The sequence below is a fragment of the Pongo pygmaeus genome, chromosome X, assembly GCF_028885625.2.
Source record: "Pongo pygmaeus isolate AG05252 chromosome X, NHGRI_mPonPyg2-v2.0_pri, whole genome shotgun sequence".
Taxonomy (NCBI): domain Eukaryota; kingdom Metazoa; phylum Chordata; class Mammalia; order Primates; family Hominidae; genus Pongo; species Pongo pygmaeus.
In genome coordinates this window covers 62,274,391-63,427,823 of record NC_072396.2, presented here as the reverse complement: position 1 = coordinate 63,427,823, position 1,153,433 = coordinate 62,274,391, and positions in this window count along the sequence as shown.

Below are 1,153,433 nucleotides of genomic sequence, written 5' to 3'. Positions count from 1 at the left end.
TGTAAGACTTAATACCTTCACATAATATCCAGACACAAGCATTCTCTGAAAGTTCTTTATGATGTGTGCTTTCAACTCACAGTGTTCAACCTTTCTTTTGAAAGAGCAGTTTTGAAACACTCCTTTTAAAGTTTCTGCAAGTGGATATTTGGAGCCCTTTCAGGCCTTCGTTGGAAACCTGAATATCTTCACATAAAAACTGGACAGAAGCATTCTCAGAAACGGCTTTGTGTTGTGTGCACTCAACACACAGAGTTGAACCCTGCTTTTGATAGAGCACTTTAGAAACACTCTCTTGGCAGAATTTACAAGTGTTCATTTGGAGCGCTTTGAAGCTTATGATGGAAAAGGAAACAACTTCACATAAAAACTAAACACAAGCATTCTAAGAAACAGTTTTCTGATGTGTGCATTCAACTAACCGAGTGGAACCTTCCGTTGGATAGAGCAGCTTTATAACACTGTATTTGCAGAAACTGCAAGAGGATATTTGGAGCTCTTTGAAGCGTTCGTTGGAAAAGGGACTCTCTTCACAAAAACGAGACAGAAGTGTTCTCTGAAACTGCTTTGTGTTGTATGCATTCAACTCACACAGGTGAAACTTTCTTTGGATAGAGCAGTTTGAAACACTCTTTTTGTAGAATCTGCAAGTGTTCATTCGGTGCTCTTTGAGGCCTCTGGTGGAATAGGAAATATCTTCACATAAAACCTAGACAGAAGCATTCCTTGAAACTTCTTTATGATGTGTGCATTCAACTCACAGAGTTAAAACTTCCTTTTCATGGAGCAGTTTGGAAAGGGTCTTTTTGCAGCATCTAAAAATGGATATTTGCAGCTCTTTCAGGCCTTCGTTGGAAACGGGAATTTCTTCACATAAAAAGTAAACAGAAGCGTTCTGTGAAACTGCTTTGTGTAGTAAGAATCCAACTCACAGAGTTGAACACTTCTTTAGAAAGAGAAGTTTTGAAACACTCTTTTTTTGGAATCTGCAATTGTTCATTAGGAGCGCTTTGAGGCCTATTGTGTAAGACTTAATACCTTCACATAATATCCAGACACAAGCATTCTCTGAAATTTCTTTAGGATGTGTGCTTTCAACTCACAGTGTTCAACCTTTCTTTTGAAAGAGCAGTTTTGAAACACTCTTTTTAAAGTTTCTGCAACTGGATATTTGGAGCTCTTTCAGGCCTTCGTTGGAAACGTGAATATCTTCACATAAAAACTGGACAGAAGCATTCTCAGAAACGGCTTTGTGTTGTGTGCACTCAACACACAGATTTGAACCATGCTTTTGATAGAGCACTTTAGAAACACTCTCTTGGCAGAATTTACAAGTGTTCATTTGGAGCGCTTTGAAGCTTACGATGGAAAAGGAAACAACTTCACATAAAAACTAAACAGAAGCATTCTAAGAAACAGTTTTCTGATGTGTGCATTCAACTAACAGAGTGGAACCTTCCGTTGGATAGAGCAGCTTTATAACAGTGTATTTGCAGAAACTGCAAGAGGATATTTGGAGCTCTTTGAAACGTTCGTTGGAAACGGGACTATCTTCACAAAAACGAGACAGAAGTGTTCTCTGAAACTGCTTTGTGTTGTATGCATTCAACTCACACAGGTGAACCTTTCTTTGGATAGAGCAGTTTGAAACACTCTTTTTGTAGAAACAGCAAGTGTTCATTCGGTGCTCTTTGAGGCCTCTGGTGGAATAGGAAATATCTTCACATAAAACCTAGACAGAAGCATTCTTTGAAACTTCTTTATGATGTGTGCATTCAACTCACAGAGCTGAACCTTCCTTTTCATGGAGCAGTTTGGAAAGGGTCTTTCTGCAGCATCTGCAAGTGGATATTTGGAGCTCTTTCAGGCCTTCGTTAGAAACGGGAATATCTTCCCATAAAAACTAGACAGAAGCATTCTCACAAACTGCTTAGTGATGTGTGTGTTCAACTCACAGAGTTGAACCTTTCCTTTGCTAGAGCAGTTTTGAAACACTCTTTTTGTAGAATCTGCAAGTGTTCATTTGGAGCGCTTTGAGGCCTATGGTGGAAAAGGAAATATCTTCACATAGAAACCAGACAGAAGCATTCTCAGGAACCTCTTTATGATCTGTGCATTCAACTCAGAGGGATGAGCTTTCCTTTTGATAGAGCAGTTTTGAAACTCTGTTTTTGCAGAATCTGCAAGTGGATAGTTGGAGCCCTTTCAGGCCTTCGTTGGAAACGGGAATATCTTCACATCAAAACTAAACAGAAGCGTTCTGTTAAACTGCTTTGTGTAGTAAGAATCCAACTCACAGAGTTGAACACTTCTTTAGAAAGAGAAGTTTTGAAACACTCTTTTTTTGGAATCTGCAATTGTTCATTAGGAGCGCTTTGAGGCCTATCGTGTAAGACTAAATACCTTCACATAATATCCAGACACAAGCATTTTCTGAAAGTTCTTTATGATGTGTGCTTTCAACTCACAGTGTTCAACCTTTCTTTTGAAAGAGCAGTTTTGAAACACTCTTTTTAAAGTTTCTGCAAGTGGATATTTGGAGCTCTTTCACGAATTCGTTGGAAACGTGAATATCTTCACATAAAAACTGGACAGAAGCATTCTCAGAAACGGCTTTGTGTTGTGTGCACTCAACACACAGAGTTGAACCCTGCTTTTGATAGAGCACTTTAGAAACACTCTCTTGGCAGAATTTACAAGTGTTCATTTGGAGCGCTTTGAAGCTTACGATGGAAAAGGAAACAACTTCACATAAAAACTAAACAGAAGCATTCTAAGAAACAGTTTTCTGATGTGTGCATTCAACTAACAGAGTGGAACCTTCCGTTGGATAGAGCAGCTTTATAACAGTGTATTTGCAGAAACTGCAAGAGGATATTTGGAGCTCTTTTAAGCGTTCGTTGGAAACGGGACTATCTCCACAAAAACGAGACAGAAGTGTTCTCTGAAACTGCTGTGTGTTGTATGCATTCAACTCACACAGGTGAACCTTTCTTTTGATAGAGCAGTTTGAAACACTCTTTTTGTAGAATCTGCAAGAGTTCATTCGGTGCTCTTTGAGGCCTCTGGTGGAATAGGAAATATCTTCACATAAAACCTAGACAGAAGCATTCTTTGAAACTTCTTTATGATGTGTGCATTCAACTCACAGAGTTGAACCTTCCTTTTGATGGAACAGTTTGGAAATAGTCTTTCTGCAGCATCTGCAAGTGGATATTTGGAGATATTTCAGGCCTTCGTTAGAAACGGGAATATCTTCCCATAAAAACTGGACAGAAGCATTCTCACAAACTGCTTTGTGATGTGTGTGTTCAACTCACAGAGTTGAACCTTTCCTTTGCTAGAGCAGTTTTGAAACACTCTTTTTGTAGAATCTGCAAGTGTTCATTTGGAGCGCTTTGAGGCCTATGGTGGAAAAGGAAATATCTTCACATAGAAACCAGACAGAAGCATTCTCAGAAACCTCTTTATGATGTGTGCATTCAACTCAGAGAGATAAGCCTTCCTTTTGATAGAGCAGTTTTCAAACTCTGTTTTTGCAGAATCTGCAAGTGGATAGTTGGAGCCCTTTCACGCCTTCGTTGGAAACGGGAATATCTTCACATAAAAACTAAACAGAAGCGTTCTGTGAAACTGCTTTGTGCAGTAAGAATCCAACTCACAGAGATGAACGCTTCTTTAGAAAGAGCAGTTTTGAAACACTCTTTTTGTGGAATCTGCAATTGTTCATTAGGAGCGCTTTGAGGCCTATGGTGTAAGACTTAACACCTTCACATAACATCCAGACACAAGCATTCTCTGAAAGTTCTTTAGGATGTGTGCTTTCAACTCACAGTGTTCAACCTTTCTTTTGAAAGAGCAGTTTTGAAACACTCTTTTTAAAGTTTCTGCAAGTGGATATTTGGAGCTCTTTCAGGCCTTCGTTGGAAACGTGAATATCTTCACATAAAAACTGGACCGAAGCATTCTCAGAAACGGCTTTGTGTTGTGTGCACTCAACACACAGAGTTGAACCCTGCTTTTGATAGAGCACTTTAGAAACACTCTCTTGGCAGAATTTACAAGTGTTCATTTGGAGCCCTTTGAAACTTACGATGGAAAAGGAAACAACTTCACATAAAAGCTAAACAGAAGCATTCTAAGAAACAGTTTTCTGATGAGTGCATTCAACTAACGGAGTGGAACCTTCCGTTGGATAGAGCAGCTTTATAACAGTGTATTTACAGAAACTGCAAGAGGATATTTGGAGCTCTTTGAAGCGTTCGTTGGAAACGGGTCTACCTTCACAAAAACGAGACTGAAGTGTTCTCTGAAACTGCTTTGTGTTGTATGCATTCAACTCACGCAGGTGAACCTTTCTTTTGATAGAGCAGTTTGAAACACTCTTTTTGTAGAATCTGCAAGAGTTCATTCGGTGCTCTTTGAGGCCTCTAGTGGAATAGGAAATATCTTCACATAAAACCTAGACAGAAGCATTCTTTGAAACTTCTTTATGATGTGTGCATTCAACTCACAGAGTTGAACCTTCCTTTTCATAGAACAGTTTGGAAAGAGTGTTTCTGCAGCATCTGCAAGTGGATATTTGGAGATATTTCAGGCCTTCGTTAGAAACGGGAATATCTTCCCATAAAAACTGGACAGAAGCATTCTCCCAAACTGCTTTGTGATGTGTGTGTTCAACTCACAGAGTTGAACCTTTCCTTTGCTAGAGCAGTTTTGAAACACTCTTTTTGTAGAATCTGCAAGTGTTCATTTGGAGCGCTTTGAGGCCTACGGTGGAAAAGGAAATATCTTCACATAGAAACCAGACAGAAGCATTCTCAGAAACCTCTTTATGATGTGTGCATTCAACTCAGAGAGATAAGCCTTTCTTTTGATAGAGCAGTTTTGAAACTCTGTTTTTGCAGAATCTGCAAGTGGATAGTTGGAGCCCTTTCAGGCCTTCGTTGGAAACGGGAATTTCTTCACATAAAAACTAAACAGAAGCGTTCTGTGAAACTGCTTTGTGTAGTAAGAATCCAACTCACAGAGTTGAACACTTCTTTAGAAAGAGAAGTTTTGAAACACTCTTTTTTTGGAATCTGCAATTGTTCATTAGGAGCGCTTTGATTCCTATGGTGTAAGACTTAATAACTTCACATAATATCCAGACACAAGCATTCTCTGAAAGTTCTTTATGATGTGTGCTTTCAACTCACAGTGTTCAACCTTTCTTTTGAAAGAGCAGTTTTGAAACACTCTTTTTAAAGTTTCTGCAAGTGGATATTTGGAGCTCTTTCAGGAATTCGTTGGAAACGTGAATATCTTCACATAAAAACTGGACAGAAGCATTCTCAGAAACGGCTTTGTGTTGTGTGCACTCAACACACAGAGTTGAACCCTGCTTTTGATAGAGCACTTTAGAAACACTCTCTTGGCAGAATTTACAAGTGTTCATTTGGAGCCCTTTGAAGCTTACGATGGAAAAGGAAACAACTTCACATAAAAGCTAAACAGAAGCATTCTAAGAAACAGTTTTCTGATGTGTGCATTCAACTAACAGAGTGGAACCTTCCGTTGGATAGAGCGGCTTTATAACAGTGTATTTGCAGAAACTGCAAGAGGATATTTGGAGCCCTTTGAAGCGTTCGTTGGAAACGGGACTATCTTCACAAAAACGAGACAGAAGTGTTCTCTGAAACTGCTTTGTGTTGTATGCATTCAACTCACACAGCTGAACCTTTCTTTTGATAGAGCAGTTTGAAACACTCTTTTTGTAGAATCTGCAAGTGTTCATTCGGTGCTCTTTGAGGCCTCTGGTGGAATAGGAAATATCTTCACATAAAACCTACACAGAAGCATTCTTTGAAACTTCTTTATGATGTGTGCATTCAGCTCACAGAGTTGAACCTTCCTTTTCATGGTGTAGATTTTAAAGTCTTTTTGCAGCATCTACAAATGGATATTTGGAGCTCTTTCAGGCCTTCGTTAGAAACGGGAATATCTTCCCATAAAAACTGGACAGAAGCTTTCTCAAAAACTGCTTTGTGATGTGTGTGTTCAACTCACACAGTTGAACCTTTCCTTTGCTAGAGCAGTTTTGAAACACTCTTTTTGTAGAATCTGCAAGTGTTCATTGGGAGCGCTTTGAGGCCTACGGTGGAAAAGGAAATATCTTCACATAGAAACCAGACAGAAGCATTCTCAGAAACCTCTTTATGATGTGTGCATTCAACTCAGAGAAATAAGCCTTCCTTTTGATAGAGCAGTTTTTAAACTCTCTTTTTGGAGAATCTGCAAGTGGCTAGTTGGAGACCCTTCAGGCCTTCGTTGGAAACGGGAATATCTTCACATCAAAACGATACAGAAGCGTTCTGTGAAACTGCTTTGTGTAGTATGAATCCAACTCACAGAGTTGAACACTTCTTTTGAAAGTGCAGCTTTGAAACACTCTTTTTGTAGAATCTGCAATTGTTCATTAGGAGCGCTTTGAGGCCTACGGTGGAAGACTAAATACCTTCACATAATATCCAGACACAAGCATTCTCTGAAAGTCCTTTATGATGTGTGCTTTCAACTCACAGTGTTCAACCTTTCTTTTTAAAGAGCAGTTTTGAAACACTCTTTTTGTAGAATCTGCAATTGTTCATTTGGAGCGCTTTGAGGCCTAGGCTGCAAAAGGAAATATCATTGCATAAAAGCTGGACGGAAGCATTCTCAGAAACTGCTTTGGGATAAGTGCATTCAACTCGCAGAGTTTAACCTTCCTTTTGAAAGACCAGTTTTGAAACACAATTTTTGTAGACTCAGCAAGTGTATATTTGGAGCTCTTTGAGGCTTATGCTGGAAAAGGAAATATCTTCATATACAAACTAGACAGAAGCATTTCAGAAACTGCTATGTCATGTGGGATTGAGCTCACAGATTTGAACATTCCTTTTCATGGAGCAGTTCTGCAATACTCTTTTTGTGGAAACTGCTAGTGGATATTTGATGCGATTGCGGCATCTAGTGGAAAAGGAACTACATGCAGATGAATACTAGATAGAAGCGCTCTCAGAAATTTCTTTCTGCTGAGTGCATTCAACTCACAGACTTGAAGCTTCCTTTTCAAAGCGCAGTTTTGAAACACTCTTTTTGTTGAATCTGCAAGTGGATATTTGGAGCGTCATCAGGCCTATGCTGGGAAATGATATGTCTTCACGTAAGAAGTAGACAGAGCATTCTCAGAAACTTCTTCGCGATGCACGCATTCAACTCACAGAGTTGAACCTTCCTTTTGAGAGAGCAGTTTGGAAACACTCTTTTTGTAGAATCTGCAAGTGGATATATTTAGCGCTTTGAGGCCTATGCTGGAAAAGGAAATACCTTCACATAAAGACTGGACAGAAGCATTCTCAGAAACTTCTTTGTAACGTCTGCATTCAACTCACAGAGTTGAACCTTTCTTTCGATAGAGAAGTTTTGAAACACTCTTTTAGGAGAATCTTCAAGTTGATGGATGGAGTGCTTTGAGGCCTATGCTGGACAAGGAAATATCTTCACCTACAAACTAGACAAAAGCATTCTCAGAAAGTTCCCTGTGCTTTGTGCATTCAACTCACAGAATTCAACCTGCCTTTTGATAGAGCAGTTTTGAAACACTCTTTTTGTAGAATCTGCAAGTGGATATTTGGAGGGCTTCGTCGCCTATGCTGGGAAATGAATTACCTTCACCTAAAAATTAGACTGAAGCATTCTCAGAAACTTCTTCACGATATGTGCTTTCAACTCACAGAGTCGAAGAGTTCTTTTCATAGAGCCGTTTTGAAACACACTTTTAGTAGAATCTGCAAGTGGATGGATGGAGTGCTTTGAGACCTATGCTGGAAAAGGAAATATCTTCACGTAGAAACTAGACAAAACCATTCTCAGAAAGCTCCCTGTGCTTTGTGCATTCAACACACAGAGTTGAACCTTCCTTTTGAGAGAGCAGTTTGGAAACACTCTTTTTGTAGGATCTGCAAGTCGATATTTGGAGGGTTTTGAGGCCTATGCTGCAAAAGGAAATATTGCATAAAAGCTGGACGGAAACATTTTCAGAAACTGCTTTATGATAAGTGCATTCAACTCACAGAGTTGAACCTTCCTTTTGACAGACCAGTTTTGAAACACAGTTTTTGTAGGCTCAGCAAGTGGATATTTGGAGCTCTTTGAGGCTTATGCTGGAAAAGGAAATATCTTCATATACAAACTAGACAGAAGCATTTCAGAAACTGCTATGTCATGTGGGGATTGAACACACAAAGTTGAACATTCCTTCTCATGGAGCAGTTCTGCAACACTCTTTTTGTGGAAACTGCAATTGGATATTTGGTGCGATTGCGGCATCTAGTGGAAAAGGAACTACATGCAGATGAATACTAGATAGAAGCGCTCTCAGAAACTTCTTTCTGCTGAGTGCATTCAACTCACAGACTTGAACCTTCCTTTTGAAAGCGCAGTTTTGAAACACTCTTTTTGTTGAATCTGCAAGTGGATATTTGGAGCGTCTTGAGGCCTATGCTGGGAAATGAAATGTCTTCACCTAAGAAGTAGACAGAAGAATTCTCAGAAACTTCTTCGCGATGCACGCATTCAACTCACAGAGTTGAACCTTCCTTTTGAGAGAGCAGTTTGGAAACACTCTTTTTGTAGAATCTGCAAGTGGATATATTTAGCGCTTTGAGGCCTATGCTGGGAAAGGAAATACCTTCTCATAAAAACTGGACAGAAGAATTCTCAGAAACTTCTTGTAACGTCTGTATTCAACTCACAGAGTTGAACCTTCCTTTCGATAGAGAAGTTTCGAAACACTCTTTTAGAAGAATCATCAAGTGGATGGATGGAGTGCTTTGAGGCCTATGCTGGACAAGGAAATATCTTCACCTACAAATTAGACAAAAGCATTCTCAGAAAGTTCCCTGTGCTTTGTGCATTCAACTCACAGAGTTCAACCTGCCTTTTGATAGAGCAGTTTTGAAACACTCTTTTTGTAGAATCTGCAAGTGGATATTTGGAGCGCTTTGTTGCCTATGCTGGGAAATGAATTACCTTCACCTAAAAACTAGACTGAAGCATTCTCAGAAACTTCTTCACGATATGTGCATTCAACTCACAGAGTCGAACAGTTCTTTTCATAGAGCACTTTTGAAACACACTTTTAGTAGAATCTTCAAGTGGATGGATGGAGTGCTTTGAGGCCTATGCTGGAAAAGGAAATATCTTCACGTAGAAACTAGACAAAACCATTCTCAGAAAGTTCCCTGTGCTTTGTGCATTCAACACACAGACATCAACCTGCCTTTCGATAGAGCAGTTTTGAAACACTCTTTTTGAAGAATCTGCAAGTGGATATTTGGAACGCTTTGAGGCCAATGCTGCAAAAGGAAATATCATTGCATAAAAGCTGGACGGAAGCATTCTTAGAAACTGCTTTGTGATAAGTGCATTCAACTCACAGAGTTTAACCTTCCTTTTGAGAGACCAGTTTTGAAACACAGTTTTTGTAGTCTCAGCAAGTAGATATTTGGAGCTCTTTGAGGCTTATGCTGGAAAAGGAAATATCTTCATATACAAACTAGACAGAAGCATTTCAGAAAGTGCTATGTCATGTGGGGATTGAACTCACAGAGTTGAACATTCCTTTTCATGGAGGAGTTCTGCAACACTCTTTTTGTGGAAACTGCAAGTGGATATTTCGTGCGATTGCGACATCCAGTGGAAAAGGAACTACATGCAGATGAAAACTTGATAGAAGCGCTCTCAGAAACTTCTTTCTACTGAGTGCATTCAACTCACAGTCTTGAACCTTCCTTTTCAAAGCGCAGTTTTGAAACACTCTTTTTGTTGAATCTGCAAGTGGATATTTGGAGAGCCTTGAGGCCTACGCTGGGAAATGAAATATCTTCACCTAAAAACTACACAGAAGCATTCTCAGAAACTTCTTCGCGATGCACTCATTCAACTCACAGAGTTGAACCTTCCTTTTGAGAGAGCAGTTTGGAAACACTCTTTTTCTAGAATCTGCAAGTGGATATATGGAGCACTTTGAGGCCTATGCTGGAAAAGGAAATACCTTCACATAAAGACTGGACAGAAGCATTCTCAGAAACTTCTTTGTAACGTCTGCATTCAACTCACAGAGTTGAACCTTTCTTTCGAAAGAGAAGTTTTGAAACACTCTTTTAGGAGAATCTTCAAGTGGATGGATGGAGTGCTTTGAGGCCTATGCTAGACAAGGAAATATCTTCACCTACAAACTAGACAAAAGCATTCTCAGAAAGTTCCCTGTGCTTTGTGAATTCAACACACAGAGATCAACCTACCTTTCGATAGAGCAGTTTTCAAACACTCTTTTTGAAGAATCTGCAAGTGGATATTTGGAGCGCTTTGAGGCCTATGCTGCAAAGGGGAATATCATTGCATAAAAGCTGGACGGAAGCATTCTCAGAAACTGCTTTGTGATAAGTGCATTCAACTCACAGAGTTGAACCTTCCTTTTGAGAGACCAGTTTTGAAACACAGTTTTTGTAGACTCAGCAAGTGGATATTTGGAGCTCTTTGAGGCTTATGCTGGAAAAGGGAATATCTTCATATACAAACTAGACAGAAGCATTTCAGAAACTGCTATGTCATGCGGGATTGGACTCACAGAGTTGAACATTCCTTTTCATGGAGCAGTTCTGCAATACTCTTTTTGTGGAAACTGCAAGTGGATATTTGGTGCGATTGCGGCATCTAGTGGAAAAGGAACTACATGCAGATGAATACTAGATAGAAGCGCTCTCAGAAACTTCTTTCTGCTGAGTGCATTCAACTGACAGACTTGAACCTTCCTTTTCAAAGCTCAGTTTTGAAACACTCTTTTTGTTGAATCTGCAAGTGGATATTTGGAGCGTCTTGAGGCCTATGCTGGGAAATGAAATGTCTTCACCTAAAAACTAGACAGAAGCATTCTCAGAAACTTCTTCGCGATCCACGCATTCAACTCACAGAGTTGAACCTTCCTTTTGAGAGAGCAGTTTGGAAACACTCTTTTTGTAGAATATGCAAGCGGATATATGGAGCGCTTTGAGGCCTATGCTGGAAAAGGAAATACCTTCACATAAAGACTGGACAGAAGCATTCTCAGAAACTTCTTTGTAATGTCTGCATTCAACTCACAGAGTAGAGCCTTTCTTTCGATAGAGAAGTTTTGAAACACTCTTTTAGGAGAATCTTCAAGTAGATGGTTGGAGTGCTTTGAGGCCTATGCTGGACAAGGAAATATCTTCACCTACAAACTAGACAAAAGCATTCTCAGAAAGTTCCCTGTGCTTTGTGCATTCAACTCACAGAGTTCAACCTGCCTTTTGATAGAGCAGTTTTGAATCACTCTTTTTGTAGAATCTGCAAGTGGATATTTGGAGCGCTTTGACGCCTATGCTGGGAAATGATTTACCTTCACCTAAAAACTAGACTGAAGCATTCTCAGAAACTTCTTCACGATATGTGCATTCAAATCACGGAGTCGAACAGTTCTTTTCATAGCGCAGTTTTGAAACACACTTTTAGTAGAATCTTCAAGTGGATGGATGGAGTGCTTTGAGGCCTATGCTGGAAAAGGAAATATCTTCACGTAGAAACTAGACAAAACCATTGTCAGAAAGATCCCTGTGCTTTGTGCATTCAACACACAGAGTTGAACCTTCCTTTTGAGAGAGCAGTTTGGAAACACTCTTTTGTAGGATCTGCAAGTGGATATTGGAGCGCTTTGAGGCCTATGCTGCAAAAGGAAATATCATTGCATAAAAGCTGGACGGAAGCATTCTCAGAAACTGCTTTGTGATAAGTGCATTCAACTCACAGAGTTGAACTTTCCTTTTGAGAGACCAGTTTTGAAACACAGTTTTTGTAGACTCAGCAAGTGGATATTTGGAGCTCTTTGAGGCTTATGCTGGAAAAGGAAAAATCTTCATATACAAACTAGACAGAAGCATTTCAGAAACTGCTATGTCCTGCGGGGATTGAACTCACAGAGTTGAACATTCCTTTTCATGGAGCAGTTCTGCAATACTCTTTTTGTGGAAACTGTAAGTGGATATTTGGTGCGATTGCGGCATCTAGTGGAAAAGGAACTACATGCAGATGAAAACTAGATAGACGCGCTCTCAGAAACTTCTTTCTACTGAGTGAATTCAACTCACAGACTTGAACCTTTCTTTTCAAGGCGCAGTTTTGAAACACTCTTTTTGTTGAATCTGCAAGTGGATATTTGGAGCGCATTGATGCCTACGCTGGGAAATGAAATATCTTCACCTAAAAACCAGACAGAAGCATTCTCAGAAACTTCTTCGCGATGCACGCATTCAACTCACAGAGTTGAACCTTCCTTTTGAGAGAGCAGTTTGGAAACACTCTTTTTGTAGAATCTGCAAGTGGATATATGGAGCGCTTTGAGGCCTATGTTGGGACAGGAAATACCCTCTCATAAAAACTGGACAGAAGCACTCTCAGAAACTTCTTTGTAACGTCTGCATTCAACTCAAAGAGTTGAACGTTTCTTTCGATAGAGAAGTTTTGAAACACACTTTTAGTAGAATCTTCAAGTGGATGAATAGAGTGCTTAGAGGCCTATGCTGGAAAAGGAAATATCTTCACGTAGAAACTAGACAAAACCATTCTCAGAAAGTTCCCTGTGCTTTGTGCAATCAACACACAGAGATCAACCTGCCTTTCGATAGAGCAGTTTTGAAACACTCTTTTTGAAGAATCTGCAAGTGGATATTTGGAGGGCTTTGAGGCCTATGCTGCAAAAGGAAATATCATTTCATAAAAGCTGTACGGAAGCATTCTCAGAAACTGCTTTGTGATAAGTGCATTCAACTCACAGAGTTGAACCTTCCTTTTGAGAGACCAGTTTTGAAACACAGTTTTTGTAGACTCAGCAAGTGGATATTTGGAGCTCTTTGAGGCTTATGCTGGAAAAGGAAATATCTTCATATACAAACTAGACAGAAGCATTTCAGAAACTGCTACGTCATGTGGGGATTGAACTCACAGAGTTGAACATCCCTTTTCATGGAGCAGTTCTGCAACACTCTTTTGTGGAAACTGCAATTGGATATTTGGTGCGATTGCGGCATCTAGTGGAAAAGGAACTACATGCAGATGAAAACCAGATAGAAGCGCTCTCAGAAACTTCTTTCTACTGAGTGCATTCAACTCACACACTTGAACCTTCCTTTTCAAAGCGCAGTTTTGAAACACTCTTTTTGTTGAATCTGCAAGTGGATATTTGGAGCGCCTTGAGGCCTACGCTGGGAAATGAAATATCTTCACCTAAAAACTAGACAGAAGCATTCTCAGAAACTTCTTCGCGATGCAAGCATTCAACTCACAGAGTTGAACCTTCCTTTTGAGAAAGCAGTTTGGAAAGACTCTTTTTGTAGAGTCTGCACGTGGATATATGGAGCGCTTTGAGGCCTATGCTGGAAAAGGGAATACCTACACATAAAGACTGGACAGAAGCATTCTCAGAAATTTCTTTGTAACGTCTGCATTCAACTCACAGAGTTGAACCTTTCTTTCGATAGAGAAGTTTTGAAACACTCTTTTAGGAGAATCTTCAAGTGGATGGATGGAGTGCTTTGAGGCCTATGCTGGACAAGGAAATATCTTCACCTACAAACTAGACAAAAGCATTCTCAGAAAGTTCCCCGTGCTTTGTGCATTCAACACTCAGAGATCAACCTGCCTTTCGATAGAGCAGTTTTGAAACACTCTTTTTGTAGAATCTGCAAGTGGATATTTGGGGCGCTTTGACGCCTATGCTGGGAAATGAATTACCTTCACCAAAAAACTAGACTGAAGCAATCTCAGAAACATCTTCACGATATGTGCATTCAACTCACAGAGTCGAACAGTTCTTTTCATAGAGCAGTTTTGAAACACACTTTTAGTAGAATCTTCAAGTGGATGGATGGAGTGCTTTGAGGCCTATGCTGGAAAAGGAAATATCTTCACGTAGAAACTAAACCAGACAAAACCATTCTCAGAAAGATCCCTGTGTTTTGTGCATTCAACAAACAGAGTTGAACATTCCTTTTGATAGAGCAGTTTTGAAACACTCTTTTTGAAGAATCTGCAAGTGGATATTTGGAGCGCTTTGAGGCCTATGCTGCAAAAGGAAATATCATTGCATAAAAGGGGGACGGAAGCATTCTCAGAAACTGCTTTGTGATAAGTGCATTCAACTCACAGAGTTGAACCTTCCTTTTGAGAGACCAGTTTTGAAACACAGTTTTTGTAGTCTCAGTAAGTGGATATTTGGAGCCCTTTCAGGCCTTCGTTGGAAACGGGAATATCTTCCCATAAAAATTAAACAGAAGCGTTCTGTGAAACTGCTTTGTGTAGTACGAATCCAACTCACAGAGTTCAACACTTCTTTTGAAAGAGCAGTTTTGAAACACTCTTTTTGTAGAATCTGCAAGTGTTCATTTGGAGCGTTTTGAGGCCTACGGTGGAAAAGGAAATATCTTCACTCATAAACCAGGCAGAAGCATTCTCAGAAACCCCTTTATGATGTGTGCATTCAACTCGGAGAGATAAGCCTTCCTTTTGATAGAGCAGTTTTGAAATTCTGTTTTTGCAGAATCTGCAAGTGGATATTTGGAGCCCTTTCAGGCCTTCGTTGGAAACGGGAATATCTTCCCATAATAACTAAACAGAAGCGTTCCGTGAAACTGCTTTGTGTAGTATGAATCCATCTCACAGAGTTGAACACTTCTTTTGAAAGAGCAGTTGTGAAACACTCTTTTTGTAGAATCTGCAAGTGTTCATTTGGAGCGCTTTGAGGCCTATGGTGGAAAAGGAAATATCTTCACATATAAACCAGGCAGAAGCATTCTCAGAAACCTCTTTATGATGTGTGCATTCAACTCAGAGAGATAAGCCTTCCTTTTGATAGAGCAGTTTCGAAACTGTGTTTTTGCAGAATCTGTAACTGGATATTTGGAGCCCTTTCAGGCCTTCGTTGGAAACGGGAATATCTTCCCATAAAAACTAAACAGAAGCGTTCTGTGAAACTGCTTTGTGTAGTATGAATCCAACTCACAGAGTTGAACACTTCTTTTGAAAGAGCAGTTTTGAAACACTCTTTTTGTAGAATTTGTAAGTGTTCATTTGGAGCGCTTTGAGGCCTATGGTGAAAAAGGAAACATCATCACTCATAAACCAGGCAGAAGCATACTCAGAAACCTCTTTATGATGTGTGCATTCAACTCGGAGGGATAAGCCTTCCTTTTGATAGAGCAGTTTTGAAACTCTGTTTTTGCAGAATCTGCAAGTGGATATTTGGAGCCCTTTCAGGCCTTCGTTGGAAACGGGAATATCTTCCCATAAAAACTAAACAGAAGCGTTCTGTGAAACTGCTTTGTGTAGTATGAATCCAACTTACAGAGTTGAACACTTCTTTAGAAAGAGAAGTTTTGAAACACTCTTTTTTTGGAATCTGCAATTGTTCATTAGGAGCGCTTTGAGGCCTATGGTGTAAGACTTAATACCTTCACATAATATCCAGACACAAGCATTCTCTGAAAGTTCTTTATGATGTGTGCTTTCAACTCACAGTGTTCAACCTTTCTTTTGAAAGAGCAGTTTTGAAACACTCTTTTTAAAGTCTCTGCAAGTGGATATTTGGAGCTCTTTCAGGCCTTCGTTGAAAACGTGAATATCTTCACATAAAAACTGGACCGCAGCATTCTCAGAAACGGCTTTGTTTTGTGTGCACTCAACACACAGAGTTGAACCCTGCTTTTGATAGAGCACTTTAGAAACACTCTCTTGGCAGTATTTACAAGTGTTCATTTGGAGCGCTTTGAAGCTTACGATGGAATAGGAAACAACTTCACATAAAAACTACACAGAAGCATTCTAAGAAACAGTTTTCTGATGTGTGCATTCAACTAACAGAGTGGAACCTTCCGTTGGATAGAGCAGCTTTATAACAGTGTATTTGCAGAAACTGCAAGAGGATATTTGGAGCTCTTTGAAGGGTTCGTTTGAAACGGGACTCTCTTCACAAAAACGAGACAGAAGTGTTCTCTGAAATTGCTTTGTGTTGTATGCATTCAACTCACACAGGTGAACCTTTCTTTGGATAGAGCAGTTTGAAACACTCTTTTTGTAGAATCTGCAAGTGTTCATTCGGTGCTCTTTGAGGCCTCTGGTGGAATAGGAAATATCTTCACATAAAACCTAGACAGAAGCATTCTTTGAAACTTCTTAATGATGTGTGCATTCAACTCACAGAGCTGAACTTTCCTTTTCATGGAGCAGTTTGGAAAGAGTCTTTTTGCAGCATCTGCAAGTGGATATTTGGAGCTCTTTCAGGCCTTCGTTAGAAACGGGAATATCTTCCCATAAAAACTGGACAGAAGCATTCTCACAAACTGCTTTGGGATGTGTGTGTTCAACTCACAGAGTTGAACCTTTCCTTTGCTAGAGCAGTTTTGAAACACTCTTTTTGTAGAATCTGCAAGTGTCCATTTGGAGCGCTTTGAGGCCTATGGTGGAAAAGGAAATATCTTCACATAGAAACCAGACAGAAGCATTCTCAGAAACCTCTTTATGATGTGTGCATTCAACTAAGAGAGATAAGGCTTCCTTTTGATAGAGCAGTTTTGAAACTCTGTTTTTGCAGAATCTGCAAGTGGATATTTGGAGCCCTTTCAGGCCTTCGTTGGAAACGGGAATACCTTCACATAAAAACTAAACAGAAGCGTTCTGTGAAACTGCTTTGTGTAGTAAGAATCCAACTCACAGAGTTGAACACTTCTTTAGAAAGAGCAGTTTTGAAACACTCTTTTTGTGGAATCTGCAATTGTTCATTTGGAGCGCTTTGAGGCCTATGGTGTAAGACTTAATACCTTCACATAACATCCAGACACAAGCATTCTCTGAAAGTTCTTTATGATGTGTGCTTTCAACTCACAGTGTTCAACCTTTCTTTTGAAAGAGCGGTTTTGAAACACTCTTTTTAAAGTTTCTGCAAGTGGATATTTGGAGCTCTTTCAGGCCTTCGTTGGAAACGTGAATATCTTCACATAAAAACTGGACCGAAGCATTCTCAGAAACGGCTTTGTGTTGTGTGCACTCAACACACAGAGTTGAACCCTGCTTTTGATAGAGCACTTTAGAAACACTCTCTTGGCAGAATTTACAAGTGTTCATTTGGAGCGCTTTGAAGCTTACGATGGAAAAGGAAACAACTTCACATAAAAACTAAACAGAAGCATTCTAAGAAACAGTTTTCCGATGTGTGCATTCAACTAACAGAGTGGAACCTTCCGTTGGATAGAGCAGCTTTATAACAGTGTATTGGCAGAAACTGCAAGAGGATATTTGGAGCTCTTTGAAGCGTTCGTTGGAAACGGGATTCTCTTCACAAAAACGAGACAGAAGTGTTCTCTGAAACTGCTTTGTGTTGTATGCATTCAACTCACACAGGTGAACCTTTCTTTTGATAGAGCAGTTTGAAACACTTTTTGTAGAATCTGCAAGAGTTCATTCGGTGCTCTTTGAGGCCTCTGGTGGAATAGGAAATATCTTCACATAAAACCTAGACAGAAGCATTCTTTGAAACTTCTTTATGATGTGTGCATTCAACTCACAGAGTTGAACCTTCCTTTTCATGGAGCAGTTTGGAAAGAGTATTTCTGCAGCATCTGCAAGTGGATATTTGGAGCTCTTTCAGGCCTTCGTTAGAAACGGGAATATCTTCCCATAAAAACTGGACAGAAGCATTCTCACAAACTGCTTTGTGATGTGTGTGTTCAACTCACAGAGTTGAACCTTTCCTTTGCTAGAGCAGTTTTGAAACACTCTTTTTGTAGAATCTGCAAGTGTTCATTTGGAGCGCTTTGAGGCCTATGGTGGAAAAGGAAATATCTTCACATAGAAGCCAGACAGAAGCATTCTCCGAAACCTCTTTATGATGTGTGCATTCAACTCCGAGAGATAAGCCTTCCTTTTGATAGAGCAGTTTTGAAACTCTGTTTTTGCAGAATCTGCAAGTGGATATTTGGAGCCCTTTCAGGCCTTCGTTGGAAACGGGAATATCTTCACATAAAAACTAAACAGAAGCGTTCTGTGAAACTGATTTGTGTAGTAAGAATCCAACTCACAGAGTTGAACACTTCTTTAGAAAGAGCAGTTTTGAAACACTCTTTTTGTGGAATCTGCAATTGTTCATTAGGAGCGCTTTGAGGCCTATGGTGTAAGACTTAATACCTTCACATAACATCCAGACACAAGCATTCTCTGAAAGTTCTTTATGATGTGTGCTTTCAACTCACAGTGTTCAACCTTTCTTTTGAAAGAGCAGTTTTGAAACACTCTTTTTAAAGTCTCTGCAAGTGGATATTTGGAGCTCTTTCAGGCCTTCGTTGGAAACGTGAATATCTTCACATAAAAACTGGACCGAAGCATTCTCAGAAACGGCTTTGTGTTGTGTGCACTCAACACACAGAGTTGAACCCTGCTTTTGATAGAGCACTTTAGAAACACTCTCTTGGCAGTATTTACAAGTGTTCATTTGGAGCGCTTTGAAGCTTACGATGGAATAGGAAACAACTTCACATAAAAACTAAACAGAAGCATTCTAAGAAACAGTTTTCTGATGTGTGCATTCAACTAACAGAGTGGAACCTTCCGTTGGATAGAGCAGCTTTATAACAGTGTATTTGCAGAAACTGCAAGAGGATATTTGGAGCTCTTTGAAGGGTTCGTTGGAAACGGGACTCTCTTCAGAAAAACGAGACAGAAGTGTTCTCTGAAATTGCTTTGTGTTGTATGCATTCAACTCACACAGGTGAACCTTTCTTTGGATAGAGCAGTTTGAAACACTCTTTTTGTAGAATCTGCAAGTGTTCATTCGGTGCTCTTTGAGGCCTCTGGTGGAATAGGAAATATCTTCACATAAAACCTAGACAGAAGCATTCTTTGAAACTTCTTAATGATGTGTGCATTCAACTCACAGAGCTGAACTTTCCTTTTCATGGAGCAGTTTGGAAAGAGTCTTTTTGCAGCATCTGCAAGTGGATATTTGGAGCTCTTTCAGGCCTTCGTTAGAAACGGGAATATCTTCCCATAAAAAGTGGACAGAAGCATTCTCACAAAGTGCTTTGGGATGTGTGTGTTCAACTCACAGAGTTGAACCTTTCCTTTGCTAGAGCAGTTTTGAAACACTCGTTTTGTAGAATCTGCAAGTGTTCATTAGGAGCGCTTTGAGGCCTTTGGTGGAAAAGGAAATATCTTCACATAGAAACCAGACAGAAGCATTCTCAGAAACCTCTTTATGATGTGTGCATTCACCTCAGAGAGATAAGCCTTCCTTTTGATAGAGAAGTTTTGAAACTCTCTTTTTGTAGAATCTGCAAGTGGATATTTGGAGCCCTTTCTGGCCTTCGTTGGAAACGGGAATATCTTCACATAAAAACTAAACAGAAACGTTCTGTGAAACTGCTTTGTGTAGTAAGAATCCAACTCACAGAGTTGAACACTTCTTTAGAAAGAGCAGTTTTGAAACACTCTTTTTGTGGAATCTGCAATTGTTCATTAGCAGCGCTTTGAGGCCTATGGTGTAACACTCCATACCTTCACATAATATCCAGACACAAGCATTCTCTGAAAGTTCTTTATGATGTGTGCTTTCAACTCACAGTGTTCAACCTTTCTTTTGAAAGAGCAGTTTTGAAACACTCTTTTTAAAGTTTCTGCAAGTGGATATTTGGAGCTCTTTCAGGCCTTCGTTGGAAACGTGAATATCTTCACATAAAAACTGGACAGAAGCATTCTCAGTAACGGCTTTGTGTTGTGTGCACTCAACACACAGAGTTGAACCCTGCTTTTGATAGAGCACCTTAGAAACACTCTCTTGTCAGAATTTACAAGTGTTCTTTTGGAGCGCTTTGAAGCTTACGATGGAAAAGGAAACAACTTCACATAAAAACTAAACAAAAGCATTCTAAGAAACAGTTTTCTGATGTGTGCATTGAACTAACAGAGTGGAACTTTCCGTTGGATAGAGCAGCTTTATAACTGAGTATTTGCAGAAACTGCAAGAGGATATTTGGAGCTCTTTGAAGCGTTCGTTGGAAACGGGACTATCGTCACAAAAACGAGACAGAAGTGTTCTCTGAAACTGCTTTGTGTTGTATGCATTCAACTCACACAGGTGAACCTTTCTTTTGATAGAGCAGTTTGAAACACTTTTTGTAGAATCTGCAAGAGTTCATTCGGTGCTCTTTGAGGCCTCTGGTGGAATAGGAAATATCTTCACATAAAACCTAGACAGAAGCATTCTTTGAAACTTCTTTATGATGTGTGCATTCAACTCACAGAGTTGAACCTTCCTTTTCATGGAGCAGTTTGGAAAGAGTCTTTGTGCAGCATCTGCAAGTGGATATTTGGAGCTCTTTCAGGCCTTCGTTAGAAACGGGAATATCTTCCCATAAAAACTGGACAGAAGTATTCTCACAAACTGCTTTGGGATGTGTGTGTTCAATTCACAGAGTTGAACCTTTCCTTAGCTAGAGCAGTTTTGAAACACTCTTTTTGTAGAATCTGCAAGTGTTCATTTGCAGCGCTTTGAGGCCTATGGTGGAAAAGGAAATATCTTCACATAGAAACCAGACAGAAGCATTCTCAGAAACCTCTTTATGATGTGTGCATTCAACTCAGAGAGATAAGCCTTCCTTTTGATAGAGCAGTTTTGAAACTCTGTTTTTGCAGTATCTGCAAGTGGATATTTGGAGCCCTTTCAGGCCTTCGTTGGAAACGGGAATATCTTCACATAAAAACTAAACAGAAGCGTTCTGTGAAACTGCTTTGTGTAGCAAGAATCCAACTCACAGAGTTGAACACTTCTTTAGAAAGAGCAGTTTTGAAACACTCTTTTTGTGGAATCTGCAATTGTTCATTTGGAGCGCTTTGAGGCCTATGGTGTAAGACTTCATACCTACACATAACATCCAGACACAAGCATTCTGGGAAAGTTCTTTATGATGTGTGCTTTCAACTCACAGTGTTCAATCTTTCTTTTGAAAGAGCAGTTTTGAAACACTCTTTTTAAAGTTTCTGCAAGTGGATATTTGGAGCTCTTTCAGGCGTTCGTTGGAAACGTGAATATCTTCACATAAAAACTGGACCGAAGCATTCTCAGAAAAGGCTTTGTGTTGTGTGCACTCAACACACAGGGTTGAACCCTGCTTTTGATAGAGCACTTTAGAAACACTCTATTGGCAGAATTTACAAGTGTTCATTTGGAGCCCTTTGAAGCTTACGATGGAAAAGGAAACAACTTCACATAAAAACTAAACAGAAGCATTCTAAGAAACAGTTTTTTGATGTGTGCATTCAACTAACAGAGTGGAACCTTCCGTTGGATAGAGCAGCTTTATAACAGTGTATTTGCAGAAACTGCAAGAGGATATTTGGAGCTCTTTGAAGCGTTCGTTGGAAACGGGACTCTCTTCACAAAAACGAGACAGAAGTGTTCTCTGAAACTGCTTTGTGTTGTATGCATTCAACTCACACAGGTGAACCTTTCTTTGGATAGAGCAGTTTGAAACACTTTTTGTAGAATCTGCAAGAGTTCATTCGGTGCTCTTTGAGGCCTCTGGTGGAATAGGAAATATCTTCACATAAAACCTAGACAGAAGCATTCTTTGAAACTTCTTTATGATGTGTGCATTCAACTCACAGAGTTGAACCTTCCTTTTCATGGAGCAGTTTGGAAAGAGTATTTCTGCAGCATCTGCAAGTGGATATTTGGAGCTCTTTCAGGCCTTCGTTAGAAACGGGAATATCTTCCCATAAAAACTGGACAGAAGCATTCTCACAAAGTGCTTTGTGATGTGTGTGTTCAACTCACAGAGTTGAACCTTTCCTTTGCTAGAGCAGTTTTGAAACACTCTTTTTGTAGAATCTGCAAGTGTTCATTTGGAGCGCTTTGAGGCCTATGGTGGAAAAGGAAATATCTTCACATAGAAGCCAGACAGAAGCATTCTCAGAAACCTCTTTATGATGTGTGCATTCAACTCAGAGAGATAAGCCTTCCTTTTGATAGGGCAGTTTTGTAACTCTGTTTTTGCAGAATCTGCAAGTGGATATTTGGAGCCCTTTCAGGCCTTCGTTGGAAACGGGAATATCTTCACATAAAAACTAAACAGAAGCGTTCTGTGAAACTGCTTTGTGTAGTAAGAATCCAACTCACAGAGTTGAACACTTCTTTAGAAAGAGCAGTTTTGAAACACTCTTTTTGTGGAATCTGCAATTGTTCATTTGGAGCGCTTTGAGGCCTATGGTGTAAGACTTAATACCTTCACATAACATCCAGACACAAGCATTCTCTGAAAGTTCTTTATGATGTGTGCTTTAAACTCACAGTGTTCAACCTTTCTTTTAAAAGAGCAGTTTTGAAACACACTTTTTAAAGTCTCTGCAAGTGGATATTTGGAGCTCTTTCAGACCTTCGTTGGAAACTTGAATGTCTTCACATAAAAACTGGACCGAAGCATTCTCAGAAACGGCTTTGTGTTGTGTGCACTCAACACACAGAGTTGAACCCTGCTTTTGATAGAGCACTTTAGAAACACTCTCTTGGCAGAATTTACAAGTGTTCATTTGGAGCGCTTTGAAGCTTACGATGGAAAAGGAAACAACTTCACATAAAAACTAAACAGAAGCATTCTAAGAAACAGTTTTCTGATGTGTGCATTCAACTAACAGAGTGGAACCTTCCGTAGGATAGAGCAGCTTTATAACAGTGTATTTGCAGAAACTGCAAGAGGATATTTGGAGCTCTTTGAAGCGTTCGTTGGAAACGGGACTCTCTTCACAAAAACGAGACAGAAGTGTTCTCTGAAACTGCTTTGTGTTGTATGCATTCAACACACACAGGTGAACCTTTCTTTGGATAGAGCAGTTTGAAACACTCTTTTTGTAGAATCTGCAAGTGTTCATTCGGTGCTCTTTGAGGCCTCTGGTGGAATAGGAAATATCTTCACATAAAACCTAGACAGAAGCATTCTTTGAAACTTCTTTATGATGTGTGCATTCAACTCACAGAGCTGAACTTTCCTTTTCATGGAGCAGTTTGGAAAGAGTCTTTTTGCAGCATCTGCAAGTGGATATTTGGAGCTCTTTCAGGCCTTCGTTAGAAACGGGAATATCTTCCCATAAAAACTGGACAGAAGCATTCTCACAAACTGCTTTGGGATGTGTGTGTTCAACTCACAGAGTTGAACCTTTCCTTTGCTAGAGCAGTTTTGAAACACTCTTTTTGTAGAATCTGCAAGTGTTCATTTGGAGCGCTTTGAGGCCTATGGTGGAAAAGGAAATATCTTCACATAGAAACCAGACAGAAGCATTCTCAGAAACCTCTTTATGATGTGTGCATTCACCTCAGAGAGATAAGCCTTCCTTTTGATAGAGAAGTTTTGAAACTCTCTTTTTGTAGAATCTGCAAGTGGATATTTGGAGCCCTTTCTGGCCTTCGTTGGAAACGGGAATATCTTCACATAAAAACTAAACAGAAACGTTCTGTGAAACTGCTTTGTGTAGTAAGAATCCAACTCACAGAGTTGAACACTTCTTTAGAAAGAGCAGTTTTGAAACACTCTTTTTGTGGAATCTGCAATTGTTCATTTGGAGCGCTTTGAGGCCTACGGTGTAAGACTTCATACCTTCACATAACATCCAGACACAAGCATTCTGGGAAAGTTCTTTATGATGTGTGCTTTCAACTCGCAGTGTTCAATCTTTCTTTTGAAAGAGCAGTTTTGAAACACTCTTTTTAAAGTTTCTGCAAGTGGATATTTGGAGCTCTTTCAGGCCTTCTTTGGAAACGTGAATATCTTCACATAAAAACTGGACCGAAGCATTCTCAGAAACGGCTTTGTGTTGTGTGCACTCAACACACAGAGTTGAACCCTGCTTTTGATAGAGCACTTTAGAAACACTCTCTTGGCAGAATTTACAAGTGTTCATTTGGAGCGCTTTGAAGCTTACGATGGAAAAGGAAACAACTTCACATAAAAACTAAACAGAAGCATTCTAAGAAACAGTTTTCTGATGTGTGCATTCAACTAACAGAGTGGAACCTTCCGTTGGATAGAGCAGCTTTATAACAGTGTATTTGCAGAAACTTCAAGAGGATATTTGGAGCTCTTTGAAGCGTTCGTTGGAAACGGGACTCTCTTCACAAAAACGAGACAGAAGTGTTCTCTGAAACTGCTTTGTGTTGTATGCATTCAACTCACACAGGTGAACCTTTCTTTGGATAGAGCAGTTTGAAACACTCTTTTTCTAGAATCTGCAAGTGTTCATTCTGTGCACTTTGAGGCCTCTGGTGGAATAGGAAATATCTTCACATAAAACCTAGACAGAAGCATTCTTTGGAACTTGTTTATGATGTGTGCATTCAACTCACAGAGCTGAACTTTCCTTTTCATGGAGCAGTTTGGAAAGAGTCTTTTTGCAGCATCTGCAAGTGGGTATTTGGAGCTCTTAAAAGCCTTCGTTAGAAACGGGAATATCTTCCCATAAAAACTGGACAGAAGCATTCTCACAAACTGCTTTGGATGTGTGTGTTCAACTCACAGAGTTGAACCTTTCCTGTGCTAGAGCAGTTTTGAAACACTCTTTTTCTAGAATCTGCAAGTGTTCATTTGGAGGGCTTTGAGGCCTATGGTGGAAAAGGAAATATCTTCACATAGAAACCAGACAGAAGCATTCTCAGAAACCTCTTTATGATGTGTGCATTCAACTCAGAGAGATAAGCCTTCCTTTTGATAGAGCAGTTTTGAAACTCTGTTTTTGCAGAATCTGCAAGTGGATATTTGGAGCCCTTTCAGGCCTTCGTTGGAAACGGGAATATCTTCACATAAAAACTAAACAGAAGCGTTCTGTGAAACTGCTTCGTGTAGTAAGAATCCAACTCACAGAGTTGAACACTTCTTTAGAAAGAGCAGTTTTGAAACACTCTTTTAGTGGAATCTGCAATTGTTCATTTGGAGCGCTTTGAGGCCTATGGTGTAAGACTTAATACCGTCACATAACATCCAGACACAAGCATTCTCTGAAAGTTCTTTATGATGTGTGCTTTCAACTCACAGTGTTCAACCTTTCTTTTGAAAGAGCAGTTTTGAAACACTCTTTTTAAAGTTTCTGCAAGTGGATATTTGGAGCTCTTTCAGGCCTTCGTTGGAAACGTGAATATCTTCACATGAAAACTGGACCGAAGCATTCTCAGAAACGGCTTTGTGTTGTGTGCACTCAACACACAGAGTTGAACACTGCTTTTGATAGAGCACTTTAGAAACACTCTCTTGGCAGAATTTACAAGTGTTCATTTGGAGCGCTTTGAAGCTTACGATGGAAAAGGAAACAACTTCACATAAAAACTAAACAGAAGCATTCTAAGAAACAGTTTTCTGATGTGTGCATTCAACTAACAGAGTGGAACATTCCGTTGGATAGAGCAGCTTTATAACAGTGTATTTGCAGAAACTGCAAGAGGATATTTGGAGCTCTTTGAAGCGTTCATTGGAAACGGGACTATCTTCACAAAAACGAGACAGAAGTGTTCTCTGAAACTGCTTTGTGTTGTATGAATTCAACTCACACAGGTGAACCTTTCTTTGGATAGAGCAGTTTGAAACACTCTTTTTGTAGAATCTGCAAGTGTTCATTCAGTGCTATTTGAGGCCTCTGGTGGAATAGGAAATATCTTCACATAAAACCTAGACAGAAGCATTCTTTGAAACTTCTTTATGATGTGTGCATTCAACTCACAGAGCTGAACTTTCCTTTTCATGGTGGAGTTTGGAAAGAGTCTTTTTGCAGCATCTGCAAGTGGATATTTGGAGCTCTTTCTGGCCTTCGTTAGAAACGGGAATATCTTCCCATAAAAACTGGACAGAAGCATTCTCACAAACTGCTTTGGGATTTGTGTGTTCAACTCACAGAGTTGAACCTTTCCTTTGCTAGAGCAGTTTTGAAACACTCTTTTTGTAGAATCTGCAAGTGTTCATTTGGAGCGCTTTGAGGCCTATGGTGGAAAAGGAAATATCTTCACATAGAAACCAGACAGAAGCATTCTCAGAAACCTCTTTATGATGTGTGCATTCAACTCAGAGAGATAAGCCTTCCTTTTGATAGAGCAGTTTTGAAACTCTGTTTTTGCAGAATCTGCAAGTGGATAGTTGGAGCCCTTTCAGGCCTTCGTTGGAAACGGGAATATCTTCACATAAAAACTAAACAGAAGCGTTCTGTGAAACTGCTTTGTGTAGGAAGAATCCAACTCACAGAGTTGAACGCTTCTTTAGAAAGAGCAGTTTTGAAACACTCTTTTTGTGGAATCTGCAATTGTTCATTAGGAGTGCTTTGAGGCCTATGGTGTAAGACTTAATACCTTCACATAATATCCAGACACAAGCATTCTCTGAAAGTTCTTTAGGATGTGTGCTTTCAACTCACAGTGTTCAACCTTTCTTTTGAAAGAGCAGTTTTGAAACACTCTTTTTAAAGTTTCTGCAAGTGGATATTTGGAGCTCTTTCAGGCCTTCGTTGGAAACGTGAATATCTTCACATAAAAACTAGATAGAAGCATTCTCAGAAACGGCTTTGTGTTGTGTGCACTCAACACACAGAGTTGAACCCTGCTTTTGATAGAGCACTTTAGAAACACTCTCTTGGCAGAATTTACAAGTGTTCATTTGGAGCGCTTTGAAGCTTACGATGGAATAGGAAACAACTTCACATAAAAACTAAACAGAAGCATTCTAAGAAACAGTTTTCTGATGTGTGCATTCAACTAACAGAGAGGAACCTTCCGTTGGATAGAGCAGCTTTATAACAGTGTATTTGCAGAAACTGCAAGAGGATATTTGGAGCTCTTTGAAGCGTTCGTTGGAAACGAGACTATCTCCACAAAAACGAGACAGAAGTGTTCTCTGAAACTGCTTTGTGTTGTATGCATTCAACTCACACAGGTGAACCTTTCTTTTGATGGAGCAGTTTGAAACACTCTTTTTGTAGAATCTGCAAGAGTTCATTCGGTGCTCTTTGAGGCCTCTGGTGGAATAGGAAATATCTTCACATAAAACCTAGACAGAAGCATTCTTTTAAACTTCTTTATGATGTGTGCATTCAACTCACAGAGTTGAACCTTCCTCTTCATGGAACAGTTTGGAAAGAGTCTTTCTGCAGCATCTGCAAGTGGATATTTGGAGACATTTCAGGCCTTCGTTAGAAACGGGAATATCTTCCCATAAAAACTGGACAGAAGCATTCTCACAAACTGCTTTGTGATGTGTGTGTTCAACTCACAGAGTTGAACCTTTCCTTTGCTAGAGCAGTTTTGAAACACTCTTTTTGTAGAATCTGCAAGTGTTCATTTGGAGCGCTTTGAGGCCTATGGTGGAAAAGGAAATATCTTCACATAGAAACCAGACAGAAGCATTCTCAGAAACCTCTTTATGATGTGTGCATTCAACTCAGAGAGATAAGCCTTCCTTTTGATAGAGCAGTTTTGAAACTCTGTTTTTGCAGAATCTGCAAGTGAATAGTTGGAGCCCTTTCAGGCCTTCGTTGGAAACTGGAATATCTTCACATAACAACTAAACAGAAGCGTTGTGTGAAACTGCTTTGTGTAGTAATAATCCAACTCACAGAGTTGAACGCTTCTTTAGAAAGAGCAGTTTTGAAACACTCTTTTTGTGGAATCTGCAATTGTTCATTTGGAGCGCTTTTAGGCCTATGGTGTAAGACTTAATACCTTCACATAATATCCAGACACAAGCATTCTCTGAACGTTCTTTAGGATGTGTGCTTTCAACTCACAGTGTTCAACCTTTCTTTTGAAAGAGCAGTTTTGAAACACTCTTTTTAAAGTTTCTGCAAGTGGATATTTGGAGCTCTTTCAAGCCTTCGTTGGAAACGTGAATATCTTCACATAAAAACTGGACAGAAGCATTCTCAGAAACGGCTTTGTGTTGTGTGCACTCAACACACAGAGTTGAACCCTGCTTTTGATAGAGCACTTTAGAAACACTCTCTTGGCAGAATTTACAAGTGTTCATTTGGAGCGCTTTAAAGCTTACGATGGAAAAGGAAACAACTTCACATGAAAACTAAACAGAGGCATTCTAAGAAACAGTTTTCTGATGTGTGCATTCAACTAACAGAGTGGAACCTTCCGTTGGATAGAGCAGCTTTATAACAGTGTATTTGCAGAAACTGCAAGAGGATATTTGGAGATCTTTGAAGCGTTCGTTGGAAACGGGACTATCTCCACAAGAACGAGACAGAAGTGTTCTCTGAAACTGCTTTGTGTTGTATGCATTCAACTCACACAGGTGAACCTTTCTTTTGATAGAGCAGTTTGAAACACTCTTTTTGTAGAATCTGCAAGAGTTCATTCGGTGCTCTTTGAGGCCTCTGGTGGAATAGGAAATATCTTCACATAAAACCTAGACAGAAGCATTCTTTGAAACTTCTTTATGATGTGTGCATTCAACTCACAGAGTTGAACCTTCCTTTTCATGGAAGAGTTTGGAAAGAGTCTTTCTGCAGCATCTGCAATTGGATATTTGGAGCTCTTTCAGGCTTTCGTTAGAAACGGGAATATCTTCCCATAAAAACTGGACAGAAGCATTCTCATAAACTGCTTAGTGATGTGTGTGTTCAACTCACAGGGCTGAGCCTTTCCTTTGCTAGAGCAGTTTTGAAACACTCTTTTTGTAGAATCTGCAAGTGTTCATTTGGAGCGCTTTGAGGCCTATGGTGGAAAAGGAAATATCTTCACATAGAAACCAGACAGAAGCATTCTCAGAAACCTCTTTATGATGTGTGCATTCAACTCAGAGAGATGAGCTTTCCTTTTGATAGAGCAGTTTTGAAACTCTGTTTTTGCAGAATCTGCAAGTGGATAGTTGGAGCCCTTTCAGGCCTTCGTTGGAAACGGGAATATCTTCACATAAAAACTAAACAGAAGCGTTCTGTGAAACTACTTTGTGTAGTAAGAATCCAACTCACAGAGTTGAACACTTCTTTAGAAAGAGAAGTTTTGAAACACTCTTTTTTTGGAATCTGCAATTGTTCATTAGGAGCGCTTTGAGGCCTATGGTGTAAGACTTAATACCTTCACATAATATCCAAACACAAGCATTCTCTGAAAGTTCTTTATGATGTGTGCTTTCAACTCACAGTCTTCAAACTTTCTTTTGAAAGAGCAGTTTTGAAACACTCTTTTTGTAGAATCTGCAAGTGTTCATCTGGAGCGCTTTGATGCCTATGGTAGAAAAGGAAATATCTTCACATAGAAACCAGACAGAAGCATTCTCAGAAACCTCTTTATGATGTGTGCATTCAACTCAGAGAGATAAGCCTTCCTTTTGATAGAGTAGTTTTGAAACTCTGTTTTTGCAGAATCTGCAAGTGGATATTTGGAGCCCTTTCAGGCCTTCGTTGGAAACGGGAATATCTTCCCATAAAAACTAAACAGAAGCGTTCTTTGAAACTGCGTTGTGTAGTAAGAATCCAACTCACAGAGGTGAACACTTCTTTAGAAAGAGCAGTTTGGAAACACTCTTTTTGTAGAATCTGCAATAGTTCATTAGGAGCGCTTTGAGGCCTATGGTGTAAGACTTAATACCTTCATATAATATCCAGACACAAGCATTCTCTGAAAGTTCTTTATGATGTGTGCTTTCAACTCACAGTGTTCAACCTTTCTTTTGAAAGAGCAGTTTTGAAACACTCTTTTTAAAGTTTCTGCAAGTGGATATTTGGAGCCCTTTCAGGCCTTCGTTGGAAACCTGAATATCTTCACATAAAAACTGGACAGAAGCATTCTCAGAAACGGCTTTGTGGTGTGTGCACTCAACACACAGAGTTGAACCCTGCTTTTGATAGAGCACTTTAGAAACACTCTCTTGGCAGAATTTACAAGTGTTCATTTGGAGCGCTTTGAAGCTTACGATGGAAAAGGAAACAACTTCACATAAAAACTAAACACAAGCATTCTAAGAAACAGTTTTCTGATGTGTGCATTCAACTAACCGAGTGGAACCTTCCGTTGGATAGAGCAGCTTTATAACACTGTATTTGCAGAAACTGCAAGAGGATATTTGGAGCTCTTTGAAGCGTTCGTTGGAAAAGGGACTCTCTTCACAAAAACGAGACAGAAGTGTTCTCTGAAACAGCTTTGTGTTGTATGCATTCAACCCACACAGGTGAACCTTTCTTTGGATAGAGCAGTTTGAAACAGTCTTTTTGTAGAATCTGCAAGTGTTCATTCGGTGCTCTTTGTGGCCTCTGGTGGAATAGGAAATATCTTCACATAAAACCTAGACAGAAGCATTCCTTGAAACTTCTTTTTGATGTGTGCATTCAGCTCACAGAGTTAAACCTTCCTTTTCATGGAGCAGTTTGGAAAGGGTCTTTTTGTAGCATCTGAAAATGGATATTTGCAGCTCTTTCAGGCCTTCGTTGGAAACGGGAATTTCTTCACATAAAAACTAAACAGAAGCGTTCTGTGAAACTGCTTTGTGTAGTAAGAATCCAACTCACAGAGTTGAACACTTCTTTAGAACGAGAAGTTTTGAAACACTCTTTTTTTGGAATCTGCAATTTTTCATTAGGAGCGCTTTGAGGCCTATGGTGTAAGACTTAATACCTTCACATAATATCCAGACACAAGCATTCAACTCAAAGTGTTCAACCTTTCTTTTGAAAGAGCAGTTTTGAAACACTCTTTTTAAAGTTTCTGCAAGTGGATATTTGGAGCTCTTTCAGGCCTTGGTTGGAAACGTGAATATCTTCACATAAAAAGTGGACAGAAGCATTCTCAGAAACGGCTTTGTGTTGTGTGCACTCAACACACAGAGTTGAACCCTGCTTTTGATAGAGCACTTTAGAAACACTCTCTTGGCAGAATTTACAAGTGTTCATTTGGAGCGCTTTGAAGCTTACGATGGAAAAGGAAACAACTTCACATAAAAACTAAACAGAAGCATTCTAAGAAACAGTTTTCTGATGTGTGCATTCAACTAACAGAGTGGAACCTTCCGTTGGATAGGGCAGCTTTATAACAGTGTATTTGCAGAAACTGGAAGAGGATATTTGGAGCTCTTTGAAACGTTCGTTGGAAACGGGACTATCTTCACAAAAACGAGACAGAAGTGTTCTCTGAAACTGCTTTGTGTGGTATGCATTCAACTCACACAGGTGAACCTTTCTTTGGATAGAGCAGTTTGAAACACTCTTTTTGTAGAAACAGCAAGTGTTCTTTCGGTGCTCTTTGAGGCCTCTGGTGGAATAGGAAATATCTTCACATAAAACCTAGACAGAAGCATTCTTTGAAACTTCTTTATGATGTGTGCATTCAACTCACAGAGCTGAACCTTCCTTTTCATGGAGCAGTTTGGAAAGAGTCTTTCTGCAGCATCTGCAAGTGGATATTTGGAGCTCTTTCAGGCCTTCGTTAGAAACTGGAATATATTCCCATAAAAACTGGACAGAAGCATTCTCACAAACTGCTTAGTGATGTGTGTGTTCAACTCACAGAGCTGCACCTTTCCTTTGCTAGACCAGTTTTGAAACACTCTTTTTGTAGAATCTGCAAGTGTTCATTTGGAGCGCTTTGAGGCCTATGGTGGAAAAGGAAATATCTTCACATAGAAACCAGACAGAAGCATTCTCAGAAACCTCTTTATGATGTGTGTATTCAACTCAGAGAGATAAGCCTTCCTTTTGATAGAGCAGTTTTGAAACTCTGTTTTTCCCGCATCTGCAAGTGGATATTTGCAGCCCTTTCATTCCTTCTTTGAAAACGGGAATATCTTCACATAAAAACTAAACAGAAGCGTTCTGTGAAACTGCTTTGTGTAGTAAGAATCCAACTCACAGAGTTGAACACTTCTTTTGAAAGAGCAGTTTTGAAACACTCTTTTTTTTTAGAATCTGCAATTGTTCATTAGGAGCGCTTAGAGGCCAATGGTGGAAGACTTAATACCTTCACATAATATCCAGACACAAGCATTCTCTGAAAGTTCTTTATGATGTGTGCTTTCAACTCACAGTGTTCAACCTTTCTTTTGAAAGAGCAGTTTTGAAACACTCTTTTTAAAGTTTCTGCAAGTGGATATTTGGAGCTCTTTCAGGCCTTCGTTGGAAACGTGAATATCTTCACAAGAAAACTGGACAGAAGCATTCTCAGAAACGGCTTTGTGTTGTGTGCACTCAACACACAGAGTTGAACCCTGCTTTTGATAGAGCACTTTAGAAACACTCTCTTGGCAGAATTTACAAGTGTTCATTTGGAGCGCTTTGAAGCTTACGATGGAAAATTAAACAACTTCACATAAAAACTAAACAGAAGCATTCTAAGAAACAGTTTTCTGATGTGTGCATTCAACTAACGGAGAGGAACCCTCCGTTGGATAGAGCAGCTTTATAACAGTGTATTTGCAGAAACTGCAAGAGGATATTTGGAGCTCTTTGAAGCGTTCGTTGGAAACGGGACTCTCTTCACAAAAACGAGACAGAAGTGTTCTCTGAAACTGCTTTGTGTTGTATGCATTCAACTCACACGGGTGAACCTTTCTTTGGATAGAGCAGTTTGAAACACTCTTTTTGTAGAATCTGCAAGTGTTCATTCAGTGCTCTTTGAGGCCTCTGATGGAATAGGAAATATCTTCACATAAAACCTAGACAGAAGCATTCTTTGAAACTTCTTTATGATGTGTGCATTCAACTCACAGAGTTGAACCTTCCTTTTCATGGAGCAGTTTGGAAACAGTCTTTTTGCAGCATCTGCAAGTGGATATTTGGAGCTCTTTCAGGCCTTCGTTAGAAACGGGAATATCTTCCCATAAAAACGGGACAGAAGCATTCTCACAAACTGCTTTGTGATGTGTGTGTTCAACTCACAGAGTTGAACCTTTCGTTTGCTAGAGCAGTTTTGAAACACTCTTTTTGTAGAATCTGCAAGTGTTCATCTGGAGCGCTTTAATGCCTATGGTGGAAAAGGAAATATCTTCACATAGAAACCAGACAGAAGCATTCTCAGAAACCTCTTTATGATGTGTGCATTCAACTCAGAGAGATAAGCCTTCCTTTTGATAGAGCAGTTTTGAAACTCTGTTTTTGCAGAATCTGCAAGTGGATATTTGGAGAACTTTCAGGCCTTCGTTGGAAACGGGAATATCTTCACATAAAAACTAAACAGAAGCGTTCTGTGAAACTGCTTTTTGTAGTATGTATCCAACTCACAGAGGTGAACACTTCTTTAGAAAGAGCAGTTTTGAAACACTCTTTTTGTAGAATCTGCAATTGTTCATTAGGAGCGCTTTGAGGCCTATGGTGTAAGACTAAATACCTTCACATAATATCCAGACACAAGCATTCTCTGAACGTTCTTTATGATGTGTGCTTTCAACTCACAGTGTTCAACATTTCTTTGGAAAGAGCAGTTTTGAAACACTCTTTTTAAAGTTTCTGCAAGTGGATATTTGGAGCTCTTTCAGGCCTTCGTTGGAAACGTGAATATCTTCACATAAAAACTGGACAGAAGCATTCTCAGAAACGGCTTTGTGTTGTGTGCACTCAACACACAGGGTTGAACCCTGCTTTTGATAGAGCACTTTAGAAACACTATCTTGGCAGAATTTACAAGTGTTCATTTGGAGGGCTTTGAAGCTTATGATGGAAAAGGAAACAACTTCACATAAAAACTAAACACAAGCATTCTAAGAAACAGTTTTCTGATGTGTGCATTCAACTAACCGAGTGGAACCTTCCGTTGGATAGAGCAGCTTTATAACACTGTATTTGCAGAAACTGCAAGAGGATATTTGGAGCTCTTTGAAGCGTTCGTTGGAAAAGGGACTCTCTTCACGAAAACGAGACAGAAGTGTTCTCTGAAACTGCTTTGTGTTGTATGCATTCAACTCACACAGGTGAACCTTTCTTTTGATAGAGCAGTTTGAAACAGTCTTTTTGTAGAATCTGCAAGTGTTCCTTCGGTGCTCTTTGAGGCCTCTGGTGGAATAGGAAATATCTTCACATAAAACCTAGACAGAAGCATTCTTTGAAACTTCTTTATGATGTGTGCATTCAACTCACAGAATTAAACCTTCCTTTTCATGGAGCAGTTTGGAAAGGGTCTTTTTGCAGCATCTGAAAATGGATATTTGCAGCTCTTTCAGGCCTTCGTTAGAAACGGGAATATCCTCCCATAAAAACTGGAGAGAAGCATTCTCACAAACTGCTTTGTGATGTGTGTGTTCAACTCACAGAGTTGAACCTTTCCTTTGCTAGAGCAGTTTGGAAACACTCTTTTTGTAGAATCTGCAAGTGTTCATCTGGAGCGCTTTGATGCCTATGGTAGAAAAGGAAATATCTTCACATAGAAACCAGACAGAAGCATTCTCAGAAACCTCTTTATGATGTGTGCATTCAACTCAGAGAGATAAGCCTTCCTTTTGATAGAGCAGTTTTGAAACTCTGTTTTTGCAGAATCTGCAAGTGGATATTTGGAGCCCTTTCAGGCCTTCGTTGGAAACGGGAATATCTTCCCATAAAAACTAAACAGAAGCGTTCTGTGAAACTGCGTTGTGTAGTAAGAATCCATCTCACAGAGGTGAACACTTCTTTAGAAAGAGCAGTTTTGAAACACTCTTTTTGTAGAATCTGCAATAGTTCATTAGGAGCGCTTTGAGGCCTATGGTGTAAGACTTAATACCTTCACATAATATCCAGACACAAGCATTCTCTGAAAGTTCTTTATGATGTGTGCTTTCAACTCACAGTGTTCAACCTTTCTTTTGAAAGAGCAGTTTTGAAACACTCCTTTTAAAGTTTCTGCAAGTGGATATTTGGAGCCCTTTCAGGCCTTCGTTGGAAACCTGAATATCTTCACATAAAAACTGGACAGAAGCATTCTCAGAAACGGCTTTGTGTTGTGTGCACTCAACACACAGAGTTGAACCCTGCTTTTGATAGAGCACTTTAGAAACACTCTCTTGGCAGAATTTACAAGTGTTCATTTGGAGCGCTTTGAAGCTTATGATGGAAAAGGAAACAACTTCACATAAAAACTAAACACAAGCATTCTAAGAAACAGTTTTCTGATGTGTGCATTCAACTAACCGAGTGGAACCTTCCGTTGGATAGAGCAGCTTTATAACACTGTATTTGCAGAAACTGCAAGAGGATATTTGGAGCTCTTTGAAGCGTTCGTTGGAAAAGGGACTCTCTTCACAAAAACGAGACAGAAGTGTTCTCTGAAACTGCTTTGTGTTGTATGCATTCAACTCACACAGGTGAAACTTTCTTTGGATAGAGCAGTTTGAAACACTCTTTTTGTAGAATCTGCAAGTGTTCATTCGGTGCTCTTTGAGGCCTCTGGTGGAATAGGAAATATCTTCACATAAAACCTAGACAGAAGCATTCCTTGAAACTTCTTTATGATGTGTGCATTCAACTCACAGAGTTAAAACTTCCTTTTCATGGAGCAGTTTGGAAAGGGTCTTTTTGCAGCATCTAAAAATGGATATTTGCAGCTCTTTCAGGCCTTCGTTGGAAACGGGAATTTCTTCACATAAAAAGTAAACAGAAGCGTTCTGTGAAACTGCTTTGTGTAGTAAGAATCCAACTCACAGAGTTGAACACTTCTTTAGAAAGAGAAGTTTTGAAACACTCTTTTTTTGGAATCTGCAATTGTTCATTAGGAGCGCTTTGAGGCCTATTGTGTAAGACTTAATACCTTCACATAATATCCAGACACAAGCATTCTCTGAAATTTCTTTAGGATGTGTGCTTTCAACTCACAGTGTTCAACCTTTCTTTTGAAAGAGCAGTTTTGAAACACTCTTTTTAAAGTTTCTGCAACTGGATATTTGGAGCTCTTTCAGGCCTTCGTTGGAAACGTGAATATCTTCACATAAAAACTGGACAGAAGCATTCTCAGAAACGGCTTTGTGTTGTGTGCACTCAACACACAGATTTGAACCATGCTTTTGATAGAGCACTTTAGAAACACTCTCTTGGCAGAATTTACAAGTGTTCATTTGGAGCGCTTTGAAGCTTACGATGGAAAAGGAAACAACTTCACATAAAAACTAAACAGAAGCATTCTAAGAAACAGTTTTCTGATGTGTGCATTCAACTAACAGAGTGGAACCTTCCGTTGGATAGAGCAGCTTTATAACAGTGTATTTGCAGAAACTGCAAGAGGATATTTGGAGCTCTTTGAAACGTTCGTTGGAAACGGGACTATCTTCACAAAAACGAGACAGAAGTGTTCTCTGAAACTGCTTTGTGTTGTATGCATTCAACTCACACAGGTGAACCTTTCTTTGGATAGAGCAGTTTGAAACACTCTTTTTGTAGAAACAGCAAGTGTTCATTCGGTGCTCTTTGAGGCCTCTGGTGGAATAGGAAATATCTTCACATAAAACCTAGACAGAAGCATTCTTTGAAACTTCTTTATGATGTGTGCATTCAACTCACAGAGCTGAACCTTCCTTTTCATGGAGCAGTTTGGAAAGGGTCTTTCTGCAGCATCTGCAAGTGGATATTTGGAGCTCTTTCAGGCCTTCGTTAGAAACGGGAATATCTTCCCATAAAAACTAGACAGAAGCATTCTCACAAACTGCTTAGTGATGTGTGTGTTCAACTCACAGAGTTGAACCTTTCCTTTGCTAGAGCAGTTTTGAAACACTCTTTTTGTAGAATCTGCAAGTGTTCATTTGGAGCGCTTTGAGGCCTATGGTGGAAAAGGAAATATCTTCACATAGAAACCAGACAGAAGCATTCTCAGGAACCTCTTTATGATCTGTGCATTCAACTCAGAGGGATGAGCTTTCCTTTTGATAGAGCAGTTTTGAAACTCTGTTTTTGCAGAATCTGCAAGTGGATAGTTGGAGCCCTTTCAGGCCTTCGTTGGAAACGGGAATATCTTCACATCAAAACTAAACAGAAGCGTTCTGTTAAACTGCTTTGTGTAGTAAGAATCCAACTCACAGAGTTGAACACTTCTTTAGAAAGAGAAGTTTTGAAACACTCTTTTTTTGGAATCTGCAATTGTTCATTAGGAGCGCTTTGAGGCCTATGGTGTAAGACTAAATACCTTCACATAATATCCAGACACAAGCATTTTCTGAAAGTTCTTTATGATGTGTGCTTTCAACTCACAGTGTTCAACCTTTCTTTTGAAAGAGCAGTTTTGAAACACTCTTTTTAAAGTTTCTGCAAGTGGATATTTGGAGCTCTTTCACGAATTCGTTGGAAACGTGAATATCTTCACATAAAAACTGGACAGAAGCATTCTCAGAAACGGCTTTGTGTTGTGTGCACTCAACACACAGAGTTGAACCCTGCTTTTGATAGAGCACTTTAGAAACACTCTCTTGGCAGAATTTACAAGTGTTCATTTGGAGCGCTTTGAAGCTTACGATGGAAAAGGAAACAACTTCACATAAAAACTAAACAGAAGCATTCTAAGAAACAGTTTTCTGATGTGTGCATTCAACTAACAGAGTGGAACCTTCCGTTGGATAGAGCAGCTTTATAACAGTGTATTTGCAGAAACTGCAAGAGGATATTTGGAGCTCTTTTAAGCGTTCGTTGGAAACGGGACTATCTCCACAAAAACGAGACAGAAGTGTTCTCTGAAACTGCTGTGTGTTGTATGCATTCAACTCACACAGGTGAACCTTTCTTTTGATAGAGCAGTTTGAAACACTCTTTTTGTAGAATCTGCAAGAGTTCATTCGGTGCTCTTTGAGGCCTCTGGTGGAATAGGAAATATCTTCACATAAAACCTAGACAGAAGCATTCTTTGAAACTTCTTTATGATGTGTGCATTCAACTCACAGAGTTGAACCTTCCTTTTGATGGAACAGTTTGGAAATAGTCTTTCTGCAGCATCTGCAAGTGGATATTTGGAGATATTTCAGGCCTTCGTTAGAAACGGGAATATCTTCCCATAAAAACTGGACAGAAGCATTCTCACAAACTGCTTTGTGATGTGTGTGTTCAACTCACAGAGTTGAACCTTTCCTTTGCTAGAGCAGTTTTGAAACACTCTTTTTGTAGAATCTGCAAGTGTTCATTTGGAGCGCTTTGAGGCCTATGGTGGAAAAGGAAATATCTTCACATAGAAACCAGACAGAAGCATTCTCAGAAACCTCTTTATGATGTGTGCATTCAACTCAGAGAGATAAGCCTTCCTTTTGATAGAGCAGTTTTCAAACTCTGTTTTTGCAGAATCTGCAAGTGGATAGTTGGAGCCCTTTCACGCCTTCGTTGGAAACGGGAATATCTTCACATAAAAACTAAACAGAAGCGTTCTGTGAAACTGCTTTGTGCAGTAAGAATCCAACTCACAGAGATGAACGCTTCTTTAGAAAGAGCAGTTTTGAAACACTCTTTTTGTGGAATCTGCAATTGTTCATTAGGAGCGCTTTGAGGCCTATGGTGTAAGACTTAACACCTTCACATAACATCCAGACACAAGCATTCTCTGAAAGTTCTTTAGGATGTGTGCTTTCAACTCACAGTGTTCAACCTTTCTTTTGAAAGAGCAGTTTTGAAACACTCTTTTTAAAGTTTCTGCAAGTGGATATTTGGAGCTCTTTCAGGCCTTCGTTGGAAACGTGAATATCTTCACATAAAAACTGGACCGAAGCATTCTCAGAAACGGCTTTGTGTTGTGTGCACTCAACACACAGAGTTGAACCCTGCTTTTGATAGAGCACTTTAGAAACACTCTCTTGGCAGAATTTACAAGTGTTCATTTGGAGCCCTTTGAAACTTACGATGGAAAAGGAAACAACTTCACATAAAAGCTAAACAGAAGCATTCTAAGAAACAGTTTTCTGATGAGTGCATTCAACTAACGGAGTGGAACCTTCCGTTGGATAGAGCAGCTTTATAACAGTGTATTTACAGAAACTGCAAGAGGATATTTGGAGCTCTTTGAAGCGTTCGTTGGAAACGGGTCTACCTTCACAAAAACGAGACTGAAGTGTTCTCTGAAACTGCTTTGTGTTGTATGCATTCAACTCACGCAGGTGAACCTTTCTTTTGATAGAGCAGTTTGAAACACTCTTTTTGTAGAATCTGCAAGAGTTCATTCGGTGCTCTTTGAGGCCTCTAGTGGAATAGGAAATATCTTCACATAAAACCTAGACAGAAGCATTCTTTGAAACTTCTTTATGATGTGTGCATTCAACTCACAGAGTTGAACCTTCCTTTTCATAGAACAGTTTGGAAAGAGTGTTTCTGCAGCATCTGCAAGTGGATATTTGGAGATATTTCAGGCCTTCGTTAGAAACGGGAATATCTTCCCATAAAAACTGGACAGAAGCATTCTCCCAAACTGCTTTGTGATGTGTGTGTTCAACTCACAGAGTTGAACCTTTCCTTTGCTAGAGCAGTTTTGAAACACTCTTTTTGTAGAATCTGCAAGTGTTCATTTGGAGCGCTTTGAGGCCTACGGTGGAAAAGGAAATATCTTCACATAGAAACCAGACAGAAGCATTCTCAGAAACCTCTTTATGATGTGTGCATTCAACTCAGAGAGATAAGCCTTTCTTTTGATAGAGCAGTTTTGAAACTCTGTTTTTGCAGAATCTGCAAGTGGATAGTTGGAGCCCTTTCAGGCCTTCGTTGGAAACGGGAATTTCTTCACATAAAAACTAAACAGAAGCGTTCTGTGAAACTGCTTTGTGTAGTAAGAATCCAACTCACAGAGTTGAACACTTCTTTAGAAAGAGAAGTTTTGAAACACTCTTTTTTTGGAATCTGCAATTGTTCATTAGGAGCGCTTTGATTCCTATGGTGTAAGACTTAATAACTTCACATAATATCCAGACACAAGCATTCTCTGAAAGTTCTTTATGATGTGTGCTTTCAACTCACAGTGTTCAACCTTTCTTTTGAAAGAGCAGTTTTGAAACACTCTTTTTAAAGTTTCTGCAAGTGGATATTTGGAGCTCTTTCAGGAATTCGTTGGAAACGTGAATATCTTCACATAAAAACTGGACAGAAGCATTCTCAGAAACGGCTTTGTGTTGTGTGCACTCAACACACAGAGTTGAACCCTGCTTTTGATAGAGCACTTTAGAAACACTCTCTTGGCAGAATTTACAAGTGTTCATTTGGAGCCCTTTGAAGCTTACGATGGAAAAGGAAACAACTTCACATAAAAGCTAAACAGAAGCATTCTAAGAAACAGTTTTCTGATGTGTGCATTCAACTAACAGAGTGGAACCTTCCGTTGGATAGAGCGGCTTTATAACAGTGTATTTGCAGAAACTGCAAGAGGATATTTGGAGCCCTTTGAAGCGTTCGTTGGAAACGGGACTATCTTCACAAAAACGAGACAGAAGTGTTCTCTGAAACTGCTTTGTGTTGTATGCATTCAACTCACACAGCTGAACCTTTCTTTTGATAGAGCAGTTTGAAACACTCTTTTTGTAGAATCTGCAAGTGTTCATTCGGTGCTCTTTGAGGCCTCTGGTGGAATAGGAAATATCTTCACATAAAACCTACACAGAAGCATTCTTTGAAACTTCTTTATGATGTGTGCATTCAGCTCACAGAGTTGAACCTTCCTTTTCATGGTGTAGATTTTAAAGTCTTTTTGCAGCATCTACAAGTGGATATTTGGAGCTCTTTCAGGCCTTCGTTAGAAACGGGAATATCTTCCCATAAAAACTGGACAGAAGCTTTCTCAAAAACTGCTTTGTGATGTGTGTGTTCAACTCACACAGTTGAACCTTTCCTTTGCTAGAGCAGTTTTGAAACACTCTTTTTGTAGAATCTGCAAGTGTTCATTGGGAGCGCTTTGAGGCCTACGGTGGAAAAGGAAATATCTTCACATAGAAACCAGACAGAAGCATTCTCAGAAACCTCTTTATGATGTGTGCATTCAACTCAGAGAAATAAGCCTTCCTTTTGATAGAGCAGTTTTTAAACTCTCTTTTTGGAGAATCTGCAAGTGGCTAGTTGGAGACCCTTCAGGCCTTCGTTGGAAACGGGAATATCTTCACATCAAAACGATACAGAAGCGTTCTGTGAAACTGCTTTGTGTAGTATGAATCCAACTCACAGAGTTGAACACTTCTTTTGAAAGTGCAGCTTTGAAACACTCTTTTTGTAGAATCTGCAATTGTTCATTAGGAGCGCTTTGAGGCCTACGGTGGAAGACTAAATACCTTCACATAATATCCAGACACAAGCATTCTCTGAAAGTCCTTTATGATGTGTGCTTTCAACTCACAGTGTTCAACCTTTCTTTTTAAAGAGCAGTTTTGAAACACTCTTTTTGTAGAATCTGCAATTGTTCATTTGGAGCGCTTTGAGGCCTAGGCTGCAAAAGGAAATATCATTGCATAAAAGCTGGACGGAAGCATTCTCAGAAACTGCTTTGGGATAAGTGCATTCAACTCGCAGAGTTTAACCTTCCTTTTGAAAGACCAGTTTTGAAACACAATTTTTGTAGACTCAGCAAGTGTATATTTGGAGCTCTTTGAGGCTTATGCTGGAAAAGGAAATATCTTCATATACAAACTAGACAGAAGCATTTCAGAAACTGCTATGTCATGTGGGATTGAGCTCACAGATTTGAACATTCCTTTTCATGGAGCAGTTCTGCAATACTCTTTTTGTGGAAACTGCTAGTGGATATTTGATGCGATTGCGGCATCTAGTGGAAAAGGAACTACATGCAGATGAATACTAGATAGAAGCGCTCTCAGAAATTTCTTTCTGCTGAGTGCATTCAACTCACAGACTTGAAGCTTCCTTTTCAAAGCGCAGTTTTGAAACACTCTTTTTGTTGAATCTGCAAGTGGATATTTGGAGCGTCATCAGGCCTATGCTGGGAAATGATATGTCTTCACGTAAGAAGTAGACAGAGCATTCTCAGAAACTTCTTCGCGATGCACGCATTCAACTCACAGAGTTGAACCTTCCTTTTGAGAGAGCAGTTTGGAAACACTCTTTTTGTAGAATCTGCAAGTGGATATATTTAGCGCTTTGAGGCCTATGCTGGAAAAGGAAATACCTTCACATAAAGACTGGACAGAAGCATTCTCAGAAACTTCTTTGTAACGTCTGCATTCAACTCACAGAGTTGAACCTTTCTTTCGATAGAGAAGTTTTGAAACACTCTTTTAGGAGAATCTTCAAGTTGATGGATGGAGTGCTTTGAGGCCTATGCTGGACAAGGAAATATCTTCACCTACAAACTAGACAAAAGCATTCTCAGAAAGTTCCCTGTGCTTTGTGCATTCAACTCACAGAATTCAACCTGCCTTTTGATAGAGCAGTTTTGAAACACTCTTTTTGTAGAATCTGCAAGTGGATATTTGGAGGGCTTCGTCGCCTATGCTGGGAAATGAATTACCTTCACCTAAAAATTAGACTGAAGCATTCTCAGAAACTTCTTCACGATATGTGCTTTCAACTCACAGAGTCGAAGAGTTCTTTTCATAGAGCCGTTTTGAAACACACTTTTAGTAGAATCTGCAAGTGGATGGATGGAGTGCTTTGAGACCTATGCTGGAAAAGGAAATATCTTCACGTAGAAACTAGACAAAACCATTCTCAGAAAGCTCCCTGTGCTTTGTGCATTCAACACACAGAGTTGAACCTTCCTTTTGAGAGAGCAGTTTGGAAACACTCTTTTTGTAGGATCTGCAAGTCGATATTTGGAGGGTTTTGAGGCCTATGCTGCAAAAGGAAATATTGCATAAAAGCTGGACGGAAACATTTTCAGAAACTGCTTTATGATAAGTGCATTCAACTCACAGAGTTGAACCTTCCTTTTGACAGACCAGTTTTGAAACACAGTTTTTGTAGGCTCAGCAAGTGGATATTTGGAGCTCTTTGAGGCTTATGCTGGAAAAGGAAATATCTTCATATACAAACTAGACAGAAGCATTTCAGAAACTGCTATGTCATGTGGGGATTGAACACACAAAGTTGAACATTCCTTCTCATGGAGCAGTTCTGCAACACTCTTTTTGTGGAAACTGCAATTGGATATTTGGTGCGATTGCGGCATCTAGTGGAAAAGGAACTACATGCAGATGAATACTAGATAGAAGCGCTCTCAGAAACTTCTTTCTGCTGAGTGCATTCAACTCACAGACTTGAACCTTCCTTTTGAAAGCGCAGTTTTGAAACACTCTTTTTGTTGAATCTGCAAGTGGATATTTGGAGCGTCTTGAGGCCTATGCTGGGAAATGAAATGTCTTCACCTAAGAAGTAGACAGAAGAATTCTCAGAAACTTCTTCGCGATGCACGCATTCAACTCACAGAGTTGAACCTTCCTTTTGAGAGAGCAGTTTGGAAACACTCTTTTTGTAGAATCTGCAAGTGGATATATTTAGCGCTTTGAGGCCTATGCTGGGAAAGGAAATACCTTCTCATAAAAACTGGACAGAAGAATTCTCAGAAACTTCTTGTAACGTCTGTATTCAACTCACAGAGTTGAACCTTCCTTTCGATAGAGAAGTTTCGAAACACTCTTTTAGAAGAATCATCAAGTGGATGGATGGAGTGCTTTGAGGCCTATGCTGGACAAGGAAATATCTTCACCTACAAATTAGACAAAAGCATTCTCAGAAAGTTCCCTGTGCTTTGTGCATTCAACTCACAGAGTTCAACCTGCCTTTTGATAGAGCAGTTTTGAAACACTCTTTTTGTAGAATCTGCAAGTGGATATTTGGAGCGCTTTGTTGCCTATGCTGGGAAATGAATTACCTTCACCTAAAAACTAGACTGAAGCATTCTCAGAAACTTCTTCACGATATGTGCATTCAACTCACAGAGTCGAACAGTTCTTTTCATAGAGCACTTTTGAAACACACTTTTAGTAGAATCTTCAAGTGGATGGATGGAGTGCTTTGAGGCCTATGCTGGAAAAGGAAATATCTTCACGTAGAAACTAGACAAAACCATTCTCAGAAAGTTCCCTGTGCTTTGTGCATTCAACACACAGACATCAACCTGCCTTTCGATAGAGCAGTTTTGAAACACTCTTTTTGAAGAATCTGCAAGTGGATATTTGGAACGCTTTGAGGCCAATGCTGCAAAAGGAAATATCATTGCATAAAAGCTGGACGGAAGCATTCTTAGAAACTGCTTTGTGATAAGTGCATTCAACTCACAGAGTTTAACCTTCCTTTTGAGAGACCAGTTTTGAAACACAGTTTTTGTAGTCTCAGCAAGTAGATATTTGGAGCTCTTTGAGGCTTATGCTGGAAAAGGAAATATCTTCATATACAAACTAGACAGAAGCATTTCAGAAAGTGCTATGTCATGTGGGGATTGAACTCACAGAGTTGAACATTCCTTTTCATGGAGGAGTTCTGCAACACTCTTTTTGTGGAAACTGCAAGTGGATATTTCGTGCGATTGCGACATCCAGTGGAAAAGGAACTACATGCAGATGAAAACTTGATAGAAGCGCTCTCAGAAACTTCTTTCTACTGAGTGCATTCAACTCACAGTCTTGAACCTTCCTTTTCAAAGCGCAGTTTTGAAACACTCTTTTTGTTGAATCTGCAAGTGGATATTTGGAGAGCCTTGAGGCCTACGCTGGGAAATGAAATATCTTCACCTAAAAACTACACAGAAGCATTCTCAGAAACTTCTTCGCGATGCACTCATTCAACTCACAGAGTTGAACCTTCCTTTTGAGAGAGCAGTTTGGAAACACTCTTTTTCTAGAATCTGCAAGTGGATATATGGAGCACTTTGAGGCCTATGCTGGAAAAGGAAATACCTTCACATAAAGACTGGACAGAAGCATTCTCAGAAACTTCTTTGTAACGTCTGCATTCAACTCACAGAGTTGAACCTTTCTTTCGAAAGAGAAGTTTTGAAACACTCTTTTAGGAGAATCTTCAAGTGGATGGATGGAGTGCTTTGAGGCCTATGCTAGACAAGGAAATATCTTCACCTACAAACTAGACAAAAGCATTCTCAGAAAGTTCCCTGTGCTTTGTGAATTCAACACACAGAGATCAACCTACCTTTCGATAGAGCAGTTTTCAAACACTCTTTTTGAAGAATCTGCAAGTGGATATTTGGAGCGCTTTGAGGCCTATGCTGCAAAGGGGAATATCATTGCATAAAAGCTGGACGGAAGCATTCTCAGAAACTGCTTTGTGATAAGTGCATTCAACTCACAGAGTTGAACCTTCCTTTTGAGAGACCAGTTTTGAAACACAGTTTTTGTAGACTCAGCAAGTGGATATTTGGAGCTCTTTGAGGCTTATGCTGGAAAAGGGAATATCTTCATATACAAACTAGACAGAAGCATTTCAGAAACTGCTATGTCATGCGGGATTGGACTCACAGAGTTGAACATTCCTTTTCATGGAGCAGTTCTGCAATACTCTTTTTGTGGAAACTGCAAGTGGATATTTGGTGCGATTGCGGCATCTAGTGGAAAAGGAACTACATGCAGATGAATACTAGATAGAAGCGCTCTCAGAAACTTCTTTCTGCTGAGTGCATTCAACTGACAGACTTGAACCTTCCTTTTCAAAGCTCAGTTTTGAAACACTCTTTTTGTTGAATCTGCAAGTGGATATTTGGAGCGTCTTGAGGCCTATGCTGGGAAATGAAATGTCTTCACCTAAAAACTAGACAGAAGCATTCTCAGAAACTTCTTCGCGATCCACGCATTCAACTCACAGAGTTGAACCTTCCTTTTGAGAGAGCAGTTTGGAAACACTCTTTTTGTAGAATATGCAAGCGGATATATGGAGCGCTTTGAGGCCTATGCTGGAAAAGGAAATACCTTCACATAAAGACTGGACAGAAGCATTCTCAGAAACTTCTTTGTAATGTCTGCATTCAACTCACAGAGTAGAGCCTTTCTTTCGATAGAGAAGTTTTGAAACACTCTTTTAGGAGAATCTTCAAGTAGATGGTTGGAGTGCTTTGAGGCCTATGCTGGACAAGGAAATATCTTCACCTACAAACTAGACAAAAGCATTCTCAGAAAGTTCCCTGTGCTTTGTGCATTCAACTCACAGAGTTCAACCTGCCTTTTGATAGAGCAGTTTTGAATCACTCTTTTTGTAGAATCTGCAAGTGGATATTTGGAGCGCTTTGACGCCTATGCTGGGAAATGATTTACCTTCACCTAAAAACTAGACTGAAGCATTCTCAGAAACTTCTTCACGATATGTGCATTCAAATCACGGAGTCGAACAGTTCTTTTCATAGCGCAGTTTTGAAACACACTTTTAGTAGAATCTTCAAGTGGATGGATGGAGTGCTTTGAGGCCTATGCTGGAAAAGGAAATATCTTCACGTAGAAACTAGACAAAACCATTGTCAGAAAGATCCCTGTGCTTTGTGCATTCAACACACAGAGTTGAACCTTCCTTTTGAGAGAGCAGTTTGGAAACACTCTTTTGTAGGATCTGCAAGTGGATATTGGAGCGCTTTGAGGCCTATGCTGCAAAAGGAAATATCATTGCATAAAAGCTGGACGGAAGCATTCTCAGAAACTGCTTTGTGATAAGTGCATTCAACTCACAGAGTTGAACTTTCCTTTTGAGAGACCAGTTTTGAAACACAGTTTTTGTAGACTCAGCAAGTGGATATTTGGAGCTCTTTGAGGCTTATGCTGGAAAAGGAAAAATCTTCATATACAAACTAGACAGAAGCATTTCAGAAACTGCTATGTCCTGCGGGGATTGAACTCACAGAGTTGAACATTCCTTTTCATGGAGCAGTTCTGCAATACTCTTTTTGTGGAAACTGTAAGTGGATATTTGGTGCGATTGCGGCATCTAGTGGAAAAGGAACTACATGCAGATGAAAACTAGATAGACGCGCTCTCAGAAACTTCTTTCTACTGAGTGAATTCAACTCACAGACTTGAACCTTTCTTTTCAAGGCGCAGTTTTGAAACACTCTTTTTGTTGAATCTGCAAGTGGATATTTGGAGCGCATTGATGCCTACGCTGGGAAATGAAATATCTTCACCTAAAAACCAGACAGAAGCATTCTCAGAAACTTCTTCGCGATGCACGCATTCAACTCACAGAGTTGAACCTTCCTTTTGAGAGAGCAGTTTGGAAACACTCTTTTTGTAGAATCTGCAAGTGGATATATGGAGCGCTTTGAGGCCTATGTTGGGACAGGAAATACCCTCTCATAAAAACTGGACAGAAGCACTCTCAGAAACTTCTTTGTAACGTCTGCATTCAACTCAAAGAGTTGAACGTTTCTTTCGATAGAGAAGTTTTGAAACACACTTTTAGTAGAATCTTCAAGTGGATGAATAGAGTGCTTAGAGGCCTATGCTGGAAAAGGAAATATCTTCACGTAGAAACTAGACAAAACCATTCTCAGAAAGTTCCCTGTGCTTTGTGCAATCAACACACAGAGATCAACCTGCCTTTCGATAGAGCAGTTTTGAAACACTCTTTTTGAAGAATCTGCAAGTGGATATTTGGAGGGCTTTGAGGCCTATGCTGCAAAAGGAAATATCATTTCATAAAAGCTGTACGGAAGCATTCTCAGAAACTGCTTTGTGATAAGTGCATTCAACTCACAGAGTTGAACCTTCCTTTTGAGAGACCAGTTTTGAAACACAGTTTTTGTAGACTCAGCAAGTGGATATTTGGAGCTCTTTGAGGCTTATGCTGGAAAAGGAAATATCTTCATATACAAACTAGACAGAAGCATTTCAGAAACTGCTACGTCATGTGGGGATTGAACTCACAGAGTTGAACATCCCTTTTCATGGAGCAGTTCTGCAACACTCTTTTGTGGAAACTGCAATTGGATATTTGGTGCGATTGCGGCATCTAGTGGAAAAGGAACTACATGCAGATGAAAACCAGATAGAAGCGCTCTCAGAAACTTCTTTCTACTGAGTGCATTCAACTCACACACTTGAACCTTCCTTTTCAAAGCGCAGTTTTGAAACACTCTTTTTGTTGAATCTGCAAGTGGATATTTGGAGCGCCTTGAGGCCTACGCTGGGAAATGAAATATCTTCACCTAAAAACTAGACAGAAGCATTCTCAGAAACTTCTTCGCGATGCAAGCATTCAACTCACAGAGTTGAACCTTCCTTTTGAGAAAGCAGTTTGGAAAGACTCTTTTTGTAGAGTCTGCACGTGGATATATGGAGCGCTTTGAGGCCTATGCTGGAAAAGGGAATACCTACACATAAAGACTGGACAGAAGCATTCTCAGAAATTTCTTTGTAACGTCTGCATTCAACTCACAGAGTTGAACCTTTCTTTCGATAGAGAAGTTTTGAAACACTCTTTTAGGAGAATCTTCAAGTGGATGGATGGAGTGCTTTGAGGCCTATGCTGGACAAGGAAATATCTTCACCTACAAACTAGACAAAAGCATTCTCAGAAAGTTCCCCGTGCTTTGTGCATTCAACACTCAGAGATCAACCTGCCTTTCGATAGAGCAGTTTTGAAACACTCTTTTTGTAGAATCTGCAAGTGGATATTTGGGGCGCTTTGACGCCTATGCTGGGAAATGAATTACCTTCACCAAAAAACTAGACTGAAGCAATCTCAGAAACATCTTCACGATATGTGCATTCAACTCACAGAGTCGAACAGTTCTTTTCATAGAGCAGTTTTGAAACACACTTTTAGTAGAATCTTCAAGTGGATGGATGGAGTGCTTTGAGGCCTATGCTGGAAAAGGAAATATCTTCACGTAGAAACTAAACCAGACAAAACCATTCTCAGAAAGATCCCTGTGTTTTGTGCATTCAACAAACAGAGTTGAACATTCCTTTTGATAGAGCAGTTTTGAAACACTCTTTTTGAAGAATCTGCAAGTGGATATTTGGAGCGCTTTGAGGCCTATGCTGCAAAAGGAAATATCATTGCATAAAAGGGGGACGGAAGCATTCTCAGAAACTGCTTTGTGATAAGTGCATTCAACTCACAGAGTTGAACCTTCCTTTTGAGAGACCAGTTTTGAAACACAGTTTTTGTAGTCTCAGTAAGTGGATATTTGGAGCCCTTTCAGGCCTTCGTTGGAAACGGGAATATCTTCCCATAAAAATTAAACAGAAGCGTTCTGTGAAACTGCTTTGTGTAGTACGAATCCAACTCACAGAGTTCAACACTTCTTTTGAAAGAGCAGTTTTGAAACACTCTTTTTGTAGAATCTGCAAGTGTTCATTTGGAGCGTTTTGAGGCCTACGGTGGAAAAGGAAATATCTTCACTCATAAACCAGGCAGAAGCATTCTCAGAAACCCCTTTATGATGTGTGCATTCAACTCGGAGAGATAAGCCTTCCTTTTGATAGAGCAGTTTTGAAATTCTGTTTTTGCAGAATCTGCAAGTGGATATTTGGAGCCCTTTCAGGCCTTCGTTGGAAACGGGAATATCTTCCCATAATAACTAAACAGAAGCGTTCCGTGAAACTGCTTTGTGTAGTATGAATCCATCTCACAGAGTTGAACACTTCTTTTGAAAGAGCAGTTGTGAAACACTCTTTTTGTAGAATCTGCAAGTGTTCATTTGGAGCGCTTTGAGGCCTATGGTGGAAAAGGAAATATCTTCACATATAAACCAGGCAGAAGCATTCTCAGAAACCTCTTTATGATGTGTGCATTCAACTCAGAGAGATAAGCCTTCCTTTTGATAGAGCAGTTTCGAAACTGTGTTTTTGCAGAATCTGTAACTGGATATTTGGAGCCCTTTCAGGCCTTCGTTGGAAACGGGAATATCTTCCCATAAAAACTAAACAGAAGCGTTCTGTGAAACTGCTTTGTGTAGTATGAATCCAACTCACAGAGTTGAACACTTCTTTTGAAAGAGCAGTTTTGAAACACTCTTTTTGTAGAATTTGTAAGTGTTCATTTGGAGCGCTTTGAGGCCTATGGTGAAAAAGGAAACATCATCACTCATAAACCAGGCAGAAGCATACTCAGAAACCTCTTTATGATGTGTGCATTCAACTCGGAGGGATAAGCCTTCCTTTTGATAGAGCAGTTTCGAAACTGTGTTTTTGCAGAATCTGTAACTGGATATTTGGAGCCCTTTCAGGCCTTCGTTGGAAACGGGAATATCTTCCCATAAAAACTAAACAGAAGCGTTCTGTGAAACTGCTTTGTGTAGTATGAATCCAACTCACAGAGTTGAACACTTCTTTTGAAAGAGCAGTTTTGAAACACTCTTTTTGTAGAATTTGTAAGTGTTCATTTGGAGCGCTTTGAGGCCTATGGTGAAAAAGGAAACATCATCACTCATAAACCAGGCAGAAGCATACTCAGAAACCTCTTTATGATGTGTGCATTCAACTCGGAGGGATAAGCCTTCCTTTTGATAGAGCAGTTTTGAAACTCTGTTTTTGCAGAATCTGCAAGTGGATATTTGGAGCCCTTTCAGGCCTTCGTTGGAAACGGGAATATCTTCCCATAAAAACTAAACAGAAGCGTTCTGTGAAACTGCTTTGTGTAGTATGAATCCAACTTACAGAGTTGAACACTTCTTTTGAAAGAGCAGTTTTGAAACACTCTTTTTGTAGAATCTGCAAGTGTTCATTTGGAGCGCTTTGAGGCCTATGGTGGAAAAGGAAATATCTTCACATAAAACCTAGACAGAAGCATTCTTTGAAACTTCTTTATGATGTGTGCATTCAACTCACAGAGTTGATCCTTCCTTTTCATGGAGCAGTTTGGAAAGAGTCCTTTTGCAGCATCTGCAAGTGTATATTTGGAGCTCTTTCAGGCCTTTGTTAGAAACGGGAATATCTTCCCATAAAAACTGGACAGAAGCATTCTCACAAACTGCTTTGTGATGTGTGTGTTTAACTCACAGATTTGAACCTTTCCTTTGCTAGAGTAGTTATGAAACACTCTTTTTGTAGAATCTGCAAGTGTTCATTTGGAGCGCTTTGAGGCCTATGGTGGAAAAGGAAATATCTTCACATATAAATCAGGCAGAAGCATTCTCAGAAACCTCTTTATGATGTGTGCATTCAACTCAGAGAGATAAGCCTTCCTTTTGATAGAGCAGTTTCGAAACTCTGTTTTTGCAGAATATGTAAGTGGATATTTGGAGCCCTTTCAGGCCTTCGTTGGAAACGGGAATATCTTCCCATAAAAACTAAACAGAAGCGTTCTGTGAAACTGCTTTGTGTAGTACGAATCCAACTCACAGAGTTGAACACTTCTTTTGAAAGAGCAGTTTTGAAACACTCTTTTTGTAGAATCTGCAAGTGTTCATTTGGAGCGCTTTGAGGCCTATGGTGGAAAAGGAAATATCTTCACTCATAAACCAGGCAGAAGCATTCTCAGAAACCTCTTTATGATGTGTGCATTCAACTCGGAGAGATAAGCCTTCCTTTTGATAGAGCAGTTTTGAAATTCTGTTTTTGCAGAATCTGCAAGTGGATATTTGGAGCCCTTTCAGGCCTTCTTTGGAAACGGGATTATCTTCCCATAATAACTAAACAGAAGCGTTCCGTGAAACTGCTCTGCGTAGTAAGAATCCATCTCACAGAGTTGAACACTTCTTTTGAAAGAGCAGTTGTGAAACACTCTTTTCGTAGAAGCTGCAAGTTTTCATTTGGAGCGCTTTGAGGCCTATGGTGGAAAAGGGAATATCTTCACATATAAACCAGGCAGAAGCATTCTCAGAAACCTCCTTCTGATGTGTGCATTCAACTCAGAGAGATAAGCCTTCCTTTTGATAGAGCAGTTTCTAAACTCTGTTTTTGCAGAATCTGTAAGTGGATATTTGGAGACCTTTCAGGCCTTCGTTGGAAACGGGAATATCTTCCCATAAAAACTAAACAGAAGCGTTCTGTGAAACTGCTTTGTGTAGTATGAATCCAACTCACAGAGTTGAACACTTCTTTTGAAAGAGCAGTTATGAAACACTCTTTTTGTAGAATCTGCAAGTGTTCATTTGGAGCGCTTTGAGGCCTATGGTGGAAAAGGAAATATCTTCACATAAAACCTAGACAGAAGCGTTCTTTGAAACTTCTTTATGATGTGTGCATTCAACTCACAGAGCTGAACCTTCCTTTTCATGGAGCAGTTTGGAAAGAGTCTTTTTGCAGCATCTGCAAGTGGATATTTGGAGCTCTTTCAGGCCTTTGTTAGAAACGGGAATATCTTCCCATAAAAACTGGACAGAAGCATTCTCACAAACTGCTTTGTGATGTGTGTGTTTAACTCACAGATTTGAACCTTTCCTTTGCTAGAGCAGTTATGAAACACTCTTTTTGTAGAATCTGCAAGTGTTCATTTGGAGCGCTTTGAGGCCTATGGTGGAAAAGGAAATATCTTCACATATAAACCAGGCAGAAGCATTCTCAGAAACCTCTTTATGATGTGTGCATTCAACTCAGAGAGATAAGCCTTCCTTTTGATAGAGCAGTTTCGAAACTCTGTTTTTGCAGAATATGTAAGTGGATATTTGGAGCCCTTTCAGGCCTTCGTTGGAAACGGGAATATCTTCCCATAAAAACTAAACAGAAGCGTTCTGTGAAACTGCTTTGTGTAGTACGAATCCAACTCACAGAGTTGAACACTTCTTTTGAAAGAGCAGTTTTGAAACACTCTTTTTGTAGAATCTGCAAGTGTTCATTTGGAGCGCTTTGAGGCCTATGGTGGAAAAGGAAATATCTTCACTCATAAACCAGGCAAAAGCATTCTCAGAAACCTCTTTATGATGTGTGCATTCAACTCGGAGAGATAAGCCTTCCTTTTGATAGAGCAGTTTTGAAATTCTGTTTTTGCAGAATCTGCAAGTGGATATTTGGAGCAATTTCAGGCCTTCTTTGGAAACGGGATTATCTTCCCATAATAACTAAACAGAAGCGTTCCGTGAAACTGCTCTGTGTAGTAAGAATCCATCTCACAGAGTTGAACACTTCTTTTGAAAGAGCAGTTGTGAAACACTCTTTTTGTAGAAGCTGCAAGTTTTCATTTGGAGCGCTTTGAGGCCTATGGTGGAAAAGGGAATATCTTCACATATAAACCAGGCAGAAGCATTCTCAGAATCCTCCTTCTGATGTGTGCATTCAACTCAGAGAGATAAGCCTTCCTTTTGATAGAGCAGTTTCGAAACTCTGTTTTTGCAGAATCTGTAAGTGGATATTTGGAGCCCTTTCAGGCCTTCGTTGGAAACGTTAATATCTTCCCATAAAAACTAAACAGAAGCGTTCTGTGAAACTGCTTTGTGTAGTATGAATCCAACTCACAGAGTTGAACACTTCTTTTGAAAGAGCAGTTTTGAAACACTCTTTTTGTAGAATTTCTAAGTGTTCATTTGGAGCGCTTTGAGGCCTATGGTGGAAAAGGAAATATCTTCACTCATAAACCAGGCAGAAGGATACTCAGGAACCTCTTTATGATGTGTGCATTCAACTCGGAGAGATAAGCCTTCCTTTTGATGGAGCAGTTTTGAAACTCTGTTTTTGCAGAATCTGCAAGTGGATATTTGGAGCCCTTTCAGGCCTTCGTTGGAAACGGGAATATCTTCCCATAAAAACTAAACAGAAGCGTTCTGTGAAACTGCTTTGTGTAGTATGAATCCAACTCACAGAGTTGAACACTTCTTTTGAAAGAGCAGTTATGAAACACTCTTTTTGTAGAATCTGCAAGTGTTCATTTGGAGCGCTTTGAGGCCTATGATGGAAAAGGAAATATCTTCACATAAAACCTAGACAGAAGCGTTCTTTGAAACTTCTTTATGATGTGTGCATTCAACTCACAGAGCTGAACCTTCCTTTTCATGGAGCAGTTTGGAAAGAGTCTTTTTGCAGCATCTGCAAGTGGATATTTGGAGCTCTTTCAGGCCTTTGTTAGAAACGGGAATATCTTCCCATAAAAACTGGACAGAAGCATTCTCACAAACTGCTTTGTGAAGTGTGTGTTTAACTCACAGAGTTGAACCTTTCCTTTGCTAGAGCAGTTATGAAACACTCTTTTTGTAGAATCTGCAAGTGTTCATTTGGAGCGCTTTAAGGCCTATGGTGGAAAAGGAAATATCTTCACATATAAACCAGGCAGAAGCATTCTCAGAAACCTCTTTATGATGTGTGCATTCAACTCAGAGAGATAAGCCTTCCTTTTGATAGAGCAGTTTCGAAACTCTGTTTTTGCAGAATATGTAAGTGTATATTTGGAGCCCTTTCAGGCCTTCGTTGGAAACGGGAATATCTTCCCATAAAAACTAAACAGAAGCGTTCTGTGAAACTGCTTTGTGTAGTACGAATCCAACTCACAGAGTTGAACACTTCTTTTGAAAGAGCAGTTTTGAAACACTCTTTTTGTAGAATCTGCAAGTGTTCATTTGGAGCGCTTTGAGGCCTATGGTGGAAAAGGAAATATCTTCACATAAAACCTACACAGAAGCATTCTTTGAAACTTCTTTATGATGTGTGCATTCAACTCACAGAGTTGAACCTTCCTTTTCATGGAGCAGTTTGGAAAGAGTCTTTTTGCAGCATCTGCAAGTGGATATTTGGAGCTCTTTCAGGCCTTTGTTAGAAACGGGAATCTCTTCCCATAAAAACTGGACAGAAGCATTCTCACAAAATGCTTTGTGATGTGTGTGTTTAACTCACAGAGTTGAACCTTTCCTTTGCTAGAGCAGTTATGAAACACTCTTTTTGTAGAATCTGCAAGTGTTCATTTGGAGCGCTTTGAGGCCTATGGTGGAAAAGGAAATATCTTCACATATAAACCAGGCAGAAGCATTCTCAGAAACTGCTTTGTGATAAGTGCATTCAAATCACAGAGTTGAACCTTCCTTTTGAGAGACCAGTTTTGAAACACAGTTTTTGTAGACTCAGCAAGTGGATATTTGGAGCTCTTTGAGGCTTATGATGGAAAAGGAAATATCTTCATATACAAACTAGACAGAAGCATTTCAGAAACGGCTATGTCATGTGGGGATTCAACTCACAGAGTTGAACATTCTTTTTCATGGAGCAGTTCTGCAACACTCTTTTTGTGGAAACTGCAATTGGATATTTGGTGCGATTACGGCATCTAGTGGAAAAGGAACTACATTCAGATGAAAACTAGATAGAAGCGCTCTCAGAAACTTCTTTCTACTGAGTGCATTCAACTCACAGACTTGAACCTTCCTTTTCAAAGCGCAGTTTTGAAACACTCTTTTTGTTGAATCTGCAAGTGGATATTTGGAGCGTCTTTAGGCCTATGCTGGGAAATGAAATGTCTTCACCTAAGAAGGAGACAGAAGAATTCTCAGAAACTTCTTCGCGATGCACGCATTCAACTCACAGAGTTGAACCTTCCTTTTGAGAGAGCAGTTTGGAAACACTCTTTTTGTAGAATCTGCAAGTGGATATATGGAGCCCTTTGAGGCCTAGGCTGGAAAAGGAAATACCTTCACTTAAAGACTGGACAGAAGCATTCTCAGAAACTTCTTTGTAACCTCTGCATTCAACTCACAGAGCTGAACCTTTCTTTCGATAGAGAAGTTTTGAAACACTCTTATAGGAGAATCTTCAAGTGGATGGATGGAGTGCTTTGAGGCCTATGCTGGACAAGGAAATATCTTCACCTAGAAACTAGACAAAAGCATTCTCAGAAAGTTCCCTGTGCTTTGTGCATTCAACTCACAGAGTTCAACTTGCCTTTTGATAGAGCAGTTTTGAAACACTCTTTTTGTAGAATCTGCAAGTGGATATTTGGGGCGCTTTGACGCCTATGCTGGGAAATGAATTACCTTCACCAAAAAACTAGACTGAAGCATTCTCAGAAACTTCTTCACGATATGTGCATTCAACTCACAGAGTCTAACAGTTCTTTTCATAGAGCAGTTCCGAAACATACTTTTGGTAGAATCTTCAAGTGGATGGATGGAGTGCTTTGAGGCCTATGCTGGAAAAGGAAATATCTTCAAGTAGAAACTAGACAAAACCATTCTCGGAAAGATCCCTGTGCTTTATGCATTCAACACACAGAGTTGAACCTTCCTTTTGAGAGAGCAGTTTGGAAACACTCTTTTTGCAGAATATGCAAGTCGATATTTTGAGCGCTTTGAGGCCTATGCTGCAAAAGGAAATATCATTGCATAAAAGCTGGACGGAAGCATTCTCAGAAACTGCTTTGTGTTAAGTGCATTCAACTCACAGACTTGAACCTTCCTTTTGAGAGACCAGTTTTGAAACACAGTTTTTGTAGACTCAGCAAGTGGATATTTGGAGCTCTTTGAGGCTTATGCTGGAAAAGGAAATATCTTCATATACAAACTAGACAGAAGCATTTCAGAAACTGCTATGTCATGTGGGGATTGAACTCACAGAGTTGAACATTCCTTTTCATGGAGCAGTTCTGCAACACTCTTTTTGTGGAAACTGCAAGTGGATATTTGGTGCGATTGCGGCATCTAGTGGAAAAGGATCTACATGCAGATGAAAACTTGATAGAAGCGCTCTCAGAAACTTCTTTCTGCTGAGTGCATTCAACTGACAGACTTGAACCTTCCTATTCAAAGCGCAGTTTTGAAACACTCTTTTTGTTGTATCTGCAAGTGGATCTTTGGAGCGCCTTGAGGCCTATGCTGGGAAATGAAATATCTTCACCTAAAAACTAGACAGAAGCATTCTCAGAAACTTCTTCGCGATGCACGCATTCAACTCACAGAGTTGAACCTTCCTCTTGAGAGAGCAGTTTGGAAACACTCTTTTTGTAGAGTCTGCAAGTGGATATATGGAGCGCTTTGAGGCCTATGCTGGAAAAGGAAATACCTTCACATAAAGACTGGACAGAAGCATTCTCAGAAACTTCTTTGTAACGTCTGCGTTCAACTCACAGAGTTGAACCTTTCTTTCGATAGAGAAGTTTTGAAACACTCTTTTAGGAGAATCTTCAAGTGGATGGATGGAGTGCTTTGAGGCCTATGCTGGACAAGGAAATATCTTCACCTACAAACTAGACAAAAGCATTCTCGGAAAGTTCCCTGTGCTTTGTGCATTCAACTCACAGAGTTCAACCTGCCTTTTGATAGAGCAGTTTTGAAACACTCTTTTTGTAGAATCTGCAAGTGGATATTTGGAGCGCTTTGTCGCCTATGCTGGGAAATGAATTACCTTCACCAAAAAACTAGACTGAAGCATTCTCAGAAACTTCTTCACGATATGTGCATTCAACTCACAGAGTCGAACAGTTCTTTTCATAGAGCAGTTTTGAAACACACTTTTAGTAGAATCTTCAAGTGGATGGATGGAGTGCTTTGAGGCCTATGCTGGAAAAGGAAATATCTTCACGTAGAAACTAGACAAAACCATTCTCAGAAAGATCCCTGTGCTTTGTGCATTCAACACACAGAGTTGAACCTTCCTTTTGAGAGAGCAGTTTGGAAACACTCTTTTTGTAGAATCTGCAAGTCGATATTTGGAGCGCTTTGAGGCCTATGCTGCAAAAGGAAATATCATTGCATAAAAGCTGGACGGAAGCATTCTCAGAAACTGCTTTGTGATAAGTGCATTCAACTCACAGAGTTGAACCTTCCTTTTGAGCGACCAGTTTTGAAACCAAGTTTTTGTAGACTCAGCAAGTGGATATTTGCAGCTCTTTGAGGCTTATGCTGGAAAAGGAAAAATCTTCATATACAAACTAGACAGAAGCATTTCAGAAACTGCTATGTCATGTGGGGATTGAACTCACAGAGTTGAATATTCCTTTTCATGGAGCAGTTCTGCGACACTCTTTTTGTGGAAACTGCAAGTGGATATTTGGTGCGATTGCGGCATCTAGTGGAAAAGGAACTACATGCAGATGAAAACTAGATAGAAGCGCTCTCAGAAACTTCTTTCTGCTGAGTGCATTCAACTCACAGACTTGAACCTTCCTTTTCAAAGCGCAGTTTTGAAACACTCTTTTTGTTGAATCTGCAAGTGGATATTTGGAGCGTCTTGAGGCCTATGCTGGGAAATGAAATGTCTTCACCTAAGAAGTAGACAGAAGAATTCTCAGAAACTTCTTCGCGATGCACGCATTCAACTCACAGAGTTGAACCTTCCTTTTGAGAGAGCAGTTTGGAAACACTCTTTTTGTAGAGTCTGCAAGTGGATATATGGAGCGCTTTGAGGCCTATGCTGGAAAAGGAAATACCTTCACATAAAGACTGGACAGAAGCATTCTCAGAAACTTCCTTGTAACGTCTGCATTCAACTCACAGAGTTGAACCTTTCTTTCGATAGAGAAGTTTTGAAACACTCTTTTAGGAGAATCTTCAACTGGATGGATGGAGTGCTTTGAGGCCTATGCTGGACAAGGAAATATCTTCACCTAGAAACTAGACAAAAGCATTCTCAGAAAGTTCCCTGTGCTTTGTGCATTCAACTCACAGAGTTCAACCTGCCTTTTGATAGAGCAGTTTTGAAACACTCTTTTTGTAGAATCTGCAAGTGGATATTTGGGGCGCTTTGACGCCTATGCTGGGAAATGAATTACCTTCACCAAAAAACTAGACTGAAGCATTCTCAGAAACTTCTTCACGATATGTGCATTCAACTCACAGATTCGAACAGTTCTTTTCATAGAGCAGATTCGAAACACACTTTTAGAAGAATCTTCAAGTGGATGGATGGAGTGCTTTGAGGCCTATGCTGGAAAAGGAAATATCTTCACGTAGAAACTAGACAAAACCATTGTCAGAAAGATCCCTGTGCTTTGTGCATTCAACACACAGAGTTGAACCTTCCTTTTGAGAGAGCAGTTTGGAAACACTCTTTTTGAAGAATCTGCAAGTGGATATTTGGAGCGCTTTGAGGCCTATGCTGCAAAAGGAAATATCATTGCATAAAAGCTTGACGGAAGCATTCTCAGAAACAGCTTTGTGATAAGTGCATTCAACTCACAGAGTTGAACCTTCCTTTTGAGAGACCAGTTTTGAAACACAGTTTTTGTAGTCTCAGTAAGTGGATATTTGGAGCTCTTTGAGGCTTATGCTGGAAAAGGAAATATCTTCATATACAAACTAGACAGAAGCATTTCAGAAACTGCTATGTCATGTGGGGATTGAACTCACAGAGTTGAACATTCCTTTTCATGGAGCAGTTCGGCAACACTCTTTTTGTGGAAACTGCAAGTGGATATTTGGTGCGATTGCGGCATCTAGTGGAAAAGGAACTACATGCAGATGAAAACTAGATAGAAGCGCTCTCAGAAACTTCTTTCTGCTGAGTGCATTCAACTCACAGACTTGAACCTTCCTTTTCAAAGCGCAGTTTTGAAACACTCTTTTTGTTGTATCTGCAAGTGGATATTTGGAGCGCCTTGAGGCCTATGCTGGGAAATGAAATATCTTCACCTAAAAACTAGACAGAAGCATTCTCAGAAACTTCTTCGCGATGCACGCATTCAACTCACAGAGTTGAACCTTCCTTTTGAGAGAGCAGTTTGGAAACACTCTTTTTGTAGGGTCTGCAAGTGGATATATGGAGCGCTTTGAGGCCTATGCTGGAAAAGGAAATACCTTCACATAAAGACTGGACAGAAGCATTCTCAGAAACTTGTTTGTAACGTCTGCATTCAACTCACAGAGTTGAACCTTTCTTTCGATAGAGAAGTTTTGAAACACTCGTTTAGGAGAATCTTCAAGTGGATGGATGGAGTGCTTTGAGGCCTATGCTGGACAAGGAAATATCTTCACCTACAAACTAGACAAAAGCATTCTCAGAAAGTTCCCTGTGCTTTGTGCATTCAACTCACAGAGTTCAACCTGCCTTTTGATAGAGCAGTTTTGAAACACTCTTTTTGTAGAATCTGCAAGTGGATATTTGGAGCGCTTTGTCGCCTATGCTGGGAAATGAATTACCTTCACCAAAAAACTAGACTGAAGCATTCTCAGAAACTTCTTCACGATATGTGCATTCAACTCACAGAGTCCAACAGTTCTTTTCATAGAGCAGTTTCGAAACACACTTTTAGTAGAATCTTCAAGTGGATGGATGTAGTGCTTTGAGGCCTATGCTGGAAAAGGAAATATCTTCACGTAGAAACTAAACTAGACAAAATCATTCTCAGAAAGATCCCTGTGCTTTGTGCATTCAACACACAGAGTTGAACCTTCCTTTTGATAGAGCAGTTTTGAAACACTCTTTTTGAAGAATCTGCAAGTGGATATTTGGAGCGCTTTGAGGCCTATGCTGCAAAAGGAAATATCATTGCAAAAAAGCTGGACGGAAGCATTCTCAGAAACTGCTTTGTGATAAGTGCATTCAACTCACAGAGTTGAACCTTCCTTTGAGAGACCAGTTTTGAAACACAGTTTTTGTAGTCTCAGTAAGTGGATATTTGGAGCTCTTTGAGGCTTATGCTGGAAAAGGAAATATCTTCATATACAAACTAGACAGAAGCATTTCAGAAACTGCTATGTCATGTAGGATTGAACTCACAGAGTTGAACATTCCTTTTCATGGAGCAGTTCTGCAGTACTCTTTTTGTGGAAACTGCAAGTGGATATTTGGTGAGATTGCGGCATCTAGTGGAAAAGGAACTACATGCAGATGAAAACTAGATAGAAGCGCTCTCAGAAACTTCTTTCTGCTGAGTGCATTCAACTCACAGACTTGAACCTTCCTTTTCAAAGCGCAGTTTTGAAACACTCTTTTTGTTGAATCTGCAAGTGGATATTTGGAGCGTCTTGAGGCCTATGCTGGGAAATGAAATGTCTTCACCTAAAAACTAGACAGAAGCATTCTCAGAAACTTCTTCGCGATGCACGCATTCAACCCACAGAGTTGAACCTTCCTTTTGAGAGAGCAGTTTGGAAACACTCTTTTTGTAGAATCTGCAAATGGATATATGGAGCGCTTTGAGGCCTATGTTGGAAAAGGAAATACCTTCACATAAAGACTGGACAGAAGCATTCTCAGAAACTTCTTTGTAATGTCTGCATTCAACTCACAGAGTTGAACCTTTCTTTCGATAGTGAAGTTTTGAATCACTCTTTTAGGAGAATCTTCAAGTGGATGGATGAAGTGCTTTGAGGCCTATGCTGCACAAGGAAATATCTTCACCTAGAAACTAGACAAAAGCATTCTCAGAAAGTTCCCTGTGCTATGTGCATTCAACTCACAGAGTTCAACCTGCCTTTTGATAGAGCAGTTTTGAAACACTCTTTTTTTAGAATCTGCAAGTGGATATTTGGGGCGCTTTGACGCCTATGCTGGGAAATGAATTACCTTCACCAAAAAACTAGACTGAAGCATTCTCAGAAACTTCTTCACGATATGTGCATTCAACTCACAGAGTCGAACAGTTCTTTTCATAGAGCAGTTTCGAAACACACTTTTAGTAGAATCTTCAAGTGGATGGATGGAGTGCTTTGAGGCCTATGCTGGAAAAGGAAATATCTTCACGTAGAAACTAGACAAAACCATTCTCAGAAAGATCCCTGTGCTTTGTGCTTTCAACACACAGAGTTGAACCTTCCTTTTGAGAGAGCAGTTTGGAAACACTCTTTTTGAAGAATCTGCAAGTGGATATTTGGAGCGCTTTGAGGCCTATGCTGCAAAAGGAAATATCATTGCATAAAAGCTGGACGGAAGCATTCTCAGAAACTGCTTTGTGATAAGTGCATTCAACTCACAGAGTTGAACCTTCCTTTGGATAGACCAGTTTTGAAACACAGTTTTTGTAGTCTCAGTAAGTGGATATTTGGAGCTCTTTGAGGCTTATGCTGGAAAAGGAAATATCTTCATATACAAACTAGACAGAAGCATTTCAGAAACTGCTATGTCATGTGGGATTGAACTCACAGAGTTGAACATTCCTTTTCATGGAGCAGTTCTGCAGTACTCTTTATGTGGAAACTGCAAGTGGATATTTGGTGCGATTGCGGCATCTAGTGGAAAAGGAACTACATGCAGATGAAAACTAGATAGAAGCGCTCTCAGAAACTTCTTTCTGCTGAGTGCATTCAACTCACAGACTTGAACCTTCCTTTTCAAAGCGCAGTTTTGAAACACTCTTTTTGTTGTATCTGCAAGTGGATATTTGGAGCGCCTTGAGGCCTATGCTCGGAAGTGAAATATCTTCACCTAAAAACTCGACAGAAGCATTCTCAGAAACTTCTTCGCGATGCACGCATTCAACTCACAGAGTTGAACCTTCCTTTTGAGAGAGCAGTTTGGAAACACTCTTTTTGTAGAGTCTGCAACTGGATATATGGAGCGCTTTGAGTCCTATGCTGGAAAAGGAAATACCTTCACATAAAGACTGGACAGAAGCATTCTCAGAAACTTCTTTGTAACGTCTGCATTCAACTCACAGAGTTGAACCTTTCTTTCGATAGAGAAGTTTTGAAACACTCGTTTTGGAGAATCTTCATGTGGATGGATGGAGTGCTTTGAGGCCTATGCTGGACAAGGAAATACCTTCACCTACAAACTAGACAAAAGCATTCTCAGAAAGTTCCCTGTGCTTTGTGCATTCAACTCACAGAGTTCAACCTGCCTTTTGATAGAGCAGTTTTGAAACACTCTTTTTGTAGAATCTGCAAGTGGATATTTGGAGCGCTTTGTCGCCTATGCTGGGAAATGAATTACCTTCACCTAAAAACTAGACTGAAGCATTCTCAGAAACTTCTTCACGATATGTGCATTCAACTCACAGAGTCGAACAGTTCTTTTCATAGAGCAGTTTTGAAACACACTTTTAGCAGAATCTTCAAGTGGATGGATGGAGTGCTTTGAGGCCTATGCTGGAAAAGGAAATATCTTCACGTAGAAACTAGACAAAACCATTCTCAGAAAGATCCCTGTGCTTTGTGCATTCAACACACAGAGTTGAACCTTCCTTTTGAGAGAGCAGTTTGGAAACACTCTTTTTGTAGAATCTGCAAGTCGATATTTGGAGCGCTTTGAGGCCTATGTTGCAAAAGGAAATATCATTGCATAAAAGCTGGAAGGAAGCATTCTCAGAAACTGCTTTGTGATAAGTGCATTCAACTCACAGAGTTGAACCTTCCTTTTGAGAGACCAGTTTTGAAACACAGTTTTTGTAGACTCAGCAAGTGGATATTAGGAGCTCTTTGAGGCTTATGCTGGAAAAGGAAAAATCTTCATATACAAACTAGACAGAAGCATTTCAGAAACTGCTATGTCATGTGGGATTGAACTCACAGAGTTGAACATTCCTTTTCATGGAGCAGTTCTGCAGTACTCTTTTTGTGGAAACTGCAAGTGGATATTTGGTGCGATTGCGGCATCTAGTGGAAAAGGAACTACATGCAGATGAAAACTAGATAGAAGCGCTCTCAGAAACTTCTTTCTGCTGAGTGCATTCAACTCACAGACTTGAACCTTCCTTTTCAAAGCGCAGTTTTGAAACACTCTTTTTGTTGAATCTGCAAGTGGATATTTGGAGCGTCTTGAGGCCTATGCTGGGAAATGAAATGTCTTCACCTAAGAAGTACACAGAAGAATTCTCAGAAACTTCTTCGCGATGCACGCATTCCACTCACAGAGTTGAACCTTCCTTTTGAGAGAGCAGTTTGGAAACACTCTTTTTGTAGAGTCTGCAAGTGGATATATGGAGCGCTTTGAGGCCTATGCTGGAAAAGGAAATACCTTCACTTAAAGACTGGACAGAAGCATTCTCAGAAACTTCTTTGTAACGTCTGCATTCAACTCACAGAGTTGAACCTTTCTTTCGATAGAGAAGTTTTGAAACACTCTTTTAGGAGAATCTTCAAGTGGATGGATGGAGTGCTTTGAGGCCTATGCTGGACAAGGAAATACCTTCACCTAGAAACTAGACAAAAGCATTCTCAGAAAGTTCCCTGTGCTTTGTACATTCAACTCACAGAGTTCAACCTGCCTTTTGATAGAGCAGTTTTGAAACACTCTTTTTGTAGAATCTGCAAGTGGATATTTGGGGCGCTTTGACGCCTATGCTGGGAAATGAATTACCTTCACCAAAAAACTAGACTGAAGCATTCTCAGAAACTTCTTCACCATATGTGCATTCAACTCACAGAGTCGAACAGTTCTTTTCATAGAGCAGTTTCGAAACACACTTTTAGTAGAATCTTCAAGTGGATGGATGGAGTGCTTTGAGGCCTATGCTGGAAAAGGAAATATCTTCACGTAGAAACTAGACAAAACCATTCTCAGAAAGATCCCTGTGCTTTGTGCATTCAAAACACAGAGTTGAACCTTCCTTTTGAGAGAGCAGTTTGGAAACACTCTTTTTGAAGAATCTGCAAGTGGATATTTGGAGCGCTTTGAGGCCTATGCTGCAAAAGGAAATATCATTGCATAAAAGCTGGAAGGAAGCATTCTCAGAAACTGCTTTGTGATAAGTGCATTCAACTCACAGAGTTGAACCTTCCTTTTGAGAGACCAGTTTTGAAACACAGTTTTTGTAGACTCAGCAAGTGAATATTAGGAGCTCTTTGAGGCTTATGCTGGAAAAGGAAAAATCTTCATATACAAACTAGACAGAAGCATTTCAGAAACTGCTATGTCATGTGGGATTGAACTCACAGAGTTGAACATTCCTTTTCATGGAGCAGTTCTGCAGTACTCTTTTTGTGGAAACTGCAAGTGGATATTTGGTGCGATTGCGGCATCTAGTGGAAAAGGAACTACATGCAGATGAAAACTAGATAGAAGCGCTCTCAGAAACTTCTTTCTGCTGAGTGCATTCAACTCACAGACTTGAACCTTCCTTTTCAAAGCGCAGTTTTGAAACACTCTTTTTGTTGAATCTGCAAGTGGATATTTGGAGCGTCTTGAGGCCTATGCTGGGAAATGAAATGTCTTCACCTAAGAAGTACACAGAAGAATTCTCAGAAACTTCTTCGCGATGCACGCATTCAACTCACAGAGTTGAACCTTCCTTTTGAGAGAGCAGTTTGGAAACACTCTTTTTGTAGAGTCTGCAACTGGATATATGGAGCGCTTTGAGGCCTATGCTGGAAAAGGAAATACCTTCACATAAAGACTGGACAGAAGCATTCTCAGAAACTTCTTTGTAACGTCTGCATGCAACTCACAGAGTTGAACCTTTCTTTCGATAGAGGAGTTTTGAAACACTCTTTTAGGAGTATCTTCAAGTAGATGGATGGAGTGCTTTGAGGCCTATGCTGGACAAGGAAATATCTTCACCTAGAAACTAGACAAAAGCATTCTCAGAAAGTTCCCTGTGCTTTGTGCATTCAACTCACAGAGTTCAACCTGCCTTTTGACAGAGCAGTTTTGAAACACTCTTTTTGTAGAATCTGCAAGTGGATATTTGGAGCGCTTTGACGCCTATGCTGGGAAAAGAATTACCTTCACCTAAAAACTAGACTGAAGCATTCTCAGAAACTTCTTCACGATATGTGCATACAACTCACAGAGTCGAACAGTTCTTTTCATAGAGCAGTTTTGAAACACTCTTTTAGGAGGCTCTTCAAGTGGATGGATTGAGCGCTTTGAGGCCTATGCTGGAAAAGGAAATAGCTTCACGTAGAAACTAGACGAAACCATTCTCAGAAAGATCCCTGTGCTTTGTGCATTCAACACACAGAGTTGAACCTTCCTTTTGAGAGAGCAGTTTGGAAACACTCTTTTTGTAGAATCTGCAAGTGGATATTTGGAGCGCTTTGAGGCCTATGCTGCAAAAGGAAATATCATTGCATAAAAGCTGGACGGAAGCATTCTCAGAAACTGCTTTGTGATAAGTGCATTCAACTCACAGAGTTGAACCTTCCTTTTGAGAAACCAGTTTTGAAACACAGTTTTTGTAGACTCAGCAAGTGGATATTTGGAGTTCTTTGATGCTTATGCTGGAAAAGGAAAAATCTTCATATACAAACTAGACAGAAGCATTTCAGAAACTGCTATGTCATGTGGGATTGAACTCACAGAGTTGAACATTCCTTTTCATGGAGCAGTTCTACAGTACTCTTTATGTGGAAACTGCAAGTGGATATTTGGTGCGATTGCGGCATCTAGTGGAAAAGGAACTACATGCAGATGAAAACTAGATAGAAGCGCTCTCAGAAACTTCTTTCTGCTGAGTGCATTCAACTCACAGACTTGAACCTTCCTTTTCAAAGCGCAGTTTTGAAACACTCTTTTTGTTGTATCTGCAAGTGGATATTTGGAGCGCCTTGAGGCCTATGCTCGGAAGTGAAATATCTTCACCTAAAAACTCGACAGAAGCATTCTCAGAAACTTCTTCGCGATGCACGCATTCAACTCACAGAGTTGAACCTTCCTTTTGAGAGAGCAGTTTGGAAACACTCTTTTTGTAGAGTCTGCAACTGGATATATGGAGCGCTTTGAGGCCTATGCTGGAAAAGGAAATACCTTCACATAAAGACTGGACAGAAGCATTCTCAGAAACTTCTTTGTAACGTCTGCATTCAACTCACAGAGTTGAACCTTTCTTTCGATAGAGAAGTTTTGAAACACTCTTTTAGGAGAATCTTCAAGTGGATGGATGGAGTGCTTTGAGGCCTATGCTGGACAAGGAAATACCTTCACCTAGAAACTAGACAAAAGCATTCTCAGAAAGTTCCCTGTGCTTTGTACATTCAACTCACAGAGTTCAACCTGCCTTTTGATAGAGCAGTTTTGAAACACTCTTTTTGTAGAATCTGCAAGTGGATATTTGGGGCGCTTTGACGCCTATGCTGGGAAATGAATTACCTTCACCAAAAAACTAGACTGAAGCATTCTCAGAAACTTCTTCACGATATGTGCATTCAACTCACAGAGTCGAACAGTTCTTTTCATAGAGCAGTTTCGAAACACACTTTTAGTAGAATCTTCAAGTGGATGGATGGAGTGCTTTGAGGCCTATGCTGGAAAAGGAAATATCTTCACGTAGAAACTAGACAAAACCATTCTCAGAAAGATCCCTGTGCTTTGTGCATTCAAAACACAGAGTTGAACCTTCCTTTTGAGAGAGCAGTTTGGAAACACTCTTTTTGAAGAATCTGCAAGTGGATATTTGGAGCGCTTTGAGGCCTATGCTGCAAAAGGAAATATCATTGCATAAAAGCTGGACGGAAGCATTCTCAGAAACTGCTTTGTGATAAGTGCATTCAACTCACAGGGTTGAACCTTCCTTTGGAGAGACCAGTTTTGAAACACAGTTTTTGTAGTCTCAGTAAGTGGATATTTGGAGCTCGTTGAGGCTTATGCTGGAAAAGGAAATATCTTCATATACAAACTAGACAGAAGCATTTCAGAAACTGCTATGTCATGTGGGATTGAACTCACAGAGTTGAACATTCCTTTTCATGGAGCAGTTCTGCAGTACTCTTTATGTGGAAACTGCAAGTGGATATTTGGTGCGATTGCGGCATCTAGTGGAAAAGGAACTACATGCAGATGAAAACTAGATAGAAGCGCTCTCAGAAACTTCTTTCTGCTGAGTGCATTCAACTCACAGACTTGAACCTTCCTTTTCAAAGCGCAGTTTTGAAACACTCTTTTTGTTGTATCTGCAAGTGGATATTTGGAGCGCCTTGAGGCCTATGCTCGGAAGTGAAATATCTTCACCTAAAAACTCGACAGAAGCATTCTCAGAAACTTCTTCGCGATGCACGCATTCAACTCACAGAGTTGAACCTTCCTTTTGAGAGAGCAGTTTGGAAACACTCTTTTTGTAGAGTCTGCAACTGGATATATGGAGCGCTTTGAGTCCTATGCTGGAAAAGGAAATACCTTCACATAAAGACTGGACAGAAGCATTCTCAGAAACTTCTTTGTAACGTCTGCATTCAACTCACAGAGTTGAACCTTTCTTTCGATAGAGAAGTTTTGAAACACTCGTTTTGGAGAATCTTCATGTGGATGGATGGAGTGCTTTGAGGCCTATGCTGGACAAGGAAATACCTTCACCTACAAACTAGACAAAAGCATTCTCAGAAAGTTCCCTGTGCTTTGTGCATTCAACTCACAGAGTTCAACCTGCCTTTTGATAGAGCAGTTTTGAAACACTCTTTTTGTAGAATCTGCAAGTGGATATTTGGAGCGCTTTGTCGCCTATGCTGGGAAATGAATTACCTTCACCTAAAAACTAGACTGAAGCATTCTCAGAAACTTCTTCACGATATGTGCATTCAACTCACAGAGTCGAACAGTTCTTTTCATAGAGCAGTTTTGAAACACACTTTTAGCAGAATCTTCAAGTGGATGGATGGAGTGCTTTGAGGCCTATGCTGGAAAAGGAAATATCTTCACGTAGAAACTAGACAAAACCATTCTCAGAAAGATCCCTGTGCTTTGTGCATTCAACACACAGAGTTGAACCTTCCTTTTGAGAGAGCAGTTTGGAAACACTCTTTTTGTAGAATCTGCAAGTCGATATTTGGAGCGCTTTGAGGCCTATGCTGCAAAAGGAAATATCATTGCATAAAAGCTGGAAGGAAGCATTCTCAGAAACTGCTTTGTGATAAGTGCATTCAACTCACAGAGTTGAACCTTCCTTTTGAGAGACCAGTTTTGAAACACAGTTTTTGTAGACGCAGCAAGTGGATATTAGGAGCTCTTTGAGGCTTATGCTGGAAAAGGAAAAATCTTCATATACAAACTAGACAGAAGCATTTCAGAAACTGCTATGTCATGTGGGATTGAACTCACAGAGTTGAACATTCCTTTTCATGGAGCAGTTCTGCAGTACTCTTTTTGTGGAAACTGCAAGTGGATATTTGGTGCGATTGCGGCATCTAGTGGAAAAGGAACTACATGCAGATGAAAACTAGATAGAAGCGCTCTCAGAAACTTCTTTCTGCTGAGTGCATTCAACTCACAGACTTGAACCTTCCTTTTCAAAGCGCAGTTTTGAAGCACTCTTTTTGTTGAATCTGCAAGTGGATATTTGGAGCGTCTTGAGGCCTATGCTGGGAAATGAAATGTCTTCACCTAAGAAGTACACAGAAGAATTCTCAGAAACTTCTTCGCGATGCACGCATTCAACTCACAGAGTTGAACCTTCCTTTTGAGAGAGCAGTTTGGAAACACTCTTTTTGTAGAGTCTGCAACTGGATATATGGAGCGCTTTGAGGCCTATGCTGGAAAAGGAAATACCTTCACATAAAGACTGGACAGAAGCATTCTCAGAAACTTCTTTGTAACGTCTGCATGCAACTCACAGAGTTGAACCTTTCTTTCGATAGAGGAGTTTTGAAACACTCTTTTAGGAGAATCTTCAAGTGGATGGATGGAGTGCTTTGAGGCCTATGCTGGACAAGGAAATATCTTCACCTAGAAACTAGACAAAAGCATTCTCAGAAAGTTCCCTGTGCTTTGTGCATTCAACTCACAGAGTTCAACCTGCCTTTTGACAGAGCAGTTTTGAAACACTCTTTTTGTAGAATCTGCAAGTGGATATTTGGAGCGCTTTGACGCCTATGCTGGGAAAAGAATTACCTTCACCTAAAAACTAGACTGAAGCATTCTCAGAAACTTCTTCACGATATGTGCATACAACTCACAGAGTCGAACAGTTCTTTTCATAGAGCAGTTTTGAAACACTCTTTTAGGAGGCTCTTCAAGTGGATGGATTGAGCGCTTTGAGGCCTATGCTGGAAAAGGAAATAGCTTCACGTAGAAACTAGACGAAACCATTCTCAGAAAGATCCCTGTGCTTTGTGCATTCAACACACAGAGTTGAACCTTCCTTTTGAGAGAGCAGTTTGGAAACACTCTTTTTGTAGAATCTGCAAGTCGATATTTGGAGCGCTTTGAGGCCTATGCTGCAAAAGGAAATATCATTGCATAAAAGCTGGACGGAAGCATTCTCAGAAACTGCTTTGTGATAAGTGCATTCAACTCACAGAGTTGAACCTTCCTTTTGAGAGACCAGTTTTGAAACACAGTTTTTGTAGACTCAGCAAGTGGATATTTGGAGTTCTTTGATGCTTATGCTGGAAAAGGAAAAATCTTCATATACAAACTAGACAGAAGCATTTCAGAAACTGCTATGTCATGTGGGGATTGAACTCACAGAGTTGAACATTCCTTTTCATGGAGCAGTTCTGCAACACTCCTTTGTGGAAACTGCAAGTGGATATTTGGTGCGATTGCGGCATCTAGTGGAAAAGGAACTACATGCAGATGAAAACTAGATAGAAGCGCTCTCAGAAACTTCTTTCTGCTGAGTGCATTCAACTCACAGACTTGAACCTTCCTTTTCAAAGCGCAGTTTTGAAACACTCTTTTTGTTGAATCTGCAAGTGGATATTTGGAGCGTCTTGAGGCCTATGCTGGGAAATGAAATGTCTTCCCCTAAGAAGTAGACAGAAGAATTCTCAGAAACTTCTTCGCGATGCACGCATTCAACTCACAGAGTTGAACCTTCCTTTTGAGAGAGCAGTTTGGAAACACTCTTTTTGTAGAGTCTGCAAGTGGATATATGGAGCGCTTTGAGGCCTATGCTGGAAAAGGAAATACCTTCACTTAAAGACTGGACAGAAGCATTCTCAGAAACTTCTTTGTAACGTCTGCATTCAACTCACAGAGTTGAACCTTTCTTTCGATAGAGAAGTTTTGAAACACTCGTTTTGGAGAATCTTCATGTGGATGGATGGAGTGCTTTGAGGCCTATGCTGGACAAGGAAATACCTTCACCTACAAACTAGACAAAAGCATTCTCAGAAAGTTCCCTGTGCTTTGTGCATTCAACTCACAGAGTTCAACCTGCCTTTTGATAGAGCAGTTTTGAAACACTCTTTTTGTAGAATCTGCAAGTGGATATTTGGAGCGCTTTGTCGCCTATGCTGGGAAATGAATTACCTTCACCTAAAAACTAGACTGAAGCATTCTCAGAAACTTCTTCACGATATGTGCATTCAACTCACAGAGTCGAACAGTTCTTTTCATAGAGCAGTTTTGAAACACACTTTTAGCAGAATCTTCAAGTGGATGGATGGAGTGCTTTGAGGCCTATGCTGGAAAAGGAAATATCTTCACGTAGAAACTAGACAAAACCATTCTCAGAAAGATCCCTGTGCTTTGTGCATTCAACACACAGAGTTGAACCTTCCTTTTGAGAGAGCAGTTTGGAAACACTCTTTTTGTAGAATCTGCAAGTCGATATTTGGAGCGCTTTGAGGCCTATGCTGCAAAAGGAAATATCATTGCATAAAAGCTGGAAGGAAGCATTCTCAGAAACTGCTTTGTGATAAGTGCATTCAACTCACAGAGTTGAACCTTCCTTTTGAGAGACCAGTTTTGAAACACAGTTTTTGTAGACGCAGCAAGTGGATATTAGGAGCTCTTTGAGGCTTATGCTGGAAAAGGAAAAATCTTCATATACAAACTAGACAGAAGCATTTCAGAAACTGCTATGTCATGTGGGATTGAACTCACAGAGTTGAACATTCCTTTTCATGGAGCAGTTCTGCAGTACTCTTTTTGTGGAAACTGCAAGTGGATATTTGGTGCGATTGCGGCATCTAGTGGAAAAGGAACTACATGCAGATGAAAACTAGATAGAAGCGCTCTCAGAAACTTCTTTCTGCTGAGTGCATTCAACTCACAGACTTGAACCTTCCTTTTCAAAGCGCAGTTTTGAAACACTCTTTTTGTTGAATCTGCAAGTGGATATTTGGAGCGTCTTGAGGCCTATGCTGGGAAATGAAATGTCTTCACCTAAGAAGTACACAGAAGAATTCTCAGAAACTTCTTCGCGATGCACGCATTCAACTCACAGAGTTGAACCTTCCTTTTGAGAGAGCAGTTTGGAAACACTCTTTTTGTAGAGTCTGCAACTGGATATATGGAGCGCTTTGAGGCCTATGCTGGAAAAGGAAATACCTTCACATAAAGACTGGACAGAAGCATTCTCAGAAACTTCTTTGTAACGTCTGCATGCAACTCACAGAGTTGAACCTTTCTTTCGATAGAGGAGTTTTGAAACACTCTTTTAGGAGAATCTTCAAGTGGATGGATGGAGTGCTTTGAGGCCTATGCTGGACAAGGAAATATCTTCACCTAGAAACTAGACAAAAGCATTCTCAGAAAGTTCCCTGTGCTTTGTGCATTCAACTCACAGAGTTCAACCTGCCTTTTGACAGAGCAGTTTTGAAACACTCTTTTTGTAGAATCTGCAAGTGGATATTTGGAGCGCTTTGACGCCTATGCTGGGAAAAGAATTACCTTCACCTAAAAACTAGACTGAAGCATTCTCAGAAACTTCTTCACGATATGTGCATACAACTCACAGAGTCGAACAGTTCTTTTCATAGAGCAGTTTTGAAACACTCTTTTAGGAGGCTCTTCAAGTGGATGGATTGAGCGCTTTGAGGCCTATGCTGGAAAAGGAAATAGCTTCACGTAGAAACTAGACGAAACCATTCTCAGAAAGATCCCTGTGCTTTGTGCATTCAACACACAGAGTTGAACCTTCCTTTTGAGAGAGCAGTTTGGAAACACTCTTTTTGTAGAATCTGCAAGTCGATATTTGGAGCGCTTTGAGGCCTATGCTGCAAAAGGAAATATCATTGCATAAAAGCTGGACGGAAGCATTCTCAGAAACTGCTTTGTGATAAGTGCATTCAACTCACAGAGTTGAACCTTCCTTTTGAGAGACCAGTTTTGAAACACAGTTTTTGTAGACTCAGCAAGTGGATATTTGGAGTTCTTTGATGCTTATGCTGGAAAAGGAAAAATCTTCATATACAAACTAGACAGAAGCATTTCAGAAACTGCTATGTCATGTGGGGATTGAACTCACAGAGTTGAACATTCCTTTTCATGGAGCAGTTCTGCAACACTCCTTTGTGGAAACTGCAAGTGGATATTTGGTGCGATTGCGGCATCTAGTGGAAAAGGAACTACATGCAGATGAAAACTAGATAGAAGCGCTCTCAGAAACTTCTTTCTGCTGAGTGCATTCAACTCACAGACTTGAACCTTCCTTTTCAAATCGCAGTTTTGAAACACTCTTTTTGTTGAATCTGCAAGTGGATATTTGGAGCGACTTGAGGCCTATGCTGGGAAATGAAATGTCTTCCCCTAAGAAGTAGACAGAAGAATTCTCAGAAACTTCTTCGCGATGCACGCATTCAACTCACAGAGTTGAACCTTCCTTTTGAGAGAGCAGTTTGGAAACACTCTTTTTGTAGAGTCTGCAAGTGGATATATGGAGCGCTTTGAGGCCTATGCTGGAAAAGGAAATACCTTCACTTAAAGACTGGACAGAAGCATTCTCAGAAACTTCTTTGTAACGTCTGCATTCAACTCACAGAGTTGAACCTTTCTTTCGATAGAGAAGTTTTGAAACACTCTTTTAGGAGAATCTTCAAGTGGATGGATGGAGTGCTTTGAGGCCTATGCTGGACAAGGAAATATCTTCACCTAGAAACTAGACAAAAGCATTCTCAGAAAGTTCCCTGTGCTTTGTGCATTCAACTCACAGAGTTCAACCTGCCTTTTGATAGAGCAGTTTTGAAACACTCTTTTTGTAGAATCTGCAAGTGGATATTTGGGGCGCTTTGACGCCTATGCTGGGAAATGAATTACCTTCACCAAAAAACTAGACTGAAGCATTCTCAGAAACTTCTTCACGATATGTGCATTCAACTCACAGAGTCGAACAGTTCTTTTCATAGAGCAGTTTCGAAACACACTTTTAGTAGAATCTTCAAGTGGATGGATGGAGTGCTTTGAGGCCTATGCTGGAAAAGGAAATATCTTCACGTAGAAACTAGACAAAACCATTCTCAGAAAGATCCCTGTGCTTTGTGCATTCAAAACACAGAGTTGAACCTTCCTTTTGAGAGAGCAGTTTGGAAACACTCTTTTTGAAGAATCTGCAAGTGGATATTTGGAGCGCTTTGAGGCCTATGCTGCAAAAGGAAATATCATTGCATAAAAGCTGGACGGAAGCATTCTCAGAAACTGCTTTGTGATAAGTGCATTCAACTCACAGAGTTGAACCTTCCTTTGGAGAGACCAGTTTTGAAACACAGTTTTTGTAGTCTCAGTAAGTGGATATTTGGAGCTCTTTGAGGCTTATGCTGGAAAAGGAAATATCTTCATATACAAACTAGACAGAAGCATTTCAGAAACTGCTATGTCATGTGGGATTGAACTCACAGAGTTGAACATTCCTTTTCATGGAGCAGTTCTGCAGTACTCTTTATGTGGAAACTGCAAGTGGATATTTGGTGCGATTGCGGCATCTAGTGGAAAAGGAACTACATGCAGATGAAAACTAGATAGAAGCGCTCTCAGAAACTTCTTTCTGCTGAGTGCATTCAACTCACAGACTTGAACCTTCCTTTTCAAAGCGCAGTTTTGAAACACTCTTTTTGTTGTATCTGCAAGTGGATATTTGGAGCGCCTTGAGGCCTATGCTCGGAAGTGAAATATCTTCACCTAAAAACTCGACAGAAGCATTCTCAGAAACTTCTTCGCGATGCACGCATTCAACTCACAGAGTTGAACCTTCCTTTTGAGAGAGCAGTTTGGAAACACTCTTTTTGTAGAGTCTGCAACTGGATATATGGAGCGCTTTGAGTCCTATGCTGTAAAAGGAAATACCTTCACATAAAGACTGGACAGAAGCATTCTCAGAAACTTCTTTGTAACGTCTGCATTCAACTCACAGAGTTGAACCTTTCTTTCGATAGAGAAGTTTTGAAACACTCGTTTTGGAGAATCTTCATGTGGATGGATGGAGTGCTTTGAGGCCTATGCTGGACAAGGAAATACCTTCACCTACAAACTAGACAAAAGCATTCTCAGAAAGTTCCCTGTGCTTTGTGCATTCAACTCACAGAGTTCAACCTGCCTTTTGATAGAGCAGTTTTGAAACACTCTTTTTGTAGAATCTGCAAGTGGATATTTGGAGCGCTTTGTCGCCTATGCTGGGAAATGAATTACCTTCACCTAAAAACTAGACTGAAGCATTCTCAGAAACTTCTTCACGATATGTGCATTCAACTCACAGAGTCGAACAGTTCTTTTCATAGAGCAGTTTTGAAACACACTTTTAGCAGAATCTTCAAGTGGATGGATGGAGTGCTTTGAGGCCTATGCTGGAAAAGGAAATATCTTCACGTAGAAACTAGACAAAACCATTCTCAGAAAGATCCCTGTGCTTTGTGCATTCAACACACAGAGTTGAACCTTCCTTTTGAGAGAGCAGTTTGGAAAAACTCTTTTTGTAGAATCTGCAAGTCGATATTTGGAGCGCTTTGAGGCCTATGCTGCAAAAGGAAATATCATTGCATAAAAGCTGGAAGGAAGCATTCTCAGAAACTGCTTTGTGATAAGTGCATTCAACTCACAGAGTTGAACCTTCCTTTTGAGAGACCAGTTTTGAAACACAGTTTTTGTAGACGCAGCAAGTGGATATTAGGAGCTCTTTGAGGCTTATGCTGGAAAAGGAAAAATCTTCATATACAAACTAGACAGAAGCATTTCAGAAACTGCTATGTCATGTGGGATTGAACTCACAGAGTTGAACATTCCTTTTCATGGAGCAGTTCTGCAGTACTCTTTTTGTGGAAACTGCAAGTGGATATTTGGTGCGATTGCGGCATCTAGTGGAAAAGGAACTACATGCAGATGAAAACTAGATAGAAGCGCTCTCAGAAACTTCTTTCTGCTGAGTGCATTCAACTCACAGACTTGAACCTTCCTTTTCAAAGCGCAGTTTTGAAACACTCTTTTTGTTGAATCTGCAAGTGGATATTTGGAGCGTCTTGAGGCCTATGCTGGGAAATGAAATGTCTTCACCTAAGAAGTACACAGAAGAATTCTCAGAAACTTCTTCGCGATGCACGCATTCAACTCACAGAGTTGAACCTTCCTTTTGAGAGAGCAGTTTGGAAACACTCTTTTTGTAGAGTCTGCAACTGGATATATGGAGCGCTTTGAGGCCTATGCTGGAAAAGGAAATACCTTCACATAAAGACTGGACAGAAGCATTCTCAGAAACTTCTTTGTAACGTCTGCATGCAACTCACAGAGTTGAACCTTTCTTTCGATAGAGGAGTTTTGAAACACTCTTTTAGGAGAATCTTCAAGTGGATGGATGGAGTGCTTTGAGGCCTATGCTGGACAAGGAAATATCTTCACCTAGAAACTAGACAAAAGCATTCTCAGAAAGTTCCCTGTGCTTTGTGCATTCAACTCACAGAGTTCAACCTGCCTTTTGACAGAGCAGTTTTGAAACACTCTTTTTGTAGAATCTGCAAGTGGATATTTGGAGCGCTTTGACGCCTATGCTGGGAAAAGAATTACCTTCACCTAAAAACTAGACTGAAGCATTCTCAGAAACTTCTTCACGATATGTGCATACAACTCACAGAGTCGAACAGTTCTTTTCATAGAGCAGTTTTGAAACACTCTTTTAGGAGGCTCTTCAAGTGGATGGATTGAGCGCTTTGAGGCCTATGCTGGAAAAGGAAATAGCTTCACGTAGAAACTAGACGAAACCATTCTCAGAAAGATCCCTGTGCTTTGTGCATTCAACACACAGAGTTGAACCTTCCTTTTGAGAGAGCAGTTTGGAAACACTCTTTTTGTAGAATCTGCAAGTCGATATTTGGAGCGCTTTGAGGCCTATGCTGCAAAAGGAAATATCATTGCATAAAAGCTGGACGGAAGCATTCTCAGAAACTGCTTTGTGATAAGTGCATTCAACTCACAGAGTTGAACCTTCCTTTTGAGAGACCAGTTTTGAAACACAGTTTTTGTAGACTCAGCAAGTGGATATTTGGAGTTCTTTGATGCTTATGCTGGAAAAGGAAAAATCTTCATATACAAACTAGACAGAAGCATTTCAGAAACTGCTATGTCATGTGGGGATTGAACTCACAGAGTTGAACATTCCTTTTCATGGAGCAGTTCTGCAACACTCCTTTGTGGAAACTGCAAGTGGATATTTGGTGCGATTGCGACATCTAGTGGAAAAGGAACTACATGCAGATGAAAACTAGATAGAAGCGCTCTCAGAAACTTCTTTCTGCTGAGTGCATTCAACTCACAGACTTGAACCTTCCTTTTCAAAGCGCAGTTTTGAAACACTCTTTTTGTTGAATCTGCAAGTGGATATTTGGAGCGTCTTGAGGCCTATGCTGGGAAATGAAATGTCTTCCCCTAAGAAGTAGACAGAAGAATTCTCAGAAACTTCTTCGCGATGCACGCATTCAACTCACAGAGTTGAACCTTCCTTTTGAGAGAGCAGTTTGGAAACACTCTTTTTGTAGAGTCTGCAAGTGGATATATGGAGCGCTTTGAGGCCTATGCTGGAAAAGGAAATACCTTCACTTAAAGACTGGACAGAAGCATTCTCAGAAACTTCTTTGTAACGTCTGCATTCAACTCACAGAGTTGAACCTTTCTTTCGATAGAGAAGTTTTGAAACACTCTTTTAGGAGAATCTTCAAGTGGATGGATGGAGTGCTTTGAGGCCTATGCTGGACAAGGAAATATCTTCACCTAGAAACTAGACAAAAGCATTCTCAGAAAGTTCCCTGTGCTTTGTGCATTCAACTCACAGAGTTCAACCTGCCTTTTGATAGAGCAGTTTTGAAACACACTTTTGGTAGAATCTGCAAGTGGATATTTGGGGCGCTTTGACGCCTATGCTGGGAAATGAATTACCTTCACCAAAAAACTAGACTGAAGCATTCTCAGAAACTTCTTCACGATATGTGCATTCAACTCACAGAGTCGAACAGTTCTTTTCATAGAGCAGTTTCGAAACACACTTTTAGTAGAATCTTCAAGTGGATGGATGGAGTGCTTTGAGGCCTATGCTGGAAAAGGAAATATCTTCACGTAGAAACTAGACAAAACCATTCTCAGAAAGATCCCTGTGCTTTGTGCATTCAAAACACAGAGTTGAACCTTCCTTTTGAGAGAGCAGTTTGGAAACACTCTTTTTGAAGAATCTGCAAGTGGATATTTGGAGCGCTTTGAGGCCTATGCTACAAAAGGAAATATCATTGCATAAAAGCTGGACGGAAGCATTCTCAGAAACTGCTTTGTGATAAGTGCATTCAACTCACAGAGTTGAACCTTCCTTTGGAGAGACCAGTTTTGAAACACAGTTTTTGTAGTCTCAGGTAGTGGATATTTGGAGCTCTTTGAGGCTTATGCTGGAAAAGGAAATATCTTCATATACAAACTAGACAGAAGCATTTCAGAAACTGCTATGTCATGTGGGATTGAACTCACAGAGTTGAACATTCCTTTTCATGGAGCAGTTCTGCAGTACTCTTTATGTGGAAACTGCAAGTGGATATTTGGTGCGATTGCGGCATCTAGTGGAAAAGGAACTACATGCAGATGAAAACTAGATAGAAGCGCTCTCAGAAACTTCTTTCTGCTGAGTGCATTCAACTCACAGACTTGAACCTTCCTTTTCAAAGCGCAGTTTTGAAACACTCTTTTTGTTGTATCAGCAAGTGGATATTTGGAGCGCCTTGAGGCCTATGCTCGGAAGTGAAATATCTTCACCTAAAAACTCGACAGAAGCATTCTCAGAAACTTCTTCGCGATGCACGCATTCAACTCACAGAGTTGAACCTTCCTTTTGAGAGAGCAGTTTGGAAACACTCTTTTTGTAGAGTCTGCAACTGGATATATGGAGCGCTTTGAGTCCTATGCTGGAAAAGGAAATACCTTCACATAAAGACTGGACAGAAGCATTCTCAGAAACTTCTTTGTAACGTCTGCATTCAACTCACAGAGTTGAACCTTTCTTTCGATAGAGAAGTTTTGAAACACTCGTTTTGGAGAATCTTCATGTGGATGGATGGAGTGCTTTGAGGCCTATGCTGGACAAGGAAATACCTTCACCTACAAACTAGACAAAAGCATTCTCAGAAAGTTCCCTGTGCTTTGTGCATTCAACTCACAGAGTTCAACCTGCCTTTTGATAGAGCAGTTTTGAAACACTCTTTTTGTAGAATCTGCAAGTGGATATTTGGAGCGCTTTGTCGCCTATGCTGGGAAATGAATTACCTTCACCTAAAAACTAGACTGAAGCATTCTCAGAAACTTCTTCACGATATGTGCATTCAACTCACAGAGTCGAACAGTTCTTTTCATAGAGCAGTTTTGAAACACACTTTTAGCAGAATCTTCAAGTGGATGGATGGAGTGCTTTGAGGCCTATGCTGGAAAAGGAAATATCTTCACGTAGAAACTAGACAAAACCATTCTCAGAAAGATCCCTGTGCTTTGTGCATTCAACACACAGAGTTGAACCTTCCTTTTGAGAGAGCAGTTTGGAAAAACTCTTTTTGTAGAATCTGCAAGTCGATATTTGGAGCGCTTTGAGGCCTATGCTGCAAAAGGAAATATCATTGCATAAAAGCTAGAAGGAAGCATTCTCAGAAACTGCTTTGTGATAAGTGCATTCAACTCACAGAGTTGAACCTTCCTTTTGAGAGACCAGTTTTGAGACACAGTTTTTGTAGACTCAGCAAGTGGATATTAGGAGCTCTTTGAGGCTTATGCTGGAAAAGGAAATATCTTCATATACAAACTAGACAGAAGCATTTCAGAAACTGCTATGTCATGTGGGATTGAACTCACAGAGTTGAACATTCCTTTTCATGGAGTAGTTCTGCAGTACTCTTTTTGTGGAAACTCCAAGTGGATATTTGGTGCGATTGCGGCATCTAGTGGAAATGGAACTACATGCAGATGAAAACTAGATAGAAGCGCTCTCAGAAACTTCTTTCTGCTGAGTGCATTCAACTCACAGACTTGAACCTTCCTTTTCAAAGCGCAGTTTTGAAACACTCTGTTTGTTGAATCTGCAAGTGGATATTTGGAGCGTCTTGAGGCCTATGCTGGGAAATGAAATGTCTTCACCTAAGAAGTAGACAGAAGAATTCTCAGAAACTTCTTCGCGATGCACGCATTCAACTCACAGAGTTGAACCTTCCTTTTGAGAGAGCAGTTTGGAAACACTCTTTTTGTAGAGTCTGCAAGTGGATATATGGAGCGCTTTGAGGCCTATGCTGGAAAAGGAAATACCTTCACATAAAGACTGGACAGAAGCATTCTCAGAAACTTCTTTGTAACGTCTGCATGCAACTCACAGAGTTGAACCTTTCTTTCGATAGAGGAGTTTTGAAACACTCTTTTAGGAGAATCTTCAAGTGGATGGATGGAGTGCTTTGAGGCCTATGCTGGACAAGGAAATATCTTCACCTAGAAACTAGACAAAAGCATTCTCAGAAAGTTCCCTGTGCTTTGTGCATTCAACTCACAGAGTTCAACCTGCCTTTTGACAGAGCAGTTTTGAAACACTCTTTTTGTAGAATCTGCAAGTGGATATTTGGAGCGCTTTGACGCCTATGCTGGGAAAAGAATTACCTTCACCTAAAAACTAGACTGAAGCATTCTCAGAAACTTCTTCACGATATGTGCATACAACTCACAGAGTCGAACAGTTCTTTTCATAGAGCAGTTTTGAAACACTCTTTTAGGAGGCTCTTCAAGTGGATGGATTGAGCGCTTTGAGGCCTATGCTGGAAAAGGAAATAGCTTCACGTAGGAACTAGACGAAACCATTCTCAGAAAGATCCCTGTGCTTTGTGCATTCAACACACAGAGTTGAACCTTCCTTTTGAGAGAGCAGTTTGGAAACACTCTTTTTGTAGAATCTGCAAGTCGATATTTGGAGCGCTTTGAGGCCTATTCTGCAAAAGGAAATATCATTGCATAAAAGCTGGACCGAAGCATTCTCAGAAACTGCTTTGTGATAAGTGCATTCAACTCACAGATTTGAACCTTCCTTTTGAGAGACCAGTTTTGAAACACAGTTTTTGTAGACTCAGCAAGTGGATATTTGGAGTTCTTTGATGCTTATGCTGGAAAAGGAAAAATCTTCATATACAAACTAGACAGAAGCATTTCAGAAACTGCTATGTCATGTGGGGATTGAACTCACAGAGTTGAACATTCCTTTTCATGGAGCAGTTCTGCAACACTCCTTTGTGGAAACTGCAAGTGGATATTTGGTGCGATTGCGGCATCTAGTGGAAAAGGAACTACATGCAGATGAAAACTAGATAGAAGCGCTCTCAGAAACTTCTTTCTGCTGAGTGCATTCAACTCACAGACTTGAACCTTCCTTTTCAAAGCGCAGTTTTGAAACACTCTTTTTGTTGAATCTGCAAGTGGATATTTGGAGCGTCTTGAGGCCTATGCTGGGAAATGAAATGTCTTCCCCTAAGAAGTAGACAGAAGAATTCTCAGAAACTTCTTCGCGATGCACGCATTCAACTCACAGAGTTGAACCTTCCTTTTGAGAGAGCAGTTTGGAAACACTCTTTTTGTAGAGTCTGCAAGTGGATATATGGAGCGCTTTGAGGCCTATGCTGGAAAAGGAAATACCTTCACTTAAAGACTGGACAGAAGCATTCTCAGAAACTTCTTTGTAACGTCTGCATTCAACTCACAGAGTTGAACCTTTCTTTCGATAGAGAAGTTTTGAAACACTCTTTTAGGAGAATCTTCAAGTGGATGGATGGAGTGCTTTGAGGCCTATGCTGGACAAGGAAATATCTTCACCTAGAAACTAGACAAAAGCATTCTCAGAAAGTTCCCTGTGCTTTGTGCATTCAACTCACAGAGTTCAACCTGCCTTTTGATAGAGCAGTTTTGAAACACTCTTTTTGTAGAATCTGCAAGTGGATATTTGGGGCGCTTTGACGCCTATGCTGGGAAATGAATTACCTTCACCAAAAAACTAGACTGAAGCATTCTCAGAAACTTCTTCACGATATGTGCATTCAACTCACAGAGTCGAACAGTTCTTTTCATAGAGCAGTTTCGAAACACACTTTTAGTAGAATCTTCAAGTGGATGGATGGAGTGCTTTGAGGCCTATGCTGGAAAAGGAAATATCTTCACGTAGAAACTAGACAAAACCATTCTCAGAAAGATCCCTGTGCTTTGTGCATTCAACACACAGAGTTGAACCTTCCTTTTGAGAGAGCAGTTTGGAAACACTCTTTTTGTAGAATCTGCAAGTCGATATTTGGAGAGCTTTGAGGCCTATGCTGCAAAAGGAAATATCATTGCATAAAAGCTGGAAGGAAGCATTCTCAGAAACTGCTTTGTGATAAGTGCATTCAACTCACAGAGTTGAACCTTCCTTTTGAGAGACCAGTTTTGAAACACAGTTTTTGTAGACTCAGCAAGTGGATATTAGGAGCTCTTTGAGGCTTATGCTGGAAAAGGAAATATCTTCATATACAAACTAGACAGAATCATTTCAGAAACTGCTATGTCATGTGGGATTGAACTCACAGAGTTGAACATTCCTTTTCATGGAGCAGTTCTGCAGTACTCTTTTTGTGGAAACTGCAAGTGGATATTTGGTGCGATTGCGGCATCTAGTGGAAAAGGAACTACATGCAGGTGAAAACTAGATAGAAGCGCTCTCAGAAACTTCTTTCTGCTGAGTGCATTCAACTCACAGACTTGAACCTTCCTTTTCAAAGCGCAGTTTTGAAACACTCTTTTTGTTGAATCTGCAAGTGGATATTTGGAGCGTCTTGAGGCCTATGCTGGGAAATGAAATGTCTTCCCCTAAGAAGTAGACAGAAGAATTCTCAGAAACTTCTTCGCGATGCACGCATTCAACTCACAGAGTTGAACCTTCCTTTTGAGAGAGCAGTTTGGAAACACTCTTTTTGTAGAGTCTGCAAGTGGATATATGGAGCGCTTTGAGGCCTATGCTGGAAAAGGAAATACCTTCACTTAAAGACTGGACAGAAGCATTCTCAGAAACTTCTTTGTAACGTCTGCATTCAACTCACAGAGTTGAACCTTTCTTTCGATAGAGGAGTTTTGAAACACTCTTTTAGGAGAATCTTCAAGTGGATGGATGGAGTGCTTTGAGGCCTATGCTGGACAAGGAAATATCTTCACCTAGAAACTAGACAAAAGCATTCTCAGAAAGTTCCCTGTGCTTTGTGCATTCAACTCACAGAGTTCAACCTGCCTTTTGATAGATCAGTTTTGAAACACTCTTTTTGTAGAATCTGCAAGTGGATATTTGGGGCGCTTTAACGCCTATGCTGGGAAATGAATTACCTTCACCAAAAAACTAGACTGAAGCATTCTCAGAAACTTCTTCACGATATGTGCATTCAACTCACAGAGTCGAACAGTTCTTTTCATAGAGCAGTTTCGAAACACACTTTTAGTAGAATCTTCAAGTGGATGGATGGAGTGCTTTGAGGCCTATGCTGGAAAAGGAAATATCTTCACGTAGAAACTAGACAAAACCATTCTCAGAAAGATCCCTGTGCTTTGTGCATTCAAAACACAGAGTTGAACCTTCCTTTTGAGAGAGCAGTTTGGAAACACTCTTTTTGAAGAATCTGCAAGTGGATATTTGGAGCGCTTTGAGGCCTATGCTGCAAAAGGAAATATCATTGCATAAAAGCTGGACGGAAGCATTCTCAGAAACTGCTTTGTGATAAGTGCATTCAACTCACAGAGTTGAACCTTCCTTTGGAGAGACCAGTTTTGAAACACAGTTTTTGTAGTCTCAGTAAGTGGATATTTGGAGCTCCTTGAGGCTTATGCTGGAAAAGGAAATATCTTCATATACAAACTAGACAGAAGCATTTCAGAAACTGCTATGTCATGTGGGATTGAACTCACAGAGTTGAACATTCCTTTTCATGGAGCAGTTCTGCAGTACTCTTTTTGTGGAAACTGCAAGTGGATATTTGGTGCGATTGCGGCATCTAGTGGAAAAGGAACTACATGCAGGTGAAAACTAGATAGAAGCGCTCTCAGAAACTTCTTTCTGCTGAGTGCATTCAACTCACAGACTTGAACCTTCCTTTTCAAAGCGCAGTTTTGAAACACTCTTTTTGTTGAATCTGCAAGTGGATATTTGGAGCGTCTTGAGGCCTATGCTGGGAAATGAAATGTCTTCCCCTAAGAAGTAGACAGAAGAATTCTCAGAAACTTCTTCGCGATGCACGCATTCAACTCACAGAGTTGAACCTTCCTTTTGAGAGAGCAGTTTGGAAACACTCTTTTTGTAGAGTCTGCAAGTGGATATATGGAGCGCTTTGAGGCCTATGCTGGAAAAGGAAATACCTTCACTTAAAGACTGGACAGAAGCATTCTCAGAAACTTCTTTGTAACGTCTGCATTCAACTCACAGAGTTGAACCTTTCTTTCGATAGAGGAGTTTTGAAACACTCTTTTAGGAGAATCTTCAAGTGGATGGATGGAGTGCTTTGAGGCCTATGCTGGACAAGGAAATATCTTCACCTAGAAACTAGACAAAAGCATTCTCAGAAAGTTCCCTGTGCTTTGTGCATTCAACTCACAGAGTTCAACCTGCCTTTTGATAGATCAGTTTTGAAACACTCTTTTTGTAGAATCTGCAAGTGGATATTTGGGGCGCTTTAACGCCTATGCTGGGAAATGAATTACCTTCACCAAAAAACTAGACTGAAGCATTCTCAGAAACTTCTTCACGATATGTGCATTCAACTCACAGAGTCGAACAGTTCTTTTCATAGAGCAGTTTCGAAACACACTTTTAGTAGAATCTTCAAGTGGATGGATGGAGTACTTTGAGGCCTATGCTGGAAAAGGAAATATCTTCACGTAGAAACTAGACAAAACCATTCTCAGAAAGATCCCTGTGCTTTGTGCATTCAAAACACAGAGTTGAACCTTCCTTTTGAGAGAGCAGTTTGGAAACACTCTGTTTGAAGAATCTGCAAGTGGATATTTGGAGCGCTTTGAGGCCTATGCTGCAAAAGGAAATATCATTGCATAAAAGCTGGACGGAAGCATTCTCAGAAACTGCTTTGTGATAAGTGCATTCAACTCACAGAGTTGAACCTTCCTTTGGAGAGACCAGTTTTGAAACACAGTTTTTGTAGTCTCAGTAAGTGGATATTTGGAGCTCGTTGAGGCTTATGCTGGAAAAGGAAATATCTTCATATACAAACTAGACAGAAGCATTTCAGAAACTGCTATGTCATGTGGGATTGAACTCACAGAGTTGAACATTCCTTTTCATGGAGCAGTTCTGCAGTACTCTTTATGTGGAAACTGCAAGTGGATATTTGGTGCGATTGCGGCATCTAGTGGAAAAGGAACTACATGCAGATGAAAACTAGATAGAAGCGCTCTCAGAAACTTCTCTCTGCTGAGTGCATTCAACTCACAGACTTGAACCTTCCTTTTCAAAGCGCAGTTTTGAAACACTCTTTTTGTTGTATCTGCAAGTGGATATTTGGAGCGCCTTGAGGCCTATGCTCGGAAGTGAAATATCCTCACCTAAAAATTCGACAGAAGCATTCTCAGAAACTTCTTCGCGATGCACGCTTTCAACTCACAGAGTTGAACCTTCCTTTTGAGAGAGCAGTTTGGAAACACTCTTTTTGTAGGGTCTGCAACTGGATATATGGAGCGCTTTGAGTCCTATGCTGGAAAAGGAAATACCTTCACATAAAGACTGGACAGAAGCATTCTCAGAAACTTCTTTGTAACGTCTGCATTCAACTCACAGAGTTGAACCTTTCTTTCGATAGAGAAGTTTTGAAACACTCGTTTTGGAGAATCTTCATGTGGATGGATGGAGTGCTTTGAGGCCTATGCTGGACAAGGAAATACCTTCACCTACAAACTAGACAAAAGCATTCTCAGAAAGTTCCTTGTGCTTTGTGCATTCAACTCACAGAGTTCAACCTGCCTTTTGATAGAGCAGTTTTGAAACACTCTTTTTGTAGAATCTGCAAGTGGATATTTGGAGCGCTTTGTCGCCTATGCTGGGAAATGAATTACCTTCACCTAAAAACTAGACTGAAGCATTCTCAGAAACTTCTTCACGATATGTGCATTCAACTCACAGAGTCGAACAGTTCTTTTCATAGAGCAGTTTTGAAACACACTTTTAGCAGAATCTTCAAGTGGATGGATGGAGTGCTTTGAGGCCTATGCTGGAAAAGGAAATATCTTCACGTAGAAACTAGACAAAACCATTCTCAGAAAGATCCCTGTGCTTTGTGCATTCAACACACAGAGTTGAACCTTCCTTTTGAGAGAGCAGTTTGGAAACACTCTTTTTGTAGAATCTGCAAGTCGATATTTGGAGCGCTTTGAGGCCTATGCTGCAAAAGGAAATATCATTGCATAAAAGCTGGAAGGAAGCATTCTCAGAAACTGCTTTGTGATAAGTGTATTCAACTCACAGAGTTGAACCTTCCTTTTGAGAGACCAGTTTTGAAACACAGTTTTTGTAGACGCAGCAAGTGGATATTAGGAGCTCTTTGAGGCTTATGCTGGAAAAGGAAAAATCTTCATATACAAACTAGACAGAAGCATTTCAGAAACTGCTATGTCATGTGGGATTGAACTCACAGAGTTGAACATTCCTTTTCATGGAGCAGTTCTGCAGTACTCTTTTTGTGGAAACTGCAAGTGGATATTTGGTGCGATTGCGGCATCTAGTGGAAAAGGAACTACATGCAGATGAAAACTAGATAGAAGCGCTCTCAGAAACTTCTTTCTGCTGAGTGCATTCAACTCACAGACTTGAACCTTCCTTTTCAAAGCGCAGTTTTGAAACACTCTTTTTGTTGAATCTGCAAGTGGATATTTGGAGCGTCTTGAGGCCTATGCTGGGAAATGAAATGTCTTCACCTAAGAAGTACACAGAAGAATTCTCAGAAACTTCTTCGCGATGCACGCATTCAACTCACAGAGTTGAACCTTCCTTTTGAGAGAGCAGTTTGGAAACACTCTTTTTGTAGAGTCTGCAACTGGATATATGGAGCGCTTTGAGGCCTATGCTGGAAAAGGAAATACCTTCACATAAAGACTGGACAGAAGCATTCTCAGAAACTTCTTTGTAACGTCTGCATGCAACTCACAGAGTTGAACCTTTCTTTCGATAGAGGAGTTTTGAAACACTCTTTTAGGAGAATCTTCAAGTGGATGGATGGAGTGCTTTGAGGCCTATGCTGGACAAGGAAATATCTTCACCTAGAAACTAGACAAAAGCATTCTCAGAAAGTTCCCTGTGCTTTGTGCATTCAACTCACAGAGTTCAACCTGCCTTTTGACAGAGCAGTTTTGAAACACTCTTTTTGTAGAATCTGCAAGTGGATATTTGGAGCGCTTTGACGCCTATGCTGGGAAAAGAATTACCTTCACCTAAAAACTAGACTGAAGCATTCTCAGAAACTTCTTCACGATATGTACATACAACTCACAGAGTCGAACAGTTCTTTTCATAGAGCAGTTTTGAAACACTCTTTTAGGAGGCTCTTCAAGTGGATGGATTGAGCGCTTTGAGGCCTATGCTGGAAAAGGAAATAGCTTCACGTAGAAACTAGACGAAACCATTCTCAGAAAGATCCCTGTGCTTTGTGCATTCAACACACAGAGTTGAACCTTCCTTTTGAGAGAGCAGTTTGGAAACACTCTTTTTGTAGAATCTGCAAGTCGATATTTGGAGCGCTTTGATGCCTATGCTGCAAAAGGAAATATCATTGCATAAAAGCTGGACGGAAGCATTCTCAGAAACTGCTTTGAGATAAGTGCATTCAACTCACAGAGTTGAACCTTCCTTTTGAGAGACCAGTTTTGAAACACAGTTTTTGTAGACTCAGCAAGTGGATATTTGGAGTTCTTTGATGCTTATGCTGGAAAAGGAAAAATCTTCATATACAAACTAGACAGAAGCATTTCAGAAACTGCTATGTCATGTGGGGATTGAACTCACAGAGTTGAACATTCCTTTTCATGGAGCAGTTCTGCAACACTCCTTTGTGGAAACTGCAAGTGGATATTTGGTGCGATTGCGGCATCTAGTGGAAAAGGAACTACATGCAGATGAAAACTAGATAGAAGCGCTCTCAGAAACTTCTTTCTGCTGAGTGCATTCAACTCACAGACTTGAACCTTCCTTTTCAAAGCGCAGTTTTGAAACACTCTTTTTGTTGAATCTGCAAGTGGATATTTGGAGCGTCTTGAGGCCTATGCTGGGAAATGAAATGTCTTCCCCTAAGAAGTAGACAGAAGAATTCTCAGAAACTTCTTCGCGATGCACGCATTCAACTCACAGAGTTGAACCTTCCTTTTGAGAGAGCAGTTTGGAAACACTCTTTTTGTAGAGTCTGCAAGTGGATATATGGAGCGCTTTGAGGCCTATGCTGGAAAAGGAAATACCTTCACTTAAAGACTGGACAGAAGCATTCTCAGAAACTTCTTTGTAACGTCTGCATTCAACTCACAGAGTTGAACCTTTCTTTCGATAGAGAAGTTTTGAAACACTCTTTTAGGAGAATCTTCAAGTGGATGGATGGAGTGCTTTGAGGCCTATGCTGGACAAGGAAATATCTTCACCTAGAAACTAGACAAAAGCATTCTCAGAAAGTTCCCTGTGCTTTGTGCATTCAACTCACAGAGTTCAACCTGCCTTTTGATAGAGCAGTTTTGAAACACTCTTTTTGTAGAATCTGCAAGTGGATATTTGGGGCGCTTTGACGCCTATGCTGGGAAATGAATTACCTTCACCAAAAAACTAGACTGAAGCATTCTCAGAAACTTCTTCACGATATGTGCATTCAACTCACAGAGTCGAACAGTTCTTTTCATAGAGCAGTTTCGAAACACACTTTTAGTAGAATCTTCAAGTGGATGGATGGAGTGCTTTGAGGCCTATGCTGGAAAAGGAAATATCTTCACGTAGAAACTAGACAAAACCATTCTCAGAAAGATCCCTGTGCTTTGTGCATTCAAAACACAGAGTTGAACCTTCCTTTTGAGAGAGCAGTTTGGAAACACTCTTTTTGAAGAATCTGCAAGTGGATATTTGGAGCGCTTTGAGGCCTATGCTACAAAAGGAAATATCATTGCATAAAAGCTGGACGGAAGCATTCTCAGAAACTGCTTTGTGATAAGTGCATTCAACTCACAGAGTTGAACCTTCCTTTGGAGAGACCAGTTTTGAAACACAGTTTTTGTAGTCTCAGTAAGTGGATATTTGGAGCTCTTTGAGGCTTATGCTGGAAAAGGAAATATCTTCATATACAAACTAGACAGAAGCATTTCAGAAACTGCTATGTCATGTGGGATTGAACTCACAGAGTTGAACATTCCTTTTCATGGAGCAGTTCTGCAGTACTCTTTATGTGGAAACTGCAAGTGGATATTTGGTGCGATTGCGGCATCTAGTGGAAAAGGAACTACATGCAGATGAAAACTAGATAGAAGCGCTCTCAGAAACTTCTTTCTGCTGAGTGCATTCAACTCACAGACTTGAACCTTCCTTTTCAAAGCGCAGTTTTGAAACACTCTTTTTGTTGTATCAGCAAGTGGATATTTGGAGCGCCTTGAGGCCTATGCTCGGAAGTGAAATATCTTCACCTAAAAACTCGACAGAAGCATTCTCAGAAACTTCTTCGCGATGCACGCATTCAACTCACAGAGTTGAACCTTCCTTTTGAGAGAGCAGTTTGGAAACACTCTTTTTGTAGAGTCTGCAACTGGATATATGGAGCGCTTTGAGTCCTATGCTGGAAAAGGAAATACCTTCACATAAAGACTGGACAGAAGCATTCTCAGAAACTTCTTTGTAACGTCTGCATTCAACTCACAGAGTTGAACCTTTCTTTCGATAGAGAAGTTTTGAAACACTCGTTTTGGAGAATCTTCATGTGGATGGATGGAGTGCTTTGAGGCCTATGCTGGACAAGGAAATACCTTCACCTACAAACTAGACAAAAGCATTCTCAGAAAGTTCCCTGTGCTTTGTGCATTCAACTCACAGAGTTCAACCTGCCTTTTGATAGAGCAGTTTTGAAACACTCTTTTTGTAGAATCTGCAAGTGGATATTTGGAGCGCTTTGTCGCCTATGCTGGGAAATGAATTACCTTCACCTAAAAACTAGACTGAAGCATTCTCAGAAACTTCTTCACGATATGTGCATTCAACTCACAGAGTCGAACAGTTCTTTTCATAGAGCAGTTTTGAAACACACTTTTAGCAGAATCTTCAAGTGGATGGATGGAGTGCTTTGAGGCCTATGCTGGAAAAGGAAATATCTTCACGTAGAAACTAGACAAAACCATTCTCAGAAAGATCCCTGTGCTTTGTGCATTCAACACACAGAGTTGAACCTTCCTTTTGAGAGAGCAGTTTGGAAACACTCTTTTTGTAGAATCTGCAAGTCGATATTTGGAGCGCTTTGAGGCCTATGCTGCAAAAGGAAATATCATTGCATAAAAGCTGGAAGGAAGCATTCTCAGAAACTGCTTTGTGATAAGTGCATTCAACTCACAGAGTTGAACCTTCCTTTTGAGAGACCAGTTTTGAAACACAGTTTTTGTAGACTCAGCAAGTGGATATTAGGAGCTCTTTGAGGCTTATGCTGGAAAAGGAAATATCTTCATATACAAACTAGACAGAAGCATTTCAGAAACTGCTATGTCATGTGGGATTGAACTCACAGAGTTGAACATTCCTTTTCATGGAGTAGTTCTGCAGTACTCTTTTTGTGGAAACTGCAAGTGGATATTTGGTGCGATTGCGGCATCTAGTGGAAAAGGAACTACATGCAGATGAAAACTAGATAGAAGCGCTCTCAGAAACTTCTTTCTGCTGAGTGCATTCAACTCACAGACTTGAACCTTCCTTTTCAAAGCGCAGTTTTGAAACACTCTGTTTGTTGAATCTGCAAGTGGATATTTGGAGCGTCTTGAGGCCTATGCTGGGAAATGAAATGTCTTCACCTAAGAAGTAGACAGAAGAATTCTCAGAAACTTCTTCGCGATGCACGCATTCAACTCACAGAGTTGAACCTTCCTTTTGAGAGAGCAGTTTGGAAACACTCTTTTTGTAGAGTCTGCAAGTGGATATATGGAGCGCTTTGAGGCCTATGCTGGAAAAGGAAATACCTTCACATAAAGACTGGACAGAAGCATTCTCAGAAACTTCTTTGTAACGTCTGCATGCAACTCACAGAGTTGAACCTTTCTTTCGATAGAGGAGTTTTGAAACACTCTTTTAGGAGAATCTTCAAGTGGATGGATGGAGTGCTTTGAGGCCTATGCTGGACAAGGAAATATCTTCACCTAGAAACTAGACAAAAGCATTCTCAGAAAGTTCCCTGTGCTTTGTGCATTCAACTCACAGAGTTCAACCTGCCTTTTGACAGAGCAGTTTTAAAACACTCTTTTTGTAGAATCTGCAAGTGGATATTTGGAGCGCTTTGACGCCTATGCTGGGAAAAGAATTACCTTCACCTAAAAACTAGACTGAAGCATTCTCAGAAACTTCTTCACGATATGTGCATACAACTCACAGAGTCGAACAGTTCTTTTCATAGAGCAGTTTTGAAACACTCTTTTAGGAGGCTCTTCAAGTGGATGGATTGAGCGCTTTGAGGCCTATGCTGGAAAAGGAAATAGCTTCACGTAGAAACTAGACGAAACCATTCTCAGAAAGATCCCTGTGCTTTGTGCATTCAACACACAGAGTTGAACCTTCCTTTTGAGAGAGCAGTTTGGAAACACTCTTTTTGTAGAATCTGCAAGTCGATATTTGGAGCGCTTTGAGGCCTATTCTGCAAAAGGAAATATCATTGCATAAAAGCTGGACCGAAGCATTCTCAGAAACTGCTTTGTGATAAGTGCATTCAACTCACAGATTTGAACCTTCCTTTTGAGAGACCAGTTTTGAAACACAGTTTTTGTAGACTCAGCAAGTGGATATTTGGAGTTCTTTGATGCTTATGCTGGAAAAGGAAAAATCTTCATATACAAACTAGACAGAAGCATTTCAGAAACTGCTATGTCATGTGGGGATTGAACTCACAGAGTTGAACATTCCTTTTCATGGAGCAGTTCTGCAACACTCCTTTGTGGAAACTGCAAGTGGATATTTGGTGCGATTGCGGCATCTAGTGGAAAAGGAACTACATGCAGATGAAAACTAGATAGAAGCGCTCTCAGAAACTTCTTTCTGCTGAGTGCATTCAACTCACAGACTTGAACCTTCCTTTTCAAAGCGCAGTTTTGAAACACTCTTTTTGTTGAATCTGCAAGTGGATATTTGGAGCGTCTTGAGGCCTATGCTGGGAAATGAAATGTCTTCCCCTAAGAAGTAGACAGAAGAATTCTCAGAAACTTCTTCGCGATGCACGCATTCAACTCACAGAGTTGAACCTTCCTTTTGAGAGAGCAGTTTGGAAACACTCTTTTTGTAGAGTCTGCAAGTGGATATATGGAGCGCTTTGAGGCCTATGCTGGAAAAGGAAATACCTTCACTTAAAGACTGGACAGAAGCATTCTCAGAAACTTCTTTGTAACGTCTGCATTCAACTCACAGAGTTGAACCTTTCTTTCGATAGAGAAGTTTTGAAACACTCTTTTAGGAGAATCTTCAAGTGGATGGATGGAGTGCTTTGAGGCCTATGCTGGACAAGGAAATATCTTCACCTAGAAACTAGACAAAAGCATTCTCAGAAAGTTCCCTGTGCTTTGTGCATTCAACTCACAGAGTTCAACCTGCCTTTTGATAGAGCAGTTTTGAAACACTCTTTTTGTAGAATCTGCAAGTGGATATTTGGGGCGCTTTGACGCCTATGCTGGGAAATGAATTACCTTCACCAAAAAACTAGACTGAAGCATTCTCAGAAACTTCTTCACGATATGTGCATTCAACTCACAGAGTCGAACAGTTCTTTTCATAGAGCAGTTTCGAAACACACTTTTAGTAGAATCTTCAAGTGGATGGATGGAGTGCTTTGAGGCCTATGCTGGAAAAGGAAATATCTTCACGTAGAAACTAGACAAAACCATTCTCAGAAAGATCCCTGTGCTTTGTGCATTCAACACACAGAGTTGAACCTTCCTTTTGAGAGAGCAGTTTGGAAACACTCTTTTTGTAGAATCTGCAAGTCGATATTTGGAGAGCTTTGAGGCCTATGCTGCAAAAGGAAATATCATTGCATAAAAGCTGGAAGGAAGCATTCTCAGAAACTGCTTTGTGATAAGTGCATTCAACTCACAGAGTTGAACCTTCCTTTTGAGAGACCAGTTTTGAAACACAGTTTTTGTAGACTCAGCAAGTGGATATTAGGAGCTCTTTGAGGCTTATGCTGGAAAAGGAAATATCTTCATATACAAACTAGACAGAATCATTTCAGAAACTGCTATGTCATGTGGGATTGAACTCACAGAGTTGAACATTCCTTTTCATGGAGCAGTTCTGCAGTACTCTTTTTGTGGAAACTGCAAGTGGATATTTGGTGCGATTGCGGCATCTAGTGGAAAAGGAACTACATGCAGGTGAAAACTAGATAGAAGCGCTCTCAGAAACTTCTTTCTGCTGAGTGCATTCAACTCACAGACTTGAACCTTCCTTTTCAAAGCGCAGTTTTGAAACACTCTTTTTGTTGAATCTGCAAGTGGATATTTGGAGCGTCTTGAGGCCTATGCTGGGAAATGAAATGTCTTCCCCTAAGAAGTAGACAGAAGAATTCTCAGAAACTTCTTCGCGATGCACGCATTCAACTCACAGAGTTGAACCTTCCTTTTGAGAGAGCAGTTTGGAAACACTCTTTTTGTAGAGTCTGCAAGTGGATATATGGAGCGCTTTGAGGCCTATGCTGGAAAAGGAAATACCTTCACTTAAAGACTGGACAGAAGCATTCTCAGAAACTTCTTTGTAACGTCTGCATTCAACTCACAGAGTTGAACCTTTCTTTCGATAGAGGAGTTTTGAAACACTCTTTTAGGAGAATCTTCAAGTGGATGGATGGAGTGCTTTGAGGCCTATGCTGGACAAGGAAATATCTTCACCTAGAAACTAGACAAAAGCATTCTCAGAAAGTTCCCTGTGCTTTGTGCATTCAACTCACAGAGTTCAACCTGCCTTTTGATAGATCAGTTTTGAAACACTCTTTTTGTAGAATCTGCAAGTGGATATTTGGGGCGCTTTAACGCCTATGCTGGGAAATGAATTACCTTCACCAAAAAACTAGACTGAAGCATTCTCAGAAACTTCTTCACGATATGTGCATTCAACTCACAGAGTCGAACAGTTCTTTTCATAGAGCAGTTTCGAAACACACTTTTAGTAGAATCTTCAAGTGGATGGATGGAGTGCTTTGAGGCCTATGCTGGAAAAGGAAATATCTTCACGTAGAAACTAGACAAAACCATTCTCAGAAAGATCCCTGTGCTTTGTGCATTCAAAACACAGAGTTGAACCTTCCTTTTGAGAGAGCAGTTTGGAAACACTCTTTTTGAAGAATCTGCAAGTGGATATTTGGAGCGCTTTGAGGCCTATGCTGCAAAAGGAAATATCATTGCATAAAAGCTGGACGGAAGCATTCTCAGAAACTGCTTTGTGATAAGTGCATTCAACTCACAGAGTTGAACCTTCCTTTGGAGAGACCAGTTTTGAAACAGTTTTTGTAGTCTCAGTAAGTGGATATTTGGAGCTCCTTGAGGCTTATGCTGGAAAAGGAAATATCTTCATATACAAACTAGACAGAAGCATTTCAGAAACTGCTATGTCATGTGGGATTGAACTCACAGAGTTGAACATTCCTTTTCATGGAGCAGTTCTGCAGTACTCTTTATGTGGAAACTGCAAGTGGATATTTGGTGCGATTGCGGCATCTAGTGGAAAAGGAACTACATGCAGATGAAAACTAGATAGAAGCGCTCTCAGAAACTTCTTTCTGCTGAGTGCATTCAACTCACAGACTTGAACCTTCCTTTTCAAAGCACAGTTTTGAAACACTCTTTTTGTTGTATCTGCAAGTGGATATTTGGAGCGCCTTGAGGCCTATGCTCGGAAGTGAAATATCTTCACCTAAAAACTCGACAGAAGCATTCTCAGAAACTTCTTCGCGATGCACGCATTCAACTCACAGAGTTGAACCTTCCTTTTGAGAGAGCAGTTTGGAAACACTCTTTTTGTAGGGTCTGCAACTGGATATATGGAGCGCTTTGAGTCCTATGCTGGAAAAGGAAATACCTTCAGATAAAGACTGGACAGAAGCATTCTCAGAAACTTCTTTGTAACGTCTGCATTCAACTCACAGAGTTGAACCTTTCTTTCGATAGAGAAGTTTTGAAACACTCGTTTTGGAGAATCTTCATGTGGATGGATGGAGTGCTTTGAGGCCTATGCTGGACAAGGAAATACCTTCACCTACAAACTAGACAAAAGCATTCTCAGAAAGTTCCTTGTGCTTTGTGCATTCAACTCACAGAGTTCAACCTGCCTTTTGATAGAGCAGTTTTGAAACACTCTTTTTGTAGAATCTGCAAGTGGATATTTGGAGCGCTTTGTCGCCTATGCTGGGAAATGAATTACCTTCACCAAAAAACTAGACTGAAGCATTCTCAGAAACTTCTTCACGATATGTGCATTCAACTCACAGAGTCGAACAGTTCTTTTCATAGAGCAGTTTTGAAACACTCTTTTAGCAGAATCTTCAAGTGGATGGATGGAGTGCTTTGAGGCCTATGCTGGAAAAGGAAATATCTTCACGTAGAAACTAGACAAAACCATTCTCAGAAAGATCCCTGTGCTTTGTGCATTCAACACACAGAGTTGAACCTTCCTTTTGAGAGAGCAGTTTGGAAACACTCTTTTTGTAGAATCTGCAAGTCGATATTTGGAGCGCTTTGAGGCCTATGCTGCAAAAGGAAATATCATTGCATAAAAGCTGGAAGGAAGCATTCTCAGAAACTGCTTTGTGATAAGTGCATTCAACTCACAGAGTTGAACCTTCCTTTTGAGAGACCAGTTTTGAAACACAGTTTTTGTAGACTCAGCAAGTGGATATTAGGAGCTCTTTGAGGCTTATGCTGGAAAAGGAAAAATCTTCATATACAAACTAGACAGAAGCATTTCAGAAACTGCTATGTCATGTGGGATTGAACTCACAGAGTTGAACATTCCTTTTCATGGAGCAGTTCTGCAGTACTCTTTTTGTGGAAACTGCAAGTGGATATTTGGTGCGATTGCGGCATCTAGTGGAAAAGGAACTACATGCAGATGAAAACTAGATAGAAGCGCTCTCAGAAACTTCTTTCTGCTGAGTGCATTCAACTCACAGACTTGAACCTTCCTTTTCAAAGCGCAGTTTTGAAACACTCTGTTTGTTGAATCTGCAAGTGGATATTTGGAGCGTCTTGAGGCCTATGCTGGGAAATGAAATGTCTTCACCTAAGAAGTAGACAGAAGAATTCTCAGAAACTTCTTCGCGATGCACGCATTCAACTCACAGAGTTGAACCTTCCTTTTGAGAGAGCAGTTTGGAAACACTCTTTTTGTAGAGTCTGCAAGTGGATATATGGAGCGCTTTGAGGCCTATGCTGGAAAAGGAAATACCTTCACATAAAGACTGGACAGAAGCATTCTCAGAAACTTCTTTGTAACGTCTGCATGCAACTCACAGAGTTGAACCTTTCTTTCGATAGAGGAGTTTTGAAACACTCTTTTAGGAGAATCTTCAAGTGGATGGATGGAGTGCTTTGAGGCCTATGCTGGACAAGGAAATATCTTCACCTAGAAACTAGACAAAAGCATTCTCAGAAAGTTCCCTGTGCTTTGTGCATTCAACTCACAGAGTTCAACCTGCCTTTTGACAGAGCAGTTTTGAAACACTCTTTTTGTAGAATCTGCAAGTGGATATTTGGAGCGCTTTGTCGCCTATGCTGGGAAAAGAATTACCTTCACCTAAAAACTAGACTGAAGCATTCTCAGAAACTTCTTCACGATATGTGCATACAACTCACAGAGTCGAACAGTTCTTTTCATAGAGCAGTTTTGAAACACTCTTTTAGGAGGCTCTTCAAGTGGATGGATTGAGCGCTTTGAGGCCTATGCTGGAAAAGGAAATAGCTTCACGTAGAAACTAGACGAAACCATTCTCAGAAAGATCCCTGTGCTTTGTGCATTCAACACACAGAGTTGAACCTTCCTTTTGAGAGAGCAGTTTGGAAACACTCTTTTTGTAGAATCTGCAAGTCGATATTTGGAGCGCTTTGAGGCCTATTCTGCAAAAGGAAATATCATTGCATAAAAGCTGGACGGAAGCATTCTCAGAAACTGCTTTGTGATAAGTGCATTCAACTCACAGATTTGAACCTTCCTTTTGAGAGACCAGTTTTGAAACACAGTTTTTGTAGACTCAGCAAGTGGATATTAGGAGCTCTTTGAGGCTTATGCTGGAAAAGGAAATATCTTCATATACAAACTAGACAGAATCATTTCAGAAACTGCTATGTCATGTGGGATTGAACTCACAGAGTTGAACATTCCTTTTCATGGAGCAGTTCTGCAGTACTCTTTTTGTGGAAACTGCAAGTGGATATTTGGTGCGATTGCGGCATCTAGTGGAAAAGGAACTACATGCAGGTGAAAACTAGATAGAAGCGCTCTCAGAAACTTCTTTCTGCTGAGTGCATTCAACTCACAGACTTGAACCTTCCTTTTCAAAGCGCAGTTTTGAAACACTCTTTTTGTTGAATCTGCAAGTGGATATTTGGAGCGTCTTGAGGCCTATGCTGGGAAATGAAATGTCTTCCCCTAAGAAGTAGACAGAAGAATTCTCAGAAACTTCTTCGCGATGCATGCATTCAACTCACAGAGTTGAACCTTCCTTTTGAGAGAGCAGTTTGGAAACACTCTTTTTGTAGAGTCTGCAAGTGGATATATGGAGCGCTTTGAGGCCTATGCTGGAAAAGGAAATACCTTCACTTAAAGACTGGACAGAAGCATTCTCAGAAACTTCTTTGTAACGTCTGCATTCAGCTCACAGAGTTGAACCTTTCTTTCGATAGAGGAGTTTTGAAACACTCTTTTAGGAGAATCTTCAAGTGGATGGATGGAGTGCTTTGAGGCCTATGCTGGACAAGGAAATATCTTCACCTAGAAACTAGACAAAAGCATTCTCAGAAAGTTCCCTGTGCTTTGTGCATTCAACTCACAGAGTTCAACCTGCCTTTTGATAGATCAGTTTTGAAACACTCTTTTTGTAGAATCTGCAAGTGGATATTTGGGGCGCTTTGACGCCTATGCTGGGAAATGAATTACCTTCACCAAAAAACTAGACTGAAGCATTCTCAGAAACTTCTTCACGATATGTGCATTCAACTCACAGAGTCGAACAGTTCTTTTCATAGAGCAGTTTCGAAACACACTTTTAGTAGAATCTTCAAGTGGATGGATGGAGTGCTTTGAGGCCTATGCTGGAAAAGGAAATATCTTCACGTAGAAACTAGACAAAACCATTCTCAGAAAGATCCCTGTGCTTTGTGCATTCAAAACACAGAGTTGAACCTTCCTTTTGAGAGAGCAGTTTGGAAACACTCTTTTTGAAGAATCTGCAAGTGGATATTTGGAGCGCTTTGAGGCCTATGCTGCAAAAGGAAATATCATTGCATAAAAGCTGGACGGAAGCATTCTCAGAAACTGCTTTGTGATAAGTGCATTCAACTCACAGAGTTGAACCTTCCTTTGGAGAGACCAGTTTTGAAACACAGTTTTTGTAGTCTCAGTAAGTGGATATTTGGAGCTCCTTGAGGCTTATGCTGGAAAAGGAAATATCTTCATATACAAACTAGACAGAAGCATTTCAGAAACTGCTATGTCATGTGGGATTGAACTCACAGAGTTGAACATTCCTTTTCATGGAGCAGTTCTGCAGTACTCTTTATGTGGAAACTGCAAGTGGATATTTGGTGCGATTGCGGCATCTAGTGGAAAAGGAACTACATGCAGATGAAAACTAGATAGAAGCGCTCTCAGAAACTTCTTTCTGCTGAGTGCATTCAACTCACAGACTTGAACCTTCCTTTTCAAAGCGCAGTTTTGAAACACTCTTTTTGTTGTATCTGCAAGTGGATATTTGGAGCGCCTTGAGGCCTATGCTCGGAAGTGAAATATCTTCACCTAAAAACTCGACAGAAGCATTCTCAGAAACTTCTTCGCGATGCACGCATTCAACTCACAGAGTTGAACCTTCCTTTTGAGAGAGCAGTTTGGAAACACTCTTTTTGTAGGGTCTGCAACTGGATATATGGAGCGCTTTGAGTCCTATGCTGGAAAAGGAAATACCTTCACATAAAGACTGGACAGAAGCATTCTCAGAAACTTCTTTGTAACGTCTGCATTCAACTCACAGAGTTGAACCTTTCTTTCGATAGAGAAGTTTTGAAACACTCGTTTTGGAGAATCTTCATGTGGATGGATGGAGTGCTTTGAGGCCTATGCTGGACAAGGAAATACCTTCACCTACAAACTAGACAAAAGCATTCTCAGAAAGTTCCTTGTGCTTTGTGCATTCAACTCACAGAGTTCAACCTGCCTTTTGATAGAGCAGTTTTGAAACACTCTTTTTGTAGAATCTGCAAGTGGATATTTGGAGCGCTTTGTCGCCTATGCTGGGAAATGAATTACCTTCACCTAAAAACTAGACTGAAGCATTCTCAGAAACTTCTTCACGATATGTGCATTCAACTCACAGAGTCGAACAGTTCTTTTCATAGAGCAGTTTTGAAACACACTTTTAGCAGAATCTTCAAGTGGATGGATGGAGTGCTTTGAGGCCTATGCTGGAAAAGGAAATATCTTCACGTATGAACTAGACAAAACCATTCTCAGAAAGATCCCTGTGCTTTGTGCATTCAACACACAGAGTTGAACCTTCCTTTTGAGAGAGCAGTTTGGAAACACTCATTTTGTAGAATCTGCAAGTCGATATTTGGAGAGCTTTGAGGCCTATGCTGCAAAAGGAAATATCATTGCATAAAAGCTGGAAGGAAGCATTCTCAGAAACTGCTTTGTGATAAGTGCATTCAACTCACAGAGTTGAACCTTCCTTTTGAGAGACCAGTTTTGAAACACAGTTTTTGTAGACTCAGCAAGTGGATATTAGGAGCTCTTTGAGGCTTATGCTGGAAAAGGAAAAATCTTCATATACAAACTAGACAGAAGCATTTCAGAAACTGCTATGTCATGTGGGATTGAACTCACAGAGTTGAACATTCCTTTTCATGGAGCTGTTCTGCAGTACTCTTTTTGTGGAAACTGCAAGTGGATATTTGGTGCGATTGCGGCATCTAGTGGAAAAGGAACTACATGCAGATGAAAACTAGATAGAAGCGCTCTCAGAAACTTCTTTCTGCTGAATGCATTCAACTCACAGACTTGAACCTTCCTTTTCAAAGCGCAGTTTTGAAACACTCTTTTTGTTGAATCTGCAAGTGGATATTTGGAGCGTCTTGAGGCCTATGCTGGGAAATGAAATATCTTCACCTAAGAAGTAGACAGAAGAATTCTCAGAAACTTCTTCGCGATGCACGCATTCAACTCACAGAGTTGAACCTTCCTTTTGAGAGAGCAGTTTGGAAACACTCTTTTTGTAGAGTCTGCAAGTGGATATATGGAGCGCTTTGAGGCCTATGCTGGAAAAGGAAATACCTTCACATAAAGACTGGACAGAAGCATTCTCAGAAACTTCTTTGTAACGTCTGCATTCAACTCACAGAGTTGAACCTTCCTTTTGAGAGAGCAGTTTGGAAACACTCTTTTTGTAGAGTCTGCAACTGGATATATGGAGCGCTGTGAGGCCTATGCTGGAAAAGGAAATACCTTCACATAAAGACTGGACAGAAGCATTCTCAGAAACTTCTTTGTAACGTCTGCATGCAACTCACAGAGTTGAACCTTTCTTTCGATAGAGGAGTTTTGAAACACTCTTTTAGGAGAATCTTCAAGTGGATGGATGGAGTGCTTTGAGGCCTATGCTGGACAAGAAAATATCTTCACCTAGAAACTAGACAAAAGCATTCTCAGAAAGTTTCCTGTGCTTTGTGCATTCAACTCACAGAGTTCAACCTGCCTTTTGACAGAGCAGTTTTGAAACACTCTTTTTGTAGAATCTGCAAGTGGATATTTGGAGCGCTTTGACGCCTATGCTGGGAAAAGAATTACCTTCACCTAAAAACTAGACTGAAGCATTCTCAGAAACTTCTTCATGATATGTGCATACAACTCACAGAGTCGAACAGTTCTTTTCATAGAGCAGTTTTGAAACACTCTTTTAGGAGGCTCTTCAAGTGGATGGATTGAGCGCTTTGAGGCCTATGCTGGAAAAGGAAATAGCTTCACGTAGAAACTAGACGAAACCATTCTCAGAAAGATCCCTGTGCTTTGTGCATTCAACACACAGAGTTGAACCTTCCTTTTGAGAGAGCAGTTTGGAAACACTCTTTTTGTAGAATCTGCAAGTCGATATTTGGAGCGATTTGAGGCCTATGCTGCAAAAGGAAATATCATTGCATAAAAGCTGGACGGAAGCATTCTCAGAAACTGCTTTGTGATAAGTGCATTCAACTCACAGAGTTGAACCTTCCTTTTGAGAGACCAGTTTTGAAACACAGTTTTTGTAGACTCAGCAAGTGGATATTTGGAGTTCTTTGATGCTTATGCTGGAAAAGAAAAAATCTTCATATACAAACTAGACAGAAGCATTTCAGAAACTGCTATGTCATGTGGGGATTGAACTCACAGAGTTGAACATTCCTTTTCATGGAGCAGTTCTGCAACATTCCTTTGTGGAAACTGCAAGTGGATATTTGGTGCGATTGCGGCATCTAGTGGAAAAGGAACTACATGCAGATGAAAACTAGATAGAAGCGCTCTCAGAAACTTCTTTCTGCTGAGTGCATTCAACTCACAGACTTGAACCTTCCTTTTCAAAGCGCAGTTTTCAAACACTCTTTTTGTTGTATCAGCAAGTGGATATTTGGAGCGCCTTGAGGCCTATGCTCGGAAGTGAAATATCTTCAAGTAAAAACTCGACAGAAGCATTCTCAGAAACTTCTTCGCGATGCACGCATTCAACTCACAGACTTGAACCTTCCTTTTGAGAGAGCAGTTTGGAAACACTCTTTTTGTAGAGTCTGCAACTGGATATATGGAGCGCTTTGAGTCCTATGCTGGAAAAGGAAATACCTTCACATAAAGACTGGACAGAAGCATTCTCAGAAACTTCTTTGTAACGTCTGCATTCAACTCACAGAGTTGAACCTTTCTTTCGATAGAGAAGTTTTGAAACACTCGTTTTGGAGAATCTTCATGTGGATGGATGGAGTGCTTTGAGGCCTATGCTGGACAAGGAAATACCTTCACCTACAAACTAGACAAAAGCATTCTCAGAAAGTTCCCTGTGCTTTGTGCATTCAACTCACAGAGTTCAACCTGCCTTTTGATAGAGCAGTTTTGAAACACTCTTTTTGTAGAATCTGCAAGTGGATATTTGGGGCGCTTTGACGCCTATGCTGGGAAGTGAATTACCTTCACCAAAAAACTAGACTGAAGCATTCTCAGAAACTTCTTCACGATATGTGCATTCAACTCACAGAGTCGAACAGTTCTTTTCATAGAGCAGTTTCGAAACACACTTTTAGTAGAATCTTCAATTGGATGGATGGAGTGCTTTGAGGCCTATGCTGGAAAAGGAAATATCTTCACGTAGAAACTAGACAAAACCATTCTCAGAAAGATCCCTGTGCTTTGTGCATTCAACACACAGAGTTGAACCTTCCTTTTAAGAGGGCAGTTTGGAAACACTCTTTTTGAAGAATCTGCAAGTGGATATTTGGAGCGCTTTGAGGCCTATGCTGCAAAAGGAAATATCATTGCATAAAAGCTGGACGGAAGCATTCTCAGAAACTGCTTTGTGATAAGTGCATTCAACTCACAGAGTTGAACCTTCCTTTGGAGAGACCAGTTTTGAAACACAGTTTTTGTAGTCTCAGTAAGTGGATATTTGGAGCTCGTTGAGGCTTATGCTGGAAAAGGAAATATCTTCATATACAAACTAGACAGAAGCATTTCAGAAACTGCTATGTCATGTGGGATTGAACTCACAGAGTTGAACATTCCTTTTCATGGAGCAGTTCTGCAGTACTCTTTATGTGGAAACTGCAAGTGGATATTTGGTGCGATTGCGGCATCTAGTGGAAAAGGAACTACATGCAGATGAAAACTAGATAGAAGCGCTCTCAGAAACTTCTTTCTGCTAAGTGCATTCAACTCACAGACTTGAACCTTCCTTTTCAAAGCGCAGTTTTGAAACACTCTTTTTGTTGTATCTGCAAGTGGATATTTGGAGCGCCTTGAGGCCTATGCTCGGAAGTGAAATATCTTCAACTAAAAACTCGACAGAAGCATTCTCAGAAACTTCTTCGCGATGCACGCATTCAACTCACAGAGTTGAACCTTCCTTTTGAGAGAGCAGTTTGGAAACACTCTTTTTGTAGGGTCTGCAACTGGATATATGGAGCGCTTTGAGTCCTATGCTGGAAAAGGAAATACCTTCACATAAAGACTGGACAGAAGCATTCTCAGAAACTTCTTTGTAACGTCTGCATTCAACTCACAGAGTTGAACCTTTCTTTCGATAGAGAAGTTTTGAAACACTCTTTTAGGAGAATCTTCAAGTGGATGGATGGAGTGCTTTGAGGCCTATGCTGGACAAGGAAATATCTTCACCTAGAAACTAGACAAAAGCATTCTAAGAAAGTTCCCTGTGCTTTGTGCATTCAACTCACAGAGTTCAACCTGCCTTTTGATAGAGCAGTTTTGAAACACTCTTTTTGTAGAATCTGCAAGTGGATATTTGGGGCGCTTTGACGCCTATGCTGGGAAATGAATTACCTTCACCAAAAAACTAGACTGAAGCATTCTCAGAAACTTCTTCACGATATGTGCATTCAACTCACAGAGTCGAACAGTTCTTTTCATAGAGCAGTTTCGAAACACACTTTTAGTAGAATCTTCAAGTGGATGGATGGAGTGCTTTGAGGCCTATGCTGGAAAAGGAAATATCTTCACGTAGAAACTAGACAAAACCATTCTCAGAAAGATCCCTGTGCTTTGTGCATTCAACACACAGAGTTGAACCTTCCTTTTGAGAGAGCAGTTTGGAAACACTCTTTTTGTAGAATCTGCAAGTAGATATTTGGAGAGCTTTGAGGCCTATGCTGCAAAAGGAAATATCATTGCATAAAAGGGGGAAGGAAGCATTCTCAGAAACTGCTTTGTGATAAGTGCATTCAACTCACAGAGTTGAACCTTCCTTTTGAGAGACCAGTTTTGAAACACAGTTTTTGTAGACTCAGCAAGTGGATATTAGGAGCTCTTTGAGGCTTATGCTGGAAAAGGAAATATCTTCATATACAAACTAGACAGAATCATTTCAGAAACTGCTATGTCATGTGGGATTGAACTCACAGAGTTGAACATTCCTTTTCATGGAGCAGTTCTGCAGTACTCTTTTTGTGGAAACTGCAAGTGGATATTTGGTGCGATTGCGGCATCTAGTGGAAAAGGAACTACATGCAGGTGAAAACTAGATAGAAGCGCTCTCAGAAACTTCCTTCTGCTGAGTGCATTCAACTCACAGACTTGAACCTTCCTTTTCAAAGCGCAGTTTTGAAACACTCTTTTTGTTGAATCTGCAAGTGGATATTTGGAGCGTCTTGAGGCCTATGCTGGGAAATGAAATGTCTTCCCCTAAGAAGTAGACAGAAGAATTCTCAGAAACTTCTTCGCGATGCACGCATTCAACTCACAGAGTTGAACCTTCCTTTTGAGAGAGCAGTTTGGAAACACTCTTTTTGTAGAGTCTGCAAGTGGATATATGGAGCGCTTTGAGGCCTATGCTGGAAAAGGAAATACCTTCACTTAAAGACTGGACAGAAGCATTCTCAGAAACTTCTTTGTAACGTCTGCATTCAACTCACAGAGTTGAACCTTTCTTTCGATAGAGGAGTTTTGAAACACTCTTTTAGGAGAATCTTCAAGTGGATGGATGGAGTGCTTTGAGGCCTATGCTGGACAAGGAAATATCTTCACCTAGAAACTAGACAAAAGCATTCTCAGAAAGTTCCCTGTGCTTTGTGCATTCAACTCACAGAGTTCAACCTGCCTTTTGATAGATCAGTTTTGAAACACTCTTTTTGTAGAATCTGCAAGTGGATATTTGGGGCGCTTTAACGCCTATGCTGGGAAATGAATTACCTTCACCAAAAAACTAGACTGAAGCATTCTCAGAAACTTCTTCACGATATGTGCATTCAACTCACAGAGTCGAACAGTTCTTTTCATAGAGCAGTTTCGAAACACACTTTTAGTAGAATCTTCAAGTGGATGGATGGAGTGCTTTGAGGCCTATGCTGGAAAAGGAAATATCTTCACGTAGAAACTAGACAAAACCATTCTCAGAAAGATCCCTGTGCTTTGTGCATTCAAAACACAGAGTTGAACCTTCCTTTTGAGAGAGCAGTTTGGAAACACTCTTTTTGTAGAATCTGCAAGTCGATATTTGGAGAGCTTTGAGGCCTATGCTGCAAAAGGAAATATCATTGCATAAAAGCTGGAAGGAAGCATTCTCAGAAACTGCTTTGTGATAAGTGCATTCAACTCACAGAGTTGAACCTTCCTTTTGAGAGACCAGTTTTGAAACACAGTTTTTGTAGACTCAGCAAGTGGATATTAGGAGCTCTTTGAGGCTTATGCTGGAAAAGGAAATATCTTCATATACAAACTAGACAGAATCATTTCAGAAACTGCTATGTCATGTGGGATTGAACTCACAGAGTTGAACATTCCTTTTCATGGAGCAGTTCTGCAGTACTCTTTTTGTGGAAACTGCCAGTGGATATTTGGTGCGATTGCGGCATCTAGTGGAAAAGGAACTACATGCAGGTGAAAACTAGATAGAAGCGCTCTCAGAAACTTCTTTCTGCTGAGTGCATTCAACTCACAGACTTGAACCTTCCTTTTCAAAGCGCAGTTTTGAAACACTCTTTTTGTTGAATCTGCAAGTGGATATTTGGAGCGTCTTGAGGCCTATGCTGGGAAATGAAATGTCTTCCCCTAAGAAGTAGACAGAAGAATTCTCAGAAACTTCTTCGCGATGCACGCATTCAACTCACAGAGTTGAACCTTCCTTTTGAGAGAGCAGTTTGGAAACACTCTTTTTGTAGAGTCTGCAAGTGGATATATGGAGCGCTTTGAGGCCTATGCTGGAAAAGGAAATACCTTCACATAAAGACTGGACAGAAGCATTCTCAGAAACTTCTTTGTAACGTCTGCATGCAACTCACAGAGTTGAACCTTTCTTTCGATAGAGGAGTTTTGAAACACTCTTTTAGGAGAATCTTCAAGTGGATGGATGGAGTGCTTTGAGGCCTATGCTGGACAAGGAAATATCTTCACCTAGAAACTAGACAAAAGCATTCTCAGAAAGTTCCCTGTGCTTTGTGCATTCAACTCACAGAGTTCAACCTGCCTTTTGACAGAGCAGTTTTGAAACACTCTTTTTGTAGAATCTGCAAGTGGATATTTGGAGCGCTTTGTCGCCTATGCTGGGAAAAGAATTACCTTCACCTAAAAACTAGACTGAAGCATTCTCAGAAACTTCTTCACGATATGTGCATACAACTCACAGAGTCGAACAGTTCTTTTCATAGAGCAGTTTTGAAACACTCTTTTAGGAGGCTCTTCAAGTGGATGGATTGAGCGCTTTGAGGCCTATGCTGGAAAAGGAAATAGCTTCACGTAGAAACTAGACGAAACCATTCTCAGAAAGATCCCTGTGCTTTGTGCATTCAACACACAGAGTTGAACCTTCCTTTTGAGAGAGCAGTTTGGAAACACTCTTTTTGTAGAATCTGCAAGTCGATATTTGGAGCGCTTTGAGGCCTATTCTGCAAAAGGAAATATCATTGCATAAAAGCTGGACCGAAGCATTCTCAGAAACTGCTTTGTGATAAGTGCATTCAACTCACAGAGTTGAACCTTCCTTTGGAGAGACCAGTTTTGAAACACAGTTTTTGTAGTCTCAGTAAGTGGATATTTGGAGCTCCTTGAGGCTTATGCTGGAAAAGGAAATATCTTCATATACAAACTAGACAGAAGCATTTCAGAAACTGCTATGTCATGTGGGATTGAACTCACAGAGTTGAACATTCCTTTTCATGGAGCAGTTCTGCAGTACTCTTTATGTGGAAACTGCAAGTGGATATTTGGTGCGATTGCGGCATCTAGTGGAAAAGGAACTACATGCAGATGAAAACTAGATAGAAGCGCTCTCAGAAACTTCTTTCTGCTGAGTGCATTCAACTCACAGACTTGAACCTTCCTTTTCAAAGCGCAGTTTTGAAACACTCTTTTTGTTGCATCTGCAAGTGGATATTTGGAGCGCCTTGAGGCCTATGCTCGGAAGTGAAATATCTTCACCTAAAAACTCGACAGAAGCATTCTCAGAAACTTCTTCGCGATGCACGCATTCAACTCACAGAGTTGAACCTTCCTTTTGAGAGAGCAGTTTGGAAACACTCTTTTTGTAGGGTCTGCAACTGGATATATGGAGCGCTTTGAGTCCTATGCTGGAAAAGGAAATACCTTCACATAAAGACTGGACAGAAGCATTCTCAGAAACTTCTTTGTAACGTCTGCATTCAACTCACAGAGTTGAACCCTTCTTTCGATAGAGAAGTTTTGAAACACTCGTTTTGGAGAATCTTCATGTGGATGGATGGAGTGCTTTGAGGCCTATGCTGGACAAGGAAATACCTTCACCTACAAACTAGACAAAAGCATTCTCAGAAAGTTCCTTGTGCTTTGTGCATTCAACTCACAGAGTTCAACCTGCCTTTTGATAGAGCAGTTTTGAAACACTCTTTTTGTAGAATCTGCAAGTGGATATTTGGAGCGCTTTGTCGCCTATGCTGGGAAATGAATTACCTTCACCTAAAAACTAGACTGAAGCATTCTCAGAAACTTCTTCACGATATGTGCATTCAACTCACAGAGTCGAACAGTTCTTTTCATAGAGCAGTTTTGAAACACACTTTTAGCAGAATCTTCAAGTGGATGGATGGAGTGCTTTGAGGCCTATGCTGGAAAAGGAAATATCTTCACGTAGAAACTAGACAAAACCATTCTCAGAAAGATCCCTGTGCTTTGTGCATTCAACACACAGAGTTGAACCTTCCTTTTGAGAGAGCAGTTTGGAAACACTCTTTTTGTAGAATCTGCAAGTCGATATTTGGAGCGCTTTGAGGCCTATGCTGCAAAAGGAAATATCATTGCACAAAAGCTGGAAGGAAGCATTCTCAGAAACTGCTTTGTGATAAGTGCATTCAACTCACAGAGTTGAACCTTCCTTTTGAGAGACCAGTTTTGAAACACAGTTTTTGTAGACTCAGCAAGTGGATATTAGGAGCTCTTTGAGGCTTATGCTGGAAAAGGAAAAATCTTCATATACAAACTAGACAGAAGCATTTCAGAAACTGCTATGTCATGTGGGATTGAACTCACAGAGTTGAACATTCCTTTTCATGGAGCAGTTCTGCAGTACTCTTTTTGTGGAAACTGCAAGTGGATATTTGGTGCGATTGCGGCATCTAGTGGAAAAGGAACTACATGCAGATGAAAACTAGATAGAAGCGCTCTCAGAAACTTCTTTCTGCTGAGTGCATTCAACTCACAGACTTGAACCTTCCTTTTCAAAGCGCAGTTTTGAAACACTCTTTTTGTTGAATCTGCAAGTGGATATTTGGAGCGTCTTGAGGCCTATGCTGGGAAATGAAATGTCTTCACCTAAGAAGTACACAGAAGAATTCTCAGAAACTTCTTCGCGATGCACGCATTCAACTCACAGAGTTGAACCTTCCTTTTGAGAGAGCAGTTTGGAAACACTCTTTTTGTAGAGTCTGCAACTGGATATATGGAGCGCTTTGAGGCCTATGCTGGAAAAGGAAATACCTTCACATAAAGACTGGACAGAAGCATTCTCAGAAACTTCTTTGTAACGTCTGCATGCAACTCACAGAGTTGAACCTTTCTTTCGATAGAGGAGTTTTGAAACACTCTTTTAGGAGAATCTTCAAGTGGATGGATGGAGTGCTTTGAGGCCTATGCTGGACAAGGAAATATCTTCACCTAGAAATTAGACAAAAGCATTCTCAGAAAGTTCCCTGTGCTTTGTGCATTCAACTCACAGAGTTCAACCTGCCTTTTGACAGAGCAGTTTTGAAACACTCTTTTTGTAGAATCTGCAAGTGGATATTTGGAGCGCTTTGACGCCTATGCTGGGAAAAGAATTACCTTTACCTAAAAACTAGACTGAAGCATTCTCAGAAACTTCTTCACGATATGTGCATACAACTCACAGAGTCGAACAGTTCTTTTCATAGAGCAGTTTTGAAACACTCTTTTAGGAGGCTCTTCAAGTGGATGGATTGAGCGCTTTGAGGCCTATGCTGGAAAAGGAAATAGCTTCACGTAGAAACTAGACGAAACCATTCTCAGAAAGATCCCTGTGCTTTGTGCATTCAACACACAGAGTTGAACCTTCCTTTTGAGAGAGCAGTTTGGAAACACTCTTTTTGTAGAATCTGCAAGTCGATATTTGGAGCGCTTTGAGGCCTATGCTGCAAAAGGAAATATCATTGCATAAAAGCTGGACGGAAGCATTCTCAGAAACTGCTTTGTGATAAGTGCATTCAACTCACAGAGTTGAACCTTCCTTTTGAGAGACCAGTTTTGAAACACAGTTTTTGTAGACTCAGCAAGTGGATATTTGGAGTTCTTTGATGCTTATGCTGGAAAAGGAAAAATCTTCATATACAAACTAGACAGAAGCATTTCAGAAACTGCTATGTCATGTGGGGATTGAACTCACAGAGTTGAACATTCCTTTTCATGGAGCAGTTCTGCAACACTCCTTTGTGGAAACTGCAAGTGGATATTTGGTGCGATTGCGGCATCTAGTGGAAAAGGAACTACATGCAGATGAAAACTAGATAGAAGCGCTCTCAGAAACTTCTTTCTGCTGAGTGCATTCAACTCACAGACTTGAACCTTCCTTTTCAAAGCGCAGTTTTGAAACACTCTTTTCGTTGAATCTGCAAGTGGATATTTGGAGCGTCTTGAGGCCTATGCTGGGAAATGAAATGTCTTCCCCTAAGAAGTAGACAGAAGAATTCTCAGAAACTTCTTCGCGATGCACGCATTCAACTCACAGAGTTGAACCTTCCTTTTGAGAGAGCAGTTTGGAAACACTCTTTTTGTAGAGTCTGCAAGTGGATATATGGAGCGCTTTGAGGCCTATGCTGGAAAAGGAAATACCTTCACTTAAAGACTGGACAGAAGCATTCTCAGAAACTTCTTTGTAACGTCTGCATTCAACTCACAGAGTTGAACCTTTCTTTCGATAGAGAAGTTTTGAAACACTCTTTTAGGAGAATCTTCAAGTGGATGGATGGAGTGCTTTGAGGCCTATGCTGGACAAGGAAATATCTTCACCTAGAAACTAGACAAAAGCATTCTCAGAAAGTTCCCTGTGCTTTGTGCATTCAACTCACAGAGTTCAACCTGCCTTTTGATAGAGCAGTTTTGAAACACTCTTTTTGTAGAATCTGCAAGTGGATATTTGGGGCGCTTTGACGCCTATGCTGGGAAATGAATTACCTTCACCAAAAAACTAGACTGAAGCATTCTCAGAAACTTCTTCACGATATGTGCATTCAACTCACAGAGGCGAACAGTTCTTTTCATAGAGCAGTTTCGAAACACACTTTTAGTAGAATCTTCAAGTGGATGGATGGAGTGCTTTGAGGCCTATGCTGGAAAAGGAAATATCTTCACGTAGAAACTAGACAAAACCATTCTCAGAAAGATCCCTGTGCTTTGTGCATTCAAAACACAGAGTTGAACCTTCCTTTTGAGAGAGCAGTTTGGAAACACTCTTTTTGAAGAATCTGCAAGTGGATATTTGGAGCGCTTTGAGGCCTATGCTGCAAAAGGAAATATCATTGCATAAAAGCTGGACGGAAGCATTCTCAGAAACTGCTTTGTGATAAGTGCATTCAACTCACAGAGTTGAACCTTCCTTTGGAGAGACCAGTTTTGAAACACAGTTTTTGTAGTCTCAGTAAGTGGATATTTGGAGCTCTTTGAGGCTTATGCTGGAAAAGGAAATATCTTCATATACAAACTAGACAGAAGCATTTCAGAAACTGCTATGTCATGTGGGATTGAACTCACAGAGTTGAACATTCCTTTTCATGGAGCAGTTCTGCAGTACTCTTTATGTGGAAACTGCAAGTGGATATTTGGTGCGATTGCGGCATCTAGTGGAAAAGGAACTACATGCAGATGAAAACTAGATAGAAGCGCTCTCAGAAACTTCTTTCTGCTGAGTGCATTCAACTCACAGACTTGAACCTTCCTTTTCAAAGCGCAGTTTTGAAACACTCTTTTTGTTGTATCTGCAAGTGGATATTTGGATCGCCTTGAGGCCTATGCTCGGAAGTGAAATATCTTCACCTAAAAACTCGACAGAAGCATTCTCAGAAACTTCTTCGCGATGCACGCATTCAACTCACAGAGTTGAACCTTCCTTTTGAGAGAGCAGTTTGGAAACACTCTTTTTGTAGGGTCTGCAACTGGATATATGGAGCGCTTTGAGTCCTATGCTGGAAAAGGAAATACCTTCACATAAAGACTGGACAGAAGCATTCTCAGAAACTTCTTTGTAACGTCTGCATTCAACTCACGGAGTTGAACCTTTCTTTCGATAGAGAAGTTTGAAACACTCGTTTTGGAGAATCTTCATGTGGATGGATGGAGTGCTTTGAGGCCTATGCTGGACAAGGAAATACCTTCACCTACAAACTAGACAAAAGCATTCTCAGAAAGTTCCCTGTGCTTTGTGCATTCAACTCACAGAGTTCAACCTGCCTTTTGATAGAGCAGTTTTGAAACACTCTTTTTGTAGAATCTGCAAGTGGATATTTGGAGCGCTTTGTCGCCTATGCTGGGAAATGAATTACCTTCACCTAAAAACTAGACTGAAGCATTCTCAGAAACTTCTTCACGATATGTGCATTCAACTCACAGAGTCGAACATTTCTTTTCATAGAGCAGTTTTGAAACACACTTTTAGCAGAATCTTCAAGTGGATGGATGGAGTGCTTTGAGGCCTATGCTGGAAAAGGAAATATCTTCACGTAGAAACTAGACAAAACCATTCTCAGAAAGATCCCTGTGCTTTGTGCATTCAACACACAGAGTTGAACCTTCCTTTTGAGAGAGCAGTTTGGAAACACTCTTTTTGTAGAATCTGCAAGTCGATATTTGGAGCGCTTTGAGGCCTATGCTGCAAAAGGAAATATCATTGCATAAAAGCTGGAAGGAAGCATTCTCAGAAACTGCTTTGTGATAAGTGCATTCAACTCACAGAGTTGAACCTTCCTTTAGAGAGACCAGTTTTGAAACACAGTTTTTGTAGACTCAGCAAGTGGATATTAGGAGCTCTTTGAGGCTTATGCTGGAAAAGGAAAAATCTTCATATACAAACTAGACAGAAGCATTTCAGAAACTGCTATGTCATGTGGGATTGAACTCACAGAGTTGAACATTCCTTTTCATGGAGCAGTTCTGCAGTACTCTTTTTGTGGAAACTGCAAGTGGATATTTTGTGCGATTGCGGCATCTAGTGGAAAAGGAACTACATGCAGATGAAAACTAGTTAGAAGCGCTCTCAGAAACTTCTTTCTGCTGAGTGCATTCAACTCACAGACTTGAACCTTCCTTTTCAAAGCGCAGTTTTGAAACACTCTTTTTGTTGTATCTGCAAGTGGATATTTGGAGCGTCTTGAGGCCTATGCTGGGAAATGAAATGTCTTCACCTAAGAAGTAGACAGAAGAATTCTCAGAAACTTCTTCGCGATGCACGCATTCAACTCACAGAGTTGAACCTTCCTTTTGAGAGAGCAGTTTGGAAACACTCTTTTTGTAGAGTCTGCAAGTGGATATATGGAGCGCTTTGAGGCCTATGCTGGAAAAGGAAATACCTTCACATAAAGACTGGACAGAAGCATTCTCAGAAACTTCTTTGTAACGTCTGCATGCAACTCACAGAGTTGAACCTTTCTTTCGATAGAGGAGTTTTGAAACACTCTTTTAGGAGAATCTTCAAGTGGATGGATGGAGTGCTTTGAGGCCTATGCTGGACAAGGAAATATCTTCACCTAGAAACTAGACAAAAGCATTCTCAGAAAGTTCCCTGTGCTTTGTGCATTCAACTCACAGAGTTCAACCTGCCTTTTGACAGAGTAGTTTTGAAACACTCTTTTTGTAGAATCTGCAAGTGGATATTTGGAGCGCTTTGAAGCCTATGCTGGGAAAAGAATTACCTTCACCTAAAAACTAGACTGAAGCATTCTCAGAAACTTCTTCACGATATGTGCATACAACTCACAGAGTCGAACAGTTCTTTTCATAGAGCAGTTTTGAAACACTCTTTTAGGAGGCTCTTCAAGTGGATGGATTGAGCGCTTTGAGGCCTATGCTGGAAAAGGAAATAGCTTCACGTAGAAACTAGACGAAACCATTCTCAGAAAGATCCCTGTGCTTTGTGCATTCAACACACAGAGTTGAACCTTCCTTTTGAGAGAGCAGTTTGGAAACACTCTTTTTGTAGAATCTGCAAGTCGATATTTGGAGCGCTTTGAGGCCTATGCTGCAAAAGGAAATAACATTGCATAAAAGCTGGACGGAAGCATTCTCAGAAACTGCTTTGTGATAAGTGCATTCAACTCACAGAGTTGAACCTTCCTTTTGAGAGACCAGTTTTGAAACACAGTTTTTGTAGACTCAGCAAGTGGATATTTGGAGTTCTTTGATGCTTATGCTGGAAAAGGAAAAATCTTCATATACAAACTAGACAGAAGCATTTCAGAAACTGCTATGTCATGTGCGGATTGAACTCACAGAGTTGAACATTCCTTTTCATTGAGCAGTTCTGCAACACTCCTTTGTGGAAACTGCAAGTGGATATTTGGTGCGATTGCGGCATCTAGTGGAAAAGGAACTACATGCAGATGAAAACTAGATAGAAGCGCTCTCAGAAACTTCTTTCTGCTGAGTGCATTCAACTCACAGACTTGAACCTTCCTTTTCAAAGCGCAGTTTTGAAACACTCTTTTTGTTGTATCTGCAAGTGGATATTTGGAGCGCCTTGAGGCGTATGCTCGGAAATGAAATATCTTCACCTAAAAACTCGACAGAAGCATTCTCAGAAACTTCTTGGCGATGCACTCATTCAACTCACAGAGTTGAACCTTCCTTTTGAGAGAGCAGTTTGGAAACACTCTTTTTGTAGAGTCTGCAAGTGGATATATGGAGCGCTTTGAGGCCTAAGCTGGAAAAGGAAATATATTCACCTAGAAACTAGACAAAAGCATTCTCAGAAAGTTCCCTGTGCTTTGTGCATTCAACTCACAGAGTTCAACCTGCCTTTTGATAGAGCAGTTTGAAACACTCTTTTTGTAGAATCTGCAAGTCGATATTTGGGGCGCTTTGACGCCTATGCTGGGAAATGAACTACCTTCACCAAAAAACTAGACTGAAGCATTCTCAGAAACTTCTTCACGATATGTGCATTCAACTCACAGAGTCGAACAGTTCTTTTCATAGAGCAGTTTGGAAACACACTTTTAGCAGAATCTTCAAGTGGATGGATGGAGTGCTTTGAGGCCTATGCTGGAAAAGGAAATATCTTCACGTAGAAACTAGACAAAACCATTCTCAGAAAGATCCCTGTGCTTTGTGCATTCAACACACAGAGTTGAACCTTCCTTTTGAGAGAGCAGTTTGGAAACACTCTTTTTGTAGAATCTGCAAGTGGATATTTGGAGCGCTTTGACGCCTATGCTGCAAAAGGAAATATCATTGCATAAAAGCTGGAAGGAAGCATTCTCAGAAACTGCTTTGTGATAAGTGCATTCAACTCACAGAGTTGAACCTTCCTTTTGAGAGACCAGTTTTGAAACACAGTTTTTGTAGACTCAGCAAGTAGATATTAGGAGCGCTTTGAGGCTTATGCTGGAAAAGGAAATATCTTCATATGCAAACTAGACAGAAGCATTTCAGAAACTGCTATGTCATGTGGGATTGAACTCACAGAGTTGAACATTCCTTTTCATGGAGCAGTTCTGCAGTACTCTTTTTGTGGAAACTGCAAGTGGATATTTGGTGCGATTGCGGCATCTAGTGGAAAAGGAACTACATGCAGATGAAAACTAGATAGAAGCGCTCTCAGAAACTTCTTTCTGCTGAGTGCATTCATCTCACAGACTTGAACCTTCCTTTTCAAAGCGCAGTTTTGAAACACTCTTTTTGTTGAATCTGCAAGTGGATATTTGGAGCGTCTTGAGGCCTATGCTGGGAAATGAAATGTCTTCACCTAAGAAGTAGACAGAAGAATTCTCAGAAACTTCTTCGCGATGCACGCATTCTACTCACAGAGTTGAACCTTCCTTTGAGAGAGCAGTTTGGAAACACTCTTTTTGTAGAGTCTGCAAGTGGATATATGGAGCGCTTTGAGGCCTATGCTGGAAAAGGAAATACCTTCACATAAAGACTGGACAGAAGCATTCTCAGAAACTTCTTTGTAACTTCTGCATGCAACTCACAGAGTTGAACCTTTCTTTCGATAGAGGAGTTTTGAAACACTCTTTTAGGAGAATCTTCAAGTGGATGGATGGAGTGCTTTGAGGCCTAAGCTGGACAAGGAAATATCTTCACCTAGAAACTAGACAAAAGCATTCTCAGAAAGTTCCCTGTGCTTTGTGCATTCAACTCACAGAGTTCAACCTGCCTTTTGATAGATCAGTTTTGAAACACTCTTTTTGTAGAATCTGCAAGTGGATATTTGGGGCGCTTTGACGCCTATGCTGGGAAATGAATTACCTTCACCAAAAAACTAGACTGAAGCATTCTCAGAAACTTCTTCACGATATGTGCATTCAACTCACAGAGTCGAACAGTTCTTTTCATAGAGCAGTTTCGAAACACACCCTTAGTAGAATCTTCAAGTGGATGGATGGAGTGCTTTGAGGCCTATGATGGAAAAGGAAATATCTTCCCGTAGAAACTAGACAAAACCATTCTCAGAAAGTTCCCTGTGCTTTGTGCATTCAACACACAGAGTTGAACCTTCCTTTTGAGAGAGCAGTTTGGAAACACTCTTTTTGAAGAATCTGCAAGTGGATATTTGGAGCGCTTTGAGGTCTATGCTGCAAAAGGAAATATCATTGCATAAAAGCTGGACGGAAGCATTCTCAGAAACTGCTTTGTGATAAGTGCATTGAACTCACAGAGTTGAACCTTCCTTTTGAGAGACCAGTTTTGAAACACAGTTTTTGTAGTCTCAGTAAGTGGATATTTGGAGCTCTTTGAGGCTTATGCTGGAAAAGGAAATATCTTCATATACAAACTAGACAGAAGCATTTCAGAAACTGCTATGTCATGTGGGATTGAACTCACAGAGTTGAACATTCCTTTTCATGGAGCAGTTCTGCAGTACTCTTTTTGTGGAAACTGCAAGTGGATATTTGGTGCGATTGCGGCATCTAGTGGAAAAGGAACTACATGCAGATGAAAACTAGATAGAAGCGCTCTCAGAAACTTCTTTCTGCTGAGTGCATTCAACTCACAGACTTGAACATTCCTTTTCAAAGCGCAGTTTTGAAACACTCTTTTTGTTGAATCTGCAAGTGGATATTTGGAGGGTCTTGAGGCCTATGCTGGGAAATGAAATGTCTTCACCTAAAAACTAGACAGAAGCATTCTCAGAAACTTCTTCGCGATGCACGCATTCAACTCACAGAGTTGAACCTTCCTTTTGAGAGAGCAGTTTGGAAACACTCTTTTTGTAGAATCTGCAAATGGATATATGGAGAGCTTTGAGGCCTATGTTGGAAAAGGAAATACCTTCACATAAAGACTGGACAGAAGCATTCTCAGAAACTTCTTTGTAATGTCTGCATTCAACTCACAGAGTTGAACCTTTCTTTCGATAGAGAAGTTTTGAATCACTCTTTTAGGAGAATCTTCAAGTGGATGGATGAAGTGCTTTGAGGCCTATGCTGGACAAGGAAATATCTTCACCTAGAAACTAGACAAAAGCATTCTCAGAAAGTTCCCTGTGCTTTGTGCATTCAACTCACAGAGTTCAACCTGCCTTTTGACAGAGCAGTGTTGAAACACTCTTTTTGTAGAATCTGCAAGTGGATATTTGGAGCGCTTTGACGCCTATGCTGGGAAAAGAATTACCTTCACCTAAAAACTAGACTGAAGCATTCTCAGAAACTTCTTCACGATATGTGCATACAACTCACAGAGTCGAACAGTTCTTTTCATAGAGCAGTTTTGAAACACTCTTTTAGGAGGCTCTTCAAGTGGATGGATTGAGCGCTTTGAGGCCTATGCTGGAAAAGGAAATAGCTTCACGTAGAAACTAGACGAAACCATTCTCAGAAAGATCCCTGTGCTTTGTGCATTCAACACACAGAGTTGAACCTTCCTTTTGAGAGAGCAGTTTGGAAACTCTCTTTTTGTAGAATCTGCAAGTCGATATTTGGAGCGCTTTGAGGCCTATGCTGCAAAAGGGAATATCATTGCATAAAAGCTGGACGGAAGCATTCTCAGAAACTGCTTTGTGATAAGTGCATTCAACTCACAGAGTTGAACCTTCCTTTTGAGAGACCAGTTTTGAAACACAGTTTTTGTAGACTCAGCAAGTGGATATTTGGAGTTCTTTGATGCTTATGCTGGAAAAGGAAAAATCTTCATATACAAACTAGACAGCAGCATTTCAGAAACTGCTATGTCATGTGGGGATTGAACTCACAGAGTTGAACATTCCTTTTCATGGAGCAGTTCTGCAACACTCTTTTGTGGAAACTGCAAGTGGATATTTGGTGCGATTGCGGCATCTAGTGGAAAAGGAACTACATGCAGATGAAAACTAGATAGAAGCGCTCTCAGAAACTTCTTTCTGCTGAGTGCATTCAACTCACAGACTTGAACCTTCCTTTTCAAAGCGCAGTTTTGAGACACTCTTTTTGTTGAATCTGCAAGTGGATATTTGGAGCGTCTTGAGGCCTATGCTGGGAAATGAAATGTCTTCACCTAAGAAGTAGACAGAAGAATTCTCAGAAACTTCTTCGCGATGCACGCATTCAACTCACAGAGTTGAACCTTCTTTTTGAGAGAGCAGTTTGGAAACACTCTTTTTGTAGAGTCTGCAAGTGGATATATGGAGCGCTTTGAGGCCTATGCTGGAAAAGGAAATATCTTCACCTAGAAACTAGACAAAAGCATTCTCAGAAAGTTCCCTGTGCTTTGTGCATTCAACTCACAGAGTTCAACCTGCCTTTTAATAGAGCAGTTTTGAAACACTCTTTTTGTAGAATCTGCAAGTGGATATTTGGGGCGCTTTGACGCCTAGGCTGGGAAATGAACTACCTTCACCAAAAAACTAGACTGAAGCATTCTCACAAACTTCTTCACGATATGTGCATTCAACTCACAGAGTCGAACAGTTCTTTTCATAGAGGAGTTTCGAAACACAGTTTTAGTAGAATCTTCAAGTGGATGGATGGAGTGCTTTGAGGCCTATGCTGGAAAAGGAAATATCTTCACGTAGAAACTAGACAAAACCATTCTCAGAAAGATCCCTGTGCTTTGTGCATTCAACACACAGAGTTGAACCTTCCTTTTGAGAGAGCAGTTTGGAAACACTCTTTTTGTAGAATCTGCAAGTCGATATTTGGAGCGCTTTGAGGCCTATGCTGCAAAAGGAAATATCATTGCATAAAAGCTGGAAGGAAGCATTCTCAGAAACTGCTTTGTGATAAGTGCATTCAACTCACAGAGTTGAACCTTCCTTTTGAGAGACCAGTTTTGAAACACAGTTTTTGTAGACTCAGCAAGTGGATATTAAGAGCTCTTTGAGGCTTATGCTGGAAAAGGAAAAATCTTCATATACAAACTAGACAGAAGCATTTCAGAAACTGCTATGTCATGTGGGATTGAACTCACAGAGTTGAACATTCCTTTTCATGGAGCAGTTCTGCAGTACTCTTTTTGTGGAAACTGCCAGTGGATATTTGGTGCGATTGCGGCATCTAGTGGAAAAGGAACTACATGCAGATGAAAACTAGATAGAAGCGCTCTCAGAAACTTCTTTCTGCTGAGTGCATTCAACTCACAGACTTGAACCTTCCTTTTCAAAGCGCAGTTTTGAAACACTCTTTTTGTTGAATCTGCAAGTGGATATTTGGAGCGTCTTGAGGCCTATGCTGGGAAATGAAATGTCTTCACCTAAGAAGTAGACAGAAGAATTCTCAGAAACTTCTTCGCGATGAACGCATTCAACTCACAGAGTTGAACCTTCCTTTTGAGAGAGCAGTTTGGAAACACTCTTTTTGTAGAGTCTGCAAGTGGATATATGGAGCGCTTTGAGGCCTATGCTGGAAAAGGAAATACCTTCACATAAAGACTGGACAGAAGCATTCTCAGAACTTCTTTGTAACGTCTGCATGCAACACACAGATTTGAACCTTTCTTTCGATAGAGGACTTTTGAAACACTCTTTTAGGAGAATCTTCAAGTGGATGGATAGAGTGCTTTGAGGCCTATGCTGGAAAAGGAAATATCTTCACGTAGAAACTAGACAAAACCATTCTCAGAAAGATCCCTGTGCTTTGTGCATTCAACACACAGAGTTGAACCTTCCTTTTGAGAGAGCAGTTTTGAAACACTCTTTTTGAAGTATCTGCAAGTGGATATTTGGAGCGCTTTGAAGCCTATGCTGCAAAAGGAAATATCATTGCATAAAAGCTGGACGGAAGCATTCTCAGAAACTGCTTTGTGATAAGTGCATTCAACTCACAGAGTTGAACTTTCCTTTTGAGAGACCAGTTTTGAAACACAGTTTTTGTAGTCTCAGTATGTGGATATTAGGAGCTCGTTGAGGCTTATGCTGGAAAAGGAAAAATCTTCATATACAAACTAGACAGAAGCATTTCAGAAACTGCTATGTCATGTGGGGATTGAACTCACAGAGTTGAACATTCCTTTTCATGGAGCAGTTCTGCAACACTCTTTTTGCGGAAACTGCAAGTGGATATTTGGTGCGATTGCGGCATCTAGTGGAAAAGGAACTACATGCAGATGAAACCTAGATAGAAGCGCTCTCAGAAACTTCTTTCTGCTGAGTGCATTCAACTCACAGACTTGAACCTTCCTTTTCAAAGCGCAGCTTTGAAACACTCTTTTTGTTGAATCTGCAAGTGGATATTTGGAGCGTCTTGAGGCCTTTGCTGGGAAATGAAATGTCTTCACCTAAGAAGTAGACAGAAGAATTCTCAGAAACTTCTTCGCGATGCACGCATTCAACTCACAGAGTTGAACCGTCCTTTTGAGAGAGCAGTTTGGAAACACTCTTTTTGTAGAGTCTGCAAGTGGATATATGGAGCGCTTTGAGGCCTATGCTGGAAAAGGAAATACCTTCACTTAAAGACTGGACAGAAGCATTCTCAGAAACTTCTTTGTAACGTCTGCATTCAACTCACAGAGTTGAACCTTTCTTTCGATAGAGAAGTTTTGAAACACTCTTTTAGGAGAATCTTCAAGTGGATGGATGGAGTGCTTTGAGGCCTATGCTGGACGAGGAAATATCTTCACCTAGAAACTAGACAAAAGCATTCTCAGAAAGTTCCCTGTGCTTTGTGCATTCAACTCACAGAGTTCACCCTGCCTTTTGATAGAGCACTTTTGAAACACTCTTTTTGTAGAATCTGCAAGTGGATATTTGGGGCGCTTTGACGCCTATGCTGGGAAATGAATTACCTTCACCAAAAAACTAGACTGAAGCATTCTCAGAAACTTCTTCACGATATGTGCATTCAACTCACAGAGTCGAACAGTTCTTTTCATAGAGCAGTTTCGAAACACACTTTTAGTAGAATCTTCAAGTGGATGGATGGAGTGCTTTGAGGCCTATGCTGGAAAAGGAAATATCTTCACGTAGAAACTAGACAAAACCATTCTCAGAAAGATCCCTGTGCTTTGTGCATTCAACACACAGAGTTGAACTTTCCTTTTGAGAGAGCAGTTTGGAAACACTCTTTTTGAAGAATCTGCAAGTGGATATTTGGAGCGCTTTGAGGCCTATGCTGCAAAAGGAAATATCATTGCATAAAAGCTGGAAGGAAGCATTCTCAGAAACTGCTTTGTGATAAGTGCATTGAACTCACAGAGTTGAACCTTCCTTTTGAGAGACCAGTTTTGAAACACAGTTTTTGTAGTCTCAGTAAGTGGATATTTGGAGCTCTTTGAGGCTTATGCTGGAAAAGGAAATATCTTCATATACAAACTAGACAGAAGCATTTCAGAAACTGCTATGTCATGTGGGATTGAACTCACAGAGTTGAACATTCCTTTTCATGGAGCAGTTCTGCAGTACTCTTTATGTGGAAACTGCAAGTGGATATTTGGTGCGATTGCGGCATCTAGTGGAAAAGGAACTACATGCAGATGAAAACTAGATAGAAGCGCTCTCAGAAACTTCTTTCTGCTGAGTGCATTCAACTCACAGACTTGAACATTCCTTTTCAAAGCGCAGTTTTGAAACACTCTTTTTGTTGTATCTGCAAGTGGATATTTGGAGCGCCTTGAGGCCTATGCTGGGAAATGAAATATCTTCACCTAAAAACTAGACAGAAGCATTCTCAGAAACTTCTTCGCGATGCACGCATTCAACTCACAGAGTTGAACCTTCCTTTTGAGAGAGCAGTTTGGAAACACTCTTTTTGTAGAGTCTGCAAGTGGATATATGGAGCGCTTTGAGGCCTATGCTGGAAAAGGAAATACCTTCACATAAAGACTGGACAGAAGCATTCTCAGAAACTTCTTTGTAACGTCTGCATTCAACTCACAGAGTTGAACCTTTCTTTCCATAGAGAAGTTTTGAAACACTCCTTTAGGAGAATCTTCATGTGGATGGATGAAGTGCTTTGAGGCCTATGCTGGACAAGGAAATATCTTCACCTACAAACTAGACAAAAGCATTCTCAGAAAGTTCCCTGTGCTTTGTGCATTCAACTCACAGAGTTCAACCTGCCTTTTGATATAGCAGTTTTGAAACACACTTTTTGTAGGATCTGCAAGTGGATATTTGGAGCGCTTTGTCGCCTATGCTGGGAAATGAATTACCTTCACCTAAAAACTAGACTGAAGCATTCTCAGAAACTTCTTCACGATATGTGCATTCAACTCACAGAGTCGAACAGTTCTTTTCATAGAGCAGTTTTGAAACACACTTTTAGTAGAATCTTCAAGTGGATGGATGGAGTGCTTTGAGGCCTATGCTGGAAAAGGAAATATCTTCACGTAGAAACTAGACAAAACCATTCTCAGAAAGATCCCTGTGCTTTGTGCATTCAACACACAGAGTTGAACCTTCCTTTTGAGAGAGCAGTTTGGAAACACTCTTTTTGTAGAATCTGCCAGTCGATATTTGGAGCGCTTTGAGGCCTATGCTGCAAAAGGAAATATCATTGCATAAAAGCTGGAAGGAAGCATTCTCAGAAACTGCTTTGTGATAAGTGCATTCAACTCACAGAGTTGAACCTTCCTTTTGAGAGACCAGTTTTGAAACACAGTTTTTGTAGACTCTGCAAGTGGATATTAGGAGCTCTTTGAGGCTTATGCTGGAAAAGGAAAAATCTTCATATACAAACTAGACAGAAGCATTTGAGAAACTGCTATGTCATGTGGGGATTGAACTCACAGAGTTGAACATTCCTTTTCATGGAGCACTTCTGCAACACTCCTTTGTGGAAACTGCAAGTGGATATTTGGTGCGATTGCGGCATCTAGTGGAAAAGGAACTACATGCAGATGAAAACTAGATAGAAGCGCTCTCAGAAACTTCTTTCTGCTGAGTGCATTCAACTCACAGACTTGAACCTTCCTTTTCAAAGCGCAGTTTTGAAACACTCTTTTTGTTGAATCTGCAAGTGGATATTTGGAGCGTCTTGAGGCCTATGCTGGGAAATGAAATGTCTTCACCTAAGAAGTAGACAGAAGAATTCTCAGAAACTTCTTCGCGATGCACGCATTCAACTCACAGAGTTGAACCTTCCTTTTGAGAGAGCAGTTTGGAAACACTCTTTTTGTAGAGTCTGCAAGTGGATATATGGAACGCTTTGAGGCCTATGCTGGAAAAGGAAATACCTTCACTTAAAGACTGGACAGAAGCATTCTCAGAAACTTCTTTGTAACGTCTGCATGCAACTCACAGAGTTGAACCTTTCTTTCGATAGAGAAGTTTTGAAACACTCTTTTAGGAGAATCTTCAAGTGGATGGATGGAGTGCTTTGAGGCCTATGCTGGACAAGGAAATATCTTCACCTAGAAACTAGACAAAAGCATTCTCAGAAAGTTCCCTGTGCTTTGTGCATTCAACTCACAGAGTTCAACCTGCCTTTTGATAGAGCAGTTTTGAAACACTCTTTTTGTAGAATCTGCAAGTGGATATTTGGGGCGCTTTGACGCCTATGCTGGGAAATGAATTACCTTCACCAAAAAACTAGACTGAAGCATTCTCAGAAACTTCTTCACGATATGTGCATTCAACTCACAGAGTCGAACAGTTCTTTTCATAGAGCAGTTTCGAAACACACTTTTAGTAGAATCTTCAATTGGATGGATGGAGTGCTTTGAGGCCTATGCTGGAAAAGGAAATATCTTCACGTAGAAACTAGACAAAACCATTCTCAGAAAGATCCCTGTGCTTTGTGCATTCAACACACAGAATTGAACCTTCCTTTTGAGAGGGCAGTTTGGAAACACTCTTTTTGAAGAATCTGCAAGTGGATATTTGGAGCGCTTTGAGGCCTATGCTGCAAAAGGAAATATCATTGCATAAAAGCTGGACGGAAGCATTCTCAGAAACTGCTTTGTGAGAAGTGCATTCAACTCACAGAGTTGAACCTTCCTTTGGAGAGACCAGTTTTGAAACACAGTTTTTGTAGTCTCAGTAAGTGGATATTTGGAGCTCGTTGAGGCTTATGCTGGAAAAGGAAATATCTTCATATACAAACTAGACAGAAGCATTTCAGAAACTGCTATGTCATGTGGGATTGAACTCACAGAGTTGAACATTCCTTTTCATGGAGCAGTTCTGCAGTACTCTTTATGTGGAAACTGCAAGTGGATATTTGGTGCGATTGCGGCATCTAGTGGAAAAGGAACTACATGCAGATGAAAACTAGATAGAAGCGCTCTCAGAAACTTCTTTCTGCTGAGTGCATTCAACTCACAGACTTGAACCTTCCTTTTCAAAGCGCAGTTTTGAAACACTCTTTTTGTTGTATCTGCAAGTGGATATTTGGAGCGCCTTGAGGCCTATGCTCGGAAGTGAAATATCTTCACCTAAAAACTCGACAGAAGCATTCTCAGAAACTTCTTCGCGATGCACGCATTCAACTCACAGAGTTGAACCTTCCTTTTGAGAGAGCAGTTTGGAAACACTCTTTTTGTAGGGTCTGCAACTGGATATATGGAGCGCTTTGAGTCCTATGCTGGAAAAGGAAATACCTTCACATAAAGACTGGACAGAAGCATTCTCAGAAACTTCTTTGTAACGTCTGCATTCAACTCACAGAGTTGAACCTTTCTTTCGATAGAGAAGTTTTGAAACACTCTTTTAGGAGAATCTTCAAGTGGATGGATGGAGTGCTTTGAGGCCTATGCTGGACAAGGAAATATCTTCACCTAGAAACTAGACAAAAGCATTCTCAGAAAGTTCCCTGTGCTTTGTGCATTCAACTCACAGAGTTCAACCTGCCTTTTGATAGAGCAGTTTTGAAACACTCTTTTTGTAGAATCTGCAAGTGGATATTTGGGGCGCTTTGACGCCTATGCTGGGAAATGAATTACCTTCACCAAAAAACTAGACTGAAGCATTCTCAGAAACTTCTTCACGATATGTGCATTCAACTCACAGAGTCGAACAGTTCTTTTCATAGAGCAGTTTCGAAACACACTTTTAGTAGAATCTTCAAGTGGATGGATGGAGTGCTTTGAGGCCTATGCTGGAAAAGGAAATAACTTCACGTAGAAATTAGACAAAACCATTCTCAGAAAGATCCCTGTGCTTTGTGCATTCAACACACAGAGTTGAACCTTCCTTTTGAGAGAGCAGTTTGGAAACACTCTTTTTGTAGAATCTGCAAGTGGATATTAGGAGCTCTTTGAGGCTTATGCTGGAAAAGGAAATATCTTCATATACAAACTAGACAGAATCATTTCAAAAACTGCTATGTCATGTGGGATCGAACTCACAGAGTTGAACATTCCTTTTCATGGAGCAGTTCTGCAGTACTCTTTTTGTGGAAACTGCAAGTGGATATTTGGTGCGATTGCGGCATCTAGTGGAAAAGGAACTACATGCAGGTGAAAACTAGATAGAAGCGCTCTCAGAAACTTCTTTCTGCTGAGTGCATTCAACTCACAGACTTGAACCTTCCTTTTCAAAGCGCAGTTTTGAAACACTCTTTTTGTTGAATCTGCAAGTGGATATTTGGAGCGTCTTGAGGCCTATGCTGGGAAATGAAATGTCTTCCCCTAAGAAGTAGACAGAAGAATTCTCAGAAACTTCTTCGCGATGCACGCATTCAACTCACAGAGTTGAACCTTCCTTTTGAGAGAGCAGTTTGGAAACACTCTTTTTGTAGAGTCTGCAAGTGGATATATGGAGCGCTTTGAGGCCTATGCTGGAAAAGGAAATACCTTCACATAAAGACTGGACAGAAGCATTCTCAGTTGAATGTGCATTCAACTCACAGAGTCGAACAGTTCTTTTCATAGAGCAGTTTCGAAACACACTTTTAGTAGAATCTTCGAGTGGATGGATGGAGTGCTTTGAGGCCTATGCTGGAAAAGGAAATATCTTCACGTAGAAACTAGACAAAACCATTCTCAGAAAGATCCCTGTGCTTTGTGCATTCAAAACACAGAGTTGAACCTTCCTTTTGAGAGAGCAGTTTGGAAACACTCTTTTTGAAGAATGTGCAAGTGGATATTTGGAGCGCTTTGAGGCCTATGCTGCAAAAGGAAATATCATTGCATAAAAGCTGGACGGAAGCATTCTCAGAAACTGCTTTGTGAGAAGTGCATTCAACTCACAGAGTTGAACCTTCCTTTGGAGAGACCAGTTTTGAAACACAGTTTTTGTAGTCTCAGTAAGTGGATATTTGGAGCTCGTTGAGGCTTATGCTGGAAAAGGAAATATCTTCATATACAAACTAGACAGAAGCATTTCAGAAACTGCTATGTCATGTGGGATTGAACTCACAGAGTTGAACATTCCTTTTCATGGAGCAGTTCTGCAGTACTCTTTATGTGGAAACTGCAAGTGGATATTTGGTGCGATTGCGGCATCTAGTGGAAAAGGAACTACATGCAGATGAAAACTAGATAGAAGCGCTCTCAGAAACTTCTTTCTGCTGAGTGCATTCAACTCACAGACTTGAACCTTCCTTTTCAAAGCGCAGTTTTGAAACACTCTTTTTGTTGTATCTGCAAGTGGATATTTGGAGCGCCTTGAGGCCTATGCTCGGAAGTGAAATATCTTCACCTAAAAACTCGACAGAAGCATTCTCAGAAACTTCTTCGCGATGCACGCATTCAACTCACAGAGTTGAACCTTCCTTTTGAGAGAGCAGTTTGGAAACACTCTTTTTGTAGGGTCTGCAAGTGGATATATGGAGCGCTTTGAGGCCTATGCTGGAAAAGGAAATACCTTCACATAAAGACTGGACAGAAGCATTCTCAGAAACTTCTTTGTAAAGTCTGCATGCAACTCACAGAGTTGAACCTTTCTTTCGATAGAGGAGTTTTGAAACACTCTTTTAGGAGAATCTTCAAGTGGATGGATGGAGTGCTTTGAGGCCTATGCTGGACAAGGAAATATCTTCACCTAGAAACTAGACAAAAGCATTCTCAGAAAGTTCCCTGTGCTTTGTGCATTCAACTCACAGAGTTCAACCTGCCTTTTGACAGAGCAGTTTTGAAACACTCTTTTTGTAGAATCTGCAAGTGGATATTTGGAGCGCTTTGACGCCTATGCTGGGAAAAGAATTACCTTCACCTAAAAACTAGACTGAAGCATTCTCAGAAACTTCTTCACGATATGTGCATACAACTCACAGAGTCGAACAGTTCTTTTCATAGAGCAGTTTTGAAACACTCTTTTAGGAGGCTCTTCAAGTGGATGGATTGAGCGCTTTGAGGCCTATGCTGGAAAAGGAAATAGCTTCACGTAGAAACTAGACAAAACCATTCTCAGAAAGATCCCTGTGCTTTGTGCATTCAACACACAGAGTTGAACCTTCCTTTTGAGAGAGCAGTTTGGAAACACTCTTTTTGTAGAATCTGCAAGTCGATATTTGGAGCGCTTTGAGGCCTATGCTGCAAAAGGAAATATCATTGCATAAAAGCTGGAAGGAAGCATTCTCAGAAACTGCTTTGTGATAAGTGCATTCAACTCACAGAGTTGAACCTTCCTTTTGAGAGACCAGTTTTGAAACACAGTTTTTGTAGACTCAGCAAGTGGATATTAGGAGCTCTTTGAGGCTTATGCTGGAAAAGGAAAAATCTTCATATACAAACTAGACAGAAGCATTTCAGAAACTGCTATGTCATGTGGGATTGAACTCACAGAGTTGAACATTCCTTTTCATGGAGCAGTTCTGCAGTACTCTTTTTGTGGAAACTGCAAGTGGATATTTGGTGCGATTGCGGCATCTAGTGGAAAAGGAACTACATGCAGATGAAAACTAGATAGAAGCGCTCTCAGAAACTTCTTTCTGCTGAGTGCATTCAACTCACAGACTTGAACCTTCCTTTTCAAAGCGCAGTTTTGAAACACTCTTTTTGTTGAATCTGCAAGTGGATATTTGGAGCGTCTTGAGGCCTATGCTGGGAAATGAAATGTCTTCCCCTAAGAAGTACACAGAAGAATTCTCAGAAACTTCTTCGCGATGCACGCATTCAACTCACAGAGTTGAACCTTCCTTTTGAGAGAGCAGTTTGGAAACACTCTTTTTGTAGAGTCTGCAAGTGGATATATGGAGCGCTTTGAGGCCTATGCTGGAAAAGGAAATACCTTCACTTAAAGACTGGACAGAAGCATTCTCAGAAACTTCTTTGTAACGTCTGCATTCAACTCACAGAGTTGAACCTTTCTTTCGATAGAGAAGTTTTGAAACACTCTTTTAGGAGAATCTTCAAGTGGATGGATGGAGTGCTTTGAGGCCTATGCTGGACAAGGAAATATCTTCACCTAGAAACTAGACAAAAGCATTCTCAGAAAGTTCCCTGTGCTTTGTGCATTCAACTCACAGAGTTCAACCTGCCTTTTGATAGAGCAGTTTTGAAACACTCTTTTTGTAGAATCTGCAAGTGGATATTTGGGGCGCTTTGACGCCTATGCTGGGAAATGAATTACCTTCACCAAAAAACTAGACTGAAGCATTCTCAGAAACTTCTTCACGATATGTGCATTCAACTCACAGAGTCGAACAGTTCTTTTCATAGAGCAGTTTCGAAACACACTTTTAGTAGAATCTTCAAGTGGATGGATGGAGTGCTTTGAGGCCTATGCTGGAAAAGGAAATATCTTCACGTAGAAACTAGACAAAACCATTCTCAGAAAGATCCCTGTGCTTTGTGCATTCAAAACACAGAGTTGAACCTTCCTTTTGAGAGAGCAGTTTGGAAACACTCTTTTTGAAGAATCTGCAAGTGGATATTTGGAGCGCTTTGAGGCCTGTGCTGCAAAAGGAAATATCATTGCATAAAAGCTGGACGGAAGCATTCTCAGAAACTGCTTTGTGATAAGTGCATTCAACTCACAGAGTTGAACCTTCCTTTGGAGAGACCAGTTTTGAAACACAGTTTTTGTAGTCTCAGTAAGTGGATATTTGGAGCTCTTTGAGGCTTATGCTGGAAAAGGAAATATCTTCATATACAAACTAGACAGAAGCATTTCAGAAACTGCTATGTCATGTGGGATTGAACTCACAGAGTTGAACATTCCTTTTCATGGAGCAGTTCTGCAGTACTCTTTATGTGGAAACTGCAAGTGGATATTTGGTGCGATTGCGGCATCTAGTGGAAAAGGAACTACATGCAGATGAAAACTAGATAGAAGCGCTCTCAGAAACTTCTTTCTGCTGAGTGCATTCAACTCACAGACTTGAACCTTCCTTTTCAAAGCGCAGTTTTGAAACACTCTTTTTGTTGTATCTGCAAGTGGATATTTGGAGCGTCTTGAGGCCTATGCTCGGAAGTGAAATATCTTCACCTAAAAACTCGACAGAAGAATTCTCAGAAACTTCTTCGCGATGCACGCATTCAACTCACAGAGTTGAACCTTCCTTTTGAGAGAGCAGTTTGGAAACACTCTTTTTGTAGAGTCTGCAAGTGGATATATGGAGCGATTTGAGGCCTATGCTGGAAAAGGAAATACCTTCACATAAAGACTGGACAGAAGCATTCTCAGAAACTTCTTTGTAACGTCTGCATGCAACTCACAGAGTTGAACCTTTCTTTCGATAGAGGAGTTTTGAAACACTCTTTTAGGAGAATCTTCAAGTGGATGGATGGAGTGCTTTGAGGCCTATGCTGGACAAGAAAATATCTTCACCTAGAAACTAGACAAAACCATTCTCAGAAAGTTTCCTGTGCTTTGTGCATTCAACTCACAGAGTTCAACCTGCCTTTTGACAGAGCAGTTTTGAAACACTCTTTTTGTAGAATCTGCAAGTGGATATTTGGAGCGCTTTGACGCCTATGCTGGGAAAAGAATTACCTTCACCTAAAAACTAGACTGAAGCATTCTCAGAAACTTCTTCATGATATGTGCATACAACTCACAGAGTCGAACAGTTCTTTTCATAGAGCAGTTTTGAAACACTCTTTTAGGAGGCTCTTCAAGTGGATGGATTGAGCGCTTTGAGGCCTATGCTGGAAAAGGAAATAGCTTCACGTAGAAACTAGACGAAACCATTCTCAGAAAGATCCCTGTGCTTTGTGCATTCAACACACAGAGTTGAACCTTCCTTTTGAGAGAGCAGTTTGGAAACACTCTTTTTGTAGAATCTGCAAGTCGATATTTGGAGCGCTTTGAGGCCTATTCTGCAAAAGGAAATATCATTGCATAAAAGCTGGACGGAAGCATTCTCAGAAACTGCTTTGTGATAAGTGCATTCAACTCACAGAGTTGAACCTTCCTTTTGAGAGACCAGTTTTGAAACACAGTTTTTGTAGACTCAGCAAGTGGATATTTGGAGTTCTTTGATGCTTATGCTGGAAAAGGAAAAATCTTCATATACAAACTAGACAGAAGCATTTCAGAAACTGCTATGTCATGTGGGGATTGAACTCACAGAGTTGAACATTCCTTTTCATGGAGCAGTTCTGCAACACTCCTTTGTGGAAACTGCAAGTGGATATTTGGTGCGATTGCGGCATCTAGTGGAAAAGGAACTACATGCAGATGAAAACTAGATAGAAGCGCTCTCAGAAACTTCTTTCTGCTGAGTGCATTCAACTCACAGACTTGAACCTTCCTTTTCAAAGCGCAGTTTTGAAACACTCTTTTTGTTGAATCTGCAAGTGGATATTTGGAGCGTCCTGAGGCCTATGCTGGGAAATGAAATGTCTTCCCCTAAGAAGTAGACAGAAGAATTCTCAGAAACTTCTTCACGATGCACGCATTCAACTCACAGAGTTGAACCTTCCTTTTGAGAGAGCAGTTTGGAAACACTCTTTTTGTAGAGTCTGCAAGTGGATATATGGAGCGCTTTGAGGCCTATGCTGGAAAAGGAAATACCTTCACTTAAAGACTGGACAGAAGCATTCTCAGAAACTTCTTTGTAACGTCTGCATTCAACTCACAGAGTTGAACCTTTCTTTCGATAGAGAAGTTTTGAAACACTCTTTTAGGAGAATCTTCAAGTGGATGGATGGAGTGCTTTGAGGCCTATGCTGGACAAGGAAATATCTTCACCTAGAAACTAGACAAAAGCATTCTCAGAAAGTTCCCTGTGCTTTGTGCATTCAACTCACAGAGTTCAACCTGCCTTTTGATAGAGCAGTTTTGAAACACTCTTTTTGTAGAATCTGCAAGTGGATATTTGGGGCGCTTTGACGCCTATGCTGGGAAATGAATTACCTTCACCAAAAAACTAGACTGAAGCATTCTCAGAAACTTCTTCACGATATGTGCATTCAACTCACAGAGTCGAACAGTTCTTTTCATAGAGCAGTTTCGAAACACACTTTTAGTAGAATCTTCAAGTGGATGGATGGAGTGCTTTGAGGCCTATGCTGGAAAAGGAAATATCTTCACGTAGAAACTAGACAAAACCATTCTCAGAAAGATCCCTGTGCTTTGTGCATTCAAAACACAGAGTTGAACCTTCCTTTTGAGAGAGCAGTTTGGAAACACTCTTTTTGAAGAATCTGCAAGTGGATATTTGGAGCGCTTTGAGGCCTATGCTGCAAAAGGAAATATCATTGCATAAAAGCTGGACGGAAGCATTCTCAGAAACTGCTTTGTGATAAGTGCATTCAACTCACAGAGTTGAACCTTCCTTTGGAGAGACCAGTTTTGAAACACAGTTTTTGTAGTCTCAGTAAGTGGATATTTGGAGCTCTTTGAGGCTTATGCTGGAAAAGGAAATATCTTCATATACAAACTAGACAGAAGCATTTCAGAAACTGCTATGTCATGTGGGATTGAACTCACAGAGTTGAACATTCCTTTTCATGGAGCAGTTCTGCAGTACTCTTTATGTGGAAACTGCAAGTGGATATTTGGTGCGATTGCGGCATCTAGTGGAAAAGGAACTACATGCAGATGAAAACTAGATAGAAGCGCTCTCAGAAACTTCTTTCTGCTGAGTGCATTCAACTCACAGACTTGAACCTTCCTTTTCAAAGCGCAGTTTTGAAACACTCTTTTTGTTGTATCTGCAAGTGGATATTTGGAGCGCCTTGAGGCCTATGCTCGGAAATGAAATATCTTCACCTAAAAACTCGACAGAAGCATTCTCAGAAACTTCTTCGCGATGCACGCATTCAACTCACAGACTTGAACCTTCCTTTTGAGAGAGCAGTTTGGAAACACTCTTTTTGTAGGGTCTGCAACTGGATATATGGAGCGCTTTGAGTCCTATGCTGGAAAAGGAAATACCTTCACATAAAGACCGGACAGAAGCATTCTCAGAAACTTCTTTGTAACGTCTGCATTCAACTCACAGAGTTGAACCTTTCTTTCGATAGAGAAGTTTTGAAACACTCGTTTTGGAGAATCTTCATGTGGATGGATGGAGTGCTTTGAGGCCTATGCTGGACAAGGAAATACCTTCACCTACAAACTAGACAAAAGCATTCTCAGAAAGTTCCCTGTGCTTTGTGCATTCAACTCACAGAGTTCAACCTGCCTTTTGATAGAGCAGTTTTGAAACACTCTTTTTGTAGAATCTGCAAGTGGATATTTGGAGCGCTTTGTCGCCTATGCTGGGAAATGAATTACCTTCACCTAAAAACTAGACTGAAGCATTCTCAGAAACTTCTTCACGATATGTGCATTCAACTCACAGAGTCGAACAGTTCTTTTCATAGAGCAGTTTTGAAACACACTTTTAGCAGAATCTTCAAGTGGATGGATGGAGTGCTTTGAGGCCTATGCTGGAAAAGGAAATATCTTCACGTAGAAACTAGACAAAACCATTCTCAGAAAGATCCCTGTGCTTTGTGCATTCAACACACAGAGTTGAAGCTCCCTTTTGAGAGAGCAGTTTGGAAACACTCTTTTTGTAGAATCTGCAAGTCGATATTTGGAGCGCTTTGAGGCCTATGCTGCAAAAGGAAATATCATTGCATAAAAGCTGGAAGGAAGCATTCTCAGAAACTGCTTTGTGATAAGTGCATTCAACTCACAGAGTTGAACCTTCCTTTTGAGAGACCAGTTTTGAAACACAGTTTTTGTAGACTCAGCAAGTGGATATTAGGAGCTCTTTGAGGCTTATGCTGGAAAAGGAAAAATCTTCATATACAAACTAGACAGAAGCATTTCAGAAACTGCTATGTCATGTGGGATTGAACTCACAGAGTTGAACATTCCTTTTCATGGAGCAGTTCTGCAGTACTCTTTTTGTGGAAACTGCAAGTGGATATTTGGTGCGATTGCGGCATCTAGTGGAAAAGGAACTACATGCAGATGAAAACTAGATAGAAGCGCTCTCAGAAACTTCTTTCTGCTGAGTGCATTCAACTCACAGACTTGAACCTTCCTTTTCAAAGCGCAGTTTTGAAACACTCTTTTTGTTGAATCTGCAAGTGGATATTTGGAGCGTCTTGAGGCCTATGCTGGGAAATGAAATGTCTTCCCCTAAGAAGTAGACAGAAGAATTCTCAGAAACTTCTTCGCGATGCACGCATTCAACTCACAGAGTTGAACCTTCCTTTTGAGAGAGCAGTTTGGAAACACTCTTTTTGTAGAGTCTGCAAGTGGATATATGGAGCGCTTTGAGGCCTATGCTGGAAAAGGAAATACCTTCACTTAAAGACTGGACAGAAGCATTCTCAGAAACTTCTTTGTAACGTCTGCATTCAACTCACAGAGTTGAACCTTTCTTTCGATAGAGAAGTTTTGAAACACTCTTTTAGGAGAATCTTCAAGTGGATGGATGGAGTGCTTTGAGGCCTATGCTGGACAAGGAAATATCTTCACCTAGAAACTAGACAAAAGCATTCTCAGAAAGTTCCCTGTGCTTTGTGCATTCAACTCACAGAGTTCAACCTGCCTTTTGATAGAGCAGTTTTGAAACACTCTTTTTGTAGAATCTGCAAGTGGATATTTGGGGCGCTTTGACGCCTATGCTGGGAAATGAATTACCTTCACCAAAAAACTAGACTGAAGCATTCTCAGAAACTTCTTCACGATATGTGCATTCAACTCACAGAGTCGAACAGTTCTTTTCATAGAGCAGTTTCGAAACACACTTTTAGTAGAATCTTCAAGTGGATGGATGGAGTGCTTTGAGGCCTATGCTGGAAAAGGAAATATCTTCACGTAGAAACTAGACAAAACCATTCTCAGAAAGATCCCTGTGCTTTGTGCATTCAAAACACAGAGTTGAACCTTCCTTTTGAGAGAGCAGTTTGGAAACACTCTTTTTGAAGAATCTGCAAGTGGATATTTGGAGCGCTTTGAGGCCTATGCTGCAAAAGGAAATATCATTGCATAAAAGCTGGACGGAAGCATTCTCAGAAACTGCTTTGTGATAAGTGCATTCAACTCACAGAGTTGAACCTTCCTTTGGAGAGACCAGTTTTGAAACACAGTTTTTGTAGTCTCAGTAAGTGGATATTTGGAGCTCTTTGAGGCTTATGCTGGAAAAGGAAATATCTTCATATACAAACTAGACAGAAGCATTTCAGAAACTGCTATGTCATGTGGGATTGAACTCACAGAGTTGAACATTCCTTTTCATGGAGCAGTTCTGCAGTACTCTTTATGTGGAAACTGCAAGTGGATATTTGGTGCGATTGCGGCATCTAGTGGAAAAGGAACTACATGCAGATGAAAACTAGATAGAAGCGCTCTCAGAAACTTCTTTCTGCTGAGTGCATTCAACTCACAGACTTGAACCTTCCTTTTCAAAGCGCAGTTTTGAAACACTCTTTTTGTTGTATCTGCAAGTGGATATTTGGAGCGCCTTGAGGCCTATGCTCGGAAATGAAATATCTTCACCTAAAAACTCGACAGAAGCATTCTCAGAAACTTCTTCGCGATGCACTCATTCAACTCACAGACTTGAACCTTCCTTTTGAGAGAGCAGTTTGGAAACACTCTTTTTGCAGAGTCTGCAACTGGATATATGGAGCGCTTTGAGGCCTATGCTGGAAAAGGAAATACCTTCACATAAAGACTGGACAGAAGCATTCTCAGAAACTTCTTTGTAACGTCTGCATTCAACTCACAGAGTTGAACCTTTCTTTCGATAGAGAAGTTTTGAAACACTCGTTTTGGAGAATCTTCATGTGGATGGATGGAGTGCTTTGAGGCCTATGCTGGACAAGGAAATACCTTCACCTACAAACTAGACAAAAGCATTCTCAGAAAGTTCCCTGTGCTTTGTGCATTCAACTCACAGAGTTCAACCTGCCTTTTGATAGAGCAGTTTTGAAACACTCTTTTTGTAGAATCTGCAAGTGGATATTTGGAGCGCTTTGTCGCCTATGCTGGGAAATGAATAACCTTCACCTAAAACCTAGACTGAAGCATTCTCAGAAACTTCTTCACGATATGTGCATTCAACTCACAGAGTCGAACAGTTCTTTTCATAGAGCAGTTTTGAAACACACTTTTAGCAGAATCTTCAAGTGGATGGATGGAGTGCTTTGAGGCCTATGCTGGAAAAGGAAATATCTTCACGTAGAAACTAGACAAAACCATTCTCAGAAAGATCCCTGTGCTTTGTGCATTCAACACACAGAGTTGAACCTTCCTTTTGAGAGAGCAGTTTGGAAACATTCTTTTTGTAGAATCTGCAAGTCGATATTTGGAGAGCTTTGAGGCCTATGCTGCAAAAGGAAATATCATTGCATAAAAGCTGGAAGGAAGCATTCTCAGAAACTGCTTTGTGATAAGTGCATTCAACTCACAGAGTTGAACCTTCCTTTTGAGAGACCAGTTTTGAAACACAGTTTTTGTAGACTCAGCAAGTGGATATTAGGAGCTCTTTGAGGCTTATGCTGGAAAAGGAAATATCTTCATATACAAACTAGACAGAATCATTTCAGAAACTGCTATGTCATGTGGGATTGAACTCACAGAGTTGAACATTCCTTTTCATGGAGCAGTTCTGCAGTACTCTTTTTGTGGAAACTGCAAGTGGATATTTGGTGCGATTGCGGCATCTAGTGGAAAAGGAACTACATGCAGATGAAAACTAGATAGAAGCGCTCTCAGAAACTTCTTTCTGCTGAGTGCATTCAACTCACAGACTTGAACCTTCCTTTTCAAAGCGCAGTTTTGAAACACTCTTTTTGTTGAATCTGCAAGTGGATATTTGGAGCGTCTTGAGGCCTATGCTGGGAAATGAAATGTCTTCCCCTAAGAAGTAGACAGAAGAATTCTCAGAAACTTCTTCGCGATGCACGCATTCAACTCACAGAGTTGAACCTTCCTTTTGAGAGAGCAGTTTGGAAACACTCTTTTTGTAGAGTCTGCAAGTGGATATATGGAGCGCTTTGAGGCCTATGCTGGAAAAGGAAATACCTTCACTTAAAGACTGGACAGAAGCATTCTCAGAAACTTCTTTGTAACGTCTGCATGCAACTCACAGAGTTGAACCTTTCTTTCGATAGAGGAGTTTTGAAACACTCTTTTAGGAGAATCTTCAAGTGGATGGATGGAGTGCTTTGAGGCCTATGCTGGACAAGGAAATATCTTCACCTAGAAACTAGACAAAAGCATTCTCAGAAAGTTCCCTGTGCTTTGTGCATTCAACTCACAGAGTTCAACCTGCCTTTTGATAGATCAGTTTTGAAACACTCTTTTTGTAGAATCTGCAAGTGGATATTTGGGGCGCTTTAACGCCGATGCTGGGAAATGAATTACCTTCACCAAAAAACTAGACTGAAGCATTTTCAGAAACTTCTTCACGATATGTGCATTCAACTCACAGAGTCGAACAGTTCTTTTCATAGAGCAGTTTCGAAACACACTTTTAGTAGAATCTTCAAGTGGATGGATTGAGTGCTTTGAGGCCTATGCTGGAAAAGGAAATATCCTCACGTAGAAACTAGACAAAACCATTCTCAGAAAGATCCCTGTGCTTTGTGCATTCAAAACACAGAGTTGAACCTTCCTTTTGAGAGAGCAGTTTGGAAACACTCTTTTTGAAGAATCTGCAAGTGGATATTTGGAGCGCTTTGAGGCCTATGCTGCAAAAGGAAATATCATTGCATAAAAGCTGGACGGAAGCATTCTCAGAAACTGCTTTGTGATAAGTGCATTCAACTCACAGGGTTGAACCTTCCTTTGGAGAGACCAGTTTTGAAACACAGTTTTTGTAGTCTCAGTAAGTGGATATTTGGAGCTCTTTGAGGCTTATGCTGGAAAAGGAAATATCTTCATATAAAAACTAGACAGAAGCATTTCAGAAACTGCTATGTCATGTGGGATTGAACTCACAGAGTTGAACATTCCTTTTCATGGAGCAGTTCTGCAGTACTCTTTATGTGGAAACTGCAAGTGGATATTTGGTGCGATTGCGGCATCTAGTGGAAAAGGAACTACATGCAGATGAAAACTAGATAGAAGCGCTCTCAGAAACTTCTTTCTGCTGAGTGCATTCAACTCACAGACTTGAACCTTCCATTTCAAAGCGCAGTTTTGAAACACTCTTTTTGTTGTATCTGCAAGTGGATATTTGGATCGCCTTGAGGCCTATGCTCGGAAGTGAAATATCTTCACCTAAAAACTCGACAGAAGCATTCTCAGAAACTTCTTCGCGATGCACGCATTCAACTCACAGAGTTGAACCTTCCTTTTGAGAGAGCAGTTTGGAAACACTCTTTTTGTAGGGTCTGCAACTGGATATATGGAGCGCTTTGAGTCCTATGCTGGAAAAGGAAATACCTTCACATAAAGACTGGACAGAAGCATTCTCAGAAACTTCTTTGTAACGTCTGCATTCAACTCACGGAGTTGAACCTTTCTTTCGATAGAGAAGTTTGAAACACTCGTTTTGGAGAATCTTCATGTGGATGGATGGAGTGCTTTGAGGCCTATGCTGGACAAGGAAATACCTTCACCTACAAACTAGACAAAAGCATTCTCAGAAAGTTCCCTGTGCTTTGTGCATTCAACTCACAGAGTTCAACCTGCCTTTTGATAGAGCAGTTTTGAAACACTCTTTTTGTAGAATCTGCAAGTGGATATTTGGAGCGCTTTGTCGCCTATGCTGGGAAATGAATTACCTTCACCTAAAAACTAGACTGAAGCATTCTCAGAAACTTCTTCACGATATGTGCATTCAACTCACAGAGTCGAACAGTTCTTTTCATAGAGCAGTTTTGAAACACACTTTTAGCAGAATCTTCAAGTGGATGGATGGAGTGCTTTGAGGCCTATGCTGGAAAAGGAAATATCTTCACGTAGAAACTAGACAAAACCATTCTCAGAAAGATCCCTGTGCTTTGTGCATTCAACACACAGAGTTGAACCTTCCTTTTGAGAGAGCAGTTTGGAAACACTCTTTTTGTAGAATCTGCAAGTCGATATTTGGAGCGCTTTGAGGCCTATGCTGCAAAAGGAAATATCATTGCATAAAAGCTGGAAGGAAGCATTCTCAGAAACTGCTTTGTGATAAGTGCATTCAACTCACAGAGTTGAACCTTCCTTTAGAGAGACCAGTTTTGAAACACAGTTTTTGTAGACTCAGCAAGTGGATATTAGGAGCTCTTTGAGGCTTATGCTGGAAAAGGAAAAATCTTCATATACAAACTAGACAGAAGCATTTCAGAAACTGCTATGTCATGTGGGATTGAACTCACAGAGTTGAACATTCCTTTTCATGGAGCAGTTCTGCAGTACTCTTTTTGTGGAAACTGCAAGTGGATATTTTGTGCGATTGCGGCATCTAGTGGAAAAGGAACTACATGCAGATGAAAACTAGTTAGAAGCGCTCTCAGAAACTTCTTTCTGCTGAGTGCATTCAACTCACAGACTTGAACCTTCCTTTTCAAAGCGCAGTTTTGAAACACTCTTTTTGTTGTATCTGCAAGTGGATATTTGGAGCGTCTTGAGGCCTATGCTGGGAAATGAAATGTCTTCACCTAAGAAGTAGACAGAAGAATTCTCAGAAACTTCTTCGCGATGCACGCATTCAACTCACAGAGTTGAACCTTCCTTTTGAGAGAGCAGTTTGGAAACACTCTTTTTGTAGAGTCTGCAAGTGGATATATGGAGCGCTTTGAGGCCTATGCTGGAAAAGGAAATACCTTCACATAAAGACTGGACAGAAGCATTCTCAGAAACTTCTTTGTAACGTCTGCATGCAACTCACAGAGTTGAACCTTTCTTTCGATAGAGGAGTTTTGAAACACTCTTTTAGGAGAATCTTCAAGTGGATGGATGGAGTGCTTTGAGGCCTATGCTGGACAAGGAAATATCTTCACCTAGAAACTAGACAAAAGCATTCTCAGAAAGTTCCCTGTGCTTTGTGCATTCAACTCACAGAGTTCAACCTGCCTTTTGACAGAGCAGTTTTGAAACACTCTTTTTGTAGAATCTGCAAGTGGATATTTGGAGCGCTTTGACGCCTATGCTGGGAAAAGAATTACCTTTACCTAAAAACTAGACTGAAGCATTCTCAGAAACTTCTTCACGATATGTGCATACAACTCACAGAGTCGAACAGTTCTTTTCATAGAGCAGTTTTGAAACACTCTTTTAGGAGGCTCTTCAAGTGGATGGATTGAGCGCTTTGAGGCCTATGCTGGAAAAGGAAATAGCTTCACGTAGAAACTAGACGAAACCATTCTCAGAAAGATCCCTGTGCTTTGTGCATTCAACACACAGAGTTGAACCTTCCTTTTGAGAGAGCAGTTTGGAAACACTCTTTTTGTAGAATCTGCAAGTCGATATTTGGAGCGCTTTGAGGCCTATGCTGCAAAAGGAAATATCATTGCATAAAAGCTGGACGGAAGCATTCTCAGAAACTGCTTTGTGATAAGTGCATTCAACTCACAGAGTTGAACCTTCCTTTTGAGAGACCAGTTTTGAAACACAGTTTTTGTAGACTCAGCAAGTGGATATTTGGAGTTCTTTGATGCTTATGCTGGAAAAGGAAAAATCTTCATATACAAACTAGACAGAAGCATTTCAGAAACTGCTATGTCATGTGGGGATTGAACTCACAGAGTTGAACATTCCTTTTCATGGAGCAGTTCTGCAACACTCCTTTGTGGAAACTGCAAGTGGATATTTGGTGCGATTGCGGCATCTAGTGGAAAAGGAACTACATGCAGATGAAAACTAGATAGAAGCGCTCTCAGAAACTTCTTTCTGCTGAGTGCATTCAACTCACAGACTTGAACCTTCCTTTTCAAAGCGCAGTTTTGAAACACTCTTTTTGTTGAATCTGCAAGTGGATATTTGGAGCGTCTTGAGGCCTATGCTGGGAAATGAAATGTCTTCCCCTAAGAAGTAGACAGAAGAATTCTCAGAAACTTCTTCGCGATGCACGCATTCAACTCACAGAGTTGAACCTTCCTTTTGAGAGAGCAGTTTGGAAACACTCTTTTTGTAGAGTCTGCAAGTGGATATATGGAGCGCTTTGAGGCCTATGCTGGAAAAGGAAATACCTTCACTTAAAGACTGGACAGAAGCATTCTCAGAAACTTCTTTGTAACGTCTGCATTCAACTCACAGAGTTGAACCTTTCTTTCGATAGAGAAGTTTTGAAACACTCTTTTAGGAGAATCTTCAAGTGGATGGATGGAGTGCTTTGAGGCCTCTGCTGGACAAGGAAATATCTTCACCTAGAAACTAGACAAAAGCATTCTCAGAAAGTTCCCTGTGCTTTGTGCATTCAACTCACAGAGTTCAACCTGCCTTTTGATAGAGCAGTTTTGAAACACTCTTTTTGTAGAATCTGCAAGTGGATATTTGGGGCGCTTTGACGCCTATGCTGGGAAATGAATTACCTTCACCAAAAAACTAGACTGAAGCATTCTCAGAAACTTCTTCACGATATGTGCATTCAACTCACAGAGTCGAACAGTTCTTTTCATAGAGCAGTTTCGAAACACACTTTTAGTAGAATCTTCAAGTGGATGGATGGAGTGCTTTGAGGCCTATGCTGGAAAAGGAAATATCTTCACGTAGAAACTAGACAAAACCATTCTCAGAAAGATCCCTGTGCTTTGTGCATTCAAAACACAGAGTTGAACCTTCCTTTTGAGAGAGCAGTTTGGAAACACTCTTTTTGAAGAATCTGCAAGTGGATATTTGGAGCGCTTTGAGGCCTATGCTGCAAAAGGAAATATCATTGCATAAAAGCTGGACGGAAGCATTCTCAGAAACTGCTTTGTGATAAGTGCATTCAACTCACAGAGTTGAACCTTCCTTTGGAGAGACCAGTTTTGAAACACAGTTTTTGTAGTCTCAGTAAGTGGATATTTGGAGCTCTTTGAGGCTTATGCTGGAAAAGGAAATATCTTCATATACAAACTAGACAGAAGCATTTCAGAAACTGCTATGTCATGTGGGATTGAACTCACAGAGTTGAACATTCCTTTTCATGGAGCAGTTCTGCAGTACTCTTTATGTGGAAACTGCAAGTGGATATTTGGTGCGATTGCGGCATCTAGTGGAAAAGGAACTACATGTAGATGAAAACTAGATAGAAGCGCTCTCAGAAACTTCTTTCTGCTGAGTGCATTCAACTCACAGACTTGAACCTTCCTTTTCAAAGCGCAGTTTTGAAACACTCTTTTTGTTGAATCTGCAAGTGGATATTTGGAGCGTCTTGAGGCCTATGCTCGGAAGTGAAATATCTTCACCTAAAAACTCGACAGAAGAATTCTCAGAAACTTCTTCGCGATGCACGCATTCAACTCACAGAGTTGAACCTTCCTTTTGAGAGAGCAGTTTGGAAACACTCTTTTTGTAGAGTCTGCAAGTGGATATATGGAGCGCTTTGAGGCCTATGCTGGAAAAGGAAATACCTTCACATAAAGACTGGACAGAAGCATTCTCAGAAACTTCTTTGTAACGTCTGCATGCAACTCACAGAGTTGAACCTTTCTTTCGATAGAGGAGTTTTGAAACACTCTTTTAGGAGAATCTTCAAGTGGATGGATGGAGTGCTTTGAGGCCTATGCTGGACAAGAAAATATCTTCACCTAGAAACTAGACAAAAGCATTCTCAGAAAGTTTCCTGTGCTTTGTGCATTCAACTCACAGAGTTCAACCTGCCTTTTGACAGAGCAGTTTTGAAACACTCTTTTTGTAGAATCTGCAAGTGGATATTTGGAGCGCTTTGACGCCTATGCTGGGAAAAGAATTACCTTCACCTAAAAACTAGACTGAAGCATTCTCAGAAACTTCTTCATGATATGTGCATACAACTCACAGAGTCGAACAGTTCTTTTCATAGAGCAGTTTTGAAACACTCTTTTAGGAGGCTCTTCAAGTGGATGGATTGAGCGCTTTGAGGCCTATGCTGGAAAAGGAAATAGCTTCACGTAGAAACTAGACGAAACCATTCTCAGAAAGATCCCTGTGCTTTGTGCATTCAACACACAGAGTTGAACCTTCCTTTTGAGAGAGCAGTTTGGAAACACTCTTTTTGTAGAATCTGCAAGTCGATATTTGGAGCGCTTTGAGGCCTATTCTGCAAAAGGAAATATCATTGCATAAAAGCTGGACGGAAGCATTCTCAGAAACTGCTTTGTGATAAGTGCATTCAACTCACAGAGTTGAACCTTCCTTTTGAGAGACCAGTTTTGAAACACAGTTTTTGTAGACTCAGCAAGTGGATATTTGGAGTTCTTTGATGCTTATGCTGGAAAAGGAAAAATCTTCATATACAAACTAGACAGAAGCATTTCAGAAACTGCTATGTCATGTGGGGATTGAACTCACAGAGTTGAACATTCCTTTTCATGGAGCAGTTCTGCAACACTCCTTTGTGGAAACTGCAAGTGGATATTTGGTGCGATTGCGGCATCTAGTGGAAAAGGAACTACATGCAGATGAAAACTAGATAGAAGCGCTCTCAGAAACTTCTTTCTGCTGAGTGCATTCAACTCACAGACTTGAACCTTCCTTTTCAAAGCGCAGTTTTGAAACACTCTTTTTGTTGTATCAGCAAGTGGATATTTGGAGCGCCTTGAGGCCTATGCTCGGAAGTGAAATATCTTCAAGTAAAAACTCGACAGAAGCATTCTCAGAAACTTCTTCGCGATGCACGCATTCAACTCACAGACTTGAACCTTCCTTTTGAGAGAGCAGTTTGGAAACACTCTTTTTGTAGAGTCTGCAACTGGATATATGGAGCGCTTTGAGTCCTATGCTGGAAAAGGAAATACCTTCACATAAAGACTGGACAGAAGCATTCTCAGAAACTTCTTTGTAACGTCTGCATTCAACTCACAGAGTTGAACCTTTCTTTCGATAGAGAAGTTTTGAAACACTCGTTTTGGAGAATCTTCATGTGGATGGATGGAGTGCTTTGAGGCCTATGCTGGACAAGGAAATACCTTCACCTACAAACTAGACAAAAGCATTCTCAGAAAGTTCCCTGTGCTTTGTGCATTCAACTCACAGAGTTCAACCTGCCTTTTGATAGAGCAGTTTTGAAACACTCTTTTTGTAGAATCTGCAAGTGGATATTTGGAGCGCTTTGTCGCCTATGCTGGGAAATGAATTACCTTCACCTAAAAACTAGACTGAAGCATTCTCAGAAACTTCTTCACGATATGTGCATTCAACTCACAGAGTCGAACAGTTCTTTTCATAGAGCAGTTTTGAAACACACTTTTGGCAGAATCTTCAAGTGGATGGATGGAGTGCTTTGAGGCCTATGCTGGAAAAGGAAATATCTTCACGTAGAAACTAGACAAAACCATTCTCAGAAAGATCCCTGTGCTTTGTGCATTCAACACACAGAGTTGAACCTTCCTTTTGAGAGAGCAGTTTGGAAACACTCTTTTTGTAGAATCTGCAAGTCGATATTTGGAGCGCTTTGAGGCCTATGCTGCAAAAGGAAATATCATTGCATAAAAGCTGGAAGGAAGCATTCTCAGAAACTGCTTTGTGATAAGTGCATTCAACTCACAGAGTTGAACCTTCCTTTTGAGAGACCAGTTTTGAAACACAGTTTTTGTAGACTCAGCAAGTGGATATTAGGAGCTCTTTGAGGCTTATGCTGGAAAAGGAAAAATCTTCATATACAAACTAGACAGAAGCATTTCAGAAACTGCTATGTCATGTGGGATTGAACTCACAGAGTTGAACATTCCTTTTCATGGAGCAGTTCTGCAGTACTCTTTTTGTGGAAACTGCAAGTGGATATTTTGTGCGATTGCGGCATCTAGTGGAAAAGGAACTACATGCAGATGAAAACTAGATAGAAGCGCTCTCAGAAACTTCTTTCTGCTGAGTGCATTCAACTCACAGACTTGAACCTTCCTTTTCAAAGCGCAGTTTTGAAACACTCTTTTTGTTGAATCTGCAAGTGGATATTTGGAGCGTCTTGAGGCCTATGCTGGGAAATGAAATGTCTTCCCCTAAGAAGTAGACAGAAGAATTCTCAGAAACTTCTTCGCGATGCACGCATTCAACTCACAGAGTTGAACCTTCCTTTTGAGAGAGCAGTTTGGAAACACTCTTTTTGTAGAGTCTGCAAGTGGATATATGGAGCGCTTTGAGGCCTATGCTGGAAAAGGAAATACCTTCACTTAAAGACTGGACAGAAGCATTCTCAGAAACTTCTTTGTAACGTCTGCATGCAACTCACAGAGTTGAACCTTTCTTTCGATAGAGGAGTTTTGAAACACTCTTTTAGGAGAATCTTCAAGTGGATGGATGGAGTGCTTTGAGGCCTATGCTGGACAAGGAAATATCTTCACCTAGAAACTAGACAAAAGCATTCTCAGAAAGTTCCCTGTGCTTTGTGCATTCAACTCACAGAGTTCAACCTGCCTTTTGATAGATCAGTTTTGAAACACTCTTTTTGTAGAATCTGCAAGTGGATATTTGGGGCGCTTTAACGCCTATGCTGGGAAATGAATTACCTTCACCAAAAAACTAGACTGAAGCATTCTCAGAAACTTCTTCACGATATGTGCATTCAACTCACAGAGTCGAACAGTTCTTTTCATAGAGCAGTTTCGAAACACACTTTTAGTAGAATCTTCAAGTGGATGGATGGAGTGCTTTGAGGCCTATGCTGGAAAAGGAAATATCTTCACGTAGAAACTAGACAAAACCATTCTCAGAAAGATCCCTGTGCTTTGTGCATTCAAAACACAGAGTTGAACCTTCCTTTTGAGAGAGCAGTTTGGAAACACTCTTTTTGAAGAATCTGCAAGTGGATATTTGGAGCGCTTTGAGGCCTATGCTGCAAAAGGAAATATCATTGCATAAAAGCTGGACGGAAGCATTCTCAGAAACTGCTTTGTGATAAGTGCATTCAACTCACAGGGTTGAACCTTCCTTTGGAGAGACCAGTTTTGAAACACAGTTTTTGTAGTCTCAGTAAGTGGATATTTGGAGCTCTTTGAGGCTTATGCTGGAAAAGGAAATATCTTCATATAAAAACTAGACAGAAGCATTTCAGAAACTGCTATGTCATGTGGGATTGAACTCACAGAGTTGAACATTCCTTTTCATGGAGCAGTTCTGCAGTACTCTTTATGTGGAAACTGCAAGTGGATATTTGGTGCGATTGCGGCATCTAGTGGAAAAGGAACTACATGCAGATGAAAACTAGATAGAAGCGCTCTCAGAAACTTCTTTCTGCTGAGTGCATTCAACTCACAGACTTGAACCTTCCATTTCAAAGCGCAGTTTTGAAACACTCTTTTTGTTGTATCTGCAAGTGGATATTTGGATCGCCTTGAGGCCTATGCTCGGAAGTGAAATATCTTCAACTAAAAACTCGACAGAAGCATTCTCAGAAACTTCTTCGCGATGCACGCATTCAACTCACAGAGTTGAACCTTCCTTTTGAGAGAGCAGTTTGGAAACACTCTTTTTGTAGGGTCTGCAACTGGATATATGGAGCGCTTTGAGTCCTATGCTGGAAAAGGAAATACCTTCACATAAAGACTGGACAGAAGCATTCTCAGAAACTTCTTTGTAACGTCTGCATTCAACTCACGGAGTTGAACCTTTCTTTCGATAGAGGAGTTTTGAAACACTCTTTTAGGAGAATCTTCAAGTGGATGGATGGAGTGCTTTGAGGCCTATGCTGGACAAGGAAATATCTTCACCTAGAAACTAGACAAAAGCATTCTCAGAAAGTTCCCTGTGCTTTGTGCATTCAACTCACAGAGTTCAACCTGCCTTTTGACAGAGCAGTTTTGAAACACTCTTTTTGTAGAATCTGCAAGTGGATATTTGGAGCGCTTTGAAGCCTATGCTGGGAAAAGAATTACCTTCACCTAAAAACTAGACTGAAGCATTCTCAGAAACTTCTTCACGATATGTGCATACAACTCACAGAGTCGAACAGTTCTTTTCATAGAGCAGTTTTGAAACACTCTTTTAGGAGGCTCTTCAAGTGGATGGATTGAGCGCTTTGAGGCCTATGCTGGAAAAGGAAATAGCTTCACGTAGAAACTAGACGAAACCATTCTCAGAAAGATCCCTGTGCTTTGTGCATTCAACACACAGAGTTGAACCTTCCTTTTGAGAGAGCAGTTTGGAAACACTCTTTTTGTAGAATCTGCAAGTCGATATTTGGAGCGCTTTGTGGCCTATGCTGCAAAAGGAAATATCATTGCATAAAAGCTGGACGGAAGCATTCTCAGAAACTGCTTTGTGATAAGTGCATTCAACTCACAGAGTTGAACCTTCCTTTTGAGAGACCAGTTTTGAAACACAGTTTTTGTAGACTCAGCAAGTGGATATTTGGAGTTCTTTGATGCTTATGCTGGAAAAGGAAAAATCTTCATATACAAACTAGACAGAAGCATTTCAGAAACTGCTATGTCATGTGGGGATTGAACTCACAGAGTTGAACATTCCTTTTCATGGAGCAGTTCTGCAACACTCCTTTGTGGAAACTGCAAGTGGATATTTGGTGCGATTGCGGCATCTAGTGGAAAAGGAACTACATGCAGATGAAAACTAGATAGAAGCGCTCTCAGAAACTTCTTTCTGCTGAGTGCATTCAACTCACAGACTTGAACCTTCCTTTTCAAAGCGCAGTTTTGAAACACTCTTTTTGTTGTATCTGCAAGTGGATATTTGGAGCGCCTTGAGGCCTATGCTCGGAAATGAAATATCTTCACCTAAAAACTCGACAGAAGCATTCTCAGAAACTTCTTGGCGATGCACTCATTCAACTCACAGAGTTGAACCTTCCTTTTGAGAGAGCAGTTTGGAAACACTCTTTTTGTAGAGTCTGCAAGTGGATATATGGAGCGCTTTGAGGCCTAAGCTGGAAAAGGAAATATATTCACCTAGAAACTAGACAAAAGCATTCTCAGAAAGTTCCCTGTGCTTTGTGCATTCAACTCACAGAGTTCAACCTGCCTTTTGATAGAGCAGTTTTGAAACACTCTTTTTGTAGAATCTGCAAGTCGATATTTGGGGCGCTTTGACGCCTATGCTGGGAAATGAACTACCTTCACCAAAAAACTAGACTGAATCATTCTCAGAAACTTCTTCACGATATGTGCATTCAACTCACAGAGTCGAACAGTTCTTTTCATAGAGCAGTTTGGAAACACACTTTTAGCAAAATCTTCAAGTGGATGGATGGAGTGCTTTGAGGCCTATGCTGGAAAAGGAAATATCTTCACGTAGAAACTAGACAAAACCATTCTCAGAAAGATCCCTGTGCTTTGTGCATTCAACACACAGAGTTGAACCTTCCTTTTGAGAGAGCAGTTTGGAAACACTCTTTTTGTAGGATCTGCAAGTGGATATTGGGAGCGCTTTGACGCCTATGCTGCAAAAGGAAATATCATTGCATAAAAGCTGGAAGGAAGCTTTCTCAGAAACTGCTTTGTGATAAGTGCATTCAACTCACAGAGTTGAACCTTCCTTTTGAGAGACCAGTTTTGAAACACAGTTTTTGTAGACTCAGCAAGTAGATATTAGGAGCGCTTTGAGGCTTATGCTGGAAAAGGAAATATCTTCATATGCAAACTAGACAGAAGCATTTCAGAAACTGCTATGTCATGTGGGATTGAACTCACAGAGTTGAACATTCCTTTTCATGGAGCAGTTCTGCAGTACTCTTTTTGTGGAAACTGCAAGTGGATATTTGGTGCGATTGCGGCATCTAGTGGAAAAGGAACTACATCCAGATGAAAACTAGATAGAAGCGCTCTCAGAAACTTCTTTCTGCTGAGTGCATTCATCTCACAGACTTGAACCTTCCTTTTCAAAGCGCAGTTTTGAAACACTCTTTTTGTTGAATCTGCAAGTGGATATTTGGAGCGTCTTGAGGCCTATGCTGGGAAATGAAATGTCTTCACCTAAGAAGTAGACAGAAGAATTCTCAGAAACTTCTTCGCGATGCACGCATTCAACTCACAGAGTTGAACCTTCCTTTGAGAGAGCAGTTTGGAAACACTCTTTTTGTAGAGTCTGCAAGTGGATATATGGAGCGCTTTGAGGCCTATGCTGGAAAAGGAAATACCTTCACATAAAGACTGGACAGAAGCATTCTCAGAAACTTCTTTGTAACTTCTGCATGCAACTCACAGAGTTGAACCTTTCTTTCGATAGAGGAGTTTTGAAACACTCTTTTAGGAGAATCTTCAAGTGGACGGATGGAGTGCTTTGAGGCCTATGCTGGACAAGGAAATATCTTCACATATAAACCAGGCAGAAGCATTCTCAGAAACCCCTTTATGATGTGTGCATTCAACTCAGAGAGATAATCCTTCCTTTTGATAGACCATTTTCGAAACTCTGTTTTTCCAGAATCTGTAAGTGGATATTTGGAGCCCTTTCAGGCCTTCGTTGGAAACGGGAATATCTTCCCATAAAAACTAAACAGTAGCGTTCTGTGAAACTGCTTTGTGTAGCATGAATCCAACTCACAGAGTTGAACACTTCTTTTGAAAGAGCAGTTTTGAAACACTCTTTTTGTAGAATCCGCAAGTGTTCATTTGGAGCGCTTTGAGGCCTATGGTGGAAAAGGAAATATCTTCACTCATAAACCAGGCAGAAGCATTATCAGAAACCTCTTTATGATGTTTGCATTCAACTCGGAGAGATAAGCCTTCCTTTTGATAGAGCAGTTTTGAAACTCTGTTTTTGCAGAATCTGCAAGTGGATATTTGGAGCACCTTCAGGCCTTCGTTGGAAACGGGAATATCTGCCCATAAAAACTAAACAGAAGCGTTCTGTGAAACTGCTTTGTGTAGTATGAATCCAACTCACAGAGTTGAACACTTCTTTTGAAAGAGCAGTTTTGAAACACTCTTTTTGTAGAATCTGCAAGTGTTCATTTGGAGCGCTTTGAGGCCTATGGTGGAAAAGGAAATATCTTCACATAAAACCTAGACAGAAGCATTCTTTGAAACTTCGTTATGATGTATGCATTCAACTCACAGAGTTGAACCTTCCTTTTCATGGAGCAGTTTGGAAAGAGTCCTTTTGCAGCATCTGCAAGTGGATATTTGGAGCTCTTTCAGGCCTTTGTTAGAAACGGGAATATCTTCCAATAAAAACTGGACAGAAGCATTCTCACAAACTGCTTTGTGATGTGTGTGTTTAAATCAGAGAGTTGAACCTTTCCTTTGCTAGAGCAGTTATGAAACACTCTTTTTGTAGAATCTGCAAGTGTTCATTTGGAGCGATTTGAGGCCTATGGTGGAAAAGAAAATATCTTCACATAAAACCTAGACAGAAGCATTCTTTGAAACTTCTTTATGATGTGTGCATTCAACTCACAGATTGGAACCTTCCTTTTCATGGAGCAGTTTGGAAAGAGTCTTTTTGCAGCATCTGCAAGTGGATATTTGGAGCTCTTTCAGGCCTTTGTTAGAAACGGGAATATCTTCCCATAAAAACTGGACAGAAGCATTCTCACAAACTGCTTTGTGATGTGTGTGTTCAACTCACAGAGTTGAACCTTTCCTTTGCTAGAGCAGTTATGAAACACTCTTTTTGTAGAATCTGCAAGTGTTCATTTAGAGCACTTTGAGGCCTATGGTGGAAAAGGAAATATCTTCACATATAAACCAGGCAGAAGCATTCTCAGAAACCTCTTTATGATGTGTGCATTCAACTCAGAGAGATAAGCCTTCCTTTTGATAGAGCAGTTTCGAAACTCTGTTTTTGCAGAATCTGTAAGTGGATATTTGGAGCCCTTTCAGGCCTTCGTTGGAAACGGGAATATCTTCCCATAAAAACTAAACAGAAGCGTTCTGTGAAACTGCTTTGTAGTATGAATCCAACTCACAGAGTTGAACACTTCTTTTGAAAGAGCAGTTTTGAAACATTCTTTTTGTAGAATCTGCAAGTGTTCATTTGGAGTGCTTTGAGGCCTATGGTGGAAAAGGAAATATCTTCACTCATAAAACAGGCAGAAGCATTCTCAGAAACCTCTTTATGATGTGTGCATTCAACTCGGAGAGTTAAACCTTCCTTTTGATAGAGCAGTTTAGAAACTCTGTTTTTGCAGAATCTGCAAGTGGATATTTGGAGCCATTTCAGGAATTCGTTGGAAACGGGAATATCTTCTCATAAAAACTAAACAGAAGCGTTCTGTGAAACTGCTTTGTGTAGTATGAATCCAACTCACAGAGTTGAACACTTCTTTTGAAAGAGCAGTTATGAAACACTCTTTTTGTAGAATCTGCAAGTGTTCATTTCGAGCGCTTTGAGGCCTACGGTGGAAAAGGAAATATCTTCACATAAAACCTAGACAGAAGCATTCTTTGAAACTTCTTTATGATATGTGCATTCAACTCACAGAGTTGAACCTTCCTTTTCATGGAGCAGTTTGGAAAGAGTCCTTTTGCAGCATCCGCAAGTGGATATTTGGAGCTCTTTCAGGCCTTTGTTAGAAACGGGAATATCTTCCCATAAAAACTGGACAGAAGCATTCTCACAAACTGCTTTGTGATGTGTGTGTTGAACTCACAGAGTTGAACCTTTCCTTTGCTAGAGCAGTTATGAAACACTCTTTTTGTAGAATCTGCAAGTGTTCATTTGGAGCGCTTTGAGGCCTATGGTGGAAAAGGAAATATCTTCACATATAAACCAGGCAGAAGCATTCTCAGAAACCTCTTTATGATGTGTGCATTCAACTAAGAGAGATAAGCCTTCCTTTTGATACAGCAGTTTCGAAACTCTGTTTTTGCAGAATCTGTAAGTGGATATTTGGAACCCTTTCAGGCCTTCGTTGGAAACGGGAATATCTTCCAAAAAAAACTAAACAGAAGTGTTCTGTGAAACTGCTTTGTGTAGTATGAATCCAACTCACACAGTTGAACACTTCTTTTGAAACAGCAATTTTGAAACACTCTTTTTGTAGAATCTACAAGTGTTCATTTGGAGCGCTTTGAGGCCTATGGTGGAAAAGGAAATATCTTCACTCATAAACCAGGCAGAAGCATTCTCTGAAACCTCTTTATGATGTGTGCATTCAACCCGGAGAGATAAGCCTTCCTTTTGATAGAGCAGTTTTGAACCTCTGTTTTTGCAGAATCTGCAAGTGGATATTTGGAGCCCTTTCAGGCCTTCGTTGGAAACGGGAATATCGTCCCATAAAAACTAAACAGAAGCGTTCTGTGAAACTGCTTTGTGTAGTATGAATCCAACTCACAGAATTGAACACTTCTTTTGAAAGAGCAGTTATGAAACACTCTTTTTGTAGAATCTGCAAGTGTTCATTTGGAGCGCTTTGAGCCCTATTGTGGAAAAGGAAATATCTTCACATAAAACCAGACAGAAGCATTGTTTGAAACTTCTTTATGATGTGTGCATTCAACTCACAGAGTTGAACATTCCTTTTCATGGAGCAGTTTGGAAAGAGTCTTTCTGCAGCATCTGCAAGTGGATATTTGGAGCTCTTTCAGGCCTTTGTTAGAAACGGGAATATCTTCCCATAAAAACTGGACAGAAGCATTCTCACAAACTGCTTTGTGATGTGTGTGTTTAACTCACAGAGTTGAACCTTTCCTTTGCTAGAGCAGTTATGAAACACACTTTTTGTAGAATCTGCAAGTGTTCATTTGGAGCGCTTTGAGGCCTATGGTGGAAAAGGAAATATCTTCACTCATAAACCAGGCAGAAGCATTCTCAGAAACCTTTTTATGATGTGTGCATTCAACTCAGAGAGATAAGCCTTCCTTTTGAGAGAGCAGTTTCGAAACTCTGTTTTTGCAGAATCTGCAAGTGGATATTTGGAGCCCTTTCAGGCCTTCGTTGGAAACGGGAATATCTTCCCATAAAAACTAAACAGAAGCGTTCTGTGAAACTGCTTTGTGTAGTATGAATCCAACTCACAGAGTTGAACACTTCTTTTGAAAGAGCAGTTTTGAAACACTCTTTTTGTAGAATCTGCAAATGTTCATTTGGAGCGCTTTGAGGCCTATGGTGGAAAAGGAAATATCTTCACATAAAACCTAGACAGAAGCATTCTTAGAAACTTCTTTATGATGTGTGCATTCAACTCACAGAGTTGAACCTTCCTTTTCATGGAGCAGTTTGGAAAGAGTCTTTTTGCAGCATCTGCAAGTGGATATTTGGAACTCTTTCAGGCCTTTGTTAGAAACGGGAATATCTTCCCATAAAAACTGGACAGAAGCATTCTCACAAACTGCTTTGTGATGTGTGTGTTCAACTCACAGAGTTGAACCTTTCCTTTGCTAGAGCAGTTATGAAACACTCTTTTTGTAGAATCTCCAAGTGTTCATTTGGAGCGCTTTGAGGCCTATGGTGGAAAAGGAAATATCTTCACTCATAAACCAGGCAGAAGCATTCTCAGAAACCTCTTTATGATGTGTACATTCAACTCGGAGAGATAAGCCTTCCTTTTGATAGAGCAGTTTTGAAACTCTGTTTTTGCAGAATCTGCAAGTGGATATTTGGAGCCCTTTCAGGCCTTCGTTGGAAACGGGAATATCTTCCCATAAAAACTAAACAGAAGCGTTCTGTGAAACTGCTTTGTGTAGTATGAATCCAACTCACAGAGTTGAACACTTCTTTTGAAAGAGCAGTTTTGAAACACTCTATTTGTAGAATCTGCAAGTGTTCATTTGGAGCGCTTGGAGGCCTATGTTGGGAAAGGAAATATCTTCACATAAAACCTAGACAGAAGCATTCTTTGAAACTTCTTTATGATATGTGCATTCAACTCACAGAGTTGAACCTTCCTTTTCATGGAGCAGTTTGGAAAGAGTCTTTTTGCAGCATCTGCAAGTGGATATTTGGAGCTCTTTCAGGCCTTTGTTAGAAACGGGAATATCTTCCCATAAAAACTGGACAGAAGCATTCTCACAAACTGCTTTGTGATGTGTGTGTTGAACTCACCGAGTTGAACCTTTCCTTTGCTAGAGCAGTTATGAAACACTCTTTTTGTAGAATCTACAAGTGTTCATTTGGAGTGCTTTGAGGCCTATGGTGGAAAAGGAAATATCTTCACATATAAACCAGGCAGAAGCATTCTCATAAACCTCTTTATGATGTGTGCATTCAACTCAGAGAGATAAGCCTTCCTTTTTATAGAGCAGTTTTGAAACTCTGTTTTTGCAGAATCTCTAAGTGGATATTTGGAGCCCTTTCAGGCCTTCGTTGGAAACGGGAAGGTCTTCCCATAAAAACTAAACAGAAGCGTTCTGTGAAACGGCTTTGTGTAGTATGAATCCAACTCACAGAGTTGAACACTTCTTTTGAAAGAGCAGTTTTGAAACACTCTTTTTGTAGAATCTGCAAGTGTTCATTTGGAGCGCTTTGAGGCCTATTTCGGAAAAGGAAATTTCTTCACTCATAAACCAGGCAGAAGCATTCTCAGAAACCTCTTTATGATGTGTGCATTCAACTCAGAGAGATAAGCCTTCCTTTTGATAGAGCATTTTTGAAACTCTGTTTTTGCAGAATCTGCAAGTGGATATTTGGAGCCCTTTCAGGCCTTCGTTGGAAACGGGATTATCTTCCCATAAAAACTAAACAGAAGCGTTCTGTGAAACTGCTTTGTGTAGTATGAATCCAACTCACAGAGTTGAACACTTCTTTTGAAAGAGCAGTTTTGAAACACTATTTTTGTAGAATCTGCAAGTGTTCATTTGGAGCGCTTTGAGGCCTATGTTGGAAAAGGAAATATCTTCACATAAAACCTAGACAGAAGCATTCTTTGAAACTTCTTTATGATGTGTGCATTCAACTCACAGAGGTGAACATTCCTTTTCATGGAGCAGTTTGGAAAGAGTCTTTTTGCAGCATCTGCAATTGGATATTTGGAACTCTTTCAGGCCTTTGTTAGAAACGGGAATATCTTCCCATAAAAACTGGACAGAAGCATTCTCACAAACTGCTTTGTGATGTGTGTGTTGAACTCAGAGAGTTGAACCTTTCCTTTGCTAGAGCAGTTATGAAACACTCTTTTTGTAGAATCTGCAAGTGTTCATTTGGAGCGCTTTGAGGCCTATGGTGGAAAAGGAAATATCTTCACATATAAACCAGGCAGAAGCATTCTCAGAAACTTCTTTATGATGTGTGCATTCAACTAGGAGAGATAAGCTTTCCTTTTGATAGAGCAGTTTTGAAACTCTGTTTTTGCACAATCTGCAAGTGGATATTTGGAGCCCTTTCAGGCCTTCGTTGGAAACGGGAAGGTCTTCCCATAAAAACTAAACAGAAGCGTTCTGTGAAACGGCTTTGTGTAGTATGAATCCAACTCACAGAGTTGAACACTTCTTTTGAAAGAGCAGTTTTGAAACACTCTTTTTGCAGAATCTGCAAGTGTTCATTTGGAGCGCTTTGAGGCCTATGGTGGAAAAGGAAATATCTTCAGTCATAAACCAGGCAGAAGCATTCTCAGAAACCTCTTTATGATGTGTGCATTCAACTCGGAGAGATAAGCCTTCCTTTTGATAGAGCAGTTTTGAAACTCTGTTTTTGCAGAATCTGCAAGTGGATATTTGGAGCCCTTTCAGGCCTTCGTTGGAAACGGGAATATCTTCCCATAAAAACTAAACAGAAGCGTTCTGTGAAACTGCTTTGTGTAGTATGAATCCAACTCACAGAGTTGAACACTTCTTTTGAAAGAGCAGTTTTGAAACACTCTTTTTGTAGAATCTGCAAGTGTTCATTTGGAGCGCTTTGTGGCCTATGGTGGAAAAGGAAATATCTTCACATAAAACCTAGACAGAAGCATTCTTTGAAGCTTCTTTATGATGTGTGCATTCAACTCACAGAGTTGAACCTTCCTTTTCATGGAGCAGTTTGGAAAGAGTCTTTTTGCAGCATCTGCAAGTGGATATTTGGAGCTCTTTCAGGCCTTTGTTAGAAACGGGAATATCTTCCCATAAAAACTGGACAGAAGCATTCTCACAAACTGCTTTGTGATGTGTGTGTTGAACTCACAGAGTTGAACCTTTCCTTTGCTAGAGCAGTTATGAAAAACTCTTTTTGTAGAATCTGCAAGTGTTCATTTGGAGCGCTTTGAGGCCTATGGTGGAAAAGGAAATATCTTCACATATAAACCAGGCAGAAGCATTCTCAGAAACCTCTTTATGATGTGTGCATTCAACTCGGAGAGATAAGCCTTCCTTTTGATAGAGCAGTTTTGAAACTCTGTTTTTGCAGGATCTGCAAGTGGATATTTGGAGCCCTTTCAGGCCTTCGTTGGAAACGGGAATATCTTCCCATAAAAACTAAACAGAAGCGTTCTGTGAAACTGCTTTGTGTAGTATGAATCCAACTCACAGAGTTGAACACTTCTTTTGAAAGAGCAGTTTTGAAACACTCTTTTTGTAGAATCTGCAAGTGTTCATTTGGAGCGCTTTGAGGCCTATGGTGGAAAAGGAAATATCTTCACATAAAACCTAGACAGAAGCATTCTTCGAAACTTCTTTATGATGTGTGCATTCAACTCACAGAGTTGAACCTTCCTTTTCATGGAGCAGTTTGGAAAGAGTCTTTTTGCAGCATCTGCAAGTGGATATTTGGAGCTCTTTCAGGCCTTTGTTAGAAACGGGAATATCTTCCCATAAAAACTGGACAGAAGCATTCTCACAAACTGCTTTGTGATGTGTGTGTTGAACTCACAGAGTTGAACCTTTCCTTTGCTAGAGCAGTTATGAAACACTCTTTTTGTAGAATCTGCAAGGGTTCATTTGGAGTGCTTTGTGGCCTACGGGGGAAAAGGAAATATCTTCACTCATAAACCAGGCAGAAGCATTCTCAGAAACCTCTTTGTGATGTGTGCATTCAACTCAGAGAGATAAGCCTTCCTTTTTATAGACCAGTTTTGAAACTCTGTTTTTGCAGAATCTGTAAGTGGATATTTGGAGCCCTTTCAGGCCTTGGTTGGAAACGGGAATATCTTCCCATAAAAACTAAACAGAAGCGTTCTGTGAAACTGCTTTGTGTAGTATGAATCCAACTCACAGAGTTGAACACTTCTTTTGAAAGAGCAGTTTTGAAACACTCTTTTTGTAGAATCTGCAAGTGTTCATTTGGAGCGCTTTGAGGCCTATGGTGGAAAAGGAAATATCTTCACTCATAAACCAGGCAGAGGCATTCTGAGAAACCTCTTTATGATGTGTGCATTCAACTCGGAGAGATAAGCCTTCCTTTTGATAGAGCAGTTTTGAAACTCTGTTTTTGCAGAATCTGCAAGTGGATATTTGGAGCCCTTTCAGGCCTTCATTGGAAACGGGAATATCTTCCCATAAAAACTAAACAGAAGCGTTCTGTGAAACTGCTTTGTGTAGTATGAATCCAACTCACAGAGTTGAACACTTCTTTTGAAAGAGCAGTTTTGAAACACTCTTTTTGTAGAATCTGCAAGTGTTCATTTGGAGCGCTTTGTGGCCTACGGTGGAAAAGGAAATATCTTCACATAAAACGTAGACAGAAGCATTCTTTGAAACTTCTTTATGATTTGTGCATTCAACTCACAGAGTTGAAACTTCCTTTTCATGGAGCAGTTTGGAAAGTGTCTTTTTGCAGCATCTGCAAGTGGATATTTGGAGCTCTTTCAGGCCTTTGTTAGAAACGGGAATATCTTCCAATAAAAACTGGACAGAAGCATTCTCACAAACTGCTTTGTGATGTGTGTGTTGAACTCACAGAGTTGAACCTTTCCTTTGCTAGAGCAGTTATGAAACACTCTTTTTGTAGAATCTACAAGTGTTCATTTGGAGCGCTTTGAGGCCTATGGTGGAAAAGGAAATATCTTCACATATAAACCAGGCAGAAGCATTCTCAGAAACCTCTTTATGATGTGTGCATTCAACTCAGAGAGATAAGCCTTCCTTTTTATAGAGCAGTTTTGAAACTCTGTTTTTGCAGAATCTGCAAGTGGATATTTGGAGCCCTTTCAGGCCTTCGTTGGAAACGGGAATATCTTCACATAAAAACTAAACAGAAGCGTTCTGTGAAACTGCTTTGTGTAGTAAGAATCCAACTCACAGAGTTGAACACTTCTTTAGAAAGAGCAGTTTTGAAACACTCTTTTTGTGGAATCTGCAATTGTTCATTAGGAGCGCTTTGAGGCCTATGGTGTAAGACTTAATACCTTCACATAACATCCAGACACAAGCATTCTCTGAAATTTCTTTATGATGTGTGCTTTCAACTCACAGTGTTCAACCTTTCTTTTGAAAGAGCAGTTTTGAAACACTCTTTTTAAAGTCTCTGCAAATGGATATTTGGAGCTCTTTCAGGCCTTTGTTGGAAACGTGAATATCTTCACATAAAAACTGGACCGCAGCATTCTCAGAAACGGCTTTGTGTTGTGTGCACTCAACACACAGAGTTGAACCCTGCTTTTGATAGAGCACTTTAGAAACACTCTCTTGGCAGAATTTACAAGTGTTAATTTGGAGCGCTTTGAAGCTTACGATGGAAAAGGAAACAACTTCACATAAAAACTAAACAGAAGCATTCTAAGAAACAGTTTTCTGATGTGTGCATTCAACTAACAGAGTGGAACCTTCCTTTGGATAGAGCAGCTTTATAACTGTGTATTTGCAGAAACTGCAAGAGGATATTTGGAGCTCTTTGAAGCGTTCGTTGGAAACGGGACTCTCTTCACAAAAACGAGACAGAAGTGTTCTCTGAAACTGCTTTGTGTTGTATGCATTCAACTCACACAGGTGAACCTTTCTTTGGATAGAGCAGTTTGAAACACTCTTTTTGTAGAATCTGCAAGTGTTCATTCGGTGCTCTTTGAGGCCTCTGGTGGAATAGGAAATATCTTCACATAAAACCTAGACAGAAGCATTCTTTGAAACTTCTTTATGATGTGTGCATTCAACTCACAGAGCTGAACTTTCCTTTTCATGGAGCAGTTTGGAAAGAGTCTTTTTGTAGCACCTGCAAGTGGATATTTGGAGCTCTTTCAGGCCTTCGTTAGAAACGGGAATATCTTCCCATAAAAACTGGACAGAAGCATTCTCACAAACTGCTTTGGGATGTGTGTGTTCAACTCACAGAGTTGAACCTTTCCTGTGCTAGAGCAGTTTTGAAACACTCTTTTTGTAGAATCTGCAAGTGTTCATTTGGAGCGCTTTGAGGCCTATGGTGGAAAAGGAAATATCTTCACGTAGAAACCAGACAGAAGCATTCTCAGAAACCTCTTTATGATGTGTGCATTCAACTCAGAGAGATAAGCCTTCCTTTTGATAGAGCAGTTTTGAAACTCTGTTTTTGCAGAATCTGCAAGTGGATATTTGGAGCCCTTTCAGGCCTTCGTTGGAAACGGGAATATCTTCACATAAAAACTAAACAGAAGCTTTCTGTGAAACTGCTTTGTGTAGTAAGAATCCAACTCACAGAGTTGAACACTTCTTTAGAAAGAGCAGTTTTGAAACACTCTTTTTGTGGAATCTGCAATTGTTCATTTGGAGCGCTTTGAGGCCTATGGTGTAAGACTTAATACCTTCACATAACATCCAGACACAAGCATTCTCTGAAAGTTCTTTATGATGTGCGCTTTCAAATCACAGTGTTCAACATTTCTTTTGAATGAGCGGTTTTGAAACACTCTTTTTAAAGTTTCTGCAAGTGGATATTTGGAGCTCTTTCAGGCCTTCGTTGGAAACGTGAATATCTTCACATAAAAACTGGACCGAAGCATTCTCAGAAACGGCTTTGTGTTGTGTGCACTCAACACACAGAGTTGAACCCTGCTTTTGATAGAGCACTTTAGAAACACTCTCTTGGCAGAATTTACAAGTGTTCATTTGGAGCGCTTTGAAGCTTACGATGGAAAAGGAAACAACTTCACATAAAAACTAAACAGAAGCATTCTAAGAAACAGTTTTCTTATGTGTGCATTCAACCAACAGAGTGGAGCCTTCCGTTGGATAGAGCAGCTTTATAACAGTGTATTTGCAGAAACTGCAAGAGGATATTTGGAGCTCTTTGAAGCGTTCGTTGGAAACGGGACTCTCTTCACAAAAACGAGACAGAAGTGTTCTCTGAAACTGCTTTGTGTTGTATGCATTCAACTCACACAGGTGAACCTTTCTTTGGATAGAGCAGTTTGAAACACTCTTTTTCTAGAATCTGCAAGTGTTCATTCGGTGCTCTTTGAGGCCTCTGGTGGAATAGGAAATATCTTCACATAAAACCTAGACAGAAGCATTCTTTGAAATTTCTTTATGATGTGTGCATTCAACTCACAGAGCTGAACTTTCCTTTTCATGGAGCAGTTTGGAAAGAGTCTTTTTGCAGCACCTGCAAGTGGATATTTGGAGCTCTTTCAGGCCTTTGTTTGAAACGGGAATATCTTCCCATAAAAACTGGACAGAAGCATTCTCACAAACTGCTTTGTGATGTGTGTGTTCAACTTACAGAGTTGAACCTTTCCTGTGCTAGAGCAGTTTTGAAACACTCTTTTTGTAGAATCTGCAAGTGTTCATTTGGAGCGCTTTGAGGCCTATGGTGGAAAAGGAAATATCTTCACATAGAAACCAGACAGAAGCATTCTCAGAAACCTCTTTATGATGTGTGCATTCAAATCAGAGAGATAAGCCTTCCTTTTGATAGAGCAGTTTTGAAACTCTGTTTTTGCAGAATCTGCAAGTGGATATTTGGAGCCCTTTCAGGCCTTCGTTGGAAACGGGAATATCTTCACATAAAAACTAAACAGAAGCGTTCTGTGAAACTGCTTTGTGTAGTAAGAATCCAACTCACAGAGTTGAACACTTCTTTAGAAAGAGCAGTTTTGAAACACTCTTTTTGTGGAATCTGCAATTGTTCATTTGGAGCGCTTTGAGGCCTATGGTGTAAGACTTAATACCTTCACATAACATCCAGACACAAGCATTCTCTGAAAGTTCTTTATGATGTGTGCTTTCAACTCACAGTGTTCAACCTTTCTTTTGAAAGAGCAGTTTTGAAACACTCTTTTTAAAGTTTCTGCAAGTGGATATTTGGAGCTCTTTCAGGCCTTCGTTGGAAACGTGAATATCTTCACATAAAAACTGGACCGAAGCATTCTCAGAAACGGCTTTGTGTTGTGTGCACTCAACACACAGAGTTGAACAATGCTTTTCTTAGAGCACTTTAGAAACACTCTCTTGGCAGAATTTACAAGTGTTCATTTGGAGCGCTTTGAAGCTTACCATGGAAAAGGAAACAACTTCACATAATAACTAAACAGAAGCATTCTAAGAAACAGTTTTCTGATGTGTGCATTCAACTAACAGAGTGGAACCTTCTGTTGGATAGAGCAGCTTTATAACAGTGTATTTGCAGAAACTGCAAGAGGATATTTGGAGCTCTTTGAAGCGTTCATTGGAAACGGGACTATTTTCACAAAAACGAGACAGAAGTGTTCTCTGAAACTGCTTTGTGTTGTATGCATTCAACTCACACAGGTGAACCTTTCTTTGGATAGAGCAGTTTGAAACACTCTTTTTCTAGAATCTGCAAGTGTTCATTCGGTGCTCTTTGAGGCCTCTGGTGGAATAGGAAATATCTTCACATAAAACCTAGACAGAAGCATTCTTTGAAACTTGTTTATGATGTGTGCATTCAACTCACAGAGCTGAACTTTCCTTTTCATGGAGCAGTTTGGAAAGAGTCTTTTTGCAGCACCTGCAAGTGGATATTTGGAGCTCTTTCAGGCCTTCGTTAGAAACGGGAATATCTTCCCATAAAAACTGGACAGAAGCATTCTCACAAACTGCTTTGTGATGTGTGTGTTCAACTCACAGAGTTGAACCTTTCCTGTGCTAGAGCAGTTTTGAAACACTCTTTTTGTAGAATCTGCAAGTGTTCATTTGGAGCGCTTGGAGGCCTATGGTGGAAAAGGAAATATCTTCACATAGAAACCAGACAGAAGCATTCTCAGAAACCTCTTTATGATGTGTGCATTCAACTCAGAGAGATAAGCCTTCCTTTTGATAGAGCAGTTTTGAAACTGTTTTTGCAGAATCTGCAAGTGGATATTTGGAGCCCTTTCAGGCCTTCGTTGGAAACGGGAATATCTTCACATAAAAACTAAACAGAAGCGTTCTGTGAAACTGCTTTGTGTAGTAAGAATCCAACTCACAGAGTTGAACACTTCTTTAGAAAGAGCAGTTTTGAAACACTCTTTTTGTGGAATCTGCAATTGTTCATTTGGAGCGCTTTGAGGCCTATGGTGTAAGACTTAATACCTTCACATAACATCCAGACACAAGCATTCTCTGAAAGTTCTTTATGATGTGTGCTTTCAACTCACAGTGATCAACCTTTCTTTTGAAAGAGCAGTTTTGAAACACTCTTTTTAAAGTTTCTGCAAGTGGATATTTGGAGCTCTTTCAGGCCTTCGTTGGAAACGTGAATATCTTCACATAAAAACTGGACCGAAGCATTCTCAGAAACGGCTTTGTGTTGTGTGCACTCAACACACAGAGTTGAACAATGCTTTTGTTAGAGCACTTTAGAAACACTCTCTTGGCAGAATTTACAAGTGTTCATTTGGAGCGCTTTGAAGCTTACGATGGAAAAGGAAACAACTTCACATAATAACTAAACAGAAGCATTCTAAGAAACAGTTTTCTGATGTGTGCATTCAACTAACAGAGTGGAACCTTCCGTTGGATAGAGCAGCTTTATAACAGTGTATTTGCAGAAACTGCAAGAGGATATTTGGAGCTCTTTGAAGCGTTCATTGGAAACGGGACTCTCTTCACAAAAACGAGACAGAAGTGTTCTCTGAAACTGCTTTGTGTTGTATGCATTCAACTCACACAGGTGAACCTTTCTTTGGATAGAGCAGTTTGAAACACTCTTTTTCTAGAATCTGCAAGTGTTCATTCGGTGCTCTTTGAGGCCTCCGGTGGAATAGGAAATATCTTCACATAAAACCTAGACAGAAGCATTCTTTGAAACTTCTTTATGATGTGTGCATTCAACTCACAGAGCTGAACTTTCCTTTTCATGGAGCAGTTTGGAAAGAGTCTTTTTGTAGCACCTGCAAGTGGATATTTGGAGCTCTTTCAGGCCTTCGTTAGAAACGGGAATATCTTCCCATAAAAACTGGACAGAAGCATTCTCACAAACTGCTTTGTGATGTGTGTGTTCAACTCACAGAGTTGAACCTTTCCTGTGCTAGAGCAGTTTTGAAACACTCTTTTTGTAGAATCTGCAAGTGTTCATTTGGAGCGCTTTGAGGCCTATGGTGGAAAAGGAAATATCTTCACATAGAAACCAGACAGAAGCATTCTCAGAAACCTCTTTATGATGTGTGCATTCAACTCAGAGAGATAAGCCTTCCTTTTCATAGAGCAGTTTTGAAACTCTGTTTTTGCAGAATCTGCAAGTGGATATTTGGAGCCCTTTCAGGCCTTCGTTGGAAACGGGAATATCTTCACATAAAAACTAAACAGAAGCGTTCTGTGAAACTGCTTTGTGTAGTAAGAATCCAACTCACAGAGTTGAACACTTCTTTAGAAAGAGCAGTTTTGAAACACTCTTTTTGTGGAATCTGCAATTGTTCATTTGGAGCGCTTTGAGGCCTATGGTGTAAGACTTAATACCTTCACATAACATCCAGACACAAGCATTCTCTGAAAGTTCTTTATGATGTGTGTTTTCAACTCACAGTGTTCAACATTTCTTTTGAATGAGCGGTTTTGAAACACTCTTTTTAAAGTTTCTACAAGTGGATATTTGGAGCTCTTTCAGGCCTTCGTTGGAAACGTGAATATCTTCACATAAAAACTGGACCGAAGCATTCTCCGAAACGGCTTTGTGTTGTCTGCACTCAACACACAGAGTTGAACCCTGCTTTTGATAGAGCACTTTAGAAACACTCTCTTGGCAGAATTTACAAGTGTTCATTTGGAGCGCTTTGAAGCTTACGATGGAAAAGGAAACAACTTCACATAAAAACTAAACAGAAGCATTCTAAGAAACAGTTTTCTTATGTGTGCATTCAACCAACAGAGTGGAACCTTCCGTTGGATAGAGCAGCTTTATAACAGTGTATTTGCAGAAACTGCAAGAGGATATTTGGAGCTCTTTGAAGCGTTCGTTGGAAACGGGACTCTCTTCACAAAAACGAGACAGAAGTGTTCTCTGAAACTGCTTTGTGTTGTATGCATTCAACTCACACAGGTGAACCTTTCTTTGGATAGAGCAGTTTGAAACACTCTTTTTGTAGAATCTGCAAGTGTTCATTCGGTGCTCTTTGAGGCCTCTGGTGGAATAGGAAATATCTTCACATAAAACCTAGACAGAAGCATTCTTTGAAACTTGTTTATGATGTGTGCATTCAACTCAGAGAGCTGAACTTTCCTTTTCATGGAGCAGTTTGGAAAGAGTCTTTTTGCAGCACCTGCAAGTGGATATTTGGAGCTCTTTCAGGCCTTCGTTAGAAACGGGAATATCTTCCCATAAAAACTGGACAGAAGCATTCTGACAAACTGCTTTGTGATGTGTGTGTTCATCTCACAGAGTTGAACCTTTCCTGTGCTAGAGCAGTTTTGAAACACTCTTTTTGTAGAATCTGCAAGTGTTCATTTGGAGCGCTTAGAGGCCTATGGTGGAAAAGGAAATATCTTCACATAGAAACCAGACAGAAGCATTCTCAGAAACCTCTTTATGATGTGTGCATTCAACTCCGAGAGATAAGCCTTCCTTTTGATAGAGCAGTTTTGAAACTCTGTTTTTGCAGAATCTGCAAGTGGATATTTGGAGCCCTTTCAGGCCTTCGTTGGAAACGGGAATATCTTCACATAAAAACTAAACAGAAGCGTTCTGTGAAACTGCTTTGTGTAGTAAGAATCCAACTCACAGAGTTGAACACTTCTTTAGAAAGAGCAGTTTTGAAACACTCTTTTTGTGGAATCTGAAATTGTTCATTTGGAGCGCTTTGAGGCCTATGGTGTAAGACTTAATACCTTCACATAACATCCAGACACAAGCATTCTCTGAAAGTTCTTTATGATGTGTGCTTTCAACTCACAGTGTTCAACCTTTCTTTTGAAAGAGCAGTTTTGAAACACTCTTTTTAAAGTTTCTGCAAGTGGATATTTGGAGCTCTTTCAGGCCTTCGTTGGAAACGTGAATATCTTCACATAAAAACTGGACCGAAGCATTCTCAGAAACGGCTTTGTGTTGTGTGCACTCAACACACAGAGTTGAACAATGCTTTTCTTAGAGCACTTTAGAAACACTCTCTTGGCAGAATTTACAAGTGTTCATTTGGAGCGCTTTGAAGCTTACCATGGAAAAGGAAACAACTTCACATAATAACTAAACAGAAGCATTCTAAGAAACAGTTTTCTGATGTGTGCATTCAACTAACAGAGTGGAACCTTCTGTTGGATAGAGCAGCTTTATAACAGTGTATTTGCAGAAACTGCAAGAGGATATTTGGAGCTCTTTGAAGCGTTCATTGGAAACGGGACTATTTTCACAAAAACGAGACAGAAGTGTTCTCTGAAACTGCTTTGTGTTGTATGCATTCAACTCACACAGGTGAACCTTTCTTTGGATAGAGCAGTTTGAAACACTCTTTTTCTAGAATCTGCAAGTGTTCATTCGGTGCTCTTTGAGGCCTCTGGTGGAATAGGAAATATCTTCACATAAAACCTAGACAGAAGCATTCTTTGAAACTTCTTTATGATGTGTGCATTCAACTCACAGAGCTGAACTTTCCTTTTCATGGAGCAGTTTGGAAAGAGTCTTTTTGCAGCACCTGCAAGTGGATATTTGGAGCTCTTTCAGGCCTTCGTTAGAAACGGGAATATCTTCCCATAAAAACTGGACAGAAGCATTCTCACAAACTGCTTTGTGATGTGTGTGTTCAACTCACAGAGTTGAACCTTTCCTGTGCTAGAGCAGTTTTGAAACACTCTTTTTGTAGAATCTGCAAGTGTTCATTTGGAGCGCTTGGAGGCCTATGGTGGAAAAGGAAATATCTTCACATAGAAACCAGACAGAAGCATTCTCAGAAACCTCTTTATGATGTGTGCATTCAACTCAGAGAGATAAGCCTTCCTTTTGATAGAGCAGTTTTGAAACTCTGTTTTTGCAGAATCTGCAAGTGGATATTTGGAGCCCTTTCAGGCCTTCGTTGGAAACGGGAATATCTTCACATAAAAACTAAACAGAAGCGTTCTGTGAAACTGCTTTGTGTAGTAAGAATCCAACTCACAGAGTTGAACACTTCTTTAGAAAGAGCAGTTTTGAAACACTCTTTTTGTGGAATCTGCAATTGTTCATTTGGAGCGCTTTGAGGCCTATGGTGTAAGACTTCATACCTTCACATAACATCCAGACACAAGCATTCTCTGAAAGTTCTTTATGATGTGTGCTTTCAACTCACAGTGATCAACCTTTCTTTTGAAAGAGCAGTTTTGAAACACTCTTTTTAAAGTTTCTGCAAGTGGATATTTGGAGCTCTTTCAGGCCTTCGTTGGAAACGTGAATATCTTCACATAAAAACTGGACCGAAGCATTCTCAGAAACGGCTTTGTGTTGTGTGCACTCAACACACAGAGTTGAACAATGCTTTTGTTAGAGCACTTTAGAAACACTCTCTTGGCAGAATTTACAAGTGTTCATTTGGAGCGCTTTGAAGCTTACGATGGAAAAGGAAACAACTTCACATAATAACTAAACAGAAGCATTCTAAGAAACAGTTTTCTGATGTGTGCATTCAACTAACAGAGTGGAACCTTCCGTTGGATAGAGCAGCTTTATAACAGTGTATTTGCAGAAACTGCAAGAGGATATTTGGAGCTCTTTGAAGCGTTCATTGGAAACGGGACTCTCTTCACAAAAACGAGACAGAAGTGTTCTCTGAAACTGCTTTGTGTTGTATGCATTCAACTCACACAGGTGAACCTTTCTTTGGATAGAGCAGTTTGAAACACTCTTTTTCTAGAATCTGCAAGTGTTCATTCAGTGCTCTTTGAGGCCTCCGGTGGAATAGGAAATATCTTCACATAAAACCTAGACAGAAGCATTCTTTGAAACTTCTTTATGATGTGTGCATTCAACTCACAGAGCTGAACTTTCCTTTTCATGGAGCAGTTTGGAAAGAGTCTTTTTGTAGCACCTGCAAGTGGATATTTGGAGCTCTTTCAGGCCTTCGTTAGAAACGGGAATATCTTCCCATAAAAACTGGACAGAAGCATTCTCACAAACTGCTTTGTGATGTGTGTGTTCAACTCACAGAGTTGAACCTTTCCTGTGCTAGAGCAGTTTTGAAACACTCTTTTTGTAGAATCTGCAAGTGTTCATTTGGAGCGCTTTGAGGCCTATGGTGGAAAAGGAAATATCTTCACATAGAAACCAGACAGAAGCATTCTCAGAAACCTCTTTATGATGTGTGCATTCAACTCAGAGAGATAAGCCTTCCTTTTGATAGAGCAGTTTTGAAACTCTGTTTTTGCAGAATCTGCAAGTGGATATTTGGAGCCCTTTCAGGCCTTCGTTGGAAACGGGAATATCTTCACATAAAAACTAAACAGAAGCGTTCTGTGAAACTGCTTTGTGTAGTAAGAATCCAACTCACAGAGTTGAACACTTCTTTAGAAAGAGCAGTTTTGAAACACTCTTTTTGTGGAATCTGCAATTGTTCATTTGGAGCGCTTTGAGGCCTATGGTGTAAGACTTAATACCTTCACATAACATCCAGACACAAGCATTCTCTGAAAGTTCTTTATGATGTGCGCTTTCAACTCACAGTGTTCAACATTTCTTTTGAATGAGCGGTTTTGAAACACTCTTTTTAAAGTTTCTGCAAGTGGATATTTGGAGCTCTTTCAGGCCTTCGTTGGAAACGTGAATATCTTCACATAAAAACTGGACCGAAGCATTCTCAGAAACGGCTTTGTGTTGTGTGCACTCAACACACAGAGTTGAACCCTGCTTTTGATAGAGCACTTTAGAAACACTCTCTTGGCAGAATTTACAAGTGTTCATTTGGAGCGCTTTGAAGCTTACGATGGAAAAGGAAACAACTTCACATAAAAACTAAACAGAAGCATTCTAAGAAACAGTTTTCTTATGTGTGCATTCAACCAACAGAGTGGAACCTTCCGTTGGATAGAGCAGCTTTATAACAGTGTATTTGCAGAAACTGCAAGAGGATATTTGGAGCTCTTTGAAGCGTTCGTTGGAAACGGGACTCTCTTCACAAAAACGAGACAGAAGTGTTCTCTGAAACTGCTTTGTGTTGTATGCATTCAACTCACACAGGTGAACCTTTCTTTGGATAGAGCAGTTTGAAACACTCTTTTTCTAGAATCTGCAAGTGTTCATTCGGTGCTCTTTGAGGCCTCTGGTGGAATAGGAAATATCTTCACATAAAACCTAGACAGAAGCATTCTTTGAAATTTCTTTATGATGTGTGCATTCAACTCACAGAGCTGAACTTTCCTTTTCATGGAGCAGTTTGGAAAGAGTCTTTTTGCAGCACCTGCAAGTGGATATTTGGAGCTCTTTCAGGCCTTCGTTTGAAACGGGAATATCTTCCCATAAAAACTGGACAGAAGCATTCTCACAAACTGCTTTGTGATGTGTGTGTTCAACTTACAGAGTTGAACCTTTCCTGTGCTAGAGCAGTTTTGAAACACTCTTTTTGTAGAATCTGCAAGTGTTCATTTGGAGCGCTTTGAGGCCTATGGTGGAAAAGGAAATATCTTCACATAGAAACCAGACTGAAGCATTCTCAGAAACCTCTTTATGATGTGTGCATTCAACTCTGAGAGATAAGCCTTCCTTTTGATAGAGCAGTTTTGAAACTCTGTTTTTGCAGAATCTGCAAGTGGATATTTGGAGCCCTTTCAGGCCTTCGTTGGAAACGGGAATATCTTCACATAAAAACTAAACAGAAGCGTTCTGTGAAACTGCTTTGTGTAGTAAGAATCCAACTCACAGAGTTGAACACTTCTTTAGAAAGAGCAGTTTTGAAACACTCTTTTTGTGGAATCTGCAATTGTTCATTTGGAGCGCTTTGAGGCCTATGGTGTAAGACTTAATACCTTCTCATAACATCCAGACACAAGCATTCTCTGAAAGTTCTTTATGATGTGTGCTTTCAACTCACAGTGTTCAACCTTTCTTTTCAAAGAGCAGTTTTGAAACACTCTTTTTAAAGTTTCTGCAAGTGGATATATGGAGCTCTTTCAGGCCTTCGTTGGAAACGTGAATATCTTCACATAAAAACTGGACCGAAGCATTCTCAGAAACGGCTTTGTGTTGTGTGCACTCAACACACAGAGTTGAACAATGCTTTTCTTAGAGCACTTTAGAAACACTCTCTTGGCAGAATTTACAAGTGTTCATTTGGAGCGCTTTGAAGCTTACCATGGAAAAGGAAACAACTTCACATAATAACTAAACAGAAGCATTCTAAGAAACAGTTTTCTTATGTGTGCATTCAACTAACAGAGTGGAACCTTCCGTTGGATAGAGCAGCTTTATAACAGTGTATTTGCAGAAACTGCAAGAGGATATTTGGAGCTCTTTGAAGCGTTCATTGGAAACGGGACTATTTTCACAAAAACGAGACAGAAGTGTTCTCTGAAACTGCTTTGTGTTGTATGCATTCAACTCACACAGGTGAACCTTTCTTTGGATAGAGCAGTTTGAAACACTCTTTTTCTAGAATCTGCAAGTGTTCATTCGGTGCTCTTTGAGGCCTCTGGTGGAATAGGAAATATCTTCACATAAAACCTAGACAGAAGCATTCTTTGAAACTTGTTTATGATGTGTGCATTCAACTCACAGAGCTGAACTTTCCTTTTCATGGAGCAGTTTGGAAAGAGTCTTTTTGCAGCACCTGCAAGTGGATATTTGGAGCTCTTTCAGGCCTTCGTTAGAAACGGGAATATCTTCCCATAAAAACTGGACAGAAGCATTCTCACAAACTGCTTTGTGATGTGTGTGTTCAACTCACAGAGTTGAACCTTTCCAGTGCTAGAGCAGTTTTGAAACACTCTTTTTGTAGAATCTGCAAGTGTTCATTTGGAGCGCTTTGAGGCCTATGGTGGAAAAGGAAATATCTTCACATAGAAACCAGACAGAAGCATTCTCTGAAACCTCTTTATGATGTGTGCATTCAACTCAGAGAGATAAGCCTTCCTTTTGATAGAGCAGTTTTGAAACTCTGTTTTTGCAGAATCTGCAAGTGGATATTTGGAGCCCTTTCAGGCCTTCGTTGGAAACGGGAATATCTTCACATAAAAACTAAACAGAAGCGTTCTGTGAAACTGCTTTGCGTAGTAAGAATCCAACTCACAGAGTTGAACACTTCTTTAGAAAGAGCAGTTTTGAAACACTCTTTTTGTGGAATCTGCAATTGTTCATTTGGAGCGCTTTGAGGCCTATGGTGTAAGACTTAATACCTTCACATAACATCCAGACACAAGCATTCTCTGAAAGTTCTTTATGATGTGCGCTTTCAACTCACAGTGTTCAACATTTCTTTTGAATGAGCGGTTTTGAAACACTCTTTTTAAAGTTTCTACAAGTGGATATTTGGAGCTCTTTCAGGCCTTCGTTGGAAACGTGAATATCTTCACATAAAAACTGGACCGAAGCATTCTCCGAAACGGCTTTGTGTTGTCTGCACTCAACACACAGAGTTGAACCCTGCTTTTGATAGAGCACTTTAGAAACACTCTCTTGGCAGAATTTACAAGTGTTCATTTGGAGCGCTTTGAAGCTTACGATGGAAAAGGAAACAACTTCACATAAAAACTAAACAGAAGCATTCTAAGAAACAGTTTTCTTATGTGTGCATTCAACCAACAGAGTGGAACCTTCCGTTGGATAGAGCAGCTTTATAACAGTGTATTTGCAGAAACTGCAAGAGGATATTTGGAGCTCTTTGAAGCGTTCGTTGGAAACGGGACTCTCTTCACAAAAACGAGACAGAAGTGTTCTCTGAAACTGCTTTGTGTTGTATGCATTCAACTCACACAGGTGAACCTTTCTTTGGATAGAGCAGTTTGAAACACTCTTTTTGTAGAATCTGCAAGTGTTCATTCGGTGCTCTTTGAGGCCTCTGGTGGAATAGGAAATATCTTCACATAAAACCTAGACAGAAGCATTCTTTGAAACTTGTTTATGATGTGTGCATTCAACTCAGAGAGCTGAACTTTCCTTTTCATGGAGCAGTTTGGAAAGAGTCTTTTTGCAGCACCTGCAAGTGGATATTTGGAGCTCTTTCAGGCCTTCGTTAGAAACGGGAATATCTTCCCATAAAAACTGGACAGAAGCATTCTCACAAACTGCTTTGTGATGTGTGTGTTCATCTCACAGAGTTGAACCTTTCCTGTGCTAGAGCAGTTTTGAAACACTCTTTTTGTAGAATCTGCAAGTGTTCATTTGGAGCGCTTAGAGGCCTATGGTGGAAAAGGAAATATCTTCACATAGAAACCAGACAGAAGCATTCTCAGAAACCTCTTTATGATGTGTGCATTCAACTCCGAGAGATAAGCCTTCCTTTTGATAGAGCAGTTTTGAAACTCTGTTTTTGCAGAATCTGCAAGTGGATATTTGGAGCCCTTTCAGGCCTTCGTTGGAAACGGGAATATCTTCACATAAAAACTAAACAGAAGCGTTCTGTGAAACTGCTTTGTGTAGTAAGAATCCAACTCACAGAGTTGAACACTTCTTTAGAAAGAGCAGTTTTGAAACACTCTTTTTGTGGAATCTGAAATTGTTCATTTGGAGCGCTTTGAGGCCTATGGTGTAAGACTTAATACCTTCACATAACATCCAGACACAAGCATTCTCTGAAAGTTCTTTATGATGTGTGCTTTCAACTCACAGTGTTCAACCTTTCTTTTGAAAGAGCAGTTTTGAAACACTCTTTTTAAAGTTTCTGCAAGTGGATATTTGGAGCTCTTTCAGGCCTTCGTTGGAAACGTGAATATCTTCACATAAAAACTGGACCGAAGCATTCTCAGAAACGGCTTTGTGTTGTGTGCACTCAACACACAGAGTTGAACAATGCTTTTCTTAGAGCACTTTAGAAACACTCTCTTGGCAGAATTTACAAGTGTTCATTTGGAGCGCTTTGAAGCTTACGATGGAAAAGGAAACAACTTCACATAATAACTAAACAGAAGCATTCTAAGAAACAGTTTTCTGATGTGTGCATTCAACTAACAGAGTGGAACCTTCCGTTGGATAGAGCAGCTTTATAACAGTGTATTTGCAGAAACTGCAAGAGGATATTTGGAGCTCTTTGAAGCGTTCATTGGAAACGGGACTCTCTTCACAAAAACGAGACAGAAGTGTTCTCTGAAACTGCTTTGTGTTGTATGCATTCAACTCACACAGGTGAACCTTTCTTTGGATAGAGCAGTTTGAAACACTCTTTTTCTAGAATCTGCAAGTGTTCATTCTGTGCTCTTTGAGGCCTCCGGTGGAATAGGAAATATCTTCACATAAAACCTAGACAGAAGCATTCTTTGAAACTTCTTTATGATGTGTGCATTCAACTCACAGAGCTGAACTTTCCTTTTCATGGAGCAGTTTGGAAAGAGTCTTTTTGTAGCACCTGCAAGTGGATATTTGGAGCTCTTTCAGGCCTTCGTTAGAAACGGGAATATCTTCCCATAAAAACTGGACAGAAGCATTCTCACAAACTGCTTTGGGATGTGTGTGTTCAACTCACAGAGTTGAACCTTTCCTGTGCTAGAGCAGTTTTGAAACACTCTTTTTGTAGAATCTGCAAGTGTTCATTTGGAGCGCTTTGAGGCCTATGGTGGAAAAGGAAATATCTTCACGTAGAAACCAGACAGAAGCATTCTCAGAAACCTCTTTATGATGTGTGCATTCAACTCAGAGAGATAAGCCTTCCTTTTGATAGAGCAGTTTTGAAACTCTGTTTTTGCAGAATCTGCAAGTGGATATTTGGAGCCCTTTCAGGCCTTCGTTGGAAACGGGAATATCTTCACATAAAAACTAAACAGAAGCTTTCTGTGAAACTGCTTTGTGTAGTAAGAATCCAACTCACAGAGTTGAACACTTCTTTAGAAAGAGCAGTTTTGAAACACTCTTTTTGTGGAATCTGCAATTGTTCATTTGGAGCGCTTTGAGGCCTATGGTGTAAGACTTAATACCTTCACATAACATCCAGACACAAGCATTCTCTGAAAGTTCTTTATGATGTGCGCTTTCAAATCACAGTGTTCAACATTTCTTTTGAATGAGCGGTTTTGAAACACTCTTTTTAAAGTTTCTGCAAGTGGATATTTGGAGCTCTTTCAGGCCTTCGTTGGAAACGTGAATATCTTCACATAAAAACTGGACCGAAGCATTCTCAGAAACGGCTTTGTGTTGTGTGCACTCAACACACAGAGTTGAACCCTGCTTTTGATAGAGCACTTTAGAAACACTCTCTTGGCAGAATTTACAAGTGTTCATTTGGAGCGCTTTGAAGCTTACGATGGAAAAGGAAACAACTTCACATAAAAACTAAACAGAAGCATTCTAAGAAACAGTTTTCTGATGTGTGCATTCAACTAACAGAGCGGAACCTTCCGTTGGATAGAGCAGCTTTATAACAGTGTATTTGCAGAAACTGCAAGAGGATATTTGGAGCTCTTTGAAGCGTTCGTTGGAAACGGGACTCTCTTCACAAAAACGAGACAGAAGTGTTCTCTGAAACTGCTTTGTGTTGTATGCATTCAACTCACACAGGTGGACCTTTCTTTGGATAGAGCAGTTTGAAACACTCTTTTTCTAGAATCTGCAAGTGTTCATTCGGTGCTCTTTGAGGCCTCTGGTGGAATAGGAAATATCTTCACATAAAACCTAGACAGAAGCATTCTTTGAAACTTGTTTATGATGTGTGCATTCAACTCACAGAGCTGAACTTTCCTTTTCATGGAGCAGTTTGGAAAGAGTCTTTTTGCAGCACCTGCAAGTGGATATTTGGAGCTCTTTCAGGCCTTCGTTAGAAACGGGAATATCTTCCCATAAAAACTGGACAGAAGCATTCTCACAAACTGCTTTGTGATGTGTGTGTTCATCTCACAGAGTTGAACCTTTCCTGTGCTAGAGCAGTTTTGAAACACTCTTTTTGTAGAATCTGCAAGTGTTCATTTGGAGCGCTTTGAGGCCTATGGTGGAAAAGGAAATATCTTCACATAGAAACCAGACAGAAGCATTCTCAGAAACCTCTTTATGATGTGTGCATTCAACTCAGAGAGATAAGCCTTCCTTTTGATAGAGCAGTTTTGAAACTCTGTTTTTGCAGAATCTGCAAGTGGATATTTGGAGCCCTTTCAGGCCTTCGTTGGAAACGGGAATATCTTCACATAAAAACTAAACAGAAGCGTTCTGTGAAACTGCTTTGTGTAGTAAGAATCCAACTCACAGAGTTGAACACTTCTTTAGAAAGAGCAGTTTTGAAACACTCTTTTTGTGGAATCTGCAATTGTTCATTTGGAGCGCTTTGAGGCCTATGGTGTAAGACTTAATACCTTCACATAACATCCAGACACAAGCATTCTCTGAAAGTTCTTTATGATGTGTGCTTTCAACTCACAGTGTTCAACCTTTCTTTTGAAAGAGCAGTTTTGAAACACTCTTTTTAAAGTTTCTGCAAGTGGATATTTGGAGCTCTTTCAGGCCTTCGTTGGAAACGTGAATATCTTCACATAAAAACTGGACCGAAGCATTCTCAGAAACGGCTTTGTGTTGTGTGCACTCAACACACAGAGTTGAACAATGCTTTTCTTAGAGCACTTTAGAAACACTCTCTTGGCAGAATTTACAAGTGTTCATTTGGAGCGCTTTGAAGCTTACCATGGAAAAGGAAACAACTTCACATAATAACTAAACAGAAGCATTCTAAGAAACAGTTTTCTGATGTGTGCATTCAACTAACAGAGTGGAACCTTCTGTTGGATAGAGCAGCTTTATAACAGTGTATTTGCAGAAACTGCAAGAGGATATTTGGAGCTCTTTGAAGCGTTCATTGGAAACGGGACTATTTTCACAAAAACGAGACAGAAGTGTTCTCTGAAACTGCTTTGTGTTGTATGCATTCAACTCACACAGGTGAACCTTTCTTTGGATAGAGCAGTTTGAAACACTCTTTTTCTAGAATCTGCAAGTGTTCATTCGGTGCTCTTTGAGGCCTCTGGTGGAATAGGAAATATCTTCACATAAAACCTAGACAGAAGCATTCTTTGAAACTTGTTTATGATGTGTGCATTCAACTCACAGAGCTGAACTTTCCTTTTCATGGAGCAGTTTGGAAAGAGTCTTTTTGCAGCACCTGCAAGTGGATATTTGGAGCTCTTTCAGGCCTTCGTTAGAAACGGGAATATCTTCCCATAAAAACTGGACAGAAGCATTCTCACAAACTGCTTTGTGATGTGTGTGTTCAACTCACAGAGTTGAACCTTTCCTGTGCTAGAGCAGTTTTGAAACACTCTTTTTGTAGAATCTGCAAGTGTTCATTTGGAGCGCTTGGAGGCCTATGGTGGAAAAGGAAATATCTTCACATAGAAACCAGACAGAAGCATTCTCAGAAACCTCTTTATGATGTGTGCATTCAACTCAGAGAGATAAGCCTTCCTTTTGATAGAGCAGTTTTGAAACTCTGTTTTTGCAGAATCTGCAAGTGGATATTTGGAGCCCTTTCAGGCCTTCGTTGGAAACGGGAATATCTTCACATAAAAACTAAACAGAAGCGTTCTGTGAAACTGCTTTGTGTAGTAAGAATCCAACTCACAGAGTTGAACACTTCTTTAGAAAGAGCAGTTTTGAAACACTCTTTTTGTGGAATCTGCAATTGTTCATTTGGAGCGCTTTGAGGCCTATGGTGTAAGACTTAATACCTTCATATAACATCCAGACACAAGCATTCTCTGAAAGTTCTTTATGATGTGTGCTTTCAACTCACAGTGATCAACCTTTCTTTTGAAAGAGCAGTTTTGAAACACTCTTTTTAAAGTTTCTGCAAGTGGATATTTGGAGCTCTTTCAGGCCTTCGTTGGAAACGTGAATATCTTCACATAAAAACTGGACCGAAGCATTCTCAGAAACGGCTTTGTGTTGTGTGCACTCAACACACAGAGTTGAACAATGCTTTTGTTAGAGCACTTTAGAAACACTCTCTTGGCAGAATTTACAAGTGTTCATTTGGAGCGCTTTGAAGCTTACGATGGAAAAGGAAACAACTTCACATAATAACTAAACAGAAGCATTCTAAGAAACAGTTTTCTGATGTGTGCATTCAACTAACAGAGTGGAACCTTCCGTTGGATAGAGCAGCTTTATAACAGTGTATTTGCAGAAACTGCAAGAGGATATTTGGAGCTCTTTGAAGCGTTCATTGGAAACGGGACTCTCTTCACAAAAACGAGACAGAAGTGTTCTCTGAAACTGCTTTGTGTTGTATGCATTCAACTCACACAGGTGAACCTTTCTTTGGATAGAGCAGTTTGAAACACTCTTTTTCTAGAATCTGCAAGTGTTCATTCTGTGCTCTTTGAGGCCTCCGGTGGAATAGGAAATATCTTCACATAAAACCTAGACAGAAGCATTCTTTGAAACTTCTTTATGATGTGTGCATTCAACTCACAGAGCTGAACTTTCCTTTTCATGGAGCAGTTTGGAAAGAGTCTTTTTGTAGCACCTGCAAGTGGATATTTGGAGCTCTTTCAGGCCTTCGTTAGAAACGGGAATATCTTCCCATAAAAACTGGACAGAAGCATTCTCACAAACTGCTTTGGGATGTGTGTGTTCAACTCACAGAGTTGAACCTTTCCTGTGCTAGAGCAGTTTTGAAACACTCTTTTTGTAGAATCTGCAAGTGTTCATTTGGAGCGCTTTGAGGCCTATGGTGGAAAAGGAAATATCTTCACGTAGAAACCAGACAGAAGCATTCTCAGAAACCTCTTTATGATGTGTGCATTCAACTCAGAGAGATAAGCCTTCCTTTTGATAGAGCAGTTTTGAAACTCTGTTTTTGCAGAATCTGCAAGTGGATATTTGGAGCCCTTTCAGGCCTTCGTTGGAAACGGGAATATCTTCACATAAAAACTAAACAGAAGCTTTCTGTGAAACTGCTTTGTGTAGTAAGAATCCAACTCACAGAGTTGAACACTTCTTTAGAAAGAGCAGTTTTGAAACACTCTTTTTGTGGAATCTGCAATTGTTCATTTGGAGCGCTTTGAGGCCTATGGTGTAAGACTTAATACCTTCACATAACATCCAGACACAAGCATTCTCTGAAAGTTCTTTATGATGTGCGCTTTCAAATCACAGTGTTCAACATTTCTTTTGAATGAGCGGTTTTGAAACACTCTTTTTAAAGTTTCTGCAAGTGGATATTTGGAGCTCTTTCAGGCCTTCGTTGGAAACGTGAATATCTTCACATAAAAACTGGACCGAAGCATTCTCAGAAACGGCTTTGTGTTGTGTGCACTCAACACACAGAGTTGAACCCTGCTTTTGATAGAGCACTTTAGAAACACTCTCTTGGCAGAATTTACAAGTGTTCATTTGGAGCGCTTTGAAGCTTACGATGGAAAAGGAAACAACTTCACATAAAAACTAAACAGAAGCATTCTAAGAAACAGTTTTCTGATGTGTGCATTCAACTAACAGAGCGGAACCTTCCGTTGGATAGAGCAGCTTTATAACAGTGTATTTGCAGAAACTGCAAGAGGATATTTGGAGCTCTTTGAAGCGTTCGTTGGAAACGGGACTCTCTTCACAAAAACGAGACAGAAGTGTTCTCTGAAACTGCTTTGTGTTGTATGCATTCAACTCACACAGGTGGACCTTTCTTTGGATAGAGCAGTTTGAAACACTCTTTTTCTAGAATCTGCAAGTGTTCATTCGGTGCTCTTTGAGGCCTCTGGTGGAATAGGAAATATCTTCACATAAAACCTAGACAGAAGCATTCTTTGAAACTTGTTTATGATGTGTGCATTCAACTCACAGAGCTGAACTTTCCTTTTCATGGAGCAGTTTGGAAAGAGTCTTTTTGCAGCACCTGCAAGTGGATATTTGGAGCTCTTTCAGGCCTTCGTTAGAAACGGGAATATCTTCCCATAAAAACTGGACAGAAGCATTCTCACAAACTGCTTTGTGATGTGTGTGTTCAACTCACAGAGTTGAACCTTTCCTGTGCTAGAGCAGTTTTGAAACACTCTTTTTGTAGAATCTGCAAGTGTTCATTTGGAGCGCTTGGAGGCCTATGGTGGAAAAGGAAATATCTTCACATAGAAACCAGACAGAAGCATTCTCAGAAACCTCTTTATGATGTGTGCATTCAACTCAGAGAGATAAGCCTTCCTTTTGATAGAGCAGTTTTGAAACTCTGTTTTTGCAGAATCTGCAAGTGGATATTTGGAGCCCTTTCAGGCCTTCGTTGGAAACGGGAATATCTTCACATAAAAACTAAACAGAAGCGTTCTGTGAAACTGCTTTGTGTAGTAAGAATCCAACTCACAGAGTTGAACACTTCTTTAGAAAGAGCAGTTTTGAAACACTCTTTTTGTGGAATCTGCAATTGTTCATTTGGAGCGCTTTGAGGCCTATGGTGTAAGACTTAATACCTTCTCATAACATCCAGACACAAGCATTCTCTGAAAGTTCTTTATGATGTGTGCTTTCAACTCACAGTGTTCAACCTTTCTTTTCAAAGAGCAGTTTTGAAACACTCTTTTTAAAGTTTCTGCAAGTGGATATTTGGAGCTCTTTCAGGCCTTCGTTGGAAACGTGAATATCTTCACATAAAAACTGGACCGAAGCATTCTCAGAAACGGCTTTGTGTTGTGTGCACTCAACACACAGAGTTGAACAATGCTTTTGTTAGAGCACTTTAGAAACACTCTCTTGGCAGAATTTACAAGTGTTCATTTGGAGCGCTTTGAAGCTTACGATGGAAAAGGAAACAACTTCACATAATAACTAAACAGAAGCATTCTAAGAAACAGTTTTCTGATGTGTGCATTCAACTAACAGAGTGGAACCTTCCGTTGGATAGAGCAGCTTTATAACAGTGTATTTGCAGAAACTGCAAGAGGATATTTGGAGCTCTTTGAAGCGTTCATTGGAAACGGGACTATTTTCACAAAAACGAGACAGAAGTGTTCTCTGAAACTGCTTTGTGTTGTATGCATTCAACTCACACAGGTGAACCTTTCTTTGGATAGAGCAGTTTGAAACACTCTTTTTCTAGAATCTGCAAGTGTTCATTCGGTGCTCTTTGAGGCCTCTGGTGGAATAGGAAATATCTTCACATAAAACCTAGACAGAAGCATTCTTTGAAACTTGTTTATGATGTGTGCATTCAACTCACAGAGCTGAACTTTCCTTTTCATGGAGCAGTTTGGAAAGAGTCTTTTTGCAGCACCTGCAAGTGGATATTTGGAGCTCTTTCAGGCCTTCGTTAGAAACGGGAATATCTTCCCATAAAAACTGGACAGAAGCATTCTCACAAACTGCTTTGTGATGTGTGTGTTCAACTCACAGAGTTGAACCTTTCCTGTGCTAGAGCAGTTTTGAAACACTCTTTTTGTAGAATCTGCAAGTGTTCATTTGGAGCGCTTGGAGGCCTATGGTGGAAAAGGAAATATCTTCACATAGAAACCAGACAGAAGCATTCTCAGAAACCTCTTTATGATGTGTGCATTCAACTCAGAGAGATAAGCCTTCCTTTTGATAGAGCAGTTTTGAAACTCTGTTTTTGCAGAATCTGCAAGTGGATATTTGGAGCCCTTTCAGGCCTTCGTTGGAAACGGGAATATCTTCACATAAAAACTAAACAGAAGCGTTCTGTGAAACTGCTTTGTGTAGTAAGAATCCAACTCACAGAGTTGAACACTTCTTTAGAAAGAGCAGTTTTGAAACACTCTTTTTGTGGAATCTGCAATTGTTCATTTGGAGCGCTTTGAGGCCTATGGTGTAAGACTTAATACCTTCACATAACATCCAGACACAAGCATTCTCTGAAAGTTCTTTATGATGTGTGCTTTCAACTCACAGTGTTCAACCTTTCTTTTGAAAGAGCGGTTTTGAAACACTCTTTTTAAAATTTCTGCAAGTGGATATTTGGAGCTCTTTCAGGCCTTCGTTGGAAACGTGAATATCTTCACATAAAAACTGGACCGAAGCATTCTCAGAAACGGCTTTGTGTTGTGTGCACTCAACACACAGAGTTGAACCATGCTTTTGATAGAGCACTTTAGAAACACTCTCTTGGCAGAATTTACAAGTGTTCATTTGGAGCGCTTTGAAGCTTACGATGGAAAAGGAAACAACTTCACATAAAAACTAAACAGAAGCATTCTAAGAAACAGTTTTCCGATGTGTGCATTCAACTAACAGAGTGGAACCTTCCGTTGGATAGAGCAGCTTTATAACAGTGTATTGGCAGAAACTGCAAGAGGATATTTGGAGCTCTTTGAAGCGTTCGTTGGAAACGGGACTCTCTTCACAAAAACGAGACAGAAGTGTTCTCTGAAACTGCTTTGTGTTGTATGCATTCAACTCACACAGGTGAACCTTTCTTTTGATAGAGCAGTTTGAAACACTTTTTGTAGAATCTGCAAGAGTTCATTCGGTGCTCTTTGAGGCCTCTGGTGGAATAGGAAATATCTTCACATAAAACCTAGACAGAAGCATTCTTTGAAACTTCTTTATGATGTGTGCATTCAACTCACAGAGTTGAACCTTCCTTTTCATGGAGCAGCTTGGAAAGAGTATTTCTGCAGCATCTGCAAGTGGATATTTGGAGCTCTTTCAGGCCTTCGTTTGAAACGGGAATATCTTCCCATAAAAACTGGACAGAAGCATTCTCACAAACTGCTTTGTGATGTGTGTGTTCAACTCACAGAGTTGAACCTTTCCTTTGCTAGAGCAGTTTTGAAACACTCTTTTTGTAGAATCTGCAAGTGTTCATTTGGAGCGCTTTGAGGCCTATGGTGGAAAAGGAAATATCTTCACATAGAAGCCAGACAGAAGCATTCTCAGAAACCTCTTTATGATGTGTGCATTCAACTCAGAGAGATAAGCCTTCCTTTTGATAGAGCAGTTTTGAAACTCTGTTTTTGCAGAATCTGCAAGTGGATATTTGGAGCCCTTTCAGGCCTTCGTTGGAAACGGGAATATCTTCACATAAAAACTAAACAGAAGCGTTCTGTGAAACTGCTTTGTGTAGTAAGAATCCAACTCACAGAGTTGAACACTTCTTTAGAAAGAGCAGTTTTGAAACACTCTTTTTGTGGAATCTGCAATTGTTCATTAGGAGCGCTTTGAGGCCTATGGTGTAAGACTTAATACCTTCACATAACATCCAGACACAAGCATTCTCTGAAAGTTCTTTATGATGTGTGCTTTCAACTCACAGTGTTCAACCTTTCTTTTGAAAGAGCAGTTTTGAAACACTCTTTTTAAAGTCTCTGCAAGTGGATATTTGGAGCTCTTTCAGGCCTTCGTTGGAAACGTGAATATCTTCACATAAAAACTGGACCGAAGCATTCTCAGAAACGGCTTTGTGTTGTGTGCACTCAACACACAGAGTTGAACCCTGCTTTTGATAGAGCACTTTAGAAACACTCTCTTGGCAGTATTTACAAGTGTTCATTTGGAGCGCTTTGAAGCTTACGATGGAATAGGAAACAACTTCACATAATAACTAAACAGAAGCATTCTAAGAAACAGTTTTCTGATGTGTGCATTCAACTAACAGAGTGGAACCTTCCGTTGGATAGAGCAGCTTTATAACAGTATATTGGCAGAAACTGCAAGAGGATATTTGGAGCTCTTTGAAGCGTTCGTTGGAAACGGGACTCTCTTCACAAAAACGAGACAGAAGTGTTCTCTGAAACTGCTTTGTGTTGTATGCATTCAACTCACACAGGTGAACCTTTCTTTGGATAGAGCAGTTTGAAACACTCTTTTTCTAGAATCTGCAAGTGTTCATTCGGTGCTCTTTGAGGCCTCTGGTGGAATAGGAAATATCTTCACATAAAACCTAGACAGAAGCATTCTTTGAAACTTGTTTATGATGTGTGCATTCAACTCACAGAGCTGAACTTTCCTTTTCATGGAGCAGTTTGGAAAGAGTCTTTTTGCAGCACCTGCAAGTGGATATTTGGAGCTCTTTCAGGCCTTCGTTAGAAACGGGAATATCTTCCCATAAAAACTGGACAGAAGCATTCTCACAAACTGCTTTGTGATGTGTGTGTTCAACTCACAGAGTTGAACCTTTCCTGTGCTAGAGCAGTTTTGAAACACTCTTTTTGTAGAATCTGCAAGTGTTCATTTGGAGCGCTTTGAGGCCTATGGTGGAAAAGGAAATATCTTCACATAGAAACCAGACAGAAGCATTCTCAGAAACCTCTTTATGATGTGTGCATTCAACTCCGAGAGATAAGCCTTCCTTTTGATAGAGCAGTTTTGAAACTCTGTTTTTGCAGAATCTGCAAGTGGATATTTGGAGCCCTTTCAGGCCTTCGTTGGAAACGGGAATATCTTCACATAAAAACTAAACAGAAGCGTTCTGTGAAACTGCTTTGTGTAGTAAGAATCCAACTCACAGAGTTGAACACTTCTTTAGAAAGAGCAGTTTTGAAACACTCTTTTTGTGGAATCTGCAATTGTTCATTTGGAGCTCTTTGAGGCCTATGGTGTAAGACTTAATACCTTCACATAACATCCAGACACAAGCATTCTCTGAAAGTTCTTTATGATGTGTGCTTTCAACTCACAGTGTTCAACCTTTCTTTTCAAAGAGCAGTTTTGCAACACTCTTTTTAAAGTTTCTGCAAGTGGATATTTGGAGCTCTTTCAGGCCTTCGTTGGAAACGTGAATATCTTCACATAAAAACTGGACCGAAGCATTCTCAGAAACGGCTTTGTGTTGTGTGCACTCAACACACAGAGTTGAACAATGCTTTTCTTAGAGCACTTTAGAAACACTCTCTTGGCAGAATTTACAAGTGTTCATTTGGAGCGCTTTGAAGCTTACCATGGAAAAGGAAACAACTTCACATAATAACTAAACAGAAGCATTCTAAGAAACAGTTTTCTGATGTGTGCATTTAACTAACAGAGTGGAACCTTCCGTTGGATAGAGCAGCTTTATAACAGTGTATTTGCAGAAACTGCAAGAGGATATTTGGAGCTCTTTGAAGCGTTCATTGGAAACGGGACTATTTTCACAAAAACGAGACAGAAGTGTTCTCTGAAACTGCTTTGTGTTGTATGCATTCAGCTCACACAGGTGAACCTTTCTTTGGATAGAGCAGCTTGAAACACTCTTTTTCTAGAATCTGCAAGTGTTCATTCGGTGCTCTTTGAGGCCTCTGGTGGAATAGGAAATATCTTCACATAAAACCTAGACAGAAGCATTCTTTGAAACTTGTTTATGATGTGTGCATTCAACTCACAGAGCTGAACATTCCTTTTCATGGAGCAGTTTGGAAAGAGTCTTTTTGCAGCACCTGCAAGTGGATATTTGGAGCTCTTTCAGGCCTTCGTTAGAAACGGGAATATCTTCCCATAAAAACTGGACAGAAGCATTCTCACAAACTGCTTTGTGATGTGTGTGTTCAACTCACAGAGTTGAACCTTTCCTGTGCTAGAGCAGTTTTGAAACACTCTTTTTGTAGAATCTGCAAGTGTTCATTTGGAGCGCTTGGAGGCCTATGGTGGAAAAGGAAATATCTTCACATAGAAACCAGACAGAAGCATTCTCAGAAACCTCTTTATGATGTGTGCATTCAACTCAGAGAGATAAGCCTTCCTTTTGATAGAGCAGTTTTGAAACTCTGTTTTTGCAGAATCTGCAAGTGGATATTTGGAGCCCTTTCAGGCCTTCGTTGGAAACGGGAATATCTTCACATAAAAACTAAACAGAAGCGTTCTGTGAAACTGCTTTGTGTAGTAAGAATCCAACTCACAGAGTTGAACACTTCTTTAGAAAGAGCAGTTTTGAAACACTCTTTTTGTGGAATCTGCAATTGTTCATTTGGAGCGCTTTGAGGCCTATGGTTTAAGACTTAATACCTTCACATAACATCCAGAAACAAGCATTCTCTGAAAGTTCTTTAAGATGTGTGCTTTCAACTCACAATGCTCAACCTTTCTTTTGAAAGAGCAGTTTTGAAACACTCTTTTTAAAGTTTCTGCAAGTGGATATTTGGAGCTCTTTCAGGCCTTCGTTGGAAACGTGAATATCTTCACATAAAAACTGGACCGAAGCATTCTCAGAAACGGCTTTGTGTTGTGTGCACTCAACACACAGAGTTGAACAGTGCTTTTGTTAGAGCACTTTAGAAACACTCTCTTGGCAGAATTTACAAGTGTTCATTTGGAGCGCTTTGAAGCTTACGATGGAAAAGGAAACAACTTCACATAATAACTAAACAGAAGCATTCTAAGAAACAGTTTTCTGATGTGTGCATTCAACTAACAGAGTGGAACCTTCCGTTGGATAGAGCAGCTTTATAACAGTGTATTTGCAGAAACTGCAAGAGGATATTTGGAGCTCTTTGAAGCGTTCATTGGAAACGGGACTATTTTCACAAAAACGAGACAGAAGTGTTCTCTGAAACTGCTTTGTGTTGTATGCATTCAACTCACACAGGTGAACCTTTCTTTGGATAGAGCAGTTTGAAACACTCTTTTTCTAGAATCTGCAAGTGTTCATTCGGTGCTCTTTGAGGCCTCCGGTGGAATAGGAAATATCTTCACATAAAACCTAGACAGAAGCATTCTTTGAAACTTCTTTATGATGTGTGCATTCAACTCACAGAGCTGAACTTTCCTTTTCATGGAGCAGTTTGGAAAGAGTCTTTTTGTAGCACCTGCAAGTGGATATTTGGAGCTCTTTCAGGCCTTCGTTAGAAACGGGAATATCTTCCCATAAAAACTGGACAGAAGCATTCTCACAAACTGCTTTGTGATGTGTGTGTTCAACTCACAGAGTTGAACCTTTCCTGTGCTAGAGCAGTTTTGAAACACTCTTTTTGTAGAATCTGCAAGTGTCCATTTGGAGCGCTTTGAGGCCTATGGTGGAAAAGGAAATATCTTCACATAGAAACCAGACAGAAGCATTCTCAGAAACCTCTTTATGATGTGTGCATTCAACTCAGAGAGATAAGCCTTCCTTTTGATAGAGCAGTTTTGAAACTCTGTTTTTGCAGAATCTGCATGTGGATATTTGGAGCCCTTTCAGGCCTTCGTTGGAAACGGGAATATCTTCACATAAAAACTAAACAGAAGCGTTCTGTGAAACTGCTTTGTGTAGTAAGAATCCAACTCACAGAGTTGAACACTTCTTTAGAAAGAGCAGTTTTGAAACACTCTTTTTGTGGAATCTGCAATTGTTCATTTGGAGCGCTTTGAGGCCTATGGTGTAAGACTTAATACCTTCACATAACATCCAGACACAAGCATTCTCTGAAAGTTCTTTATGATGTGCGCTTTCAACTCACAGTGTTCAACATTTCTTTTGAATGAGCGGTTTTGAAACACTCTTTTTAAAGTTTCTACAAGTGGATATTTGGAGCTCTTTCAGGCCTTCGTTGGAAACGTGAATATCTTCACATAAAAACTGGACCGAAGCATTCTCAGAAACGGCTTTGTGTTGTCTGCACTCAACACACAGAGTTGAACCCTGCTTTTGATAGAGCACTTTAGAAACACTCTCTTGGCAGAATTTACAAGTGTTCATTTGGAGCGCTTTGAAGCTTACGATGGAAAAGGAAACAACTTCACATAAAAACTAAACAGAAGCATTCTAAGAAACAGTTTTCTTATGTGTGCATTCAACCAACAGAGTGGAACCTTCCGTTGGATAGAGCAGCTTTATAACAGTGTATTTGCAGAAACTGCAAGAGGATATTTGGAGCTCTTTGAAGCGTTCGTTGGAAACGGGACTCTCTTCACAAAAACGAGACAGAAGTGTTCTCTGAAACTGCTTTGTGTTGTATGCATTCAACTCACACAGGTGAACCTTTCTTTGGATAGAGCAGTTTGAAACACTCTTTTTGTAGAATCTGCAAGTGTTCATTCGGTGCTCTTTGAGGCCTCTGGTGGAATAGGAAATATCTTCACATAAAACCTAGACAGAAGCATTCTTTGAAACTTGTTTATGATGTGTGCATTCAACTCAGAGAGCTGAACTTTCCTTTTCATGGAGCAGTTTGGAAAGAGTCTTTTTGCAGCACCTGCAAGTGGATATTTGGAGCTCTTTCAGGCCTTCGTTAGAAACGGGAATATCTTCCCATAAAAACTGGACAGAAGCATTCTGACAAACTGCTTTGTGATGTGTGTGTTCATCTCACAGAGTTGAACCTTTCCTGTGCTAGAGCAGTTTTGAAACACTCTTTTTGTAGAATCTGCAAGTGTTCATTTGGAGCGCTTAGAGGCCTATGGTGGAAAAGGAAATATCTTCACATAGAAACCAGACAGAAGCATTCTCAGAAACCTCTTTATGATGTGTGCATTCAACTCCGAGAGATAAGCCTTCCTTTGGATAGAGCAGTTTTGAAACTCTGTTTTTGCAGAATCTGCAAGTGGATATTTGGAGCCCTTTCAGGCCTTCGTTGGAAACGGGAATATCTTCACATAAAAACTAAACAGAAGCGTTCTGTGAAACTGCTTTGTGTAGTAAGAATCCAACTCACAGAGTTGAACACTTCTTTAGAAAGAGCAGTTTTGAAACACTCTTTTTGTGGAATCTGCAATTGTTCATTAGGAGCGCTTTGAGGCCTATGGTGTAAGACTTAATACCTTCTCATAACATCCAGACACAAGCATTCTCTGAAAGTTCTTTATGATGTGTGCTTTCAACTCACAGTGTTCAACCTTTCTTTTCAAAGAGCAGTTTTGAAACACTCTTTTTAAAGTTTCTGCAAGTGGATATTTGGAGCTCTTTCAGGCCTTCGTTGGAAACGTGAATATCTTCACATAAAAACTGGACCGAAGCATTCTCAGAAACGGCTTTGTGTTGTGTGCACTCAACACACAGAGTTGAACAATGCTTTTGTTAGAGCACTTTAGAAACACTCTCTTGGCAGAATTTACAAGTGTTCATTTGGAGCGCTTTGAAGCTTACGATGGAAAAGGAAACAACTTCACATAATAACTAAACAGAAGCATTCTAAGAAACAGTTTTCTGATGTGTGCATTCAACTAACAGAGTGGAACCTTCCGTTGGATAGAGCAGCTTTATAACAGTGTATTTGCAGAAACTGCAAGAGGATATTTGGAGCTCTTTGAAGCGTTCATTGGAAACGGGACTATTTTCACAAAAACGAGACAGAAGTGTTCTCTGAAACTGCTTTGTGTTGTATGCATTCAACTCACACAGGTGAACCTTTCTTTGGATAGAGCAGTTTGAAACACTCTTTTTCTAGAATCTGCAAGTGTTCATTCGGTGCTCTTTGAGGCCTCTGGTGGAATAGGAAATATCTTCACATAAAACCTAGACAGAAGCATTCTTTGAAACTTGTTTATGATGTGTGCATTCAACTCACAGAGCTGAACTTTCCTTTTCATGGAGCAGTTTGGAAAGAGTCTTTTTGCAGCACCTGCAAGTGGATATTTGGAGCTCTTTCAGGCCTTCGTTAGAAACGGGAATATCTTCCCATAAAAACTGGACAGAAGCATTCTCACAAACTGCTTTGTGATGTGTGTGTTCAACTCACAGAGTTGAACCTTTCCTGTGCTAGAGCAGTTTTGAAACACTCTTTTTGTAGAATCTGCAAGTGTTCATTTGGAGCGCTTGGAGGCCTATGGTGGAAAAGGAAATATCTTCACATAGAAACCAGACAGAAGCATTCTCAGAAACCTCTTTATGATGTGTGCATTCAACTCAGAGAGATAAGCCTTCCTTTTGATAGAGCAGTTTTGAAACTCTGTTTTTGCAGAATCTGCAAGTGGATATTTGGAGCCCTTTCAGGCCTTCGTTGGAAACGGGAATATCTTCACATAAAAACTAAACAGAAGCGTTCTGTGAAACTGCTTTGTGTAGTAAGAATCCAACTCACAGAGTTGAACACTTCTTTAGAAAGAGCAGTTTTGAAACACTCTTTTTGTGGAATCTGCAATTGTTCATTTGGAGCGCTTTGAGGCCTATGGTGTAAGACTTAATACCTTCACATAACATCCAGACACAAGCATTCTCTGAAAGTTCTTTATGATGTGTGCTTTCAACTCACAGTGTTCAACCTTTCTTTTGAAAGAGCGGTTTTGAAACACTCTTTTTAAAATTTCTGCAAGTGGATATTTGGAGCTCTTTCAGGCCTTCGTTGGAAACGTGAATATCTTCACATAAAAACTGGACCGAAGCATTCTCAGAAACGGCTTTGTGTTGTGTGCACTCAACACACAGAGTTGAACAGTGCTTTTGTTAGAGCACTTTAGAAACACTCTCTTGGCAGAATTTACAAGTGTTCATTTGGAGCGCTTTGAAGCTTACGATGGAAAAGGAAACAACTTCACATAATAACTAAACAGAAGCATTCTAAGAAACAGTTTTCTGATGTGTGCATTCAACTAACAGAGTGGAACCTTCCGTTGGATAGAGCAGCTTTATAACAGTGTATTTGCAGAAACTGCAAGAGGATATTTGGAGCTCTTTGAAGCGTTCATTGGAAACGGGACTATTTTCACAAAAACGAGACAGAAGTGTTCTCTGAAACTGCTTTGTGTTGTATGCATTCAACTCACACAGGTGAACCTTTCTTTGGATAGAGCAGTTTGAAACACTCTTTTTCTAGAATCTGCAAGTGTTCATTCGGTGCTCTTTGAGGCCTCCGGTGGAATAGGAAATATCTTCACATAAAACCTAGACAGAAGCATTCTTTGAAACTTCTTTATGATGTGTGCATTCAACTCACAGAGCTGAACTTTCCTTTTCATGGAGCAGTTTGGAAAGAGTCTTTTTGTAGCACCTGCAAGTGGATATTTGGAGCTCTTTCAGGCCTTCGTTAGAAACGGGAATATCTTCCCATAAAAACTGGACAGAAGCATTCTCACAAACTGCTTTGTGATGTGTGTGTTCAACTCACAGAGTTGAACCTTTCCTGTGCTAGAGCAGTTTTGAAACACTCTTTTTGTAGAATCTGCAAGTGTCCATTTGGAGCGCTTTGAGGCCTATGGTGGAAAAGGAAATATCTTCACATAGAAACCAGACAGAAGCATTCTCAGAAACCTCTTTATGATGTGTGCATTCAACTCAGAGAGATAAGCCTTCCTTTTGATAGAGCAGTTTTGAAACTCTGTTTTTGCAGAATCTGCATGTGGATATTTGGAGCCCTTTCAGGCCTTCGTTGGAAACGGGAATATCTTCACATAAAAACTAAACAGAAGCGTTCTGTGAAACTGCTTTGTGTAGTAAGAATCCAACTCACAGAGTTGAACACTTCTTTAGAAAGAGCAGTTTTGAAACACTCTTTTTGTGGAATCTGCAATTGTTCATTTGGAGCGCTTTGAGGCCTATGGTGTAAGACTTAATACCTTCACATAACATCCAGACACAAGCATTCTCTGAAAGTTCTTTATGATGTGCGCTTTCAACTCACAGTGTTCAACATTTCTTTTGAATGAGCGGTTTTGAAACACTCTTTTTAAAGTTTCTACAAGTGGATATTTGGAGCTCTTTCAGGCCTTCGTTGGAAACGTGAATATCTTCACATAAAAACTGGACCGAAGCATTCTCAGAAACGGCTTTGTGTTGTCTGCACTCAACACACAGAGTTGAACCCTGCTTTTGATAGAGCACTTTAGAAACACTCTCTTGGCAGAATTTACAAGTGTTCATTTGGAGCGCTTTGAAGCTTACGATGGAAAAGGAAACAACTTCACATAAAAACTAAACAGAAGCATTCTAAGAAACAGTTTTCTTATGTGTGCATTCAACCAACAGAGTGGAACCTTCCGTTGGATAGAGCAGCTTTATAACAGTGTATTTGCAGAAACTGCAAGAGGATATTTGGAGCTCTTTGAAGCGTTCGTTGGAAACGGGACTCTCTTCACAAAAACGAGACAGAAGTGTTCTCTGAAACTGCTTTGTGTTGTATGCATTCAACTCACACAGGTGAACCTTTCTTTGGATAGAGCAGTTTGAAACACTCTTTTTGTAGAATCTGCAAGTGTTCATTCGGTGCTCTTTGAGGCCTCTGGTGGAATAGGAAATATCTTCACATAAAACCTAGACAGAAGCATTCTTTGAAACTTGTTTATGATGTGTGCATTCAACTCAGAGAGCTGAACTTTCCTTTTCATGGAGCAGTTTGGAAAGAGTCTTTTTGCAACACCTGCAAGTGGATATTTGGAGCTCTTTCAGGCCTTCGTTAGAAACGGGAATATCTTCCCATAAAAACTGGACAGAAGCATTCTGACAAACTGCTTTGTGATGTGTGTGTTCATCTCACAGAGTTGAACCTTTCCTGTGCTAGAGCAGTTTTGAAACACTCTTTTTGTAGAATCTGCAAGTGTTCATTTGGAGCGCTTAGAGGCCTATGGTGGAAAAGGAAATATCTTCACATAGAAACCAGACAGAAGCATTCTCAGAAACCTCTTTATGATGTGTGCATTCAACTCCGAGAGATAAGCCTTCCTTTGGATAGAGCAGTTTTGAAACTCTGTTTTTGCAGAATCTGCAAGTGGATATTTGGAGCCCTTTCAGGCCTTCGTTGGAAACGGGAATATCTTCACATAAAAACTAAACAGAAGCGTTCTGTGAAACTGCTTTGTGTAGTAAGAATCCAACTCACAGAGTTGAACACTTCTTTAGAAAGAGCAGTTTTGAAACACTCTTTTTGTGGAATCTGCAATTGTTCATTTGGAGCGCTTTGAGGCCTATGGTGTAAGACTTAATACCTTCTCATAACATCCAGACACAAGCATTCTCTGAAAGTTCTTTATGATGTGTGCTTTCAACTCACAGTGTTCAACCTTTCTTTTCAAAGAGCAGTTTTGAAACACTCTTTTTAAAGTTTCTGCAAGTGGATATTTGGAGCTCTTTCAGGCCTTCGTTGGAAACGTGAATATCTTCACATAAAAACTGGACCGAAGCATTCTCAGAAACGGCTTTGTGTTGTGTGCACTCAACACACAGAGTTGAACAATGCTTTTGTTAGAGCACTTTAGAAACACTCTCTTGGCAGAATTTACAAGTGTTCATTTGGAGCGCTTTGAAGCTTACGATGGAAAAGGAAACAACTTCACATAATAACTAAACAGAAGCATTCTAAGAAACAGTTTTCTGATGTGTGCATTCAACTAACAGAGTGGAACCTTCCGTTGGATAGAGCAGCTTTATAACAGTGTATTTGCAGAAACTGCAAGAGGATATTTGGAGCTCTTTGAAGCGTTCATTGGAAACGGGACTATTTTCACAAAAACGAGACAGAAGTGTTCTCTGAAACTGCTTTGTGTTGTATGCATTCAACTCACACAGGTGAACCTTTCTTTGGATAGAGCAGTTTGAAACACTCTTTTTCTAGAATCTGCAAGTGTTCATTCGGTGCTCTTTGAGGCCTCTGGTGGAATAGGAAATATCTTCACATAAAACCTAGACAGAAGCATTCTTTGAAACTTGTTTATGATGTGTGCATTCAACTCACAGAGCTGAACTTTCCTTTTCATGGAGCAGTTTGGAAAGAGTCTTTTTGCAGCACCTGCAAGTGGATATTTGGAGCTCTTTCAGGCCTTCGTTAGAAACGGGAATATCTTCCCATAAAAACTGGACAGAAGCATTCTCACAAACTGCTTTGTGATGTGTGTGTTCAACTCACAGAGTTGAACCTTTCCTGTGCTAGAGCAGTTTTGAAACACTCTTTTTGTAGAATCTGCAAGTGTTCATTTGGAGCGCTTGGAGGCCTATGGTGGAAAAGGAAATATCTTCACATAGAAACCAGACAGAAGCATTCTCAGAAACCTCTTTATGATGTGTGCATTCAACTCAGAGAGATAAGCCTTCCTTTTGATAGAGCAGTTTTGAAACTCTGTTTTTGCAGAATCTGCAAGTGGATATTTGGAGCCCTTTCAGGCCTTCGTTGGAAACGGGAATATCTTCACATAAAAACTAAACAGAAGCGTTCTGTGAAACTGCTTTGTGTAGTAAGAATCCAACTCACAGAGTTGAACACTTCTTTAGAAAGAGCAGTTTTGAAACACTCTTTTTGTGGAATCTGCAATTGTTCATTTGGAGCGCTTTGAGGCCTATGGTGTAAGACTTAATACCTTCACATAACATCCAGACACAAGCATTCTCTGAAAGTTCTTTATGATGTGTGCTTTCAACTCACAGTGTTCAACCTTTCTTTTGAAAGAGCGGTTTTGAAACACTCTTTTTAAAATTTCTGCAAGTGGATATTTGGAGCTCTTTCAGGCCTTCGTTGGAAACGTGAATATCTTCACATAAAAACTGGACCGAAGCATTCTCAGAAACGGCTTTGTGTTGTGTGCACTCAACACACAGAGTTGAACCATGCTTTTGATAGAGCACTTTAGAAACACTCTCTTGGCAGAATTTACAAGTGTTCATTTGGAGCGCTTTGAAGCTTACGATGGAAAAGGAAACAACTTCACATAAAAACTAAACAGAAGCATTCTAAGAAACAGTTTTCCGATGTGTGCATTCAACTAACAGAGTGGAACCTTCCGTTGGATAGAGCAGCTTTATAACAGTGTATTGGCAGAAACTGCAAGAGGATATTTGGAGCTCTTTGAAGCGTTCGTTGGAAACGGGACTCTCTTCACAAAAACGAGACAGAAGTGTTCTCTGAAACTGCTTTGTGTTGTATGCATTCAACTCACACAGGTGAACCTTTCTTTTGATAGAGCAGTTTGAAACACTTTTTGTAGAATCTGCAAGAGTTCATTCGGTGCTCTTTGAGGCCTCTGGTGGAATAGGAAATATCTTCACATAAAACCTAGACAGAAGCATTCTTTGAAACTTCTTTATGATGTGTGCATTCAACTCACAGAGTTGAACCTTCCTTTTCATGGAGCAGCTTGGAAAGAGTATTTCTGCAGCATCTGCAAGTGGATATTTGGAGCTCTTTCAGGCCTTCGTTAGAAACGGGAATATCTTCCCATAAAAACTGGACAGAAGCATTCTCACAAACTGCTTTGTGATGTGTGTGTTCAACTCACAGAGTTGAACCTTTCCTTTGCTAGAGCAGTTTTGAAACACTCTTTTTGTAGAATCTGCAAGTGTTCATTTGGAGCGCTTTGAGGCCTATGGTGGAAAAGGAAATATCTTCACATAGAAGCCAGACAGAAGCATTCTCAGAAACCTCTTTATGATGTGTGCATTCAACTCAGAGAGATAAGCCTTCCTTTTGATAGAGCAGTTTTGAAACTCTGTTTTTGCAGAATCTGCAAGTGGATATTTGGAGCCCTTTCAGGCCTTCGTTGGAAACGGGAATATCTTCACATAAAAACTAAACAGAAGCGTTCTGTGAAACTGCTTTGTGTAGTAAGAATCCAACTCACAGAGTTGAACACTTCTTTAGAAAGAGCAGTTTTGAAACACTCTTTTTGTGGAATCTGCAATTGTTCATTAGGAGCGCTTTGAGGCCTATGGTGTAAGACTTAATACCTTCACATAACATCCAGACACAAGCATTCTCTGAAAGTTCTTTATGATGTGTGCTTTCAACTCACAGTGTTCAACCTTTCTTTTGAAAGAGCAGTTTTGAAACACTCTTTTTAAAGTCTCTGCAAGTGGATATTTGGAGCTCTTTCAGGCCTTCGTTGGAAACGTGAATATCTTCACATAAAAACTGGACCGAAGCATTCTCAGAAACGGCTTTGTGTTGTGTGCACTCAACACACAGAGTTGAACAATGCTTTTCTTAGAGCACTTTAGAAACACTCTCTTGGCAGAATTTACAAGTGTTCATTTGGAGCGCTTTGAAGCTTACCATGGAAAAGGAAACAACTTCACATAATAACTAAACAGAAGCATTCTAAGAAACAGTTTTCTGATGTGTGCATTTAACTAACAGAGTGGAACCTTCCGTTGGATAGAGCAGCTTTATAACAGTGTATTTGCAGAAACTGCAAGAGGATATTTGGAGCTCTTTGAAGCGTTCATTGGAAACGGGACTATTTTCACAAAAACGAGACAGAAGTGTTCTCTGAAACTGCTTTGTGTTGTATGCATTCAGCTCACACAGGTGAACCTTTCTTTGGATAGAGCAGCTTGAAACACTCTTTTTCTAGAATCTGCAAGTGTTCATTCGGTGCTCTTTGAGGCCTCTGGTGGAATAGGAAATATCTTCACATAAAACCTAGACAGAAGCATTCTTTGAAACTTGTTTATGATGTGTGCATTCAACTCACAGAGCTGAACATTCCTTTTCATGGAGCAGTTTGGAAAGAGTCTTTTTGCAGCACCTGCAAGTGGATATTTGGAGCTCTTTCAGGCCTTCGTTAGAAACGGGAATATCTTCCCATAAAAACTGGACAGAAGCATTCTCACAAACTGCTTTGTGATGTGTGTGTTCAACTCACAGAGTTGAACCTTTCCTGTGCTAGAGCAGTTTTGAAACACTCTTTTTGTAGAATCTGCAAGTGTTCATTTGGAGCGCTTGGAGGCCTATGGTGGAAAAGGAAATATCTTCACATAGAAACCAGACAGAAGCATTCTCAGAAACCTCTTTATGATGTGTGCATTCAACTCAGAGAGATAAGCCTTCCTTTTGATAGAGCAGTTTTGAAACTCTGTTTTTGCAGAATCTGCAAGTGGATATTTGGAGCCCTTTCAGGCCTTCGTTGGAAACGGGAATATCTTCACATAAAAACTAAACAGAAGCGTTCTGTGAAACTGCTTTGTGTAGTAAGAATCCAACTCACAGAGTTGAACACTTCTTTAGAAAGAGCAGTTTTGAAACACTCTTTTTGTGGAATCTGCAATTGTTCATTTGGAGCGCTTTGAGGCCTATGGTTTAAGACTTAATACCTTCACATAACATCCAGAAACAAGCATTCTCTGAAAGTTCTTTAAGATGTGTGCTTTCAACTCACAATGCTCAACCTTTCTTTTGAAAGAGCAGTTTTGAAACACTCTTTTTAAAGTTTCTGCAAGTGGATATTTGGAGCTCTTTCAGGCCTTCGTTGGAAACGTGAATATCTTCACATAAAAACTGGACCGAAGCATTCTCAGAAACGGCTTTGTGTTGTGTGCACTCAACACACAGAGTTGAACAGTGCTTTTGTTAGAGCACTTTAGAAACACTCTCTTGGCAGAATTTACAAGTGTTCATTTGGAGCGCTTTGAAGCTTACGATGGAAAAGGAAACAACTTCACATAATAACTAAACAGAAGCATTCTAAGAAACAGTTTTCTGATGTGTGCATTCAACTAACAGAGTGGAACCTTCCGTTGGATACAGCAGCTTTATAACAGTGTATTTGCAGAAACTGCAAGAGGATATTTGGAGCTCTTTGAAGCGTTCATTGGAAACGGGACTATTTTCACAAAAACGAGACAGAAGTGTTCTCTGAAACTGCTTTGTGTTGTATGCATTCAACTCACACAGGTGAACCTTTCTTTGGATAGAGCAGTTTGAAACACTCTTTTTCTAGAATCTGCAAGTGTTCATTCGGTGCTCTTTGAGGCCTCTGGTGGAATAGGAAATATCTTCACATAAAACCTAGACAGAAGCATTCTTTGAAACTTCTTTATGATGTGTGCATTCAACTCACAGAGCTGAACTTTCCTTTTCATGGAGCAGTTTGGAAAGAGTCTTTTTGCAGCATCTGCAAGTGGATATTTCGAGCTCTTTCAGGCCTTCATTAGAAACGGGAATATCTTCCCATAAAAACTGGACAGAAGCATTCTCACAAACTGCTTTGTGATGTGTGTGTTCAACTCACAGAGTTGAACCTTTCCTGTGCTAGAGCAGTTTTGAAACACTCTTTTTGTAGAATCTGCAAGTGTTCATTTGGAGCGCTTTGAGGCCTATGGTGGAAAAGGAAATATCTTCACATAGAAACCAGACAGAAGCATTCTCAGAAACCTCTTTATGATGTGTGCATTCAACTCCGAGAGATAAGCCTTCCTTTTGATAGAGCAGTTTTGAAACTCTGTTTTTGCAGAATCTGCAAGTGGATATTTGGAGCCCTTTCAGGCCTTCGTTGGAAACGGGAATATCTTCACATAAAAACTAAACAGAAGCGTTCTGTGAAACTGCTTTGTGTAGTAAGAATCCAACTCACAGAGTTGAACACTTCTTTAGAAAGAGCAGTTTTGAAACACTCTTTTTGTGGAATCTGCAATTGTTCATTTGGAGCGCTTTGAGGCCTATGGTGTAAGACTTAATACCTTCACATAACATCCAGACACAAGCATTCTCTGAAAGTTCTTTATGATGTGTGCTTTCAACTCACAGTGATCAACCTTTCTTTTGAAAGAGCAGTTTTGAAACACTCTTTTTAAAGTTTCTGCAAGTGGATATTTGGAGCTCTTTCAGGCCTTCGTTGGAAACGTGAATATCTTCACATAAAAACTGGACCGAAGCATTCTCAGAAACGGCTTTGTGTTGTGTGCACTCAACACACAGAGTTGAACAATGCTTTTGTTAGAGCACTTTAGAAACACTCTCTTGGCAGAATTTACAAGTGTTCATTTGGAGCGCTTTGAAGCTTACGATGGAAAAGGAAACAACTTCACATAATAACTAAACAGAAGCATTCTAAGAAACAGTTTTCTGATGTGTGCATTCAACTAACAGAGTGGAACCTTCCGTTGGATAGAGCAGCTTTATAACAGTGTATTTGCAGAAACTGCAAGAGGATATTTGGAGCTCTTTGAAGCGTTCATTGGAAACGGGACTCTCTTCACAAAAACGAGACAGAAGTGTTCTCTGAAACTGCTTTGTGTTGTATGCATTCAACTCACACAGGTGAACCTTTCTTTGGATAGAGCAGTTTGAAACACTCTTTTTCTAGAATCTGCAAGTGTTCATTCGGTGCTCTTTGAGGCCTCCGGTGGAATAGGAAATATCTTCACATAAAACCTAGACAGAAGCATTCTTTGAAACTACTTTATGATGTGTGCATTCAACTCACAGAGCTGAACTTTCCTTTTCATGGAGCAGTTTGGAAAGAGTCTTTTTGTAGCACCTGCAAGTGGATATTTGGAGCTCTTTCAGGCCTTCGTTAGAAACGGGAATATCTTCCCATAAAAACTGGACAGAAGCATTCTCACAAACTGCTTTGTGATGTGTGTGTTCAACTCACAGAGTTGAACCTTTCCTGTGCTAGAGCAGTTTTGAAACACTCTTTTTGTAGAATCTGCAAGTGTTCATTTGGAGCGCTTTGAGGCCTATGGTGGAAAAGGAAATATCTTCACATAGAAACCAGACAGAAGCATTCTCAGAAACCTCTTTATGATGTGTGCATTCAACTCAGAGAGATAAGCCTTCCTTTTGATAGAGCAGTTTTGAAACTCTGTTTTTGCAGAATCTGCAAGTGGATATTTGGAGCCCTTTCAGGCCTTCGTTGGAAACGGGAATATCTTCACATAAAAACTAAACAGAAGCGTTCTGTGAAACTGCTTTGTGTAGTAAGAATCCAACTCACAGAGTTGAACACTTCTTTAGAAAGAGCAGTTTTGAAACACTCTTTTTGTGGAATCTGCAATTGTTCATTTGGAGCGCTTTGAGGCCTATGGTGTAAGACTTAATACCTTCACATAACATCCAGACACAAGCATTCTCTGAAAGTTCTTTATGATGTGCGCTTTCAACTCACAGTGTTCAACATTTCTTTTGAATGAGCGGTTTTGAAACACTCTTTTTAAAGTTTCTGCAAGTGGATATTTGGAGCTCTTTCAGGCCTTCGTTGGAAACGCGAATATCTTCACATAAAAACTGGACAGAAGCATTCTCAGAAACGGCTTTGTGTTGTCTGCACTCAACACACAGAGTTGAACCCTGCTTTTGATAGAGCACTTTAGAAACACTCTCTTAGCAGAATTTACAAGTGTTCATTTGGAGCGCTTTGAAGCTTACGATGGAAAAGGAAACAACTTCACATAAAAACTAAACAGAAGCATTCTAAGAAACAGTTTTCTTATGTGTGCATTCAACCAACAGAGTGGAACCTTCCGTTGGATAGAGCAGCTTTATAACAGTGTATTTGCAGAAACTGCAAGAGGATATTTGGAGCTCTTTGAAGCGTTCGTTGGAAACGGGACTCTCTTCACAAAAACGAGACAGAAGTGTTCTCTGAAACTGCTTTGTGTTGTATGCATTCAACTCACACAGGTGAACCTTTCTTTGGATAGAGCAGTTTGAAACACTCTTTTTCTAGAATCTGCAAGTGTTCATTCGGTGCTCTTTGAGGCCTCTGGTGGAATAGGAAATATCTTCACATAAAACCTAGACAGAAGCATTCTTTGAAATTTCTTTATGATGTGTGCATTCAACTCACAGAGCTGAACTTTCCTTTTCATGGAGCAGTTTGGAAAGAGTCTTTTTGCAGCACCTGCAAGTGGATATTTGGAGCTCTTTCAGGCCTTCGTTTGAAACGGGAATATCTTCCCATAAAAACTGGACAGAAGCATTCTCACAAACTGCTTTGTGATGTGTGTGTTCAACTTACAGAGTTGAACCTTTCCTGTGCTAGAGCAGTTTTGAAACACTCTTTTTGTAGAATCTGCAAGTGTTCATTTGGAGCGCTTGGAGGCCTATGGTGGAAAAGGAAATATCTTCACATAGAAACCAGACAGAAGCATTCTCAGAAACCTCTTTATGATGTGTGCATTCAACTCCGAGAGATAAGCCTTCCTTTTGATAGAGCAGTTTTGAAACTCTGTTTTTGCAGAATCTGCAAGTGGATATTTGGAGCCCTTTCAGGCCTTCGTTGGAAACGGGAATATCTTCACATAAAAACTAAACAGAAGCGTTCTGTGAAACTGCTTTGTGTAGTAAGAATCCAACTCACAGAGTTGAACACTTCTTTAGAAAGAGCAGTTTTGAAACACTCTTTTTGTGGAATCTGCAATTGTTCATTTGGAGCGCTTTGAGGCCTATGGTGTAAGACTTAATACCTTCACATAACATCCAGACACAAGCATTCTCCGAAAGTTCTTTATGATGTGTGCTTTCAACTCACAGTGTTCAACCTTTCTTTTGAAAGAGCGGTTTTGAAACACTCTTTTTAAAATTTCTGCAAGTGGATATTTGGAGCTCTTTCAGGCCTTCGTTGGAAACGTGAATATCTTCACATAAAAACTGGACCGAAGCATTCTCAGAAACGGCTTTGTGTTGTGTGCACTCAACACACAGAGTTGAACCCTGCTTTTGATAGAGCACTTTAGAAACACTCTCTTGGCAGAATTTACAAGTGTTCATTTGGAGCGCTTTGAAGCTTACGATGGAAAAGGAAACAACTTCACATAAAAACTAAACAGAAGCATTCTAAGAAACAGTTTTCCGATGTGTGCATTCAACTAACAGAGTGGAACCTTCCGTTGGATAGAGCAGCTTTATAACAGTGTATTGGCAGAAACTGCAAGAGGATATTTGGAGCTCTTTGAAGCGTTCGTTGGAAACGGGACTCTCTTCACAAAAACGAGACAGAAGTGTTCTCTGAAACTGCTTTGTGTTGTATGCATTCAACTCACACAGGTGAACCTTTCTTTTGGTAGAGCAGTTTGAAACACTTTTTGTAGAATCTGCAAGAGTTCATTCGGTGCTCTTTGAGGCCTCTGGTGGAATAGGAAATATCTTCACATAAAACCTAGACAGAAGCATTCTTTGAAACTTCTTTATGATGTGTGCATTCAACTCACAGAGTTGAACCTTCCTTTTCATGGAGCAGCTTGGAAAGAGTATTTCTGCAGCATCTGGAAGTGGATATTTGGAGCTCTTTCAGGCCTTCGTTAGAAACGGGAATATCTTCCCATAAAAACTGGACAGAAGCATTCTCACAAAGTGCTTTGTGATGTGTGTGTTCAACTCACAGAGTTGAACCTTTCCTTTGCTAGAGCAGTTTTGAAACACTCTTTTTGTAGAATCTGCAAGTGTTCATTTGGAGCGCTTTGAGGCCTATGGTGGAAAAGGAAATATCTTCACATAGAAGCCAGACAGAAGCATTCTCAGAAACCTCTTTATGATGTGTGCATTCAACTCAGAGAGATAAGCCTTCCTTTTGATAGAGCAGTTTTGAAACTCTGTTTTTGCAGAATCTGCAAGTGGATATTTGGAGCCCTTTCAGGCCTTCGTTGGAAACGGGAATATCTTCACATAAAAACTAAACAGAAGCGTTCTGTGAAACTGCTTTGTGTAGTAAGAATCCAACTCACAGAGTTGAACACTTCTTTAGAAAGAGCAGTTTTGAAACACTCTTTTTGTGGAATCTGCAATTGTTCATTAGGAGCGCTTTGAGGCCTATGGTGTAAGACTTAATACCTTCACATAACATCCAGACACAAGCATTCTCTGAAAGTTCTTTATGATGTGTGCTTTCAACTCACAGTGTTCAACCTTTCTTTTGAAAGAGCAGTTTTGCAACACTCTTTTTAAAGTTTCTGCAAGTGGATATTTGGAGCTCTTTCAGGCCTTCGTTGGAAACGTGAATATCTTCACATAAAAACTGGACCGAAGCATTCTCAGAAACGGCTTTGTGTTGTGTGCACTCAACACACAGAGTTGAACAATGCTTTTGTTAGAGCACTTTAGAAACACTCTCTTGGCAGAATTTACAAGTGTTCATTTGGAGCGCTTTGAAGCTTACCATGGAAAAGGAAACAACTTCACATAATAACTAAACAGAAGCATTCTAAGAAACAGTTTTCTGATGTGTGCATTTAACTAACAGAGTGGAACCTTCCGTTGGATAGAGCAGCTTTATAACAGTGTATTTGCAGAAACTGCAAGAGGATATTTGGAGCTCTTTGAAGCGTTCATTGGAAACGGGACTATTTTCACAAAAACGAGACAGAAGTGTTCTCTGAAACTGCTTTGTGTTGTATGCATTCAACTCACACAGGTGAACCTTTCTTTGGATAGAGCAGCTTGAAACACTCTTTTTCTATAATCTGCAAGTGTTCATTCGGTGCTCTTTGAGGCCTCCGGTGGAATAGGAAATATCTTCACATAAAACCTAGACAGAAGCATTCTTTGAAACTTGTTTATGATGTGTGCATTCAACTCACAGAGCTGAACATTCCTTTTCATGGAGCAGTTTGGAAAGAGTCTTTTTGCAGCACCTGCAAGTGGATATTTGGAGCTCTTTCAGGCCTTCGTTAGAAACGGGAATATCTTCCCATAAAAACTGGACAGAAGCATTCTCACAAACTGCTTTGTGATGTGTGTGTTCAACTCACAGAGTTGAACCTTTCCTGTGCTAGAGCAGTTTTGAAACACTCTTTTTGTAGAATCTGCAAGTGTTCATTTGGAGCGCTTGGAGGCCTATGGTGGAAAAGGAAATATCTTCACATAGAAACCAGACAGAAGCATTCTCAGAAACCTCTTTATGATGTGCGCATTCAACTCAGAGAGATAAGCCTTCCTTTTGATAGAGCAGTTTTGAAACTCTGTTTTTGCAGAATCTGCAAGTGGATATTTGGAGCCCTTTCAGGCCTTCGTTGGAAACGGGAATATCTTCACATAAAAACTAAACAGAAGCGTTCTGTGAAACTGCTTTGTGTAGTAAGAATCCAACTCACAGAGTTGAACACTTCTTTAGAAAGAGCAGTTTTGAAACACTCTTTTTGTGGAATCTGCAATTGTTCATTTGGAGCGCTTTGAGGCCTATGGTGTAAGACTTAATACCTTCACATAACATCCAGAAACAAGCATTCTCTGAAAGTTCTTTAAGATGTGTGCTTTCAACTCACAATGCTCAACCTTTCTTTTGAAAGAGCAGTTTTGAAACACTCTTTTTAAAGTTTCTGCAAGTGGATATTTGGAGCTCTTTCAGGCCTTCGTTGGAAACGTGAATATCTTCACATAAAAACTGGACCGAAGCATTCTCAGAAACGGCTTTGTGTTGTGTGCACTCAACACACAGAGTTGAACAGTGCTTTTGTTAGAGCACTTTAGAAACACTCTCTTGGCAGAATTTACAAGTGTTCATTTGGAGCGCTTTGAAGCTTACGATGGAAAAGGAAACAACTTCACATAATAACTAAACAGAAGCATTCTAAGAAACAGTTTTCTGATGTGTGCATTCAACTAACAGAGTGGAACCTTCCGTTGGATAGAGCAGCTTTATAACAGTGTATTTGCAGAAACTGCAAGAGGATATTTGGAGCTCTTTGAAGCGTTCATTGGAAACGGGACTATTTTCACAAAAACGAGACAGAAGTGTTCTCTGAAACTGCTTTGTGTTGTATGCATTCAACTCACACAGGTGAACCTTTCTTTGGATAGAGCAGTTTGAAACACTCTTTTTCTAGAATCTGCAAGTGTTCATTCGGCGCTCTTTGAGGCCTCTGGTGGAATAGGAAATATCTTCACATAAAACCTAGACAGAAGCATTCTTTGAAACTTCTTTATGATGTGTGCATTCAACTCACAGAGCTGAACTTTCCTTTTCATGGAGCAGTTTGGAAAGAGTCTTTTTGCAGCACCTGCAAGTGGATATTTCGAGCTCTTTCAGGCCTTCATTAGAAACGGGAATATCTTCCCATAAAAACTGGACAGAAGCATTCTCACAAACTGCTTTGTGATGTGTGTGTTCAACTCACAGAGTTGAACCTTTCCTGTGCTAGAGCAGTTTTGAAACACTCTTTTTGTAGAATCTGCAAGTGTTCATTTGGAGCGCTTTGAGGCCTATGGTGGAAAAGGAAATATCTTCACATAGAAACCAGACAGAAGCATTCTCAGAAACCTCTTTATGATGTGTGCATTCAACTCCGAGAGATAAGCCTTCCTTTTGATAGAGCAGTTTTGAAACTCTGTTTTTGCAGAATCTGCAAGTGGATATTTGGAGCCCTTTCAGGCCTTCGTTGGAAACGGGAATATCTTCACATAAAAACTAAACAGAAGCGTTCTGTGAAACTGCTTTGTGTAGTAAGAATCCAACTCACAGAGTTGAACACTTCTTTAGAAAGAGCAGTTTTGAAACACTCTTTTTGTGGAATCTGCAATTGTTCATTTGGAGCGCTTTGAGGCCTATGGTGTAAGACTTAATACCTTCACATAACATCCAGACACAAGCATTCTCTGAAAGTTCTTTATGATGTGTGCTTTCAACTCACAGTGATCAACCTTTCTTTTGAAAGAGCAGTTTTGAAACACTCTTTTTAAAGTTTCTGCAAGTGGATATTTGGAGCTCTTTCAGGCCTTCGTTGGAAACGTGAATATCTTCACATAAAAACTGGACCGAAGCATTCTCAGAAACGGCTTTGTGTTGTCTGCACTCAACACACAGAGTTGAACAATGCTTTTGTTAGAGCACTTTAGAAACACTCTCTTGGCAGAATTTACAAGTGTTCATTTGGAGCGCTTTGAAGCTTACGATGGAAAAGGAAACAACTTCACATAATAACTAAACAGAAGCATTCTAAGAAACAGTTTTCTGATGTGTGCATTCAACTAACAGAGTGGAACCTTCCGTTGGATAGAGCAGCTTTATAACAGTGTATTTGCAGAAACTGCAAGAGGATATTTGGAGCTCTTTGAAGCGTTCATTGGAAACGGGACTCTCTTCACAAAAACGAGACAGAAGTGTTCTCTGAAACTGCTTTGTGTTGTATGCATTCAACTCACACAGGTGAACCTTTCTTTGGATAGAGCAGTTTGAAACACTCTTTTTCTAGAATCTGCAAGTGTTCATTCGGTGCTTTTTGAGGCCTCCGGTGGAATAGGAAATATCTTCACATAAAACCTAGACAGAAGCATTCTTTGAAACTTCTTTATGATGTGTGCATTCAACTCACAGAGCTGAACTTTCCTTTTCATGGAGCAGTTTGGAAAGAGTCTTTTTGTAGCACCTGCAAGTGGATATTTGGAGCTCTTTCAGGCCTTCGTTAGAAACGGGAATATCTTCCCATAAAAACTGGACAGAAGCATTCTCACAAACTGCTTTGTGATGTGTGTGTTCAACTCACAGAGTTGAACCTTTCCTGTGCTAGAGCAGTTTTGAAACACTCTTTTTGTAGAATCTGCAAGTGTTCATTTGGAGCGCTTTGAGGCCTATGGTGGAAAAGGAAATATCTTCACATAGAAACCAGACAGAAGCATTCTCAGAAACCTCTTTATGATGTGTGCATTCAACTCCGAGAGATAAGCCTTCCTTTTGATAGAGCAGTTTTGAAACTCTGTTTTTGCAGAATCTGCAAGTGGATATTTGGAGCCCTTTCAGGCCTTCGTTGGAAACGGGAATATCTTCACATAAAAACTAAACAGAAGCGTTCTGTGAAACTGCTTTGTGTAGTAAGAATCCAACTCACAGAGTTGAACACTTCTTTAGAAAGAGCAGTTTTGAAACACTCTTGTTGTGGAATCTGCAATTGTTCATTTGGAGCGCTTTGAGGCCTATGGTGTAAGACTTAATACCTTCACATAACATCCAGACACAAGCATTCTCTGAAAGTTCTTTATGATGTGCGCTTTCAACTCACAGTGTTCAACATTTCTTTTGAATGAGCGGTTTTGAAACACTCTTTTTAAAGTTTCTGCAAGTGGATATTTGGAGCTCTTTCAGGCCTTCGTTGGAAACGTGAATATCTTCACATAGAAACTGGACCGAAGCATTCTCAGAAACGGCTTTGTGTTGTGTGCACTCAACACACAGAGTTGAACCCTGCTTTTGATAGAGCACTTTAGAAACACTCTCTTGGCAGAATTTACAAGTGTTCATTTGGAGCGCTTTGAAGCTTACGATGGAAAAGGAAACAACTTCACATAAAAACTAAACAGAAGCATTCTAAGAAACAGTTTTCTTATGTGTGCATTCAACCAACAGAGTGGAACCTTCCGTTGGATAGAGCAGCTTTATAACAGTGTATTTGCAGAAACTGCAAGAGGATATTTGGAGCTCTTTGAAGCGTTCGTTGGAAACGGGACTCTCTTCACAAAAACGAGACAGAAGTGTTCTCTGAAACTGCTTTGTGTTGTATGCATTCAACTCACACAGGTGAACCTTTCTTTGGATAGAGCAGTTTGAAACACTTTTTGTAGAATCTGCAAGAGTTCATTCGGTGCTCTTTGAGGCCTCTGGTGGAATAGGAAATATCTTCACATAAAACCTAGACAGAAGCATTCTTTGAAACTTCTTTATGATGTGTGCATTCAACTCACAGAGTTGAACCTTCCTTTTCATGGAGCAGTTTGGAAAGAGTATTTCTGCAGCATCTGCAAGTGGATATTTGGAGCTCTTTCAGGCCTTCGTTAGAAACGGGAATATCTTCCCATAAAAACTGGACAGAAGCATTCTCACAAAGTGCTTTGTGATGTGTGTGTTCAACTCACAGAGTTGAACCTTTCCTTTGCTAGAGCAGTTTTGAAACACTCTTTTTGTAGAATCTGCAAGTGTTCATTTGGAGCGCTTTGAGGCCTATGGTGGAAAAGGAAATATCTTCACATAGAAGCCAGACAGAAGCATTCTCCGAAACCTCTTTATGATGTGTGCATTCAACTCCGAGAGATAAGCCTTCCTTTTGATAGAGCAGTTTTGAAACTCTGTTTTTGCAGAATCTGTAAGTGGATATTTGGAGCCCTTTCAGGCCTTCGTTGGAAACGGGAATATCTTCACATAAAAACTAAACAGAAGCGTTCTGTGAAACTGCTTTGTGTAGTAAGAATCCAACTCACAGAGTTGAACACTTCTTTAGAAAGAGCAGTTTTGAAACACTCTTTTTGTGGAATCTGCAATTGTTCATTAGGAGCGCTTTGAGGCCTATGGTGTAAGACTTAATACCTTCACATAACATCCAGACACAAGCATTCTCTGAAAGTTCTTTATGATGTGTGCTTTCAACTCACAGTGTTCAACCTTTCTTTTGAAAGAGCAGTTTTGAAACACTCTTTTTAAAGTCTCTGCAAGTGGATATTTGGAGCTCTTTCAGGCCTTCGTTGGAAACGTGAATATCTTCACATAAAAACTGGACCGAAGCATTCTCAGAAACGGCTTTGTGTTGTGTGCACTCAACACACAGAGTTGAACCCTGCTTTTGATAGAGCACTTTAGAAACACTCTCTTGGCAGTATTTACAAGTGTTCATTTGGAGCGCTTTGAAGCTTACGATGGAATAGGAAACAACTTCACATAAAAACTAAACAGAAGCATTCTAAGAAACAGTTTTCTGATGTGTGCATTCAACTAACAGAGTGGAACCTTCCGTTGGATAGAGCAGCTTTATAACAGTGTATTTGCAGAAACTGCAAGAGGATATTTGGAGGTCTTTGAAGGGTTCGTTGGAAACGGGACTCTCTTCACAAAAACGAGACAGAAGTGTTCTCTGAAATTGCTTTGTGTTGTATGCATTCAGCTCACACAGGTGAACCTTTCTTTGGATAGAGCAGTTTGAAACACTCTTTTCGTAGAATCTGCAAGTGTTCATTCTGTGCTCTTTGAGGCCTCTGGTGGAATAGGAAATATCTTCACATAAAACCTAGACAGAAGCATTCTTTGAAACTTCTTAATGATGTGTGCATTCAACTCACAGAGCTGAACTTTCCTTTTCATGGAGCAGTTTTGAAACACTCTTTTTGTAGAATCTGCAATTGTTCATTTGGAGCGCTTTGAGGCCTATGGTGTAAGACTTAATACCTTCACGTAATATCCAGACACAAGCATTCTCTGAAAGTTCTTTATGATGTGTGCTTTCAACTCACAGTGTTCAACCTTTCTTTTGAATGAGCGGTTTTGAAACACTCTTTTTAAAGTCTCTGCAAGTGGATATTTGGAGCTCTTTCAGGCCTTCGTTGGAAACGTGAATATCTTCACATAAAAACTGGACCGCAGCATTCTCAGAAACGGCTTTGTGTTCTGTGGACTCAACACACAGAGTTGAACACTGCTTTTGATAGAGCACTTTAGAAACACTCTCTTGGCAGTATTTACAAGTGTTCATTTGGAGCGCTTTGAAGCTTACGATGGAAAAGGAAACAACTTCACATAAAAACTAAACAGAAGCATTCTAAGAGACAGTTTTCTGATGTGTGCATTCAACTAACAGAGTGGAACCTTCCGTTGGATAGAGCAGCTTTATAACAGTGTATTTGCAGAAACTGCAAGAGGATATTTGGAGCTCTTTGACGGGTTCGTTGGAAACGGGACTCTCTTCACAAAAACGAGACAGAAGTGTTCTCTGAAATTGCTTTGTGTTGTATGCATTCAACTCACACAGGTGAACCTTTCTTTGGATAGAGCAGTTTGAAACACTCTTTTTGTAGAATCTGCAAGTGTTCATTCGGTGCTCTTTGAGGCCTCTGGTGGAAGAGGAAATATCTTCACATAAAACCTAGACAGAAGCATTCTTTGAAACTTCTTTATGATGTGTGCATTCAACTCACAGAGCTGAACTTTCCTTTTCATGGAGCAGTTTGGAAAGAGTCTTTTTGCAGCATCTGCAAGTGGATATTTGGAGCTCTTTCAGGCCTTCGTTAGAAACGGGAATATCTTCCCATAAAAACTGGACAGAAGCATTCTCACAAACTGCTTTGGGATGTGTGTGTTCAACTCACAGAGTTGAACCTTTCCTTTGCTAGAGCAGTTTTGAAACACTCTTTTTGTAGAATCTGCAAGTGTTCATTTGGAGCGCTTTGAGGCCTATGGTGGAAAAGGAAATATCTTCACATAGAAACCAGACAGAAGCATTCTCAGAAACCTCTTTATGATGTGTGCATTCAACTCAGAGAGATAAGGCTTCCTTTTGATAGAGCAGTTTTGAAACTCTGTTTTTGCAGAATCTGCAAGTGGATATTTGGAGACCTTTCAGGCCTTCGTTGGAAACGGGAATATCTTCACATAAAAACTAAACAGAAGCGTTCTGTGAAACTGCTTTGTGTAGTAAGAATCCAACTCACAGAGTTGAACACTTCTTTAGAAAGAGCAGTTTTGAACCACTCTTTTTGTGGAATCTTCAATTGTTCATTTGGAGCGCTTTGAGGCCTATGGTGTAAGACTTAATACCTTCACATAATATCCAGACACAAGCATTCTCTGAAAGTTCTTTATGATGTGTGCTTTCAACTCACAGTGTTCAACCTTTCTTTTGAAAGAGCAGTTTTGAAACACTCTTTTTAAAGTTTCTGCAAGTGGATATTTGGAGCTCTTTCAGGCCTTCGTTGGAAACGTGAATATCTTCACATAAAAACTGGACAGAAGCATTCTCAGAAACGGCTTTGTGTTGTGTGCACTCAACACACAGAGTTGAACCCTGCTTTTGATAGAGCACTTTAGAAACACTCTCTTGGCAGAATTTTCAAGTGTTCATTTGGAGCGCTTTGAAGCTTACGATGGAAAAGGAAACAACTTCACATAAAAACTAAACAGAAGCATTCTAAGAAACAGTTTTCTGATGTGTGCATTCAACTAACAGAGTGGAACCTTCCGTTGGATAGAGCAGCTTTATAACAGAGTATTTGCAGAAACTGCAAGAGGATATTTGGAGCTCTTTGAAGCGTTCGTTGGAAACGGGACTCTCTTCACAAAAACGAGACAGAAGTGTTCTCTAAAACTGCTTTGTGTTGTATGCATTCAACTCACACAGGTGAACCTTTCTTTGGATAGAGCAGTTTGAAACACTCTTTTTGTAGAATCTGCAAGTGTTCGTTCGGTGCTCTTTGAGGCCTCTGGTGGAATAGGAAATATCTTCACATAAAACCTAGACAGAAGCATTCTTTGAAACTTCTTTATGATGTGTGCATTCAACTCACAGAGTTGAACCTTCCTTTTCATGGAGCAGTTTGGAAAGAGTATTTTTGCAGCATCTGCAAGTGGATATTTGGAGCTCTTTCAGGCCTTCGTTAGAAACGGGAATATCTTCCCATAAAAACTGGACAGAAGCATTCTCACAAACTGCTTTGGGATGTGTGTGTTCAACTCACAGAGTTGAACCTTTCCTTTGCTAGAGCAGTTTTGAAACACTCTTTTTGTAGAATCTGCAAGTGTTCATTAGGAGCGCTTTGAGGCCTTTGGTGGAAAAGGAAATATCTTCACATAGAAACCAGACAGAAGCATTCTCAGAAACCTCTTTATGATGTGTGCATTCACCTCAGAGAGATAAGCCTTCCTTTTGATAGAGAAGTTTTGAAACTCTCTTTTTGTAGAATCTGCAAGTGGATATTTGGAGCCCTTTCTGGCCTTCGTTGGAAACGGGAATATCTTCACATAAAAACTAAACAGAAACGTTCTGTGAAACTGCTTTGTGTAGTAAGAATCCAACTCACAGAGTTGAACACTTCTTTAGAAAGAGCAGTTTTGAAACACTCTTTTTGTGGAATCTGCAATTGTTCATTAGGAGCGCTTTGAGGCCTATGGTGTAACACTCCATACCTTCACATAACATCCAGACACAAGCATTCTCTGAAAGTTCTTTATGATGTGTGCTTTCAACTCACAGTGTTCAACCTTTCTTTTGAAAGAGCAGTTTTGAAACACTCTTTTTAAAGTTTCTGCAAGTGGATATTTGGAGCTCTTTCAGGCCTTCGTTGGAAACGTGAATATCTTCACATAAAAACTGGACAGAAGCATTCTCAGAAACGGCTTTGTGTTGTGTGCACTCAACACACAGAGTTGAACCCTGCTTTTGATAGAGCACCTTAGAAACACTCTCTTGTCAGAATTTACAAGTGTTCATTTGGAGCGCTTTGAAGCTTACGATGGAAAAGGAAACAACTTCACATAAAAACTAAACAGAAGCATTCTAAGAAACAGTTTTCTGATGTGTGCATTGAACTAACAGAGTGGAACTTTCCGTTGGATAGAGCAGCTTTATAACTGAGTATTTGCAGAAACTGCAAGAGGATATTTGGAGCTCTTTGAAGCGTTCGTTGGAAACAGGACTATCGTCACAAAAACGAGACAGAAGTGTTCTCTGAAACTGCTTTGTGTTGTATGCATTCAACTCACACAGATGAACCTTTCTTTTGATAGAGCAGTTTGAAACACTTTTTGTAGAATCTGCAAGAGTTCATTCGGTGCTCTTTGAGGCCTCTGGTGGAATAGGAAATATCTTCACATAAAACCTAGACAGAAGCATTCTTTGAAACTTCTTTATGATGTGTGCATTCAACTCACAGAGTTGAACCTTCCTTTTCATGGAGCAGTTTGGAAAGAGTCTTTGTGCAGCATCTGCAAGTGGATATTTGGAGCTCTTTCAGGCCTTCGTTAGAAACGGGAATATCTTCCCATAAAAACTGGACAGAAGCATTCTCACAAACTGCTTTGCGATGTGTGTGTTCAACTCAGAGAGTTGAACCTTTCCTTAGCTAGAGCAGTTTTGAAACACTCTTTTTGTAGAATCTGCAAGTGTTCATTTGCAGCGCTTTGAGGCCTATGGTGGAAAAGGAAATATCTTCACATAGAAACCAGACAGAAGCATTCTCAGAAACCTCTTTATGATGTGTGCATTCAACTCAGAGAGATAAGCCTTCCTTTTGATAGAGCAGTTTTGAAACTCTGTTTTTGCAGTATCTGCAAGTGGATATTTGGAGCCCTTTCAGGCCTTCGTTGGAAACGGGAATATCTTCACATAAAAACTAAACAGAAGCGTTCTGTGAAACTGCTTTGTGTAGTAAGAATCCAACTCACAGAGTTGAACACTTCTTTAGAAAGAGCAGTTTTGAAACACTCTTTTTGTGGAATCTGCAATTGTTCATTTGGAGCGCTTTGAGGCCTACGGTGTAAGACTTCATACCTTCACATAACATCCAGACACAAGCATTCTGGGAAAGTTCTTTATGATGTGTGCTTTCAACTCGCAGTGTTCAATCTTTCTTTTGAAAGAGCAGTTTTGAAACACTCTTTTTAAAGTTTCTGCAAGTGGATATTTGGAGCTCTTTCAGGCCTTCGTTGGAAACGTGAATATCTTCACATAAAAACTGGACCGAAGCATTCTCAGAAACGGCTTTGTGTTGTGTGCACTCAACACACAGAGTTGAACCCTGCTTTTGATAGAGCACTTTAGAAACACTCTCTTGGCAGAATTTACAAGTGTTCATTTGGAGCGCTTTGAAGCTTACGATGGAAAAGGAAACAACTTCACATAAAAACTAAACAGAAGCATTCTAAGAAACAGTTTTCTGATGTGTGCATTCAACTAACAGAGTGGAACCTTCCGTTGGATAGAGCAGCTTTATAACAGTGTATTTGCAGAAACTGCAAGAGGATATTTGGAGCTCTTTGAAGCGTTCGTTGGAAACGGGACTCTCTTCACAAAAACGAGACAGAAGTGTTCTCTGAAACTGCTTTGTGTTGTATGCATTCAACTCACACAGGTGAACCTTTCTTTGGATAGAGCAGTTTGAAACACTCTTTTTCTAGAATCTGCAAGTGTTCATTCTGTGCACTTTGAGGCCTCTGGTGGAATAGGAAATATCTTCACATAAAACCTAGACAGAAGCATTCTTTGGAACTTCTTTATGATGTGTGCATTCAACTCACAGAGCTGAACTTTCCTTTTCATGGAGCAGTTTGGAAAGAGTCTTTTTGCAGCATCTGCAAGTGGATATTTGGAGCTCTTAAAAGCCTTCGTTAGAAACGGGAATATCTTCCCATAAAAACTGGACAGAAGCATTCTCACAAACTGCTTTGGATGTGTGTGTTCAACTCACAGAGTTGAACCTTTCCTGTGCTAGAGCAGTTCTGAAACACTCTTTTTGTAGAATCTGCAAGTGTTCATTTGGAGGGCTTTGAGGCCTATGGTGGAAAAGGAAATATCTTCACATAGAAACCAGACAGAAGCATTCTCAGAAACCTCTTTATGATGTGTGCATTCAACTCAGAGAGATAAGCCTTCCTTTTGATAGAGCAGTTTTGAAACTCTGTTTCTGCAGAATCTGCAAGTGGATATTTGGAGCCCTTTCAGGCCTTCGTTGGAAACGGGAATATCTTCACATAAAAACTAAACAGAAGCGTTCTGTGAAACTGCTTCGTGTAGTAAGAATCCAACTCACAGAGTTGAACACTTCTTTAGAAAGAGCAGTTTTGAAACACTCTTTTAGTGGAATCTGCAATTGTTCATTTGGAGCGCTTTGAGGCCTATGGTGTAAGACTTAATACCGTCACATAACATCCAGACACAAGCATTCTCTGAAAGTTCTTTATGATGTGTGCTTTCAACTCACAGTGTTCAACCTTTCTTTTGAAAGAGCAGTTTTGAAACACTCTTTTTAAAGTTTCTGCAAGTGGATATTTGGAGCTCTTTCAGGCCTTCGTTGGAAACGTGAATATCTTCACATGAAAACTGGACCGAAGCATTCTCAGAAACGGCTTTGTGTTGTGTGCACTCAACACACAGAGTTGAACACTGCTTTTGATAGAGCACTTTAGAAACACTCTCTTGGCAGAATTTACAAGTGTTCATTTGGAGCGCTTTGAAGCTTACGATGGAAAAGGAAACAACTTCACATAAAAACTAAACAGAAGCATTCTAAGAAACAGTTTTCTGATGTGTGCATTCAACTAACAGAGTGGAACATTCCGTTGGATAGAGCAGCTTTATAACAGTGTATTTGCAGAAACTGCAAGAGGATATTTGGAGCTCTTTGAAGCGTTCATTGGAAACGGGACTATCTTCACAAAAACGAGACAGAAGTGTTCTCTGAAACTGCTTTGTGTTGTATGAATTCAACTCACACAGGTGAACCTTTCTTTGGATAGAGCAGTTTGAAACACTCTTTTTGTAGAATCTGCAAGTGTTCATTCAGTGCTATTTGAGGCCTCTGGTGGAATAGGAAATATCTTCACATAAAACCTAGACAGAAGCATTCTTTGAAACTTCTTTATGATGTGTGCATTCAACTCACAGAGCTGAACTTTCCTTTTCATGGTGGAGTTTGGAAAGAGTCTTTTTGCAGCATCTGCAAGTGGATATTTGGAGCTCTTTCAGGCCTTCGTTAGAAACGGGAATATCTTCCCATAAAAACTGGACAGAAGCATTCTCACAAACTGCTTTGGGATTTGTGTGTTCAACTCACAGAGTTGAACCTTTCCTTTGCTAGAGCAGTTTTGAAACACTCTTTTTGTAGAATCTGCAAGTGTTCATTTGGAGCGCTTTGAGGCCTATGGTGGAAAAGGAAATATCTTCACATAGAAACCAGACAGAAGCATTCTCAGAAACCTCTTTATGATATGTGCATTCAACTCAGAGAGATAAGCCTTCCTTTTGATAGAGCAGTTTTGAAACTCTCTTTTTGCAGAATCTGCAAGTGGATATTTGGAGCCCTTTCAGGCCTTCGTTGGAAACGGGAATATCTTCACATAAAAACTAAACAGAAGCGTTCTGTGAAACTGCTTTGTGTAGTAAGAATCTAACTCACAGAGTTGAACACTTCTTTAGAAAGAGCAGTTTTGAAACACTCTTTTTGTGGAATCTGCAATTGTTCATTTGGAGCGCTTTGAGGCCTATGGTGTAAGACTTAATACCTTCACATAACATCCAGACACAAGCATTCTCTGAAAGTTCTTTATGATGTGTGCTTTCAACTCACAGTGTTCAACCTTTCTTTAGAAAGAGCAGTTTTGAAACACTCTTTTTAAAGTCTCTGCAAGTGGATATTTGGAGCTCTTTCAGGCCTTCGTTGGAAACGTGAATATCTTCACATAAAAACTGGACCGCAGCATTCTCAGAAACGGCTTAGTGATGTGTGTGTTCAACTCACAGGGTTGAGCCTTTCCGTTACTAGAGCAGTTTTGAAACCCTCTTTTTATAGAATCTGCAAGTGTTCATTTGGAGCGCTTTGAGGCCTATGGTGGAAAAGGAAATATCTTCACATAGAAACCAGACAGAAGCATTCTCAGAAACCTCTTTATGATGTGTGCATTCAACTCAGAGAGATAAGCCTTCCTTTTGATAGAGCAGTTTTCAAACTCTGTTTTTGCAGAATCTGCAAGTGGATAGTTGGAGCCCTTTCAGGCCTTCGTTGGAAACGGGAATATCTTCACATAAAAACTAAACAGAAGCGTTCTGTGAAACTGCTTTGTGTAGGAAGAATCCAACTCACAGAGTTCAACGCTTCTTTAGAAAGAGCAGTTTTGAAACACTCTTTTTGTGGAATCTGCAATTGTTCATTAGGAGCGCTTTGAGGCCTATGGTGTAAGACTTAATACCTTCACATAATATCCAGACACAAGCATTCTCTGAAAGTTCTTTAGGATGTGTGCTTTCAACTCACAGTGTTCAACCTTTCTTTTGAAAGAGCAGTTTTGAAACACTCTTTTTAAAGTTTCTGCAAGTGGATATTTGGAGCTCTTTCAGGCCTTCGTTGGAAACGTGAATATCTTCACATAAAAACTAGACAGAAGCATTCTCAGAAACGGCTTTGTGTTGTGTGCACTCAACACACAGAGTTGAACCCTGCTTTTTATAGAGCACTTTAGAAACACTCTCTTGGCAGAATTTACAAGTGTTCATTTGGAGCGCTTTGAAGCTTACGATGGAATAGGAAACAACTTCACATAAAAACTAAACAGAAGCATTCTAAGAAACAGTTTTCTGATGTGTGCATTCAACTAACAGAGAGGAACCTTCCGTTGGATAGAGCAGCTTTATAACAGTGTATTTGCAGAAACTGCAAGAGGATATTTGGAGCTCTTTGAAGCGTTCGTTGGAAACGAGACTATCTCCACAAAAACGAGACAGAAGTGTTCTCTGAAACTGCTTTGTGTTGTATGCATTCAACTCACACAGGTGAACCTTTCTCTTGATGGAGCAGTTTGAAACACTCTTTTTGTAGAATCTGCAAGAGTTCATTCGGTGCTCTTTGAGGCCTCTGGTGGAATAGGAAATATCTTCACATAAAACCTAGACAGAAGCATTCTTTGAAACTTCTTTATGATGTGTGCATTCAACTCACAGAGTTGAACCTTCCTCTTCATGGAACAGTTTGGAAAGAGTCTTTCTGCAGCATCTGCAAGTGGATATTTGGAGACATTTCAGGCCTTCGTTAGAAACGGGAATATCTTCCCATAAAAACTGGACAGAAGCATTCTCACAAACTGCTTTGTGATGTGTGTGTTCAACTCACAGATTTGAACCTTTCCTTTGCTAGAGCAGTTTTGAAACACTCTTTTTGTAGAATCTGCAAGTGTTCATTTGGAGCGCTTTGAGGCCTATGGTGGAAAAGGAAATATCTTCACATAGAAACCAGACAGAAGCATTCTCAGAAACCTCTTTATGATGTGTGCATTCAACTCAGAGAGATAAGCCTTCCTTTTGATAGAGCAGTTTTGAATCTCTGTTTTTGCAGAATCTGCAAGTGCATAGTTGGAGCCCTTTGAGGCCTTCGTTGGAAACGGGAATATCTTCACATAAAAACTAAACACAAGCGTTCTGTGAAACTGCTTTGTGTAGTAAGAATCCAACTCACAGAGTTGAACGCTTCTTTAGAAAGAGCAGTTTTGAAACACTCTTTTTGTGGAATCTGCAATTGTTCATTAGGTGCGCTTTGAGGCCTATGGTGTAAGACTTAATACCTTCACATAATATCCAGACACAAGCATTCTCTGAAAGTTCTTTAGGATGTGTGCTTTCAACTCACAGTGTTCAACCTTTCTTTTGAAAGAGCAGTTTTGAAACACTCTTTTTAAAGTTTCTGCAAGTGGATATTTGGAGCTCTTTCAGGCCTTCGTTGGAAACGTGTATATCTTCACATAAAAGCTAGACAGAAGCATTCTCAGAAACGGCTTTGTGTTGTGTGCACTCAACACACAGAGTTGAACCCTGCTTTTGATAGAGCACTTTAGAAACACTCTCTTGGCAGAATTTACAAGTGTTCATTTGGAGCGCTTTGAAGCTTACGATGGAATAGGAAACAACTTCACATAAAAACTAAACAGAAGCATTCTAAGAAACAGTTTTCTGATGTGTGCATTCAACTAACAGAGAGGAACCTTCCGTTGGATAGAGCAGCTTTATAACAGTGTATTTGCAGAAACTGCAAGAGGATATTTGGAGCTCTTTGAAGCGTTCGTTGGAAACGGGACTATCTCCACAAAAACGAGACAGAAGTGTTCTGTGAAACAGCTTTGTGTTGTATGCATTCAACTCACACAGGTGAACCTTTCTTTTGATAGAGCAGTTTGAAACACTCTTTTTGTGGAATCTGCAAGAGTTCATTCGGTGCTCTTTGAGGCCTCTGGTGGAATAGGAAATATCTTCATATAAAACCTAGACAGAAGCATTCTTTGAAACTTCTTTATGATGTGTGCATTCAACTCACAGAGTTGAACCTTCCTTTTCATGGAACAGTTTGGAAAGAGTCTTTCTGCAGCATCTGCAAGTGGATATTTGGTGCTCTTTCAGGCCTTCCTTAGAAACGGGAATATCTTCCCATAAAAACTGGACAGAAGCATTCTCACAAACTGCTTTGTGATGTGTGTGTTCAACTCACAGAGTTGAACCTTTCCTTTGCTAGAGCAGTTTTGAAACACTCTTTTTGTAGAATCTGCAAGTGTTCATTTGGAGCGCTTTGAGGCCTATGGTGGAAAAGGAAATATCTTCACATAGAAACCAGACAGAAGCATTCTCAGAAACCTCTTTATGATGTGTGCATTCAACTCAGAGAGATAAGCCTTCCTTTTGATAGAGCAGTTTTGAAACTCTGTTTTTGCAGAATCTGCAAGTGAATAGTTGGAGCCCTTTCAGGCCTTCGTTGGAAACTGGAATATCTTCACATAACAACTAAACAGAAGCGTTGTGTGAAACTGCTTTGTGTAGTAATAATCCAACTCACAGAGTTGAACGCTTCTTTAGAAAGAGCAGTTTTGAAACACTCTTTTTGTGGAATCTGCAATTGTTCATTTGGAGCGCTTTTAGGCCTATGGTGTAATACTTAATACCTTCACATAATATCCAGACACAAGCATTCTCTGAACGTTCTTTAGGATGTGTGCTTTCAACTCACAGTGTTCAACCTTTCTTTTGAAAGAGCAGTTTTGAAACACTCTTTTTAAAGTTTCTGCAAGTGGATATTTGGAGCTCTTTCAAGCCTTCGTTGGAAACGTGAATATCTTCACATAAAAACTGGACAGAAGCATTCTCAGAAACGGCTTTGTGTTGTGTGCACTCAACACACAGAGTTGAACCCTGCTTTTGATAGAGCACTTTAGAAACACTCTCTTGGCAGAATTTACAAGTGTTCATTTGGAGCGCTTTAAAGCTTACGATGGAAAAGGAAACAACTTCACATGAAAACTAAACAGAGGCATTCTAAGAAACAGTTTTCTTATGTGTGCATTCAACTAACAGAGTGGAACCTTCCGTTGGATAGAGCAGCTTTATAACAGTGTATTTGCAGAAACTGCAAGAGGATATTTGGAGAACTTTGAAGCGTTCGTTGGAAACGGGACTATCTCCACAAAAACGAGACAGAAGTGTTCTCTGAAACTGCTTTGTGTTGTATGCATTCAACTCACACAGGTGAAACTTTCTTTTGATAGAGCAGTTTGAAACACTCTTTTTGTAGAATCTGCAAGAGTTCATTCGGTGCTCTTTGAGGCCTCTGGTGGAATAGGAAATATCTTCACATAAAACCTAGACAGAAGCATTCTTTGAAACTTCTTTATGATGTGTGCATTCAACTCACAGAGTTGAACCTTCCTTTTCATGGAAGAGTTTGGAAAGAGTCTTTCTGCAGCATCTGCAATTGGATATTTGGAGCTCTTTCAGGCTTTCGTTAGAAACGGGAATATCTTCCCATAAAAACTGGACAGAAGCATTCTCACAAACTGCTTAGTGATGTGTGTGTTCAACTCACAGGGCTGAGCCTTTCCTTTGCTAGAGCAGTTTTGAAACACTCTTTTTGTAGAATCTGCAAGTGTTCATTTGGAGCGCTTTGAGGCCTATGGTGGAAAAGGAAATATCTTCACATAGAAACCAGACAGAAGCATTCTCAGAAACCTCTTTATGATGTGTGCATTCAACTCAGAGAGATGAGCTTTCCTTTTGATAGAGCAGTTTTTAAACTCTGTTTTTGCAGAATCTGCAAGTGGATAGTTGGAGCCCTTTCAGGCCTTCGTTGGAAACGGGAATATCTTCACATAAAAACTAAACAGAAGCGTTCTGTGAAACTACTTTGTGTAGTAAGAATCCAACTCACAGAGTTGAACACTTCTTTAGAAAGAGAAGTTTTGAAACACTCTTTTTTTGGAATCTGCAATTATTCATTAGGAGCGCTTTGAGGCCTATGGTGTAAGACTTAATACCTTCACATAATATCCAGACACAAGCATTCTCTGAAATTTCTTTAGGATGTGTGCTTTCAACTCACAGTGTTCAACCTTTCTTTTGAAAGAGCAGTTTTGAAACACTCTTTTTAAAGTTTCTGCAAGTGGATATTTGGAGCTCTTTCAGGCCTTCGTTGGAAACGTGAATATCTTCACATAAAAACTGGACAGAAGCATTCTCAGAAACGGCTTTGTGTTGTGTGCACTCAACACACAGATTTGAACCATGCTTTTGAGAGAGCACTTTAGAAACACTCTCTTGGCAGAATTTACAAGTGTTCATTTGGAGCGCTTTGAAGCTTACGATGGAAAAGGAAACAACTTCACATAAAAACTAAACACAAGCATTCTAAGAAACAGTTTTCTGATGTGTGCATTCAACTAACAGAGTGGAACCTTCCGTTGGATAGAGCAGCTTTATAACAGTGTATTTGCAGAAACTGCAAGAGGATATTTGGAGCTCTTTGAAACGTTCGTTGGAAACGGGACTATCTTCACAAAAACGAGACAGAAGTGTTCTCTGAAACTGCTTTGTGTTGTATGCATTCAACACACACAGGTGAACCTTTCTTTGGATAGAGCAGTTTGAAACACTCTTTTTGTAGAAACAGCAAGTGTTCATTCGGTGCTCTTTGAGGCCTCTGGTGGAATAGGAAATATCTTCACATAAAACCTAGACAGAAGCATTCTTTGAAACTTCTTTATGATGTGTGCATTCAACTCACAGAGCTGAACCTTCCTTTTCATGGAGCAGTTTGGAAAGGGTCTTTCTGCAGCATCTGCAAGTGGATATTTGGAGCTCTTTCAGGCCTTCGTTAGAAACGGGAATATCTTCCAATAAAAACTAGACAGAAGCATTCTCACAAACTGCTTAGTGATGTGTGTGTTCAACTCATAGAGTTGAACCTTTCCTTTGCTAGAGCAGTTTTGAAACACTCTTTTTGTAGAATCTGCAAGTGTTCATTTGGAGCGCTTTGAGGCCTATGGTGGAAAAGGAAATATCTTCACATAGAAACCAGACAGAAGCATTCTCAGGAACCTCTTTATGATCTGTGCATTCAACTCAGAGGGATGAGCTTTCCTTTTGATAGAGCAGTTTTGAAACTCTGTTTTTGCAGAATCTGCAAGTGGATAGTTGGAGCCCTTTCAGGCCTTCGTTGGAAACGGGAATATCTTCACATCAAAACTAAACAGAAGCGTTCTGTTAAACTGCTTTGTGTAGTAAGAATCCAACTCACAGAGTTGAACACTTCTTTAGAAAGAGAAGTTTTGAAACACTCTTTTTTTGGAATCTGCAATTGTTCATTAGGAGCGCTTTGAGGCCTATGGTGTAAGACTAAATACCTTCACATAATATCCAGACACAAGCATTCTCTGAAAGTTCTTTATGATGTGTGCTTTCAACTCACAGTGTTCAACCTTTCTTTTGAAAGAGCAGTTTTGAAACACTCTTTTTAAAGTTTCTGCAAGTGGATATTTGGAGCTCTTTCACGAATTCGTTGGAAACGTGAATATCTTCACATAAAAACTGGACAGAAGCATTCTCAGAAACGGCTTTGTGTTGTGTGCACTCAACACACAGAGTTGAACCCTGCTTTTGATAGAGCACTTTAGAAACACTCTCTTGGCAGAATTTACAAGTGTTCATTTGGAGCGCTTTGAAGCTTACGATGGAAAAGGAAACAACTTCACATAAAAACTAAACAGAAGCATTCTAAGAAACAGTTTTCTGATGTGTGCATTCAACTAACAGAGTGGAACCTTCCGTTGGATAGAGCAGCTTTATAACAGTGTATTTGCAGAAACTGCAAGAGGATATTTGGAGCTCTTTTAAGCGTTCGTTGGAAACGGGACTATCTCCACAAAAACGAGACAGAAGTGTTCTCTGAAACTGCTGTGTGTTGTATGCATTCAACTCACACAGGTGAACCTTTCTTTTGATAGAGCAGTTTGAAACACTCTTTTTGTAGAATCTGCAAGAGTTCATTCGGTGCTCTTTGAGGCCTCTGGTGGAATAGGAAATATCTTCACATAAAACCTAGACAGAAGCATTCTTTGAAACTTCTTTATGATGTGTGCATTCAACTCACAGAGTTGAACCTTCCTTTTGATGGAACAGTTTGGAAATAGTCTTTCTGCAGCATCTGCAAGTGGATATTTGGAGATATTTCAGGCCTTCGTTAGAAACGGGAATATCTTCCCATAAAAACTGGACAGAAGCATTCTCACAAACTGCTTTGTGATGTGTGTGTTCAACTCACAGAGTTGAACCTTTCCTTTGCTAGAGCAGTTTTGAAACACTCTTTTTGTAGAATCTGCAAGTGTTCATTTGGAGCGCTTTGAGGCCTATGGTGGAAAAGGAAATATCTTCACATAGAAACCAGACAGAAGCATTCTCAGAAACCTCTTTATGATGTGTGCATTCAACTCAGAGAGATAAGCCTTCCTTTTGATAGAGCAGTTTTCAAACTCTGTTTTTGCAGAATCTGCAAGTGGATAGTTGGAGCCCTTTCACGCCTTCGTTGGAAACGGGAATATCTTCACATAAAAACTAAACAGAAGCGTTCTGTGAAACTGCTTTGTGCAGTAAGAATCCAACTCACAGAGATGAACGCTTCTTTAGAAAGAGCAGTTTTGAAACACTCTTTTTGTGGAATCTGCAATTGTTCATTTGGAGCGCTTTGAGGCCTATGGTGTAAGACTTAACACCTTCACATAACATCCAGACGCAAGCATTCTCTGAAAGTTCTTTAGGATGTGTGCTTTCAACTCACAGTGTTCAACCTTTCTTTTGAAAGAGCAGTTTTGAAACACTCTTTTTAAAGTTTCTGCAAGTGGATATTTGGAGCTCTTTCAGGCCTTCGTTGGAAACGTGAATATCTTCACATAAAAACTGGACAGAAGCATTCTCAGAAACGGCTTTGTGTTGTGTGCACTCAACACACAGAGTTGAACCCTGCTTTTGATAGAGCACTTTAGAAACACTCTCTTGGCAGAATTTACAAGTGTTCATTTGGAGCCCTTTGAAACTTACGATGGAAAAGGAAACAACTTCACATAAAAGCTAAACAGAAGCATTCTAAGAAACAGTTTTCTGATGAGTGCATTCAACTAACAGAGTGGAACCTTCCGTTGGATAGAGCAGCTTTATAACAGTGTATTTACAGAAACTGCAAGAGGATATTTGGAGCTCTTTGAAGCGTTCGTTGGAAACGGGTCTACCTTCACAAAAACGAGACTGAAGTGTTCTCTGAAACTGCTTTGTGTTGTATGCATTCAACTCACGCAGGTGAACCTTTCTTTTGATAGAGCAGTTTGAAACACTCTTTTTGTAGAATCTGCAAGAGTTCATTCGGTGCTCTTTGAGGCCTCTAGTGGAATAGGAAATATCTTCACATAAAACCTAGACAGAAGCATTCTTTGAAACTTCTTTATGATGTGTGCATTCAACTCACAGAGTTGAACCTTCCTTTTCATAGAACAGTTTGGAAAGAGTGTTTCTGCAGCATCTGCAAGTGGATATTTGGAGATATTTCAGGCCTTCGTTAGAAACGGGAATATCTTCCCATAAAAACTGGACAGAAGCATTCTCCCAAACTGCTTTGTGATGTGTGTGTTCAACTCACAGAGTTGAACCTTTCCTTTGCTAGAGCAGTTTTGAAACACTCTTTTTGTAGAATCTGCAAGTGTTCATTTGGAGCGCTTTGAGGCCTATGGTGGAAAAGGAAATATCTTCACATAGAAACCAGACAGAAGCATTCTCAGAAACCTCTTTATGATGTGTGCATTCAACTCAGAGAGATAAGCCTTCCTTTTGATAGAGCAGTTTTGAAACTCTGTTTTTGCAGAATCTGCAAGTGTATAGTTGGAGCCCTTTCAGGCCTTCGTTGGAAACGGGAATATCTTCCCATAAAAACTAAACAGAAGCGTTCTGTGAAACTGCTTTGTGTAGTAAGAATCCAACTCACAGAGTTGAGCACTTCTTTAGAAAGAGAAGTTTTGAAACACTCTTTTTTTGGAATCTGCAATTGTTCATTAGGAGCGCTTTGATTCCTATGGTGTAAGACTTAATAACTTCACATAATATCCAGACACAAGCATTCTCTGAAAGTTCTTTATGATGTGTGCTTTCAACTCACAGTGTTCAACCTTTCTTTTGAAAGAGCAGTTTTGAAACACTCTTTTTAAAGTTTCTGCAAGTGGATATTTGGAGCTCTTTCAGGAATTCGTTGGAAACGTGAATATCTTCACATAAAAACTGGACAGAAGCATTCTCAGAAACGGCTTTGTGTTGTGTGCACTCAACACACAGAGTTGAACCCTGCTTTTGATAGAGCACTTTAGAAACACTCTCTTGGCAGAATTTACAAGTGTTCATTTGGAGCGCTTTGAAGCTTACGATGGAAAAGGAAACAACTTCACATAAAAGCTAAACAGAAGCATTCTAAGAAACAGTTTTCTGATGTGTGCATTCAACTAACAGAGTGGAACCTTCCGTTGGATAGAGCAGCTTTATAACAGTGTATTTGCAGAAACTGCAAGAGGATATTTGGAGCCCTTTGAAGCGTTCGTTGGAAACGGGACTATCTTCACAAAAACGAGACAGAAGTGTTCTCTGAAACTGCTTTGTGTTGTATGCATTCAACTCACACAGGTGAACCTTTCTTTTGATAGAGCAGTTTGAAACACTCTTTTTGTAGAATCTGCAAGTGTTCATTCGGTGCTCTTTGAGGCCTCTGGTGGAATAAGAAATATCTTCACATAAAACCTAGACAGAAGCATTCTTTGAAACTTCTTTATGATGTGTGCATTCAACTCACAGAGTTGAACCTTCCTTTTCATGGTGTAGATTTTAAAGTCTTTTTGCAGCATCTACAAGTGGATATTTGGAGCTCTTTCAGGCCTTCGTTAGAAACGGGAATATCTTCCCATAAAAACTGGACAGAAGCTTTCTCAAAAACTGCTTTGTGATGTGTGTGTTCAACTCACACAGTTGAACCTTTCCTTTGCTAGAGCAGTTTTGAAACACTCTTTTTATAGAATCTGCAAGTGTTCATTGGGAGCGCATTGAGGCCTACGGTGGAAAAGGAAATATCTTCACATAGAAACCAGACAGAAGCATTCTCAGAAACCTCTTTATGATGTGTGCATTCAACTCAGAGAAATAAGCCTTCCTTTTGATAGAGCAGTTTTTAAACTCTCTTTTTGGAGAATCTGCAAGTGGCTAGTTGGAGACCCTTCAGGCCTTCGTTGGAAACGGGAATATCTTCACATCAAAACGATACAGAAGCGTTCTGTGAAACTGCTTTGTGTAGTATGAATCCAACTCACAGAGTTGAACACTTCTTTTGAAAGTGCAGCTTTGAAACACTCTTTTTGTAGAATCTGCAATTGTTCATTAGGAGCGCTTTGAGGCCTACGGTGGAAGACTAAATACCTTCACATAATATCCAGACACAAGCATTCTCTGAAAGTCCTTTATGATGTGTGCTTTCAACTCACAGTGTTCAACCTTTCTTTTTAAAGAGCAGTTTTGAAACACTCTTTTTGTAGAATCTGCAATTGTTCATTTGGAGCGCTTTGAGGCCTAGGCTGCAAAAGGAAATATCATTGCATAAAAGCTGGACGGAAGCATTCTCAGAAACTGCTTTGGGATAAGTGCATTCAACTCGCAGAGTTTAACCTTCCTTTTGAAACACCAGTTTTGAAACACAATTTTTGTAGACTCAGCAAGTGTATATTTGGAGCTCTTTGAGGCTTATGCTGGAAAAGGAAATATCTTCATATACAAACTAGACAGAAGCATTTCAGAAACTGCTATGTCATGTGGGATTGAGCTCACAGATTTGAACATTCCTTTTCATGGAGCAGTTCTGCAATACTCTTTTTGTGGAAACTGCTAGTGGATATTTGATGCGATTGCGGCATCTAGTGGAAAAGGAACTACATGCAGATGAATACTAGATAGAAGCGCTCTCAGAAACTTCTTTCTGCTGAGTGCATTCAACTCACAGACTTGAAGCTTCCTTTTCAAAGCGCAGTTTTGAAACACTCTTTTTGTTGAATCTGCAAGTGGATATTTGGAGCGTCATCAGGCCTATGCTGGGAAATGATATGTCTTCACGTAAGAAGTAGACAGAGCATTCTCAGAAACTTCTTCGCGATGCACGCATTCAACTCACAGAGTTGAACCTTCCTTTTGAGAGAGCAGTTTGGAAACACTCTTTTTGTAGAATCTGCAAGTGGATATATTTAGCGCTTTGAGGCCTATGCTGGAAAAGGAAATACCTTCACATAAAGACTGGACAGAAGCATTCTCAGAAACTTCTTTTTAACGTCTGCATTCAACTCACAGAGTTGAACCTTTCTTTCGATAGAGAAGTTTTGAAACACTCTTTTAGGAGAATCTTCAAGTTGATGGTTGGAGTGCTTTGAGGCCTATGCTGGACAAGGAAATATCTTCACCTAGAAACTAGACAAAAGCATTCTCAGAAAGTTCCCTGTGCTTTGTGCAATCAACTCACAGAATTCAACCTGCCTTTTGATAGAGCAGTTTTGAAACACTCTTTTTGTAGAATCTGCAAGTGGATATTTGGAGGGCTTCGTCGCCTATGCTGGGAAATGAATTACCTTCACCTAAAAATTAGACTGAAGCATTCTCAGAAACTTCTTCAAGATATGTGCTTTCAACTCACAGAGTCGAAGAGTTCTTTTCATAGAGCCGTTTTGAAACACACTTTTAGTAGAATCTGCAAGTGGATGGATGGAGTGCTTTGAGACCTATGCTGGAAAAGGAAATATCTTCACGTAGAAACTAGACAAAACCATTCTCAGAAAGATCCCTGTGCTTTGTGCATTCAACACACAGAGTTGAACCTTCCTTTTGAGAGAGCAGTTTGGAAACACTCTTTTTGTAGGATCTGCAAGTCGATATTTGGAGGGTTTTGAGGCCTATGCTGCAAAAGGAAATATTGCATAAAAGCTGGACGGAAGCATTTTCAGAAACTGCTTTGTGATAAGTGCATTCAACTCACAGAGTTGAACCTTCCTTTTGACAGACCAGTTTTGAAACACAGTTTTTGTAGGCTCAGCAAGTGGATATTTGGAGCTCTTTGAGGCTTATGCTGGAAAAGGAAATATCTTCATATACAAACTAGACAGAAGCATTTCAGAAACTGCTATGTCATGTGGGGATTGAACACACAAAGTTGAACATTCCTTCTCATGGAGCAGTTCTGCAACACTCTTTTTGTGGAAACTGCAATTGGATATTTGGTGCGATTGCGGCATCTAGTGGAAAAGGAACTACATGCAGATGAATACTAGATAGAAGCGCTCTCAGAAACTTCTTTCTGCTGAGTGCATTCAACTCACAGACTTGAACCTTCCTTTTGAAAGCGCAGTTTTGAAACACTCTTTTTGTTGAATCTGCAAGTGGATATTTGGAGCGTCTTGAGGCCTATGCTGGGAAATGAAATGTCTTCACCTAAGAAGTAGACAGAAGAATTCTCAGAAACTTCTTCGCGATGCACGCATTCAACTCACAGAGTTGAACCTTCCTTTTGAGAGAGCAGTTTGGAAACACTCTTTTTGTAGAGTCTGCAAGTGGATATATGGAGCGCTTTGAGGCCTATGCTGGGAAAGGAAATACCTTCTCATAAAAACTGGACAGAAGAATTCTCAGAAACTTCTTGTAACGTCTGTATTCAACTCACAGAGTTGAACCTTCCTTTCGATAGAGAAGTTTCGAAACACTCTTTTAGAAGAATCATCAAGTGGATGGATGGAGTGCTTTGAGGCCTATGCTGGACAAGGAAATATCTTCACCTACAAATTAGACAAAAGCATTCTCAGAAAGTTCCCTGTGCTTTGTGCATTCAACTCACAGAGTTCAACCTGCCTTTTGATAGAGCAGTTTTGAAACACTCTTTTTGTAGAATCTGCAAGTGGATATTTGGAGCGCTTTGTTGCCTATGCTGGGAAATGAATTACCTTCACCTAAAAACTAGACTGAAGCATTCTCAGAAACTTCTTCACGATATGTGCATTCAACTCACAGAGTCGAACAGTTCTTTTCATAGAGCACTTTTGAAACACACTTTTAGTAGAATCTTCAAGTGGATGGATGGAGTGCTTTGAGGCCTATGCTGGAAAAGGAAATATCTTCACGTAGAAACTAGACAAAACCATTCTCAGAAAGTTCCCTGTGCTTTGTGCATTCAACACACAGACATCAACCTGCCTTTCGATAGAGCAGTTTTGAAACACTCTTTTTGAAAAATCTGCAAGTGGATATTTGGAACGCTTTGAGGCCAATGCTGCAAAAGGAAATATCATTGCATAAAAGCTGGACGGAAGCATTCTTAGAAACTGCTTTGTGATAAGTGCATTCAACTCACAGAGTTTAACCTTCCTTTTGAGAGACCAGTTTTGAAACACCGTTTTTGTAGTCTCAGCAAGTAGATATTTGGAGCTCTTTGAGGCTTATGCTGGAAAAGGAAATATCTTCATATACAAACTAGACAGAAGCATTTCAGAAACTGCTATGTCATGTGGGGATTGAACTCACAGAGTTGAACATTCCTTTTCATGGAGGAGTTCTGCAACACTCTTTTTGTGGAAACTGCAAGTGGATATTTCGTGCGATTGCGACATCCAGTGGAAAAGGAACTACATGCAGATGAAAACTTGATAGAAGCGCTCTCAGAAACGTCTTTCTACTGAGTGCATTCAACTCACAGTCTTGAACCTTCCTTTTCAAAGCGCAGTTTTGAAACACTCTTTTTGTTGAATCTGCAAGTGGACATTTGGAGAGCCTTGAGGCCTACGCTGGGAAATGAAATATCTTCACCTAAAAACTACACAGAAGCATTCTCAGAAACTTCTTCGAGATGCACTCATTCAACTCACAGAGTTGAACCTTCCTTTTGAGAGAGCAGTTTGGAAACACTCTTTTTCTAGAATCTGCAAGTGGATATATGGAGCACTTTGAGGCCTATGCTGGAAAAGGAAATACCTTCACATAAAGACTGGACAGAAGCATTCTCAGAAACTTCTTTGTAACGTCTGCATTCAACTCACAGAGTTGAACCTTTCTTTCGAAAGAGAAGTTTTGAAACACTCTTTTAGGAGAATCTTCAAGTGGATGGATGGAGTGCTTTGAGGCCTATGCTAGACAAGGAAATATCTTCACCTACAAACTAGACAAAAGCATTCTCAGAAAGTTCCCTGTGCTTTGTGAATTCAACACACAGAGATCAACCTACCTTTCGATAGAGCAGTTTTCAAACACTCTTTTTGAAGAATCTGCAAGTGGATATTTGGAGCGCTTTGAGGCCTATGCTGCAAAGGGGAATATCATTGCATAAAAGCTGGACGGAAGCATTCTCAGAAACTGCTTTGTGATAAGTGCATTCAACTCACAGAGTTGAACCTTCCTTTTGAGAGACCAGTTTTGAAACACAGTTTTTGTAGACTCAGCAAGTGGATATTTGGAGCTCTTTGAGGCTTATGCTGGAAAAGGGAATATCTTCATATACAAACTAGACAGAAGCATTTCAGAAACTGCTATGTCATGCGGGATTGGACTCACAGAGTTGAACATTCCTTTTCATGGAGCAGTTCTGCAATACTCTTTTTGTGGAAACTGCAAGTGGATATTTGGTGCGATTGCGGCATCTAGTGGAAAAGGAACTACATGCAGATGAATACTAGATAGAAGCGCTCTCAGAAACTTCTTTCTGCTGAGTGCATTCAACTGACAGACTTGAACCTTCCTTTTCAAAGCGCAGTTTTGAAACACTCTTTTTGTTGAATCTGCAAGTGGATATTTGGAGCGTCTTGAGGCCTATGCTGGGAAATGAAATGTCTTCACCTAAAAACTAGACAGAAGCATTCTCAGAAACTTCTTCGCGATCCACGCATTCAACTCACAGAGTTGAACCTTCCTTTTGAGAGAGCAGTTTGGAAACACTCTTTTTGTAGAATATGCAAGCGGATATATGGAGCGCTTTGAGGCCTATGCTGGAAAAGGAAATACCTTCACATAAAGACTGGACAGAAGCATTCTCAGAAACTTCTTTGTAATGTCTGCATTCAACTCACAGAGTAGAGCCTTTCTTTCGATAGAGAAGTTTTGAAACACTCTTTTAGGAGAATCTTCAAGTAGATGGTTGGAGTGCTTTGAGGCCTATGCTGGACAAGGAAATATCTTCACCTACAAACTAGACAAAAGCATTCTCAGAAAGTTCCCTGTGCTTTGTGCATTCAACTCACAGAGTTCAACCTGCCTTTTGATAGAGCAGTTTTGAATCACTCTTTTTGTAGAATCTGCAAGTTGATATTTGGAGCGCTTTGACGCCTATGCTGGGAAATGATTTACCTTCACCTAAAAACTAGACTGAAGCATTCTCAGAAACTTCTTCACGATATGTGCATTCAAATCACGGAGTCGAACAGTTCTTTTCATAGAGCAGTTTTGAAACACACTTTTAGTAGAATCTTCAAGTGGATGGATGGAGTGCTTTGAGGCCTATGCTGGAAAAGGAAATATCTTCACGTAGAAACTAGACAAAACCATTGTCAGAAAGATCCCTGTGCTTTGTGCATTCAACACACAGAGTTGAACCTTCCTTTTGAGAGAGCAGTTTGGAAACACTCTTTTGTAGGATCTGCAAGTGGATATTTGGAGCGCTTTGAGGCCTATGCTGCAAAAGGAAATATCATTGCATAAAAGCTGGACGGAAGCATTCTCAGAAACTGCTTTGTGATAAGTGCATTCAACTCACAGAGTTGAACTTTCCTTTTGAGAGACCAGTTTTGAAACACAGTTTTTGTAGACTCAGCAAGTGGATATTTGGAGCTCTTTGAGGCTTATGCTGGAAAAGGAAAAATCTTCATATACAAACTAGACAGAAGCATTTCAGAAACTGCTATGTCATGCGGGGATTGAACTCACAGAGTTGAACATTCCTTTTCATGGAGCAGTTCTGCAATACTCTTTTTGTGGAAACTGTAAGTGGATATTTGGTGCGATTGCGGCATCTAGTGGAAAAGGAACTACATGCAGATGAAAACTAGATAGACGCGCTCTCAGAAACTTCTTTCTACTGAGTGAATTCAACTCACAGACTTGAACCTTTCTTTTCAAGGCGCAGTTTTGAAACACTCTTTTTTGTTGAATCTGCAAGTGGATATTTGGAGCGCATTGATGCCTACGCTGGGAAATGAAATATCTTCACCTAAAAACCAGACAGAAGCATTCTCAGAAACTTCTTCGCGATGCACGCATTCAACTCACAGAGTTGAACCTTCCTTTTGAGAGAGCAGTTTGGAAACACTCTTTTTGTAGAGTCTGCAAGTGGATATATGGAGCGCTTTGAGGCCTATGTTGGGAAAGGAAATACCCTCTCATAAAAACTGGACAGAAGCATTCTCAGAAACTTCTTTGTAACGTCTGCATTCAACTCAAAGAGTTGAACGTTTCTTTCGATAGAGAAGTTTTGAAACACACTTTTAGTAGAATCTTCAAGTGGATGGATAGAGTGCTTAGAGGCCTATGCTGGAAAAGGAAATATCTTCACGTAGAAACTAGACAAAACCATTCTCAGAAAGTTCCCTGTGCTTTGTGCAATCAACACACAGAGATCAACCTGCCTTTCGATAGAGCAGTTTTGAAACACTCTTTTTGAAGAATCTGCAAGTGGATATTTGGAGGGCTTTGAGGCCTATGCTGCAAAAGGAAATATCATTTCATAAAAGCTGTACGGAAGCATTCTCAGAAACTGCTTTGTGATAAGTGCATTCAACTCACAGAGTTGAACCTTCCTTTTGAGAGACCAGTTTTGAAACACAGTTTTTGTAGACTCAGCAAGTGGATATTTGGAGCTCTATGAGGCTTATGCTGGAAAAGGAAATATCTTCATATACAAACTAGACAGAAGCATTTCAGAAACTGCTACGTCATGTGGGGATTGAACTCACAGAGTTGAACATCCCTTTTCATGGAGCAGTTCTGCAACACTCTTTTGTGGAAACTGCAATTGGATATTTGGTGCGATTGCGGCATCTAGTGGAAAAGGAACTACATGCAGATGAAAACCAGATAGAAGCGCTCTCAGAAACTTCTTTCTACTGAGTGCATTCAACTCACACACTTGAACCTTCCTTTTCAAAGCGCAGTTTTGAAACACTCTTTTTGTTGAATCTGCAAGTGGATATTTGGAGCGCCTTGAGGCCTACGCTGGGAAATGAAATATCTTCACCTAAAAACTAGACAGAAGCTTTCTCAGAAACTTCTTCGCGATGCAAGCATTCAACTCACAGAGTTGAACCTTCCTTTTGAGAGAGCAGTTTGGAAAGACTCTTTTTGTAGAGTCTGCACGTGGATATATGGAGCGCTTTGAGGCCTATGCTGGAAAAGGGAATACCTACACATAAAGACTGGACAGAAGCATTCTCAGAAATTTCTTTGTAACGTCTGCATTCAACTCACAGAGTTGAACCTTTCTTTCGATAGAGAAGTTTTGAAACACTCTTTTAGGAGAATCTTCAAGTGGATGGATGGAGTGCTTTGAGGCCTATGCTGGACAAGGAAATATCTTCACCTACAAACTAGACAAAAGCATTCTCAGAAAGTTCCCCGTGCTTTGTGCATTCAACACTCAGAGATCAACCTGCCTTTCGATAGAGCAGTTTTGAAACACTCTTTTTGTAGAATCTGCAAGTGGATATTTGGGGCGCTTTGACGCCTATGCTGGGAAATGAATTACCTTCACCAAAAAACTAGACTGAAGCAATCTCAGAAACATCTTCACGATATGTGCATTCAACTCACAGAGTCGAACAGTTCTTTTCATAGAGCAGTTTTGAAACACACTTTTAGTAGAATCTTCAAGTGGATGGATGGAGTGCTTTGAGGCCTATGCTGGAAAAGGAAATATCTTCACGTAGAAACTAGACAAAACCATTGTCAGAAAGATCCCTGTGCTTTGTGCATTCAACACACAGAGTTGAACCTTCCTTTTGAGAGAGCAGTTTGGAAACACTCTTTTGTAGGATCTGCAAGTGGATATTTGGAGCGCTTTGAGGCCTATGCTGCAAAAGGAAATATCATTGCATAAAAGCTGGACGGAAGCATTCTCAGAAACTGCTTTGTGATAAGTGCATTCAACTCACAGAGTTGAACTTTCCTTTTGAGAGACCAGTTTTGAAACACAGTTTTTGTAGACTCAGCAAGTGGATATTTGGAGCTCTTTGAGGCTTATGCTGGAAAAGGAAAAATCTTCATATACAAACTAGACAGAAGCATTTCAGAAACTGCTATGTCATGCGGGGATTGAACTCACAGAGTTGAACATTCCTTTTCATGGAGCAGTTCTGCAATACTCTTTTTGTGGAAACTGTAAGTGGATATTTGGTGCGATTGCGGCATCTAGTGGAAAAGGAACTACATGCAGATGAAAACTAGATAGACGCGCTCTCAGAAACTTCTTTCTACTGAGTGAATTCAACTCACAGACTTGAACCTTTCTTTTCAAGGCGCAGTTTTGAAACACTCTTTTTTGTTGAATCTGCAAGTGGATATTTGGAGCGCATTGATGCCTACGCTGGGAAATGAAATATCTTCACCTAAAAACCAGACAGAAGCATTCTCAGAAACTTCTTCGCGATGCACGCATTCAACTCACAGAGTTGAACCTTCCTTTTGAGAGAGCAGTTTGGAAACACTCTTTTTGTAGAGTCTGCAAGTGGATATATGGAGCGCTTTGAGGCCTATGTTGGGAAAGGAAATACCCTCTCATAAAAACTGGACAGAAGCATTCTCAGAAACTTCTTTGTAACGTCTGCATTCAACTCAAAGAGTTGAACGTTTCTTTCGATAGAGAAGTTTTGAAACACACTTTTAGTAGAATCTTCAAGTGGATGGATAGAGTGCTTAGAGGCCTATGCTGGAAAAGGAAATATCTTCACGTAGAAACTAGACAAAACCATTCTCAGAAAGTTCCCTGTGCTTTGTGCAATCAACACACAGAGATCAACCTGCCTTTCGATAGAGCAGTTTTGAAACACTCTTTTTGAAGAATCTGCAAGTGGATATTTGGAGGGCTTTGAGGCCTATGCTGCAAAAGGAAATATCATTTCATAAAAGCTGTACGGAAGCATTCTCAGAAACTGCTTTGTGATAAGTGCATTCAACTCACAGAGTTGAACCTTCCTTTTGAGAGACCAGTTTTGAAACACAGTTTTTGTAGACTCAGCAAGTGGATATTTGGAGCTCTATGAGGCTTATGCTGGAAAAGGAAATATCTTCATATACAAACTAGACAGAAGCATTTCAGAAACTGCTACGTCATGTGGGGATTGAACTCACAGAGTTGAACATCCCTTTTCATGGAGCAGTTCTGCAACACTCTTTTGTGGAAACTGCAATTGGATATTTGGTGCGATTGCGGCATCTAGTGGAAAAGGAACTACATGCAGATGAAAACCAGATAGAAGCGCTCTCAGAAACTTCTTTCTACTGAGTGCATTCAACTCACACACTTGAACCTTCCTTTTCAAAGCGCAGTTTTGAAACACTCTTTTTGTTGAATCTGCAAGTGGATATTTGGAGCGCCTTGAGGCCTACGCTGGGAAATGAAATATCTTCACCTAAAAACTAGACAGAAGCTTTCTCAGAAACTTCTTCGCGATGCAAGCATTCAACTCACAGAGTTGAACCTTCCTTTTGAGAGAGCAGTTTGGAAAGACTCTTTTTGTAGAGTCTGCACGTGGATATATGGAGCGCTTTGAGGCCTATGCTGGAAAAGGGAATACCTACACATAAAGACTGGACAGAAGCATTCTCAGAAATTTCTTTGTAACGTCTGCATTCAACTCACAGAGTTGAACCTTTCTTTCGATAGAGAAGTTTTGAAACACTCTTTTAGGAGAATCTTCAAGTGGATGGATGGAGTGCTTTGAGGCCTATGCTGGACAAGGAAATATCTTCACCTACAAACTAGACAAAAGCATTCTCAGAAAGTTCCCCGTGCTTTGTGCATTCAACACTCAGAGATCAACCTGCCTTTCGATAGAGCAGTTTTGAAACACTCTTTTTGTAGAATCTGCAAGTGGATATTTGGGGCGCTTTGACGCCTATGCTGGGAAATGAATTACCTTCACCAAAAAACTAGACTGAAGCAATCTCAGAAACATCTTCACGATATGTGCATTCAACTCACAGAGTCGAACAGTTCTTTTCATAGAGCAGTTTTGAAACACACTTTTAGTAGAATCTTCAAGTGGATGGATGGAGTGCTTTGAGGCCTATGCTGGAAAAGGAAATATCTTCACGTAGAAACTAAACCAGACAAAACCATTCTCAGAAAGATCCCTGTGTTTTGTGCATTCAACAAACAGAGTTGAACATTCCTTTTGATAGAGCAGTTTTGAAACACTCTTTTTGAAGAATCTGCAAGTGGATATTTGGAGCGCTTTGAGGCCTATGCTGCAAAAGGAAATATCATTGCATAAAAGGGGGACGGAAACATTCTCAGAAACTGCTTTGTGATAAGTGCATTCAACTCACAGAGTTGAACCTTCCTTTTGAGAGACCAGTTTTGAAACACAGTTTTTGTAGTCTCAGTAAGTGGATATTTGGAGCCCTTTCAGGCCTTCGTTGGAAACGGGAATATCTTCCCATAAAAACTTGACAGAAGCATTCTCACAAACTGCTTTGTGATGTGTGTGTTAAAATCACAGAGTTGAACTTTTCCTTTGCTAGAGCAGTTATGAAACACTCTTTTTGTAGAATCTGCAAGTGTTCATTTGGAGCGCTTTGAGGCCTATGGTGGAAAAGGAAATATCTTCACTCATAAACTAGGCAGAAGCATTCTCAGAAACCTCTTTATGATGTGTGCATTCAACTCGGAGAGATAAGCCTTCCTTTTGATAGAGCAGTTTTGAAACTCTGTTTTTGCACAATCTGCAAGTGGATATTTGGAGCCCTTTCAGGCCTTCTTTGGAAACGGGATTATCTTCCCATAATAACTAAACAGAAGCGTTCCGTGAAACTGCTCTGTGTAGTAAGAATCCATCTCACAGAGTTGAACACTTCTTTTGAAAGAGCAGTTGTGAAACACTCTTTTTGTAGAAGCTGCAAGTTTTCATTTGGAGCGCTTTGAGGCCTATGGTGGAAAAGGGAATATCTTCACATATAAACCAGGCAGAAGCATTCTCAGAAACCTCCTTCTGATGTGTGCATTCAACTCAGAGAGATAAGCCTTCCTTTTGATAGAGCAGTTTCGAAACTCTGTTTTTGCAGAATCTGTAAGTGGTTATTTGGAGCCCTTTCAGGCCTTCGTTGGAAACGGGAATATCTTCCCATAAAAACTAAACAGAAGCGTTCTGTGAAACTGCTTTTTGTAGTATGAATCCAACTCACAGAGTTGAACACTTCTTTTGAAAGAGCAGTTTTGAAACACTCTTTTTGTAGAATTTCTAAGTGTTCATTTGGAGCGCTTTGAGGCCTATGGTGGAAAAGGAAATATCTTCACTCATAAACCAGGCAGAAGCATACTCAGGAACCTCTTTATGATGTGTGCATTCAACTCGGAGAGATAAGCCTTCCTTTTGATGGAGCAGTTTTGAAACTCTGTTTTTGCAGAATCTGCAAGTGGATATTTGGAGCCCTTTCAGGCCTTCGTTGGAAACGGGAATATCTTCCCATAAAAACTAAACAGAAGCGTTCTGTGAAACTGCTTTGTGTAGTATGAATCCAACTCACAGAGTTGAACACTTCTTTTGAAAGAGCAGTTATGAAACACTCTTTTTGTAGAATCTGCAAGTGTTCATTTGGAGCGCTTTGAGGCCTATGGTGGAAAAGGAAATATCTTCACATAAAACCTAGACAGAAGCGTTCTTTGAAACTTCTTTATGATGTGTGTATTCAACTCACAGAGCTGAACCTTTCTTTTCATGGAGCAATTTGGAAAGAGTCTTTTTGCAGCATCTGCAAGTGGATATTTGGAGCTCTTTCAGGCCTTTGTTAGAAACGGGAATATCTTCCCATAAAAACTTGACAGAAGCATTCTCACAAACTGCTTTGTGAAGTGTGTGTTTAAATCACAGAGTTGAACCTTTCCTTTGCTAGAGCAGTTATGAAACACTCTTTTTGTAGAATCTGCAAGTGTTCATTTGGAGCGCTTTGAGGCCTAGGGTGGAAAAGGAAATATCTTCACTCATAAACCAGGCAGAAGCATTCTCAGAAACCTCTTTATGATGTGTGCATTCAACTCGGAGAGATAAGCCTTCCTTTTGATAGAGCAGTTTTGAAACTCTGTTTTTGCAGAATCTGCAAGTGGATATTTGGAGCCCTTTCAGGCCTTCGTTGGAAACGGGAATATCTTCCCATAAAAACTAAACAGAAGCGTTCTGTGAAACTGCTTTGTGTAGTATGAAACCAACTCACAGAGTTGAACACTTCTTTTGAAAGAGCAGTTATGAAACACTCTTTTTGTAGAATCTGCAAGTGTTCATTTGGAGCGCTTTGAGGCCTATGGTGGAAAAGGAAATATCTTCACATAAAACCTAGACAGAAGCATTCTTTGAAACTTCTTTATGATGTGTGCATTCAACTCACAGAGTTGATCTTCCTTTTCATGGAGCAGTTTGGAAAGAGTCCTTTTGCAGCATCTGCAAGTGTATATTTGGAGCTCTTTCAGGCCTTTGTTAGAAACGGGAATATCTTCCCATAAAAACTGGACAGAAGCATTCTCACAAACTGCTTTGTGATGTGTGTGTTTAACTCACAGATTTGAACCTTTCCTTTGCTAGAGCAGTTATGAAACACTCTTTTTGTAGAATCTGCAAGTGTTCATTTGGAGCGCTTTGAGGCCTATGGTGGAAAAGGAAATATCTTCACATATAAACCAGGCAGAAGCATTCTCAGAAACCTCTTTATGATGTGTGCATTCGACTCAGAGAGATAAGCCTTCCTTTTGATAGAGCAGTTTCGAAACTCTGTTTTTGCAGAATATGTAAGTGGATATTTGGAGCCCTTTCAGGCCTTCGTTGGAAACGGGAATATCTTCCCATAAAAACTAAACAGAAGCGTTCTGTGAAACTGCTTTGTGTAGTACGAATCCAACTCACAGAGTTGAACACTTCTTTTGAAAGAGCAGTTTTGAAACACTCTTTTTGTAGAATCTGCAAGTGTTCATTTGGAGCGCTTTGAGGCCTATGGTGGAAAAGGAAATATCTTCACTCATAAACCAGGCGGAAGCATTCTCAGAAACCTCTTTATGATGTGTGCATTCAACTCGGAGAGATAAGCCTTCCTTTTGATAGAGCAGTTTTGAAATTCTGTTTTTGCAGAATCTGCAAGTGGATATTTGGAGCCCTTTCAGGCCTTCTTTGGAAACGGGATTATCTTCCCATAATAACTAAACAGAAGCGTTCCGTGAAACTGCTCTGTGTAGTAAGAATCCATCTCACAGAGTTGAACACTTCTTTTGAAAGAGCAGTTGTGAAACACTCTTTTTGTAGAAGCTGCAAGTTTTCATTTGGAGCGCTTTGAGGCCTATGGTGGAAAAGGGAATATCTTCACATATAAACCAGGCAGAAGCATTCTCAGAAACCTCCTTCTGATGTGTGCATTCAACTCAGAGAGATAAGCCTTCCTTTTGATAGAGCAGTTTCGAAACTCTGTTTCTGCAGAATCTGTAAGTGGATATTTGGAGCCCTTTCAGGCCTTCGTTGGAAACGGGAATATCTTCCCATAAAAACTAAACAGAAGCGTTCTGTGAAACTGCTTTGTGTAGTATGAATCCAACTCACAGAGTTGAACACTTCTTTTGAAAGAGCAGTTTTGAAACACTCTTTGTGTAGAATTTGTAAGTGTTCATTTGGAGCGCTTTGAGGCCTATGGTGGAAAAGGAAATATCTTCACTCATAAACCAGGCAGAAGCATACTCAGGAACCTCCTTATGATGTGTGCATTCAACTCGGAGAGATAAGCCTTCCTTTTGATGGAGCAGTTTTGAAACTCTGTTTTTGCAGAATCTGCAAGTGGATATTTGGAGCCCTTTCAGGCCTTCGTTGGAAACGGGAATATCTTCCCATAAAAACTAAACAGAAGCGTTCTGTGAAACTGCTTTGTGTAGTATGAATCCAACTCACAGAGTTGAACACTTCTTTTGAAAGAGCAGTTATGAAACACTCTTTTTGTAGAATCTGCAAGTGTTCATTTGGAGCGCTTTGAGGCCTATGGTGGAAAAGGAAATATCTTCACATAAAACCTAGACAGAAGCGTTCTTTGAAACTTCTTTATGATGTGTGCATTCAACTCACAGAGCTGAACCTTCCTTTTCATGGAGCAGTTTGGAAAGAGTCTTTTTGCAGCATCTGCAAGTGGATATTTGGAGCTCTTTCAGGCCTTTGTTAGAAACGGGAATATCTTCCCATAAAAACTTGACAGAAGCATTCTCACAAACTGCTTTGTGAAGTGTGTGTTTAAATCACAGAGTTGAACCTTTCCTTTGCTAGAGCAGTTATGAAACACTCTTTTTGTAGAATCTGCAAGTGTTCATTTGGAGCGCTTTGAGGCCTAGGGTGGAAAAGGAAATATCTTCACTCATAAACCAGGCAGAAGCATTCTCAGAAACCTCTTTATGATGTGTGCATTCAACTCGGAGAGATAAGCCTTCCTTTTGATAGAGCAGTTTTGAAACTCTGTTTTTGCAGAATCTGCAAGTGGATATTTGGAGCCCTTTCAGGCCTTCGTTGGAAACGGGAATATCTTCCCATAAAAACTAAACAGAAGCGTTCTGTGAAACTGCTTTGTGTAGTATGAAACCAACTCACAGAGTTGAACACTTCTTTTGAAAGAGCAGTTATGAAACACTCTTTTTGTAGAATCTGCAAGTGTTCATTTGGAGCGCTTTGAGGCCTATTGTGGAAAAGGAAATATCTTCACATATAAACCAGGCAGAAGCATTCTCAGAAACCTCTTTATGATGTGTGCATTCAATTCAGAGAGATAAGCCTTCCTTTTGATAGAGCAGTTTCGAAACTCTGTTTTTGCAGAATATGTAAGTGGATATTTGGAGCCCTTTCAGGCCTTTGTTGGAAACGGGAATATCTTCCCATAAAAACTAAACAGAAGCGTTCTGTGAAACTGCTTTGTGTAGTACGAATCCAACTCACAAAGTTGAACACTTCTCTTGAAAGAGCAGTTTTGAAACACTCTTTTTGTAGAATCTGCAAGTGTTCATTTGGAGCGCTTTGAGGCCTATGGTGGAAAAGGAAATATCTTCACTCATAAACCAGGCAAAAGCATTCTCAGAAACCTCTTTATGATGTGTGCATTCAACTCGGAGAGATAAGCCTTCCTTTTGATAGAGCAGTTTTGAAATTCTGTTTTTGCAGAATCTGCAAGTGGATATTTGGAGCCCTTTCAGGCCTTCTTTGGAAACGGGATTATCTTCCCATATTAACTAAACAGAAGCGTTCCGTGAAACTGCTCTGTGTAGTAAGAATCCATCTCACAGAGTTGAACACTTCTTTTGAAAGAGCAGTTGTGAAACACTCTTTTTGTAGAAGCTGCAAGTTTTCATTTGGAGCGCTTTGAGGCCTATGGTGGAAAAGGGAATATCTTCACATATAAACCAGGCAGAAGCATTCTCAGAATCCTCCTTCTGATGTGTGCATTCAACTCAGAGAGATAAGCCTTCCTTTTGATAGAGCAGTTTCGAAACTCTGTTTTTGCAGAATCTGTAAGTGGATATTTGGAGCCCTTTCAGGCCTTCGTTGGAAACGGGAATATCTTCCCATAAAAACTAAACAGAAGCGTTCTGTGAAACTGCTTTGTGTAGTATGAATCCAACTCACAGAGTTGAACACTTCTTTTGAAAGAGCAGTTTTGAAACACTCTTTTTGTAGAATTTCTAAGTGTTCATTTGGAGCGCTTTGAGGCCTATGGTGGAAAAGGAAATATCTTCACTCATAAACCAGGCAGAAGCATACTCAGGAACCTCTTTATGATGTGTGCATTCAACTCGGAGAGATAAGCCTTCCTTTTGATGGAGCAGTTTTGAAACTCTGTTTTTGCAGAATCTGCAAGTGGATATTTGGAGCCCTTTCAGGCCTTCGTTGGAAACGGGAATATCTTCCCATAAAAACTAAACAGAAGCGTTCTGTGAAACTGCTTTGTGTAGTATGAATCCAACTCACAGAGTTGAACACTTCTTTTGAAAGAGCAGTTATGAAACACTCTTTTTGTAGAATCTGCAAGTGTTCATTTGGAGCGCTTTGAGGCCTATGATGGAAAAGGAAATATCTTCACATAAAACCTAGACAGAAGCGTTCTCTGAAACTTCTTTATGATGTGTGCATTCAACTCACAGAGTGGAACCTTCCTTTTCATGGAGCAGTTTGGAAAGAGTCTTTTTGCAGCATCTGCAAGTGGATATTTGGAGCTCTTTCAGGCCTTTGTTAGAAACGGGAATATCTTCCCATAAAAACTGGACAGAAGCATTCTCACAAACTGCTTTGTGAAGTGTGTGTTTAACTCACAGAGTTGAACCTTTCCTTTGCTAGAGCAGTTATGAAACACTCTTTTTGTAGAATCTGCAAGTGTTCATTTGGAGCGCTTTAAGGCCTATGGTGGAAAAGGAAATATCTTCACATATAAACCAGGCAGAAGCATTCTCAGAAACCTCTTTATGATGTGTGCATTCAACTCAGAGAGATAAGCCTTCCTTTTGATAGAGCAGTTTCGAAACTCTGTTTTTGCAGAATATGTAAGTGGATATTTGGAGCCCTTTCAGGCCTTCGTTGGAAACGGGAATATCTTCCCATAAAAACTAAACAGAAGCGTTCTGTGAAACTGCTTTGTGTAGTACGAATCCAACTCACAGAGTTGAACACTTCTTTTGAAAGAGCAGTTTTGAAACACTCTTTTTGTAGAATCTGCAAGTGTTCATTTGGAGCGCTTTGAGGCCTATGGTGGAAAAGGAAATATCTTCACTCATAAACCAGGCAGAAGCATTCTCAGAAACCTCTTTATGATGTGTGCATTCAACTCGGAGAGATAAGCCTTCCTTTTGATAGAGCAGTTTTGAAATTCTGTTTTTGCAGAATCTGCAAGTGGATATTTGGAGCCCTTTCAGGCCTTCTTTGGAAACGGGATTATCTTCCCATAATAACTAAACAGAAGCGTTCCGTGAAACTGCTCTGTGTAGTAAGAATCCATCTCACAGAGCTGAACACTTCTTTTGAAAGAGCAGTTGTGAAACACTCTTTTTGTAGAAGCTGCAAGTTTTCATTTGGAGCGCTTTGAGGACTATGGTGGAAAAGGGAATATCTTCACATATAAACCAGGCAGAAGCATTCTCAGAATCCTCCTTCTGATGTGTGCATTCAACTCAGAGAGATAAGCCTTCCTTTTGATAGAGCAGTTTCGAAACTCTGTTTTTGCAGAATCTGTAAGTGGATATTTGGAGCCCTTTCAGGCCTTCGTTGGAAACGGGAATATCTTCCCATAAAAACTAAACAGAAGCGTTCTGTGAAACTGCTTTGTGTAGTATGAATCCAACTCACAGAGTTGAACACTTCTTTTGAAAGAGCACTTTTGAAACACTCTTTTTGTAGAATTTCTAAGTGTTCATTTGGAGCGCTTTGAGGCCTATGGTGGAAAAGGAAATATCTTCACTCATAAACCAGGCAGAAGCATACTCAGGAACCTCTTTATGATGTGTGCATTCAACTCGGAGAGATAAGCCTTCCTTTTGATGGAGCAGTTTTGAAACTCTGTTTTTGCAGAATCTGCAAGTGGATATTTGGAGCCCTTTCAGGCCTTCGTTGGAAACGGGAATATCTTCCCATAAAAACTAAACAGAAGCGTTCTGTGAAACTGCTTTGTGTAGTATGAATCCAACACACAGAGTTGAACACTTCTTTTGAAAGAGCAGTTATGAAACACTCTTTTTGTAGAATCTGCAAGTGTTCATTTGGAGCGCTTTGAGGCCTATGGTGGAAAAGGAAATATCTTCACATAAAACATAGACAGAAGCATTCTTTGAAACGTCTTTATGATGTGTGCATTCAACTCACAGAGTTGAACCTTCCTTTTCATGGAGCAGTTTGGAAAGAGTCTTTCTGCAGCATCTGCAAGTGGATATTTGGAACTCTTTCAGGCCTTTGTTAGAAACGGGAATATCTTCCCATAAATACTGGAGAGAAGCATTCTCACAAACTGCTTTCTGATGTGTGTGTTTAACTCACAGAGTTGAACCTTTCCTTTGCTAGAGCAGTTATGAAACACTCTTTTTGTAGAATCTGAAAGTGTTTATTTGGAGCGCTTAGAGGCCTATGGTGGAAAAGGGAATATCTTCACATATAAACCAGGCAGAAGCATTCTCAGAAACCTGTTTATGATGTGCGCATTCAACTCAGAGAGATAAGCCTTCCTTTTGATAGAGCAGTTTCGAAACTCTGTTTTTGCAGAATCTGTAAGTGGATATTTGGAGCCCTTTCAGGCCTTCGTTGGAAACGGGAATATCTTCCCATAAAAACTAAACAGCAGCGTTCTGTGAAACTGCTTTGCGTAGTATGAATCCAACTCACAGAGTTGAATACCACTTTTGAAAGAGCAGGTTTGAAACACTCATTTTGTAAAATCTGCAATTGTTCATTTGGAGCGCTTTGAGGCCTAGGGTGGAAAAGGAAATATCTTCACTCATAAACCAGGCAGAAGCATTCTCAGAAACCTCTTTATGATGTGTGCATTCAACTCGGAGAGATAAGCCTTCCTTTTGATAGAGCAGTTTTGAAACTCTGTTTTTGCAGAATCTACAAGTGGATATTTGGAGCCCTTTCAGGCCTTCGTTGGAAACGGGAATATCTTCCCATAAAAACTAAACAGAAGCGTTCTGTGAAACTGCTTTGTGTAGTATGAATCCAACTCACAGAGTTGAACACTTCTTTTGAAAGAGCAGTTTTGAAACACTCTTTTTGTAGAATCTGCAAGTGTTCATTTGGAGCGCTTTGAGGCCTATGGTGGAAAAGGAAATATCTTCACATAAAACCTACACAGAAGCATTCTTTGAAACTTCTTTATGATGTGTGCATTCAACTCACAGAGTTGAACCTTCCTTTTCATGGAGCAGTTTGGAAAGAGTCTTTTTGCAGCATCTGCAAGTGGATATTTGGAGCTCTTTCAGGCCTTTGTTAGAAACGGGAATCTCTTCCCATAAAAACTGGACAGAAGCATTCTCACAAACTGCTTTGTGATGTGTGTGTTTAACTCACAGAGTTGAACCTTTCCTTTGCTAGAGCAGTTATGAAACACTCTTTTTGTAGAATCTGCAAGTGTTCATTTGGAGCGCTTTGAGGCCTATGGTGGAAAAGGAAATATCTTCACATATAAACCAGGCAGAAGCATTCTCAGAAACTGCTTTGTGATAAGTGCATTCAAATCACAGAGTTGAACCTTCCTTTTGAGAGACCAGTTTTGAAACACAGTTTTTGTAGACTCAGCAAGTGGATATTTGGAGCTCTTTGAGGCTTATGATGGAAAAGGAAATATCTTCATATACAAACTAGACAGAAGCATTTCAGAAACGGCTATGTCATGTGGGGATTCAACTCACAGAGTTGAACATTCTTTTTCATGGAGCAGTTCTGCAACACTCTTTTTGTGGAAACTGCAATTGGATATTTGGTGCGATTACGGCATCTAGTGGAAAAGGAACTACATTCAGATGAAAACTAGATAGAAGCGCTCTCAGAAACTTCTTTCTACTGAGTGCATTCAACTCACTGACTTGAACCTTCCTTTTCAAAGCGCAGTTTTGAAACACTCTTTTTGTTGAATCTGCAAGTGGATATTTGGAGCGCCTTGAGGCCTACGCTGGGAAATGAAATATCTTCACCTAAAAACTAGACAGAAGCATTCTCAGAAACTTCTTCGAGATGCACGCATTCAACTCACAGAGTTGAACCTTCCTTTTGAGAGAGCAGTTTGGAAACACTCTTTTTGTAGATTCTGCAAGTGGATATATGGAAAGCTTTGAGGCCTATGCTGGAAAAGGAAATACCTACACATAAAGACTGGACAGAAGCATTCTGAGAAACTTCTTTGTAACGTCTGCATTCAACTCACAGAGTTGAACCTTTCTTTCGATAGAGAAGTTTTGAAACACTCTTTTAGGAGAGTCTTCAAGTGGATGGATGGAGTGCTTTGAGGAATATGCTGGACAAGGAAATATCTTCACCTAGAAACTAGACAAAAGCATTCTCATAAAGTTCCCCTTGCTTTGTGCATTCAACACACAGAGATCAACCTGCCTTTCGATAGAGCAGTTTTGAAACACTCTTTTTGTAGAATCTGCAAGTGGATATTTGGAGCGCTTTGACTCCTATGCTGGGAAATGAATTAATTTCACCAAAAAACTAGACTGAAGCATTCTCAGAAACTTCTTCACGATATGTGCGTTCAACTCACACAGTCGAACAGTTCTTTTCATAGAGCAGTTTTGAAACACACTTTTAGTAGAATCTTCAAGTGGATGGATGGAGTGCTTTGAGGCCTATGCTGGAAAAGGAAATATCTTCACCTAGAAACTAGACAAAACCATTCTCAGAAAGATCCCTGTGCTTTGTGCATTCAACACACAGAGTTGAACCTTCCTTTTGAGAGAGCAGTTTGGAAACACTCTTTTTGTAGAATCTGCAAGTCGATATTTGGAGCGCTTTGAGGCCTATGCTGCAAAAGGAAATATCATTGCATAAAAGCTGGACGGAAGCATTCTCAGAAACTGCTTTGTGATAAGTGCATTCAACTCACAGAGTTGAACCTTCCTTTTTAGAGACCAGTTTTGAAACACAGTTTTTGTAGACTCAGCAAGTGGATATTTGGAGCTCTTTGAGGCTTATGGTGGAAAAGGAAATATCTTCATATACAAACTAGACAGAAGCATTTCAGAAACTGCTATGTCATGTGGGGATTGAACTCACAGAGTTGAACATTCCTTTTCATGGAGCAGTTCTGCAACACTCTTTTTGTGGAAACTGCAAGTGGATATTTGGTGCGATTGCGGCATCTAGTGGAAAAGGAACTACATGCAGATGAAAACTAGATAGAACTGCTCTCAGAAACTTCTTTCTGCTGAGTGCATTCAACTCACAGACTTGAACCTTCCTTTTCAAAGCGCAGTTTTGAAACACTCTTTTTGTTGTATCTGCAGGTGGATATTTGGAGCGCCTTGAGGCCTATGCTGGGAAATGAAATATCTTCACCTAAAAACTAGACAGAAGCATTCTCAGAAACTTCTTCGCGATGCACGCATTCAACTCACAGAGTTGAACCTTCCTTTTGAGAGAGCAGTTTGGAAACACTCTTTTTGTAGAGTCTGCAAGTGGATATATGGAGCGCTTTGAGGCCTATGCTGGAAAAGGAAATACCTTCACATAAAGACTGGACAGAAGCATTCTCAGAAACTTCTTTGTAACGTCTGCATTCAACTCACAGAGTTGAACCTTTCTTTCGATAGAGAAGTTTTGAAACACTCTTTTAGGAGAATCTTCAAGTGGATGGATGGAGTGCTTTGAGGCCTATGCTGGACAAGGAAATATCTTCACCTAGAAACTAGACAAAAGCATTCTCAGAAAGTTCCCTGTGCTTTGTGCATTCAACTCACAGAGTTCAACCTGCCTTTTGATAGAGCAGTTTTGAAACACTCTTTTTGTAGAATCTGCAAGTGGATATTTGGGGCGCTTTGACGCCTATGCTGGGAAATTAATTACCTTCACCAAAAAACTAGACTGAAGCATTCTCAGAAACTTCTTCACGATATGTGCATACAACTCACAGAGTCGAACAGTTCTTTTCATAGAGCAGTTTTGAAAGACTCTTTTAGGAGACTCTTCAAGTGGAAGGATTGAGCGCTTTGACGCCTATGCTGGAAAAGGAAATATCTTCACGTAGAAACTAGACAAAACCATTCTCAGAAAGTTCCCTGTGCTTTGTGCATTCAACACACAGAGATCAACCTTCCTTTCGATAGAGCAGTTTTGAAACACACTTTTTGAAGAATCTGCAAGTGGATATTTGGAGCGCTTTGAGGCCTATGCTGCAAAAGGAAATATCATTGCATAAAAGCTGGACGGAAGCATTCTCAGAAACTGCTTTGTGATAAGTGCATTCAACTCACAGAGTTGAACCTTCCTTTGGAGAGACCAGTTTTGAAACACAGTTTTTGTAGACTCAGCAAGTGGATATTTGGAGCTCTTTGAGGCTTATGCTGGAAAAGGAAATATCTTCATATACAAACTAGACAGAAGCATTTCAGAAACTGCTATGTCATGTGGGGATTGAACTCACAGAGTTGAACATTCCTTTTCATGGAGTAGTTCTGCAACACTCTTTTTGTGGAAACTGCAAGTGGATATTTGGTGCGATTGCGGCATCTAGTGGAAAAGGAACTACATGCAGATGAAAACTTGATAGAAGCGCTCTCAGAAACTTCTTTCTGCTGAGTGCATTCAACTCACAGACTTGAACCTTTCTTTTCAAAGCGCAGTTTTGAAACACTCTTGTTGTTGAATCTGCAAGTGGATATTTGGAGCGCCTTGAGGCCTATGCTGGGAAATGAAATGTCTTCACCTAAGAAGGAGACAGAAGCATTCTCAGAAACTTCTTCGCGATGCACGCATTCAACTCACAGAGTTGAACCTTCCTTTTGAGAGAGCAGTTTGGAAACACTCTTTTTGTAGAGTCTGCAAGTGGATATATGGAGCGCTTTGAGGCCTATGCTGGAAAAGGAAATACCTTCACATAAAGACTGGACAGAAGCATTCTCAGAAACTTCTTTGTAACGTCTGCATTCAACTCACAGAGTTGAACCTTTCTTTCGATAGAGAAGTTTTGAAACACTCTTTTAGGAGAATCTTCAAGTGGATGGATGGAGTGCTTTGAGGCCTATGCTGGACAAGGAAATATCTTCACCTAGAAACTAGACAAAAGAATTCTCAGAAAGTTCCCTGTGCTTTGTGCATTCAACTCACAGAGTTCAACCTGCCTTTTGATAGAGCAGTTTTGAAACACTCTTTTTGTAGAATCTGCAAGTGGATATTTGGGGCGCTTTGACGCCTATGCTGGGAAATGAATTACCTTCACCAAAAAACTAGACTGAAGCATTCTCAGAAACTTCTTCACGATATGTGCATACAACTCACAGAGTCGAACAGTTCTTTTCATAGAGCAGTTTTGAAAGACTCTTTTAGGAGACTCTTCAAGTGGAAGGATTGAGCGCTTTGACGCCTATGCTGGAAAAGGAAATATCTTCACGTAGAAACTAGACAAAACCATTCTCAGAAAGTTCCCTGTGCTTTGTGCATTCAACACACAGAGATCAACCTTCCTTTCGATAGAGCAGTTTTGAAACACTCTTTTTGCAGAATCTGCAAGTCGATATTTTGAGCGCTTTGAGGCCTATGCTGCAAAAGGAAATATCATTGCATAAAAGCTGGACGGAAGCATTCTCAGAAACTGCTTTGTGATAAGTGCATTGAACTCACAGAGTTGAACCTTCCTTTTGAGCGACCAGTTTTGAAACCCAGTTTTTGTAGACTCAGCAAGTGGATATTTGCAGCTCTTTGAGGCTTATGCTGGAAAAGGAAAAATCTTCATATACAAACTAGACAGAAGCATTTCAGAAACTGCTATGTCATGTGGGGATTGAACTCACAGAGTTGAATATTCCTTTTCATGGAGCAGTTCTGCGACACTCTTTTTGTGGAAACTGCAAGTGGATATTTGGTGCGATTGCGGCATCTAGTGGAAAAGGAACTACATGCAGATGAAAACTAGATAGAAGCGCTCTCAGAAACTTCTTTCTGCTGAGTGCATTCAACTCACAGACTTGAACCTTCCTTTTCAAAGCGCAGTTTTGAAACACTCTTTTTGTTGAATCTGCAAGTGGATATTTGGAGCGTCTTGAGGCCTATGCTGGGAAATGAAATGTCTTCACCTAAGAAGTAGACAGAAGAATTCTCAGAAACTTCTTCGCGATGCACGCATTCAACTCACAGAGTTGAACCTTCCTTTTGAGAGAGCAGTTTGGAAACACTCTTTTTGTAGAGTCTGCAAGTGGATATATGGAGCGCTTTGAGGCCTATGCTGGAAAAGGAAATACCTTCACATAAAGACTGGACAGAAGCATTCTCAGAAACTTCCTTGTAACGTCTGCATTCAACTCACAGAGTTGAACCTTTCTTTCGATAGAGAAGTTTTGAAACACTCTTTTAGGAGAATCTTCAAGTGGATGGATGGAGTGCTTTGAGGCCTATGCTGGACAAGGAAATATCTTCACCTAGAAACTAGACAAAAGCATTCTCAGAAAGTTCCCTGTGCTTTGTGCATTCAACTCACAGAGTTCAACCTGCCTTTTGATAGAGCAGTTTTGAAACACTCTTTTTGTAGAATCTGCAAGTGGATATTTGGGGCGCTTTGACGCCTATGCTGGGAAATGAATTACCTTCACCAAAAAACTAGACTGAAGCATTCTCAGAAACTTCTTCACGATATGTGCATTCAACTCACAGATTCGAACAGTTCTTTTCATAGAGCAGATTCGAAACACACTTTTAGAAGAATCTTCAAGTGGATGGATGGAGTGCTTTGAGGCCTATGCTGGAAAAGGAAATATCTTCACGTAGAAACTAGACAAAACCATTGTCAGAAAGATCCCTGTGCTTTGTGCATTCAACACACAGAGTTGAACCTTCCTTTTGAGAGAGCAGTTTGGAAACACTCTTTTTGAAGAATCTGCAAGTGGATATTTGGAGCGCTTTGAGGCCTATGCTGCAAAAGGAAATATCATTGCATAAAAGCTGGACGGAAGCATTCTCAGAAACAGCTTTGTGATAAGTGCATTCAACTCACAGAGTTGAACCTTCCTTTTGAGAGACCAGTTTTGAAACACAGTTTTTGTAGTCTCAGTAAGTGGATATTTGGAGCTCTTTGAGGCTTATGCTGGAAAAGGAAATATCTTCATATACAAACTAGACAGAAGCATTTCAGAAACTGCTATGTCATGTGGGGATTGAACTCACAGAGTTGAACATTCCTTTTCATGGAGGAGTTCGGCAACACTCTTTTTGTGGAAACTGCAAGTGGATATTTGGTGCGATTGCGGCATCTAGTGGAAAAGGAACTACATGCAGATGAAAACTAGATAGAAGCGCTCTCAGAAACTTCTTTCTGCTGAGTGCATTCAACTCACAGACTTGAACCTTCCTTTTCAAAGCGCAGTTTTGAAACACTCTTTTTGTTGTATCTGCAAGTGGATATTTGGAGCGCCTTGAGGCCTATGCTGGGAAATGAAATATCTTCACTTAAAAACTAGACAGAAGCATTCTCAGAAACTTCTTCGCGATGCACGCATTCAACTCACAGAGTTGAACCTTCCTTTTGAGAGAGCAGTTTGGAAACACTCTTTTTGTAGGGTCTGCAAGTGGAAATATGGAGCGCTGTGAGGCCTATGCTGGAAAAGGAAATACCTTCACATAAAGACTGGACAGAAGCATTCTCAGAAACTTGTTTGTAACGTCTGCATTCAACTCACAGAGTTGAACCTTTCTTTCGATAGAGAAGTTTTGAAACACTCGTTTAGGAGAATCTTCAAGTGGATGGATGGAGTGCTTTGAGGCCTATGCTGGACAAGGAAATATCTTCACCTACAAACTAGACAAAAGCATTCTCAGAAAGTTCCCTGTGCTTTGTGCATTCAACTCACAGAGTTCAACCTGCCTTTTGATAGAGCAGTTTTGAAACACTCTTTTTGTAGAATCTGCAAGTGGATATTTGGAGCGCTTTGTCGCCTATGCTGGGAAATGAATTACCTTCACCAAAAAACTAGACTGAAGCATTCTCAGAAACTTCTTCACGATATGTGCATTCAACTCACAGAGTCCAACAGTTCTTTTCATAGAGCAGTTTCGAAACACACTTTTAGTAGAATCTTCAAGTGGATGGATGTAGTGCTTTGAGGCCTATGCTGGAAAAGGAAATATCTTCACGTAGAAACTAAACTAGACAAAATCATTCTCAGAAAGATCCCTGTGCTTTGTGCATTCAACACACAGAGTTGAACCTTCCTTTTGATAGAGCAGTTTTGAAACACTCTTTTTGAAGAATCTGCAAGTGGATATTTGGAGCGCTTTGAGGCCTATGCTGCAAAAGGAAATATCATTGCAAAAAAGCTGGACGGAAGCATTCTCAGAAACTGCTTTGTGATAAGTGCATTCAACTCACAGAGTTGAACCTTCCTTTTGAGAGACCAGTTTTGAAACACAGTTTTTGTAGTCTCAGTAAGTGGATATTTGGAGCTCTTTGAGGCTTATGCTGGAAAAGGAAATATCTTCATATACAAACTAGACAGAAGCATTTCAGAAACTGCTATGTCATGTAGGATTGAACTCACAGAGTTGAACATTCCTTTTCATGGAGCAGTTCTGCAGTACTCTTTTTGTGGAAACTGCAAGTGGATATTTGGTGAGATTGCGGCATCTAGTGGAAAAGGAACTACATGCAGATGAAAACTAGATAGAAGCGCTCTCAGAAACTTCTTTCTGCTGAGTGCATTCAACTCACAGACTTGAACCTTCCTTTTCAAAGCGCAGTTTTGAAACACTCTTTTTGTTGAATCTGCAAGTGGATATTTGGAGCGTCTTGAGGCCTATGCTGGGAAATGAAATGTCTTCACCTAAAAACTAGACAGAAGCATTCTCAGAAACTTCTTCGCGATGCACGCATTCAACCCACAGAGTTGAACCTTCCTTTTGAGAGAGCAGTTTGGAAACACTCTTTTTGTAGAATCTGCAAATGGATATATGGAGCGCTTTGAGGCCTATGTTGGAAAAGGAAATACCTTCACATAAAGACGGGACAGAAGCATTCTCAGAAACTTCTTTGTAATGTCTGCATTCAACTCACAGAGTTGAACCTTTCTTTCGATAGAGAAGTTTTGAATCACTCTTTTAGGAGAATCTTCAAGTGGATGGATGAAGTGCTTTGAGGCCTATGCTGCACAAGGAAATATCTTCACCTAGAAACTAGACAAAAGCATTCTCAGAAAGTTCCCTGTGCTATGTGCATTCAACTCACAGAGTTCAACCTGCCTTTTGATAGAGCAGTTTTGAAACACTCTTTTTTTAGAATCTGCAAGTGGATATTTGGGGCGCTTTGACGCCTATGCTGGGAAATGAATTACCTTCACCAAAAAACTAGACTGAAGCATTCTCAGAAACTTCTTCACCATATGTGCATTCAACTCACAGAGTCGAACAGTTCTTTTCATAGAGCAGTTTCGAAACACACTTTTAGTAGAATCTTCAAGTGGATGGATGGAGTGCTTTGAGGCCTATGCTGGAAAAGGAAATATCTTCACGTAGAAACTAGACAAAACCATTCTCAGAAAGATCCCTGTGCTTTGTGCATTCAACACACAGAGTTGAACCTTCCTTTTGAGAGAGCAGTTTGGAAACACTCTTTTTGTAGAATCTGCAAGTCGATATTTGGAGCGCTTTGAGGCCTATGGTGCAAAAGGAAATATCATTGCATAAAAGCTGGACGGAAGCATTCTCAGAAACTGCTTTGTGATAAGTGCATTGAACTCACAGAGTTGAACCTTCCTTTTGAGCGACCAGTTTTGAAACCCAGTTTTTGTAGACTCAGCAAGTGGATATTTGCAGCTCTTTGAGGCTTATGCTGGAAAAGGAAAAATCTTCATATACAAACTAGACAGAAGCATTTCAGAAACTGCTATGTCATGTGGGGATTGAACTCACAGAGTTGAATATTCCTTTTCATGGAGCAGTTCTGCGACACTCTTTTTGTGGAAACTGCAAGTGGATATTTGGTGCGATTGCGGCATCTAGTGGAAAAGGAACTACATGCAGATGAAAACTAGATAGAAGCGCTCTCAGAAACTTCTTTCTGCTGAGTGCATTCAACTCACAGACTTGAACCTTCCTTTTCAAAGCGCAGTTTTGAAACACTCTTTTTGTTGAATCTGCAAGTGGATATTTGGAGCGTCTTGAGGCCTATGCTGGGAAATGAAATGTCTTCACCTAAGAAGTAGACAGAAGAATTCTCAGAAACTTCTTCGCGATGCACGCATTCAACTCACAGAGTTGAACCTTCCTTTTGAGAGAGCAGTTTGGAAACACTCTTTTTGTAGAGTCTGCAAGTGGATATATGGAGCGCTTTGAGGCCTATGCTGGAAAAGGAAATACCTTCACATAAAGACTGGACAGAAGCATTCTCAGAAACTTCCTTGTAACGTCTGCATTCAACTCACAGAGTTGAACCTTTCTTTCGATAGAGAAGTTTTGAAACACTCTTTTAGGAGAATCTTCAAGTGGATGGATGGAGTGCTTTGAGGCCTATGCTGGACAAGGAAATATCTTCACCTAGAAACTAGACAAAAGCATTCTCAGAAAGTTCCCTGTGCTTTGTGCATTCAACTCACAGAGTTCAACCTGCCTTTTGATAGAGCAGTTTTGAAACACTCTTTTTGTAGAATCTGCAAGTGGATATTTGGGGCGCTTTGACGCCTATGCTGGGAAATGAATTACCTTCACCAAAAAACTAGACTGAAGCATTCTCAGAAACTTCTTCACGATATGTGCATTCAACTCACAGATTCGAACAGTTCTTTTCATAGAGCAGATTCGAAACACACTTTTAGAAGAATCTTCAAGTGGATGGATGGAGTGCTTTGAGGCCTATGCTGGAAAAGGAAATATCTTCACGTAGAAACTAGACAAAACCATTGTCAGAAAGATCCCTGTGCTTTGTGCATTCAACACACAGAGTTGAACCTTCCTTTTGAGAGAGCAGTTTGGAAACACTCTTTTTGAAGAATCTGCAAGTGGATATTTGGAGCGCTTTGAGGCCTATGCTGCAAAAGGAAATATCATTGCATAAAAGCTGGACGGAAGCATTCTCAGAAACAGCTTTGTGATAAGTGCATTCAACTCACAGAGTTGAACCTTCCTTTTGAGAGACCAGTTTTGAAACACAGTTTTTGTAGTCTCAGTAAGTGGATATTTGGAGCTCTTTGAGGCTTATGCTGGAAAAGGAAATATCTTCATATACAAACTAGACAGAAGCATTTCAGAAACTGCTATGTCATGTGGGGATTGAACTCACAGAGTTGAACATTCCTTTTCATGGAGGAGTTCGGCAACACTCTTTTTGTGGAAACTGCAAGTGGATATTTGGTGCGATTGCGGCATCTAGTGGAAAAGGAACTACATGCAGATGAAAACTAGATAGAAGCGCTCTCAGAAACTTCTTTCTGCTGAGTGCATTCAACTCACAGACTTGAACCTTCCTTTTCAAAGCGCAGTTTTGAAACACTCTTTTTGTTGTATCTGCAAGTGGATATTTGGAGCGCCTTGAGGCCTATGCTGGGAAATGAAATATCTTCACCTAAAAACTAGACAGAAGCATTCTCAGAAACTTCTTCGCGATGCACGCATTCAACTCACAGAGTTGAACCTTCCTTTTGAGAGAGCAGTTTGGAAACACTCTTTTTGTAGGGTCTGCAAGTGGAAATATGGAGCGCTGTGAGGCCTATGCTGGAAAAGGAAATACCTTCACATAAAGACTGGACAGAAGCATTCTCAGAAACTTGTTTGTAACGTCTGCATTCAACTCACAGAGTTGAACCTTTCTTTCGATAGAGAAGTTTTGAAACACTCGTTTAGGAGAATCTTCAAGTGGATGGATGGAGTGCTTTGAGGCCTATGCTGGACAAGGAAATATCTTCACCTACAAACTAGACAAAAGCATTCTCAGAAAGTTCCCTGTGCTTTGTGCATTCAACTCACAGAGTTCAACCTGCCTTTTGATAGAGCAGTTTTGAAACACTCTTTTTGTAGAATCTGCAAGTGGATATTTGGAGCGCTTTGTCGCCTATGCTGGGAAATGAATTACCTTCACCAAAAAACTAGACTGAAGCATTCTCAGAAACTTCTTCACGATATGTGCATTCAACTCACAGAGTCCAACAGTTCTTTTCATAGAGCAGTTTCGAAACACACTTTTAGTAGAATCTTCAAGTGGATGGATGTAGTGCTTTGAGGCCTATGCTGGAAAAGGAAATATCTTCACGTAGAAACTAAACTAGACAAAATCATTCTCAGAAAGATCCCTGTGCTTTGTGCATTCAACACACAGAGTTGAACCTTCCTTTTGATAGAGCAGTTTTGAAACACTCTTTTTGAAGAATCTGCAAGTGGATATTTGGAGCGCTTTGAGGCCTATGCTGCAAAAGGAAATATCATTGCAAAAAAGCTGGACGGAAGCATTCTCAGAAACTGCTTTGTGATAAGTGCATTCAACTCACAGAGTTGAACCTTCCTTTTGAGAGACCAGTTTTGAAACACAGTTTTTGTAGTCTCAGTAAGTGGATATTTGGAGCTCTTTGAGGCTTATGCTGGAAAAGGAAATATCTTCATATACAAACTAGACAGAAGCATTTCAGAAACTGCTATGTCATGTAGGATTGAACTCACAGAGTTGAACATTCCTTTTCATGGAGCAGTTCTGCAGTACTCTTTTTGTGGAAACTGCAAGTGGATATTTGGTGAGATTGCGGCATCTAGTGGAAAAGGAACTACATGCAGATGAAAACTAGATAGAAGCGCTCTCAGAAACTTCTTTCTGCTGAGTGCATTCAACTCACAGACTTGAACCTTCCTTTTCAAAGCGCAGTTTTGAAACACTCTTTTTGTTGAATCTGCAAGTGGATATTTGGAGCGTCTTGAGGCCTATGCTGGGAAATGAAATGTCTTCACCTAAAAACTAGACAGAAGCATTCTCAGAAACTTCTTCGCGATGCACGCATTCAACCCACAGAGTTGAACCTTCCTTTTGAGAGAGCAGTTTGGAAACACTCTTTTTGTAGAATCTGCAAATGGATATATGGAGCGCTTTGAGGCCTATGTTGGAAAAGGAAATACCTTCACATAAAGACGGGACAGAAGCATTCTCAGAAACTTCTTTGTAATGTCTGCATTCAACTCACAGAGTTGAACCTTTCTTTCGATAGAGAAGTTTTGAATCACTCTTTTAGGAGAATCTTCAAGTGGATGGATGAAGTGCTTTGAGGCCTATGCTGCACAAGGAAATATCTTCACCTAGAAACTAGACAAAAGCATTCTCAGAAAGTTCCCTGTGCTATGTGCATTCAACTCACAGAGTTCAACCTGCCTTTTGATAGAGCAGTTTTGAAACACTCTTTTTTTAGAATCTGCAAGTGGATATTTGGGGCGCTTTGACGCCTATGCTGGGAAATGAATTACCTTCACCAAAAAACTAGACTGAAGCATTCTCAGAAACTTCTTCACCATATGTGCATTCAACTCACAGAGTCGAACAGTTCTTTTCATAGAGCAGTTTCGAAACACACTTTTAGTAGAATCTTCAAGTGGATGGATGGAGTGCTTTGAGGCCTATGCTGGAAAAGGAAATATCTTCACGTAGAAACTAGACAAAACCATTCTCAGAAAGATCCCTGTGCTTTGTGCTTTCAACACACAGAGTTGAACCTTCCTTTTGAGAGAGCAGTTTGGAAACACTCTTTTTGAAGAATCTGCAAGTGGATATTTGGAGCGCTTTGAGGCCTATGCTGCAAAAGGAAATATCATTGCATAAAAGCTGGACGGAAGCATTCTCAGAAACTGCTTTGTGATAAGTGCATTCAACTCACAGAGTTGAACCTTCCTTTGGAGAGACCAGTTTTGAAACACAGTTTTTGTAGTCTCAGTAAGTGGATATTTGGAGCTCTTTGAGGCTTATGCTGGAAAAGGAAATATCTTCATATACAAACTAGACAGAAGCATTTCAGAAACTGCTATGTCATGTGGGATTGAACTCACAGAGTTGAACATTCCTTTTCATGGAGCAGTTCTGCAGTACTCTTTATGTGGAAACTGCAAGTGGATATTTGGTGCGATTGCGGCATCTAGTGGAAAAGGAACTACATGCAGATGAAAACTAGATAGAAGCGCTCTCAGAAACTTCTTTCTGCTGAGTGCATTCAACTCACAGACTTGAACCTTCCTTTTCAAAGCGCAGTTTTGAAACACTCTTTTTGTTGTATCTGCAAGTGGATATTTGGAGCGCCTTGAGGCCTATGCTCGGAAGTGAAATATCTTCACCTAAAAACTCGACAGAAGCATTCTCAGAAACTTCTTCGCGATGCACGCATTCAACTCACAGAGTTGAACCTTCCTTTTGAGAGAGCAGTTTGGAAACACTCTTTTTGTAGAGTCTGCAACTGGATATATGGAGCGCTTTGAGTCCTATGCTGGAAAAGGAAATACCTTCACATAAGGACTGGACAGAAGCATTCTCAGAAACTTCTTTGTAACGTCTGCATTCAACTCACAGAGTTGAACCTTTCTTTCGATAGAGAAGTTTTGAAACACTCGTTTTGGAGAATCTTCATGTGGATGGATGGAGTGCTTTGAGGCCTATGCTGGACAAGGAAATACCTTCACCTACAAACTAGACAAAAGCATTCTCAGAAAGTTCCCTGTGCTTTGTGCATTCAACTCACAGAGTTCAACCTGCCTTTTGATAGAGCAGTTTTGAAACACTCTTTTTGTAGAATCTGCAAGTGGATATTTGGAGCGCTTTGTCGCCTATGCTGGGAAATGAATTACCTTCACCTAAAAACTAGACTGAAGCATTCTCAGAAACTTCTTCACGATATGTGCATTCAACTCACAGAGTCGAACAGTTCTTTTCATAGAGCAGTTTTGAAACACACTTTTAGCAGAATCTTCAAGTGGATGGATGGAGTGCTTTGAGGCCTATGCTGGAAAAGGAAATATCTTCACGTAGAAACTAGACAAAACCATTCTCAGAAAGATCCCTGTGCTTTGTGCATTCAACACACAGAGTTGAAGCTCCCTTTTGAGAGAGCAGTTTGGAAACACTCTTTTTGTAGAATCTGCAAGTCGATATTTGGAGCGCTTTGAGGCCTATGCTGCAAAAGGAAATATCATTGCATAAAAGCTGGAAGGAAGCATTCTCAGAAACTGCTTTGTGATAAGTGCATTCAACTCACAGAGTTGAACCTTCCTTTTGAGAGACCAGTTTTGAAACACAGTTTTTGTAGACTCAGCAAGTGGATATTAGGAGCTCTTTGAGGCTTATGCTGGAAAAGGAAAAATCTTCATATACAAACTAGACAGAAGCATTTCAGAAACTGCTATGTCATGTGGGATTGAACTCACAGAGTTGAACATTCCTTTTCATGGAGCAGTTCTGCAGTACTCTTTTTGTGGAAACTGCAAGTGGATATTTGGTGCGATTGCGGCATCTAGTGGAAAAGGAACTACATGCAGATGAAAACTAGATAGAAGCGCTCTCAGAAACTTCTTTCTGCTGAGTGCATTCAACTCACAGACTTGAACCTTCCTTTTCAAAGCGCAGTTTTGAAACACTCTTTTTGTTGAATCTGCAAGTGGATATTTGGAGCGTCTTGAGGCCTATGCTGGGAAATGAAATGTCTTCACCTAAGAAGTACACAGAAGAATTCTCAGAAACTTCTTCGCGATGCACGCATTCAACTCACAGAGTTGAACCTTCCTTTTGAGAGAGCAGTTTGGAAACACTCTTTTTGTAGAGTCTGCAACTGGATATATGGAGCGCTTTGAGGCCTATGCTGGAAAAGGAAATACCTTCACATAAAGACTGGACAGAAGCATTCTCAGAAACTTCTTTGTAACGTCTGCATGCAACTCACAGAGTTGAACCTTTCTTTCGATAGAGGAGTTTTGAAACACTCTTTTAGGAGAATCTTCAAGTGGATGGATGGAGTGCTTTGAGGCCTATGCTGGACAAGGAAATACCTTCACCTAGAAACTAGACAAAAGCATTCTCAGAAAGTTCCCTGTGCTTTGTGCATTCAACTCACAGAGTTCAACCTGCCTTTTGACAGAGCAGTTTTGAAACACTCTTTTTGTAGAATCTGCAAGTGGATATTTGGAGCGCTTTGACGCCTATGCTGGGAAAAGAATTACCTTCACCAAAAAACTAGACTGAAGCATTCTCAGAAACTTCTTCACGATATGTGCATTCAACTCACAGAGTCGAACAGTTCTTTTCATAGAGCAGTTTCGAAACACACTTTTAGTAGAATCTTCAAGTGGATGGATGGAGTGCTTTGAGGCCTATGCTGGAAAAGGAAATATCTTCACGTAGAAACTAGACGAAACCATTCTCAGAAAGATCCCTGTGCTTTGTGCATTCAACACACAGAGTTGAACCTTCCTTTTGAGAGAGCAGTTTGGAAACACTCTTTTTGAAGAATCTGCAAGTGGATATTTGGAGCGCTTTGAGGCCTATGCTGCAAAAGGAAATATCATTGCATAAAAGCTGGACGGAAGCATTCTCAGAAACTGCTTTGTGATAAGTGCATTCAACTCACAGAGTTGAACCTTCCTTTGGAGAGACCAGTTTTGAAACACAGTTTTTGTAGTCTCAGTAAGTGGATATTTGGAGCTCTTTGAGGCTTATGCTGGAAAAGGAAATATCTTCATATACAAACTAGACAGAAGCATTTCAGAAACTGCTATGTCATGTGGGATTGAACTCACAGATTTGAACATTCCTTTTCATGGAGCAGTTCTGCAGTACTCTTTATGTGGAAACTGCAAGTGGATATTTGGTGCGATTGCGGCATCTAGTGGAAAAGGAACTACATGCAGATGAAAACTAGATAGAAGCGCTCTCAGAAACTTCTTTCTGCTGAGTGCATTCAACTCACAGACTTGAACCTTCCTTTTCAAAGCGCAGTTTTGAAACACTCTTTTTGTTGTATCTGCAAGTGGATATTTGGAGCGCCTTGAGGCCTATGCTCGGAAGTGAAATATCTTCACCTAAAAACTCGACAGAAGCATTCTCAGAAACTTCTTCGCGATGCACGCATTCAACTCACAGAGTTGAACCTTCCTTTTGAGAGAGCAGTTTGGAAACACTCTTTTTGTAGAGTCTGCAACTGGATATATGGAGCGCTTTGAGTCCTATGCTGGAAAAGGAAATACCTTCACATAAAGACTGGACAGAAGCATTCTCAGAAACTTCTTTGTAACGTCTGCATTCAACTCACAGAGTTGAACCTTTCTTTCGATAGAGAAGTTTTGAAACACTCGTTTTGGAGAATTTCATGTGGATGGATGGAGTGCTTTGAGGCCTATGATGGACAAGGAAATACCTTCACCTACAAACTAGACAAAAGCATTCTCAGAAAGTTCCCTGTGCTTTGTGCATTCAACTCACAGAGTTCAACCTGCCTTTTGATAGAGCAGTTTTGAAACACTCTTTTTGTAGAATCTGCAAGTGGATATTTGGAGCGCTTTGTCGCCTATGCTGGGAAATGAATTACCTTCACCTAAAAACTAGACTGAAGCATTCTCAGAAACTTCTTCACGATATGTGCATTCAACTCACAGAGTCGAACAGTTCTTTTCATAGAGCAGTTTTGAAACACACTTTTAGCAGAATCTTCAAGTGGATGGATGGAGTGCTTTGAGGCCTATGCTGGAAAAGGAAATATCTTCACGTAGAAACTAGACAAAACCATTCTCAGAAAGATCCCTGTGCTTTGTGCATTCAACACACAGAGTTGAACCTTCCTTTTGAGAGAGCAGTTTGGAAACACTCTTTTTGTAGAATCTGCAAGTCGATATTTGGAGCGCTTTGAGGCCTATGCTGCAAAAGGAAATATCATTGCATAAAAGCTGGAAGGAAGCATTCTCAGAAACTGCTTTGTGATAAGTGCATTCAACTCACAGAGTTGAACCTTCCTTTTGAGAGACCGGTTTTGAAACACAGTTTTTGTAGACTCAGCAAGTGGATATTAGGAGCTCTTTGAGGCTTATGCTGGAAAAGGAAAAATCTTCATATACAAACTAGACAGAAGCATTTCAGAAACTGCTATGTCATGTGGGATTGAACTCACAGAGTTGAACATTCCTTTTCATGGAGCAGTTCTGCAGTACTCTTTTTGTGGAAACTGCAAGTGGATATTTGGTGCGATTGCGGCATCTAGTGGAATAGGAACTACATGCAGATGAAAACTAGATAGAAGCGCTCTCAGAAACTTCTTTCTGCTGAGTGCATTCAACTCACAGACTTGAACCTTCGTTTTCAAAGCGCAGTTTTGAAACACACTTTTTGTTGAATCTGCAAGTGGATATTTGGAGCGTCTTGAGGCCTATGCTGGGAAATGAAATGTCTTCACCTAAGAAGTAGACAGAAGAATTCTCAGAAACTTCTTCGCGATGCACGCATTCAACTCACACAGTTGAACCTTCCTTTTGAGAGAGCAGATTGGAAACACTCTTTTTGTAGAGTCTGCAACTGGATATATGGAGCGCTTTGAGGCCTATGCTGGAAAAGGAAATACCTTCACATAAAGACTGGACAGAAGCATTCTCAGAAACTTCTTTGTAACGTCTGCATTCAACTCACAGAGTTGAACCTTTCTTTCGATAGAGAAGTTTTGAAACACTCTTTTAGGAGAATCTTCAAGTGGATGGATGGAGTGCTTTGAGGCCTATGCTGGACAAGGAAATACCTTCACCTAGAAACTAGACAAAAGCATTCTCAGAAAGTTCCCTGTGCTTTGTACATTCAATTCACAGAGTTCAACCTGCCTTTTGATAGAGCAGTTTTGAAACACTCTTTTTGTAGAATCTGCAAGTGGATATTTGGGGCGCTTTGACGCCTATGCTGGGAAATGAATTACCTTCACCAAAAAACTAGACTGAAGCATTCTCAGAAACTTCTTCACGATATGTGCATTCAACTCACAGAGTCGAACAGTTCTTTTCATAGAGCAGTTTCGAAACACACTTTTAGTAGAATCTTCAAGTGGATGGATGGAGTGCTTTGAGGCCTATGCTGGAAAAGGAAATATCTTCACGTAGAAACTAGACAAAACCATTCTCAGAAAGATCCCTGTGCTTTGTGCATTCAAAACACAGAGTTGAACCTTCCTTTTGAGAGAGCAGTTTGGAAACACTCTTTTTGAAGAATCTGCAAGTGGATATTTGGAGCGCTTTGAGGCCTATGCTGCAAAAGGAAATATCATTGCATAAAAGCTGGACGGAAGCATTCTCAGAAACTGCTTTGTGATAAGTGCATTCAACTCACAGAGTTGAACCTTCCTTTGGAGAGACCAGTTTTGAAACACAGTTTTTGTAGTCTCAGTAAGTGGATATTTGGAGCTCTTTGAGGCTTATGCTGGAAAAGGAAATATCTTCATATACAAACTAGACAGAAGCATTTCAGAAACTGCTATGTCATGTGGGATTGAACTCACAGAGTTGAACATTCCTTTTCATGGAGCAGTTCTGCAGTACTCTTTATGTGGAAACTGCAAGTGGATATTTGGTGCGATTGCGGCATCTAGTGGAAAAGGAACTACATGCAGATGAAAACTAGATAGAAGCGCTCTCAGAAACTTCTTTCTGCTGAGTGCATTCAACTCACAGACTTGAACCTTCCTTTTCAAAGCGCAGTTTTGAAACACTCTTTTTGTTGTATCTGCAAGTGGATATTTGGAGCGCCTTGAGGCCTATGCTCGGAAGTGAAATATCTTCACCTAAAAACTCGACAGAAGCATTCTCAGAAACTTCTTCGCGATGCACGCATTCAACTCACAGAGTTGAACCTTCCTTTTGAGAGAGCAGTTTGGAAACACTCTTTTTGTAGAGTCTGCAACTGGATATATGGAGCGCTTTGAGTCCTATGCTGGAAAAGGAAATACCTTCACATAAAGACTGGACAGAAGCATTCTCAGAAACTTCTTTGTAACGTCTGCATTCAACTCACAGAGTTGAACCTTTCTTTCGATAGAGAAGTTTTGAAACACTCGTTTTGGAGAATCTTCATGTGGATGGATGGAGTGCTTTGAGGCCTATGCTGGACAAGGAAATACCTTCACCTACAAACTAGACAAAAGCATTCTCAGAAAGTTCCCTGTGCTTTGTGCATTCAACTCACAGAGTTCAACCTGCCTTTTGATAGAGCAGTTTTGAAACACTCTTTTTGTAGAATCTGCAAGTGGATATTTGGAGCGCTTTGTCGCCTATGCTGGGAAATGAATTACCTTCACCTAAAAACTAGACTGAAGCATTCTCAGAAACTTCTTCACGATATGTGCATTCAACTCACAGAGTCGAACAGTTCTTTTCATAGAGCAGTTTTGAAACACACTTTTAGCAGAATCTTCAAGTGGATGGATGGAGTGCTTTGAGGCCTATGCTGGAAAAGGAAATATCTTCACGTAGAAACTAGACAAAACCATTCTCAGAAAGATCCCTGTGCTTTGTGCATTCAACACACAGAGTTGAACCTTCCTTTTGAGAGAGCAGTTTGGAAACACTCTTTTTGTAGAATCTGCAAGTCGATATTTGGAGCGCTTTGAGGCCTATGCTGCAAAAGGAAATATCATTGCATAAAAGCTGGAAGGAAGCATTCTCAGAAACTGCTTTGTGATAAGTGCATTCAACTCACAGAGTTGAACCTTCCTTTTGAGAGACCAGTTTTGAAACACAGTTTTTGTAGACTCAGCAAGTGGATATTAGGAGCTCTTTGAGGCTTATGCTGGAAAAGGAAAAATCTTCATATACAAACTAGACAGAAGCATTTCAGAAACTGCTATGTCATGTGGGATTGAACTCACAGAGTTGAACATTCCTTTTCATGGAGCAGTTCTGCAGTACTCTTTTTGTGGAAACTGCAAGTGGATATTTGGTGCGATTGCGGCATCTAGTGGAAAAGGAACTACATGCAGATGAAAACTAGATAGAAGCGCTCTCAGAAACTTCTTTCTGCTGAGTGCATTCAACTCACAGACTTGAACCTTCCTTTTCAAAGCGCAGTTTTGAAACACTCTTTTTGTTGAATCTGCAAGTGGATATTTGGAGCGTCTTGAGGCCTATGCTGGGAAATGAAATGTCTTCCCCTAAGAAGTAGACAGAAGAATTCTCAGAAACTTCTTCGCGATGCACGCATTCAACTCACAGAGTTGAACCTTCCTTTTGAGAGAGCAGTTTGGAAACACTCTTTTTGTAGAGTCTGCAAGTGGATATATGGAGCGCTTTGAGGCCTATGCTGGAAAAGGAAATACCTTCACATAAAGACTGGACAGAAGCATTCTCAGAAACTTCTTTGTAACGTCTGCATTCAACTCACAGAGTTGAACCTTCCTTTTGAGAGAGCAGTTTGGAAACACTCTTTTTGTAGAGTCTGCAACTGGATATATGGAGCGCTTTGAGGCCTATGCTGGAAAAGGAAATACCTTCACATAAAGACTGGACAGAAGCATTCTCAGAAACTTCTTTGTAACGTCTGCATGCAACTCACAGAGTTGAACCTTTCTTTCGATAGAGGAGTTTTGAAACACTCTTTTAGGAGAATCTTCAAGTGGATGGATGGAGTGCTTTGAGGCCTATGCTGGACAAGGAAATATCTTCACCTAGAAATTAGACAAAAGCATTCTCAGAAAGTTCCCTGTGCTTTGTGCATTCAACTCACAGAGTTCAACCTGCCTTTTGACAGAGCAGTTTTGAAACACTCTTTTTGTAGAATCTGCAAGTGGATATTTGGAGCGCTTTGACGCCTATGCTGGGAAAAGAATTACCTTTACCTAAAAACTAGACTGAAGCATTCTCAGAAACTTCTTCACGATATGTGCATACAACTCACAGAGTCGAACAGTTCTTTTCATAGAGCAGTTTTGAAACACTCTTTTAGGAGGCTCTTCAAGTGGATGGATTGAGCGCTTTGAGGCCTATGCTGGAAAAGGAAATAGCTTCACGTAGAAACTAGACGAAACCATTCTCAGAAAGATCCCTGTGCTTTGTGCATTCAACACACAGAGTTGAACCTTCCTTTTGAGAGAGCAGTTTGGAAACACTCTTTTTGTAGAATCTGCAAGTCGATATTTGGAGCGCTTTGAGGCCTATGCTGCAAAAGGAAATATCATTGCATAAAAGCTGGACGGAAGCATTCTCAGAAACTGCTTTGTGATAAGTGCATTCAACTCACAGAGTTGAACCTTCCTTTTGAGAGACCAGTTTTGAAACACAGTTTTTGTAGACTCAGCAAGTGGATATTTGGAGTTCTTTGATGCTTATGCTGGAAAAGGAAAAATCTTCATATACAAACTAGACAGAAGCATTTCAGAAACTGCTATGTCATGTGGGGATTGAACTCACAGAGTTGAACATTCCTTTTCATGGAGCAGTTCTGCAACACTCCTTTGTGGAAACTGCAAGTGGATATTTGGTGCGATTGCGGCATCTAGTGGAAAAGGAACTACATGCAGATGAAAACTAGATAGAAGCGCTCTCAGAAACTTCTTTCTGCTGAGTGCATTCAACTCACAGACTTGAACCTTCCTTTTCAAAGCGCAGTTTTGAAACACTCTTTTTGTTGAATCTGCAAGTGGATATTTGGAGCGTCTTGAGGCCTATGCTGGGAAATGAAATGTCTTCCCCTAAGAAGTAGACAGAAGAATTCTCAGAAACTTCTTCGCGATGCACGCATTCAACTCACAGAGTTGAACCTTCCTTTTGAGAGAGCAGTTTGGAAACACTCTTTTTGTAGAGTCTGCAAGTGGATATATGGAACGCTTTGAGGCCTATGCTGGAAAAGGAAATACCTTCACTTAAAGACTGGACAGAAGCATTCTCAGAAACTTCTTTGTAACGTCTGCATGCAACTCACAGAGTTGAACCTTTCTTTCGATAGAGAAGTTTTGAAACACTCTTTTAGGAGAATCTTCAAGTGGATGGATGGAGTGCTTTGAGGCCTATGCTGGACAAGGAAATATCTTCACCTAGAAACTAGACAAAAGCATTCTCAGAAAGTTCCCTGTGCTTTGTGCATTCAACTCACAGAGTTCAACCTGCCTTTTGATAGAGCAGTTTTGAAACACTCTTTTTGTAGAATCTGCAAGTGGATATTTGGGGCGCTTTGACGCCTATGCTGGGAAATGAATTACCTTCACCAAAAAACTAGACTGAAGCATTCTCAGAAACTTCTTCACGATATGTGCATTCAACTCACAGAGTCGAACAGTTCTTTTCATAGAGCAGTTTTGAAACACACTTTTAGCAGAATCTTCAAGTGGATGGATGGAGTGCTTTGAGGCCTATGCTGGAAAATGAAATATCTTCACGTAGAAACTAGACAAAACCATTCTCAGAAAGATCCCTGTGCTTTGTGCATTCAACACACAGAGTTGAACCTTCCTTTTGAGAGAGCAGTTTGGAAACACTCTTTTTGTAGAATCTGCAAGTCGATATTTGGAGCGCTTTGAGGCCTATGCTGCAAAAGGAAATATCATTGCATAAAAGCTGGAAGGAAGCATTCTCAGAAACTGCTTTGTGATAAGTGCATTCAACTCACAGAGTTGAACCTTCCTTTTGAGAGACCAGTTTTGAAACACAGTTTTTGTAGACTCAGCAAGTGGATATTAGGAGCTCTTTGAGGCTTATGCTGGAAAAGGAAAAATCTTCATATACAAACTAGACAGAAGCATTTCAGAAACTGCTATGTCATGTGGGATTGAACTCACAGAGTTGAACATTCCTTTTCATGGAGCAGTTCTGCAGTACTCTTTTTGTGGAAACTGCAAGTGGATATTTGGTGCGATTGCGGCATCTAGTGGAAAAGGAACTACATGCAGATGAAAACTAGATAGAAGCGCTCTCAGAAACTTCTTTCTGCTGAGTGCATTCAACTCACAGACTTGAACCTTCCTTTTCAAAGCGCAGTTTTGAAACACTCTGTTTGTTGAATCTGCAAGTGGATATTTGGAGCGTCTTGAGGCCTATGCTGGGAAATGAAATGTCTTCACCTAAGAAGTAGACAGAAGAATTCTCAGAAACTTCTTCGCGATGCACGCATTCAACTCACAGAGTTGAACCTTCCTTTTGAGAGAGCAGTTTGGAAACACTCTTTTTGTAGAGTCTGCAAGTGGATATATGGAGCGCTTTGAGGCCTATGCTGGAAAAGGAAGTACCTTCACATAAAGACTGGACAGAAGCATTCTCAGAAACTTCTTTGTAACGTCTGCATGCAACTCACAGAGTTGAACCTTTCTTTCGATAGAGGAGTTTTGAAACACTCTTTTAGGAGAATCTTCAAGTGGATGGATGGAGTGCTTTGAGGCCTATGCTGGACAAGGAAATATCTTCACCTAGAAACTAGACAAAAGCATTCTCAGAAAGTTCCCTGTGCTTTGTGCATTCAACTCACAGAGTTCAACCTGCCTTTTGACAGAGCAGTTTTGAAACACTCTTTTTGTAGAATCTGCAAGTGGATATTTGGAGCGCTTTGTCGCCTATGCTGGGAAAAGAATTACCTTCACCTAAAAACTAGACTGAAGCATTCTCAGAAACTTCTTCACGATATGTGCATACAACTCACAGAGTCGAACAGTTCTTTTCATAGAGCAGTTTTGAAACACTCTTTTAGGAGGCTCTTCAAGTGGATGGATTGAGCGCTTTGAGGCCTATGCTGGAAAAGGAAATAGCTTCACGTAGAAACTAGACGAAACCATTCTCAGAAAGATCCCTGTGCTTTGTGCATTCAACACACAGAGTTGAACCTTCCTTTTGAGAGAGCAGTTTGGAAACACTCTTTTTGTAGAATCTGCAAGTCGATATTTGGAGCGCTTTGAGGCCTATTCTGCAAAAGGAAATATCATTGCATAAAAGCTGGACGGAAGCATTCTCAGAAACTGCTTTGTGATAAGTGCATTCAACTCACAGATTTGAACCTTCCTTTTGAGAGACCAGTTTTGAAACACAGTTTTTGTAGACTCAGCAAGTGGATATTTGGAGTTCTTTGATGCTTATGCTGGAAAAGGAAAAATCTTCATATACAAACTAGACAGAAGCATTTCAGAAACTGCTATGTCATGTGGGGATTGAACTCACAGAGTTGAACATTCCTTTTCATGGAGCAGTTCTGCAACACTCCTTTGTGGAAACTGCAAGTGGATATTTGGTGCGATTGCGGCATCTAGTGGAAAAGGAACTACATGCAGATGAAAACTAGATAGCAGCGCTCTCAGAAACTTCTTTCTGCTGAGTGCATTCAACTCACAGACTTGAACCTTCCTTTTCAAAGCGCAGTTTTGAAACACTCTTTTTGTTGTATCTGCAAGTGGATATTTGGAGCGCCTTGAGGCCTATGCTCGGAAATGAAATATCTTCACCTAAAAACTCGACAGAAGCATTCTCAGAAACTTCTTGGCGATGCACTCATTCAACTCACAGAGTTGAACCTTCCTTTTGAGAGAGCAGTTTGGAAACACTCTTTTTGTAGAGTCTGCAAGTGGATATATGGAGCGCTTTGAGGCCTAAGCTGGAAAAGGAAATATATTCACCTAGAAACTAGACAAAAGCATTCTCAGAAAGTTCCCTGTGCTTTGTGCATTCAACTCACAGAGTTCAACCTGCCTTTTGATAGAGCAGTTTTGAAACACTCTTTTTGTAGAATCTGCAAGTCGATATTTGGGGCGCTTTGACGCCTATGCTGGGAAATGAACTACCTTCACCAAAAAACTAGACTGAAGCATTCTCAGAAACTTCTTCACGATATGTGCATTCAACTCACAGAGTCGAACAGTTCTTTTCATAGAGCAGTTTGGAAACACACTTTTAGCAGAATCTTCAAGTGGATGGATGGAGTGCTTTGAGGCCTATGCTGGAAAAGGAAATATCTTCACGTAGAAACTAGACAAAACCATTCTCAGAAAGATCCCTGTGCTTTGTGCATTCAACACACAGAGTTGAACCTTCCTATTGAGAGAGCAGTTTGGAAACACTCTTTTTGTAGAATCTGCAAGTGGATATTTGGAGCGCTTTGACGCCTATGCTGCAAAAGGAAATATCATTGCATAAAAGCTGGAAGGAAGCATTCTCAGAAACTGCTTTGTGATAAGTGCATTCAACTCACAGAGTTGAACCTTCCTTTTGAGAGACCAGTTTTGAAACACAGTTTTTGTAGACTCAGCAAGTAGATATTAGGAGCGCTTTGAGGCTTATGCTGGAAAAGGAAATATCTTCATATGCAAACTAGACAGAAGCATTTCAGAAACTGCTATGTCATGTGGGATTGAACTCACAGAGTTGAACATTCCTTTTCATGGAGCAGTTCTGCAGTACTCTTTTTGTGGAAACTGCAAGTGGATATTTGGTGCGATTGCGGCATCTAGTGGAAAAGGAACTACATGCAGATGAAAACTAGATAGAAGCGCTCTCAGAAACTTCTTTCTGCTGAGTGCATTCATCTCACAGACTTGAACCTTCCTTTTCAAAGCGCAGTTTTGAAACACTCTTTTTGTTGAATCTGCAAGTGGATATTTGGAGCGTCTTGAGGCCTATGCTGGGAAATGAAATGTCTTCACCTAAGAAGTAGACAGAAGAATTCTCAGAAACTTCTTCGCGATGCACGCATTCAACTCACAGAGTTGAACCTTCCTTTGAGAGAGCAGTTTGGAAACACTCTTTTTGTAGAGTCTGCAAGTGGATATATGGAGCGCTTTGAGGCCTATGCTGGAAAAGGAAATACCTTCACATAAAGACTGGACAGAAGCATTCTCAGAAACTTCTTTGTAACTTCTGCATGCAACTCACAGAGTTGAACCTTTCTTTCGATAGAGGAGTTTTGAAACACTCTTTTAGGAGAATCTTCAAGTGGATGGATGGAGTGCTTTGAGGCCTATGCTGGACAAGGAAATATCTTCACCTAGAAACTAGACAAAAGCATTCTCAGAAAGTTCCCTGTGCTTTGTGCATTCAACTCACAGAGTTCAACCTGCCTTTTGATAGATCAGTTTTGAAACACTCTTTTTGTAGAATCTGCAAGTGGATATTTGGGGCGCTTTGACGCCTATGCTGGGAAATGAATTACCTTCACCAAAAAACTAGACTGAAGCATTCTCAGAAACTTCTTCACGATATGTGCATTCAACTCACAGAGTCGAACAGTTCTTTTCATAGAGCAGTTTCGAAACACACCCTTAGTAGAATCTTCAAGTGGATGGATGGAGTGCTTTGAGGCCTATGCTGGAAAAGGAAATATCTTCCCGTAGAAACTAGACAAAACCATTCTCAGAAAGTTCCCTGTGCTTTGTGCATTCAACACACAGAGTTGAACCTTCCTTTTGAGAGAGCAGTTTGGAAACACTCTTTTTGAAGAATCTGCAAGTGGATATTTGGAGCGCTTTGAGGTCTATGCTGCAAAAGGAAATATCATTGCATAAAAGCTGGACGGAAGCATTCTCAGAAACTGCTTTGTGATAAGTGCATTCAACTCACAGAGTTGAACCTTCCTTTTGAGAGACCAGTTTTGAAACACAGTTTTTGTAGTCTCAGTAAGTGGATATTTGGAGCTCTTTGAGGCTTATGCTGGAAAAGGAAATATCTTCATATACAAACTAGACAGAAGCATTTCAGAAACTGCTATGTCATGTGGGATTGAACTCACAGAGTTGAACATTCCTTTTCATGGAGCAGTTCTGCAGTACTCTTTTTGTGGAAACTGCAAGTGGATATTTGGTGCGATTGCGGCATCTAGTGGAAAAGGAACTACATGCAGATGAAAACTAGATAGAAGCGCTCTCAGAAACTTCTTTCTGCTGAGTGCATTCAACTCACAGACTTGAACATTCCTTTTCAAAGCGCAGTTTTGAAACACTCTTTTTGTTGAATCTGCAAGTGGATATTTGGAGGGTCTTGAGGCCTATGCTGGGAAATGAAATGTCTTCACCTAAAAACTAGACAGAAGCATTCTCAGAAACTTCTTCGCGATGCACGCATTCAACTCACAGAGTTGAACCTTCCTTTTGAGAGAGCAGTTTGGAAACACTCTTTTTGTAGAATCTGCAAATGGATATATGGAGCGCTTTGAGGCCTATGTTGGAAAAGGAAATACCTTCACATAAAGACTGGACAGAAGCATTCTCAGAAACTTCTTTGTAATGTCTGCATTCAACTCACAGAGTTGAACCTTTCTTTCGATAGAGAAGTTTTGAATCACTCTTTTAGGAGAATCTTCAAGTGGATGGATGAAGTGCTTTGAGGCCTATGCTGGACAAGGAAATATCTTCACCTAGAAACTAGACAAAAGCATTCTCAGAAAGTTCCCTGTGCTTTGTGCATTCAACTCACAGAGTTCAACCTGCCTTTTGACAGAGCAGTGTTGAAACACTCTTTTTGTAGAATCTGCAAGTGGATATTTGGAGCGCTTTGACGCCTATGCTGGGAAAAGAATTACCTTCACCTAAAAACTAGACTGAAGCATTCTCAGAAACTTCTTCACGATATGTGCATACAACTCACAGAGTCGAACAGTTCTTTTCATAGAGCAGTTTTGAAACACTCTTTTAGGAGGCTCTTCAAGTGGATGGATTGAGCGCTTTGAGGCCTATGCTGGAAAAGGAAATACCTTCACGTAGAAACTAGACGAAACCATTCTCAGAAAGATCCCTGTGCTTTGTGCATTCAACACACAGAGTTGAACCTTCCTTTTGAGAGAGCAGTTTGGAAACTCTCTTTTTGTAGAATCTGCAAGTCGATATTTGGAGCGTTTTGAGGCCTATGCTGCAAAAGGAAATATCATTGCATAAAAGCTGGACGGAAGCATTCTCAGAAACTGCTTTGTGATAAGTGCATTCAACTCACAGAGTTGAACCTTCCTTTTGAGAGACCAGTTTTGAAACACAGTTTTTGTAGACTCAGCAAGTGGATATTTGGAGTTCTTTGATGCTTATGCTGGAAAAGGAAAAATCTTCATATACAAACTAGACAGCAGCATTTCAGAAACTGCTATGTCATGTGGGGATTGAACTCACAGAGTTGAACATTCCTTTTCATGGAGCAGTTCTGCAACACTCTTTTGTGGATACTGCAAGTGGATATTTGGTGCGATTGCGGCATCTAGTGGAAAAGGAACTACATGCAGATGAAAACTAGATAGAAGCGCTCTCAGAAACTTCTTTCTGCTGAGTGCATTCAACTCACAGACTTGAACCTTCCTTTTCAAAGCGCAGTTTTGAGACACTCTTTTTGTTGAATCTGCAAGTGGATATTTGGAGCGTCTTGAGGCCTATGCTGGGAAATGAAATGTCTTCACCTAAGAAGTAGACAGAAGAATTCTCAGAAACTTCTTCGCGATGCACGCATTCAACTCACAGAGTTGAACCTTCTTTTTGAGAGAGCAGTTTGGAAACACTCTTTTTGTAGAGTCTGCAAGTGGATATATGGAGCGCTTTGAGGCCTATGCTGGAAAAGGAAATATCTTCACCTAGAAACTAGACAAAAGCATTCTCAGAAAGTTCCCTGTGCTTTGTGCATTCAACTCACAGAGTTCAACCTGCCTTTTGATAGAGCAGTTTTGAAACACTCTTTTTGTAGAATCTGCAAGTGGATATTTGGGGCGCTTTGACGCCTATGCTGGGAAATGAACTACCTTCACCAAAAAACTAGACTGAAGCATTCTCACAAACTTCTTCACGATATGTGCATTCAACTCACAGAGTCGAACAGTTCTTTTCATAGAGGAGTTTCGAAACACAGTTTTAGTAGAATCTTCAAGTGGATGGATGGAGTGCTTTGAGGCCTATGCTGGAAAAGGAAATATCTTCACGTAGAAACTAGACAAAACCATTCTCAGAAAGATCCCTGTGCTTTGTGCATTCAGCACACAGAGTTGAACCTTCCTTTTGAGAGAGCAGTTTGGAAACACTCTTTTTGTAGAATCTGCAAGTCGATATTTGGAGCGCTTTGAGGCCTATGCTGCAAAAGGAAATATCATTGCATAAAAGCTGGAAGGAAGCTTTCTCAGAAACTGCTTTGTGATAAGTGCATTCAACTCACAGAGTTGAACCTTCCTTTTGAGAGACCAGTTGTGAAACACAGTTTTTGTAGACTCAGCAAGTGGATATTAGGAGCTCTTTGAGGCTTATGCTGGAAAAGGAAAAATCTTCATATACAAACTAGACAGAAGCATTTCAGAAACTGCTATGTCATGTGGGATTGAACTCACAGAGTTGAACATTCCTTTTCATGGAGCAGTTCTGCAGTACTCTTTTTGTGGAAACTGCCAGTGGATATTTGGTGCGATTGCGGCATCTAGTGGAAAAGGAACTACATGCAGATGAAAACTAGATAGAAGCGCTCTCAGAAACTTCTTTCTGCTGAGTGCATTCAACTCACAGACTTGAACCTTCCTTTTCAAAGCGCAGTTTTGAAACACTCTTTTTGTTGAATCTGCAAGTGGATATTTGGAGCGTCTTGAGGCCTATGCTGGGAAATGTAATGTCTTCACCTAAGAAGTAGACAGAAGAATTCTCAGAAACTTCTTCGCGATGAACGCATTCAACTCACAGAGTTGAACCTTCCTTTTGAGAGAGCAGTTTGGAAACACTCTTTTTGTAGAGTCTGCAAGTGGATATATGGAGCGCTTTGAGGCCTATGCTGGAAAAGGAAATACCTTCACATAAAGACTGGACAGAAGCATTCTCAGAACTTCTTTGTAACGTCTGCATGCAACACACAGATTTGAACCTTTCTTTCGATAGAGGACTTTTGAAACACTCTTTTAGGAGAATCTTCAAGTGGATGGATAGAGTGCTTTGAGGCCTATGCTGGAAAAGGAAATATCTTCACGTAGAAACTAGACAAAACCATTCTCAGAAAGATCCCTGTGCTTTGTGCATTCAACACACAGAGTTGAACCTTCCTTTTGAGAGAGCAGTTTTGAAACACTCTTTTTGAAGTATCTGCAAGTGGATATTTGGAGCGCTTTGAAGCCTATGCTGCAAAAGGAAATATCATTGCATAAAAGCTGGACGGAAGCATTCTCAGAAACTGCTTTGTGATAAGTGCATTCAACTCACAGAGTTGAACTTTCCTTTTGAGAGACCAGTTTTGAAACACAGTTTTTGTAGTCTCAGTATGTGGATATTAGGAGCTCCTTGAGGCTTATGCTGGAAAAGGAAAAATCTTCATATACAAACTAGACAGAAGCATTTCAGAAACTGCTATGTCATGTGGGGATTGAACTCACAGAGTTGAACATTCCTTTTCATGGAGCAGTTCTGCAACACTCTTTTTGCGGAAACTGCAAGTGGATATTTGGTGCGATTGCGGCATCTAGTGGAAAAGGAACTACATGCAGATGAAACCTAGATAGAAGCGCTCTCAGAAACTTCTTTCTGCTGAGTGCATTCAACTCACAGACTTGAACCTTCCTTTTCAAAGCGCAGTTTTGAAACACTCTTTTTGTTGAATCTGCAAGTGGATATTTGGAGCGTCTTGAGGCCTATGCTGGGAAATGAAATGTCTTCACCTAAGAAGTAGACAGAAGAATTCTCAGAAACTTCTTCGCGATGCACGCATTCAACTCACAGAGTTGAACCGTCCTTTTGAGAGAGCAGTTTGGAAACACTCTTTTTGTAGAGTCTGCAACTGGATATATGGAGCGCTTTGAGGCCTATGCTGGAAAAGGAAATACCTTCACTTAAAGACTGGACAGAAGCATTCTCAGAAACTTCTTTGTAACGTCTGCATTCAACTCACAGAGTTGAACCTTTCTTTCGATAGAGAAGTTTTGAAACACTCTTTTAGGAGAATCTTCAAGTGGATGGATGGAGTGCTTTGAGGCCTATGCTGGACGAGGAAATATCTTCACCTAGAAACTAGACAAAAGCATTCTCAGAAAGTTCCCTGTGCTTTGTGCATTCAACTCACAGAGTTCAACCTGCCTTTTGATAGAGCACTTTTGAAACACTCTTTTTGTAGAATCTGCAAGTGGATATTTGGGGCGCTTTGACGCCTATGCTGGGAAATGAATTACCTTCACCAAAAAACTAGACTGAAGCATTCTCAGAAACTTCTTCACGATATGTGCATTCAACTCACAGAGTCGAACAGTTCTTTTCATAGAGCAGTTTTGAAACACACTTTTAGTAGAATCTTCAAGTGGATGGATGGAGTGCTTTGAGGCCTATGCTGGAAAAGGAAATATCTTCACGTAGAAACTAGACAAAACCATTCTCAGAAAGATCCCTGTGCTTTGTGCATTCAACACACAGAGTTGAACTTTCCTTTTGAGAGAGCAGTTTGGAAACACTCTTTTTGAAGAATCTGCAAGTGGATATTTGGAGCGCTTTGAGGCCTATGCTGCAAAAGGAAATATCATTGCATAAAAGCTGGACGGAAGCATTCTCAGAAACTGCTTTGTGATAAGTGCATTGAACTCACAGAGTTGAACCTTCCTTTTGAGAGACCAGTTTTGAAACACAGTTTTTGTAGTCTCAGTAAGTGGATATTTGGAGCTCTTTGAGGCTTATGCTGGAAAAGGAAATATCTTCATATACAAACTAGACAGAAGCATTTCAGAAACTGCTATGTCATGTGGGATTGAACTCACAGAGTTGAACATTCCTTTTCATGGAGCAGTTCTGCAGTACTCTTTATGTGGAAACTGCAAGTGGATATTTGGTGCGATTGCGGCATCTAGTGGAAAAGGAACTACTTGCAGATGAAAACTAGATAGAAGCGCTCTCAGAAACTTCTTTCTGCTGAGTGCATTCAACTCACAGACTTGAACATTCCTTTTCAAAGCGCAGTTTTGAAACACTCTTTTTGTTGTATCTGCAAGTGGATATTTGGAGCGCCTTGAGGCCTATGCTGGGAAATGAAATATCTTCACCTAAAAACTAGACAGAAGCATTCTCAGAAACTTCTTCGCGATGCACGCATTCAACTCACAGAGTTGAACCTTCCTTTTGAGAGAGCAGTTTGGAAACACTCTTTTTGTAGGGTCTGCAAGTGGATATATGGAGCGCTTTGAGGCCTATGCTGGAAAAGGAAATACCTTCACATAAAGACTGGACAGAAGCATTCTCAGAAACTTCTTTGTAACGTCTGCATTCAACTCACAGAGTTGAACCTTTCTTTCCATAGAGAAGTTTTGAAACACTCCTTTAGGAGAATCTTCATGTGGATGGATGAAGTGCTTTGAGGCCTATGCTGGACAAGGAAATATCTTCACCTACAAACTAGACAAAAGCATTCTCAGAAAGTTCCCTGTGCTTTGTGCATTCAACTCACAGAGTTCAACCTGCCTTTTGATATAGCAGTTTTGAAACACACTTTTTGTAGGATCTGCAAGTGGATATTTGGAGCGCTTTGTCGCCTATGCTGGGAAATGAATTACCTTCACCTAAAAACTAGACTGAAGCATTCTCAGAAACTTCTTCACGATATGTGCATTCAACTCACAGAGTCGAACAGTTCTTTTCATAGAGCAGTTTTGAAACACACTTTTAGTAGAATCTTCAAGTGGATGGATGGAGTGCTTTGAGGCCTATGCTGGAAAAGGAAATATCTTCACGTAGAAACTAGACAAAACCATTCTCAGAAAGATCCCTGTGCTTTGTGCATTCAACACACAGAGTTGAACCTTCCTTTTGAGAGAGCAGTTTGGAAACACTCTTTTTGTAGAATCTGCCAGTCGATATTTGGAGCGCTTTGAGGCCTATGCTGCAAAAGGAAATATCATTGCATAAAAGCTGGAAGGAAGCATTCTCAGAAACTGCTTTGTGATAAGTGCATTCAACTCACAGAGTTGAACCTTCCTTTTGAGAGACCAGTTTTGAAACACAGTTTTTGTAGACTCTGCAAGTGGATATTAGGAGCTCTTTGAGGCTTATGCTGGAAAAGGAAAAATCTTCATATACAAACTAGACAGAAGCATTTGAGAAACTGCTATGTCATGTGGGGATTGAACTCACAGAGTTGAACATTCCTTTTCATGGAGCAGTTCTGCAACACTCTTTTGTGGAAACTGCAAGTGGATATTTGGTGCGATTGCGGCATCTAGTGGAAAAGGAACTACATGCAGATGAAAACTAGATAGAAGCGCTCTCAGAAACTTCTTTCTGCTGAGTGCATTCAACTCACAGACTTGAACATTCCTTTTCAAAGCGCAGTTTTGAAACACTCTTTTTGTTGAATCTGCAAGTGGATATTTGGAGGGTCTTGAGGCCTATGCTGGGAAATGAAATGTCTTCACCTAAGAAGTAGACAGAAGAATTCTCAGAAACTTCTTCGCGATGCACGCATTCAACTCACAGAGTTGAACCTTCCTTTTGAGAGAGCAGTTTGGAAACACTCTTTTTGTAGAGTCTGCAAGTGGATATATGGAACGCTTTGAGGCCTATGCTGGAAAAGGAAATACCTTCACTTAAAGACTGGACAGAAGCATTCTCAGAAACTTCTTTGTAACGTCTGCATGCAACTCACAGAGTTGAACCTTTCTTTCGATAGAGAAGTTTTGAAACACTCTTTTAGGAGAATCTTCAAGTGGATGGATGGAGTGCTTTGAGGCCTATGCTGGACAAGGAAATATCTTCACCTAGAAACTAGACAAAAGCATTCTCAGAAAGTTCCCTGTGCTTTGTGCATTCAACTCACAGAGTTTAACCTGCCTTTTGATAGAGCAGTTTTGAAACACTCTTTTTGTAGAATCTGCAAGTGGATATTTGGGGCGCTTTGACGCCTATGCTGGGAAATGAATTACCTTCACCAAAAAACTAGACTGAAGCATTCTCAGAAACTTCTTCACGATATGTGCATTCAACTCACAGAGTCGAACAGTTCTTTTCATAGAGCAGTTTCGAAACACACTTTTAGTAGAATCTTCAATTGGATGGATGGAGTGCTTTGAGGCCTATGCTGGAAAAGGAAATATCTTCACGTAGAAACTAGACAAAACCATTCTCAGAAAGATCCCTGTGCTTTGTGCATTCAACACACAGAGTTGAACCTTCCTTTTGAGAGGGCAGTTTGGAAACACTCTTTTTGAAGAATGTGCAAGTGGATATTTGGAGCGCTTTGAGGCCTATGCTGCAAAAGGAAATATCATTGCATAAAAGCTGGACGGAAGCATTCTCAGAAACTGCTTTGTGAGAAGTGCATTCAACTCACAGAGTTGAACCTTCCTTTGGAGAGACCAGTTTTGAAACACAGTTTTTGTAGTCTCAGTAAGTGGATATTTGGAGCTCGTTGAGGCTTATTCTGGAAAAGGAAATATCTTCATATACAAACTAGACAGAAGCATTTCAGAAACTGCTATGTCATGTGGGATTGAACTCACAGAGTTGAACATTCCTTTTCATGGAGCAGTTCTGCAGTACTCTTTTTGTGGAAACTGCAAGTGGATATTTGGTGCGATTGCGGCATCTAGTGGAAAAGGAACTACATGCAGGTGAAAACTAGATAGAAGCGCTCTCAGAAACTTCTTTTTGCTGAGTGCATTCAACTCACAGACTTGAACCTTCCTTTTCAAAGCGCAGTTTTGAAACACTCTTTTTGTTGTATCTGCAAGTGGATATTTGGAGCGCCTTGAGGCCTATGCTCGGAAGTGAAATATCTTCACCTAAAAACTCGACAGAAGCATTCTCAGAAACTTCTTCGCGATGCACGCATTCAACTCACAGAGTTGAACCTTCCTTTTGAGAGAGCAGTTTGGAAACACTCTTTTTGTAGGGTCTGCAACTGGATATATGGAGCGCTTTGAGTCCTATGCTGGAAAAGGAAATACCTTCACATAAAGACTGGACAGAAGCATTCTCAGAAACTTCTTTGTAACGTCTGCATTCAACTCACAGAGTTGAACCTTTCTTTCGATAGAGAAGTTTTGAAACACTCTTTTAGGAGAATCTTCAAGTGGATGGATGGAGTGCTTTGAGGCCTATACTGGACAAGGAAATATCTTCACCTAGAAACTAGACAAAAGCATTCTCAGAAAGTTCCCTGTGCTTTGTGCATTCAACTCACAGAGTTCAACCTGCCTTTTGATAGAGCAGTTTTGAAACACTCTTTTTGTAGAATCTGCAAGTGGATATTTGGGGCGCTTTGACGCCTATGCTGGGAAATGAATTACCTTCACCAAAAAACTAGACTGAAGCATTCTCAGAAACTTCTTCACGATATGTGCATTCAACTCACAGAGTCGAACAGTTCTTTTCATAGAGCAGTTTCGAAACACACTTTTAGTAGAATCTTCAAGTGGATGGATGGAGTGCTTTGAGGCCTATGCTGGAAAAGGAAATATCTTCACGTAGAAACTAGACAAAACCATTCTCAGAAAGATCCCTGTGCTTTGTGCATTCAACACACAGAGTTGAACCTTCCTTTTGAGAGAGCAGTTTGGAAACACTCTTTTTGTAGAATCTGCAAGTCGATATTTGGAGAGCTTTGAGGCCTATGCTGCAAAAGGAAATATCATTGCATAAAAGCTGGAAGGAAGCATTCTCAGAAACTGCTTTGTGATAAGTGCATTCAACTCACAGAGTTGAACCTTCCTTTTGAGAGACCAGTTTTGAAACACAGTTTTTGTAGACTCAGCAAGTGGATATTAGGAGCTCTTTGAGGCTTATGCTGGAAAAGGAAATATCTTCACATACAAACTAGACAGAATCATTTCAGAAACTGCTATGTCATGTGGGATTGAACTCACAGAGTTGAACATTCCTTTTCATGGAGCAGTTCTGCAGTACTCTTTTTGTGGAAACTGCAAGTGGATATTTGGTGCGATTGCGGCATCTAGTGGAAAAGGAACTACATGCAGGTGAAAACTAGATAGAAGCGCTCTCAGAAACTTCTTTCTGCTGAGTGCATTCAACTCACAGACTTGAACCTTCCTTTTCAAAGCGCAGTTTTGAAACACTCTTTTTGTTGAATCTGCAAGTGGATATTTGGAGCGTCTTGAGGCCTATGCTGGGAAATGAAATGTCTTCCCCTAAGAAGTAGACAGAAGAATTCTCAGAAACTTCTTCGCGATGCACGCATTCAACTCACAGAGTTGAACCTTCCTTTTGAGAGAGCAGTTTGGAAACACTCTTTTTGTAGAGTCTGCAAGTGGATATATGGAGCGCTTTGAGGCCTATGCTGGAAAAGGAAATACCTTCACTTAAAGACTGGACAGAAGCATTCTCAGAAACTTCTTTGTAACGTCTGCATTCAACTCACAGAGTTGAACCTTTCTTTCGATAGAGGAGTTTTGAAACACTCTTTTAGGAGAATCTTCAAGTGGATGGATGGAGTGCTTTGAGGCCTATGCTGGACAAGGAAATATCTTCACCTAGAAACTAGACAAAAGCATTCTCAGAAAGTTCCCTGTGCTTTGTGCATTCAACTCACAGAGTTCAACCTGCCTTTTGATAGATCAGTTTTGAAACACTCTTTTTGTAGAATCTGCAAGTGGATATTTGGGGCGCTTTAACGCCTATGCTGGGAAATGAATTACCTTCACCAAAAAACTAGACTGAAGCATTCTCAGAAACTTCTTCACGATATGTGCATTCAACTCACAGAGTCGAACAGTTCTTTTCATAGAGCAGTTTCGAAACACACTTTTAGTAGAATCTTCAAGTGGATGGATAGAGTGCTTTGAGGCCTATGCTGGAAAAGGAAATATCTTCACGTAGAAACTAGACAAAACCATTCTCAGAAAGATCCCTGTGCTTTGTGCATTCAAAACACAGAGTTGAACCTTCCTTTTGAGAGAGCAGTTTGGAAACACTCTTTTTGAAGAATCTGCAAGTGGATATTTGGAGCGCTTTGAGGCCTATGCTGCAAAAGGAAATATCATTGCATAAAAGCTGGACGGAAGCATTCTCAGAAACTGCTTTGTGATAAGTGCATTCAACTCACAGAGTTGAACCTTCCTTTGGAGAGACCAGTTTTGAAACACAGTTTTTGTAGTCTCAGTAAGTGGATATTTGGAGCTCCTTGAGGCTTATGCTGGAAAAGGAAATATCTTCATATACAAACTAGACAGAAGCATTTCAGAAACTGCTATGTCATGTGGGATTGAACTCACAGAGTTGAACATTCCTTTTCATGGAGCAGTTCTGCAGTACTCTTTATGTGGAAACTGCAAGTGGATATTTGGTGCGATTGCGGCATCTAGTGGAAAAGGAACTACGTGCAGATGAAAACTAGATAGAAGCGCTCTCAGAAACTTCTTTCTGCTGAGTGCATTGAACTCACAGACTTGAACCTTCCTTTTCAAAGCGCAGTTTTGAAACACTCTTTTTGTTGTATCTGCAAGTGGATATTTGGAGCGCCTTGAGGCCTATGCTCGGAAGTGAAATATCTTCACCTAAAAACTCGACAGAAGCATTCTCAGAAACTTCTTCGCGATGCACGCTTTCAACTCACAGAGTTGAACCTTCCTTTTGAGAGAGCAGTTTGGAAACACTCTTTTTGTAGGGTCTGCAACTGGATATATGGAGCGCTTTGAGTCCTATGCTGGAAAAGGAAATACCTTCACATAAAGACTGGACAGAAGCATTCTCAGAAACTTCTTTGTAACGTCTGCATTCAACTCACAGAGTTGAACCTTTCTTTCGATAGAGAAGTTTTGAAACACTCGTTTTGGAGAATCTTCATGTGGATGGATGGAGTGCTTTGAGGCCTATGCTGGACAAGGAAATACCTTCACCTACAAACTAGACAAAAGCATTCTCAGAAAGTTCCTTGTGCTTTGTGCATTCAACTCACAGAGTTCAACCTGCCTTTTGATAGAGCAGTTTTGAAACACTCTTTTTGTAGAATCTGCAAGTGGATATTTGGAGCGCTTTGTCGCCTATGCTGGGAAATGAATTACCTTCACCTAAAAACTAGACTGAAGCATTCTCAGAAACTTCTTCACGATATGTGCATTCAACTCACAGAGTCGAACAGTTCTTTTCATAGAGCAGTTTTGAAACACACTTTTAGCAGAATCTTCAAGTGGATGGATGGAGTGCTTTGAGGCCTATGCTGGAAAAGGAAATATCTTCACGTAGAAACTAGACAAAACCATTCTGAGAAAGATCCCTGTGCTTTGTGCATTCAACACACAGAGTTGAACCTTCCTTTTGAGAGAGCAGTTTGGAAACACTCTTTTTGTAGAATCTGCAAGTCGATATTTGGAGCGCTTTGAGGCCTATGCTGCAAAAGGAAATATCATTGCATAAAAGCTGGAAGGAAGCATTCTCAGAAACTGCTTTGTGATAAGTGCATTCAACTCACAGAGTTGAACCTTCCTTTTGAGAGACCAGTGTTGAAACACAGTTTTTGTAGACTCAGCAAGTGGATATTAGGAGCTCTTTGAGGCTTATGCTGGAAAAGGAAATATCTTCATATACAAACTAGACAGAAGCATTTCAGAAACTGCTATGTCATGTGGGATTGAACTCACAGAGTTGAACATTCCTTTTCATGGAGCAGTTCTGCAGTACTCTTTTTGTGGAAACTGCAAGTGGGTATTTGGTGCGATTGCGGCATCTAGTGGAAAAGGAACTACATGCAGATGAAAACTAGATAGAAGCGCTCTCAGAAACTTCTTTCTGCTGAGTGCATTCAACTCACAGACTTGAACCTTCCTTTTCAAAGCGCAGTTTTGAAACACTCTTTTCGTTGAATCTGCAAGTGGATATTTGGAGCGTCTTGAGGCCTATGCTGGGAAATGAAATGTCTTCACCTAAGAAGTAGACAGAAGAATTCTCAGAAACTTCTTCGCGATGCACGCATTCAACTCACAGAGTTGAACCTTCCTTTTGAGAGAGCAGTTTGGAAACACTCTTTTTGTAGAGTCTGCAAGTGGATATATGGAGCGCTTTGAGGCCTATGCTGGAAAAGGAAATACCTTCACATAAAGACTGGACAGAAGCATTCTCAGAAACTTCTTTGTAACGTCTGCATGCAACTCACAGAGTTGAACCTTTCTTTCGATAGAGGAGTTTTGAAACACTCTTTTAGGAGAATCTTCAAGTGGATGGATGGAGTGCTTTGAGGCCTATGCTGGACAAGGAAATATCTTCACCTAGAAACTAGACAAAAGCATTCTCAGAAAGTTCCCTGTGCTTTGTGCATTCAACTCACAGAGTTCAACCTGCCTTTTGACAGAGCAGTTTTGAAACACTCTTTTTGTAGAATCTGCAAGTGGATATTTGGAGCGCTTTGTCGCCTATGCTGGGAAAAGAATTACCTTCACCTAAAAACTAGACTGAAGCATTCTCAGAAACTTCTTCACGATATGTGCATACAACTCACAGAGTCGAACAGTTCTTTTCATAGAGCAGTTTTGAAACACTCTTTTAGGAGGCTCTTCAAGTGGATGGATTGAGCGCTTTGAGGCCTATGCTGGAAAAGGAAATAGCTTCACGTAGAAACTAGACGAAACCATTCTCAGAAAGATCCCTGTGCTTTGTGCATTCAACACACAGAGTTGAACCTTCCTTTTGAGAGAGCAGTTTGGAAACACTCTTTTTGTAGAATCTGCAAGTCGATATTTGGAGCGCTTTGAGGCCTATTCTGCAAAAGGAAATATCATTGCATAAAAGCTGGACGGAAGCATTCTCAGAAACTGCTTTGTGATAAGTGCATTCAACTCACAGATTTGAACCTTCCTTTTGAGAGACCAGTTTTGAAACACAGTTTTTGTAGACTCAGCAAGTGGATATTTGGAGTTCTTTGATGCTTATGCTGGAAAAGGAAAAATCTTCATATACAAACTAGACAGAAGCATTTCAGAAACTGCTATGTCATGTGGGGATTGAACTCACAGTGTTGGACATTCCTTTTCATGGAGCAGTTCTGCAACACTCCTTTGTGGAAACTGCAAGTGGATATTTGGTGCGATTGCGGCATCTAGTGGAAAAGGAACTACATGCAGATGAAAACTAGATAGAAGCGCTCTCAGAAACTTCTTTCTGCTGAGTGCATTCAACTCACAGACTTGAACCTTCCTTTTCAAAGCGCAGTTTTGAAACACTCTTTTTGTTGAATCTGCAAGTGGATATTTGGAGCGTCTTGAGGCCTATGCTGGGAAATGAAATGTCTTCCCCTAAGAAGTAGACAGAAGAATTCTCAGAAACTTCTTCGCGATGCACGCATTCAACTCACAGAGTTGAACCTTCCTTTTGAGAGAGCAGTTTGGAAACACTCTTTTTGTAGAGTCTGCAACTGGATATATGGAGCGCTTTGAGGCCTATGCTGGAAAAGGAAATACCTTCACTTAAAGACTGGACAGAAGCATTCTCAGAAACTTCTTTGTAACGTCTGCATTCAACTCACAGAGTTGAACCTTTCTTTCGATAGAGAAGTTTTGAAACACTCTTTTAGGAGAATCTTCAAGTGGATGGATGGAGTGCTTTGAGGCCTATGCTGGACAAGGAAATATCTTCACCTAGAAACTAGACAAAAGCATTCTCAGAAAGTTCCCTGTGCTTTGTGCATTCAACTCACAGAGTTCAACCTGCCTTTTGATAGAGCAGTTTTGAAACACTCTTTTTGTAGAATCTGCAAGTGAATATTTGGGGCGCTTTGACGCCTATGCTGGGAAATGAATTACCTTCACCAAAAAACTAGACTGAAGCATTCTCAGAAACTTCTTCACGATATGTGCATTCAACTCACAGAGTCGAACAGTTCTTTTCATAGAGCAGTTTCGAAACACACTTTTAGTAGAATCTTCAAGTGGATGGATGGAGTGCTTTGAGGCCTATGCTGGAAAAGGAAATATCTTCACGTAGAAACTAGACAAAACCATTCTCAGAAAGATCCCTGTGCTTTGTGCATTCAACACACAGAGTTGAACCTTCCTTTTGAGAGAGCAGTTTGGAAACACTCTTTTTGTAGAATCTGCAAGTCGATATTTGGAGCGCTTTGAGGCCTATGCTGCAAAAGGAAATATCATTGCATAAAAGCTGGAAGGAAGCATTCTCAGAAACTGCTTTGTGATAAGTGCATTCAACTCACAGAGTTGAACCTTCCTTTTGAGAGACCAGTTTTGAAACACAGTTTTTGTAGACTCAGCAAGTGGATATTAGGAGCTCTTTGAGGCTTATGCTGGAAAAGGAAATATCTTCATATACAAACTAGACAGAATCATTTCAGAAACTGCTATGTCATGTGGGATTGAACTCACAGAGTTGAACATTCCTTTTCATGGAGCAGTTCTGCAGTACTCTTTTTGTGGAAACTGCAAGTGGATATTTGGTGCGATTGCGGCATCTAGTGGAAAAGGAACTACATGCAGGTGAAAACTAGATAGAAGCGCTCTCAGAAACTTCTTTCTGCTGAGTGCATTCAACTCACAGACTTGAACCTTCCTTTTCAAAGCGCAGTTTTGAAACACTCTTTTTGTTGAATCTGCAAGTGGATATTTGGAGCGTCTTGAGGCCTATGCTGGGAAATGAAATGTCTTCCCCTAAGAAGTAGACAGAAGAATTCTCAGAAACTTCTTCGCGATGCACGCATTCAACTCACAGAGTTGAACCTTCCTTTTGAGAGAGCAGTTTGGAAACACTCTTTTTGTAGAGTCTGCAAGTGGATATATGGAGCGCTTTGAGGCCTATGCTGGAAAAGGAAATACCTTCACTTAAAGACTGGACAGAAGCATTCTCAGAAACTTCTTTGTAACGTCTGCATTCAACTCACAGAGTTGAACCTTTCTTTCGATAGAGGAGTTTTGAAACACTCTTTTAGGAGAATCTTCAAGTGGATGGATGGAGTGCTTTGAGGCCTATGCTGGACAAGGAAATATCTTCACCTAGAAACTAGACAAAAGCATTCTCAGAAAGTTCCCTGTGCTTTGTGCATTCAACTCACAGAGTTCAACCTGCCTTTTGATAGATCAGTTTTGAAACACTCTTTTTGTAGGATCTGCAAGTGGATATTTGGGGCGCTTTAACGCCTATGCTGGGAAATGAATTACCTTCACCAAAAAACTAGACTGAAGCATTCTCAGAAACTTCTTCACGATATGTGCATTCAACTCACAGAGTCGAACAGTTCTTTTCATAGAGCAGTTTCGAAACACACTTTTAGTAGAATCTTCAAGTGGATGGATGGAGTGCTTTGAGGCCTATGCTGGAAAAGGAAATATCTTCACGTAGAAACTAGACAAAACCATTCTCAGAAAGATCCCTGTGCTTTGTGCATTCAAAACACATAGTTGAACCTTCCTTTTGAGAGAGCAGTTTGGAAACACTCTTTTTGAAGAATCTGCAAGTGGATATTTGGAGCGCTTTGAGGCCTATGCTGCAAAAGGAAATATCATTGCATAAAAGCTGGACGGAAGCATTCTCAGAAACTGCTTTGTGATAAGTGCATTCAACTCACAGAGTTGAACCTTCCTTTGGAGAGACCAGTTTTGAAACACAGTTTTTGTAGTCTCAGTAAGTGGATATTTGGAGCTCCTTGAGGCTTATGCTGGAAAAGGAAATATCTTCATATACAAACTAGACAGAAGCATTTCAGAAACTGCTATGTCATGTGGGATTGAACTCACAGAGTTGAACATTCCTTTTCATGGAGCAGTTCTGCAGTACTCTTTATGTGGAAACTGCAAGTGGATATTTGGTGCGATTGCGGCATCTAGTGGAAAAGGAACTACATGCAGATGAAAACTAGATAGAAGCGCTCTCAGAAACTTCTTTCTGCTGAGTGCATTCAACTCACAGACTTGAAACTTCCTTTTCAAAGCGCAGTTTTGAAACACTCTTTTTGTTGTATCTGCAAGTGGATATTTGGAGCGCCTTGAGGCCTATGCTCGGAAGTGAAATATCTTCACCTAAAAACTCGACAGAAGTATTCTCAGAAACTTCTTCGCGATGCACGCATTCAACTCACAGAGTTGAACCTTCCTTTTGAGAGAGCAGTTTGGAAACACTCTTTTTGTAGGGTCTGCAACTGGATATATGGAGCGCTTTGAGTCCTATGCTGGAAAAGGAAATACCTTCACATAAAGACTGGACAGAAGCATTCTCAGAAACTTCTTTGTAACGTCTGCATTCAACTCACAGAGTTGAACCTTTCTTTCGATAGAGAAGTTTTGAAACACTCTTTTAGGAGAATCTTCAAGTGGATGGATGGAGTGCTTTGAGGCCTATGCTGGACAAGGAAATATCTTCACCTAGAAACTAGACAAAAGCATTCTCAGAAAGTTCCCTGTGCTTTGTGCATTCAACTCACAGAGTTCAACCTGCCTTTTGATAGAGCAGTTTTGAAACACTCTTTTTGTAGAATCTGCAAGTGGATATTTGGGGCGCTTTGACGCCTATGCTGGGAAATGAATTACCTTCACCAAAAAACTAGACTGAAGCATTCTCAGAAACTTCTTCACGATATGTGCATTCAACTCACAGAGTCGAACAGTTCTTTTCATAGAGCAGTTTCGAAACACACTTTTAGTAGAATCTTCAAGTGGATGGATGGAGTGCTTTGAGGCCTATGCTGGAAAAGGAAATATCTTCACGTAGAAACTAGACAAAACCATTCTCAGAAAGATCCCTGTGCTTTGTGCATTCAACACACAGAGTTGAACCTTCCTTTTGAGAGAGCAGTTTGGAAACACTCTTTTTGTAGAATCTGCAAGTCGATATTTGGAGAGCTTTGAGGCCTATGCTGCAAAAGGAAATATCATTGCATAAAAGCTGGAAGGAAGCATTCTCAGAAACTGCTTTGTGATAAGTGCATTCAACTCACAGAGTTGAACCTTCCTTTTGAGAGACCAGTTTTGAAACACAGTTTTTGTAGACTCAGCAAGTGGATATTAGGAGCTCTTTGAGGCTTATGCTGGAAAAGGAAATATCTTCATATACAAACTAGACAGAATCATTTCAGAAACTGCTATGTCATGTGGGATTGAACTCACAGAGTTGAACATTCCTTTTCATGGAGCAGTTCTGCAGTACTCTTTTTGTGGAAACTGCAAGTGGATATTTGGTGCGATTGCGGCATCTAGTGGAAAAGGAACTACATGCAGGTGAAAACTAGATAGAAGCGCTCTCAGAAACTTCTTTCTGCTGAGTGCATTCAACTCACAGACTTGAACCTTCCTTTTCAAAGCGCAGTTTTGAAACACTCTTTTTGTTGAATCTGCAAGTGGATATTTGGAGCGTCTTGAGGCCTATGCTGGGAAATGAAATGTCTTCCCCTAAGAAGTAGACAGAAGAATTCTCAGAAACTTCTTCGCGATGCACGCATTCAACTCACAGAGTTGAACCTTCCTTTTGAGAGAGCAGTTTGGAAACACTCTTTTTGTAGAGTCTGCAAGTGGATATATGGAGCGCTTTGAGGCCTATGCTGGAAAAGGAAATACCTTCACTTAAAGACTGGACAGAAGCATTCTCAGAAACTTCTTTGTAACGTCTGCATTCAGCTCACAGAGTTGAACCTTTCTTTCGATAGAGGAGTTTTGAAACACTCTTTTAGGAGAATCTTCAAGTGGATGGATGGAGTGCTTTGAGGCCTATGCTGGACAAGGAAATATCTTCAACTAGAAACTAGACAAAAGCATTCTCAGAAAGTTCCCTGTGCTTTGTGCATTCAACTCACAGAGTTCAACCTGCCTTTTGATAGATCAGTTTTGAAACACTCTTTTTGTAGAATCTGCAAGTGGATATTTGGGGCGCTTTAACGCCTATGCTGGGAAATGAATTACCTTCACCAAAAAACTAGACTGAAGCATTCTCAGAAACTTCTTCACGATATGTGCATTCAACTCACAGAGTCGAACAGTTCTTTTCATAGAGCAGTTTCGAAACACACTTTTAGTAGAATCTTCAAGTGGATGGATGGAGTGCTTTGAGGCCTATGCTGGAAAAGGAAATATCTTCACGTAGAAACTAGACAAAACCATTCTCAGAAAGATCCCTGTGCTTTGTGCATTCAAAACACAGAGTTGAACCTTCCTTTTGAGAGAGCAGTTTGGAAACACTCTTTTTGAAGAATCTGCAAGTCGATATTTGGAGCGCTTTGAGGCCTATGCTGCAAAAGGAAATATCATTGCATAAAAGCTGGACGGAAGCATTCTCAGAAACTGCTTTGTGATAAGTGCATTCAACTCACAGAGTTGAACCTTCCTTTGGAGAGACCAGTTTTGAAACACAGTTTTTGTAGTCTCAGTAAGTGGATATTTGGAGCTCCTTGAGGCTTATGCTGGAAAAGGAAATATCTTCATATACAAACTAGACAGAAGCATTTCAGAAACTGCTATGTCATGTGGGATTGAACTCACAGAGTTGAACATTCCTTTTCATGGAGCAGTTCTGCAGTACTCTTTATGTGGAAACTGCAAGTGGATATTTGGTGCGATTGCGGCATCTAGTGGAAAAGGAACTACATGCAGATGAAAACTAGATAGAAGCGCTCTCAGAAACTTCTTTCTGCTGAGTGCATTCAACTCACAGACTTGAACCTTCCTTTTCAAAGCGCAGTTTTGAAACACTCTTTTTGTTGTATCTGCAAGTGGATATTTGGAGCGCCTTGAGGCCTATGCTCGGAAGTGAAATATCTTCACCTAAAAACTCGACAGAAGCATTCTCAGAAACTTCTTCGCGATGCACGCATTCAACTCACAGAGTTGAACCTTCCTTTTGAGAGAGCAGTTTGGAAACACTCTTTTTGTAGGGTCTGCAACTGGATATATGGAGCGCTTTGAGTCCTATGCTGGAAAAGGAAATACCTTCACATAAAGACTGGACAGAAGCATTCTCAGAAACTTCTTTGTAACGTCTGCATTCAACTCACAGAGTTGAACCTTTCTTTCGATAGAGAAGTTTTGAAACACTCGTTTTGGAGAATCTTCATGTGGATGGATGGAGTGCTTTGAGGCCTATGCTGGACAAGGAAATACCTTCACCTACAAACTAGACAAAAGCATTCTCAGAAAGTTCCCTGTGCTTTGTGCATTCAACTCACAGAGTTCAACCTGCCTTTTGATAGAGCAGTTTTGAAACACTCTTTTTGTAGAATCTGCAAGTGGATATTTGGAGCGCTTTGTCGCCTATGCTGGGAAATGAATTACCTTCACCTAAAAACTAGACTGAAGCATTCTCAGAAACTTCTTCACGATATGTGCATTCAACTCACAGAGTCGAACAGTTCTTTTCATAGAGCAGTTTTGAAACACACTTTTAGCAGAATCTTTAAGTGGATGGATGGAGTGCTTTGAGGCCTATGCTGGAAAATGAAATATCTTCACGTAGAAACTAGACAAAACCATTCTCAGAAAGATCCCTGTGCTTTGTGCATTCAACACACAGAGTTGAACCTTCCTTTTGAGAGAGCAGTTTGGAAACACTCTTTTTGTAGAATCTGCAAGTCGATATTTGGAGCGCTTTGAGGCCTATGCTGCAAAAGGAAATATCATTGCATAAAAGCTGGAAGGAAGCATTCTCAGAAACTGCTTTGTGATAAGTGCATTCAACTCACAGAGTTGAACCTTCCTTTTGAGAGACCAGTTTTGAAACACAGTTTTTGTAGACTCAGCAAGTGGATATTAGGAGCTCTTTGAGGCTTATGCTGGAAAAGGAAAAATCTTCATATACAAACTAGACAGAAGCATTTCAGAAACTGCTATGTCATGTGGGATTGAACTCACAGAGTTGAACATTCCTTTTCATGGAGCTGTTCTGCAGTACTCTTTTTGTGGAAACTGCAAGTGGATATTTGGTGCGATTGCGGCATCTAGTGGAAAAGGAACTACATGCAGATGAAAACTAGATAGAAGCGCTCTCAGAAACTTCTTTCTGCTGAATGCATTCAACTCACAGACTTGAACCTTCCTTTTCAAAGCGCAGTTTTGAAACACTCTTTTTGTTGAATCTGCAAGTGGATATTTGGAGCGTCTTCAGGCCTATGCTGGGAAATGAAATGTCTTCACCTAAGAAGTAGACAGAAGAATTCTCAGAAACTTCTTCGCGATGCACGCATTCAACTCACAGAGTTGAACCTTCCTTTTGAGAGAGCAGTTTGGAAACACTCTTTTTGTAGAGTCTGCAAGTGGATATATGGAGCGCTTTGAGGCCTATGCTGGAAAAGGAAATACCTTCACATAAAGACTGGACAGAAGCATTCTCAGAAACTTCTTTGTAAAGTCTGCATGCAACTCACAGAGTTGAACCTTTCTTTCGATAGAGGAGTTTTGAAACACTCTTTTAGGAGAATCTTCAAGTGGATGGATGGAGTGCTTTGAGGCCTATGCTGGACAAGGAAATATCTTCACCTAGAAACTAGACAAAAGCATTCTCAGAAAGTTCCCTGTGCTTTGTGCATTCAACTCACAGAGTTCAACCTGCCTTTTGACAGAGCAGTTTTGAAACACTCTTTTTGTAGAATCTGCAAGTGGATATTTGGAGCGCTTTGACGCCTATGCTGGGAAAAGAATTACCTTCACCTAAAAACTAGACTGAAGCATTCTCAGAAACTTCTTCACGATATGTGCATACAACTCACAGAGTCGAACAGTTCTTTTCATAGAGCAGTTTTGAAACACTCTTTTAGGAGGCTCTTCAAGTGGATGGATTGAGCGCTTTGAGGCCTATGCTGGAAAAGGAAATAGCTTCACGTAGAAACTAGACAAAACCATTCTCAGAAAGATCCCTGTGCTTTGTGCATTCAACACACAGAGTTGAACCTTCCTTTTGAGAGAGCAGTTTGGAAACACTCTTTTTGTAGAATCTGCAAGTCGATATTTGGAGCGCTTTGAGGCCTATGCTGCAAAAGGAAATATCATTGCATAAAAGCTGGAAGGAAGCATTCTCAGAAACTGCTTTGTGATAAGTGCATTCAACTCACAGAGTTGAACCTTCCTTTTGAGAGACCAGTTTTGAAACACAGTTTTTGTAGACTCAGCAAGTGGATATTAGGAGCTCTTTGAGGCTTATGCTGGAAAAGGAAAAATCTTCATATACAAACTAGACAGAAGCATTTCAGAAACTGCTATGTCATGTGGGATTGAACTCACAGAGTTGAACATTCCTTTTCATGGAGCAGTTGTGCAGTACTCTTTTTGTGGAAACTGCAAGTGGATATTTGGTGCGATTGCGGCATCTAGTGGAAAAGGAACTACATGCAGATGAAAACTAGATAGAAGCGCTCTCAGAAACTTCTTTCTGCTGAGTGCATTCAACTCACAGACTTGAACCTTCCTTTTCAAAGCGCAGTTTTGAAACACTCTTTTTGTTGAATCTGCAAGTGGATATTTGGAGCGTCTTGAGGCCTATGCTGGGAAATGAAATGTCTTCACCTAAGAAGTACACAGAAGAATTCTCAGAAACTTCTTCGCGATGCACGCATTCAACTCACAGAGTTGAACCTTCCTTTTGAGAGAGCAGTTTGGAAACACTCTTTTTGTAGAGTCTGCAAGTGGATATATGGAGCGCTTTGAGGCCTATGCTGGAAAAGGAAATACCTTCACTTAAAGACTGGACAGAAGCATTCTCAGAAACTTCTTTGTAACGTCTGCATTCAACTCACAGAGTTGAACCTTTCTTTCGATAGAGAAGTTTTGAAACACTCTTTTAGGAGAATCTTCAAGTGGATGGATGGAGTGCTTTGAGGCCTATGCTGGACAAGGAAATATCTTCACCTAGAAACTAGACAAAAGCATTCTCAGAAAGTTCCCTGTGCTTTGTACATTCAACTCACAGAGTTCAACCTGCCTTTTGATAGAGCAGTTTTGAAACACTCTTTTTGTAGAATCTGCAAGTGGATATTTGGGGCGCTTTGACGCCTATGCTGGGAAATGAATTACCTTCACCAAAAAACTAGACTGAAGCATTCTCAGAAACTTCTTCACGATATGTGCATTCAACTCACAGAGTCGAACAGTTCTTTTCATAGAGCAGTTTCGAAACACACTTTTAGTAGAATCTTCAAGTGGATGGATGGAGTGCTTTGAGGCCTATGCTGGAAAAGGAAATATCTTCACGTAGAAACTAGACAAAACCATTCTCAGAAAGATCCCTGTGCTTTGTGCATTCAAAACACAGAGTTGAACCTTCCTTTTGAGAGAGCGGTTTGGAAACACTCTTTTTGAAGAATCTGCAAGTGGATATTTGGAGCGCTTTGAGGCCTATGCTGCAAAAGGAAATATCATTGCATAAAAGCTGGACGGAAGCATTCTCAGAAACTGCTTTGTGATAAGTGCATTCAACTCACAGAGTTGAACCTTCCTTTGGAGAGACCAGTTTTGAAACACAGTTTTTGTAGTCTCAGTAAGTGGATATTTGGAGCTCTTTGAGGCTTATGCTGGAAAAGGAAATATCTTCATATACAAACTAGACAGAAGCATTTCAGAAACTGCTATGTCATGTGGGATTGAACTCACAGAGTTGAACATTCCTTTTCATGGAGCAGTTCTGCAGTACTCTTTATGTGGAAACTGCAAGTGGATATTTGGTGCGATTGCGGCATCTAGTGGAAAAGGAACTACATGCAGATGAAAACTAGATAGAAGCGCTCTCAGAAACTTCTTTCTGCTGAGTGCATTCAACTCACAGACTTGAACCTTCCTTTTCAAAGCGCAGTTTTGAAACACTCTTTTTGTTGTATCTGCAAGTGGATATTTGGAGCGCCTTGAGGCCTGTGCTCAGAAGTGAAATATCTTCACCTAAAAACTCGACAGAAGCATTCTCAGAAACTTCTTCGCGATGCACGCATTCAACTCACAGACTTGAACCTTCCTTTTGAGAGAGCAGTTTGGAAACACTCTTTTTGTAGAGTCTGCAACTGGATATATGGAGCGCTTTGAGTCCTATGCTGGAAAAGGAAATACCTTCACATAAAGACTGGACAGAAGCATTCTCAGAAACTTCTTTGTAACGTCTGCATTCAACTCACAGAGTTGAACCTTTCTTTCGATAGAGAAGTTTTGAAACACTCGTTTTGGAGAATCTTCATGTGGATGGATGGAGTGCTTTGAGGCCTATGCTGGACAAGGAAATACCTTCACCTACAAACTAGACAAAAGCATTCTCAGAAAGTTCCCTGTGCTTTGTGCATTCAACTCACAGAGTTCAACCTGCCTTTTGATAGAGCAGTTTTGAAACACTCTTTTTGTAGAATCTGCAAGTGGATATTTGGAGCGCTTTGTCGCCTATGCTGGGAAATGAATTACCTTCACCTAAAAACTAGACTGAAGCATTCTCAGAAACTTCTTCACGATATGTGCATTCAACTCACAGAGTCGAACAGTTCTTTTCATAGAGCAGTTTTGAAACACACTTTTAGCAGAATCTTCAAGTGGATGGATGGAGTGCTTTGAGGCCTATGCTGGAAAAGGAAATATCTTCACGTAGAAACTAGACAAAACCATTCTCAGAAAGATCCCTGTGCTTTGTGCATTCAACACACAGAGTTGAACCTTCCTTTTGAGAGAGCAGTTTGGAAACACTCTTTTTGTAGAATCTGCAAGTCGATATTTGGAGCGCTTTGAGGCCTATGCTGCAAAAGGAAATATCATTGCATAAAAGCTGGAAGGAAGCATTCTCAGAAACTGCTTTGTGATAAGTGCATTCAACTCACAGAGTTGAACCTTCCTTTTGAGAGACCAGTTTTGAAACACAGTTTTTGTAGACTCAGCAAGTGGATATTAGGAGCTCTTTGAGGCTTATGCTGGAAAAGGAAATATCTTCATATACAAACTAGACAGAATCATTTCAGAAACTGCTATGTCATGTGGGATTGAACTCACAGAGTTGAACATTCCTTTTCATGGAGCAGTTCTGCAGTACTCTTTTTGTGGAAACTGCAAGTGGATATTTGGTGCGATTGCGGCATCTAGTGGAAAAGGAACTACATGCAGGTGAAAACTAGATAGAAGCGCTCTCAGAAACTTCTTTCTGCTGAGTGCATTCAACTCACAGACTTGAACCTTCCTTTTCAAAGCGCAGTTTTGAAACACTCTTTTTGTTGAATCTGCAAGTGGATATTTGGAGCGTCTTGAGGCCTATGCTGGGAAGTGAAATGTCTTCCCCTAAGAAGTAGACAGAAGAATTCTCAGAAACTTCTTCGCGATGCACGCATTCAACTCACAGAGTTGAACCTTCCTTTTGAGAGAGCAGTTTGGAAACACTCTTTTTGTAGAGTCTGCAAGTGGATATATGGAGCGCTTTGAGGCCTATGCTCGAAAAGGAAATACCTTCACTTAAAGACTGGACAGAAGCATTCTCAGAAACTTCTTTGTAACGTCTGCATTCAACTCACAGAGTTGAACCTTTCTTTCGATAGAGGAGTTTTGAAACACTCTTTTAGGAGAATCTTCAAGTGGATGGATGGAGTGCTTTGAGGCCTATGCTGGACAAGGAAATATCTTCACCTAGAAACTAGACAAAAGCATTCTCAGAAAGTTCCCTGTGCTTTGTGCATTCAACTCACAGAGTTCAACCTGCCTTTTGATAGATCAGTTTTGAAACACTCTTTTTGTAGGATCTGCAAGTGGATATTTGGGGCGCTTTAACGCCTATGCTGGGAAATGAATTACCTTCACCAAAAAACTAGACTGAAGCATTCTCAGAAACTTCTTCACGATATGTGCATTCAACTCACAGAGTCGAACAGTTCTTTTCATAGAGCAGTTTCGAAACACACTTTTAGTAGAATCTTCAAGTGGATGGATGGAGTGCTTTGAGGCCTATGCTGGAAAAGGAAATATCTTCACGTAGAAACTAGACAAAACCATTCTCAGAAAGATCCCTGTGCTTTGTGCATTCAAAACACAGAGTTGAACCTTCCTTTTGAGAGAGCAGTTTGGAAACACTCTTTTTGAAGAATCTGCAAGTGGATATTTGGAGCGCTTTGAGGCCTATGCTGCAAAAGGAAATATCATTGCATAAAAGCTGGACGGAAGCATTCTCAGAAACTGCTTTGTGATAAGTGCATTCAACTCACAGAGTTGAACCTTCCTTTGGAGAGACCAGTTTTGAAACACAGTTTTTGTAGTCTCAGTAAGTGGATATTTGGAGCTCCTTGAGGCTTATGCTGGAAAAGGAAATATCTTCATATACAAACTAGACAGAAGCATTTCAGAAACTGCTATGTCATGTGGGATTGAACTCACAGAGTTGAACATTCCTTTTCATGGAGCAGTTCTGCAGTACTCTTTATGTGGAAACTGCAAGTGGATATTTGGTGCGATTGCGGCATCTAGTGGAAAAGGAACTACATGCAGATGAAAACTAGATAGAAGCGCTCTCAGAAACTTCTTTCTGCTGAGTGCATTCAACTCACAGACTTGAAACTTCCTTTTCAAAGCGCAGTTTTGAAACACTCTTTTTGTTGTATCTGCAAGTGGATATTTGGAGCGCCTTGAGGCCTATGCTCGGAAGTGAAATATCTTCACCTAAAAACTCGACAGAAGTATTCTCAGAAACTTCTTCGCGATGCACGCATTCAACTCACAGAGTTGAACCTTCCTTTTGAGAGAGCAGTTTGGAAACACTCTTTTTGTAGGGTCTGCAACTGGATATATGGAGCGCTTTGAGTCCTATGCTGGAAAAGGAAATACCTTCACATAAAGACTGGACAGAAGCATTCTCAGAAACTTCTTTGTAACGTCTGCATTCAACTCACAGAGTTGAACCTTTCTTTCGATAGAGAAGTTTTGAAACACTCTTTTAGGAGAATCTTCAAGTGGATGGATGGAGTGCTTTGAGGCCTATGCTGGACAAGGAAATATCTTCACCTAGAAACTAGACAAAAGCATTCTCAGAAAGTTCCCTGTGCTTTGTGCATTCAACTCACAGAGTTCAACCTGCCTTTTGATAGAGCAGTTTTGAAACACTCTTTTTGTAGAATCTGCAAGTGGATATTTGGGGCGCTTTGACGCCTATGCTGGGAAATGAATTACCTTCACCAAAAAACTAGACTGAAGCATTCTCAGAAACTTCTTCACGATATGTGCATTCAACTCACAGAGTCGAACAGTTCTTTTCATAGAGCAGTTTCGAAACACACTTTTAGTAGAATCTTCAAGTGGATGGATGGAGTGCTTTGAGGCCTATGCTGGAAAAGGAAATATCTTCACGTAGAAACTAGACAAAACCATTCTCAGAAAGATCCCTGTGCTTTGTGCATTCAACACACAGAGTTGAACCTTCCTTTTGAGAGAGCAGTTTGGAAACACTCTTTTTGTAGAATCTGCAAGTCGATATTTGGAGAGCTTTGAGGCCTATGCTGCAAAAGGAAATATCATTGCATAAAAGCTGGAAGGAAGCATTCTCAGAAACTGCTTTGTGATAAGTGCATTCAACTCACAGAGTTGAACCTTCCTTTTGAGAGACCAGTTTTGAAACACAGTTTTTGTAGACTCAGCAAGTGGATATTAGGAGCTCTTTGAGGCTTATGCTGGAAAAGGAAATATCTTCATATACAAACTAGACAGAATCATTTCAGAAACTGCTATGTCATGTGGGATTGAACTCACAGAGTTGAACATTCCTTTTCATGGAGCAGTTCTGCAGTACTCTTTTTGTGGAAACTGCAAGTGGATATTTGGTGCGATTGCGGCATCTAGTGGAAAAGGAACTACATGCAGGTGAAAACTAGATAGAAGCGCTCTCAGAAACTTCTTTCTGCTGAGTGCATTCAACTCACAGACTTGAACCTTCCTTTTCAAAGCGCAGTTTTGAAACACTCTTTTTGTTGAATCTGCAAGTGGATATTTGGAGCGTCTTGAGGCCTATGCTGGGAAATGAAATGTCTTCCCCTAAGAAGTAGACAGAAGAATTCTCAGAAACTTCTTCGCGATGCACGCATTCAACTCACAGAGTTGAACCTTCCTTTTGAGAGAGCAGTTTGGAAACACTCTTTTTGTAGAGTCTGCAAGTGGATATATGGAGCGCTTTGAGGCCTATGCTGGAAAAGGAAATACCTTCACTTAAAGACTGGACAGAAGCATTCTCAGAAACTTCTTTGTAACGTCTGCATTCAGCTCACAGAGTTGAACCTTTCTTTCGATAGAGGAGTTTTGAAACACTCTTTTAGGAGAATCTTCAAGTGGATGGATGGAGTGCTTTGAGGCCTATGCTGGACAAGGAAATATCTTCACCTAGAAACTAGACAAAAGCATTCTCAGAAAGTTCCCTGTGCTTTGTGCATTCAACTCACAGAGTTCAACCTGCCTTTTGATAGATCAGTTTTGAAACACTCTTTTTGTAGAATCTGCAAGTGGATATTTGGGGCGCTTTAACGCCTATGCTGGGAAATGAATTACCTTCACCAAAAAACTAGACTGAAGCATTCTCAGAAACTTCTTCACGATATGTGCATTCAACTCACAGAGTCGAACAGTTCTTTTCATAGAGCAGTTTCGAAACACACTTTTAGTAGAATCTTCAAGTGGATGGATGGAGTGCTTTGAGGCCTATGCTGGAAAAGGAAATATCTTCACGTAGAAACTAGACAAAACCATTCTCAGAAAGATCCCTGTGCTTTGTGCATTCAAAACACAGAGTTGAACCTTCCTTTTGAGAGAGCAGTTTGGAAACACTCTTTTTGAAGAATCTGCAAGTGGATATTTGGAGCGCTTTGAGGCCTATGCTGCAAAAGGAAATATCATTGCATAAAAGCTGGACGGAAGCATTCTCAGAAACTGCTTTGTGATAAGTGCATTCAACTCACAGAGTTGAACCTTCCTTTGGAGAGACCAGTTTTGAAACACAGTTTTTGTAGTCTCAGTAAGTGGATATTTGGAGCTCCTTGAGGCTTATGCTGGAAAAGGAAATATCTTCATATACAAACTAGACAGAAGCATTTCAGAAACTGCTATGTCATGTGGGATTGAACTCACAGAGTTGAACATTCCTTTTCATGGAGCAGTTCTGCAGTACTCTTTATGTGGAAACTGCAAGTGGATATTTGGTGCGATTGCGGCATCTAGTGGAAAAGGAACTACATGCAGATGAAAACTAGATAGAAGCGCTCTCAGAAACTTCTTTCTGCTGAGTGCATTCAACTCACAGACTTGAACCTTCCTTTTCAAAGCGCAGTTTTGAAACACTCTTTTTGTTGTATCTGCAAGTGGATATTTGGAGCGCCTTGAGGCCTATGCTCGGAAGTGAAATATCTTCACCTAAAAACTCGACAGAAGCATTCTCAGAAACTTCTTCGCGATGCACGCATTCAACTCACAGAGTTGAACCTTCCTTTTGAGAGAGCAGTTTGGAAACACTCTTTTTGTAGGGTCTGCAACTGGATATATGGAGCGCTTTGAGTCCTATGCTGGAAAAGGAAATACCTTCACATAAAGACTGGACAGAAGCATTCTCAGAAACTTCTTTGTAACGTCTGCATTCAACTCACAGAGTTGAACCTTTCTTTCGATAGAGAAGTTTTGAAACACTCGTTTTGGAGAATCTTCATGTGGATGGATGGAGTGCTTTGAGGCCTATGCTGGACAAGGAAATACCTTCACCTACAAACTAGACAAAAGCATTCTCAGAAAGTTCCCTGTGCTTTGTGCATTCAACTCACAGAGTTCAACCTGCCTTTTGATAGAGCAGTTTTGAAACACTCTTTTTGTAGAATCTGCAAGTGGATATTTGGAGCGCTTTGTCGCCTATGCTGGGAAATGAATTACCTTCACCTAAAAACTAGACTGAAGCATTCTCAGAAACTTCTTCACGATATGTGCATTCAACTCACAGAGTCGAACAGTTCTTTTCATAGAGCAGTTTTGAAACACACTTTTAGCAGAATCTTCAAGTGGATGGATGGAGTGCTTTGAGGCCTATGCTGGAAAAGGAAATATCTTCACGTAGAAACTAGACAAAACCATTCTCAGAAAGATCCCTGTGCTTTGTGCATTCAACACACAGAGTTGAACCTTCCTTTTGAGAGAGCAGTTTGGAAACACTCTTTTTGTAGAATCTGCAAGTCGATATTTGGAGCGCTTTGAGGCCTATGCTGCAAAAGGAAATATCATTGCATAAAAGCTGGAAGGAAGCATTCTCAGAAACTGCTTTGTGATAAGTGCATTCAACTCACAGAGTTGAACCTTCCTTTTGAGAGACCAGTTTTGAAACACAGTTTTTGTAGACTCAGCAAGTGGATATTAGGAGCTCTTTGAGGCTTATGCTGGAAAAGGAAATATCTTCATATACAAACTAGACAGAATCATTTCAGAAACTGCTATGTCATGTGGGATTGAACTCACAGAGTTGAACATTCCTTTTCATGGAGCAGTTCTGCAGTACTCTTTTTGTGGAAACTGCAAGTGGATATTTGGTGCGATTGCGGCATCTAGTGGAAAAGGAACTACATGCAGGTGAAAACTAGATAGAAGCGCTCTCAGAAACTTCTTTCTGCTGAGTGCATTCAACTCACAGACTTGAACCTTCCTTTTCAAAGCGCAGTTTTGAAACACTCTTTTTGTTGAATCTGCAAGTGGATATTTGGAGCGTCTTGAGGCCTATGCTGGGAAATGAAATGTCTTCCCCTAAGAAGTAGACAGAAGAATTCTCAGAAACTTCTTCGCGATGCACGCATTCAACTCACAGAGTTGAACCTTCCTTTTGAGAGAGCAGTTTGGAAACACTCTTTTTGTAGAGTCTGCAAGTGGATATATGGAGCGCTTTGAGGCCTATGCTGGAAAAGGAAATACCTTCACTTAAAGACTGGACAGAAGCATTCTCAGAAACTTCTTTGTAACGTCTGCATTCAACTCACAGAGTTGAACCTTTCTTTCGATAGAGGAGTTTTGAAACACTCTTTTAGGAGAATCTTCAAGTGGATGGATGGAGTGCTTTGAGGCCTATGCTGGACAAGGAAATATCTTCACCTAGAAACTAGACAAAAGCATTCTCAGAAAGTTCCCTGTGCTTTGTGCATTCAACTCACAGAGTTCAACCTGCCTTTTGATAGATCAGTTTTGAAACACTCTTTTTGTAGGATCTGCAAGTGGATATTTGGGGCGCTTTAACGCCTATGCTGGGAAATGAATTACCTTCACCAAAAAACTAGACTGAAGCATTCTCAGAAACTTCTTCACGATATGTGCATTCAACTCACAGAGTCGAACAGTTCTTTTCATAGAGCAGTTTCGAAACACACTTTTAGTAGAATCTTCAAGTGGATGGATGGAGTGCTTTGAGGCCTATGCTGGAAAAGGAAATATCTTCACGTAGAAACTAGACAAAACCATTCTCAGAAAGATCCCTGTGCTTTGTGCATTCAAAACACATAGTTGAACCTTCCTTTTGAGAGAGCAGTTTGGAAACACTCTTTTTGAAGAATCTGCAAGTGGATATTTGGAGCGCTTTGAGGCCTATGCTGCAAAAGGAAATATCATTGCATAAAAGCTGGACGGAAGCATTCTCAGAAACTGCTTTGTGATAAGTGCATTCAACTCACAGAGTTGAACCTTCCTTTGGAGAGACCAGTTTTGAAACACAGTTTTTGTAGTCTCAGTAAGTGGATATTTGGAGCTCCTTGAGGCTTATGCTGGAAAAGGAAATATCTTCATATACAAACTAGACAGAAGCATTTCAGAAACTGCTATGTCATGTGGGATTGAACTCACAGAGTTGAACATTCCTTTTCATGGAGCAGTTCTGCAGTACTCTTTATGTGGAAACTGCAAGTGGATATTTGGTGCGATTGCGGCATCTAGTGGAAAAGGAACTACATGCAGATGAAAACTAGATAGAAGCGCTCTCAGAAACTTCTTTCTGCTGAGTGCATTCAACTCACAGACTTGAAACTTCCTTTTCAAAGCGCAGTTTTGAAACACTCTTTTTGTTGTATCTGCAAGTGGATATTTGGAGCGCCTTGAGGCCTATGCTCGGAAGTGAAATATCTTCACCTAAAAACTCGACAGAAGTATTCTCAGAAACTTCTTCGCGATGCACGCATTCAACTCACAGAGTTGAACCTTCCTTTTGAGAGAGCAGTTTGGAAACACTCTTTTTGTAGGGTCTGCAACTGGATATATGGAGCGCTTTGAGTCCTATGCTGGAAAAGGAAATACCTTCACATAAAGACTGGACAGAAGCATTCTCAGAAACTTCTTTGTAACGTCTGCATTCAACTCACAGAGTTGAACCTTTCTTTCGATAGAGAAGTTTTGAAACACTCTTTTAGGAGAATCTTCAAGTGGATGGATGGAGTGCTTTGAGGCCTATGCTGGACAAGGAAATATCTTCACCTAGAAACTAGACAAAAGCATTCTCAGAAAGTTCCCTGTGCTTTGTGCATTCAACTCACAGAGTTCAACCTGCCTTTTGATAGAGCAGTTTTGAAACACTCTTTTTGTAGAATCTGCAAGTGGATATTTGGGGCGCTTTGACGCCTATGCTGGGAAATGAATTACCTTCACCAAAAAACTAGACTGAAGCATTCTCAGAAACTTCTTCACGATATGTGCATTCAACTCACAGAGTCGAACAGTTCTTTTCATAGAGCAGTTTCGAAACACACTTTTAGTAGAATCTTCAAGTGGATGGATGGAGTGCTTTGAGGCCTATGCTGGAAAAGGAAATATCTTCACGTAGAAACTAGACAAAACCATTCTCAGAAAGATCCCTGTGCTTTGTGCATTCAACACACAGAGTTGAACCTTCCTTTTGAGAGAGCAGTTTGGAAACACTCTTTTTGTAGAATCTGCAAGTCGATATTTGGAGAGCTTTGAGGCCTATGCTGCAAAAGGAAATATCATTGCATAAAAGCTGGAAGGAAGCATTCTCAGAAACTGCTTTGTGATAAGTGCATTCAACTCACAGAGTTGAAACTTCCTTTTGAGAGACCAGTTTTGAAACACAGTTTTTGTAGACTCAGCAAGTGGATATTAGGAGCTCTTTGAGGCTTATGCTGGAAAAGGAAATATCTTCATATACAAACTAGACAGAATCATTTCAGAAACTGCTATGTCATGTGGGATTGAACTCACAGAGTTGAACATTCCTTTTCATGGAGCAGTTCTGCAGTACTCTTTTTGTGGAAACTGCAAGTGGATATTTGGTGCGATTGCGGCATCTAGTGGAAAAGGAACTACATGCAGGTGAAAACTAGATAGAAGCGCTCTCAGAAACTTCTTTCTGCTGAGTGCATTCAACTCACAGACTTGAACCTTCCTTTTCAAAGCGCAGTTTTGAAACACTCTTTTTGTTGAATCTGCAAGTGGATATTTGGAGCGTCTTGAGGCCTATGCTGGGAAATGAAATGTCTTCCCCTAAGAAGTAGACAGAAGAATTCTCAGAAACTTCTTCGCGATGCACGCATTCAACTCACAGAGTTGAACCTTCCTTTTGAGAGAGCAGTTTGGAAACACTCTTTTTGTAGGGTCTGCAACTGGATATATGGAGCGCTTTGAGTCCTATGCTGGAAAAGGAAATACCTTCACTTAAAGACTGGACAGAAGCATTCTCAGAAACTTCTTTGTAACGTCTGCATTCAACTCACAGAGTTGAACCTTTCTTTCGATAGAGAAGTTTTGAAACACTCGTTTTGGAGAATCTTCATGTGGATGGATGGAGTGCTTTGAGGCCTATGCTGGACAAGGAAATACCTTCACCTACAAACTAGACAAAAGCATTCTCAGAAAGTTCCCTGTGCTTTGTGCATTCAACTCACAGAGTTCAACCTGCCTTTTGATAGAGCAGTTTTGAAACACTCTTTTTGTAGAATCTGCAAGTGGATATTTGGAGCGCTTTGTCGCCTATGCTGGGAAATGAATTACCTTCACCTAAAAACTAGACTGAAGCATTCTCAGAAACTTCTTCACGATATGTGCATTCAACTCACAGAGTCGAACAGTTCTTTTCATAGAGCAGTTTTGAAACACACTTTTAGCAGAATCTTTAAGTGGATGGATGGAGTGCTTTGAGGCCTATGCTGGAAAATGAAATATCTTCACGTAGAAACTAGACAAAACCATTCTCAGAAAGATCCCTGTGCTTTGTGCATTCAACACACAGAGTTGAACCTTCCTTTTGAGAGAGCAGTTTGGAAACACTCTTTTTGTAGAATCTGCAAGTCGATATTTGGAGCGCTTTGAGGCCTATGCTGCAAAAGGAAATATCATTGCATAAAAGCTGGAAGGAAGCATTCTCAGAAACTGCTTTGTGATAAGTGCATTCAACTCACAGAGTTGAACCTTCCTTTTGAGAGACCAGTTTTGAAACACAGTTTTTGTAGACTCAGCAAGTGGATATTAGGAGCTCTTTGAGGCTTATGCTGGAAAAGGAAAAATCTTCATATACAAACTAGACAGAAGCATTTCAGAAACTGCTATGTCATGTGGGATTGAACTCACAGAGTTGAACATTCCTTTTCATGGAGCAGTTCTGCAGTACTCTTTTTGTGGAAACTGCAAGTGGATATTTGGTGCGATTGCGGCATCTAGTGGAAAAGGAACTACATGCAGATGAAAACTAGATAGAAGCGCTCTCAGAAACTTCTTTCTGCTGAGTGCATTCAACTCACAGACTTGAACCTTCCTTTTCAAAGCGCAGTTTTGAAACACTCTGTTTGTTGAATCTGCAAGTGGATATTTGGAGCGTCTTGAGGCCTATGCTGGGAAATGAAATGTCTTCACCTAAGAAGTAGACAGAAGAATTCTCAGAAACTTCTTCGCGATGCACGCATTCAACTCACAGAGTTGAACCTTCCTTTTGAGAGAGCAGTTTGGAAACACTCTTTTTGTAGAGTCTGCAAGTGGATATATGGAGCGCTTTGAGGCCTATGCTGGAAAAGGAAGTACCTTCACATAAAGACTGGACAGAAGCATTCTCAGAAACTTCTTTGTAACGTCTGCATGCAACTCACAGAGTTGAACCTTTCTTTCGATAGAGGAGTTTTGATACACTCTTTTAGGAGAATCTTCAAGTGGATGGATGGAGTGCTTTGAGGCCTATGCTGGACAAGGAAATATCTTCACCTAGAAACTAGACAAAAGCATTCTCAGAAAGTTCCCTGTGCTTTGTGCATTCAACTCACAGAGTTCAACCTGCCTTTTGACAGAGCAGTTTTGAAACACTCTTTTTGTAGAATCTGCAAGTGGATATTTGGAGCGCTTTGTCGCCTATGCTGGGAAAAGAATTACCTTCACCTAAAAACTAGACTGAAGCATTCTCAGAAACTTCTTCACGATATGTGCATACAACTCACAGAGTCGAACAGTTCTTTTCATAGAGCAGTTTTGAAACACTCTTTTAGGAGGCTCTTCAAGTGGATGGATTGAGCGCTTTGAGGCCTATGCTGGAAAAGGAAATAGCTTCACGTAGAAACTAGACGAAACCATTCTCAGAAATATCCCTGTGCTTTGTGCATTCAACACACAGAGTTGAACCTTCCTTTTGAGAGAGCAGTTTGGAAACACTCTTTTTGTAGAATCTGCAAGTCGATATTTGGAGCGCTTTGAGGCCTATTCTGCAAAAGGAAATATCATTGCATAAAAGCTGGACGGAAGCATTCTCAGAAACTGCTTTGTGATAAGTGCATTCAACTCACAGATTTGAACCTTCCTTTTGAGAGACCAGTTTTGAAACACAGTTTTTGTAGACTCAGCAAGTGGATATTTGGAGTTCTTTGATGCTTATGCTGGAAAAGGAAAAATCTTCATATACAAACTAGACAGAAGCATTTCAGAAACTGCTATGTCATGTGGGGATTGAACTCACAGAGTTGAACATTCCTTTTCATGGAGCAGTTCTGCAACACTCCTTTGTGGAAACTGCAAGTGGATATTTGGTGCGATTGCGGCATCTAGTGGAAAAGGAACTACATGCAGATGAAAACTAGATAGAAGCGCTCTCAGAAACTTCTTTCTGCTGAGTGCATTCAACTCACAGACTTGAACCTTCCTTTTCAAAGCGCAGTTTTGAAACACTCTTTTTGTTGTATCTGCAAGTGGATATTTGGAGCGCCTTGAGGCCTATGCTCGGAAATGAAATATCTTCACCTAAAAACTCGACAGAAGCATTCTCAGAAACTTCTTGGCGATGCACTCATTCAACTCACAGAGTTGAACCTTCCTTTTGAGAGAGCAGTTTGGAAACACTCTTTTTGTAGAGTCTGCAAGTGGATATATGGAGCGCTTTGAGGCCTAAGCTGGAAAAGGAAATATATTCACCTAGAAACTAGACAAAAGCATTCTCAGAAAGTTCCCTGTGCTTTGTGCATTCAACTCACAGAGTTCAACCTGCCTTTTGATAGAGCAGTTTTGAAACACTCTTTTTGTAGAATCTGCAAGTCGATATTTGGGGCGCTTTGACGCCTATGCTGGGAAATGAACTACCTTCACCAAAAAACTAGACTGAAGCATTCTCAGAAACTTCTTCACGATATGTGCATTCAACTCACAGAGTCGAACAGTTCTTTTCATAGAGCAGTTTGGAAACACACTTTTAGCAGAATCTTCAAGTGGATGGATGGAGTGCTTTGAGGCCTATGCTGGAAAAGGAAATATCTTCACGTAGAAACTAGACAAAACCATTCTCAGAAAGATCCCTGTGCTTTGTGCATTCAACACACAGAGTTGAACCTTCCTATTGAGAGAGCAGTTTGGAAACACTCTTTTTGTAGAATCTGCAAGTGGATATTTGGAGTGCTTTGACGCCTATGCTGCAAAAGGAAATATCATTGCATAAAAGCTGGAAGGAAGCATTCTCAGAAACTGCTTTGTGATAAGTGCATTCAACTCACAGAGTTGAACCTTCCTTTTGAGAGACCAGTTTTGAAACACAGTTTTTGTAGACTCAGCAAGTAGATATTAGGAGCGCTTTGAGGCTTATGCTGGAAAAGGAAATATCTTCATATGCAAACTAGACAGAAGCATTTCAGAAACTGCTATGTCATGTGGGATTGAACTCACAGAGTTGAACATTCCTTTTCATGGAGCAGTTCTGCAGTACTCTTTTTGTGGAAACTGCAAGTGGATATTTGGTGCGATTGCGGCATCTAGTGGAAAAGGAACTACATGCAGATGAAAACTAGATAGAAGCGCTCTCAGAAACTTCTTTCTGCTGAGTGCATTCATCTCACAGACTTGAACCTTCCTTTTCAAAGCGCAGTTTTGAAACACTCTTTTTGTTGAATCTGCAAGTGGATATTTGGAGCGTCTTGAGGCCTATGCTGGGAAATGAAATGTCTTCACCTAAGAAGTAGACAGAAGAATTCTCAGAAACTTCTTCGCGATGCACGCATTCAACTCACAGAGTTGAACCTTCCTTTGAGAGAGCAGTTTGGAAACACTCTTTTTGTAGAGTCTGCAAGTGGATATATGGAGCGCTTTGAGGCCTATGCTGGAAAAGGAAATACCTTCACATAAAGACTGGACAGAAGCATTCTCAGAAACTTCTTTGTAACTTCTGCATGCAACTCACAGAGTTGAACCTTTCTTTCGATAGAGGAGTTTTGAAACACTCTTTTAGGAGAATCTTCAAGTGGATGGATGGAGTGCTTTGAGGCCTATGCTGGACAAGGAAATATCTTCACCTAGAAACTAGACAAAAGCATTCTCAGAAAGTTCCCTGTGCTTTGTGCATTCAACTCACAGAGTTCAACCTGCCTTTTGATAGATCAGTTTTGAAACACTCTTTTTGTAGAATCTGCAAGTGGATATTTGGGGCGCTTTGACGCCTATGCTGGGAAATGAATTACCTTCACCAAAAAACTAGACTGAAGCATTCTCAGAAACTTCTTCACGATATGTGCATTCAACTCACAGAGTCGAACAGTTCTTTTCATAGAGCAGTTTCGAAACACACCCTTAGTAGAATCTTCAAGTGGATGGATGGAGTGCTTTGAGGCCTATGCTGGAAAAGGAAATATCTTCCCGTAGAAACTAGACAAAACCATTCTCAGAAAGTTCCCTGTGCTTTGTGCATTCAACACACAGAGTTGAACCTTCCTTTTGAGAGAGCAGTTTGGAAACACTCTTTTTGAAGAATCTGCAAGTGGATATTTGGAGCGCTTTGAGGTCTATGCTGCAAAAGGAAATATCATTGCATAAAAGCTGGACGGAAGCATTCTCAGAAACTGCTTTGTGATAAGTGCATTCAACTCACAGAGTTGAACCTTCCTTTTGAGAGACCAGTTTTGAAACACAGTTTTTGTAGTCTCAGTAAGTGGATATTTGGAGCTCTTTGAGGCTTATGCTGGAAAAGGAAATATCTTCATATACAAACTAGACAGAAGCATTTCAGAAACTGCTATGTCATGTGGGATTGAACTCACAGAGTTGAACATTCCTTTTCATGGAGCAGTTCTGCAGTACTCTTTTTGTGGAAACTGCAAGTGGATATTTGGTGCGATTGCGGCATCTAGTGGAAAAGGAACTACATGCAGATGAAAACTAGATAGAAGCGCTCTCAGAAACTTCTTTCTGCTGAGTGCATTCAACTCACAGACTTGAACATTCCTTTTCAAAGCGCAGTTTTGAAACACTCTTTTTGTTGAATCTGCAAGTGGATATTTGGAGGGTCTTGAGGCCTATGCTGGGAAATGAAATGTCTTCACCTAAAAACTAGACAGAAGCATTCTCAGAAACTTCTTCGCGATGCACGCATTCAACTCACAGAGTTGAACCTTCCTTTTGAGAGAGCAGTTTGGAAACACTCTTTTTGTAGAATCTGCAAATGGATATATGGAGCGCTTTGAGGCCTATGTTGGAAAAGGAAATACCTTCACATAAAGACTGGACAGAAGCATTCTCAGAAACTTCTTTGTAATGTCTGCATTCAACTCACAGAGTTGAACCTTTCTTTCGATAGAGAAGTTTTGAATCACTCTTTTAGGAGAATCTTCAAGTGGATGGATGAAGTGCTTTGAGGCCTATGCTGGACAAGGAAATATCTTCACCTAGAAACTAGACAAAAGCATTCTCAGAAAGTTCCCTGTGCTTTGTGCATTCAACTCACAGAGTTCAACCTGCCTTTTGACAGAGCAGTGTTGAAACACTCTTTTTGTAGAATCTGCAAGTGGATATTTGGAGCGCTTTGACGCCTATGCTGGGAAAAGAATTACCTTCACCTAAAAACTAGACTGAAGCATTCTCAGAAACTTCTTCACGATATGTGCATACAACTCACAGAGTCGAACAGTTCTTTTCATAGAGCAGTTTTGAAACACTCTTTTAGGAGGCTCTTCAAGTGGATGGATTGAGCGCTTTGAGGCCTATGCTGGAAAAGGAAATAGCTTCACGTAGAAACTAGACGAAACCATTCTCAGAAAGATCCCTGTGCTTTGTGCATTCAACACACAGAGTTGAACCTTCCTTTTGAGAGAGCAGTTTGGAAACTCTCTTTTTGTAGAATCTGCAAGTCGATATTTGGAGCGCTTTGAGGCCTATGCTGCAAAAGGAAATATCATTGCATAAAAGCTGGACGGAAGCATTCTCAGAAACTGCTTTGTGATAAGTGCATTCAACTCACAGAGTTGAACCTTCCTTTTGAGAGACCAGTTTTGAAACACAGTTTTTGTAGACTCAGCAAGTGGATATTTGGAGTTCTTTGATGCTTATGCTGGAAAAGGAAAAATCTTCATATACAAACTAGACAGCAGCATTTCAGAAACTGCTATGTCATGTGGGGATTGAACTCACAGAGTTGAACATTCCTTTTCATGGAGCAGTTCTGCAACACTCTTTTGTGGATACTGCAAGTGGATATTTGGTGCGATTGCGGCATCTAGTGGAAAAGGAACTACATGCAGATGAAAACTAGATAGAAGCGCTCTCAGAAACTTCTTTCTGCTGAGTGCATTCAACTCACAGACTTGAACCTTCCTTTTCAAAGCGCAGTTTTGAGACACTCTTTTTGTTGAATCTGCAAGTGGATATTTGGAGCGTCTTGAGGCCTATGCTGGGAAATGAAATGTCTTCACCTAAGAAGTAGACAGAAGAATTCTCAGAAACTTCTTCGCGATGCACGCATTCAACTCACAGAGTTGAACCTTCTTTTTGAGAGAGCAGTTTGGAAACACTCTTTTTGTAGAGTCTGCAAGTGGATATATGGAGCGCTTTGAGGCCTATGCTGGAAAAGGAAATATCTTCACCTAGAAACTAGACAAAAGCATTCTCAGAAAGTTCCCTGTGCTTTGTGCATTCAACTCACAGAGTTCAACCTGCCTTTTGATAGAGCAGTTTTGAAACACTCTTTTTGTAGAATCTGCAAGTGGATATTTGGGGCGCTTTGACGCCTATGCTGGGAAATGAACTACCTTCACCAAAAAACTAGACTGAAGCATTCTCACAAACTTCTTCACGATATGTGCATTCAACTCACAGAGTCGAACAGTTCTTTTCATAGAGGAGTTTCGAAACACAGTTTTAGTAGAATCTTCAAGTGGATGGATGGAGTGCTTTGAGGCCTATGCTGGAAAAGGAAATATCTTCACGTAGAAACTAGACAAAACCATTCTCAGAAAGATCCCTGTGCTTTGTGCATTCAGCACACAGAGTTGAACCTTCCTTTTGAGAGAGCAGTTTGGAAACACTCTTTTTGTAGAATCTGCAAGTCGATATTTGGAGCGCTTTGAGGCCTATGCTGCAAAAGGAAATATCATTGCATAAAAGCTGGAAGGAAGCATTCTCAGAAACTGCTTTGTGATAAGTGCATTCAACTCACAGAGTTGAACCTTCCTTTTGAGAGACCAGTTTTGAAACACAGTTTTTGTAGACTCAGCAAGTGGATATTAGGAGCTCTTTGAGGCTTATGCTGGAAAAGGAAAAATCTTCATATACAAACTAGACAGAAGCATTTCAGAAACTGCTATGTCATGTGGGATTGAACTCACAGAGTTGAACATTCCTTTTCATGGAGCAGTTCTGCAGTACTCTTTTTGTGGAAACTGCAAGTGGATATTTGGTGCGATTGCGGCATCTAGTGGAAAAGGAACTACATGCAGATGAAAACTAGATAGAAGCGCTCTCAGAAACTTCTTTCTGCTGAGTGCATTCAACTCACAGACTTGAACCTTCCTTTTCAAAGCGCAGTTTTGAAACACTCTTTTTGTTGAATCTGCAAGTGGATATTTGGAGCGTCTTGAGGCCTATGCTGGGAAATGAAATGTCTTCACCTAAGAAGTAGACAGAAGAATTCTCAGAAACTTCTTCGCGATGAACGCATTCAACTCACAGAGTTGAACCTTCCTTTTGAGAGAGCAGTTTGGAAACACTCTTTTTGTAGAGTCTGCAAGTGGATATATGGAGCGCTTTGAGGCCTATGCTGGAAAAGGAAATACCTTCACATAAAGACTGGACAGAAGCATTCTCAGAACTTCTTTGTAACGTCTGCATGCAACACACAGATTTGAACCTTTCTTTCGATAGAGGACTTTTGAAACACTCTTTTAGGAGAATCTTCAAGTGGATGGATAGAGTGCTTTGAGGCCTATGCTGGAAAAGGAAATATCTTCACGTAGAAACTAGACAAAACCATTCTCAGAAAGATCCCTGTGCTTTGTGCATTCAACACACAGAGTTGAACCTTCCTTTTGAGAGAGCAGTTTTGTAACACTCTTTTTGAAGTATCTGCAAGTGGATATTTGGAGCGCTTTGAAGCCTATGCTGCAAAAGGAAATATCATTGCATAAAAGCTGGACGGAAGCATTCTCAGAAACTGCTTTGTGAGAAGTGCATTCAACTCACAGAGTTGAACTTTCCTTTTGAGAGACCAGTTTTGAAACACAGTTTTTGCAGTCTCAGTATGTGGATATTAGGAGCTCGTTGAGGCTTATGCTGGAAAAGGAAAAATCTTCATATACAAACTAGACAGAAGCATTTCAGAAACTGCTATGTCATGTGGGGATTGAACTCACAGAGTTGAACATTCCTTTTCATGGAGCAGTTCTGCAACACTCTTTTTGCGGAAACTGCAAGTGGATATTTGGTGCGATTGCGGCATCTAGTGGAAAAGGAACTACATGCAGATGAAAACTAGATAGAAGCGCTCTCAGAAACTTCTTTCTGCTGAGTGCATTCAACTCACAGACTTGAACCTTCCTTTTCAAAGCGCAGTTTTGAAACACTCTTTTTGTTGAATCTGCAAGTGGATATTTGGAGCGTCTTGAGGCCTATGCTGGGAAATGAAATGTCTTCACCTAAGAAGTAGACAGAAGAATTCTCAGAAACTTCTTCGCGATGCACGCATTCAACTCACAGAGTTGAACCGTCCTTTTGAGAGAGCAGTTTGGAAACACTCTTTTTGTAGAGTCTGCAAGTGGATATATGGAGCGCTTTGAGGCCTATGCTGGAAAAGGAAATACCTTCACTTAAAGACTGGACAGAAGCATTCTCAGAAACTTCTTTGTAACGTCTGCATTCAACTCACAGAGTTGAACCTTTCTTTCGATAGAGAAGTTTTGAAACACTCTTTTAGGAGAATCTTCAAGTGGATGGATGGAGTGCTTTGAGGCCTATGCTGGACGAGGAAATATCTTCACCTAGAAACTAGACAAAAGCATTCTCAGAAAGTTCCCTGTGCTTTGTGCATTCAACTCACAGATTTCAACCTGCCTTTTGATAGAGCACTTTTGAAACACTCTTTTTGTAGAATCTGCAAGTGGATATTTGGGGCGCTTTGAGGCCTATGCTGGGAAATGAATTACCTTCACCAAAAAACTAGACTGAAGCATTCTCAGAAACTTCTTCACGATATGTGCATTCAACTCACAGAGTCGAACAGTTCTTTTCATAGAGCAGTTTTGAAACACACTTTTAGTAGAATCTTCAAGTGGATGGATGGAGTGCTTTGAGGCCTATGCTGGAAAAGGAAATATCTTCACGTAGAAACTAGACAAAACCATTCTCAGAAAGATCCCTGTGCTTTGTGCATTCAACACACAGAGTTGAACTTTCCTTTTGAGAGAGCAGTTTGGAAACACTCTTTTTGAAGAATCTGCAAGTGGATATTTGGAGCGCTTTGAGGCCTATGCTGCAAAAGGAAATATCATTGCATAAAAGCTGGACGGAAGCATTCTCAGAAACTGCTTTGTGATAAGTGCATTGAACTCACAGAGTTGAACCTTCCTTTTGAGAGACCAGTTTTGAAACACAGTTTTTGTAGTCTCAGTAAGTGGATATTTGGAGCTCTTTGAGGCTTATGCTGGAAAAGGAAATATCTTCATATACAAACTAGACAGAAGCATTTCAGAAACTGCTATGTCATGTGGGATTGAACTCACAGAGTTGAACATTCCTTTTCATGGAGCAGTTCTGCAGTACTCTTTATGTGGAAACTGCAAGTGGATATTTGGTGCGATTGCGGCATCTAGTGGAAAAGGAACTACATGCAGATGAAAACTAGATAGAAGCGCTCTCAGAAACTTCTTTCTGCTGAGTGCATTCAACTCACAGACTTGAACATTCCTTTTCAAAGCGCAGTTTTGAAACACTCTTTTTGTTGTATCTGCAAGTGGATATTTGGAGCGCCTTGAGGCCTATGCTGGGAAATGAAATATCTTCACCTAAAAACTAGACAGAAGCATTCTCAGAAACTTCTTCGCGATGCACGCATTCAACTCACAGAGTTGAACCTTCCTTTTGAGAGAGCAGTTTGGAAACACTCTTTTTGTAGAGTCTGCAAGTGGATATATGGAGCGCTTTGAGGCCTATGCTGGAAAAGGAAATACCTTCACATAAAGACTGGACAGAAGCATTCTCAGAAACTTCTTTGTAACGTCTGCATTCAACTCACAGAGTTGAACCTTTCTTTCCATAGAGAAGTTTTGAAACACTCCTTTAGGAGAATCTTCATGTGGATGGATGAAGTGCTTTGAGGCCTATGCGGGACAAGGAAATATCTTCACCTACAAACTAGACAAAAGCATTCTCAGAAAGTTCCCTGTGCTTTGTGCATTCAACTCACAGAGTTCAACCTGCCTTTTGATATAGCAGTTTTGAAACACACTTTTTGTAGGATCTGCAAGTGGATATTTGGAGCGCTTTGTCGCCTATGCTGGGAAATGAATTACCTTCACCTAAAAACTAGACTGAAGCATTCTCAGAAACTTCTTCACGATATGTGCATTCAACTCACAGAGTCGAACAGTTCTTTTCATAGAGCAGTTTTGAAACACACTTTTAGTAGAATCTTCAAGTGGATGGATGGAGTGCTTTGAGGCCTATGCTGGAAAAGGAAATATCTTCACGTAGAAACTAGACAAAACCATTCTCAGAAAGATCCCTGTGCTTTGTGCATTCAACACACAGAGTTGAACCTTCCTTTTGAGAGAGCAGTTTGGAAACACTCTTTTTGTAGAATCTGCCAGTCGATATTTGGAGCGCTTTGAGGCCTATGCTGCAAAAGGAAATATCATTGCATAAAAGCTGGAAGGAAGCATTCTCAGAAACTGCTTTGTGATAAGTGCATTCAACTCACAGAGTTGAACCTTCCTTTTGAGAGACCAGTTTTGAAACACAGTTTTTGTAGACTCTGCAAGTGGATATTAGGAGCTCTTTGAGGCTTATGCTGGAAAAGGAAAAATCTTCATATACAAACTAGACAGAAGCATTTGAGAAACTGCTATGTCATGTGGGGATTGAACTCACAGAGTTGAACATTCCTTTTCATGGAGCAGTTCTGCAACACTCTTTTGTGGAAACTGCAAGTGGATATTTGGTGCGATTGCGGCATCTAGTGGAAAAGGAACTACATGCAGATGAAAACTAGATAGAAGCGCTCTCAGAAACTTCTTTCTGCTGAGTGCATTCAACTCACAGACTTGAACCTTCCTTTTCAAAGCGCAGTTTTGAAACACTCTTTTTGTTGAATCTGCAAGTGGATATTTGGAGGGTCTTGAGGCCTATGCTGGGAAATGAAATGTCTTCACCTAAGAAGTAGACAGAAGAATTCTCAGAAACTTCTTCGCGATGCACGCATTCAACTCACAGAGTTGAACCTTCCTTTTGAGAGAGCAGTTTGGAAACACTCTTTTTGTAGAGTCTGCAAGTGGATATATGGAACGCTTTGAGGCCTATGCTGGAAAAGGAAATACCTTCACTTAAAGACTGGACAGAAGCATTCTCAGAAACTTCTTTGTAACGTCTGCATGCAACTCACAGAGTTGAACCTTTCTTTCGATAGAGAAGTTTTGAAACACTCTTTTAGGAGAATCTTCAAGTGGATGGATGGAGTGCTTTGAGGCCTATGCTGGACAAGGAAATATCTTCACCTAGAAACTAGACAAAAGCATTCTCAGAAAGTTCCCTGTGCTTTGTGCATTCAACTCACAGAGTTTAACCTGCCTTTTGATAGAGCAGTTTTGAAACACTCTTTTTGTAGAATCTGCAAGTGGATATTTGGGGCGCTTTGACGCCTATGCTGGGAAATGAATTACCTTCACCAAAAAACTAGACTGAAGCATTCTCAGAAACTTCTTCACGATATGTGCATTCAACTCACAGAGTCGAACAGTTCTTTTCATAGAGCAGTTTCGAAACACACTTTTAGTAGAATCTTCAATTGGATGGATGGAGTGCTTTGAGGCCTATGCTGGAAAAGGAAATATCTTCACGTAGAAACAAGACAAAACCATTCTCAGAAAGATCCCTGTGCTTTGTGCATTCAACACACAGAGTTGAACCTTCCTTTTGAGAGGGCAGTTTGGAAACACTCTTTTTGAAGAATGTGCAAGTGGATATTTGGAGCGCTTTGAGGCCTATGCTGCAAAAGGAAATATCATTGCATAAAAGCTGGACGGAAGCATTCTCAGAAACTGCTTTGTGAGAAGTGCATTCAACTCACAGAGTTGAACCTTCCTTTGGAGAGACCAGTTTTGAAACACAGTTTTTGTAGTCTCAGTAAGTGGATATTTGGAGCTCGTTGAGGCTTATTCTGGAAAAGGAAATATCTTCATATACAAACTAGACAGAAGCATTTCAGAAACTGCTATGTCATGTGGGATTGAACTCACAGAGTTGAACATTCCTTTTCATGGAGCAGTTCTGCAGTACTCTTTTTGTGGAAACTGCAAGTGGATATTTGGTGCGATTGCGGCATCTAGTGGAAAAGGAACTACATGCAGGTGAAAACTAGATAGAAGCGCTCTCAGAAACTTCTTTCTGCTGAGTGCATTCAACTCACAGACTTGAACCTTCCTTTTCAAAGCGCAGTTTTGAAACACTCTTTTTGTTGAATCTGCAAGTGGATATTTGGAGCGTCTTGAGGCCTATGCTGGGAAATGAAATGTCTTCCCCTAAGAAGTAGACAGAAGAATTCTCAGAAACTTCTTCGCGATGCACGCATTCAACTCACAGAGTTGAACCTTCCTTTTGAGAGAGCAGTTTGGAAACACTCTTTTTGTAGAGTCTGCAAGTGGATATATGGAGCGCTTTGAGGCCTATGCTGGAAAAGGAAATACCTTCACTTAAAGACTGGACAGAAGCATTCTCAGAAACTTCTTTGTAACGTCTGCATTCAACTCACAGAGTTGAACCTTTCTTTCGATAGAGGAGTTTTGAAACACTCTTTTAGGAGAATCTTCAAGTGGATGGATGGAGTGCTTTGAGGCCTATGCTGGACAAGGAAATATCTTCACCTAGAAACTAGACAAAAGCATTCTCAGAAAGTTCCCTGTGCTTTGTGCATTCAACTCACAGAGTTCAACCTGCCTTTTGATAGATCAGTTTTGAAACACTCTTTTTGTAGAATCTGCAAGTGGATATTTGGGGCGCTTTAACGCCTATGCTGGGAAATGAATTACCTTCACCAAAAAACTAGACTGAAGCATTCTCAGAAACTTCTTCACGATATGTGCATTCAACTCACAGAGTCGAACAGTTCTTTTCATAGAGCAGTTTCGAAACACACTTTTAGTAGAATCTTCAAGTGGATGGATGGAGTGCTTTGAGGCCTATGCTGGAAAAGGAAATATCTTCACGTAGAAACTAGACAAAACCATTCTCAGAAAGATCCCTGTGCTTTGTGCATTCAAAACACAGAGTTGAACCTTCCTTTTGAGAGAGCAGTTTGGAAACACTCTTTTTGAAGAATCTGCAAGTGGATATTTGGAGCGCTTTGAGGCCTATGCTGCAAAAGGAAATATCATTGCATAAAAGCTGGACGGAAGCATTCTCAGAAACTGCTTTGTGATAAGTGCATTCAACTCACGGAGTTGAACCTTCCTTTGGAGAGACCAGTTTTGAAACACAGTTTTTGTAGTCTCAGTAAGTGGATATTTGGAGCTCCTTGAGGCTTATGCTGGAAAAGGAAATATCTTCATATACAAACTAGACAGAAGCATTTCAGAAACTGCTATGTCATGTGGGATTGAACTCACAGAGTTGAACATTCCTTTTCATGGAGCAGTTCTGCAGTACTCTTTATGTGGAAACTGCAAGTGGATATTTGGTGCGATTGCGGCATCTAGTGGAAAAGGAACTACATGCAGATGAAAACTAGATAGAAGCGCTCTCAGAAACTTCTTTTTGCTGAGTGCATTCAACTCACAGACTTGAACCTTCCTTTTCAAAGCGCAGTTTTGAAACACTCTTTTTGTTGTATCTGCAAGTGGATATTTGGAGCGCCTTGAGGCCTATGCTCGGAAGTGAAATATCTTCACCTAAAAACTCGACAGAAGCATTCTCAGAAACTTCTTCGCGATGCACGCATTCAACTCACAGAGTTGAACCTTCCTTTTGAGAGAGCAGTTTGGAAACACTCTTTTTGTAGGGTCTGCAACTGGATATATGGAGCGCTTTGAGTCCTATGCTGGAAAAGGAAATACCTTCACATAAAGACTGGACAGAAGCATTCTCAGAAACTTCTTTGTAACGTCTGCATTCAACTCACAGAGTTGAACCTTTCTTTCGATAGAGAAGTTTTGAAACACTCTTTTAGGAGAATCTTCAAGTGGATGGATGGAGTGCTTTGAGGCCTATACTGGACAAGGAAATATCTTCACCTAGAAACTAGACAAAAGCATTCTCAGAAAGTTCCCTGTGCTTTGTGCATTCAACTCACAGAGTTCAACCTGCCTTTTGATAGAGCAGTTTTGAAACACTCTTTTTGTAGAATCTGCAAGTGGATATTTGGGGCGCTTTGACGCCTATGCTGGGAAATGAATTACCTTCACCAAAAAACTAGACTGAAGCATTCTCAGAAACTTCTTCACGATATGTGCATTCAACTCACAGAGTCGAACAGTTCTTTTCATAGAGCAGTTTCGAAACACACTTTTAGTAGAATCTTCAAGTGGATGGATGGAGTGCTTTGAGGCCTATGCTGGAAAAGGAAATATCTTCACGTAGAAACTAGACAAAACCATTCTCAGAAAGATCCCTGTGCTTTGTGCATTCAACACACAGAGTTGAACCTTCCTTTTGAGAGAGCAGTTTGGAAACACTCTTTTTGTAGAATCTGCAAGTCGATATTTGGAGAGCTTTGAGGCCTATGCTGCAAAAGGAAATATCATTGCATAAAAGCTGGAAGGAAGCATTCTCAGAAACTGCTTTGTGATAAGTGCATTCAACTCACAGAGTTGAACCTTCCTTTTGAGAGACCAGTTTTGAAACACAGTTTTTGTAGACTCAGCAAGTGGATATTAGGAGCTCTTTGAGGCTTATGCTGGAAAAGGAAATATCTTCATATACAAACTAGACAGAATCATTTCAGAAACTGCTATGTCATGTGGGATTGAACTCACAGAGTTGAACATTCCTTTTCATGGAGCAGTTCTGCAGTACTCTTTTTGTGGAAACTGCAAGTGGATATTTGGTGCGATTGCGGCATCTAGTGGAAAAGGAACTACATGCAGGTGAAAACTAGATAGAAGCGCTCTCAGAAACTTCTTTCTGCTGAGTGCATTCAACTCACAGACTTGAACCTTCCTTTTCAAAGCGCAGTTTTGAAACACTCTTTTTGTTGAATCTGCAAGTGGATATTTGGAGCGTCTTGAGGCCTATGCTGGGAAATGAAATGTCTTCCCCTAAGAAGTAGACAGAAGAATTCTCAGAAACTTCTTCGCGATGCACGCATTCAACTCACAGAGTTGAACCTTCCTTTTGAGAGAGCAGTTTGGAAACACTCTTTTTGTAGAGTCTGCAAGTGGATACATGGAGCGCTTTGAGGCCTATGCTGGAAAAGGAAATACCTTCACTTAAAGACTGGACAGAAGCATTCTCAGAAACTTCTTTGTAACGTCTGCATTCAGCTCACAGAGTTGAACCTTTCTTTCGATAGAGGAGTTTTGAAACACTCTTTTAGGAGAATCTTCAAGTGGATGGATGGAGTGCTTTGAGGCCTATGCTGGACAAGGAAATATCTTCACCTAGAAACTAGACAAAAGCATTCTCAGAAAGTTCCCTGTGCTTTGTGCATTCAACTCACAGAGTTCAACCTGCCTTTTGATAGATCAGTTTTGAAACACTCTTTTTGTAGAATCTGCAAGTGGATATTTGGGGCGCTTTAACGCCTATGCTGGGAAATGAATTACCTTCACCAAAAAACTAGACTGAAGCATTCTCAGAAACTTCTTCACGATATGTGCATTCAACTCACAGAGTCGAACAGTTCTTTTCATAGAGCAGTTTCGAAACACACTTTTAGTAGAATCTTCAAGTGGATGGATGGAGTGCTTTGAGGCCTATGCTGGAAAAGGAAATATCTTCACGTAGAAACTAGACAAAACCATTCTCAGAAAGATCCCTGTGCTTTGTGCATTCAAAACACAGAGTTGAACCTTCCTTTTGAGAGAGCAGTTTGGAAACACTCTTTTTGAAGAATCTGCAAGTGGATATTTGGAGCGCTTTGAGGCCTATGCTGCAAAAGGAAATATCATTGCATAAAAGCTGGACGGAAGCATTCTCAGAAACTGCTTTGTGATAAGTGCATTCAACTCACAGAGTTGAACCTTCCTTTGGAGAGACCAGTTTTGAAACACAGTTTTTGTAGTCTCAGTAAGTGGATATTTGGAGCTCCTTGAGGCTTATGCTGGAAAAGGAAATATCTTCATATACAAACTAGACAGAAGCATTTCAGAAACTGCTATGTCATGTGGGATTGAACTCACAGAGTTGAACATTCCTTTTCATGGAGCAGTTCTGCAGTACTCTTTATGTGGAAACTGCAAGTGGATATTTGGTGCGATTGCGGCATCTAGTGGAAAAGGAACTACATGCAGATGAAAACTAGATAGAAGCGCTCTCAGAAACTTCTTTCTGCTGAGTGCATTCAACTCACAGACTTGAACCTTCCTTTTCAAAGCGCAGTTTTGAAACACTCTTTTTGTTGTATCTGCAAGTGGATATTTGGAGCGCCTTGAGGCCTATGCTCGGAAGTGAAATATCTTCACCTAAAAACTCGACAGAAGCATTCTCAGAAACTTCTTCGCGATGCACGCATTCAACTCACAGAGTTGAACCTTCCTTTTGAGAGAGCAGTTTGGAAACACTCTTTTTGTAGGGTCTGCAACTGGATATATGGAGCGCTTTGAGTCCTATGCTGGAAAAGGAAATACCTTCACATAAAGACTGGACAGAAGCATTCTCAGAAACTTCTTTGTAACGTCTGCATTCAACTCACAGAGTTGAACCTTTCTTTCGATAGAGAAGTTTTGAAACACTCGTTTTGGAGAATCTTCATGTGGATGGATGGAGTGCTTTGAGGCCTATGCTGGACAAGGAAATACCTTCACCTACAAACTAGACAAAAGCATTCTCAGAAAGTTCCTTGTGCTTTGTGCATTCAACTCACAGAGTTCAACCTGCCTTTTGATAGAGCAGTTTTGAAACACTCTTTTTGTAGAATCTGCAAGTGGATATTTGGAGCGCTTTGTCGCCTATGCTGGGAAATGAATTACCTTCACCTAAAAACTAGACTGAAGCATTCTCAGAAACTTCTTCACGATATGTGCATTCAACTCACAGAGTCGAACAGTTCTTTTCATAGAGCAGTTTTGAAACACACTTTTAGCAGAATCTTCAAGTGGATGGATGGAGTGCTTTGAGGCCTATGCTGGAAAAGGAAATATCTTCACGTAGAAACTAGACAAAACCATTCTCAGAAAGATCCCTGTGCTTTGTGCATTCAACACACAGAGTTGAACCTTCCTTTTGAGAGAGCAGTTTGGAAACACTCTTTTTGTAGAATCTGCAAGTCGATATTTGGAGCGCTTTGAGGCCTATGCTGCAAAAGGAAATATCATTGCATAAAAGCTGGAAGGAAGCATTCTCAGAAACTGCTTTGTGATAAGTGCATTCAACTCACAGAGTTGAACCTTCCTTTTGAGAGACCAGTTTTGAAACACAGTTTTTGTAGACTCAGCAAGTGGATATTAGGAGCTCTTTGAGGCTTATGCTGGAAAAGGAAAAATCTTCATATACAAACTAGACAGAAGCATTTCAGAAACTGCTATGTCATGTGGGATTGAACTCACAGAGTTGAACATTCCTTTTCATGGAGCTGTTCTGCAGTACTCTTTTTGTGGAAACTGCAAGTGGATATTTGGTGCGATTGCGGCATCTAGTGGAAAAGGAACTACATGCAGATGAAAACTAGATAGAAGCGCTCTCAGAAACTTCTTTCTGCTGAATGCATTCAACTCACAGACTTGAACCTTCCTTTTCAAAGCGCAGTTTTGAAACACTCTTTTTGTTGAATCTGCAAGTGGATATTTGGAGCGTCTTGAGGCCTATGCTGGGAAATGAAATGTCTTCACCTAAGAAGTAGACAGAAGAATTCTCAGAAACTTCTTCGCGATGCACGCATTCAACTCACAGAGTTGAACCTTCCTTTTGAGAGAGCAGTTTGGAAACACTCTTTTTGTAGAGTCTGCAAGTGGATATATGGAGCGCTTTGAGGCCTATGCTGGAAAAGGAAATACCTTCACATAAAGACTGGACAGAAGCATTCTCAGAAACTTCTTTGTAAAGTCTGCATGCAACTCACAGAGTTGAACCTTTCTTTCGATAGAGGAGTTTTGAAACACTCTTTTAGGAGAATCTTCAAGTGGATGGATGGAGTGCTTTGAGGCCTATGCTGGACAAGGAAATATCTTCACCTAGAAACTAGACAAAAGCATTCTCAGAAAGTTCCCTGTGCTTTGTGCATTCAACTCACAGAGTTCAACCTGCCTTTTGACAGAGCAGTTTTGAAACACTCTTTTTGTAGAATCTGCAAGTGGATATTTGGAGCGCTTTGACGCCTATGCTGGGAAAAGAATTACCTTCACCTAAAAACTAGACTGAAGCATTCTCAGAAACTTCTTCACGATATGTGCATACAACTCACAGAGTCGAACAGTTCTTTTCATAGAGCAGTTTTGAAACACTCTTTTAGGAGGCTCTTCAAGTGGATGGATTGAGCGCTTTGAGGCCTATGCTGGAAAAGGAAATAGCTTCACGTAGAAACTAGACAAAACCATTCTCAGAAAGATCCCTGTGCTTTGTGCATTCAACACACAGAGTTGAACCTTCCTTTTGAGAGAGCAGTTTGGAAACACTCTTTTTGTAGAATCTGCAAGTCGATATTTGGAGCGCTTTGAGGCCTATGCTGCAAAAGGAAATATCATTGCATAAAAGCTGGAAGGAAGCATTCTCAGAAACTGCTTTGTGATAAGTGCATTCAACTCACAGAGTTGAACCTTCCTTTTGAGAGACCAGTTTTGAAACACAGTTTTTGTAGACTCAGCAAGTGGATATTAGGAGCTCTTTGAGGCTTATGTTGGAAAAGGAAAAATCTTCATATACAAACTAGACAGAAGCATTTCAGAAACTGCTATGTCATGTGGGATTGAACTCACAGAGTTGAACATTCCTTTTCATGGAGCAGTTGTGCAGTACTCTTTTTGTGGAAACTGCAAGTGGATATTTGGTGCGATTGCGGCATCTAGTGGAAAAGGAACTACATGCAGATGAAAACTAGATAGAAGCGCTCTCAGAAACTTCTTTCTGCTGAGTGCATTCAACTCACAGACTTGAACCTTCCTTTTCAAAGCGCAGTTTTGAAACACTCTTTTTGTTGAATCTGCAAGTGGATATTTGGAGCGTCTTGAGGCCTATGCTGGGAAATGAAATGTCTTCACCTAAGAAGTACACAGAAGAATTCTCAGAAACTTCTTCGCGATGCACGCATTCAACTCACAGAGTTGAACCTTCCTTTTGAGAGAGCAGTTTGGAAACACTCTTTTTGTAGAGTCTGCAAGTGGATATATGGAGCGCTTTGAGGCCTATGCTGGAAAAGGAAATACCTTCACTTAAAGACTGGACAGAAGCATTCTCAGAAACTTCTTTGTAACGTCTGCATTCAACTCACAGAGTTGAACCTTTCTTTCGATAGAGAAGTTTTGAAACACTCTTTTAGGAGAATCTTCATGTGGATGGATGGAGTGCTTTGAGGCCTATGCTGGACAAGGAAATATCTTCACCTAGAAACTAGACAAAAGCATTCTCAGAAAGTTCCCTGTGCTTTGTACATTCAACTCACAGAGTTCAACCTGCCTTTTGATAGAGCAGTTTTGAAACACTCTTTTTGTAGAATCTGCAAGTGGATATTTGGGGCGCTTTGACGCCTATGCTGGGAAATGAATTACCTTCACCAAAAAACTAGACTGAAGCATTCTCAGAAACTTCTTCACGATATGTGCATTCAACTCACAGAGTCGAACAGTTCTTTTCATAGAGCAGTTTCGAAACACACTTTTAGTAGAATCTTCAAGTGGATGGATGGAGTGCTTTGAGGCCTATGCTGGAAAAGGAAATATCTTCACGTAGAAACTAGACAAAACCATTCTCAGAAAGATCCCTGTGCTTTGTGCATTCAAAACACAGAGTTGAACCTTCCTTTTGAGAGAGCAGTTTGGAAACACTCTTTTTGAAGAATCTGCAAGTGGATATTTGGAGCGCTTTGAGGCCTATGCTGCAAAAGGAAATATCATTGCATAAAAGCTGGACGGAAGCATTCTCAGAAACTGCTTTGTGATAAGTGCATTCAACTCACAGAGTTGAACCTTCCTTTGGAGAGACCAGTTTTGAAACACAGTTTTTGTAGTCTCAGTAAGTGGATATTTGGAGCTCCTTGAGGCTTATGCTGGAAAAGGAAATATCTTCATATACAAACTAGACAGAAGCATTTCAGAAACTGCTATGTCATGTGGGATTGAACTCACAGAGTTGAACATTCCTTTTCATGGAGCAGTTCTGCAGTACTCTTTATGTGGAAACTGCAAGTGGATATTTGGTGCGATTGCGGCATCTAGTGGAAAAGGAACTACATGCAGATGAAAACTAGATAGAAGCGCTCTCAGAAACTTCTTTCTGCTGAGTGCATTCAACTCACAGACTTGAACCTTCCTTTTCAAAGCGCAGTTTTGAAACACTCTTTTTGTTGTATCTGCAAGTGGATATTTGGAGCGCCTTGAGGCCTATGCTCGGAAGTGAAATATCTTCACCTAAAAACTCGACAGAAGCATTCTCAGAAACTTCTTCGCGATGCACGCATTCAACTCACAGAGTTGAACCTTCCTTTTGAGAGAGCAGTTTGGAAACACTCTTTTTGTAGGGTCTGCAACTGGATATATGGAGCGCTTTGAGTCCTATGCTGGAAAAGGAAATACCTTCACATAAAGACTGGACAGAAGCATTCTCAGAAACTTCTTTGTAACGTCTGCATTCAACTCACAGAGTTGAACCTTTCTTTCGATAGAGAAGTTTTGAAACACTCGTTTTGGAGAATCTTCATGTGGATGGATGGAGTGCTTTGAGGCCTATGCTGGACAAGGAAATACCTTCACCTACAAACTAGACAAAAGCATTCTCAGAAAGTTCCTTGTGCTTTGTGCATTCAACTCACAGAGTTCAACCTGCCTTTTGATAGAGCAGTTTTGAAACACTCTTTTTGTAGAATCTGCAAGTGGATATTTGGAGCGCTTTGTCGCCTATGCTGGGAAATGAATTACCTTCACCTAAAAACTAGACTGAAGCATTCTCAGAAACTTCTTCACGATATGTGCATTCAACTCACAGAGTCGAACAGTTCTTTTCATAGAGCAGTTTTGAAACACACTTTTAGCAGAATCTTCAAGTGGATGGATGGAGTGCTTTGAGGCCTATGCTGGAAAAGGAAATATCTTCACGTAGAAACTAGACAAAACCATTCTCAGAAAGATCCCTGTGCTTTGTGCATTCAACACACAGAGTTGAACCTTCCTTTTGAGAGAGCAGTTTGGAAACACTCTTTTTGTAGAATCTGCAAGTCGATATTTGGAGCGCTTTGAGGCCTATGCTGCAAAAGGAAATATCATTGCATAAAAGCTGGAAGGAAGCATTCTCAGAAACTGCTTTGTGATAAGTGCATTCAACTCACAGAGTTGAACCTTCCTTTTGAGAGACCAGTTTTGAAACACAGTTTTTGTAGACTCAGCAAGTGGATATTAGGAGCTCTTTGAGGCTTATGCTGGAAAAGGAAAAATCTTCATATACAAACTAGACAGAAGCATTTCAGAAACTGCTATGTCATGTGGGATTGAACTCACAGAGTTGAACATTCCTTTTCATGGAGCTGTTCTGCAGTACTCTTTTTGTGGAAACTGCAAGTGGATATTTGGTGCGATTGCGGCATCTAGTGGAAAAGGAACTACATGCAGATGAAAACTAGATAGAAGCGCTCTCAGAAACTTCTTTCTGCTGAATGCATTCAACTCACAGACTTGAACCTTCCTTTTCAAAGCGCAGTTTTGAAACACTCTTTTTGTTGAATCTGCAAGTGGATATTTGGAGCGTCTTGAGGCCTATGCTGGGAAATGAAATGTCTTCACCTAAGAAGTAGACAGAAGAATTCTCAGAAACTTCTTCGCGATGCACGCATTCAACTCACAGAGTTGAACCTTCCTTTTGAGAGAGCAGTTTGGAAACACTCTTTTTGTAGAGTCTGCAAGTGGATATATGGAGCGCTTTGAGGCCTATGCTGGAAAAGGAAATACCTTCACATAAAGACTGGACAGAAGCATTCTCAGAAACTTCTTTGTAAAGTCTGCATGCAACTCACAGAGTTGAACCTTTCTTTCGATAGAGGAGTTTTGAAACACTCTTTTAGGAGAATCTTCAAGTGGATGGATGGAGTGCTTTGAGGCCTATGCTGGACAAGGAAATATCTTCACCTAGAAACTAGACAAAAGCATTCTCAGAAAGTTCCCTGTGCTTTGTGCATTCAACTCACAGAGTTCAACCTGCCTTTTGACAGAGCAGTTTTGAAACACTCTTTTTGTAGAATCTGCAAGTGGATATTTGGAGCGCTTTGACGCCTATGCTGGGAAAAGAATTACCTTCACCTAAAAACTAGACTGAAGCATTCTCAGAAACTTCTTCACGATATGTGCATACAACTCACAGAGTCGAACAGTTCTTTTCATAGAGCAGTTTTGAAACACTCTTTTAGGAGGCTCTTCAAGTGGATGGATTGAGCGCTTTGAGGCCTATGCTGGAAAAGGAAATAGCTTCACGTAGAAACTAGACAAAACCATTCTCAGAAAGATCCCTGTGCTTTGTGCATTCAACACACAGAGTTGAACCTTCCTTTTGAGAGAGCAGTTTGGAAACACTCTTTTTGTAGAATCTGCAAGTCGATATTTGGAGCGCTTTGAGGCCTATGCTGCAAAAGGAAATATCATTGCATAAAAGCTGGAAGGAAGCATTCTCAGAAACTGCTTTGTGATAAGTGCATTCAACTCACAGAGTTGAACCTTCCTTTTGAGAGACCAGTTTTGAAACACAGTTTTTGTAGACTCAGCAAGTGGATATTAGGAGCTCTTTGAGGCTTATGTTGGAAAAGGAAAAATCTTCATATACAAACTAGACAGAAGCATTTCAGAAACTGCTATGTCATGTGGGATTGAACTCACAGAGTTGAACATTCCTTTTCATGGAGCAGTTGTGCAGTACTCTTTTTGTGGAAACTGCAAGTGGATATTTGGTGCGATTGCGGCATCTAGTGGAAAAGGAACTACATGCAGATGAAAACTAGATAGAAGCGCTCTCAGAAACTTCTTTCTGCTGAGTGCATTCAACTCACAGACTTGAACCTTCCTTTTCAAAGCGCAGTTTTGAAACACTCTTTTTGTTGAATCTGCAAGTGGATATTTGGAGCGTCTTGAGGCCTATGCTGGGAAATGAAATGTCTTCACCTAAGAAGTACACAGAAGAATTCTCAGAAACTTCTTCGCGATGCACGCATTCAACTCACAGAGTTGAACCTTCCTTTTGAGAGAGCAGTTTGGAAACACTCTTTTTGTAGAGTCTGCAAGTGGATATATGGAGCGCTTTGAGGCCTATGCTGGAAAAGGAAATACCTTCACTTAAAGACTGGACAGAAGCATTCTCAGAAACTTCTTTGTAACGTCTGCATTCAACTCACAGAGTTGAACCTTTCTTTCGATAGAGAAGTTTTGAAACACTCTTTTAGGAGAATCTTCATGTGGATGGATGGAGTGCTTTGAGGCCTATGCTGGACAAGGAAATATCTTCACCTAGAAACTAGACAAAAGCATTCTCAGAAAGTTCCCTGTGCTTTGTACATTCAACTCACAGAGTTCAACCTGCCTTTTGATAGAGCAGTTTTGAAACACTCTTTTTGTAGAATCTGCAAGTGGATATTTGGGGCGCTTTGACGCCTATGCTGGGAAATGAATTACCTTCACCAAAAAACTAGACTGAAGCATTCTCAGAAACTTCTTCACGATATGTGCATTCAACTCACAGAGTCGAACAGTTCTTTTCATAGAGCAGTTTCGAAACACACTTTTAGTAGAATCTTCAAGTGGATGGATGGAGTGCTTTGAGGCCTATGCTGGAAAAGGAAATATCTTCACGTAGAAACTAGACAAAACCATTCTCAGAAAGATCCCTGTGCTTTGTGCATTCAAAACACAGAGTTGAACCTTCCTTTTGAGAGAGCAGTTTGGAAACACTCTTTTTGAAGAATCTGCAAGTGGATATTTGGAGCGCTTTGAGGCCTATGCTGCAAAAGGAAATATCATTGCATAAAAGCTGGACGGAAGCATTCTCAGAAACTGCTTTGTGATAAGTGCATTCAACTCACAGAGTTGAACCTTCCTTTGGAGAGACCAGTTTTGAAACACAGTTTTTGTAGTCTCAGTAAGTGGATATTTGGAGCTCTTTGAGGCTTATGCTGGAAAAGGAAATATCTTCATATACAAACTAGACAGAAGCATTTCAGAAACTGCTATGTCATGTGGGATTGAACTCACAGAGTTGAACATTCCTTTTCATGGAGCAGTTCTGCAGTACTCTTTATGTGGAAACTGCAAGTGGATATTTGGTGCGATTGCGGCATCTAGTGGAAAAGGAACTACATGCAGATGAAAACTAGATAGAAGCGCTCTCAGAAACTTCTTTCTGCTGAGTGCATTCAACTCACAGACTTGAACCTTCCTTTTCAAAGCGCAGTTTTGAAACACTCTTTTTGTTGTATCTGCAAGTGGATATTTGGAGCGCCTTGAGGCCTGTGCTCGGAAGTGAAATATCTTCACCTAAAAACTCGACAGAAGCATTCTCAGAAACTTCTTCGCGATGCACGCATTCAACTCACAGACTTGAACCTTCCTTTTGAGAGAGCAGTTTGGAAACACTCTTTTTGTAGAGTCTCCAACTGGATATATGGAGCGCTTTGAGTCCTATGCTGGAAAAGGAAATACCTTCACATAAAGACTGGACAGAAGCATTCTCAGAAACTTCTTTGTAACGTCTGCATTCAACTCACAGAGTTGAACCTTTCTTTCGATAGAGAAGTTTTGAAACACTCGTTTTGGAGAATCTTCATGTAGATGGATGGAGTGCTTTGAGGCCTATGCTGGACAAGGAAATACCTTCACCTACAAACTAGACAAAAGCATTCTCAGAAAGTTCCCTGTGCTTTGTGCATTCAACTCACAGAGTTCAACCTGCCTTTTGATAGAGCAGTTTTGAAACACTCTTTTTGTAGAATCTGCAAGTGGATATTTGGAGCGCTTTGTCGCCTATGCTGGGAAATGAATTACCTTCACCTAAAAACTAGACTGAAGCATTCTCAGAAACTTCTTCACGATATGTGCATTCAACTCACAGAGTCGAACAGTTCTTTTCATAGAGCAGTTTTGAAACACACTTTTAGCAGAATCTTCAAGTGGATGGATGGAGTGCTTTGAGGCCTATGCTGGAAAAGGAAATATCTTCACGTAGAAACTAGACAAAACCATTCTCAGAAAGATCCCGGTGCTTTGTGCATTCAACACACAGAGTTGAACCTTCCTTTTGAGAGAGCAGTTTGGAAACACTCTTTTTGTAGAATCTGCAAGTCGATATTTGGAGCGCTTTGAGGCCTATGCTGCAAAAGGAAATATCATTGCATAAAAGCTGGAAGGAAGCATTCTCAGAAACTGCTTTGTGATAAGTGCATTCAACTCACAGAGTTGAACCTTCCTTTTGAGAGACCAGTTTTGAAACACAGTTTTTGTAGACTCTGCAAGTGGATATTAGGAGCTCTTTGAGGCTTATGCTGGAAAAGGAAAAATCTTCATATACAAACTAGACAGAAGCATTTCAGAAACTGCTATGTCATGTGGGATTGAACTCACAGAGTTGAACATTCCTTTTCATGGAGCAGTTCTGCAGTACTCTTTTTGTGGAAACTGCAAGTGGATATTTGGTGCGATTGCGGCATCTAGTGGAAAAGGAACTACATGCAGATGAAAACTAGATAGAAGCGCTCTCAGAAACTTCTTTCTGCTGAGTGCATTCAACTCACAGACTTGAACCTTCCTTTTCAAAGCGCAGTTTTGAAACACTCTTTTTGTTGAATCTGCAAGTGGATATTTGGAGCGTCTTGAGGCCTATGCTGGGAAATGAAATGTCTTCACCTAAGAAGTACACAGAAGAATTCTCAGAAACTTCTTCGCGATGCACGCATTCAACTCACAGAGTTGAACCTTCCTTTTGAGAGAGCAGTTTGGAAACACTCTTTTTGTAGAGTCTGCAACTGGATATATGGAGCGCTTTGAGGCCTATGCTGGAAAAGGAAATACCTTCACATAAAGACTGGACAGAAGCATTCTCAGAAACTTCTTTGTAACGTCTGCATGCAACTCACAGAGTTGAACCTTTCTTTCGATAGAGGAGTTTTGAAACACTCTTTTAGGAGAATCTTCAAGTGGATGGATGGAGTGCTTTGAGGCCTATGCTGGACAAGGAAATATCTTCACCTAGAAATTAGACAAAAGCATTCTCAGAAAGTTCCCTGTGCTTTGTGCATTCAACTCACAGAGTTCAACCTGCCTTTTGACAGAGCAGTTTTGAAACACTCTTTTTGTAGAATCTGCAAGTGGATATTTGGAGCGCTTTGACGCCTATGCTGGGAAAAGAATTACCTTTACATAAAAACTAGACTGAAGCATTCTCAGAAACTTCTTCACGATATGTGCATACAACTCACAGAGTCGAACAGTTCTTTTCATAGAGCAGTTTTGAAACACTCTTTTAGGAGGCTCTTCAAGTGGATGGATTGAGCGCTTTGAGGCCTATGCTGGAAAAGGAAATAGCTTCACGTAGAAACTAGACGAAACCATTCTCAGAAAGATCCCTGTGCTTTGTGCATTCAACACACAGAGTTGAACCTTCCTTTTGAGAGAGCAGTTTGGAAACACTCTTTTTGTAGAATCTGCAAGTCGATATTTGGAGCGCTTTGAGGCCTATGCTGCAAAAGGAAATATCATTGCATAAAAGCTGGACGGAAGCATTCTCAGAAACTGCTTTGTGATAAGTGCATTCAACTCACAGAGTTGAACCTTCCTTTTGAGAGACCAGTTTTGAAACACAGTTTTTGTAGACTCAGCAAGTGGATATTTGGAGTTCTTTGATGCTTATGCTGGAAAAGGAAAAATCTTCATATACAAACTAGACAGAAGCATTTCAGAAACTGCTATGTCATGTGGGGATTGAACTCACAGAGTTGAACATTCCTTTTCATGGAGCAGTTCTGCAACACTCCTTTGTGGAAACTGCAAGTGGATATTTGGTGCGATTGCGGCATCTAGTGGAAAAGGAACTACATGCAGATGAAAACTAGATAGAAGCGCTCTCAGAAACTTCTTTCTGCTGAGTGCATTCAACTCACAGACTTGAACCTTCCTTTTCAAAGCGCAGTTTTGAAACACTCTTTTTGTTGAATCTGCAAGTGGATATTTGGAGCGTCTTGAGGCCTATGCTGGGAAATGAAATGTCTTCCCCTAAGAAGTAGACAGAAGAATTCTCAGAAACTTCTTCGCGATGCACGCATTCAACTCACAGAGTTGAACCTTCCTTTTGAGAGAGCAGTTTGGAAACACTCTTTTTGTAGAGTCTGCAAGTGGATATATGGAGCGCTTTGAGGCCTATGCTGGAAAAGGAAATACCTTCACTTGAAGACTGGACAGAAGCATTCTCAGAAACTTCTTTGTAACGTCTGCATTCAACTCACAGAGTTGAACCTTTCTTTCGATAGAGAAGTTTTGAAACACTCTTTTAGGAGAATCTTCAAGTGGATGGATGGAGTGCTTTGAGGCCTATGCTGGACAAGGAAATATCTTCACCTAGAAACTAGACAAAAGCATTCTCAGAAAGTTCCCTGTGCTTTGTGCATTCAACTCACAGAGTTCAACCTGCCTTTTGATAGAGCAGTTTTGAAACACTCTTTTTGTAGAATCTGCAAGTGGATATTTGGGGCGCTTTGACGCCTATGCTGGGAAATGAATTACCTTCACCAAAAAACTAGACTGAAGCATTCTCAGAAACTTCTTCACGATATGTGCATTCAACTCACAGAGTCGAACAGTTCTTTTCAGAGAGCAGTTTCGAAACACACTTTTAGTAGAATCTTCAAGTGGATGGATGGAGTGCTTTGAGGCCTATGCTGGAAAAGGAAATATCTTCACGTAGAAACTAGACAAAACCATTCTCAGAAAGATCCCTGTGCTTTGTGCATTCAAAACACAGAGTTGAACCTTCCTTTTGAGAGAGCAGTTTGGAAACACTCTTTTTGAAGAATCTGCAAGTGGATATTTGGAGCGCTTTGAGGCCTATGCTGCAAAAGGAAATATCATTGCATAAAAGCTGGACGGAAGCATTCTCAGAAACTGCTTTGTGATAAGTGCATTCAACTCACAGAGTTGAACCTTCCTTTGGAGAGACCAGTTTTGAAACACAGTTTTTGTAGTCTCAGTAAGTGGATATTTGGAGCTCTTTGAGGCTTATGCTGGAAAAGGAAATATCTTCATATACAAACTAGACAGAAGCATTTCAGAAACTGCTATGTCATGTGGGATTGAACTCACAGAGTTGAACATTCCTTTTCATGGAGCAGTTCTGCAGTACTCTTTATGTGGAAACTGCAAGTGGATATTTGGTGCGATTGCGGCATCTAGTGGAAAAGGAACTACATGCAGATGAAAACTAGATAGAAGCGCTCTCAGAAACTTCTTTCTGCTGAGTGCATTCAACTCACAGACTTGAACCTTCCTTTTCAAAGCGCAGTTTTGAAACACTCTTTTTGTTGTATCTGCAAGTGGATATTTGGAGCGTCTTGAGGCCTATGCTCGGAAGTGAAATATCTTCACCTAAAAACTCGACAGAAGAATTCTCAGAAACTTCTTCGCGATGCACGCATTCAACTCACAGAGTTGAACCTTCCTTTTGAGAGAGCAGTTTGGAAACACTCTTTTTGTAGAGTCTGCAAGTGGATATATGGAGCGCTTTGAGGCCTATGCTGGAAAAGGAAATACCTTCACATAAAGACTGGACAGAAGCATTCTCAGAAACTTCTTTGTAACGTCTGCATGCAACTCACAGAGTTGAACCTTTCTTTCGATAGAGGAGTTTTGAAACACTCTTTTAGGAGAATCTTCAAGTGGATGGATGGAGTGCTTTGAGGCCTATGCTGGACAAGAAAATATCTTCACCTAGAAACTAGACAAAAGCATTCTCAGAAAGTTTCCTGTGCTTTGTGCATTCAACTCACAGAGTTCAACCTGCCTTTTGACAGAGCAGTTTTGAAACACTCTTTTTGTAGAATCTGCAAGTGGATATTTGGAGCGCTTTGACGCCTATGCTGGGAAAAGAATTACCTTCACCTAAAAACTAGACTGAAGCATTCTCAGAAACTTCTTCATGATATGTGCATACAACTCACAGAGTCGAACAGTTCTTTTCATAGAGCAGTTTTGAAACACTCTTTTAGGAGGCTCTTCAAGTGGATGGATTGAGCGCTTTGAGGCCTATGCTGGAAAAGGAAATAGCTTCACGTAGAAACTAGACGAAACCATTCTCAGAAAGATCCCTGTGCTTTGTGCATTCAACACACAGAGTTGAACCTTCCTTTTGAGAGAGCAGTTTGGAAACACTCTTTTTGTAGAATCTGCAAGTCGATATTTGGAGCGCTTTGAGGCCTATTCTGCAAAAGGAAATATCATTGCATAAAAGCTGGACGGAAGCATTCTCAGAAACTGCTTTGTGATAAGTGCATTCAACTCACAGAGTTGAACCTTCCTTTTGAGAGACCAGTTTTGAAACACAGTTTTTGTAGACTCAGCAAGTGGATATTTGGAGTTCTTTGATGCTTATGCTGGAAAAGGAAAAATCTTCATATACAAACTAGACAGAAGCATTTCAGAAACTGCTATGTCATGTGGGGATTGAACTCACAGAGTTGAACATTCCTTTTCATGGAGCAGTTCTGCAACACTCCTTTATGGAAACTGCAAGTGGATATTTGGTGCGATTGCGGCATCTAGTGGAAAAGGAACTACATGCAGATGAAAACTAGATAGAAGCGCTCTCAGAAACTTCTTTCTGCTGAGTGCATTCAACTCACAGACTTGAACCTTCCTTTTCAAAGCGCAGTTTTGAAACACTCTTTTTGTTGTATCAGCAACTGGATATTTGGAGCGCCTTGAGGCCTATGCTCGGAAGTGAAATATCTTCAAGTAAAAACTCGACAGAAGCATTCTCAGAAACTTCTTCGCGATGCACGCATTCAACTCACAGACTTGAACCTTCCTTTTGAGAGAGCAGTTTGGAAACACTCTTTTTGTAGAGTCTGCAACTGGATATATGGAGCGCTTTGAGTCCTATGCTGGAAAAGGAAATACCTTCACATAAAGACTGGACAGAAGCATTCTCAGAAACTTCTTTGTAACGTCTGCATTCAACTCACAGAGTTGAACCTTTCTTTCGATAGAGAAGTTTTGAAACACTCGTTTTGGAGAATCTTCATGTGGATGGATGGAGTGCTTTGAGGCCTATGCTGGACAAGGAAATACCTTCACCTACAAACTAGACAAAAGCATTCTCAGAAAGTTCCCTGTGCTTTGTGCATTCAACTCACAGAGTTCAACCTGCCTTTTGATAGAGCAGTTTTGAAACACTCTTTTTGTAGAATCTGCAAGTGGATATTTGGAGCGCTTTGTCGCCTATGCTGGGAAATGAATTACCTTCACCTAAAAACTAGACTGAAGCATTCTCAGAAACTTCTTCACGATATGTGCATTCAACTCACAGAGTCGAACAGTTCTTTTCATAGAGCAGTTTTGAAACACACTTTTGGCAGAATCTTCAAGTGGATGGATGGAGTGCTTTGAGGCCTATGCTGGAAAAGGAAATATCTTCACGTAGAAACTAGACAAAACCATTCTCAGAAAGATCCCTGTGCTTTGTGCATTCAACACACAGAGTTGAACCTTCCTTTTGAGAGAGCAGTTTGGAAACACTCTTTTTGTAGAATCTGCAAGTCGATATTTGGAGCGCTTTGAGGCCTATGCTGCAAAAGGAAATATCATTGCATAAAAGCTGGAAGGAAGCATTCTCAGAAACTGCTTTGTTATAAGTGCATTCAACTCACAGAGTTGAACCTTCCTTTTGAGAGACCAGTTTTGAAACACAGTTTTTGTAGACTCAGCAAGTGGATATTAGGAGCTCTTTGAGGCTTATGCTGGAAAAGGAAAAATCTTCATATACAAACTAGACAGAAGCATTTCAGAAACTGCTATGTCATGTGGGATTGAACTCACAGAGTTGAACATTCCTTTTCATGGAGCAGTTCTGCAGTACTCTTTTTGTGGAAACTGCAAGTGGATATTTGGTGCGATTGCGGCATCTACTGGAAAAGGAACTACATGCAGATGAAAACTAGATAGAAGCGCTCTCAGAAACTTCTTTCTGCTGAGTGCATTCAACTCACAGACTTGAACCTTCCTTTTCAAAGCGCAGTTTTGAAACACTCTTTTTGTTGAATCTGCAAGTGGATATTTGGAGCGTCTTGAGGCCTATGCTGGGAAATGAAATGTCTTCCCCTAAGAAGTAGACAGAAGAATTCTCAGAAACTTCTTCGCGATGCACGCATTCAACTCACAGAGTTGAACCTTCCTTTTGAGAGAGCAGTTTGGAAACACTCTTTTTGTAGAGTCTGCAAGTGGATATATGGAGCGCTTTGAGGCCTATGCTGGAAAAGGAAATACCTTCACTTAAAGACTGGACAGAAGCATTCTCAGAAACTTCTTTGTAACGTCTGCATTCAACTCACAGAGTTGAACCTTTCTTTCGATAGAGAAGTTTTGAAACACTCTTTTAGGAGAATCTTCAAGTGGATGGATGGAGTGCTTTGAGGCCTATGCTGGACAAGGAAATATCTTCACCTAGAAACTAGACAAAAGCATGCTCAGAAAGTTCCCTGTGCTTTGTGCATTCAACTCACAGAGTTCAACCTGCCTTTTGATAGAGCAGTTTTGAAACACTCTTTTTGTAGAATCTGCAAGTGGATATTTGGGGCGCTTTGACGCCTATGCTGGGAAATGAATTACCTTCACCAAAAAACTAGACTGAAGCATTCTCAGAAACTTCTTCACGATATGTGCATTCAACTCACAGAGTCGAACAGTTCTTTTCATAGAGCAGTTTCGAAACACACTTTTAGTAGAATCTTCAAGTGGATGGATGGAGTGCTTTGAGGCCTATGCTGGAAAAGGAAATATCTTCACGTAGAAACTAGACAAAACCATTCTCAGAAAGATCCCTGTGCTTTGTGCATTCAAAACACAGAGTTGAACCTTCCTTTTGAGAGAGCAGTTTGGAAACACTCTTTTTGAAGAATCTGCAAGTGGATATTTGGAGCGCTTTGAGGCCTATGCTGCAAAAGGAAATATCATTGCATATAAGCTGGACGGAAGCATTCTCAGAAACTGCTTTGTGATAAGTGCATTCAACTCACAGAGTTGAACCTTCCTTTGGAGAGACCAGTTTTGAAACACAGTTTTTGTAGTCTCAGTAAGTGGATATTTGGAGCTCCTTGAGGCTTATGCTGGAAAAGGAAATATCTTCATATACAAACTAGACAGAAGCATTTCAGAAACTGCTATGTCATGTGGGATTGAACTCACAGAGTTGAACATTCCTTTTCATGGAGCAGTTCTGCAGTACTCTTTATGTGGAAACTGCAAGTGGATATTTGGTGCGATTGCGGCATCTAGTGGAAAAGGAACTACATGCAGATGAAAACTAGATAGAAGCGCTCTCAGAAACTTCTTTCTGCTGAGTGCATTCAACTCACAGACTTGAACCTTCCTTTTCAAAGCGCAGTTTTGAAACACTCTTTTTGTTGTATCTGCAAGTGGATATTTGGAGCGCCTTGAGGCCTATGCTCGGAAGTGAAATATCTTCACCTAAAAACTCGACAGAAGCATTCTCAGAAACTTCTTCGCGATGCACGCATTCAACTCACAGAGTTGAACCTTCCTTTTGAGAGAGCAGTTTGGAAACACTCTTTTTGTAGGGTCTGCAACTGGATATATGGAGCGCTTTGAGTCCTATGCTGGAAAAGGAAATACCTTCACATAAAGACTGGACAGAAGCATTCTCAGAAACTTCTTTGTAACGTCTGCATTCAACTCACAGAGTTGAACCTTTCTTTCGATAGAGAAGTTTTGAAACACTCGTTTTGGAGAATCTTCATGTGGATGGATGGAGTGCTTTGAGGCCTATGCTGGACAAGGAAATACCTTCACCTACAAACTAGACAAAAGCATTCTCAGAAAGTTCCCTGTGCTTTGTGCATTCAACTCACAGAGTTCAACCTGCCTTTTGATAGAGCAGTTTTGAAACACTCTTTTTGTAGAATCTGCAAGTGGATATTTGGAGCGCTTTGTCGCCTATGCTGGGAAATGAATTACCTTCACCTAAAAACTAGACTGAAGCATTCTCAGAAACTTCTTCACGATATGTGCATTCAACTCACAGAGTCGAACAGTTCTTTTCATAGAGCAGTTTTGAAACACACTTTTAGCAGAATCTTCAAGTGGATGGATGGAGTGCTTTGAGGCCTATGCTGGAAAATGAAATATCTTCACGTAGAAACTAGACAAAACCATTCTCAGAAAGATCCCTGTGCTTTGTGCATTCAACACACAGAGTTGAACCTTCCTTTTGAGAGAGCAGTTTGGAAACACTCTTTTTGTAGAATCTGCAAGTCGATATTTGGAGCGCTTTGAGGCCTATGCTGCAAAAGGAAATATCATTGCATAAAAGCTGGAAGGAAGCATTCTCAGAAACTGCTTTGTGATAAGTGCATTCAACTCACAGAGTTGAACCTTCCTTTTGAGAGACCAGTTTTGAAACACAGTTTTTGTAGACTCAGCAAGTGGATATTAGGAGCTCTTTGAGGCTTATGCTGGAAAAGGAAAAATCTTCATATACAAACTAGACAGAAGCATTTCAGAAACTGCTATGTCATGTGGGATTGAACTCACAGAGTTGAACATTCCTTTTCATGGAGCAGTTCTGCAGTACTCTTTTTGTGGAAACTGCAAGTGGATATTTGGTGCGATTGCGGCATCTAGTGGAAAAGGAACTACATGCAGATGAAAACTAGATAGAAGCGCTCTCAGAAACTTCTTTCTGCTGAGTGCATTCAACTCACAGACTTGAACCTTCCTTTTCAAAGCGCAGTTTTGAAACACTCTGTTTGTTGAATCTGCAAGTGGATATTTGGAGCGTCTTGAGGCCTGTGCTGGGAAATGAAATGTCTTCACCTAAGAAGTAGACAGAAGAATTCTCAGAAACTTCTTCGCGATGCACGCATTCAACTCACAGAGTTGAACCTTCCTTTTGAGAGAGCAGTTTGGAAACACTCTTTTTGTAGAGTCTGCAAGTGGATATATGGAGCGCTTTGAGGCCTATGCTGGAAAAGGAAATACCTTCACATAAAGACTGGACAGAAGCATTCTCAGAAACTTCTTTGTAACGTCTGCATGCAACTCACAGAGTTGAACCTTTCTTTCGATAGAGGAGTTTTGAAACACTCTTTTAGGAGAATCTTCAAGTGGATGGATGGAGTGCTTTGAGGCCTATGCTGGACAAGGAAATATCTTCACCTAGAAACTAGACAAAAGCATTCTCAGAAAGTTCCCTGTGCTTTGTGCATTCAACTCACAGAGTTCAACCTGCCTTTTGACAGAGCAGTTTTGAAACACTCTTTTTGTAGAATCTGCAAGTGGATATTTGGAGCGCTTTGTCGCCTATGCTGGGAAAAGAATTACCTTCACCTAAAAACTAGACTGAAGCATTCTCAGAAACTTCTTCATGATATGTGCATACAACTCACAGAGTCGAACAGTTCTTTTCATAGAGCAGTTTTGAAACACTCTTTTAGGAGGCTCTTCAAGTGGATGGATTGAGCGCTTTGAGGCCTATGCTGGAAAAGGAAATAGCTTCACGTAGAAACTAGACGAAACCATTCTCAGAAAGATCCCTGTGCTTTGTGCATTCAACACACAGAGTTGAACCTTCCTTTTGAGAGAGCAGTTTGGAAACACTCTTTTTGTAGAATCTGCAAGTCGATATTTGGAGCGCTTTGAGGCCTATTCTGCAAAAGGAAATATCATTGCATAAAAGCTGGACGGAAGCATTCTCAGAAACTGCTTTGTGATAAGTGCATTCAACTCACAGATTTGAACCTTCCTTTTGAGAGACCAGTTTTGAAACACAGTTTTTGTAGACTCAGCAAGTGGATATTTGGAGTTCTTTGATGCTTATGCTGGAAAAGGAAAAATCTTCATATACAAACTAGACAGAAGCATTTCAGAAACTGCTATGTCATGTGGGGATTGAACTCACAGAGTTGAACATTCCTTTTCATGGAGCAGTTCTGCAACACTCCTTTGTGGAAACTGCAAGTGGATATTTGGTGCGATTGCGGCATCTAGTGGAAAAGGAACTACATGCAGATGAAAACTAGATAGAAGCGCTCTCAGAAACTTCTTTCTGCTGAGTGCATTCAACTCACAGACTTGAACCTTCCTTTTCAAAGCGCAGTTTTGAAACACTCTTTTTGTTGTATCAGCAAGTGGATATTTGGAGCGCCTTGAGGCCTATGCTCGGAAGTGAAATATCTTCAAGTAAAAACTCGACAGAAGCATTCTCAGAAACTTCTTCGCGATGCACGCATTCAACTCACAGACTTGAACCTTCCTTTTGAGAGAGCAGTTTGGAAACACTCTTTTTGTAGAGTCTGCAACTGGATATATGGAGCGCTTTGAGTCCTATGCTGGAAAAGGAAATACCTTCACAAAAAGACTGGACAGAAGCATTCTCAGAAACTTCTTTGTAACGTCTGCATTCAACTCACAGAGTTGAACCTTTCTTTCGATAGAGAAGTTTTGAAACACTCGTTTTGGAGAATCTTCATGTGGATGGATGGAGTGCTTTGAGGCCTATGCTGGACAAGGAAATACCTTCACCTACAAACTAGACAAAAGCATTCTCAGAAAGTTCCCTGTGCTTTGTGCATTCAACTCACAGAGTTCAACCTGCCTTTTGATAGAGCAGTTTTGAAACACTCTTTTTGTAGAATCTGCAAGTGGATATTTGGAGCGCTTTGTCGCCTATGCTGGGAAATGAATTACCTTCACCTAAAAACTAGACTGAAGCATTCTCAGAAACTTCTTCACGATATGTGCATTCAACTCACAGAGTCGAACAGTTCTTTTCATAGAGCAGTTTTGAAACACACTTTTGGCAGAATCTTCAAGTGGATGGATGGAGTGCTTTGAGGCCTATGCTGGAAAAGGAAATATCTTCACGTAGAAACTAGACAAAACCATTCTCAGAAAGATCCCTGTGCTTTGTGCATTCAACACACAGAGTTGAACCTTCCTTTTGAGAGAGCAGTTTGGAAACACTCTTTTTGTAGAATCTGCAAGTCGATATTTGGAGCGCTTTGAGGCCTATGCTGCAAAAGGAAATATCATTGCATAAAAGCTGGAAGGAAGCATTCTCTGAAACTGCTTTGTGATAAGTGCATTCAACTCACAGAGTTGAACCTTCCTTTTGAGAGACCAGTTTTGAAACACAGTTTTTGTAGACTCAGCAAGTGGATATTAGGAGCTCTTTGAGGCTTATGCTGGAAAAGGAAAAATCTTCATATACAAACTAGACAGAAGCATTTCAGAAACTGCTATGTCATGTGGGATTGAACTCACAGAGTTGAACATTCCTTTTCATGGAGCAGTTCTGCAGTACTCTTTTTGTGGAAACTGCAAGTGGATATTTGGTGCGATTGCGGCATCTAGTGGAAAAGGAACTACATGCAGATGAAAACTAGATAGAAGCGCTCTCAGAAACTTCTTTCTGCTGAGTGCATTCAACTCACAGACTTGAACCTTCCTTTTCAAAGCGCAGTTTTGAAACACTCTTTTTGTTGAATCTGCAAGTGGATATTTGGAGCGTCTTGAGGCCTATGCTGGGAAATGAAATGTCTTCCCCTAAGAAGTAGACAGAAGAATTCTCAGAAACTTCTTCGCGATGCACGCATTCAACTCACAGAGTTGAACCTTCCTTTTGAGAGAGCAGTTTGGAAACACTCTTTTTGTAGAGTCTGCAAGTGGATATATGGAGCGCTTTGAGGCCTATGCTGGAAAAGGAAATACCTTCACTTAAAGACTGGACAGAAGCATTCTCAGAAACTTCTTTGTAACGTCTGCATTCAACTCACAGAGTTGAACCTTTCTTTCGATAGAGAAGTTTTGAAACACTCTTTTAGGAGAATCTTCAAGTGGATGGATGGAGTGCTTTGAGGCCTATGCTGGACAAGGAAATATCTTCACCTAGAAACTAGACAAAAGCATTCTCAGAAAGTTCCCTGTGCTTTGTGCATTCAACTCACAGAGTTCAACCTGCCTTTTGATAGATCAGTTTTGAAACACTCTTTTTGTAGAATCTGCAAGTGGATATTTGGAGCGCTTTGTCGCCTATGCTGGGAAATGAATTACCTTCACCTAAAAACTAGACTGAAGCATTCTCAGAAACTTCTTCACGATATGTGCATTCAACTCACAGAGTTGAACAGTTCTTTTCATAGAGCAGTTTTGAAACACACTTTTAGCAGAATCTTCAAGTGGATGGATGGAGTGCTTTGAGGCCTATGCTGGAAAATGAAATATCTTCACGTAGAAACTAGACAAAACCATTCTCAGAAAGATCCCTGTGCTTTGTGCATTCAACACACAGAGTTGAACCTTCCTTTTGAGAGAGCAGTTTGGAAACACTCTTTTTGTAGAATCTGCAAGTCGATATTTGGAGCGCTTTGAGGCCTATGCTGCAAAAGGAAATATCATTGCATAAAAGCTGGAAGGAAGCATTCTCAGAAACTGCTTTGTGATAAGTGCATTCAACTCACAGAGTTGAACCTTCCTTTTGAGAGACCAGTTTTGAAACACAGTTTTTGTAGACTCAGCAAGTGGATATTAGGAGCTCTTTGAGGCTTATGCTGGAAAAGGAAAAATCTTCATATACAAACTAGACAGAAGCATTTCAGAAACTGCTATGTCATGTGGGGATTGAACTCACAGAGTTGAACATTCCTTTTCATGGAGCAGTTCTGCAACACTCCTTTGTGGAAACTGCAAGTGGATATTTGGTGCGATTGCGGCATCTAGTGGAAAAGGAACTACATGCAGATGAAAACTAGATAGAAGCGCTCTCAGAAACTTCTTTCTGCTGAGTGCATTCAACTCACAGACTTGAACCTTCCTTTTCAAAGCGCAGTTTTGAAACACTCTTTTTGTTGAATCTGCAAGTGGATATTTGGAGCGTCTTGAGGCCTATGCTGGGAAATGAAATGTCTTCCCCTAAGAAGTAGACAGAAGAATTCTCAGAAACTTCTTCACGATGCACGCATTCAACTCACAGAGTTGAACCTTCCTTTTGAGAGAGCAGTTTGGAAACACTCTTTTTGTAGAGTCTGCAAGTGGATATATGGAGCGCTTTGAGGCCTATGCTGGAAAAGGAAATACCTTCACTTAAAGACTGGACAGAAGCATTCTCAGAAACTTCTTTGTAACGTCTGCATTCAACTCACAGAGTTGAACCTTTCTTTCGATAGAGAAGTTTTGAAACACTCTTTTAGGAGAATCTTCAAGTGGATGGATGGAGTGCTTTGAGGCCTATGCTGGACAAGGAAATATCTTCACCTAGAAACTAGACAAAAGCATTCTCAGAAAGTTCCCTGTGCTTTGTGCATTCAACTCACAGAGTTCAACCTGCCTTTTGATAGAGCAGTTTTGAAACACTCTTTTTGTAGAATCTGCAAGTGGATATTTGGGGCGCTTTGACGCCTATGCTGGGAAATGAATTACCTTCACCAAAAAACTAGACTGAAGCATTCTCAGAAACTTCTTCACGATATGTGCATTCAACTCACAGAGTCGAACAGTTCTTTTCATAGAGCAGTTTCGAAACACACTTTTAGTAGAATCTTCAAGTGGATGGATGGAGTGCTTTGAGGCCTATGCTGGAAAAGGAAATATCTTCACGTAGAAACTAGACAAAACCATTCTCAGAAAGATCCCTGTGCTTTGTGCATTCAAAACACAGAGTTGAACCTTCCTTTTGAGAGAGCAGTTTGGAAACACTCTTTTTGAAGAATCTGCAAGTGGATATTTGGAGCGCTTTGAGGCCTATGCTGCAAAAGGAAATATCATTGCATAAAAGCTGGACGGAAGCATTCTCAGAAACTGCTTTGTGATAAGTGCATTCAACTCACAGAGTTGAACCTTCCTTTGGAGAGACCAGTTTTGAAACACAGTTTTTGTAGTCTCAGTAAGTGGATATTTGGAGCTCTTTGAGGCTTATGCTGGAAAAGGAAATATCTTCATATACAAACTAGACAGAAGCATTTCAGAAACTGCTGTCATGTGGGATTGAACTCACAGAGTTGAACATTCCTTTTCATGGAGCAGTTCTGCAGTACTCTTTATGTGGAAACTGCAAGTGGATATTTGGTGCGATTGCGGCATCTAGTGGAAAAGGAACTACATGCAGATGAAAACTAGATAGAAGCGCTCTCAGAAACTTCTTTCTGCTGAGTGCATTCAACTCACAGACTTGAACCTTCCTTTTCAAAGCGCAGTTTTGAAACACTCTTTTTGTTGTATCTGCAAGTGGATATTTGGAGCGCCTTGAGGCCTATGCTCGGAAATGAAATATCTTCACCTAAAAACTCGACAGAAGCATTCTCAGAAACTTCTTCGCGATGCACTCATTCAACTCACAGACTTGAACCTTCCTTTTGAGAGAGCAGTTTGGAAACACTCTTTTTGCAGAGTCTGCAACTGGATATATGGAGCGCTTTGAGGCCTATGCTGGAAAATGAAATACCTTCACATAAAGACTGGACAGAAGCATTCTCAGAAACTTCTTTGTAACGTCTGCATTCAACTCACAGAGTTGAACCTTTCTTTCGATAGAGAAGTTTTGAAACACTCGTTTTGGAGAATCTTCATGTGGATGGATGGAGTGCTTTGAGGCCTATGCTGGACAAGGAAATACCTTCACCTACAAACTAGACAAAAGCATTCTCAGAAAGTTCCCTGTGCTTTGTGCATTCAACTCACAGAGTTCAACCTGCCTTTTGATAGAGCAGTTTTGAAACACTCTTTTTGTAGAATCTGCAAGTGGATATTTGGATCGCTTTCTCGCCTATGCTGGGAAATGAATAACCTTCACCTAAAACCTAGACTGAAGCATTCTCAGAAAATTCTTCACGATATGTGCATTCAACTCACAGAGTCGAACAGTTCTTTTCATAGAGCAGTTTTGAAACACACTTTTAGCAGAATCTTCAAGTGGATGGATGGAGTGCTTTGAGGCCTATGCTGGAAAAGGAAATATCTTCACGTAGAAACTAGACAAAACCATTCTCAGAAAGATCCCTGTGCTTTGTGCATTCAACACACAGAGTTGAACCTTCCTTTTGAGAGAGCAGTTTGGAAACACTCTTTTTGTAGAATCTGCAAGTCGATATTTGGAGAGCTTTGAGGCCTATGCTGCAAAAGGAAATATCATTGCATAAAAGCTGGAAGGAAGCATTCTCAGAAACTGCTTTGTGATAAGTGCATTCAACTCACAGAGTTGAACCTTCCTTTTGAGAGACCAGTTTTGAAACACAGTTTTTGTAGACTCAGCAAGTGGATATTAGGAGCTCTTTGAGGCTTATGCTGGAAAAGGAAATATCTTCATATACAAACTAGACAGAATCATTTCAGAAACTGCTATGTCATGTGGGATTGAACTCACAGAGTTGAACATTCCTTTTCATGGAGCAGTTCTGCAGTACTCTTTTTGTGGAAACTGCAAGTGGATATTTGGTGCGATTGCGGCATCTAGTGGAAAAGGAACTACATGCAGATGAAAACTAGATAGAAGCGCTCTCAGAAACTTCTTTCTGCTGAGTGCATTCAACTCACAGACTTGAACCTTCCTTTTCAAAGCGCAGTTTTGAAACACTCTTTTTGTTGAATCTGCAAGTGGATATTTGGAGCGTCTTGAGGCCTATGCTGGGAAATGAAATGTCTTCCCCTAAGAAGTAGACAGAAGAATTCTCAGAAACTTCTTCGCGATGCACGCATTCAACTCACAGAGTTGAACCTTCCTTTTGAGAGAGCAGTTTGGAAACACTCTTTTTGTAGAGTCTGCAAGTGGATATATGGAGCGCTTTGAGGCCTATGCTGGAAAAGGAAATACCTTCACTTAAAGACTGGACAGAAGCATTCTCAGAAACTTCTTTGTAACGTCTGCATGCAACTCACAGAGTTGAACCTTTCTTTCGATAGAGGAGTTTTGAAACACTCTTTTAGGAGAATCTTCAAGTGGATGGATGGAGTGCTTTGAGGCCTATGCTGGACAAGGAAATATCTTCACCTAGAAACTAGACAAAAGCATTCTCAGAAAGTTCCCTGTGCTTTGTGCATTCAACTCACAGAGTTCAACCTGCCTTTTGATAGATCAGTTTTGAAACACTCTTTTTGTAGAATCTGCAAGTGGATATTTGGGGCGCTTTAACGCCTATGCTGGGAAATGAATTACCTTCACCAAAAAACTAGACTGAAGCATTCTCAGAAACTTCTTCACGATATGTGCATTCAACTCACAGAGTCGAACAGTTCTTTTCATAGAGCAGTTTCGAAACACACTTTTAGTAGAATCTTCAAGTGGATGGATGGAGTGCTTTGAGGCCTATGCTGGAAAAGGAAATATCTTCACGTAGAAACTAGACAAAACCATTCTCAGAAAGATCCCTGTGCTTTGTGCATTCAAAACACAGAGTTGAACCTTCCTTTTGAGAGAGCAGTTTGGAAACACTCTTTTTGAAGAATCTGCAAGTGGATATTTGGAGCGCTTTGAGGCCTATGCTGCAAAAGGAAATATCATTGCATAAAAGCTGGACGGAAGCATTCTCAGAAACTGCTTTGTGATAAGTGCATTCAACTCACAGGGTTGAACCTTCCTTTGGAGAGACCAGTTTTGAAACACAGTTTTTGTAGTCTCAGTAAGTGGATATTTGGAGCTCTTTGAGGCTTATGCTGGAAAAGGAAATATCTTCATATAAAAACTAGACAGAAGCATTTCAGAAACTGCTATGTCATGTGGGATTGAACTCACAGAGTTGAACATTCCTTTTCATGGAGCAGTTCTGCAGTACTCTTTATGTGGAAACTGCAAGTGGATATTTGGTGCGATTGCGGCATCTAGTGGAAAAGGAACTACATGCAGATGAAAACTAGATAGAAGCGCTCTCAGAAACTTCTTTCTGCTGAGTGCATTCAACTCACAGACTTGAACCTTCCATTTCAAAGCGCAGTTTTGAAACACTCTTTTTGTTGTATCTGCAAGTGGATATTTGGATCGCCTTGAGGCCTATGCTCGGAAGTGAAATATCTTCACCTAAAAACTCGACAGAAGCATTCTCAGAAACTTCTTCGCGATGCACGCATTCAACTCACAGAGTTGAACCTTCCTTTTGAGAGAGCAGTTTGGAAACACTCTTTTTGTAGGGTCTGCAACTGGATATATGGAGCGCTTTGAGTCCTATGCTGGAAAAGGAAATACCTTCACATAAAGACTGGACAGAAGCATTCTCAGAAACTTCTTTGTAACGTCTGCATTCAACTCACGGAGTTGAACCTTTCTTTCGATAGAGAAGTTTGAAACACTCGTTTTGGAGAATCTTCATGTGGATGGATGGAGTGCTTTGAGGCCTATGCTGGACAAGGAAATACCTTCACCTACAAACTAGACAAAAGCATTCTCAGAAAGTTCCCTGTGCTTTGTGCATTCAACTCACAGAGTTCAACCTGCCTTTTGATAGAGCAGTTTTGAAACACTCTTTTTGTAGAATCTGCAAGTGGATATTTGGAGCGCTTTGTCGCCTATGCTGGGAAATGAATTACCTTCACCTAAAAACTAGACTGAAGCATTCTCAGAAACTTCTTCACGATATGTGCATTCAACTCACAGAGTCGAACAGTTCTTTTCATAGAGCAGTTTTGAAACACACTTTTAGCAGAATCTTCAAGTGGATGGATGGAGTGCTTTGAGGCCTATGCTGGAAAAGGAAATATCTTCCCGTAGAAACTAGACAAAACCATTCTCAGAAAGTTCCCTGTGCTTTGTGCATTCAACACACAGAGTTGAACCTTCCTTTTGAGAGAGCAGTTTGGAAACACTCTTTTTGAAGAATCTGCAAGTGGATATTTGGAGCGCTTTGAGGTCTATGCTGCAAAAGGAAATATCATTGCATAAAAGCTGGACGGAAGCATTCTCAGAAACTGCTTTGTGATAAGTGCATTCAACTCACAGAGTTGAACCTTCCTTTTGAGAGACCAGTTTTGAAACACAGTTTTTGTAGTCTCAGTAAGTGGATATTTGGAGCTCTTTGAGGCTTATGCTGGAAAAGGAAATATCTTCATATACAAACTAGACAGAAGCATTTCAGAAACTGCTATGTCATGTGGGATTGAACTCACAGAGTTGAACATTCCTTTTCATGGAGCAGTTCTGCAGTACTCTTTTTGTGGAAACTGCAAGTGGATATTTGGTGCGATTGCGGCATCTAGTGGAAAAGGAACTACATGCAGATGAAAACTAGATAGAAGCGCTCTCAGAAACTTCTTTCTGCTGAGTGCATTCAACTCACAGACTTGAACATTCCTTTTCAAAGCGCAGTTTTGAAACACTCTTTTTGTTGAATCTGCAAGTGGATATTTGGAGGGTCTTGAGGCCTATGCTGGGAAATGAAATGTCTTCACCTAAAAACTAGACAGAAGCATTCTCAGAAACTTCTTCGCGATGCACGCATTCAACTCACAGAGTTGAACCTTCCTTTTGAGAGAGCAGTTTGGAAACACCCTTTTTGTAGAATCTGCAAATGGATATATGGAGCGCTTTGAGGCCTATGTTGGAAAAGGAAATACCTTCACATAAAGACTGGACAGAAGCATTCTCAGAAACTTCTTTGTAATGTCTGCATTCAACTCACAGAGTTGAACCTTTCTTTCGATAGAGAAGTTTTGAATCACTCTTTTAGGAGAATCTTCAAGTGGATGGATGAAGTGCTTTGAGGCCTATGCTGGACAAGGAAATATCTTCACCTAGAAACTAGACAAAAGCATTCTCAGAAAGTTCCCTGTGCTTTGTGAATTCAACTCACAGAGTTCAACCTGCCTTTTGACAGAGCAGTGTTGAAACACTCTTTTTGTAGAATCTGCAAGTGGATATTTGGAGCGCTTTGACGCCTATGCTGGGAAAAGAATTACCTTCACCTAAAAACTAGACTGAAGCATTCTCAGAAACTTCTTCACGATATGTGCATACAACTCACAGAGTCGAACATTTCTTTTCATAGAGCAGTTTTGAAACACTCTTTTAGGAGGCTCTTCAAGTGGATGGATTGAGCGCTTTGAGGCCTATGCTGGAAAAGGAAATAGCTTCACGTAGAAACTAGACGAAACCATTCTCAGAAAGATCCCTGTGCTTTGTGCATTCAACACACAGAGTTGAACCTTCCTTTTGAGAGAGCAGTTTGGAAACTCTCTTTTTGTAGAATCTGCAAGTCGATATTTGGAGCGCTTTGAGGCCTATGCTGCAAAAGGAAATATCATTGCATAAAAGCTGGACGGAAGCATTCTCAGAAACTGCTTTGTGATAAGTGCATTCAACTCACAGAGTTGAACCTTCCTTTTGAGAGACCAGTTTTGAAACACAGTTTTTGTAGACTCAGCAAGTGGATATTTGGAGTTCTTTGATGCTTATGCTGGAAAAGGAAAAATCTTCATATACAAACTAGACAGCAGCATTTCAGAAACTGCTATGTCATGTGGGGATTGAACTCACAGAGTTGAACATTCCTTTTCATGGAGCAGTTCTGCAACACTCTTTTGTGGAAACTGCAAGTGGATATTTGGTGCGATTGCGGCATCTAGTGGAAAAGGAACTACATGCAGATGAAAACTAGATAGAAGCGCTCTCAGAAACTTCTTTCTGCTGAGTGCATTCAACTCACAGACTTGAACCTTCCTTTTCAAAGCGCAGTTTTGAAACACTCTTTTTGTTGAATCTGCAAGTGGATATTTGGAGCGTCTTGAGGCCTATGCTGGGAAATGAAATGTCTTCACCTAAGAAGTAGACAGAAGAATTCTCAGAAACTTCTTCGCGATGCACGCATTCAACTCACAGAGTTGAACCTTCTTTTTGAGAGAGCAGTTTGGAAACACTCTTTTTGTAGAGTCTGCAAGTGGATATATGGAGCGCTTTGAGGCCTATGCTGGAAAAGGAAATATCTTCACCTAGAAACTAGACAAAAGCATTCTCAGAATGTTCCCTGTGCTTTGTGCATTCAACTCACAGAGTTCAACCTGACTTTTGATAGAGCAGTTTGAAACACTCTTTTTGTAGAATCTGCAAGTGGATATTTGGGGCGCTTTGACGCCTATGCTGGGAAATGAACTACCTTCACCAAAAAACTAGACTGAAGCATTCTCAGAAACTTCTTCACGATATGTGCATTCAACTCACAGAGTCGAACAGTTCTTTTCATAGAGCAGTTTCGAAACACACTTTTAGTAGAATCTTCAAGTGGATGGATGGAGTGCTTTGAGGCCTATGCTGGAAAAGGAAATATCTTCACGTAGAAACTAGACAAAACCATTCTCAGAAAGATCCCTGTGCTTTGTGCATTCAACACACAGAGTTGAACTTTCCTTTTGAGAGAGCAGTTTGGAAACACTCTTTTTGAAGAATCTGCAAGTGGATATTTGGAGCGCTTTGAGGCCTATGCTGCAAAAGGAAATATCATTGCATAAAAGCTGGACGGAAGCATTCTCAGAAACTGCTTTGTGATAAGTGCATTGAACTCACAGAGTTGAACCTTCCTTTTGAGAGACCAGTTTTGAAACACAGTTTTTGTAGTCTCAGTAAGTGGATATTTGGAGCTCTTTGAGGCTTATGCTGGAAAAGGAAATATCTTCATATACAAACTAGACAGAAGCATTTCAGAAACTGCTATGTCATGTGGGATTGAACTCACAGAGTTGAACATTCCTTTTCATGGAGCAGTTCTGCAGTACTCTTTATGTGGAAACTGCAAGTGGATATTTAGTGCGATTGCGGCATCTAGTGGAAAAGGAACTACATGCAGATGAAAACTAGATAGAAGCGCTCTCAGAAACTTCTTTCTGCTGAGTGCATTCAACTCACAGACTTGAACATTCCTTTTCAAAGCGCAGTTTTGAAACACTCTTTTTGTTGTATCTGCAAGTGGATATTTGGAGCGCCTTGAGGCCTATGCTGGGAAATGAAATATCTTCACCTAAAAACTAGACAGAAGCATTCTCAGAAACTTCTTCGCGATGCACGCATTCAACTCACAGAGTTGAACCTTCCTTTTGAGAGAGCAGTTTGGAAACACTCTTTTTGTAGAGTCTGCAAGTGGATATATGGAGCGCTTTGAGGCCTATGCTGGAAAAGGAAATACCTTCACATAAAGACTGGACAGAAGCATTCTCAGAAACTTCTTTGTAACGTCTGCATTCAACTCACAGAGTTGAACCTTTCTTTCCATAGAGAAGTTTTGAAACACTCTTTTAGGAGAATCTTCATGTGGATGGATGAAGTGCTTTGAGGCCTATGCTGGACAAGGAAATATCTTCACCTACAAACTAGACAAAATCATTCTCAGAAAGTTCCCTGTGCTTTGTGCATTCAACTCACAGAGTTCAACCTGCCTTTTGATATAGCAGTTTTGAAACACACTTTTTGTAGGATCTGCAAGTGGATATTTGGAGCGCTTTGTCGCCTATGCTGGGAAATGAATTACCTTCACCTAAAAACTAGACTGAAGCATTCTCAGAAACTTCTTCACGATATGTGCATTCAACTCACAGAGTCGAACAGTTCTTTTCATAGAGCAGTTTCGAAACACACTTTTAGTAGAATCTTCAAGTGGATGGATGGAGTGCTTTGAGGCCTATGCTGGAAAAGGAAATATCTTCACGTAGAAACTAGACAAAACCATTCTCAGAAAGATCCCTGTGCTTTGTGCATTCAACACACAGAGTTGAACCTTCCTTTTGAGAGAGCAGTTTGGAAACACTCTTTTTGTAGAATCTGCCAGTCGATATTTGGAGCGCTTTGAGGCCTATGCTGCAAAAGGAAATATCATTGCATAAAAGCTGGAAGGAAGCATTCTCAGAAACTGCTTTGTGATAAGTGCATTCAACTCACAGAGTTGAACCTTCCTTTTGAGAGACCAGTTTTGAAACACAGTTTTTGTAGACTCTGCAAGTGGATATTAGGAGCTCTTTGAGGCTTATGCTGGAAAAGGAAAAATCTTCATATACAAACTAGACAGAAGCATTTGAGAAACTGCTATGTCATGTGGGGATTGAACTCACAGAGTTGAACATTCCTTTTCATGGAGCAGTTCTGCAACACTCTTTTGTGGAAACTGCAAGTGGATATTTGGTGCGATTGCGGCATCTAGTGGAAAAGGAACTACATGCAGATGAAAACTAGATAGAAGCGCTCTCAGAAACTTCTTTCTGCTGAGTGCATTCAACTCACAGACTTGAACCTTCCTTTTCAAAGCGCAGTTTTGAAACACTCTTTTTGTTGAATCTGCAAGTGGATATTTGGAGCGTCTTGAGGCCTATGCTGGGAAATGAAATGTCTTCACCTAAGAAGTAGACAGAAGAATTCTCAGAAACTTCTTCGCGATGCACGCATTCAACTCACAGAGTTGAACCTTCCTTTTGAGAGAGCAGTTTGGAAACACTCTTTTTGTAGAGTCTGCAAGTGGATATATGGAACGCTTTGAGGCCTATGCTGGAAAAGGAAATACCTTCACTTAAAGACTGGACAGAAGCATTCTCAGAAACTTCTTTGTAACGTCTGCATGCAACTCACAGAGTTGAACCTTTCTTTCGATAGAGAAGTTTTGAAACACTCTTTTAGGAGAATCTTCAAGTGGATGGATGGAGTGCTTTGAGGCCTATGCTGGACAAGGAAATATCTTCACCTAGAAACTAGACAAAAGCATTCTCAGAAAGTTCCCTGTGCTTTGTGCATTCAACTCACAGAGTTCAACCTGCCTTTTGATAGAGCAGTTTTGAAACACTCTTTTTGTAGAATCTGCAAGTGGATATTTGGGGCGCTTTGACGCCTATGCTGGGAAATGAATTACCTTCACCAAAAAACTAGACTGAAGCATTCTCAGAAACTTCTTCACGATATGTGCATTCAACTCACAGAGTCGAACAGTTCTTTTCATAGAGCAGTTTCGAAACACACTTTTAGTAGAATCTTCAATTGGATGGATGGAGTGCTTTGAGGCCTATGCTGGAAAAGGAAATATCTTCACGTAGAAACTAGACAAAACCATTCTCAGAAAGATCCCTGTGCTTTGTGCATTCAACACACAGAGTTGAACCTTCCTTTTGAGAGGGCAGTTTGGAAACACTCTTTTTGAAGAATGTGCAAGTGGATATTTGGAGCGCTTTGAGGCCTATGCTGCAAAAGGAAATATCATTGCATAAAAGCTGGACGGAAGCATTCTCAGAAACTGCTTTGTGATAAGTGCATTCAACTCACAGAGTTGAACCTTCCTTTGGAGAGACCAGTTTTGAAACACAGTTTTTGTAGTCTCAGTAAGTGGATATTTGGAGCTCGTTGAGGCTTATGCTGGAAAAGGAAATATCTTCATATACAAACTAGACAGAAGCATTTCAGAAACTGCTATGTCATGTGGGATTGAACTCACAGAGTTGAACATTCCTTTTCATGGAGCAGTTCTGCAGTACTCTTTATGTGGAAACTGCAAGTGGATATTTGGTGCGATTGCGGCATCTAGTGGAAAAGGAACTACATGCAGATGAAAAGTAGATAGAAGCGCTCTCAGAAACTTCTTTCTGCTGAGTGCATTCAACTCACAGACTTGAACATTCCTTTTCAAAGCGCAGTTGTTCTGAAACACTCTTTTTGTTGTATCTGCAAGTGGATATTTGGAGCGCCTTGAGGCCTATGCTGGGAAATGAAATATCTTCACCTAAAAACTCGACAGAAGCATTCTCAGAAACTTCTTCGCGATGCACGCATTCAACTCACAGAGTTGAACCTTCCTTTTGAGAGAGCAGTTTGGAAACACTCTTTTTGTAGAGTCTGCAACTGGATATATGGAGCGCTTTGAGGCCTATGCTGGAAAAGGAAATACCTTCACATAAAGACTGGACAGAAGCATTCTCAGAAACTTCTTTGTAATGTCTGCATTCTACTCACAGAGCTGAACCTTTCTTTCGATAGAGAAGTTTTGAAACACTCGTTTTGGAGAATCTTCATGTGGATGGATGGAGTGCTTTGAGGCCTATGCTGGACAAGGAAATACCTTCACCTACAAACTAGACAAAAGCATTCTCAGAAAGTTCCCTGTGCTTTGTGCATTCAACTCACAGAGTTCAACCTGCCTTTTGATAGAGCAGTTTTGAGACACTCTTTTTGTAGAATCTGCAAGTGGATATTTGGAGCGCTTTGTCGCCTATGCTGGGAAATGAATTACCTTCACCTAAAAACTAGACTGAAGCATTCTCAGAAACTTCTTCACGATATGTGCATTCAACTCACAGAGTCGAACAGTTCTTTTCATAGAGCAGTTTTGAAACACACTTTTAGCAGAATCTTCAAGTGGATGGATGGAGTGCTTTGAGGCCTATGCTGGAAAAGGAAATATCTTCACGTAGAAACTAGAAAAAACCATTCTCAGAAAGATCCCTGTGCTTTGTGCATTCAACGCACAGAGTTGAACCTTCCTTTTGAGAGAGCAGTTTGGAAACACTCTTTTTGTAGAATCTGCAAGTCGATATTTGGAGCGCTTTGAGGCCTATGCTGCAAAAGGAAATATCATTGCATAAAAGCTGGAAGGAAGCATTCTCAGAAACAGCTTTGTGATAAGTGCATTCAACTCACAGAGTTGAACCTTCCTTTTGAGAGACCAGTTTTGAAACACAGTTTTTGTAGTCTCAGTATGTGGATATTAGGAGCTCGTTGAGGCTTATGCTGGAAAAGGAAAAATCTTCATATACAAACTAGACAGAAGCATTTCAGAAACTGCTATGTCATGTGGGGATTGAACTCACAGAGTTGAACATTCCTTTTCATGGAGCAGTTCTGCAACACTCTTTTTGTGGAAACTGCAAGTGGATATTTGGTGCGATTTCGGCATCTAGTGGAAAAGGAACTACATGCAGATGAAAACTAGATAGAAGCGCTCTCAGAAACTTCTTTCTGCTGAGTGCATTCAACTCACAGACTTGAACCTTCCTTTTCAAAGCGCAGTTTTGAAACACTCTTTTTGTTGAATCTGCAAGTGGATATTTGGAGCGTCTTGAGGCCTATGCTGGGAAATGAAATGTCTTCACCTAAGAAGTAGACAGAAGAATTCTCAGAAACTTCTTCGCGATGCACGCATTCAACTCACAGAGTTGAACCTTCCTTTTGAGAGAGCAGTTTGGAAACACTCTTTTTGTAGAGTCTGCAAGTGGATATATGGAGCGCTTTGAGGCCTATGCTGGAAAAGGAAATACCTTCACTTAAAGACTGGACAGAAGTATTCTCAGAAACTTCTTTGTAACGTCTGCATTCAACTCACAGAGTTGAACCTTTCTTTCGATAGAGAAGTTTTGAAACACTCTTTTAGGAGAATCTTCAAGTGGATGGATGGAGTGCTTTGAGGCCTATGATGGACAAGGAAATATCTTCACCTAGAAACTAGACAAAAGCATTCTCAGAAAGTTCCCTGTGCTTTGTGCATTCAACTCACAGAGTTCAACCTGCCTTTTGATAGAGCAGTTTTGAAACACTCTTTTTGTAGAATCTGCAAGTGGATATTTGGGGCGCTTTGACGCCTATGCTGGGAAATGAATTACCTTCACCAAAAAACTAGACTGAAGCATTCTCAGAAACTTCTTCACGATATGTGCATTCAACTCACAGAGTCGAACAGTTCTTTTCATAGAGCAGTTTCGAAACACACTTTTAGTAGAATCTTCAAGTGGATGGATGGAGTGCTTTGAGGTCTATGCTGGAAAAGGAAATATCTTCACGTAGAAACTAGACAAAACCATTCTCAGAAAGATCCCTGTGCTTTGTGCATTCAACACACAGAGTTGAACCTTCCTTTTGAGAGAGCAGTTTGGAAACACTCTTTTTGAAGAATCTGCAAGTGGATATTTGGAGCGCTTTGAGGCCTATGCTGCAAAAGGAAATATCATTGCATAAAAGCTGGACGGAAGCATTCTCAGAAACTGCTTTGTGATAAGTGCATTCAACTCACAGAGTTGAACCTTCCTTTTGAGAGACCAGTTTTGAAACACAGTTTTTGTAGTCTCAGTAAGTGGATATTTGGAGCTCTTTGAGGCTTATGCTGGAAAAGGAAATATCTTCATATACAAACTAGACAGAAGCATTTCAGAAACTGCTGTCATGTGGGATTGAACTCACAGAGTTGAACATTCCTTTTCATGGAGCAGTTCTGCAGTACTCTTTTTGTGGAAACTGCAAGTGGATATTTGGTGGGATTGCGGCATCTAGAGGAAAAGGAACTACATGCAGATGAAAACTAGATAGAAGCGCTCTCAGAAACTTCTTTCTGCTGAGTGCATTCAACTCACAGACTTGAACCTTCCTTTTCAAAGCGCAGTTTTGAAACACTCTTTTTGTTGAATCTGCAAGTGGATATTTGGAGCGTCTTGAGGCCTATGCTGGGAAATGAAATGTCTTCCCCTAAGAAGTAGACAGAAGAATTCTCAGAAACTTCTTCGCGATGAACGCATTCAACTCACAGAGTTGAACCTTCCTTTTGAGAGAGCAGTTTGGAAACACTCTTTTTGTAGAGTCTGCAACTGGATATATGGAGCGCTTTGAGGCCTATGCTGGAAAAGGAAATACCTTCACATAAAGACTGGACAGAAGCATTCTCAGAAACTTCTTTGTAATGTCTGCATTCTACTCACAGAGCTGAACCTTTCTTTCGATAGAGAAGTTTTGAAACACTCGTTTTGGAGAATCTTCATGTGGATGGATGGAGTGCTTTGAGGCCTATGCTGGACAAGGAAATACCTTCACCTACAAACTAGACAAAAGCATTCTCAGAAAGTTCCCTGTGCTTTGTGCATTCAACTCACAGAGTTCAACCTGCCTTTTGATAGAGCAGTTTTGAGACACTCTTTTTGTAGAATCTGCAAGTGGATATTTGGAGCGCTTTGTCGCCTATGCTGGGAAATGAATTACCTTCACCTAAAAACTAGACTGAAGCATTCTCAGAAACTTCTTCACGATATGTGCATTCAACTCACAGAGTCGAACAGTTCTTTTCATAGAGCAGTTTTGAAACACACTTTTAGCAGAATCTTCAAGTGGATGGATGGAGTGCTTTGAGGCCTATGCTGGAAAAGGAAATATCTTCACGTAGAAACTAGACAAAACCATTCTCAGAAAGATCCCTGTGCTTTGTGCATTCAACGCACAGAGTTGAACCTTCCTTTTGAGAGAGCAGTTTGGAAACACTCTTTTTGTAGAATCTGCAAGTCGATATTTGGAGCGCTTTGAGGCCTATGCTGCAAAAGGAAATATCATTGCATAAAAGCTGGAAGGAAGCATTCTCAGAAACTGCTTTGTGATAAGTGCATTCAACTCACAGAGTTGAACCTTCCTTTTGAGAGACCAGTGTTGAAACACAGTTTTTGTAGACTCAGCAAGTGGATATTTGGAGCTCTTTGAGGCTTATGCTGGAAAAGGGAAAATCTTCATATACAAACTAGACAGAAGCATTTCAGAAACTGCTATGTCATGTGGGGATTGAACTCACAGAGTTGAACATTCCTTTTCATGGAGCAGTTCTGCAGTACTCTTTTTGTGGAAACTGCAAGTGGATATTTGGTGCGATTGCGGCATCTAGTGGAAAAGGAACTACATGCAGATGAAAACTAGATAGAAGCGCTCTCAGAAACTTCTTTCTGCTGAGTGCATTCAACTCACAGACTTGAACCTTCCTTTTCAAAGCGCAGTTTTGAAACACTCTTTTCGTTGAATCTGCAAGTGGATATTTGGAGCGTCTTGAGGCCTATGCTGGGAAATGAAATGTCTTCACCTAAGAAGTAGACAGAAGAATTCTCAGAAACTTCTTCGCGATGCACGCATTCAACTCACAGAGTTGAACCTTCCTTTTGAGAGAGCAGTTTGGAAACACTCTTTTTGTAGAGTCTGCAAGTGGATATATGGAGCGCTTTGAGGCCTATGCTGGAAAAGGAAATACCTTCACATAAAGACTGGACAGAAGCATTCTCAGAAACTTCTTTGTAACGTCTGCATGCAACTCACAGAGTTGAACCTTTCTTTCGATAGAGGAGTTTTGAAACACTCTTTTAGGAGAATCTTCAAGTGGATGGATGGAGTGCTTTGAGGCCTATGCTGGACAAGGAAATATCTTCACCTAGAAACTAGACAAAAGCATTCTCAGAAAGTTCCCTGTGCTATGTGCATTCAACTCACAGAGTTCAACCTGCCTTTTGATAGATCAGTTTTGAAACACTCTTTTTGTAGAATCTGCAAGTGGATATTTGGGGCGCTTTGACGCCTATGCTGGGAAATGAATTACCTTCACCAAAAAACTAGACTGAAGCATTCTCAGAAACTTCTTCACGATATGTGCATTCAACTCACAGAGTCGAACAGTTCTTTTCATACAGCGTTTTTGAAACACACTTTTAGTAGAATCTTCAAGTGGATGGATGGAGTGCTTTGAGGCCTATGCTGGAAAGGGAAATATCTTCACGTAGAAACTAGACAAAACCATTCTCAGAAAGATCCCTGTGCTTTGTGCATTCAACACACAGAGTTGAACCTTCCTTTTGAGAGAGCAGTTTTGAAACACTCTTTTTGGAGTATCTGCAAGTGGATATTTGGAGCGCTTTGAAGCCTATGCTGCAAAAGGAAATATCATTGCATAAAAGCTGGACGGAAGCATTCTCAGAAACAGCTTTGTGATAAGTGCATTCAACTCACAGAGTTGAACCTTCCTTTTGAGAGACCAGTTTTGAAACACAGTTTTTGTAGTCTCAGTATGTGGATATTAGGAGCTCGTTGAGGCTTATGCTGGAAAAGGAAAAATCTTCATATACAAACTAGACAGAAGCATTTCAGAAACTGCTATGTCATGTGGGGATTGAACTCACAGAGTTGAACATTCCTTTTCATGGAGCAGTTCTGCAACACTCTTTTTGTGGAAACTGCAAGTGGATATTTGGTGCGATTGCGGCATCTAGTGGAAAAGGAACTACATGCAGATGAAAACTAGATAGAAGCGCTCTCAGAAACTTCTTTCTGCTGAGTGCATTCAACTCACAGACTTGAACCTTCCTTTTCAAAGCGCAGTTTTGAAACACTCTTTTTGTTGAATCTGCAAGTGGATATTTGGAGCGTCTTGAGGCCTATGCTGGGAAATGAAATGTCTTCCCCTAAGAAGTAGACAGAAGAATTCTCAGAAACTTCTTCGCGATGCACGCATTCAACTCACAGAGTTGAACCTTCCTTTTGAGAGAGCAGTTTGGAAACACTGTTTTTGTAGAGTCTGCAAGTGGATATATAGAGCGCTTTGAGGCCTATGCTGGAAAAGGAAATACCTTCACTTAAAGACTGGACAGAAGTATTCTCAGAAACTTCTTTGTAACGTCTGCATTCAACTCACAGAGTTGAACCTTTCTTTCGATAGAGAAGTTTTGAAACACTCTTTTAGGAGAATCTTCAAGTGGATGGATGGAGTGCTTTGAGGCCTATGCTGGACAAGGAAATATCTTCACCTAGAAACTAGACAAAAGCATTCTCAGAAAGTTCCCTGTGCTTTGTGCATTCAACTCACAGAGTTCAACCTGCCTTTTGATAGAGCAGTTTTGAAACACTCTTTTTGTAGAATCTGCAAGTGGATATTTGGGGCGCTTTGACGCCTATGCTGGGAAATGAATTACCTTCACCAAAAAACTAGACTGAAGCATTCTCAGAAACTTCTTCACGATATGTGCATTCAACTCACAGAGTCGAACAGTTCTTTTCATAGAGCAGTTTCGAAACACACTTTTAGTAGAATCTTCAAGTGGATGGATGGAGTGCTTTGAGGCCTATGCTGGAAAAGGAAATATCTTCACGTAGAAACTAGACAAAACCATTCTCAGAAAGATCCCTGTGCTTTGTGCATTCAACACACAGAGTTGAACCTTCCTTTTGAGAGAGCAGTTTGGAAACACTCTTTTTGAAGAATCTGCAAGTGGATATTTGGAGCGCTTTGAGGCCTATGCTGCAAAAGGAAATATCATTGCATAAAAGCTGGACGGAAGCATTCTCAGAAACTGCTTTGTGATAAGTGCATTCAACTCACAGAGTTGAACCTTCCTTTTGAGAGACCAGTTTTGAAACACAGTTTTTGTAGTCTCAGTAAGTGGATATTTGGAGCTCTTTGAGGCTTATGCTGGAAAAGGAAATATCTTCATATACAAACTAGACAGAAGCATTTCAGAAACTGCTGTCATGTGGGATTGAACTCACAGAGTTGAACATTCCTTTTCATGGAGCAGTTCTGCAGTACTCTTTTTGTGGAAACTGCAAGTGGATATTTGGTGCGATTGCGGCATCTAGAGGAAAAGGAACTACATGCAGATGAAAACTAGATAGAAGCGCTCTCAGAAACTTCTTTCTGCTGAGTGCATTCAACTCACAGACTTGAACCTTCCTTTTCAAAGCGCAGTTTTGAAACACTCTTTTTGTTGAATCTGCAAGTGGATATTTGGAGCGTCTTGAGGCCTATGCTGGGAAATGAAATGTCTTCACCTAAGAAGTAGACAGAAGAATTCTCAGAAACTTCTTCGCGATGAACGCATTCAACTCACAGAGTTGAACCTTCCTTTTGAGAGAGCAGTTTGGAAACACTCTTTTTGTAGAGTCTGCAAGTGGATATATGGAGCGCTTTGAGGCCTATGCTGGAAAAGGAAATACCTTCACATAAAGACTGGACAGAAGCATTCTCAGAAACTTCTTTGTAACGTCTGCATTCAACTCACAGAGTTGAACCTTTCTTTCCATAGAGAAGTTTTGAAACACTCTTTTAGGAGAATCTTCATGTGGATGGATGAAGTGCTTTGAGGCCTATGCTGGACAAGGAAATATCTTCACCTACAAACTAGACAAAAGCATTCTCAGAAAGTTCCCTGTGCTTTGTGCATTCAACTCACAGAGTTCAACCTGCCTTTTGATATAGCAGTTTTGAAACACACTTTTTGTAGGATCTGCAAGTGGATATTTGGAGCGCTTTGTCGCCTATGCTGGGAAATGAATTACCTTCACCTAAAAACTAGACTGAAGCATTCTCAGAAACTTCTTCACGATATGTGCATTCAACTCACAGAGTCGAACAGTTCTTTTCATAGAGCAGCTTTGAAACACACTTTTAGTAGAATCTTCAAGTGGATGGATGGAGTGCTTTGAGGCCTATGCTGGAAAAGGAAATATCTTCACGTAGAAACTAGACAAAACCATTCTCAGAAAGATCCCTGTGCTTTGTGCATTCAACACACAGAGTTGAACCTTCCTTTTGAGAGAGCAGTTTGGAAACACTCTTTTTGTAGAATCTGCCAGTCGATATTTGGAGCGCTTTGAGGCCTATGCTGCAAAAGGAAATATCATTGCATAAAAGCTGGAAGGAAGCATTCTCAGAAACTGCTTTGTGATAAGTGCATTCAACTCACAGAGTTGAACCTTCCTTTTGAGAGACCAGTTTTGAAACACAGTTTTTGTAGACTCTGCAAGTGGATATTAGGAGCTCTTTGAGGCTTATGCTGGAAAAGGAAAAATCTTCATATACAAACTAGACAGAAGCATTTCAGAAACTGCTATGTCATGTGGGGATTGAACTCACAGAGTTGAACATTCCTTTTCATGGAGCAGTTCTGCAACACTCTTTTGTGGAAACTGCAAGTGGATATTTGGTGCGATTGCGGCATCTAGTGGAAAAGGAACTACATGCAGATGAAAACTAGATAGAAGCGCTCTCAGAAACTTCTTTCTGCTGAGTGCATTCAACTCACAGACTTGAACCTTCCTTTTCAAAGCGCAGTTTTGAAACACTCTTTTTGTTGAATCTGCAAGTGGATATTTGGAGCGTCTTGAGGCCTATGCTGGGAAATGAAATGTCTTCACCTAAGAAGTAGACAGAAGAATTCTCAGAAACTTCTTCGCGATGCACGCATTCAACTCACAGAGTTGAACCTTCCTTTTGAGAGAGCAGTTTGGAAACACTCTTTTTGTAGAGTCTGCAAGTGGATATATGGAACGCTTTGAGGCCTATGCTGGAAAAGGAAATACCTTCACTTAAAGACTGGACAGAAGCATTCTCAGAAACTTCTTTGTAACGTCTGCATGCAACTCACAGAGTTGAACCTTTCTTTCGATAGAGAAGTTTTGAAACACTCTTTTAGGAGAATCTTCAAGTGGATGGATGGAGTGCTTTGAGGCCTATGCTGGACAAGGAAATATCTTCACCTAGAAACTAGACAAAAGCATTCTCAGAAAGTTCCCTGTGCTTTGTGCATTCAACTCACAGAGTTCAACCTGCCTTTTGATAGAGCAGTTTTGAAACACTCTTTTTGTAGAATCTGCAAGTGGATATTTGGGGCGCTTTGACGCCTATGCTGGGAAATGAATTACCTTCACCAAAAAACTAGACTGAAGCATTCTCAGAAACTTCTTCACGATATGTGCATTCAACTCACAGAGTCGAACAGTTCTTTTCATAGAGCAGTTTCGAAACACACTTTTAGTAGAATCTTCAATTGGATGGATGGAGTGCTTTGAGGCCTATGCTGGAAAAGGAAATATCTTCACGTAGAAACTAGACAAAACCATTCTCAGAAAGATCCCTGTGCTTTGTGCATTCAACACACAGAGTTGAACCTTCCTTTTGAGAGGGCAGTTTGGAAACACTCTTTTTGAAGAATGTGCAAGTGGATATTTGGAGCGCTTTGAGGCCTATGCTGCAAAAGGAAATATCATTGCATAAAAGCTGGACGGAAGCATTCTCAGAAACTGCTTTGTGATAAGTGCATTCAGCTCACAGAGTTGAACCTTCCTTTGGAGAGACCAGTTTTGAAACACAGTTTTTGTAGTCTCAGTAAGTGGATATTTGGAGCTCGTTGAGGCTTATGCTGGAAAAGGAAATATCTTCATATACAAACTAGACAGAAGCGTTTCAGAAACTGCTATGTCATGTGGGATTGAACTCACAGAGTTGAACATTCCTTTTCATGGAGCAGTTCTGCAGTACTCTTTATGTGGAAACTGCAAGTGGATATTTGGTGCGATTGCGGCATCTAGTGGAAAAGGAACTACATGCAGATGAAAAGTAGATAGAAGCGCTCTCAGAAACTTCTTTCTGCTGAGTGCATTCAACTCACAGACTTGAACATTCCTTTTCAAAGCGCAGTTGTTCTGAAACACTCTTTTTGTTGTATCTGCAAGTGGATATTTGGAGCGCCTTGAGGCCTATGCTGGGAAATGAAATATCTTCACCTAAAAACTCGACAGAAGCATTCTCAGAAACTTCTTCGCGATGCACGCATTCAACTCACAGAGTTGAACCTTCCTTTTGAGAGAGCAGTTTGGAAACACTCTTTTTGTAGAGTCTGCAACTGGATATATGGAGCGCTTTGAGGCCTATGCTGGAAAAGGAAATACCTTCACATAAAGACTGGACAGAAGCATTCTCAGAAACTTCTTTGTAATGTCTGCATTCTACTCACAGAGCTGAACCTTTCTTTCGATAGAGAAGTTTTGAAACACTCGTTTTGGAGAATCTTCATGTGGATGGATGGAGTGCTTTGAGGCCTATGCTGGACAAGGAAATACCTTCACCTACAAACTAGACAAAAGCATTCTCAGAAAGTTCCCTGTGCTTTGTGCATTCAACTCACAGAGTTCAACCTGCCTTTTGATAGAGCAGTTTTGAGACACTCTTTTTGTAGAATCTGCAAGTGGATATTTGGAGCGCTTTGTCGCCTATGCTGGGAAATGAATTACCTTCACCTAAAAACTAGACTGAAGCATTCTCAGAAACTTCTTCACGATATGTGCATTCAACTCACAGAGTCGAACAGTTCTTTTCATAGAGCAGTTTTGAAACACACTTTTAGCAGAATCTTCAAGTGGATGGATGGAGTGCTTTGAGGCCTATGCTGGAAAAGGAAATATCTTCACGTAGAAACTAGAAAAAACCATTCTCAGAAAGATCCCTGTGCTTTGTGCATTCAACGCACAGAGTTGAACCTTCCTTTTGAGAGAGCAGTTTGGAAACACTCTTTTTGTAGAATCTGCAAGTCGATATTTGGAGCGCTTTGAGGCCTATGCTGCAAAAGGAAATATCATTGCATAAAAGCTGGAAGGAAGCATTCTCAGAAACTGCTTTCCGATAAGTGCATTCAACTCACAGAGTTGAACCTTCCTTTTGAGAGACCAGTTTTGAAACACAGTTTTTGTAGACTCAGCAAGTGGATATTAGGAGCTCTTTGAGGCTTATGCTGGAAAAGGAAATATCTTCATATACAAACTAGACAGAAGCATTTCAGAAACTGCTATGTCATGTGGGATTGAACTCACAGAGTTGAACATTCCTTTTCATGGAGCAGTTCTGCAGTACTCTTTTTGTGGAAACTGCAAGTGGATATTTGGTGCGATTGCGGCATCTAGTGGAAAAGGAACTACATGCAGATGAAAACTAGATAGAAGCGCTCTCAGAAACTTCTTTCTGCTGAGTGCATTCAACTCACAGACTTGAACCTTCCTTTTCAAAGCGCAGTTTTGAAACACTCTGTTTGTTGAATCTGCAAGTGGATATTTGGAGCGTCTTGAGGCCTATGCTGGGAAATGAAATGTCTTCACCTAAGAAGTAGACAGAAGAATTCTCAGAAACTTCTTCGCGATGCACGCATTCAACTCACAGAGTTGAACCTTCCTTTTGAGAGAGCAGTTTGGAAACACTCTTTTTGTAGAGTCTGCAAGTGGATATATGGAGCGCTTTGAGGCCTATGCTGGAAAAGGAAATACCTTCACATAAAGACTGGACAGAAGCATTCTCAGAAACTTCTTTGTAACGTCTGCATTCAACTCACAGAGTTGAACCTTTCTTTCGATAGAGGACTTTTGAAACACTCTTTTAGGAGAATCTTCAAGTGGATGGATGGAGTGCTTTGAGGCCTATGCTGGACAAGGAAATATCTTCACCTAGAAACTAGACAAAAGCATTCTCAGAAAGTTCCCTGTGCTTTGTGCATTCAACTCACAGAGTTCAACCTGCCTTTTGATAGAGCAGTTTTGAAACACTCTTTTTGTAGAATCTGCAAGTGGATATTTGGGGCGCTTTGACGCCTATGCTGGGAAATGAATTACCTTCACCAAAAAACTAGACTGAAGCATTCTCAGAAACTTCTTCACGATATGTGCATTCAACTCACAGAGTCGAACAGTTCTTTTCATAGAGCAGTTTTGAAACACTCTTTTAGGAGGCTCTTCAAGTGGATGGATTGAGCGCTTTGAGGCCTATGCTGGAAAAGGAAATATCTTCACGTAGAAACTAGAGAACACCATTCTCAGAAAGTTCCCTGTGCTTTGTGCATTCAACACACAGAGATCAACCTGCCTTTCGATAGAGCAGTTTTGAAACACTCTTTTTGAAGAATCTGCAAGTGGATATTTTGAGCGCTTTGGGGCCTGTGCTGCAAAAGGAAATATCATTGCATAGAAGCTGGACGGAAGCATTCTCAGAAACTGCTTTGTGATGAGTGCATTCAACCCACAGAGTTGAACCTTCCTTTGGAGAGACCAGTTTTGAAACACAGTTTTCGTAGACTCAGCAAGTGGATATGTGGAGCTCTTTGAGGCTTATGCTGGAAAAGGAAATATCTTCATATACAAACTAGACAGAAGCATTTCAGAAACTGCTATGTCATGTGGGGATTGAACTCACAGAATTGAACATTCCTTTTCATGGAGCAGTTCTGCAACACTCTTTTTGTGGAAACTGCAAGTGGGTATTTGGTGCGATTGCGGCATCTAGTGGAAAAGGAACTACATGCAGATGAAAACTTGATAGAAGCGCTCTCAGAAACTTCTTTCTGCTGAGTGCATTCAACTCACAGACTTGAACCTTCCTTTTCAAAGCGCAATTTTGAAACACTCTTTTTGTTGTATCTGCAAGTGGATATTTGGAGCGCCTTGAGGCCTATGCTGGGAAATGAAATATATTCACCTAAAAACTAGACAGAAGCTTTCTCAGAAACTTCTTCGCGATGCACGCATTCAACTCACAGAGTTGAACCTTCCTTTTGAGAGAACAGTTTGGAAACACTCTTTTTGTAAAGTCTGCAAGTGGATATATGGAGCGCTTTGAGGCCTATGCTGGAAAAGGAAATACCTTCACATAAAGACTGGACAGAAGCATTCTCAGAAACTTCTTTGTAACGTCTGCATTCAACTCACAGAGTTGAAACTTTCTTTCGATAGAGAAGTTTTGAAACACTCTTTTAGGAGAATCTTCAAGTGGATGGATGGAGTGCTTTGAGGCCTATGCTGGACAAGGAAATATCTTCACATATAAACCAGGCAGAAGCATTCTCAGAAACCCCTTTATGATGTGTGCATTCAACTCAGAGAGATAATCCTTCCTTTTGATAGAGCATTTTCGAAACTCTGTTTTTGCAGAATCTGTAAGTGGATATTTGGAGCCCTTTCAGGCCTTCGTTGGAAACGGGAATATCTTCCCATAAAAACTAAACAGTAGCGTTCTGTGAAACTGCTTTGTGTAGCATGAATCCAACTCACAGAGTTGAACACTTCTTTTGAAAGAGCAGTTATGAAACACTCTTTTTGTAGAATCCGCAAGTGTTCATTTGGAGCGCTTTGAGGCCTATGGTGGAAAAGGAAATATCTTCACTCATAAACCAGGCAGAAGCATTATCAGAAACCTCTTTATGATGTTTGCATTCAACTCGGAGAGATAAGCCTTCCTTTTGATAGAGCAGTTTTGAAACTCTGTTTTTGCAGAATCTGCAAGTGGATATTTGGAGCACCTTCAGGCCTTCGTTGGAAACGGGAATATCTTCCCATAAAAACTAAACAGAAGCGTTCTGTGAAACTGCTTTGTGTAGTATGAATCCAAATCACAGAGTTGAACACTTCTTTTGAAAGAGCAGTTTTGAAACACTCTTTTTGTAGAATCTGCAAGTGTTCATTTGGAGCGCTTTGAGGCCTATGGTGGAAAAGGAAATATCTTCACATAAAACCTAGACAGAAGCATTCTTTGAAACTTCGTTATGATGTATGCATTCAACTCACAGAGTTGAACCTTCCTTTTCATGGAGCAGTTTGGAAAGAGTCCTTTTGCAGCATCTGCAAGTGGATATTTGGAGCTCTTTCAGGCCCTTGTTAGAAACGGGAATATCTTCCAATAAAAACTGGACAGAAGCATTCTCACAAACTGCTTTGTGATGTGTGTGTTTAAATCAGAGAGTTGAACCTTTCCTTTGCTAGAGCAGTTATGAAACACTCTTTTTGTAGAATCTGCAAGTGTTCATTTGGAGCGATTTGAGGCCTATGGTGGAAAAGGAAATATCTTCACATAAAACCTAGACAGAAGCATTCTTTGAAACTTCTTTATGATGTGTGCATTCAACTCACAGATTGGAACCTTCCTTTTCATGGAGCAGTTTGGAAAGAGTCTTTTTGCAGCATCTGCAAGTGGATATTTGGAGCTCTTTCAGGCCTTTGTTAGAAACGGGAATATCTTCCCATAAAAACTGGAGAGAAGCATTCTCACAAACTGCTTTGTGATGTGTGTGTTCAACTCACAGATTTGAACCTTTCCTTTGCTAGAGCAGTTATGAAACACTCTTTTTGTAGAATCTGCAAGTGTTCATTTAGAGCACTTTGAGGCCTATGGTGGAAAAGGAAATATCTTCACATATAAACCAGGCAGAAGCATTCTCAGAAACCTCTTTATGATGTGTGCATTCAACTCAGAGAGATAAGCCTTCCTTTTGATAGAGCAGTTTCGAAACTCTGTTTTTGCAGAATCTGTAAGTGGATATTTTCAGCCCTTTCAGGCCTTCGTTGGAAACGGGAATATCTTCCCATAAAAACTAAACAGAAGCGTTCTGTGAAACTGCTTTGTAGTATGAATCCAACTCACAGAGTTGAACACTTCTTTTGAAAGAGCAGTTTTGAAACATTCTTTTTGTAGAATCTGCAAGTGTTCATTTGGAGTGCTTTGAGGCCTATGGTGGAAAAGGAAATATCTTCACTCATAAAACAGGCAGAAGCATTCTCAGAAACCTCTTTATGATGTGTGCATTCAACTCGGAGAGTTAAACCTTCCTTTTGATAGAGCAGTTTTGAAACTCTGTTTTTGCAGAATCTGCAAGTGGATATTTGGAGCCATTTCAGGAATTCGTTGGAAACGGGAATATCTTCTCATAAAAACTAAACAGAAGCGTTCTGTGAAACTGCTTTGTGTAGTATGAATCCAACTCACAGAGTTGAACACTTCTTTTGAAAGAGCAGTTATGAAACACTCTTTTTGTAGAATCTGCAAGTGTTCATTTCGAGCGCTTTGAGGCCTACGGTGGAAAAGGAAATATCTTCACATAAAACCTAGACAGAAGCATTCTTTGAAACTTCTTTATGATATGTGCATTCAACTCACAGAGTTGAACCTTCCTTTTCATGGAGCAGTTTGGAAAGAGTCCTTTTGCAGCATCCGCAAGTGGATATTTGGAGCTCTTTCAGGCCTTTGTTAGAAACGGGAATATCTTCCCATAAAAACTGGACAGAAGCATTCTCACAAACTGCTTTGTGATGTGTGTGTTGAACTCACAGAGTTGAACCTTTCCTTTGCTAGAGCAGTTATGAAACACTCTTTTTGTAGAATCTGCAAGTGTTCATTTGGAGCGCTTTGAGGCCTATGGTGGAAAAGGAAATATCTTCACATATAAACCAGGCAGAAGCATTCTCAGAAACCTCTTTATGATGTGTGCATTCAACTAAGAGAGATAAGCCTTCCTTTTGATACAGCAGTTTCGAAACTCTGTTTTTGCAGAATCTGTAAGTGGATATTTGGAACCCTTTCAGGCCTTCGTTGGAAACGGGAATATCTTCCAAAAAAAACTAAACAGAAGTGTTCTGTGAAACTGCTTTGTGTAGTATGAATCCAACTCACACAGTTGAACACTTCTTTTGAAAGAGCAATTTTGAAACACTCTTTTTGTAGAATCTCCAAGTGTTCATTTGGAGCGCTTTGAGGCCTATGTTGGAAAAGGAAATATCTTCACTCATAAACCAGGCAGAAGCATTCTCTGAAACCTCTTTATGATGTGTGCATTCAACCCGGAGAGATAAGCCTTCCTTTTGATAGAGCAGTTTTGAACCTCTGTTTTTGCAGAATCTGCAAGTGGATATTTGGAGCCCTTTCAGGCCTTCGTTGGAAACGGGAATATCTTCCCATAAAAACTAAACAGAAGCGTTCTGTGAAACTGCTTTGTGTAGTATGAATCCAACTCACAGAATTGAACACTTCTTTTGAAAGAGCAGTTATGAAACACTCTTTTTGTAGAATCTGCAAGTGTTCATTTGGAGCGCTTTGAGGCCTATTGTGGAAAAGGAAATATCTTCACATAAAACCAGACAGAAGCATTGTTTGAAACTTCTTTATGATGTGTGCATTCAACTCACAGAGTTGAACATTCCTTTTCATGGAGCAGTTTGGAAAGAGTCTTTCTGCAGCATCTGCAAGTGGATATTTGGAGCTCTTTCAGGCCTTTGTTAGAAACGGGAATATCTTCCCATAAAAACTGGACAGAAGCATTCTCACAAACTGCTTTGTGATGTGTGTGTTTAACTCACAGAGTTGAACCTTTCCTTTGCTAGAGCAGTTATGAAACACACTTTTTGTAGAATCTGCAAGTGTTCACTTGGAGCGCTTTGAGGCCTATGGTGGAAAAGGAAATATCTTCACTCATAAACCAGGCAGAAGCATTCTCAGAAACCTTTTTATGATGTGTGCATTCAACTCAGAGAGATAAGCCTTCCTTTTGAGAGAGCAGTTTCGAAACTCTGTTTTTGCAGAATCTGCAAGTGGATATTTGGAGCCCTTTCAGGCCTTCGTTGGAAACGGGAATATCTTCCCATAAAAACTAAACAGAAGCGTTCTGTGAAACTGCTTTGTGTAGTATGAATCCAACTCACAGAGTTGAACACTTCTTTTGAAAGAGCAGTTTTGAAACACTCTTTTTGTAGAATCTGCAAATGTTCATTTGGAGCGCTTTGAGGCCTATGGTGGAAAAGGAAATATCTTCACATAAAACCTAGACAGAAGCATTCTTTGAAACTTCTTTATGATGTGTGCATTCAACTCACAGAGTTGAACCTTCCTTTTCATGGAGCAGTTTGGAAAGAGTCTTTTTGCAGCATCTGCAAGTGGATATTTGGAACTCTTTCAGGCCTTTGTTAGAAACGGGAATATCTTCCCATAAAAACTGGACAGAAGCATTCTCACAAACTGCTTTGTGATGTGTGTGTTGAACTCACAGAGTTGAACCTTTCCTTTGCTAGAGCAGTTATGAAACACTCTTTTTGTAGAATCTCCAAGTGTTCATTTGGAGCGCTTTGAGGCCTATGGTGGAAAAGGAAATATCTTCACTCATAAACCAGGCAGAAGCATTCTCAGAAACCTCTTTATGATGTGTACATTCAACTCGGAGAGATAAGCCTTCCTTTTGATAGAGCAGTTTTGAAACTCTGTTTTTGCAGAATCTGCAAGTGGATATTTGGAGCCCTTTCAGGCCTTCGTTGGAAACGGGAATATCTTCCCATAAAAACTAAACAGAAGCGTTCTGTGAAACTGCTTTGTGTAGTATGAATCCAACTCACAGAGTTGAACACTTCTTTTGAAAGAGCAGTTTTGAAACACTCTTTTTGTAGAATCTGCAAGTGTTCATTTGGAGCGCTTGGAGGCCTATGTTGGGAAAGGAAATATCTTCACATAAAACCTAGACAGAAGCATTCTTTGAAACTTCTTTATGATATGTGCATTCAACTCACAGAGTTGAACCTTCCTTTTCATGGAGCAGTTTGGAAAGAGTCTTTTTGCAGCATCTGCAAGTGGATATTTGGAGCTCTTTCAGGCCTTTGTTAGAAACGGGAATATCTTCCCATAAAAACTGGACAGAAGCATTCTCACAAACTGCTTTGTGATGTGTGTGTTGAACTCACCGAGTTGAACCTTTCCTTTGCTAGAGCAGTTATGAAACACTCTTTTTGTAGAATCTGCAAGTGTTCATTTGGAGCGCTTTGAGGCCTATGGTGGAAAAGGAAATATCTTCACATATAAACCAGGCAGAAGCATTCTCAGAAACTTCTTTATGATGTGTGCATTCAACTAGGAGAGATAAGCTTTCCTTTTGATAGAGCAGTTTTGAAACTCTGTTTTTGCAGAATCTGCAAGTGGATATTTGGAGCCCTTTCAGGCCTTCGTTGGAAACGGGAAGGCCTTCCCATAAAAACTAAACAGAAGCGTTCTGTGAAACGGCTTTGTGTAGTATGAATCCAACTCACAGAGTTGAACACATCTTTTGAAAGAGCAGTTTTGAAACACTCTTTTTGCAGAATCTGCAAGTGTTCATTTGGAGCGCTTTGAGGCCTATGGTGGAAAAGGAAATATCTTCAGTCATAAACCAGGCAGAAGCATTCTCAGAAACCTCTTTATGATGTGTGCATTCAACTCGGAGAGATAAGCCTTCCTTTTGATAGAGCAGTTTTGAAACTCTGTTTTTGCAGAATCTGCAAGTGGATATTTGGAGCCCTTTCAGGCCTTCGTTGGAAACGGGAATATCTTCCCATAAAAACTAAACAGAAGCGTTCTGTGAAACTGCTTTGTGTAGTATGAATCCAACTCACAGAGTTGAACACTTCTTTTGAAAGAGCAGTTTTGAAACACTCTTTTTGTAGAATCTGCAAGTGTTCATTTGGAGCGCTTTGTGGCCTATGGTGGAAAAGGAAATATCTTCACATAAAACCTAGACAGAAGCATTCTTTGAAGCTTCTTTATGATGTGTGCATTCAACTCACAGAGTTGAACCTTCCTTTTCATGGAGCAGTTTGGAAAGAGTCTTTTTGCAGCATCTGCAAGTGGATATTTGGAGCTCTTTCAGGCCTTTGTTAGAAACGGGAATATCTTCCCATAAAAACTGGACAGAAGCATTCTCACAAACTGCTTTGTGATGTGTGTGTTGAACTCACAGAGTTGAACCTTTCCTTTGCTAGAGCAGTTATGAAACACTCTTTTTGTAGAATCTGCAAGTGTTCATTTGGAGCGCTTTGAGGCCTATGGTGGAAAAGGAAATATCTTCACATATAAACCAGGCAGAAGCATTCTCAGAAACCTCTTTATGATGTGTGCATTCAACTCGGAGAGATAAGCCTTCCTTTTGATAGAGCAGTTTTGAAACTCTGTTTTTGCAGGATCTGCAAGTGGATATTTGGAGCCCTTTCAGGCCTTCGTTGGAAACGGGAATATCTTCCCATAAAAACTAAACAGAAGCGTTCTGTGAAACTGCTTTGTGTAGTATGAATCCAACTCACAGAGTTGAACACTTCTTTTGAAAGAGCAGTTTTGAAACACTCTTTTTGTAGAATCTGCAAGTGTTCATTTGGAGCGCTTTGAGGCCTATGGTGGAAAAGGAAATATCTTCACATAAAACCTAGACAGAAGCATTCTTCGAAACTTCTTTATGATGTGTGCATTCAACTCACAGAGTTGAACCTTCCTTTTCATGGAGCAGTTTGGAAAGAGTCTTTTTGCAGCATCTGCAAGTGGATATTTGGAGCTCTTTCAGGCCTTTGTTAGAAACGGGAATATCTTCCCATAAAAACTGGACAGAAGCATTCTCACAAACTGCTTTGTGATGTGTGTGTTGAACTCACAGAGTTGAACCTTTCCTTTGCTAGAGCAGTTATGAAACACTCTTTTTGTAGAATCTGCAAGGGTTCATTTGGAGTGCTTTGTGGCCTACGGGGGAAAAGGAAATATCTTCACTCATAAACCAGGCAGAAGCATTCTCAGAAACCTCTTTGTGATGTGTGCATTCAACTCAGAGAGATAAGCCTTCCTTTTGATAGAGCAGTTTCGAAACTCTGTTTTTGCAGAATCTGTAAGTGGATATTTGGAGCCCTTTCAGGCCTTCGTTGGAAACGGGAATGTCTTCCCATAAAAACTAAACAGAAGCGCTCTGTGAAACGGCTTTGTGTAGTATGAATCCAACTCACAGAGTTGAACACTTCTTTTGAAAGAGAAGTTTTGAAACACTCTTTTTGTAGAATCTGCAAGTGTTCATTTGGAGCACTTTGAGGCCTATGGTGGAAAAGGAAATATCTTCACTCATAAACCAGGCAGAAGCATTCTCAGAAACCTCTTTATGATGCGTGCATTCAACACGGAGAGATAAGCCTTCCTTTTTATAGAGCAGTTTTGAAATTCTGTTTTTGCAGAATCTGCAAGTGGATATTTGGAGCCCTTTCAGGCCTTCGTTGGAAACGGGAATATCTTCCCATAAAAACTAAACAGAAGCGTTCTGTGAAACTGCTTTGTGTAGTATGAATCCAACTCACAGAGTTGAACACTTCTTTTGAAAGAGCAGTTTTGAAACACTCTTTTTGTAGAATCTGCAAGTGTTCATTTGGAGCGCTTTGTGGCCTATGGTGGAAAAGGAAATATCTTCACATAAAACCTAGACAGAAGCATTCTTTGAAACTTCTTTATGATGTGTGCATTCAACTCACAGAGTTGAACCTTCCTTTTCATGGAGCAGTTTGGAAAGTGTCTTTTTGCAGCATCTGCAAGTGGATATTTGGAGCTCTTTCAGGCCTTTGTTAGAAACGGAAATATCTTCCCATAAAAACTGGACAGAAGCATTCTGACAAACTGCTTTGTGATGTGTGTGTTGAACTCACAGAGTTGAACCTTTCCTTTGCTAGAGCAGTTATGAAACACTCTTTTTGTAGAATCTGCAAGTGTTCATTTGGAGCGATTTGAGGCCTGTGGTGGAAAAGGAAATATCTTCACATATAAACCAGGCAGAAGCATTCTCAGAAACCCCTTTATGATGTGTGCATTCAACTCAGAGAGATAAGCCTTCCTTTTGATAGAGCAGTTTCGAAACTCTGTTTTTGCAGAATCTGTAAGTGGATATTTGGAGCCCCTTCAGGCCTTCGTTGGAAACGGGAATATCTTCCCATAAAAACTAAACAGAAGCGTTCTGTGAAACTGCTTTGTGTAGTATGAATCTAACTCACAGAGTTGAACACTTCTTTTGAAAGAGCAGTTTTGAAACACTCTTTTTGTAGAATCTGCAAGTGTTCATTTGGAGCGCTTTGAGGCCTATGGTGGAAAAGGAAATATCTTCACTCATAAACCAGGCAGAAGCATTCTCAGAAACCTCTTTATGATGTGTGCATTCAACTCGGAGAGATAAGCCTTCTTTTTGATAGAGCAGTTTTGAAACTCTGTTTTTGCAGAATCTGCAAGTGGATATTTGGAGCCCTTTCAGGCCTTCGTTGGAAACGGGAATATCTTCCCATAAAAACTAAACAGAAGCGTTCTGTGAAACTGCTTTGTGTAGTATGAATCCAACTCACAGAGTTGAACACTTCTTTTGAAAGAGCAGTTTTGAAACACTCTTTTTGTAGAATCTGCAAGTGTTCATTTGGAGCGCTTGGAGGCCTATGTTGGGAAAGGAAATATCTTCACATAAAACCTAGACAGAAGCATTCTTTGAAACTTCTTTATGATATGTGCATTCAACTCACAGAGTTGAACTTCCTTTTCATGGAGCAGTTTGGAAAGAGTCTTTTTGCAGCATCTGCAAGTGGATATTTGGAGATCTTCCAGGCCTTTGTTAGAAACGGGAATATCTTCCCATAAAAACTGGACAGAAGCATTCTCACAAACTGCTTTGTGATGTGTGTGTTGAACTCACCGAGTTGAACCTTTCCTTTGCTAGAGCAGTTATGAAACACTCTTTTTGTAGAATCTACAAGTGTTCATTTGGAGCGCTTTGAGGCCTATGGTGGAAAAGGAAATATCTTCACATATAAACCAGGCAGAAGCATTCTCAGAAACCTCTTTATGATGTGTGCATTCAACTCAGAGAGATAAGCCTTCCTTTTTATAGAGCAGTTTTGAAACTCTGTTTTTGCAGAATCTGTAAGTGGATATTTGGAGCCCTTTCAGGCCTTCGTTTGAAACGGGAAGGTCTTCCCATAAAAACTAAACAGAAGCGTTCTGTGAAACGGCTTTGTGTAGTATGAATCCAACTCACAGAGTTGAACACTTCTTTTGAAAGAGCAGTTTTGAAACACTCTTTTTGTAGAATCTGCAAGTGTTCATTTGGAGCGCTTTGATGCCTATTTTGGAAAAGGAAATATCTTCACTCATAAACCAGGCAGAAGCATTCTCAGAAACCTCTTTATGATGTGTGCATTCAACTCGGAGAGATAAGCCTTCCTTTTGATAGAGCAGTTTTGAAACTCTGTTTTTGCAGAATCTGCAAGTGGATATTTGGAGCCCTTTCAGGCCTATGGTGGAAAAGGAAATATCTTCACTCATAAACCAGGCAGAAGCATTCTCAGAAACCTCTTTATGATGCGTGCATTCAACACGGAGAGATAAGCCTTCCTTTTTATAGAGCAGTTTTGAAATTCTGTTTTTGCAGAATCTGCAAGTGGATATTTGGAGCCCTTTCAGGCCTTCGTTGGAAACGGGAATATCTTCCCATAAAAACTAAACAGAAGCGTTCTGTGAAACTGCTTTGTGTAGTATGAATCCAACTCACAGAGTTGAACACTTCTTTTGAAAGAGCAGTTTTGAAACACTCTTTTTGTAGAATCTGCAAGTGTTCATTTGGAGCGCTTTGTGGCCTATGGTGGAAAAGGAAATATCTTCACATAAAACCTAGACAGAAGCATTCTTTGAAACTTCTTTATGATGTGTGCATTCAACTCACAGAGTTGAACCTTCCTTTTCATGGAGCAGTTTGGAAAGTGTCTTTTTGCAGCATCTGCAAGTGGATATTTGGAGCTCTTTCAGGCCTTTGTTAGAAACGGAAATATCTTCCCATAAAAACTGGACAGAAGCATTCTGACAAACTGCTTTGTGATGTGTGTGTTGAACTCACAGAGTTGAACCTTTCCTTTGCTAGAGCAGTTATGAAACACTCTTTTTGTAGAATCTGCAAGTGTTCATTTGGAGCGATTTGAGGCCTGTGGTGGAAAAGGAAATATCTTCACATATAAACCAGGCAGAAGCATTCTCAGAAACCCCTTTATGATGTGTGCATTCAACTCAGAGAGATAAGCCTTCCTTTTGATAGAGCAGTTTCGAAACTCTGTTTTTGCAGAATCTGTAAGTGGATATTTGGAGCCCCTTCAGGCCTTCGTTGGAAACGGGAATATCTTCCCATAAAAACTAAACAGAAGCGTTCTGTGAAACTGCTTTGTGTAGTATGAATCTAACTCACAGAGTTGAACACTTCTTTTGAAAGAGCAGTTTTGAAACACTCTTTTTGTAGAATCTGCAAGTGTTCATTTGGAGCGCTTTGAGGCCTATGGTGGAAAAGGAAATATCTTCACTCATAAACCAGGCAGAAGCATTCTCAGAAACCTCTTTATGATGTGTGCATTCAACTCGGAGAGATAAGCCTTCTTTTTGATAGAGCAGTTTTGAAACTCTGTTTTTGCAGAATCTGCAAGTGGATATTTGGAGCCCTTTCAGGCCTTCGTTGGAAACGGGAATATCTTCCCATAAAAACTAAACAGAAGCGTTCTGTGAAACTGCTTTGTGTAGTATGAATCCAACTCACAGAGTTGAACACTTCTTTTGAAAGAGCAGTTTTGAAACACTCTTTTTGTAGAATCTGCAAGTGTTCATTTGGAGCGCTTGGAGGCCTATGTTGGGAAAGGAAATATCTTCACATAAAACCTAGACAGAAGCATTCTTTGAAACTTCTTTATGATATGTGCATTCAACTCACAGAGTTGAACTTCCTTTTCATGGAGCAGTTTGGAAAGAGTCTTTTTGCAGCATCTGCAAGTGGATATTTGGAGATCTTCCAGGCCTTTGTTAGAAACGGGAATATCTTCCCATAAAAACTGGACAGAAGCATTCTCACAAACTGCTTTGTGATGTGTGTGTTGAACTCACCGAGTTGAACCTTTCCTTTGCTAGAGCAGTTATGAAACACTCTTTTTGTAGAATCTACAAGTGTTCATTTGGAGCGCTTTGAGGCCTATGGTGGAAAAGGAAATATCTTCACATATAAACCAGGCAGAAGCATTCTCAGAAACCTCTTTATGATGTGTGCATTCAACTCAGAGAGATAAGCCTTCCTTTTTATAGAGCAGTTTTGAAACTCTGTTTTTGCAGAATCTGTAAGTGGATATTTGGAGCCCTTTCAGGCCTTCGTTTGAAACGGGAAGGTCTTCCCATAAAAACTAAACAGAAGCGTTCTGTGAAACGGCTTTGTGTAGTATGAATCCAACTCACAGAGTTGAACACTTCTTTTGAAAGAGCAGTTTTGAAACACTCTTTTTGTAGAATCTGCAAGTGTTCATTTGGAGCGCTTTGATGCCTATTTTGGAAAAGGAAATATCTTCACTCATAAACCAGGCAGAAGCATTCTCAGAAACCTCTTTATGATGTGTGCATTCAACTCGGAGAGATAAGCCTTCCTTTTGATAGAGCAGTTTTGAAACTCTGTTTTTGCAGAATCTGCAAGTGGATATTTGGAGCCCTTTCAGGCCTTCGTTGGAAACGGGAATATCTTCCCATAAAAACTAAACAGAAGCGTTCTGTGAAACTGCTTTGTGTAGTATGAATCCAACTCACAGAGTTGAACACTTCTTTTGAAAGAGCAGTTTTGAAACACTCTTTTTGTAGAATCTGCAAGTGTTCATTTGGAGCGCTTTGTGGCCTATGGTGGAAAAGGAAATATCTTCACATAAAACCTAGACAGAAGCATTCTTTGAAACTTCTTTATGATGTGTGCATTCAACTCACAGAGTTGAACTTTCCTTTTCATGGAGCAGTTTGGAAAGAGTCTTTTTGCAGCATCTGCAAGTGGATATTTGGAGCTCTTTCAGGCATTTGTTAGAAACGGGAATATCTTCCCATAAAAACTGGACAGAAGCATTCTCACAAACTGCTTTGTGATGTGTTTGTTGAACTCACCGAGTTGAACTTTTCCTTTGCTAGAGCAGTTATGAAACACTCTTTTTGTAGAATCTGCAAGTATTCATTTGGAGCGCTTTGAGGCCTATGGTGGAAAAGGAAATATCTTCACATATAAACCAGGCAGAAGCATTCTCAGAAACTCCTTTATGATGTGTGCATTCAACTCAGAGAGATAAGCCTTCCTTTTGATAGAGCAGTTTCGAAACTCTGTTTTTGCAGAATCTGTAAGTGGATATTTGGAGCCCTTTCAGGCCTTCGTTGGAAACGGGAATATCTTCCCATAAAAACTAAACAGAAGCGTTCTGTGAAACTGCTTTGTGTAGTATGAATCCAACTCACAGAGTTGAACACTTCTTTTGAAAGAGCAGTTTTGAAACACTCTTTTTGTAGAATCTGCAAGTGTTCATTTGGAGCGCTTTGAGGCCTATGGTGGAAAAGGAAATATCTTCACTCATAAACCAGGCAGAGGCATTCTCAGAAACCTCTTTATGATGTGTGCATTCAACTCGGAGAGATAAGCCTTCCTTTTGATAGAGCAGTTTTGAAACTCTGTTTTTGCAGAATCTGCAAGTGGATATTTGGAGCCCTTTCAGGCCTTCATTGGAAACGGGAATATCTTCCCATAAAAACTAAACAGAAGCGTTCTGTGAAACTGCTTTGTGTAGTATGAATCCAACTCACAGAGTTGAACACTTCTTTTGAAAGAGCGGTTTTGAAACACTCTTTTTGTAGAATCTGCAAGTGTTCATTTGGAGCGCTTTGTGGCCTATGGTGGAAAAGGAAATATCTTCACATAAAACGTAGACAGAAGCATTCTTTGAAACTTCTTTATGATTTGTGCATTCACCTCACAGAGTTGAAACTTCCTTTTCATGGAGCAGTTTGGAAAGAGTCTTTTTGCAGCATCTGCAAGTGGATATTTGGAGCTCTTTCAGGCCTTTGTTAGAAACGGGAATATCTTCCCATAAAAACTGGACAGAAGCATTCTCACAAACTGCTTTGTGATGCGTGTGTTGAACTCACAGAGTTGAACGTTTCCTTTGCTAGAGCAGTTATGAAACACTCTTTTTGTAGAATCTACAAGTGTTCATTTAGAGCGCTTTGAGGCCTATGGTGGAAAAGGAAATATCTTCACATATAAACCAGGCAGAAGCATTCTCAGAAACCTCTTTATGATGTGTGCATTCAACTCCGAGAGATAAGCCTTCCTTTTTATAGAGCAGTTCTGAAACTCTGGTTTTGCAGAATCTGTAAGTGGATATTTGGAGCCCTTTCAGGCCTTCGTTGGAAACGGGAAGGTCTTCCCATAAAACTAAACAGAAGCGTTCTGTGAAACGGCTTTGTGTAGTATGAATCCAACTCACAGAGTTGAACACTTCTTTTGAAAGAGCAGTTTTGAAACACTCTTTTTGTAGAATCTGCAAGTGTTCATTTGGAGCGCTTTGAGGCCTATGGTGGAAAAGGAAATATCTTCACTCATAAACCAGGCAGAAGCATTCTCAGAAACCTCTTTGTGATGTGTGCATTCAACTCGGAGAGATAAGCCTTCCTTTTGATAGAGCAGTTTTGAAACTCTGTTTTTGCAGAATCTGCAAGTGGATATTTGGAGCCCTTTCAGGCCTTCGTTGGAAACGGGAATATCTTCCCATAAAAACTAAACAGAAGCGTTCTGTGAAACTGCTTTGTGTAGTATGAATCCAACTCACAGAGTTGAACACTTCTTTTGAAAGAGCAGTTTTGAAACACCCTTTTTGTAGAGTCTGCAAGTGTTCATTTGGAGCGCTTTGTGGCCTATGGTGGAAAAGGAAATATCTTCACATAAAACCTAGACAGAAGCATTCTTTGAAACTTCTTTATGATGTGTGCATTCAACTCACAGAGTTGAACTTTCCTTTTCATGGAGCAGTTTGGAAAGAGTCTTTTTGCAGCATCTGCAAGTGGATATTTGGAGCTCTTTCAGGCCTTTGTTAGAAACGGGAATATCTTCCCATAAAAACTGGACAGAAGCATTCTCACAAACTGCTTTGTGATGTGTTTGTTGAACTCACCGAGTTGAACTTTTCCTTTGCTAGAGCAGTTATGAAACACTCTTTTTGTAGAATCTGCAAGTGTTCATTTGGAGCGCTTTGAGGCCTATGGTGGAAAAGGAAATATCTTCACATATAAACCAGGCAGAAGCATTCTCAGAAACTCCTTTATGATGTGTGCATTCAACTCAGAGAGATAAGCCTTCCTTTTGATAGAGCAGTTTCGAAACTCTGTTTTTGCAGAATCTGTAAGTGGATATTTGGAGCCCTTTCAGGCCTTCGTTGGAAACGGGAATATCTTCCCATAAAAACTAAACAGAAGCGTTCTGTGAAACTGCTTTGTGTAGTATGAATCCAACTCACAGAGTTGAACACTTCTTTTGAAAGAGCAGTTTTGAAACACTCTTTTTGTAGAATCTGCAAGTGTTCATTTGGAGCGCTTTGAGGCCTATGGTGGAAAAGGAAATATCTTCACTCATAAACCAGGCAGAGGCATTCTCAGAAACCTCTTTATGATGTGTGCATTCAACTCGGAGAGATAAGCCTTCCTTTTGATAGAGCAGTTTTGAAACTCTGTTTTTGCAGAATCTGCAAGTGGATATTTGGAGCCCTTTCAGGCCTTCATTGGAAACGGGAATATCTTCCCATAAAAACTAAACAGAAGCGTTCTGTGAAACTGCTTTGTGTAGTATGAATCCAACTCACAGAGTTGAACACTTCTTTTGAAAGAGCGGTTTTGAAACACTCTTTTTGTAGAATCTGCAAGTGTTCATTTGGAGCGCTTTGTGGCCTATGGTGGAAAAGGAAATATCTTCACATAAAACGTAGACAGAAGCATTCTTTGAAACTTCTTTATGATTTGTGCATTCAACTCACAGAGTTGAAACTTCCTTTTCATGGAGCAGTTTGGAAAGAGTCTTTTTGCAGCATCTGCAAGTGGATATTTGGAGCTCTTTCAGGCCTTTGTTAGAAACGGGAATATCTTCCCATAAAAACTGGACAGAAGCATTCTCACAAACTGCTTTGTGATGCGTGTGTTGAACTCACAGAGTTGAACGTTTCCTTTGCTAGAGCAGTTATGAAACACTCTTTTTGTATAATCTACAAGTGTTCATTTGGAGCGCTTTGAGGCCTATGGTGGAAAAGGAAATATCTTCACATATAAACCAGGCAGAAGCATTCTCAGAAAGCTCTTTATGATGTGTGCATTCAACTCAGAGAGATAAGCCTTCCTTTTTACAGAGCAGTTCTGAAACTCTGTTTTTGCAGAATCTGTAAGTGGATATTTGGAGCCCTTTCAGGCCTTCGTTGGAAACGGGAAGGTCTTCCCATAAAAACTAAACAGAAGCGTTCTTTGAAACTGCTTTGTGTAGTATGAATCCAACTCACAGAGTTGAACACTTCTTTTGAAAGAGCAGTTTTGAAACACTCTTTTTGTAGAATCTGCAAGTGTTCATTTGGAGCGCTTTGAGGCCTATGGTGGAAAAGGAAATATCTTCACTCATAAACCAGGCAGAAGCATTCTCAGAAACCTCTTTATGATGTGTGCATTCAACTCGGAGAGATAAGCCTTCCTTTTGATAGAGCAGTTTTGAAACTCTGTTTTTGCAGAATCTGCAAGTGGATATTTGGAGCCCTTTCAGGCCTTCGTTGGAAACGGGAATATCTTCCCATAAAAACTAAACAGAAGCGTTCTGTGAAACTGTTTTGTGTAGTATGAATCCAACTCACAGAGGTGAACACTTCTTTTGAAAGAGCAGTTTTGAAACACTCTTTTTGTAGAATCTGCAAGTGTTCATTTGGAGCGCTTTGAGGCCTATGGTGGAAAAGGAAATATCTTCACATAAAACGTAGACAGAAGCATTCTTTGAAACTTCTTTATGATTTGTGCATTCAACTCACAGAGTTGAACCTTCCTTTTCATGGAGCAGTTTGGAAAGAGTCTTTTTGCAGCATCTGCAAGTGGATATTTGGAGCTCTTTCAGGCCTTTGTTAGAAACGGGAATATCTTCCCATAAAAACTGGACAGAAGCATTCTCACAAACTGCTTTGTGATGTGTGTGTTGAACTCACAGAGTTGAACCTTTCCTTTGCTAGAGCAGTTATGAAACACTCTTTTTGCAGAATCTACAAGTGTTCATTTGGAGCGCTTTGAGGCCTATGGTGGAAAAGGAAATATCTTCACATATAAACCAGGCAGAAGCATTCTCAGAAACCTCTTTATGATGTGTGCATTCAACTCGGAGAGATAAGCCTTCCTTTTGATAGAGCAGTTTCGAAACTCTGTTTTTGCAGAATCTGTAAGTGGATATTTGGAGCCCTTTCAGGCCTTCGTTGGAAACGGGAATATCTTCCCATAAAAACTAAACAGAAGCGTTCTGTGAAACTGCTTTGTGTAGTATGAATCCAACTCACAGAGTTGAACACTTCTTTTGAAAGAGCAGTTTTGAAACACTCTTTTTGTAGAATCTGCAAGTGTTCATTTGGAGCGCTTTGAGGCCTATGGTGGAAAAGGAAATATCTTCACTCATAAACCAGGCAGAGGCATTCTCAGAAACCTCTTTATGATGTGTGCATTCAACTCGGAGAGATAAGCCTTCCTTTTGATAGAGCAGTTTTGAAACTCTGTTTTTGCAGAATCTGCAAGTGGATATTTGGAGCCCTTTCAGGCCTTCATTGGAAACGGGAATATCTTCCCATAAAAACTAAACAGAAGCGTTCTGTGAAACTGCTTTGTGTAGTATGAATCCAACTCACAGAGTTGAACACTTCTTTTGAAAGAGCGGTTTTGAAACACTCTTTTTGTAGAATCTGCAAGTGTTCATTTGGAGCGCTTTGTGACCTATGGTGGAAAAGGAAATATCTTCACATAAAACGTAGACAGAAGCATTCTTTGAAACTTCTTTATGATTTGTGCATTCAACTCACAGAGTTGAAACTTCCTTTTCATGGAGCAGTTTGGAAAGAGTCTTTTTGCAGCATCTGCAAGTGGATATTTGGAGCTCTTTCAGGCCTTTGTTAGAAACGGGAATATCTTCCCATAAAAACTGGACAGAAGCATTCTCACAAACTGCTTTGTGATGCGTGTGTTGAACTCACAGAGTTGAACGTTTCCTTTGCTAGAGCAGTTATGAAACACTCTTTTTGTATAATCTACAAGTGTTCATTTGGAGCGCTTTGAGGCCTATGGTGGAAAAGGAAATATCTTCACATATAAACCAGGCAGAAGCATTCTCAGAAAGCTCTTCATGATGTGTGCATTCAACTCAGAGAGATAAGCCTTCCTTTTTATAGAGCAGTTTCGAAACTCTGTTTTTGCAGAATCTGTAAGTGGATATTTGGAGCCCTTTCAGGCCTTCGTTGGAAACGGGAATGTCTTCCCATAAAAACTAAACAGAAGCGTTCTGTGAAACGGCTTTGTGTAGTATGAATCCCACTCACAGAGTTGAACACTTCTTTTGAAAGAGCAGTTTTGAAACACTCTTTTTGTAGAATCTGCAAGTGTTCATTTGGAGCGCTTTGAGGCCTATGGTGGAAAAGGAAATATCTTCACTCATAAACCAGGCAGAAGCATTCTCAGAAACCTCTTTATGATGTGTGCATTTAACTCGGAGAGATAAGCCTTCCTTTTGATAGAACAGTTTTGAAACTCTGTTTTTGCAGAATCTGCAAGTGGATATTTGTAGCCCTTTCAGGCCTTCGTTGGAAACGGGTATATCTTCCCATAAAAACTAAACAGAAGCGTTCTGTGAAACTGCTTTGTGTAGTATGAATCCAACTCACAGAGTTGAACACTTCTTTTGAAAGAGCAGTTTTGAAACACTCTTTTTGTAGAATCTGCAAGTGTTCATTTGGAGCGCTTTGAGGCCTATGTTGGAAAAGGAAATATCTTCACATAAAACCTAGACAGAAGCATTCTTTGAAACTTCTTTATGATGTGTGCATTCAACTCACAGAGTTGAACCTTCCTTTTCATGGAGCAGTTTGGAAAGAGTCTTTTTGCAGCATCTGCAAGTGGATATTTGGAGCTCTTTCAGGCCTTTGTTAGAAACGGGAATATCTTCCCATAAAAACTGGACAGAAGCATTCTCACAAACTGCTTTGTGATGTGTGTGTTGAACTCACAGAGTTGAACCTTTCCTTTGCTAGAGCAGTTATGAAACACTCTTTTTGTAGAATCTACAAGTGTTCATTTGGAGCGCTTTGAGGCCTATGGTGGAAACGGAAATATCTTCACATATAAACCAGGCAGAAGCATTCTCAGAAACCTCTTTATGATGTTTGAATTCAACTCAGATAGATAAGCCTTCCTTTTTATAGAGCAGTTTTGAAACTCTGTTTTTGCAGAATCTGTAAGTGGATATTTTCAGCCCTTTCAGGCCTTCGTTGGAAACGGTAATATCTTCCCATAAAAACTAAACAGAAGCGTTCTGTGAAACGGCTTTGTGTAGTATGAATCCAACTCACAGAGTTGAACACTTCTTTTGAAAGAGCAGTTTTGAAACACTCTTTTTGTAGAATCTGCAAGTGTTCATTTGGAGCGCTTTGAGGCCTATGGTGGAAAAGGAAATATCTTCACTCATAAACCAGGCAGAAGCATTCTCAGAAACCTCTTTATGATGTGTGCATTCAACTCGGAGAGATAAGCCTTCCTTTTGATAGAGCAGTTTTGAAACTCTGTTTTTGCAGAATCTGCAAGTGGATATTTGGAGCCCTTTCAGGCCTTCGTTGGAAACGGGAATATCTTCCCATAAAAACTAAACAGAAGCGTTCTGTGAAACTGCTTTGTGTAGTATGAATCCAACTCACAGAGTTGAACACGTCTTTTGAAAGAGCAGTTTTGAAACACTCTTTTTGTAGAATCTGCAAGTGTTCATTTGGAGCGCTTTGTGGCCTATGGTGGAAAAGGAAATATCTTCTCATAAAACCTAGACAGAAGCATTCTTTGAAACTTCTTTATGATGTGTGCATTCAACTCACAGAGTTGAACCTTCCTTTTCATGGAGCAGTTTGAAAGAGTCTTTTTGCAGCATCTGCAAGTGGATATTTGGAGCTCTTTCAGGCCTTTGTTAGAAACGGGAATATCTTCCCATAAAAACTGGACAGAAGCATTCTCACAAACTGCTTTGTGATGTGTGTGTTGAACTCAGAGAGTTGAACCTTTCCTTTGCTAGAGCAGTTATGAAACACTCTTTTTGTAGAATCTGCAAGTGTTCATTTGGAGCGCTTTGAGGCCTATGGTGGAAAAGGAAATATCTTCACATATAAACCAGGCAGAAGCATTCTCAGAAACCTCTTTATGATGTGTGCATTCAACTCGGAGAGATAAGCCTTCCTTTTGATAGAGCAGTTTCGAAACTCTGTTTTTGCAGAATCTGCAAGTGGATATTTGGAGCCCTTTCATGCCTTCGTTGGAAACGGGAATATCTTCCCATAAAAACTAAACAGAAGCGTTCTGTGAAACTGCTTTGTGTAGTATGAATCCAACTCACAGAGTTGAACACTTCTTTTGAAAGAGCAGTTTTGAAACACTCTTATTGTAGAATCTGCAAGTGTTCATTTGGAGCGCTTTGTGGCCTATGGTGGAAAAGGAAATACCTTCTCATAAAACCTACACAGAAGCATTCTTTGAAACTTCTTTATGATGTGTGCATTCAACTCACAGAGTTGAACCTTCCTTTTCATGGAGCAGTTTGGAAAGAGTCTTTTTGCAGCATCTGCAAGTGGATATTTGGAGCTCTTTCAGGCCTTTGTTAGAAACGGGAATATCTTCCCATAAAAACTGGACAGAAGCATTCTCACAAACTGCTTTGTGATGTGTGTGTTGAACTCATAGAGTTGAACCTTTCCTTTGCTAGAGCAGTTATGAAACACTCTTTTTGTAGAATCTGCAAGTGTTCATTTGGAGCGCTTTGAGGCCTATGGTGGAAAAGGAAATATCTTCACATATAAACCAGGCAGAAGCATTCTCAGAAACCTCTTTATGATGTGTGCATTCAACTAGGAGAGATAAGCTTTCCTTTTGATAGAGCAGTTTTGAAACTCTGTTTTTGCAGAATCTGCAAGTGGATATTTGGAGCCCTTTCAGGCCTTCGTTGGAAACGGGAATATCTTCCCATAAAAACTAAACAGAAGCGTTCTGTGAAACTGCTTTGTGTAGTATGAATCCAACTCACAGAGTTGAACACTTCTTTTGAAAGAGCAGTTTTGAAACACTCTTTTTGTAGAATCTGCAAGTGTTCATTTGGAGCGCTTTGTGACCTATGGTGGAAAAGGAAATATCTTCACATAAAACCTAGACAGAAGCATTCTTTGAAACTTCCTTATGATGTGTGCATTCAACTCACAGAGTTGAACCTTCCTTTTCATGGAGCAGTTTGGAAAGAGTCTTTTTGCAGCATCTGCAAGTGGATATTTGGGGCTCTTTCAGGCCTTTGTTAGAAACGGGAATATCTTCCCATTAAAACTGGACAGAAGCATTCTCACAAACTGCTTTGTGATGTGTGTGTTGAACTCACAGAGTTGAACCTTTCCTTTGCTAGAGCAGTTATGAAACACTCTTTTTGTAGAATCTACAAGTGTTCATTTGGAGCGCTTTGAGGCCTATGGTGGAAAAGGAAATATCTTCACATATAAACCAGGCAGAAGCATTCTCAGAAACCTCTTTATGATGTGTGCATTCAACTCAGAGAGATAAGCCTTCCTTTTTATAGAGCAGTTTTGAAACTCTGTTTTGCAGAATCTGTAAGTGGATATTTGGAGCCCTTTCAGGCCTTCGTTGGAAACGGGAATGTCTTCCCATAAAAACTAAACAGAAGCGTTCTGTGAAACGGCTTTGTGTAGTATGAATCAAACTCACAGAGTTGAACACTTCTTTTGAAAGAGCAGTTTTGAAACACTCTTTTTGTAGAATCTGCAAGTGTTCATTTGGAGCGCTTTGAGGCCTATGGTGGCAAAGGAAATATCTTCACTCATAAACCAGGCAGAAGCATTCTCAGAAACCTCTTTATGATGTGTGCATTTAACTCGGAGAGATAAGCCTTCCTTTTGATAGAGCAATTTTGAAACTCTGTTTTTGCAGAATCTGCAAGTGGATATTTGTAGCCCTTTCAGGCCTTCGTTGGAAACGGGAATATCTTCCCATAAAAACTAAACAGAAGCGTTCTGTGAAACTGCTTTGTGTAGTATGAATCCAACTCACAGAGTTGAACACTTCTTTTGAAAGAGCAGTTTTGAAACACTCTTTTTGTAGAATCTGCAAGTGTTCATTTGGAGCGCTTTGAGGCCTATGGTGGAAAAGGAAATATCTTCACTCATAAACCAGGCAGAAGCATTCTCAGAAACCTCTTTATGATGTGTGCATTCAACTCGGAGAGATAAGCCTTCCTTTTGATAGAGCAGTTTTGAAACTCTGTTTTTGCAGAATCTGCAAGTGGATATTTGGAGCCCTTTCAGGCCTTCGTTGGAAACGGGAATATCTTCCCATAAAAACTAAACAGAAGCGTTCTGTGAAACTGCTTTGTGTAGTATGAATCCAACTCACAGAGTTGAAGACTTCTTTTGAAAGAGCAGTTTTGAAACACTCTTTTGGTAGAATCTGCAAGTGTTTATTTGGAGCGCTTTGAGGCCTATGGTGGAAAAGGAAATATCTTCACATAAAACCTAGACAGAAGCATTCTTTGAAACTTCTTTATGATGTGTGCATTCAACTCACAGAGTTGAACCTTCCTTTTCATGGAGCAGTTTGGAAAGAGTCTTTTTGCAGCATCTGCAAGTGGATATTTGGAGCTCTTTCAGGCCATTGTTAGAAACGGGAATATCTTCCCATAAAAACTGGACAGAAGCATTCTCACAAACTGCTTTGTGATGTGTGTATTGAACTCACAGAGTTGAACCTTTCCTTTGCTAGAGCAGTTATGAAACACTCTTTTTGTAGAATCTGCAAGTGTTCATTTGGAGCGCTTTGAGGCCTATGGTGGAAAAGGAAATATCTTCACTCATAAACCAGGCAGAGGCATTCTCAGAAACCTCTTTATGATGTGTGCATTCAACTCGGAGAGATAAGCCTTCCTTTTGATAGAGCAGTTTTGAAACTCTGTTTTTGCAGAATCTGCAAGTGGATATTTGGAGCCCTTTCAGGCCTTCATTGGAAACGGGAATATCTTCCCATAAAAACTAAACAGAAGCGTTCTGTGAAACTGCTTTGTGTAGTATGAATCCAACTCACAGAGTTGAACACTTCTTTTGAAAGAGCAGTTTTGAAACACTCTTTTTGTAGAATCTACAAGTGTTCATTTGGAGGGCTTTGTGGCCTATGGTGGAAAAGGAAATATCTTCACATAAAACGTAGACAGAAGCATTCTTTGAAACTTCTTTATGATTTGTGAATTCAACTCACAGAGTTGAACCTTCCTTTTCATGGAGCAGTTTGGAAAGAGTCTTTTTGCAGCATCTGCAAGTGGATATTTGGAGCTCTTTCAGGCCTTTCTTAGAAACGGGAATATCTTCCCATAAAAACTGGACAGAAGCATTCTCACAAACTGCTTAGTGATGTGTGTGTTGAACTCACAGAGTTGAACCTTTCCTTTGCTAGAGCAGTTATGAAACACTCTTTTTGTAGAATCTACAAGTGTTCATTTGGAGCGCTTTGAGGCCTATGGTGGAAAAGGAAATATCTTCACATATAAACCAGGCAGAAGCATTCTCAGAAACCTCTTTATGATGTGTGCATTCAACTCAGAGAGATAAGCCTTCCTTTTTATAGAGCAGTTTTGAAACTCTGTTTTTGCAGAATCTGTAAGTGGATATTTGGAGCCCTTTCAGGCCTTCGTTGGAAACGGGAAGGTCTTCCCATAAAAACTAAACAGAAGCGTTCTGTGAAACTGCTTTGTGTAGTATGAATCCAACTCACAGAGTTGAACACTTCTTTTGAAAGAGCAGTTTTGAAACACTCTTTTTGTAGAATCTGCAAGTGTTCATTTGGAGCGCTTTGTGACTTATGGTGGAAAAGGAAATATCTTCACATAAAACCTAGACAGAAGCATTCTTTGAAACTTCTTTATGATGTGTGCAGTCAACTCACAGAGTTGAACCTTCCTTTTCATGGAGCAGTTTGGAAAGAGTCTTTTTGCAGCATCTGCAAGTGGATATTTGGAGCTCTTTCAGGCCTTTGTTAGAAACGGGAATATCTTCCCATAAAAACTGGACAGAAGCATTCTCACAAACTGCTTTGTGATGTGTGTGTTGAACTCACAGAGTTGAACCTTTCCTTTGCTAGAGCAGTTATGAAACACTATTTTTGTAGAATCTACAAGTGTTCATTTGGAGCGCTTTGACGCCTATGGTGGAAAAGGAAATATCTTCACATATAAACCAGGCAGAAGCATTCTCAGAAACCTCTTTATGTTGTGTGCATTCAACTCAGAGAGATAAGCCTTCCTTTTTATAGAGCAGTTTTGAAACTCTGTTTTTGCAGAATCTGTAAGTGGATATTTGGAGCCCTTTCAGGCCTTCGTTGGAAACGGGAATGTCTTCCCATAAAAACTAAACAGAAGCGTTCTGTGAAACGGCTTTGTGTAGTATGAATCCCACTCACAGAGTTGAACACTTCTTTTGAAAGAGCAGTTTTGAAACACTCTTTTTGTAGAATCTGCAAGTGTTCATTTGGAGCGCTTTGAGGCCTATGGTGGAAAAGGTAATATCTTCACTCATAAACCAGGCAGAAGCATTCTCAGAAACCTCTTTATGATGTGTGCATTTAACTCGGAGAGATAAGCCTTCCTTTTGATAGAACAGTTTTGAAACTCTGTTTTTGCAGAATCTGCAAGTGGATATTTGTAGCCCTTTCAGGCCTTCGTTGGAAACGGGTATATCTTCCCATAAAAACTAAACAGAAGCGTTCTGTGAAACTGCTTTGTGTAGTATGAATCCAACTCACAGAGTTGAACACTTCTTTTGAAAGAGCAGTTTTGAAACACTCTTTTTGTAGAATCTGCAAGTGTTCATTTGGAGCGCTTTGAGGCCTATGTTGGAAAAGGAAATATCTTCACATAAAACCTAGACAGAAGCATTCTTTGAAACTTCTTTATGATGTGTGCATTCAACTCACAGAGTTGAACCTTCCTTTTCATGGAGCAGTTTGGAAAGAGTCTTTTTGCAGCATCTGCAAGTGGATATTTGGAGCTCTTTCAGGCCTTTGTTAGAAACGGGAATATCTTCCCATAAAAACTGGACAGAAGCATTCTCACAAACTGCTTTGTGATGTGTGTGTTGAACTCACAGAGTTGAACCTTTCCTTTGCTAGAGCAGTTATGAAACACTCTTTTTGTAGAATCTACAAGTGTTCATTTGGAGCGCTTTGAGGCCTATGGTGGAAACGGAAATATCTTCACATATAAACCAGGCAGAAGAATTCTCAGAAACCTCTTTATGATGTGTGAATTCAACTCAGATAGATAAGCCTTCCTTTTTATAGAGCAGTTTTGAAACTCTGTTTTTGCAGAATCTGTAAGTGGATATTTTCAGCCCTTTCAGGCCTTCGTTGGAAACGGTAATATCTTCCCATAAAAACTAAACAGAAGCGTTCTGTGAAACGGCTTTGTGTAGTATGAATCCAACTCACAGAGTTGAACACTTCTTTTGAAAGAGCAGTTTTGAAACACTCTTTTTGTAGAATCTGCAAGTGTTCATTTGCAGCGCTTTGAGGCCTATGGTGGAAAAGGAAATATCTTCACTCATAAACCAGGCAGAAGCATTCTCAGAAACCTCTTTATGATGTGTGCATTCAACTCGGAGAGATAAGCCTTCCTTTTGATAGAGCAGTTTTGAAACTCTGTTTTTGCAGAATCTGCAAGTGGATATTTGGAGCCCTTTCAGGCCTTCGTTGGAAACGGGAATATCTTCCCATAAAAACTAAACAGAAGCATTCTGTGAAACTGCTTTGTGTAGTATGAATCCAACTCACAGAGTTGAACACGTCTTTTGAAAGAGCAGTTTTGAAACACTCTTTTTGTAGAATCTGCAAGTGTTCATTTGGAGCGCTTTGTGGCCTATGGTGGAAAAGGAAATATCTTCTCATAAAACCTAGACAGAAGCATTCTTTGAAACTTCTTTATGATGTGTGCATTCAACTCACAGAGTTGAACCTTCCTTTTCATGGAGCAGTTTGGAAAGAGTCTTTTTGCAGCATCTGCAAGTGGATATTTGGAGCTCTTTCAGGCCTTTGTTAGAAACGGGAATATCTTCCCATAAAAACCGGACAGAAGCATTTTCACAAACTGCTTTGTGATGTGTGTGTTGAACTCAGAGAGTTGAACCTTTCCTTTGCTAGAGCAGTTATGAAACACTCTTTTTGTAGAATCTGCAAGTGTTCATTTGGAGCGCTTTGAGGCCTATGGTGGAAAAGGAAATATCTTCACATATAAACCAGGCAGAAGCATTCTCAGAAACCTCTTTATGATGTGTGCATTCAACTCGGAGAGATAAGCCTTCCTTTTGATAGAGCAGTTTCGAAACTCTGTTTTTGCAGAATCTGCAAGTGGATATTTGGAGCCCTTTCAGGCCTTCGTTGGAAACGGGAATATCTTCCCATAAAAACTAAACAGAAGCGTTCTGTGAAACTGCTTTGTGTAGTATGAATCCAACTCACAGAGTTGAACACTTCTTTTGAAAGAGCAGTTTTGAAACACTCTTATTGTAGAATCTGCAAGTGTTCATTTGGAGCGCTTTGTGGCCTATGGTGGAAAAGGAAATATCTTCTCATAAAACCTAGACAGAAGCATTCTTTGAAACTTCTTTATGATGTGTGCATTCAACTCACAGAGTTGAACCTTCCTTTTCATGGAGCAGTTTGGAAAGAGTCTTTTTGCAGCATCTGCAAGTGGATATTTGGAGCTCTTTCAGGCCTTTGTTAGAAACGGGAATATCTTCCCATAAAAACTGGACAGAAGCATTCTCACAAACTGCTTTGTGATGTGTGTGTTGAACTCACAGAGTTGAACCTTTCCTTTGCTAGAGCAGTTATGAAACACTCTTTTTGTAGAATCTGCAAGTGTTCATTTGGAGCGCTTTGAGGCCTATGGTGGAAAAGGAAATATCTTCACATATAAACCAGGCAGAAGCATTCTCAGAAACCTCTTTATGATGTGTGCATTCAACTAGGAGAGATAAGCTTTCCTTTTGATAGAGCAGTTTTGAAACTCTGTTTTTGCAGAATCTGCAAGTGGATATTTGGAGCCCTTTCAGGCCTTCGTTGGAAACGGGAATATCTTCCCATAAAAACTAAACAGAAGCGTTCTGTGAAACTGCTTTGTGTAGTATGAATCCAACTCACAGAGTTGAACACTTCTTTTGAAAGAGCAGTTTTGAAACACTCTTTTTGTAGAATCTGCAAGTGTTCATTTGGAGCGCTTTGTGACCTATGGTGGAAAAGGAAATATCTTCACATAAAACCTAGACAGAAGCATTCTTTGAAACTTCCTTATGATGTGTGCATTCAACTCACAGAGTTGAACCTTCCTTTTCATGGAGCAGTTTGGAAAGAGTCTTTTTGCAGCATCTGCAAGTGGATATTTGGGGCTCTTTCAGGCCTTTGTTAGAAACGGGAATATCTTCCCATTAAAACTGGACAGAAGCATTCTCACAAACTGCTTTGTGATGTGTGTGTTGAACTCACAGAGTTGAACCTTTCCTTTGCTAGAGCAGTTATGAAACACTCTTTTTGTAGAATCTACAAGTGTTCATTTGGAGCGCTTTGAGGCCTATGGTGGAAAAGGAAATATCTTCACATATAAACCAGGCAGAAGCATTCTCAGAAACCTCTTTATGATGTGTGCATTCAACTCAGAGAGATAAGCCTTCCTTTTTATAGAGCAGTTTTGAAACTCTGTTTTGCAGAATCTGTAAGTGGATATTTGGAGCCCTTTCAGGCCTTCGTTGGAAACGGGAATGTCTTCCCATAAAAACTAAACAGAAGCGTTCTGTGAAACGGCTTTGTGTAGTATGAATCAAACTCACAGAGTTGAACACTTCTTTTGAAAGAGCAGTTTTGAAACACTCTTTTTGTAGAATCTGCAAGTGTTCATTTGGAGCGCTTTGAGGCCTATGGTGGCAAAGGAAATATCTTCACTCATAAACCAGGCAGAAGCATTCTCAGAAACCTCTTTATGATGTGTGCATTTAACTCGGAGAGATAAGCCTTCCTTTTGATAGAGCAGTTTTGAAACTCTGTTTTTGCAGAATCTGCAAGTGGATATTTGTAGCCCTTTCAGGCCTTCGTTGGAAACGGGAATATCTTCCCATAAAAACTAAACAGAAGCGTTCTGTGAAACTGCTTTGTGTAGTATGAATCCAACTCACAGAGTTGAACACTTCTTTTGAAAGAGCAGTTTTGAAACACTCTTTTTGTAGAATCTGCAAGTGTTCATTTGGAGCGCTTTGAGGCCTATGGTGGAAAAGGAAATATCTTCACTCATAAACCAGGCAGAAGCATTCTCAGAAACCTCTTTATGATGTGTGCATTCAACTCGGAGAGATAAGCCTTCCTTTTGATAGAGCAGTTTTGAAACTCTGTTTTTGCAGAATCTGCAAGTGGATATTTGGAGCCCTTTCAGGCCTTCGTTGGAAACGGGAATATCTTCCCATAAAAACTAAACAGAAGCGTTCTGTGAAACTGCTTTGTGTAGTATGAATCCAACTCACAGAGTTGAAGACTTCTTTTGAAAGAGCAGTTTTGAAACACTCTTTTGGTAGAATCTGCAAGTGTTCATTTGGAGCGCTTTGAGGCCTATGGTGGAAAAGGAAATATCTTCACATAAAACCTAGACAGAAGCATTCTTTGAAACTTCTTTATGATGTGTGCATTCAACTCACAGAGTTGAACCTTCCTTTTCATGGAGCAGTTTGGAAAGAGTCTTTTTGCAGCATCTGCAAGTGGATATTTGGAGCTCTTTCAGGCCATTGTTAGAAACGGGAATATCTTCCCATAAAAACTGGACAGAAGCATTCTCACAAACTGCTTTGTGATGTGTGTATTGAACTCACAGAGTTGAACCTTTCCTTTGCTAGGGCAGTTATGAAACACTCTTTTTGTAGAATCTGCAAGTGTTCATTTGGAGCGCTTTGAGGCCTATGGTGGAAAAGGAAATATCTTCACTCATAAACCAGGCAGAGGCATTCTCAGAAACCTCTTTATGATGTGTGCATTCAACTCGGAGAGATAAGCCTTCCTTTTGATAGAGCAGTTTTGAAACTCTGTTTTTGCAGAATCTGCAAGTGGATATTTGGAGCCCTTTCAGGCCTTCATTGGAAACGGGAATATCTTCCCATAAAAACTAAACAGAAGCGTTCTGTGAAACTGCTTTGTGTAGTATGAATCCAACTCACAGAGTTGAACACTTCTTTTGAAAGAGCAGTTTTGAAACACTCTTTTTGTAGAATCTGCAAGTGTTCATTTGGAGGGCTTTGTGGCCTATGGTGGAAAAGGAAATATCTTCACATAAAACGTAGACAGAAGCATTCTTTGAAACTTCTTTATGATTTGTGAATTCAACTCACAGAGTTGAACCTTCCTTTTCATGGAGCAGTTTGGAAAGAGTCTTTTTGCAGCATCTGCAAGTGGATATTTGGAGCTCTTTCAGGCCTTTGTTAGAAACGGGAATATCTTCCCATAAAAACTGGACAGAAGCATTCTCACAAACTGCTTAGTGATGTGTGTGTTGAACTCACAGAGTTGAACCTTTCCTTTGCTAGAGCAGTTATGAAACACTCTTTTTGTAGAATCTACAAGTGTTCATTTGGAGCGCTTTGAGGCCTATGGTGGAAAAGGAAATATCTTCACATATAAACCAGGCAGAAGCATTCTCAGAAACCTCTTTATGATGTGTGCATTCAACTAGGAGAGATAAGCTTTCCTTTTGATAGAGCAGTTTTGAAACTCTGTTTTTGCAGAATCTGCAAGTGGATATTTGGAGCCCTTTCAGGCCTTCGTTGGAAACGGGAATATCTTCCCATAAAAACTAAACAGAAGCGTTCTGTGAAACTGCTTTGTGTAGTATGAATCCAACTCACAGAGTTGAACACTTCTTTTGAAAGAGCAGTTTTGAAACACTCTTTTTGTAGAATCTGCAAGTGTTCATTTGGAGCGCTTTGTGACCTATGGTGGAAAAGGAAATATCTTCACATAAAACCTAGACAGAAGCATTCTTTGAAACTTCCTTATGATGTGTGCATTCAACTCACAGAGTTGAACCTTCCTTTTCATGGAGCAGTTTGGAAAGAGTCTTTTTGCAGCATCTGCAAGTGGATATTTGGGGCTCTTTCAGGCCTTTGTTAGAAACGGGAATATCTTCCCATTAAAACTGGACAGAAGCATTCTCACAAACTGCTTTGTGATGTGTGTGTTGAACTCACAGAGTTGAACCTTTCCTTTGCTAGAGCAGTTATGAAACACTCTTTTTGTAGAATCTACAAGTGTTCATTTGGAGCGCTTTGAGGCCTATGGTGGAAAAGGAAATATCTTCACATATAAACCAGGCAGAAGCATTCTCAGAAACCTCTTTATGATGTGTGCATTCAACTCAGAGAGATAAGCCTTCCTTTTTATAGAGCAGTTTTGAAACTCTGTTTTGCAGAATCTGTAAGTGGATATTTGGAGCCCTTTCAGGCCTTCGTTGGAAACGGGAATGTCTTCCCATAAAAACTAAACAGAAGCGTTCTGTGAAACGGCTTTGTGTAGTATGAATCAAACTCACAGAGTTGAACACTTCTTTTGAAAGAGCAGTTTTGAAACACTCTTTTTGTAGAATCTGCAAGTGTTCATTTGGAGCGCTTTGAGGCCTATGGTGGCAAAGGAAATATCTTCACTCATAAACCAGGCAGAAGCATTCTCAGAAACCTCTTTATGATGTGTGCATTTAACTCGGAGAGATAAGCCTTCCTTTTGATAGAGCAGTTTTGAAACTCTGTTTTTGCAGAATCTGCAAGTGGATATTTGTAGCCCTTTCAGGCCTTCGTTGGAAACGGGAATATCTTCCCATAAAAACTAAACAGAAGCGTTCTGTGAAACTGCTTTGTGTAGTATGAATCCAACTCACAGAGTTGAACACTTCTTTTGAAAGAGCAGTTTTGAAACACTCTTTTTGTAGAATCTGCAAGTGTTCATTTGGAGCGCTTTGAGGCCTATGGTGGAAAAGGAAATATCTTCACTCATAAACCAGGCAGAAGCATTCTCAGAAACCTCTTTATGATGTGTGCATTCAACTCGGAGAGATAAGCCTTCCTTTTGATAGAGCAGTTTTGAAACTCTGTTTTTGCAGAATCTGCAAGTGGATATTTGGAGCCCTTTCAGGCCTTCGTTGGAAACGGGAATATCTTCCCATAAAAACTAAACAGAAGCGTTCTGTGAAACTGCTTTGTGTAGTATGAATCCAACTCACAGAGTTGAAGACTTCTTTTGAAAGAGCAGTTTTGAAACACTCTTTTGGTAGAATCTGCAAGTGTTCATTTGGAGCGCTTTGAGGCCTATGGTGGAAAAGGAAATATCTTCACATAAAACCTAGACAGAAGCATTCTTTGAAACTTCTTTATGATGTGTGCATTCAACTCACAGAGTTGAACCTTCCTTTTCATGGAGCAGTTTGGAAAGAGTCTTTTTGCAGCATCTGCAAGTGGATATTTGGAGCTCTTTCAGGCCATTGTTAGAAACGGGAATATCTTCCCATAAAAACTGGACAGAAGCATTCTCACAAACTGCTTTGTGATGTGTGTATTGAACTCACAGAGTTGAACCTTTCCTTTGCTAGGGCAGTTATGAAACACTCTTTTTGTAGAATCTGCAAGTGTTCATTTGGAGCGCTTTGAGGCCTATGGTGGAAAAGGAAATATCTTCACTCATAAACCAGGCAGAGGCATTCTCAGAAACCTCTTTATGATGTGTGCATTCAACTCGGAGAGATAAGCCTTCCTTTTGATAGAGCAGTTTTGAAACTCTGTTTTTGCAGAATCTGCAAGTGGATATTTGGAGCCCTTTCAGGCCTTCATTGGAAACGGGAATATCTTCCCATAAAAATTAACAGAAGCGTTCTGTGAAACTGCTTTGTGTAGTATGAATCCAACTCACAGAGTTGAACACTTCTTTTGAAAGAGCAGTTTTGAAACACTCTTTTTGTAGAATCTGCAAGTGTTCATTTGGAGGGCTTTGTGGCCTATGGTGGAAAAGGAAATATCTTCACATAAAACGTAGACAGAAGCATTCTTTGAAACTTCTTTATGATTTGTGAATTCAACTCACAGAGTTGAACCTTCCTTTTCATGGAGCAGTTTGGAAAGAGTCTTTTTGCAGCATCTGCAAGTGGATATTTGGAGCTCTTTCAGGCCTTTGTTAGAAACGGGAATATCTTCCCATAAAAACTGGACAGAAGCATTCTCACAAACTGCTTAGTGATGTGTGTGTTGAACTCACAGAGTTGAACCTTTCCTTTGCTAGAGCAGTTATGAAACACTCTTTTTGTAGAATCTACAAGTGTTCATTTGGAGCGCTTTGAGGCCTATGGTGGAAAAGGAAATATCTTCACATATAAACCAGGCAGAAGCATTCTCAGAAACCTCTTTATGATGTGTGCATTCAACTAGGAGAGATAAGCTTTCCTTTTGATAGAGCAGTTTTGAAACTCTGTTTTTGCAGAATCTGCAAGTGGATATTTGGAGCCCTTTCAGGCCTTCGTTGGAAACGGGAATATCTTCCCATAAAAACTAAACAGAAGCGTTCTGTGAAACTGCTTTGTGTAGTATGAATCCAACTCACAGAGTTGAACACTTCTTTTGAAAGAGCAGTTTTGAAACACTCTTTTTGTAGAATCTGCAAGTGTTCATTTGGAGCGCTTTGTGACCTATGGTGGAAAAGGAAATATCTTCACATAAAACCTAGACAGAAGCATTCTTTGAAACTTCCTTATGATGTGTGCATTCAACTCACAGAGTTGAACCTTCCTTTTCATGGAGCAGTTTGGAAAGAGTCTTTTTGCAGCATCTGCAAGTGGATATTTGGGGCTCTTTCAGGCCTTTGTTAGAAACGGGAATATCTTCCCATTAAAACTGGACAGAAGCATTCTCACAAACTGCTTTGTGATGTGTGTGTTGAACTCACAGAGTTGAACCTTTCCTTTGCTAGAGCAGTTATGAAACACTCTTTTTGTAGAATCTACAAGTGTTCATTTGGAGCGCTTTGAGGCCTATGGTGGAAAAGGAAATATCTTCACATATAAACCAGGCAGAAGCATTCTCAGAAACCTCTTTATGATGTGTGCATTCAACTCAGAGAGATAAGCCTTCCTTTTTATAGAGCAGTTTTGAAACTCTGTTTTGCAGAATCTGTAAGTGGATATTTGGAGCCCTTTCAGGCCTTCGTTGGAAACGGGAATGTCTTCCCATAAAAACTAAACAGAAGCGTTCTGTGAAACGGCTTTGTGTAGTATGAATCAAACTCACAGAGTTGAACACTTCTTTTGAAAGAGCAGTTTTGAAACACTCTTTTTGTAGAATCTGCAAGTGTTCATTTGGAGCGCTTTGAGGCCTATGGTGGCAAAGGAAATATCTTCACTCATAAACCAGGCAGAAGCATTCTCAGAAACCTCTTTATGATGTGTGCATTTAACTCGGAGAGATAAGCCTTCCTTTTGATAGAGCAGTTTTGAAACTCTGTTTTTGCAGAATCTGCAAGTGGATATTTGTAGCCCTTTCAGGCCTTCGTTGGAAACGGGAATATCTTCCCATAAAAACTAAACAGAAGCGTTCTGTGAAACTGCTTTGTGTAGTATGAATCCAACTCACAGAGTTGAACACTTCTTTTGAAAGAGCAGTTTTGAAACACTCTTTTTGTAGAATCTGCAAGTGTTCATTTGGAGCGCTTTGAGGCCTATGGTGGAAAAGGAAATATCTTCACTCATAAACCAGGCAGAAGCATTCTCAGAAACCTCTTTATGATGTGTGCATTCAACTCGGAGAGATAAGCCTTCCTTTTGATAGAGCAGTTTTGAAACTCTGTTTTTGCAGAATCTGCAAGTGGATATTTGGAGCCCTTTCAGGCCTTCGTTGGAAACGGGAATATCTTCCCATAAAAACTAAACAGAAGCGTTCTGTGAAACTGCTTTGTGTAGTATGAATCCAACTCACAGAGTTGAAGACTTCTTTTGAAAGAGCAGTTTTGAAACACTCTTTTGGTAGAATCTGCAAGTGTTCATTTGGAGCGCTTTGAGGCCTATGGTGGAAAAGGAAATATCTTCACATAAAACCTAGACAGAAGCATTCTTTGAAACTTCTTTATGATGTGTGCATTCAACTCACAGAGTTGAACCTTCCTTTTCATGGAGCAGTTTGGAAAGAGTCTTTTTGCAGCATCTGCAAGTGGATATTTGGAGCTCTTTCAGGCCATTGTTAGAAACGGGAATATCTTCCCATAAAAACTGGACAGAAGCATTCTCACAAACTGCTTTGTGATGTGTGTATTGAACTCACAGAGTTGAACCTTTCCTTTGCTAGGGCAGTTATGAAACACTCTTTTTGTAGAATCTGCAAGTGTTCATTTGGAGCGCTTTGAGGCCTATGGTGGAAAAGGAAATATCTTCACTCATAAACCAGGCAGAGGCATTCTCAGAAACCTCTTTATGATGTGTGCATTCAACTCGGAGAGATAAGCCTTCCTTTTGATAGAGCAGTTTTGAAACTCTGTTTTTGCAGAATCTGCAAGTGGATATTTGGAGCCCTTTCAGGCCTTCATTGGAAACGGGAATATCTTCCCATAAAAACTAAACAGAAGCGTTCTGTGAAACTGCTTTGTGTAGTATGAATCCAACTCACAGAGTTGAACACTTCTTTTGAAAGAGCAGTTTTGAAACACTCTTTTTGTAGAATCTGCAAGTGTTCATTTGGAGGGCTTTGTGGCCTATGGTGGAAAAGGAAATATCTTCACATAAAACGTAGACAGAAGCATTCTTTGAAACTTCTTTATGATTTGTGAATTCAACTCACAGAGTTGAACCTTCCTTTTCATGGAGCAGTTTGGAAAGAGTCTTTTTGCAGCATCTGCAAGTGGATATTTGGAGCTCTTTCAGGCCTTTGTTAGAAACGGGAATATCTTCCCATAAAAACTGGACAGAAGCATTCTCACAAACTGCTTAGTGATGTGTGTGTTGAACTCACAGAGTTGAACCTTTCCTTTGCTAGAGCAGTTATGAAACACTCTTTTTGTAGAATCTACAAGTGTTCATTTGGAGCGCTTTGAGGCCTATGGTGGAAAAGGAAATATCTTCACATATAAACCAGGCAGAAGCATTCTCAGAAACCTCTTTATGATGTGTGCATTCAACTCAGAGAGATAAGCCTTCCTTTTTATAGAGCAGTTTTGAAACTCTGTTTTTGCAGAATCTGTAAGTGGATATTTGGAGCCCTTTCAGGCCTTCGTTGGAAACGGGAAGGTCTTCCCATAAAAACTAAACAGAAGCGTTCTGTGAAACTGCTTTGTGTAGTATGAATCCAACTCACAGAGTTGAACACTTCTTTTGAAAGAGCAGTTTTGAAACACTCTTTTTGTAGAATCTGCAAGTGTTCATTTGGAGCGCTTTGTGACTTATGGTGGAAAAGGAAATATCTTCACATAAAACCTAGACAGAAGCATTCTTTGAAACTTCTTTATGATGTGTGCAGTCAACTCACAGAGTTGAACCTTCCTTTTCATGGAGCAGTTTGGAAAGAGTCTTTTTGCAGCATCTGCAAGTGGATATTTGGAGCTCTTTCAGGCCTTTGTTAGAAACGGGAATATCTTCCCATAAAAACTGGACAGAAGCATTCTCACAAACTGCTTTGTGATGTGTGTGTTGAACTCACAGAGTTGAACCTTTCCTTTGCTAGAGCAGTTATGAAACACTATTTTTGTAGAATCTACAAGTGTTCATTTGGAGCGCTTTGACGCCTATGGTGGAAAAGGAAATATCTTCACATATAAACCAGGCAGAAGCATTCTCAGAAACCTCTTTATGTTGTGTGCATTCAACTCAGAGAGATAAGCCTTCCTTTTTATAGAGCAGTTTTCAAACTCTGTTTTTTCAGAATCTGTAAGTGGATATTTGGAGCCCTTTCAGGCCTTCGTTGGAAACGGGAATGTCTTCCCATAAAAACTAAACAGAAGCGTTCTGTGAAACGGCTTTGTGTAGTATGAATCCCACTCACAGAGTTGAACACTTCTTTTGAAAGAGCAGTTTTGAAACACTCTTTTTGTAGAATCTGCAAGTGTTCATTTGGAGCGCTTTGAGGCCTATGGTGGAAAAGGAAATATCTTCACTCATAAACCAGGCAGAAGCATTCTCAGAAACCTCTTTATGATGTGTGCATTTAACTCGGAGAGATAAGCCTTCCTTTTGATAGAACAGTTTTGAAACTCTGTTTTTGCAGAATCTGCAAGTGGATATTTGTAGCCCTTTCGGGCCTTCGTTGGAAACGGGTATATCTTCCCATAAAAACTAAACAGAAGCGTTCTGTGAAACTGCTTTGTGTAGTATGAATCCAACTCACAGAGTTGAACACTTCTTTTGAAAGAGCAGTTTTGAAACACTCTTTTTGTAGAATCTGCAAGTGTTCATTTGGAGCGCTTTGAGGCCTATGTTGGAAAAGGAAATATCTTCACATAAAACCTAGACAGAAGCATTCTTTGAAACTTCTTTATGATGTGTGCATTCAACTCACAGAGTTGAACCTTCCTTTTCATGGAGCAGTTTGGAAAGAGTCTTTTTGCAGCATCTGCAAGTGGATATTTGGAGCTCTTTCAGGCCTTTGTTAGAAACGGGAATATCTTCCCATAAAAACTGGACAGAAGCATTCTCACAAACTGCTTTGTGATGTGTGTGTTGAACTCACAGAGTTGAACCTTTCCTTTGCTAGAGCAGTTATGAAACACTCTTTTTGTAGAATCTACAAGTGTTCATTTGGAGCGCTTTGAGGCCTATGGTGGAAACGGAAATATCTTCACATATAAACCAGGCAGAAGCATTCTCAGAAACCTCTTTATGATGTGTGAATTCAACTCAGATAGATAAGCCTTCCTTTTTATAGAGCAGTTTTGAAACTCTGTTTTTGCAGAATCTGTAAGTGGATATTTTCAGCCCTTTCAGGCCTTCGTTGGAAACGGTAATATCTTCCCATAAAAACTAAACAGAAGCGTTCTGTGAAACGGCTTTGTGTAGTATGAATCCAACTCACAGAGTTGAACACTTCTTTTGAAAGAGCAGTTTTGAAACACTCTTTTTGTAGAATCTGCAAGTGTTCATTTGGAGCGCTTTGAGGCCTATGGTGGAAAAGGAAATATCTTCACTCATAAACCAGGCAGAAGCATTCTCAGAAACCTCTTTATGATGTGTGCGTTCCACTCGGAGAGATAAGCCTTCCTTTTGATAGAGCAGTTTTGAAACTCTGTTTTTGCAGAATCTGCAAGTGGATATTTGGAGCCCTTTCAGGCCTTCGTTGGAAACGGGAATATCTTCCCATAAAAACTAAACAGAAGCGTTCTGTGAAACTGCTTTGTGTAGTATGAATCCAACTCACAGAGTTGAACACGTCTTTTGAAAGAGCAGTTTTGAAACACTCTTTTTGTAGAATCTGCAAGTGTTCATTTGGAGCGCTTTGAGGCCTATGTTGGAAAAGGAAATATCTACACATAAAACCTAGACAGAAGCATTCTTTGAAACTTCTTTATGATGTGTGCATTCAACTCACAGAGTTGAACCTTCCTTTTCATGGAGCAGTTTGGAAAGAGTCTTTTTGCAGCATCTGCAAGTGGATATTTGGAGCTCTTTCAGGCCTTTGTTAGAAACGGGAATATCTTCCCATAAAAACTGGACAGAAGCATTCTCACAAACTGCTTTGTGATGTGTGTGTTGAACTCACAGAGTTGAACCTTTCCTTTGCTAGAGCAGTTATGAAACACTCTTTTTGTAGAATCTACAAGTGTTCATTTGGAGCGCTTTGAGGCCTATGGTGGAAACGGAAATATCTTCACATATAAACCAGGCAGAAGCATTCTCAGAAACCTCTTTATGATGTGTGAATTCAACTCAGATAGATAAGCCTTCCTTTTTATAGAGCAGTTTTGAAACTCTGTTTTTGCAGAATCTGTAAGTGGATATTTTCAGCCCTTTCAGGCCTTCGTTGGAAACGGTAATATCTTCCCATAAAAACTAAACAGAAGCGTTCTGTGAAACGGCTTTGTGTAGTATGAATCCAACTCACAGAGTTGAACACTTCTTTTGAAAGAGCAGTTTTGAAACACTCTTTTTGTAGAATCTGCAAGTGTTCATTTGGAGCGCTTTGAGGCCTATGGTGGAAAAGGAAATATCTTCACTCATAAACCAGGCAGAAGCATTCTCAGAAACCTCTTTATGATGTGTGCATTCAACTCGGAGAGATAAGCCTTCCTTTTGATAGAGCAGTTTTGAAACTCTGTTTTTGCAGAATCTGCAAGTGGATATTTGGAGCCCTTTCAGGCCTTCGTTGGAAACGGGAATATCTTCCCATAAAAACTAAACAGAAGCGTTCTGTGAAACTGCTTTGTGTAGTATGAATCCAACTCACAGAGTTGAACACGTCTTTTGAAAGAGCAGTTTTGAAACACTCTTTTTGTAGAATCTGCAAGTGTTCATTTGGAGCGCTTTGTGGCCTATGGTGGAAAAGGAAATATCTTCTCATAAAACCTAGACAGAAGCATTCTTTGAAACTTCTTTATGATGTGTGCATTCAACTCACAGAGTTGAACCTTCCTTTTCATGGAGCAGTTTGGAAAGAGTCTTTTTGCAGCATCTGCAAGTGGATATTTGGAGCTCTTTCAGGCCTTTGTTAGAAACGGGAATATCTTCCCATAGAAACTGGACAGAAGCATTCTCACAAACTGCTTTGTGATGTGTGTGTTGAACTCAGAGAGTTGAACCTTTCCTTTGCTAGAGCAGTTATGAAACACTCTTTTTGTAGAATCTGCAAGTGTTCCTTTGGAGCGCTTTGAGGCCTATGGTGGAAAAGGAAATATCTTCACATATAAACCAGGCAGAAGCATTCTCAGAAACCTCTTTATGATGTGTGCATTCAACTCGGAGAGATAAGCCTTCCTTTTGATAGAGCAGTTTTGAAACTCTGTTTTTGCAGAATCTGCAAGTGGATATTTGGAGCCCTTTCAGGCCTTCGTTGGAAACGGGAATATCTTCCCATAAAAACTAAACAGAAGCGTTCTGTGAAACTGCTTTGTGTAGTATGAATCCAACTCACAGAGTTGAACACTTCTTTTGAAAGAGCAGTTTTGAAACACTCTTTTTGTAGAATCTGCAAGTGTTCATTTGGAGCGCTTTGTGGCCTATGGAGGAAAAGGAAATATCTTCACATAAAACCTAGACAGAAGCATTCTTTGAAACTTCTTTATGATGTGTGCATTCAACTCACAGAGTTGAACCTTCCTTTTCATGGAGCAGTTTGGAAAGAGTCTTTTTGCAGCATCTGCAAGTGGATATTTGGAGCTCTTTCAGACCTTTGTTAGAAACGGGAATATCTTCCCATAAAAACTGGACAGAAGCATTCTCACAAACTGCTTTGTGATGTGTGTGTTGAACTCAGAGAGTTGAACCTTTCCTTTGCTAGAGCAGTTATGAAACACTCTTTTTGTAGAATCTGCAAGTGTTCATTTGGAGCGCTTTGAGGCCTATGGTGGAAAAGGAAATATCTTCACATATAAACCAGGCAGAAGCATTCTCAGAAACCTCTTTATGATGTGTGCATTCAACTCGGAGTGATAAGCCTTCCTTTTGATAGAGCAGTTTTGAAACTCTGTTTTTGCAGAATCTGCAAGTGGATATTTGGAGCCCTTTCAGGCCTTCGTTGGAAACGGGAATATCTTCCCATAAAAACTAAACAGAAGCGTTCTGTGAAACTGCTTTGTGTAGTATGAATCCAACTCACAGAGTTGAACACTTCTTTTGAAAGAGCAGTTTAGAAACACTCTTTTTGTAGAATCTGCAAGTGTTCATTTGGAGCACTTTGTGGCCTATGGTGGAAAAGGAAATATCTTCACATAAAACCTAGACAGAAGCATTCTTTGAAACTTCTTTATGATGTGTGCATTCAACTCACAGAGTTGAACCTTCCTTTTCATGGAGCAGTTTGGAAAGAGTCTTTTTGCAGCATCTGCAAGTGGATATTTGGAGCTCTTTCAGGCCTTTGTTAGAAACGGGAATATCTTCCCATAAAAACTGGACAGAAGCATTCTCACAAACTGCTTTGTGATGTGTGTGTTGAACTCAGAGAGTTGAACCTTTCCTTTGCTAGAGCAGTTATGAAACACTCTTTTTGTAGAATCTGCAAGTGTTCATTTGGAGCGCTTTGAGGCCTATGGTGGAAAAGGAAATATCTTCACATATAAACCAGGCAGAAGCATTCTCAGAAACCCCTTTATGATGTGTGCACTCAACTCAGAGAGATAAGCCTTCCTTTTGATAGAGCAGTTTCGAAACTCTGTTTTTGCAGAATCTGTAAGTGGATATTTGGAGCCCTTTCAGGCCTTCGTTGGAAACGGGAATGTCTTCCCATAAAAACTAAACAGAAGCGTTCTGTGAAACTGCTTTGTGTAGTATGAATCCAACTCACAGAGTTGAACACTTCTTTTGAAAGAGCAGTTTTGAAACACTCTTTTTGTAGAATCTGCAAGTGTTCATTTGGAGCGCTTTGAGGCCTATGTTGGAAAAGGAAGTATCTTCACATAAAACCTAGACAGAAGCATTCTTTGAAACTTCTTTATGATGTGTGCATTCAACTCACAGAGTTGAACCTTCCTTTTCATGGAGCAGTTTGGAAAGAGTCTTTTCGCAGCATCTGCAAGTGGATATTTGGAGCTCTTTCAGGCCTTTGTTAGAAACGGGAATATCTTCCCATAAAAACTGGACAGAAGCATTCTCACAAACTGCTTTGTGATGTGTGTGTTGAACTCACAGAGTTGAACCTTTCCTTTGCTAGAGCAGTGATGAAACACTCTTTTTGTAGAATCTGCAAGTGTTCATTTGGAGCACTTTGAGGCCTATGGTGGAAAAGGAAATATCTTCACTCATAAACCAGGCAGAAGCATTCTCAGAAACCTCTTTATGATGTGTGCATTTAACTCGGAGAGATAAGCCTTCCTTTTGATAGAGCAGTTTTGAAACTCTGTTTTTGCAGAATCTGCAAGTGGATATTTGGAGCCCTTTCAGGCCTTCGTTGGAAACGGGAATATCTTCCCATAAAAACTAAACAGAAGCGTTCTGTGAAACTGCTTTGTGTAGTATGAATCCAACTCACAGAGTTGAACACTTCTTTTGAAAGAGCAGTTTTGAAACACTCTTTTTGTAGAATCTGCAAGTGTTCATTTGGAGGGCTTTGAGGCCTATGTTGGAAAAGGAAATATCTTCACATAAAACCTAGACAGAAGCATTCTTTGAAACTTCTTTATGATGTGTGCATTCAACTCACAGAGTTGAACCTTCCTTTTCATGGAGCAGTTTGGAAAGAGACTTTTCGCAGCATCTGCAAGTGGATATTTGGAGCTCTTTCAGGCCTTTGTTAGAAACGGGAATATCTTCCCATAAAAACTGGACAGAAGCATTCTCACAAACTGCTTTGTGATGTGTGTGTTGAACTCACAGAGTTGAACCTTTCCTTTGCTGGAGCAGTTATGAAACACTCTTTTTGTAGAATCTGCAAGTGTTCATTTGGAGCGCTTTCAGGCCTATGGTGGAAAAGGAAATATCTTCACATATAAACCAGGCAGAAGCATTCTCAGAAACCTCTTTATGATGTGTGCATTCAACTAGGAGAGATAAGCTTTCCTTTTGATAGAGCAGTTTTGAAACTCTGTTTTTGCAGAATCTGCAAGTGGATATTTGGAGCCCTTTCAGGCCTTCGTTGGAAACGGGAATATCTTCCCATAAAAACTAAACAGAAGCGTTCTGTGAAACTGCTTTGTGTAGTATGAATCCAACTCACAGAGTTGAACACTTCTTTTGAAAGAGCAGTTTTGAAACACTCTTTTTGTAGAATCTGCAAGTGTTCATTTGGAGCGCTTTGAGGCCTATGTTGGAAAAGGAAATATCTTCACATAAAACCTAGACAGAAGCATTCTTTGAAACTTCTTTATGATGTGTGCAGTCAACTCACAGAGTTGAACCTTCCTTTTCATGGAGCAGTTTGGAAAGAGTCTTTTTGCAGCATCTGCAAGTGGATATTTGGAGCTCTTTCAGGCCTTTGTTAGAAACGGGGATATCTTCCCATAAAAACTGGACAGAAGCATTCTCACAAACTGCTTTGTGATGTGTGTGTTGAACTCACAGAGTTGAACCTTTCCTTTGCTAGAGCAGTTATGAAACACTCTTTTTGTAGAATCTGCAAGTGTTCATTTGGAGCGCTTTGAGGCCTATGGTGGAAAAGGAAATATCTTCACATATAAACCAGGCAGAAGCATTCTCAGAAACCTCTTTATGATGTGTGCATTCAACTAGGAGAGATAAGCTTTCCTTTTGATAGAGCAGTTTTGAAACTCTGTTTTTGCAGAATCTGCAAGTGGATATTTGGAGCCCTTTCAGGCCTTCGTTGGAAACGGGAATATCTTCCCATAAAAACTAAACAGAAGCGTTCTGTGAAACTGCTTTGTGTAGTATGAATCCAACTCACAGAGTTGAACACTTCTTTTGAAAGAGCAGTTTTGAAACACTCTTTTTGTAGAATCTGCAAGTGTTCATTTGGAGCGCTTTGTGGCCTATGGAGGAAAAGGAAATATCTTCACATAAAACCTAGACAGAAGCATTCTTTGAAACTTCTTTATGATGTGTGCATTCAACTCACAGAGTTGAACCTTCCTTTTCATGGAGCAGTTTGGAAAGAGTCTTTTTGCAGCATCTGCAAGTGGATATTTGGAGCTCTTTAAGGCCTTTGTTAGAAACGGGAATATCTTCCCATAAAAACTGGACAGAAGCATTCTCACAAACTGCTTTGTGATGTGTGTGTTGACCTCAGAGAGTTGAACCTTTCCTTTGCTAGAGCAGTTATGAAACACTCTTTTTGTAGAATCTGCAAGTGTTCATTTGGAGCGCTTTGAGGCCTATGGTGGAAAAGGAAATATGTTCACATATAAACCAGGCAGAAGCATTCTCAGAAACCTCTTTATGATGTGTGCATTCAACTCGGAGAGATAAGCCTTCCTTTTGATAGAGCAGTTTTGAAACTCTGTTTTTGCAGAATCTGCAAGTGGATATTTGGAGCCCTTTCAGGCCTTCGTTGGAAACGGGAATATCTTCCCATAAAAACTAAACAGAAGCGTTCTGTGAAACTGCTTTGTGTAGTATGAATCCAACTCACAGAGTTGAACACTTCTTTTGAAAGAGCAGTTTTGAAACACTCTTTTTGTAGAATCTGCAAGTGTTCATTTGGAGCGCTTTGTGGCCTATGGTGGAAAAGGAAATATCTTCACATAAAACCTAGACAGAAGCATTCTTTGAAACTTCTTTATGATGTGTGCATTGAACTCACAGAGTTGAACCTTCCTTTTCATGGAGCAGTTTGGAAAGAGTCTTTTTGCAGCATCTGCAAGTGGATATTTGGAGCTCTTTCAGGCCTTTGTTAGAAACGGGAATATCTTCCCATAAAAACTGGACAGAAGCATTCTCACAAACTGCTTTGTGATGTGTGTGTTGAACTCACAGAGTTGAACCTTTCCTTCGCTGGAGCAGTTATGAAACACTCTTTTTGTAGAATCTGCAAGTGTTCATTTGGAGCGCTTTGAGGCCTATGGTGGAAAAGGAAATATGTTCACATATAAACCAGGCAGAAGCATTCTCAGAAACCTCTTTATGATGTGTGCATTCAACTCGGAGAGATAAGCCTTCCTTTTGATAGAGCAGTTTTGAAACTCTGTTTTTGCAGAATCTGCAAGTGGATATTTGGAGCCCTTTCAGGCCTTCGTTGGAAACGGGAATATCTTCCCATAAAAACTAAACAGAAGCGTTCTGTGAAACTGCTTTGTGTAGTATGAATCCAACTCACAGAGTTGAACACTTCTTTTGAAAGAGCAGTTTTGAAACACTCTTTTTGTAGAATCTGCAAGTGTTCATTTGGAGCGCTTTGTGGCCTATGGTGGAAAAGGAAATATCTTCACATAAAACCTAGACAGAAACATTCTTTGAAACTTCTTTATGATGTGTGCATTCAACTCACAGAGTTGAACCTTCCTTTTCATGGAGCAGTTTGGAAAGAGTCTTTTTGCAGCATCTGCAAGTGGATATTTGGAGCTCTTTCAGGCCTTTGTTAGAAACGGGAATATCTTCCCATAAAAACTGGACAGAAGCATTCTCACAAACTGCTTTGTGATGTGTGTGTTGAACTCAGAGAGTTGAACCTTTCCTTTGCTAGAGCAGTTAGGAAACACACTTTTTGTAGAATCTGCAAGTGTTCATTTGGAGCGCTTTGAGGCCTATGGTGGAAAAGGAAATATCTTCACATATAAACCAGGTAGAAGCATTCTCAGAAATTATGATGTGTGCATTCAACTCAGAGAGATAAGCCTTCCTTTTGATAGAGCAGTTTCGAAACTCTGTTTTTGCAGAATCTGTGAGTGGATATTTGGAGCCCTTTCAGGCCTTCGTTGGAAACGGGAATATCTTCCCATAAAAACTAAACAGAAGCGTTCTGTGAAACTGCTTTGTGTAGTATGAATCCAACTCACAGAGTTGAAGACTTCTTTTGAAAGAGCAGTTTTGAAACACTCTTTTGGTAGAATCTGCAAGTGTTCATTTGGAGCGCTTTGAGGCCTATGGTGGAAAAGGAAATATCTTCACATAAAACCTAGACAGAAGCATTCTTTGAAACTTCTTTATGATGTGTGCATTCAACTCACAGAGTTGAACCTTCCTTTTCATGGAGCAGTTTGGAAAGAGTCTTTTTGCAGCATCTGCAAGTGGATATTTGGAGCTCTTTCAGGCCATTGTTAGAAACGGGAATATCTTCCCATAAAAACTGGACAGAAGCATTCTCACAAACTGCTTTGTGATGTGTGTATTGAACTCACAGAGTTGAACCTTTCCTTTGCTAGGGCAGTTATGAAACACTCTTTTTGTAGAATCTGCAAGTGTTCATTTGGAGCGCTTTGAGGCCTATGGTGGAAAAGGAAATATCTTCACTCATAAACCAGGCAGAGGCATTCTCAGAAACCTCTTTATGATGTGTGCATTCAACTCGGAGAGATAAGCCTTCCTTTTGATAGAGCAGTTTTGAAACTCTGTTTTTGCAGAATCTGCAAGTGGATATTTGGAGCCCTTTCAGGCCTTCATTGGAAACGGGAATATCTTCCCATAAAAACTAAACAGAAGCGTTCTGTGAAACTGCTTTGTGTAGTATGAATCCAACTCACAGAGTTGAACACTTCTTTTGAAAGAGCAGTTTTGAAACACTCTTTTTGTAGAATCTGCAAGTGTTCATTTGGAGGGCTTTGTGGCCTATGGTGGAAAAGGAAATATCTTCACATAAAACGTAGACAGAAGCATTCTTTGAAACTTCTTTATGATTTGTGAATTCAACTCACAGAGTTGAACCTTCCTTTTCATGGAGCAGTTTGGAAAGAGTCTTTTTGCAGCATCTGCAAGTGGATATTTGGAGCTCTTTCAGGCCTTTGTTAGAAACGGGAATATCTTCCCATAAAAACTGGACAGAAGCATTCTCACAAACTGCTTAGTGATGTGTGTGTTGAACTCACAGAGTTGAACCTTTCCTTTGCTAGAGCAGTTATGAAACACTCTTTTTGTAGAATCTACAAGTGTTCATTTGGAGCGCTTTGAGGCCTATGGTGGAAAAGGAAATATCTTCACATATAAACCAGGCAGAAGCATTCTCAGAAACCTCTTTATGATGTGTGCATTCAACTCAGAGAGATAAGCCTTCCTTTTTATAGAGCAGTTTTGAAACTCTGTTTTTGCAGAATCTGTAAGTGGATATTTGGAGCCCTTTCAGGCCTTCGTTGGAAACGGGAAGGTCTTCCCATAAAAACTAAACAGAAGCGTTCTGTGAAACTGCTTTGTGTAGTATGAATCCAACTCACAGAGTTGAACACTTCTTTTGAAAGAGCAGTTTTGAAACACTCTTTTTGTAGAATCTGCAAGTGTTCATTTGGAGCGCTTTGTGACTTATGGTGGAAAAGGAAATATCTTCACATAAAACCTAGACAGAAGCATTCTTTGAAACTTCTTTATGATGTGTGCAGTCAACTCACAGAGTTGAACCTTCCTTTTCATGGAGCAGTTTGGAAAGAGTCTTTTTGCAGCATCTGCAAGTGGATATTTGGAGCTCTTTCAGGCCTTTGTTAGAAACGGGAATATCTTCCCATAAAAACTGGACAGAAGCATTCTCACAAACTGCTTTGTGATGTGTGTGTTGAACTCACAGAGTTGAACCTTTCCTTTGCTAGAGCAGTTATGAAACACTATTTTTGTAGAATCTACAAGTGTTCATTTGGAGCGCTTTGACGCCTATGGTGGAAAAGGAAATATCTTCACATATAAACCAGGCAGAAGCATTCTCAGAAACCTCTTTATGTTGTGTGCATTCAACTCAGAGAGATAAGCCTTCCTTTTTATAGAGCAGTTTTCAAACTCTGTTTTTTCAGAATCTGTAAGTGGATATTTGGAGCCCTTTCAGGCCTTCGTTGGAAACGGGAATGTCTTCCCATAAAAACTAAACAGAAGCGTTCTGTGAAACGGCTTTGTGTAGTATGAATCCCACTCACAGAGTTGAACACTTCTTTTGAAAGAGCAGTTTTGAAACACTCTTTTTGTAGAATCTGCAAGTGTTCATTTGGAGCGCTTTGAGGCCTATGGTGGAAAAGGAAATATCTTCACTCATAAACCAGGCAGAAGCATTCTCAGAAACCTCTTTATGATGTGTGCATTTAACTCGGAGAGATAAGCCTTCCTTTTGATAGAACAGTTTTGAAACTCTGTTTTTGCAGAATCTGCAAGTGGATATTTGTAGCCCTTTCGGGCCTTCGTTGGAAACGGGTATATCTTCCCATAAAAACTAAACAGAAGCGTTCTGTGAAACTGCTTTGTGTAGTATGAATCCAACTCACAGAGTTGAACACTTCTTTTGAAAGAGCAGTTTTGAAACACTCTTTTTGTAGAATCTGCAAGTGTTCATTTGGAGCGCTTTGAGGCCTATGTTGGAAAAGGAAATATCTTCACATAAAACCTAGACAGAAGCATTCTTTGAAACTTCTTTATGATGTGTGCATTCAACTCACAGAGTTGAACCTTCCTTTTCATGGAGCAGTTTGGAAAGAGTCTTTTTGCAGCATCTGCAAGTGGATATTTGGAGCTCTTTCAGGCCTTTGTTAGAAACGGGAATATCTTCCCATAAAAACTGGACAGAAGCATTCTCACAAACTGCTTTGTGATGTGTGTGTTGAACTCACAGAGTTGAACCTTTCCTTTGCTAGAGCAGTTATGAAACACTCTTTTTGTAGAATCTACAAGTGTTCATTTGGAGCGCTTTGAGGCCTATGGTGGAAACGGAAATATCTTCACATATAAACCAGGCAGAAGCATTCTCAGAAACCTCTTTATGATGTGTGAATTCAACTCAGATAGATAAGCCTTCCTTTTTATAGAGCAGTTTTGAAACTCTGTTTTTGCAGAATCTGTAAGTGGATATTTTCAGCCCTTTCAGGCCTTCGTTGGAAACGGTAATATCTTCCCATAAAAACTAAACAGAAGCGTTCTGTGAAACGGCTTTGTGTAGTATGAATCCAACTCACAGAGTTGAACACTTCTTTTGAAAGAGCAGTTTTGAAACACTCTTTTTGTAGAATCTGCAAGTGTTCATTTGGAGCGCTTTGAGGCCTATGGTGGAAAAGGAAATATCTTCACTCATAAACCAGGCAGAAGCATTCTCAGAAACCTCTTTATGATGTGTGCGTTCCACTCGGAGAGATAAGCCTTCCTTTTGATAGAGCAGTTTTGAAACTCTGTTTTTGCAGAATCTGCAAGTGGATATTTGGAGCCCTTTCAGGCCTTCGTTGGAAACGGGAATATCTTCCCATAAAAACTAAACAGAAGCGTTCTGTGAAACTGCTTTGTGTAGTATGAATCCAACTCACAGAGTTGAACACGTCTTTTGAAAGAGCAGTTTTGAAACACTCTTTTTGTAGAATCTGCAAGTGTTCATTTGGAGCGCTTTGAGGCCTATGTTGGAAAAGGAAATATCTACACATAAAACCTAGACAGAAGCATTCTTTGAAACTTCTTTATGATGTGTGCATTCAACTCACAGAGTTGAACCTTCCTTTTCATGGAGCAGTTTGGAAAGAGTCTTTTTGCAGCATCTGCAAGTGGATATTTGGAGCTCTTTCAGGCCTTTGTTAGAAACGGGAATATCTTCCCATAAAAACTGGACAGAAGCATTCTCACAAACTGCTTTGTGATGTGTGTGTTGAACTCACAGAGTTGAACCTTTCCTTTGCTAGAGCAGTTATGAAACACTCTTTTTGTAGAATCTACAAGTGTTCATTTGGAGCGCTTTGAGGCCTATGGTGGAAACGGAAATATCTTCACATATAAACCAGGCAGAAGCATTCTCAGAAACCTCTTTATGATGTGTGAATTCAACTCAGATAGATAAGACTTCCTTTTTATAGAGCAGTTTTGAAACTCTGTTTTTGCAGAATCTGTAAGTGGATATTTTCAGCCCTTTCAGGCCTTCGTTGGAAACGGTAATATCTTCCCATAAAAACTAAACAGAAGCGTTCTGTGAAACGGCTTTGTGTAGTATGAATCCAACTCACAGAGTTGAACACTTCTTTTGAAAGAGCAGTTTTGAAACACTCTTTTTGTAGAATCTGCAAGTGTTCATTTGGAGCGCTTTGAGGCCTATGGTGGAAAAGGAAATATCTTCACTCATAAACCAGGCAGAAGCATTCTCAGAAACCTCTTTATGATGTGTGCATTCAACTCGGAGAGATAAGCCTTCCTTTTGATAGAGCAGTTTTGAAACTCTGTTTTTGCAGAATCTGCAAGTGGATATTTGGAGCCCTTTCAGGCCTTCGTTGGAAACGGGAATATCTTCCCATAAAAACTAAACAGAAGCGTTCTGTGAAACTGCTTTGTGTAGTATGAATCCAACTCACAGAGTTGAACACGTCTTTTGAAAGAGCAGTTTTGAAACACTCTTTTTGTAGAATCTGCAAGTGTTCATTTGGAGCGCTTTGTGGCCTATGGTGGAAAAGGAAATATCTTCTCATAAAACCTAGACAGAAGCATTCTTTGAAACTTCTTTATGATGTGTGCATTCAACTCACAGAGTTGAACCTTCCTTTTCATGGAGCAGTTTGGAAAGAGTCTTTTTGCAGCATCTGCAAGTGGATATTTGGAGCTCTTTCAGGCCTTTGTTAGAAACGGGAATATCTTCCCATAGAAACTGGACAGAAGCATTCTCACAAACTGCTTTGTGATGTGTGTGTTGAACTCAGAGAGTTGAACCTTTCCTTTGCTAGAGCAGTTATGAAACACTCTTTTTGTAGAATCTGCAAGTGTTCCTTTGGAGCGCTTTGAGGCCTATGGTGGAAAAGGAAATATCTTCACATATAAACCAGGCAGAAGCATTCTCAGAAACCTCTTTATGATGTGTGCATTCAACTCGGAGAGATAAGCCTTCCTTTTGATAGAGCAGTTTTGAAACTCTGTTTTTGCAGAATCTGCAAGTGGATATTTGGAGCCCTTTCAGGCCTTCGTTGGAAACGGGAATATCTTCCCATAAAAACTAAACAGAAGCGTTCTGTGAAACTGCTTTGTGTAGTATGAATCCAACTCACAGAGTTGAACACTTCTTTTGAAAGAGCAGTTTTGAAACACTCTTTTTGTAGAATCTGCAAGTGTTCATTTGGAGCGCTTTGTGGCCTATGGAGGAAAAGGAAATATCTTCACATAAAACCTAGACAGAAGCATTCTTTGAAACTTCTTTATGATGTGTGCATTCAACTCACAGAGTTGAACCTTCCTTTTCATGGAGCAGTTTGGAAAGAGTCTTTTTGCAGCATCTGCAAGTGGATATTTGGAGCTCTTTCAGACCTTTGTTAGAAACGGGAATATCTTCCCATAAAAACTGGACAGAAGCATTCTCACAAACTGCTTTGTGATGTGTGTGTTGAACTCAGAGAGTTGAACCTTTCCTTTGCTAGAGCAGTTATGAAACACTCTTTTTGTAGAATCTGCAAGTGTTCATTTGGAGCGCTTTGAGGCCTATGGTGGAAAAGGAAATATCTTCACATATAAACCAGGCAGAAGCATTCTCAGAAACCCCTTTATGATGTGTGCACTCAACTCAGAGAGATAAGCCTTCCTTTTGATAGAGCAGTTTCGAAACTCTGTTTTTGCAGAATCTGTAAGTGGATATTTGGAGCCCTTTCAGGCCTTCGTTGGAAACGGGAATGTCTTCCCATAAAAACTAAACAGAAGCGTTCTGTGAAACTGCTTTGTGTAGTATGAATCCAACTCACAGAGTTGAACACTTCTTTTGAAAGAGCAGTTTTGAAACACTCTTTTTGTAGAATCTGCAAGTGTTCATTTGGAGCGCTTTGAGGCCTATGTTGGAAAAGGAAGTATCTTCACATAAAACCTAGACAGAAGCATTCTTTGAAACTTCTTTATGATGTGTGCATTCAACTCACAGAGTTGAACCTTCCTTTTCATGGAGCAGTTTGGAAAGAGTCTTTTCGCAGCATCTGCAAGTGGATATTTGGAGCTCTTTCAGGCCTTTGTTAGAAACGGGAATATCTTCCCATAAAAACTGGACAGAAGCATTCTCACAAACTGCTTTGTGATGTGTGTGTTGAACTCACAGAGTTGAACCTTTCCTTTGCTAGAGCAGTGATGAAACACTCTTTTTGTAGAATCTGCAAGTGTTCATTTGGAGCACTTTGAGGCCTATGGTGGAAAAGGAAATATCTTCACTCATAAACCAGGCAGAAGCATTCTCAGAAACCTCTTTATGATGTGTGCATTTAACTCGGAGAGATAAGCCTTCCTTTTGATAGAGCAGTTTTGAAACTCTGTTTTTGCAGAATCTGCAAGTGGATATTTGGAGCCCTTTCAGGCCTTCGTTGGAAACGGGAATATCTTCCCATAAAAACTAAACAGAAGCGTTCTGTGAAACTGCTTTGTGTAGTATGAATCCAACTCACAGAGTTGAACACTTCTTTTGAAAGAGCAGTTTTGAAACACTCTTTTTGTAGAATCTGCAAGTGTTCATTTGGAGGGCTTTGAGGCCTATGTTGGAAAAGGAAATATCTTCACATAAAACCTAGACAGAAGCATTCTTTGAAACTTCTTTATGATGTGTGCATTCAACTCACAGAGTTGAACCTTCCTTTTCATGGAGCAGTTTGGAAAGAGACTTTTCGCAGCATCTGCAAGTGGATATTTGGAGCTCTTTCAGGCCTTTGTTAGAAACGGGAATATCTTCCCATAAAAACTGGACAGAAGCATTCTCACAAACTGCTTTGTGATGTGTGTGTTGAACTCACAGAGTTGAACCTTTCCTTTGCTGGAGCAGTTATGAAACACTCTTTTTGTAGAATCTGCAAGTGTTCATTTGGAGCGCTTTCAGGCCTATGGTGGAAAAGGAAATATCTTCACATATAAACCAGGCAGAAGCATTCTCAGAAACCTCTTTATGATGTGTGCATTCAACTAGGAGAGATAAGCTTTCCTTTTGATAGAGCAGTTTTGAAACTCTGTTTTTGCAGAATCTGCAAGTGGATATTTGGAGCCCTTTCAGGCCTTCGTTGGAAACGGGAATATCTTCCCATAAAAACTAAACAGAAGCGTTCTGTGAAACTGCTTTGTGTAGTATGAATCCAACTCACAGAGTTGAACACTTCTTTTGAAAGAGCAGTTTTGAAACACTCTTTTTGTAGAATCTGCAAGTGTTCATTTGGAGCGCTTTGAGGCCTATGTTGGAAAAGGAAATATCTTCACATAAAACCTAGACAGAAGCATTCTTTGAAACTTCTTTATGATGTGTGCAGTCAACTCACAGAGTTGAACCTTCCTTTTCATGGAGCAGTTTGGAAAGAGTCTTTTTGCAGCATCTGCAAGTGGATATTTGGAGCTCTTTCAGGCCTTTGTTAGAAACGGGGATATCTTCCCATAAAAACTGGACAGAAGCATTCTCACAAACTGCTTTGTGATGTGTGTGTTGAACTCACAGAGTTGAACCTTTCCTTTGCTAGAGCAGTTATGAAACACTCTTTTTGTAGAATCTGCAAGTGTTCATTTGGAGCGCTTTGAGGCCTATGGTGGAAAAGGAAATATCTTCACATATAAACCAGGCAGAAGCATTCTCAGAAACCTCTTTATGATGTGTGCATTCAACTAGGAGAGATAAGCTTTCCTTTTGATAGAGCAGTTTTGAAACTCTGTTTTTGCAGAATCTGCAAGTGGATATTTGGAGCCCTTTCAGGCCTTCGTTGGAAACGGGAATATCTTCCCATAAAAACTAAACAGAAGCGTTCTGTGAAACTGCTTTGTGTAGTATGAATCCAACTCACAGAGTTGAACACTTCTTTTGAAAGAGCAGTTTTGAAACACTCTTTTTGTAGAATCTGCAAGTGTTCATTTGGAGCGCTTTGTGGCCTATGGAGGAAAAGGAAATATCTTCACATAAAACCTAGACAGAAGCATTCTTTGAAACTTCTTTATGATGTGTGCATTCAACTCACAGAGTTGAACCTTCCTTTTCATGGAGCAGTTTGGAAAGAGTCTTTTTGCAGCATCTGCAAGTGGATATTTGGAGCTCTTTAAGGCCTTTGTTAGAAACGGGAATATCTTCCCATAAAAACTGGACAGAAGCATTCTCACAAACTGCTTTGTGATGTGTGTGTTGACCTCAGAGAGTTGAACCTTTCCTTTGCTAGAGCAGTTATGAAACACTCTTTTTGTAGAATCTGCAAGTGTTCATTTGGAGCGCTTTGAGGCCTATGGTGGAAAAGGAAATATGTTCACATATAAACCAGGCAGAAGCATTCTCAGAAACCTCTTTATGATGTGTGCATTCAACTCGGAGAGATAAGCCTTCCTTTTGATAGAGCAGTTTTGAAACTCTGTTTTTGCAGAATCTGCAAGTGGATATTTGGAGCCCTTTCAGGCCTTCGTTGGAAACGGGAATATCTTCCCATAAAAACTAAACAGAAGCGTTCTGTGAAACTGCTTTGTGTAGTATGAATCCAACTCACAGAGTTGAACACTTCTTTTGAAAGAGCAGTTTTGAAACACTCTTTTTGTAGAATCTGCAAGTGTTCATTTGGAGCGCTTTGTGGCCTATGGTGGAAAAGGAAATATCTTCACATAAAACCTAGACAGAAGCATTCTTTGAAACTTCTTTATGATGTGTGCATTGAACTCACAGAGTTGAACCTTCCTTTTCATGGAGCAGTTTGGAAAGAGTCTTTTCGCAGCATCTGCAAGTGGATATTTGGAGCTCTTTCAGGCCTTTGTTAGAAACGGGAATATCTTCCCATAAAAACTGGACAGAAGCATTCTCACAAACTGCTTTGTGATGTGTGTGTTGAACTCACAGAGTTGAACCTTTCCTTCGCTGGAGCAGTTATGAAACACTCTTTTTGTAGAATCTGCAAGTGTTCATTTGGAGCGCTTTGAGGCCTATGGTGGAAAAGGAAATATGTTCACATATAAACCAGGCAGAAGCATTCTCAGAAACCTCTTTATGATGTGTGCATTCAACTCGGAGAGATAAGCCTTCCTTTTGATAGAGCAGTTTTGAAACTCTGTTTTTGCAGAATCTGCAAGTGGATATTTGGAGCCCTTTCAGGCCTTCGTTGGAAACGGGAATATCTTCCCATAAAAACTAAACAGAAGCGTTCTGTGAAACTGCTTTGTGTAGTATGAATCCAACTCACAGAGTTGAACACTTCTTTTGAAAGAGCAGTTTTGAAACACTCTTTTTGTAGAATCTGCAAGTGTTCATTTGGAGCGCTTTGTGGCCTATGGTGGAAAAGGAAATATCTTCACATAAAACCTAGACAGAAACATTCTTTGAAACTTCTTTATGATGTGTGCATTCAACTCACAGAGTTGAACCTTCCTTTTCATGGAGCAGTTTGGAAAGAGTCTTTTTGCAGCATCTGCAAGTGGATATTTGGAGCTCTTTCAGGCCTTTGTTAGAAACGGGAATATCTTCCCATAAAAACTGGACAGAAGCATTCTCACAAACTGCTTTGTGATGTGTGTGTTGAACTCAGAGAGTTGAACCTTTCCTTTGCTAGAGCAGTTAGGAAACACACTTTTTGTAGAATCTGCAAGTGTTCATTTGGAGCGCTTTGAGGCCTATGGTGGAAAAGGAAATATCTTCACATATAAACCAGGTAGAAGCATTCTCAGAAATTATGATGTGTGCATTCAACTCAGAGAGATAAGCCTTCCTTTTGATAGAGCAGTTTCGAAACTCTGTTTTTGCAGAATCTGTGAGTGGATATTTGGAGCCCTTTCAGGCCTTCGTTGGAAACGGGAATATCTTCCCATAAAAACTAAACAGAAGCGTTCTGTGAAACTGCTTTGTGTAGTATGAATCCAACTCACAGAGTTGAACACTTCTTTTGAAAGAGCAGTTTTGAAACACTCTTTTTGTAGAATCTGCAAGTGTTCATTTGGAGCGCTTTGAGGCCTATGTTGGAAAAGGAAATATCTTCACATAAAACCTAGACAGAAGCATTCTTTGAAACTTCTTTATGATGTGTGCATTCAACTCACAGAGTTGAACCTTCCTTTTCATGGAGCAGTTTGGAAAGAGTCTTTTTGCAGCATCTGCAAGTGGATATTTGGAGCTCTTTCAGGCCTTTGTTAGAAACGGGAATATCTTCCCATAAAAACTGGACAGAAGCATTCTCACAAACTGCTTTGTGATGTGTGTGTTGAACTCACAGAGTTGAACCTTTCCTTTGCTAGAGCAGTTATGAAACACTCTTTTTGTAGAATCTGCAAGTGTTCATTTGGAGCGCTTTGAGGCCTATGGTGGAAAAGGAAATATCTTCACATATAAACCAGGCAGAAGCATTCTCAGAAACCTCTTTATGATGTGTGCATTCAACTAGGAGAGATAAGCCTTCCTTTTTATAGAGCAGTTTTGAAACTCTGTTTTTGCAGAATCTGTAAGGGGATATTTGGAGCCCTTTCAGGCCTTCGTTGGAAACGGGAAGGTCTTCCCATAAAAACTAAACAGAAGCGTTCTGTGAAACGGCTTTGTGTAGTATGAATCAAACTCACAGAGTTGAACACTTCTTTTGAAAGAGCAGTTTTGAAACACTCTTTTTGTAGAATCTGCAAGTGTTCATTTGGAGCGCTTTGAGGCCTATGGTGGAAAAGGAAATATCTTCCCTCATAAACCAGGCAGAAGCATTCTCAGAAACCTCTTTATGATGTGTGCATTCAACTCGGAGAGATAAGCCTTCCTTTTGATAGAGCAGTTTTGAAACTCTGTTTTTGCAGAATCTGCAAGTGGATATTTGTAGCCCTTTCAGGCCTTCGTTGGAAACGGGAATATCTTCCCATAAAAACTAAACAGAAGCGTTCTGTGAAACTGCTTTGTGTAGTATGAATCCAACTCACAGAGTTGAACACTTCTTTTGAAAGAGCAGTTTTGAAACACTCTTTTTGTAGAATCTGCAAGTGTTCATTTGGAGCGCTTTGTGGCCTATGGTGGAAAAGGAAATATCTTCACATAAAACCTAGACAGAAGCATTCTTTGAAACTTCTTTATGATGTGTGCATTCAACTCACAGAGTTGAACCTTCCTTTTCATGGAGCAGTTTGGAAAGAGTCTTTTTGCAGCATCTGCAAGTGGATATTTGGAGCTCTTTCAGGCCTTTCTTAGAAACGGGAATATCTTCCCATAAAAACTGGACAGAAGCATTCTCACAAACTGCTTTGTGATGTGTGTGTTGAACTCACAGAGTTGAACCTTTCCTTTGCTAGAGCAGTTATGAAACACTCTTTTTGTAGAATCTGCAAGTGTTCATTTGGAGCGCTTTGAGGCCTATGGTGGAAAAGGAAATATCTTCACATATAAACCAGGCAGAAGCATTCTCAGAAACCTCTTTATGATGTGTGCATTCAACTCAGAGAGATAAGCCTTCCTTTTTATAGAGCAGTTTTGAAACTCTGTTTTTGCAGAATCTGTAAGTGGATATTTGGAGCCCTTTCAGGCCTTCGTTGGAAACGGGAATGTCTTCCCATAAAAACTAAACAGAAGCGTTCTGTGAAACGGCTTTGTGTAGTATGAATCAAACTCACAGAGTTGAACACTTCTTTTGAAAGAGCAGTTTTGAAACACTCTTTTTGTAGAATCTGCAAGTGTTCATTTGGAGCGCTTTGAGGCCTATGGTGGCAAAGGAAATATCTTCACTCATAAACCAGGCAGAAGCATTCTCAGAAACCTCTTTATGATGTGTGCATTCAACTCGGAGAGATAAGCCTTCCTTTTGATAGAGCAGTTTTGAAACTCTGTTTTTGCAGAATCTGCAAGTGGATATTTGGAGCCCTTTCAGGCCTTCGTTGGAAACGGGAATATCTTCCCATAAAAACTAAACAGAAGCGTTCTGTGAAACTGCTTTGTGTAGTATGAATCCAACTCACAGAGTTGAACACTTCTTTTGAAAGAGCAGTTTTGAAACACTCTTTTTGTAGAATCTGCAAGTGTTCATTTGGAGCGCTTTGAGGCCTATGTTGGAAAAGGAAATATCTTCACATAAAACCTAGACAGAAGCATTCTTTGAAACTTCTTTATGATGTGTGCATTCAACGCACAGAGTTGAACCTTCCTTTTCATGGAGCAGTTTGGAAAGAGTCTTTTTGCAGCATCTGCAAGTGGATATTTGGAGCTCTTTCAGGCCTTTGTTAGAAACGGGAATATCTTCCCATAAAAACTGGACAGAAGCATTCTCACAAACTGCTTTGTGATGTGTGTGTTGAGCTCAGAGAGTTGAACCTTTCCTTTGCTAGAGCAGTTATGAAACACTCTTTTTGTAGAATCTGCAAGTGTTCCTTTGGAGCGCTTTGAGGCCTATGGTGGAAAAGGAAATATCTTCACATATAAACCAGGCAGAAGCATTCTCAGAAACCTCTTTATGATGTGTGCATTCAACTCGGAGAGATAAGCCTTCCTTTTGATAGAGCAGTTTTGAAACTCTGTTTTTGCAGAATCTGCAAGTGGATATTTGGAGCCCTTTCAGGCCTTCGTTGGAAACGGGAATATCTTCCCATAAAAACTAAACAGAAGCGTTCTGTGAAACTGCTTTGTGTAGTATGAATCCAACTCACAGAGTTGAACACTTCTTTTGAAAGAGCAGTTTTGAAACACTCTTTTTGTAGAATCTGCAAGTGTTCATTTGGAGCGCTTTGTGGCCTATGGTGGAAAAGGAAATATCTTCTCATAAAACCTAGACAGAAGCATTCTTTGAAACTTCTTTATGATGTGTGCATTCAACTCACAGAGTTGAACCTTCCTTTTCATGGAGCAGTTTGGAAAGAGTCTTTTTGCAGCATCTGCAAGTGGATATTTGGAGCTATTTCAGGCCTTTGTTAGAAACGGGAATATCTTCCCATAAAAACTGGACAGAAGCATTCTCACAAACTGCTTTGTGATGTGTGTGTTGAACTCACAGAGTTGAACCTTTCCTTTGCTAGAGCAGTGATGAAACACTCTTTTTGTAGAATCTGCAAGTGTTCATTTGGAGCGCTTTGAGGCCTATGGTGGAAAAGGAAATATCTTCACATATAAACCAGGCAGAAGCATTCTCAGAAACCTCTTTATGATGTGTGCATTCAACTAGGAGAGATAAGCTTTCCTTTTGATAGAGCAATTTTGAAACTCTGTTTTTGCAGAATCTGCAAGTGGATATTTGGAGCCCTTTCAGGCCTTCGTTGGAAACGGGAATATCTTCCCATAAAAACTAAACAGAAGCGTTCTGTGAAACTGCTTTGTGTAGTATGAATCCAACTCATAGAGTTGAACACTTCTTTTGAAAGAGCAGTTTTGAAACACTCTTTTTGTAGAATCTGCAAGTGTTCATTTGGAGCGCTTTGTGACCTATGGTGGAAAAGGAAATATCTTCACATAAAACCTAGACAGAAGCATTCTTTGAAACTTCCTTATGATGTGTGCATTCAACTCACAGAGTTGAACCTTCCTTTTCATGGAGCAGTTTGGAAAGAGTCTTTTTGCAGCATCTGCAAGTGGATATTTGGAGCTCTTTCAGGCCTTTGTTAGAAACGGGAATATCTTCCCATAAAAACTGGACAGAAGCATTCTCACAAACTGCTTTGTGATGTGTGTGTTGAACTCACAGAGTTGAACCTTTCCTTTGCTAGAGCAGTTATGAAACACTCTTTTTGTAGAATCTACAAGTGTTCATTTGGAGCGCTTTGAGGCCTATGGTGGAAACGGAAATATCTTCACATATAAACCAGGCAGAAGCATTCTCAGAAACCTCTTTATGATGTGTGCATTCAACTCAGAGAGATAAGCCTTCCTTTTTATAGAGCAGTTTTGAAACTCTGTTTTTGCAGAATCTGTAAGTGGATATTTGGAGCCCTTTCAGGCCTTCGTTGGAAACGGGAATGTCTTCCCATAAAAACTAAACAGAAGCGTTCTGTGAAACGGCTTTGTGTAGTATGAATCAAACTCACAGAGTTGAACACTTCTTTTGAAAGAGCAGTTTTGAAACACTCTTTTTGTAGAATCTGCAAGTGTTCATTTGGAGCGCTTTGAGGCCTATGGTGGCAAAGGAAATATCTTCACTCATAAACCAGGCAGAAGCATTCTCAGAAACCTCTTTATGATGTGTGCATTTAACTCGGAGAGATAAGCCTTCCTTTTGATAGAGCAGTTTTGAAACTCTGTTTTTGCAGAATCTGCAAGTGGATATTTGTAGCCCTTTCAGAACTTGGTTGGAAACCGGAATATCTTCCCATAAAAACTAAACAGAAGCGTTCTGTGAAACTGCTTTGTGTAGTATGAATCCAACTCACAGAGTTGAACACTTCTTTTGAAAGAGCAGTTTTGAAACACTCTTTTTGTAGAATCTGCAAGTGTTCATTTGGAGCGCTTTGAGGCCTATGTTGGAAAAGGAAATATCTTCACATAAAACCTAGACAGAAGCATTCTTTGAAACTTCTTTATGATGTGTGCATTCAACTCACAGAGTTGAACCTTCCTTTTCATGGAGCAGTTTGGAAAGAGTCTTTTCGCAGCATCTGCAAGTGGATATTTGGAGCTCTTTCAGGCCTTTGTTAGAAACGGGAATATCTTCCCATAAAAACTGGACAGAAGCATTCTCACAAACTGCTTTGTGATGTGTGTGTTGAACTCACAGAGTTGAACCTTTCCTTTGCTAGAGGAGTTATGAAACACTCTTTTTGTAGAATCTGCAAGTGTTCATTTGGAGCGCTTTGAGGCCTATGGTGGAAAAGGAAATATCTTCACATATAAACCAGGCAGAAGCATTCTCAGAAACCACTTTATGATGTGTGCATTCAACTAGGAGAGATAAGCTTTCCTTTTGATAGAGCAGTTTTGAAACTCTGTTTTTGCAGAATCTGCAAGTGGATATTTGGAGCCCTTTCAGGCCTTCGTTGGAAACGGGAATATCTTCCCATAAAAACTAAACAGAAGCGTTCTGTGAAACTGCTTTGTGTAGTATGAATCCAACTCACAGAGTTGAACACTTCTTTTGAAAGAGCAGTTTTGAAACACTCTTTTTGTAGAATCTGCAAGTGTTCATTTGGAGCGCTTTGAGGCCTATGTTGGAAAAGGAAATATCTTCACATAAAACCTAGACAGAAGCATTCTTTGAAACTTCTTTATGATATGTGCATTCAACTCACAGAGTTGAACCTTCCTTTTCATGGAGCAGTTTGGAAAGCGTCTTTTTGCAGCATCTGCAAGTGGATATTTGGAGCTCTTTCAGGCCTTTGTTAGAAACGGGAATATCTTCCCATAAAAACTGGACAGAAGCATTCTCACAAACTGCTTTGTGATGTGTGTGTTGAACTGAAAGAGTTGAACCTTTCCTTTGCTAGAGCAGTTATGAAACACTCTTTTTGTAGAATCTACAAGTGTTCATTTGGAGCGCTTTGAGGCCTATGGTGGAAACGGAAATATCTTCACATATAAACCAGGCAGAAGCATTCTCAGAAACCTCTTTATGATTTGTGAATTCAACTCAGATAGATAAGCCTTCCTTTTTATAGAGCAGTTTTGAAACTCTGTTTTTGCAGAATCTGTAAGTGGATATTTTCAGCCCTTTCAGGCCTTCGTTGGAAACGGTAATATCTTCCCATAAAAACTAAACAGAAGCGTTCTGTGAAACGGCTTTGTGTAGTATGAATCCAACTCACAGAGTTGAACACTTCTTTTGAAAGAGCAGTTTTGAAACACTCTTTTTGTAGAATCTGCAAGTGTTCATTTGGAGCGCTTTGAGGCCTATGGTGGAAAAGGAAATATCTTCACTCATAAACCAGGCAGAAGCATTCTCAGAAACCTCTTTATGATGTGTGCATTCAACACGGAGAGATAAGCCTTCCTTTTGATAGAGCAGTTTTGAAACTCTGTTTTTGCAGAATCTGCAAGTGGATATTTGGAGCCCTTTCAGGCCTTCGTTGGAAACGGGAATATCTTCCCATAAAAACTAAACAGAAGCGTTCTGTGAAACTGCTTTGTGTAGTATGAATCCAACTCACAGAGTTGAACACGTCTTTTGAAAGAGCAGTTTTGAAACACTCTTTTTGTAGAATCTGCAAGTGTTCATTTGGAGCGCTTTGTGGCCTATGTTGGAAAAGGAAATATCTTCTCATAAAACCTAGACAGAAGCATTCTTTGAAACTTCTTTATGATGTGTGCATTCAACTCACAGAGTTGAACCTTCCTTTTCATGGAGCAGTTTGGAAAGAGTCTTTTTGCAGCATCTGCAAGTGGATATTTGGAGCTCTTTCAGGCCTTTGTTAGAAACGGGAATATCTTCCCATAAAAACTGGACAGAAGCATTCTCACAAACTGCTTTGTGATGTGTGTGTTGAACTCAGAGAGTTGAACCTTTCCTTTGCTAGAGCAGTTATGAAACACTCTTTTTGTAGAATCTGCAAGTGTTCCTTTGGAGCGCTTTGAGGCCTATGGTGGAAAAGGAAATATCTTCACATATAAACCAGGCAGAAGCATTCTCAGAAACCTCTTTATGATGTGTGCATTCAACTCGGAGAGATAAGCCTTCCTTTTGATAGAGCAGTTTTGAAACTCTGTTTTTGCAGAATCTGCAAGTGGATATTTGGAGCCCTTTCAGGCCTTCGTTGGAAACGGGAATATCTTCCCATAAAAACTAAACAGAAGCGTTCTGTGAAACTGCTTTGTGTAGTATGAATCCAACTCACAGAGTTGAACACTTCTTTTGAAAGAGCAGTTTTGAAACACTCTTTTTGTAGAATCTGCAAGTGTTCATTTGGAGCGCTTTGTGGCCTATGGAGGAAAAGGAAATATCTTCACATAAAACCTAGACAGAAGCATTCTTTGAAACTTCTTTATGATGTGTGCATTCAACTCACAGAGTTGAACCTTCCTTTTCATGGAGCAGTTTGGAAAGAGTCTTTTTGCAGCATCTGCAAGTGGATATTTGGAGCTCTTTCAGGCCTTTGTTAGAAACGGGAATATCTTCCCATAAAAACTGGACAGAAGCATTCTCACAAACTGCTTTGTGATGTGTGTGTTGAACTCAGAGAGTGGAACCTTTCCTTTGCTAGAGCAGTTATGAAACACTCTTTTTGTAGAATCTGCAAGTGTTCATTTGGAGCGCTTTGAGGCCTATGGTGGAAAAGGAAATATCTTCACATATAAACCAGGCAGAAGCATTCTCAGAAACCTCTTTATGATGTGTGCATTCAACTCGGAGTGATAAGCATTCCTTTTGATAGAGCAGTTTTGAAACTCTGTTTTTGCAGAATCTGCAAGTGGATATTTGGAGCCCTTTCAGGCCTTCGTTGGAAACGGGAATATCTTCCCATAAAAACTAAACAGAAGCGTTCTGTGAAACTGCTTTGTGTAGTATGAATCCAACTCACAGAGTTGAACACTTCTTTTGAAAGAGCAGTTTAGAAACACTCTTTTTGTAGAATCTGCAAGTGTTTATTTGGAGCGCTTTGTGGCCTATGGTGGAAAAGGAAATATCTTCACATAAAACCTAGACAGAAGCATTCTTTGAAACTTCTTTATGATGTGTGCATTCAACTCACAGAGTTGAACTTTCCTTTTCATGGAGCAGTTTGGAAAGAGTCTTTTTGCAGCATCTGCAAGTGGATATTTGGAGCTCTTTCAGGCCTTTGTTAGAAACGGGAATATCTTCCCATAAAAACTGGACAGAAGCATTCTCACAAACTGCTTTGTGATGTGTGTGTTGAACTCAGAGAGTTGAACCTTTCCTTTGCTAGAGCAGTTATGAAACACTCTTTTTGTAGAATCTGCAAGTGTTCATTTGGAGCGCTTTGAGGCCTATGGTGGAAAAGGAAATATCTTCACATATAAACCAGGCAGAAGCATTCTCAGAAACCCCTTTATGATGTGTGCACTCAACTCAGAGAGATAAGCCTTCCTTTTGATAGAGCAGTTTCGAAACTCTGTTTTTGCAGAATCTGTAAGTGGATATTTGGAGCCCTTTCAGGCCTTCGTTGGAAACGGGAATGTCTTCCCATAAAAACTAAACAGAAGCGTTCTGTGAAACTGCTTTGTGTAGTATGAATCCAACTCACAGAGTTGAACACTTCTTTTGAAAGAGCAGTTTTGAAACACTCTTTTTGTAGAATCTGCAAGTGTTCATTTGGAGCGCTTTGAGGCCTATGTTGGAAAAGGAAATATCTTCACATAAAACCTAGACAGAAGCATTCTTTGAAACTTCTTTATGATGTGTGCATTCAACTCACAGAGTTGAACCTTCCTTTTCATGGAGCAGTTTGGAAAGAGTCTTTTTGCAGCATCTGCAAGTGGATATTTGGAGCTCTTTCAGGCCTTTGTTAGAAACGGGAATATCTTCCCATAAAAACTGGACAGAAGCATTCTCACAAACTGCTTTGTGATGTGTGTGTTGAACTCACAGAGTTGAACCTTTCCTTTGCTAGAGCAGTGATGAAACACTCTTTTTGTAGAATCTGCAAGTGTTCATTTGGAGCGCTTTGAGGCCTATGGTGGAAAAGGAAATATCTTCACTCATAAACCAGGCAGAAGCATTCTCAGAAACCTCTTTATGATGTGTGCATTTAACTCGCAGAGATAAGCCTTCCTTTTGATAGAGCAGTTTTGAAACTCTGTTTTTGCAGAATCTGCAAGTGGATATTTGTAGCCCTTTCAGGCCTTCGTTGGAAACGGGAATATCTTCCCATAAAAACTAAACAGAAGCGTTCTGTGAAACTGCTTTGTGTAGTATGAATCCAACTCACAGAGTTGAACACTTCTTTTGAAAGAGCAGTTTTGAAACACTCTTTTTGTAGAATCTGCAAGTGTTCATTTGGAGCGCTTTGAGGCCTATGTTGGAAAAGGAAATATCTTCACATAAAACCTAGACAGAAGCATTCTTTGAAACTTCTTTATGATGTGTGCATTCAACTCACAGAGTTGAACCTTCCTTTTCATGGAGCAGTTTGGAAAGAGTCTTTTCGCAGCATCTGCAAGTGGATATTTGGAGCTCTTTCAGGCCTTTGTTAGAAACGGGAATATCTTCCCATAAAAACTGGACAGAAGCCTTCTCACAAACTGCTTTGTGATGTGTGTGTTGAACTCACAGAGTTGAACCTTTCCTTTGCTGGATCAGTTATGAAACACTCTTTTTGTAGAATCTGCAAGTGTTCATTTGGAGCGCTTTCAGGCCTATGGTGGAAAAGGAAATATCTTCACATATAAACCAGGCAGAAGCATTCTCAGAAACCTCTTTATGATGTGTGCATTCAACTAGGAGAGATAAGCCTTCCTTTTTATAGAGCAGTTTTGAAACTCTGTTTTTGCAGAATCTGTAAGGGGATATTTGGAGCCCTTTCAGGCCTTCGTTGGAAACGGGAAGGTCTTCCCATAAAAACTAAACAGAAGCGTTCTGTGAAACGGCTTTGTGTAGTATGAATCAAACTCACAGAGTTGAACACTTCTTTTGAAAGAGCAGTTTTGAAACACTCTTTTTGTAGAATCTGCAAGTGTTCATTTGGAGCGCTTTGAGGCCTATGGTGGAAAAGGAAATATCTTCACTCATAAACCAGGCAGAAGCATTCTCAGAAACCTCTTTATGATGTGTGCATTCAACTCGGAGAGATAAGCCTTCCTTTTGATAGAGCAGTTTTGAAACTCTGTTTTTGCAGAATCTGCAAGTGGATATTTGTAGCCCTTTCAGGCCTTCGTTGGAAACGGGAATATCTTCCCATAAAAACTAAACAGAAGCGTTCTGTGAAACTGCTTTGTGTAGTATGAATCCAACTCACAGAGTTGAACACTTCTTTTGAAAGAGCAGTTTTGAAACACTCTTTTTGTAGAATCTGCAAGTGTTCATTTGGAGCGCTTTGTGGCCTATGGTGGAAAAGGAAATATCTTCACATAAAACCTAGACAGAAGCATTCTTTGAAACTTCTTTATGATGTGTGCATTCAACTCACAGAGTTGAACCTTCCTTTTCATGGAGCAGTTTGGAAAGAGTCTTTTTGCAGCATCTGCAAGTGGATATTTGGAGCTCTTTCAGGCCTTTCTTAGAAACGGGAATATCTTCCCATAAAAACTGGACAGAAGCATTCTCACAAACTGCTTTGTGATGTGTGTGTTGAACTCACAGAGTTGAACCTTTCCTTTGCTAGAGCAGTTATGAAACACTCTTTTTGTAGAATCTGCAAGTGTTCATTTGGAGCGCTTTGAGGCCTATGGTGGAAAAGGAAATATCTTCACATATAAACCAGGCAGAAGCATTCTCAGAAACCTCTTTATGATGTGTGCATTCAACTCAGAGAGATAAGCCTTCCTTTTTATAGAGCAGTTTTGAAACTCTGTTTTTGCAGAATCTGTAAGTGGATATTTGGAGCCCTTTCAGGCCTTCGTTGGAAACGGGAATGTCTTCCCATAAAAACTAAACAGAAGCGTTCTGTGAAACGGCTTTGTGTAGTATGAATCAAACTCACAGAGTTGAACACTTCTTTTGAAAGAGCAGTTTTGAAACACTCTTTTTGTAGAATCTGCAAGTGTTCATTTGGAGCGCTTTGAGGCCTATGGTGGCAAAGGAAATATCTTCACTCATAAACCAGGCAGAAGCATTCTCAGAAACCTCTTTATGATGTGTGCATTTAACTCGGAGAGATAAGCCTTCCTTTTGATAGAGCAGTTTTGAAACTCTGTTTTTGCAGAATCTGCAAGTGGATATTTGGAGCCCTTTCAGGCCTTCGTTGGAAACGGGAATATCTTCCCATAAAAACTAAACAGAAGCGTTCTGTGAAACTGCTTTGTGTAGTATGAATCCAACTCATAGAGTTGAACACTTCTTTTGAAAGAGCAGTTTTGAAACACTCTTTTTGTAGAATCTGCAAGTGTTCATTTGGAGCGCTTTGTGACCTATGGTGGAAAAGGAAATATCTTCACATAAAACCTAGACAGAAGCATTCTTTGAAACTTCCTTATGATGTGTGCATTCAACTCACAGAGTTGAACCTTCCTTTTCATGGAGCAGTTTGGAAAGAGTCTTTTTGCAGCATCTGCAAGTGGATATTTGGAGCTCTTTCAGGCCTTTGTTAGAAACGGGAATATCTTCCCATAAAAACTGGACAGAAGCATTCTCACAAACTGCTTTGTGATGTGTGTGTTGAACTCACAGAGTTGAACCTTTCCTTTGCTAGAGCAGTTATGAAACACTCTTTTTGTAGAATCTACAAGTGTTCATTTGGAGCGCTTTGAGGCCTATGGTGGAAACGGAAATATCTTCACATATAAACCAGGCAGAAGCATTCTCAGAAACCTCTTTATGATGTGTGCATTCAACTCAGAGAGATAAGCCTTCCTTTTTATAGAGCAGTTTTGAAACTCTGTTTTTGCAGAATCTGTAAGTGGATATTTGGAGCCCTTTCAGGCCTTCGTTGGAAACGGGAATGTCTTCCCATAAAAACTAAACAGAAGCGTTCTGTGAAACGGCTTTGTGTAGTATGAATCAAACTCACAGAGTTGAACACTTCTTTTGAAAGAGCAGTTTTGAAACACTCTTTTTGTAGAATCTGCAAGTGTTCATTTGGAGCGCTTTGAGGCCTATGGTGGCAAAGGAAATATCTTCACTCATAAACCAGGCAGAAGCATTCTCAGAAACCTCTTTATGATGTGTGCATTTAACTCGGAGAGATAAGCCTTCCTTTTGATAGAGCAGTTTTGAAACTCTGTTTTTGCAGAATCTGCAAGTGGATATTTGTAGCCCTTTCAGAACTTCGTTGGAAACGGGAATATCTTCCCATAAAAACTAAACAGAAGCGTTCTGTGAAACTGCTTTGTGTAGTATGAATCCAACTCACAGAGTTGAACACTTCTTTTGAAAGAGCAGTTTTGAAACACTCTTTTTGTAGAATCTGCAAGTGTTCATTTGGAGCGCTTTGAGGCCTATGTTGGAAAAGGAAATATCTTCACATAAAACCTAGACAGAAGCATTCTTTGAAACTTCTTTATGATGTGTGCATTCAACTCACAGAGTTGAACCTTCCTTTTCATGGAGCAGTTTGGAAAGAGTCTTTTCGCAGCATCTGCAAGTGGATATTTGGAGCTCTTTCAGGCCTTTGTTAGAAACGGGAATATCTTCCCATAAAAACTGGACAGAAGCATTCTCACAAACTGCTTTGTGATGTGTGTGTTGAACTCACAGAGTTGAACCTTTCCTTTGCTAGAGGAGTTATGAAACACTCTTTTTGTAGAATCTGCAAGTGTTCATTTGGAGCGCTTTGAGGCCTATGGTGGAAAAGGAAATATCTTCACATATAAACCAGGCAGAAGCATTCTCAGAAACCTCTTTATGATGTGTGCATTCAACTAGGAGAGATAAGCTTTCCTTTTGATAGAGCAGTTTTGAAACTCTGTTTTTGCAGAATCTGCAAGTGGATATTTGGAGCCCTTTCAGGCCTTCGTTGGAAACGGGAATATCTTCCCATAAAAACTAAACAGAAGCGTTCTGTGAAACTGCTTTGTGTAGTATGAATCCAACTCACAGAGTTGAACACTTCTTTTGAAAGAGCAGTTTTGAAACACTCTTTTTGTAGAATCTGCAAGTGTTCATTTGGAGCGCTTTGAGGCCTATGTTGGAAAAGGAAATATCTTCACATAAAACCTAGACAGAAGCATTCTTTGAAACTTCTTTATGATATGTGCATTCAACTCACAGAGTTGAACCTTCCTTTTCATGGAGCAGTTTGGAAAGCGTCTTTTTGCAGCATCTGCAAGTGGATATTTGGAGCTCTTTCAGGCCTTTGTTAGAAACGGGAATATCTTCCCATAAAAACTGGACAGAAGCATTCTCACAAACTGCTTTGTGATGTGTGTGTTGAACTGAAAGAGTTGAACCTTTCCTTTGCTAGAGCAGTTATGAAACACTCTTTTTGTAGAATCTACAAGTGTTCATTTGGAGCGCTTTGAGGCCTATGGTGGAAACGGAAATATCTTCACATATAAACCAGGCAGAAGCATTCTCAGAAACCTCTTTATGATGTGTGAATTCAACTCAGATAGATAAGCCTTCCTTTTTATAGAGCAGTTTTGAAACTCTGTTTTTGCAGAATCTGTAAGTGGATATTTTCAGCCCTTTCAGGCCTTCGTTGGAAACGGTAATATCTTCCCATAAAAACTAAACAGAAGCGTTCTGTGAAACGGCTTTGTGTAGTATGAATCCAACTCACAGAGTTGAACACTTCTTTTGAAAGAGCAGTTTTGAAACACTCTTTTTGTAGAATCTGCAAGTGTTCATTTGGAGCGCTTTGAGGCCTATGGTGGAAAAGGAAATATCTTCACTCATAAACCAGGCAGAAGCATTCTCAGAAACCTCTTTATGATGTGTGCATTCAACTCGGAGAGATAAGCCTTCCTTTTGATAGAGCAGTTTTGAAACTCTGTTTTTGCAGAATCTGCAAGTGGATATTTGGAGCCCTTTCAGGCCTTCGTTGGAAACGGGAATATCTTCCCATAAAAACTAAACAGAAGCGTTCTGTGAAACTGCTTTGTGTAGTATGAATCCAACTCACAGAGTTGAACACGTCTTTTGAAAGAGCAGTTTTGAAACACTCTTTTTGTAGAATCTGCAAGTGTTCATTTGGAGCGCTTTGTGGCCTATGTTGGAAAAGGAAATATCTTCTCATAAAACCTAGACAGAAGCATTCTTTGAAACTTCTTTATGATGTGTGCATTCAACTCACAGAGTTGAACCTTCCTTTTCATGGAGCAGTTTGGAAAGAGTCTTTTTGCAGCATCTGCAAGTGGATATTTGGAGCTCTTTCAGGCCTTTGTTAGAAACGGGAATATCTTCCCATAAAAACTGGACAGAAGCATTCTCACAAACTGCTTTGTGATGTGTGTGTTGAACTCAGAGAGTTGAACCTTTCCTTTGCTAGAGCAGTTATGAAACACTCTTTTTGTAGAATCTGCAAGTGTTCCTTTGGAGCGCTTTGAGGCCTATGGTGGAAAAGGAAATATCTTCACATATAAACCAGGCAGAAGCATTCTCAGAAACCTCTTTATGATGTGTGCATTCAACTCGGAGAGATAAGCCTTCCTTTTGATAGAGCAGTTTTGAAACTCTGTTTTTGCAGAATCTGCAAGTGGATATTTGGAGCCCTTTCAGGCCTTCGTTGGAAACGGGAATATCTTCCCATAAAAACTAAACAGAAGCGTTCTGTGAAACTGCTTTGTGTAGTATGAATCCAACTCACAGAGTTGAACACTTCTTTTGAAAGAGCAGTTTTGAAACACTCTTTTTGTAGAATCTGCAAGTGTTCATTTGGAGCGCTTTGTGGCCTATGGAGGAAAAGGAAATATCTTCACATAAAACCTAGACAGAAGCATTCTTTGAAACTTCTTTATGATGTGTGCATTCAACTCACAGAGTTGAACCTTCCTTTTCATGGAGCAGTTTGGAAAGAGTCTTTTTGCAGCATCTGCAAGTGGATATTTGGAGCTCTTTCAGGCCTTTGTTAGAAACGGGAATATCTTCCCATAAAAACTGGACAGAAGCATTCTCACAAACTGCTTTGTGATGTGTGTGTTGAACTCAGAGAGTGGAACCTTTCCTTTGCTAGAGCAGTTATGAAACACTCTTTTTGTAGAATCTGCAAGTGTTCATTTGGAGCGCTTTGAGGCCTATGGTGGAAAAGGAAATATCTTCACATATAAACCAGGCAGAAGCATTCTCAGAAACCTCTTTATGATGTGTGCATTCAACTCGGAGTGATAAGCATTCCTTTTGATAGAGCAGTTTTGAAACTCTGTTTTTGCAGAATCTGCAAGTGGATATTTGGAGCCCTTTCAGGCCTTCGTTGGAAACGGGAATATCTTCCCATAAAAACTAAACAGAAGCGTTCTGTGAAACTGCTTTGTGTAGTATGAATCCAACTCACAGAGTTGAACACTTCTTTTGAAAGAGCAGTTTAGAAACACTCTTTTTGTAGAATCTGCAAGTGTTTATTTGGAGCGCTTTGTGGCCTATGGTGGAAAAGGAAATATCTTCACATAAAACCTAGACAGAAGCATTCTTTGAAACTTCTTTATGATGTGTGCATTCAACTCACAGAGTTGAACCTTCCTTTTCATGGAGCAGTTTGGAAAGAGTCTTTTTGCAGCATCTGCAAGTGGATATTTGGAGCTCTTTCAGGCCTTTGTTAGAAACGGGAATATCTTCCCATAAAAACTGGACAGAAGCATTCTCACAAACTGCTTTGTGATGTGTGTGTTGAACTCAGAGAGTTGAACCTTTCCTTTGCTAGAGCAGTTATGAAACACTCTTTTTGTAGAATCTGCAAGTGTTCATTTGGAGCGCTTTGAGGCCTATGGTGGAAAAGGAAATATCTTCACATATAAACCAGGCAGAAGCATTCTCAGAAACCCCTTTATGATGTGTGCACTCAACTCAGAGAGATAAGCCTTCCTTTTGATAGAGCAGTTTCGAAACTCTGTTTTTGCAGAATCTGTAATTGGATATTTGGAGCCCTTTCAGGCCTTCGTTGGAAACGGGAATGTCTTCACATAAAAACTAAACAGAAGCGTTCTGTGAAACTGCTTTGTGTAGTATGAATCCAACTCACAGAGTTGAACACTTCTTTTGAAAGAGCAGTTTTGAAACACTCTTTTTGTAGAATGTGCAAGTGTTCATTTGGAGCGCTTTGAGGCCTATGTTGGAAAAGGAAATATCTTCACATAAAACCTAGACAGAAGCATTCTTTGAAACTTCTTTATGATGTGTGCATTCAACTCACAGAGTTGAACCTTCCTTTTCATGGAGCAGTTTGGAAAGAGTCTTTTTGCAGCATCTGCAAGTGGATATTTGGAGCTCTTTCAGGCCTTTGTTAGAAACGGGAATATCTTCCCATAAAAACTGGACAGAAGCATTCTCACAAACTGCTTTGTGATGTGTGTGTTGAACTCACAGAGTTGAACCTTTCCTTTGCTAGAGCAGTGATGAAACACTCTTTTTGTAGAATCTGCAAGTGTTCATTTGGAGCGCTTTGAGGCCTATGGTGGAAAAGGAAATATCTTCACTCATAAACCAGGCAGAAGCATTCTCAGAAACCTCTTTATGATGTGTGCATTTAACTCGGAGAGATAAGCCTTCCTTTTGATAGAGCAGTTTTGAAACTCTGTTTTTGCAGAATCTGCAAGTGGATATTTGTAGCCCTTTCAGGCCTTCGTTGGAAACGGGAATATCTTCCCATAAAAACTAAACAGAAGCGTTCTGTGAAACTGCTTTGTGTAGTATGAATCCAACTCACAGAGTTGAACACTTCTTTTGAAAGAGCAGTTTTGAAACACTCTTTTTGTAGAATCTGCAAGTGTTCATTTGGAGCGCTTTGAGGCCTATGTTGGAAAAGGAAATATCTTCACATAAAACCTAGACAGAAGCATTCTTTGAAACTTCTTTATGATGTGTGCATTCAACTCACAGAGTTGAACCTTCCTTTTCATGGAGCAGTTTGGAAAGAGTCTTTTCGCAGCATCTGCAAGTGGATATTTGGAGCTCTTTCAGGCCTTTGTTAGAAACGGGAATATCTTCCCATAAAAACTGGACAGAAGCATTCTCACAAACTGCTTTGTGATGTGTGTGTTGAACTCACAGAGTTGAACCTTTCCTTTGCTGGATCAGTTATGAAACACTCTTTTTGTAGAATCTGCAAGTGTTCATTTGGAGCGCTTTCAGGCCTATGGTGGAAAAGGAAATATCTTCACATATAAACCAGGCAGAAGCATTCTCAGAAACCTCTTTATGATGTGTGCATTCAACTAGGAGAGATAAGCTTTCCTTTTGATAGAGCAGTTTTGAAACTCTGTTTTTGCAGAATCTGCAAGTGGATATTTGGAGCCCTTTCAGGCCTTCGTTGGAAACGGGAATATCTTCCCATAAAAACTAAACAGAAGCGTTCTGTGAAACTGCTTTGTGTAGTATGAATCCAACTCACAGAGTTGAACACTTCTTTTGAAAGAGCAGTTTTGAAACACTCTTTTTGTAGAATCTGCAAGTGTTCATTTGGAGCGCTTTGAGGCCTATGTTGGAAAAGGAAATATCTTCACATAAAACCTAGACAGAAGCATTCTTTGAAACTTCTTTATGATGTGTGCAGTCAACTCACAGAGTTGAACCTTCCTTTTCATGGAGCAGTTTGGAAAGAGTCTTTTTGCAGCATCTGCAAGTGGATATTTGGAGCTCTTTCAGGCCTTTGTTAGAAACGGGAATATCTTCCCATAAAAACTGGACAGAAGCATTCTCACAAACTGCTTTGTGATGTGTGTGTTGAACTCACAGAGTTGAACCTTTCCTTTGCTAGAGCAGTTATGAAACACTCTTTTTGTAGAATCTGCAAGTGTTCATTTGGAGCGCTTTGAGGCCTATGGTGGAAAAGGAAATATCTTCACATATAAACCAGGCAGAAGCATTCTCAGAAACCTCTTTATGATGTGTGCATTCAACTAGGAGAGATAAGCTTTCCTTTTGATAGAGCAGTTTTGAAACTCTGTTTTTGCAGAATCTGCAAGTGGATATTTGGAGCCCTTTCAGGCCTTCGTTGGAAACGGGAATATCTTCCCATAAAAACTAAACAGAAGCATTCTGTGAAACTGCTTTGTGTAGTATGAATCCAACTCACAGAGTTGAACACTTCTTTTGAAAGAGCAGTTTTGAAACACTCTTTTTGTAGAATCTGCAAGTGTTCATTTGGAGCGCTTTGTGGCCTATGGAGGAAAAGGAAATATCTTCACATAAAACCTAGACAGAAGCATTCTTTGAAACTTCTTTATGATGTGTGCATTCAACTCACAGAGTTGAACCTTCCTTTTCATGGAGCAGTTTGGAAAGAGTCTTTTTGCAGCATCTGCAAGTGGTTATTTGGAGCTCTTTCAGGCCTTTGTTAGAAACGGGAATATCTTCCCATAAAAACTGGACAGAAGCATTCTCACAAACTGCTTTGTGATGTGTGTGTTGAACTCCGAGAGTTGAACCTTTCCTTTGCTAGAGCAGTTATGAAACACTCTTTTTGTAGAATCTGCAAGTGTTCATTTGGAGCGCTTTGAGGCCTATGGTGGAAAAGGAAATATCTTCACATATAAACCAGGCAGAAGCATTCTCAGAAACCTCTTTATGATGTGTGCATTCAACTCGGAGAGATAAGCCTTCCTTTTGATAGAGCAGTTTTGAAACTCTGTTTTTGCAGAATCTGCAAGTGGATATTTGGAGCCCTTTCAGGCCTTCGTTGGAAACGGGAATATCTTCCCATAAAAACTAAACAGAAGCGTTCTGTGAAACTGCTTTGTGTAGTATGAATCCAACTCACAGAGTTGAACACTTCTTTTGAAAGAGCAGTTTTGAAACACTCTTTTTGTAGAATCTGCAAGTGTTCATTTGGAGCGCTTTGTGGCCTATGGAGGAAAAGGAAATATCTTCACATAAAACCTAGACAGAAGCATTCTTTGAAACTTCTTTATGATGTGTGCATTCAACTCACAGAGTTGAACCTTCCTTTTCATGGAGCAGTTTGGAAAGAGTCTTTTTGCAGCATCTGCAAGTGGATATTTGGAGCTCTTTCAGGCCTTTGTTAGAAACGGGAATATCTTCCCATAAAAACTGGACAGAAGCATTCTCACAAACTGCTTTGTGATGTGTGTGTTGAACTCAGAGAGTTGAACCTTTCCTTTGCTAGAGCAGTTATGAAACACTCTTTTTGTAGAATCTGCAAGTGTTCATTTGGAGCGCTTTGAGGCCTATGGTGGAAAAGGAAATATCTTCACATATAAACCAGGCAGAAGCATTCTCAGAAACCTCTTTATGATGTGTGCATTCAACTCGGAGTGATAAGCATTCCTTTTGATAGAGCAGTTTTGAAACTCTGTTTTTGCAGAATCTGCAAGTGGATATTTGGAGCCCTTTCAGGCCTTCGTTGGAAACGGGAATATCTTCCCATAAAAACTAAACAGAAGCGTTCTGTGAAACTGCTTTGTGTAGTATGAATCCAACTCACAGAGTTGAACACTTCTTTTGAAAGAGCAGTTTAGAAACACTCTTTTTGTAGAATCTGCAAGTGTTCATTTGGAGCGCTTTGTGGCCTATGGTGGAAAAGGAAATATCTTCACATAAAACCTAGACAGAAGCATTCTTTGAAACTTCTTTATGATGTGTGCATTCAACTCACAGAGTTGAACCTTCCTTTTCATGGAGCAGTTTGGAAAGAGTCTTTTTGCAGCATCTGCAAGTGGATATTTGGAGCTCTTTCAGGCCTTTGTTAGAAACGGGAATATCTTCCCATAAAAACTGGACAGAAGCATTCTCACAAACTGCTTTGTGATGTGTGTGTTGAACTCACAGAGTTGAACCTTTCCTTTGCTAGAGCAGTGATGAAACACTCTTTTTGTAGAATCTGCAAGTGTTCATTTGGAGCGCTTTGAGGCCTATGGTGGAAAAGGAAATATCTTCACTCATAAACCAGGCAGAAGCATTCTCAGAAACCTCTTTATGATGTGTGCATTTAACTCGGAGAGATAAGCCTTCCTTTTGATAGAGCAGTTTTGAAACTCTGTTTTTGCAGAATCTGCAAGTGGATATTTGTAGCCCTTTCAGGCCTTCGTTGGAAACGGGAATATCTTCCCATAAAAACTAAACAGAAGCGTTCTGTGAAACTGCTTTGTGTAGTATGAATCCAACTCACAGAGTTGAACACTTCTTTTGAAAGAGCAGTTTTGAAACACTCTTTTTGTAGAATCTGCAAGTGTTCATTTGGAGCGCTTTGAGGCCTATGTTGGAAAAGGAAATATCTTCACATAAAACCTAGACAGAAGCATTCTTTGAAACTTCTTTATGATGTGTGCATTCAACTCACAGAGTTGAACCTTCCTTTTCATGGAGCAGTTTGGAAAGAGTCTTTTCGCAGCATCTGCAAGTGGATATTTGGAGCTCTTTCAGGCCTTTGTTAGAAACGGGAATATCTTCCCATAAAAACTGGACAGAAGCATTCTCACAAACTGCTTTGTGATGTGTGTGTTGAACTCACAGAGTTGAACCTTTCCTTTGCTGGATCAGTTATGAAACACTCTTTTTGTAGAATCTGCAAGTGTTCATTTGGAGCGCTTTCAGGCCTATGGTGGAAAAGGAAATATCTTCACATATAAACCAGGCAGAAGCATTCTCAGAAACCTCTTTATGATGTGTGCATTCAACTAGGAGAGATAAGTTTTCCTTTTGATAGAGCAGTTTTGAAACTCTGTTTTTGCAGAATCTGCAAGTGGATATTTGGAGCCCCTTCAGGCCTTCGTTGGAAACGGGAATATCTTCCCATAAAAACTAAACAGAAGCGTTCTGTGAAACTGCTTTGTGTAGTATGAATCCAACTCACAGAGTTGAACACTTCTTTTGAAAGAGCAGTTTTGAAACACTCTTTTTGTAGAATCTGCAAGTGTTCATTTGGAGCGCTTTGAGGCCTATGTTGGAAAAGGAAATATCTTCACATAAAACCTAGACAGAAGCATTCTTTGAAACTTCTTTATGATGTGTGCAGTCAACTCACAGAGTTGAACCTTCCTTTTCATGGAGCAGTTTGGAAAGAGTCTTTTTGCAGCATCTGCAAGTGGATATTTGGAGCTCTTTCAGGCCTTTGTTAGAAACGGGAATATCTTCCCATAAAAACTGGACAGAAGCATTCTCACAAACTGCTTTGTGATGTGTGTGTTGAACTCACAGAGTTGAACCTTTCCTTTGCTAGAGCAGTTATGAAACACTCTTTTTGTAGAATCTGCAAGTGTTCATTTGGAGCGCTTTCAGGCCTATGGTGGAAAAGGAAATATCTTCACATATAAACCAGGCAGAAGCATTCTCAGAAACCTCTTTATGATGTGTGCATTCAACTAGGAGAGATAAGCTTTCCTTTCGATAGAGCAGTTTTGAAACTCTGTTTTTGCAGAATCTGCAAGTGGATATTTGGAGCCCTTTCAGGCCTTCGTTGGAAACGGGAATATCTTCCCATAAAAACTAAACAGAAGCGTTCTGTGAAACTTCTTTGTGTAGTATGAATCCAACTCACAGAGTTGAACACTTCTTTTGAAAGAGCAGTTTTGAAACACTCTTGTTGTAGAATCTGCAAGTGTTCATTTGGAGCGCTTTGAGGCCTATGTTGGAAAAGGAAATATCTTCACATAAAACCTAGACAGAAGCATTCTTTGAAACTTCTTTATGATGTGTGCATTCAACTCACTGGGTTGAACCTTCCTTTTCATGGAGCAGTTTGGAAAGAGTCTTTTTGCAGCATCTGCAAGTGGATATTTGGAGCTCTATCAGGCCTTTGTTAGAAACGGGAATATCTTCCCATAAAAACTGGACAGAAGCATTCTCACAAACTGCTTTGTGATGTGTGTGTTGAACTCACAGAGTTGAACCTTTCCTTTGCTAGAGCAGTTATGAAACACTCTTTTTGTAGAATCTGCGAGTGTTCATTTGGAGCGCTTTGTGGCCTATGGTGGAAAAGGAAATATCTTCACATATAAACCAGGCAGAAGCATTCTCAGAAACCTCTTTATGATGTGTGCATTCAACTAGGAGAGATAAGCCTTCCTTTTTATAGAGCAGTTTTGAAACTCTGTTTTTGCAGAATCTGTAAGGGGATATTTGGAGCCCTTTCAGGCCTTCGTTGGAAACGGGAAGGTCTTCCCATAAAAACTAAACAGAAGCGTTCTGTGAAACGGCTTTGTGTAGTATGAATCAAACTCACAGAGTTGAACACTTCTTTTGAAAGAGCAGTTTTGAAACACTCTTTTTGTAGAATCTGCAAGTGTTCATTTGGAGCGCTTTGAGGCCTATGGTGGAAAAGGAAATATCTTCACTCATAAACCAGGCAGAAGCATTCTCAGAAACCTCTTTATGATGTGTGCATTCATCTCGGAGAGATAAGCCTTCCTTTTGATAGAGCAGTTTTGAAACTCTGTTTTTGCAGAATCTGCAAGTGGATATTTGTAGCCCTTTCAGGCCTTCGTTGGAAACGGGAATATCTTCCCATAAAAACTAAACAGAAGCGTTCTGTGAAACTGCTTTGTGTAGTATGAATCCAACTCACAGAGTTGAACACTTCTTTTGAAAGAGCAGTTTTGAAACACTCTTTTTGTAGAATCTGCAAGTGTTCATTTGGAGCGCTTTGTGGCCTATGGTGGAAAAGGAAATATCTTCACATAAAACCTAGACAGAAGCATTCTTTGAAACTTCTTTATGATGTGTGCATTCAACTCACAGAGTTGAACCTTCCTTTTCATGGAGCAGTTTGGAAAGAGTCTTTTTGCAGCATCTGCAAGTGGATATTTGGAGCTCTTTCAGGCCTTTGTTAGAAACGGGAATATCTTCCCATAAAAACTGGACAGAAGCATTCTCACAAACTGCTTTGTGATGTGTGTGTTGAACTCACAGAGTTGAACCTTTCCTTTGCTAGAGCAGTTATGAAACACTCCTTTTGTAGAATCTGCAAGTGTTCATTTGGAGCGCTTTGAGGCCTATGGTGGAAAAGGAAATATCTTCACATATAAACCAGGCAGAAGCATTCTCAGAAACCTCTTTATGATGTGTGCATTCAACACGGAGAGATAAGCCTTCCTTTTGATAGAGCAGTTTTGAAACTCTGTTTTTGCAGAATCTGCAAGTGGATATTTGGAGCCCTTTCAGGCCTTCGTTGGAAACGGGAATATCTTCCCATAAAAACTAAACAGAAGCGTTCTGTGAAACTGCTTTGTGTAGTATGAATCCAACCCACAGAGTTGAACACTTCTTTTGAAAGAGCAGTTTTGAAACCCTCTTTTTGTAGAATCTCCAAGTGTTCATTTGGAGCGCTTTCAGGCCTATGTTGGAAAAGGAAATATCTTCACATAAAACCTAGACAGAAGCATTCTTTGAAACTTCTTTATGATGTGTGCATTCAACTCACAGAGTTGAACCTTCCTTTTCATGGAGCAGTTTGGAAAGAGTCTTTTCGCAGCATCTGCAAGTGGATATTTGGAGCTCTTTCAGGCCTTTGTTAGAAACGGGAATATCTTCCCATAAAAACTGGACAGAAGCATTCTCACAAACTGCTTTGTGATGTGTGTGTTGAACTCACAGAGTTGAACCTTTCCTTTGCTAGAGCAGTTATGAAACACTCTTTTTGTAGAATCTGCAAGTGTTCATTTGGAGCGCTTTCAGGCCTATGGTGGAAAAGGAAATATCTTCACATATAAACCAGGCAGAAGCATTCTCAGAAACCCCTTTATGATGTGTGCATTCAACTAGGAGAGATAAGCTTTCCTTTTGATAGAGCAGTTTTGAAACTCTGTTTTTGCAGAATCTGCAAGTGGATATTTGGAGCCCTTTCAGGCCTTCGTTGGAAACGGGAATATCTTCCCATAAAAACTAAACAGAAGCGTTCTGTGAAACTGCTTTGTGTAGTATGAATCCAACTCACAGAGTTGAACACTTCTTTTGAAAGAGCAGTTTTGAAACACTCTTTTTGTAGAATCTGCAAGTGTTCATTTGGAGCGCTTTGAGGCCTATTTTGGAAAAGGAAATATCTTCACATAAAACCTAGACAGAAGCATTCTTCGAAACTTCTTTATGATGTGTGCATTCAACTCACAGAGTTGAACCTTCCTTTTCATGGAGCAGTTTGGAAAGAGTCTTTTTGCAGCATCTGCAAGTGGATATTTGGAGCTCTTTCAGGCCTTTGTTAGAAACGGGAATATCTTCCCATAAAAACTGGACAGAAGCATTCTCACAAACTGCTTTGTGATGTGTGTGTTGAACTCACAGAGTTGAACCTTTCCTTTGCTAGAGCAGTTATGAAACACTCTTTTTGTAGAATCTGCAAGTGTTCATTTGGAGCGCTTTGAGGCCTATGGTGGAAAAGGAAATATCTTCACATATAAACCAGGCAGAAGCATTCTCAGAAACCTCTTTATGATGTGTGCATTCAACTAGGAGAGATAAGCTTTCCTTTTGATAGAGCAGTTTTGAAACTCTGTTTTTGCAGAATCTGCAAGTGGATATTTGGAGCCCTTTCAGGCCTTCGTTGGAAACGGGAATATCTTCCCATAAAAACTAAACAGAAGCGTTCTGTGAAACTGCTTTGTGTAGTGTGAATCCAACTCACAGAGTTGAACTCTTCTTTTGAAAGAGCAGTTTTGAAACACTCTTTTTGTAGAATCTGCAAGTGTTCATTTGGAGCGCTTTGTGGCCTATGGAGGAAAAGGAAATATCTTCACATAAAACCTAGACAGAAGCATTCTTTGAAACTTCTTTATGATGTGTGCATTCAACTCACAGAGTTGAACCTTCCTTTTCATGGAGCAGTTTGGAAAGAGTCTTTTTGCAGCATCTGCAAGTGGATATTTGGAGCTCTTTCAGGCCTTTGTTAGAAACGGGAATATCTTCCCATAAAAACTGGACAGAAGCATTCTCACAAACTGCTTTGTGATGTGTGTGTTGAACTCAGAGAGTTGAACCTTTCCTTTGCTAGAGCAGTGATGAAACACTCTTTTTGTAGAATCTGCAAGTGTTCATTTGGAGCGCTTTGAGGCCTATGGTGGAAAAGGAAATATCTTCACATATAAACCAGGCAGAAGCATTCTCAGAAACCCCCTTATGATGTGTGCATTCAACTCAGAGAGATAAGCCTTCCTTTTGATAGAGCAGTTTCGAAACTCTGTTTTTGCAGAATCTGTGAGTGGATATTTGGAGCCCTTTCAGGCCTTCGTTGGAAACGGGAATATCTTCCCATAAAAACTAAACAGAAGCGTTCTGTGAAACTGCTTTGTGTAGTATGAATCCAACTCACAGAGTTGAACACTTCTTTTGAAAGAGCAGTTTTGAAACACTCTTTTTGTAGAATCTGCAAGTGTTCATTTGGAGCGCTTTGAGGCCTATGTTGGAAAAGGAAATATCTTCACATAAAACCTAGACAGAAGCATTCTTTGAAACTTCTTTATGATGTGTGGATTCAACTCACAGAGTTGAACCTTCCTTTTCATGGAGCAGTTTGGAAAGAGTCTTTTTGCAGCATCTGCAAGTGGATATTTGGAGCTCTTTCAGGCCTTTGTTAGAAACGGGAATATCTTCCCATAAAAACTGGACAGAAGCATTCTCACAAACTGCTTTGTGATGTGTGTGTTGAACTCACAGAGTTGAACCTTTCCTTTGCTAGAGCAGTTATGAAACACTCTTTTTGTAGAATCTGCAAGTGTTCATTTGGAGCGCTTTGAGGCCTATGGTGGAAAAGGGAATATCTTCACATATAAACCAGGCAGAAGCATTCTCAGAAATCTCTTTATGATGTGTGCATTCAACTAGGAGAGATAAGCCTTCCTTTTTATAGAGCAGTTTTGAAACTCTGTTTTTGCAGAATCTGTAAGGGGATATTTGGAGCCCTTTCAGGCCTTCGTTGGAAACGGGAAGGTCTTCCCATTAAAAACTAAACAGAAGCGTTCTGTGAAACGGCTTTGTGTAGTATGAATCCAACTCACAGAGTTGAACACTTCTTTTGAAAGAGCAGTTTTGAAACACTCTTTTTGTAGAATCTGCAAGTGTTCATTTGGAGCGCTTTGAGGCCTATGGTGGAAAAGGAAATATCTTCACTCATAAACCAGGCAGAAGCATTCTCAGAAACCTCTTTATGATGTGTGCATTCAACTCGGAGAGATAAGCCTTCCTTTTCATAGAGCAGTTTTGAAATTCTCTTTTTGCAGAATCTGCAAGTAGATATTTGTAGCCCTTTCAGGCCTTCTTTGGAAACGGGAATATCTTCCCATAAAAACTAAACAGAAGCGTTCTGTGAAACTGCTTTGTATAGTATGAATCCAACTCACAGAGTTGAACACTTCTTTTGAAAGAGCAGTTTTGAAACACTCTTTTTGTAGAATCTGCAAGTGTTCATTTGGAGCGCTTTGTGGCCTATGGTGGAAAAGGAAATATCTTCACATAAAACCTAGACAGAAGCATTCTTTGAAACTTCTTTATGATGTGTGCATTCAACTCACAGAGTTGAACCTTCCTTTTCATGGAGCAGTTTGGAAAGAGTCTTTTTGCAGCATCTGCAAGTGGATATTTGGAGCTCTTTCAGGCCTTTTTTAGAAACGGCAATATCTTCCCATAAAAACTGGACAGAAGCATTCTCACAAACTGCTTTGTGATGTGTGTGTTGAACTCAGAGAGTTGAACCTTTCCTTTGCTAGAGCAGTTATGAAACACTCTTTTTGTAGAATCTGCAAGTGTTCATTTGGAGCGCTTTGAGGCCTATGGTGGAAAAGGAAATATCTTCACATATAAACCAGGCAGAAGCATTCTCAGAAACCTCTTTATGATGTGTGCATTCAACTCGGAGAGATAAGCCTTCCTTTTGATAGAGCAGTTTTGAAACTCTGTTTCTGCAGAATCTGCAAGTGGATATTTGGAGCCCTTTCAGGCCTTCGTTGGAAACGGGAATATCTTCCCATAAAAACTAAACAGAAGCGTTCTGTGAAACTGCTTTGTGTAGTATGAATCCAACTCACAGAGTTGAACACTTCTTTTGAAAGAGCAGTTTTGAAACACTCTTTTTGTAGAATCTGCAAGTGTTCATTTGGAGCGCTTTGTGGCCTATGGTGGAAAAGGAAATATCTTCACATAAAACCTAGACAGAAGCATTCTTTGAAACTTCTTTATGATGTGTGCATTCAACTCACAGAGTTGAACCTTCCTTTTCATGGAGCAGTTTGGAAAGAGTCTTTTTGCAGCATCTGCAAGTGGATATTTGGAGCTCCTTCAGGCCTTTGTTAGAAACGGGAATATCTTCCCATAAAAACTGGACAGAAGCATTCTCACAAACTGCTTTGTGATGTGTGTGTTGAACTCAGAGAGTTGAACCTTTCCTTTGCTAGAGCAGTTATGAAACACTCTTTTTGTAGAATCTGCAAGTGTTCATTTGGAGCGCTTTGAGGCCTATGGTGGAAAAGGAAATATCTTCACATATAAACCAGGCAGAAGCATTCTCAGAAACCCCTTTATGATGTGTGCATTCAACTCAGAGGTATAAGCCTTCCTTTTGATAGAGCAGTTTCGAAACTCTGTTTTTGCAGAATCTGTAAGTGGATATTTGGAGCCCTTTCAGGCCTTCGTTGGAAACGGGAATATCTTCCCATAAAAACTAAACAGAAGCGTTCTGTGAAACTGCTTTGTGTAGTATGAATCCAACTCACAGAGTTGAACACTTCTTTTGAAAGAGCAGTTTTGAAACACTCTTTTTGTAGAATCTGCAAGTGTTCATTTGGAGCGCTTTGTGGCCTATGTTGGAAAAGGAAATATCTTCACATAAAACCTAGACAGAAGCATTCTTTGAAACTTCTTTATGATGTGTGCATTCAACTCACAGAGTTGAACCTTCCTTTTCATGGAGCAGTTTGGAAAGAGTCTTTTTGCAGCATCTGCAAGTGGATATTTGGAGCTCTTTCAGGCCTTTGTTAGAAACGGGAATATCTTCCCATAAAAACTGGACAGAAGCATTCTCACAAACTGCTTTGTGATGTGTGTGTTGAACTCACCGAGTTGAACCTTTCCTTTGCTAGAGCAGTTATGAAACACTCTTTTTGTAGAATCTGCAAGTGTTCATTTGGAGCGCTTTGAGGCCTATGGTGGAAAAGGAAATATCTTCACATATAAACCAGGCAGAAGCATTCTCAGAAACCCCTTTATGATGTGTGCATTCAACTCAGAGGGATAAGCCTTCCTTTTGATAGAGCAGTTTCGAAACTCTGTTTTTGCAGAATCTACAAGTGGATATTTGGAGCCCTTTCAGGCCTTCGTTGGAAACGGGAATATCTTCCCATAAAAACTAAACAGAAGCGTTCTGTGAAACTGCTTTGTGTAGTATGAATCCAACTCACAGAGTTGAACACTTCTTTTGAAAGAGCAGTTTTGAAACACTCTTTTTGTAGAATCTCCAAGTGTTCATTTGGAGCGCTTTGAGGCCTATGTTGGAAAAGGAAATATCTTCACATAAAACCTAGACAGAAGCATTCTTTGAAACTTCTTTATGATGTGTGCATTCAACTCACAGAGTTGAACCTTCCTTTTCATGGAGCAGTTTGGAAAGAGTCTTTTTGCAGCATCTGCAAGTGGATATTTGGAGCTCTTTCAGGCCTTTGTTAGAAACGGGAATATCTTCCCATAAAAACTGGACAGAAGCATTCTCACAAACTGCTTTGTGATGTGTGTGTTGAACTCACAGAGTTGAACCTTTCCTTTGCTAGAGCAGTTATGAAACACTCCTTTTGTAGAATCTGCAAGTGTTCCTTTGGAGCGCTTTGAGGCCTATGGTGGAAAAGGAAATATCTTCACATATAAACCAGGCAGAAGCATTCTCAGAAACCTCTTTATGATGTGTGCATTCAACACGGAGAGATAAGCCTTCCTTTTGATAGAGCAGTTTTGAAACTCTGTTTTTGCAGAATCTGCAAGTGGATATTTGGAGCCCTTTCAGGCCTTCGTTGGAAACGGGAATATCTTCCCATAAAAACTAAACAGAAGCGTTCTGTGAAACTGCTTTGTGTAGTATGAATCCAACTCACAGAGTTGAACACTTCTCTTGAAAGAGCAGTTTTGAAACACTCTTTTTGTAGAATCTCCAAGTGTTCATTTGGAGCGCTTTGAGGCCTATGTTTGAAAAGGAAATATCTTCACATAAAACCTAGACAGAAGCATTCTTTGAAACTTCTTTATGATGTGTACATTCAACTCACAGAGTTGAAACTTCCTTTTCATGGAGCAGTTTGGAAAGAGTCTTTTCGAAGCATCTGCAAGTGGATATTTGGAGCTCTTTCAGGCCTTTGTTAGAAACGGGAATATCTTCCCATAAAAACTGGACAGAAGCATTCTCACAAACTGCTTTGTGATGTGTGTGTTGAACTCACAGAGTTGAACCTTTCCTTTGCTGGAGCAGTTATGAAACACTCTTTTTGTAGAATCTGCAAGTGTTCATTTGGAGCGCTTTCAGGCCTATGGTGGAAAAGGAAATATCTTCACATATAAACCAGGCAGAAGCATTCTCAGAAACCCCTTTATGATGTGTGCATTCAACTAGGAGAGATAAGCTTTCCTTTTGATAGAGCAGTTTTGAAACTCTGTTTTTGCAGAATCTGCAAGTGGATATTTGGAGCCCTTTCAGGCCTTCGTTGGAAACGGGAATATCTTCCCATAAAAACTAAACAGAAGCGTTCTGTGAAACTGCTTTGTGTAGTATGAATCCAACTCACAGAGTTGAACACTTCTTTTGAAAGAGCAGTTTTGAAACACTCTTTTTGTAGAATCTGCAAGTGTTCATTTGGAGCGCTTTGTGGCCTATGGAGGAAAAGGAAATATCTTCACATAAAACCTAGACAGAAGCATTCTTTGAAACTTCTTTATGATGTGTGCATTCAACTCACAGAGTTGAACCTTCCTTTTCATGGAGCAGTTTGGAAAGAGTCTTTTTGCAGCATCTGCAAGTGGATATTTGGAGCTCTTTCAGGCCTTTTTTAGAAACGGCAATATCTTCCCATAAAAACTGGACAGAAGCATTCTCACAAACTGCTTTGTGATGTGTGTGTTGAACTCAGAGAGTTGAACCTTTCCTTTGCTAGAGCAGTTATGAAACACTCTTTTTGTAGAATCTGCAAGTGTTCATTTGGAGCGCTTTGAGGCCTATGGTGGAAAAGGAAATATCTTCACATATAAACCAGGCAGAAGCATTCTCAGAAACCTCTTTATGATGTGTGCATTCAACTCGGAGAGATAAGCCTTCCTTTTGATAGAGCAGTTTTGAAACTCTGTTTCTGCAGAATCTGCAAGTGGATATTTGGAGCCCTTTCAGGCCTTCGTTGGAAACGGGAATATCTTCCCATAAAAACTAAACAGAAGCGTTCTGTGAAACTGCTTTGTGTAGTATGAATCCAACTCACAGAGTTGAACACTTCTTTTGAAAGAGCAGTTTTGAAACACTCTTTTTGTAGAATCTGCAAGTGTTCATTTGGAGCGCTTTGTGGCCTATGGTGGAAAAGGAAATATCTTCACATAAAACCTAGACAGAAGCATTCTTTGAAACTTCTTTATGATGTGTGCATTCAACTCACAGAGTTGAACCTTCCTTTTCATGGAGCAGTTTGGAAAGAGTCTTTTTGCAGCATCTGCAAGTGGATATTTGGAGCTCCTTCAGGCCTTTGTTAGAAACGGGAATATCTTCCCATAAAAACTGGACAGAAGCATTCTCACAAACTGCTTTGTGATGTGTGTGTTGAACTCAGAGAGTTGAACCTTTCCTTTGCTAGAGCAGTTATGAAACACTCTTTTTGTAGAATCTGCAAGTGTTCATTTGGAGCGCTTTGAGGCCTATGGTGGAAAAGGAAATATCTTCACATATAAACCAGGCAGAAGCATTCTCAGAAACCCCTTTATGATGTGTGCATTCAACTCAGAGGTATAAGCCTTCCTTTTGATAGAGCAGTTTCGAAACTCTGTTTTTGCAGAATCTGTAAGTGGATATTTGGAGCCCTTTCAGGCCTTCGTTGGAAACGGGAATATCTTCCCATAAAAACTAAACAGAAGCGTTCTGTGAAACTGCTTTGTGTAGTATGAATCCAACTCACAGAGTTGAACACTTCTTTTGAAAGAGCAGTTTTGAAACACTCTTTTTGTAGAATCTGCAAGTGTTCATTTGGAGCGCTTTGTGGCCTATGTTGGAAAAGGAAATATCTTCACATAAAACCTAGACAGAAGCATTCTTTGAAACTTCTTTATGATGTGTGCATTCAACTCACAGAGTTGAACCTTCCTTTTCATGGAGCAGTTTGGAAAGAGTCTTTTTGCAGCATCTGCAAGTGGATATTTGGAGCTCTTTCTGGCCTTTGTTAGAAACGGGAATATCTTCCCATAAAAACTGGACAGAAGCATTCTCACAAACTGCTTTGTGATGTGTGTGTTGAACTCACCGAGTTGAACCTTTCCTTTGCTAGAGCAGTTATGAAACACTCTTTTTGTAGAATCTGCAAGTGTTCATTTGGAGCGCTTTGAGGCCTATGGTGGAAAAGGAAATATCTTCACATATAAACCAGGCAGAAGCATTCTCAGAAACCCCTTTATGATGTGTGCATTCAACTCAGAGGGATAAGCCTTCCTTTTGATAGAGCAGTTTCGAAACTCTGTTTTTGCAGAATCTACAAGTGGATATTTGGAGCCCTTTCAGGCCTTCGTTGGAAACGGGAATATCTTCCCATAAAAACTAAACAGAAGCGTTCTGTGAAACTGCTTTGTGTAGTATGAATCCAACTCACAGAGTTGAACACTTCTTTTGAAAGAGCAGTTTTGAAACACTCTTTTTGTAGAATCTCCAAGTGTTCATTTGGAGCGCTTTGAGGCCTATGTTGGAAAAGGAAATATCTTCACATAAAACCTAGACAGAAGCATTCTTTGAAACTTCTTTATGATGTGTGCATTCAACTCACAGAGTTGAACCTTCCTTTTCATGGAGCAGTTTGGAAAGAGTCTTTTTGCAGCATCTGCAAGTGGATATTTGGAGCTCTTTCAGGCCTTTGTTAGAAACGGGAATATCTTCCCATAAAAACTGGACAGAAGCATTCTCACAAACTGCTTTGTGATGTGTGTGTTGAACTCAGAGAGTTGAACCTTTCCTTTGCTAGAGCAGTGATGAAACACTCTTTTTGTAGAATCTGCAAGTGTTCATTTGGAGCGCTTTGAGGCCTATGGTGGAAAAGGAAATATCTTCACATATAAACCAGGCAGAAGCATTCTCAGAAACCTCTTTATGATGTGTGCATTCAACTCGGAGAGATAAGCCTTCCTTTTGATAGAGCAGTTTTGAAACTCCGTTTTTGCAGAATCTGCAAGTGGATATTTGGATCCCTTTCAGGCCTTCGTTGGAAACGGGAATATCTTCCCATAAAAACTAAACAGAAGCGTTCTATGAAACGGCTTTGTGTAGTATGAATCCAACTCACAGAGTTGAACACTTCTTTTGAAAGAGCAGTTTTGAAACACTCTTTTTGTAGAATCTGCAAGTGTTCATTTGGAGCGCTTTGTGGCCTATGGAGGAAAAGGAAATATCTTCACATAAAACCTAGACAGAAGCATTCTATGAAACTTCTTTATGATGTGTGCATTCAACTCACAGAGTTGAACCTTCCTTTTCATGGAGCAGTTTGGAAAGAGTCTTTTTGCAGCATCTGCAAGTGGATATTTCGAGCTCTTTCAGGCCTTTGTTAGAAACGGGAATATCTTCCCATAAAAACTGGACAGAAGCATTCTCACAAACTGCTTTGCGATGTGTTTGTTCAACTCACCGAGTTGAACCTTTCCTTTGCTAGAGCAGTTATGAAACACTCTTTTTGTAGAATCTGCAAGTGTTCATTTGGAGCGCTTTGAGGCCTATGGTGGAAAAGGAAATATCTTCACATATAAACCAGGCAGAAGCATTCTCAGAAACCCCTTTATGATGTGTGCACTCAACTCAGAGAGATAAGCCTTCCTTTTGATAGAGCAGTTTCGAAACTCTGTTTTTGCAGAATCTGTAAGTGGATATTTGGAGCCCTTTCAGGCCTTCGTTGGAAACGGGAATGTCTTCCCATAAAAACTAAACAGAAGCGTTCTGTGAAACTGCTTTGTGTAGTATGAATCCAACTCACAGAGTTGAACACTTCTTTTGAAAGAGCAGTTTTGAAACACTCTTTTTGTAGAATCTGCAAGTGTTCATTTGGAGCGCTTTGAGGCCTATGTTGGAAAAGGAAATATCTTCACATAAAACCTAGACAGAAGCATTCTTTGAAACTTCTTTATGATGTGTGCATTCAACTCACAGAGTTGAACCTTCCTTTTCATGGAGCAGTTTGGAAAGAGTCTTTTTGCAGCATCTGCAAGTGGATATTTGGAGCTCTTTCAGGCCTTTGTTAGAAACGGGAATATCTTCCCATAAAAACTGGACAGAAGCATTCTCACAAACTGCTTTGTGATGTGTGTGTTGAACTCACAGAGTTGAACCTTTCCTTTGCTAGAGCAGTTATGAAACACTCTTTTTGTAGAATCTGCAAGTGTTCATTTGGAGCGCTTTGAGGCCTATGGTGGAAAAGGAAATATCTTCACATATAAACCAGGCAGAAGCAATCTCAGAAACCTCTTTATGATGTGTGCATTCAACTAGGAGAGATAAGCTTTCCTTTTGATAGAGCAGTTTTGAAACTCTGTTTTTGCAGAATCTGCAAGTGGATATTTGGAGCCCTTTCAGGCCTTCGTTGGAAACGGGAATATCTTCCCATAAAAACTAAACAGAAGCGTTCTGTGAAACTGCTTTGTGTAGTATGAATCCAACTCACAGAGTTGAACACTTCTTTTGAAAGAGCAGTTTTGAAACACTCTTTTTGTAGAATCTGCAAGTGTTCATTTGGAGCGCTTTGTGACCTATGGTGGAAAAGGAAATATCTTCACATAAAACCTAGACAGAAGCATTCTTTGAAACTTCTTTATGATGTGTGCATTCAACTCACAGAGTTGAACCTTCCTTTTCATGGAGCAGTTTGGAAAGAGTCTTTTTGCAGCATCTGCAAGTGGATATTTGGAGCTCTTTCAGGCCTTTGTTAGAAACGGGAATATCTTCCCATAAAAACTGGACAGAAGCATTCTCACAAACTGCTTTGTGATGTGTCTGTTGAACTCACAGAGTTGAACCTTTCCTTTGCTAGAGCAGTTATGAAACACTCCTTTTGTAGAATCTGCAAGTGTTCCTTTGGAGCGCTTTGAGGCCTATGGTGGAAAAGGAAATATCTTCACATATAAACGAGGCAGAAGCATTCTCAGAAACCTCTTTATGATGTGTGCATTCAACACGGAGAGATAAGCCTTCCTTTTGATAGAGCAGTTTTGAAACTCTGTTTTTGCAGAATCTGCAAGTGGATATTTGGAGCCCTTTCAGGCCTTCGTTGGAAACGGGAATATCTTCCCATAAAAACTAAACAGAAGCGTTCTGTGAAACTGCTTTGTGTAGTATGAATCCAACTCACAGAGTTGAACACTTCTTTTGAAAGAGCAGTTTTGAAACACTCTTTTTGTAGAATCTGCAAGTGTTCATTTGGAGCGCTTTGTGGCCTATGGTGGAAAAGGAAATATCTTCACATAAAACCTAGACAGAAGCATTCTTTGAAACTTCTTTATGATGTGTGCATTCAACTCACAGAGTTGAACCTTCCTTTTCATGGAGCAGTGTGGAAAGAGTCTTTTTGCAGCATCTGCAAGTGGATATTTGGAGCTCTTTCAGGCCTTTGTTAGAAACGGGAATATCTTCCCATAAAAACTGGACAGAAGCATTCTCAAAAACTGCTTTGTGATGTGTGTGTTGAACTCACCGAGTTGAACCTTTCCTTTGCTAGAGCAGTTATGAAACACTCTTTTTGTAGAATCTGCAAGTGTTCATTTGGAGCGCTTTGAGGCCTATGGTGGAAAAGGAAATATCTTCACATATAAACCAGGCAGAAGCATTCTCAGAAACCCCTTTATGATGTGTGCATTCAACTCAGAGAGATAAGCCTTCCTTTTGATAGAGCAGTTTCGAAACTCTGTGTTTGCAGAATCTGTAAGTGGATATTTGGAGCCCTTTCCGGCCTTCGTTGGAAACGGGAATATCTTCCCATAAAAACTAAACAGAAGCGTTCTGTGAAACTGCTTTGTGTAGTATGAATCCAACTCACAGAGTTGAACACTTCTTTTGAAAGAGCAGTTTTGAAACACTCTTTTTGTAGAATCTGCAAGTGTTCATTTGGAGCGCTTTGTGGCCTATGGTGGAAAAGGAAATATCTTCACATAAAACCTAGACAGAAGCATTCTTTGAAACTTATTTATGATGTGTGCATTCAACTCACAGAGTTGAACCTTCCTTTTCATGGAGCAGTTTGGAAAGAGTCTTTTTGCAGCATCTGCAAGTGGATATTTGGAGCTCTTCCAGGCCTTTGTTAGAAACGGGAATGTCTTCCCATAAAAACTGGACAGAAGCATTCTCACAAACTGCTTTGTGATGTGTGTGTTGAACTCACCGAGTTGAACCTTTCCTTTGCTAGAGCAGTTATGAAACACTCTTTTTGTAGAATCTGCAAGTGTTCCTTTGGAGCGCTTTGAGGCCTATGGTGGAAAAGGAGATATCTTCACATATAAACCAGGCAGAAGCATTCTCAGAAACCCCTTTATGATGTGTGCATTCAACTCAGAGGGATAAGCCTTCCTTTTGATAGAGCAGTTTCGAAACTCTGTTTTTGCAGAATCTCCAAGTGGATATTTGGAGCCCTTTCAGGCCTTCGTTGGAAACGGGAATATCTTCCCATAAAAACTAAACAGAAGCGTTCTGTGAAACTGCTTTGTGTAGTATGAATCCAACTCACAGAGTTGAACACTTCTTTTGAAAGAGCAGTTTTGAAACACTCTTTTTGTAGAATCTGCAAGTGTTCATTTGGAGCGCTTTGAGGCCTATGTTGGAAAAGGAAATATCTTCACATAAAACCTAGACAGAAGCATTCTTTGAAACTTCTTTATGATGTGTGCATTCAACTCACAGAGTTGAACCTTCCTTTTCATGGAGCAGTTTGGAAAGAGTCTTTTTGCAGCATCTGCAAGTGGATATTTGGAGCTCTTTCAGGCCTTTGTTAGAAACGGGAATATCTTCCCATAAAAACTGGACAGAAGCATTCTCACAAACTGCTTTGTGATGTGTGTGTTGAACTCAGAGAGTTGAACCTTTCCTTTGCTAGAGCAGTTATGAAACACTCTTTTTGTAGAATCTGCAAGTGTTCATTTGGAGCGCTTTGAGGCCTATGGTGGAAAAGGAAATATCTTCACATATAAACCAGGCAGAAGCATTCTCAGAAACCCCTTTATGATGTGTGCATTCAACTCAGAGAGATAAGCCTTCCTTTTGATAGAGCAGTTTCGAAACTCTGTTTTTGCAGAATCTGTAAGTGGATATTTGGAGCCCTTTCAGGCCTTCATTGGAAACGGGAATATCTTCCCATAAAAACTAAACAGAAGCGTTCTGTGAAACTGCTTTGTGTAGTATGAATCCAACTCACAGAGTTGAACACTTCTTTTGAAAGAGCAGTTTTGAAACACTCTTTTTGTAGAATCTGCAAGTGTTCATTTGGAGCGCTTTGTGGCCTATGTTGGAAAAGGAAATATCTTCACATAAAACCTAGACAGAAGCATTCTTTGAAACTTCTTTATGATGTATGCATTCAACTCACAGAGTTGAACCTTCCTTTTCATGGAGCAGTTTGGAAAGAGTCTTTTTGCAGCATCTGCAAGTGGATATTTGGAGCTCTTTCAGGCCTTTGTTAGAAACGGGAATATCTTCCCATAAAAACTGGACAGAAGCATTCTCACAAACTGCTTTGTGATGTGTGTGTTGAACTCACCGAGTTGAACCTTTCCTTTGCTAGAGCAGTTATGAAACACTCTTTTTGTAGAATCTGCAAGTGTTCATTTGGAGCGCTTTGAGGCCTATGGTGGAAAAGGAAATATCTTCACATATAAACCAGGCAAAACCCCTTTATGATGTGTGCATTCAACTCAGAGGGATAAGCCTTCCTTTTGATAGAGCAGTATCGAAACTCTGTTTTTGCAGAATCTACAAGTGGATATTTGGAGCCCTTTCAGGCCTTCGTTGGAAACGGGAATATCTGCCCATAAAAACTAAACAGAAGCGTTTTGTGAAACTGCTTTGTGTAGTATGAATCCAACTCACAGAGTTGAACACTTCTTTTGAAAGAGCAGTTTTGAAACACTCTTTTTGTAGAATCTGCAAGTGTTCATTTGGAGCGCTTTGAGGCCTATGTTGGAAAAGGAAATATCTTCACATAAAACCTAGACAGAAGCATTCTTTGAAACTTCTTTATGATGTGTGCATTCAACTCACAGAGTTGAACCTTCCTTTTCATGGAGCAGTTTGGAAAGAGTCTTTTTGCAGCATCTGCAAGTGGATATTTGGAGCTCTTTCAGGCCTTTGTTAGAAACGGGAATATCTTCCCATAAAAACTGGACAGAAGCATTCTCACAAACTGCTTTGTGATGTGTGTGTTGAACTCAGAGAGTTGAACCTTTCCTTTGCTAGAGCAGTTATGAAACACTCTTTTTGTAGAATCTGCAAGTGTTCATTTGGAGCGCTTTGAGGCCTATGGTGGAAAAGTAAATATCTTCACTCATAAACCAGGCAGAAGCATTCTCAGAAACCTCTTTATGATGTGTGCATTTAACTCGGAGAGATAAGCCTTCCTTTTGATAGAGCAGTTTTGAAACACTGTTTTTGCAGAATCTGCAAGTGGGTATTTGGAGCCCTTTCAGGCCTTCGTTGGAAACGGGAATATCTTCCCATAAAAACTAAACAGAAGCGTTCTGTGAAACTGCTTTGTGTAGTATGAATCCAACTCACAGAGTTGAACACTTCTTTTGAAAGAGCAGTTTTGAAACACTCTTTTTGTAGAATCTGCAAGTGTTCATTTGGAGCGCTTTGTGGCCTATGGTGGAAAAGGAAATATCTTCACATAAAACCTAGACAGAAGCATTCTTTGAAACTTCTTTATGATGTGTGCATTCAACTCACAGAGTTGAACCTTCCTTTTCATGGAGCAGTTTGGAAAGAGTCTTTTTGCAGCATCTGCAAGTGGATATTTGGAGCTCTTTCAGGCCTTTGTTAGAAACGGGAATATCTTCCCATAAAAACTGGACAGAAGCATTCTCACAAACTGCTTTGTGATGTGTGTGTTGAACTCACAGAGTTGAACCTTTCCTTTGCTAGAGCAGTTATGAAACACTCTTTTTGTAGAATCTGCAAGTGTTCATTTGGAGCGCTTTGAGGCCTCTGGTGGAAAAGGAAATATCTTCACATATAAACCAGGCAGAAGCATTCTCAGAAAACCCTTTATGATGTGTGAATTCAACTCAGAGAGATAAGCCTTCCTTTTGATAGAGCAGTTTCGAAACTCTGTTTTTGCAGAATCTGTAAGTGGATATTTGGAGCCCTTTCAGGCCTTCGTTGGAAACGGGAATATCTTCCCATAAAAACTAAACAGAAGCGTTCTGTGAAACTGCTTTGTGTAGTATGAATCCAACTCACAGAGTTGAACACTTCTTTTGAAAGAGCAGTTTTGAAACACTCTTTTTGTAGAATCTCCAAGTGTTCAATTGGAGCGCTTTGAGGCCTATGTTGGAAAAGGAAATATCTTCACATAAAACCTAGACAGAAGCATTCTTTGAAACTTCTTTATGATGTGTGCATTTAACTCACAGAGTTGAACCTTCCTTTTCATGGAACAGTTTGGAAAGAGTCTTTTCGCAGCATCTGCAAGTGGATATTTGGAGCTCTTTCAGGCCTTTGTTAGAAACGGGAATATCTTCCCATAAAAACTGGACAGAAGCATTCTCACAAACTGCTTTGTGATGTGTGTGTTGAACTCACAGAGTTGAACCTTTCCTTTGCTAGAGCAGTTATGAAACACTCTTTTTGTAGAATCTGCAAGTGTTCATTTGGAGCGCTTTCAGGCCTATGGTGGAAAAGTAAATATCTTCACATATAAACCAGGCAGAAGCATTCTCAGAAACCTCTTTATGATGTGTACATTCAACTAGGAGAGATAAGCATTCCTTTTGATAGAGCAGTTTTGAAACTCTGTTTTTGCAGAATCTGCAAGTGGATATTTGGAGCCCTTTCAGGCCTTCGTTGGAAACGGGAATATCTTCCCATAAAAACTAAACAGAAGCGTTCTGTGAAACTGCTTTGTGTAGTATGAATCCAACTCACAGAGTTGAACACTTCTTTTGAAAGAGCAGTTTTGAAACACTCTTTTTGTAGAATCTACAAGTGTTCATTTGGAGCGCTTTGAGGCCTTTGGTGGAAAAGGAAATATCTTCACTCATAAACCAGGCAGAAGCATTCTCAGAAACCTCTTTATGATGTGTGCATTTAACTCGGAGAGATAAGCCTTCCTTTTGATAGAGCAGTTTTGAAACTCTGTTTTTGCAGAATCTGCAAGTGGGTATTTGGAGCCCTTTCAGGCCTTCGTTGGAAACGGGAATATCTTCCCATAAAAACTAAACAGAAGCGTTCTGTGAAACTGCTTTGTGTAGTATGAATCCAACTCACAGAGTTGAACACTTCTTTTGAAAGAGCAGTTTTGAAACACTCTTTTTGTAGAATCTGCAAGTGTTCATTTGGAGCGCTTTGTGGCCTATGGTGGAAAAGGAAATATCTTCACATAAAACCTAGACAGAAGCATTCTTTGAAACTTCTTTATGATGTGTGCATTCAACTCACAGAGTTGAACCTTCCTTTTCATGGAGCAGTTTGGAAAGAGTCTTTTTGCAGCATCTGCAAGTGGATATTTGGAGCTCTTTCAGGCCTTTGTTAGAAACGGGAATATCTTCCCATAAAAACTGGACAGAAGCATTCTCACAAACTGCTTTGTGATGTGTGTGTTGAACTCACAGAGTTGAACCTTTCCTTTGCTAGAGCAGTTATGAAACACTCTCTTTGTAGAATCTGCAAGTGTTCATTTGGAGCGCTTTCAGGCCTATGGTGGAAAAGGAAATATCTTCACATATAAACCAGGCAGAAGCATTCTCAGAAACCTCTTTATGATGTGTGCACTCAACTCAGAGAGATAAGCATTCCTTTTGATAGAGCAGTTTCGAAACTCTGTTTTTGCAGAATCTGTAAGTGGATATTTGGAGCCCTTTCAGGCCTTCGTTGGAAATGGGAATATCTTCCCATAAAAACTAAACAGAAGCGTTCTGTGAAACTGCTTTGTGTAGTATGAATCCAACTCACAGAGTTGAACACTTCTTTTGAAAGAGCAGTTTTGAAACACTCTTTTTGTAGAATCTGCAAGTGTTCATTTGGAGCGCTTTGTGGCCTATGGTGGAAAAGGAAATATCTTCACATAAAACCTAGACAGAAGCATTCTTTGAAACTTCTTTATGATGTGTGCATTCAACTCACAGAGTTGAACCTTCCTTTTCATGGAGCAGTTTGGAAAGAGTCTTTTTGCAGCATCTGCAAGTGGATATTTGGAGCTCTTTCAGGCCTTCGTTAGAAACGGGAATATCTTCCCATAAAAACTGGACAGAAGCATTCTCACAAACTGCTTTGTGATGTGTGTGTTGAACTCACAGAGTTGAACCTTTCCTTTGCTAGAGCAGTTATGAAACACTCTTTTTGTAGAATCTGCAAGTGTTCATTTGGAGCGCTTTGACGCCTATGGTGGAAAAGGAAATATCTTCACATATAAACCAGGCAGAAGCATTCTCAGGAACCCCTTTATGATGTGTGCATTCAACTCAGAGAGATAAGCCTTCCTTTTGATAGAGCAGTTTCGAAACTCTGTTTTTGCAGAATCTGTAAGTGGATATTTGGAGCCCTTTCAGGCCTTCGTTGGAAACGGGAATATCTTCCCATAAAAACTAAACAGAAGCGTTCTGTGAAACTGCTTTGTGTAGTATGAATCCAACTCACAGAGTTGAACACTTCTTTTGAAAGAGCAGTTTTGAAACACTCTTTTTGTAGAATCTCCAAGTGTTCATTTGGAGCGCTTTGAGGCCTATGTTGGAAAAGGAAATATCTTCACATAAAACCTAGACAGAAGCATTCTTTGAAACTTCTTTATGATGTGTGCAGTCAACTCACAGAGTTGAACCTTCCTTTTCATGGAACAGTTTGGAAAGAGTCTTTTCGCAGCATCTGCAAGTGGATATTTGGAGCTCTTTCAGGCCTTTGTTAGAAACGGGAATATCTTCCCATAAAAACTGGACAGAAGCATTCTCACAAACTGCTTTGTGATGTGTGTGTTGAACTCACAGAGTTGAACCTTTCCTTTGCTAGAGCAGTTATGAAACACTCTTTTTGTAGAATCTGCAAGTGTTCATTTGGAGCGCTTTCAGGCCTATGGAGGAAAAGGAAATATCTTCACATATAAACCAGGCAGGAGCATTCTCAGAAACCTCTTTATGATGTGTGCATTCAACTAGGAGAGATAAGCTTTCCTTTTGATAGAGCAGTTTTGAAACTCTGTTTTTGCAGAATCTGCAAGTGGATATTTGGAGCCCTTTCAGGCCTTCGTTGGAAACGGGAATATCTTCCCATAAAAACTAAACAGAAGCGTTCTGTGAAACTGCTTTGTGTAGTATGAATCCAACTCACAGAGTTGAACACTTCTTTTGAAAGAGCAGTTTTGAAACACTCTTTTTGTAGAATCTGCAAGTGTTCATTTGGAGCGCTTTGAGGCCTATGTTGGAAAAGGAAATATCTTCACATAAAACCTAGACAGAAGCATTCATTGAAACTTCTTTATGATGTGTGCATTCAACTCACAGAGTTGAACCTTCCTTTTCATGGAGCAGTTTGGAAAGAGTCTTTTTGCAGCATCTGCAAGTGGATATTTGGAGCTCTTTCAGGCCTTTGTTAGAAACGGGAATATCTTCCCATAAAAACTGGACAGAAGCATTCTCACAAACTGCTTTGTGATGTGTGTGTTGAACCCAGAGAGTTGAACCTTTCCTTTGCTAGAGCAGTTATGAAACACTCTTTTTGTAGAATCTGCAAGTGTTCATTTGGAGCGCTTTGAGGCCTATGGTGGAAAAGGAAATATCTTCACATATAAACCAGGCAGAAGCATTCTCAGAAACCTCTTTATGATGTGTGCATTCAACTCGGAGAGATAAGCCTTCCTTTTGATAGAGCAGTTTTGAAACTCTGTTTTTGCAGAATCTGCAAGTGGATATTTGGAGCCCTTTCAGGCCTTCGTTGGAAACGGGAATATCTTCCCATAAAAACTAAACAGAAGCGTTCTGTGAAACTGCTTTGTGTAGTATGAATCCAACTCACAGAGTTGAACACTTCTTTTGAAAGAGCAGTTTTGAAACACTCTTTTTGTAGAATCTGCAAGTGTTCATTTGGAGCGCTTTGTGGCCTATGGTGGAAAAGGAAATATCTTCACATAAAACCTAGACAGAAGCATTCTTTGAAACTTCTTTATGATGTGTGCATTCAACTCACAGAGTTGAACCTTCCTTTTCATGGAGCCGTTTGAAAAGAGTCTTTTTGCAGCATCTGCAAGTGGATATTTGGAGCTCTTTCAGGCCTTTGTTAGAAACGGGAATATCTTCCCATAAAAACTGGACAGAAGCATTCTCACCAACTGCTTTGTGATGTGTGTGTTGAACTCACTGAGTTGAACCTTTCCTTTGCTAGAGCAGTTATGAAACACTCCTTTTGTAGAATCTGCAAGTGTTCATTTGGAGCGCTTTGAGGCCTATGGTGGAAAAGGAAATATCTTCACATATAAACCAGGCAGAAGCATTCTCAGAAACCTCTTTATGATGTGTGCATTCAACACGGAGAGATAAGCCTTCCTTTTGATAGAGCAGTTTTGAAACTCTGTTTTTGCAGAATCTGCAAGTGGATATTTGGAGCCCTTTCAGGCCTTCGTTGGAAACGGGAATATCTTCCCATAAAAACTAAACAGAAGCGTTCTGTGAAACTGCTTTGTGTACTATGAATCCAACTCACAGAGTTGAACACTTCTTTTGAAAGAGCAGTTTTGAAACACTCTTTTTGTAGAATCTGCAAGTGTTCATTTGGAGCGCTTTGTGGCCTATGTTGGAAAAGGAAATATCTTCACATAAAACCTAGACAGAAGCATTCTTTGAAACTTCTTTATGATGTGTGCATTCAACTCACAGAGTTGAACCTTCCTTTTCATGGAGCAGTTTGGAAAGAGTCTTTTTGCAGCATCTGCAAGTGGATATTTGGAGCTCTTTCAGGCCTTTGTTAGAAACGGGAATATCTTCCCATAAAAACTGGACAGAAGCATTCTCACAAACTGCTTTGTGATGTGTGTGTTGAACTCAGAGAGTTGAACCTTTCCTTTGCTAGAGCAGTTATGAAACACTCTTTTTGTAGAATCTGCAAGTGTTCATTTGGAGCGCTTTGAGGCCTATGGTGGAAAAGGAAATATCTTCACATATAAACCAGGCAGAAGCATTCTCAGAAACCCCTTTATGATGTGTGCATTCAACTCAGAGGGATAAGCCTTCCTTTTGATAGAGCAGTTTCGAAACTCTGTTTTTGCAGAATCTACAAGTGGATATTTGGAGCCCTTTCAGGCCTTCGTTGGAAACGGGAATATCTTCCCATAAAAACTAAACAGAAGCGTTCTGTGAAACTGCTTTGTGTAGTATGAATCCAACTCACAGAGTTGAACACTTCTTTTGAAAGAGCAGTTTTGAAACACTCTTTTTGTAGAATCTGCAAGTGTTCATTTGGAGCGCTTTGAGGCCTATGTTGGAAAAGGAAATATCTTCACGTAAAACCTAGACAGAAGCATTCTTTGAAACTTCTTTATGATGTGTGCATTCAACTCACAGAGTTGAACCTTCCTTTTCATGGAGCAGTTTGGAAAGAGTCTTTTTGCAGCATCTGCAAGTGGATATTTGGAGCTCTTTCAGGCCTTTGTTAGAAACGGGAATATCTTCCCATAAAAACTGGACAGAAGCATTCTCACAAACTGCTTTGTGATGTGTGTGTTGAACTCAGAGAGTTGAACCTTTCCTTTGCTACATCAGTTATGAAACACTCTTTTTGTAGAATCTGCAAGTGTTCATTTGGAGCGCTTTGAGGCCTATGGTGGAAAAGGAAATATCTTCACATATAAACCAGGCAGAAGCATTCTCAGAAACCTCTTTATGATGTGTGAATTCAACTCAGATAGATAAGCCTTCCTTTTGATAGAGCAGTTTTGAAACTCTGTTTTTGCAGAATCTGTAAGTGGATATTTGCAGCCCTTTCAGGCCTTCGTTGGAAACGGGAATATCTTCCCATAAAAACTAAACAGAAGCTTTCTGTGAAACGGCTTTGTGTAGTATGAAACCAACTCACAGAGTTCAACACTTCTTTTGAAAGAGCAGTTTTGAAACACTCTTTTTGTAGAATCAGCAAGTCTTCATTTGGCGCGCTTTGAGGCCTATGGTGGAAAAGGTAATATCTTCACTAATAAACCAGGCAGAAGCATTCTCAGAAACCTCTTTATGATGTGTGCATTTAACTCGGAGAGATAAGCCTTCCTTTTGATAGAGCAGTTTTGAAACTCTGTTTTTGCAGAATCTGCAAGTGGATATTTGGAGACCTTTCAGGCCTTCGTTGGAAACGGGAATATCTTCCCATAAAAACTAAACAGAAGCGTTCTGTGAAACTGCTTTGTGTAGTATGAATCCAACTCACACAGTTGAACACGTCTTTTTAAAGAGCAGTTTTGAAACACTCTTTTTGTAGAATCTGCAAGTGTTCATTTGGAGCGCTTTGTGGCCTATGGTGGAAAAGGAAATATCTTCTCATAAAACCTAGACAGAAGCTTTCTTTGAAACTTCTTTATGATGTGTGCATTCAACTCACAGAGTTGAACCTTCCTTTTCATGGAGCAGTTTGGAAAGAGTCTTTTTGCAGCATCTGCAAGTGGATATTTGGAGCTCTTTCAGGCCTTTGTTAGAAACGGGAATATCTTCCCATAAAAACTGGACAGAAGCATTCTCACAAACTGCTTTGTGATGTGTGTGTTGAACTCAGAGAGTTGAACCTTTCCTTTGCTAGATCAGTTATGAAACACTCTTTTTGTAGAATCTGCAAGTGTTCATTTGGAGCGCTTTGAGGCCTATGGTGGAAAAGGAAATATCTTCACATATAAACCAAGCAGAAGCATTCTCAGAAACCTCTTTATGATGTGTGAATTCAACTCAGATAGATAAGCCTTCCTTTTGATAGAGCAGTTTTGAAACTCTGTTTTTGCAGAATCTGTAAGTGGATATTTGTAGCCCTTTCAGGCCTTCGTTGGAAACGGGAGTAGCTTCCCATAAAAACTAAACAGAAGCTTTCTGTGAAACGACTTTGTGTAGTATGAAACCAACTCACAGAGTTGAACACTTCTTTTGAAAGAGCAGTTTTGAAACACTCTTTTTGTAGAATCTGCAAGTCTTCAATTGGAGCGCTTTGAGGCCTATGGTGGAAAAGGTAATATCTTCACTCATAAACCAGGCAGAAGCATTCTCAGAAACCTCTTTATGATGTGTGCATTCAACTCGGAGAGATAAGCCTTCCTTTTGATAGAGCAGTTTTGAAACTCTGTTTTTGCAGAATCTGCAAGTGGATATTTGGAGCCCTTTCAGGCCTTCGTTGGAAACGGGAATATCTTCCCATAAAAACTAAACAGAAGCGTTCTGTGAAACTGCTTTGTGTAGTATGAATCCAACTCACAGAGTTGAACACGTCTTTTTAAAGAGCAGTTTTGAAACACTCTTTTTGTAGAATCTGCAAGTGTTCATTTGGAGCGCTTTGTGGCCTATGGTGGAAAAGGAAATATCTTCTCATAAAACCTAGACAGAAGCATTCTTTGAAACTTCTTTATGATGTGTGCATTCAACTCACAGAGTTGAACCTTCCTTTTCATGGAGCAGTTTGGAAAGAGTCTTTTTGCAGCATCTGCAAGTGGATATTTGGAGCTCTTTCAGGCCTTTGTTAGAAACGGGAATATCTTCCCATAAAAACTGGACAGAAGCATTCTCACAAACTGCTTTGTGATGTGTGTGTTGAACTCACAGAGTTGAACCTTTCCTTTGCTAGAGCAGTTACGAAACACTCTTTTTGTAGAATCTGCAAGTGTTCCTTTGGAGCGCTTTGAGGCCTATGGTGGAAAAGCAAATATCTTCACATATAAACCAGGCAGAAGCATTCTCAGAAACCTCTTTATGATGTGTGCATTCAACTAGGAGAGATAAGCTTTCCTTTTGATAGAGCAGTTTTGAAACTCTGTTTTTGCAGAATCTGCAAGTGGATATTTGGAGCCCTTTCAGGCCTTCGTTGGAAACGGGAATATCTTCCCATAAAAACTAAACAGAAGCGTTCTGTGAAACTGCTTTGTGTAGTATGAATCCAACTCACAGAGTTGAACACTTCTTTTGAAAGAGCAGTTTTGAAACACTCTTTTTGTAGAATCTGCAAGTGTTCATTTGGAGCGCTTTGTGACCTATGGTGGAAAAGGAAATATCTTCACATAAAACCTAGACAGAAGCATTCTTTGAAACTTCTTTATGATGTGTGCATTCAACTCACAGAGTTGAACCTTCCTTTTCATGGAGCAGTTTGGAAAGAGTCTTTTTGCAGCATCTGCAAGTGGATATTTGGAGCTCTTTCAGGCCTTTGTTAGAAACGGGAATATCTTCCCATAAAAACTGGACAGAAGCATTCTCACAAACTGCTTTGTGATGTGTCTGTTGAACTCACAGAGTTGAACCTTTCCTTTGCTAGAGCAGTTATGAAACACTCCTTTTGTAGAATCTGCAAGTGTTCCTTTGGAGCGCTTTGAGGCCTATGGTGGAAAAGGAAATATCTTCACATATAAACGAGGCAGAAGCATTCTCAGAAACCTCTTTATGATGTGTGCATTCAACACGGAGAGATAAGCCTTCCTTTTGATAGAGCAGTTTTGACACTCTGTTTTTGCAGAATCTGCAAGTGGATATTTGGAGCCCTTTCAGGCCTTCGTTGGAAACGGGAATATCTTCCCATAAAAACTAAACAGAAGCGTTCTGTGAAACTGCTTTGTGTAGTATGAATCCAACTCACAGAATTGAACACTTCTTTTGAAAGAGCAGTTTTGAAACACTCTTTTTGTAGAATCTGCAAGTGTTCATTTGGAGCGCTTTGTGGCCTATGGTGGAAAAGGAAATATCTTCACATAAAACCTAGACAGAAGCATTCTTTGAAACTTCTTTATGATGTGTGCATTCAACTCACAGAGTTGAACCTTCCTTTTCATGGAGCAGTGTGGAAAGAGTCTTTTTGCAGCATCTGCAAGTGGATATTTGGAGCTCTTTCAGTCCTTTGTTAGAAACGGGAATATCTTCCCATAAAAACTGGACAGAAGCATTCTCAAAAACTGCTTTGTGATGTGTGTGTTGAACTCACCGAGTTGAACCTTTCCTTTGCTAGAGCAGTTATGAAACACTCTTTTTGTAGAATCTGCAAGTGTTCATTTGGAGCGCTTTGAGGCCTATGGTGGAAAAGGAAATATCTTCACATATAAACCAGGCAGAAGCATTCTCAGAAACCCCTTTATGATGTGTGCATTCAACTCAGAGAGATAAGCCTTCCTTTTGATAGAGCAGTTTCGAAACTCTGTGTTTGCAGAATCTGTAAGTGGATATTTGGAGCCCTTTCCGGCCTTCGTTGGAAACGGGAATATCTTCCCATAAAAACTAAACAGAAGCGTTCTGTGAAACTGCTTTGTGTAGTATGAATCCAACTCACAGAGTTGAACACTTCTTTTGAAAGAGCAGTTTTGAAACACTCTTTTTGTAGAATCTGCAAGTGTTCATTTGGAGCGCTTTGTGGCCTATGGTGGAAAAGGAAATATCTTCACATAAAACCTAGACAGAAGCATTCTTTGAAACTTATTTATGATGTGTGCATTCAACTCACAGAGTTGAACCTTCCTTTTCATGGAGCAGTTTGGAAAGAGTCTTTTTGCAGCATCTGCAAGTGGATATTTGGAGCTCTTCCAGGCCTTTGTTAGAAACGGGAATATCTTCCCATAAAAACTGGACAGAAGCATTCTCACAAACTGCTTTGTGATGTGTGTGTTGAACTCAGAGAGTTGAACCTTTCCTTTGCTAGAGCAGTTATGAAACACTCTTTTTGTAGAATCTGCAAGTGTTCATTTGGAGCGCTTTGAGGCCTATGGTGGAAAAGTAAATATCTTCACTCATAAACCAGGCAGAAGCATTCTCAGAAACCACTTTATGATGTGTGCATTTAACTCGGAGAGATAAGCCTTCCTTTTGATAGAGCAGTTTTGAAACTCTGTTTTTGCAGAATCTGCAAGTGGGTATTTGGAGCCCTTTCAGGCCTTCGTTGGAAACGGGAATATCTTCCCATAAAAACTAAACAGAAGCGTTCTGTGAAACTGCTTTGTGTAGTATGAATCCAACTCACAGAGTTGAACACTTCTTTTGAAAGAGCAGTTTTGAAACACTCTTTTTGTAGAATCTGCAAGTGTTCATTTGGAGCGCTTTGTGGCCTATGGTGGAAAAGGAAATATCTTCACATAAAACCTAGACAGAAGCATTCTTTGAAACTTCTTTATGATGTGTGCATTCAACTCACAGAGTTGAACCTTCCTTTTCATGGAGCAGTTTGGAAAGAGTCTTTTTGCAGCATCTGCAAGTGGATATTTGGAGCTCTTTCAGGCCTTTGTTAGAAACGGGAATATCTTCCCATAAAAACTGGACAGAAGCATTCTCACAAACTGCTTTGTGATGTGTGTGTTGAACTCACAGAGTTGAACCTTTCCTTTGCTAGAGCAGTTATGAAACACTCTTTTTGTAGAATCTGCAAGTGTTCATTTGGAGCGCTTTGTGGCCTACGGTGGAAAAGGAAATATCTTCACATATAAACCAGGCAGAAGCATTCTCAGAAACCCCTTTATGATGTGTGCATTCAACTCAGAGAGATAAGCCTTCCTTTTGATAGAGCAGTTTCGAAACTCTGTTTTTGCAGAATCTGTAAGTGGATATTTGGAGCCCTTTCAGGCCTTCATTGGAAACGGGAATATCTTCCCATAAAAACTAAACAGAAGCGTTCTGTGAAACTGCTTTGTGTAGTATGAATCCAACTCACAGAGTTGAACACTTCTTTTGAAAGAGCAGTTTTGAAACACTCTTTTTGTAGAATCTGCAAGTGTTCATTTGGAGCGCTTTGTGGCCTATGTTGGAAAAGGAAATATCTTCACATAAAACCTAGACAGAAGCATTCTTTGAAACTTCTTTATGATGTATGCATTCAACTCACAGAGTTGAACCTTCCTTTTCATGGAGCAGTTTGGAAAGAGTCTTTTTGCAGCATCTGCAAGTGGATATTTGGAGCTCTTTCAGGCCTTTGTTAGAAACGGGAATATCTTCCCATAAAAACTGGACAGAAGCATTCTCACAAACTGCTTTGTGATGTGTGTGTTGAACTCACCGAGTTGAACCTTTCCTTTGCTAGAGCAGTTATGAAACACTCTTTTTGTAGAATCTGCAAGTGTTCATTTGGAGCGCTTTGAGGCCTATGGTGGAAAAGGAAATATCTTCACATATAAACCAGGCAAAACCCCTTTATGATGTGTGCATTCAACTCAGAGGGATAAGCCTTCCTTTTGATAGAGCAGTTTCGAAACTCTGTTTTTGCAGAATCTACAAGTGGATATTTGGAGCCCTTTCAGGCCTTCGTTGGAAACGGGAATATCTTCCCATAAAAACTAAACAGAAGCGTTTTGTGAAACTGCTTTGTGTAGTATGAATCCAACTCACAGAGTTGAACACTTCTTTTGAAAGAGCAGTTTTGAAACACTCTTTTTGTAGAATCTGCAAGTGTTCATTTGGAGCGCTTTGAGGCCTATGTTGGAAAAGGAAATATCTTCACATAAAACCTAGACAGAAGCATTCTTTGAAACTTCTTTATGATGTGTGCATTCAACTCACAGAGTTGAACCTTCCTTTTCATGGAGCAGTTTGGAAAGAGTCTTTTTGCAGCATCTGCAAGTGGATATTTGGAGCTCTTTCAGGCCTTTGTTAGAAACGGGAATATCTTCCCATAAAAACTGGACAGAAGCATTCTCAAAAACTGCTTTGTGATGTGTGTGTTGAACTCAGAGAGTTGAACCTTTCCTTTGCTAGAGCAGTTATGAAACACTCTTTTTGTAGAATCTGCAAGTGTTCATTTGGAGCGCTTTGAGGCCTATGGTGGAAAAGTAAATATCTTCACTCATAAACCAGGCAGAAGCATTCTCAGAAACCTCTTTATGATGTGTGCATTTAACTCGGAGAGATAAGCCTTCCTTTTGATAGAGCAGTTTTGAAACTCTGTTTTTGCAGAATCTGCAAGTGGGTATTTGGAGCCCTTTCAGGCCTTCGTTGGAAACGGGAATATCTTCCCATAAAAACTAAACAGAAGCGTTCTGTGAAACTGCTTTGTGTAGTATGAATCCAACTCACAGAGTTGAACACTTCTTTTGAAAGAGCAGTTTTGAAACACTCTTTTTGTAGAATCTGCAAGTGTTCATTTGGAGCGCTTTGTGGCCTATGGTGGAAAAGGAAATATCTTCACATAAAACCTAGACAGAAGCATTCTTTGAAACTTCTTTATGATGTGTGCATTCAACTCACAGAGTTGAACCTTCCTTTTCATGGAGCAGTTTGGAAAGAGTCTTTTTGCAGCATCTGCAAGTGGATATTTGGAGCTCTTTCAGGCCTTTGTTAGAAACGGGAATATCTTCCCATAAAAACTGGACAGAAGCATTCTCACAAACTGCTTTGTGATGTGTGTGTTGAACTCACAGAGTTGAACCTTTCCTTTGCTAGAGCAGTTATGAAACACTCTTTTTGTAGAATCTGCAAGTGTTCATTTGGAGCGCTTTGAGGCCTCTGGTGGAAAAGGAAATATCTTCACATATAAACCAGGCAGAAGCATTCTCAGAAAACCCTTTATGATGTGTGAATTCAACTCAGAGAGATAAGCCTTCCTTTTGATAGAGCAGTTTCGAAACTCTGTTTTTGCAGAATCTGTAAGTGGATATTTGGAGCCCTTTCAGGCCTTCGTTGGAAACGGGAATATCTTCCCATAAAAACTAAACAGAAGCGTTCTGTGAAACTGCTTTGTGTAGTATGAATCCAACTCACAGAGTTGAACACTTCTTTTGAAAGAGAAGTTTTGAAACACTCTTTTTGTAGAATCTCCAAGTGTTCAATTGGAGCGCTTTGAGGCCTATGTTGGAAAAGGAAATATCTTCACATAAAACCTAGACAGAAGCATTCTTTGAAACTTCTTTATGATGTGTGCATTTAACTCACAGAGTTGAACCTTCCTTTTCATGGAACAGTTTGGAAAGAGTCTTTTCGCAGCATCTGCAAGTGGATATTTGGAGCTCTTTCAGGCCTTTGTTAGAAACGGGAATATCTTCCCATAAAAACTGGACAGAAGCATTCTCACAAACTGCTTTGTGATGAGTGTGTTGAACTCACAGAGTTGAACCTTTCCTTTGCTAGAGCAGTTATGAAACACTCTTTTTGTAGAATCTGCAAGTGTTCATTTGGAGCGCTTTCAGGCCTATGGTGGAAAAGTAAATATCTTCACATATAAACCAGGCAGAAGCATTCTCAGAAACCTCTTTATGATGTGTACATTCAACTAGGAGAGATAAGCTTTCCTTTTGATAGAGCAGTTTTGAAACTCTGTTTTTGCAGAATCTGCAAGTGGATATTTGGAGCCCTTTCAGGCCTTCGTTGGAAACGGGAATATCTTCCCATAAAAACTAAACAGAAGCGTTCTGTGAAACTGCTTTGTGTAGTATGAATCCAACTCACAGAGTTGAACACTTCTTTTGAAAGAGCAGTTTTGAAACACTCTTTTTGTAGAATCTGCAAGTGTTCATTTGGAGCGCTTTGAGGCCTTTGGTGGAAAAGGAAATATCTTCACTCATAAACCAGGCAGAAGCATTCTCAGAAACCTCTTTATGATGTGTGCATTTAACTCGGAGAGATAAGCCTTCCTTTTGATAGAGCAGTTTTGAAACTCTGTTTTTGCAGAATCTGCAAGTGGGTATTTGGAGCCCTTTCAGGCCTTCGTTGGAAACGGGATTATCTTCCCATAAAAACTAAACAGAAGCGTTCTGTGAAACTGCTTTGTGTAGTATGAATCCAACTCACAGAGTTGAACACTTCTTTTGAAAGAGCAGTTTTGAAACACTCTTTTTGTAGAATCTGCAAGTGTTCATTTGGAGCGCTTTGTGGCCTATGGTGGAAAAGGAAATATCTTCACATAAAACCTAGACAGAAGCATTCTTTGAAACTTCTTTATGATGTGTGCATTCAACTCACAGAGTTGAACCTTCCTTTTCATGGAGCAGTTTGGAAAGAGTCTTTTTGCAGCATCTGCAAGTGGATATTTGGAGCTCTTTCAGGCCTTTGTTAGAAACGGGAATATCTTCCCATAAAAACTGGACAGAAGCATTCTCACAAACTGCTTTGTGATGTGTGTGTTGAACTCACAGAGTTGAACCTTTCCTTTGCTAGAGCAGTTATGAAACACTCTCTTTGTAGAATCTGCAAGTGTTCATTTGGAGCGCTTTCAGGCCTATGGTGGAAAAGGAAATATCTTCACATATAAACCAGGCAGAAGCATTCTCAGAAACCTCTTTATGATGTGTGCACTCAACTCAGAGAGATAAGCCTTCCTTTTGATAGAGCAGTTTCGAAACTCTGTTTTTGCAGAATCTGTAAGTGGATATTTGGAGCCCTTTCAGGCCTTCGTTGGAAACGGGAATGTCTTCCCATAAAAACTAAACAGAAGCGTTCTGTGAAACTGCTTTGTGTAGTATGAATCCAACTCACAGGGTTGAACACTTCTTTTGAAAGAGCAGTTTTGAAACACTCTTTTTGTAGAATCTGCAAGTGTTCATTTGGAGCGCTTTGTGACCTATGGTGGAAAAGGAAATATCTTCACATAAAACCTAGACAGAAGCATTCTTTGAAACTTCTTTATGATGTGTGCATTCAACTCACAGAGTTGAACCTTCCTTTTCATGGAGCAGTTTGGAAAGAGTCTTTTTGCAGCATCTGCAAGTGGATATTTGGAGCTCTTTCAGGCCTTTGTTAGAAACGGGAATATCTTCCCATAAAAACTGGACAGAAGCATTCTCACAAACTGCTTTGTGATGTGTGTGTTGAACTCACAGAGTTGAACCTTTCCTTTGCTAGAGCAGTTATGAAACACTCTTTTTGTAGAATCTGCAAGTGTTCATTTGGAGCGCTTTGAGGCCTATGGTGGAAAAGGAAATATCTTCACATATAAACCAGGCAGAAGCATTCTCAGAAACCTCTTTATGATGTGTGCACTCAACTCAGAGAGATAAGCCTTCCTTTTGATAGAGCAGTTTCGAAACTCTGTTTTTGCAGAATCTGTAAGTGGATATTTGGAGCCCTTTCAGGCCTTCGTTGGAAACGGGAATGTCTTCCCATAAAAACTAAACAGAAGCGTTCTGTGAAACTGCTTTGTGTAGTATGAATCCAACTCACAGGGTTGAACACTTCTTTTGAAAGAGCAGTTTTGAAACACTCTTTTTGTAGAATCTGCAAGTGTTCATTTGGAGCGCTTTGTGACCTATGGTGGAAAAGGAAATATCTTCACATAAAACCTAGACAGAAGCATTCTTTGAAACTTCTTTATGATGTGTGCATTCAACTCACAGAGTTGAACCTTCCTTTTCATGGAGCAGTTTGGAAAGAGTCTTTTTGCAGCATCTGCAAGTGGATATTTGGAGCTCTTTCAGGCCTTTGTTAGAAACGGGAATATCTTCCCATAAAAACTGGACAGAAGCATTCTCACAAACTGCTTTGTGATGTGTGTGTTGAACTCACAGAGTTGAACCTTTCCTATGCTAGAGCGGTTATGAAACACTCTTTTTGTAGAATCTACAAGTGTTCATTTGGAGCGCTTTGACGCCTATGGTGGAAAAGGAAATATCTTCACATATAAACCAGGCAGAAGCATTCTCAGAAACATCTTTATGATGTGTGCATTCAACTCAGAGAGATAAGCCTTCCTTTTGATAGAGCAGTTTTGAAACTCTGTTTTTGCAGAATCTGTAAGTGGATATTTGGAGCCCTTTCAGGCCTTCGTTGGAAACGGGAATGTCTTCCCATAAAAACTAAACAGAAGCGTTCTGTGAAACGGCTTTGTGTAGTATGAATCCAACTCACAGAGTTGAACACTTCTTTTGAAAGAGCAGTTTTGAAACACTCTTTTTGTAGAATCTGCAAGTGTTCATTTGGAGCGCTTTGAGGCCTATGGTGGAAAAGGAAATATCTTCGCTCATAAACCAGGCAGAAGCATTCTCAGAAACCTCTTTATGATGTGTGCATTTAACTCGGAGAGATAAGCCTTCCTTTTGATAGAGCAGTTTTGAAACTCTGTTTTTGCAGAATCTGCAAGTGGATATTTGTAGCCCTTTCAGGCCTTCGTTGGAAACGGGAATATCTTCCCATAAAAACTAAACAGAAGCGTTCTGTGAAACTGCTTTGTGTAGTATGAATCCAACTCACAGAGTTGAACACTTCTTTTGAAAGAGCAGTTTTGAAACACTCTTTTTGTAGAATCTGCAAGTGTTCATTTGGAGCGCTTTGTGGCCTATGTTGGAAAAGGAAATATCTTCACATAAAACCTAGACAGAAGCATTCTTTGAAACTTCTTTATGATGTGTGCATTCAACTCACAGAGTTGAACCTTCCTTTTCATGGAGCAGTTTGGAAAGAGTCTTTTTGCAGCATCTGCAAGTGGATATTTGGAGCTCTTTCAGGCCTTTGTTAGAAACGGGAATATCTTCCCATAAAAACTGGACAGAAGCATTCTCACAAACTGCTTTGTGATGTGTGTGTTGAACTCAGAGAGTTGAACCTTTCCTTTGCTAGAGCAGTTATGAAACACTCTTTTTGTAGAATCTGCAAGTGTTCATTTGGAGCGCTTTGAGGCCTATGGTGGAAAAGGAAATATCTTCACATATAAACCAGGCAGAAGCATTCTCAGAAACCCCTTTATGATGTGTGCATTCAACTCAGAGGGATAAGCCTTCCTTTTGATAGAGCAGTTTCGAAACTCTGTTTTTGCAGAATCTACAAGTGGATATTTGGAGCCCTTTCAGGCCTTCGTTGGAAACGGGAATATCTTCCCATAAAAACTAAACAGAAGCGTTCTGTGAAACTGCTTTGTGTAGTATGAATCCAACTCACAGAGTTGAACACTTCTTTTGAAAGAGCAGTTTTGAAACACTCTTTTTGTAGAATCTGCAAGTGTTCATTTGGAGCGCTTTGAGGCCTATGTTGGAAAAGGAAATATCTTCACGTAAAACCTAGACAGAAGCATTCTTTGAAACTTCTTTATGATGTGTGCATTCAACTCACAGAGTTGAACCTTCCTTTTCATGGAGCAGTTTGGAAAGAGTCTTTTTGCAGCATCTGCAAGTGGATATTTGGAGCTCTTTCAGGCCTTTGTTAGAAACGGGAATATCTTCCCATAAAAACTGGACAGAAGCATTCTCACAAACTGCTTTGTGATGTGTGTGTTGAACTCAGAGAGTTGAACCTTTCCTTTGCTACATCAGTTATGAAACACTCTTTTTGTAGAATCTGCAAGTGTTCATTTGGAGCGCTTTGAGGCCTATGGTGGAAAAGGAAATATCTTCACATATAAACCAGGCAGAAGCATTCTCAGAAACCTCTTTATGATGTGTGAATTCAACTCAGATAGATAAGCCTTCCTTTTGATAGAGCAGTTTTGAAACTCTGTTTTTGCAGAATCTGTAAGTGGATATTTGCAGCCCTTTCAGGCCTTCGTTGGAAACGGGAATATCTTCCCATAAAAACTAAACAGAAGCTTTCTGTGAAACGGCTTTGTGTAGTATGAAACCAACTCACAGAGTTCAACACTTCTTTTGAAAGAGCAGTTTTGAAACACTCTTTTTGTAGAATCAGCAAGTCTTCATTTGGCGCGCTTTGAGGCCTATGGTGGAAAAGGTAATATCTTCACTAATAAACCAGGCAGAAGCATTCTCAGAAACCTCTTTATGATGTGTGCATTTAACTCGGAGAGATAAGCCTTCCTTTTGATAGAGCAGTTTTGAAACTCTGTTTTTGCAGAATCTGCAAGTGGATATTTGGAGACCTTTCAGGCCTTCGTTGGAAACGGGAATATCTTCCCATAAAAACTAAACAGAAGCGTTCTGTGAAACTGCTTTGTGTAGTATGAATCCAACTCACACAGTTGAACACGTCTTTTTAAAGAGCAGTTTTGAAACACTCTTTTTGTAGAATCTGCAAGTGTTCATTTGGAGCGCTTTGTGGCCTATGGTGGAAAAGGAAATATCTTCTCATAAAACCTAGACAGAAGCATTCTTTGAAACTTCTTTATGATGTGTGCATTCAACTCACAGAGTTGAACCTTCCTTTTCATGGAGCAGTTTGGAAAGAGTCTTTTTGCAGCATCTGCAAGTGGATATTTGGAGCTCTTTCAGGCCTTTGTTAGAAACGGGAATATCTTCCCATAAAAACTGGACAGAAGCATTCTCACAAACTGCTTTGTGATGTGTGTGTTGAACTCAGAGAGTTGAACCTTTCCTTTGCTAGATCAGTTATGAAACACTCTTTTTGTAGAATCTGCAAGTGTTCATTTGGAGCGCTTTGAGGCCTATGGTGGAAAAGGAAATATCTTCACATATAAACCAGGCAGAAGCATTCTCAGAAACCTCTTTATGATGTGTGAATTCAACTCAGATAGATAAGCCTTCCTTTTGATAGAGCAGTTTTGAAACTCTGTTTTTGCAGAATCTGTAAGTGGATATTTGTAGCCCTTTCAGGCCTTCGTTGGAAACGGGAGTAGCTTCCCATAAAAACTAAACAGAAGCTTTCTGTGAAACGACTTTGTGTAGTATGAAACCAACTCACAGAGTTGAACACTTCTTTTGAAAGAGCAGTTTTGAAACACTCTTTTTGTAGAATCTGCAAGTCTTCAATTGGAGCGCTTTGAGGCCTATGGTGGAAAAGGTAATATCTTCACTCATAAACCAGGCAGAAGCATTCTCAGAAACCTCTTTATGATGTGTGCATTCAACTCGGAGAGATAAGCCTTCCTTTTGATAGAGCAGTTTTGAAACTCTGTTTTTGCAGAATCTGCAAGTGGATATTTGGAGCCCTTTCAGGCCTTCGTTGGAAACGGGAATATCTTCCCATAAAAACTAAACAGAAGCGTTCTGTGAAACTGCTTTGTGTAGTATGAATCCAACTCACAGAGTTGAACACGTCTTTTTAAAGAGCAGTTTTGAAACACTCTTTTTGTAGAATCTGCAAGTGTTCATTTGGAGCGCTTTGTGGCCTATGGTGGAAAAGGAAATATCTTCTCATAAAACCTAGACAGAAGCATTCTTTGAAACTTCTTTATGATGTGTGCATTCAACTCACAGAGTTGAACCTTCCTTTTCATGGAGCAGTTTGGAAAGAGTCTTTTTGCAGCATCTGCAAGTGGATATTTGGAGCTCTTTCAGGCCTTTGTTAGAAACGGGAATATCTTCCCATAAAAACTGGACAGAAGCATTCTCACAAACTGCTTTGTGATGTGTGTGTTGAACTCACAGAGTTGAACCTTTCCTTTGCTAGAGCAGTTACGAAACACTCTTTTTGTAGAATCTGCAAGTGTTCCTTTGGAGCGCTTTGAGGCCTATGGTGGAAAAGCAAATATCTTCACATATAAACCAGGCAGAAGCATTCTCAGAAACCTCTTTATGATGTGTGCATTCAACTAGGAGAGATAAGCTTTCCTTTTGATAGAGCAGTTTTGAAACTCTGTTTTTGCAGAATCTGCAAGTGGATATTTGGAGCCCTTTCAGGCCTTCGTTGGAAACGGGAATATCTTCCCATAAAAACTAAACAGAAGCGTTCTGTGAAACTGCTTTGTGTAGTATGAATCCAACTCACAGAGTTGAACACTTCTTTTGAAAGAGCAGTTTTGAAACACTCTTTTTGTAGAATCTGCAAGTGTTCATTTGGAGCGCTTTGTGACCTATGGTGGAAAAGGAAATATCTTCACATAAAACCTAGACAGAAGCATTCTTTGAAACTTCTTTATGATGTGTGCATTCAACTCACAGAGTTGAACCTTCCTTTTCATGGAGCAGTTTGGAAAGAGTCTTTTTGCAGCATCTGCAAGTGGATATTTGGAGCTCTTTCAGGCCTTTGTTAGAAACGGGAATATCTTCCCATAAAAACTGGACAGAAGCATTCTCACAAACTGCTTTGTGATGTGTCTGTTGAACTCACAGAGTTGAACCTTTCCTTTGCTAGAGCAGTTATGAAACACTCCTTTTGTAGAATCTGCAAGTGTTCCTTTGGAGCGCTTTGAGGCCTATGGTGGAAAAGGAAATATCTTCACATATAAACGAGGCAGAAGCATTCTCAGAAACCTCTTTATGATGTGTGCATTCAACACGGAGAGATAAGCCTTCCTTTTGATAGAGCAGTTTTGACACTCTGTTTTTGCAGAATCTGCAAGTGGATATTTGGAGCCCTTTCAGGCCTTCGTTGGAAACGGGAATATCTTCCCATAAAAACTAAACAGAAGCGTTCTGTGAAACTGCTTTGTGTAGTATGAATCCAACTCACAGAATTGAACACTTCTTTTGAAAGAGCAGTTTTGAAACACTCTTTTTGTAGAATCTGCAAGTGTTCATTTGGAGCGCTTTGTGGCCTATGGTGGAAAAGGAAATATCTTCACATAAAACCTAGACAGAAGCATTCTTTGAAACTTCTTTATGATGTGTGCATTCAACTCACAGAGTTGAACCTTCCTTTTCATGGAGCAGTGTGGAAAGAGTCTTTTTGCAGCATCTGCAAGTGGATATTTGGAGCTCTTTCAGTCCTTTGTTAGAAACGGGAATATCTTCCCATAAAAACTGGACAGAAGCATTCTCAAAAACTGCTTTGTGATGTGTGTGTTGAACTCACCGAGTTGAACCTTTCCTTTGCTAGAGCAGTTATGAAACACTCTTTTTGTAGAATCTGCAAGTGTTCATTTGGAGCGCTTTGAGGCCTATGGTGGAAAAGGAAATATCTTCACATATAAACCAGGCAGAAGCATTCTCAGAAACCCCTTTATGATGTGTGCATTCAACTCAGAGAGATAAGCCTTCCTTTTGATAGAGCAGTTTCGAAACTCTGTGTTTGCAGAATCTGTAAGTGGATATTTGGAGCCCTTTCCGGCCTTCGTTGGAAACGGGAATATCTTCCCATAAAAACTAAACAGAAGCGTTCTGTGAAACTGCTTTGTGTAGTATGAATCCAACTCACAGAGTTGAACACTTCTTTTGAAAGAGCAGTTTTGAAACACTCTTTTTGTAGAATCTGCAAGTGTTCATTTGGAGCGCTTTGTGGCCTATGGTGGAAAAGGAAATATCTTCACATAAAACCTAGACAGAAGCATTCTTTGAAACTTATTTATGATGTGTGCATTCAACTCACAGAGTTGAACCTTCCTTTTCATGGAGCAGTTTGGAAAGAGTCTTTTTGCAGCATCTGCAAGTGGATATTTGGAGCTCTTCCAGGCCTTTGTTAGAAACGGGAATATCTTCCCATAAAAACTGGACAGAAGCATTCTCACAAACTGCTTTGTGATGTGTGTGTTGAACTCAGAGAGTTGAACCTTTCCTTTGCTAGAGCAGTTATGAAACACTCTTTTTGTAGAATCTGCAAGTGTTCATTTGGAGCGCTTTGAGGCCTATGGTGGAAAAGTAAATATCTTCACTCATAAACCAGGCAGAAGCATTCTCAGAAACCACTTTATGATGTGTGCATTTAACTCGGAGAGATAAGCCTTCCTTTTGATAGAGCAGTTTTGAAACTCTGTTTTTGCAGAATCTGCAAGTGGGTATTTGGAGCCCTTTCAGGCCTTCGTTGGAAACGGGAATATCTTCCCATAAAAACTAAACAGAAGCGTTCTGTGAAACTGCTTTGTGTAGTATGAATCCAACTCACAGAGTTGAACACTTCTTTTGAAAGAGCAGTTTTGAAACACTCTTTTTGTAGAATCTGCAAGTGTTCATTTGGAGCGCTTTGTGGCCTATGGTGGAAAAGGAAATATCTTCACATAAAACCTAGACAGAAGCATTCTTTGAAACTTCTTTATGATGTGTGCATTCAACTCACAGAGTTGAACCTTCCTTTTCATGGAGCAGTTTGGAAAGAGTCTTTTTGCAGCATCTGCAAGTGGATATTTGGAGCTCTTTCAGGCCTTTGTTAGAAACGGGAATATCTTCCCATAAAAACTGGACAGAAGCATTCTCACAAACTGCTTTGTGATGTGTGTGTTGAACTCACAGAGTTGAACCTTTCCTTTGCTAGAGCAGTTATGAAACACTCTTTTTGTAGAATCTGCAAGTGTTCATTTGGAGCGCTTTGAGGCCTACGGTGGAAAAGGAAATATCTTCACATATAAACCAGGCAGAAGCATTCTCAGAAACCCCTTTATGATGTGTGCATTCAACTCAGAGAGATAAGCCTTCCTTTTGATAGAGCAGTTTCGAAACTCTGTTTTTGCAGAATCTGTAAGTGGATATTTGGAGCCCTTTCAGGCCTTCATTGGAAACGGGAATATCTTCCCATAAAAACTAAACAGAAGCGTTCTGTGAAACTGCTTTGTGTAGTATGAATCCAACTCACAGAGTTGAACACTTCTTTTGAAAGAGCAGTTTTGAAACACTCTTTTTGTAGAATCTGCAAGTGTTCATTTGGAGCGCTTTGTGGCCTATGTTGGAAAAGGAAATATCTTCACATAAAACCTAGACAGAAGCATTCTTTGAAACTTCTTTATGATGTATGCATTCAACTCACAGAGTTGAACCTTCCTTTTCATGGAGCAGTTTGGAAAGAGTCTTTTTGCAGCATCTGCAAGTGGATATTTGGAGCTCTTTCAGGCCTTTGTTAGAAACGGGAATATCTTCCCATAAAAACTGGACAGAAGCATTCTCACAAACTGCTTTGTGATGTGTGTGTTGAACTCACCGAGTTGAACCTTTCCTTTGCTAGAGCAGTTATGAAACACTCTTTTTGTAGAATCTGCAAGTGTTCATTTGGAGCGCTTTGAGGCCTATGGTGGAAAAGGAAATATCTTCACATATAAACCAGGCAAAACCCCTTTATGATGTGTGCATTCAACTCAGAGGGATAAGCCTTCCTTTTGATAGAGCAGTTTCGAAACTCTGTTTTTGCAGAATCTACAAGTGGATATTTGGAGCCCTTTCAGGCCTTCGTTGGAAACGGGAATATCTTCCCATAAAAACTAAACAGAAGCGTTTTGTGAAACTGCTTTGTGTAGTATGAATCCAACTCACAGAGTTGAACACTTCTTTTGAAAGAGCAGTTTTGAAACACTCTTTTTGTAGAATCTGCAAGTGTTCATTTGGAGCGCTTTGAGGCCTATGTTGGAAAAGGAAATATCTTCACATAAAACCTAGACAGAAGCATTCTTTGAAACTTCTTTATGATGTGTGCATTCAACTCACAGAGTTGAACCTTCCTTTTCATGGAGCAGTTTGGAAAGAGTCTTTTTGCAGCATCTGCAAGTGGATATTTGGAGCTCTTTCAGGCCTTTGTTAGAAACGGGAATATCTTCCCATAAAAACTGGACAGAAGCATTCTCAAAAACTGCTTTGTGATGTGTGTGTTGAACTCAGAGAGTTGAACCTTTCCTTTGCTAGAGCAGTTATGAAACACTCTTTTTGTAGAATCTGCAAGTGTTCATTTGGAGCGCTTTGAGGCCTATGGTGGAAAAGTAAATATCTTCACTCATAAACCAGGCAGAAGCATTCTCAGAAACCTCTTTATGATGTGTGCATTTAACTCGGAGAGATAAGCCTTCCTTTTGATAGAGCAGTTTTGAAACTCTGTTTTTGCAGAATCTGCAAGTGGGTATTTGGAGCCCTTTCAGGCCTTCGTTGGAAACGGGAATATCTTCCCATAAAAACTAAACAGAAGCGTTCTGTGAAACTGCTTTGTGTAGTATGAATCCAACTCACAGAGTTGAACACTTCTTTTGAAAGAGCAGTTTTGAAACACTCTTTTTGTAGAATCTGCAAGTGTTCATTTGGAGCGCTTTGTGGCCTATGGTGGAAAAGGAAATATCTTCACATAAAACCTAGACAGAAGCATTCTTTGAAACTTCTTTATGATGTGTGCATTCAACTCACAGAGTTGAACCTTCCTTTTCATGGAGCAGTTTGGAAAGAGTCTTTTTGCAGCATCTGCAAGTGGATATTTGGAGCTCTTTCAGGCCTTTGTTAGAAACGGGAATATCTTCCCATAAAAACTGGACAGAAGCATTCTCACAAACTGCTTTGTGATGTGTGTGTTGAACTCACAGAGTTGAACCTTTCCTTTGCTAGAGCAGTTATGAAACACTCTTTTTGTAGAATCTGCAAGTGTTCATTTGGAGCGCTTTGAGGCCTCTGGTGGAAAAGGAAATATCTTCACATATAAACCAGGCAGAAGCATTCTCAGAAAACCCTTTATGATGTGTGAATTCAACTCAGAGAGATAAGCCTTCCTTTTGATAGAGCAGTTTCGAAACTCTGTTTTTGCAGAATCTGTAAGTGGATATTTGGAGCCCTTTCAGGCCTTCGTTGGAAACGGGAATATCTTCCCATAAAAACTAAACAGAAGCGTTCTGTGAAACTGCTTTGTGTAGTATGAATCCAACTCACAGAGTTGAACACTTCTTTTGAAAGAGCAGTTTTGAAACACTCTTTTTGTAGAATCTCCAAGTGTTCAATTGGAGCGCTTTGAGGCCTATGTTGGAAAAGGAAATATCTTCACATAAAACCTAGACAGAAGCATTCTTTGAAACTTCTTTATGATGTGTGCATTTAACTCACAGAGTTGAACCTTCCTTTTCATGGAACAGTTTGGAAAGAGTCTTTTCGCAGCATCTGCAAGTGGATATTTGGAGCTCTTTCAGGCCTTTGTTAGAAACGGGAATATCTTCCCATAAAAACTGGACAGAAGCATTCTCACAAACTGCTTTGTGATGAGTGTGTTGAACTCACAGAGTTGAACCTTTCCTTTGCTAGAGCAGTTATGAAACACTCTTTTTGTAGAATCTGCAAGTGTTCATTTGGAGCGCTTTCAGGCCTATGGTGGAAAAGTAAATATCTTCACATATAAACCAGGCAGAAGCATTCTCAGAAACCTCTTTATGATGTGTACATTCAACTAGGAGAGATAAGCTTTCCTTTTGATAGAGCAGTTTTGAAACTCTGTTTTTGCAGAATCTGCAAGTGGATATTTGGAGCCCTTTCAGGCCTTCGTTGGAAACGGGAATATCTTCCCATAAAAACTAAACAGAAGCGTTCTGTGAAACTGCTTTGTGTAGTATGAATCCAACTCACAGAGTTGAACACTTCTTTTGAAAGAGCAGTTTTGAAACACTCTTTTTGTAGAATCTGCAAGTGTTCATTTGGAGCGCTTTGAGGCCTTTGGTGGAAAAGGAAATATCTTCACTCATAAACCAGGCAGAAGCATTCTCAGAAACCTCTTTATGATGTGTGCATTTAACTCGGAGAGATAAGCCTTCCTTTTGATAGAGCAGTTTTGAAACTCTGTTTTTGCAGAATCTGCAAGTGGGTATTTGGAGCCCTTTCAGGCCTTCGTTGGAAACGGGATTATCTTCCCATAAAAACTAAACAGAAGCGTTCTGTGAAACTGCTTTGTGTAGTATGAATCCAACTCACAGAGTTGAACACTTCTTTTGAAAGAGCAGTTTTGAAACACTCTTTTTGTAGAATCTGCAAGTGTTCATTTGGAGCGCTTTGTGGCCTATGGTGGAAAAGGAAATATCTTCACATAAAACCTAGACAGAAGCATTCTTTGAAACTTCTTTATGATGTGTGCATTCAACTCACAGAGTTGAACCTTCCTTTTCATGGAGCAGTTTGGAAAGAGTCTTTTTGCAGCATCTGCAAGTGGATATTTGGAGCTCTTTCAGGCCTTTGTTAGAAACGGGAATATCTTCCCATAAAAACTGGACAGAAGCATTCTCACAAACTGCTTTGTGATGTGTGTGTTGAACTCACAGAGTTGAACCTTTCCTTTGCTAGAGCAGTTATGAAACACTCTCTTTGTAGAATCTGCAAGTGTTCATTTGGAGCGCTTTCAGGCCTATGGTGGAAAAGGAAATATCTTCACATATAAACCAGGCAGAAGCATTCTCAGAAACCTCTTTATGATGTGTGCACTCAACTCAGAGAGATAAGCCTTCCTTTTGATAGAGCAGTTTCGAAACTCTGTTTTTGCAGAATCTGTAAGTGGATATTTGGAGCCCTTTCAGGCCTTCGTTGGAAACGGGAATGTCTTCCCATAAAAACTAAACAGAAGCGTTCTGTGAAACTGCTTTGTGTAGTATGAATCCAACTCACAGGGTTGAACACTTCTTTTGAAAGAGCAGTTTTGAAACACTCTTTTTGTAGAATCTGCAAGTGTTCATTTGGAGCGCTTTGTGACCTATGGTGGAAAAGGAAATATCTTCACATAAAACCTAGACAGAAGCATTCTTTGAAACTTCTTTATGATGTGTGCATTCAACTCACAGAGTTGAACCTTCCTTTTCATGGAGCAGTTTGGAAAGAGTCTTTTTGCAGCATCTGCAAGTGGATATTTGGAGCTCTTTCAGGCCTTTGTTAGAAACGGGAATATCTTCCCATAAAAACTGGACAGAAGCATTCTCACAAACTGCTTTGTGATGTGTGTGTTGAACTCACAGAGTTGAACCTTTCCTTTGCTAGAGCAGTTATGAAACACTCTTTTTGTAGAATCTGCAAGTGTTCATTTGGAGCGCTTTGAGGCCTATGGTGGAAAAGGAAATATCTTCACATATAAACCAGGCAGAAGCATTCTCAGAAACCTCTTTATGATGTGTGCACTCAACTCAGAGAGATAAGCCTTCCTTTTGATAGAGCAGTTTCGAAACTCTGTTTTTGCAGAATCTGTAAGTGGATATTTGGAGCCCTTTCAGGCCTTCGTTGGAAACGGGAATGTCTTCCCATAAAAACTAAACAGAAGCGTTCTGTGAAACTGCTTTGTGTAGTATGAATCCAACTCACAGGGTTGAACACTTCTTTTGAAAGAGCAGTTTTGAAACACTCTTTTTGTAGAATCTGCAAGTGTTCATTTGGAGCGCTTTGTGACCTATGGTGGAAAAGGAAATATCTTCACATAAAACCTAGACAGAAGCATTCTTTGAAACTTCTTTATGATGTGTGCATTCAACTCACAGAGTTGAACCTTCCTTTTCATGGAGCAGTTTGGAAAGAGTCTTTTTGCAGCATCTGCAAGTGGATATTTGGAGCTCTTTCAGGCCTTTGTTAGAAACGGGAATATCTTCCCATAAAAACTGGACAGAAGCATTCTCACAAACTGCTTTGTGATGTGTGTGTTGAACTCACAGAGTTGAACCTTTCCTATGCTAGAGCGGTTATGAAACACTCTTTTTGTAGAATCTACAAGTGTTCATTTGGAGCGCTTTGACGCCTATGGTGGAAAAGGAAATATCTTCACATATAAACCAGGCAGAAGCATTCTCAGAAACATCTTTATGATGTGTGCATTCAACTCAGAGAGATAAGCCTTCCTTTTGATAGAGCAGTTTTGAAACTCTGTTTTTGCAGAATCTGTAAGTGGATATTTGGAGCCCTTTCAGGCCTTCGTTGGAAACGGGAATGTCTTCCCATAAAAACTAAACAGAAGCGTTCTGTGAAACGGCTTTGTGTAGTATGAATCCAACTCACAGAGTTGAACACTTCTTTTGAAAGAGCAGTTTTGAAACACTCTTTTTGTAGAATCTGCAAGTGTTCATTTGGAGCGCTTTGAGGCCTATGGTGGAAAAGGAAATATCTTCGCTCATAAACCAGGCAGAAGCATTCTCAGAAACCTCTTTATGATGTGTGCATTTAACTCGGAGAGATAAGCCTTCCTTTTGATAGAGCAGTTTTGAAACTCTGTTTTTGCAGAATCTGCAAGTGGATATTTGTAGCCCTTTCAGGCCTTCGTTGGAAACGGGAATATCTTCCCATAAAAACTAAACAGAAGCGTTCTGTGAAACTGCTTTGTGTAGTATGAATCCAACTCACAGAGTTGAACACTTCTTTTGAAAGAGCAGTTTTGAAACACTCTTTTTGTAGAATCTGCAAGTGTTCATTTGGAGCGCTTTGAGGCCTTTGTTGGAAAAGGAAATATCTTCACATAAAACCTAGACAGAAGCATTCTTTGAAACTTCTTTATGATGTGTGCATTCAACTCACAGAGTTGAACCTTCCTTTTCATGGAGCAGTTTGGAAAGAGTCTTTTCGCAGCATCTGCAAGTGGATATTTGGAGCTCTTTCAGGCCTTTGTTAGAAACGGGAATATCTTCCCATAAAAACTGGACAGAAGCATTCTCACAAACTGCTTTGTGATGTGTGTGTTGAACTCACAGAGTTGAACCTTTCCTTTGCTGGAGCAGTTATGAAACACTCTTTTTGTAGAATCTGCATGTGTTCATTTGGAGCGCTTTCAGGCCTATGGTGGAAAAGGAAATATCTTCACATATAAACCAGGCAGAAGCATTCTCAGAAACCTCTTTATGATGTGTGCATTCAACTAGGAGAGATAAGCTTTCCTTTTGATAGAGCAGTTTTGAAACTCTGTTTTTGCAGAATCTGCAAGTGGATATTTGGAGCCCTTTCAGGCCTTCGTTGGAAACGGGAATATCTTCCCATAAAAACTAAACAGAAGCGTTCTGTGAAACTGCTTTGTGTAGTATGAATCCAACTCACAGAGTTGAACACTTCTTTTGAAAGAGCAGTTTTGAAACACTCTTTTTGTAGAATCTGCAAGTGTTCATTTGGAGTGCTTTGAGGCCTATGTTGGAAAAGGAAATATCTTCACATAAAACCTAGACAGAAGCATTCTTTGAAACTTCTTTATGATGTGTGCAGTCAACTCACAGAGTTGAACCTTCCTTTTCATGGAGCAGTTTGGAAAGAGTCTTTTTGCAGCATCTGCAAGTGGATATTTGGAGCTCTTTCAGGCCTTTGTTAGAAACGGGAATATCTTCCCATAAAAACTGGACAGAAGCATTCTCACAAACTGCTTTGTGATGTGTGTGTTGAACTCACAGAGTTGAACCTTTCCTTTGCTAGAGCAGTTATGAAACACTCTTTTTGTAGAATCTGCAAGTGTTCATTTGGAGCGCTTTCAGGCCTATGGTGGAAAAGGAAATATCTTCACATATAAACCAGGCAGAAGCATTCTCAGAAACCTCTTTATGATGTGTGCACTCAACTCAGAGAGATAAGCCTTCCTTTTGATAGAGCAGTTTCGAAACTCTGTTTTTGCAGAATCTGTAAGTGGATATTTGGAGCCCTTTCTGGCCTTCGTTGGAAACGGGAATGTCTTCCCATAAAAACTAAACAGAAGCGTTCTGTGAAACTGCTTTGTGTAGTATGAATCCAACTCACAGGGTTGAACACTTCTTTTGAAAGAGCAGTTTTGAAACACTCTTTTTGTAGAATCTGCAAGTGTTCATTTGGAGCGCTTTGTGACCTATGGTGGAAAAGGAAATATCTTCACATAAAACCTAGACAGAAGCATTCTTTGAAACTTCTTTATGATGTGTGCATTCAACTCACAGAGTTGAACCTTCCTTTTCATGGAGCAGTTTGGAAAGAGTCTTTTTGCAGCATCTGCAAGTGGATATTTGGAGCTCTTTCAGGCCTTTGTTAGAAACGGGAATATCTTCCCATAAAAACTGGACAGAAGCATTCTCACAAACTGCTTTGTGATGTGTGTGTTGAACTCACAGAGTTGAACCTTTCCTATGCTAGAGCGGTTATGAAACACTCTTTTTGTAGAATCTACAAGTGTTCATTTGGAGCGCTTTGACGCCTATGGTGGAAAAGGAAATATCTTCACATATAAACCAGGCAGAAGCATTCTCAGAAACATCTTTATGATGTGTGCATTCAACTCAGAGAGATAAGCCTTCCTTTTGATAGAGCAGTTTTGAAACTCTGTTTTTGCAGAATCTGTAAGTGGATATTTGGAGCCCTTTCAGGCCTTCGTTGGAAACGGGAATGTCTTCCCATAAAAACTAAACAGAAGCGTTCTGTGAAACGGCTTTGTGTAGTATGAATCCAACTCACAGAGTTGAACACTTCTTTTGAAAGAGCAGTTTTGAAACACTCTTTTTGTAGAATCTGCAAGTGTTCATTTGGAGTGCTTTGAGGCCTATGGTGGAAAAGGAAATATCTTCACTCATAAACCAGGCAGAAGCATTCTCAGAAACCTCTTTATGATGTGTGCATTTAACTCGGAGAGATAAGCCTTCCTTTTGATAGAGCAGTTTTGAAACTCTGTTTTTGCAGAATCTGCAAGTGGATATTTGTAGCCCTTTCAGGCCTTCGTTGGAAACGGGAATATCTTCCCATAAAAACTAAACAGAAGCGTTCTGTGAAACTGCTTTGTGTAGTATGAATCCAACTCACAGAGTTGAACACTTCTTTTGAAAGAGCAGTTTTGAAACACTCTTTTTGTAGAATCTGCAAGTGTTCATTTGGAGCGCTTTGAGGCCTATGTTGGAAAAGGAAATATCTTCACATAAAACCTAGACAGAAGCATTCTTTGAAACTTCTTTATGATGTGTGCATTCAACTCACAGAGTTGAACCTTCCTTTTCATGGAGCAGTTTGGAAAGAGTCTTTTCGCAGCATCTGCAAGTGGATATTTGGAGCTCTTTCAGGCCTTTGTTAGAAACGGGAATATCTTCCCATAAAAACTGGACAGAAGCATTCTCACAAACTGCTTTGTGATGTGTGTGTTGAACTCACAGAGTTGAACCTTTCCTTTGCTGGAGCAGTTATTAAACACTCTTTTTGTAGAATCTGCAAGTGTTCATTTGGAGCGCTTTCAGGCCTATGGTGGAAAAGGAAATATCTTCACATATAAACCAGGCAGAAACATTCTCAGAAACCTCTTTATGATGTGTGCATTCAACTAGGAGAGATAAGCTTTCCTTTTGATAGAGCAGTTTTGAAACTCTGTTTTTGCAGAATCTGCAAGTGGATATTTGGAGCCCTTTCAGGCCTTCGTTGGAAACGGGAATATCTTCCCATAAAAACTAAACAGAAGCGTTCTGTGAAACTGCTTTGTGTAGTATGAATCCAACTCACAGAGTTGAACACTTCTTTTGAAAGAGCAGTTTTGAAACACTCTTTTTGTAGAATCTGCAAGTGTTCATTTGGAGCGCTTTGAGGCCTATGTTGGAAAAGGAAATATCTTCACATAAAACCTAGAGAGAAGCATTCTTTGAAACTTCTTTATGATGTGTGCAGTCAACTCACAGAGTTGAACCTTCCTTTTCATGGAGCAGTTTGGAAAGAGTCTTTTTGCAGCATCTGCAAGTGGATATTTGGAGCTCTTTCAGGCCTTTGTTAGAAATGGGAATATCTTCCCATAAAAACTGGACAGAAGCATTCTCACAAACTGCTTTGTGATGTGTGTGTTGAACTCACAGAGTTGAACCTTTCCTTTGCTAGAGCAGTTATGAAACACTCTTTTTGTAGAATCTGCAAGTGTTCATTTGGAGCACTTTGAGGCCTATGGTGGAAAAGGAAATATCTTCACATATAAACCAGGCAGAAGCATTCTCAGAAACCTCTTTATGATGTGTGCATTCAACTAGGAGAGATAAGCTTTCCTTTTGATAGAGCAGTTTTGAAACTCTGTTTTTGCAGAATCTGCAAGTGGATATTTGGAGCCCTTTCAGGCCTTCGTTGGAAACGGGAATATCTTCCCATAAAAACTAAACGGAAGCGTTCTGTGAAACTGCTTTGTGTAGTATGAATCCAACTCACAGAGTTGAACACTTCTTTTGAAAGAGCAGTTTTGAAACACTCTTTTTGTAGAATCTGCAAGTGTTCATTTGGAGCGCTTTGTGGCCTATGGAGGAAAAGGAAATATCTTCACATAAAACCTAGACAGAAGCATTCTTTGAAACTTCTTTATGATGTGTGCATTCAACTCACAGAGTTGAACCTTCCTTTTCATGGAGCAGTTTGGAAAGAGTCTTTTTGCAGCATCTGCAAGTGGATATTTGGAGCTCTTTCAGGCCTTTGTTAGAAACGGGAATATCTTCCCATAAAAACTGGACAGAAGCATTCTCACAAACTGCTTTGTGATGTGTGTGTTGAACTCAGAGAGTTGAACCTTTCCTTTGCTAGAGCAGTGATGAAACACTCTTTTTGTAGAATCTGCAAGTGTTCATTTGGAGCGCTTTGAGGCCTATGGTGGAAAAGGAAATATCTTCACATATAAACCAGGCAGAAGCATTCTCAGAAACCTCTTTATGATGTGTGCATTCAACTCGGAGAGATAAGCCTTCCTTTTGATAGAGCAGTTTTGAAACTCTGTTTTTGCAGAATCTGCAAGTGGATATTTGGAGCCCTTTCAGGCCTTCGTTGGAAACGGGAATATCTTCCCATAAAAACTAAACAGAAGCGTTCTGTGAAACTGCTTTGTGTAGTATGAATCCAACTCACAGAGTTGAACACTTCTTTTGAAAGAGCAGTTTTGAAACACTCTTTTTGTAGAATCTGCAAGTGTTCATTTGGAGCGCTTTGTGACTTATGGTGGAAAAGGAAATATCTTCACATAAAACCTAGACAGAAGCATTCTTTGAAACTTCTTTATGATGTGTGCAGTCAACTCACAGAGTTGAACCTTCCTTTTCATGGAGCAGTTTGGAAAGAGTCTTTTCGCAGCATCTGCAAGTGGATATTTGGAGCTCTTTCAGGCCTTTGTTAGAAACGGGAATATCTTCCCATAAAAACTGGACAGAAGCATTCTCACAAACTGCTTTGTGATGTGTGTGTTGAACTCACAGAGTTGAACCTTTCCTTTGCTAGAGCAGTTATGAAACTCTCTTTTTGTAGAATCTACAAGTGTTCATTTGGAGCGCTTTGACGCCTATGGTGGAAAAGGAAATATCTTCACATATAAACCAGGCAGAAGCATTCTCAGAAACCTCTTTATGATGTGTGCATTCAACTCAGAGAGATAAGCCTTCCTTTTGATAGAGCAGTTTTGAAACTCTGTTTTTGCAGAATCTGTAAGTGGATATTTGGAGCCCTTTCAGGCCTTCGTTGGAAACGGGAATGTCTTCCCATAAAAACTAAACAGAAGCGTTCTGTGAAACGGCTTTGTGTAGTATGAATCCAACTCACAGAGTTGAACAATTCTTTTGAAAGAGCAGTTTTGAAACACTCTTTTTGTAGAATCTGCAAGTGTTCATTTGGAGCGCTTTGAGGCCTATGGTGGAAAAGGAAATATCTTCACTCATAAACCAGGCAGAAGCATTCTCAGAAACCTCTTTATGATGTGTGCATTTAACTCGGACAGATAAGCCTTCCTTTTGATAGAGCAGTTTTGAAACTCTGTTTTTGCAGAATCTGCAAGTGGATATTTGTAGCCCTTTCAGGCCTTCGTTGGAAACCGGAATATCTTCCCATAAAAACTAAACAGAAGCGTTCTGTGAAACTGCTTTGTGTAGCATGAATCCAACTCACAGAGTTGAACACTTCTTTTGAAAGAGCAGTTTTGAAACACTCTTTTTGTAGAATCTGCAAGTGTTCATTTGGAGCGCTTTGAGGCCTATGTTGGAAAAGGAAATATCTTCACATAAAACCTAGACAGAAGCATTCTTTGAAACTTCTTTATGATGTGTGCATTCAACTCACAGAGTTGAACCTTCCTTTTCATGGAGCAGTTTGGAAAGAGTCTTTTCGCAGCATCTGCAAGTGGATATTTGGAGCTCTTTCAGGCCTTTCTTAGAAACGGGAATATCTTCCCATAAAAACTGGACAGAAGCATTCTCACCAACTGCTTTGTGATGTGTGTGTTGAACTCACAGAGTTGAACCTTTCCTTTGCTGGAGCAGTTATGAAACACTCTTTTTGTAGAATCTGCAAGTGTTCATTTGGAGCGCTTTCAGGCCTATGGTGGAAAAGGAAATATCTTCACATATAAACCAGGCAGAAGCATTCTCAGAAACCTCTTTATGATGTGTGCATTCAACTAGGAGTGATAAGCTTTCCTTTTGATAGAGCAGTTTTGAAACTCTGTTTTTGCAGAATCTGCAAGTGGATATTTGGAGCCCTTTCAGGCCTTCGTTGGAAACGGGAATATCTTCCCATAAAAACTAAACAGAAGCGTTCTGTGAAACTGCTTTGTGTAGTATGAATCCAACTCACAGAGTTGAACACTTCTTTTGAAAGAGCAGTTTTGAAACACTCTTTTTGTAGAATCTGCAAGTGTTCATTTGGAGTGCTTTGAGGCCTATGTTGGAAAAGGAAATATCTTCACATAAAACCTAGACAGAAGCATTCTTTGAAACTTCTTTATGATGTGTGCAGTCAACTCACAGAGTTGAACCTTCCTTTTCATGGAGCAGTTTGGAAAGAGTCTTTTTGCAGCATCTGCAAGTGGATATTTGGAGCTCTTTCAGGCCTTTGTTAGAAACGGGAATATCTTCCCATAAAAACTGGACAGAGGCATTCTCACAAACTGCTTTGTGATGTGTGTGTTGAACTCACAGAGTTGAACCTTTCCTTTGCTAGAGCAGTTATGAAACACTCTTTTTGTAGAATCTGCAAGTGTTCATTTGGAGCGCTTTGAGGCCTATGGTGGAAAAGGAAATATCTTCACATATAAACCAGGCAGAAGCATTCTCAGAAACCTCTTTATGATGTGTGCACTCAACTCAGAGAGATAAGCCTTCCTTTTGATAGAGCAGTTTTGAAACTCTGTTTTTGCAGAATCTGTAAGTGGATATTTGGAGCCCTTTCAGGCCTTCGTTGGAAACGGGAATGTCTTCCCATAAAAACTAAACAGAAGCGTTCTGTGAAACTGCTTTGTGTAGTATGAATCCAACTCACAGGGTTGAACACTTCTTTTGAAAGAGCAGTTTTGAAACACTCTTTTTGTAGAATCTGCAAGTGTTCATTTGGAGCGCTTTGTGACCTATGGTGGAAAAGGAAATATCTTCACATAAAACCTAGACAGAAGCATTCTTTGAAACTTCTTTATGATGTGTGCATTCAACTCACAGAGTTGAACCTTCCTTTTCATGGAGCAGTTTGGAAAGAGTCTTTTTGCAGCATCTGCAAGTGGATATTTGGAGCTCTTTCAGGCCTTTGTTAGAAACGGGAATATCTTCCCATAAAAACTGGACAGAAGCATTCTCACAAACTGCTTTGTGATGTGTGTGTTGAACTCACAGAGTTGAACCTTTCCTATGCTAGAGCGGTTATGAAACACTCTTTTTGTAGAATCTACAAGTGTTCATTTGGAGCGCTTTGACGCCTATGGTGGAAAAGGAAATATCTTCACATATAAACCAGGCAGAAGCATTCTCAGAAACCTCTTTATGATGTGTGCATTCAACTCAGAGAGATAAGCCTTCCTTTTGATAGAGCAGTTTTGAAACTCTGTTTTTGCAGAATCTGTAAGTGGATATTTGGAGCCCTTTCAGGCCTTCGTTGGAAACGGGAATGTCTTCCCATAAAAACTAAACAGAAGCGTTCTGTGAAACGGCTTTGTGTAGTATGAATCCAACTCACAGAGTTGAACACTTCTTTTGAAAGAGCAGTTTTGAAACACTCTTTTTGTAGAATCTGCAAGTGTTCATTTGGAGCGCTTTGAGGCCTATGGTGGAAAAGGAAATATCTTCACTCATAAACCAGGCAGAAGCATTCTCAGAAACCTCTTTATGATGTGTGCATTTAACTCGGAGAGATAAGCCTTCCTTTTGATAGAGCAGTTTTGAAACTCTGTTTTTGCAGAATCTGCAAGTGGATATTTGTAGCCCTTTCAGGCCTTCGTTGGAAACGGGAATATCTTCCCATAAAAACTAAACAGAAGCGTTCTGTGAAACTGCTTTGTGTAGTATGAATCCAACTCACAGAGTTGAACACTTCTTTTGAAAGAGCAGTTTTGAAACACTCTTTTTGTAGAATCTGCAAGTGTTCATTTGGAGCGCTTTGAGGCCTATGTTGGAAAAGGAAATATCTTCACATAAAACCTAGACAGAAGCATTCTTTGAAACTTCTTTATGATGTGTGCATTCAACTCACAGAGTTGAACCTTCCTTTTCATGGAGCAGTTTGGAAAGAGTCTTTTCGCAGCATCTGCAAGTGGATATTTGGAGCTCTTTCAGGCCTTTGTTAGAAACGGGAATATCTTCCCATAAAAACTGGACAGAAGCATTCTCACAAACTGCTTTGTGATGTGTGTGTTGAACTCACAGAGTTGAACCTTTCCTTTGCTGGAGCAGTGATGAAACACTCTTTTTGTAGAATCTGCAAGTGTTCATTTGGAGCGCTTTGAGGCCTATGGTGGAAAAGGAAATATCTTCACATATAAACCAGGCAGAAGCATTCTCAGAAACCTCTTTATGATGTGTGCATTCAACTAGGAGAGATAAGCTTTCCTTTTGATAGAGCAGTTTTGAAACTCTGTTTTTGCAGAATCTGCAAGTGGATATTTGGAGCCCTTTCAGGCCTTCGTTGGAAACGGGAATATCTTCCCATAAAAACTAAACAGAAGCGTTCTGTGAAACTGCTTTGTGTAGTATGAATCCAACTCACAGAGTTGAACACTTCTTTTGAAAGAGCAGTTTGAAACACTCTTTTTGTAGAATCTGCAAGTGTTCATTTGGAGCGCTTTGAGGCCTATGTTGGAAAAGGAAATATCTTCACATAAAACCTAGAGAGAAGCATTCTTTGAAACTTCTTTATGATGTGTGCAGTCAACTCACAGAGTTGAACCTTCCTTTTCATGGAGCAGTTTGGAAAGAGTCTTTTTGCAGCATCTGCAAGTGGATATTTGGAGCTCTTTCAGGCCTTTGTTAGAAATGGGAATATCTTCCCATAAAAACTGGACAGAAGCATTCTCACAAACTGCTTTGTGATGTGTGTGTAGAACTCACAGAGTTGAACCTTTCCTTTGCTAGAGCAGTTATGAAACACTCTTTTTGTAGAATCTGCAAGTGTTCATTTGGAGCACTTTGAGGCCTATGGTGGAAAAGGAAATATCTTCACATATAAACCAGGCAGAAGCATTCTCAGAAACCTCTTTATGATGTGTGCATTCAACTAGGAGAGATAAGCTTTCCTTTTGATAGAGCAGTTTTGAAACTCTGTTTTTGCAGAATCTGCAAGTGGATATTTGGAGCCCTTTCAGGCCTTCGTTGGAAACGGGAATATCTTCCCATAAAAACTAAACAGAAGCGTTCTGTGAAACTGCTTTGTGTAGTATGAATCCAAATCACAGAGTTGAACACTTCTTTTGAAAGAGCAGTTTTGAAACACTCTTTTTGTAGAATCTGCAAGTGTTCATTTGGAGCGCTTTGTGGCCTATGGAGGAAAAGGAAATATCTTCACATAAAACCTAGACAGAAGCATTCTTTGAAACTTCTTTATGATGTGTGCATTCAACTCACAGAGTTGAACCTTCCTTTTCATGGAGCAGTTTGGAAAGAGTCTTTTTGCAGCATCTGCAAGTGGATATTTGGAGCTCTTTCAGGCCTTTGTTAGAAACGGGAATATCTTCCCATAAAAACTGGACAGAAGCATTCTCACAAACTGCTTTGTGATGTGTGTGTTGAACTCAGAGAGTTGAACCTTTCCTTTGCTAGAGCAGTTATGAAACACTCTTTTTGTAGAATCTGCAAGTGTTCATTTGGAGCGCTTTGAGGCCTATGGTGGAAAAGGAAATATCTTCACATATAAACCAGGCAGAAGCATTCTCAGAAACCTCTTTATGATGTGTGCATTCAACTCGGAGAGATAAGCCTTCCTTTTGATAGAGCAGTTTTGAAACTCTGTTTTTGCAGAATCTGCAAGTGGATATTTGGAGCCCTTTCAGGCCTTCGTCGGAAACGGGAATATCTTCCCATAAAAACTAAACAGAAGCGTTCTGTGAAACTGCTTTGTGTAGTATGAATCCAACTCACAGAGTTGAACACTTCTTTTGAAAGAGCAGTTTTGAAACACTCTTTTTGTAGAATCTGCAAGTGTTCATTTGGAGCGCTTTGTGGCCTATGGTGGAAAAGGAAATATCTTCACATAAAACCTAGACAGAAACATTCTTTGAAACTTCTTTATGATGTGTGCATTCAACTCACGGAGTTGAACCTTCCTTTTCATGGAGCAGTTTGGAAAGAGTCTTTTTGCAGCATCTGCAAGTGGATATTTGGAGCTCTTTCAGGCCTTTGTTAGAAACGGGAATATCTTCCCATAAAAACTGGACAGAAGCATTCTCACAAACTGCTTTGTGATGTGTGTGTTGAACTCAGAGAGTTGAACCTTTCCTTTGCTAGAGCAGTTATGAAACACTCTTTTTGTAGAATCTGCAAGTGTTCATTTGGAGCGCTTTGAGGCCTATGGTGGAAAAGGGAATATCTTCACATATAAACCAGGCAGAAGCATTCTCAGAAACCTCTTTATGATGTGTGCATTCAACTAGGAGAGATAAGCCTTCCTTTTTATAGAGCAGTTTTGAAACTCTGTTTTTGCAGAATCTGTAAGGGGATATTTGGAGCCCTTTCAGGCCTTCGTTGGAAACGGGAAGGTCTTCCCATAAAAACTAAACAGAAGCGTTCTGTGAAACGGCTTTGTGTAGTATGAATCCAACTCACAGAGTTGAACACTTCTTTTGAAAGAGCAGTTTTGAAACACTCTTTTTGTAGAATCTGCAAGTGTTCATTTGGAGCGCTTTGAGGCCTATGGTGGAAAAGGAAATATCTTCACTCATAAACCAGGCAGAAGCATTCTCAGAAACCTCTTTATGATGTGTGCATTCAACTCGGAGAGATAAGCCTTCCTTTTGATAGAGCAGTTTTGAAACTCTGTTTTTGCAGAATCTGCAAGTGGATATTTGGAGCCCTTTCAGGCCTTCGTTGGAAACGGGAATATCTTCCCATAAAAACTAAACAGAAGCGTTCTGTGAAACTGCTTTGTGTAGTATGAATCCAACTCACAGAGTTGAACACTTCTTTTGAAAGAGCAGTTTTGAAACACTCTTTTTGTAGAATCTGCAAGTGTTCATTTGGAGCGCTTTGTGGCCTATGGTGGAAAAGGAAATATCTTCACATAAAACCTAGACAGAAGCATTCTTTGAAACTTCTTTATGATGTGTGCATTCAACTCACAGAGTTGAACCTTCCTTTTCATGGAGCAGTTTGGAAAGAGTCTTTTCGCAGCATCTGCAAGTGGATATTTGGAGCTCTTTCAGGCCTTTGTTAGAAACGGGAATATCTTCCCATAAAAACTGGACAGAAGCATTCTCACCAACTGCTTTGTGATGTGTGTGTTGAACTCACTGAGTTGAACCTTTCCTTTGCTAGAGCAGTTATGAAACACTCCTTTTGTAGAATCTGCAAGTGTTCATTTGGAGCGCTTTGAGGCCTATGGTGGAAAAGGAAATATCTTCACATATAAACCAGGCAGAAGCATTCTCAGAAACCTCTTTATGATGTGTGCATTCAACACGGAGAGATAAGCCTTCCTTTTGATAGAGCAGTTTTGAAACTCTGTTTTTGCAGAATCTGCAAGTGGATATTTGGAGCCCTTTCAGGCCTTCGTTGGAAACGGGAATATCTTCCCATAAAAACTAAACAGAAGCGTTCTGTGAAACTGCTTTGTGTAGTATGAATCCAACTCACAGAGTTGAACACTTCTTTTGAAAGAGCAGTTTTGAAACACTCTTTTTGTAGAATCTGCAAGTGTTCATTTGGAGCGCTTTGTGGCCTATGGTGGAAAAGGAAATATCTTCACATAAAACCTAGACAGAAGCATTCTTTGAAACTTCTTTATGATGTGTGCATTCAACTCACAGAGTTGAACCTTCCTTTTCATGGAGCAGTTTGGAAAGAGTCTTTTTGCAGCATCTGCAAGTGGATATTTGGAGCTCTTTCAGGCCTTTGTTAGAAACGGGAATATCTTCCCATAAAAACTGGACAGAAGCATTCTCAAAAACTGCTTTGTGATGTGTGTGTTGAACTCACCGAGTTGAACCTTTCCTTTGCTAGAGCAGTTATGAAACACTCTTTTTGTAGAATCTGCAAGTGTTCCTTTGGAGGGCTTTGAGGCCTATGGTGGAAAAGGAAATATCTTCACATATAAACCAGGCAGAAGCATTCTCAGAAACCTCTTTATGATGTGTGCATTCAACACGGAGAGATAAGCCTTCCTTTTGATAGAGCAGTTTTGAAACTCTGTTTTTGCAGAATCTGCAAGTGGATATTTGGAGCCCTTTCAGGCCTTCGTTGGAAACGGGAATATCTTCCCATAAAAACTAAACAGAAGCGTTCTGTGAAACTGCTTTGTGTAGTATGAATCCAACTCACAGAGTTGAACACTTCTTTTGAAAGAGCAGTTTTGAAACACTCTTTTTGTAGAATCTCCAAGTGTTCATTTGGAGCGCTTTGAGGCCTATGTTGGAAAAGGAAATATCTTCACATAAAACCTAGACAGAAGCATTCTTTGAAACTTCTTTATGATGTGTGCAGTCAACTCACAGAGTTGAACCTTCCTTTTCATGGAGCAGTTTGGAAAGAGTCTTTTTGCAGCATCTGCAAGTGGATATTTGGAGCTCTTTCAGGCCTTTGTTAGAAACGGGAATATCTTCCCATAAAAACTGGACAGAAGCATTCTCACAAACTGCTTTGTGATGTGTGTGTTGAACTCACAGAGTTGAACCTTTCCTTTGCTAGAGCAGTTATGAAACACTCTTTTTGTAGAATCTGCAAGTGTTCATTTGGAGCGCTTTGAGGCCTATGGTGGAAAAGGAAATATCTTCACATATAAACCAGGCAGAAGCATTCTCAGAAACCTCTTTATGATGTGTGCATTCAACTAGGAGAGATAAGCTTTCCTTTTGATAGAGCAGTTTTGAAACTCTGTTTCTGCAGAATCTGCAAGTGGATATTTGGAGCCTTTTCAGGCCTTGGTTGGAAACGGGAGTATCTTCCCATAAAAACTAAACAGAAGCGTTCTGTGAAACTGCTTTGTGTAGTATGAATCCAACTCACAGAGTTGAACACTTCTTTTGAAAGAGCAGTTTTGAAACACTCTTTTTGTAGAATCTGCAAGTGTTCATTTGGAGCGCTTTGTGGCCTATGGAGGAAAAGGAAATATCTTCACATAAAACCTAGACAGAAGCATTCTTTGAAACTTCTTTATGATGTGTGCATTCAACTCACAGAGTTGAACCTTCCTTTTCATGGAGCAGTTTGGAAAGAGTCTTTTTGCAGCATCTGCAAGTGGATATTTGGAGCTCTTTCAGGCCTTTGTTAGAAACGGGAATATCTTCCCATAAAAACTGGACAGAAGCATTCTCACAAACTGCTTTGTGATGTGTGTGTTGAACTCAGAGAGTTGAACCTTTCCTTTGCTAGAGCAGTGATGAAACACTCTTTTTGTAGAATCTGCAAGTGTTCATTTGGAGCGCTTTGAGGCCTATGGTGGAAAAGGAAATATCTTCACATATAAACCAGGCAGAAGCATTCTCAGAAACCTCTTTATGATGTGTGCATTCAACTCGGAGAGATAAGCCTTCCTTTTGATAGAGCAGTTTTGAAACTCTGTTTTTGCAGAATCTGCGAGTGGATATTTGGAGCCCTTTCAGGCCTTCGTTGGAAACGGGAATATCTTCCCATAAAAACTAAACAGAAGCGTTCTGTGAAACTGCTTTGTGTAGTATGAATCCAACTCACAGAGTTGAACACTTCTTTTGAAAGAGCAGTTTTGAAACACTCTTTTTGTAGAATCTGCAAGTGTTCATTTGGAGCGCTTTGTGGCCTATGGTGGAAAAGGAAATATCTTCACATAAAACCTAGACAGAAACATTCTTTGAAACTTCTTTATGATGTGTGCATTCAACTCACAGAGTTGAACCTTCCTTTTCATGGAGCAGTTTGGAAAGAGTCTTTTTGCAGCATCTGCAAGTGGATATTTGGAGCTCTTTCAGGCCTTTGTTAGAAACGGGAATATCTTCCCATAAAAACTGGACAGAAGCATTCTCACAAACTGCTTTGTGATGTGTGTGTTGAACTCAGAGAGTTGAACCTTTCCTTTGCTAGAGCAGTTATGAAACACTCTTTTTGTAGAATCTGCAAGTGTTCATTTGGAGCGCTTTGAGGCCTATGGTGGAAAAGGAAATATCTTCACATATAAACCAGGCAGAAGCATTCTCAGAAACCCCCTTATGATGTGTGCATTCAACTCAGAGAGATAAGCCTTCCTTTTGATAGAGCAGTTTCGAAACTCTGTTTTTGCAGAATCTGTGAGTGGATATTTGGAGCCCTTTCAGGCCTTCGTTGGAAACGGGAATATCTTCCCATAAAAACTAAACAGAAGCGTTCTGTGAAACTGCTTTGTGTAGTATGAATCAAACTCACAGAGTTGAACACTTCTTTTGAAAGAGCAGTTTTGAAACACTCTTTTTGTAGAATCTGCAAGTGTTCATTTGGAGCGCTTTGAGGCCTATGTTGGAAAAGGAAATATCTTCACATAAAACCTAGACAGAAGCATTCTTTGAAACTTCTTTATGATGTGTGCATTCAACTCACAGAGTTGAACCTTCCTTTTCATGGAGCAGTTTGGAAAGAGTCTTTTTGCAGCATCTGCAAGTGGATATTTGGAGCTCTTTCAGGCCTTTGTTAGAAACGGGAATATCTTCCCATAAAAACTGGACAGAAGCATTCTCACAAACTGCTTTGTGATGTGTGTGTTGAACTCACAGAGTTGAACCTTTCCTTTGCTAGAGCAGTTATGAAACACTCTTTTTGTAGAATCTGCAAGTGTTCATTTGGAGTGCTTTGAGGCCTATGGTGGAAAAGGAAATATCTTCACTCATAAACCAGGCAGAAGCATTCTCAGAAACCTCTTTATGATGTGTGCATTCAACTCGGAGAGATAAGCCTTCCTTTTGATAGAGCAGTTTTGAAACTCTGTTTTTGCAGAATCTGCAAGTGGATATTTGGAGCCCTTTCAGGCCTTCGTTGGAAACGGGAATATCTTCCCATAAAAACTAAACAGAAGCGTTCTGTGAAACTGCTTTGTGTAGTATGAATCCAACTCACAGAGTTGAACACTTCTTTTGAAAGAGCAGTTTTGAAACACTCTTTTTGTAGAATCTGCAAGTGTTCATTTGGAGCGCTTTGTGGCCTATGGTGGAAAAGGAAATATCTTCACATAAAACCTAGACAGAAGCATTCTTTGAAACTTCTTTATGATGTGTGCATTCAACTCACAGAGTTGAACCTTCCTTTTCATGGAGCCGTTTGGAAAGAGTCTTTTTGCAGCATCTGCAAGTGGATATTTGGAGCTCTTTCAGGCCTTTTTTAGAAACGGGAATATCTTCCCATAAAAACTGGACAGAAGCATTCTCACCAACTGCTCTGTGATGTGTGTGTTGAACTCACTGAGTTGAACCTTTCCTTTGCTAGAGCAGTTATGAAACACTCCTTTTGTAGAATCTGCAAGTGTTCATTTGGAGCGCTTTGAGGCCTATGGTGGAAAAGGAAATATCTTCACATATAAACCAGGCAGAAGCATTCTCAGAAACCTCTTTATGATGTGTGCATTCAACACGGAGAGATAAGCCTTCCTTTTGATAGAGCAGTTTTGAAACTCTGTTTTTGCAGAATCTGCAAGTGGATATTTGGAGCCCTTTCAGGCCTTCGTTGGAAACGGGAATATCTTCCCATAAAAACTAAACAGAAGCGTTCTGTGAAACTGCTTTGTGTACTATGAATCCAACTCACAGAGTTGAACACTTCTTTTGAAAGAGCAGTTTTGAAACACTCTTTTTGTAGAATCTGCAAGTGTTCATTTGGAGCGCTTTGTGGCCTATGTTGGAAAAGGAAATATCTTCACATAAAACCTAGACAGAAGCATTCTTTGAAACTTCTTTATGATGTGTGCATTCAACTCACAGAGTTGAACCTTCCTTTTCATGGAGCAGTTTGGAAAGAGTCTTTTTGCAGCATCTGCAAGTGGATATTTGGAGCTCTTTCAGGCCTTTGTTAGAAACGGGAATATCTTCCCATAAAAACTGGACAGAAGCATTCTCAAAAACTGCTTTGTGATGTGTGTGTTGAACTCACCGAGTTGAACCTTTCCTTTGCTAGAGCAGTTATGAAACACTCTTTTTGTAGAATCTGCAAGTGTTCATTTGGAGCGCTTTGAGGCCTATGGTGGAAAAGGAAATATCTTCACATATAAACCAGGCAGAAGCATTCTCAGAAACCCCTTTATGATGTGTGCATTCACCTCAGAGAGATAAGCCTTCCTTTTGATAGAGCAGTTTCGAAACTCTGTTTTTGCAGAATCTGTAAGTGGATATTTGGAGCCCTTTCAGGCCTTCGTTGGAAACGGGAATATCTTCCCATAAAAATTAAACAGAAGCGTTCTGTGAAACTGCTTTGTGTAGTATGAATCCAACTCACAGAGTTGAACACTTCTTTTGAAAGAGCAGTTTTGAAACACTCTTTTTGTAGAATCTGCAAGTGTTCATTTGGAGCGCTTTGTGGCCTATGGAGGAAAAGGAAATATCTTCACATAAAACCTAGACAGAAGCATTCTTTGAAACTTCTTTATGATGTGTGCATTCAACTCACAGAGTTGAACCTTCCTTTTCATGGAGCAGTTTGGAAAGAGTCTTTTCGCAGCATCTGCAAGTGGATATTTGGAGCTCTTTCAGGCCTTTCTTAGAAACGGGAATATCTTCCCATAAAAACTGGACAGAAGCATTCTCACCAACTGCTTTGTGATGTGTGTGTTGAACTCACAGAGTTGAACCTTTCCTTTGCTGGAGCAGTTATGAAACACTCTTTTTGTAGAATCTGCAAGTGTTCATTTGGAGCGCTTTCAGGCCTATGGTGGAAAAGGAAATATCTTCACATATAAACCAGGCAGAAGCATTCTCAGAAACCTCTTTATGATGTGTGCATTCAACTAGGAGTGATAAGCTTTCCTTTTGATAGAGCAGTTTTGAAACTCTGTTTTTGCAGAATCTGCAAGTGGATATTTGGAGCCCTTTCAGGCCTTCGTTGGAAACGGGAATATCTTCCCATAAAAACTAAACAGAAGCGTTCTGTGAAACTGCTTTGTGTAGTATGAATCCAAATTACAGAGTTGAACACTTCTTTTGAAAGAGCAGTTTTGAAACACTCTTTTTGTAGAATCTGCAAGTGTTCATTTGGAGCGCTTTGTGGCCTATGGAGGAAAAGGAAATATCTTCACATAAAACCTAGACAGAAGCATTCTTTGAAACTTCTTTATGATGTGTGCATTCAACTCACAGAGTTGAACCTTCCTTTTCATGGAGCAGTTTGGAAAGAGTCTTTTTGCAGCATCTGCAAGTGGATATTTGGAGCTCTTTCAGGCCTTTGTTAGAAACGGGAATATCTTCCCATAAAAACTGGACAGAAGCATTCTCACAAACTGCTTTGTGATGTGTGTGTTGAACTCAGAGAGTTGAACCTTTCCTTTGCTAGAGCAGTTATGAAACACTCTTTTTGTAGAATCTGCAAGTGTTCATTTGGAGCGCTTTGAGGCCTATGGTGGAAAAGGAAATATCTTCACATATAAACCAGGCAGAAGCATTCTCAGAAACCTCTTTATGATGTGTGCATTCAACTCGGAGAGATAAGCCTTCCTTTTGATAGAGCAGTTTTGAAACTCTGTTTTTGCAGAATCTGCAAGTGGATATTTGGAGCCCTTTCAGGCCTTCGTCGGAAACGGGAATATCTTCCCATAAAAACTAAACAGAAGCGTTCTGTGAAACTGCTTTGTGTAGTATGAATCCAACTCACAGAGTTGAACACTTCTTTTGAAAGAGCAGTTTTGAAACACTCTTTTTGTAGAATCTGCAAGTGTTCATTTGGAGCGCTTTGTGGCCTATGGTGGAAAAGGAAATATCTTCACATAAAACCTAGACAGAAACATTCTTTGAAACTTCTTTATGATGTGTGCATTCAACTCACGGAGTTGAACCTTCCTTTTCATGGAGCAGTTTGGAAAGAGTCTTTTTGCAGCATCTGCAAGTGGATATTTGGAGCTCTTTCAGGCCTTTGTTAGAAACGGGAATATCTTCCCATAAAAACTGGACAGAAGCATTCTCACAAACTGCTTTGTGATGTGTGTGTTGAACTCAGAGAGTTGAACCTTTCCTTTGCTAGAGCAGTTATGAAACACTCTTTTTGTAGAATCTGCAAGTGTTCATTTGGAGCGCTTTGAGGCCTATGGTGGAAAAGGGAATATCTTCACATATAAACCAGGCAGAAGCATTCTCAGAAACCTCTTTATGATGTGTGCATTCAACTAGGAGAGATAAGCCTTCCTTTTTATAGAGCAGTTTTGAAACTCTGTTTTTGCAGAATCTGTAAGGGGATATTTGGAGCCCTTTCAGGCCTTCGTTGGAAACGGGAAGGTCTTCCCATAAAAACTAAACAGAAGCGTTCTGTGAAACGGCTTTGTGTAGTATGAATCCAACTCACAGAGTTGAACACTTCTTTTGAAAGAGCAGTTTTGAAACACTCTTTTTGTAGAATCTGCAAGTGTTCATTTGGAGCGCTTTGAGGCCTATGGTGGAAAAGGAAATATCTTCACTCATAAACCAGGCAGAAGCATTCTCAGAAACCTCTTTATGATGTGTGCATTCAACTCGGAGAGATAAGCCTTCCTTTTGATAGAGCAGTTTTGAAACTCTGTTTTTGCAGAATCTGCAAGTGGATATTTGGAGCCCTTTCAGGCCTTCGTTGGAAACGGGAATATCTTCCCATAAAAACTAAACAGAAGCGTTCTGTGAAACTGCTTTGTGTAGTATGAATCCAACTCACAGAGTTGAACACTTCTTTTGAAAGAGCAGTTTTGAAACACTCTTTTTGTAGAATCTGCAAGTGTTCATTTGGAGCGCTTTGTGGCCTATGGTGGAAAAGGAAATATCTTCACATAAAACCTAGACAGAAGCATTCTTTGAAACTTCTTTATGATGTGTGCATTCAACTCACAGAGTTGAACCTTCCTTTTCATGGAGCAGTTTGGAAAGAGTCTTTTCGCAGCATCTGCAAGTGGATATTTGGAGCTCTTTCAGGCCTTTGTTAGAAACGGGAATATCTTCCCATAAAAACTGGACAGAAGCATTCTCACCAACTGCTTTGTGATGTGTGTGTTGAACTCACTGAGTTGAACCTTTCCTTTGCTAGAGCAGTTATGAAACACTCCTTTTGTAGAATCTGCAAGTGTTCATTTGGAGCGCTTTGAGGCCTATGGTGGAAAAGGAAATATCTTCACATATAAACCAGGCAGAAGCATTCTCAGAAACCTCTTTATGATGTGTGCATTCAACACGGAGAGATAAGCCTTCCTTTTGATAGAGCAGTTTTGAAACTCTGTTTTTGCAGAATCTGCAAGTGGATATTTGGAGCCCTTTCAGGCCTTCGTTGGAAACGGGAATATCTTCCCATAAAAACTAAACAGAAGCGTTCTGTGAAACTGCTTTGTGTAGTATGAATCCAACTCACAGAGTTGAACACTTCTTTTGAAAGAGCAGTTTTGAAACACTCTTTTTGTAGAATCTGCAAGTGTTCATTTGGAGCGCTTTGTGGCCTATGGTGGAAAAGGAAATATCTTCACATAAAACCTAGACAGAAGCATTCTTTGAAACTTCTTTATGATGTGTGCATTCAACTCACAGAGTTGAACCTTCCTTTTCATGGAGCAGTTTGGAAAGAGTCTTTTTGCAGCATCTGCAAGTGGATATTTGGAGCTCTTTCAGGCCTTTGTTAGAAACGGGAATATCTTCCCATAAAAACTGGACAGAAGCATTCTCAAAAACTGCTTTGTGATGTGTGTGTTGAACTCACCGAGTTGAACCTTTCCTTTGCTAGAGCAGTTATGAAACACTCTTTTTGTAGAATCTGCAAGTGTTCCTTTGGAGGGCTTTGAGGCCTATGGTGGAAAAGGAAATATCTTCACATATAAACCAGGCAGAAGCATTCTCAGAAACCTCTTTATGATGTGTGCATTCAACACGGAGAGATAAGCCTTCCTTTTGATAGAGCAGTTTTGAAACTCTGTTTTTGCAGAATCTGCAAGTGGATATTTGGAGCCCTTTCAGGCCTTCGTTGGAAACGGGAATATCTTCCCATAAAAACTAAACAGAAGCGTTCTGTGAAACTGCTTTGTGTAGTATGAATCCAACTCACAGAGTTGAACACTTCTTTTGAAAGAGCAGTTTTGAAACACTCTTTTTGTAGAATCTCCAAGTGTTCATTTGGAGCGCTTTGAGGCCTATGTTGGAAAAGGAAATATCTTCACATAAAACCTAGACAGAAGCATTCTTTGAAACTTCTTTATGATGTGTGCAGTCAACTCACAGAGTTGAACCTTCCTTTTCATGGAGCAGTTTGGAAAGAGTCTTTTTGCAGCATCTGCAAGTGGATATTTGGAGCTCTTTCAGGCCTTTGTTAGAAACGGGAATATCTTCCCATAAAAACTGGACAGAAGCATTCTCACAAACTGCTTTGTGATGTGTGTGTTGAACTCACAGAGTTGAACCTTTCCTTTGCTAGAGCAGTTATGAAACACTCTTTTTGTAGAATCTGCAAGTGTTCATTTGGAGCGCTTTGAGGCCTATGGTGGAAAAGGAAATATCTTCACATATAAACCAGGCAGAAGCATTCTCAGAAACCTCTTTATGATGTGTGCATTCAACTAGGAGAGATAAGCTTTCCTTTTGATAGAGCAGTTTTGAAACTCTGTTTCTGCAGAATCTGCAAGTGGATATTTGGAGCCTTTTCAGGCCTTGGTTGGAAACGGGAGTATCTTCCCATAAAAACTAAACAGAAGCGTTCTGTGAAACTGCTTTGTGTAGTATGAATCCAACTCACAGAGTTGAACACTTCTTTTGAAAGAGCAGTTTTGAAACACTCTTTTTGTAGAATCTGCAAGTGTTCATTTGGAGCGCTTTGTGGCCTATGGAGGAAAAGGAAATATCTTCACATAAAACCTAGACAGAAGCATTCTTTGAAACTTCTTTATGATGTGTGCATTCAACTCACAGAGTTGAACCTTCCTTTTCATGGAGCAGTTTGGAAAGAGTCTTTTTGCAGCATCTGCAAGTGGATATTTGGAGCTCTTTCAGGCCTTTGTTAGAAACGGGAATATCTTCCCATAAAAACTGGACAGAAGCATTCTCACAAACTGCTTTGTGATGTGTGTGTTGAACTCAGAGAGTTGAACCTTTCCTTTGCTAGAGCAGTGATGAAACACTCTTTTTGTAGAATCTGCAAGTGTTCATTTGGAGCGCTTTGAGGCCTATGGTGGAAAAGGAAATATCTTCACATATAAACCAGGCAGAAGCATTCTCAGAAACCTCTTTATGATGTGTGCATTCAACTCGGAGAGATAAGCCTTCCTTTTGATAGAGCAGTTTTGAAACTCTGTTTTTGCAGAATCTGCGAGTGGATATTTGGAGCCCTTTCAGGCCTTCGTTGGAAACGGGAATATCTTCCCATAAAAACTAAACAGAAGCGTTCTGTGAAACTGCTTTGTGTAGTATGAATCCAACTCACAGAGTTGAACACTTCTTTTGAAAGAGCAGTTTTGAAACACTCTTTTTGTAGAATCTGCAAGTGTTCATTTGGAGCGCTTTGTGGCCTATGGTGGAAAAGGAAATATCTTCACATAAAACCTAGACAGAAACATTCTTTGAAACTTCTTTATGATGTGTGCATTCAACTCACAGAGTTGAACCTTCCTTTTCATGGAGCAGTTTGGAAAGAGTCTTTTTGCAGCATCTGCAAGTGGATATTTGGAGCTCTTTCAGGCCTTTGTTAGAAACGGGAATATCTTCCCATAAAAACTGGACAGAAGCATTCTCACAAACTGCTTTGTGATGTGTGTGTTGAACTCAGAGAGTTGAACCTTTCCTTTGCTAGAGCAGTTATGAAACACTCTTTTTGTAGAATCTGCAAGTGTTCATTTGGAGCGCTTTGAGGCCTATGGTGGAAAAGGAAATATCTTCACATATAAACCAGGCAGAAGCATTCTCAGAAACCCCCTTATGATGTGTGCATTCAACTCAGAGAGATAAGCCTTCCTTTTGATAGAGCAGTTTCGAAACTCTGTTTTTGCAGAATCTGTGAGTGGATATTTGGAGCCCTTTCAGGCCTTCGTTGGAAACGGGAATATCTTCCCATAAAAACTAAACAGAAGCGTTCTGTGAAACTGCTTTGTGTAGTATGAATCAAACTCACAGAGTTGAACACTTCTTTTGAAAGAGCAGTTTTGAAACACTCTTTTTGTAGAATCTGCAAGTGTTCATTTGGAGCGCTTTGAGGCCTATGTTGGAAAAGGAAATATCTTCACATAAAACCTAGACAGAAGCATTCTTTGAAACTTCTTTATGATGTGTGCATTCAACTCACAGAGTTGAACCTTCCTTTTCATGGAGCAGTTTGGAAAGAGTCTTTTTGCAGCATCTGCAAGTGGATATTTGGAGCTCTTTCAGGCCTTTGTTAGAAACGGGAATATCTTCCCATAAAAACTGGACAGAAGCATTCTCACAAACTGCTTTGTGATGTGTGTGTTGAACTCACAGAGTTGAACCTTTCCTTTGCTAGAGCAGTTATGAAACACTCTTTTTGTAGAATCTGCAAGTGTTCATTTGGAGTGCTTTGAGGCCTATGGTGGAAAAGGAAATATCTTCACTCATAAACCAGGCAGAAGCATTCTCAGAAACCTCTTTATGATGTGTGCATTCAACTCGGAGAGATAAGCCTTCCTTTTGATAGAGCAGTTTTGAAACTCTGTTTTTGCAGAATCTGCAAGTGGATATTTGGAGCCCTTTCAGGCCTTCGTTGGAAACGGGAATATCTTCCCATAAAAACTAAACAGAAGCGTTCTGTGAAACTGCTTTGTGTAGTATGAATCCAACTCACAGAGTTGAACACTTCTTTTGAAAGAGCAGTTTTGAAACACTCTTTTTGTAGAATCTGCAAGTGTTCATTTGGAGCGCTTTGTGGCCTATGGTGGAAAAGGAAATATCTTCACATAAAACCTAGACAGAAGCATTCTTTGAAACTTCTTTATGATGTGTGCATTCAACTCACAGAGTTGAACCTTCCTTTTCATGGAGCCGTTTGGAAAGAGTCTTTTTGCAGCATCTGCAAGTGGATATTTGGAGCTCTTTCAGGCCTTTTTTAGAAACGGGAATATCTTCCCATAAAAACTGGACAGAAGCATTCTCACCAACTGCTCTGTGATGTGTGTGTTGAACTCACTGAGTTGAACCTTTCCTTTGCTAGAGCAGTTATGAAACACTCCTTTTGTAGAATCTGCAAGTGTTCATTTGGAGCGCTTTGAGGCCTATGGTGGAAAAGGAAATATCTTCACATATAAACCAGGCAGAAGCATTCTCAGAAACCTCTTTATGATGTGTGCATTCAACACGGAGAGATAAGCCTTCCTTTTGATAGAGCAGTTTTGAAACTCTGTTTTTGCAGAATCTGCAAGTGGATATTTGGAGCCCTTTCAGGCCTTCGTTGGAAACGGGAATATCTTCCCATAAAAACTAAACAGAAGCGTTCTGTGAAACTGCTTTGTGTAGTATGAATCCAACTCACAGAGTTGAACACTTCTTTTGAAAGAGCAGTTTTGAAACACTCTTTTTGTAGAATCTGCAAGTGTTCATTTGGAGCGCTTTGTGGCCTATGTTGGAAAAGGAAATATCTTCACATAAAACCTAGACAGAAGCATTCTTTGAAACTTCTTTATGATGTGTGCATTCAACTCACAGAGTTGAACCTTCCTTTTCATGGAGCAGTTTGGAAAGAGTCTTTTTGCAGCATCTGCAAGTGGATATTTGGAGCTCTTTCAGGCCTTTGTTAGAAACGGGAATATCTTCCCATAAAAACTGGACAGAAGCATTCTCAAAAACTGCTTTGTGATGTGTGTGTTGAACTCACCGAGTTGAACCTTTCCTTTGCTAGAGCAGTTATGAAACACTCTTTTTGTAGAATCTGCAAGTGTTCATTTGGAGCGCTTTGAGGCCTATGGTGGAAAAGGAAATATCTTCACATATAAACCAGGCAGAAGCATTCTCAGAAACCCCTTTATGATGTGTGCATTCACCTCAGAGAGATAAGCCTTCCTTTTGATAGAGCAGTTTCGAAACTCTGTTTTTGCAGAATCTGTAAGTGGATATTTGGAGCCCTTTCAGGCCTTCGTTGGAAACGGGAATATCTTCCCATAAAAATTAAACAGAAGCGTTCTGTGAAACTGCTTTGTGTAGTATGAATCCAACTCACAGAGTTGAACACTTCTTTTGAAAGAGCAGTTTTGAAACACTCTTTTTGTAGAATCTGCAAGTGTTCATTTGGAGCGCTTTGTGGCCTAAGGAGGAAAAGGAAATATCTTCACATAAAACCTAGACAGAAGCATTCTTTGAAACTTCTTTATGATGTGTGCATTCAACTCACAGAGTTGAACCTTCCTTTTCATGGAGCAGTTTGGAAAGAGTCTTTTCGCAGCATCTGCAAGTGGATATTTGGAGCTCTTTCAGGCCTTTCTTAGAAACGGGAATATCTTCCCATAAAAACTGGACAGAAGCATTCTCACCAACTGCTTTGTGATGTGTGTGTTGAACTCACAGAGTTGAACCTTTCCTTTGCTGGAGCAGTTATGAAACACTCTTTTTGTAGAATCTGCAAGTGTTCATTTGGAGCGCTTTCAGGCCTATGGTGGAAAAGGAAATATCTTCACATATAAACCAGGCAGAAGCATTCTCAGAAACCTCTTTATGATGTGTGCATTCAACTAGGAGTGATAAGCTTTCCTTTTGATAGAGCAGTTTTGAAACTCTGTTTTTGCAGAATCTGCAAGTGGATATTTGGAGCCCTTTCAGGCCTTCGTTGGAAACGGGAATATCTTCCCATAAAAACTAAACAGAAGCGTTCTGTGAAACTGCTTTGTGTAGTATGAATCCAACTCACAGAGTTGAACACTTCTTTTGAAAGAGCAGTTTTGAAACACTCTTTTTGTAGAATCTGCAAGTGTTCATTTGGAGTGCTTTGAGGCCTATGTTGGAAAAGGAAATATCTTCACATAAAACCTAGACAGAAGCATTCTTTGAAACTTCTTTATGATGTGTGCAGTCAACTCACAGAGTTGAACCTTCCTTTTCATGGAGCAGTTTGGAAAGAGTCTTTTTGCAGCATCTGCAAGTGGATATTTGGAGCTCTTTCAGGCCTTTGTTAGAAACGGGAATATCTTCCCATAAAAACTCGACAGAGGCATTCTCACAAACTGCTTTGTGATGTGTGTGTTGAACTCACAGAGTTGAACCTTTCCTTTGCTAGAGCAGTTATGAAACACTCTTTTTGTAGAATCTGCAAGTGTTCATTTGGAGCGCTTTGAGGCCTATGGTGGAAAAGGAAATATCTTCACATATAAACCAGGCAGAAGCATTCTCAGAAACCTCTTTATGATGTGTGCACTCAACTCAGAGAGATAAGCCTTCCTTTTGATAGAGCAGTTTCGAAACTCTGTTTTTGCAGAATCTGTAAGTGGATATTTGGAGCCCTTTCAGGCCTTCGTTGGAAACGGGAATGTCTTCCCATAAAAACTAAACAGAAGCGTTCTGTGAAACTGCTTTGTGTAGTATGAATCCAACTCACAGGGTTGAACACTTCTTTTGAAAGAGCAGTTTTGAAACACTCTTTTTGTAGAATCTGCAAGTGTTCATTTGGAGCGCTTTGTGACCTATGGTGGAAAAGGAAATATCTTCACATAAAACCTAGACAGAAGCATTCTTTGAAACTTCTTTATGATGTGTGCATTCAACTCACAGAGTTGAACCTTCCTTTTCATGGAGCAGTTTGGAAAGAGTCTTTTTGCAGCATCTGCAAGTGGATATTTGGAGCTCTTTCAGGCCTTTGTTAGAAACGGGAATATCTTCCCATAAAAACTGGACAGAAGCATTCTCACAAACTGCTTTGTGATGTGTGTGTTGAACTCACAGAGTTGAACCTTTCCTATGCTAGAGCGGTTATGAAACACTCTTTTTGTAGAATCTACAAGTGTTCATTTGGAGCGCTTTGACGCCTATGGTGGAAAAGGAAATATCTTCACATATAAACCAGGCAGAAGCATTCTCAGAAACCTCTTTATGATGTGTGCATTCAACTCAGAGAGATAAGCCTTCCTTTTGATAGAGCAGTTTTGAAACTCTGTTTTTGCAGAATCTGTAAGTGGATATTTGGAGCCCTTTCAGGCCTTCGTTGGAAACGGGAATGTCTTCCCATAAAAACTAAACAGAAGCGTTCTGTGAAACGGCTTTGTGTAGTATGAATCCAACTCACAGAGTTGAACACTTCTTTTGAAAGAGCAGTTTTGAAACACTCTTTTTGTAGAATCTGCAAGTGTTCATTTGGAGCGCTTTGAGGCCTATGGTGGAAAAGGAAATATCTTCACTCATAAACCAGGCAGAAGCATTCTCAGAAACCTCTTTATGATGTGTGCATTTAACTCGGAGAGATAAGCCTTCCTTTTGATAGAGCAGTTTTGAAACTCTGTTTTTGCAGAATCTGCAAGTGGATATTTGTAGCCCTTTCAGGCCTTCGTTGGAAACGGGAATATCTTCCCATAAAAACTAAACAGAAGCGTTCTGTGAAACTGCTTTGTGTAGTATGAATCCAACTCACAGAGTTGAACACTTCTTTTGAAAGAGCAGTTTTGAAACACTCTTTTTGTAGAATCTGCAAGTGTTCATTTGGAGCGCTTTGAGGCCTATGTTGGAAAAGGAAATATCTTCACATAAAACCTAGACAGAAGCATTCTTTGAAACTTCTTTATGATGTGTGCATTCAACTCACAGAGTTGAACCTTCCTTTTCATGGAGCAGTTTGGAAAGAGTCTTTTCGCAGCATCTGCAAGTGGATATTTGGAGCTCTTTCAGGCCTTTGTTAGAAACGGGAATATCTTCCCATAAAAACTGGACAGAAGCATTCTCACAAACTGCTTTGTGATGTGTGTGTTGAACTCACAGAGTTGAACCTTTCCTTTGCTGGAGCAGTTATTAAACACTCTTTTTGTAGAATCTGCAAGTGTTCATTTGGAGCGCTTTCAGGCCTATGGTGGAAAAGGAAATATCTTCACATATAAACCAGGCAGAAGCATTCTCAGAAACCTCTTTATGATGTGTGCATTCAACTAGGAGAGATAAGCTTTCCTTTTGATAGAGCAGTTTTGAAACTCTGTTTTTGCAGAATCTGCAAGTGGATATTTGGAGCCCTTTCAGGCCTTCGTTGGAAACGGGAATATCTTCCCATAAAAACTAAACAGAAGCGTTCTGTGAAACTGCTTTGTGTAGTATGAATCCAACTCACAGAGTTGAACACTTCTTTTGAAAGAGCAGTTTGAAACACTCTTTTTGTAGAATCTGCAAGTGTTCATTTGGAGCGCTTTGAGGCCTATGTTGGAAAAGGAAATATCTTCACATAAAACCTAGAGAGAAGCATTCTTTGAAACTTCTTTATGATGTGTGCAGTCAACTCACAGAGTTGAACCTTCCTTTTCATGGAGCAGTTTGGAAAGAGTCTTTTTGCAGCATCTGCAAGTGGATATTTGGAGCTCTTTCAGGCCTTTGTTAGAAATGGGAATATCTTCCCATAAAAACTGGACAGAAGCATTCTCACAAACTGCTTTGTGATGTGTGTGTTGAACTCACAGAGTTGAACCTTTCCTTTGCTAGAGCAGTTATGAAACACTCTCTTTGTAGAATCTGCAAGTGTTCATTTGGAGCGCTTTGAGGCCTATGGTGGAAAAGGAAATATCTTCACATATAAACCAGGCAGAAGCATTCTCAGAAACCTCTTTATGATGTGTGCACTCAACTCAGAGAGATAAGCCTTCCTTTTGATAGAGCAGTTTCGAAACTCTGTTTTTGCAGAATCTGTAAGTGGATATTTGGAGCCCTTTAAGGCCTTCGTTGGAAACGGGAATGTCTTCCCATAAAAACTAAACAGAAGCGTTCTGTGAAACTGCTTTGTGTAGTATGAATCCAACTCACAGGGTTGAACACTTCTTTTGAAAGAGCAGTTTGGAAACACTCTTTTTGTAGAATCTGCAAGTGTTCATTTGGAGCGCTTTGTGACCTATGGTGGAAAAGGAAATATCTTCACATAAAACCTAGACAGAAGCATTCTTTGAAACTTCTTTATGATGTGTGCATTCAACTCACAGAGTTGAACCTTCCTTTTCATGGAGCAGTTTGGAAAGAGTCTTTTTGCAGCATCTGCAAGTGGATATTTGGAGCTCTTTCAGGCCTTTGTTAGAAACGGGAATATCTTCCCATAAAAACTGGACAGAAGCATTCTCACAAACTGCTTTGTGATGTGTGTGTTGAACTCACAGAGTTGAACCTTTCCTTTGCTAGAGCAGTTATGAAACACTCTTTTTGTAGAATCTACAAGTGTTCATTTGGAGCGCTTTGACGCCTATGGTGGAAAAGGAAATATCTTCACATATAAACCAGGCAGAAGCATTCTCAGAAACCTCTTTATGATGTGTGCATTCAACTCAGAGAGATAAGCCTTCCTTTTGATAGAGCAGTTTTGAAACTCTGTTTTTGCAGAATCTGTAAGTGGATATTTGGAGCCCTTTCAGGCCTTCGTTGGAAACGGGAATGTCTTCCCATAAAAACTAAACAGAAGCGTTCTGTGAAACGGCTTTGTGTAGTATGAATCCAACTCACAGAGTTGAACACTTCTTTTGAAAGAGCAGTTTTGAAACACTCTTTTTGTAGAATCTGCAAGTGTTCATTTGGAGCGCTTTGAGGCCTATGGTGGAAAAGGAAATATCTTCACTCATAAACCAGGCAGAAGCATTCTCGGAAACCTCTTTATGATGTGTGCATTTAACTCGGAGAGATAAGCCTTCCTTTTGATAGAGCAGTTTTGAAACTCTGTTTTTGCAGAATCTGCAAGTGGATATTTGTAACCATTTCAGGCCTTCGTTGGAAACGGGAATATCTTCCCATAAAAATTAAACAGAAGCGTTCTGTAAAACTGCTTTGTGTAGTATGAATCCAACTCACAGAGTTGAACACTTCTTTTGAAAGAGCAGTTTTGAAACACTCTTTTTGTAGAATCTCCAAGTGTTCATTTGGAGCGCTTTGAGGCCTATGTTGGAAAAGGAAATATCTTCACATAAAACCTAGACAGAAGCATTCTTTGAAACTTCTTTATGATGTGTGCATTCAACTCACAGAGTTGAACCTTCCTTTTCATGGAGCAGTTTGGAAAGAGTCTTTTCGCAGCATCTGCAAGTGGATATTTGGAGCTCTTTCAGGCCTTTGTTAGAAACGGGAATATCTTCCCATAAAAACTGGACAGAAGCATTCTCACAAACTGCTTTGTGATGTGTGTGTTGAACTCACAGAGTTGAACCTTTCCTTTGCTGCAGCAGTTATGAAACACTCTTTTTGTAGAATCTGCAAGTGTTCATTTGGAGCGCTTTCAGGCCTATGGTGGAAAAGGAAATATCTTCACATATAAACCAGGCAGAAGCATTCTCAGAAACCTCTTTATGATGTGTGCATTCAACTAGGAGAGATAAGCTTTCCTTTTGATAGAGCAGTTTTGAAACTCTGTTTTTGCAGAATCTGCAAGTGGATATTTGGAGCCCTTTCAGGCCTTCGTTGGAAACGGGAATATCTTCCCATAAAAACTAAACAGAAGCGTTCTGTGAAACTGCTTTGTGTAGTATGAATCCAACTCACAGAGTTGAACACTTCTTTTGAAAGAGCAGTTTAGAAACACTCTTTTTGTAGAATCTGCAAGTGTTCATTTGGAGCGCTTTGAGGCCTATGTTGGAAAAGGAAATATCTTCACATAAAACCTAGACAGAAGCATTCTTTGAAACTTCTTTATGATGTGTGCATTCAACTCAGAGAGTTGAACCTTCCTTTTCATGGAGCAGTTTGGAAAGAGTCTTTTTGCAGCATCTGCAAGTGGATATTTGGAGCTCTTTCAGGCCTTTGTTAGAAACGGGAATATCTTCCCATAAAAACTGGACAGAAGCATTCTCACAAACTGCTTTGTGATGTGTGTGTTGAACTCACAGAGTTGAACCTTTCCTTTGCTAGAGCAGTTATGAAACACTCTTTTTGTAGAATCTGCAAGTGTTCATTTGGAGCGCTTTGAGGCCTATGGTGGAAAAGGAAATATCTTCACATATAAACCAGGCAGAAGCATTCTCAGAAACCTCTTTATGATGTGTGCACTCAACTCAGAGAGATAAGCCTTCCTTTTGATAGAGCAGTTTCGAAACTCTGTTTTTGCAGAATCTGTAAGTGGATATTTGGAGCCCTTTCAGGCCTTCGTTGGAAACGGGAATGTCTTCCCATAAAAACTAAACAGAAGCGTTCTGTGAAACTGCTTTGTGTAGTATGAATCCAACTCACAGGGTTGAACACTTCTTTTGAAAGAGCAGTTTTGAAACACTCTTTTTGTAGAATCTGCAAGTGTTCATTTGGAGCGCTTTGTGACCTATGGTGGAAAAGGAAATATCTTCACATAAAACCTAGACAGAAGCATTCTTTGAAACTTCTTTATGATGTGTGCATTCAACTCACAGAGTTGAACCTTCCTTTTCATGGAGCAGTTTGGAAAGAGTCTTTTTGCAGCATCTGCAAGTGGATATTTGGAGCTCTTTCAGGCCTTTGTTAGAAACGGGAATATCTTCCCATAAAAACTGGACAGAAGCATTCTCACAAACTGCTTTGTGATGTGTGTGTTGAACTCACAGAGTTGAACCTTTCCTATGCTAGAGCGGTTATGAAACACTCTTTTTGTAGAATCTACAAGTGTTCATTTGGAGCGCTTTGACGCCTATGGTGGAAAAGGAAATATCTTCACATATAAACCAGGCAGAAGCATTCTTTGAAACTTCTTTATGATGTGTGCATTCAACTCACAGAGTTGAACCTTCCTTTTCATGGAGCAGTTTGGAAAGAGTCTTTTTGCAGCATCTGCAAGTGGATATTTGGAGCTCTTTCTGGCCTTTGTTAGAAACGGGAATATCTTCCCATAAAAACTGGACAGAAGCATTCTCAAAAACTGCTTTGTGATGTGTGTGTTGAACTCACCGAGTTGAACCTTTCCTTTGCTAGAGCAGTTATGAAACACTCTTTTTGTAGAATCTGCAAGTGTTCCTTTGGAGGGCTTTGAGGCCTATGGTGGAAAAGGAAATATCTTCACATATAAACCAGGCAGAAGCATTCTCAGAAACCTCTTTATGATGTGTGCATTCAACACGGAGAGATAAGCCTTCCTTTTGATAGAGCAGTTTTGAAACTCTGTTTTTGCAGAATCTGCAAGTGGATATTTGGAGCCCTTTCAGGCCTTCGTTGGAAACGGGAATATCTTCCCATAAAAACTAAACAGAAGCGTTCTGTGAAACTGCTTTGTGTAGTATGAATCCAACTCACAGAGTTGAACACTTCTTTTGAAAGAGCAGTTTTGAAACACTCTTTTTGTAGAATCTCCAAGTGTTCATTTGGAGCGCTTTGAGGCCTATGTTGGAAAAGGAAATATCTTCACATAAAACCTAGACAGAAGCATTCTTTGAAACTTCTTTATGATGTGTGCAGTCAACTCACAGAGTTGAACCTTCCTTTTCATGGAGCAGTTTGGAAAGAGTCTTTTTGCAGCATCTGCAAGTGGATATTTGGAGCTCTTTCAGGCCTTTGTTAGAAACGGGAATATCTTCCCATAAAAACTGGACAGAAGCATTCTCACAAACTGCTTTGTGATGTGTGTGTTGAACTCACAGAGTTGAACCTTTCCTTTGCTAGAGCAGTTATGAAACACTCTTTTTGTAGAATCTGCAAGTGTTCATTTGGAGCGCTTTGAGGCCTATGGTGGAAAAGGAAATATCTTCACATATAAACCAGGCAGAAGCATTCTCAGAAACCTCTTTATGATGTGTGCATTCAACTAGGAGAGATAAGCTTTCCTTTTGATAGAGCAGTTTTGAAACTCTGTTTCTGCAGAATCTGCAAGTGGATATTTGGAGCCTTTTCAGGCCTTGGTTGGAAACGGGAGTATCTTCCCATAAAAACTAAACAGAAGCGTTCTGTGAAACTGCTTTGTGTAGTATGAATCCAACTCACAGAGTTGAACACTTCTTTTGAAAGAGCAGTTTTGAAACACTCTTTTTGTAGAATCTGCAAGTGTTCATTTGGAGCGCTTTGTGGCCTATGGAGGAAAAGGAAATATCTTCACATAAAACCTAGACAGAAGCATTCTTTGAAACTTCTTTATGATGTGTGCATTCAACTCACAGAGTTGAACCTTCCTTTTCATGGAGCAGTTTGGAAAGAGTCTTTTTGCAGCATCTGCAAGTGGATATTTGGAGCTCTTTCAGGCCTTTGTTAGAAACGGGAATATGTTCCCATAAAAACTGGACAGAAGCATTCTCACAAACTGCTTTGTGATGTGTGTGTTGAACTCAGAGAGTTGAACCTTTCCTTTGCTAGAGCAGTGATGAAACACTCTTTTTGTAGAATCTGCAAGTGTTCATTTGGAGCGCTTTGAGGCCTATGGTGGAAAAGGAAATATCTTCACATATAAACCAGGCAGAAGCATTCTCAGAAACCCCCTTATGATGTGTGCATTCAACTCAGAGAGATAAGCCTTCCTTTTGATAGAGCAGTTTCGAAACTCTGTTTTTGCAGAATCTGTGAGTGGATATTTGGAGCCCTTTCAGGCCTTCGTTGGAAACGGGAATATCTTCCCATAAAAACTAAACAGAAGCGTTCTGTGAAACTGCTTTGTGTAGTATGAATCAAACTCACAGAGTTGAACACTTCTTTTGAAAGAGCAGTTTTGAAACACTCTTTTTGTAGAATCTGCAAGTGTTCATTTGGAGCGCTTTGAGGCCTATGTTGGAAAAGGAAATATCTTCACATAAAACCTAGACAGAAGCATTCTTTGAAACTTCTTTATGATGTGTGCATTCAACTCACAGAGTTGAACCTTCCTTTTCATGGAGCAGTTTGGAAAGAGTCTTTTTGCAGCATCTGCAAGTGGATATTTGGAGCTCTTTCAGGCCTTTGTTAGAAACGGGAATATCTTCCCATAAAAACTGGACAGAAGCATTCTCACAAACTGCTTTGTGATGTGTGTGTTGAACTCACAGAGTTGAACCTTTCCTTTGCTAGAGCAGTTATGAAACACTCTTTTTGTAGAATCTGCAAGTGTTCATTTGGAGTGCTTTGAGGCCTATGGTGGAAAAGGAAATATCTTCACTCATAAACCAGGCAGAAGCATTCTCAGAAACCTCTTTATGATGTGTGCATTCAACTCGGAGAGATAAGCCTTCCTTTTGATAGAGCAGTTTTGAAACTCTGTTTTTGCAGAATCTACAAGTGGATATTTGGAGCCCTTTCAGGCCTTCGTTGGAAACGGGAATATCTTCCCATAAAAACTAAACAGAAGCGTTCTGTGAAACTGCTTTGTGTAGTATGAATCCAACTCACAGAGTTGAACACTTCTTTTGAAAGAGCAGTTTTGAAACACTCTTTTTGTAGAATCTGCAAGTGTTCATTTGGAGCGCTTTGTGGCCTATGGTGGAAAAGGAAATATCTTCACATAAAACCTAGACAGAAGCATTCTTTGAAACTTCTTTATGATGTGTGCATTCAACTCACAGAGTTGAACCTTCCTTTTCATGGAGCCGTTTGGAAAGAGTCTTTTTGCAGCATCTGCAGGTGGATATTTGGAGCTCTTTCAGGCCTTTGTTAGAAACGGGAATATCTTCCCATAAAAACTGGACAGAAGCATTCTCACCAACTGCTTTGTGATGTGTGTGTTGAACTCACTGAGTTGAACCTTTCCTTTGCTAGAGCAGTTATGAAACACTCCTTTTGTAGAATCTGCAAGTGTTCATTTGGAGCGCTTTCAGGCCTATGGTGGAAAAGGAAATATCTTCACATATAAACCAGGCAGAAGCATTCTCAGAAACCTCTTTATGATGTGTGCATTCAACACGGAGAGATAAGCCTTCCTTTTGATAGAGCAGTTTTGAAACTCTGTTTTTGCAGAATCTGCAAGTGGATATTTGGAGCCCTTTCAGGCCTTCGTTGGAAACGGGAATATCTTCCCATAAAAACTAAACAGAAGCGTTCTGTGAAACTGCTTTGTGTACTATGAATCCAACTCACAGAGTTGAACACTTCTTTTGAAAGAGCAGTTTTGAAACACTCTTTTTGTAGAATCTGCAAGTGTTCATTTGGAGCGCTTTGTGGCCTATGTTGGAAAAGGAAATATCTTCACATAAAACCTAGACAGAAGCATTCTTTGAAACTTCTTTATGATGTGTGCATTCAACTCACAGAGTTGAACCTTCCTTTTCATGGAGCAGTTTGGAAAGAGTCTTTTTGCAGCATCTGCAAGTGGATATTTGGAGCTCTTTCAGGCCTTTGTTAGAAACGGGAATATCTTCCCATAAAAACTGGACAGAAGCATTCTCAAAAACTGCTTTGTGATGTGTGTGTTGAACTCACCGAGTTGAACCTTTCCTTTGCTAGAGCAGTTATGAAACACTCTTTTTGTAGAATCTGCAAGTGTTCATTTGGAGCGCTTTGAGGCCTATGGTGGAAAAGGAAATATCTTCACATATAAACCAGGCAGAAGCATTCTCAGAAACCCCTTTATGATGTGTGCATTCACCTCAGAGAGATAAGCCTTCCTTTTGATACAGCAGTTTCGAAACTCTGTTTTTGCAGAATCTGCAAGTGGATATTTGGAGCCCTTTCAGGCCTTCGTTGGAAACGGGAATATCTTCCCATAAAAATTAAACAGAAGCGTTCTGTGAAACTGCTTTGTGTAGTATGAATCCAACTCACAGAGTTGAACACTTCTTTTGAAAGAGCAGTTTTGAAACACTCTTTTTGTAGAATCTGCAAGTGTTCATTTGGAGCGCTTTGTGGCCTATGGAGGAAAAGGAAATATCTTCACATAAAACCTAGACAGAAGCATTCTTTGAAACTTCTTTATGATGTGTGCATTCAACTCACAGAGTTGAACCTTCCTTTTCATGGAGCAGTTTGGAAAGAGTCTTTTCGCAGCATCTGCAAGTGGATATTTGGAGCTCTTTCAGGCCTTTCTTAGAAACGGGAATATCTTCCCATAAAAACTGGACAGAAGCATTCTCACCAACTGCTTTGTGATGTGTGTGTTGAACTCACAGAGTTGAACCTTTCCTTTGCTGGAGCAGTTATGAAACACTCTTTTTGTAGAATCTGCAAGTGTTCATTTGGAGCGCTTTCAGGCCTATGGTGGAAAAGGAAATATCTTCACATATAAACCAGGCAGAAGCATTCTCAGAAACCTCTTTATGATGTGTGCATTCAACTAGGAGTGATAAGCTTTCCTTTTGATAGAGCAGTTTTGAAACTCTGTTTTTGCAGAATCTGCAAGTGGATATTTGGAGCCCTTTCAGGCCTTCGTTGGAAACGGGAATATCTTCCCATAAAAACTAAACAGAAGCGTTCTGTGAAACTGCTTTGTGTAGTATGAATCCAACTCACAGAGTTGAACACTTCTTTTGAAAGAGCAGTTTTGAAACACTCTTTTTGTAGAATCTGCAAGTGTTCATTTGGAGTGCTTTGAGGCCTATGTTGGAAAAGGAAATATCTTCACATAAAACCTAGACAGAAGCATTCTTTGAAACTTCTTTATGATGTGTGCAGTCAACTCACAGAGTTGAACCTTCCTTTTCATGGAGCAGTTTGGAAAGAGTCTTTTTGCAGCATCTGCAAGTGGATATTTGGAGCTCTTTCAGGCCTTTGTTAGAAACGGGAATATCTTCCCATAAAAACTCGACAGAGGCATTCTCACAAACTGCTTTGTGATGTGTGTGTTGAACTCACAGAGTTGAACCTTTCCTTTGCTAGAGCAGTTATGAAACACTCTTTTTGTAGAATCTGCAAGTGTTCATTTGGAGCGCTTTGAGGCCTATGGTGGAAAAGGAAATATCTTCACATATAAACCAGGCAGAAGCATTCTCAGAAACCTCTTTATGATGTGTGCACTCAACTCAGAGAGATAAGCCTTCCTTTTGATAGAGCAGTTTCGAAACTCTGTTTTTGCAGAATCTGTAAGTGGATATTTGGAGCCCTTTCAGGCCTTCGTTGGAAACGGGAATGTCTTCCCATAAAAACTAAACAGAAGCGTTCTGTGAAACTGCTTTGTGTAGTATGAATCCAACTCACAGGGTTGAACACTTCTTTTGAAAGAGCAGTTTTGAAACACTCTTTTTGTAGAATCTGCAAGTGTTCATTTGGAGCGCTTTGTGACCTATGGTGGAAAAGGAAATATCTTCACATAAAACCTAGACAGAAGCATTCTTTGAAACTTCTTTATGATGTGTGCATTCAACTCACAGAGTTGAACCTTCCTTTTCATGGAGCAGTTTGGAAAGAGTCTTTTTGCAGCATCTGCAAGTGGATATTTGGAGCTCTTTCAGGCCTTTGTTAGAAACGGGAATATCTTCCCATAAAAACTGGACAGAAGCATTCTCACAAACTGCTTTGTGATGTGTGTGTTGAACTCACAGAGTTGAACCTTTCCTATGCTAGAGCGGTTATGAAACACTCTTTTTGTAGAATCTACAAGTGTTCATTTGGAGCGCTTTGACGCCTATGGTGGAAAAGGAAATATCTTCACATATAAACCAGGCAGAAGCATTCTCAGAAACATCTTTATGATGTGTGCATTCAACTCAGAGAGATAAGCCTTCCTTTTGATAGAGCAGTTTTGAAACTCTGTTTTTGCAGAATCTGTAAGTGGATATTTGGAGCCCTTTCAGGCCTTCGTTGGAAACGGGAATGTCTTCCCATAAAAACTAAACAGAAGCGTTCTGTGAAACGGCTTTGTGCAGTATGAATCCAACTCACAGAGTTGAACACTTCTTTTGAAAGAGCAGTTTTGAAACACTCTTTTTGTAGAATCTGCAAGTGTTCATTTGGAGCGCTTTGAGGCCTATGGTGGAAAAGGAAATATCTTCACTCATAAACCAGGCAGAAGCATTCTCAGAAACCTCTTTATGATGTGTGCATTTAACTCGGAGAGATAAGCCTTCCTTTTGATAGAGCAGTTTTGAAACTCTGTTTTTGCAGAATCTGCAAGTGGATATTTGTAGCCCTTTCAGGCCTTCGTTGGAAACGGGAATATCTTCCCATAAAAACTAAACAGAAGCGTTCTGTGAAACTGCTTTGTGTAGTATGAATCCAACTCACAGAGTTGAACACTTCTTTTGAAAGAGCAGTTTTGAAACACTCTTTTTGTAGAATCTGCAAGTGTTCATTTGGAGCGCTTTGAGGCCTTTGTTGGAAAAGGAAATATCTTCACATAAAACCTAGACAGAAGCATTCTTTGAAACTTCTTTATGATGTGTGCATTCAACTCACAGAGTTGAACCTTCCTTTTCATGGAGCAGTTTGGAAAGAGTCTTTTCGCAGCATCTGCAAGTGGATATTGGGAGCTCTTTCAGGCCTTTGTTAGAAACGGGAATATCTTCCCATAAAAACTGGACAGAAGCATTCTCACAAACTGCTTTGTGATGTGTGTGTTGAACTCACAGAGTTGAACCTTTCCTTTGCTGGAGCAGTTATGAAACACTCTTTTTGTAGAATCTGCAAGTGTTCATTTGGAGCGCTTTCAGGCCTATGGTGGAAAAGGAAATATCTTCACATATAAACCAGGCAGAAGCATTCTCAGAAACCTCTTTATGATGTGTGCACTCAACTCAGAGAGATAAGCCTTCCTTTTGATAGAGCAGTTTCGAAACTCTGTTTTTGCAGAATCTGTAAGTGGATATTTGGAGCCCTTTCAGGCCTTCGTTGGAAACGGGAATGTCTTCCCATAAAAACTAAACAGAAGCGTTCTGTGAAACTGCTTTGTGTAGTATGAATCCAACTCACAGGGTTGAACACTTCTTTTGAAAGAGCAGTTTTGAAACACTCTTTTTGTAGAATCTGCAAGTGTTCATTTGGAGCGCTTTGAGGCCTATGGTGGAAAAGGAAATATCTTCACTCATAAACCAGGCAGAAGCATTCTCAGAAACATCTTTATGATGTGTGCATTCAACTCGGAGAGATAAGCCTTCCTTTTGATAGAGCAGTTTTGAAACTCTGTTTTTGCAGAATCTGCAAGTGGATATTTGGAGCCCTTTCAGGCCTTCGTTGGAAACGGGAATATCTTCCCATAAAAACTAAACAGAAGCGTTCTGTGAAACTGCTTTGTGTAGTATGAATCCAACTCACAGAGTTGAACACTTCTTTTGAAAGAGCAGTTTTGAAACACTCTTTTTGTAGAATCTGCAAGTGTTCATTTGGAGCGCTTTGTGGCCTATGGTGGAAAAGGAAATATCTTCACATAAAACCTAGACAGAAGCATTCTTTGAAACTTCTTTATGATGTGTGCATTCAACTCACAGAGTTGAACCTTCCTTTTCATGGAGCAGTTTGGAAAGAGTCTTTTCGCAGCATCTGCAAGTGGATATTTGGAGCTCTTTCAGGCCTTTGTTAGAAACGGGAATATCTTCCCATAAAAACTGGACAGAAGCATTCTCACAAACTGCTTTGTGATGTGTGTGTTGAACTCACTGAGTTGAACCTTTCCTTTGCTAGAGCAGTTATGAAACACTCCTTTTGTAGAATCTGCAAGTGTTCATTTGGAGCGCTTTGAGGCCTATGGTGGAAAAGGAAATATCTTCACATATAAACCAGGCAGAAGCATTCTCAGAAACCTCTTTATGATGTGTGCATTCAACACGGAGAGATAAGCCTTCCTTTTGATAGAGCAGTTTTGAAACTCTGTTTTTGCAGAATCTGCAAGTGGATATTTGGAGCCCTTTCAGGCCTTCGTTGGAAACGGGAATATCTTCCCATAAAAACTAAACAGAAGCGTTCTGTGAAACTGCTTTGTGTAGTATGAATCCAACTCACAGAGTTGAACACTTCTTTTGAAAGAGCAGTTTTGAAACACTCTTTTTGTAGAATCTGCAAGTGTTCATTTGGAGCGCTTTGTGGCCTATGGTGGAAAAGGAAATATCTTCACATAAAACCTAGACAGAAGCATTCTTTGAAACTTCTTTATGATGTGTGCATTCAACTCACAGAGTTGAACCTTCCTTTTCATGGAGCAGTTTGGAAAGAGTCTTTTTGCAGCATCTGCAAGTGGATATTTGGAGCTCTTTCAGGCCTTTGTTAGAAACGGGAATATCTTCCCATAAAAACTGGACAGAAGCATTCTCAAAAACTGCTTTGTGATGTGTGTGTTGAACTCACCGAGTTGAACCTTTCCTTTGCTAGAGCAGTTATGAAACACTCTTTTTGTAGAATCTGCAAGTGTTCCTTTGGAGGGCTTTGAGGCCTATGGTGGAAAAGGAAATATCTTCACATATAAACCAGGCAGAAGCATTCTCAGAAACCTCTTTATGATGTGTGCATTCAACACGGAGAGATAAGCCTTCCTTTTGATAGAGCAGTTTTGAAACTCTGTTTTTGCAGAATCTGCAAGTGGATATTTGGAGCCCTTTCAGGCCTTCGTTGGAAACGGGAATATCTTCCCATAAAAACTAAACAGAAGCGTTCTGTGAAACTGCTTTGTGTAGTATGAATCCAACTCACAGAGTTGAACACTTCTTTTGAAAGAGCAGTTTTGAAACACTCTTTTTGTAGAATCTCCAAGTGTTCATTTGGAGCGCTTTGAGGCCTATGTTGGAAAAGGAAATATCTTCACATAAAACCTAGACAGAAGCATTCTTTGAAACTTCTTTATGATGTGTGCAGTCAACTCACAGAGTTGAACCTTCCTTTTCATGGAGCAGTTTGGAAAGAGTCTTTTTGCAGCATCTGCAAGTGGATATTTGGAGCTCTTTCAGGCCTTTGTTAGAAACGGGAATATCTTCCCATAAAAACTGGACAGAAGCATTCTCACAAACTGCTTTGTGATGTGTGTGTTGAACTCACAGAGTTGAACCTTTCCTTTGCTAGAGCAGTTATGAAACACTCTTTTTGTAGAATCTGCAAGTGTTCATTTGGAGCGCTTTGAGGCCTATGGTGGAAAAGGAAATATCTTCACATATAAACCAGGCAGAAGCATTCTCAGAAACCTCTTTATGATGTGTGCATTCAACTAGGAGAGATAAGCTTTCCTTTTGATAGAGCAGTTTTGAAACTCTGTTTCTGCAGAATCTGCAAGTGGATATTTGGAGCCTTTTCAGGCCTTGGTTGGAAACGGGAGTATCTTCCCATAAAAACTAAACAGAAGCGTTCTGTGAAACTGCTTTGTGTAGTATGAATCCAACTCACAGAGTTGAACACTTCTTTTGAAAGAGCAGTTTTGAAACACTCTTTTTGTAGAATCTGCAAGTGTTCATTTGGAGCGCTTTGTGGCCTATGGAGGAAAAGGAAATATCTTCACATAAAACCTAGACAGAAGCATTCTTTGAAACTTCTTTATGATGTGTGCATTCAACTCACAGAGTTGAACCTTCCTTTTCATGGAGCAGTTTGGAAAGAGTCTTTTTGCAGCATCTGCAAGTGGATATTTGGAGCTCTTTCAGGCCTTTGTTAGAAACGGGAATATGTTCCCATAAAAACTGGACAGAAGCATTCTCACAAACTGCTTTGTGATGTGTGTGTTGAACTCAGAGAGTTGAACCTTTCCTTTGCTAGAGCAGTGATGAAACACTCTTTTTGTAGAATCTGCAAGTGTTCATTTGGAGCGCTTTGAGGCCTATGGTGGAAAAGGAAATATCTTCACATATAAACCAGGCAGAAGCATTCTCAGAAACCCCCTTATGATGTGTGCATTCAACTCAGAGAGATAAGCCTTCCTTTTGATAGAGCAGTTTCGAAACTCTGTTTTTGCAGAATCTGTGAGTGGATATTTGGAGCCCTTTCAGGCCTTCGTTGGAAACGGGAATATCTTCCCATAAAAACTAAACAGAAGCGTTCTGTGAAACTGCTTTGTGTAGTATGAATCAAACTCACAGAGTTGAACACTTCTTTTGAAAGAGCAGTTTTGAAACACTCTTTTTGTAGAATCTGCAAGTGTTCATTTGGAGCGCTTTGAGGCCTATGTTGGAAAAGGAAATATCTTCACATAAAACCTAGACAGAAGCATTCTTTGAAACTTCTTTATGATGTGTGCATTCAACTCACAGAGTTGAACCTTCCTTTTCATGGAGCAGTTTGGAAAGAGTCTTTTTGCAGCATCTGCAAGTGGATATTTGGAGCTCTTTCAGGCCTTTGTTAGAAACGGGAATATCTTCCCATAAAAACTGGACAGAAGCATTCTCACAAACTGCTTTGTGATGTGTGTGTTGAACTCACAGAGTTGAACCTTTCCTTTGCTAGAGCAGTTATGAAACACTCTTTTTGTAGAATCTGCAAGTGTTCATTTGGAGTGCTTTGAGGCCTATGGTGGAAAAGGAAATATCTTCACTCATAAACCAGGCAGAAGCATTCTCAGAAACCTCTTTATGATGTGTGCATTCAACTCGGAGAGATAAGCCTTCCTTTTGATAGAGCAGTTTTGAAACTCTGTTTTTGCAGAATCTACAAGTGGATATTTGGAGCCCTTTCAGGCCTTCGTTGGAAACGGGAATATCTTCCCATAAAAACTAAACAGAAGCGTTCTGTGAAACTGCTTTGTGTAGTATGAATCCAACTCACAGAGTTGAACACTTCTTTTGAAAGAGCAGTTTTGAAACACTCTTTTTGTAGAATCTGCAAGTGTTCATTTGGAGCGCTTTGTGGCCTATGGTGGAAAAGGAAATATCTTCACATAAAACCTAGACAGAAGCATTCTTTGAAACTTCTTTATGATGTGTGCATTCAACTCACAGAGTTGAACCTTCCTTTTCATGGAGCCGTTTGGAAAGAGTCTTTTTGCAGCATCTGCAAGTGGATATTTGGAGCTCTTTCAGGCCTTTGTTAGAAACGGGAATATCTTCCCATAAAAACTGGACAGAAGCATTCTCACCAACTGCTTTGTGATGTGTGTGTTGAACTCACTGAGTTGAACCTTTCCTTTGCTAGAGCAGTTATGAAACACTCCTTTTGTAGAATCTGCAAGTGTTCATTTGGAGCGCTTTGAGGCCTATGGTGGAAAAGGAAATATCTTCACATATAAACCAGGCAGAAGCATTCTCAGAAACCTCTTTATGATGTGTGCATTCAACACGGAGAGATAAGCCTTCCTTTTGATAGAGCAGTTTTGAAACTCTGTTTTTGCAGAATCTGCAAGTGGATATTTGGAGCCCTTTCAGGCCTTCGTTGGAAACGGGAATATCTTCCCATAAAAACTAAACAGAAGCGTTCTGTGAAACTGCTTTGTGTACTATGAATCCAACTCACAGAGTTGAACACTTCTTTTGAAAGAGCAGTTTTGAAACACTCTTTTTGTAGAATCTGCAAGTGTTCATTTGGAGCGCTTTGTGGCCTATGTTGGAAAAGGAAATATCTTCACATAAAACCTAGACAGAAGCATTCTTTGAAACTTCTTTATGATGTGTGCATTCAACTCACAGAGTTGAACCTTCCTTTTCATGGAGCAGTTTGGAAAGAGTCTTTTTGCAGCATCTGCAAGTGGATATTTGGAGCTCTTTCAGGCCTTTGTTAGAAACGGGAATATCTTCCCATAAAAACTGGACAGAAGCATTCTCAAAAACTGCTTTGTGATGTGTGTGTTGAACTCACCGAGTTGAACCTTTCCTTTGCTAGAGCAGTTATGAAACACTCTTTTTGTAGAATCTGCAAGTGTTCATTTGGAGCGCTTTGAGGCCTATGGTGGAAAAGGAAATATCTTCACATATAAACCAGGCAGAAGCATTCTCAGAAACCCCTTTATGATGTGTGCATTCACCTCAGAGAGATAAGCCTTCCTTTTGATAGAGCAGTTTCGAAACTCTGTTTTTGCAGAATCTGCAAGTGGATATTTGGAGCCCTTTCAGGCCTTCGTTGGAAACGGGAATATCTTCCCATAAAAATTAAACAGAAGCGTTCTGTGAAACTGCTTTGTGTAGTATGAATCCAACTCACAGAGTTGAACACTTCTTTTGAAAGAGCAGTTTTGAAACACTCTTTTTGTAGAATCTGCAAGTGTTCATTTGGAGCGCTTTGTGGCCTATGGAGGAAAAGGAAATATCTTCACATAAAACCTAGACAGAAGCATTCTTTGAAACTTCTTTATGATGTGTGCATTCAACTCACAGAGTTGAACCTTCCTTTTCATGGAGCAGTTTGGAAAGAGTCTTTTCGCAGCATCTGCAAGTGGATATTTGGAGCTCTTTCAGGCCTTTCTTAGAAACGGGAATATCTTCCCATAAAAACTGGACAGAAGCATTCTCACCAACTGCTTTGTGATGTGTGTGTTGAACTCACAGAGTTGAACCTTTCCTTTGCTGGAGCAGTTATGAAACACTCTTTTTGTAGAATCTGCAAGTGTTCATTTGGAGCGCTTTCAGGCCTATGGTGGAAAAGGAAATATCTTCACATATAAACCAGGCAGAAGCATTCTCAGAAACCTCTTTATGATGTGTGCATTCAACTAGGAGTGATAAGCTTTCCTTTTGATAGAGCAGTTTTGAAACTCTGTTTTTGCAGAATCTGCAAGTGGATATTTGGAGCCCTTTCAGGCCTTCGTTGGAAACGGGAATATCTTCCCATAAAAACTAAACAGAAGCGTTCTGTGAAACTGCTTTGTGTAGTATGAATCCAACTCACAGAGTTGAACACTTCTTTTGAAAGAGCAGTTTTGAAACACTCTTTTTGTAGAATCTGCAAGTGTTCATTTGGAGTGCTTTGAGGCCTATGTTGGAAAAGGAAATATCTTCACATAAAACCTAGACAGAAGCATTCTTTGAAACTTCTTTATGATGTGTGCAGTCAACTCACAGAGTTGAACCTTCCTTTTCATGGAGCAGTTTGGAAAGAGTCTTTTTGCAGCATCTGCAAGTGGATATTTGGAGCTCTTTCAGGCCTTTGTTAGAAACGGGAATATCTTCCCATAAAAACTCGACAGAGGCATTCTCACAAACTGCTTTGTGATGTGTGTGTTGAACTCACAGAGTTGAACCTTTCCTTTGCTAGAGCAGTTATGAAACACTCTTTTTGTAGAATCTGCAAGTGTTCATTTGGAGCGCTTTGAGGCCTATGGTGGAAAAGGAAATATCTTCACATATAAACCAGGCAGAAGCATTCTCAGAAACCTCTTTATGATGTGTGCACTCAACTCAGAGAGATAAGCCTTCCTTTTGATAGAGCAGTTTCGAAACTCTGTTTTTGCAGAATCTGTAAGTGGATATTTGGAGCCCTTTCAGGCCTTCGTTGGAAACGGGAATGTCTTCCCATAAAAACTAAACAGAAGCGTTCTGTGAAACTGCTTTGTGTAGTATGAATCCAACTCACAGGGTTGAACACTTCTTTTGAAAGAGCAGTTTTGAAACACTCTTTTTGTAGAATCTGCAAGTGTTCATTTGGAGCGCTTTGTGACCTATGGTGGAAAAGGAAATATCTTCACATAAAACCTAGACAGAAGCATTCTTTGAAACTTCTTTATGATGTGTGCATTCAACTCACAGAGTTGAACCTTCCTTTTCATGGAGCAGTTTGGAAAGAGTCTTTTTGCAGCATCTGCAAGTGGATATTTGGAGCTCTTTCAGGCCTTTGTTAGAAACGGGAATATCTTCCCATAAAAACTGGACAGAAGCATTCTCACAAACTGCTTTGTGATGTGTGTGTTGAACTCACAGAGTTGAACCTTTCCTATGCTAGAGCGGTTATGAAACACTCTTTTTGTAGAATCTACAAGTGTTCATTTGGAGCGCTTTGACGACTATGGTGGAAAAGGAAATATCTTCACATATAAACCAGGCAGAAGCATTCTCAGAAACCACTTTATGATGTGTGCATTCAACTCAGAGAGATAAGCCTTCCTTTTGATAGAGCAGTTTTGAAACTCTGTTTTTGCAGAATCTGTAAGTGGATATTTGGAGCCCTTTCAGGCCTTCGTTGGAAACGGGAATGTCTTCCCATAAAAACTAAACAGAAGCGTTCTGTGAAACGGCTTTGTGTAGTATGAATCCAACTCACAGAGTTGAACACTTCTTTTGAAAGAGCAGTTTTGAAACACTCTTTTTGTAGAATCTGCAAGTGTTCATTTGGAGCGCTTTGAGGCCTATGGTGGAAAAGGAAATATCTTCACTCATAAACCAGGCAGAAGCATTCTCAGAAACCTCTTTATGATGTGTGCATTTAACTCGGAGAGATAAGCCTTCCTTTTGATAGAGCAGTTTTGAAACTCTGTTTTTGCAGAATCTGCAAGTGGATATTTGTAGCCCTTTCAGGCCTTCGTTGGAAACGGGAATATCTTCCCATAAAAACTAAACAGAAGCGTTCTGTGAAACTGCTTTGTGTAGTATGAATCCAACTCACAGAGTTGAACACTTCTTTTGAAAGAGCAGTTTTGAAACACTCTTTTTGTAGAATCTGCAAGTGTTAATTTGGAGCGCTTTGAGGCCTATGTTGGAAAAGGAAATATCTTCACATAAAACCTAGACAGAAGCATTCTTTGAAACTTCTTTATGATGTGTGCATTCAACTCACAGAGTTGAACCTTCCTTTTCATGGAGCAGTTTGGAAAGAGTCTTTTCGCAGCATCTGCAAGTGGATATTTGGAGCTCTTTCAGGCCTTTGTTAGAAACGGGAATATCTTCCCATAAAAACTGGACAGAAGCATTCTCACAAACTGCTTTGTGATGTGTGTGTTGAACTCACAGAGTTGAACCTTTCCTTTGCTGGAGCAGTTATTAAACACTCTTTTTGTAGAATCTGCAAGTGTTCATTTGGAGCGCTTTCAGGCCTATGGTGGAAAAGGAAATATCTTCACATATAAACCAGGCAGAAGCATTCTCAGAAACCTCTTTATGATGTGTGCATTCAACTAGGAGAGATAAGCTTTCCTTTTGATAGAGCAGTTTTGAAACTCTGTTTTTGCAGAATCTGCAAGTGGATATTTGGAGCCCTTTCAGGCCTTCGTTGGAAACGGGAATATCTTCCCATAAAAACTAAACAGAAGCCTTCTGTGAAACTGCTTTGTGTAGTATGAATCCAACTCACAGAGTTGAACACTTCTTTTGAAAGAGCAGTTTGAAACACTCTTTTTGTAGAATCTGCAAGTGTTCATTTGGAGCGCTTTGAGGCCTATGTTGGAAAAGGAAATATCTTCACATAAAACCTAGAGAGAAGCATTCTTTGAAACTTCTTTATGATGTGTGCAGTCAACTCACAGAGTTGAACCTTCCTTTTCATGGAGCAGTTTGGAAAGAGTCTTTTTGCAGCATCTGCAAGTGGATATTTGGAGCTCTTTCAGGCCTTTGTTAGAAATGGGAATATCTTCCCATAAAAACTGGACAGAAGCATTCTCACAAACTGCTTTGTGATGTGTGTGTTGAACTCACAGAGTTGAACCTTTCCTTTGCTAGAGCAGTTATGAAACACTCTTTTTGTAGAATCTGCAAGTGTTCATTTGGAGCACTTTGAGGCCTATGGTGGAAAAGGAAATATCTTCACATATAAACCAGGCAGAAGCATTCTCAGAAACCTCTTTATGATGTGTGCATTCAACTAGGAGAGATAAGCTTTCCTTTTGATAGAGCAGTTTTGAAACTCTGTTTTTGCAGAATCTGCAAGTGGATATTTGGAGCCCTTTCAGGCCTTCGTTGGAAACGGGAATATCTTCCCATAAAAACTAAACAGAAGCGTTCTGTGAAACTGCTTTGTGTAGTATGAATCCAACTCACAGAGTTGAACACTTCTTTTGAAAGAGCAGTTTTGAAACACTCTTTTTGTAGAATCTGCAAGTGTTCATTTGGAGCGCTTTGTGGCCTATGGAGGAAAAGGAAATATCTTCACATAAAACCTAGACAGAAGCATTCTTTGAAACTTCTTTATGATGTGTGCATTCAACTCACAGAGTTGAACCTTCCTTTTCATGGAGCAGTTTGGAAAGAGTCTTTTTGCAGCATCTGCAAGTGGATATTTGGAGCTCTTTCAGGCCTTTGTTAGAAACGGGAATATCTTCCCATAAAAACTGGACAGAAGCATTCTCACAAACTGCTTTGTGATGTGTGTGTTGAACTCAGAGAGTTGAACCTTTCCTTTGCTAGAGCAGTTATGAAACACTCTTTTTGTAGAATCTGCAAGTGTTCATTTGGAGCGCTTTGAGGCCTATGGTGGAAAAGGAAATATCTTCACATATAAACCAGGCAGAAGCATTCTCAGAAACCTCTTTATGATGTGTGCATTCAACTCGGAGAGATAAGCCTTCCTTTTGATAGAGCAGTTTTGAAACTCTGTTTTTGCAGAATCTGCAAGTGGATATTTGGAGCCCTTTCAGGCCTTCGTCGGAAACGGGAATATCTTCCCATAAAAACTAAACAGAAGCGTTCTGTGAAACTGCTTTGTGTAGTATGAATCCAACTCACAGAGTTGAACACTTCTTTTGAAAGAGCAGTATTGAAACACTCTTTTTGTAGAATCTGCAAGTGTTCATTTGGAGCGCTTTGTGGCCTATGGTGGAAAAGGAAATATCTTCACATAAAACCTAGACAGAAACATTCTTTGAAACTTCTTTATGATGTGTGCATTCAACTCACGGAGTTGAACCTTCCTTTTCATGGAGCAGTTTGGAAAGAGTCTTTTTGCAGCATCTGCAAGTGGATATTTGGAGCTCTTTCAGGCCTTTGTTAGAAACGGGAATATCTTCCCATAAAAACTGGACAGAAGCATTCTCACAAACTGCTTTGTGATGTGTGTGTTGAACTCAGAGAGTTGAACCTTTCCTTTGCTAGAGCAGTTATGAAACACTCTTTTTGTAGAATCTGCAAGTGTTCATTTGGAGCGCTTTGAGGCCTATGGTGGAAAAGGGAATATCTTCACATATAAACCAGGCAGAAGCATTCTCAGAAACCTCTTTATGATGTGTGCATTCAACTAGGAGAGATAAGCCTTCCTTTTTATAGAGCAGTTTTGAAACTCTGTTTTTGCAGAATCTGTAAGGGGATATTTGGAGCCCTTTCAGGCCTTCGTTGGAAACGGGAAGGTCTTCCCATAAAAACTAAACAGAAGCGTTCTGTGAAACGGCTTTGTGTAGTATGAATCCAACTCACAGAGTTGAACACTTCTTTTGAAAGAGCAGTTTTGAAACACTCTTTTTGTAGAATCTGCAAGTGTTCATTTGGAGCGCTTTGAGGCCTATGGTGGAAAAGGAAATATCTTCACTCATAAACCAGGCAGAAGCATTCTCAGAAACCTCTTTATGATGTGTGCATTCAACTCGGAGAGATAAGCCTTCCTTTTGATAGAGCAGTTTTGAAACTCTGTTTTTGCAGAATCTGCAAGTGGATATTTGTAGCCCTTTCAGGCCTTCGTTGGAAACGGGAATATCTTCCCATAAAAACTAAACAGAAGCGTTCTGTGAAACTGCTTTGTGTAGTATGAATCCAACTCACAGAGTTGAACACTTCTTTTGAAAGAGCAGTTTTGAAACACTCTTTTTGTAGAATCTGCAAGTGTTCATTTGGAGCGCTTTGTGGCCTATGGTGGAAAAGGAAATATCTTCACATAAAACCTAGACAGAAGCATTCTTTGAAACTTCTTTATGATGTGTGCATTCAACTCACAGAGTTGAACCTTCCTTTTCATGGAGCAGTTTGGAAAGAGTCTTTTCGCAGCATCTGCAAGTGGATATTTGGAGCTCTTTCAGGCCTTTGTTAGAAACGGGAATATCTTCCCATAAAAACTGGACAGAAGCATTCTCACAAACTGCTTTGTGATGTGTGTGTTGAACTCACTGAGTTGAACCTTTCCTTTGCTAGAGCAGTTATGAAACACTCCTTTTGTAGAATCTGCAAGTGTTCATTTGGAGCGCTTTGAGGCCTATGGTGGAAAAGGAAATATCTTCACATATAAACCAGGCAGAAGCATTCTCAGAAACCTCTTTATGATGTGTGCATTCAACACGGAGAGATAAGCCTTCCTTTTGATAGAGCAGTTTTGAAACTCTGTTTTTGCAGAATCTGCAAGTGGATATTTGGAGCCCTTTCAGGCCTTCGTTGGAAACGGGAATATCTTCCCATAAAAACTAAACAGAAGCGTTCTGTGAAACTGCTTTGTGTAGTATGAATCCAACTCACAGAGGTGAACACTTCTTTTGAAAGAGCAGTTTTGAAACACTCTTTTTGTAGAATCTGCAAGTGTTCATTTGGAGCGCTTTGTGGCCTATGGTGGAAAAGGAAATATCTTCACATAAAACCTAGACAGAAGCATTCTTTGAAACTTCTTTATGATGTGTGCATTCAACTCACAGAGTTGAACCTTCCTTTTCATGGAGCAGTTTGGAAAGAGTCTTTTTGCAGCATCTGCAAGTGGATATTTGGAGCTCTTTCAGGCCTTTGTTAGAAACGGGAATATCTTCCCATAAAAACTGGACAGAAGCATTCTCAAAAACTGCTTTGTGATGTGTGTGTTGAACTCAGAGAGTTGAACCTTTCCTTTGCTAGAGCAGTGATGAAACACTCTTTTTGTAGAATCTGCAAGTGTTCATTTGGAGCGCTTTGAGGCCTATGGTGGAAAAGGAAATATCTTCACATATAAACCAGGCAGAAGCATTCTCAGAAACCTCTTTATGATGTGTGCATTCAACTCGGAGAGATAAGCCTTCCTTTTGATAGAGCAGTTTTGAAACTCTGTTTTTGCAGAATCTGCGAGTGGATATTTGGAGCCCTTTCAGGCCTTCGTTGGAAACGGGAATATCTTCCCATAAAAACTAAACAGAAGCGTTCTGTGAAACTGCTTTGTGTAGTATGAATCCAACTCACAGAGTTGAACACTTCTTTTGAAAGAGCAGTTTTGAAACACTCTTTTTGTAGAATCTGCAAGTGTTCATTTGGAGCGCTTTGTGGCCTATGGTGGAAAAGGAAATATCTTCACATAAAACCTAGACAGAAACATTCTTTGAAACTTCTTTATGATGTGTGCATTCAACTCACAGAGTTGAACCTTCCTTTTCATGGAGCAGTTTGGAAAGAGTCTTTTTGCAGCATCTGCAAGTGGATATTTGGAGCTCTTTCAGGCCTTTGTTAGAAACGGGAATATCTTCCCATAAAAACTGGACAGAAGCATTCTCACAAACTGCTTTGTGATGTGTGTGTTGAACTCAGAGAGTTGAACCTTTCCTTTGCTAGAGCAGTTATGAAACACTCTTTTTGTAGAATCTGCAAGTGTTCATTTGGAGCGCTTTGAGGCCTATGGTGGAAAAGGAAATATCTTCACATATAAACCAGGCAGAAGCATTCTCAGAAACCCCCTTATGATGTGTGCATTCAGCTCAGAGAGATAAGCCTTCCTTTTGATAGAGCAGTTTCGAAACTCTGTTTTTGCAGAATCTGTGAGTGGATATTTGGAGCCCTTTCAGGCCTTCGTTGGAAACGGGAATATCTTCCCATAAAAACTAAACAGAAGCGTTCTGTGAAACTGCTTTGTGTAGTATGAATCAAACTCACAGAGTTGAACACTTCTTTTGAAAGAGCAGTTTTGAAACACTCTTTTTGTAGAATCTGCAAGTGTTCATTTGGAGCGCTTTGAGGCCTATGTTGGAAAAGGAAATATCTTCACATAAAACCTAGACAGAAGCATTCTTTGAAACTTCTTTATGATGTGTGCATTCAACTCACAGAGTTGAACCTTCCTTTTCATGGAGCAGTTTGGAAAGAGTCTTTTTGCAGCATCTGCAAGTGGATATTTGGAGCTCTTTCAGGCCTTTGTTAGAAACGGGAATATCTTCCCATAAAAACTGGACAGAAGCATTCTCACAAACTGCTTTGTGATGTGTGTGTTGAACTCACAGAATTGAACCTTTCCTTTGCTAGAGCAGTTATGAAACACTCTTTTTGTAGAATCTGCAAGTGTTCATTTGGAGTGCTTTGAGGCCTATGGTGGAAAAGGAAATATCTTCACTCATAAACCAGGCAGAAGCATTCTCAGAAACCTCTTTATGATGTGTGCATTCAACTCGGAGAGATAAGCCTTCCTTTTGATAGAGCAGTTTTGAAACTCTGTTTTTGCAGAATCTGCAAGTGGATATTTGTAGCCCTTTCAGGCCTTCGTTGGAAACGGGAATATCTTCCCATAAAAACTAAACAGAAGCGTTCTGTGAAACTGCTTTGTGTAGTATGAATCCAACTCACAGAGTTGAACACTTCTTTTGAAAGAGCAGTTTTGAAACACTCTTTTTGTAGAATCTGCAAGTGTTCATTTGGAGCGCTTTGTGGCCTATGGTGGAAAAGGAAATATCTTCACATAAAACCTAGACAGAAGCATTCTTTGAAACTTCTTTATGATGTGTGCATTCAACTCACAGAGTTGAACCTTCCTTTTCATGGAGCCGTTTGGAAAGAGTCTTTTTGCAGCATCTGCAAGTGGATATTTGGAGCTCTTTCAGGCCTTTGTTAGAAACGGGAATATCTTCCCATAAAAACTGGACAGAAGCATTCTCACCAACTGCTTTGTGATGTGTGTGTTGAACTCACTGAGTTGAACCTTTCCTTTGCTAGAGCAGTTATGAAACACTCCTTTTGTAGAATCTGCAAGTGTTCATTTGGAGCGCTTTGAGGCCTATGGTGGAAAAGGAAATATCTTCACATATAAACCAGGCAGAAGCATTCTCAGAAACCTCTTTATGATGTGTGCATTCAACACGGAGAGATAAGCCTTCCTTTTGATAGAGCAGTTTTGAAACTCTGTTTTTGCAGAATCTGCAAGTGGATATTTGGAGCCCTTTCAGGCCTTCGTTGGAAACGGGAATATCTTCCCATAAAAACTAAACAGAAGCGTTCTGTGAAACTGCTTTGTGTACTATGAATCCAACTCACAGAGTTGAACACTTCTTTTGAAAGAGCAGTTTTGAAACACTCTTTTTGTAGAATCTGCAAGTGTTCATTTGGAGCGCTTTGTGGCCTATGTTGGAAAAGGAAATATCTTCACATAAAACCTAGACAGAAGCATTCTTTGAAACTTCTTTATGATGTGTGCATTCAACTCACAGAGTTGAACCTTCCTTTTCATGGAGCAGTTTGGAAAGAGTCTTTTTGCAGCATCTGCAAGTGGATATTTGGAGCTCTTTCAGGCCTTTGTTAGAAACGGGAATATCTTCCCATAAAAACTGGACAGAAGCATTCTCAAAAACTGCTTTGTGATGTGTGTGTTGAACTCACCGAGTTGAACCTTTCCTTTGCTAGAGCAGTTATGAAACACTCTTTTTGTAGAATCTGCAAGTGTTCATTTGGAGCGCTTTGAGGCCTATGGTGGAAAAGGAAATATCTTCACATATAAACCAGGCAGAAGCATTCTCAGAAACCCCTTTATGATGTGTGCATTCACCTCAGAGAGATAAGCCTTCCTTTTGATAGAGCAGTTTCGAAACTCTGTTTTTGCAGAATCTGTAAGTGGATATTTGGAGCCCTTTCAGGCCTTCGTTGGAAACGGGAATATCTTCCCATAAAAATTAAACAGAAGCGTTCTGTGAAACTGCTTTGTGTAGTATGAATCCAACTCACAGAGTTGAACACTTCTTTTGAAAGAGCAGTTTTGAAACACTCTTTTTGTAGAATCTGCAAGTGTTCATTTGGAGCGCTTTGTGGCCTATGCAGGAAAAGGAAATATCTTCACATAAAACCTAGACAGAAGCATTCTTTGAAACTTCTTTATGATGTGTGCATTCAACTCACAGAGTTGAACCTTCCTTTTCATGGAGCAGTTTGGAAAGTGTGTTTTTGCAGCATCTGCAAGTGGATATTTGGAGCTCTTTCAGGCCTTTGTTAGAAACGGGAATATCTTCCCATAAAAACTGGACAGAAGCATTCTCACAAACTGCTTTGTGATGTGTGTGTTGAACTCAGAGAGTTGAACCTTTCCTTTGCTAGAGCAGTGATGAAACACTCTTTTTGTAGAATCTGCAAGTGTTCATTTGGAGCGCTTTGAGGCCTATGGTGGAAAAGGAAATATCTTCACATATAAACCAGGCAGAAGCATTCTCAGAAACCTCTTTATGATGTGTGCATTCAACTCGGAGAGATAAGCCTTCCTTTTGATAGAGCAGTTTTGAAACTCTGTTTTTGCAGAATCTGCAAGTGGATATTTGGAGCCCTTTCAGGCCTTCGTTGGAAACGGGAATATCTTCCCATAAAAACTAAACAGAAGCGTTCTGTGAAACTGCTTTGTGTAGTATGAATCCAACTCACAGAGTTGAACACTTCTTTTGAAAGAGCAGTTTTGAAACACTCTTTTTGTAGAATCTGCAAGTGTTCATTTGGAGCGCTTTGAGGCCTATGGTGGAAAAGGAAATATCTTCACTCATAAACCAGGCAGAAGCATTCTCAGAAACCTCTTTATGATGTGTGCATTCAACTCGGAGAGATAAGCCTTCCTTTTGATAGAGCAGTTTTGAAACTCTGTTTTTGCAGAATCTGCAAGTGGATATTTGTAGCCCTTTCAGGCCTTCGTTGGAAACGGGAATATCTTCCCATAAAAACTAAACAGAAGCGTTCTGTGAAACTGCTTTGTGTAGTATGAATCCAACTCACAGAGTTGAACACTTCTTTTGAAAGAGCAGTTTTGAAACACTCTTTTTGTAGAATCTGCAAGTGTTCATTTGGAGCGCTTTGTGGCCTATGGTGGAAAAGGAAATATCTTCACATAAAACCTAGACAGAAGCATTCTTTGAAACTTCTTTATGATGTGTGCATTCAACTCACAGAGTTGAACCTTCCTTTTCATGGAGCAGTTTGGAAAGAGTCTTTTCGCAGCATCTGCAAGTGGATATTTGGAGCTCTTTCAGGCCTTTGTTAGAAACGGGAATATCTTCCCATAAAAACTGGACAGAAGCATTCTCACAAACTGCTTTGTGATGTGTGTGTTGAACTCACTGAGTTGAACCTTTCCTTTGCTAGAGCAGTTATGAAACACTCCTTTTGTAGAATCTGCAAGTGTTCATTTGGAGCGCTTTGAGGCCTATGGTGGAAAAGGAAATATCTTCACATATAAACCAGGCAGAAGCATTCTCAGAAACCTCTTTATGATGTGTGCATTCAACACGGAGAGATAAGCCTTCCTTTTGATAGAGCAGTTTTGAAACTCTGTTTTTGCAGAATCTGCAAGTGGATATTTGGAGCCCTTTCAGGCCTTCGTTGGAAACGGGAATATCTTCCCATAAAAACTAAACAGAAGCGTTCTGTGAAACTGCTTTGTGTAGTATGAATCCAACTCACAGAGGTGAACACTTCTTTTGAAAGAGCAGTTTTGAAACACTCTTTTTGTAGAATCTGCAAGTGTTCATTTGGAGCGCTTTGTGGCCTATGGTGGAAAAGGAAATATCTTCACATAAAACCTAGACAGAAGCATTCTTTGAAACTTCTTTATGATGTGTGCATTCAACTCACAGAGTTGAACCTTCCTTTTCATGGAGCAGTTTGGAAAGAGTCTTTTTGCAGCATCTGCAAGTGGATATTTGGAGCTCTTTCAGGCCTTTGTTAGAAACGGGAATATCTTCCCATAAAAACTGGACAGAAGCATTCTCAAAAACTGCTTTGTGATGTGTGTGTTGAACTCAGAGAGTTGAACCTTTCCTTTGCTAGAGCAGTGATGAAACACTCTTTTTGTAGAATCTGCAAGTGTTCATTTGGAGCGCTTTGAGGCCTATGGTGGAAAAGGAAATATCTTCACATATAAACCAGGCAGAAGCATTCTCAGAAACCTCTTTATGATGTGTGCATTCAACTCGGAGAGATAAGCCTTCCTTTTGATAGAGCAGTTTTGAAACTCTGTTTTTGCAGAATCTGCGAGTGGATATTTGGAGCCCTTTCAGGCCTTCGTTGGAAACGGGAATATCTTCCCATAAAAACTAAACAGAAGCGTTCTGTGAAACTGCTTTGTGTAGTATGAATCCAACTCACAGAGTTGAACACTTCTTTTGAAAGAGCAGTTTTGAAACACTCTTTTTGTAGAATCTGCAAGTGTTCATTTGGAGCGCTTTGTGGCCTATGGTGGAAAAGGAAATATCTTCACATAAAACCTAGACAGAAACATTCTTTGAAACTTCTTTATGATGTGTGCATTCAACTCACAGAGTTGAACCTTCCTTTTCATGGAGCAGTTTGGAAAGAGTCTTTTTGCAGCATCTGCAAGTGGATATTTGGAGCTCTTTCAGGCCTTTGTTAGAAACGGGAATATCTTCCCATAAAAACTGGACAGAAGCATTCTCACAAACTGCTTTGTGATGTGTGTGTTGAACTCAGAGAGTTGAACCTTTCCTTTGCTAGAGCAGTTATGAAACACTCTTTTTGTAGAATCTGCAAGTGTTCATTTGGAGCGCTTTGAGGCCTATGGTGGAAAAGGAAATATCTTCACATATAAACAAGGCAGAAGCATTCTCAGAAACCCCCTTATGATGTGTGCATTCAGCTCAGAGAGATAAGCCTTCCTTTTGATAGAGCAGTTTCGAAACTCTGTTTTTGCAGAATCTGTGAGTGGATATTTGGAGCCCTTTCAGGCCTTCGTTGGAAACGGGAATATCTTCCCATAAAAACTAAACAGAAGCGTTCTGTGAAACTGCTTTGTGTAGTATGAATCAAACTCACAGAGTTGAACACTTCTTTTGAAAGAGCAGTTTTGAAACACTCTTTTTGTAGAATCTGCAAGTGTTCATTTGGAGCGCTTTGAGGCCTATGTTGGAAAAGGAAATATCTTCACATAAAACCTAGACAGAAGCATTCTTTGAAACTTCTTTATGATGTGTGCATTCAACTCACAGAGTTGAACCTTCCTTTTCATGGAGCAGTTTGGAAAGAGTCTTTTTGCAGCATCTGCAAGTGGATATTTGGAGCTCTTTCAGGCCTTTGTTAGAAACGGGAATATCTTCCCATAAAAACTGGACAGAAGCATTCTCACAAACTGCTTTGTGATGTGTGTGTTGAACTCACAGAATTGAACCTTTCCTTTGCTAGAGCAGTTATGAAACACTCTTTTTGTAGAATCTGCAAGTGTTCATTTGGAGTGCTTTGAGGCCTATGGTGGAAAAGGAAATATCTTCACTCATAAACCAGGCAGAAGCATTCTCAGAAACCTCTTTATGATGTGTGCATTCAACTCGGAGAGATAAGCCTTCCTTTTGATAGAGCAGTTTTGAAACTCTGTTTTTGCAGAATCTGCAAGTGGATATTTGTAGCCCTTTCAGGCCTTCGTTGGAAACGGGAATATCTTCCCATAAAAACTAAACAGAAGCGTTCTGTGAAACTGCTTTGTGTAGTATGAATCCAACTCACAGAGTTGAACACTTCTTTTGAAAGAGCAGTTTTGAAACACTCTTTTTGTAGAATCTGCAAGTGTTCATTTGGAGCGCTTTGTGGCCTATGGTGGAAAAGGAAATATCTTCACATAAAACCTAGACAGAAGCATTCTTTGAAACTTCTTTATGATGTGTGCATTCAACTCACAGAGTTGAACCTTCCTTTTCATGGAGCCGTTTGGAAAGAGTCTTTTTGCAGCATCTGCAAGTGGATATTTGGAGCTCTTTCAGGCCTTTGTTAGAAACGGGAATATCTTCCCATAAAAACTGGACAGAAGCATTCTCACCAACTGCTTTGTGATGTGTGTGTTGAACTCACTGAGTTGAACCTTTCCTTTGCTAGAGCAGTTATGAAACACTCCTTTTGTAGAATCTGCAAGTGTTCATTTGGAGCGCTTTGAGGCCTATGGTGGAAAAGGAAATATCTTCACATATAAACCAGGCAGAAGCATTCTCAGAAACCTCTCTATGATGTGTGCATTCAACACGGAGAGATAAGCCTTCCTTTTGATAGAGCAGTTTTGAAACTCTGTTTTTGCAGAATCTGCAAGTGGATATTTGGAGCCCTTTCAGGCCTTCGTTGGAAACGGGAATATCTTCCCATAAAAATTAAACAGAAGCGTTCTGTGAAACTGCTTTGTGTAGTATGAATCCAACTCACAGAGTTGAACACTTGTTTTGAAAGAGCAGTTTTGAAACACTCTTTTTGTAGAATCTGCAAGTGTTCATTTGGAGCGCTTTGTGGCCTATGCAGGAAAAGGAAATATCTTCACATAAAACCTAGACAGAAGCATTCTTTGAAACTTCTTTATGATGTGTGCATTCAACTCACAGAGTTGAACCTTCCTTTTCATGGAGCAGTTTGGAAAGAGTGTTTTTGCAGCATCTGCAAGTGGATATTTGGAGCTCTTTCAGGCCTTTGTTAGAAACGGGAATATCTTCCCATAAAAACTGGACAGAAGCATTCTCACAAACTGCTTTGTGATGTGTGTGTTGAACTCAGAGAGTTGAACCTTTCCTTTGCTAGAGCAGTGATGAAACACTCTTTTTGTAGAATCTGCAAGTGTTCATTTGGAGCGCTTTGAGGCCTATGGTGGAAAAGGAAATATCTTCACATATAAACCAGGCAGAAGCATTCTCAGAAACCTCTTTATGATGTGTGCATTCAACTCGGAGAGATAAGCCTTCCTTTTGATAGAGCAGTTTTGAAACTCTGTTTTTGCAGAATCTGCAAGTGGATATTTGGAGCCCTTTCAGGCCTTCGTTGGAAACGGGAATATCTTCCCATAAAAACTAAACAGAAGCGTTCTGTGAAACTGCTTTGTGTAGTATGAATCCAACTCACAGAGTTGAACACTTCTTTTGAAAGAGCAGTTTTGAAACACTCTTTTTGTAGAATCTGCAAGTGTTCATTTGGAGCGCTTTGTGGCCTATGGTGGAAAAGGAAATATCTTCACATAAAACCTAGACAGAAACATTCTTTGAAACTTCTTTATGATGTGTGCATTCAACTCACAGAGTTGAACCTTCCTTTTCATGGAGCAGTTTGGAAAGAGTCTTTTTGCAGCATCTGCAAGTGGATATTTGGAGCTCTTTCAGGCCTTTGTTAGAAACGGGAATATCTTCCCATAAAAACTGGACAGAAGCATTCTCACAAACTGCTTTGTGATGTGTGTGTTGAACTCAGAGAGTTGAACCTTTCCTTTGCTAGAGCAGTTATGAAACACTCTTTTTGTAGAATCTGCAACTGTTCATTTGGAGCGCTTTGAGGCCTATGGTGGAAAAGGAAATATCTTCACATATAAACCAGGCAGAAGCATTCTCAGAAACCCCCTTATGATGTGTGCATTCAACTCAGAGAGATAAGCCTTCCTTTTGATAGAGCAGTTTCGAAACTCTGTTTTTGCAGAATCTGTGAGTGGATATTTGGAGCCCTTTCAGGCCTTCGTTGGAAACGGGAATATCTTCCCATAAAAACTAAACAGAAGCGTTCTGTGAAACTGCTTTGTGTAGTATGAATCCAACTCACAGAGTTGAACACTTCTTTTGAAAGAGCAGTTTTGAAACACTCTTTTTGTAGAATCTGCAAGTGTTCATTTGGAGCGCTTTGAGGCCTATGTTGGAAAAGGAAATATCTTCACATAAAACCTAGACAGAAGCATTCTTTGAAACTTCTTTATGATGTGTGTATTCAACTCACAGAGTTGAACCTTCCTTTTCATGGAGCAGTTTGGAAAGAGTCTTTTTGCAGCATCTGCAAGTGGATATTTGGAGCTCTTTCAGGCGTTTGTTAGAAACGGGAATATCTTCCCATAAAAACTGGACAGAAGCATTCTCACAAACTGCTTTGTGATGTGTGTGTTGAACTCACAGAGTTGAACCTTTCCTTTGCTAGAGCAGTTATGAAACACTCTTTTTGTAGAATCTGCAAGTGTTCATTTGGAGTGCTTTGAGGCCTATGGTGGAAAAGGAAATATCTTCACTCATAAACCAGGCAGAAGCATTCTCAGAAACCTCTTTATGATGTGTGCATTCAACTCGGAGAGATAAGCCTTCCTTTTGATAGAGCAGTTTTGAAACTCTGTTTTTGCAGAATCTGCAAGTGGATATTTGTAGCCCTTTCAGGCCTTCGTTGGAAACGGGAATATCTTCCCATAAAAACTAAACAGAAGCGTTCTGTGAAACTGCTTTGTGTAGTATGAATCCAACTCACAGAGTTGAACACTTCTTTTGAAAGAGCAGTTTTGAAACACTCTTTTTGTAGAATCTGCAAGTGTTCATTTGGAGCGCTTTGTGGCCTATGGTGGAAAAGGAAATATCTTCACATAAAACCTAGACAGAAGCATTCTTTGAAACTTCTTTATGATGTGTGCATTCAACTCACAGAGTTGAACCTTCCTTTTCATGGAGCAGTTTGGAAAGAGTCTTTTTGCAGCATCTGCAAGTGGATATTTGGAGCTCTTTCAGGCCTTTGTTAGAAACGGGAATATCTTCCCATAAAAACTGGACAGAAGCATTCTGACCAACTGCTTTGTGATGTGTGTGTTGAACTCACTGAGTTGAACCTTTCCTTTGCTAGAGCAGTTATGAAACACTCCTTTTGTAGAATCTGCAAGTGTTCATTTGGAGCGCTTTGAGGCCTATGGTGGAAAAGGAAATATCTTCACATATAAACCAGGCAGAAGCATTCTCAGAAACCCCTTTATGATGAGTGCATTCAACACGGAGAGATAAGCCTTCCTTTTGATAGAGCAGTTTTGAAACTCTGTTTTTGCAGAATCTGCAAGTGGATATTTGGAGCCCTTTCAGGCCTTCGTTGGAAACGGGAATATCTTCCCATAAAAACTAAACAGAAGCGTTCTGTGAAACTGCTTTGTGTAGTATGAATCCAACTCACAGAGTTGAACACTTCTTTTGAAAGAGCAGTTTTGAAACACTCTTTTTGTAGAATCTGCAAGTGTTCATTTGGAGCGCTTTGTGGCCTATGTTGGAAAAGGAAATATCTTCACATAAAACCTAGACAGAAGCATTCTTTGAAACTTCTTTATGATGTGTGCATTCAACTCACAGAGTTGAACCTTCCTTTTCATGGAGCAGTTTGGAAAGAGTCTTTTTGTAGCATCTGCAAGTGGATATTTGGAGCTCTTTCAGGCCTTTGTTAGAAACGGGAATATCTTCCCATAAAAACTGGACAGAAGCATTCTCAAAAACTGCTTTGTGATGTGTGTGTTGAACTCACCGAGTTGAACCTTTCCTTTGCTAGAGCAGTTATGAAACACTCTTTTTGTAGAATCTGCAAGTGTTCATTTGGAGCGCTTTGAGGCCTATGGTGGAAAAGGAAATATCTTCACATATAAACCAGGCAGAAGCATTCTCAGAAACCCCTTTATGATGTGTGCATTCAACTCAGAGAGATAAGCCTTCCTTTTGATAGAGCAGTTTCGAAAATGTGTTTTGGAGAATCTGTAAGTGGATATTTGGAGCCCTTTCAGGCCTTCGTTGGAAACGGGAATATCTTCCCATAAAAATTAAACAGAAGCGTTCTGTGAAACTGCTTTGTGTAGTATGAATCCAACTCACAGAGTTGAACACTTCTTTTGAAAGAGCAGTTTTGAAACACTCGTTTTGTAGAATCTCCAAGTGTTCATTTGGAGCGCTTTGAGGCCTATGTTGGAAAAGGAAATATCTTCACATAAAACCTAGACAGAAGCATTCTTTGAAACTTCTTTATGATGTGTGCATTCAACTCACAGAGTTGAACCTTCCTTTTCATGGAGCAGTTTGGAAAGAGTCTTTTCGCAGCATCTGCAAGTGGATATTTGGAGCTCTTTCAGGCCTTTGTTAGAAACGGGAATATCTTCCCATAAAAACTGGACAGAAGCATTCTCACAAACTGCTTTGTGATGTGTGTGTTGAACTCAGAGAGTTGAACCTTTCCTTTGCTAGAGCAGTGATGAAACACTCTTTTTGTAGAATCTGCAAGTGTTCATTTGGAGCGCTTTGAGGCCTATGGTGGAAAAGGAAATATCTTCACATATAAACCAGGCAGAAGCATTCTCAGAAACCTCTTTATGATGTGTGCATTCAACTCGGAGAGATAAGCCTTCCTTTTGATAGAGCAGTTTTGAAACTCTGTTTTTGCAGAATCTGCGAGTGGATATTTGGAGCCCTTTCAGGCCTTCGTTGGAAACGGGAATATCTTCCCATAAAAACTAAACAGAAGCGTTCTGTGAAACTGCTTTGTGTAGTATGAATCCAACTCACAGAGTTGAACACTTCTTTTGAAAGAGCAGTTTTGAAACACTCTTTTTGTAGAATCTGCAAGTGTTCATTTGGAGCGCTTTGTGGCCTATGGTGGAAAAGGAAATATCTTCACATAAAACCTAGACAGAAACATTCTTTGAAACTTCTTTATGATGTGTGCATTCAACTCACAGAGTTGAACCTTCCTTTTCATGGAGCAGTTTGGAAAGAGTCTTTTTGCAGCATCTGCAAGTGGATATTTGGAGCTCTTTCAGGCCTTTGTTAGAAACGGGAATATCTTCCCATAAAAACTGGACAGAAGCATTCTCACAAACTGCTTTGTGATGTGTGTGTTGAACTCAGAGAGTTGAACCTTTCCTTTGCTAGAGCAGTTATGAAACACTCTTTTTGTAGAATCTGCAAGTGTTCATTTGGAGCGCTTTGAGGCCTATGGTGGAAAAGGAAATATCTTCACATATAAACCAGGCAGAAGCATTCTCAGAAACCCCCTTATGATGTGTGCATTCAACTCAGAGAGATAAGCCTTCCTTTTGATAGAGCAGTTTCGAAACTCTGTTTTTGCAGAATCTGTGAGTGGATATTTGGAGCCCTTTCAGGCCTTCGTTGGAAACGGGAATATCTTCCCATAAAAACTAAACAGAAGCGTTCTGTGAAACTGCTTTGTGTAGTATGAATCAAACTCACAGAGTTGAACACTTCTTTTGAAAGAGCAGTTTTGAAACACTCTTTTTGTAGAATCTGCAAGTGTTCATTTGGAGCGCTTTGAGGCCTATGTTGGAAAAGGAAATATCTTCACATAAAACCTAGACAGAAGCATTCTTTGAAACTTCTTTATGATGTGTGCATTCAACTCACAGAGTTGAACCTTCCTTTTCATGGAGCAGTTTGGAAAGAGTCTTTTTGCAGCATCTGCAAGTGGATATTTGGAGCTCTTTCAGGCCTTTGTTAGAAACGGGAATATCTTCCCATAAAAACTGGACAGAAGCATTCTCACAAACTGCTTTGTGATGTGTGTGTTGAACTCACAGAGTTGAACCTTTCCTTTGCTAGAGCAGTTATGAAACACTCTTTTTGTAGAATCTGCAAGTGTTCATTTGGAGTGCTTTGAGGCCTATGGTGGAAAAGGAAATATCTTCACTCATAAACCAGGCAGAAGCATTCTCAGAAACCTCTTTATGATGTGTGCATTCAACTCGGAGAGATAAGCCTTCCTTTTGATAGAGCAGTTTTGAAACTCTGTTTTTGCAGAATCTGCAAGTGGATATTTGTAGCCCTTTCAGGCCTTCGTTGGAAACGGGAATATCTTCCCATAAAAACTAAACAGAAGCGTTCTGTGAAACTGCTTTGTGTAGTATGAATCCAACTCACAGAGTTGAACACTTCTTTTGAAAGAGCAGTTTTGAAACACTCTTTTTGTAGAATCTGCAAGTGTTCATTTGGAGCGCTTTGTGGCCTATGGTGGAAAAGGAAATATCTTCACATAAAACCTAGACAGAAGCATTCTTTGAAACTTCTTTATGATGTGTGCATTCAACTCACAGAGTTGAACCTTCCTTTTCATGGAGCCGTTTGGAAAGAGTCTTTTTGCAGCATCTGCAAGTGGATATTTGGAGCTCTTTCAGGCCTTTGTTAGAAACGGGAATATCTTCCCATAAAAACTGGACAGAAGCATTCTCACCAACTGCTTTGTGATGTGTGTGTTGAACTCACTGAGTTGAACCTTTCCTTTGCTAGAGCAGTTATGAAACACTCCTTTTGTAGAATCTGCAAGTGTTCATTTGGAGCGCTTTGAGGCCTATGGTGGAAAAGGAAATATCTTCACATATAAACCAGGCAGAAGCATTCTCAGAAACCTCTTTATGATGTGTGCATTCAACACGGAGAGATAAGCCTTCCTTTTGATAGAGCAGTTTTGAAACTCTGTTTTTGCAGAATCTGCAAGTGGATATTTGGAGCCCTTTCAGGCCTTCGTTGGAAACGGGAATATCTTCCCATAAAAACTAAACAGAAGCGTTCTGTGAAACTGCTTTGTGTACTATGAATCCAACTCACAGAGTTGAACACTTCTTTTGAAAGAGCAGTTTTGAAACACTCTTTTTGTAGAATCTGCAAGTGTTCATTTGGAGCGCTTTGTGGCCTATGTTGGAAAAGGAAATATCTTCACATAAAACCTAGACAGAAGCATTCTTTGAAACTTCTTTATGATGTGTGCATTCAACTCACAGAGTTGAACCTTCCTTTTCATGGAGCAGTTTGGAAAGAGTCTTTTTGCAGCATCTGCAAGTGGATATTTGGAGCTCTTTCAGGCCTTTGTTAGAAACGGGAATATCTTCCCATAAAAACTGGACAGAAGCATTCTCAAAAACTGCTTTGTGATGTGTGTGTTGAACTCACCGAGTTGAACCTTTCCTTTGCTAGAGCAGTTATGAAACACTCTTTTTGTAGAATCTGCAAGTGTTCATTTGGAGCGCTTTGAGGCCTATGGTGGAAAAGGAAATATCTTCACATATAAACCAGGCAGAAGCATTCTCAGAAACCCCTTTATGATGTGTGCATTCACCTCAGAGAGATAAGCCTTCCTTTTGATAGAGCAGTTTCGAAACTCTGTTTTTGCAGAATCTGTAAGTGGATATTTGGAGCCCTTTCAGGCCTTCGTTGGAAACGGGAATATCTTCCCATAAAAATTAAACAGAAGCGTTCTGTGAAACTGCTTTGTGTAGTATGAATCCAACTCACAGAGTTGAACACTTCTTTTGAAAGAGCAGTTTTGAAACACTCTTTTTGTAGAATCTGCAAGTGTTCATTTGGAGCGCTTTGTGGCCTATGGAGGAAAAGGAAATATCTTCACATAAAACCTAGACAGAAGCATTCTTTGAAACTTCTTTATGATGTGTGCATTCAACTCACAGAGTTGAACCTTCCTTTTCATGGAGCAGTTTGGAAAGAGTCTTTTCGCAGCATCTGCAAGTGGATATTTGGAGCTCTTTCAGGCCTTTCTTAGAAACGGGAATATCTTCCCATAAAAACTGGACAGAAGCATTCTCACCAACTGCTTTGTGATGTGTGTGTTGAACTCACAGAGTTGAACCTTTCCTTTGCTGGAGCAGTTATGAAACACTCTTTTTGTAGAATCTGCAAGTGTTCATTTGGAGCGCTTTCAGGCCTATGGTGGAAAAGGAAATATCTTCACATATAAACCAGGCAGAAGCATTCTCAGAAACCTCTTTATGATGTGTGCATTCAACTAGGAGTGATAAGCTTTCCTTTTGATAGAGCAGTTTTGAAACTCTGTTTTTGCAGAATCTGCAAGTGGATATTTGGAGCCCTTTCAGGCCTTCGTTGGAAACGGGAATATCTTCCCATAAAAACTAAACAGAAGCGTTCTGTGAAACTGCTTTGTGTAGTATGAATCCAACTCACAGAGTTGAACACTTCTTTTGAAAGAGCAGTTTTGAAACACTCTTTTTGTAGAATCTGCAAGTGTTCATTTGGAGTGCTTTGAGGCCTATGTTGGAAAAGGAAATATCTTCACATAAAACCTAGACAGAAGCATTCTTTGAAACTTCTTTATGATGTGTGCAGTCAACTCACAGAGTTGAACCTTCCTTTTCATGGAGCAGTTTGGAAAGAGCCTTTTTGCAGCATCTGCAAGTGGATATTTGGAGCTCTTTCAGGCCTTTGTTAGAAACGGGAATATCTTCCCATAAAAACTCGACAGAGGCATTCTCACAAACTGCTTTGTGATGTGTGTGTTGAACTCACAGAGTTGAACCTTTCCTTTGCTAGAGCAGTTATGAAACACTCTTTTTGTAGAATCTGCAAGTGTTCATTTGGAGCGCTTTGAGGCCTATGGTGGAAAAGGAAATATCTTCACATATAAACCAGGCAGAAGCATTCTCAGAAACCTCTTTATGATGTGTGCACTCAACTCAGAGAGATAAGCCTTCCTTTTGATAGAGCAGTTTCGAAACTCTGTTTTTGCAGAATCTGTAAGTGGATATTTGGAGCCCTTTCAGGCCTTCGTTGGAAACGGGAATGTCTTCCCATAAAAACTAAACAGAAGCGTTCTGTGAAACTGCTTTGTGTAGTATGAATCCAACTCACAGGGTTGAACACTTCTTTTGAAAGAGCAGTTTTGAAACACTCTTTTTGTAGAATCTGCAAGTGTTCATTTGGAGCGCTTTGAGGCCTATGGTGGAAAAGGAAATATCTTCACTCATAAACCAGGCAGAAGCATTCTCAGAAACCTCTTTATGATGTGTGCATTTAACTCGGAGAGATAAGCCTTCCTTTTGATAGAGCAGTTTTGAAACTCTGTTTTTGCAGAATCTGCAAGTGGATATTTGTAGCCCTTTCAGGCCTTCGTTGGAAACGGGAATATCTTCCCATAAAAACTAAACAGAAGCGTTCTGTGAAACTGCTTTGTGTAGTATGAATCCAACTCACAGAGTTGAACACTTCTTTTGAAAGAGCAGTTTTGAAACACTCTTTTTGTAGAATCTGCAAGTGTTCATTTGGAGCGCTTTGAGGCCTATGTTGGAAAAGGAAATATCTTCACATAAAACCTAGACAGAAGCATTCTTTGAAACTTCTTTATGATGTGTGCATTCAACTCACAGAGTTGAACCTTCCTTTTCATGGAGCAGTTTGGAAAGAGTCTTTTCGCAGCATCTGCAAGTGGATATTTGGAGCTCTTTCAGGCCTTTGTTAGAAACGGGAATATCTTCCCATAAAAACTGGACAGAAGCATTCTCACAAACTGCTTTGTGATGTGTGTGTTGAACTCACAGAGTTGAACCTTTCCTTTGCTGGAGCAGTTATTAAACACTCTTTTTGTAGAATCTGCAAGTGTTCATTTGGAGCGCTTTCAGGCCTATGGTGGAAAAGGAAATATCTTCACATATAAACCAGGCAGAAGCATTCTCAGAAACCTCTTTATGATGTGTGCATTCAACTAGGAGAGATAAGCTTTCCTTTTGATAGAGCAGTTTTGAAACTCTGTTTTTGCAGAATCTGCAAGTGGATATTTGGAGCCCTTTCAGGCCTTCGTTGGAAACGGGAATATCTTCCCATAAAAACTAAACAGAAACGTTCTGTGAAACTGCTTTGTGTAGTATGAATCCAACTCACAGAGTTGAACACTTCTTTTGAAAGAGCAGTTTGAAACACTCTTTTTGTAGAATCTGCAAGTGTTCATTTGGAGCGCTTTGAGGCCTATGTTGGAAAAGGAAATATCTTCACATAAAACCTAGAGAGAAGCATTCTTTGAAACTTCTTTATGATGTGTGCAGTCAACTCACAGAGTTGAACCTTCCTTTTCATGGAGCAGTTTGGAAAGAGTCTTTTTGCAGCATCTGCAAGTGGATATTTGGAGCTCTTTCAGGCCGTTGTTAGAAATGGGAATATCTTCCCATAAAAACTGGACAGAAGCATTCTCACAAACTGCTTTGTGATGTGTGTGTTGAACTCACAGAGTTGAACCTTTCCTTTGCTAGAGCAGTTATGAAACACTCTTTTTGTAGAATCTGCAAGTGTTCATTTGGAGCACTTTGAGGCCTATGGTGGAAAAGGAACTATCTTCACATATAAACCAGGCAGAAGCATTCTCAGAAACCTCTTTATGATGTGTGCATTCAACTAGGAGAGATAAGCTTTCCTTTTGATAGAGCAGTTTTGAAACTCTGTTTTTGCAGAATCTGCAAGTGGATATTTGGAGCCCTTTCAGGCCTTCGTTGGAAACGGGAATATCTTCCCATAAAAACTAAACAGAAGCGTTCTGTGAAACTGCTTTGTGTAGTATGAATCCAACTCACAGAGTTGAACACTTCTTTTGAAAGAGCAGTTTTGAAACACTCTTTTTGTAGAATCTGCAAGTGTTCATTTGGAGCGCTTTGTGGCCTATGGAGGAAAAGGAAATATCTTCACATAAAACCTAGACAGAAGCATTCTTTGAAACTTCTTTATGATGTGTGCATTCAACTCACAGAGTTGAACCTTCCTTTTCATGGAGCAGTTTGGAAAGAGTCTTTTTGCAGCATCTGCAAGTGGATATTTGGAGCTCTTTCAGGCCTTTGTTAGAAACGGGAATATCTTCCCATAAAAACTGGACAGAAGCATTCTCACAAACTGCTTTGTGATGTGTGTGTTGAACTCAGAGAGTTGAACCTTTCCTTTGCTAGAGCAGTTATGAAACACTCTTTTTGTAGAATCTGCAAGTGTTCATTTGGAGCGCTTTGAGGCCTATGGTGGAAAAGGAAATATCTTCACATATAAACCAGGCAGAAGCATTCTCAGAAACCTCTTTATGATGTGTGCATTCAACTCGGAGAGATAAGCCTTCCTTTTGATAGAGCAGTTTTGAAACTCTGTTTTTGCAGAATCTGCAAGTGGATATTTGGAGCCCTTTCAGGCCTTCGTCGGAAACGGGAATATCTTCCCATAAAAACTAAACAGAAGCGTTCTGTGAAACTGCTTTGTGTAGTATGAATCCAACTCACAGAGTTGAACACTTCTTTTGAAAGAGCAGTTTTGAAACACTCTTTTTGTAGAATCTGCAAGTGTTCATTTGGAGCGCTTTGTGGCCTATGGTGGAAAAGGAAATATCTTCACATAAAACCTAGACAGAAACATTCTTTGAAACTTCTTCATGATGTGTGCATTCAACTCACGGAGTTGAACCTTCCTTTTCATGGAGCAGTTTGGAAAGAGTCTTTTTGCAGCATCTGCAAGTGGATATTTGGAGCTCTTTCAGGCCTTTGTTAGAAACGGGAATATCTTCCCATAAAAACTGGACAGAAGCATTCTCACAAACTGCTTTGTGATGTGTGTGTTGAACTCAGAGAGTTGAACCTTTCCTTTGCTAGAGCAGTTATGAAACACTCTTTTTGTAGAATCTGCAAGTGTTCATTTGGAGCGCTTTGAGGCCTATGGTGGAAAAGGGAATATCTTCACATATAAACCAGGCAGAAGCATTCTCAGAAACCTCTTTATGATGTGTGCATTCAACTAGGAGAGATAAGCCTTCCTTTTTATAGAGCAGTTTTGAAACTCTGTTTTTGCAGAATCTGTAAGGGGATATTTGGAGCCCTTTCAGGCCTTCGTTGGAAACGGGAAGGTCTTCCCATAAAAACTAAACAGAAGCGTTCTGTGAAACGGCTTTGTGTAGTATGAATCCAACTCACAGAGTTGAACACTTCTTTTGAAAGAGCAGTTTTGAAACACTCTTTTTGTAGAATCTGCAAGTGTTCATTTGGAGCGCTTTGAGGCCTATGGTGGAAAAGGAAATATCTTCACTCATAAACCAGGCAGAAGCATTCTCAGAAACCTCTTTATGATGTGTGCATTCAACTCGGAGAGATAAGCCTTCCTTTTGATAGAGCAGTTTTGAAACTCTGTTTTTGCAGAATCTGCAAGTGGATATTTGTAGCCCTTTCAGGCCTTCGTTGGAAACGGGAATATCTTCCCATAAAAACTAAACAGAAGCGTTCTGTGAAACTGCTTTGTGTAGTATGAATCCAACTCACAGAGTTGAACACTTCTTTTGAAAGAGCAGTTTTGAAACACTCTTTTTGTAGAATCTGCAAGTGTTCATTTGGAGCGCTTTGTGGCCTATGGTGGAAAAGGAAATATCTTCACATAAAACCTAGACAGAAGCATTCTTTGAAACTTCTTTATGATGTGTGCATTCAACTCACAGAGTTGAACCTTCCTTTTCATGGAGCAGTTTGGAAAGAGTCTTTTCGCAGCATCTGCAAGTGGATATTTGGAGCTCTTTCAGGCCTTTGTTAGAAACGGGAATATCTTCCCATAAAAACTGGACAGAAGCATTCTCACAAACTGCTTTGTGATGTGTGTGTTGAACTCACTGAGTTGAACCTTTCCTTTGCTAGAGCAGTTATGAAACACTCCTTTTGTAGAATCTGCAAGTGTTCATTTGGAGCGCTTTGAGGCCTATGGTGGAAAAGGAAATATCTTCACATATAAACCAGGCAGAAGCATTCTCAGAAACCTCTTTATGATGTGTGCATTCAACACGGAGAGATAAGCCTTCCTTTTGATAGAGCAGTTTTGAAACTCTGTTTTTGCAGAATCTGCAAGTGGATATTTGGAGCCCTTTCAGGCCTTCGTTGGAAACGGGAATATCTTCCCATAAAAACTAAACAGAAGCGTTCTGTGAAACTGCTTTGTGTAGTATGAATCCAACTCACAGAGTTGAACACTTCTTTTGAAAGAGCAGTTTTGAAACACTCTTTTTGTAGAATCTGCAAGTGTTCATTTGGAGCGCTTTGTGGCCTATGGTGGAAAAGGAAATATCTTCACATAAAACCTAGACAGAAGCATTCTTTGAAACTTCTTTATGATGTGTGCATTCAACTCACAGAGTTGAACCTTCCTTTTCATGGAGCAGTTTGGAAAGAGTCTTTTTGCAGCATCTGCAAGTGGATATTTGGAGCTCTTTCAGGCCTTTGTTAGAAACGGGAATATCTTCCCATAAAAACTGGACAGAAGCATTCTCAAAAACTGCTTTGTGATGTGTGTGTTGAACTCAGAGAGTTGAACCTTTCCTTTGCTAGAGCAGTGATGAAACACTCTTTTTGTAGAATCTGCAAGTGTTCATTTGGAGCGCTTTGAGGCCTATGGTGGAAAAGGAAATATCTTCACATATAAACCAGGCAGAAGCATTCTCAGAAACCTCTTTATGATGTGTGCATTCAACTCGGAGAGATAAGCCTTCCTTTTGATAGAGCAGTTTTGAAACTCTGTTTTTGCAGAATCTGCGAGTGGATATTTGGAGCCCTTTCAGGCCTTCGTTGGAAACGGGAATATCTTCCCATAAAAACTAAACAGAAGCGTTCTGTGAAACTGCTTTGTGTAGTATGAATCCAACTCACAGAGTTGAACACTTCTTTTGAAAGAGCAGTTTTGAAACACTCTTTTTGTAGAATCTGCAAGTGTTCATTTGGAGCGCTTTGTGGCCTATGGTGGAAAAGGAAATATCTTCACATAAAACCTAGACAGAAACATTCTTTGAAACTTCTTTATGATGTGTGCATTCAACTCACAGAGTTGAACCTTCCTTTTCATGGAGCAGTTTGGAAAGAGTCTTTTTGCAGCATCTGCAAGTGGATATTTGGAGCTCTTTCAGGCCTTTGTTAGAAACGGGAATATCTTCCCATAAAAACTGGACAGAAGCATTCTCACAAACTGCTTTGTGATGTGTGTGTTGAACTCAGAGAGTTGAACCTTTCCTTTGCTAGAGCAGTTATGAAACACTCTTTTTGTAGAATCTGCAACTGTTCATTTGGAGCGCTTTGAGGCCTATGGTGGAAAAGGAAATATCTTCACATATAAACCAGGCAGAAGCATTCTCAGAAACCCCCTTATGATGTGTGCATTCAACTCAGAGAGATAAGCCTTCCTTTTGATAGAGCAGTTTCGAAACTCTGTTTTTGCAGAATCTGTGACTGGATATTTGGAGCCCTTTCAGGCCTTCGTTGGAAACGGGAATATCTTCCCATAAAAACTAAACAGAAGCGTTCTGTGAAACTGCTTTGTGTAGTATGAATCCAACTCACAGAGTTGAACACTTCTTTTGAAAGAGCAGTTTTGAAACACTCTTTTTGTAGAATCTGCAAGTGTTCATTTGGAGCGCTTTGAGGCCTATGTTGGAAAAGGAAATATCTTCACATAAAACCTAGACAGAAGCATTCTTTGAAACTTCTTTATGATGTGTGCATTCAACTCACAGAGTTGAACCTTCCTTTTCATGGAGCAGTTTGGAAAGAGTCTTTTTGCAGCATCTGCAAGTGGATATTTGGAGCTCTTTCAGGCCTTTGTTAGAAACGGGAATATCTTCCCATAAAAACTGGACAGAAGCATTCTCACAAACTGCTTTGCGATGTGTGTGTTGAACTCACAGAGTTGAACCTTTCCTTTGCTAGAGCAGTTATGAAACACTCTTTTTGTAGAATCTGCAAGTGTTCATTTGGAGTGCTTTGAGGCCTATGGTGGAAAAGGAAATATCTTCACTCATAAACCAGGCAGAAGCATTCTCAGAAACCTCTTTATGATGTGTGCATTCAACTCGGAGAGATAAGCCTTCCTTTTGATAGAGCAGTTTTGAAACTCTGTTTTTGCAGAATCTGCAAGTGGATATTTGTAGCCCTTTCAGGCCTTCGTTGGAAACGGGAATATCTTCCCATAAAAACTAAACAGAAGCGTTCTGTGAAACTGCTTTGTGTAGTATGAATCCAACTCACAGAGTTGAACACTTCTTTTGAAAGAGCAGTTTTGAAACACTCTTTTTGTAGAATCTGCAAGTGTTCATTTGGAGCGCTTTGTGGCCTATGGTGGAAAAGGAAATATCTTCACATAAAACCTAGACAGAAGCATTCTTTGAAACTTCTTTATGATGTGTGCATTCAACTCACAGAGTTGAACTTTCCTTTTCATGGAGCCGTTTGGAAAGAGTCTTTTTGCAGCATCTGCAAGTGGATATTTGGAGCTCTTTCAGGCCTTTGTTAGAAACGGGAATATCTTCCCATAAAAACTGGACAGAAGCATTCTCACCAACTGCTTTGTGATGTGTGTGTTGAACTCACTGAGTTGAACCTTTCCTTTGCTAGAGCAGTTATGAAACACTCCTTTTGTAGAATCTGCAAGTGTTCATTTGGAGCGCTTTGAGGCCTATGGTGGAAAAGGAAATATCTTCACATATAAACCAGGCAGAAGCATTCTCAGAAACCTCTTTATGATGTGTGCATTCAACACGGAGAGATAAGCCTTCCTTTTGATAGAGCAGTTTTGAAACTCTGTTTTTGCAGAATCTGCAAGTGGATATTTGGAGCCCTTTCAGGCCTTCGTTGGAAACGGGAATATCTTCCCATAAAAACTAAACAGAAGCGTTCTGTGAAACTGCTTTGTGTAGTATGAATCCAACTCACAGAGTTGAACACTTCTTTTGAAAGAGCAGTTTTGAAACACTCTTTTTGTAGAATCTGCAAGTGTTCATTTGGAGCGCTTTGTGGCCTATGTTGGAAAAGGAAATATCTTCACATAAAACCTAGACAGAAGCATTCTTTGAAACTTCTTTATGATGTGTGCATTCAAATCACAGAGTTGAACCTTCCTTTTCATGGAGCAGTTTGGAAAGAGTCTTTTTGCAGCATCTGCAAGTGGATATTTGGAGCTCTTTCAGGCCTTTGTTAGAAACGGGAATATCTTCCCATAAAAACTGGACAGAAGCATTCTCAAAAACTGCTTTGTGATGTGTGTGTTGAACTCACCGAGTTGAACCTTTCCTTTGCTAGAGCAGTTATGAAACACTCTTTTTGTAGAATCTGCAAGTGTTCATTTGGAGTGCTTTGAGGCCTATGGTGGAAAAGGAAATATCTTCACTCATAAACCAGGCAGAAGCATTCTCAGAAACCTCTTTATGATGTGTGCATTCAACTCGGAGAGATAAGCCTTCCTTTTGATAGAGCAGTTTTGAAACTCTGTTTTTGCAGAATCTGCAAGTGGATATTTGTAGCCCTTTCAGGCCTTCGTTGGAAACGGGAATATCTTCCCATAAAAACTAAACAGAAGCGTTCTGTGAAACTGCTTTGTGTAGTATGAATCCAACTCACAGAGTTGAACACTTCTTTTGAAAGAGCAGTTTTGAAACACTCTTTTTGTAGAATCTGCAAGTGTTCATTTGGAGCGCTTTGTGGCCTATGGTGGAAAAGGAAATATCTTCACATAAAACCTAGACAGAAGCATTCTTTGAAACTTCTTTATGATGTGTGCATTCAACTCACAGAGTTGAACCTTCCTTTTCATGGAGCCGTTTGGAAAGAGTCTTTTTGCAGCATCTGCAAGTGGATATTTGGAGCTCTTTCAGGCCTTTGTTAGAAACGGGAATATCTTCCCATAAAAACTGGACAGAAGCATTCTCACCAACTGCTTTGTGATGTGTGTGTTGAACTCACTGAGTTGAACCTTTCCTTTGCTAGAGCAGTTATGAAACACTCCTTTTGTAGAATCTGCAAGTGTTCATTTGGAGCGCTTTGAGGCCTATGGTGGAAAAGGAAATATCTTCACATATAAACCAGGCAGAAGCATTCTCAGAAACCTCTTTATGATGTGTGCATTCAACACGGAGAGATAAGCCTTCCTTTTGATAGAGCAGTTTTGAAACTCTGTTTTTGCAGAATCTGCAAGTGGATATTTGGAGCCCTTTCAGGCCTTCGTTGGAAACGGGAATATCTTCCCATAAAAACTAAACAGAAGCGTTCTGTGAAACTGCTTTGTGTACTATGAATCCAACTCACAGAGTTGAACACTTCTTTTGAAAGAGCAGTTTTGAAACACTCTTTTTGTAGAATCTGCAAGTGTTCATTTGGAGCGCTTTGTGGCCTATGTTGGAAAAGGAAATATCTTCACATAAAACCTAGACAGAAGCATTCTTTGAAACTTCTTTATGATGTGTGCATTCAACTCACAGAGTTGAACCTTCCTTTTCATGGAGCAGTTTGGAAAGAGTCTTTTTGCAGCATCTGCAAGTGGATATTTGGAGCTCTTTCAGGCCTTTGTTAGAAACGGGAATATCTTCCCATAAAAACTGGACAGAAGCATTCTCAAAAACTGCTTTGTGATGTGTGTGTTGAACTCACCGAGTTGAACCTTTCCTTTGCTAGAGCAGTTATGAAACACTCTTTTTGTAGAATCTGCAAGTGTTCATTTGGAGCGCTTTGAGGCCTATGGTGGAAAAGGAAATATCTTCACATATAAACCAGGCAGAAGCATTCTCAGAAACCCCTTTATGATGTGTGCATTCACCTCAGAGAGATAAGCCTTCCTTTTGATAGAGCAGTTTCGAAACTCTGTTTTTGCAGAATCTGTAAGTGGATATTTGGAGCCCTTTCAGGCCTTCGTTGGAAACGGGAATATCTTCCCATAAAAATTAAACAGAAGCGTTCTGTGAAACTGCTTTGTGTAGTATGAATCCAACTCACAGAGTTGAACACTTCTTTTGAAAGAGCAGTTTTGAAACACTCTTTTTGTAGAATCTGCAAGTGTTCATTTGGAGCGCTTTGTGGCCTATGGAGGAAAAGGAAATATCTTCACATAAAACCTAGACAGAAGCATTCTTTGAAACTTCTTTATGATGTGTGCATTCAACTCACAGAGTTGAACCTTCCTTTTCATGGAGCAGTTTGGAAAGAGTGTTTTTGCAGCATCTGCAAGTGGATATTTGGAGCTCTTTCAGGCCTTTGTTAGAAACGGGAATATCTTCCCATAAAAACTGGACAGAAGCATTCTCACAAACTGCTTTGTGATGTGTGTGTTGAACTCAGAGAGTTGAACCTTTCCTTTGCTAGAGCAGTGATGAAACACTCTTTTTGTAGAATCTGCAAGTGTTCATTTGGAGCGCTTTGAGGCCTATGGTGGAAAAGGAAATATCTTCACATATAAACCAGGCAGAAGCATTCTCAGAAACCTCTTTATGATGTGTGCATTCAACTCGGAGAGATAAGCCTTCCTTTTGATAGAGCAGTTTTGAAACTCTGTTTTTGCAGAATCTGCGAGTGGATATTTGGAGCCCTTTCAGGCCTTCGTTGGAAACGGGAATATCTTCCCATAAAAACTAAACAGAAGCGTTCTGTGAAACTGCTTTGTGTAGTATGAATCCAACTCACAGAGTTGAACACTTCTTTTGAAAGAGCAGTTTTGAAACACTCTTTTTGTAGAATCTGCAAGTGTTCATTTGGAGCGCTTTGTGGCCTATGGTGGAAAAGGAAATATCTTCACATAAAACCTAGACAGAAACATTCTTTGAAACTTCTTTATGATGTGTGCATTCAACTCACAGAGTTGAACCTTCCTTTTCATGGAGCAGTTTGGAAAGAGTCTTTTTGCAGCATCTGCAAGTGGATATTTGGAGCTCTTTCAGGCCTTTGTTAGAAACGGGAATATCTTCCCATAAAAACTGGACAGAAGCATTCTCACAAACTGCTTTGTGATGTGTGTGTTGAACTCAGAGAGTTGAACCTTTCCTTTGCTAGAGCAGTTATGAAACACTCTTTTTGTAGAATCTGCAAGTGTTCATTTGGAGCGCTTTGAGGCCTATGGTGGAAAAGGAAATATCTTCACATATAAACCAGGCAGAAGCATTCTCAGAAACCCCCTTATGATGTGTGCATTCAACTCAGAGAGATAAGCCTTCCTTTTGATAGAGCAGTTTCGAAACTCTGTTTTTGCAGAATCTGTGAGTGGATATTTGGAGCCCTTTCAGGCCTTCGTTGGAAACGGGAATATCTTCCCATAAAAACTAAACAGAAGCGTTCTGTGAAACTGCTTTGTGTAGTATGAATCCAACTCACAGAGTTGAACACTTCTTTTGAAAGAGCAGTTTTGAAACACTCTTTTTGTAGAATCTGCAAGTGTTCATTTGGAGCGCTTTGAGGCCTATGTTGGAAAAGGAAATATCTTCACATAAAACCTAGACAGAAGCATTCTTTGAAACTTCTTTATGATGTGTGCATTCAACTCACAGAGTTGAACCTTCCTTTTCATGGAGCAGTTTGGAAAGAGTCTTTTTGCAGCATCTGCAAGTGGATATTTGGAGCTCTTTCAGGCCTTTGTTAGAAACGGGAATATCTTCCCATAAAAACTGGACAGAAGCATTCTCACAAACTGCTTTGTGATGTGTGTGTTGAACTCACAGAGTTGAACCTTTCCTTTGCTAGAGCAGTTATGAAACACTCTTTTTGTAGAATCTGCAAGTGTTCATTTGGAGTGCTTTGAGGCCTATGGTGGAAAAGGAAATATCTTCACTCATAAACCAGGCAGAAGCATTCTCAGAAACCTCTTTATGATGTGTGCATTCAACTCGGAGAGATAAGCCTTCCTTTTGATAGAGCAGTTTTGAAACTCTGTTTTTGCAGAATCTGCAAGTGGATATTTGTAGCCCTTTCAGGCCTTCGTTGGAAACGGGAATATCTTCCCATAAAAACTAAACAGAAGCGTTCTGTGAAACTGCTTTGTGTAGTATGAATCCAACTCACAGAGTTGAACACTTCTTTTGAAAGAGCAGTTTTGAAACACTCTTTTTGTAGAATCTGCAAGTGTTCATTTGGAGCGCTTTGTGGCCTATGGTGGAAAAGGAAATATCTTCACATAAAACCTAGACAGAAGCATTCTTTGAAACTTCTTTATGATGTGTGCATTCAACTCACAGAGTTGAACCTTCCTTTTCATGGAGCCGTTTGGAAAGAGTCTTTTTGCAGCATCTGCAAGTGGATATTTGGAGCTCTTTCAGGCCTTTGTTAGAAACGGGAATATCTTCCCATAAAAACTGGACAGAAGCATTCTCACCAACTGCTTTGTGATGTGTGTGTTGAACTCACTGAGTTGAACCTTTCCTTTGCTAGAGCAGTTATGAAACACTCCTTTTGTAGAATCTGCAAGTGTTCATTTGGAGCGCTTTGAGGCCTATGGTGGAAAAGGAAATATCTTCACATATAAACCAGGCAGAAGCATTCTCAGAAACCCCTTTATGATGTGTGCATTCAACACGGAGAGATAAGCCTTCCTTTTGATAGAGCAGTTTTGAAACTCTGTTTTTGCAGAATCTGCAAGTGGATATTTGGAGCCCTTTCAGGCCTTCGTTGGAAACGGGAATATCTTCCCATAAAAACTAAACAGAAGCGTTCTGTGAAACTGCTTTGTGTACTATGAATCCAACTCACAGAGTTGAACACTTCTTTTGAAAGAGCAGTTTTGAAACACTCTTTTTGTAGAATCTGCAAGTGTTCATTTGGAGCGCTTTGTGGCCTATGTTGGAAAAGGAAATATCTTCACATAAAACCTAGACAGAAGCATTCTTTGAAACTTCTTTATGATGTGTGCATTCAACTCACAGAGTTGAACCTTCCTTTTCATGGAGCAGTTTGGAAAGAGTCTTTTTGTAGCATCTGCAAGTGGATATTTGGAGCTCTTTCAGGCCTTTGTTAGAAACGGGAATATCTTCCCATAAAAACTGGACAGAAGCATTCTCAAAAACTGCTTTGTGATGTGTGTGTTGAACTCACCGAGTTGAACCTTTCCTTTGCTAGAGCAGTTATGAAACACTCTTTTTGTAGAATCTGCAAGTGTTCATTTGGAGCGCTTTGAGGCCTATGGTGGAAAAGGAAATATCTTCACATATAAACCAGGCAGAAGCATTCTCAGAAACCCCTTTATGATGTGTGCATTCAACTCAGAGAGATAAGCCTTCCTTTTGATAGAGCAGTTTCGAAACTGTGTTTTTGCAGAATCTGTAAGTGGATATTTGGAGCCCTTTCAGGCCTTCGTTGGAAACGGGAATATCTTCCCATAAAAATTAAACAGAAGCGTTCTGTGAAACTGCTTTGTGTAGTATGAATCCAACTCACAGAGTTGAACACTTCTTTTGAAAGAGCAGTTTTGAAACACTCGTTTTGTAGAATCTCCAAGTGTTCATTTGGAGCGCTTTGAGGCCTATGTTGGAAAAGGAAATATCTTCACATAAAACCTAGACAGAAGCATTCTTTGAAACTTCTTTATGATGTGTGCATTCAACTCACAGAGTTGAACCTTCCTTTTCATGGAGCAGTTTGGAAAGAGTCTTTTCGCAGCATCTGCAAGTGGATATTTGGAGCTCTTTCAGGCCTTTGTTAGAAACGGGAATATCTTCCCATAAAAACTGGACAGAAGCATTCTCACAAACTGTTTTGTGATGTGTGTGTTGAACTCAGAGAGTTGAACCTTTCCTTTGCTAGAGTAGTTATGAAACACTCTTTTTGTAGAATCTGCAAGTGTTCATTTGGAGCGCTTTGAGGCCTATGGTGGAAAAGGAAATATCTTCACATATAAACCAGGCAGAAGCATTCTCAGAAACCTCTTTATGATGTGTGCATTCAACTAGGAGAGATAAGCTTTCCTTTTGATAGGGCAGTTTTGAAACTCTGTTTTTGCAGAATCTGCAAGTGGATATTTTGAGCCCTTTCAGGCCTTCGTTGGAAACGGGAATATCTTCCCATAAAAACAAAACAGAAGCGTTCTGTGAAACTGCTTTGTGTAGTATGAATCCAACTCACAGAGTTGAACACTTCTTTTGAAAGAGCAGTTTTGAAACACTCTTTTTGTAGAATCTGCAAGTGTTCATTTGGAGCGCTTTGAGGCCTATGGTGGAAAAGGAAATATCTTCACTCATAAACCAGGCAGAAGCATTCTCAGAAACCTCTTTATGATGTGTGCATTTAACTCGGAGAGATAAGCCTTCCTTTTGATAGAGCAGTTTTGAAACTCTGTTTTTGCAGAATCTGCAAGTGGGTATTTGGAGCCCTTTCAGGCCTTCGTTGGAAACGGGAATATCTTCCCATAAAAACTAAACAGAAGCGTTCTGTGAAACTGCTTTGTGTAGTATGAATCCAACTCACAGAGTTGAACACTTCTTTTGAAAGAGCAGTTTTGAAACACTCTTTTTGTAGAATCTGCAAGTGTTCATTTGGAGCGCTTTGTGGCCTATGGTGGAAAAGGAAATATCTTCACATAAAACCTAGACAGAAGCATTCTTTGAAACTTCTTTATGATGTGTGCATTCAACTCACAGAGTTGAACCTTCCTTTTCATGGAGCAGTTTGGAAAGAGTCTTTTTGCAGCATCTGCAAGTGGATATTTGGAGCTCTTTCAGGCCTTTGTTAGAAACGGGAATATCTTCCCATAAAAACTGGACAGAAGCATTCTCACAAACTGCTTTGTGATGTGTGTGTTGAACTCACAGAGTTGAACCTTTCCTTTGCTAGAGCAGTTATGAAACACTCTTTTTGTAGAATCTGCAAGTGTTCATTTGGAGCGCTTTGAGGCCTATGGTGGAAAAGGAAATATCTTCACATATAAACCAGGCAGAAGCATTCTCAGAAACCCCTTTATGATGTGTGCATTCAACTCAGAGAGATAAGCCTTCCTTTTGATAGAGCAGTTTCGAAACTCTGTTTTTGCAGAATCTGTAAGTGGATATTTGGAGCCCTTTCAGGCCTTCGTTGGAAACGGGAATATCTTCCCATAAAAACTAAACAGAAGCGTTCTGTGAAACTGCTTTGTGTAGTATGAATCCAACTCACAGAGTTGAACACTTCTTTTGAAAGAGCAGTTTTGAAACACTCTTTTTATAGAATCTCCAAGTGTTCATTTGGAGCGCTTTGAGGCCTATGTTGGAAAAGGAAATATCTTCACATAAAACCTAGACAGAAGCATTCTTTGAAACTTCTTTATGATGTGTGCATTCAACTCACAGAGTTGAACCTTCCTTTTCATGGAGCAGTTTGGAAAGAGTCTTTTCGCAGCATCTGCAAGTGGATATTTGGAGCTCTTTCAGGCCTTTGTTAGAAACGGGAATATCTTCCCATAAAAACTGGACAGAAGCATTCTCACAAACTGCTTTGTGATGTGTGTGTTGAACTCACAGAGTTGAACCTTTCCTTTGCTAGAGCAGTTATGAAACACTCTTTTTGTAGAATCTACAAGTGTTCATTTGGAGCGCTTTGACGCCTATGGTGGAAAAGGAAATATCTTCACATATAAACCAGGCAGAAGCATTCTCAGAAACCTCTTTATGATGTGTGCATTCAACTCAGAGAGATAAGCCTTCCTTTTTATAGAGCAGTTTTGAAACTCTGTTTTTGCAGAATCTGTAAGTGGATATTTGGAGCCCTTTCAGGCCTTCGTTGGAAACGGGACGGTGTTCCCATAAAAACTAAACAGAAGCGTTCTGTGAAACGGCTTTGTGTAGTATGAATCAAACTCACAGAGTTGAACACTTCTTTTGAAAGAGCAGTTTTGACACACTCTTTTTGTAGAATCTGCAAGTGTTCATTTGGAGCGCTTTGAGGCCTATGGTGGAAAAGGAAATATCTTCACTCATAAACCAGGCAGAAGCATTCTCAGAAACCCCTTTATGATGTGTGCATTCAACTCAGAGAGATAAGCCTTCCTTTTGATAGAGCAGTTTCGAAACTCTGTTTTTGCAGAATCTGTAAGTGGATATTTGGAGCCCTTTCAGGCCTTCGTTGGAAACGGGAATATCTTCCCATAAAAACTAAACAGAAGCGTTCTGTGAAACTGCTTTGTGTAGTATGAATCCAACTCACAGAGTTGAACACTTCTTTTGAAAGAGCAGTTTTGAAACACTCTTTTTGTAGAATCTGCAAGTGTTCATTTGGAGCGCTTTGAGGCCTATGTTGGAAAAGTAAATATCTTCACATAAAACCTAGACAGAAGCATTCTTTGAAACTTCTTTATGATGTGTGCATTCAACTCACAGAGTTGAACCTTCCTTTTCATGGAGCAGTTTGGAAAGAGTCTTTTTGCAGCATCTGCAAGTGGATATTTGGAGCTCTTTCAGGCCTTTGTTAGAAATGGGAATATCTTCCCATAAAAACTGGACAGAAGCATTCTCACAAACTGCTTTGTGATGTGTGTGTTGAACTCACAGAGTTGAACCTTTCCTTTGCTAGAGCAGTTATGAAACACTCTTTTTGTAGAATCTACAAGTGTTCATTTGGAGCGCTTTGACGCCTATGGTGGAAAAGGAAATATCTTCACATATAAACCAGGCAGAAGCATTCTCAGAAACCTCTTTATGATGTGTGCATTCAACTCAGAGAGATAAGCCTTCCTTTTTATAGAGCAGTTTTGAAACTCTGTTTTTGCAGAATCTGTAAGTGGATATTTGGAGCCCTTTCAGGCCTTCGTTGGAAACGGGAATGTCTTCCCATAAAAACTAAACAGAAGCGTTCTGTGAAACGGCTTTGTGTAGTATGAATCAAACTCACAGAGTTGAACACTTCTTTTGAAAGAGCAGTTTTGAAACACCCTTTTTGTAGAATCTGCAAGTGTTCATTTGGAGCGCTTTGAGGCCTATGGTGGAAAAGGAAATATCTTCACTCATAAACCAGGCAGAAGCATTCTCAGAAACCTCTTTATGATGTGTGCATTTAACTCGGAGAGATAAGCCTTCCTTTTGATAGAGCAGTTTTGAAACTCTGTTTTTGCAGAATCTGCAAGTGGATATTTGGAGCCCTTTCAGGCCTTCGTTGGAAACGGGAATATCTTCCCATAAAAACTAAACAGAAGCGTTCTGTGAAACTGCTTTGTGTAGTATGAATCCAACTCACAGAGTTGAACACTTCTTTTGAAAGAGCAGTTTTGAAACACTCGTTTTGTAGAATCTCCAAGTGTTCATTTGGAGCGCTTTGAGGCCTATGTTGGAAAAGGAAATATCTTCACATAAAACCTAGACAGAAGCATTCTTTGAAACTTCTTTATGATGTGTGCATTCAACTCACAGAGTTGAACCTTCCTTTTCATGGAGCAGTTTGGAAAGAGTCTTTTCGCAGCATCTGCAAGTGGATATTTGGAGCTCTTTCAGGCCTTTGTTAGAAACGGGAATATCTTCCCATAAAAACTGGACAGAAGCATTCTCACAAACTGCTTTGTGATGTGTGTGTTGAACTCACAGATTTGAACCTTTCCTTTGCTGGAGCAGTTATGAAACACTCTTTTTGTAGAATCTGCAAGTGTTCATTTGGAGCGCTTTCAGGCCTATGGTGGAAAAGGAAATAACTTCACATATAAACCAGGGAGAAGCATTCTCAGAAACCTCTTTATGATGTGTGCATTCAACTAGGAGAGATAAGCTTTCCTTTTGATAGAGCAGTTTTGAAACTCTGTTTTTGCAGAATCTGCAAGTGGATATTTGGAGCCCTTTCAGGCCTTCGTTGGAAACGGGAATATCTTCCCATAAAAACTAAACAGAAGCGTTCTGTGAAACTGCTTTGTGTAGTATGAATCCAACTCACAGAGTTGAACACTTCTTTTGAAAGGGCAGTTTTGAAACACTCTTTTTGTAGAATCTGCAAGTGTTCATTTGGAGCGCTTTGAGGCCTATGTTGGAAAAGGAAATATCTTCACATAAAACCTAGACAGAAGCATTCTTTGAAACTTCTTTATGATGTGTGCAGTCAACTCACAGAGTTGAACCTTGCTTTTCATGGAGCAGTTGGGAAAGAGTCTTTTTGCAGCATCTGCAAGTGGATATTTGGAGCTCTTTCAGGCCTTTGTTAGAAACGGGAATATCTTCCCATAAAAACTGGACAGAAGCATTCTCACAAACTGCTTTGTGATGTGTGTGTTGTACTCAGAGAGTTGAACCTTTCCTTTGCTAGAGCAGTTATGAAACACTCTTTTTGTAGAATCTGCAAGTGTTCATTTGGAGCGCTTTGAGGCCTATGGTGGAAAAGGAAATATCTTCACATATAAACCAGGCAGAAGCATTCTCAGAAACCCCTTTATGATGTGTGCACTCAACTCAGAGAGATAAGCCTTCCTTTTGATAGAGCAGTTTCGAAACTCTGTTTTTGCAGAATCTGTAAGTGGATATTTGGAGCCCTTTCAGGCCTTCGTTGGAAACGGGAATGTCTTCCCATAAAAACTAAACAGAAGCGTTCTGTGAAACTACTTTGTGTAGTATGAATCCAACTCACAGAGTTGAACACTTCTTTTGAAAGAGCAGTTTTGAAACACTCTTTTTGTAGAATCTCCAAGTGTTCATTTGGAGCGCTTTGAGGCCTATGTTGGAAAAGGAAATATCTTCACATAAAACCTAGACAGAAGCATTCTTTGAAACTTCTTTATGATGTGTGCATTCAACTCACACAGTTGAACCTTCCTTTTCATGGAGCAGTTTGGAAAGAGTCTTTTTGCAGCATCTGCAAGTGGATATTTGGAGCTCTTTCAGGCCTTTGTTAGAAACGGGAATATCTTCCCATAAAAACTGGACAGAAGCATTCTCACAATCTGCTTTGTGATGTGTGTGTTGAACTCACAGAGTTGAACCTTTCCTCTGCTAGAGCAGTTATGAAACACTCTTTTTGTAGAATCTGCAAGTGTTCATTTGGAGCGCTTTGAGGCCTATGGTGGAAAAGGAAATATCTTCACATATAAACCAGGCAGAAGCATTCTCAGAAACCTCTTTATGATGTGTGCATTCAACTAGGAGAGATAAGCTTTCCTTTTGATAGAGCAGTTTTGAAACTCTGTTTTTGCAGAATCTGCAAGTGGATATTTGGAGCCCTTTCAGGCCTTCGTTGGAAACGGGAATATCTTCCCATAAAAACTAAACAGAAGCGTTCTGTGAAACTGCTTTGTGTAGTATGAATCCAATTCACAGAGTTGAACACTTCTTTTGAAAGAGCAGTTTTGAAACACTCTTTTTGTAGAATCTGCAAGTGTTCATTTGGAGCGCTTTGTGATCTATGGTGGAAAAGGAAATATCTTCACATAAAACCTAGACAGAAGCATTCTTTGAAACTTCTTTATGATGTGTGCATTCAACTCACAGAGTTGAACCTTCCTTTTCATGGAGCAGTTTGGAAAGAGTCTTTTTGCAGCATCTGCAAGTGGATATTTGGAGCTCTTTCAGGCCTTTGTTAGAAACGGGAATATCTTCCCATAAAAACTGGACAGAAGCATTCTCACAAACTGCTTTGTGATGTGTCTGTTGAACTAACAGAGTTGAACCCACAGAGTTGAACCTTTCCTTTGCTAGAGCAGTTATGAAACACTCCTTTTGTAGAATCTGCAAGTGTTCCTTTGGAGCGCTTTGGGGCCTATGGTGGAAAAGGAAATATCTTCACATATAAACCAGGCAGAAGCATTCTCAGAAACCTCTTTATGATGTGTGCATTCAACACGGAGAGATAAGCCTTCCTTTTGATAGAGCAGTTTTGAAACTCTGTTTTTGCAGAATCTGCAAGTGGATATTTGGAGCCCTTTCAGGCCTTCGTTGGAAACGGGAATATCTTCCCATAAAAACTAAACAGAAGCGTTCTGTGAAACTGCTTTGTGTAGTATGAATCCAACTCACAGAGTTGAACACTTCTTTTGAAAGAGCAGTTTTGAAACACTCTTTTTGTAGAATCTGCAAGTGTTCATTTGGAGCGCTTTGTGGCCTATGGTGGAAAAGGAAATATCTTCACATAAAACCTAGACAGAAGCATTCTTTGAAACTTCTTTATGATGTGTGCATTCAACTCACAGAGTTGAACCTTCCTTTTCATGGAGCAGTTTGGAAAGAGTCTTTTTGCAGCATCTGCAAGTGGATATTTGGAGCTCTTCCAGGCCTTTGTTAGAAACGGGAATATCTTCCCATAAAAACTGGACAGAAGCATTCTCACAAACTGCTTTGTGATGGGTGTGTTCAACTCACCGAGTTGAACCTTTCCTTTGCTAGAGCAGTTATGAAACACTCTTTTTGTAGAATCTGCAAGTGTTCATTTGGAGCGGTTTGAGGCCTATGGTGGAAAAGGAAATATCTTCACATATAAACCAGGCAGAAGCATTCTCAGAAACCTCTTTATGATGTGTGCATTCAACACGGAGAGATAAGCCTTCCTTTTGATAGAGCAGTTTCGAAACTCTGTTTTTGCAGATTCTACAAGTGGATATTTGGAGCCCTTTCAGGCCTTCGTTGGAAACGGGAATATCTTCCCATAAAAACTAAACAGAAGCGTTCTGTGAAACTGCTTTGTGTAGTATGAATCCAACTCACAGAGTTGAACACTTCTTTTGAAAGAGCAGTTTTGAAACACTCTTTTTGTAGAATCTGCAAGTGTTCATTTGGAGCGCTTTGTTGCCTATGGTGGAAAAGGAAATATCTTCACATAAAACCTAGACAGAAGCATTCTTTGAAACTTCTTTATGATGTGTGCATTCAACTCACAGAGTTGAACCTTCCTTTTCATGGAGCAGTTTGGAAAGAGTCTTTTTGCAGCATCTGCAAGTGGATATTTGGAGCTCTTTCAGGCCTTTGTTAGAAACGGGAATATCTTCCCATAAAAACTGGACAGAAGCATTCTCACAAACTGCTTTGTGATGTGTGTGTTGAACTCACCGAGTTGAACCTTTCCTTTGCTAGAGCGGTTATGAAACACTCTTTTTGTAGAATCTGCAAGTGTTCATTTGGAGCGCTTTGAGGCCTATGGTGGAAAAGGAAATATCTTCACATATAAACCAGGCAGAAGCATTCTCAGAAACCTCTTTATGATGTGTGCATTCAACACGGAGAGATAAGCCTTCCTTTTGATAGAGCAGTTTTGAAACTCTGTTTTTGCAGAATCTGCAAGTGGATATTTGGAGCCCTTTCAGGCCTTCGTTGGAAACGGGAATATCTTCCCATAAAAACTAAACAGAAGCGTTCTGTGAAACTGCTTTGTGTAGTATGAATCCAACTCACAGAGTTGAACACTTCTTTTGAAAGAGCAGTTTTGAAACACTCTTTTTGTAGAATCTCCAAGTGTTCATTTGGAGCGCTTTGAGGCCTATGTTGGAAAAGGAAATATCTTCACATAAAACCTAGACAGAAGCATTCTTTGAAACTTCTTTATGATGTGTGCAGTCAACTCACAGAGTTGAACCTTCCTTTTCATGGAGCAGTTTGGAAAGAGTCTTTTTGCAGCATCTGCAAGTGGATATTTGGAGCTCTTTCAGGCCTTTGTTAGAAACGGGAATATCTTCCCATAAAAACTGGACAGAAGCATTCTCACAAACTGCTTTGTGATGTGTGTGTTGAACTCACAGAGTTGAACCTTTCCTTTGCTAGAGCAGTTATGAAACACTCTTTTTGTAGAATCTGCAAGTGTTCATTTGGAGCGCTTTGAGGCCTATGGTGGAAAAGGAAATATCTTCACATATAAACCAGGCAGAAGCATTCTCAGAAACCTCTTTATGATGTGTGCATTCAACTAGGAGAGATAAGCTTTCCTTTTGATAGAGCAGTTTTGAAACTCTGTTTCTGCAGAATCTGCAAGTGGATATTTGGAGCCTTTTCAGGCCTTGGTTGGAAACGGGAGTATCTTCCCATAAAAACTAAACAGAAGCGTTCTGTGAAACTGCTTTGTGTAGTATGAATCCAACTCACAGAGTTGAACACTTCTTTTGAAAGAGCAGTTTTGAAACACTCTTTTTGTAGAATCTGCAAGTGTTCATTTGGAGCGCTTTGTGGCCTATGGAGGAAAAGGAAATATCTTCACATAAAACCTAGACAGAAGCATTCTTTGAAACTTCTTTATGATGTGTGCATTCAACTCACAGAGTTGAACCTTCCTTTTCATGGAGCAGTTTGGAAAGAGTCTTTTTGCAGCATCTGCAAGTGGATATTTGGAGCTCTTTCAGGCCTTTGTTAGAAACGGGAATATCTTCCCATAAAAACTGGACAGAAGCATTCTCAAAAACTGCTTTGTGATGTGTGTGTTGAACTCAGAGAGTTGAACCTTTCCTTTGCTAGAGCAGTGATGAAACACTCTTTTTGTAGAATCTGCAAGTGTTCATTTGGAGCGCTTTGAGGCCTATGGTGGAAAAGGAAATATCTTCACATATAAACCAGGCAGAAGCATTCTCAGAAACCTCTTTATGATGTGTGCATTCAACTCGGAGAGATAAGCCTTCCTTTTGATAGAGCAGTTTTGAAACTCTGTTTTTGCAGAATCTGCAAGTGGATATTTGGAGCCCTTTCAGGCCTTCGTTGGAAACGGGAATATCTTCCCATAAAAACTAAACAGAAGCGTTCTGTGAAACTGCTTTGTGTACTATGAATCCAACTCACAGAGTTGAACACTTCTTTTGAAAGAGCAGTTTTGAAACACTCTTTTTGTAGAATCTGCAAGTGTTCATTTGGAGCGCTTTGTGGCCTATGTTGGAAAAGGAAATATCTTCACATAAAACCTAGACAGAAGCATTCTTTGAAACTTCTTTATGATGTGTGCATTCAACTCACAGAGTTGAACCTTCCTTTTCATGGAGCAGTTTGGAAAGAGTCTTTTTGCAGCATCTGCAAGTGGATATTTGGAGCTCTTTCAGGCCTTTGTTAGAAACGGGAATATCTTCCCATAAAAACTGGACAGAAGCATTCTCAAAAACTGCTTTGTGATGTGTGTGTTGAACTCACCGAGTTGAACCTTTCCTTTGCTAGAGCAGTTATGAAACACTCTTTTTGTAGAATCTGCAAGTGTTCATTTGGAGCGCTTTGAGGCCTATGGTGGAAAAGGAAATATCTTCACATATAAACCAGGCAGAAGCATTCTCAGAAACCGCTTTATGATGTGTGCATTCACCTCAGAGAGATAAGCCTTCCTTTTGATAGAGCAGTTTCGAAACTCTGTTTTTGCAGAATCTGTAAGTGGATATTTGGAGCCCTTTCAGGCCTTCGTTGGAAACGGGAATATCTTCCCATAAAAATTAAACAGAAGCGTTCTGTGAAACTGCTTTGTGTAGTATGAATCCAACTCACAGAGTTGAACACTTCTTTTGAAAGAGCAGTTTTGAAACACTCTTTTTGTAGAATCTGCAAGTGTTCATTTGGAGCGCTTTTTGGCCTATGGAGGAAAAGGAAATATCTTCACATAAAACCTAGACAGAAGCATTCTTTGAAACTTCTTTATGATGTGTGCATTCAACTCACAGAGTTGAACCTTCCTTTTCATGGAGCAGTTTGGAAAGAGTCTTTTCGCAGCATCTGCAAGTGGATATTTGGAGCTCTTTCAGGCCTTTGTTAGAAACGGGAATATCTTCCCATAAAAACTGGACAGAAGCATTCTCACCAACTGCTTTGTGATGTGTGTGTTGAACTCACAGAGTTGAACCTTTCCTTTGCTGGAGCAGTTATGAAACACTCTTTTTGTAGAATCTGCAAGTGTTCATTTGGAGCGCTTTCAGGCCTATGGTGGAAAAGGAAATATCTTCACATATAAACCAGGCAGAAGCATTCTCAGAAACCTCTTTATGATGTGTGCATTCAACTAGGAGTGATAAGCTTTCCTTTTGATAGAGCAGTTTTGAAACTCTGTTTTTGCAGAATCTGCAAGTGGATATTTGGAGCCCTTTCAGGCCTTCGTTGGAAACGGGAATATCTTCCCATAAAAACTAAACAGAAGCGTTCTGTGAAACTGCTTTGTGTAGTATGAATCCAACTCACAGAGTTGAACACTTCTTTTGAAAGAGCAGTTTTGAAACACTCTTTTTGTAGAATCTGCAAGTGTTCATTTGGAGTGCTTTGAGGCCTATGTTGGAAAAGGAAATATCTTCACATAAAACCTAGACAGAAGCATTCTTTGAAACTTCTTTATGATGTGTGCAGTCAACTCACAGAGTTGAACCTTCCTTTTCATGGAGCAGTTTGGAAAGAGTCTTTTTGCAGCATCTGCAAGTGGATATTTGGAGCTCTTTCAGGCCTTTGTTAGAAACGGGAATATCTTCCCATAAAAACTGGACAGAAGCATTCTCACAAACTGCTTTGTGATGTGTGTGTTGAACTCACAGAGTTGAACCTTTCCTTTGCTAGAGCAGTTATGAAACACTCTTTTTGTAGAATCTGCAAGTGTTCATTTGGAGCGCTTTGAGGCCTATGGTGGAAAAGGAAATATCTTCACATATAAACCAGGCAGAAGCATTCTCAGAAACCTCTTTATGATGTGTGCACTCAACTCAGAGAGATAAGCCTTCCTTTTGATAGAGCAGTTTCGAAACTCTGTTTTTGCAGAATCTGTAAGTGGATATTTGGAGCCCTTTCAGGCCTTCGTTGGAAACGGGAATGTCTTCCCATAAAAACTAAACAGAAGCGTTCTGTGAAACTGCTTTGTGTAGTATGAATCCAACTCACAGGGTTGAACACTTCTTTTGAAAGAGCAGTTTTGAAACACTCTTTTTGTAGAATCTGCAAGTGTTCATTTGGAGCGCTTTGTGACCTATGGTGGAAAAGGAAATATCTTCACATAAAACCTAGACAGAAGCATTCTTTGAAACTTCTTTATGATGTGTGCATTCAACTCACAGAGTTGAACCTTCCTTTTCATGGAGCAGTTTGGAAAGAGTCTTTTTGCAGCATCTGCAAGTGGATATTTGGAGCTCTTTCAGGCCTTTGTTAGAAACGGGAATATCTTCCCATAAAAACTGGACAGAAGCATTCTCACAAACTGCTTTGTGATGTGTGTGTTGAACTCACAGAGTTGAACCTTTCCTATGCTAGAGCGGTTATGAAACACTCTTTTTGTAGAATCTACAAGTGTTCATTTGGAGCGCCTTGACGCCTATGGTGGAAAAGGAAATATCTTCACATATAAACCAGGCAGAAGCATTCTCAGAAACCTCTTTATGATGTGTGCATTCAACTCAGAGAGATAAGCCTTCCTTTTGATAGAGCAGTTTTGAAACTCTGTTTTTGCAGAATCTGTAAGTGGATATTTGGAGCCCTTTCAGGCCTTCGTTGGAAACGGGAATGTCTTCCCATAAAAACTAAACAGAAGCGTTCTGTGAAACGGCTTTGTGTAGTATGAATCCAACTCACAGAGTTGAACACTTCTTTTGAAAGAGCAGTTTTGAAACACTCTTTTTGTAGAATCTGCAAGTGTTCATTTGGAGCGCTTTGAGGCCTATGGTGGAAAAGGAAATATCTTCACTCATAAACCAGGCAGAAGCATTCTCAGAAACCTCTTTATGATGTGTGCATTTAACTCGGAGAGATAAGCCTTCCTTTTGATAGAGCAGTTTTGAAACTCTGTTTTTGCAGAATCTGCAAGTGGATATTTGTAGCCCTTTCAGGCCTTCGTTGGAAACGGGAATATCTTCCCATAAAAACTAAACAGAAGCGTTCTGTGAAACTGCTTTGTGTAGTATGAATCCAACTCACAGAGTTGAACACTTCTTTTGAAAGAGCAGTTTTGAAACACTCTTTTTGTAGAATCTGCAAGTGTTCATTTGGAGCGCTTTGAGGCCTATGTTGGAAAAGGAAATATCTTCACATAAAACCTAGACAGAAGCATTCTTTGAAACTTCTTTATGATGTGTGCATTCAACTCACAGAGTTGAACCTTCCTTTTCATGGAGCAGTTTGGAAAGAGTCTTTTCGCAGCATCTGCAAGTGGATATTTGGAGCTCTTTCAGGCCTTTGTTAGAAACGGGAATATCTTCCCATAAAAACTGGACAGAAGCATTCTCACAAACTGCTTTGTGATGTGTGTGTTGAACTCAGAGAGTTGAACCTTTCCTTTGCTGGAGCAGTTATGAAACACTCTTTTTGTAGAATCTGCAAGTGTTCATTTGGAGCGCTTTGAGGCCTATGGTGGAAAAGGAAATATCTTCACATATAAACCAGGCAGAAGCATTCTCAGAAACCTCTTTATGATGTGTGCATTCAACTCGGAGAGATAAGCCTTCCTTTTGATAGAGCAGTTTTGAAACTCTGTTTTTGCAGAATCTGCAAGTGGATATTTGGAGCCCTTTCAGGCCTTCGTCGGAAACGGGAATATCTTCCCATAAAAACTAAACAGAAGCGTTCTGTGAAACTGCTTTGTGTAGTATGAATCCAACTCACAGAGTTGAACACTTCTTTTGAAAGAGCAGTTTTGAAACACTCTTTTTGTAGAATCTGCAAGTGTTCATTTGGAGCGCTTTGTGGCCTATGGTGGAAAAGGAAATATCTTCACATAAAACCTAGACAGAAACATTCTTTGAAACTTCTTTATGATGTGTGCATTCAACTCACGGAGTTGAACCTTCCTTTTCATGGAGCAGTTTGGAAAGAGTCTTTTTGCAGCATCTGCAAGTGGATATTTGGAGCTCTTTCAGGCCTTTGTTAGAAACGGGAATATCTTCCCATAAAAACTGGACAGAAGCATTCTCACAAACTGCTTTGTGATGTGTGTGTTGAACTCAGAGAGTTGAACCTTTCCTTTGCTAGAGCAGTTATGAAACACTCTTTTTGTAGAATCTGCAAGTGTTCATTTGGAGCGCTTTGAGGCCTACGGTGGAAAAGGGAATATCTTCACATATAAACCAGGCAGAAGCATTCTCAGAAACCTCTTTATGATGTGTGCATTCAACTCAGAGAGATAAGCCTTCCTTTTTATAGAGCAGTTTTGAAACTCTGTTTTTGCAGAATCTGTAAGGGGATATTTGGAGCCCTTTCAGGCCTTCGTTGGAAACGGGAAGGTCTTCCCATAAAAACTAAACAGAAGCGTTCTGTGAAACGGCTTTGTGTAGTATGAATCCAACTCACAGAGTTGAACACTTCTTTTGAAAGAGCAGTTTTGAAACACTCTTTTTGTAGAATCTGCAAGTGTTCATTTGGAGCGCTTTGAGGCCTATGGTGGAAAAGGAAATATCTTCACTCATAAACCAGGCAGAAGCATTCTCAGAAACCTCTTTATGATGTGTGCATTCAACTCGGAGAGATAAGCCTTCCTTTTGATAGAGCAGTTTTGAAACTCTGTTTTTGCAGAATCTGCAAGTGGATATTTGTAGCCCTTTCAGGCCTTCGTTGGAAACGGGAATATCTTCCCATAAAAACTAAACAGAAGCGTTCTGTGAAACTGCTTTGTGTAGTATGAATCCAACTCACAGAGTTGAACACTTCTTTTGAAAGAGCAGTTTTGAAACACTCTTTTTGTAGAATCTGCAAGTGTTCATTTGGAGCGCTTTGTGGCCTATGGTGGAAAAGGAAATATCTTCACATAAAACCTAGACAGAAGCATTCTTTGAAACTTCTTTATGATGTGTGCATTCAACTCACAGAGTTGAACCTTCCTTTTCATGGAGCAGTTTGGAAAGAGTCTTTTCGCAGCATCTGCAAGTGGATATTTGGAGCTCTTTCAGGCCTTTGTTAGAAACGGGAATATCTTCCCATAAAAACTGGACAGAAGCATTCTCACAAACTGCTTTGTGATGTGTGTGTTGAACTCACTGAGTTGAACCTTTCCTTTGCTAGAGCAGTTATGAAACACTCCTTTTGTAGAATCTGCAAGTGTTCATTTGGAGCGCTTTGAGGCCTATGGTGGAAAAGGAAATATCTTCACATATAAACCAGGCAGAAGCATTCTCAGAAACCTCTTTATGATGTGTGCATTCAACACGGAGAGATAAGCCTTCCTTTTGATAGAGCAGTTTTGAAACTCTGTTTTTGCAGAATCTGCAAGTGGATATTTGGAGCCCTTTCAGGCCTTCGTTGGAAACGGGAATATCTTCCCATAAAAACTAAACAGAAGCGTTCTGTGAAACTGCTTTGTGTAGTATGAATCCAACTCACAGAGTTGAACACTTCTTTTGAAAGAGCAGTTTTGAAACACTCTTTTTGTAGAATCTGCAAGTGTTCATTTGGAGCGCTTTGTGGCCTATGGTGGAAAAGGAAATATCTTCACATAAAACCTAGACAGAAGCATTCTTTGAAACTTCTTTATGATGTGTGCATTCAACTCACAGAGTTGAACCTTCCTTTTCATGGAGCAGTTTGGAAAGAGTCTTTTTGCAGCATCTGCAAGTGGATATTTGGAGCTCTTTCAGGCCTTTGTTAGAAACGGGAATATCTTCCCATAAAAACTGGACAGAAGCATTCTCAAAAACTGCTTTGTGATGTGTGTGTTGAACTCACCGAGTTGAACCTTTCCTTTGCTAGAGCAGTTATGAAACACTCTTTTTGTAGAATCTGCAAGTGTTCCTTTGGAGGGCTTTGAGGCCTATGGTGGAAAAGGAAATATCTTCACATATAAACCAGGCAGAAGCATTCTCAGAAACCTCTTTATGATGTGTGCATTCAACACGGAGAGATAAGCCTTCCTTTTGATAGAGCAGTTTTGAAACTCTGTTTTTGCAGAATCTGCAAGTGGATATTTGGAGCCCTTTCAGGCCTTCGTTGGAAACGGGAATATCTTCCCATAAAAACTAAACAGAAGCGTTCTGTGAAACTGCTTTGTGTAGTATGAATCCAACTCACAGAGTTGAACACTTCTTTTGAAAGAGCAGTTTTGAAACACTCTTTTTGTAGAATCTCCAAGTGTTCATTTGGAGCGCTTTGAGGCCTATGTTGGAAAAGGAAATATCTTCACATAAAACCTAGACAGAAGCATTCTTTGAAACTTCTTTATGATGTGTGCAGTCAACTCACAGAGTTGAACCTTCCTTTTCATGGAGCAGTTTGGAAAGAGTCTTTTTGCAGCATCTGCAAGTGGATATTTGGAGCTCTTTCAGGCCTTTGTTAGAAACGGGAATATCTTCCCATAAAAACTGGACAGAAGCATTCTCACAAACTGCTTTGTGATGTGTGTGTTGAACTCACAGAGTTGAACCTTTCCTTTGCTAGAGCAGTTATGAAACACTCTTTTTGTAGAATCTGCAAGTGTTCATTTGGAGCGCTTTGAGGCCTATGGTGGAAAAGGAAATATCTTCACATATAAACCAGGCAGAAGCATTCTCAGAAACCTCTTTATGATGTGTGCATTCAACTAGGAGAGATAAGCTTTCCTTTTGATAGAGCAGTTTTGAAACTCTGTTTCTGCAGAATCTGCAAGTGGATATTTGGAGCCTTTTCAGGCCTTGGTTGGAAACGGGAGTATCTTCCCATAAAAACTAAACAGAAGCGTTCTGTGAAACTGCTTTGTGTAGTATGAATCCAACTCACAGAGTTGAACACTTCTTTTGAAAGAGCAGTTTTGAAACACTCTTTTTGTAGAATCTGCAAGTGTTCATTTGGAGCGCTTTGTGGCCTATGGAGGAAAAGGAAATATCTTCACATAAAACCTAGACAGAAGCATTCTTTGAAACTTCTTTATGATGTGTGCATTCAACTCACAGAGTTGAACCTTCCTTTTCATGGAGCAGTTTGGAAAGAGTCTTTTTGCAGCATCTGCAAGTGGATATTTGGAGCTCTTTCAGGCCTTTGTTAGAAACGGGAATATCTTCCCATAAAAACTGGACAGAAGCATTCTCACAAACTGCTTTGTGATGTGTGTGTTGAACTCAGAGAGTTGAACCTTTCCTTTGCTAGAGCAGTGATGAAACACTCTTTTTGTAGAATCTGCAAGTGTTCATTTGGAGCGCTTTGAGGCCTATGGTGGAAAAGGAACTATCTTCACATATAAACCAGGCAGAAGCATTCTCAGAAACCTCTTTATGATGTGTGCATTCAACTCGGAGAGATAAGCCTTCCTTTTGATAGAGCAGTTTTGAAACTCTGTTTTTGCAGAATCTGCGAGTGGATATTTGGAGCCCTTTCAGGCCTTCGTTGGAAACGGGAATATCTTCCCATAAAAACTAAACAGAAGCGTTCTGTGAAACTGCTTTGTGTAGTATGAATCCAACTCACAGAGTTGAACACTTCTTTTGAAAGAGCAGTTTTGAAACACTCTTTTTGTAGAATCTGCAAGTGTTCATTTGGAGCGCTTTGTGGCCTATGGTGGAAAAGGAAATATCTTCACATAAAACATAGACAGAAACATTCTTTGAAACTTCTTTATGATGTGTGCATTCAACTCACAGAGTTGAACCTTCCTTTTCATGGAGCAGTTTGGAAAGAGTCTTTTTGCAGCATCTGCAAGTGGATATTTGGAGCTCTTTCAGGCCTTTGTTAGAAACGGGAATATCTTCCCATAAAAACTGGACAGAAGCATTCTCACAAACTGCTTTGTGATGTGTGTGTTGAACTCAGAGAGTTGAACCTTTCCTTTGCTAGAGCAGTTATGAAACACTCTTTTTGTAGAATCTGCAAGTGTTCATTTGGAGCGCTTTGAGGCCTATGGTGGAAAAGGGAATATCTTCACATATAAACCAGGCAGAAGCATTCTCAGAAACCTCTTTATGATGTGTGCATTCAACTAGGAGAGATAAGCCTTCCTTTTTATAGAGCAGTTTTGAAACTCTGTTTTTGCAGAATCTGTAAGGGGATATTTGGAGCCCTTTCAGGCCTTCGTTGGAAACGGGAAGGTCTTCCCATAAAAACTAAACAGAAGCGTTCTGTGAAACGGCTTTGTGTAGTATGAATCCAACTCACAGAGTTGAACACTTCTTTTGAAAGAGCAGTTTTGAAACACTCTTTTTGTAGAATCTGCAAGTGTTCATTTGGAGCGCTTTGAGGCCTATGGTGGAAAAGGAAATATCTTCACTCATAAACCAGGCAGAAGCATTCTCAGAAACCTCTTTATGATGTGTGCATTCAACTCGGAGAGATAAGCCTTCCTTTTGATAGAGCAGTTTTGAAACTCTGTTTTTGCAGAATCTGCAAGTGGATATTTGTAGCCCTTTCAGGCCTTCGTTGGAAACGGGAATATCTTCCCATAAAAACTAAACAGAAGCGTTCTGTGAAACTGCTTTGTGTAGTATGAATCCAACTCACAGAGTTGAACACTTCTTTTGAAAGAGCAGTTTTGAAACACTCTTTTTGTAGAATCTGCAAGTGTTCATTTGGAGCGCTTTGTGGCCTATGGTGGAAAAGGAAATATCTTCACATAAAACCTAGACAGAAGCATTCTTTGAAACTTCTTTATGATGTGTGCATTCAACTCACAGAGTTGAACCTTCCTTTTCATGGAGCAGTTTGGAAAGAGTCTTTTCGCAGCATCTGCAAGTGGATATTTGGAGCTCTTTCAGGCCTTTGTTAGAAACGGGAATATCTTCCCATAAAAACTGGACAGAAGCATTCTCACAAACTGCTTTGTGATGTGTGTGTTGAACTCACTGAGTTGAACCTTTCCTTTGCTAGAGCAGTTATGAAACACTCCTTTTGTAGAATCTGCAAGTGTTCATTTGGAGCGCTTTGAGGCCTATGGTGGAAAAGGAAATATCTTCACATATAAACCAGGCAGAAGCATTCTCAGAAACCTCTTTATGATGTGTGCATTCAACACGGAGAGATAAGCCTTCCTTTTGATAGAGCAGTTTTGAAACTCTGTTTTTGCAGAATCTGCAAGTGGATATTTGGAGCCCTTTCAGGCCTTCGTTGGAAACGGGAATATCTTCCCATAAAAACTAAACAGAAGCGTTCTGTGAAACTGCTTTGTGTAGTATGAATCCAACTCACAGAGTTGAACACTTCTTTTGAAAGAGCAGTTTTGAAACACTCTTTTTGTAGAATCTGCAAGTGTTCATTTGGAGCGCTTTGTGGCCTATGGTGGAAAAGGAAATATCTTCACATAAAACCTAGACAGAAGCATTCTTTGAAACTTCTTTATGATGTGTGCATTCAACTCACAGAGTTGAACCTTCCTTTTCATGGAGCAGTTTGGAAAGAGTCTTTTTGCAGCATCTGCAAGTGGATATTTGGAGCTCTTTCAGGCCTTTGTTAGAAACGGGAATATCTTCCCATAAAAACTGGACAGAAGCATTCTCAAAAACTGCTTTGTGATGTGTGTGTTGAACTCACCGAGTTGAACCTTTCCTTTGCTAGAGCAGTTATGAAACACTCTTTTTGTAGAATCTGCAAGTGTTCCTTTGGAGGGCTTTGAGGCCTATGGTGGAAAAGGAAATATCTTCACATATAAACCAGGCAGAAGCATTCTCAGAAACCTCTTTATGATGTGTGCATTCAACACGGAGAGATAAGCCTTCCTTTTGATAGAGCAGTTTTGAAACTCTGTTTTTGCAGAATCTGCAAGTGGATATTTGGAGCCCTTTCAGGCCTTCGTTGGAAACGGGAATATCTTCCCATAAAAACTAAACAGAAGCGTTCTGTGAAACTGCTTTGTGTAGTATGAATCCAACTCACAGAGTTGAACACTTCTTTTGAAAGAGCAGTTTTGAAACACTCTTTTTGTAGAATCTGCAAGTGTTCATTTGGAGCGCTTTGAGGCCTATGTTGGAAAAGGAAATATCTTCACATAAAACCTAGACAGAAGCATTCTTTGAAACTTCTTTATGATGTGTGCAGTCAACTCACAGAGTTGAACCTTCCTTTTCATGGAGCAGTTTGGAAAGAGTCTTTTTGCAGCATCTGCAAGTGGATATTTGGAGCTCTTTCAGGCCTTTGTTAGAAACGGGAATATCTTCCCATAAAAACTGGACAGAAGCATTCTCACAAACTGCTTTGTGATGTGTGTGTTGAACTCACAGAGTTGAACCTTTCCTTTGCTAGAGCAGTTATGAAACACTCTTTTTGTAGAATCTACAAGTGTTCATTTGGAGCGCTTTGACGCCTATGGTGGAAAAGGAAATATCTTCACATATAAACCAGGCAGAAGCATTCTCAGAAACCTCTTTATGATGTGTGCATTCAACTCAGAGAGATAAGCCTTCCTTTTTATAGAGCAGTTTTGAAACTCTGTTTTTGCAGAATCTGTAAGTGGATATTTGGAGCCCTTTCAGGCCTTCGTTGGAAACGGGAAGGTCTTCCCATAAAAACTAAACAGAAGCGTTCTGTGAAACGGCTTTGTGTAGTATGAATCAAACTCACAGAGTTGAACACTTCTTTTGAAAGAGCAGTTTTGAAACACTCTTTTTGTAGAATCTGCAAGTGTTCATTTGGAGCGCTTTGAGGCCTATGGTGGAAAAGGAAATATCTTCACTCATAAACCAGGCAGAAGCATTCTCAGAAACCCCTTTATGATGTGTGCATTCAACTCAGAGAGATAAGCCTTCCTTTTGATAGAGCAGTTTCGAAACTCTGTTTTTGCAGAATCTGTAAGTGGATATTTGGAGCCCTTTCAGGCCTTCGTTGGAAACGGGAATATCTTCCCATAAAAACTAAACAGAAGCGTTCTGTGAAACTGCTTTGTGTAGTATGAATCCAACTCACAGAGTTGAACACTTCTTTTGAAAGAGCAGTTTTGAAACACTCTTTTTGTAGAATCTGCAAGTGTTCATTTGGAGCGCTTTGAGGCCTATGTTGGAAAAGTAAATATCTTCACATAAAACCTAGACAGAAGCATTCTTTGAAACTTCTTTATGATGTGTGCAGTCAACTCACAGAGTTGAACCTTCCTTTTCATGGAGCAGTTTGGAAAGAGTCTTTTTGCAGCATCTGCAAGTGGATATTTGGAGCTCTTTCAGGCCTTTGTTAGAAATGGGAATATCTTCCCATAAAAACTGGACAGAAGCATTCTCACAAACTGCTTTGTGATGTGTGTGTTGAACTCACAGAGTTGAACCTTTCCTTTGCTGGAGCAGTTATGAAACACTCTTTTTGTAGAATCTGCAAGTGTTCATTTGGAGCGCTTTCAGGCCTATGGTGGAAAAGGAAATATCTTCACATATAAACCAGGGAGAAGCATTCTCAGAAACCTCTTTATGATGTGTGCATTCAACTAGGAGAGATAAGCTTTCCTTTTGATAGAGCAGTTTTGAAACTCTGTTTTTGCAGAATCTGCAAGTGGATATTTGGAGCCCTTTCAGGCCTTCGTTGGAAACGGGAATATCTTCCCATAAAAACTAAACAGAAGCGTTCTGTGAAACTGCTTTGTGTAGTATGAATCCAACTCACAGAGTTGAACACTTCTTTTGAAAGGGCAGTTTTGAAACACTCTTTTTGTAGAATCTGCAAGTGTTCATTTGGAGCGCTTTGAGGCCTATGTTGGAAAAGGAAATATCTTCACATAAAACCTAGACAGAAGCATTCTTTGAAACTTCTTTATGATGTGTGCAGTCAACTCACAGAGTTGAACCTTGCTTTTCATGGAGCAGTTGGGAAAGAGTCTTTTTGCAGCATCTGCAAGTGGATATTTGGAGCTCTTTCAGGCCTTTGTTAGAAACGGGAATATCTTCCCATAAAAACTGGACAGAAGCATTCTCACAAACTGCTTTGTGATGTGTGTGTTGAACTCAGAGAGTTGAACCTTTCCTTTGCTAGAGCAGTTATGAAACACTCTTTTTGTAGAATCTGCAAGTGTTCATTTGGAGCGCTTTGAGGCCTATGGTGGAAAAGGAAATATCTTCACATATAAACCAGGCAGAAGCATTCTCAGAAACCCCTTTATGATGTGTGCACTCAACTCAGAGAGATAAGCCTTCCTTTTGATAGAGCAGTTTCGAAACTCTGTTTTTGCAGAATCTGTAAGTGGATATTTGGAGCCCTTTCAGGCCTTCGTTGGAAACGGGAATGTCTTCCCATAAAAACTAAACAGAAGCGTTCTGTGAAACTACTTTGTGTAGTATGAATCCCACTCACAGAGTTGAACACTTCTTTTGAAAGAGCAGTTTTGAAACACTCTTTTTGTAGAATCTGCAAGTGTTCATTTGGAGCGCTTTGAGGCCTATGTTGGAAAAGGAAATATCTTCACATAAAACCTAGACAGAAGCATTCTTTGAAACTTCTTTATGATGTGTGCATTCAACTCACACAGTTGAACCTTCCTTTTCATGGAGCAGTTTGGAAAGAGTCTTTTTGCAGCATCTGCAAGTGGATATTTGGAGCTCTTTCAGGCCTTTGTTAGAAACGGGAATATCTTCCCATAAAAACTGGACAGAAGCATTCTCACAATCTGCTTTGTGATGTGTGTGTTGAACTCACAGAGTTGAACCTTTCCTTTGCTAGAGCAGTTATGAAACACTCTTTTTGTAGAATCTGCAAGTGTTCATTTGGAGCGCTTTGAGGCCTATGGTGGAAAGGAAATATCTTCACATATAAACCAGGCAGAAGCATTCTCAGAAACCTCTTTATGATGTGTGCATTCAACTAGGAGAGATAAGCTTTCCTTTTGATAGAGCAGTTTTGAAACTCTGTTTTTGCAGAATCTGCAAGTGGATATTTGGAGCCCTTTCAGGCCTTCGTTGGAAACGGGAATATCTTCCCATAAAAACTAAACAGAAGCGTTCTGTGAAACTGCTTTGTGTAGTATGAATCCAACTCACAGAGTTGAACACTTCTTTTGAAAGAGCAGTTTTGAAACACTCTTTTTGTAGAATCTGCAAGTGTTCATTTGGAGCGCTTTGTGATCTATGTTGGAAAAGGAAATATCTTCACATAAAACCTAGACAGAAGCATTCTTTGAAACTTCTTTATGATGTGTGCATTCAACTCACAGAGTTGAACCTTCCTTTTCATGGAGCAGTTTGGAAAGAGTCTTTTTGCAGCATCTGCAAGTGGATATTTGGAGCTCTTTCAGGCCTTTGTTAGAAACGGGAATATCTTCCCATAAAAACTGGACAGAAGCATTCTCACAAACTGCTTTGTGATGTGTGTGTTGAACTCAGAGAGTTGAACCTTTCCTTTGCTAGAGCAGTTATGAAACACTCTTTTTGTAGAATCTGCAAGTGTTCATTTGGAGCGCTTTGAGGCCTATGGTGGAAAAGGAAATATCTTCACTCATAAACCAGGCAGAAGCATTCTCAGAAACCTCTTTATGATGTGTGCATTTAACTCGGAGAGATAAGCCTTCCTTTTGATAGAGCAGTTTTGAAACTCTGTTTTTGCAGAATCTGCAAGTGGATATTTGGAGCCCTTTCAGGCCTTCGTTGGAAACGGGAATATCTTCCCATAAAAACTAAACAGAAGCGTTCTGTGAAACTGCTTTGTGTAGTATGAATCCAACTCACAGAGTTTAACACTTCTTTTGAAAGAGCAGTTTTGAAACACTCTTTTTGTAGAATCTGCAAGTGTTCATTTGGAGCGCTTTGTGGCCTATGGTGGAAAAGGAAATATCTTCACATAAAACCTAGACAGAAGCATTCTTTGAAATTTCTTTATGATGTGTGCATTCAACTCACAGAGTTGAACCTTCCTTTTCATGGAGCAGTTTGGAAAGAGTCTTTTTGCAGCATCTGCAAGTGGATATTTGGAGCTCTTTCAGGCCTTTGTTAGAAACGGGAATATCTTCCCATAAAAACTGGACAGAAGCATTCTCACAAACTGCTTTGTGATGTGTGTGTTGAACTCAGAGAGTTGAACCTTTCCTTTGCTAGAGCAGTTATGAAACACTCTTTTTGTAGAATCTGCAAGTGTTCATTTGGAGCGCTTTGAGGCCTATGGTGGAAAAGGAAATATCTTCACATATAAACCAGGCAGAAGCATTCTCAGAAACCCCTTTATGATGTGCGCATTCAACTCAGAGAGATAAGCCTTCCTTTTGATAGAGCAGTTTCGAAACTCTGTTTTTGCAGAATCTGTAAGTGGATATTTGGAGCCCTTTCAGGCCTTCGTTGGAAACGGGAATATCTTCCCATAAAAACTAAACAGAAGCTTTCTGTGAAACTGCTTTGTGTAGTATGAATCCAACTCACAGAGTTGAACACTTCTTTTGAAAGAGCAGTTTTGAAACACTCTTTTTGTAGAATCTCCAAGTGTTCATTTGGAGCTCTTTGAGGCCTATGCTGGAAAAGGAAATATCTTCACATAAAACCTAGAGAGAAGCATTCTTTGAAACTTCTTTATGATGTGTGCATTCAACTCACAGAGTTGAACCTTCCTTTTCATGGAGCAGTTTGGAAAGAGTCTTTTCGCAGCATCTGCAAGTGGATATTTGGAGCTCTTTCAGGCCTTTGTTAGAAACGGGAATATCTTCCCATAAAAACTGGACAGAAGCATTCTCACAAACTGCTTTGTGATGTGTGTGTTGAACTCACAGAGTTGAACCTTTCCTTTGCTAGAGCCGTTATGAAACACTCTTTTTGTGGAATCTGCAAGTGTTCATTTGGAGCGCTTTCAGGCCTATGGTGGAAAAGGAAATATCTTCACATATAAACCAGGCAGAAGCATTCTCAGAAACCTCTTTATGATGTGTGCATTCAACTAGGAGAGATAAGCCTTCCTTTTGATAGAGCAGTTTTGAAACTCTGTTTTTGCAGAATCTGCAAGTGGATATTTGGAGCCCTTTCAGGCCTTCGTTGGAAACGGGAATATCTTCCCATAAAAACTAAACAGAAGCGTTCTGTGAAACTGCTTTGTGTAGTATGAATCCAACTCACAGAGTTGAACACTTCTTTTGAAAGAGCAGTTTTGAAACACTCTTTTTGTAGAATCTGCAAGTGTTCATTTGGAGCGCTTTGTGACTTATGGTGGAAAAGGAAATATCTTCACATAAAACCTAGACAGAAGCATTCTTTGAAACTTCTTTATGATGTGTGCAGTCAACTCACAGAGTTGAACCTTCCTTTTCATGGAGCAGTTTGGAAAGAGTCTTTTTGCAGCATCTGCAAGTGGATATTTGGAGCTCTTTCAGGCCTTTGTTAGAAACGGGAATATCTTCCCATAAAAACTGGACAGAAGCATTCTCACAAACTGCTTTGTGATGTGTGTGTTGAACTCAGAGAGTTGAACCTTTCCTTTGCTAGAGCAGTTATGAAACACTCTTTTTGTAGAATCTGCAAGTGTTCATTTGGAGCGCTTTGAGGCCTATGGTGGAAAAGGGAATATCTTCACATATAAACCAGGCAGAAGCATTCTCAGAAACCTCTTTATGATGTGTGCATTCAACTAGGAGAGATAAGCCTTCCTTTTTATAGAGCAGTTTTGAAACTCTGTTTTTGCAGAATCTGTAAGGGGATATTTGGAGCCCTTTCAGGCCTTCGTTGGAAACGGGAAGGTCTTCCCATAAAAACTAAACAGAAGCGTTCTGTGAAACGGCTTTGTGTAGTATGAATCCAACTCACAGAGTTGAACACTTCTTTTGAAAGAGCAGTTTTGAAACACTCTTTTTGTAGAATCTGCAAGTGTTCATTTGGAGCGCTTTGAGGCCTATGGTGGAAAAGGAAATATCTTCACTCATAAACCAGGCAGAAGCATTCTCAGAAACCTCTTTATGATGTGTGCATTCAACTCGGAGAGATAAGCCTTCCTTTTGATAGAACAGTTTTGAAACTCTGTTTTTGCAGAATCTGCAAGTGGATATTTGTAGCCCTTTCAGGCCTTCGTTGGAAACGGGAATATCTTCCCATAAAAACTAAACAGAAGCGTTCTGTGAAACTGCTTTGTGTAGTATGAATCCAACTCACAGAGTTGAACACTTCTTTTGAAAGAGCAGTTTTGAAACACTCTTTTTGTAGAATCTGCAAGTGTTCATTTGGAGCGCTTTGTGGCCTATGGTGGAAAAGGAAATATCTTCACATAAAACCTAGACAGAAACATTCTTTGAAACTTCTTTATGATGTGTGCATTCAACTCACAGAGTTGAACCTTCCTTTTCATGGAGCAGTTTGGAAAGAGTCTTTTTGCAGCATCTGCAAGTGGATATTTGGAGCTCTTTCAGGCCTTTGTTAGAAACGGGAATATCTTCCCATAAAAACTGGACAGAAGCATTCTCACAAACTGCTTTGTGATGTGTGTGTTGAACTCAGAGAGTTGAACCTTTCCTTTGCTAGAGCAGTTATGAAACACTCTTTTTGTAGAATCTGCAAGTGTTCATTTGGAGCGCTTTGAGGCCTATGGTGGAAAAGGAAATATCTTCACATATAAACCAGGCAGAAGCATTCTCAGAAACCCCCTTATGATGTGTGCATTCAACTCAGAGAGATAAGCCTTCCTTTTGATAGAGCAGTTTCGAAACTCTGTTTTTGCAGAATCTGTGAGTGGATATTTGGAGCCCTTTCAGGCCTTCGTTGGAAACGGGAATATCTTCCCATAAAAACTAAACAGAAGCGTTCTGTGAAACTGCTTTGTGTAGTATGAATCAAACTCACAGAGTTGAACACTTCTTTTGAAAGAGCAGTTTTGAAACACTCTTTTTGTAGAATCTGCAAGTGTTCATTTGGAGCGCTTTGAGGCCTATGTTGGAAAAGGAAATATCTTCACATAAAACCTAGACAGAAGCATTCTTTGAAACTTCTTTATGATGTGTGCATTCAACTCACAGAGTTGAACCTTCCTTTTCATGGAGCAGTTTGGAAAGAGTCTTTTTGCAGCATCTGCAAGTGGATATTTGGAGCTCTTTCAGGCCTTTGTTAGAAACGGGAATATCTTCCCATAAAAACTGGACAGAAGCATTCTCACAAACTGCTTTGTGATGTGTGTGTTGAACTCACAGAGTTGAACCTTTCCTTTGCTAGAGCAGTTATGAAACACTCTTTTTGTAGAATCTGCAAGTGTTCATTTGGAGTGCTTTGAGGCCTATGGTGGAAAAGGAAATATCTTCACTCATAAACCAGGCAGAAGCATTCTCAGAAACCTCTTTATGATGTGTGCATTCAACTCGGAGAGATAAGCCTTCCTTTTGATAGAGCAGTTTTGAAACTCTGTTTTTGCAGAATCTGCAAGTGGATATTTGTAGCCCTTTCAGGCCTTCGTTGGAAACGGGAATATCTTCCCATAAAAACTAAACAGAAGCGTTCTGTGAAACTGCTTTGTGTAGTATGAATCCAACTCACAGAGTTGAACACTTCTTTTGAAAGAGCAGTTTTGAAACACTCTTTTTGTAGAATCTGCAAGTGTTCATTTGGAGCGCTTTGTGGCCTATGTTGGAAAAGGAAATATCTTCACATAAAACCTAGACAGAAGCATTCTTTGAAACTTCTTTATGATGTGTGCATTCAACTCACAGAGTTGAACCTTCCTTTTCATGGAGCCGTTTGGAAAGAGTCTTTTTGCAGCATCTGCAAGTGGATATTTGGAGCTCTTTCAGGCCTTTGTTAGAAACGGGAATATCTTCCCATAAAAACTGGACAGAAGCATTCTCACCAACTGCTTTGTGATGTGTGTGTTGAACTCACTGAGTTGAACCTTTCCTTTGCTAGAGCAGTTATGAAACACTCCTTTTGTAGAATCTGCAAGTGTTCATTTGGAGCGCTTTGAGGCCTATGGTGGAAAAGGAAATATCTTCACATATAAACCAGGCAGAAGCATTCTCAGAAACCTCTTTATGATGTGTGCATTCAACACGGAGAGATAAGCCTTCCTTTTGATAGAGCAGTTTTGAAACTCTGTTTTTGCAGAATCTGCAAGTGGATATTTGGAGCCCTTTCAGGCCTTCGTTGGAAACGGGAATATCTTCCCATAAAAAGTAAACAGAAGCGTTCTGTGAAACTGCTTTGTGTAGTATGAATCCAACTCACAGAGTTGAACACTTCTTTTGAAAGAGCAGTTTTGAAACACTCTTTTTGTAGAATCTGCAAGTGTTCATTTGGAGCGCTTTGTGGCCTATGTTGGAAAAGGAAATATCTTCACATAAAACCTAGACAGAAGCATTCTTTGAAACTTCTTTATGATGTGTGCATTCAACTCACAGAGTTGAACCTTCCTTTTCATGGAGCAGTTTGGAAAGAGTCTTTTTGCAGCATCTGCAAGTGGATATTTGGAGCTCTTTCAGGCCTTTGTTAGAAACGGGAATATCTTCCCATAAAAACTGGATAGAAGCATTCTCAAAAACTGCTTTGTGATGTGTGTGTTGAACTCACCGAGTTGAACCTTTCCTTTGCTAGAGCAGTTATGAAACACTCTTTTTGTAGAATCTGCAAGTGTTCATTTGGAGCGCTTTGAGGCCTATGGTGGAAAAGGAAATATCTTCACATATAAACCAGGCAGAAGCATTCTCAGAAACCCCTTTATGATGTGTGCATTCACCTCAGAGAGATAAGCCTTCCTTTTGATAGAGCAGTTTCGAAACTCTGTTTTTGCAGAATCTGTAAGTGGATATTTGGAGCCCTTTCAGGCCTTCGTTGGAAACGGGAATATCTTCCCATAAAAATTAAACAGAAGCGTTCTGTGAAACTGCTTTGTGTAGTATGAATCCAACTCACAGAGTTGAACACTTCTTTTGAAAGAGCAGTTTTGAAACACTCTTTTTGTAGAATCTGCAAGTGTTCATTTGGAGCGCTTTGTGGCCTATGGAGGAAAAGGAAATATCTTCACATAAAACCTAGACAGAAGCATTCTTTGAAACTTCTTTATGATGTGTGCATTCAACTCACAGAGTTGAACCTTCCTTTTCATGGAGCAGTTTGGAAAGAGTCTTTTTGCAGCATCTGCAAGTGGATATTTGGAGCTCTTTCAGGCCTTTGTTAGAAACGGGAATATCTTCCCATAAAAACTGGACAGAAGCATTCTCACAAACTGCTTTGTGATGTGTGTGTTGAACTCAGAGAGTTGAACCTTTCCTTTGCTAGAGCAGTGATGAAACACTCTTTTTGTAGAATCTGCAAGTGTTCATTTGGAGCGCTTTGAGGCCTATGGTGGAAAAGGAAATATCTTCACATATAAACCAGGCAGAAGCATTCTCAGAAACCTCTTTATGATGTGTGCATTCAACTCGGAGAGATAAGCCTTCCTTTTGATAGAGCAGTTTTGAAACTCTGTTTTTGCAGAATCTGCAAGTGGATATTTGGAGCCCTTTCAGGCCTTCGTTGGAAACGGGAATATCTTCCCATAAAAACTAAACAGAAGCGTTCTGTGAAACTGCTTTGTGTAGTATGAATCCAACTCACAGAGTTGAACACTTCTTTTGAAAGAGCAGTTTTGAAACACTCTTTTTGTAGAATCTGCAAGTGTTCATTTGGAGCGCTTTGTGGCCTATGGTGGAAAAGGAAATATCTTCACATAAAACCTAGACAGAAACATTCTTTGAAACTTCTTTATGATGTGTGCATTCAACTCACAGAGTTGAACCTTCCTTTTCATGGAGCAGTTTGGAAAGAGTCTTTTTGCAGCATCTGCAAGTGGATATTTGGAGCTCTTTCAGGCCTTTGTTAGAAACGGGAATATCTTCCCATAAAAACTGGACAGAAGCATTCTCACAAACTGCTTTGTGATGTGTGTGTTGAACTCAGAGAGTTGAACCTTTCCTTTGCTAGAGCAGTTATGAAACACTCTTTTTGTAGAATCTGCAACTGTTCATTTGGAGCGCTTTGAGGCCTATGGTGGAAAAGGAAATATCTTCACATATAAACCAGGCAGAAGCATTCTCAGAAACCCCCTTATGATGTGTGCATTCAACTCAGAGAGATAAGCCTTCCTTTTGATAGAGCAGTTTCGAAACTCTGTTTTTGCAGAATCTGTGAGTGGATATTTGGAGCCCTTTCAGGCCTTCGTTGGAAACGGGAATATCTTCCCATAAAAACTAAACAGAAGCGTTCTGTGAAACTGCTTTGTGTAGTATGAATCCAACTCACAGAGTTGAACACTTCTTTTGAAAGAGCAGTTTTGAAACACTCTTTTTGTAGAATCTGCAAGTGTTCATTTGGAGCGCTTTGAGGCCTATGTTGGAAAAGGAAATATCTTCACATAAAACCTAGACAGAAGCATTCTTTGAAACTTCTTTATGATGTGTGTATTCAACTCACAGAGTTGAACCTTCCTTTTCATGGAGCAGTTTGGAAAGAGTCTTTTTGCAGCATCTGCAAGTGGATATTTGGAGCTCTTTCAGGCGTTTGTTAGAAACGGGAATATCTTCCCATAAAAACTGGACAGAAGCATTCTCACAAACTGCTTTGTGATGTGTGTGTTGAACTCACAGAGTTGAACCTTTCCTTTGCTAGAGCAGTTATGAAACACTCTTTTTGTAGAATCTGCAAGTGTTCATTTGGAGTGCTTTGAGGCCTATGGTGGAAAAGGAAATATCTTCACTCATAAACCAGGCAGAAGCATTCTCAGAAACCTCTTTATGATGTGTGCATTCAACTCGGAGAGATAAGCCTTCCTTTTGATAGAGCAGTTTTGAAACTCTGTTTTTGCAGAATCTGCAAGTGGATATTTGTAGCCCTTTCAGGCCTTCGTTGGAAACGGGAATATCTTCCCATAAAAACTAAACAGAAGCGTTCTGTGAAACTGCTTTGTGTAGTATGAATCCAACTCACAGAGTTGAACACTTCTTTTGAAAGAGCAGTTTTGAAACACTCTTTTTGTAGAATCTGCAAGTGTTCATTTGGAGCGCTTTGTGGCCTATGGTGGAAAAGGAAATATCTTCACATAAAACCTAGACAGAAGCATTCTTTGAAACTTCTTTATGATGTGTGCATTCAACTCACAGAGTTGAACCTTCCTTTTCATGGAGCAGTTTGGAAAGAGTCTTTTTGCAGCATCTGCAAGTGGATATTTGGAGCTCTTTCAGGCCTTTGTTAGAAACGGGAATATCTTCCCATAAAAACTGGACAGAAGCATTCTGACCAACTGCTTTGTGATGTGTGTGTTGAACTCACTGAGTTGAACCTTTCCTTTGCTAGAGCAGTTATGAAACACTCCTTTTGTAGAATCTGCAAGTGTTCATTTGGAGCGCTTTGAGGCCTATGGTGGAAAAGGAAATATCTTCACATATAAACCAGGCAGAAGCATTCTCAGAAACCCCTTTATGATGAGTGCATTCAACACGGAGAGATAAGCCTTCGTTTTGATAGAGCAGTTTCGAAACTCTGTTTTTGCAGAATCTGTGAGTGGATATTTGGAGCCCTTTCAGGCCTTCGTTGGAAACGGGAATATCTTCCCATAAAAACTAAACAGAAGCGTTCTGTGAAACTGCTTTGTGTAGTATGAATCCAACTCACAGAGTTGAACACTTCTTTTGAAAGAGCAGTTTTGAAACACTCTTTTTGTAGAATCTGCAAGTGTTCATTTGGAGCGCTTTGAGGCCTATGTTGGAAAAGGAAATATCTTCACATAAAACCTAGACAGAAGCATTCTTTGAAACTTCTTTATGATGTGTGTATTCAACTCACAGAGTTGAACCTTCCTTTTCATGGAGCAGTTTGGAAAGAGTCTTTTTGCAGCATCTGCAAGTGGATATTTGGAGCTCTTTCAGGCGTTTGTTAGAAACGGGAATATCTTCCCATAAAAACTGGACAGAAGCATTCTCACAAACTGCTTTGTGATGTGTGTGTTGAACTCACAGAGTTGAACCTTTCCTTTGCTAGAGCAGTTATGAAACACTCTTTTTGTAGAATCTGCAAGTGTTCATTTGGAGTGCTTTGAGGCCTATGGTGGAAAAGGAAATATCTTCACTCATAAACCAGGCAGAAGCATTCTCAGAAACCTCTTTATGATGTGTGCATTCAACTCGGAGAGATAAGCCTTCCTTTTGATAGAGCAGTTTTGAAACTCTGTTTTTGCAGAATCTGCAAGTGGATATTTGTAGCCCTTTCAGGCCTTCGTTGGAAACGGGAATATCTTCCCATAAAAACTAAACAGAAGCGTTCTGTGAAACTGCTTTGTGTAGTATGAATCCAACTCACAGAGTTGAACACTTCTTTTGAAAGAGCAGTTTTGAAACACTCTTTTTGTAGAATCTGCAAGTGTTCATTTGGAGCGCTTTGTGGCCTATGGTGGAAAAGGAAATATCTTCACATAAAACCTAGACAGAAGCATTCTTTGAAACTTCTTTATGATGTGTGCATTCAACTCACAGAGTTGAACCTTCCTTTTCATGGAGCAGTTTGGAAAGAGTCTTTTTGCAGCATCTGCAAGTGGATATTTGGAGCTCTTTCAGGCCTTTGTTAGAAACGGGAATATCTTCCCATAAAAACTGGACAGAAGCATTCTGACCAACTGCTTTGTGATGTGTGTGTTGAACTCACTGAGTTGAACCTTTCCTTTGCTAGAGCAGTTATGAAACACTCCTTTTGTAGAATCTGCAAGTGTTCATTTGGAGCGCTTTGAGGCCTATGGTGGAAAAGGAAATATCTTCACATATAAACCAGGCAGAAGCATTCTCAGAAACCCCTTTATGATGAGTGCATTCAACACGGAGAGATAAGCCTTCGTTTTGATAGAGCAGTTTTGAAACTCTGTTTTTGCAGAATCTGCAAGTGGATATTTGGAGCCCTTTCAGGCCTTCGTTGGAAACGGGAATATCTTCCCATAAAAACTAAACAGAAGCGTTCTGTGAAACTGCTTTGTGTAGTATGAATCCAACTCACAGAGTTGAACACTTCTTTTGAAAGAGCAGTTTTGAAACACTCTTTTTGTAGAATCTGCAAGTGTTCATTTGGAGCGCTTTGTGGCCTATGTTGGAAAAGGAAATATCTTCACATAAAACCTAGACAGAAGCATTCTTTGAAACTACTTTATGATGTGTGCATTCAACTCACAGAGTTGAACCTTCCTTTTCATGGAGCAGTTTGGAAAGAGTCTTTTTGTAGCATCTGCAAGTGGATATTTGGAGCTCTTTCAGGCCTTTGTTAGAAACGGGAATATCTTCCCATAAAAACTGGACAGAAGCATTCTCAAAAACTGCTTTGTGATGTGTGTGTTGAACTCACCGAGTTGAACCTTTCCTTTGCTAGAGCAGTTATGAAACACTCTTTTTGTAGAATCTGCAAGTGTTCATTTGGAGCGCTTTGAGGCCTATGGTGGAAAAGGAAATATCTTCACATATAAACCAGGCAGAAGCATTCTCAGAAACCCCTTTATGATGTGTGCATTCAACTCAGAGAGATAAGCCTTCCTTTTGATAGAGCAGTTTCGAAACTCTGTTTTTGCAGAATCTGTAAGTGGATATTTGGAGCCCTTTCAGGCCTTCGTTGGAAACGGGAATATCTTCCCATAAAAATTAAACAGAAGCGTTCTGTGAAACTGCTTTGTGTAGTATGAATCCAACTCACAGAGTTGAACACTTCTTTTGAAAGAGCAGTTTTGAAACACTCGTTTTGTAGAATCTCCAAGTGTTCATTTGGAGCGCTTTGAGGCCTATGTTGGAAAAGGAAATATCTTCACATAAAACCTAGACAGAAGCATTCTTTGAAACTTCTTTATGATGTGTGCATTCAACTCACAGAGTTGAACCTTCCTTTTCATGGAGCAGTTTGGAAAGAGTCTTTTCGCAGCATCTGCAAGTGGATATTTGGAGCTCTTTCAGGCCTTTGTTAGAAACGGGAATATCTTCCCATAAAAACTGGACAGAAGCATTCTCACAAACTGTTTTGTGATGTGTGTGTTGAACTCAGAGAGTTGAACCTTTCCTTTGCTAGAGTAGTTATGAAACACTCTTTTTGTAGAATCTGCAAGTGTTCATTTGGAGCGCTTTGAGGCCTATGGTGGAAAAGGAAATATCTTCACATATAAACCAGGCAGAAGCATTCTCAGAAACCTCTTTATGATGTGTGCATTCAACTAGGAGAGATAAGCTTTCCTTTTGATAGGGCAGTTTTGAAACTCTGTTTTTGCAGAATCTGCAAGTGGATATTTTGAGCCCTTTCAGGCCTTCGTTGGAAACGGGAATATCTTCCCATAAAAACTAAACAGAAGCGTTCTGTGAAACTGCTTTGTGTAGTATGAATCCAACTCACAGAGTTGAACACTTCTTTTGAAAGAGCAGTTTTGAAACACTCTTTTTGTAGAATCTGCAAGTGTTCATTTGGAGCGCTTTGAGGCCTATGGTGGAAAAGGAAATATCTTCACTCATAAACCAGGCAGAAGCATTCTCAGAAACCTCTTTATGATGTGTGCATTTAACTCGGAGAGATAAGCCTTCCTTTTGATAGAGCAGTTTTGAAACTCTGTTTTTGCAGAATCTGCAAGTGGGTATTTGGAGCCCTTTCAGGCCTTCGTTGGAAACGGGAATATCTTCCCATAAAAACTAAACAGAAGCGTTCTGTGAAACTGCTTTGTGTAGTATGAATCCAACTCACAGAGTTGAACACTTCTTTTGAAAGAGCGGTTTTGAAACACTCTTTTTGTAGAATCTGCAAGTGTTCATTTGGAGTGCTTTGTGGCCTATGGTGGAAAAGGAAATATCTTCACATAAAACCTAGACAGAAGCATTCTTTGAAACTTCTTTATGATGTGTGCATTCAACTCACAGAGTTGAACCTTCCTTTTCATGGAGCAGTTTGGAAAGAGTCTTTTTGCAGCATCTGCAAGTGGATATTTGGAGCTCTTTCAGGCCTTTGTTAGAAACGGGAATATCTTCCCATAAAAACTGGACAGAAGCATTCTCACAAACTGCTTTGTGATGTGTGTGTTGAACTCACAGAGTTGAACCTTTCCTTTGCTAGAGCAGTTGTGAAACACTCTTTTTGTAGAATCTGCAAGTGTTCATTTGGAGCGCTTTGAGGCCTATGGTGGAAAAGGAAATATCTTCACATATAAACCAGGCAGAAGCATTCTCAGAAACCCCTTTATGATGTGTGCATTCAACTCAGAGAGATAAGCCTTCCTTTTGATAGAGCAGTTTCGAAACTCTGTTTTTGCAGAATCTGTAAGTGGATATTTGGAGCCCTTTCAGGCCTTCGTTGGAAACGGGAATATCTTCCCATAAAAACTAAACAGAAGCGTTCTGTGAAACTGCTTTGTGTAGTATGAATCCAACTCACAGAGTTGAACACTTCTTTTGAAAGAGCAGTTTTGAAACACTCTTTTTGTAGAATCTCCAAGTGTTCATTTGGAGCGCTTTGAGGCCTATGTTGGAAAAGGAAATATCTTCACATAAAACCTAGACAGAAGCATTCTTTGAAACTTCTTTATGATGTGTGCATTCAACTCACAGAGTTGAACCTTCCTTTTCATGGAGCAGTTTGGAAAGAGTCTTTTCGCAGCATCTGCAAGTGGATATTTGGAGCTCTTTCAGGCCTTTGTTAGAAACGGGAATATCTTCCCATAAAAACTGGACAGAAGCATTCTCACAAACTGCTTTGTGATGTGTGTGTTGAACTCACAGAGTTGAACCTTTCCTTTGCTAGAGCAGTTATGAAACACTCTTTTTGTAGAATCTACAAGTGTTCATTTGGAGCGCTTTGACGCCTATGGTGGAAAAGGAAATATCTTCACATATAAACCAGGCAGAAGCATTCTCAGAAACCTCTTTATGATGTGTGCATTCAACTCAGAGAGATAAGCCTTCCTTTTTATAGAGCAGTTTTGAAACTCTGTTTTTGCAGAATCTGTAAGTGGATATTTGGAGCCCTTTCAGGCCTTCGTTGGAAACGGGAAGGTCTTCCCATAAAAACTAAACAGAAGCGTTCTGTGAAACGGCTTTGTGTAGTATGAATCAAACTCACAGAGTTGAACACTTCTTTTGAAAGAGCAGTTTTGAAACACTCTTTTTGTAGAATCTCCAAGTGTTCATTTGGAGCGCTTTGAGGCCTATGGTGGAAAAGGAAATATCTTCACTCATAAACCAGGCAGAAGCATTCTCAGAAACCCCTTTATGATGTGTGCATTCAACTCAGAGAGATAAGCCTTCCTTTTGATAGAGCAGTTTCGAAACTCTGTTTTTGCAGAATCTGTAAGTGGATATTTGGAGCCCTTTCAGGCCTTCGTTGGAAACGGGAATATCTTCCCATAAAAACTAAACAGAAGCGTTCTGTGAAACTGCTTTGTGTAGTATGAATCCAACTCACAGAGTTGAACACTTCTTTTGAAAGAGCAGCTTTGAAACACTCTTTTTGTAGAATCTGCAAGTGTTCATTTGGAGCGCTTTGAGGCCTATGTTGGAAAAGTAAATATCTTCACATAAAACCTAGACAGAAGCATTCTTTGAAACTTCTTTATGATGTGTGCATTCAACTCACAGAGTTGAACCTTCCTTTTCATGGAGCAGTTTGGAAAGAGTCTTTTTGCAGCATCTGCAAGTGGATATTTGGAGCTCTTTCAGGCCTTTGTTAGAAATGGGAATATCTTCCCATAAATACTGGACAGAAGCATTCTCACAAACTGCTTTGTGATGTGTGTGTTGAACTCACAGAGTTGAACCTTTCCTTTGCTGGAGCAGTTATGAAACACTCTTTTTGTAGAATCTGCAAGTGTTCATTTGGAGCGCTTTCAGGCCTATGGTGGAAAAGGAAATATCTTCACATATAAACCAGGGAGAAGCATTCTCAGAAACCTCTTTATGATGTGTGCATTCAACTAGGAGAGATAAGCTTTCCTTTTGATAGAGCAGTTTTGAAACTCTGTTTTTGCAGAATCTGCAAGTGGATATTTGGAGCCCTTTCAGGCCTTCGTTGGAAACGGGAATATCTTCCCATAAAAACTAAACAGAAGCGTTCTGTGAAACTGCTTTGTGTAGTATGAATCCAACTCACAGAGTTGAACACTTCTTTTGAAAGGGCAGTTTTGAAACACTCTTTTTGTAGAATCTGCAAGTGTTCATTTGGAGCGCTTTGAGGCCTATGTTGGAAAAGGAAATATCTTCACATAAAACCTAGACAGAAGCATTCTTTGAAACTTCTTTATGATGTGTGCAGTCAACTCACAGAGTTGAACCTTGCTTTTCATGGAGCAGTTGGGAAAGAGTCTTTTTGCAGCATCTGCAAGTGGATATTTGGAGCTCTTTCAGGCCTTTGTTAGAAACGGGAATATCTTCCCATAAAAACTGGACAGAAGCATTCTCACAAACTGCTTTGTGATGTGTGTGTTGAACTCAGAGAGTTGAACCTTTCCTTTGCTAGAGCAGTTATGAAACACTCTTTTTGTAGAATCTGCAAGTGTTCATTTGGAGCGCTTTGAGGCCTATGGTGGAAAAGGAAATATCTTCACATATAAACCAGGCAGAAGCATTCTCAGAAACCCCTTTATGATGTGTGCACTCAACTCAGAGAGATAAGCCTTCCTTTTGATAGAGCAGTTTCGAAACTCTGTTTTTGCAGAATCTGTAAGTGGATATTTGGAGCCATTTCAGGCCTTCGTTGGAAACGGGAATGTCTTCCCATAAAAACTAAACAGAAGCGTTCTGTGAAACTACTTTGTGTAGTATGAATCCAACTCACAGAGTTGAACACTTCTTTTGAAAGAGCAGTTTTGAAACACTCTTTTTGTAGAATCTGCAAGTGTTCATTTGGAGCGCTTTGAGGCCTATGTTGGAAAAGGAAATATCTTCACATAAAACCTAGACAGAAGCATTCTTTGAAACTTCTTTATGATGTGTGCATTCAACTCACACAGTTGAACCTTCCTTTTCATGGAGCAGTTTGGAAAGAGTCTTTTTGCAGCATCTGCAAGTGGATATTTGGAGCTCTTTCAGGCCTTCGTTAGAAACGGGAATATCTTCCCATAAAAACTGGACAGAAGCATTCTCACAATCTGCTTTGTGATGTGTGTGTTGAACTCACAGAGTTGAACCTTTCCTTTGCTAGAGCAGTTATGAAACACTCTTTTTGTAGAATCTGCAAGTGTTCATTTGGAGCGCTTTGAGGCCTATGGTGGAAAAGGAAATATCTTCACATATAAACCAGGCAGAAGCATTCTCAGAAACCTCTTTATGATGTGTGCATTCAACTAGGAGAGATAAGCTTTCCTTTTGATAGAGCAGTTTTGAAACTCTGTTTTTGCAGAATCTGCAAGTGGATATTTGGAGCCCTTTCAGGCCTTCGTTGGAAACGGGAATATCTTCCCATAAAAACTAAACAGAAGCGTTCTGTGAAACTGCTTTGTGTAGTATGAATCCAACTCACAGAGTTGAACACTTCTTTTGAAAGAGCAGTTTTGAAACACTCTTTTTGTAGAATCTGCAAGTGTTCATTTGGAGCGCTTTGTGATCTATGGTGGAAAAGGAAATATCTTCACATAAAACCTAGACAGAAGCATTCTTTGAAACTTCTTTATGATGTGTGCATTCAACTCACAGAGTTGAACCTTCCTTTTCATGGAGCAGTTTGGAAAGAGTCTTTTTGCAGCATCTGCAAGTGGATATTTGGAGCTCTTTCAGGCCTTTGTTAGAAACGGGAATATCTTCCCATAAAAACTGGACAGAAGCATTCTCACAAACTGCTTTGTGATGTGTCTGTTGAACTAACAGAGTTGAACCCACAGAGTTGAACCTTTCCTTTGCTAGAGCAGTTATGAAACACTCCTTTTGTAGAATCTGCAAGTGTTCCTTTGGAGCGCTTTGGGGCCTATGGTGGAAAAGGAAATATCTTCACATATAAACCAGGCAGAAGCATTCTCAGAAACCTCTTTATGATGTGTGCATTCAACACGGAGAGATAAGCCTTCCTTTTGATAGAGCAGTTTTGAAACTCTGTTTTTGCAGAATCTGCAAGTGGATATTTGGAGCCCTTTCAGGCCTTCGTTGGAAACGGGAATATCTTCCCATAAAAACTAAACAGAAGCGTTCTGTGAAACTGCTTTGTGTAGTATGAATCCAACTCACAGAGTTGAACACTTCTTTTGAAAGAGCAGTTTTGAAACACTCTTTTTGTAGAATCTGCAAGTGTTCATTTGGAGCGCTTTGTGGCCTATGGTGGAAAAGGAAATATCTTCACATAAAACCTAGACAGAAGCATTCTTTGAAACTTCTTTATGATGTGTGCATTCAACTCACAGAGTTGAACCTTCCTTTTCATGGAGCAGTTTGGAAAGAGTCTTTTTGCAGCATCTGCAAGTGGATATTTGGAGCTCTTCCAGGCCTTTGTTAGAAACGGGAATATCTTCCCATAAAAACTGGACAGAAGCATTCTCACAAACTGCTTTGTGATGGGTGTGTTCAACTCACCGAGTTGAACCTTTCCTTTGCTAGAGCAGTTATGAAACACTCTTTTTGTAGAATCTGCAAGTGTTCATTTGGAGCGGTTTGAGGCCTATGGTGGAAAAGGAAATATCTTCACATATAAACCAGGCAGAAGCATTCTCAGAAACCCCTTTATGATGTGTGCATTCAACTCAGAGGGATAAGCCTTCCTTTTGATAGAGCAGTTTCGAAACTCTGTTTTTGCTGATTCTACAAGTGGATATTTGGAGCCCTTTCAGGCCTTCGTTGGAAACGGGAATATCTTCCCATAAAAACTAAACAGAAGCGTTCTGTGAAACTGCTTTGCGTAGTATGAATCCAACTCACAGAGTTGAACACTTCTTTTGAAAGAGCAGTTTTGAAACACTCTTTTTGTAGAATCTGCAAGTGTTCATTTGGAGCGCTTTGAGGCCTATGTTGGAAAAGGAAATATCTTCACATAAAACCTAGACAGAAGCATTCTTTGAAACTTCTTTATGATGTGTGCATTCAACTCACAGAGTTGAACCTTCCTTTTCATGGAGCAGTTTGGAAAGAGTCTTTTTGCAGCATCTGCAAGTGGATATTTGGAGCTCTTTCAGGCCTTTGTTAGAAACGGGAATATCTTCCCATAAAAACTGGACAGAAGCATTCTCACAAACTGCTTTGTGATGTGTGTGTTGAACTCAGAGAGTTGAACCTTTCCTTTGCTAGAGCAGTTATGAAACACTCTTTTTGTAGAATCTGCAAGTGTTCATTTGGAGCGCTTTGAGGCCTATGGTGGAAAAGGAAATATCTTCACTCATAAACCAGGCAGAAGCATTCTCAGAAACCTCTTTATGATGTGTGCATTTAACTCGGAGAGATAAGCCTTCCTTTTGATAGAGCAGTTTTGAAACTCTGTTTTTGCAGAATCTGCAAGTGGATATTTGGAGCCCTTTCAGGCCTTCGTTGGAAACGGGAATATCTTCCCATAAAAACTAAACAGAAGCGTTCTGTGAAACTGCTTTGTGTAGTATGAATCCAACTCACAGAGTTTAACACTTCTTTTGAAAGAGCAGTTTTGAAACACTCTTTTTGTAGAATCTGCAAGTGTTCATTTGGAGCGCTTTGTGGCCTATGGTGGAAAAGGAAATATCTTCACATAAAACCTAGACAGAAGCATTCTTTGAAATTTCTTTATGATGTGTGCATTCAACTCACAGAGTTGAACCTTCCTTTTCATGGAGCAGTTTGGAAAGAGTCTTTTTGCAGCATCTGCAAGTGGATATTTGGAGCTCTTTCAGGCCTTTGTTAGAAACGGGAATATCTTCCCATAAAAACTGGACAGAAGCATTCTCACAAACTGCTTTGTGATGTGTGTGTTGAACTCAGAGAGTTGAACCTTTCCTTTGCTAGAGCAGTTATGAAACACTCTTTTTGTAGAATCTGCAAGTGTTCATTTGGAGCGCTTTGAGGCCTATGGTGGAAAAGGAAATATCTTCACATATAAACCAGGCAGAAGCATTCTCAGAAACCCCTTTATGATGTGCGAATTCAACTCAGAGAGATAAGCCTTCCTTTTGATAGAGCAGTTTCGAAACTCTGTTTTTGCAGAATCTGTAAGTGGATATTTGGAGCCCTTTCAGGCCTTCGTTGGAAACGGGAATATCTTCCCATAAAAACTAAACAGAAGCTTTCTGTGAAACGGCTTTGTGTAGTATGAATCCAACTCACAGAGTTGAACACTTCTTTTGAAAGAGCAGTTTTGAAACACTCTTTTTGTAGAATCTGCAAGTGTTCATTTGGAGCTCTTTGAGGCCTATGCTGGAAAAGGAAATATCTTCACTCATAAACCAGGCAGAAGCATTCTCAGAAACCTCTTTATGATGTGTGCATTTAACTCGGAGAGATAAGCCTTCCTTTTGATAGAGCAGTTTTGAAACTCTGTTTTTGCAGAATCTGCAAGTGGATATTTGGAGCCCTTTCAGGCCTTCGTTGGAAACGGGAATATCTTCCCATAAAAACTAAACAGAAGCGTTCTGTGAAACTGCTTTGTGTAGTATGAATCCAACTCACAGAGTTGAACACTTCTTTTGAAAGAGCAGTTTTGAAACACTCTTTTTGTAGAATCTGCAAGTGTTCATTTGGAGCGCTTTGTGGCCTATGGTGGAAAAGGAAATATCTTCACATAAAACCTAGACAGAAGCATTCTTTGAAACTTCTTTATGATGTGTGCATTCAACTCACAGAGTTGAACCTTCCTTTTCATGGAGCAGTTTGGAAAGAGTCTTTTTGCAGCATCTGCAAGTGGATATTTGGAGCTCTTTCAGGCGTTTGTTAGAAACGGGAATGTCTTCCCATAAAAACTGGACAGAAGCATTCTCAAATCCTGCTTCGTGATGTGTGTGTTGAACTCACCGAGTTGAACCTTTCCTTTGCTAGAGCAGTTATGAAACACTCTTTTTGTAGAATCTGCAAGTGTTCATTTGGAGCGCTTTGAGGCCTATGGTGGAAAAGGAAATATCTTCACATATAAACCAGGCAGAAGCATTCTCAGAAACCCCTTTATGATGTGTGCATTCAACTCAGAGAGATAAGCCTTCCTTTTGATAGAGCAGTTTCGAAACTCTGTTTTTGCAGAATCTGTAAGTGGATATTTGGAGCCCTTTCAGGCCTTCGTTGGAAACGGGAATATCTTCCCATAAAAACTAAACAGAAGCGTTCTGTGAAACTGCTTTGTGTAGTATGAATCCAACTCACAGAGTTGAACACTTCTTTTGAAAGAGCAGTTTTGAAACACTCTTTTTGTAGAATCTGCAAGTGTTCATTTGGAGCGCTTTGTGGCCTATGGTGGAAAAGGAAATATCTTCACATAAAACCTAGACAGAAGCATTCTTTGAAACTTCTTTATGATGTGTGCATTCAACTCACAGAGTTGAACCTTCCTTTTCATGGAGCAGTTTGGAAAGAGTCTTTTTGCAGCATCTGCAAGTGGATATTTGGAGCTCTTCCAGGCCTTTGTTAGAAACGGGAATATCTTCCCATAAAAACTGGACAGAAGCATTCTCACAAACTGCTTTGTGATGTGTGTGTTGAACTCAACGAGTTGAACCTTTCCTTTGCTAGAGCAGTTATGAAACACTCTTTTTGTAGAATCTGCAAGTGTTCATTTGGAGCGCTTTGAGGCCTATGGTGGAAAAGGAAATATCTTCACATATAAACCAGGCAGAAGCATTCTCAGAAACCCCTTTATGATGTGTGCATTCAACTCAGAGGGATAAGCCTTCCTTTTGATAGAGCAGTTTCGAAACTCTGTTTTTGCAGAATCTACAAGTGGATATTTGGAGCCCTTTCAGGCCTTCGTTGGAAACGGGAATATCTTCCCATAAAAACTAAACAGAAGCGTTCTGTGAAACTGCTTTGCATAGTATGAATCCAACTCACAGAGTTGAACACTTCTTTTGAAAGAGCAGTTTTGAAACACTCTTTTTGTAGAATCTGCAAGTGTTCATTTGGAGCGCTTTGAGGCCTATGTTGGAAAAGGAAATATCTTCACATAAAACCTAGACAGAAGCATTCTTTGAAACTTCTTTATGATGTGTGCATTCAACTCACAGAGTTGAACCTTCCTTTTCATGGAGCAGTTTGGAAAGAGTCTTTTTGCAGCATCTGCAAGTGGATATTTGGAGCTCTTTCAGGCCTTTGTTAGAAACGGGAATATCTTCCCATAAAAACTGGACAGAAGCATTCTCACAAACTGCTTTGTGATGTGTGTGTTGAACTCAGAGAGTTGAACCTTTCCTTTGCTAGAGCAGTTATGAAACACTCTTTTTGTAGAATCTGCAAGTGTTCATTTGGAGCGCTTTGAGGCCTATGGTGGAAAAGGAAATATCTTCACTCAGAAACCAGGCAGAAGCATTCTCAGAAACCTCTTTATGATGTGTGCATTTAACTCGGAGAGATAAGCCTTCCTTTTGATAGAGCAGTTTTGAAACTCTGTTTTTGCAGAATCTGTAAGTAGATATTTGGAGCCCTTTCAGGCCTTCGTTGGAAACGGGAATATCTTCCCATAAAAACTAAACAGAAGCGTTCTGTGAAACTGCTTTGTGTAGTATGAATCCAACTCACAGAGTTGAACACTTCTTTTGAAAGAGCAGTTTTGAAACACTCTTTTTGTAGAATCTGCAAGTGTTCATTTGGAGCGCTTTGAGGCCTATGTTGGAAAAGGAAATATCTTCACATAAAACCTAGACAGAAGCATTCTTTGAAACTTCTTTATGATGTGTGCATTCAACTCACAGAGTTGAACCTTCCTTTTCATGGAGCAGTTTGGAAAGAGTCTTTTCGCAGCATCTGCAAGTGGATATTTGGAGCTCTTTCAGGCCTTTGTTAGAAACGGGAATATCTTCCCATAAAAACTGGACAGAAGCATTCTCACAAACTGCTTTGTGATGTGTGTGTTGAACTCACAGAGTTGAACCTTTCCTTTGCTGGAGCAGTTATGAAACACTCTTTTTGTAGAATCTGCAAGTGTTCATTTGGAGCGCTTTCAGGCCTATGGTGGAAAAGGAAATATCTTCACATATAAACCAGGGAGAAGCATTCTCAGAAACCTCTTTATGATGTGTGCATTCAACTAGGAGAGATAAGCCTTCCTTTTGATAGAGCAGTTTTGAAACTCTGTTTTTGCAGAATCTGCAAGTGGATATTTGGAGCCCTTTCAGGCCTTCGTTGGAAACGGGAATATCTTCCCATAAAAACTAAACAGAAGCGTTCTGTGAAACTGCTTTGTGTAGTATGAATCCAACTCACAGAGTTGAACACTTCTTTTGAAAGAGCAGTTTTGAAACACTCTTTTTGTAGAATCTGCAAGTGTTCATTTGGAGCGCTTTGAGGCCTATGTTGGAAAAGGAAATATCTTCACATAAAACCTAGACAGAAGCATTCTTTGAAACTTCTTTATGATGTGTGCATTCAACTCACAGAGTTGAACCTTGCTTTTCATGGAGCAGTTTGGAAAGAGTCTTTTCGCAGCGTCTGCAAGTGGATATTTGGAGCTCTTTCAGGCCTTTGTTAGAAACGGGAATATCTTCCCATAAAAACTGGACAGAAGCATTCTCACAAACTGCTTTGTGATGTGTGTGTTGAACTCAGAGAGTTGAACCTTTCCTTTGCTAGAGCAGTTATGAAACACTCTTTTTGTAGAATCTGCAAGTGTTCATTTGGAGCGCTTTGAGGCCTATGGTGGAAAAGGAAATATCTTCACATATAAACCAGGCAGAAGCATTCTCAGAAACCCCTTTATGATGTGTGCACTCAACTCAGAGAGATAAGCCTTCCTTTTGATAGAGCAGTTTCGAAACACTGTTTTTGCAGAATCTGTAAGTGAATATTTAGAGCCCTTTCAGGCCTTCGTTGGAAACGGGAATGTCTTCCCATAAAAACTAAACAGAAGCGTTCTGTGAAACTATTTTGTGTAGTATGAATCCAACTCACAGAGTTGAACACTTCTTTTGAAAGAGCAGTTTTGAAACACTCTTTTTGTAGAATCTGCAAGTGTTCATTTGGAGCGCTTTGAGGCCTATGGTGGAAAAGGAAATATCTTCACTCATAAACCAGGCAGAAGCATTCTCAGAAACCTCTTTATGATGTGTGCATTTAACTCGGAGAGATAAGCCTTCCTTTTGATAGAGCAGTTTTGAAACTCTGTTTTTGCAGAATCTGCAAGTGGGTATTTGGAGCTCTTTCAGGCCTTCGTTGGAAACGGGAATATCTTCCCATAAAAACTAAACAGAAGCGTTCTGTGAAACTGCTTTGTGTAGTATGAATCCAACTCACAGAGTTGAACACTTCTTTTGAAAGAGCAGTTTTGAAACACTCTTTTTGTAGAATCTGCAAGTGTTCATTTGGAGCGCTTTGTGGCCTATGGTGGAAAAGGAAATATCTTCACATAAAACCTAGACAGAAGCATTCTTTGAAACTTCTTTATGATGTGTGCATTCAACTCACAGAGTTGAACCTTCCTTTTCATGGAGCAGTTTGGAAAGAGTCTTTTTGCAGCATCTGCAAGTGGATATTTGGAGCTCTTTCAGGCCTTTGTTAGAAACGGGAATATCTTCCCATAAAAACTGGACAGAAGCATTCTCACAAACTGCTTTGTGATGTGTGTGTTGAACTCACAGAGTTGAACCTTTCCTTTGCTAGAGCAGTTATGAAACACTCTTTTTGTAGAATCTGCAAGTGTTCATTTGGAGCGCTTTGACGCCTATGGTGGAAAAGGAAATATCTTCACATATAAACCAGGCAGAAGCATTCTCAGAAACCTCTTTATGATGTGTGCATTCAACTCAGAGAGATAAGCCTTCCTTTTTATAGAGCAGTTTTGAAACTCTGTTTTTGCAGAATCTGTAAGTGGATATTTGGAGCCCTTTCAGGCCTTCGTTGGAAACGGGAATGTCTTCCCATAAAAACTAAATAGAAGCGTTCTGTGAAACGGCTTTGTGTAGTATGAATCAAACTCACAGAGTTGAACACTTCTTTTGAAAGAGCAGTTTTGAAACACTCTTTTTGTAGAATCTGCAAGTGTTCACTTGGAGCGCTTTGAGGCCTATGGTGGAAAAGGAAATATCTTCACTCATAAACCAGGCAGAAGCATTCTCAGAAACCTCTTTATGATGTGTGCATTTAACTCGGAGAGATAAGCCTTCCTTTTGATAGAGCAGTTTTGAAACTCTGTTTTTGCAGAATCTGCAAGTGGATATTTGGAGCCCTTTCAGGCCTTCGTTGGAAACGGGAATATCTTCCCATAAAAACTAAACAGAAGCGTTCTGTGAAACTGCTTTGTGTAGTATGAATCCAACTCACAGAGTTGAACACTTCTTTTGAAAGAGCAGTTTTGAAACACTCTTTTTGTAGAATCTGCAAGTGTTCATTTGGAGCGCTTTGTGGCCTATGGTGGAAAAGGAAATATCTTCACATAAAACCTAGACAGAAGCATTCTTTGAAACTTCTTTATGATGTGTGCATTCAACTCACAGAGTTGAACCTTCCTTTTCATGGAGCAGTTTGGAAAGAGTCTTTTTGCAGCATCTGCAAGTGGATATTTGGAGCTCTTTCAGGCCTTTGTTAGAAACGGGAATATCTTCCCATAAAAACTGGACAGAAGCATTCTCAAAAACTGCTTTGTGATGTGTGTGTTGAACTCACCGAGTTGAACCTTTCCTTTGCTAGAGCAGTTATGAAACACTCTTTTTGTAGAATCTGCAAGTGTTCATTTGGAGCGCTTTGAGGCCTATGGTGGAAAAGGAAATATCTTCACATATAAACCAGGCAGAAGCATTCTCAGAAACCCCTTTATGATGTGTGCATTCAACTCAGAGAGATAAGCCTTCCTTTTGATAGAGCAGTTTCGAAACTCTGTTTTTGCAGAATCTGTAAGTGGATATTTGGAGCCCTTTCAGGCCTTCGTTGGAAACGGGAATATCTTCCCATAAAAACTAAACAGAAGCGTTCTGTGAAACTGCTTTGTGTAGTATGAATCCAACTCACAGAGTTGAACACTTCTTTTGAAAGAGCAGTTTTGAAACACTCTTTTTGTAGAATCTGCAAGTGTTCATTTGGAGCGCTTTGTGGCCTATGGTGGAAAAGGAAATATCTTCACATAAAACCTAGACAGAAGCATTCTTTGAAACTTCTTTATGATGTGTGCATTCAACTCACAGAGTTGAACCTTCCTTTTCATGGAGCAGTTTGGAAAGAGTCTTTTTGCAGCATCTGCAAGTGGATATTTGGAGCTCTTCCAGGCCTTTGTTAGAAACGGGAATATCTTCCCATAAAAACTGGACAGAAGCATTCTCACAAACTGCTTTGTGATGTGTGTGTTGAACTCACCGAGTTGAACCTTTCCTTTGCTAGAGCAGTTATGAAACACTCTTTTTGTAGAATCTGCAAGTGTTCATTTGGAGCGCTTTGAGGCCTATGGTGGAAAAGGAAATATCTTCACATATAAACCAGGCAGAAGCATTCTCAGAAACCCCTTTATGATGTGTGCATTCAACTCAGAGGGATAAGCCTTCCTTTTGATAGAGCAGTTTCGAAACTCTGTTTTTGCAGAATCTACAAGTGGATATTTGGAGCCCTTTCAGGCCTTCGTTGGAAACGGGAATATCTTCCCATAAAAACTAAACAGAAGCGTTCTGTGAAACTGCTCTGTGTAGTATGAATCCAACTCACAGAGTTGAACACTTCTTTTGAAAGAGCAGTTTTGAAACACTCTTTTTGTAGAATCTGCAAGTGTTCATTTGGAGCGCTTTGTGGCCTATGGTGGAAAAGGAAATATCTTCACATAAAACCTAGACAGAAGCATTCTTTGAAACTTCTTTATGATGTGTGCATTCAACTCACAGAGTTGAATCTTCCTTTTCATGGAGCAGTTTGGAAAGAGTCTTTTTGCAGCAGCTGCAAGTGGATATTTGGAGCTCTTTCAGGCCTTTGTTAGAAACGGGAATATCTTCCCATAAAAACTGGACAGAAGCATTCTCACAAACTGCTTTGTGATGTGTGTGTTGAACTCACAGAGTTGAACCTTTCCTTCGCTAGAGCAGTTATGAAACACTCTTTTTGTAGAATCTGCAAGTGTTCATTTGGAGCGCTTTGAGGCCTATGGTGGAAAAGGAAATATCTTCACATATAAACCAGGCAGAAGCATTCTCAGAAAACCCTTTATGATGTGTGCATTCAACTCAGAGAGATAAGCCTTCCTTTTGATAGAGCAGTTTCGAAACTCTGTTTTTGCAGAATCTGTAAGTGGATATTTGGAGCCCTTTCAGGCCTTCGTTGGAAACGGGAATATCTTCCCATAAAAACTAAACAGAAGCGTTCTGTGAAACTGCTTTGTGTAGTATGAATCCAACTCACAGAGTTGAACACTTCTTTTGAAAGAGCAGTTTTGAAACACTCTTTTTGTAGAATCTCCAAGTGTTCATTTGGAGCGCTTTGAGGCCTATGTTGGAAAAGGAAATATCTTCACATAAAACCTAGACAGAAGCATTCTTTGAAACTTCTTTATGATGTGTGCATTCAACTCACAGAGTTGAACCTTCCTTTTCATGGAGCAGTTTGGAAAGAGTCTTTTTGCAGCATCTGCAAGTGGATATTTGGAGCTCTTTCAGGCCTTTGTTAGAAACGGGAATATCTTCCCATAAAAACTGGACAGAAGCATTCTCACAAACTGCTTTGTGATGTGTGTGTTGAACTCACAGAGTTGAACCTTTCCTTTGCTAGAGCAGTTATGAAACACTCTTTTTGTAGAATCTGCAAGTGTTCATTTGGAGCGCTTTCAGGCCTATGGTGGAAAAGGAAATATCTTCACATATAAACCAGGCAGAAGCATTCTCAGAAACCTCTTTATGATGTGTACATTCAACTAGGAGAGATAAGCTTTCCTTTTGATAGAGCAGTTTTGAAACTCTGTTTTTGCAGAATCTGCAAGTGGATATTTGGAGCCCTTACAGGCCTTCGTTGGAAACGGGAATATCTTCCCATAAAAACTAAACAGAAGCGTTCTGTGAAACTGCTTTGTGTAGTATGAATCCAACTCACAGAGTTGAACACTTCTTTTGAAAGAGCAGTTTTGAAACACTCTTTTTGTAGAATCTGCAAGTGTTCATTTGGAGCGCTTTGAGGCCTATGGTGGAAAAGGAGATATCTTCACTCATAAACCAGGCAGAAGCATTCTCAGAAACCTCTTTATGATGTGTGCATTCAACTCGGAGAGATAAGCCTTCCTTTTGATAGAGCAGTTTTGAAACTCTGTTTTTGCAGAATCTGCAAGTGGATATTTGGAGCCCTTTCAGGCCTTCGTTGGAAACGGGAATATCTTCCCATAAAAACTAAACAGAAGCGTTCTGTGAAACTGCTTTGTGTAGTATGAATCCAACTCACAGAGTTGAACACTTCTTTTGAAAGAGCAGTTTTGAAACACTCTTTTTGTAGAATCTGCAAGTGTTCATTTGGAGCGCTTTGTGACTTATGGTGGAAAAGGAAATATCTTCACATAAAACCTAGACAGAAGCATTCTTTGAAACTTCTTTATGATGTGTGCAGTCAACTCACAGAGTTGAACCTTCCTTTTCATGGAGCAGTTTGGAAAGAGTCTTTTTGCAGCATCTGCAAGTGGATATTTGGAGCTCTTTCAGGCCTTTGTTAGAAACGGGAATATCTTCCCATAAAAACTGGACAGAAGCATTCTCACAAACTGCTTTGTGATGTGTGTGTTGAACTCACAGAGTTGAACCTTTCCTTTGCTAGAGCAGTTATGAAACACTCTTTTTGTAGAATCTACAAGTGTTCATTTGGAGCGCTTTGACGCCTATGGTGGAAAAGGAAATATCTTCACATATAAACCAGGCAGAAGCATTCTCAGAAACCTCTTTATGATGTGTGCATTCAACTAAGAGAGATAAGCCTTCCTTTTTATAGAGCAGTTTTGAAACTCTGTTTTTGCAGAATCTGCAAGTGGATATTTGGAGCCCTTTCAGGGCTTCGTTGGAAACGGGAAGGTCTTCCCATAAAAACTAAACAGAAGCGTTCTGTGAAACGGCTTTGTGTAGTATGAATCAAACTCACAGAGTTGAACACTTCTTTTGAAAGAGCAGTTTTGAAACACTCTTTTTGTAGAATCTGCAAGTGTTCATTTGGAGCGCTTTGAGGCCTATGGTGGAAAAGGAAATATCTTCACTCATAAACCAGGCAGAAGCATTCTCAGAAACCTCTTTATGATGTGTGCATTCAACTCGGAGAGATAAGCCTTCCTTTTGATAGAGCAGTTTCGAAACTCTGTTTTTGCAGAATCTGTAAGTGGATACTTGGAGCCCTTTCAGGCCTTCGTTGGAAACGGGAATGTCTTCCCGTAAAAACTAAACAGAAGAGTTCTGTGAAACTGCTTTGTGTAGTATGAATCCAACTCACAGAGTTGAACACTTCTTTTGAAAGAGCAGCTTTGAAACACTCTTTTTGTAGATTCTGCAAGTGTTCATTTGGAGCGCTTTGTGACCTATGGTGGAAAAGGAAATATCTTCACATAAAACCTAGACAGAAGCATTCTTTGAAACTTCTTTATGATGTGTGCATTCAACTCACAGAGTTGAACATTTCTTTTGAAAGAGCAGTTTTGAAACACTCTTTTTGTAGAATCTGCAAGTGTTCATTTGGAGCGCTTTCAGGCCTATGGTGGAAAAGGAAATATCTTCACTCATAAACCAGGCAGAAGCATTCTCAGAAACCTCTTTATGATGTGTGCATTTAACTCGGAGAGATAAGCCTTCTTTTTGATAGAGCAGTTTTGAAACTCTGTTTTTGCAGAATCTGCAAGTGGATATTTGTAGCCCTTTCAGGCCTTCGTTGGAAACGGGAATATCTTCCCATAAAAACTAAACAGAAGCGTTCTGTGAAACTGCTTTGTGTAGTATGAATCCAACTCACAGAGTTGAACACTTCTTTTGAAAGAGAAGTTTTGAAACACTCTTTTTGTAGAATCTGCAAGTGTTCATTTGGAGCGCTTTGTGGCCTATGGTGGAAAAGGAAATATCTTCACATAAAACCTAGACAGAAGCATTCTTTGAAACTTCTTTATGATGTGTGCATTCAACTCACAGAGTTGAACCTTCCTTTTCATGGAGCAGTTTGGAAAGAGTCTTTTCGCAGCATCTGCAAGTGGATATTTGGAGCTCTTTCAGGCCTTTCTTAGAAACGGGAATATCTTCACATAAAAACTGGACAGAAGCATTCTCACAAACTGCTTTGTGATGTGTGTGTTGAACTCACAGAGTTGAACCTTTCCTTTGCTAGAGCAGTTATGAAACACTCTTTTTGTAGAATCTGCAAGTGTTCATTTGGAGCGCTTTCAGGCCTATGGTGGAAAAGGAAATATCTTCACATATAAACCAGGCAGAAGCATTCTCAGAAACCTCTTTATGATGTGTGCATTCAACTAGGAGAGATAAGCTTTCCTTTTGATAGAGCAGTTTTGAAACTCTGTTTTTGCAGAATCTGCAAGTGGATATTTGTAGCCCTTTCAGGCCTTCGTTGGAAACGGGAATATCTTCCCATAAAAACTAAACAGAAGCGTTCTGTGAAACTGCTTTGTGTCGTATGAATCCAACTCACAGAGTTGAACACTTCTTTTGAAAGAGCAGTTTTGAAACACTCTTTTTGTAGAATCTGCAAGTGTTCATTTGGAGCGCTTTGTGGCCTATGGTGGAAAAGGAAATATCTTCACATAAAACCTAGACAGAAGCATTCTTTGAAACTTCTTTATGATGTGTGCATTCAACTCACAGAGTTGAACCTTCCTTTTCATGGAGCAGTTTGGAAAGAGTCTTTTCGCAGCATCTGCAAGTGGATATTTGGAGCTCTTTTAGGCCTTTGTTAGAAACGGGAATATCTTCCCATAAAAACTGGACAGAAGCATTCTCACAAACTGCTTTGTGATGTGTGTGTTGAACTCACAGAGTTGAACCTTTCCTTTGCTAGAGCAGTTATGAAACACTCTTTTTGTAGAATCTGCAAGTGTTCATTTGGAGCGCTTTGAGGCCTATGGTGGAAAAGGAAATATCTTCACATATAAACCAGGCAGAAGCATTCTCAGAAACCTCTTTATGATGTGTGCATTCAACTAGGAGAGATAAGCTTTCCTTTTGATAGAGCAGTTTTGAAACTCTGTTTTTGCAGAATCTGCAAGTGGATATTTGGAGCCCTTTCAGGCCTTCGTTGGAAACGGGAATATCTTCCCATAAAAACTAAACAGAAGCGTTCTGTGAAACTGCTTTGTGTAGTATGAATCCAACTCACAGAGTTGAACACTTCTTTTGAAAGAGCAGTTTTGAAACACTCTTTTTGTAGAATCTGCAAGTGTTCATTTGGAGCGCTTTGTGACCTATAGTGGAAAAGGAAATATCTTCACATAAAACCTAGACAGAAGCATTCTTTGAAACTTCTTTATGATGTGTGCATTCAACTCACAGAGTTGAACATTTCTTTTGAAAGACCAGTTTTGAAACACTCTTTTTGTAGAATCTGCAAGTGTTCATTTGGAGCGCTTTGAGGCCTATGGTGGAAAAGGAAATATCTTCACTCATAAACCAGGCAGAAGCATTCTCAGAAACCTCTTTATGATGTGTGCATTTAACTCGGAGAGATAAGCCTTCCTTTTGATAGAGCAGTTTTGAAACTCTGTTTTTGCAGAATCTGCAAGTGGATATTTGTAGCCCTTTCAGGCCTTCGTTGGAAACGGGAATATCTTCCCATAAAAACTAAACAGAAGCGTTCTGTGAAACTGCTTTGTGTAGTATGAATCCAACTCACAGAGTTGAACACTTCTTTTGAAAGAGCAGTTTTGAAACACTCTTTTTGTAGAATCTGCAAATGTTCATTTGGAGCGCTTTGTGGACTATGGTGGAAAAGGAAATATCTTCACATAAAACCTAGACAGAAGCATTCTTTGAAACTTCTTTATGATGTGTGCATTCAATTCACAGAGTTGAACCTTCCTTTTCATGGAGCAGTTTGGAAAGAGTCTTTTTGCAGCATCTGCAAGTGGATATTTGGAGCTCTTTCAGGCCTTTCTTAGAAACGGGAATATCTTCCCATAAAAACTGGACAGAAGCATTCTCACAAACTGCTTTTTGATGTGTGTGTTGAACTCACAGAGTTGAACCTTTCCTTTGCTAGAGCAGTTATGAAACACTCTTTTTGTAGAATCTGCAAGTGTTCATTTGGAGCGCTTTCAGGCCTATGGTGGAAAAGGAAATATCTTCACATATAAACCAGGCAGAAGCATTCTCAGAAACCTCTTTATGATGTGTGCATTCAACTAGGAGAGATAAGCTTTCCTTTTGATAGAGCAGTTTTGAAACTCTGTTTTTGCAGAATCTGCAAGTGGATATTTGGAGCCCTTTCAGGCCTTCGTTGGAAACGGGAATATCTTCCCATAAAAACTAAACAGAAGCGTTCTGTGAAACTGCTTTGTGTAGTATGAATCCAACTCACAGAGTTGAACACTTCTTTTGAAAGAGCAGTTTTGAAACACTCTTTTTGTAGAATCTGCAAGTGTTCATTTGGAGCGCTTTGTGACCTATAGTGGAAAAGGAAATATCTTCACATAAAACCTAGACAGAAGCATTCTTTGAAACTTCTTTATGATGTGTGCATTCAACTCACAGAGTTGAACACTTCTTTTGAAAGAGCAGTTTTGAAACACTCTTTTTGTAGAATCTGCAAGTGTTCATTTGGAGCGCTTTGAGGCCTATGGTGGAAAAGGAAATATCTTCACTCATAAACCAGGCAGAAGCATTCTCAGAAACCTCTTTATGATGTGTGCATTTAACTCGGAGAGATAAGCCTTCGTTTTGATAGAGCAGTTTTGAAACTCTGTTTTTGCAGAATCTGCAAGTGGATATTTGTAGCCCTTTCAGGCCTTCGTTGGAAACGGGAATATCTTCCCATAAAAACTAAACAGAAGCGTTCTGTGAAACTGCTTTGTGTAGTATGAATCCAACTCACAGAGTTGAACACTTCTTTTGAAAGAGCAGTTTTGAAACACTCTTTTTGTAGAATCTGCAAGTGTTCATTTGGAGCGCTTTGTGGCCTATGGTGGAAAAGGAAATATCTTCACATAAAACCTAGACAGAAGCATTCTTTGAAACTTCTTTATGATGTGTGCATTCAATTCACAGAGTTGAACCTTCCTTTTCATGGAGCAGTTTGGAAAGAGTCTTTTTGCAGCATCTGCAAGTGGATATTTGGAGCTCTTTCAGGCCTTTGTGAGAAACGGGAATATCTTCCCATAAAAACTGGACAGAAGCATTCTCACAAACTGCTTTGTGATGTGTGTGTTGAACTCACCGAGTTGAACCTTTCCTTTGCTAGAGCAGTTATGAAACACTCTTTTTGTAGAATCTGCAAGTGTTCATTTGGAGCGCTTTCAGGCCTATGGTGGAAAAGGAAATATCTTCACATATAAACCAGGCAGAAGCATTCTCAGAAACCTCTTTATGATGTGTACATTCAACTAGGAGAGATAAGCTTTCCTTTTGATAGAGAAGTTTTGAAACTCTTTTTTTGCAGAATCTGCAAGTGGATATTTGGAGCCCTTTCAGGCCTTCGTTGGAAACGGGAATATCATCCCATAAAAACTAAACAGAAGCGTTCTGTGAAACTGCTTTGTGTAGTATGAATCCAACTCACAGAGTTGAACACTTCTTTTGAAAGAGCAGTTTTGAAACACTCTTTTTGTAGAATCTGCAAGTGTTCATTTGGAGCGCTTTGTGACTTATGGTGGAAAAGGAAATATCTTCACATAAAACCTAGACAGAAGCATTCTTTGAAACTTCTTTATGATGTGTGCAGTCAACTCACAGAGTTGAACCTTCCTTTTCATGGAGCAGTTTGGAAAGAGTCTTTTTGCAGCATCTGCAAGTGGATATTTGGAGCTCTTTCAGGCCTTTCTTAGAAACGGGAATATCTTCCCATAAAAACTGGACAGAAGCATTCTCACAAACTGCTTTGTGATGTGTGTGTTGAACTCACAGAGTTGAACCTTTCCATTGCTAGAGCAGTTATGAAACACTCTTTTTGTAGAATCTGCAAGTGTTCATTTGGAGCGCTTTGAGGCCTATGGTGGAAAAGGAAATATCTTCACATATAAACCAGGCAGAAGCATTCTCAGAAACCCCTTTATGATGTGTGCACTCAACTCAGAGAGATAAGCCTTCCTTTTGATAGAGCAGTTTCGAAACTCTGTTTTTGCAGAATCTGTAAGTGGATATTTGGAGCCCTTTCAGGCCTTCGTTGGAAACGGGAATGTCTTCCCATAAAAACTAAACAGAAGCGTTCTGTGAAACTGCTTTGTGTAGTATGAATCCAACTCACAGAGTTGAACACTTCTTTTGAAAGAGCAGTTTTGAAACACTCTTTTTGTAGAATCTGCAAGTGTTCATTTGGAGCGCTTTGAGGCCTATGTTGGAAAAGGAAATATCTTCACATAAAACCTAGACAGAAGCATTCTTTGAAACTTCTTTATGATGTGTGCATTCAACTCACAGAGTTGAACCTTCCTTTTCATGGAGCAGTTTGGAAAGAGTCTTTTTGCAGCATCTGCAAGTGGATATTTGGAGCTCTTTCAGGCCTTTGTTAGAAACGGGAATATCTTCCCATAAAAACTGGACAGAAGCATTCTCACAAACTGCTTTGTGATGTGTGTGTTGAACTCACAGAGTTGAACCTTTCCTTTGCTAGAGCAGTGATGAAACACTCTTTTTGTAGAATCTGCAAGTGTTCATTTGGAGCGCTTTGAGGCCTATGGTGGAAAAGGAAATATCTTCACTCATAAACCAGGCAGAAGCATTCTCAGAAACCTCTTTATGATGTGTGCATTTAACTCGGAGAGATAAGCCTTCCTTTTGATAGAGCAGTTTTGAAACTCTGTTTTTGCAGAATCTGCAAGTGGATATTTGTAGCCCTTACAGGCCTTCGTTGGAAACGGGAATATCTTCCCATAAAAACTAAACAGAAGCGTTCTGTGAAACTGCTTTGTGTAGTATGAATCCAACTCACAGAGTTGAACACTTCTTTTGAAAGAGCAGTTTTGAAACACTCTTTTTGTAGAATCTGCAAGTGTTCATTTGGAGCGCTTTGAGGCCTATGTTGGAAAAGGAAATATCTTCACATAAAACCTAGACAGAAGCATTCTTTGAAACTTCTTTATGATGTGTGCATTCAACTCACAGAGTTGAACCTTCCTTTTCATGGAGCAGTTTGGAAAGAGTCTTTTCGCAGCATCTGCAAGTGGATATTTGGAGCTCTTTCAGGCCTTTGTTAGAAACTGGAATATCTTCCCATAAAAACTGGACAGAAGCATTCTCACAAACTGCTTTGTGATGTGTGTGTTGAACTCACAGAGTTGAACCTTTCCTTTGCTGGATCAGTTATGAAACACTCTTTTTGTAGAATCTGCAAGTGTTCATTTGGAGCGCTTTCAGGCCTATGGTGGAAAAGGAAATATCTTCACATATAAACCAGGCAGAAGCATTCTCAGAAACCTCTTTATGATGTGTGCATTCAACTAGGAGAGATAAGCTTTCCTTTTGATAGAGCAGTTTTGAAACTCTGTTTTTGCAGAATCTGCAAGTGGATATTTGGAGCCCTTTCAGGCCTTCGTTGGAAACGGGAATATCTTCCCATAAAAACTAAACAGAAGCGTTCTGTGAAACTCCTTTGTGTAGTATGAATCCAACTCACAGAGTTGAACACTTCTTTTGAAAGAGCAGTTTTGAAACACTCTTTTTGTAGAATCTGCAAGTGTTCATTTGGAGCGCTTTGAGGCCTATGTTGGAAAAGGAAATATCTTCACATAAAACCTAGACAGAAGCATTCTTTGAAACTTCTTTATGATGTGTGCAGTCAACTCACAGAGTTGAACCTTCCTTTTCATGGAGCAGTTTGGAAAGAGTCTTTTTGCAGCATCTGCAAGTGGATATTTGGAGCTCTTTCAGGCCTTTGTTAGAAACGGGAATATCTTCCCATAAAAACTGGACAGAAGCATTCTCACAAACTGCTTTGTGATGTGTGTGTTGAACTCACAGAGTTGAACCTTTCCTTTGCTAGAGCAGTTATGAAACACTCCTTTTGTAGAATCTGCAAGTGTTCATTTGGAGCGCTTTGAGGCCTATGGTGGAAAAGGAAATATCTTCACATATAAACCAGGCAGAAGCATTCTCAGAAACCTCTTTATGATGTGTGCATTCAACACGGAGAGATAAGCCTTCCTTTTGATAGAGCAGTTTTGAAACTCTGTTTTTGCAGAATCTGCAAGTGGATATTTGGAGCCCTTTCAGGCCTTCGTTGGAAACGGGAATATCTTCCCATAAAAACTAAACAGAAGCGTTCTGTGAAACTGCTTTGTGTAGTATGAATCCAACCCACAGAGTTGAACACTTCTTTTGAAAGAGCAGTTTTGAAACACTCTTTTTGTAGAATCTCCAAGTGTTCATTTGGAGCGCTTTCAGGCCTATGTTGGAAAAGGAAATATCTTCACATAAAACCTAGACAGAAGCATTCTTTGAAACTTCTTTATGATGTGTGCATTCAACTCACAGAGTTGAACCTTCCTTTTCATGGAGCAGTTTGGAAAGAGTCTTTTTGCAGCATCTGCAAGTGGATATTTGGAGCTCTTTCAGGCCTTTGTTAGAAACGGGAATATCTTCCCATAAAAACTGGACAGAAGCATTCTCACAAACTGCTTTGTGATGTGTGTGTTGAACTCACAGAGTTGAACCTTTCCTTTGCTAGAGCAGTTATGAAACACTCTTTTTGTAGAATCTGCAAGTGTTCATTTGGAGCGCTTTCAGGCCTATGGTGGAAAAGGAAATATCTTCACATATAAACCAGGCAGAAGCATTCTCAGAAACCCCTTTATGATGTGTGCATTCAACTAGGAGAGATAAGCTTTCCTTTTGATAGAGCAGTTTTGAAACTCTGTTTTTGCAGAATCTGCAAGTGGATATTTGGAGCCCTTTCAGGCCTTCGTTGGAAACGGGAATATCTTCCCATAAAAACTAAACAGAAGCGTTCTGTGAAACTGCTTTGTGTAGTATGAATCCAACTCACAGAGTTGAACACTTCTTTTGAAAGAGCAGTTTTGAAACACTCTTTTTGTAGAATCTGCAAGTGTTCATTTGGAGCGCTTTGAGGCCTATTTTGGAAAAGGAAATATCTTCACATAAAACCTAGACAGAAGCATTCTTTGAAACTTCTTTATGATGTGTGCATTCAACTCACAGAGTTGAACCTTCCTTTTCATGGAGCAGTTTGGAAAGAGTCTTTTTGCAGCATCTGCAAGTGGATATTTGGAGCTCTTTCAGGCCTTTGTTAGAAACGGGAATATCTTCCCATAAAAATTGGACAGAAGCATTCTCACAAACTGCTTTGTGATGTGTGTGTTGAACTCACAGAGTTGAACCTTTCCTTTGCTAGAGCAGTTATGAAACACTCTTTTTGTAGAATCTGCAAGTGTTCATTTGGAGCGCTTTGAGGCCTATGGTGGAAAAGGAAATATCTTCACATATAAACCAGGCAGAAGCATTCTCAGAAACCTCTTTATGATGTGTGCATTCAACTAGGAGAGATAAGCTTTCCTTTTGATAGAGCAGTTTTGAAACTCTGTTTTTGCAGAATCTGCAAGTGGATATTTGGAGCCCTTTCAGGCCTTCGTTGGAAACGGGAATATCTTCCCATAAAAACTAAACAGAAGCGTTCTGTGAAACTGCTTTGTGTAGTGTGAATCCAACTCACAGAGTTGAACTCTTCTTTTGAAAGAGCAGTTTTGAAACACTCTTTTTGTAGAATCTGCAAGTGTTCATTTGGAGCGCTTTCAGGCCTATGTTGGAAAAGGAAATATCTTCACATAAAACCTAGACAGAAGCATTCTTTGAAACTTCTTTATGATGTGTGCATTCAACTCACAGAGTTGAACCTTCCTTTTCATGGAGCAGTTTGGAAAGAGTCTTTTCGCAGCATCTGCAAGTGGATATTTGGAGCTCTTTCAGGCCTTTGTTAGAAACGGGAATATCTTCCCATAAAAACTGGACAGAAGCATTCTCACAAACTGCTTTGTGATGTGTGTGTTGAACTCACAGAGTTGAACCTTTCCTTTGCTAGAGCAGTGATGAAACACTCTTTTTGTAGAATCTGCAAGTGTTCATTTGGAGCGCTTTGAGGCCTATGGTGGAAAAGGAAATATCTTCACTCATAAACCAGGCAGAAGCATTCTCAGAAACCTCTTTATGATGTGTGCATTTAACTCGGAGAGATAAGCCTTCCTTTTGATAGAGCAGTTTTGAAACTCTGTTTTTGCAGAATCTGCAAGTGGATATTTGTAGCCCTTTCAGGCCTTCGTTGGAAACGGGAATATCTTCCCATAAAAACTAAACAGAAGCGTTCTGTGAAACTGCTTTGTGTAGTATGAATCCAACTCACAGAGTTGAACACTTCTTTTGAAAGAGCAGTTTTGAAACACTCTTTTTGTAGAATCTGCAAGTGTTCATTTGGAGCGCTTTGAGGCCTATGTTGGAAAAGGAAATATCTTCACATAAAACCTAGACAGAAGCATTCTTTGAAACTTCTTTATGATGTGTGCATTCAACTCACAGAGTTGAACCTTCCTTTTCATGAAGCAGTTTGGAAAGAGTCTTTTCGCAGCATCTGCAAGTGGATATTTGGAGCTCTTTCAGGCCTTTGTTAGAAACGGGAATATCTTCCCATAAAAACTGGACAGAAGCATTCTCACAAACTGCTTTGTGATGTGTGTGTTGAACTCACAGAGTTGAACCTTTCCTTTGCTGGATCAGTTATGAAACACTCTTTTTGTAGAATCTGCAAGTGTTCATTTGGAGCGCTTTCAGGCCTATGGTGGAAAAGGAAATATCTTCACATATAAACCAGGCAGAAGCATTCTCAGAAACCTCTTTATGATGTGTGCATTCAACTAGGAGAGATAAGCTTTCCTTTTGATAGAGCAGTTTTGAAACTCTGTTTTTGCAGAATCTGCAAGTGGATATTTGGAGCCCCTTCAGGCCTTCGTTGGAAACGGGAATATCTTCCCATAAAAACTAAACAGAAGCGTTCTGTGAAACTTCTTTGTGTAGTATGAATCCAACTCACAGAGTTGAACACTTCTTTTGAAAGAGCAGTTTTGAAACACTCTTTTTGTAGAATCTGCAAGTGTTCATTTGGAGCGCTTTGAGGCCTATGTTGGAAAAGGAAATATCTTCACATAAAACCTAGACAGAAGCATTCTTTGAAACTTCTTTATGATGTGTGCATTCAACTCACTGGGTTGAACCTTCCTTTTCATGGAGCAGTTTGGAAAGAGTCTTTTTGCAGCATCTGCAAGTGGATATTTGGAGCTCTATCAGGCCTTTGTTAGAAACGGGAATATCTTCCCATAAAAACTGGACAGAAGCATTCTCACAAACTGCTTTGTGATGTGTGTGTTGAACTCACAGAGTTGAACCTTTCCTTTGCTAGAGCAGTTATGAAACACTCTTTTTGTAGAATCTGCGAGTGTTCATTTGGAGCGCTTTGTGGCCTATGGTGGAAAAGGAAATATCTTCACATATAAACCAGGCAGAAGCATTCTCAGAAACCTCTTTATGATGTGTGCATTCAACTAGGAGAGATAAGCCTTCCTTTTTATAGAGCAGTTTTGAAACTCTGTTTTTGCAGAATCTGTAAGGGGATATTTGGAGCCCTTTCAGGCCTTCGTTGGAAACGGGAATATCTTCCCATAAAAACTAAACAGAAGCGTTCTGTGAAACGGCTTTGTGTAGTATGAATCAAACTCACAGAGTTGAACACTTCTTTTGAAAGAGCAGTTTTGAAACACTCTTTTTGTAGAATCTGCAAGTGTTCATTTGGAGCGCTTTGAGGCCTATGGTGGAAAAGGAAATATCTTCACTCATAAACCAGGCAGAAGCATTCTCAGAAACCTCTTTATGATGTGTGCATTCAACTCGGAGAGATAAGCCTTCCTTTTGATAGAGCAGTTTTGAAACTCTGTTTTTGCAGAATCTGCAAGTGGATATTTGTAGCCCTTTCAGGCCTTCGTTGTAAACGGGAATATCTTCCCATAAAAACTAAACAGAAGCGTTCTGTGAAACTGCTTTGTGTAGTATGAATCCAACTCACAGAGTTGAACACTTCTTTTGAAAGAGCAGTTTTGAAACACTCTTTTTGTAGAATCTGCAAGTGTTCATTTGGAGCGCTTTGTGGCCTATGGTGGAAAAGGAAATATCTTCACATAAAACCTAGACAGAAGCATTCTTTGAAACTTCTTTATGATGTGTGCATTCAACTCACAGAGTTGAACCTTCCTTTTCATGGAGCAGTTTGGAAAGAGTCTTTTTGCAGCATCTGCAAGTGGATATTTGGAGCTCTTTCAGGCCTTTGTTAGAAACGGGAATATCTTCCCATAAAAACTGGACAGAAGCATTCTCACAAACTGCTTTGTGATGTGTGTGTTGAACTCACAGAGTTGAACCTTTCCTTTGCTAGAGCAGTCATGAAACACTCCTTTTGTAGAATCTGCAAGTGTTCATTTGGAGCGCTTTGAGGCCTATGGTGGAAAAGGAAATATCTTCACATATAAACCAGGCAGAAGCATTCTCAGAAACCTCTTTATGATGTGTGCATTCAACACGGAGAGATAAGCCTTCCTTTTGATAGAGCAGTTTTGAAACTCTGTTTTTGCAGAATCTGCAAGTGGATATTTGGAGCCCTTTCAGGCCTTCGTTGGAAACGGGAATATCTTCCCATAAAAACTAAACAGAAGCGTTCTGTGAAACTGCTTTGTGTAGTATGAATCCAACCCACAGAGTTGAACACTTCTTTTGAAAGAGCAGTTTTGAAACACTCTTTTTGTAGAATCTCCAAGTGTTCATTTGGAGCGCTTTCAGGCCTATGTTGGAAAAGGAAATATCTTCACATAAAACCTAGACAGAAGCATTCTTTGAAACTTCTTTATGATGTGTGCATTCAACTCACAGAGTTGAACCTTCCTTTTCATGGAGCAGTTTGGAAAGAGTCTTTTTGCAGCATCTGCAAGTGGATATTTGGAGCTCTTTCAGGCCTTTGTTAGAAACGGGAATATCTTCCCATAAAAACTGGACAGAAGCATTCTCACAAACTGCTTTGTGATGTGTGTGTTGAACTCACAGAGTTGAACCTTTCCTTTGCTAGAGCAGTTATGAAACACTCTTTTTGTAGAATCTGCAAGTGTTCATTTGGAGCGCTTTCAGGCCTATGGTGGAAAAGGAAATATCTTCACATATAAACCAGGCAGAAGCATTCTCAGAAACCCCTTTATGATGTGTGCATTCAACTAGGAGAGATAAGCTTTCCTTTTGATAGAGCAGTTTTGAAACTCTGTTTTTGCAGAATCTGCAAGTGGATATTTGGAGCCCTTTCAGGCCTTCGTTGGAAACGGGAATATCTTCCCATAAAAACTAAACAGAAGCGTTCTGTGAAACTGCTTTGTGTAGTATGAATCCAACTCACAGAGTTGAACACTTCTTTTGAAAGAGCAGTTTTGAAACACTCTTTTTGTAGAATCTGCAAGTGTTCATTTGGAGCGCTTTGAGGCCTATGTTGGAAAAGGAAATATCTTCACATAAAACCTAGACAGAAGCATTCTTTGAAACTTCTTTATGATGTGTGCATTCAACTCACAGAGTTGAACCTTCCTTTTCATGGAGCAGTTTGGAAAGAGTCTTTTTGCAGCATCTGCAAGTGGATATTTGGAGCTCTTTCAGGCCTTTGTTAGAAACGGGAATATCTTCCCATAAAAACTGGACAGAAGCATTCTCACAAACTGCTTTGTGATGTGTGTGTTGAACTCACAGAGTTGAACCTTTCCTTTGCTAGAGCAGTGATGAAACACTCTTTTTGTAGAATCTGCAAGTGTTCATTTGGAGCGCTTTGAGGCCTATGGTGGAAAAGGAAATATCTTCACTCATAAACCAGGCAGAAGCATTCTCAGAAACCTCTTTATGATGTGTGCATTTAACTCGGAGAGATAAGCCTTCCTTTTGATAGAGCAGTTTTGAAACTCTGTTTTTGCAGAATCTGCAAGTGGATATTTGTAGCCCTTACAGGCCTTCGTTGGAAACGGGAATATCTTCCCATAAAAACTAAACAGAAGCGTTCTGTGAAACTGCTTTGTGTAGTATGAATCCAACTCACAGAGTTGAACACTTCTTTTGAAAGAGCAGTTTTGAAACACTCTTTTTGTAGAATCTGCAAGTGTTCATTTGGAGCGCTTTGAGGCCTATGTTGGAAAAGGAAATATCTTCACATAAAACCTAGACAGAAGCATTCTTTGAAACTTCTTTATGATGTGTGCATTCAACTCACAGAGTTGAACCTTCCTTTTCATGGAGCAGTTTGGAAAGAGTCTTTTCGCAGCATCTGCAAGTGGATATTTGGAGCTCTTTCAGGCCTTTGTTAGAAACTGGAATATCTTCCCATAAAAACTGGACAGAAGCATTCTCACAAACTGCTTTGTGATGTGTGTGTTGAACTCACAGAGTTGAACCTTTCCTTTGCTGGATCAGTTATGAAACACTCTTTTTGTAGAATCTGCAAGTGTTCATTTGGAGCGCTTTCAGGCCTATGGTGGAAAAGGAAATATCTTCACATATAAACCAGGCAGAAGCATTCTCAGAAACCTCTTTATGATGTGTGCATTCAACTAGGAGAGATAAGCTTTCCTTTTGATAGAGCAGTTTTGAAACTCTGTTTTTGCAGAATCTGCAAGTGGATATTTGGAGCCCTTTCAGGCCTTCGTTGGAAACGGGAATATCTTCCCATAAAAACTAAACAGAAGCGTTCTGTGAAACTCCTTTGTGTAGTATGAATCCAACTCACAGAGTTGAACACTTCTTTTGAAAGAGCAGTTTTGAAACACTCTTTTTGTAGAATCTGCAAGTGTTCATTTGGAGCGCTTTGAGGCCTATGTTGGAAAAGGAAATATCTTCACATAAAACCTAGACAGAAGCATTCTTTGAAACTTCTTTATGATGTGTGCAGTCAACTCACAGAGTTGAACCTTCCTTTTCATGGAGCAGTTTGGAAAGAGTCTTTTTGCAGCATCTGCAAGTGGATATTTGGAGCTCTTTCAGGCCTTTGTTAGAAACGGGAATATCTTCCCATAAAAACTGGACAGAAGCATTCTCACAAACTGCTTTGTGATGTGTGTGTTGAACTCACAGAGTTGAACCTTTCCTTTGCTAGAGCAGTTATGAAACACTCCTTTTGTAGAATCTGCAAGTGTTCATTTGGAGCGCTTTGAGGCCTATGGTGGAAAAGGAAATATCTTCACATATAAACCAGGCAGAAGCATTCTCAGAAACCTCTTTATGATGTGTGCATTCAACACGGAGAGATAAGCCTTCCTTTTGATAGAGCAGTTTTGAAACTCTGTTTTTGCAGAATCTGCAAGTGGATATTTGGAGCCCTTTCAGGCCTTCGTTGGAAACGGGAATATCTTCCCATAAAAACTAAACAGAAGCGTTCTGTGAAACTGCTTTGTGTAGTATGAATCCAACCCACAGAGTTGAACACTTCTTTTGAAAGAGCAGTTTTGAAACACTCTTTTTGTAGAATCTCCAAGTGTTCATTTGGAGCGCTTTCAGGCCTATGTTGGAAAAGGAAATATCTTCACATAAAACCTAGACAGAAGCATTCTTTGAAACTTCTTTATGATGTGTGCATTCAACTCACAGAGTTGAACCTTCCTTTTCATGGAGCAGTTTGGAAAGAGTCTTTTTGCAGCATCTGCAAGTGGATATTTGGAGCTCTTTCAGGCCTTTGTTAGAAACGGGAATATCTTCCCATAAAAACTGGACAGAAGCATTCTCACAAACTGCTTTGTGATGTGTGTGTTGAACTCACAGAGTTGAACCTTTCCTTTGCTAGAGCAGTTATGAAACACTCTTTTTGTAGAATCTGCAAGTGTTCATTTGGAGCGCTTTCAGGCCTATGGTGGAAAAGGAAATATCTTCACATATAAACCAGGCAGAAGCATTCTCAGAAACCCCTTTATGATGTGTGCATTCAACTAGGAGAGATAAGCTTTCCTTTTGATAGAGCAGTTTTGAAACTCTGTTTTTGCAGAATCTGCAAGTGGATATTTGGAGCCCTTTCAGGCCTTCGTTGGAAACGGGAATATCTTCCCATAAAAACTAAACAGAAGCGTTCTGTGAAACTGCTTTGTGTAGTATGAATCCAACTCACAGAGTTGAACACTTCTTTTGAAAGAGCAGTTTTGAAACACTCCTTTTGTAGAATCTGCAAGTGTTCATTTGGAGCGCTTTGAGGCCTATTTTGGAAAAGGAAATATCTTCACATAAAACCTAGACAGAAGCATTCTTTGAAACTTCTTTATGATGTGTGCATTCAACTCACAGAGTTGAACCTTCCTTTTCATGGAGCAGTTTGGAAAGAGTCTTTTTGCAGCATCTGCAAGTGGATATTTGGAGCTCTTTCAGGCCTTTGTTAGAAACGGGAATATCTTCCCATAAAAATTGGACAGAAGCATTCTCACAAACTGCTTTGTGATGTGTGTGTTGAACTCACAGAGTTGAACCTTTCCTTTGCTAGAGCAGTTATGAAACACTCTTTTTGTAGAATCTGCAAGTGTTCATTTGGAGCGCTTTGAGGCCTATGGTGGAAAAGGAAATATCTTCACATATAAACCAGGCAGAAGCATTCTCAGAAACCTCTTTATGATGTGTGCATTCAACTAGGAGAGATAAGCTTTCCTTTTGATAGAGCAGTTTTGAAACTCTGTTTTTGCAGAATCTGCAAGTGGATATTTGGAGCCCTTTCAGGCCTTCGTTGGAAACGGGAATATCTTCCCATAAAAACTAAACAGAAGCGTTCTGTGAAACTGCTTTGTGTAGTGTGAATCCAACTCACAGAGTTGAACTCTTCTTTTGAAAGAGCAGTTTTGAAACACTCTTTTTGTAGAATCTGCAAGTGTTCATTTGGAGCGCTTTCAGGCCTATGTTGGAAAAGGAAATATCTTCACATAAAACCTAGACAGAAGCATTCTTTGAAACTTCTTTATGATGTGTGCATTCAACTCACAGAGTTGAACCTTCCTTTTCATGGAGCAGTTTGGAAAGAGTCTTTTCGCAGCATCTGCAAGTGGATATTTGGAGCTCTTTCAGGCCTTTGTTAGAAACGGGAATATCTTCCCATAAAAACTGGACAGAAGCATTCTCACAAACTGCTTTGTGATGTGTGTGTTGAACTCACAGAGTTGAACCTTTCCTTTGCTAGAGCAGTGATGAAACACTCTTTTTGTAGAATCTGCAAGTGTTCATTTGGAGCGCTTTGAGGCCTATGGTGGAAAAGGAAATATCTTCACTCATAAACCAGGCAGAAGCATTCTCAGAAACCTCTTTATGATGTGTGCATTTAACTCGGAGAGATAAGCCTTCCTTTTGATAGAGCAGTTTTGAAACTCTGTTTTTGCAGAATCTGCAAGTGGATATTTGTAGCCCTTTCAGGCCTTCGTTGGAAACGGGAATATCTTCCCATAAAAACTAAACAGAAGCGTTCTGTGAAACTGCTTTGTGTAGTATGAATCCAACTCACAGAGTTGAACACTTCTTTTGAAAGAGCAGTTTTGAAACACTCTTTTTGTAGAATCTGCAAGTGTTCATTTGGAGCGCTTTGAGGCCTATGTTGGAAAAGGAAATATCTTCACATAAAACCTAGACAGAAGCATTCTTTGAAACTTCTTTATGATGTGTGCATTCAACTCACAGAGTTGAACCTTCCTTTTCATGAAGCAGTTTGGAAAGAGTCTTTTCGCAGCATCTGCAAGTGGATATTTGGAGCTCTTTCAGGCCTTTGTTAGAAACGGGAATATCTTCCCATAAAAACTGGACAGAAGCATTCTCACAAACTGCTTTGTGATGTGTGTGTTGAACTCACAGAGTTGAACCTTTCCTTTGCTGGATCAGTTATGAAACACTCTTTTTGTAGAATCTGCAAGTGTTCATTTGGAGCGCTTTCAGGCCTATGGTGGAAAAGGAAATATCTTCACATATAAACCAGGCAGAAGCATTCTCAGAAACCTCTTTATGATGTGTGCATTCAACTAGGAGAGATAAGCTTTCCTTTTGATAGAGCAGTTTTGAAACTCTGTTTTTGCAGAATCTGCAAGTGGATATTTGGAGCCCCTTCAGGCCTTCGTTGGAAACGGGAATATCTTCCCATAAAAACTAAACAGAAGCGTTCTGTGAAACTTCTTTGTGTAGTATGAATCCAACTCACAGAGTTGAACACTTCTTTTGAAAGAGCAGTTTTGAAACACTCTTTTTGTAGAATCTGCAAGTGTTCATTTGGAGCGCTTTGAGGCCTATGTTGGAAAAGGAAATATCTTCACATAAAACCTAGACAGAAGCATTCTTTGAAACTTCTTTATGATGTGTGCATTCAACTCACTGGGTTGAACCTTCCTTTTCATGGAGCAGTTTGGAAAGAGTCTTTTTGCAGCATCTGCAAGTGGATATTTGGAGCTCTATCAGGCCTTTGTTAGAAACGGGAATATCTTCCCATAAAAACTGGACAGAAGCATTCTCACAAACTGCTTTGTGATGTGTGTGTTGAACTCACAGAGTTGAACCTTTCCTTTGCTAGAGCAGTTATGAAACACTCTTTTTGTAGAATCTGCGAGTGTTCATTTGGAGCGCTTTGTGGCCTATGGTGGAAAAGGAAATATCTTCACATATAAACCAGGCAGAAGCATTCTCAGAAACCTCTTTATGATGTGTGCATTCAACTAGGAGAGATAAGCCTTCCTTTTTATAGAGCAGTTTTGAAACTCTGTTTTTGCAGAATCTGTAAGGGGATATTTGGAGCCCTTTCAGGCCTTCGTTGGAAACGGGAATATCTTCCCATAAAAACTAAACAGAAGCGTTCTGTGAAACGGCTTTGTGTAGTATGAATCAAACTCACAGAGTTGAACACTTCTTTTGAAAGAGCAGTTTTGAAACACTCTTTTTGTAGAATCTGCAAGTGTTCATTTGGAGCGCTTTGAGGCCTATGGTGGAAAAGGAAATATCTTCACTCATAAACCAGGCAGAAGCATTCTCAGAAACCTCTTTATGATGTGTGCATTCAACTCGGAGAGATAAGCCTTCCTTTTGATAGAGCAGTTTTGAAACTCTGTTTTTGCAGAATCTGCAAGTGGATATTTGTAGCCCTTTCAGGCCTTCGTTGGAAACGGGAATATCTTCCCATAAAAACTAAACAGAAGCGTTCTGTGAAACTGCTTTGTGTAGTATGAATCCAACTCACAGAGTTGAACACTTCTTTTGAAAGAGCAGTTTTGAAACACTCTTTTTGTAGAATCTGCAAGTGTTCATTTGGAGCGCTTTGTGGCCTATGGTGGAAAAGGAAATATCTTCACATAAAACCTAGACAGAAGCATTCTTTGAAACTTCTTTATGATGTGTGCATTCAACTCACAGAGTTGAACCTTCCTTTTCATGGAGCAGTTTGGAAAGAGTCTTTTTGCAGCATCTGCAAGTGGATATTTGGAGCTCTTTCAGGCCTTTGTTAGAAACGGGAATATCTTCCCATAAAAACTGGACAGAAGCATTCTCACAAACTGCTTTGTGATGTGTGTGTTGAACTCACAGAGTTGAACCTTTCCTTTGCTAGAGCAGTCATGAAACACTCCTTTTGTAGAATCTGCAAGTGTTCATTTGGAGCGCTTTGAGGCCTATGGTGGAAAAGGAAATATCTTCACATATAAACCAGGCAGAAGCATTCTCAGAAACCTCTTTATGATGTGTGCATTCAACACGGAGAGATAAGCCTTCCTTTTGATAGAGCAGTTTTGAAACTCTGTTTTTGCAGAATCTGCAAGTGGATATTTGGAGCCCTTTCAGGCCTTCGTTGGAAACGGGAATATCTTCCCATAAAAACTAAACAGAAGCGTTCTGTGAAACTGCTTTGTGTAGTATGAATCCAACCCACAGAGTTGAACACTTCTTTTGAAAGAGCAGTTTTGAAACACTCTTTTTGTAGAATCTCCAAGTGTTCATTTGGAGCGCTTTCAGGCCTATGTTGGAAAAGGAAATATCTTCACATAAAACCTAGACAGAAGCATTCTTTGAAACTTCTTTATGATGTGTGCATTCAACTCACAGAGTTGAACCTTCCTTTTCATGGAGCAGTTTGGAAAGAGTCTTTTTGCAGCATCTGCAAGTGGATATTTGGAGCTCTTTCAGGCCTTTGTTAGAAACGGGAATATCTTCCCATAAAAACTGGACAGAAGCATTCTCACAAACTGCTTTGTGATGTGTGTGTTGAACTCACAGAGTTGAACCTTTCCTTTGCTAGAGCAGTTATGAAACACTCTTTTTGTAGAATCTGCAAGTGTTCATTTGGAGCGCTTTCAGGCCTATGGTGGAAAAGGAAATATCTTCACATATAAACCAGGCAGAAGCATTCTCAGAAACCCCTTTATGATGTGTGCATTCAACTAGGAGAGATAAGCTTTCCTTTTGATAGAGCAGTTTTGAAACTCTGTTTTTGCAGAATCTGCAAGTGGATATTTGGAGCCCTTTCAGGCCTTCGTTGGAAACGGGAATATCTTCCCATAAAAACTAAACAGAAGCGTTCTGTGAAACTGCTTTGTGTAGTATGAATCCAACTCACAGAGTTGAACACTTCTTTTGAAAGAGCAGTTTTGAAACACTCTTTTTGTAGAATCTGCAAGTGTTCATTTGGAGCGCTTTGAGGCCTATTTTGGAAAAGGAAATATCTTCACATAAAACCTAGACAGAAGCATTCTTTGAAACTTCTTTATGATGTGTGCATTCAACTCACAGAGTTGAACCTTCCTTTTCATGGAGCAGTTTGGAAAGAGTCTTTTTGCAGCATCTGCAAGTGGATATTTGGAGCTCTTTCAGGCCTTTGTTAGAAACGGGAATATCTTCCCATAAAAATTGGACAGACGCATTCTCACAAACTGCTTTGTGATGTGTGTGTTGAACTCACAGAGTTGAACCTTTCCTTTGCTAGAGCAGTTATGAAACACTCTTTTTGTAGAATCTGCAAGTGTTCATTTGGAGCGCTTTGAGGCCTATGGTGGAAAAGGAAATATCTTCACATATAAACCAGGCAGAAGCATTCTCAGAAACCTCTTTATGATGTGTGCATTCAACTAGGAGAGATAAGCTTTCCTTTTGATAGAGCAGTTTTGAAACTCTGTTTTTGCAGAATCTGCAAGTGGATATTTGGAGCCCTTTCAGGCCTTCGTTGGAAACGGGAATATCTTCCCATAAAAACTAAACAGAAGCGTTCTGTGAAACTGCTTTGTGTAGTGTGAATCCAACTCACAGAGTTGAACTCTTCTTTTGAAAGAGCAGTTTTGAAACACTCTTTTTGTAGAATCTGCAAGTGTTCATTTGGAGCGCTTTCAGGCCTATGTTGGAAAAGGAAATATCTTCACATAAAACCTAGACAGAAGCATTCTTTGAAACTTCTTTATGATGTGTGCATTCAACTCACAGAGTTGAACCTTCCTTTTCATGGAGCAGTTTGGAAAGAGTCTTTTCGCAGCATCTGCAAGTGGATATTTGGAGCTCTTTCAGGCCTTTGTTAGAAACGGGAATATCTTCCCATAAAAACTGGACAGAAGCATTCTCACAAACTGCTTTGTGATGTGTGTGTTGAACTCACAGAGTTGAACCTTTCCTTTGCTAGAGCAGTGATGAAACACTCTTTTTGTAGAATCTGCAAGTGTTCATTTGGAGCGCTTTCAGGCCTATGGTGGAAAAGGAAATATCTTCACATATAAACCAGGCAGAAGCATTCTCAGAAACCCCTTTATGATGTGTGCATTCAACTAGGAGAGATAAGCTTTCCTTTTGATAGAGCCGTTTTGAAACTCTGTTTTTGCAGAATCTGCAAGTGGATATTTGGAGCCCTTTCAGGCCTTCGTTGGAAACGGGAATATCTTCCCATAAAAACTAAACAGAAGCGTTCTGTGAAACTGCTTTGTGTAGTATGAATCCAACTCACAGAGTTGAACACTTCTTTTGAAAGAGCAGTTTTGAAACACTCTTTTTGTAGAATCTGCAAGTGTTCATTTGGAGCGCTTTGAGGCCTATGGTGGAAAAGGAAATATCTTCACTCATAAACCAGGCAGAAGCATTCTCAGAAACCTCTTTATGATGTGTGCATTTAACTCGGAGAGATAAGCCTTCTTTTTGATAGAGCAGTTTTGAAACTCTGTTTTTGCAGAATCTGCAAGTGGATATTTGTAGCCCTTTCAGGCCTTCGTTGGAAACGGGAATATCTTCCCATAAAAACTAAACAGAAGCGTTCTGTGAAACTGCTTTGTGTAGTATGAATCCAACTCACAGAGTTGAACACTTCTTTTGAAAGAGAAGTTTTGAAACACTCTTTTTGTAGAATCTGCAAGTGTTCATTTGGAGCGCTTTGTGGCCTATGGTGGAAAAGGAAATATCTTCACATAAAACCTAGACAGAAGCATTCTTTGAAACTTCTTTATGATGTGTGCATTCAACTCACAGAGTTGAACCTTCCTTTTCATGGAGCAGTTTGGAAAGAGTCTTTTCGCAGCATCTGCAAGTGGATATTTGGAGCTCTTTCAGGCCTTTCTTAGAAACGGGAATATCTTCCCATAAAAACTGGACAGAAGCATTCTCACAAACTGCTTTTTGATGTGTGTGTTGAACTCACAGAGTTGAACCTTTCCTTTGCTAGAGCAGTTATGAAACACTCTTTTTGTAGAATCTGCAAGTGTTCATTTGGAGCGCTTTCAGGCCTATGGTGGAAAAGGAAATATCTTCACATATAAACCAGGCAGAAGCATTCTCAGAAACCTCTTTATGATGTGTGCATTCAACTAGGAGAGATAAGCTTTCCTTTTGATAGAGCAGTTTTGAAACTCTGTTTTTGCAGAATCTGCAAGTGGATATTTGGAGCCCTTTCAGGCCTTCGTTGGAAACGGGAATATCTTCCCATAAAAACTAAACAGAAGCGTTCTGTGAAACTGCTTTGTGTAGTATGAATCCAACTCACAGAGTTGAACACTTCTTTTGAAAGAGCAGTTTTGAAACACTCTTTTTGTAGAATCTGCAAGTGTTCATTTGGAGCGCTTTGTGACCTATAGTGGAAAAGGAAATATCTTCACATAAAACCTAGACAGAAGCATTCTTTGAAACTTCTTTATGATGTGTGCATTCAACTCACAGAGTTGAACACTTCTTTTGAAAGAGCAGTTTTGAAACACTCTTTTTGTAGAATCTGCAAGTGTTCATTTGGAGCGCTTTGAGGCCTATGGTGGAAAAGGAAATATCTTCACTCATAAACCAGGCAGAAGCATTCTCAGAAACCTCTTTATGATGTGTGCATTTAACTCGGAGAGATAAGCCTTCGTTTTGATAGAGCAGTTTTGAAACTCTGTTTTTGCAGAATCTGCAAGTGGATATTTGTAGCCCTTTCAGGCCTTCGTTGGAAACGGGAATATCTTCCCATAAAAACTAAACAGAAGCGTTCTGTGAAACTGCTTTGTGTAGTATGAATCCAACTCACAGAGTTGAACACTTCTTTTGAAAGAGCAGTTTTGAAACACTCTTTTTGTAGAATCTGCAAGTGTTCATTTGGAGCGCTTTGTGGCCTATGGTGGAAAAGGAAATATCTTCACATAAAACCTAGACAGAAGCATTCTTTGAAACTTCTTTATGATGTGTGCATTCAATTCACAGAGTTGAACCTTCCTTTTCATGGAGCAGTTTGGAAAGAGTCTTTTTGCAGCATCTGCAAGTGGATATTTGGAGCTCTTTCAGGCCTTTGTGAGAAACGGGAATATCTTCCCATAAAAACTGGACAGAAGCATTCTCACAAACTGCTTTGTGATGTGTGTGTTGAACTCACAGAGTTGAACCTTTCCTTTGCTAGAGCAGTTATGAAACACTCTTTTTGTAGAATCTGCAAGTGTTCATTTGGAGCGCTTTCAGGCCTATGGTGGAAAAGGAAATATCTTCACATATAAACCAGGCAGAAGCATTCTCAGAAACCTCTTTATGATGTGTACATTCAACTAGGAGAGATAAGCTTTCCTTTTGATAGAGAAGTTTTGAAACTCTTTTTTTGCAGAATCTGCAAGTGGATATTTGGAGCCCTTTCAGGCCTTCGTTGGAAACGGGAATATCATCCCATAAAAACTAAACAGAAGCGTTCTGTGAAACTGCTTTGTGTAGTATGAATCCAACTCACAGAGTTGAACACTTCTTTTGAAAGAGCAGTTTTGAAACACTCTTTTTGTAGAATCTGCAAGTGTTCATTTGGAGCGCTTTGTGACTTATGGTGGAAAAGGAAATATCTTCACATAAAACCTAGACAGAAGCATTCTTTGAAACTTCTTTATGATGTGTGCAGTCAACTCACAGAGTTGAACCTTCCTTTTCATGGAGCAGTTTGGAAAGAGTCTTTTTGCAGCATCTGCAAGTGGATATTTGGAGCTCTTTCAGGCCTTTCTTAGAAACGGGAATATCTTCCCATAAAAACTGGACAGAAGCATTCTCACAAACTGCTTTGTGATGTGTGTGTTGAACTCACAGAGTTGAACCTTTCCTTTGCTAGAGCAGTTATGAAACACTCTTTTTGTAGAATCTGCAAGTGTTCATTTGGAGCGCTTTGAGGCCTATGGTGGAAAAGGAAATATCTTCACATATAAACCAGGCAGAAGCATTCTCAGAAACCCCTTTATGATGTGTGCACTCAACTCAGAGAGATAAGCCTTCCTTTTGATAGAGCAGTTTCGAAACTCTGTTTTTGCAGAATCTGTAAGTGGATATTTGGAGCCCTTTCAGGCCTTCGTTGGAAACGGGAATGTCTTCCCATAAAAACTAAACAGAAGCGTTCTGTGAAACTGCTTTGTGTAGTATGAATCCAACTCACAGAGTTGAACACTTCTTTTGAAAGAGCAGTTTTGAAACACTCTTTTTGTAGAATCTGCAAGTGTTCATTTGGAGCGCTTTGAGGCCTATGTTGGAAAAGGAAATATCTTCACATAAAACCTAGACAGAAGCATTCTTTGAAACTTCTTTATGATGTGTGCATTCAACTCACAGAGTTGAACCTTCCTTTTCATGGAGCAGTTTGGAAAGAGTCTTTTTGCAGCATCTGCAAGTGGATATTTGGAGCTCTTTCAGGCCTTTGTTAGAAACGGGAATATCTTCCCATAAAAACTGGACAGAAGCATTCTCACAAACTGCTTTGTGATGTGTGTGTTGAACTCACAGAGTTGAACCTTTCCTTTGCTAGAGCAGTGATGAAACACTCTTTTTGTAGAATCTGCAAGTGTTCATTTGGAGCGCTTTGAGGCCTATGGTGGAAAAGGAAATATCTTCACTCATAAACCAGGCAGAAGCATTCTCAGAAACCTCTTTATGATGTGTGCATTTAACTCGGAGAGATAAGCCTTCCTTTTGATAGAGCAGTTTTGAAACTCTGTTTTTGCAGAATCTGCAAGTGGATATTTGTAGCCCTTACAGGCCTTCGTTGGAAACGGGAATATCTTCCCATAAAAACTAAACAGAAGCGTTCTGTGAAACTGCTTTGTGTAGTATGAATCCAACTCACAGAGTTGAACACTTCTTTTGAAAGAGCAGTTTTGAAACACTCTTTTTGTAGAATCTGCAAGTGTTCATTTGGAGCGCTTTGAGGCCTATGTTGGAAAAGGAAATATCTTCACATAAAACCTAGACAGAAGCATTCTTTGAAACTTCTTTATGATGTGTGCATTCAACTCACAGAGTTGAACCTTCCTTTTCATGGAGCAGTTTGGAAAGAGTCTTTTCGCAGCATCTGCAAGTGGATATTTGGAGCTCTTTCAGGCCTTTGTTAGAAACGGGAATATCTTCCCATAAAAACTGGACAGAAGCATTCTCACAAACTGCTTTGTGATGTGTGTGTTGAACTCACAGAGTTGAACCTTTCCTTTGCTGGATCAGTTATGAAACACTCTTTTTGTAGAATCTGCAAGTGTTCATTTGGAGCGCTTTCAGGCCTATGGTGGAAAAGGAAATATCTTCACATATAAACCAGGCAGAAGCATTCTCAGAAACCTCTTTATGATGTGTGCATTCAACTAGGAGAGATAAGCTTTCCTTTTGATAGAGCAGTTTTGAAACTCTGTTTTTGCAGAATCTGCAAGTGGATATTTGGAGCCCTTTCAGGCCTTCGTTGGAAACGGGAATATCTTCCCATAAAAACTAAACAGAAGCGTTCTGTGAAACTGCTTTGTGTAGTATGAATCCAACTCACAGAGTTGAACACTTCTTTTGAAAGAGCAGTTTTGAAACACTCTTTTTGTAGAATCTGCAAGTGTTCATTTGGAGCGCTTTGAGGCCTATGTTGGAAAAGGAAATATCTTCACATAAAACCTAGACAGAAGCATTCTTTGAAACTTCTTTATGATGTGTGCAGTCAACTCACAGAGTTGAACCTTCCTTTTCATGGAGCAGTTTGGAAAGAGTCTTTTTGCAGCATCTGCAAGTGGATATTTGGAGCTCTTTCAGGCCTTTGTTAGAAACGGGAATATCTTCCCATAAAAACTGGACAGAAGCATTCTCACAAACTGCTTTGTGATGTGTGTGTTGAACTCACAGAGTTGAACCTTTCCTTTGCTAGAGCAGTTATGAAACACTCCTTTTGTAGAATCTGCAAGTGTTCATTTGGAGCGCTTTGAGGCCTATGGTGGAAAAGGAAATATCTTCACATATAAACCAGGCAGAAGCATTCTCAGAAACCTCTTTATGATGTGTGCATTCAACACGGAGAGATAAGCCTTCCTTTTGATAGAGCAGTTTTGAAACTCTGTTTTTGCAGAATCTGCAAGTGGATATTTGGAGCCCTTTCAGGCCTTCGTTGGAAACGGGAATATCTTCCCATAAAAACTAAACAGAAGCGTTCTGTGAAACTGCTTTGTGTAGTATGAATCCAACCCACAGAGTTGAACACTTCTTTTGAAAGAGCAGTTTTGAAACACTCTTTTTGTAGAATCTCCAAGTGTTCATTTGGAGCGCTTTCAGGCCTATGTTGGAAAAGGAAATATCTTCACATAAAACCTAGACAGAAGCATTCTTTGAAACTTCTTTATGATGTGTGCATTCAACTCACAGAGTTGAACCTTCCTTTTCATGGAGCAGTTTGGAAAGAGTCTTTTTGCAGCATCTGCAAGTGGATATTTGGAGCTCTTTCAGGCCTTTGTTAGAAACGGAAATATCTTCCCATAAAAACTGGACAGAAGCATTCTCACAAACTGCTTTGTGATGTGTGTGTTGAACTCACAGAGTTGAACCTTTCCTTTGCTAGAGCAGTTATGAAACACTCTTTTTGTAGAATCTGCAAGTGTTCATTTGGAGCGCTTTCAGGCCTATGGTGGAAAAGGAAATATCTTCACATATAAACCAGGCCGAAGCATTCTCAGAAACCCCTTTATGATGTGTGCATTCAACTAGGAGAGATAAGCTTTCCTTTTGATAGAGCAGTTTTGAAACTCTGTTTTTGCAGAATCTGCAAGTGGATATTTGGAGCCCTTTCAGGCCTTCGTTGGAAACGGGAATATCTTCCCATAAAAACTAAACAGAAGCGTTCTGTGAAACTGCTTTGTGTAGTATGAATCCAACTCACAGAGTTGAACACTTCTTTTGAAAGAGCAGTTTTGAAACACTCTTTTTGTAGAATCTGCAAGTGTTCATTTGGAGCGCTTTGAGGCCTATTTTGGAAAAGGAAATATCTTCACATAAAACCTAGACAGAAGCATTCTTTGAAACTTCTTTATGATGTGTGCATTCAACTCACAGAGTTGAACCTTCCTTTTCATGGAGCAGTTTGGAAAGAGTCTTTTTGCAGCATCTGCAAGTGGATATTTGGAGCTCTTTCAGGCCTTTGTTAGAAACGGGAATATCTTCCCATAAAAATTGGACAGAAGCATTCTCACAAACTGCTTTGTGATGTGTGTGTTGAACTCACAGAGTTGAACCTTTCCTTTGCTAGAGCAGTTATGAAACACTCTTTTTGTAGAATCTGCAAGTGTTCATTTGGAGCGCTTTGAGGCCTATGGTGGAAAAGGAAATATCTTCACATATAAACCAGGCAGAAGCATTCTCAGAAACCTCTTTATGATGTGTGCATTCAACTAGGAGAGATAAGCTTTCCTTTTGATAGAGCAGTTTTGAAACTCTGTTTTTGCAGAATCTGCAAGTGGATATTTGGAGCCCTTTCAGGCCTTCGTTGGAAACGGGAATATCTTCCCATAAAAACTAAACAGAAGCGTTCTGTGAAACTGCTTTGTGTAGTGTGAATCCAACTCACAGAGTTGAACTCTTCTTTTGAAAGAGCAGTTTTGAAACACTCTTTTTGTAGAATCTGCAAGTGTTCATTTGGAGCGCTTTCAGGCCTATGTTGGAAAAGGAAATATCTTCACATAAAACCTAGACAGAAGCATTCTTTGAAACTTCTTTATGATGTGTGCATTCAACTCACAGAGTTGAACCTTCCTTTTCATGGAGCAGTTTGGAAAGAGTCTTTTCGCAGCATCTGCAAGTGGATATTTGGAGCTCTTTCAGGCCTTTGTTAGAAACGGGAATATCTTCCCATAAAAACTGGACAGAAGCATTCTCACAAACTGCTTTGTGATGTGTGTGTTGAACTCACAGAGTTGAACCTTTCCTTTGCTAGAGCAGTGATGAAACACTCTTTTTGTAGAATCTGCAAGTGTTCATTTGGAGCGCTTTGAGGCCTATGGTGGAAAAGGAAATATCTTCACTCATAAACCAGGCAGAAGCATTCTCAGAAACCTCTTTATGATGTGTGCATTTAACTCGGAGAGATAAGCCTTCCTTTTGATAGAGCAGTTTTGAAACTCTGTTTTTGCAGAATCTGCAAGTGGATATTTGTAGCCCTTTCAGGCCTTCGTTGGAAACGGGAATATCTTCCCATAAAAACTAAACAGAAGCGTTCTGTGAAACTGCTTTGTGTAGTATGAATCCAACTCACAGAGTTGAACACTTCTTTTGAAAGAGCAGTTTTGAAACACTCTTTTTGTAGAATCTGCAAGTGTTCATTTGGAGCGCTTTGAGGCCTATGTTGGAAAAGGAAATATCTTCACATAAAACCTAGACAGAAGCATTCTTTGAAACTTCTTTATGATGTGTGCATTCAACTCACAGAGTTGAACCTTCCTTTTCATGAAGCAGTTTGGAAAGAGTCTTTTCGCAGCATCTGCAAGTGGATATTTGGAGCTCTTTCAGGCCTTTGTTAGAAACGGGAATATCTTCCCATAAAAACTGGACAGAAGCATTCTCACAAACTGCTTTGTGATGTGTGTGTTGAACTCACAGAGTTGAACCTTTCCTTTGCTGGATCAGTTATGAAACACTCTTTTTGTAGAATCTGCAAGTGTTCATTTGGAGCGCTTTCAGGCCTATGGTGGAAAAGGAAATATCTTCACATATAAACCAGGCAGAAGCATTCTCAGAAACCTCTTTATGATGTGTGCATTCAACTAGGAGAGATAAGCTTTCCTTTTGATAGAGCAGTTTTGAAACTCTGTTTTTGCAGAATCTGCAAGTGGATATTTGGAGCCCCTTCAGGCCTTCGTTGGAAACGGGAATATCTTCCCATAAAAACTAAACAGAAGCGTTCTGTGAAACTTCTTTGTGTAGTATGAATCCAACTCACAGAGTTGAACACTTCTTTTGAAAGAGCAGTTTTGAAACACTCTTTTTGTAGAATCTGCAAGTGTTCATTTGGAGCGCTTTGAGGCCTATGTTGGAAAAGGAAATATCTTCACATAAAACCTAGACAGAAGCATTCTTTGAAACTTCTTTATGATGTGTGCATTCAACTCACTGGGTTGAACCTTCCTTTTCATGGAGCAGTTTGGAAAGAGTCTTTTTGCAGCATCTGCAAGTGGATATTTGGAGCTCTATCAGGCCTTTGTTAGAAACGGGAATATCTTCCCATAAAAACTGGACAGAAGCATTCTCACAAACTGCTTTGTGATGTGTGTGTTGAACTCACAGAGTTGAACCTTTCCTTTGCTAGAGCAGTTATGAAACACTCTTTTTGTAGAATCTGCGAGTGTTCATTTGGAGCGCTTTGTGGCCTATGGTGGAAAAGGAAATATCTTCACATATAAACCAGGCAGAAGCATTCTCAGAAACCTCTTTATGATGTGTGCATTCAACTAGGAGAGATAAGCCTTCCTTTTTATAGAGCAGTTTTGAAACTCTGTTTTTGCAGAATCTGTAAGGGGATATTTGGAGCCCTTTCAGGCCTTCGTTGGAAACGGGAATATCTTCCCATAAAAACTAAACAGAAGCGTTCTGTGAAACGGCTTTGTGTAGTATGAATCAAACTCACAGAGTTGAACACTTCTTTTGAAAGAGCAGTTTTGAAACACTCTTTTTGTAGAATCTGCAAGTGTTCATTTGGAGCGCTTTGAGGCCTATGGTGGAAAAGGAAATATCTTCACTCATAAACCAGGCAGAAGCATTCTCAGAAACCTCTTTATGATGTGTGCATTCAACTCGGAGAGATAAGCCTTCCTTTTGATAGAGCAGTTTTGAAACTCTGTTTTTGCAGAATCTGCAAGTGGATATTTGTAGCCCTTTCAGGCCTTCGTTGGAAACGGGAATATCTTCCCATAAAAACTAAACAGAAGCGTTCTGTGAAACTGCTTTGTGTAGTATGAATCCAACTCACAGAGTTGAACACTTCTTTTGAAAGAGCAGTTTTGAAACACTCTTTTTGTAGAATCTGCAAGTGTTCATTTGGAGCGCTTTGTGGCCTATGGTGGAAAAGGAAATATCTTCACATAAAACCTAGACAGAAGCATTCTTTGAAACTTCTTTATGATGTGTGCATTCAACTCACAGAGTTGAACCTTCCTTTTCATGGAGCAGTTTGGAAAGAGTCTTTTTGCAGCATCTGCAAGTGGATATTTGGAGCTCTTTCAGGCCTTTGTTAGAAACGGGAATATCTTCCCATAAAAACTGGACAGAAGCATTCTCACAAACTGCTTTGTGATGTGTGTGTTGAACTCACAGAGTTGAACCTTTCCTTTGCTAGAGCAGTCATGAAACACTCCTTTTGTAGAATCTGCAAGTGTTCATTTGGAGCGCTTTGAGGCCTATGGTGGAAAAGGAAATATCTTCACATATAAACCAGGCAGAAGCATTCTCAGAAACCTCTTTATGATGTGTGCATTCAACACGGAGAGATAAGCCTTCCTTTTGATAGAGCAGTTTTGAAACTCTGTTTTTGCAGAATCTGCAAGTGGATATTTGGAGCCCTTTCAGGCCTTCGTTGGAAACGGGAATATCTTCCCATAAAAACTAAACAGAAGCGTTCTGTGAAACTGCTTTGTGTAGTATGAATCCAACCCACAGAGTTGAACACTTCTTTTGAAAGAGCAGTTTTGAAACACTCTTTTTGTAGAATCTCCAAGTGTTCATTTGGAGCGCTTTCAGGCCTATGTTGGAAAAGGAAATATCTTCACATAAAACCTAGACAGAAGCATTCTTTGAAACTTCTTTATGATGTGTGCATTCAACTCACAGAGTTGAACCTTCCTTTTCATGGAGCAGTTTGGAAAGAGTCTTTTTGCAGCATCTGCAAGTGGATATTTGGAGCTCTTTCAGGCCTTTGTTAGAAACGGGAATATCTTCCCATAAAAACTGGACAGAAGCATTCTCACAAACTGCTTTGTGATGTGTGTGTTGAACTCACAGAGTTGAACCTTTCCTTTGCTAGAGCAGTTATGAAACACTCTTTTTGTAGAATCTGCAAGTGTTCATTTGGAGCGCTTTGAGGCCTATGGTGGAAAAGGAAATATCTTCACATATAAACCAGGCAGAAGCATTCTCAGAAACCCCTTTATGATGTGTGCATTCAACTAGGAGAGATAAGCTTTCCTTTTGATAGAGCAGTTTTGAAACTCTGTTTTTGCAGAATCTGCAAGTGGATATTTGGAGCCCTTTCAGGCCTTCGTTGGAAACGGGAATATCTTCCCATAAAAACTAAACAGAAGCGTTCTGTGAAACTGCTTTGTGTAGTATGAATCCAACTCACAGAGTTGAACACTTCTTTTGAAAGAGCAGTTTTGAAACACTCTTTTTGTAGAATCTGCAAGTGTTCATTTGGAGCGCTTTGAGGCCTATTTTGGAAAAGGAAATATCTTCACATAAAACCTAGACAGAAGCATTCTTTGAAACTTCTTTATGATGTGTGCATTCAACTCACAGAGTTGAACCTTCCTTTTCATGGAGCAGTTTGGAAAGAGTCTTTTTGCAGCATCTGCAAGTGGATATTTGGAGCTCTTTCAGGCCTTTGTTAGAAACGGGAATATCTTCCCATAAAAATTGGACAGACGCATTCTCACAAACTGCTTTGTGATGTGTGTGTTGAACTCACAGAGTTGAACCTTTCCTTTGCTAGAGCAGTTATGAAACACTCTTTTTGTAGAATCTGCAAGTGTTCATTTGGAGCGCTTTGAGGCCTATGGTGGAAAAGGAAATATCTTCACATATAAACCAGGCAGAAGCATTCTCAGAAACCTCTTTATGATGTGTGCATTCAACTAGGAGAGATAAGCTTTCCTTTTGATAGAGCAGTTTTGAAACTCTGTTTTTGCAGAATCTGCAAGTGGATATTTGGAGCCCTTTCAGGCCTTCGTTGGAAACGGGAATATCTTCCCATAAAAACTAAACAGAAGCGTTCTGTGAAACTGCTTTGTGTAGTGTGAATCCAACTCACAGAGTTGAACTCTTCTTTTGAAAGAGCAGTTTTGAAACACTCTTTTTGTAGAATCTGCAAGTGTTCATTTGGAGCGCTTTCAGGCCTATGTTGGAAAAGGAAATATCTTCACATAAAACCTAGACAGAAGCATTCTTTGAAACTTCTTTATGATGTGTGCATTCAACTCACAGAGTTGAACCTTCCTTTTCATGGAGCAGTTTGGAAAGAGTCTTTTCGCAGCATCTGCAAGTGGATATTTGGAGCTCTTTCAGGCCTTTGTTAGAAACGGGAATATCTTCCCATAAAAACTGGACAGAAGCATTCTCACAAACTGCTTTGTGATGTGTGTGTTGAACTCACAGAGTTGAACCTTTCCTTTGCTAGAGCAGTGATGAAACACTCTTTTTGTAGAATCTGCAAGTGTTCATTTGGAGCGCTTTCAGGCCTATGGTGGAAAAGGAAATATCTTCACATATAAACCAGGCAGAAGCATTCTCAGAAACCCCTTTATGATGTGTGCATTCAACTAGGAGAGATAAGCTTTCCTTTTGATAGAGCCGTTTTGAAACTCTGTTTTTGCAGAATCTGCAAGTGGATATTTGGAGCCCTTTCAGGCCTTCGTTGGAAACGGGAATATCTTCCCATAAAAACTAAACAGAAGCGTTCTGTGAAACTGCTTTGTGTAGTATGAATCCAACTCACAGAGTTGAACACTTCTTTTGAAAGAGCAGTTTTGAAACACTCTTTTTGTAGAATCTGCAAGTGTTCATTTGGAGCGCTTTGAGGCCTATTTTGGAAAAGGAAATATCTTCACATCAAACCTAGACAGAAGCATTCTTTGAAACTTCTTTATGATGTGTGCATTCAACTCACAGAGTTGAACCTTCCTTTTCATGGAGCAGTTTGGAAAGAGTCTTTTTGCAGCATCTGCAAGTGGATATTTGGAGCTCTTTCAGGCCTTTGTTAGAAACGGGAATATCTTCCCATAAAAACTGGACAGAAGCATTCTCACAAACTGCTTTGTGATGTGTGTGTTGAACTCACAGAGTTGAACCTTTCCTTTGCTAGAGCAGTTATGAAACACTCTTTTTGTAGAATCTGCAAGTGTTCATTTGGAGCGCTTTGAGGCCTATGGTGGAAAAGGAAATATCTTCACATATAAACCAGGCAGAAGCATTCTCAGAAACCCCTTTATGATGTGTGCATTCAACTAGGAGAGATAAGCTTTCCTTTTGATAGAGCAGTTTTGAAACTCTGTTTTTGCAGAATCTGCAAGTGGATATTTGGAGCCCTTTCAGGCCTTCGTTGGAAACGGGAATATCTTCCCATAAAAACTAAACAGAAGCGTTCTGTGAAACTGCTTTGTGTAGTATGAATCCAACTCACAGAGTTGAACACTTCTTTTGAAAGAGCAGTTTTGAAACACTCTTTTTGTAGAATCTGCAAGTGTTCATTTGGAGCGCTTTGAGGCCTATTTTGGAAAAGGAAATATCTTCACATAAAACCTAGACAGAAGCATTCTTTGAAACTTCTTTATGATGTGTGCATTCAACTCACAGAGTTGAACCTTCCTTTTCATGGAGCAGTTTGGAAAGAGTCTTTTTGCAGCATCTGCAAGTGGATATTTGGAGCTCTTTCAGGCCTTTGTTAGAAACGGGAATATCTTCCCATAAAAACTGGACAGAAGCATTCTCACAAACTGCTTTGTGATGTGTGTGTTGAACTCAGAGAGTTGAACCTTTCCTTTGCTAGAGCAGTGATGAAACACTCTTTTTGTAGAATCTCCAAGTGTTCATTTGGAGCGTTTGAGGCCTATGGTGGAAAAGGAAATATCTTCACATATAAACCAGGCAGAAGCATTCTCAGAAACCCCCTTATGATGTGTGCATTCAACTCAGAGAGATAAGCCTTCCTTTTGATAGAGCAGTTTCGAAACTCTGTTTTTGCAGAATCTGTGAGTGGATATTTGGAGCCCTTTCAGGCCTTCGTTGGAAACGGGAATATCTTCCCATAAAAACTAAACAGAAGCGTTCTGTGAAACTGCTTTGTGTAGTATGAATCCAACTCACAGAGTTGAACACTTCTTTTGAAAGAGCAGTTTTGAAACACTCTTTTTGTAGAATCTGCAAGTGTTCATTTGGAGCGCTTTGTGGCCTATGTTGGAAAAGGAAATATCTTCACATAAAACCTAGACAGAAGCATTCTTTGAAACTTCTTTATGATGTGTGGATTCAACTCACAGAGTTGAACCTTCCTTTTCATGGAGCAGTTTGGAAAGAGTCTTTTTGCAGCATCTGCAAGTGGATATTTGGAGCTCTTTCAGGCCTTTGTTAGAAACGGGAATATCTTCCCATAAAAACTGGACAGAAGCATTCTCACAAACTGCTTTGTGATGTGTGTGTTGAACTCACAGAGTTGAACCTTTCCTTTGCTAGAGCAGTTATGAAACACTCTTTTTGTAGAATCTGCAAGTGTTCATTTGGAGCGCTTTGAGGCCTATGGTGGAAAAGGGAATATCTTCACATATAAACCAGGCAGAAGCATTCTCAGAAACCTCTTTATGATGTGTGCATTCAACTAGGAGAGATAAGCCTTCCTTTTTATAGAGCAGTTTTGAAACTCTGTTTTTGCAGAATCTGTAAGGGGATATTTGGAGCCCTTTCAGGCCTTCGTTGGAAACGGGAAGGTCTTCCCATTAAAAACTAAACAGAAGCGTTCTGTGAAACGGCTTTGTGTAGTATGAATCCAACTCACAGAGTTGAACACTTCTTTTGAAAGAGCAGTTTTGAAACACTCTTTTTGTAGAATCTGCAAGTGTTCATTTGGAGCGCTTTGAGGCCTATGGTGGAAAAGGAAATATCTTCACTCATAAACCAGGCAGAAGCATTCTCAGAAACCTCTTTATGATGTGTGCATTTAACTCGGAGAGATAAGCCTTCCTTTTGATAGAGCAGTTTTGAAACTCTGTTTTTGCAGAATCTGCAAGTGGATATTTGTAGCCCTTTCAGGCCTTCGTTGGAAACGGGAATATCTTCCCATAAAAACTAAACAGAAGCGTTCTGTGAAACTGCTTTGTGTAGTATGAATCCAACTCACAGAGTTGAACACTTCTTTTGAAAGAGCAGTTTTGAAACACTCTTTTTGTAGAATCTGCAAGTGTTCATTTGGAGCGCTTTGTGGCCTATGGTGGAAAAGGAAATATCTTCACATAAAACCTAGACAGAAGCATTCTTTGAAACTTCTTTATGATGTGTGCATTCAACTCACAGAGTTGAACCTTCCTTTTCATGGAGCAGTTTGGAAAGAGTCTTTTTGCAGCATCTGCAAGTGGATATTTGGAGCTCTTTCAGGCCTTTGTTAGAAACGGGAATATCTTCCCATAAAAACTGGACAGAAGCATTCTCACAAACTGCTTTGTGATGTGTGTGTTGAACTCACAGAGTTGAACCTTTCCTTTGCTAGAGCAGTTATGAAACACTCTTTTTGTAGAATCTGCAAGTGTTCATTTTGAGTGCTTTGAGGCCTATGGTGGAAAAGGAAATATCTTCACATATAAACCAGGCAGAAGCATTCTCAGAAACCCCTTTATGATGTGTGCACTCAACTGAGAGAGATAAGCATTCCTTTTGATAGAGCAGTTTCGAAACTCTGTTTTTGCAGAATCTGTAAGTGGATATTTGGAGCCCTTTCAGGCCTTCGTTGGAAATGGGAATATCTTCCCATAAAAACTAAACAGAAGCGTTCTGTGAAACTGCTTTGTGTAGTATGAATCCAACTCACAGAGTTGAACACTTCTTTTGAAAGAGCAGTTTTGAAACACTCTTTTTGTAGAATCTCCAAGTGTTCATTTGGAGCGCTTTGAGGCCTATGTTGGAAAAGGAAATATCTTCACATAAAACCTAGACAGAAGCATTCTTTGAAACTTCTTTATGATGTGTGCATTCAACTCACAGAGTTGAACCTTCCTTTTCATGGAGCAGTTTGGAAAGAGTCTTTTCGCAGCATCTGCAAGTGGATATTTGGAGCTCTTTCAGGCCTTTGTTAGAAACGGGAATATCTTCCCATAAAAACTGGACAGAAGCATTCTCACAAACTGCTTTGTGATGTGTGTGTTGAACTCACAGAGTTGAACCTTTCCTTTGCTAGAGCAGTTATGAAACACTCTTTTTGTAGAATCTGCAAGTGTTCATTTGGAGCGCTTTCAGGCCTATGGTGGAAAAGGAAATATCTTCACATATAAACCAGGCAGAAGCATTCTCAGAAACCTCTTTATGATGTGTGCATTCAACTAGGAGAGATAAGCTTTCCTTTTGATAGAGCAGTTTTGAAACTCTGTTTTTGCAGAATCTGCAAGTGGATATTTGGAGCCCTTTCAGGCCTTCGTTGGAAACGGGAATATCTTCCCATAAAAACTAAACAGAAGCGTTCTGTGAAACTGCTTTGTGTAGTATGAATCCAACTCACAGAGTTGAACACTTCTTTTGAAAGAGCAGTTTTGAAACACTCTTTTTGTAGAATCTGCAAGTGTTCATTTGGAGCGCTTTGTGACTTATGGTGGAAAAGGAAATATCTTCACATAAAACCTAGACAGAAGCATTCTTTGAAACTTCTTTATGATGTGTGCAGTCAACTCACAGAGTTGAACCTTCCTTTTCATGGAGCAGTTTGGAAAGAGTCTTTTTGCAGCATCTGCAAGTGGATATTTGGAGCTCTTTCAGGCCTCTGTTAGAAACGGGAATATCTTCCCATAAAAACTGGACAGAAGCATTCTCACAAACTGCTTTGTGATGTGTGTGTTGAACTCACAGAGTTGAACCTTTCCTTTGCTAGAGCAGTTATGAAACACTCTTTTTGTAGAATCTACAACTGTTCATTTGGAGCGCTTTGACGCCTATGGTGGAAAAGGAAATATCTTCACATATAAACCAGGCAGAAGCATTCTCAGAAACCTCTTTATGATGTGTGCATTCAACTCAGAGAGATAAGCCTTCCTTTTTATAGAGCAGTTTTGAAACTCTGTTTTTGCAGAATCTGTAAGTGGATATTTGGAGCCCTATCAGGCCTTCGTTGGAAACGGGAATGTCTTCCCATAAAAACTAAACAGAAGCGTTCTGTGAAACGGCTTTGTGTAGTATGAATCCAACTCACAGAGTTGAACACTTCTTTTGAAAGAGCAGTTTTGAAACACTCTTTTTGTAGAATCTGCAAGTGTTCATTTGGAGCGCTTTGAGGCCTATGGTGGAAAAGGAAATAACTTCACTCATAAACCAGGCAGAAGCATTCTCAGAAACCTCTTTATGATGTGTGCATTTTACTCGGAGAGATAAGCCTTCCTTTTGATAGAGCAGTTTTGAAACTCTGTTTTTGCAGAATCTGCATGTGGATATTTGTAGCCCTTTCAGGCCTTCGTTGGAAACGGGAATATCTTCCCATAAAAACTAAACAGAAGCGTTCTGTGAAACTGCTTTGTGTAGTATGAATCCAACTCACAGAGTTGAACACTTCTTTTGAAAGAGCAGTTTTGAAACACTCTTTTTGTAGAATCTGCAAGTGTTCATTTGGAGCGCTTTGTGGCCTATGGTGGAAAAGGAAATATCTTCACATAAAACCTAGACAGAAGCATTCTTTGAAACTTCTTTATGATGTGTGCATTCAACTCACAGAGTTGAACCTTCCTTTTCATGGAGCAGTTTGGAAAGAGTCTTTTTGCAGCATCTGCAAGTGGATATTTGGAGCTCTTTCAGGCCTTCGTTAGAAACGGGAATATCTTCCCATAAAAACTGGACAGAAGCATTCTCACAAACTGCTTTGTGATGTGTGTGTTGAACTCACAGAGTTGAACCTTTCCTTTGCTAGAGCAGTTATGAAACACTCTTTTTGTAGAATCTGCAAGTGTTCATTTGGAGCGCTTTCAGGCCTATGGAGGAAAAGGAAATATCTTCACATATAAACCAGGCAGAAGCATTCTCAGAAACCTCTTTATGATGTGTGCATTCAACTAGGAGAGATAAGCTTTCCTTTTGATAGAGCAGTTTTGAAACTCTGTTTTTGCAGAATCTGCAAGTGGATATTTGGAGCCCTTTCAGGCCTTCGTTGGAAACGGGAATATCTTCCCATAAAAACTAAACAGAAGCGTTCTGTGAAACTGCTTTGTGTAGTATGAATCCAACTCACAGAGTTGAACACTTCTTTTGAAAGAGCAGTTTTGAAACACTCTTTTTGTAGAATCTGCAAGTGTTCATTTGGAGCGCTTTGAGGCCTATGTTGGAAAAGGAAATATCTTCACATAAAACCTAGACAGAAGCATTCATTGAAACTTCTTTATGATGTGTGCATTCAACTCACAGAGTTGAACCTTCCTTTTCATGGAGCAGTTTGGAAAGAGTCTTTTTGCAGCATCTGCAAGTGGATATTTGGAGCTCTTTCAGGCCTTTGTTAGAAACGGGAATATCTTCCCATAAAAACTGGACAGAAGCATTCTCACAAACTGCTTTGTGATTTGTGTGTTGAACCCAGAGAGTTGAACCTTTCCTTTGCTAGAGCAGTTATGAAACACTCTTTTTGTAGAATCTGCAAGTGTTCATTTGGAGCGCTTTGAGGCCTATGGTGGAAAAGGAAATATCTTCACATATAAACCAGGCAGAAGCATTCTCAGAAACCTCTTTATGATGTGTGCATTCAACACGGAGAGATAAGCCTTCCTTTTGATAGAGCAGTTTTGAAACTCTGTTTTTGCAGAATCTGCAAGTGGATATTTGGAGCCCTTTCAGGCCTTCGTTGGAAACGGGAATATCTTCCCATAAAAACTAAACAGAAGCGTTCTGTGAAACTGCTTTGTGTAGTATGAATCCAACTCACAGAGTTGAACACTTCTTTTGAAAGAGCAGTTTTGAAACACTCTTTTTGTAGAATCTGCAAGTGTTCATTTGGAGCGCTTTGTGGCCTATGGTGGAAAAGGAAATATCTTCACATAAAACCTAGACAGAAGCATTCTTTGAAACTTCTTTATGATGTGTGCATTCAACTCACAGAGTTGAACCTTCCTTTTCATGGAGCAGTTTGGAAAGTCTTTTTGCAGCATCTGCAAGTGGATATTTGGAGCTCTTTCAGGCCTTTGTTAGAAACGGGAATATCTTCCCATAAAAACTGGACAGAAGCATTCTCACAAACTGCTTTGTGATGTGTGTGTTGAACTCAGAGAGTTGAACCTTTCCTTTGCTAGATCAGTTATGAAACACTCTTTTTGTAGAATCTGCAAGTGTTCATTTGGAGCGCTTTGAGGCCTATGGTGGAAAAGGAAATATCTTCACATATAAACCAGGCAGAAGCATTCTCAGAAACCTCTTTATGATGTGTGAATTCAACTCAGATAGATAAGCCTTCCTTTTGATAGAGCAGTTTTGAAACTCTGTTTTTGCAGAATCTGTAAGTGGATATTTGTAGCCCTTTCAGGCCTTCGTTGGAAACGGGAATAGCTTCCCATAAAAACTAAACAGAAGCTTTCTGTGAAACGGCTTTGTGTAGTATGAAACCAACTCACAGAGTTGAACACTTCTTTTGAAAGAGCAGTTTTGAAACACTCTTTTTGTAGAATCTGCAAGTCTTCAATTGGAGCGCTTTGAGGCCTATGGTGGAAAAGGTAATATCTTCACTCATAAACCAGGCAGAAGCATTCTCAGAAACCTCTTTATGATGTGTGCATTCAACTCGGAGAGATAAGCCTTCCTTTTGATAGAGCAGTTTTGAAACTCTGTTTCTGCCGAATCTGCAAGTGGATATTTGGAGCCCTTTCAGGCCTTCGTTGGAAACGGGAATATCTTCCCATAAAAACTAAACAGAAGCGTTCTGTGAAACTGCTTTGTGTAGTATGAATCCAACTCACAGAGTTGAACACGTCTTTTTAAAGAGCAGTTTTGAAACACTCTTTTTGTAGAATCTGCAAGTGTTCATTTGGAGCGCTTTGTGGCCTATGGTGGAAAAGGAAATATCTTCTCATAAAACCTAGACAGAAGCATTCTTTGAAACTTCTTTATGATGTGTGCATTCAACTCACAGAGTTGAACCTTCCTTTTCATGGAGCAGTTTGGAAAGAGTCTTTTTGCAGCATCTGCAAGTGGATATTTGGAGCTCTTTCAGGCCTTTGTTAGAAACGGGAATATCTTCCCATAAAAACTGGACAGAAGCATTCTCACAAACTGCTTTGTGATGTGTGTGTTGAACTCACAGAGTTGAACCTTTCCTTTGCTAGAGCAGTTACGAAACACTCTTTTTGTAGAATCTGCAAGTGTTCCTTTGGAGCGCTTTGAGGCCTATGGTGGAAAAGGAAATATCTTCACATATAAACCAGGCAGAAGCATTCTCAGAAACCTCTCTATGATGTGTGCATTCAACTCAGAGGGATAAGCCTTCCTTTTGATAGAGCAGTTTCGAAACTCTGTTTTTGCAGAATCTACAAGTGGATATTTGGAGCCCTTTCAGGCCTTCGTTGGAAACGGGAATATCTTCCCATAAAAACTAAACAGAAGCGTTCTGTGAAACTGCTTTGCGTAGTATGAATCCAACTCACAGAGTTGAACACTTCTTTTGAAAGAGCAGTTTTGAAACACTCTTTTTGTAGAATCTGCAAGTGTTCATTTGGAGCGCTTTGAGGCCTATGTTGGAAAAGGAAATATCTTCACATAAAACCTAGACAGAAGCATTCTTTGAAACTTCTTTATGATGTGTGCATTCAACTCACAGAGTTGAACCTTCCTTTTCATGGAGCAGTTTGGAAAGAGTCTTTTTGCAGCATCTGCAAGTGGATATTTGGAGCTCTTTCAGGCCTTTGTTAGAAACGGGAATATCTTCCCATAAAAACTGGACAGAAGCATTCTCACAAACTGCTTTGTGATGTGTGTGTTGAACTCAGAGAGTTGAACCTTTCCTTTGCTAGAGCAGTTATGAAACACTCTTTTTGTAGAATCTGCAAGTGTTCATTTGGAGCGCTTTGAGGCCTATGGTGGAAAAGGAAATATCTTCACTCATAAACCAGGCAGAAGCATTCTCAGAAACCTCTTTATGATGTGTGCATTTAACTCGGAGAGATAAGCCTTCCTTTTGATAGAGCAGTTTTGAAACTCTGTTTTTGCAGAATCTGCAAGTGGGTATTTGGAGCCCTTTCAGGCCTTCGTTGGAAACGGGAATATCTTCCCATAAAAACTAAACAGAAGCGTTCTGTGAAACTGCTTTGTGTAGTATGAATCCAACTCACAGAGTTGAACACTTCTTTTGAAAGAGCAGTTTTGAAACACTCTTTTTGTAGAATCTGCAAGTGTTCATTTGGAGCGCTTTGTGACTTATGGTGGAAAAGGAAATATCTTCACATAAAACCTAGACAGAAGCATTCTTTGAAACTTCTTTATGATGTGTGCAGTCAACTCACAGAGTTGAACCTTCCTTTTCATGGAGCAGTTTGGAAAGAGTCTTTTTGCAGCATCTGCAAGTGGATATTTGGAGCTCTTTCAGGCCTTTGTTAGAAACGGGAATATCTTCCCATAAAAACTGGACAGAAGCATTCTCACAAACTGCTTTGTGATGTGTGTGTTGAACTCACAGAGTTGAACCTTTCCTTTGCTAGAGCAGTTATGAAACACTCTTTTTGTAGAATCTACAAGTGTTCATTTGGAGCGCTTTGACGCCTATGGTGGAAAAGGAAATATCTTCACATATAAACCAGGCAGAAGCATTCTCAGAAACCTGTTTATGATGTGTGCATTCAACTCAGAGAGATAAGCCTTCCTTTTGATAGAGCAGTTTTGAAACTCTGTTTTTGCAGAATCTGTAAGTGGATATTTGGAGCCCTTTCAGGCCTTCGTTGGAAACGGGAATGTCTTCCCATAAAAACTAAACAGAAGCGTTCTGTGAAACGGCTTTGTGTAGTATGAATCAAACTCACAGAGTTGAACACTTCTTTTGAAAGAGCAGATTTGAAACACTCTTTTTGTAGAATCTGCAAGTGTTCATTTGGAGCGCTTTGAGGCCTATGGTGGAAAAGGAAATATCTTCACTCATAAACCAGGCAGAAGCGTTCTCAGAAACCTCTTTATGATGTGTGCATTTAACTGGGAGAGATAAGCCATCCTTTTTATAGAGCAGTTTTGAAACTCTGTTTTTGCAGAATCTGCAAGTGGATATTTGGAGCCCTTTCAGGCCTTCGTTGGAAACGGGAATATCTTCCCATAAAAACTAAACAGAAGCGTTCTGTGAAACTGCTTTGTGTAGTATGAATCCAACTCACAGAGTTGAACACTTCTTTTGAAAGAGCAGTTTTGAAACACTCTTTTTGTAGAATCTGCAAGTGTTCATTTGGAGCGCTTTGTGGCCTATGGTGGAAAAGGAAATATCTTCACATAAAACCTAGACAGAAGCATTCTTTGAAACTTCTTTATGATGTGTGCATTCAACTCACAGAGTTGAATCTTCCTTTTCATGGAGCAGTTTGGAAAGAGTCTTTTTGCAGCAGCTGCAAGTGGATATTTGGAGCTCTTTCAGGCCTTTGTTAGAAACGGGAATATCTTCCCATAAAAACTGGACAGAAGCATTCTCACAAACTGCTTTGTGATGTGTGTGTTGAACTCACAGAGTTGAACCTTTCCTTCGCTAGAGCAGTTATGAAACACTCTTTTTGTAGAATCTGCAAGTGTTCATTTGGAGCGCTTTGAGGCCTATGGTGGAAAAGGAAATATCTTCACATATAAACCAGGCAGAAGCATTCTCAGAAAACCCTTTATGATGTGTGCATTCAACTCAGAGAGATAAGCCTTCCTTTTGATAGAGCAGTTTCGAAACTCTGTTTTTGCAGAATCTGTAAGTGGATATTTGGAGCCCTTTCAGGCCTTCGTTGGAAACGGGAATATCTTCCCATAAAAACTAAACAGAAGCGTTCTGTGAAACTGCTTTGTGTAGTATGAATCCAACTCACAGAGTTGAACACTTCTTTTGAAAGAGCAGTTTTGAAACACTCTTTTTGTAGAATCTCCAAGTGTTCATTTGGAGCGCTTTGAGGCCTATGTTGGAAAAGGAAATATCTTCACATAAAACCTAGACAGAAGCATTCTTTGAAACTTCTTTATGATGTGTGCATTCAACTCACAGAGTTGAACCTTCCTTTTCATGGAGCAGTTTGGAAAGAGTCTTTTTGCAGCATCTGCAAGTGGATATTTGGAGCTCTTTCAGGCCTTTGTTAGAAACGGGAATATCTTCCCATAAAAACTGGACAGAAGCATTCTCACAAACTGCTTTGTGATGTGTGTGTTGAACTCACAGAGTTGAACCTTTCCTTTGCTAGAGCAGTTATGAAACACTCTTTTTGTAGAATCTGCAAGTGTTCATTTGGAGCGCTTTCAGGCCTATGGTGGAAAAGGAAATATCTTCACATATAAACCAGGCAGAAGCATTCTCAGAAACCTCTTTATGATGTGTGCACTCAACTCAGAGAGATAAGCCTTCCTTTTGATAGAGCAGTTTCGAAACTCTGTTTTTGCAGAATCTGTAAGTGGATACTTGGAGCCCTTTCAGGCCTTCGTTGGAAACGGGAATATCTTCCCATAAAAACTAAACAGAAGCGTTCTGTGAAACTGCTTTGTGTAGTATGAATCCAACTCACAGAGTTGAACACTTCTTTTGAAAGAGCAGTTTTGAAACACTCTTTTTGTAGAATCTGCAAGTGTTAATTTGGAGCGCTTTGTGACCTATAGTGGAAAAGGAAATATCTTCACATAAAACCTAGACAGAAGCATTCTTTGAAACTCCTTTATGATGTGTGCATTCAACTCACAGAGTTGAACATTTCTTTTGAAAGACCAGTTTTGAAACACTCTTTTTGTAGAATCTGCAAGTGTTCATTTGGAGCGCTTTGAGGCCTATGGTGGAAAAGGAAATATCTTCACATATAAACCAGGCAGAAGCATTCTCAGAAACCCCTTTATGATGTGTGCATTCAACTCAGAGAGATAAGCCTTCCTTTTGATAGAGCAGTTTCGAAACTCTGTTTTTGCAGAATCTGTAAGTGGATATTTGGAGCCCTTTCTGGCCTTCGTTGGAAACGGGAATATCTTCCCATTAAAACTAAACAGAAGCGTTCTGTGAAACTGCTTTGTGTAGTATGAATCCAACTCACAGAGTTGAACACTTCTTTTGAAAGAGCAGTTTTGAAACACTCTTTTTGTAGAATCTGCAAGTGTTCATTTGGAGCGCTTTGTGGCCTATGGTGGAAAAGGAAATATCTTCACATAAAACCTAGACAGAAGCATTCTTTGAAACTTCTTTATGATGTGTGCATTCAACTCACAGAGTTGAATCTTCCTTTTCATGGAGCAGTTTGGAAAGAGTCTTTTTGCAGCATCTGCAAGTGGATATTTGGAGCTCTTTCAGACCTTTGTTAGAAACGGGAATATCTTCCCATAAAAACTGGACAGAAGCATTCTCACAAACTGCTTTGTGATGTGTGTGTTGAACTCACAGGTTTGAACCTTTCCTTTGCTAGAGCAGTTATGAAACACTCTTTTTGTAGAATCTGCAAGTGTTCATTTGGAGCGCTTTGAGGCCTATGGTGGCAAAGGAAATATCTTCACATATAAACAAGGCAGAAGCATTCTCAGAAACCTCTTTATGATGTGTGCACTCAACTCAGAGAGATAAGCCTTCCTTTTGATAGAGCAGTTTCGAAACTCTGTTTTTGCAGAATCTGTAAGTGGATACTTGGAGCCCTTTCAGGCCTTCGTTGGAAACGGGAATGTCTTCCCATAAAAACTAAACAGAAGCGTTCTGTGAAACTGCTTTGTGTAGTATGAATCCAACTCACAGAGTTGAACACTTCTTTTGAAAGAGCAGTTTTGAAACACTCTTTTTGTAGAATCTGCAAGTGTTCATTTGGAGCGCTTTGTGACCTATGGTGGAAAAGGAAATATCTTCACATAAAACCTAGACAGAAGCATTCTTTGAAACTTCTTTATGATGTGTGCATTCAACTCACAGAGTTGAATCTTCCTTTTCATGGAGCAGTTTGGAAAGAGTCTTTTTGCAGCAGCTGCAAGTGGATATTTGGAGCTCTTTCAGGCCTTTGTTAGAAACGGGAATATCTTCCCATAAAAACTGGACAGAAGCATTCTCACAAACTGCTTTGTGATGTGTGTGTTGAACTCACAGAGTTGAACCTTTCCTTCGCTAGAGCAGTTATGAAACACTCTTTTTGTAGAATCTGCAAGTGTTCATTTGGAGCGCTTTGAGGCCTATGGTGGAAAAGGAAATATCTTCACATATAAACCAGGCAGAAGCATTCTCAGAAAACCCTTTATGATGTGTGCATTCAACTCAGAGAGATAAGCCTTCCTTTTGATAGAGCAGTTTCGAAACTCTGTTTTTGCAGAATCTGTAAGTGGATATTTGGAGCCCTTTCAGGCCTTCGTTGGAAACGGGAATATCTTCCCATAAAAACTAAACAGAAGCGTTCTGTGAAACTGCTTTGTGTAGTATGAATCCAACTCACAGAGTTGAACACTTCTTTTGAAAGAGCAGTTTTGAAACACTCTTTTTGTAGAATCTCCAAGTGTTCATTTGGAGCGCTTTGAGGCCTATGTTGGAAAAGGAAATATCTTCACATAAAACCTAGACAGAAGCATTCTTTGAAACTTCTTTATGATGTGTGCATTCAACTCACAGAGTTGAACCTTCCTTTTCATGGAGCAGTTTGGAAAGAGTCTTTTTGCAGCATCTGCAAGTGGATATTTGGAGCTCTTTCAGGCCTTTGTTAGAAACGGGAATATCTTCCCATAAAAACTGGACAGAAGCATTCTCACAAACTGCTTTGTGATGTGTGTGTTGAACTCACAGAGTTGAACCTTTCCTTTGCTAGAGCAGTTATGAAACACTCTTTTTGTAGAATCTGCAAGTGTTCATTTGGAGCGCTTTCAGGCCTATGGTGGAAAAGGAAATATCTTCACATATAAACCAGGCAGAAGCATTCTCAGAAACCTCTTTATGATGTGTACATTCAACTAGGAGAGATAAGCTTTCCTTTTGATAGAGCAGTTTTGAAACTCTGTTTTTGCAGAATCTGCAAGTGGATATTTGGAGCCCTTTCAGGCCTTCGTTGGAAACGGGAATATCTTCCCATAAAAACTAAACAGAAGCGTTCTGTGAAACTGCTTTGTGTAGTATGAATCCAACTCACAGAGTTGAACACTTCTTTTGAAAGAGCAGTTTTGAAACACTCTTTTTGTAGAATCTGCAAGTGTTCATTTGGAGCGCTTTGAGGCCTATGGTGGAAAAGGAAATATCTTCACTCATAAACCAGGCAGAAGCATTCTCAGAAACCTCTTTATGATGTGTGCATTTAACTCGGAGAGATAAGCCTTCTTTTTGATAGAGCAGTTTTGAAACTCTGTTTTTGCAGAATCTGCAAGTGGATATTTGTAGCCCTTTCAGGCCTTCGTTGGAAACGGGAATATCTTCCCATAAAAACTAAACAGAAGCGTTCTGTGAAACTGCTTTGTGTAGTATGAATCCAACTCACAGAGTTGAACACTTCTTTTGAAAGAGAAGTTTTGAAACACTCTTTTTGTAGAATCTGCAAGTGTTCATTTGGAGCGCTTTGTGGCCTATGGTGGAAAAGGAAATATCTTCACATAAAACCTAGACAGAAGCATTCTTTGAAACTTCTTTATGATGTGTGCATTCAACTCACAGAGTTGAACCTTCCTTTTCATGGAGCAGTTTGGAAAGAGTCTTTTCGCAGCATCTGCAAGTGGATATTTGGAGCTCTTTCAGGCCTTTCTTAGAAACGGGAATATCTTCCCATAAAAACTGGACAGAAGCATTCTCACAAACTGCTTTGTGATGTGTGTGTTGAACTCACAGAGTTGAACCTTTCCTTTGCTAGAGCAGTTATGAAACACTCTTTTTGTAGAATCTGCAAGTGTTCATTTGGAGCGCTTTCAGGCCTATGGTGGAAAAGGAAATATCTTCACATATAAACCAGGCAGAAGCATTCTCAGAAACCTCTTTATGATGTGTGCATTCAACTAGGAGAGATAAGCTTTCCTTTTGATAGAGCAGTTTTGAAACTCTGTTTTTGCAGAATCTGCAAGTGGATATTTGGAGCCCTTTCAGGCCTTCGTTGGAAACGGGAATATCTTCCCATAAAAACTAAACAGAAGCGTTCTGTGAAACTGCTTTGTGTAGTATGAATCCAACTCACAGAGTTGAACACTTCTTTTGAAAGAGCAGTTTTGAAACACTCTTTTTGTAGAATCTGCAAGTGTTAATTTGGAGCGCTTTGTGACCTATAGTGGAAAAGGAAATATCTTCACATAAAACCTAGACAGAAGCATTCTTTGAAACTTCTTTATGATGTGTGCATTCAACTCACAGAGTAGAACACTTCTTTTGAAAGACCAGTTTTGAAACACTCTTTTTGTAGAATCTGCAAGTGTTCATTTGGAGCGCTTTGAGGCCTATGGTGGAAAAGGAAATATCTTCACTCATAAACCAGGCAGAAGCATTCTCAGAAACCTCTTTATGATGTGTGCATTTAACTCGGAGAGATAAGCCTTCGTTTTGATAGAGCAGTTTTGAAACTCTGTTTTTGCAGAATCTGCAAGTGGATATTTGTAGCCCTTTCAGGCCTTCGTTGGAAACGGGAATATCTTCCCATAAAAACTAAACAGAAGCGTTCTGTGAAACTGCTTTGTGTAGTATGAATCCAACTCACAGAGTTGAACACTTCTTTTGAAAGAGCAGTTTTGAAACACTCTTTTTGTAGAATCTGCAAATGTTCATTTGGAGCGCTTTGTGGCCTATGGTGGAAAAGGAAATATCTTCACATAAAACCTAGACAGAAGCATTCTTTGAAACTTCTTTATGATGTGTGCATTCAATTCACAGAGTTGAACCTTCCTTTTCATGGAGCAGTTTGGAAAGAGTCTTTTTGCAGCATCTGCAAGTGGATATTTGGAGCTCTTTCAGGCCTTTGTTAGAAACGGGAATATCTTCCCATAAAAACTGGACAGAAGCATTCTCACAAACTGCTTTGTGATGTGTGTGTTGAACTCACAGAGTTGAACCTTTCCTTTGCTAGAGCAGTTATGAAACACTCTTTTTGTAGAATCTGCAAGTGTTCATTTGGAGCGCTTTGAGGCCTATGGTGGAAAAGGAAATATCTTCACATATAAACCAGGCAGAAGCATTCTCAGAAACCCCTTTATGATGTGTGCATTCAACTCAGAGAGATAAGCCTTCCTTTTGATAGAGCAGTTTCGAAACTCTGTTTTTGCAGAATCTGTAAGTGGATATTTGGAGCCCTTTCTGGCCTTCGTTGGAAACGGGAATATCTTCCCATAAAAACTAAACAGAAGCGTTCTGTGAAACTGCTTTGTGTAGTATGAATCCAACTCACAGAGTTGAACACTTCTTTTGAAAGAGCAGTTTTGAAACACTCTTTTTGTAGAATCTGCAAGTGTTCATTTGGAGCGCTTTGTGGCCTATGGTGGAAAAGGAAATATCTTCACATAAAACCTAGACAGAAGCATTCTTTGAAACTTCTTTATGATGTGTGCATTCAACTCACAGAGTTGAATCTTCCTTTTCATGGAGCAGTTTGGAAAGAGTCTTTTTGCAGCATCTGCAAGTGGATATTTGGAGCTCTTTCAGGCCTTTGTTAGAAACGGGAATATCTTCCCATAAAAACTGGACAGAAGCATTCTCACAAACTGCTTTGTGATGTGTGTGTTGAACTCACAGAGTTGAACCTTTCCTTTGCTAGAGCAGTTATGAAACACTCTTTTTGTAGAATCTGCAAGTGTTCATTTGGAGCGCTTTGAGGCCTATGGTGGCAAAGGAAATATCTTCACATATAAACAAGGCAGAAGCATTCTCAGAAACCTCTTTATGATGTGTGCACTCAACTCAGAGAGATAAGCCTTCCTTTTGATAGAGCAGTTTCGAAACTCTGTTTTTGCAGAATCTGTAAGTGGATACTTGGAGCCCTTTCAGGCCTTCGTTGGAAACGGGAATATCTTCCCATAAAAACTAAACAGAAGCGTTCTGTGAAACTGCTTTGTGTAGTATGAATCCAACTCACAGAGTTGAACACTTCTTTTGAAAGAGCAGTTTTGAAACACTCTTTTTGTAGAATCTGCAAGTGTTCATTTGGAGCGCTTTGTGACCTATGGTGGAAAAGGAAATATCTTCACATAAAACCTAGACAGAAGCATTCTTTGAAACTTCTTTATGATGTGTGCATTCAACTCACAGAGTTGAACACTTCTTTTGAAAGAGCAGTTTTGAAACACTCTTTTTGTAGAATCTGCAAGTGTTCATTTGGAGCGCTTTGAGGCCTATGGTGGAAAAGGAAATATCTTCACTCATAAACCAGGCAGAAGCATTCTCAGAAACCTCTTTGTGATGTGTGCATTTAACTCGGAGAGATAAGCCTTCTTTTTGATAGAGCAGTTTTGAAACTCTGTTTTTGCAGAATCTGCAAGTGGATATTTGTAGCCCTTTCAGGCCTTCGTTGGAAACGGGAATATCTTCCCATAAAAACTAAACAGAAGCGTTCTGTGAAACTGCTTTGTGTAGTATGAATCCAACTCACAGAGTTGAACACTTCTTTTGAAAGAGCAGTTTTGAAACACTCTTTTTGTAGAATCTGCAAGTGTTCATTTGGAGCGCTTTGTGGCCTATGGTGGAAAAGGAAATATCTTCACATAAAACCTAGACAGAAGCATTCTTTGAAACTTCTTTATGATGTGTGCATTCAACTCACAGAGGTGAACCTTCCTTTTCATGGAGCAGTTTGGAAAGAGTCTTTTCGCAGCATCTGCAAGTGGATATTTGGAGCTCTTTCAGGCCTTTGTTAGAAACGGGAATATCTTCCCATAAAAACTGGACAGAAGCATTCTCACAAACTGCTTTGTGATGTGTGTGTTGAACTCACAGAGTTGAACCTTTCCTTTGCTAGAGCAGTTATGAAACACTCTTTTTGTAGAATCTGCAAGTGTTCATTTGGAGCGCTTTGAGGCCTATGGTGGAAAAGGAAATATCTTCACATATAAACCAGGCAGAAGCATTCTCAGAAACCTCTTTATGATGTGTGCATTCAACTAGGAGAGATAAGCTTTCCTTTTGATAGAGCAGTTTTGAAACTCTGTTTTTGCAGAATCTGCAAGTGGATATTTGGAGCCCTTTCAGGCCTTCGTTGGAAACGGGAATATCTTCCCATAAAAACTAAACAGAAGCGTTCTGTGAAACTGCTTTGTGTAGTATGAATCCAACTCACAGAGTTGAACACTTCTTTTGAAAGAGCAGTTTTGAAACACTCTTTTTGTAGAATCTGCAAGTGTTAATTTGGAGCGCTTTGTGACCTATAGTGGAAAAGGAAATATCTTCACATAAAACCTAGACAGAAGCATTCTTTGAAACTTCTTTATGATGTGTGCATTCAACTCACAGAGTTGAACATTTCTTTTGAAAGACCAGTTTTGAAACACTCTTTTTGTAGAATCTGCAAGTGTTCATTTGGAGCGCTTTGAGGCCTATGGTGGAAAAGGAAATATCTTCACTCATAAACCAGGCAGAAGCATTCTCAGAAACCTCTTTATGATGTGTGCATTTAACTCGGAGAGATAAGCCTTCCTTTTGATAGAGCAGTTTTGAAACTCTGTTTTTGCAGAATCTGCAAGTGGATATTTGTAGCCCTTTCAGGCCTTCGTTGGAAACGGGAATATCTTCCCATAAAAACTAAACAGAAGCGTTCTGTGAAACTGCTTTGTGTAGTATGAATCCAACTCACAGAGTTGAACACTTCTTTTGAAAGAGCAGTTTTGAAACACTCTTTTTGTAGAATCTGCAAATGTTCATTTGGAGCGCTTTGTGGACTATGGTGGAAAAGGAAATATCTTCACATAAAACCTAGACAGAAGCATTCTTTGAAACTTCTTTATGATGTGTGCATTCAATTCACAGAGTTGAACCTTCCTTTTCATGGAGCAGTTTGGAAAGAGTCTTTTTGCAGCATCTGCAAGTGGATATTTGGAGCTCTTTCAGGCCTTTGTTAGAAACGGGAATATCTTCCCATAAAAACTGGACAGAAGCATTCTCACAAACTGCTTTGTGATGTGTGTGTTGAACTCACAGAGTTGAACCTTTCCTTTGCTAGAGCAGTTATGAAACACTCTTTTTGTAGAATCTGCAAGTGTTCATTTGGAGCGCTTTGAGGCCTATGGTGGAAAAGGAAATATCTTCACATATAAACCAGGCAGAAGCATTCTCAGAAACCCCTTTATGATGTGTGCATTCAACTCAGAGAGATAAGCCTTCCTTTTGATAGAGCAGTTTCGAAACTCTGTTTTTGCAGAATCTGTAAGTGGATATTTGGAGCCCTTTCTGGCCTTCGTTGGAAACGGGAATATCTTCCCATTAAAACTAAACAGAAGCGTTCTGTGAAACTGCTTTGTGTAGTATGAATCCAACTCACAGAGTTGAACACTTCTTTTGAAAGAGCAGTTTTGAAACACTCTTTTTGTAGAATCTGCAAGTGTTCATTTGGAGCGCTTTGTGGCCTATGGTGGAAAAGGAAATATCTTCACATAAAACCTAGACAGAAGCATTCTTTGAAACTTCTTTATGATGTGTGCATTCAACTCACAGAGTTGAACATTCCTTTTCATGGAGCAGTTTGGAAAGAGTCTTTTTGCAGCATCTGCAAGTGGATATTTGGAGCTCTTTCAGACCTTTGTTAGAAACGGGAATATCTTCCCATAAAAACTGGACAGAAGCATTCTCACAAACTGCTTTGTGATGTGTGTGTTGAACTCACAGGGTTGAACCTTTCCTTTGCTAGAGCAGTTATGAAACACTCTTTTTGTAGAATCTGCAAGTGTTCATTTGGAGCGCTTTGAGGCCTATGGTGGCAAAGGAAATATCTTCACATATAAACAAGGCAGAAGCATTCTCAGAAACCTCTTTATGATGTGTGCACTCAACTCAGAGAGATAAGCCTTCCTTTTGATAGAGCAGTTTCGAAACTCTGTTTTTGCAGAATCTGTAAGTGGATACTTGGAGCCCTTTCAGGCCTTCGTTGGAAACGGGAATGTCTTCCCATAAAAACTAAACAGAAGCGTTCTGTGAAACTGCTTTGTGTAGTATGAATCCAACTCACAGAGTTGAACACTTCTTTTGAAAGAGCAGTTTTGAAACACTCTTTTTGTAGAATCTGCAAGTGTTCATTTGGAGCGCTTTGTGACCTATGGTGGAAAAGGAAATATCTTCACATAAAACCTAGACAGAAGCATTCTTTGAAACTTCTTTATGATGTGTGCATTCAACTCAGAGAGTTGAACACTTCTTTTGAAAGAGCAGTTTTGAAACACTCTTTTTGTAGAATCTGCAAGTGTTCATTTGGAGCGCTTTGAGGCCTATGGTGGAAAAGGAAATATCTTCACTCATAAACCAGGCAGAAGCATTCTCAGAAACCTCTTTATGATGTGTGCATTTAACTCGGAGAGATAAGCCTTCTTTTTGATAGAGCAGTTTTGAAACTCTGTTTTTGCAGAATCTGCAAGTGGATATTTGTAGCCCTTTCAGGCCTTCGTTGGAAACGGGAATATCTTCCCATAAAAACTAAACAGAAGCGTTCTGTGAAACTGCTTTGTGTAGTATGAATCCAACTCACAGAGTTGAACACTTCTTTTGAAAGAGAAGTTTTGAAACACTCTTTTTGTAGAATCTGCAAATGTTCATTTGGAGCGCTTTGTGGCCTATGGTGGAAAAGGAAATATCTTCACATAAAACCTAGACAGAAGCATTCTTTGAAACTTCTTTATGATGTGTGCATTCAATTCACAGAGTTGAACCTTCCTTTTCATGGAGCAGTTTGGAAAGAGTCTTTTTGCAGCATCTGCAAGTGGATATTTGGAGCTCTTTCAGGCCTTTGTTAGAAACGGGAATATCTTCCCATAAAAACTGGACAGAAGCATTCTCACAAACTGCTTTGTGATGTGTGTGTTGAACTCACAGAGTTGAACCTTTCCTTTGCTAGAGCAGTTATGAAACACTCTTTTTGTAGAATCTGCAAGTGTTCATTTGGAGCGCTTTCAGGCCTATGGTGGAAAAGGAAATATCTTCACATATAAACCAGGCAGAAGCATTCTCAGAAACCTCTTTATGATGTGTGCATTCAACTAGGAGAGATAAGCTTTCCTTTTGATAGAGCAGTTTTGAAACTCTGTTTTTGCAGAATCTGCAAGTGGATATTTGGAGCCCTTTCAGGCCTTCGTTGGAAACGGGAATATCTTCCCATAAAAACTAAACAGAAGCGTTCTGTGAAACTGCTTTGTGTAGTATGAATCCAACTCACAGAGTTGAACACTTCTTTTGAAAGAGCAGTTTTGAAACACTCTTTTTGTAGAATCTGCAAGTGTTCATTTGGAGCGCTTTGTGACCTATAGTGGAAAAGGAAATATCTTCACATAAAACCTAGACAGAAGCATTCTTTGAAACTTCTTTATGATGTGTGCATTCAACTCACAGAGTTGAACACTTCTTTTGAAAGAGCAGTTTTGAAACACTCTTTTTGTAGAATCTGCAAGTGTTCATTTGGAGCGCTTTGAGGCCTATGGTGGAAAAGGAAATATCTTCACTCATAAACCAGGCAGAAGCATTCTCAGAAACCTCTTTATGATGTGTGCATTTAACTCGGAGAGATAAGCCTTCGTTTTGATAGAGCAGTTTTGAAACTCTGTTTTTGCAGAATCTGCAAGTGGATATTTCTAGCCCTTTCAGGCCTTCGTTGGAAACGGGAATATCTTCCCATAAAAACTAAACAGAAGCGTTCTGTGAAACTGCTTTGTGTAGTATGAATCCAACTCACAGAGTTGAACACTTCTTTTGAAAGAGCAGTTTTGAAACACTCTTTTTGTAGAATCTGCAAGTGTTCATTTGGAGCGCTTTGAGGCCTATGTTGGAAAAGGAAATATCTTCACATAAAACCTAGACAGAAGCATTCTTTGAAACTTCTTTATGATGTGTGCAGTCAACTCACAGAGTTGAACCTTCCTTTTCATGGAGCAGTTTGGAAAGAGTCTTTTTGCAGCATCTGCAAGTGGATATTTGGAGCTCTTTCAGGCCTTTGTTAGAAACGGGAATATCTTCCCATAAAAACTGGACAGAAGCATTCTCACAAACTGCTTTGTGATGTGTGTGTTGAACTCAGAGAGTTGAACCTTTCCTTTGCTAGAGCAGTTATGAAACACTCTTTTTGTAGAATCTGCAAGTGTTCATTTGGAGCGCTTTGAGGCCTATGGTGGAAAAGGAAATATCTTCACATATAAACCAGGCAGAAGCATTCTCAGAAACCTCTTTATGATGTGTGCATTCAACTCGGAGAGATAAGCCTTCCTTTTGATAGAGCAGTTTTGAAACTCTGTTTTTGCAGAATCTGCAAGTGGATATTTGGAGCCCTTTCAGGCCTTCGTTGGAAACGGGAATATCTTCCCATAAAAACTAAACAGAAGCGTTCTGTGAAACTGCTTTGTGTAGTATGAATCCAACTCACAGAGTTGAACACTTCTTTTGAAAGAGCAGTTTTGAAACACTCTTTTTGTAGAATCTGCAAGTGTTCATTTGGAGCGCTTTGTGGCCTATGGAGGAAAAGGAAATATCTTCACATAAAACCTAGACAGAAGCATTCTTTGAAACTTCTTTATGATGTGTGCATTCAACTCACAGAGTTGAACCTTCCTTTTCATGGAGCAGTTTGGAAAGAGTCTTTTTGCAGCATCTGCAAGTGGATATTTGGAGCTCTTTCAGGCCTTTGTTAGAAACGGGAATATCTTCCCATAAAAACTGGACAGAAGCATTCTCACAAACTGCTTTGTGATGTGTGTGTTGAACTCAGAGAGTTGAACCTTTCCTTTGCTAGAGCAGTTATGAAACACTCTTTTTGTAGAATCTGCAAGTGTTCATTTGGAGCGCTTTGAGGCCTATGGTGGAAAAGGAAATATCTTCACATATAAACCAGGCAGAAGCATTCTCAGAAACCTCTTTATGATGTGTGCATTCAACTCGGAGTGATAAGCATTCCTTTTGATAGAGCAGTTTTGAAACTCTGTTTTTGCAGAATCTGCAAGTGGATATTTGGAGCCCTTTCAGGCCTTCGTTGGAAACGGGAATATCTTCCCATAAAAACTAAACAGAAGCGTTCTGTGAAACTGCTTTGTGTAGTATGAATCCAACTCACAGAGTTGAACACTTCTTTTGAAAGAGCAGTTTAGAAACACTCTTTTTGTAGAATCTGCAAGTGTTCATTTGGAGCGCTTTGTGGCCTATGGTGGAAAAGGAAATATCTTCACATAAAACCTAGACAGAAGCATTCTTTGAAACTTCTTTATGATGTGTGCATTCAACTCACAGAGTTGAACCTTCCTTTTCATGGAGCAGTTTGGAAAGAGTCTTTTTGCAGCATCTGCAAGTGGATATTTGGAGCTCTTTCAGGCCTTTGTTAGAAACGGGAATATCTTCCCATAAAAACTGGACAGAAGCATTCTCACAAACTGCTTTGTGATGTGTGTGTTCAACTCAGAGAGTTGAACCTTTCCTTTGCTAGAGCAGTTATGAAACACTCTTTTTGTAGAATCTGCAAGTGTTCATTTGGAGCGCTTTGAGGCCTATGGTGGAAAAGGAAATATCTTCACATATAAACCAGGCAGAAGCATTCTCAGAAACCCCTTTATGATGTGTGCACTCAACTCAGAGAGATAAGCCTTCCTTTTGATAGAGCAGTTTCGAAACTCTGTTTTTGCAGAATCTGTAAGTGGATATTTGGAGCCCTTTCAGGCCTTCGTTGGAAACGGGAATGTCTTCCCATAAAAACTAAACAGAAGCGTTCTGTGAAACTGCTTTGTGTAGTATGAATCCAACTCACAGAGTTGAACACTTCTTTTGAAAGAGCAGTTTTGAAACACTCTTTTTGTAGAATCTGCAAGTGTTCATTTGGAGCGCTTTGAGGCCTATGTTGGAAAAGGAAATATCTTCACATAAAACCTAGACAGAAGCATTCTTTGAAACTTCTTTATGATGTGTGCATTCAACTCACAGAGTTGAACCTTCCTTTTCATGGAGCAGTTTGGAAAGAGTCTTTTTGCAGCATCTGCAAGTGGATATTTGGAGCTCTTTCAGGCCTTTGTTAGAAACGGGAATATCTTCCCATAAAAACTGGACAGAAGCATTCTCACAAACTGCTTTGTGATGTGTGTGTTGAACTCACAGAGTTGAACCTTTCCTTTGCTAGAGCAGTGATGAAACACTCTTTTTGTAGAATCTGCAAGTGTTCATTTGGAGCGCTTTGAGGCCTATGGTGGAAAAGGAAATATCTTCACTCATAAACCAGGCAGAAGCATTCTCAGAAACCTCTTTATGATGTGTGCATTTAACTCGGAGAGATAAGCCTTCCTTTTGATAGAGCAGTTTTGAAACTCTGTTTTTGCAGAATCTGCAAGTGGATATTTGTAGCCCTTTCAGGCCTTCGTTGGAAACGGGAATATCTTCCCATAAAAACTAAACAGAAGCGTTCTGTGAAACTGCTTTGTGTAGTATGAATCCAACTCACAGAGTTGAACACTTCTTTTGAAAGAGCAGTTTTGAAACACTCTTTTTGTAGAATCTGCAAGTGTTCATTTGGAGCGCTTTGAGGCCTATGTTGGAAAAGGAAATATCTTCACATAAAACCTAGACAGAAGCATTCTTTGAAACTTCTTTATGATGTGTGCATTCAACTCACAGAGTTGAACCTTCCTTTTCATGGAGCAGTTTGGAAAGAGTCTTTTCGCAGCATCTGCAAGTGGATATTTGGAGCTCTTTCAGGCCTTTGTTAGAAACGGGAATATCTTCCCATAAAAACTGGACAGAAGCATTCTCACAAACTGCTTTGTGATGTGTGTGTTGAACTCACAGAGTTGAACCTTTCCTTTGCTAGAGCAGTTATGAAACACTCTTTTTGTAGAATCTGCAAGTGTTCATTTGGAGCGCTTTGAGGCCTATGGTGGAAAAGGAAATATCTTCACATATAAACCAGGCAGAAGCATTCTCAGAAACCTCTTTATGATGTGTGCATTCAACTAGGAGAGATAAGCTTTCCTTTTGATAGAGCAGTTTTGAAACTCTGTTTTTGCAGAATCTGCAAGTGGATATTTGGAGCCCTTTCAGGCCTTCGTTGGAAACGGGAATATCTTCCCAAAAAAACTAAACAGAAGCGTTCTGTGAAACTGCTTTGTGTAGTATGAATCCAACTCACAGAGTTGAACACTTCTTTTGAAAGAGCAGTTTTGAAACACTCTTTTTGTAGAATCTGCAAGTGTTCATTTGGAGCGCTTTGTGACCTATAGTGGAAAAGGAAATATCTTCACATAAAACCTAGACAGAAGAATTCTTTGAAACTTCTTTATGATGTGTGCATTCAACTCACAGAGTTGAACATTTCTTTTGAAAGACCAGTTTTGAAACACTCTTTTTGTAGAATCTGCAAGTGTTCATTTGGAGCGCTTTGAGGCCTATGGTGGAAAAGGAAATATCTTCACTCATAAACCAGGCAGAAGCATTCTCAGAAACCTCTTTATGATGTGTGCACTCAACTCAGAGAGATAAGCCTTCCTTTTGATAGAGCAGTTTCGAAACTCTGTTTTTGCAGAATCTGTAAGTGGATACTTGGAGCCCTTTCAGGCCTTCGTTGGAAACGGGAATGTCTTCCCATAAAAACTAAACAGAAGCGTTCTGTGAAACTGCTTTGTGTAGTATGAATCCAACTCACAGAGTTGAACACTTCTTTTGAAAGAGCAGTTTTGAAACACTCTTTTTGTAGAATCTGCAAGTGTTCATTTGGAGCGCTTTGTGACCTATGGTGGAAAAGGAATTATCTTCACATAAAACCTAGACAGAAGCATTCTTTGAAACTTCTTTATGATGTGTGCATTCAACTCAGAGAGTTGAACACTTCTTTTGAAAGAGCAGTTTTGAAACACTCTTTTTGTAGAATCTGCAAGTGTTCATTTGGAGCGCTTTGAGGCCTATGGTGGAAAAGGAAATATCTTCACTCATAAACCAGGCAGAAGCATTCTCAGAAACCTCTTTATGATGTGTGCATTTAACTCGGAGAGATAAGCCTTCTTTTTGATAGAGCAGTTTTGAAACTCTGTTTTTGCAGAATCTGCAAGTGGATATTTGTAGCCCTTTCAGGCCTTCGTTGGAAACGGGAATATCTTCCCATAAAAACTAAACAGAAGCGTTCTGTGAAACTGCTTTGTGTAGTATGAATCCAACTCACAGAGTTGAACACTTCTTTTGAAAGAGAAGTTTTGAAACACTCTTTTTGTAGAATCTGCAAGTGTTCATTTGGAGCGCTTTGTGGCCTATGGTGGAAAAGGAAATATCTTCACATAAAACCTAGACAGAAGCATTCTTTGAAACTTCTTTATGATGTATGCATTCAACTCACAGAGTTGAACCTTCCTTTTCATGGAGCAGTTTGGAAAGAGTCTTTTCGCAGCATCTGCAAGTGGATATTTGGAGCTCTTTCAGGCCTTTCTTAGAAACGGGAATATCTTCCCATAAAAACTGGACAGAAGCATTCTCACAAACTGCTTTGTGATGTGTGTGTTGAACTCACAGAGTTGAACCTTTCCTTTGCTAGAGCAGTTATGAAACACTCTTTTTGTAGAATCTGCAAGTGTTCATTTGGAGCGCTTTCAGGCCTATGGTGGAAAAGGAAATATCTTCACATATAAACCAGGCAGAAGCATTCTCAGAAACCTCTTTATGATGTGTGCATTCAACTAGGAGAGATAAGCTTTCCTTTTGATAGAGCAGTTTTGAAACTCTGTTTTTGCAGAATCTGCAAGTGGATATTTGGAGCCCTTTCAGGCCTTCGTTGGAAACGGGAATATCTTCCCATAAAAACTAAACAGAAGCGTTCTGTGAAACTGCTTTGTGTAGTATGAATCCAACTCACAGAGTTGAACACTTCTTTTGAAAGAGCAGTTTTGAAACACTCTTTTTGTAGAATCTGCAAGTGTTCATTTGGAGCGCTTTGTGACCTATAGTGGAAAAGGAAATATCTTCACATAAAACCTAGACAGAAGCATTCTTTGAAACTTCTTTATGATGTGTGCATTCAACTCACAGAGTTGAACACTTCTTTTGAAAGAGCAGTTTTGAAACACTCTTTTTGTAGAATCTGCAAGTGTTCATTTGGAGCGCTTTGAGGCCTATGGTGGAAAAGGAAATATCTTCACTCATAAACCAGGCAGAAGCATTCTCAGAAACCTCTTTATGATGTGTGCATTTAACTCGGACAGATAAGCCTTCGTTTTGATAGAGCAGTTTTGAAACTCTGTTTTTGCAGAATCTGCAAGTGGATATTTCTAGCCCTTTCAGGCCTTCGTTGGAAACGGGAATATCTTCCCATAAAAACTAAACAGAAGCGTTCTGTGAAACTGCTTTGTGTAGTATGAATCCAACTCACAGAGTTGAACACTTCTTTTGAAAGAGCAGTTTTGAAACACTCTTTTTGTAGAATCTGCAAGTGTTCATTTGGAGCACTTTGAGGCCTATGTTGGAAAAGGAAATATCTTCACATAAAACCTAGACAGAAGCATTCTTTGAAACTTCTTTATGATGTGTGCAGTCAACTCACAGAGTTGAACCTTCCTTTTCATGGAGCAGTTTGGAAAGAGTCTTTTTGCAGCATCTGCAAGTGGATATTTGGAGCTCTTTCAGGCCTTTGTTAGAAACGGGAATATCTTCCCATAAAAACTGGACAGAAGCATTCTCACAAACTGCTTTGTGATGTGTGTGTTGAACTCAGAGAGTTGAACCTTTCCTTTGCTAGAGCAGTTATGAAACACTCTTTTTGTAGAATCTGCAAGTGTTCATTTGGAGCGCTTTGAGGCCTATGGTGGAAAAGGAAATATCTTCACATATAAACCAGGCAGAAGCATTCTCAGAAACCTCTTTATGATGTGTGCATTCAACTCGGAGAGATAAGCCTTCCTTTTGATAGAGCAGTTTTGAAACTCTGTTTTTGCAGAATCTGCAAGTGGATATTTGGAGCCCTTTCAGGCCTTCGTTGGAAACGGGAATATCTTCCCATAAAAACTAAACAGAAGCGTTCTGTGAAACTGCTTTGTGTAGTATGAATCCAACTCACAGAGTTGAACACTTCTTTTGAAAGAGCAGTTTTGAAACACTCTTTTTGTAGAATCTGCAAGTGTTCATTTGGAGCGCTTTGTGGCCTATGGAGGAAAAGGAAATATCTTCACATAAAACCTAGACAGAAGCATTCTTTGAAACTTCTTTATGATGTGTGCATTCAACTCACAGAGTTGAACCTTCCTTTTCATGGAGCAGTTTGGAAAGAGTCTTTTTGCAGCATCTGCAAGTGGATATTTGGAGCTCTTTCAGGCCTTTGTTAGAAACGGGAATATCTTCCCATAAAAACTGGACAGAAGCATTCTCACAAACTGCTTTGTGATGTGTGTGTTGAACTCAGAGAGTTGAACCTTTCCTTTGCTAGAGCAGTTATGAAACACTCTTTTTGTAGAATCTGCAAGTGTTCATTTGGAGCGCTTTGAGGCCTATGGTGGAAAAGGAAATATCTTCACATATAAACCAGGCAGAAGCATTCTCAGAAACCTCTTTATGATGTGTGCATTCAACTCGGAGTGATAAGCATTCCTTTTGATAGAGCAGTTTTGAAACTCTGTTTTTGCAGAATCTGCAAGTGGATATTTGGAGCCCTTTCAGGCCTTCGTTGGAAACGGGAATATCTTCCCATAAAAACTAAACAGAAGCGTTCTGTGAAACTGCTTTGTGTAGTATGAATCCAACTCACAGAGTTGAACACTTCTTTTGAAAGAGCAGTTTAGAAACACTCTTTTTGTAGAATCTGCAAGTGTTCATTTGGAGCGCTTTGTGGCCTATGGTGGAAAAGGAAATATCTTCACATAAAACCTAGACAGAAGCATTCTTTGAAACTTCTTTATGATGTGTGCATTCAACTCACAGAGTTGAACCTTCCTTTTCATGGAGCAGTTTGGAAAGAGTCTTTTTGCAGCATCTGCAAGTGGATATTTGGAGCTCTTTCAGGCCTTTGTTAGAAACGGGAATATCTTCCCATAAAAACTGGACAGAAGCATTCTCACAAACTGCTTTGTGATGTGTGTGTTCAACTCAGAGAGTTGAACCTTTCCTTTGCTAGAGCAGTTATGAAACACTCTTTTTGTAGAATCTGCAAGTGTTCATTTGGAGCGCTTTGAGGCCTATGGTGGAAAAGGAAATATCTTCACATATAAACCAGGCAGAAGCATTCTCAGAAACCCCTTTATGATGTGTGCACTCAACTCAGAGAGATAAGCCTTCCTTTTGATAGAGCAGTTTCGAAACTCTGTTTTTGCAGAATCTGTAAGTGGATATTTGGAGCCCTTACAGGCCTTCGTTGGAAACGGGAATGTCTTCCCATAAAAACTAAACAGAAGCGTTCTGTGAAACTGCTTTGTGTAGTATGAATCCAACTCACAGAGTTGAACACTTCTTTTGAAAGAGCAGTTTTGAAACACTCTTTTTGTAGAATCTGCAAGTGTTCATTTGGAGCGCTTTGAGGCCTATGTTGGAAAAGGAAATATCTTCACATAAAACCTAGACAGAAGCATTCTTTGAAACTTCTTTATGATGTGTGCATTCAACTCACAGAGTTGAACCTTCCTTTTCATGGAGCAGTTTGGAAAGAGTCTTTTTGCAGCATCTGCAAGTGGATATTTGGAGCTCTTTCAGGCCTTTGTTAGAAACGGGAATATCTTCCCATAAAAACTGGACAGAAGCATTCTCACAAACTGCTTTGTGATGTGTGTGTTGAACTCACAGAGTTGAACCTTTCCTTTGCTAGAGCAGTGATGAAACACTCTTTTTGTAGAATCTGCAAGTGTTCATTTGGAGCGCTTTGAGGCCTATGGTGGAAAAGGAAATATCTTCACTCATAAACCAGGCAGAAGCATTCTCAGAAACCTCTTTATGATGTGTGCATTTAACTCGGAGAGATAAGCCTTCCTTTTGATAGAGCAGTTTTGAAACTCTGTTTTTGCAGAATCTGCAAGTGGATATTTGTAGCCCTTTCAGGCCTTCGTTGGAAACGGGAATATCTTCCCATAAAAACTAAACAGAAGCGTTCTGTGAAACTGCTTTGTGTAGTATGAATCCAACTCACAGAGTTGAACACTTCTTTTGAAAGAGCAGTTTTGAAACACTCTTTTTGTAGAATCTGCAAGTGTTCATTTGGAGCGCTTTGAGGCCGATGTTGGAAAAGGAAATATCTTCACATAAAACCTAGACAGAAGCATTCTTTGAAACTTCTTTATGATGTGTGCATTCAACTCACAGAGTTGAACCTTCCTTTTCATGAAGCAGTTTGGAAAGAGTCTTTTCGCAGCATCTGCAAGTGGATATTTGGAGCTCTTTCAGGCCTTTGTTAGAAACGGGAATATCTTCCCATAAAAACTGGACAGAAGCATTCTCACAAACTGCTTTGTGATGTGTGTGTTGAACTCACAGAGTTGAACCTTTCCTTTGCTGGATCAGTTATGAAACACTCTTTTTGTAGAATCTGCAAGTGTTCATTTGGAGCGCTTTCAGGCCTATGGTGGAAAAGGAAATATCTTCACATATAAACCAGGCAGAAGCATTCTCAGAAACCTCTTTATGATGTGTGCATTCAACTAGGAGAGATAAGCCTTCCTTTTTATAGAGCAGTTTTGAAACTCTGTTTTTGCAGAATCTGTAAGGGGATATTTGGAGCCCTTTCAGGCCTTCGTTGGAAACGGGAAGGTCTTCCCATAAAAACTAAACAGAAGCGTTCTGTGAAACGGCTTTGTGTAGTATGAATCAAACTCACAGAGTTGAACACTTCTTTTGAAAGAGCAGTTTTGAAACACTCTTTTTGTAGAATCTGCAAGTGTTCATTTGGAGCGCTTTGAGGCCTATGGTGGAAAAGGAAATATCTTCACTCATAAACCAGGCAGAAGCATTCTCAGAAACCTCTTTATGATGTGTGCATTCAACTCGGAGAGATAAGCCTTCCTTTTGATAGAGCAGTTTTGAAACTCTGTTTTTGCAGAATCTGCAAGTGGATATTTGTAGCCCTTTCAGGCCTTCGTTGGAAACGGGAATATCTTCCCATAAAAACTAAACAGAAGCGTTCTGTGAAACTGCTTTGTGTAGTATGAATCCAACTCACAGAGTTGAACACTTCTTTTGAAAGAGCAGTTTTGAAACACTCTTTTTGTAGAATCTGCAAGTGTTCATTTGGAGCGCTTTGTGGCCTATGGTGGAAAAGGAAATATCTTCACATAAAACCTAGACAGAAGCATTCTTTGAAACTTCTTTATGATGTGTGCATTCAACTCACAGAGTTGAACCTTCCTTTTCATGGAGCAGTTTGGAAAGAGTCTTTTTGCAGCATCTGCAAGTGGATATTTGGAGCTCTTTCAGGCCTTTGTTAGAAACGGGAATATCTTCCCATAAAAACTGGACAGAAGCATTCTCACAAACTGCTTTGTGATGTGTGTGTTGAACTCACAGAGTTGAACCTTTCCTTTGCTAGAGCAGTTATGAAACACTCCTTTTGTAGAATCTGCAAGTGTTCATTTGGAGCGCTTTGAGGCCTATGGTGGAAAAGGAAATATCTTCACATATAAACCAGGCAGAAGCATTCTCAGAAACCTCTTTATGATGTGTGCATTCAACACGGAGAGATAAGCCTTCCTTTTGATAGAGCAGTTTTGAAACTCTGTTTTTGCAGAATCTGCAAGTGGATATTTGGAGCCCTTTCAGGCCTTCGTTGGAAACGGGAATATCTTCCCATAAAAACTAAACAGAAGCGTTCTGTGAAACTGCTTTGTGTAGTATGAATCCAACCCACAGAGTTGAACACTTCTTTTGAAAGAGCAGTTTTGAAACACTCTTTTTGTAGAATCTCCAAGTGTTCATTTGGAGCGCTTTCAGGCCTATGTTGGAAAAGGAAATATCTTCACATAAAACCTAGACAGAAGCATTCTTTGAAACTTCTTTATGATGTGTGCATTCAACTCACAGAGTTGAACCTTCCTTTTCATGGAGCAGTTTGGAAAGAGTCTTTTTGCAGCATCTGCAAGTGGATATTTGGAGCTCTTTCAGGCCTTTGTTAGAAACGGGAATATCTTCCCATAAAAACTGGACAGAAGCATTCTCACAAACTGCTTTGTGATGTGTGTGTTGAACTCACAGAGTTGAACCTTTCCTTTGCTAGAGCAGTTATGAAACACTCTTTTTGTAGAATCTGCAAGTGTTCATTTGGAGCGCTTTCAGGCCTATGGTGGAAAAGGAAATATCTTCACATATAAACCAGGCAGAAGCATTCTCAGAAACCCCTTTATGATGTGTGCATTCAACTAGGAGAGATAAGCTTTCCTTTTGATAGAGCAGTTTTGAAACTCTGTTTTTGCAGAATCTGCAAGTGGATATTTGGAGCCCTTTCAGGCCTTCGTTGGAAACGGGAATATCTTCCCATAAAAACTAAACAGAAGCGTTCTGTGAAACTGCTTTGTGTAGTATGAATCCAACTCACAGAGTTGAACACTTCTTTTGAAAGAGCAGTTTTGAAACACTCTTTTTGTAGAATCTGCAAGTGTTCATTTGGAGCGCTTTGAGGCCTATTTTGGAAAAGGAAATATCTTCACATAAAACCTAGACAGAAGCATTCTTTGAAACTTCTTTATGATGTGTGCATTCAACTCACAGAGTTGAACCTTCCTTTTCATGGAGCAGTTTGGAAAGAGTCTTTTTGCAGCATCTGCAAGTGGATATTTGGAGCTCTTTCAGGCCTTTGTTAGAAACGGGAATATCTTCCCATAAAAATTGGACAGAAGCATTCTCACAAACTGCTTTGTGATGTGTGTGTTGAACTCACAGAGTTGAACCTTTCCTTTGCTAGAGCAGTTATGAAACACTCTTTTTGTAGAATCTGCAAGTGTTCATTTGGAGCGCTTTGAGGCCTATGGTGGAAAAGGAAATATCTTCACATATAAACCAGGCAGAAGCATTCTCAGAAACCTCTTTATGATGTGTGCATTCAACTAGGAGAGATAAGCTTTCCTTTTGATAGAGCAGTTTTGAAACTCTGTTTTTGCAGAATCTGCAAGTGGATATTTGGAGCCCTTTCAGGCCTTCGTTGGAAACGGGAATATCTTCCCATAAAAACTAAACAGAAGCGTTCTGTGAAACTGCTTTGTGTAGTGTGAATCCAACTCACAGAGTTGAACTCTTCTTTTGAAAGAGCAGTTTTGAAACACTCTTTTTGTAGAATCTGCAAGTGTTCATTTGGAGCGCTTTCAGGCCTATGTTGGAAAAGGAAATATCTTCACATAAAACCTAGACAGAAGCATTCTTTGAAACTTCTTTATGATGTGTGCATTCAACTCACAGAGTTGAACCTTCCTTTTCATGGAGCAGTTTGGAAAGAGTCTTTTCGCAGCATCTGCAAGTGGATATTTGGAGCTCTTTCAGGCCTTTGTTAGAAACGGGAATATCTTCCCATAAAAACTGGACAGAAGCATTCTCACAAACTGCTTTGTGATGTGTGTGTTGAACTCACAGAGTTGAACCTTTCCTTTGCTAGAGCAGTTATGAAACACTCTTTTTGTAGAATCTGCAAGTGTTCATTTGGAGCGCTTTCAGGCCTATGGTGGAAAAGGAAATATCTTCACATATAAACCAGGCAGAAGCATTCTCAGAAACCCCTTTATGATGTGTGCATTCAACTAGGAGAGATAAGCTTTCCTTTTGATAGAGCCGTTTTGAAACTCTGTTTTTGCAGAATCTGCAAGTGGATATTTGGAGCCCTTTCAGGCCTTCGTTGGAAACGGGAATATCTTCCCATAAAAACTAAACAGAAGCGTTCTGTGAAACTGCTTTGTGTAGTATGAATCCAACTCACAGAGTTGAACACTTCTTTTGAAAGAGCAGTTTTGAAACACTCTTTTTGTAGAATCTGCAAGTGTTCATTTGGAGCGCTTTGAGGCCTATTTTGGAAAAGGAAATATCTTCACATAAAACCTAGACAGAAGCATTCTTTGAAACTTCTTTATGATGTGTGCATTCAACTCACAGAGTTGAACCTTCCTTTTCATGGAGCAGTTTGGAAAGAGTCTTTTTGCAGCATCTGCAAGTGGATATTTGGAGCTCTTTCAGGCCTTTGTTAGAAACGGGAATATCTTCCCATAAAAACTGGACAGAAGCATTCTCACAAACTGCTTTGTGATGTGTGTGTTGAACTCACAGAGTTGAACCTTTCCTTTGCTAGAGCAGTTATGAAACACTCTTTTTGTAGAATCTGCAAGTGTTCATTTGGAGCGCTTTGAGGCCTATGGTGGAAAAGGAAATATCTTCACATATAAACCAGGCAGAAGCATTCTCAGAAACCTCTTTATGATGTGTGCATTCAACTAGGAGAGATAAGCTTTCCTTTTGATAGAGCAGTTTTGAAACTCTGTTTTTGCAGAATCTGCAAGTGGATATTTGGAGCCCTTTCAGGCCTTCGTTGGAAACGGGAATATCTTCCCATAAAAACTAAACAGAAGCGTTCTGTGAAACTGCTTTGTGTAGTGTGAATCCAACTCACAGAGTTGAACTCTTCTTTTGAAAGAGCAGTTTTGAAACACTCTTTTTGTAGAATCTGCAAGTGTTCATTTGGAGCGCTTTGTGGCCTATGGAGGAAAAGGAAATATCTTCACATAAAACCTAGACAGAAGCATTCTTTGAAACTTCTTTATGATGTGTGCATTCAACTCACAGAGTTGAACCTTCCTTTTCATGGAGCAGTTTGGAAAGAGTCTTTTTGCAGCATCTGCAAGTGGATATTTGGAGCTCTTTCAGGCCTTTGTTAGAAACGGGAATATCTTCCCATAAAAACTGGACAGAAGCATTCTCACAAACTGCTTTGTGATGTGTGTGTTGAACTCAGAGAGTTGAACCTTTCCTTTGCTAGAGCAGTGATGAAACACTCTTTTTGTAGAATCTCCAAGTGTTCATTTGGAGCGCTTTGAGGCCTATGGTGGAAAAGGAAATATCTTCACATATAAACCAGGCAGAAGCATTCTCAGAAACCCCCTTATGATGTGTGCATTCAACTCAGAGAGATAAGCCTTCCTTTTGATAGAGCAGTTTCGAAACTCTGTTTTTGCAGAATCTGTGAGTGGATATTTGGAGCCCTTTCAGGCCTTCGTTGGAAACGGGAATATCTTCCCATAAAAACTAAACAGAAGCGTTCTGTGAAACTGCTTTGTGTAGTATGAATCCAACTCACAGAGTTGAACACTTCTTTTGAAAGAGCAGTTTTGAAACACTCTTTTTGTAGAATCTGCAAGTGTTCATTTGGAGCGCTTTGAGGCCTATGTTGGAAAAGGAAATATCTTCACATAAAACCTAGACAGAAGCATTCTTTGAAACTTCTTTATGATGTGTGGATTCAACTCACAGAGTTGAACCTTCCTTTTCATGGAGCAGTTTGGAAAGAGTCTTTTTGCAGCATCTGCAAGTGGATATTTGGAGCTCTTTCAGGCCTTTGTTAGAAACGGGAATATCTTCCCATAAAAACTGGACAGAAGCATTCTCACAAACTGCTTTGTGATGTGTGTGTTGAACTCACAGAGTTGAACCTTTCCTTTGCTAGAGCAGTTATGAAACACTCTTTTTGTAGAATCTGCAAGTGTTCATTTGGAGCGCTTTGAGGCCTATGGTGGAAAAGGGAATATCTTCACATATAAACCAGGCAGAAGCATTCTCAGAAACCTCTTTATGATGTGTGCATTCAACTAGGAGAGATAAGCCTTCCTTTTTATAGAGCAGTTTTGAAACTCTGTTTTTGCAGAATCTGTAAGGGGATATTTGGAGCCCTTTCAGGCCTTCGTTGGAAACGGGAAGGTCTTCCCATTAAAAACTAAACAGAAGCGTTCTGTGAAACGGCTTTGTGTAGTATGAATCCAACTCACAGAGTTGAACACTTCTTTTGAAAGAGCAGTTTTGAAACACTCTTTTTGTAGAATCTGCAAGTGTTCATTTGGAGCGCTTTGAGGCCTATGGTGGAAAAGGAAATATCTTCACTCATAAACCAGGCAGAAGCATTCTCAGAAACCTCTTTATGATGTGTGCATTCAACTCGGAGAGGTAAGCCTTCCTTTTCATAGAGCAGTTTTGAAATTCTGTTTTTGCAGAATCTGCAAGTAGATATTTGTAGCCCTTTCAGGCCTTCTTTGGAAACGGGAATATCTTCCCATAAAAACTAAACAGAAGCGTTCTGTGAAACTGCTTTGTATAGTATGAATCCAACTCACAGAGTTGAACACTTCTTTTGAAAGAGCAGTTTTGAAACACTCTTTTTGTAGAATCTGCAAGTGTTCATTTGGAGCGCTTTGTGGCCTATGGTGGAAAAGGAAATATCTTCACATAAAACCTAGACAGAAGCATTCTTTGAAACTTCTTTATGATGTGTGCATTCAACTCACAGAGTTGAACATTCCTTTTCAAGGAGCAGTTTGGAAAGAGTCTTTTTGCAGCATCTGCAAGTGGATATTTGGAGCTCTTTCAGGCCTTTGTTAGAAACGGGAATATCTTCCCATAAAAACTGGACAGAAGCATTCTCACAAACTGCTTTGTGATGTGTGTGTTGAACTCACAGAGTTGAACCTTTCCTTTGCTAGAGCAGTTATGAAACACTCTTTTTGTAGAATCTGCAAGTGTTCATTTGGAGTGCTTTGAGGCCTATGGTGGAAAAGGAAATATCTTCACATATAAACCAGGCAGAAGCATTCTCAGAAACCCCTTTATGATGTGTGCACTCAACTCAGAGAGATAAGCATTCCTTTTGATAGAGCAGTTTCGAAACTCTGTTTTTGCAGAATCTGTAAGTGGATATTTGGAGCCCTTTCAGGCCTTCGTTGGAAATGGGAATATCTTCCCATAAAAACTAAACAGAAGCGTTCTGTGAAACTGCTTTGTGTAGTATGAATCCAACTCACAGAGTTGAACACTTCTTTTGAAAGAGCAGTTTTGAAACACTCTTTTTGTAGAATCTCCAAGTGTTCATTTGGAGCGCTTTGAGGCCTATGTTGGAAAAGGAAATATCTTCACATAAAACCTAGACAGAAGCATTCTTTGAAACTTCTTTATGATGTGTGCATTCAACTCACAGAGTTGAACCTTCCTTTTCATGGAGCAGTTTGGAAAGAGTCTTTTCGCAGCATCTGCAAGTGGATATTTGGAGCTCTTTCAGGCCTTTGTTAGAAACGGGAATATCTTCCCATAAAAACTGGACAGAAGCATTCTCACAAACTGCTTTGTGATGTGTGTGTTGAACTCACAGAGTTGAACCTTTCCTTTGCTAGAGCAGTTATGAAACACTCTTTTTGTAGAATCTGCAAGTGTTCATTTGGAGCGCTTTCAGGCCTATGGTGGAAAAGGAAATATCTTCACATATAAACCAGGCAGAAGCATTCTCAGAAACCTCTTTATGATGTGTGCATTCAACTAGGAGAGATAAGCTTTCCTTTTGATAGAGCAGTTTTGAAACTCTGTTTTTGCAGAATCTGCAAGTGGATATTTGGAGCCCTTTCAGGCCTTCGTTGGAAACGGGAATATCTTCCCATAAAAACTAAACAGAAGCGTTCTGTGAAACTGCTTTGTGTAGTATGAATCCAACTCACAGAGTTGAACACTTCTTTTGAAAGAGCAGTTTTGAAACACTCTTTTTGTAGAATCTGCAAGTGTTCATTTGGAGCGCTTTGTGACTTATGGTGGAAAAGGAAATATCTTCACATAAAACCTAGACAGAAGCATTCTTTGAAACTTCTTTATGATGTGTGCAGTCAACTCACAGAGTTGAACCTTCCTTTTCATGGAGCAGTTTGGAAAGAGTCTTTTTGCAGCATCTGCAAGTGGATATTTGGAGCTCTTTCAGGCCTTTGTTAGAAACGGGAATATCTTCCCATAAAAACTGGACAGAAGCATTCTCACAAACTGCTTTGTGATGTGTGTGTTGAACTCACAGAGTTGAACCTTTCCTTTGCTAGAGCAGTTATGAAACACTCTTTTTGTAGAATCTACAACTGTTCATTTGGAGCGCTTTGACGCCTATGGTGGAAAAGGAAATATCTTCACATATAAACCAGGCAGAAGCATTCTCAGAAACCTCTTTATGATGTGTGCATTCAACTCAGAGAGATAAGCCTTCCTTTTTATAGAGCAGTTTTGAAACTCTGTTTTTGCAGAATCTGTAAGTGGATATTTGGAGCCCTTTCAGGCCTTCGTTGGAAACGGGAATGTCTTCCCATAAAAACTAAACAGAAGCGTTCTGTGAAACGGCTTTGTGTAGTATGAATCCAACTCACAGAGTTGAACACTTCTTTTGAAAGAGCAGTTTTGAAACACTCTTTTTGTAGAATCTGCAAGTGTTCATTTGGAGCGCTTTGAGGCCTATGTTGGAAAAGGAAATATCTTCACATAAAACCTAGACAGAAGCATTCATTGAAACTTCTTTATGATGTGTGCATTCAACTCACAGAGTTGAACCTTCCTTTTCATGGAGCAGTTTGGAAAGAGTCTTTTTGCAGCATCTGCAAGTGGATATTTGGAGCTCTTTCAGGCCTTTGTTAGAAACGGGAATATCTTCCCATAAAAACTGGACAGAAGCATTCTCACAAACTGCTTTGTGATGTGTGTGTTGAACCCAGAGAGTTGAACCTTTCCTTTGCTAGAGCAGTTATGAAACACTCTTTTTGTAGAATCTGCAAGTGTTCATTTGGAGCGCTTTGAGGCCTATGGTGGAAAAGGAAATATCTTCACATATAAACCAGGCAGAAGCATTCTCAGAAACCTCTTTATGATGTGTGCATTCAACACGGAGAGATAAGCCTTCCTTTTGATAGAGCAGTTTTGAAACTCTGTTTTTGCAGAATCTGCAAGTGGATATTTGGAGCCCTTTCAGGCCTTCGTTGGAAACGGGAATATCTTCCCATAAAAACTAAACAGAAGCGTTCTGTGAAACTGCTTTGTGTAGTATGAATCCAACTCACAGAGTTGAACACTTCTTTTGAAAGAGCAGTTTTGAAACACTCTTTTTGTAGAATCTGCAAGTGTTCATTTGGAGCGCTTTGTGGCCTATGGTGGAAAAGGAAATATCTTCACATAAAACCTAGACAGAAGCATTCTTTGAAACTTCTTTATGATGTGTGCATTCAACTCACAGAGTTGAACCTTCCTTTTCATGGAGCAGTTTGGAAAGTCTTTTTGCAGCATCTGCAAGTGGATATTTGGAGCTCTTTCAGGCCTTTGTTAGAAACGGGAATATCTTCCCATAAAAACTGGACAGAAGCATTCTCACAAACTGCTTTGTGATGTGTGTGTTGAACTCAGAGAGTTGAACCTTTCCTTTGCTAGATCAGTTATGAAACACTCTTTTTGTAGAATCTGCAAGTGTTCATTTGGAGCGCTTTGAGGCCTATGGTGGAAAAGGAAATATCTTCACATATAAACCAGGCAGAAGCATTCTCAGAAACCTCTTTATGATGTGTGAATTCAACTCAGATAGATAAGCCTTCCTTTTGATAGAGCAGTTTTGAAACTCTGTTTTTGCAGAATCTGTAAGTGGATATTTGTAGCCCTTTCAGGCCTTCGTTGGAAACGGGAATAGCTTCCCATAAAAACTAAACAGAAGCTTTCTGTGAAACGGCTTTGTGTAGTATGAAACCAACTCACAGAGTTGAACACTTCTTTTGAAAGAGCAGTTTTGAAACACTCTTTTTGTAGAATCTGCAAGTCTTCAATTGGAGCGCTTTGAGGCCTATGGTGGAAAAGGTAATATCTTCACTCATAAACCAGGCAGAAGCATTCTCAGAAACCTCTTTATGATGTGTGCATTCAACTCGGAGAGATAAGCCTTCCTTTTGATAGAGCAGTTTTGAAACTCTGTTTCTGCCGAATCTGCAAGTGGATATTTGGAGCCCTTTCAGGCCTTCGTTGGAAACGGGAATATCTTCCCATAAAAACTAAACAGAAGCGTTCTGTGAAACTGCTTTGTGTAGTATGAATCCAACTCACAGAGTTGAACACGTCTTTTTAAAGAGCAGTTTTGAAACACTCTTTTTGTAGAATCTGCAAGTGTTCATTTGGAGCGCTTTGTGGCCTATGGTGGAAAAGGAAATATCTTCTCATAAAACCTAGACAGAAGCATTCTTTGAAACTTCTTTATGATGTGTGCATTCAACTCACAGAGTTGAACCTTCCTTTTCATGGAGCAGTTTGGAAAGAGTCTTTTTGCAGCATCTGCAAGTGGATATTTGGAGCTCTTTCAGGCCTTTGTTAGAAACGGGAATATCTTCCCATAAAAACTGGACAGAAGCATTCTCACAAACTGCTTTGTGATGTGTGTGTTGAACTCACAGAGTTGAACCTTTCCTTTGCTAGAGCAGTTACGAAAAACTCTTTTTGTAGAATCTGCAAGTGTTCCTTTGGAGCGCTTTGAGGCCTATGGTGGAAAAGGAAATATCTTCACATATAAACCAGGCAGAAGCATTCTCAGAAACCTCTCTATGATGTGTGCATTCAACTCGGAGAGATAAGCCTTCCTTTTGATAGAGCAGTTTTGAAACTCTGTTTTTGCAGAATCTGCAAGTGGATATTTGGAGCCCTTTCAGGCCTTCGTTGGAAACGGGAATATCTTCCCATAAAAACTAAACAGAAGCGTTCTGTGAAACTGCTTTGTGTAGTATGAATCCAACTCACAGAGTTGAACACTTCTTTTGAAAGAGCAGTTTTGAAACACTCTTTTTGTAGAATCTGCAAGTGTTCATTTGGAGCGCTTTGTGGCCTATGGTGGAAAAGGAAATATCTTCACATAAAACCTAGACAGAAGCATTCTTTGAAACTTCTTTATGATGTGTGCATTCAACTCACAGAGTTGAACCTTCCTTTTCATGGAGCAGTTTGGAAAGAGTCTTTTTGCAGCATCTGCAAGTGGATATTTGGAGCTCTTCCAGGCCTTTGTTAGAAATGGGAATATCTTCCCATAAAAACTGGACAGAAGCATTCTCACAAACTGCTTTGTGATGTGTGTGTTGAACTCACCGAGTTGAACCTTTCCTTTGCTAGAGCAGTTATGAAACACTCTTTTTGTAGAATCTGCAAGTGTTCATTTGGAGCGCTTTGAGGCCTATGGTGGAAAAGGAAATATCTTCACATATAAACCAGGCAGAAGCATTCTCAGAAACCCCTTTATGATGTGTGCATTCAACTCAGAGGGATAAGCCTTCCTTTTGATAGAGCAGTTTCGAAACTCTGTTTTTGCAGAATCTACAAGTGGATATTTGGAGCCCTTTCAGGCCTTCGTTGGAAACGGGAATATCTTCCCATAAAAACTAAACAGAAGCGTTCTGTGAAACTGCTTTGCGTAGTATGAATCCAACTCACAGAGTTGAACACTTCTTTTGAAAGAGCAGTTTTGAAACACTCTTTTTGTAGAATCTGCAAGTGTTCATTTGGAGCGCTTTTAGGCCTATGTTGGAAAAGGAAATATCTTCACATAAAACCTAGACAGAAGCATTCTTTGAAACTTCTTTATGATGTGTGCATTCAACTCACAGAGTTGAACCTTCCTTTTCATGGAGCAGTTTGGAAAGAGTCTTTTTGCAGCATCTGCAAGTGGATATTTGGAGCTCTTTCAGGCCTTTGTTAGAAACGGGAATATCTTCCCATAAAAACTGGACAGAAGCATTCTCACAAACTGCTTTGTGATGTGTGTGTTGAACTCAGAGAGTTGAACCTTTCCTTTGCTAGAGCAGTTATGAAACACTCTTTTTGTAGAATCTGCAAGTGTTCATTTGGAGCGCTTTGAGGCCTATGGTGGAAAAGGAAATATCTTCACTCATAAACCAGGCAGAAGCATTCTCAGAAACCTCTTTATGATGTGTGCATTTAACTCGGAGAGATAAGCCTTCCTTTTGATAGAGCAGTTTTGAAACTCTGTTTTTGCAGAATCTGCAAGTGGGTATTTGGAGCCCTTTCAGGCCTTCGTTGGAAACGGGAATATCTTCCCATAAAAACTAAACAGAAGCGTTCTGTGAAACTGCTTTGTGTAGTATGAATCCAACTCACAGAGTTGAACACTTCTTTTGAAAGAGCAGTTTTGAAACACTCTTTTTGTAGAATCTGCAAGTGTTCATTTGGAGCGCTTTGTGACTTATGGTGGAAAAGGAAATATCTTCACATAAAACCTAGACAGAAGCATTCTTTGAAACTTCTTTATGATGTGTGCAGTCAACTCACAGAGTTGAACCTTCCTTTTCATGGAGCAGTTTGGAAAGAGTCTTTTTGCAGCATCTGCAAGTGGATATTTGGAGCTCTTTCAGGCCTTTGTTAGAAACGGGAATATCTTCCCATAAAAACTGGACAGAAGCATTCTCACAAACTGCTTTGTGATGTGTGTGTTGAACTCACAGAGTTGAACCTTTCCTTTGCTAGAGCAGTTATGAAACACTCTTTTTGTAGAATCTACAAGTGTTCATTTGGAGCGCTTTGACGCCTATGGTGGAAAAGGAAATATCTTCACATATAAACCAGGCAGAAGCATTCTCAGAAACCTGTTTATGATGTGTGCATTCAACTCAGAGAGATAAGCCTTCCTTTTGATAGAGCAGTTTTGAAACTCTGTTTTTGCAGAATCTGTAAGTGGATATTTGGAGCCCTTTCAGGCCTTCGTTGGAAACGGGAATGTCTTCCCATAAAAACTAAACAGAAGCGTTCTGTGAAACGGCTTTGTGTAGTATGAATCAAACTCACAGAGTTGAACACTTCTTTTGAAAGAGCAGATTTGAAACACTCTTTTTGTAGAATCTGCAAGTGTTCATTTGGAGCGCTTTGAGGCCTATGGTGGAAAAGGAAATATCTTCACTCATAAACCAGGCAGAAGCGTTCTCAGAAACCTCTTTATGATGTGTGCATTTAACTGGGAGAGATAAGCCATCCTTTTTATAGAGCAGTTTTGAAACTCTGTTTTTGCAGAATCTGCAAGTGGATATTTGGAGCCCTTTCAGGCCTTCGTTGGAAACGGGAATATCTTCCCATAAAAACTAAACAGAAGCGTTCTGTGAAACTGCTTTGTGTAGTATGAATCCAACTCACAGAGTTGAACACTTCTTTTGAAAGAGCAGTTTTGAAACACTCTTTTTGTAGAATCTGCAAGTGTTCATTTGGAGCGCTTTGTGGCCTATGGTGGAAAAGGAAATATCTTCACATAAAACCTAGACAGAAGCATTCTTTGAAACTTCTTTATGATGTGTGCATTCAACTCACAGAGTTGAATCTTCCTTTTCATGGAGCAGTTTGGAAAGAGTCTTTTTGCAGCAGCTGCAAGTGGATATTTGGAGCTCTTTCAGGCCTTTGTTAGAAACGGGAATATCTTCCCATAAAAACTGGACAGAAGCATTCTCACAAACTGCTTTGTGATGTGTGTGTTGAACTCACAGAGTTGAACCTTTCCTTCGCTAGAGCAGTTATGAAACACTCTTTTTGTAGAATCTGCAAGTGTTCATTTGGAGCGCTTTGAGGCCTATGGTGGAAAAGGAAATATCTTCACATATAAACCAGGCAGAAGCATTCTCAGAAAACCCTTTATGATGTGTGCATTCAACTCAGAGAGATAAGCCTTCCTTTTGATAGAGCAGTTTCGAAACTCTGTTTTTGCAGAATCTGTAAGTGGATATTTGGAGCCCTTTCAGGCCTTCGTTGGAAACGGGAATATCTTCCCATAAAAACTAAACAGAAGCGTTCTGTGAAACTGCTTTGTGTAGTATGAATCCAACTCACAGAGTTGAACACTTCTTTTGAAAGAGCAGTTTTGAAACACTCTTTTTGTAGAATCTCCAAGTGTTCATTTGGAGCGCTTTGAGGCCTATGTTGGAAAAGGAAATATCTTCACATAAAACCTAGACAGAAGCATTCTTTGAAACTTCTTTATGATGTGTGCATTCAACTCACAGAGTTGAAACTTCCTTTTCATGGAGCAGTTTGGAAAGAGTCTTTTTGCAGCATCTGCAAGTGGATATTTGGAGCTCTTTCAGGCCTTTGTTAGAAACGGGAATATCTTCCCATAAAAACTGGACAGAAGCATTCTCACAAACTGCTTTGTGATGTGTGTGTTGAACTCACAGAGTTGAACCTTTCCTTTGCTAGAGCAGTTATGAAACACTCTTTTTGTAGAATCTGCAAGTGTTCATTTGGAGCGCTTTCAGGCCTATGGTGGAAAAGGAAATATCTTCACATATAAACCAGGCAGAAGCATTCTCAGAAACCTCTTTATGATGTGTACATTCAACTAGGAGAGATAAGCTTTCCTTTTGATAGAGCAGTTTTGAAACTCTGTTTTTGCAGAATCTGCAAGTGGATATTTGGAGCCCTTTCAGGCCTTCGTTGGAAATGGGAATATCTTCCCATAAAAACTAAACAGAAGCGTTCTGTGAAACTGCTTTGTGTAGTATGAATCCAACTCACAGAGTTGAACACTTCTTTTGAAAGAGCAGTTTTGAAACACTCTTTTTGTAGAATCTGCAAGTGTTCATTTGGAGCGCTTTGAGGCCTATGGTGGAAAAGGAAATATCTTCACTCATAAACCAGGCAGAAGCATTCTCAGAAACCTCTTTATGATGTGTGCATTTAACTCGGAGAGATAAGCCTTCTTTTTGATAGAGCAGTTTTGAAACTCTGTTTTTGCAGAATCTGCAAGTGGATATTTGTAGCCCTTTCAGGCCTTCGTTGGAAACGGGAATATCTTCCCATAAAAACTAAACAGAAGCGTTCTGTGAAACTGCTTTGTGTAGTATGAATCCAACTCACAGAGTTGAACACTTCTTTTGAAAGAGAAGTTTTGAAACACTCTTTTTGTAGAATCTGCAAGTGTTCATTTGGAGCGCTTTGTGGCCTATGGTGGAAAAGGAAATATCTTCACATAAAACCTAGACAGAAGCATTCTTTGAAACTTCTTTATGATGTGTGCATTCAACTCACAGAGTTGAACCTTCCTTTTCATGGAGCAGTTTGGAAAGAGTCTTTTCGCAGCATCTGCAAGTGGATATTTGGAGCTCTTTCAGGCCTTTCTTAGAAACGGGAATATCTTCCCATAAAAACTGGACAGAAGCATTCTCACAAACTGCTTTGTGATGTGTGTGTTGAACTCACAGAGTTGAACCTTTCCTTTGCTAGAGCAGTTATGAAACAGTCTTTTTGTAGAATCTGCAAGTGTTCATTTGGAGCGCTTTCAGGCCTATGGTGGAAAAGGAAATATCTTCACATATAAACCAGGCAGAAGCATTCTCAGAAACCTCTTTATGATGTGTGCATTCAACTAGGAGAGATAAGCTTTCCTTTTGATAGAGCAGTTTTGAAACTCTGTTTTTGCAGAATCTGCAAGTGGATATTTGGAGCCCTTTCAGGCCTTCGTTGGAAACGGGAATATCTTCCCATAAAAACTAAACAGAAGCGTTCTGTGAAACTGCTTTGTGTAGTATGAATCCAACTCACAGAGTTGAACACTTCTTTTGAAAGAGCAGTTTTGAAACACTCTTTTTGTAGAATCTGCAAGTGTTAATTTGGAGCGCTTTGTGACCTATAGTGGAAAAGGAAATATCTTCACATAAAACCTAGACAGAAGCATTCTTTGAAACTTCTTTATGATGTGTGCATTCAACTCACAGAGTTGAACATTTCTTTTGAAAGACCAGTTTTGAAACACTCTTTTTGTAGAATCTGCAAGTGTTCATTTGGAGCGCTTTGAGGCCTATGGTGGAAAAGGAAATATCTTCACTCATAAACCAGGCAGAAGCATTCTCAGAAACCTCTTTATGATGTGTGCATTTAACTCGGAGAGATAAGCCTTCCTTTTGATAGAGCAGTTTTGAAACTCTGTTTTTGCAGAATCTGCAAGTGGATATTTGTAGCCCTTTCAGGCCTTCGTTGGAAACGGGAATATCTTCCCATAAAAACTAAACAGAAGCGTTCTGTGAAACTGCTTTGTGTAGTATGAATCCAACTCACAGAGTTGAACACTTCTTTTGAAAGAGCAGTTTTGAAACACTCTTTTTGTAGAATCTGCAAATGTTCATTTGGAGCGCTTTGTGGACTATGGTGGAAAAGGAAATATCTTCACATAAAACCTAGACAGAAGCATTCTTTGAAACTTCTTTATGATGTGTGCATTCAATTCACAGAGTTGAACCTTCCTTTTCATGGAGCAGTTTGGAAAGAGTCTTTTTGCAGCATCTGCAAGTGGATATTTGGAGCTCTTTCAGGCCTTTGTTAGAAACGGGAATATCTTCCCATAAAAACTGGACAGAAGCATTCTCACAAACTGCTTTGTGATGTGTGTGTTGAACTCACAGAGTTGAACCTTTCCTTTGCTAGAGCAGTTATGAAACACTCTTTTTGTAGAATCTGCAAGTGTTCATTTGGAGCGCTTTGAGGCCTATGGTGGAAAAGGAAATATCTTCACATATAAACCAGGCAGAAGCATTCTCAGAAACCCCTTTATGATGTGTGCATTCAACTCAGAGAGATAAGCCTTCCTTTTGATAGAGCAGTTTCGAAACTCTGTTTTTGCAGAATCTGTAAGTGGATATTTGGAGCCCTTTCTGGCCTTCGTTGGAAACGGGAATATCTTCCCATTAAAACTAAACAGAAGCGTTCTGTGAAACTGCTTTGTGTAGTATGAATCCAACTCACAGAGTTGAACACTTCTTTTGAAAGAGCAGTTTTGAAACACTCTTTTTGTAGAATCTGCAAGTGTTCATTTGGAGCGCTTTGTGGCCTATGGTGGAAAAGGAAATATCTTCACATAAAACCTAGACAGAAGCATTCTTTGAAACTTCTTTATGATGTGTGCATTCAACTCACAGAGTTGAATCTTCCTTTTCATGGAGCAGTTTGGAAAGAGTCTTTTTGCAGCATCTGCAAGTGGATATTTGGAGCTCTTTCAGACCTTTGTTAGAAACGGGAATATCTTCCCATAAAAACTGGACAGAAGCATTCTCACAAACTGCTTTGTGATGTGTGTGTTGAACTCACAGGGTTGAACCTTTCCTTTGCTAGAGCAGTTGTGAAACACTCTTTTTGTAGAATCTGCAAGTGTTCATTTGGAGCGCTTTGAGGCCTATGGTGGCAAAGGAAATATCTTCACATATAAACAAGGCAGAAGCATTCTCAGAAACCTCTTTATGATGTGTGCACTCAACTCAGAGAGATAAGCCTTCCTTTTGATAGAGCAGTCTCGAAACTCTGTTTTTGCAGAATCTGTAAGTGGATACTTGGAGCCCTTTCAGGCCTTCGTTGGAAACGGGAATGTCTTCCCATAAAAACTAAACAGAAGCGTTCTGTGAAACTGCTTTGTGTAGTATGAATCCAACTCACAGAGTTGAACACTTCTTTTGAAAGAGCAGTTTTGAAACACTCTTTTTGTAGAATCTGCAAGTGTTCATTTGGAGCGCTTTGTGACCTATGGTGGAAAAGGAAATATCTTCACATAAAACCTAGACAGAAGCATTCTTTGAAACTTCTTTATGATGTGTGCATTCAACTCAGAGAGTTGAACACTTCTTTTGAAAGAGCAGTTTTGAAACACTCTTTTTGTAGAATCTGCAAGTGTTCATTTGGAGCGCTTTGAGGCCTATGGTGGAAAAGGAAATATCTTCACTCATAAACCAGGCAGAAGCATTCTCAGAAACCTCTTTATGATGTGTGCATTTAACTCGGAGAGATAAGCCTTCTTTTTGATAGAGCAGTTTTGAAACTCTGTTTTTGCAGAATCTGCAAGTGGATATTTGTAGCCCTTTCAGGCCTTCGTTGGAAACGGGAATATCTTCCCATAAAAACTAAACAGAAGCGTTCTGTGAAACTGCTTTGTGTAGTATGAATCCAACTCACAGAGTTGAACACTTCTTTTGAAAGAGAAGTTTTGAAACACTCTTTTTGTAGAATCTGCAAGTGTTCATTTGGAGCGCTTTGTGGCCTAGGGTGGAAAAGGAAATATCTTCACATAAAACCTAGACAGAAGCATTCTTTGAAACTTCTTTATGATGTGTGCATTCAACTCACAGAGTTGAACCTTCCTTTTCATGGAGCAGTTTGGAAAGAGTCTTTTCGCAGCATCTGCAAGTGGATATTTGGAGCTCTTTCAGGCCTTTGTTAGAAACGGGAATATCTTCCCATAAAAACTGGACAGAAGCATTCTCACAAACTGCTTTGTGATGTGTGTGTTGAACTCACAGAGTTGAACCTTTCCTTTGCTAGAGCAGTTATGAAACACTCTTTTTGTAGAATCTGCAAGTGTTCATTTGGAGCGCTTTCAGGCCTATGGTGGAAAAGGAAATATCTTCACATATAAACCAGGCAGAAGCATTCTCAGAAACCTCTTTATGATGTGTGCATTCAACTAGGAGAGATAAGCTTTCCTTTTGATAGAGCAGTTTTGAAACTCTGTTTTTGCAGAATCTGCAAGTGGATATTTGTAGCCCTTTCAGGCCTTCGTTGGAAACGGGAATATCTTCCCATAAAAACTAAACAGAAGCGTTCTGTGAAACTGCTTTGTGTAGTATGAATCCAACTCACAGAGTTGAACACTTCTTTTGAAAGAGCAGTTTTGAAACACTCTTTTTGTAGAATCTGCAAGTGTTCATTTGGAGCGCTTTGTGGCCTATGGTGGAAAAGGAAATATCTTCACATAAAACCTAGACAGAAGCATTCTTTGAAACTTCTTTATGATGTGTGCATTCAATTCACAGAGTTGAACCTTCCTTTTCATGGAGCAGTTTGGAAAGAGTCTTTTTGCAGCATCTGCAAGTGGATATTTGGAGCTCTTTCAGGCCTTTGTTAGAAACGGGAATATCTTCCCATAAAAACTGGACAGAAGCATTCTCACAAACTGCTTTGTGATGTGTGTGTTGAACTCACAGAGTTGAACCTTTCCTTTGCTAGAGCAGTGATGAAACACTCTTTTTGTAGAATCTGCAAGTGTTCATTTGGAGCGCTTTGAGGCCTATGGTGGAAAAGGAAATATCTTCACATATAAACCAGGCAGAAGCATTCTCAGAAACCTCTTTATGATGTGTACATTCAACTAGGAGAGATAAGCTTTCCTTTTCATAGAGAAGTTTTGAAACTCTTTTTTTGCAGAATCTGCAAGTGGATATTTGGAGCCCTTTCAGGCCTTCGTTGGAAACGGGAATATCATCCCATAAAAACTAAACAGAAGCGTTCTGTGAAACTGCTTTGTGTAGTATGAATCCAACTCACAGAGTTGAACACTTCTTTTGAAAGAGCAGTTTTGAAACACTCTTTTTGTAGAATCTGCAAGTGTTCATTTGGAGCGCTTTGTGACTTATGGTGGAAAAGGAAATATCTTCACATAAAACCTAGACAGAAGCATTCTTTGAAACTTCTTTATGATGTGTGCAGTCAACTCACAGAGTTGAACCTTCCTTTTCATGGAGCAGTTTGGAAAGAGTCTTTTTGCAGCATCTGCAAGTGGATATTTGGAGCTCTTTCAGGCCTTTCTTAGAAACGGGAATATCTTCCCATAAAAACTGGACAGAAGCATTCTCACAAACTGCTTTGTGATGTGTGTGTTGAACTCACAGAGTTGAACCTTTCCTTTGCTAGAGCAGTTATGAAACACTCTTTTTGTAGAATCTGCAAGTGTTCATTTGGAGCGCTTTGAGGCCTATGGTGGAAAAGGAAATATCTTCACATATAAACCAGGCAGAAGCATTCTCAGAAACCCCTTTATGATGTGTGCACTCAACTCAGAGAGATAAGCCTTCCTTTTGATAGAGCAGTTTCGAAACTCTGTTTTTGCAGAATCTGTAAGTGGATATTTGGAGCCCTTTCAGGCCTTCGTTGGAAACGGGAATGTCTTCCCATAAAAACTAAACAGAAGCGTTCTGTGAAACTGCTTTGTGTAGTATGAATCCAACTCACAGAGTTGAACACTTCTTTTGAAAGAGCAGTTTTGAAACACTCTTTTTGTAGAATCTGCAAGTGTTCATTTGGAGCGCTTTGAGGCCTATGTTGGAAAAGGGAATATCTTCACATAAAACCTAGACAGAAGCATTCTTTGAAACTTCTTTATGATGTGTGCATTCAACTCACAGAGTTGAACCTTCCTTTTCATGGAGCAGTTTGGAAAGAGTCTTTTTGCAGCATCTGCAAGTGGATATTTGGAGCTCTTTCAGGCCTTTGTTAGAAACGGGAATATCTTCCCATAAAAACTGGACAGAAGCATTCTCACAAACTGCTTTGTGATGTGTGTGTTGAACTCACAGAGTTGAACCTTTCCTTTGCTAGAGCAGTGATGAAACACTCTTTTTGTAGAATCTGCAAGTGTTCATTTGGAGCGCTTTGAGGCCTATGGTGGAAAAGGAAATATCTTCACTCATAAACCAGGCAGAAGCATTCTCAGAAACCTCTTTATGATGTGTGCATTTAACTCGGAGAGATAAGCCTTCCTTTTGATAGAGCAGTTTTGAAACTCTGTTTTTGCAGAATCTGCAAGTGGATATTTGTAGCCCTTTCAGGCCTTCGTTGGAAACGGGAATATCTTCCCATAAAAACTAAACAGAAGCGTTCTGTGAAACTGCTTTGTGTAGTATGAATCCAACTCACAGAGTTGAACACTTCTTTTGAAAGAGCAGTTTTGAAACACTCTTTTTGTAGAATCTGCAAGTGTTCATTTGGAGCGCTTTGAGGCCTATGTTGGAAAAGGAAATATCTTCACATAAAACCTAGACAGAAGCATTCTTTGAAACTTCTTTATGATGTGTGCATTCAACTCACAGAGTTGAACCTTCCTTTTCATGGAGCAGTTTGGAAAGAGTCTTTTCGCAGCATCTGCAAGTGGATATTTGGAGCTCTTTCAGGCCTTTGTTAGAAACGGGAATATCTTCCCATAAAAACTGGACAGAAGCATTCTCACAAACTGCTTTGTGATGTGTGTGTTGAACTCACAGAGTTGAACCTTTCCTTTGCTAGAGCAGTTATGAAACACTCTTTTTGTAGAATCTGCAAGTGTTCATTTGGAGCGCTTTGAGGCCTATGGTGGAAAAGGAAATATCTTCACATATAAACCAGGCAGAAGCATTCTCAGAAACCTCTTTATGATGTGTGCATTCAACTAGGAGAGATAAGCTTTCCTTTTGATAGAGCAGTTTTGAAACTCTGTTTTTGCAGAATCTGCAAGTGGATATTTGGAGCCCTTTCAGGCCTTCGTTGGAAACGGGAATATCTTCCCAAAAAAACTAAACAGAAGCGTTCTGTGAAACTGCTTTGTGTAGTATGAATCCAACTCACAGAGTTGAACACTTCTTTTGAAAGAGCAGTTTTGAAACACTCTTTTTGTAGAATCTGCAAGTGTTCATTTGGAGCGCTTTGTGACCTATAGTGGAAAAGGAAATATCTTCACATAAAACCTAGACAGAAGAATTCTTTGAAACTTCTTTATGATGTGTGCATTCAACTCACAGAGTTGAACATTTCTTTTGAAAGACCAGTTTTGAAACACTCTTTTTGTAGAATCTGCAAGTGTTCATTTGGAGCGCTTTGAGGCCTATGGTGGAAAAGGAAATATCTTCACTCATAAACCAGGCAGAAGCATTCTCAGAAACCTCTTTATGATATGTGCATTTAACTCGGAGAGATAAGCCTTCCTTTTGATAGAGCAGTTTTGAAACTCTGTTTTTGCAGAATCTGCAAGTGGATATTTGTAGCCCTTTCAGGCCTTCGTTGGAAACGGGAATATCTTCCCATAAAAACTAAACAGAAGCGTTCTGTGAAACTGCTTTGTGTAGTATGAATCCAACTCACAGAGTTGAACACTTCTTTTGAAAGAGCAGTTTTGAAACACACTTTTTGTAGAATCTGCAAATGTTCATTTGGAGCGCTTTGTGGACTATGGTGGAAAAGGAAATATCTTCACATAAAACCTAGACAGAAGCATTCTTTGAAACTTCTTTATGATGTGTGCATTCAATTCACAGAGTTGAACCTTCCTTTTCATGGAGCAGTTTGGAAAGAGTCTTTTTGCAGCATCTGCAAGTGGATATTTGGAGCTCTTTCAGGCCTTTGTTAGAAACGGGAATATCTTCCCATAAAAACTGGACAGAAGCATTCTCACAAACTGCTTTGTGATGTGTGTGTTGAACTCACAGAGTTGAACCTTTCCTTTGCTAGAGCAGTTATGAAACACTCTTTTTGTAGAATCTGCAAGTGTTCATTTGGAGCGCTTTGAGGCCTATGGTGGAAAAGGAAATATCTTCACATATAAACCAGGCAGAAGCATTCTCAGAAACCCCTTTATGATGTGTGCATTCAACTCAGAGAGATAAGCCTTCCTTTTGATAGAGCAGTTTTGAAACTCTGTTTTTGCAGAATCTGTAAGTGGATATTTGGAGCCCTTTCTGGCCTTCGTTGGAAACGGGAATATCTTCCCATTAAAACTAAACAGAAGCGTTCTGTGAAACTGCTTTGTGTAGTATGAATCCAACTCACAGAGTTGAACACTTCTTTTGAAAGAGCAGTTTTGAAACACTCTTTTTGTAGAATCTGCAAGTGTTCATTTGGAGCGCTTTGTGGCCTATGGTGGAAAAGGAAATATCTTCACATAAAAAGTAGACAGAAGCATTCTTTGAAACTTCTTTATGATGTGTGCATTCAACTCACAGAGTTGAATCTTCCTTTTCATGGAGCAGTTTGGAAAGAGTCTTTTTGCAGCATCTGCAAGTGGATATTTGGAGCTCTTTCAGACCTTTGTTAGAAACGGGAATATCTTCCCATAAAAACTGGACAGAAGCATTCCCACAAACTGCTTTGTGATGTGTGTGTTGAACTCACAGGGTTGAACCTTTCCTTTGCTAGAGCAGTTATGAAACACTCTTTTTGTAGAATCTGCAAGTGTTCATTTGGAGCGCTTTGAGGCCTATGGTGGCAAAGGAAATATCTTCACATATAAACAAGGCAGAAGCATTCTCAGAAACCTCTTTATGATGTGTGCACTCAACTCAGAGAGATAAGCCTTCCTTTTGACAGAGCAGTTTCGAAACTCTGTTTTTGCAGAATCTGTAAGTGGATACTTGGAGCCCTTTCAGGCCTTCGTTGGAAACGGGAATGTCTTCCCATAAAAACTAAACAGAAGCGTTCTGTGAAACTGCTTTGTGTAGTATGAATCCAACTCACAGAGTTGAACACTTCTTTTGAAAGAGCAGTTTTGAAACACTCTTTTTGTAGAATCTGCAAGTGTTCATTTGGAGCGCTTTGTGACCTATGGTGGAAAAGGAATTATCTTCACATAAAACCTAGACAGAAGCATTCTTTGAAACTTCTTTATGATGTGTGCATTCAACTCAGAGAGTTGAACACTTCTTTTGAAAGAGCAGTTTTGAAACACTCTTTTTGTAGAATCTGCAAGTGTTCATTTGGAGCGCTTTGAGGCCTATGGTGGAAAAGGAAATATCTTCACTCATAAACCAGGCAGAAGCATTCTCAGAAACCTCTTTATGATGTGTGCATTTAACTCGGAGAGATAAGCCTTCTTTTTGATAGAGCAGTTTTGAAACTCTGTTTTTGCAGAATCTGCAAGTGGATATTTGTAGCCCTTTCAGGCCTTCGTTGGAAACGGGAATATCTTCCCATAAAAACTAAACAGAAGCGTTCTGTGAAACTGCTTTGTGTAGTATGAATCCAACTCACAGAGTTGAACACTTCTTTTGAAAGAGAAGTTTTGAAACACTCTTTTTGTAGAATCTGCAAGTGTTCATTTGGAGCGCTTTGTGGCCTATGGTGGAAAAGGAAATATCTTCACATAAAACCTAGACAGAAGCATTTTTGAAACTTCTTTATGATGTATGCATTCAACTCACAGAGTTGAACCTTCCTTTTCATGGAGCAGTTTGGAAAGAGTCTTTTCGCAGCATCTGCAAGTGGATATTTGGAGCTCTTTCAGGCCTTTCTTAGAAACGGGAATATCTTCCCATAAAAACTGGACAGAAGCATTCTCACAAACTGCTTTGTGATGTGTGTGTTGAACTCACAGAGTTGAACCTTTCCTTTGCTAGAGCAGTTATGAAACACTCTTTTTGTAGAATCTGCAAGTGTTCATTTGGAGCGCTTTCAGGCCTATGGTGGAAAAGGAAATATCTTCACATATAAACCAGGCAGAAGCATTCTCAGAAACCTCTTTATGATGTGTGCATTCAACTAGGAGAGATAAGCTTTCCTTTTGATAGAGCAGTTTTGAAACTCTGTTTTTGCAGAATCTGCAAGTGGATATTTGGAGCCCTTTCAGGCCTTCGTTGGAAACGGGAATATCTTCCCATAAAAACTAAACAGAAGCGTTCTGTGAAACTGCTTTGTGTAGTATGAATCCAACTCACAGAGTTGAACACTTCTTTTGAAAGAGCAGTTTTGAAACACTCTTTTTGTAGAATCTGCAAGTGTTCATTTGGAGCGCTTTGTGACCTATAGTGGAAAAGGAAATATCTTCACATAAAACCTAGACAGAAGCATTCTTTGAAACTTCTTTATGATGTGTGCATTCAACTCACAGAGTTGAACACTTCTTTTGAAAGAGCAGTTTTGAAACACTCTTTTTGTAGAATCTGCAAGTGTTCATTTGGAGCGCTTTGAGGCCTATGGTGGAAAAGGAAATATCTTCACTCATAAACCAGGCAGAAGCATTCTCAGAAACCTCTTTATGATGTGTGCATTTAACTCGGAGAGATAAGCCTTCGTTTTGATAGAGCAGTTTTGAAACTCTGTTTTTGTAGAATCTGCAAGTGGATATTTCTAGCCCTTTCAGGCCTTCGTTGGAAACGGGAATATCTTCCCATAAAAACTAAACAGAAGCGTTCTGTGAAACTGCTTTGTGTAGTATAAATCCAACTCACAGAGTTGAACACTTCTTTTGAAAGAGCAGTTTTGAAACACTCTTTTTGTAGAATCTGCAAGTGTTCATTTGGAGCGCTTTGAGGCCTATGTTGGAAAAGGAAATATCTTCACATAAAACCTAGACAGAAGCATTCTTTGAAACTTCTTTATGATGTGTGCAGTCAACTCACAGAGTTGAACCTTCCTTTTCATGGAGCAGTTTGGAAAGAGTCTTTTTGCAGCATCTGCAAGTGGATATTTGGAGCTCTTTCAGGCCTTTGTTAGAAACGGGAATATCTTCCCATAAAAACTGGACAGAAGCATTCTCACAAACTGCTTTGTGATGTGTGTGTTGAACTCAGAGAGTTGAACCTTTCCTTTGCTAGAGCAGTTATGAAACACTCTTTTTGTAGAATCTGCAAGTGTTCATTTGGAGCGCTTTGAGGCCTATGGTGGAAAAGGAAATATCTTCACATATAAACCAGGCAGAAGCATTCTCAGAAACCTCTTTATGATGTGTGCATTCAACTCGGAGAGATAAGCCTTCCTTTTGATAGAGCAGTTTTGAAACTCTGTTTTTGCAGAATCTGCAAGTGGATATTTGGAGCCCTTTCAGGCCTTCGTTGGAAACGGGAATATCTTCCCATAAAAACTAAACAGAAGCGTTCTGTGAAACTGCTTTGTGTAGTATGAATCCAACTCACAGAGTTGAACACTTCTTTTGAAAGAGCAGTTTTGAAACACTCTTTTTGTAGAATCTGCAAGTGTTCATTTGGAGCGCTTTGTGGCCTATGGAGGAAAAGGAAATATCTTCACATAAAACCTAGACAGAAGCATTCTTTGAAACTTCTTTATGATGTGTGCATTCAACTCACAGAGTTGAACCTTCCTTTTCATGGAGCAGTTTGGAAAGAGTCTTTTTGCAGCATCTGCAAGTGGATATTTGGAGCTCTTTCAGGCCTTTGTTAGAAACGGGAATATCTTCCCATAAAAACTGGACAGAAGCATTCTCACAAACTGCTTTGTGATGTGTGTGTTGAACTCAGAGAGTTGAACCTTTCCTTTGCTAGAGCAGTTATGAAACACTCTTTTTGTAGAATCTGCAAGTGTTCATTTGGAGCGCTTTGAGGCCTATGGTGGAAAAGGAAATATCTTCACATATAAACCAGGCAGAAGCATTCTCAGAAACCTCTTTATGATGTGTGCATTCAACTCGGAGTGATAAGCATTCCTTTTGATAGAGCAGTTTTGAAACTCTGTTTTTGCAGAATCTGCAAGTGGATATTTGGAGCCCTTTCAGGCCTTCGTTGGAAACGGGAATATCTTCCCATAAAAACTAAACAGAAGCGTTCTGTGAAACTGCTTTGTGTAGTATGAATCCAACTCACAGAGTTGAACACTTCTTTTGAAAGAGCAGTTTAGAAACACTCTTTTTGTAGAATCTGCAAGTGTTCATTTGGAGCGCTTTGTGGCCTATGGTGGAAAAGGAAATATCTTCACATAAAACCTAGACAGAAGCATTCTTTGAAACTTCTTTATGATGTGTGCATTCAACTCACAGAGTTGAACCTTCCTTTTCATGGAGCAGTTTGGAAAGAGTCTTTTTGCAGCATCTGCAAGTGGATATTTGGAGCTCTTTCAGGCCTTTGTTAGAAACGGGAATATCTTCCCATAAAAACTGGACAGAAGCATTCTCACAAACTGCTTTGTGATGTGTGTGTTCAACTCAGAGAGTTGAACCTTTCCTTTGCTAGAGCAGTTATGAAACACTCTTTTTGTAGAATCTGCAAGTGTTCATTTGGAGCGCTTTGAGGCCTATGGTGGAAAAGGAAATATCTTCACATATAAACCAGGCAGAAGCATTCTCAGAAACCCCTTTATGATGTGTGCACTCAACTCAGAGAGATAAGCCTTCCTTTTGATAGAGCAGTTTCGAAACTCTGTTTTTGCAGAATCTGTAAGTGGATATTTGGAGCCCTTTCAGGCCTTCGTTGGAAACGGGAATGTCTTCCCATAAAAACTAAACAGAAGCGTTCTGTGAAACTGCTTTGTGTAGTATGAATCCAACTCACAGAGTTGAACACTTCTTTTGAAAGAGCAGTTTTGAAACACTCTTTTTGTAGAATCTGCAAGTGTTCATTTGGAGCGCTTTGAGGCCTATGTTGGAAAAGGAAATATCTTCACATAAAACCTAGACAGAAGCATTCTTTGAAACTTCTTTATGATGTGTGCATTCAACTCACAGAGTTGAACCTTCCTTTTCATGGAGCAGTTTGGAAAGAGTCTTTTCGCAGCATCTGCAAGTGGATATTTGGAGCTCTTTCAGGCCTTTGTTAGAAACGGGAATATCTTCCCATAAAAACTGGACAGAAGCATTCTCACAAACTGCTTTGTGATGTGTGTGTTGAACTCACAGAGTTGAACCTTTCCTTTGCTAGAGCAGTGATGAAACACTCTTTTTGTAGAATCTGCAAGTGTTCATTTGGAGCGCTTTGAGGCCTATGGTGGAAAAGGAAATATCTTCACTCATAAACCAGGCAGAAGCATTCTCAGAAACCTCTTTATGATGTGTGCATTCAACTCGGAGAGATAAGCCTTCCTTTTGATAGAGCAGTTTTGAAACTCTGTTTTTGCAGAATCTGCAAGTGGATATTTGTAGCCCTTTCAGGCCTTCGTTGGAAACGGGAATATCTTCCCATAAAAACTAAACAGAAGCGTTCTGTGAAACTGCTTTGTGTAGTATGAATCCAACTCACAGAGTTGAACACTTCTTTTGAAAGAGCAGTTTTGAAACACTCTTTTTGTAGAATCTGCAAGTGTTCATTTGGAGCGCTTTGTGGCCTATGGTGGAAAAGGAAATATCTTCACATAAAACCTAGACAGAAGCATTCTTTGAAACTTCTTTATGATGTGTGCATTCAACTCACAGAGTTGAACCTTCCTTTTCATGGAGCAGTTTGGAAAGAGTCTTTTTGCAGCATCTGCAAGTGGATATTTGGAGCTCTTTCAGGCCTTTGTTAGAAACGGGAATATCTTCCCATAAAAACTGGACAGAAGCATTCTCACAAACTGCTTTGTGATGTGTGTGTTGAACTCACAGAGTTGAACCTTTCCTTTGCTAGAGCAGTTATGAAACACTCCTTTTGTAGAATCTGCAAGTGTTCATTTGGAGCGCTTTGAGGCCTATGGTGGAAAAGGAAATATCTTCACATATAAACCAGGCAGAAGCATTCTCAGAAACCTCTTTATGATGTGTGCATTCAACACGGAGAGATAAGCCTTCCTTTTGATAGAGCAGTTTTGAAACTCTGTTTTTGCAGAATCTGCAAGTGGATATTTGGAGCCCTTTCAGGCCTTCGTTGGAAACGGGAATATCTTCCCATAAAAACTAAACAGAAGCGTTCTGTGAAACTGCTTTGTGTAGTATGAATCCAACCCACAGAGTTGAACACTTCTTTTGAAAGAGCAGTTTTGAAACACTCTTTTTGTAGAATCTCCAAGTGTTCATTTGGAGCGCTTTCAGGCCTATGTTGGAAAAGGAAATATCTTCACATAAAACCTAGACAGAAGCATTCTTTGAAACTTCTTTATGATGTGTGCATTCAACTCACAGAGTTGAACCTTCCTTTTCATGGAGCAGTTTGGAAAGAGTCTTTTTGCAGCATCTGCAAGTGGATATTTGGAGCTCTTTCAGGCCTTTGTTAGAAACGGGAATATCTTCCCATAAAAACTGGACAGAAGCATTCTCACAAACTGCTTTGTGATGTGTGTGTTGAACTCACAGAGTTGAACCTTTCCTTTGCTAGAGCAGTTATGAAACACTCTTTTTGTAGAATCTGCAAGTGTTCATTTGGAGCGCTTTCAGGCCTATGGTGGAAAAGGAAATATCTTCACATATAAACCAGGCAGAAGCATTCTCAGAAACCCCTTTATGATGTGTGCATTCAACTAGGAGAGATAAGCTTTCCTTTTGATAGAGCAGTTTTGAAACTCTGTTTTTGCAGAATCTGCAAGTGGATATTTGGAGCCCTTTCAGGCCTTCGTTGGAAACGGGAATATCTTCCCATAAAAACTAAACAGAAGCGTTCTGTGAAACTGCTTTGTGTAGTATGAATCCAACTCACAGAGTTGAACACTTCTTTTGAAAGAGCAGTTTTGAAACACTCTTTTTGTAGAATCTGCAAGTGTTCATTTGGAGCGCTTTGAGGCCTATTTTGGAAAAGGAAATATCTTCACATAAAACCTAGACAGAAGCATTCTTTGAAACTTCTTTATGATGTGTGCATTCAACTCACAGAGTTGAACCTTCCTTTTCATGGAGCAGTTTGGAAAGAGTCTTTTTGCAGCATCTGCAAGTGGATATTTGGAGCTCTTTCAGGCCTTTGTTAGAAACGGGAATATCTTCCCATAAAAATTGGACAGAAGCATTCTCACAAACTGCTTTGTGATGTGTGTGTTGAACTCACAGAGTTGAACCTTTCCTTTGCTAGAGCAGTTATGAAACACTCTTTTTGTAGAATCTGCAAGTGTTCATTTGGAGCGCTTTGAGGCCTATGGTGGAAAAGGAAATATCTTCACATATAAACCAGGCAGAAGCATTCTCAGAAACCTCTTTATGATGTGTGCATTCAACTAGGAGAGATAAGCTTTCCTTTTGATAGAGCAGTTTTGAAACTCTGTTTTTGCAGAATCTGCAAGTGGATATTTGGAGCCCTTTCAGGCCTTCGTTGGAAACGGGAATATCTTCCCATAAAAACTAAACAGAAGCGTTCTGTGAAACTGCTTTGTGTAGTATGAATCCAACTCACAGAGTTGAACACTTCTTTTGAAAGAGCAGTTTTGAAACACTCTTTTTGTAGAATCTGCAAGTGTTCATTTGGAGCGCTTTGAGGCCTATTTTGGAAAAGGAAATATCTTCACATAAAACCTAGACAGAAGCATTCTTTGAAACTTCTTTATGATGTGTGCATTCAACTCACAGAGTTGAACCTTCCTTTTCATGGAGCAGTTTGGAAAGAGTCTTTTTGCAGCATCTGCAAGTGGATATTTGGAGCTCTTTCAGGCCTTTGTTAGAAACGGGAATATCTTCCCATAAAAACTGGACAGAAGCATTCTCACAAACTGCTTTGTGATGTGTGTGTTGAACTCACAGAGTTGAACCTTTCCTTTGCTAGAGCAGTTATGAAACACTCTTTTTGTAGAATCTGCAAGTGTTCATTTGGAGCGCTTTGAGGCCTATGGTGGAAAAGGAAATATCTTCACATATAAACCAGGCAGAAGCATTCTCAGAAACCTCTTTATGATGTGTGCATTCAACTAGGAGAGATAAGCTTTCCTTTTGATAGAGCAGTTTTGAAACTCTGTTTTTGCAGAATCTGCAAGTGGATATTTGGAGCCCTTTCAGGCCTTCGTTGGAAACGGGAATATCTTCCCATAAAAACTAAACAGAAGCGTTCTGTGAAACTGCTTTGTGTAGTGTGAATCCAACTCACAGAGTTGAACTCTTCTTTTGAAAGAGCAGTTTTGAAACACTCTTTTTGTAGAATCTGCAAGTGTTCATTTGGAGCGCTTTGTGGCCTATGGAGGAAAAGGAAATATCTTCACATAAAACCTAGACAGAAGCATTCTTTGAAACTTCTTTATGATGTGTGCATTCAACTCACAGAGTTGAACCTTCCTTTTCATGGAGCAGTTTGGAAAGAGTCTTTTTGCAGCATCTGCAAGTGGATATTTGGAGCTCTTTCAGGCCTTTGTTAGAAACGGGAATATCTTCCCATAAAAACTGGACAGAAGCATTCTCACAAACTGCTTTGTGATGTGTGTGTTGAACTCAGAGAGTTGAACCTTTCCTTTGCTAGAGCAGTGATGAAACACTCTTTTTGTAGAATCTCCAAGTGTTCATTTGGAGCGCTTTGAGGCCTATGGTGGAAAAGGAAATATCTTCACATATAAACCAGGCAGAAGCATTCTCAGAAACCCCCTTATGATGTGTGCATTCAACTCAGAGAGATAAGCCTTCCTTTTGATAGAGCAGTTTCGAAACTCTGTTTTTGCAGAATCTGTGAGTGGATATTTGGAGCCCTTTCAGGCCTTCGTTGGAAACGGGAATATCTTCCCATAAAAACTAAACAGAAGCGTTCTGTGAAACTGCTTTGTGTAGTATGAATCCAACTCACAGAGTTGAACACTTCTTTTGAAAGAGCAGTTTTGAAACACTCTTTTTGTAGAATCTGCAAGTGTTCATTTGGAGCGCTTTGAGGCCTATGTTGGAAAAGGAAATATCTTCACATAAAACCTAGACAGAAGCATTCTTTGAAACTTCTTTATGATGTGTGGATTCAACTCACAGAGTTGAACCTTCCTTTTCATGGAGCAGTTTGGAAAGAGTCTTTTTGCAGCATCTGCAAGTGGATATTTGGAGCTCTTTCAGGCCTTTGTTAGAAACGGGAATATCTTCCCATAAAAACTGGACAGAAGCATTCTCACAAACTGCTTTGTGATGTGTGTGTTGAACTCACAGAGTTGAACCTTTCCTTTGCTAGAGCAGTTATGAAACACTCTTTTTGTAGAATCTGCAAGTGTTCATTTGGAGCGCTTTGAGGCCTATGGTGGAAAAGGGAATATCTTCACATATAAACCAGGCAGAAGCATTCTCAGAAACCTCTTTATGATGTGTGCATTCAACTAGGAGAGATAAGCCTTCCTTTTTATAGAGCAGTTTTGAAACTCTGTTTTTGCAGAATCTGTAAGGGGATATTTGGAGCCCTTTCAGGCCTTCGTTGGAAACGGGAAGGTCTTCCCATTAAAAACTAAACAGAAGCGTTCTGTGAAACGGCTTTGTGTAGTATGAATCCAACTCACAGAGTTGAACACTTCTTTTGAAAGAGCAGTTTTGAAACACTCTTTTTGTAGAATCTGCAAGTGTTCATTTGGAGTGCTTTGAGGCCTATGGTGGAAAAGGAAATATCTTCACATATAAACCAGGCAGAAGCATTCTCAGAAACCCCTTTATGATGTGTGCACTCAACTCAGAGAGATAAGCATTCCTTTTGATAGAGCAGTTTCGAAACTCTGTTTTTGCAGAATCTGTAAGTGGATATTTGGAGCCCTTTCAGGCCTTCGTTGGAAATGGGAATATCTTCCCATAAAAACTAAACAGAAGCGTTCTGTGAAACTGCTTTGTGTAGTATGAATCCAACTCACAGAGTTGAACACTTCTTTTGAAAGAGCAGTTTTGAAACACTCTTTTTGTAGAATCTCCAAGTGTTCATTTGGAGCGCTTTGAGGCCTATGTTGGAAAAGGAAATATCTTCACATAAAACCTAGACAGAAGCATTCTTTGAAACTTCTTTATGATGTGTGCATTCAACTCACAGAGTTGAACCTTCCTTTTCATGGAGCAGTTTGGAAAGAGTCTTTTCGCAGCATCTGCAAGTGGATATTTGGAGCTCTTTCAGGCCTTTGTTAGAAACGGGAATATCTTCCCATAAAAACTGGACAGAAGCATTCTCACAAACTGCTTTGTGATGTGTGTGTTGAACTCACAGAGTTGAACCTTTCCTTTGCTAGAGCAGTTATGAAACACTCTTTTTGTAGAATCTGCAAGTGTTCATTTGGAGCGCTTTCAGGCCTATGGTGGAAAGGGAAATATCTTCACATATAAACCAGGCAGAAGCATTCTCAGAAACCTCTTTATGATGTGTGCATTCAACTAGGAGAGATAAGCTTTCCTTTTGATAGAGCAGTTTTGAAACTCTGTTTTTGCAGAATCTGCAAGTGGATATTTGGAGCCCTTTCAGGCCTTCGTTGGAAACGGGAATATCTTCCCATAAAAACTAAACAGAAGCGTTCTGTGAAACTGCTTTGTGTAGTATGAATCCAACTCACAGAGTTGAACACTTCTTTTGAAAGAGCAGTTTTGAAACACTCTTTTTGTAGAATCTGCAAGTGTTCATTTGGAGCGCTTTGTGACTTATGGTGGAAAAGGAAATATCTTCACATAAAACCTAGACAGAAGCATTCTTTGAAACTTCTTTATGATGTGTGCAGTCAACTCACAGAGTTGAACCTTCCTTTTCATGGAGCAGTTTGGAAAGAGTCTTTTTGCAGCATCTGCAAGTGGATATTTGGAGCTCTTTCAGGCCTTTGTTAGAAACGGGAATATCTTCCCATAAAAACTGGACAGAAGCATTCTCACAAACTGCTTTGTGATGTGTGTGTTGAACTCACAGAGTTGAACCTTTCCTTTGCTAGAGCAGTTATGAAACACTCTTTTTGTAGAATCTACAACTGTTCATTTGGAGCGCTTTGACGCCTATGGTGGAAAAGGAAATATCTTCACATATAAACCAGGCAGAAGCATTCTCAGAAACCTCTTTATGATGTGTGCATTCAACTCAGAGAGATAAGCCTTCCTTTTTATAGAGCAGTTTTGAAACTCTGTTTTTGCAGAATCTGTAAGTGGATATTTGGAGCCCTTTCAGGCCTTCGTTGGAAACGGGAATGTCTTCCCATAAAAACTAAACAGAAGCGTTCTGTGAAACGGCTTTGTGTAGTATGAATCCAACTCACAGAGTTGAACACTTCTTTTGAAAGAGCAGTTTTGAAACACTCTTTTTGTAGAATCTGCAAGTGTTCATTTGGAGCGCTTTGAGGCCTATGGTGGAAAAGGAAATAACTTCACTCATAAACCAGGCAGAAGCATTCTCAGAAACCTCTTTATGATGTGTGCATTTTACTCGGAGAGATAAGCCTTCCTTTTGATAGAGCAGTTTTGAAACTCTGTTTTTGCAGAATCTGCATGTGGATATTTGTAGCTCTTTCAGGCCTTCGTTAGAAACGGGAATATCTTCCCATAAAAACTGGACAGAAGCATTCTCACAAACTGCTTTGTGATGTGTGTGTTGAACTCACAGAGTTGAACCTTTCCTTTGCTAGAGCAGTTATGAAACACTCTTTTTGTAGAATCTGCAAGTGTTCATTTGGAGCGCTTTCAGGCCTATGGAGGAAAAGGAAATATCTTCACATATAAACCAGGCAGAAGCATTCTCAGAAACCTCTTTATGATGTGTGCATTCAACTAGGAGAGATAAGCTTTCCTTTTGATAGAGCAGTTTTGAAACTCTGTTTTTGCAGAATCTGCAAGTGGATATTTGGAGCCCTTTCAGGCCTTCGTTGGAAACGGGAATATCTTCCCATAAAAACTAAACAGAAGCGTTCTGTGAAACTGCTTTGTGTAGTATGAATCCAACTCACAGAGTTGAACACTTCTTTTGAAAGAGCAGTTTTGAAACACTCTTTTTGTAGAATCTGCAAGTGTTCATTTGGAGCGCTTTGAGGCCTATGTTGGAAAAGGAAATATCTTCACATAAAACCTAGACAGAAGCATTCATTGAAACTTCTTTATGATGTGTGCATTCAACTCACAGAGTTGAACCTTCCTTTTCATGGAGCAGTTTGGAAAGAGTCTTTTTGCAGCATCTGCAAGTGGATATTTGGAGCTCTTTCAGGCCTTTGTTAGAAACGGGAATATCTTCCCATAAAAACTGGACAGAAGCATTCTCACAAACTGCTTTGTGATGTGTGTGTTGAACCCAGAGAGTTGAACCTTTCCTTTGCTAGAGCAGTTATGAAACACTCTTTTTGTAGAATCTGCAAGTGTTCATTTGGAGCGCTTTGAGGCCTATGGTGGAAAAGGAAATATCTTCACATATAAACCAGGCAGAAGCATTCTCAGAAACCTCTTTATGATGTGTGCATTCAACACGGAGAGATAAGCCTTCCTTTTGATAGAGCAGTTTTGAAACTCTGTTTTTGCAGAATCTGCAAGTGGATATTTGGAGCCCTTTCAGGCCTTCGTTGGAAACGGGAATATCTTCCCATAAAAACTAAACAGAAGCGTTCTGTGAAACTGCTTTGTGTAGTATGAAACCAACTCACAGAGTTGAACACTTCTTTTGAAAGAGCAGTTTTGAAACACTCTTTTTGTAGAATCTGCAAGTCTTCAATTGGAGCGCTTTGAGGCCTATGGTGGAAAAGGTAATATCTTCACTCATAAACCAGGCAGAAGCATTCTCAGAAACCTCTTTATGATGTGTGCATTCAACTCGGAGAGATAAGCCTTCCTTTTGATAGAGCAGTTTTGAAACTCTGTTTCTGCCGAATCTGCAAGTGGATATTTGGAGCCCTTTCAGGCCTTCGTTGGAAACGGGAATATCTTCCCATAAAAACTAAACAGAAGCGTTCTGTGAAACTGCTTTGTGTAGTATGAATCCAACTCACAGAGTTGAACACGTCTTTTTAAAGAGCAGTTTTGAAACACTCTTTTTGTAGAATCTGCAAGTGTTCATTTGGAGCGCTTTGTGGCCTATGGTGGAAAAGGAAATATCTTCTCATAAAACCTAGACAGAAGCATTCTTTGAAACTTCTTTATGATGTGTGCATTCAACTCACAGAGTTGAACCTTCCTTTTCATGGAGCAGTTTGGAAAGAGTCTTTTTGCAGCATCTGCAAGTGGATATTTGGAGCTCTTTCAGGCCTTTGTTAGAAACGGGAATATCTTCCCATAAAAACTGGACAGAAGCATTCTCACAAACTGCTTTGTGATGTGTGTGTTGAACTCACAGAGTTGAACCTTTCCTTTGCTAGAGGAGTTACGAAACACTCTTTTTGTAGAATCTGCAAGTGTTCCTTTGGAGCGCTTTGAGGCCTATGGTGGAAAAGGAAATATCTTCACATATAAACCAGGCAGAAGCATTCTCAGAAACCTCTCTATGATGTGTGCATTCAACTCGGAGAGATAAGCCTTCCTTTTGATAGAGCAGTTTTGAAACTCTGTTTTTGCAGAATCTGCAAGTGGATATTTGGAGCCCTTTCAGGCCTTCGTTGGAAACGGGAATATCTTCCCATAAAAACTAAACAGAAGCGTTCTATGAAACGGCTTTGTGTAGTATGAATCCAACTCACAGAGTTGAACACTTCTTTTGAAAGAGCAGTTTTGAAACACTCTTTTTGTAGAATCTGCAAGTGTTCATTTGGAGCGCTTTGTGGCCTATGGAGGAAAAGGAAATATCTTCACATAAAACCTAGACAGAAGCATTCTATGAAACTTCTTTATGATGTGTGCATTCAACTCACAGAGTTGAACCTTCCTTTTCATGGAGCAGTTTGGAAAGAGTCTTTTTGCAGCATCTGCAAGTGGATATTTCGAGCTCTTTCAGGCCTTTGTTAGAAACGGGAATATCTTCCCATAAAAACTGGACAGAAGCATTCTCACAAACTGCTTTGTGATGTGTTTGTTCAACTCACCGAGTTGAACCTTTCCTTTGCTAGAGCAGTTATGAAACACTCTTTTTGTAGAATCTGCAAGTGTTCATTTGGAGCGCTTTGAGGCCTATGGTGGAAAAGGAAATATCTTCACATATAAACCAGGCAGAAGCATTCTCAGAAACCACTTTATGATGTGTGCACTCAACTCAGAGAGATAAGCCTTCCTTTTGATAGAGCAGTTTCGAAACTCTGTTTTTGCAGAATCTGTAAGTGGATATTTGGAGCCCTTTCAGGCCTTCGTTGGAAACGGGAATGTCTTCCCATAAAAACTAAACAGAAGCGTTCTGTGAAACTGCTTTGTGTAGTATGAATCCAACTCACAGAGTTGAACACTTCTTTTGAAAGAGCAGTTTTGAAACACTCTTTTTGTAGAATCTGCAAGTGTTCATTTGGAGCGCTTTGAGGCCTATGTTGGAAAAGGAAATATCTTCACATAAAACCTAGACAGAAGCATTCTTTGAAACTTCTTTATGATGTGTGCATTCAACTCACAGAGTTGAACCTTCCTTTTCATGGAGCAATTTGGAAAGAGTCTTTTTGCAGCATCTGCAAGTGGATATTTGGAGCTCTTTCAGGCCTTTGTTAGAAACGGGAATATCTTCCCATAAAAACTGGACAGAAGCATTCTCACAAACTGCTTTGTGATGTGTGTGTTGAACTCACAGAGTTGAACCTTTCCTTTGCTAGAGCAGTTATGAAACACTCTTTTTGTAGAATCTGCAAGTGTTCATTTGGAGCGCTTTGAGGCCTATGGTGGAAAAGGAAATATCTTCACATATAAACCAGGCAGAAGCATTCTCAGAAACCTCTTTATGATGTGTGCATTCAACTAGGAGAGATAAGCTTTCCTTTTGATAGAGCAGTTTTGAAACTCTGTTTTTGCAGAATCTGCAAGTGGATATTTGGAGCCCTTTCAGGCCTTCGTTGGAAACGGGAATATCTTCCCATAAAAACTAAACAGAAGCGTTCTGTGAAACTGCTTTGTGTAGTATGAATCCAACTCACAGAGTTGAACACTTCTTTTGAAAGAGCAGTTTTGAAACACTCTTTTTGTAGAATCTGCAAGTGTTCATTTGGAGCGCTTTGTGACCTATGGTGGAAAAGGAAATATCTTCACATAAAACCTAGACAGAAGCATTCTTTGAAACTTCTTTATGATGTGTGCATTCAACTCACAGAGTTGAACCTTCCTTTTCATGGAGCAGTTTGGAAAGAGTCTTTTTGCAGCATCTGCAAGTGGATAATTGGAGCTCTTTCAGGCCTTTGTTAGAAACGGGAATATCTTCCCATAAAAACTGGACAGAAGCATTCTCACAAACTGCTTTGTGATGTGTCTGTTGAACTCACAGAGTTGAACCTTTCCTTTGCTAGAGCAGTTATGAAACACTCCTTTTGTAGAATCTGCAAGTGTTCCTTTGGAGCGCTTTGAGGCCTATGGTGGAAAAGGAAATATCTTCACATATAAACGAGGCAGAAGCATTCTCAGAAACCTCTTTATGATGTGTGCATTCAACACGGAGAGATAAGCCTTCCTTTTGATAGAGCAGTTTTGAAACTCTGTTTTTGCAGAATCTGCAAGTGGATATTTGGAGCCCTTTCAGGCCTTCGTTGGAAACGGGAACATCTTCCCATAAAAACTAAACAGAAGCGTTCTGTGAAACTGCTTTGTGTAGTATGAATCCAACTCACAGAGTTGAACACTTCTTTTGAAAGAGCAGTTTTGAAACACTCTTTTTGTAGAATCTGCAAGTGTTCATTTGGAGCGCTTTGTGGCCTATGGTGGAAAAGGAAATATCTTCACATAAAACCTAGACAGAAGCATTCTTTGAAACTTCTTTATGATGTGTGCATTCAACTCACAGAGTTGAACCTTCCTTTTCATGGAGCAGTGTGGAAAGAGTCTTTTTGCAGCATCTGCAAGTGGATATTTGGAGCTCTTTCAGGCCTTTGTTAGAAACGGGAATATCTTCCCATAAAAACTGGACAGAAGCATTCTCAAAAACTGCTTTGTGATGAGTGTGTTGAACTCACCGAGTTGAACCTTTCCTTTGCTAGAGCAGTTATGAAACACTCTTTTTGTAGAATCTGCAAGTGTTCATTTGGAGCGCTTTGAGGCCTATGGTGGAAAAGGAAATATCTTCACATATAAACCAGGCAGAAGCATTCTCAGAAACCCCTTTATGATGTGTGCATTCAACTCAGAGAGATAAGCCTTCCTTTTGATAGAGCAGTTTCGAAACTCTGTGTTTGCAGAATCTGTAAGTGGATATTTGGAGCCCTTTCCGGCCTTCGTTGGAAACGGGAATATCTTCCCATAAAAACTAAACAGAAGCGTTCTGTGAAACTGCTTTGTGTAGTATGAATCCAACTCACAGAGTTGAACACTTCTTTTGAAAGAGCAGTTTTGAAACACTCTTTTTGTAGAATCTGCAAGTGTTCATTTGGAGCGCTTTGTGGCCTATGGTGGAAAAGGAAATATCTTCACATAAAACCTAGACAGAAGCATTCTTTGAAACTTATTTATGATGTGTGCATTCAACTCACAGAGTTGAACCATCCTTTTCATGGAGCAGTTTGGAAAGAGTCTTTTTGCAGCATCTGCAAGTGGATATTTGGAGCTCTTCCAGGCCTTTGTTAGAAACGGGAATATCTTCCCATAAAAACTGGACAGAAGCATTCTCACAAACTGCTTTGTGATGTGTGTGTTGAACTCACCGAGTTGAACCTTTCCTTTGCTAGAGCAGTTATGAAACACTCTTTTTGTAGAATCTGCAAGTTTTCCTTTGGAGCGCTTTGAGGCCTATGGTGGAAAAGGAGATATCTTCACATATAAACCAGGCAGAAGTATTCTCAGAAACCCCTTTATGATGTGTGCATTCAACTCAGAGGGATAAGCCTTCCTTTTGATAGAGCAGTTTCGAAACTCTGTTTTTGCAGAATCTCCAAGTGGATATTTGGAGCCCTTTCAGGCCTTCGTTGGAAACGGGAATATCTTCCCATAAAAACTAAACAGAAGCGTTCTGTGAAACTGCTTTGTGTAGTATGAATCCAACTCACAGAGTTGAACACTTCTTTTGAAAGAGCAGTTTTGAAACACTCTTTTTGTAGAATCTCCAAGTGTTCATTTGGAGCGCTTTGAGGCCTATGTTGGAAAAGGAAATATCTTCACATAAAACCTAGACAGAAGCATTCTTTGAAACTTCTTTATGATGTGTGCATTCAACTCACAGAGTTGAACCTTCCTTTTCATGGAGCAGTTTGGAAAGAGTCTTTTTGCAGCATCTGCAAGTGGATATTTGGAGCTCTTTCAGGCCTTTGTTAGAAACGGGAATATCTTCCCATAAAAACTGGACAGAAGCATTCTCACAAACTGCTTTGTGATGTGTGTGTTGAACTCACAGAGTTGAACCTTTCCTTTGCTAGAGCAGTTATGAAACACTCTTTTTGTAGAATCTGCAAGTGTTCCTTTGGAGCGCTTTGAGGCCTATGGTGGAAAAGAAAATATCTTCACATATAAACCAGGCAGAAGCATTCTCAGAAACCTCTTTATGATGTGTGCATTCAACTAGAAGAGATAAGCCTTCCTTTTGATAGAGCAGTTTTGAAACTCTGTTTTTGCAGAATCTGCAAGTGGATATTTGGAGCCCTTTCAGGCCTTCGTTGGAAACGGGAATATCTTCCCATAAAAACTAAACAGAAGCGTTCTGTGAAACTGCTTTGTGTAGTATGAATCCAACTCACAGAGTTGAACACTTCTTTTGAAAGAGCAGTTTTGAAACACTCTTTTTGTAGAATCTGCAAGTGTTCATTTGGAGCGCTTTGTGGCCTATGGTGGAAAAGGAAATATCTTCACATAAAACCTAGACAGAAGCATTCTTTGAAACTTCTTTATGATGTGTGCATTCAACTCACAGAGTTGAACCTTCCTTTTCATGGAGCAGTGTGGAAAGAGTCTTTTTGCAGCATCTGCAAGTGGATATTTGGAGCTCTTTCAGGCCTTTGTTAGAAACGGGAATATCTTCCCATAAAAACTGGACAGAAGCATTCTCAAAAACTGCTTTGTGATGTGTGTGTTGAACTCACCGAGTTGAACCTTTCCTTTGCTAGAGCAGTTATGAAACACTCTTTTTGTAGAATCTGCAAGTGTTCCTTTGGAGCGCTTTGAGGCCTATGGTGGAAAAGGAGATATCTTCACATATAAACCAGGCAGAAGTATTCTCAGAAACCCCTTTATGATGTGTGCATTCAACTCAGAGGGATAAGCCTTCCTTTTGATAGAGCAGTTTCGAAACTCTGTTTTTGCAGAATCTCCAAGTGGATATTTGGAGCCCTTTCAGGCCTTCGTTGGAAACGGGAATATCTTCCCATAAAAACTAAACAGAAGCGTTCTGTGAAACTGCTTTGTGTAGTATGAATCCAACTCACAGAGTTGAACACTTCTTTTGAAAGAGCAGTTTTGAAACACTCTTTTTGTAGAATCTGCAAGTGTTCATTTGGAGCGCTTTGAGGCCTATGTTGGAAAAGGAAATATCTTCACATAAAACCTAGACAGAAGCATTCTTTGAAACTTCTTTATGATGTGTGCATTCAACTCACAGAGTTGAACCTTCCTTTTCATGGAGCAGTTTGGAAAGAGTCTTTTTGCAGCATCTGCAAGTGGATATTTGGAGCTCTTCCAGGCCTTTGTTAGAAACGGGAATATCTTCCCATAAAAACTGGACAGAAGCATTCTCACAAACTGCTTTGTGATGTGTGTGTTGAACTCACCGAGTTGAACCTTTCCTTTGCTAGAGCAGTTATGAAACACTCTTTTTGTAGAATCTGCAAGTGTTCCTTTGGAGCGCTTTGAGGCCTATGGTGGAAAAGGAGATATCTTCACATATAAACCAGGCAGAAGTATTCTCAGAAACCCCTTTATGATGTGTGCATTCAACTCAGAGGGATAAGCCTTCCTTTTGATAGAGCAGTTTCGAAACTCTGTTTTTGCAGAATCTCCAAGTGGATATTTGGAGCCCTTTCAGGCCTTCGTTGGAAACGGGAATATCTTCCCATAAAAACTAAACAGAAGCGTTCTGTGAAACTGCTTTGTGTAGTATGAATCCAACTCACAGAGTTGAACACTTCTTTTGAAAGAGCAGTTTTGAAACACTCTTTTTGTAGAATCTGCAAGTGTTCATTTGGAGCGCTTTGAGGCCTATGTTGGAAAAGGAAATATCTTCACATAAAACCTAGACAGAAGCATTCTTTGAAACTTCTTTATGATGTGTGCATTCAACTCACAGAGTTGAACCTTCCTTTTCATGGAGCAGTTTGGAAAGAGTCTTTTTGCAGCATCTGCAAGTGGATATTTGGAGCTCTTTCAGGCCTTTGTTAGAAACGGGAATATCTTCCCATAAAAACTGGACAGAAGCATTCTCACAAACTGCTTTGTGATGTGTGTGTTGAACTCACAGAGTTGAACCTTTCCTTTGCTAGAGCAGTTATGAAACACTCTTTTTGTAGAATCTGCAAGTGTTCCTTTGGAGCGCTTTGAGGCCTATGGTGGAAAAGAAAATATCTTCACATATAAACCAGGCAGAAGCATTCTCAGAAACCTCTTTATGATGTGTGCATTCAACTAGGAGAGATAAGCATTCCTTTTGATAGAGCAGTTTTGAAACTCTGTTTTTGCAGAATCTGCAAGTGGATATTTGGAGCCCTTTCAGGCCTTCGTTGGAAACGGGAATATCTTCCCATAAAAACTAAACAGAAGCGTTCTGTGAAACTGCTTTGTGTAGTATGAATCCAACTCACAGAGTTGAACACTTCTTTTGAAAGAGCAGTTTTGAAACACTCTTTTTGTAGAATCTGCAAGTGTTCATTTGGAGCGCTTTGTGACCTATGGTGGAAAAGGAAATATCTTCACATAAAACCTAGACAGAAGCATTCTTTGAAACTTCTTTATGATGTGTGCATTCAACTCACAGAGTTGAACCTTCCTTTTCATGGAGCAGTTTGGAAAGAGTCTTTTTGCAGCATCTGCAAGTGGATATTTGGAGCTCTTTCAGGCCTTTGTTAGAAACGGGAATATCTTCCCATAAAAACTGGACAGAAGCATTCTCACAAACTGCTTTGTGATGTGTCTGTTGAACTCACAGAGTTGAACCTTTCCTTTGCTAGAGCAGTTATGAAACACTCCTTTTGTAGAATCTGCAAGTGTTCCTTTGGAGCGCTTTGAGGCCTATGGTGGAAAAGGAAATATCTTCACATATAAACGAGGCAGAAGCATTCTCAGAAACCTCTTTATGATGTGTGCATTCAACACGGAGAGATAAGCCTTCCTTTTGATAGAGCAGTTTTGAAACTCTGTTTTTGCAGAATCTGCAAGTGGATATTTGGAGCCCTTTCAGGCCTTCGTTGGAAACGGGAATATCTTCCCATAAAAACTAAACAGAAGCGTTCTGTGAAACTGCTTTGTGTAGTATGAATCCAACTCACAGAGTTGAACACTTCTTTTGAAAGAGCAGTTTTGAAACACTCTTTTTGTAGAATCTGCAAGTGTTCATTTGGAGCGCTTTGTGGCCTATGGTGGAAAAGGAAATATCTTCACATAAAACCTAGACAGAAGCATTCTTTGAAACTTCTTTATGATGTGTGCATTCAACTCACAGAGTTGAACCTTCCTTTTCATGGAGCAGTGTGGAAAGAGTCTTTTTGCAGCATCTGCAAGTGGATATTTGGAGCTCTTTCAGGCCTTTGTTAGAAACGGGAATATCTTCCCATAAAAACTGGACAGAAGCATTCTCAAAAACTGCCTTGTGATGTGTGTTTTGAACTCACCGAGTTGAACCTTTCCTTTGCTAGAGCAGTTATGAAACACTCTTTTTGTAGAATCTGCAAGTGTTCATTTGGAGCGCTTTGAGGCCTATGGTGGAAAAGGAAATATCTTCACATATAAACCAGGCAGAAGCATTCTCAGAAACCCCTTTATGATGTGTGCATTCAACTCAGAGAGATAAGCCTTCCTTTTGATAGAGCAGTTTCGAAACTCTGTGTTTGCAGAATCTGTAAGTGGATATTTGGAGCCCTTTCCGGCCTTCGTTGGAAACGGGAATATCTTCCAATAAAAACTAAACAGAAGCGTTCTGTGAAACTGCTTTGTGTAGTATGAATCCAACTCACAGAGTTGAACACTTCTTTTGAAAGAGCAGTTTTGAAACACTCTTTTTGTAGAATCTGCAAGTGTTCATTTGGAGCGCTTTGTGGCCTATGGTGGAAAAGGAAATATCTTCACATAAAACCTAGACAGAAGCATTCTTTGAAACTTATTTATGATGTGTGCATTCAACTCACAGAGTTGAACCTTCCTTTTCATGGAGCAGTTTGGAAAGAGTCTTTTTGCAGCATCTGCAAGTGGATATTTGGAGCTCTTCCAGGCCTTTGTTAGAAACGGGAATATCTTCCCATAAAAACTGGACAGAAGCATTCTCACAAACTGCTTTGTGATGTGTGTGTTGAACTCACCGAGTTGAACCTTTCCTTTGCTAGAGCAGTTATGAAACACTCTTTTTGTAGAATCTGCAAGTGTTCCTTTGGAGCGCTTTGAGGCCTATGGTGGAAAAGGAGATATCTTCACATATAAACCAGGCAGAAGCATTCTCAGAAACCCCTTTATGATGTGTGCATTCAACTCAGAGGGATAAGCCTTCCTTTTGATAGAGCAGTTTCGAAACTCTGTTTTTGCAGAATCTCCAAGTGGATATTTGGAGCCCTTTCAGGCCTTCGTTGGAAACGGGAATATCTTCCCATAAAAACTAAACAGAAGCGTTCTGTGAAACTGCTTTGTGTAGTATGAATCCAACTCACAGAGTTGAACACTTCTTTTGAAAGAGCAGTTTTGAAACACTCTTTTTGTAGAATCTGCAAGTGTTCATTTGGAGCGCTTTGAGGCCTATGTTGGAAAAGGAAATATCTTCACATAAAACCTAGACAGAAGCATTCTTTGAAACTTCTTTATGATGTGTGCATTCAACTCACAGAGTTGAACCTTCCTTTTCATGGAGCAGTTTGGAAAGAGTCTTTTTGCAGCATCTGCAAGTGGATATTTGGAGCTCTTTCAGGCCTTTGTTAGAAACGGGAATATCTTCCCATAAAAACTGGACAGAAGCATTCTCACAAACTGCTTTGTGATGTGTGTGTTGAACTCAGAGAGTTGAACCTTTCCTTTGCTAGAGCAGTTATGAAACACTCTTTTTGTAGAATCTGCAAGTGTTCATTTGGAGCGCTTTGAGGCCTATGGTGGAAAAGTAAATATCTTCACTCATAAACCAGGCAGAAGCATTCTCAGAAACCACTTTATGATGTGTACATTTAACTCGGAGAGATAAGCCTTCCTTTTGATAGAGCAGTTTTGAAACTCTGTTTTTGCAGAATCTGCAAGTGGGTATTTGGAGCCCTTTCAGGCCTTCGTTGGAAACGGGAATATCTTCCCATAAAAACTAAACAGAAGCGTTCTGTGAAACTGCTTTGTGTAGTATGAATCCAACTCACAGAGTTGAACACTTCTTTTGAAAGAGCAGTTTTGAAACACTCTTTTTGTAGAATCTGCAAGTGTTCATTTGGAGCGCTTTGTGGCCTATGGTGGAAAAGGAAATATCTTCACATAAAACCTAGACAGAAGCATTCTTTGAAACTTCTTTATGATGTGTGCATTCAACTCACAGAGTTGAACCTTCCTTTTCATGGAGCAGTTTGGAAAGAGTCTTTTTGCAGCATCTGCAAGTGGATATTTGGAGCTCTTTCAGGCCTTTGTTAGAAACGGGAATATCTTCCCATAAAAACTGGACAGAAGCATTCTCACAAACTGCTTTGTGATGTGTGTGTTGAACTCACAGAGTTGAACCTTTCCTTTGCTAGAGCAGTTATGAAACACTCTTTTTGTAGAATCTGCAAGTGTTCATTTGGAGCGCTTTGAGGCCTATGGTGGAAAAGGAAATATCTTCACATATAAACCAGGCAGAAGCATTCTCAGAAACCCCTTTATGATGTGTGCATTCAACTCAGAGAGATAAGCCTTCCTTTTGATAGAGCAGTTTCGAAACTCTGTTTTTGCAGAATCTGTAAGTGGATATTTGGAGCCCTTTCAGGCCTTCATTGGAAACGGGAATATCTTCCCATAAAAACTAAACAGAAGCGTTCTGTGAAACTGCTTTGTGTAGTATGAATCCAACTCACAGAGTTGAACACTTCTTTTGAAAGAGCAGTTTTGAAACACTCTTTTTGTAGAATCTGCAAGTGTTCATTTGGAGCGCTTTGTGGCCTATGTTGGAAAAGGAAATATCTTCACATAAAACCTAGACAGAAGCATTCTTTGAAACTTCTTTATGATGTATGCATTCAACTCACAGAGTTGAACCTTCCTTTTCATGGAGCAGTTTGGAAAGAGTCTTTTTGCAGCATCTGCAAGTGGATATTTGGAGCTCTTTCAGGCCTTTGTTAGAAACGGGAATATCTTCCCATAAAAACTGGACAGAAGCATTCTCACAAACTGCTTTGTGATGTGTGTGTTGAACTCACCGAGTTGAACCTTTCCTTTGCTAGAGCAGTTATGAAACACTCTTTTTGTAGAATCTGCAAGTGTTCATTTGGAGCGCTTTGAGGCCTATGGTGGAAAAGGAAATATCTTCACATATAAACCAGGCAAAACCCCTTTATGATGTGTGCATTCAACTCAGAGGGATAAGCCTTCCTTTTGATAGAGCAGTTTCGAAACTCTGTTTTTGCAGAATCTACAAGTGGATATTTGGAGCCCTTTCAGGCCTTCGTTGGAAACGGGAATATCTTCCCATAAAAACTAAACAGAAGCGTTTTGTGAAACTGCTTTGTGTAGTATGAATCCAACTCACAGAGTTGAACACTTCTTTTGAAAGAGCAGTTTTGAAACACTCTTTTTGTAGAATCTGCAAGTGTTCATTTGGAGCGCTTTGAGGCCTATGTTGGAAAAGGAAATATCTTCACATAAAACCTAGACAGAAGCATTCTTTGAAACTTCTTTATGATGTGTGCATTCAACTCACAGAGTTGAACCTTCCTTTTCATGGAGCAGTTTGGAAAGAGTCTTTTTGCAGCATCTGCAAGTGGATATTTGGAGCTCTTTCAGGCCTTTGTTAGAAACGGGAATATCTTCCCATAAAAACTGGACAGAAGCATTCTCACAAACTGCTTTGTGATGTGTGTGTTGAACTCAGAGAGTTGAACCTTTCCTTTGCTAGAGCAGTTATGAAACACTCTTTTTGTAGAATCTGCAAGTGTTCATTTGGAGCGCTTTGAGGCCTATGGTGGAAAAGTAAATATCTTCACTCATAAACCAGGCAGAAGCATTCTCAGAAACCACTTTATGATGTGTACATTTAACTCGGAGAGATAAGCCTTCCTTTTGATAGAGCAGTTTTGAAACTCTGTTTTTGCAGAATCTGCAAGTGGGTATTTGGAGCCCTTTCAGGCCTTCGTTGGAAACGGGAATATCTTCCCATAAAAACTAAACAGAAGCGTTCTGTGAAACTGCTTTGTGTAGTATGAATCCAACTCACAGAGTTGAACACTTCTTTTGAAAGAGCAGTTTTGAAACACTCTTTTTGTAGAATCTGCAAGTGTTCATTTGGAGCGCTTTGTGGCCTATGGTGGAAAAGGAAATATCTTCACATAAAACCTAGACAGAAGCATTCTTTGAAACTTCTTTATGATGTGTGCATTCAACTCACAGAGTTGAACCTTCCTTTTCATGGAGCAGTTTGGAAAGAGTCTTTTTGCAGCATCTGCAAGTGGATATTTGGAGCTCTTTCAGGCCTTTGTTAGAAACGGGAATATCTTCCCATAAAAACTGGACAGAAGCATTCTCACAAACTGCTTTGTGATGTGTGTGTTGAACTCACAGAGTTGAACCTTTCCTTTGCTAGAGCAGTTATGAAACACTCTTTTTGTAGAATCTGCAAGTGTTCATTTGGAGCGCTTTGAGGCCTATGGTGGAAAAGGAAATATCTTCACATATAAACCAGGCAGAAGCATTCTCAGAAACCCCTTTATGATGTGTGCATTCAACTCAGAGAGATAAGCCTTCCTTTTGATAGAGCAGTTTCGAAACTCTGTTTTTGCAGAATCTGTAAGTGGATATTTGGAGCCCTTTCAGGCCTTCATTGGAAACGGGAATATCTTCCCATAAAAACTAAACAGAAGCGTTCTGTGAAACTGCTTTGTGTAGTATGAATCCAACTCACAGAGTTGAACACTTCTTTTGAAAGAGCAGTTTTGAAACACTCTTTTTGTAGAATCTGCAAGTGTTCATTTGGAGCGCTTTGTGGCCTATGTTGGAAAAGGAAATATCTTCACATAAAACCTAGACAGAAGCATTCTTTGAAACTTCTTTATGATGTATGCATTCAACTCACAGAGTTGAACCTTCCTTTTCATGGAGCAGTTTGGAAAGAGTCTTTTTGCAGCATCTGCAAGTGGATATTTGGAGCTCTTTCAGGCCTTTGTTAGAAACGGGAATATCTTCCCATAAAAACTGGACAGAAGCATTCTCACAAACTGCTTTGTGATGTGTGTGTTGAACTCACCGAGTTGAACCTTTCCTTTGCTAGAGCAGTTATGAAACACTCTTTTTGTAGAATCTGCAAGTGTTCATTTGGAGCGCTTTGAGGCCTATGGTGGAAAAGGAAATATCTTCACATATAAACCAGGCAAAACCCCTTTATGATGTGTGCATTCAACTCAGAGGGATAAGCCTTCCTTTTGATAGAGCAGTTTCGAAACTCTGTTTTTGCAGAATCTACAAGTGGATATTTGGAGCCCTTTCAGGCCTTCGTTGGAAACGGGAATATCTTCCCATAAAAACTAAACAGAAGCGTTTTGTGAAACTGCTTTGTGTAGTATGAATCCAACTCACAGAGTTGAACACTTCTTTTGAAAGAGCAGTTTTGAAACACTCTTTTTGTAGAATCTGCAAGTGTTCATTTGGAGCGCTTTGAGGCCTATGTTGGAAAAGGAAATATCTTCACATAAAACCTAGACAGAAGCATTCTTTGAAACTTCTTTATGATGTGTGCATTCAACTCACAGAGTTGAACCTTCCTTTTCATGGAGCAGTTTGGAAAGAGTCTTTTTGCAGCATCTGCAAGTGGATATTTGGAGCTCTTTCAGGCCTTTGTTAGAAACGGGAATATCTTCCCATAAAAACTGGACAGAAGCATTCTCACAAACTGCTTTGTGATGTGTGTGTTGAACTCAGAGAGTTGAACCTTTCCTTTGCTAGAGCAGTTATGAAACACTCTTTTTGTAGAATCTGCAAGTGTTCATTTGGAGCGCTTTGAGGCCTATGGTGGAAAAGTAAATATCTTCACTCATAAACCAGGCAGAAGCATTCTCAGAAACCTCTTTATGATGTGTGCATTTAACTCGGAGAGATAAGCCTTCCTTTTGATAGAGCAGTTTTGAAACTCTGTTTTTGCAGAATCTGCAAGTGGGTATTTGGAGCCCTTTCAGGCCTTCGTTGGAAACGGGAATATCTTCCCATAAAAACTAAACAGAAGCGTTCTGTGAAACTGCTTTGTGTAGTATGAATCCAACTCACAGGGTTGAACACTTCTTTTGAAAGAGCAGTTTTGAAACACTCTTTTTGTAGAATCTGCAAGTGTTCATTTGGAGCGCTTTGAGGCCTATGGTGGAAAAGGAAATATCTTCACTCATAAACCAGGCAGAAGCATTCTCGGAAACCTCTTTATGATGTGTGCATTTAACTCGGAGAGATAAGCCTTCCTTTTGATAGAGCAGTTTTGAAACTCTGTTTTTGCAGAATCTGCAAGTGGATATTTGTAACCATTTCAGGCCTTCGTTGGAAACGGGAATATCTTCCCATAAAAATTAAACAGAAGCGTTCTATAAAACTGCTTTGTGTAGTATGAATCCAACTCACAGAGTTGAACACTTCTTTTGAAAGAGCAGTTTTGAAACACTCTTTTTGTAGAATCTGCAAGTGTTCATTTGGAGCGCTTTGAGGCCTATGTTGGAAAAGGAAATATCTTCACATAAAACCTAGACAGAAGCATTCTTTGAAACTTCTTTATGATGTGTGCATTCAACTCACAGAGTTGAACCTTCCTTTTCATGGAGCAGTTTGGAAAGAGTCTTTTTGCAGCATCTGCAAGTGGATATTTGGAGCTCTTTCAGGCCTTTGTTAGAAACGGGAATATCTTCCCATAAAAACTGGACAGAAGCATTCTCACAAACTGCTTTGTGATGTGTGTGTTGAACTCACAGAGTTGAACCTTTCCTTTGCTAGAGCAGTTATGAAACACTCTTTTTGTAGAATCTGCAAGTGTTCATTTGGAGTGCTTTGAGGCCTATGGTGGAAAAGGAAATATCTTCACATATAAACCAGGCAGAAGCATTCTCAGAAACCCCTTTATGATGTGTGCACTCAACTCAGAGAGATAAGCATTCCTTTTGATAGAGCAGTTTCGAAACTCTGTTTTTGCAGAATCTGTAAGTGGATATTTGGAGCCCTTTCAGGCCTTCGTTGGAAATGGGAATATCTTCCCATAAAAACTAAACAGAAGCGTTCTGTGAAACTGCTTTGTGTAGTATGAATCCAACTCACAGAGTTGAACACTTCTTTTGAAAGAGCAGTTTTGAAACACTCTTTTTGTAGAATCTCCAAGTGTTCATTTGGAGCGCTTTGAGGCCTATGTTGGAAAAGGAAATATCTTCACATAAAACCTAGACAGAAGCATTCTTTGAAACTTCTTTATGATGTGTGCATTCAACTCACAGAGTTGAACCTTCCTTTTCATGGAGCAGTTTGGAAAGAGTCTTTTCGCAGCATCTGCAAGTGGATATTTGGAGCTCTTTCAGGCCTTTGTTAGAAACGGGAATATCTTCCCATAAAAACTGGACAGAAGCATTCTCACAAACTGCTTTGTGATGTGTGTGTTGAACTCACAGAGTTGAACCTTTCCTTTGCTAGAGCAGTTATGAAACACTCTTTTTGTAGAATCTGCAAGTGTTCATTTGGAGCGCTTTCAGGCCTATGGTGGAAAAGGAAATATCTTCACATATAAACCAGGCAGAAGCATTCTCAGAAACCTCTTTATGATGTGTGCATTCAACTAGGAGAGATAAGCTTTCCTTTTGATAGAGCAGTTTTGAAACTCTGTTTTTGCAGAATCTGCAAGTGGATATTTGGAGCCCTTTCAGGCCTTCGTTGGAAACGGGAATATCTTCCCATAAAAACTAAACAGAAGCGTTCTGTGAAACTGCTTTGTGTAGTATGAATCCAACTCACAGAGTTGAACACTTCTTTTGAAAGAGCAGTTTTGAAACACTCTTTTTGTAGAATCTGCAAGTGTTCATTTGGAGCGCTTTGTGACTTATGGTGGAAAAGGAAATATCTTCACATAAAACCTAGACAGAAGCATTCTTTGAAACTTCTTTATGATGTGTGCAGTCAACTCACAGAGTTGAACCTTCCTTTTCATGGAGCAGTTTGGAAAGAGTCTTTTTGCAGCATCTGCAAGTGGATATTTGGAGCTCTTTCAGGCCTTTGTTAGAAACGGGAATATCTTCCAATAAAAACTGGACAGAAGCATTCTCACAAACTGCTTTGTGATGTGTGTGTTGAACTCACAGAGTTGAACCTTTCCTTTGCTAGAGCAGTTATGAAACACTCTTTTTGTAGAATCTACAACTGTTCATTTGGAGCGCTTTGACGCCTATGGTGGAGAAGGAAATATCTTCACATATAAACCAGGCAGAAGCATTCTCAGAAACCTCTTTATGATGTGTGCATTCAACTCAGAGAGATAAGCCTTCCTTTTTATAGAGCAGTTTTGAAACTCTGTTTTTGCAGAATCTGTAAGTGGATATTTGGAGCCCTTTCAGGCCTTCGTTGGAAACGGGAATGTCTTCCCATAAAAACTAAACAGAAGCGTTCTGTGAAACGGCTTTGTGTAGTATGAATCCAACTCACAGAGTTGAACACTTCTTTTGAAAGAGCAGTTTTGAAACACTCTTTTTGTAGAATCTGCAAGTGTTCATTTGGAGCGCTTTGAGGCCTATGGTGGAAAAGGAAATAACTTCACTCATAAACCAGGCAGAAGCATTCTCAGAAACCTCTTTATGATGTGTGCATTTTACTCGGAGAGATAAGCCTTCCTTTTGATAGAGCAGTTTTGAAACTCTGTTTTTGCAGAATCTGCATGTGGATATTTGTAGCCCTTTCAGGCCTTCGTTGGAAACGGGAATATCTTCCCATAAAAACTAAACAGAAGCGTTCTGTGAAACTGCTTTGTGTAGTATGAATCCAACTCACAGAGTTGAACACTTCTTTTGAAAGAGCAGTTTTGAAACACTCTTTTTGTAGAATCTGCAAGTGTTCATTTGGAGCGCTTTGTGGCCTATGGTGGAAAAGGAAATATCTTCACATAAAACCTAGACAGAAGCATTCTTTGAAACTTCTTTATGATGTGTGCATTCAACTCACAGAGTTGTACCTTCCTTTTCATGGAGCAGTTTGGAAAGAGTCTTTTTGCAGCATCTGCAAGTGGATATTTGGAGCTCTTTCAGGCCTTCGTTAGAAACGGGAATATCTTCCCATAAAAACTGGACAGAAGCATTCTCACAAACTGCTTTGTGATGTGTGTGTTGAACTCACAGAGTTGAACCTTTCCTTTGCTAGAGCAGTTATGAAACACTCTTTTTGTAGAATCTGCAAGTGTTCATTTGGAGCGCTTTCAGGCCTATGGAGGAAAAGGAAATATCTTCACATATAAACCAGGCAGAAGCATTCTCAGAAACCTCTTTATGATGTGTGCATTCAACTAGGAGAGATAAGCTTTCCTTTTGATAGAGCAGTTTTGAAACTCTGTTTTTGCAGAATCTGCAAGTGGATATTTGGAGCCCTTTCAGGCCTTCGTTGGAAACGGGAATATCTTCCCATAAAAACTAAACAGAAGCGTTCTGTGAAACTGCTTTGTGTAGTATGAATCCAACTCACAGAGTTGAACACTTCTTTTGAAAGAGCAGTTTTGAAACACTCTTTTTGTAGAATCTGCAAGTGTTCATTTGGAGCGCTTTGAGGCCTATGTTGGAAAAGGAAATATCTTCACATAAAACCTAGACAGAAGCATTCATTGAAACTTCTTTATGATGTGTGCATTCAACTCACAGAGTTGAACCTTCCTTTTCATGGAGCAGTTTGGAAAGAGTCTTTTTGCAGCATCTGCAAGTGGATATTTGGAGCTCTTTCAGGCCTTTGTTAGAAACGGGAATATCTTCCCATAAAAACTGGACAGAAGCATTCTCACAAACTGCTTTGTGATGTGTGTGTTGAACCCAGAGAGTTGAACCTTTCCTTTGCTAGAGCAGTTATGAAACACTCTTTTTGTAGAATCTGCAAGTGTTCATTTGGAGCGCTTTGAGGCCTATGGTGGAAAAGGAAATATCTTCACATATAAACCAGGCAGAAGCATTCTCAGAAACCTCTTTATGATGTGTGCATTCAACACGGAGAGATAAGCCTTCCTTTTGATAGAGCAGTTTTGAAACTCTGTTTTTGCAGAATCTGCAAGTGGATATTTGGAGCCCTTTCAGGCCTTCGTTGGAAACGGGAATATCTTCCCATAAAGACTAAACAGAAGCGTTCTGTGAAACTGCTTTGTGTAGTATGAATCCAACTCACAGAGTTGAACACTTCTTTTGAAAGAGCAGTTTTGAAACACTCTTTTTGTAGAATCTGCAAGTGTTCATTTGGAGCGCTTTGTGGCCTATGGTGGAAAAGGAAATATCTTCACATAAAACCTAGACAGAAGCATTCTTTGAAACTTCTTTATGATGTGTGCATTCAACTCACAGAGTTGAACCTTCCTTTTCATGGAGCAGTTTGGAAAGTCTTTTTGCAGCATCTGCAAGTGGATATTTGGAGCTCTTTCAGGCCTTTGTTAGAAACGGGAATATCTTCCCATAAAAACTGGACAGAAGCATTCTCACAAACTGCTTTGTGATGTGTGTGTTGAACTCAGAGAGTTGAACCTTTCCTTTGCTAGAGCAGTTATGAAACACTCTTTTTGTAGAATCTGCAAGTGTTCATTTGGAGCGCTTTGAGGCCTATGGTGGAAAAGGAAATATCTTCACATATAAACCAGGCAGAAGCATTCTCAGAAACCCCTTTATGATGTGTGCATTCAACTCAGAGGGATAAGCCTTCCTTTTGATAGAGCAGTTTCGAAACTCTGTTTTTGCAGAATCTACAAGTGGATATTTGGAGCCCTTTCAGGCCTTCGTTGGAAACGGGAATATCTTCCCATAAAAACTAAACAGAAGCGTTCTGTGAAACTGCTTTGTGTAGTATGAATCCAACTCACAGAGTTGAACACTTCTTTTGAAAGAGCAGTTTTGAAACACTCTTTTTGTAGAATCTGCAAGTGTTCATTTGGAGCGCTTTGAGGCCTATGTTGGAAAAGGAAATATCTTCACGTAAAACCTAGACAGAAGCATTCTTTGAAACTTCTTTATGATGTGTGCATTCAACTCACAGAGTTGAACCTTCCTTTTCATGGAGCAGTTTGGAAAGAGTCTTTTTGCAGCATCTGCAAGTGGATATTTGGAGCTCTTTCAGGCCTTTGTTAGAAACGGGAATATCTTCCCATAAAAACTGGACAGAAGCATTCTCACAAACTGCTTTGTGATGTGTGTGTTGAACTCAGAGAGTTGAACCTTTCCTTTGCTAGATCAGTTATGAAACACTCTTTTTGTAGAATCTGCAAGTGTTCATTTGGAGCGCTTTGAGGCCTATGGTGGAAAAGGAAATATCTTCACATATAAACCAGGCAGAAGCATTCTCAGAAACCTCTTTATGATGTGTGAATTCAACTCAGATAGATAAGCCTTCCTTTTGATAGAGCAGTTTTGAAACTCTGTTTTTGCAGAATCTGTAAGTGGATATTTGTAGCCCTTTCAGGCCTTCGTTGGAAACGGGAATAGCTTCCCATAAAAACTAAACAGAAGCTTTCTGTGAAACGGCTTTGTGTAGTATGAAACCAACTCACAGAGTTGAACACTTCTTTTGAAAGAGCAGTTTTGAAACACTCTTTTTGTAGAATCTGCAAGTCTTCAATTGGAGCGCTTTGAGGCCTATGGTGGAAAAGGTAATATCTTCACTCATAAACCAGGCAGAAGCATTCTCAGAAACCTCTTTATGATGTGTGCATTCACCTCGGAGAGATAAGCCTTCCTTTTGATAGAGCAGTTTTGAAACTCTGTTTCTGCCGAATCTGCAAGTGGATATTTGGAGCCCTTTCAGGCCTTCGTTGGAAACGGGAATATCTTCCCATAAAAACTAAACAGAAGCGTTCTGTGAAACTGCTTTGTGTAGTATGAATCCAACTCACAGAGTTGAACACGTCTTTTTAAAGAGCAGTTTTGAAACACTCTTTTTGTAGAATCTGCAAGTGTTCATTTGGAGCGCTTTGTGGCCTATGGTGGAAAAGGAAATATCTTCTCATAAAACCTAGACAGAAGCATTCTTTGAAACTTCTTTATGATGTGTGCATTCAACTCACAGAGTTGAACCTTCCTTTTCATGGAGCAGTTTGGAAAGAGTCTTTTTGCAGCATCTGCAAGTGGATATTTGGAGCTCTTTCAGGCCTTTGTTAGAAACGGGAATATCTTCCCATAAAAACTGGACAGAAGCATTCTCACAAACTGCTTTGTGATGTGTGTGTTGAACTCACAGAGTTGAACCTTTCCTTTGCTAGAGCAGTTACGAAACACTCTTTTTGTAGAATCTGCAAGTGTTCCTTTGGAGCGCTTTGAGGCCTATGGTGGAAAAGGAAATATCTTCACATATAAACCAGGCAGAAGCATTCTCAGAAACCTCTCTATGATGTGTGCATTCAACTCGGAGAGATAAGCCTTCCTTTTGATAGAGCAGTTTTGAAACTCTGTTTTTGCAGAATCTGCAAGTGGATATTTGGAGCCCTTTCAGGCCTTCGTTGGAAACGGGAATATCTTCCCATAAAAACTAAACAGAAGCGTTCTATGAAACGGCTTTGTGTAGTATGAATCCAACTCACAGAGTTGAACACTTCTTTTGAAAGAGCAGTTTTGAAACACTCTTTTTGTAGAATCTGCAAGTGTTCATTTGGAGCGCTTTGTGGCCTATGGAGGAAAAGGAAATATCTTCACATAAAACCTAGACAGAAGCATTCTATGAAACTTCTTTATGATGTGTGCATTCAACTCACAGAGTTGAACCTTCCTTTTCATGGAGCAGTTTGGAAAGAGTCTTTTTGCAGCATCTGCAAGTGGATATTTCGAGCTCTTTCAGGCCTTTGTTAGAAACGGGAATATCTTCCCATAAAAACTGGACAGAAGCATTCTCACAAACTGCTTTGTGATGTGTTTGTTCAACTCACCGAGTTGAACCTTTCCTTTGCTAGAGCAGTTATGAAACACTCTTTTTGTAGAATCTGCAAGTGTTCATTTGGAGCGCTTTGAGGCCTATGGTGGAAAAGGAAATATCTTCACATATAAACCAGGCAGAAGCATTCTCAGAAACCACTTTATGATGTGTGCACTCAACTCAGAGGGATAAGCCTTCCTTTTGATAGAGCAGTTTCGAAACTCTGTTTTTGCAGAATCTGTAAGTGGATATTTGGAGCCCTTTCAGGCCTTCGTTGGAAACGGGAATGTCTTCCCATAAAAACTAAACAGAAGCGTTCTGTGAAACTGCTTTGTGTAGTATGAATCCAACTCACAGAGTTGAACACTTCTTTTGAAAGAGCAGTTTTGAAACACTCTTTTTGTAGAATCTGCAAGTGTTCATTTGGAGCGCTTTGAGGCCTATGTTGGAAAAGGAAATATCTTCACATAAAACCTAGACAGAAGCATTCTTTGAAACTTCTTTATGATGTGTGCATTCAACTCACAGAGTTGAACCTTCCTTTTCATGGAGCAATTTGGAAAGAGTCTTTTTGCAGCATCTGCAAGTGGATATTTGGAGCTCTTTCAGGCCTTTGTTAGAAACGGGAATATCTTCCCATAAAAACTGGACAGAAGCATTCTCACAAACTGCTTTGTGATGTGTGTGTTGAACTCACAGAGTTGAACCTTTCCTTTGCTAGAGCAGTTATGAAACACTCTTTTTGTAGAATCTGCAAGTGTTCATTTGGAGCGCTTTGAGGCCTATGGTGGAAAAGGAAATATCTTCACATATAAACCAGGCAGAAGCATTCTCAGAAACCTCTTTATGATGTGTGCATTCAACTAGGAGAGATAAGCTTTCCTTTTGATAGAGCAGTTTTGAAACTCTGTTTTTGCAGAATCTGCAAGTGGATATTTGGAGCCCTTTCAGGCCTTCGTTGGAAACGGGAATATCTTCCCATAAAAACTAAACAGAAGCGTTCTGTGAAACTGCTTTGTGTAGTATGAATCCAACTCACAGAGTTGAACACTTCTTTTGAAAGAGCAGTTTTGAAACACTCTTTTTGTAGAATCTGCAAGTGTTCATTTGGAGCGCTTTGTGACCTATGGTGGAAAAGGAAATATCTTCACATAAAACCTAGACAGAAGCATTCTTTGAAACTTCTTTATGATGTGTGCATTCAACTCACAGAGTTGAACCTTCCTTTTCATGGAGCAGTTTGGAAAGAGTCTTTTTGCAGCATCTGCAAGTGGATATTTGGAGCTCTTTCAGGCCTTTGTTAGAAACGGGAATATCTTCCCATAAAAACTGGACAGAAGCATTCTCACAAACTGCTTTGTGATGTGTCTGTTGAACTCACAGAGTTGAACCTTTCCTTTGCTAGAGCAGTTATGAAACACTCCTTTTGTAGAATCTGCAAGTGTTCCTTTGGAGCGCTTTGAGGCCTATGGTGGAAAAGGAAATATCTTCACATATAAACGAGGCAGAAGCATTCTCAGAAACCTCTTTATGATGTGTGCATTCAACACGGAGAGATAAGCCTTCCTTTTGATAGAGCAGTTTTGAAACTCTGTTTTTGCAGAATCTGCAAGTGGATATTTGGAGCCCTTTCAGGCCTTCGTTGGAAACGGGAACATCTTCCCATAAAAACTAAACAGAAGCGTTCTGTGAAACTGCTTTGTGTAGTATGAATCCAACTCACAGAGTTGAACACTTCTTTTGAAAGAGCAGTTTTGAAACACTCTTTTTGTAGAATCTGCAAGTGTTCATTTGGAGCGCTTTGTGGCCTATGGTGGAAAAGGAAATATCTTCACATAAAACCTAGACAGAAGCATTCTTTGAAACTTCTTTATGATGTGTGCATTCAACTCACAGAGTTGAACCTTCCTTTTCATGGAGCAGTGTGGAAAGAGTCTTTTTGCAGCATCTGCAAGTGGATATTTGGAGCTCTTTCAGGCCTTTGTTAGAAACGGGAATATCTTCCCATAAAAACTGGACAGAAGCATTCTCAAAAACTGCTTTGTGATGTGTGTGTTGAACTCACCGAGTTGAACCTTTCCTTTGCTAGAGCAGTTATGAAACACTCTTTTTGTAGAATCTGCAAGTGTTCATTTGGAGCGCTTTGAGGCCTATGGTGGAAAAGGAAATATCTTCACATATAAACCAGGCAGAAGCATTCTCAGAAACCCCTTTATGATGTGTGCATTCAACTCAGAGAGATAAGCCTTCCTTTTGATAGAGCAGTTTCGAAACTCTGTGTTTGCAGAATCTGTAAGTGGATATTTGGAGCCCTTTCCGGCCTTCGTTGGAAACGGGAATATCTTCCCATAAAAACTAAACAGAAGCGTTCTGTGAAACTGCTTTGTGTAGTATGAATCCAACTCACAGAGTTGAACACTTCTTTTGAAAGAGCAGTTTTGAAACACTCTTTTTGTAGAATCTGCAAGTGTTCATTTGGAGCGCTTTGTGGCCTATGGTGGAAAAGGAAATATCTTCACATAAAACCTAGACAGAAGCATTCTTTGAAACTTATTTATGATGTGTGCATTCAACTCACAGAGTTGAACCTTCCTTTTCATGGAGCAGTTTGGAAAGAGTCTTTTTGCAGCATCTGCAAGTGGATATTTGGAGCTCTTCCAGGCCTTTGTTAGAAACGGGAATATCTTCCCATAAAAACTGGACAGAAGCATTCTCACAAACTGCTTTGTGATGTGTGTGTTGAACTCACCGAGTTGAACCTTTCCTTTGCTAGAGCAGTTATGAAACACTCTTTTTGTAGAATCTGCAAGTGTTCCTTTGGAGCGCTTTGAGGCCTATGGTGGAAAAGGAGATATCTTCACATATAAACCAGGCAGAAGTATTCTCAGAAACCCCTTTATGATGTGTGCATTCAACTCAGAGGGATAAGCCTTCCTTTTGATAGAGCAGTTTCGAAACTCTGTTTTTGCAGAATCTCCAAGTGGATATTTGGAGCCCTTTCAGGCCTTCGTTGGAAACGGGAATATCTTCCCATAAAAACTAAACAGAAGCGTTCTGTGAAACTGCTTTGTGTAGTATGAATCCAACTCACAGAGTTGAACACTTCTTTTGAAAGAGCAGTTTTGAAACACTCTTTTTGTAGAATCTGCAAGTGTTCATTTGGAGCGCTTTGAGGCCTATGTTGGAAAAGGAAATATCTTCACATAAAACCTAGACAGAAGCATTCTTTGAAACTTCTTTATGATGTGTGCATTCAACTCACAGAGTTGAACCTTCCTTTTCATGGAGCAGTTTGGAAAGAGTCTTTTTGCAGCATCTGCAAGTGGATATTTGGAGCTCTTTCAGGCCTTTGTTAGAAACGGGAATATCTTCCCATAAAAACTGGACAGAAGCATTCTCACAAACTGCTTTGTGATGTGTGTGTTGAACTCACAGAGTTGAACCTTTCCTTTGCTAGAGCAGTTATGAAACACTCTTTTTGTAGAATCTGCAAGTGTTCCTTTGGAGCGCTTTGAGGCCTATGGTGGAAAAGAAAATATCTTCACATATAAACCAGGCAGAAGCATTCTCAGAAACCTCTTTATGATGTGTGCATTCAACTAGGAGAGATAAGCTTTCCTTTTGATAGAGCAGTTTTGAAACTCTGTTTTTGCAGAATCTGCAAGTGGATATTTGGAGCCCTTTCAGGCCTTCGTTGGAAACGGGAATATCTTCCCATAAAAACTAAACAGAAGCGTTCTGTGAAACTGCTTTGTGTAGTATGAATCCAACTCACAGAGTTGAACACTTCTTTTGAAAGAGCAGTTTTGAAACACTCTTTTTGTAGAATCTGCAAGTGTTCATTTGGAGCGCTTTGTGACCTATGGTGGAAAAGGAAATATCTTCACATAAAACCTAGACAGAAGCATTCTTTGAAACTTCTTTATGATGTGTGCATTCAACTCACAGAGTTGAACCTTCCTTTTCATGGAGCAGTTTGGAAAGAGTCTTTTTGCAGCATCTGCAAGTGGATATTTGGAGCTCTTTCAGGCCTTTGTTAGAAACGGGAATATCTTCCCATAAAAACTGGACAGAAGCATTCTCACAAACTGCTTTGTGATGTGTCTGTTGAACTCACAGAGTTGAACCTTTCCTTTGCTAGAGCAGTTATGAAACACTCCTTTTGTAGAATCTGCAAGTGTTCCTTTGGAGCGCTTTGAGGCCTATGGTGGAAAAGGAAATATCTTCACATATAAACGAGGCAGAAGCATTCTCAGAAACCTCTTTATGATGTGTGCATTCAACACGGAGAGATAAGCCTTCCTTTTGATAGAGCAGTTTTGAAACTCTGTTTTTGCAGAATCTGCAAGTGGATATTTGGAGCCCTTTCAGGCCTTCGTTGGAAACGGGAATATCTTCCCATAAAAACTAAACAGAAGCGTTCTGTGAAACTGCTTTGTGTAGTATGAATCCAACTCACAGAGTTGAACACTTCTTTTGAAAGAGCAGTTTTGAAACACTCTTTTTGTAGAATCTGCAAGTGTTCATTTGGAGCGCTTTGTGGCCTATGGTGGAAAAGGAAATATCTTCACATAAAACCTAGACAGAAGCATTCTTTGAAACTTCTTTATGATGTGTGCATTCAACTCACAGAGTTGAACCTTCCTTTTCATGGAGCAGTGTGGAAAGAGTCTTTTTGCAGCATCTGCAAGTGGATATTTGGAGCTCTTTCAGGCCTTTGTTAGAAACGGGAATATCTTCCCATAAAAACTGGACAGAAGCATTCTCAAAAACTGCTTTGTGATGTGTGTGTTGAACTCACCGAGTTGAACCTTTCCCTTGCTAGAGCAGTTATGAAACACTCTTTTTGTAGAATCTGCAAGTGTTCATTTGGAGCGCTTTGAGGCCTATGGTGGAAAAGGAAATATCTTCACATATAAACCAGGCAGAAGCATTCTCAGAAACCCCTTTATGATGTGTGCATTCAACTCAGAGAGATAAGCCTTCCTTTTGATAGAGCAGTTTCGAAACTCTGTGTTTGCAGAATCTGTAAGTGGATATTTGGAGCCCTTTCCGGCCTTCGTTGGAAACGGGAATATCTTCCCATAAAAACTAAACAGAAGCGTTCTGTGAAACTGCTTTGTGTAGTATGAATCCAACTCACAGAGTTGAACACTTCTTTTGAAAGAGCAGTTTTGAAACACTCTTTTTGTAGAATCTGCAAGTGTTCATTTGGAGCGCTTTGTGGCCTATGGTGGAAAAGGAAATATCTTCACATAAAACCTAGACAGAAGCATTCTTTGAAACTTATTTATGATGTGTGCATTCAACTCACAGAGTTGAACCTTCCTTTTCATGGAGCAGTTTGGAAAGAGTCTTTTTGCAGCATCTGCAAGTGGATATTTGGAGCTCTTCCAGGCCTTTGTTAGAAACGGGAATATCTTCCCATAAAAACTGGACAGAAGCATTCTCACAAACTGCTTTGTGATGTGTGTGTTGAACTCACCGAGTTGAACCTTTCCTTTGCTAGAGCAGTTATGAAACACTCTTTTTGTAGAATCTGCAAGTGTTCCTTTGGAGCGCTTTGAGGCCTATGGTGGAAAAGGAGATATCTTCACATATAAACCAGGCAGAAGCATTCTCAGAAACCCCTTTATGATGTGTGCATTCAACTCAGAGGGATAAGCCTTCCTTTTGATAGAGCAGTTTCGAAACTCTGTTTTTGCAGAATCTCCAAGTGGATATTTGGAGCCCTTTCAGGCCTTCGTTGGAAACGGGAATATCTTCCCATAAAAACTAAACAGAAGCGTTCTGTGAAACTGCTTTGTGTAGTATGAATCCAACTCACAGAGTTGAACACTTCTTTTGAAAGAGCAGTTTTGAAACACTCTTTTTGTAGAATCTGCAAGTGTTCATTTGGAGCGCTTTGAGGCCTATGTTGGAAAAGGAAATATCTTCACATAAAACCTAGACAGAAGCATTCTTTGAAACTTCTTTATGATGTGTGCATTCAACTCACAGAGTTGAACCTTCCTTTTCATGGAGCAGTTTGGAAAGAGTCTTTTTGCAGCATCTGCAAGTGGATATTTGGAGCTCTTTCAGGCCTTTGTTAGAAACGGGAATATCTTCCCATAAAAACTGGACAGAAGCATTCTCACAAACTGCTTTGTGATGTGTGTGTTGAACTCACAGAGTTGAACCTTTCCTTTGCTAGAGCAGTTATGAAACACTCTTTTTGTAGAATCTGCAAGTGTTCCTTTGGAGCGCTTTGAGGCCTATGGTGGAAAAGAAAATATCTTCACATATAAACCAGGCAGAAGCATTCTCAGAAACCTCTTTATGATGTGTGCATTCAACTAGGAGAGATAAGCTTTCCTTTTGATAGAGCAGTTTTGAAACTCTGTTTTTGCAGAATCTGCAAGTGGATATTTGGAGCCCTTTCAGGCCTTCGTTGGAAACGGGAATATCTTCCCATAAAAACTAAACAGAAGCGTTCTGTGAAACTGCTTTGTGTAGTATGAATCCAACTCACAGAGTTGAACACTTCTTTTGAAAGAGCAGTTTTGAAACACTCTTTTTGTAGAATCTGCAAGTGTTCATTTGGAGCGCTTTGTGACCTATGGTGGAAAAGGAAATATCTTCACATAAAACCTAGACAGAAGCATTCTTTGAAACTTCTTTATGATGTGTGCATTCAACTCACAGAGTTGAACCTTCCTTTTCATGGAGCAGTTTGGAAAGAGTCTTTTTGCAGCATCTGCAAGTGGATATTTGGAGCTCTTTCAGGCCTTTGTTAGAAACGGGAATATCTTCCCATAAAAACTGGACAGAAGCATTCTCACAAACTGCTTTGTGATGTGTCTGTTGAACTCACAGAGTTGAACCTTTCCTTTGCTAGAGCAGTTATGAAACACTCCTTTTGTAGAATCTGCAAGTGTTCCTTTGGAGCGCTTTGAGGCCTATGGTGGAAAAGGAAATATCTTCACATATAAACGAGGCAGAAGCATTCTCAGAAACCTCTTTATGATGTGTGCATTCAACACGGAGAGATAAGCCTTCCTTTTGATAGAGCAGTTTTGAAACTCTGTTTTTGCAGAATCTGCAAGTGGATATTTGGAGCCCTTTCAGGCCTTCGTTGGAAACGGGAATATCTTCCCATAAAAACTAAACAGAAGCGTTCTGTGAAACTGCTTTGTGTAGTATGAATCCAACTCACAGAGTTGAACACTTCTTTTGAAAGAGCAGTTTTGAAACACTCTTTTTGTAGAATCTGCAAGTGTTCATTTGGAGCGCTTTGTGGCCTATGGTGGAAAAGGAAATATCTTCACATAAAACCTAGACAGAAGCATTCTTTGAAACTTCTTTATGATGTGTGCATTCAACTCACAGAGTTGAACCTTCCTTTTCATGGAGCAGTGTGGAAAGAGTCTTTTTGCAGCATCTGCAAGTGGATATTTGGAGCTCTTTCAGGCCTTTGTTAGAAACGGGAATATCTTCCCATAAAAACTGGACAGAAGCATTCTCAAAAACTGCTTTGTGATGTGTGTGTTGAACTCACCGAGTTGAACCTTTCCCTTGCTAGAGCAGTTATGAAACACTCTTTTTGTAGAATCTGCAAGTGTTCATTTGGAGCGCTTTGAGGCCTATGGTGGAAAAGGAAATATCTTCACATATAAACCAGGCAGAAGCATTCTCAGAAACCCCTTTATGATGTGTGCATTCAACTCAGAGAGATAAGCCTTCCTTTTGATAGAGCAGTTTCGAAACTCTGTGTTTGCAGAATCTGTAAGTGGATATTTGGAGCCCTTTCCGGCCTTCGTTGGAAACGGGAATATCTTCCCATAAAAACTAAACAGAAGCGTTCTGTGAAACTGCTTTGTGTAGTATGAATCCAACTCACAGAGTTGAACACTTCTTTTGAAAGAGCAGTTTTGAAACACTCTTTTTGTAGAATCTGCAAGTGTTCATTTGGAGCGCTTTGTGGCCTATGGTGGAAAAGGAAATATCTTCACATAAAACCTAGACAGAAGCATTCTTTGAAACTTATTTATGATGTGTGCATTCAACTCACAGAGTTGAACCTTCCTTTTCATGGAGCAGTTTGGAAAGAGTCTTTTTGCAGCATCTGCAAGTGGATATTTGGAGCTCTTCCAGGCCTTTGTTAGAAACGGGAATATCTTCCCATAAAAACTGGACAGAAGCATTCTCACAAACTGCTTTGTGATGTGTGTGTTGAACTCACCGAGTTGAACCTTTCCTTTGCTAGAGCAGTTATGAAACACTCTTTTTGTAGAATCTGCAAGTGTTCCTTTGGAGCGCTTTGAGGCCTATGGTGGAAAAGGAGATATCTTCACATATAAACCAGGCAGAAGCATTCTCAGAAACCCCTTTATGATGTGTGCATTCAACTCAGAGGGATAAGCCTTCCTTTTGATAGAGCAGTTTCGAAACTCTGTTTTTGCAGAATCTCCAAGTGGATATTTGGAGCCCTTTCAGGCCTTCGTTGGAAACGGGAATATCTTCCCATAAAAACTAAACAGAAGCGTTCTGTGAAACTGCTTTGTGTAGTATGAATCCAACTCACAGAGTTGAACACTTCTTTTGAAAGAGCAGTTTTGAAACACTCTTTTTGTAGAATCTGCAAGTGTTCATTTGGAGCGCTTTGAGGCCTATGTTGGAAAAGGAAATATCTTCACATAAAACCTAGACAGAAGCATTCTTTGAAACTTCTTTATGATGTGTGCATTCAACTCACAGAGTTGAACCTTCCTTTTCATGGAGCAGTTTGGAAAGAGTCTTTTTGCAGCATCTGCAAGTGGATATTTGGAGCTCTTTCAGGCCTTTGTTAGAAACGGGAATATCTTCCCATAAAAACTGGACAGAAGCATTCTCACAAACTGCTTTGTGATGTGTGTGTTGAACTCAGAGAGTTGAACCTTTCCTTTGCTAGAGCAGTTATGAAACACTCTTTTTGTAGAATCTGCAAGTGTTCATTTGGAGCGCTTTGAGGCCTATGGTGGAAAAGTAAATATCTTCACTCATAAACCAGGCAGAAGCATTCTCAGAAACCACTTTATGATGTGTGCATTTAACTCGGAGAGATAAGCCTTCCTTTTGATAGAGCAGTTTTGAAACTCTGTTTTTGCAGAATCTGCAAGTGGGTATTTGGAGCCCTTTCAGGCCTTCGTTGGAAACGGGAATATCTTCCCATAAAAACTAAACAGAAGCGTTCTGTGAAACTGCTTTGTGTAGCATGAATCCAACTCACAGAGTTGAACACTTCTTTTGAAAGAGCAGTTTTGAAACACTCTTTTTGTAGAATCTGCAAGTGTTCATTTGGAGCGCTTTGTGGCCTATGGTGGAAAAGGAAATATCTTCACATAAAACCTAGACAGAAGCATTCTTTGAAACTTCTTTATGATGTGTGCATTCAACTCACAGAGTTGAACCTTCCTTTTCATGGAGCAGTTTGGAAAGAGTCTTTTTGCAGCATCTGCAAGTGGATATTTGGAGCTCTTTCAGGCCTTTGTTAGAAACGGGAATATCTTCCCATAAAAACTGGACAGAAGCATTCTCACAAACTGCTTTGTGATGTGTGTGTTGAACTCACAGAGTTGAACCTTTCCTTTGCTAGAGCAGTTATGAAACACTCTTTTTGTAGAATCTGCAAGTGTTCATTTGGAGCGCTTTGAGGCCTATGGTGGAAAAGGAAATATCTTCACATATAAACCAGGCAGAAGCATTCTCAGAAACCCCTTTATGATGTGTGCATTCAACTCAGAGAGATAAGCCTTCCTTTTGATAGAGCAGTTTCGAAACTCTGTTTTTGCAGAATCTGTAAGTGGATATTTGGAGCCCTTTCAGGCCTTCATTGGAAACGGGAATATCTTCCCATAAAAACTAAACAGAAGCGTTCTGTGAAACTGCTTTGTGTAGTATGAATCCAACTCACAGAGTTGAACACTTCTTTTGAAAGAGCAGTTTTGAAACACTCTTTTTGTAGAATCTGCAAGTGTTCATTTGGAGCGCTTTGTGGCCTATGTTGGAAAAGGAAATATCTTCACATAAAACCTAGACAGAAGCATTCTTTGAAACTTCTTTATGATGTATGCATTCAACTCACAGAGTTGAACCTTCCTTTTCATGGAGCAGTTTGGAAAGAGTCTTTTTGCAGCATCTGCAAGTGGATATTTGGAGCTCTTTCAGGCCTTTGTTAGAAACGGGAATATCTTCCCATAAAAACTGGACAGAAGCATTCTCACAAACTGCTTTGTGATGTGTGTGTTGAACTCACCGAGTTGAACCTTTCCTTTGCTAGAGCAGTTATGAAACACTCTTTTTGTAGAATCTGCAAGTGTTCATTTGGAGCGCTTTGAGGCCTATGGTGGAAAAGGAAATATCTTCACATATAAACCAGGCAAAACCCCTTTATGATGTGTGCATTCAACTCAGAGGGATAAGCCTTCCTTTTGATAGAGCAGTTTCGAAACTCTGTTTTTGCAGAATCTACAAGTGGATATTTGGAGCCCTTTCAGGCCTTCGTTGGAAACGGGAATATCTTCCCATAAAAACTAAACAGAAGCGTTTTGTGAAACTGCTTTGTGTAGTATGAATCCAACTCACAGAGTTGAACACTTCTTTTGAAAGAGCAGTTTTGAAACACTCTTTTTGTAGAATCTGCAAGTGTTCATTTGGAGCGCTTTGAGGCCTATGTTGGAAAAGGAAATATCTTCACATAAAACCTAGACAGAAGCATTCTTTGAAACTTCTTTATGATGTGTGCATTCAACTCACAGAGTTGAACCTTCCTTTTCATGGAGCAGTTTGGAAAGAGTCTTTTTGCAGCATCTGCAAGTGGATATTTGGAGCTCTTTCAGGCCTTTGTTAGAAACGGGAATATCTTCCCATAAAAACTGGACAGAAGCATTCTCACAAACTGCTTTGTGATGTGTGTGTTGAACTCAGAGAGTTGAACCTTTCCTTTGCTAGAGCAGTTATGAAACACTCTTTTTGTAGAATCTGCAAGTGTTCATTTGGAGCGCTTTGAGGCCTATGGTGGAAAAGTAAATATCTTCACTCATAAACCAGGCAGAAGCATTCTCAGAAACCTCTTTATGATGTGTGCATTTAACTCGGAGAGATAAGCCTTCCTTTTGATAGAGCAGTTTTGAAACTCTGTTTTTGCAGAATCTGCAAGTGGGTATTTGGAGCCCTTTCAGGCCTTCGTTGGAAACGGGAATATCTTCCCATAAAAACTAAACAGAAGCGTTCTGTGAAACTGCTTTGTGTAGTATGAATCCAACTCACAGAGTTGAACACTTCTTTTGAAAGAGCAGTTTTGAAACACTCTTTTTGTAGAATCTGCAAGTGTTCATTTGGAGCGCTTTGTGGCCTATGGTGGAAAAGGAAATATCTTCACATAAAACCTAGACAGAAGCATTCTTTGAAACTTCTTTATGATGTGTGCATTCAACTCACAGAGTTGAACCTTCCTTTTCATGGAGCAGTTTGGAAAGAGTCTTTTTGCAGCATCTGCAAGTGGATATTTGGAGCTCTTTCAGGCCTTTGTTAGAAACGGGAATATCTTCCCATAAAAACTGGACAGAAGCATTCTCACAAACTGCTTTGTGATGTGTGTGTTGAACTCACAGAGTTGAACCTTTCCTTTGCTAGAGCAGTTATGAAACACTCTTTTTGTAGAATCTGCAAGTGTTCATTTGGAGCGCTTTGAGGCCTCTGGTGGAAAAGGAAATATCTTCACATATAAACCAGGCAGAAGCATTCTCAGAAAACCCTTTATGATGTGTGAATTCAACTCAGAGAGATAAGCCTTCCTTTTGATAGAGCAGTTTCGAAACTCTGTTTTTGCAGAATCTGTAAGTGGATATTTGGAGCCCTTTCAGGCCTTCGTTGGAAACGGGAATATCTTCCCATAAAAACTAAACAGAAGCGTTCTGTGAAACTGCTTTGTGTAGTATGAATCCAACTCACAGAGTTGAACACTTCTTTTGAAAGAGCAGTTTTGAAACACTCTTTTTGTAGAATCTCCAAGTGTTCAATTGGAGCGCTTTGAGGCCTATGTTGGAAAAGGAAATATCTTCACATAAAACCTAGACAGAAGCATTCTTTGAAACTTCTTTATGATGTGTGCATTTAACTCACAGATTTGAACCTTCCTTTTCATGGAACAGTTTGGAAAGAGTCTTTTCGCAGCATCTGCAAGTGGATATTTGGAGCTCTTTCAGGCCTTTGTTAGAAACGGGAATATCTTCCCATAAAAACTGGACAGAAGCATTCTCACAAACTGCTTTGTGATGTGTGTGTTGAACTCACAGAGTTGAACCTTTCCTTTGCTAGAGCAGTTATGAAACACTCTTTTTGTGGAATCTGCAAGTGTTCATTTGGAGCGCTTTCAGGCCTATGGTGGAAAAGTAAATATCTTCACATATAAACCAGGCAGAAGCATTCTCAGAAACCTCTTTATGATGTGTACATTCAACTAGGAGAGATAAGCTTTCCTTTTGATAGAGCAGTTTTGAAACTCTGTTTTTGCAGAATCTGCAAGTGGATATTTGGAGCCCTTTCAGGCCTTCGTTGGAAACGGGAATATCTTCCCATAAAAACTAAACAGAAGCGTTCTGTGAAACTGCTTTGTGTAGTATGAATCCAACTCACAGAGTTGAACACTTCTTTTGAAAGAGCAGTTTTGAAACACTCTTTTTGTAGAATCTGCAAGTGTTCATTTGGAGCGCTTTGAGGCCTTTGGTGGAAAAGGAAATATCTTCACTCATAAACCAGGCAGAAGCATTCTCAGAAACCTCTTTATGATGTGTGCATTTAACTCGGAGAGATAAGCCTTCCTTTTGATAGAGCAGTTTTGAAACTCTGTTTTTGCAGAATCTGCAAGTGGGTATTTGGAGCCCTTTCAGGCCTTCGTTGGAAACGGGAATATCTTCCCATAAAAACTAAACAGAAGCGTTCTGTGAAACTGCTTTGTGTAGTATGAATCCAACTCACAGAGTTGAACACTTCTTTTGAAAGAGCAGTTTTGAAACACTCTTTTTGTAGAATCTGCAAGTGTTCATTTGGAGCGCTTTGTGGCCTATGGTGGAAAAGGAAATATCTTCACATAAAACCTAGACAGAAGCATTCTTTGAAACTTCTTTATGATGTGTGCATTCAACTCACAGAGTTGAACCTTCCTTTTCATGGAGCAGTTTGGAAAGAGTCTTTTTGCAGCATCTGCAAGTGGATATTTGGAGCTCTTTCAGGCCTTTGTTAGAAACGGGAATATCTTCCCATAAAAACTGGACAGAAGCATTCTCACAAACTGCTTTGTGATGTGTGTGTTGAACTCACAGAGTTGAACCTTTCCTTTGCTAGAGCAGTTATGAAACACTCTTTTTGTAGAATCTGCAAGTGTTCATTTGGAGCGCTTTCAGGCCTATGGTGGAAAAGGAAATATCTTCACATATAAACCAGGCAGAAGCATTCTCAGAAACCTCTTTATGATGTGTGCACTCAACTCAGAGAGATAAGCCTTCCTTTTGATAGAGCAGTTTCGAAACTCTGTTTTTGCAGAATCTGTAAGTGGATATTTGGAGCCCTTTCAGGCCTTCGTTGGAAACGGGAATGTCTTCCCATAAAAACTAAACAGAAGCGTTCTGTGAAACTGCTTTGTGTAGTATGAATCCAACTCACAGGGTTGAACACTTCTTTTGAAAGAGCAGTTTTGAAACACTCTTTTTGTAGAATCTGCAAGTGTTCATTTGGAGCGCTTTGTGACCTATGGTGGAAAAGGAAATATCTTCACATAAAACCTAGACAGAAGCATTCTTTGAAACTTCTTTATGATGTGTGCATTCAACTCACAGAGTTGAACCTTCCTTTTCATGGAGCAGTTTGGAAAGAGTCTTTTTGCAGCATCTGCAAGTGGATATTTGGAGCTCTTTCAGGCCTTTGTTAGAAACGGGAATATCTTCCCATAAAAACTGGACAGAAGCATTCTCACAAACTGCTTTGTGATGTGTGTGTTGAACTCACAGAGTTGAACCTTTCCTTTGCTAGAGCAGTTATGAAACACTCTTTTTGTAGAATCTACAAGTGTTCATTTGGAGCGCTTTGACGCCTATGGTGGAAAAGGAAATATCTTCACATATAAACCAGGCAGAAGCATTCTCAGAAACCTCTTTATGATGTGTGCATTCAACTCAGAGAGATAAGCCTTCCTTTTGATAGAGCAGTTTTGAAACTCTGTTTTTGCAGAATCTGTAAGTGGATATTTGGAGCCCTTTCAGGCCTTCGTTGGAAACGGGAATGTCTTCCCATAAAAACTAAACAGAAGCGTTCTGTGAAACGGCTTTGTGTAGTATGAATCCAACTCACAGAGTTGAACACTTCTTTTGAAAGAGCAGTTTTGAAACACTCTTTTTGTAGAATCTGCAAGTGTTCATTTGGAGCGCTTTGAGGCCTATGGTGGAAAAGGAAATATCTTCACTCATAAACCAGGCAGAAGCATTCTCGGAAACCTCTTTATGATGTGTGCATTTAACTCGGAGAGATAAGCCTTCCTTTTGATAGAGCAGTTTTGAAACTCTGTTTTTGCAGAATCTGCAAGTGGATATTTGTAACCCTTTCAGGCCTTCGTTGGAAACGGGAATATCTTCCCATAAAAATTAAACAGAAGCGTTCTATAAAACTGCTTTGTGTAGTATGAATCCAACTCACAGAGTTGAACACTTCTTTTGAAAGAGCAGTTTTGAAACACTCTTTTTGTAGAATCTGCAAGTGTTCATTTGGAGCGCTTTGAGGCCTATGTTGGAAAAGGAAATATCTTCACATAAAACCTAGACAGAAGCATTCTTTGAAACTTCTTTATGATGTGTGCATTCAACTCACAGAGTTGAACCTTCCTTTTCATGGAGCAGTTTGGAAAGAGTCTTTTCGCAGCATCTGCAAGTGGATATTTGGAGCTCTTTCAGGCCTTTGTTAGAAACGGGAATATCTTCCCATAAAAACTGGACAGAAGCATTCTCACAAACTGCTTTGTGATGTGTGTGTTGAACTCACAGAGTTGAACCTTTCCTTTGCTGGAGCAGTTATGAAACACTCTTTTTGTAGAATCTGCAAGTGTTCATTTGGAGCGCTTTCAGGCCTATGGTGGAAAAGGAAATATCTTCACATATAAACCAGGCAGAAGCATTCTCAGAAACCTCTTTATGATGTGTGCATTCAACTAGGAGAGATAAGCTTTCCTTTTGATAGAGCAGTTTTGAAACTCTGTTTTTGCAGAATCTGCAAGTGGATATTTGGAGCCCTTTCAGGCCTTCGTTGGAAACGGGAATATCTTCCCATAAAAACTAAACAGAAGCGTTCTGTGAAACTGCTTTGTGTAGTATGAATCCAACTCACAGAGTTGAACACTTCTTTTGAAAGAGCAGTTTAGAAACACTCTTTTTGTAGAATCTGCAAGTGTTCATTTGGAGCGCTTTGAGGCCTATGTTGGAAAAGGAAATATCTTCACATAAAACCTAGACAGAAGCATTCTTTGAAACTTCTTTATGATGTGTGCATTCAACTCACAGAGTTGAACCTTCCTTTTCATGGAGCAGTTTGGAAAGAGTCTTTTTGCAGCATCTGCAAGTGGATATTTGGAGCTCTTTCAGGCCTTTGTTAGAAACGGGAATATCTTCCCATAAAAACTGGAGAGAAGCATTCTCACAAATTGCTTTGTGATGTGTGTGTTGAACTCACAGAGTTGAACCTTTCCTTTGCTAGAGCAGTTATGAAACACTCTTTTTGTAGAATCTGCAAGTGTTCATTTGGAGCGCTTTGAGGCCTATGGTGGAAAAGGAAATATCTTCACATATAAACCAGGCAGAAGCATTCTCAGAAACCTCTTTATGATGTGTGCACTCAACTCAGAGAGATAAGCCTTCCTTTTGATAGAGCAGTTTCGAAACTCTGTTTTTGCAGAATCTGTAAGTGGATATTTGGAGCCCTATCAGGCCTTCGTTGGAAACGGGAATGTCTTCCCATAAAAACTAAACAGAAGCGTTCTGTGAAACTGCTTTGTGTAGTATGAATCCAACTCACAGGGTTGAACACTTCTTTTGAAAGAGCAGTTTTGAAACACTCTTTTTGTAGAATCTGCAAGTGTTCATTTGGAGCGCTTTGTGACCTATGGTGGAAAAGGAAATATCTTCACATAAAACCTAGACAGAAGCATTCTTTGAAACTTCTTTATGATGTGTGCATTCAACTCACAGAGTTGAACCTTCCTTTTCATGGAGCAGTTTGGAAAGAGTCTTTTTGCAGCATCTGCAAGTGGATATTTGGAGCTCTTTCAGGCCTTTGTTAGAAACGGGAATATCTTCCCATAAAAACTGGACAGAAGCATTCTCACAAACTGCTTTGTGATGTGTGTGTTGAACTCACAGAGTTGAACCTTTCCTTTGCTGGAGCAGTTATGAAACACTCTTTTTGTAGAATCTGCAAGTGTTCATTTGGAGCGCTTTCAGGCCTATGGTGGAAAAGGAAATATCTTCACATATAAACCAGGCAGAAGCATTCTCAGAAACCTCTTTATGATGTGTGCATTCAACTAGGAGAGATAAGCTTTCCTTTTGATAGAGCAGTTTTGAAACTCTGTTTTTGCAGAATCTGCAAGTGGATATTTGGAGCCCTTTCAGGCCTTCGTTGGAAACGGGAATATCTTCCCATAAAAACTAAACAGAAGCGTTCTGTGAAACTGCTTTGTGTAGTATGAATCCAACTCACAGAGTTGAACACTTCTTTTGAAAGAGCAGTTTTGAAACACTCTTTTTGTAGAATCTGCAAGTGTTCATTTGGAGCGCTTTGAGGCCTATGTTGGAAAAGGAAATATCTTCACATAAAACCTAGACAGAAGCATTCTTTGAAACTTCTTTATGATGTGTGCATTCAACTCACAGAGTTGAACCTTCCTTTTCATGGAGCAGTTTGGAAAGAGTCTTTTTGCAGCATCTGCAAGTGGATATTTGGAGCTCTTTCAGGCCTTTGTTAGAAACGGGAATATCTTCCCATAAAAACTGGACAGAAGCATTCTCACAAACTGCTTTGTGATGTGTGTGTTGAACTCACAGAGTTGAACCTTTCCTTTGCTAGAGCAGTTATGAAACACTCTTTTTGTAGAATCTACAAGTGTTCATTTGGAGCGCTTTGACGCCTATGGTGGAAAAGGAAATATCTTCACATATAAACCAGGCAGAAGCATTCTCAGAAACCTCTTTATGATGTGTGCATTCAACTCAGAGAGATAAGCCTTCCTTTTTATAGAGCAGTTTTGAAACTCTGTTTTTGCAGAATCTGTAAGTAGATATTTGGAGCCCTTTCAGGCCTTCGTTGGAAACGGGAATGTCTTCCCATAAAAACTAAACAGAAGCGTTCTGTGAAACGGCTTTGTGTAGTATGAATCAAACTCACAGAGTTGAACACTTCTTTTGAAAGAGCAGTTTTGAAACACTCTTTTTGTAGAATCTGCAAGTGTTCATTTGGAGCGCTTTGAGGCCTATTGTGGAAAAGGAAATATCTTCACTCATAAACCAGGCAGAAGCATTCTCAGAAACCTCTTTATGATGTGTGCATTTAACTCGGAGAGATAAGCCTTCCTTTTGATAGAGCAGTTTTGAAACTCTGTTTTTGCAGAATCTGCAAGTGGATATTTGTAGCCCTTTCAGGCCTTCGTTGGAAACGGGAATATCTTCCCATAAAAACTAAACAGAAGCGTTCTGTGAAACTGCTTTGTGTAGTATGAATCCAACTCACAGAGTTGAACACTTCTTTTGAAAGAGCAGTTTTGAAACACTCTTTTTGTAGAATCTGCAAGTGTTCATTTGGAGCGCTTTGTGACTTATGGTGGAAAAGGAAATATCTTCACATAAAACCTAGACAGAAGCATTCTTTGAAACTTCTTTATGATGTGTGCAGTCAACTCACAGAGTTGAACCTTCCTTTTCATGGAGCAGTTTGGAAAGAGTCTTTTTGCAGCATCTGCAAGTGGATATTTGGAGCTCTTTCAGGCCTTTGTTAGAAACGGGAATATCTTCCCATAAAAACTGGACAGAAGCATTCTCACAAACTGCTTTGTGATCTGTGTGTTGAACTCAGAGAGTTGAACCTTTCCTTTGCTAGAGCGGTTATGAAACACTCTTTTTGTAGAATCTACAAGTGTTCATTTGGAGCGCTTTGACGCCTATGGTGGAAAAGGAAATATCTTCACATATAAACCAGGCAGAAGCATTCTCAGAAACCTCTTTATGATGTGTGCATTCAACTCACAAAGATAAGCCTTCCTTTTGATAGAGCAGTTTTGAAACTCTGTTTTTGCAGAATCTGTAAGTGGATATTTGGAGCCCTTTCAGGCCTTCGTTGGAAACGGGAATGTCTTCCCATAAAAACTAAACAGAAGCGTTCTGTGAAACGGCTTTGTGTAGTATGAATCCAACTCACAGAGTTGAACAATTCTTTTGAAAGAGCAGTTTTGAAACACTCTTTTTGTAGAATCTGCAAGTGTTCATTTGGAGCGCTTTGAGGCCTATGGTGGAAAAGGAAATATCTTCACTCATAAACCAGGCAGAAGCATTCTCAGAAACCTCTTTATGATGTGTGCATTTAACTCGGAGAGATAAGCCTTCCTTTTGATAGAGCAGTTTTGAAACTCTGTTTTTGCAGAATCTGCAAGTGGATATTTGTAGCCCTTTCAGGCCTTCGTTGGAAACCGGACTATCTTCCCATAAAAACTAAACAGAAGCGTTCTGTGAAACTGCTTTGTGTAGTATGAATCCAACTCACAGAGTTGAACACTTCTTTTGAAAGAGCAGTTTTGAAACACTCTTTTTGTAGAATCTGCAAGTGTTCATTTGGAGCGCTTTGAGGCCTATGTTGGAAAAGGAAATATCTTCACATAAAACCTAGACAGAAGCATTCTTTGAAACTTCTTTATGATGTGTGCATTCAACTCACAGAGTTGAACCTTCCTTTTCATGGAGCAGTTTGGAAAGAGTCTTTTTGCAGCATCTGCAAGTGGATATTTGGAGCTCTTTCAGGCCTTTGTTAGAAACGGGAATATCTTCCCATAAAAACTGGACAGAAGCATTCTCACAAACTGCTTTGTGATGTGTGTGTTGAACTCAGAGAGTTGAACCTTTCCTTTGCTAGAGCAGTTATGAAACACTCTTTTTGTAGAATCTGCAAGTGTTCATTTGGAGCGCTTTGAGGCCTATGGTGGAAAAGGAAATATCTTCACATATAAACCAGGCAGAAGCATTCTCAGAAACCTCTTTATGATGTGTGCATTCAACTCGGAGTGATAAGCATTCCTTTTGATAGAGCAGTTTTGAAACTCTGTTTTTGCAGAATCTGCAAGTGGATATTTGGAGCCCTTTCAGGCCTTCGTTGGAAACGGGAATATCTTCCCATAAAAACTAAACAGAAGCGTTCTGTGAAACTGCTTTGTGTAGTATGAATCCAACTCACAGAGTTGAACACTTCTTTTGAAAGAGCAGTTTAGAAACACTCTTTTTGTAGAATCTGCAAGTGTTCATTTGGAGCGCTTTGTGGCCTATGGTGGAAAAGGAAATATCTTCACATAAAACCTAGACAGAAGCATTCTTTGAAACTTCTTTATGATGTGTGCATTCAACTCACAGAGTTGAACCTTCCTTTTCATGGAGCAGTTTGGAAAGAGTCTTTTTGCAGCATCTGCAAGTGGATATTTGGAGCTCTTTCAGGCCTTTGTTAGAAACGGGAATATCTTCCCATAAAAACTGGACAGAAGCATTCTCACAAACTGCTTTGTGATGTGTGTGTTCAACTCAGAGAGTTGAACCTTTCCTTTGCTAGAGCAGTTATGAAACACTCTTTTTGTAGAATCTGCAAGTGTTCATTTGGAGCGCTTTGAGGCCTATGGTGGAAAAGGAAATATCTTCACATATAAACCAGGCAGAAGCATTCTCAGAAACCCCTTTATGATGTGTGCACTCAACTCAGAGAGATAAGCCTTCCTTTTGATAGAGCAGTTTCGAAACTCTGTTTTTGCAGAATCTGTAAGTGGATATTTGGAGCCCTTACAGGCCTTCGTTGGAAACGGGAATGTCTTCCCATAAAAACTAAACAGAAGCGTTCTGTGAAACTGCTTTGTGTAGTATGAATCCAACTCACAGAGTTGAACACTTCTTTTGAAAGAGCAGTTTTGAAACACTCTTTTTGTAGAATCTGCAAGTGTTCATTTGGAGCGCTTTGAGGCCTATGTTGGAAAAGGAAATATCTTCACATAAAACCTAGACAGAAGCATTCTTTGAAACTTCTTTATGATGTGTGCATTCAACTCACAGAGTTGAACCTTCCTTTTCATGGAGCAGTTTGGAAAGAGTCTTTTTGCAGCATCTGCAAGTGGATATTTGGAGCTCTTTCAGGCCTTTGTTAGAAACGGGAATATCTTCCCATAAAAACTGGACAGAAGCATTCTCACAAACTGCTTTGTGATGTGTGTGTTGAACTCACAGAGTTGAACCTTTCCTTTGCTAGAGCAGTGATGAAACACTCTTTTTGTAGAATCTGCAAGTGTTCATTTGGAGCGCTTTGAGGCCTATGGTGGAAAAGGAAATATCTTCACTCATAAACCAGGCAGAAGCATTCTCAGAAACCTCTTTATGATGTGTGCATTTAACTCGGAGAGATAAGCCTTCCTTTTGATAGAGCAGTTTTGAAACTCTGTTTTTGCAGAATCTGCAAGTGGATATTTGTAGCCCTTTCAGGCCTTCGTTGGAAACGGGAATATCTTCCCATAAAAACTAAACAGAAGCGTTCTGTGAAACTGCTTTGTGTAGTATGAATCCAACTCACAGAGTTGAACACTTCTTTTGAAAGAGCAGTTTTGAAACACTCTTTTTGTAGAATCTGCAAGTGTTCATTTGGAGCGCTTTGAGGCCTATGTTGGAAAAGGAAATATCTTCACATAAAACCTAGACAGAAGCATTCTTTGAAACTTCTTTATGATGTGTGCATTCAACTCACAGAGTTGAACCTTCCTTTTCATGAAGCAGTTTGGAAAGAGTCTTTTCGCAGCATCTGCAAGTGGATATTTGGAGCTCTTTCAGGCCTTTGTTAGAAACGGGAATATCTTCCCATAAAAACTGGACAGAAGCATTCTCACAAACTGCTTTGTGATGTGTGTGTTGAACTCACAGAGTTGAACCTTTCCTTTGCTGGATCAGTTATGAAACACTCTTTTTGTAGAATCTGCAAGTGTTCATTTGGAGCGCTTTCAGGCCTATGGTGGAAAAGGAAATATCTTCACATATAAACCAGGCAGAAGCATTCTCAGAAACCTCTTTATGATGTGTGCATTCAACTAGGAGAGATAAGCTTTCCTTTTGATAGAGCAGTTTTGAAACTCTGTTTTTGCAGAATCTGCAAGTGGATATTTGGAGCCCCTTCAGGCCTTCGTTGGAAACGGGAATATCTTCCCATAAAAACTAAACAGAAGCGTTCTGTGAAACTTCTTTGTGTAGTATGAATCCAACTCACAGAGTTGAACACTTCTTTTGAAAGAGCAGTTTTGAAACACTCTTTTTGTAGAATCTGCAAGTGTTCATTTGGAGCGCTTTGAGGCCTATGGTGGAAAAGGAAATATCTTCACTCATAAACCAGGCAGAAGCATTCTCAGAAACCTCTTTATGATGTGTGCATTCAACTCGGAGAGATAAGCCTTCCTTTTGATAGAGCAGTTTTGAAACTCTGTTTTTGCAGAATCTGCAAGTGGATATTTGTAGCCCTTTCAGGCCTTCGTTGGAAACGGGAATATCTTCCCATAAAAACTAAACAGAAGCGTTCTGTGAAACTGCTTTGTGTAGTATGAATCCAACTCACAGAGTTGAACACTTCTTTTGAAAGAGCAGTTTTGAAACACTCTTTTTGTAGAATCTGCAAGTGTTCATTTGGAGCGCTTTGTGGCCTATGGTGGAAAAGGAAATATCTTCACATAAAACCTAGACAGAAGCATTCTTTGAAACTTCTTTATGATGTGTGCATTCAACTCACAGAGTTGAACCTTCCTTTTCATGGAGCAGTTTGGAAAGAGTCTTTTTGCAGCATCTGCAAGTGGATATTTGGAGCTCTTTCAGGCCTTTGTTAGAAACGGGAATATCTTCCCATAAAAACTGGACAGAAGCATTCTCACAAACTGCTTTGTGATGTGTGTGTTGAACTCACAGAGTTGAACCTTTCCTTTGCTAGAGCAGTTATGAAACACTCCTTTTGTAGAATCTGCAAGTGTTCATTTGGAGCGCTTTGAGGCCTATGGTGGAAAAGGAAATATCTTCACATATAAACCAGGCAGAAGCATTCTCAGAAACCTCTTTATGATGTGTGCATTCAACACGGAGAGATAAGCCTTCCTTTTGATAGAGCAGTTTTGAAACTCTGTTTTTGCAGAATCTGCAAGTGGATATTTGGAGCCCTTTCAGGCCTTCGTTGGAAACGGGAATATCTTCCCATAAAAACTAAACAGAAGCGTTCTGTGAAACTGCTTTGTGTAGTATGAATCCAACCCACAGAGTTGAACACTTCTTTTGAAAGAGCAGTTTTGAAACACTCTTTTTGTAGAATCTCCAAGTGTTCATTTGGAGCGCTTTCAGGCCTATGTTGGAAAAGGAAATATCTTCACATAAAACCTAGACAGAAGCATTCTTTGAAACTTCTTTATGATGTGTGCATTCAACTCACAGAGTTGAACCTTCCTTTTCATGGAGCAGTTTGGAAAGAGTCTTTTTGCAGCATCTGCAAGTGGATATTTGGAGCTCTTTCAGGCCTTTGTTAGAAACGGGAATATCTTCCCATAAAAACTGGACAGAAGCATTCTCACAAACTGCTTTGTGATGTGTGTGTTGAACTCACAGAGTTGAACCTTTCCTTTGCTAGAGCAGTTATGAAACACTCTTTTTGTAGAATCTGCAAGTGTTCATTTGGAGCGCTTTCAGGCCTATGGTGGAAAAGGAAATATCTTCACATATAAACCAGGCAGAAGCATTCTCAGAAACCCCTTTATGATGTGTGCATTCAACTAGGAGAGATAAGCTTTCCTTTTGATAGAGCAGTTTTGAAACTCTGTTTTTGCAGAATCTGCAAGTGGATATTTGGAGCCCTTTCAGGCCTTCGTTGGAAACGGGAATATCTTCCCATAAAAACTAAACAGAAGCGTTCTGTGAAACTGCTTTGTGTAGTATGAATCCAACTCACAGAGTTGAACACTTCTTTTGAAAGAGCAGTTTTGAAACACTCTTTTTGTAGAATCTGCAAGTGTTCATTTGGAGCGCTTTGAGGCCTATTTTGGAAAAGGAAATATCTTCACATAAAACCTAGACAGAAGCATTCTTTGAAACTTCTTTATGATGTGTGCATTCAACTCACAGAGTTGAACCTTCCTTTTCATGGAGCAGTTTGGAAAGAGTCTTTTTGCAGCATCTGCAAGTGGATATTTGGAGCTCTTTCAGGCCTTTGTTAGAAACGGGAATATCTTCCCATAAAAATTGGACAGAAGCATTCTCACAAACTGCTTTGTGATGTGTGTGTTGAACTCACAGAGTTGAACCTTTCCTTTGCTAGAGCAGTTATGAAACACTCTTTTTGTAGAATCTGCAAGTGTTCATTTGGAGCGCTTTGAGGCCTATGGTGGAAAAGGAAATATCTTCACATATAAACCAGGCAGAAGCATTCTCAGAAACCTCTTTATGATGTGTGCATTCAACTAGGAGAGATAAGCTTTCCTTTTGATAGAGCAGTTTTGAAACTCTGTTTTTGCAGAATCTGCAAGTGGATATTTGGAGCCCTTTCAGGCCTTCGTTGGAAACGGGAATATCTTCCCATAAAAACTAAACAGAAGCGTTCTGTGAAACTGCTTTGTGTAGTGTGAATCCAACTCACAGAGTTGAACTCTTCTTTTGAAAGAGCAGTTTTGAAACACTCTTTTTGTAGAATCTGCAAGTGTTCATTTGGAGCGCTTTCAGGCCTATGTTGGAAAAGGAAATATCTTCACATAAAACCTAGACAGAAGCATTCTTTGAAACTTCTTTATGATGTGTGCATTCAACTCACAGAGTTGAACCTTCCTTTTCATGGAGCAGTTTGGAAAGAGTCTTTTCGCAGCATCTGCAAGTGGATATTTGGAGCTCTTTCAGGCCTTTGTTAGAAACGGGAATATCTTCCCATAAAAACTGGACAGAAGCATTCTCACAAACTGCTTTGTGATGTGTGTGTTGAACTCACAGAGTTGAACCTTTCCTTTGCTAGAGCAGTTATGAAACACTCTTTTTGTAGAATCTGCAAGTGTTCATTTGGAGCGCTTTCAGGCCTATGGTGGAAAAGGAAATATCTTCACATATAAACCAGGCAGAAGCATTCTCAGAAACCCCTTTATGATGTGTGCATTCAACTAGGAGAGATAAGCTTTCCTTTTGATAGAGCCGTTTTGAAACTCTGTTTTTGCAGAATCTGCAAGTGGATATTTGGAGCCCTTTCAGGCCTTCGTTGGAAACGGGAATATCTTCCCATAAAAACTAAACAGAAGCGTTCTGTGAAACTGCTTTGTGTAGTATGAATCCAACTCACAGAGTTGAACACTTCTTTTGAAAGAGCAGTTTTGAAACACTCTTTTTGTAGAATCTGCAAGTGTTCATTTGGAGCGCTTTGAGGCCTATTTTGGAAAAGGAAATATCTTCACATAAAACCTAGACAGAAGCATTCTTTGAAACTTCTTTATGATGTGTGCATTCAACTCACAGAGTTGAACCTTCCTTTTCATGGAGCAGTTTGGAAAGAGTCTTTTTGCAGCATCTGCAAGTGGATATTTGGAGCTCTTTCAGGCCTTTGTTAGAAACGGGAATATCTTCCCATAAAAACTGGACAGAAGCATTCTCACAAACTGCTTTGTGATGTGTGTGTTGAACTCACAGAGTTGAACCTTTCCTTTGCTAGAGCAGTTATGAAACACTCTTTTTGTAGAATCTGCAAGTGTTCATTTGGAGCGCTTTGAGGCCTATGGTGGAAAAGGAAATATCTTCACATATAAACCAGGCAGAAGCATTCTCAGAAACCTCTTTATGATGTGTGCATTCAACTAGGAGAGATAAGCTTTCCTTTTGATAGAGCAGTTTTGAAACTCTGTTTTTGCAGAATCTGCAAGTGGATATTTGGAGCCCTTTCAGGCCTTCGTTGGAAACGGGAATATCTTCCCATAAAAACTAAACAGAAGCGTTCTGTGAAACTGCTTTGTGTAGTGTGAATCCAACTCACAGAGTTGAACTCTTCTTTTGAAAGAGCAGTTTTGAAACACTCTTTTTGTAGAATCTGCAAGTGTTCATTTGGAGCGCTTTGTGGCCTATGGAGGAAAAGGAAATATCTTCACATAAAACCTAGACAGAAGCATTCTTTGAAACTTCTTTATGATGTGTGCATTCAACTCACAGAGTTGAACCTTCCTTTTCATGGAGCAGTTTGGAAAGAGTCTTTTTGCAGCATCTGCAAGTGGATATTTGGAGCTCTTTCAGGCCTTTGTTAGAAACGGGAATATCTTCCCATAAAAACTGGACAGAAGCATTCTCACAAACTGCTTTGTGATGTGTGTGTTGAACTCAGAGAGTTGAACCTTTCCTTTGCTAGAGCAGTGATGAAACACTCTTTTTGTAGAATCTCCAAGTGTTCATTTGGAGCGCTTTGAGGCCTATGGTGGAAAAGGAAATATCTTCACATATAAACCAGGCAGAAGCATTCTCAGAAACCCCCTTATGATGTGTGCATTCAACTCAGAGAGATAAGCCTTCCTTTTGATAGAGCAGTTTCGAAACTCTGTTTTTGCAGAATCTGTGAGTGGATATTTGGAGCCCTTTCAGGCCTTCGTTGGAAACGGGAATATCTTCCCATAAAAACTAAACAGAAGCGTTCTGTGAAACTGCTTTGTGTAGTATGAATCCAACTCACAGAGTTGAACACTTCTTTTGAAAGAGCAGTTTTGAAACACTCTTTTTGTAGAATCTGCAAGTGTTCATTTGGAGCGCTTTGAGGCCTATGTTGGAAAAGGAAATATCTTCACATAAAACCTAGACAGAAGCATTCTTTGAAACTTCTTTATGATGTGTGGATTCAACTCACAGAGTTGAACCTTCCTTTTCATGGAGCAGTTTGGAAAGAGTCTTTTTGCAGCATCTGCAAGTGGATATTTGGAGCTCTTTCAGGCCTTTGTTAGAAACGGGAATATCTTCCCATAAAAACTGGACAGAAGCATTCTCACAAACTGCTTTGTGATGTGTGTGTTGAACTCACAGAGTTGAACCTTTCCTTTGCTAGAGCAGTTATGAAACACTCTTTTTGTAGAATCTGCAAGTGTTCATTTGGAGCGCTTTGAGGCCTATGGTGGAAAAGGGAATATCTTCACATATAAACCAGGCAGAAGCATTCTCAGAAACCTCTTTATGATGTGTGCATTCAACTAGGAGAGATAAGCCTTCCTTTTTATAGAGCAGTTTTGAAACTCTGTTTTTGCAGAATCTGTAAGGGGATATTTGGAGCCCTTTCAGGCCTTCGTTGGAAACGGGAAGGTCTTCCCATTAAAAACTAAACAGAAGCGTTCTGTGAAACGGCTTTGTGTAGTATGAATCCAACTCACAGAGTTGAACACTTCTTTTGAAAGAGCAGTTTTGAAACACTCTTTTTGTAGAATCTGCAAGTGTTCATTTGGAGCGCTTTGAGGCCTATGGTGGAAAAGGAAATATCTTCACTCATAAACCAGGCAGAAGCATTCTCAGAAACCTCTTTATGATGTGTGCATTCAACTCGGAGAGGTAAGCCTTCCTTTTCATAGAGCAGTTTTGAAATTCTGTTTTTGCAGAATCTGCAAGTAGATATTTGTAGCCCTTTCAGGCCTTCTTTGGAAACGGGAATATCTTCCCATAAAAACTAAACAGAAGCGTTCTGTGAAACTGCTTTGTATAGTATGAATCCAACTCACAGAGTTGAACACTTCTTTTGAAAGAGCAGTTTTGAAACACTCTTTTTGTAGAATCTGCAAGTGTTCATTTGGAGCGCTTTGTGGCCTATGGTGGAAAAGGAAATATCTTCACATAAAACCTAGACAGAAGCATTCTTTGAAACTTCTTTATGATGTGTGCATTCAACTCACAGAGTTGAACATTCCTTTTCAAGGAGCAGTTTGGAAAGAGTCTTTTTGCAGCATCTGCAAGTGGATATTTGGAGCTCTTTCAGGCCTTTGTTAGAAACGGGAATATCTTCCCATAAAAACTGGACAGAAGCATTCTCACAAACTGCTTTGTGATGTGTGTGTTGAACTCACAGAGTTGAACCTTTCCTTTGCTAGAGCAGTTATGAAACACTCTTTTTGTAGAATCTGCAAGTGTTCATTTGGAGTGCTTTGAGGCCTATGGTGGAAAAGGAAATATCTTCACATATAAACCAGGCAGAAGCATTCTCAGAAACCCCTTTATGATGTGTGCACTCAACTCAGAGAGATAAGCATTCCTTTTGATAGAGCAGTTTCGAAACTCTGTTTTTGCAGAATCTGTAAGTGGATATTTGGAGCCCTTTCAGGCCTTCGTTGGAAATGGGAATATCTTCCCATAAAAACTAAACAGAAGCGTTCTGTGAAACTGCTTTGTGTAGTATGAATCCAACTCACAGAGTTGAACACTTCTTTTGAAAGAGCAGTTTTGAAACACTCTTTTTGTAGAATCTCCAAGTGTTCATTTGGAGCGCTTTGAGGCCTATGTTGGAAAAGGAAATATCTTCACATAAAACCTAGACAGAAGCATTCTTTGAAACTTCTTTATGATGTGTGCATTCAACTCACAGAGTTGAACCTTCCTTTTCATGGAGCAGTTTGGAAAGAGTCTTTTCGCAGCATCTGCAAGTGGATATTTGGAGCTCTTTCAGGCCTTTGTTAGAAACGGGAATATCTTCCCATAAAAACTGGACAGAAGCATTCTCACAAACTGCTTTGTGATGTGTGTGTTGAACTCACAGAGTTGAACCTTTCCTTTGCTAGAGCAGTTATGAAACACTCTTTTTGTAGAATCTGCAAGTGTTCATTTGGAGCGCTTTCAGGCCTATGGTGGAAAAGGAAATATCTTCACATATAAACCAGGCAGAAGCATTCTCAGAAACCTCTTTATGATGTGTGCATTCAACTAGGAGAGATAAGCTTTCCTTTTGATAGAGCAGTTTTGAAACTCTGTTTTTGCAGAATCTGCAAGTGGATATTTGGAGCCCTTTCAGGCCTTCGTTGGAAACGGGAATATCTTCCCATAAAAACTAAACAGAAGCGTTCTGTGAAACTGCTTTGTGTAGTATGAATCCAACTCACAGAGTTGAACACTTCTTTTGAAAGAGCAGTTTTGAAACACTCTTTTTGTAGAATCTGCAAGTGTTCATTTGGAGCGCTTTGTGACTTATGGTGGAAAAGGAAATATCTTCACATAAAACCTAGACAGAAGCATTCTTTGAAACTTCTTTATGATGTGTGCAGTCAACTCACAGAGTTGAACCTTCCTTTTCATGGAGCAGTTTGGAAAGAGTCTTTTTGCAGCATCTGCAAGTGGATATTTGGAGCTCTTTCAGGCCTTTGTTAGAAACGGGAATATCTTCCCATAAAAACTGGACAGAAGCATTCTCACAAACTGCTTTGTGATGTGTGTGTTGAACTCACAGAGTTGAACCTTTCCTTTGCTAGAGCAGTTATGAAACACTCTTTTTGTAGAATCTACAACTGTTCATTTGGAGCGCTTTGACGCCTATGGTGGAAAAGGAAATATCTTCACATATAAACCAGGCAGAAGCATTCTCAGAAACCTCTTTATGATGTGTGCATTCAACTCAGAGAGATAAGCCTTCCTTTTTATAGAGCAGTTTTGAAACTCTGTTTTTGCAGAATCTGTAAGTGGATATTTGGAGCCCTTTCAGGCCTTCGTTGGAAACGGGAATGTCTTCCCATAAAAACTAAACAGAAGCGTTCTGTGAAACGGCTTTGTGTAGTATGAATCCAACTCACAGAGTTGAACACTTCTTTTGAAAGAGCAGTTTTGAAACACTCTTTTTGTAGAATCTGCAAGTGTTCATTTGGAGCGCTTTGAGGCCTATGTTGGAAAAGGAAATATCTTCACATAAAACCTAGACAGAAGCATTCATTGAAACTTCTTTATGATGTGTGCATTCAACTCACAGAGTTGAACCTTCCTTTTCATGGAGCAGTTTGGAAAGAGTCTTTTTGCAGCATCTGCAAGTGGATATTTGGAGCTCTTTCAGGCCTTTGTTAGAAACGGGAATATCTTCCCATAAAAACTGGACAGAAGCATTCTCACAAACTGCTTTGTGATGTGTGTGTTGAACCCAGAGAGTTGAACCTTTCCTTTGCTAGAGCAGTTATGAAACACTCTTTTTGTAGAATCTGCAAGTGTTCATTTGGAGCGCTTTGAGGCCTATGGTGGAAAAGGAAATATCTTCACATATAAACCAGGCAGAAGCATTCTCAGAAACCTCTTTATGATGTGTGCATTCAACACGGAGAGATAAGCCTTCCTTTTGATAGAGCAGTTTTGAAACTCTGTTTTTGCAGAATCTGCAAGTGGATATTTGGAGCCCTTTCAGGCCTTCGTTGGAAACGGGAATATCTTCCCATAAAAACTAAACAGAAGCGTTCTGTGAAACTGCTTTGTGTAGTATGAATCCAACTCACAGAGTTGAACACTTCTTTTGAAAGAGCAGTTTTGAAACACTCTTTTTGTAGAATCTGCAAGTGTTCATTTGGAGCGCTTTGTGGCCTATGGTGGAAAAGGAAATATCTTCACATAAAACCTAGACAGAAGCATTCTTTGAAACTTCTTTATGATGTGTGCATTCAACTCACAGAGTTGAACCTTCCTTTTCATGGAGCAGTTTGGAAAGTCTTTTTGCAGCATCTGCAAGTGGATATTTGGAGCTCTTTCAGGCCTTTGTTAGAAACGGGAATATCTTCCCATAAAAACTGGACAGAAGCATTCTCACAAACTGCTTTGTGATGTGTGTGTTGAACTCAGAGAGTTGAACCTTTCCTTTGCTAGATCAGTTATGAAACACTCTTTTTGTAGAATCTGCAAGTGTTCATTTGGAGCGCTTTGAGGCCTATGGTGGAAAAGGAAATATCTTCACATATAAACCAGGCAGAAGCATTCTCAGAAACCTCTTTATGATGTGTGAATTCAACTCAGATAGATAAGCCTTCCTTTTGATAGAGCAGTTTTGAAACTCTGTTTTTGCAGAATCTGTAAGTGGATATTTGTAGCCCTTTCAGGCCTTCGTTGGAAACGGGAATAGCTTCCCATAAAAACTAAACAGAAGCTTTCTGTGAAACGGCTTTGTGTAGTATGAAACCAACTCACAGAGTTGAACACTTCTTTTGAAAGAGCAGTTTTGAAACACTCTTTTTGTAGAATCTGCAAGTCTTCAATTGGAGCGCTTTGAGGCCTATGGTGGAAAAGGTAATATCTTCACTCATAAACCAGGCAGAAGCATTCTCAGAAACCTCTTTATGATGTGTGCATTCAACTCGGAGAGATAAGCCTTCCTTTTGATAGAGCAGTTTTGAAACTCTGTTTCTGCCGAATCTGCAAGTGGATATTTGGAGCCCTTTCAGGCCTTCGTTGGAAACGGGAATATCTTCCCATAAAAACTAAACAGAAGCGTTCTGTGAAACTGCTTTGTGTAGTATGAATCCAACTCACAGAGTTGAACACGTCTTTTTAAAGAGCAGTTTTGAAACACTCTTTTTGTAGAATCTGCAAGTGTTCATTTGGAGCGCTTTGTGGCCTATGGTGGAAAAGGAAATATCTTCTCATAAAACCTAGACAGAAGCATTCTTTGAAACTTCTTTATGATGTGTGCATTCAACTCACAGAGTTGAACCTTCCTTTTCATGGAGCAGTTTGGAAAGAGTCTTTTTGCAGCATCTGCAAGTGGATATTTGGAGCTCTTTCAGGCCTTTGTTAGAAACGGGAATATCTTCCCATAAAAACTGGACAGAAGCATTCTCACAAACTGCTTTGTGATGTGTGTGTTGAACTCACAGAGTTGAACCTTTCCTTTGCTAGAGCAGTTACGAAAAACTCTTTTTGTAGAATCTGCAAGTGTTCCTTTGGAGCGCTTTGAGGCCTATGGTGGAAAAGGAAATATCTTCACATATAAACCAGGCAGAAGCATTCTCAGAAACCTCTCTATGATGTGTGCATTCAACTCGGAGAGATAAGCCTTCCTTTTGATAGAGCAGTTTTGAAACTCTGTTTTTGCAGAATCTGCAAGTGGATATTTGGAGCCCTTTCAGGCCTTCGTTGGAAACGGGAATATCTTCCCATAAAAACTAAACAGAAGCGTTCTGTGAAACTGCTTTGTGTAGTATGAATCCAACTCACAGAGTTGAACACTTCTTTTGAAAGAGCAGTTTTGAAACACTCTTTTTGTAGAATCTGCAAGTGTTCATTTGGAGCGCTTTGTGGCCTATGGTGGAAAAGGAAATATCTTCACATAAAACCTAGACAGAAGCATTCTTTGAAACTTCTTTATGATGTGTGCATTCAACTCACAGAGTTGAACCTTCCTTTTCATGGAGCAGTTTGGAAAGAGTCTTTTTGCAGCATCTGCAAGTGGATATTTGGAGCTCTTCCAGGCCTTTGTTAGAAATGGGAATATCTTCCCATAAAAACTGGACAGAAGCATTCTCACAAACTGCTTTGTGATGTGTGTGTTGAACTCACCGAGTTGAACCTTTCCTTTGCTAGAGCAGTTATGAAACACTCTTTTTGTAGAATCTGCAAGTGTTCATTTGGAGCGCTTTGAGGCCTATGGTGGAAAAGGAAATATCTTCACATATAAACCAGGCAGAAGCATTCTCAGAAACCCCTTTATGATGTGTGCATTCAACTCAGAGGGATAAGCCTTCCTTTTGATAGAGCAGTTTCGAAACTCTGTTTTTGCAGAATCTACAAGTGGATATTTGGAGCCCTTTCAGGCCTTCGTTGGAAACGGGAATATCTTCCCATAAAAACTAAACAGAAGCGTTCTGTGAAACTGCTTTGCGTAGTATGAATCCAACTCACAGAGTTGAACACTTCTTTTGAAAGAGCAGTTTTGAAACACTCTTTTTGTAGAATCTGCAAGTGTTCATTTGGAGCGCTTTTAGGCCTATGTTGGAAAAGGAAATATCTTCACATAAAACCTAGACAGAAGCATTCTTTGAAACTTCTTTATGATGTGTGCATTCAACTCACAGAGTTGAACCTTCCTTTTCATGGAGCAGTTTGGAAAGAGTCTTTTTGCAGCATCTGCAAGTGGATATTTGGAGCTCTTTCAGGCCTTTGTTAGAAACGGGAATATCTTCCCATAAAAACTGGACAGAAGCATTCTCACAAACTGCTTTGTGATGTGTGTGTTGAACTCAGAGAGTTGAACCTTTCCTTTGCTAGAGCAGTTATGAAACACTCTTTTTGTAGAATCTGCAAGTGTTCATTTGGAGCGCTTTGAGGCCTATGGTGGAAAAGGAAATATCTTCACTCATAAACCAGGCAGAAGCATTCTCAGAAACCTCTTTATGATGTGTGCATTTAACTCGGAGAGATAAGCCTTCCTTTTGATAGAGCAGTTTTGAAACTCTGTTTTTGCAGAATCTGCAAGTGGGTATTTGGAGCCCTTTCAGGCCTTCGTTGGAAACGGGAATATCTTCCCATAAAAACTAAACAGAAGCGTTCTGTGAAACTGCTTTGTGTAGTATGAATCCAACTCACAGAGTTGAACACTTCTTTTGAAAGAGCAGTTTTGAAACACTCTTTTTGTAGAATCTGCAAGTGTTCATTTGGAGCGCTTTGTGACTTATGGTGGAAAAGGAAATATCTTCACATAAAACCTAGACAGAAGCATTCTTTGAAACTTCTTTATGATGTGTGCAGTCAACTCACAGAGTTGAACCTTCCTTTTCATGGAGCAGTTTGGAAAGAGTCTTTTTGCAGCATCTGCAAGTGGATATTTGGAGCTCTTTCAGGCCTTTGTTAGAAACGGGAATATCTTCCCATAAAAACTGGACAGAAGCATTCTCACAAACTGCTTTGTGATGTGTGTGTTGAACTCACAGAGTTGAACCTTTCCTTTGCTAGAGCAGTTATGAAACACTCTTTTTGTAGAATCTACAAGTGTTCATTTGGAGCGCTTTGACGCCTATGGTGGAAAAGGAAATATCTTCACATATAAACCAGGCAGAAGCATTCTCAGAAACCTGTTTATGATGTGTGCATTCAACTCAGAGAGATAAGCCTTCCTTTTGATAGAGCAGTTTTGAAACTCTGTTTTTGCAGAATCTGTAAGTGGATATTTGGAGCCCTTTCAGGCCTTCGTTGGAAACGGGAATGTCTTCCCATAAAAACTAAACAGAAGCGTTCTGTGAAACGGCTTTGTGTAGTATGAATCAAACTCACAGAGTTGAACACTTCTTTTGAAAGAGCAGATTTGAAACACTCTTTTTGTAGAATCTGCAAGTGTTCATTTGGAGCGCTTTGAGGCCTATGGTGGAAAAGGAAATATCTTCACTCATAAACCAGGCAGAAGCGTTCTCAGAAACCTCTTTATGATGTGTGCATTTAACTGGGAGAGATAAGCCATCCTTTTTATAGAGCAGTTTTGAAACTCTGTTTTTGCAGAATCTGCAAGTGGATATTTGGAGCCCTTTCAGGCCTTCGTTGGAAACGGGAATATCTTCCCATAAAAACTAAACAGAAGCGTTCTGTGAAACTGCTTTGTGTAGTATGAATCCAACTCACAGAGTTGAACACTTCTTTTGAAAGAGCAGTTTTGAAACACTCTTTTTGTAGAATCTGCAAGTGTTCATTTGGAGCGCTTTGTGGCCTATGGTGGAAAAGGAAATATCTTCACATAAAACCTAGACAGAAGCATTCTTTGAAACTTCTTTATGATGTGTGCATTCAACTCACAGAGTTGAATCTTCCTTTTCATGGAGCAGTTTGGAAAGAGTCTTTTTGCAGCAGCTGCAAGTGGATATTTGGAGCTCTTTCAGGCCTTTGTTAGAAACGGGAATATCTTCCCATAAAAACTGGACAGAAGCATTCTCACAAACTGCTTTGTGATGTGTGTGTTGAACTCACAGAGTTGAACCTTTCCTTCGCTAGAGCAGTTATGAAACACTCTTTTTGTAGAATCTGCAAGTGTTCATTTGGAGCGCTTTGAGGCCTATGGTGGAAAAGGAAATATCTTCACATATAAACCAGGCAGAAGCATTCTCAGAAAACCCTTTATGATGTGTGCATTCAACTCAGAGAGATAAGCCTTCCTTTTGATAGAGCAGTTTCGAAACTCTGTTTTTGCAGAATCTGTAAGTGGATATTTGGAGCCCTTTCAGGCCTTCGTTGGAAACGGGAATATCTTCCCATAAAAACTAAACAGAAGCGTTCTGTGAAACTGCTTTGTGTAGTATGAATCCAACTCACAGAGTTGAACACTTCTTTTGAAAGAGCAGTTTTGAAACACTCTTTTTGTAGAATCTCCAAGTGTTCATTTGGAGCGCTTTGAGGCCTATGTTGGAAAAGGAAATATCTTCACATAAAACCTAGACAGAAGCATTCTTTGAAACTTCTTTATGATGTGTGCATTCAACTCACAGAGTTGAACCTTCCTTTTCATGGAGCAGTTTGGAAAGAGTCTTTTTGCAGCATCTGCAAGTGGATATTTGGAGCTCTTTCAGGCCTTTGTTAGAAACGGGAATATCTTCCCATAAAAACTGGACAGAAGCATTCTCACAAACTGCTTTGTGATGTGTGTGTTGAACTCACAGAGTTGAACCTTTCCTTTGCTAGAGCAGTTATGAAACACTCTTTTTGTAGAATCTGCAAGTGTTCATTTGGAGCGCTTTCAGGCCTATGGTGGAAAAGGAAATATCTTCACATATAAACCAGGCAGAAGCATTCTCAGAAACCTCTTTATGATGTGTACATTCAACTAGGAGAGATAAGCTTTCCTTTTGATAGAGCAGTTTTGAAACTCTGTTTTTGCAGAATCTGCAAGTGGATATTTGGAGCCCTTTCAGGCCTTCGTTGGAAATGGGAATATCTTCCCATAAAAACTAAACAGAAGCGTTCTGTGAAACTGCTTTGTGTAGTATGAATCCAACTCACAGAGTTGAACACTTCTTTTGAAAGAGCAGTTTTGAAACACTCTTTTTGTAGAATCTGCAAGTGTTCATTTGGAGCGCTTTGAGGCCTATGGTGGAAAAGGAAATATCTTCACTCATAAACCAGGCAGAAGCATTCTCAGAAACCTCTTTATGATGTGTGCATTTAACTCGGAGAGATAAGCCTTCTTTTTGATAGAGCAGTTTTGAAACTCTGTTTTTGCAGAATCTGCAAGTGGATATTTGTAGCCCTTTCAGGCCTTCGTTGGAAACGGGAATATCTTCCCATAAAAACTAAACAGAAGCGTTCTGTGAAACTGCTATGTGTAGTATGAATCCAACTCACAGAGTTGAACACTTCTTTTGAAAGAGAAGTTTTGAAACACTCTTTTTGTAGAATCTGCAAGTGTTCATTTGGAGCGCTTTGTGGCCTATGGTGGAAAAGGAAATATCTTCACATAAAACCTAGACAGAAGCATTCTTTGAAACTTCTTTATGATGTGTGCATTCAACTCACAGAGTTGAACCTTCCTTTTCATGGAGCAGTTTGGAAAGAGTCTTTTCGCAGCATCTGCAAGTGGATATTTGGAGCTTTTTCAGGCCTTTCTTAGAAACGGGAATATCTTCCCATAAAAACTGGACAGAAGCATTCTCACAAACTGCTTTGTGATGTGTGTGTTGAACTCACAGAGTTGAACCTTTCCTTTGCTAGAGCAGTTATGAAACAGTCTTTTTGTAGAATCTGCAAGTGTTCATTTGGAGCGCTTTCAGGCCTATGGTGGAAAAGGAAATATCTTCACATATAAACCAGGCAGAAGCATTCTCAGAAACCTCTTTATGATGTGTGCATTCAACTAGGAGAGATAAGCTTTCCTTTTGATAGAGCAGTTTTGAAACTCTGTTTTTGCAGAATCTGCAAGTGGATATTTGGAGCCCTTTCAGGCCTTCGTTGGAAACGGGAATATCTTCCCATAAAAACTAAACAGAAGCGTTCTGTGAAACTGCTTTGTGTAGTATGAATCCAACTCACAGAGTTGAACACTTCTTTTGAAAGAGCAGTTTTGAAACACTCTTTTTGTAGAATCTGCAAGTGTTAATTTGGAGCGCTTTGTGACCTATAGTGGAAAAGGAAATATCTTCACATAAAACCTAGACAGAAGCATTCTTTGAAACTTCTTTATGATGTGTGCATTCAACTCACAGAGTTGAACATTTCTTTTGAAAGACCAGTTTTGAAACACTCTTTTTGTAGAATCTGCAAGTGTTCATTTGGAGCGCTTTGAGGCCTATGGTGGAAAAGGAAATATCTTCACTCATAAACCAGGCAGAAGCATTCTCAGAAACCTCTTTATGATGTGTGCATTTAACTCGGAGAGATAAGCCTTCCTTTTGATAGAGCAGTTTTGAAACTCTGTTTTTGCAGAATCTGCAAGTGGATATTTGTAGCCCTTTCAGGCCTTCGTTGGAAACGGGAATATCTTCCCATAAAAACTAAACAGAAGCGTTCTGTGAAACTGCTTTGTGTAGTATGAATCCAACTCACAGAGTTGAACACTTCTTTTGAAAGAGCAGTTTTGAAACACTCTTTTTGTAGAATCTGCAAATGTTCATTTGGAGCGCTTTGTGGACTATGGTGGAAAAGGAAATATCTTCACATAAAACCTAGACAGAAGCATTCTTTGAAACTTCTTTATGATGTGTGCATTCAATTCACAGAGTTGAACCTTCCTTTTCATGGAGCAGTTTGGAAAGAGTCTTTTTGCAGCATCTGCAAGTGGATATTTGGAGCTCTTTCAGGCCTTTGTTAGAAACGGGAATATCTTCCCATAAAAACTGGACAGAAGCATTCTCACAAACTGCTTTGTGATGTGTGTGTTGAACTCACAGAGTTGAACCTTTCCTTTGCTAGAGCAGTTATGAAACACTCTTTTTGTAGAATCTGCAAGTGTTCATTTGGAGCGCTTTGAGGCCTATGGTGGAAAAGGAAATATCTTCACATATAAACCAGGCAGAAGCATTCTCAGAAACCCCTTTATGATGTGTGCATTCAACTCAGAGAGATAAGCCTTCCTTTTGATAGAGCAGTTTCGAAACTCTGTTTTTGCAGAATCTGTAAGTGGATATTTGGAGCCCTTTCTGGCCTTCGTTGGAAACGGGAATATCTTCCCATTAAAACTAAACAGAAGCGTTCTGTGAAACTGCTTTGTGTAGTATGAATCCAACTCACAGAGTTGAACACTTCTTTTGAAAGAGCAGTTTTGAAACACTCTTTTTGTAGAATCTGCAAGTGTTCATTTGGAGCGCTTTGTGGCCTATGGTGGAAAAGGAAATATCTTCACATAAAACCTAGACAGAAGCATTCTTTGAAACTTCTTTATGATGTGTGCATTCAACTCACAGAGTTGAATCTTCCTTTTCATGGAGCAGTTTGGAAAGAGTCTTTTTGCAGCATCTGCAAGTGGATATTTGGAGCTCTTTCAGACCTTTGTTAGAAACGGGAATATCTTCCCATAAAAACTGGACAGAAGCATTCTCACAAACTGCTTTGTGATGTGTGTGTTGAACTCACAGGGTTGAACCTTTCCTTTGCTAGAGCAGTTGTGAAACACTCTTTTTGTAGAATCTGCAAGTGTTCATTTGGAGCGCTTTGAGGCCTATGGTGGCAAAGGAAATATCTTCACATATAAACAAGGCAGAAGCATTCTCAGAAACCTCTTTATGATGTGTGCACTCAACTCAGAGAGATAAGCCTTCCTTTTGATAGAGCAGTCTCGAAACTCTGTTTTTGCAGAATCTGTAAGTGGATACTTGGAGCCCTTTCAGGCCTTCGTTGGAAACGGGAATGTCTTCCCATAAAAACTAAACAGAAGCGTTCTGTGAAACTGCTTTGTGTAGTATGAATCCAACTCACAGAGTTGAACACTTCTTTTGAAAGAGCAGTTTTGAAACACTCTTTTTGTAGAATCTGCAAGTGTTCATTTGGAGCGCTTTGTGACCTATGGTGGAAAAGGAAATATCTTCACATAAAACCTAGACAGAAGCATTCTTTGAAACTTCTTTATGATGTGTGCATTCAACTCAGAGAGTTGAACACTTCTTTTGAAAGAGCAGTTTTGAAACACTCTTTTTGTAGAATCTGCAAGTGTTCATTTGGAGCGCTTTGAGGCCTATGGTGGAAAAGGAAATATCTTCACTCATAAACCAGGCAGAAGCATTCTCAGAAACCTCTTTATGATGTGTGCATTTAACTCGGAGAGATAAGCCTTCTTTTTGATAGAGCAGTTTTGAAACTCTGTTTTTGCAGAATCTGCAAGTGGATATTTGTAGCCCTTTCAGGCCTTCGTTGGAAACGGGAATATCTTCCCATAAAAACTAAACAGAAGCGTTCTGTGAAACTGCTTTGTGTAGTATGAATCCAACTCACAGAGTTGAACACTTCTTTTGAAAGAGAAGTTTTGAAACACTCTTTTTGTAGAATCTGCAAGTGTTCATTTGGAGCGCTTTGTGGCCTAGGGTGGAAAAGGAAATATCTTCACATAAAACCTAGACAGAAGCATTCTTTGAAACTTCTTTATGATGTGTGCATTCAACTCACAGAGTTGAACCTTCCTTTTCATGGAGCAGTTTGGAAAGAGTCTTTTCGCAGCATCTGCAAGTGGATATTTGGAGCTCTTTCAGGCCTTTGTTAGAAACGGGAATATCTTCCCATAAAAACTGGACAGAAGCATTCTCACAAACTGCTTTGTGATGTGTGTGTTGAACTCACAGAGTTGAACCTTTCCTTTGCTAGAGCAGTTATGAAACACTCTTTTTGTAGAATCTGCAAGTGTTCATTTGGAGCGCTTTCAGGCCTATGGTGGAAAAGGAAATATCTTCACATATAAACCAGGCAGAAGCATTCTCAGAAACCTCTTTATGATGTGTGCATTCAACTAGGAGAGATAAGCTTTCCTTTTGATAGAGCAGTTTTGAAACTCTGTTTTTGCAGAATCTGCAAGTGGATATTTGTAGCCCTTTCAGGCCTTCGTTGGAAACGGGAATATCTTCCCATAAAAACTAAACAGAAGCGTTCTGTGAAACTGCTTTGTGTAGTATGAATCCAACTCACAGAGTTGAACACTTCTTTTGAAAGAGCAGTTTTGAAACACTCTTTTTGTAGAATCTGCAAGTGTTCATTTGGAGCGCTTTGTGGCCTATGGTGGAAAAGGAAATATCTTCACATAAAACCTAGACAGAAGCATTCTTTGAAACTTCTTTATGATGTGTGCATTCAATTCACAGAGTTGAACCTTCCTTTTCATGGAGCAGTTTGGAAAGAGTCTTTTTGCAGCATCTGCAAGTGGATATTTGGAGCTCTTTCAGGCCTTTGTTAGAAACGGGAATATCTTCCCATAAAAACTGGACAGAAGCATTCTCACAAACTGCTTTGTGATGTGTGTGTTGAACTCACAGAGTTGAACCTTTCCTTTGCTAGAGCAGTGATGAAACACTCTTTTTGTAGAATCTGCAAGTGTTCATTTGGAGCGCTTTGAGGCCTATGGTGGAAAAGGAAATATCTTCACATATAAACCAGGCAGAAGCATTCTCAGAAACCTCTTTATGATGTGTACATTCAACTAGGAGAGATAAGCTTTCCTTTTGATAGAGAAGTTTTGAAACTCTTTTTTTGCAGAATCTGCAAGTGGATATTTGGAGCCCTTTCAGGCCTTCGTTGGAAACGGGAATATCATCCCATAAAAACTAAACAGAAGCGTTCTGTGAAACTGCTTTGTGTAGTATGAATCCAACTCACAGAGTTGAACACTTCTTTTGAAAGAGCAGTTTTGAAACACTCTTTTTGTAGAATCTGCAAGTGTTCATTTGGAGCGCTTTGTGACTTATGGTGGAAAAGGAAATATCTTCACATAAAACCTAGACAGAAGCATTCTTTGAAACTTCTTTATGATGTGTGCAGTCAACTCACAGAGTTGAACCTTCCTTTTCATGGAGCAGTTTGGAAAGAGTCTTTTTGCAGCATCTGCAAGTGGATATTTGGAGCTCTTTCAGGCCTTTCTTAGAAACGGGAATATCTTCCCATAAAAACTGGACAGAAGCATTCTCACAAACTGCTTTGTGATGTGTGTGTTGAACTCACAGAGTTGAACCTTTCCTTTGCTAGAGCAGTTATGAAACACTCTTTTTGTAGAATCTGCAAGTGTTCATTTGGAGCGCTTTGAGGCCTATGGTGGAAAAGGAAATATCTTCACATATAAACCAGGCAGAAGCATTCTCAGAAACCCCTTTATGATGTGTGCACTCAACTCAGAGAGATAAGCCTTCCTTTTGATAGAGCAGTTTCGAAACTCTGTTTTTGCAGAATCTGTAAGTGGATATTTGGAGCCCTTTCAGGCCTTCGTTGGAAACGGGAATGTCTTCCCATAAAAACTAAACAGAAGCGTTCTGTGAAACTGCTTTGTGTAGTATGAATCCAACTCACAGAGTTGAACACTTCTTTTGAAAGAGCAGTTTTGAAACACTCTTTTTGTAGAATCTGCAAGTGTTCATTTGGAGCGCTTTGAGGCCTATGTTGGAAAAGGGAATATCTTCACATAAAACCTAGACAGAAGCATTCTTTGAAACTTCTTTATGATGTGTGCATTCAACTCACAGAGTTGAACCTTCCTTTTCATGGAGCAGTTTGGAAAGAGTCTTTTTGCAGCATCTGCAAGTGGATATTTGGAGCTCTTTCAGGCCTTTGTTAGAAACGGGAATATCTTCCCATAAAAACTGGACAGAAGCATTCTCACAAACTGCTTTGTGATGTGTGTGTTGAACTCACAGAGTTGAACCTTTCCTTTGCTAGAGCAGTGATGAAACACTCTTTTTGTAGAATCTGCAAGTGTTCATTTGGAGCGCTTTGAGGCCTATGGTGGAAAAGGAAATATCTTCACTCATAAACCAGGCAGAAGCATTCTCAGAAACCTCTTTATGATGTGTGCATTTAACTCGGAGAGATAAGCCTTCCTTTTGATAGAGCAGTTTTGAAACTCTGTTTTTGCAGAATCTGCAAGTGGATATTTGTAGCCCTTTCAGGCCTTCGTTGGAAACGGGAATATCTTCCCATAAAAACTAAACAGAAGCGTTCTGTGAAACTGCTTTGTGTAGTATGAATCCAACTCACAGAGTTGAACACTTCTTTTGAAAGAGCAGTTTTGAAACACTCTTTTTGTAGAATCTGCAAGTGTTCATTTGGAGCGCTTTGAGGCCTATGTTGGAAAAGGAAATATCTTCACATAAAACCTAGACAGAAGCATTCTTTGAAACTTCTTTATGATGTGTGCATTCAACTCACAGAGTTGAACCTTCCTTTTCATGGAGCAGTTTGGAAAGAGTCTTTTCGCAGCATCTGCAAGTGGATATTTGGAGCTCTTTCAGGCCTTTGTTAGAAACGGGAATATCTTCCCATAAAAACTGGACAGAAGCATTCTCACAAACTGCTTTGTGATGTGTGTGTTGAACTCACAGAGTTGAACCTTTCCTTTGCTAGAGCAGTTATGAAACACTCTTTTTGTAGAATCTGCAAGTGTTCATTTGGAGCGCTTTGAGGCCTATGGTGGAAAAGGAAATATCTTCACATATAAACCAGGCAGAAGCATTCTCAGAAACCTCTTTATGATGTGTGCATTCAACTAGGAGAGATAAGCTTTCCTTTTGATAGAGCAGTTTTGAAACTCTGTTTTTGCAGAATCTGCAAGTGGATATTTGGAGCCCTTTCAGGCCTTCGTTGGAAACGGGAATATCTTCCCAAAAAAACTAAACAGAAGCGTTCTGTGAAACTGCTTTGTGTAGTATGAATCCAACTCACAGAGTTGAACACTTCTTTTGAAAGAGCAGTTTTGAAACACTCTTTTTGTAGAATCTGCAAGTGTTCATTTGGAGCGCTTTGTGACCTATAGTGGAAAAGGAAATATCTTCACATAAAACCTAGACAGAAGAATTCTTTGAAACTTCTTTATGATGTGTGCATTCAACTCACAGAGTTGAACATTTCTTTTGAAAGACCAGTTTTGAAACACTCTTTTTGTAGAATCTGCAAGTGTTCATTTGGAGCGCTTTGAGGCCTATGGTGGAAAAGGAAATATCTTCACTCATAAACCAGGCAGAAGCATTCTCAGAAACCTCTTTATGATATGTGCATTTAACTCGGAGAGATAAGCCTTCCTTTTGATAGAGCAGTTTTGAAACTCTGTTTTTGCAGAATCTGCAAGTGGATATTTGTAGCCCTTTCAGGCCTTCGTTGGAAACGGGAATATCTTCCCATAAAAACTAAACAGAAGCGTTCTGTGAAACTGCTTTGTGTAGTATGAATCCAACTCACAGAGTTGAACACTTCTTTTGAAAGAGCAGTTTTGAAACACACTTTTTGTAGAATCTGCAAATGTTCATTTGGAGCGCTTTGTGGACTATGGTGGAAAAGGAAATATCTTCACATAAAACCTAGACAGAAGCATTCTTTGAAACTTCTTTATGATGTGTGCATTCAATTCACAGAGTTGAACCTTCCTTTTCATGGAGCAGTTTGGAAAGAGTCTTTTTGCAGCATCTGCAAGTGGATATTTGGAGCTCTTTCAGGCCTTTGTTAGAAACGGGAATATCTTCCCATAAAAACTGGACAGAAGCATTCTCACAAACTGCTTTGTGATGTGTGTGTTGAACTCACAGAGTTGAACCTTTCCTTTGCTAGAGCAGTTATGAAACACTCTTTTTGTAGAATCTGCAAGTGTTCATTTGGAGCGCTTTGAGGCCTATGGTGGAAAAGGAAATATCTTCACATATAAACCAGGCAGAAGCATTCTCAGAAACCCCTTTATGATGTGTGCATTCAACTCAGAGAGATAAGCCTTCCTTTTGATAGAGCAGTTTTGAAACTCTGTTTTTGCAGAATCTGTAAGTGGATATTTGGAGCCCTTTCTGGCCTTCGTTGGAAACGGGAATATCTTCCCATTAAAACTAAACAGAAGCGTTCTGTGAAACTGCTTTGTGTAGTATGAATCCAACTCACAGAGTTGAACACTTCTTTTGAAAGAGCAGTTTTGAAACACTCTTTTTGTAGAATCTGCAAGTGTTCATTTGGAGCGCTTTGTGGCCTATGGTGGAAAAGGAAATATCTTCACATAAAAAGTAGACAGAAGCATTCTTTGAAACTTCTTTATGATGTGTGCATTCAACTCACAGAGTTGAATCTTCCTTTTCATGGAGCAGTTTGGAAAGAGTCTTTTTGCAGCATCTGCAAGTGGATATTTGGAGCTCTTTCAGACCTTTGTTAGAAACGGGAATATCTTCCCATAAAAACTGGACAGAAGCATTCCCACAAACTGCTTTGTGATGTGTGTGTTGAACTCACAGGGTTGAACCTTTCCTTTGCTAGAGCAGTTATGAAACACTCTTTTTGTAGAATCTGCAAGTGTTCATTTGGAGCGCTTTGAGGCCTATGGTGGCAAAGGAAATATCTTCACATATAAACAAGGCAGAAGCATTCTCAGAAACCTCTTTATGATGTGTGCACTCAACTCAGAGAGATAAGCCTTCCTTTTGACAGAGCAGTTTCGAAACTCTGTTTTTGCAGAATCTGTAAGTGGATACTTGGAGCCCTTTCAGGCCTTCGTTGGAAACGGGAATGTCTTCCCATAAAAACTAAACAGAAGCGTTCTGTGAAACTGCTTTGTGTAGTATGAATCCAACTCACAGAGTTGAACACTTCTTTTGAAAGAGCAGTTTTGAAACACTCTTTTTGTAGAATCTGCAAGTGTTCATTTGGAGCGCTTTGTGACCTATGGTGGAAAAGGAATTATCTTCACATAAAACCTAGACAGAAGCATTCTTTGAAACTTCTTTATGATGTGTGCATTCAACTCAGAGAGTTGAACACTTCTTTTGAAAGAGCAGTTTTGAAACACTCTTTTTGTAGAATCTGCAAGTGTTCATTTGGAGCGCTTTGAGGCCTATGGTGGAAAAGGAAATATCTTCACTCATAAACCAGGCAGAAGCATTCTCAGAAACCTCTTTATGATGTGTGCATTTAACTCGGAGAGATAAGCCTTCTTTTTGATAGAGCAGTTTTGAAACTCTGTTTTTGCAGAATCTGCAAGTGGATATTTGTAGCCCTTTCAGGCCTTCGTTGGAAACGGGAATATCTTCCCATAAAAACTAAACAGAAGCGTTCTGTGAAACTGCTTTGTGTAGTATGAATCCAACTCACAGAGTTGAACACTTCTTTTGAAAGAGAAGTTTTGAAACACTCTTTTTGTAGAATCTGCAAGTGTTCATTTGGAGCGCTTTGTGGCCTATGGTGGAAAAGGAAATATCTTCACATAAAACCTAGACAGAAGCATTTTTGAAACTTCTTTATGATGTATGCATTCAACTCACAGAGTTGAACCTTCCTTTTCATGGAGCAGTTTGGAAAGAGTCTTTTCGCAGCATCTGCAAGTGGATATTTGGAGCTCTTTCAGGCCTTTCTTAGAAACGGGAATATCTTCCCATAAAAACTGGACAGAAGCATTCTCACAAACTGCTTTGTGATGTGTGTGTTGAACTCACAGAGTTGAACCTTTCCTTTGCTAGAGCAGTTATGAAACACTCTTTTTGTAGAATCTGCAAGTGTTCATTTGGAGCGCTTTCAGGCCTATGGTGGAAAAGGAAATATCTTCACATATAAACCAGGCAGAAGCATTCTCAGAAACCTCTTTATGATGTGTGCATTCAACTAGGAGAGATAAGCTTTCCTTTTGATAGAGCAGTTTTGAAACTCTGTTTTTGCAGAATCTGCAAGTGGATATTTGGAGCCCTTTCAGGCCTTCGTTGGAAACGGGAATATCTTCCCATAAAAACTAAACAGAAGCGTTCTGTGAAACTGCTTTGTGTAGTATGAATCCAACTCACAGAGTTGAACACTTCTTTTGAAAGAGCAGTTTTGAAACACTCTTTTTGTAGAATCTGCAAGTGTTCATTTGGAGCGCTTTGTGACCTATAGTGGAAAAGGAAATATCTTCACATAAAACCTAGACAGAAGCATTCTTTGAAACTTCTTTATGATGTGTGCATTCAACTCACAGAGTTGAACACTTCTTTTGAAAGAGCAGTTTTGAAACACTCTTTTTGTAGAATCTGCAAGTGTTCATTTGGAGCGCTTTGAGGCCTATGGTGGAAAAGGAAATATCTTCACTCATAAACCAGGCAGAAGCATTCTCAGAAACCTCTTTATGATGTGTGCATTTAACTCGGAGAGATAAGCCTTCGTTTTGATAGAGCAGTTTTGAAACTCTGTTTTTGTAGAATCTGCAAGTGGATATTTCTAGCCCTTTCAGGCCTTCGTTGGAAACGGGAATATCTTCCCATAAAAACTAAACAGAAGCGTTCTGTGAAACTGCTTTGTGTAGTATGAATCCAACTCACAGAGTTGAACACTTCTTTTGAAAGAGCAGTTTTGAAACACTCTTTTTGTAGAATCTGCAAGTGTTCATTTGGAGCGCTTTGAGGCCTATGTTGGAAAAGGAAATATCTTCACATAAAACCTAGACAGAAGCATTCTTTGAAACTTCTTTATGATGTGTGCAGTCAACTCACAGAGTTGAACCTTCCTTTTCATGGAGCAGTTTGGAAAGAGTCTTTTTGCAGCATCTGCAAGTGGATATTTGGAGCTCTTTCAGGCCTTTGTTAGAAACGGGAATATCTTCCCATAAAAACTGGACAGAAGCATTCTCACAAACTGCTTTGTGATGTGTGTGTTGAACTCAGAGAGTTGAACCTTTCCTTTGCTAGAGCAGTTATGAAACACTCTTTTTGTAGAATCTGCAAGTGTTCATTTGGAGCGCTTTGAGGCCTATGGTGGAAAAGGAAATATCTTCACATATAAACCAGGCAGAAGCATTCTCAGAAACCTCTTTATGATGTGTGCATTCAACTCGGAGAGATAAGCCTTCCTTTTGATAGAGCAGTTTTGAAACTCTGTTTTTGCAGAATCTGCAAGTGGATATTTGGAGCCCTTTCAGGCCTTCGTTGGAAACGGGAATATCTTCCCATAAAAACTAAACAGAAGCGTTCTGTGAAACTGCTTTGTGTAGTATGAATCCAACTCACAGAGTTGAACACTTCTTTTGAAAGAGCAGTTTTGAAACACTCTTTTTGTAGAATCTGCAAGTGTTCATTTGGAGCGCTTTGTGGCCTATGGAGGAAAAGGAAATATCTTCACATAAAACCTAGACAGAAGCATTCTTTGAAACTTCTTTATGATGTGTGCATTCAACTCACAGAGTTGAACCTTCCTTTTCATGGAGCAGTTTGGAAAGAGTCTTTTTGCAGCATCTGCAAGTGGATATTTGGAGCTCTTTCAGGCCTTTGTTAGAAACGGGAATATCTTCCCATAAAAACTGGACAGAAGCATTCTCACAAACTGCTTTGTGATGTGTGTGTTGAACTCAGAGAGTTGAACCTTTCCTTTGCTAGAGCAGTTATGAAACACTCTTTTTGTAGAATCTGCAAGTGTTCATTTGGAGCGCTTTGAGGCCTATGGTGGAAAAGGAAATATCTTCACATATAAACCAGGCAGAAGCATTCTCAGAAACCTCTTTATGATGTGTGCATTCAACTCGGAGTGATAAGCATTCCTTTTGATAGAGCAGTTTTGAAACTCTGTTTTTGCAGAATCTGCAAGTGGATATTTGGAGCCCTTTCAGGCCTTCGTTGGAAACGGGAATATCTTCCCATAAAAACTAAACAGAAGCGTTCTGTGAAACTGCTTTGTGTAGTATGAATCCAACTCACAGAGTTGAACACTTCTTTTGAAAGAGCAGTTTAGAAACACTCTTTTTGTAGAATCTGCAAGTGTTCATTTGGAGCGCTTTGTGGCCTATGGTGGAAAAGGAAATATCTTCACATAAAACCTAGACAGAAGCATTCTTTGAAACTTCTTTATGATGTGTGCATTCAACTCACAGAGTTGAACCTTCCTTTTCATGGAGCAGTTTGGAAAGAGTCTTTTTGCAGCATCTGCAAGTGGATATTTGGAGCTCTTTCAGGCCTTTGTTAGAAACGGGAATATCTTCCCATAAAAACTGGACAGAAGCATTCTCACAAACTGCTTTGTGATGTGTGTGTTCAACTCAGAGAGTTGAACCTTTCCTTTGCTAGAGCAGTTATGAAACACTCTTTTTGTAGAATCTGCAAGTGTTCATTTGGAGCGCTTTGAGGCCTATGGTGGAAAAGGAAATATCTTCACATATAAACCAGGCAGAAGCATTCTCAGAAACCCCTTTATGATGTGTGCACTCAACTCAGAGAGATAAGCCTTCCTTTTGATAGAGCAGTTTCGAAACTCTGTTTTTGCAGAATCTGTAAGTGGATATTTGGAGCCCTTTCAGGCCTTCGTTGGAAACGGGAATGTCTTCCCATAAAAACTAAACAGAAGCGTTCTGTGAAACTGCTTTGTGTAGTATGAATCCAACTCACAGAGTTGAACACTTCTTTTGAAAGAGCAGTTTTGAAACACTCTTTTTGTAGAATCTGCAAGTGTTCATTTGGAGCGCTTTGAGGCCTATGTTGGAAAAGGAAATATCTTCACATAAAACCTAGACAGAAGCATTCTTTGAAACTTCTTTATGATGTGTGCATTCAACTCACAGAGTTGAACCTTCCTTTTCATGGAGCAGTTTGGAAAGAGTCTTTTCGCAGCATCTGCAAGTGGATATTTGGAGCTCTTTCAGGCCTTTGTTAGAAACGGGAATATCTTCCCATAAAAACTGGACAGAAGCATTCTCACAAACTGCTTTGTGATGTGTGTGTTGAACTCACAGAGTTGAACCTTTCCTTTGCTAGAGCAGTGATGAAACACTCTTTTTGTAGAATCTGCAAGTGTTCATTTGGAGCGCTTTGAGGCCTATGGTGGAAAAGGAAATATCTTCACTCATAAACCAGGCAGAAGCATTCTCAGAAACCTCTTTATGATGTGTGCATTCAACTCGGAGAGATAAGCCTTCCTTTTGATAGAGCAGTTTTGAAACTCTGTTTTTGCAGAATCTGCAAGTGGATATTTGTAGCCCTTTCAGGCCTTCGTTGGAAACGGGAATATCTTCCCATAAAAACTAAACAGAAGCGTTCTGTGAAACTGCTTTGTGTAGTATGAATCCAACTCACAGAGTTGAACACTTCTTTTGAAAGAGCAGTTTTGAAACACTCTTTTTGTAGAATCTGCAAGTGTTCATTTGGAGCGCTTTGTGGCCTATGGTGGAAAAGGAAATATCTTCACATAAAACCTAGACAGAAGCATTCTTTGAAACTTCTTTATGATGTGTGCATTCAACTCACAGAGTTGAACCTTCCTTTTCATGGAGCAGTTTGGAAAGAGTCTTTTTGCAGCATCTGCAAGTGGATATTTGGAGCTCTTTCAGGCCTTTGTTAGAAACGGGAATATCTTCCCATAAAAACTGGACAGAAGCATTCTCACAAACTGCTTTGTGATGTGTGTGTTGAACTCACAGAGTTGAACCTTTCCTTTGCTAGAGCAGTTATGAAACACTCCTTTTGTAGAATCTGCAAGTGTTCATTTGGAGCGCTTTGAGGCCTATGGTGGAAAAGGAAATATCTTCACATATAAACCAGGCAGAAGCATTCTCAGAAACCTCTTTATGATGTGTGCATTCAACACGGAGAGATAAGCCTTCCTTTTGATAGAGCAGTTTTGAAACTCTGTTTTTGCAGAATCTGCAAGTGGATATTTGGAGCCCTTTCAGGCCTTCGTTGGAAACGGGAATATCTTCCCATAAAAACTAAACAGAAGCGTTCTGTGAAACTGCTTTGTGTAGTATGAATCCAACCCACAGAGTTGAACACTTCTTTTGAAAGAGCAGTTTTGAAACACTCTTTTTGTAGAATCTCCAAGTGTTCATTTGGAGCGCTTTCAGGCCTATGTTGGAAAAGGAAATATCTTCACATAAAACCTAGACAGAAGCATTCTTTGAAACTTCTTTATGATGTGTGCATTCAACTCACAGAGTTGAACCTTCCTTTTCATGGAGCAGTTTGGAAAGAGTCTTTTTGCAGCATCTGCAAGTGGATATTTGGAGCTCTTTCAGGCCTTTGTTAGAAACGGGAATATCTTCCCATAAAAACTGGACAGAAGCATTCTCACAAACTGCTTTGTGATGTGTGTGTTGAACTCACAGAGTTGAACCTTTCCTTTGCTAGAGCAGTTATGAAACACTCTTTTTGTAGAATCTGCAAGTGTTCATTTGGAGCGCTTTCAGGCCTATGGTGGAAAAGGAAATATCTTCACATATAAACCAGGCAGAAGCATTCTCAGAAACCCCTTTATGATGTGTGCATTCAACTAGGAGAGATAAGCTTTCCTTTTGATAGAGCAGTTTTGAAACTCTGTTTTTGCAGAATCTGCAAGTGGATATTTGGAGCCCTTTCAGGCCTTCGTTGGAAACGGGAATATCTTCCCATAAAAACTAAACAGAAGCGTTCTGTGAAACTGCTTTGTGTAGTATGAATCCAACTCACAGAGTTGAACACTTCTTTTGAAAGAGCAGTTTTGAAACACTCTTTTTGTAGAATCTGCAAGTGTTCATTTGGAGCGCTTTGAGGCCTATTTTGGAAAAGGAAATATCTTCACATAAAACCTAGACAGAAGCATTCTTTGAAACTTCTTTATGATGTGTGCATTCAACTCACAGAGTTGAACCTTCCTTTTCATGGAGCAGTTTGGAAAGAGTCTTTTTGCAGCATCTGCAAGTGGATATTTGGAGCTCTTTCAGGCCTTTGTTAGAAACGGGAATATCTTCCCATAAAAATTGGACAGAAGCATTCTCACAAACTGCTTTGTGATGTGTGTGTTGAACTCACAGAGTTGAACCTTTCCTTTGCTAGAGCAGTTATGAAACACTCTTTTTGTAGAATCTGCAAGTGTTCATTTGGAGCGCTTTGAGGCCTATGGTGGAAAAGGAAATATCTTCACATATAAACCAGGCAGAAGCATTCTCAGAAACCTCTTTATGATGTGTGCATTCAACTAGGAGAGATAAGCTTTCCTTTTGATAGAGCAGTTTTGAAACTCTGTTTTTGCAGAATCTGCAAGTGGATATTTGGAGCCCTTTCAGGCCTTCGTTGGAAACGGGAATATCTTCCCATAAAAACTAAACAGAAGCGTTCTGTGAAACTGCTTTGTGTAGTATGAATCCAACTCACAGAGTTGAACACTTCTTTTGAAAGAGCAGTTTTGAAACACTCTTTTTGTAGAATCTGCAAGTGTTCATTTGGAGCGCTTTGAGGCCTATTTTGGAAAAGGAAATATCTTCACATAAAACCTAGACAGAAGCATTCTTTGAAACTTCTTTATGATGTGTGCATTCAACTCACAGAGTTGAACCTTCCTTTTCATGGAGCAGTTTGGAAAGAGTCTTTTTGCAGCATCTGCAAGTGGATATTTGGAGCTCTTTCAGGCCTTTGTTAGAAACGGGAATATCTTCCCATAAAAACTGGACAGAAGCATTCTCACAAACTGCTTTGTGATGTGTGTGTTGAACTCACAGAGTTGAACCTTTCCTTTGCTAGAGCAGTTATGAAACACTCTTTTTGTAGAATCTGCAAGTGTTCATTTGGAGCGCTTTGAGGCCTATGGTGGAAAAGGAAATATCTTCACATATAAACCAGGCAGAAGCATTCTCAGAAACCTCTTTATGATGTGTGCATTCAACTAGGAGAGATAAGCTTTCCTTTTGATAGAGCAGTTTTGAAACTCTGTTTTTGCAGAATCTGCAAGTGGATATTTGGAGCCCTTTCAGGCCTTCGTTGGAAACGGGAATATCTTCCCATAAAAACTAAACAGAAGCGTTCTGTGAAACTGCTTTGTGTAGTGTGAATCCAACTCACAGAGTTGAACTCTTCTTTTGAAAGAGCAGTTTTGAAACACTCTTTTTGTAGAATCTGCAAGTGTTCATTTGGAGCGCTTTGTGGCCTATGGAGGAAAAGGAAATATCTTCACATAAAACCTAGACAGAAGCATTCTTTGAAACTTCTTTATGATGTGTGCATTCAACTCACAGAGTTGAACCTTCCTTTTCATGGAGCAGTTTGGAAAGAGTCTTTTTGCAGCATCTGCAAGTGGATATTTGGAGCTCTTTCAGGCCTTTGTTAGAAACGGGAATATCTTCCCATAAAAACTGGACAGAAGCATTCTCACAAACTGCTTTGTGATGTGTGTGTTGAACTCAGAGAGTTGAACCTTTCCTTTGCTAGAGCAGTGATGAAACACTCTTTTTGTAGAATCTCCAAGTGTTCATTTGGAGCGCTTTGAGGCCTATGGTGGAAAAGGAAATATCTTCACATATAAACCAGGCAGAAGCATTCTCAGAAACCCCCTTATGATGTGTGCATTCAACTCAGAGAGATAAGCCTTCCTTTTGATAGAGCAGTTTCGAAACTCTGTTTTTGCAGAATCTGTGAGTGGATATTTGGAGCCCTTTCAGGCCTTCGTTGGAAACGGGAATATCTTCCCATAAAAACTAAACAGAAGCGTTCTGTGAAACTGCTTTGTGTAGTATGAATCCAACTCACAGAGTTGAACACTTCTTTTGAAAGAGCAGTTTTGAAACACTCTTTTTGTAGAATCTGCAAGTGTTCATTTGGAGCGCTTTGAGGCCTATGTTGGAAAAGGAAATATCTTCACATAAAACCTAGACAGAAGCATTCTTTGAAACTTCTTTATGATGTGTGGATTCAACTCACAGAGTTGAACCTTCCTTTTCATGGAGCAGTTTGGAAAGAGTCTTTTTGCAGCATCTGCAAGTGGATATTTGGAGCTCTTTCAGGCCTTTGTTAGAAACGGGAATATCTTCCCATAAAAACTGGACAGAAGCATTCTCACAAACTGCTTTGTGATGTGTGTGTTGAACTCACAGAGTTGAACCTTTCCTTTGCTAGAGCAGTTATGAAACACTCTTTTTGTAGAATCTGCAAGTGTTCATTTGGAGCGCTTTGAGGCCTATGGTGGAAAAGGGAATATCTTCACATATAAACCAGGCAGAAGCATTCTCAGAAACCTCTTTATGATGTGTGCATTCAACTAGGAGAGATAAGCCTTCCTTTTTATAGAGCAGTTTTGAAACTCTGTTTTTGCAGAATCTGTAAGGGGATATTTGGAGCCCTTTCAGGCCTTCGTTGGAAACGGGAAGGTCTTCCCATTAAAAACTAAACAGAAGCGTTCTGTGAAACGGCTTTGTGTAGTATGAATCCAACTCACAGAGTTGAACACTTCTTTTGAAAGAGCAGTTTTGAAACACTCTTTTTGTAGAATCTGCAAGTGTTCATTTGGAGTGCTTTGAGGCCTATGGTGGAAAAGGAAATATCTTCACATATAAACCAGGCAGAAGCATTCTCAGAAACCCCTTTATGATGTGTGCACTCAACTCAGAGAGATAAGCATTCCTTTTGATAGAGCAGTTTCGAAACTCTGTTTTTGCAGAATCTGTAAGTGGATATTTGGAGCCCTTTCAGGCCTTCGTTGGAAATGGGAATATCTTCCCATAAAAACTAAACAGAAGCGTTCTGTGAAACTGCTTTGTGTAGTATGAATCCAACTCACAGAGTTGAACACTTCTTTTGAAAGAGCAGTTTTGAAACACTCTTTTTGTAGAATCTCCAAGTGTTCATTTGGAGCGCTTTGAGGCCTATGTTGGAAAAGGAAATATCTTCACATAAAACCTAGACAGAAGCATTCTTTGAAACTTCTTTATGATGTGTGCATTCAACTCACAGAGTTGAACCTTCCTTTTCATGGAGCAGTTTGGAAAGAGTCTTTTCGCAGCATCTGCAAGTGGATATTTGGAGCTCTTTCAGGCCTTTGTTAGAAACGGGAATATCTTCCCATAAAAACTGGACAGAAGCATTCTCACAAACTGCTTTGTGATGTGTGTGTTGAACTCACAGAGTTGAACCTTTCCTTTGCTAGAGCAGTTATGAAACACTCTTTTTGTAGAATCTGCAAGTGTTCATTTGGAGCGCTTTCAGGCCTATGGTGGAAAGGGAAATATCTTCACATATAAACCAGGCAGAAGCATTCTCAGAAACCTCTTTATGATGTGTGCATTCAACTAGGAGAGATAAGCTTTCCTTTTGATAGAGCAGTTTTGAAACTCTGTTTTTGCAGAATCTGCAAGTGGATATTTGGAGCCCTTTCAGGCCTTCGTTGGAAACGGGAATATCTTCCCATAAAAACTAAACAGAAGCGTTCTGTGAAACTGCTTTGTGTAGTATGAATCCAACTCACAGAGTTGAACACTTCTTTTGAAAGAGCAGTTTTGAAACACTCTTTTTGTAGAATCTGCAAGTGTTCATTTGGAGCGCTTTGTGACTTATGGTGGAAAAGGAAATATCTTCACATAAAACCTAGACAGAAGCATTCTTTGAAACTTCTTTATGATGTGTGCAGTCAACTCACAGAGTTGAACCTTCCTTTTCATGGAGCAGTTTGGAAAGAGTCTTTTTGCAGCATCTGCAAGTGGATATTTGGAGCTCTTTCAGGCCTTTGTTAGAAACGGGAATATCTTCCCATAAAAACTGGACAGAAGCATTCTCACAAACTGCTTTGTGATGTGTGTGTTGAACTCACAGAGTTGAACCTTTCCTTTGCTAGAGCAGTTATGAAACACTCTTTTTGTAGAATCTACAACTGTTCATTTGGAGCGCTTTGACGCCTATGGTGGAAAAGGAAATATCTTCACATATAAACCAGGCAGAAGCATTCTCAGAAACCTCTTTATGATGTGTGCATTCAACTCAGAGAGATAAGCCTTCCTTTTTATAGAGCAGTTTTGAAACTCTGTTTTTGCAGAATCTGTAAGTGGATATTTGGAGCCCTTTCAGGCCTTCGTTGGAAACGGGAATGTCTTCCCATAAAAACTAAACAGAAGCGTTCTGTGAAACGGCTTTGTGTAGTATGAATCCAACTCACAGAGTTGAACACTTCTTTTGAAAGAGCAGTTTTGAAACACTCTTTTTGTAGAATCTGCAAGTGTTCATTTGGAGCGCTTTGAGGCCTATGGTGGAAAAGGAAATAACTTCACTCATAAACCAGGCAGAAGCATTCTCAGAAACCTCTTTATGATGTGTGCATTTTACTCGGAGAGATAAGCCTTCCTTTTGATAGAGCAGTTTTGAAACTCTGTTTTTGCAGAATCTGCATGTGGATATTTGTAGCTCTTTCAGGCCTTCGTTAGAAACGGGAATATCTTCCCATAAAAACTGGACAGAAGCATTCTCACAAACTGCTTTGTGATGTGTGTGTTGAACTCACAGAGTTGAACCTTTCCTTTGCTAGAGCAGTTATGAAACACTCTTTTTGTAGAATCTGCAAGTGTTCATTTGGAGCGCTTTCAGGCCTATGGAGGAAAAGGAAATATCTTCACATATAAACCAGGCAGAAGCATTCTCAGAAACCTCTTTATGATGTGTGCATTCAACTAGGAGAGATAAGCTTTCCTTTTGATAGAGCAGTTTTGAAACTCTGTTTTTGCAGAATCTGCAAGTGGATATTTGGAGCCCTTTCAGGCCTTCGTTGGAAACGGGAATATCTTCCCATAAAAACTAAACAGAAGCGTTCTGTGAAACTGCTTTGTGTAGTATGAATCCAACTCACAGAGTTGAACACTTCTTTTGAAAGAGCAGTTTTGAAACACTCTTTTTGTAGAATCTGCAAGTGTTCATTTGGAGCGCTTTGAGGCCTATGTTGGAAAAGGAAATATCTTCACATAAAACCTAGACAGAAGCATTCATTGAAACTTCTTTATGATGTGTGCATTCAACTCACAGAGTTGAACCTTCCTTTTCATGGAGCAGTTTGGAAAGAGTCTTTTTGCAGCATCTGCAAGTGGATATTTGGAGCTCTTTCAGGCCTTTGTTAGAAACGGGAATATCTTCCCATAAAAACTGGACAGAAGCATTCTCACAAACTGCTTTGTGATGTGTGTGTTGAACCCAGAGAGTTGAACCTTTCCTTTGCTAGAGCAGTTATGAAACACTCTTTTTGTAGAATCTGCAAGTGTTCATTTGGAGCGCTTTGAGGCCTATGGTGGAAAAGGAAATATCTTCACATATAAACCAGGCAGAAGCATTCTCAGAAACCTCTTTATGATGTGTGCATTCAACACGGAGAGATAAGCCTTCCTTTTGATAGAGCAGTTTTGAAACTCTGTTTTTGCAGAATCTGCAAGTGGATATTTGGAGCCCTTTCAGGCCTTCGTTGGAAACGGGAATATCTTCCCATAAAAACTAAACAGAAGCGTTCTGTGAAACTGCTTTGTGTAGTATGAAACCAACTCACAGAGTTGAACACTTCTTTTGAAAGAGCAGTTTTGAAACACTCTTTTTGTAGAATCTGCAAGTCTTCAATTGGAGCGCTTTGAGGCCTATGGTGGAAAAGGTAATATCTTCACTCATAAACCAGGCAGAAGCATTCTCAGAAACCTCTTTATGATGTGTGCATTCAACTCGGAGAGATAAGCCTTCCTTTTGATAGAGCAGTTTTGAAACTCTGTTTCTGCCGAATCTGCAAGTGGATATTTGGAGCCCTTTCAGGCCTTCGTTGGAAACGGGAATATCTTCCCATAAAAACTAAACAGAAGCGTTCTGTGAAACTGCTTTGTGTAGTATGAATCCAACTCACAGAGTTGAACACGTCTTTTTAAAGAGCAGTTTTGAAACACTCTTTTTGTAGAATCTGCAAGTGTTCATTTGGAGCGCTTTGTGGCCTATGGTGGAAAAGGAAATATCTTCTCATAAAACCTAGACAGAAGCATTCTTTGAAACTTCTTTATGATGTGTGCATTCAACTCACAGAGTTGAACCTTCCTTTTCATGGAGCAGTTTGGAAAGAGTCTTTTTGCAGCATCTGCAAGTGGATATTTGGAGCTCTTTCAGGCCTTTGTTAGAAACGGGAATATCTTCCCATAAAAACTGGACAGAAGCATTCTCACAAACTGCTTTGTGATGTGTGTGTTGAACTCACAGAGTTGAACCTTTCCTTTGCTAGAGGAGTTACGAAACACTCTTTTTGTAGAATCTGCAAGTGTTCCTTTGGAGCGCTTTGAGGCCTATGGTGGAAAAGGAAATATCTTCACATATAAACCAGGCAGAAGCATTCTCAGAAACCTCTCTATGATGTGTGCATTCAACTCGGAGAGATAAGCCTTCCTTTTGATAGAGCAGTTTTGAAACTCTGTTTTTGCAGAATCTGCAAGTGGATATTTGGAGCCCTTTCAGGCCTTCGTTGGAAACGGGAATATCTTCCCATAAAAACTAAACAGAAGCGTTCTATGAAACGGCTTTGTGTAGTATGAATCCAACTCACAGAGTTGAACACTTCTTTTGAAAGAGCAGTTTTGAAACACTCTTTTTGTAGAATCTGCAAGTGTTCATTTGGAGCGCTTTGTGGCCTATGGAGGAAAAGGAAATATCTTCACATAAAACCTAGACAGAAGCATTCTATGAAACTTCTTTATGATGTGTGCATTCAACTCACAGAGTTGAACCTTCCTTTTCATGGAGCAGTTTGGAAAGAGTCTTTTTGCAGCATCTGCAAGTGGATATTTCGAGCTCTTTCAGGCCTTTGTTAGAAACGGGAATATCTTCCCATAAAAACTGGACAGAAGCATTCTCACAAACTGCTTTGTGATGTGTTTGTTCAACTCACCGAGTTGAACCTTTCCTTTGCTAGAGCAGTTATGAAACACTCTTTTTGTAGAATCTGCAAGTGTTCATTTGGAGCGCTTTGAGGCCTATGGTGGAAAAGGAAATATCTTCACATATAAACCAGGCAGAAGCATTCTCAGAAACCACTTTATGATGTGTGCACTCAACTCAGAGAGATAAGCCTTCCTTTTGATAGAGCAGTTTCGAAACTCTGTTTTTGCAGAATCTGTAAGTGGATATTTGGAGCCCTTTCAGGCCTTCGTTGGAAACGGGAATGTCTTCCCATAAAAACTAAACAGAAGCGTTCTGTGAAACTGCTTTGTGTAGTATGAATCCAACTCACAGAGTTGAACACTTCTTTTGAAAGAGCAGTTTTGAAACACTCTTTTTGTAGAATCTGCAAGTGTTCATTTGGAGCGCTTTGAGGCCTATGTTGGAAAAGGAAATATCTTCACATAAAACCTAGACAGAAGCATTCTTTGAAACTTCTTTATGATGTGTGCATTCAACTCACAGAGTTGAACCTTCCTTTTCATGGAGCAATTTGGAAAGAGTCTTTTTGCAGCATCTGCAAGTGGATATTTGGAGCTCTTTCAGGCCTTTGTTAGAAACGGGAATATCTTCCCATAAAAACTGGACAGAAGCATTCTCACAAACTGCTTTGTGATGTGTGTGTTGAACTCACAGAGTTGAACCTTTCCTTTGCTAGAGCAGTTATGAAACACTCTTTTTGTAGAATCTGCAAGTGTTCATTTGGAGCGCTTTGAGGCCTATGGTGGAAAAGGAAATATCTTCACATATAAACCAGGCAGAAGCATTCTCAGAAACCTCTTTATGATGTGTGCATTCAACTAGGAGAGATAAGCTTTCCTTTTGATAGAGCAGTTTTGAAACTCTGTTTTTGCAGAATCTGCAAGTGGATATTTGGAGCCCTTTCAGGCCTTCGTTGGAAACGGGAATATCTTCCCATAAAAACTAAACAGAAGCGTTCTGTGAAACTGCTTTGTGTAGTATGAATCCAACTCACAGAGTTGAACACTTCTTTTGAAAGAGCAGTTTTGAAACACTCTTTTTGTAGAATCTGCAAGTGTTCATTTGGAGCGCTTTGTGACCTATGGTGGAAAAGGAAATATCTTCACATAAAACCTAGACAGAAGCATTCTTTGAAACTTCTTTATGATGTGTGCATTCAACTCACAGAGTTGAACCTTCCTTTTCATGGAGCAGTTTGGAAAGAGTCTTTTTGCAGCATCTGCAAGTGGATAATTGGAGCTCTTTCAGGCCTTTGTTAGAAACGGGAATATCTTCCCATAAAAACTGGACAGAAGCATTCTCACAAACTGCTTTGTGATGTGTCTGTTGAACTCACAGAGTTGAACCTTTCCTTTGCTAGAGCAGTTATGAAACACTCCTTTTGTAGAATCTGCAAGTGTTCCTTTGGAGCGCTTTGAGGCCTATGGTGGAAAAGGAAATATCTTCACATATAAACGAGGCAGAAGCATTCTCAGAAACCTCTTTATGATGTGTGCATTCAACACGGAGAGATAAGCCTTCCTTTTGATAGAGCAGTTTTGAAACTCTGTTTTTGCAGAATCTGCAAGTGGATATTTGGAGCCCTTTCAGGCCTTCGTTGGAAACGGGAACATCTTCCCATAAAAACTAAACAGAAGCGTTCTGTGAAACTGCTTTGTGTAGTATGAATCCAACTCACAGAGTTGAACACTTCTTTTGAAAGAGCAGTTTTGAAACACTCTTTTTGTAGAATCTGCAAGTGTTCATTTGGAGCGCTTTGTGGCCTATGGTGGAAAAGGAAATATCTTCACATAAAACCTAGACAGAAGCATTCTTTGAAACTTCTTTATGATGTGTGCATTCAACTCACAGAGTTGAACCTTCCTTTTCATGGAGCAGTGTGGAAAGAGTCTTTTTGCAGCATCTGCAAGTGGATATTTGGAGCTCTTTCAGGCCTTTGTTAGAAACGGGAATATCTTCCCATAAAAACTGGACAGAAGCATTCTCAAAAACTGCTTTGTGATGAGTGTGTTGAACTCACCGAGTTGAACCTTTCCTTTGCTAGAGCAGTTATGAAACACTCTTTTTGTAGAATCTGCAAGTGTTCATTTGGAGCGCTTTGAGGCCTATGGTGGAAAAGGAAATATCTTCACATATAAACCAGGCAGAAGCATTCTCAGAAACCCCTTTATGATGTGTGCATTCAACTCAGAGAGATAAGCCTTCCTTTTGATAGAGCAGTTTCGAAACTCTGTGTTTGCAGAATCTGTAAGTGGATATTTGGAGCCCTTTCCGGCCTTCGTTGGAAACGGGAATATCTTCCCATAAAAACTAAACAGAAGCGTTCTGTGAAACTGCTTTGTGTAGTATGAATCCAACTCACAGAGTTGAACACTTCTTTTGAAAGAGCAGTTTTGAAACACTCTTTTTGTAGAATCTGCAAGTGTTCATTTGGAGCTCTTTGTGGCCTATGGTGGAAAAGGAAATATCTTCACATAAAACCTAGACAGAAGCATTCTTTGAAACTTATTTATGATGTGTGCATTCAACTCACAGAGTTGAACCATCCTTTTCATGGAGCAGTTTGGAAAGAGTCTTTTTGCAGCATCTGCAAGTGGATATTTGGAGCTCTTCCAGGCCTTTGTTAGAAACGGGAATATCTTCCCATAAAAACTGGACAGAAGCATTCTCACAAACTGCTTTGTGATGTGTGTGTTGAACTCACCGAGTTGAACCTTTCCTTTGCTAGAGCAGTTATGAAACACTCTTTTTGTAGAATCTGCAAGTTTTCCTTTGGAGCGCTTTGAGGCCTATGGTGGAAAAGGAGATATCTTCACATATAAACCAGGCAGAAGTATTCTCAGAAACCCCTTTATGATGTGTGCATTCAACTCAGAGGGATAAGCCTTCCTTTTGATAGAGCAGTTTCGAAACTCTGTTTTTGCAGAATCTCCAAGTGGATATTTGGAGCCCTTTCAGGCCTTCGTTGGAAACGGGAATATCTTCCCATAAAAACTAAACAGAAGCGTTCTGTGAAACTGCTTTGTGTAGTATGAATCCAACTCACAGAGTTGAACACTTCTTTTGAAAGAGCAGTTTTGAAACACTCTTTTTGTAGAATCTCCAAGTGTTCATTTGGAGCGCTTTGAGGCCTATGTTGGAAAAGGAAATATCTTCACATAAAACCTAGACAGAAGCATTCTTTGAAACTTCTTTATGATGTGTGCATTCAACTCACAGAGTTGAACCTTCCTTTTCATGGAGCAGTTTGGAAAGAGTCTTTTTGCAGCATCTGCAAGTGGATATTTGGAGCTCTTTCAGGCCTTTGTTAGAAACGGGAATATCTTCCCATAAAAACTGGACAGAAGCATTCTCACAAACTGCTTTGTGATGTGTGTGTTGAACTCACAGAGTTGAACCTTTCCTTTGCTAGAGCAGTTATGAAACACTCTTTTTGTAGAATCTGCAAGTGTTCCTTTGGAGCGCTTTGAGGCCTATGGTGGAAAAGAAAATATCTTCACATATAAACCAGGCAGAAGCATTCTCAGAAACCTCTTTATGATGTGTGCATTCAACTAGGAGAGATAAGCCTTCCTTTTGATAGAGCAGTTTTGAAACTCTGTTTTTGCAGAATCTGCAAGTGGATATTTGGAGCCCTTTCAGGCCTTCGTTGGAAACGGGAATATCTTCCCATAAAAACTAAACAGAAGCGTTCTGTGAAACTGCTTTGTGTAGTATGAATCCAACTCACAGAGTTGAACACTTCTTTTGAAAGAGCAGTTTTGAAACACTCTTTTTGTAGAATCTGCAAGTGTTCATTTGGAGCGCTTTGTGGCCTATGGTGGAAAAGGAAATATCTTCACATAAAACCTAGACAGAAGCATTCTTTGAAACTTCTTTATGATGTGTGCATTCAACTCACAGAGTTGAACCTTCCTTTTCATGGAGCAGTGTGGAAAGAGTCTTTTTGCAGCATCTGCAAGTGGATATTTGGAGCTCTTTCAGGCCTTTGTTAGAAACGGGAATATCTTCCCATAAAAACTGGACAGAAGCATTCTCAAAAACTGCTTTGTGATGTGTGTGTTGAACTCACCGAGTTGAACCTTTCCTTTGCTAGAGCAGTTATGAAACACTCTTTTTGTAGAATCTGCAAGTGTTCCTTTGGAGCGCTTTGAGGCCTATGGTGGAAAAGGAGATATCTTCACATATAAACCAGGCAGAAGTATTCTCAGAAACCCCTTTATGATGTGTGCATTCAACTCAGAGGGATAAGCCTTCCTTTTGATAGAGCAGTTTCGAAACTCTGTTTTTGCAGAATCTCCAAGTGGATATTTGGAGCCCTTTCAGGCCTTCGTTGGAAACGGGAATATCTTCCCATAAAAACTAAACAGAAGCGTTCTGTGAAACTGCTTTGTGTAGTATGAATCCAACTCACAGAGTTGAACACTTCTTTTGAAAGAGCAGTTTTGAAACACTCTTTTTGTAGAATCTGCAAGTGTTCATTTGGAGCGCTTTGAGGCCTATGTTGGAAAAGGAAATATCTTCACATAAAACCTAGACAGAAGCATTCTTTGAAACTTCTTTATGATGTGTGCATTCAACTCACAGAGTTGAACCTTCCTTTTCATGGAGCAGTTTGGAAAGAGTCTTTTTGCAGCATCTGCAAGTGGATATTTGGAGCTCTTTCAGGCCTTTGTTAGAAACGGGAATATCTTCCCATAAAAACTGGACAGAAGCATTCTCACAAACTGCTTTGTGATGTGTGTGTTGAACTCACAGAGTTGAACCTTTCCTTTGCTAGAGCAGTTATGAAACACTCTTTTTGTAGAATCTGCAAGTGTTCCTTTGGAGCGCTTTGAGGCCTATGGTGGAAAAGAAAATATCTTCACATATAAACCAGGCAGAAGCATTCTCAGAAACCTCTTTATGATGTGTGCATTCAACTAGGAGAGATAAGCATTCCTTTTGATAGAGCAGTTTTGAAACTCTGTTTTTGCAGAATCTGCAAGTGGATATTTGGAGCCCTTTCAGGCCTTCGTTGGAAACGGGAATATCTTCCCATAAAAACTAAACAGAAGCGTTCTGTGAAACTGCTTTGTGTAGTATGAATCCAACTCACAGAGTTGAACACTTCTTTTGAAAGAGCAGTTTTGAAACACTCTTTTTGTAGAATCTGCAAGTGTTCATTTGGAGCGCTTTGTGACCTATGGTGGAAAAGGAAATATCTTCACATAAAACCTAGACAGAAGCATTCTTTGAAACTTCTTTATGATGTGTGCATTCAACTCACAGAGTTGAACCTTCCTTTTCATGGAGCAGTTTGGAAAGAGTCTTTTTGCAGCATCTGCAAGTGGATATTTGGAGCTCTTTCAGGCCTTTGTTAGAAACGGGAATATCTTCCCATAAAAACTGGACAGAAGCATTCTCACAAACTGCTTTGTGATGTGTCTGTTGAACTCACAGAGTTGAACCTTTCCTTTGCTAGAGCAGTTATGAAACACTCCTTTTGTAGAATCTGCAAGTGTTCCTTTGGAGCGCTTTGAGGCCTATGGTGGAAAAGGAAATATCTTCACATATAAACGAGGCAGAAGCATTCTCAGAAACCTCTTTATGATGTGTGCATTCAACACGGAGAGATAAGCCTTCCTTTTGATAGAGCAGTTTTGAAACTCTGTTTTTGCAGAATCTGCAAGTGGATATTTGGAGCCCTTTCAGGCCTTCGTTGGAAACGGGAATATCTTCCCATAAAAACTAAACAGAAGCGTTCTGTGAAACTGCTTTGTGTAGTATGAATCCAACTCACAGAGTTGAACACTTCTTTTGAAAGAGCAGTTTTGAAACACTCTTTTTGTAGAATCTGCAAGTGTTCATTTGGAGCGCTTTGTGGCCTATGGTGGAAAAGGAAATATCTTCACATAAAACCTAGACAGAAGCATTCTTTGAAACTTCTTTATGATGTGTGCATTCAACTCACAGAGTTGAACCTTCCTTTTCATGGAGCAGTGTGGAAAGAGTCTTTTTGCAGCATCTGCAAGTGGATATTTGGAGCTCTTTCAGGCCTTTGTTAGAAACGGGAATATCTTCCCATAAAAACTGGACAGAAGCATTCTCAAAAACTGCCTTGTGATGTGTGTTTTGAACTCACCGAGTTGAACCTTTCCTTTGCTAGAGCAGTTATGAAACACTCTTTTTGTAGAATCTGCAAGTGTTCATTTGGAGCGCTTTGAGGCCTATGGTGGAAAAGGAAATATCTTCACATATAAACCAGGCAGAAGCATTCTCAGAAACCCCTTTATGATGTGTGCATTCAACTCAGAGAGATAAGCCTTCCTTTTGATAGAGCAGTTTCGAAACTCTGTGTTTGCAGAATCTGTAAGTGGATATTTGGAGCCCTTTCCGGCCTTCGTTGGAAACGGGAATATCTTCCAATAAAAACTAAACAGAAGCGTTCTGTGAAACTGCTTTGTGTAGTATGAATCCAACTCACAGAGTTGAACACTTCTTTTGAAAGAGCAGTTTTGAAACACTCTTTTTGTAGAATCTGCAAGTGTTCATTTGGAGCGCTTTGTGGCCTATGGTGGAAAAGGAAATATCTTCACATAAAACCTAGACAGAAGCATTCTTTGAAACTTATTTATGATGTGTGCATTCAACTCACAGAGTTGAACCTTCCTTTTCATGGAGCAGTTTGGAAAGAGTCTTTTTGCAGCATCTGCAAGTGGATATTTGGAGCTCTTCCAGGCCTTTGTTAGAAACGGGAATATCTTCCCATAAAAACTGGACAGAAGCATTCTCACAAACTGCTTTGTGATGTGTGTGTTGAACTCACCGAGTTGAACCTTTCCTTTGCTAGAGCAGTTATGAAACACTCTTTTTGTAGAATCTGCAAGTGTTCCTTTGGAGCGCTTTGAGGCCTATGGTGGAAAAGGAGATATCTTCACATATAAACCAGGCAGAAGCATTCTCAGAAACCCCTTTATGATGTGTGCATTCAACTCAGAGGGATAAGCCTTCCTTTTGATAGAGCAGTTTCGAAACTCTGTTTTTGCAGAATCTCCAAGTGGATATTTGGAGCCCTTTCAGGCCTTCGTTGGAAACGGGAATATCTTCCCATAAAAACTAAACAGAAGCGTTCTGTGAAACTGCTTTGTGTAGTATGAATCCAACTCACAGAGTTGAACACTTCTTTTGAAAGAGCAGTTTTGAAACACTCTTTTTGTAGAATCTGCAAGTGTTCATTTGGAGCGCTTTGAGGCCTATGTTGGAAAAGGAAATATCTTCACATAAAACCTAGACAGAAGCATTCTTTGAAACTTCTTTATGATGTGTGCATTCAACTCACAGAGTTGAACCTTCCTTTTCATGGAGCAGTTTGGAAAGAGTCTTTTTGCAGCATCTGCAAGTGGATATTTGGAGCTCTTTCAGGCCTTTGTTAGAAACGGGAATATCTTCCCATAAAAACTGGACAGAAGCATTCTCACAAACTGCTTTGTGATGTGTGTGTTGAACTCAGAGAGTTGAACCTTTCCTTTGCTAGAGCAGTTATGAAACACTCTTTTTGTAGAATCTGCAAGTGTTCATTTGGAGCGCTTTGAGGCCTATGGTGGAAAAGTAAATATCTTCACTCATAAACCAGGCAGAAGCATTCTCAGAAACCACTTTATGATGTGTACATTTAACTCGGAGAGATAAGCCTTCCTTTTGATAGAGCAGTTTTGAAACTCTGTTTTTGCAGAATCTGCAAGTGGGTATTTGGAGCCCTTTCAGGCCTTCGTTGGAAACGGGAATATCTTCCCATAAAAACTAAACAGAAGCGTTCTGTGAAACTGCTTTGTGTAGTATGAATCCAACTCACAGAGTTGAACACTTCTTTTGAAAGAGCAGTTTTGAAACACTCTTTTTGTAGAATCTGCAAGTGTTCATTTGGAGCGCTTTGTGGCCTATGGTGGAAAAGGAAATATCTTCACATAAAACCTAGACAGAAGCATTCTTTGAAACTTCTTTATGATGTGTGCATTCAACTCACAGAGTTGAACCTTCCTTTTCATGGAGCAGTTTGGAAAGAGTCTTTTTGCAGCATCTGCAAGTGGATATTTGGAGCTCTTTCAGGCCTTTGTTAGAAACGGGAATATCTTCCCATAAAAACTGGACAGAAGCATTCTCACAAACTGCTTTGTGATGTGTGTGTTGAACTCACAGAGTTGAACCTTTCCTTTGCTAGAGCAGTTATGAAACACTCTTTTTGTAGAATCTGCAAGTGTTCATTTGGAGCGCTTTGAGGCCTATGGTGGAAAAGGAAATATCTTCACATATAAACCAGGCAGAAGCATTCTCAGAAACCCCTTTATGATGTGTGCATTCAACTCAGAGAGATAAGCCTTCCTTTTGATAGAGCAGTTTCGAAACTCTGTTTTTGCAGAATCTGTAAGTGGATATTTGGAGCCCTTTCAGGCCTTCATTGGAAACGGGAATATCTTCCCATAAAAACTAAACAGAAGCGTTCTGTGAAACTGCTTTGTGTAGTATGAATCCAACTCACAGAGTTGAACACTTCTTTTGAAAGAGCAGTTTTGAAACACTCTTTTTGTAGAATCTGCAAGTGTTCATTTGGAGCGCTTTGTGGCCTATGTTGGAAAAGGAAATATCTTCACATAAAACCTAGACAGAAGCATTCTTTGAAACTTCTTTATGATGTATGCATTCAACTCACAGAGTTGAACCTTCCTTTTCATGGAGCAGTTTGGAAAGAGTCTTTTTGCAGCATCTGCAAGTGGATATTTGGAGCTCTTTCAGGCCTTTGTTAGAAACGGGAATATCTTCCCATAAAAACTGGACAGAAGCATTCTCACAAACTGCTTTGTGATGTGTGTGTTGAACTCACCGAGTTGAACCTTTCCTTTGCTAGAGCAGTTATGAAACACTCTTTTTGTAGAATCTGCAAGTGTTCATTTGGAGCGCTTTGAGGCCTATGGTGGAAAAGGAAATATCTTCACATATAAACCAGGCAAAACCCCTTTATGATGTGTGCATTCAACTCAGAGGGATAAGCCTTCCTTTTGATAGAGCAGTTTCGAAACTCTGTTTTTGCAGAATCTACAAGTGGATATTTGGAGCCCTTTCAGGCCTTCGTTGGAAACGGGAATATCTTCCCATAAAAACTAAACAGAAGCGTTTTGTGAAACTGCTTTGTGTAGTATGAATCCAACTCACAGAGTTGAACACTTCTTTTGAAAGAGCAGTTTTGAAACACTCTTTTTGTAGAATCTGCAAGTGTTCATTTGGAGCGCTTTGAGGCCTATGTTGGAAAAGGAAATATCTTCACATAAAACCTAGACAGAAGCATTCTTTGAAACTTCTTTATGATGTGTGCATTCAACTCACAGAGTTGAACCTTCCTTTTCATGGAGCAGTTTGGAAAGAGTCTTTTTGCAGCATCTGCAAGTGGATATTTGGAGCTCTTTCAGGCCTTTGTTAGAAACGGGAATATCTTCCCATAAAAACTGGACAGAAGCATTCTCACAAACTGCTTTGTGATGTGTGTGTTGAACTCAGAGAGTTGAACCTTTCCTTTGCTAGAGCAGTTATGAAACACTCTTTTTGTAGAATCTGCAAGTGTTCATTTGGAGCGCTTTGAGGCCTATGGTGGAAAAGTAAATATCTTCACTCATAAACCAGGCAGAAGCATTCTCAGAAACCTCTTTATGATGTGTGCATTTAACTCGGAGAGATAAGCCTTCCTTTTGATAGAGCAGTTTTGAAACTCTGTTTTTGCAGAATCTGCAAGTGGGTATTTGGAGCCCTTTCAGGCCTTCGTTGGAAACGGGAATATCTTCCCATAAAAACTAAACAGAAGCGTTCTGTGAAACTGCTTTGTGTAGTATGAATCCAACTCACAGAGTTGAACACTTCTTTTGAAAGAGCAGTTTTGAAACACTCTTTTTGTAGAATCTGCAAGTGTTCATTTGGAGCGCTTTGTGGCCTATGGTGGAAAAGGAAATATCTTCACATAAAACCTAGACAGAAGCATTCTTTGAAACTTCTTTATGATGTGTGCATTCAACTCACAGAGTTGAACCTTCCTTTTCATGGAGCAGTTTGGAAAGAGTCTTTTTGCAGCATCTGCAAGTGGATATTTGGAGCTCTTTCAGGCCTTTGTTAGAAACGGGAATATCTTCCCATAAAAACTGGACAGAAGCATTCTCACAAACTGCTTTGTGATGTGTGTGTTGAACTCACAGAGTTGAACCTTTCCTTTGCTAGAGCAGTTATGAAACACTCTTTTTGTAGAATCTGCAAGTGTTCATTTGGAGCGCTTTGAGGCCTCTGGTGGAAAAGGAAATATCTTCACATATAAACCAGGCAGAAGCATTCTCAGAAAACCCTTTATGATGTGTGAATTCAACTCAGAGAGATAAGCCTTCCTTTTGATAGAGCAGTTTCGAAACTCTGTTTTTGCAGAATCTGTAAGTGGATATTTGGAGCCCTTTCAGGCCTTCGTTGGAAACGGGAATATCTTCCCATAAAAACTAAACAGAAGCGTTCTGTGAAACTGCTTTGTGTAGTATGAATCCAACTCACAGAGTTGAACACTTCTTTTGAAAGAGCAGTTTTGAAACACTCTTTTTGTAGAATCTCCAAGTGTTCAATTGGAGCGCTTTGAGGCCTATGTTGGAAAAGGAAATATCTTCACATAAAACCTAGACAGAAGCATTCTTTGAAACTTCTTTATGATGTGTGCATTTAACTCACAGATTTGAACCTTCCTTTTCATGGAACAGTTTGGAAAGAGTCTTTTCGCAGCATCTGCAAGTGGATATTTGGAGCTCTTTCAGGCCTTTGTTAGAAACGGGAATATCTTCCCATAAAAACTGGACAGAAGCATTCTCACAAACTGCTTTGTGATGTGTGTGTTGAACTCACAGAGTTGAACCTTTCCTTTGCTAGAGCAGTTATGAAACACTCTTTTTGTGGAATCTGCAAGTGTTCATTTGGAGCGCTTTCAGGCCTATGGTGGAAAAGTAAATATCTTCACATATAAACCAGGCAGAAGCATTCTCAGAAACCTCTTTATGATGTGTACATTCAACTAGGAGAGATAAGCTTTCCTTTTGATAGAGCAGTTTTGAAACTCTGTTTTTGCAGAATCTGCAAGTGGATATTTGGAGCCCTTTCAGGCCTTCGTTGGAAACGGGAATATCTTCCCATAAAAACTAAACAGAAGCGTTCTGTGAAACTGCTTTGTGTAGTATGAATCCAACTCACAGAGTTGAACACTTCTTTTGAAAGAGCAGTTTTGAAACACTCTTTTTGTAGAATCTGCAAGTGTTCATTTGGAGCGCTTTGAGGCCTTTGGTGGAAAAGGAAATATCTTCACTCATAAACCAGGCAGAAGCATTCTCAGAAACCTCTTTATGATGTGTGCATTTAACTCGGAGAGATAAGCCTTCCTTTTGATAGAGCAGTTTTGAAACTCTGTTTTTGCAGAATCTGCAAGTGGGTATTTGGAGCCCTTTCAGGCCTTCGTTGGAAACGGGAATATCTTCCCATAAAAACTAAACAGAAGCGTTCTGTGAAACTGCTTTGTGTAGTATGAATCCAACTCACAGAGTTGAACACTTCTTTTGAAAGAGCAGTTTTGAAACACTCTTTTTGTAGAATCTGCAAGTGTTCATTTGGAGCGCTTTGTGGCCTATGGTGGAAAAGGAAATATCTTCACATAAAACCTAGACAGAAGCATTCTTTGAAACTTCTTTATGATGTGTGCATTCAACTCACAGAGTTGAACCTTCCTTTTCATGGAGCAGTTTGGAAAGAGTCTTTTTGCAGCATCTGCAAGTGGATATTTGGAGCTCTTTCAGGCCTTTGTTAGAAACGGGAATATCTTCCCATAAAAACTGGACAGAAGCATTCTCACAAACTGCTTTGTGATGTGTGTGTTGAACTCACAGAGTTGAACCTTTCCTTCGCTAGAGCAGTTATGAAACACTCTTTTTGTAGAATCTGCAAGTGTTCATTTGGAGCGCTTTCAGGCCTATGGTGGAAAAGGAAATATCTTCACATATAAACCAGGCAGAAGCATTCTCAGAAACCTCTTTATGATGTGTGCACTCAACTCAGAGAGATAAGCCTTCCTTTTGATAGAGCAGTTTCGAAACTCTGTTTTTGCAGAATCTGTAAGTGGATATTTGGAGCCCTTTCAGGCCTTCGTTGGAAACGGGAATGTCTTCCCATAAAAACTAAACAGAAGCGTTCTGTGAAACTGCTTTGTGTAGTATGAATCCAACTCACAGGGTTGAACACTTCTTTTGAAAGAGCAGTTTTGAAACACTCTTTTTGTAGAATCTGCAAGTGTTCATTTGGAGCGCTTTGAGGCCTATGGTGGAAAAGGAAATATCTTCACTCATAAACCAGGCAGAAGCATTCTCGGAAACCTCTTTATGATGTGTGCATTTAACTCGGAGAGATAAGCCTTCCTTTTGATAGAGCAGTTTTGAAACTCTGTTTTTGCAGAATCTGCAAGTGGATATTTGTAACCATTTCAGGCCTTCGTTGGAAACGGGAATATCTTCCCATAAAAATTAAACAGAAGCGTTCTATAAAACTGCTTTGTGTAGTATGAATCCAACTCACAGAGTTGAACACTTCTTTTGAAAGAGCAGTTTTGAAACACTCTTTTTGTAGAATCTGCAAGTGTTCATTTGGAGCGCTTTGAGGCCTATGTTGGAAAAGGAAATATCTTCACATAAAACCTAGACAGAAGCATTCTTTGAAACTTCTTTATGATGTGTGCATTCAACTCACAGAGTTGAACCTTCCTTTTCATGGAGCAGTTTGGAAAGAGTCTTTTTGCAGCATCTGCAAGTGGATATTTGGAGCTCTTTCAGGCCTTTGTTAGAAACGGGAATATCTTCCCATAAAAACTGGACAGAAGCATTCTCACAAACTGCTTTGTGATGTGTGTGTTGAACTCACAGAGTTGAACCTTTCCTTTGCTAGAGCAGTTATGAAACACTCTTTTTGTAGAATCTGCAAGTGTTCATTTGGAGTGCTTTGAGGCCTATGGTGGAAAAGGAAATATCTTCACATATAAACCAGGCAGAAGCATTCTCAGAAACCCCTTTATGATGTGTGCACTCAACTCAGAGAGATAAGCATTCCTTTTGATAGAGCAGTTTCGAAACTCTGTTTTTGCAGAATCTGTAAGTGGATATTTGGAGCCCTTTCAGGCCTTCGTTGGAAATGGGAATATCTTCCCATAAAAACTAAACAGAAGCGTTCTGTGAAACTGCTTTGTGTAGTATGAATCCAACTCACAGAGTTGAACACTTCTTTTGAAAGAGCAGTTTTGAAACACTCTTTTTGTAGAATCTCCAAGTGTTCATTTGGAGCGCTTTGAGGCCTATGTTGGAAAAGGAAATATCTTCACATAAAACCTAGACAGAAGCATTCTTTGAAACTTCTTTATGATGTGTGCATTCAACTCACAGAGTTGAACCTTCCTTTTCATGGAGCAGTTTGGAAAGAGTCTTTTCGCAGCATCTGCAAGTGGATATTTGGAGCTCTTTCAGGCCTTTGTTAGAAACGGGAATATCTTCCCATAAAAACTGGACAGAAGCATTCTCACAAACTGCTTTGTGATGTGTGTGTTGAACTCACAGAGTTGAACCTTTCCTTTGCTAGAGCAGTTATGAAACACTCTTTTTGTAGAATCTGCAAGTGTTCATTTGGAGCGCTTTCAGGCCTATGGTGGAAAAGGAAATATCTTCACATATAAACCAGGCAGAAGCATTCTCAGAAACCTCTTTATGATGTGTGCATTCAACTAGGAGAGATAAGCTTTCCTTTTGATAGAGCAGTTTTGAAACTCTGTTTTTGCAGAATCTGCAAGTGGATATTTGGAGCCCTTTCAGGCCTTCGTTGGAAACGGGAATATCTTCCCATAAAAACTAAACAGAAGCGTTCTGTGAAACTGCTTTGTGTAGTATGAATCCAACTCACAGAGTTGAACACTTCTTTTGAAAGAGCAGTTTTGAAACACTCTTTTTGTAGAATCTGCAAGTGTTCATTTGGAGCGCTTTGTGACTTATGGTGGAAAAGGAAATATCTTCACATAAAACCTAGACAGAAGCATTCTTTGAAACTTCTTTATGATGTGTGCAGTCAACTCACAGAGTTGAACCTTCCTTTTCATGGAGCAGTTTGGAAAGAGTCTTTTTGCAGCATCTGCAAGTGGATATTTGGAGCTCTTTCAGGCCTTTGTTAGAAACGGGAATATCTTCCCATAAAAACTGGACAGAAGCATTCTCACAAACTGCTTTGTGATGTGTGTGTTGAACTCACAGAGTTGAACCTTTCCTTTGCTAGAGCAGTTATGAAACACTCTTTTTGTAGAATCTACAACTGTTCATTTGGAGCGCTTTGACGCCTATGGTGGAAAAGGAAATATCTTCACATATAAACCAGGCAGAAGCATTCTCAGAAACCTCTTTATGATGTGTGCATTCAACTCAGAGAGATAAGCCTTCCTTTTTATAGAGCAGTTTTGAAACTCTGTTTTTGCAGAATCTGTAAGTGGATATTTGGAGCCCTTTCAGGCCTTCGTTGGAAACGGGAATGTCTTCCCATAAAAACTAAACAGAAGCGTTCTGTGAAACGGCTTTGTGTAGTATGAATCCAACTCACAGAGTTGAACACTTCTTTTGAAAGAGCAGTTTTGAAACACTCTTTTTGTAGAATCTGCAAGTGTTCATTTGGAGCGCTTTGAGGCCTATGGTGGAAAAGGAAATAACTTCACTCATAAACCAGGCAGAAGCATTCTCAGAAACCTCTTTATGATGTGTGCATTTTACTCGGAGAGATAAGCCTTCCTTTTGATAGAGCAGTTTTGAAACTCTGTTTTTGCAGAATCTGCATGTGGATATTTGTAGCCCTTTCAGGCCTTCGTTGGAAACGGGAATATCTTCCCATAAAAACTAAACAGAAGCGTTCTGTGAAACTGCTTTGTGTAGTATGAATCCAACTCACAGAGTTGAACACTTCTTTTGAAAGAGCAGTTTTGAAACACTCTTTTTGTAGAATCTGCAAGTGTTCATTTGGAGCGCTTTGTGGCCTATGGTGGAAAAGGAAATATCTTCACATAAAACCTAGACAGAAGCATTCTTTGAAACTTCTTTATGATGTGTGCATTCAACTCACAGAGTTGTACCTTCCTTTTCATGGAGCAGTTTGGAAAGAGTCTTTTTGCAGCATCTGCAAGTGGATATTTGGAGCTCTTTCAGGCCTTCGTTAGAAACGGGAATATCTTCCCATAAAAACTGGACAGAAGCATTCTCACAAACTGCTTTGTGATGTGTGTGTTGAACTCACAGAGTTGAACCTTTCCTTTGCTAGAGCAGTTATGAAACACTCTTTTTGTAGAATCTGCAAGTGTTCATTTGGAGCGCTTTCAGGCCTATGGAGGAAAAGGAAATATCTTCACATATAAACCAGGCAGAAGCATTCTCAGAAACCTCTTTATGATGTGTGCATTCAACTAGGAGAGATAAGCTTTCCTTTTGATAGAGCAGTTTTGAAACTCTGTTTTTGCAGAATCTGCAAGTGGATATTTGGAGCCCTTTCAGGCCTTCGTTGGAAACGGGAATATCTTCCCATAAAAACTAAACAGAAGCGTTCTGTGAAACTGCTTTGTGTAGTATGAATCCAACTCACAGAGTTGAACACTTCTTTTGAAAGAGCAGTTTTGAAACACTCTTTTTGTAGAATCTGCAAGTGTTCATTTGGAGCGCTTTGAGGCCTATGTTGGAAAAGGAAATATCTTCACATAAAACCTAGACAGAAGCATTCATTGAAACTTCTTTATGATGTGTGCATTCAACTCACAGAGTTGAACCTTCCTTTTCATGGAGCAGTTTGGAAAGAGTCTTTTTGCAGCATCTGCAAGTGGATATTTGGAGCTCTTTCAGGCCTTTGTTAGAAACGGGAATATCTTCCCATAAAAACTGGACAGAAGCATTCTCACAAACTGCTTTGTGATGTGTGTGTTGAACCCAGAGAGTTGAACCTTTCCTTTGCTAGAGCAGTTATGAAACACTCTTTTTGTAGAATCTGCAAGTGTTCATTTGGAGCGCTTTGAGGCCTATGGTGGAAAAGGAAATATCTTCACATATAAACCAGGCAGAAGCATTCTCAGAAACCTCTTTATGATGTGTGCATTCAACACGGAGAGATAAGCCTTCCTTTTGATAGAGCAGTTTTGAAACTCTGTTTTTGCAGAATCTGCAAGTGGATATTTGGAGCCCTTTCAGGCCTTCGTTGGAAACGGGAATATCTTCCCATAAAGACTAAACAGAAGCGTTCTGTGAAACTGCTTTGTGTAGTATGAATCCAACTCACAGAGTTGAACACTTCTTTTGAAAGAGCAGTTTTGAAACACTCTTTTTGTAGAATCTGCAAGTGTTCATTTGGAGCGCTTTGTGGCCTATGGTGGAAAAGGAAATATCTTCACATAAAACCTAGACAGAAGCATTCTTTGAAACTTCTTTATGATGTGTGCATTCAACTCACAGAGTTGAACCTTCCTTTTCATGGAGCAGTTTGGAAAGTCTTTTTGCAGCATCTGCAAGTGGATATTTGGAGCTCTTTCAGGCCTTTGTTAGAAACGGGAATATCTTCCCATAAAAACTGGACAGAAGCATTCTCACAAACTGCTTTGTGATGTGTGTGTTGAACTCAGAGAGTTGAACCTTTCCTTTGCTAGAGCAGTTATGAAACACTCTTTTTGTAGAATCTGCAAGTGTTCATTTGGAGCGCTTTGAGGCCTATGGTGGAAAAGGAAATATCTTCACATATAAACCAGGCAGAAGCATTCTCAGAAACCCCTTTATGATGTGTGCATTCAACTCAGAGGGATAAGCCTTCCTTTTGATAGAGCAGTTTCGAAACTCTGTTTTTGCAGAATCTACAAGTGGATATTTGGAGCCCTTTCAGGCCTTCGTTGGAAACGGGAATATCTTCCCATAAAAACTAAACAGAAGCGTTCTGTGAAACTGCTTTGTGTAGTATGAATCCAACTCACAGAGTTGAACACTTCTTTTGAAAGAGCAGTTTTGAAACACTCTTTTTGTAGAATCTGCAAGTGTTCATTTGGAGCGCTTTGAGGCCTATGTTGGAAAAGGAAATATCTTCACGTAAAACCTAGACAGAAGCATTCTTTGAAACTTCTTTATGATGTGTGCATTCAACTCACAGAGTTGAACCTTCCTTTTCATGGAGCAGTTTGGAAAGAGTCTTTTTGCAGCATCTGCAAGTGGATATTTGGAGCTCTTTCAGGCCTTTGTTAGAAACGGGAATATCTTCCCATAAAAACTGGACAGAAGCATTCTCACAAACTGCTTTGTGATGTGTGTGTTGAACTCAGAGAGTTGAACCTTTCCTTTGCTAGATCAGTTATGAAACACTCTTTTTGTAGAATCTGCAAGTGTTCATTTGGAGCGCTTTGAGGCCTATGGTGGAAAAGGAAATATCTTCACATATAAACCAGGCAGAAGCATTCTCAGAAACCTCTTTATGATGTGTGAATTCAACTCAGATAGATAAGCCTTCCTTTTGATAGAGCAGTTTTGAAACTCTGTTTTTGCAGAATCTGTAAGTGGATATTTGTAGCCCTTTCAGGCCTTCGTTGGAAACGGGAATAGCTTCCCATAAAAACTAAACAGAAGCTTTCTGTGAAACGGCTTTGTGTAGTATGAAACCAACTCACAGAGTTGAACACTTCTTTTGAAAGAGCAGTTTTGAAACACTCTTTTTGTAGAATCTGCAAGTCTTCAATTGGAGCGCTTTGAGGCCTATGGTGGAAAAGGTAATATCTTCACTCATAAACCAGGCAGAAGCATTCTCAGAAACCTCTTTATGATGTGTGCATTCACCTCGGAGAGATAAGCCTTCCTTTTGATAGAGCAGTTTTGAAACTCTGTTTCTGCCGAATCTGCAAGTGGATATTTGGAGCCCTTTCAGGCCTTCGTTGGAAACGGGAATATCTTCCCATAAAAACTAAACAGAAGCGTTCTGTGAAACTGCTTTGTGTAGTATGAATCCAACTCACAGAGTTGAACACGTCTTTTTAAAGAGCAGTTTTGAAACACTCTTTTTGTAGAATCTGCAAGTGTTCATTTGGAGCGCTTTGTGGCCTATGGTGGAAAAGGAAATATCTTCTCATAAAACCTAGACAGAAGCATTCTTTGAAACTTCTTTATGATGTGTGCATTCAACTCACAGAGTTGAACCTTCCTTTTCATGGAGCAGTTTGGAAAGAGTCTTTTTGCAGCATCTGCAAGTGGATATTTGGAGCTCTTTCAGGCCTTTGTTAGAAACGGGAATATCTTCCCATAAAAACTGGACAGAAGCATTCTCACAAACTGCTTTGTGATGTGTGTGTTGAACTCACAGAGTTGAACCTTTCCTTTGCTAGAGCAGTTACGAAACACTCTTTTTGTAGAATCTGCAAGTGTTCCTTTGGAGCGCTTTGAGGCCTATGGTGGAAAAGGAAATATCTTCACATATAAACCAGGCAGAAGCATTCTCAGAAACCTCTCTATGATGTGTGCATTCAACTCGGAGAGATAAGCCTTCCTTTTGATAGAGCAGTTTTGAAACTCTGTTTTTGCAGAATCTGCAAGTGGATATTTGGAGCCCTTTCAGGCCTTCGTTGGAAACGGGAATATCTTCCCATAAAAACTAAACAGAAGCGTTCTATGAAACGGCTTTGTGTAGTATGAATCCAACTCACAGAGTTGAACACTTCTTTTGAAAGAGCAGTTTTGAAACACTCTTTTTGTAGAATCTGCAAGTGTTCATTTGGAGCGCTTTGTGGCCTATGGAGGAAAAGGAAATATCTTCACATAAAACCTAGACAGAAGCATTCTATGAAACTTCTTTATGATGTGTGCATTCAACTCACAGAGTTGAACCTTCCTTTTCATGGAGCAGTTTGGAAAGAGTCTTTTTGCAGCATCTGCAAGTGGATATTTCGAGCTCTTTCAGGCCTTTGTTAGAAACGGGAATATCTTCCCATAAAAACTGGACAGAAGCATTCTCACAAACTGCTTTGTGATGTGTTTGTTCAACTCACCGAGTTGAACCTTTCCTTTGCTAGAGCAGTTATGAAACACTCTTTTTGTAGAATCTGCAAGTGTTCATTTGGAGCGCTTTGAGGCCTATGGTGGAAAAGGAAATATCTTCACATATAAACCAGGCAGAAGCATTCTCAGAAACCACTTTATGATGTGTGCACTCAACTCAGAGGGATAAGCCTTCCTTTTGATAGAGCAGTTTCGAAACTCTGTTTTTGCAGAATCTGTAAGTGGATATTTGGAGCCCTTTCAGGCCTTCGTTGGAAACGGGAATGTCTTCCCATAAAAACTAAACAGAAGCGTTCTGTGAAACTGCTTTGTGTAGTATGAATCCAACTCACAGAGTTGAACACTTCTTTTGAAAGAGCAGTTTTGAAACACTCTTTTTGTAGAATCTGCAAGTGTTCATTTGGAGCGCTTTGAGGCCTATGTTGGAAAAGGAAATATCTTCACATAAAACCTAGACAGAAGCATTCTTTGAAACTTCTTTATGATGTGTGCATTCAACTCACAGAGTTGAACCTTCCTTTTCATGGAGCAATTTGGAAAGAGTCTTTTTGCAGCATCTGCAAGTGGATATTTGGAGCTCTTTCAGGCCTTTGTTAGAAACGGGAATATCTTCCCATAAAAACTGGACAGAAGCATTCTCACAAACTGCTTTGTGATGTGTGTGTTGAACTCACAGAGTTGAACCTTTCCTTTGCTAGAGCAGTTATGAAACACTCTTTTTGTAGAATCTGCAAGTGTTCATTTGGAGCGCTTTGAGGCCTATGGTGGAAAAGGAAATATCTTCACATATAAACCAGGCAGAAGCATTCTCAGAAACCTCTTTATGATGTGTGCATTCAACTAGGAGAGATAAGCTTTCCTTTTGATAGAGCAGTTTTGAAACTCTGTTTTTGCAGAATCTGCAAGTGGATATTTGGAGCCCTTTCAGGCCTTCGTTGGAAACGGGAATATCTTCCCATAAAAACTAAACAGAAGCGTTCTGTGAAACTGCTTTGTGTAGTATGAATCCAACTCACAGAGTTGAACACTTCTTTTGAAAGAGCAGTTTTGAAACACTCTTTTTGTAGAATCTGCAAGTGTTCATTTGGAGCGCTTTGTGACCTATGGTGGAAAAGGAAATATCTTCACATAAAACCTAGACAGAAGCATTCTTTGAAACTTCTTTATGATGTGTGCATTCAACTCACAGAGTTGAACCTTCCTTTTCATGGAGCAGTTTGGAAAGAGTCTTTTTGCAGCATCTGCAAGTGGATATTTGGAGCTCTTTCAGGCCTTTGTTAGAAACGGGAATATCTTCCCATAAAAACTGGACAGAAGCATTCTCACAAACTGCTTTGTGATGTGTCTGTTGAACTCACAGAGTTGAACCTTTCCTTTGCTAGAGCAGTTATGAAACACTCCTTTTGTAGAATCTGCAAGTGTTCCTTTGGAGCGCTTTGAGGCCTATGGTGGAAAAGGAAATATCTTCACATATAAACGAGGCAGAAGCATTCTCAGAAACCTCTTTATGATGTGTGCATTCAACACGGAGAGATAAGCCTTCCTTTTGATAGAGCAGTTTTGAAACTCTGTTTTTGCAGAATCTGCAAGTGGATATTTGGAGCCCTTTCAGGCCTTCGTTGGAAACGGGAACATCTTCCCATAAAAACTAAACAGAAGCGTTCTGTGAAACTGCTTTGTGTAGTATGAATCCAACTCACAGAGTTGAACACTTCTTTTGAAAGAGCAGTTTTGAAACACTCTTTTTGTAGAATCTGCAAGTGTTCATTTGGAGCGCTTTGTGGCCTATGGTGGAAAAGGAAATATCTTCACATAAAACCTAGACAGAAGCATTCTTTGAAACTTCTTTATGATGTGTGCATTCAACTCACAGAGTTGAACCTTCCTTTTCATGGAGCAGTGTGGAAAGAGTCTTTTTGCAGCATCTGCAAGTGGATATTTGGAGCTCTTTCAGGCCTTTGTTAGAAACGGGAATATCTTCCCATAAAAACTGGACAGAAGCATTCTCAAAAACTGCTTTGTGATGTGTGTGTTGAACTCACCGAGTTGAACCTTTCCTTTGCTAGAGCAGTTATGAAACACTCTTTTTGTAGAATCTGCAAGTGTTCATTTGGAGCGCTTTGAGGCCTATGGTGGAAAAGGAAATATCTTCACATATAAACCAGGCAGAAGCATTCTCAGAAACCCCTTTATGATGTGTGCATTCAACTCAGAGAGATAAGCCTTCCTTTTGATAGAGCAGTTTCGAAACTCTGTGTTTGCAGAATCTGTAAGTGGATATTTGGAGCCCTTTCCGGCCTTCGTTGGAAACGGGAATATCTTCCCATAAAAACTAAACAGAAGCGTTCTGTGAAACTGCTTTGTGTAGTATGAATCCAACTCACAGAGTTGAACACTTCTTTTGAAAGAGCAGTTTTGAAACACTCTTTTTGTAGAATCTGCAAGTGTTCATTTGGAGCGCTTTGTGGCCTATGGTGGAAAAGGAAATATCTTCACATAAAACCTAGACAGAAGCATTCTTTGAAACTTATTTATGATGTGTGCATTCAACTCACAGAGTTGAACCTTCCTTTTCATGGAGCAGTTTGGAAAGAGTCTTTTTGCAGCATCTGCAAGTGGATATTTGGAGCTCTTCCAGGCCTTTGTTAGAAACGGGAATATCTTCCCATAAAAACTGGACAGAAGCATTCTCACAAACTGCTTTGTGATGTGTGTGTTGAACTCACCGAGTTGAACCTTTCCTTTGCTAGAGCAGTTATGAAACACTCTTTTTGTAGAATCTGCAAGTGTTCCTTTGGAGCGCTTTGAGGCCTATGGTGGAAAAGGAGATATCTTCACATATAAACCAGGCAGAAGTATTCTCAGAAACCCCTTTATGATGTGTGCATTCAACTCAGAGGGATAAGCCTTCCTTTTGATAGAGCAGTTTCGAAACTCTGTTTTTGCAGAATCTCCAAGTGGATATTTGGAGCCCTTTCAGGCCTTCGTTGGAAACGGGAATATCTTCCCATAAAAACTAAACAGAAGCGTTCTGTGAAACTGCTTTGTGTAGTATGAATCCAACTCACAGAGTTGAACACTTCTTTTGAAAGAGCAGTTTTGAAACACTCTTTTTGTAGAATCTGCAAGTGTTCATTTGGAGCGCTTTGAGGCCTATGTTGGAAAAGGAAATATCTTCACATAAAACCTAGACAGAAGCATTCTTTGAAACTTCTTTATGATGTGTGCATTCAACTCACAGAGTTGAACCTTCCTTTTCATGGAGCAGTTTGGAAAGAGTCTTTTTGCAGCATCTGCAAGTGGATATTTGGAGCTCTTTCAGGCCTTTGTTAGAAACGGGAATATCTTCCCATAAAAACTGGACAGAAGCATTCTCACAAACTGCTTTGTGATGTGTGTGTTGAACTCACAGAGTTGAACCTTTCCTTTGCTAGAGCAGTTATGAAACACTCTTTTTGTAGAATCTGCAAGTGTTCCTTTGGAGCGCTTTGAGGCCTATGGTGGAAAAGAAAATATCTTCACATATAAACCAGGCAGAAGCATTCTCAGAAACCTCTTTATGATGTGTGCATTCAACTAGGAGAGATAAGCTTTCCTTTTGATAGAGCAGTTTTGAAACTCTGTTTTTGCAGAATCTGCAAGTGGATATTTGGAGCCCTTTCAGGCCTTCGTTGGAAACGGGAATATCTTCCCATAAAAACTAAACAGAAGCGTTCTGTGAAACTGCTTTGTGTAGTATGAATCCAACTCACAGAGTTGAACACTTCTTTTGAAAGAGCAGTTTTGAAACACTCTTTTTGTAGAATCTGCAAGTGTTCATTTGGAGCGCTTTGTGACCTATGGTGGAAAAGGAAATATCTTCACATAAAACCTAGACAGAAGCATTCTTTGAAACTTCTTTATGATGTGTGCATTCAACTCACAGAGTTGAACCTTCCTTTTCATGGAGCAGTTTGGAAAGAGTCTTTTTGCAGCATCTGCAAGTGGATATTTGGAGCTCTTTCAGGCCTTTGTTAGAAACGGGAATATCTTCCCATAAAAACTGGACAGAAGCATTCTCACAAACTGCTTTGTGATGTGTCTGTTGAACTCACAGAGTTGAACCTTTCCTTTGCTAGAGCAGTTATGAAACACTCCTTTTGTAGAATCTGCAAGTGTTCCTTTGGAGCGCTTTGAGGCCTATGGTGGAAAAGGAAATATCTTCACATATAAACGAGGCAGAAGCATTCTCAGAAACCTCTTTATGATGTGTGCATTCAACACGGAGAGATAAGCCTTCCTTTTGATAGAGCAGTTTTGAAACTCTGTTTTTGCAGAATCTGCAAGTGGATATTTGGAGCCCTTTCAGGCCTTCGTTGGAAACGGGAATATCTTCCCATAAAAACTAAACAGAAGCGTTCTGTGAAACTGCTTTGTGTAGTATGAATCCAACTCACAGAGTTGAACACTTCTTTTGAAAGAGCAGTTTTGAAACACTCTTTTTGTAGAATCTGCAAGTGTTCATTTGGAGCGCTTTGTGGCCTATGGTGGAAAAGGAAATATCTTCACATAAAACCTAGACAGAAGCATTCTTTGAAACTTCTTTATGATGTGTGCATTCAACTCACAGAGTTGAACCTTCCTTTTCATGGAGCAGTGTGGAAAGAGTCTTTTTGCAGCATCTGCAAGTGGATATTTGGAGCTCTTTCAGGCCTTTGTTAGAAACGGGAATATCTTCCCATAAAAACTGGACAGAAGCATTCTCAAAAACTGCTTTGTGATGTGTGTGTTGAACTCACCGAGTTGAACCTTTCCCTTGCTAGAGCAGTTATGAAACACTCTTTTTGTAGAATCTGCAAGTGTTCATTTGGAGCGCTTTGAGGCCTATGGTGGAAAAGGAAATATCTTCACATATAAACCAGGCAGAAGCATTCTCAGAAACCCCTTTATGATGTGTGCATTCAACTCAGAGAGATAAGCCTTCCTTTTGATAGAGCAGTTTCGAAACTCTGTGTTTGCAGAATCTGTAAGTGGATATTTGGAGCCCTTTCCGGCCTTCGTTGGAAACGGGAATATCTTCCCATAAAAACTAAACAGAAGCGTTCTGTGAAACTGCTTTGTGTAGTATGAATCCAACTCACAGAGTTGAACACTTCTTTTGAAAGAGCAGTTTTGAAACACTCTTTTTGTAGAATCTGCAAGTGTTCATTTGGAGCGCTTTGTGGCCTATGGTGGAAAAGGAAATATCTTCACATAAAACCTAGACAGAAGCATTCTTTGAAACTTATTTATGATGTGTGCATTCAACTCACAGAGTTGAACCTTCCTTTTCATGGAGCAGTTTGGAAAGAGTCTTTTTGCAGCATCTGCAAGTGGATATTTGGAGCTCTTCCAGGCCTTTGTTAGAAACGGGAATATCTTCCCATAAAAACTGGACAGAAGCATTCTCACAAACTGCTTTGTGATGTGTGTGTTGAACTCACCGAGTTGAACCTTTCCTTTGCTAGAGCAGTTATGAAACACTCTTTTTGTAGAATCTGCAAGTGTTCCTTTGGAGCGCTTTGAGGCCTATGGTGGAAAAGGAGATATCTTCACATATAAACCAGGCAGAAGCATTCTCAGAAACCCCTTTATGATGTGTGCATTCAACTCAGAGGGATAAGCCTTCCTTTTGATAGAGCAGTTTCGAAACTCTGTTTTTGCAGAATCTCCAAGTGGATATTTGGAGCCCTTTCAGGCCTTCGTTGGAAACGGGAATATCTTCCCATAAAAACTAAACAGAAGCGTTCTGTGAAACTGCTTTGTGTAGTATGAATCCAACTCACAGAGTTGAACACTTCTTTTGAAAGAGCAGTTTTGAAACACTCTTTTTGTAGAATCTGCAAGTGTTCATTTGGAGCGCTTTGAGGCCTATGTTGGAAAAGGAAATATCTTCACATAAAACCTAGACAGAAGCATTCTTTGAAACTTCTTTATGATGTGTGCATTCAACTCACAGAGTTGAACCTTCCTTTTCATGGAGCAGTTTGGAAAGAGTCTTTTTGCAGCATCTGCAAGTGGATATTTGGAGCTCTTTCAGGCCTTTGTTAGAAACGGGAATATCTTCCCATAAAAACTGGACAGAAGCATTCTCACAAACTGCTTTGTGATGTGTGTGTTGAACTCAGAGAGTTGAACCTTTCCTTTGCTAGAGCAGTTATGAAACACTCTTTTTGTAGAATCTGCAAGTGTTCATTTGGAGCGCTTTGAGGCCTATGGTGGAAAAGTAAATATCTTCACTCATAAACCAGGCAGAAGCATTCTCAGAAACCACTTTATGATGTGTGCATTTAACTCGGAGAGATAAGCCTTCCTTTTGATAGAGCAGTTTTGAAACTCTGTTTTTGCAGAATCTGCAAGTGGGTATTTGGAGCCCTTTCAGGCCTTCGTTGGAAACGGGAATATCTTCCCATAAAAACTAAACAGAAGCGTTCTGTGAAACTGCTTTGTGTAGCATGAATCCAACTCACAGAGTTGAACACTTCTTTTGAAAGAGCAGTTTTGAAACACTCTTTTTGTAGAATCTGCAAGTGTTCATTTGGAGCGCTTTGTGGCCTATGGTGGAAAAGGAAATATCTTCACATAAAACCTAGACAGAAGCATTCTTTGAAACTTCTTTATGATGTGTGCATTCAACTCACAGAGTTGAACCTTCCTTTTCATGGAGCAGTTTGGAAAGAGTCTTTTTGCAGCATCTGCAAGTGGATATTTGGAGCTCTTTCAGGCCTTTGTTAGAAACGGGAATATCTTCCCATAAAAACTGGACAGAAGCATTCTCACAAACTGCTTTGTGATGTGTGTGTTGAACTCACAGAGTTGAACCTTTCCTTTGCTAGAGCAGTTATGAAACACTCTTTTTGTAGAATCTGCAAGTGTTCATTTGGAGCGCTTTGAGGCCTATGGTGGAAAAGGAAATATCTTCACATATAAACCAGGCAGAAGCATTCTCAGAAACCCCTTTATGATGTGTGCATTCAACTCAGAGAGATAAGCCTTCCTTTTGATAGAGCAGTTTCGAAACTCTGTTTTTGCAGAATCTGTAAGTGGATATTTGGAGCCCTTTCAGGCCTTCATTGGAAACGGGAATATCTTCCCATAAAAACTAAACAGAAGCGTTCTGTGAAACTGCTTTGTGTAGTATGAATCCAACTCACAGAGTTGAACACTTCTTTTGAAAGAGCAGTTTTGAAACACTCTTTTTGTAGAATCTGCAAGTGTTCATTTGGAGCGCTTTGTGGCCTATGTTGGAAAAGGAAATATCTTCACATAAAACCTAGACAGAAGCATTCTTTGAAACTTCTTTATGATGTATGCATTCAACTCACAGAGTTGAACCTTCCTTTTCATGGAGCAGTTTGGAAAGAGTCTTTTTGCAGCATCTGCAAGTGGATATTTGGAGCTCTTTCAGGCCTTTGTTAGAAACGGGAATATCTTCCCATAAAAACTGGACAGAAGCATTCTCACAAACTGCTTTGTGATGTGTGTGTTGAACTCACCGAGTTGAACCTTTCCTTTGCTAGAGCAGTTATGAAACACTCTTTTTGTAGAATCTGCAAGTGTTCATTTGGAGCGCTTTGAGGCCTATGGTGGAAAAGGAAATATCTTCACATATAAACCAGGCAAAACCCCTTTATGATGTGTGCATTCAACTCAGAGGGATAAGCCTTCCTTTTGATAGAGCAGTTTCGAAACTCTGTTTTTGCAGAATCTACAAGTGGATATTTGGAGCCCTTTCAGGCCTTCGTTGGAAACGGGAATATCTTCCCATAAAAACTAAACAGAAGCGTTTTGTGAAACTGCTTTGTGTAGTATGAATCCAACTCACAGAGTTGAACACTTCTTTTGAAAGAGCAGTTTTGAAACACTCTTTTTGTAGAATCTGCAAGTGTTCATTTGGAGCGCTTTGAGGCCTATGTTGGAAAAGGAAATATCTTCACATAAAACCTAGACAGAAGCATTCTTTGAAACTTCTTTATGATGTGTGCATTCAACTCACAGAGTTGAACCTTCCTTTTCATGGAGCAGTTTGGAAAGAGTCTTTTTGCAGCATCTGCAAGTGGATATTTGGAGCTCTTTCAGGCCTTTGTTAGAAACGGGAATATCTTCCCATAAAAACTGGACAGAAGCATTCTCACAAACTGCTTTGTGATGTGTGTGTTGAACTCAGAGAGTTGAACCTTTCCTTTGCTAGAGCAGTTATGAAACACTCTTTTTGTAGAATCTGCAAGTGTTCATTTGGAGCGCTTTGAGGCCTATGGTGGAAAAGTAAATATCTTCACTCATAAACCAGGCAGAAGCATTCTCAGAAACCTCTTTATGATGTGTGCATTTAACTCGGAGAGATAAGCCTTCCTTTTGATAGAGCAGTTTTGAAACTCTGTTTTTGCAGAATCTGCAAGTGGGTATTTGGAGCCCTTTCAGGCCTTCGTTGGAAACGGGAATATCTTCCCATAAAAACTAAACAGAAGCGTTCTGTGAAACTGCTTTGTGTAGTATGAATCCAACTCACAGAGTTGAACACTTCTTTTGAAAGAGCAGTTTTGAAACACTCTTTTTGTAGAATCTGCAAGTGTTCATTTGGAGCGCTTTGTGGCCTATGGTGGAAAAGGAAATATCTTCACATAAAACCTAGACAGAAGCATTCTTTGAAACTTCTTTATGATGTGTGCATTCAACTCACAGAGTTGAACCTTCCTTTTCATGGAGCAGTTTGGAAAGAGTCTTTTTGCAGCATCTGCAAGTGGATATTTGGAGCTCTTTCAGGCCTTTGTTAGAAACGGGAAAATCTTCCCATAAAAACTGGACAGAAGCATTCTCACAAACTGCTTTGTGATGTGTGTGTTGAACTCACAGAGTTGAACCTTTCCTTTGCTAGAGCAGTTATGAAACACTCTTTTTGTAGAATCTGCAAGTGTTCATTTGGAGCGCTTTGAGGCCTCTGGTGGAAAAGGAAATATCTTCACATATAAACCAGGCAGAAGCATTCTCAGAAAACCCTTTATGATGTGTGAATTCAACTCAGAGAGATAAGCCTTCCTTTTGATAGAGCAGTTTCGAAACTCTGTTTTTGCAGAATCTGTAAGTGGATATTTGGAGCCCTTTCAGGCCTTCGTTGGAAACGGGAATATCTTCCCATAAAAACTAAACAGAAGCGTTCTGTGAAACTGCTTTGTGTAGTATGAATCCAACTCACAGAGTTGAACACTTCTTTTGAAAGAGCAGTTTTGAAACACTCTTTTTGTAGAATCTCCAAGTGTTCAATTGGAGCGCTTTGAGGCCTATGTTGGAAAAGGAAATATCTTCACATAAAACCTAGACAGAAGCATTCTTTGAAACTTCTTTATGATGTGTGCATTTAACTCACAGATTTGAACCTTCCTTTTCATGGAACAGTTTGGAAAGAGTCTTTTCGCAGCATCTGCAAGTGGATATTTGGAGCTCTTTCAGGCCTTTGTTAGAAACGGGAATATCTTCCCATAAAAACTGGACAGAAGCATTCTCACAAACTGCTTTGTGATGTGTGTGTTGAACTCACAGAGTTGAACCTTTCCTTTGCTAGAGCAGTTATGAAACACTCTTTTTGTGGAATCTGCAAGTGTTCATTTGGAGCGCTTTCAGGCCTATGGTGGAAAAGTAAATATCTTCACATATAAACCAGGCAGAAGCATTCTCAGAAACCTCTTTATGATGTGTACATTCAACTAGGAGAGATAAGCTTTCCTTTTGATAGAGCAGTTTTGAAACTCTGTTTTTGCAGAATCTGCAAGTGGATATTTGGAGCCCTTTCAGGCCTTCGTTGGAAACGGGAATATCTTCCCATAAAAACTAAACAGAAGCGTTCTGTGAAACTGCTTTGTGTAGTATGAATCCAACTCACAGAGTTGAACACTTCTTTTGAAAGAGCAGTTTTGAAACACTCTTTTTGTAGAATCTGCAAGTGTTCATTTGGAGCGCTTTGAGGCCTTTGGTGGAAAAGGAAATATCTTCACTCATAAACCAGGCAGAAGCATTCTCAGAAACCTCTTTATGATGTGTGCATTTAACTCGGAGAGATAAGCCTTCCTTTTGATAGAGCAGTTTTGAAACTCTGTTTTTGCAGAATCTGCAAGTGGGTATTTGGAGCCCTTTCAGGCCTTCGTTGGAAACGGGAATATCTTCCCATAAAAACTAAACAGAAGCGTTCTGTGAAACTGCTTTGTGTAGTATGAATCCAACTCACAGAGTTGAACACTTCTTTTGAAAGAGCAGTTTTGAAACACTCTTTTTGTAGAATCTGCAAGTGTTCATTTGGAGCGCTTTGTGGCCTATGGTGGAAAAGGAAATATCTTCACATAAAACCTAGACAGAAGCATTCTTTGAAACTTCTTTATGATGTGTGCATTCAACTCACAGAGTTGAACCTTCCTTTTCATGGAGCAGTTTGGAAAGAGTCTTTTTGCAGCATCTGCAAGTGGATATTTGGAGCTCTTTCAGGCCTTTGTTAGAAACGGGAATATCTTCCCATAAAAACTGGACAGAAGCATTCTCACAAACTGCTTTGTGATGTGTGTGTTGAACTCACAGAGTTGAACCTTTCCTTTGCTAGAGCAGTTATGAAACACTCTTTTTGTAGAATCTGCAAGTGTTCATTTGGAGCGCTTTCAGGCCTATGGTGGAAAAGGAAATATCTTCACATATAAACCAGGCAGAAGCATTCTCAGAAACCTCTTTATGATGTGTGCACTCAACTCAGAGAGATAAGCCTTCCTTTTGATAGAGCAGTTTCGAAACTCTGTTTTTGCAGAATCTGTAAGTGGATATTTGGAGCCCTTTCAGGCCTTCGTTGGAAACGGGAATGTCTTCCCATAAAAACTAAACAGAAGCGTTCTGTGAAACTGCTTTGTGTAGTATGAATCCAACTCACAGGGTTGAACACTTCTTTTGAAAGAGCAGTTTTGAAACACTCTTTTTGTAGAATCTGCAAGTGTTCATTTGGAGCGCTTTGTGACCTATGGTGGAAAAGGAAATATCTTCACATAAAACCTAGACAGAAGCATTCTTTGAAACTTCTTTATGATGTGTGCATTCAACTCACAGAGTTGAACCTTCCTTTTCATGGAGCAGTTTGGAAAGAGTCTTTTTGCAGCATCTGCAAGTGGATATTTGGAGCTCTTTCAGGCCTTTGTTAGAAACGGGAATATCTTCCCATAAAAACTGGACAGAAGCATTCTCACAAACTGCTTTGTGATGTGTGTGTTGAACTCACAGAGTTGAACCTTTCCTTTGCTAGAGCAGTTATGAAACACTCTTTTTGTAGAATCTACAAGTGTTCATTTGGAGCGCTTTGACGCCTATGGTGGAAAAGGAAATATCTTCACATATAAACCAGGCAGAAGCATTCTCAGAAACCTCTTTATGATGTGTGCATTCAACTCAGAGAGATAAGCCTTCCTTTTGATAGAGCAGTTTTGAAACTCTGTTTTTGCAGAATCTGTAAGTGGATATTTGGAGCCCTTTCAGGCCTTCGTTGGAAACGGGAATGTCTTCCCATAAAAACTAAACAGAAGCGTTCTGTGAAACGGCTTTGTGTAGTATGAATCCAACTCACAGAGTTGAACACTTCTTTTGAAAGAGCAGTTTTGAAACACTCTTTTTGTAGAATCTGCAAGTGTTCATTTGGAGCGCTTTGAGGCCTATGGTGGAAAAGGAAATATCTTCACTCATAAACCAGGCAGAAGCATTCTCGGAAACCTCTTTATGATGTGTGCATTTAACTCGGAGAGATAAGCCTTCCTTTTGATAGAGCAGTTTTGAAACTCTGTTTTTGCAGAATCTGCAAGTGGATATTTGTAACCCTTTCAGGCCTTCGTTGGAAACGGGAATATCTTCCCATAAAAATTAAACAGAAGCGTTCTATAAAACTGCTTTGTGTAGTATGAATCCAACTCACAGAGTTGAACACTTCTTTTGAAAGAGCAGTTTTGAAACACTCTTTTTGTAGAATCTGCAAGTGTTCATTTGGAGCGCTTTGAGGCCTATGTTGGAAAAGGAAATATCTTCACATAAAACCTAGACAGAAGCATTCTTTGAAACTTCTTTATGATGTGTGCATTCAACTCACAGAGTTGAACCTTCCTTTTCATGGAGCAGTTTGGAAAGAGTCTTTTCGCAGCATCTGCAAGTGGATATTTGGAGCTCTTTCAGGCCTTTGTTAGAAACGGGAATATCTTCCCATAAAAACTGGACAGAAGCATTCTCACAAACTGCTTTGTGATGTGTGTGTTGAACTCACAGAGTTGAACCTTTCCTTTGCTGGAGCAGTTATTAAACACTCTTTTTGTAGAATCTGCAAGTGTTCATTTGGAGCGCTTTCAGGCCTATGGTGGAAAAGGAAATATCTTCACATATAAACCAGGCAGAAGCATTCTCAGAAACCTCTTTATGATGTGTGCATTCAACTAGGAGAGATAAGCTTTCCTTTTGATAGAGCAGTTTTGAAACTCTGTTTTTGCAGAATCTGCAAGTGGATATTTGGAGCCCTTTCAGGCCTTCGTTGGAAACGGGAATATCTTCCCATAAAAACTAAACAGAAGCGTTCTGTGAAACTGCTTTGTGTAGTATGAATCCAACTCACAGAGTTGAACACTTCTTTTGAAAGAGCAGTTTAGAAACACTCTTTTTGTAGAATCTGCAAGTGTTCATTTGGAGCGCTTTGAGGCCTATGTTGGAAAAGGAAATATCTTCACATAAAACCTAGACAGAAGCATTCTTTGAAACTTCTTTATGATGTGTGCATTCAACTCACAGAGTTGAACCTTCCTTTTCATGGAGCAGTTTGGAAAGAGTCTTTTTGCAGCATCTGCAAGTGGATATTTGGAGCTCTTTCAGGCCTTTGTTAGAAACGGGAATATCTTCCCATAAAAACTGGAGAGAAGCATTCTCACAAATTGCTTTGTGATGTGTGTGTTGAACTCACAGAGTTGAACCTTTCCTTTGCTAGAGCAGTTATGAAACACTCTTTTTGTAGAATCTGCAAGTGTTCATTTGGAGCGCTTTGAGGCCTATGGTGGAAAAGGAAATATCTTCACATATAAACCAGGCAGAAGCATTCTCAGAAACCTCTTTATGATGTGTGCACTCAACTCAGAGAGATAAGCCTTCCTTTTGATAGAGCAGTTTCGAAACTCTGTTTTTGCAGAATCTGTAAGTGGATATTTGGAGCCCTATCAGGCCTTCGTTGGAAACGGGAATGTCTTCCCATAAAAACTAAACAGAAGCGTTCTGTGAAACTGCTTTGTGTAGTATGAATCCAACTCACAGGGTTGAACACTTCTTTTGAAAGAGCAGTTTTGAAACACTCTTTTTGTAGAATCTGCAAGTGTTCATTTGGAGCGCTTTGTGACCTATGGTGGAAAAGGAAATATCTTCACATAAAACCTAGACAGAAGCATTCTTTGAAACTTCTTTATGATGTGTGCATTCAACTCACAGAGTTGAACCTTCCTTTTCATGGAGCAGTTTGGAAAGAGTCTTTTTGCAGCATCTGCAAGTGGATATTTGGAGCTCTTTCAGGCCTTTGTTAGAAACGGGAATATCTTCCCATAAAAACTGGACAGAAGCATTCTCACAAACTGCTTTGTGATGTGTGTGTTGAACTCACAGAGTTGAACCTTTCCTTTGCTGGAGCAGTTATGAAACACTCTTTTTGTAGAATCTGCAAGTGTTCATTTGGAGCGCTTTCAGGCCTATGGTGGAAAAGGAAATATCTTCACATATAAACCAGGCAGAAGCATTCTCAGAAACCTCTTTATGATGTGTGCATTCAACTAGGAGAGATAAGCTTTCCTTTTGATAGAGCAGTTTTGAAACTCTGTTTTTGCAGAATCTGCAAGTGGATATTTGGAGCCCTTTCAGGCCTTCGTTGGAAACGGGAATATCTTCCCATAAAAACTAAACAGAAGCGTTCTGTGAAACTGCTTTGTGTAGTATGAATCCAACTCACAGAGTTGAACACTTCTTTTGAAAGAGCAGTTTAGAAACACTCTTTTTGTAGAATCTGCAAGTGTTCATTTGGAGCGCTTTGAGGCCTATGTTGGAAAAGGAAATATCTTCACATAAAACCTAGACAGAAGCATTCTTTGAAACTTCTTTATGATGTGTGCATTCAACTCACAGAGTTGAACCTTCCTTTTCATGGAGCAGTTTGGAAAGAGTCTTTTTGCAGCATCTGCAAGTGGATATTTGGAGCTCTTTCAGGCCTTTGTTAGAAACGGGAATATCTTCCCATAAAAACTGGACAGAAGCATTCTCACAAACTGCTTTGTGATGTGTGTGTTGAACTCACAGAGTTGAACCTTTCCTTTGCTAGAGCAGTTATGAAACACTCTTTTTGTAGAATCTACAAGTGTTCATTTGGAGCGCTTTGACGCCTATGGTGGAAAAGGAAATATCTTCACATATAAACCAGGCAGAAGCATTCTCAGAAACCTCTTTATGATGTGTGCATTCAACTCAGAGAGATAAGCCTTCCTTTTTATAGAGCAGTTTTGAAACTCTGTTTTTGCAGAATCTGTAAGTAGATATTTGGAGCCCTTTCAGGCCTTCGTTGGAAACGGGAATGTCTTCCCATAAAAACTAAACAGAAGCGTTCTGTGAAACGGCTTTGTGTAGTATGAATCAAACTCACAGAGTTGAACACTTCTTTTGAAAGAGCAGTTTTGAAACACTCTTTTTGTAGAATCTGCAAGTGTTCATTTGGAGCGCTTTGAGGCCTATTGTGGAAAAGGAAATATCTTCACTCATAAACCAGGCAGAAGCATTCTCAGAAACCTCTTTATGATGTGTGCATTTAACTCGGAGAGATAAGCCTTCCTTTTGATAGAGCAGTTTTGAAACTCTGTTTTTGCAGAATCTGCAAGTGGATATTTGTAGCCCTTTCAGGCCTTCGTTGGAAACGGGAATATCTTCCCATAAAAACTAAACAGAAGCGTTCTGTGAAACTGCTTTGTGTAGTATGAATCCAACTCACAGAGTTGAACACTTCTTTTGAAAGAGCAGTTTTGAAACACTCTTTTTGTAGAATCTGCAAGTGTTCATTTGGAGCGCTTTGTGACTTATGGTGGAAAAGGAAATATCTTCACATAAAACCTAGACAGAAGCATTCTTTGAAACTTCTTTATGATGTGTGCAGTCAACTCACAGAGTTGAACCTTCCTTTTCATGGAGCAGTTTGGAAAGAGTCTTTTTGCAGCATCTGCAAGTGGATATTTGGAGCTCTTTCAGGCCTTTGTTAGAAACGGGAATATCTTCCCATAAAAACTGGACAGAAGCATTCTCACAAACTGCTTTGTGATCTGTGTGTTGAACTCAGAGAGTTGAACCTTTCCTTTGCTAGAGCGGTTATGAAACACTCTTTTTGTAGAATCTACAAGTGTTCATTTGGAGCGCTTTGACGCCTATGGTGGAAAAGGAAATATCTTCACATATAAACCAGGCAGAAGCATTCTCAGAAACCTCTTTATGATGTGTGCATTCAACTCACAAAGATAAGCCTTCCTTTTGATAGAGCAGTTTTGAAACTCTGTTTTTGCAGAATCTGTAAGTGGATATTTGGAGCCCTTTCAGGCCTTCGTTGGAAACGGGAATGTCTTCCCATAAAAACTAAACAGAAGCGTTCTGTGAAACGGCTTTGTGTAGTATGAATCCAACTCACAGAGTTGAACAATTCTTTTGAAAGAGCAGTTTTGAAACACTCTTTTTGTAGAATCTGCAAGTGTTCATTTGGAGCGCTTTGAGGCCTATGGTGGAAAAGGAAATATCTTCACTCATAAACCAGGCAGAAGCATTCTCAGAAACCTCTTTATGATGTGTGCATTTAACTCGGAGAGATAAGCCTTCCTTTTGATAGAGCAGTTTTGAAACTCTGTTTTTGCAGAATCTGCAAGTGGATATTTGTAGCCCTTTCAGGCCTTCGTTGGAAACCGGACTATCTTCCCATAAAAACTAAACAGAAGCGTTCTGTGAAACTGCTTTGTGTAGTATGAATCCAACTCACAGAGTTGAACACTTCTTTTGAAAGAGCAGTTTTGAAACACTCTTTTTGTAGAATCTGCAAGTGTTCATTTGGAGCGCTTTGAGGCCTATGTTGGAAAAGGAAATATCTTCACATAAAACCTAGACAGAAGCATTCTTTGAAACTTCTTTATGATGTGTGCATTCAACTCACAGAGTTGAACCTTCCTTTTCATGGAGCAGTTTGGAAAGAGTCTTTTTGCAGCATCTGCAAGTGGATATTTGGAGCTCTTTCAGGCCTTTGTTAGAAACGGGAATATCTTCCCATAAAAACTGGACAGAAGCATTCTCACAAACTGCTTTGTGATGTGTGTGTTGAACTCACAGAGTTGAAACTTTCCTTTGCTAGAGCAGTTATGAAACACTCTCTTTGTAGAATCTGCAAGTGTTCATTTGGAGCGCTTTCAGGCCTATGGTGGAAAAGGAAATATCTTCACATATAAACCAGGCAGAAGCATTCTCAGAAACCTCTTTATGATGTGTGCACTCAACTCAGAGAGATAAGCCTTCCTTTTGATAGAGCAGTTTCGAAACTCTGTTTTTGCAGAATCTGTAAGTGGATATTTGGAGCCCTTTCAGGCCTTCGTTGGAAACGGGAATGTCTTCCCATAAAAACTAAACAGAAGCGTTCTGTGAAACTGCTTTGTGTAGTATGAATCCAACTCACAGGGTTGAACACTTCTTTTGAAAGAGCAGTTTTGAAACACTCTTTTTGTAGAATCTGCAAGTGTTCATTTGGAGCGCTTTGTGACCTATGGTGGAAAAGGAAATATCTTCACATAAAACCTAGACAGAAGCATTCTTTGAAACTTCTTTATGATGTGTGCATTCAACTCACAGAGTTGAACCTTCCTTTTCATGGAGCAGTTTGGAAAGAGTCTTTTTGCAGCATCTGCAAGTGGATAATTGGAGCTCTTTCAGGCCTTTGTTAGAAACGGGAATATCTTCCCATAAAAACTGGACAGAAGCATTCTCACAAACTGCTTTGTGATGTGTGTGTTGAACTCACAGAGTTGAACCTTTCCTTTGCTAGAGCAGTTATGAAACACTCTTTTTGTAGAATCTACAAGTGTTCATTTGGAGCGCTTTGACGCCTATGGTGGAAAAGGAAATATCTTCACATATAAACCAGGCAGAAGCATTCTCAGAAACCTCTTTATGATGTGTGCATTCAACTCAGAGAGATAAGCCTTCCTTTTGATAGAGCAGTTTTGAAACTCTGTTTTTGCAGAATCTGTAAGTGGATATTTGGAGCCCTTTCAGGCCTTCGTTGGAAACGGGAATGTCTTCCCATAAAAACTAAACAGAAGCGTTCTGTGAAACGGCTTTGTGTAGTATGAATCCAACTCACAGAGTTGAACACTTCTTTTGAAAGAGCAGTTTTGAAACACTCTTTTTGTAGAATCTGCAAGTGTTCATTTGGAGCGCTTTGAGGCCTATGGTGGAAAAGGAAATATCTTCACTCATAAACCAGGCAGAAGCATTCTTTGAAACTTCTTTATGATGTGTGCATTCAACTCACAGAGTTGAACCTTCCTTTTCATGGAGCAGTTTGGAAAGAGTCTTTTTGCAGCATCTGCAAGTGGATATTTGGAGCTCTTTCAGGCCTTTGTTAGAAACGGGAATATCTTCCCATAAAAACTGGAGAGAAGCATTCTCACAAATTGCTTTGTGATGTGTGTGTTGAACTCACAGAGTTGAACCTTTCCTTTGCTAGAGCAGTTATGAAACACTCTTTTTGTAGAATCTGCAAGTGTTCATTTGGAGCGCTTTGAGGCCTATGGTGGAAAAGGAAATATCTTCACATATAAACCAGGCAGAAGCATTCTCAGAAACCTCTTTATGATGTGTGCACTCAACTCAGAGAGATAAGCCTTCCTTTTGATAGAGCAGTTTCGAAACTCTGTTTTTGCAGAATCTGTAAGTGGATATTTGGAGCCCTTTCAGGCCTTCGTTGGAAACGGGAATGTCTTCCCATAAAAACTAAACAGAAGCGTTCTGTGAAACTGCTTTGTGTAGTATGAATCCAACTCACAGGGTTGAACACTTCTTTTGAAAGAGCAGTTTTGAAACACTCTTTTTGTAGAATCTGCAAGTGTTCATTTGGAGCGCTTTGTGACCTATGGTGGAAAAGGAAATATCTTCACATAAAACCTAGACAGAAGCATTCTTTGAAACTTCTTTATGATGTGTGCATTCAACTCACAGAGTTGAACCTTCCTTTTCATAGAGCAGTTTGGAAAGAGTCTTTTTGCAGCATCTGCAAGTGGATATTTGGAGCTCTTTCAGGCCTTTGTTAGAAACGGGAATATCTTCCCATAAAAACTGGACAGAAGCATTCTCACAAACTGCTTTGTGATGTGTGTGTTGAACTCACAGAGTTGAACCTTTCCTTTGCTAGAGCAGTTATGAAACACTCTTTTTGTAGAATCTACAAGTGTTCATTTGGAGCGCTTTGACGCCTATGGTGGAAAAGGAAATATCTTCACATATAAACCAGGCAGAAGCATTCTCAGAAACCTCTTTATGATGTGTGCATTCAACTCAGAGAGATAAGCCTTCCTTTTTATAGAGCAGTTTTGGAACTCTGTTTTTGCAGAATCTGTAAGTGGATATTTGGAGCCCTTTCAGGCCTTCGTTGGAAACGGGAATGTCTTCCCATAAAAACTAAACAGAAGCGTTCTGTGAAACGGCTTTGTGTAGTATGAATCAAACTCACAGAGTTGAACACTTCTTTTGAAAGAGCAGTTTTGAAACACTCTTTTTGTAGAATCTGCAAGTGTTCATTTGGAGCGCTTTGAGGCCTATGGTGGAAAAGGAAATATCTTCACTCATAAACCAGGCAGAAGCATTCTCAGAAACCTCTTTATGATGTGTGCATTTAACTCGGAGAGATAAGCCTTCCTTTTGATAGAGCAGTTTTGAAACTCTGTTTTTGCAGAATCTGCAAGTGGATATTTGTAGCCCTTTCAGGCCTTCGTTGGAAACGGGAATATCTTCCCATAAAAACTAAACAGAAGCGTTCTGTGAAACTGCTTTGTGTAGTATGAATCCAACTCACAGAGTTGAACACTTCTTTTGAAAGAGCAGTTTTGAAACACTCTTTTTGTAGAATCTGCAAGTGTTCATTTGGAGCGCTTTGTGACTTATGGTGGAAAAGGAAATATCTTCACATAAAACCTAGACAGAAGCATTCTTTGAAACTTCTTTATGATGTGTGCAGTCAACTCACAGAGTTGAACCTTCCTTTTCATGGAGCAGTTTGGAAAGAGTCTTTTTGCAGCATCTGCAAGTGGATATTTGGAGCTCTTTCAGGCCTTTGTTAGAAACGGGAATATCTTCCCATAAAAACTGGACAGAAGCATTCTCACAAACTGCTTTGTGATCTGTGTGTTGAACTCAGAGAGTTGAACCTTTCCTTTGCTAGAGCGGTTATGAAACACTCTTTTTGTAGAATCTACAAGTGTTCATTTGGAGCGCTTTGACGCCTATGGTGGAAAAGGAAATATCTTCACATATAAACCAGGCAGAAGCATTCTCAGAAACCTCTTTATGATGTGTGCATTCAACTCACAGAGATAAGCCTTCCTGTTGATAGAGCAGTTTTGAAACTCTGTTTTTGCAGAATCTGTAAGTGGATATTTGGAGCCCTTTCAGGCCTTCGTTGGAAACGGGAATGTCTTCCCATAAAAACTAAACAGAAGCGTTCTGTGAAACGGCTTTGTGTAGTATGAATCCAACTCACAGAGTTGAACAATTCTTTTGAAAGAGCAGTTTTGAAACACTCTTTTTGTAGAATCTGCAAGTGTTCATTTGGAGCGCTTTGAGGCCTATGGTGGAAAAGGAAATATCTTCACTCATAAACCAGGCAGAAGCATTCTCAGAAACCTCTTTATGATGTGTGCATTTAACTCGGAGAGATAAGCCTTCCTTTTGATAGAGCAGTTTTGAAACTCTGTTTTTGCAGAATCTGCAAGTGGATATTTGTAGCCCTTTCAGGCCTTCGTTGGAAACCGGAATATCTTCCAATAAAAACTAAACAGAAGCGTTCTGTGAAACTGCTTTGTGTAGTATGAATCCAACTCACAGAGTTGAACACTTCTTTTGAAAGAGCAGTTTTGAAACACTCTTTTTGTAGAATCTGCAAGTGTTCATTTGGAGCGCTTTGAGGCCTATGTTGGAAAAGGAAATATCTTCACATAAAACCTAGACAGAAGCATTCTTTGAAACTTCTTTATGATGTGTGCATTCAACTCACAGAGTTGAACCTTCCTTTTCATGGAGCAGTTTGGAAAGAGTCTTTTCGCAGCATCTGCAAGTGGATATTTGGAGCTCTTTCAGGCCTTTGTTAGAAACGGGAATATCTTCCCATAAAAACTGGACAGAAGCATTCTCACAAACTGCTTTGTGATGTGTGTGTTGAACTCACAGAGTTGAACCTTTCCTTTGCTGGAGCAGTTATGAAACACTCTTTTTGTAGAATCTGCAAGTGTTCATTTGGAGCGCTTTCAGGCCTATGGTGGAAAAGGAAATATCTTCACATATAAACCAGGCAGAAGCATTCTCAGAAACCTCTTTATGATGTGTGCATTCAACGAGGAGAGATAAGCTTTCCTTTTGATAGAGCAGTTTTGAAACTCTGTTTTTGCAGAATCTGCAAGTGGATATTTGGAGCCCTTTCAGGCCTTCGTTGGAAACGGGAATATCTTCCCATAAAAACTAAACAGAAGCGTTCTGTGAAACTGCTTTGTGTAGTATGAATCCAACTCACAGAGTTGAACACTTCTTTTGAAAGAGCAGTTTTGAAACACTCTTTTTGTAGAATCTGCAAGTGTTCATTTGGAGTGCTTTGAGGCCTATGTTGGAAAAGGAAATATCTTCACATAAAACCTAGACAGAAGCATTCTTTGAAACTTCTTTATGATGTGTGCAGTCAACTCACAGAGTTGAACCTTCCTTTTCATGGAGCAGTTTGGAAAGAGTCTTTTTGCAGCATCTGCAAGTGGATATTTGGAGCTCTTTCAGGCCTTTGTTAGAAACGGGAATATCTTCCCATAAAAACTGGACAGAAGCATTCTCACAAACTGCTTTGTGATGTGTGTGTTGAACTCACAGAGTTGAACCTTTCCTATGCTAGAGCGGTTATGAAACACTCTTTTTGTAGAATCTACAAGTGTTCATTTGGAGCGCTTTGACGCCTACGGTGGAAAAGGAAATATCTTCACATATAAACCAGGCAGAAGCATTCTCAGAAACCTCTTTATGATGTGTGCATTCAACTCAGAGAGATAAGCCTTCCTTTTGATAGAGCAGTTTTGAAACTCTGTTTTTGCAGAATCTGTAAGTGGATATTTGGAGCCCTTTCAGGCCTTCGTTGGAAACGGGAATGTCTTCCCATAAAAACTAAACAGAAGCGTTCTGTGAAACGGCTTTGTGTAGTATGAATCCAACTCACAGAGTTGAACACTTCTTTTGAAAGAGCAGTTTTGAAACACTCTTTTTGTAGAATCTGCAAGTGTTCATTTGGAGCGCTTTGAGGCCTATGGTGGAAAAGGAAATATCTTCACTCATAAACCAGGCAGAAGCATTCTCAGAAACCTCTTTATGATGTGTGCATTTAACTCGGAGAGATAAGCCTTCCTTTTGATAGAGCAGTTTTGAAACTCTGTTTTTGCAGAATCTGCAAGTGGATATTTGTAGCCCTTTCAGGCCTTCGTTGGAAACGGGAATATCTTCCCATAAAAACTAAACAGAAGCGTTCTGTGAAACTGCTTTGTGTAGTATGAATCCAACTCACAGAGTTGAACACTTCTTTTGAAAGAGCAGTTTTGAAACACTCTTTTTGTAGAATCTGCAAGTGTTCATTTGGAGCGCTTTGAGGCCTATGTTGGAAAAGGAAATATCTTCACATAAAACCTAGACAGAAGCATTCTTTGAAACTTCTTTATGATGTGTGCATTCAACTCACAGAGTTGAACCTTCCTTTTCATGGAGCAGTTTGGAAAGAGTCTTTTCGTAGCATCTGCAAGTGGATATTTGGAGCTCTTTCAGGCCTTTGTTAGAAACGGGAATATCTTCCCATAAAAACTGGACAGAAGCATTCTCACAAACTGCTTTGTGATGTGTGTGTTGAACTCACAGAGTTGAACCTTTCCTTTGCTGGAGCAGTTATTAAACACTCTTTTTGTAGAATCTGCAAGTGTTCATTTGGAGCGCTTTCAGGCCAATGGTGGAAAAGGAAATATCTTCACATATAAACCAGGCAGAAGCATTCTCAGAAACCTCTTTATGATGTGTGCATTCAACTAGGAGAGATAAGCTTTCCTTTTGATAGAGCAGTTTTGAAACTCTGTTTTTGCAGAATCTGCAAGTGGATATTTGGAGCCCTTTCAGGCCTTCGTTGGAAACGGGAATATCTTCCCATAAAAACTAAACAGAAGCGTTCTGTGAAACTGCTTTGTGTAGTATGAATCCAACTCACAGAGTTGAACACTTCTTTTGAAAGAGCAGTTTTGAAACACTCTTTTTGTAGAATCTGCAAGTGTTCATTTGGAGCGCTTTGAGGCCTATGGTGCAAAAGGAAATATCTTCTCATAAAACCTAGACAGAAGCATTCTTTGAAACTTCTTTATGATGTGTGCAGTCAACTCACAGAGTTGAACCTTCCTTTTCATGGAGCAGTTTGGAAAGAGTCTTTTTGCAGCATCTGCAAGTGGATATTTGGAGCTCTTTCAGGCCTTTGTTAGAAATGGGAATATCTTCCCATAAAAACTGGACAGAAGCATTCTCACAAACTGCTTTGTGATGTGTGTGTTGAACTCACAGAGTTGAACCTTTCCTTTGCTAGAGCAGTTATGAAACACTCTTTTTGTAGAATCTGCAAGTGTTCATTTGGAGCACTTTGAGGCCTATGGTGGAAAAGGAAATATCTTCACATATAAACCAGGCAGAAGCATTCACAGAAACCTCTTTATGATGTGTGCATTCAACTAGGAGAGATAAGCTTTCCTTTTTGATAGAGCAGTTTTGAAACTCTGTTTTTGCAGAATCTGCAAGTGGATATTTGGAGCCCTTTCAGGCCTTCGTTGGAAACGGGAATATCTTCCCATAAAAACTAAACAGAAGCGTTCTGTGAAACTGCTTTGTGTAGTATGAATCCAACTCACAGAGTTGAACACTTCTTTTGAAAGAGCAGTTTTGAAACACTCTTTTTGTAGAATCTGCAAGTGTTCATTTGGAGCGCTTTGTGGCCTATGGAGGAAAAGGAAATATCTTCACATAAAACCTAGACAGAAGCATTCTTTGAAACTTCTTTATGATGTGTGCATTCAACTCACAGAGTTGAACCTTCCTTTTCATGGAGCAGTTTGGAAAGAGTCTTTTTGCAGCATCTGCAAGTGGATATTTGGAGCTCTTTCAGGCCTTTGTTAGAAACGGGAATATCTTCCCATAAAAACTGGACAGAAGCATTCTCACAAACTGCTTTGTGATGTGTGTGTTGAACTCAGAGAGTTGAACCTTTCCTTTGCTAGAGCAGTTATGAAACACTCTTTTTGTAGAATCTGCAAGTGTTCATTTGGAGCGCTTTCAGGCCTATGGTGGAAAAGGAAATATCTTCACATATAAACCAGGCAGAAGCATTCTCAGAAACCTCTTTATGATGTGTGCATTCAACTCGGAGAGATAAGCCTTCCTTTTGATAGAGCAGTTTTGAAACTCTGTTTTTGCAGAATCTGCAAGTGGATATTTGGAGCCCTTTCAGGCCTTCGTTGGAAACGGGAATATCTTCCCATAAAAACTAAACAGAAGCGTTCTGTGAAACTGCTTTGTGTAGTATGAATCCAACTCACAGAGTTGAACACTTCTTTTGAAAGAGCAGTTTTGAAACACTCTTTTTGTAGAATCTGCAAGTGTTCATTTGGAGCGCTTTGAGGCCTATGTTGGAAAAGGAAATATCTTCACATAAAACCTAGACAGAAGCATTCTTTGAAACTTCTTTATGATGTGTGCAGTCAACTCACAGAGTTGAACCTTCCTTTTCATGGAGCAGTTTGGAAAGAGTCTTTTCGCAGCATCTGCAAGTGGATATTTGGAGCTCTTTCAGGCCTTTGTTAGAAACGGGAATATCTTCCCATAAAAACTGGACAGAAGCATTCTCACAAACTGCTTTGTGATGTGTGTGTTGAACTCACAGAGTTGAACCTTTCCTTTGCTAGAGCAGTTATGAAACACTCTTTTTGTAGAATCTACAAGTGTTCATTTGGAGCGCTTTGACGCCTATGGTGGAAAAGGAAATATCTTCACATATAAACCAGGCAGAAGCATTCTCAGAAACCTCTTTATGATGTGTGCATTCAACTCAGAGAGATAAGCCTTCCTTTTGATAGAGCAGTTTTGAAACTCTGTTTTTGCAGAATCTGTAAGTGGATATTTGGAGCCCTTTCAGGCCTTCGTTGGAAACGGGAATGTCTTCCCATAAAAACTAAACAGAAGCGTTCTGTGAAACGGCTTTGTGTAGTATGAATCCAACTCACAGAGTTGAACAATTCTTTTGAAAGAGCAGTTTTGAAACACTCTTTTTGTAGAATCTGCAAGTGTTCATTTGGAGCGCTTTGAGGCCTATGGTGGAAAAGGAAATATCTTCACTCATAAACCAGGCAGAAGCATTCTCAGAAACCTCTTTATGATGTGTGCATTTAACTCGGACAGATAAGCCTTCCTTTTGATAGAGCAGTTTTGAAACTCTGTTTTTGCAGAATCTGCAAGTGGATATTTGTAGCCCTTTCAGGCCTTCGTTGGAAACCGGAATATCTTCCCATAAAAACTAAACAGAAGCGTTCTGTGAAACTGCTTTGTGTAGTATGAATCCAACTCACAGAGTTGAACACTTCTTTTGAAAGAGCAGTTTTGAAACACTCTTTTTGTAGAATCTGCAAGTGTTCACTTGGAGCGCTTTGAGGCCTATGTTGGAAAAGGAAATATCTTCAAATAAAACCTAGACAGAAGCATTCTTTGAAACTTCTTTATGATGTGTGCATTCAACTCACAGAGTTGAACCTTCCTTTTCATGGAGCAGTTTGGAAAGAGTCTTTTCGCAGCATCTGCAAGTGGATATTTGGAGCTCTTTCAGGCCTTTGTTAGAAACGGGAATATCTTCCCATAAAAACTGGACAGAAGCATTCTCACAAACTGCTTTGTGATGTGTGTGTTGAACTCACAGAGTTGAACCTTTCCTTTGCTGGAGCAGTTATGAAACACTCTTTTTGTAGAATCTGCAAGTGTTCATTTGGAGCGCTTTCAGGCCTATGGTGGAAAAGGAAATATCTTCACATATAAACCAGGCAGAAGCATTCTCAGAAACCTCTTTATGATGTGTGCATTCAACTAGGAGTGATAAGCTTTCCTTTTGATAGAGCAGTTTTGAAACTCTGTTTTTGCAGAATCTGCAAGTGGATATTTGGAGCCCTTTCAGGCCTTCGTTGGAAACGGGAATATCTTCCCATAAAAACTAAACAGAAGCGTTCTGTGAAACTGCTTTGTGTAGTATGAATCCAACTCACAGGGTTGAACACTTCTTTTGAAAGAGCAGTTTTGAAACACTCTTTTTGTAGAATCTGCAAGTGTTCATTTGGAGCGCTTTGTGACCTATGGTGGAAAAGGAAATATCTTCACATAAAACCTAGACAGAAGCATTCTTTGAAACTTCTTTATGATGTGTGCATTCAACTCACAGAGTTGAACCTTCCTTTTCATGGAGCAGTTTGGAAAGAGTCTTTTTGCAGCATCTGCAAGTGGATATTTGGAGCTCTTTCAGGCCTTTGTTAGAAACGGGAATATCTTCCCATAAAAACTGGACAGAAGCATTCTCACAAACTGCTTTGTGATGTGTGTGTTGAACTCACAGAGTTGAACCTTTCCTATGCTAGAGCGGTTATGAAACACTCTTTTTGTAGAATCTACAAGTGTTCATTTGGAGCGCTTTGACGCCTATGGTGGAAAAGGAAATATCTTCACATATAAACCAGGCAGAAGCATTCTCAGAAACCTCTTTATGATGTGTGCATTCAACTCAGAGAGATAAGCCTTCCTTTTGATAGAGCAGTTTTGAAACTCTGTTTTTGCAGAATCTGTAAGTGGATATTTGGAGCCCTTTCAGGCCTTCGTTGGAAACGGGAATGTCTTCCCATAAAAACTAAACAGAAGCGTTCTGTGAAACGGCTTTGTGTAGTATGAATCCAACTCACAGAGTTGAACACTTCTTTTGAAAGAGCAGTTTTGAAACACTCTTTTTGTAGAATCTGTAAGTGTTCATTTGGAGCGCTTTGAGGCCTATGGTGGAAAAGGAAATATCTTCACTCATAAACCAGGCAGAAGCATTCTCAGAAACCTCTTTATGATGTGTGCATTTAACTCGGAGAGATAAGCCTTCCTTTTGATAGAGCAGTTTTGAAACTCTGTTTTTGCAGAATCTGCAAGTGGATATTTGTAGCCCTTTCAGGCCTTCGTTGGAAACGGGAATATCTTCCCATAAAAACTAAACAGAAGCGTTCTGTGAAACTGCTTTGTGTAGTATGAATCCAACTCACAGAGTTGAACACTTCTTTTGAAAGAGCAGTTTTGAAACACTCTTTTTGTAGAATCTGCAAGTGTTCATTTGGAGCGCTTTGAGGCCTATGTTGGAAAAGGAAATATCTTCACATAAAACCTAGACAGAAGCATTCTTTGAAACTTCTTTATGATGTGTGCATTCAACTCACAGAGTTGAACCTTCCTTTTCATGGAGCAGTTTGGAAAGAGTCTTTTCGCAGCATCTGCAAGTGGATATTTGGAGCTCTTTCAGGCCTTTGTTAGAAACGGGAATATCTTCCCATAAAAACTGGACAGAAGCATTCTCACAAACTGCTTTGTGATGTGTGTGTTGAACTCACAGAGTTGAACCTTTCCTTTGCTGGAGCAGTTATTAAACACTCTTTTTGTAGAATCTGCAAGTGTTCATTTGGAGCGCTTTCAGGCCTATGGTGGAAAAGGAAATATCTTCACATATAAACCAGGCAGAAGCATTCTCAGAAACCTCTTTATGATGTGTGCATTCAACTAGGAGAGATAAGCTTTCCTTTTGATAGAGCAGTTTTGAAACTCTGTTTTTGCAGAATCTGCAAGTGGATATTTGGAGCCCTTTCAGGCCTTCGTTGGAAACGGGAATATCTTCCCATAAAAACTAAACAGAAGCGTTCTGTGAAACTGCTTTGCGTAGTATGAATCCAACTCACAGAGTTGAACACTTCTTTTGAAAGAGCAGTTTGAAACACTCTTTTTGTAGAATCTGCAAGTGTTCATTTGGAGCGCTTTGAGGCCTATGTTGGAAAAGGAAATATCTTCACATAAAACCTAGAGAGAAGCATTCTTTGAAACTTCTTTATGATGTGTGCAGTCAACTCACAGAGTTGAACCTTCCTTTTCATGGAGCAGTTTGGAAAGAGTCTTTTTGCAGCATCTGCAAGTGGATATTTGGAGCTCTTTCAGGCCTTTGTTAGAAATGGGAATATCTTCCCATAAAAACTGGAAAGAAGCATTCTCACAAACTGCTTTGTGATGTGTGTGTTGAACTCACAGAGTTGAACCTTTCCTTTGCTAGAGCAGTTATGAAACACTCTTTTTGTAGAATCTGCAAGTGTTCATTTGGAGCACTTTGAGGCCTATGGTGGAAAAGGAAATATCTTCACATATAAACCAGGCAGAAGCATTCTCAGAAACCTCTTTATGATGTGTGCATTCAACTAGGAGAGATAAGCTTTCCTTTTGATAGAGCAGTTTTGAAACTCTGTTTTTGCAGAATCTGCAAGTGGATATTTGGAGCCCTTTCAGGCCTTCGTTGGAAACGGGAATATCTTCCCATAAAAACTAAACAGAAGCGTTCTGTGAAACTGCTTTGTGTAGTATGAATCCAACTCACAGAGTTGAACACTTCTTTTGAAAGAGCAGTTTTGAAACACTCTTTTTGTAGAATCTGCAAGTGTTCATTTGGAGCGCTTTGTGGCCTATGGAGGAAAAGGAAATATCTTCACATAAAACCTAGACAGAAGCATTCTTTGAAACTTCTTTATGATGTGTGCATTCAACTCACAGAGTTGAACCTTCCTTTTCATGGAGCAGTTTGGAAAGAGTCTTTTTGCAGCATCTGCAAGTGGATATTTGGAGCTCTTTCAGGCCTTTGTTAGAAACGGGAATATCTTCCCATAAAAACTGGACAGAAGCATTCTCACAAACTACTTTGTGATGTGTGTGTTGAACTCAGAGAGTTGAACCTTTCCTTTGCTAGAGCAGTTATGAAACACTCTTTTTGTAGAATCTGCAAGTGTTCATTTGGAGCGCTTTGAGGCCTATGGTGGAAAAGGAAATATCTTCACATATAAACCAGGCAGAAGCATTCTCAGAAACCTCTTTATGATGTGTGCATTCAACTCGGAGAGATAAGCCTTCCTTTTGATAGAGCAGTTTTGAAACTCTGTTTTTGCAGAATCTGCAAGTGGATATTTGGAGCCCTTTCAGGCCTTCGTCGGAAACGGGAATATCTTCCCATAAAAACTAAACAGAAGCGTTCTGTGAAACTACTTTGTGTAGTATGAATCCAACTCACAGAGTTGAACACTTCTTTTGAAAGAGCAGTTTTGAAACACTCTTTTTGTAGAATCTGCAAGTGTTCATTTGGAGCGCTTTGTGGCCTATGGTGGAAAAGGAAATATCTTCACATAAAACCTAGACAGAAACATTCTTTGAAACTTCTTTATGATGTGTGCATTCAACTCACGGAGTTGAACCTTCCTTTTCATGGAGCAGTTTGGAAAGAGTCTTTTTGCAGCATCTGCAAGTGGATATTTGGAGCTCTTTCAGGCCTTTGTTAGAAACGGGAATATCTTCCCATAAAAACTGGACAGAAGCATTCTCACAAACTGCTTTGTGATGTGTGTGTTGAACTCAGAGAGTTGAACCTTTCCTTTGCTAGAGCAGTTATGAAACACTCTTTTTGTAGAATCTGCAAGTGTTCATTTGGAGCGCTTTGAGGCCTATGGTGGAAAAGGGAATATCTTCACATATAAACCAGGCAGAAGCATTCTCAGAAACCTCTTTATGATGTGTGCATTCAACTAGGAGAGATAAGCCTTCCTTTTTATAGAGCAGTTTTGAAACTCTGTTTTTGCAGAATCTGTAAGGGGATATTTGGAGCCCTTTCAGGCCTTCGTTGGAAACGGGAAGGTCTTCCCATAAAAACTAAACAGAAGCGTTCTGTGAAACGGCTTTGTGTAGTATGAATCCAACTCACAGAGTTGAACACTTCTTTTGAAAGAGCAGTTTTGAAACACTCTTTTTGTAGAATCTGCAAGTGTTCATTTGGAGCGCTTTGAGGCCTATGGTGGAAAAGGAAATATATTCACTCATAAACCAGGCAGAAGCATTCTCAGAAACCTCTTTATGATGTGTGCATTCAACTCGGAGAGATAAGCCTTCCTTTTGATAGAGCAGTTTTGAAACTCTGTTTTTGCAGAATCTGCAAGTGGATATTTGTAGCCCTTTCAGGCCTTCATTGGAAACGGGAATATCTTCCCATAAAAACTAAACAGAAGCGTTCTGTGAAACTGCTTTGTGTAGTATGAATCCAACTCACAGAGTTGAACACTTCTTTTGAAAGAGCAGTTTTGAAACACTCTTTTTGTAGAATCTGCAAGTGTTCATTTGGAGCGCTTTGTGGCCTATGGTGGAAAAGGAAATATCTTCACATAAAACCTAGACAGAAGCATTCTTTGAAACTTCTTTATGATGTGTGCATTCAACTCACAGAGTTGAACCTTCCTTTTCATGGAGCAGTTTGGAAAGAGTCTTTTCGCAGCATCTGCAAGTGGATATTTGGAGCTCTTTCAGGCCTTTGTTAGAAACGGGAATATCTTCCCATAAAAACTGGACAGAAGCATTCTCACAAACTGCTTTGTGATGTGTGTGTTGAACTCACTGAGTTGAACCTTTCCTTTGCTAGAGCAGTTATGAAACACTCCTTTTGTAGAATCTGCAAGTGTTCATTTGGAGCGCTTTGAGGCCTATGGTGGAAAAGGAAATATCTTCACATATAAACCAGGCAGAAGCATTCTCAGAAACCTCTTTATGATGTGTGCATTCAACACGGAGAGATAAGCCTTCCTTTTGATAGAGCAGTTTTGAAACTCTGTTTTTGCAGAATCTGCAAGTGGATATTTGGAGCCCTTTCAGGCCTTCGTTGGAAACGGGAATATCTTCCCATAAAAACTAAACAGAAGCGTTCTGTGAAACTGCTTTGTGTAGTATGAATCCAACTCACAGAGTTGAACACTTCTTTTGAAAGAGCAGTTTTGAAACACTCTTTTTGTAGAATCTGCAAGTGTTCATTTGGAGCGCTTTGTGGCCTATGGTGGAAAAGGAAATATCTTCACATAAAACCTAGACAGAAGCATTCTTTGAAACTTCTTTATGATGTGTGCATTCAACTCACAGAGTTGAACCTTCCTTTTCATGGAGCAGTTTGGAAAGAGTCTTTTTGCAGCATCTGCAAGTGGATATTTGGAGCTCTTTCAGGCCTTTGTTAGAAACGGGAATATCTTCCCATAAAAACTGGACAGAAGCATTCTCAAAAACTGCTTTGTGATGTGTGTGTTGAACTCACCGAGTTGAACCTTTCCTTTGCTAGAGCAGTTATGAAACACTCTTTTTGTAGAATCTGCAAGTGTTCCTTTGGAGGGCTTTGAGGCCTATGGTGGAAAAGGAAATATCTTCACATATAAACCAGGCAGAAGCATTCTCAGAAACCTCTTTATGATGTGTGCATTCAACACGGAGAGATAAGCCTTCCTTTTGATAGAGCAGTTTTGAAACTCTGTTTTTGCAGAATCTGCAAGTGGATATTTGGAGCCCTTTCAGGCCTTCGTTGGAAACGGGAATATCTTCCCATAAAAACTAAACAGAAGCGTTCTGTGAAACTGCTTTGTGTAGTATGAATCCAACTCACAGAGTTGAACACTTCTTTTGAAAGAGCAGTTTTGAAACACTCTTTTTGTAGAATCTCCAAGTGTTCATTTGGAGCGCTTTGAGGCCTATGTTGGAAAAGGAAATATCTTCACATAAAACCTAGACAGAAGCATTCTTTGAAACTTCTTTATGATGTGTGCAGTCAACTCACAGAGTTGAACCTTCCTTTTCATGGAGCAGTTTGGAAAGAGTGTTTTTGCAGCATCTGCAAGTGGATATTTGGAGCTCTTTCAGGCCTTTGTTAGAAACGGGAATATCTTCCCATAAAAACTGGACAGAAGCATTCTCACAAACTGCTTTGTGATGTGTGTGTTGAACTCACAGAGTTGAACCTTTCCTTTGCTAGAGCAGTTATGAAACACTCTTTTTGTAGAATCTGCAAGTGTTCATTTGGAGTGCTTTGAGGCCTATGGTGGAAAAGGAAATATCTTCACTCATAAACCAGGCAGAAGCATTCTCAGAAACCTCTTTATGATGTGTGCATTCAACTCGGAGAGATAAGCCTTCCTTTTGATAGAGCAGTTTTGAAACTCTGTTTTTGCAGAATCTGCAAGTGGATATTTGGAGCCCTTTCAGGCCTTCGTTGGAAACGGGAATATCTTCCCATAAAAACTAAACAGAAGCGTTCTGTGAAACTGCTTTGTGTAGTATGAATCCAACTCACAGAGTTGAACACTTCTTTTGAAAGAGCAGTTTTGAAACACTCTTTTTGTAGAATCTGCAAGTGTTCATTTGGAGCGCTTTGTGGCCTATGGTGGAAAAGGAAATATCTTCACATAAAACCTAGACAGAAGCATTCTTTGAAACTTCTTTATGATGTGTGCATTCAACTCACAGAGTTGAACCTTCCTTTTCATGGAGCCGTTTGGAAAGAGTCTTTTTGCAGCATCTGCAAGTGGATATTTGGAGCTCTTTCAGGCCTTTGTTAGAAACGGGAATATCTTCCCATAAAAACTGGACAGAAGCATTCTCACCAACTGCTTTGTGATGTGTGTGTTGAACTCACTGAGTTGAACCTTTCCTTTGCTAGAGCAGTTATGAAACACTCCTTTTGTAGAATCTGCAAGTGTTCATTTGGAGCGCTTTGAGGCCTATGGTGGAAAAGGAAATATCTTCACATATAAACCAGGCAGAAGCATTCTCAGAAACCTCTTTATGATGTGTGCATTCAACACGGAGAGATAAGCCTTCCTTTTGATAGAGCAGTTTTGAAACCCTGTTTTTGCAGAATCTGCAAGTGGATATTTGGAGCCCTTTCAGGCCTTCGTTGGAAACGGGAATATCTTCCCATAAAAACTAAACAGAAGCGTTCTGTGAAACTGCTTTGTGTACTATGAATCCAACTCACAGAGTTGAACACTTCTTTTGAAAGAGCAGTTTTGAAACACTCTTTTTGTAGAATCTGCAAGTGTTCATTTGGAGCGCTTTGTGGCCTATGTTGGAAAAGGAAATATCTTCACATAAAACCTAGACAGAAGCATTCTTTGAAACTTCTTTATGATGTGTGCATTCAACTCACAGAGTTGAACCTTCCTTTTCATGGAGCAGTTTGGAAAGAGTGTTTTTGCAGCATCTGCAAGTGGATATTTGGAGCTCTTTCAGGCCTTTGTTAGAAACGGGAATATCTTCCCATAAAAACTGGACAGAAGCATTCTCACAAACTGCTTTGTGATGTGTGTGTTGAACTCAGAGAGTTGAACCTTTCCTTTGCTAGAGCAGTGATGAAACACTCTTTTTGTAGAATCTGCAAGTGTTCATTTGGAGCGCTTTGAGGCCTATGGTGGAAAAGGAAATATCTTCACATATAAACCAGGCAGAAGCATTCTCAGAAACCTCTTTATGATGTGTGCATTCAACTCGGAGAGATAAGCCTTCCTTTTGATAGAGCAGTTTTGAAACTCTGTTTTTGCAGAATCTGCAAGTGGATATTTGGAGCCCTTTCAGGCCTTCGTTGTAAACGGGAATATCTTCCCATAAAAACTAAACAGAAGCGTTCTGTGAAACTGCTTTGTGTAGTATGAATCCAACTCACAGAGTTGAACACTTCTTTTGAAAGAGCAGTTTTGAAACACTCTTTTTGTAGAATCTGCAAGTGTTCATTTGGAGCGCTTTGTGACTTATGGTGGAAAAGGAAATATCTTCACATAAAACCTAGACAGAAGCATTCTTTGAAACTTCTTTATGATGTGTGCAGTCAACTCACAGAGTTGAACCTTCCTTTTCATGGAGCAGTTTGGAAAGAGTCTTTTCGCAGCATCTGCAAGTGGATATTTGGAGCTCTTTCAGGCCTTTGTTAGAAACGGGAATATCTTCCCATAAAAACTGGACAGAAGCATTCTCACAAACTGCTTTGTGATGTGTGTGTTGAACTCACAGAGTTGAACCTTTCCTTTGCTAGAGCAGTTATGAAACACTCTTTTTGTAGAATCTACAAGTGTTCATTTGGAGCGCTTTGACGCCTATGGTGGAAAAGGAAATATCTTCACATATAAACCAGGCAGAAGCATTCTCAGAAACCTCTTTATGATGTGTGCATTCAACTCAGAGAGATAAGCCTTCCTTTTGATAGAGCAGTTTTGAAACTCTGTTTTTGCAGAATCTGTAAGTGGATATTTGGAGCCCTTTCAGGCCTTCGTTGGAAACGGGAATGTCTTCCCATAAAAACTAAACAGAAGCGTTCTGTGAAACGGCTTTGTGTAGTATGAATCCAACTCACAGAGTTGAACAATTCTTTTGAAAGAGCAGTTTTGAAACACTCTTTTTGTAGAATCTGCAAGTGTTCATTTGGAGCGCTTTGAGGCCTATGGTGGAAAAGGAAATATCTTCACTCATAAACCAGGCAGAAGCATTCTCAGAAACCTCTTTATGATGTGTGCATTTAACTCGGACAGATAAGCCTTCCTTTTGATAGAGCAGTTTTGAAACTCTGTTTTTGCAGAATCTGCAAGTGGATATTTGTAGCCCTTTCAGGCCTTCGTTGGAAACCGGAATATCTTCCCATAAAAACTAAACAGAAGCGTTCTGTGAAACTGCTTTGTGTAGTATGAATCCAACTCACAGAGTTGAACACTTCTTTTGAAAGAGCAGTTTTGAAACACTCTTTTTGTAGAATCTGCAAGTGTTCATTTGGAGCGCTTTGAGGCCTATGTTGGAAAAGGAAATATCTTCACATAAAACCTAGACAGAAGCATTCTTTGAAACTTCTTTATGATGTGTGCATTCAACTCACAGAGTTGAACCTTCCTTTTCATGGAGCAGTTTGGAAAGAGTCTTTTCGCAGCATCTGCAAGTGGATATTTGGAGCTCTTTCAGGCCTTTGTTAGAAACGGGAATATCTTCCCATAAAAACTGGACAGAAGCATTCTCACAAACTGCTTTGTGATGTGTGTGTTGAACTCACAGAGTTGAACCTTTCCTTTGCTGGAGCAGTTATGAAACACTCTTTTTGTAGAATCTGCAAGTGTTCATTTGGAGCGCTTTCAGGCCTATGGTGGAAAAGGAAATATCTTCACATATAAACCAGGCAGAAGCATTCTCAGAAACCTCTTTATGATGTGTGCATTCAACTAGGAGTGATAAGCTTTCCTTTTGATAGAGCAGTTTTGAAACTCTGTTTTTGCAGAATCTGCAAGTGGATATTTGGAGCCCTTTCAGGCCTTCGTTGGAATCGGGAATATCTTCCCATAAAAACTAAACAGAAGCGTTCTGTGAAACTGCTTTGTGTAGTATGAATCCAACTCACAGAGTTGAACACTTCTTTTGAAACAGCAGTTTTGAAACACTCTTTTTGTAGAATCTGCAAGTGTTCATTTGGAGTGCTTTGAGGCCTATGTTGGAAAAGGAAATATCTTCACATAAAACCTAGACAGAAGCATTCTTTGAAACTTCTTTATGATGTGTGCAGTCAACTCACAGAGTTGAACCTTCCTTTTCATGGAGCAGTTTGGAAAGAGTCTTTTTGCAGCATCTGCAAGTGGATATTTGGAGCTCTTTCAGGCCTTTGTTAGAAACGGGAATATCTTCCCATAAAAACTGGACAGAGGCATTCTCACAAACTGCTTTGTGATGTGTGTGTTGAACTCACAGAGTTGAACCTTTCCTTTGCTAGAGCAGTTATGAAACACTCTTTTTGTAGAATCTGCAAGTGTTCATTTGGAGCGCTTTGAGGCCTATGGTGGAAAAGGAAATATCTTCACATATAAACCAGGCAGAAGCATTCTCAGAAACCCCTTTATGATGTGTGCACTCAACTCAGAGAGATAAGCCTTCCTTTTGATAGAGCAGTTTCGAAACTCTGTTTTTGCAGAATCTGTAAGTGGATATTTGGAGCCCTTTCAGGCCTTCGTTGGAAACGGGAATGTCTTCCCATAAAAACTAAACAGAAGCGTTCTGTGAAACTGCTTTGTGTAGTATGAATCCAACTCACAGGGTTGAACACTTCTTTTGAAAGAGCAGTTTTGAAACACTCTTTTTGTAGAATCTGCAAGTGTTCATTTGGAGCGCTTTGTGACCTATGGTGGAAAAGGAAATATCTTCACATAAAACCTAGACAGAAGCATTCTTTGAAACTTCTTTATGATGTGTGCATTCAACTCACAGAGTTGAACCTTCCTTTTCATGGAGCAGTTTGGAAAGAGTCTTTTTGCAGCATCTGCAAGTGGATATTTGGAGCTCTTTCAGGCCTTTGTTAGAAACGGGAATATCTTCCCATAAAAACTGGACAGAAGCATTCTCACAAACTGCTTTGTGATGTGTGTGTTGAACTCACAGAGTTGAACCTTTCCTATGCTAGAGCGGTTATGAAACACTCTTTTTGTAGAATCTACAAGTGTTCATTTGGAGCGCTTTGACGCCTATGGTGGAAAAGGAAATATCTTCACATATAAACCAGGCAGAAGCATTCTCAGAAACCTCTTTATGATGTGTGCATTCAACTCAGAGAGATAAGCCTTCCTTTTGATAGAGCAGTTTTGAAACTCTGTTTTTGCAGAATCTGTAAGTGGATATTTGGAGCCCTTTCAGGCCTTCGTTTGAAACGGGAATGTCTTCCCATAAAAACTAAACAGAAGCGTTCTGTGAAACGGCTTTGTGTAGTATGAATCCAACTCACAGAGTTGAACACTTCTTTTGAAAGAGCAGTTTTGAAACACTCTTTTTGTAGAATCTGCAAGTGTTCATTTGGAGCGCTTTGAGGCCTATGGTGGAAAAGGAAATATCTTCACTCATAAACCAGGCAGAAGCATTCTCAGAAACCTCTTTATGATGTGTGCATTTAACTCGGAGAGATAAGCCTTCCTTTTGATAGAGCAGTTTTGAAACTCTGTTTTTGCAGAATCTGCAAGTGGATATTTGTAGCCCTTTCAGGCCTTCGTTGGAAACGGGAATATCTTCCCATAAAAACTAAACAGAAGCGTTCTGTGAAACTGCTTTGTGTAGTATGAATCCAACTCACAGAGTTGAACACTTCTTTTGAAAGAGCAGTTTTGAAACACTCTTTTTGTAGAATCTGCAAGTGTTCATTTGGAGCGCTTTGAGGCCTATGTTGGAAAAGGAAATATCTTCACATAAAACCTAGACAGAAGCATTCTTTGAAACTTCTTTATGATGTGTGCATTCAACTCACAGAGTTGAACCTTCCTTTTCATGGAGCAGTTTGGAAAGAGTCTTTTCGCAGCATCTGCAAGTGGATATTTGGAGCTCTTTCAGGCCTTTGTTAGAAACGGGAATATCTTCCCATAAAAACTGGACAGAAGCATTCTCACAAACTGCTTTGTGATGTGTGTGTTGAACTCACAGAGTTGAACCTTTCCTTTGCTGGAGCAGTTATTAAACACTCTTTTTGTAGAATCTGCAAGTGTTCATTTGGAGCGCTTTCAGGCCTATGGTGGAAAAGGAAATATCTTCACATATAAACCAGGCAGAAGCATTCTCAGAAACCTCTTTATGATGTGTGCATTCAACTAGGAGAGATAAGCTTTCCTTTTGATAGAGCAGTTTTGAAACTCTGTTTTTGCAGAATCTGCAAGTGGATATTTGGAGCCCTTTCAGGCCTTCGTTGGAAACGGGAATATCTTCCCATAAAAACTAAACAGAAGCGTTCCGTGAAACTGCTTTGTGTAGTATGAATCCAACTCACAGAGTTGAACACTTCTTTTGAAAGAGCAGTTTGAAACACTCTTTTTGTAGAATCTGCAAGTGTTCATTTGGAGCGCTTTGAGGCCTATGTTGGAAAAGGAAATATCTTCACATAAAACCTAGAGAGAAGCATTCTTTGAAACTTCTTTATGATGTGTGCAGTCAACTCACAGAGTTGAACCTTCCTTTTCATGGAGCAGTTTGGAAAGAGTCTTTTTGCAGCATCTGCAAGTGGATATTTGGAGCTCTTTCAGGCCTTTGTTAGAAACGGGAATATCTTCCCATAAAAACTGGACAGAAGCATTCTCACAAACTGCTTTGTGATGTGTGTGTTGAACTCAGAGAGTTGAACCTTTCCTTTGCTAGAGCAGTTATGAAACACTCTTTTTGTAGAATCTGCAAGTGTTCATTTGGAGCGCTTTGAGGCCTATGGTGGAAAAGGGAATATCTTCACATATAAACCAGGCAGAAGCATTCTCAGAAACCTCTTTATGATGTGTGCATTCAACTAGGAGAGATAAGCCTTCCTTTTTATAGAGCAGTTTTGAAACTCTGTTTTTGCAGAATCTGTAAGGGGATATTTGGAGCCCTTTCAGGCCTTCGTTGGAAACGGGAAGGTCTTCCCATAAAAACTAAACAGAAGCGTTCTGTGAAACGGCTTTGTGTAGTATGAATCCAACTCACAGAGTTGAACACTTCTTTTGAAAGAGCAGTTTTGAAACACTCTTTTTGTAGAATCTGCAAGTGTTCATTTGGAGCGCTTTGAGGCCTATGGTGGAAAAGGAAATATCTTCACTCATAAACCAGGCAGAAGCATTCTCAGAAACCTCTTTATGATGTGTGCATTCAACTCGGAGAGATAAGCCTTCCTTTTGATAGAGCAGTTTTGAAACTCTGTTTTTGCAGAATCTGCAAGTGGATATTTGTAGCCCTTACAGGCCTTCGTTGGAAACGGGAATATCTTCCCATAAAAACTAAACAGAAGCGTTCTGTGAAACTGCTTTGTGTAGTATGAATCCAACTCACAGAGTTGAACACTTCTTTTGAAAGAGCAGTTTTGAAACACTCTTTTTGTAGAATCTGCAAGTGTTCATTTGGAGCGCTTTGTGGCCTATGGTGGAAAAGGAAATATCTTCACATAAAACCTAGACAGAAGCATTCTTTGAAACTTCTTTATGATGTGTGCATTCAACTCACGGAGTTGAACCTTCCTTTTCATGGAGCAGTTTGGAAAGAGTCTTTTTGCAGCATCTGCAAGTGGATATTTGGAGCTCTTTCAGGCCTTTGTTAGAAACGGGAATATCTTCCCATAAAAACTGGACAGAAGCATTCTCACAAACTGCTTTGTGATGTGTGTGTTGAACTCAGAGAGTTGAACCTTTCCTTTGCTAGAGCAGTTATGAAACACTCTTTTTGTAGAATCTGCAAGTGTTCATTTGGAGCGCTTTGAGGCCTATGGTGGAAAAGGGAATATCTTCACATATAAACCAGGCAGAAGCATTCTCAGAAACCTCTTTATGATGTGTGCATTCAACTAGGAGAGATAAGCCTTCCTTTTTATAGAGCAGTTTTGAAACTCTGTTTTTGCAGAATCTGTAAGGGGATATTTGGAGCCCTTTCAGGCCTTCGTTGGAAACGGGAAGGTCTTCCCATAAAAACTAAACAGAAGCGTTCTGTGAAACGGCTTTGTGTAGTATGAATCCAACTCACAGAGTTGAACACTTCTTTTGAAAGAGCAGTTTTGAAACACTCTTTTTGTAGAATCTGCAAGTGTTCATTTGGAGCGCTTTGAGGCCTATGGTGGAAAAGGAAATATCTTCACTCATAAACCAGGCAGAAGCATTCTCAGAAACCTCTTTATGATGTGTGCATTCAACTCGGAGAGATAAGCCTTCCTTTTGATAGAGCAGTTTTGAAACTCTGTTTTTGCAGAATCTGCAAGTGGATATTTGTAGCCCTTTCAGGCCTTCGTTGGAAACGGGAATATCTTCCCATAAAAACTAAACAGAAGCGTTCTGTGAAACTGCTTTGTGTAGTATGAATCCAACTCACAGAGTTGAACACTTCTTTTGAAAGAGCAGTTTTGAAACACTCTTTTTGTAGAATCTGCAAGTGTTCATTTGGAGCGCTTTGTGGCCTATGGTGGAAAAGGAAATATCTTCACATAAAACCTAGACAGAAGCATTCTTTGAAACTTCTTTATGATGTGTGCATTCAACTCACAGAGTTGAACCTTCCTTTTCATGGAGCAGTTTGGAAAGAGTCTTTTCGCAGCATCTGCAAGTGGATATTTGGAGCTCTTTCAGGCCTTTGTTAGAAACGGGAATATCTTCCCATAAAAACTGGACAGAAGCATTCTCACAAACTGCTTTGTGATGTGTGTGTTGAACTCACTGAGTTGAACCTTTCCTTTGCTAGAGTAGTTATGAAACACTCCTTTTGTAGAATCTGCAAGTGTTCATTTGGAGCGCTTTGAGGCCTATGGTGGAAAAGGAAATATCTTCACATATAAACCAGGCAGAAGCATTCTCAGAAACCTCTTTATGATGTGTGCATTCAACACGGAGAGATAAGCCTTCCTTTTGATAGAGCAGTTTTGAAACTCTGTTTTTGCAGAATCTGCAAGTGGATATTTGGAGCCCTTTCAGGCCTTCGTTGGAAACGGGAATATCTTCCCATAAAAACTAAACAGAAGCGTTCTGTGAAACTGCTTTGTGTAGTATGAATCCAACTCACAGAGTTGAACACTTCTTTTGAAAGAGCAGTTTTGAAACACTCTTTTTGTAGAATCTGCAAGTGTTCATTTGGAGCGCTTTGTGGCCTATGGTGGAAAAGGAAATATCTTCACATAAAACCTAGACAGAAGCATTCTTTGAAACTTCTTTATGATGTGTGCATTCAACTCACAGAGTTGAACCTTCCTTTTCATGGAGCAGTTTGGAAAGAGTCTTTTTGCAGCATCTGCAAGTGGATATTTGGAGCTCTTTCAGGCCTTTGTTAGAAACGGGAATATCTTCCCATAAAAACTGGACAGAAGCATTCTCAAAAACTGCTTTGTGATGTGTGTGTTGAACTCACCGAGTTGAACCTTTCCTTTGCTAGAGCAGTTATGAAACACTCTTTTTGTAGAATCTGCAAGTGTTCCTTTGGAGGGCTTTGAGGCCTATGGTGGAAAAGGAAATATCTTCACATATAAACCAGGCAGAAGCATTCTCAGAAACCTCTTTATGATGTGTGCATTCAACACGGAGAGATAAGCCTTCCTTTTGATAGAGCAGTTTTGAAACTCTGTTTTTGCAGAATCTGCAAGTGGATATTTGGAGTCCTTTCAGGCCTTCGTTGGAAACGGGAATATCTTCCCATAAAAACTAAACAGAAGCGTTCTGTGAAACTGCTTTGTGTAGTATGAATCCAACTCACAGAGTTGAACACTTCTTTTGAAAGAGCAGTTTTGAAACACTCTTTTTGTAGAATCTCCAAGTGTTCATTTGGAGCGCTTTGAGGCCTATGTTGGAAAAGGAAATATCTTCACATAAAACCTAGACAGAAGCATTCTTTGAAACTTCTTTATGATGTGTGCAGTCAACTCACAGAGTTGAACCTTCCTTTTCATGGAGCAGTTTGGAAAGAGTCTTATTGCAGCATCTGCAAGTGGATATTTGGAGCTCTTTCAGGCCTTTGTTAGAAACGGGAATATCTTCCCATAAAAACTGGACAGAAGCATTCTCACAAACTGCTTTGTGATGTGTGTGTTGAACTCACAGAGTTGAACCTTTCCTTTGCTAGAGCAGTTATGAAACACTCTTTTTGTAGAATCTGCAAGTGTTCATTTGGAGCGCTTTGAGGCCTATGGTGGAAAAGGAAATATCTTCACATATAAACCAGGCAGAAGCATTCTCAGAAACCTCTTTATGATGTGTGCATTCAACTAGGAGAGATAAGCTTTCCTTTTGATAGAGCAGTTTTGAAACTCTGTTTCTGCAGAATCTGCAAGTGGATATTTGGAGCCTTTTCAGGCCTTGGTTGGAAACGGGAGTATCTTCCCATAAAAACTAAACAGAAGCGTTCTGTGAAACTGCTTTGTGTAGTATGAATCCAACTCACAGAGTTGAACACTTCTTTTGAAAGAGCAGTTTTGAAACACTCTTTTTGTAGAATCTGCAAGTGTTCATTTGGAGCGCTTTGTGGCCTATGGAGGAAAAGGAAATATCTTCACATAAAACCTAGACAGAAGCATTCTTTGAAACTTCTTTATGATGTGTGCATTCAACTCACAGAGTTGAACCTTCCTTTTCATGGAGCAGTTTGGAAAGAGTCTTTTTGCAGCATCTGCAAGTGGATATTTGGAGCTCTTTCAGGCCTTTGTTAGAAACGGGAATATCTTCCCATAAAAACTGGACAGAAGCATTCTCACAAACTGCTTTGTGATGTGTGTGTTGAACTCAGAGAGTTGAACCTTTCCTTTGCTAGCGCAGTGATGAAACACTCTTTTTGTAGAATCTGCAAGTGTTCATTTGGAGCGCTTTGAGGCCTATGGTGGAAAAGGAAATATCTTCACATATAAACCAGGCAGAAGCATTCTCAGAAACCTCTTTATGATGTGTGCATTCAACTCGGAGAGATAAGCCTTCCTTTTGATAGAGCAGTTTTGAAACTCTGTTTTTGCAGAATCTGCGAGTGGATATTTGGAGCCCTTTCAGGCCTTCGTTGGAAACGGGAATATCTTCCCATAAAAACTAAACAGAACCGTTCTGTGAAACTGCTTTGTGTAGTATGAATCCAACTCACAGAGTTGAACACTTCTTTTGAAAGAGCAGTTTTGAAACACTCTTTTTGTAGAATCTGCAAGTGTTCATTTGGAGCGCTTTGTGGCCTATGGTGGAAAAGGAAATATCTTCACATAAAACCTAGACAGAAACATTCTTTGAAACTTCTTTATGATGTGTGCATTCAACTCACAGAGTTGAACCTTCCTTTTCATGGAGCAGTTTGGAAAGAGTCTTTTTGCAGCATCTGCAAGTGGATATTTGGAGCTCTTTCAGGCCTTTGTTAGAAACGGGAATATCTTCCCATAAAAACTGGACAGAAGCATTCTCACAAACTGCTTTGTGATGTGTGTGTTGAACTCAGAGAGTTGAACCTTTCCTTTGCTAGAGCAGTTATGAAACACTCTTTTTGTAGAATCTGCAAGTGTTCATTTGGAGCGCTTTGAGGCCTATGGTGGAAAAGGAAATATCTTCACATATAAACCAGGCAGAAGCATTCTCAGAAACCCCCTTATGATGTGTGCATTCAACTCAGAGAGATAAGCCTTCCTTTTGATAGAGCAGTTTCGAAACTCTGTTTTTGCAGAATCTGTGAGTGGATATTTGGAGCCCTTTCAGGCCTTCGTTGGAAACGGGAATATCTTCCCATAAAAACTAAACAGAAGCGTTCTGTGAAACTGCTTTGTGTAGTATGAATCCAACTCACAGAGTTGAACACTTCTTTTGAAAGAGCAGTTTTGAAACACTCTTTTTGTAGAATCTGCAAGTGTTCATTTGGAGCGCTTTGAGGCCTATGTTGGAAAAGGAAATATCTTCACATAAAACCTAGACAGAAGCATTCTTTGAAACTTCTTTATGATGTGTGCATTCAACTCACAGAGTTGAACCTTCCTTTTCATGGAGCAGTTTGGAAAGAGTCTTTTTGCAGCATCTGCAAGTGGATATTTGGAGCTCTTTCAGGCCTTTGTTAGAAACGGGAATATCTTCCCATAAAAACTGGACAGAAGCATTCTCACAAACTGCTTTGTGATGTGTGTGTTGAACTCACAGAGTTGAACCTTTCCTTTGCTAGAGCAGTTATGAAACACTCTTTTTGTAGAATCTGCAAGTGTTCATTTGGAGTGCTTTGAGGCCTATGGTGGAAAAGGAAATATCTTCACTCATAAACCAGGCAGAAGCATTCTCAGAAACCTCTTTATGATGTGTGCATTCAACTCGGAGAGATAAGCCTTCCTTTTGATAGAGCAGTTTTGAAACTCTGTTTTTGCAGAATCTGCAAGTGGATATTTGTAGCCCTTTCAGGCCTTCGTTGGAAACGGGAATATCTTCCCATAAAAACTAAACAGAAGCGTTCTGTGAAACTGCTTTGTGTAGTATGAATCCAACTCACAGAGTTGAACACTTCTTTTGAAAGAGCAGTTTTGAAACACTCTTTTTGTAGAATCTGCAAGTGTTCATTTGGAGCGCTTTGTGGCCTATGGTGGAAAAGGAAATATCTTCACATAAAACCTAGACAGAAGCATTCTTTGAAACTTCTTTATGATGTGTGCATTCAACTCACAGAGTTGAACCTTCCTTTTCATGGAGCCGTTTGGAAAGAGTCTTTTTGCAGCATCTGCAAGTGGATATTTGGAGCTCTTTCAGGCCTTTGTTAGAAACGGGAATATCTTCCCATAAAAACTGGACAGAAGCATTCTCACCAACTGCTTTGTGATGTGTGTGTTGAACTCACTGAGTTGAACCTTTCCTTTGCTAGAGCAGTTATGAAACACTCCTTTTGTAGAATCTGCAAGTGTTCATTTGGAGCGCTTTGAGGCCTATGGTGGAAAAGGAAATATCTTCACATATAAACCAGGCAGAAGCATTCTCAGAAACCTCTTTATGATGTGTGCATTCAACACGGAGAGATAAGCCTTCCTTTTTATAGAGCAGTTTTGAAACTCTGTTTTTGCAGAATCTGCAAGTGGATATTTGGAGCCCTTTCAGGCCTTCGTTGGAAACGGGAATATCTTCCCATAAAAACTAAACAGAAGCGTTCTGTGAAACTGCTTTGTGTACTATGAATCCAACTCACAGAGTTGAACACTTCTTTTGAAAGAGCAGTTTTGAAACACTCTTTTTGTAGAATCTGCAAGTGTTCATTTGGAGCGCTTTGAGGCCTATGTTGGAAAAGGAAATATCTTCACATAAAACCTAGACAGAAGCATTCTTTGAAACTTCTTTATGATGTGTGCATTCAACTCACAGAGTTGAACCTTCCTTTTCATGGAGCAGTTTGGAAAGAGTCTTTTTGCAGCATCTGCAAGTGGATATTTGGAGCTCTTTCAGGCCTTTGTTAGAAACGGGAATATCTTCCCATAAAAACTGGACAGAAGCATTCTCAAAAACTGCTTTGTGATGTGTGTGTTGAACTCACCGAGTTGAACCTTTCCTTTGCTAGAGCAGTTATGAAACACTCTTTTTGTAGAATCTGCAAGTGTTCATTTGGAGCGCTTTGAGGCCTATGGTGGAAAAGGAAATATCTTCACATATAAACCAGGCAGAAGCATTCTCAGAAACCCCTTTATGATGTGTGCATTCACCTCAGAGAGATAAGCCTTCCTTTTGATAGAGCAGTTTCGAAACTCTGTTTTTGCAGAATCTGTAAGTGGATATTTGGAGCCCTTTCAGGCCTTCGTTGGAAACGGGAATATCTTCCCATAAAAATTAAACAGAAGCGTTCTGTGAAACTGCTTTGTGTAGTATGAATCCAACTCACAGAGTTGAACACTTCTTTTGAAAGAGCAGTTTTGAAACACTCTTTTTGTAGAATCTGCAAGTGTTCATTTGAGCGCTTTGTGGCCTATGGAGGAAAAGGAAATATCTTCACATAAAACCTAGACAGAAGCATTCTTTGAAACTTCTTTATGATGTGTGCATTCAACTCACAGAGTTGAACCTTCCTTTTCATGGAGCAGTTTGGAAAGAGTGTTTTTGCAGCATCTGCAAGTGGATATTTGGAGCTCTTTCAGGCCTTTGTTAGAAACGGGAATATCTTCCCATAAAAACTGGACAGAAGCATTCTCACAAACTGCTTTGTGATGTGTGTGTTGAACTCAGAGAGTTGAACCTTTCCTTTGCTAGAGCAGTGATGAAACACTCTTTTTGTAGAATCTGCAAGTGTTCATTTGGAGCGCTTTGAGGCCTATGGTGGAAAAGGAAATATCTTCACATATAAACCAGGCAGAAGCATTCTCAGAAACCTCTTTATGATGTGTGCATTCAACTCACAGAGTTGAACCTTCCTTTTCATGGAGCAGTTTGGAAAGAGTCTTTTTGCAGCATCTGCAAGTGGATATTTGGAGCTCTTTCAGGCCTTTGTTAGAAACGGGAATATCTTCCCATAAAAACTGGACAGAAGCATTCTCACAAACTGCTTTGTGATGTGTGTGTTGAACTCAGAGAGTTGAACCTTTCCTTTGCTAGAGCAGTTATGAAACACTCTTTTTGTAGAATCTGCAACTGTTCATTTGGAGCGCTTTGAGGCCTATGGTGGAAAAGGAAATATCTTCACATATAAACCAGGCAGAAGCATTCTCAGAAACCCCCTTATGATGTGTGCATTCAACTCAGAGAGATAAGCCTTCCTTTTGATAGAGCAGTTTCGAAACTCTGTTTTTGCAGAATCTGTGAGTGGATATTTGGAGCCCTTTCAGGCCTTCGTTGGAAACGGGAATATCTTCCCATAAAAACTAAACAGAAGCGTTCTGTGAAACTGCTTTGTGTAGTATGAATCCAACTCACAGAGTTGAACACTTCTTTTGAAAGAGCAGTTTTGAAACACTCTTTTTGTAGAATCTGCAAGTGTTCATTTGGAGCGCTTTGAGGCCTATGTTGGAAAAGGAAATATCTTCACATAAAACCTAGACAGAAGCATTCTTTGAAACTTCTTTATGATGTGTGTATTCAACTCACAGAGTTGAACCTTCCTTTTCATGGAGCAGTTTGGAAAGAGTCTTTTTGCAGCATCTGCAAGTGGATATTGGGAGCTCTTTCAGGCGTTTGTTAGAAACGGGAATATCTTCCCATAAAAACTGGACAGAAGCATTCTCACAAACTGCTTTGTGATGTGTGTGTTGAACTCACAGAGTTGAACCTTTCCTTTGCTAGAGCAGTTATGAAACACTCTTTTTGTAGAATCTGCAAGTGTTCATTTGGAGTGCTTTGAGGCCTATGGTGGAAAAGGAAATATCTTCACTCATAAACCAGGCAGAAGCATTCTCAGAAACCTCTTTATGATGTGTGCATTCAACTCGGAGAGATAAGCCTTCCTTTTGATAGAGCAGTTTTGAAACTCTGTTTTTGCAGAATCTGCAAGTGGATATTTGTAGCCCTTTCAGGCCTTCGTTGGAAACGGGAATATCTTCCCATAAAAACTAAACAGAAGCGTTCTGTGAAACTGCTTTGTGTAGTATGAATCCAACTCACAGAGTTGAACACTTCTTTTGAAAGAGCAGTTTTGAAACACTCTTTTTGTAGAATCTGCAAGTGTTCATTTGGAGCGCTTTGTGGCCTATGGTGGAAAAGGAAATATCTTCACATAAAACCTAGACAGAAGCATTCTTTGAAACTTCTTTATGATGTGTGCATTCAACTCACAGAGTTGAACCTTCCTTTTCATGGAGCAGTTTGGAAAGAGTCTTTTTGCAGCATCTGCAAGTGGATATTTGGAGCTCTTTCAGGCCTTTGTTAGAAACGGGAATATCTTCCCATAAAAACTGGACAGAAGCATTCTGACCAACTGCTTTGTGATGTGTGTGTTGAACTCACTGAGATGAACCTTTCCTTTGCTAGAGCAGTTATGAAACACTCCTTTTGTAGAATCTGCAAGTGTTCATTTGGAGCGCTTTGAGGCCTATGGTGGAAAAGGAAATATCTTCACATATAAACCAGGCAGAAGCATTCTCAGAAACCCCTTTATGATGAGTGCATTCAACACGGAGAGATAAGCCTTCCTTTTGATAGAGCAGTTTTGAAACTCTGTTTTTGCAGAATCTGCAAGTGGATATTTGGAGCCCTTTCATGCCTTCGTTGGAAACGGGAATATCTTCCCATAAAAACTAAACAGAAGCGTTCTGTGAAACTGCTTTGTGTAGTATGAATCCAACTCACAGAGTTGAACACTTCTTTTGAAAGAGCAGTTTTGAAACACTCTTTTTGTAGAATCTGCAAGTGTTCATTTGGAGCGCTTTGTGGCCTATGTTGGAAAAGGAAATATCTTCACATAAAACCTAGACAGAAGCATTCTTTGAAACTTCTTTATGATGTGTGCATTCAACTCACAGAGTTGAACCTTCCTTTTCATGGAGCAGTTTGGAAAGAGTCTTTTTGTAGCATCTGCAAGTGGATATTTGGAGCTCTTTCAGGCCTTTGTTAGAAACGGGAATATCTTCCCATAAAAACTGGACAGAAGCATTCTCAAAAACTGCTTTGTGATGTGTGTGTTGAACTCACCGAGTTGAACCTTTCCTTTGCTAGAGCAGTTATGAAACACTCTTTTTGTAGAATCTGCAAGTGTTCATTTGGAGCGCTTTGAGGCCTATGGTGGAAAAGGAAATATCTTCACATATAAACCAGGCAGAAGCATTCTCAGAAACCCCTTTATGATGTGTGCATTCAACTCAGAGAGATAAGCCTTCCTTTTGATAGAGCAGTTTTGAAACTCTGTTTTTGCAGAATCTGTAAGTGGATATTTGGAGCCCTTTCAGGCCTTCGTTGGAAACGGGAATTTCTTCCCATAAAAATTAAACAGAAGCGTTCTGTGAAACTGCTTTGTGTAGTATGAATCCAACTCACAGAGTTGAACACTTCTTTTGAAAGAGCAGTTTTGAAACACTCGTTTTGTAGAATCTCCAAGTGTTCATTTGGAGCGCTTTGAGGCCTATGTTGGAAAAGGAAATATCTTCACATAAAACCTAGACAGAAGCATTCTTTGAAACTTCTTTATGATGTGTGCATTCAACTCACAGAGTTGAACCTTCCTTTTCATGGAGCAGTTTGGAAAGAGTCTTTTCGCAGCATCTGCAAGTGGATATTTGGAGCTCTTTCAGGCCTTTGTTAGAAACGGGAATATCTTCCCATAAAAACTGGACAGAAGCATTCTCACAAACTGTTTTGTGATGTGTGTGTTGAACTCAGAGAGTTGAACCTTTCCTTTGCTAGAGTAGTTATGAAACACTCTTTTTGTAGAATCTGCAAGTGTTCATTTGGAGCGCTTTGAGGCCTATGGTGGAAAAGGAAATATCTTCACATATAAACCAGGCAGAAGCATTCTCAGAAACCTCTTTATGATGTGTGCATTCAACTAGGAGAGATAAGCTTTCCTTTTGATAGGGCAGTTTTGAAACTCTGTTTTTGCAGAATCTGCAAGTGGATATTTTGAGCCCTTTCAGGCCTTCGTTGGAAACGGGAATATCTTCCCATAAAAACTAAACAGAAGCGTTCTGTGAAACTGCTTTGTGTAGTATGAATCCAACTCACAGAGTTGAACACTTCTTTTGAAAGAGCAGTTTTGAAACACTCTTTTTGTAGAATCTGCAAGTGTTCATTTGGAGCGCTTTGAGGCCTATGGTGGAAAAGGAAATATCTTCACTCATAAACCAGGCAGAAGCATTCTCAGAAACCTCTTTATGATGTGTGCATTTAACTCGGAGAGATAAGCCTTCCTTTTGATAGAGCAGTTTTGAAACTCTGTTTTTGCAGAATCTGCAAGTGGGTATTTGGAGCCCTTTCAGGCCTTCGTTGGAAACGGGAATATCTTCCCATAAAAACTAAACAGAAGCGTTCTGTGAAACTGCTTTGTGTAGTATGAATCCAACTCACAGAGTTGAACACTTCTTTTGAAAGAGCAGTTTTGAAACACTCTTTTTGTAGAATCTGCAAGTGTTCATTTGGAGCGCTTTGTGGCCTATGGTGGAAAAGGAAATATCTTCACATAAAACCTAACAGAAGCATTCTTTGAAACTTCTTTATGATGTGTGCATTCAACTCACAGAGTTGAACCTTCCTTTTCATGGAGCAGTTTGGAAAGAGTCTTTTCGCAGCATCTGCAAGTGGATATTTGGAGCTCTTTCAGGCCTTTGTTAGAAACGGGAATATCTTCCCATAAAAACTGGACAGAAGCATTCTCACAAACTGCTTTGTGATGTGTGTGTTGAACTCACAGAGTTGAACCTTTCCTTTGCTAGAGCAGTTATGAAACACTCTTTTTGTAGAATCTACAAGTGTTCATTTGGAGCGCTTTGACGCCTATGGTGGAAAAGGAAATATCTTCACATATAAACCAGGCAGAAGCATTCTCAGAAACCTCTTTATGATGTGTGCATTCAACTCAGAGAGATAAGCCTTCCTTTTTATAGAGCAGTTTTGAAACTCTGTTTTTGCAGAATCTGTAAGTGGATATTTGGAGCCCTTTCAGGCCTTCGTTGGAAACGGGAAGGTCTTCCCATAAAAACTAAACAGAAGCGTTCTGTGAAACGGCTTTGTGTAGTATGAATCAAACTCACAGAGTTGAACACTTCTTTTGAAAGAGCAGTTTTGAAACACTCTTTTTGTAGAATCTGCAAGTGTTCATTTGGAGCGCTTTGAGGCCTATGGTGGAAAAGGAAATATCTTCACTCATAAACCAGGCAGAAGCATTCTCAGAAACCCCTTTATGATGTGTGCATTCAACTCAGAGAGATAAGCCTTCCTTTTGATAGAGCAGTTTCGAAACTCTGTTTTTGCAGAATCTGTAAGTGGATATTTGGAGCCCTTTCAGGCCTTCGTTGGAAACGGGAATATCTTCCCATAAAAACTAAACAGAAGCGTTCTGTGAAACTGCTTTGTGTAGTATGAATCCAACTCACAGAGTTGAACACTTCTTTTGAAAGAGCAGTTTTGAAACACTCTTTTTGTAGAATCTGCAAGTGTTCATTTGGAGCGCTTTGAGGCCTATGTTGGAAAAGTAAATATCTTCACATAAAACCTAGACAGAAGCATTCTTTGAAACTTCTTTATGATGTGTGCATTCAACTCACAGAGTTGAACCTTCCTTTTCATGGAGCAGTTTGGAAAGAGTCTTTTTGCAGCATCTGCAAGTGGATATTTGGAGCTCTTTCAGGCCTTTGTTAGAAACGGGAATATCTTCCCATAAAAACTGGACAGAAGCATTCTCACAAACTGCTTTGTGATGTGTGTGTTGAACTCACAGAGTTGAACCTTTCCTTTGCTAGAGCAGTTATGAAACACTCTTTTTGTAGAATCTGCAAGTGTTCATTTGGAGTGCTTTGAGGCCTATGGTGGAAAAGGAAATATCTTCACTCATAAACCAGGCAGAAGCATTCTCAGAAACCTCTTTATGATGTGTGCATTCAACTCGGAGAGATAAGCCTTCCTTTTGATAGAGCAGTTTTGAAACTCTGTTTTTGCAGAATCTGCAAGTGGATATTTGTAGCCCTTTCAGGCCTTCGTTGGAAACGGGAATATCTTCCCATAAAAACTAAACAGAAGCGTTCTGTGAAACTGCTTTGTGTAGTATGAATCCAACTCACAGAGTTGAACACTTCTTTTGAAAGAGCAGTTTTGAAACACTCTTTTTGTAGAATCTGCAAGTGTTCATTTGGAGCGCTTTGTGGCCTATGGTGGAAAAGGAAATATCTTCACATAAAACCTAGACAGAAGCATTCTTTGAAACTTCTTTATGATGTGTGCATTCAACTCACAGAGTTGAACCTTCCTTTTCATGGAGCCGTTTGGAAAGAGTCTTTTTGCAGCATCTGCAAGTGGATATTTGGAGCTCTTTCAGGCCTTTGTTAGAAACGGGAATATCTTCCCATAAAAACTGGACAGAAGCATTCTCACAAACTGCTTTGTGATGTGTGTGTTGAACTCACAGAGTTGAACCTTTCCTATGCTAGAGCGGTTATGAAACACTCTTTTTGTAGAATCTACAAGTGTTCATTTGGAGCGCTTTGACGCCTATGGTGGAAAAGGAAATATCTTCACATATAAACCAGGCAGAAGCATTCTCAGAAACCTCTTTATGATGTGTGCATTCAACTCAGAGAGATAAGCCTTCCTTTTGATAGAGCAGTTTTGAAACTCTGTTTTTGCAGAATCTGTAAGTGGATATTTGGAGCCCTTTCAGGCCTTCGTTGGAAACGGGAATGTCTTCCCATAAAAACTAAACAGAAGCGTTCTGTGAAACGGCTTTGTGTAGTATGAATCCAACTCACAGAGTTGAACACTTCTTTTGAAAGAGCAGTTTTGAAACACTCTTTTTGTAGAATCTGCAAGTGTTCATTTGGAGCGCTTTGAGGCCTATGGTGGAAAAGGAAATATCTTCACTCATAAACCAGGCAGAAGCATTCTCAGAAACCTCTTTATGATGTGTGCATTTAACTCGGAGAGATAAGCCTTCCTTTTGATAGAGCAGTTTTGAAACTCTGTTTTTGCAGAATCTGCAAGTGGATATTTGTAGCCCTTTCAGGCCTTCGTTGGAAACGGGAATATCTTCCCATAAAAACTAAACAGAAGCGTTCTGTGAAACTGCTTTGTGTAGTATGAATCCAACTCACAGAGTTGAACACTTCTTTTGAAAGAGCAGTTTTGAAACACTCTTTTTGTAGAATCTGCAAGTGTTCATTTGGAGCGCTTTGAGGCCTATGTTGGAAAAGGAAATATCTTCACATAAAACCTAGACAGAAGCATTCTTTGAAACTTCTTTATGATGTGTGCATTCAACTCACAGAGTTGAACCTTCCTTTTCATGGAGCAGTTTGGAAAGAGTCTTTTCGCAGCATCTGCAAGTGGATATTTGGAGCTCTTTCAGGCCTTTGTTAGAAACGGGAATATCTTCCCATAAAAACTGGACAGAAGCATTCTCACAAACTGCTTTGTGATGTGTGTGTTGAACTCACAGAGTTGAACCTTTCCTTTGCTGGAGCAGTTATTAAACACTCTTTTTGTAGAATCTGTAAGTGTTCATTTGGAGCGCTTTCAGGCCTATGGTGGAAAAGGAAATATCTTCACATATAAACCAGGCAGAAGCATTCTCAGAAACCTCTTTATGATGTGTGCATTCAACTAGGAGAGATAAGCTTTCCTTTTGATAGAGCAGTTTTGAAACTCTGTTTTTGCAGAATCTGCAAGTGGATATTTGGAGCCCTTTCAGGCCTTCGTTGGAAACGGGAATATCTTCCCATAAAAACTAAACAGAAGCGTTCCGTGAAACTGCTTTGTGTAGTATGAATCCAACTCACAGAGTTGAACACTTCTTTTGAAAGAGCAGTTTGAAACACTCTTTTTGTAGAATCTGCAAGTGTTCATTTGGAGCGCTTTGAGGCCTATGTTGGAAAAGGAAATATCTTCACATAAAACCTAGAGAGAAGCATTCTTTGAAACTTCTTTATGATGTGTGCAGTCAACTCACAGAGTTGAACCTTCCTTTTCATGGAGCAGTTTGGAAAGAGTCTTTTTGCAGCATCTGCAAGTGGATATTTGGAGCTCTTTCAGGCCTTTGTTAGAAATGGGAATATCTTCCCATAAAAACTGGACAGAAGCATTCTCACAAACTGCTTTGTGATGTGTGTGTTGAACTCACAGAGTTGAACCTTTCCTTTGCTAGAGCAGTTATGAAACACTCTTTTTGTAGAATCTGCAAGTGTTCATTTGGAGCACTTTGAGGCCTATGGTGGAAAAGGAAATATCTTCACATATAAACCAGGCAGAAGCATTCTCAGAAACCTCTTTATGATGTGTGCATTCAACTAGGAGAGATAAGCTTTCCTTTTGATAGAGCAGTTTTGAAACTCTGTTTTTGCAGAATCTGCAAGTGGATATTTGGAGCCCTATCAGGCCTTCGTTGGAAACGGGAATATCTTCCCATAAAAACTAAACAGAAGCGTTCTGTGAAACTGCTTTGTGTAGTATGAATCCAACTCACAGAGTTGAACACTTCTTTTGAAAGAGCAGTTTTGAAACACTCTTTTTGTAGAATCTGCAAGTGTTCATTTGGAGCGCTTTGTGGCCTATGGAGGAAAAGGAAATATCTTCACATAAAACCTAGACAGAAGCATTCTTTGAAACTTCTTTATGATGTGTGCATTCAACTCACAGAGTTGAACCTTCCTTTTCATGGAGCAGTTTGGAAAGAGTCTTTTTGCAGCATCTGCAAGTGGATATTTTGAGCTCTTTCAGGCCTTTGTTAGAAACGGGAATATCTTCCCATAAAAACTGGACAGAAGCATTCTCACAAACTGCTTTGTGATGTGTGTGTTGAACTCAGAGAGTTGAACCTTTCCTTTGCTAGAGCAGTTATGAAACACTCTTTTTGTAGAATCTGCAAGTGTTCATTTGGAGCGCTTTGAGGCCTATGGTGGAAAAGGAAATATCTTCACATATAAACCAGGCAGAAGCATTCTCAGAAACCTCTTTATGATGTGTGCATTCAACTCGGAGAGATAAGCCTTCCTTTTGATAGAGCAGTTTTGAAACTCTGTTTTTGCAGAATCTGCAAGTGGATATTTGGAGCCCTTTCAGGCCTTCGTCGGAAACGGGAATATCTTCCCATAAAAACTAAACAGAAGCGTTCTGTGAAACTGCTTTGTGTAGTATGAATCCAACTCACAGAGTTGAACACTTCTTTTGAAAGAGCAGTTTTGAAACACTCTTTTTGTAGAATCTGCAAGTGTTCATTTGGAGCGCTTTGTGGCCTATGGTGGAAAAGGAAATATCTTCACATAAAACCTAGACAGAAACATTCTTTGAAACTTCTTTATGATGTGTGCATTCAACTCACGGAGTTGAACCTTCCTTTTCATGGAGCAGTTTGGAAAGAGTCTTTTTGCAGCATCTGCAAGTGGATATTTGGAGCTCTTTCAGGCCTTTGTTAGAAACGGGAATATCTTCCCATAAAAACTGGACAGAAGCATTCTCACAAACTGCTTTGTGATGTGTGTGTTGAACTCAGAGAGTTGAACCTTTCCTTTGCTAGAGCAGTTATGAAACACTCTTTTTGTAGAATCTGCAAGTGTTCATTTGGAGCGCTTTGAGGCCTATGGTGGAAAAGGGAATATCTTCACATATAAACCAGGCAGAAGCATTCTCAGAAACCTCTTTATGATGTGTGCATTCAACTAGGAGAGATAAGCCTTCCTTTTTATAGAGCAGTTTTGAAACTCTGTTTTTGCAGAATCTGTAAGGGGATATTTGGAGCCCTTTCAGGCCTTCGTTGGAAACGGGAATGTCTTCCCATAAAAACTAAACAGAAGCGTTCTGTGAAACGGCTTTGTGTAGTATGAATCCAACTCACAGAGTTGAACACTTCTTTTGAAAGAGCAGTTTTGAAACACTCTTTTTGTAGAATCTGCAAGTGTTCATTTGGAGCGCTTTGTGGCCTATGGTGGAAAAGGAAATATCTTCACATAAAACCTAGACAGAAGCATTCTTTGAAACTTCTTTATGATGTGTGCATTCAACTCACAGAGTTGAACCTTCCTTTTCATGGAGCAGTTTGGAAAGAGTCTTTTCGCAGCATCTGCAAGTGGATATTTGGAGCTCTTTCAGGCCTTTGTTAGAAACGGGAATATCTTCCCATAAAAACTGGACAGAAGCATTCTCACAAACTGCTTTGTGATGTGTGTGTTGAACTCACTGAGTTGAACCTTTCCTTTGCTAGAGCAGTTATGAAACACTCCTTTTGTAGAATCTGCAAGTGTTCATTTGGAGCGCTTTGAGGCCTATGGTGGAAAAGGAAATATCTTCACATATAAACCAGGCAGAAGCATTCTCAGAAACCTCTTTATGATGTGTGCATTCAACACGGAGAGATAAGCCTTCCTTTTGATAGAGCAGTTTTGAAACTCTGTTTTTGCAGAATCTGCAAGTGGATATTTGGAGCCCTTTCAGGCCTTCGTTGGAAACGGGAATATCTTCCCATAAAAACTAAACAGAAGCGTTCTGTGAAACTGCTTTGTGTAGTATGAATCCAACTCACAGAGTTGAACACTTCTTTTGAAAGAGCAGTTTTGAAACACTCTTTTTGTAGAATCTGCAAGTGTTCATTTGGAGCGCTTTGTGGCCTATGGTGGAAAAGGAAATATCTTCACATAAAACCTAGACAGAAGCATTCTTTGAAACTTCTTTATGATGTGTGCATTCAACTCACAGAGTTGAACCTTCCTTTTCATGGAGCAGTTTGGAAAGAGTCTTTTTGCAGCATCTGCAAGTGGATATTTGGAGCTCTTTCAGGCCTTTGTTAGAAACGGGAATATCTTCCCATAAAAACTGGACAGAAGCATTCTCAAAAACTGCTTTGTGATGTGTGTGTTGAACTCACCGAGTTGAACCTTTCCTTTGCTAGAGCAGTTATGAAACACTCTTTTTGTAGAATCTGCAAGTGTTCCTTTGGAGGGCTTTGAGGCCTATGGTGGAAAAGGAAATATCTTCACATATAAACCAGGCAGAAGCATTCTCAGAAACCTCTTTATGATGTGTGCATTCAACTAGGAGAGATAAGCTTTCCTTTTGATAGAGCAGTTTTGAAACTCTGTTTCTGCAGAATCTGCAAGTGGATATTTGGAGCCTTTTCAGGCCTTGGTTGGAAACGGGAGTATCTTCCCATAAAAACTAAACAGAAGCGTTCTGTGAAACTGCTTTGTGTAGTATGAATCCAACTCACAGAGTTGAACACTTCTTTTGAAAGAGCAGTTTTGAAACACTCTTTTTGTAGAATCTGCAAGTGTTCATTTGGAGCGCTTTGTGGCCTATGGAGGAAAAGGAAATATCTTCACATAAAACCTAGACAGAAGCATTCTTTGAAACTTCTTTATGATGTGTGCATTCAACTCACAGAGTTGAACCTTCCTTTTCATGGAGCAGTTTGGAAAGAGTCTTTTTGCAGCATCTGCAAGTGGATATTTGGAGCTCTTTCAGGCCTTTGTTAGAAACGGGAATATCTTCCCATAAAAACTGGACAGAAGCATTCTCACAAACTGCTTTGTGATGTGTGTGTTGAACTCAGAGAGTTGAACCTTTCCTTTGCTAGAGCAGTGATGAAACACTCTTTTTGTAGAATCTGCAAGTGTTCATTTGGAGCGCTTTGAGGCCTATGGTGGAAAAGGAAATATCTTCACATATAAACCAGGCAGAAGCATTCTCAGAAACCTCTTTATGATGTGTGCATTCAACTCGGAGAGATAAGCCTTCCTTTTGATAGAGCAGTTTTGAAACTCTGTTTTTGCAGAATCTGCGAGTGGATATTTGGAGCCCTTTCAGGCCTTCGTTGGAAACGGGAATATCTTCCCATAAAAACTAAACAGAAGCGTTCTGTGAAACTGCTTTGTGTAGTATGAATCCAACTCACAGAGTTGAACACTTCTTTTGAAAGAGCAGTTTTGAAACACTCTTTTTGTAGAATCTGCAAGTGTTCATTTGGAGCGCTTTGTGGCCTATGGTGGAAAAGGAAATATCTTCACATAAAACCTAGACAGAAACATTCTTTGAAACTTCTTTATGATGTGTGCATTCAACTCACAGAGTTGAACCTTCCTTTTCATGGAGCAGTTTGGAAAGAGTCTTTTTGCAGCATCTGCAAGTGGATATTTGGAGCTCTTTCAGGCCTTTGTTAGAAACGGGAATATCTTCCCATAAAAACTGGACAGAAGCATTCTCACAAACTGCTTTGTGATGTGTGTGTTGAACTCAGAGAGTTGAACCTTTCCTTTGCTAGAGCAGTTATGAAACACTCCTTTTGTAGAATCTGCAAGTGTTCATTTGGAGCGCTTTGAGGCCTATGGTGGAAAAGGAAATATCTTCACATATAAACCAGGCAGAAGCATTCTCAGAAACCTCTTTATGATGTGTGCATTCAACACGGAGAGATAAGCCTTCCTTTTGATAGAGCAGTTTCGAAACTCTGTTTTTGCAGAATCTGTAAGTGGATATTTGGAGCCCTTTCAGGCCTTCGTTGGAAACGGGAATATCTTCCCATAAAAATTAAACAGAAGCGTTCTGTGAAACTGCTTTGTGTAGTATGAATCCAACTCACAGAGTTGAACACTTCTTTTGAAAGAGCAGTTTTGAAACACTCTTTTTGTAGAATCTGCAAGTGTTCATTTGGAGCGCTTTGTGGCCTATGGAGGAAAAGGAAATATCTTCACATAAAACCTAGACAGAAGCATTCTTTGAAACTTCTTTATGATGTGTGCATTCAACTCACAGAGTTGAACCTTCCTTTTCATGGAGCAGTTTGGAAAGAGTCTTTTTGCAGCATCTGCAAGTGGATATTTGGAGCTCTTTCAGGCCTTTGTTAGAAACGGGAATATCTTCCCATAAAAACTGGACAGAAGCATTCTCACAAACTGCTTTGTGATGTGTGTGTTGAACTCAGAGAGTTGAACCTTTCCTTTGCTAGAGCAGTGATGAAACACTCTTTTTGTAGAATCTGCAAGTGTTCATTTGGAGCGCTTTGAGGCCTATGGTGGAAAAGGAAATATCTTCACATATAAACCAGGCAGAAGCATTCTCAGAAACCTCTTTATGATGTGTGCATTCAACTCGGAGAGATAAGCCTTCCTTTTGATAGAGCAGTTTTGAAACTCTGTTTTTGCAGAATCTGCAAGTGGATATTTGGAGCCCTTTCAGGCCTTCGTTGGAAACGGGAATATCTTCCCATAAAAACTAAACAGAAGCGTTCTGTGAAACTGCTTTGTGTAGTATGAATCCAACTCACAGAGTTGAACACTTCTTTTGAAAGAGCAGTTTTGAAACACTCTTTTTGTAGAATCTGCAAGTGTTCATTTGGAGCGCTTTGTGGCCTATGGTGGAAAAGGAAATATCTTCACATAAAACCTAGACAGAAACATTCTTTGAAACTTCTTTATGATGTGTGCAGTCAACTCACAGAGTTGAACCTTCCTTTTCATGGAGCAGTTTGGAAAGAGTCTTTTTGCAGCATCTGCAAGTGGATATTTGGAGCTCTTTCAGGCCTTTGTTAGAAACGGGAATATCTTCCCATAAAAACTGGACAGAAGCATTCTCACAAACTGCTTTGTGATGTGTGTGTTGAACTCAGAGAGTTGAACCTTTCCTTTGCTAGAGCAGTTATGAAACACTCTTTTTGTAGAATCTGCAACTGTTCATTTGGAGCGCTTTGAGGCCTATGGTGGAAAAGGAAATATCTTCACATATAAACCAGGCAGAAGCATTCTCAGAAACCCCCTTATGATGTGTGCATTCAACTCAGAGAGATAAGCCTTCCTTTTGATAGAGCAGTTTCGAAACTCTGTTTTTGCAGAATCTGTGAGTGGATATTTGGAGCCCTTTCAGGCCTTCGTTGGAAACGGGAATATCTTCCCATAAAAACTAAACAGAAGCGTTCTGTGAAACTGCTTTGTGTAGTATGAATCCAACTCACAGAGTTGAACACTTCTTTTGAAAGAGCAGTTTTGAAACACTCTTTTTGTAGAATCTGCAAGTGTTCATTTGGAGCGCTTTGAGGCCTATGTTGGAAAAGGAAATATCTTCACATAAAACCTAGACAGAAGCATTCTTTGAAACTTCTTTATGATGTGTGTATTCAACTCACAGAGTTGAACCTTCCTTTTCATGGAGCAGTTTGGAAAGAGTCTTTTTGCAGCATCTGCAAGTGGATATTGGGAGCTCTTTCAGGCGTTTGTTAGAAACGGGAATATCTTCCCATAAAAACTGGACAGAAGCATTCTCACAAACTGCTTTGTGATGTGTGTGTTGAACTCACAGAGTTGAACCTTTCCTTTGCTAGAGCAGTTATGAAACACTCTTTTTGTAGAATCTGCAAGTGTTCATTTGGAGTGCTTTGAGGCCTATGGTGGAAAAGGAAATATCTTCACTCATAAACCAGGCAGAAGCATTCTCAGAAACCTCTTTATGATGTGTGCATTCAACTCGGAGAGATAAGCCTTCCTTTTGATAGAGCAGTTTTGAAACTCTGTTTTTGCAGAATCTGCAAGTGGATATTTGTAGCCCTTTCAGGCCTTCGTTGGAAACGGGAATATCTTCCCATAAAAACTAAACAGAAGCGTTCTGTGAAACTGCTTTGTGTAGTATGAATCCAACTCACAGAGTTGAACACTTCTTTTGAAAGAGCAGTTTTGAAACACTCTTTTTGTAGAATCTGCAAGTGTTCATTTGGAGCGCTTTGTGGCCTATGGTGGAAAAGGAAATATCTTCACATAAAACCTAGACAGAAGCATTCTTTGAAACTTCTTTATGATGTGTGCATTCAACTCACAGAGTTGAACCTTCCTTTTCATGGAGCAGTTTGGAAAGAGTCTTTTTGCAGCATCTGCAAGTGGATATTTGGAGCTCTTTCAGGCCTTTGTTAGAAACGGGAATATCTTCCCATAAAAACTGGACAGAAGCATTCTGACCAACTGCTTTGTGATGTGTGTGTTGAACTCACTGAGTTGAACCTTTCCTTTGCTAGAGCAGTTATGAAACACTCCTTTTGTAGAATCTGCAAGTGTTCATTTGGAGCGCTTTGAGGCCTATGGTGGAAAAGGAAATATCTTCACATATAAACCAGGCAGAAGCATTCTCAGAAACCCCTTTATGATGAGTGCATTCAACACGGAGAGATAAGCCTTCCTTTTGATAGAGCAGTTTTGAAACTCTGTTTTTGCAGAATCTGCAAGTGGATATTTGGAGCCCTTTCAGGCCTTCGTTGGAAACGGGAATATCTTCCCATAAAAACTAAACAGAAGCGTTCTGTGAAACTGCTTTGTGTAGTATGAATCCAACTCACAGAGTTGAACACTTCTTTTGAAAGAGCAGTTTTGAAACACTCTTTTTGTAGAATCTGCAAGTGTTCATTTGGAGCGCTTTGTGGCCTATGTTGGAAAAGGAAATATCTTCACATAAAACCTAGACAGAAGCATTCTTTGAAACTTCTTTATGATGTGTGCATTCAACTCACAGAGTTGAACCTTCCTTTTCATGGAGCAGTTTGGAAAGAGTCTTTTTGTAGCATCTGCAAGTGGATATTTGGAGCTCTTTCAGGCCTTTGTTAGAAACGGGAATATCTTCCCATAAAAACTGGACAGAAGCATTCTCAAAAACTGCTTTGTGATGTGTGTGTTGAACTCACCGAGTTGAACCTTTCCTTTGCTAGAGCAGTTATGAAACACTCTTTTTGTAGAATCTGCAAGTGTTCATTTGGAGCGCTTTGAGGCCTATGGTGGAAAAGGAAATATCTTCACATATAAACCAGGCAGAAGCATTCTCAGAAACCCCTTTATGATGTGTGCATTCAACTCAGAGAGATAAGCCTTCCTTTTGATAGAGCAGTTTTGAAACTCTGTTTTTGCAGAATCTGTAAGTGGATATTTGGAGCCCTTTCAGGCCTTCGTTGGAAACGGGAATATCTTCCCATAAAAATTAAACAGAAGCGTTCTGTGAAACTGCTTTGTGTAGTATGAATCCAACTCACAGAGTTGAACACTTCTTTTGAAAGAGCAGTTTTGAAACACTCGTTTTGTAGAATCTCCAAGTGTTCATTTGGAGCGCTTTGAGGCCTATGTTGGAAAAGGAAATATCTTCACATAAAACCTAGACAGAAGCATTCTTTGAAACTTCTTTATGATGTGTGCATTCAACTCACAGAGTTGAACCTTCCTTTTCATGGAGCAGTTTGGAAAGAGTCTTTTCGCAGCATCTGCAAGTGGATATTTGGAGCTCTTTCAGGCCTTTGTTAGAAACGGGAATATCTTCCCATAAAAACTGGACAGAAGCATTCTCACAAACTGTTTTGTGATGTGTGTGTTGAACTCAGAGAGTTGAACCTTTCCTTTGCTAGAGTAGTTATGAAACACTCTTTTTGTAGAATCTGCAAGTGTTCATTTGGAGCGCTTTGAGGCCTATGGTGGAAAAGGAAATATCTTCACATATAAACCAGGCAGAAGCATTCTCAGAAACCTCTTTATGATGTGTGCATTCAACTAGGAGAGATAAGCTTTCCTTTTGATAGGGCAGTTTTGAAACTCTGTTTTTGCAGAATCTGCAAGTGGATATTTTGAGCCCTTTCAGGCCTTCGTTGGAAACGGGAATATCTTCCCATAAAAACTAAACAGAAGCGTTCTGTGAAACTGCTTTGTGTAGTATGAATCCAACTCACAGAGTTGAACACTTCTTTTGAAAGAGCAGTTTTGAAACACTCTTTTTGTAGAATCTGCAAGTGTTCATTTGGAGCGCTTTGTGGCCTATGGTGGAAAAGGAAATATCTTCACATAAAACCTAGACAGAAGCATTCTTTGAAACTTCTTTATGATGTGTGCATTCAACTCACAGAGTTGAACCTTCCTTTTCATGGAGCAGTTTGGAAAGAGTCTTTTTGCAGCATCTGCAAGTGGATATTTGGAGCTCTTTCAGGCCTTTGTTAGAAACGGGAATATCTTCCCATAAAAACTGGACAGAAGCATTCTGACCAACTGCTTTGTGATGTGTGTGTTGAACTCACTGAGTTGAACCTTTCCTTTGCTAGAGCAGTTATGAAACACTCCTTTTGTAGAATCTGCAAGTGTTCATTTGGAGCGCTTTGAGGCCTATGGTGGAAAAGGAAATATCTTCACATATAAACCAGGCAGAAGCATTCTCAGAAACCCCTTTATGATGAGTGCATTCAACACGGAGAGATAAGCCTTCCTTTTGATAGAGCAGTTTTGAAACTCTGTTTTTGCAGAATCTGCAAGTGGATATTTGGAGCCCTTTCAGGCCTTCGTTGGAAACGGGAATATCTTCCCATAAAAACTAAACAGAAGCGTTCTGTGAAACTGCTTTGTGTAGTATGAATCCAACTCACAGAGTTGAACACTTCTTTTGAAAGAGCAGTTTTGAAACACTCTTTTTGTAGAATCTGCAAGTGTTCATTTGGAGCGCTTTGTGGCCTATGTTGGAAAAGGAAATATCTTCACATAAAACCTAGACAGAAGCATTCTTTGAAACTTCTTTATGATGTGTGCATTCAACTCACAGAGTTGAACCTTCCTTTTCATGGAGCAGTTTGGAAAGAGTCTTTTTGTAGCATCTGCAAGTGGATATTTGGAGCTCTTTCAGGCCTTTGTTAGAAACGGGAATATCTTCCCATAAAAACTGGACAGAAGCATTCTCAAAAACTGCTTTGTGATGTGTGTGTTGAACTCACCGAGTTGAACCTTTCCTTTGCTAGAGCAGTTATGAAACACTCTTTTTGTAGAATCTGCAAGTGTTCATTTGGAGCGCTTTGAGGCCTATGGTGGAAAAGGAAATATCTTCACATATAAACCAGGCAGAAGCATTCTCAGAAACCCCTTTATGATGTGTGCATTCAACTCAGAGAGATAAGCCTTCCTTTTGATAGAGCAGTTTTGAAACTCTGTTTTTGCAGAATCTGTAAGTGGATATTTGGAGCCCTTTCAGGCCTTCGTTGGAAACGGGAATATCTTCCCATAAAAATTAAACAGAAGCGTTCTGTGAAACTGCTTTGTGTAGTATGAATCCAACTCACAGAGTTGAACACTTCTTTTGAAAGAGCAGTTTTGAAACACTCGTTTTGTAGAATCTCCAAGTGTTCATTTGGAGCGCTTTGAGGCCTATGTTGGAAAAGGAAATATCTTCACATAAAACCTAGACAGAAGCATTCTTTGAAACTTCTTTATGATGTGTGCATTCAACTCACAGAGTTGAACCTTCCTTTTCATGGAGCAGTTTGGAAAGAGTCTTTTCGCAGCATCTGCAAGTGGATATTTGGAGCTCTTTCAGGCCTTTGTTAGAAACGGGAATATCTTCCCATAAAAACTGGACAGAAGCATTCTCACAAACTGTTTTGTGATGTGTGTGTTGAACTCAGAGAGTTGAACCTTTCCTTTGCTAGAGTAGTTATGAAACACTCTTTTTGTAGAATCTGCAAGTGTTCATTTGGAGCGCTTTGAGGCCTATGGTGGAAAAGGAAATATCTTCACATATAAACCAGGCAGAAGCATTCTCAGAAACCTCTTTATGATGTGTGCATTCAACTAGGAGAGATAAGCTTTCCTTTTGATAGGGCAGTTTTGAAACTCTGTTTTTGCAGAATCTGCAAGTGGATATTTTGAGCCCTTTCAGGCCTTCGTTGGAAACGGGAATATCTTCCCATAAAAACTAAACAGAAGCGTTCTGTGAAACTGCTTTGTGTAGTATGAATCCAACTCACAGAGTTGAACACTTCTTTTGAAAGAGCAGTTTTGAAACACTCTTTTTGTAGAATCTGCAAGTGTTCATTTGGAGCGCTTTGAGGCCTATGTTGGAAAAGGAAATATCTTCACATAAAACCTAGACAGAAGCATTCTTTGAAACTTCTTTATGATGTGTGCATTCAACTCACAGAGTTGAACCTTCCTTTTCATGGAGCAGTTTGGAAAGAGTCTTTTCGCAGCATCTGCAAGTGGATATTTGGAGCTCTTTCAGGCCTTTGTTAGAAACGGGAATATCTTCCCATAAAAACTGGACAGAAGCATTCTCACAAACTGCTTTGTGATGTGTGTGTTGAACTCACAGAGTTGAACCTTTCCTTTGCTGGAGCAGTTATTAAACACTCTTTTTGTAGAATCTGTAAGTGTTCATTTGGAGCGCTTTCAGGCCTATGGTGGAAAAGGAAATATCTTCACATATAAACCAGGCAGAAGCATTCTCAGAAACCTCTTTATGATGTGTGCATTCAACTAGGAGAGATAAGCTTTCCTTTTGATAGAGCAGTTTTGAAACTCTGTTTTTGCAGAATCTGCAAGTGGATATTTGGAGCCCTTTCAGGCCTTCGTTGGAAACGGGAATATCTTCCCATAAAAACTAAACAGAAGCGTTCCGTGAAACTGCTTTGTGTAGTATGAATCCAACTCACAGAGTTGAACACTTCTTTTGAAAGAGCAGTTTGAAACACTCTTTTTGTAGAATCTGCAAGTGTTCATTTGGAGCGCTTTGAGGCCTATGTTGGAAAAGGAAATATCTTCACATAAAACCTAGAGAGAAGCATTCTTTGAAACTTCTTTATGATGTGTGCAGTCAACTCACAGAGTTGAACCTTCCTTTTCATGGAGCAGTTTGGAAAGAGTCTTTTTGCAGCATCTGCAAGTGGATATTTGGAGCTCTTTCAGGCCTTTGTTAGAAATGGGAATATCTTCCCATAAAAACTGGACAGAAGCATTCTCACAAACTGCTTTGTGATGTGTGTGTTGAACTCACAGAGTTGAACCTTTCCTTTGCTAGAGCAGTTATGAAACACTCTTTTTGTAGAATCTGCAAGTGTTCATTTGGAGCACTTTGAGGCCTATGGTGGAAAAGGAAATATCTTCACATATAAACCAGGCAGAAGCATTCTCAGAAACCTCTTTATGATGTGTGCATTCAACTAGGAGAGATAAGCTTTCCTTTTGATAGAGCAGTTTTGAAACTCTGTTTTTGCAGAATCTGCAAGTGGATATTTGGAGCCCTATCAGGCCTTCGTTGGAAACGGGAATATCTTCCCATAAAAACTAAACAGAAGCGTTCTGTGAAACTGCTTTGTGTAGTATGAATCCAACTCACAGAGTTGAACACTTCTTTTGAAAGAGCAGTTTTGAAACACTCTTTTTGTAGAATCTGCAAGTGTTCATTTGGAGCGCTTTGTGGCCTATGGAGGAAAAGGAAATATCTTCACATAAAACCTAGACAGAAGCATTCTTTGAAACTTCTTTATGATGTGTGCATTCAACTCACAGAGTTGAACCTTCCTTTTCATGGAGCAGTTTGGAAAGAGTCTTTTTGCAGCATCTGCAAGTGGATATTTTGAGCTCTTTCAGGCCTTTGTTAGAAACGGGAATATCTTCCCATAAAAACTGGACAGAAGCATTCTCACAAACTGCTTTGTGATGTGTGTGTTGAACTCAGAGAGTTGAACCTTTCCTTTGCTAGAGCAGTTATGAAACACTCTTTTTGTAGAATCTGCAAGTGTTCATTTGGAGCGCTTTGAGGCCTATGGTGGAAAAGGAAATATCTTCACATATAAACCAGGCAGAAGCATTCTCAGAAACCTCTTTATGATGTGTGCATTCAACTCGGAGAGATAAGCCTTCCTTTTGATAGAGCAGTTTTGAAACTCTGTTTTTGCAGAATCTGCAAGTGGATATTTGGAGCCCTTTCAGGCCTTCGTCGGAAACGGGAATATCTTCCCATAAAAACTAAACAGAAGCGTTCTGTGAAACTGCTTTGTGTAGTATGAATCCAACTCACAGAGTTGAACACTTCTTTTGAAAGAGCAGTTTTGAAACACTCTTTTTGTAGAATCTGCAAGTGTTCATTTGGAGCGCTTTGTGGCCTATGGTGGAAAAGGAAATATCTTCACATAAAACCTAGACAGAAACATTCTTTGAAACTTCTTTATGATGTGTGCATTCAACTCACGGAGTTGAACCTTCCTTTTCATGGAGCAGTTTGGAAAGAGTCTTTTTGCAGCATCTGCAAGTGGATATTTGGAGCTCTTTCAGGCCTTTGTTAGAAACGGGAATATCTTCCCATAAAAACTGGACAGAAGCATTCTCACAAACTGCTTTGTGATGTGTGTGTTGAACTCAGAGAGTTGAACCTTTCCTTTGCTAGAGCAGTTATGAAACACTCTTTTTGTAGAATCTGCAAGTGTTCATTTGGAGCGCTTTGAGGCCTATGGTGGAAAAGGGAATATCTTCACATATAAACCAGGCAGAAGCATTCTCAGAAACCTCTTTATGATGTGTGCATTCAACTAGGAGAGATAAGCCTTCCTTTTTATAGAGCAGTTTTGAAACTCTGTTTTTGCAGAATCTGTAAGGGGATATTTGGAGCCCTTTCAGGCCTTCGTTGGAAACGGGAATGTCTTCCCATAAAAACTAAACAGAAGCGTTCTGTGAAACGGCTTTGTGTAGTATGAATCCAACTCACAGAGTTGAACACTTCTTTTGAAAGAGCAGTTTTGAAACACTCTTTTTGTAGAATCTGCAAGTGTTCATTTGGAGCGCTTTGAGGCCTATGGTGGAAAAGGAAATATCTTCACTCATAAACCAGGCAGAAGCATTCTCAGAAACCTCTTTATGATGTGTGCATTCAACTCGGAGAGATAAGCCTTCCTTTTGATAGAGCAGTTTTGAAACTCTGTTTTTGCAGAATCTGCAAGTGGATATTTGTAGCCCTTTCAGGCCTTCGTTGGAAACGGGAATATCTTCCCATAAAAACTAAACAGAAGCGTTCTGTGAAACTGCTTTGTGTAGTATGAATCCAACTCACAGAGTTGAACACTTCTTTTGAAAGAGCAGTTTTGAAACACTCTTTTTGTAGAATCTGCAAGTGTTCATTTGGAGCGCTTTGTGGCCTATGGTGGAAAAGGAAATATCTTCACATAAAACCTAGACAGAAGCATTCTTTGAAACTTCTTTATGATGTGTGCATTCAACTCACGGAGTTGAACCTTCCTTTTCATGGAGCAGTTTGGAAAGAGTCTTTTTGCAGCATCTGCAAGTGGATATTTGGAGCTCTTTCAGGCCTTTGTTAGAAACGGGAATATCTTCCCATAAAAACTGGACAGAAGCATTCTCACAAACTGCTTTGTGATGTGTGTGTTGAACTCAGAGAGTTGAACCTTTCCTTTGCTAGAGCAGTTATGAAACACTCTTTTTGTAGAATCTGCAAGTGTTCATTTGGAGCGCTTTGAGGCCTATGGTGGAAAAGGAAATATCTTCACTCATAAACCAGGCAGAAGCATTCTCAGAAACCTCTTTATGATGTGTGCATTCAACTCGGAGAGATAAGCCTTCCTTTTGATAGAGCAGTTTTGAAACTCTGTTTTTGCAGAATCTGCAAGTGGATATTTGTAGCCCTTTCAGGCCTTCGTTGGAAACGGGAATATCTTCCCATAAAAACTAAACAGAAGCGTTCTGTGAAACTGCTTTGTGTAGTATGAATCCAACTCACAGAGTTGAACACTTCTTTTGAAAGAGCAGTTTTGAAACACTCTTTTTGTAGAATCTGCAAGTGTTCATTTGGAGCGCTTTGTGGCCTATGGTGGAAAAGGAAATATCTTCACATAAAACCTAGACAGAAGCATTCTTTGAAACTTCTTTATGATGTGTGCATTCAACTCACAGAGTTGAACCTTCCTTTTCATGGAGCAGTTTGGAAAGAGTCTTTTCGCAGCATCTGCAAGTGGATATTTGGAGCTCTTTCAGGCCTTTGTTAGAAACGGGAATATCTTCCCATAAAAACTGGACAGAAGCATTCTCACAAACTGCTTTGTGATGTGTGTGTTGAACTCACTGAGTTGAACCTTTCCTTTGCTAGAGCAGTTATGAAACACTCCTTTTGTAGAATCTGCAAGTGTTCATTTGGAGCGCTTTGAGGCCTATGGTGGAAAAGGAAATATCTTCACATATAAACCAGGCAGAAGCATTCTCAGAAACCTCTTTATGATGTGTGCATTCAACACGGAGAGATAAGCCTTCCTTTTGATAGAGCAGTTTTGAAACTCTGTTTTTGCAGAATCTGCAAGTGGATATTTGGAGCCCTTTCAGGCCTTCGTTGGAAACGGGAATATCTTCCCATAAAAACTAAACAGAAGCGTTCTGTGAAACTGCTTTGTGTAGTATGAATCCAACTCACAGAGTTGAACACTTCTTTTGAAAGAGCAGTTTTGAAACACTCTTTTTGTAGAATCTGCAAGTGTTCATTTGGAGCGCTTTGTGGCCTATGGTGGAAAAGGAAATATCTTCACATAAAACCTAGACAGAAGCATTCTTTGAAACTTCTTTATGATGTGTGCATTCAACTCACAGAGTTGAACCTTCCTTTTCATGGAGCAGTTTGGAAAGAGTCTTTTTGCAGCATCTGCAAGTGGATATTTGGAGCTCTTTCAGGCCTTTGTTAGAAACGGGAATATCTTCCCATAAAAACTGGACAGAAGCATTCTCAAAAACTGCTTTGTGATGTGTGTGTTGAACTCACCGAGTTGAACCTTTCCTTTGCTAGAGCAGTTATGAAACACTCTTTTTGTAGAATCTGCAAGTGTTCCTTTGGAGGGCTTTGAGGCCTATGGTGGAAAAGGAAATATCTTCACATATAAACCAGGCAGAAGCATTCTCAGAAACCTCTTTATGATGTGTGCATTCAACACGGAGAGATAAGCCTTCCTTTTGATAGAGCAGTTTTGAAACTCTGTTTTTGCAGAATCTGCAAGTGGATATTTGGAGCCCTTTCAGGCCTTCGTTGGAAACGGGAATATCTTCCCATAAAAACTAAACAGAAGCGTTCTGTGAAACTGCTTTGTGTAGTATGAATCCAACTCACAGAGTTGAACACTTCTTTTGAAAGAGCAGTTTTGAAACACTCTTTTTGTAGAATCTCCAAGTGTTCATTTGGAGCGCTTTGAGGCCTATGTTGGAAAAGGAAATATCTTCACATAAAACCTAGACAGAAGCATTCTTTGAAACTTCTTTATGATGTGTGCAGTCAACTCACAGAGTTGAACCTTCCTTTTCATGGAGCAGTTTGGAAAGAGTCTTTTTGCAGCATCTGCAAGTGGATATTTGGAGCTCTTTCAGGCCTTTGTTAGAAACGGGAATATCTTCCCATAAAAACTGGACAGAAGCATTCTCACAAACTGCTTTGTGATGTGTGTGTTGAACTCACAGAGTTGAACCTTTCCTTTGCTAGAGCAGTTATGAAACACTCTTTTTGTAGAATCTGCAAGTGTTCATTTGGAGCGCTTTGAGGCCTATGGTGGAAAAGGAAATATCTTCACATATAAACCAGGCAGAAGCATTCTCAGAAACCTCTTTATGATGTGTGCATTCAACTAGGAGAGATAAGCTTTCCTTTTGATAGAGCAGTTTTGAAACTCTGTTTCTGCAGAATCTGCAAGTGGATATTTGTAGCCTTTTCAGGCCTTGGTTGGAAACGGGAGTATCTTCCCATAAAAACTAAACAGAAGCGTTCTGTGAAACTGCTTTGTGTAGTATGAATCCAACTCACAGAGTTGAACACTTCTTTTGAAAGAGCAGTTTTGAAACACTCTTTTTGTAGAATCTGCAAGTGTTCATTTGGAGCGCTTTGTGGCCTATGGAGGAAAAGGAAATATCTTCACATAAAACCTAGACAGAAGCATTCTTTGAAACTTCTTTATGATGTGTGCATTCAACTCACAGAGTTGAACCTTCCTTTTCATGGAGCAGTTTGGAAAGAGTCTTTTTGCAGCATCTGCAAGTGGATATTTGGAGCTCTTTCAGGCCTTTGTTAGAAACGGGAATATCTTCCCATAAAAACTGGACAGAAGCATTCTCACAAACTGCTTTGTGATGTGTGTGTTGAACTCAGAGAGTTGAACCTTTCCTTTGCTAGAGCAGTGATGAAACACTCTTTTTGTAGAATCTGCAAGTGTTCATTTGGAGCGCTTTGAGGCCTATGGTGGAAAAGGAAATATCTTCACATATAAACCAGGCAGAAGCATTCTCAGAAACCTCTTTATGATGTGTGCATTCAACTCGGAGAGATAAGCCTTCCTTTTGATAGAGCAGTTTTGAAACTCTGTTTTTGCAGAATCTGCGAGTGGATATTTGGAGCCCTTTCAGGCCTTCGTTGGAAACGGGAATATCTTCCCATAAAAACTAAACAGAAGCGTTCTGTGAAACTGCTTTGTGTAGTATGAATCCAACTCACAGAGTTGAACACTTCTTTTGAAAGAGCAGTTTTGAAACACTCTTTTTGTAGAATCTGCAAGTGTTCATTTGGAGCGCTTTGTGGCCTATGGTGGAAAAGGAAATATCTTCACATAAAACCTAGACAGAAACATTCTTTGAAACTTCTTTATGATGTGTGCATTCAACTCACAGAGTTGAACCTTCCTTTTCATGGAGCAGTTTGGAAAGAGTCTTTTTGCAGCATCTGCAAGTGGATATTTGGAGCTCTTTCAGGCCTTTGTTAGAAACGGGAATATCTTCCCATAAAAACTGGACAGAAGCATTCTCACAAACTGCTTTGTGATGTGTGTGTTGAACTCAGAGAGTTGAACCTTTCCTTTGCTAGAGCAGTTATGAAACACTCTTTTTGTAGAATCTGCAAGTGTTCATTTGGAGCGCTTTGAGGCCTATGGTGGAAAAGGAAATATCTTCACATATAAACCAGGCAGAAGCATTCTCAGAAACCCCGTTATGATGTGTGCATTCAACTCAGAGAGATAAGCCTTCCTTTTGATAGAGCAGTTTCGAAACTCTGTTTTTGCAGAATCTGTGAGTGGATATTTGGAGCCCTTTCAGGCCTTCGTTGGAAACGGGAATATCTTCCCATAAAAACTAAACAGAAGCGTTCTGTGAAACTGCTTTGTGTAGTATGAATCAAACTCACAGAGTTGAACACTTCTTTTGAAAGAGCAGTTTTGAAACACTCTTTTTGTAGAATCTGCAAGTGTTCATTTGGAGCGCTTTGAGGCCTATGTTGGAAAAGGAAATATCTTCACATAAAACCTAGACAGAAGCATTCTTTGAAACTTCTTTATGATGTGTGCATTCAACTCACAGAGTTGAACCTTCCTTTTCATGGAGCAGTTTGGAAAGAGTCTTTTTGCAGCATCTGCAAGTGGATATTTGGAGCTCTTTCAGGCCTTTGTTAGAAACGGGAATATCTTCCCATAAAAACTGGACAGAAGCATTCTCACAAACTGCTTTGTGATGTGTGTGTTGAACTCACAGAGTTGAACCTTTCCTTTGCTAGAGCAGTTATGAAACACTCTTTTTGTAGAATCTGCAAGTGTTCATTTGGAGTGCTTTGAGGCCTATGGTGGAAAAGGAAATATCTTCACTCATAAACCAGGCAGAAGCATTCTCAGAAACCTCTTTATGATGTGTGCATTCAACTCGGAGAGATAAGCCTTCCTTTTGATAGAGCAGTTTTGAAACTCTGTTTTTGCAGAATCTGCAAGTGGATATTTGTAGCCCTTTCAGGCCTTCGTTGGAAACGGGAATATCTTCCCATAAAAACTAAACAGAAGCGTTCTGTGAAACTGCTTTGTGTAGTATGAATCCAACTCACAGAGTTGAACACTTCTTTTGAAAGAGCAGTTTTGAAACACTCTTTTTGTAGAATCTGCAAGTGTTCATTTGGAGCGCTTTGTGGCCTATGGTGGAAAAGGAAATATCTTCACATAAAACCTAGACAGAAGCATTCTTTGAAACTTCTTTATGATGTGTGCATTCAACTCACAGAGTTGAACCTTCCTTTTCATGGAGCCGTTTGGAAAGAGTCTTTTTGCAGCATCTGCAAGTGGATATTTGGAGCTCTTTCAGGCCTTTGTTAGAAACGGGAATATCTTCCCATAAAAACTGGACAGAAGCATTCTCACCAACTGCTTTGTGATGTGTGTGTTGAACTCACTGAGTTGAACCTTTCCTTTGCTAGAGCAGTTATGAAACACTCCTTTTGTAGAATCTGCAAGTGTTCATTTGGAGCGCTTTGAGGCCTATGGTGGAAAAGGAAATATCTTCACATATAAACCAGGCAGAAGCATTCTCAGAAACCTCTTTATGATGTGTGCATTCAACACGGAGAGATAAGCCTTCCTTTTGATAGAGCAGTTTTGAAACTCTGTTTTTGCAGAATCTGCAAGTGGATATTTGGAGCCCTTTCAGGCCTTCGTTGGAAACGGGAATATCTTCCCATAAAAACTAAACAGAAGCGTTCTGTGAAACTGCTTTGTGTACTATGAATCCAACTCACAGAGTTGAACACTTCTTTTGAAAGAGCAGTTTTGAAACACTCTTTTTGTAGAATCTGCAAGTGTTCATTTGGAGCGCTTTGTGGCCTATGTTGGAAAAGGAAATATCTTCACATAAAACCTAGACAGAAGCATTCTTTGAAACTTCTTTATGATGTGTGCATTCAACTCACAGAGTTGAACCTTCCTTTTCATGGAGCAGTTTGGAAAGAGTCTTTTTGCAGCATCTGCAAGTGGATATTTGGAGCTCTTTCAGGCCTTTGTTAGAAACGGGAATATCTTCCCATAAAAACTGGACAGAAGCATTCTCAAAAACTGCTTTGTGATGTGTGTGTTGAACTCACCGAGTTGAACCTTTCCTTTGCTAGAGCAGTTATGAAACACTCTTTTTGTAGAATCTGCAAGTGTTCATTTGGAGCGCTTTGAGGCCTATGGTGGAAAAGGAAATATCTTCACATATAAACCAGGCAGAAGCATTCTCAGAAACCCCTTTATGATGTGTGCATTCACCTCAGAGAGATAAGCCTTCCTTTTGATAGAGCAGTTTCGAAACTCTGTTTTTGCAGAATCTGTAAGTGGATATTTGGAGCCCTTTCAGGCCTTCGTTGGAAACGGGAATATCTTCCCATAAAAATTAAACAGAAGCGTTCTGTGAAACTGCTTTGTGTAGTATGAATCCAACTCACAGAGTTGAACACTTCTTTTGAAAGAGCAGTTTTGAAACACTCTTTTTGTAGAATCTGCAAGTGTTCATTTGGAGCGCTTTGTGGCCTATGGAGGAAAAGGAAATATCTTCACATAAAACCTAGACAGAAGCATTCTTTGAAACTTCTTTATGATGTGTGCATTCAACTCACAGAGTTGAACCTTCCTTTTCATGGAGCAGTTTGGAAAGAGTCTTTTTGCAGCATCTGCAAGTGGATATTTGGAGCTCTTTCAGGCCTTTGTTAGAAACGGGAATATCTTCCCATAAAAACTGGACAGAAGCATTCTCACAAACTGCTTTGTGATGTGTGTGTTGAACTCAGAGAGTTGAACCTTTCCTTTGCTAGAGCAGTGATGAAACACTCTTTTTGTAGAATCTGCAAGTGTTCATTTGGAGCGCTTTGAGGCCTATGGTGGAAAAGGAAATATCTTCACATATAAACCAGGCAGAAGCATTCTCAGAAACCTCTTTATGATGTGTGCATTCAACTCGGAGAGATAAGCCTTCCTTTTGATAGAGCAGTTTTGAAACTCTGTTTTTGCAGAATCTGCAAGTGGATATTTGGAGCCCTTTCAGGCCTTCGTTGGAAACGGGAATATCTTCCCATAAAAACTAAACAGAAGCGTTCTGTGAAACTGCTTTGTGTAGTATGAATCCAACTCATAGAGTTGAACACTTCTTTTGAAAGAGCAGTTTTGAAACACTCTTTTTGTAGAATCTGCAAGTGTTCATTTGGAGCGCTTTGTGGCCTATGGTGGAAAAGGAAATATCTTCACATAAAACCTAGACAGAAACATTCTTTGAAACTTCTTTATGATGTGTGCAGTCAACTCACAGAGTTGAACCTTCCTTTTCATGGAGCAGTTTGGAAAGAGTCTTTTTGCAGCATCTGCAAGTGGATATTTGGAGCTCTTTCAGGCCTTTGTTAGAAACGGGAATATCTTCCCATAAAAACTGGACAGAAGCATTCTCACAAACTGCTTTGTGATGTGTGTGTTGAACTCAGAGAGTTGAACCTTTCCTTTGCTAGAGCAGTTATGAAACACTCTTTTTGTAGAATCTGCAAGTGTTCATTTGGAGCGCTTTGAGGCCTATGGTGGAAAAGGAAATATCTTCACATATAAACCAGGCAGAAGCATTCTCAGAAACCCCCTTATGATGTGTGCATTCAACTCAGAGAGATAAGCCTTCCTTTTGATAGAGCAGTTTCGAAACTCTGTTTTTGCAGAATCTGTGAGTGGATATTTGGAGCCCTTTCAGGCCTTCGTTGGAAACGGGAATATCTTCCCATAAAAACTAAACAGAAGCGTTCTGTGAAACTGCTTTGTGTAGTATGAATCCAACTCACAGAGTTGAACACTTCTTTTGAAAGAGCAGTTTTGAAACACTCTTTTTGTAGAATCTGCAAGTGTTCATTTGGAGCGCTTTGAGGCCTATGTTGGAAAAGGAAATATCTTCACATAAAACCTAGACAGAAGCATTCTTTGAAACTTCTTTATGATGTGTGTATTCAACTCACAGAGTTGAACCTTCCTTTTCATGGAGCAGTTTGGAAAGAGTCTTTTTGCAGCATCTGCAAGTGGATATTGGGAGCTCTTTCAGGCGTTTGTTAGAAACGGGAATATCTTCCCATAAAAACTGGACAGAAGCATTCTCACAAACTGCTTTGTGATGTGTGTGTTGAACTCACAGAGTTGAACCTTTCCTTTGCTAGAGCAGTTATGAAACACTCTTTTTGTAGAATCTGCAAGTGTTCATTTGGAGTGCTTTGAGGCCTATGGTGGAAAAGGAAATATCTTCACTCATAAACCAGGCAGAAGCATTCTCAGAAACCTCTTTATGATGTGTGCATTCAACTCGGAGAGATAAGCCTTCCTTTTGATAGAGCAGTTTTGAAACTCTGTTTTTGCAGAATCTGCAAGTGGATATTTGTAGCCCTTTCAGGCCTTCGTTGGAAACGGGAATATCTTCCCATAAAAACTAAACAGAAGCGTTCTGTGAAACTGCTTTGTGTAGTATGAATCCAACTCACAGAGTTGAACACTTCTTTTGAAAGAGCAGTTTTGAAACACTCTTTTTGTAGAATCTGCAAGTGTTCATTTGGAGCGCTTTGTGGCCTATGGTGGAAAAGGAAATATCTTCACATAAAACCTAGACAGAAGCATTCTTTGAAACTTCTTTATGATGTGTGCATTCAACTCACAGAGTTGAACCTTCCTTTTCATGGAGCAGTTTGGAAAGAGTCTTTTTGCAGCATCTGCAAGTGGATATTTGGAGCTCTTTCAGGCCTTTGTTAGAAACGGGAATATCTTCCCATAAAAACTGGACAGAAGCATTCTGACCAACTGCTTTGTGATGTGTGTGTTGAACTCACTGAGTTGAACCTTTCCTTTGCTAGAGCAGTTATGAAACACTCCTTTTGTAGAATCTGCAAGTGTTCATTTGGAGCGCTTTGAGGCCTATGGTGGAAAAGGAAATATCTTCACATATAAACCAGGCAGAAGCATTCTCAGAAACCCCTTTATGATGAGTGCATTCAACACGGAGAGATAAGCCTTCCTTTTGATAGAGCAGTTTTGAAACTCTGTTTTTGCAGAATCTGCAAGTGGATATTTGGAGCCCTTTCAGGCCTTCGTTGGAAACGGGAATATCTTCCCATAAAAACTAAACAGAAGCGTTCTGTGAAACTGCTTTGTGTAGTATGAATCCAACTCACAGAGTTGAACACTTCTTTTGAAAGAGCAGTTTTGAAACACTCTTTTTGTAGAATCTGCAAGTGTTCATTTGGAGCGCTTTGTGGCCTATGTTGGAAAAGGAAATATCTTCACATAAAACCTAGACAGAAGCATTCTTTGAAACTTCTTTATGATGTGTGCATTCAACTCACAGAGTTGAACCTTCCTTTTCATGGAGCAGTTTGGAAAGAGTCTTTTTGTAGCATCTGCAAGTGGATATTTGGAGCTCTTTCAGGCCTTTGTTAGAAACGGGAATATCTTCCCATAAAAACTGGACAGAAGCATTCTCAAAAACTGCTTTGTGATGTGTGTGTTGAACTCACCGAGTTGAACCTTTCCTTTGCTAGAGCAGTTATGAAACACTCTTTTTGTAGAATCTGCAAGTGTTCATTTGGAGCGCTTTGAGGCCTATGGTGGAAAAGGAAATATCTTCACATATAAACCAGGCAGAAGCATTCTCAGAAACCCCTTTATGATGTGTGCATTCAACTCAGAGAGATAAGCCTTCCTTTTGATAGAGCAGTTTTGAAACTCTGTTTTTGCAGAATCTGTAAGTGGATATTTGGAGCCCTTTCAGGCCTTCGTTGGAAACGGGAATATCTTCCCATAAAAATTAAACAGAAGCGTTCTGTGAAACTGCTTTGTGTAGTATGAATCCAACTCACAGAGTTGAACACTTCTTTTGAAAGAGCAGTTTTGAAACACTCTTTTTGTAGAATCTGCAAGTGTTCATTTGGAGCGCTTTGTGGCCTATGGTGGAAAAGGAAATATCTTCACATAAAACCTAGACAGAAGCATTCTTTGAAACTTCTTTATGATGTGTGCATTCAACTCACAGAGTTGAACCTTCCTTTTCATGGAGCAGTTTGGAAAGAGTCTTTTTGCAGCATCTGCAAGTGGATATTTGGAGCTCTTTCAGGCCTTTGTTAGAAACGGGAATATCTTCCCATAAAAACTGGACAGAAGCATTCTGACCAACTGCTTTGTGATGTGTGTGTTGAACTCACTGAGTTGAACCTTTCCTTTGCTAGAGCAGTTATGAAACACTCCTTTTGTAGAATCTGCAAGTGTTCATTTGGAGCGCTTTGAGGCCTATGGTGGAAAAGGAAATATCTTCACATATAAACCAGGCAGAAGCATTCTCAGAAACCCCTTTATGATGAGTGCATTCAACACGGAGAGATAAGCCTTCCTTTTGATAGAGCAGTTTTGAAACTCTGTTTTTGCAGAATCTGCAAGTGGATATTTGGAGCCCTTTCAGGCCTTCGTTGGAAACGGGAATATCTTCCCATAAAAACTAAACAGAAGCGTTCTGTGAAACTGCTTTGTGTAGTATGAATCCAACTCACAGAGTTGAACACTTCTTTTGAAAGAGCAGTTTTGAAACACTCTTTTTGTAGAATCTGCAAGTGTTCATTTGGAGCGCTTTGTGGCCTATGTTGGAAAAGGAAATATCTTCACATAAAACCTAGACAGAAGCATTCTTTGAAACTTCTTTATGATGTGTGCATTCAACTCACAGAGTTGAACCTTCCTTTTCATGGAGCAGTTTGGAAAGAGTCTTTTTGTAGCATCTGCAAGTGGATATTTGGAGCTCTTTCAGGCCTTTGTTAGAAACGGGAATATCTTCCCATAAAAACTGGACAGAAGCATTCTCAAAAACTGCTTTGTGATGTGTGTGTTGAACTCACCGAGTTGAACCTTTCCTTTGCTAGAGCAGTTATGAAACACTCTTTTTGTAGAATCTGCAAGTGTTCATTTGGAGCGCTTTGAGGCCTATGGTGGAAAAGGAAATATCTTCACATATAAACCAGGCAGAAGCATTCTCAGAAACCTCTTTATGATGTGTGCATTTAACTCGGAGAGATAAGCCTTCCTTTTGATAGAGCAGTTTTGAAACTCTGTTTTTGCAGAATCTGCAAGTGGGTATTTGGAGCCCTTTCAGGCCTTCGTTGGAAACGGGAATATCTTCCCATAAAAACTAAACAGAAGCGTTCTGTGAAACTGCTTTGTGTAGTATGAATCCAACTCACAGAGTTGAACACTTCTTTTGAAAGAGCAGTTTTGAAACACTCTTTTTGTAGAATCTGCAAGTGTTCATTTGGAGCGCTTTGTGGCCTATGGTGGAAAAGGAAATATCTTCACATAAAACCTAGACAGAAGCATTCTTTGAAACTTCTTTATGATGTGTGCATTCAACTCACAGAGTTGAACCTTCCTTTTCATGGAGCAGTTTGGAAAGAGTCTTTTTGCAGAATCTGCAAGTGGATATTTGGAGCTCTTTCAGGCCTTTGTTAGAAACGGGAATATCTTCCCATAAAAACTGGACAGAAGCATTCTCACAAACTGCTTTGTGATGTGTGTGTTGAACTCACAGAGTTGAACCTTTCCTTTGCTAGAGCAGTTATGAAACACTCTTTTTGTAGAATCTGCAAGTGTTCATTTGGAGCGCTTTGAGGCCTATGGTGGAAAAGGAAATATCTTCACATATAAACCAGGCAGAAGCATTCTCAGAAACCCCTTTATGATGTGTGCATTCAACTCAGAGAGATAAGCCTTCCTTTTGATAGAGCAGTTTCGAAACTCTGTTTTTGCAGAATCTGTAAGTGGATATTTGGAGCCCTTTCAGGCCTTCGTTGGAAACGGGAATATCTTCCCATAAAAACTAAACAGAAGCGTTCTGTGAAACTGCTTTGTGTAGTATGAATCCAACTCACAGAGTTGAACACTTCTTTTGAAAGAGCAGTTTTGAAACACTCTTTTTGTAGAATCTCCAAGTGTTCATTTGGAGCGCTTTGAGGCCTATGTTGGAAAAGGAAATATCTTCACATAAAACCTAGACAGAAGCATTCTTTGAAACTTCTTTATGATGTGTGCATTCAACTCACAGAGTTGAACCTTCCTTTTCATGGAGCAGTTTGGAAAGAGTCTTTTCGCAGCATCTGCAAGTGGATATTTGGAGCTCTTTCAGGCCTTTGTTAGAAACGGGAATATCTTCCCATAAAAACTGGACAGAAGCATTCTCACAAACTGCTTTGTGATGTGTGTGTTGAACTCACAGAGTTGAACCTTTCCTTTGCTAGAGCAGTTATGAAACACTCTTTTTGTAGAATCTACAAGTGTTCATTTGGAGCGCTTTGACGCCTATGGTGGAAAAGGAAATATCTTCACATATAAACCAGGCAGAAGCATTCTCAGAAACCTCTTTATGATGTGTGCATTCAACTCAGAGAGATAAGCCTTCCTTTTTATAGAGCAGTTTTGAAACTCTGTTTTTGCAGAATCTGTAAGTGGATATTTGGAGCCCTTTCAGGCCTTCGTTGGAAACGGGAAGGTCTTCCCATAAAAACTAAACAGAAGCGTTCTGTGAAACGGCTTTGTGTAGTATGAATCAAACTCACAGAGTTGAACACTTCTTTTGAAAGAGCAGTTTTGAAACACTCTTTTTGTAGAATCTGCAAGTGTTCCTTTGGAGCGCTTTGAGGCCTATGGTGGAAAAGGAAATATCTTCACTCATAAACCAGGCAGAAGCATTCTCAGAAACCCCTTTATGATGTGTGCATTCAACTCAGAGAGATAAGCCTTCCTTTTGATAGAGCAGTTTCGAAACTCTGTTTTTGCAGAATCTGTAAGTGGATATTTGGAGCCCTTTCAGGCCTTCGTTGGAAACGGGAATATCTTCCCATAAAAACTAAACAGAAGCGTTCTGTGAAACTGCTTTGTGTAGTATGAATCCAACTCACAGAGTTGAACACTTCTTTTGAAAGAGCAGTTTTGAAACACTCTTTTTGTAGAATCTGCAAGTGTTCATTTGGAGCGCTTTGAGGCCTATGTTGGAAAAGTAAATATCTTCACATAAAACCTAGACAGAAGCATTCTTTGAAACTTCTTTATGATGTGTGCATTCAACTCACAGAGTTGAACCTTCCTTTTCATGGAGCAGTTTGGAAAGAGTCTTTTTGCAGCATCTGCAAGTGGATATTTGGAGCTCTTTCAGGCCTTTGTTAGAAATGGGAATATCTTCCCATAAAAACTGGACAGAAGCATTCTCACAAACTGCTTTGTGATGTGTGTGTTGAACTCACAGAGTTGAACCTTTCCTTTGCTAGAGCAGTTATGAAACACTCTTTTTGTAGAATCTGCAAGTGTTCATTTGGAGCGCTTTGAGGCCTCTGGTGGAAAAGGAAATATCTTCACATATAAACCAGGCAGAAGCATTCTCAGAAACCTCTTTATGATGTGTGCATTCAACTAGGAGAGTTAAGCTTTCCTTTTGATACAGCAGTTTTGAAACTCTGTTTTTGCAGAATCTGCAAGTGGATATTTGGAGCCCTTTCAGGCCTTCGTTGGAAACGGGAATATCTTCCCATAAAAACTAAACAGAAGCGTTCTGTGAAACTGCTTTGTGTAGTATGAATCCAACTCACAGAGTTGAACACTTCTTTTGAAAGAGCAGTTTTGAAACACTCTTTTTGTAGAATCTGCAAGTGTTCATTTGGAGCGCTTTGTGACCTATGGTGGAAAAGGAAATATCTTCACATAAAACCTAGACAGAAGCATTCTTTGAAACTTCTTTATGATGTGTGCATTCAACTCACAGAGTTGAACCTTCCTTTTCATGGAGCAGTTTGGAAAGAGTCTTTTTGCAGCATCTGCAAGTGGATATTTGGAGCTCTTTCAGGCCTTTGTTAGAAACGGGAATATCTTCCCATAAAAACTGGACAGAAGCATTCTCACAAACTGCTTTGTGATGTGTGTGTTGAACTCACAGAGTTGAACCTTTCCTTTGCTAGAGCAGTTATGAAACACTCTTTTTGTAGAATCTACAAGTGTTCATTTGGAGCGCTTTGACGCCTATGGTGGAAAAGGAAATATCTTCACATATAAACCAGGCAGAAGCATTCTCAGAAACCTCTTTATGATGTGTGCATTCAACTCAGAGAGATAAGCCTTCCTTTTTATAGAGCAGTTTTGAAACTCTGTTTTTGCAGAATCTGTAAGTGGATATTTGGAGCCCTTTCAGGCCTTCGTTGGAAACGGGAATGTCTTCCCATAAAAACTAAACAGAAGCGTTCTGTGAAACGGCTTTGTGTAGTATGAATCCAACTCACAGAGTTGAACACTTCTTTTGAAAGAGCAGTTTTGAAACACTCTTTTTGTAGAATCTGCAAGTGTTCATTTGGAGCGCTTTGTGGCCTATGGTGGAAAAGGAAATATCTTCACATAAAACCTAGACAGAAGCATTCTTTGAAACTTCTTTATGATGTGTGCATTCAACTCACAGAGTTGAACCTTCCTTTTCATGGAGCAGTTTGGAAAGAGTCTTTTTGCAGCATCTGCAAGTGGATATTTGGAGCTCTTTCAGGCCTTTGTTAGAAACGGGAATATCTTCCCATAAAAACTGGACAGAAGCATTCTCACAAACTGCTTTGTGATGTGTGTGTTGAACTCACAGAGTTGAACCTTTCCTTTGCTAGAGCAGTTATGAAACACTTTTTTTGTAGAATCTGCAAGTGTTCATTTGGAGCGCTTTGAGGCCTATGGTGGAAAAGGAAATATCTTCACATATAAACCAGGCAGAAGCATTCTCAGAAACCCCTTTATGATGTGTGCATTCAACTAAGGGAGATAAGCCTTCCTTTTGATAGAGCAGTTTCGAAACTCTGTTTTTGCAGAATCTGTAAGTGGATATTTGGAGCCCTTTCAGGCCTTCGTTGGAAACGGGAATATCTTCCCATAAAAACTAAACAGAAGAGTTCTGTGAAACTGCTTTGTGTAGTATGAATCCAACTCACAGAGTTGAACACTTCTTTTGAAAGAGCAGTTTTGAAACACTCGTTTTGTAGAATCTCCAAGTGTTCATTTGGAGCGCTTTGAGGCCTATGTTGGAAAAGGAAATATCTTCACATAAAACCTAGACAGAAGCATTCTTTGAAACTTCTTTATGATGTGTGCATTCAACTCACAGAGTTGAACCTTCCTTTTCATGGAGCAGTTTGGAAAGAGTCTTTTCGCAGCATCTGCAAGTGGATATTTGGAGCTCTTTCAGGCCTTTGTTAGAAACGGGAATATCTTCCCATAAAAACTGGACAGAAGCATTCTCACAAACTGCTTTGTGATGTGTGTGTTGAACTCACAGATTTGAACCTTTCCTTTGCTGGAGCAGTTATGAAACACTCTTTTTGTAGAATCTGCAAGTGTTCATTTGGAGCGCTTTCAGGCCTATGGTGGAAAAGGAAATATCTTCACATATAAACCAGGGAGAAGCATTCTCAGAAACCTCTTTATGATGTGTGCATTCAACTAGGAGAGATAAGCTTTCCTTTTGATAGAGCAGTTTTGAAACTCTGTTTTTGCAGAATCTGCAAGTGGATATTTGGAGCCCTTTCAGGCCTTCGTTGGAAACGGGAATATCTTCCCATAAAAACTAAACAGAAGCGTTCTGTGAAACTGCTTTGTGTAGTATGAATCCAACTCACAGAGTTGAACACTTCTTTTGAAAGGGCAGTTTTGAAACACTCTTTTTGTAGAATCTGCAAGTGTTCATTTGGAGCGCTTTGAGGCCTATGTTGGAAAAGGAAATATCTTCACATAAAACCTAGACAGAAGCATTCTTTGAAACTTCTTTATGATGTGTGCAGTCAACTCACAGAGTTGAACCTTGCTTTTCATGGAGCAGTTGGGAAAGAGTCTTTTTGCAGCATCTGCAAGTGGATATTTGGAGCTCTTTCAGGCCTTTGTTAGAAACGGGAATATCTTCCCATAAAAACTGGACAGAAGCATTCTCACAAACTGCTTTGTGATGTGTGTGTTGAACTCAGAGAGTTGAACCTTTCCTTTGCTAGAGCAGTTATGAAACACTCTTTTTGTAGAATCTGCAAGTGTTCATTTGGAGCGCTTTGAGGCCTATGGTGGAAAAGGAAATATCTTCACTCATAAACCAGGCAGAAGCATTCTCAGAAACCTCTTTATGATGTGTGCATTTAACTCGGAGAGATAAGCCTTCCTTTTGATAGAGCAGTTTTGAAACTCTGTTTTTGCAGAATCTGCAAGTGGATATTTGGAGCCCTTTCAGGCCTTCGTTGGAAACGGGAATATCTTCCCATAAAAACTAAACAGAAGCGTTCTGTGAAACTGCTTTGTGTAGTATGAATCCAACTCACAGAGTTGAACACTTCTTTTGAAAGAGCAGTTTTGAAACACTCTTTTTGTAGAATCTGCAAGTGTTCATTTGGAGCGCTTTGTGGCCTATGGTGGAAAAGGAAATATCTTCACATAAAACCTAGACAGAAGCATTCTTTGAAACTTCTTTATGATGTGTGCATTCAACTCACAGAGTTGAACCTTCCTTTTCATGGAGCAGTTTGGAAAGAGTCTTTTTGCAGCATCTGCAAGTGGATATTTGGAGCTCTTTCAGGCCTTTGTTAGAAACGGGAATATCTTCCCATAAAAACTGGACAGAAGCATTCTCACAAACTGCTTTGTGATGTGTGTGTTGAACTCACAGAGTTGAACCTTTCCTTTGCTAGAGCAGTTATGAAACACTTTTTTTGTAGAATCTGCAAGTGTTCATTTGGAGCGCTTTGAGGCCTATGGTGGAAAAGGAAATATCTTCACATATAAACCAGGCAGAAGCATTCTCAGAAACCCCTTTATGATGTGTGCATTCAACTAAGGGAGATAAGCCTTCCTTTTTATAGAGCAGTTTCGAAACTCTGTTTTTGCAGAATCTGTAAGTGGATATTTGGAGCCCTTTCAGGCCTTCGTTGGAAACGGGAATATCTTCCCATAAAAACTAAACAGAAGAGTTCTGTGAAACTGCTTTGTGTAGTATGAATCCAACTCACAGAGTTGAACACTTCTTTTGAAAGAGCAGTTTTGAAACAGTCGTTTTGTAGAATCTCCAAGTGTTCATTTGGAGCGCTTTGAGGCCTATGTTGGAAAAGGAAATATCTTCACATAAAACCTAGACAGAAGCATTCTTTGAAACTTCTTTATGATGTGTGCATTCAACTCACAGAGTTGAACCTTCCTTTTCATGGAGCAGTTTGGAAAGAGTCTTTTCGCAGCATCTGCAAGTGGATATTTGGAGCTCTTTCAGGCCTTTGTTAGAAACGGGAATATCTTCCCATAAAAACTGGACAGAAGCATTCTCACAAACTGCTTTGTGATGTGTGTGTTGAACTCACAGATTTGAACCTTTCCTTTGCTGGAGCAGTTATGAAACACTCTTTTTGTAGAATCTGCAAGTGTTCATTTGGAGCGCTTTCAGGCCTATGGTGGAAAAGGAAATATCTTCACATATAAACCAGGGAGAAGCATTCTCAGAAACCTCTTTATGATGTGTGCATTCAACTAGGAGAGATAAGCTTTCCTTTTGATAGAGCAGTTTTGAAACTCTGTTTTTGCAGAATCTGCAAGTGGATATTTGGAGCCCTTTCAGGCCTTCGTTGGAAACGGGAATATCTTCCCATAAAAACTAAACAGAAGCGTTCTGTGAAACTGCTTTGTGTAGTATGAATCCAACTCACAGAGTTGAACACTTCTTTTGAAAGGGCAGTTTTGAAACACTCTTTTTGTAGAATCTGCAAGTGTTCATTTGGAGCGCTTTGAGGCCTATGTTGGAAAAGGAAATATCTTCACATAAAACCTAGACAGAAGCATTCTTTGAAACTTCTTTATGATGTGTGCAGTCAACTCACAGAGTTGAACCTTGCTTTTCATGGAGCAGTTGGGAAAGAGTCTTTTTGCAGCATCTGCAAGTGGATATTTGGAGCTCTTTCAGGCCTTTGTTAGAAACGGGAATATCTTCCCATAAAAACTGGACAGAAGCATTCTCACAAACTGCTTTGTGATGTGTGTGTTGAACTCAGAGAGTTGAACCTTTCCTTTGCTAGAGCAGTTATGAAACACTCTTTTTGTAGAATCTGCAAGTGTTCATTTGGAGCGCTTTGAGGCCTATGGTGGAAAAGGAAATATCTTCACTCATAAACCAGGCAGAAGCATTCTCAGAAACCTCTTTATGATGTGTGCATTTAACTCGGAGAGATAAGCCTTCCTTTTGATAGAGCAGTTTTGAAACTCTGTTTTTGCAGAATCTGCAAGTGGATATTTGGAGCCCTTTCAGGCCTTCGTTGGAAACGGGAATATCTTCCCATAAAAACTAAACAGAAGCGTTCTGTGAAACTGCTTTGTGTAGTATGAATCCAACTCACAGAGTTGAACACTTCTTTTGAAAGAGCAGTTTTGAAACACTCTTTTTGTAGAATCTGCAAGTGTTCATTTGGAGCGCTTTGTGGCCTATGGTGGAAAAGGAAATATCTTCACATAAAACCTAGACAGAAGCATTCTTTGAAACTTCTTTATGATGTGTGCATTCAACTCACAGAGTTGAACCTTCCTTTTCATGGAGCAGTTTGGAAAGAGTCTTTTTGCAGCATCTGCAAGTGGATATTTGGAGCTCTTTCAGGCCTTTGTTAGAAACGGGAATATCTTCCCATAAAAACTGGACAGAAGCATTCTCACAAACTGCTTTGTGATGTGTGTGTTGAACTCACAGAGTTGAACCTTTCCTTTGCTAGAGCAGTTATGAAACACTTTTTTTGTAGAATCTGCAAGTGTTCATTTGGAGCGCTTTGAGGCCTATGGTGGAAAAGGAAATATCTTCACATATAAACCAGGCAGAAGCATTCTCAGAAACCCCTTTATGATGTGTGCATTCAACTAAGGGAGATAAGCCTTCCTTTTTATAGAGCAGTTTCGAAACTCTGTTTTTGCAGAATCTGTAAGTGGATATTTGGAGCCCTTTCAGGCCTTCGTTGGAAACGGGAATATCTTCCCATAAAAACTAAACAGAAGAGTTCTGTGAAACTGCTTTGTGTAGTATGAATCCAACTCACAGAGTTGAACACTTCTTTTGAAAGAGCAGTTTTGAAACAGTCGTTTTGTAGAATCTCCAAGTGTTCATTTGGAGCGCTTTGAGGCCTATGTTGGAAAAGGAAATATCTTCACATAAAACCTAGACAGAAGCATTCTTTGAAACTTCTTTATGATGTGTGCATTCAACTCACAGAGTTGAACCTTCCTTTTCATGGAGCAGTTTGGAAAGAGTCTTTTCGCAGCATCTGCAAGTGGATATTTGGAGCTCTTTCAGGCCTTTGTTAGAAACGGGAATATCTTCCCATAAAAACTGGACAGAAGCATTCTCACAAACTGCTTTGTGATGTGTGTGTTGAACTCACAGATTTGAACCTTTCCTTTGCTGGAGCAGTTATGAAACACTCTTTTTGTAGAATCTGCAAGTGTTCATTTGGAGCGCTTTCAGGCCTATGGTGGAAAAGGAAATATCTTCACATATAAACCAGGGAGAAGCATTCTCAGAAACCTCTTTATGATGTGTGCATTCAACTAGGAGAGATAAGCTTTCCTTTTGATAGAGCAGTTTTGAAACTCTGTTTTTGCAGAATCTGCAAGTGGATATTTGGAGCCCTTTCAGGCCTTCGTTGGAAACGGGAATATCTTCCCATAAAAACTAAACAGAAGCGTTCTGTGAAACTGCTTTGTGTAGTATGAATCCAACTCACAGAGTTGAACACTTCTTTTGAAAGGGCAGTTTTGAAACACTCTTTTTGTAGAATCTGCAAGTGTTCATTTGGAGCGCTTTGAGGCCTATGTTGGAAAAGGAAATATCTTCACATAAAACCTAGACAGAAGCATTCTTTGAAACTTCTTTATGATGTGTGCAGTCAACTCACAGAGTTGAACCTTGCTTTTCATGGAGCAGTTGGGAAAGAGTCTTTTTGCAGCATCTGCAAGTGGATATTTGGAGCTCTTTCAGGCCTTTGTTAGAAACGGGAATATCTTCCCATAAAAACTGGACAGAAGCATTCTCACAAACTGCTTTGTGATGTGTGTGTTGAACTCACAGAGTTGAACCTTTCCTTTGCTAGAGCAGTTATGAAACACTCTTTTTGTAGAATCTGCAAGTGTTCATTTGGAGCGCTTTGAGGCCTATGGTGGAAAAGGAAATATCTTCACATATAAACCAGGCAGAAGCATTCTCAGAAACCCCTTTATGATGTGTGCATTCACCTCAGAGAGATAAGCCTTCCTTTTGATAGAGCAGTTTCGAAACTCTGTTTTTGCAGAATCTGTAAGTGGATATTTGGAGCCCTTTCAGGCCTTCGTTGGAAACGGGAATATCTTCCCATAAAAATTAAACAGAAGCGTTCTGTGAAACTGCTTTGTGTAGTATGAATCCAACTCACAGAGTTGAACACTTCTTTTGAAAGAGCAGTTTTGAAACACTCTTTTTGTAGAATCTGCAAGTGTTCATTTGGAGCGCTTTGTGGCCTATGGAGGAAAAGGAAATATCTTCACATAAAACCTAGACAGAAGCATTCTTTGAAACTTCTTTATGATGTGTGCATTCAACTCACAGAGTTGAACCTTCCTTTTCATGGAGCAGTTTGGAAAGAGTGTTTTTGCAGCATCTGCAAGTGGATATTTGGAGCTCTTTCAGGCCTTTGTTAGAAACGGGAATATCTTCCCATAAAAACTGGACAGAAGCATTCTCACAAACTGCTTTGTGATGTGTGTGTTGAACTCAGAGAGTTGAACCTTTCCTTTGCTAGAGCAGTGATGAAACACTCTTTTTGTAGAATCTGCAAGTGTTCATTTGGAGCGCTTTGAGGCCTATGGTGGAAAAGGAAATATCTTCACATATAAACCAGGCAGAAGCATTCTCAGAAACCTCTTTATGATGTGTGCATTCAACTCGGAGAGATAAGCCTTCCTTTTGATAGAGCAGTTTTGAAACTCTGTTTTTGCAGAATCTGCAAGTGGATATTTGGAGCCCTTTCAGGCCTTCGTTGGAAACGGGAATATCTTCCCATAAAAACTAAACAGAAGCGTTCTGTGAAACTGCTTTGTGTAGTATGAATCCAACTCACAGAGTTGAACACTTCTTTTGAAAGAGCACTTTTGAAACACTCTTTTTGTAGAATCTGCAAGTGTTCATTTGGAGCGCTTTGTGGCCTATGGTGGAAAAGGAAATATCTTCACATAAAACCTAGACAGAAACATTCTTTGAAACTTCTTTATGATGTGTGCATTCAACTCACAGAGTTGAACCTTCCTTTTCATGGAGCAGTTTGGAAAGAGTCTTTTTGCAGCATCTGCAAGTGGATATTTGGAGCTCTTTCAGGCCTTTGTTAGAAACGGGAATATCTTCCCATAAAAACTGGACAGAAGCATTCTCACAAACTGCTTTGTGATGTGTGTGTTGAACTCAGAGAGTTGAACCTTTCCTTTGCTAGAGCAGTTATGAAACACTCTTTTTGTAGAATCTGCAAGTGTTCATTTGGAGCGCTTTGAGGCCTATGGTGGAAAAGGAAATATCTTCACATATAAACCAGGCAGAAGCATTCTCAGAAACCCCCTTATGATGTGTGCATTCAACTCAGAGAGATAAGCCTTCCTTTTGATAGAGCAGTTTCGAAACTCTGTTTTTGCAGAATCTGTGAGTGGATATTTGGAGCCCTTTCAGGCCTTCGTTGGAAACGGGAATATCTTCCCATAAAAACTAAACAGAAGCGTTCTGTGAAACTGCTTTGTGTAGTATGAATCCAACTCACAGAGTTGAACACTTCTTTTGAAAGAGCAGTTTTGAAACACTCTTTTTGTAGAATCTGCAAGTGTTCATTTGGAGCGCTTTGAGGCCTATGTTGGAAAAGGAAATATCTTCACATAAAACCTAGACAGAAGCATTCTTTGAAACTTCTTTATGATGTGTGTATTCAACTCACAGAGTTGAACCTTCCTTTTCATGGAGCAGTTTGGAAAGAGTCTTTTTGCAGCATCTGCAAGTGGATATTTGGAGCTCTTTCAGGCGTTTGTTAGAAACGGGAATATCTTCCCATAAAAACTGGACAGAAGCATTCTCACAAACTGCTTTGTGATGTGTGTGTTGAACTCACAGAGTTGAACCTTTCCTTTGCTAGAGCAGTTATGAAACACTCTTTTTGTAGAATCTGCAAGTGTTCATTTGGAGTGCTTTGAGGCCTATGGTGGAAAAGGAAATATCTTCACTCATAAACCAGGCAGAAGCATTCTCAGAAACCTCTTTATGATGTGTGCATTCAACTCGGAGAGATAAGCCTTCCTTTTGATAGAGCAGTTTTGAAACTCTGTTTTTGCAGAATCTGCAAGTGGATATTTGTAGCCCTTTCAGGCCTTCGTTGGAAACGGGAATATCTTCCCATAAAAACTAAACAGAAGCGTTCTGTGAAACTGCTTTGTGTAGTATGAATCCAACTCACAGAGTTGAACACTTCTTTTGAAAGAGCAGTTTTGAAACACTCTTTTTGTAGAATCTGCAAGTGTTCATTTGGAGCGCTTTGTGGCCTATGGTGGAAAAGGAAATATCTTCACATAAAACCTAGACAGAAGCATTCTTTGAAACTTCTTTATGATGTGTGCATTCAACTCACAGAGTTGAACCTTCCTTTTCATGGAGCAGTTTGGAAAGAGTCTTTTTGCAGCATCTGCAAGTGGATATTTGGAGCTCTTTCAGGCCTTTGTTAGAAACGGGAATATCTTCCCATAAAAACTGGACAGAAGCATTCTGACCAACTGCTTTGTGATGTGTGTGTTGAACTCACTGAGTTGAACCTTTCCTTTGCTAGAGCAGTTATGAAACACTCCTTTTGTAGAATCTGCAAGTGTTCATTTGGAGCGCTTTGAGGCCTATGGTGGAAAAGGAAATATCTTCACATATAAACCAGGCAGAAGCATTCTCAGAAACCCCTTTATGATGAGTGCATTCAACACGGAGAGATAAGCCTTCCTTTTGATAGAGCAGTTTTGAAACTCTGTTTTTGCAGAATCTGCAAGTGGATATTTGGAGCCCTTTCAGGCCTTCGTTGGAAACGGGAATATCTTCCCATAAAAACTAAACAGAAGCGTTCTGTGAAACTGCTTTGTGTAGTATGAATCCAACTCACAGAGTTGAACACTTCTTTTGAAAGAGCAGTTTTGAAACACTCTTTTTGTAGAATCTGCAAGTGTTCATTTGGAGCGCTTTGTGGCCTATGTTGGAAAAGGAAATATCTTCACATAAAACCTAGACAGAAGCATTCTTTGAAACTTCTTTATGATGTGTGCATTCAACTCACAGAGTTGAACCTTCCTTTTCATGGAGCAGTTTGGAAAGAGTCTTTTTGTAGCATCTGCAAGTGGATATTTGGAGCTCTTTCAGGCCTTTGTTAGAAACGGGAATATCTTCCCATAAAAACTGGACAGAAGCATTCTCAAAAACTGCTTTGTGATGTGTGTGTTGAACTCACCGAGTTGAACCTTTCCTTTGCTAGAGCAGTTATGAAACACTCTTTTTGTAGAATCTGCAAGTGTTCATTTGGAGCGCTTTGAGGCCTATGGTGGAAAAGGAAATATCTTCACATATAAACCAGGCAGAAGCATTCTCAGAAACCCCTTTATGATGTGTGCATTCAACTCAGAGAGATAAGCCTTCCTTTTGATAGAGCAGTTTCGAAACTCTGTTTTTGCAGAATCTGTAAGTGGATATATGGAGCCCTTTCAGGCCTTCGTTGGAAACGGGAATATCTTCCCATAAAAATTAAACAGAAGCGTTCTGTGAAACTGCATTGTGTAGTATGAATCCAACTCACAGAGTTGAACACTTCTTTTGAAAGAGCAGTTTTGAAACACTCGTTTTGTAGAATCTCCAAGTGTTCATTTGGAGCGCTTTGAGGCCTATGTTGGAAAAGGAAATATCTTCACATAAAACCTAGACAGAAGCATTCTTTGAAACTTCTTTATGATGTGTGCATTCAACTCACAGAGTTGAACCTTCCTTTTCATGGAGCAGTTTGGAAAGAGTCTTTTCGCAGCATCTGCAAGTGGATATTTGGAGCTCTTTCAGGCCTTTGTTAGAAACGGGAATATCTTCCCATAAAAACTGGACAGAAGCATTCTCACAAACTGTTTTGTGATGTGTGTGTTGAACTCAGAGAGTTGAACCTTTCCTTTGCTAGAGTAGTTATGAAACACTCTTTTTGTAGAATCTGCAAGTGTTCATTTGGAGCGCTTTGAGGCCTATGGTGGAAAAGGAAATATCTTCACATATAAACCAGGCAGAAGCATTCTCAGAAACCTCTTTATGATGTGTGCATTCAACTAGGAGAGATAAGCTTTCCTTTTGATAGGGCAGTTTTGAAACTCTGTTTTTGCAGAATCTGCAAGTGGATATTTGGAGCCCTTTCAGGCCTTCGTTGGAAACGGGAATATCTTCCCATAAAAACTAAACAGAAGCGTTCTGTGAAACTGCTTTGTGTAGTATGAATCCAACTCACAGAGTTGAACACTTCTTTTGAAAGAGCAGTTTTGAAACACTCTTTTTGTAGAATCTGCAAGTGTTCATTTGGAGCGCTTTGAGGCCTATGGTGGAAAAGGAAATATCTTCACTCATAAACCAGGCAGAAGCATTCTCAGAAACCTCTTTATGATGTGTGCATTTAACTCGGAGAGATAAGCCTTCCTTTTGATAGAGCAGTTTTGAAACTCTGTTTTTGCAGAATCTGCAAGTGGGTATTTGGAGCCCTTTCAGGCCTTCGTTGGAAACGGGAATATCTTCCCATAAAAACTAAACAGAAGCGTTCTGTGAAACTGCTTTGTGTAGTATGAATCCAACTCACAGAGTTGAACACTTCTTTTGAAAGAGCAGTTTTGAAACACTCTTTTTGTAGAATCTGCAAGTGTTCATTTGGAGCGCTTTGTGGCCTATGGTGGAAAAGGAAATATCTTCACATAAAACCTAGACAGAAGCATTCTTTGAAACTTCTTTATGATGTGTGCATTCAACTCACAGAGTTGAACCTTCCTTTTCATGGAGCAGTTTGGAAAGAGTCTTTTTGCAGCATCTGCAAGTGGATATTTGGAGCTCTTTCAGGCCTTTGTTAGAAACGGGAATATCTTCCCATAAAAACTGGACAGAAGCATTCTCACAAACTGCTTTGTGATGTGTGTGTTGAACTCACAGAGTTGAACCTTTCCTTTGCTAGAGCAGTTATGAAACACTCTTTTTGTAGAATCTGCAAGTGTTCATTTGGAGCGCTTTGAGGCCTATGGTGGAAAAGGAAATATCTTCACATATAAACCAGGCAGAAGCATTCTCAGAAACCCCTTTATGATGTGTGCATTCAACTCAGAGAGATAAGCCTTCCTTTTGATAGAGCAGTTTCGAAACTCTGTTTTTGCAGAATCTGTAAGTGGATATTTGGAGCCCTTTCAGGCCTTCGTTGGAAACGGGAATATCTTCCCATAAAAACTAAACAGAAGCGTTCTGTGAAACTGCTTTGTGTAGTATGAATCCAACTAACAGAGTTGAACACTTCTTTTGAAAGAGCAGTTTTGAAACACTCTTTTTGTAGAATCTCCAAGTGTTCATTTGGAGCGCTTTGAGGCCTATGTTGGAAAAGGAAATATCTTCACATAAAACCTAGACAGAAGCATTCTTTGAAACTTCTTTATGATGTGTGCATTCAACTCACAGAGTTGAACCTTCCTTTTCATGGAGCAGTTTGGAAAGAGTCTTTTCGCAGCATCTGCAAGTGGATATTTGGAGCTCTTTCAGGCCTTTGTTAGAAACGGGAATATCTTCCCATAAAAACTGGACAGAAGCATTCTCACAAACTGCTTTGTGATGTGTGTGTTGAACTCACAGAGTTGAACCTTTCCTTTGCTAGAGCAGTTATGAAACACTCTTTTTGTAGAATCTACAAGTGTTCATTTGGAGCGCTTTGACGCCTATGGTGGAAAAGGAAATATCTTCACATATAAACCAGGCAGAAGCATTCTCAGAAAACTCTTTATGATGTGTGCATTCAACTCAGAGAGATAAGCCTTCCTTTTTATAGAGCAGTTTTGAAACTCTGTTTTTGCAGAATCTGTAAGTGGATATTTGGAGCCCTTTCAGGCCTTCGTTGGAAACGGGAAGGTCTTCCCATAAAAACTAAACAGAAGCGTTCTGTGAAACGGCTTTGTGTAGTATGAATCAAACTCACAGAGTTGAACACTTCTTTTGAAAGAGCAGTTTTGAAACACTCTTTTTGTAGAATCTGCAAGTGTTCATTTGGAGCGCTTTGAGGCCTATGGTGGAAAAGGAAATATCTTCACTCATAAACCAGGCAGAAGCATTCTCAGAAACCCCTTTATGATGTGTGCATTCAACTCAGAGAGATAAGCCTTCCTTTTGATAGAGCAGTTTCGAAACTCTGTTTTTGCAGAATCTGTAAGTGGATATTTGGAGCCCTTTCAGGCCTTCGTTGGAAACGGGAATATCTTCCCATAAAAACTAAACAGAAGCGTTCTGTGAAACTGCTTTGTGTAGTATGAATCCAACTCACAGAGTTGAACACTTCTTTTGAAAGAGCAGTTTTGAAACACTCTTTTTGTAGAATCTGCAAGTGTTCATTTGGAGCGCTTTGAGGCCTATGTTGGAAAAGTAAATATCTTCACATAAAACCTAGACAGAAGCATTCTTTGAAACTTCTTTATGATGTGTGCATTCAACTCACAGAGTTGAACCTTCCTTTTCATGGAGCAGTTTGGAAAGAGTCTTTTTGCAGCATCTGCAAGTGGATATTTGGAGCTCTTTCAGGCCTTTGTTAGAAATGGGAATATCTTCCCATAAAAACTGGACAGAAGCATTCTCACAAACTGCTTTGTGATGTGTGTGTTGAACTCACAGAGTTGAACCTTTCCTTTGCTAGAGCAGTTATGAAACACTCTTTTTGTAGAATCTGCAAGTGTTCATTTGGAGCGCTTTGAGGCCTCTGGTGGAAAAGGAAATATCTTCACATATAAACCAGGCAGAAGCATTCTCAGAAACCTCTTTATGATGTGTGCATTCAACTAGGAGAGTTAAGCTTTCCTTTTGATACAGCAGTTTTGAAAGTCTGTTTTTGCAGAATCTGCAAGTGGATATTTGGAGCCCTTTCAGGCCTTCGTTGGAAACGGGAATATCTTCCCATAAAAACTAAACAGAAGCGTTCTGTGAAACTGCTTTGTGTAGTATGAATCCAACTCACAGAGTTGAACACTTCTTTTGAAAGAGCAGTTTTGAAACACTCTTTTTGTAGAATCTGCAAGTGTTCATTTGGAGCGCTTTGTGACCTATGGTGGAAAAGGAAATATCTTCACATAAAACCTAGACAGAAGCATTCTTTGAAACTTCTTTATGATGTGTGCATTCAACTCACAGAGTTGAACCTTCCTTTTCATGGAGCAGTTTGGAAAGAGTCTTTTTGCAGCATCTGCAAGTGGATATTTGGAGCTCTTTCAGGCCTTTGTTAGAAACGGGAATATCTTCCCATAAAAACTGGACAGAAGCATTCTCACAAACTGCTTTGTGATGTGTGTGTTGAACTCACAGAGTTGAACCTTTCCTTTGCTAGAGCAGTTATGAAACACTCTTTTTGTAGAATCTACAAGTGTTCATTTGGAGCGCTTTGACGCCTATGGTGGAAAAGGAAATATCTTCACATATAAACCAGGCAGAAGCATTCTCAGAAACCTCTTTATGATGTGTGCATTCAACTCAGAGAGATAAGCCTTCCTTTTTATAGAGCAGTTTTGAAACTCTGTTTTTGCAGAATCTGTAAGTGGATATTTGGAGCCCTTTCAGGCCTTCGTTTGAAACGGGAATGTCTTCCCATAAAAACTAAACAGAAGCGTTCTGTGAAACGGCTTTGTGTAGTATGAATCAAACTCACAGAGTTGAACACTTCTTTTGAAAGAGCAGTTTTGAAACACTCTTTTTGTAGAATCTGCAAGTGTTCATTTGGAGCGCTTTGAGGCCTATGGTGGAAAAGGAAATATCTTCACTCATAAACCAGGCAGAAGCATTCTCAGAAACCTCTTTATGATGTGTGCATTTAACTCGGAGAGATAAGCCTTCCTTTTGATAGAGCAGTTTTGAAACTCTGTTTTTGCAGAATCTGCAAGTGGATATTTGGAGCCCTTTCAGGCCTTCGTTGGAAACGGGAATATCTTCCCATAAAAACTAAACAGAAGCGTTCTGTGAAACTGCTTTGTGTAGTATGAATCCAACTCACAGAGTTGAACACTTCTTTTGAAAGAGCAGTTTTGAAACACTCTTTTTGTAGAATCTGCAAGTGTTCATTTGGAGCGCTTTGTGGCCTATGGTGGAAAAGGAAATATCTTCACATAAAACCTAGACAGAAGCATTCTTTGAAACTTCTTTATGATGTGTGCATTCAACTCACAGAGTTGAACCTTCCTTTTCATGGAGCAGTTTGGAAAGAGTCTTTTTGCAGCATCTGCAAGTGGATATTTGGAGCTCTTTCAGGCCTTTGTTAGAAACGGGAATATCTTCCCATAAAAACTGGACAGAAGCATTCTCACAAACTGCTTTGTGATGTGTGTGTTGAACTCACAGAGTTGAACCTTTCCTTTGCTAGAGCAGTTATGAAACACTCCTTTTGTAGAATCTGCAAGTGTTCATTTGGAGCGCTTTGAGGCCTATGGTGGAAAAGGAAATATCTTCACATATAAACCAGGCAGAAGCATTCTCAGAAACCCCTTTATGATGTGTGCATTCAACTAAGGGAGATAAGCCTTCCTTTTGATAGAGCAGTTTCGAAACTCTGTTTTTGCAGAATCTGTAAGTGGATATTTGGAGCCCTTTCAGGCCTTCGTTGGAAACGGGAATATCTTCCCATAAAAACTAAACAGAAGAGTTCTGTGAAACTGCTTTGTGTAGTATGAATCCAACTCACAGAGTTGAACACTTCTTTTGAAAGAGCAGTTTTGAAACACTCGTTTTGTAGAATCTCCAAGTGTTCATTTGGAGCGCTTTGAGGCCTATGTTGGAAAAGGAAATATCTTCACATAAAACCTAGACAGAAGCATTCTTTGAAACTTCTTTATAATGTGTGCATTCAACTCACAGAGTTGAACCTTCCTTTTCATGGAGCAGTTTGGAAAGAGTCTTTTCGCAGCATCTGCAAGTGGATATTTGGAGCTCTTTCAGGCCTTTGTTAGAAACGGGAATATCTTCCCTTAAAAACTGGACAGAAGCATTCTCACAAACTGCTTTGTGATGTGTGTGTTGAACTCACAGATTTGAACCTTTCCTTTGCTGGAGCAGTTATGAAACACTCTTTTTGTAGAATCTGCAAGTGTTCATTTGGAGCGCTTTCAGGCCTATGGTGGAAAAGGAAATATCTTCACATATAAACCAGGGAGAAGCATTCTCAGAAACCTCTTTATGATGTGTGCATTCAACTAGGAGAGATAAGCTTTCCTTTTGATAGAGCAGTTTTGAAACTCTGTTTTTGCAGAATCTGCAAGTGGATATTTGGAGCCCTTTCAGGCCTTCGTTGGAAACGGGAATATCTTCCCATAAAAACTAAACAGAAGCGTTCTGTGAAACTGCTTTGTGTAGTATGAATCCAACTCACAGAGTTGAACACTTCTTTTGAAAGGGCAGTTTTGAAACACTCTTTTTGTAGAATCTGCAAGTGTTCATTTGGAGCGCTTTGAGGCCTATGTTGGAAAAGGAAATATCTTCACATAAAACCTAGACAGAAGCATTCTTTGAAACTTCTTTATGATGTGTGCAGTCAACTCACAGAGTTGAACCTTGCTTTTCATGGAGCAGTTGGGAAAGAGTCTTTTTGCAGCATCTGCAAGTGGATATTTGGAGCTCTTTCAGGCCTTTGTTAGAAACGGGAATATCTTCCCATAAAAACTGGACAGAAGCATTCTCACAAACTGCTTTGTGATGTGTGTGTTGAACTCAGAGAGTTGAACCTTTCCTTTGCTAGAGCAGTTATGAAACACTCTTTTTGTAGAATCTGCAAGTGTTCATTTGGAGCGCTTTGAGGCCTATGGTGGAAAAGGAAATATCTTCACATATAAACCAGGCAGAAGCATTCTCAGAAACCCCTTTATGATGTGTGCACTCAACTCAGAGAGATAAGCCTTCCTTTTGATAGAGCAGTTTCGAAACTCTGTTTTTGCAGAATCTGTAAGTGGATATTTGGAGCCCTTTCAGGCCTTCGTTGGAAACGGGAATGTCTTCCCATAAAAACTAAACAGAAGCGTTCTGTGAAACTACTCTGTGTAGTATGAATCCAACTCACAGAGTTGAACACTTCTTTTGAAAGAGCAGTTTTGAAACACTCTTTTTGTAGAATCTGCAAGTGTTCATTTGGAGCGCTTTGAGGCCTATGTTGGAAAAGGAAATATCTTCACATAAAACCTAGACAGAAGCATTCTTTGAAACTTCTTTATGATGTGTGCATTCAACTCACAGAGTTGAACCTTCCTTTTCATGGAGCAGTTTGGAAAGAGTCTTTTTGCAGCATCTGCAAGTGGATATTTGGAGCTCTTTCAGGCCTTTGTTAGAAACGGGAATATCTTCCCATAAAAACTGGACAGAAGCATTCTCACAAACTGCTTTGTGATGTGTGTGTTGAACTCAGAGAGTTGAACCTTTCCTTTGCTAGAGCAGTTATGAAACACTCTTTTTGTAGAATCTGCAAGTGTTCATTTGGAGCGCTTTGAGGCCTATGGTGGAAAAGGAAATATCTTCACTCATAAACCAGGCAGAAGCATTCTCAGAAACCTCTTTATGATGTGTGCATTTAACTCGGAGAGATAAGCCTTCCTTTTGATAGAGCAGTTTTGAAACTCTGTTTTTGCAGAATCTGCAAGTGGATATTTGGAGCCCTTTCAGGCCTTCGTTGGAAACGGGAATATCTTCCCATAAAAACTAAACAGAAGCGTTCTGTGAAACTGCTTTGTGTAGTATGAATCCAACTCACAGAGTTTAACACTTCTTTTGAAAGAGCAGTTTTGAAACACTCTTTTTGTAGAATCTGCAAGTGTTCATTTGGAGCGCTTTGTGGCCTATGGTGGAAAAGGAAATATCTTCACATAAAACCTAGACAGAAGCATTCTTTGAAATTTCTTTATGATGTGTGCATTCAACTCACAGAGTTGAACCTTCCTTTTCATGGAGCAGTTTGGAAAGAGTCTTTTTGCAGCATCTGCAAGTGGATATTTGGAGCTCTTTCAGGCCTTTGTTAGAAACGGGAATATCTTCCCATAAAAACTGGACAGAAGCATTCTCACAAACTGCTTTGTGATGTGTGTGTTGAACTCAGAGAGTTGAACCTTTCCTTTGCTAGAGCAGTTATGAAACACTCTTTTTGTAGAATCTGCAAGTGTTCATTTGGAGCGCTTTGAGGCCTATGGTGGAAAAGGAAATATCTTCACATATAAACCAGGCAGAAGCATTCTCAGAAACCCCTTTATGATGTGCGCATTCAACTCAGAGAGATAAGCCTTCCTTTTGATAGAGCAGTTTCGAAACTCTGTTTTTGCAGAATCTGTAAGTGGATATTTGGAGCCCTTTCAGGCCTTCGTTGGAAACGGGAATATCTTCCCATAAAAACTAAACAGAAGCTTTCTGTGAAACTGCTTTGTGTAGTATGAATCCAACTCACAGAGTTGAACACTTCTTTTGAAAGAGCAGTTTTGAAACACTCTTTTTGTAGAATCTCCAAGTGTTCATTTGGAGCTCTTTGAGGCCTATGCTGGAAAAGGAAATATCTTCACATAAAACCTAGAGAGAAGCATTCTTTGAAACTTCTTTATGATGTGTGCATTCAACTCACAGAGTTGAACCTTCCTTTTCATGGAGCAGTTTGGAAAGAGTCTTTTCGCAGCATCTGCAAGTGGATATTTGGAGCTCTTTCAGGCCTTTGTTAGAAACGGGAATATCTTCCCATAAAAACTGGACAGAAGCATTCTCACAAACTGCTTTGTGATGTGTGTGTTGAACTCACAGAGTTGAACCTTTCCTTTGCTAGAGCAGTTATGAAACACTCTTTTTGTGGAATCTGCAAGTGTTCATTTGGAGCGCTTTCAGGCCTATGGTGGAAAAGGAAATATCTTCACATATAAACCAGGCAGAAGCATTCTCAGAAACCTCTTTATGATGTGTGCATTCAACTAGGAGAGATAAGCTTTCCTTTTGATAGAGCAGTTTTGAAACTCTGTTTTTGCAGAATCTGCAAGTGGATATTTGGAGCCCTTTCAGGCCTTCGTTGGAAACGGGAATATCTTCCCATAAAAACTAAACAGAAGCGTTCTGTGAAACTGCTTTGTGTAGTATGAATCCAACTCACAGAGTTGAACACTTCTTTTGAAAGAGCAGTTTTGAAACACTCTTTTTGTAGAATCTGCAAGTGTTCATTTGGAGCGCTTTGTGACTTATGGTGGAAAAGGAAATATCTTCACATAAAACCTAGACAGAAGCATTCTTTGAAACTTCTTTATGATGTGTGCAGTCAACTCACAGAGTTGAACCTTCCTTTTCATGGAGCAGTTTGGAAAGAGTCTTTTTGCAGCATCTGCAAGTGGATATTTGGAGCTCTTTCAGGCCTTTGTTAGAAACGGGAATATCTTCCCATAAAAACTGGACAGAAGCATTCTCACAAACTGCTTTGTGATGTGTGTGTTGAACTCACAGAGTTGAACCTTTCCTTTGCTAGAGCAGTTATGAAACACTCTTTTTGTAGAATCTACAAGTGTTCATTTGGAGCGCTTTGACGCCTATGGTGGAAAAGGAAATATCTTCACATATAAACCAGGCAGAAGCATTCTCAGAAACCTCTTTATGATGTGTGCATTCAACTCAGAGAGATAAGCCTTCGTTTTGATAGAGCAGTTTTGAAACTCTGTTTTTGCAGAATCTGTAAGTGGATATTTGGAGCCCTTTCAGGCCTTCGTTGGAAACGGGAATGTCTTCCCATAAAAACTAAACAGAAGCGTTCTGTGAAACGGCTTTGTGTAGTATGAATCAAACTCACAGAGTTGAACACTTCTTTTGAAAGAGCAGTTTTGAAACACTCTTTTTGTAGAATCTGCAAGTGTTCATTTGGAGCGCTTTGAGGCCTATGGTGGAAAAGGAAATATCTTCACTCATAAACCAGGCAGAAGCATTCTCAGAAACCTCTTTATGATGTGTGCATTTAACTCGGAGAGATAAGCCTTCCTTTTGATAGAGCAGTTTTGAAACTCTGTTTTTGCAGAATCTGCAAGTGGATATTTGGAGCCCTTTCAGGCCTTCGTTGGAAACGGGAATATCTTCCCATAAAAACTAAACAGAAGCGTTCTGTGAAACTGCTTTGTGTAGTATGAATCCAACTCACAGAGTTGAACACTTCTTTTGAAAGAGCAGTTTTGAAACACTCTTTTTGTAGAATCTGCAAGTGTTCATTTGGAGCGCTTTGTGGCCTATGGTGGAAAAGGAAATATCTTCACATAAAACCTAGACAGAAGCATTCTTTGAAACTTCTTTATGATGTGTGCATTCAACTCACAGAGTTGAACCTTCCTTTTCATGGAGCAGTTTGGAAAGAGTCTTTTTGCAGCATCTGCAAGTGGATATTTGGAGCTCTTTCAGGCCTTTGTTAGAAACGGGAATATCTTCCCATAAAAACTGGACAGAAGCATTCTCAAATCCTGCTTCGTGATGTGTGTGTTGAACTCACCGAGTTGAACCTTTCCTTTGCTAGAGCAGTTATGAAACACTCTTTTTGTAGAATCTGCAAGTGTTCATTTGGAGCGCTTTGAGGCCTATGGTGGAAAAGGAAATATCTTCACATATAAACCAGGCAGAAGCATTCTCAGAAACCCCTTTATGATGTGTGCATTCAACTCAGAGAGATAAGCCTTCCTTTTGATAGAGCAGTTTCGAAACTCTGTTTTTGCAGAATCTGTAAGTGGATATTTGGAGCCCTTTCAGGCCTTCGTTGGAAACGGGAATATCTTCCCATAAAAACTAAACAGAAGCGTTCTGTGAAACTGCTTTGTGTAGTATGAATCCAACTCACAGAGTTGAACACTTCTTTTGAAAGAGCAGTTTTGAAACACTCTTTTTGTAGAATCTGCAAGTGTTCATTTGGAGCGCTTTGTGGCCTATGGTGGAAAAGGAAATATCTTCACATAAAACCTAGACAGAAGCATTCTTTGAAACTTCTTTATGATGTGTGCATTCAACTCACAGAGTTGAACCTTCCTTTTCATGGAGCAGTTTGGAAAGAGTCTTTTTGCAGCATCTGCAAGTGGATATTTGGAGCTCTTCCAGGCCTTTGTTAGAAACGGGAATATCTTCCCATAAAAACTGGACAGAAGCATTCTCACAAACTGCTTTGTGATGTGTGTGTTGAACTCACCGAGTTGAACCTTTCCTTTGCTAGAGCAGTTATGAAACACTCTTTTTGTAGAATCTGCAAGTGTTCATTTGGAGCGCTTTGAGGCCTATGGTGGAAAAGGAAATATCTTCACATATAAACCAGGCAGAAGCATTCTCAGAAACCCCTTTATGATGTGTGCATTCAACTCAGAGGGATAAGCCTTCCTTTTGATAGAGCAGTTTCGAAACTCTGTTTTTGCAGAATCTACAAGTGGATATTTGGAGCCCTTTCAGGCCTTCGTTGGAAACGGGAATATCTTCCCATAAAAACTAAACAGAAGCGTTCTGTGAAACTGCTTTGCATAGTATGAATCCAACTCACAGAGTTGAACACTTCTTTTGAAAGAGCAGTTTTGAAACACTCTTTTTGTAGAATCTGCAAGTGTTCATTTGGAGCGCTTTGAGGCCTATGTTGGAAAAGGAAATATCTTCACATAAAACCTAGACAGAAGCATTCTTTGAAACTTCTTTATGATGTGTGCATTCAACTCACAGAGTTGAACCTTGCTTTTCATGGAGCAGTTTGGAAAGAGTCTTTTCGCAGCGTCTGCAAGTGGATATTTGGAGCTCTTTCAGGCCTTTGTTAGAAACGGGAATATCTTCCCATAAAAACTGGACAGAAGCATTCTCACAAACTGCTTTGTGATGTGTGTGTTGAACTCAGAGAGTTGAACCTTTCCTTTGCTAGAGCAGTTATGAAACACTCTTTTTGTAGAATCTGCAAGTGTTCATTTGGAGCGCTTTGAGGCCTATGGTGGAAAAGGAAATATCTTCACATATAAACCAGGCAGAAGCATTCTCAGAAACCCCTTTATGATGTGTGCACTCAACTCAGAGAGATAAGCCTTCCTTTTGATAGAGCAGTTTCGAAACACTGTTTTTGCAGAATCTGTAAGTGGATATTTGGAGCCCTTTCAGGCCTTCGTTGGAAACGGGAATGTCTTCCCATAAAAACTAAACAGAAGCGTTCTGTGAAACTATTTTGTGTAGTATGAATCCAACTCACAGAGTTGAACACTTCTTTTGAAAGAGCAGTTTTAAAACACTCTTTTTGTAGAATCTGCAAGTGTTCATTTGGAGCGCTTTGAGGCCTATGGTGGAAAAGGAAATATCTTCACTCATAAACCAGGCAGAAGCATTCTCAGAAACCTCTTTATGATGTGTGCATTTAACTCGGAGAGATAAGCCTTCCTTTTGATAGAGCAGTTTTGAAACTCTGTTTTTGCAGAATCTGCAAGTGGGTATTTGGAGCTCTTTCAGGCCTTCGTTGGAAACGGGAATATCTTCCCATAAAAACTAAACAGAAGCGTTCTGTGAAACTGCTTTGTGTAGTATGAATCCAACTCACAGAGTTGAACACTTCTTTTGAAAGAGCAGTTTTGAAACACTCTTTTTGTAGAATCTGCAAGTGTTCATTTGGAGCGCTTTGTGGCCTATGGTGGAAAAGGAAATATCTTCACATAAAACCTAGACAGAAGCATTCTTTGAAACTTCTTTATGATGTGTGCATTCAACTCACAGAGTTGAACCTTCCTTTTCATGGAGCAGTTTGGAAAGAGTCTTTTTGCAGCATCTGCAAGTGGATATTTGGAGCTCTTTCAGGCCTTTGTTAGAAACGGGAATATCTTCCCATAAAAACTGGACAGAAGCATTCTCACAAACTGCTTTGTGATGTGTGTGTTGAACTCACAGAGTTGAACCTTTCCTTTGCTAGAGCAGTTATGAAACACTCTTTTTGTAGAATCTGCAAGTGTTCATTTGGAGCGCTTTGACGCCTATGGTGGAAAAGGAAATATCTTCACATATAAACCAGGCAGAAGCATTCTCAGAAACCTCTTTATGATGTGTGCATTCAACTCAGAGAGATAAGCCTTCCTTTTTATAGAGCAGTTTTGAAACTCTGTTTTTGCAGAATCTGTAAGTGGATATTTGGAGCCCTTTCAGGCCTTCGTTGGAAACGGGAATGTCTTCCCATAAAAACTAAACAGAAGCGTTCTGTGAAACGGCTTTGTGTAGTATGAATCAAACTCACAGAGTTGAACACTTCTTTTGAAAGAGCAGTTTTGAAACACTCTTTTTGTAGAATCTGCAAGTGTTCACTTGGAGCGCTTTGAGGCCTATGGTGGAAAAGGAAATATCTTCACTCATAAACCAGGCAGAAGCATTCTCAGAAACCTCTTTATGATGTGTGCATTTAACTCGGAGAGATAAGCCTTCCTTTTGATAGAGCAGTTTTGAAACTCTGTTTTTGCAGAATCTGCAAGTGGATATTTGGAGCCCTTTCAGGCCTTCTTTGGAAACGGGAATATCTTCCCATAAAAACTAAACAGAAGCGTTCTGTGAAACTGCTTTGTGTAGTATGAATCCAACTCACAGAGTTGAACACTTCTTTTGAAAGAGCAGTTTTGAAACACTCTTTTTGTAGAATCTGCAAGTGTTCATTTGGAGCGCTTTGTGGCCTATGGTGGAAAAGGAAATATCTTCACATAAAACCTAGACAGAAGCATTCTTTGAAACTTCTTTATGATTTGTGCATTCAACTCACAGAGTTGAACCTTCCTTTTCATGGAGCAGTTTGGAAAGAGTCTTTTTGCAGCATCTGCAAGTGGATATTTGGAGCTCTTTCAGGCCTTTGTTAGAAACGGGAATATCTTCCCATAAAAACTGGACAGAAGCATTCTCAAAAACTGCTTTGTGATGTGTGTGTTGAACTCACCGAGTTGAACCTTTCCTTTGCTAGAGCAGTTATGAAACACTCTTTTTGTAGAATCTGCAAGTGTTCATTTGGAGCGCTTTGAGGCCTATGGTGGAAAAGGAAATATCTTCACATATAAACCAGGCAGAAGCATTCTCAGAAACCCCTTTATGATGTGTGCATTCAACTCAGAGAGATAAGCCTTCCTTTTGATAGAGCAGTTTCGAAACTCTGTTTTTGCAGAATCTGTAAGTGGATATTTGGAGCCCTTTCAGGCCTTCGTTGGAAACGGGAATATCTTCCCATAAAAACTAAACAGAAGCGTTCTGTGAAACTGCTTTGTGTAGTATGAATCCAACTCACAGAGTTGAACACTTCTTTTGAAAGAGCAGTTTTGAAACACTCTTTTTGTAGAATCTGCAAGTGTTCATTTGGAGCGCTTTGTGGCCTATGGTGGAAAAGGAAATATCTTCAGATAAAACCTAGACAGAAGCATTCTTTGAAACTTCTTTATGATGTGTGCATTCAACTCACAGAGCTGAACCTTCCTTTTCATGGAGCAGTTTGGAAAGAGTCTTTTTGCAGCATCTGCAAGTGGATATTTGGAGCTCTTCCAGGCCTTTGTTAGAAACGGGAATATCTTCCCATAAAAACTGGACAGAAGCATTCTCACAAACTGCTTTGTGATGTGTGTGTTGAACTCACCGAGTTGAACCTTTCCTTTGCTAGAGCAGTTATGAAACACTCTTTTTGTAGAATCTGCAAGTGTTCATTTGGAGCGCTTTGAGGCCTATGGTGGAAAAGGAAATATCTTCACATATAAACCAGGCAGAAGCATTCTCAGAAACCCCTTTATGATGTGTGCATTCAACTCAGAGGGATAAGCCTTCCTTTTGATAGAGCAGTTTCGAAACTCTGTTTTTGCAGAATCTACAAGTGGATATTTGGAGCCCTTTCAGGCCTTCGTTGGAAACGGGAATATCTTCCCATAAAAACTAAACAGAAGCGTTCTGTGAAACTGCTTTGCGTAGTATGAATCCAACTCACAGAGTTGAACACTTCTTTTGAAAGAGCAGTTTTGAAACACTCTTTTTGTAGAATCTGCAAGTGTTCATTTGGAGCGCTTTGAGGCCTATGTTGGAAAAGGAAATATCTTCACATAAAACCTAGACAGAAGCATTCTTTGAAACTTCTTTATGATGTGTGCATTCAACTCACAGAGTTGAACCTTCCTTTTCATGGAGCAGTTTGGAAAGAGTCTTTTTGCAGCATCTGCAAGTGGATATTTGGAGCTCTTTCAGGCCTTTGTTAGAAACGGGAATATCTTCCCATAAAAACTGGACAGAAGCATTCTCACAAACTGCTTTGTGATGTGTGTGTTGAACTCAGAGAGTTGAACCTTTCCTTTGCTAGAGCAGTTATGAAACACTCTTTTTGTAGAATCTGCAAGTGTTCATTTGGAGCGCTTTGAGGCCTATGGTGGAAAAGGAAATATCTTCACTCATAAACCAGGCAGAAGCATTCTCAGAAACCTCTTTATGATGTGTGCATTTAACTCGGAGAGATAAGCCTTCCTTTTGATAGAGCAGTTTTGAAACTCTGTTTTTGCAGAATCTGCAAGTGGGTATTTGGAGCCCTTTCAGGCCTTCGTTGGAAACGGGAATATCTTCCCATAAAAACTAAACAGAAGCGTTCTGTGAAACTGCTTTGTGTAGTATGAATCCAACTCACAGAGTTGAACACCTCTTTTGAAAGAGCAGTTTTGAAACACTCTTTTTGTAGAATCTGCAAGTGTTCATTTGGAGCGCTTTGTGACTTATGGTGGAAAAGGAAATATCTTCACATAAAACCTAGACAGAAGCATTCTTTGAAACTTCTTTATGACGTGTGCAGTCAACTCACAGAGTTGAACCTTCCTTTTCATGGAGCAGTTTGGAAAGAGTCTTTTTGCAGCATCTGCAAGTGGATATTTGGAGCTCTTTCAGGCCTTTGTTAGAAACGGGAATATCTTCCCATAAAAACTGGACAGAAGCATTCTCACAAACTGCTTTGTGATGTGTGTGTTGAACTCACAGAGTTGAACCTTTCCTTTGCTAGAGCAGTTATGAAACACTCTTTTTGTAGAATCTACAAGTGTTCATTTGGAGCGCTTTGACGCCTATGGTGGAAAAGGAAATATCTTCACATATAAACCAGGCAGAAGCATTCTCAGAAACCTCTTTATGATGTGTGCATTCAACTCAGAGAGATAAGCCTTCCTTTTGATAGAGCAGTTTTGAAACTCTGTTTTTGCAGAATCTGTAAGTGGATATTTGGAGCCCTTTCAGGCCTTCGTTGGAAACGGGAATGTCTTCCCATAAAAACTAAACAGAAGCGTTCTGTGAAACGGCTTTGTGTAGTATGAATCCAACTCACAGAGTTGAACACTTCTTTTGAAAGAGCAGATTTGAAACACTCTTTTTGTAGAATCTGCAAGTGTTCATTTGGAGCGCTTTGAGGCCTATGGTGGAAAAGGAAATATCTTCACTCATAAACCAGGCAGAAGCGTTCTCAGAAACCTCTTTATGATGTGTGCATTTAACTGGGAGAGATAAGCCTTCCTTTTTTTAGAGCAGTTTTGAAACTCTGTTTTTGCAGAATCTGCAAGTGGATATTTGGAGCCCTTTCAGGCCTTCGTTGGAAACGGGAATATCTTCCCATAAAAACTAAACAGAAGCGTTCTGTGAAACTGCTTTGTGTAGTATGAATCCAACTCACAGAGTTGAACACTTCTTTTGAAAGAGCAGTTTTGAAACACTCTTTTTGTAGAATCTGCAAGTGTTCATTTGGAGCGCTTTGTGGCCTATGGTGGAAAAGGAAATATCTTCACATAAAACCTAGACAGAAGCATTCTTTGAAACTTCTTTATGATGTGTGCATTCAACTCACAGAGTTGAACCTTCCTTTTCATGGAGCAGTTTGGAAAGAGTCTTTTTGCAGCATCTGCAAGTGGATATTTGGAGCTCTTTCAGGCCTTTGTTAGAAACGGGAATATCTTCCCATAAAAACTGGACAGAAGCATTCTCAAAAACTGCTTTGTGATGTGTGTGTTGAACTCACCGAGTTGAACCTTTCCTTTGCTAGAGCAGTTATGAAACACTCTTTTTGTAGAATCTGCAAGTGTTCATTTGGAGCGCTTTGAGGCCTATGGTGCAAAAGGAAATATCTTCACATATAAACCAGGCAGAAGCATTCTCAGAAACCCCTTTATGATGTGTGCATTCAACTCAGAGAGATAAGCCTTCCTTTTGATAGAGCAGTTTCGAAACTCTGTTTTTGCAGAATCTGTAAGTGGATATTTGGAGCCCTTTCAGGCCTTCGTTGGAAACGGGAATATCTTCCCATAAAAACTAAACAGAAGCGTTCTGTGAAACTGCTTTGTGTAGTATGAATCCAACTCACAGAGTTGAACACTTCTTTTGAAAGAGCAGTTTTGAAACACTCTTTTTGTAGAATCTGCAAGTGTTCATTTGGAGCGCTTTGTGGCCTATGGTGGAAAAGGAAATATCTTCACATAAAACCTAGACAGAAGCATTCTTTGAAACTTCTTTATGATGTGTGCATTCAACTCACAGAGTTGAACCTTCCTTTTCATGGAGCAGTTTGGAAAGAGTCTTTTTGCAGCATCTGCAAGTGGATATTTGGAGCTCTTCCAGGCCTTTGTTAGAAACGGGAATATCTTCCCATAAAAACTGGACAGAAGCATTCTCACAAACTGCTTTGTGATGTGTGTGTTGAACTCACCGAGTTGAACCTTTCCTTTGCTAGAGCAGTTATGAAACACTCTTTTTGTAGAATCTGCAAGTGTTCATTTGGAGCGCTTTGAGGCCTATGGTGGAAAAGGAAATATCTTCACATATAAACCAGGCAGAAGCATTCTCAGAAACCCCTTTATGATGTGTGCATTCAACTCAGAGGGATAAGCCTTCCTTTTGATAGAGCAGTTTCGAAACTCTGTTTTTGCAGAATCTACAAGTGGATATTTGGAGCCCTTTCAGGCCTTCGTTGGAAACGGGAATATCTTCCCATAAAAACTAAACAGAAGCGTTCTGTGAAACTGCTTTGCGTAGTATGAATCCAACTCACAGAGTTGAACACTTCTTTTGAAAGAGCAGTTTTGAAACACTCTTTTTGTAGAATCTGCAAGTGTTCATTTGGAGCGCTTTGAGGCCTATGTTGGAAAAGGAAATATCTTCACATAAAACCTAGACAGAAGCATTCTTTGAAACTTCTTTATGATGTGTGCATTCAACTCACAGAGTTGAACCTTCCTTTTCATGGAGCAGTTTGGAAAGAGTCTTTTTGCAGCATCTGCAAGTGGATATTTGGAGCTCTTTCAGGCCTTTGTTAGAAACGGGAATATCTTCCCATAAAAACTGGACACAAGCATTCTCACAAACTGCTTTGCGATGTGTGTGTTGAACTCAGAGAGTTGAACCTTTCCTTTGCTAGAGCAGTTATGAAACACTCTTTTTGTAGAATCTGCAAGTGTTCATTTGGAGCGCTTTGAGGCCTATGGTGGAAAAGGAAATATCTTCACTCATAAACCAGGCAGAAGCATTCTCAGAAACCTCTTTATGATGTGTGCATTTAACTCGGAGAGATAAGCCTTCCTTTTGATAGAGCAGTTTTGAAACTCTGTTTTTGCAGAATCTGCAAGTGGGTATTTGGAGCCCTTTCAGGCCTTCGTTGGAAACGGGAATATCTTCCCATAAAAACTAAACAGAAGCGTTCTGTGAAACTGCTTTGTGTAGTATGAATCCAACTCACAGAGTTGAACACTTCTTTTGAAAGAGCAGTTTTGAAACACTCTTTTTGTAGAATCTGCAAGTGTTCATTTGGAGCGCTTTGTGACTTATGGTGGAAAAGGAAATATCTTCACATAAAACCTAGACAGAAGCATTCTTTGAAACTTCTTTATGATGTGTGCAGTCAACTCACAGAGTTGAACCTTCCTTTTCATGGAGCAGTTTGGAAAGAGTCTTTTTGCAGCATCTGCAAGTGGATATTTGGAGCTCTTTCAGGCCTTTGTTAGAAACGGGAATATCTTCCCATAAAAACTGGACAGAAGCATTCTCACAAACTGCTTTGTGATGTGTGTGTTGAACTCACAGAGTTGAACCTTTCCTTTGCTAGAGCAGTTATGAAACACTCTTTTTGTAGAATCTACAAGTGTTCATTTGGAGCGCTTTGTCGCCTATGGTGGAAAAGGAAATATCTTCACATATAAACCAGGCAGAAGCATTCTCAGAAACCTCTTTATGATGTGTGCATTCAACTCAGAGAGATAAGCCTTCCTTTTGATAGAGCAGTTTTGAAACTCTGTTTTTGCAGAATCTGTAAGTGGATATTTGGAGCCCTTTCAGGCCTTCGTTGGAAACGGGAATGTCTTCCCATAAAAACTAAACAGAAGCGTTCTGTGAAACGGCTTTGTGTAGTATGAATCAAACTCACAGAGTTGAACACTTCTTTTGAAAGAGCAGATTTGAAACACTCTTTTTGTAGAATCTGCAAGTGTTCATTTGGAGCGCTTTGAGGCCTATGGTGGAAAAGGAAATATCTTCACTCATAAACCAGGCAGAAGCGTTCTCAGAAACCTCTTTATGATGTGTGCATTTAACTGGGAGAGATAAGCCTTCCTTTTTATAGAGCAGTTTTGAAACTCTGTTTTTGCAGAATCTGCAAGTGGATATTTGGAGCCCTTTCAGGCCTTCGTTGGAAACGGGAATATCTTCCCATAAAAACTAAACAGAAGCGTTCTGTGAAACTGCTTTGTGTAGTATGAATCCAACTCACAGAGTTGAACACTTCTTTTGAAAGAGCAGTTTTGAAACACTCTTTTTGTAGAATCTGCAAGTGTTCATTTGGAGCGCTTTGTGGCCTATGGTGGAAAAGGAAATATCTTCACATAAAACCTAGACAGAAGCATTCTTTGAAACTTCTTTATGATGTGTGCATTCAACTCACAGAGTTGAATCTTCCTTTTCATGGAGCAGTTTGGAAAGAGTCTTTTTGCAGCAGCTGCAAGTGGATATTTGGAGCTCTTTCAGGCCTTTGTTAGAAACGGGAATATCTTCCCATAAAAACTGGACAGAAGCATTCTCACAAACTGCTTTGTGATGTGTGTGTTGAACTCACAGAGTTGAACCTTTCCTTCGCTAGAGCAGTTATGAAACACTCTTTTTGTAGAATCTGCAAGTGTTCATTTGGAGCGCTTTGAGGCCTATGGTGGAAAAGGAAATATCTTCACATATAAACCAGGCAGAAGCATTCTCAGAAAACCCTTTATGATGTGTGCATTCAACTCAGAGAGATAAGCCTTCCTTTTGATAGAGCAGTTTCGAAACTCTGTTTTTGCAGAATCTGTAAGTGGATATTTGGAGCCCTTTCAGGCCTTCGTTGGAAACGGGAATATCTTCCCATAAAAACTAAACAGAAGCGTTCTGTGAAACTGCTTTGTGTAGTATGAATCCAACTCACAGAGTTGAACACTTCTTTTGAAAGAGCAGTTTTGAAACACTCTTTTTGTAGAATCTCCAAGTGTTCATTTGGAGCGCTTTGAGGCCTATGTTGGAAAAGGAAATATCTTCACATAAAACCTAGACAGAAGCATTCTTTGAAACTTCTTTATGATGTGTGCATTCAACTCACAGAGTTGAACCTTCCTTTTCATGGAGCAGTTTGGAAAGAGTCTTTTTGCAGCATCTGCAAGTGGATATTTGGAGCTCTTTCAGGCCTTTGTTAGAAACGGGAATATCTTCCCATAAAAACTGGACAGAAGCATTCTCACAAACTGCTTTGTGATGTGTGTGTTGAACTCACAGAGTTGAACCTTTCCTTTGCTAGAGCAGTTATGAAACACTCTTTTTGTAGAATCTGCAAGTGTTCATTTGGAGCGCTTTCAGGCCTATGGTGGAAAAGGAAATATCTTCACATATAAACCAGGCAGAAGCATTCTCAGAAACCTCTTTATGATGTGTACATTCAACTAGGAGAGATAAGCTTTCCTTTTGATAGAGCAGTTTTGAAACTCTGTTTTTGCAGAATCTGCAAGTGGATATTTGGAGCCCTTTCAGGCCTTCGTTGGAAACGGGAATATCTTCCCATAAAAACTAAACAGAAGCGTTCTGTGAAACTGCTTTGTGTAGTATGAATCCAACTCACAGAGTTGAACACTTCTTTTGAAAGAGCAGTTTTGAAACACTCTTTTTGTAGAATCTGCAAGTGTTCATTTGGAGCGCTTTGAGGCCTATGGTGGAAAAGGAGATATCTTCACTCATAAACCAGGCAGAAGCATTCTCAGAAACCTCTTTATGATGTGTGCATTCAACTCGGAGAGATAAGCCTTCCTTTTGATAGAGCAGTTTTGAAACTCTGTTTTTGCAGAATCTGCAAGTGGATATTTGGAGCCCTTTCAGGCCTTCGTTGGAAACGGGAATATCTTCCCATAAAAACTAAACAGAAGCGTTCTGTGAAACTGCTTTGTGTAGTATGAATCCAACTCACAGAGTTGAACACTTCTTTTGAAAGAGCAGTTTTGAAACACTCTTTTTGTAGAATCTGCAAGTGTTCATTTGGAGCGCTTTGAGGCCTATGGTGGAAAAGGAAATATCTTCACATAAAACCTAGACAGAAGCATTCTTTGAAACTTCTTTATGATGTGTGCATTCAACTCACAGAGTTGAACCTTCCTTTTCATGGAGCAGTTTGGAAAGAGTCTTTTTGCAGCATCTGCAAGTGGATATTTGGAGCTCTTTCAGGCCTTTGTTAGAAACGGGAATATCTTCCCATAAAAACTGGACAGAAGCATTCTCACAAACTGCTTTGTGATGTGTGTGTTGAACTCACAGAGTTGAACCTTTCCTTTGCTAGAGCAGTTTTGAAACACTCTTTTTGTAGAATCTACAAGTGTTCATTTGGAGCGCTTTGAGGCCTATGGTGGAAAAGGAAATATCTTCACTCATAAACCAGGCAGAAGCATTCTCAGAAAACCCTTTATGATGTGTGAATTCAACTCAGAGAGATAAGCCTTCCTTTTGATAGAGCAGTTTCGAAACTCTGTTTTTGCAGAATCTGTAAGTGGATATTTGGAGCCCTTTCAGGCCTTCGTTGGAAACGGGAATATCTTCCCATAAAAACTAAACAGAAGCGTTCTGTGAAACTGCTTTGTGTAGTATGAATCCAACTCACAGAGTTGAACACTTCTTTTGAAAGAGCAGTTTTGAAACACTCTTTTTGTAGAATCTCCAAGTGTTCATTTGGAGCGCTTTGAGGCCTATGTTGGAAAAGGAAATATCTTCACATAAAACCTAGACAGAAGCATTCTTTGAAACTTCTTTATGATGTGTGCATTCAACTCACAGAGTTGAACCTTCCTTTTCATGGAGCAGTTTGGAAAGAGTCTTTTCGCAGCATCTGCAAGTGGATATTTGGAGCTCTTTCAGGCCTTTGTTAGAAACGGGAATATCTTCCCATAAAAACTGGACACAAGCATTCTCACAAACTGCTTTGTGATGTGTGTGTTGAACTCACAGAGTTGAACCTTTCCTTTGCTAGAGCAGTTATGAAACACTCTTTTTGTAGAATCTGAACGTGTTCATTTGGAGCACTTTCAGGCCTATGGTGGAAAAGGAAATATCTTCACATATAAACCAGGCAGAAGCATTCTCAGAAACCTCTTTATGATGTGTGCATTCAACTAGGAGGGATAAGCTTTCCTTTTGATAGAGCAGTTTTGAAACACTGTTTTTGCAGAATCTGCAAGTGGATATTTGGAGCCCTTTCAGGCCTTCGTTGGAAACGGGAATATCTTCCCATAAAAACTAAACAGAAGCGTTCTGTGAAACTGCTTTGTGTAGTATGAATCCAACTCACAGAGTTGAACACTTCTTTTGAAAGAGCAGTTTTGAAACACTCTTTTTGTAGAATCTGCAAGTGTTCATTTGGAGCGCTTTGTGACTTATGGTGGAAAAGGAAATATCTTCACATAAAACCTAGACAGAAGCATTCTTTGAAACTTCTTTATGATGTGTGCAGTCAACTCACAGAGTTGAAACTTCCTTTTCATGGAGCAGTTTGGAAAGAGTCTTTTTGCAGCATCTGCAAGTGGATATTTGGAGCTCTTTCAGGCCTTTGTTAGAAACGGGAATATCTTCCCATAAAAACTGGACAGAAGCATTCTCACAAACTGCTTTGTGATGTGTGTGTTGAACTCACAGAGTTGAACCTTTCCTTTGCTAGAGCAGTTATGAAACACACTTTTTGTAGAATCTACAAGTGTTCATTTGGAGCGCTTTGACGCCTATGGTGGAAAAGGAAATATCTTCACATATAAACCAGGCAGAAGCATTCTCAGAAACCTCTTTATGATGTGTGCATTCAACTAAGAGAGATAAGCCTTCCTTTTTATAGAGCAGTTTTGAAACTCTGTTTTTGCAGAATCTGCAAGTGGATATTTGGAGCCCTTTCAGGCCTTCGTTGGAAACGGGAAGGTCTTCCCATAAAAACTAAACAGAAGCGTTCTGTGAAACGGCTTTGTGTAGTATGAATCAAACTCACAGAGTTGAACACTTCTTTTGAAAGAGCAGTTTTGAAACACTCTTTTTGTAGAATCTGCAAGTGTTCATTTGGAGCGCTTTGAGGCCTATGGTGGAAAAGGAAATATCTTCACTCATAAACCAGGCAGAAGCATTCTCAGAAACCTCTTTATGATGTGTGCATTTAACTCGGAGAGATAAGCCTTCGTTTTGATAGAGCAGTTTTGAAACTCTGTTTTTGCAGAATCTGCAAGTGGATATTTGGAGCCCTTTCAGGCCTTCGTTGGAAACGGGAATATCTTCCCATAAAAACTAAACAGAAGCGTTCTGTGAAACTGCTTTGTGTAGTATGAATCCAACTCACAGAGTTGAACACTTCTTTTGAAAGAGCAGTTTTGAAACACTCTTTTTGTAGAATCTGCAAATGTTCATTTGGAGCGCTTTGTTGCCTATGGTGGAAAAGGAAATATCTTCACATAAAACCTAGACAGAAGCATTCTTTGAAACTTCTTTATGATGTGTGCATTCAATTCACAGAGTTGAACCTTCCTTTTCATGGAGCAGTTTGGAAAGAGTCTTTTTGCAGCATCTGCAAGTGGATATTTGGAGCTCTTTCAGGCCTTTGTTAGAAACGGGAATATCTTCCCATAAAAACTGGACAGAAGCATTCTCACAAACTGCTTTGTGATGTGTGTGTTGAACTCACAGAGTTGAACCTTTCCTTTGCTAGAGCAGTTATGAAACACTCTTTTTGTAGAATCTGCAAGTGTTCATTTGGAGCGCTTTGAGGCCTATGGTGGAAAAGGAAATATCTTCACATATAAACCAGGCAGAAGCATTCTCAGAAACCCCTTTATGATGTGTGCATTCAACTCAGAGAGATAAGCCTTCCTTTTGATAGAGCAGTTTCGAAACTCTGTTTTTGCAGAATCTGTAAGTGGATATTTGGAGCCCTTTCTGGCCTTCGTTGGAAACGGGAATATCTTCCCATAAAAACTAAACAGAAGCGTTCTGTGAAACTGCTTTGTGTAGTATGAATCCAACTCACAGAGTTGAACACTTCTTTTGAAAGAGCAGTTTTGAAACACTCTTTTTGTAGAATCTGCAAGTGTTCATTTGGAGCGCTTTGTGGCCTATGGTGGAAAAGGAAATATCTTCACATAAAACCTAGACAGAAGCATTCTTTGAATCTTCTTTATGATGTGTGCATTCAACTCACAGAGTTGAATCTTCCTTTTCATGGAGCAGTTTGGAAAGAGTCTTTTTGCAGCATCTGCAAGTGGATATTTGGAGCTCTTTCAGGCCTTTGTTAGAAACGGGAATATCTTCCCATAAAAACTGGACAGAAGCATTCTCACAAACTGCTTTGTGATGTGTGTGTTGAACTCACAGAGTTGAACCTTTCCTTTGCTAGAGCAGTTATGAAACACTCTTTTTGTAGAATCTGCAAGTGTTCATTTGGAGCGCTTTGAGGCCTATGGTGGCAAAGGAAATATCTTCACATATAAACAAGGCAGAAGCATTCTCAGAAACCTCTTTATGATGTGTGCACTCAACTCAGAGAGATAAGCCTTCCTTTTGATAGAGCAGTTTCGAAACTCTGTTTTTGCAGAATCTGTAAGTGGATACTTGGAGCCCTTTCAGGCCTTCGTTGGAAACGGGAATGTCTTCCCATAAAAACTAAACAGAAGCGTTCTGTGAAACTGCTTTGTGTAGTATGAATCCAACTCACAGAGTTGAACACTTCTTTTGAAAGAGCAGTTTTGAAACACTCTTTTTGTAGAATCTGCAAGTGTTCATTTGGAGCGCTTTGTGACCTATGGTGGAAAAGGAAATATCTTCACATAAAACCTAGACAGAAGCATTCTTTGAAACTTCTTTATGATGTGTGCATTCAACTCACAGAGTTGAACACTTCTTTTGAAAGAGCAGTTTTGAAACACTCTTTTTGTAGAATCTGCAAGTGTTCATTTGGAGCGCTTTGAGGCCTATGGTGGAAAAGGAAATATCTTCACTCATAAACCAGGCAGAAGCATTCTCAGAAACCTCTTTATGATGTGTGCATTTAACTCGGAGAGATAAGCCTTCTTTTTGATAGAGCAGTTTTGAAACTCTGTTTTTGCAGAATCTGCAAGTGGATATTTGTAGCCCTTTCAGGCCTTCGTTGGAAACGGGAATATCTTCCCATAAAAACTAAACAGAAGCGTTCTGTGAAACTGCTTTGTGTAGTATGAATCCAACTCACAGAGTTGAACACTTCTTTTGAAAGAGCAGTTTTGAAACACTCTTTTTGTAGAATCTGCAAGTGTTCATTTGGAGCGCTTTGTGGCCTATGGTGGAAAAGGAAATATCTTCACATAAAACCTAGACAGAAGCATTCTTTGAAACTTCTTTATGATGTGTGCATTCAACTCACAGAGTTGAACCTTCCTTTTCATGGAGCAGTTTGGAAAGAGTCTTTTCGCAGCATCTGCAAGTGGATATTTGGAGCTCTTTCAGGCCTTTGTTAGAAACGGGAATATCTTCCCATAAAAACTGGACAGAAGCATTCTCACAAACTGCTTTGTGATGTGTGTGTTGAACTCACAGAGTTGAACCTTTCCTTTGCTAGAGCAGTTATGAAACACTCTTTTTGTAGAATCTGCAAGTGTTCATTTGGAGCGCTTTGAGGCCTATGGTGGAAAAGGAAATATCTTCACATATAAACCAGGCAGAAGCATTCTCAGAAACCTCTTTATGATGTGTGCATTCAACTAGGAGAGATAAGCTTTCCTTTTGATAGAGCAGTTTTGAAACTCTGTTTTTGCAGAATCTGCAAGTGGATATTTGGAGCCCTTTCAGGCCTTCGTTGGAAACGGGAATATCTTCCCATAAAAACTAAACAGAAGCGTTCTGTGAAACTGCTTTGTGTAGTATGAATCCAACTCACAGAGTTGAACACTTCTTTTGAAAGAGCAGTTTTGAAACACTCTTTTTGTAGAATCTGCAAGTGTTCATTTGGAGCGCTTTGTGACCTATAGTGGAAAAGGAAATATCTTCACATAAAACCTAGACAGAAGCATTCTTTGAAACTTCTTTATGATGTGTGCATTCAACTCACAGAGTTGAACACTTCTTTTGAAAGACCAGTTTTGAAACACTCTTTTTGTAGAATCTGCAAGTGTTCATTTGGAGCGCTTTGAGGCCTATGGTGGAAAAGGAAATATCTTCACTCATAAACCAGGCAGAAGCATTCTCAGAAACCTCTTTATGATGTGTGCATTTAACTCGGAGAGATAAGCCTTCCTTTTGATAGAGCAGTTTTGAAACTCTGTTTTTGCAGAATCTGCAAGTGGATATTTGTAGCCCTTTCAGGCCTTCGTTGGAAACGGGAATATCTTCCCATAAAAACTAAACAGAAGCGTTCTGTGAAACTGCTTTGTGTAGTATGAATCCAACTCACAGAGTTGAACACTTCTTTTGAAAGAGCAGTTTTGAAACACTCTTTTTGTAGAATCTGCAAATGTTCATTTGGAGCGCTTTGTGGACTATGGTGGAAAAGGAAATATCTTCACATAAAACCTAGACAGAAGCATTCTTTGAAACTTCTTTATGATGTGTGCATTCAATTCACAGAGTTGAACCTTCCTTTTCATGGAGCAGTTTGGAAAGAGTCTTTTTGCAGCATCTGCAAGTGGATATTTGGAGCTCTTTCAGGCCTTTGTTAGAAACGGGAATATCTTCCCATAAAAACTGGACAGAAGCATTCTCACAAACTGCTTTGTGATGTGTGTGTTGAACTCACAGAGTTGAACCTTTCCTTTGCTAGAGCAGTTATGAAACACTCTTTTTGTAGAATCTGCAAGTGTTCATTTGGAGCGCTTTGAGGCCTATGGTGGAAAAGGAAATATCTTCACATATAAACCAGGCAGAAGCATTCTCAGAAACCCCTTTATGATGTGTGCATTCAACTCAGAGAGATAAGCCTTCCTTTTGATAGAGCAGTTTCGAAACTCTGTTTTTGCAGAATCTGTAAGTGGATATTTGGAGCCCTTTCTGGCCTTCGTTGGAAACGGGAATATCTTCCCATAAAAACTAAACAGAAGCGTTCTGTGAAACTGCTTTGTGTAGTATGAATCCAACTCACAGAGTTGAACACTTCTTTTGAAAGAGCAGTTTTGAAACACTCTTTTTGTAGAATCTGCAAGTGTTCATTTGGAGCGCTTTGTGGCCTATGGTGGAAAAGGAAATATCTTCACATAAAACCTAGACAGAAGCATTCTTTGAAACTTCTTTATGATGTGTGCATTCAACTCACAGAGTTGAATCTTCCTTTTCATGGAGCAGTTTGGAAAGAGTCTTTTTGCAGCATCTGCAAGTGGATATTTGGAGCTCTTTCAGGCCTTTGTTAGAAACGGGAATATCTTCCCATAAAAACTGGACAGAAGCATTCTCACAAACTGCTTTGTGATGTGTGTGTTGAACTCACAGGGTTGTACCTTTCCTTTGCTAGAGCAGTTATGAAACACTCTTTTTGTAGAATCTGCAAGTGTTCATTTGGAGCGCTTTGAGGCCTATGGTGGCAAAGGAAATATCTTCACATATAAACAAGGCAGAAGCATTCTCAGAAACCTCTTTATGATGTGTGCACTCAACTCAGAGAGATAAGCCTTCCTTTTGATAGAGCAGTTTCGAAACTCTGTTTTTGCAGAATCTGTAAGTGGATACTTGGAGCCCTTTCAGGCCTTCGTTGGAAACGGGAATGTCTTCCCATAAAAACTAAACAGAAGCGTTCTGTGAAACTGCTTTGTGTAGTATGAATCCAACTCACAGAGTTGAACACTTCTTTTGAAAGAGCAGTTTTGAAACACTCTTTTTGTAGAATCTGCAAGTGTTCATTTGGAGCGCTTTGTGACCTATAGTGGAAAAGGAAATATCTTCACATAAAACCTAGACAGAAGCATTCTTTGAAACTTCTTTATGATGTGTGCATTCAACTCACAGAGTTGAACACTTCTTTTGAAAGAGCAGTTTTGAAACACTCTTTTTGTAGAATCTGCAAGTGTTCATTTGGAGCGCTTTGAGGCCTATGGTGGAAAAGGAAATATCTTCACTCATAAACCAGGCAGAAGCATTCTCAGAAACCTCTTTATGATGTGTGCATTTAACTCGGAGAGATAAGCCTTCGTTTTGATAGAGCAGTTTTGAAACTCTGTTTTTGCAGAATCTGCAAGTGGATATTTGTAGCCCTTTCAGGACTTCGTTGGAAACGGGAATATCTTCCCATAAAAACTAAACAGAAGCGTTCTGTGAAACTGCTTTGTGTAGTATGAATCCAACTCACAGAGTTGAACACTTCTTTTGAAAGAGCAGTTTTGAAACACTCTTTTTGTAGAATCTGCAAGTGTTCATTTGGAGCGCTTTGTGGCCTATGGTGGAAAAGGAAATATCTTCACATAAAACCTAGACAGAAGCATTCTTTGAAACTTCTTTATGATGTGTGCATTCAACTCACAGAGTTGAACCTTCCTTTTCATGGAGCAGTTTGGAAAGAGTCTTTTTGCAGCATCTGCAAGTGGATATTTGGAGCTCTTTCAGGCCTTTGTTAGAAACGGGAATATCTTCCCATAAAAACTGGACAGAAGCATTCTCACAAACTGCTTTGTGATGTGTGTGTTGAACTCACAGAGTTGAACCTTTCCTTTGCTAGAGCAGTTATGAAACACTCTTTTTGTAGAATCTGCAAGTGTTCATTTGGAGCGCTTTCAGGCCTATGGTGGAAAAGGAAATATCTTCACATATAAACCAGGCAGAAGCATTCTCAGAAACCTCTTTATGATGTGTACATTCAACTAGGAGAGATAAGCTTTCCTTTTGATAGAGAAGTTTTGAAACTCTTTTTTTGCAGAATCTGCAAGTGGATATTTGGAGCCCTTTCAGGCCTTCGTTGGAAACGGGAATATCATCCCATAAAAACTAAACAGAAGCGTTCTGTGAAACTGCTTTGTGTAGTATGAATCCAACTCACAGAGTTGAACACTTCTTTTGAAAGAGCAGTTTTGAAACACTCTTTTTGTAGAATCTGCAAGTGTTCATTTGGAGCGCTTTGTGACTTATGGTGGAAAAGGAAATATCTTCACATAAAACCTAGACAGAAGCATTCTTTGAAACTTCTTTATGATGTGTGCAGTCAACTCACAGAGTTGAACCTTCCTTTTCATGGAGCAGTTTGGAAAGAGTCTTTTTGCAGCATCTGCAAGTGGATATTTGGAGCTCTTTCAGGCCTTTCTTAGAAACGGGAATATCTTCCCATAAAAACTGGACAGAAGCATTCTCACAAACTGCTTTGTGATGTGTGTGTTGAACTCACAGAGTTGAACCTTTCCTTTGCTAGAGCAGTTATGAAACACTCTTTTTGTAGAATCTGCAAGTGTTCATTTGGAGCGCTTTGAGGCCTATGGTGGAAAAGGAAATATCTTCACATATAAAGCAGGCAGAAGCATTCTCAGAAACCCCTTTATGATGTGTGCACTCAACTCAGAGAGATAAGCCTTCCTTTTGATAGAGCAGTTTCGAAACTCTGTTTTTGCAGAATCTGTAAGTGGATATTTGGAGCCCTTTCAGGCCTTCGTTGGAAACGGGAATGTCTTCCCATAAAAACTAAACAGAAGCGTTCTGTGAAACTGCTTTGTGTAGTATGAATCCAACTCACAGAGTTGAACACTTCTTTTGAAAGAGCAGTTTTGAAACACTCTTTTTGTAGAATCTGCAAGTGTTCATTTGGAGCGCTTTGAGGCCTATGTTGGAAAAGGAAATATCTTCACATAAAACCTAGACAGAAGCATTCTTTGAAACTTCTTTATGATGTGTGCATTCAACTCACAGAGTTGAACCTTCCTTTTCATGGAGCAGTTTGGAAAGAGTCTTTTTGCAGCATCTGCAAGTGGATATTTGGAGCTCTTTCAGGCCTTTGTTAGAAACGGGAATATCTTCCCATAAAAACTGGACAGAAGCATTCTCACAAACTGCTTTGTGATGTGTGTGTTGAACTCACAGAGTTGAACCTTTCCTTTGCTAGAGCAGTGATGAAACACTCTTTTTGTAGAATCTGCAAGTGTTCATTTGGAGCGCTTTGAGGCCTATGGTGGAAAAGGAAATATCTTCACTCATAAACCAGGCAGAAGCATTCTCAGAAACCTCTTTATGATGTGTGCATTTAACTCGGAGAGATAAGCCTTCCTTTTGATAGAGCAGTTTTGAAACTCTGTTTTTGCAGAATCTGCAAATGGATATTTGTAGCCCTTTCAGGCCTTCGTTGGAAACGGGAATATCTTCCCATAAAAACTAAACAGAAGCGTTCTGTGAAACTGCTTTGTGTAGTATGAATCCAACTCACAGAGTTGAACACTTCTTTTGAAAGAGCAGTTTTGAAACACTCTTTTTGTAGAATCTGCAAGTGTTCATTTGGAGCGCTTTGAGGCCTATGTTGGAAAAGGAAATATCTTCACATAAAACCTAGACAGAAGCATTCTTTGAAACTTCTTTATGATGTGTGCATTCAACTCACAGAGTTGAACCTTCCTTTTCATGGAGCAGTTTGGAAAGAGTCTTTTCGCAGCATCTGCAAGTGGATATTTGGAGCTCTTTCAGGCCTTTGTTAGAAACGGGAATATCTTCCCATAAAAACTGGACAGAAGCATTCTCACAAACTGCTTTGTGATGTGTGTGTTGAACTCACAGAGTTGAACCTTTCCTTTGCTGGATCAGTTATGAAACACTCTTTTTGTAGAATCTGCAAGTGTTCATTTGGAGCGCTTTCAGGCCTATGGTGGAAAAGGAAATATCTTCACATATAAACCAGGCAGAAGCATTCTCAGAAACCTCTTTATGATGTGTGCATTCAACTAGGAGAGATAAGCTTTCCTTTTGATAGAGCAGTTTTGAAACTCTGTTTTTGCAGAATCTGCAAGTGGATATTTGGAGCCCTTTCAGGCCTTCGTTGGAAACGGGAATATCTTCCCATAAAAACTAAACAGAAGCGTTCTGTGAAACTGCTTTGTGTAGTATGAATCCAACTCACAGAGTTGAACACTTCTTTTGAAAGAGCAGTTTTGAAACACTCTTTTTGTAGAATCTGCAAGTGTTCATTTGGAGCGCTTTGAGGCCTATGTTGGAAAAGGAAATATCTTCACATAAAACCTAGACAGAAGCATTCTTTGAAACTGCTTTATGATGTGTGCAGTCAACTCACAGAGTTGAACCTTCCTTTTCATGGAGCAGTTTGGAAAGAGTCTTTTTGCAGCATCTGCAAGTGGATATTTGGAGCTCTTTCAGGCCTTTGTTAGAAACGGGAATATCTTCCCATAAAAACTGGACAGAAGCATTCTCACAAACTGCTTTGTGATGTGTGTGTTGAACTCACAGAGTTGAACCTTTCCTTTGCTAGAGCAGTTATGAAACACTCTTTTTGTAGAATCTGCAAGTGTTCATTTGGAGCGCTTTGAGGCCTATGGTGGAAAAGGAAATATCTTCACATATAAACCAGGCAGAAGCATTCTCAGAAACCTCTTTATGATGTGTGCATTCAACTAGGAGAGACAAGCTTTCCTTTTGATAGAGCAGTTTTGAAACTCTGTTTTTGCAGAATCTGCAAGTGGATATTTGGAGCCCTTTCAGGCCTTCGTTGGAAACGGGAATATCTTCCCATAAAAACTAAACAGAAGCGTTCTGTGAAACTGCTTTGTGTAGTATGAATCCAACTCACAGAGTTGAACACTTCTTTTGAAAGAGCAGTTTTGAAACACTCTTTTTGTAGAATCTGCAAGTGTTCATTTGGAGCGCTTTGTGGCCTATGGAGGAAAAGGAAATATCTTCACATAAAACCTAGACAGAAGCATTCTTTGAAACTTCTTTATGATGTGTGCATTCAACTCACAGAGTTGAACCTTCCTTTTCATGGAGCAGTTTGGAAAGAGTCTTTTCGCAGCATCTGCAAGTGGATATTTGGAGCTCTTTCAGGCCTTTGTTAGAAACGGGAATATCTTCCCATAAAAACTGGACAGAAGCATTCTCACAAACTGCTTTGTGATGTGTGTGTTGAACTCAGAGAGTTGAACCTTTCCTTTGCTAGAGCAGTTATGAAACACTCTTTTTGTAGAATCTGCAGGTGTTCATTTGGAGCGCTTTGAGGCCTATGGTGGAAAAGGAAATATCTTCACATAGAAACCAGGCAGAAGCATTCTCAGAAACCTCTTTATGATGTGTGCATTCAACTCGGAGAGATAAGCCTTCCTTTTGATAGAGCAGTTTTGAAACTCTGTTTTTGCAGAATCTGCAAGTGGATATTTGGAGCCCTTTCAGGCCTTCGTTGGAAACGGGAATATCTTCCCATAAAAACTAAACAGAAGCGTTCTGTGAAACTGCTTTGTGTAGTATGAATCCAACTCACAGAGTTGAACACTTCTTTTGAAAGAGCAGTTTTGAAACACTCTTTTTGTAGAATCTGCAAGTGTTCATTTGGAGCGCTTTGTGGCCTATGGAGGAAAAGGAAATATCTTCACATAAAACCTAGACAGAAGCATTCTTTGAAACTTCTTTATGATGTGTGCATTCAACTCACAGAGTTGAACCTTCCTTTTCATGGAGCAGTTTGGAAAGAGTCTTTTTGCAGCATCTGCAAGTGGATATTTGGAGCTCTTTCAGGCCTTTGTTAGAAACGGGAATATCTTCCCATAAAAACTGGACAGAAGCATTCTCACAAACTGCTTTGTGATGTGTGTGTTGTACTCAGAGAGTTGAACCTTTCCTTTGCTAGAGCAGTTATGAAACACTCTTTTTGTAGAATCTGCAAGTGTTCATTTGGAGCGCTTTGAGGCCTATGGTGGAAAAGGAAATATCTTCACATATAAACCAGGCAGAAGCATTCTCAGAAACCTCTTTATGATGTGTGCATTCAACTCGGAGTGATAAGCATTCCTTTTGATAGAGCAGTTTTGAAACTCTGTTTTTGCAGAATCTGCAAGTGGATATTTGTAGCCCTTTCAGGCCTTCGTTGGAAACGGGAATATCTTCCCATAAAAACTAAACAGAAGCGTTCTGTGAAACTGCTTTGTGTAGTATGAATCCAACTCACAGAGTTGAACACTTCTTTTGAAAGAGCAGTTTAGAAACACTCTTTTTGTAGAATCTGCAAGTGTTCATTTGGAGCGCTTTGTGGCCTATGGTGGAAAAGGAAATATCTTCACATAAAACCTAGACAGAAGCATTCTTTGAAACTTCTTTATGATGTGTGCATTCAACTCACAGAGTTGAACCTTCCTTTTCATGGAGCAGTTTGGAAAGAGTCTTTTTGCAGCATCTGCAAGTGGATATTTGGAGCTCTTTCAGGCCTTTGTTAGAAACGGGAATATCTTCCCATAAAAACTGGACAGAAGCATTCTCACAAACTGCTTTGTGATGTGTGTGTTCAACTCAGAGAGTTGAACCTTTCCTTTGCTAGAGCAGTTATGAAACACTCTTTTTGTAGAATCTGCAAGTGTTCATTTGGAGCGCTTTGAGGCCTATGGTGGAAAAGGAAATATCTTCACATATAAACCAGGCAGAAGCATTCTCAGAAACCCCTTTATGATGTGTGCACTCAACTCAGAGAGATAAGCCTTCCTTTTGATACAGCAGTTTCGAAACTCTGTTTTTGCAGAATCTGTAAGTGGATATTTGGAGCCCTTTCAGGCCTTCGTTGGAAACGGGAATGTCTTCCCATAAAAACTAAACAGAAGCGTTCTGTGAAACTGCTTTGTGTAGTATGAATCCAACTCACAGAGTTGAACACTTCTTTTGAAAGAGCAGTTTTGAAACACTCTTTTTGTAGAATCTGCAAGTGTTCATTTGGAGCGCTTTGAGGCCTATGTTGGAAAAGGAAATATCTTCACATAAAACCTAGACAGAAGCATTCTTTGAAACTTCTTTATGATGTGTGCATTCAACTCACAGAGTTGAACCTTCCTTTTCATGGAGCAGTTTGGAAAGAGTCTTTTTGCAGCATCTGCAAGTGGATATTTGGAGCTCTTTCAGGCCTTTGTTAGAAACGGGAATATCTTCCCATAAAAACTGGACAGAAGCATTCTCACAAACTGCTTTGTGATGTGTGTGTTGAACTCACAGAGTTGAACCTTTCCTTTGCTAGAGCAGTGATGAAACACTCTTTTTGTAGAATCTGCAAGTGTTCATTTGGAGCGCTTTCAGGCCTATGGTGGAAAAGGAAATATCTTCACATATAAACCAGGCAGAAGCATTCTCAGAAACCTCTTTATGATGTGTGCATTCAACTAGGAGAGATAAGCCTTCCTTTTTATAGAGCAGTTTTGAAACTCTGTTTTTGCAGAATCTGTAAGGGGATATTTGGAGCCCTTTCAGGCCTTCGTTGGAAACGGGAAGGTCTTCCCATAAAAACTAAACAGAAGCGTTCTGTGAAACGGCTTTGTGTAGTATGAATCAAACTCACAGAGTTGAACACTTCTTTTGAAAGAGCAGTTTTGAAACACTCTTTTTGTAGAATCTGCAAGTGTTCATTTGGAGCGCTTTGAGGCCTATGGTGGAAAAGGAAATATCTTCACATATAAACCAGGCAGAAGCATTCTCAGAAACCTCTTTATGATGTGTGCACTCAACTCAGAGAGATAAGCCTTCCTTTTGATAGAGCAGTTTCGAAACTCTGTTTTTGCAGAATCTGTAAGTGGATACTTGGAGCCCTTTCAGGCCTTCGTTGGAAACGGGAATGTCTTCCCATAAAAACTAAACAGAAGAGTTCTGTGAAACTGCTTTGTGTAGTATGAATCCAACTCACAGAGTTGAACACTTCTTTTGAAAGAGCAGCTTTGAAACACTCTTTTTGTAGATTCTGCAAGTGTTCATTTGGAGCGCTTTGTGACCTATAGTGGAAAAGGAAATATCTTCACATAAAACCTAGACAGAAGCATTCTTTGAAACTTCTTTATGATGTGTGCATTCAACTCACAGAGTTGAACACTTCTTTTGAAAGACCAGTTTTGAAACACTCTTTTTGTAGAATCTGCAAGTGTTCATTTGGAGCGCTTTGAGGCCTATGGTGGAAAAGGAAATATCTTCACTCATAAACCAGGCAGAAGCATTCTCAGAAACCTCTTTATGATGTGTGCATTTAACTCGGAGAGATAAGCCTTCGTTTTGATAGAGCAGTTTTGAAACTCTGTTTTTGCAGAATCTGCAAGTGGATATTTGTAGCCCTTTCAGGCCTTCGTTGGAAACGGGAATATCTTCCCATAAAAACTAAACAGAAGCGTTCTGTGAAACTGCTTTGTGTAGTATGAATCCAACTCACAGAGTTGAACACTTCTTTTGAAAGAGCAGTTTCGAAACACTCTTTTTGTAGAATCTGCAAATGTTCATTTGGAGCGCTTTGTTGCCTATGGTGGAAAAGGAAATATCTTCACATAAAACCTAGACAGAAGCATTCTTTGAAACTTCTTTATGATGTGTGCATTCAATTCACAGAGTTGAACCTTCCTTTTCATGGAGCAGTTTGGAAAGAGTCTTTTTGCAGCATCTGCAAGTGGATATTTGGAGCTCTTTCAGGCCTTTGTTAGAAACGGGAATATCTTCCCATAAAAACTGGACAGAAGCATTCTCACAAACTGCTTTGTGATGTGTGTGTTGAACTCACAGAGTTGAACCTTTCCTTTGCTAGAGCAGTTATGAAACACTCTTTTTGTAGAATCTGCAAGTGTTCATTTGGAGCGCTTTGAGGCCTATGGTGGAAAAGGAAATATCTTCACATATAAACCAGGCAGAAGCATTCTCAGAAACCCCTTTATGATGTGTGCATTCAACTCAGAGAGATAAGCCTTCCTTTTGATAGAGCAGTTTCGAAACTCTGTTTTTGCAGAATCTGTAAGTGGATATTTGGAGCCCTTTCTGGCCTTCGTTGGAAACGGGAATATCTTCCCATAAAAACTAAACAGAAGCGTTCTGTGAAACTGCTTTGTGTAGTATGAATCCAACTCACAGAGTTGAACACTTCTTTTGAAAGAGCAGTTTTGAAACACTCTTTTTGTAGAATCTGCAAGTGTTCATTTGGAGCGCTTTGTGGCCTATGGTGGAAAAGGAAATATCTTCACATAAAACCTAGACAGAAGCATTCTTTGAATCTTCTTTATGATGTGTGCATTCAACTCACAGAGTTGAATCTTCCTTTTCATGGAGCAGTTTGGAAAGAGTCTTTTTGCAGCATCTGCAAGTGGATATTTGGAGCTCTTTCAGGCCTTTGTTAGAAACGGGAATATCTTCCCATAAAAACTGGACAGAAGCATTCTCACAAACTGCTTTGTGATGTGTGTGTTGAACTCACAGAGTTGAACCTTTCCTTTGCTAGAGCAGTTATGAAACACTCTTTTTGTAGAATCTGCAAGTGTTCATTTGGAGCGCTTTGAGGCCTATGGTGGCAAAGGAAATATCTTCACATATAAACAAGGCAGAAGCATTCTCAGAAACCTCTTTATGATGTGTGCACTCAACTCAGAGAGATAAGCCTTCCTTTTGATAGAGCAGTTTCGAAACTCTGTTTTTGCAGAATCTGTAAGTGGATACTTGGAGCCCTTTCAGGCCTTCGTTGGAAACGGGAATGTCTTCCCATAAAAACTAAACAGAAGCGTTCTGTGAAACTGCTTTGTGTAGTATGAATCCAACTCACAGAGTTGAACACTTCTTTTGAAAGAGCAGTTTTGAAACACTCTTTTTGTAGAATCTGCAAGTGTTCATTTGGAGCGCTTTGTGACCTATGGTGGAAAAGGAAATATCTTCACATAAAACCTAGACAGAAGCATTCTTTGAAACTTCTTTATGATGTGTGCATTCAACTCACAGAGTTGAACACTTCTTTTGAAAGAGCAGTTTTGAAACACTCTTTTTGTAGAATCTGCAAGTGTTCATTTGGAGCGCTTTGAGGCCTATGGTGGAAAAGGAAATATCTTCACTCATAAACCAGGCAGAAGCATTCTCAGAAACCTCTTTATGATGTGTGCATTTAACTCGGAGAGATAAGCCTTCTTTTTGATAGAGCAGTTTTGAAACTCTGTTTTTGCAGAATCTGCAAGTGGATATTTGTAGCCCTTTCAGGCCTTCGTTGGAAACGGGAATATCTTCCCATAAAAACTAAACAGAAGCGTTCTGTGAAACTGCTTTGTGTAGTATGAATCCAACTCACAGAGTTGAACACTTCTTTTGAAAGAGCAGTTTTGAAACACTCTTTTTGTAGAATCTGCAAGTGTTCATTTGGAGCGCTTTGTGGCCTATGGAGGAAAAGGAAATATCTTCACATAAAACCTAGACAGAAGCATTCTTTGAAACTTCTTTATGATGTGTGCATTCAACTCACAGAGTTGAACCTTCCTTTTCATGGAGCAGTTTGGAAAGAGTCTTTTTGCAGCATCTGCAAGTGGATATTTGGAGCTCTTTCAGGCCTTTGTTAGAAACGGGAATATCTTCCCATAAAAACTGGACAGAAGCATTCTCACAAACTGCTTTGTGATGTGTGTGTTGTACTCAGAGAGTTGAACCTTTCCTTTGCTAGAGCAGTTATGAAACACTCTTTTTGTAGAATCTGCAAGTGTTCATTTGGAGCGCTTTGAGGCCTATGGTGGAAAAGGAAATATCTTCACATATAAACCAGGCAGAAGCATTCTCAGAAACCTCTTTATGATGTGTGCATTCAACTCGGAGTGATAAGCATTCCTTTTGATAGAGCAGTTTTGAAACTCTGTTTTTGCAGAATCTGCAAGTGGATATTTGTAGCCCTTTCAGGCCTTCGTTGGAAACGGGAATATCTTCCCATAAAAACTAAACAGAAGCGTTCTGTGAAACTGCTTTGTGTAGTATGAATCCAACTCACAGAGTTGAACACTTCTTTTGAAAGAGCAGTTTAGAAACACTCTTTTTGTAGAATCTGCAAGTGTTCATTTGGAGCGCTTTGTGGCCTATGGTGGAAAAGGAAATATCTTCACATAAAACCTAGACAGAAGCATTCTTTGAAACTTCTTTATGATGTGTGCATTCAACTCACAGAGTTGAACCTTCCTTTTCATGGAGCAGTTTGGAAAGAGTCTTTTTGCAGCATCTGCAAGTGGATATTTGGAGCTCTTTCAGGCCTTTGTTAGAAACGGGAATATCTTCCCATAAAAACTGGACAGAAGCATTCTCACAAACTGCTTTGTGATGTGTGTGTTCAACTCAGAGAGTTGAACCTTTCCTTTGCTAGAGCAGTTATGAAACACTCTTTTTGTAGAATCTGCAAGTGTTCATTTGGAGCGCTTTGAGGCCTATGGTGGAAAAGGAAATATCTTCACATATAAACCAGGCAGAAGCATTCTCAGAAACCCCTTTATGATGTGTGCACTCAACTCAGAGAGATAAGCCTTCCTTTTGATACAGCAGTTTCGAAACTCTGTTTTTGCAGAATCTGTAAGTGGATATTTGGAGCCCTTTCAGGCCTTCGTTGGAAACGGGAATGTCTTCCCATAAAAACTAAACAGAAGCGTTCTGTGAAACTGCTTTGTGTAGTATGAATCCAACTCACAGAGTTGAACACTTCTTTTGAAAGAGCAGCTTTGAAACACTCTTTTTGTAGATTCTGCAAGTGTTCATTTGGAGCGCTTTGTGACCTATAGTGGAAAAGGAAATATCTTCACATAAAACCTAGACAGAAGCATTCTTTGAAACTTCTTTATGATGTGTGCATTCAACTCACAGAGTTGAACACTTCTTTTGAAAGACCAGTTTTGAAACACTCTTTTTGTAGAATCTGCAAGTGTTCATTTGGAGCGCTTTGAGGCCTATGGTGGAAAAGGAAATATCTTCACTCATAAACCAGGCAGAAGCATTCTCAGAAACCTCTTTATGATGTGTGCATTTAACTCGGAGAGATAAGCCTTCGTTTTGATAGAGCAGTTTTGAAACTCTGTTTTTGCAGAATCTGCAAGTGGATATTTGTAGCCCTTTCAGGCCTTCGTTGGAAACGGGAATATCTTCCCATAAAAACTAAACAGAAGCGTTCTGTGAAACTGCTTTGTGTAGTATGAATCCAACTCACAGAGTTGAACACTTCTTTTGAAAGAGCAGTTTCGAAACACTCTTTTTGTAGAATCTGCAAATGTTCATTTGGAGCGCTTTGTTGCCTATGGTGGAAAAGGAAATATCTTCACATAAAACCTAGACAGAAGCATTCTTTGAAACTTCTTTATGATGTGTGCATTCAATTCACAGAGTTGAACCTTCCTTTTCATGGAGCAGTTTGGAAAGAGTCTTTTTGCAGCATCTGCAAGTGGATATTTGGAGCTCTTTCAGGCCTTTGTTAGAAACGGGAATATCTTCCCATAAAAACTGGACAGAAGCATTCTCACAAACTGCTTTGTGATGTGTGTGTTGAACTCACAGAGTTGAACCTTTCCTTTGCTAGAGCAGTTATGAAACACTCTTTTTGTAGAATCTGCAAGTGTTCATTTGGAGCGCTTTGAGGCCTATGGTGGAAAAGGAAATATCTTCACATATAAACCAGGCAGAAGCATTCTCAGAAACCCCTTTATGATGTGTGCATTCAACTCAGAGAGATAAGCCTTCCTTTTGATAGAGCAGTTTCGAAACTCTGTTTTTGCAGAATCTGTAAGTGGATATTTGGAGCCCTTTCTGGCCTTCGTTGGAAACGGGAATATCTTCCCATAAAAACTAAACAGAAGCGTTCTGTGAAACTGCTTTGTGTAGTATGAATCCAACTCACAGAGTTGAACACTTCTTTTGAAAGAGCAGTTTTGAAACACTCTTTTTGTAGAATCTGCAAGTGTTCATTTGGAGCGCTTTGTGGCCTATGGTGGAAAAGGAAATATCTTCACATAAAACCTAGACAGAAGCATTCTTTGAATCTTCTTTATGATGTGTGCATTCAACTCACAGAGTTGAATCTTCCTTTTCATGGAGCAGTTTGGAAAGAGTCTTTTTGCAGCATCTGCAAGTGGATATTTGGAGCTCTTTCAGGCCTTTGTTAGAAACGGGAATATCTTCCCATAAAAACTGGACAGAAGCATTCTCACAAACTGCTTTGTGATGTGTGTGTTGAACTCACAGAGTTGAACCTTTCCTTTGCTAGAGCAGTTATGAAACACTCTTTTTGTAGAATCTGCAAGTGTTCATTTGGAGCGCTTTGAGGCCTATGGTGGCAAAGGAAATATCTTCACATATAAACAAGGCAGAAGCATTCTCAGAAACCTCTTTATGATGTGTGCACTCAACTCAGAGAGATAAGCCTTCCTTTTGATAGAGCAGTTTCGAAACTCTGTTTTTGCAGAATCTGTAAGTGGATACTTGGAGCCCTTTCAGGCCTTCGTTGGAAACGGGAATGTCTTCCCATAAAAACTAAACAGAAGCGTTCTGTGAAACTGCTTTGTGTAGTATGAATCCAACTCACAGAGTTGAACACTTCTTTTGAAAGAGCAGTTTTGAAACACTCTTTTTGTAGAATCTGCAAGTGTTCATTTGGAGCGCTTTGTGACCTATGGTGGAAAAGGAAATATCTTCACATAAAACCTAGACAGAAGCATTCTTTGAAACTTCTTTATGATGTGTGCATTCAACTCACAGAGTTGAACACTTCTTTTGAAAGAGCAGTTTTGAAACACTCTTTTTGTAGAATCTGCAAGTGTTCATTTGGAGCGCTTTGAGGCCTATGGTGGAAAAGGAAATATCTTCACTCATAAACCAGGCAGAAGCATTCTCAGAAACCTCTTTATGATGTGTGCATTTAACTCGGAGAGATAAGCCTTCTTTTTGATAGAGCAGTTTTGAAACTCTGTTTTTGCAGAATCTGCAAGTGGATATTTGTAGCCCTTTCAGGCCTTCGTTGGAAACGGGAATATCTTCCCATAAAAACTAAACAGAAGCGTTCTGTGAAACTGCTTTGTGTAGTATGAATCCAACTCACAGAGTTGAACACTTCTTTTGAAAGAGCAGTTTTGAAACACTCTTTTTGTAGAATCTGCAAGTGTTCATTTGGAGCGCTTTGTGGCCTATGGAGGAAAAGGAAATATCTTCACATAAAACCTAGACAGAAGCATTCTTTGAAACTTCTTTATGATGTGTGCATTCAACTCACAGAGTTGAACCTTCCTTTTCATGGAGCAGTTTGGAAAGAGTCTTTTTGCAGCATCTGCAAGTGGATATTTGGAGCTCTTTCAGGCCTTTGTTAGAAACGGGAATATCTTCCCATAAAAACTGGACAGAAGCATTCTCACAAACTGCTTTGTGATGTGTGTGTTGTACTCAGAGAGTTGAACCTTTCCTTTGCTAGAGCAGTTATGAAACACTCTTTTTGTAGAATCTGCAAGTGTTCATTTGGAGCGCTTTGAGGCCTATGGTGGAAAAGGAAATATCTTCACATATAAACCAGGCAGAAGCATTCTCAGAAACCTCTTTATGATGTGTGCATTCAACTCGGAGTGATAAGCATTCCTTTTGATAGAGCAGTTTTGAAACTCTGTTTTTGCAGAATCTGCAAGTGGATATTTGTAGCCCTTTCAGGCCTTCGTTGGAAACGGGAATATCTTCCCATAAAAACTAAACAGAAGCGTTCTGTGAAACTGCTTTGTGTAGTATGAATCCAACTCACAGAGTTGAACACTTCTTTTGAAAGAGCAGTTTAGAAACACTCTTTTTGTAGAATCTGCAAGTGTTCATTTGGAGCGCTTTGTGGCCTATGGTGGAAAAGGAAATATCTTCACATAAAACCTAGACAGAAGCATTCTTTGAAACTTCTTTATGATGTGTGCATTCAACTCACAGAGTTGAACCTTCCTTTTCATGGAGCAGTTTGGAAAGAGTCTTTTTGCAGCATCTGCAAGTGGATATTTGGAGCTCTTTCAGGCCTTTGTTAGAAACGGGAATATCTTCCCATAAAAACTGGACAGAAGCATTCTCACAAACTGCTTTGTGATGTGTGTGTTCAACTCAGAGAGTTGAACCTTTCCTTTGCTAGAGCAGTTATGAAACACTCTTTTTGTAGAATCTGCAAGTGTTCATTTGGAGCGCTTTGAGGCCTATGGTGGAAAAGGAAATATCTTCACATATAAACCAGGCAGAAGCATTCTCAGAAACCCCTTTATGATGTGTGCACTCAACTCAGAGAGATAAGCCTTCCTTTTGATACAGCAGTTTCGAAACTCTGTTTTTGCAGAATCTGTAAGTGGATATTTGGAGCCCTTTCAGGCCTTCGTTGGAAACGGGAATGTCTTCCCATAAAAACTAAACAGAAGCGTTCTGTGAAACTGCTTTGTGTAGTATGAATCCAACTCACAGAGTTGAACACTTCTTTTGAAAGAGCAGTTTTGAAACACTCTTTTTGTAGAATCTGCAAGTGTTCATTTGGAGCGCTTTGAGGCCTATGTTGGAAAAGGAAATATCTTCACATAAAACCTAGACAGAAGCATTCTTTGAAACTTCTTTATGATGTGTGCATTCAACTCACAGAGTTGAACCTTCCTTTTCATGGAGCAGTTTGGAAAGAGTCTTTTTGCAGCATCTGCAAGTGGATATTTGGAGCTCTTTCAGGCCTTTGTTAGAAACGGGAATATCTTCCCATAAAAACTGGACAGAAGCATTCTCACAAACTGCTTTGTGATGTGTGTGTTGAACTCACAGAGTTGAACCTTTCCTTTGCTAGAGCAGTGATGAAACACTCTTTTTGTAGAATCTGCAAGTGTTCATTTGGAGCGCTTTCAGGCCTATGGTGGAAAAGGAAATATCTTCACATATAAACCAGGCAGAAGCATTCTCAGAAACCTCTTTATGATGTGTGCATTCAACTAGGAGAGATAAGCCTTCCTTTTTATAGAGCAGTTTTGAAACTCTGTTTTTGCAGAATCTGTAAGGGGATATTTGGAGCCCTTTCAGGCCTTCGTTGGAAACGGGAAGGTCTTCCCATAAAAACTAAACAGAAGCGTTCTGTGAAACGGCTTTGTGTAGTATGAATCAAACTCACAGAGTTGAACACTTCTTTTGAAAGAGCAGTTTTGAAACACTCTTTTTGTAGAATCTGCAAGTGTTCATTTGGAGCGCTTTGAGGCCTATGGTGGAAAAGGAAATATCTTCACATATAAACCAGGCAGAAGCATTCTCAGAAACCTCTTTATGATGTGTGCACTCAACTCAGAGAGATAAGCCTTCCTTTTGATAGAGCAGTTTCGAAACTCTGTTTTTGCAGAATCTGTAAGTGGATACTTGGAGCCCTTTCAGGCCTTCGTTGGAAACGGGAATGTCTTCCCATAAAAACTAAACAGAAGAGTTCTGTGAAACTGCTTTGTGTAGTATGAATCCAACTCACAGAGTTGAACACTTCTTTTGAAAGAGCAGCTTTGAAACACTCTTTTTGTAGATTCTGCAAGTGTTCATTTGGAGCGCTTTGTGACCTATAGTGGAAAAGGAAATATCTTCACATAAAACCTAGACAGAAGCATTCTTTGAAACTTCTTTATGATGTGTGCATTCAACTCACAGAGTTGAACACTTCTTTTGAAAGACCAGTTTTGAAACACTCTTTTTGTAGAATCTGCAAGTGTTCATTTGGAGCGCTTTGAGGCCTATGGTGGAAAAGGAAATATCTTCACTCATAAACCAGGCAGAAGCATTCTCAGAAACCTCTTTATGATGTGTGCATTTAACTCGGAGAGATAAGCCTTCGTTTTGATAGAGCAGTTTTGAAACTCTGTTTTTGCAGAATCTGCAAGTGGATATTTGTAGCCCTTTCAGGCCTTCGTTGGAAACGGGAATATCTTCCCATAAAAACTAAACAGAAGCGTTCTGTGAAACTGCTTTGTGTAGTATGAATCCAACTCACAGAGTTGAACACTTCTTTTGAAAGAGCAGTTTTGAAACACTCTTTTTGTAGAATCTGCAAATGTTCATTTGGAGCGCTTTGTTGCCTATGGTGGAAAAGGAAATATCTTCACATAAAACCTAGACAGAAGCATTCTTTGAAACTTCTTTATGATGTGTGCATTCAATTCACAGAGTTGAACCTTCCTTTTCATGGAGCAGTTTGGAAAGAGTCTTTTTGCAGCATCTGCAAGTTTATATTTGGAGCTCTTTCAGGCCTTTGTTAGAAACGGGAATATCTTCCCATAAAAACTGGACAGAAGCATTCTCACAAACTGCTTTGTGATGTGTGTGTTGAACTCACAGAGTTGAACCTTTCCTTTGCTAGAGCAGTTATGAAACACTCTTTTTGTAGAATCTGCAAGTGTTCATTTGGAGCGCTTTGAGGCCTATGGTGGAAAAGGAAATATCTTCACATATAAACCAGGCAGAAGCATTCTCAGAAACCCCTTTATGATGTGTGCATTCAACTCAGAGAGATAAGCCTTCCTTTTGATAGAGCAGTTTCGAAACTCTGTTTTTGCAGAATCTGTAAGTGGATATTTGGAGCCCTTTCTGGCCTTCGTTGGAAACGGGAATATCTTCCCATAAAAACTAAACAGAAGCGTTCTGTGAAACTGCTTTGTGTAGTATGAATCCAACTCACAGAGTTGAACACTTCTTTTGAAAGAGCAGTTTTGAAACACTCTTTTTGTAGAATCTGCAAGTGTTCATTTGGAGCGCTTTGTGGCCTATGGTGGAAAAGGAAATATCTTCACATAAAACCTAGACAGAAGCATTCTTTGAATCTTCTTTATGATGTGTGCATTCAACTCACAGAGTTGAATCTTCCTTTTCATGGAGCAGTTTGGAAAGAGTCTTTTTGCAGCATCTGCAAGTGGATATTTGGAGCTCTTTCAGGCCTTTGTTAGAAACGGGAATATCTTCCCATAAAAACTGGACAGAAGCATTCTCACAAACTGCTTTGTGATGTGTGTGTTGAACTCACAGAGTTGAACCTTTCCTTTGCTAGAGCAGTTATGAAACACTCTTTTTGTAGAATCTGCAAGTGTTCATTTGGAGCGCTTTGAGGCCTATGGTGGCAAAGGAAATATCTTCACATATAAACAAGGCAGAAGCATTCTCAGAAACCTCTTTATGATGTGTGCACTCAACTCAGAGAGATAAGCCTTCCTTTTGATAGAGCAGTTTCGAAACTCTGTTTTTGCAGAATCTGTAAGTGGATACTTGGAGCCCTTTCAGGCCTTCGTTGGAAACGGGAATGTCTTCCCATAAAAACTAAACAGAAGCGTTCTGTGAAACTGCTTTGTGTAGTATGAATCCAACTCACAGAGTTGAACACTTCTTTTGAAAGAGCAGTTTTGAAACACTCTTTTTGTAGAATCTGCAAGTGTTCATTTGGAGCGCTTTGTGACCTATGGTGGAAAAGGAAATATCTTCACATAAAACCTAGACAGAAGCATTCTTTGAAACTTCTTTATGATGTGTGCATTCAACTCACAGAGTTGAACACTTCTTTTGAAAGAGCAGTTTTGAAACACTCTTTTTGTAGAATCTGCAAGTGTTCATTTGGAGCGCTTTGAGGCCTATGGTGGAAAAGGAAATATCTTCACTCATAAACCAGGCAGAAGCATTCTCAGAAACCTCTTTATGATGTGTGCATTTAACTCGGAGAGATAAGCCTTCTTTTTGATAGAGCAGTTTTGAAACTCTGTTTTTGCAGAATCTGCAAGTGGATATTTGTAGCCCTTTCAGGCCTTCGTTGGAAACGGGAATATCTTCCCATAAAAACTAAACAGAAGCGTTCTGTGAAACTGCTTTGTGTAGTATGAATCCAACTCACAGAGTTGAACACTTCTTTTGAAAGAGCAGTTTTGAAACACTCTTTTTGTAGAATCTGCAAGTGTTCATTTGGAGCGCTTTGTGGCCTATGGTGGAAAAGGAAATATCTTCACATAAAACCTAGACAGAAGCATTCTTTGAAACTTCTTTATGATGTGTGCATTCAACTCACAGAGTTGAACCTTCCTTTTCATGGAGCAGTTTGGAAAGAGTCTTTTCGCAGCATCTGCAAGTGGATATTTGGAGCTCTTTCAGGCCTTTGTTAGAAACGGGAATATCTTCCCATAAAAACTGGACAGAAGCATTCTCACAAACTGCTTTGTGATGTGTGTGTTGAACTCACAGAGTTGAACCTTTCCTTTGCTAGAGCAGTTATGAAACACTCTTTTTGTAGAATCTGCAAGTGTTCATTTGGAGCGCTTTGAGGCCTATGGTGGAAAAGGAAATATCTTCACATATAAACCAGGCAGAAGCATTCTCAGAAACCTCTTTATGATGTGTGCATTCAACTAGGAGAGATAAGCTTTCCTTTTGATAGAGCAGTTTTGAAACTCTGTTTTTGCAGAATCTGCAAGTGGATATTTGGAGCCCTTTCAGGCCTTCGTTGGAAACGGGAATATCTTCCCATAAAAACTAAACAGAAGCGTTCTGTGAAACTGCTTTGTGTAGTATGAATCCAACTCACAGAGTTGAACACTTCTTTTGAAAGAGCAGTTTTGAAACACTCTTTTTGTAGAATCTGCAAGTGTTCATTTGGAGCGCTTTGTGACCTATAGTGGAAAAGGAAATATCTTCACATAAAACCTAGACAGAAGCATTCTTTGAAACTTCTTTATGATGTGTGCATTCAACTCACAGAGTTGAACACTTCTTTTGAAAGACCAGTTTTGAAACACTCTTTTTGTAGAATCTGCAAGTGTTCATTTGGAGCGCTTTGAGGCCTATGGTGGAAAAGGAAATATCTTCACTCATAAACCAGGCAGAAGCATTCTCAGAAACCTCTTTATGATGTGTGCATTTAACTCGGAGAGATAAGCCTTCCTTTTGATAGAGCAGTTTTGAAACTCTGTTTTTGCAGAATCTGCAAGTGGATATTTGTAGCCCTTTCAGGCCTTCGTTGGAAACGGGAATATCTTCCCATAAAAACTAAACAGAAGCGTTCTGTGAAACTGCTTTGTGTAGTATGAATCCAACTCACAGAGTTGAACACTTCTTTTGAAAGAGCAGTTTTGAAACACTCTTTTTGTAGAATCTGCAAATGTTCATTTGGAGCGCTTTGTGGACTATGGTGGAAAAGGAAATATCTTCACATAAAACCTAGACAGAAGCATTCTTTGAAACTTCTTTATGATGTGTGCATTCAATTCACAGAGTTGAACCTTCCTTTTCATGGAGCAGTTTGGAAAGAGTCTTTTTGCAGCATCTGCAAGTGGATATTTGGAGCTCTTTCAGGCCTTTGTTAGAAACGGGAATATCTTCCCATAAAAACTGGACAGAAGCATTCTCACAAACTGCTTTGTGATGTGTGTGTTGAACTCACAGAGTTGAACCTTTCCTTTGCTAGAGCAGTTATGAAACACTCTTTTTGTAGAATCTGCAAGTGTTCATTTGGAGCGCTTTGAGGCCTATGGTGGAAAAGGAAATATCTTCACATATAAACCAGGCAGAAGCATTCTCAGAAACCCCTTTATGATGTGTGCATTCAACTCAGAGAGATAAGCCTTCCTTTTGATAGAGCAGTTTCGAAACTCTGTTTTTGCAGAATCTGTAAGTGGATATTTGGAGCCCTTTCTGGCCTTCGTTGGAAACGGGAATATCTTCCCATAAAAACTAAACAGAAGCGTTCTGTGAAACTGCTTTGTGTAGTATGAATCCAACTCACAGAGTTGAACACTTCTTTTGAAAGAGCAGTTTTGAAACACTCTTTTTGTAGAATCTGCAAGTGTTCATTTGGAGCGCTTTGTGGCCTATGGTGGAAAAGGAAATATCTTCACATAAAACCTAGACAGAAGCATTCTTTGAAACTTCTTTATGATGTGTGCATTCAACTCACAGAGTTGAATCTTCCTTTTCATGGAGCAGTTTGGAAAGAGTCTTTTTGCAGCATCTGCAAGTGGATATTTGGAGCTCTTTCAGGCCTTTGTTAGAAACGGGAATATCTTCCCATAAAAACTGGACAGAAGCATTCTCACAAACTGCTTTGTGATGTGTGTGTTGAACTCACAGGGTTGTACCTTTCCTTTGCTAGAGCAGTTATGAAACACTCTTTTTGTAGAATCTGCAAGTGTTCATTTGGAGCGCTTTGAGGCCTATGGTGGCAAAGGAAATATCTTCACATATAAACAAGGCAGAAGCATTCTCAGAAACCTCTTTATGATGTGTGCACTCAACTCAGAGAGATAAGCCTTCCTTTTGATAGAGCAGTTTCGAAACTCTGTTTTTGCAGAATCTGTAAGTGGATACTTGGAGCCCTTTCAGGCCTTCGTTGGAAACGGGAATGTCTTCCCATAAAAACTAAACAGAAGCGTTCTGTGAAACTGCTTTGTGTAGTATGAATCCAACTCACAGAGTTGAACACTTCTTTTGAAAGAGCAGTTTTGAAACACTCTTTTTGTAGAATCTGCAAGTGTTCATTTGGAGCGCTTTGTGACCTATAGTGGAAAAGGAAATATCTTCACATAAAACCTAGACAGAAGCATTCTTTGAAACTTCTTTATGATGTGTGCATTCAACTCACAGAGTTGAACACTTCTTTTGAAAGACCAGTTTTGAAACACTCTTTTTGTAGAATCTGCAAGTGTTCATTTGGAGCGCTTTGAGGCCTATGGTGGAAAAGGAAATATCTTCACTCATAAACCAGGCAGAAGCATTCTCAGAAACCTCTTTATGATGTGTGCATTTAACTCGGAGAGATAAGCCTTCGTTTTGATAGAGCAGTTTTGAAACTCTGTTTTTGCAGAATCTGCAAGTGGATATTTGTAGCCCTTTCAGGCCTTCGTTGGAAACGGGAATATCTTCCCATAAAAACTAAACAGAAGCGTTCTGTGAAACTGCTTTGTGTAGTATGAATCCAACTCACAGAGTTGAACACTTCTTTTGAAAGAGCAGTTTTGAAACACTCTTTTTGTAGAATCTGCAAATGTTCATTTGGAGCGCTTTGTTGCCTATGGTGGAAAAGGAAATATCTTCACATAAAACCTAGACAGAAGCATTCTTTGAAACTTCTTTATGATGTGTGCATTCAATTCACAGAGTTGAACCTTCCTTTTCATGGAGCAGTTTGGAAAGAGTCTTTTTGCAGCATCTGCAAGTGGATATTTGGAGCTCTTTCAGGCCTTTGTTAGAAACGGGAATATCTTCCCATAAAAACTGGACAGAAGCATTCTCACAAACTGCTTTGTGATGTGTGTGTTGAACTCACAGAGTTGAACCTTTCCTTTGCTAGAGCAGTTATGAAACACTCTTTTTGTAGAATCTGCAAGTGTTCATTTGGAGCGCTTTGAGGCCTATGGTGGAAAAGGAAATATCTTCACATATAAACCAGGCAGAAGCATTCTCAGAAACCCCTTTATGATGTGTGCATTCAACTCAGAGAGATAAGCCTTCCTTTTGATAGAGCAGTTTCGAAACTCTGTTTTTGCAGAATCTGTAAGTGGATATTTGGAGCCCTTTCTGGCCTTCGTTGGAAACGGGAATATCTTCCCATAAAAACTAAACAGAAGCGTTCTGTGAAACTGCTTTGTGTAGTATGAATCCAACTCACAGAGTTGAACACTTCTTTTGAAAGAGCAGTTTTGAAACACTCTTTTTGTAGAATCTGCAAGTGTTCATTTGGAGCGCTTTGTGGCCTATGGTGGAAAAGGAAATATCTTCACATAAAACCTAGACAGAAGCATTCTTTGAATCTTCTTTATGATGTGTGCATTCAACTCACAGAGTTGAATCTTCCTTTTCATGGAGCAGTTTGGAAAGAGTCTTTTTGCAGCATCTGCAAGTGGATATTTGGAGCTCTTTCAGGCCTTTGTTAGAAACGGGAATATCTTCCCATAAAAACTGGACAGAAGCATTCTCACAAACTGCTTTGTGATGTGTGTGTTGAACTCACAGAGTTGAACCTTTCCTTTGCTAGAGCAGTTATGAAACACTCTTTTTGTAGAATCTGCAAGTGTTCATTTGGAGCGCTTTGAGGCCTATGGTGGCAAAGGAAATATCTTCACATATAAACAAGGCAGAAGCATTCTCAGAAACCTCTTTATGATGTGTGCACTCAACTCAGAGAGATAAGCCTTCCTTTTGATAGAGCAGTTTCGAAACTCTGTTTTTGCAGAATCTGTAAGTGGATACTTGGAGCCCTTTCAGGCCTTCGTTGGAAACGGGAATGTCTTCCCATAAAAACTAAACAGAAGCGTTCTGTGAAACTGCTTTGTGTAGTATGAATCCAACTCACAGAGTTGAACACTTCTTTTGAAAGAGCAGTTTTGAAACACTCTTTTTGTAGAATCTGCAAGTGTTCATTTGGAGCGCTTTGTGACCTATGGTGGAAAAGGAAATATCTTCACATAAAACCTAGACAGAAGCATTCTTTGAAACTTCTTTATGATGTGTGCATTCAACTCACAGAGTTGAACACTTCTTTTGAAAGAGCAGTTTTGAAACACTCTTTTTGTAGAATCTGCAAGTGTTCATTTGGAGCGCTTTGAGGCCTATGGTGGAAAAGGAAATATCTTCACTCATAAACCAGGCAGAAGCATTCTCAGAAACCTCTTTATGATGTGTGCATTTAACTCGGAGAGATAAGCCTTCTTTTTGATAGAGCAGTTTTGAAACTCTGTTTTTGCAGAATCTGCAAGTGGATATTTGTAGCCCTTTCAGGCCTTCGTTGGAAACGGGAATATCTTCCCATAAAAACTAAACAGAAGCGTTCTGTGAAACTGCTTTGTGTAGTATGAATCCAACTCACAGAGTTGAACACTTCTTTTGAAAGAGCAGTTTTGAAACACTCTTTTTGTAGAATCTGCAAGTGTTCATTTGGAGCGCTTTGTGGCCTATGGTGGAAAAGGAAATATCTTCACATAAAACCTAGACAGAAGCATTCTTTGAAACTTCTTTATGATGTGTGCATTCAACTCACAGAGTTGAACCTTCCTTTTCATGGAGCAGTTTGGAAAGAGTCTTTTCGCAGCATCTGCAAGTGGATATTTGGAGCTCTTTCAGGCCTTTGTTAGAAACGGGAATATCTTCCCATAAAAACTGGACAGAAGCATTCTCACAAACTGCTTTGTGATGTGTGTGTTGAACTCACAGAGTTGAACCTTTCCTTTGCTAGAGCAGTTATGAAACACTCTTTTTGTAGAATCTGCAAGTGTTCATTTGGAGCGCTTTGAGGCCTATGGTGGAAAAGGAAATATCTTCACATATAAACCAGGCAGAAGCATTCTCAGAAACCTCTTTATGATGTGTGCATTCAACTAGGAGAGATAAGCTTTCCTTTTGATAGAGCAGTTTTGAAACTCTGTTTTTGCAGAATCTGCAAGTGGATATTTGGAGCCCTTTCAGGCCTTCGTTGGAAACGGGAATATCTTCCCATAAAAACTAAACAGAAGCGTTCTGTGAAACTGCTTTGTGTAGTATGAATCCAACTCACAGAGTTGAACACTTCTTTTGAAAGAGCAGTTTTGAAACACTCTTTTTGTAGAATCTGCAAGTGTTCATTTGGAGCGCTTTGTGACCTATAGTGGAAAAGGAAATATCTTCACATAAAACCTAGACAGAAGCATTCTTTGAAACTTCTTTATGATGTGTGCATTCAACTCACAGAGTTGAACACTTCTTTTGAAAGACCAGTTTTGAAACACTCTTTTTGTAGAATCTGCAAGTGTTCATTTGGAGCGCTTTGAGGCCTATGGTGGAAAAGGAAATATCTTCACTCATAAACCAGGCAGAAGCATTCTCAGAAACCTCTTTATGATGTGTGCATTTAACTCGGAGAGATAAGCCTTCCTTTTGATAGAGCAGTTTTGAAACTCTGTTTTTGCAGAATCTGCAAGTGGATATTTGTAGCCCTTTCAGGCCTTCGTTGGAAACGGGAATATCTTCCCATAAAAACTAAACAGAAGCGTTCTGTGAAACTGCTTTGTGTAGTATGAATCCAACTCACAGAGTTGAACACTTCTTTTGAAAGAGCAGTTTTGAAACACTCTTTTTGTAGAATCTGCAAATGTTCATTTGGAGCGCTTTGTGGACTATGGTGGAAAAGGAAATATCTTCACATAAAACCTAGACAGAAGCATTCTTTGAAACTTCTTTATGATGTGTGCATTCAATTCACAGAGTTGAACCTTCCTTTTCATGGAGCAGTTTGGAAAGAGTCTTTTTGCAGCATCTGCAAGTGGATATTTGGAGCTCTTTCAGGCCTTTGTTAGAAACGGGAATATCTTCCCATAAAAACTGGACAGAAGCATTCTCACAAACTGCTTTGTGATGTGTGTGTTGAACTCACAGAGTTGAACCTTTCCTTTGCTAGAGCAGTTATGAAACACTCTTTTTGTAGAATCTGCAAGTGTTCATTTGGAGCGCTTTGAGGCCTATGGTGGAAAAGGAAATATCTTCACATATAAACCAGGCAGAAGCATTCTCAGAAACCCCTTTATGATGTGTGCATTCAACTCAGAGAGATAAGCCTTCCTTTTGATAGAGCAGTTTCGAAACTCTGTTTTTGCAGAATCTGTAAGTGGATATTTGGAGCCCTTTCTGGCCTTCGTTGGAAACGGGAATATCTTCCCATAAAAACTAAACAGAAGCGTTCTGTGAAACTGCTTTGTGTAGTATGAATCCAACTCACAGAGTTGAACACTTCTTTTGAAAGAGCAGTTTTGAAACACTCTTTTTGTAGAATCTGCAAGTGTTCATTTGGAGCGCTTTGTGGCCTATGGTGGAAAAGGAAATATCTTCACATAAAACCTAGACAGAAGCATTCTTTGAAACTTCTTTATGATGTGTGCATTCAACTCACAGAGTTGAATCTTCCTTTTCATGGAGCAGTTTGGAAAGAGTCTTTTTGCAGCATCTGCAAGTGGATATTTGGAGCTCTTTCAGGCCTTTGTTAGAAACGGGAATATCTTCCCATAAAAACTGGACAGAAGCATTCTCACAAACTGCTTTGTGATGTGTGTGTTGAACTCACAGGGTTGTACCTTTCCTTTGCTAGAGCAGTTATGAAACACTCTTTTTGTAGAATCTGCAAGTGTTCATTTGGAGCGCTTTGAGGCCTATGGTGGCAAAGGAAATATCTTCACATATAAACAAGGCAGAAGCATTCTCAGAAACCTCTTTATGATGTGTGCACTCAACTCAGAGAGATAAGCCTTCCTTTTGATAGAGCAGTTTCGAAACTCTGTTTTTGCAGAATCTGTAAGTGGATACTTGGAGCCCTTTCAGGCCTTCGTTGGAAACGGGAATGTCTTCCCATAAAAACTAAACAGAAGCGTTCTGTGAAACTGCTTTGTGTAGTATGAATCCAACTCACAGAGTTGAACACTTCTTTTGAAAGAGCAGTTTTGAAACACTCTTTTTGTAGAATCTGCAAGTGTTCATTTGGAGCGCTTTGTGACCTATAGTGGAAAAGGAAATATCTTCACATAAAACCTAGACAGAAGCATTCTTTGAAACTTCTTTATGATGTGTGCATTCAACTCACAGAGTTGAACACTTCTTTTGAAAGAGCAGTTTTGAAACACTCTTTTTGTAGAATCTGCAAGTGTTCATTTGGAGCGCTTTGAGGCCTATGGTGGAAAAGGAAATATCTTCACTCATAAACCAGGCAGAAGCATTCTCAGAAACCTCTTTATGATGTGTGCATTTAACTCGGAGAGATAAGCCTTCGTTTTGATAGAGCAGTTTTGAAACTCTGTTTTTGCAGAATCTGCAAGTGGATATTTGTAGCCCTTTCAGGACTTCGTTGGAAACGGGAATATCTTCCCATAAAAACTAAACAGAAGCGTTCTGTGAAACTGCTTTGTGTAGTATGAATCCAACTCACAGAGTTGAACACTTCTTTTGAAAGAGCAGTTTTGAAACACTCTTTTTGTAGAATCTGCAAGTGTTCATTTGGAGCGCTTTGTGGCCTATGGTGGAAAAGGAAATATCTTCACATAAAACCTAGACAGAAGCATTCTTTGAAACTTCTTTATGATGTGTGCATTCAACTCACAGAGTTGAACCTTCCTTTTCATGGAGCAGTTTGGAAAGAGTCTTTTTGCAGCATCTGCAAGTGGATATTTGGAGCTCTTTCAGGCCTTTGTTAGAAACGGGAATATCTTCCCATAAAAACTGGACAGAAGCATTCTCACAAACTGCTTTGTGATGTGTGTGTTGAACTCACAGAGTTGAACCTTTCCTTTGCTAGAGCAGTTATGAAACACTCTTTTTGTAGAATCTGCAAGTGTTCATTTGGAGCGCTTTCAGGCCTATGGTGGAAAAGGAAATATCTTCACATATAAACCAGGCAGAAGCATTCTCAGAAACCTCTTTATGATGTGTACATTCAACTAGGAGAGATAAGCTTTCCTTTTGATAGAGAAGTTTTGAAACTCTTTTTTTGCAGAATCTGCAAGTGGATATTTGGAGCCCTTTCAGGCCTTCGTTGGAAACGGGAATATCATCCCATAAAAACTAAACAGAAGCGTTCTGTGAAACTGCTTTGTGTAGTATGAATCCAACTCACAGAGTTGAACACTTCTTTTGAAAGAGCAGTTTTGAAACACTCTTTTTGTAGAATCTGCAAGTGTTCATTTGGAGCGCTTTGTGACTTATGGTGGAAAAGGAAATATCTTCACATAAAACCTAGACAGAAGCATTCTTTGAAACTTCTTTATGATGTGTGCAGTCAACTCACAGAGTTGAACCTTCCTTTTCATGGAGCAGTTTGGAAAGAGTCTTTTTGCAGCATCTGCAAGTGGATATTTGGAGCTCTTTCAGGCCTTTCTTAGAAACGGGAATATCTTCCCATAAAAACTGGACAGAAGCATTCTCACAAACTGCTTTGTGATGTGTGTGTTGAACTCACAGAGTTGAACCTTTCCTTTGCTAGAGCAGTTATGAAACACTCTTTTTGTAGAATCTGCAAGTGTTCATTTGGAGCGCTTTGAGGCCTATGGTGGAAAAGGAAATATCTTCACATATAAACCAGGCAGAAGCATTCTCAGAAACCCCTTTATGATGTGTGCACTCAACTCAGAGAGATAAGCCTTCCTTTTGATAGAGCAGTTTCGAAACTCTGTTTTTGCAGAATCTGTAAGTGGATATTTGGAGCCCTTTCAGGCCTTCGTTGGAAACGGGAATGTCTTCCCATAAAAACTAAACAGAAGCGTTCTGTGAAACTGCTTTGTGTAGTATGAATCCAACTCACAGAGTTGAACACTTCTTTTGAAAGAGCAGTTTTGAAACACTCTTTTTGTAGAATCTGCAAGTGTTCATTTGGAGCGCTTTGAGGCCTATGTTGGAAAAGGAAATATCTTCACATAAAACCTAGACAGAAGCATTCTTTGAAACTTCTTTATGATGTGTGCATTCAACTCACAGAGTTGAACCTTCCTTTTCATGGAGCAGTTTGGAAAGAGTCTTTTTGCAGCATCTGCAAGTGGATATTTGGAGCTCTTTCAGGCCTTTGTTAGAAACGGGAATATCTTCCCATAAAAACTGGACAGAAGCATTCTCACAAACTGCTTTGTGATGTGTGTGTTGAACTCACAGAGTTGAACCTTTCCTTTGCTAGAGCAGTGATGAAACACTCTTTTTGTAGAATCTGCAAGTGTTCATTTGGAGCGCTTTGAGGCCTATGGTGGAAAAGGAAATATCTTCACTCATAAACCAGGCAGAAGCATTCTCAGAAACCTCTTTATGATGTGTGCATTTAACTCGGAGAGATAAGCCTTCCTTTTGATAGAGCAGTTTTGAAACTCTGTTTTTGCAGAATCTGCAAATGGATATTTGTAGCCCTTTCAGGCCTTCGTTGGAAACGGGAATATCTTCCCATAAAAACTAAACAGAAGCGTTCTGTGAAACTGCTTTGTGTAGTATGAATCCAACTCACAGAGTTGAACACTTCTTTTGAAAGAGCAGTTTTGAAACACTCTTTTTGTAGAATCTGCAAGTGTTCATTTGGAGCGCTTTGAGGCCTATGTTGGAAAAGGAAATATCTTCACATAAAACCTAGACAGAAGCATTCTTTGAAACTTCTTTATGATGTGTGCATTCAACTCACAGAGTTGAACCTTCCTTTTCATGGAGCAGTTTGGAAAGAGTCTTTTCGCAGCATCTGCAAGTGGATATTTGGAGCTCTTTCAGGCCTTTGTTAGAAACGGGAATATCTTCCCATAAAAACTGGACAGAAGCATTCTCACAAACTGCTTTGTGATGTGTGTGTTGAACTCACAGAGTTGAACCTTTCCTTTGCTGGATCAGTTATGAAACACTCTTTTTGTAGAATCTGCAAGTGTTCATTTGGAGCGCTTTCAGGCCTATGGTGGAAAAGGAAATATCTTCACATATAAACCAGGCAGAAGCATTCTCAGAAACCTCTTTATGATGTGTGCATTCAACTAGGAGAGATAAGCTTTCCTTTTGATAGAGCAGTTTTGAAACTCTGTTTTTGCAGAATCTGCAAGTGGATATTTGGAGCCCTTTCAGGCCTTCGTTGGAAACGGGAATATCTTCCCATAAAAACTAAACAGAAGCGTTCTGTGAAACTGCTTTGTGTAGTATGAATCCAACTCACAGAGTTGAACACTTCTTTTGAAAGAGCAGTTTTGAAACACTCTTTTTGTAGAATCTGCAAGTGTTCATTTGGAGCGCTTTGAGGCCTATGTTGGAAAAGGAAATATCTTCACATAAAACCTAGACAGAAGCATTCTTTGAAACTGCTTTATGATGTGTGCAGTCAACTCACAGAGTTGAACCTTCCTTTTCATGGAGCAGTTTGGAAAGAGTCTTTTTGCAGCATCTGCAAGTGGATATTTGGAGCTCTTTCAGGCCTTTGTTAGAAACGGGAATATCTTCCCATAAAAACTGGACAGAAGCATTCTCACAAACTGCTTTGTGATGTGTGTGTTGAACTCACAGAGTTGAACCTTTCCTTTGCTAGAGCAGTTATGAAACACTCTTTTTGTAGAATCTGCAAGTGTTCATTTGGAGCGCTTTGAGGCCTATGGTGGAAAAGGAAATATCTTCACATATAAACCAGGCAGAAGCATTCTCAGAAACCTCTTTATGATGTGTGCATTCAACTAGGAGAGACAAGCTTTCCTTTTGATAGAGCAGTTTTGAAACTCTGTTTTTGCAGAATCTGCAAGTGGATATTTGGAGCCCTTTCAGGCCTTCGTTGGAAACGGGAATATCTTCCCATAAAAACTAAACAGAAGCGTTCTGTGAAACTGCTTTGTGTAGTATGAATCCAACTCACAGAGTTGAACACTTCTTTTGAAAGAGCAGTTTTGAAACACTCTTTTTGTAGAATCTGCAAGTGTTCATTTGGAGCGCTTTGTGGCCTATGGAGGAAAAGGAAATATCTTCACATAAAACCTAGACAGAAGCATTCTTTGAAACTTCTTTATGATGTGTGCATTCAACTCACAGAGTTGAACCTTCCTTTTCATGGAGCAGTTTGGAAAGAGTCTTTTCGCAGCATCTGCAAGTGGATATTTGGAGCTCTTTCAGGCCTTTGTTAGAAACGGGAATATCTTCCCATAAAAACTGGACAGAAGCATTCTCACAAACTGCTTTGTGATGTGTGTGTTGAACTCAGAGAGTTGAACCTTTCCTTTGCTAGAGCAGTTATGAAACACTCTTTTTGTAGAATCTGCAGGTGTTCATTTGGAGCGCTTTGAGGCCTATGGTGGAAAAGGAAATATCTTCACATAGAAACCAGGCAGAAGCATTCTCAGAAACCTCTTTATGATGTGTGCATTCAACTCGGAGAGATAAGCCTTCCTTTTGATAGAGCAGTTTTGAAACTCTGTTTTTGCAGAATCTGCAAGTGGATATTTGGAGCCCTTTCAGGCCTTCGTTGGAAACGGGAATATCTTCCCATAAAAACTAAACAGAAGCGTTCTGTGAAACTGCTTTGTGTAGTATGAATCCAACTCACAGAGTTGAACACTTCTTTTGAAAGAGCAGTTTTGAAACACTCTTTTTGTAGAATCTGCAAGTGTTCATTTGGAGCGCTTTGTGGCCTATGGAGGAAAAGGAAATATCTTCACATAAAACCTAGACAGAAGCATTCTTTGAAACTTCTTTATGATGTGTGCATTCAACTCACAGAGTTGAACCTTCCTTTTCATGGAGCAGTTTGGAAAGAGTCTTTTTGCAGCATCTGCAAGTGGATATTTGGAGCTCTTTCAGGCCTTTGTTAGAAACGGGAATATCTTCCCATAAAAACTGGACAGAAGCATTCTCACAAACTGCTTTGTGATGTGTGTGTTGTACTCAGAGAGTTGAACCTTTCCTTTGCTAGAGCAGTTATGAAACACTCTTTTTGTAGAATCTGCAAGTGTTCATTTGGAGCGCTTTGAGGCCTATGGTGGAAAAGGAAATATCTTCACATATAAACCAGGCAGAAGCATTCTCAGAAACCTCTTTATGATGTGTGCATTCAACTCGGAGTGATAAGCATTCCTTTTGATAGAGCAGTTTTGAAACTCTGTTTTTGCAGAATCTGCAAGTGGATATTTGTAGCCCTTTCAGGCCTTCGTTGGAAACGGGAATATCTTCCCATAAAAACTAAACAGAAGCGTTCTGTGAAACTGCTTTGTGTAGTATGAATCCAACTCACAGAGTTGAACACTTCTTTTGAAAGAGCAGTTTAGAAACACTCTTTTTGTAGAATCTGCAAGTGTTCATTTGGAGCGCTTTGTGGCCTATGGTGGAAAAGGAAATATCTTCACATAAAACCTAGACAGAAGCATTCTTTGAAACTTCTTTATGATGTGTGCATTCAACTCACAGAGTTGAACCTTCCTTTTCATGGAGCAGTTTGGAAAGAGTCTTTTTGCAGCATCTGCAAGTGGATATTTGGAGCTCTTTCAGGCCTTTGTTAGAAACGGGAATATCTTCCCATAAAAACTGGACAGAAGCATTCTCACAAACTGCTTTGTGATGTGTGTGTTCAACTCAGAGAGTTGAACCTTTCCTTTGCTAGAGCAGTTATGAAACACTCTTTTTGTAGAATCTGCAAGTGTTCATTTGGAGCGCTTTGAGGCCTATGGTGGAAAAGGAAATATCTTCACATATAAACCAGGCAGAAGCATTCTCAGAAACCCCTTTATGATGTGTGCACTCAACTCAGAGAGATAAGCCTTCCTTTTGATACAGCAGTTTCGAAACTCTGTTTTTGCAGAATCTGTAAGTGGATATTTGGAGCCCTTTCAGGCCTTCGTTGGAAACGGGAATGTCTTCCCATAAAAACTAAACAGAAGCGTTCTGTGAAACTGCTTTGTGTAGTATGAATCCAACTCACAGAGTTGAACACTTCTTTTGAAAGAGCAGTTTTGAAACACTCTTTTTGTAGAATCTGCAAGTGTTCATTTGGAGCGCTTTGAGGCCTATGTTGGAAAAGGAAATATCTTCACATAAAACCTAGACAGAAGCATTCTTTGAAACTTCTTTATGATGTGTGCATTCAACTCACAGAGTTGAACCTTCCTTTTCATGGAGCAGTTTGGAAAGAGTCTTTTTGCAGCATCTGCAAGTGGATATTTGGAGCTCTTTCAGGCCTTTGTTAGAAACGGGAATATCTTCCCATAAAAACTGGACAGAAGCATTCTCACAAACTGCTTTGTGATGTGTGTGTTGAACTCACAGAGTTGAACCTTTCCTTTGCTAGAGCAGTGATGAAACACTCTTTTTGTAGAATCTGCAAGTGTTCATTTGGAGCGCTTTCAGGCCTATGGTGGAAAAGGAAATATCTTCACATATAAACCAGGCAGAAGCATTCTCAGAAACCTCTTTATGATGTGTGCATTCAACTAGGAGAGATAAGCCTTCCTTTTTATAGAGCAGTTTTGAAACTCTGTTTTTGCAGAATCTGTAAGGGGATATTTGGAGCCCTTTCAGGCCTTCGTTGGAAACGGGAAGGTCTTCCCATAAAAACTAAACAGAAGCGTTCTGTGAAACGGCTTTGTGTAGTATGAATCAAACTCACAGAGTTGAACACTTCTTTTGAAAGAGCAGTTTTGAAACACTCTTTTTGTAGAATCTGCAAGTGTTCATTTGGAGCGCTTTGAGGCCTATGGTGGAAAAGGAAATATCTTCACTCATAAACCAGGCAGAAGCATTCTCAGAAACCTCTTTATGATGTGTGCATTCATCTCGGAGAGATAAGCCTTCCTTTTGATAGAGCAGTTTTGAAACTCTGTTTTTGCAGAATCTGCAAGTGGATATTTGTAGCCCTTTCAGGCCTTCGTTGGAAACGGGAATATCTTCCCATAAAAACTAAACAGAAGCGTTCTGTGAAACTGCTTTGTGTAGTATGAATCCAACTCACAGAGTTGAACACTTCTTTTGAAAGAGCAGTTTTGAAACACTCTTTTTGTAGAATCTGCAAGTGTTCATTTGGAGCGCTTTGTGGCCTATGGTGGAAAAGGAAATATCTTCACATAAAACCTAGACAGAAGCATTCTTTGAAACTTCTTTATGATGTGTGCATTCAACTCACAGAGTTGAACCTTCCTTTTCATGGAGCAGTTTGGAAAGAGTCTTTTTGCAGCATCTGCAAGTGGATATTTGGAGCTCTTTCAGGCCTTTGTTAGAAACGGGAATATCTTCCCATAAAAACTGGACAGAAGCATTCTCACAAACTGCTTTGTGATGTGTGTGTTGAACTCACAGAGTTGAACCTTTCCTTTGCTAGAGCAGTTATGAAACACTCCTTTTGTAGAATCTGCAAGTGTTCATTTGGAGCGCTTTGAGGCCTATGGTGGAAAAGGAAATATCTTCACATATAAACCAGGCAGAAGCATTCTCAGAAACCTCTTTATGATGTGTGCATTCAACACGGAGAGATAAGCCTTCCTTTTGATAGAGCAGTTTTGAAACTCTGTTTTTGCAGAATCTGCAAGTGGATATTTGGAGCCCTTTCAGGCCTTCGTTGGAAACGGGAATATCTTCCCATAAAAACTAAACAGAAGCGTTCTGTGAAACTGCTTTGTGTAGTATGAATCCAACCCACAGAGTTGAACACTTCTTTTGAAAGAGCAGTTTTGAAACACTCTTTTTGTAGAATCTCCAAGTGTTCATTTGGAGCGCTTTCAGGCCTATGTTGGAAAAGGAAATATCTTCACATAAAACCTAGACAGAAGCATTCTTTGAAACTTCTTTATGAAGTGTGCATTCAACTCACAGAGTTGAACCTTCCTTTTCATGGAGCAGTTTGGAAAGAGTCTTTTCGCAGCATCTGCAAGTGGATATTTGGAGCTCTTTCAGGCCTTTGTTAGAAACGGGAATATCTTCCCATAAAAACTGGACAGAAGCATTCTCACAAACTGCTTTGTGATGTGTGTGTTGAACTCACAGAGTTGAACCTTTCCTTTGCTAGAGCAGTTATGAAACACTCTTTTTGTAGAATCTGCAAGTGTTCATTTGGAGCGCTTTCAGGCCTCTGGTGGAAAAGGAAATATCTTCACATATAAACCAGGCAGAAGCATTCTCAGAAACCCCTGTATGATGTGTGCATTCAACTAGGAGAGATAAGCTTTCCTTTTGATAGAGCAGTTTTGAAACTCTGTTTTTGCAGAATCTGCAAGTGGATATTTGGAGCCCTTTCAGGCCTTCGTTGGAAACGGGAATATCTTCCCATAAAAACTAAACAGAAGCGTTCTGTGAAACTGCTTTGTGTAGTATGAATCCAACTCACAGAGTTGAACACTTCTTTTGAAAGAGCAGTTTTGAAACACTCTTTTTGTAGAATCTGCAAGTGTTCATTTGGAGCGCTTTGAGGCCTATTTTGGAAAAGGAAATATCTTCACATAAAACCTAGACAGAAGCATTCTTTGAAACTTCTTTATGATGTGTGCATTCAACTCACAGAGTTGAACCTTCCTTTTCATGGAGCAGTTTGGAAAGAGTCTTTTTGCAGCATCTGCAAGTGGATATTTGGAGCTCTTTCAGGCCTTTGTTAGAAACGGGAATATCTTCCCATAAAAATTGGACAGAAGCATTCTCACAAACTGCTTTGTGATGTGTGTGTTGAACTCACAGAGTTGAACCTTTCCTTTGCTAGAGCAGTTATGAAACACTCTTTTTGTAGAATCTGCAAGTGTTCATTTGGAGCGCTTTGAGGCCTATGGTGGAAAAGGAAATATCTTCACATATAAACCAGGCAGAAGCATTCTCAGAAACCTCTTTATGATGTGTGCATTCAACTAGGAGAGATAAGCTTTCCTTTTGATAGAGCAGTTTTGAAACTCTGTTTTTGCAGAATCTGCAAGTGGATATTTGGAGCCCTTTCAGGCCTTCGTTGGAAACGGGAATATCTTCCCATAAAAACTAAACAGAAGCGTTCTGTGAAACTGCTTTGTGTAGTGTGAATCCAACTCACAGAGTTGAACTCTTCTTTTGAAAGAGCAGTTTTGAAACACTCTTTTTGTAGAATCTGCAAGTGTTCATTTGGAGCGCTTTCAGGCCTATGTTGGAAAAGGAAATATCTTCACATAAAACCTAGACAGAAGCATTCTTTGAAACTTCTTTATGATGTGTGCATTCAACTCACAGAGTTGAACCTTCCTTTTCATGGAGCAGTTTGGAAAGAGTCTTTTCGCAGCATCTGCAAGTGGATATTTGGAGCTCTTTCAGGCCTTTGTTAGAAACGGGAATATCTTCCCATAAAAACTGGACAGAAGCATTCTCACAAACTGCTTTGTGATGTGTGTGTTGAACTCACAGAGTTGAACCTTTCCTTTGCTAGAGCAGTTATGAAACACTCTTTTTGTAGAATCTGCAAGTGTTCATTTGGAGCGCTTTCAGGCCTATGGTGGAAAAGGAAATATCTTCACATATAAACCAGGCAGAAGCATTCTCAGAAACCCCTTTATGATGTGTGCATTCAACTAGGAGAGATAAGCTTTCCTTTTGATAGAGCAGTTTTGAAACTCTGTTTTTGCAGAATCTGCAAGTGGATATTTGGAGCCCTTTCAGGCCTTCGTTGGAAACGGGAATATCTTCCCATAAAAACTAAACAGAAGCGTTCTGTGAAACTGCTTTGTGTAGTATGAATCCAACTCACAGAGTTGAACACTTCTTTTGAAAGAGCAGTTTTGAAACACTCTTTTTGTAGAATCTGCAAGTGTTCATTTGGAGCGCTTTGAGGCCTATTTTGGAAAAGGAAATATCTTCACATAAAACCTAGACAGAAGCATTCTTTGAAACTTCTTTATGATGTGTGCATTCAACTCACAGAGTTGAACCTTCCTTTTCATGGAGCAGTTTGGAAAGAGTCTTTTTGCAGCATCTGCAAGTGGATATTTGGAGCTCTTTCAGGCCTTTGTTAGAAACGGGAATATCTTCCCATAAAAACTGGACAGAAGCATTCTCACAAACTGCTTTGTGATGTGTGTGTTGAACTCACAGAGTTGAACCTTTCCTTTGCTAGAGCAGTTATGAAACACTCTTTTTGTAGAATCTGCAAGTGTTCATTTGGAGCGCTTTGAGGCCTATGGTGGAAAAGGAAATATCTTCACATATAAACCAGGCAGAAGCATTCTCAGAAACCTCTTTATGATGTGTGCATTCAACTAGGAGAGATAAGCTTTCCTTTTGATAGAGCAGTTTTGAAACTCTGTTTTTGCAGAATCTGCAAGTGGATATTTGGAGCCCTTTCAGGCCTTCGTTGGAAACGGGAATATCTTCCCATAAAAACTAAACAGAAGCGTTCTGTGAAACTGCTTTGTGTAGTGTGAATCCAACTCACAGAGTTGAACTCTTCTTTTGAAAGAGCAGTTTTGAAACACTCTTTTTGTAGAATCTGCAAGTGTTCATTTGGAGCGCTTTGTGGCCTATGGAGGAAAAGGAAATATCTTCACATAAAACCTAGACAGAAGCATTCTTTGAAACTTCTTTATGATGTGTGCATTCAACTCACAGAGTTGAACCTTCCTTTTCATGGAGCAGTTTGGAAAGAGTCTTTTTGCAGCATCTGCAAGTGGATATTTGGAGCTCTTTCAGGCCTTTGTTAGAAACGGGAATATCTTCCCATAAAAACTGGACAGAAGCATTCTCACAAACTGCTTTGTGATGTGTGTGTTGAACTCAGAGAGTTGAACCTTTCCTTTGCTAGAGCAGTGATGAAACACTCTTTTTGTAGAATCTGCAAGTGTTCATTTGGAGCGCTTTGAGGCCTATGGTGGAAAAGGAAATATCTTCACATATAAACCAGGCAGAAGCATTCTCAGAAACCCCCTTATGATGTGTGCATTCAACTCAGAGAGATAAGCCTTCCTTTTGATAGAGCAGTTTCGAAACTCTGTTTTTGCAGAATCTGTGAGTGGATATTTGGAGCCCTTTCAGGCCTTCGTTGGAAACGGGAATATCTTCCCATAAAAACTAAACAGAAGCGTTCTGTGAAACTGCTTTGTGTAGTATGAATCCAACTCACAGAGTTGAACACTTCTTTTGAAAGAGCAGTTTTGAAACACTCTTTTTGTAGAATCTGCAAGTGTTCATTTGGAGCGCTTTGAGGCCTATGGTGGAAAAGGAAATATCTTCACTCATAAACCAGGCAGAAGCATTCTCAGAAACCTCTTTATGATGTGTGCATTCAACTCGGAGAGATAAGCCTTCCTTTTCATAGAGCAGTTTTGAAATTCTGTTTTTGCAGAATCTGCAAGTAGATATTTGTAGCCCTTTCAGGCCTTCTTTGGAAACGGGAATATCTTCCCATAAAAACTAAACAGAAGCGTTCTGTGAAACTGCTTTGTATAGTATGAATCCAACTCACAGAGTTGAACACTTCTTTTGAAAGAGCAGTTTTGAAACACTCTTTTTGTAGAATCTGCAAGTGTTCATTTGGAGCGCTTTGTGGCCTATGGTGGAAAAGGAAATATCTTCACATAAAACCTAGACAGAAGCATTCTTTGAAACTTCTTTATGATGTGTGCATTCAACTCACAGAGTTGAACCTTCCTTTTCATGGAGCAGTTTGGAAAGAGTCTTTTTGCAGCATCTGCAAGTGGATATTTGGAGCTCTTTCAGGCCTTTGTTAGAAACGGGAATATCTTCCCATAAAAACTGGACAGAAGCATTCTCACAAACTGCTTTGTGATGTGTGTGTTGAACTCACAGAGTTGAACCTTTCCTTTGCTAGAGCAGTTATGAAACACTCCTTTTGTAGAATCTGCAAGTGTTCCTTTGGAGCGCTTTGAGGCCTATGGTGGAAAAGGAAATATCTTCACATATAAACCAGGCAGAAGCATTCTCAGAAACCTCTTTATGATGTGTGCATTCAACACGGAGAGATAAGCCTTCCTTTTGATAGAGCAGTTTTGAAACTCTGTTTTTGCAGAATCTGCAAGTGGATATTTGGAGCCCTTTCAGGCCTTCGTTGGAAACGGGAATATCTTCCCATAAAAACTAAACAGAAGCGTTCTGTGAAACTGCTTTGTGTAGTATGAATCCAATTCACAGAGTTGAACACTTCTTTTGAAAGAGCAGTTTTGAAACACTCTTTTTGTAGAATCTCCAAGTGTTCATTTGGAGCGCTTTGAGGCCTATGTTTGAAAAGGAAATATCTTCACATAAAACCTAGACAGAAGCATTCTTTGAAACTTCTTTATGATGTGTACATTCAACTCACAGAGTTGAAACTTCCTTTTCATGGAGCAGTTTGGAAAGAGTCTTTTCGAAGCATCTGCAAGTGGATATTTGGAGCTCTTTCAGGCCTTTGTTAGAAACGGGAATATCTTCCCATAAAAACTGGACAGAAGCATTCTCACAAACTGCTTTGTGATGTGTGTGTTGAACTCACAGAGTTGAACCTTTCCTTTGCTGGAGCAGTTATGAAACACTCTTTTTGTAGAATCTGCAAGTGTTCATTTGGAGCGCTTTCAGGCCTATGGTGGAAAAGGAAATATCTTCACATATAAACCAGGCAGAAGCATTCTCAGAAACCCCTTTATGATGTGTGCATTCAACTAGGAGAGATAAGCTTTCCTTTTGATAGAGCAGTTTTGAAACTCTGTTTTTGCAGAATCTGCAAGTGGATATTTGGAGCCCTTTCAGGCCTTCGTTGGAAACGGGAATATCTTCCCATAAAAACTAAACAGAAGCGTTCTGTGAAACTGCTTTGTGTAGTATGAATCCAACTCACAGAGTTGAACACTTCTTTTGAAAGAGCAGTTTTGAAACACTCTTTTTGTAGAATCTGCAAGTGTTCATTTGGAGCGCTTTGTGGCCTATGGAGGAAAAGGAAATATCTTCACATAAAACCTAGACAGAAGCATTCTTTGAAACTTCTTTATGATGTGTGCATTCAACTCACAGAGTTGAACCTTCCTTTTCATGGAGCAGTTTGGAAAGAGTCTTTTTGCAGCATCTGCAAGTGGATATTTGGAGCTCTTTCAGGCCTTTTTTAGAAACGGCAATATCTTCCCATAAAAACTGGACAGAAGCATTCTCACAAACTGCTTTGTGATGTGTGTGTTGAACTCAGAGAGTTGAACCTTTCCTTTGCTAGAGCAGTTATGAAACACTCTTTTTGTAGAATCTGCAAGTGTTCATTTGGAGCGCTTTGAGGCCTATGGTGGAAAAGGAAATATCTTCACATATAAACCAGGCAGAAGCATTCTCAGAAACCTCTTTATGATGTGTGCATTCAACTCGGAGAGATAAGCCTTCCTTTTGATAGAGCAGTTTTGAAACTCTGTTTTTGCAGAATCTGCAAGTGGATATTTGTAGCCCTTTCAGGCCTTCGTTGGAAACGGGAATATCTTCCCATAAAAACTAAACAGAAGCGTTCTGTGAAACTGCTTTGTGTAGTATGAATCCAACTCACAGAGTTGAACACTTCTTTTGAAAGAGCAGTTTTGAAACACTCTTTTTGTAGAATCTGCAAGTGTTCATTTGGAGCGCTTTGTGGCCTATGGTGGAAAAGGAAATATCTTCACATAAAACCTAGACAGAAGCATTCTTTGAAACTTCTTTATGATGTGTGCATTCAACTCACAGAGTTGAACCTTCCTTTTCATGGAGCAGTTTGGAAAGAGTCTTTTTGCGGCATCTGCAAGTGGATATTTGGAGCTCTTTCAGGCCTTTGTTAGAAACGGGAATATCTTCCCATAAAAACTGGACAGAACCATTCTCACAAACTGCTTTGTGATGTGTGTGTTGAACTCACAGAGTTGAACCTTTCCTTTGCTAGAGCAGTTATGAAACACTCCTTTTGTAGAATCTGCAAGTGTTCATTTGGAGCGCTTTGAGGCCTATGGTGGAAAAGGAAATATCTTCACATATAAACCAGGCAGAAGCATTCTCAGAAACCTCTTTATGATGTGTGCATTCAACACGGAGAGATAAGCCTTCCTTTTGATAGAGCAGTTTTGAAACTCTGTTTTTGCAGAATCTGCAAGTGGATATTTGGAGCCCTTTCAGGCCTTCGTTGGAAACGGGAATATCTTCCCATAAAAACTAAACAGAAGCGTTCTGTGAAACTGCTTTGTGTAGTATGAATCCAACCCACAGAGTTGAACACTTCTTTTGAAAGAGCAGTTTTGAAACACTCTTTTTGTAGAATCTCCAAGTGTTCATTTGGAGCGCTTTCAGGCCTATGTTGGAAAAGGAAATATCTTCACATAAAACCTAGACAGAAGCATTCTTTGAAACTTCTTTATGATGTGTGCATTCAACTCACAGAGTTGAACCTTCCTTTTCATGGAGCAGTTTGGAAAGAGTCTTTTCGCAGCATCTGCAAGTGGATATTTGGAGCTCTTTCAGGCCTTTGTTAGAAACGGGAATATCTTCCCATAAAAACTGGACAGAAGCATTCTCACAAACTGCTTTGTGATGTGTGTGTTGAACTCACAGAGTTGAACCTTTCCTTTGCTAGAGCAGTTATGAAACACTCTTTTTGTAGAATCTGCAAGTGTTCATTTGGAGCGCTTTCAGGCCTATGGTGGAAAAGGAAATATCTTCACATATAAACCAGGCAGAAGCATTCTCAGAAACCTCTTTATGATGTGTGCATTCAACTAGGAGAGATAAGCTTTCCTTTTGATAGAGCAGTTTTGAAACTCTGTTTTTGCAGAATCTGCAAGTGGATATTTGGAGCCCTTTCAGGCCTTCGTTGGAAACGGGAATATCTTCCCATAAAAACTAAACAGAAGCGTTCTGTGAAACTGCTTTGTGTAGTATGAATCCAACTCACAGAGTTGAACACTTCTTTTGAAAGAGCAGTTTTGAAACACTCTTTTTGTAGAATCTGCAAGTGTTCATTTGGAGCGCTTTGAGGCCTATTTTGGAAAAGGAAATATCTTCACATAAAACCTAGACAGAAGCATTCTTTGAAACTTCTTTATGATGTGTGCATTCAACTCACAGAGTTGAACCTTCCTTTTCATGGAGCAGTTTGGAAAGAGTCTTTTTGCAGCATCTGCAAGTGGATATTTGGAGCTCTTTCAGGCCTTTGTTAGAAACGGGAATATCTTCCCATAAAAATTGGACAGAAGCATTCTCACAAACTGCTTTGTGATGTGTGTGTTGAACTCACAGAGTTGAACCTTTCCTTTGCTAGAGCAGTTATGAAACACTCTTTTTGTAGAATCTGCAAGTGTTCATTTGGAGCGCTTTGAGGCCTATGGTGGAAAAGGAAATATCTTCACATATAAACCAGGCAGAAGCATTCTCAGAAACCTCTTTATGATGTGTGCATTCAACTAGGAGAGATAAGCTTTCCTTTTGATAGAGCAGTTTTGAAACTCTGTTTTTGCAGAATCTGCAAGTGGATATTTGGAGCCCTTTCAGGCCTTCGTTGGAAACGGGAATATCTTCCCATAAAAACTAAACAGAAGCGTTCTGTGAAACTGCTTTGTGTAGTGTGAATCCAACTCACAGAGTTGAACTCTTCTTTTGAAAGAGCAGTTTTGAAACACTCTTTTTGTAGAATCTGCAAGTGTTCATTTGGAGCGCTTTCAGGCCTATGTTGGAAAAGGAAATATCTTCACATAAAACCTAGACAGAAGCATTCTTTGAAACTTCTTTATGATGTGTGCATTCAACTCACAGAGTTGAACCTTCCTTTTCATGGAGCAGTTTGGAAAGAGTCTTTTCGCAGCATCTGCAAGTGGATATTTGGAGCTCTTTCAGGCCTTTGTTAGAAACGGGAATATCTTCCCATAAAAACTGGACAGAAGCATTCTCACAAACTGCTTTGTGATGTGTGTGTTGAACTCACAGAGTTGAACCTTTCCTTTGCTAGAGCAGTTATGAAACACTCTTTTTGTAGAATCTGCAAGTGTTCATTTGGAGCGCTTTCAGGCCTATGGTGGAAAAGGAAATATCTTCACATATAAACCAGGCAGAAGCATTCTCAGAAACCCCTTTATGATGTGTGCATTCAACTAGGAGAGATAAGCTTTCCTTTTGATAGAGCAGTTTTGAAACTCTGTTTTTGCAGAATCTGCAAGTGGATATTTGGAGCCCTTTCAGGCCTTCGTTGGAAACGGGAATATCTTCCCATAAAAACTAAACAGAAGCGTTCTGTGAAACTGCTTTGTGTAGTATGAATCCAACTCACAGAGTTGAACACTTCTTTTGAAAGAGCAGTTTTGAAACACTCTTTTTGTAGAATCTGCAAGTGTTCATTTGGAGCGCTTTGAGGCCTATTTTGGAAAAGGAAATATCTTCACATAAAACCTAGACAGAAGCATTCTTTGAAACTTCTTTATGATGTGTGCATTCAACTCACAGAGTTGAACCTTCCTTTTCATGGAGCAGTTTGGAAAGAGTCTTTTTGCAGCATCTGCAAGTGGATATTTGGAGCTCTTTCAGGCCTTTGTTAGAAACGGGAATATCTTCCCATAAAAACTGGACAGAAGCATTCTCACAAACTGCTTTGTGATGTGTGTGTTGAACTCACAGAGTTGAACCTTTCCTTTGCTAGAGCAGTTATGAAACACTCTTTTTGTAGAATCTGCAAGTGTTCATTTGGAGCGCTTTGAGGCCTATGGTGGAAAAGGAAATATCTTCACATATAAACCAGGCAGAAGCATTCTCAGAAACCTCTTTATGATGTGTGCATTCAACTAGGAGAGATAAGCTTTCCTTTTGATAGAGCAGTTTTGAAACTCTGTTTTTGCAGAATCTGCAAGTGGATATTTGGAGCCCTTTCAGGCCTTCGTTGGAAACGGGAATATCTTCCCATAAAAACTAAACAGAAGCGTTCTGTGAAACTGCTTTGTGTAGTGTGAATCCAACTCACAGAGTTGAACTCTTCTTTTGAAAGAGCAGTTTTGAAACACTCTTTTTGTAGAATCTGCAAGTGTTCATTTGGAGCGCTCTGTGGCCTATGGAGGAAAAGGAAATATCTTCACATAAAACCTAGACAGAAGCATTCTTTGAAACTTCTTTATGATGTGTGCATTCAACTCAAAGAGTTGAACCTTCCTTTTCATGGAGCAGTTTGGAAAGAGTCTTTTTGCAGCATCTGCAAGTGGATATTTGGAGCTCTTTCAGGCCTTTGTTAGAAACGGGAATATCTTCCCATAAAAACTGGACAGAAGCATTCTCACAAACTGCTTTGTGATGTGTGTGTTGAACTCAGAGAGTTGAACCTTTCCTTTGCTAGAGCAGTGATGAAACACTCTTTTTGTAGAATCTCCAAGTGTTCATTTGGAGCGCTTTGAGGCCTATGGTGGAAAAGGAAATATCTTCACATATAAACCAGGCAGAAGCATTCTCAGAAACCCCCTTATGATGTGTGCATTCAACTCAGAGAGATAAGCCTTCCTTTTGATAGAGCAGTTTCGAAACTCTGTTTTTGCAGAATCTGTGAGTGGATATTTGGAGCCCTTTCAGGCCTTCGTTGGAAACGGGAATATCTTCCCATAAAAACTTAACAGAAGCGTTCTGTGAAACTGCTTTGTGTAGTATGAATCCAACTCACAGAGTTGAACACTTCTTTTGAAAGAGCAGTTTTGAAACACTCTTTTTGTAGAATCTGCAAGTGTTCATTTGGAGCGCTTTGAGGCCTATGTTGGAAAAGGAAATATCTTCACATAAAACCTAGACAGAAGCATTCTTTGAAACTTCTTTATGATGTGTGGATTCAACTCACAGAGTTGAACCTTCCTTTTCATGGAGCAGTTTGGAAAGAGTCTTTTTGCAGCATCTGCAAGTGGATATTTGGAGCTCTTTCAGGCCTTTGTTAGAAACGGGAATATCTTCCCATAAAAACTGGACAGAAGCATTCTCACAAACTGCTTTGTGATGTGTGTGTTGAACTCACAGAGTTGAACCTTTCCTTTGCTAGAGCAGTTATGAAACACTCTTTTTGTAGAATCTGCAAGTGTTCATTTGGAGCGCTTTGAGGCCTACGGTGGAAAAGGGAATATCTTCACATATAAACCAGGCAGAAGCATTCTCAGAAACCTCTTTATGATGTGTGCATTCAACTAGGAGAGATAAGCCTTCCTTTTTATAGAGCAGTTTTGAAACTCTGTTTTTGCAGAATCTGTAAGGGGATATTTGGAGCCCTTTCAGGCCTTCGTTGGAAACGGGAAGGTCTTCCCATTAAAAACTATACAGAAGCGTTCTGTGAAACGGCTTTTTGTAGTATGAATCCAACTCACAGAGTTGAACACTTCTTTTGAAAGAGCAGTTTTGAAACACTCTTTTTGTAGAATCTGCAAGTGTTCATTTGGAGCGCTTTGAGGCCTATGGTGGAAAAGGAAATATCTTCACTCATAAACCAGGCAGAAGCATTCTCAGAAACCTCTTTATGATGTGTGCATTCAACTCGGAGAGATAAGCCTTCCTTTTCATAGAGCAGTTTTGAAATTCTGTTTTTGCAGAATCTGCAAGTAGATATTTGTAGCCCTTTCAGGCCTTCTTTGGAAACGGGAATATCTTCCCATAAAAACTAAACAGAAGCGTTCTGTGAAACTGCTTTGTATAGTATGAATCCAACTCACAGAGTTGAACACTTCTTTTGAAAGAGCAGTTTTGAAACACTCTTTTTGTAGAATCTGCAAGTGTTCATTTGGAGCGCTTTGTGGCCTATGGTGGAAAAGGAAATATCTTCACATAAAACCTAGACAGAAGCATTCTTTGAAACTTCTTTATGATGTGTACATTCAACTCACAGAGTTGAAACTTCCTTTTCATGGAGCAGTTTGGAAAGAGTCTTTTCGAAGCATCTGCAAGTGGATATTTGGAGCTCTTTCAGGCCTTTGTTAGAAACGGGAATATCTTCCCATAAAAACTGGACAGAAGCATTCTCACAAACTGCTTTGTGATGTGTGTGTTGAACTCACAGAGTTGAACCTTTCCTTTGCTGGAGCAGTTATGAAACACTCTTTTTGTAGAATCTGCAAGTGTTCATTTGGAGCGCTTTCAGGCCTATGGTGGAAAAGGAAATATCTTCACATATAAACCAGGCAGAAGCATTCTCAGAAACCCCTTTATGATGTGTGCATTCAACTAGGAGAGATAAGCTTTCCTTTTGATAGAGCAGTTTTGAAACTCTGTTTTTGCAGAATCTGCAAGTGGATATTTGGAGCCCTTTCAGGCCTTCGTTGGAAACGGGAATATCTTCCCATAAAAACTAAACAGAAGCGTTCTGTGAAACTGCTTTGTGTAGTATGAATCCAACTCACAGAGTTGAACACTTCTTTTGAAAGAGCAGTTTTGAAACACTCTTTTTGTAGAATCTGCAAGTGTTCATTTGGAGCGCTTTGTGGCCTATGGAGGAAAAGGAAATATCTTCACATAAAACCTAGACAGAAGCATTCTTTGAAACTTCTTTATGATGTGTGCATTCAACTCACAGAGTTGAACCTTCCTTTTCATGGAGCAGTTTGGAAAGAGTCTTTTTGCAGCATCTGCAAGTGGATATTTGGAGCTCTTTCAGGCCTTTTTTAGAAACGGCAATATCTTCCCATAAAAACTGGACAGAAGCATTCTCACAAACTGCTTTGTGATGTGTGTGTTGAACTCAGAGAGTTGAACCTTTCCTTTGCTAGAGCAGTTATGAAACACTCTTTTTGTAGAATCTGCAAGTGTTCATTTGGAGCGCTTTGAGGCCTATGGTGGAAAAGGAAATATCTTCACATATAAACCAGGCAGAAGCATTCTCAGAAACCTCTTTATGATGTGTGCATTCAACTCGGAGAGATAAGCCTTCCTTTTGACAGAGCAGTTTTGAAACTCTGTTTCTGCAGAATCTGCAAGTGGATATTTGGAGCCCTTTCAGGCCTTCGTTGGAAACGGGAATATCTTCCCATAAAAACTAAACAGAAGCGTTCTGTGAAACTGCTTTGTGTAGTATGAATCCAACTCACAGAGTTGAACACTTCTTTTGAAAGAGCAGTTTTGAAACACTCTTTTTGTAGAATCTGCAAGTGTTCATTTGGAGCGCTTTGTGGCCTATGGTGGAAAAGGAAATATCTTCACATAAAACCTAGACAGAAGCATTCTTTGAAACTTCTTTATGATGTGTGCATTCAACTCACAGAGTTGAACCTTCCTTTTCATGGAGCAGTTTGGAAAGAGTCTTTTTGCAGCATCTGCAAGTGGATATTTGGAGCTCTTTCAGGCCTTTGTTAGAAACGGGAATATCTTCCCATAAAAACTGGACAGAAGCATTCTCACAAACTGCTTTGTGATGTGTGTGTTGAACTCAGAGAGTTGAACCTTTCCTTTGCTAGAGCAGTGATGAAACACTCTTTTTGTAGAATCTGCAAGTGTTCATTTGGAGCGCTTTGAGGCCTATGGTGGAAAAGGAAATATCTTCACATATAAACCAGGCAGAAGCATTCTCAGAAACCCCTTTATGATGTGTGCATTCAACTCAGAGGTATAAGCCTTCCTTTTGATAGAGCAGTTTCGAAACTCTGTTTTTGCAGAATCTGTAAGTGGATATTTGGAGCCCTTTCAGGCCTTCGTTGGAAACGGGAATATCTTCCCATAAAAACTAAACAGAAGCGTTCTGTGAAACTGCTTTGTGTAGTATGAATCCAACTCACAGAGTTGAACACTTCTTTTGAAAGAGCAGTTTTGAAACACTCTTTTTGTAGAATCTGCAAGTGTACATTTGGAGCGCTTTGTGACCTATGGTGGAAAAGGAAATATCTTCACATAAAACCTAGACAGAAGCATTCTTTGAAACTTCTTTATGATGTGTGCAGTCAACTCACAGAGTTGAACCTTCCTTTTCATGGAGCAGTTTGGAAAGAGTCTTTTTGCAGCATCTGCAAGTGGATATTTGGAGCTCTTTCAGGCCTTTGTTAGAAACGGGAATATCTTCCCATAAAAACTGGACAGAAGCATTCTCACAAACTGCTTTGTGATGTGTGTGTTGAACTCACAGAGTTGAACCTTTCCTTTGCTAGAGCAGTTATGAAACACTCTTTTTGTAGAATCTACAAGTGTTCATTTGGAGCGCTTTGACGCCTATGGTGGAAAAGGAAATATCTTCACATATAAACCAGGCAGAAGCATTCTCAGAAACCTCTTTATGATGTGTGCATTCAACTCAGAGAGATAAGCCTTCCTTTTTATAGAGCAGTTTTGAAACTCTGTTTTTGCAGAATCTGTAAGTGGATATTTGGAGCCCTTTCAGGCCTTCGTTGGAAACGGGAATGTCTTCCCAGAAAAACTAAACAGAAGCGTTCTGTGAAACGGCTTTGTGTAGTATGAATCAAACTCACAGAGTTGAACACTTCTTTTGAAAGAGCAGTTTTGAAACACTCTTTTTGTAGAATCTGCAAGTGTTCATTTGGAGCGCTTTGAGGCCTATGGTGGAAAAGGAAATATCTTCACTCATAAACCAGGCAGAAGCATTCTCAGAAACCTCTTTATGATGTGTGCATTTAACTCGGAGAGATAAGCCTTCCTTTTGATAGAGCAGTTTTGAAACTCTGTTTTTGCAGAATCTGCAAGTGGATATTTGTAGCCCTTTCAGGCCTTCGTTGGAAACGGGAATATCTTCCCATAAAAACTAAACAGAAGCGTTCTGTGAAACTGCTTTGTGTAGTATGAATCCAACTCACAGAGTTGAACACTTCTTTTGAAAGAGCAGTTTTGAAACACTCTTTTTGTAGAATCTGCAAGTGTTCATTTGGAGCGCTTTGTGGCCTATGGTGGAAAAGGAAATATCTTCACATAAAACCTAGACAGAAGCATTCTTTGAAACTTCTTTATGATGTGTGCATTCAACTCACAGAGTTGAACCTTCCTTTTCATGGAGCAGTTTGGAAAGAGTCTTTTTGCAGCATCTGCAAGTGGATATTTGGAGCTCTTTCAGGCCTTTGTTAGAAACGGGAATATCTTCCCATAAAAACTGGACAGAAGCATTCTCACAAACTGCTTTGTGATGTGTGTGTTGAACTCACAGAGTTGAACCTTTCCTTTGCTAGAGCAGTTATGAAACACTCTTTTTGTAGAATCTGCAAGTGTTCATTTGGAGTGCTTTGAGGCCTATGGTGGAAAAGGAAATATCTTCACATATAAACCAGGCAGAAGCATTCTCAGAAACCCCTTTATGATGTGTGCACTCAACTGAGAGAGATAAGCATTCCTTTTGATAGAGCAGTTTCGAAACTCTGTTTTTGCAGAATCTGTAAGTGGATATTTGGAGCCCTTTCAGGCCTTCGTTGGAAATGGGAATATCTTCCCATAAAAACTAAACAGAAGCGTTCTGTGAAACTGCTTTGTGTAGTATGAATCCAACTCACAGAGTTGAACACTTCTTTTGAAAGGGCAGTTTTGAAACACTCTTTTTGTAGAATCTCCAAGTGTTCATTTGGAGCGCTTTGAGGCCTATGTTGGAAAAGGAAATATCTTCACATAAAACCTAGACAGAAGCATTCTTTGAAACTTCTTTATGATGTGTGCATTCAACTCACAGAGTTGAACCTTCCTTTTCATGGAGCAGTTTGGAAAGAGTCTTTTCGCAGCATCTGCAAGTGGATATTTGGAGCTCTTTCAGGCCTTTGTTAGAAACGGGAATATCTTCCCATAAAAACTGGACAGAAGCATTCTCACAAACTGCTTTGTGATGTGTGTGTTGAACTCACAGAGTTGAACCTTTCCTTTGCTAGAGCAGTTATGAAACACTCTTTTTGTAGAATCTGCAAGTGTTCATTTGGAGCGCTTTCAGGCCTATGGTGGAAAAGGAAATATCTTCACATATAAACCAGGCAGAAGCATTCTCAGAAACCTCTTTATGATGTGTGCATTCAACTAGGAGAGATAAGCTTTCCTTTTGATAGAGCAGTTTTGAAACTCTGTTTTTGCAGAATCTGCAAGTGGATATTTGGAGCCCTTTCAGGCCTTCGTTGGAAACGGGAATATCTTCCCATAAAAACTAAACAGAAGCGTTCTGTGAAACTGCTTTGTGTAGTATGAATCCAACTCACAGAGTTGAACACTTCTTTTGAAAGAGCAGTTTTGAAACACTCTTTTTGTAGAATCTGCAAGTGTTCATTTGGAGCGCTTTGTGACTTATGGTGGAAAAGGAAATATCTTCACATAAAACCTAGACAGAAGCATTCTTTGAAACTTCTTTATGATGTGTGCAGTCAACTCACAGAGTTGAACCTTCCTTTTCATGGAGCAGTTTGGAAAGAGTCTTTTTGCAGCATCTGCAAGTGGATATTTGGAGCTCTTTCAGGCCTTTGTTAGAAACGGGAATATCTTCCCATAAAAACTGGACAGAAGCATTCTCACAAACTGCTTTGTGATGTGTGTGTTGAACTCACAGAGTTGAACCTTTCCTATGCTAGAGCAGTTATGAAACACTCTTTTTGTAGAATCTACAACTGTTCATTTGGAGCGCTTTGACGCCTATGGTGGAAAAGGAAATATCTTCACATATAAACCAGGCAGAAGCATTCTCAGAAATCTCTTTATGATGTGTGCATTCAACTCAGAGAGATAAGCCTTCCTTTTTATAGAGCAGTTTTGAAACTCTGTTTTTGCAGAATCTGTAAGTGGATATTTGGAGCCCTTTCAGGCCTTCGTTGGAAACGGGAATGTCTTCCCATAAAAACTAAACAGAAGCGTTCTGTGAAACGGCTTTGTGTAGTATGAATCCAACTCACAGAGTTGAACACTTCTTTTGAAAGAGCAGTTTTGATACACTCTTTTTGTAGAATCTGCAAGTGTTCATTTGGAGCGCTTTGAGGCCTATGGTGGAAAAGGAAATATCTTCACTCATAAACCAGGCAGAAGCATTCTCAGAAACCTCTTTATGATGTGTGCATTTAACTCGGAGAGATAAGCCTTCCTTTTGATAGAGCAGTTTTGAAACTCTGTTTTTGCAGAATCTGCAAGTGGATATTTGTAGCCCTTTCAGGCCTTCGTTGGAAACGGGAATATCTTCCCATAAAAACTAAACAGAAGCGTTCTGTGAAACTGCTTTGTGTAGTATGAATCCAACTCACAGAGTTGAACACTTCTTTTGAAAGAGCAGTTTTGAAACACTCTTTTTGTAGAATCTGCAAGTGTTCATTTGGAGCGCTTTGTGGCCTATGGTGGAAAAGGAAATATCTTCACATAAAACCTAGACAGAAGCATTCTTTGAAACTTCTTTATGATGTGTGCATTCAACTCACAGAGTTGAACCTTCCTTTTCATGGAGCAGTTTGGAAAGAGTCTTTTTGCAGCATCTGCAAGTGGATATTTGGAGCTCTTTCAGGCCTTTGTTAGAAACGGGAATATCTTCCCATAAAAACTGGACAGAAGCATTCTCACAAACTGCTTTGTGATGTGTGTGTTGAACTCACAGAGTTGAACCTTTCCTTTGCTAGAGCAGTTATGAAACACTCTTTTTGTAGAATCTGCAAGTGTTCATTTGGAGTGCTTTGAGGCCTATGGTGGAAAAGGAAATATCTTCACATATAAACCAGGCAGAAGCATTCTCAGAAACCCCTTTATGATGTGTGCACTCAACTCAGAGAGATAAGCATTCCTTTTGATAGAGCAGTTTCGAAACTCTGTTTTTGCAGAATCTGTAAGTGGATATTTGGAGCCCTTTCAGGCCTTCGTTGGAAATGGGAATATCTTCCCATAAAAACTAAACAGAAGCGTTCTGTGAAACTGCTTTGTGTAGTATGAATCCAACTCACAGAGTTGAACACTTCTTTTGAAAGAGCAGTTTTGAAACACTCTTTTTGTAGAATCTCCAAGTGTTCATTTGGAGCGCTTTGAGGCCTATGTTGGAAAAGGAAATATCTTCACATAAAACCTAGACAGAAGCATTCTTTGAAACTTCTTTATGATGTGTGCATTCAACTCACAGAGTTGAACCTTCCTTTTCATGGAGCAGTTTGGAAAGAGTCTTTTCGCAGCATCTGCAAGTGGATATTTGGAGCTCTTTCAGGCCTTTGTTAGAAACGGGAATATCTTCCCATAAAAACTGGACAGAAGCATTCTCACAAACTGCTTTGTGATGTGTGTGTTGAACTCACAGAGTTGAACCTTTCCTTTGCTAGAGCAGTTATGAAACACTCTTTTTGTAGAATCTGCAAGTGTTCATTTGGAGCGCTTTCAGGCCTATGGTGGAAAAGGAAATATCTTCACATATAAACCAGGCAGAAGCATTCTCAGAAACCTCTTTATGATGTGTGCATTCAACTAGGAGAGATAAGCTTTCCTTTTGATAGAGCAGTTTTGAAACTCTGTTTTTGCAGAATCTGCAAGTGGATATTTGGAGCCCTTTCAGGCCTTCGTTGGAAACGGGAATATCTTCCCATAAAAACTAAACAGAAGCGTTCTGTGAAACTGCTTTGTGTAGTATGAATCCAACTCACAGAGTTGAACACTTCTTTTGAAAGAGCAGTTTTGAAACACTCTTTTTGTAGAATCTGCAAGTGTTCATTTGGAGCGCTTTGTGACTTATGGTGGAAAAGGAAATATCTTCACATAAAACCTAGACAGAAGCATTCTTTGAAACTTCTTTATGATGTGTGCAGTCAACTCACAGAGTTGAACCTTCCTTTTCATGGAGCAGTTTGGAAAGAGTCTTTTTGCAGCATCTGCAAGTGGATATTTGGAGCTCTTTCAGGCCTTTGTTAGAAACGGGAATATCTTCCCATAAAAACTGGACAGAAGCATTCTCACAAACTGCTTTGTGATGTGTGTGTTGAACTCACAGAGTTGAACCTTTCCTTTGCTAGAGCAGTTATGAAACACTCTTTTTGTAGAATCTACAACTGTTCATTTGGAGCGCTTTGACGCCTATGGTGGAAAAGGAAATATCTTCACATATAAACCAGGCAGAAGCATTCTCAGAAACCTCTTTATGATGTGTGCATTCAACTCAGAGAGATAAGCCTTCCTTTTTATAGAGCAGTTTTGAAACTCTGTTTTTGCAGAATCTGTAAGTGGATATTTGGAGCCCTTTCAGGCCTTCGTTGGAAACGGGAATGTCTTCCCATAAAAACTAAACAGAAGCGTTCTGTGAAACGGCTTTGTGTAGTATGAATCCAACTCACAGAGTTGAACACTTCTTTTGAAAGAGCAGTTTTGAAACACTCTTTTTGTAGAATCTGCAAGTGTTCATTTGGAGCGCTTTGAGGCCTATGGTGGAAAAGGAAATAACTTCACTCATAAACCAGGCAGAAGCATTCTCAGAAACCTCTTTATGATGTGTGCATTTTACTCGGAGAGATAAGCCTTCCTTTTGATAGAGCAGTTTTGAAACTCTGTTTTTGCAGAATCTGCAAGTGGATATTTGGAGCCCTTTCAGGCCTTCGTTGGAAACGGGAATATCTTCCCATAAAAACTAAACAGAAGCGTTCTGTGAAACTGCTTTGTGTAGTATGAATCCAACTCACAGAGTTGAACACTTCTTTTGAAAGAGCAGTTTTGAAACACTCTTTTTGTAGAATCTGCAAGTGTTCATTTGGAGCGCTTTGTGACCTATGGTGGAAAAGGAAATATCTTCACATAAAACCTAGACAGAAGCATTCTTTGAAACTTCTTTATGATGTGTGCATTCAACTCACAGAGTTGAACCTTCCTTTTCATGGAGCAGTTTGGAAAGAGTCTTTTTGCAGCATCTGCAAGTGGATATTTGGAGCTCTTTCAGGCCTTTGTTAGAAACGGGAATATCTTCCCATAAAAACTGGACAGAAGCATTCTCACAAACTGCTTTGTGATGTGTCTGTTGAACTCACAGAGTTGAACCTTTCCTTTGCTAGAGCAGTTATGAAACACTCCTTTTGTAGAATCTGCAAGTGTTCCTTTGGAGCGCTTTGAGGCCTATGGTGGAAAAGGAAATATCTTCACATATAAACGAGGCAGAAGCATTCTCAGAAACCTCTTTATGATGTGTGCATTCAACACGGAGAGATAAGCCTTCCTTTTGATAGAGCAGTTTTGAAACTCTGTTTTTGCAGAATCTGCAAGTGGATATTTGGAGCCCTTTCAGGCCTTCGTTGGAAACGGGAACATCTTCCCATAAAAACTAAACAGAAGCGTTCTGTGAAACTGCTTTGTGTAGTATGAATCCAACTCACAGAGTTGAACACTTCTTTTGAAAGAGCAGTTTTGAAACACTCTTTTTGTAGAATCTGCAAGTGTTCATTTGGAGCGCTTTGTGGCCTATGGTGGAAAAGGAAATATCTTCACATAAAACCTAGACAGAAGCATTCTTTGAAACTTCTTTATGATGTGTGCATTCAACTCACAGAGTTGAACCTTCCTTTTCATGGAGCAGTGTGGAAAGAGTCTTTTTGCAGCATCTGCAAGTGGATATTTGGAGCTCTTTCAGGCCTTTGTTAGAAACGGGAATATCTTCCCATAAAAACTGGACAGAAGCATTCTCAAAAACTGCTTTGTGATGTGTGTGTTGAACTCACCGAGTTGAACCTTTCCTTTGCTAGAGCAGTTATGAAACACTCTTTTTGTAGAATCTGCAAGTGTTCATTTGGAGCGCTTTGAGGCCTATGGTGGAAAAGGAAATATCTTCACATATAAACCAGGCAGAAGCATTCTCAGAAACCCCTTTATGATGTGTGCATTCAACTCAGAGAGATAAGCCTTCCTTTTGATAGAGCAGTTTCGAAACTCTGTGTTTGCAGAATCTGTAAGTGGATATTTGGAGCCCTTTCCGGCCTTCGTTGGAAACGGGAATATCTTCCCATAAAAACTAAACAGAAGCGTTCTGTGAAACTGCTTTGTGTAGTATGAATCCAACTCACAGAGTTGAACACTTCTTTTGAAAGAGCAGTTTTGAAACACTCTTTTTGTAGAATCTGCAAGTGTTCATTTGGAGCGCTTTGTGGCCTATGGTGGAAAAGGAAATATCTTCACATAAAACCTAGACAGAAGCATTCTTTGAAACTTATTTATGATGTGTGCATTCAACTCACAGAGTTGAACCTTCCTTTTCATGGAGCAGTTTGGAAAGAGTCTTTTTGCAGCATCTGCAAGTGGATATTTGGAGCTCTTCCAGGCCTTTGTTAGAAACGGGAATATCTTCCCATAAAAACTGGACAGAAGCATTCTCACAAACTGCTTTGTGATGTGTGTGTTGAACTCACCGAGTTGAACCTTTCCTTTGCTAGAGCAGTTATGAAACACTCTTTTTGTAGAATCTGCAAGTGTTCCTTTGGAGCGCTTTGAGGCCTATGGTGGAAAAGGAGATATCTTCACATATAAACCAGGCAGAAGCATTCTCAGAAACCCCTTTATGATGTGTGCATTCAACTCAGAGGGATAAGCCTTCCTTTTGATAGAGCAGTTTCGAAACTCTGTTTTTGCAGAATCTCCAAGTGGATATTTGGAGCCCTTTCAGGCCTTCGTTGGAAACGGGAATATCTTCCCATAAAAACTAAACAGAAGCGTTCTGTGAAACTGCTTTGTGTAGTATGAATCCAACTCACAGAGTTGAACACTTCTTTTGAAAGAGCAGTTTTGAAACACTCTTTTTGTAGAATCTGCAAGTGTTCATTTGGAGCGCTTTGAGGCCTATGTTGGAAAAGGAAATATCTTCACATAAAACCTAGACAGAAGCATTCTTTGAAACTTCTTTATGATGTGTGCATTCAACTCACAGAGTTGAACCTTCCTTTTCATGGAGCAGTTTGGAAAGAGTCTTTTTGCAGCATCTGCAAGTGGATATTTGGAGCTCTTTCAGGCCTTTGTTAGAAACGGGAATATCTTCCCATAAAAACTGGACAGAAGCATTCTCACAAACTGCTTTGTGATGTGTGTGTTGAACTCACAGAGTTGAACCTTTCCTTTGCTAGAGCAGTTATGAAACACTCTTTTTGTAGAATCTGCAAGTGTTCCTTTGGAGCGCTTTGAGGCCTATGGTGGAAAAGGAAATATCTTCACATATAAACCAGGCAGAAGCATTCTCAGAAACCTCTTTATGATGTGTGCATTCAACTAGGAGAGATAAGCTTTCCTTTTGATAGAGCAGTTTTGAAACTCTGTTTTTGCAGAATCTGCAAGTGGATATTTGGAGCCCTTTCAGGCCTTCGTTGGAAACGGGAATATCTTCCCATAAAAACTAAACAGAAGCGTTCTGTGAAACTGCTTTGTGTAGTATGAATCCAACTCACAGAGTTGAACACTTCTTTTGAAAGAGCAGTTTTGAAACACTCTTTTTGTAGAATCTGCAAGTGTTCATTTGGAGCGCTTTGTGACCTATGGTGGAAAAGGAAATATCTTCACATAAAACCTAGACAGAAGCATTCTTTGAAACTTCTTTATGATGTGTGCATTCAACTCACAGAGTTGAACCTTCCTTTTCATGGAGCAGTTTGGAAAGAGTCTTTTTGCAGCATCTGCAAGTGGATATTTGGAGCTCTTTCAGGCCTTTGTTAGAAACGGGAATATCTTCCCATAAAAACTGGACAGAAGCATTCTCACAAACTGCTTTGTGATGTGTCTGTTGAACTCACAGAGTTGAACCTTTCCTTTGCTAGAGCAGTTATGAAACACTCCTTTTGTAGAATCTGCAAGTGTTCCTTTGGAGCGCTTTGAGGCCTATGGTGGAAAAGGAAATATCTTCACATATAAACGAGGCAGAAGCATTCTCAGAAACCTCTTTATGATGTGTGCATTCAACACGGAGAGATAAGCCTTCCTTTTGATAGAGCAGTTTTGAAACTCTGTTTTTGCAGAATCTGCAAGTGGATATTTGGAGCCCTTTCAGGCCTTCGTTGGAAACGGGAATATCTTCCCATAAAAACTAAACAGAAGCGTTCTGTGAAACTGCTTTGTGTAGTATGAATCCAACTCACAGAGTTGAACACTTCTTTTGAAAGAGCAGTTTTGAAACACTCTTTTTGTAGAATCTGCAAGTGTTCATTTGGAGCGCTTTGTGGCCTATGGTGGAAAAGGAAATATCTTCACATAAAACCTAGACAGAAGCATTCTTTGAAACTTCTTTATGATGTGTGCATTCAACTCACAGAGTTGAACCTTCCTTTTCATGGAGCAGTTTGGAAAGAGTCTTTTTGCAGCATCTGCAAGTGGATATTTGGAGCTCTTTCAGGCCTTTGTTAGAAACGGGAATATCTTCCCATAAAAACTGGACAGAAGCATTCTCAAAAACTGCTTTGTGATGTGTGTGTTGAACTCACCGAGTTGAACCTTTCCTTTGCTAGAGCAGTTATGAAACACTCTTTTTGTAGAATCTGCAAGTGTTCATTTGGAGCGCTTTGAGGCCTATGGTGGAAAAGGAAATATCTTCACATATAAACCAGGCAGAAGCATTCTCAGAAACCCCTTTATGATGTGTGCATTCAACTCAGAGAGATAAGCCTTCCTTTTGATAGAGCAGTTTCGAAACTCTGTGTTTGCAGAATCTGTAAGTGGATATTTGGAGCCCTTTCCGGCCTTCGTTGGAAACGGGAATATCTTCCCATAAAAACTAAACAGAAGCGTTCTGTGAAACTGCTTTGTGTAGTATGAATCCAACTCACAGAGTTGAACACTTCTTTTGAAAGAGCAGTTTTGAAACACTCTTTTTGTAGAATCTGCAAGTGTTCATTTGGAGCGCTTTGTGGCCTATGGTGGAAAAGGAAATATCTTCACATAAAACCTAGACAGAAGCATTCTTTGAAACTTATTTATGATGTGTGCATTCAACTCACAGAGTTGAACCTTCCTTTTCATGGAGCAGTTTGGAAAGAGTCTTTTTGCAGCATCTGCAAGTGGATATTTGGAGCTCTTCCAGGCCTTTGTTAGAAACGGGAATATCTTCCCATAAAAACTGGACAGAAGCATTCTCACAAACTGCTTTGTGATGTGTGTGTTGAACTCACCGAGTTGAACCTTTCCTTTGCTAGAGCAGTTATGAAACACTCTTTTTGTAGAATCTGCAAGTGTTCCTTTGGAGCGCTTTGAGGCCTATGGTGGAAAAGGAGATATCTTCACATATAAACCAGGCAGAAGCATTCTCAGAAACCCCTTTATGATGTGTGCATTCAACTCAGAGGGATAAGCCTTCCTTTTGATAGAGCAGTTTCGAAACTCTGTTTTTGCAGAATCTCCAAGTGGATATTTGGAGCCCTTTCAGGCCTTCGTTGGAAACGGGAATATCTTCCCATAAAAACTAAACAGAAGCGTTCTGTGAAACTGCTTTGTGTAGTATGAATCCAACTCACAGAGTTGAACACTTCTTTTGAAAGAGCAGTTTTGAAACACTCTTTTTGTAGAATCTGCAAGTGTTCATTTGGAGCGCTTTGAGGCCTATGTTGGAAAAGGAAATATCTTCACATAAAACCTAGACAGAAGCATTCTTTGAAACTTCTTTATGATGTGTGCATTCAACTCACAGAGTTGAACCTTCCTTTTCATGGAGCAGTTTGGAAAGAGTCTTTTTGCAGCATCTGCAAGTGGATATTTGGAGCTCTTTCAGGCCTTTGTTAGAAACGGGAATATCTTCCCATAAAAACTGGACAGAAGCATTCTCACAAACTGCTTTGTGATGTGTGTGTTGAACTCAGAGAGTTGAACCTTTCCTTTGCTAGAGCAGTTATGAAACACTCTTTTTGTAGAATCTGCAAGTGTTCATTTGGAGCGCTTTGAGGCCTATGGTGGAAAAGTAAATATCTTCACTCATAAACCAGGCAGAAGCATTCTCAGAAACCACTTTATGATGTGTGCATTTAACTCGGAGAGATAAGCCTTCCTTTTGATAGAGCAGTTTTGAAACTCTGTTTTTGCAGAATCTGCAAGTGGGTATTTGGAGCCCTTTCAGGCCTTCGTTGGAAACGGGAATATCTTCCCATAAAAACTAAACAGAAGCGTTCTGTGAAACTGCTTTGTGTAGTATGAATCCAACTCACAGAGTTGAACACTTCTTTTGATAGAGCAGTTTTGAAACACTCTTTTTGTAGAATCTGCAAGTGTTCATTTGGAGCGCTTTGTGGCCTATGGTGGAAAAGGAAATATCTTCACATAAAAACTAGACAGAAGCATTCTTTGAAACTTCTTTATGATGTGTGCATTCAACTCACACAGTTGAACCTTCCTTTTCATGGAGCAGTTTGGAAAGAGTCTTTTTGCAGCATCTGCAAGTGGATATTTGGAGCTCTTTCAGGCCTTTGTTAGAAACGGGAATATCTTCCCATAAAAACTGGACAGAAGCATTCTCACAAACTGCTTTGTGATGTGTGTGTTGAACTCACAGAGTTGAACCTTTCCTTTGCTAGAGCAGTTATGAAACACTCTTTTTGTAGAATCTGCAAGTGTTCATTTGGAGCGCTTTGAGGCCTATGGTGGAAAAGGAAATATCTTCACATATAAACCAGGCAGAAGCATTCTCAGAAACCCCTTTATGATGTGTGCATTCAACTCAGAGAGATAAGCCTTCCTTTTGATAGAGCAGTTTCGAAACTCTGTTTTTGCAGAATCTGTAAGTGGATATTTGGAGCCCTTTCAGGCCTTCATTGGAAACGGGAATATCTTCCCATAAAAACTAAACAGAAGCGTTCTGTGAAACTGCTTTGTGTAGTATGAATCCAACTCACAGAGTTGAACACTTCTTTTGAAAGAGCAGTTTTGAAACACTCTTTTTGTAGAATCTGCAAGTGTTCATTTGGAGCGCTTTGTGGCCTATGTTGGAAAAGGAAATATCTTCACATAAAACCTAGACAGAAGCATTCTTTGAAACTTCTTTATGATGTATGCATTCAACTCACAGAGTTGAACCTTCCTTTTCATGGAGCAGTTTGGAAAGAGTCTTTTTGCAGCATCTGCAAGTGGATATTTGGAGCTCTTTCAGGCCTTTGTTAGAAACGGGAATATCTTCCCATAAAAACTGGACAGAAGCATTCTCACAAACTGCTTTGTGATGTGTGTGTTGAACTCACCGAGTTGAACCTTTCCTTTGCTAGAGCAGTTATGAAACACTCTTTTTGTAGAATCTGCAAGTGTTCATTTGGAGCGCTTTGAGGCCTATGGTGGAAAAGGAAATATCTTCACATATAAACCAGGCAAAACCCCTTTATGATGTGTGCATTCAACTCAGAGGGATAAGCCTTCCTTTTGATAGAGCAGTTTCGAAACTCTGTTTTTGCAGAATCTACAAGTGGATATTTGGAGCCCTTTCAGGCCTTCGTTGGAAACGGGAATATCTTCCCATAAAAACTAAACAGAAGCGTTTTGTGAAACTGCTTTGTGTAGTATGAATCCAACTCACAGAGTTGAACACTTCTTTTGAAAGAGCAGTTTTGAAACACTCTTTTTGTAGAATCTGCAAGTGTTCATTTGGAGCGCTTTGAGGCCTATGTTGGAAAAGGAAATATCTTCACATAAAACCTAGACAGAAGCATTCTTTGAAACTTCTTTATGATGTGTGCATTCAACTCACAGAGTTGAACCTTCCTTTTCATGGAGCAGTTTGGAAAGAGTCTTTTTGCAGCATCTGCAAGTGGATATTTGGAGCTCTTTCAGGCCTTTGTTAGAAACGGGAATATCTTCCCATAAAAACTGGACAGAAGCATTCTCACAAACTGCTTTGTGATGTGTGTGTTGAACTCAGAGAGTTGAACCTTTCCTTTGCTAGAGCAGTTATGAAACACTCTTTTTGTAGAATCTGCAAGTGTTCATTTGGAGCGCTTTGAGGCCTATGGTGGAAAAGTAAATATCTTCACTCATAAACCAGGCAGAAGCATTCTCAGAAACCTCTTTATGATGTGTGCATTTAACTCGGAGAGATAAGCCTTCCTTTTGATAGAGCAGTTTTGAAACTCTGTTTTTGCCGAATCTGCAAGTGGGTATTTGGAGCCCTTTCAGGCCTTCGTTGGAAACGGGAATATCTTCCCATAAAAACTAAACAGAAGCGTTCTGTGAAACTGCTTTGTGTAGTATGAATCCAACTCACAGAGTTGAACACTTCTTTTGAAAGAGCAGTTTTGAAACACTCTTTTTGTAGAATCTGCAAGTGTTCATTTGGAGCGCTTTGTGGCCTATGGTGGAAAAGGAAATATCTTCACATAAAAACTAGACAGAAGCATTCTTTGAAACTTCTTTATGATGTGTGCATTCAACTCACAGAGTTGAACCTTCCTTTTCATGGAGCAGTTTGGAAAGAGTCTTTTTGCAGCATCTGCAAGTGGATATTTGGAGCTCTTTCAGGCCTTTGTTAGAAACGGGAATATCTTCCCATAAAAACTGGACAGAAGCATTCTCACAAACTGCTTTGTGATGTGTGTGTTGAACTCACAGAGTTGAACCTTTCCTTTGCTAGAGCAGTTATGAAACACTCTTTTTGTAGAATCTGCAAGTGTTCATTTGGAGCGCTTTGAGGCCTCTGGTGGAAAAGGAAATATCTTCACATATAAACCAGGCAGAAGCATTCTCAGAAACCCCTTTATGATGTGTGAATTCAACTCAGAGAGATAAGCCTTCCTTTTGATAGAGCAGTTTCGAAACTCTGTTTTTGCAGAATCTGTAAGTGGATATTTGGAGCCCTTTCAGGCCTTCGTTGGAAACGGGAATATCTTCCCATAAAAACTAAACAGAAGCGTTCTGTGAAACTGCTTTGTGTAGTATGAATCCAACTCACAGAGTTGAACACTTCTTTTGAAAGAGCAGTTTTGAAACACTCTTTTTGTAGAATCTCCAAGTGTTCAATTGGAGCGCTTTGAGGCCTATGTTGGAAAAGGAAATATCTTCACATAAAACCTAGACAGAAGCATTCTTTGAAACTTCTTTATGATGTGTGCATTTAACTCACAGAGTTGAACCTTCCTTTTCATGGAACAGTTTGGAAAGAGTCTTTTCGCAGCATCTGCAAGTGGATATTTGGAGCTCTTTCAGGCCTTTGTTAGAAACGGGAATATCTTCCCATAAAAACTGGACAGAAGCATTCTCACAAACTGCTTTGTGATGTGTGTGTGGAACTCACAGAGTTGAACCTTTCCTTTGCTAGAGCAGTTATGAAACACTCTTTTTGTGGAATCTGCAAGTGTTCATTTGGAGCGCTTTCAGGCCTATGGTGGAAAAGTAAATATCTTCACATATAAACCAGGCAGAAGCATTCTCAGAAACCTCTTTATGATGTGTACATTCAACTAGGAGAGATAAGCTTTCCTTTTGATAGAGCAGTTTTGAAACTCTGTTTTTGCAGAATCTGCAAGTGGATATTTGGAGCCCTTTCAGGCCTTCGTTGGAAACGGGAATATCTTCCCATAAAAACTAAACAGAAGCGTTCTGTGAAACTGCTTTGTGTAGTATGAATCCAACTCACAGAGTTGAACACTTCTTTTGAAAGAGCAGTTTTGAAACACTCTTTTTGTAGAATCTGCAAGTGTTCATTTGGAGCGCTTTGAGGCCTTTGGTGGAAAAGGAAATATCTTCACTCATAAACCAGGCAGAAGCATTCTCGGAAACCTCTTTATGATGTGTGCATTTAACTCGGAGAGATAAGCCTTCCTTTTGATAGAGCAGTTTTGAAACTCTGTTTTTGCAGAATCTGCAAGTGGATATTTGTAACCCTTTCAGGCCTTCGTTGGAAACGGGAATATCTTCCCATAAAAATTAAACAGAAGCGTTCTATAAAACTGCTTTGTGTAGTATGAATCCAACTCACAGAGTTGAACACTTCTTTTGAAAGAGCAGTTTTGAAACACTCTTTTTGTAGAATCTGCAAGTGTTCATTTGGAGCGCTTTGAGGCCTATGTTGGAAAAGGAAATATCTTCACATAAAACCTAGACAGAAGCATTCTTTGAAACTTCTTTATGATGTGTGCATTCAACTCACAGAGTTGAACCTTCCTTTTCATGGAGCAGTTTGGAAAGAGTCTTTTCGCAGCATCTGCAAGTGGATATTTGGAGCTCTTTCAGGCCTTTGTTAGAAACGGGAATATCTTCCCATAAAAACTGGACAGAAGCATTCTCACAAACTGCTTTGTGATGTGTGTGTTGAACTCACAGAGTTGAACCTTTCCTTTGCTGGAGCAGTTATGAAACACTCTTTTTGTAGAATCTGCAAGTGTTCATTTGGAGCGCTTTCAGGCCTATGGTGGAAAAGGAAATATCTTCACATATAAACCAGGCAGAAGCATTCTCAGAAACCTCTTTATGATGTGTGCATTCAACTAGGAGAGATAAGCTTTCCTTTTGATAGAGCAGTTTTGAAACTCTGTTTTTGCAGAATCTGCAAGTGGATATTTGGAGCCCTTTCAGGCCTTCGTTGGAAACGGGAATATCTTCCCATAAAAACTAAACAGAAGCGTTCTGTGAAACTGCTTTGTGTAGTATGAATCCAACTCACAGAGTTGAACACTTCTTTTGAAAGAGCAGTTTAGAAACACTCTTTTTGTAGAATCTGCAAGTGTTCATTTGGAGCGCTTTGAGGCCTATGTTGGAAAAGGAAATATCTTCACATAAAACCTAGACAGAAGCATTCTTTGAAACTTCTTTATGATGTGTGCATTCAACTCACAGAGTTGAACCTTCCTTTTCATGGAGCAGTTTGGAAAGAGTCTTTTTGCAGCATCTGCAAGTGGATATTTGGAGCTCTTTCAGGCCTTTGTTAGAAACGGGAATATCTTCCCATAAAAACTGGAGAGAAGCATTCTCACAAATTGCTTTGTGATGTGTGTGTTGAACTCACAGAGTTGAACCTTTCCTTTGCTAGAGCAGTTATGAAACACTCTTTTTGTAGAATCTGCAAGTGTTCATTTGGAGCGCTTTGAGGCCTATGGTGGAAAAGGAAATATCTTCACATATAAACCAGGCAGAAGCATTCTCAGAAACCACTTTATGATGTGTGCACTCAACTCAGAGAGATAAGCCTTCCTTTTGATAGAGCAGTTTCGAAACTCTGTTTTTGCAGAATCTGTAAGTGGATATTTGGAGCCCTTTCAGGCCTTCGTTGGAAACGGGAATGTCTTCCCATAAAAACTAAACAGAAGCGTTCTGTGAAACTGCTTTGTGTAGTATGAATCCAACTCACAGGGTTGAACACTTCTTTTGAAAGAGCAGTTTTGAAACACTCTTTTTGTAGAATCTGCAAGTGTTCATTTGGAGCGCTTTGTGACCTATGGTGGAAAAGGAAATATCTTCACATAAAACCTAGACAGAAGCATTCTTTGAAACTTCTTTATGATGTGTGCATTCAACTCACAGAGTTGAACCTTCCTTTTCATGGAGCAGTTTGGAAAGAGTCTTTTTGCAGCATCTGCAAGTGGATATTTGGAGCTCTTTCAGGCCTTTGTTAGAAACGGGAATATCTTCCCATAAAAACTGGACAGAAGCATTCTCACAAACTGCTTTGTGATGTGTGTGTTGAACTCACAGAGTTGAACCTTTCCTTTGCTAGAGCAGTTATGAAACACTCTTTTTGTAGAATCTACAAGTGTTCATTTGGAGCGCTTTGACGCCTATGGTGGAAAAGGAAATATCTTCACATAAAAACCAGGCAGAAGCATTCTCAGAAACCTCTTTATGATGTGTGCATTCAACTCAGAGAGATAAGCCTTCCTTTTTATAGAGCAGTTTTGAAACTCTGTTTTTGCAGAATCTGTAAGTGGATATTTGGAGCCCTTTCAGGCCTTCGTTGGAAACGGGAATGTCTTCCCATAAAAACTAAACAGAAGCGTTCTGTGAAACGGCTTTGTGTAGTATGAATCAAACTCACAGAGTTGAACACTTCTTTTGAAAGAGCAGTTTTGAAACACTCTTTTTGTAGAATCTGCAAGTGTTCATTTGGAGCGCTTTGAGGCCTATGGTGGAAAAGGAAATATCTTCACTCATAAACCAGGCAGAAGCATTCTCAGAAACCTCTTTATGATGTGTGCATTTAACTCGGAGAGATAAGCCTTCCTTTTGATAGAGCAGTTTTGAAACTCTGTTTTTGCAGAATCTGCAAGTGGATATTTGTAGCCCTTTCAGGCCTTCGTTGGAAACGGGAATATCTTCCCATAAAAACTAAACAGAAGCGTTCTGTGAAACTGCTTTGTGTAGTATGAATCCAACTCACAGAGTTGAACACTTCTTTTGAAAGAGCAGTTTTGAAACACTCTTTTTGTAGAATCTGCAAGTGTTCATTTGGAGCGCTTTGTGACTTATGGTGGAAAAGGAAATATCTTCACATAAAACCTAGACAGAAGCATTCTTTGAAACTTCTTTATGATGTGTGCAGTCAACTCACAGAGTTGAACCTTCCTTTTCATGGAGCAGTTTGGAAAGAGTCTTTTTGCAGCATCTGCAAGTGGATATTTGGAGCTCTTTCAGGCCTTTGTTAGAAACGGGAATATCTTCCCATAAAAACTGGACAGAAGCATTCTCACAAACTGCTTTGTGATCTGTGTGTTGAACTCAGAGAGTTGAACCTTTCCTTTGCTAGAGCGGTTATGAAACACTCTTTTTGTAGAATCTACAAGTGTTCATTTGGAGCGCTTTGACGCCTATGGTGGAAAAGGAAATATCTTCACATATAAACCAGGCAGAAGCATTCTCAGAAACCTCTTTATGATGTGTGCATTCAACTCACAGAGATAAGCCATCCTTTTGATAGAGCAGTTTTGAAACTCTGTTTTTGCAGAATCTGTAAGTGGATATTTGGAGCCCTTTCAGGCCTTCGTTGGAAACGGGAATGTCTTCCCATAAAAACTAAACAGAAGCGTTCTGTGAAACGGCTTTGTGTAGTATGAATCCAACTCACAGAGTTGAACAATTCTTTTGAAAGAGCAGTTTTGAAACACTCTTTTTGTAGAATCTGCAAGTGTTCATTTGGAGCGCTTTGAGGCCTATGGTGGAAAAGGAAATATCTTCACTCATAAACCAGGCAGAAGCATTCTCAGAAACCTCTTTATGATGTGTGCATTTAACTCGGAGAGATAAGCCTTCCTTTTGATAGAGCAGTTTTGAAACTCTGTTTTTGCAGAATCTGAAAGTGGATATTTGTAGCCCTTTCAGGCCTTCGTTGGAAACCGGAATATCTTCCAATAAAAACTGAACAGAAGCGTTCTGTGAAACTGCTTTGTGTAGTATGAATCCAACTCACAGAGTTGAACACTTCTTTTGAAAGAGCAGTTTTGAAACACTCTTTTTGTAGAATCTGCAAGTGTTCATTTGGAGCGCTTTGAGGCCTATGTTGGAAAAGGAAATATCTTCACATAAAACCTAGACAGAAGCATTCTTTGAAACTTCTTTATGATGTGTGCATTCAACTCACAGAGTTGAACCTTCCTTTTCATGGAGCAGTTTGGAAAGAGTCTTTTCGCAGCATCTGCAAGTGGATATTTGGAGCTCTTTCAGGCCTTTGTTAGAAACGGGAATATCTTCCCATAAAAACTGGACAGAAGCATTCTCACAAACTGCTTTGTGATGTGTGTGTTGAACTCACAGAGTTGAACCTTTCCTTTGCTGGAGCAGTTATGAAACACTCTTTTTGTAGAATCTGCAAGTGTTCATTTGGAGCGCTTTCAGGCCTATGGTGGAAAAGGAAATATCTTCACATATAAACCAGGCAGAAGCATTCTCAGAAACCTCTTTATGATGTGTGCATTCAACTAGGAGAGATAAGCATTCCTTTTGATAGAGCAGTTTTGAAACTCTGTTTTTGCAGAATCTGCAAGTGGATATTTGGAGCCCTTTCAGGCCTTCGTTGGAAACGGGAATATCTTCCCATAAAAACTAAACAGAAGCGTTCTGTGAAACTGCTTTGTGTAGTATGAATCCAACTCACAGAGTTGAACACTTCTTTTGAAAGAGCAGTTTTGAAACACTCTTTTTGTAGAATCTGCAAGTGTTCATTTGGAGCGCTTTGAGGCCTTTGGTGGAAAAGGAAATATCTTCACTCATAAACCAGGCAGAAGCATTCTCAGAAACCTCTTTATGATGTGTGCATTTAACTCGGAGAGATAAGCCTTCCTTTTGATAGAGCAGTTTTGAAACTCTGTTTTTGCAGAATCTGCAAGTGGGTATTTGGAGCCCTTTCAGGCCTTCGTTGGAAACGGGAATATCTTCCCATAAAAACTAAACAGAAGCGTTCTGTGAAACTGCTTTGTGTAGTATGAATCCAACTCACAGAGTTGAACACTTCTTTTGAAAGAGCAGTTTTGAAACACTCTTTTTGTAGAATCTGCAAGTGTTCATTTGGAGCGCTTTGTGGCCTATGGTGGAAAAGGAAATATCTTCACATAAAACCTAGACAGAAGCATTCTTTGAAACTTCTTTATGATGTGTGCATTCAACTCACAGAGTTGAACCTTCCTTTTCATGGAGCAGTTTGGAAAGAGTCTTTTTGCAGCATCTGCAAGTGGATATTTGGAGCTCTTTCAGGCCTTTGTTAGAAACGGGAATATCTTCCCATAAAAACTGGACAGAAGCATTCTCACAAACTGCTTTGTGATGTGTGTGTTGAACTCACAGAGTTGAACCTTTCCTTTGCTAGAGCAGTTATGAAACACTCTCTTTGTAGAATCTGCAAGTGTTCATTTGGAGCGCTTTCAGGCCTATGGTGGAAAAGGAAATATCTTCACATATAAACCAGGCAGAAGCATTCTCAGAAACCTCTTTATGATGTGTGCACTCAACTCAGAGAGACAAGCCTTCCTTTTGATAGAGCAGTTTCGAAACTCTGTTTTTGCAGAATCTGTAAGTGGATATTTGGAGCCCTTTCAGGCCTTCGTTGGAAACGGGAATGTCTTCCCATAAAAACTAAACAGAAGCGTTCTGTGAAACTGCTTTGTGTAGTATGAATCCAACTCACAGGGTTGAACACTTCTTTTGAAAGAGCAGTTTTGAAACACTCTTTTTGTAGAATCTGCAAGTGTTCATTTGGAGCGCTTTGTGACCTATGGTGGAAAAGGAAATATCTTCACATAAAACCTAGACAGAAGCATTCTTTGAAACTTCTTTATGATGTGTGCATTCAACTCACAGAGTTGAACCTTCCTTTTCATGGAGCAGTTTGGAAAGAGTCTTTTTGCAGCATCTGCAAGTGGATATTTGGAGCTCTTTCAGGCCTTTGTTAGAAACGGGAATATCTTCCCATAAAAACTGGACAGAAGCATTCTCACAAACTGCTTTGTGATGTGTGTGTTGAACTCACAGAGTTGAACCTTTCCTTTGCTAGAGCAGTTATGAAACACTCTTTTTGTAGAATCTACAAGTGTTCATTTGGAGCGCTTTGACGCCTATGGTGGAAAAGGAAATATCTTCACATATAAACCAGGCAGAAGCATTCTCAGAAACCTCTTTATGATGTGTGCATTCAACTCAGAGAGATAAGCCTTCCTTTTGATAGAGCAGTTTTGAAACTCTGTTTTTGCAGAATCTGTAAGTGGATATTTGGAGCCCTTTCAGGCCTTCGTTGGAAACGGGAATGTCTTCCCATAAAAACTAAACAGAAGCGTTCTGTGAAACGGCTTTGTGTAGTATGAATCCAACTCACAGAGTTGAACACTTCTTTTGAAAGAGCAGTTTTGAAACACTCTTTTTGTAGAATCTGCAAGTGTTCATTTGGAGCGCTTTGAGGCCTATGGTGGAAAAGGAAATATCTTCACTCATAAACCAGGCAGAAGCATTCTCGGAAACCTCTTTATGATGTGTGCATTTAACTCGGAGAGATAAGCCTTCCTTTTGATAGAGCAGTTTTGAAACTCTGTTTTTGCAGAATCTGCAAGTGGATATTTGTAACCCTTTCAGGCCTTCGTTGGAAACGGGAATATCTTCCCATAAAAACTAAACAGAAGCGTTCTGTGAAACTGCTTTGTGTAGTATGAATCCAACTCACAGAGTTGAACACTTCTTTTGAAAGAGCAGTTTTGAAACACTCTTTTTGTAGAATCTGCAAGTGTTCATTTGGAGCGCTTTGTGACTTATGGTGGAAAAGGAAATATCTTCACATAAAACCTAGACAGAAGCATTCTTTGAAACTTCTTTATGATGTGTGCATTCAACTCAGAGTTGAACCTTCCTTTTCATGGAGCAGTTTGGAAAGAGTCTTTTTGCAGCATCTGCAAGTGGATATTTGGAGCTCTTTCAGGCCTTTGTTAGAAACGGGAATATCTTCCCATAAAAACTGGACAGAAGCATTCTCACAAACTGCTTTGTGATCTGTGTGTTGAACTCAGAGAGTTGAACCTTTCCTTTGCTAGAGCGGTTATGAAACACTCTTTTTGTAGAATCTACAAGTGTTCATTTGGAGCGCTTTGACGCCTATGGTGGAAAAGGAAATATCTTCACATATAAACCAGGCAGAAGCATTCTCAGAAACCTCTTTATGATGTGTGCATTCAACTCACAAAGATAAGCCTTCCTTTTGATAGAGCAGTTTTGAAACTCTGTTTTTGCAGAATCTGTAAGTGGATATTTGGAGCCCTTTCAGGCCTTCGTTGGAAACGGGAATGTCTTCCCATAAAAACTAAACAGAAGCGTTCTGTGAAACGGCTTTGTGTAGTATGAATCCAACTCACAGAGTTGAACAATTCTTTTGAAAGAGCAGTTTTGAAACACTCTTTTTGTAGAATCTGCAAGTGTTCATTTGGAGCGCTTTGAGGCCTATGGTGGAAAAGGAAATATCTTCACTCATAAACCAGGCAGAAGCATTCTCAGAAACCTCTTTATGATGTGTGCATTTAACTCGGAGAGATAAGCCTTCCTTTTGATAGAGCAGTTTTGAAACTCTGTTTTTGCAGAATCTGCAAGTGGATATTTGTAGCCCTTTCAGGCCTTCGTTGGAAACCGGAATATCTTCCCATAAAAACTAAACAGAAGCGTTCTGTGAAACTGCTTTGTGTAGTATGAATCCAACTCACAGAGTTGAACACTTCTTTTGAAAGAGCAGTTTTGAAACACTCTTTTTGTAGAATCTGCAAGTGTTCATTTGGAGCGCTTTGAGGCCTATGTTGGAAAAGGAAATATCTTCACATAAAACCTAGACAGAAGCATTCTTTGAAACTTCTTTATGATGTGTGCATTCAACTCACAGAGTTGAACCTTCCTTTTCATGGAGCAGTTTGGAAAGAGTCTTTTTGCAGCATCTGCAAGTGGATATTTGGAGCTCTTTCAGGCCTTTGTTAGAAACGGGAATATCTTCCCATAAAAACTGGACAGAAGCATTCTCACAAACTGCTTTGTGATGTGTGTGTTGAACTCACAGAGTTGAACCTTTCCTTTGCTAGAGCAGTTATGAAACACTCTCTTTGTAGAATCTGCAAGTGTTCATTTGGAGCGCTTTCAGGCCTATGGTGGAAAAGGAAATATCTTCACATATAAACCAGGCAGAAGCATTCTCAGAAACCTCTTTATGATGTGTGCACTCAACTCAGAGAGATAAGCCTTCCTTTTGATAGAGCAGTTTCGAAACTCTGTTTTTGCAGAATCTGTAAGTGGATATTTGGAGCCCTTTCAGGCCTTCGTTGGAAACGGGAATGTCTTCCCATAAAAACTAAACAGAAGCGTTCTGTGAAACTGCTTTGTGTAGTATGAATCCAACTCACAGGGTTGAACACTTCTTTTGAAAGAGCAGTTTTGAAACACTCTTTTTGTAGAATCTGCAAGTGTTCATTTGGAGCGCTTTGTGACCTATGGTGGAAAAGGAAATATCTTCACATAAAACCTAGACAGAAGCATTCTTTGAAACTTCTTTATGATGTGTGCATTCAACTCACAGAGTTGAACCTTCCTTTTCATGGAGCAGTTTGGAAAGAGTCTTTTTGCAGCATCTGCAAGTGGATATTTGGAGCTCTTTCAGGCCTTTGTTAGAAACGGGAATATCTTCCCATAAAAACTGGACAGAAGCATTCTCACAAACTGCTTTGTGATGTGTGTGTTGAACTCACAGAGTTGAACCTTTCCTTTGCTAGAGCAGTTATGAAACACTCTTTTTGTAGAATCTACAAGTGTTCATTTGGAGCGCTTTGACGCCTATGGTGGAAAAGGAAATATCTTCACATATAAACCAGGCAGAAGCATTCTCAGAAACCTCTTTATGATGTGTGCATTCAACTCAGAGAGATAAGCCTTCCTTTTGATAGAGCAGTTTTGAAACTCTGTTTTTGCAGAATCTGTAAGTGGATATTTGGAGCCCTTTCAGGCCTTCGTTGGAAACGGGAATGTCTTCCCATAAAAACTAAACAGAAGCGTTCTGTGAAACGGCTTTGTGTAGTATGAATCCAACTCACAGAGTTGAACACTTCTTTTGAAAGAGCAGTTTTGAAACACTCTTTTTGTAGAATCTGCAAGTGTTCATTTGGAGCGCTTTGAGGCCTATGGTGGAAAAGGAAATATCTTCACTCATAAACCAGGCAGAAGCATTCTTTGAAACTTCTTTATGATGTGTGCATTCAACTCACAGAGTTGAACCTTCCTTTTCATGGAGCAGTTTGGAAAGAGTCTTTTTGCAGCATCTGCAAGTGGATATTTGGAGCTCTTTCAGGCCTTTGTTAGAAACGGGAATATCTTCCCATAAAAACTGGAGAGAAGCATTCTCACAAATTGCTTTGTGATGTGTGTGTTGAACTCACAGAGTTGAACCTTTCCTTTGCTAGAGCAGTTATGAAACACTCTTTTTGTAGAATCTGCAAGTGTTCATTTGGAGCGCTTTGAGGCCTATGGTGGAAAAGGAAATATCTTCACATATAAACCAGGCAGAAGCATTCTCAGAAACCTCTTTATGATGTGTGCACTCAACTCAGAGAGATAAGCCTTCCTTTTGATAGAGCAGTTTCGAAACTCTGTTTTTGCAGAATCTGTAAGTGGATATTTGGAGCCCTTTCAGGCCTTCGTTGGAAACGGGAATGTCTTCCCATAAAAACTAAACAGAAGCGTTCTGTGAAACGGCTTTGTGTAGTATGAATCAAACTCACAGAGTTGAACACTTCTTTTGAAAGAGCAGTTTTGAAACACTCTTTTTGTAGAATCTGCAAGTGTTCATTTGGAGCGCTTTGAGGCCTATGGTGGAAAAGGAAATATCTTCACTCATAAACCAGGCAGAAGCATTCTCAGAAACCTCTTTATGATGTGTGCATTTAACTCGGAGAGATAAGCCTTCCTTTTGATAGAGCAGTTTTGAAACTCTGTTTTTGCAGAATCTGCAAGTGGATATTTGTAGCCCTTTCAGGCCTTCGTTGGAAACGGGAATATCTTCCCATAAAAACTAAACAGAAGCGTTCTGTGAAACTGCTTTGTGTAGTATGAATCCAACTCACAGAGTTGAACTCTTCTTTTGAAAGAGCAGTTTTGAAACACTCTTTTTGTAGAATCTGCAAGTGTTCATTTGGAGCGCTTTGTGACTTATGGTGGAAAAGGAAATATCTTCATATAAAACCTAGACAGAAGCATTCTTTGAAACTTCTTTATGATGTGTGCAGTCAACTCACAGAGTTGAACCTTCCTTTTCATGGAGCAGTTTGGAAAGAGTCTTTTTGCAGCATCTGCAAGTGGATATTTGGAGCTCTTTAAGGCCTTTGTTAGAAACGGGAATATCTTCCCATAAAAACTGGACAGAAGCATTCTCACAAACTGCTTTGTGATCTGTGTGTTGAACTCAGAGAGTTGAACCTTTCCTTTGCTAGAGCGGTTATGAAACACTCTTTTTGTAGAATCTACAAGTGTTCATTTGGAGCGCTTTGACGCCTATGGTGGAAAAGGAAATATCTTCACATATAAACCAGGCAGAAGCATTCTCAGAAACCTCTTTATGATGTGTGCATTCAACTCACAGAGATAAGCCTTCCTTTTGATAGAGCAGTTTTGAAACTCTGTTTTTGCAGAATCTGTAAGTGGATATTTGGAGCCCTTTCAGGCCTTCGTTGGAAACGGGAATGTCTTCCCATAAAAACTAAACAGAAGCGTTCTGTGAAACGGCTTTGTGTAGTATGAATCCAACTCACAGAGTTGAACAATTCTTTTGAAAGAGCAGTTTTGAAACACTCTTTTTGTAGAATCTGCAAGTGTTCATTTGGAGCGCTTTGAGGCCTATGGTGGAAAAGGAAATATCTTCACTCATAAACCAGGCAGAAGCATTCTCAGAAACCTCTTTATGATGTGTGCATTTAACTCGGAGAGATAAGCCTTCCTTTTGATAGAGCAGTTTTGAAACTCTGTTTTTGCAGAATCTGAAAGTGGATATTTGTAGCCCTTTCAGGCCTTCGTTGGAAACCGGAATATCTTCCAATAAAAACTGAACAGAAGCGTTCTGTGAAACTGCTTTGTGTAGTATGAATCCAACTCACAGAGTTGAACACTTCTTTTGAAAGAGCAGTTTTGAAACACTCTTTTTGTAGAATCTGCAAGTGTTCATTTGGAGCGCTTTGAGGCCTATGTTGGAAAAGGAAATATCTTCACATAAAACCTAGACAGAAGCATTCTTTGAAACTTCTTTATGATGTGTGCATTCAACTCACAGAGTTGAACCTTCCTTTTCATGGAGCAGTTTGGAAAGAGTCTTTTCGCAGCATCTGCAAGTGGATATTTGGAGCTCTTTCAGGCCTTTGTTAGAAACGGGAATATCTTCCCATAAAAACTGGACAGAAGCATTCTCACAAACTGCTTTGTGATGTGTGTGTTGAACTCACAGAGTTGAACCTTTCCTTTGCTGGAGCAGTTATGAAACACTCTTTTTGTAGAATCTGCAAGTGTTCATTTGGAGCGCTTTCAGGCCTATGGTGGAAAAGGAAATATCTTCACATATAAACCAGGCAGAAGCATTCTCAGAAACCTCTTTATGATGTGTGCATTCAACTAGGAGAGATAAGCTTTCCTTTTGATAGAGCAGTTTTGAAACTCTGTTTTTGCAGAATCTGCAAGTGGATATTTGGAGCCCTTTCAGGCCTTCGTTGGAAACGGGAATATCTTCCCATAAAAACTAAACAGAAGCGTTCTGTGAAACTGCTTTGTGTAGTATGAATCCAACTCACAGAGTTGAACACTTCTTTTGAAAGAGCAGTTTTGAAACACTCTTTTTGTAGAATCTGCAAGTGTTCATTTGGAGTGCTTTGAGGCCTATGTTGGAAAAGGAAATATCTTCACATAAAACCTAGACAGAAGCATTCTTTGAAACTTCTTTATGATGTGTGCAGTCAACTCACAGAGTTGAACCTTCCTTTTCATGGAGCAGTTTGGAAAGAGTCTTTTTGCAGCATCTGCAAGTGGATATTTGGAGCTCTTTCAGGCCTTTGTTAGAAACGGGAATATCTTCCCATAAAAACTGGACAGAAGCATTCTCACAAACTGCTTTGTGATGTGTGTGTTGAACTCACAGAGTTGAACCTTTCCTATGCTAGAGCGGTTATGAAACACTCTTTTTGTAGAATCTACAAGTGTTCATTTGGAGCGCTTTGACGCCTATGGTGGAAAAGGAAATATCTTCACATATAAACCAGGCAGAAGCATTCTCAGAAACCTCTTTATGATGTGTGCATTCAACTCAGAGAGATAAGCCTTCCTTTTGATAGAGCAGTTTTGAAACTCTGTTTTTACAGAATCTGTAAGTGGATATTTGGAGCCCTTTCAGGCCTTCGTTGGAAACGGGAATGTCTTCCCATAAAAACTAAACAGAAGCGTTCTGTGAAACGGCTTTGTGTAGTATGAATCCAACTCACAGAGTTGAACACTTCTTTTGAAAGAGCAGTTTTGAAACACTCTTTTTGTAGAATCTGCAAGTGTTCATTTGGAGCGCTTTGAGGCCTATGGTGGAAAAGGTAATATCTTCACTCATAAACCAGGCAGAAGCATTCTCAGAAACCTCTTTATGATGTGTGCATTTAACTCGGAGAGATAAGCCTTCCTTTTGATAGAGCAGTTTTGAAACTCTGTTTTTGCAGAATCTGCAAGTGGATATTTGTAGCCCTTTCAGGCCTTCGTTGGAAACGGGAATATCTTCCCATAAAAACTAAACAGAAGCGTTCTGTGAAACTGCTTTGTGTAGTATGAATCCAACTCACAGAGTTGAACACTTCTTTTGAAAGAGCAGTTTTGAAACACTCTTTTTGTAGAATCTGCAAGTGTTCATTTGGAGCGCTTTGAGGCCTATGTTGGAAAAGGAAATATCTTCACATAAAACCTAGACAGAAGCATTCTTTGAAACTTCTTTATGATGTGTGCATTCAACTCACAGAGTTGAACCTTCCTTTTCATGGAGCAGTTTGGAAAGAGTCTTTTCGCAGCATCTGCAAGTGGATATTTGGAGCTCTTTCAGGCCTTTGTTAGAAACGGGAATATCTTCCCATAAAAACTGGACAGAAGCATTCTCACAAACTGCTTTGTGATGTGTGTGTTGAACTCACAGAGTTGAACCTTTCCTTTGCTGGAGCAGTTATTAAACACTCTTTTTGTAGAATCTGCAAGTGTTCATTTGGAGCGCTTTCAGGCCTATGGTGGAAAAGGAAATATCTTCACATATAAACCAGGCAGAAGCATTCTCAGAAACCTCTTTATGATGTGTGCATTCAACTAGGAGAGATAAGCTTTCCTTTTGATAGAGCAGTTTTGAAACTCTGTTTTTGCAGAATCTGTAAGTGGATATTTGGAGCCCTTTCAGGCCTTCGTTGGAAACGGGAATATCTTCCCATAAAAACTAAACAGAAGCGTTCTGTGAAACTGCTTTGTGTAGTATGAATCCAACTCACAGAGTTGAACACTTCTTTTGAAAGAGCACTTTTGAAACACTCTTTTTGTAGAATCTGCAAGTGTTCATTTGGAGCGCTTTGAGGCCTATGGTGCAAAAGGAAATATCTTCTCATAAAACCTAGACAGAAGCATTCTTTGAAACTTCTTTATGATGTGTGCAGTCAACTCACAGAGTTGAACCTTCCTTTTCATGGAGCAGTTTGGAAAGAGTCTTTTTGCAGCATCTGCAAGTGGATATTTGGAGCTCTTTCAGGCCTTTGTTAGAAATGGGAATATCTTCCCATAAAAACTGGACAGAAGCATTCTCACAAACTGCTTTGTGATGTGTGTGTTGAACTCACAGAGTTGAACCTTTCCTTTGCTAGAGCAGTTATGAAACACTCTTTTTGTAGAATCTGCAAGTGTTCATTTGGAGCACTTTGAGGCCTATGGTGGAAAAGGAAATATCTTCACATATAAACCAGGCAGAAGCATTCTCAGAAACCTCTTTATGATGTGTGCATTCAACTAGGAGAGATAAGCTTTCCTTTTTGATAGAGCAGTTTTGAAACTCTGTTTTTGCAGAATCTGCAAGTGGATATTTGGAGCCCTTTCAGGCCTTCGTTGGAAACGGGAATATCTTCCCATAAAAACTAAACAGAAGCGTTCTGTGAAACTGCTTTGTGTAGTATGAATCCAACTCACAGAGTTGAACACTTCTTTTGAAAGAGCAGTTTTGAAACACTCTTTTTGTAGAATCTGCAAGTGTTCATTTGGAGCGCTTTGTGGCCTATGGAGGAAAAGGAAATATCTTCACATAAAACCTAGACAGAAGCATTCTTTGAAACTTCTTTATGATGTGTGCATTCAACTCACAGAGTTGAACCTTCCTTTTCATGGAGCAGTTTGGAAAGAGTCTTTTTGCAGCATCTGCAAGTGGATATTTGGAGCTCTTTCAGGCCTTTGTTAGAAACGGGAATATCTTCCCATAAAAACTGGACAGAAGCATTCTCACAAACTGCTTTGTGATGTGTGTGTTGAACTCAGAGAGTTGAACCTTTCCTTTGCTAGAGCAGTTATGAAACACTCTTTTTGTAGAATCTGCAAGTGTTCATTTGGAGCGCTTTCAGGCCTATGGTGGAAAAGGAAATATCTTCACATATAAACCAGGCAGAAGCATTCTCAGAAACCTCTTTATGATGTGTGCATTCAACTCGGAGAGATAAGCCTTCCTTTTGATAGAGCAGTTTTGAAACTCTGTTTTTGCAGAATCTGCAAGTGGATATTTGGAGCCCTTTCAGGCCTTCGTTGGAAACGGGAATATCTTCCCATAAAAACTAAACAGAAGCGTTCTGTGAAACTGCTTTGTGTAGTATGAATCCAACTCACAGAGTTGAACACTTCTTTTGAAAGAGCAGTTTTGAAACACTCTTTTTGTAGAATCTGCAAGTGTTCATTTGGAGCGCTTTGTGACTTATGGTGGAAAAGGAAATATCTTCACATAAAACCTAGACAGAAGCATTCTTTGAAACTTCTTTATGATGTGTGCAGTCAACTCACAGAGTTGAACCTTCCTTTTCATGGAGCAGTTTGGAAAGAGTCTTTTCGCAGCATCTGCAAGTGGATATTTGGAGCTCTTTCAGGCCTTTGTTAGAAACGGGAATATCTTCCCATAAAAACTGGACAGAAGCATTCTCACAAACTGCTTTGTGATGTGTGTGTTGAACTCACAGAGTTGAACCTTTCCTTTGCTAGAGCAGTTATGAAACACTCTTTTTGTAGAATCTGCAAGTGTTCATTTGGAGCGCTTTCAGGCCTATGGTGGAAAAGGAAATATCTTCACATATAAACCAGGCAGAAGCATTCTCAGAAACCTCTTTATGATGTGTGCATTCAACTCGGAGAGATAAGCCTTCCTTTTGATAGAGCAGTTTTGAAACTCTGTTTTTGCAGAATCTGCAAGTGGATATTTGGAGCCCTTTCAGGCCTTCGTTGGAAACGGGAATATCTTCCCATAAAAACTAAACAGAAGCGTTCTGTGAAACTGCTTTGTGTAGTATGAATCCAACTCACAGAGTTGAACACTTCTTTTGAAAGAGCAGTTTTGAAACACTCTTTTTGTAGAATCTGCAAGTGTTCATTTGGAGCGCTTTGAGGCCTATGTTGGAAAAGGAAATATCTTCACATAAAACCTAGACAGAAGCATTCTTTGAAACTTCTTTATGATGTGTGCATTCAACTCACAGAGTTGAACCTTCCTTTTCATGGAGCAGTTTGGAAAGAGTCTTTTCGCAGCATCTGCAAGTGGATATTTGGAGCTCTTTCAGGCCTTTGTTAGAAACGGGAATATCTTCCCATAAAAACTGGACAGAAGCATTCTCACAAACTGCTTTGTGATGTGTGTGTTGAACTCACAGAGTTGAACCTTTCCTTTGCTGGAGCAGTTATTAAACACTCTTTTTGTAGAATCTGCAAGTGTTCATTTGGAGCGCTTTCAGGCCTATGGTGGAAAAGGAAATATCTTCACATATAAACCAGGCAGAAGCATTCTCAGAAACCTCTTTATGATGTGTGCATTCAACTAGGAGAGATAAGCTTTCCTTTTGATAGAGCAGTTTTGAAACTCTGTTTTTGCAGAATCTGCAAGTGGATATTTGGAGCCCTTTCAGGCCTTCGTTGGAAACGGGAATATCTTCCCATAAAAACTAAACAGAAGCGTTCTGTGAAACTGCTTTGTGTAGTATGAATCCAACTCACAGAGTTGAACACTTCTTTTGAAAGAGCAGTTTTGAAACACTCTTTTTGTAGAATCTGCAAGTGTTCATTTGGAGCGCTTTGAGGCCTATGGTGCAAAAGGAAATATCTTCTCATAAAACCTAGACAGAAGCATTCTTTGAAACTTCTTTATGATGTGTGCAGTCAACTCACAGAGTTGAACCTTCCTTTTCATGGAGCAGTTTGGAAAGAGTCTTTTTGCAGCATCTGCAAGTGGATATTTGGAGCTCTTTCAGGCCTTTGTTAGAAATGGGAATATCTTCCCATAAAAACTGGACAGAAGCATTCTCACAAACTGCTTTGTGATGTGTGTGTTGAACTCACAGAGTTGAACCTTTCCTTTGCTAGAGCAGTTATGAAACACTCTTTTTGTAGAATCTGCAAGTGTTCATTTGGAGCACTTTGAGGCCTATGGTGGAAAAGGAAATATCTTCACATATAAACCAGGCAGAAGCATTCTCAGAAACCTCTTTATGATGTGTGCATTCAACTAGGAGAGATAAGCTTTCCTTTTTGATAGAGCAGTTTTGAAACTCTGTTTTTGCAGAATCTGCAAGTGGATATTTGGAGCCCTTTCAGGCCTTCGTTGGAAACGGGAATATCTTCCCATAAAAACTAAACAGAAGCGTTCTGTGAAACTGCTTTGTGTAGTATGAATCCAACTCACAGAGTTGAACACTTCTTTTGAAAGAGCAGTTTTGAAACACTCTTTTTGTAGAATCTGCAAGTGTTCATTTGGAGCGCTTTGTGGCCTATGGAGGAAAAGGAAATATCTTCACATAAAACCTAGACAGAAGCATTCTTTGAAACTTCTTTATGATGTGTGCATTCAACTCACAGAGTTGAACCTTCCTTTTCATGGAGCAGTTTGGAAAGAGTCTTTTTGCAGCATCTGCAAGTGGATATTTGGAGCTCTTTCAGGCCTTTGTTAGAAACGGGAATATCTTCCCATAAAAACTGGACAGAAGCATTCTCACAAACTGCTTTGTGATGTGTGTGTTGAACTCAGAGAGTTGAACCTTTCCTTTGCTAGAGCAGTTATGAAACACTCTTTTTGTAGAATCTGCAAGTGTTCATTTGGAGCGCTTTCAGGCCTATGGTGGAAAAGGAAATATCTTCACATATAAACCAGGCAGAAGCATTCTCAGAAACCTCTTTATGATGTGTGCATTCAACTCGGAGAGATAAGCCTTCCTTTTGATAGAGCAGTTTTGAAACTCTGTTTTTGCAGAATCTGCAAGTGGATATTTGGAGCCCTTTCAGGCCTTCGTTGGAAACGGGAATATCTTCCCATAAAAACTAAACAGAAGCGTTCTGTGAAACTGCTTTGTGTAGTATGAATCCAACTCACAGAGTTGAACACTTCTTTTGAAAGAGCAGTTTTGAAACACTCTTTTTGTAGAATCTGCAAGTGTTCATTTGGAGCGCTTTGTGACTTATGGTGGAAAAGGAAATATCTTCACATAAAACCTAGACAGAAGCATTCTTTGAAACTTCTTTATGATGTGTGCAGTCAACTCACAGAGTTGAACCTTCCTTTTCATGGAGCAGTTTGGAAAGAGTCTTTTCGCAGCATCTGCAAGTGGATATTCGGAGCTCTTTCAGGCCTTTGTTAGAAACGGGAATATCTTCCCATAAAAACTGGACAGAAGCATTCTCACAAACTGCTTTGTGATGTGTGTGTTGAACTCACAGAGTTGAACCTTTCCTTTGCTAGAGCAGTTATGAAACACTCTTTTTGTAGAATCTACAAGTGTTCATTTGGAGCGCTTTGACGCCTATGGTGGAAAAGGAAATATCTTCACATATAAACCAGGCAGAAGCATTCTCAGAAACCTCTTTATGATGTGTGCATTCAACTAGGAGAGATAAGCTTTCCTTTTGATAGAGCAGTTTTGAAACTCTGTTTTTGCAGAATCTGCAAGTGGATATTTGGAGCCCTTTCAGGCCTTCGTTGGAAACGGGAATATCTTCCCATAAAAACTAAACAGAAGCGTTCTGTGAAACTGCTTTGTGTAGTATGAATCCAACTCACAGAGTTGAACACTTCTTTTTGAAAGAGCAGTTTTGAAACACTCTTTTTGTAGAATCTGCAAGTGTTCATTTGGAGCGCTTTGAGGCCTATGTTGGAAAAGGAAATATCTTCACATAAAACCTAGAGAGAAGCATTCTTTGAAACTTCTTTATGATGTGTGCAGTCAACTCACAGAGTTGAACCTTCCTTTTCATGGAGCAGTTTGGAAAGAGTCTTTTTGCAGCATCTGCAAGTGGATATTTGGAGCTCTTTCAGGCCTTTGTTAGAAATGGGAATATCTTCCCATAAAAACTGGACAGAAGCATTCTCACAAACTGCTTTGTGATGTGTGTGTTGAACTCACAGAGTTGAACCTTTCCTTTGCTAGAGCAGTTATGAAACACTCTTTTTGTAGAATCTGCAAGTGTTCATTTGGAGCACTTTGAGGCCTATGGTGGAAAAGGAAATATCTTCACATATAAACCAGGCAGAAGCATTCTCAGAAACCTCTTTATGATGTGTGCATTCAACTAGGAGAGATAAGCTTTCCTTTTGATAGAGCAGTTTTGAAACTCTGTTTTTGCAGAATCTGCAAGTGGATATTTGGAGCCCTTTCAGGCCTTCGTTGGAAACGGGAATATCTTCCCATAAAAACTAAACAGAAGCGTTCTGTGAAACTGCTTTGTGTAGTATGAATCCAACTCACAGAGTTGAACACTTCTTTTGAAAGAGCAGTTTTGAAACACTCTTTTTGTAGAATCTGCAAGTGTTCATTTGGAGTGCTTTGAGGCCTATGTTGGAAAAGGAAATATCTTCACATAAAACCTAGACAGAAGCATTCTTTGAAACTTCTTTATGAAGTGTGCAGTCAACTCACAGAGTTGAACCTTCCTTTTCATGGAGCAGTTTGGAAAGAGTCTTTTTGCAGCATCTGCAAGTGGATATTTGGAGCTCTTTCAGGCCTTTGTTAGAAACGGGAATATCTTCCCATAAAAACTGGACAGAAGCATTCTCACAAACTGCTTTGTGATGTGTGTGTTGAACTCACAGAGTTGAACCTTTCCTATGCTAGAGCGGTTATGAAACACTCTTTTTGTAGAATCTACAAGTGTTCATTTGGAGCGCTTTGACGCCTATGGTGGAAAAGGAAATATCTTCACATATAAACCAGGCAGAAGCATTCTCAGAAACCTCTTTATGATGTGTGCATTCAACTCAGAGAGATAAGCCTTCCTTTTGATAGAGCAGTTTTGAAACTCTGTTTTTACAGAATCTGTAAGTGGATATTTGGAGCCCTTTCAGGCCTTCGTTGGAAACGGGAATGTCTTCCCATAAAAACTAAACAGAAGCGTTCTGTGAAACGGCTTTGTGTAGTATGAATCCAACTCACAGAGTTGAACACTTCTTTTGAAAGAGCAGTTTTGAAACACTCTTTTTGTAGAACCTGCAAGTGTTCATTTGGAGCGCTTTGAGGCCTATGGTGGAAAAGGAAATATCTTCACTCATAAACCAGGCAGAAGCATTCTCAGAAACCTCTTTATGATGTGTGCATTTAACTCGGAGAGATAAGCCTTCCTTTTGATAGAGCAGTTTTGAAACTCTGTTTTTGCAGAATCTGCAAGTGGATATTTGTAGCCCTTTCAGGCCTTCGTTGGAAACGGGAATATCTTCCCATAAAAACTAAACAGAAGCGTTCTGTGAAACTGCTTTGTGTAGTATGAATCCAACTCACAGAGTTGAACACTTCTTTTGAAAGAGCAGTTTTGAAACACTCTTTTTGTAGAATCTGCAAGTGTTCATTTGGAGCGCTTTGTGGCCTATGTTGGAAAAGGAAATATCTTCACATAAAACCTAGACAGAAGCATTCTTTGAAACTTCTTTATGATGTATGCATTCAACTCACAGAGTTGAACCTTCCTTTTCATGGAGCAGTTTGGAAAGAGTCTTTTTGCAGCATCTGCAAGTGGATATTTGGAGCTCTTTCAGGCCTTTGTTAGAAACGGGAATATCTTCCCATAAAAACTGGACAGAAGCATTCTCACAAACTGCTTTGTGATGTGTGTGTTGAACTCACCGAGTTGAACCTTTCCTTTGCTAGAGCAGTTATGAAACACTCTTTTTGTAGAATCTGCAAGTGTTCATTTGGAGCGCTTTGAGGCCTATGGTGGAAAAGGAAATATCTTCACATATAAACCAGGCAAAACCCCTTTATGATGTGTGCATTCAACTCAGAGGGATAAGCCTTCCTTTTGATAGAGCAGTTTCGAAACTCTGTTTTTGCAGAATCTACAAGTGGATATTTGGAGCCCTTTCAGGCCTTCGTTGGAAACGGGAATATCTTCCCATAAAAACTAAACAGAAGCGTTTTGTGAAACTGCTTTGTGTAGTATGAATCCAACTCACAGAGTTGAACACTTCTTTTGAAAGAGCAGTTTTGAAACACTCTTTTTGTAGAATCTGCAAGTGTTCATTTGGAGCGCTTTGAGGCCTATGTTGGAAAAGGAAATATCTTCACATAAAACCTAGACAGAAGCATTCTTTGAAACTTCTTTATGATGTGTGCATTCAACTCACAGAGTTGAACCTTCCTTTTCATGGAGCAGTTTGGAAAGAGTCTTTTTGCAGCATCTGCAAGTGGATATTTGGAGCTCTTTCAGGCCTTTGTTAGAAACGGGAATATCTTCCCATAAAAACTGGACAGAAGCATTCTCACAAACTGCTTTGTGATGTGTGTGTTGAACTCAGAGAGTTGAACCTTTCCTTTGCTAGAGCAGTTATGAAACACTCTTTTTGTAGAATCTGCAAGTGTTCATTTGGAGCGCTTTGAGGCCTATGGTGGAAAAGTAAATATCTTCACTCATAAACCAGGCAGAAGCATTCTCAGAAACCTCTTTATGATGTGTGCATTTAACTCGGAGAGATAAGCCTTCCTTTTGATAGAGCAGTTTTGAAACTCTGTTTTTGCCGAATCTGCAAGTGGGTATTTGGAGCCCTTTCAGGCCTTCGTTGGAAACGGGAATATCTTCCCATAAAAACTAAACAGAAGCGTTCTGTGAAACTGCTTTGTGTAGTATGAATCCAACTCACAGAGTTGAACACTTCTTTTGAAAGAGCAGTTTTGAAACACTCTTTTTGTAGAATCTGCAAGTGTTCATTTGGAGCGCTTTGTGGCCTATGGTGGAAAAGGAAATATCTTCACATAAAAACTAGACAGAAGCATTCTTTGAAACTTCTTTATGATGTGTGCATTCAACTCACAGAGTTGAACCTTCCTTTTCATGGAGCAGTTTGGAAAGAGTCTTTTTGCAGCATCTGCAAGTGGATATTTGGAGCTCTTTCAGGCCTTTGTTAGAAACGGGAATATCTTCCCATAAAAACTGGACAGAAGCATTCTCACAAACTGCTTTGTGATGTGTGTGTTGAACTCACAGAGTTGAACCTTTCCTTTGCTAGAGCAGTTATGAAACACTCTTTTTGTAGAATCTGCAAGTGTTCATTTGGAGCGCTTTGAGGCCTCTGGTGGAAAAGGAAATATCTTCACATATAAACCAGGCAGAAGCATTCTCAGAAACCCCTTTATGATGTGTGAATTCAACTCAGAGAGATAAGCCTTCCTTTTGATAGAGCAGTTTCGAAACTCTGTTTTTGCAGAATCTGTAAGTGGATATTTGGAGCCCTTTCAGGCCTTCGTTGGAAACGGGAATATCTTCCCATAAAAACTAAACAGAAGCGTTCTGTGAAACTGCTTTGTGTAGTATGAATCCAACTCACAGAGTTGAACACTTCTTTTGAAAGAGCAGTTTTGAAACACTCTTTTTGTAGAATCTCCAAGTGTTCAATTGGAGCGCTTTGAGGCCTATGTTGGAAAAGGAAATATCTTCACATAAAACCTAGACAGAAGCATTCTTTGAAACTTCTTTATGATGTGTGCATTTAACTCACAGAGTTGAACCTTCCTTTTCATGGAACAGTTTGGAAAGAGTCTTTTCGCAGCATCTGCAAGTGGATATTTGGAGCTCTTTCAGGCCTTTGTTAGAAACGGGAATATCTTCCCATAAAAACTGGACAGAAGCATTCTCACAAACTGCTTTGTGATGTGTGTGTGGAACTCACAGAGTTGAACATTTCCTTTGCTAGAGCAGTTATGAAACACTCTTTTTGTGGAATCTGCAAGTGTTCATTTGGAGCGCTTTCAGGCCTATGGTGGAAAAGTAAATATCTTCACATATAAACCAGGCAGAAGCATTCTCAGAAACCTCTTTATGATGTGTACATTCAACTAGGAGAGATAAGCTTTCCTTTTGATAGAGCAGTTTTGAAACTCTGTTTTTGCAGAATCTGCAAGTGGATATTTGGAGCCCTTTCAGGCCTTCGTTGGAAACGGGAATATCTTCCCATAAAAACTAAACAGAAGCGTTCTGTGAAACTGCTTTGTGTAGTATGAATCCAACTCACAGAGTTGAACACTTCTTTTGAAAGAGCAGTTTTGAAACACTCTTTTTGTAGAATCTGCAAGTGTTCATTTGGAGCGCTTTGAGGCCTTTGGTGGAAAAGGAAATATCTTCACTCATAAACCAGGCAGAAGCATTCTCGGAAACCTCTTTATGATGTGTGCATTTAACTCGGAGAGATAAGCCTTCCTTTTGATAGAGCAGTTTTGAAACTCTGTTTTTGCAGAATCTGCAAGTGGATATTTGTAACCCTTTCAGGCCTTCGTTGGAAACGGGAATATCTTCCCATAAAAATTAAACAGAAGCGTTCTATAAAACTGCTTTGTGTAGTATGAATCCAACTCACAGAGTTGAACACTTCTTTTGAAAGAGCAGTTTTGAAACACTCTTTTTGTAGAATCTGCAAGTGTTCATTTGGAGCGCTTTGAGGCCTATGTTGGAAAAGGAAATATCTTCACATAAAACCTAGACAGAAGCATTCTTTGAAACTTCTTTATGATGTGTGCATTCAACTCACAGAGTTGAACCTTCCTTTTCATGGAGCAGTTTGGAAAGAGTCTTTTCGCAGCATCTGCAAGTGGATATTTGGAGCTCTTTCAGGCCTTTGTTAGAAACGGGAATATCTTCCCATAAAAACTGGACAGAAGCATTCTCACAAACTGCTTTGTGATGTGTGTGTTGAACTCACAGAGTTGAACCTTTCCTTTGCTGGAGCAGTTATGAAACACTCTTTTTGTAGAATCTGCAAGTGTTCATTTGGAGCGCTTTCAGGCCTATGGTGGAAAAGGAAATATCTTCACATATAAACCAGGCAGAAGCATTCTCAGAAACCTCTTTATGATGTGTGCATTCAACTAGGAGAGATAAGCTTTCCTTTTGATAGAGCAGTTTTGAAACTCTGTTTTTGCAGAATCTGCAAGTGGATATTTGGAGCCCTTTCAGGCCTTCGTTGGAAACGGGAATATCTTCCCATAAAAACTAAACAGAAGCGTTCTGTGAAACTGCTTTGTGTAGTATGAATCCAACTCACAGAGTTGAACACTTCTTTTGAAAGAGCAGTTTAGAAACACTCTTTTTGTAGAATCTGCAAGTGTTCATTTGGAGCGCTTTGAGGCCTATGTTGGAAAAGGAAATATCTTCACATAAAACCTAGACAGAAGCATTCTTTGAAACTTCTTTATGATGTGTGCATTCAACTCACAGAGTTGAACCTTCCTTTTCATGGAGCAGTTTGGAAAGAGTCTTTTTGCAGCATCTGCAAGTGGATATTTGGAGCTCTTTCAGGCCTTTGTTAGAAACGGGAATATCTTCCCATAAAAACTGGAGAGAAGCATTCTCACAAATTGCTTTGTGATGTGTGTGTTGAACTCACAGAGTTGAACCTTTCCTTTGCTAGAGCAGTTATGAAACACTCTTTTTGTAGAATCTGCAAGTGTTCATTTGGAGCGCTTTGAGGCCTATGGTGGAAAAGGAAATATCTTCACATATAAACCAGGCAGAAGCATTCTCAGAAACCACTTTATGATGTGTGCACTCAACTCAGAGAGATAAGCCTTCCTTTTGATAGAGCAGTTTCGAAACTCTGTTTTTGCAGAATCTGTAAGTGGATATTTGGAGCCCTTTCAGGCCTTCGTTGGAAACGGGAATGTCTTCCCATAAAAACTAAACAGAAGCGTTCTGTGAAACTGCTTTGTGTAGTATGAATCCAACTCACAGGGTTGAACACTTCTTTTGAAAGAGCAGTTTTGAAACACTCTTTTTGTAGAATCTGCAAGTGTTCATTTGGAGCGCTTTGTGACCTATGGTGGAAAAGGAAATATCTTCACATAAAACCTAGACAGAAGCATTCTTTGAAACTTCTTTATGATGTGTGCATTCAACTCACAGAGTTGAACCTTCCTTTTCATGGAGCAGTTTGGAAAGAGTCTTTTTGCAGCATCTGCAAGTGGATATTTGGAGCTCTTTCAGGCCTTTGTTAGAAACGGGAATATCTTCCCATAAAAACTGGACAGAAGCATTCTCACAAACTGCTTTGTGATGTGTGTGTTGAACTCACAGAGTTGAACCTTTCCTTTGCTAGAGCAGTTATGAAACACTCTTTTTGTAGAATCTACAAGTGTTCATTTGGAGCGCTTTGACGCCTATGGTGGAAAAGGAAATATCTTCACATATAAACCAGGCAGAAGCATTCTCAGAAACCTCTTTATGATGTGTGCATTCAACTCAGAGAGATAAGCCTTCCTTTTTATAGAGCAGTTTTGAAACTCTGTTTTTGCAGAATCTGTAAGTGGATATTTGGAGCCCTTTCAGGCCTTCGTTGGAAACGGGAATGTCTTCCCATAAAAACTAAACAGAAGCGTTCTGTGAAACGGCTTTGTGTAGTATGAATCAAACTCACAGAGTTGAACACTTCTTTTGAAAGAGCAGTTTTGAAACACTCTTTTTGTAGAATCTGCAAGTGTTCATTTGGAGCGCTTTGAGGCCTATGGTGGAAAAGGAAATATCTTCACTCATAAACCAGGCAGAAGCATTCTCAGAAACCTCTTTATGATGTGTGCATTTAACTCGGAGAGATAAGCCTTCCTTTTGATAGAGCAGTTTTGAAACTCTGTTTTTGCAGAATCTGCAAGTGGATATTTGTAGCCCTTTCAGGCCTTCGTTGGAAACGGGAATATCTTCCCATAAAAACTAAACAGAAGCGTTCTGTGAAACTGCTTTGTGTAGTATGAATCCAACTCACAGAGTTGAACACTTCTTTTGAAAGAGCAGTTTTGAAACACTCTTTTTGTAGAATCTGCAAGTGTTCATTTGGAGCGCTTTGTGACTTATGGTGGAAAAGGAAATATCTTCACATAAAACCTAGACAGAAGCATTCTTTGAAACTTCTTTATGATGTGTGCAGTCAACTCACAGAGTTGAACCTTCCTTTTCATGGAGCAGTTTGGAAAGAGTCTTTTTGCAGCATCTGCAAGTGGATATTTGGAGCTCTTTCAGGCCTTTGTTAGAAACGGGAATATCTTCCCATAAAAACTGGACAGAAGCATTCTCACAAACTGCTTTGTGATCTGTGTGTTGAACTCAGAGAGTTGAACCTTTCCTTTGCTAGAGCGGTTATGAAACACTCTTTTTGTAGAATCTACAAGTGTTCATTTGGAGCGCTTTGACGCCTATGGTGGAAAAGGAAATATCTTCACATATAAACCAGGCAGAAGCATTCTCAGAAACCTCTTTATGATGTGTGCATTCAACTCACAGAGATAAGCCATCCTTTTGATAGAGCAGTTTTGAAACTCTGTTTTTGCAGAATCTGTAAGTGGATATTTGGAGCCCTTTCAGGCCTTCGTTGGAAACGGGAATGTCTTCCCATAAAAACTAAACAGAAGCGTTCTGTGAAACGGCTTTGTGTAGTATGAATCCAACTCACAGAGTTGAACAATTCTTTTGAAAGAGCAGTTTTGAAACACTCTTTTTGTAGAATCTGCAAGTGTTCATTTGGAGCGCTTTGAGGCCTATGGTGGAAAAGGAAATATCTTCACTCATAAACCAGGCAGAAGCATTCTCAGAAACCTCTTTATGATGTGTGCATTTAACTCGGAGAGATAAGCCTTCCTTTTGATAGAGCAGTTTTGAAACTCTGTTTTTGCAGAATCTGAAAGTGGATATTTGTAGCCCTTTCAGGCCTTCGTTGGAAACCGGAATATCTTCCAATAAAAACTGAACAGAAGCGTTCTGTGAAACTGCTTTGTGTAGTATGAATCCAACTCACAGAGTTGAACACTTCTTTTGAAAGAGCAGTTTTGAAACACTCTTTTTGTAGAATCTGCAAGTGTTCATTTGGAGCGCTTTGAGGCCTATGTTGGAAAAGGAAATATCTTCACATAAAACCTAGACAGAAGCATTCTTTGAAACTTCTTTATGATGTGTGCATTCAACTCACAGAGTTGAACCTTCCTTTTCATGGAGCAGTTTGGAAAGAGTCTTTTCGCAGCATCTGCAAGTGGATATTTGGAGCTCTTTCAGGCCTTTGTTAGAAACGGGAATATCTTCCCATAAAAACTGGACAGAAGCATTCTCACAAACTGCTTTGTGATGTGTGTGTTGAACTCACAGAGTTGAACCTTTCCTTTGCTGGAGCAGTTATGAAACACTCTTTTTGTAGAATCTGCAAGTGTTCATTTGGAGCGCTTTCAGGCCTATGGTGGAAAAGGAAATATCTTCACATATAAACCAGGCAGAAGCATTCTCAGAAACCTCTTTATGATGTGTGCATTCAACTAGGAGAGATAAGCATTCCTTTTGATAGAGCAGTTTTGAAACTCTGTTTTTGCAGAATCTGCAAGTGGATATTTGGAGCCCTTTCAGGCCTTCGTTGGAAACGGGAATATCTTCCCATAAAAACTAAACAGAAGCGTTCTGTGAAACTGCTTTGTGTAGTATGAATCCAACTCACAGAGTTGAACACTTCTTTTGAAAGAGCAGTTTTGAAACACTCTTTTTGTAGAATCTGCAAGTGTTCATTTGGAGCGCTTTGAGGCCTTTGGTGGAAAAGGAAATATCTTCACTCATAAACCAGGCAGAAGCATTCTCAGAAACCTCTTTATGATGTGTGCATTTAACTCGGAGAGATAAGCCTTCCTTTTGATAGAGCAGTTTTGAAACTCTGTTTTTGCAGAATCTGCAAGTGGGTATTTGGAGCCCTTTCAGGCCTTCGTTGGAAACGGGAATATCTTCCCATAAAAACTAAACAGAAGCGTTCTGTGAAACTGCTTTGTGTAGTATGAATCCAACTCACAGAGTTGAACACTTCTTTTGAAAGAGCAGTTTTGAAACACTCTTTTTGTAGAATCTGCAAGTGTTCATTTGGAGCGCTTTGTGGCCTATGGTGGAAAAGGAAATATCTTCACATAAAACCTAGACAGAAGCATTCTTTGAAACTTCTTTATGATGTGTGCATTCAACTCACAGAGTTGAACCTTCCTTTTCATGGAGCAGTTTGGAAAGAGTCTTTTTGCAGCATCTGCAAGTGGATATTTGGAGCTCTTTCAGGCCTTTGTTAGAAACGGGAATATCTTCCCATAAAAACTGGACAGAAGCATTCTCACAAACTGCTTTGTGATGTGTGTGTTGAACTCACAGAGTTGAACCTTTCCTTTGCTAGAGCAGTTATGAAACACTCTCTTTGTAGAATCTGCAAGTGTTCATTTGGAGCGCTTTCAGGCCTATGGTGGAAAAGGAAATATCTTCACATATAAACCAGGCAGAAGCATTCTCAGAAACCTCTTTATGATGTGTGCACTCAACTCAGAGAGACAAGCCTTCCTTTTGATAGAGCAGTTTCGAAACTCTGTTTTTGCAGAATCTGTAAGTGGATATTTGGAGCCCTTTCAGGCCTTCGTTGGAAACGGGAATGTCTTCCCATAAAAACTAAACAGAAGCGTTCTGTGAAACTGCTTTGTGTAGTATGAATCCAACTCACAGGGTTGAACACTTCTTTTGAAAGAGCAGTTTTGAAACACTCTTTTTGTAGAATCTGCAAGTGTTCATTTGGAGCGCTTTGTGACCTATGGTGGAAAAGGAAATATCTTCACATAAAACCTAGACAGAAGCATTCTTTGAAACTTCTTTATGATGTGTGCATTCAACTCACAGAGTTGAACCTTCCTTTTCATGGAGCAGTTTGGAAAGAGTCTTTTTGCAGCATCTGCAAGTGGATATTTGGAGCTCTTTCAGGCCTTTGTTAGAAACGGGAATATCTTCCCATAAAAACTGGACAGAAGCATTCTCACAAACTGCTTTGTGATGTGTGTGTTGAACTCACAGAGTTGAACCTTTCCTTTGCTAGAGCAGTTATGAAACACTCTTTTTGTAGAATCTACAAGTGTTCATTTGGAGCGCTTTGACGCCTATGGTGGAAAAGGAAATATCTTCACATATAAACCAGGCAGAAGCATTCTCAGAAACCTCTTTATGATGTGTGCATTCAACTCAGAGAGATAAGCCTTCCTTTTGATAGAGCAGTTTTGAAACTCTGTTTTTGCAGAATCTGTAAGTGGATATTTGGAGCCCTTTCAGGCCTTCGTTGGAAACGGGAATGTCTTCCCATAAAAACTAAACAGAAGCGTTCTGTGAAACGGCTTTGTGTAGTATGAATCCAACTCACAGAGTTGAACACTTCTTTTGAAAGAGCAGTTTTGAAACACTCTTTTTGTAGAATCTGCAAGTGTTCATTTGGAGCGCTTTGAGGCCTATGGTGGAAAAGGAAATATCTTCACTCATAAACCAGGCAGAAGCATTCTCGGAAACCTCTTTATGATGTGTGCATTTAACTCGGAGAGATAAGCCTTCCTTTTGATAGAGCAGTTTTGAAACTCTGTTTTTGCAGAATCTGCAAGTGGATATTTGTAACCCTTTCAGGCCTTCGTTGGAAACGGGAATATCTTCCCATAAAAACTAAACAGAAGCGTTCTGTGAAACTGCTTTGTGTAGTATGAATCCAACTCACAGAGTTGAACACTTCTTTTGAAAGAGCAGTTTTGAAACACTCTTTTTGTAGAATCTGCAAGTGTTCATTTGGAGCGCTTTGTGACTTATGGTGGAAAAGGAAATATCTTCACATAAAACCTAGACAGAAGCATTCTTTGAAACTTCTTTATGATGTGTGCATTCAACTCAGAGTTGAACCTTCCTTTTCATGGAGCAGTTTGGAAAGAGTCTTTTTGCAGCATCTGCAAGTGGATATTTGGAGCTCTTTCAGGCCTTTGTTAGAAACGGGAATATCTTCCCATAAAAACTGGACAGAAGCATTCTCACAAACTGCTTTGTGATCTGTGTGTTGAACTCAGAGAGTTGAACCTTTCCTTTGCTAGAGCGGTTATGAAACACTCTTTTTGTAGAATCTACAAGTGTTCATTTGGAGCGCTTTGACGCCTATGGTGGAAAAGGAAATATCTTCACATATAAACCAGGCAGAAGCATTCTCAGAAACCTCTTTATGATGTGTGCATTCAACTCACAAAGATAAGCCTTCCTTTTGATAGAGCAGTTTTGAAACTCTGTTTTTGCAGAATCTGTAAGTGGATATTTGGAGCCCTTTCAGGCCTTCGTTGGAAACGGGAATGTCTTCCCATAAAAACTAAACAGAAGCGTTCTGTGAAACGGCTTTGTGTAGTATGAATCCAACTCACAGAGTTGAACAATTCTTTTGAAAGAGCAGTTTTGAAACACTCTTTTTGTAGAATCTGCAAGTGTTCATTTGGAGCGCTTTGAGGCCTATGGTGGAAAAGGAAATATCTTCACTCATAAACCAGGCAGAAGCATTCTCAGAAACCTCTTTATGATGTGTGCATTTAACTCGGAGAGATAAGCCTTCCTTTTGATAGAGCAGTTTTGAAACTCTGTTTTTGCAGAATCTGCAAGTGGATATTTGTAGCCCTTTCAGGCCTTCGTTGGAAACCGGAATATCTTCCCATAAAAACTAAACAGAAGCGTTCTGTGAAACTGCTTTGTGTAGTATGAATCCAACTCACAGAGTTGAACACTTCTTTTGAAAGAGCAGTTTTGAAACACTCTTTTTGTAGAATCTGCAAGTGTTCATTTGGAGCGCTTTGAGGCCTATGTTGGAAAAGGAAATATCTTCACATAAAACCTAGACAGAAGCATTCTTTGAAACTTCTTTATGATGTGTGCATTCAACTCACAGAGTTGAACCTTCCTTTTCATGGAGCAGTTTGGAAAGAGTCTTTTTGCAGCATCTGCAAGTGGATATTTGGAGCTCTTTCAGGCCTTTGTTAGAAACGGGAATATCTTCCCATAAAAACTGGACAGAAGCATTCTCACAAACTGCTTTGTGATGTGTGTGTTGAACTCACAGAGTTGAACCTTTCCTTTGCTAGAGCAGCTATGAAACACTCTCTTTGTAGAATCTGCAAGTGTTCATTTGGAGCGCTTTCAGGCCTATGGTGGAAAAGGAAATATCTTCACATATAAACCAGGCAGAAGCATTCTCAGAAACCTCTTTATGATGTGTGCACTCAACTCAGAGAGATAAGCCTTCCTTTTGATAGAGCAGTTTCGAAACTCTGTTTTTGCAGAATCTGTAAGTGGATATTTGGAGCCCTTTCAGGCCTTCGTTGGAAACGGGAATGTCTTCCCATAAAAACTAAACAGAAGCGTTCTGTGAAACTGCTTTGTGTAGTATGAATCCAACTCACAGGGTTGAACACTTCTTTTGAAAGAGCAGTTTTGAAACACTCTTTTTGTAGAATCTGCAAGTGTTCATTTGGAGCGCTTTGTGACCTATGGTGGAAAAGGAAATATCTTCACATAAAACCTAGACAGAAGCATTCTTTGAAACTTCTTTATGATGTGTGCATTCAACTCACAGAGTTGAACCTTCCTTTTCATGGAGCAGTTTGGAAAGAGTCTTTTTGCAGCATCTGCAAGTGGATATTTGGAGCTCTTTCAGGCCTTTGTTAGAAACGGGAATATCTTCCCATAAAAACTGGACAGAAGCATTCTCACAAACTGCTTTGTGATGTGTGTGTTGAACTCACAGAGTTGAACCTTTCCTTTGCTAGAGCAGTTATGAAACACTCTTTTTGTAGAATCTACAAGTGTTCATTTGGAGCGCTTTGACGCCTATGGTGGAAAAGGAAATATCTTCACATATAAACCAGGCAGAAGCATTCTCAGAAACCTCTTTATGATGTGTGCATTCAACTCAGAGAGATAAGCCTTCCTTTTGATAGAGCAGTTTTGAAACTCTGTTTTTGCAGAATCTGTAAGTGGATATTTGGAGCCCTTTCAGGCCTTCGTTGGAAACGGGAATGTCTTCCCATAAAAACTAAACAGAAGCGTTCTGTGAAACGGCTTTGTGTAGTATGAATCCAACTCACAGAGTTGAACACTTCTTTTGAAAGAGCAGTTTTGAAACACTCTTTTTGTAGAATCTGCAAGTGTTCATTTGGAGCGCTTTGAGGCCTATGGTGGAAAAGGAAATATCTTCACTCATAAACCAGGCAGAAGCATTCTTTGAAACTTCTTTATGATGTGTGCATTCAACTCACAGAGTTGAACCTTCCTTTTCATGGAGCAGTTTGGAAAGAGTCTTTTTGCAGCATCTGCAAGTGGATATTTGGAGCTCTTTCAGGCCTTTGTTAGAAACGGGAATATCTTCCCATAAAAACTGGAGAGAAGCATTCTCACAAATTGCTTTGTGATGTGTGTGTTGAACTCACAGAGTTGAACCTTTCCTTTGCTAGAGCAGTTATGAAACACTCTTTTTGTAGAATCTGCAAGTGTTCATTTGGAGCGCTTTGAGGCCTATGGTGGAAAAGGAAATATCTTCACATATAAACCAGGCAGAAGCATTCTCAGAAACCTCTTTATGATGTGTGCACTCAACTCAGAGAGATAAGCCTTCCTTTTGATAGAGCAGTTTCGAAACTCTGTTTTTGCAGAATCTGTAAGTGGATATTTGGAGCCCTTTCAGGCCTTCGTTGGAAACGGGAATGTCTTCCCATAAAAACTAAACAGAAGCGTTCTGTGAAACGGCTTTGTGTAGTATGAATCAAACTCACAGAGTTGAACACTTCTTTTGAAAGAGCAGTTTTGAAACACTCTTTTTGTAGAATCTGCAAGTGTTCATTTGGAGCGCTTTGAGGCCTATGGTGGAAAAGGAAATATCTTCACTCATAAACCAGGCAGAAGCATTCTCAGAAACCTCTTTATGATGTGTGCATTTAACTCGGAGAGATAAGCCTTCCTTTTGATAGAGCAGTTTTGAAACTCTGTTTTTGCAGAATCTGCAAGTGGATATTTGTAGCCCTTTCAGGCCTTCGTTGGAAACGGGAATATCTTCCCATAAAAACTAAACAGAAGCGTTCTGTGAAACTGCTTTGTGTAGTATGAATCCAACTCACAGAGTTGAACACTTCTTTTGAAAGAGCAGTTTTGAAACACTCTTTTTGTAGAATCTGCAAGTGTTCATTTGGAGCGCTTTGTGACTTATGGTGGAAAAGGAAATATCTTCATATAAAACCTAGACAGAAGCATTCTTTGAAACTTCTTTATGATGTGTGCAGTCAACTCACAGAGTTGAACCTTCCTTTTCATGGAGCAGTTTGGAAAGAGTCTTTTTGCAGCATCTGCAAGTGGATATTTGGAGCTCTTTCAGGCCTTTGTTAGAAACGGGAATATCTTCCCATAAAAACTGGACAGAAGCATTCTCACAAACTGCTTTGTGATCTGTGTGTTGAACTCAGAGAGTTGAACCTTTCCTTTGCTAGAGCGGTTATGAAACACTCTTTTTGTAGAATCTACAAGTGTTCATTTGGAGCGCTTTGACGCCTATGGTGGAAAAGGAAATATCTTCACATATAAACCAGGCAGAAGCATTCTCAGAAACCTCTTTATGATGTGTGCATTCAACTCACAGAGATAAGCCTTCCTTTTGATAGAGCAGTTTTGAAACTCTGTTTTTGCAGAATCTGTAAGTGGATATTTGGAGCCCTTTCAGGCCTTCGTTGGAAACGGGAATGTCTTCCCATAAAAACTAAACAGAAGCGTTCTGTGAAACGGCTTTGTGTAGTATGAATCCAACTCACAGAGTTGAACAATTCTTTTGAAAGAGCAGTTTTGAAACACTCTTTTTGTAGAATCTGCAAGTGTTCATTTGGAGCGCTTTGAGGCCTATGGTGGAAAAGGAAATATCTTCACTCATAAACCAGGCAGAAGCATTCTCAGAAACCTCTTTATGATGTGTGCATTTAACTCGGAGAGATAAGCCTTCCTTTTGATAGAGCAGTTTTGAAACTCTGTTTTTGCAGAATCTGAAAGTGGATATTTGTAGCCCTTTCAGGCCTTCGTTGGAAACCGGAATATCTTCCAATAAAAACTGAACAGAAGCGTTCTGTGAAACTGCTTTGTGTAGTATGAATCCAACTCACAGAGTTGAACACTTCTTTTGAAAGAGCAGTTTTGAAACACTCTTTTTGTAGAATCTGCAAGTGTTCATTTGGAGCGCTTTGAGGCCTATGTTGGAAAAGGAAATATCTTCACATAAAACCTAGACAGAAGCATTCTTTGAAACTTCTTTATGATGTGTGCATTCAACTCACAGAGTTGAACCTTCCTTTTCATGGAGCAGTTTGGAAAGAGTCTTTTCGCAGCATCTGCAAGTGGATATTTGGAGCTCTTTCAGGCCTTTGTTAGAAACGGGAATATCTTCCCATAAAAACTGGACAGAAGCATTCTCACAAACTGCTTTGTGATGTGTGTGTTGAACTCACAGAGTTGAACCTTTCCTTTGCTGGAGCAGTTATGAAACACTCTTTTTGTAGAATCTGCAAGTGTTCATTTGGAGCGCTTTCAGGCCTATGGTGGAAAAGGAAATATCTTCACATATAAACCAGGCAGAAGCATTCTCAGAAACCTCTTTATGATGTGTGCATTCAACTAGGAGAGATAAGCTTTCCTTTTGATAGAGCAGTTTTGAAACTCTGTTTTTGCAGAATCTGCAAGTGGATATTTGGAGCCCTTTCAGGCCTTCGTTGGAAACGGGAATATCTTCCCATAAAAACTAAACAGAAGCGTTCTGTGAAACTGCTTTGTGTAGTATGAATCCAACTCACAGAGTTGAACACTTCTTTTGAAAGAGCAGTTTTGAAACACTCTTTTTGTAGAATCTGCAAGTGTTCATTTGGAGTGCTTTGAGGCCTATGTTGGAAAAGGAAATATCTTCACATAAAACCTAGACAGAAGCATTCTTTGAAACTTCTTTATGATGTGTGCAGTCAACTCACAGAGTTGAACCTTCCTTTTCATGGAGCAGTTTGGAAAGAGTCTTTTTGCAGCATCTGCAAGTGGATATTTGGAGCTCTTTCAGGCCTTTGTTAGAAACGGGAATATCTTCCCATAAAAACTGGACAGAAGCATTCTCACAAACTGCTTTGTGATGTGTGTGTTGAACTCACAGAGTTGAACCTTTCCTATGCTAGAGCGGTTATGAAACACTCTTTTTGTAGAATCTACAAGTGTTCATTTGGAGCGCTTTGACGCCTATGGTGGAAAAGGAAATATCTTCACATATAAACCAGGCAGAAGCATTCTCAGAAACCTCTTTATGATGTGTGCATTCAACTCAGAGAGATAAGCCTTCCTTTTGATAGAGCAGTTTTGAAACTCTGTTTTTACAGAATCTGTAAGTGGATATTTGGAGCCCTTTCAGGCCTTCGTTGGAAACGGGAATGTCTTCCCATAAAAACTAAACAGAAGCGTTCTGTGAAACGGCTTTGTGTAGTATGAATCCAACTCACAGAGTTGAACACTTCTTTTGAAAGAGCAGTTTTGAAACACTCTTTTTGTAGAATCTGCAAGTGTTCATTTGGAGCGCTTTGAGGCCTATGGTGGAAAAGGTAATATCTTCACTCATAAACCAGGCAGAAGCATTCTCAGAAACCTCTTTATGATGTGTGCATTTAACTCGGAGAGATAAGCCTTCCTTTTGATAGAGCAGTTTTGAAACTCTGTTTTTGCAGAATCTGCAAGTGGATATTTGTAGCCCTTTCAGGCCTTCGTTGGAAACGGGAATATCTTCCCATAAAAACTAAACAGAAGCGTTCTGTGAAACTGCTTTGTGTAGTATGAATCCAACTCACAGAGTTGAACACTTCTTTTGAAAGAGCAGTTTTGAAACACTCTTTTTGTAGAATCTGCAAGTGTTCATTTGGAGCGCTTTGAGGCCTATGTTGGAAAAGGAAATATCTTCACATAAAACCTAGACAGAAGCATTCTTTGAAACTTCTTTATGATGTGTGCATTCAACTCACAGAGTTGAACCTTCCTTTTCATGGAGCAGTTTGGAAAGAGTCTTTTCGCAGCATCTGCAAGTGGATATTTGGAGCTCTTTCAGGCCTTTGTTAGAAACGGGAATATCTTCCCATAAAAACTGGACAGAAGCATTCTCACAAACTGCTTTGTGATGTGTGTGTTGAACTCACAGAGTTGAACCTTTCCTTTGCTGGAGCAGTTATTAAACACTCTTTTTGTAGAATCTGCAAGTGTTCATTTGGAGCGCTTTCAGGCCTATGGTGGAAAAGGAAATATCTTCACATATAAACCAGGCAGAAGCATTCTCAGAAACCTCTTTATGATGTGTGCATTCAACTAGGAGAGATAAGCTTTCCTTTTGATAGAGCAGTTTTGAAACTCTGTTTTTGCAGAATCTGTAAGTGGATATTTGGAGCCCTTTCAGGCCTTCGTTGGAAACGGGAATATCTTCCCATAAAAACTAAACAGAAGCGTTCTGTGAAACTGCTTTGTGTAGTATGAATCCAACTCACAGAGTTGAACACTTCTTTTGAAAGAGCACTTTTGAAACACTCTTTTTGTAGAATCTGCAAGTGTTCATTTGGAGCGCTTTGAGGCCTATGGTGCAAAAGGAAATATCTTCTCATAAAACCTAGACAGAAGCATTCTTTGAAACTTCTTTATGATGTGTGCAGTCAACTCACAGAGTTGAACCTTCCTTTTCATGGAGCAGTTTGGAAAGAGTCTTTTTGCAGCATCTGCAAGTGGATATTTGGAGCTCTTTCAGGCCTTTGTTAGAAATGGGAATATCTTCCCATAAAAACTGGACAGAAGCATTCTCACAAACTGCTTTGTGATGTGTGTGTTGAACTCACAGAGTTGAACCTTTCCTTTGCTAGAGCAGTTATGAAACACTCTTTTTGTAGAATCTGCAAGTGTTCATTTGGAGCACTTTGAGGCCTATGGTGGAAAAGGAAATATCTTCACATATAAACCAGGCAGAAGCATTCTCAGAAACCTCTTTATGATGTGTGCATTCAACTAGGAGAGATAAGCTTTCCTTTTTGATAGAGCAGTTTTGAAACTCTGTTTTTGCAGAATCTGCAAGTGGATATTTGGAGCCCTTTCAGGCCTTCGTTGGAAACGGGAATATCTTCCCATAAAAACTAAACAGAAGCGTTCTGTGAAACTGCTTTGTGTAGTATGAATCCAACTCACAGAGTTGAACACTTCTTTTGAAAGAGCAGTTTTGAAACACTCTTTTTGTAGAATCTGCAAGTGTTCATTTGGAGCGCTTTGTGGCCTATGGAGGAAAAGGAAATATCTTCACATAAAACCTAGACAGAAGCATTCTTTGAAACTTCTTTATGATGTGTGCATTCAACTCACAGAGTTGAACCTTCCTTTTCATGGAGCAGTTTGGAAAGAGTCTTTTTGCAGCATCTGCAAGTGGATATTTGGAGCTCTTTCAGGCCTTTGTTAGAAACGGGAATATCTTCCCATAAAAACTGGACAGAAGCATTCTCACAAACTGCTTTGTGATGTGTGTGTTGAACTCAGAGAGTTGAACCTTTCCTTTGCTAGAGCAGTTATGAAACACTCTTTTTGTAGAATCTGCAAGTGTTCATTTGGAGCGCTTTCAGGCCTATGGTGGAAAAGGAAATATCTTCACATATAAACCAGGCAGAAGCATTCTCAGAAACCTCTTTATGATGTGTGCATTCAACTCGGAGAGATAAGCCTTCCTTTTGATAGAGCAGTTTTGAAACTCTGTTTTTGCAGAATCTGCAAGTGGATATTTGGAGCCCTTTCAGGCCTTCGTTGGAAACGGGAATATCTTCCCATAAAAACTAAACAGAAGCGTTCTGTGAAACTGCTTTGTGTAGTATGAATCCAACTCACAGAGTTGAACACTTCTTTTGAAAGAGCAGTTTTGAAACACTCTTTTTGTAGAATCTGCAAGTGTTCATTTGGAGCGCTTTGTGACTTATGGTGGAAAAGGAAATATCTTCACATAAAACCTAGACAGAAGCATTCTTTGAAACTTCTTTATGATGTGTGCAGTCAACTCACAGAGTTGAACCTTCCTTTTCATGGAGCAGTTTGGAAAGAGTCTTTTCGCAGCATCTGCAAGTGGATATTTGGAGCTCTTTCAGGCCTTTGTTAGAAACGGGAATATCTTCCCATAAAAACTGGACAGAAGCATTCTCACAAACTGCTTTGTGATGTGTGTGTTGAACTCACAGAGTTGAACCTTTCCTTTGCTAGAGCAGTTATGAAACACTCTTTTTGTAGAATCTGCAAGTGTTCATTTGGAGCGCTTTCAGGCCTATGGTGGAAAAGGAAATATCTTCACATATAAACCAGGCAGAAGCATTCTCAGAAACCTCTTTATGATGTGTGCATTCAACTCGGAGAGATAAGCCTTCCTTTTGATAGAGCAGTTTTGAAACTCTGTTTTTGCAGAATCTGCAAGTGGATATTTGGAGCCCTTTCAGGCCTTCGTTGGAAACGGGAATATCTTCCCATAAAAACTAAACAGAAGCGTTCTGTGAAACTGCTTTGTGTAGTATGAATCCAACTCACAGAGTTGAACACTTCTTTTGAAAGAGCAGTTTTGAAACACTCTTTTTGTAGAATCTGCAAGTGTTCATTTGGAGCGCTTTGAGGCCTATGGTGCAAAAGGAAATATCTTCACATAAAACCTAGACAGAAGCATTCTTTGAAACTTCTTTATGATGTGTGCAGTCAACTCACAGAGTTGAACCTTCCTTTTCATGGAGCAGTTTGGAAAGAGTCTTTTTGCAGCATCTGCAAGTGGATATTTGGAGCTCTTTCAGGCCTTTGTTAGAAATGGGAATATCTTCCCATAAAAACTGGACAGAAGCATTCTCACAAACTGCTTTGTGATGTGTGTGTTGAACTCACAGAGTTGAACCTTTCCTTTGCTAGAGCAGTTATGAAACACTCTTTTTGTAGAATCTGCAAGTGTTCATTTGGAGCACTTTGAGGCCTATGGTGGAAAAGGAAATATCTTCACATATAAACCAGGCAGAAGCATTCTCAGAAACCTCTTTATGATGTGTGCATTCAACTAGGAGAGATAAGCTTTCCTTTTTGATAGAGCAGTTTTGAAACTCTGTTTTTGCAGAATCTGCAAGTGGATATTTGGAGCCCTTTCAGGCCTTCGTTGGAAACGGGAATATCTTCCCATAAAAACTAAACAGAAGCGTTCTGTGAAACTGCTTTGTGTAGTATGAATCCAACTCACAGAGTTGAACACTTCTTTTGAAAGAGCAGTTTTGAAACACTCTTTTTGTAGAATCTGCAAGTGTTCATTTGGAGCGCTTTGTGGCCTATGGAGGAAAAGGAAATATCTTCACATAAAACCTAGACAGAAGCATTCTTTGAAACTTCTTTATGATGTGTGCATTCAACTCACAGAGTTGAACCTTCCTTTTCATGGAGCAGTTTGGAAAGAGTCTTTTTGCAGCATCTGCAAGTGGATATTTGGAGCTCTTTCAGGCCTTTGTTAGAAACGGGAATATCTTCCCATAAAAACTGGACAGAAGCATTCTCACAAACTGCTTTGTGATGTGTGTGTTGAACTCAGAGAGTTGAACCTTTCCTTTGCTAGAGCAGTTATGAAACACTCTTTTTGTAGAATCTGCAAGTGTTCATTTGGAGCGCTTTCAGGCCTATGGTGGAAAAGGAAATATCTTCACATATAAACCAGGCAGAAGCATTCTCAGAAACCTCTTTATGATGTGTGCATTCAACTCGGAGAGATAAGCCTTCCTTTTGATAGAGCAGTTTTGAAACTCTGTTTTTGCAGAATCTGCAAGTGGATATTTGGAGCCCTTTCAGGCCTTCGTTGGAAACGGGAATATCTTCCCATAAAAACTAAACAGAAGCGTTCTGTGAAACTGCTTTGTGTAGTATGAATCCAACTCACAGAGTTGAACACTTCTTTTGAAAGAGCAGTTTTGAAACACTCTTTTTGTAGAATCTGCAAGTGTTCATTTGGAGCGCTTTGTGACTTATGGTGGAAAAGGAAATATCTTCACATAAAACCTAGACAGAAGCATTCTTTGAAACTTCTTTATGATGTGTGCAGTCAACTCACAGAGTTGAACCTTCCTTTTCATGGAGCAGTTTGGAAAGAGTCTTTTCGCAGCATCTGCAAGTGGATATTTGGAGCTCTTTCAGGCCTTTGTTAGAAACGGGAATATCTTCCCATAAAAACTGGACAGAAGCATTCTCACAAACTGCTTTGTGATGTGTGTGTTGAACTCACAGAGTTGAACCTTTCCTTTGCTAGAGCAGTTATGAAACACTCTTTTTGTAGAATCTACAAGTGTTCATTTGGAGCGCTTTGACGCCTATGGTGGAAAAGGAAATATCTTCACATATAAACCAGGCAGAAGCATTCTCAGAAACCTCTTTATGATGTGTGCATTCAACTAGGAGAGATAAGCTTTCCTTTTGATAGAGCAGTTTTGAAACTCTGTTTTTGCAGAATCTGCAAGTGGATATTTGGAGCCCTTTCAGGCCTTCGTTGGAAACGGGAATATCTTCCCATAAAAACTAAACAGAAGCGTTCTGTGAAACTGCTTTGTGTAGTATGAATCCAACTCACAGAGTTGAACACTTCTTTTGAAAGAGCAGTTTTGAAACACTCTTTTTGTAGAATCTGCAAGTGTTCATTTGGAGCGCTTTGAGGCCTATGTTGGAAAAGGAAATATCTTCACATAAAACCTAGAGAGAAGCATTCTTTGAAACTTCTTTATGATGTGTGCAGTCAACTCACAGAGTTGAACCTTCCTTTTCATGGAGCAGTTTGGAAAGAGTCTTTTTGCAGCATCTGCAAGTGGATATTTGGAGCTCTTTCAGGCCTTTGTTAGAAATGGGAATATCTTCCCATAAAAACTGGACAGAAGCATTCTCACAAACTGCTTTGTGATGTGTGTGTTGAACTCACAGAGTTGAACCTTTCCTTTGCTAGAGCAGTTATGAAACACTCTTTTTGTAGAATCTGCAAGTGTTCATTTGGAGCACTTTGAGGCCTATGGTGGAAAAGGAAATATCTTCACATATAAACCAGGCAGAAGCATTCTCAGAAACCTCTTTATGATGTGTGCATTCAACTAGGAGAGATAAGCTTTCCTTTTGATAGAGCAGTTTTGAAACTCTGTTTTTGCAGAATCTGCAAGTGGATATTTGGAGCCCTTTCAGGCCTTCGTTGGAAACGGGAATATCTTCCCATAAAAACTAAACAGAAGCGTTCTGTGAAACTGCTTTGTGTAGTATGAATCCAACTCACAGAGTTGAACACTTCTTTTGAAAGAGCAGTTTTGAAACACTCTTTTTGTAGAATCTGCAAGTGTTCATTTGGAGTGCTTTGAGGCCTATGTTGGAAAAGGAAATATCTTCACATAAAACCTAGACAGAAGCATTCTTTGAAACTTCTTTATGAAGTGTGCAGTCAACTCACAGAGTTGAACCTTCCTTTTCATGGAGCAGTTTGGAAAGAGTCTTTTTGCAGCATCTGCAAGTGGATATTTGGAGCTCTTTCAGGCCTTTGTTAGAAACGGGAATATCTTCCCATAAAAACTGGACAGAAGCATTCTCACAAACTGCTTTGTGATGTGTGTGTTGAACTCACAGAGTTGAACCTTTCCTATGCTAGAGCGGTTATGAAACACTCTTTTTGTAGAATCTACAAGTGTTCATTTGGAGCGCTTTGACGCCTATGGTGGAAAAGGAAATATCTTCACATATAAACCAGGCAGAAGCATTCTCAGAAACCTCTTTATGATGTGTGCATTCAACTCAGAGAGATAAGCCTTCCTTTTGATAGAGCAGTTTTGAAACTCTGTTTTTACAGAATCTGTAAGTGGATATTTGGAGCCCTTTCAGGCCTTCGTTGGAAACGGGAATGTCTTCCCATAAAAACTAAACAGAAGCGTTCTGTGAAACGGCTTTGTGTAGTATGAATCCAACTCACAGAGTTGAACACTTCTTTTGAAAGAGCAGTTTTGAAACACTCTTTTTGTAGAACCTGCAAGTGTTCATTTGGAGCGCTTTGAGGCCTATGGTGGAAAAGGAAATATCTTCACTCATAAACCAGGCAGAAGCATTCTCAGAAACCTCTTTATGATGTGTGCATTTAACTCGGAGAGATAAGCCTTCCTTTTGATAGAGCAGTTTTGAAACTCTGTTTTTGCAGAATCTGCAAGTGGATATTTGTAGCCCTTTCAGGCCTTCGTTGGAAACGGGAATATCTTCCCATAAAAACTAAACAGAAGCGTTCTGTGAAACTGCTTTGTGTAGTATGAATCCAACTCACAGAGTTGAACACTTCTTTTGAAAGAGCAGTTTTGAAACACTCTTTTTGTAGAATCTGCAAGTGTTCATTTGGAGCGCTTTGAGGCCTATGTTGGAAAAGGAAATATCTTCACATAAAACCTAGACAGAAGCATTCTTTGAAACTTCTTTATGATGTGTGCATTCAACTCACAGAGTTGAACCTTCCTTTTCATGGAGCAGTTTGGAAAGAGTCTTTTCGCAGCATCTGCAAGTGGATATTTGGAGCTCTTTCAGGCCTTTGTTAGAAACGGGAATATCTTCCCATAAAAACTGGACAGAAGCATTCTCACAAACTGCTTTGTGATGTGTGTGTTGAACTCACAGAGTTGAACCTTTCCTTTGCTGGAGCAGTTATTAAACACTCTTTTTGTAGAATCTGCAAGTGTTCATTTGGAGCGCTTTCAGGCCTATGGTGGAAAAGGAAATATCTTCACATATAAACCAGGCAGAAGCATTCTCAGAAACCTCTTTATGATGTGTGCATTCAACTAGGAGAGATAAGCTTTCCTTTTGATAGAGCAGTTTTGAAACTCTGTTTTTGCAGAATCTGCAAGTGGATATTTGGAGCCCTTTCAGGCCTTCGTTGGAAACGGGAATATCTTCCCATAAAAACTAAACAGAAGCGTTCTGTGAAACTGCTTTGTGTAGTATGAATCCAACTCACAGAGTTGAACACTTCTTTTGAAAGAGCAGTTTTGAAACACTCTTTTTGTAGAATCTGCAAGTGTTCATTTGGAGCGCTTTGAGGCCTATGGTGCAAAAGGAAATATCTTCTCATAAAACCTAGACAGAAGCATTCTTTGAAACTTCTTTATGATGTGTGCAGTCAACTCACAGAGTTGAACCTTCCTTTTCATGGAGCAGTTTGGAAAGAGTCTTTTTGCAGCATCTGCAAGTGGATATTTGGAGCTCTTTCAGGCCTTTGTTAGAAATGGGAATATCTTCCCATAAAAACTGGACAGAAGCATTCTCACAAACTGCTTTGTGATGTGTGTGTTGAACTCACAGAGTTGAACCTTTCCTTTGCTAGAGCAGTTATGAAACACTCTTTTTGTAGAATCTGCAAGTGTTCATTTGGAGCACTTTGAGGCCTATGGTGGAAAAGGAAATATCTTCACATATAAACCAGGCAGAAGCATTCTCAGAAACCTCTTTATGATGTGTGCATTCAACTAGGAGAGATAAGCTTTCCTTTTTGATAGAGCAGTTTTGAAACTCTGTTTTTGCAGAATCTGCAAGTGGATATTTGGAGCCCTTTCAGGCCTTCGTTGGAAACGGGAATATCTTCCCATAAAAACTAAACAGAAGCGTTCTGTGAAACTGCTTTGTGTAGTATGAATCCAACTCACAGAGTTGAACACTTCTTTTGAAAGAGCAGTTTTGAAACACTCTTTTTGTAGAATCTGCAAGTGTTCATTTGGAGCGCTTTGTGGCCTATGGAGGAAAAGGAAATATCTTCACATAAAACCTAGACAGAAGCATTCTTTGAAACTTCTTTATGATGTGTGCATTCAACTCACAGAGTTGAACCTTCCTTTTCATGGAGCAGTTTGGAAAGAGTCTTTTTGCAGCATCTGCAAGTGGATATTTGGAGCTCTTTCAGGCCTTTGTTAGAAACGGGAGTATCTTCCCATAAAAACTGGACAGAAGCATTCTCACAAACTGCTTTGTGATGTGTGTGTTGAACTCAGAGAGTTGAACCTTTCCTTTGCTAGAGCAGTTATGAAACACTCTTTTTGTAGAATCTGCAAGTGTTCATTTGGAGCGCTTTCAGGCCTATGGTGGAAAAGGAAATATCTTCACATATAAACCAGGCAGAAGCATTCTCAGAAACCTCTTTATGATGTGTGCATTCAACTCGGAGAGATAAGCCTTCCTTTTGATAGAGCAGTTTTGAAACTCTGTTTTTGCAGAATCTGCAAGTGGATATTTGGAGCCCTTTCAGGCCTTCGTTGGAAACGGGAATATCTTCCCATAAAAACTAAACAGAAGCGTTCTGTGAAACTGCTTTGTGTAGTATGAATCCAACTCACAGAGTTGAACACTTCTTTTGAAAGAGCAGTTTTGAAACACTCTTTTTGTAGAATCTGCAAGTGTTCATTTGGAGCGCTTTGTGACTTATGGTGGAAAAGGAAATATCTTCACATAAAACCTAGACAGAAGCATTCTTTGAAACTTCTTTATGATGTGTGCAGTCAACTCACAGAGTTGAACCTTCCTTTTCATGGAGCAGTTTGGAAAGAGTCTTTTCGCAGCATCTGCAAGTGGATATTTGGAGCTCTTTCAGGCCTTTGTTAGAAACGGGAATATCTTCCCATAAAAACTGGACAGAAGCATTCTCACAAACTGCTTTGTGATGTGTGTGTTGAACTCACAGAGTTGAACCTTTCCTTTGCTAGAGCAGTTATGAAACACTCTTTTTGTAGAATCTACAAGTGTTCATTTGGAGCGCTTTGACGCCTATGGTGGAAAAGGAAATATCTTCACATATAAACCAGGCAGAAGCATTCTCAGAAACCTCTTTATGATGTGTGCATTCAACTAGGAGAGATAAGCTTTCCTTTTGATAGAGCAGTTTTGAAACTCTGTTTTTGCAGAATCTGCAAGTGGATATTTGGAGCCCTTTCAGGCCTTCGTTGAAAACGGGAATATCTTCCCATAAAAACTAAACAGAAGCGTTCTGTGAAACTGCTTTGTGTAGTATGAATCCAACTCACAGAGTTGAACACTTCTTTTGAAAGAGCAGTTTTGAAACACTCTTTTTGTAGAATCTGCAAGTGTTCATTTGGAGCGCTTTGAGGCCTATGTTGGAAAAGGAAATATCTTCACATAAAACCTAGAGAGAAGCATTCTTTGAAACTTCTTTATGATGTGTGCAGTCAACTCACAGAGTTGAACCTTCCTTTTCATGGAGCAGTTTGGAAAGAGTCTTTTTGCAGCATCTGCAAGTGGATATTTGGAGCTCTTTCAGGCCTTTGTTAGAAATGGGAATATCTTCCCATAAAAACTGGACAGAAGCATTCTCACAAACTGCTTTGTGATGTGTGTGTTGAACTCACAGAGTTGAACCTTTCCTTTGCTAGAGCAGTTATGAAACACTCTTTTTGTAGAATCTGCAAGTGTTCATTTGGAGCACTTTGAGGCCTATGGTGGAAAAGGAAATATCTTCACATATAAACCAGGCAGAAGCATTCTCAGAAACCACTTTATGATGTGTGCATTCAACTAGGAGAGATAAGCTTTCCTTTTGATAGAGCAGTTTTGAAACTCTGTTTTTGCAGAATCTGCAAGTGGATATTTGGAGCCCTTTCAGGCCTTCGTTGGAAACGGGAATATCTTCCCATAAAAACTAAACAGAAGCGTTCTGTGAAACTGCTTTGTGTAGTATGAATCCAACTCACAGAGTTGAACACTTCTTTTGAAAGAGCAGTTTTGAAACACTCTTTTTGTAGAATCTGCAAGTGTTCATTTGGAGCGCTTTGTGGCCTATGGAGGAAAAGGAAATATCTTCACATAAAACCTAGACAGAAGCATTCTTTGAAACTTCTTTATGATGTGTGCATTCAACTCACAGAGTTGAACCTTCCTTTTCATGGAGCAGTTTGGAAAGAGTCTTTTTGCAGCATCTGCAAGTGGATATTTGGAGCTCTTTCAGGCCTTTGTTAGATACGGGAATATCTTCCCATAAAAACTGGACAGAAGCATTCTCACAAACTGCTTTGTGATGTGTGTGTTGAACTCAGAGAGTTGAACCTTTCCTTTGCTAGAGCAGTTATGAAACACTCTTTTTGTAGAATCTGCAAGTGTTCATTTGGAGCGCTTTCAGGCCTATGGTGGAAAAGGAAATATCTTCACATATAAACCAGGCAGAAGCATTCTCAGAAACCTCTTTATGATGTGTGCATTCAACTCGGAGAGATAAGCCTTCCTTTTGATAGAGCAGTTTTGAAACTCTGTTTTTGCAGAATCTGCAAGTGGATATTTGGAGCCCTTTCAGGCCTTCGTTGGAAACGGGAATATCTTCCCATAAAAACTAAACAGAAGCGTTCTGTGAAACTGCTTTGTGTAGTATGAATCCAACTCACAGAGTTGAACACTTCTTTTGAAAGAGCAGTTTTGAAACACTCTTTTTGTAGAATCTGCAAGTGTTCATTTGGAGCGCTTTGAGGCCTATGTTGGAAAAGGAAATATCTTCACATAAAACCTAGACAGAAGCATTCTTTGAAACTTCTTTATGATGTGTGCATTCAACTCACAGAGTTGAACCTTCCTTTTCATGGAGCAGTTTGGAAAGAGTCTTTTCGCAGCATCTGCAAGTGGATATTTGGAGCTCTTTCAGGCCTTTGTTAGAAACGGGAATATCTTCCCATAAAAACTGGACAGAAGCATTCTCACAAACTGCTTTGTGATGTGTGTGTTGAACTCACAGAGTTGAACCTTTCCTTTGCTGGAGCAGTTATTAAACACTCTTTTTGTAGAATCTGCAAGTGTTCATTTGGAGCGCTTTCAGGCCTATGGTGGAAAAGGAAATATCTTCACATATAAACCAGGCAGAAGCATTCTCAGAAACCTCTTTATGATGTGTGCATTCAACTAGGAGAGATAAGCTTTCCTTTTGATAGAGCAGTTTTGAAACTCTGTTTTTGCAGAATCTGCAAGTGGATATTTGGAGCCCTTTCAGGCCTTCGTTGGAAACGGGAATATCTTCCCATAGAAACTAAACAGAAGCGTTCTGTGAAACTGCTTTGTGTAGTATGAATCCAACTCACAGAGTTGAACACTTCTTTTGAAAGAGCAGTTTTGAAACACTCTTTTTGTAGAATCTGCAAGTGTTCATTTGGAGCGCTTTGAGGCCTATGGTGCAAAAGGAAATATCTTCTCATAAAACCTAGACAGAAGCATTCTTTGAAACTTCTTTATGATGTGTGCAGTCAACTCACAGAGTTGAACCTTCCTTTTCATGGAGCAGTTTGGAAAGAGTCTTTTTGCAGCATCTGCAAGTGGATATTTGGAGCTCTTTCAGGCCTTTGTTAGAAATGGGAATATCTTCCCATAAAAACTGGACAGAAGCATTCTCACAAACTGCTTTGTGATGTGTGTGTTGAACTCACAGAGTTGAACCTTTCCTTTGCTAGAGCAGTTATGAAACACTCTTTTTGTAGAATCTGCAAGTGTTCATTTGGAGCACTTTGAGGCCTATGGTGGAAAAGGAAATATCTTCACATATAAACCAGGCAGAAGCATTCTCAGAAACCTCTTTATGATGTGTGCATTCAACTAGGAGAGATAAGCTTTCCTTTTTGATAGAGCAGTTTTGAAACTCTGTTTTTGCAGAATCTGCAAGTGGATATTTGGAGCCCTTTCAGGCCTTCGTTGGAAACGGGAATATCTTCCCATAAAAACTAAACAGAAGCGTTCTGTGAAACTGCTTTGTGTAGTATGAATCCAACTCACAGAGTTGAACACTTCTTTTGAAAGAGCAGTTTTGAAACACTCTTTTTGTAGAATCTGCAAGTGTTCATTTGGAGCGCTTTGTGGCCTATGGAGGAAAAGGAAATATCTTCACATAAAACCTAGACAGAAGCATTCTTTGAAACTTCTTTATGATGTGTGCATTTAACTCACAGAGTTGAACCTTCCTTTTCATGGAGCAGTTTGGAAAGAGTCTTTTTGCAGCATCTGCAAGTGGATATTTGGAGCTCTTTCAGGCCTTTGTTAGAAACGGGAATATCTTCCCATAAAAACTGGACAGAAGCATTCTCACAAACTGCTTTGTGATGTGTGTGTTGAACTCAGAGAGTTGAACCTTTCCTTTGCTAGAGCAGTTATGAAACACTCTTTTTGTAGAATCTGCAAGTGTTCATTTGGAGCGCTTTCAGGCCTATGGTGGAAAAGGAAATATCTTCACATATAAACCAGGCAGAAGCATTCTCAGAAACCTCTTTATGATGTGTGCATTCAACTCGGAGAGATAAGCCTTCCTTTTGATAGAGCAGTTTTGAAACTCTGTTTTTGCAGAATCTGCAAGTGGATATTTGGAGCCCTTTCAGGCCTTCGTTGGAAACGGGAATATCTTCCCATAAAAACTAAACAGAAGCGTTCTGTGAAACTGCTTTGTGTAGTATGAATCCAACTCACAGAGTTGAACACTTCTTTTGAAAGAGCAGTTTTGAAACACTCTTTTTGTAGAATCTGCAAGTGTTCATTTGGAGCGCTTTGTGACTTATGGTGGAAAAGGAAATATCTTCACATAAAACCTAGACAGAAGCATTCTTTGAAACTTCTTTATGATGTGTGCAGTCAACTCACAGAGTTGAACCTTCCTTTTCATGGAGCAGTTTGGAAAGAGTCTTTTCGCAGCATCTGCAAGTGGATATTTGGAGCTCTTTCAGGCCTTTGTTAGAAACGGGAATATCTTCCCATAAAAACTGGACAGAAGCATTCTCACAAACTGCTTTGTGATGTGTGTGTTGAACTCACAGAGTTGAACCTTTCCTTTGCTAGAGCAGTTATGAAACACTCTTTTTGTAGAATCTACAAGTGTTCATTTGGAGCGCTTTGACGCCTATGGTGGAAAAGGAAATATCTTCACATATAAACCAGGCAGAAGCATTCTCAGAAACCTCTTTATGATGTGTGCATTCAACTCAGAGAGATAAGCCTTCCTTTTGATAGAGCAGTTTTGAAACTCTGTTTTTGCAGAATCTGTAAGTGGATATTTGGAGCCCTTTCAGGCCTTCGTTGGAAACGGGAATGTCTTCCCATAAAAACTAAACAGAAGCGTTCTGTGAAACGGCTTTGTGTAGTATGAATCCAACTCACAGAGTTGAACAATTCTTTTGAAAGAGCAGTTTTGAAACACTCTTTTTGTAGAATCTGCAAGTGTTCATTTGGAGCGCTTTGAGGCCTATGGTGGAAAAGGAAATATCTTCACTCATAAACCAGGCAGAAGCATTCTCAGAAACCTCTTTATGATGTGTGCATTTAACTCGGACAGATAAGCCTTCCTTTTGATAGAGCAGTTTTGAAACTCTGTTTTTGCAGAATCTGCAAGTGGATATTTGTAGCCCTTTCAGGCCTTCGTTGGAAACCGGAATATCTTCCCATAAAAACTAAACAGAAGCGTTCTGTGAAACTGCTTTGTGTAGTATGAATCCAACTCACAGAGTTGAACACTTCTTTTGAAAGAGCAGTTTTGAAACACTCTTTTTGTAGAATCTGCAAGTGTTCATTTGGAGCGCTTTGAGGCCTATGTTGGAAAAGGAAATATCTTCACATAAAACCTAGACAGAAGCATTCTTTGAAACTTCTTTATGATGTGTGCATTCAACTCACAGAGTTGAACCTTCCTTTTCATGGAGCAGTTTGGAAAGAGTCTTTTCGCAGCATCTGCAAGTGGATATTTGGAGCTCTTTCAGGCCTTTGTTAGAAACGGGAATATCTTCCCATAAAAACTGGACAGAAGCATTCTCACAAACTGCTTTGTGATGTGTGTGTTGAACTCACAGAGTTGAACCTTTCCTTTGCTGGAGCAGTTATGAAACACTCTTTTTGTAGAATCTGCAAGTGTTCATTTGGAGCGCTTTCGGGCCTATGGTGGAAAAGGAAATATCTTCACATATAAACCAGGCAGAAGCATTCTCAGAAACCTCTTTATGATGTGTGCATTCAACTAGGAGTGATAAGCTTTCCTTTTGATAGAGCAGTTTTGAAACTCTGTTTTTGCAGAATCTGCAAGTAGATATTTGGAGCCCTTTCAGGCCTTCGTTGGAAACGGGAATATCTTCCCATAAAAACTAAACAGAAGCGTTCTGTGAAACTGCTTTGTGTAGTATGAATCCAACTCACAGAGTTGAACACTTCTTTTGAAAGAGCAGTTTTGAAACACTCTTTTTGTAGAATCTGCAAGTGTTCATTTGGAGTGCTTTGAGGCCTATGTTGGAAAAGGAAATATCTTCACATAAAACCTAGACAGAAGCATTCTTTGAAACTTCTTTATGATGTGTGCAGTCAACTCACAGAGTTCAACCTTCCTTTTCATGGAGCAGTTTGGAAAGAGTCTTTTTGCAGCATCTGCAAGTGGATATTTGGAGCTCTTTCAGGCCTTTGTTAGAAACGGGAATATCTTCCCATAAAAACTGGACAGAGGCATTCTCACAAACTGCTTTGTGATGTGTGTGTTGAACTCACAGAGTTGAACCTTTCCTTTGCTAGAGCAGTTATGAAACACTCTTTTTGTAGAATCTGCAAGTGTTCATTTGGAGCGCTTTGAGGCCTATGGTGGAAAAGGAAATATCTTCACATATAAACCAGGCAGAAGCATTCTCAGAAACCTCTTTATGATGTGTGCACTCAACTCAGAGAGATAAGCCTTCCTTTTGATAGAGCAGTTTCGAAACTCTGTTTTTGCAGAATCTGTAAGTGGATATTTGGAGCCCTTTCAGGCCTTCGTTGGAAACGGGAATGTCTTCCCATAAAAACTAAACAGAAGCGTTCTGTGAAACTGCTTTGTGTAGTATGAATCCAACTCACAGGGTTGAACACTTCTTTTGAAAGAGCAGTTTTGAAACACTCTTTTTGTAGAATCTGCAAGTGTTCATTTGGAGCGCTTTGTGACCTATGGTGGAAAAGGAAATATCTTCACATAAAACCTAGACAGAAGCATTCTTTGAAACTTCTTTATGATGTGTGCATTCAACTCACAGAGTTGAACCTTCCTTTTCATGGAGCAGTTTGGAAAGAGTCTTTTTGCAGCATCTGCAAGTGGATATTTGGAGCTCTTTCAGGCCTTTGTTAGAAACGGGAATATCTTCCCATAAAAACTGGACAGAAGCATTCTCACAAACTGCTTTGTGATGTGTGTGTTGAACTCACAGAGTTGAACCTTTCCTATGCTAGAGCGGTTATGAAACACTCTTTTTGTAGAATCTACAAGTGTTCATTTGGAGCGCTTTGACGCCTATGGTGGAAAAGGAAATATCTTCACATATAAACCAGGCAGAAGCATTCTCAGAAACCCCTTTATGATGTGTGCATTCAACTCAGAGAGATAAGCCTTCCTTTTGATAGAGCAGTTTTGAAACTCTGTTTTTGCAGAATCTGTAAGTGGATATTTGGAGCCCTTTCAGGCCTTCGTTGGAAACGGGAATGTCTTCCCATAAAAACTAAACAGAAGCGTTCTGTGAAACGGCTTTGTGTAGTATGAATCCAACTCACAGAGTTGAACACTTCTTTTGAAAGAGCAGTTTTGAAACACTCTTTTTGTAGAATCTGCAAGTGTTCATTTGGAGCGCTTTGAGGCCTATGTTGGAAAAGGAAATATCTTCACATAAAACCTAGAGAGAAGCATTCTTTGAAACTTCTTTATGATGTGTGCAGTCAACTCACAGAGTTGAACCTTCCTTTTCATGGAGCAGTTTAGAAAGAGTCTTTTTGCAGCATCTGCAAGTGGATATTTGGAGCTCTTTCAGGCCTTTGTTAGAAATGGGAATATCTTCCCATAAAAACTGGACAGAAGCATTCTCACAAACTGCTTTGTGATGTGTGTGTTGAACTCACAGAGTTGAACCTTTCCTTTGCTAGAGCAGTTATGAAACACTCTTTTTGTAGAATCTGCAAGTGTTCATTTGGAGCACTTTGAGGCCTATGGTGGAAAAGGAAATATCTTCACATATAAACCAGGCAGAAGCATTCTCAGAAACCTCTTTATGATGTGTGCATTCAACTAGGAGAGATAAGCTTTCCTTTTGATAGAGCAGTTTTGAAACTCTGTTTTTGCAGAATCTGCAAGTGGATATTTGGAGCCCTTTCAGGCCTTCGTTGGAAACGGGAATATCTTCCCATAAAAACTAAACAGAAGCGTTCTGTGAAACTGCTTTGTGTAGTATGAATCCAACTCACAGAGTTGAACACTTCTTTTGAAAGAGCAGTTTTGAAACACTCTTTTTGTAGAATCTGCAAGTGTTCATTTGGAGCGCTTTGTGGCCTATGGAGGAAAAGGAAATATCTTCACATAAAACCTAGACAGAAGCATTCCTTGAAACTTCTTTATGATGTGTGCATTCAACTCACAGAGTTGAACCTTCCTTTTCATGGAGCAGTTTGGAAAGAGTCTTTTTGCAGCATCTGCAAGTGGATATTTGGAGCTCTTTCAGGCCTTTGTTAGAAACGGGAATATCTTCCCATAAAAACTGGACAGAAGCATTCTCACAAACTGCTTTGTGATGTGTGTGTTGAACTCAGAGAGTTGAACCTTTCCTTTGCTAGAGCAGTTATGAAACACTCTTTTTGTAGAATCTGCAAGTGTTCATTTGGAGCGCTTTGAGGCCTATGGTGGAAAAGGAAATATCTTCACATATAAACCAGGCAGAAGCATTCTCAGAAACCTCTTTATGATGTGTGCATTCAACTCGGAGAGATAAGCCTTCCTTTTGATAGAGCAGTTTTGAAACTCTGTTTTTGCAGAATCTGCAAGTGGATATTTGGAGCCCTTTCAGGCCTTCGTCGGAAACGGGAATATCTTCCCATAAAAACTAAACAGAAGCGTTCTGTGAAACTGCTTTGTGTAGTATGAATCCAACTCACAGAGTTGAACACTTCTTTTGAAAGAGCAGTTTTGAAACACTCTTTTTGTAGAATCTGCAAGTGTTCATTTGGAGCGCTTTGTGGCCTATGGTGGAAAAGGAAATATCTTCACATAAAACCTAGACAGAAACATTCTTTGAAACTTCTTTATGATGTGTGCATTCAACTCACGGAGTTGAACCTTCCTTTTCATGGAGCAGTTTGGAAAGAGTCTTTTTGCAGCATCTGCAAGTGGATATTTGGAGCTCTTTCAGGCCTTTGTTAGAAACGGGAATATCTTCCCATAAAAACTGGACAGAAGCATTCTCACAAACTGCTTTGTGATGTGTGTGTTAAACTCAGAGAGTTGAACCTTTCCTTTGCTAGAGCAGTTATGAAACACTCTTTTTGTAGAATCTGCAAGTGTTCATTTGGAGCGCTTTGAGGCCTATGGTGGAAAAGGGAATATCTTCACATATAAACCAGGCAGAAGCATTCTCAGAAACCTCTTTATGATGTGTGCATTCAACTAGGAGAGATAAGCCTTCCTTTTTATAGAGCAGTTTTGAAACTCTGTTTTTGCAGAATCTGTAAGGGGATATTTGGAGCCCTTTCAGGCCTTCGTTGGAAACGGGAAGGTCTTCCCATAAAAACTAAACAGAAGCGTTCTGTGAAACGGCTTTGTGTAGTATGAATCCAACTCACAGAGTTGAACACTTCTTTTGAAAGAGCAGTTTTGAAACACTCTTTTTGTAGAATCTGCAAGTGTTCATTTGGAGCGCTTTGAGGCCTAAGGTGGAAAAGGAAATATCTTCACTCATAAACCAGGCAGAAGCATTCTCAGAAACCTCTTTATGATGTGTGCATTCAACTCGGAGAGATAAGCCTTCCTTTTGATAGAGCAGTTTTGAAACTCTGTTTTTGCAGAATCTGCAAGTGGATATTTGTAGCCCTTTCAGGCCTTCGTTGGAAACGGGAATATCTTCCCATAAAAACTAAACAGAAGCGTTCTGTGAAACTGCTTTGTGTAGTATGAATCCAACTCACAGAGTTGAACACTTCTTTTGAAAGAGCAGTTTTGAAACACTCTTTTTGTAGAATCTGCAAGTGTTCATTTGGAGCGCTTTGTGGCCTATGGTGGAAAAGGAAATATCTTCACATAAAACCTAGACAGAAGCATTCTTTGAAACTTCTTTATGATGTGTGCATTCAACTCACAGAGTTGAACCTTCCTTTTCATGGAGCAGTTTGGAAAGAGTCTTTTCGCAGCATCTGCAAGTGGATATTTGGAGCTCTTTCAGGCCTTTGTTAGAAACGGGAATATCTTCCCATAAAAACTGGACAGAAGCATTCTCACAAACTGCTTTGTGATGTGTGTGTTGAACTCACTGAGTTGAACCTTTCCTTTGCTAGAGCAGTTATGAAACACTCCTTTTGTAGAATCTGCAAGTGTTCATTTGGAGCGCTTTGAGGCCTATGGTGGAAAAGGAAATATCTTCACATATAAACCAGGCAGAAGCATTCTCAGAAACCTCTTTATGATGTGTGCATTCAACACGGAGAGATAAGCCTTCCTTTTGATAGAGCAGTTTTGAAACTCTGTTTTTGCAGAATCTGCAAGTGGATATTTGGAGCCCTTTCAGGCCTTCGTTGGAAACGGGAATATCTTCCCATAAAAACTAAACAGAAGCGTTCTGTGAAACTGCTTTGTGTAGTATGAATCCAACTCACAGAGTTGAACACTTCTTTTGAAAGAGCAGTTTTGAAACACTCTTTTTGTAGAATCTGCAAGTGTTCATTTGGAGCGCTTTGTGGCCTATGGTGGAAAAGGAAATATCTTCACATAAAACCTAGACAGAAGCATTCTTTGAAACTTCTTTATGATGTGTGCATTCAACTCACAGAGTTGAACCTTCCTTTTCATGGAGCAGTTTGGAAAGAGTCTTTTTGCAGCATCTGCAAGTGGATATTTGGAGCTCTTTCAGGCCTTTGTTAGAAACGGGAATATCTTCCCATAAAAACTGGACAGAAGCATTCTCAAAAACTGCTTTGTGATGTGTGTGTTGAACTCACCGAGTTGAACCTTTCCTTTGCTAGAGCAGTTATGAAACACTCTTTTTGTAGAATCTGCAAGTGTTCCTTTGGAGGGCTTTGAGGCCTATGGTGGAAAAGGAAATATCTTCACATATAAACCAGGCAGAAGCATTCTCAGAAACCTCTTTATGATGTGTGCATTCAACACGGAGAGATAAGCCTTCCTTTTGATAGAGCAGTTTTGAAACTCTGTTTTTGCAGAATCTGCAAGTGGATATTTGGAGCCCTTTCAGGCCTTCGTTGGAAACGGGAATATCTTCCCATAAAAACTAAACAGAAGCGTTCTGTGAAACTGCTTTGTGTAGTATGAATCCAACTCACAGAGTTGAACACTTCTTTTGAAAGAGCAGTTTTGAAACACTCTTTTTGTAGAATCTCCAAGTGTTCATTTGGAGCGCTTTGAGGCCTATGTTGGAAAAGGAAATATCTTCACATAAAACCTAGACAGAAGCATTCTTTGAAACTTCTTTATGATGTGTGCAGTCAACTCACAGAGTTGAACCTTCCTTTTCATGGAGCAGTTTGGAAAGAGTCTTTTTGCAGCATCTGCAAGTGGATATTTGGAGCTCTTTCAGGCCTTTGTTAGAAACGGGAATATCTTCCCATAAAAACTGGACAGAAGCATTCTCACAAACTGCTTTGTGATGTGTGTGTTGAACTCACAGAGTTGAACCTTTCCTTTGCTAGAGCAATTATGAAACACTCTTTTTGTAGAATCTGCAAGTGTTCATTTGGAGTGCTTTGAGGCCTATGGTGGAAAAGGAAATATCTTCACTCATAAACCAGGCAGAAGCATTCTCAGAAACCTCTTTATGATGTGTGCATTCAACTCGGAGAGATAAGCATTCCTTTTGATAGAGCAGTTTTGAAACTCTGTTTTTGCAGAATCTGCAAGTGGATATTTGGAGCCCTTTCAGGCCTTCGTTGGAAACGGGAATATCTTCCCATTAAAAACTAAACAGAAGCGTTCTGTGAAACTGCTTTGTGTAGTATGAATCCAACTCACAGAGTTGAACACTTCTTTTGAAAGAGCAGTTTTGAAACACTCTTTTTGTAGAATCTGCAAGTGTTCATTTGGAGCGCTTTGTGGCCTATGGTGGAAAAGGAAATATCTTCACATAAAACCTAGACAGAAGCATTCTTTGAAACTTCTTTATGATGTGTGCATTCAACTCACAGAGTTGAACCTTCCTTTTCATGGAGCCGTTTGGAAAGAGTCTTTTTGCAGCATCTGCAAGTGGATATTTGGAGCTCTTTCAGGCCTTTGTTAGAAACGGGAATATCTTCCCATAAAAACTGGACAGAAGCATTCTCACCAACTGCTTTGTGATGTGTGTGTTGAACTCACTGAGTTGAACCTTTCCTTTGCTAGAGCAGTTATGAAACACTCCTTTTGTAGAATCTGCAAGTGTTCATTTGGAGCGCTTTGAGGCCTATGGTGGAAAAGGAAATATCTTCACATATAAACCAGGCAGAAGCATTCTCAGAAACCTCTTTATGATGTGTGCATTCAACACGGAGAGATAAGCCTTCCTTTTGATAGAGCAGTTTTGAAACCCTGTTTTTGCAGAATCTGCAAGTGGATATTTGGAGCCCTTTCAGGCCTTCGTTGGAAACGGGAATATCTTCCCATAAAAACTAAACAGAAGCGTTCTGTGAAACTGCTTTGTGTACTATGAATCCAACTCACAGAGTTGAACACTTCTTTTGAAAGAGCAGTTTTGAAACACTCTTTTTGTAGAATCTGCAAGTGTTCATTTGGAGCGCTTTGTGGCCTATGTTGGAAAAGGAAATATCTTCACATAAAACCTAGACAGAAGCATTCTTTGAAACTTCTTTATGATGTGTGCATTCAACTAACAGAGTTGAACCTTCCTTTTCATGGAGCAGTTTGGAAAGAGTCTTTTTGCAGCATCTGCAAGTGGATATTTGGAGCTCTTTCAGGCCTTTGTTAGAAACGGGAATATCTTCCCATAAAAACTGGACAGAAGCATTCTCAAAAACTGCTTTGTGATGTGTGTGTTGAACTCACCGAGTTGAACCTTTCCTTTGCTAGAGCAGTTATGAAACACTCTTTTTGTAGAATCTGCAAGTGTTCATTTGGAGCGCTTTGAGGCCTATGGTGGAAAAGGAAATATCTTCACATATAAACCAGGCAGAAGCATTCTCAGAAACCCCTTTATGATGTGTGCATTCACCTCAGAGAGATAAGCCTTCCTTTTGATAGAGCAGTTTCGAAACTCTGTTTTTGCAGAATCTGTAAGTGGATATTTGGAGCCCTTTCAGGCCTTCGTTGGAAACGGGAATATCTTCCCATAAAAATTAAACAGAAGCGTTCTGTGAAACTGCTTTGTGTAGTATGAATCCAACTCACAGAGTTGAACACTTCTTTTGAAAGAGCAGTTTTGAAACACTCTTTTTGTAGAATCTGCAAGTGTTCATTTGGAGCGCTTTGTGGCCTATGGAGGAAAAGGAAATATCTTCACATAAAACCTAGACAGAAGCATTCTTTGAAACTTCTTTATGATGTGTGCATTCAACTCACAGAGTTGAACCTTCCTTTTCATGGAGCAGTTTGGAAAGAGTGTTTTTGCAGCATCTGCAAGTGGATATTTGGAGCTCTTTCAGGCCTTTGTTAGAAACGGGAATATCTTCCCATAAAAACTGGACAGAAGCATTCTCACAAACTGCTTTGTGATGTGTGTGTTGAACTCAGAGAGTTGAACCTTTCCTTTGCTAGAGCAGTGATGAAACACTCTTTTTGTAGAATCTGCAAGTGTTCATTTGGAGCGCTTTGAGGCCTATGGTGGAAAAGGAAATATCTTCACATATAAACCAGGCAGAAGCATTCTCAGAAACCTCTTTATGATGTGTGCATTCAACTCGGAGAGATAAGCCTTCCTTTTGATAGAGCAGTTTTGAAACTCTGTTTTTGCAGAATCTGCAAGTGGATATTTGGAGCCCTTTCAGGCCTTCGTTGTAAACGGGAATATCTTCCCATAAAAACTAAACAGAAGCGTTCTGTGAAACTGCTTTGTGTAGTATGAATCCAACTCACAGAGTTGAACACTTCTTTTGAAAGAGCAGTTTTGAAACACTCTTTTTGTAGAATCTGCAAGTGTTCATTTGGAGCGCTTTGTGACTTATGGTGGAAAAGGAAATATCTTCACATAAAACCTAGACAGAAGCATTCTTTGAAACTTCTTTATGATGTGTGCAGTCAACTCACAGAGTTGAACCTTCCTTTTCATGGAGCAGTTTGGAAAGAGTCTTTTCGCAGCATCTGCAAGTGGATATTTGGAGCTCTTTCAGGCCTTTGTTAGAAACGGGAATATCTTCCCATAAAAACTGGACAGAAGCATTCTCACAAACTGCTTTGTGATGTGTGTGTTGAACTCACAGAGTTGAACCTTTCCTTTGCTAGAGCAGTTATGAAACACTCTTTTTGTAGAATCTACAAGTGTTCATTTGGAGCGCTTTGACGCCTATGGTGGAAAAGGAAATATCTTCACATATAAACCAGGCAGAAGCATTCTCAGAAACCTCTTTATGATGTGTGCATTCAACTCAGAGAGATAAGCCTTCCTTTTGATAGAGCAGTTTTGAAACTCTGTTTTTGCAGAATCTGTAAGTGGATATTTGGAGCCCTTTCAGGCCTTCGTTGGAAACGGGAATGTCTTCCCATAAAAACTAAACAGAAGCGTTCTGTGAAACGGCTTTGTGTAGTATGAATCCAACTCACAGAGTTGAACAATTCTTTTGAAAGAGCAGTTTTGAAACACTCTTTTTGTAGAATCTGCAAGTGTTCATTTGGAGCGCTTTGAGGCCTATGGTGGAAAAGGAAATATCTTCACTCATAAACCAGGCAGAAGCATTCTCAGAAACCTCTTTATGATGTGTGCATTTAACTCGGACAGATAAGCCTTCCTTTTGATAGAGCAGTTTTGAAACTCTGTTTTTGCAGAATCTGCAAGTGGATATTTGTAGCCCTTTCAGGCCTTCGTTGGAAACCGGAATATCTTCCCATAAAAACTAAACAGAAGCGTTCTGTGAAACTGCTTTGTGTAGTATGAATCCAACTCACAGAGTTGAACACTTCTTTTGAAAGAGCAGTTTTGAAACACTCTTTTTGTAGAATCTGCAAGTGTTCATTTGGAGCGCTTTGAGGCCTATGTTGGAAAAGGAAATATCTTCACATAAAACCTAGACAGAAGCATTCTTTGAAACTTCTTTATGATGTGTGCATTCAACTCACAGAGTTGAACCTTCCTTTTCATGGAGCAGTTTGGAAAGAGTCTTTTCGCAGCATCTGCAAGTGGATATTTGGAGCTCTTTCAGGCCTTTGTTAGAAACGGGAATATCTTCCCATAAAAACTGGACAGAAGCATTCTCACAAACTGCTTTGTGATGTGTGTGTTGAACTCACAGAGTTGAACCTTTCCTTTGCTGGAGCAGTTATGAAACACTCTTTTTGTAGAATCTGCAAGTGTTCATTTGGAGCGCTTTCAGGCCTATGGTGGAAAAGGAAATATCTTCACATATAAACCAGGCAGAAGCATTCTCAGAAACCTCTTTATGATGTGTGCATTCAACTCGGAGAGATAAGCCTTCCTTTTGATAGAGCAGTTTTGAAACTCTGTTTTTGCAGAATCTGCAAGTGGATATTTGGAGCCCTTTCAGGCCTTCGTTGGAATCGGGAATATCTTCCCATAAATACTAAACAGAAGCGTTCTGTGAAACTGCTTTGTGTAGTATGAATCCAACTCACAGAGTTGAACACTTCTTTTGAAAGAGCAGTTTTGAAACACTCTTTTTGTAGAATCTGCAAGTGTTCATTTGGAGTGCTTTGAGGCCTATGTTGGAAAAGGAAATATCTTCACATAAAACCTAGACAGAAGCATTCTTTGAAACTTCTTTATGATGTGTGCAGTCAACTCACAGAGTTGAACCTTCCTTTTCATGGAGCAGTTTGGAAAGAGTCTTTTTGCAGCATCTGCAAGTGGATATTTGGAGCTCTTTCAGGCCTTTGTTAGAAACGGGAATATCTTCCCATAAAAACTGGACAGAGGCATTCTCACAAACTGCTTTGTGATGTGTGTGTTGAACTCACAGAGTTGAACCTTTCCTTTGCTAGAGCAGTTATGAAACACTCTTTTTGTAGAATCTGCAAGTGTTCATTTGGAGCGCTTTGAGGCCTATGGTGGAAAAGGAAATATCTTCACATATAAACCAGGCAGAAGCATTCTCAGAAACCCCTTTATGATGTGTGCACTCAACTCAGAGAGATAAGCCTTCCTTTTGATAGAGCAGTTTCGAAACTCTGTTTTTGCAGAATCTGTAAGTGGATATTTGGAGCCCTTTCAGGCCTTCGTTGGAAACGGGAATGTCTTCCCATAAAAACTAAACAGAAGCGTTCTGTGAAACTGCTTTGTGTAGTATGAATCCAACTCACAGGGTTGAACACTTCTTTTGAAAGAGCAGTTTTGAAACACTCTTTTTGTAGAATCTGCAAGTGTTCATTTGGAGCGCTTTGTGACCTATGGTGGAAAAGGAAATATCTTCACATAAAACCTAGACAGAAGCATTCTTTGAAACTTCTTTATGATGTGTGCATTCAACTCACAGAGTTGAACCTTCCTTTTCATGGAGCAGTTTGGAAAGAGTCTTTTTGCAGCATCTGCAAGTGGATATTTGGAGCTCTTTCAGGCCTTTGTTAGAAACGGGAATATCTTCCCATAAAAACTGGACAGAAGCATTCTCACAAACTGCTTTGTGATGTGTGTGTTGAACTCACAGAGTTGAACCTTTCCTATGCTAGAGCGGTTATGAAACACTCTTTTTGTAGAATCTACAAGTGTTCATTTGGAGCGCTTTGACGCCTATGGTGGAAAAGGAAATATCTTCACATATAAACCAGGCAGAAGCATTCTCAGAAACCTCTTTATGATGTGTGCATTCAACTCAGAGAGATAAGCCTTCCTTTTGATAGAGCAGTTTTGAAACTCTGTTTTTGCAGAATCTGTAAGTGGATATTTGGAGCCCTTTCAGGCCTTCGTTGGAAACGGGAATGTCTTCCCATAAAAACTAAACAGAAGCGTTCTGTGAAACGGCTTTGTGTAGTATGAATCCAACTCACAGAGTTGAACACTTCTTTTGAAAGAGCAGTTTTGAAACACTCTTTTTGTAGAATCTGCAAGTGTTCATTTGGAGCGCTTTGAGGCCTATGGTGGAAAAGGAAATATCTTCACTCATAAACCAGGCAGAAGCATTCTCAGAAACCTCTTTATGATGTGTGCATTTAACTCGGAGAGATAAGCCTTCCTTTTGATAGAGCAGTTTTGAAACTCTGTTTTTGCAGAATCTGCAAGTGGATATTTGTAGCCCTTTCAGGCCTTCGTTGGAAACGGGAATATCTTCCCATAAAAACTAAACAGAAGCGTTCTGTGAAACTGCTTTGTGTAGTATGAATCCAACTCACAGAGTTGAACACTTCTTTTGAAAGAGCAGTTTTGAAACACTCTTTTTGTAGAATCTGCAAGTGTTCATTTGGAGCGCTTTGAGGCCTATGTTGGAAAAGGAAATATCTTCACATAAAACCTAGACAGAAGCATTCTTTGAAACTTCTTTATGATGTGTGCATTCAACTCACAGAGTTGAACCTTCCTTTTCATGGAGCAGTTTGGAAAGAGTCTTTTCGCAGCATCTGCAAGTGGATATTTGGAGCTCTTTCAGGCCTTTGTTAGAAACGGGAATATCTTCCCATAAAAACTGGACAGAAGCATTCTCACAAACTGCTTTGTGATGTGTGTGTTGAACTCACAGAGTTGAACCTTTCCTTTGCTGGAGCAGTTATTAAACACTCTTTTTGTAGAATCTGCAAGTGTTCATTTGGAGCGCTTTCAGGCCTATGGTGGAAAAGGAAATATCTTCACATATAAACCAGGCAGAAGCATTCTCAGAAACCTCTTTATGATGTGTGCATTCAACTAGGAGAGATAAGCTTTCCTTTTGATAGAGCAGTTTTGAAACTCTGTTTTTGCAGAATCTGCAAGTGGATATTTGGAGCCCTTTCAGGCCTTCGTTGGAAACGGGAATATCTTCCCATAAAAACTAAACAGAAGCGTTCCGTGAAACTGCTTTGTGTAGTATGAATCCAACTCACAGAGTTGAACACTTCTTTTGAAAGAGCAGTTTGAAACACTCTTTTTGTAGAATCTGCAAGTGTTCATTTGGAGCGCTTTGAGGCCTATGTTGGAAAAGGAAATATCTTCACATAAAACCTAGAGAGAAGCATTCTTTGAAACTTCTTTATGATGTGTGCAGTCAACTCACAGAGTTGAACCTTCCTTTTCATGGAGCAGTTTGGAAAGAGTCTTTTTGCAGCATCTGCAAGTGGATATTTGGAGCTCTTTCAGGCCTTTGTTAGAAATGGGAATATCTTCCCATAAAAACTGGACAGAAGCATTCTCACAAACTGCTTTGTGATGTGTGTGTTGAACTCACAGAGTTGAACCTTTCCTTTGCTAGAGCAGTTATGAAACACTCTTTTTGTAGAATCTGCAAGTGTTCATTTGGAGCACTTTGAGGCCTATGGTGGAAAAGGAAATATCTTCACATATAAACCAGGCAGAAGCATTCTCAGAAACCTCTTTATGATGTGTGCATTCAACTAGGAGAGATAAGCTTTCCTTTTGATAGAGCAGTTTTGAAACTCTGTTTTTGCAGAATCTGCAAGTGGATATTTGGAGCCCTATCAGGCCTTCGTTGGAAACGGGAATATCTTCCCATAAAAACTAAACAGAAGCGTTCTGTGAAACTGCTTTGTGTAGTATGAATCCAACTCACAGAGTTGAACACTTCTTTTGAAAGAGCAGTTTTGAAACACTCTTTTTGTAGAATCTGCAAGTGTTCATTTGGAGCGCTTTGTGGCCTATGGAGGAAAAGGAAATATCTTCACATAAAACCTAGACAGAAGCATTCTTTGAAACTTCTTTATGATGTGTGCATTCAACTCACAGAGTTGAACCTTCCTTTTCATGGAGCAGTTTGGAAAGAGTCTTTTTGCAGCATCTGCAAGTGGATATTTGGAGCTCTTTCAGGCCTTTGTTAGAAACGGGAATATCTTCCCATAAAAACTGGACAGAAGCATTCTCACAAACTGCTTTGTGATGTGTGTGTTGAACTCAGAGAGTTGAACCTTTCCTTTGCTAGAGCAGTTATGAAACACTCTTTTTGTAGAATCTGCAAGTGTTCATTTGGAGCGCTTTGAGGCCTATGGTGGAAAAGGAAATATCTTCACATATAAACCAGGCAGAAGCATTCTCAGAAACCTCTTTATGATGTGTGCATTCAACTCGGAGAGATAAGCCTTCCTTTTGATAGAGCAGTTTTGAAACTCTGTTTTTGCAGAATCTGCAAGTGGATATTTGGAGCCCTTTCAGGCCTTCGTCGGAAACGGGAATATCTTCCCATAAAAACTAAACAGAAGCGTTCTGTGAAACTGCTTTGTGTAGTATGAATCCAACTCACAGAGTTGAACACTTCTTTTGAAAGAGCAGTTTTGAAACACTCTATTTGTAGAATCTGCAAGTGTTCATTTGGAGCGCTTTGTGGCCTATGGTGGAAAAGGAAATATCTTCACATAAAACCTAGACAGAAACATTCTTTGAAACTTCTTTATGATGTGTGCATTCAACTCACGGAGTTGAACCTTCCTTTTCATGGAGCAGTTTGGAAAGAGTCTTTTTGCAGCATCTGCAAGTGGATATTTGGAGCTCTTTCAGGCCTTTGTTAGAAACGGGAATATCTTCCCATAAAAACTGGACAGAAGCATTCTCACAAACTGCTTTGTGATGTGTGTGTTGAACTCAGAGAGTTGAACCTTTCCTTTGCTAGAGCAGTTATGAAACACTCTTTTTGTAGAATCTGCAAGTGTTCATTTGGAGCGCTTTGAGGCCTATGGTGGAAAAGGGAATATCTTCACATATAAACCAGGCAGAAGCATTCTCAGAAACCTCTTTATGATGTGTGCATTCAACTAGGAGAGATAAGCCTTCCTTTTTATAGAGCAGTTTTGAAACTCTGTTTTTGCAGAATCTGTATGGGGATATTTGGAGCCCTTTCAGGCCTTCGTTGGAAACGGGAAGGTCTTCCCATAAAAACTAAACAGAAGCGTTCTGTGAAACGGCTTTGTGTAGTATGAATCCAACTCACAGAGTTGAACACTTCTTTTGAAAGAGCTGTTTTGAAACACTCTTTTTGTAGAATCTGCAAGTGTTCATTTGGAGCGCTTTGAGGCCTATGGTGGAAAAGGAAATATCTTCACTCATAAACCAGGCAGAAGCATTCTCAGAAACCTCTTTATGATGTGTGCATTCAACACGGAGAGATAAGCCTTCCTTTTGATAGAGCAGTTTTGAAACTCTGTTTTTGCAGAATCTGCAAGTGGATATTTGGAGCCCTTTCAGGCCTTCGTTGGAAACGGGAATATCTTCCCATAAAAACTAAACAGAAGCGTTCTGTGAAACTGCTTTGTGTAGTATGAATCCAACTCACAGAGTTGAACACTTCTTTTGAAAGAGCAGTTTTGAAACACTCTTTTTGTAGAATCTGCAAGTGTTCATTTGGAGCGCTTTGTGGCCTATGGTGGAAAAGGAAATATCTTCACATAAAACCTAGACAGAAGCATTCTTTGAAACTTCTTTATGATGTGTGCATTCAACTCACAGAGTTGAACCTTCCTTTTCATGGAGCAGTTTGGAAAGAGTCTTTTTGCAGCATCTGCAAAGTGGATATTTGGAGCTCTTTCAGGCCTTTGTTAGAAACGGGAATATCTTCCCATAAAAACTGGACAGAAGCATTCTCAAAAACTGCTTTGTGATGTGTGTGTTGAACTCACCGAGTTGAACCTTTCCTTTGCTAGAGCAGTTATGAAACACTCTTTTTGTAGAATCTGCAAGTGTTCCTTTAGAGGGCTTTGAGGCCTATGGTGGAAAAGGAAATATCTTCACATATAAACCAGGCAGAAGCATTCTCAGAAACCTCTTTATGATGTGTGCATTCAACACGGAGAGATAAGCCTTCCTTTTGATAGAGCAGTTTTGAAACTCTGTTTTTGCAGAATCTGCAAGTGGATATTTGGAGCCCTTTCAGGCCTTCGTTGGAAACGGGAATATCTTCCCATAAAAACTAAACAGAAGCGTTCTGTGAAACTGCTTTGTGTAGTATGAATCCAACTCACAGAGTTGAACACTTCTTTTGAAAGAGCAGTTTTGAAACACTCTTTTTGTAGAATCTCCAAGTGTTCATTTGGAGCGCTTTGAGGCCTATGTTGGAAAAGGAAATATCTTCACATAAAACCTAGACAGAAGCATTCTTTGAAACTTCTTTATGATGTGTGCAGTCAACTCACAGAGTTGAACCTTCCTTTTCATGGAGCAGTTTGGAAAGAGTCTTTTTGCAGCATCTGCAAGTGGATATTTGGAGCTCTTTCAGGCCTTTGTTAGAAACGGGAATATCTTCCCATAAAAACTGGACAGAAGCATTCTCACAAACTGCTTTGTGATGTGTGTGTTGAACTCACAGAGTTGAACCTTTCCTTTGCTAGAGCAGTTATGAAACACTCTTTTTGTAGAATCTGCAAGTGTTCATTTGGAGCGCTTTGAGGCCTATGGTGGAAAAGGAAATATCTTCACATATAAACCAGGCAGAAGCATTCTCAGAAACCTCTTTATGATGTGTGCATTCAACTAGGAGAGATAAGCTTTCCTTTTGATAGAGCAGTTTTGAAACTCTGTTTTTGCAGAATCTGCAAGTGGATATTTGGAGCCTTTTCAGGCCTTGGTTGGAAACGGGAGTATCTTCCCATAAAAACTAAACAGAAGCGTTCTGTGAAACTGCTTTGTGTAGTATGAATCCAACTCACAGAGTTGAACACTTCTTTTGAAAGAGCAGTTTTGAAACACTCTTTTTGTAGAATCTGCAAGTGTTCATTTGGAGCGCTTTGTGGCCTATGGAGGAAAAGGAAATATCTTCACATAAAACCTAGACAGAAGCATTCTTTGAAACTTCTTTATGATGTGTGCATTCAACTCACAGAGTTGAACCTTCCTTTTCATGGAGCAGTTTGGAAAGAGTCTTTTTGCAGCATCTGCAAGTGGATATTTGGAGCTCTTTCAGGCCTTTGTTAGAAACGGGAATATCTTCCCATAAAAACTGGACAGAAGCATTCTCACAAACTGCTTTGTGATGTGTGTGTTGAACTCAGAGAGTTGAACCTTTCCTTTGCTAGAGCAGTGATGAAACACTCTTTTTGTAGAATCTGCAAGTGTTCATTTGGAGCGCTTTGAGGCCTATGGTGGAAAAGGAAATATCTTCACATATAAACCAGGCAGAAGCATTCTCAGAAACCTCTTTATGATGTGTGCATTCAACTCGGAGAGATAAGCCTTCCTTTTGATAGAGCAGTTTTGAAACTCTGTTTTTGCAGAATCTGCGAGTGGATATTTGGAGCCCTTTCAGGCCTTCGTTGGAAACGGGAATATCTTCCCATAAAAACTAAACAGAAGCGTTCTGTGAAACTGCTTTGTGTAGTATGAATCCAACTCACAGAGTAGAACACTTCTTTTGAAAGAGCAGTTTTGAAACACTCTTTTTGTAGAATCTGCAAGTGTTCATTTGGAGCGCTTTGTGGCCTATGGTGGAAAAGGAAATATCTTCACATAAAACCTAGACAGAAACATTCTTTGAAACTTCTTTATGATGTGTGCATTCAACTCACAGAGTTGAACCTTCCTTTTCATGGAGCCGTTTGGAAAGAGTCTTTTTGCAGCATCTGCAAGTGGATATTTGGAGCTCTTTCAGGCCTTTGTTAGAAACGGGAATATCTTCCCATAAAAACTGGACAGAAGCATTCTCACCAACTGCTTTGTGATGTGTGTGTTGAACTCACTGAGTTGAACCTTTCCTTTGCTAGAGCAGTTATGAAACACTCCTTTTGTAGAATCTGCAAGTGTTCATTTGGAGCGCTTTGAGGCCTATGGTGGAAAAGGAAATATCTTCACATATAAACCAGGCAGAAGCATTCTCAGAAACCTCTTTATGATGTGTGCATTCAACACGGAGAGATAAGCCTTCCTTTTGATAGAGCAGTTTTGAAACTCTGTTTTTGCAGAATCTGTAAGTGGATATTTGGAGCCCTTTCAGGCCTTCGTTGGAAACGGGAATATCTTCCCATAAAAACTAAACAGAAGCGTTCTGTGAAACTGCTTTGTGTACTATGAATCCAACTCACAGAGTTGAACACTTCTTTTGAAAGAGCAGTTTTGAAACACTCTTTTTGTAGAATCTGCAAGTGTTCATTTGGAGCGCTTTGTGGCCTATGGTGGAAAAGGAAATATCTTCACATAAAACCTAGACAGAAGCATTCTTTGAAACTTCTTTATGATGTGTGCATTCAACTCACAGAGTTGAACCTTCCTTTTCATGGAGCAGTTTGGAAAGAGTCTTTTTGCAGCATCTGCAAGTGGATATTTGGAGCTCTTTCAGGCCTTTGTTAGAAACGGGAATATCTTCCCATAAAAACTGGACAGAAGCATTCTGACCAACTGCTTTGTGATGTGTGTGTTGAACTCACTGAGTTGAACCTTTCCTTTGCTAGAGCAGTTATGAAACACTCCTTTTGTAGAATCTGCAAGTGTTCATTTGGAGCGCTTTGAGGCCTATGGTGGAAAAGGAAATATCTTCACATATAAACCAGGCAGAAGCATTCTCAGAAACCCCTTTATGATGTGTGCATTCAACACGGAGAGATAAGCCTTCCTTTTGATAGAGCAGTTTTGAAACTCTGTTTTTGCAGAATCTGCAAGTGGATATTTGGAGCCCTTTCAGGCCTTCGTTGGAAACGGGAATATCTTCCCATAAAAACTAAACAGAAGCGTTCTGTGAAACTGCTTTGTGTAGTATGAATCCAACTCACAGAGTTGAACACTTCTTTTGAAAGAGCAGTTTTGAAACACTCTTTTTGTAGAATCTGCAAGTGTTCATTTGGAGCGCTTTGTGGCCTATGTTGGAAAAGGAAATATCTTCACATAAAACCTAGACAGAAGCATTCTTTGAAACTTCTTTATGATGTGTGCATTCAACTCACAGAGTTGAACCTTCCTTTTCATGGAGCAGTTTGGAAAGAGTCTTTTTGCAGCATCTGCAAGTGGATATTTGGAGCTCTTTCAGGCCTTTGTTAGAAACGGGAATATCTTCCCATAAAAACTGGACAGAAGCATTCTCAAAAACTGCTTTGTGATGTGTGTGTTGAACTCACCGAGTTGAACCTTTCCTTTGCTAGAGCAGTTATGAAACACTCTTTTTGTAGAATCTGCAAGTGTTCATTTGGAGCGCTTTGAGGCCTATGGTGGAAAAGGAAATATCTTCACATATAAACCAGGCAGAAGCATTCTCAGAAACCCCTTTATGATGTGTGCATTCAACTCAGAGAGATAAGCCTTCCTTTTGATAGAGCAGTTTCGAAACTCTGTTTTTGCAGAATCTGTAAGTGGATATTTGGAGCCCTTTCAGGCCTTCGTTGGAAACGGGAATATCTTCCCATAAAAATTAAACAGAAGCGTTCTGTGAAACTGCTTTGTGTAGTATGAATCCAACTCACAGAGTTGAACACTTCTTTTGAAAGAGCAGTTTTGAAACACTCGTTTTGTAGAATCACCAAGTGTTCATTTGGAGCGCTTTGAGGCCTATGTTGGAAAAGGAAATATCTTCACATAAAACCTAGACAGAAGCATTCTTTGAAACTTCTTTATGATGTGTGCATTCAACTCACAGAGTTGAACCTTCCTTTTCATGGAGCAGTTTGGAAAGAGTCTTTTCGCAGCATCTGCAAGTGGATATTTGGAGCTCTTTCAGGCCTTTGTTAGAAACGGGAATATCTTCCCATAAAAACTGGACAGAAGCATTCTCACAAACTGTTTTGTGATGTGTGTGTTGAACTCAGAGAGTTGAACCTTTCCTTTGCTAGAGTAGTTATGAAACACTCTTTTTGTAGAATCTGCAAGTGTTCATTTGGAGCGCTTTGAGGCCTATGGTGGAAAAGGAAATATCTTCACATATAAACCAGGCAGAAGCATTCTCAGAAACCTCTTTATGATGTGTGCATTCAACTAGGAGAGATAAGCTTTCCTTTTGATAGGGCAGTTTTGAAACTCTGTTTTTGCAGAATCTGCAAGTGGATATTTTGAGCCCTTTCAGGCCTTCGTTGGAAACGGGAATATCTTCCCATAAAAACTAAACAGAAGCGTTCTGTGAAACTGCTTTGTGTAGTATGAATCCAACTCACAGAGTTGAACACTTCTTTTGAAAGAGCAGTTTTGAAACACTCTTTTTGTAGAATCTGCAAGTGTTCATTTGGAGCGCTTTGAGGCCTATTGTGGAAAAGGAAATATCTTCACTCATAAACCAGGCAGAAGCATTCTCAGAAACCTCTTTATGATGTGTGCATTTAACTCGGAGAGATAAGCCTTCCTTTTGATAGAGCAGTTTTGAAACTCTGTTTTTGCAGAATCTGCAAGTGGGTATTTGGAGCCCTTTCAGGCCTTCGTTGGAAACGGGAATATCTTCCCATAAAAACTAAACAGAAGCGTTCTGTGAAACTGCTTTGTGTAGTATGAATCCAACTCACAGAGTTGAACACTTCTTTTGAAAGAGCAGTTTTGAAACACTCTTTTTGTAGAATCTGCAAGTGTTCATTTGGAGCGCTTTGTGGCCTATGGTGGAAAAGGAAATATCTTCACATAAAACCTAGACAGAAGCATTCTTTGAAACTTCTTTATGATGTGTGCATTCAACTCACAGAGTTGAACCTTCCTTTTCATGGAGCAGTTTGGAAAGAGTCTTTTTGCAGCATCTGCAAGTGGATATTTGGAGCTCTTTCAGGCCTTTGTTAGAAACGGGAATATCTTCCCATAAAAACTGGACAGAAGCATTCTCACAAACTGCTTTGTGATGTGTGTGTTGAACTCACAGAGTTGAACCTTTCCTTTGCTAGAGCAGTTATGAAACACTCTTTTTGTAGAATCTGCAAGTGTTCATTTGGAGCGCTTTGAGGCCTATGGTGGAAAAGGAAATATCTTCACATATAAACCAGGCAGAAGCATTCTCAGAAACCCCTTTATGATGTGTGCATTCAACTCAGAGAGATAAGCCTTCCTTTTGATAGAGCAGTTTCGAAACTCTGTTTTTGCAGAATCTGTAAGTGGATATTTGGAGCCCTTTCAGGCCTTCGTTGGAAACGGGAATATCTTCCCATAAAAACTAAACAGAAGCGTTCTGTGAAACTGCTTTGTGTAGTATGAATCCAACTCACAGAGTTGAACACTTCTTTTGAAAGAGCAGTTTTGAAACACTCTTTTTGTAGAATTTCCAAGTGTTCATTTGGAGCGCTTGGAGGCCTATGTTGGAAAAGGAAATATCTTCACATAAAACCTAGACAGAAGCATTCTTGGAAACTTCTTTATGATGTGTGCATTCAACTCACAGAGTTGAACCTTCCTTTTCATGGAGCAGTTTGGAAAGAGTCTTTTTGCAGCATCTGCAAGTGGATATTTGGAGCTCTTTCAGGCCTTTGTTAGAAACGGGAATATCTTCCCATAAAAACTGGACAGAAGCATTCTCACAAACTGCTTTGTGATGTGTGTGTTGAACTCACAGAGTTGAACCTTTCCTTTGCTAGAGCAGTTATGAAACACTCTTTTTGTAGAATCTACAAGTGTTCATTTGGAGCGCTTTGACGCCTATGGTGGAAAAGGAAATATCTTCACATATAAACCAGGCAGAAGCATTCTCAGAAACCTCTTTATGATGTGTGCATTCAACTCAGAGAGATAAGCCTTCCTTTTTATAGAGCAGTTTTGAAACTCTGTTTTTGCAGAATCTGTAAGTGGATATTTGGAGCCCTTTCAGGCCTTCGTTGGAAATGGGAATGTCTTCCCATAAAAACTAAACAGAAGCGTTCTGTGAAACGGCTTTGTGTAGTATGAATCAAACTCACAGAGTTGAACACTTCTTTTGAAAGAGCAGTTTTGAAACACTCTTTTTGTAGAATCTGCAAGTGTTCATTTGGAGCGCTTTGAGGCCTATGGTGGAAAAGGAAATATCTTCACTCATAAACCAGGCAGAAGCATTCTCAGAAACCCCTTTATGATGTGTGCATTCAACTCAGAGAGATAAGCCTTCCTTTTGATAGAGCAGTTTCGAAACTCTGTTTTTGCAGAATCTGTAAGTGGATATTTGGAGCCCTTTCAGGCCTTCGTTGGAAACGGGAATATCTTCCCATAAAAACTAAACAGAAGCGTTCTGTGAAACTGCTTTGTGTAGTATGAATCCAACTCACAGAGTTGAACACTTCTTTTGAAAGAGCAGTTTTGAAACACTCTTTTTGTAGAATCTGCAAGTGTTCATTTGGAGCGCTTTGAGGCCTATGTTGGAAAAGTAAATATCTTCACATAAAACCTAGACAGAAGCATTCTTTGAAACTTCTTTATGATGTGTGCATTCAACTCACAGAGTTGAACCTTCCTTTTCATGGAGCAGTTTGGAAAGAGTCTTTTTGCAGCATCTGCAAGTGGATATTTGGAGCTCTTTCAGGCCTTTGTTAGAAATGGGAATATCTTCCCATAAAAACTGGACAGAAGCATTCTCACAAACTGCTTTGTGATGTGTGTGTTGAACTCACAGAGTTGAACCTTTCCTTTGCTAGAGCAGTTATGAAACACTCTTTTTGTAGAATCTGCAAGTGTTCATTTGGAGCGCTTTGAGGCCTCTGGTGGAAAAGGAAATATCTTCACATATAAACCAGGCAGAAGCATTCTCAGAAACCTCTTTATGATGTGTGCATTCAACTAGGAGAGTTAAGCTTTCCTTTTGATACAGCAGTTTTGAAACTCTGTTTTTGCAGAATCTGCAAGTGGATATTTGGAGCCCTTTCAGGCCTTCGTTGGAAACGGGAATATCTTCCCATAAAAACTAAACAGAAGCGTTCTGTGAAACTGCTTTGTGTAGTATTAATCCAACTCACAGAGTTGAACACTTCTTTTGAAAGAGCAGTTTTGAAACACTCTTTTTGTAGAATCTGCAAGTGTTCATTTGGAGCGCTTTGTGACCTATGGTGGAAAAGGAAATATCTTCACATAAAACCTAGACAGAAGCATTCTTTGAAACTTCTTTATGATGTGTGCATTCAACTCACAGAGTTGAACCTTCCTTTTCATGGAGCAGTTTGGAAAGAGTCTTTTTGCAGCATCTGCAAGTGGATATTTGGAGCTCTTTCAGGCCTTTGTTAGAAACGGGAATATCTTCCCATAAAAACTGGACAGAAGCATTCTCACAAACTGATTTGTGATGTGTGTGTTGAACTCACAGAGTTGAACCTTTCCTTTGCTAGAGCAGTTATGAAACACTCTTTTTGTAGAATCTACAAGTGTTCATTTGGAGCGCTTTGACGCCTATGGTGGAAAAGGAAATATCTTCACATATAAACCAGGCAGAAGCATTCTCAGAAACCTCTTTATGATGTGTGCATTCAACTCAGAGAGATAAGCCTTCCTTTTTATAGAGCAGTTTTGAAACTCTGTTTTTGCAGAATCTGTAAGTGGATATTTGGAGCCCTTTCAGGCCTTCGTTGGAAACGGGAATGTCTTCCCATAAAAACTAAACAGAAGCGTTCTGTGAAACGGCTTTGTGTAGTATGAATCAAACTCACAGAGTTGAACACTTCTTTTGAAAGAGCAGTTTTGAAACACTCTTTTTGTAGAATCTGCAAGTGTTCATTTGGAGCGCTTTGAGGCCTATGGTGGAAAAGGAAATATCTTCACTCATAAACCAGGCAGAAGCATTCTCAGAAACCTCTTTATGATGTGTGCATTTAACTCGGAGAGATAAGCCTTCCTTTTGATAGAGCAGTTTTGAAACTCTGTTTTTGCAGAATCTGCAAGTGGATATTTGGAGCCCTTTCAGGCCTTCGTTGGAAACGGGAATATCTTCCCATAAAAACTAAACAGAAGCGTTCTGTGAAACTGCTTTGTGTAGTATGAATCCAACTCACAGAGTTGAACACTTCTTTTGAAAGAGCAGTTTTGAAACACTCTTTTTGTAGAATCTGCAAGTGTTCATTTGGAGCGCTTTGTGGCCTATGGTGGAAAAGGAAATATCTTCACATAAAACCTAGACAGAAGCATTCTTTGAAACTTCTTTATGATGTGTGCATTCAACTCAGAGAGTTGAACCTTCCTTTTCATGGAGCAGTTTGGAAAGAGTCTTTTTGCAGCATCTGCAAGTGGATATTTGGAGCTCTTTCAGGCCTTTGTTAGAAACGGGAATATCTTCCCATAAAAACTGGACAGAAGCATTCTCACAAACTGCTTTGTGATGTGTTTGTTGAACTCACAGAGTTGAACCTTTCCTTTGCTAGAGCAGTTATGAAACAGTCTTTTTGTAGAATCTGCAAGTGTTCATTTGGAGCGCTTTGAGGCCTATGGTGGAAAAGGAAATATCTTCACATATAAACCAGGCAGAAGCATTCTCAGAAACCCCTTTATGATGTGTGCATTCAACTAAGGGAGATAAGCCTTCCTTTTGATAGAGCAGTTTCGAAACTCTGTTTTTGCAGAATCTGTAAGTGGATATTTGGAGCCCTTTCAGGCCTTCGTTGGAAACGGGAATATCTTCCAATAAAAACTAAACAGAAGAGTTCTGTGAAACTGCTTTGTGTAGTATGAATCCAACTCACAGAGTTGAACACTTCTTTTGAAAGAGCAGTTTTGAAACACTCGTTTTGTAGAATCTCCAAGTGTTCATTTGGAGCGCTTTGAGGCCTATGTTGGAAAAGGAAATATCTTCACATAAAACCTAGACAGAAGCATTCTTTGAAACTTCTTTATGATGTGTGCATTCAACTCACAGAGTTGAACCTTCCTTTTCATGGAGCAGTTTGGAAAGAGTCTTTTCACAGCATCTGCAAGTGGATATTTGGAGCTCTTTCAGGCCTTTGTTAGAAACGGGAATATCTTCCCATAAAAACTGGACAGAAGCATTCTCACAAACTGCTTTGTGATGTGTGTGTTGAACTCACAGATTTGAACCTTTCCTTTGCTGGAGCAGTTATGAAACACTCTTTTTGTAGAATCTGCAAGTGTTCATTTGGAGCGCTTTCAGGCCTATGGTGGAAAAGGAAATATCTTCACATATAAACCAGGGAGAAGCATTCTCAGAAACCTCTTTATGATGTGTGCATTCAACTAGGAGAGATAAGCTTTCCTTTTGATAGAGCAGTTTTGAAACTCTGTTTTTGCAGAATCTGCAAGTGGATATTTGGAGCCCTTTCAGGCCTTCGTTGGAAACGGGAATATCTTCCCATAAAAACTAAACAGAAGCGTTCTGTGAAACTGCTTTGTGTAGTATGAATCCAACTCACAGAGTTGAACACTTCTTTTGAAAGGGCAGTTTTGAAACACTCTTTTTGTAGAATCTGCAAGTGTTCATTTGGAGCGCTTTGAGGCCTATGTTGGAAAAGGAAATATCTTCACATAAAACCTAGACAGAAGCATTCTTTGAAACTTCTTTATGATGTGTGCAGTCAACTCACAGAGTTGAACCTTGCTTTTCATGGAGCAGTTTGGAAAGAGTCTTTTTGCAGCATCTGCAAGTGGATATTTGGAGCTCTTTCAGGCCTTTGTTAGAAACGGGAATATCTTCCCATAAAAACTGGACAGAAGCATTCTCACAAACTGCTTTGTGATGTGTGTGTTGAACTCAGAGAGTTGAACCTTTCCTTTGCTAGAGCAGTTATGAAACACTCTTTTTGTAGAATCTGCAAGTGTTCATTTGGAGCGCTTTGAGGTCTATGGTGGAAAAGGAAATATCTTCACATATAAACCAGGCAGAAGCATTCTCAGAAACCCCTTTATGATGTGTGCACTCAACTCAGAGAGATAAGCCTTCCTTTTGATAGAGCAGTTTCGAAACTCTGTTTTTGCAGAATCTGTAAGTGGATATTTGGAGCCCTTTCAGGCCTTCGTTGGAAACGGGAATGTCTTCCAATAAAAACTAAACAGAAGCGTTCTGTGAAACTACTTTGTGTAGTATGAATCCAACTCACAGAGTTGAACACTTCTTTTGAAAGAGCAGTTTTGAAACACTCTTTTTGTAGAATCTGCAAGTGTTCATTTGGAGCGCTTTGAGGCCTATGTTGGAAAAGGAAATATCTTCACATAAAACCTAGACAGAAGCATTCTTTGAAACTTCTTTATGATGTGTGCATTCAACTCACACAGTTGAACCTTCCTTTTCATGGAGCAGTTTGGAAAGAGTCTTTTTGCAGCATCTGCAAGTGGATATTTGGAGCTCTTTCAGGCCTTTGTTAGAAACGGGAATATCTTCCCTTAAAAACTGGACAGAAGCATTCTCACAATCTGCTTTGTGATGTGTGTGTTGAACTCACAGAGTTGAACCTTTCCTTTGCTAGAGCAGTTATGAAACACTCTTTTTGTAGAATCTGCAAGTGTTCATTTGGAGCGCTTTGAGGCGTATGGTGGAAAAGGAAATATCTTCACATATAAACCAGGCAGAAGCATTCTCAGAAACCTCTTTATGATGTGTGCATTCAACTAGGAGAGATAAGCTTTCCTTTTGATAGAGCAGTTTTGAAACTCTGTTTTTGCAGAATCTGCAAGTGGATATTTGGAGCCCTTTCAGGCCTTCGTTGGAAACGGGAATATCTTCCCATAAAAACTAAACAGAAGAGTTCTGTGAAACTGCTTTGTGTAGTATGAATCCAACTCACAGAGTTGAACACTTCTTTTGAAAGAGCAGTTTTGAAAGACTCTTTTTGTAGAATCTGCAAGTGTTCATTTGGAGCGCTTTGTGGCCTATGGTGGAAAAGGAAACATCTTCACATAAAACCTAGACAGAAGCATTCTTTGAAACTTCTTTATGATGTGTGCATTCAACTCACAGAGTTGAACCTTCCTTTTCATGGAGCAGTTTGGAAAGAGTCTTTTCGCAGCATCTGCAAGTGGATATTTGGAGCTCTTTCAGGCCTTCGTTAGAAACGGGAATATCTTCCCTTAAAAACTGGACAGAAGCATTCTCACAAACTGCTTTGTGATGTGTGTGTTGAACTCACAGAGTTGAACCTTTCCTTTCCTAGAGCAGTTATGAAACACTCTTTTTGTAGAATCTGCAAGTGTTCATTTGGAGCGCTTTGAGGCCTATGGTGGAAAAGGAAATATCTTCACATATAAACCAGGCAGAAGCATTCTCAGAAACCCCTTTATGATGTGTGCATTCAACTCAGAGAGATAAGCCTTCCTTTTGATAGAGCAGTTTCGAAACTCTGTTTTTGCAGAATCTGTAAGTGGATATTTGGAGCCCTTTCAGGCCTTCGTTGGAAACGGGAATGTCTTCCCATAAAAACTAAACAGAAGCGTTCTGTGAAACTGCTTTGTGTAGTATGAATCCAACTCACAGAGTTGAACATTTCTTTTGAAAGAGCAGTTTTGAAACACTCTTTTTGTAGAATCTGCAAGTGTTCATTTGGAGCGCTTTGAGGCCTATGTTGGAAAAGGTAATATCTTCACATAAAACCTAGACAGAAGCATTCTTTGAAACTTCTTAATGATGTGTGCATTCAACTCACAGAGTTGAGCCTTCCTTTTCATGGAGCAGTTTGGAAAGAGTCTTTTTGCAGCATCTGCAAGTGGATACTTGGAGCTCTTTCAGGCCTTTGTTAGAAACGGGAATATCTTCCCATAAAAACTGGACAGAAGCATTCTCACAAATTGCTTTGTGATGTGTGTGTTTAACTCACAGAGTTGAACCTTTCCTTTGCTAGAGCAGTTATGAAACACTCTTTTTGTAGAATCTGCAAGTGTTCATTTGGAGCGCTTTGAGGCCTATGGTGGAAAAGGAAATATCTTCACATATAAACCAGGCAGAAGCATTCTCAGAAACCTCTTTATGATGTGTGAAATCAACACGGAGAGATAAGCCTTCCTTTTGATAGAGCAGTTTTGAAACTCTGTTTTTGCAGAATCTGTAAGTGGATATTTGGAGTCCTTTCAGGCCTTCGTTGGAAACGGGAATATCTTCCCATAAAAACTAAACAGAAGCGTTCTGTGAAACTGCTTTGTGTAGTATGAATCCAACTCACAGAGTTGAACACTTCTTTTGAAAGAGCAGTTTTGAAACACTCTTTTTGTAGAACCTGCAAGTGTTCATTTGGAGCGCTTTGTGGCCTATGGTGGAAAAGGAAATATCTTCACATAAAACCTAGACAGAAGCATTCTTTGAAACTTCTTTATGATGTGTGCATTCAACTCACAGAGTTGAACCTTCCTTTTCATGGAGCAGTTTGGAAAGAGTCTTTTTGCAGCATCTGCTAGTGGATATTTGGAGCTCTTTCAGGCCTTTGTTAGAAACGGGAATATCTTCCCATAAAAACTGGACAGAAGCATTCTCAAAAACTGCTTTGTGATGTGTGTGTTGAACTCACCGAGTTGAACCTTTCCTTTGCTAGAGCAGTTAAGAAACACTCTTTTTGTAGAATCTGCAAGTGTTCATTTGGAGCGCTTTGAGGCCTATGGTGGAAAAGGAAATATCTTCCCTCATAAACCAGGCAGAAGCATTCTCAGAAACCCCTTTATGATGTGTGCATTCAACTCAGAGAGATAAGCCTTCCTATTGATAGAGCAGTTTCGAAACTCTGTTTTTGCAGAATCTGTAAGTGGATATTTGGAGCCCTTTCAGGCCTTCGTTGGAAACGGGATTATCTTCCCATAAAAACTAAACGGAAGAGTTCTGTGAAACTGCTTTGTGTAGTATGAATCCAACTCACAGAGTTGAACACTTCTTTTGAAAGAGCAGTTTTGAAACACTCTTTTTGTAGAATCTGCAAGTGTTCATTTGGAGCGCTTTGAGGCCTATGTTGGAAAAGGAAATATCTTCACATAAAACCTAGACAGAAGCATTCTTTGAAACTTCTTTATGATGTGTGCATTCAACTCACAGAGTTGAACCTTCCTTTTCATGGAGCAGTTTGAAAAGAGTCTTTTTGCAGCATCTGCAAGTGGATATTTGGAGCTCTTTCAGGCCTTTGTTAGAAACGGGAATATCTTCCCATAAAAACTGGACAGAAGCATTCTCACAAACTGCTTTGTGATGTGTGTGTTGAACTCAGAGAGTTGAACCTTTCCTTTGCTAGAGCAGCTATGAAACACTCTTTTTGTAGAATCTGCAAGTGTTCATTTGGAGCGCTTTGAGGCCTATGGTGGAAAAGGAAATATCTTCACATATAAACCAGGCAGAAGCATTCTCAGAAACCTCTTTAAGATGTGTGAATTCAACTCAGATAGATAAGCCTTCCTTTTGATAGAGCAGTTTTGAAACTCTGTTTTTGCAGAATCTGTAAGTGGATATTTGCAGCCCTTTCAGGCCTTCGTTGGAAACGGGAATATCTTCCCATAAAAACTAAACAGAAGCGTTCTGTGAAACGGCTTTGTGTAGTATGAATCCAACTCACAGAGTTGAACACTTCTTTTGAAAGAGCAGTTTTGAAACACTCTTTTTGTAGAATCTGCAAGTGTTCATTTGGAGCGCTTTGAGGCCTATGGTGGAAAAGGTAATATCTTCCCTCATAAACCAGGCAGAAGCATTCTCAGAAACCTCTTTATGATGTGTGCATTCAACTCGGAGAGATAAGCCTTCCTTTTGATAGAGCAGTTTTGAAACTCTGTTTTTGCAGAATCTGCAAGTGGATATTTGGAGCCCTTTCAGGCCTTCGTTGGAAACGGGAATATCTTCCCATAAAAACTAAACAGAAGCGTTCTGTGAAACTGCTTTGTGTAGTATGAATCCAACTCACAGAGTTGAACACTTCTTTTGAAAGAGCAGTTTTGAAACACTCTTTTTGTAGAATCTCCAGGTGTTCATTTGGAGCGCTTTGAGGCCTATGTAGGAAAAGGAAATATCTTCACATAAAACCTAGACAGAAGCATTCTTTGAAACTTCTTTATGATGTGTGCATTCAACTCACAGAGTTGAACCTTCCTTTTCATGGAGCAGTTTGGAAAGAGTCTTTTCGCAGCATCTGCAAGTGGATATTTGGAGCTCTTTCAGGCCTTTGTTAGAAACGGGAATATCTTCCCATAAAAACTGGACAGAAGCATTCTCACAAACTTCTTTGTGATGTGTGTGTTGAACTCACAGATTTGAACCTTTCCTTTGCTAGAGCAGTTATGAAACACTCTTTTTGTAGAATCTGCAAGTGTTCATTTGGAGCGCTTTGAGGCCTATGGTGGAAAAGGAAATATCTTCACATATAAACCAGGCAGAAGCATTCTCAGAAACCTCTTTATGATGTGTGCATTCAACTAGGAGAGATAAGCTTTCCTTTTGATAGAGCAGTTTTGAAACTCTGTTTTTGCAGAATCTGCAAGTGGATATTTGGAGCCCTTTCAGGCCTTCGTTGGAAACGGGAATATCTTCCCATAAAAATAAAACAGAAGCGTTCTGTGAAACTGCTTTGTGTAGTATGAATCCAACTCACAGAGTTGAACACTTCTTTTGAAAGAGCAGTTTTGAAACACTCTTTTTGTAGAATCTGCAAGTGTTCATTTGGAGCGCTTTGTGGCCTATGGTAGAAAAGGAAATATCTTCACATAAAACCTAGACAGAAGCATTCTTTGAAACTTCTTTATGATGTGTGCATTCAACTCACAGAGTTGAACCTTCCTTTTCATGGAGCAGTTTGGAAAGAGTCTTTTTGCAGCATCTGCAAGTGGATACTTGGAGCTCTTTCAGGCCTTTGTTAGAAACGGGAGTATCTTCCCATAAAAACTGGACAGAAGCATTCTCACAAATTGCTTTGTGATGTGTGTGTTGAACTCACAGAGTTGAACCTTTCCTTTGCTAGAGCAGTTATGAAACACTCTTTTTGTAGAATCTGCAAGTGTTCATTTGGAGCGCTTTGAGGCCTATGGTGGAAAAGGAAATATCTTCACATATAAACCAGGCAGAAGCATTCTCAGAAACCTCTTTATGATGTGTGCATTCAACTAGGAGAGATAAGCTTTCCTTTTGATAGAGCAGTTTTGAAACTCTGTTTTTGCAGAATCTGCAAGTGGATATTTGGAGCCCTTTCAGGCCTTCGTTGGAAACGGGAATGTCTTCCCATAAAAACTAAACAGAAGCGTTCTGTGAAACTGCTTTCTGTAGTATGAATCCAACTCACAGAGTTGAACACTTCTTTTGAAAGAGCAGTTTTGAAACACTCTTTTTGTAGAATCTGCAAGTGTTCATTTGGAGCGCTTTGTGACCTATGGTGGAAAAGGAAATATCTTCACATAAATCCTAGACAGAAGCATTCTTTGAAACTTCTTTATGATGTGTGCATTCAACTCAAAGAGTTGAACCTTCCTTTTCATGGAGCAGTTTGGAAAGAGTCTTTTTGCAGCATCTGCAAGTGGATATTTGGAGCTCTTTCAGGCCTTTGTTAGAAACGGGAATATCTTCCCATAAAAACTGGACAGAAGCATTCTCACAAACTGCTTTGTGATGTGTGTGTTGAACTCACAGAGTTGAACCTTTCCTTTGCTAGAGCAGTTATGAAACACTCTTTTTGTAGAATCTACAAGTGTTCATTTGGAGCGCTTTGACGCCTATGGTGGAAAAGGAAATATCTTCACATATAAACCAGGCAGAAGCATTCTCAGAAACCTCTTTATGATGTGTGCATTCAACTCAGAGAGATAAGCCTTCCTTTTTATAGAGCAGTTTTGAAACTCTGTTTTTGCAGAATCTGTAAGTGGATATTTGGAGCCCTTTCAGGCCTTCGTTGGAAACGGGAATGTCTTCCCATAAAAACTAAACAGAAGCGTTCTGTGAAACGGCTTTGTGTAGTATGAATCAAACTCACAGAGTTGAACACTTCTTTTGAAAGAGCAGTTTTGAAACACTCTTTTTGTAGAATCTGCAAGTGTTCATTTGGAGCGCTTTGAGGCCTATGGTGGAAAAGGAAATATCTTCACTCATAAACCAGGCAGAAGCATTCTCAGAAACCTCTTTATGATGTGTGCATTTAACTCGGAGAGATAAGCCTTCCTTTTGATAGAGCAGTTTTGAAACTCTGTTTTTGCAGAATCTGCAAGTGGATATTTGGAGCCCTTTCAGGCCTTCGTTGGAAACGGGAATATCTTCCCATAAAAACTAAACAGAAGCGTTCTGTGAAACTGCTTTGTGTAGTATGAATCCAACTCACAGAGTTGAACACTTCTTTTGAAAGAGCAGTTTTGAAACACTCTTTTTGTAGAATCTGCAAGTGTTCATTTGGAGCGCTTTGTGGCCTATGGTGGAAAAGGAAATATCTTCACATAAAACCTAGACAGAAGCATTCTTTGAAACTTCTTTATGATGTGTGCATTCAACTCAGAGAGTTGAACCTTCCTTTTCATGGAGCAGTTTGGAAAGAGTCTTTTTGCAGCATCTGCAAGTGGATATTTGGAGCTCTTTCAGGCCTTTGTTAGAAACGGGAATATCTTCCCATAAAAACTGGACAGAAGCATTCTCACAAACTGCTTTGTGATGTGTTTGTTGAACTCACAGAGTTGAACCTTTCCTTTGCTAGAGCAGTTATGAAACAGTCTTTTTGTAGAATCTGCAAGTGTTCATTTGGAGCGCTTTGAGGCCTATGGTGGAAAAGGAAATATCTTCACATATAAACCAGGCAGAAGCATTCTCAGAAACCCCTTTATGATGTGTGCATTCAACTAAGGGAGATAAGCCTTCCTTTTGATAGAGCAGTTTCGAAACTCTGTTTTTGCAGAATCTGTAAGTGGATATTTGGAGCCCTTTCAGGCCTTCGTTGGAAACGGGAATATCTTCCAATAAAAACTAAACAGAAGAGTTCTGTGAAACTGCTTTGTGTAGTATGAATCCAACTCACAGAGTTGAACACTTCTTTTGAAAGAGCAGTTTTGAAACACTCGTTTTGTAGAATCTCCAAGTGTTCATTTGGAGCGCTTTGAGGCCTATGTTGGAAAAGGAAATATCTTCACATAAAACCTAGACAGAAGCATTCTTTGAAACTTCTTTATGATGTGTGCATTCAACTCACAGAGTTGAACCTTCCTTTTCATGGAGCAGTTTGGAAAGAGTCTTTTCACAGCATCTGCAAGTGGATATTTGGAGCTCTTTCAGGCCTTTGTTAGAAACGGGAATATCTTCCCATAAAAACTGGACAGAAGCATTCTCACAAACTGCTTTGTGATGTGTGTGTTGAACTCACAGATTTGAACCTTTCCTTTGCTGGAGCAGTTATGAAACACTCTTTTTGTAGAATCTGCAAGTGTTCATTTGGAGCGCTTTCAGGCCTATGGTGGAAAAGGAAATATCTTCACATATAAACCAGGGAGAAGCATTCTCAGAAACCTCTTTATGATGTGTGCATTCAACTAGGAGAGATAAGCTTTCCTTTTGATAGAGCAGTTTTGAAACTCTGTTTTTGCAGAATCTGCAAGTGGATATTTGGAGCCCTTTCAGGCCTTCGTTGGAAACGGGAATATCTTCCCATAAAAACTAAACAGAAGCGTTCTGTGAAACTGCTTTGTGTAGTATGAATCCAACTCACAGAGTTGAACACTTCTTTTGAAAGGGCAGTTTTGAAACACTCTTTTTGTAGAATCTGCAAGTGTTCATTTGGAGCGCTTTGAGGCCTATGTTGGAAAAGGAAATATCTTCACATAAAACCTAGACAGAAGCATTCTTTGAAACTTCTTTATGATGTGTGCAGTCAACTCACAGAGTTGAACCTTGCTTTTCATGGAGCAGTTTGGAAAGAGTCTTTTTGCAGCATCTGCAAGTGGATATTTGGAGCTCTTTCAGGCCTTTGTTAGAAACGGGAATATCTTCCCATAAAAACTGGACAGAAGCATTCTCACAAACTGCTTTGTGATGTGTGTGTTGAACTCAGAGAGTTGAACCTTTCCTTTGCTAGAGCAGTTATGAAACACTCTTTTTGTAGAATCTGCAAGTGTTCATTTGGAGCGCTTTGAGGTCTATGGTGGAAAAGGAAATATCTTCACATATAAACCAGGCAGAAGCATTCTCAGAAACCCCTTTATGATGTGTGCACTCAACTCAGAGAGATAAGCCTTCCTTTTGATAGAGCAGTTTCGAAACTCTGTTTTTGCAGAATCTGTAAGTGGATATTTGGAGCCCTTTCAGGCCTTCGTTGGAAACGGGAATGTCTTCCAATAAAAACTAAACAGAAGCGTTCTGTGAAACTACTTTGTGTAGTATGAATCCAACTCACAGAGTTGAACACTTCTTTTGAAAGAGCAGTTTTGAAACACTCTTTTTGTAGAATCTGCAAGTGTTCATTTGGAGCGCTTTGAGGCCTATGTTGGAAAAGGAAATATCTTCACATAAAACCTAGACAGAAGCATTCTTTGAAACTTCTTTATGATGTGTGCATTCAACTCACACAGTTGAACCTTCCTTTTCATGGAGCAGTTTGGAAAGAGTCTTTTTGCAGCATCTGCAAGTGGATATTTGGAGCTCTTTCAGGCCTTTGTTAGAAACGGGAATATCTTCCCTTAAAAACTGGACAGAAGCATTCTCACAATCTGCTTTGTGATGTGTGTGTTGAACTCACAGAGTTGAACCTTTCCTTTGCTAGAGCAGTTATGAAACACTCTTTTTGTAGAATCTGCAAGTGTTCATTTGGAGCGCTTTGAGGCGTATGGTGGAAAAGGAAATATCTTCACATATAAACCAGGCAGAAGCATTCTCAGAAACCTCTTTATGATGTGTGCATTCAACTAGGAGAGATAAGCTTTCCTTTTGATAGAGCAGTTTTGAAACTCTGTTTTTGCAGAATCTGCAAGTGGATATTTGGAGCCCTTTCAGGCCTTCGTTGGAAACGGGAATATCTTCCCATAAAAACTAAACAGAAGAGTTCTGTGAAACTGCTTTGTGTAGTATGAATCCAACTCACAGAGTTGAACACTTCTTTTGAAAGAGCAGTTTTGAAAGACTCTTTTTGTAGAATCTGCAAGTGTTCATTTGGAGCGCTTTGTGGCCTATGGTGGAAAAGGAAACATCTTCACATAAAACCTAGACAGAAGCATTCTTTGAAACTTCTTTATGATGTGTGCATTCAACTCACAGAGTTGAACCTTCCTTTTCATGGAGCAGTTTGGAAAGAGTCTTTTCGCAGCATCTGCAAGTGGATATTTGGAGCTCTTTCAGGCCTTCGTTAGAAACGGGAATATCTTCCCTTAAAAACTGGACAGAAGCATTCTCACAAACTGCTTTGTGATGTGTGTGTTGAACTCACAGAGTTGAACCTTTCCTTTCCTAGAGCAGTTATGAAACACTCTTTTTGTAGAATCTGCAAGTGTTCATTTGGAGCGCTTTGAGGCCTATGGTGGAAAAGGAAATATCTTCACATATAAACCAGGCAGAAGCATTCTCAGAAACCCCTTTATGATGTGTGCATTCAACTCAGAGAGATAAGCCTTCCTTTTGATAGAGCAGTTTCGAAACTCTGTTTTTGCAGAATCTGTAAGTGGATATTTGGAGCCCTTTCAGGCCTTCGTTGGAAACGGGAATGTCTTCCCATAAAAACTAAACAGAAGCGTTCTGTGAAACTGCTTTGTGTAGTATGAATCCAACTCACAGAGTTGAACATTTCTTTTGAAAGAGCAGTTTTGAAACACTCTTTTTGTAGAATCTGCAAGTGTTCATTTGGAGCGCTTTGAGGCCTATGTTGGAAAAGGTAATATCTTCACATAAAACCTAGACAGAAGCATTCTTTGAAACTTCTTAATGATGTGTGCATTCAACTCACAGAGTTGAGCCTTCCTTTTCATGGAGCAGTTTGGAAAGAGTCTTTTTGCAGCATCTGCAAGTGGATACTTGGAGCTCTTTCAGGCCTTTGTTAGAAACGGGAATATCTTCCCATAAAAACTGGACAGAAGCATTCTCACAAATTGCTTTGTGATGTGTGTGTTTAACTCACAGAGTTGAACCTTTCCATTGCTAGAGCAGTTATGAAACACTCTTTTTGTAGAATCTGCAAGTGTTCATTTGGAGCGCTTTGAGGCCTATGGTGGAAAAGGAAATATCTTCACATATAAACCAGGCAGAAGCATTCTCAGAAACCTCTTTATGATGTGTGAAATCAACACGGAGAGATAAGCCTTCCTTTTGATAGAGCAGTTTTGAAACTCTGTTTTTGCAGAATCTGTAAGTGGATATTTGGAGTCCTTTCAGGCCTTCGTTGGAAACGGGAATATCTTCCCATAAAAACTAAACAGAAGCGTTCTGTGAAACTGCTTTGTGTAGTATGAATCCAACTCACAGAGTTGAACACTTCTTTTGAAAGAGCAGTTTTGAAACACTCTTTTTGTAGAACCTGCAAGTGTTCATTTGGAGCGCTTTGTGGCCTATGGTGGAAAAGGAAATATCTTCACATAAAACCTAGACAGAAGCATTCTTTGAAACTTCTTTATGATGTGTGCATTCAACTCACAGAGTTGAACCTTCCTTTTCATGGAGCAGTTTGGAAAGAGTCTTTTTGCAGCATCTGCTAGTGGATATTTGGAGCTCTTTCAGGCCTTTGTTAGAAACGGGAATATCTTCCCATAAAAACTGGACAGAAGCATTCTCAAAAACTGCTTTGTGATGTGTGTGTTGAACTCACCGAGTTGAACCTTTCCTTTGCTAGAGCAGTTAAGAAACACTCTTTTTGTAGAATCTGCAAGTGTTCATTTGGAGCGCTTTGAGGCCTATGGTGGAAAAGGAAATATCTTCCCTCATAAACCAGGCAGAAGCATTCTCAGAAACCCCTTTATGATGTGTGCATTCAACTCAGAGAGATAAGCCTTCCTATTGATAGAGCAGTTTCGAAACTCTGTTTTTGCAGAATCTGTAAGTGGATATTTGGAGCCCTTTCAGGCCTTCGTTGGAAACGGGATTATCTTCCCATAAAAACTAAACGGAAGAGTTCTGTGAAACTGCTTTGTGTAGTATGAATCCAACTCACAGAGTTGAACACTTCTTTTGAAAGAGCAGTTTTGAAACACTCTTTTTGTAGAATCTGCAAGTGTTCATTTGGAGCGCTTTGAGGCCTATGTTGGAAAAGGAAATATCTTCACATAAAACCTAGACAGAAGCATTCTTTGAAACTTCTTTATGATGTGTGCATTCAACTCACAGAGTTGAACCTTCCTTTTCATGGAGCAGTTTGAAAAGAGTCTTTTTGCAGCATCTGCAAGTGGATATTTGGAGCTCTTTCAGGCCTTTGTTAGAAACGGGAATATCTTCCCATAAAAACTGGACAGAAGCATTCTCACAAACTGCTTTGTGATGTGTGTGTTGAACTCAGAGAGTTGAACCTTTCCTTTGCTAGAGCAGCTATGAAACACTCTTTTTGTAGAATCTGCAAGTGTTCATTTGGAGCGCTTTGAGGCCTATGGTGGAAAAGGAAATATCTTCACATATAAACCAGGCAGAAGCATTCTCAGAAACCTCTTTAAGATGTGTGAATTCAACTCAGATAGATAAGCCTTCCTTTTGATAGAGCAGTTTTGAAACTCTGTTTTTGCAGAATCTGTAAGTGGATATTTGCAGCCCTTTCAGGCCTTCGTTGGAAACGGGAATATCTTCCCATAAAAACTAAACAGAAGCGTTCTGTGAAACGGCTTTGTGTAGTATGAATCCAACTCACAGAGTTGAACACTTCTTTTGAAAGAGCAGTTTTGAAACACTCTTTTTGTAGAATCTGCAAGTGTTCATTTGGAGCGCTTTGAGGCCTATGGTGGAAAAGGTAATATCTTCCCTCATAAACCAGGCAGAAGCATTCTCAGAAACCTCTTTATGATGTGTGCATTCAACTCGGAGAGATAAGCCTTCCTTTTGATAGAGCAGTTTTGAAACTCTGTTTTTGCAGAATCTGCAAGTGGATATTTGGAGCCCTTTCAGGCCTTCGTTGGAAACGGGAATATCTTCCCATAAAAACTAAACAGAAGCGTTCTGTGAAACTGCTTTGTGTAGTATGAATCCAACTCACAGAGTTGAACACTTCTTTTGAAAGAGCAGTTTTGAAACACTCTTTTTGTAGAATCTCCAGGTGTTCATTTGGAGCGCTTTGAGGCCTATGTAGGAAAAGGAAATATCTTCACATAAAACCTAGACAGAAGCATTCTTTGAAACTTCTTTATGATGTGTGCATTCAACTCACAGAGTTGAACCTTCCTTTTCATGGAGCAGTTTGGAAAGAGTCTTTTCGCAGCATCTGCAAGTGGATATTTGGAGCTCTTTCAGGCCTTTGTTAGAAACGGGAATATCTTCCCATAAAAACTGGACAGAAGCATTCTCACAAACTTCTTTGTGATGTGTGTGTTGAACTCACAGATTTGAACCTTTCCTTTGCTAGAGCAGTTATGAAACACTCTTTTTGTAGAATCTGCAAGTGTTCATTTGGAGCGCTTTGAGGCCTATGGTGGAAAAGGAAATATCTTCACATATAAACCAGGCAGAAGCATTCTCAGAAACCTCTTTATGATGTGTGCATTCAACTAGGAGAGATAAGCTTTCCTTTTGATAGAGCAGTTTTGAAACTCTGTTTTTGCAGAATCTGCAAGTGGATATTTGGAGCCCTTTCAGGCCTTCGTTGGAAACGGGAATATCTTCCCATAAAAATAAAACAGAAGCGTTCTGTGAAACTGCTTTGTGTAGTATGAATCCAACTCACAGAGTTGAACACTTCTTTTGAAAGAGCAGTTTTGAAACACTCTTTTTGTAGAATCTGCAAGTGTTCATTTGGAGCGCTTTGTGGCCTATGGTAGAAAAGGAAATATCTTCACATAAAACCTAGACAGAAGCATTCTTTGAAACTTCTTTATGATGTGTGCATTCAACTCACAGAGTTGAACCTTCCTTTTCATGGAGCAGTTTGGAAAGAGTCTTTTTGCAGCATCTGCAAGTGGATACTTGGAGCTCTTTCAGGCCTTTGTTAGAAACGGGAGTATCTTCCCATAAAAACTGGACAGAAGCATTCTCACAAATTGCTTTGTGATGTGTGTGTTGAACTCACAGAGTTGAACCTTTCCTTTGCTAGAGCAGTTATGAAACACTCTTTTTGTAGAATCTGCAAGTGTTCATTTGGAGCGCTTTGAGGCCTATGGTGGAAAAGGAAATATCTTCACATATAAACCAGGCAGAAGCATTCTCAGAAACCTCTTTATGATGTGTGCATTCAACTAGGAGAGATAAGCTTTCCTTTTGATAGAGCAGTTTTGAAACTCTGTTTTTGCAGAATCTGCAAGTGGATATTTGGAGCCCTTTCAGGCCTTCGTTGGAAACGGGAATGTCTTCCCATAAAAACTAAACAGAAGCGTTCTGTGAAACTGCTTTCTGTAGTATGAATCCAACTCACAGAGTTGAACACTTCTTTTGAAAGAGCAGTTTTGAAACACTCTTTTTGTAGAATCTGCAAGTGTTCATTTGGAGCGCTTTGTGACCTATGGTGGAAAAGGAAATATCTTCACATAAATCCTAGACAGAAGCATTCTTTGAAACTTCTTTATGATGTGTGCATTCAACTCAAAGAGTTGAACCTTCCTTTTCATGGAGCAGTTTGGAAAGAGTCTTTTTGCAGCATCTGCAAGTGGATATTTGGAGCTCTTTCAGGCCTTTGTTAGAAACGGGAATATCTTCCCATAAAAACTGGACAGAAGCATTCTCACAAACTGCTTTGTGATGTGTGTGTTGAACTCACCGAGTTGAACATTTCCTTTGCTAGAGCAGTTATGAAACACTCTTTTTGTAGAATCTACAAGTGTTCATTTGGAGCGCTTTGATTCCTATGGTGGAAAAGGATATATCTTCACATATAAACCAGGCAGAAGCATTCTCAGAAACCCCTTTATGATGTGTGCATTCAACTCAGAGAGATAAGCCTTCCTTTTTATAGAGCAGTTTCGAAACTCTGTTTTTGCAGAATCTGTAAGTGGATATTTGGAGCCCTTTCAGGCCTTCGTTGGAAACGGGAATGTCTTCCCATAAAAACTAAACAGAAGCGTTCTGTGAAACTGCTTTGTGTAGTATGAATCCAACTCACAGAGTTGAACACTTCTTTTGAAAGAGCAGTTTTGAAACACTCTTTTTGTAGAATCTGCAAGTGTTCATTTGGAGCGCTTTGTGGCCTATGTTGGAAAAGGAAATATCTTCAGATAAAACCTAGACAGAAGCATTCTTTGAAACTTCCTTATGATGTGTGCATTCAACTCACAGAGTTGAACCTTCCTTTTCATGGAGCAGTTTGGAAAGAGTCTTTTTGCAGCATCTGCAAGTGGATATTTGGAGCTCTTTCAGGCCTTTGTTAGAAACGGGAATATCTTCCCATAAAAACTGGACAGAAGCATTCTCACAAACTGCTTTGTGATGTGTGTGTTGAACTCAGAGAGTTGAACCTTTCCTTTGCTAGAGCAGTTATGAAACACTCTTTTTGTAGAATCTGCAAGTGTTCATTTGGAGCGCTTTGAGGCCTATGGTGGAAAAGGAAATATCTTCACATATAAACCAGGCAGAAGCATTCTCAGAAACCTCTTTATGATGTGTGCATTCAACTAGGAGAGATAAGCTTTCCTTTTGATAGAGCAGTTTTGAAACTCTGTTTTTGCAGAATCTGCAAGTGGATATTTGGAGCCCTTTCAGGCCTTCGTTGGAAACGGGAATATCTTCCCATAAAAACTAAACGGAAGCGTTCTGTGAAACTGCTTTGTGTAGTATGAATCCAACACACAGAGTTGAACACTTCTTTTGAAAGAGCAGTTTTGAAACACTCTTTTTGTAGAATCTGCAAGTGTTCATTTGGAGCGCTTTGTGGCCTATGGTGGAAAAGGAAATATCTTCACATAAAACCTAGACAGAAGCATTCTTTGAAACTTCTTTATGATGTGTGCATTCAACTCACAGAGTTGAACCTTCCTTTTCATGGAGCAGTTTGGAAAGAGACTTTTTGCAGCATCTGCAAGTGGATATTTGGAGCTCTTTCAGGCCTTTGTTAGAAACGGGAATATCTTCCCATAAAAACTGGACAGAAGCATTCTCACAAACTGCTTTGTGATGTGTGTGTTGAACACACAGAGTTGAACCTTTCCTTTGCTAGAGCAGTTATGAAACACTCTTTTTGTAGAATCTGCAAGTGTTCCTTTGGAGCGCTTTGAGGCCTATGGTGGAAAAGGAAATATCTTCACATATAAATCAGGCAGAAGCATTCTCAGAAACCTCTTTATGATGTGTGCATTCAACTCGGAGAGATAAGCCTTCCTTTTGATAGAGCAGTTTTGAAACTCTCTTTTTGCAGAATCTGCAAGTGGATATTTGGAGCCCTTTCAGGCCTTCGTTGGAAACGGGAATATCTTCCCATAAAAACTAAACAGAAGCGTTCTGTGAAACTGCTTTGTATAGTATGAATCCAACTCACAGAGTTGAACACTTCTTTTGAAAGAGCAGTTTTGAAACACTCTTTTTGTAGAATCTGCAAGTGTTCATTTGGAGCGCTTTGAGGCCTATGGTGGAAAAGGTAATATCTTCACTCATAAACCAGGCAGAAGCATTCTCAGAAACCTCTTTATGATGTGTGCATTTAACTCGGAGAGATAAGCCTTCCTTTTGATAGAGCAGTTTTGAAACTCTGTTTTTGCAGAATCTGCAAGTGGATATTTGTAGCCCTTTCAGGCCTTCGTTGGAAACGGGAATATCTTCCCATAAAAACTAAACAGAAGCGTTCTGTGAAACTGCTTTGTGTAGTATGAATCCAACTCACAGAGTTGAACACTTCTTTTGAAAGAGCAGTTTTGAAACACTCTTTTTGTAGAATCTGCAAGTGTTCATTTGGAGCGCTTTGTGGCCTATGGTGGAAAAGGAAATATCTTCACATAAAACCTAGACAGAAGCATTCTTTGAAACTTCTTTATGATGTGTGCATTCAACTCACAGAGTTGAACCTTCCTTTTCATGGAGCAGTTTGGAAAGAGTCTTTTCGCAGCATCTGCAAGTGGATATTTGGAGCTCTTTCAGGCCTTCGTTAGAAACGGGAATATCTTCCCATAAAAACTGGACAGAAGCATTCTCACAAACTGCTTTGTGATGTGTGTGTTGAACTCACAGAGTTGAACCTTTCCTCTCCTAGAGCAGTTATGAAACACTCTTTTTGTAGAATCTGCAAGTGTTCATTTGGAGCGCTTTGAGGCCTATGGTGGAAAAGGAAATATCTTCACATATAAACCAGGCAGAAGCATTCTCAGAAACCCCTTTATGATGTGTGCATTCAACTCAGAGAGATAAGCCTTCCTTTTGATAGAGCAGTTTCGAAACTCTGTTTTTGCAGAATCTGTAAGTGGATATTTGGAGCCCTTTCAGGCCTTCGTTGGAAACGGGAATGTCTTCCCATAAAAACTAAACAGAATCGTTCTGTGAAACTGCTTTGTGTAGTATGAATCCAACTCACAGAGATGAACATTTCTTTTGAAAGAGCAGTTTTGAAACACTCTTTTTGTAGAATCTGCAAGTGTTCATTTGGAGCGCTTTGAGGCCTATGTTGGAAAAGGAAATATCTTCACATAAAACCTAGACAGAAGCATTCTTTGAAACTTCTTTATGATGTGTGCATTCAACTCACAGAGTTGAGCCTTCCTTTTCATGGAGCAGTTTGGAAAGAGTCTTTTTGCAGCATCTGCAAGTGGATACTTGGAGCTCTTTCAGGCCTTTGTTAGAAACGGGAATATCTTCCCATAAAAACTGGACAGAAGCATTCTCACAAATTGCTTTGTGATGTGTGTGTTTAACTCACAGAGTTGAACCTTTCCTTTGCTAGAGCAGTTATGAAACACTCTTTTTGTAGAATCTGCAAGTGTTCATTTGGAGCGCTTTGAGGCCTATGGTGGAAAAGGAAATATCTTCACATATAAACCAGGCAGAAGCATTCTCAGAAACCTCTTTATGATGTGTGCATTCAACTAGGAGAGATAAGCTTTCCTTTTGATAGAACAGTTTTGAAACTCTGTTTTTGCAGAATCTGCAAGTGGATATTTGGAGCCCTTTCAGGCCTTCGTTGGAAACGGGAATATCTTCCCATAAAAACTAAACAGAAGCGTTCTGTGAAACTGCTTTGTGTAGTATGAATCCAACTCACAGAGTTGAACACTTCTTTTGAAAGAGCAGTTTTGAAACACTCTTTTTGTAGAATCTGCAAGTGTTCATTTGGAGCGCTTTGTGACCTATGGTGGAAAAGGAAATATCTTCACATAAAACCTAGACAGAAGCATTCTTTGAAACTTCTTTATGATGTGTGAATTCAACTCACAGAGTTGAACCTTCCTTTTCATGGAGCAGTTTGGAAAGAGTCTTTTTGCAGCATCTGCAAGTGGATATTTGGAGCTCTTTCAGGCCTTTGTTAGAAACGGGAATATCTTCCCATAAAAACTGGACAGAAGCATTCTCACAAACTGCTTTGTGATGTGTGTGTTGAACTCACAGAGTTGAACCTTTCCTTTGCTAGAGCAGTTATGAAACACTCTTTTTGTAGAATCTGCAAGTGTTCCTTTGGAGCGCTTTGGGGCCTATGGTGGAAAAGGAATTATCTTCACATATAAACCAGGCAGAAGCATTCTCAGAAACCTCTTTATGATGTGTGAAATCAACACGGAGAGATAAGCCTTCCTTTTGATAGAGCAGTTTTGAAACTCTGTTTTTGCAGAATCTGTAAGTGGATATTTGGAGTCCTTTCAGGCCTTCGTTGGAAACGGGAATATCTTCCCATAAAAACTAAACAGAAGCGTTCTGTGAAACTGCTTTGTGTAGTATGAATCCAACTCACAGAGTTGAACACTTCTTTTGAAAGAGCAGTTTTGAAACACTCTTTTTGTAGAACCTGCAAGTGTTCATTTGGAGCGCTTTGTGGCCTATGGTGGAAAAGGAAATATCTTCACATAAAACCTAGACAGAAGCATTCTTTGAAACTTCTTTATGATGTGTGCATTCAACTCACAGAGTTGAACCTTCCTTTTCATGGAGCAGTTTGGAAAGAGTCTTTTTGCAGCATCTGCTAGTGGATATTTGGAGCTCTTTCAGGCCTTTGTTAGAAACGGGAATATCTTCCCATAAAAACTGGACAGAAGCATTCTCACAAACTGCTTTGTGATGTGTGTGTTGAACTCACCGAGTTGAACCTTTCCTTTGCTAGAGCAGTTAAGAAACACTCTTTTTCTAGAATCTGCAAGTGTTCATTTGGAGCGCTTTGAGGCCTATGGTGGAAAAGGAGATATCTTCACATATAAACCAGGCAGAAGCATTCTCAGAAACCTCTTTATGATGTGTACATTCAACTAGGAGAGATAAGCTTTCCTTTTGATAGAGCAGTTTTGAAACTCTGTTTTTGCAGAATCTGCAAGAGGATATTTGGAGCCCTTTCAGGCCTTCGTTGGAAACGGTATTATCTTCCCATAAAAACTAAACGGAAGAGTTCTGTGAAACTGCTTTGTGTAGTATGAATCCAACTCACAGAGTTGAACACTTCTTTTGAAAGAGCAGTTTTGAAACACTCTTTTTGTAGAATCTGCAAGTGTTCATTTGGAGCGCTTTGAGGCCTATGTTGGAAAAGGAAATATCTTCACATAAAACCTAGACAGAAGCATTCTTTGAAACTTCTTTATGATGTGTGCATTCAACTCACAGAGTTGAACCTTCCTTTTCATGGAGCAGTTTGAAAAGAGTCTTTTTGCAGCATCTGCAAGTGGATATTTGGAGCTCTTTCAGGCCTTTGTTAGAAACGGGAATATCTTCCCATAAAAACTGGACAGAAGCATTCTCACAAACTGCTTTGTGATGTGTGTGTTGAACTCAGAGAGTTGAACCTTTCCTTTGCTAGAGCAGCTATGAAACACTCTTTTTGTAGAATCTGCAAGTGTTCATTTGGAGCGCTTTGAGGCCTATGGTGGAAAAGGAAATATCTTCACATATAAACCAGGCAGAAGCATTCTCAGAAACCTCTTTATGATGTGTGAATTCAACTCAGATAGATAAGCCTTCCTTTTGATAGAGCAGTTTTGAAACTCTGTTTTTGCAGAATCTGTAAGTGGATATTTGCAGCCCTTTCAGGCCTTCGTTGGAAACGGGAATATCTTCCCATAAAAACTAAACAGAAGCGTTCTGTGAAACGGCTTTGTGTAGTATGAATCCAACTCACAGAGTTGAACACTTCTTTTGAAAGAGCAGTTTTGAAACACTCTTTTTGTAGAATCTGCAAGTGTTCATTTGGAGCGCTTTGAGGCCTATGGTGGAAAAGGAAATATCTTCCCTCATAAACCAGGCAGAAGCATTCTCAGAAACCTCTTTATGATGTGTGCATTCAACTCGGAGAGATAAGCCTTCCTTTTGATAGAGCAGTTTTGAAACTCTGTTTTTGCAGAATCTGCAAGTGGATATTTGGAGCCCTTTCCGGCCTTCGTTGGAAACGGGAATATCTTCCCATAAAAACTAAACAGAAGCGTTCTGTGAAACTGCTTTGTGTAGTATGAATCCAACTCACAGAGTTGAACACTTCTTTTGAAAGAGCAGTTTTGAAACACTCTTTTTGTAGAATCTGCAAGTGTTCATTTGGAGCGCTTTGTGGCCTATGGTGGAAAAGGAAATATCTTCACATAAAACCTAGACAGAAGCATTCTTTGAAACTTCTTTATGATGTGTGCATTCAACTCACAGAGTTGAACCTTCCTTTTCATGGAGCAGTTTGGAAAGAGTCTTTTCGCAGCATCTGCAAGTGGATATTTGGAGCTCTTTCAGGCCTTCGTTAGAAACGGGAATATCTTCCCATAAAAACTGGACAGAAGCATTCTCACAAACTGCTTTGTGATGTGTGTGTTGAACTCACAGAGTTGAACCTTTCCTTTCCTAGAGCAGTTATGAAACACTCTTTTTGTAGAATCTGCAAGTGTTCATTTGGAGCGCTTTGAGGCCTATGGTGGAAAAGGAAATATCTTCACATATAAACCAGGCAGAAGCATTCTCAGAAACCCCTTTATGATGTGTGCATTCAACTCAGAGAGATAAGCCTTCCTTTTGATAGAGCAGTTTCGAAACTCTGTTTTTGCAGAATCTGTAAGTGGATATTTGGAGCCCTTTCAGGCCTTCGTTGGAAACGGGAATGTCTTCCCATAAAAACTAAACAGAAGCGTTCTGTGAAACTGCTTTGTGTAGTATGAATCCAACTCACAGAGTTGAACATTTCTTTTGAAAGAGCAGTTTTGAAACACTCTTTTTGTAGAATCTGCAAGTGTTCATTTGGAGCGCTTTGAGGCCTATGTTGGAAAAGGTAATATCTTCACATAAAACCTAGACAGAAGCATTCTTTGAAACTTCTTAATGATGTGTGCATTCAACTCACAGAGTTGAGCCTTCCTTTTCATGGAGCAGTTTGGAAAGAGTCTTTTTGCAGCATCTGCAAGTGGATACTTGGAGCTCTTTCAGGCCTTTGTTAGAAACGGGAATATCTTCCCATAAAAACTGGACAGAAGCATTCTCACAAATTGCTTTGTGATGTGTGTGTTTAACTCACAGAGTTGAACCTTTCCTTTGCTAGAGCAGTTATGAAACACTCTTTTTGTAGAATCTGCAAGTGTTCATTTGGAGCGCTTTGAGGCCTATGGTGGAAAAGGAAATATCTTCACATATAAACCAGGCAGAAGCATTCTCAGAAACCTCTTTATGATGTGTGAAATCAACACGGAGAGATAAGCCTTCCTTTTGATAGAGCAGTTTTGAAACTCTGTTTTTGCAGAATCTGTAAGTGGATATTTGGAGTCCTTTCAGGCCTTCGTTGGAAACGGGAATATCTTCCCATAAAAACTAAACAGAAGCGTTCTGTGAAACTGCTTTGTGTAGTATGAATCCAACTCACAGAGTTGAACACTTCTTTTGAAAGAGCAGTTTTGAAACACTCTTTTTGTAGAACCTGCAAGTGTTCATTTGGAGCGCTTTGTGGCCTATGGTGGAAAAGGAAATATCTTCACATAAAACCTAGACAGAAGCATTCTTTGAAACTTCTTTATGATGTGTGCATTCAACTCACAGAGTTGAACCTTCCTTTTCATGGAGCAGTTTGGAAAGAGTCTTTTTGCAGCATCTGCTAGTGGATATTTGGAGCTCTTTCAGGCCTTTGTTAGAAACGGGAATATCTTCCCATAAAAACTGGACAGAAGCATTCTCAAAAACTGCTTTGTGATGTGTGTGTTGAACTCACCGAGTTGAACCTTTCCTTTGCTAGAGCAGTTAAGAAACACTCTTTTTGTAGAATCTGCAAGTGTTCATTTGGAGCGCTTTGAGGCCTATGGTGGAAAAGGAAATATCTTCACATATAAACCAGGCAGAAGCATTCTCAGAAACCCCTTTATGATGTGTGCATTCAACTCAGAGAGATAAGCCTTCCTTTTGATAGAGCAGTTTCGAAACTCTGTTTTTGCAGAATCTGTAAGTGGATATTTGGAGCCCTTTCAGGCCTTCGTTGGAAACGGGATTATCTTCCCATAAAAACTAAACGGAAGAGTTCTGTGAAACTGCTTTGTGTAGTATGAATCCAACTCACAGAGTTGAACACTTCTTTTGAAAGAGCAGTTTTGAAACACTCTTTTTGTAGAATCTGCAAGTGTTCATTTGGAGCGCTTTGAGGCCTATGTTGGAAAAGGAAATATCTTCACATAAAACCTAGACAGAAGCATTCTTTGAAACTTCTTTATGATGTGTGCATTCAACTCACAGAGTTGAACCTTCCTTTTCATGGAGCAGTTTGAAAAGAGTCTTTTTGCAGCATCTGCAAGTGGATATTTGGAGCTCTTTCAGGCCTTTGTTAGAAACGGGAATATCTTCCCATAAAAACTGGACAGAAGCATTCTCACAAACTGCTTTGTGATGTGTGTGTTGAACTCAGAGAGTTGAACCTTTCCTTTGCTAGAGCAGCTATGAAACACTCTTTTTGTAGAATCTGCAAGTGTTCATTTGGAGCGCTTTGAGGCCTATGGTGGAAAAGGAAATATCTTCACATATAAACCAGGCAGAAGCATTCTCAGAAACCTCTTTAAGATGTGTGAATTCAACTCAGATAGATAAGCCTTCCTTTTGATAGAGCAGTTTTGAAACTCTGTTTTTGCAGAATCTGTAAGTGGATATTTGCAGCCCTTTCAGGCCTTCGTTGGAAACGGGAATATCTTCCCATAAAAACTAAACAGAAGCGTTCTGTGAAACGGCTTTGTGTAGTATGAATCCAACTCACAGAGTTGAACACTTCTTTTGAAAGAGCAGTTTTGAAACACTCTTTTTGTAGAATCTGCAAGTGTTCATTTGGAGCGCTTTGAGGCCTATGGTGGAAAAGGTAATATCTTCCCTCATAAACCAGGCAGAAGCATTCTCAGAAACCTCTTTATGATGTGTGCATTCAACTCGGAGAGATAAGCCTTCCTTTTGATAGAGCAGTTTTGAAACTCTGTTTTTGCAGAATCTGCAAGTGGATATTTGGAGCCCTTTCAGGCCTTCGTTGGAAACGGGAATATCTTCCCATAAAAACTAAACAGAAGCGTTCTGTGAAACTGCTTTGTGTAGTATGAATCCAACTCACAGAGTTGAACACTTCTTTTGAAAGAGCAGTTTTGAAACACTCTTTTTGTAGAATCTCCAGGTGTTCATTTGGAGCGCTTTGAGGCCTATGTAGGAAAAGGAAATATCTTCACATAAAACCTAGACAGAAGCATTCTTTGAAACTTCTTTATGATGTGTGCATTCAACTCACAGAGTTGAACCTTCCTTTTCATGGAGCAGTTTGGAAAGAGTCTTTTCGCAGCATCTGCAAGTGGATATTTGGAGCTCTTTCAGGCCTTTGTTAGAAACGGGAATATCTTCCCATAAAAACTGGACAGAAGCATTCTCACAAACTTCTTTGTGATGTGTGTGTTGAACTCACAGATTTGAACCTTTCCTTTGCTAGAGCAGTTATGAAACACTCTTTTTGTAGAATCTGCAAGTGTTCATTTGGAGCGCTTTGAGGCCTATGGTGGAAAAGGAAATATCTTCACATATAAACCAGGCAGAAGCATTCTCAGAAACCTCTTTATGATGTTTGCATTCAACTAGGAGAGATAAGCTTTCCTTTTGATAGAGCAGTTTTGAAACTCTGTTTTTGCAGAATCTGCAAGTGGATATTTGGAGGCCTTTCAGGCCTTCGTTGGAAACGGGAATATCTTCCCATAAAAATAAAACAGAAGCGTTCTGTGAAACTGCTTTGTGTAGTATGAATCCAACTCACAGAGTTGAACACTTCTTTTGAAAGAGCAGTTTTGAAACACTCTTTTTGTAGAATCTGCAAGTGTTCATTTGGAGCGCTTTGTGGCCTATGGTGGAAAAGGAAATATCTTCACATAAAACCTAGACAGAAGCATTCTTTGAAACTTCTTTATGATGTGTGCATTCAACTCACAGAGTTGAACCTTCCTTTTCATGGAGCAGTTTGGAAAGAGTCTTTTTGCAGCATCTGCAAGTGGATATTTGGAGCTCTTTCAGGCCTTTGTTAGAAACGGGAATATCTTCCCATAAAAACTGGACAGAAGCATTCTCACAAACTGCTTTGTGATGTGTGTGTTGAACTCAGAGAGTTGAACCTTTCCTTTGCTAGACCAGTTATGAAACACTCTTTTTGTAGAATCTGCAAGTGTTCATTTGGAGCGCTTTGAGGCCTATGGTGGAAAAGGAAATATCTTCACATATAAACCAGGCAGAAGCATTCTCAGAAACCTCTTTATGATGTGTGCATTCAACTCGGAGAGATAAGCCTTCCTTTTGATAGAGCAGTTTTGAAACTCTGTTTTTGCAGAATCTGCAAGTGGATATTTGGAGCCCTTTCAGGCCTTCGTTGGAAACGGGAATATCTTCCCATAAAAACTAAACGGAAGCGTTCTGTGAAACTGCTTTGTATAGTATGAATCCAACTCACAGAGTTGAACACTTCTTTTGAAAGAGCAGTTTTGAAACACTCTTTTTGTAGAATCTGCAAGTGTTCATTTGGAGCGCTTTGAGGCCTATGTTGGAAAAGGAAATATCTTCACATAAAACCTAGACAGAAGCATTCTTTGAAACTTCTTTATGATGTGTGCATTCAACTCACAGAGTTGAACCTTCCTTTTCATGGAGCAGTTTGGAAAGAGTCTTTTTGCAGCATCTGCAAGTGGATATTTGGAGCTCTTTCAGGCCTTTGTTAGAAACGGGAATATCTTCCCATAAAAACTGGACAGAAGCATTCTCACAAACTGCTTTGTGATGTGTTTGTTGAACTCACAGAGTTGAACCTTTCCTTTGCTAGAGCAGTTATGAAACACTCTTTTTGTAGAATCTGCACGTGTTCATTTGGAGCGCTTTGAGGCCTATGGTGGAAAAGGAAATATCTTCACATATAAACCAGGCAGAAGCATTCTCAGAAACCTCTTTATGATGTGTGCATTCAACTAGGAGAGATAAGCTTTCCTTTTGATAGAGCAGTTTTGAAATTCTGTTTTTGCAGAATCTGCAAGTGGATATTTGGAGCCCTTTCAGGCCTTCGTTGGAAACGGGAATATCTTCCCATAAAAACTAAACAGAAGCGTTCTGTGAAACTGCTTTGTGTAGTATGAATCCAACTCACAGAGTTGAACACTTCTTTTGAAAGAGCAGTTTTGAAACACTCTTTTTGTAGAATCTGCAAGTGTTCATTTGGAGCGCTTTCTGACCTATGGTGGAAAAGGAAATATCTTCACATAAAACCTAGACAGAAGCATTCTTTGAAACTTCTTTATGATGTGTGCATTCAACTCACAGAGTTGAACCTTCCTTTTCATGGAGCAGTTTGGAAAGAGTCTTTTTGCAGCATCTGCAAGTGGATATTTGGAGCTCTTTCAGGCCTTTGTTAGAAACGGGAATATCTTCCCATAAAAACTGGACAGAAGCATTCTCACAAACTGCTTTGTGATGTGTGTGTTGAACTCACAGAGTTGAACCTTTCCTTTGCTAGAGCAGTTATGAAACACTCTTTTTGTAGAATCTACAAGTGTTCATTTGGAGCGCTTTGAAGCCTATGGTGGAAAAGGAAATATCTTCACATATAAACCAGGCAGAAGCATTCTCAGAAACCTCTTTATGATGTGTGCATTCAACTCAGAGAGATAAGCCTTCCTTTTTATAGAGCAGTTTTGAAACTCTGTTTTTGCAGAATCTGTAAGTGGATATTTGGAGCCCTTTCAGGCCTTCGTTGGAAACGGGAATGTCTTCCCATAAAAACTAAACAGAAGCGTTCTGTGAAACGGCTATGTGTAGTATGAATCAAACTCACGGAGTTGAACACTTCTTTTGAAAGAGCAGTTTTGAAACACTCTTTTTGTAGAATCTGCAAGTGTTCATTTGGAGCGCTTTGAGGCCTATGGTGGAAAAGGAAATATATTCACTCATAAACCAGGCAGAAGCATTCTCAGAAACCTCTTTATGATGTGTGCATTTAACTCGGAGAGATAAGCCTTCCTTTTGACAGAGCAGTTTTGAAACTCTGTTTTTGCAGAATCTGCAAGTGGGTATTTGGAGCCCTTTCAGGCCTTCGTTGGAAACGGGAATATCTTCCCATAAAAACTAAACAGAAGCGTTCTGTGAAACTGCTTTCTGTAGTATGAATCCAACTCACAGAGTTGAACACTTCTTTTGAAAGAGCAGTTTTGAAACACTCTTTTTGTAGAATCTGCAAGTGTTCATTTGGAGCGCTTTGTGACCTATGGTGGAAAAGGAAATATCTTCACATAAATCCTAGACAGAAGCATTCTTTGAAACTTCTTTATGATGTGTGCATTCAACTCAAAGAGTTGAACCTTCCTTTTCATGGAGCAGTTTGGAAAGAGTCTTTTTGCAGCATCTGCAAGTGGATATTTGGAGCTCTTTCAGGCCTTTGTTAGAAACGGGAATATCTTCCCATAAAAACTGGACAGAAGCATTCTCACAAACTGCTTTGTGATGTGTGTGTTGAACTCACCGAGTTGAACATTTCCTTTGCTAGAGCAGTTATGAAACACTCTTTTTGTAGAATCTACAAGTGTTCATTTGGAGCGCTTTGAGGCCTATGGTGGAAAAGGATATATCTTCACATATAAACCAGGCAGAAGCATTCTCAGAAACCCCTTTATGATGTGTGCATTCAACTCAGAGAGATAAGCCTTCCTTTTTATAGAGCAGTTTCGAAACTCTGTTTTTGCAGAATCTGTAAGTGGATATTTGGAGCCCTTTCAGGCCTTCGTTGGAAACGGGAATGTCTTCCCATAAAAACTAAACAGAAGCGTTCTGTGAAACTGCTTTGTGTAGTATGAATCCAACTCACAGAGTTGAACACTTCTTTTGAAAGAGCAGTTTTGAAACACTCTTTTTGTAGAATCTGCAAGTGTTCATTTGGAGCGCTTTGTGGCCTATGTTGGAAAAGGAAATATCTTCAGATAAAACCTAGACAGAAGCATTCTTTGAAACTTCCTTATGATGTGTGCATTCAACTCACAGAGTTGAACCTTCCTTTTCATGGAGCAGTTTGGAAAGAGTCTTTTTGCAGCATCTGCAAGTGGATATTTGGAGCTCTTTCAGGCCTTTGTTAGAAACGGGAATATCTTCCCATAAAAACTGGACAGAAGCATTCTCACAAACTGCTTTGTGATGTGTGTGTTGAACTCAGAGAGTTGAACCTTTCCTTTGCTAGAGCAGTTATGAAACACTCTTTTTGTAGAATCTGCAAGTGTTCATTTGGAGCGCTTTGAGGCCTATGGTGGAAAAGGAAATATCTTCACATATAAACCAGGCAGAAGCATTCTCAGAAACCTCTTTATGATGTGTGCATTCAACTAGGAGAGATAAGCTTTCCTTTTGATAGAGCAGTTTTGAAACTCTGTTTTTGCAGAATCTGCAAGTGGATATTTGGAGCCCTTTCAGGCCTTCGTTGGAAACGGGAATATCTTCCCATAAAAACTAAACGGAAGCGTTCTGTGAAACTGCTTTGTGTAGTATGAATCCAACTCACAGAGTTGAACACTTCTTTTGAAAGAGCAGTTTTGAAACACTCTTTTTGTAGAATCTGCAAGTGTTCATTTGGAGCGCTTTGAGGCCTATGTTGGAAAAGGAAATATCTTCACATAAAACCTAGACAGAAGCATTCTTTGAAACTTCTTTATGATGTGTGCATTCAACTCACAGAGTTGAACCTTCCTTTTCATGGAGCAGTTTGGAAAGAGACTTTTTGCAGCATCTGCAAGTGGATATTTGGAGCTCTTTCAGGCCTTTGTTAGAAACGGGAATATCTTCCCATAAAAACTGGACAGAAGCATTCTCACAAACTGCTTTGTGATGTGTGTGTTGAACTCACAGAGTTGAACCTTTCCTTTGCTAGAGCAGTTATGAAACACTCTTTTTGTAGAATCTGCAAGTGTTCATTTGGAGCGCTTTGAGGCCTATGTTGTGAAAGGAAATATCTTCACATATAAACCAGGCAGAAGCATTCTCAGAAACCCCTTTATGATGTGTGCACTCAACTCAGAGAGATAAGCCTTCCTTGTGATAGAGCAGTTTCGAAACTCTGTTTTTGCAGAATCTGTAAGTTGATATTTGGAGCCCTTTCAGGCCTTCGTTGGAAACGGGAATGTCTTCCCATAAAAACTAAACAGAAGCGTTCTGTGAAACTGCTTTGTGTAGTATGAATCCAACTCACAGAGTTGAACACTTCTTTTGAAAGAGCAGTTTTGAAACACTCTTTTTGTAGAATCTGCAAGTGTTCATTTGGAGCGCTTTCTGACCTATGGTGGAAAAGGAAATATCTTCACATAAAACCTAGACAGAAGCATTCTTTGAAACTTCTTTATGATGTGTGCATTCAACTCACAGAGTTGAACCTTCCTTTTCATGGAGCAGTTTGGAAAGAGTCTTTTTGCAGCATCTGCAAGTGGATATTTGGAGCTCTTTCAGGCCTTTGTTAGAAACGGGAATATCTTCCCATAAAAACTGGACAGAAGCATTCTCACAAACTGCTTTGTGATGTGTGTGTTGAACTCACAGATTTGAACCTTTCCTTTGCTAGAGCAGTTATGAAACACTCTTTTTGTAGAATCTGCAAGTGTTCATTTGGAGCGCTTTGAGGCCTATGGTGGAAAAGGAAATATCTTCACATATAAACCAGGCAGAAGCATTCTCAGAAACCTCTTTATGATGTGTGCATTCAACTAGGAGAGATAAGCTTTCCTTTTGATAGAGCAGTTTTGAAACTCTGTTTTTGCAGAATCTGCAAGTTGATATTTGGAGCCCTTTCAGGCCTTCGTTGGAAACGGGAATATCTTCCCATAAAAACTAAACAGAAGCGTTCTGTGAAACTGCTTTGTGTAGTATGAATCCAACTCACAGAGTTGAACACTTCTTTTGAAAGAGCAGTTTTGAAACACTCTTTTTGTAGAATCTGCAAGTGTTCATTTGGAGCGCTTTGTGACTTATGGTGGAAAAGGAAATATCTTCACATAAAACCTAGACAGAAGCATTCTTTGAAACTTCTTTATGATGTGTGCAGTCAACTCACAGAGTTGAACCTTCCTTTTCATGGAGCAGTTTGGAAAGAGTCTTTTTGCAGCATCTGCAAGTGGATATTTGGAGCTCTTTCAGGCCTTTGTTAGAAACGGGAATATCTTCCCATAAAAACTGGACAGAAGCATTCTCACAAACTGCTTTGTGATGAGTGTGTTGAACTCACAGAGTTGAACCTTTCCTTTGCTAGAGCAGTTATGAAACACTCTTTTTGTAGAATCTACAAGTGTTCATTTGGAGCGCTTTGACGCCTATGGTGGAAAAGGAAATATCTTCACATATAAACCAGGCAGAAGCATTCTCAGAAACCTCTTTATGATGTGTGCATTCAACTCAGAGAGATAAGCCTTCCTTTTTATAGAGCAGTTTTGAAACTCTGTTTTTGCAGAATCTGTAAGTGGATATTTGGAGCCCTTTCAGGCCTTCGTTGGAAACGGGAATGTCTTCCCATAAAAACTAAATAGAAGCGTTCTGTGAAACGGCTTTGTGTAGTATGAATCCAACTCACAGAGTTGAACACTTCTATTGAAAGAGCAGTTTTGAAACACTCTTTTTGTAGAATCTGCAAGTGTTCATTTGGAGCGCTTTGAGGCCTATGGTGGAAAAGGAAATATCTTCACTCATAAACCAGGCAGAAGCATTCTCAGAAACCTCTTTATGATGTGTGCATTTAACTCGGAGAGATAAGCCTTCCTTTTGATAGAGCAGTTTTGAAACTCTGTTTTTGCAGAATCTGCAAGTGGATATTTGGAGCCCTAGCAGGCCTTCGTTGGAAACGGGAATATCTTCCCATAAAAACTAAACAGAAGCGTTCTGTGAATCTGCTTTGGGTAGTATGAATCCAACTCACAGAGTTGAACACTTCTTTTGAAAGAGCAGTTTTGAAACACTCTTTTTGTAGAATCTGCATGTGTTCATTTGGAGCGCTTTGTGGCCTATGGTGGAAAAGGAAATATCTTCACATATAAACCAGGCAGAAGCATTCTCAGAAACCCCTTTATGATGTGTGCATTCAACTCAGAGAGATAAGCCTTCCTTTTGATAGAGCAGTTTCGAAACTCTGTTTTTGCAGAATCTGTAAGTGGATATTTGGAGCCCTTTCAGGCCTTCGTTGGAAACGGGAATATCTTCCCATAAAAACTAAACAGAAGCGTTCTGTGAAACTGCTTTGTGTAGTATGAATCCAACTCACAGAGTTGAACACTTCTTTTGAAAGAGCAGTTTTGAAACACTCTTTTTGTAGAATCTCCAGGTGTTCATTTGGAGCGCTTTGAGGCCTATGTAGGAAAAGGAAATATCTTCACATAAAACCTAGACAGAAGCATTCTTTGAAACTTCTTTATGATGTGTGCATTGAACTCACAGAGTTGAACCTTCCTTTTCATGGAGCAGTTTGGAAAGAGTCTTTTCGCAGCATCTGCAAGTGGATATTTGGAGCTCTTTCAGGCCTTTGTTAGAAACGGGAATATCTTCCCATAAAAACTGGACAGAAGCATTCTCACAAACTTCTTTGTGATGTGTGTGTTGAACTCACAGATTTGAACCTTTCCTTTGCTAGAGCAGTTATGAAACACTCTTTTTGTAGAATCTGCAAGTGTTCATTTGGAGCGCTTTGAGGCCTATGGTGGAAAAGGAAATATCTTCACATATAAACCAGGCAGAAGCATTCTCAGAAACCTCTTTATGATGTGTGCATTCAACTAGGAGAGATAAGCCTTCCTTTTGATAGAGCAGTTTTGAAACTCTGTTTTTGCAGAATCTGCAAGTGGATATTTGGAGCCCTTTCAGGCCTTCGTTGGAAACGGGAATATCTTCCCATAAAAATAAAACAGAAGCGTTCTGTGAAACTGCTTTCTGTAGTATGAATCCAACTCACAGAGTTGAACACTTCTTTTGAAAGAGCAGTTTTGAAACACTCTTTTTGTAGAATCTGCAAGTGTTCATTTGGAGCGCTTTGTGACCTATGGTGGAAAAGGAAATATCTTCACATAAATCCTAGACGGAAGCATTCTTTGAAACTTCTTTATGATGTGTGCATTTAACTCACAGAGTTGAACCTTCCTTTTCATGGAGCAGTTTGGAAAGAGTCTTTTTGCAGCATCTGCAAGTGGATATTTGGAGCTCTTTCAGGCCTTTGTTAGAAACGGGAATATCTTCCCATAAAAACTGGACAGAAGCATTCTCACAAACTGCTTTGTGATGTGTGTGTTGAACTCACCGAGTTGAACATTTCCTTTGCTAGAGCAGTTATGAAACACTCTTTTTGTAGAATCTACAAGTGTTCATTTGGAGCGCTTTGAGGCCTATGGTGGAAAAGGAAATATCTTCACATATAAACCAGGCAGAAGCATTCTCAGAAACCCCTTTATGATGTGTGCATTCAACTCAGAGAGATAAGCCTTTCTTTTTATAGAGCAGTTTCGAAACTCTGTTTTTGCAGAATCTGTAAGTGGATATTTGGAGCCCTTTCAGGCCTTCGTTGGAAACGGGAATATCTTCCCATAAAAACTAAACAGAAGCGTTCTGTGAAACTGCTTTGTGTAGTATGAATCCAACTCACAGAGTTGAACACTTCTTTTGAAAGAGCAGTTTTCAAACACTCTTTTTGTAGAATCTGCAAGTGTTCATTTGGAGCGCTTTGTGGCCTATGGTGGAAAAGGAAATATCTTCACATAAAACCTAGACAGAAGCATTCTTTGAAACTTCTTTATGATGTGTGCATTCAACTCACAGAGTTGAACCTTCCTTTTCATGGAGCAGTTTGGAAAGAGTCTTTTTGCAGCATCTGCAAGTGGATATTTGGAGCTCTTTCAGGCCTTTGTTAGAAACGGGAATATCTTCCCATAAAAACTGGACAGAAGCATTCTCACAAACTGCTTTGTGATGTGTGTGTTGAACTCACAGAGTTGAACCTTTCCTTTGCTAGAGCAGTTATGAAACACTCTTTTTGTAGAATCTGCAAGTGTTCATTTGGAGCGCTTTGAGGCCTATGGTGGAAAAGGAAATATCTTCACATATAAACCAGGCAGAAGCATTCTCAGAAACCTCTTTATGATGTGTGCATTCAACTAGGAGAGATAAGCTTTCCTTTTGATAGAGCAGTTTTGAAACTCTGTTTTTGCAGAATCTGCAAGTGGATATTTGGAGCCCTTTCAGGCCTTCGTTGGAAACGGGAATATCTTCCCATAAAAACTAAACGGAAGCGTTCTGTGAAACTGCTTTGTGTAGTATGTATCCAACTAACAGAGTTGAACACTTCTTTTGAAAGAGCAGTTTTGAAACACTCTTTTTGTAGAATCTGCAAGTGTTCATTTGGAGCGCTTTGAGGCCTATGGTGGAAAAGGAAATATCTTCACTCATAAACCAGGCAGAAGCATTCTCAGAAACCTCTTTATGATGTGTGCATTCAACTCGGAGAGATAAGCCTTCCTTTTGATAGAGCAGTTTTGAAACTCTGTTTTTGCAGAATCTGCAAGTGGATATTTGGAGCCCTTTCAGGCCTTCGTTGGAAACGGGAATATCTTCCCATAAAAACTAAACAGAAGCGTTCTGTGAAACTGCTTTGTGTAGTATGAATCCAACTCACAGAGTTGAACACTTCTTTTGAAAGAGCAGTTTTGAAACACTCTTTTTGTAGAATCTGCAAGTGTTCATTTGGAGCGCTTTGTGGCGTATGGTGCAAAAGGAAATATCTTCTCATAAAACCTAGACAGAAGCATTCTTTGAAACTTCTTTATGATGTGTGCATTCAACTCACAGAGTTGAACCTTCCTTTTCATGGAGCAGTTTGGAAAGAGTCTTTTTGCAGCATCTGCAAGTGGATATTTGGAGCTCTTTCAGGCCTTTGTTAGAAACGGGAATATCTTCCCATAAAAACTGGACAGAAGCATTCTCACAAACTGCTTTGTGATGTGTGTGTTGAACTCAGAGAGTTGAACATTTCCTTTGCTAGAGCAGTTATGAAACACTCTTTTTGTAGAATCTGCAAGTGTTCATTTGGAGCGCTTTGAGGCCTATGGTGGAAAAGGAAATATCTTCACATATAAACCAGGCAGAAGCATTGTCAGAAACCTCTTTATGATGTGTGCATTCAACTCGGAGAGATAAGCCTTCCTTTTGATAGAGCAGTTTTGAAACTCTGTTTTTGCAGAATCTGCAAGTGGATATTTGGAGCCCTTTCAGGCCTTCGTTGGAAACGGGAATATCTTCCCATAAAAACTAAACAGAAGCGTTCTGTGAAACTGCTTTGTATAGTATGAATCCAACTCACAGAGTTGAACACTTCTTTTGAAAGAGCAGTTTTTAAACACTCTTTTTGTAGAATCTGCAAGTGTTCATTTGGAGCGCTTTGAGGCCTATGTTGGAAAAGGAAATATCTTCACATAAAACCTAGACAGAAGCATTCTTTGAAACTTCTTTATGATGTGTGCATTCAACTCACAGAGTTGAACCTTCCTTTTCATGGAGCAGTTTGGAAAGAGTCTTTTTGCAGCATCTGCAAGTGGATATTTGGAGCTCTTTCAGGCCTTTGTTAGAAACGGGAATATCTTCCCATAAAAACTGGACAGAAGCATTCTCACAAACTGCTTTGTGATGTGTGTGTTGAACTCACAGAGTTGAACCTTTCCTTTGCTAGAGCAGTTATGAAACACTCTTTTTGTAGAATCTGCAAGTGTTCATTTGGAGCGCTTTGAGGCCTATGGTGGAAAAGGAAATATCTTCACATATAAACCAGGCAGAAGCATTCTCAGAAACCTCTTTATGATGTGTGCATTCAACTAGGAGAGATAAGCTTTCCTTTTGATAGAGCAGTTTTGAAATTCTGTTTTTGCAGAATCTGCAAGTGGATATTTGGAGCCCTTTCAGGCCTTCGTTGGAAACGGGAATATCTTCCCATAAAAACTAAACAGAAGCGTTCTGTGAAACTGCTTTGTGTAGTATGAATCCAACTCACAGAGTTGAACACTTCTTTTGAAAGAGCAGTTTTGAAACACTCTTTTTGTAGAATCTGCAAGTGTTCATTTGGAGCGCTTTCTGACCTATGTTGGAAAAGGAAATATCTTCACATAAAACCTAGACAGAAGCATTCTTTGAAACTTCTTTATGATGTGTGCATTCAACTCACAGAGTTGAACCTTCCTTTTCATGGAGCAGTTTGGAAAGAGTCTTTTTGCAGCATCTGCAAGTGGATATTTGGAGCTCTTTCAGGCCTTTGTTAGAAACGGGAATATCTTCCCATAAAAACTGGACAGAAGCATTCTCACAAACTGCTTTGTGATGTGTGTGTTGAACTCACAGAGTTGAACCTTTCCTTTGCTAGAGCAGTTATGAAACACTCTTTTTGTAGAATCTACAAGTGTTCATTTGGAGCGCTTTGAAGCCTATGGTGGAAAAGGAAATATCTTCACATATAAACCAGGCAGAAGCATTCTCAGAAACCTCTTTATGATGTGTGCATTCAACTCAGAGAGATAAGCCGTCCTTTTTATAGAGCAGTTTTGAAACTCTGTTTTTGCAGAATCTGTAAGTGGATATTTGGAGCCCTTTCAGGCCTTCGTTGGAAACGGGAATGTCTTCCCATAAAAACTAAACAGAAGCGTTCTGTGAAACGGCTTTGTGTAGTATGAATCAAACTCACAGAGTTGAACACTTCTTTTGAAAGAGCAGTTTTGAAACACTCTTTTTGTAGAATCTGCAAGTGTTCATTTGGAGCGCTTTGAGGCCTATGGTGGAAAAGGAAATATCTTCACTCATAAACGAGGCAGAAGCATTCTCAGAAACCTCTTTATGATGTGTGCATTTAACTCGGAGAGATAAGCCTTCCTTTTGACAGAGCAGTTTTGAAACTCTGTTTTTGCAGAATCTGCAAGTGGGTATTTGGAGCCCTTTCAGGCCTTCGTTGGAAACGGGAATATCTTCCCATAAAAACTAAACAGAAGCGTTCTGTGAAACTGCTTTGTGTAGTATGAATCCAACTCACAGAGTTGAACACTTCTTTTGAAAGAGCAGTTTTGAAACACTCTTTTTGTAGAATCTGCAAGTGTTCATTTGGAGCGCTTTGTGGCCTATGGTGGAAAAGGAAATATCTTCACATAAAACCTAGACAGAAGCATTCTTTGAAACTTCTTTATGATGTGTGCATTCAACTCACAGAGTTGAACCTTCCTTTTCATGGAGCAGTTTGGAAAGAGTCTTTTTGCAGCATCTGCAAGTGGATATTTGGAGCTCTTTCAGGCCTTTGTTAGAAACGGGAATATCTTCCCATAAAAACTGGACAGAAGCATTCTCACAAACTGCTTTGTGATGTGTGTGTTGAACTCACAGAGTTGAACCTTTCCTTTGCTAGAGCAGTTATGAAACACTCTTTTTGTAGAATCTGCAAGTGTTCATTTGGAGCGCTTTGAGGCCTATGGTGGAAAAGGAAATATCTTCACATATAAACCAGGCAGAAGCATTCTCAGAAACCCCTTTATGATGTGTGCATTCAACTCAGAGAGATAAGCCTTCCTTTTGATAGAGCAGTTTCGAAATTCTGTTTTTGCAGAATCTGTAAGTGGATATTTGGAGCCCTTTCAGGCCTTCGTTGGAAACGGGAATATCTTCCCATAAAAACTAAACAGAAGCGTTCTGTGAAACTGCTTTGTGTAGTATGAATCCAAGTCACAGAGCTGAACACTTCTTTTGAAAGGGCAGTTTTGAAACACTCTTTTTGTAGAATCTGCAAGTGTTCATTTGGAGCGCTTTGAGGCCTATGTTGGAAAAGGAAATATCTTCACATAAAACCTAGACAGAAGCATTCTTTGAAACTTCTTTATGATGTGTGCATTCAACTCACAGAGTTGAACCTTCCTTTTGATGGAGCAGTTTGGAAAGAGTCTTTTTGCAGCATCTGCAAGTGGATATTTGGAGCTCTTTCAGGCCTTTGTTAGAAACGGGAATATCTTCCCATAAAAACTGGACAGAAGCATTCTCACAAACTGCTTTGTGATGAGTGTGTTGAACTCACAGAGTTGAACCTTTCCTTTGCTAGAGCAGTTATGAAACACTCTTTTTGTAGAATCTACAAGTGTTCATTTGGAGCGCTTTGACGCCTATGGTGGAAAAGGAAATATCTTCACTCATAAACCAGGCAGAAGCATTCTCAGAAACCTCTTTATGATGTGTGCATTTAACTCGGAGAGATAAGCCTTCCTTTTGATAGAGCAGTTTTGAAACTCTGTTTTTGCAGAATCTGCAAGTGGATATTTGGAGCCCTAGCAGGCCTTCGTTGGAAACGGGAATATCTTCCCATAAAAACTAAACAGAAGCATTCTGTGAATCTGCTTTGGGTAGTATGAATCCAACTCACAGAGTTGAACACTTCTTTTGAAAGAGCAGTTTTGAAACACTCTTTTTGTAGAATCTGCAAGTGTTCATTTGGAGCGCTTTGTGGCCTATGGTGGAAAAGGAAATATCTTCACATAAACCCTAGACAGAAGCATTCTTTGAAACTTCTTTATGATGTGTGCATTCAACTCACAGAGTTGAACCTTCCTTTTCATGGAGCAGTTTGGAAAGAGTGTTTTTGCAGCATCTACAAGTGGATACTTGGAGCTCTTTCAGGCCTTCGTTAGAAACGGGAATATCTTCCCATAAAAACTGGACAGAAGCATTCTCACAAACTGCTTTGTGATGTGTGTGTTGAACTCACAGAGTTGAACCTTTCCTTTGCTAGAGCAGTTATGAAACACTCTTTTTGTAGAATCTGCAAGTGTTCATTTGGAGCGCTTTGAGGCCTATGGTGGAAAAGGAAATATCTTCACATATAAACCAGGCGGAAGCATTCTCAGAAACCCCTTTATGATGTGTGCATTCAACTTAGAGAGATAAGCCTTCCTTTTGATAGAGCAGTTTCGAAACTCTGTTTTTGCAGAATCTGTAAGTGGATATTTGGAGCCCTTTCAGGCCTTCGTTGGAAACGGGAATATCTTCCCATAAAAACTAAACAGAAGCGTTCTGTGAAACTGCTTTGTGTAGTATGAATCCAACTCACAGAGTTGAACACTTCTTTTGAAAGAGCAGTTTTGAAACACTCTTTTTGTAGAATCTCCAGGTGTTCATTTGGAGCGCTTTGAGGCCTATGTAGGAAAAGGAAATATCTTCACATAAAACCTAGACAGAAGCATTCTTTGAAACTTCTTTATGATGTGTGCATTGAACTCACAGAGTTGAACCTTCCTTTTCATGGAGCAGTTTGGAAAGAGTCTTTTCGCAGCATCTGCAAGTGGATATTTGGAGCTCTTTCAGGCCTTTGTTAGAAACGGGAATATCTTCCCATAAAAACTGGACAGAAGCATTCTCACAAACTTCTTTGTGATGTGTGTGTTGAACTCACAGATTTGAACCTTTCCTTTGCTAGAGCAGTTATGAAACACTCTTTTTGTAGAATCTGCAAGTGTTCATTTGGAGCGCTTTGAGGCCTATGGTGGAAAAGGAAATATCTTCACATATAAACCAGGCAGAAGCATTCTCAGAAACCTCTTTATGATGTGTGCATTCAACTAGGAGAGATAAGCCTTCCTTTTGATAGAGCAGTTTTGAAACTCTGTTTTTGCAGAATCTGCAAGTGGATATTTGGAGCCCTTTCAGGCCTTCGTTGGAAACGGGAATATCTTCCCATAAAAATAAAACAGAAGCGTTCTGTGAAACTGCTTTCTGTAGTATGAATCCAACTCACAGAGTTGAACACTTCTTTTGAAAGAGCAGTTTTGAAACACTCTTTTTGTAGAATCTGCAAGTGTTCATTTGGAGCGCTTTGTGACCTATGGTGGAAAAGGAAATATCTTCACATAAATCCTAGACGGAAGCATTCTTTGAAACTTCTTTATGATGTGTGCATTCAACTCACAGAGTTGAACCTTCCTTTTCATGGAGCAGTTTGGAAAGAGTCTTTTTGCAGCATCTGCAAGTGGATATTTGGAGCTCTTTCAGGCCTTTGTTAGAAACGGGAATATCTTCCCATAAAAACTGGACAGAAGCATTCTCACAAACTGCTTTGTGATGTGTGTGTTGAACTCACCGAGTTGAACATTTCCTTTGCTAGAGCAGTTATGAAACACTCTTTTTGTAGAATCTACAAGTGGTCATTTGGAGCGCTTTGAGGCCTATGGTGGAAAAGGAAATATCTTCACATATAAACCAGGCAGAAGCATTCTCAGAAACCCCTTTATGATGTGTGCATTCAACTCAGAGAGATAAGCCTTCCTTTTTATAGAGCAGTTTCGAAACTCTGTTTTTGCAGAATCTGTAAGTGGATATTTGGAGCCCTTTCAGGCCTTCGTTGGAAACGGCAATATCTTCCCATAAAAACTAAACAGAAGCGTTCTGTGAAACTGCTTTGTGTAGTATGAATCCAACTCACAGAGTTGAACACTTCTTTTGAAAGAGCAGTTTTGAAACACTCTTTTTGTAGAATCTGCAAGTGTTCATTTGGAGCGCTTTGTGGCCTATGGTGGAAAAGGAAATATCTTCACATAAAACCTAGACAGAAGCATTCTTTGAAACTTCTTTATGATGTGTGCATTCAACTCACAGAGTTGAACCTTCCTTTTCATGGAGCAGTTTGGAAAGAGTCTTTTTGCAGCATCTGCAAGTGGATATTTGGAGCTCTTTCAGGCCTTTGTTAGAAACGGGAATATCTTCCCATAAAAACTGGACAGAAGCATTCTCACAAACTGCTTTGTGATGTGTGTGTTGAACTCAGAGAGTTGAACCTTTCCTTTGCTAGAGCAGTTATGAAACACTCTTTTTGTAGAATCTGCAAGTGTTCATTTGGAGCGCTTTGAGGCCTATGGTGGAAAAGGAAATATCTTCACATATAAACCAGGCAGAAGCATTCTCAGAAACCTCTTTATGATGTGTGCATTCAACTAGGAGAGATAAGCTTTCCTTTTGATAGAGCAGTTTTGAAACTCTGTTTTTGCAGAATCTGCAAGTGGATATTTGGAGCCCTTTCAGGCCTTCGTTGGAAACGGGAATATCTTCCCATAAAAACTAAACGGAAGCGTTCTGTGAAACTGCTTTGTGTAGTATGAATCCAACTAACAGAGTTGAACACTTCTTTTGAAAGAGCAGTTTTGAAACACTCTTTTTGTAGAATCTGCAAGTGTTCATTTGGAGCGCTTTGAGGCCTATGGTGGAAAAGGTAATATCTTCACTCATAAACCAGGCAGAAGCATTCTCAGAAACCTCTTTATGATGTGTGCATTCAACTCGGAGAGATAAGCCTTCCTTTTGATAGAGCAGTTTTGAAACTCTGTTTTTGCAGAATCTGCAAGTGGATATTTGGAGCCCTTTCAGGCCTTCGTTGGAAACGGGAATATCTTCCCATAAAAACTAAACAGAAGCGTTCTGTGAAACTGCTTTGTGTAGTATGAATCCAACTCACAGAGTTGAACACTTCTTTTGAAAGAGCAGTTTTGAAACACTCTTTTTGTAGAATCTGCAAGTGTTCATTTGGAGCGCTTTGTGGCCTATGGTGCAAAAGGAAATATCTTCTCATAAAACCTAGACAGAAGCATTCTTTGAAACTTCTTTATGATGTGTGCATTCAACTCACGGAGTTGAACCTTCCTTTTCATGGAGCAGTTTGGAAAGAGTCTTTTTGCAGCATCTGCAAGTGGATATTTGGAGCTCTTTCAGGCCTTTGTTAGAAACGGGAATATCTTCCCATAAAAACTGGACAGAAGCATTCTCACAAACTGCTTTGTGATGTGTGTGTTGAACTCAGAGAGTTGAACATTTCCTTTGCTAGAGCAGTTATGAAACACTCTTTTTGTAGAATCTGCAAGTGTTCATTTGGAGCGCTTTGAGGCCTATGGTGGAAAAGGAAATATCTTCACATATAAACCAGGCAGAAGCATTCTCAGAAACCTCTTTATGATGTGTGCATTCAACTCGGAGAGATAAGCCTTCCTTTTGATAGAGCAGTTTTGAAACTCTGTTTTTGCAGAATCTGCAAGTGGATATTTGGAGCCCTTTCAGGCCTTCGTTGGAAACGGGAATATCTTCCCATAAAAACTAAACAGAAGCGTTCTGTGAAACTGCTTTGTATAGTATGAATCCAACTCACAGAGTTGAACACTTCTTTTGAAAGAGCAGTTTTGAAACACTCTTTTTGTAGAATCTGCAAGTGTTCATTTGGAGCGCTTTGAGGCCTATGTTGGAAAAGGAAATATCTTCACATAAAACCTAGACAGAAGCATTCTTTGAAACTTCTTTATGATGTGTGCATTCAACTCACAGAGTTGAACCTTCCTTTTCATGGAGCAGTTTGGAAAGAGTCTTTTTGCAGCATCTGCAAGTGGATATTTGGAGCTCTTTCAGGCCTTTGTTAGAAACGGGAATATCTTCCCATAAAAACTGGACAGAAGCATTCTCACAAACTGCTTTGTGATGTGTGTGTTGAACTCACAGAGTTGAACCTTTCCTTTGCTAGAGCAGTTATGAAACACTCTTTTTGTAGAATCTGCAAGTGTTCATTTGGAGCGCTTTGAGGCCTATGGTGGAAAAGGAAATATCTTCACATATAAACCAGGCAGAAGCATTCTCAGAAACCTCTTTATGATGTGTGCATTCAACTAGGAGAGATAAGCTTTCCTTTTGATAGAGCAGTTTTGAAATTCTGTTTTTGCAGAATCTGCAAGTGGATATTTGGAGCCCTTTCAGGCCTTCGTTGGAAACGGGAATATCTTCCCATAAAAACTAAACAGAAGCGTTCTGTGAAACTGCTTTGTGTAGTATGAATCCAACTCACAGAGTTGAACACTTCTTTTGAAAGAGCAGTTTTGAAACACTCTTTTTGTAGAATCTGCAAGTGTTCATTTGGAGCGCTTTCTGACCTATGGTGGAAAAGGAAATATCTTCACATAAAACCTAGACAGAAGCATTCTTTGAAACTTCTTTATGATGTGTGCATTCAACTCACAGAGTTGAACCTTCCTTTTCATGGAGCAGTTTGGAAAGAGTCTTTTTGCAGCATCTGCAAGTGGATATTTGGAGCTCTTTCAGGCCTTTGTTAGAAACGGGAATATCTTCCCATAAAAACTGGACAGAAGCATTCTCACAAACTGCTTTGTGATGTGTGTGTTGAACTCACAGAGTTGAACCTTTCCTTTGCTAGAGCAGTTATGAAACACACTTTTTGTAGAATCTACAAGTGTTCATTTGGAGCGCTTTGAAGCCTATGGTGGAAAAGGAAATATCTTCACATATAAACCAGGCAGAAGCATTCTCAGAAACCTCTTTATGATGTGTGCATTCAACTCAGAGAGATAAGCCGTCCTTTTTATAGAGCAGTTTTGAAACTCTGTTTTTGCAGAATCTGTAAGTGGATATTTGGAGCCCTTTCAGGCCTTCGTTGGAAACGGGAATGTCTTCCCATAAAAACTAAACAGAAGCGTTCTGTGAAACGGCTTTGTGTAGTATGAATCAAACTCACAGAGTTGAACACTTCTTTTGAAAGAGCAGTTTTGAAACACTCTTTTTGTAGAATCTGCAAGTGTTCATTTGGAGCGCTTTGAGGCCTATGGTGGAAAAGGAAATATCTTCACTCATAAACCAGGCAGAAGCATTCTCAGAAACCTCTTTATGATGTGTGCATTTAACTCAGAGAGATAAGCCTTCCTTTTGACAGAGCAGTTTTGAAACTCTGTTTTTGCAGAATCTGCAAGTGGGTATTTGGAGCCCTTTCAGGCCTTCGTTGGAAACGGGAATATCTTCCCATAAAAACTAAACAGAAGCGTTCTGTGAAACTGCTTTGTGTAGTATGAATCCAACTCACAGAGTTGAACACTTCTTTTGAAAGAGCAGTTTTGAAACACTCTTTTTGTAGAATCTGCAAGTGTTCATTTGGAGCGCTTTGTGGCCTATGGTGGAAAAGGAAATATCTTCACATAAAACCTAGACAGAAGCATTCTTTGAAACTTCTTTATGATGTGTGCATTCAACTCACAGAGTTGAACCTTCCTTTTCATGGAGCAGTTTGGAAAGAGTCTTTTTGCAGCATCTGCAAGTGGATATTTGGAGCTCTTTCAGGCCTTTGTTAGAAACGGGAATATCTTCCCATAAAAACTGGACAGAAGCATTCTCACAAACTGCTTTGTGCTGTGTGTGTTGAACTCAGAGAGTTGAACCTTTCCTTTGCTAGAGCAGTTATGAAACACTCTTTTTGTAGAATCTGCAAGTGTTCATTTGGAGCGCTTTGACGCCTATGGTGGAAAAGGAAATATCTTCACATATAAACCAGGCAGAAGCATTCTCAGAAACCCCTTTATGATGTGTGCACTCAACTCAGAGAGATAAGCCTTCCTTTTGATAGAGCAGTTTTGAAACTCTGTTTTTGCAGAATCTGTAAGTGGATATTTGGAGCCCTTTCAGGCCTTCGTTGGAAACGGGAATGTCTTCCCATAAAAACTAAACAGAAGCGTTCTGTGAAACGGCTTTGTGTAGTATGAATCCAACTCACAGAGTTGAACACTTCTTTTGAAAGAGCAGTTTTGAAACACTCTTTTTGTAGAATCTGCAAGTGTTCATTTGGAGCGCTTTGAGGCCTATGGTGGAAAAGGAAATATCTTCACTCATAAACCAGGCAGAAGCATTCTCAGAAACCTCTTTATGATGTGTGCATTTAACTCGGAGAGATAAGCCTTCCTTTTGATAGAGCAGTTTTGAAACTCTGTTTTTGCAGAATCTGCAAGTGGATATTTGGAGCCCTTTCAGGCCTTCGTTGGAAACGGGAATATCTTCCCATAAAAACTAAACAGAAGCGTTCTGTGAAACTGCTTTGTGTAGTATGAATCCAACTCACAGAGTTGAACACTTCTTTTGAAAGAGCAGTTTTGAAACACTCTTTTTGTAGAATCTGCAAGTGTTCATTTGGAGCGCTTTGTGGCCTATGGTGGAAAAGGAAATATCTTCACATAAAACCTAGACAGAAGCATTCTTTGAAACTTCTTTATGATGTGTGCATTCAACTCACAGAGTTGAACCTTCCTTTTCATGGAGCAGTTTGGAAAGAGTGTTTTTGAAGCATCTGCAAGTGGATATTTGGAGCTCTTTCAGGCCTTCGTTAGAAACGGGAATATCTTCCCATAAAAACTGGACAGAAGCATTCTCACAAACTGCTTTGTGATGTGTGTGTTGAACTCACAGAGTTGAACCTTTCCTTTGCTAGAGCAGTTATGAAACACTCTTTTTGTAGAATCTGCAAGTGTTCATTTGGAGCGCTTTGAGGGCTATGGTGGAAAAGGAAATATCTTCACATATAAACCAGGCAGAAGCATTCTCAGAAACCCCTTTATGATGTGTGCATTCAACTCAGAGAGATAAGCCTTCCTTTTGATAGAGCAGTTTCGAAACTCTGTTTTTGCAGAATCTGTAAGTGGATATTTGGAGCCCTTTCAGGCCTTCGTTGGAAACGGGAATATCTTCCCATAAAAACTAAACAGAAGCGTTCTGTGAAACTGCTTTGTGTAGTATGAATCCAACTCACAGAGTTGAACACTTCTTTTGAAAGAGCAGTTTTGAAACACTCTTTTTGTAGAATCTCCAAGTGTTCATTTGGAGCGCTTTGAGGCATATGTTGGAAAAGGAAATATCTTCACATAAAACCTAGACAGAAGCATTCTTTGAAACTTCTTTATGATGTGTGCATTCAACTCACAGAGTTGAACCTTCCTTTTCATGGAGCAGTTTGGAAAGAGTCTTTTCGCAGCATCTGCAAGTGGATATTTGGAGCTCTTTCAGGCCTTTGTTAGAAACGGGAATATCTTCCCATAAAAACTGGACAGAAGCATTCTCACAAACTTCTTTGTGATGTGTGTGTTGAACTAACAGAGTTGAACCTTTCCTTTGCTAGAGTAGTTATGAAACACTCTTTTTGTAGAATCTGCAAGTGTTCATTTGGAGCGCTTTCAGGCCTATGGTGGAAAAGGAAATATCTTCACATATAAACCAGGCAGAAGCATTCTCAGAAACCTCTTTATGATGTGTGCATTCAACTAGGAGAGATAAGCTTTCCTTTTGATAGAGCAGTTTTGAATCTCTGTTTTTGCAGAATCTGCAAGTGGATATTTGGAGCCCTTTCAGGCCTTCGTTGGAAACGGGAATATCTTCCCACAAAAACTAAACAGAAGCGTTCTGTGAAACTGCTTTGTGTAGTATGAATCCAACTCACAGAGTTGAACACTTCTTTTGAAAGAGCAGTTTTGAAACACTCTTTTTGTAGAATCTGCAAGTGTTCATTTGGAGCGCTTTGAGGCCTATGTTGGAAAAGGAAATATCTTCACATAAAACCTAGACAGAAGCATTCTTTGAAACTTCTTTATGATGTGTGCATTCAACTCACAGAGTTGAACCTTCCTTTTCATGGAGCAGTTTGGAAAGAGTCTTTTTGCAGCATCTGCAAGTGGATACTTGGAGCTCTTTCAGGCCTTTGTTAGAAACGGGAATATCTTCCCATAAAAACTGGACAGAAGCATTCTCACAAATTGCTTTGTGATGTGTGTGTTGAACTCACAGAGTTGAACCTTTCCTTTGCTAGAGCAGTTATGAAACACTCTTTTTGTAGAATCTGCAAGTGTTCATTTGGAGCGCTTTGAGGCCTATGGTGGAAAAGGAAATATCTTCACATATAAACCAGGCAGAAGCATTCTCAGAAACCTCTTTATGATGTGTGCATTCAACTAGGAGAGATAAGCTTTCCTTTTGATAGAGCAGTTTTGAAACTCTGTTTTTGCAGAATCTGCAAGTGGATATTTGGAGCCCTTTCAGGACTTCGTTGGAAACGGGAATATCTTCCCATAAAAACTAAACAGAAGCGTTCTGTGAAACTGCTTTCTGTAGTATGAATCCAACTCACAGAGTTGAACACTTCTTTTGAAAGAGCAGTTTTGAAACACTCTTTTTGTAGAATCTGCAAGTGTTCATTTGGAGCGCTTTGTGACCTATGGTGGAAAAGGAAATATCTTCACATAAATCCTAGACAGAAGCATTCTTTGAAACTTCTTTATGATGTGTGCATTCAACTCAAAGAGTTGAACCTTCCTTTTCATGGAGCAGTTTGGAAAGAGTCTTTTTGCAGCATCTGCAAGTGGATATTTGGAGCTCTTTCAGGCCTTTGTTAGAAACGGGAATATCTTCCCATAAAAACTGGACAGAAGCATTCTCACAAACTGCTTTGTGATGTGTGTGTTGAACTCACCGAGTTGAACATTTCCTTTGCTAGAGCAGTTATGAAACACTCTTTTTGTAGAATCTGCAAGTGTTCATTTGGAGCGCTTTGAGGCCTATGGTGGAAAAGGAAATATCTTCACATATAAACCAGGCAGAAGCATTCTCAGAAACCTCTTTATGATGTGTGCATTCAACTAGGAGAGATAAGCTTTCCTTTTGATAGAGCAGTTTTGAAACTCTGTTTTTGCAGAATCTGCAAGTGGATATTTGGAGCCCTTTCAGGCCTTCGTTGGAAACGGGAATATCTTCCCATAAAAACTAAACGGAAGCGTTCTGTGAAACTGCTTTGTGTAGTATGAATCCAACTGACAGAGTTGAACACTTCTTTTGAAAGAGCAGTTTTGAAACACTCTTTTTGTAGAATCTGCAAGTGTTCATTTGGAGCGCTTTGAGGCCTATGTTGGAAAAGGAAATATCTTCACATAAAACCTAGACAGAAGCATTCTTTGAAACTTCTTTATGATGTGTGCATTCAACTCACAGAGTTGAACCTTCCTTTTCATGGAGCAGTTTGGAAAGTGTCTTTTTGCAGCATCTGCAAGTGGATATTTGGAGCTCTTTCAGGCCTTTGTTAGAAACGGGAATATCTTCCCATAAAAACTGGACAGAAGCATTCTCACAAACTGCTTTGTGATGTGTGTGTTGAACTCACAGAGTTGAACCTTTCCTTTGCTAGAGCAGTTATGAAACACTCTTTTTGTAGAATCTGCAAGTGTTCCTTTGGAGCGCTTTGAGGCCTATGGTGGAAAAGGAAATATCTTCACATATAAATCAGGCAGAAGCATTCTCAGAAACCTCTTTATGATGGGTGCATTCAACTCGGAGAGATAAGCCTTCCTTTTGATAGAGCAGTTTTGAAACTCTGTTTTTGCAGAATCTGCAAGTGGATATTTGGAGCCCTTTCAGGCCTTCGTTGGAAACGGGAATATCTTCAAATAAAAACTAAACAGAAGCGTTCTGTGAAACTGCTTTGTATAGTATGAATCCAACTCACAGAGTTGAACACTTCTTTTGAAAGAGCAGTTTTGAAACACTCTTTTTGTAGAATCTGCAAGTGTTCATTTGGGGCGGTTTGTGGCCTATGCTGGAAAAGGAAATATCTTCACATAAAACCTAGACAGAAGCATTCTTTGAAACTTCTTTATGATGTGTGCATTCAACTCACAGAGTTGAACCTTCCTTTTCATGGAGCAGTTTGGAAAGAGTCTTTTTGCAGCATCTGCAAGTGGATATTTGGAGCTCTTTCAGGCCTTTGTTAGAAACGGGAATATCTTCCCATAAAAACTGGACAGAAGCATTCTCACAAACTGCTTTGTGATGTGTGTGTTGAACTCACAGAGTTGAACCTTTCCTTTGCTAGAGCAGTTATGAAACACTCTTTTTGTAGAATCTGCAAGTGTTCATTTGGAGCGCTTTGAGGCCTATGTTGTGAAAGGAAATATCTTCACATATAAACCAGGCAGAAGCATTCTCAGAAACCCCTTTATGATGTGTGCACTCAACTCAGAGAGATAAGCCTTCCTTGTGATAGAGCAGTTTCGAAACTCTGTTTTTGCAGAATCTGTAAGTGGATATTTGGAGCCCTTTCAGGCCTTTGTTGGAAACGGGAATGTCTTCCCATAAAAACTAAACAGAAGCGTTCTGTGAAACTGCTTTGTGTAGTATGAATCCAACTCACAGAGTTGAACACTTCTTTTGAAAGAGCAGTTTTGAAACACTCTTTTTGTAGAATCTGCAAGTGTTCATTTGGAGCGCTTTGAGTCCTATGTTGGAAAAGGAAATATCTTCACATAAAACCTAGACAGAAGCATTCTTTGAAACTTCTTTATGATGTGTGCATTCAACTCACAGAGTTGAACCTTCCTTTTCATGGAGCAGTTTGGAAAGAGTCTTTTTGCAGCATCTGCAAGTGGATATTTGGAGCTCTTTCTGGCCTTTGTTAGAAACGGGAATATCTTCCCATAAAAACTGGACAGAAGCATTCTCACAAACTGCTTTGTGATGTGTGTGTTGAACTCACAGAGTTGAACCTTTCCTTTGCTAGAGCAGTTATGAAACACTCTTTTTGTAGAATCTGCAAGTGTTCCTTTGGAGCGCTTTGAGGCCTATGGTGGAAAAGGAAATATCTTCACATATAAACCAGGCAGAAGCATTCTCAGAAACCTCTTTATGATGTGCGCATTCAACTAGGAGAGATAAGCTTTCCTTTTGATAGAGCAGTTTTGAAATTCTGTTTTTGCAGAATCTGCAAGTGGATATTTGGAGCCCTTTCAGGCCTTCGTTGGAAACGGGAATATCTTCCCATAAAAACTAAACAGAAGCGTTCTGTGAAACTGCTTTGTGTAGTATGAATCCAACTCACAGAGTTGAACACTTCTTTTGAAAGAGCAGTTTTGAAACACTCTTTTTGTAGAATCTGCAAGTGTTCATTTGGAGCGCTTTCTGACCTATGGTGGAAAAGGAAATATCTTCACATAAAACCTAGACAGAAGCATTCTTTGAAACTTCTTTATGATGTGTGCATTCAACTCACAGAGTTGAACCTTCCTTTTCCTGGAGCAGTTTGGAAAGAGTCTTTTTGCAGCATCTGCAAGTGGATATTTGGAGCTCTTTCAGGCCTTTGTTAGAAACGGGAATATCTTCCCATAAAAACTGGACAGAAGCATTCTCACAAACTGCTTTGTGATGTGTGTGTTGAACTCACAGATTTGAACCTTTCCTTTGCTAGAGCAGTTATGAAACACTCTTTTTGTAGAATCTGCAAGTGTTCATTTGGAGCGCTTTGAGGCCTATGGTGGAAAAGGAAATATCTTCACATATAAACCAGGCAGAAGCATTCTCAGAAACCTCTTTATGATGTGTGCATTCAACTAGGAGAGATAAGCTTTCCTTTTGATAGAGCAGTTTTGAAACTCTGTTTTTGCAGAATCTGCAAGTGGATATTTGGAGCCCTTTCAGGCCTTCGTTGGAAACGGGAATATCTTCCCATAAAAATAAAACAGAAGCGTTCTGTGAAACTGCTTTCTGTAGTATGAATCCAACTCACAGAGTTGAACACTTCTTTTGAAAGAGCAGTTTTGAAACACTCTTTTTGTAGAATCTGCAAGTGTTCATTTGGAGCGCTTTGTGACCTATGGTGGAAAAGGAAATATCTTCACATAAATCCTAGACGGAAGCATTCTTTGAAACTTCTTTATGATGTGTGCATTCAACTCACAGAGTTGAACCTTCCTTTTCATGGAGCAGTTTGGAAAGAGTCTTTTTGCAGCATCTGCAAGTGGATATTTGGAGCTCTTTCAGGCCTTTGTTAGAAACGGGAATATCTTCCCATAAAAACTGGACAGAAGCATTCTCACAAACTGCTTTGTGATGTGTGTGTTGAACTCACCGAGTTGAACATTTCCTTTGCTAGAGCAGTTATGAAACACTCTTTTTGTAGAATCTACAAGTGTTCATTTGGAGCGCTTTGAGGCCTATGGTGGAAAAGGAAATATCTTCACATATAAACCAGGCAGAAGCATTCTCAGAAACCCCTTTATGATGTGTGCATTCAACTCAGAGAGATAAGCCTTCCTTTTTATAGAGCAGTTTCGAAACTCTGTTTTTGCAGAATCTGTAAGTGGATATTTGGAGCCCTTTCAGGCCTTCGTTGGAAACGGGAATATCTTCCCATAAAAACTAAACAGAAGCGTTCTGTGAAACTGCTTTGTGTAGTATGAATCCAACTCACAGAGTTGAACACTTCTTTTGAAAGAGCAGTTTTGAAACACTCTTTTTGTAGAATCTGCAAGTGTTCATTTGGAGCGCTTTGTGGCCTATGGTGGAAAAGGAAATATCTTCACATAAAACCTAGACAGAAGCATTCTTTGAAACTTCTTTATGATGTGTGCATTCAACTCACAGAGTTGAACCTTCCTTTTCATGGAGCAGTTTGGAAAGAGTCTTTTTGCAGCATCTGCAAGTGGATATTTGGAGCTCTTTCAGGCCTTTGTTAGAAACGGGAATATCTTCCCATAAAAACTGGACAGAAGCATTCTCACAAACTGCTTTGTGATGTGTGTTTTGAACTCAGAGAGTTGAACCTTTCCTTTGCTAGAGCAGTTATGAAACACTCTTTTTGTAGAATCTGCAAGTGTTCATTTGGAGCGCTTTGAGGCCTATGGTGGAAAAGGAAATATCTTCACATATAAACCAGGCAGAAGCATTCTCAGAAACCTCTTTATGATGTGTGCATTCAACTAGGAGAGATAAGCTTTCCTTTTGATAGAGCAGTTTTGAAACTCTGTTTTTGCAGAATCTGCAAGTGGATATTTGGAGCCCTTTCAGGCCTTCGTTGGAAACGGGAATATCTTCCCATAAAAACTAAACGGAAGCGTTCTGTGAAACTGCTTTGTGTAGTATGAATCCAACTAACAGAGTTGAACACTTCTTTTGAAAGAGCAGTTTTGAAACACTCTTTTTGTAGAATCTGCAAGTGTTCATTTGGAGCGCTTTGAGGCCTATGATGGAAAAGGAAATATCTTCACATAAAACCTAGACAGAAGCATTCTTTGAAACTTCTTTATGATGTGTGCATTCAACTCACTGAGTTGAACCTTGCTTTTCATGGAGCAGTTTGGAAAGAGTCTTTTTGCAGCATCTGCAAGTGGATATTTGGAGCTCTTTCAGGCCTTTGTTAGAAACGGGAATATCTTCCCAGAAAAACTGGACAGAAGCATTCTCACAAACTGCTTTGTGATGTGTGTGTTGAACTCAGAGATTTGAACCTTTCCTTTGCTAGAGCAGTTATGAAACACTCTTTTTGTAGGATCTGCAAGTGTTCATTTGGAGCGCTTTGAGGCCTATGGTGGAAAAGGAAATATCTTCACATATAAACCAGGCAGAAGCATTCTCAGAAACCAATTTATGATGTGTGAATTCAACTCAGATAGATAAGCCTTCCTTTTTATAGAGCAGTTTTGAAACTCTGTTTTTGCAGAATCTGTAAGTGGATATTTGCAGCCCTTTCAGACCTTCGTTGGAAACGGAAATATCTTCCCATAAAAACTAAACAGAAGCGTTCTGTGAAACGGCTTTGTGTAGTATGAATCCAACTCACAGAGTTGAACACTTCTTTTGAAAGAGCAGTTTTGAAACACTCTTTTTGTAGAATCTGCAAGTGTTCATTTGGAGCGCTTTGAGGCCTATGGTGGAAAAGGTAATATCTTCACTCATAAACCAGGCAGAAGCATTCTCAGAAACCTCTTTATGATGTGTGCATTCAACTCGGAGAGATAAGCCTTCCTTTTGATAGAGCAGTTTTGAAACTCTGTTTTTGCAGAATCTGCAAGTGGATATTTGGAGCCCTTTCAGGCCTTCGTTGGAAACGGGAATATCTTCCCATAAAAACTAAACAGAAGCGTTCTGTGAAACTGCTTTGTGTAGTATGAATCCAACTCACAGAGTTGAACACTTCTTTTGAAAGAGCAGTTTTGAAACACTCTTTTTGTAGAATCTGCAAGTGTTCATTTGGAGCGCTTTGTGGCCTATGGTGCAAAAGGAAATATCTTCTCATAAAACCTAGACAGAAGCATTCTTTGAAACTTCTTTATGATGTGTGCATTCAACTCACAGAGTTGAACCTTCCTTTTCATGGAGCAGTTTGGAAAGAGTCTTTTTGCAGCATCTGCAAGTGGATATTTGGAGCTCTTTCAGGCCTTTGTTAGAAACGGGAATATCTTCCCATAAAAACTGGACAGAAGCATTCTCACAAACTGCTTTGTGATGTGTGTGTTGAACTCAGAGAGTTGAACATTTCCTTTGCTAGAGCAGTTATGAAACACTCTTTTTGTAGAATCTGCAAGTGTTCGTTTGGAGCGCTTTGAGGCCTATGGTGGAAAAGGAAATATCTTCACATATAAACCAGGCAGAAGCATTCTCAGAAACCTCTTTATGATGTGTGCATTCAACTCGGAGAGATAAGCCTTCCTTTTGATAGAGCAGTTTTGAAACTCTGTTTTTGCAGAATCTGCAAGTGGATATTTGGAGCCCTTTCAGGCCTTCGTTGGAAACGGGAATATCTTCCCATAAAAACTAAACAGAAGCGTTCTGTGAAACTGCTTTGTATAGTATGAATCCAACTCACAGAGTTGAACACTTCTTTTGAAAGAGCAGTTTTGAAACACTCTTTTTGTAGAATCTGCAAGTGTTCATTTGGAGCGCTTTGAGGCCTATGTTGGAAAAGGAAATATCTTCACATAAAACCTAGACAGAAGCATTCTTTGAAACTTCTTTATGATGTGTGCATTCAACTCACAGAGTTGAACCTTCCTTTTCATGGAGCAGTTTGGAAAGAGTCTTTTTGCAGCATCTGCAAGTGGATATTTGGAGCTCTTTCAGGCCTTTGTTAGAAACGGGAATATCTTCCCATAAAAACTGGACAGAAGCATTCTCACAAACTGCTTTGTGATGTGTGTGTTGAACTCACAGAGTTGAACCTTTCCTTTACTAGAGCAGTTATGAAACACTCTTTTTGTAGAATCTGCAAGTGTTCATTTGGAGCGCTTTGAGGCCTATGGTGGAAAAGGAAATATCTTCACATATAAACCAGGCAGAAGCATTCTCAGAAACCTGTTTATGATGTGTGCATTCAACTAGGAGAGATAAGCTTTCCTTTTGATAGAGCAGTTTTGAAATTCTGTTTTTGCAGAATCTGCAAGTGGATATTTGGAGCCCTTTCAGGCCTTCGTTGGAAACGGGAATATCTTCCCATAAAAACTAAACAGAAGCGTTCTGTGAAACTGCTTTGTGTAGTATGAATCCAACTCACAGAGTTGAACACTTCTTTTGAAAGAGCAGTTTTGAAACACTCTTTTTGTAGAATCTGCAAGTGTTCATTTGGAGCGCTTTGAGTCCTATGTTGGAAAAGGAAATATCTTCACATAAAACCTAGACAGAAGCATTCTTTGAAACTTCTTTATGATGTGTGCATTCAACTCACAGAGTTGAACCTTCCTTTTCATGGAGCAGTTTGGAAAGAGTCTTTTTGCAGCATCTGCAAGTGGATATTTGGAGCTCTTTCAGGCCTTTGTTAGAAACGGGAATATCTTCCCATAAAAACTGGACAGAAGCATTCTCACAAACTGCTTTGTGATGTGTGTGTTGAACTCACAGAGTTGAACCTTTCCTTTGCTAGAGCAGTTACGAAACACTCTTTTTGTAGAATCTACAAGTGTTCATTTGGAGCGCTTTGAAGCCTATGGTGGAAAAGGAAATATCTTCACATATAAACCAGGCAGAAGCATTCTCAGAAACCTCTTTATGATGTGTGCATTCAACTCAGAGAGATAAGCCTTCCTTTTTATAGAGCAGTTTTGAAACTCTGTTTTTGCAGAATCTGTAAGTGGATATTTGGAGCCCTTTCAGGCCTTCGTTGGAAACGGGAATGTCTTCCCATAAAAACTAAACAGAAGCGTTCTGTGAAACGGCTTTGTGTAGTATGAATCAAACTCACAGAGTTGAACACTTCTTTTGAAAGAGCAGTTTTGAAACACTCTTTTTGTAGAATCTGCAAGTGTTCATTTGGAGCGCTTTGAGGCCTATGGTGGAAAAGGAAATATCTTCACTCATAAACCAGGCAGAAGCATTCTCAGAAACCTCTTTATGATGTGTGCATTTAACTCGGAGAGATAAGCCTTCCTTTTGACAGAGCAGTTTTGAAACTCTGTTTTTGCAGAATCTGCAAGTGGGTATTTGGAGCCCTTTCAGGCCTTCGTTGGAAACGGGAATATCTTCCCATAAAAACTAAACAGAAGCGTTCTGTGAAACTGCTTTGTGTAGTATGAATCCAACTCACAGAGTTGAACACTTCTTTTGAAAGAGCAGTTTTGAAACACTCTTTTTGTAGAATCTGCAAGTGTTCATTTGGAGCGCTTTGTGGCCTATGGTGGAAAAGGAAATATCTTCACATAAAACCTAGACAGAAGCATTCTTTGAAACTTCTTTATGATGTGTGCATTCAACTCACAGAGTTGAACCTTCCTTTTCATGGAGCAGTTTGGAAAGAGTCTTTTTGCAGCATCTGCAAGTGGATATTTGGAGCTCTTTCAGGCCTTTGTTAGAAACGGGAATATCTTCCCATAAAAACTGGACAGAAGCATTCTCACAAACTGCTTTGTGATGTGTGTGTTGAACTCACAGAGTTGAACCTTTCCTTTGCTAGAGCAGTTATGAAACACTCTTTTTGTAGAATCTGCAAGTGTTCATTTGGAGCGCTTTGAGGCCTATGGTGGAAAAGGAAATATCTTCACATATAAACCAGGCAGAAGCATTCTCAGAAACCCCTTTATGATGTGTGCATTCAACTCAGAGAGATAAGCCTTCCTTTTGATAGAGCAGTTTCGAAATTCTGTTTTTGCAGAATCTGTAAGTGGATATTTGGAGCCCTTTCAGGCCTTCGTTGGAAACGGGAATATCTTCCCATAAAAACTAAACAGAAGCGTTCTGTGAAACTGCTTTGTGTAGTATGAATCCAACTCACAGAGCTGAACACTTCTTTTGAAAGGGCAGTTTTGAAACACTCTTTTTGTAGAATCTGCAAGTGTTCATTTGGAGCGCTTTGAGGCCTATGTTGGAAAAGGAAATATCTTCACATAAAACCTAGACAGAAGCATTCTTTGAAACTTCTTGATGATGTGTGCAGTCAACTCACAGAGTTGAACCTTGCTTTTCATGGAGCAGTTTGGAAAGAGTCTTTTTGCAGCATCTGCAAGTGGATATTTGGAGCTCTTTCAGGCCTTTGTTAGAAACGGGAATATCTTCCCATAAAAACTGGACAGAAGCATTCTCACAAACTGCTTTGTGATGTGTGTGTTGAACTCAGAGAGTTGAACCTTTCCTTTGCTAGAGCAGTTATGAAACACTCTTTTTGTAGAATCTGCAAGTGTTCATTTGGAGCGCTTTGACGCCTATGGTGGAAAAGGAAATATCTTCACATATAAACCAGGCAGAAGCATTCTCAGAAACCCCTTTATGATGTGTGCACTCAACTCAGAGAGATAAGCCTTCCTTTTGATAGAGCAGTTTTGAAACTCTGTTTTTGCAGAATCTGTAAGTGGATATTTGGAGCCCTTTCAGGCCTTCGTTGGAAACGGGAATGTCTTCCCATAAAAACTAAACAGAAGCGTTCTGTGAAACGGCTTTGTGTAGTATGAATCCAACTCACAGAGTTGAACACTTCTTTTGAAAGAGCAGTTTTGAAACACTCTTTTTGTAGAATCTGCAAGTGTTCATTTGGAGCGCTTTGAGGCCTATGGTGGAAAACGAAATATCTTCACTCATAAACCAGGCAGAAGCATTCTCAGAAACCTCTTTATGATGTGTGCATTTAACTCGGAGAGATAAGCCTTCCTTTTGATAGAGCAGTTTTGAAACTCTGTTTTTGCAGAATCTGCAAGTGGATATTTGGAGCCCTTTCAGGCCTTCGTTGGAAACGGGAATATCTTCCCATAAAAACTAAACAGAAGCGTTCTGTGAAACTGCTTTGTGTAGTAGGAATCCAACTCACAGAGTTGAACACTTCTTTTGAAAGAGCAGTTTTGAAACACTCTTTTTGTAGAATCTGCAAGTGTTCATTTGGAGCGCTTTGTGGCCTACGGTGGAAAAGGAAATATCTTCACATAAAACCTAGACAGAAGCATTCTTTGAAACTTCTTTATGATGTGTGCATTCAACTCACAGAGTTGAACCTTCCTTTTCATGGAGCAGTTTGGAAAGAGTCTTTTTGCAGCATCTGCAAGTGGATATTTGGAGCTCTTTCAGGCCTTTGTTAGAAACGGGAATATCTTCCCATAAAAACTGGACAGAAGCATTCTCACAAACTGCTTTGTGATGTGTGTGTTGAACTCACAGAGTTGAACCTTTCCTTTGCTAGAGCAGTTATGAAACACTCTGTTTGTAGAATCTACAAGTGTTCATTTGGAGCGCTTTGAAGCCTATGGTGGAAAAGGAAATATCTTCACATATAAACCAGGCAGAAGCATTCTCAGAAACCTCTTTATGATGTGTGCATTCAACTCAGGGAGATAAGCCTTCCTTTTTATAGAGCAGTTTTGAAACTCTGTTTTTGCAGAATCTGTAAGTGGATATTTGGAGCCCTTTCAGGCCTTCGTTGGAAACGGGAATGTCTTCCCATAAAAACTAAACAGAAGCGTTCTGTGAAACGGCTTTGTGTAGTATGAATCAAACTCACAGAGTTGAACACTTCTTTTGAAAGAGCAGTTTTGAAACACTCTTTTTGTAGAATCTGCAAGTGTTCATTTGGAGCGCTTTGAGGCCTATGGTGGAAAAGGAAATATCTTCACTCATAAACCAGGCAGAAGCATTCTCAGAAACCTCTTTATGATGTGTGCATTTAACTCGGAGAGATAAGCCTTCCTTTTGACAGAGCAGTTTTGAAACTCTGTTTTTGCAGAATCTGCAAGTGGATATTTGGAGCCCTTTCAGGCCTTCGTTGGAAACGGGAATATCTTCCCATAAAAACTAAACAGAAGCGTTCTGTGAAACTGCTTTGTGTAGTATGAATCCAACTCACAGAGTTGAACACTTCTTTTGAAAGAGCAGTTTTGAAACACTCTTTTTGTAGAATCTGCAAGTGTTCATTTGGAGCGCTTTGTGGCCTACGGTGGAAAAGGAAATATCTTCACATAAAACCTAGACAGAAGCATTCTTTGAAACTTCTTTATGATGTGTGCATTCAACTCACAGAGTTGAACCTTCCTTTTCATGGAGCAGTTTGGAAAGAGTCTTTTTGCAGCATCTGCAAGTGGATATTTGGAGCTCTTTCAGGCCTTTGTTAGAAACGGGAATATCTTCCCATAAAAACTGGACAGAAGCATTCTCACAAACTGCTTTGTGATGTGTGTGTTGAACTCACAGAGTTGAACCTTTCCTTTGCTAGAGCAGTTATGAAACACTCTTTTTGTAGAATCTGCAAGTGTTCATTTGGAGCGCTTTGAGGCCTATGGTGGAAAAGGAAATATCTTCACATATAAACCAGGCAGAAGCATTCTCAGAAACCTCTTTATGATGTGTGCATTCAACTCGGAGAGATAAGCCTTCCTTTTGATAGAGCAGTTTTGAAACTCTGTTTTTGCAGAATCTGCAAGTGGATATTTGGAGCCCTTTCAGGCCTTCGTTGGAAACGGGAATATCTTCCCATAAAAACTAAACAGAAGCGTTCTGTGAAACTGCTTTGTGTAGTATGAATCCAACTCACAGAGTTGAACACTTCTTTTGAAAGAGCAGTTTTGAAACACTCTTTTTGTAGAATCTGCAAGTGTTCATTTGGAGCGCTTTGTGGCCTATGGAGGAAAAGGAAATATCTTCACATAAAACCTAGACAGAAGCATTCTTTGAAACTTCTTTATGATGTGTGCATTCAACTCACAGAGTTGAACCTTCCTTTTCATGGAGCAGTTTGGAAAGAGTCTTTTCGCAGCATCTGCAAGTGGATATTTGGAGCTCTTTCAGGCCTTTGTTAGAAACGGGAATATCTTCCCATAAAAACTGGACAGAAGCATTCTCACAAACTGCTTTGTGATGTGTGTGTTGAACTCAGAGAGTTGAACCTTTCCTTTGCTAGAGCAGTTATGAAACACTCTTTTTGTAGAATCTGCAAGTGTTCATTTGGAGCGCTTTGAGGCCTATGGTGGAAAAGGAAATATCTTCACATATAAACCAGGCAGAAGCATTCTCAGAAACCTCTTTATGATGTGTGCATTCAACTCGTAGAGATAAGCCTTCCTTTTGATAGAGCAGTTTTGAAACTCTGTTTTTGCAGAATCTGCAAGTGGATATTTGGAGCCCTTTCAGGCCTTCGTTGGAAACGGGAATATCTTCCCATAAAAACTAAACAGAAGCGTTCTGTGAAACTGTTTTGTGTAGTATGAATCCAACTCACAGAGTTGAACACTTCTTTTGAAAGAGCAGTTTTGAAACACTCTTTTTGTAGAATCTGCAAGTGTTCATTTGGAGCGCTTTGTGGCCTATGGTGGAAAAGGAAATATCTTCACATAAAACCTAGACAGAAGCATTCTTTGAAACTTCTTTATGATGTGTGCATTCAACTCACAGAGTTGAACCTTCCTTTTCATGGAGCAGTTTGGAAAGAGTCTTTTTGCAGCATCTGCAAGTGGATATTTGGAGCTCTTTCAGGCCTTTGTTAGAAACGGGAATATCTTCCCATAAAAACTGGACAGAAGCATTCTCACAAACTGCTTTGTGATGTGTGTGTTGAACTCACAGAGTTGAACCTTTCCTTTGCTAGAGCAGTTATGAAACACTCTTTTTGTAGAATCTGCAAGTGTTCATTTGGAGCGCTTTCAGGCCTATGGTGGAAAAGGAAATATCTTCACATATAAACCAGGCAGAAGCATTCTCAGAAACCTCTTTATGATGTGTGCATTCAACTAGGAGAGATAAGCTTTCCTTTTGATAGAGCAGTTTTGAAACTCTGTTTTTGCAGAATCTGCAAGTGGATATTTGGAGCCCTTTCAGGCCTTCGTTGGAAACGGGAATATCTTCCCATAAAAACTAAACAGAAGCGTTCTGTGAAACTGCTTTGTGTAGTATGAATCCAACTCACAGAGTTGAACACTTCTTTTGAAAGAGCAGTTTTGAAACACTCTTTTTGTAGAATCTGCAAGTGTTCATTTGGAGCGCTTTGTGACTTATGGTGGAAAAGGAAATATCTTCACATAAAACCTAGACAGAAGCATTCTTTGAAACTTCTTTATGATGTGTGCAGTCAACTCACAGAGTTGAACCTTCCTTTTCATGGAGCAGTTTGGAAAGAGTCTTTTTGCAGCATCTGCAAGTGGATATTTGGAGCTCTTTCAGGCCTTTGTTAGAAACGGGAATATCTTCCCATAAAAACTGGACAGAAGCATTCTCACAAACTGCTTTGTGATGAGTGTGTTGAACTCACAGAGTTGAACCTTTCCTTTGCTAGAGCAGTTATGAAACACTCTTTTTGTAGAATCTACAAGTGTTCATTTGGAGGGCTTTGACGCCTATGGTGGAAAAGGAAATATCTTCACATATAAACCAGGCAGAAGCATTCTCAGAAACCTCTTTATGATGTGTGCATTCAACTCAGAGAGATAAGCCTTCCTTTTTATAGAGCAGTTTTGAAACTCTGTTTTTGCAGAATCTGTAAGTGGATATTTGGAGCCCTTTCAGGCCTTCGTTGGAAACGGGAATGTCTTCCCATAAAAACTAAACAGAAGCGTTCTGTGAAACGGCTTTGTGTAATATGAATCCAACTCACAGAGTTGAACACTTCTTTTGAAAGAGCAGTTTTGAAACACTCTTTTTGTAGAATCTGCAAGTGTTCATTTGGAGCGCTTTGAGGCCTATGGTGGAAAAGGAAATATCTTCACTCATAAACCAGGCAGAAGCATTCTCAGAAACCTCTTTATGATGTGTGCATTTAACTCGGAGAGATAAGCCTTCCTTTTGATAGAGCAGTTTTGAAACTCTGTTTTTGCAGAATCTGCAAGTGGATATTTGGAGCCCTAGCAGGCCTTCGTTGGAAACGGGAATATCTTCCCATAAAAACTAAACAGAAGCGTTCTGTGAAACTGCTTTGTGTAGTATGAATCCAACTCACAGAGTTGAACACTTCTTTTGAAAGAGCAGTTTTGAAACACTCTTTTTGTAGAATCTGCAAGTGTTCATTTGGAGCGCTTTGTGGCCTATGGTGGAAAAGGAAATATCTTCACATAAAACCTAGACAGAAGCATTCTTTGAAACTTCTTTATGATGTGTGCATTCAACTCACAGAGTTGAACCTTCCTTTTCATGGAGCAGTTTGGAAAGAGTCTTTTTGCAGCATCTGCAAGTGGATATTTGGAGCTCTTTCAGGCCTTTGTTAGAAACGGGAATATCTTCCCATAAAAACTGGACAGAAGCATTCTCACAAACTGCTTTGTGATGTGTGTGTTGAACTCAGAGAGTTGAACCTTTCCTTTGCTAGAGCAGTTGTGAAACACTCTTTTTGTAGAATCTGCAAGTGTTCATTTGGAGCGCTTTGAGGCCTATGGTGGAAAAGGAAATATCTTCACATATAAACCAGGCAGAAGCATTCTCAGAAACCCCTTTATGATGTGTTCACTCAACTCAGAGAGATAAGCCTTCCTTTTGATAGAGCAGTTTCGAAACTCTGTTTTTGCAGAATCTGTAAGTGGATATTTGGAGCCCTTTCAGGCCTTCGTTGGAAACGGGAATATCTTCCCATAAAAACTAAACAGAAGCGTTCTGTGAAACTGCTTTGTGTAGTATGAATCCAACTCACAGAGTTGAACACTTCTTTTGAAAGAGCAGTTTTGAAACACTCTTTTTGGAGAATCTGCAAGTGGATATTTGTAGCCCTTTCAGGCCTTCTTTGGAAACGGGAATATCTTCCCATAAAAACTAAACAGAAGCGTTCTGTGAAACTGCTTTGTTTAGTATGAATCCAACTCACAGAGTTGAACACGTCTTTTGAAAGAGCAGTTTTGAAACACTCTTTTTGTAGAATCTGCAAGTGTTCATTTGGAGCGCTTTGTGGCCTATGGTGGAAAAGGAAATATCTTCACATAAAACCTAGACAGAAGCATTCTTTGAAACTTCTTTATGATGTGTGCATTCAACTCACAGAGTTGAACCTTCCTTTTCATGGAGCAGTTTGGAAAGAGTCTTTTTGCAGCATCTGCAAGTGGATATTTGGAGCTCTTTCAGGCCTTTGTTAGAAACGGGAATATCTTCCCATAAAAACTGGACAGAAGCATTCTCACAAACTGCTTTGTGATGTGTGTGTTGAACTCACAGAGTTGAACCTTTCCTTTGCTAGAGCAGTTATGAAACACTCTTTTTGTAGAATCTGCAAGTGTTCATTTGGAGCGCTTTGAGGCCTATGGTGGAAAAGGAAATATCTTCACATATAAACCAGGCAGAAGCATTCTCAGAAACCCCTTTATGATTTGTGCATTCAACTCAGAGAGATAAGCCTTCCTTTTGATAGAGCAGTTTCGAAACTCTGTTTTTGCAGAATCTGTAAGTGGATATTTGGAGCCCTTTCAGGCCTTCGTTGGAAATGGGAATATCTTCCCATAAAAACTAAACAGAAGCGTTCTGTGAAACTGCTTTGTGTAGTGTGAATCCAACTCACAGAGTTGAACACTTCTTTTGAAAGAGCAGTTTTGAAACACTCTTTTTGTAGAATCTGCAAGTGTTCATTTGGAGCGCTTTGAGGCCTATGTTGGAAAAGGAAATATCTTCACATAAAACCTAGACAGAATCATTCTTTGAAACTTCTTTATGATGTGTGCATTCAACTCACAGAGTTGAACCTTCCTTTTCATGGAGCAGTTTGGAAAGAGTCTTTTCGCAGCATCTGCAAGTGGATATTTGGAGCTCTTTCAGGCCTTTGTTAGAAACGGGAATATCTTCCCATAAAAACTGGACAGAAGCATTCTCACAAACTGCTTTGTGATGTGTTTGTTGAACTCACAGAGTTGAACCTTTCCTTTGCTAGAGCAGTTATGAAACACTCTTTTTGTAGAATCTGCAAGTGTTCATTTGGAGCGCTTTCAGGCCTATGGTGGAAAAGGAAATATCTTCACATATAAACCAGGCAGAAGCATTCTCAGAAACCTCTTTATGATGTGTGCATTCAACTAGGAGAGATAAGCTTTCCTTTTGATAGAGCAGTTTTGAAACTCTGTTTTTGCAGAATCTGCAAGTGGATATTTGGAGCCCTTTCAGGCCTTCGTTGGAAACGGGAATATCTTCCCATAAAAACTAAACAGAAGCGTTCTGTGAAACTGCTTTGTGTAGTATGAATCCAACTCACAGAGTTGAACACTTCTTTTGAAAGAGCAGTTTTGAAACACTCTTTTTGTAGCATCTGCAAGTGTTCATTTGGAGCGCTTTGTGACTTATGGTGGAAAAGGAAATATCTTCACATAAAACCTAGACAGAAGCATTCTTTGAAACTTCTTTATGATGTGTGCAGTCAACTCACAGAGTTGAACCTTCCTTTTCATGGAGCAGTTTGGAAAGAGTCTTTTTGCAGCATCTGCAAGTGGATATTTGGAGTTCTTTCAGGCCTTTGTTAGAAACGGGAATATCTTCCCATAAAAACTGGACAGAAGCATTCTCACAAACTGCTTTGTGATGAGTGTGTTGGACTCACAGAGTTGAACCTTTCCTTTGCTAGAGCAGTTATGAAACACTCTTTTTGTAGAATCTACAAGTGTTCATTTGGAGCGCTTTGACGCCTATGGTGGAAAAGGAAATATCTTCACATATAAACCAGGCAGAAGCATTCTCAGAAACCTCTTTATGATGTGTGCATTCAACTCAGAGAGATAAGCCTTCCTTTTTATAGAGCAGTTTTGAAACTCTGTTTTTGCAGAATCTGTAAGTGGATATTTGGAGCCCTTTCAGGCCTTCGTTGGAAACGGGAATGTCTTCCCATAAAAACTAAATAGAAGCGTTCTGTGAAACGGCTTTGTGTAGTATGAATCCAACTCACAGAGTTGAACACTTCTTTTGAAAGAGCAGTTTTGAAACACTCTTTTTGTAGAATCTGCAAGTGTTCATTTGGAGCGCTTTGAGGCCTATGGTGGAAAAGGAAATATCTTCACTCATAAACCAGGCAGAAGCATTCTCAGAAACCTCTTTATGATGTGTGCATTTAACTCGGAGAGATAAGCCTTCCTTTTGATAGAGCAGTTTTGAAACTCTGTTTTTGCAGAATCTGCAAGTGGATATTTGGAGCCCTAGCAGGCCTTCGTTGGAAACGGGAATATCTTCCCATAAAAACTAAACAGAAGCGTTCTGTGAAACTGCTTTGGGTAGTATGAATCCAACTCACAGAGTTGAACACTTCTTTTGAAAGAGCAGTTTTGAAACACTCTTTTTGTAGAATCTGCAAGTGTTCATTTGGAGCGCTTTGTGGCCTATGGTGGAAAAGGAAATATCTTCACATAAAACCTAGACAGAAGCATTCTTTGAAACTTCTTTATGATGTGTGCATTCAACTCACAGAGTTGAACCTTCCTTTTCATGGAGCAGTTTGGAAAGAGTGTTTTTGCAGCATCTGCAAGTGGATATTTGGAGCTCTTTCAGGCCTTCGTTAGAAACGGGAATATCTTCCCATAAAAACTGGACAGAAGCATTCTCACAAACTGCTTTGTGATGTGTGTGTTGAACTCACAGAGTTGAACCTTTCCTTTGCTAGAGCAGTTATGAAACACTCTTTTTGTAGAATCTGCAAGTGTTCATTTGGAGCGCTTTGAGGCCTATGGTGGAAAAGGAAATATCTTCACATATAAACCAGGCAGAAGCATTCTCAGAAACCCCTTTATGATGTGTGCATTCAACTCAGAGAGATAAGCCTTCCTTTTGATAGAGCAGTTTCGAAACTCTGTTTTTGCAGAATCTGTAAGTGGATATTTGGAGCCCTTTCAGGCCTTCGTTGGAAACGGGAATATCTTCCCATAAAAACTAAACAGAAGCGTTCTGTGAAACTGCTTTGTGTAGTATGAATCCAACTCACAGAGTTGAACACTTCTTTTGAAAGAGCAGTTTTGAAACACTCTTTTTGTAGAATCTCCAAGTGTTCATTTGGAGCGCTTTGAGGCATATGTTGGAAAAGGAAATATCTTCACATAAAACCTAGACAGAAGCATTCTTTGAAACTTCTTTATGATGTGTGCATTCAACTCACAGAGTTGAACCTTCCTTTTCATGGAGCAGTTTGGAAAGAGTCTTTTCGCAGCATCTGCAAGTGGATATTTGGAGCTCTTTCAGGCCTTTGTTAGAAACGGGAATATCTTCCCATAAAAACTGGACAGAAGCATTCTCACAAACTTCTTTGTGATGTGTGTGTTGAACTCACAGAGTTGAACCTTTCCTTTGCTAGAGTAGTTATGAAACACTCTTTTTGTAGAATCTGCAAGTGTTCATTTGGAGCGCTTTCAGGCCTATGGTGGAAAAGGAAATATCTTCACATATAAACCAGGCAGAAGCATTCTCAGAAACCTCTTTATGATGTGTGCATTCAACTAGGAGAGATAAGCTTTCCTTTTGATAGAGCAGTTTTGAATCTCTGTTTTTGCAGAATCTGCAAGTGGATATTTGGAGCCCTTTCAGGCCTTCGTTGGAAACGGGAATATCTTCCCACAAAAACTAAACAGAAGCGTTCTGTGAAACTGCTTTGTGTAGTATGAATCCAACTCACAGAGTTGAACACTTCTTTTGAAAGAGCAGTTTTGAAACACTCTTTTTGTAGAATCTGCAAGTGTTCATTTGGAGCGCTTTGAGGCCTATGTTGGAAAAGGAAATATCTTCACATAAAACCTAGACAGAAGCATTCTTTGAAACTTCTTTATGATGTGTGCATTCAACTCACAGAGTTGAACCTTCCTTTTCATGGAGCAGTTTGGAAAGAGTCTTTTTGCAGCATCTGCAAGTGGATACTTGGAGCTCTTTCAGGCCTTTGTTAGAAACGGGAATATCTTCCCATAAAAACTGGACAGAAGCATTCTCACAAATTGCTTTGTGATGTGTGTGTTGAACTCACAGAGTTGAACCTTTCCTTTGCTAGAGCAGTTATGAAACACTCTTTTTGTAGAATCTGCAAGTGTTCATTTGGAGCGCTTTGAGGCCTATGGTGGAAAAGGAAATATCTTCACATATAAACCAGGCAGAAGCATTCTCAGAAACCTCTTTATGATGTGTGCATTCAACTAGGAGAGATAAGCTTTCCTTTTGATAGAGCAGTTTTGAAACTCTGTTTTTGCAGAATCTGCAAGTGGATATTTGGAGCCCTTTCAGGCCTTCGTTGGAAACGGGAATATCTTCCCATAAAAACTAAACGGAAGCGTTCTGTGAAACTGCTTTGTGTAGTATGAATCCAACTGACAGAGTTGAACACTTCTTTTGAAAGAGCAGTTTTGAAACACTCTTTTTGTAGAATCTGCAAGTGTTCATTTGGAGCGCTTTGAGGCCTATGTTGGAAAAGGAAATATCTTCACATAAAACCTAGACAGAAGCATTCTTTGAAACTTCTTTATGATGTGTGCATTCAACTCACAGAGTTGAACCTTCCTTTTCATGGAGCAGTTTGGAAAGTGTCTTTTTGCAGCATCTGCAAGTGGATATTTGGAGCTCTTTCAGGCCTTTGTTAGAAACGGGAATATCTTCCCATAAAAACTGGACAGAAGCATTCTCACAAACTGCTTTGTGATGTGTGTGTTGAACTCACAGAGTTGAACCTTTCCTTTGCTAGAGCAGTTATGAAACACTCTTTTTGTAGAATCTGCAAGTGTTCCTTTGGAGCGCTTTGAGGCCTATGGTGGAAAAGGAAATATCTTCACATATAAATCAGGCAGAAGCATTCTCAGAAACCTCTTTATGATGGGTGCATTCAACTCGGAGAGATAAGCCTTCCTTTTGATAGAGCAGTTTTGAAACTCTCTTTTTGCAGAATCTGCAAGTGGATATTTGGAGCCCTTTCAGGCCTTCGTTGGAAACGGGAATATCTTCCCATAAAAACTAAACAGAAGCGTTCTGTGAAACTGCTTTGTGTAGTATGAATCCAACTCACAGAGTTGAACACTTCTTTTGAAAGAGCAGTTTTGAAACACTCTTTTTGTAGAATCTGCAAGTGTTCATTTGGAGCGCTTTGTGTCCTATGGAGGAAAAGGAAATATCTTCACATAAAACCTAGACAGAAGCATTCTTTGAAACTTCTTTATGATGTGTGCATTCAACTCACAGAGTTGAACCTTCCTTTTCATGGAGCAGTTTGGAAAGAGTCTTTTTGCAGCATCTGCAAGTGGATATTTGGAGCTCTTTCAGGCCTTTGTTAGAAACGGGAATATCTTCCCATAAAAACTGGACAGAAGCATTCTCACAAACTGCTTTGTGATGTGTGTGTTGAACTCAGAGAGTTGAACATTTCCTTTGCTAGAGCAGTTACGAAACACTCTTTTTGTAGAATCTGCAAGTGTTCATTTGGAGCGCTTTGAGGCCTATGGTGGAAAAGGAAATATCTTCACATATAAACCAGGCAGAAGCATTCTCAGAAACCTCTTTATGATGTGTGCATTCAACTCGGAGAGATAAGCCTTCCTTTTGATAGAGCAGTTTTGAAACTCTGTTTTTGCAGAATCTGCAAGTGGATATTTGGAGCCCTTTCAGGCCTTCGTTGGAAACGGGAATATCTTCAAATAAAAATTAACAGAAGCGTTCTGTGAAACTGCTTTGTATAGTATGAATCCAACTCACAGAGTTGAACACTTCTTTTGAAAGAGCAGTTTTGAAACACTCTTTTTGTAGAATCTGCAAGTGTTCATTTGGGGCGCTTTGTGGCCTATGCTGGAAAAGGAAATATCTTCACATAAAACCTAGACAGAAGCATTCTTTGAAACTTCTTTATGATGTGTGCATTCAACTCACAGAGTTGAACCTTCCTTTTCATGGAGCAGTTTGGAAAGAGTCTTTTTGCAGCATCTGCAAGTGGATATTTGGAGCTCTTTCAGGCCTTTGTTAGAAACGGGAATATCTTCCCATAAAAACTGGACAGAAGCATTCTCACAAACTGCTTTGTGATGTGTGTGTTGAACTCACAGAGTTGAACCTTTCCTTTGCTAGAGCAGTTATGAAACACTCTTTTTGTAGAATCTGCAAGTGTTCATTTGGAGCGCTTTGAGGCCTATGTTGTGAAAGGAAATATCTTCACATATAAACCAGGCAGAAGCATTCTCAGAAACCCCTTTATGATGTGTGCACTCAACTCAGAGAGATAAGCCTTCCTTGTGATAGAGCAGTTTCGAAACTCTGTTTTTGCAGAATCTGTAAGTGGATATTTGGAGCCCTTTCAGGCCTTCGTTGGAAACGGGAATGTCTTCCCATAAAAACTAAACAGAAGCGTTCTGTGAAACTGCTTTGTGTAGTATGAATCCAACTCACAGAGTTGAACACTTCTTTTGAAAGAGCAGTTTTGAAACACTCTTTTTGTAGAATCTGCAAGTGTTCATTTGGAGCGCTTTGAGTCCTATGTTGGAAAAGGAAATATCTTCACATAAAACCTAGACAGAAGCATTCTTCGAAACTTCTTTATGATGTGTGCATTCAACTCACAGAGTTGAACCTTCCTTTTCATGGAGCAGTTTGGAAAGAGTCTTTTTGCAGCATCTGCAAGTGGATATTTGGAGCTCTTTCTGGCCTTTGTTAGAAACGGGAATATCTTCCCATAAAAACTGGACAGAAGCATTCTCACAAACTGCTTTGTGATGTGTGTGTTGAACTCACAGAGTTGAACCTTTCCTTTGCTAGAGCAGTTATGAAACACTCTTTTTGTAGAATCTGCAAGTGTTCCTTTGGAGCGCTTTGAGGCCTATGGTGGAAAAGGAAATATCTTCACATATAAACCAGGCAGAAGCATTCTCAGAAACCTCTTTATGATGTGCGCATTCAACTAGGAGAGATAAGCTTTCCTTTTGATAGAGCAGTTTTGAAATTCTGTTTTTGCAGAATCTGCAAGTGGATATTTGGAGCCCTTTCAGGCCTTCGTTGGAAACGGGAATATCTTCCCATAAAAACTAAACAGAAGCGTTCTGTGAAACTGCTTTGTGTAGTATGAATCCAACTCACAGAGTTGAACACTTCTTTTGAAAGAGCAGTTTTGAAACACTCTTTTTGTAGAATCTGCAAGTGTTCATTTGGAGCGCTTTCTGACCTATGGTGGAAAAGGAAATATCTTCACATAAAACCTAGACAGAAGCATTCTTTGAAACTTCTTTATGATGTGTGCATTCAACTCACAGAGTTGAACCTTCCTTTTCCTGGAGCAGTTTGGAAAGAGTCTTTTTGCAGCATCTGCAAGTGGATATTTGGAGCTCTTTCAGGCCTTTGTTAGAAACGGGAATATCTTCCCATAAAAACTGGACAGAAGCATTCTCACAAACTGCTTTGTGATGTGTGTGTTGAACTCACAGATTTGAACCTTTCCTTTGCTAGAGCAGTTATGAAACACTCTTTTTGTAGAATCTGCAAGTGTTCATTTGGAGCGCTTTGAGGCCTATGGTGGAAAAGGAAATATCTTCACATATAAACCAGGCAGAAGCATTCTCAGAAACCTCTTTATGATGTGTGCATTCAACTAGGAGAGATAAGCTTTCCTTTTGATAGAGCAGTTTTGAAACTCTGTTTTTGCAGAATCTGCAAGTGGATATTTGGAGCCCTTTCAGGCCTTCGTTGGAAACGGGAATATCTTCCCATAAAAATAAAACAGAAGCGTTCTGTGAAACTGCTTTCTGTAGTATGAATCCAACTCACAGAGTTGAACACTTCTTTTGAAAGAGCAGTTTTGAAACACTCTTTTTGTAGAATCTGCAAGTGTTCATTTGGAGCGCTTTGTGACCTATGGTGGAAAAGGAAATATCTTCACATAAATCCTAGACGGAAGCATTCTTTGAAACTTCTTTATGATGTGTGCATTCAACTCACAGAGTTGAACCTTCCTTTTCATGGAGCAGTTTGGAAAGAGTCTTTTTGCAGCATCTGCAAGTGGATATTTGGAGCTCTTTCAGGCCTTTGTTAGAAACGGGAATATCTTCCCATAAAAACTGGACAGAAGCATTCTCACAAACTGCTTTGTGATGTGTGTGTTGAACTCACCGAGTTGAACATTTCCTTTGCTAGAGCAGTTATGAAACACTCTTTTTGTAGAATCTACAAGTGTTCATTTGGAGCGCTTTGAGGCCTATGGTGGAAAAGGAAATATCTTCACATATAAACCAGGCAGAAGCATTCTCAGAAACCCCTTTATGATGTGTGCATTCAACTCAGAGAGATAAGACTTCCTTTTTATAGAGCAGTTTCGAAACTCTGTTTTTGCAGAATCTGTAAGTGGATATTTGGAGCCCTTTCAGGCCTTCGTTGGAAACGGGAATATCTTCCCATAAAAACTAAACAGAAGCGTTCTGTGAAACTGCTTTGTGTAGTATGAATCCAACTCACAGAGTTGAACACTTCTTTTGAAAGAGCAGTTTTGAAACACTCTTTTTGTAGAATCTGCAAGTGTTCATTTGGAGCGCTTTGTGGCCTATGGTGGAAAAGGAAATATCTTCACATAAAACCTAGACAGAAGCATTCTTTGAAACTTCTTTATGATGTGTGCATTCAACTCACAGAGTTGAACCTTCCTTTTCATGGAGCAGTTTGGAAAGAGTCTTTTTGCAGCATCTGCAAGTGGATATTTGGAGCTCTTTCAGGCCTTTGTTAGAAACGGGAATATCTTCCCATAAAAACTGGACAGAAGCATTCTCACAAACTGCTTTGTGATGTGTGTGTTGAACTCAGAGAGTTGGACCTTTCCTTTGCTAGAGCAGTTATGAAACACTCTTTTTGTAGAATCTGCAAGGGTTCATTTGGAGCGCTTTGAGGCCTATGGTGGAAAAGGAAATATCTTCACATATAAACCAGGCAGAAGCATTCTCAGAAACCTCTTTATGATGTGTGTATTCAACTAGGAGAGATAAGCTTTCCTTTTGATAGAGCAGTTTTGAAACTCTGTTTTTGCAGAATCTGCAAGTGGATATTTGGAGCCCTTTCAGGCCTTCGTTGGAAACGGGAATATCTTCCCATAAAAACTAAACGGAAGCGTTCTGTGAAACTGCTTTGTGTAGTATGAATCCAACTAACAGAGTTGAACACTTCTTTTGAAAGAGCAGTTTTGAAACACTCTTTTTGTAGAATCTGCAAGTGTTCATTTGGAGCGCTTTGAGGCCTATGATGGAAAAGGAAATATCTTCACATAAAACCTAGACAGAAGCATTCTTTGAAACTTCTTTATGATGTGTGCATTCAACTCACTGTGTTGAACCTTGCTTTTCATGGAGCAGTTTGGAAAGAGTCTTTTTGCAGCATCTGCAAGTGGATATTTGGAGCTCTTTCAGGCCTTTGTTAGAAACGGGAATATCTTCCCAGAAAAACTGGACAGAAGCATTCTCACAAACTGCTTTGTGATGTGTGTGTTGAACTCAGAGATTTGAACCTTTCCTTTGCTAGAGCAGTTATGAAACACTCTTTTTGTAGGATCTGCAAGTGTTCATTTGGAGCGCTTTGAGGCCTATGGTGGAAAAGGAAATATCTTCACATATAAACCAGGCAGAAGCATTCTCAGAAACCAATTTATGATGTGTGAATTCAACTCAGATAGATAAGCCTTCCTTTTTATAGAGCAGTTTTGAAACTCTGTTTTTGCAGAATCTGTAAGTGGATATTTGCAGCCCTTTCAGACCTTCGTTGGAAACGGAAATATCTTCCCATAAAAACTAAACAGAAGCGTTCTGTGAAACGGCTTTGTGTAGTATGAATCCAACTCACAGAGTTGAACACTTCTTTTGAAAGAGCAGTTTTGAAACACTCTTTTTGTAGAATCTGCAAGTGTTCATTTGGAGCGCTTTGAGGCCTATGGTGGAAAAGGTAATATCTTCACTCATAAACCAGGCAGAAGCATTCTCAGAAACCTCTTTATGATGTGTGCATTCAACTCGGAGAGATAAGCCTTCCTTTTGATAGAGCAGTTTTGAAACTCTGTTTTTGCAGAATCTGCAAGTGGATATTTGGAGCCCTTTCAGGCCTTCGTTGGAAACGGGAATATCTTCCCATAAAAACTAAACAGAAGCGTTCTGTGAAACTGCTTTGTGTAGTATGAATCCAACTCACAGAGTTGAACACTTCTTTTGAAAGAGCAGTTTTGAAACACTCTTTTTGTAGAATCTGCAAGTGTTCATTTGGAGCGCTTTGTGGCCTATGGTGCAAAAGGAAATATCTTCTCATAAAACCTAGACAGAAGCATTCTTTGAAACTTCTTTATGATGTGTGCATTCAACTCACAGAGTTGAACCTTCCTTTTCATGGAGCAGTTTGGAAAGAGTCTTTTTGCAGCATCTGCAAGTGGATATTTGGAGCTCTTTCAGGCCTTTGTTAGAAACGGGAATATCTTCCCATAAAAACTGGACGGAAGCATTCTCACAAACTGCTTTGTGATGTGTGTGTTGAACTCAGAGAGTTGAACATTTCCTTTGCTAGAGCAGTTATGAAACACTCTTTTTGTAGAATCTGCAAGTGTTCATTTGGAGCGCTTTGAGGCCTATGGTGGAAAAGGAAATATCTTCACATATAAACCAGGCAGAAGCATTCTCAGAAACCTCTTTATGATGTGTGCATTCAACTCGGAGAGATAAGCCTTCCTTTTGATAGAGCAGTTTTGAAACTCTGTTTTTGCAGAATCTGCAAGTGGATATTTGGAGCCCTTTCAGGCCTTCGTTGGAAACGGGAATATCTTCCCATAAAAACTAAACAGAAGCGTTCTGTGAAACTGCTTTGTATAGTATGAATCCAACTCACAGAGTTGAACACTTCTTTTGAAAGAGCAGTTTTGAAACACTCTTTTTGTAGAATCTGCAAGTGTTCATTTGGAGCGCTTTGAGGCCTATGTTGGAAAAGGAAATATCTTCACATAAAACCTAGACAGAAGCATTCTTTGAAACTTCTTTATGATGTGTGCATTCAACTCACAGAGTTGAACCTTCCTTTTCATGGAGCAGTTTGGAAAGAGTCTTTTTGCAGCATCTGCAAGTGGATATTTGGAGCTCTTTCAGGCCTTTGTTAGAAACGGGAATATCTTCCCATAAAAACTGGACAGAAGCATTCTCACAAACTGCTTTGTGATGTGTGTGTTGAACTCACAGAGTTGAACCTTTCCTTTACTAGAGCAGTTATGAAACACTCTTTTTGTAGAATCTGCAAGTGTTCATTTGGAGCGCTTTGAGGCCTATGGTGGAAAAGGAAATATCTTCACATATAAACCAGGCAGAAGCATTCTCAGAAACCTCTTTATGATGTGTGCATTCAACTAGGAGAGATAAGCTTTCCTTTTGATAGAGCAGTTTTGAAATTCTGTTTTTGCAGAATCTGCAAGTGGATATTTGGAGCCCTTTCAGGCCTTCGTTGGAAACGGGAATATCTTCCCATAAAAACTAAACAGAAGCGTTCTGTGAAACTGCTTTGTGTAGTATGAATCCAACTCACAGAGTTGAACACTTCTTTTGAAAGAGCAGTTTTGAAACACTCTTTTTGTAGAATCTGCAAGTGTTCATTTGGAGCGCTTTGAGTCCTATGTTGGAAAAGGAAATATCTTCACATAAAACCTAGACAGAAGCATTCTTTGAAACTTCTTTATGATGTGTGCATTCAACTCACAGAGTTGAACCTTCCTTTTCATGGAGCAGTTTGGAAAGAGTCTTTTTGCAGCATCTGCAAGTGGATATTTGGAGCTCTTTCAGGCCTTTGTTAGAAACGGGAATATCTTCCCATAAAAACTGGACAGAAGCATTCTCACAAACTGCTTTGTGATGTGTGTGTTGAACTCACAGAGTTGAACCTTTCCTTTGCTAGAGCAGTTACGAAACACTCTTTTTGTAGAATCTACAAGTGTTCATTTGGAGCGCTTTGAAGCCTATGGTGGAAAAGGAAATATCTTCACATATAAACCAGGCAGAAGCATTCTCAGAAACCTCTTTATGATGTGTGCATTCAACTCAGAGAGATAAGCCTTCCTTTTTATAGAGCAGTTTTGAAACTCTGTTTTTGCAGAATCTGTAAGTGGATATTTGGAGCCCTTTCAGGCCTTCGTTGGAAACGGGAATGTCTTCCCATAAAAACTAAACAGAAGCGTTCTGTGAAACGGCTTTGTGTAGTATGAATCAAACTCACAGAGTTGAACACTTCTTTTGAAAGAGCAGTTTTGAAACACTCTTTTTGTAGAATCTGCAAGTGTTCATTTGGAGCGCTTTGAGGCCTATGGTGGAAAAGGAAATATCTTCACTCATAAACCAGGCAGAAGCATTCTCAGAAACCTCTTTATGATGTGTGCATTTAACTCGGAGAGATAAGCCTTCCTTTTGACAGAGCAGTTTTGAAACTCTGTTTTTGCAGAATCTGCAAGTGGGTATTTGGAGCCCTTTCAGGCCTTCGTTGGAAACGGGAATATCTTCCCATAAAAACTAAACAGAAGCGTTCTGTGAAACTGCTTTGTGTAGTATGAATCCAACTCACAGAGTTGAACACTTCTTTTGAAAGAGCAGTTTTGAAACACTCTTTTTGTAGAATCTGCAAGTGTTCATTTGGAGCGCTTTGTGGCCTATGGTGGAAAAGGAAATATCTTCACATAAAACCTAGACAGAAGCATTCTTTGAAACTTCTTTATGATGTGTGCATTCAACTCACAGAGTTGAACCTTCCTTTTCATGGAGCAGTTTGGAAAGAGTCTTTTTGCAGCATCTGCAAGTGGATATTTGGAGCTCTTTCAGGCCTTTGTTAGAAACGGGAATATCTTCCCATAAAAACTGGACAGAAGCATTCTCACAAACTGCTTTGTGATGTGTGTGTTGAACTCACAGAGTTGAACCTTTCCTTTGCTAGAGCAGTTATGAAACACTCTTTTTGTAGAATCTGCAAGTGTTCATTTGGAGCGCTTTGAGGCCTATGGTGGAAAAGGAAATATCTTCACATATAAACCAGGCAGAAGCATTCTCAGAAACCCCTTTATGATGTGTGCATTCAACTCAGAGAGATAAGCCTTCCTTTTGATAGAGCAGTTTCGAAATTCTGTTTTTGCAGAATCTGTAAGTGGATATTTGGAGCCCTTTCAGGCCTTCGTTGGAAACGGGAATATCTTCCCATAAAAACTAAACAGAAGCGTTCTGTGAAACTGCTTTGTGTAGTATGAATCCAACTCACAGAGCTGAACACTTCTTTTGAAAGGGCAGTTTTGAAACACTCTTTTTGTAGAATCTGCAAGTGTTCATTTGGAGCGCTTTGAGGCCTATGTTGGAAAAGGAAATATCTTCACATAAAACCTAGACAGAAGCATTCTTTGAAACTTCTTGATGATGTGTGCAGTCAACTCACGGAGTTGAACCTTGCTTTTCATGGAGCAGTTTGGAAAGAGTCTTTTTGCAGCATCTGCAAGTGGATATTTGGAGCTCTTTCAGGCCTTTGTTAGAAACGGGAATATCTTCCCATAAAAACTGGACAGAAGCATTCTCACAAACTGCTTTGTGATGTGTGTGTTGAACTCAGAGAGTTGAACCTTTCCTTTGCTAGAGCAGTTATGAAACACTCTTTTTGTAGAATCTGCAAGTGTTCATTTGGAGCGCTTTGACGCCTATGGTGGAAAAGGAAATATCTTCACATATAAACCAGGCAGAAGCATTCTCAGAAACCCCTTTATGATGTGTGCACTCAACTCAGAGAGATAAGCCTTCCTTTTGATAGAGCAGTTTTGAAACTCTGTTTTTGCAGAATCTGTAAGTGGATATTTGGAGCCCTTTCAGGCCTTCGTTGGAAACGGGAATGTCTTCCCATAAAAACTAAACAGAAGCGTTCTGTGAAACGGCTTTGTGTAGTATGAATCCAACTCACAGAGTTGAACACTTCTTTTGAAAGAGCAGTTTTGAAACACTCTTTTTGTAGAATCTGCAAGTGTTCATTTGGAGCGCTTTGAGGTCTATGGTGGAAAAGGTAATATCTTCACTCATAAACCAGGCAGAAGCATTCTCAGAAACCTCTTTATGATGTGTGCATTCAACTCGGAGAGATAAGCCTTCCTTTTGATAGAGCAGTTTTGAAACTCTGTTTTTGCAGAATCTGCAAGTGGATATTTGGAGCCCTTTCAGGCCTTCGTTGGAAACGGGAATATCTTCCCATAAAAACTAAACAGAAGCGTTCTGTGAAACTGCTTTGTGTAGTATGAATCCAACTCACAGAGTTGAACACTTCTTTTGAAAGAGCAGTTTTGAAACACTCTTTTTGTAGAATCTGCAAGTGTTCATTTGGAGCGCTTTGTGGCCTACGGTGGAAAAGGAAATATCTTCACATAAAACCTAGACAGAAGCATTCTTTGAAACTTCTTTATGATGTGTGCATTCAACTCACAGAGTTGAACCTTCCTTTTCATGGAGCAGTTTGGAAAGAGTCTTTTTGCAGCATCTGCAAGTGGATATTTGGAGCTCTTTCAGGCCTTTGTTAGAAACGGGAATATCTTCCCATAAAAACTGGACAGAAGCATTCTCACAAACTGCTTTGTGATGTGTGTGTTGAACTCACAGAGTTGAACCTTTCCTTTGCTAGAGCAGTTATGAAACACTCTGTTTGTAGAATCTACAAGTGTTCATTTGGAGCGCTTTGAAGCCTATGGTGGAAAAGGAAATATCTTCACATATAAACCAGGCAGAAGCATTCTCAGAAACCTCTTTATGATGTGTGCATTCAACTCAGAGAGATAAGCCTTCCTTTTTATAGAGCAGTTTTGAAACTCTGTTTTTGCAGAATCTGTAAGTGGATATTTGGAGCCCTTTCAGGCCTTCGTTGGAAACGGGAATGTCTTCCCATAAAAACTAAACAGAAGCGTTCTGTGAAACGGCTTTGTGTAGTATGAATCAAACTCACAGAGTTGAACACTTCTTTTGAAAGAGCAGTTTTGAAACACTCTTTTTGTAGAATCTGCAAGTGTTCATTTGGAGCGCTTTGAGGCCTATGGTGGAAAAGGAAATATCTTCACTCATAAACCAGGCAGAAGCATTCTCAGAAACCTCTTTATGATGTGTGCATTTAACTCGGAGAGATAAGCCTTCCTTTTGACAGAGCAGTTTTGAAACTCTGTTTTTGCAGAATCTGCAAGTGGGTATTTGGAGCCCTTTCAGGCCTTCGTTGGAAATGGGAATATCTTCCCATAAAAACTAAACAGAAGCGTTCTGTGAAACTGCTTTGTGTAGTATGAATCCAACTCACAGAGTTGAACACTTCTTTTGAAAGAGCAGTTTTGAAACACTCTTTTTGTAGAATCTGCAAGTGTTCATTTGGAGCGCTTTGTGGCCTATGGTGGAAAAGGAAATATCTTCACATAAAACCTAGACAGAAGCATTCTTTGAAACTTCTTTATGATGTGTGCATTCAACTCACAGAGTTGAACCTTCCTTTTCATGGAGCAGTTTGGAAAGAGTCTTTTTGCAGCATCTGCAAGTGGATATTTGTAGCTCTTTCAGGCCTTTGTTAGAAACGGGAATATCTTCCCATAAAAACTGGACAGAAGCATTCTCACAAACTGCTTTGTGATGTGTGTGTTGAACTCACAGATTTGAACCTTTCCTTTGCTAGAGCAGTTATGAAACACTCTTTTTGTAGAATCTGCAAGTGTTCATTTGGAGCGCTTTGAGGCCTATGGTGGAAAAGGAAATATCTTCACATATAAACCAGGCAGAAGCATTCTCAGAAACCTCTTTATGATGTGTGCATTCAACTAGGAGAGATAAGCTTTCCTTTTGATAGAGCAGTTTTGAAACTCTGTTTTTGCAGAATCTGCAAGTGGATATTTGGAGTCTTTTCAGGCCTTCGTTGGAAACGGGAATATCTTCCCATAAAAATAAAACAGAAGCGTTCTGTGAAACTGCTTTCTGTAGTATGAATCCAACTCACAGAGTTGAACACTTCTTTTGAAAGAGCAGTTTTGAAACACTCTTTTTGTAGAATCTGCAAGTGTTCATTTGGAGCGCTTTGTGACCTATGGTGGAAAAGGAAATATCTTCACATAAATCCTAGACGGAAGCATTCTTTGAAACTTCTTTATGATGTGTGCATTCAACTCACAGAGTTGAACCTTCCTTTTCATGGAGCAGTTTGGAAAGAGTCTTTTTGCAGCATCTGCAAGTGGATATTTGGAGCTCTTTCAGGCCTTTGTTAGAAACGGGAATATCTTCCCATAAAAACTGGACAGAAGCATTCTCACAAACTGCTTTGTGATGTGTGTGTTGAACTCACCGAGTTGAACATTTCCTTTGCTAGAGCAGTTATGAAACACTCTTTTTGTAGAATCTACAAGTGTTCATTTGGAGCGCTTTGAGGCCTATGGTGGAAAAGGAAATATCTTCACATATAAACCAGGCAGAAGCATTCTCAGAAACCCCTTTATGATGTGTGCATTCAACTCAGAGAGATAAGCCTTCCTTTTTATAGAGCAGTTTCGAAACTCTGTTTTTGCAGAATCTGTAAGTGGATATTTGGAGCCCTTTCAGGCCTTCGTTGGAAACGGGAATATCTTCCCATAAAAACTAAACAGAAGCGTTCTGTGAAACTGCTTTGTGTAGTATGAATCCAACTCACAGAGTTGAACACTTCTTTTGAAAGAGCAGTTTTGAAACACTCTTTTTGTAGAATCTGCAAGTGTTCATTTGGAGCGCTTTGTGGCCTATGGTGGAAAAGGAAATATCTTCACATAAAACCTAGACAGAAGCATTCTTTGAAACTTCTTTATGATGTGTGCATTCAACTCACAGAGTTGAACCTTCCTTTTCATGGAGCAGTTTGGAAAGAGTCTTTTTGCAGCATCTGCAAGTGGATATTTGGAGCTCTTTCAGGCCTTTGTTAGAAACGGGAATATCTTCCCATAAAAACTGGACAGAAGCATTCTCACAAACTGCTTTGTGATGTGTGTGTTGAACTCAGAGAGTTGAACCTTTCCTTAGCTAGAGCAGTTATGAAACACTCTTTTTGTAGAATCTGCAAGTGTTCATTTGGAGCGCTTTGAGGCCTATGGTGGAAAAGGAAATATCTTCACATATAAACCAGGCAGAAGCATTCTCAGAAACCTCTTTATGATGTGTGCATTCAACTAGGAGAGATAAGCTTTCCTTTTGATAGAGCAGTTTTGAAACTCTGTTTTTGCAGAATCTGCAAGTGGATATTTGGAGCCCTTTCAGGCCTTCGTTGGAAACGGGAATATCTTCCCATAAAAACTAAACAGAAGCGTTCTGTGAAACTGCTTTGTGTAGTATGAATCCAACTCACAGAGTTGAACACTTCTTTTGAAAGAGCAGTTTTGAAACACTCTTTTTGTAGAATCTGCAAGTGTTCATTTGGAGCGCTTTGTGGCCTATGGTGCAAAAGGAAATATCTTCTCATAAAACCTAGACAGAAGCATTCTTTGAAACTTCTTTATGATGTGTGCATTCAACTCACAGAGTTGAACCTTCCTTTTCATGGAGCAGTTTGGAAAGAGTCTTTTTGCAGCATCTGCAAGTGGATATTTGGAGCTCTTTCAGGCCTTTGTTAGAAACGGGAATATCTTCCCATAAAAACTGGACAGAAGCATTCTCACAAACTGCTTTGTGATGTGTGTGTTGAACTCAGAGAGTTGAACATTTCCTTTGCTAGAGCAGTTATGAAACACTCTTTTTGTAGAATCTGCAAGTGTTCATTTGGAGCGCTTTGAGGCCTATGGTGGAAAAGGAAATATCTTCACATATAAACCAGGCAGAAGCATTCTCAGAAACCTCTTTATGATGTGTGCATTCAACTCGGAGAGATAAGCCTTCCTTTTGATAGAGCAGTTTTGAAACTCTGTTTTTGCAGAATCTGCAAGTGGATATTTGGAGCCCTTTCAGGCCTTCGTTGGAAACGGGAATATCTTCCCATAAAAACTAAACAGAAGCGTTCTGTGAAACTGCTTTGTATAGTATGAATCCAACTCACAGAGTTGAACACTTCTTTTGAAAGAGCAGTTTTGAAACACTCTTTTTGTAGAATCTGCAAGTGTTCATTTGGAGCGCTTTGAGGCCTATGTTGGAAAAGGAAATATCTTCACATAAAACCTAGACAGAAGCATTCTTTGAAACTTCTTTATGATGTGTGCATTCAACTCACAGAGTTGAACCTTCCTTTTCATGGAGCAGTTTGGAAAGAGTCTTTTTGCAGCATCTGCAAGTGGATATTTGGAGCTCTTTCAGGCCTTTGTTAGAAACGGGAATATCTTCCCATAAAAACTGGACAGAAGCATTCTCACAAACTGCTTTGTGATGTGTGTGTTGAACTCACAGAGTTGAACCTTTCCTTTGCTAGAGCAGTTATGAAACACTCTTTTTGTAGAATCTGCAAGTGTTCATTTGGAGCGCTTTGAGGCCTATGGTGGAAAAGGAAATATCTTCACATATAAACCAGGCAGAAGCATTCTCAGAAACCTCTTTATGATGTGTGCATTCAACTAGGAGAGATAAGCTTTCCTTTTGATAGAGCAGTTTTGAAATTCTGTTTTTGCAGAATCTGCAAGTGGATATTTGGAGCCCTTTCAGGCCTTCGTTGGAAACGGGAATATCTTCCCATAAAAACTAAACAGAAGCGTTCTGTGAAACTGCTTTGTGTAGTATGAATCCAACTCACAGAGTTGAACACTTCTTTTGAAAGAGCAGTTTTGAAACACTCTTTTTGTAGAATCTGCAAGTGTTCATTTGGAGCGCTTTCTGACCTATGGTGGAAAAGGAAATATCTTCACATAAAACCTAGACAGAAGCATTCTTTGAAACTTCTTTATGATGTGTGCATTCAACTCACAGAGTTGAACCTTCCTTTTCATGGAGCAGTTTGGAAAGAGTCTTTTTGCAGCATCTGCAAGTGGATATTTGGAGCTCTTTCAGGCCTTTGTTAGAAACGGGAATATCTTCCCATAAAAACTGGACAGAAGCATTCTCACAAACTGCTTTGTGATGTGTGTGTTGAACTCACAGAGTTGAACCTTTCCTTTGCTAGAGCAGTTATGAAACACTCTTTTTGTAGAATCTACAAGTGTTCATTTGGAGCGCTTTGAAGCCTATGGTGGAAAAGGAAATATCTTCACATATAAACCAGGCAGAAGCATTCTCAGAAACCTCTTTATGATGTGTGCATTCAACTCAGAGAGATAAGCCTTCCTTTTTATAGAGCAGTTTTGAAACTCTGTTTTTGCAGAATCTGTAAGTGGATATTTGGAGCCCTTTCAGGCCTTCGTTGGAAACGGGAATGTCTTCCCATAAAAACTAAACAGAAGCGTTCTGTGAAACGGCTTTGTGTAGTATGAATCAAACTCACAGAGTTGAACACTTCTTTTGAAAGAGCAGTTTTGAAACACTCTTTTTGTAGAATCTGCAAGTGTTCATTTGGAGCGCTTTGAGGCCTATGGTGGAAAAGGAAATATCTTCACTCATAAACCAGGCAGAAGCATTCTCAGAAAACTCTTTATGATGTGTGCATTTAACTCGGAGAGATAAGCCTTCCTTTTGACAGAGCAGTTTTGAAACTCTGTTTTTGCAGAATCTGCAAGTGGGTATTTGGAGCCCTTTCAGGCCTTCGTTGGAAACGGGAATATCTTCCCATAAAAACTAAACAGAAGGGTTCTGTGAAACTGCTTTGTGTAGTATGAATCCAACTCACAGAGTTGAACACTTCTTTTGAAAGAGCAGTTTTGAAACACTCTTTTTGTAGAATCTGCAAGTGTTCATTTGGAGCGCTTTGAGGCCTATGGTGGAAAAGGAAATATCTTCACTCATAAACCAGGCAGAAGCATTCTCAGAAACCTCTTTATGATGTGTGCATTCAACTCGGAGAGATAAGCCTTCCTTTTGATAGAGCAGTTTTGAAACTCTGTTTTTGCAGAATCTGCAAGTGGATATTTGGAGCCCTTTCAGGCCTTCGTTGGAAACGGGAATATCTTCCCATAAAAACTAAACAGAAGCGTTCTGTGAAACTGCTTTGTGTAGTATGAATCCAACTCACAGAGTTGAACACTTCTTTTGAAAGAGCAGTTTTGAAACACTCTTTTTGTAGAATCTGCAAGTGTTCATTTGGAGCGCTTTGTGGCCTATGGAGGAAAAGGAAATATCTTCACATAAAACCTAGACAGAAGCATTCTTTGAAACTTCTTTATGATGTGTGCATTCAACTCACAGAGTTGAACCTTCCTTTTCATGGAGCAGTTTGGAAAGAGTCTTTTCGCAGCATCTGCAAGTGGATATTTGGAGCTCTTTCAGGCCTTTGTTAGAAACGGGAATATCTTCCCATAAAAACTGGACAGAAGCATTCTCACAAACTGCTTTGTGATGTGTGTGTTGAACTCAGAGAGTTGAACCTTTCCTTTGCTAGAGCAGTTATGAAACACTCTTTTTGTAGAATCTGCAAGTGTTCATTTGGAGCGCTTTGAGGCCTATGGTGGAAAAGGAAATATCTTCACATATAAACCAGGCAGAAGCATTCTCAGAAACCTCTTTATGATGTGTGCATTCAACTCGTAGAGATAAGCCTTCCTTTTGATAGAGCAGTTTTGAAACTCTGTTTTTGCAGAATCTGCAAGTGGATATTTGGAGCCCTTTCAGGCCTTCGTTGGAAACGGGAATATCTTCCCATAAAAACTAAACAGAAGCGTTCTGTGAAACTGTTTTGTGTAGTATGAATCCAACTCACAGAGTTGAACACTTCTTTTGAAAGAGCAGTTTTGAAACACTCTTTTTGTAGAATCTGCAAGTGTTCATTTGGAGCGCTTTGTGGCCTATGGTGGAAAAGGAAATATCTTCACATAAAACCTAGACAGAAGCATTCTTTGAAACTTCTTTATGATGTGTGCATTCAACTCACAGAGTTGAACCTTCCTTTTCATGGAGCAGTTTGGAAAGAGTCTTTTTGCAGCATCTGCAAGTGGATATTTGGAGCTCTTTCAGGCCTTTGTTAGAAACGGGAATATCTTCCCATAAAAACTGGACAGAAGCATTCTCACAAACTGCTTTGTGATGTGTGTGTTGAACTCACAGAGTTGAACCTTTCCTTTGCTAGAGCAGTTATGAAACACTCTTTTTGTAGAATCTGCAAGTGTTCATTTGGAGCGCTTTCAGGCCTATGGTGGAAAAGGAAATATCTTCACATATAAACCAGGCAGAAGCATTCTCAGAAACCTCTTTATGATGTGTGCATTCAACTAGGAGAGATAAGCTTTCCTTTTGATAGAGCAGTTTTGAAACTCTGTTTTTGCAGAATCTGCAAGTGGATATTTGGAGCCCTTTCAGGCCTTCGTTGGAAACGGGAATATCTTCCCATAAAAACTAAACAGAAGCGTTCTGTGAAACTGCTTTGCGTAGTATGAATCCAACTCACAGAGTTGAACACTTCTTTTGAAAGAGCAGTTTTGAAACACTCTTTTTGTAGAATCTGCAAGTGTTCATTTGGAGCGCTTTGTGACTTATGGTGGAAAAGGGAATATCTTCACATAAAACCTAGACAGAAGCATTCTTTGAAACTTCTTTATGATGTGTGCAGTCAACTCACAGAGTTGAACCTTCCTTTTCATGGAGCAGTTTGGAAAGAGTCTTTTTGCAGCATCTGCAAGTGGATATTTGGAGCTCTTTCAGGCCTTTTTTAGAAACGGGAATATCTTCCCATAAAAACTGGACAGAAGCATTCTCACAAACTGCTTTGTGATGAGTGTGTTGAACTCACAGAGTTGAACCTTTCCTTTGCTAGAGCAGTTATGAAACACTCTTTTTGTAGAATCTACAAGTGTTCATTTGGAGCGCTTTGACGCCTATGGTGGAAAAGGAAATATCTTCACATATAAACCAGGCAGAAGCATTCTCAGAAACCTCTTTATGATGTGTGCATTCAACACAGAGAGATAAGCCTTCCTTTTTATAGAGCAGTTTTGAAACTCTGTTTTTGCAGAATCTGTAAGTGGATATTTGGAGCCCTTTCAGGCCTTCGTTGGAAACGGGAATGTCTTCCCATAAAAACTAAACAGAAGCGTTCTGTGAAACGGCTTTGTGTAATATGAATCCAACTCACAGAGTTGAACACTTCTTTTGAAAGAGCAGTTTTGAAACACTCTTTTTGTAGAATCTGCAAGTGTTCATTTGGAGCGCTTTGTGGCCTATGGTGGAAAAGGAAATATCTTCACATAAAACCTAGACAGAAGCATTCTTTGAAACTTCTTTATGATGTGTGCATTCAACTCACAGAGTTGAACCTTCCTTTTCATGGAGCAGTTTGGAAAGAGTCTTTTTGCAGCATCTGCAAGTGGATATTTGGAGCTCTTTCAGGCCTTTGTTAGAAACGGGAATATCTTCCCATAAAAACTGGACAGAAGCATTCTCACAAACTGCTTTGTGATGTGTGTGTTGAACTCAGAGAGTTGAACCTTTCCTTTGCTAGAGCAGTTATGAAACACTCTTTTTGTAGAATCTGCAAGTGTTCATTTGGAGCGCTTTGAGGCCTATGGTGGAAAAGGAAATATCTTCACATATAAACCAGGCAGAAGCATTCTCAGAAACCCCTTTATGATGTGTTCACTCAACTCAGAGAGATAAGCCTTCCTTTTGATAGAGCAGTTTCGAAACTCTGTTTTTGCAGAATCTGTAAGTGGATATTTGGAGCCCTTTCAGGCCTTCGTTGGAAACGGGAATATCTTCCCATAAAAACTAAACAGAAGCGTTCTGTGAAACTGCTTTGTGTAGTATGAATCCAACTCACAGAGTTGAACACTTCTTTTGAAAGAGCAGTTTTGAAACACTCTTTTTGGAGAATCTGCAAGTGGATATTTGTAGCCCTTTCAGGCCTTCTTTGGAAACGGGAATATCTTCCCATAAAAACTAAACAGAAGCGTTCTGTGAAACTGCTTTGTGTAGTATGAATCCAACTCACAGAGTTGAACACGTCTTTTGAAAGAGCAGTTTTGAAACACTCTTTTTGTAGAATCTGCAAGTGTTCATTTGGAGCGCTTTGTGGCCTATGGTGGAAAAGGAAATATCTTCACATAAAACCTAGACAGAAGCATTCTTTGAAACTTCTTTATGATGTGTGCATTCAACTCACAGAGTTGAACCTTCCTTTTCATGGAGCAGTTTGGAAAGAGTCTTTTTGCAGCATCTGCAAGTGGATATTTGGAGCTCTTTCAGGCCTTTGTTAGAAACGGGAATATCTTCCCATAAAAACTGGACAGAAGCATTCTCACAAACTGCTTTGTGATGTGTGTGTTGAACTCACAGAGTTGAACCTTTCCTTTGCTAGAGCAGTTATGAAACACTCTTTTTGTAGAATCTGCAAGTGTTCATTTGGAGCGCTTTGAGGCCTATGGTGGAAAAGGAAATATCTTCACATATAAACCAGGCAGAAGCATTCTCAGAAACCCCTTTATGATGTGTGCATTCAACTCAGAGAGATAAGCCTTCCTTTTGATAGAGCAGTTTCGAAACTCTGTTTTTGCAGAATCTGTAAGTGGATATTTGGAGCCCTTTCAGGCCTTCGTTGGAAACGGGAATATCTTCCCATAAAAACTAAACAGAAGCGTTCTGTGAAACTGCTTTGTGTAGTATGAATCCAACTCACAGAGTTGAACACTTCTTTTGAAAGAGCAGTTTTGAAACACTCTTTTTGTAGAATCTCCAAGTGTTCATTTGGAGCGCTTTGAGGCCTATGTTGGAAAAGGAAATATCTTCACATAAAACCTAGAAAGAATCATTCTTTGAAACTTCTTTATGATGTGTGCATTCAACTCACAGAGTTGAACCTTCCTTTTCATGGAGCAGTTTGGAAAGAGTCTTTTCGCAGCATCTGCAAGTGGATATTTGGAGCTCTTTCAGGCCTTTGTTAGAAACGGGAATATCTTCCCATAAAAACTGGACAGAAGCATTCTCACAAACTGCTTTGTGATGTGTGTGTTGAACTCACAGAGTTGAACCTTTCCTTTGCTAGAGCAGTTATGAAACACTCTTTTTGTAGAATCTGCAAGTGTTCATTTGGAGCGCTTTCAGGCCTATGGTGGAAAAGGAAATATCTTCACATATAAACCAGGCAGAAGCATTCTCAGAAACCTCTTTATGATGTGTGCATTCAACTAGGAGAGATAAGCTTTCCTTTTGATAGAGCAGTTTTGAAACTCTGTTTTTGCAGAATCGGCAAGTGGATATTTGGAGCCCTTTCAGGCCTTCGTTGGAAACGGGAATATCTTCCCATAAAAACTAAACAGAAGCGTTCTGTGAAACTGCTTTGTGTAGTATGAATCCAACTCACAGAGTTGAACACTTCTTTTGAAAGAGCAGTTTTGAAACACTCTTTTTGTAGAATCTGCAAGTGTTCATTTGGAGCGCTTTGTGACTTATGGCGGAAAAGGAAATATCTTCACATAAAACCTAGACAGAAGCATTCTTTGAAACTTCTTTATGATGTGTGCATTCAACTCACAGAGTTGAACCTTCCTTTTCATGGAGCAGTTTGGAAAGAGTCTTTTTGCAGCATCTGCAAGTGGATATTTGGAGCTCTTTCAGGCCTTTGTTAGAAACGGGAATATCTTCCCATAAAAACTGGACAGAAGCATTCTCACAAACTGCTTTGTGATGTGTGTGTTGAACTCACAGAGTTGAACCTTTCCTTTGCTAGAGCAGTTATGAAACACTCTTTTTGTAGAATCTACAAGTGTTCATTTGGAGCGCTTTGAAGCCTATGGTGGAAAAGGAAATATCTTCACATATAAACCAGGCAGAAGCATTCTCAGAAACCTCTTTATGATGTGTGCATTCAACTCAGAGAGATAAGCCTTCCTTTTTATAGAGCAGTTTTGAAACTCTGTTTTTGCAGAATCTGTAAGTGGATATTTGGAGCCCTTTCAGGCCTTCGTTGGAAACGGGAATGTCTTCCCATAAAAACTAAACAGAAGCGTTCTGTGAAACGGCTTTGTGTAGTATGAATCAAACTCACAGAGTTGAACACTTCTTTTGAAAGAGCAGTTTTGAAACACTCTTTTTGTAGAATCTGCAAGTGTTCATTTGGAGCGCTTTGAGGCCTATGGTGGAAAAGGAAATATCTTCACTCATAAACCAGGCAGAAGCATTCTCAGAAAACTCTTTATGATGTGTGCATTTAACTCGGAGAGATAAGCCTTCCTTTTGACAGAGCAGTTTTGAAACTCTGTTTTTGCAGAATCTGCAAGTGGGTATTTGGAGCCCTTTCAGGCCTTCGTTGGAAACGGGAATATCTTCCCATAAAAACTAAACAGAAGGGTTCTGTGAAACTGCTTTGTGTAGTATGAATCCAACTCACAGAGTTGAACACTTCTTTTGAAAGAGCAGTTTTGAAACACTCTTTTTGTAGAATCTGCAAGTGTTCATTTGGAGCGCTTTGAGGCCTATGGTGGAAAAGGAAATATCTTCACTCATAAACCAGGCAGAAGCATTCTCAGAAACCTCTTTATGATGTGTGCATTCAACTCGGAGAGATAAGCCTTCCTTTTGATAGAGCAGTTTTGAAACTCTGTTTTTGCAGAATCTGCAAGTGGATATTTGGAGCCCTTTCAGGCCTTCGTTGGAAACGGGAATATCTTCCCATAAAAACTAAACAGAAGCGTTCTGTGAAACTGCTTTGTGTAGTATGAATCCAACTCACAGAGTTGAACACGTCTTTTTAAAGAGCAGTTTTGAAACACTCTTTTTGTAGAATCTGCAAGTGTTCATTTGGAGCGCTTTGTGGCCTATGGTGGAAAAGGAAATATCTTCTCATAAAACCTAGACAGAAGCATTCTTTGAAACTTCTTTATGATGTGTGCATTCAACTCACAGAGTTGAACCTTCCTTTTCATGGAGCAGTTTGGAAAGAGTCTTTTTGCAGCATCTGCAAGTGGATATTTGGAGCTCTTTCAGGCCTTTGTTAGAAACGGGAATATCTTCCCATAAAAACTGGACAGAAGCATTCTCACAAACTGCTTTGTGATGTGTGTGTTGAACTCACAGAGTTGAACCTTTCCTTTGCTAGAGCAGTTATGAAACACTCTTTTTGTAGAATCTGCAAGTGTTCCTTTTGAGCGCTTTGAGACCTATGGTGGAAAAGGAAATATCTTCACATATAAACCAGGCAGAAGCATTCTCAGAAACCTCTTTATGATGTTTGCATTCAACTCGGAGAGATAAGCCTTCCTTTTGATAGAGCAGTTTTGAAACTCTGTTTTTGCAGAATCTGCAAGTGGATATTTGGAGCCCTTTCAGGCCTTCTTTGGAAACGGGAATATCTTCCCATAAAAACTAAACAGAAGCGTTCTGTGAAACTGCTTTGTGTAGTATGAATCCAACTCACAGAGTTGAACACTTCTTTTGAAAGAGCAGTTTTGAAACACTCTTTTTGTAGAATCTGCAAGTGTTCATTTGGAGCGCTTTGTGGCCTATGGAGGAAAAGGAAATATCTTCACATAAAACCTAGACAGAAGCATTCTTTGAAACTTCTTTATGATGTGTGCATTCAACTCACAGAGTTGAACCTTCCTTTTCATGGAGCAGTTTGGAAAGAGTCTTTTCGCAGCATCTGCAAGTGGATATTTGGAGCTCTTTCAGGCCTTTGTTAGAAACGGGAATATCTTCCCATAAAAACTGGACAGAAGCATTCTCACAAACTGCTTTGTGATGTGTGTGTTGAACTCAGAGAGTTGAACCTTTCCTTTGCTAGAGCAGTTATGAAACACTCTTTTTGTAGAATCTGCAAGTGTTCATTTGGAGCGCTTTGAGGCCTATGGTGGAAAAGGAAATATCTTCACATATAAACCAGGCAGAAGCATTCTCAGAAACCTCTTTATGATGTGTGCATTCAACTCGTAGAGATAAGCCTTCCTTTTGATAGAGCAGTTTTGAAACTCTGTTTTTGCAGAATCTGCAAGTGGATATTTGGAGCCCTTTCAGGCCTTCGTTGGAAACGGGAATATCTTCCCATAAAAACTAAACAGAAGCGTTCTGTGAAACTGTTTTGTGTAGTATGAATCCAACTCACAGAGTTGAACACTTCTTTTGAAAGAGCAGTTTTGAAACACTCTTTTTGTAGAATCTGCAAGTGTTCATTTGGAGCGCTTTGTGGCCTATGGTGGAAAAGGAAATATCTTCACATAAAACCTAGACAGAAGCATTCTTTGAAACTTCTTTATGATGTGTGCATTCAACTCACAGAGTTGAACCTTCCTTTTCATGGAGCAGTTTGGAAAGAGTCTTTTTGCAGCATCTGCAAGTGGATATTTGGAGCTCTTTCAGGCCTTTGTTAGAAACGGGAATATCTTCCCATAAAAACTGGACAGAAGCATTCTCACAAACTGCTTTGTGATGTGTGTGTTGAACTCACAGAGTTGAACCTTTCCTTTGCTAGAGCAGTTATGAAACACTCTTTTTGTAGAATCTGCAAGTGTTCATTTGGAGCGCTTTCAGGCCTATGGTGGAAAAGGAAATATCTTCACATATAAACCAGGCAGAAGCATTCTCAGAAACCTCTTTATGATGTGTGCATTCAACTAGGAGAGATAAGCTTTCCTTTTGATAGAGCAGTTTTGAAACTCTGTTTTTGCAGAATCTGCAAGTGGATATTTGGAGCCCTTTCAGGCCTTCGTTGGAAACGGGAATATCTTCCCATAAAAACTAAACAGAAGCGTTCTGTGAAACTGCTTTGCGTAGTATGAATCCAACTCACAGAGTTGAACACTTCTTTTGAAAGAGCAGTTTTGAAACACTCTTTTTGTAGAATCTGCAAGTGTTCATTTGGAGCGCTTTGTGACTTATGGTGGAAAAGGGAATATCTTCACATAAAACCTAGACAGAAGCATTCTTTGAAACTTCTTTATGATGTGTGCAGTCAACTCACAGAGTTGAACCTTCCTTTTCATGGAGCAGTTTGGAAAGAGTCTTTTTGCAGCATCTGCAAGTGGATATTTGGAGCTCTTTCAGGCCTTTGTTAGAAACGGGAATATCTTCCCATAAAAACTGGACAGAAGCATTCTCACAAACTGCTTTGTGATGAGTGTGTTGAACTCACAGAGTTGAACCTTTCCTTTGCTAGAGCAGTTATGAAACACTCTTTTTGTAGAATCTACAAGTGTTCATTTGGAGCGCTTTGACGCCTATGGTGGAAAAGGAAATATCTTCACATATAAACCAGGCAGAAGCATTCTCAGAAACCTCTTTATGATGTGTGCATTCAACTCAGAGAGATAAGCCTTCCTTTTTATAGAGCAGTTTTGAAACTCTGTTTTTGCAGAATCTGTAAGTGGATATTTGGAGCCCTTTCAGGCCTTCGTTGGAAACGGGAATGTCTTCCCATAAAAACTAAACAGAAGCGTTCTGTGAAACGGCTTTGTGTAATATGAATCCAACTCACAGAGTTGAACACTTCTTTTGAAAGAGCAGTTTTGAAACACTCTTTTTGTAGAATCTGCAAGTGTTCATTTGGAGCGCTTTGAGGCCTATGGTGGAAAAGGAAATATCTTCACTCATAAACCAGGCAGAAGCATTCTCAGAAACCTCTTTATGATGTGTGCATTTAACTCGGAGAGATAAGCCTTCCTTTTGATAGAGCAGTTTTGAAACTCTGTTTTTGCAGAATCTGCAAGTGGATATTTGGAGCCCTAGCAGGCCTTCGTTGGAAACGGGAATATCTTCCCATAAAAACTAAACAGAAGCGTTCTGTGAAACTGCTTTGTGTAGTATGAATCCAACTCACAGAGTTGAACACTTCTTTTGAAAGAGCAGTTTTGAAACACTCTTTTTGTAGAATCTGCAAGTGTTCATTTGGAGCGCTTTGTGGCCTATGGTGGAAAAGGAAATATCTTCACATAAAACCTAGACAGAAGCATTCTTTGAAACTTCTTTATGATGTGTGCATTCAACTCACAGAGTTGAACCTTCCTTTTCATGGAGCAGTTTGGAAAGAGTCTTTTTGCAGCATCTGCAAGTGGATATTTGGAGCTCTTTCAGGCCTTTGTTAGAAACGGGAATATCTTCCCATAAAAACTGGACAGAAGCATTCTCACAAACTGCTTTGTGATGTGTGTGTTGAACTCAGAGAGTTGAACCTTTCCTTTGCTAGAGCAGTTATGAAACACTCTTTTTGTAGAATCTGCAAGTGTTCATTTGGAGCGCTTTGAGGCCTATGGTGGAAAAGGAAATATCTTCACATATAAACCAGGCAGAAGCATTCTCAGAAACCCCTTTATGATGTGTTCACTCAACTCAGAGAGATAAGCCTTCCTTTTGATAGAGCAGTTTCGAAACTCTGTTTTTGCAGAATCTGTAAGTGGATATTTGGAGCCCTTTCAGGCCTTCGTTGGAAACGGGAATATCTTCCCATAAAAACTAAACAGAAGCGTTCTGTGAAACTGCTTTGTGTAGTATGAATCCAACTCACAGAGTTGAACACTTCTTTTGAAAGAGCAGTTTTGAAACACTCTTTTTGGAGAATCTGCAAGTGGATATTTGTAGCCCTTTCAGGCCTTCTTTGGAAACGGGAATATCTTCCCATAAAAACTAAACAGAAGCGTTCTGTGAAACTGCTTTGTGTAGTATGAATCCAACTCACAGAGTTGAACACGTCTTTTGAAAGAGCAGTTTTGAAACACTCTTTTTGTAGAATCTGCAAGTGTTCATTTGGAGCGCTTTGTGGCCTATGGTGGAAAAGGAAATATCTTCACATAAAACCTAGACAGAAGCATTCTTTGAAACTTCTTTATGATGTGTGCATTCAACTCACAGAGTTGAACCTTCCTTTTCATGGAGCAGTTTGGAAAGAGTCTTTTTGCAGCATCTGCAAGTGGATATTTGGAGCTCTTTCAGGCCTTTGTTAGAAACGGGAATATCTTCCCATAAAAACTGGACAGAAGCATTCTCACAAACTGCTTTGTGATGTGTGTGTTGAACTCACAGAGTTGAACCTTTCCTTTGCTAGAGCAGTTATGAAACACTCTTTTTGTAGAATCTGCAAGTGTTCATTTGGAGCGCTTTGAGGCCTATGGTGGAAAAGGAAATATCTTCACATATAAACCAGGCAGAAGCATTCTCAGAAACCCCTTTATGATGTGTGCATTCAACTCAGAGAGATAAGCCTTCCTTTTGATAGAGCAGTTTCGAAACTCTGTTTTTGCAGAATCTGTAAGTGGATATTTGGAGCCCTTTCAGGCCTTCGTTGGAAACGGGAATATCTTCCCATAAAAACTAAACAGAAGCGTTCTGTGAAACTGCTTTGTGTAGTATGAATCCAACTCACAGAGTTGAACACTTCTTTTGAAAGAGCAGTTTTGAAACACTCTTTTTGTAGAATCTCCAAGTGTTCATTTGGAGCGCTTTGAGGCCTATGTTGGAAAAGGAAATATCTTCACATAAAACCTAGAAAGAATCATTCTTTGAAACTTCTTTATGATGTGTGCATTCAACTCACAGAGTTGAACCTTCCTTTTCATGGAGCAGTTTGGAAAGAGTCTTTTCGCAGCATCTGCAAGTGGATATTTGGAGCTCTTTCAGGCCTTTGTTAGAAACGGGAATATCTTCCCATAAAAACTGGACAGAAGCATTCTCACAAACTGCTTTGTGATGTGTGTGTTGAACTCACAGAGTTGAACCTTTCCTTTGCTAGAGCAGTTATGAAACACTCTTTTTGTAGAATCTGCAAGTGTTCATTTGGAGCGCTTTCAGGCCTATGGTGGAAAAGGAAATATCTTCACATATAAACCAGGCAGAAGCATTCTCAGAAACCTCTTTATGATGTGTGCATTCAACTAGGAGAGATAAGCTTTCCTTTTGATAGAGCAGTTTTGAAACTCTGTTTTTGCAGAATCGGCAAGTGGATATTTGGAGCCCTTTCAGGCCTTCGTTGGAAACGGGAATATCTTCCCATAAAAACTAAACAGAAGCGTTCTGTGAAACTGCTTTGTGTAGTATGAATCCAACTCACAGAGTTGAACACTTCTTTTGAAAGAGCAGTTTTGAAACACTCTTTTTGTAGAATCTGCAAGTGTTCATTTGGAGCGCTTTGTGACTTATGGCGGAAAAGGAAATATCTTCACATAAAACCTAGACAGAAGCATTCTTTGAAACTTCTTTATGATGTGTGCAGTCAACTCACAGAGTTGAACCTTCCTTTTCATGGAGCAGTTTGGAAAGAGTCTTTTTGCAGCATCTGCAAGTGGATATTTGGAGCTCTTTCAGGCCTTTGTTAGAAACGGGAATATCCTCCCATAAAAACTGGACAGAAGCATTCTCACAAACTGCTTTGTGATGAGTGTGTTGAACTCACAGAGTTGAACCTTTCCTTTGCTAGAGCAGTTATGAAACACTCTTTTTGTAGAATCTACAAGTGTTCATTTGGAGCGCTTTGACGCCTATGGTGGAAAAGGAAATATCTTCACATATAAACCAGGCAGAAGCATTCTCAGAAACCTCTTTATGATGTGTGCATTCAACTCAGAGAGATAAGCCTTCCTTTTTATAGAGCAGTTTTGAAACTCTGTTTTTGCAGAATCTGTAAGTGGATATTTGGAGCCCTTTCAGGCCTTCGTTGGAAACGGGAATGTCTTCCCATAAAAACTAAACAGAAGCGTTCTGTGAAACGGCTTTGTGTAGTATGAATCCAACTCACAGAGTTGAACACTTCTTTTGAAAGAGCAGTTTTGAAACACTCTTTTTGTAGAATCTGCAAGTGTTCATTTGGAGCGCTTTGAGGCCTATGGTGGAAAAGGTAATATCTTCACTCATAAACCAGGCAGAAGCATTCTCAGAAACCTCTTTATGATGTGTGCATTCAACTCGGAGAGATAAGCCTTCCTTTTGATAGAGCAGTTTTGAAACTCTGTTTTTGCAGAATCTGCAAGTGGATATTTGGAGCCCTTTCAGGCCTTCGTTGGAAACGGGAATATCTTCCCATAAAAACTAAACAGAAGCGTTCTGTGAAACTGCTTTGTGTAGTATGAATCCAACTCACAGAGTTGAACACTTCTTTTGAAAGAGCAGTTTTGAAACACTCTTTTTGTAGAATCTGCAAGTGTTCATTTGGAGCGCTTTGTGGCCTATGGTGCTAAAGGAAATATCTTCTCATAAAACCTAGACAGAAGCATTCTTTGAAACTTCTTTATGATGTGTGCATTCAACTCACAGAGTTGAACCTTCCTTTTCATGGAGCAGTTTGGAAAGAGTCTTTTTGCAGCATCTGCAAGTGGATATTTGGAGCTCTTTCAGGCCTTTGTTAGAAACGGGAATATCTTCCCATAAAAACTGGACAGAAGCATTCTCACAAACTGCTTTGTGATGTGTGTGTTGAACTCAGAGAGTTGAACATTTCCTTTGCTAGAGCAGTTATGAAACACTCTTTTTGTAGAATCTGCAAGTGTTCATTTGGAGCGCTTTGAGGCCTATGGTGGAAAAGGAAATATCTTCACATATAAACCAGGCAGAAGCATTCTCAGAAACCTCTTTATGATGTGTGCATTCAACTCGGAGAGATAAGCCTTCCTTTTGATAGAGCAGTTTTGAAACTCTGTTTTTGCAGAATCTGCAAGTGGATATTTGGAGCCCTTTCAGGCCTTCGTTGGAAACGGGAATATCTTCCCATAAAAACTAAACAGAAGCGTTCTGTGAAACTGCTTTGTATAGTATGAATCCAACTCACAGAGTTGAACACTTCTTTTGAAAGAGCAGTTTTGAAACACTCTTTTTGTAGAATCTGCAAGTGTTCATTTGGAGCGCTTTGAGGCCTATGTTGGAAAAGGAAATATCTTCACATAAAACCTAGACAGAAGCATTCTTTGAAACTTCTTTATGATGTGTGCATTCAACTCACAGAGTTGAACCTTCCTTTTCATGGAGCAGTTTGGAAAGAGTCTTTTTGCAGCATCTGCAAGTGGATATTTGGAGCTCTTTCAGGCCTTTGTTAGAAACGGGAATATCTTCCCATAAAAACTGGACAGAAGCATTCTCACAAACTGCTTTGTGATGTGTCTGTTGAACTCACAGAGTTGAACCTTTCCTTTGCTAGAGCAGTTATGAAACACTCCTTTTGTAGAATCTGCAAGTGTTCCTTTGGAGCGCTTTGAGGCCTATGGTGGAAAAGGAAATATCTTCACATATAAACCAGGCAGAAGCATTCTCAGAAACCTCTTTATGATGTGTGCATTCAACTCAGAGAGATAAGCCTTCCTTTTTATAGAGCAGTTTTGAAACTCTGTTTTTGCAGAATCTGTAAGTGGATATTTGGAGCCCTTTCAGGCCTTCGTTGGAAACGGGAATGTCTTCCCATAAAAACTAAACAGAAGCGTTCTGTGAAACGGCTTTGTGTAGTATGAATCAAACTCACAGAGTTGAACACTTCTTTTGAAAGAGCAGTTTTGAAACACTCTTTTTGTAGAATCTGCAAGTGTTCATTTGGAGCGCTTTGAGGCCTATGGTGGAAAAGGAAATATCTTCACTCATAAACCAGGCAGAAGCATTCTCAGAAACCTCTTTATGATGTGTGCATTTAACTCGGAGAGATAAGCCTTCCTTTTGACAGAGCAGTTTTGAAACTCTGTTTTTGCAGAATCTGCAAGTGGGTATTTGGAGCCCTTTCAGGCCTTCGTTGGAAACGGGAATATCTTCCCATAAAAACTAAACAGAAGCGTTCTGTGAAACTGCTTTGTGTAGTATGAATCCAACTCACAGAGTTGAACACTTCTTTTGAAAGAGCAGTTTTGAAACACTCTTTTTGTAGAATCTGCAAGTGTTCATTTGGAGCGCTTTGTGGCCTATGGTGGAAAAGGAAATATCTTCACATAAAACCTAGACAGAAGCATTCTTTGAAACTTCTTTATGATGTGTGCATTCAACTCACAGAGTTGAACCTTCCTTTTCATGGAGCAGTTTGGAAAGAGTCTTTTTGCAGCATCTGCAAGTGGATATTTGGAGCTCTTTCAGGCCTTTGTTAGAAACGGGAATATCTTCCCATAAAAACTGGACAGAAGCATTCTCACAAACTGCTTTGTGATGTGTGTGTTGAACTCACAGAGTTGAACCTTTCCTTTGCTAGAGCAGTTATGAAACACTCTTTTTGTAGAATCTGCAAGTGTTCATTTGGAGCGCTTTGAGGCCTATGGTGGAAAAGGAAATATCTTCACATATAAACCAGGCAGAAGCATTCTCAGAAACCCCTTTATGATGTGTGCATTCAACTCAGAGAGATAAGCCTTCCTTTTGATAGAGCAGTTTCGAAATTCTGTTTTTGCAGAATCTGTAAGTGGATATTTGGAGCCCTTTCAGGCCTTCGTTGGAAACGGGAATATCTTCCCATAAAAACTAAACAGAAGCGTTCTGTGAAACTGCTTTGTGTAGTATGAATCCAACTCACAGAGCTGAACACTTCTTTTGAAAGGGCAGTTTTGAAACACTCTTTTTGTAGAATCTGCAAGTGTTCATTTGGAGCGCTTTGAGGCCTATGTTGGAAAAGGAAATATCTTCACATAAAACCTAGACAGAAGCATTCTTTGAAACTTCTTGATGATGTGTGCAGTCAACTCACAGAGTTGAACCTTGCTTTTCATGGAGCAGTTTGGAAAGAGTCTTTTTGCAGCATCTGCAAGTGGATATTTGGAGCTCTTTCAGGCCTTTGTTAGAAACGGGAATATCTTCCCATAAAAACTGGACAGAAGCATTCTCACAAACTGCTTTGTGATGTGTGTGTTGAACTCAGAGAGTTGAACCTTTCCTTTGCTAGAGCAGTTATGAAACACTCTTTTTGTAGAATCTGCAAGTGTTCATTTGGAGCGCTTTGACGCCTATGGTGGAAAAGGAAATATCTTCACATATAAACCAGGCAGAAGCATTCTCAGAAACCCCTTTATGATGTGTGCACTCAACTCAGAGAGATAAGCCTTCCTTTTGATAGAGCAGTTTTGAAACTCTGTTTTTGCAGAATCTGTAAGTGGATATTTGGAGCCCTTTCAGGCCTTCGTTGGAAACGGGAATGTCTTCCCATAAAAACTAAACAGAAGCGTTCTGTGAAACGGCTTTGTGTAGTATGAATCCAACTCACAGAGTTGAACACTTCTTTTGAAAGAGCAGTTTTGAAACACTCTTTTTGTAGAATCTGCAAGTGTTCATTTGGAGCGCTTTGAGGCCTATGGTGGAAAACGAAATATCTTCACTCATAAACCAGGCAGAAGCATTCTCAGAAACCTCTTTATGATGTGTGCATTTAACTCGGAGAGATAAGCCTTCCTTTTGATAGAGCAGTTTTGAAACTCTGTTTTTGCAGAATCTGCAAGTGGATATTTGGAGCCCTTTCAGGCCTTCGTTGGAAACGGGAATATCTTCCCATAAAAACTAAACAGAAGCGTTCTGTGAAACTGCTTTGTGTAGTATGAATCCAACTCACAGAGTTGAACACTTCTTTTGAAAGAGCAGTTTTGAAACACTCTTTTTGTAGAATCTGCAAGTGTTCATTTGGAGCGCTTTGTGGCCTATGGTGGAAAAGGAAATATCTTCACATAAAACCTAGACAGAAGCATTCTTTGAAACTTCTTTATGATGTGTGCATTCAACTCACAGAGTTGAACCTTCCTTTTCATGGAGCAGTTTGGAAAGAGTCTTTTTGCAGCATCTGCAAGTGGATATTTGGAGCTCTTTCAGGCCTTTGTTAGAAACGGGAATATCTTCCCATAAAAACTGGACAGAAGCATTCTCACAAACTGCTTTGTGATGTGTGTGTTGAACTCACAGAGTTGAACCTTTCCTTTGCTAGAGCAGTTATGAAACACTCTTTTTGTAGAATCTACAAGTGTTCATTTGGAGCGCTTTGAAGCCTATGGTGGAAAAGGAAATATCTTCACATATAAACCAGGCAGAAGCATTCTCAGAAACCTCTTTATGATGTGTGCATTCAACTCAGAGAGATAAGCCTTCCTTTTTATAGAGCAGTTTTGAAACTCTGTTTTTGCAGAATCTGTAAGTGGATATTTGGAGCCCTTTCAGGCCTTCGTTGGAAACGGAAATGTCTTCCCATAAAAACTAAACAGAAGCGTTCTGTGAAACGGCTTTGTGTAGTATGAATCCAACTCACAGAGTTGAACACTTCTTTTGAAAGAGCAGTTTTGAAACACTCTTTTTGTAGAATCTGCAAGTGTTCATTTGGAGCGCTTTGTGGCCTATGGTGGAAAAGGAAATATCTTCACATAAAACCTAGACAGAAGCATTCTTTGAAACTTCTTTATGATGTGTGCATTCAACTCACAGAGTTGAACCTTCCTTTTCATGGAGCAGTTTGGAAAGAGTCTTTTTGCAGCATCTGCAAGTGGATATTTGGAGCTCTTTCAGGCCTTTGTTAGAAACGGGAATATCTTCCCATAAAAACTGGACAGAAGCATTCTCACAAACTGCTTTGTGATGTGTGTGTTGAACTCAGAGAGTTGAACCTTTCCTTTGCTAGAGCAGTTATGAAACACTCTTTTTGTAGAATCTGCAAGTGTTCATTTGGAGCGCTTTGAGGCCTATGGTGGAAAAGGAAATATCTTCACATATAAACCAGGCAGAAGCATTCTCAGAAACCTCTTTATGATGTGTGCATTCAACTAGGAGAGATAAGCTTTCCTTTTGATAGAGCAGTTTTGAAACTCTGTTTTTGCAGAATCTGCAAGTGGATATTTGGAGCCCTTTCAGGCCTTCGTTGGAAACGGGAATATCTTCCCATAAAAACTAAACGGAAGCGTTCTGTGAAACTGCTTTGTGTAGTATGAATCCAACTCACAGAGTTGAACACTTCTTTTGAAAGAGCAGTTTTGAAACACTCTTTTTGTAGAATCTGCAAGTGTTCATTTGGAGCGCTTTGAGGCCTATGGTGGAAAAGGTAATATCTTCACTCATAAACCAGGCAGAAGCATTCTCAGAAACCTCTTTATGATGTGTGCATTCAACTCGGAGAGATAAGCCTTCCTTTTGATAGAGCAGTTTTGAAACTCTGTTTTTGCAGAATCTGCAAGTGGATATTTGGAGCCCTTTCAGGCCTTCGTTGGAAACGGGAATATCTTCCCATAAAAACTAAACAGAAGCGTTCTGTGAAACTGCTTTGTGTAGTATGAATCCAACTCACAGAGTTGAACACTTCTTTTGAAAGAGCAGTTTTGAAACACTCTTTTTGTAGAATCTGCAAGTGTTCATTTGGAGCGCTTTGTGGCCTATGGTGCAAAAGGAAATATCTTCTCATAAAACCTAGACAGAAGCATTCTTTGAAACTTCTTTATGATGTGTGCATTCAACTCACGGAGTTGAACCTTCCTTTTCATGGAGCAGTTTGGAAAGAGTCTTTTTGCAGCATCTGCAAGTGGATATTTGGAGCTCTTTCAGGCCTTTGTTAGAAACGGGAATATCTTCCCATAAAAACTGGACAGAAGCATTCTCACAAACTGCTTTGTGATGTGTGTGTTGAACTCAGAGAGTTGAACATTTCCTTTGCTAGAGCAGTTATGAAACACTCTTTTTGTAGAATCTGCAAGTGTTCATTTGGAGCGCTTTGAGGCCTATGGTGCAAAAGGAAATATCTTCACATATAAACCAGGCAGAAGCATTCTCAGAAACCTCTTTATGATGTGTGCATTCAACTCGGAGAGATAAGCCTTCCTTTTGATAGAGCAGTTTTGAAACTCTGTTTTTGCAGAATCTGCAAGTGGATATTTGGAGCCCTTTCAGGCCTTCGTTGGAAACGGGAATATCTTCAAATAAAAACTAAACAGAAGCGTTCTGTGAAACTGCTTTGTATAGTATGAATCCAACTCACAGAGTTGAACACTTCTTTTGAAAGAGCAGTTTTGAAACACTC